Raw genomic sequence first — 1121983 nt, forward strand, 5'->3', positions numbered from 1 at the left:
GCCTAAGAGAGAGAGGAGAGAGGACAGGAAGGCCAACAATTTGCACTCCTGGGGACTACTGCAGGCTGCAGAATGTGACCCTAAAGCTGTCCATGTCCTAATCTCCCAGAATCTGAGAATATGTTACCATGTAAGGCAAAGGGAATCTACAAACCAGATCAAATTAAAAATCCTGAGATTATCTCACATTATGAGGGTGGGCTCAATATAATCACAAAGGTCCTTTTAAAAGGGAAGCTGAAGGCCCAGAAACAGAAAGGAAGATACTGGAGGATGCTCCAGTGCTGGCTGTGAAGAGAGAGAAAAGATGTCACGAGTCAAGGAAAACAGTCCCAGAAGCTAGAAGAAAAGCAAAAGAGCAGATTCTCCGCTAGAGCCTCCAGGAGGCGATCCGTCCCATTGACACTGAACTCTGGAGACTTCTGACCTCCAGAACCATAAAATAGTGAACATGTTTTGTTTTAGCTCAATGGCACCCAGATTGGTTTTCCTTCTAGTCCCTGGAGAAAGCAGCTCCAAGTGGTGCAGTCGAGATTCTAGGTGGGGAGGCACCAAGCCTGCCTTGCAGGGTAAGAGCATCTGCTTTCTCTCCCCAGCCCCAGCCCAGGCACCTTTCCCAATTCACTGTGGCCCTGGGCTCCTGGGAGCTCCAAGTGTTCACAGAAGCGACTTACTTGCATGTATTTTAGTGTCATGACTTTGAAAGATCACTCTCCCCTTTCCACAGGCCTAGTCTCAAGAGGACGCCTCACATCTCTTCTCATTTCTGTCTCTCCAGCACCCCCCACATAGTGGTATCCAAGCACAGAGAAGGGGAGCACTGTGTAGATGACTCATCAAGCAAGACTGTTTTGTCCTTTTGTCTATTGTTGAAACTCATTTCTGCCAACAGGACCCAAAATTAATGTGATGCCTGCATTTTAGCCATTTAAGTTAAATCTTCTCTGTGGAAAATCTCCTACCATTTCTGCCTGAAGAGGGTGACCTTCTCAGACATCCTGGAAAATTACACTCTGCTCACTGATTTGTACCAATTTTATTGTTGCATTGTTCAGTGTATTTTATTAATGTCTTATCTAAGTACACACAAAATAATGTCCCTTCATCAGCCAACAGACATGTCTGGAGGGACTTCTGCATGTCAGGTACACTGGGGACAACAGCAATAGGAAGAAGTCACGGTTGTGTTTCTCATGGGGTTGATAGAAAACAAGAACAAGGGTCTACGTCTCCTATCCTGTCCCCTCTCCTTCCCCAACATGAGCCCAGCACATAAAAAGACAATGATGTATTTGTGTTCATTAATTACTTCCTTCATCAAAATAGATAGTGGGTAGTCTAAACATAGACATCACATAGCTACCTGGAACCTTAGGGATTGCAAGTCATCTAGTCTAAATCTTTGGTTTTAAAAAGACATCTGAGGTACAGATAAATAAAGTTATAGAACAAATCCTACAACTGGGGACAGATGAAGGTACATCTCTGCTTTCTGGCTCCTAATCCAGTGTGTCTCCTAATTGGACTCACAGGTGACAGCAAAGTAAATTCTGGAGACAGCTCAGCTTGACTCAGTATGAACTTGCTACAAATGTTGAAGTTGACTCAGCTGTTCAACACATCTGACTCTACTGCCAAGGCCTTCCCGTATCACCCATGCCCACTGTCATTCTCTCAGCAGTACAGCCCATACGAATGCCCTCCAGGGTCACTGGAAAGCAACTTACTTCATTTTTTTTTAAATGAAGGAAATGTTAATATCACAAGATCTATATCTAAATGCCCCTGGGCAAGTTTCCTCTCTGACTTTATTCTCTCATTTTCAGCCTCCTTTTTTTTTCCTTTTCCTTTCTCCACGTCAGGTGGTGGGGATGACTTTGATCTGGGAGACATGCTTCTCCTTTCCTGACTCTGCCAGAGCTCCCACCTGCCACCACGAGACCATCCCACAGAAACTCATTAATTCTTTTAAGTCTAAAATCAGTCTCCATGCCCTGTCCACAGAAGATAGATGTAACTCAAAAGAAAAGTGTAAGTGTGCACACATTTCAATGGGTCAGTAAAAGCCTAGAACGCTGTGTCTTCACTGAACCTGGAGATCACAGTTTCTAGAACTTTCTATTTTAAGACAAACTCTGGAAACCAACCTTCCTATCAAACTGAAACATGCAGCAAATAAAAGTCTGTGTGTTATTCAAAACAGTAGCTACACATCTGAGCTGTGGCCCCATTCCTTTCAGTTGTTAAGAACTGTATTTCAAATGGAAAGGGGATGATTTCAGCCTAGGAAAGCTCTTCCGTTACAGGAAAACAGCAACTCGTTGGGAAATAGTCTCTTTACACCTTCCATTTTCATAAACATTATAGTTAATTCTGGGTAATAAAAACATGAAGTATAATCAATGGCAAACAAACATTTTGGCAGGAAACTGAAAATGGTTTATTGGAGAGAAATAAACAAAAGGGCATTATACATTTTACAGTCAAACTGGAGCCAATTTTTCTCTGCACCTTAATTTTTAACTCTTTCCCCACTGCCTGCAGCTGCTCCAGAGGACGTGTGAGGACATGAGGGAAGTGCAGCGAGAAGACAGCATGGGATGGACAAGAAACTTCTAGTTGTGAATTACTACTTCTTGAGGAAATTCAGCACATTTAAAATGCTGAATAGATGTGAAGAGTTCCGAGTTCTATAGAATAAAAGCAACTAAGTCACAGCATCTTTGAAAACAAACAAGAGAGGAGAAACGTGCCTCACACCCTTGCCCTTCGCCTCTCCCGAGAAGTAGCAATCTTGGCCCTGGGAGGGGGACCATAATTTTTATTTGAAAACCTCTCAGGGCAGTCCTTTTGTATTTCCCTTTCTTTCTCCGCAGATCACAGCAGCAATTTTCTTTTATCGTCAGCTATTTATAGTTTTCATTTCTGAAAACCTTGGCCAGAAAGAAACTGGGCAAAAAGCATTTCTTTCAACAGCCACATTATTTTGTAGCACTCTTCACCACTTCTAAATACAATCAAAAGAGGCCAAGAAAAAAAAAAAATAGCCCCAAACTTGTACAACTCTTTTTTTTTTTTTTTTTTTTTTTTTGCTTACCACTTGGTCTGTTCTACCTAAAGACATGAAAACCAAACAAATATCCTCTCCTGCCCCCAGCAAGGCTGAGGCGGGAGAAGCGCACTCACCTGCCATCTTCCCTATTCAGAAATGAAAACACAGCGATCAAGGCAGACGCCTGGTATAAGGGGGGCTGGCAGGGCTCTCGGTCTTGTTTCCTCTGTCTCAGACATTTCTCAGAAGCTTCAAAGTACACTGGAGAGAGGAGGTCAAGGCTTAAACTTGTCAGTCACCAACAGTCCCCTGGCATTTAGTCAGTCCTTTTGTACCCACAGTCCTGAGATTAAAATCCTGATTTGTAGTCAGACATATATGACCCTCCATTCTGGATCTACTTCTAGATAATTGGGTGACCTTGGGAAAAAAGCTTGACACCTCTCAGCCTCTGGTAGCCCACTCACAACACAGGGATAATTTAGCCCTTAGCCCAGAATTAGGGTTTAGTATCCCGTGACCACTTGAGGCCCGCAGTGCTTCGCCCCTGCTGCACTGCCTTTGTGAGCTCATACACGAGAAGGTGGCGCTTCACAGACTACTGCTAGTTGGGACCACAGGCCTGAGTTCTGGGCAATCTGACACAGGCAGGCCAAACTGGAATCACTCCCAGACTTAGCTACATACATTCTCTCTCGTCCAGATTTCCGCATGGCCAACCCTGAAATCAGGGACAGGTCTGGGCCTGTCGGCGTGGGTCCCGCTGAGGAGTGGAGCCCCCAACGAAAAGACACTGGATGTGGATGGAGCATGGAAGAAAAGCCTTTTGGGGCTAAATTACTGAAATTCTGAGATTAATCTGTTACTGCAGCCCAGCCTAACTAATGTCCCCCAGGGTTGGTTCATGTGATCCAGGAAACAGACCCCAAGATAAAAAAGGGCAAGAGATTTGCCAGAGGGAAACCAGTGGCAGATAACAAAGGGCAGCTGCAGGAGTGAGCAGCAGACCACCGTGATGCAGGTTAGTCTCACACCAGCTCAGGAGAAGGGCAGTGGGAGCCTCAGGCTGGTGTGAGGCTTGTGCTGAGGCTGGCGAAAGAACGTTCCCTGCAGCAGCTCCAGGAAGGTCCAGGCCAGTGGACAGAGAGGCCAAGCAGAGAGCCCCTGGGAGGGTCCTGTGTTGGGCAGAGATGGCCCACCGTATTCTCTAGCTCCCCCACCATTACCAGTTGCTGGCCGGGAACACCCACTGAAGGGCGTGGCTTCAGCTTCCACAGCACAGTGGATCCCAAAGGGACAGCAACTGGAGAAGGCCCCACCAGCGGTCCTTACCTGCCTCCGGGTCCCTCAGAGGGGCACAGGGAGCTTGTCTCTCCAAATACCATCTCATAGCTCCTCGCTGGCCTCTCTTTCCTGGGCATTAACCAAAGGTATCTCCCCCCTCCGCCAAGGAAGTGGCTTACCCATCACTGTATTTCCGTGTTTGGTTGGTAAATAGCAAGAACTTAAATGCTAAAGGACAGAGTGAGTCAGTGTGAGGAGGAAGAACAGAGGTAACTCCTCGGAAGTTAATAGTAAGAGCAACAAATCCTGAGCATAGTGGGCTACTTCATTCAGACTGAGGTCACCCCACCCCCTTACATACCTGAAGCCATCATTCGGGGCTGGGCCCAGTGAGAGAAGTCTGTATGCTCCAGAGTCCCTCAGGCTATGTAAAAATGAAACCACAGAGTCAGTCTCTTTGTTCTGAGTAGCTCTGGGCAGCCTCTGGGGACTTTATATTTGCGGCATGGGCTAGGGAAGATGTGATAAAGTCGGAGGGGCTAGATGAGGATGAAGGATAAATGGCAGAATGTAGATGAGAGTAAGAAGCCAACAAAATGCCCCAAGTTCTTAACACCCTAACAGGAGTGCAGTGCATAGGTTGAGGGGGGTGGGCGGCATAGACGCCTATAAGAATGGGGCTTTTTGAGAGATCTCAGCCTAAATCTCTAATCCTGGATAGTTGTGTGACCCCAGACAACTCGCTTAACCTCTCCGAAACTGAGACATATAGCCAGGGAAGTCAGGTCATGTCTAGTTTCTTTACGCTCTGTCCCTGGTGCCCAACACAGTTTTGGGAGTATGGCAAACAGGTTATATCACAGTGAAGGTCCCAGAACTGGAGTCAACCTGGATTTGAACCCTTGTCTGACATTGTGTGGCCTGAAGCCAGTTACTTTAACTTTTCCATCTGGCTTCCTCATCTGTAAAGTGATCACATAAACGGTTAATTCCTCTTAGGGTTGTTATGAAGATGCAATGAAATAATCCAGGTAAGCACAGAGACCAATGTCTGGCACATTGCAGGCATCCAATAAATATTAGCTATTAATATAATTGTTATTGACTTAATGAGTAAATCTTTCAGATCTTCAGTTTCCTTGCTTATAGGAGACTCAATATCCACCCTGCACATTTTTCCTAAGGATTATCGGAGATAATGTCAGTAAAAATATGGCACAAAGTTGGTCTCAAGAAGCGAACATTAGGGCCTCCCTGGTGGTGCAGTGGTGGAGCCCTGGGTTGCAAAGCTGCCCACAGACTCTGCAGCACCGGTTCAATCCCTGGCCACCGGGTGAGGGTCCCACATGGCGCACAGACCTCTCCTGCCGCCCGCTGCTCCCCTCAGCAGTGTATCGTCAGTCTGCCTGCTCTGCTCCCAGCTCTGGCTCTGGTGGATTCTCTCACCCTCCTGCGCTTCTGACTGTACCCAGTGCTTGTATAAATAAATAAATAAATAAATAAATAAATAAATAAATAAATAGATAGATAGATAGATAGATAGATAGATAAATAACTCTTTAATAAAAAAAAAAAGTGAACATTATTCCCAACCCCATTCCCCCACCCCCAATTTAACCTAGGCATCAGTCTGTTTCATATTCACCTTTCAAGGTTCTTGTACAAAGCTGCGATAGCCTTTCCAGGGCCCAGAATATCAGAGTTTCCTGATAGCTCAGCCCCTGGGAACACAGCTACCCTGAGCAAGGAGGCTCCAAGGTAGGCTCAGAGCCCAGTCTCCTTGCATCATCTGCCAGGCCCCCTGCGCTCCACCCCACCTTAAGAACTCCCACCTTTTCTTCTAGTCTCACCAAAAGGATGCTGGTGGTCATTAGTTCACTTTCCCAAAGGAAAAAATAATTCTCAGCAAACACTTCTTTCTCCTTGGCTCAGGCCACCCAATAGCTCTCTTTGGCTTCCGCCCTTCACAAATGGCTCATTCAAGCTGCCTCCTGCAAAGCATTCTCCACTGGGCCTGTGCTCACCACTGAGGCATTTTGCAGCCTCTACAAAGAACATCATGCAAGCTATTGTTGCACTCTACAAGCTTCTCCATCTCTAATCTCAGGACATTCTCCTGAAGTTCAGAAGTCCCCGAGTCAGTGATCACAGCAGTTAAGAGTACAGTCATCTGTTTTCCATTGCTGAGGCTGCAAACCCTGCCAATGCAAGGCTTCCACGGCAGACTAGTTTATGGTTAATGCTTCAGCGAATGCTAGAGAAAAAGAGCAAGGATTAGGCGAGAGCAATGTGGCTCAAATCGCTGGTACCAAGCAGGGCAGGGCATTAAGGCCATCAATCTCGCCTCTCAAGAAGGAAACCCCCCTCCCTCCTAAGGGAACCACATTATACAATGAAAACAGCAGGACACTCACTCTGAAAGGTACAAATGTATCCCACAGAAAAAGAGCCCAAACATGTGGAATTTGAGTTGGACACTGCTTAACCAGTCATGCAAATGGGACCTGCCTGTAGATGGGGCACAAGGAGAACCAGGCAATGGGTCTGAAAAACACAAAACTTCTCCATAGTTTTCACTGTTTACTGATTAGTTACTGGATAGATTTTTCCCAGATACATATCTTGAAAGAGGAATTTGGAAAATCAGGGATTTCTCTTCTCTAAGTCTAAATAGGAAATGAAAAATTAAACAAAGAAAACTGAAGGGCCTCCCCGGTGGCGCAGCGGTTGAGCGCTGGGTTGTGAAGCTGCCCGCTGCCTCTGCAGCGCCTGTTCGAGCCCCGGCTGCTCCCCGGCCACTGGAGGAGGGTCCCACATGGCGCGCAGACCTCTCCTGCCGCCCGCTGCTCCCCTCAGCAGTGTACTTCGGTCCTTCTGCCTGCTCTGCTCCCTGCTCTGGCTCTGGTGAATTCTCTCACCCTCCCGCGCTTCTGACTGTACCCAGTGCTTGCATAAATAAACAAATAAATAAAAATAAAATAAATCTTTTAAAAAAAAGTTTAAAAAAAAAAGAAAACTGAAAATGACCAGCAAACGAGACCTGGAAATGCACCTTTACAGATGTGGACAGGTGTGGGCTCTGGGGCATGGCATCCCTTCCACCACTAGAACACCCTTTAAAAATGCAGTCATCTCCTTGTTGTTTAGTCCAATGGGTGTTATCAGCCCTCATGTTACTTGTCTGCCCAGCAGCCTCAACGAGACTGCAATCTAAAATGGTACTTCTCTTATCTTTCTCCTCTGCCAAAATGATTTTGCCCTTTTCCATACTTTAAACACTATATGCCAAAGACAAGCAAAAATGACAACCCCAGTCCAGACTTTTCCCTCAGCCCAGATTTCTTTACCCCTCCACTGACTCTCTTAAAGGCACCTCATTCTCAACATGCCCGGTGCTAAATTCACTATCTTCATGTTGCTGCCTCCTGCCCATGTCCCTCTCATTGTTCCCTCCAGCCAACGCATGAGCCACAAAACTGCCCATGTTACTATATCTAAATATAGACAGGTAGGGTGTGTGTGTGTGTGTGTGATTTTGAGATTTTTAATAAGAAACATATTTAGTCTTTGTCTCTATTTCTATATCGAATCCCTAAAACCCTTGGTGTCTCAACCCTAAGTGCTTAGATGATGCTAATGGGGTGACTTTTGGAAAGCACTTAGGATAGGGGCTATTTGCCAGTGAAGTCAACCCTGTGTTTAGAGAATTCAATCACCAATGACCAATGATTTGAGCAATCAAGCCTGTATAAGGTTGTCTCCATAAAAATCAAAGGAGAAGATCAGAGAGCTCCTGGGTTGCTGATCATGTGAGGGTTCTGAGAGAGATGCTTGCTTGGAAAGGGCAAAGAAGCTCTGAGCCCTTTTCCCATATCCTTCCCTGCACATCTCTTCTGACTAATATTCTTTTATAATTAACCAGTAAATCTGGTAAGCAAAACATTTCTTTGAGTTCTGAGAGCCAGTCTAGCAAATTAATCAAACCCAAGGGAGGTTCTCCTAGCTTCCCTGTGGTGACCTTTCACTACTTGGGAGACAGAGGTTGAACTGGACTTTTACCCAAGAGAGGAAAAAGACAGCATGGTGTGACTCAAGATTCTCATTTTGCTTCAGGAACAAAGTAAACAACGAAAGCAGAAACTAAAGAGAACTTTTCCATTCTCCATTCCCCTTAGCCCAAGCACCTGATACCCACACATGGTTCACAACATCCCACCCAAGACCGCCCATGCTAGAGCCTCGCTGTGCTCCTGATGATTACTGACGGCAAAGCCAATCTACCCACAGAAGTCGACACTTGTCTTTGGGTGGTCTCACCGCTCCTTTCTCTCCATTGTGTGAAGCCATTGACCAATATAAGTATTGCTCATTCCCATAGCCCCCTCACTCCTCACAGCAAGGCACCCAGTATTTTTTCAGGCGGTCTGAGGGTCATGCAAGAGCTTCTACGTGCCTGAAATGACATGGAAGAAGCAGACGATGGAAATACAGATGCCACTGCTCACTCAACTCAAGAAGCTCACAGATGTTGTCAACCTCAACAATATTCTCCTACCTGAGCTCTATGTCACCCCTACACATTCATGTCCTTCTGCTTCTTTCCTTTATCTAGTGGGTGAGATATGATTCTTTAATAAATTTAGGCTCATATTTAATGAGGATTAATAAATTAAAACATAAAGAGGATTAATGCTTTGTGGAAAGGAGTACAGGTGAAGACACTGCTGGATTTGGGTGCCAGGTGTGAAAATTCCAGGACCGGTTCAAATAACAACTTGCTAGGCTAATTGGACAAGACCCTCAACAATTTTGAGTTTAATTAATTCCATCTCACGAGATGCAGGGAAGGATATGGGAAAAGGGCTCAGAGCTTCTGTGTCCCTTCCCCATAGCCCATGCTATAGTGTGAGAATCAATGGGAAAACATTAACAAAATTACATGGGAATAAAAGCAGAGCATAAATCCAAGGTTATACAGCTTTCATCATGCCCTACTTCATGCGCTGCTTTAATGTTTTCCATGTTGTACTGCTGCCACCTAGTGGGAGAGCTGCGTGAACTGGAGCCCTGTTCAAGTTGCACAGTCCAGTTTGCATTGGTTTAAATTTATATTCACCTGAACTGAAGTCAGAAAATGTGCAGGCTCACAAAAAAAAAAAAAATTAAACAGAATGATTGCACTTGTTATACTTGGCAAGTGGGATTCATCCCCAACCTTGAATAAATGGGGCAGAAATGAGCCCAAGGTCTAGATTAAAGAGAAAGCCCACCAGGTGGTCTTATTCATTTTTTATTAGTCTAAATGTGTTTTGCATGTAACAAACCATGCTCCTATTAACTTCCAGACATAAAATGAAAACATTTAGAGCAAGCTGTGGGTTGATTGTCAGAATTGGACAGAGTGAGGCATTTGGAAACTCAGGAGACAGAAAACAGGGTCTATTGGTCTAAGTTGTCAGCAGAACTGGCCGTGCAGTTAGTTGTGTATATGACCTGGACAAACAGCTTCCCAAGGAGTCTTAGACTCTACTTTCCCTCCCAAAGAGGCATGCATTTCTCCTCACAGACTTTATGAAGAGAAAGATGCTCTTATTCCTCTTTGGTCCCCTTCTCAAAACATGCTGGTTAGACGTTCCATGGGGCAATAAAAACTAATAACTGGCCAATTGCACTCTTCATTTTCATGGTAACTTTCCTATGGAGGTATTCCAAAGTTCTTACAAAAACAGGGGATGATGATTGAGTTATATTCAGGAAATGAGGCGATGGCTTTCTTTCAGACCTCTGAGCAGAAATCTGCCCATTTTAATAGGACCATCTGTCTGCAAAAAGTCAGTGGAGCTCCAAGTGCAAGGACAATGTGTGGAACACTCGACGGAAATCAATCTTGTGAAAACAGCCAAGGGGACAACCTAACTCAGACGTCTCTGCAAGAGCAAGGGAAGCCAACCCAACCCAATGAGAGAACCCCTCTATCACAATATAACTTGGGACTTTATGAGGAAGGCAAACTTCAGAGAATGACTGGATTTATTACCCTTTAAGCAAGAACTAGACGTATTTCAGTGTATATTAAACGAGGAATAAATTTCCAATATGAGAGAAAAGTCTTAGTGAAAAATGAAAACCATATTTAAAAAAGGACTAAGAATGGGAATATAAACTGTTAAATTGGAAGAATCAATTGGAACTCATGATTTTAAAGAAGAAATATATTCCCAGCCCTGTCAAAAGATTCAAAAGCAGCAGTTTCACCTATTCCCAGTACTCAGACATGATCCTCGTGTATACAACCAACTGGTCAGCAGTCCACATCCACCATCTTAGTCAGTCTGGGAGGATATTGTTTTCCACTTGTGCTGGCAAGATTATCACAAGCAAAGGATGAAAGTGGAGTATATAGTATGTTTACTGTGGGCCTAAAAAGGTAATCCTGGAAAAGAATCAAAATAAGGGTAGGAATAAGAATAGAAAAAAGAATTAGGAAAAAAAATGGAAATAAGACGAGAAATGGAAATAAAAATAAATAAAACTAAGAAACATGCAAAACCACACTTCAATTCATGCTATCTGCATCACAATGCTAAGTTTTATTGTTAGTGTAGCAATTTGTTAATCACTAAGATGTTTTCTGTGCGTTCTCTCTGTACCCTAGCACATTTGAGCATTTTTAACCCTTCTAGAGATCTGTGCTTTCAGTTAAATCATCAGTAGTTTTAAGAGAAAGTTTGCAGTCAATATCAAAGAATTTGGGGAAATTTATTAACTCCATAAATTTGTATTTACTGTAATCTAATAGTATGTGACTATTTAGAATAATATTTATTGTTTAAAAATCATTGATAAATTTATACTATCAATAATTTAGATATTAAACAAACAAGTGAAAAAAGGCTTTTATATGTTAAGAGTCACTTGGATTTCGAGAATCTTTCAGAGACAGTTATACAAATAGCCCCCAAACCTGGTGGGTACGACACCATGGGTCACCTCCTCCTTTCAGTGGGACCGTAACTTAGTCCATGTGTCTCAGTTTCTACTGACCCTTCTGAGAGTCCTTACCACCTGTAGGGAGATGTACCTTCTCATTTTCAGGCCCTTATAATTTTTAAGGTGTTCATAGTTTTGTATCTATGTTTCTACTGGGCTGAGGAAGTATTTCACATAACAAAAAATATTTGCTCCTGTGCCCTGCAGAGGCAATGGTGTAGCTTGGGACCATACCAAAGACACGAGTGTCCTTGTCTCTACTCCTCTCTGAATACTGGCTTTATTTTCTCCTCATGCAAACAGACTTCTTCAGGCTGTGTAGCAAATGTGGCTGCCTGGATCAATGGACTCACATTCTAACAGCTGCCTGACTCAAGGGTGAGAGTGTTTCTCTCTCCCAGTTTGAGTTGTAAGAGCCCATGAAAGGGCTTCCACTGGCTATGCTATGATCGTGTGCAGCACGTGGCTGGAGAGTGAAGGACTATTACCGCCTCTCTTTGGTTCGTGTGTCATTGTTCATGTGTCATCTAACAGTTGAGTTTTGTTTCCAAAAGAAATAGGAAAGGCTCAGGTAAAGTCAGTGGGGAAACTGTCATGATCTTGGAAATTGTCATGAAAGACCCAATTAGTCAGTCAGCCCCATGACACTGTTACAAATCCAATAATGATAGCATCTGCCAATGAAAATCAACACCCAACTGTTTAAATGCTCCATCACCTATTGTATACATAAGGATATGTTGATGGAAAGCTAGTAATAATTCAAATACTATCATATCTGAGTTTATTCTAATAAATCTACCTTTGAAATGTACTGATGTGACTCATCTAAATTGTTCTTTTGTGTGTGAATGAAATTTTTTTCTATTTCTGAGCTGCAATTTGTGTAAACAAAACATGTTCCCCAAGTGTTTGAAATACTATGAAGTTGGAACCAATTTTTTAAGTTTCTGACACTGTTATGGTCTAAAGATGAATTGTAACGAATTAGATTGAGTCCCCTGGCCATATCTGTTTTTCTCATCAAAATAAAACCTGAAATTACACTTAAATGTAATCACATAGAGACAAAAACTTGAGTTACATTACATCTTCTGGTTCATTTCGGATTGAGAGGGAGATAAACAATTAAGAGACTGCAAACATATCTGAATGCAAATTAAAATTCTGAGTCAGTGATAAGAAATCCCAGAATTACCAAAGCAGCAACTATGACGTCTTAGCTAACCACCTCGCCTTCATATACTTTTGCATAAAAGAGCTACAAATCTTGATGGAGCTAAAACAAAAACATTGTGCTTTTCACAGGAAAATGGTGTGACCAGTTCCTTCAGTCAACTGGGAGCAGTGACATGTGCGACCTGCCCCATGAACTGTTTTTCCAGTAGGAGCAATAGATTCTCACTGAGCTTTCTGTATTTTTCCCAAGCTCTGCTTTTGACCAAGAGCACATGTTTTTAAAAACATCATCTAGGACTCCTTGAATGGTTGTCATTCTAAGCCCAATTAAGATGAGAAAGACTAGTAACATTAGTTGTAAAGGTTAGCACTTACTTTCAGAAGTCCATGTCTTAGGCTAAATACTCAGTCTCACAAGGGCCCAAATGCCTGCCTGTCTGACTCCCGCAAACACACCCACCTGCCACTGGGAAGCCGCAGGCAAAGGGGCAATGAGAGATGAATTCCCATGAAAACTTACTGAGGACCACCATTTTGGTGCCTACAGCAGGCCCCATGCCAGGGATTTTTTTTTTTTTTTTTTTTTTTTTTTGGCGTCAAGACACAAAGACTCAGACATGTAAAAACCCCACAGCAGATGATCTAAGAAGTATATTCAATCTAGTTTTCTGAAAACCAGGTGGAGAGTCATAAAGTCAGATATCAGGCTGTGAACCTATTATCTTAGCCCTTTGCCTCTGACCCAGGTGCACATGATGGTGAATGCTCAGAGCGGTGGCAGTTATCAGGAAGAGCAGCAATAAAATGCCACCCCACTGCGACAGAAATCCTTGTGCTTGCAACCTCTGCCTTATATCTCCCCATTAATTCTCATTTCTCCCAAATATTTACTGAGTGTGGTATGTTGCCACCACTGCTCTAGTTGTTGGAACACAGCCATGAACAAAAGCAGATATGGTCTCTGTCACCATGACATCACACCCTGGTGGGGAACACTAGAAAATAAACATCGAAGCCACCAAACTAAACAGCTGCAGGTCATCTCTATGAAGTAAATAAAACGGAGCAAAAAAAATACGGAGGTGAGGGATGGACTACTTTAGACTGGATGGTGATGGAAAGTTTCCCTAGTGGGGTATTTTTAAACTGAACCCCAAATGATAAGAAAGAATCAGCCATGTAAAAAGCTGGAAGAAGAGTTCTGCAGGCAGAGAAGACAAAAGCAAACAGACTGAGATGTGGGAAGAGGGTGCCTGAAGCATATTGGGGGTGGGGAGAGTGGGTGGAGTAACTAGTGGGAAGCAGAGAGGTGGGAAGAAGAGAGATCATGTAGAGCTCCAGGGAGTCTACTCCAATACCACCGACATCCTTCCATTATGAAACATATAACAATATATTATAAAAGGTAATTTCCTCTCCTCTCTCTCTTGAGTAGATGGTGAGTTCCTTAAGTACACTATATCTTATTCATGGTAATAATTATAGCTCCCATTTATTGAGGTATACCAGGCACTGAGCTAGCTACTTTGCATATATTATCTCCGATCTTCACAACAACCCTGCAAGGTAAGTATTATTAGCATAATTTTAACAGATGAAAAAACCAGCTAAGTGATTTACCCAAGGCCAAACAGTTGGCACGTGGCAAAGCAGGGGTTTAAATCTATGTTTCACCTGGCTCTGAAACCCGGCCTCTTCTCACTATGCCACATTACGGTAAACTCCTCGTGCTCACCCACCGTTGTAGTCCCTGCTTCTAGCATCCCGCCTGGCGTTGAGTAGACTCGAAAGCTCGATACGTGTTGGTAGCACTGAACAGGAGTGAACTAAAGGTGAGCCCACACAAGAGGAGACTAAGCTCACCCAGTCACAGATTCAGAAGACTTACAGGATTACCTGACGGTGAAGGTTAGTGTTCTGTCTCAGGATGAATTCAAACCATGGTGGAAACTGGCAGAGAGGATAGTACTTAATAAAACTAAGTGAAAGCTATGGGGTTTCCTGACAGCTAATGTATGACACACTGACACAGCTGCATATCGTGTTCTGAAAAAATTAATGGGATTTTAAAGAGAGAGGCTGCTCAATGTGCTTGCAAAATGGAGACACAGAAGAATGCACCCCAATGATGAGGAGAAAGAGCAGTGAAAGAGGAGGATGGCACTGTTGTAATTGCCTGTAATTTCACCCCCCTCCTCCTGACTTTAATTAGGACACTTGCGAGACACACACATTTGTAAGAGTGACAGAGCTAATTGAAGAAAACCACATGTCTCATCAACAACCAAATCAGGAATAATAATCAAAGCAGCAGAAGCAAAATTGGAAGGCATGGAGCTGTCAAAAGGAGGAGGAACTCAAATACAATGAGGCATGTAATTTAGAAAAAGCGAGAGGGCTATACGGAAGTATGAAAATGGGACATGAAAGAAAACAGTTAACTTGACTCAAACTGAAACTTTCACTCCACTCCCACAATCTGGTCACAATTAAATCTGGTAGAAATTCATCTCATCCTTTCAGCCTGTTCTGGGGATGGCTGCAGTTTCCATTTCATCACCTAGAATGGCTCAGTTAAGTGAGAGACACCAACTCTCCCTAAGCTCTTCATCACTTCACATCGCTCTCCTGTCACCAGTCAGTTCTGTCCTAAGTGGAGATAGAATACGACAGGTCCTCACCCTTCATTTTCAATATTGCTTACAGAGAGGCTCACTAGAAAGTATTCCTCAGTCCTTTATTTGCGAAACTACAGTGGAAGATGAGCTAGCACTTTCAACTGGAGACAATTCTCTTTATTCGTCTTTGCTCTGACAGCTCTGTTTCATTCTCGAACAACAGAATCAGGGTGGGACCCGATCCCCATGACTAATCTAGTGTGTGAGTTTGGTTCCATGGTCCTAGCTGGCCAATGAGAACCTCAGCAACTCCCCAGGCCTGCTAGGATAAAGATGCTCAATCTTCCTCGTAATTCCAGTCTTGCAACTGTTTAAACAGGGGAGGGAAATTCGCCTGTCCCTTCATAGGGTCTTTGGCTCAGTCTAGGAAATCAACTGATAACAGAGTTAACAGGAGAAAAGGCACACAAATGAGATGTTAAAATGTTCTATGTGGTACAAGGACCTTTACAGAAAGGAGAGAAAATCAAAGAAATAGCAGGCTTGAAGGCTTTTTTAACATTTGAACAAAAAGGATAAATTTAAGAAGTGACAAGACAAAGAAAAGTAACTTTGAGCTTCTCGGGACAACAAATTGTAGGAACACAAATGTTTTGGGAAACTAATGGCAGATAAGGGCTAGACACTACAGCTTATTTGTGAAGACTCCTTCTCCAGCTGTAAGCTTGTTATCCCCTCCCTGGTGTGGGAAGTGGATGGGAGGCATCCAGGACACCTTCATGAAGGGAATTTATGATCTGATTTCAGGCACAGAGGGGGTCAGCAAAGAGTTCATCCTGTATCTGCTTTTCTGAATTGCCTCCAGCTCAAAATAATCCAATGTCAGAGTAGCATATTTGGGGGTGGCACATTTCGATCTCCTACACAACCTTGCCACCACATACAGATTTAAAATGAAGTAATTATATCTCAAGAAAAAAAGAAGGGAAAAAAAAGACATTCTTGTCACATTGTATAAATCCTGAATGAGCAATTCCTAAAGTCTGATCTACTCCTGAACTTTTCAGGTACATATCTCATAAATTTCCTTTTCTTAAATGAAGTGAATTTTTATTTTTGCTGTTTTCAGATAACAATTTTAACCATAATTTATGACATTAATAAGCAGAGTAATAGAAGAGAAAAATAATGGCAAGTATGCCTGAATGTCCTTCATAAGCCAGACACAAGGTCCTCTTAGTTATTTCAATATATCAGTATGTGCTGTATTCCCATTTCACAAATTTTGAGATTAAAGAGTTTGTGTAATTTTTCCTCTAAATGAAACTAGGACCCAGGGTTTTTCTTGGAAGCCCATGTTCTCAAAATCCACTGCAATGGAAATGAGTGAGTGGGAAATAAACTCAATTCTAAAACTTCTTGTATTCATCAATGAGTAGGTGGCAGAAAATAACTTACCTTTTGTCATCCCTTTTCTTGGGATGCCTCTAAAGATCCCTGATAAATTGTTTTTTTTTTCATCATAGCTCTTTCTTGACTCATAGATGATAGCACAAATTTGCAGATTTTTCCTAAAGCAGAAGCCCACAACACAAGATATTGCAGAAATTCAAACACTTGTCACTCATCAGGTTCTCAAACCCCTGAGGAAATAGGTACAAGCAGAAGTCTCAGTCGCATAGAGAGCACCACAGAATTTAGAGGCTCTTCAATAGGAGAGAATTGACCAGTGCAGCAAGTTACCTGAAACTAACAGTGCAGAGTCAAAGCAGAGTGCTTCTTTCTGGGTCAGGTACCACAACCAGTGCGACATTGGCAAGTTCTAATTCCATCTCTAGAGTCAGAAATTACCTGGTAATAATTAAACTTCCTTTACTGATACATGGTAAAGCCATGCTTACATCTACTTCCAAATCTACACCACTCTTTTCAATTCATTCCTCAATACACATACGCCTGCCCTTGTCAGGTCTAGTCTGCACCCTTCAAATGTGAGACCCTGAGGAGATAAGGACATGAGAGAACAGTGAGCATGGTTCTTACTCAAGTTATGAATAAAGCATCTGAGTTCATGTAGAATAAAAGAAAAACTAAATTCATGTAAGAAAATGGAGAAGTCATATACGTTCAAGAAAGTCTAAGGAAGTTTTAACAGGTACTGTACTGCTGGCATAGATGCCAAGAAGAGCTTAACTTCCATGAAAAGTGAGGCTCCAAGAAATACAAATAAGGAGACACACCAGATCCAACGGCACTCTTGATGTAGAAGATGCTGGGGAGGGCGGAGGGGAAACCATAGAAAACATAGGGATACACACGCGGTATTTCTGGGTTACACTGCATTGGCTTTACCGACTTACCGCCAACAGATTTCTTAAATACCATCAGCTCCCCCTGATGTGGCAGTTACAGCACCAGAAAGGAAATAGAAACACAAGTCTTTAATCAAATATAGAGGAAACTCTACACAAAAGAAAACTCCTTCTTTCTTTGAGCTAAAGGTTCACCAAGTTGGTAGTCAACCTATTTTAAAATATATATATATTCATTTTATTTATACAAGAACCGAGGTACAGGCCAGATGTGCAGGAAGGTGAGAGGATTCACCAGAGACAGAGTGGAGAACAGAACAGGCAGACTGATGAAACACACTGCTGAGGGGAGCAGCAGACGAGACAGGAGAGGTCTGCTCACCATGTGGGATTCTCCCCGGCCTGCCAGGATCAAACCTGCGCTGCAGAGGCTGCAGACAGCTTCATAGCGCTACGCTCAACCACCTGTGCCACCAGAGAGGCCCTCAACCTATTCTTAAAGTCAAAAGGATTCCCACAACATTCTAGTGAAAATTAAATCATGTTTTTTAAAAGAAAATGTCAGATTTGGATAAAGCTCCAATCATTTTATAAATATGAATAAAATATAAATTATAAATATGAATAAAATGAAGTATATAAACATATCTCAAAAAGATTTTGTAAGGTGAAGAAAAGGGAATATGCACTCAAGAGGCAGAGGTGAATATGAATCCAAAAAATATTTATTGCAGGAAATATAAATAAAACAGCACTTACTTTATGCTTGTAATAAGATAAAATATGCACACTGAAGCAAAAGGTAAAAGATTAATATCCTCACCAGAGATGAAAATAGAGTTGAATGAAAGGCAGGAAGTAATAAAAAAGAGGCAGATGTAATAAAATAGAATATTGACAAATGGAAATCATAGCAGATTTTGAAAATGTATTAGAAATAGGAAGTTGACACTACAGAAAATAAAATAGTAGAGAAATTTGCTTGCACAAATGCAAAGAGGAAAAATAAAAAGGACAAGAAGATGATACCTTTGGACAGAGAATATCAAAGATATAATGGGGGGAACTTCCCTAAGGCAAATGATTGGAATATGCAGTAACATTGATGAAAAGAGACCAGAGTCGAAATATAATCCAAGAAAATCTTAAATTTCAAACATAAAGAAGAATCCCAACAGCACTCAGCACACGAGTGAAATGGTGAGCACCAGGAAGCCACAGGCAAGCTGGCAACAATCCTTTTCACAAATAGAGGCAGACTGGTCACAAGTTAAAGTTTCAAGACCTCACACTTAGATGACAGACCCTTTCTAAATGAATCTTACCTTTCATAACTAGTTTTATGTTGCTCAGCTTGTATTCTTTTTCTGAAAGTTTCCCTCAAATGTGTAAGCTCCACACCCCATAAAACCTAGATCTACTCCTTGCTGGAAGACAACAGATCAACATACACGGGGTTTTGTAAACAGCCAATTATGACCCAAGAACTAAAATGTCAGAAGTTCTGATTCAAGTATGAAAAGAAAGAGAGGAAAGAAGGCAGGAAAGGAAGGCAGAATATTTTGAAATTTTCAGTGCCTCATAAAGAATATGACCCGTGACCAGTCTGGTATTTCAAAAGATTTACTATTGATCTAAGTGATTTTCCAAAGTAGATATTTCCAGATTGAATAAGTTATCATTTGAAAACCAGAGAGTGGGGTTACCAACTGTTGACATTAACATCATTAATGGATGCAATTATATCTCAAGAATTTCTATAAATAGTTATAAAATATAAGGCAAAGCTCATAAATATTAGAAAAGAACACATGATCAATATTCTAATTATAAAAAGGTAGATTTTCTCACAGTTGAAAGTCTGAAGTTTAGGTAATGCAAGAATTTTATGTAGTGTCCAAATAAGTTCCAGTCACTCTTCATTCCAAGCTCCAAAGCAACCATAGTTTCTCTCTCCTGAGAAAACAGTACTAACAGCAGGTGCTCATGAGAAAGGAATTCAGAGCCTGGAATTCTGACAGGTACAGGATAGCACAGTTACAGGACAATTTCCCTCTGAGCCCAAGGCAATATCTTGCAAAGCGGAAACCAAAGGCTTGAAGCAAACCTCATGCAAATCACTTACAGGCTCACCACCTTTCAAATACTGGTTAACCTCACCCACGCACAAGGACAGGGAGCGTGTAGGCAAAGGAAATTAATGACCCATCCAGGAGAATCCAGAAATCTGAAATTAGAAAAAAACAAAAAAGAAATTCCCAATTATCTGCCTGTAAGGGAAATGGTATTCCTGGTAGAGATAGCTACTTTAACAAAAATTCAAGTCAATAGTCAATGGTAGTACAGAAAAAATGTTTTGCAACTAGAAAACATGGCTTTCACATTTATAAAGTAAAAATATTGATCCAAGAAAGGATTCCCATTATGAGAATTAAATTAGTGACTTAGAAGATCAATTGAAAGAAATACCTCACAACTTAGAGGAACAATACCTAGAGATGAAAATAATGAAGTAAATGTTCTTTTTTTTTTTTAAAAGATTTATTTTTATTTATTTATACAAGCACTGGGTACAGTCAGAAGTGCGGGAGAGAACCCACCAGAGCCAGAGAGGGGAGCAGAGCAGGCAGAGAGACTGAAGTACACTGCTGAGGGGAGCAGCGGGTGGCAGGAGAGGTCTGCGCGCCATGTGGGACCCTCCTCCAGTGGCCAGGGAGCAGCTGGGGATCGAACTGGTGCTGCAGAGGCTGCAGGCAGCCTTGCAACCCAGCGCTCAACCGCTGCACCACCGGGGAGGCCATGAAGCAAATGTTCTTAAAAGATGCACACATAATGGGAGTTTCAGAAAGACGTAAGACGGTAGTTAGAGGATAGGAAAAAATACCATGAGTCGGCAGACTAAAAGGGTTGAGTTCCAAAGTGATGCAGAAGGAAAAGAAGGAAAAAGAAAGGGTGAGATGAAGGGCAGGAGAGAGGGGAAAAGGGAAATTTACAAAAGGAACACTGATGTCTACTTAATGTTGTCCCCAAATACAGTGAAATCCAAAGCTCCAGTACCCAGAATGTAACAGTATTTGGAAACAGGGTCTTTAAAAAAGGTAATTAAATAAAATGGCATCAGTAGGGTGAGCCCCCATTTAATGTAACTGGTGTCCTTATAAGAAGAGACGATTAGGACTATGGTATGAACAAAGAGAAAATCTTGTTAAACCAAGGAAGCAGACAGACATCCATCTACAGCCAAGGAACCTCCAAAAAAATCAACCCTGCTGAGACCTTGATATCAGACGTCTAGCCTCCAGGACGATGAGTGCATAAATGACTATTATGTAATTCACCCTGTATGTGGCACTTTGTTATGGCAGCCCTAACAAACAAATACAAAAACTAACATTAAATTTTTCCTCTGTAATTTCAGATGCAGGAAAGCAGGAGAATGCTATCTATTGGTTAATGAGGAAAAAAAGGATTGCAACAAAATAATCTTACACTCAGACAGAAAAAGGAAATATATTTACAGGTCTATAAAGAATTCTGAGTGCATATCTCCCGCAGTATGCAACTGATGAGACTACTTAGGAAAGAACTCTAATCAAATAAGTGAACGGAACAGATGGCAATATAAGGACAATGACAAGGAGAGAAAACAGCGGTAGGCAATAAACTTTGAATGGATAATGATAGAATCATTAGGAATGTGTAATATTAAGAATTCTTGAACTAGTTCACACAGCAAAGCTGACACGAACAATAATGTGGAACTATAAGTAATAAAGTATCTCAGCAAAACCTCCCAATGACTTGGGAAGGTGGATCATGACCACCGTTTGGGGCATACTGGTATGACTGGCAAAGCACTGCTCCAGGAACCATTTTTTATTAAATCATCACAGCAACCCTAACAGAGAAGGTGATATTACTGTCCCCTTCTTACAGATTAGGAAACTAAGGCAAAATTACAACACTAGTAAATCTCTCTAGATTCTGCTTTTAACTACTTCACTCTGCTGGAAAAAGAGAGAGAATTAAGGGATTCTAGTGAATATGTATGTAGGAGGGGTGTAGGAAGGTAAGTGAGCTAAAATGTTTAATCTAGTGTGCATATCTGATTATACACATACAATTTCATTGTACGAACTAAAACCATTTTAGATTAAAGGGTTCAATTACTAATTGAAAATAGAAATAAACCAGGACTTGCACAAGCAAATCAGGACATGTTCATGCTATATCCTTAGGTCTGCACTTAATGACTGGAGCAGTAGATAAGTTTGATTGAGGAGCATGGTTGATGTGTCAACACCTAATACTAGAGAAATATCCATTCAGTTATGTATGTTGGGCATTAGAAGATGGCAAATGGTACAAGGGGAAAATACTAAGAGACTACTAAACCAACATGAGTAAAAATGGAAATTATTAGTAACTTTATCAAACTCACAAATATAAAGAATAAGAGAATGGAGGACACTAAGTAAGATGGAAGGAATAAAATTATGGTTTTTAAGTCTTAAATGTAAACCAACTGAATGTCTTATTATGTTAAATAACAACATACAAAACTATGCTAGAAGTTTTTGAAAGAAAATATAATAAAGCAATAAAGAAAATTTTAAATAAAAGCATAGCATTGACAAGACACACAAATTGATAAGCTGAACTCTGCCAAAATTAAAAACTTCTGCCCATCAAAAGAGACTACTGAGAAATTACTAGGCAAGCCACAAACTAGAAAAAAATATTTAAAATACATGTACCTGACAAATAGTATCCAGATTATACAAGCAAGTCTTACAATTCAATATTAAAAGACATTTTAACAGTAGGCTAAAGAATATACCCTGCATGAAGGAAGATACGTAAGTTGTCAAGAAGCACGTGAAGTGCTCATCTTTATTAATTACCAGAAAAATCTAGATGAACCCCACAAGGAGATACTGGCACACACCTATTCGAGGAGCTAAAATCAAAGACTAACAAAATCAAATGTTAATAAGCATCAGAGCAACCAAACTGTCATACACAGGGAGGGCAGAGGGAGGAAGATGTAACCACTCTGGGACTCATTCTAGAAGTTCCCCATAAAGTTAAACATCACCTACCTAATGAAGCAGCATTTCCATTCTTGAATATTTGCCCAGGAAAGCAATTAAAACATATGTCTACAAAAAGAATTGGACATGAATGTTACAGCAGCTTTTTAACTAAACAAAAACTGGCAATATCAATGTTCATCAACAGAAGAACTGACACATTACAGTTTAGTGACAGAGAATATGACTCATAAAAGAAGAGCAATGAATTACTGATACATACAACATGGATGAACCTTTCTTCCGAGAGAAAGAAGACTGACATGTATTCTAATTACATTCTAGAGATAAGCTAACCTATAATTAAAGAAATCAGAGCCTTGGTATTGCTAGGGAAAGGAGTTAGAGATTGATGGAAAGAGGCACATGCTGGCTCTCTGAGATGTTCTTTAGTGTGTTAAGAATAAGAGCATTTGTTAAGCACATCAAACCATTTCTTCAGATCTGTGTATTATACTATTTATAAATGTTAAATTCCTATGAAATCACATCTATAAAGTAAAGTCACAAGCAAAGGATTATTTGGTAAAGTAGAAGTGACAGTGGTAAGATTAAAATAAACTTAATTTTAAAAGTACTGAACAAAAATAAAATGGTACAAGAGTAACTAAGTCTATGTTCTAGCAACAAGGCAGAGGGCAGAGGCTGCAGCAGCAAGAAGGACATAAAAATATGTGAGTTTCATCATCTTCCAAGAATTCAATAGTTCCATTATTACATTAATAGAACAAAAATGTTTGCACTATAGAGCTTAAAGGAAACTAATAGAATGAAACATTGCTTTCCTATTTATGAAGAAAGCAATCCAAGTCCAGAAAACAAAAGAAACATTAAGAAAGCAAAAAATGGGAAAATAATATGTTGGGTATATGAACTTCTGATGGTCATATCAAATGCATATGGAGTTTGTAATGGGGGAATCAGAAAAATGGAGAGTAGACAATAAAATAGACCAACTCTTGGCTTGTCAAATTAATACAAAACGAAAAAGAAAAAACACACAATAAGAAGTAAATGATTTCAGAAACAGAACGCTTTTTTTGAGCACCATTTCCTCAATCTTGTGTCAGACAACCAAAGCCCAGAGATGGAGAAGGGGAGACATGACGACTAGAGAGCCAGCTTGGAAGTCCTCTCCCTGTCATGCCACCGTGGCTTCCAGTCCAAAGGGGGATCCTCCACCCCTGGATACAGGCAATGAGAATGAGAAGAAAAAGATGGGGAAATTCCTGTGGTGGATTCTATAAGGAGGATCTCAGGTGCCCCTTTGCTGGCACAGCTGTTTGCTGACACCAAGGACCCTCTGGGGTGCACCGGGGTATCAAGCAAGTACAGGCACATTGCTCTTAGGCCATTTCATGCACTGATTAGTCAGACAAGTAGCAGAATAATTCCTGGGCACCAAGCATACCAGGAAGATGAAGACAAAAGAAGATGCCTGCCTAGCAGATCAAGGTGTTCCCAAGGCTTCTAATGTTGACCAGTGATCAAGGGTCAAACCTAACACTGGGTGTCTAGGCAGAGTCCTGTGTGGACATAAGGTCTTAAGGGCTACAAGTATGTACACATAAACCCACACACACAAACACAGGACACAACAACACATCAATCTTCCTAAACATGTACCTGTAGAGTGTGGGTTCCCCAGCCCCTTTGTTCTCGGGATGTTGTCTTGGGGACCAGAGTTGCTGCTGGTCAAGCTAAAGTGTAGAGTCAGGCAGGGGGCCTCTCACCAGGACAAAAGTCTTGGTACGAGCCTATCTGCTGAAAAAGCAGGCAGACATTCTAGCTAGATTAGCACAACCAGCTAGATCACCTTGACAGGAAGTTAAGTGTAAACAGGAACTAGAGATAGGATGTTTTGATCAGCATTAACAATGGAGCAACAGTCCCTATTCACAGTCCCCCCAGGCAACAGTCCCTATTCACACTCCCCCTAGCTTGTGCAAGACTAGTATGCATCCCCAATCCACATCCCCACCTGCACATTCCTCCATACATTCCTCCACAGACTTGCCCACCTTCCCTGAATCCGATACCCCATAAATGTGAGAATGGGGGACAAGGAGGGATGGGGAATGTGCTACATCTCCATAGGTGTGAGCCCATCTAGGTCTTTCTCTCTCACTACTTGGACTTTGAGTTGTTTTTCCTCCATCCTGCACCGCTCCCAATGCCCCACAAGGCAACAGTAGAGAATCCAGCTGAAGGAGGGTCTGAAAAACAATCATTATCATCATACTATAGAAGGATAAAGAAGTAATATCGCTGCATATCTGGTCTTGTGTTGCTCGAGTGTTTCTTCCAACTTCCTATCAATGCTTTCTACTTACAGAAATCTGTTGTGGACAATATTAATTGTTTAATTTAACTCTTTCTGGCAGGAGTTTACAGGTCTGAAACCAAAACACCTGACAACTTCTCTTGCTCCTCCTCTCCCCCACCAAAAACTGTTAAAGTGTGAAGGACAGGGGAGAAAAGAGAAGGGAAAAGGAGAGAAGAGAGGAGCTGCATTTCATCTGAAGACTCAGGTCTGCCTCGGGGACAGCGCGTATTATTATAGCAGCAGGAGTAACTGAGAAGTGGGGAGGCTTCAGGGAACGGAGACAAAGCCTAATAACCTTGTAATCAGATCATCTCAAAGTCAATTCTTAATTTTGCTTGAAGAATTATAAATTTCCACATAAGAAATATGCATAATTTAAAAATTGGAAGTCTGTACTTTTATTCCAATTGGCTTCTACTCATAAAATCATGAGTAGGTTATTGTAAGTCTCGGTACCAAATTAATACCAAAGTCAAAAGTTGAATAATTAATTAGTGTAATTAATACAAAATGAAATGTACATTTATGGTTGATCAAATCTATGAGAAGTCCAGCAAAGTGGTCATCCTTCATGCACAAATAGAACTTTGTTTTGTGCTAACAGCACATATTTTAGAAATGAAAAAGTAGCTTTACTGATGTCAAATAATCCTCCTCATCCACCACCTGTGGATCCAGTTCCTGGTCATAACTAGCAGGGCAGTCCGTCACTTGGTCTACTGTTCCAAACTCAGTTTAAAGGTTTCTATACCTACATATGTAGGGACTGGTTTGTCACAGGACTGATTTATTTCCTGCTCCACCACCTTGATCTGATGAAAAGAATTTTCTTTAATGGACCAAATTTCCTGGAAACACAAAACTATGAACAAATAAAAACACTCCAAGATAAGTGAAAGAAATAATACAGGCTGACTTAAATGCCCAAGATCCAGAATATAACTTGATTCTTAAAGTAAGTACGGGGTGAGATCATCTTGGCCACCAACCCGAGACTCCACCTCTCAGGGGATCAGAAAATCTGGCAGTATTGAGAGGTGATAACTGAGAAGCTTAATTTAGAAATTTAAACAGTTGAGAAAGGGGTAAAGACAATCACTTTTCTGGGTTAGCATGCAGAATGCAGAAAACTGGCCTAGAAAATAAAATTTTAGTTAATAAGGAAGTTTTGCTACAGGAGCTTTTGAAGATAATATTCATCAGAATTCCAACCAATGGAGAATAAAAGGAGACTGTAGAAAAAGAAGGAATTAAAATACTATCAACATCCTTTTTACAAATATACCTGAAAGGATTATAATTTCTGTTCTACAGAACAATACCAACACCCCACAAAGAGCCACCAAATAGAAATACATCCTTCTCTGACCACAGGTTCTCTGTAAATATTAGCCCTGGGTAGTTTTCTGGCTCTAAGGGAGCCTAAGGTATGAAGGGAGATAAAAAAGCAAAAGCAGCAACTCAGTAGTTGTATGCATTCACTTCAAGATGAAGAGTGATTGCTTTACAGACAAAAAAGTAAAGATGCCCATCCAATAAAAACTACAGGGAAAATCCAGACAAGATGAATGTGATTATTGAACTCAAGCTGTTATTTGGCAAAAACTCTCAAATGGAACTTATACACATAAGAACATGGAGAAGACACTCAAGGCATAGCTATTTCCTTCATTCAAATGGAAGTCCTACAATTCTAGGACTTGTAATTGATTCAATACCAACATGAAAGCTGGAAGACTCTTGTTAAGATTACCACCACCCACTTTTGTATGCATGACCTGGATTATTTATTATTTAGAGGGTTGGAAAATAAATATATATGCTTTGAAAATCCAGACTAGCAATTTACAAAGGGTACCATATCCGGCTTCCAGACTAGACATTCTGAATATTGGTTAGGTTAAAAAAAGAGAAGATCTCAATGTAATATTTCACGGTTGTCATAATCTCTTTCAATATCATAGCAGAAAGGAAGGAGGGGGGACGGAAGAGGAGGAGAGTGGGAGAGAGGAAAGGAGGGAAATACAAAAATGAGTTCCCTGCTACCATTATCACCCTTCACAGGGACACACATTCATTCTGGGACATACCCATATCCTATTCTTGCAGCTCAATACCTTGGGGATCCCTGGTATCTGCATTAAAATGCCCAGTGAATATTGAAACTGCATAATCTTACTAGAATGCAAATTCCAAGAAGGCAGGGAACATTTCTATATTTCCCCACTAAATTTCCAAACTTGACACATATCAGATGCTCAATAACTATTTGTTAATTGCATGAATAATCAGCTAAGGAAAGTGTGAATGCAAAATGTACCAAAGCTAAAAGTTTTCATGTTAACAGACAAGGAATTTCATCTGGGTAGCCAGGACTGAGCCATTAGCACTCAGAAAGTTCCTGTGATTTTGGCTAAAGTTGTCCTGAATATATCAAATAAACATTCACAAAATCCTGCTTCTGAGCAAGCAACAAGACAATCTTGTTCCTTGGGCATTGTCAGAGATGCTCTGGAATGCAGTCAACTACCAAACCAAAAGTAGCTTAACCAATAAAGGTACGTCATTTTCTCACATAGCAAGAAGTCTGCAGGTAGATAGATGGTCCAGGTTTGGGGAGACTGTTTAGGAACAATAATGAAGATCTAGATTATTTTCTATCCTTTCTCAAGACTACCCTCCACACACTGGTCCTTCAAATCTACATTTTTACCTCATCCTTTCATGACAGCTGCCATTGCCCCAATCATTAAAATCCTTGCATATCATTTTATGACAGAATAATAGAACCAGCTGAATCATTACCATCTCTTGTTTCACCAGGGAACAAAATTTTTATCAAATTGTTACAGGGCAGGGAGAGGGGCAGCCCAAACCCCACAAACCTGCCTATTCTAAATGGGTTCTGCCATCCGCCGCATTAACACAAATCATATGAGACTTTAATGGGAAAGAACTTTAATACAACTAGGAAACAATACAGGAAAGGCAAAGAATCTTGTTTCTAAATCAAGCATCCAAAGTTACCCGTCCCCTCATGGGTAAAAGTCCACTCAAGCAGGATTGGCCCAGAGCAAGGCCTCGAAGCCTGCCACAGGTCTGAAGCATCTTCCAGTGGGGACACACAGAAAAGGGTCAGAAACAACCAGACAAGCCCTGAAGGAAAAGAGCAAAATCAAAATCCAGATAAAAACCACCATTGTCACCTCCCCACGGGTCTCTCACCCACATCTGTGTCACCCAGTCCACGACCAAAAGACAAGCACAGTTTCTTCACGTGTCTCTAGGCCCCATGTGCCTCCTCCAGGTCTCCTTCTGGATCTCCATCCTGCTTCCTTCCTCAGTCTCCTCTTCAGCTTCTTCTCTCCCTGCTCAGCTCCACCCTCCATTTGGGTGGGGCAGGTAACCTCGAACCTCCCCCTTTCTTGGGGACCACCCTGTTACAAAATTACCACAGAAGATTCTCTCTTAGGCATCATCAGAACCTGTTCTCATACTTAAACCTCAAGAAATCACTAGCAAAGGAAACTGCATTATGCTACCTGCCTTAGACAAAGCATGATACATCCTCCAAGGTTGGGAAGTAGTCCCCACCTTTGGAAGACTGGGGAGGAGGAAAGGAGTTAAACTTTAAAAATAAAGAAGGTAGGGGGGCCTCCCCGGTGGTGCAGCAGTTGAGTGCTGGGTAGCGAAGCTGCCCGCAGCCTCTGCAGGGTCGGGTCGATCCCCGGCCGCCAGGCGAGGGTCCCACGTGGCACGCAGACCCCTCCTGCCGCCCGCTGCTCCCCTCAGCAGTGTACTTCGGTCCTTCTGCCTGCTCTGCTCCCTGCTCTGGCTCTGGCAAATTCTCTCACCCTCCCACGCTTCTGACTGTACCCAGTGCTTGTTTAAATAAATAAATAAATCTTTAAAAAAAAAAAGAAAGAATGTAGGAATCAAGGGTAGATGCACAACAAAGAGTGGCTGCTGGATCCTGCCTTACCTTTTAGAATCTCATGAGACCTGCTGCATATATACTTTGGCTCCTTTTCTCCCTGAAAGATTCCAATGTCTCTTATTTGTCCTTGAGATAGGCTCAGTCTAAGGCTCTCAATATCACCAGAGCCTAATCTACACACATTAGGGAAAGGGAGGAGAGTCTTCTTTGTTTTTTTTTATTTAATATATTTTATTTCATATAATTCTTACATCATTTTTCATTTTTGCACAATGTATGCACTTTCATTTTGGTTATATTCCCCAAACAATTCCACCCCACTTATGAGGGATTACAGTCTTATTTTCTAATGCACACACGCGCGCGCGTACCCCCACACACACACACACACACACAGGTTTACACCAACAGCTATCTTTATGGCTGAACTTAGAAAATTGCATTGCACTCTAACAGAGAAGGCTTCCCTTTTTACATACTTACTCATCTATTGTCAGGCCATGGGATGGCTTCAGTCTATCTACCCAGGGACTTCCCATCAATCAGCACCACTGAAAAGAATCACGATTTCATTCAAATAAATGCTAACTATCCCAAAGCTAACAAAGGGTAGAATTAAATCCAATTCTGACTTCCTCTCCTCTACTTTGCAAAGAGCTGTTTCCACTGGTGTCCACCACCCTGGAAGCTCTCATTTGCTCTGAACGTCATTAGACTGCAGCTATCGGCTAATGAGGCAGTGTTTGGAAGCAGTCTGAACTACTTCAGCACATCCAAGTTAAAATAAGGCAAATTAGTAGTGAAATCAAATTGGTTTAAACTGTGAAGTGTAAAAACTATTCCCTTGAAAAGTAGTATTGGTTCAAATTGCTGCACTGGGACATTGGGGATGATTTCAACTTGCAAGAGAAAAATGGTACTTTTAATGAATTTCATCCTTTCGAAGGTAGTACATCGTAACTATCCTGAAGTCCAAAGATTTTATTCACTGAAGAAAAAAAAAACACCCAGAGAAGAGTACATGGCTGCTCTTTCCACAAAGACCAAATTCATTGTCCAAACTGAGCCATTTTAAGGAGACAAAGGGGGCTATTAATGACTACATGGACACATTAGGTGTAAAACTTGGTGCATGGGCACCTTCACTGTCTAACAACTATAGGAAGGTGTAAAAGCTTGATGGGCGAAGCAGAAAGCTAGGAATCAACTTTTTCAGCACATTCTGAAGGGAGGAGAAGGGGTCCTCCCTGGTGGCGTAGGGGTAAAGACGCAACTATGAAGCAATCCGCAGCCACTGCAGCGTGAGTTTGATTCCCGGCCAGGGAGCAACCCACATGGTGCAGCAGACCTCTCCTGACTCGCCAGCTGCTCCCCTTAGCAGTGTATTTCAGTCAATCTGTCTGTTCTGTTCCCCACTCTCTCTCTGGTGAATCCTTTCATCCCCCACACCTCTGGCCTGTACCCCGGCTCTTGTATGCATAAATAAATAAATCTCTAAAGGGAGGAGAAGGAACTTAAGTACCTAATTACATGCTGCTGGAGTGAAGGAAAATTAAGCTTCTCCACTTTCCCCTCTCCCACCCAAGCACAAAATATCCAGCTTTTCTCTCAAGCAAATGCAGGATCAATATTACCAGAGTTACCAAAAAAAAAAAAAATCCTTCTTTAGATACAGGGATTTGAAGATTTGGAGTCTGAATCTGGTCCACAAGTGTGTTGTGTTGTGTTACTTCAGGGGTGTTTTGGTCTGGTTTTGTTTTTTTCTTTAATTTGAATGATTTGTCAATATAGAAAGAAAAACTGGAATCTTTCAGTTACACAGTTGCATTTGCAGCTTCTCTTGAACAATGACAACTGTCATGAAGATGGAGATTGTAAAGGGTGGGTATCTTGGAGGTACTCTCAGGAGAGACACTTCTGAGAGAGCAATGAAGGTAGAATTTCACAGCGGGAAAAGCTGATGTGAAATACATTTGCCTTTAAGACCTCAGGCAACCTTATGGGTTGCTCTGGAGAGGAGATGAGTCTTCAGAATAGTCTCACATTGAGTCACAAGGGCCAGGTCTTTGTATCCCCTCGTTGGTGCAACTTAGGTCAGGTACTTCCTGGTAGCTGGGGGGAATGCTCTGTGAGGAATACAGGTGTAAACCAGTAACAGCCACTATTTCCAGGAGATGGAAACATTGTCCCTGAGGATGAGGGTTTGAGAAGAGTGTTACAATATACAGGACCATCTTCCTAATATTAGGCTTGCCCTGTCCAGCTCACCAAGCCCCCCACCCACCCACTTCACTCATTTCCTGGGTCTCCAAAACCATGAGTGTTCACAGGCCCATCTCTAAATGGATCCACCACTGTTTCTCATTCTGTACATGTTTTCATGAACACCAGTCACTCCTGGTGAGTGTCTCCAAGTCCCCTCCTCTTTGCCTACTTCGTTATTCCTCATATTTATGTTTCCTCGCTCTTTGAGATCTCCATGTTCACTCTATAGCTCAACTTTCATTGTCATTTAGCCCCGTGAATCTTCATTTGTGTGTTGTGCTATTCCTCAGCTGCTCTTTCTCTGCTAATTGACCCTCTGGTCTCATACTCCAAGGATGCAATTAAGGGGGTCCAGGTTTTCGGGACTAAATCATCAGTTCCACCTCTCACCCTCTCCCCCTGGAAGGTGAAGAAAATAAGTATTTTCCAGGTAATTAAAAGCTACTTTCTCCATTATTCTAACTGTTTGTTCCAGGTCATAAGTCTGGAGTAGTGCCTACTCATCAGGCTGGCCTTGGACTTGATGCAGGGAGTGGGTATTGGTTAATAAGTAGGGCCTTTGAGTCATATGCACATTGACCTCCCAGTTGGGCCCAAACAGGTCACTGTTTCCATCCACTGGTGAGACATAATTCAATTATGTCTACAATTATGTTCTAACTGTGCCAGTTAGAAGTGTGTGGCATTTCACAAATGGCCAACAGGAATATCAAAAACTGTTCAACATCACTTGTAATCAGGGAAATGAAAATCAAAACTACCATGAGATACCATCTCACACCAGTGAGAATGGCACATATCAAAAAAACTAGCGACAACAAATGTTGGTGAGGTTGTGGAGAAAAAAGGAACTCTCCTGCACTGTTGGTGGGAGTGCAAACTGGTCCAACCACTATGGAGAGCTGTGTGGAGATTTCTGGACCTACTAAACATAGAGCTTCCATATGATCCAGCAATTCCACTCCTAGGTATTTACCCAAAGGACACAGAAACATCAGTTCCAAAGAGCACCTGCATCCCTATGTTTATAGCAGCACTGTTTACAATAGCTAAGCTTTGAAACAACCCAAATGCCCAAAAATAGATGACTGGATCAAGAAGATGTGGTACATATACACCATGGAATATTACTCAGCATTCAAAAAAGATAAACACATGCAATTTGCAGCAACATGGATGGCGCTAGAAGGGATCATGCTCAGCGAAATAAGCCAGAAAGAAAAAGAAGAATACCTGAGGGTCTCACTCATAGCAGAAATCTAGAAAACTTAAATAAGAGACCAGGAAAAAGAATAACTATAAGAAAGTAAAAATCAAAATCAACAAACAACTATGAACCAGAGACACTATGGGGGTTGGGGGGTGGGGAAAGGAGTGATTGGGGTCAAAATAAGGGGGTTGCAATTGTATGGGGAATATAAAAATAAAATTTAAATTTTAAAAATAAAGTGTGTGGCATTTCATTTCTCCTTAGCTCCCTAAAACTTGAGAGAACAAAGCAATCAGAAATCCCTGCTCTATCAGAGGCAATCTGAGACATTAGAAAAGTAATTGTTCTTCCTCTTCCCAGGGAAGGTGGTGAAGGTCACCTAACAAGTCACCTAGAGGTTTCACAGTGGTCACCGCCATGGCCATGATCCAGCCACGTCTCCCCTCCATAACGCACAGGCTGGTGTCAGGGTTGACATAGAACTTTTCAAAAACCCTCAATTTTCCTCATTAGGAAGAAAAGGGCCACTGATTTGTGTCCCTGCAAGGAAATTTTTCAGCTCTCCTGTTTGAAATTAGCTTTTTTAGAAGGAGTTGAAGAGAAAGCAAAATGTCCACTTTCTAGCTATACAGATATTTCAGGACTCCAGCTTTACACATCTCGCTACCTTGAACAATGTACTATAAACAAGAGACATCATCTGAACATGTGCTGTTAAAGCTTTTTATTTTATCAAATGATAAAAGTTGTTTAAAGTTGTGTATGTATGTGACAGAAAAAAATATCATAATAGGAAGCCTGTCCAACCAAAAACCTATTTTCTTTCCTTAAATTGTATTATCTGGGCCTCCCCTGGTGGTGTAGGTGGGTGAGCACAGCACTGTGAAGCTGTCCACAGCCTCTGCAGCGCGGGTTCGATCCCGGCCGGCCAGCGAGAATCCCACATGGCGCGCAGACCTCTCCTGTCTTGCCCGCTGCTCCCCTCAGCAGTGTATTTCAGTCAATCTGCCTGTTCTGTTCCCTGCTCTGTTTCTGGTGAATCCTCTCACCCTCCCGCACATCTGGCCTGTACCCCGGTTCTTGTATGTATGAATAAATAAATCTTAAAAAAAATAATAAATAAAAATAAATAGTATTATCTTTCATTAAAACACTGGTTTAGCACCTGTATGGGATTTAGGAGTACAGGTTCACCCCTCCTTGGATGTGTGTGACCACACTAACCACCAAAGCACCTATAATCCTCTATCACAGTCCTCTGGGCCCTCTGTCCCCCTTCTGTCTTCTCTAGCCTCAATTCTATAATCATATTTCTAGGATTATAGGATTTGTTTGATTTAGTTTTGTCTGTTCCTTTGTTTTATTTCTTTATATTCCACATATGAGTGAAATCACTTGGCATGGCTTTCTCCCTCAGACTTATTTCATTTAACACAATTCCCTCTAGCTCCACCCATGTTGTCACAAATGAAAAAGTTCATTTTTTTAATAGCTGAGTAGTATTCCACTGTGTTTATATATCACACCTCTTAAACCACTTATCTATTGTTGGGCACTTAGTTTGTTCCCATATCTTGGCTATTGCAAATAATGCTGCAATGAACATAGGAGTGCGTGTGTACCTTCAAAATAGTGGGGTTTACATCCTGTGGGTAGATACCTAGCAGATTTGTTTTTAATCTGAGAAACCTCCATACTGATTTTCGTAGGGACTGGACCAGTTTATATCCCTACCAACAGCAGGGTTCCTTTTTCTCTATACCCTTGCAACAAACTTATTCTCTTAGGGGCACCTCCAACTGCACTAATATTTAATGGGTAAGAGTCACTATTCTGATCTGTAATTCTTAAAATTCTGCAAGACTCAAGCAATTAAGTCTTCCTCTCTGGTCTGACCAAAGCAGCCCCATAATATACCAACTCAACTCATAAAATATTATATTAATTGGATTGTGTGTTTCCAGGATGGGAAGCTTAAAAACCAACTCCAAGCTAGATATCATGCAAAGCAGGAAAATCACAGGATGGGTCTTGTGGGTGGATCAACCATTTGGCTATTTAACATTGGATTAATTCCTCTCTGTTAGTTCACACTTCTCCTTGCCAAAATGGTTCCAGAACCTGGACCCATGCATTCACACCCATAAACACACACACACACGCATCCATGCTGTCATTCATCAGGAAAAGTCTTCACCTTGGCCTGTCTAACATTTTCTGGGCTTCCACCCAAGAAAAAAACTGAACTCCACTTCTAACAGCAGGACTTCTTCACACTTATGCAGAAGCTAAACATCATACAGTTTATGGTATGAGCTTTAAAAAAAAAAAATTATTGTGCTTTCCTAACTAAAGGGAAAGAAAGGTCAATATAAATATTGAGAGAGATAAAGCTACTTCTGGCAGCCAGGCAGAGTGAAAGATCAGCAAAATAACAGGCTCTTATTTGCTTAGTACCCACTATGTTCTAGATACTTAGTTTTGGTTTTCCCATTTCAAAAGAATTTCTCCTTTTCTTTTTGTTTTTTGGTATATGATGTTCTATACCTGATCACACATCAGCACTTTGCTTTTTCTAAGAGAGGCATGAATCTAAGAGTCCACTAAAACTAATGTCTCTGCCTCAATTTGCCTTATTGGGTCAGAAGAATGAATTCCAAACGCTATAAACAGAAAAAAAGAAGAGAACATTGTAGAATTTTTCAGGATAGGAAATTTGTACACACATTTCCAAGCAGAAAAAAAAAAGGAATTGTTGGTGTATTCTCTCTTGTGCCAATCATAAGATAATGCAGTCTTTTTCTAGCAGGATTTCTCATATCTGGTTCTGATTTAGCATAAATCAGACTTCTGGCAGGAAACTAGTCTATGGACAAGAAATGAGTCTGTGAGAAGACTGGATCACTATAATAATTAATCTCATTCAACTAGTATAAGGTTTATAAAGAAAGCTACAACTCAAAGCAATTATTTGTAATCTAAGGAGAGAAGCTAAGAGATTGAAATATGGAATGACTAATTTCTGTAATTTATCAAGCATAATACAGTATTAGATACTGCTTGAAGCATGTCAAAAATACTTACTTAATCTTAAAATTAATACTAATATCTTATTTCTCATCTGATAGGTGAGGAAATTGAGAACAGAAAGATGAATAAATTGCCCAGTGACTCACAGCTGCTAAGTGTGGCCTGAGCTCAGAACTAAGCACAAAGCCTCAGAATCCATACTCTCAATCACTGTGTGATCTAGTCTCTGTTCTGAGATAACGGTGCTATGTAGAACAGACCAATGAGTACACAAAATTCTAGACATATAGGTCTGCATATTTAATTGACAGTCTATGGACGGAAGTAGAGACCGGAAAACCAGGACAACTAGCTTAAGAAAGAAGCCTGGCAACCCTGGAAATAAAAAGCAAGTGTGAGACTCCCCCATGAAATTAACAACGCATTATTCAAAGACACAGGAAGCCTGAATGAGAACATGTTCACTGCTCTGGTTTCCAGGTTTCATGAACAAAGAAGACTTGAATAAAGCTTAGAAAGGGTGAAGAGATGGGTGACCTTACATTTACAGATAAGCAAGGAAGGTGAGAATCCCTCAGGCTAGAGAAACAGAGAGGGTAGGAATTAAAACTCAATGCTATGAATACATCGCCATGTAAGTGAAAATGCTCTATCCTCAAGAGTACTAGTTTAATTCATGACAAAACCCAAAACTATAAAGAAGATTTAATAAAAGAAGTCTAAAAAGAAGAGTTAGATTCATGAGCTAAAGATGAGTTACTAAAAGAAGCTGGTGCCTTGTAAACAGCCCCTCTACATCTCACTGCACTCTAGCCTTTGTAAGTCTAAGATGAAAATGTCTGTCATTCCATGAATTCATTATCTGCTTCATTTAGAATCTCCTTTGTGACCCCTTGGGTCCCATACTAGACTGTACGCATCCTGAAAATACAATTCATATCGCTAAATATCTGTGTTCTACTTAGCATGTTCAGGCATATGAATACATACATATATAATGTATATAGTGTATATGTATATATGTATCATATATGTGTAATGCTCAATCATTTAAAACAGGGAATGAAATCCCAACTCAGAGTTAAAACATATGATCTACATTTAGAAATATGAACTTCAGTTTTGACTTAACTACTAATTTTCAGGTGTTGGGAAAGTGGAAATTTCCACTGCCCCCTCCAGGTTCTTACTGGGTTCAATGAGAAATCAAGCAAACACCCAAGAGTTTAGTAGAAGAAAAAAATTTAATTATATATGTATGGGGAACTATCTAGATGTGAAGCAAAATGAGGATATATATCCTAAGCTAAGGAATGGGATAGGTCTGGGACTTCAAGGAGAAGGAGGGGACTCACAAGGAAAGGGTGACTCGTATGACAAATACCAGGTGCCCTGTAATTAGATGTTTTCTCTACATATAGGTTTCCACAATAGAAAGGTTATTTCTTGTTTAAAAAAAAAAAAAAAACTAAGCCTGGTTAATGCCCCAATTTTCATTCTTCTCAGTGGTTATAGGAGTGGTAAATTTCTCATGAGCCTGCAAGGGTTTGATTGGCCTCAACTTGAGATAATCTTCATACCAAGTGGCACATCTTGGGAAGGCCTGCTCTAAACATCTAGGAAAGACCTATATACTTCCCCTGAAATGCAGGTTTTCTTACTTCCTACCAAACTTAACTCTCTCTTAACCACGAGCATCAAATACTTGGTAGATTACCCATAGGGCCAGAGACAAGAAAGATTTGAAATTTTAAACGTTCTATCATAATATCAAATAGTATTTGAACAGGTCTGCCAAATTCTAAAATTCCAATTATTTCAGCTTCACCATGCAGCCTCTTTTAGAATCTCATTACCCTAGTCCTCCAATGAGTGTCTAAGCCAGGTCTTTTCTCACCAAACTGTCTGCCCCTCTTCCAACAAAGTGCCACGTACTGCTCTGCAAGGGAATAAGGTAGAAAAGAAGACAGGTTGAAACAATGAGACCATAATGCCACTTGTGCTGATAAGAGTCAGCACAACTGACTATACAAATGTGAGATTGTTATCCTTGGAAAGACCTGCTGCAAGATTGCAGCCATCTCTGCAAATATTATAGCTTATTCTAAACACCAGCTTTTATTCTAGGATCTGGATTCTAACATGTTAAGTAGAGTATCCCTACAGGATCAGTCCTCATTAAAAACCATGCACACCAGGTCTCTAATAAGCATGCCTGGTACACAACATTATACATGCTTTTCACAACTCATTGCTGGGAGAATTAAGAGCGTCCTCTGACTCCACTGGGGATGTTGCTTGGCCCCACTTGCCTTGTCCCTTTGCTTGTTTTGCTTTGTATTCGTCCACTGTGATAAATCCTAGCCATATACTAAGTCCTGGGTCCTAGTAGCAAATTATTAAAACAGGAGGTGTTTTTGGAAGAGACCCCCAACACACTACTCAATGCAGCTCTGCTAAAATGTTCTTGGGGAAGAAAAAGGGTTAAAGAATGAATTAAAGTTTGCAGACTCTCTGGAGATTCCTAGGTATGCTGCCCCCTTTCCAAGCCTTGTTGTGGAATTCTATTGCCCACACTATGCTATCTAATGTGTTTTAGGGGAAAAAAATATCCTATTATCCTCAAAAACATTATACATTTTCTTAGCTATAGCGTAAGGTTTTGCTGGCACTCTGAAATGGTCAGAAACCATGGGTATAGAGCCGCCTCCAGGATCCATCCTTAAACAGACAGGCAATGTGAATGCTCTCAAAACAGCTTCACCGTGTGTACAAACCATGGCATCCTTTGGGATGGAAAAGCTCTCCAAGAACAAAAGATGATTTGCCTGAGTTTTGTTCTCAAAATAGACATGCTTTTGATGAAAATACGGCCTTTCTTGCTGACAAAATATTTCAGAATTTCCTTTTACTCCACTCCTATGATAAAATAAGCAGCTATCTGGATTTGCTTTTCTAATGACATTTAAAGACATATGGGGCCATCACCAATATCTCAAATCATTGGATTGAGAGCAAGGCAAGGTAACAAGCATGCCTGCATCAAAGAATGCTAGAAAGAATAAAACTATCTTCACAAGGAAAGGGAAACTCTAGAAACTTTTTCCACGCAAGTATTAGATTGCAAGAAGCAAACAGATAAAAGAAAAGTCTATAATCTGAGTTCAATTTTCTTGATGAGTGCTAAGTTAGTTGTTTTGTGGAGGTTTTTTTAATCGTTTTTCTGCAAAGCAATAAGGTTTGCATGGATTTTATCCAAACCAAGCTAGAGAAGTAGTGCTTTCACATCTATTGCCAGATTAAATCCTTGCCTAATAAATGAGTTTTGTGAATCTTGACTGCAGCAATTTACTCCAGAGAATTTCCTGCTGTCAGTTTCTCTGGAGTGGGGAAATTGGGTGGGGGGAGAGGGAGCCGGGTAGGGGGCTGGGTTTATTACTCCCAATATGCTCTGTGCTGTTGTGCCTGCCTGTGCATATGCCTGGGACTCACGGCATATGGCCCAGGGGCTGCCAGTGGCCCGCTTAGCAGCTGTCTCTAGCATATTTTGACATAAAAGCCATTATATTTTTGGCTGGCTAATTGCTTTTTATTAAACAATTGTTGGAAGTTGGCTGATAACTTTTATGAATTTAAAATGAAAGCCTCGCTGAGAACTTCTGAAAGCAAATAGTGCTTGGTCCACCTGGGAAAATTTGAAAGGGCTGGCATTCCATCTGCCAAACAGAACCCATCACAGGCACAGCAACTGATAATGGGGGGGACAGTGTCCATTTCTTATAGTGCTAGCTTCTCCTGGAAGGTTGATGCAACTCTGGGAAAGGACAAACAAAACGGTACCCTCTTTAAGGTCTGAAGGGAAAGACAGATTCTTTTTTTAAATCTATCAACAGGGAAGTTCTCTCCATTAATCTAGTAAAGAAAGAAAACACTTGTATTACTAAATAAACATTAGATCACAATGTGATCTGCATCCACGCAATCCACTAGAAGATTGCAAAGACACAAAGAAATCTACCCTTTTCTAGAGCCAAGCAGGTATAGTCTATTACATACTTGTTTTCAAGACAAGTCCTAAGGAGTTCTCAAGCAATAGGGCTGGAGAATACCAACTTTCACACAGAGTGCATCCTAACTTTACCTAGTGATCGGGGTGACCATCTAAGTTACATAAGTGACTTCATCCAAAAGGAGGAGAGATCTTGATGACAAGAGATGACTTTACAAGTTGGAACAGGTACCCCCTAAAGTTAGGTCCCTGCCTACCCAGCGAAACCTGGAGGCAGGATGCCATCTGCCCTGATAGCTATGTCTCTAAGAAAGACACTGTGGGTCACACAAGAAAGACTTATTTAGTTTCTAAAAAAATACATTTCAAAGAGACAGACATAGTACTTACATTTAGTTATTTTAAGGTAAATGTTTTGACATGGATAGAAAGAAGGAAGGCTCTTCACCTACTTGGCAGGGAGAATTAAGTCTCTTATTTTTCAATCTTATTTGTCCTTACACATCATAGTCCAATGACATGGGTTAGGGTTTCTCTAGGCATCTATGCTCTGCTTCTTACCCTCAAACCAATGAAGGCAAAATTAAGTGCAAAGAATTATTTTGCTAGCTTTTATATGTAAGAACTTAAAGAAAAAGACCAAAAAAAGGGCAGGGAGGGATAAAAGAAGTGACGGGAAAAGTATAAAAATAAAATGGAAATTACGTAGTAGGTTTTGGATTTTTGCTAAGTTATTTAACAGTTATTAAATATATCTCTGTTGTAGAGAAGAGAATTGGGCTCTCAAAGAAAAAAATGGAGAAGTAAAGGTTCCAACTCTGTCAACTTCCTTTATCCCCAGGCTGCACAGACTCTGCCCTTGACTCCAGTCCGAGTTCCCATTATTGCTGGTTACAAGTTAAAGCAGGAGAGACCATCTAAAAGATTTCAGAGGGCCTCCCTGGTGGTGCAAGGGTTAAGACGCAGCCTATGAGGCAAATCCGCAGCCACTGCAGCACAAGTTTGATTCCTGGCCAGGGAGCTACACACATGGTGCAGCAGACCTCTCCTGTCGCGCCTGCTGCTCCCCTCAGCAGTGTACTTTGGTCAATCTGTCTGTTCTGTTCCCCACTCTGTCTCTGGTGAATCCTCTCACCCCACACACACCTCTGGCCTATACTCCAGCTCTTGCATAAATAAATAAATCTTAAATAAATAAAAGATTTTGGAGCTATTTGCCACCAATCCAAAAAAGTTCTTCAAACTACAGATTCTTTGGGTTCATCACTGCAGATATGCTGAACTTTCCATTTCCAGAAGACACAAACTTTATTTTCAACACACACACACACTGGGAACCCTCTACCTAAACCATTTTCACCCCTGTGCCCTCCCCATCCCCATCTCTTCCCCTAGTTAAGAACACTTCATCCTTCTGGTCTGAGCTTCAGTGCCATCCCCTCTGCAGTGCCACAGGTGAGGCCCTCCTCCTGCATGCTGCCAGGGCCCCCATGCATCCCTTCCTCAAACACCTCACACCTGCACTCATGACAAAGGCAGATCCAAGGGCAACCAGGAAGTAACACAAATGAATGAGCCTGGGAGGTGTGGTGTGCTGTGCATGAGGGAGGAGAGCTGAGAACAATGTTGCACAAAAATGCCCCAGTAAGGCATTCAACTTTTTTTTTTTTTTTTGAGAATGGTCATATATTTTTATGTAAAGAATTTAATAAGCAAGGCATCCCTGGTGGTGCAAGGGGCTAAGTAGCGCACTATGAAGCAATCCACAGCCTCTGCAACACGAGTTAGATCCCAGGCAGCTAGGGAGCAACCCACATGGTGCAGCAGACCTCTCCTGTCTGGCCAGCTGCTCACCTCAGCAGTGTATTTCAGTCAGTCTGTCTGTTCTGCTCCCCACTCTGTCTCTGGTAAGTATTCTCACCCCTCCATCTCTGGCCTGTACCCCAGTTCTTGTATGCATAAATAAATCTTTAAAAAAAGAATTTAATAAGCAGTATACAATCCAAAGTTTCATCAGTGTATAAAAATGGAAGATACACTGATGCTTAATTTAAAAAAGAATATAAACCTTTATCAATATGATCTTTAATACCAGGACTGGAAAAATGATTTTAGAGAATCCCACTTTCGGTAGGAGAGAGGGAAAAAAAGGGAAACCTCTTAGTCAACTGTCTTCTAAAACATGCACTGGTCAAAAAACTTTGTTGGTCAAATTCATCTAAGTGGTTGTAGAACTATGGTGGAGAAGGGAGAGGCAAAGGCCAAATCATGCAGCAGAGTCAAGGGACAGATTTTATTGTGGAGATCTGCAAACTGAGGCTCATCAGAAAGAAGTCTGTTGTCCCACTTTTTCAAATCATTTCTCAGAGAGCATGCCTGGGTGAGGGGGAAAGATTTCTGTTCCTGGAAGGGCAGTGCCCTCTTACTATTCTACCTTCTTACGAAGCTAGAAGAGCCTTGTCATTAGGAGAACACACAGATAGGAAGAAAATCCCAGGTGATAGGAAGTAGAGGTAGTTCCAGCTCTGAAAAGAACTGCCAGCCCCTGGACAATAGACTGTTGGAATATAGGGATCTCTATCCCATAAGAAGTTGTGGCTTGGCATGGTAACCACTCGCCCACCCCTCCAACCCCCTCCCCCCCCATGAAGGAGATGCCTTTTTACAAGCACCATGAACCCCTGGGATCATCTGTCCATCAATCTTCCTCATCTCTCTTCCACATTGGGCCACTGGTCACAATGCTGCTTGCTCTCTCCTCCTTACCAGATTGCATTACATAGTTATATTCCTGGAGCCTCACTCAGTGCCTGGTATATAGCAGGAGCTTAAAAATGAATGTGTGGAATAAGTGCACTATTCTTTGATACATAAACAAGTAAGCCAGGATTGCCATCTAGATGTCCTAGTCTCTCAAAGAATTGTCCACTGAAAATTATAATGCAGGAAGCAGCAATGAAAGCGCTCTCTATCAGCTGGCTGTTATGATTTCCTCCACCCTTGTCCTTTTAGTCAAGCCTCCTCTATTCTCCAGGGCTTCGCTCCACCTCATTAATGTTAATATCTTAGCTAACCTTTCCTCAGCTCTCCGCAGTGATGGGACTTCTATCCCACTGCCTAATCACTCTTCCTCTTCATCTTTCAAAACGTCCATCCTAAACTTTTTCCTCTTTTGCTTCAGGCCATTTCATGCCTCTTCTGAGACTTAATCATCTTTCTCTTTGCCTGGTTTAGCTCAAAGAAGTAGACTGAAAAATGCAGAAGGGCTTTAGAAAATAAAAGAAATCCTGTATCGGGCACATGCTTACAACCAGCAAAAGGTTCATGCATCACTATCTCCTCTTTCCACGGGGAGTGGAGGTTCTCCTGGTGGAGGATTTGATGTCAAGTCACGGCAGAGGGATGAATAGATCTGCGTGCCAACCAGATCCCAAAATAAAATTAGAACTAAGAGGCTGCAATTTCTTCTTGTACCTACACTGCTTGCAAAAGACGAGCATTTCCTATCAAGGTCACTCTCTCTTCAGATCAATAAGCGAAGGAGAGCTCAGATTTTAAGGGTCCTTTTGTATAGTTAAGACCACAAGGGAAGCCTAAGGGGGCGAGAGGGTTAAGACCTGGAGTTCAGAGACATTTAGATCACAGATGCTTGTAGATATGAAACAGGAGCCTTCAGCTTCCTCAGGCTGCACCTGTATAAGGGCTATTTGAGTCTCGAAAAAACTATCAAGCAAACCGTCAAAACAGGACCACGACCATTACCTCAACCAGGTGCCACCATTACCAAGCAGTTTGCAGCACCCAGAGGCACTTGACAATGAAGCTGAATAGGGAAAGCAATCAGATGTGACAATTTCAGTCAGAGAACAGCGTCAGATTGCTCACCCTCTGATTAACTGCTCACAAGATGAAGTTCTAACTTTATATTCCATTCCTCACTCTGAGTCATGATTGCCCTGTAAAATGTCCTTATCAAGCAAGAGGGGGGGGGAAATTAATAAGCTCAAAGGAATGACAGGGATTACTTCAGCAAAAGAAAGAAGGCAAGAAAATAATTTCTCAGATATAACCATTAAGTCTAGGAAGGAGCTGGAGAGCAGATAGTGACCTTCTTCATGACACTGGAAATGTGTGAGCCTCAAGAAGAGAAGACCAGGCCAGCAAGCAGCAATCAAGGGAGCAGAAGGACCGATAGAATCAGAAAACGAACAGTTACTCTCATTTTTGTCTAAAAAGTCCACTTCAATAATCTTGATAAACTGTAAATAGGAGGAAGCCGTGGGCATATGCTATGTCTCCTGTATTTATTCTTGTTTTTCTCTTTCCCAAAAGAACACAAAAGGTTGCACTCTGAGCTCACCTTCAAGAAATGCAACATGAAAAGGCAATTTCAGGATGGCGGGGCCTGGCTCCTGACATCTGATAGACAGCCTAAATGCATTGCAGCTTATCAGCCCCGGTCACTCTCGCATGCCTCATTTTTCTTTATTCCCCAATGCAGCCATCTTTTGCTCTTCCTCAACTCCCTGATTCCCACCTCACTCATGGAAGATTTAAAAAGAAAAACGTGTTTTTTATTAAAGTCATATACAAAGCATCCCTGTGTCCCTGGCCCCTCTGGCATGTGTACATATTGGTTTGCTTTGTTTAGGAAGAGAAATTGGTAGCATAATTTACACCCTATCTAGACGCCAAGATAAGCAAACTCTGTATCTTCCCGTGTGCTGCTTACACAGGAACTATGACTTGTTTTCATTCTTTGGGCCCTTTAAATGAAAACAGCTTCAAAATGTGTTTTAAGAATGTTATCTAGATCTACAGAAAAATATTCCAACATGAACAAAATTCGACAAGGTTGAGAAAAGAAATGAAAACAATGGGCAAGGTGCTCCAAAAGGAAAGTAAAATGGGGATCTAATGAGATTACCCAAATTACTCAGAACAGACAGCAAGCTGGGATGGTGCAAGATGGAAGATAAGGCTTCATGAATTAGCTCATTTAGATATATACATCAAATGTAAAAGGGAGAAAGGGAAACAAAACCCACCCCCACCAAACTAATAAACTGTGCCTAAAGATACATGCATTTCCGGGACCTCCCCTGGTGGCACAGTGTTTGAGTGCTGGGCTGCAAAGCTGCCTGCAGCCTCTGCAGCACCAGTTCGATCCCCGGCCACCGGCGAGGGTCCCACATGGCACGCAGACCTCTCCTGCCACGCCCGCTGCTCCCCTCAGCAGTGTATGTTGTCAGTCTGCCTGTTCTGTTCCCCACTCTGGCTCTGGTGAATTCTCTCACCCTCCCGTGCTTCTGACTGTACCCACTGCTTGTATAAATAAATAAAATTTAAAAAATAAATAAAAATTAAATAAAAATAAAAATAATTTTAAAAAAAGATATATGCATTTCTGACTCTCGGACTTGGGTTAACTGACATGACAGCAACAAAAAGCAATATTTTACTCAGTGTTAATTCAAATAGATATTGTATTATTGTTCACTCCTTTATTCCCAAGATAGTGAGAGGAAGCAGCAGCATATACCATAGGTGTTAAGAGGACACCACTAGAAATAAAGCACTAAGACACGGTCATTTACTGGATTTCTAAACTTGGACTTTGTAAACTGGCCTCTCCAAGCCTCAGTTTCCACATGTAAGATTAGATAATAAGAATTCCTACCTCCTAAAATGTGGCCAGAATGAAGTCATTTAATCCCGGCAGGCCCTCTGCAGAGCTCCTGGGACACAGACAGGCCCCCATGTACACCCCACCATGCAGAGAGGGCCAGCTGTCGTCAGTATTACTAGCACTTCTAAGTTCAAAAGTCTGGATGAGACCAGCACATCAAGGGCCAATTGCATAAACAAACCGTCATAAAGAGCAGGAACATGCACCTAGCGGTGTGGACATGCTAAAGGAGAAAAGTGTCTTTCAGACTTAAGACTTAAGTGTCCACATTCTGGGCAACACTCTTTTTCTACACAAAATTTGCTAAACAAAGAATTACTTCTCACAGATCCACCGTGTGTATAGAAACAGACTATTTCAGCAACATCATCAGGTAATGAGCCATTTGTTGCATAAATGAATTTTCTAAATGTGAAGAGGTGAAACTGTTGAGAGCCAGAAATAGAGAATCAGTTGGGGGGAGGGGGAGGACAGTTTTAATGAAAGCCATTTTTTAAAGGCAATAAATACTCACGTGGGTCCTAAAATGTAACCTTTCCTGAATGACATGTCACTGATAGCAATGTGAGCTATGGCTCCACGCTGGCTGCTATTTTCCCTAAATAGAAATGTCCTCACTGCACGGTGGCATGGAGTGTAAAGCACTCTCTGCCTGACTGATAGACTTTTTGGATTCTGTCAATGACATGTGGTTCTTCTGCCCCCATCCCCTGCCCCAAGCCTCCCAATCTCAGGTCTATCTGTTTAGGCAGTGTTTACTGAGCATCACGTATTGGGGCCTGTGCAGAGAAAACAAAGATTAAGAATAGCACCAAAACTGCCCTAAAGGAGACAAAGTCTGAGGATCTGCAAAGTTGGTTATGATCTTACTCTGTGATGTGCGTGCTTCTTTCTTATTTCTCTCCCTTCCTCGCACCTCCCACTCTCCCTTGCTTCTGCTGAAGGCAAGGAAACCAATTAGCCAAACTGGTTAAAATTATGTTTTTAATGGAGGCAAGCGCACTAAAAGTCAGGGGTTCTCCTTTTAGGAAAACACATCTGATTTATTTTTAATGACCTTGATGCATCAGTTCAGGTGTTCAGTAGCCATTTGTTTTTTGCACTGTTTTCTCTGCTATTCCAAATAGATAGTTGCCATTACCTCTGGATAAGGGAGGATTATAATAAATAAGTGTGTATTACAGTAAATAACAAGCCAATGCAGGTAACCAACACTCCAAATGATAGTGTATCATAAAGGCTGAATTTAAGTGTGGGTGGCACTTTCCTAGCAGCTTTACCAACAAAGACTATCCTTCAAATTCCTATCTTACAAACTGGTATCTAAATTTACAATAGTCATTTGTTACAGATATCTCTCTCTCTCTCTCTCTCTCTCTCTCTCTCTCTCTCTCTCTCTCTCTCTCGCTCTCTCTCACACACACACACATTTTTTAAACATTAGCACTTGAGGGAAGAAAAAAGTACTTCAAATAATAAGTACATCATACTAGCTCATTCATTCCTTAAGAGGCTGAAGATACAAATAGGTAAAAAAAATAACTTGAGGATTGAGAGCAAGATGTCAATGGATCTAATTTGTTGAATCTCTCCATAACAAACACAAAAATGAAAATAAACATGGACAATGCAGTTAGGAAGTTCAACAAACCAAAAAAAAAATAATCATAGATTTTCTTGAAAACATTTTTTCCTCATTTTAAAACTAACTTAAAAGGAAACTGGGGGGGCGGAGCAACATGGCGGCGAGGAGACGCTGCGAGTAAGATCTCCCATTAAAAAAAGTTAATAGGGAGGAAAAGCGGCAGGTCCCAGTGAGAACTGGGACACGGAAGATAAACAGACGACTCCAGCAAACTGCCCGAAGAAGAAAGTGGCCATAAAAGAGGACTAGAAGGGAGGAAAGCGCAGAACCCTGCTCCCCTCCCCCGCCCACAGAGGCGGCACTCTCCGACCTGCAGAGAGGAGGAAAACAACAAACCAAAACGGCCCGCAAGAACAAACGACGCAGCAAGCGGGACTGGGAGTGGAAAGGAACTATTGCAGCCACCACACCCCGTGAACGGGAGCTGTGGAGAACCCTGCAGGATTCGCCACGGCGATAGGCGAACGGCTCCCGGGCGCCATTAGAGAAGAACAAAGACCCCGGGAGACGCGTACACAGCCCGGGCTGCCGGTAAGCTGGCGCGGAAAAGCAGCGCGCTTGGCGCGCTTGAAAAGCAAACGTGGATCGCGGCTGCCCAGGTCCCCGTGCCTGCGACCTAGGATTGCGGGGAGACGCGCGGAGGCCCTCACTGAGTGAGCAGGAACCAGGCGCCCAGGCACGGGAGCGGGTGCAAAAGGCGCCATTCCCGCGCCACTGAACTGGGCTACAGCCCGCGTCCTGGAACTGAGGGCTTTGGAACTGAGACCCGGGGCACGAAATTCGGGGCATGGGTTCTCCACGACGGTGGGACACAATGCAGACACAGCACCCCAAAGCCGTTGAGGTGTACCCTACCATTCCCGCTCTGTTTCCTGTCCCACGGGGTGGGGGGAGGCAAAAAACAGCTCCCCCAAGGACAATAGGAGACATCTCTGGCGCCACCTAGCGACCAGAAAAAAAAAAGTCACTAACCCCCCATAGAACAGGAAATTTCTTAAGACTGCTTGAAAAGGACAGAAGGCTTCTGGAGGACCCAGTGGCAAGCTGGGAAGTTAGCCCATGCCAGGCCCCTTCCGACCAGCAGTCTGAGCCCACAGAGGGAGCAGGCACCCACGTCCGGGGCAGACCGGGTGCGCAGAAGAGTGTGCCTGAAACCGGAGGCGCAGGGACTGTATCCTGCTTCGCCATTTCAGAACAGGGACATTTCTTCAGTAAAGACTGCCTAAAACCAGCAGAAAGCTCCCCCAGAAGCCAGAGATGGCTCCTGGAGGAGCCAGAGGGGAGCGGAGAAGTTCACCCAAGATGCCAGCCAGTCCGAGCAACACAGTGTCCCAATGCATACGACAAATTAGAAAACAGACAGTAGGGAGTAGAAGAACCACAAGCAACCTAACAACTACTCAGGAAAGAAGCACACCACAAAAAGAAAACCACTCCCCAGATTGCAACGACAGCAACTTGGAAGAACTTCTGAGCCTTCCAGAAAGAGAATTTAAAATTGCCATGATTAAAAAAGTGATAGAAGTCATAAAGGAAAACAATGATCAGAAGAAGGAAATTGAGTCCCTAAAGAGGGAAAACAATGGTCAGAAGAATGAAATTGAGTCCCTAAAGAGGGAAGTAAAAGAAATGCAGGAGATCAAAGAATTAATGGAGGAACTAAGGAACTCTGGGAAAAGCAATGAAAGCAGAATAGATGAAATGGAAGAACGAATAAGTACTCTTGAAGACACAGAAATAAAAAGAACCAAAACAGAAAAGGAAAGAGAAGTACGAAGGAAAAAGAATGAAGAAAGACTTCGGGAACTATCTGACTCCATGAGGAAAGGAAATATAAGAGTTATAGGAATTCCAGAAGGAGAGGAGAGAGATGTAGGAACAGAGAAAATATTCCAGGAGATAATTGAAGAGAACTTCCCAAATGCGAAGAAGGAGCTGAAAATTGATATACAAGAAGCAAGAAGAACACCAAACTTCCACGACGAAAGGAAAAATACAGCAAGACACATAATAGTAAAACTCCCAAGAATCCAGGACAAGGAAAAAATAATGAAGCTGACAAGAGGGAAGAAACAGATAACATTCAAAGGAAAACCAATCAGGCTGACATCAGACTTCTCCGAAGAAACACTACGGGCAAGGAGAGAGTGGAGGGACATAGTCAACAGACTCCAAGAAAACAGATGCCAACCAAGAATACTCTATCCTGAAAAGCTCTCCTTCCTCTATGAAGGAAGAATAAGGATCTTCCCAGACAAACACAAACTCCGGAATTTCATTATGACTAAACCCCCACTCCAAAAAATACTACAAGGAATCCTAAAGCCAGAACCTCAGAGGGACGAATAACAACGAAAGAAGACCAAAAAAAAAAAAAAAAGTTATTAAAAGAATAAATAAATAAAATCAAAGGAAAGACAAACAATGGCAAATACAGATGCTGACATATCAATATTAACTCTAAATGTAAATGGACTAAACTCTTCAATAAAAAGACACAGAGTTGCAGCCTGGATTAAGAAACAAAACCCAACCTTTTGCTGTCTCCAGGAAACATATTTAGCTACAAAAGATAAAAATAGGCTCAAATTTAAAGGATGGAAAACAATCCTACAAGCAAATGGACCAAAAAAGAAAGCAGGATCAGCTATACTTATATCAGATAAAACAGACTTCAAACTCAAAAAAATAAAAAGAGACCCCAATGGTCACTACATTATGATCAAGGGGACAATACTTCAAGAAGAAATAACACTCATTAACATATACTCACCAAACGAAGGAGCACCAAAATATATCAGACAACTGTTGTCCTCTCTGAAAACAGACATCAGAGAAAACACATACGTAGTGGGAGACTTCAACACACCACTATCAACAATGGATAGATCAACAAGACAAAAAATAAGTAAAGAAACTAAAGCTCTAAATAAGGACCTAGAGCATTTGGGCTTAACAGACATCTATAGAACACTAAACCAAAAAAAAAAGGAGTACACATTTTTCTCAAGCGCACACGGATCATTCTCCAGGATCGATCACATACTGGGGCACAAGACAAACATCAACAGATACACCAAGATTGAAATCATACCAACCATCTTTTCTGACCACGAAGGCATCAAACTAGAAATAAACCATAAAAAGAAGGCAAGGAACTATCCTACCTCATGGAGATTAAAAACCACACTACTGGAAGACCACTGGACTAACGAGGAGATCAAAGAAGAAATTAAAAAATTCCTTGAATTGAATGACAAGGAGGACACCAATATCCTAAATGTATGGGATGCAGCAAAAGCAGTAATAAGAGGAAAATATATAGCAATAGAAGCTCACATCAAAAAACAAGAAAGAACTCAAAGAAACAACCTAATCTTGAAGCTCAAAAATCTAGAAAAAAAACAACAAAAAAACCCCAAAACCAGTAGAAGAAAAGAAATAATAAAAACCAAAGCAGAAATAAATGAAATTGATACTAAAAAAACAATCCAAAACATCAATGAAACCAAGAGCTGGTTCTTTGAAAAAATAAATAAAATAGACAAACCCCTAGCCAGGCTCACAAAGGAAAAAAGGGAGAAAGCACAAATAAACAGGATCATAAATGAAAGAGGAGAAATCACAACGGACACAGCAGAAATCAAAAGAATAATCAGTAACTACTATGAACAGTTATATGGAAACAAGTTCAACAATCTAGAGGAGATGGACAAATTCCTACAACTCTACAATCACCCAAAGCTAGATAAAGAAGAAATAGAACACCTAAACAGACCAATTACAAGCAGCGAAATTGAAATGGTAATCAAAAACCTCCCCAAAAACAAAAGCCCAGGACCTGATGGATTTACAAATGAATTCTACTAAACATTCAGAGACGAATTAGTGCCTATCCTTCACAAACTCTTCCAAAAAATTGAGAAGGAAGGGACAATACCAAACACGTTCTATGAAGCCAATATTACACTAATACCAAAACCGAATAAGGACAACACAAAAAAGGAAAACTACAGGCCAATCTCCCTAATGAACACTGATGCAAAAATCCTCAATAAAATTTTACCTATCAGAATCCAACAATGTATCCATAAGATAATTCACCACAACCAAGTAGGATTCATTCCAGGGACACAAGGATGGTTTAACATCCGAAAATCAATCAACGTTATCCAACACACCAACAAAAAGAAATGTAAAAACCATATGATAATATCAATAGATGCTGAGAAAGCTTTCGACAAAGTGCAACACCCATTCATGATAAAAGCCCTTGAAATTCTTGGGATACAAGGAACATACCTCAACATCATAAAGGCCATCTATGACAAGCCAACAGCCAGTATCATTCTCAATGGTGAAAAGCTGAAAGCAATTCCATTAAGATCTGGAACAAGACAAGGATGTCCACTCTCACCACTGCTTTTCAATATAATACTGGAAGTCCTAGCCAGAGCAATAAGACAAGAGAAAGACATACAAGGAATCCAAATAGGAAAAGAAGAAGTCAAACTATCACTATTTGCAGATGATATGATAATATACATAGAGAACTCCAAAATCTCCACAGAAAAACTAATTCAACTCATCAATCAATTCAGTAAAGTGGCAGGATACAAAATCAACACGCAAAAGTCAGTAGCCTTCCTATACACAAACAATAAATCTGAAGAAGAAGAAATCAAAAAAAAACATCCCTTTTATTATCGAAACAAAAAAAATCAAATATTTGGGAATAAATCTAACAAAAGATGTAAAGGACCTATACAAAGAAAACTATAAAACACTGTTAAAAGAAATAGAAGAAGACACAAAGAAATGGAAAGACATCCCCTGCTCATGGATTGGAAGAATAAACATTATTAAAATGGCCATTCTACCAAAAGCAATATACAGATTCAATGCTATTCCAATCAAAATTTCAATGTCATTCTTCAAAGAAATAGAACAATTATTGATGAAATTCATATGGAATCACCAAAAACCCCGAATAGCCAAAGCTCTACTGAAAAAAAAAGAAGGAAATGGAGGCATCACACTCCCAGACTTCAAACTATACTACAAAGCCATAATCATCAAAACTGCATGGTATTGGAACAAGAACAGACATACAGACCAATGGAATCGAATAGAAAATCCAGAAATAAACCCACAGATTTATGGTCAACTAATATTTGACAAAGGAGCAAAGAATATGCATTGGAGCAAAGAAAGTTTGTTCAATAAATGGTGCTGGGAAAACTGGGTCACTACATGCAAAAGAATGAAGCTTGACTACTACCTCACACCATACACAAAAATCAACTCAAAATATTAAAGAACTAGACATAAGACCTGAAACCATAAAATACATAGAAGGAAATATAGGCGAAACACTACGTGATTTGCACATCAAAGACATCTTTACAGACACATCACCCAAAGCAGTGATAGTGAAGGCGAAGATAAACAGCTGGGACTACATCAAATTAAAGAGCTTCTGCACAGCAAAAGAGACAATAACAAAAACAAAGAGAAACCCCACCAACTGGGAGAACATTTTTGCACCCAACACTAATGATAAAGGACTGATCACAAAAATCTGCAAAGAGCTGATGAGACTCAGCAACAACAAAGAAAATAATCCAGTCAAAAAATGGGCAGAAGAGCTAAAAAGAAACTTCTCTGAAGAGGAAATGCAAATGGCCAACAGGCATATGAAAAAATGTTCAACATCACTTGTCATCAGGGAAATGCAAATCAAAACTACCATGAGATACCATCTCACAACAGTGAGAATGGCACATATTAAAAAAACTAGCAACAACAAATGTTGGCGAGGGTGTGGAGAAAAAGGAACTCTTCTGCACTGTTGGTGGGAGTGCAAACTGGTCCAACCACTGTGGAGAGCTGTGTGGAGATTTCTGGACCTACTAAACATAGAGCTTCCATAGGATCCAGCAATTCCACTCCTAGGTATTTACCCAAAGGACACAGAAACATCAATTCCAAAGAACACCTGCACCCCAATGTTTATTGCAGCACTATTTACAATAGCTAAGCTTTGGAAACAGCCCAAATGCCCAAAAATAGATGACTGGATCAAGAAGATGTGGTACATATACACCATGGAATATTACTCAGCATTCAAAAAAGATAAACACATGCAATTTGCAGCAACACGGATGGCGCTGGAAGGGATCATGCTCAGCGAAATAAGCCAAAAAGAAAAAGAAAAATACCGGATGGTCTCACTCATAGCAGGAATCTAGAAAACTTAAATAAGGGACCAGGAAAATGAATATAAGAAAGTGAAAATCAAAATCAACAAAAAACTATGAACCAGAGACACTTTTTGCGGGGTGGGGGCAGGAGGGGAGGGATTGGGGTCAGAATGGGGCGTTTGCAATTGTATGGGGGAATATAAAAATAAAATTTATTATTTAATAAAAAAAAAAAGATACTGGGGAAAAAAATACACTTTGTTTTGTGGAGGCATAGATTATGCTGTAATAAAGTGTGAGAGAGTAACAGTTTTTCTAAATAAAATCATCCTTTGGCGAAGAAAAAAAAAAAAAGACATTGGGAAAGACAAATCCCATCACCACCAAAGGGAAGGTGGCTGGGACCTAAGGTGGAGTTAAGCAGCCAGGTTGGGTATAAAAACCAAATATGTGGGCCTTGGGCTGGCTCGCTGTCGCTTGCCTCCCAGCTTCAGGGCTCCTGGCTTGCAGCCAGCTCTCAGAGCGCCATTTGGGATTCCAGATCGGCGGATCGGGTAGGACTCATTTAAAACTTTGTCTCCCACTTTTCTCTCTGAGCTGTACATTTCCTCATTTCCCCTTCCCTTGTAAATAAACCTTTTATTAACCTTCAAAAAAAAATAAATAAAAGAAAACTGGGTATTTAAAAAAATTATGATAACAAACAATGGGATTTATAACACCAGTTATAACACCAGAACTCTATGACAGCAAAAGCATGAAGCCCAGAGGAGAGAAAATATACATAATTTGTGGTAAGATTCTGGACATAAATTGCACTCATATTCAAAAGTAGATTTTAATGAGTTGAAGATACGTGTTGAAATCCTAGGGCAGTCACTTAATGTCACAAGGGAGAGGAATACCTAATAAGCCAATAGTGTGAACAAAATGGAAGCACAAAAATATTCCAAAGTGTTTCCAGTCCAAAGACAGGAAAAGAGGTCAATGAAAACAAAGAACAGTGGGGAAGTAAGAAAATAAGTAGCAAATTTTAAATTTAATCCCAGTCATATCTACAAGTGGTCTAAGAAAAGCAAACTTCTACTATACTGAAAGACACAAGATATCCACTGTAAGTAAGTATAAGGACATAGTTTAAATATGAAAGGATGAAAAAATATATGACAATTACTAATAAAAAGAAACCAGCAATCTGTAATAACACAAAGTCCAGAAAAAGCAATATACCAAGGATAAAGAGGAACATTTCATTATGAAGAAAAGGAAACATAAAAATCCTAAATCCACACATTTTTGATGTGCCAATAAGAATTTTAAAAATATATGGAAGGAAAAAAAAAAAAATATATATATATATATGGAAGGGCCTCCCTGGTGTCGCAAGGGGTTAAGGTACAACCTATGAAGTTATCCGCAGCCACTGCAGCAAGAGTTCAATCCCCAGCTAAGGAGGTACCCACATGGCGCAGCAGACCTCTCCTGACTCACCTGCTGCTCCCCTCAGCAGTGTATTTCAGTTGATCCGCCTGTTCTGTTCCCCACTCTGTCTCTGGTGAATCCTCTCACCACCATCCCCCAACTCTGGCTTATACCCCAGTTCTGATACGTATAAATAAATCTTTAAAAAAAAAAAAAAAGATCTTTCAAAAAAATATATATGGGTCCTCGCCTGGTGGCGCAGGCGGTTGAGCGCAGCACTGTGAAGCTGTCCGCAGCCTCTGCAGCGCGGATTGGATCCCAGCCCGCCAGCGAGAATCCCACATGGCGCAGCAGACCTCTCCTGTCTCACCCACTGCTCTCCTCAGCAGTGTATTTCAGTCTGCCTGTTCTGCTCCCTGCTCTGTCTCTGGTGAATCCTCTCACCCTCCCACACATTTGGCCTGTACCCCGGTTCTTGTATGCATGAATAGATAAATCTTTAAAATATATACATATATGGAAAAAGAATCTGAATATACATTTCACCAAAGACATACAGCTATCTGATAAGCACATGAAAAGATGTTCCTCATCACTTAAAATATCAGGAAAATGCAAATCAAAAGCACAATAAGAGGGTAATGGGTCCCAGGGCCAAGATCTACATCCAGGCCAAGGAGGCCCTGGAAAAAGCCTATCAGTAGGGAAACCTGCTGCTGAGATGCTGCCGGTCACCCCCAGGGACAGCCTGGCCGCTGGCCCACACCCACAATTAAAAACCAAGGAGCACACCTCCCCCCTCAAAAATAAACTTCCAATGAGAATCAACTCACAGCCATTAAAGTGACTATTATTAAAAAGAGAAGAACAAGCGTTGATGAGGAGAGGGGTGACCCTGGTCGCGGCTGTTGGGGATGTGAACTTGTGCAGACACTACAGAAAATGGTTTGAAAATTCGCAAAAAATGAAGAGTAGAAATACCATGTGATTCAGCTATTCCACTCCCAGTCATTCATCTGAAGAATATCAAAACATGAATATGCGAACACATTTTTCATAGTCAGCCTTTTGTTCACCACAGTAGTATTTATAAAGTCTAGGTATGGAAACAACTTACATATCCATCAACAGATGAATGGATATAAAAGACAGGAGCTGAAATTTTGTCATTTGCTGTAACATGAACAGATTTGAAGGTATTATGTTAAATAAGTCAGATAGAAAAACAAATGACAAATGACTTATGATTTTGCTCAATTCAAAAGAAAAAAAAAAGACAAGCCAACAAACGAAACAAAACTCTCAGATAAAGAGAACAGCTGAGTGGTTACCAGAGGGAAGAGGGTTGAGGGATGAGCAAGATGGGTAGAGGGGTTGAACTATATGGTGATGGATGGAAACTATTTTTTAATAGTGATTATAATGTAGTGTATACAGTTGTGGAATTATAAGACTGTACACCTGAAACCTATGTCATAATCCAATATTACCAAAAAAAATTTATTGTAGATATGAAAAAAATCTTATTGAACTGAAGCAAGAAAGAAAAATAATCACGTTGAATGAATAGTTCTTTCTCTATGATTCATCAAACAAGGGGAAAAAATCAGTAGTTGATTTGAACACTACAAATCAACTCATCCTAACAGCCATTTACACGCAACCCAAAATACACATTCATCTCATCTGCACAAGGGACTATCACCATGAGAATCTCTATTAAGGGCCATAAACAAGTCTCAAATAAATGAAGGATTGAAGTCATACAGTGGAGGTTATCTACCCCCAAGAGAAGGAAACTGGAATTCAAAAACAAAAAGATATCTGGAAAATTCACAAATACTTGCAAATTAAGCAATACACTTCTAAATTACCCATAAGTGAAAGAATAAATTACAAGGAAAATTAGAAAATATTCAGAACTGGATGAAAATTAAAGACATACTTAATTTTGATACATAGCACTTCAGAATTTTAGGGCTATAACTAAAGAATTATTAGCAGAAAATTTATAGCATGAAATGCTTATATTAGAAAAAAAATGAATGCTCTAAAGCCAATGATCCAAATTTCAGCCATAGGAAACTAGAAGAACAAATTAAATCCAAAGTAATTTAAGCAAAGCAAAGGAAAGTAAATGAAGCAAAGCAAGGAAATAATAAAAAGTGCAAGTCAATAAAGTAGGAATGGACCAGTAAAAATAAAGAAAAATCAATATATTCAAAACTTGGGGCCTCCCCGGTGGCGCAGTGGTTGAGCGCTGGGTTGTGAAGCTACCTTCAGGCTCTACAGCGCCGGTTCAATCCCCGGTCGCCGGGTAAGGGTCCCACATGGCTTGCAGACCTCTACTGCCGCCCACTGCTCCCCTCAGCAGTGTACTTCATCATTCTGCCTGCTCTGCTCTCCGCTCTGACGCTGGTGAATTCTCTCACCCTCCCATGCTTCTGACTGTACCCAGTGCTTGTATAAATAAATAAATAAAAATAAATCTTTAAAAATATATATATATATTCAAAAGTTGCTGCTTTGAGAAGTTGAATAAAAAAATGATCAATGTAATTCAGAATGATTATCAAGGGGGACAAGAGGGAAGGAAAGAGAGAAGACACAAGGGAATTCCCTGGCCACAAGAAAAGCATCCTCAAAATGTATATCCAACAATATTTTAGGATGTCTAGGGATAAGTGACTGCTACATGCCATCCATTTTTTTTCTCTCTCCAGATAAAAATGTTTGTTGAAGACACCTTGTTCCCATTCCTTCGAAATATCCCAAGAAAGGATGACAATGGATCAATCATCTTTGCATTGGTGCTTTCAGATTGTTTTCTTTGTTTACTTTGGTGTTTGCTTTTCTTTATAATTTCCCCAACCAAAGTATCACATCTGGAACTAAAATAAAATCACAAAGTCCTGGACCTCAAGTCAATGCTATGATTAAAAGGGACTATTGGGGTGTCTATTTTGGGAAAAGGTAAGAACATTTCCATTTAGGAGGAAAATAGAGGGGAATTATGTCGTCTGTATTGTTCCCCCCAAATATTTACTACTAAATATCTCATTGCATTGGGAATATATTCCCACAGAAAGCTATATATACACTAATCTATTGCCTGGCTTGCAGAGCTTCCTAAGACAGGAGTGTAATTCCTGCCAGAACTCAGCCTATAATTGCTGATTCATTATTGAAAGTCACTGGCTACATCACTTCACAACTAAAGGTAATGTAGTTTTATGTGGCCTGAAGTTTATGCGATTCTGGGAATCATATTTAAGATGACAATATAAAATCATAAATATAAAGTTAGGAATGAATATCTGTTTAAAATTAAAAGGGAAGTTACAAATGTTAAAAAAAGATAATTTCATCAAATATCATAAAATAGAGAAAAGGCATATTATTTATATTAATTTACTGGTCTGACACACATCTATAGCAATTTTTCCTATATCACTCTTGGATTATCCCTTCTTATGACAACGATTTTGTTAGAAACAGAGAAGTTGCCTTTCAAACAAAGAAAAAACAATTAGCCTTTCCTTTAACCTTGTTGATCAAAATTTGTATTTTAATTACCAATAGTCTAGAAAAAGTTTCTTTCAAACTCACAATTCCTTATTAGTAACTTTTTCAGTGACTAGTTACAAATACTTCCAATTTATGACACCAATTTGTCATTGGATACTGAAAATATCAGTATTTGTATTTTCCTTCAAAAAGTTTTTCTTGGGCCTCCCCGGTGGCGCAGTGGTTGAGCGCTGGGTTGCGAAGCTGCCCGCGGCCTCTGCAGCGCCGGTTTGATCCCCGGCTGCTCCCCGGCCACCAGAGGAGGGTCCCACATGGCGCGCAGACCTCTCCTGCCGCCCGCTGCTCCCCGCAGCAGTGTACTTCTGTCCTTCTGCCTGCTCTGCTCCCCGCTCTGGCTCTGGTGAATTCTCTCACCCTCCCGCGCTTCTGACTGTACCCAGTGCATGTATAAACAAAACAAACAAACAAACAAATAAATAAATAAAACATGCCTCTATTAAAAAAAAAAAAAGGTTTTCTTATCTCTTAGAAAATATAAAAATAATGAGCAATGACCACCTCTAATATCTAACAGCGCCTTCTAAATATTATTTCTCACAGACAGGAGGGTTTTTCAAAAAACAGATTTTACATATAGGGTAGAATATGTACACAAAAACCTAAGAAAACTTCGTTGTACCAGAAAGCAAAATATACACACACACACACACACAAAATTATTGGGGTTTTACTAACAGGACTCAAAAGCCAATTTAATTTGAGCACAAAAGAATAAAAACAGTAATAGTTGAAATTGATATAATATGTTTAGAAAAATGATTTCATAATAATGCTAAAAAAAATACAACTGATAACACATCTGTCACCTTTGAGAAGGCTCGCGAAACAACTCAATCTGAAACTATCAAGAAAGATTATGTTGAACCCTCCCTTCCTGTATAACTTCTTCCAATGTAGCCAAAAAGATGTGAGAAGTGTTTGTGTGTGTGTGTGTGTGTGAAAATATTCTAATATATAAATGCAGAAGGAAAGTTAGGATTAGAAAGTCAAGATGGAAATTCTTACTAAAAATAGGTCTAGGAAAATCATAAAAGGTTATTATTAAGTGAAACCTTGATAGGAAACTTTCTATTAGATGAGCCAAGATGAAAACACACAAGCCTAATACTGCAAAAAGAGTCAAACCAAGAGCCGTCTCTTGATACCTCCAGAAGGTACCAAGCACCACCACTCTCCCCAACGTGACAGACAGGGGGTCTAGCACCACCCCCCACCCCAAGCAACAGAGGGTACCTAGCTCTATCTGCACTCTGACCAACACACTTACCTGAAACATATCAAAGCACTAGATCTAACCACCATTTTATAAGAAACAGAAGAATATGTTAAGCATCACCAAGGGATGCTACATCTAAAAAGTGGGAAACTGCACAGGACAAACACATGGTTTCTTCAAAAACTAATTGTGAAGATAAACAGTCAGACTACATGAAGTTCAAGAGACATAAATCAATCAAGCACCATGTATAGATTTTGTCTGGACTCTGATTCAAACAAATCATAAAAAAATTTTAGCTGAATGTGGGAATTCAAATACTGGATATCTGTTAATACTAAAAAATTAAATAAATTCACTAATATTAAGCCACTAAAATTACTTCTTACAAAACATTATTGATTGTAGTCTCCTCCTAGTATCAATGGCTGGTAATTCAAGTAGTTTACATGGTTTTGGAGAAATTTTCTTATCACTTATCACTCCGAGTACCAGTTTCCACATATAGGAAATTGGTAAAAGTTTACCTACCTCATAGAACCATTGTGAAGATTCAGGGAATATTTGTAACCTTAACACAGATTAGGTGCCCAATACTGTTTATCATTAATGATATCCTACCTAAAGCCATGGACATGGTGCAGCAGTCATTTTCACATTGCTGCCCCAATTAACATCTTTCCACAAAAGCCAGCAGTTATGGGAATTAGCTCTGACCTTCTAACCTCAGAAACTCAGCAGTGAAATTCCACCTAAAATCTGGAGTAAAACTAAACCTTGATGAATTTCATCTCTTTCTTGCCTTTATGCCAACCACTACCAACAGCCAGCGTGACTTCAGCTTTCAAACCATCTCAGGATTGACCAAGCAAACTCCTGCTGCTGTGAGGATGAGGGTTCCAGGGCTTTGGAGTTCAAACACAGGCCTTGTGACTTGCTGGGACACCCCTAGGCAAAAGCACAACACTCAAAGGTACAGAAAACCTCACTGAGGGAGAGGTGGTTCTTACCTTCACATGTTTCTTTTTTCACTCAGAAAAGCAGACAAAGACAAACAACCACTTTGCCCACCAAACAAACATGGCTGTCTACAAATCTCCCTGCTGCCCTGCACAACCAGCTCCAGAACATCTGGATGATGGGGCTAGGCTAGGAGAAAAGAGTGGGAAGGGAGAGCATGGAGAGGGGCTGGAGGGAATCTCGTTCTTTAAAGTGTTTTACTCCCTTGCTGAGAAAGAAAAGACTGAGCTGCCATCAAAGCTATGGATGCGGGACCCCTTGACACTTAGAATCTTCATTTAAAAAAACAAAGTATTTTGAAACAAACCTCACTGAACAAGCACTTGGAAGTAAGAAAGGGGAGGGCTGTTTGGGTGGTTTTCTTTGCAATCAGAGTCCTTTCTTTTCTGAGAGCTACAGACTCACTAACAATAACTGTCTATGGAATAAATTGAACGAATTGATGTCTTCTTTGTTTTTCTCTAACAAATCTTCCAACTGGCCGTGGTGTCTCTTCCTTTGCACTGCTGACCCTTAACACATGCACACGACCACCAATAGCATGATACTTTGATGCTAAACATGGAAGTCAGACTGGGGCAGAGATCTGAATTCCAGGGACCGTGGAGAGGTATGGGCTGGAGATGGAGAGCATGGGCAGAGGTCTTGACAACATAATAAAGTCTAGAAAACAGGCTCTCAAGTCAAAAACGCATGTTTTCACATCTTAGTTCTTCCAATGACTACCTCTGACAACAATAACAAACAAATCATTTCATCTCTATCACTTCTATTTCCTGACTCATCTGTAAAATGGAGGCACGGAGGAGGTAGTTTGTGGCAATGATTAAATAGACACAAAGACCTTAGAAATGTGCTCAATGAAAGGTAACTAATAATACACTGCAAACATTTAAACACACACCCAATAATCTTAGCAATAAAGCAAAGAAGTTGTAAGGATGGACAGAGGAATGGAAGGAAGGAGGGGAGATAGTGATGGACAGTAGAAGCCTCCAAGGAAGTTCTCCTTTTGAGTACTGTATGCTCTGGATCCTGGGAGGGGAAAAAAAATCAAAAAGGGGTATATTTCTTCCAGTATCATCTCTACTGTGACCTCTTGCCTCTATTTGCAGATTTATCTGACTGCTAATCTTACCTCTCTCCCTTCCACCAATTTGACACTCAACATTAATATAATGCCCTCAATTCCTCAAAATAGTAAAAACAGAAATTCCATGCAATCTAGTTATCCCACATCTGGGTTATCTACCTGAAAAACACAGAAACACTAATTCAAATAAATACACGGTCCCCAATGTTCACTGAACTATGTATAATTGCCAAGAGCTAAAAACGACCCAAATGACCATAAACTGACAAATGTATAAAGAAGATATAGGTTACACATGCATAATGGAATACTATCCGGCAATAAAAAAAGATGAAATTCCTGCCACTTGCAACAACATGGATAGTCCTGAAAGGAATTATGTTAAGTGAGATAAGCTAGCAAGACAATGTCAGACATTATATGATTTCACTATATGATCTGCATTGAGACAACAGAGCAAAAATAAAACTTTGGACTACAGGACCACCTGGTGTTTACCACAAGAGAAGGGGTAAAGGGGGTTGGTATATCAGGACAAAAGGGGACGAGAGAGAGAGAGAATTATGCATCTAATTGTAAACTTAATAAAGCATAGTTACACGTTGACCTCAACACCTGAAACACCCACCTGAAACACAATGTTAATATATAATGTCAATAAAATAATTTCCTCAACTGGGAGCCTAATTAAAGGCCAAATAATCAAATATTCCATGAATCCCCACTCTTACTCCACCACCCTTACCCACAACTATTGCTTCTCAACCACTACCCTCTACTTCCCAAGGAAGTTGTGAGGGAAATGACTGAAATCCTTTTTCCAGGCTCTTTATCACCATAAGAAAAATGATGCACTGACAAAGAAATATTCAATATTCTGGGGGTGGGGAGAAAGGGGAGAATTAAGTCTGTGCAGAGTTCAGTTATACGGGGGGGCCTTACAAGGAAGAAGTGCTCAAGCAACTCCAAAAATATCTGCCAGGTACTATGGCCTATTTCAACATTAGAGTTATTTAAATCCAGCATTTTTGTTACAGAAACAAAGCAAAGAGCCTACGTCAGTTTGTAAGAAATTTCCACCTCCAAAGTCATATTTATAAACCTGGAAAGAAGAAATTATATGTTCTAAGTGTTGAAAAAAACACCGAGTCCTTTCTAATTCCTCCTCCTTTGTCAATGACATTGTGGTTTTTTTCATTCTGGAGTCTCCTAGAATGACACAGGGGAAAATTTCCCAGGTTAGCTTTGACAATTGGTCCCTGTTTTTCTGTCAAATGCCTTTTCTTTAAATTTGCATGCCTTGGAATAAACGTTTTTGTTTAGATATATTTCTACCAAAAGCGAGAGGCTGGGAAGCTGTTTTATTCTTGAGCAGTTTTATTCTTCCCCGATTGCCCCTTATTATCCCTACTGAGAATTTCAGCGTTCTCTCTATTAAAACTCAATCTGCCACTTTCGAGGTTAATGATTAACTTTAATATGTCTGTGCCTTTAAATGTAATCTAGATTCTGGAATTAAATCAAATGTAATGAAAAGAGGAGAATTAAGACAACCGAGCTGAAGTCCCAGGACAACCAACAGCTAGTTGTCTGACCTTGGGAAAGCCTTCCACTTCTGCAACTTCATCTCTAAAACAAGGTGGTTGGAAGCGATGTCTCTAAATATTTTGTGACTCTAATTCTATGTGCACATGAACAAGGAACCCTCTGATTCAAAAGCTAACTGGTCACTGGTAGTAGCTTTCTCAGCTAGCCGACTCATTTCTAACTGTCCAGAACCTGCTATATTTCCTCTAACACACAAATGTCCTTTAAAAGAGAAATAGGGCAGGCCTCCCCGGTGGCGCAGTGGTTGAGCGCTGGGCTGCGAAGCTGCCCGCAGCCTCTGCAGCGCTGGTTCAATCCCCGGCCACTGGGCGAGGGTCCCACATGGCGCGCAGACCTCTCCTGCTGCGCCCGCTGCTCCCCTCAGCAGTGTATTTCGTCTCTCTGTTCTGCTCCCCGCTCTGGCTCTGGTGAATTCTCTCACCCTCCCACACTTCTGACTTTACCCAGTGCTTGTATAAATAAATAAATAAATCTTTTTAAAAAAAGAGAGAGAGAGAAATAGAGCAAAGAAAAGAAGCCCGCTTTTGCAGCCAGCAACCAGCACAGAGGAGCCAGTCACAAGGGAAAATGGGACAATAATGTGAAAAATGACTGAAACTGCTCTTGCTTCCCCTCTTCTCCATGAGCAAAATTGCAGTGAGAAAATAACAACAAAAGCAAGACGTTGCAGAGCTCAACACGCAGGGAGATCCTTCTGGAAGGAAGTGATCAAACAACCCATTGATCTATTTCCTGTAACCTTCTCTTTCTCTCTTTAAACATATTCTCTAGCCTCACTTGCTCCCTCCTCGCTGAGAAGCAATATTGACACTTCTCTTCTTTATCAAAGTTCAGGTGCAAGATTTGCCTGCAAAACAAAAAAGGAAATCAAACAGAAAATATGCTTCCATTTGGGGAAAAGAAATGATTAGGTGGGGGAGTTATCGCAAAATTACCATGGATGATACACTTCCTAAAAACTGACAGCTTGCAAATTTTCACATCTGAAAAAGAATTATTTTGAGTTCAGGAGGCAGCAAAAAGCTGGTGAAAAAACTGAGGCATACAAACTGAGCTTTGCTTTTTCTTTTGTTTTTGTTTTTGAGTCCCCTAGTGGGACTCAAAAACAAAACAGGAGCTGAACTTTCAGATTCAAGGGTTCTTCATGGAAGCAGAGGTGATACAAGAAGGCCGGATGGGACTCAGCTAAGGGCCTGAGTAGTGGTGAGCCTCTGAAAGTCAATCTTGTTTTTTATTCCAAATAAAAACCACAATTGTATTAAATGAGACAGGCTCAAAAATGTGGATTCATTTTCTACAGTCAGGGTTTGAATAATTGTACTGGGCTCAAAGCTAACTAGCAGTACACGTATAATTTAGAGACTCTTGCCCCTTAAAAAAGAAAAAGGACTGGTGTGAATGTCCACTGCTTAGATTGTGAAAATCCCACCCTACTTCCCCTGCCCCGCAGTGTAAGCTTCCTATAGGTGATTGCATGGGTGCTGAGGACCGTCCAGCCACCTGCTCACCCGGCTGTGCAGTCCTGCTACTACTAATGATCCCATGGACAGTCTCTCTGTGCTGTATCAGGCTGCTTCACTTTTGTGACACCTTGATTGCAACTCACCCCTTCCCTTATTTTATTGATAAGTAAATAAATAAATTAATAAATGAAATTTAAAACCCTCCCTTAAGGCAGGACACGCGTGGTGCCCACACTCATATCAGCATTTCTGTAGGCTGATGCTTCCTGGTCTCAAATTGAAAACCACAGTAACAGCCCTGAACTTGAACTACAGCCTGGAGCATAGCTACTGCAGCCAACCCCAGACGCACAAACAAAAAATAACATTGGCTTTTGTCAGCCACTGAGATTTGGGATTATTTTTGGTGCAACATTATTTCAGCAAAAGCTGACTTACACAAAATATTCTCTGGGAAAGGAAGTTTATATCACAACAGTACAAATAATTTCAAAGTTAATGTTAGGCATCTTTGGACTCAAAGGTTTTTGGTGGGGCCTTCCCGGTGGTGCAGCCGGTTGAGTGCATTGCTGTGAAGCTGTCCACAGCCTCCGCAGTGCCAGTTCAATTACCAGCTGGCCAGGGAGAATCCCACATGGTGAGGCAGACCTTTCCTGTCTCACCCACTGCTCCCCTCAGCAGTGCTTTCGGTCCGTCTGCCTACTCTGCTCCCTGCTCTGTCTCTGGTGAATCCTCTCACCCTCCCGTGACTCTGGCCTGTACCCCAGCTCTTGTATAAATAAAAAATAAAATCTTTAAGAAAGGCCTTTGGTTATCCCACCCACAGGGGGTTGTCAACAGCCCTTCCAAGGTTTCCCCAGCTGGACCATCACAAGATCCTCTCCTTCTAATTCCACCCTAGTCTCAAAATTTTGTCTCCCAAGATCCCTCTCCACACCCCCAACTCTACAATCCCCTCTTATGTTAGAGAGAACAAGACAATGTTCTCAAACCCTGCCCTCAAACTCAGCTCATGGCTACCTTATCCTGTTCATCCCCCAAAGAGTCCAACAGAACTGATGGGGGGCAGGGAGGACTTACTATACACCGAAAGATCCTTACAGAAGAGCAACAATGTCTGTGCAGTGATTTTTCTCACTCTTCTATACTTACATAAGGAGAAGGAAAGGAGGGTTGAGTCCTAACTAGAACTGGGAGGGCTCTCGTAGGATTCCAAGCATGAATCCGATTTATGCGCTCTCTGCTCTTGTGCCTCCCTTCCAGACTTTCTGGTCTCTCTCTTCTGCCAAGCCACTAACTTCTTTAGGATATGGGAAGACAACACACATTAGCAATTAACAAGGAAATTTCCCTCTTGTTTCCCCTTAAAGTTCAACTTCCATTAAGTAATGAGAATTTAGCCATCAATAATTAAGACTATCCCTGGGAAACTCTCCCATAGAAGCTAGCAGCAGCGCTTTCTGAATAATAAAACAGAAAAGGATTTTCCTAACTCAATGATTTTCTTTTTATATTTACACAGTCCCCACGGAGAAACAGGCAGTCATTTTACCAAGTTCCAGCAGCAATTCTGGTGCCCCAGGTAGCATGGCTATCACAAAATACTCCAATAGTTTGGCTCACTTTAGGCCAAATACTAAATAACACATCAATCTAGAAAAAAAAAAAACCACAATGTCTTTTGAAATTTAAGAGCCAACTGATTTTGATTCTAAAATTAGGAGGTTGCATTTGACCTTAATTTTCTCATCAGCGGGGAGGTTCTAGTTCAACTACAAATCAATGGCCAATTGTCCTCACCAAACGGGAAAGAGGAAATTAAGTCTTGACTTCTACATGCACAAAAACATTTCAGGAACATGGAAAAAAAGAAACAACTTCTAACTGGAAAAGGAAACATGAATCTATTTATTTGTTGGATCTCTAAACACTTTATTCCTAAGAATATTCTTCACATTTCAGCTCAAGCAACAACATAGAGCTGCAAAAAAAAAAAAGGGCAGCAGGTTCAAGTTAGGCACAAATGCATTAAGGTTGAAATTCCCAGAGTCCTTGTGCAAACAGCATAAAAAAGGCACTTGACTGTGGATGGGTTGGGACCTGTAGGAAGAGAAAGAACCCCAGAGAAGAGAAAACTCAGAATCTGTCAGGAGGCTGGCACGGTGACGGTGAATATAATGTCTTAATGAGCTGAAGCAGTGAATGACAATTACTCTCCAAGACCCAAAGCATGGGAGTATACAGGAGGCATCAGCTTAATCACAAACCAGGTCTGTGGCTCTAAACTACTCAACAGGCTTTTTGTTTCTCAGGAGACACAGGAACAAAAGGCACATAAAGAGATTCAGCTACTTCCCAGGCTTGACAATCTGGAAGATTAAAGAGTTCAGAGAAATACATCATTGTAGATTCTTTTCAGAGCTGTTAAAACTGAGGAGCAAGACAACAAGGGACAAGAGCTTCTCCTTTAGGGTATGGGAATTTGGAACCAGGGCTTAGGAGACTGTCATTCTGGGGGAGTTAGGCCTCTGGAGATTTGAATAAATGGAGGAGGTGACAACAAGGCAAGGAAAGTTCTAGAGCTGTAAACAGATGAAAAAAATTCCAACACAACTGCCAGGCGAAGCATCAAAACTCCTACAGAAAAGCCAATGAACTGGATCACATTTTACCCACTATTATGAATTTTAGGGTAAGGAAAATGTCAGGCTTTTCTGCCCTTCCGCCACCAGGATAGATGATGGATACTTGTCCTGAAGGAATGCCTGATGGCGGGCACCTGGAATAGGGTGTGGGCATAGGTAGATGGGATTCAGCTGAGCTAAGACTGTGCTTTTTTAAGGGCGGCATCACGGGGATGCCAGCGCCAGCAGCAGCAGCAGTAGAAGCCGAAGCAGAAACCGAAAGAGAAGCCGAGAAGCAGCAGAACGAACACTAGAGAGCCCAGATAGAGTGAAGACTTGCTGGGGGCTGGGAGGCCTGCCAACCTCCCAGCCCCCCAGCCAGCACCCCTGCCTGCCATATGCCTGGTGAACCCCAAATAAAAAACCTGCAAAACCACTGAGGACTCTGACTCCTCCTTTACCTGGTCTGCATGGGATCAGAAAACCTGCACTGTGTCCATTCCTGACTTTACATGAATCAATTGTTCAAGCCCCTCCCAAAATTCTTATGTTGAAATTCTAACCCCTAATGAGATGGTATTAAGAACTGGGATCTGTGCCTCCCTGGTGGTGCAAGTGGTTAAGCATCAGCACTGTGAAGCAATCCCCAGCCAGGGAGCTACCCACATGGCACAGCAGACCTCTCCTGTCTCGCCCGCTGTTCCCCTCAGGAGTGTATTTCAGTAGATCTTCCTGTTCTGCTCCCCATTTTGTCTTTGGTGAATTCTCTCACCCTCCCCCACATTTCTGGCCTGTACCCCAGTTCTCCCATGCATAAATAAATAAATCTTAAAAAAAAAAAAGAGGTGGGCTCTTGGGAAGTGATTAGGTCATGAAGGTGAAACTCTCATGAATAGAATTAGTGAGCACACTTATAAATGAGACCTCCACTCCCCTTCCACCTTGTGAGGACAGAGAGAAGATGCCCCATAGGAACTGGAAAGTGGATGCTCAGAGAAGGAATCTGCTGGGACTTTGATCTGGGACTTTCCAGCCCCCAGAATTGTGATACATTTGTTACATATAAGCCACCCAGTCTGTGTTATTTTTGTTATATCATTATAACAACATAACCAAGCAAAATGAGACACCCACTAATCTCCAGCCACTGCATATGAAGTCATTTTAGTTGTTTGGAATGGAAATGTCTCTGAAATCTTAAATTCTAACACTGCAACTCCCTTAGTGCTTCCACTTCCTGGGGTTGGAAGTAGAGATGGAAAATAAGGGGCAGACTGAAGTGATATTAAAGATGTTAAACTGACAGAATTTAGGGATAATTGGATATAAGTTACACAGAGATAAATCAAGAATAATTCCGACATAGGGGCCTGGGCAACAACAGTAGTGTCTTTCATAGAGGGAATTAAGAATGAGGGGAGCTCTCAGAAAGCAGAAGTCACCATGTTGTTTGGGGACATGCAGGCCAGAGGAGCCATCCACAGAGCAAGGTATGTGGTGTGAACAGAGGAATAAAGATCACAACCAGAAGTATGAAGCTAAGAGTCCTCAACTTATAAATTGTAACTGAATCCAACAACTATTTTATCCACTTGCATTCCTACCCCAATGACTTGCAGACGTCTTCCTAAATTCTGCTACTCAGCAAACCTTCTCCTCCCTCACAGTATGCATCCAGCCACCCAGAACCTATCTCTCCAGTCACTAAGAGTCACCACCTTAAGACCATCTCTTTCTCCATGTTCACCTCTGCTGCCTTCATTCAGTTCCCACCATCTGTCACCTGGATGGAATTATGGAATTATTTCCTATCTGTCTACACACATACACACACACACACCCCACCCCCCATCCCCCACCCCACATACACACACGCAGCAAGAGCGGCCTTTCTTAAACACAAATATGACCATGGTGGAAACTGTCAGAAATTCCCCATTACCTAAAAGATAAAGTCTCATCCTAGGATAAAACATGCAGGACTCAGGGCTCCCCGGTAGCACAAGGGGTTAAGCATCGCACTATGAAGCAATATGCAGCCTCTGTGGCATGGGTTCAATCCCCAGCCTGCCAGGGAGCAACCCACATGGTGCAGCAGACCTCTCCTGTCTCACCCGCTGCTCCCCTCAGAAATTTCTCTACGTCTGCCTGTTCTGCTCCCCACTCTGTCTCTGGTGAATCCTCTCACCCCAGCTCTTGTATGTATAAATAAATAAATCCTAAAAAAAAAAAAACCCTGTAGGACTCTCTAGAGTCTTATCCCTCTCTAAGCTCCAGCCCCATTTCTCATTGCCTGTAGCTTCAAAACCATGCGAACCTTCACAGAGATTGTGCCTGTCACAGGCCTGATTACATCTTACATAAATTTTCCTAATGAGGACATTGGGTTTTAGCCAAAATAGAATATATTAGATATCAGAAAAGGAGAAACTCTTAAGAACATGAAAATGTTAAGCCCAGTTTGCAAACTGCCACTTCTATTCGTATTGACAGAGCACTGAGGGAGACAATTTAGAAAGAATTTTTAAATGAGTGATTATACTCAAAACCAGTAAGAACGAACACAGTGGTCCTGGTAGTAAGATCCTACAGAAAAACACTCTTAGATCCCAACCCTTATTATCCATTTCTGGGGTCTAGCAATCAGTCCTCAGACATCTGCTTCCTATCATTCCTGTTTGTACAACTCTTTCTCCACTCAGCAAGAGTTCTATACAGTTGGTTCAAAGGTGCAGATATCTATAAAGAACCTTTCTCCAAAGATCAGGAGCCAGCGGTCAGTCTAAACCAACTTATCCTCTGAAAGACAATGGGAGGTAGAAAGCTAAGCACTTGAACTGGAGGTTATGAGAAAAGAATGCAAAGGTTAAGCCACCTGAATCAAAGACTTCAGTCTCCTATCAACCAGGGCAGCTTGTTTTGATGATGCTGCAGAGAAATACCAAACCCAGAGTTATTTTGTGCACTGTACTGAAACCTCTTGCTGCCCTGTACAGTAAAACCAATGCAGCAAATATTGATTGAGCCTCATACTGCCTGCTATGAAACAGGAGACTGTCTCAAAAATCTGAATCAGAAAAATAATGCAATATTATTATTTAATCATTAACATGTATAGAGCAATACATCAATAGCATGTACATGAAATAGCATTACAATATTTAATCCTCACAGCAATCCTGTTAGATTCTATCACCACACCATTTACAGACAGGGAAAATGAGGCTAGGTTTAAAAACTTGCCCAAAGTCACAACAATGGCAAGTGGAAGCACATAAAATCCCCTTCAAGCAATGAACTGAAAATTATAAAAAAATATAAAACTATTTCAGTTAACAATGGTCTTTAAATGAATAGATGAATGAAGGAAAATCCTAAACAAAAACTGCTAAAGCAAGAAAAGGAAAAGCTTGTAAGGAGAACAGGAAACTTTTAGACCATTATACTTAAGATGGCACAGGAGGGGCTCCCTGGTGGCACAAGCGGTTAAGACACAACCTATGAAGCTATCCACAGACACTGCACCATGAGTTCGATTCCCCAGCCAGTTTGATTCCATAGCACAGCAGACCTCTCCTGACTCACCCACTGCTCCCCTCAGCAGTGTATTTCAGTCAATCTGCCTGTTCTACTCCTCACTCTGCCTCTGGTGAATCCTCTCACCCCCCACACCTCTGGCCTATACCCCAGTTCTTGTATGCATAAATAAATAAATCTTAAAAAAAAAAAAAAGATGGCACAGGAAATACTAGACAACTCAACCCAAACCCAAAGTGGAGATTCTAAACAGAACTTCTCTTCCCCATATAGTACCAAGAGTGTGGTACTAAGAGTGAGAAACTAGGGTATAAATATCTCAGATGATTCCTTTGAGTGTTATGGAAAATTACTGCAAATTTAATTGAGAAATGCATTCATTCATTCACCAGATGTGTATCCCATTCCTGTAATACCAGGTCCTCAAATACCATGTAATTCAGTATCATTTCCTCAGTACCTTCATAAGAAAAAAAGTCAATTCCTGGCTGGGATCACATTTCTCCTCACCCCATCTGTGTGGGTGTTCACCGGGTTTTCCAAAGACGTGCACATGAGGTTCAGTGTCTAAATTATTCCAATCTGTGTAAGTGTGAGAGGCTGTGATGTGCCCTAGTTGGAAGGGGCCCTCTCCAGGGGTGGGTTCTGCTGTATGCCTCAAGCTGCTGAGATAGGTTCTGGCCACCCTCGTCACTGAAATAGAATTAAGTGGGTTGGAAAACGCATGCATACAGACATAAACCAAACAAACAACTGTTAATATCAGATTGTTTGGGGTCTTTATTTAGAGGTTTGCCAATGTTTTTGCAAACAGTAATATGCCATAAGAACTCTTATTTATTTCAACTAGCCTGTGGTCAAATTGGTTTCATTAGACATCCTTTGGCTTAAAGTTCCAGTTTTCAAGAACCTACGACTTACTGTGTATACCAGAACCTGTGCTAGGCACTAGGGAAACAAGGCAAAATACACACAGGTTGCTTACAAAGAGTTAAAAATTCTATATTCATGTAATTTTCCTACTTGTACGTACCTGTAGTCCTTTACATTCATGGGTAATTTTGAAACTTAGCAGTTAACCCAAAGAGTGGTATGAAAAACAATGGAGAGAAGAGTACTGAAGGGCAAAGGCCAAGCAGGGATCTCTGCCAGAAATCCCCAGAGCCCTCAAACAGGAGCTTGAGAAATGTTACCAGAGGCAGAAAACCAGAGAATATTCCTCGTGCTAAGGCCATGGACTGATTTCATCTTAGATATAATATATTGGTTTCCTCTACCATTGCTATTTTCTTCCTCAAATTAGAAAGCTCTCAGAAGCAGGGAAAACGAGATCACTCCCTCTAGCTGGAATAATTTCTGGAAAGCTTAGCTGTTCTCAGCATGTCAGTAAAAGTGGTTGCTGTATTTCTAATTAGCATCTCCGAATTTGCCTGTTGTAATTCCAAACACTCCCTGGCCTTAAAGACAAGACCTTGGTGAACAGACTACGAAGCCATCTTTCCTATTATATTCCTAATTATGCACCTACCAAAGGTTAAGATAAGTGTTTTGTTTTCTTATAAAATATTATATTGGCCTTTCATAATGAGGAAAGATTCGAGGCAAAAATTGGTGCCTACAACAAAAGCTGCTTGGTGTTGAGAGCTATTATTTTTTCTTAATTGTGGGTTTGTTTTGTGTGTGTAAGTATAACTGATTTTCTTTGCATATTTATACTCTCCCTGTGTGAGACTTTTCCAGAAGATAATGATTGGATAAGGTTAGAGGCCTTCAACTATTCCAGCTGTTAAGTATTTGCCAGAAGCAGCTCTTGTGTGCAACTGTTATTGTTATATTGCTTATTGTTTAAGTCCTATTCCTTTGAAAAATGTATCTCTCTCACCTTGAGAAAACAGAACCCCTTAAGTCAGAAGTGGGGACTGGTGTACAATTTCCTTTAGGAATCATACCCAAAGAAGTCAACTTAAACACTGTCTCTCCAAAACAAAGACAAGACCTCAATGGGATATCTAACTCTAAAATGAGATTTGAACCATATTTTTACAAACAAATACCAGCAAGCTTAGGAGACCATCCAAAACAGTCTCTGGGCAATTTCCTACTCACACATCCTCATACATCCCTGAAGGGCAGGGCAAGGCCTCTGACCACTGCTACATCTGCAGAGTGTGTCAGTGCTGGGCTCTCTGCCTGAGGATGCTCTGATGCCTTTTACTACAAGGGTTTCAGAGAGTAGGTGTCAAGTCGGTCTCTGGCACATTGGAAGCAAAGTTGCAGTCACATGGAAGATGAACAATAATTATCCAACACAGCGGTCAAACCATTTTTTTCTTAAAGGGCCAAACAGGAAATATTTCAGGCTAGCAATCCAGGAAGTCTTGGTTGCAACTACTTAACTATTGGAGCACTCAGCATTGTAGCCCAAAATATAAATGATTTTATGATGAATGACTTATACTGAATTTATATTGAATGAGTCATTTGATATATAAATGAATTAGTGTTGCCCAACTTGATGCACAGGACAGATTTTACCTACCAAAAGAACAGATTATCAGAAAATTCACTTTTCTAGATAAATGAACACTTGTTTCTTTCATTGCGTAAAAGTATTGTTTTATTTTTGCTTTTACTAGTTGAGATATTTCATAAATTCTACTTATATATTAGCCTACCTTTTTAAAAAGCATATTCAGATCTTAATTTTTCACTATATGGCTCAGGGTTATCATTAAAGCAATCTTCTGATCCCTCGCCCTTCTCCCCTGCAGTATGTCTCAGATTTATAATTGTCTGTTTTTGCTTTGTTGTGTTTTGTACTGTTACTATTATTATTTTTTTCTTTTACACTGGGGACTGAGGTGATGGTGCACGGGTGCATTGGTAAAGGGACTACACCTGCGGGTGTGGGGGAAGCAAATACTGTTTAAAAATGAACGATGTAAAAAAAATTTTTTTAAATAAAATAAAATTGAAAAAATATAAGCAATCCTTTTACAATGCTACAGTTCACCAATGTCTTTTGGCTGTACTGGGCTATTTACCCCAACTCCAGAAAAACCCAAACCTCTCGTTTTTACTCGTTGCATCCATTATTCTATCTCCTCCTTGTCTAGTAGGCTCTGCACTTATTTCTACATTCTGCCAATTTGGCTTTTGGCAGCATAAATCCAAAGAAAATTCAGGGCCCAACTCATGCTCCAATATTCTCCAGTTCTTCTTTCCAGAGAGTCCTGGGACTCAACCTGTTCTTACTCCTTATCCTGCTTTACCATGTTTCTGCATTATGACTCTTCCCTTACCATGATCTTAGGAGTTGGTCAAAGAATGGAACTCAGCTACTTCAGCAGCCCCCTCCTTCTTAAAATGTTCCAATACCCTGGGCACTTCAAGATTTTTACTGTAGTTTAAAGAGATATGGAGCAGTAAAACTAAGTCGACGATGTTATGAAGATCCATGAACACATAGAGAATTCTTATTATGATTCGTAATCCAATATGTTTTATTCCCTTGTTGAAATCCCATCTGCAAGTCCCCATTAGACTACTGGCTTTGATCTTACACGTGAAACTAGAGATTACCAATCCTGACCATTTCTTTAGTCCAACAATGAAGAATAAGTCAAATGTGCCATCCAAGAAGATCCTCACTTCATACTTCCCAGTTTTGCTTAGGTAGAAGTCGGTGCTTTGCATGATGTGGTGATGATAAAGATAATGGTTTTGATATTGATAGTAACTAACATTTATTAAACTAGCATTTGTTCCTTTGTATCAGACATGCTAAACACTTCTGTTGGCATATGTATGCATACTTACATTTAATGCTCACAATCTTATGAAATAGGAGCTACACCAAAATTTAAACCTAGAAAAAATAAGTCATTTGTTCATGGTCACACTCAAGAGTCAGCTCTCAACCACAGCTAATCTAGTTACATTATCTTTCAGTCAGAATTGAGGACTGTGCTGCAGTAATAAAAGCCACAAGATATCAACCATTCAAAACCAAAAGAAGCTTCTCACTCATACAAAGTGCATTATGAGCTAAAGTAATTTCCTTGGGGCATCTGTCCCTACATGACTGATCAGTAATCTAGCACCTCCATTTCTTTCTTTTTTTTTTTAAAGATTTTATTTATTTATACAAGCACTGGGTACAGTCAGAAGCGTGGGAGGGTGAGAGAATTCACCAGAGCCAGAGCGGGGAGCAGAGCAGGCAGAAGGACCAAAGTATACTGCTGAGGGGAGCAGCGGGCGGCAGGAGAGGTCTATGCGCCATGTGGGACCCTCCTCCGGTGGCTGGGAAGCAGCCGGGGATCAAACCGGCGCTGCAGAGGCTGCGGGCAGCTTCGCAACCCAGCGCTCAACCGCTGCGCCACCGGGGAGGCCCATAGCACCTCCATTTTAACACACTTCTCTAGTTATATGGCCATGCCTGAAGGCAAGAAGTAAAGGAAACCTATTTCTCCCACATTCATCGAAAGGGAACTGGAAATATTGGCAGGCATCACCAAAATCCACACAAAATCCACTGGCAGATTTTAAGCAGGATTATGACATAGTCAGATGCATCTTATTGGAATTATTGTAAAGGATGAATTAGAGGGATCCTTCTACTCAGAAAGACTGTCTTGGAGGCTCTTGATACAGGATAGAGGTGAAAAGATCCAAACAAGGCTATGACAGTAAGAATAGAAAAAGGAACTTGTATGGATTTTATTGCTTTCTTCTACAAAATGAAAATTCAAGAAATACAGGTTGTATCTGATTATCCAAAATTATCAGCCAATGTGCCACCAAATGAGTTTCAGAAGTCTTAATTCTTTGATTTGCAAACATATTTATTTCAACTGTTTGGGGGTAAAACTCTGCATTTTTTCAGAGTACACTGAAATGGTTTTGGATGCTGTCAAGCTGTCATTGGAATAGCTTGTGAACTGAGCTTTGAACAGAGAGGTACTCAGGTGGGAAAACACACTTTCTCCTTGCCACATTTCCTATTTTTAACATATTTTTCATATTCTTACTTCAACAAAAGAAGATGGTTAGAAGGTAAGTTATCACTAGTACATGGAAGTTCAGTAAAGCGAGTCCTTGAGAACCATAAATTCAAAAAGCAACCAATGATATCAACAAGTACATTTTGAAAATTAAACTAAGTAGAAGGCTGCAGCCTCCACACATCTAAGGCAGCATGCCATAACAGAGTGGAAATGAGTCTTGTTCTAACACCCAAGCAGATCATCAAAGAGCAGAAGTATCGATTAGCAACTCTGTCCAGGAGCAGCCTGCTCTCTACAGCAGAAATGAGTATTCTGGTCTCCTTGGTAGTACAGCCATCTCCTTAAATTAATAATCGTCATTGTGGTTTAGACATTGCCCTCGTGTGAGTTTGATTAGAGTGTATTGCTAAGAAATTTGCTAAGAGATTTCCTCTTGTGCTGAAAATCCTATTTTGAGCCTATGTAGGTATCTTAGTTTCGGTTCTCCCAAAAGCAAAACCTGAGGCAAGAACTTGGTGTAAGTAATTTATTGACGATCTAGTCCCAAGAAACTGAAATCAGAGATGGGGATAAGGGAGTGAAGAAGAGGTGGGACAAAGAAGGAGAAAATGTCTAAGGTACGTTGAGTTCACTGTTCTGTAGACTAGAAGAACCCTCTGGGCACTATGCAGCCCTCCTAAAATTACCTGCCTGAAGCATCAGAGCCAGAGCATTTATCTATTGACTCTTGGCCCCACCTGGACGGAAGCTTCCCCCAAGAGTGTCAAACACACACACTGTACTTGTGTGTGCTTAGTGGACATCTTGTGCCTCAGAGAAGTTGCAAGGACAGAAAGTGGAAACACATGGCTTCCACTTCAAATAAAAGACCGTTAGCATGAGGAAAGCCGAGCTCACACAGTGCTAGCTCCTCAGCCACTGCAGCTGAGAGCAAGGGTGATCTAACAGGGTGTGATCAGGGCACCAGGAGTACCTGCTGTGCTGGGCAAGAAGCAAACCCAAACCTCACCCAGCACAGGCCTGCCTTAGCAGCCACCCATTAACTTTTCTACCTCAATGCAATACTAACCACATCACTAAAGTATCTTTTGCTCCCCAATAACAACCTCAATGTGTAGTCATGAGGTCATCTTGCCTTGTTTCTCAAAGTACTGTATTTAATCTTGAATCCAAAAGTTCCTTTTCCATCATAAAAATTGGCACCAGACTTATAAAGTTGTCAAGCTGACACTATGCTACTTTTGTGTTACAGAGGCAAGTGTGCCAAAGAAGCTGAGCACCACCAAATTAGCCAAGCCTTGGATCTAATTAAATTTTTAAAAATCCTTTAAATCACTTTCTCTTTGGGTGGGGAAAAAAACTAACAAGTTGGGAGCATGAAAGTAAAAAGTAAAATAAGATCACCATGAAAGAATGTGCCAAAAAGCATTCAGGACCTGTGTGAGAGGTAGGATTTGGTCCCCTGCTAAGAGCGACTTAGCTACAGGGCATTGCTAAAGCCCGTGGTGACAGAGGGGTCTGGACAGCTGGGCTCTGCGCCCTCCACCAGTGCCTCCAGTGGACTATTATGTGTGCTTATTAACACGGACTTACAAATAAAGCAAATCAGAGATCAAATTCCACCTAAGCCACCTGTTCCTTACATGATCTTGGGCAAGTTATTCAACTTCTTAAACCTCAGAGTCCTTGGCAAAATACTGCAGAACTATTGTGGGAATAATATAGATAAAGCACTTTCAACAACACCTGATTGTAAGTGCTTAATAAATAGTAGATAGTTTTGATGTCAAAAATACTGAGTACCCTGGAAATGCCTAAAATGAAGTCAAGCACAGGGTTGGCCCTTCATAAATATTAATTCCTCTTTCAGTTGTGTTTCACAGGAACTAAGAATTTTACCAAAACTATTCAAAGTAAGGCTGGATTCATTATTCTGAAATAAATGTAGACAATTCACAGCTCAAGGAGTGTTTCAAATTTTCTCGAAAATTTATAGTAAATGTTATATGTGTTCATATTGAAGTGATGCTGATTGAGAGGTGAGATAGTGATTTAAGGTATTAATCAAAAAGCAACCACAAGCCCAAAATGAAAATTACAGGTGTTCCTGATGCTAGACCTCTGAAAGGTAATAGAAACGTAGGCGCTGAATGAAGACAGAGTCTTTGGACTCATAGCCCGGGATCTTTGCAACCTTCTCCAGACCTTGGTGAAAACCACCAGGGACTTTAGCAAAGAAGCTGGCCTCTTCTCCCTGGGAACTGATTTCAAGAGACTCTCTGGACCCAACTTGCCTTCCGCTGTGGCCAAAATTTTACCCCTTAATGGGAAAAATTAGAGGAAGGGGCTATGGAATTTTATTTTCAAGGTCTATCACAAGCTTGATAACTGCTTCATTTTCCCTAAAGAGGAATAACCAGCAATTACCATAGCCCATTCACGAGTTCGCAGATGGCTACTAATACCCTGAAATGATGTCCACTGGGATGTTCTATGACGCTGTGTGATATTCAGTATTTTGCCATGCTTAGGAGAAAAGTACCAAGGATAGAGGAAAGCTTGCTGTGTGAAATAGGAGTTGTATTATATGAAATTATAGGTCACGGCACACAGTCCAATCTGAGGCTTCCTTTCTGTGTCATGGCCACACCTTTTAAGCTTTGTTATATTTCCCTGCTGCTCTCTGCACCAGAGACCCTCAGACTGTTCACTATTCTTTGGCAATCCAACTACTAACCAACTTGATAGACCCTGACCTGCTGACTCTCTCCAGGTACAAGAGTTAACAAGTCCTTCTCATACTAGCAGTCATTTTAAGTGTTAGCCTCCAAACTCAGCAAATGCTAAAAAGGCACTTTACAAACATTTGGCATGGCTTGATTAGAGAATTCCATGGACATCTGACCTCTGCTCCCTTCTCTAGTGGCATTCTGGGAGTATGGATAAAGCACACTTGTGGACAACCACATCACGAAGACATAGAAAGCTAGCCAGGAGCCCTGCATTGACCAAAGCAAACCGTTTAGATTCTGCATGTTAGGCTGAATGTATTTATTTGTTTCTGTAAGACAAAGAGGTTAGGATTGCTACTTTAATTTTAGCCATTGCAAGACAGAATCAACCCTCATGGAATAGAAGTGAAACAGAGCACAGAACTTGGACGGCATTCCTTGGCAGACAACCAGCTCCTAAATCATAAATCTGAAGATCACACTCAACACTGTTATCCTCTCTATCCAACCAGTGCCCAAGTCCAGAGGACGGTATTTCTCAATGTCTTCCACATTTGCCTCTCCTCTGCTTCCCCACTAATGGCTCCTTACCTGAGGACTATTTCATCTTCCACCTGGACCGCTGCCATATGCTGCTACACCATTCTCTGACCAGTCAGTTCATTCTCAGTCTCACACTCACCAGTATTTCCCCCACATTGTCATCAGAGCAGCCTTTCTCAAATGCAAACTTTATCTTATTACTGCTCCTCTTAGAGGAGTTTGGTGACTTCAATCTCTACAGAAAAAAAAAAGACTACATTTAATCTGTCAAACGAATCTATGATCTCAGCTGTGACCATTTATCTGGCCCTTCCAGAAGACCACGCACAAGGACAACATGCAAGGCTAAACACATCTGTCCCAGGTGTCTCCTGTTCCAGCCTGAACTGGCCTCCCTCCCAAATCCCATCTCTTATCCACAGGGCAATCAGCTTATTCATCACTCACTACTAGGCAATAATCTTTAGGGCAAGAGCATTGTGTTATTTTTTTCTATCCCAGTACTTTACTTGGCACATGGTAACCACAAGGTAGTATGTGTTGAAAGAATTAATAAGTGAAAAATAATCAAACGTCTCATGGCACTAGAAAGACATGTTAGCTAAACTATCTTCACATTGCTATCACTTATTGTGTATTACTTATGGCTGCAACTGAATCATAAACAGAGACAGGTGGTTCTTTCACCTGGATTAGTCTATCCTGCAAGGTCGTCTTTAAAAAAAAAAAACAGCTCTGACTATGATATCTTGAAATTTTGAGTTCACTCCTCAAAACTCCTGCCAACTTCATGACCTGACATCCGGAACTTCCGCATGGACTACAACCTGCTCACATATATACTATCCTCTACCCTCCTATCAGCTGTCTACTGCAGAGCATCCCCCAAAATCAACACAACTTACTAATACAAATATTTTTAGCCAAGTTAGCTGGATCTTCTGCTAAGAATTCCTCCCCCATTAAATCTCAGCCATGTCCCTAGGTCTTCCCCAAAAGCATCTCTTTTTAAAACTTTCCCTGTCGAAAAGGATTCCTCCTCTTCTGAATGTCTAATTCATAGCATTTCTTCCTTTAACTTCTTGGCACATATCAAACTGGGTCTTCATTAGAGTTGCCAATGAGTACACTCCAGTTCAAACACAATACTGCAAAGTCCTTAAGGCCATAACTCAACCTTACCCAGTAGGGCCAACATCAGAATCCAACATATTCCTTGCATATAGCAGGCTCGCACTAAAAACCTGTTTATTCAATTATCTAGCCCACTAAGATTTTCAGTCATTTTGGATAACAACATTTCTTTTTGCGTGGCAAAATAAACTTATGATGGGCAGATTGATGTTGCTGATGTATTATTCTCTCAATTTGGGGGGGAAATCTAAAACACCTTTAAACATTGCATAATTCAGGGATTCTTGAAGGTCAGGGTTGAGCTCAGGAAGCCACATTATACGGAGAAGTCAGGTGGGCAGAACCACCAATCTCCAAACCATTTTTGAGCCAGTGGACTCCCAACTGTGAGATCTGTCCCCAGCCTTGAAGCCACAGGAAGGGAAGTTCACCACCAAAGTGGCTGGAACTTGACCAGCCCTAAAGACAAGATTCTAGTTCAAAGATTGAGAGACGGCTTCCACGAAGGAACAAAAAAATGGCCTTGAAATAGAAACAGGAAAGGGGTGGCAGTCCTCTTGGAATCTGCATTCCCCTATGCTCACCTGAAGAACAGTAGAGCAGGGCCTGTCCTGAGACAGCAGCAATAGGTAGAGCTGGGACGAAGCTTTTTTTCTAGTAGTTTCTGGAACCTGAAGAATCAGAAGCGGGGCCTGACATGATGGGCAGGCTCTGGGCCATACTCAGGAGTTCCAGGATGCCGGGAAGGTGTAAGCCACTGATTAAGGGAAGTTCCAGCCAAAGGTCCCAACTCCTGAAGGCAAGGCCAGATAGTTCTGCACAGCCAGGCCTGGGCTAGGACAGACCATCTGCACATCACACTGGGCTTGGTCTCATGGGCGCCAGAGTGGCCCACCCAGATGGGGTCACCTAACCCCAATGCGCTAAAGTCAAGCAGGTCCCCTTCTGGATACTGGTGACCCGAAAGCAAAGTTGTCCCACTGCTGGATGGGCTCAGGCAGTGCAGAGAATTTACCCGGCCTGTCCGGTGGGCATCTCGAAGTTGGGCAAGGAGTGTCTCGACAGTCACTGCAGTGCAGGGCTCCGACCCAGACAGACACAAATCTCAACCTTGCCACTTTCCAGCGGTCCCCAGAGTGGGACGCCAGGCATTTCCAGGGCCTTCCAGCCGCAGGAGTGAACCTGACAGGGCAGCCCGGCGTCTGCGCTCACAGGTGCGGGCGGGAGGCGGGGCCTGACGTCGTGGGCGGGGCCGCGCAGCACTTGCAGAGCGGGTAGCACGTGACTACGTGACCGCGCACCTGAGGGCGGCACCTCCCAGGGCCCACCCCCAGACCCCCCATCCCCCCGACCCCGGGCTGGGGGATACCAGCAAGCTGGTTGCTGCAGACCCATACCCCAAGGTCCTCCAGCTGAGCCCCGCTGCAGCCTGGCTCCTCGCCCAGCCTCATGCACCTGCGTAATATTACTTATGCACAGTGTCAGTGTGCTAAATGCTGTTTTACTTTAACCCATGGGCACCTTCCTATAGCCCTACCACATGCCAAAGGAGAATCTCCCCTCTTCCAGCATTAAAGCATAGTTCTATGGCAATAACTAAACCCTTTAATGGTATGCAATTAGTCAATGGAGGGACTAGAACTGCAGTCCAAATGCCCTAACTTTATATCTGACTTTTCCCCCATGTTTGGTACCTTGTGCAAAAGTCAGGAAGTGCCCAAAGGTGGGCTTCTCATTCACATCTGGTGAAAGTGTTAGGGAGTGCAGGGAGAGAGGCACCCCAGACCCTGTAAACCTGCCTGCTCTAAATAGGTTCTGCCATCCGCTGCAAGAACACAAACCATAGGAGACTTTAATGGGAAGGAACTTTAATACAGTTAGTAAACAACACAGGAAAGGCAAGGAATCTAGTTTGCAAATCAAGCACCCAAAGTTACCTGTTCCCTCCTGGGTAAAAGTCCACCCAAGCAGGATTGGCCCAGAACAAGGCCCCAAAGCCTGCCACAAGTCTAAAGCATCTTCCAGTGGGGACCCACAGAAAAGGATCAGAAACAACCAGACAAGTCTCGGAGGAAAAGAGCAAAATCAACATCAAGACAAAAACCGCCATTGTTATCCTCCTGATGGGTCTCTCAGCCACATTTGTTTCAACCAGTCCACGACCAAAAGGCAAGCGCAGTTTCTTCACGTGTCTCTCAGCCCATGTGCCTCCTCCAGGTCTCCTTCTGGCTCTCCATCCTGCTTCCTTCCTTCCTCCAGCTTCTCTCCATCTTCTTCGTCTTTTTTTATTTTTAAGATTTATTTATGCATACAAGAACTGGGGTACAGGCCAGAAGTGTAGATGATGAGAGGATTCACCAGAGACAGAGTGGGGAACAGAACAGGCAGATTGACTGAAATACACTGCTGAGGGGAGCAGCAGGCGAGTCAGGAGAGATCTGCTGCACCATGTGGGTTGCTCCCTGGCCAGCCGGGGGATCGAACTCGTGCTGCAGTGGCTGCAGATTGCTTCATAGGTTGCGTCTTAACTCCTTGCGCCACCAGGGAGTCCTGGTATTTAAATTGGGGCCACTGGTCAGTTAGGGACAATGATACTATGAGGACCTACTCTAAACCGAGTTGGTAAAACTGTTATTTTAAGTTGAAGGTCTTTGAGGTTCTACTGGTGCAGGTGGAAAGCTTTCTCAGAGCTTCCCTTATCTGACTAAAAACATCAACTTCTGGTAAATGAATCTGCCATAAATTCCCCTGGGGATGGGTCTTCTCCCGGAAAGAAGCTGGAGAGTAAACCTGCCACAAATCCTCTGTCCAGAGGAGTTTCACACCGTGAAGATGATGGAAAGACCATTCACACCTGCATGAACTTTTTCGCAAACTTTCTTATCTCCTGTTTGTTCCTTTAAAATCCATTTGTCTTTTTAGAGAAATCTGTTTGTCTTCCCATAGAACCCTTTCTCATTTCCTCCCTTTACTAAGCATATAAACCTCTAACTTGAATCATTTATAGAGACCTATTTCTTTTGTTAGCTCCTGAATGCATAAAAACAAATTCTTTTTCTCTTGTTAGTGTTGTCAGTTTAATTTGCATGCTCCCGATCACTAAACCAAAGAGTAGAGCAAAAGTTTCTCCTCGTTTCAATACCACAATGGGAATGTAGGAGCCAAGAAGTAACTAAGTGCTGCCAGTAGCATCAATTTCAGCTAAATTTCCAAGAGGAACGGGAATACATAATAATGGGTAAGCTCAAAAGTTCTGGAATCAAACTGCTAGTTCAAATCTTGGCTTGCTGCAGAAACTCAAGTCGTGTACACAACTTCTATGTGCCTCAGTTTCTCATAGGGTCACTGCCAGTTCAAACTCATCAATACAAAGCCCAGCACAGTACCTGGCATACAAAGAGCAAGAGGTTAAGCTACAGTTGACAGGCTAAGCCCACAGAGTTGGCAACAAAAGCCCAAACCTGTGGACAAAGACAGTCCACAAACCCCATATTTTGAATAAAGCTCCCCAATCTGGCACCAGGTACTTCCTTCAAAGTTAAGAAAGCCTAAACAGTCACCCACCACCAAAATCTCTGCCCCTTCTCAGTTCACAATAGACAGCCCTGGAGGGTCCTCATTGGGAGGGTGCAGAGCCAGCAGGGGTGCAGGTCAACTTTAGGCATGCAGGGTCTGCGCTAGACTGTTAACTTCCCATCTCCAAGAAAAGAATCCAGAGCTGCAAGGGAATCCCACAGAGAGACTGTGTGCCTAGCCATGGGACACTGGCATCTGACTCCCGGACAGAGCTTCCGGAGCTAGAGAGCACCTCTCTGCAATGGAGAGAGCTAGCAGCTGAACTTGGCCTACAATTCTCGATGGTAGATAATATTTTTGAACATGGAGACCAGTTCCTGCACTTTTCCAAGGGCTCTCACTGCTTAGCGGGTGGAAAAGAGCCAGTGTGCCATTGCTACACCCCCACCCCCACCCCAGCTTGTGCTGCAGGACCCTGCTTTTGAAAGTTCTAAAAAAAAGAAAATGGAAAGGAAAGGAAAGGAAGGGAAGAGGGGGGAAGGGAAGGGGAGGGGGAGGGGTAGGAGAGGGGAGGGGGAGGTGGGAGAGGGGAGGGGGAGGGGGAGGGGTGGGGAGGGGTGAGGAGGGGCGGAAAGGAAAACGAAAACAGTGTGAGGAGTTTAAACAGTCCACAGGCCAGAATGCTACTCTCATCCCCAGGGAAGCTTCTCTTCTGGAGAAAAATCTGCAATGTGATCAGGGAAGGTGTGTCATTTGGGTGGTGACACACTGGCCCAAACTCAGCCGTGCCGCGTGGGCAGGAGAGAGGGTCTCCACCCTGCCCTCAGAGAAAGAAAGGAGGAAGCACTGACAACTGCAGTGTTGACTTTGCTACTAGGAAATTCCCATGTTTCACAGGCAGGGCAGGTCTTCATTGTCCTCAGAGGAGCAAATCAGGCACCGGTTTAGCCTCCCGTGGGGCGGAGTATCAGGTGGAGGCTTGTACAGCTGAACACTGCTGCAGGCTGCCCTGGAGATCAGAGGGTCCTGCAATAGTGAGATTAAAAACTATTGGTTCAGAGAAATGCTACAGATCCACCAAAACGTCTGTAATGGTTTGGGATAATTGTCATGTGATTCAGAGTGGCACTCAGCTTGCAGCCAGCGGGCATTACTTGATGGCTCCAATCAGCCCCCAGTGGGGTGGGCTTGCACGGCTCCCCCCAGGATACACCCTCAGAAAGGACTCAGCTTCTAAAGGATCCTTTCAGCCGCTCCTCTGCCTGCCACCTCTCCAATACACATATTTTCAGAACTTATATTTAACTTCCAATAAAAATAATAAATACTTAATATAGAAAAGTGGGAAAATATTAAAATGTTGAAAAAAGACCCCCAAAAAGTCACCCCTAAGGCAGCCACCCAGCAAGAGACTGTTAATATTTTGGTATGTCTACTTCCAGACTTTTATGTGATGTTAGTTATGAATAAATGTGTATGTATAAAATTTAGTAGAATTAAAACAGAATTGGGAAAATTGAGTCCACATTGCATAAACTCTGGAATTAATTGTTAAGCTATAATCCTAATTCCAGCTCTTGCTGTCAGGGTTTCAGTGTAACAGGTGAATAATATAGTAGCTACAGAGAGAGTTGGTAGAAGAAATGAATGAATACAAGTAAAACTCTTACAGTAAGACATAGTGAGTGTGTGAAAGTCGTTAGTATTGTTGGTGATTATTATTATTATCATTATCATTAATACTATTTGTTGGCCATCATTTTCTGTACTATGCATAATTCCTTTCTGTGTCCAGAGGCAGGAATGAACACATCACCTGTGTCCCAATCGGTGCAACAGTGTCAAACCTTTCACACTGTCTGGTTTGATACCCTCCTCTGTGAACGCCCTGACCTTGTCCACCTCTTCCTTAGAGAGGTTGCTGAGACAGGCTGGTCAGGACCAGCTCAAATACCTGGAGGGGCAGGAAAAGGTTGTGGCGGTCCAGCCCAGCCAGCATCACAGCTGTCCTCAATTACCACAAACAGATGTTGGCAGCCCAACTCATTAGAAATGCAATCCAATCACCTTGGCGGTCGAATCCTTTTATTGCAACTGCTGGAGAGGAGGGCCCTGCTCTCCAGATTCCTGTGGTCAGGTCAGTGAAGGTGACTCTGAGTCCTAGGGGACCAAGTCCCCAAGCAAAGATTCCCTATGGCAATCCGCGCCCCCCACCCCACCCAGGGATTAGAGCAGCTGTTCTCAACCAGGGTATGTGTTACTCTCCACCATACACTTGGCAGTGATTCAGAGGTTGTCACAACTTGAAGGAGGGTTGGGGGCTGCTTCAGGGCATCTAGTGGGTTCAGTCCAGGGGTCTGCTAAATGTCTACATGGCACAGAACAGCCTCACAAATAGAGAATTATCTCACCCAAAACGTGACTAGTGTCAGGCTGAAAAACCCTTGATTAGAGACCCCAAACACATAAATAAAAACCTTTAAGCTAAAAAAAGGAAATGGCTGGCTGCAGTGAAATAGGCAGCTTGAGGGTCTGTAGCCGATCAGAGGTGACAGAGAATTGTGTCCATGACGTAAGGGCACTACATTTTCTGCACCTTTTCTCTAGGGTGTGTAGAGAGGGACAGGAGAGCAGAAGATACTAATTTTCCTAAATAAAGGCTGCCATTCATCTCCCAATTTCTTATCACAAAACAGTGAGCGATGAACTTTAGTATTGGAAAATCTAAGGCCCAACCTCAAGGAATAAAAGGCTTTGTCCCAGCGATGGTGAATTTTATGTATCAACTTGACTGGACCATGAGGTGCCCAGATATTTAAACATTACATTAGGGTGTACCCATGAAGCTACTTCAGCATCAAACTAACATTTGATTTGGCGCACTGAGGAAGCCAGATTCTCCCTCAACAGGATCGGTGGGCTTCATTCAATCCACTGAAGGTCTGAATAGGACAAAAAGGTGAAGGAAGAAAGAAGTCACTCTCTCTGACTGTCTTCCAGCTAAGACATTGGTCTTCTGCCTTGAGACTCAGACTGGAACTTAAAGCATCAGCACTCCTGGGTCTGCAGCTTGCTGACTGCAAATCTCGGTACTCAGGAGCTTCCATAGTCACATGAGTCAATTCCTTATAATAAATCTCTACATATACGTGTGTTTGTGTGTCTGTGTGTATGTGTATACACGCTAGCTTGACAGGAGTGTGCAGCCCAGCTCCACCAAGGATAATTGAGCAAGGAATTGCAGCGTCTCACTTACCAGGGTGGGAGACTTGGAATGAGAAAGCATGCTTAACCAAAGGACCGCTTGACCCATGGGGGAATGTAGCCAAGAGAGAGCAGGACCCTGGGCCCCTACCAACTTCTAAGGGTGCAAAAAAGTTATGATGATTGATTTGATAACAGATATAACATTCCTGGTTCCTCAACTGACATCTAAGGGGAACTCTACAAATGAGTATGCCATGCCCTACGAGAATAAAGAACTAAACAGAGGCCATGGATACAGCAGAAACTACCTATTTTGTAGCACCTACTATGTGCAAGACATTGGGATATACACTTTCATTTCTTAATTAGAGTGGGGGGGGGGTGTCTGAAAAGTAAATTGTGATCAGATTTGTGGAGGCCCTAGAGGCCGGGCCAGGAAGTCTTGTCACAGGGGAGTCCCTGCTGAGGTAGTACACAGGACACAGTCCTATAAACACTCATTATGAAGAGTGGGTCCATTAAAGATAGCAAGTATTTGAGAGGAAGGAGACCAAAAGAACTCAAGGGAGAGATTACCAAAGGCGGGAGGGAGGGAGGGAATGGTGAGGACTTCAGCTATGATACCCATGGTGACAACAGAAAGCAAATAATGGCCAGGAGAGAGATTTTGGAGAATGAGCAATTTGGGGGATTGAAAAGGACAAGGGAAAGGAAATAGTCAAGAACCACATTTTCCAGGGGAACGGGTACATGATAAGGCAGAAATAAGGAAATTACAAGAAAAGTTGGCTTTTTAAGGAGGAGATAAACTCAGTGAAACTAAAGCAAGGACTCCACTAGCTGGGAATTGAGAGCTTCTGAGTATTCAGGCTTCTTGGTGTTTCTTTGCTTCTGTCTCTCACAACTGTCAAAAATGGCCCCAATGGTGCCACCAAGGAGCTCCTACAGCCCAATGAGACCATCATTTTGGTCTTATAATATCCAGCAAGATGTAATTTTTCAGTCTGTCAATAGCCTCAGCTATTGTATTGCCATAAAAAGCACGACTTTGTTAGAGTCCTAAAATCTAAAGAATGATTTAGGATCATATTAATGAAACATAAATGTAATATCTGCTTGTCTCTACCCGATTCTTGTGCCCATACCTGGAAACTCTGGCTTGTCCAACAGCTCTAGTATCTTAGAAAATACACACCAAGCTTTAAACTCTGAGCTAAAAAATAGGTAAAGGTAATGCAACAGCGCCATCTAGTGAGTGACAGGTATCTCAAACGAGCCTGGATCCCTCTCAAATTTAACATTCAAACATTTTGCTCAAACAGATTCAGTGCACAGTGGGGTGGTATTAAATGAGGTTGTATTGTGTCATCATCAGCCCTCAAAAATCCTTCCATGTGATCCATCTACTATTGTCAAACTCTGGGGGAAACTCAATGACCTAGTAAATAGAATGAAGAAACAAGTAGAAATCCATGGTTTCCTCAGAGTCGAATGTTCAATAACAAGAACCTAACGCTAGTGATAAGAGCTGCAGTAGGTTCCCATCTCTTGGTGCTGAACTCACACCTTTCTGGGCCCCTAAATGAAGGAAGCAGCAGTGCACCCTCAGATGTTCCAGAGGCACACCCCAGTTCTGTGCTCCGTGCCTGGAGGAACTAGGGCAAGTGAAACCTCTTTGACCACCTGTTTCTTCATGTGAAAAATGTGACCTCGTACAATGATCCCATCTATTGTATTGTGGTATAGTGAGCCCTGAATGAGATACTTTAGGATAAGCGCACGACACAAGGATTTAGTATCATCAAATTAGTTTTGTCCTAATCTGTCCCTTCCCCTTAATCTGCTCATTTATCAAAAGAGAATGAGACACCTAAGTATCCATTTCTTTCAAAATCCAGCAAACTTTTACTCAATAAGTATTGAGGCCAAGCACCATTCTAAGCTCAGAGGTGTGAGAGACTCTTGGAAGACAGAAATACAGAATCACAGCATGGCAAGGGACTGTGGTCTGCTTTAGAGATAGTAGGGAAGGACAAATGCCCAAAAATAGATGACTGGACCAAGAAGATGGGGTACATGTACACAATGGAATACTAGTCAGCAATCAAAAAAGATAAACTCATGCCATTCACAGCAACGTGGATGGAGCTAGAAGGAATTATGCTCAGTGAAATAAGTCAAAGGAAAAAGAAAAATATCAGATGGTTTCACTTGTAAGAGGAATATAGGAGAACCAAATAAGACATCAGGGGAAAAAATAACAACACAAAACAAAATAAAAACAAACAGACAATTACAAACCAGAGACCACCTGCAGGAGAGAAGGCAGGAGAGGGGTCAGAGGGAGAGAGGGAGGAGCACAGGGAACTGAGGTGATGGTGCACAGGTGCATAGGGTAAGGAAATTCTATGGTGATGTAGAGGGGTCAGGAATGGGCCACTGAGCAGGTTTTCTGATCCAGCAGACCAAGTAAAGGAAGAATCAGAGTCCTTAGTGGCTTTTTGCAGGTCTTTGTATAGGGATTTACCCGGTACACAGCAGGCAGGTGTACTGGGGGGCCGGGAGGCTGGCAGGCCTCCCAGCCCCCAGCAAGCCTTCATTTTATCTGGGCTCTCCGGCCTTCTCTCAGTTTCTGTTTCTATTGCTTCTCTCTCAGCTTCTCTTTTGGCTTCTTTTGGCTTCTACTGGCATGCCCATGACACCACCCTTAAAAGCACAGTCTTAACCCAGGTGAATCCCATCTACCTATGCCCACACCTATTCCAGGTGCCCGCCAGCAGGCATGCATTCAGGACCACAAGGATCCATCATCTATCCTGATGGCGGGAGGGCAGAAAAGCCTGACATTTTCTTTACCCTACAGGTGACTACACCTGGGCGGGGGAGGCAAACATTGTTTAAAAATGAACAATAATATAAAATATATATAATTTTAAAAGGAGACACAGTAGGAAAGAAAAGCCTCTCAGAGGGATATTGAGTTGACAAGGGGAGGAGAAAGCCAGACTGAAGCTGAAATGAAGGACAGGAGCCTGTGCCCTCTGAGAAGACGAAAGGGAACAGTCACCTGAGTGTGATCTAGTCACCTAGGAAAGGACAGGGGGCTAGGCCTTTTATGAAGAAGAGGTATTCACCCCACAAGACTGGTTAGTTGCTGTAATGGCAGGAATGGACACTGAGCAGGTTTTCTGAGGTCCAGCAGACCGGGTAAAGGAGGAGTCAGAGTCCTCAGTGTTTTTTTGCAGGTCTTTTATTGGAATTTAGCAGGTAGTTGGCAGGCAGGAGTGCTGGGGGGCCAGGAGGCTGGCAGTCCTCCCAGCCCCCAGCAAATCTTCACTCTATCTGGGCCCTCTGGCGTTCTTTGCTTCTCTCTCGGCTTCTGCTACTTCTTTCTCAGCTTCTCTTTCAGCTTCTCCTCGGCTTCTCCTGACGTCCCTGAGATGCCGCCCTTAGAAAGCACAGCCTTAGCCCAGGTGAATCCCATCTACCTATGCCCATACCCTACTCTGGTGCCTGCCATCAGGCATGCATTCAGGACCGCAAGGATCCATCATCTCTCCTGATGGCGGGAGGGCAGAAAAGCCTGACATTTTTCCTTACCCTATAGTTGCCTGTACCCTGATCCAGCCCTCCACATCACTTCCCCAGCAACCTCCCCACCAGCATTCCAGGGACCGGGATTCCCCCCTCAGGATTGCCTCCTGGTTAACCACACTGCCGGATGGAAGAAATTAAAATGAGGTTGCCGCTCTGCTCCCTTCTCTCAAAATTTCCCTGCCTCCCTCTGGATGTTGAGGATCTCTCCTTAGATGGCCCGAAGATTTCTATAAGACAGTTACATTTTCGTTCATCTGGTGTATCTGGTTTAAGGTTTATTACCCATCCAAGAGGGATGGTCTCTGCTCTTGAGCTCAGCACTTCATATAGACAAATCTCAGCTGCTGGCTGAGATCTGCCTGCCATTGCTTTCCAAAGTTATACATTACACTCCCCAAATTTTAATTTTTAGATAAAAACATGTTTACAGCTCCATCATCTCACACTTTGAATGAAAATACAAAATTAAATGTTGTAGGGTGTAGAGTCAGGAATGGCCACAGTGCAGGTTCTCTGATCCCATGCAGACCAGGTAAAGGAGGAGTCAGAGTCCTCAGTAGTTTTGCAGGTTTTTTATTGGGGGTCACCAGGCATATGGCAGGCAGGGGTGCTGGTGGGGGGCTGGGAGGCTGGCAAGCCTGCCAGCCTCCCAGCCCCCAGCAAGTCTTCACTCTATCTGGGCTCTCTGGTGTTCGTTCTGCTGCTTTTCTGCTTCTCTTTCGGCTTCTGCTTCGGCTTCTACTGCTGCTCGGCTTCTTCTGGAGTCCCCGTGACGCCGCCCTTAAAAGCACAGTCTTAGCCCAGGTGTACCCACTCCAGGTGCCCGCCATCAGGCATGCATTCAGGATCACAGGGTTCCCTCATCTATCCTGATGGCAGGAGGGCAGAAAAGCCTGATATTTTTCCTTACCCTACATAGGGTAAATAATTGTCAGGCTTTTCTGCCCTCCCACCATTAGGATTGATGATGGATCCCTGCAGTCCTGAATGCACACCTGATGGCGGGCACCTGGAGTGGGGTGTGGGCCTACGTAGGTGGGTACACCTGGACTGAGAGACTGGGCTTATAAGGGCGGCATCACGGGGACGCCAGCAGACATGAACGAGACCAGAAGACAAGAAGCAGGAAGAGAACCAGCAGAGAAGCAGAGGCCACGAGAGAACACCAGAAGGCCCAGGAGTGAAGATTGGCTGGGGGCTGGGAGGCCTGCCAGCCTCCTGCCCGGCCCCTCCACCCTTGCCTGCCGTGTACCTGGTGAAATCCCAGTAAAAGCCTGAAAAAGGCACTGAGGGCTCCAGGACTCCTCCTTACCCGCCCACTCGGATCATAGAAATCCTGCTCTGGACCCTTCCTGGCACTACAAATTTGTTTCTTTGGGAGAGGATTCCAAACCTTCAACATCCTAGTAAGAATTGTGAGCTTCTTGTATCAGTGCATGTTAGAGTTCACACACATGTTTGGTACTGGCTGCCTGTAGGGTAAGGAAAAATATCAGGCTTTTCTGCCGTCCCACCATGAGGAAAGATGACGGAACCCTGTGGTCCTGAATACATGCCTGATGGCGGGCACCTGGAGTAGGGTGTGGGCATAGGTAGATGGGATTCACCTGGGCTAAGACTGGGCTCTTAAGGGCGGCATCATGGGAATGCCAGTAGAAACTGAGAGAGAAGTTGAAAGAGAAGCCAAGAGCAGAGAAGCAGAGAGAAGGCCGGAGAGCCCAGAAAGAGAAAAGACTTGCTGGGGGCTGGGAGGCCTGCCAGCACCCCTGCCTCCCGTGTACCTGGTAATCCCAATAAAAACCTGCAAAAAAACCACTGAGGACTCTGACTCCTCCTTTACCCGGTCTGCTGGATCAGAAAACCTGCTCAGTGAAAGCTTTCGACAAAGTGCAACACCCATTCATGATAAAAGCCCTTGAAATTCTTGGGATACAAGGAACATACCTCAACATCATAAAGGCCATCTATGACAAGCCAACAGCCAGTATCATTCTCAATGGTGAAAAGCTGAAAGCAATTCCATTAAGATCTGGAACAAGACAAGGATGTCCACTCTCACCACTGCTTTTCAATATAATACTGGAAGTCCTAGCCAGAGCAATAAGACAAGAGAAAGACATCCAAGGAATCCAAATAGGAAAAGAAGAAGTCAAACTATCACTATTTGCAGACGATATGATAATATACATAGAGAACCCCAAAATCTCCACAGAAAAACTAATTCAACTCATCAATCAATTCAGTAAAGTGGCAGGATACAAAATCAACACGCAAAAGTCAGTAGCCTTCCTATACACAAACAATAAATCTGAAGAAGAAGAAATCAAAAAAACCACCCCTTTTATTATCGAAACAAAAAAAATCAAATATTTGGGAATAAATCTAACAAAAGAGGTAAAGGACCTATACAAAGAAAACTATAAAACACTGTTAAAAGAAATAGAAGAAGACACAAAGAAATGGAAAGACATCCCCTGCTCATGGATTGGAAGAATAAACATTATTAAAATGGCCATCCTACCAAAAGCTATATACCGATTCAATGCTATTCCAATCAAAATCTCAATGGCATTCTTCAAAGAAATAGAACAATTATTGATGAAATTCATATGGAATCACCAAAAACCCCGAATAGCCAAAGCTCTACTGAAAAAAAAAGAAGGAAATGGAGGCATCACACTCCCAGACTTCAAACTATACTACAAAGCCATAATCATCAAAACTGCATGGTATTGGAACAAGAACAGACATACAGACCAATGGAATCGAATAGAAAATCCAGAAATAAACCCACAGATTTATGCTCAACTAATCTTTGACAAAGGAGCAAAGACTATGCATTGGAGCAAAGAAAGTTTGTTCAATAAATGGTGCTGGGAAAACTGGGTCGCTACATGCAAAAGAATGAAGCTTGACCACTACCTCACACCATACACAAAAATCAACTCAAAATGGATTAAAGAACTAGACATAAGATCTGAAACCATAAAATACATAGAAGGAAATATAGGCGAAACACTACGGGATTTGCACATCAAAGACATCTTTACAGACACATCACCCAAAGCAGTGATAGTGAAGGCAAAGATAAACAGCTGGGACTACATCAAATTAAAGAGCTTCTGCACAGCAAAAGAGACAATAACAAAAACAAAGAGAAACCCCACCAACTGGGAGAACATTTTTGCACCCAACACTAATGATAAAGGACTGATCACAAAAATCTGCAAAGAGCTGATGAGACTCAGCAACAACAAAGAAAATAATCCAGTCAAAAAATGGGCAGAAGAGCTAAAAAGAAACTTCTCTGAAGAGGAAATGCAAATGGCCAACAGACATATGAAAAAATGTTCAACATCACTTGTAATCAGGGAAATGCAAATCAAAACTACCATGAGATACCATCTCACACCAGTGAGAATGGCACATATTAAAAAAACTAGCAACAACAAATGTTGGCGAGGATGTGGAGAAAAAGGAACTCTTGTGCACTGTTGGTGGGAGTGCAAACTGGTCCAACAACTATGGAGAGCTGTGTGGAGATTTCTGGACCTACTAAACATAGAGCTTCCATATGATCCAGCAATTCCACTCCTAGGTATTTACCCAAAGGACACAGAAACATCAATTCCAAAGAGCACCTGCACTCCTATGTTTATAGCAGCACTGTTTACAATAGCTAAGCTTTGGAAACAACCCAAATGCCCAAAAATAGATGACTGGATCAAGAAGATGTGGTACATATATACCATGGAATATTACTCAGCATTCAAAAAAGATAAACACATGCCATTTGCAGCAACATGGATGGCACTGGAAGGGATCATGCTCAGCGAAATAAGCCAAAAAGAAAAAGAAAAATACCGGATGGTCTCACTCATAGCAGGAATCTAGAAAACTTAAATAAGGGACCAGGAAAATGAATATAAGAAAGTGAAAATCAAAATCAACAAAAAACTATGAACCAGAGATACTTTTTGGGGGGTGGGGGGCGGGAGGGGAAGGATTGAGGTCAGAATGGGGCGTTTGCAATTGTATGGGGGAATATAAAAATAAAATTTAATATTTAAAAAAAAAAAAATAAAGATCCAATGCAAGCAAAAAAAAAAAAAAGAAAACCTGCTCAGTGGTCCAGTCCTGCCATTACAGTGCCTTTCTGCAGTTTACGTGGGAAATCCTCATTGCAAAAAAAAATGAATTTCCGGTCTACCCAGTCACTACCCTTGCTGCAGACTTTACTAGGACCTTCATAAAAACTCATGAACTTAACTCATCAATCAGTTCAGCAAAGTGGCAGGATACAAAATCAACATGCAAAAGTCAGAAGCCTTCCTATACACTAACAATAAATCTGAAGAAGAAGAAATGAAAAAAACCATCCCCTTTATTATCGAAACAAAAAAAATCAAATACTTGGGAATAAATCTAACAAAAGAGGTAAAGGACCTTTACAAAGAAAACTATAAAACACTGTTAAAAGAAATAGAAGAAGATACAAAGAAATGGAAAGACATCCCCTGCTCATGGATTGGAAGAATAAACATTATTAAAATGGCCATCCTACCAAAAGCTATATACCGATTCAATGCTATTCCAATAAAAATTACAATGTTATTCTTCAAAGAAATAGAACAATTATTGATGAAATTCATATGGAATCACCAAAAACCCCAAATAGCCAAAGCTCTCCTGAAAAAAAAAGAAAGGAATGGAGGCATCACACTCCCAGATTTCAGGCTATACTACAAAGCCATAATCATCAAAACTGCATGGTATTGGAACAAGAACAGACATACAGACCAATGGAATCGAATAGAAAATCCAGAAATAAACCCACAGATTTATGCTCAACTAATCTTTGACAAAGGAGCAAAGACTATGCATTGGAGCAAAGAAAGTTTGTTCAATAAATGGTGCTGGGAAAACTGGGTCGCTACATGCAAAAGAATGAAGCTTGACCACTACCTCACACCATACACAAAAATCAACTCAAAATGGATTAAAGAACTAGACATAAGATCTGAAACCATAAAATACATAGAAGGAAATATAGGCGAAACACTACGGGATTTGCACATCAAAGACATCTTTACAGACACATCACCCAAAGCAGTGATAGTGAAGGCAAAGATAAACAGCTGGGACTACATCAAATTAAAGAGCTTCTGCACAGCAAAAGAGACAATAACAAAAACAAAGAGAAACCCCACCAACTGGGAGAACATTTTTGCACCCAACACTAATGATAAAGGACTGATCACAAAAATCTGCAAAGAGCTGATGAGACTCAACAACAACAAAGAAAATAATCCAGTCAAAAAATGGGCAGAAGAGCTAAAAAGAAACTTCTCTGAAGAGGAAATGCAAATGGCCAACAGACATATGAAAAAATGTTCAACATCACTTGTAATCAGGGAAATGCAAATCAAAACTACCATGAGATACCATCTCACACCAGTGAGAATGGCACATATTAAAAAAACTAGCAACAACAAGTGTTGGTGAGGGTGTGGAGAAAAAGGAACTCTTCTGCACTGTTGGTGGGAGTGCAAACTGGTCCAACCACTATGGAGAGCTGTGTGGAGATTTCTGGACCTACTAAACATAGAGCTTCCATATGATCCAGCAATTCCACTCCTAGGTATTTACCCAAAGGACACAGAAACATCAATTCCAAAGAGCACCTGCACCCCTATGTTTATAGCAGCACTATTTACAATAGCTAAGCTTTGGAAACAGCCCAAATGCCCAAAAATAGATGACTGGATCAAGAAGATGTGGTACATATATACCATGGAATATTACTCAGCATTCAAAAAAGATAAACACATGCCATTTGCAGCAACATGGATGGCACTGGAAGGGATCATGCTCAGCGAAATAAGCCAGAAAGAAAAAGAAAAATACCGGATGGTCTCACTCATAGCAGGAATCTAGAAAACTTAAATAAGGGACCAGGAAAATGAATAACTATAAGAAAGTGAAAATCAAAATCAACAAAAATCTATGAACCAGAGACACTTTTGGGGGGGTGGGTGGAGGGAGGGGAGGGATTGGGGTCAAAATGGGGGGGTTGAAATTGTATGGGGAATATAAAAATAAAATTTATTATTAAAAAAAAAGATTTATTTATTTATTTATACAAGCACTGGGTGCAGTCAGAAGCGCGGGAGGGTGAGAGAATTCACCAGAGACAGAGCAGGGAGCAGAGCAGGCAGACTGAAATACACTGCAGAGGGGAGCAGTGGGCGGCAGGAGAGGTCTGCGTGCCTATTTTTTATTTTTATACAAGAACTAGGGTACAGGCCAGATGCACGGGAAGGTGAGAGGATTCACCAGAGACAGAGCAGGGAACAGAACAGGCAGACTGACAAAATACACTGTTGAGGGGCACAGCGGATGAGACAGGAGAGGTCTGCCGTGCCATGTAGGTAGCTCTGCGGCTGGTCGGGATTGAACTCGCACTGCAGAGACTGCGGACAGCTTCACAGCACGTTACTCAACCGCCTGCGCCACCAGGGAGGCCCTTAAAGATTTTTTTATTTTTGTAGAAGAGCTGGGGTACAGGCCAGAGGTGCGGGAGGGTGAGAGAATTCACCAGAGACAGAGCGGGGAGCAGAGCAGGCAGAAGGATGGAAGACACTGCAGAGGGCTGCTGTGCCATGTGGGAATCTCCCTGGCCGGCTGGGAATTGAACCCGCGCTGCAAAAGCTGCAGACAGCTTCACAGTGTGGCGATCAACCCACTGCACCACCAGGCAGACCCCTCTGAATTTTTATGCCCCTGCCTCTCTAACACTCTAATACCTCAACTGATTTTAAGTTTTTCCTTATTTTATTTTGGACTAGATCAGCTTTCTGTGCAAGGTTCCGGGGAAGCTAGTGAACTCTCTGGCTGTGCACGCAGATATTTCATGGAGGTGTGGAGGAAGAGGAGGGCAAGATTGACTCTAATTAGGAAGACTACAGCCCCTCTTCCTTCCACAATGGACTTTTGATCAATCACAACCTCTCTGAGGCTCACTGTCTTCTCAAACAAAACTGAAAACATTTGCCCTGTCTTCCCCCTAGGCCTGATGGAGAGCTCTAATGAGATGATCAATGTAAACTCAACTTGTAACTAAGAAGTCCTAGGTCAGGTAAGATAACATCATCATTAGCATCAGGTCAAAACATGACCTTTGTGTCTTTTCATTGCTGTAAGGGCACCTGGCCCACCATGGGATGGGCTAATACACTCTGTGGATGCTTTTAGCTGGAAAGGTTCTCCCAGTTTCCCCAAATAATGCCTCTTCCTAAACCTCAGTGCTTGCATTTTCTGTAACACAAGACAGATGTTTCCATTCACATTCAATATAATTTAAAACTTAAAAAGGACAAATAAAGGGGAGAATTCTAAGCCTTGAAAATAAGTTAAAGGAAGCGTAAACCAAGCTTTTAAAACAAAGAGAAAAGCCTCCTCTCTTTGGAGTTTTATTTGGGGAAATATTTGAATTAAGCTAACTTTTATTGAACACCAACTAAATAGAAAATATACCAAACATCCTCAAACAAACTATCAACATAAGTGCCGTCACCCAATAACTCCAGCTCTGAGGGGGTCCACCCCATCAGATTGAAAAACCAGACCCTGAATCAAATCCTGAATTCAACAGCAACAGCAGGAACACAAAAATTAAATTACAAACTAATAAATGAAAGAATGTTGTGTGGGAACAGGAATAGTGTACGTACTTTGTAAAGCCAATAGAGAGGCTGAGATTTGCTATCTGATGCTCTAAATGCAAATCATTTTTTAATTATTTTCATTGCTAATAAATTCTCACCAGTTTAGATGGGGTCATCAACACATTAATATGAAATCGGATTTTGAAAGCGAGAACTAGACAGCAGTTACCATCAGGTGCCCGGATTTCTCCCAATTACTGCCCCCAATTATTCCCACACCTATTGCTGACATGTTTAATCTGCTTCTCCTGGTCTGACCGACAACTCGCATGGAGGAAGCTAATGCACTGCTCAGCAGAGACTGTAGGTGTAGGTCCAATTTAAATAATTGGAAGCCTATTTCATTTCTTTTCTCCCTCTTGCAAGCGCACTTGAAAGGAATGTGTGGGCTGAGCTTCATGTCTCTGCCTTGTCCAGGGGGATGACTTATTGGCTTTCTTTAAGTCCCCTTCCTTGCTGACCCATCTCTGTCTCCTAGGACAGTGAGGATAATTTAAAGCTATTGGATGATAATCAATAAGCAAGGGTCATCTCGATTGCCTGGCTTAAAGGTCTTTGATCTAGTAAATCATCAGTTACTGCTGCCTATATTAGCCTTCCCGTTAACTGCGTGACCTGGCCTGGTCCTCCTATTCTTTAAGTAGATGAAGACAGGAGCTGCATAGCAGTTTTCTGCTGATGAAGTGAGGCTGCAGTTCACTTGGGCTTGAGGCCTGTCTCCAGTTTCTCTACAAAGTGACTTCTCTCCTTTCCTCAAGAGGTTAGAAATCTTTTTCCATTTGGCAAAGGTCTGAGCATAATTTTCTTGCTTGACTTGGGGACATTCATATGTGTCCCCTTCATTGATTGCAGGCCGGTAAGTGCCAGACTCAGTGAGATTCTGGCGATTCAGCACGCTCATCAGCTTCCCAGCGTTGCTTCCAGTACAAAGATGCTTGTTACAAATGAAAATCCTCTGGTCAAAGATCCCGCTCTATCTCATATGTTAGAGATGAGTCCTGGGGATATTTCTTTCTAACCCCTGAATTGCACTTGAGCCAAAACAGTGATGGTGACAAGAAGGGTGCCTTATGTTCCAAGAACCTGCATTTTTAACAAGTTGTGCTGTTAATTCTTTTGCATATCAAAGTCTAGAAAGATATAAACAAGTAAACGACTAACTTGTATTATTAAGAAAGGAAAATAGATTGAATAAAGCTGCTAGGATTTGCTGCAGGAAAACAGGAAGAAAAGACCTGGACAGGACCTGAAGATTGGTGTAGGGTGAATGAAGACTGTGCAGGCTTTTTGCGCCATTGGCCTCTGTAGCTATCACCTACGGCTTTGAACGCAGGAGGCACTTGGGAGCTGGGGGTATGTATGCCTAATGGTGGACACCTGGAGTATGGTGTGGGCATGCATAAAAGGGCACACCTGTGGCTGGAGGCTGAGCATATAAGAGAGAGCACGGCAGAAGACCGTGTGGTAAAGAGCGGCGGAGAAATCAGGAGAGAATACCAGAGAAAGCCCAAAGGGTAAGATTCACCAGGGGCTGGGAGGCCTGCCAGCCTCCCGGCCCCCCTGCCAGCCCTGCTGCATCCTGCCTGCACTACATTTGGGAACTTGAAAATAATCCTAAGAACAGGAATCTGAGCTCTACACTGTTTCAAGGTATGGTGGAAATTGAAACTGACAAGGAGGTAGAGATCAACTATTCAAGGTAATTGAATGCACTCCTTCAGACAGTAAGAGCAGGGATCTGGTCCAATATTTAAGAATGAATTTAAATAATAACCACTTTCTCCAACAGTGGGAAGTCTGGCTCTCAGTATTAACAATGTGTTTCCTTACTTGTTCAACTCTGGTATTTAGTTACAAAATTATGAAATCATATTCTTGTGACAAAAAAAGATTTACTAACTAAAATCCAGCCTGTGTGTACAGCTCTTTTCACCTTCAGCTTTACAGCATGCAGACAAAGTGCTCTTTTCCAAAGTTACCTAAGTCGGTTCTTGTTTTCCCCACCCACTCAGTGTGGTTATGCTTTTCATTTGTAATGCGGTTTGGGTTTATTTCCTACCACTTGTATGCTCATTGTTTTCTGGTTGATTGTAAAGATGTATTTATTTTGAGAGGTATATATTATCCATAGTTTTATTTTTAATCAATTTGGAGAGACCTGTTGCAGCGACCGTGCATCAGGTATTTTTATGAGATCAGACTACAAATACATAATATGCCATTTAATGACCAATATCTTGCTATAAAACTTTATGCCAAGATTAAAGTAAGTGTGCTTTATTCCCCAAAAGGTGGTGCCACCTCCTTTCTCTTATGTTCTTCTGTTAATAGTTCACTGGCTTTATGGACCTACTGATTCTCTTGGCCTAAGTATTTCCATAGCCTCAAAACATACTGGAAATAATGAAGCAAATGTAGCTGTTTTTCAAGAAACATTAATGGAGTGTTACCTATTTGGGTTTTTTTAATTAGTTATTGCTTTTAATAATTCACCCTATAAAATGAAAATGATGGCATTATTTGTGTAAGTGCTGGTGCAAAGATGCACCAGCACTCTTGAGGACTCTAAACTTGTTTTGTACTGTGGAAGACAATTTGTTCCTCAGTATTGAGAAGAAATTTCCTGAAAGGGGGCCTCCCTGGTGGCACTAGGCTTAAAGACAGCGCTATCAAGCTATCGCCAGCCACTGAAATACCAATTCGATCCCCCGCCAGCCAGGGAGTGACCTACATGGTACAGCAGACCTCTCCTGTCTCACCCACTGTTCCCCTCAGCAGTGTATTTCGGAAGATCTGCCTGTTCTGCTCCCTACTTTCTGTGGTGAGTCTTCTCACCCCCCATACCTCTGGCCTACACCCAAGTTCTTGTATGCACAAATAAATAAATCTTAAAAGAAATTCCTGAAAAGTAATCACAGGTAGATCATTGTCCACACCTGACACATGCCCCTGTCCTGACAGTTCAAATATGTATTAGCAGAACCATATAGTCAATTAACAGTGCTGCTTATGGAGTCAAAAAAACTGTGCCCCTAGGTAAATTTCCCCATCTCTGAGCCACAATTTCCTCATTTTTATTTTTTTAGGATTTATTTATTTATGCATACAAGAACTGGGGTACAGGCTAGAGGTATGGGGGGTGAGAAGATTCACCAGAGACAAAGTGGGGAACAGAACAGGCAGACTGAAATACACTGCTAAGGAGAACAGCCGGTGAGACAGAAGAGGTATGCTGTGCCACGTGGATAGCTCCATAACAATCTAATCCTAACAATAAATTCCATAAGGTCAATATTAATAAAGTTTTCGGTAAAACAAAGACAAATAATTAGGATAAGTAATCAAGGCCAGGCAAGCACTAAAAGACAATGCTGGGTACAGATCCAGACCCCAGCATTAAAAGGGGATACTGGAGAGGGACTTAGCTCTTTTAGAGATAGATACTTGAGCTTCAGAAGTGTCCTGAATCATTGTCAAGAACCCCCAGAAATGCATGGGGCCAATGGCAGCATTAATGCTGGGCATATACAACCAGGCAAAGGAGGCTTGCAACACAGTCTGCTTCCCAGGTGAGAACATTTATGGATAGGTTCCCCTTAAGTAAACCGATTCCATATTCTGGACTTCCAGGTAAGGAATTATCCCAATATTCTGTGTCATTAATACCATAGGCACCTTAGACTAAGTTAACATTCCAATGGAAACTTGGAGTCCCTATTCCTCCTTATCACCTTAGATCAACCCTCTTCATTCATATGTTTTATGTGCCCAGGCCAACCCTATCTGATAGTTTTTACATTGATCAGTTCCCACTCCAGACTGATTCACTCAGGTTATCTGCAATGAGGACTAGGCGGGGATTATTTAAAGTCTCCATCACCTAGTGTTTCCAATTAACAAGCAACATTAAGAATCACTAGTCTAAGCCCCATTCTCAACCCATCATCACATTTCTCTCATGTTCTCTCATTTCTTTGTAGTGGTATAATAGTGATCCCCACCCCAATTCATGTTCACCGGAATCTCCTACTATAACCTTATTTTAGAAATAGTCTTTGGAGATGGAATTAGGCGAGAACTTCATGAGAAAATCATCTTGAATTTAGGATGTACCCCTAATCTAATGACCAAGAGAAGATCCAGGTAAACACATAGGGAAGAAAGTGATGTGAGGATGGAGGCAAAGATTAGTGAAATTCATCTACAAGACAACAGACACCAAGATTTCTAGGAGCTACCACTCACCAGGAAGAGACAAGGAAAGATTGTCCCCCAGAGCCTTCAGAGGGACCACCACCCTGTTGACACCTTGATTTCAAACCTGTAGGCGCCACAACAATGAGAGAATACATTTCTGTTGTAAGCTACTCAGTTTGTGGCAATTCATTGTGGCAGTGCTAGCAAATTATTACACCCTCCCATTAACTGACCTACCATCTGCCAAATTTGCTCCAATACCCTGAATGTCCATGGATGTCTTGGTGATAGGTGATAATATCCTTTCACTTGGAGACAACAAGAGATCTATAGGAAGGAAATAACTGCTCCTCTGAGACAGACATGAGAATCTAGAACCACCCAGGCCCTAAGGAATCAGTGGGAAGGAATCAGTCTTCTCTGATGCCTTATCAGTTCATTTCCCCTCCATCAGTGGCAGTGGAAGACATGACTTTTATCTTTAGTGCCAAAAGCACTAAGAGAATGAACTTCCATTAGGTTATTTAAGTCCTCCTGCTTTCTCTCCTCTTTGTGATGGTCTCTGCATAGGTCCCCTTCTTCAGAGCCGTTCTGCCTTTCTTTTCCTCCTGTTTCCCTCTTCTTGCTAGCCAGGTACAAAGGCAGTTCAACATCTGAGAAGCTAGTCTTCCTCCCAGGCAACATCTGCTTCCACTGAACAGTTCTGTAATTGTCAGCATCAGATCCATACATCAAGCAAAGTGGGTCCTGCTTCACCAGAAGTCAAAGATGAGTCATCAGCAGTGATGCAGGGACCCAAGCTACATTGGCCAACCCCTGGCTTGTCCAACCCTCAATACTGACTGAGCATCTTTTTGAAAGTCAGGGAATGATAAGTAAATTTAATGATAAACTTAGCTCCCAGTCACCCTACCCCAGGACCTGGCCATGCTCATTCATGATTAGTAGAATCCTTTCTGCATTGTGCTTAAAAAGTCATCTGTATTTCCCTCCTTAAAAACCCAGTTCAGGGCCTCCCTGGTGGTGCAGGGGGTTAACCACAGTGCTGTGAGGCTGTCCACAGCCTCTGCAGTGCAGGTTTGATCCCAGGCTAGTCAAGGAGCTACCCACATGGCGCCTCAGACCTCTCCTGCCTCGCCTGCTGCTCCCCTCAGCGGTGTTTTCGGTCTATCTGCCTGTTCTGCTCCCCGCTCTGTCTCTGGTGAATCTTCTCACCCTCCTGCACCTCTGGCCTGTGCCCCAGTTCTTGTATGCATAAATAAGTCTTTAAAAAAAAAAAGCCCAGTTCACTAACCAGAAAACTATTTTCCAAATATTTCTATAAATTTTCTATAAATTCTATGATATAGGGCTCTCAAGGGATAAACTTGTTTTTTTCTTTCGAAACTAAAATTACATGCTGAGTTATTTCTCTCTGGACAGTCCATCAAAATATAATTAGTGATCAGAGTACCCTAACGTTGGTTAGAGATGAGGTGGCATCTGGCCTTGGGTTGTATTTTAAATATCTCTGTTCATTCTTGGTAGGGTTGGTTAGGAGTAAAAGCAGGAATAAGGATGGAGATCCCAGAGGACAGGTGTAATTATAACAACTCTGCCTCTGCAATGCTTCTTACCATTAACAGGTTACAAAAACATTCCAGACCAAATGTCTCTACCTATGTGGCCCCTAAGCTTTTCTTTACACTCCAATCACCTTAAGAGCTTTTTAAAATACTAATACCTAGCTCATCCCCCATATGAATTCAGTGGGGATGTCTGGACACAGGAGTCAGGCATCCAGAGCTCTTACGTCTCTCCAGGTGATTTTAAGATGCAGTAAAGTTTGGGACACGGAAGGATACCAAAATGACCAAGCATTTAGATATAACCCTGGTTCTAAATCTACAAGATGGAAATAGATTGATCTCTCCTTCAATTTCAGAAATAGATTTTTAAAAACAAAGGGGCTTTGAGAGTCTTAGAGAAAGACATTATGCAAATAGAGGCTATTATTATTATAAGTTGGCAGGTGTCTGGGATATTATGTTTCATTCTCTTTAATCATCCAAATGAGGCCAAATGTCCCAAGAATGTGGAGTCAGCCCATCATTATACCTAATGGGTACAGAGGAGCCAAACACAGGTGTTGTGAGTAATCACCGAGTACTACCATGAGGACAAACTTCAACTGTGGGTTTTACTGGCGGCAACCACCATCCCAAAGCTCTAGGATCTGCCACTATTCTGGCTTAGCAATATGTATTGCAGAGCAAGTGGTCTTCTTTTTTTTTCCCAGACTGCTGGGTATAAAGAGGAATAGACCTTATCCTTTTCTCCCAGGCACATCTAGCTTCATCATGCAAATTGAGCATTTCATATTAATCTGCTCATCTGAGTCAAATTCAGCATAAAACATAGCCCACATTAATGGCAAAGTCTAGAACTGCTGATATACCACACAGTAACCTCCTGGGTCTTGTTTTTTCTTCAGCAGTAACCAGAGCAATAAAAGGTTGGAGGAGAGTATAAATATTTAAGGGCCAAAATAAATCTTTAAATGTTGAACAACTGGGTTATGTGATGGGTAAACTGGAGACTGGTCCCAAGTTGGCAGCTTATTGAATAATGATAGAAACTGCAAAAGCTTGGCCGTCCCTGCCCTATCAGGACAGCATTAGTGCACGTCAGCTTTGCAATAGCTTAACTGGCTAGAGCCAGCAGATGGTGTTTTTATGGCCCTCTATAAACAGTATTAAGTCATTTTAACTCTTTCTCCATAACTCAGATCTCCAATCCAGGCTGCAGTTGTCCACCTGTCTCATTCTCTGGATGTTCATGGAGAAGAGTACTAACATTTATTAAGCACCCATTATGCACCAGACACTCCTTATAGGGATTTATTAACCCCAATTTATGGAGAACAGCTATGAAGGGCAGAGCCAAAATTTAACTGATTGTTAGATTTCATGACTGTGGTTCCTCCCACTATTCCCCTTTCATTCAAAACCTCTATTTTCATTGATTAAATGCACAGGGAAGATAGCAGCTGAATGATGTTGCAATCCATGACTAAGCTTCCAAATCAGTACGGCTTCTTCCTATTTGAAATTATCACTACTTAGGGTGCACGGATATATTGACTACTCTGTTTCATAGGTGCAAGATGTGTTATCTCTTCAGAATAGAAACTTTATCTCTTGCTTCCTCAATCCAATTAACTTCACCATGCATTGATTAAAATCAATCATGACTCATTCAAAATACTATCTGTCAAATATTCATTAATTAATGAGGAAACTAATGAGACACATGTAGCCAATTTAATAAATGAATGTTACGATTGCTGGGATACTTATAAAATTGAAGTCTCACTGCATGATAACCCATAACCTTTGAGGTTACATATTTCCAACAGACCTATTATCTACATCTCCACCAGACAGAAATTGACAGGTTAATCTCTACCCCTATATGGTTGTAAAACAGACCAGTCTACAGAAAGTCAAGACCAGGCCTGGCCCTAAATATGCCGTGGTATCTTGCTTACTTCCAAGTTTTGGCTATTTTTTGAATAATATTTAAGCCACTGATATAGAGGAGGGGTGTGTGTGTGTGTGTGTGTGTAGTGACTACTGTCTGCAAAGCCCTACGGTAATGTTTCAGGGTACAAAATATGGAAACATTTATAAGTTAAATTGTATCTATAAGTAATCAGGTTATAATGTAGTTTAAATTATACATACTTGTGCTAAAATAAATCCAAGTGAGGGAAAGATTATTAGAAGCCGAGTTAATTAAGGAGGGAAGGCACCTTGGAAAAGAAAGTCCTCTTTGGTCAGCTTGATAGGAACTGTGGGATGTGGTTTAATGAAGATGAAATAGATTAGTGACCCAGATCAGCATGAGCGTAAAGAGAAGCACAGAGATGAGACTCTCCATTGATAATCTACCTTGGCAGCTCACTGCTTTTACCTGGGGAGCTTTTTTAAACTTCTTAAGCCCAAGTTGCACCCAGTCTAATTAAATCAGCATCTCCGAGGGTGGGAACTAAGCATCAGTGGTTTGTGAAGCACCCCCAGTTGATTTCAACGGCATCCATGTCTACTCAAGCTTGGCCCATAGACTGGCAACATGAACAACACCTGGGATTTTGCTAGATCTGTAGATTTTCAGCACCTCCTCCTCTATCAGAGTCTGCACATCAGCAAGATCCTTGGTTGATTCACATCAAACTTGAGGTGCTGCATCCAGTTCCCACCCCTGAAATAACTACCCAGGGTACACAATTAACAATCGACTCCTCAGTCTCCTCTGAAAGAGTTACTGATTTTGAGGAGATGTCAGTGGAAGGGTGGATTTCATAAGTACCACTATGTTATTCTTAACAAGGAACTCTAGAAAACACTGAAGGCCATTCCCCATTCTTGAAGCCAGTTGGTAGATTGCCTTGACTATTAGACTGAGGGAAGCTTGGTTTGTTCTCACTGGTTCTAAGCCCTCATTACAGTAGAATCCCCTGGAGATACTTTTCAAAAATACAACTAACCTTCACTCTACCTTCAAGAACATTTGATCTAGCTTGAGGCTTAGACATAAGTGTTTATCTTTGTATCTTTGTTTTAAGCATCCTCACCAATTCTAATATATAATTAAAGTTGAAAAATAACTGTTAGGAATCTACTTCTTCTAGAAGGAAGAACAAAGGTAATGAAGGTAGTATTTTTTTAATTTAATTCTTTTTTTATATTTATTTATGCATAAAAGAACAGGGGTCTTAGGTCAGAAGTGCAGGGGTGAGACGACTCACCAGAGACAGGGTGGGGAGCAGAACAAGTGGATCTTCTGAAATACACTGCTGAAGGGACCAGCATATAAGACAGGAGAGGTCTGCTGCACCATGTGGGTTAGCTCCCTGGCCTGGGATTGAAATCATGCTGCAGTGGCTGGTGATAGCTTGATGGCTCTCAGGCTTTAACCCTATACCACCAGGGAGGCCCTATGACCACCAGGAAGGACCTATTCAAAGCATTCAGGTTTTTTACTTTTTAGACAAAGAAGAATTTGCCAAAAAAAAAAGTTTGGCTTGTATATTAGTAAAGAAGTAACAAAGTTTGCTTATATAACCTAACTGTAAGCTGTGTCTCTTAGTGATAAGGATGCCTTCTGCCCTTCTGTTACAGGGAAGGTACTTTTTCACACAGGGAATTTATCTCCTGCTTTCAAGGGCAAAGGAAGGTTAGAGTGTTTTTTGCAGTCACTGTTCATTAAGTAACTTTAATTCAAAATTATCAGTATGCCAAACTGGTCCAACCACTGTGGAGAGCTGTGTGGAGATTTCTGGACCTACTAAACATAGAGCTTCCATATGATCCAGCAATTCCACTCCTAGGTATCTACCCAAAGGACACAGAAACATCAATTCCAAAGAACACCTGCACCCCTATGTTTATAGCAGCACTGTTTACAATAGCTAAGCTTTGGAAACAACCCAAATGCCCAAAAATAGATGACTGGATCAAGAAGATGTGGTACATATATACCATGGAATATTACTCAGCATTCAAAAAAGATAAGCACATGCAATTTGCAGCAACATGGAAGGCGCTGGAAGGGATCATGCTCAGCGAAATAAGCCAAAAAGAAAAAGAAAAATACCGGATGGTCTCACTCATAGCAGGAATCTAGAAAACTTAAATAAGGGACCAGGAAAAAGAATAACTATAAGAAAGTGAAAATCAAAATCAACAAAAAACTATGAACCAGAGACACTTTTAGGGGGGTGGGGGCGGGAGGGGAGGGATTGGGGTCAGAATGGGGGGGCTGCAATTGTATGGGGAATATAAAAATAAAATTTATTATTTAAAAAAAAAATTATCAGTATGCCAGGTGCTATTTGGGGGCAGCCTAACCTGAATCCCACCAGCCCCAATGCTTCATTTCTGCCCCCTAGATCCAGTAGGTCACAGTGCTGCCTTTGCCTATAAAATGCCTGACCCTGTCTATATAAATCAAATGTTCTTCTCATTCCTGAACTGGACAATAGCAAGATAAAGGGGGAAAAAGCTCTTTTCTGAGTATAATGCAAATCTGATCTCAAGCACTGTTACTGTAGTGCTTTGAGTAAGAAAGTACTTTGTAACTGATGCCTAGTTCAATAAGGTAGAGTATTATTCTTTCTACCTAATAAGGTGAGAACCAGAGGGACTGGTGTAATCTGAATGATTCTGCCAAGGTCACGGGCTAGACCCAAGTGACTTAGATGGAAACAGGGCTTTTGAGAGTCTTATATCAAGTTTGAAACTCCTAAATATGGGCACATTGATAACATATTGAATATTGTACCTGCCAGTTGAAGTTCTTTAGAATCAGAACAATGTAAGAAGAAAGAAGCGCCTACCTGTCATTTCACACGCTGATATAACCTTCAAACAGCCTTTCCCTCTCAGCCAGCTGTGCCTCTTGTTTAGTGTCATGGCAGTGTTGAGTGTCCTATCCCGTCAGTCCTGCTACATCAGGAATTTAATAGAAGCAATGTGGCCATGGTATGGGGTGGTTAATGTGACCAGTATTTCTCATGTCTCTGGATGCCCTCGCCGCCTCTCCTGGTACTATGGTCAACCCCAGCTGGCTCCCTCAATAAAGCCAAACATGTCAGTGGTATTTAGGTTAATACCAGTGGAAAGAAGTATTTAGATTAATACCTGAAATTTGGCACCTGTTTTCTCTACACAGCCCAAGCACTCAATAAGTCTCACCTATGAATCCTTTAACCTGTTACAAAAATGCAGTCAGCAGAAGCAAATGGTAGCCTTTTAAAAGCAACCAGCTTGAAGAGGAAATTGTATTTCCAAAACCTAGAGATTTAGTTCATGTGACACCAGTATTCAGAAATTGGGTGACAGGTATCAGAAGACTGCTTTTTGATAAGAGACAAATGGTGTGCATTCTCTGGAAGACAATGAAAGCTCTTTAATTTTGACCCAACTAGAGCTTCAGACTTTATTTGCAAATCATCACCATCTTTTACACCCTCCTCACCAGAAGTCATTCACTGTGTTAGACACTGAATAAAGAATCTGGGTCCCAATTTTGTGGGGTCTTACAATGTTAGGACTGCTACACTGACACCAATAGACTTAAAAATACACCAAGCAGGAAAACCTGCAACACCATAAACAATTACTAGAATACAAATCTCACATCAAAAGAAATGAGTAGTGGAGGATGAAGACAGAGTTACGAATTCCATTTTCTGACTAATTGGCACACAATACCAAATGCATGGAATGAATCCCATAGCTGATCATCTGGTTTTACCACATATTCAGAAGAGCAGCATCAAAACATCTGACTGACTGACTGGCCTGGGTTTCCTCCAAACATGTCACTTTGAATGTCAATTTTTCAAAAAGATGATGTTTCAGGAACTCTTCAAATACGAGAAAGAAGAAAGGAATAAGACTAATATCCACAAAGTCATAGTGTAAAGCAACACTTTCAGCTGTCTGAGAGAGAATGAATGGACCATAGGAATTTAGAAGAAGGTACAATGGTAGACTCGGGAATGACAGGACAATACGAGGTTTGCAAATCAAAGTTAAAATTTCAGATTATTCTGCTTACATCAGTGCAAATAATGAAGCCATATTTTTTCCAGTTCTACCCAAGGCTATTATTGTCCTTAGTGACCAAAGGAAAACAGAAGAATAAGAGATGGCATCTCCATGCACCTTGCTCAGCCACAGAGCCCTGACAAGGAGGATGTTTAGTAATAGTCAAAGGAAGAGGCTGGAGCAAATGGGGACAGGAGCATGGCACAAGCAAGACATGCTAAAACCAGGACAGAAGTAAGCCAGCCTCTCCTCTGCCACTGCAGCCTCCAGAGGTGCCCACACACACCCACATACCTGAAACTCCACATACTTTCAATGTCAGCAGTTCCATCCCAAACCAGAACAAGTGGAAAATGGTGACTCTGAAGAACATTTAAACTTTTTCTGGTTGTCCACATCCTCAGGCCCTTAACGTCTTATAATTAGGACACACAAGGCTCCCATCTATGGAAACTACCCTCTACTGTGGAAAATGAGGGGCCAGACCCTCCCTATTTCCTATCCCTACCTGACCCAAGATGGATAAATGACCTCAGCAAAGCTGGACACTGTATCCCAAACATAGACTATTGAGTGGGTATCCCAAAGATGTTGGGACAGCTTAAGTCATTCTTTATGGCCAAAGTAGCAGCAGAAAACCAAATAGATGTTTTTCTGACAGGACCATTACTTCAGTTCCTGCCTTTCAAAGCTCACCTCATTCTGCCATTTTCCAGTCCGTTCCTTGAGTGTCCTCTTAAAGCTGAGACACTAATACCCTTTCAATAAATGGTCTTGTTGCTTGCATTAGCCAGAGTTGGTTCATACTACTGATGATGAAGAATCCTGACACTTTTGCAGGTCTGGAGCCTCACATACACCCGTCTGAACCGTGCCTCACCCGTCAAGAAACACGCCTGGTGGCAGCTAGCCATGCTCTGACTCCAGGAACCTCCTCAGAATCACATCATGTAGGCAACATACTCCCCAAGTTCTTTCTCTTCATTTCTTTGCCTTCTACTCCTTTCCTGCTGTACTTAATGCTGGATAGATTTCTCTGAAATTTGACCACTTGCCCCCAATATTTCTGCAGCCTAGAATTCTTAAATTCTTAGTGGAAAGATCAGAGTACTCTAGGAGACACTAAAGAGTTTACAACTAAAAGAAATGCAAACCTTTCGATGCTTAAATTCAGTATATTCTCATGTGCTCAGAACTATTTTATTTAGTTAGGTTTTCAGGGAATCTAGCATGTATTTGTCAGGTTTATGGTGTTGATACTTCCTTCCCTCACTGAGGTGTTCAGAGTCTTAATTAGATAGCAAGTGTAAAGTGCTTTGACAGCATCAGATGAAAAGTGCGAGAGAAATCCCTAGGGAATTTTTTCATTCTTGGCTCAAAAGACACCAGAAAATTAGAGAGATTTGAACAATCGAGCTAAGGTTTATAAGTAAACTTTTTGACTTTTCTTAGGTGTCTTTGTGTTTTCCTAACTATAAATAAAAGTGCTGGTGTGCAAATGAGGGGCACCCAGGGACACCAATCAGTGCACACTCAAAGAAAGGTCCTGCCATCTACCACATTAAGACAAAGGTGGTATACTCTTAGTGTGATGGATCGCTAATGGAATTATCGTGCATAGAGAGGGAAGAGAAAAGAGGATATTTTTCCCCATAAGTCACCTGAAACTACCGATCCCTTATGGGCAAATACCCAGCCAACAGGGTTGGCATGAAGTGGGGCCACTGATGTCCAAAAGCTTGCCACAAGCCTAAGGCCCCTCCTGGGACAAAAAGAGCAAAATAAAAGCACAAAGTAAGAGAATGGCTGCCATTGTTTATGCCAAGGTCAGCCGTCCCATGTGTGCACACCCACATGTCTCTTCCAAATGTCTCTGTTCCACATGTCTCCTCCAAGTACTCCCGTCTGCAAGTCAAAGCTGAAGAAGCAGGAGCCCCCCGCCTTATGTGCTAGTTTCTCCTGTCTACAGCTCTGACTACATTTTCAAGTAGCTATTCCAAGGTGACCACATATAAGTGGGGTTGATGAACATGGTACTGCCCCAAAAGAAGAACCGTTTTGAAACTCCTGGCAGAGCATAAGTTTGCCATGATGGGTCTATGGGTTATAAATAATAAAATTATTGTCTATGGAATCTTTTTAGCAGAGAGAAAACTTGCCCACACTCATGTATTTAGTTAACACTTCCAAGAGGAAATGTGGGGTCCAAATTTTGGCAGGGTGATGAAAAGAAACACCCTCCTCTGGGTAGGGGGTCGCTTCCTTGAAACTGAGACATAATATTGGTTTGTTTCTTAAGAGTTTGGACTTTGGGCTAATTGAATTACTTCTCAGGAAGTCAAATCCTATGCATTGAGGCAGACAAATAATGGTAAATGGTGGTGTGCATGGATCAAAAGCCTTTTCATTTAGAATGGAAGTTTGTGGGTAGAAGGCAGTGCGCCCCACTGAGCCAAACTCCACTCACAGTGACTCACATGCTACCCCAGGGAGGGGATACATGTGGACCCTGGAGTCATGTGCAAGTAACAGATCAGCGGGTATATTTGGCTGAGGGTGAGACGGGATTTGAAGAGAAACCCAGAAGTGTGTCTGCCCAGAATCTGAGCCTATACAACAGCCATTCTGTCTCAAGGAAGCTTTTCAGAATGCAAAACCTACCCAATCTTTCTTTACCACCTAATCTGTATATAGTACTGAGCATGACCTTAAATTACAATATTTTGTTTTTCCATTTCTTATAGAAAAGTTGGCTTTTCTTTTTAATCTTTAATTCTATAGTTGAGAATTCTGAAAACTCGTCCAATGATGTTAGAGAAATATATGTGAAGAAATATATGTATATGGAAAAGGACATGTTGGTCTCCTTTAAATACTGCCATGTATTTTCTCAAGAAAAATAAATGTTCATTAGCTAATATGTAATAATGTGCCATTTCAAATCAGTAAAGGAAAGAGAGCCGGGGCAATTGGCTATCCTTTTGGATAAAATAAATCTGGATCCTTATAGGATTTTTTGTTTCAAAATGAACACCCATTGGGCCAATATATAAATATAGCTAATAATATATATTTGAAAAAAATAGTGACTTTTGTTTATAATCTTGAATCACAAAATCCTTTCTAGACATGTCATAAAATTTGTAACTATGAAGGAAAAGATTAGTACATTTAACTGCACAGAATGTTAAAATTCTTTATGACAAGTGTCAAAATATAAGTCAAAAGAGAAATGACAAACTTTGAAAAATGTGTAACCAGTGTGACAAGAGGTAATGTCAGGAATAAATTGAGATTTCTTACAAATGTTTTAGGGGGGAGAGAAGGAGAGAGAGAGAGAGAGAGAGAATGAAACAAGGAAATCAATAAACTGAACAAGCAGTTAACAAAATAGCCCCTAAATGTAGGAAAGATTGAAACTCATTCATAATTAAAGAAATACACATTTGAAAAATGAGTTAGTTTCTCCCCTTATCCTGACAAAGAGGAAAACACTCTCTATTTCTCAGTGTTAGAAAAACATAGAGAAATGGGCACTGACCTACACTATTGGTAAAAGTGTGAATCGGTACAATTTTTGAAAGGCAACCTGCTATATCTAATAAATGTACACCTCTAGGAATTTATTCTACAGATATACAAATATAAATAGATATTTGCTGCAACATTATTTGTAACAGTCACGATTCAGGCAACATCCTGTACCCTCATCAATAGGGAATTAGTTAAATAAGTTATAGAAAATCTATACTGTGGACTGTAGCCCTTATAAAGATTGGGGTAGATCTAGGTACTACTGTAAAAAGAGATTCAATATTTAACATAGTTGCAGAAATGTGGGTATAGTATGATCTCATTTGTGAAAATAAAAATGTGCTTGTGACTCTTCGGATATTTCTTGAGAGAGACGTGGGAAACTGTTCATGGTAACTTTTCTCTCCATAGTAGGAATTTCATTTTTAATTTTATAACCTTTCATGCCCATTTTTTACCATGGACTTGCTTTACTTTCACAATGAAAATCTAGCTTTTGAAAAAAAAAAATAGTGCACTTCATCTGCCGTTTAAAAAATAATTAAATCAAAAGTTTTCCTTAATAAATGTATACTGAGGCTAAACTACCAGACTTGGAAGATACAAAGCTGTCTAGACTACAAGACCTGCCGTTCAGGAGTTTACCTTATGTCTAGAGAGTTAAGGAGAATGCCAGGTACCCAAGTAAATAATTATGGCAGAAAAGAGCCCATCCTTCCAGATACCTGACATTCCACAAGCAGGACTCCTCACATAAGCCACAGACTTTTCTTGTGATCTCATTCACCCTCAGCATTAAAAATCCCACCAGGGAACAGTGTCTTCACAGCTCCCCCAGGAATTGACTTATAGCCATGCTTTGAAAGGTCTTTGTCAGTCCCTCAATGAAACATTAACCTTTGGAAGTTCATCTCTCAGATGGCCTGGGTCAAGTGACCCAGCCCTCAAATGGGAGCCCCCTCTCCACAGGAACTGCAGGTCTATTAGGCTTAGCTACACAGCAGTTACAGGAAAGAGGGAGAGCAAACTCCGGAGGCTTTCATGATAAGCACAAGGGTCTGGGCAACAGCTGTGGAACAAGTATTATTCTCCAAGTGTCACTGCCCCTTCTGCCAACCCCCTCTTTAATGCTAACACCTGGCTCGTCAAAAGAGCCTGTTTGATAGTTGCAAGGCAAGCTCAGAGACAGAGGGAGTCTCCCAGCTCCCACACTTCCTTATGGGAGACTCCAGTCTGCATTCTTACCCCGCACTGTCCTGCTGACAGAGGAAGATTGAGGTCAAGGAACAATCCAGCATATAAAGACTCACTTGGCCCTGCAGAGCTCCCGGCCCCAGGAGCTCCTTCCACCCACAGCTCCTGGTGAGGGCACACTTTGCTGTGAAGATGAGCAAATGGGACTAATGAGGTCGTGTGGTCTGAACCCGCTGGGAATATGGCCTTGCACAGCAATCCAAATCAAAAGATTTCACAAACTGGGGCAGAATTAAAGATGAGGACAGTTCTGCTAGGTTGGGCAGGGGGGAATGTCAATAGCTCTCAGCAGCAGCCCCAAGTGAGCACAGCTTTCATGGGCAACTTTGGACTCTTTTCCTTCATAGTATGTGTTACCGCAACAGGCCTCCAGCAGGGCCCCCTAATCATCACTGTGTGGAATGGTCCCTCCACAAACACCACCGGGAGACTGCACAGAAATGTCGTGAGGGCCACAGATCAAGCAGAAAGTGGGTGGCAGACAGGTTGTTGCTACTGTCCACTGGCAGCAAAAGCCCCTCAGGGTAGAGAACTAGAGAGAGGGCTTCAGAGGCCTGATCATCTGTACCAACATGGCCAGACCTTGGACACAGCTGCCTGGGAAGACACTGCTGGCCTCACAAGCTACCAGGGTGAACTAGACGTCAGGGACTGCACTCCACGAATGCAATGCCATCTTGGCACATATGTGTCCCTGGCTCCCATGTGACCGGCCCATCCCGTCTTCCCTCTATGAAAGTGTTGCAGAAATAAATTCTAGCCTCTCACCCAGGCAGGGGAAGAACAAGCAGTACTTCAGGAATGGTGAGGTCAGGAGAAGCTTTATTACTCATGCCTGAGGTCCCAGACCTGGGTAGTCCCATAAGGTCTGAGCACCAGTCTAGGGACAAAGGGTTTCTTTTATAAGTAACCATCTTACATTGATAACATCAGTCAGTGAGCACAAAAGTTTGTGACAAAAGACAGGTATCCAAGGATGCCCTGGGAGATCCATCAGCCTGGTGGCTCTCTGACCTTGTTAAAATGTAACAAAGGCCTTAGGTAATGTCATTTAGATAGGCTTTAGAGAAGCAAAACTTGTTGTTGACATTTACTTTGCATTATTTAATGCACCAGACCTATGACTCTTTTAGCAGGAAACAGGAAAGATTTCATTTTCCCCTTTCAAAAGAGGGGCAAACCTCTGGGTTATTATCACTCCAGAGCCCAGAAGCAGCAAAATGCTGCAGAATCTCTGCAAAATAGTGCTCAAATTTTACATTTTTAACTTTAGAGGATGTTCAGCAGACAACAAAAGAGAAAAGAGACTTATTTCACATTTGCCCTCCTAAAGAGGTTGAATCCATTTCGGAATTATTACTTTATTTTTACACAGAAATACCAAGCAAGAGACAAAGGGGGGCATTGGAGCCGCTGGACGCTGGAATACCTGGTGGCAAGAGCCTCTCTGGAAGTTGCTCCACTGCTCCGTGCCTCGGTTTCCTCATTTCAGGCACCAGAAAGCAGAGTCGATTCTAGAGCTGTCTGTGACTGTCTCTCAAACCTGCCCAAGTATTTCGTTTTCTACGACACAGGGACTGACCCTCCTTACTGCTCTCCCTGCTTCCTATCCTGCTCCGGCCCCTTCATTACTCTTCCTTATCGTGGCTCCCTACTTCCCAGGTAGCATGTCAAACCTTACCTTTCCAAGATGTATGACACTTCCACTTACCGCATATAAACTCAGTCTGGGCTCCTCCCTCAGAAATCTTCTACTCTGGGTCCCCCCCAGGGCCATTTGCAGATCCCCTCCATATCCGGTCCTGTAAGAAGGTGGTCCCCAGGAAAGGGGGAGGTTCCAGGTTTCCTGACCCACCCAAGGGAGGGTGGAGCTGAGCAGAGAGAGAAGAAGCTTCGGAGGAGACTGAGGAAGGAAGGAAGCAGGATGGAGCCAGAAGGAGACCTGGAGGAGGCACATGGAGCAGAGAGACACGTGAAGAAACTGCACTTGCCTTTTGGTCCTGGATGGGTGACACAGATGTGGGTGAGACCCGTGGGGCGGTGACAATGGCGGTGTTTGTCTTGATTTTGATTTTGCTTTTTTCCCTCCAGACTTGTCTGGTGGTTTCTGATCCTTTTCTGTGGGTCCCCACTGGAAGATGCTTTAGACTTGTGGCAGGCTTTGGGGCCTTGTTCTGGGCCAATCCTGCTTGGGTGGACTTTTACCCACAAGGGGACGGGTAACTTTGGGTGCTTGATTTAGAAACTATACTTTTGTCTTTTCTGTATTGTTCACTAATTGTATTAAAGTTCCTTCCCACTAAAGTCTCATTTATGTTGATGCAGTGGATGGCAGAACCTATTTAGAACAGGCAGGTTTGGGGGGGTCTGGAGTGCCCCTCTCCCTGCCCTGTAACAGATTTGGCGTCCAACATGATTTAGGACAAAGCCATCTGTGGTTAGTCAGCCCCATGGGGAAACTGGGCTTCCCTATGGCACTGGCTACCATAAGCGCAAATGTGATTTTTGTTTTCTCCAGTGTGTTTGTTTCATATGTAGATTTGCTGTTGAAAAACTGGCTTGGGATTTGTGAAGATTCTGTGTGTCTATGTGTAGTTTGTTTGTAGTCACTTGCTAAGAGATTTGATTTTGTGGAAATTGTTCTGTGCAGCAGTTATACTCAAAAGATTAGGTAGTATGTTGGACCATGTGGCCAGATCAAAGACGGTGTCTGAGGCCACTTGGCAGGCTCTTGTAAAATTCAGAGTTTCTTGTTGCTAGGACTTTGGACCTTTTTTTTTTTTTCCTTTTTGTGATCTCTGCTGTCTCATTAGCATTTCTAAAGGCAATAATGATTCTTCAGTGATATGTTGCTTTGACTTCTACTACTTCCTGACCTCTGCCTGAGGGGTTTTGCAAGCCAACTGTGGAGCAGTGGTGTTTAAATTAGCAAATGTATTCAGTCTTAAGCAGTAACTGGCAGGTTTGGGGGTGGGTCTGAGGTGTCCCCTCCCTGCCACTCTGGGTCCTCTGGCTCACAGGAGCAGTGGCTCTTTGCTTTTGCCATTCTCAGCCAATATGACTATTACAGGGCAACCCCAATATAAAACGAGTTGCCTGACTGTGGGTCCTCACCCACGTGCTTAAAAAGGACTAATACTCTATTGCAGATACACACAAAAGGTTAATAAAAGGTTTATTTACAAGGGAAGGGGAAATGAGGAAATGCACAACTCAGGGAGAAAAGAGGGAAATAAAGTTTTAAATGCGTCCTACCCTTTCTGCTGCCCTGGAATCCCAATGGCACTCTGAGAGCTGGCCGCGAGCCACAAGCTGTGAAGCCAAGAGGAGAGAGACCCCAAGGCCCACGTGTCTGGTTTTTATACCAAACCTGGCTGCTTAACTCCACCCTCAGGTCCCAGCAACCATCCCTTTGGTGGTGATGGGATTTGTCTTTTCCCAATGTCTTAATGGCTTTGGTCTGGAGTCGGGGTAGAGTCCACAAAGCCTATATGGAATTAGCTCAGGACATCCTTTCCCCCTAACATGACTACAAATGTTACCTTAATTTCCCACAACATGTTAAGCGGGCTGTAATATTTAACATGATTTTATTCTAGGCTTGGAGATAATAGGAAAAAAAATAGATGAAGGGAAATACTTGAAAGTCCTAGATTTGGTTGTTTTAATATTGGGGCCTGGCCCATTCTCAAAAATGCCCCATGAGAACCACTTCTCTGCTCAGGCAGGGTGTCTTGTGCCCACCTATAGCATGTTCCCAGCATTCTAGGCGGGCCAATGTCCACACCCATAGACCCTAATCTAGGGACCCTAGTCTAAGGCCCCCAATACCTGCTCTTCCCCAGGACAAATATCCGGACCCTGGTCTCCAACTGGAATATGGCACCAGACCTAAGTCTGAGCAATGTACAAAATTAAAGGTACACTCCAGGGGGAACTATCCGCATCTCAGAACTGCTCCCTGATAATTGCCTTGCTCCAGTGCAAGGTGCAGATAAACTCCTGCTGTCCTTCATGCTCAGCTCCAGTCACACCTGTGCCAGAACAAGTAACACTGTTAGCCTTAGCCCATTCTAAATGAACACACGTTAAAAGAAGCATTTCTCTAAAAGAAATAGTCTTCAAGGAGTTGACAGCATAAACATTCACAGTTTTGTTCCTGAGAGTCACAGCCTCTCAAACACATTTTCTGGTGATGGTGTGCATTATATTTACCTAATAAAATTATATATTTGGGTTCTTTCCAAAGCAAAGAAATGGGCTACATCAAAAGCATGCTCCCCTTTATTTCGTGCATGAGAGAAAATTGCTTAGAGCTTTGAAACAGGTTTATCAGCTTCTGTCACTCCCCTCTAGGTTTTACAACTCTTAAAGGCAGGTGTTAACCAAGATTCAGACTCACTGTTTTCAATACCTCTCGTTTTGACACCTTTTCTGTTAAAAGGAATCAGGAGCTCAGGAGTGGGAACTGAAACCTGACACTATTGAGCTGAATCTATTTTCTTCCCCAGAACTTGCTCCATAGATTATTGTCTTTTCCCTCTGCGATTGATAACTAACTTCCTGGCAAACCCACACCTGTCCTCTTCGGCTGGGACTGACTGCTTTACCCTACTTTGGATTTCAAATCCATGTGATGCATAGCTTTTGAAATTTCCAGATATATTTTTTTAAAGATTTGTTTTTATATAAGAACTGGGGTACAGGCCAGAGGTGCAGGAGGGTGATAGGATTCACCAGAGACAAGGTGGGGAACAGAATAGGCAGACTGACTGAAATACATTGCTGAAGGGAGCAGCAGGCAAGACAGGAGAGGTCTGCTGAGCCATGTGGGACCCTTGCAGGCCAGCAGGAATCCAACCGGGGCTCCACCGCCTGCACCACCAGGGAGGCCCTGAAACTTGAAAATATTGAAAAATTTCCAAAACTCTCCCTGACCATATAAAAAAAAATGTTCTGTAGAAATGTACCATCTCTTTCCAAGTGAAGTACTTGTTTTGACACAGATTACATAGAAGGAGGAGGGAGACCCTAAAAAACAAGTGAGCAACTTTTTAAAAAGCTTTCAGAATCAAATATAAAATTCATTAAGAAAAGTAATGGAAATTTTATGGCTGGTGCACAGATAAATTCATTGCTGCCTCTTAATTCATCAAGCACACATACAGGAGCTTATATCAAATTCATTGGAACTAACAGCCTCTCAGAAACTTTAACCAGCAGCAGATTCAGGGTAAACTAGTTGAAACAAAACAAACAACTCTTCTTCCTCCTACTCTTGATGCCAATTGAATTAAAGGCTGCGCTTACTAAGTTCTAAAAATATTGATCAACTTCGTTCCTCCATGCTGCCAAGCCACAGCCTGCCACCCATGTACAAACAGAAGCAGAACTTGACACAAATGAGGTTTCTTTGAATATTAGGAATCCGAACTCCACTTGCCCACAGCTGTAAAGACACAATGGAAGAATTCTTAAAAAGAAATCTGATCTAACCCTGGTGATAGACGTTGTTCTGATCTAGGCCCATGGGTTAGGGAAGGAGAGTTAAATTCTAAAGATCCACTTCCCATTACTTTCTAGGATTACTTAGAAAGAACACTCTTAACCTCTTTCTTCAAGCGAGTGCACTAGTTCAAACATATTAGCTGGCAGATCAAACAGGAGAACCAAAGTACTCTGTAAATCATCACAATTTTTTGTTTAGAAAAGAACATGGAGTCATCACTGCCCTAGCTACCTCAATCTAAAACAAATTCTTGTCAGACAGCTGTATTATTTTGTTAGTAATTACTAATTATTCATAATTAACAGATTAATAGTATTTTATGAATGACAAGTTACATTGATTGAAGGTTTAGTCATTCATGACACTGGGCTAAATAGTGCACATGCATTATCTCATTTAACCATCACAACAACCCTCTGAGATCCGAGCAGCATCATTCTCATGCTGAAGGTAAGGAATCTGATAGAGAAGTTAATTATCTGTTTCAACCTGTATTTCAATTGTAAAGCTTAACCATTAAGAGGCAGTCTGATAGGTAAAAGTGTTATAGGACAGGGAAAGGGGCAGCCCAAACCCCGCAAACCTGCCTATTCTAAATGGGTTCTGCCATCCGCCGCATCAACACAAAACATAGGAGACTTTAATGGGAAGGAACTTTAATAAAACTAGGAAACAATACAGGTAAGGCAAAGAGTCTAGTTTCTAAATGAAGCACCCAAAGTTACCCGTCCCCTCGTGGGTAAAAGTCCATCCATATGGGATCGGCCCAGAACAAGGCCCCAAAGCCTGCTACAAGTCTAAAGCATCTTCCAGTGGGGACCCACAGCAAAGGGTCACAAACAACCGGACAAGCCCGGAAGGAAAAGAGCAAAATCAACATCCAGATAAAAGCTGCCATTGTCACCTCCCCACAGGTCTCACCCACATCTGTGTCACCCAGTCCACGACCAAAAAACAAGCTCAGTTTCTTCACATGTCTCTAGGCTCCATGCGCCTCCTCCAGGTCTCCTGGCTCCATCCTGCTTCCTTCCTCAGTCTCTTCTGCAGCTTCTCCTCTTCCTGCTCAGCTCCACCCTCCCTTGGGTGGGGGCAGGGAACCTCCCCCTTTCCTGGGGACCACCCTGTTACAATAGGAGAATGCCAAAGTCTAGATTTTTGTGAGCCAACAAAGAAGTGGGGTTTTTTATACTGTATCATTTTTATTGAGGTAACATGGCTTTACAACACTGTATGTGATTCAAAGGTACAGGTTCACACCTTTTCAAATGTTACTGCTCAGAGATGCTTGATTTTAACAACCACGGAGAGAAGGTTGGTTTGGTCAGGAAGTGTTCAGACTGGATTTTGATCCTCCTTTGGGGACACCAAAGCTGACCTGTGAGACTTTCACCCTCGTACAGAAGGTGCTCTGGACTTCACCCACATGGAACAGACTTTCACATGGCTCTAGAAAGTACTCATATGGAATTATATATCTAAGAAAGTAAGATAATCTGGAAACTAAAACTCCATAGTTATAGTTATTAGAAGTGCTAGGTTAGAACTTACTCTGGGAGGTGCAAGTCTTCTGAGAGAAACAGCTCCCTGATTTGGGGTGCCTATTCATTTTGTCCCTCCCCACTTAGGAAGGTCTCCGACAACTTCCAGAAGACATCTGTGAAGTAGCAACAGTCTGGGCCATTATCATCCATGAACAGAGTAACCTGAGGAAGCTGGACCTTCCTGGTGGTGCAGGGGTTAAAGTCTCAGCACTATCAAGCCATCTCCAGTCACTGCAACCAGAATTTGATCCCCAGCCAGGGAGCTAACCTACATGGCTCAGCAGAATTCTCCTGTCTCACCCTGGTGAATCCTCTTACCCGCTCCCCACACACACACCTCTGGCCTACACCCCAGTTCTATACCCCAGTTCTTGTATGCATAAATAAAAATCTTTTTTAAAAAAGACAGGAAACTTTCTCAAAGAGGGATAAAAATGAACAAATCCTGAACGAGAAGTTATTTCTACTTGCAATGTTATCAATGCATCAATACTATAAACATTTGCTGATTATCTGCTAGGTTCAAGACAAGATCTAGAGACCCAAAGATGAGTAATTGCGATTTTTTTTCCCCCTTTAAAGCAAGAAAGTAATGATTCAAATAAATTATAGCCATTTTAAATAAGGGCTTTGGTGCTGCGACACAAAGGTAAATGCTTTGATTAGTCTACTTCTTCAGAGATATAAATTATTTAATGAGATCTCTGGAGAATTGATAACTTCAGACTTGCAGCGTTTTGTGTATTTGTTGTTTTAATTGTTTTTCTGGATGACTGCTTAATTAGTCACTTGTAGGGAGCAGCCAGAAAGCACACCCATGCTGAGCTTTTTAAGTGGTGGTTTTGGCAGCACCTCTATTTCAGGAAGAGACTCATTTTTGTAAGAGTAAGAAAATCTAATTAACAGTGGCTTAAACATATCAGGTATTTGTCTTGCATAACAAGACGATTGAAAGTACTTCCAGGGCTGCCAAAGAAACCCAAAATTGCCATCAGATATCAATTTTCCATCTTTTTCTATGTCATCCTCAGCACGTGGGCCTCATCCTCATGCCAACTACCACCTGGTTGCCCGATGACCTGCCATATTACTGGGCATTGAGTTTTTTTTTTTTATTCTTGCATACAAGAACTGGGGTGTAGGACAGAGGTGTGGGGGGGGTGGTGGTGAGAGGATTCACCAGAGACAGAGTGGGGAGCAGAATAGGGGGATTGTAAAGGCAGGACAGGGCACAAGGCAGGTTTTCTGATCCCATGCAGATCGGGTAAAGGAGGAGTCAGAGTCCTCAGTAGTTTTGCAGGTTTTTTATTTGGGGTTCACCAGGCATATGGCAGGCAGGGGTGCTGGCTGGGGGGCTGGGAGGCTGGCAGGCCTCCCAGCCCCCAGCAAGTCCTCACTCTATCTGGGCTCTCTAGCGTTCGTTCTGCTGCTTCTCGGCTTCGGCTGAGGCTGCTGCTGCTGCTGGTGCTGGTGCTGCTGGCGTCCCCCCGTGACGCCGCCCTTAAAAGCACAGTCTTAACTCAGCTGAATCCCATCTACCTATGCCCACACCCTATTCCAGGTGCCCGCCATCAGGCATGCATTCAGGACAAGGATCCATCATCTATCCTGATGGCGGAAGGGCAGAAAAGCCTGATATTTTCTTTACCCTACAGTCCACCCCCTCAGGGTTTTCTGCCATATAGTCTATACATATATACAATTTTTTAAGCAAACAAACAATGCAGCCATGGCCCACAAAAGCAAATACATCAAATATAACAAAATACAACAAAACACAAATAAGTCCAGGCAGGGCACCAACCTAGTGCAAAAGACAATTATTGGTACCAGCAGATGAGCCACCAAATCTGCTGCTGAAGGCACTGCTCATACGAGGGAGGGGAATCACTCACGGCATCTACTATATCACACCAGGAGCCGTCAGGCTTCCTGGCCTTCTCTGGCTGTAGTCTCGGTACAAGGCACACACAGCATCCACCCCCAGGATGCACTAGCTCTGGGATTGGCAATTTTATTCTGTTGGGGGTAATCGCCAACCCTCAGGGTTTCTGTCTGCAGTCGCTCCAACACTCGGCCTTCATGGCCACCCATGCGACTCACAGACCCCTGCTCTCAAGCCAACCCACTGCACAAGCACATGGGTTGGGGATCCAAACTTTGCATTTGGCTTGGGCTCCACCCCAAGCCACATTCCCCACCCGTCCCCCAAGGACGGGCTCCTCAGCTCCTCACCCTCACTCAAGAATGAGCAGGGCATCACCCATAGGTGATTTTACGAGACTCACAGGGCTTCAGCATACCCAGGCTGCTTAACAGCCGCTTTAGGGCTTCTCAACTTAGCATCAGTACCAGCTTTTGCCACCTTAGTTGGCTTTTTTCCTCCACCTGGCTGCTGGGCATACACAGGCTGCTTTTGGCCATCTAGGCCCACTGGCCACCCCCAGATTCTCAAAAAATAAACATAACCTGCTAAGGTCCTCCGCCTTCTGGCGGGATTGTCAGTCCAAAATCATCAGTTCATCAGTCTATCAGTCCATTGGCCTCTCCCTGCTTCAGCAATGGCCTGCTGCCTCAGGGGTCATTGGCTGGTCCTTTCCGGTGTCGTTGGCTGGTCCTATCCGGTGTCGTTGGCTGGTCCTATCCGGTGTCGTTGGCTGGTCCTATCCGGTGTCGTTGGCTGGTCCTTTCCGGTGTCGTTGGCTGGTCCTTTCGGGCGTCTCCTTCACGCCAGGTCTCATCCTGTAGCTCGTGGACGTATCCATCTTCTATACCGCCATGGTGCCTCCAGCGTCGTCACAGGCAAAGTCTGTTCTCCTTAGTCCCTCCAGGTCTTCGGAGGGCTCCAATACCCGTCTGCATGGATCCTGCCGACTACGCCAATTGTAAAGGCAGGACAGGGCACAAGGCAGGTTTTCTGATCCCATGCAGATCGGGTAAAGGAGGAGTCAGAGTCCTCAGTAGTTTTGCAGGTTTTTTATTTGGGGTTCACCAGGCATATGGCAGGCAGGGGTGCTGGCTGGGGGGCTGGGAGGCTGGCAGGCCTCCCAGCCCCCAGCAAGTCCTCACTCTATCTGGGCTCTCTAGCGTTCGTTCTGCTGCTTCTCGGCTTCGGCTGAGGCTGCTGCTGCTGCTGGTGCTGGTGCTGCTGGCGTCCCCCCGTGACGCCGCCCTTAAAAGCACAGTCTTAACTCAGCTGAATCCCATCTACCTATGCCCACACCCTATTCCAGGTGCCCGCCATCAGGCATGCATTCAGGACAAGGATCCATCATCTATCCTGATGGCGGAAGGGCAGAAAAGCCTGATATTTTCTTTACCCTACAGGGATCCACTGAAATATACTGCTGAGGGGAGCAGCGGGTGAGACGAAAGATCTGCTGTGCTGTGTGGGTCAGCTCCGTGGCCGGGGATGCAACTCAGGCCTTAGGGGTGATAGCACTGAGACTTAACCCCTGGGCCACCAAGGAGGCCCCCAATCATCAGGTCTGAGTTCCAGAAAGGGCTATGGAAGATGGGGAAGAGGAGATACTAGCAGATTTCCATTTCTACATCATTGGCAATGCCATCACACCACCACTGCTGACTCCAAGGAAGACTAGAAAATCAATGTCTGGTTTTTGTTGTTTAAACAGTCTTTCTCAGATGACAGAAAAGAGAAAGTGATTAGAAATGAAAGGTTATGTTAGCATGTGGCCCCCAAACTTGTATGCTCTAAGAAGTTCCTGCCATCCACTGCATAAAGGCAGAGGAAATAGACTTTTAGTGTAATGGATCTTAAATAGGATTAGTGTGTGTAGAAAAACATGAAAGAATAATAGCTTCCTGATGAAACACCCAAAATTACCCATCCCCTTGTGGGCAAATGCCCAGCCAAAAGGTATGGTCCAAAGCAGGACCCATGAGGCCTGAAAGTTATCACAATCTAAGCTGTCTTCTAGTGGGGAATTATAGGAAAGGGGTTCTGAAGCAGGTTCCAGAAAACTAGAACAATAGGAGACACCACATCAAGATAATTACGCTTTCAGCCTCTCCACATGTGTTCTTCCATGTGTCCTTCCCAGCAATACCAGGATGTAAGTTGGGACCCAGAAGCAAGAGCACTCCCCAAGCCCACCTGCCTTCCTTGTCACATAGCTTCACCTGTCTGCTTAGCTTCACTCACAGTTCCCAGTAGCCAAGGCAGCTCCATGTAAGTGGGAAGGGGGCACTTGGTATCTCCCCTAACAATTACTCAATCAAGAATATCTGCCTCTCCTCTCAACTAGAGAAACTTAGCCCATTCTTTGTCACATTTTTCTTTTTTAAGGAAGCAATGCAAAAAAGGAAGTTGCAAGTAGCATACTGTTAATCTGTATATTTTTTCCATGATCTAATAAACTTTCTGTTAAAAATTTATTTATTTATGCATACAAGAACTGGGGTACAGGTCAGAGGTGTGGGAGGTGAGAGGATCCACCAGAGACAGAGCAGGGAACAGAATAGGCAGATAGACCAAAGTACACTGCTGAGGGGAGCAGCAGGCAAGCCAGGAGAGTCTGCTGTGCCATGTAGGTAGCTCCCTGGCTGGGGATCAAACTCGCGCTACCGAGGCTGCAGACAACTTCACAGTGCCGTGCTCAATCCCTTGCGCCAACAGGGAGGCCCCACAAACTTTTTTTTAATGCAGTAGCTACAGGTAGAACTTCGCTCGGAAATACCAACCTGTGAGAGACTAGGCTAAATGGTGCTCCTGCCCTCCCTTTGCTCACCAAAAACCTCCATGGTAAGCCCTGATATAAACAATGATGATGGTGGTTCTGAGGTCTTCCCTTATCAGTGTTGTTAGGAAAAAATTCACCAAGAGTCTTTTCCACAAAAACCAGAAGAAAGGAATCTAAAATCAAAGGACAGTGGAAGTTCCTGAAAGAAGAAAGAAATGCACACGTTATAAAGGAATATCATTTAATGTTTACAAAGTTAGAAAGTATGGCCCTAAAATATTTGGGAAGATTATGACATAACTGTTGTTTTTTTTAAAGATTTATTTATTTATGCATGCAAGAACTGGGGTACAGGCCAGAAGTGTGGGGGGGTGAGAGGATTCACCAGAGACAGAGTGGGGAACAGAACAGGCAGATTGACTGAAATACACTGCTGAGGGGAGCAGCAGGCGAGACAGGAGAGGTCTGCTGTGCCACGTGGATAGCTCTTTGGCCGGGGATGGAACTTGTGCTGCAGAGGCTGCGGATAGCTTCACAGTGCTGAGACTTAACCCCTTGAGCCACCAGGGAGGCCCGACATAACCGTTGTTTTAAAGAAAGTCACATTTTGTTTTATGCTGTTCCCAATGAGTGTCTTTATTGTATTCATCTTGAACTGTGTGGCCTCGTCCAATACCCATGAACCACATGTGGCCACTGAGGTCTTGATATGTCTCTGGTCCCAGCTCATGTATGTTATAAGGGTAAAATACATGTTAAATTCAAAGACTTAGTAAGCAACAAAAATGTAAGATAGCTCATTAATAATTTTTTAAATTGAATATATATTGGAAAGATAACATTTTGAATGTAGGGAGTTAAATAAGACATATTACAATTATTCTCATGTTCCTTTTTAAGTTTTTTATGTGACTACTAGAAATTTTTAAATTATGTGGTTTATATAATAAACCACAATTAGCCACCTTCTATAATAAACCTTCTATAATAAACCTTCTATAATATTTCTATTATAGAAGGATGACATTGTATGAAAATTTTTCTGTGACAGATGTTGTTGATGCCCCACCCCAGATCTCCTTGGCTTAGTTCTGAGTTTACCAGCAGCCTCCAAGGACAATTAGCAAGCCTGTCAACAGTTCCAATTCCCTCCTGGAGGAGAAGTCTCTCTTCTACTCTGCCTGAGATCCTTCTCTGCTACCAGAGGACCTTGGTCAGGGCAGCTTAGAAATACCCAAGATGCAATGCTCCCAGGAGCAAGCCTCACCCCATCAAAGAAAGGGAACACATGCCCTCCAAAGGACCATCTTGAAGTATGTTCTACAACATCTCTTATTAGGGTCTCCAGCAGGACTGAGGCCAGCTGCTCATTATCACAGATTTTACTGACTCTTCTTCCTTTCTTACCTTACCTACCCTCACTCAGCTTTCCTTGATCACCTTCCAGGTAAATTTCCTGTCCCAGGGTGTCTCAGAGCTGCTTCAGGGGGCCCAAACAGAGAGCACACCTCAAACATTTCAGTCCTTCTTTTCAGGACCCACACCAGGTGTCCTTTGACTTTATAACTCACGTTCAGTTTTTCTTCCTGGGCTATTATCAGACAAATGTCTTTAATTACTATTGCTTTCCATCAATTCCTTTACAATTCTATTGTCAATGGCTTTAAGAAACAACAAAAAAGGTTCCGTTCTAATTAAACAAAGAGTGGATCATTTGAAAGAGTTTGTGGATTCTTTTCCACTCCAAGTAATTTGCTTACATTTAAACTGTGCTTATGTGGTGTTGTTTTAATTATCAAGTCATCAAGGACATCGATGTGGCCCTTTGAAACATTTTCCTCCACTTTGGTTCAGTGACAGTTTCTCTTATCCGACAGAAGACTCCACAGGACTGTTCAATACATTTCTCATCTTTGAGTAAAAGGCACATGCAGCAGAGGCAGCAAAGTTGGGGTGGGAGGAGACATCCACTATTCCCTGGACTCTATAAACAAGGATCAGACAGTAAGTGCAGCTACAGGGTTCTCTGGATGCCCTGTGTAGGAAAAGTAAATATCAGGCTTTTCTGCCCTCCCACCGTTAGGACTGATGATGGAACCCTGCGGTCCTGAATGCACACCTGATGGCGGGCACCTGGAGTGGGGTGTGGGCATATGTAGGTGGGTTCACCTGAGCTGAGATACTGGGCTCATAAGGATGGCATCACAGGGGTGCCAGCAGAGCGAGATAGCAGAATAAAAGAGCAAAAGAGAGACAGGACCAGAACAAGCCAAAGGCCATGAGAGAACGTTGGAAAGCCCAGAAAGAGTGAGGACTCGCCGGGGGCTAGGAGGCCTGCCAGCATCCTGGCACCCTGGCGCCCCTACCTGCCGTATACCTGGTAAATCCCAATAAAAGCCTGCAAAAGCCACCAAGGGCTCCAGGACTCCTCCTTACCCCATCTGCTCAATCATAGAAAACCTGCCCTGCGCCATCCTGCCATTATACCTGACATGCAGCACAGCCCTTAATGTCTGATCCTAAGCCTGCCTTGACAATGTGTGTGGCTAAAATAAATAAATAAATACATTTTAAAAGTCTTTAGAGTTAAAGGATAGGTCTCCCTAACATGTACAGAATAGGTTGTCCCAAGACATGTCTGGCATGGGGATTATTTTGAGCTAAGTCAATCAAGGCCCTGCAAGGTCAAGAACAGACATCCCCTCAACTACCTAGAAGAAATCAAAATTGAGGGTATTATCTAGATTAAGGATATCTCCAAGAATGAACTTTCTTTCCGAGAAATCTGTCTGCATGGCTGAGCCTCTGGTCCTGTCCTCATGCGAGTCTTTCTCTCTCCTTGAAGCCCCAGGCTCAAGTCCACACCTTAGCTCAGAATAAAAGCCCTCACCTTGATCCCATTTACTTTAGCATTGACATCCTGGTAGAATCTTCATGTGTAATTAAAATTCTTCTTTTCTCCTGCTAACCCGTCTGATGTTAACTTGATTGCTCAATCAGCCCTAGAAGGACCCAAGAGATAAATTTCATCTCTTGTCCTATAAACTCCAACAGATCCAGGTTAAAATCCTGTCTTCCAGTGACTGATATTGGTCAAGCAGATGGATAGGAGCCACCAATACAAGACTGTTTAAAATTCAGACTTTGGTGACAAAGAGTCTTACCTGTGAAATAAATAAATTCTGTCTCTACCACTTACTACCATTCAAATCACTCATTTTTTCTGAGCCTCAATTTCCCTACGTGTAGACTGAGCCTGGGGATTAGCAGAGTGAGCAAAAGGGACATGTTTAGATGCTTACATTGTTTTCAGATAAAATGTGTGTGTGTAGACTATATATTGGCTTTAAAAAAATCTACATTTTTAATATACTTTTCTTTATTCTTCAGTCTTTTGTGTGCTAGCAGCCTTCATAGATCCTGGACCTCTCTTACCCCAGACCACAATGAAAATAAAAATTCCTACATGTCCAGCAGTTCTTTTCATCAATTCCAGGAGCATTAGAAAACATAAGACTTCTTTTAAGCCAACCATCTTTTCTTCTGTTAATTTCTTTTTTAAAAAAGATTTATTTTATTTATTTATGCGTACAAGAACTGGGGTGTAGGCCAGAGGTGTCGGGGGTGAGAGGATTCACCAGAGACAGATTGGGGAGCAGAACAGGTGGACTGACTGAAATACACTTGCTGTGGGGAGCAGCGGGCAAGACAGGAGAGGTTTGCTGTTCGATCCTTGGCCAGGGATTGAACTCGTGCTCCAGTGGCAGCAAATAGCTTCATGGTGCTGAGACTTAACCTCTTGACACCACCAGGGAGGCTCTCCTCTGTTAATTTCATCTGAGAAGCTCCACATTCAATTCTCCCTTGGCCTTTCCCTTTGCAAATATCTCTGTGGAAGGTCCTGACATTCCCTTCCAAAGGATCAGACCCCAGACTCTCTAGCCTTGTTGGATAATGTATCTAGCAAAGTCGCCAACTTAGAGAACTCAGTTATTGCTAGGTTTTCACCTCTTCTACCTTATATGTTTCTTCTGGTCTGCAATCTCACAAAGCCAGGACTTTATTCAGTGTTTAATTCGAAATAATAATTGAGGGGCCTCCCCTGGTGGCACAGTGGTTGAGCACTGGGCTGCGAAGCTGCCCACAGCCTCTGCAGCGCCGGTTCAATCCCCGGCCGCCAGCGAGGGTCCCACATGGTTCGCAGACCTTTCCTGCCGCCCGCTGCTCCCCTCAGCAGTGTACTTCGGTCCTTCTGCCTGCTCTGCTCCCCGCTCTGGCTCTGGTGAATTCTCTCACCCTCCCGTGCTTCTGACTGTACCCAGTGCCTGTATAAATAAATAAATAAATCTTTAAAAGGAAAAAAAAATAATAATTGAGTTCCTATGAAGTACAGAGCACTTGATAAATTCTAAAATAAGGAAGGAGGAGAGCTACAATCAAGTTTAAAACGTAGCCTGTCCTTACAGGAATTTACCATCTAGTTGAATCTAGTGCAATGAAATGTATTAGGGCCTCAGTGAAAAATGTGTTAAATGAATAAAAGAACTGGGATACAGGCCAGAGGCATGGGAGGGTGAGAGGATTCACCAGAGACAGAGCGGGGAGAAGAAAAGGCAGATGGACCGAAAACACTGCTGAGGGGAGCAGTGGGCGTGATAGGAAAGGTCTGCCACACCACATGGGTATCTCCCTGGCCGGCCGGGAATTGCATCTGTGCTGGAGAGGCTGTGGACAGCTTCATGGCACTGCGCTCAACCCATTGAACCCCCAGGGAGGCCCTAAAAGATTATTGTCAGAGTTTTGATGAGGTTTAAGATGCTATTGTCAGGGGCACCTAGGAGTGCTCAAGTTCCCCCTTAGTCAGCCTCCCAAGGGGACAATGACAAATAGGAAATGAAGAGCTGTGTTAGTGTTAATTACCTGAAATTATGTTTTAAACTCATGTGAAGGGTAGGTTGATAACCTAGTGGGTACATATGTTCTACTTGAAACTACCTTGGCTATCTTCCTAAATCCAAACTCACATTTGGGGACTGTACCAGCCTCAGGGTACAAGCCTTGTAAATGCTCACTGAGCCCTCCAGGAGAGGAGGAAGAGAGAGTGAGGAGAGCTGGCTGCCTGTTCTAGTACTTATGTTCCTGATTTCACCAGCAGAGGCCATACTATATGTGAGAACTTTTTTTTTTTCATTTTTTTTATTTTATATATTTTTTACATCATTTTTCATTTTAGCACAATGTATGCATTTTCATCTTGGTTATAGTCCCCAAACAATTCCCACCCCCCTTGTTTTGATCCCACTCCCTCCTCCCCCCCTGTAGTGTGTCTCTGGTTTATAGTTGCTTGTTGATTTTGATTTTTACTTTATTATAATTAGTCTTTATCCTGGTCCCTTATTTAGGTTTTCTGAATTCCTGCTATGAGAGAGACCATCTGGTATTTTTCTTTTTCTTTCTGGCTTATTTAGCTTATAGCAGCACTGTTTACAATAGCTAAGCTATGGAAACAACCCAAATGCCCAAAAATAGATGACTGGATCAAGAAGATGTGGTACATATACACAATGGAATATTACTCAGCAATCAAAAAATATATATGTGAGAACTTCCAACACAGTTGTACTAACCACTAGTAAAGATGGCCTATTAATGCTGGTAAGTTTACTTTTCCACTGCCTACACTGATATGAAGCAGTGTCTTATTAATTGATAAAAATGGCATACAGAAAAAGCTATAAAGTTCAAGGAAGTGTGAATTCACTTTGGGCCAGAATAATGAAAGCTGTAACAGGGTATTATATGACAGAGTTGTTCTTGCCTTAAACATAGAAAAATCCTTCCTCATCAAGTGAGACCAGAGACAAATGTTCTTCCTTTCCTTCCCCTGAACCTCCTAGGTATTCTCACAAGAGAGCTTGTTGTGTATTGCTTCTCAGCCCCTACAATCCTAAGAGAAGCTTGCTCGATGAACAACTCAATTCTGCAGTCAATTACCAGCAAGTTCATGAGCCAATCCTCTTTAAAAAATACATAGGAGAGAAGATCTACTTGTTTAATGCTATTCCTTCCACAACTTCTTTCTGGGTATTTTCCATAATTGAATTGTCTACAAACAAAACGAGGATTACTGCATCTAATAGTATATGGCATTTCGTAGACACTTTTGAATGAAACGTAACAAAGCACTTTGAACAAATGTTCATTAACTATGTGGGTCTGTCAGAGGGCAGCACACTCAGCATTTATTAAAGGAAAGGATTCGTACAATTTAGACATGTCCAAGTGTTAAGAAACTCTTGCTTACAAAGTGTTTGAAAAGTGTCATCTTTTGACAAAAATTTTTTTTAATTTTTCTCTTTCTATTTCACGTATATAATGTATGCATATAAAAAACGTTATATTTTACATTAGCTAGAGGAAATATTTTTAAAATCCTGAGACACCAACCTTTTTTTCTCTCCCATTCTATCACCTCTGCACTTTCTGCTCCTTAACCGAGGTCTGTGGACCTGACATGCTTTATTCTTTCATGGACTGGAAACAAAGATAATTGTAATCTAAGCTGTGGACCTATTTTTTTCCAGTCGTTCTGTTTTTCTTTTTATACCTAAGTCACACCATCAAGAGTCCTTCGACTTGAAAATTTGGCCAGAGTGGCAACAGTAAAGTCATGAAATCAAAAAAGAAAAATTATCTGTATTTAGCATGTATTTGCATCTGTTGCTATTTTCTGCTGTCCTATTATATTGTCCCTTGATTCCAAAAGAAATATGGTATACATAAGAAATGGAGAGAAGGGGCATTGAGTCATCAGAAAATTCTGTTGCTCCAGATGGCTCCAGATGGTTCCAACATTCAATTCCCACCTATGGAATTTGGAAAATTACCCAGAGCATATTTATTGTTCTGTATTTTTTTATATTCAAAAGGACCTTGAAGAGTTTTGGTCTTTGGATATCTAAAGCATTATATTTTTATGGTCCTCAAGGCTGACCTACCAATAGTAGGAAACCTTTTGCCAGGAATATATTGAATAAGATTTTACTATAGGAAAGCATCTTAAGCTAGCAATTGACAAATATGGGGACTCGAGACTTCTAAATGTTTGCCCCAATATTTGATTTATCAGCTGGTACAGTGTAACTCCACAGTAGACACTTAAAGTGGGCAGCTTGAGCAGCTACCCACATGATTTAAGAAAAATAATCTGGTGTGTATGGAAGTGGGGGAGGGGGCCAAGCTGTTTAACCTCAATAATTTAGACAGATCATTTATAGAGAGCAGTCTGCTAGGGGATAACTCAACCCCCTTATTTAGTTACTGCCATGATATGCCAAATAGACAGAAAAAATCAAAAGGCCATGAGATGCTAGATTCTAAGAGTCAGAGACAAATGAACTAAGGCACCTATTCTCCACAAAACTAGAATCTAATGGACAATCTGAAGAGGCAGGAACGGAGGGAGGGCGGGAAGAAGTAGAGAGAGTAATGAAAAAGGGAGTAGCAGGGAGAAGAGATAGGTTCTGTCTAGGGTTTCAGAAAATGACAGATGATATTTAAGCAGGCTCTAGAAAGCTGTGTCAGCTTTCATGCAAGGTGATAAGTACATCTCAGTTATGAGAACACTTGGGCAAGATATTTGCATTTTCTGTCCTATAAAATAGAGTTTGCAGTCTGAATCCACTTTTGGAGTAATAAGATGAAAGACTGCTTCTTGAAAACAAAGGAAATGCATTTTATCAATTGCCTTTTTAAAATAATCTTGATCAGTTGTTCTCAAAATGTGATTTCTGTACTAGCAATATGAACATCATATTGAGAGCTCATCAAATATGAGAATTTGTTAGAAATTCAGATTCTTACCCCACCCCTGCACTGGCTCAGAAACTCTGGGGCTCAGGCAGTTTTAAGATACTCTACAGGGGGTGTTCATGCTATAGGGGTGCAGGATACACAGAGCAAGAAGCTTCAAATCATCTTGTGATCCGCATCTTGCCAGGGGAAATAATTAAAACTTTCCTAAATGTCTAAACACATACAGCATCAAGGCCAGTCTTGAAAGAAAATTTTTTCAGTGAATAAATGAAAGAGATAAATGAAAATAACAAAGATTTTTTTCATGAAGCTAATTTTTATTATTTATTGGATAATTTTAAAGGGCCTTATTAAAATTTTATTGTTACATCTTTATTCTTTTTATGAAACAATAGTAAATGGATTTTTTTTTCATGTAAACTCAATTGGAAAAATAGATTACAATCCTGTGTTGGCCCTCAAAAAGAATTTTTAAGGTGTTCGTCCAAAAATTCAGACATCTGTAAACCACTAAAAATTAACAGGATATGCAGATACTCGTGAGAAAACAGCCACTGTTATGTATTTTTTTGAGTCAATAGTGTTTTACTAAGAGTTTTGTGCATCTGCGCTCCAAAAATGTCCAAATTAAGTCTGAGGCCCAAAAGTATATAAATATAATAAATGTCCACCATCTCTAATGTTTTTTATTCTAGGATCACCATTTTCATTATGAACTGTCATTTGGAAGATTTCTTGTTTGTGATGATATATATGTGATGATATATATATATGTATGTATTTGTTTGGTAGCTTTTTAAGATCCCCAAGCACCTTACTTGGAGAATAGAAAGGGTGAGTAGAGACAGTATCATAAATAAACTATTATTATTTTTAATGTACATTCGTCATCCTCATGCACTAATGCACAATATTATTTATTAGTTTAATCACTGTTGTGAGAATTGTTATTACTATTTTATAGTGTAAAACTGAAAATGGAAAATGAAAACAGGAAAGAGAAAAATACATTCTATCTTGGGGACATGTAAGATTTACTATACCTAATCTCTACATAGACAAACTATATTTATTTCTATTACAATACCTTATTCATCAATGTATTAAATTGCCTCATACCCCAGTAACCAGTGGAGCATTAGTGACCACTGAAACACAAACCTCATTTCTTCCCATCATGTCCCACATCCTTCCCTTCATTACCATCTTACTATAACCATCCAAGACCCAGGTTTCAAAAGTTCAAGCCTCAGATTACCACAGGGCAGAGCAGACCATTTCTGCAGGCCTGGCTGGTTCCAGAGTATCTGGAGATTAAAAATTGCTGAGTGCATCCACTCATATCCCCAGCCACGATCTTGATCTGGTGAGATGCGCCAGCTGGGTTGTGAATTCAACCTTCTCTGGAAATCAACAGTTCTTATAATTAAAACCAGAGTCTGATCTTTAGCTTGTCCTATTCCCCTCATTGCAAGAGAAAAGAATACTTATATCTACCAAGGAGAATGTCTAGCTTTCACTAGTCAGTGACCCTGAATTGGCCATTGATCATCCTCAGTCATTCAGTGGTGCATCAATGGCCCCTGCTAGAGATTTACAGTTAGGAGAACTTAAAATTAACACATCCCCTACATCATCCCTGTGCTGGAGCTATTGACTCTGTGTATTTCCTCTCCCTGACTTCTCAACTCCACTCACCATTGGTGAAAGTTCTAGTGATTGTGTAACACATATCAAGGCTAGCCTTACCCCACCTGGCACCAGCAATGGCATTTTCATTGCCAGCAGCTTTCTCAGAATCAGCTTCTTAGAACCGCTTCTGTCTCACCTGGCTAGGTCAGTTTCCCTAGGAAACAGGTGCTGAGACAATAGATTTCCAAGCAGAAAGGACACTGGGTAGTGTTCTCCCAAAGCATGCAAGCAAGGGAGAGTGTCCCTAAACTGGGACAGAGAGCTTGGCCCATCGCATGAACACTCCAACCAACGCTGGGGTGGCTTTTAAGAGTTGTCCCACCATGAAGCAGGAGGATCAGTCCTTTGTAGCCCAACATCAACCAGTCATTGAGCAGGGGCACAACACCAGGCAGCTCCCTTCCCAGGGAGGACTCGCCTATGAGCTCTCAGCAGGCAGCCTTCCTGTGGCTGGGAGGACAGGTGCTAGTTTCTAAAGGGGGTATCTGGGGATGGAGAACCAGGATGATGCAAACGATGATACAAATTAATTCTGGCCTGTGCTTCCCAGCCTGGCATCTGTTGATGTATCCAGCCTCACCTGCCACAGCACCTCTACGCAGGCTTCTTCAGCCAAATGGTCTCCCAGGTGTGCCCTACACAATTCACACACCTTATAGCTGCTCAGCCTTGGGTCACAGTGTGCTGCCTGCCAGGGGTACCTTGCTCCCCCCGCCTTTCTCAATGTTTCTCATCTGACCCAGGCCCCAATTTCCAGGAAGTCTCATCAGTGAATTCCACCCAACATTGTGCTCCTCCTGTGATCCTGCACTGATCACATGACAGAGAATACCCTCAGGGGTCACTACTTTATATGCATTTTCCCTGACTTCAACCAGACCTCAGGTCCTTGCTAGGATGCAAATGTGAACAGTCAGTAAGTAGGTCTCTGAGCCTCAGTTTCCCCACTTGGATTAAACCTAGAACATATTTGCTTATGTGAATGAATATCTGAGCACCTACTATGTGACAGCCCTCACAACTGTTCCTTTTTCAAGACCTAAGAGGTACAGAGTTACATCACTTATGGAGTCCTTAGCTTAGCATATAAAAACCAGAGGCAGCCAGGACAAATGCTACAGCTTCACCGGATGGAAAAGGAAGAAGGTGGGAATCGGTCTGGAGATAAGAAAAATGTGACCCCCCACCTCCATACATGCCTTCCTGCCCTGTGACTCACTTGCCTTTAACAGTAATACCATATGTCTGTGGTTACTAGTTTCTACCCAATTCTCCTGAATCCCCAAGAATGCTCTTCTCCCTCTCTCCAAATACAAAAAGAAGTTTTGGCAAAAGAGCAAAAATAGCCACCCCCAAAAAAAAATCTAAATCAGTAGGGAGGAAAAAGTAATTTTGAGAGTTTGCCTTTAAACCTGTGTCAATTCCTTTAAGAGTTTAGGACCTCGAAGCAATGACCAGTCTTTATTCCTAATTGACTTTAAACATCCAGCAGCTTCACAGGTGTCTGTCTCCTCGGCTTAAAGATTCTGCCCTGAAAATGAACTTCTGCAGGGCTGGGATAAATAAACTTCCCTCTTCTATGAGATCATGTCTCCTTTTCATGAAGTATCTTTGTTCCATGCTCCTGGAATTTCTAAATGTGTGCTTTCTCGATTTTGTAAATGGGAAGACCATAGAGAAAGAAAAAGAGGGAAGGGCTGAAGATAAAAATGTGGCCAACCATGTATGTCTCCTGCTGCTGTCAGCAGCTTGGCCAGGGGCTCATCTCCAAAGAAAGCACAAACTTCCTAGACACAAGCCTTAATCCCTATATAAGGGGGTCATGGGGGGCCAGCCAGATCTGTCTGACTTTAGGCTAAAACCTGGTCTAAGAAGGTGGACCTCACTGCTTGGAACCCTGCACTATTCATCACCGAGCCTCTGATTTGCAGGGTTTTGAAATTAACTGCTTTAAGTCAAACCTCCCAAGCAAACACACAGACTCACCTTTGTTGCTGATGCCTCAAGCTTCCCTGATCTTGCCTGGCCTGTAGCCCCTCACTTCTGTGTCCAGGGGCACCCCAGACACCAACTCTGGCTCTATTCCCCAATATAATGCTCTCTGGAGCCCATGGACACATCCTAGTGAATGATGATGCTTCTGAAACTGGAAAATGTGCTGAAAGATAGCAACACTTCACCACGAGGACACACAGGCTCCTGGAATTATAGTATCCTCATGTATGAGCCACGGGCTATGCCAGGGGGGTTTCAGGACCTACTCTTTCCCCCCAGTTTGTTTCTGAACTTCTTCACTCTCCATAAACCAACCCTCCATTCAAACTCCCCTGTCACAGCATCCCTACTGACAAGTGATATGTGCCCAAGCAAGCCTTCATCTCTCTGGGTCTCAGTGTCTTTACCTATAAGGTGAGGATACTGGACAGATCAGCTCTGAGTCCACAAAACAGCAATGGGCCTCAAACACGTTGTAGGGTAAGTGATGAGCAGGCTTTTCTGCCCTCCCGCCATTGGGATTAATGATGGATCCCAGTGGTCCTGAATGCATGCCTATGGCAGGCACCTGGAGTGGGGTATGGGCATATGTAAGTGGGTACCCTGGACTGAGAGGCTGGCCTTTAAGGGCATCATCATGGGGAACCAGAGGAATAGAATGGAAGAGCAACAGAATGAGAGAATCGGAGAGCCCGGAAAGAGTGAAGATTCAACGGAGGTTAGAGAACCTGCCAGCCTCACGGCCCCCCCAGCACCCCTGCCTGCTGGTGTACCTGGCAAAATCCCAATAAAAGCCTGAAAAAACACTGAGGGCACTAGGACCCCCCTTTATCCACCTGCATAGGATCATAGAGATCCTGCTCTGTGCCTGCCTGCTGCTACACACATGCTCTTCTCTTCCATCCTAGTGGGCTGTCATCTAGAGCATTCCACTCTCTCTTAGAATAGTTTGATTTGTGCTGAATTTTTAGGGCCACCAGTGAACTCCATGTGGGGGTTGCTAATTGGTCAAGTTCGAAATAAAGAGAGGTCTTAAGAGGAAGGCACACCCTTTCAGGTAATAGTTAATCATTGGTCATTCCAGAGAAGAGGAAGGCATTTGCCTGCTCACCAACATCTCCAGTAGAAATGATCTTCATTGAACCATTCACTGCTCTTTATACATATACTATCCAACTAAGTTGACACTGGAGTCTCTTTCCTAGAGAAGACTGCAGGTAGAAGAGTACTTCATACTTCTTAGATTTTTCTCATGGCTTTGTGTTGAAACACCACTGTCTTGGAGACCCACACAGGGTCAGACCAGTGTGGTTAGGACTTAGCCATACTCGTTTTTAGCTTGACCTATTATTGTTTGGGCATCATCTTTTCCTATTCACATAGCAAAATCTGCTCTTGTTTCTGGTATAAAACTTCCATTGTTTCACAAGTTTTCATCAACATATTTCCCTCAGTGCAAATGCTTAATAAGTAGAAAAAAATTCCATTACAAGGTCAATGAAAAAATTAACACCTATGTGATTTCCCAGACTTTACTAGGTGTTATGCTTCAAGGGGAAAATTGAGTCATGGCATAATTGAGTATATGCAATGATGAATAGGTCTGACTGTTCTCTTGAAAGTTCTGTGATTCTCCAAGTGCCTCAAAAGAGACTTACAGTGGCCAGACACTGTCACTTTTCTCCTCGACCACCCAAGAGTGGCTGTGTGCCATGCAAATCCCATCATCCTAAAGCTTATTATGACAGACATTGCAGCCCATTCTGACTGGCCAGTCCTTCTATCAACCTGTCCTTGAATTTCTTAGGCAGCCCATAAATGAGAACTGCGTGATTGCTATTCAGTTGGCATAAAGTTGAGATATTCTCCACTTACCTTCATTTTTTTCTCTCTACAACTTTTTTGAAAATTAAAAAGAAATACAGAAAAGTACAAAGAAAAAAATCTAATAGTCATCCATTTTCCACCTAGCCGAAACTAACCATTCTTATTCTGTTCTGTCATGTGGATTTCCACTATTTTTTTTTTAATTATTGAGGTAACATTGCCTTACAACCCTCTATATGACTCAGGACACCTTGTCAGATGTACATCACCCACACCACACCCACCACCAGAGCACCTGTATCTCTTTATCATAGACCATCAGGCCCTCTTCCTGCTTTATTCCCTACCTTCCCCTCAAGTAACCACATTTATGAAGTCATTTTTCTAGACTGTGTTTTGATTCAGTTTTGTCATCTCCTTGTTTTGTTTTTCTATATTCCACATGAGTAAAATCATCTCAGATTTGTCCTTTGCCCTCTGGCTTATATCACCCTTAGTGTAATCCCCCTCCAGTTCCATCCATGTTGTCACAAATGACAAGAGTTTATCTTTTTTTGTAGTTGAATAGAGTCCATTGTGTATATATACCACATCTTCTTAATTCACTCCTCTGTTCTTGGGCACTTAGGTTTAGTCCCCATAACTTGGTTATTGTAAATAGTGCTGCAATTAACATTCTTCTCTTTGTTTTTAATTACTCAGCTTGCTAAAAATGGTATAGGCCTATGATAAAAATGTAGAAAATCACAAAGCCAAGTTGAAAAAAAGAAGTAATTATCTCACAGCCTGTAATAGCTGTTCATATTAAGTTCTAATGATGACACATCTTTCTATGCAGAAAGAAGAAAAAATAAACAGAGAAAGAGGTGGGGAAAATCATTTATTAAAATGAGATTATTTTTATATATGCATTTGCCATTAAAAAGACTTCATTTCAAATTTACTTTTATGAAATAAAAGAAACTACAGTGAAATAGAAGAACAGCAAGTAAGTGCTTCCTTGCTTTTTAAAAAGATATTTTTAAAGATGCCTCTGAAGTTAAGAAATGAGTTTATTAAAACATCAGAAGATCAGTCTTCAAAGCTACTATTGAACATTTGAAAGCTGCTATTGAACATTTCCTCTTCATTCTCTGCTACCTGCTATAAAAGAGTAAGATTTTCATATCTGCTCCATTCCCTCTTTTTTCTCTCCCTACTTTTCAGATGGTTGTTATCTTATTTTTACATCATGCATGTTAATAGCATTCATATTTTGCTCTTCACCCTTAATTTTAGAGTTGTTTAATATTAATTCTACATTTATAGGAATTTAGCATTCACCACCAGTACTTACTGGGACTTTTACATCCTGTTATTCTATATTTTTTTTTTTTTTTTTTTTGTATCCAAAACTTGTTTATTAGGATGGTTTCTCATTCATCTTGATTCAGGGTGCTTTTAGTGCTGCTTCCGTCTGAAGGAGCATCCTTCTGTAAGCCTTGCTTTTCCTCCTGTAGGCTGACAGAGGACAGTGGAGCAGCCAACACACCATACTACCGTTTGTGCATGGCTAAAGACGGTGGTGATTTTATAGCATCCTGGGCATTTCACATCCATGAAATAGGAATTGGGGCTCTGCACCAGGCGCTTCTTCTTGTGTTTCCTCTTCTCCTCTTCTGGAGAGGGATGAAGGAGATCCTTTGCGAGAGGCATGTTCTCGTGGGGAGGTCGTCACCGCCGGAAAGGGCCTGTTATTCTATATTTTGATTCATACCTCAAGTGTCTGACTTTTACTTGTAACAAACAACTTGTAATTGTTTTCCAGAAATTTCTTACTTTTGGAACTTTACAAAGTTCTTAAGTTCTTTCATGCCTCAAACTCCCTTTATGCCTGAATATCTTTGTAGATTTAAAAAAGGCCAAGGTTAAATGTTTCCCTATAGGGATTCTAGAGCTCTGGTGCCATTGCCTTCTGCTGCCTTTTTTTTTTTTTAATAAAGATTTATTTATTTATGCATACAAGAACTGGGGTGTAGACCAGAGGTGCTGGGGGGGACGGTGAGAGGATCCACCAGAGACAGAGTGGGAAACAGAACAGGCAGATCTACTAAAAAACACTGTTGAGGGAAGTAGCAGGGAGACAGGAGAGATATGCTGTGCCTTGTGGATTGCTCCTTGGCCAGCCGAGAATCGAACTCTTGCTGCAGTGGTTGAGGATAGCTTGATAGCTTTCTTTAACCCCTGGGCCACCAGGGAGGCTCTGCTTTCTGCTTTTAATTATTGTTCTGGAGAGTCCGAGAGCACCGTGGGTTTTTCTTTTCTTGTAGAAGACTTGCATTTTCTCTCTTGATTTCTAAGGAATTATTTGAAGCTCAGCATTCTAACTAAAACATATCTTAATGCTGAGCTTGCTGCTTCTGATCTTCCTAGAACATAGTATTGCCTTTGGATTTACAGAATTAGTTTTATCTTTCCTTCAGAAAACAGTTTTTCATGATTTCCTTCAATAATTCTTTTGAGACACCCCATACTTTCATGTTGAAATTTTCTGCATTTTTACAGCAATTAGCTTCAATTCAACTGCTTTAATTTTTGTGTTTTAATTACTTTTACCAAGATAGTTTCAAGACTTTCTTCTATGTAAAAAATTCAAATTTTAACCATGTCTAAATTTTGTTCTTGGTTAGCAACAAAAGTTCTTTGCTAAAATCATTACCATTTTTTAGGTGACATCATTTCTATAGTGATATCATTTCTTTCTTGAATTTAATTCCATAGCACTTCCATAACTCTGATTTCACTCTAGATTTCTATTATTTTTGGGTTCTTGACTAATCATATTTGTTCTCTTATAAAGTGAAATTGTTCTTTGACATAAAGCTGTTGCAAGGAATTTGTTCAAGTTATGTTTTCTTCTAAAATCTAGTTCTTGCCTGCTCACTTTGATTTGCAGTAGATTTATTGTTTCTCTTGCTGTCGTGTGAGCATTGCTGCCATGTGCTTTGCTGCCATGTGCTTTTGATACTTTGCTATTGTTAAACAGCACTGAGTCCATCTGGTCTGGTTCAGCAGGCTGAGTTCTTGGTTCTCTTCCCTCATATCTAAAACCAGTTTAAAATCCTGTCCAAGTTGAGGATTTTTGCGTCAGTGTTCATTAGAGAGACTGGCCTGTCGTTTTCTCTTTTTGTGTTGTCCTTGTTTGGTTTTGGTATTAGTGTAATGCTGGCTTCAAAAAACATATTTGGTAGTTTTCCTTCCTAATCTTTTGAAAGACTTTATGTAAGCTGGGGACTAGTTCGTTTCTGAATGTTTGGTAGAATTCATTTGTGAATTGTTTTTGCAATGATATAAAAGATACAAATTAAAAATATATGTTTAAAAAGACAAAATCCTGTCCAAGTTACCAATGGGAGAACTCACCTGAGATGCTGGATAAGGCAGATTTGGCTGGAAAGCCTTTTCTTGCTCACTCCTCTGCTACTTTGACATCTGCTTTCTGCAAAGGGTCAGCCTTACCTATTGCAAATAGTGATGGGGGTGTCCCATTACCATTGCTCAGTGACCTTGAACTTCCACTGGTTTATCCAATCCCATGCCCAACCATTAAGCTCCCTTGTCTCACCTCTTTCTTTCAGTATCCATTCTACTATCCCTCAGACAAACAATAAATAAATAAATATATATATTTTTATTATATATATATATATATATATATGGTCATTTTGTGTAATTTTCTTCCTTTCAAATTGGGACAATTGAGAATTTTCAGAATTTTATTTTCTCATCAGTCTGGCATTTGGAAAGTGCCGCTGAGGCTGGGTTCTACTCTGTTCCAGTATCTTCTGTGTTTTTCCATAGAAGCAAATTTTTAAAACTTATTATACATTAAGTTTCTCCTTCCATTGCTGTTTATGAATTTTTAGGGGTTTTTTGCAATGTTTCCTTATTTCATCAGATTTTGGGGAGAAGGGTGCAGTCTGATTCTGCCAAGTGAATCTCCATTTTCTCTAGATGATGTTAAATTGTACTACATGTTCCCACACGTGATGGGAAGATAAGGTGCCACATGAGGTGGCAAGAAACTTCAGCACAGTAGTCCTTCCCACACAGGAGTGCACATGAGGGAAGTAAGGGATAGCCCCCACTCACATGGTAACCACTGGCTGAGCAGCTGCTCTGTGGTGTGCCCCATGCCAGACGCTGCAACATAGGCATGAGGAGAACCAGGCGGCCTCTGCATCCTCTCAGAATGTACAGCTTTGTGAGGCAGACAAACATGAATCCAGAAAGCGCACAGATAACACTGCATTTAACTGCCCTCAGCTTTGTGGGAAAACTTTTGCTACACGTAAAAGAATGAAACAAGACTACCACCACACACCAAACACAAAGATCAACTCAAAATGGATAAAAGACCTGCATGTAAGATCTGAAACCATAAAATACATAGAAGGAAACAGGCAAAACACTCCATGTTGTACGCCTCAGAAACATCTTTGAGGACTCATTCCCAAAAACAAAGAAAATAAAGGAAAAGATAAACAACTGGTATTATATCAAACTAAAAAGCTTCTGTAAAGCAAAAGAGACAGTAAGCAAGATGAAGAAACACCCCAAAGATTGGAGAGAAAATATTTGCACTCCACACGATGGATAAGGGACTAATATCAAAGATCTAAAAAGAGCTTACACAACTCAACAAAAGCAAAATAAAGAATCCAGTCAAAAAGTGGGCAGGAAAGCTAAAAAGACATTTCTCCAAAGAGGAAATGTAGTTGGCCAACATGCACATGAAAAAATGCTCAACTCTTATAATCGGGGAAATGCAAATCAAAAACCACAATGAGATAACACCTCACACCAATAAGAATGACTAACATTAAAAAACTAACAACAACAAATGCTGGTGAGGATGTGGAGAAAAGGGAATACTTTTACATTGCTGGTGAAAGTGCAAATTGGTCCAACCACTATGGAAAGCTGTGTGGAGGACACTCAAATTGTTATAGGACAGGGAGAGGGGCAGCCCAAACCCCACAAACCTGCCTATTCTAAATGGGTTCTACCATCCTCCGCATCAACACAAAACATATGAGACTTTAAGGGAACCTGGAACCTCCCCCCTTTCCTGGGGACCACCCTGTTACAAAATTACTAAAAAATGGATCTACCATATTATCCAGCAATTTCACTCCTAGGAGTCTTTCCAAAGGACAAAAAACATTAATTCACTCCTATGTTCATTGCAGCACTATTTACAATAGGTAAGATATGGAAACAACTCCAATGCCCAAAAATAGATGACTGCATCAAGAAGATGTGGTACATATACACAATGGAATACTATTCAGTAATCAGAAAAGATAAACTTTGCCATTTGCAGCAACATGGATAGAGCTGGAAAGGATTATGCTCAGTGAGATAAATCAGAAGGAAAAAGAAAAATATCGCAGTTTCACTTATAGGAGGAACATAGGAAACCATAGAAGGAATCAGAAAAAAGAAAAAAGCAAACCTAACAGTCAATCTATAAATCAGAGACATTTAGCAGGGGTCAGGGAGGAAGAGGGATCAAAACAGGAGGGAAGAGCACATGAGTCTATGGTGACGGTTCACAGGTGCCTTGGTGGTGGCAACTTTATGGGAACAACACCAGAGGAAAAATCAAACATTGCACAAAAATGAACAATGATGTCATAATATATAAGTAAAAATTAAAAAAAAATAAATGATCTCAGCTTTGTAAGATGAAAAGCATACTGTGGACTGGATGGTGGAAACAGTAGCACAAATATGTGGATGTCCTTGAAGCTCCTAACTCTGTGCTTAAACATAGTAAAGAAGTAGGACAAGAAAATACACTAGGCCCTGTGGTAAATGAATGCTACCTCAGTTAAAAAAAAAAATAGTTAAAAGGGCAAATTTTATGTTAGGTGCATTTTACCACAATTTTTAAAAATGAGCGCAAGTCATATGAGAGGGAGATGACTAAGTGCTGGGAAAGTGTAGATGAGGATAGGTCAGAAGACCCTTCCCTGAGGAAGAAATGATTGAGCTGACATCCAAAGGAACTATAGGAGGGAAGTTATTATAGGGATAACCTTGAAACCACTGCAATTTATAAAAAAGATAAATCATTCATAAATGTTGGTACTTTATTATTGGTATGGCAGGATAATATATTTGAAATATTAGCTGATATTTCCCCCGTTTTACTTTCACCTTCCCACCCTTCTCCTTACACCTCCCCTCACCCTACCCCAGGGCTCCAGGCAGCTAAGTTTGCTGGTGCTTGTTTTGTAGGGATAGGGGAGCGGAGAGACACAGCAAGGAGAAAAACCAAACAAACTTTATGATTCATTCTGGATGTTGGTGTTACCAAAAGACTAGAAATTTAGGTGAAACAAAGAGATGTTCAGGTTTCTGGAGAAAAAATATGAACGAAAGAACCAGCCTCCCACCCACTCCGATGTAAAAGAATTTCCCAATCTTGGGATAGAAAGCCTCTGGGCAAACAATGAGATCAAAGGAGTAAGGAATGCTGAGGAAGAGGCAGTTTGGGGTCAAGTGCAGAAAGGCATTCAACCCACAGGCAGGTGTGGGATGAAGCAGCTGAGGGCAGGAGAGCCTTCCTGTTCTTGGGGAAGAGCCTTGGAATGAGGCAGCGATATGCAGATAGGAAGTGCTGCCTGGTGTTTGGGGGCAGCTAGAAGGTCCAGGGCAGTCTCATAGAGTGTGACAGAGCAATCACTGTCCCCTAAAGGCCCAGGAGGTAGTTGAGCCTGCTGATGAATCTGAAATTGTTGGGAGAGTGATGGTGTCTCCTTGGCAACCTGAGTGAACTGATAACCAAGGACCAGATGAGTAATGGGCTTCTCAGCAGATATCTATGGCCTAGATGACATCAAGGGCTCAAAGGCATTCCCCTGCAGGATTCCAGCATCTCCACCTCACCCTCTGTCCCTGCTGCAGCACCCATCTCAGATTAGACACATGAATCAACTAAGATGAAGTTTCTGCCATCTTCACAAAGGGAGGGATCAAATAAAATAAAAATTGGAATGACTCATAGGAAGATAAAGTAACTAGTTTTTTTTTTTTCAAAGATTTATTTATACATATGAGAACTGGGGTACAGGACAGAGGTGCGGGGGTGGGGGTGGGGTGAGAGGATTCACCCAAAGACAGAGTGGGAAACAGAACAAGCCAACTGACTGAACTACACTGCTGAGGGAAGCAGCTCAGTGGGCAAGGCAGGAGAGGTCTGCTGCACCATGTGGGTTGCTCCCTGGCTGGCCAGGGATTGAACTCGTGCTGCAGAGGTTGCTGCAGAGGTTGCAGATAGCTTCACAGTGCTGTGCTTAACCCCTTGTGCTGTTATAGGACAGGGAGAGGGGCAGCCCAAACCCCGCAAACCTGCCTATTCTAAATGGGTTCTACCATCCACCGCATCAACACAAAACATATGAGACTTTAATGGGAAGGAACTTTAATACAATTAGGAAACAATACAGGAAAGGCAAATAATCTAGTTTCTAAATCAAGCACCCAAAGCTACCCATCCCCTTGTGGGTAAAAGTCCATCCATATGGGATTGGCCCAGAACAAGGCCCCAAAGCCTGCCACAAGTCCAAAGCATCTCCCAGTGGGGACCCACAGAAAAGGGTCAGAAACAATCAGACAAGCCCGGAAGGAAAAGAGCAAAATCAACATCAAGATAAAAGCTGCCATGGTCCCCTCCCCACGGGTCTCACCCACATCTGTGTTACCCAGTCCACGACCAAAAGACAAGTGCAGTTTCTTCACATGTCTCTAGGCTCCACGCGCCTCCTCCAGGTCTCCTGGCTCCATCCTGCTTCCTTCCTTCCTCAGTCTCTTCTGCAGCTTCTCTTCCTGCTCAGCTCCACCCTTCCTTGGGTGGGGCAGGGAACCTGGAACCTCCCCCTTTCCTGGGGACCACCCTGTTACAGTGCCACCAGGAAGGCCCTAAAATAACTAATTTTTGCTCCCTGATTTCCAGAGTGAGGTTTGTAATAATAGCAAATTCTCCTTACATACTCTTTCTACAGGTCATATCACTGGGGGGTTGCGGGGAGCTATGAAGGATTAGATTTTTCCCTGCTGGGACATCACATTGGCAAGTCCAGCCCATCTACTATGGCTGAACCACTCTAGAATGGGGCCACAACAGTGCCAGGCCCTGCCCTATTTTTTCAGCAAAGCTGCTTCTTTTCTGTTACTTCCCATTTAGGAACTTGATAAATCTAATATATGGCTTAATGACAGTGATGATTTCTTCATGTGTCTATTTTTTAACCTCCTGCCGAATGCTCAGCTCCTAGAATAGTGCCTGCTACCTAGCAGATTCTCAACAAATATTTGTGGAATGAAAGATTGTATCTTTGTTCCTCTATCTAGTTGAATGTCTTCTACAGTGCAAAGAATTTACACCAACTTCAAATGGCTGCCGGGAGACCTAAGTTGAACAGATTGGCCAACTCGCCATGCGATTCTGGATGTACCCAAAGACAGCTTGATGCTTTTAGATAACTTAGTCTAATTTTTAAAACTCAAAAATGCACACCCAGCTGAGTCCTAATTGCAAAAATATTTTCAACATCTGGAATGTAGAATACTTAATGGATTGTTCCTATCCATACCCTGTTGAAGAGAAGCCTGGAGGTTAGAACCTGCCACAGTTAAAATATTATACTAAGCTGTTTAGGCCTTTCAATGTTGCGTTAAACTCACAGTTCCAGGGTAACGCTGTGCTGAATGCTGAGAGCCATCTGTGTCAGGAGAAGGGCAGGCTCTGCACAGCGTGGTTATACTTCCCTCTCGTGGTGAAAAGCCACCCACAGCCTCTGACACATTCCAGAGAAAAACCTCCAATCCTACCACTAATGATAAATGTGCAGGGACCACATTCTGTGACAGCAGTTTGACAGATTTTCTTTCTGTTACTCTTCACAGCAACCTTACTTCCAAGGATGTAACTCATATCTCCCATCGTAATGTTAGGGGGAAAAGGATGTCCCTTGCTCTATAGCAGTAACAGATGGGGAAACTCAGTCTCAGAGAAGTGAGCCTGCACAGATTCACTCTAAAGGTAGTAAGTAAAAGAACTGGTGCAAAGCCAGGTAGCTGTGTCTGATTGCAAAGTCCATACACTCTCCCCTCTGCTGTATAGATTATTATTAACAATAGTGACTTGTTCATATCTGTGTCACCAGTGTCCTGCACACAGTAGATACTCACTAAGTGTGGATTCCCCAGCACCCCCTTGTACTCAGATGTAGTCTTGATGCCCAGAGTTGCTGCTGGTCAAGCTAAAATGTAGAGTCAGGCAGGGGGCCTCTCACCAGTACAAAAGTCTTGGTATGAGGATATCTGCCGAAAACAGCAGGCAGAGACATTCTGGTCAGATTAGCATAAGCAGCTAGACCACCTTGACAGGAAATTAAGTGTAAACAGGGACTAGAGATTGGATGTTTTGATCAGCCACAACAATGGAGACCCCCAGGCACAGCCCCTATTCACTTCCCCCCTAGCTTGTGCCAGACAATTATGCATCCCCAATCCACATTCCCATCATGCACATTCTTCCATGCATTCCTCCAAGTACTTGCCTACCTTCCCTGAATCTGATACCAAATAAATGTGATACTGGCTGGGGGTAGGGGGATAGGGAATGGCACCACGTCTCCAAAGATGTGAGGCCCTTTTGGTCTCTCTCTCTCTCTCTCTCTCTCTCTCTCTCTCTCTCTCTCTCTCCTTGGTCTTTGAGTTATTGCTTCTCCATCCCACACCACTCCCAAAGCTGTCACTCCTCAAGGTGACAACTAAGTATTTGTTGAATGAATGAATGACAAGAGTAGCAGTTGTAGCTTTTCAACAGCAGCTTATTTATATATGCTGTATTGACATATATACAGTAATGCAGCATTTACACATGGGGATACTTTACCTCCTTCAGAGGATGTATGATTAGGTGATGTCATCCTGGTGCAAATGTCAGAGTGTGATTATGTTATAGGACAGGGAGAGGGGCAGCCCAAGCCCCGCAAACCTGCCTATTCTACATGGGTTCTGCCATCCGCCGCATCAACACAAAACATATGACACTTTAATGGGAAGGAACTTTAATAAAAACTAGGAAACAATACAGGTAAGGCAAAGAGTCTAGTTTCTAAATGAAGCACCCAAAGTTACCCGTCCCCTCGTGGGTAAAACTCCATCCATATGGGGTCGGCCCAGAGCAAGGCCCCAAAGCCTGCCACAAGTCTAAAGCATCTTCCAGTGGGGACCCACAGAAAAGGGTCACAAACAACCGGACAAGCCCGGAAGGAAAAGAGCAAAATCAACATCAAGATAAAAGCTGCCATTGTCACCTCCCCACGGGTCTCACCCACATCTGTGTCACCCAGTCCACGACCAAAAGACAAGCGCAGTTTCTTTACATGTCTCTAGGCTCCATGCGCCTCTTCCAGGTCTCCTGGCTCCATCCTGCTCCTTCCTTCCTCAGTCTCTTCTGCAGCTTCTCCTCTTCCTGCTCAGCTCCACCCTCCCTTGGGTGGGGGAGGGAACCTCCCCCTTTCCTGGGGACCACCCTGTAGCAATTACTCAAACATGTAGTTACACACCTAGGCTGTGTGCTAACCTATCGGGAACACTAGCACATATGTGGTCCACCTTGACCAAAACTCCTCAAGCAATAATCATTGCATCTCATGAGATAAACGCTTGCCATGCATACCTACCATCTGATTATGCCTAGTCTCATGAAGGTAAGCCTGATTCTGATACATGTTTTAGCCTGTTATTTAAACAACCTTTAAGCACCTTCTTTTTATGAAGCTGCACGCACTCATCATCAACATGATTCATGACGACCTACTATGTGTTGAACACAGTTCACACTCCCACGAGGCTTGCGCAGTTTGATATGTGCCTGAAGCCTCAGAGTCAGTTTGCTGCTTTTCCCTCCACTTCTTTAAAAGCAAGACCTGGCGCACATTCCTGCATCTATTTGCTGTATGGTGTTTGAGAGTGTGGTTGATTTTAGCATCCTAGATTACCTCAGTTACTTAGTAGCATGTGGGTAATAGCTTAAAAAACAGGAAGAAAGGGCAGAAGTGGGAGCATTGTGTTGTGTGTTTTAATTGCACTCATTAAAAACAGCCCTGGAAAATTATGTTTGTAAATCTGAACCTCAGGTCGTTTTTGTAACTGTCAAGGGACCCTCCTTCCTAAGTCATGAGCCTGTGGCATGACTCAGGATTAAAGCATGAAGACCCCAAAGTCATCACTATTTCCCAGCTGGATGAGCCACTCCACATTCAAACATGAGCAAGGAGAGGGAAAGTTAAGGGAAGAGCAGTTTGGGTATCTACCCAAAAGATATTCTATTAATTCACAAATGAAAATATTTGAGTATATGTTATTGAATCAAGGTTCGCATGGTGAGCAATGCAAGTCATTAAATTTCTATTTGTAAATCAACAAGGAAACTGAATAATCCCTAAGATCCTTTTCATCTCCAAAACACCCTGATTAAAATGAGAGGAAAATTGCCTTTCTGTTTTATTATCAAGATCAAAGAACGAAGGTTAAACATACCCCACTGTGTTCTGAAATCTCTATCTTCTCCTTGTTACTGCAAATGTATTCACTCAATCAGCAAATATCTGCTGGATAATACATGGGTTCCAACTTAAACTAGCTTTGGGCTTGGGTTTGAAATGGAAGGAAAACTTGCTTCACAGCCTCCTGTCAGCCCCAGACTTTTGATGATGTCCCTGTCTTTCTCTGGCTGAGGGCGTCACAGTGTTATAGGGCAGCCCCGATATTGAACGGGTTGCCTGGCTGTGGGTCCTCACCCACACACTTAAAAGGACTTATTAATACTCCACTACAGGCACACACAAAAGGTTAATAAAAGGTTTATTTACAAGGGAAAAGGAAATAAAGAAAATGTACAACTTAGGGAGAAAATAGGGAAATAAAGTCTTTAATGCACCCTACCCGATCCGCCGACCTGGAAACCAAAAGGCACTCTCAGAGCTGGCCGGATGCTGTGAGCTGGCGGAGAGCCAAAATGGGGAAACCCCTCCAAAGCCCACGTGTCTGGCTTTATACCAACCTGGCTGCTTAACCCCACCCTCAGGTCCCAGCCACCTTCCCTCTGGTGGTGATGGGATTTGGAGTTCCCAGTGTCTTTGGCTTTGGCATGGGGTGGGGGTGGAGTCCACAAAGCCTGTATGGAATTAGCTTTAGGACATCCTTTTCCCCCTAACAACAGTAAATAAGCTGCCCTCCAGGGACTAAAGGCTCCCAAAGTGTGGCAGACTGAGAAGGAAGAGTAAGCTTAGATGGTGAGTTAAGCCCTAACGGGGACATTGCTGCCTGAGAAGAGACCTTGAGAATGGAACCAGCAGGGCCGTCTCCTGCAGCCTCAGCTGATCAATTCCAGGATGCACTGACCTTCCCCTTTCAAAGATGAGGACTCTAAAGTCAAACCCTCCCTTTCCGCATTGTCACCACAGATAGCAAATGATACTGAACGCTGGCCTCAGTTTCGCTCAGCCTATAAAAGGAAACAGAGTTTGAGGGAAAGGAAAGTGGTTTAATTTGTCGACAAATGAGGAGGGCAGCAGACCTGCATCTGAAAGACAACCGTCCTGCTCTTCGGCAGAGGGCAGGGGTGTTTATACAAAGAAGTAAAACGAAAGGGAGATGGAAGGAGTCCAGGCAAGGTCTTTTGATGCAAGCATATGGAGATTGCGGGTGGATGCCAGCTTGCTTTGTTAACACTGATGTTTAACTTCCTTAGATGTTTGACTTCCTTATTATCCTCTTAGGGATGTCCTTCCTTTTCCTTAGAATGCAAGAAGACAAACCTGTCAAACAAGGGGCTAATTGCAAGAAATACTGGAAAAACAAACTTGTTAATGCTTATCTGGGAGACTGGTCATAAAGAAGGCAAACTTGTCAAATAAGGGGGAAATTGCAAGAGATGGAGGAAGACAAACTTGTTAATTCTTATCTGAGAAACCAGTCATTTGTAACTGTATCACAAAGACCAAGAGAGCCTGTGGTGGTGGGAAGCAGGAACACACCAAACAAACTGATCAGCCTAGGAAGGTCCGAAGTCATCCCCATGGGTGTCAGGGGAACTGGAGATTCACTTTTCCCCGCCAATGGGGACAAGTGGGTAGGGGGAGTTGAGGGCACCCTTAGGAGTTACTGTTGTCCAGCATGTCACACATACAGATCTTTACTTACCATGCAGGTACAGCCTGATAAACCTGTGGTGAATTGAAGACATTTAACACACCTAATCTACTGAACATTATAGCGTAGTCTGCTATCCTGAACATTCTCAGAACACTTCCATTAGCCTACTGTGGGGTCAGCCTCCCCAAAAGTATCAGCTAGGTTTTTCTCAATAGGTCCTCCCTGTACCTTGGTGTGGGAACTAGAGCCTTGGAAGATCTGTTACCTTTATTTTAATAATACAAATTGCTGGGGGCCTCCCTGGTGGCACAGGGGTTAAAGTCTCAGCTCTATCAAGCTGTTGCTAGCCACTGCAGCATGAGTTTGATCCACAGCCAGGGAGGTGACCCACATGGCACAGCAGACCTCTCCTGGATCACCTGCTTCTCCCCTCAGTAGTGTATTTCAGTCAGTTTGTTCTGTTCTCCACCTGTCTCTGGTGAATCCTCTCCCCACCCCACCACCCCCCCGCTGCCCACCTCTGGCCTATACCCCAGTTCTTGTATGTATAAATTAAAAAACCTTGAAAAAATAATAATAATACAGATTGCTTTTGTAGTGATAACAGTGAGGACCCTGCTGCTTAGGAGAAATCTTCTGTTCTTCTGTCCTAAATCTTTCACCCCTGTCTAATCAAAGAAGAAATTGCTGTTCTCCTTTTATGACCTAGAAGAATGTAGTTTTGGGGGGACTCATCCAGGTGTAGGTTTATCAGTGTCCCTTCTATCTAGGAATCTCACCTTAATGCTCAGAGTTAGGATGAGGTCACCCCCTCCTTGTCTATCTTGTGAAGCTGCCCCCTCTCTGTCCTTGACACCCCCAGCCCCAAAACACAGGATGAATATTCCTGCTTCATTGTTCTTTAGAATTTACAACCATGAAAGTTCTCCATATGTGTGTTATTATGTTGATGGTTTTTCCTTCCCTCACAGTTGGACAAAAATCATCAAAAAAAAAAGGCTATTTTGTCATCAAGTGTTGACCATCTCATGTGATGCATTGAACACTGCTGACAGCGGAAGACAGAAGCACTGCTAACTCTCGCAGTGGCTGGGTGACAGGGGATGGGGCTTGCTGCCTTTGCCCAGCGCCATGAGAGCGAGGTGCCGCTCACAGCCAGGCTGGGAAAAGACAGCATTCAAAACTGAAGTTCAAAAAAGCGTAAGTGAGGGACTGTCTGCACCACGTAGAATATAGAGATTCCATATCTTGGTGTCTCCAGAGCTCACGCTGGAATCTCAGACGCTGTGGTTAGATGCTGGCTGCGTGCTACAGCGTCAGCAGAGTGTGAGTCCCAGAAGGGGTGCCCCTTTTCTAAAACAAGGGGATGAGATTAGATGATAAAGGACCAATCTTACTATACACTTTCCTTTTAAAAAGTGCATATAAACTGCCCTTCTAGTTCTCCCCTGGGTGTTCAAAATCAAATGCTTGAGAAGCTGCAGATGTGCAAACACGTTTCCACCTTCCTGCCAAATGGCCCATAAAATTGCGCAAGATGCATGAAGTTTACTTAGCTATCACCTACATCTTCAAGGATCACTCTGTCCCTATGGTTGGATTTATTAGTTCTACTATTAATATTCTTTGTAAAAATGGAATGAAAGATAAACTAGATAGAGGCAGGACTGATTGGGATCCCCGTGTGGACAAAAGAACCCACTTGACAGCCTGAGCCCCCTTAACACGCCTGCCTCATGAGAGACATTTTGGGTTTCAGGCCTAGATATCTTTTTTTAAAAAAGATTTATTTATCTATATAAGAACCGGGGTACAGGCCAGATGTGCGGGAGGGTGAGAGGATTCACCAGAGACAGAGTGAGGAACAGAACAGGCAGACCAACTAAGTACACTGCTGAGGGGAGCAGCGGGCGAGACAGGAGAGGTCTGCCTCGCCTCGTGGGATTCTCGCCTGCTGGCAGGGATTGAACCAGCGCTGCAGAGGCTGCAGACAGCTTCACAGCATGGCGCTCACCACCTGCGCCATGAGGGAGGCCCTGGAGACATCTTCTTTTAAAGTAAACCCTACTAAGCGTCCATGCCAAGCTCCACATAGCCTGGAATTCTAACCCCTGTTTCTTAAGATTCAAACACATAAAATGCTCTCCTGCAGGCAGCTGGGCTTCAGGCCTAACTGGTAAATCTTTGTTTACATTCTTTCTAGCGAAGGCTATTTACTCGACTCCCAAGCTGTGAGTTTGCTCTGCTAGCAGAAGCACTAAGGTGTGTTACCCCAATTTCATTAGAGGTAATGGCGCTCTTATTTTTTTGCCTTGTACCATATGCCAGTCAGGCCTCCTCACATCTCCCAAGACTTCCTCCCTCTAATTACCTTCCACAGACAGGACTGGCTGGTTCACCTCCACCTGTTTCCTCTGGGCCAGCCACGTTGTCCCTTCCCAGCTTAGTCTCTAACTCACTCAGCGCATTACTCTGGCTTTGTTGACTTAGCTCCAATATTAAGTTTCCACTCTGAACATTCATTCTGCGCTATCCCCATTTATTTCAGATTCTTATCCTTCTCTCAATTCAAGCCCACAGCAACCTCACATAACTCCCAAAATCTCCTGCTGCCAACTGATTGGGTTCTTTAACCCATTCAACACGAAGTCCAGGAACCACACTTCAGTCAAAGTTTAAACGTCAGAAGAATTTTCTTTCTTGGCCAAGAAATGGGGAAGAGAGCGCACACTGTAAAGCTCTCTGCCTCCTGCCCCAAGGGACTTACATGGTATAATGCTAAGGAGTGGGGAGACTAAGTGTCTGCATCAGCAGGATTTCAGAGAAATCGAGAGAGCTTTCCAGCGGAACTATATTCACCCCCAGTTTTTCTTCAAAGTTTGGTCTTGACTGGATCTGTCATGGTTCTAGTGGCTGTGCTTTTTACTTTGGTGATGAGGCTGTGGCCTAACCTTTGTCTTACTTCCACCTCCACATTGGTGTGAACCAATCTCACCTGGTTTCCTTGGTTTAGTTTACAAAAAGATAAGCAGTAACTAAGCAGGGATAAGCAGAGCAAGGGGTTGGTGAAACTTTAAAAAAAGAGTGAAAATTAGGGTCTCCATTGAACCAGAGATTCTAGCATGCCTACTTGTCGATGTCAGAGGTAAATGCTGATTTAGAAAGAGACAAAAAGTTAATTTTTCCTCTTAAAGCGCTTAAATGGAGCAGATTCTACAATGGTCTCAATATTCCCCCAAATTCACGTGTTCAAATCCTAACCCATAACTTGATGGTATTAGATGTGGGTGGTTACATCACAAGAGCAGGGTCCCCATGATGGGATGAACACCCTTATCCAAGAGGCCCAAGGAGGCTCCCTGTCCCGTTCTGCCACATGAGGACACAAGGAGTCTGCAACCTACAAAGCAGACGATTCTCACCAGAATACAAGTGCTGGCAGCCTGATCTTGAACTTGCAGCCTCCAGACATGTGAGCAGTAAATATCTGATGTTTATAAGCCACCCAACCCTATTGTATTTTGTTGTAGCAAAACAGAGGAAGGCAGATTCATGCCCCCCAAAAAGCATCACTTCCCAGCAGTGCCAGCCAGCCGTTGCTCTTTAGTCTCTTCCTATTCCAATTCACAACTCTGAAGAGTCTCACAAAGTTCATGTTTACAGAAGGTGCACTAATGGTGAAAAGGCTTTTTGCCTTGTTAAGCTGCTCACACTGCTCTTAAATGCATAGCAGGCATTAAGCTTGATACTGATTCTTCACATTGACAACCTGGTGGATGTTGAATACTGGACTGCAGATTGTTTTACTTTTACAAAATCTTTAATATACTTTAATTAAATTTTCAGAAAAAAATAAAAAGGTTTCAACTCATTTTTTAAATGTTATATTCATAATTGTAATTTATAGCTCCCCTTTAATTTTAATATATGCGTTTGAATATTTCAAAAGAAAAATAACTTGGAAATACATATTAAGATTTCATATAATTTTAAAATTTACTTTCACTTATATTTGGGATGTATATCTTAATTATATAACTTGAATTCCATTGTTTGTTACTTTAGATCATTAAGATGACAATAGAGGGCCTTCCCGGTGGTGCAGCTGATTGGGCACAGGGCTGAGAAGCTGTCCGCAGCCTCTGCAGCGCGGGTTCAATTCCCAGCCGGCAAGGGAGATACCCACATGGCAATGCAGACCGCTCCTGTCTCGTCTGCTGCTCCCCTCAGTAGTGTTTTCGGTCTGTCTGCCTGTTTTGCTCCCCGCTCTGTCTCTGGTGCATTCTCTCACCCTCCGGTGCCCCTGGCCCGTACCCCAGTTCTTGTATAAAAAAATAAATCTTGGGCCTCCCTGGTGGTGCAGTGTTTGAGCGCTGGGCTTCAAAGCTGCCCGCAGCCTCTGCAGAGCCAATTCGATCCCTGGCCGTGGGTGAAGGTCCCACACGGCGCACAGACCTCTCCTGCCATGCCCGCTGCTCCCCTCAGCAGTGTACTTCGGTCCTTCTGCCTGTTCTGTTCTGCACTCTGGCTCTGGTGAATTCTCTCACCCTCCTGACTTCTGACTGTACCCAGTGCAACTTCTGACTGTACCCAGTGCTTATATAAATAAATAAATAAATAAATAAATAAATAAATCTTTAAAAATATATCTTTAAAAAAATCACAATAAAAATAAAACATATGAAAGTGGGTCTCTAAAAGAAAATTAGTCCTTCTAAGAAGCACATGACTTAAATATTTTAAACTAGAAACAAAGAAAAAGGGCAAATTCCTGTCAAGGATGATACATATGCAATCCCTGACCAAGATATTATATATTCTCTATTTAATGAAGATTTAATTGCTATTTAAAAATGAAAATTAGCCAATTATTCTTATCAATTTACAATCTGGACAAGTCAGATAAATTCCTGCAACCTCATCTTCTTTGCCAAATGAAAATACAATTATATATCACAAAACATAATTTGCTCACTGAAAAAGCATGAATGCAATTACTAAAGCTCAAAAAAAATGAGTAAAAAGCAACCAATGGTATTCAAAAAAAATGAGTAAATGCCAATTGAGACCCTGTTATGTTCTTAAAAGGATGACATCATGTATCTAAAATTTGCCAAGCATAACAATGCCTCTTTTTGTATCACTAAAAGCACAGTATTTATAGGCAATAATGAAAAATGACTAGGTCTAGTACAAATGACTTCAAATTTTGATGTTAAAATGTACACAAACATAACCCAAATAAACAATGAAACAAATGGTCACTCTCAACATTAGAAAATTCAAAATGGGCCTCCCTGGTGGAGCAACAGCACAGCACCGTGAAGCTTTCCGCAGCCTCTACAGCATGAGTTCAATCCCTGGCCGGCCAGGGAGCTAATCACAGGATGCAGCAGACATCTCCTGTCTTGCCCGCTGCTCCCCTCAGAAGTGTATTTCGGTAGATCTGCCCCACTCTATCTCCGGTGAATCCTCTCAACCCCTGCACCTCTGGCCTGCACCCCCATTCTTGTATGCATAAATAAATCAATCTTTAAAAAAAAAAAGAAATTTCAAATGAAGTCACAAATTTCTTGAATAACAAGATGACAAAAGAAAACACCATAAAATTTACCAAGTTATTATTGTGCCATGCGACTAGATTAACCGGGGTCAAAATTTATATTAAAAAAACATTCACAGCTCACTGCTCACCTGTGTCTATGCAGGTGTCTCTCTTTCCTTTTTCTCTTTGACTTAATATACTTGCACATATTGTAAATGAACATAAAATTAAATTATGTTCATTGCATGCATTGTTGGACTATCAGGATAGTAAAACAAATCAAAAATCATTGGTACTTCACTGGCTTTTCATCAATGGTTAAAAGATGTGAAATATTTCCATTTTTGGCATTGACTAAAGAGATTGATGAGAATGATTAATTATGTGCCTCATCTCATTAATATGGTTGGTCAACAAAAAGGTGGTTAAACCAGAATTTTAACCAAAAATTCAGCATCATGTTTTTGTGCTCAAGGTTGGACTTTATTGTTGGAAAAAATAGGCTCAATTTCATCAGTGGTGATGCTATTCTTTGAAACAACTTGGAGATGAAAAACAGTATTTTCTGGATGTGCCAAGAAAGGTGAACAATTGTGAATGAAACATGAAATTTAACCCTTCATCACAATTAGACACACAATGAAATTCAAACTACAAAAATTGGATACCATTTAGACAAGAGCTGAGAAGCACAAGGAAAGTTCAGCAAAATGATATTGCCCAAATTAAGAGTAACCAGTCATCAAAAAGGAAATTAATTTTGAATTTGAGCTATGTATACTTGAGATGATTCATTGATTACTATTTTTTTTAAAGATTTATTTATTTATTTATACAGGCACTGGGTACAGACAGAAGCGCGGGAGAGTGAGAGAATTCACCAGAGCCAGAGGGGAGAGCAGAGCAGGCAGAAGGACCGAAGTACACTGCTGAGGGGAGCAGCGGGTGGCCAGAGAGGTCTGCGCACCATGTGGGACCCTCGCCCAACGGCCAGGGATAGAACCGGCACTGCAGAGGCTGCTGGCAGCTTCGCAACCCATGGCTCAACTGCTGAGCCACAGGGGAGGCCCTCAGTGATTACTATTAATATTTAAGTAACAACAAAATGAAAACGTTCTGAGTTTGATTTTTCACTTTAAAAGCTGTAAACTGCATATATTTTTTATTCTAGGAAATTTTTTCTGAATTGTAAGAATATGCAGCAAACATAATGTTCTCATAAAATAAAAAGAAATTAGAAAAAGGAAATAAAGTTTTGATTACTGTGAAAGAAAATTGGTGTATAAATATTTCCAAAACAAATATTAGGAAAGCCATATTATGGCAAATCATAGATCAAGATGTATTCTTAATTGAAAGAGAATGATTATCCAACTGCTGTTTCTAAGTTCTTTTTATAATATCTCAGCATTGAAAAATTTGAAAGACTATCCATGAATGACTAGATATTGCTTCAAGAAACAATTTAAGCTCATTTTAAAAAGAGCAATTTTATGATGAATTAAAATGTGTAATAAATTCTAATAAAAATAATTTGTCACATGGAACCCTATTATTATGTCAGAACATATTACATAATATTTGTTATATAATATTTGGTTTCCTGTTTTGAGAATTTTATTGGCCATTCAAACTATTGTAGCTTCAGTAAAGTATTTCCCAAATTGAAATTTAAAATCATCTAAGAATTCCAATGACTCAAGAAAACATAACTTGACACCACTGTCAATGGAACAGAAATTTTGTGAAATATCTTGCTTCAACAACACAATTAGAAATACTGCTGAAATTAAGGCAAGAAAAATAAAAATTTGGGAATAAATGTGTAATTTGTAAATTAAATACCTACTGATTGACCCAAGCATGACCATCAACAGAGCACCCAGGCATATGTAATAGTAGTTAAATTTAGTTGTCTTTAATATTAGCCAAATTGTAGTTACAGGAGACTGTAGCTTCGCACTTTTTTTTTTTATAAAAATGCATTTGCTTTGGCAGAAGGATGGAACATAATTCGAAGTTTGTTTGCTTCAGTCATAACTTTTTGTTTGTTAGAAACATGGCAGAGCCTCCCTGGTGGTGCAAGGGGTTAAGACACAACCTATGAAGCTATCAGCAGCCTCTGCAGCAAGAGTTTGATCCCCAGCCAAGGAACAACAGACCTGTCTTGCCTACTGCTCCCTTCAGCAGTGTATTTCAGACTATCTGCCTGTTCTCTTCCCTGTTGTCTCTGGTGAATCCTCTCACCCTCCAGCACCTCTGGTCTACATCCCAGTTCTTGTATGCAAAATAAATAAATCTTTAAAAAAAAAGAAAAAATGGCCTCCCTGGTGGCGCAGGCAACAGCGCCACACTGTGAAGATTTCCGCAGCCTCTGCAGCGTAGGTTCGATCCCAGCCAGCCAGCGAGAATCCCACATGGTGGGGCAGACCTCTCCTGTCTCGCCTGCTGCTCCCCTCAGCAGTGTATTTCATCAGTCTGCCTGTTCTGTTCCCCACTCTGTCTCTGGTGAATCCTCTCACCTTCCCGTGCATCTGGTCTGTACCCCAGCACTTGTATAAATAAAAAATGAATCTTTAAAAAGAAAAGAAAGAGAAAAAAGAAACATGACATATTGGTTTCCATTGTCCTCAGGCCCTGAGACCTGAAATACTAGGGAGGGGCCCTTGCAAGGCAATATTCTCAGATGCATGAAAACAAGTACAAAAAATTTTGGGAGATTTAATTGGCTTCATTAAATGACTCATGAGTTGATCTCATCCAATTTAGCAAATGCAAAGGGCCTACAGAGTGACACAAAATAGGTTTTGGGGTTTTTTTTTTTAATATTTTATTTTATTTTATATATTTTTTACATCATTTTTCTTTTTTGCACAATGTATGCATTTTCATCTTGGTTATAGTCCCCACACAATTCCCACCCCCTTATTTTGACTCTAATCCCTCTTCCCCTCCCACCCCGCCAAGTAGGTTTTTATGTGCATGTCACTAAGAACCATAAAACCTGGGAACCTCAAGCCTATTTCCCTGGGAGTGATTCTGACCCACCCAGGGAAGGAGGGGAGTCCTTCCACCCTCGGCCGCCACCAGGGGGCGCATGAGGCCAGCAAGCAGCCTGCAGAGCCTGCTGCAGTTTGAGGAGGCTCCTGGGAGGGCGCTGGCTGCCTCACAGTGAACAGACACTTAGTTTAGTCTTCTAGGGGTAAAGTTTTCTTCACAGCTGTACCAGGGGACATTTCACATACACGAAAAGTTAAAATTACATATGGCATTCCTGGTTCCTGACCTCTGCTGCAGCTCAGCAATAGCCCTGACCTCCCCCTGCAGACCTGTCTCCCACAGTTGTTCTGTGACCCAGAAGATTCTATGACTTCAGCCAATTACTTTTATGGCTGCCCACCCTCCCAGTTCCAGCAAAACCAGCTCCACTTTCTCTCTTTGGATACATAAGAGTATTCAGGGGACCCCCTGTGGCCGCTCCTGTGATTAGACAAGCCATGGCTGCATTTCCACAGCTTCCCTGTGCCTGGGGAAAGGAGGACAATCCATGGGGTCAACATCTGTTGAAGGCTGAATGTTGATGGCCCCCTTGAAATCCATGTGCTGAAACCCTTGGGAGGCAGATAGGATGAGATGAGGTCATGAGGGTGGAGTTCTCCCTCATAGGAACCCTGGCCTCAGGCTCTCAGCCGCCAGGACTGTGAGAAATAAGTTTCTGTTGAAGCCACCCAGCTTAGAGCTATTTTGTTAGAACAGCTCAAACAGATTAAGACAATGTCTCAAAAGGCCCAGGCAGAAGGTGAGGCACAAAATTTCTTTATTCACAAACCCTGCAGTTTAAGGAGGAAAGTTCCCTCCTGTCCTGGATATGCTTCATGTCTGCTCCCAGAACACACACACACACACACACACACACACACACACACACTTCCCAGGACACACACACACACACTTGCCAGGACACACACACACACATCAGGACACCCCCCCCAATACACACACAGCAGGACACACATACACACACACACCAGGACACACACACACTTACCAGGACACACACACACACCAGGACAAGTCACTTCCTCCCTTCTTCCCCTCCTCCTTGTAGTTCATCAACTGCTCTGTAGATCAGGGATCCTTTTACCTATTTCTCTCCTTGCTGTTCCTGGGATAGGAAAACACATTCTTTTCTCTTTGTGCCACATCGAAATTCATCACCGCCCCACTTTAGAGTGATACAGATCAGGAACCCAGCATCTTTGTGGCACACTGTCAATGGTACCACAGCGGTGCTCTTTCCTTTGGCCACAAAGACTGGGGAGGAGGACGGCTACTCCTGGCAGCTGGGCTGCAGCACATCAATCAATGCTGTAAAAGACTATCCCCACCACGCTGACTTTGAAGAAAAAAAGATAGAAAAAGAAAATGGCTTTATGCTAATGAGGCATGGTAAGAGCTTAGAGTCGCCATACTTTATTTTTTATTTATATATATTTTACATCACTGTTCGTTTTTAAACAATTTTTGCTTCCCCCCCTCAGGTGTAGTCCCCACAGAGTTCTTTCCCCAAGGCACCCGTGCACCATCACCTCAGTCCCCTGGGCTCCTCCCTCCCTCCCTCTGATCCCTCTCCCTCCTCCTCCCTGCAGGATATCTCTGATTTATGATTGTCTGTTTTTGTTTTGTTGTGTTTTGTACTGTTATTATTTTTTTTACACTGATGTTTTATTTGGTTCCCCTATATTCCTGCTGTAAGTCTGATATTTTTCTTCTTTCTTCTGGCTTATTTCACTGACCATAATGCCTCCCAGCGCCATCCATGTTGCTGCAAATTGCATGTGTTTATCTTTTTTGAATACTGAGTAATATTCCATGGTGTGTATGTACCACATCTTCTTGATCCAGTCATCTATTTTTGGGCATTTGGGTTGTTTCCAAAGCTTAGCTATTATAAACAGTGCTGCTATAAACATAGGGGTGCAGGTGGTCTTTTGAATCAATGTTTTTGTGTCCCTTGGGTAATAGCTGAAGGCACAGTTTCTTAAATATTTCAAGTATGGCAACTCCACAGCAATTCCACTCCTAGGAGTCACCATACTTGAAACATTTAAGACTCTGTGCCTTCAGCTATAGATCTGAGGCTTGTGACAGGGGAGGGGAAAGGAGAGAGGCCAAAGTAGGGGAGGGAAACGCACAAGGCACTATGGTAACGGTTCATGGGTGATGTGTGGGTGGGAGATTTATGGGCACTACACCTGAGGGGAGAAATCAAGTATTGTACAAAAATGAACAACAATGTAAGAAGAGAAAATTTTTAAAAAGAAACTGTGTCTCATTTTATACTCAGATACTGGTTTGTCTAAAGTGGCAGGGTAGAATTGTTGTGAGTTGAGGGCTGTCATGGAGCTGACTTTTTGGACGCAAGGACAAAGAGGTTCAAATATAGGCCCGCAAGGGAAGGTGATATTCACAAGATATAGAGGCTCTCTCTTCAGCGGGCTGCGGGCTTGTATGTAGCTGGGTCCGAAGGGGCAAGACCTATGCTACTCAGTGCTGCTCTACAACCCATGGAAAATAAGGAGGTGACTGGTGTAAAGCAATGACTAGACTCCAGCCCGGTACAGCAGTCACGGAGGTTCACTATGCAAAACTCCCTTCAAAAGAACTTGCCAGAAGAGGCTCCCCTAGACCACCTTGAATTCATATGGAAATTGCTCCCATGAGCACATGGGTGACATGACTCAGCCACTCTGTTCAACCAGGAACCCATCAGCCTCTGCTCCAGACACCCCTCAGCTGAGACTTTTTCTAGGCCCTCTGCAGTCCTACCTAATCCCTCCTCACTGCTCTCCCCTCACAGCTGTCAGACCTGTATCATAGTCTGAGAGTTCCCCCATGGCCCCAGTAAATCTCTGGTATATCGAATTCCATCTACATCTGCTTCTCAAAGACACTAATTGCCACACTCAGTGATTATAATTCTCAATTCAAAATAAGCAATAAACCAAATAAAATCCATCAAAGCCCTATTTATAACTTGAGTGAGTTGTGGGGAGAAATGAAAACAGCTTAATTCCCCAACCTCAAGATAGTATCTAAAAGTAGAACAATTCATTAGTAAACCATAGAGTCATTAAAATTATTTATGCATTTATCTGTATAAACAAAGTCACAGGTGGTAAGCCATACTCACAAATTTCTCTGGCTCCTCCCCTTCCAATTTTATCTCCTGATGAACTGTGAGGTCCCTCCCAAGCTCCTTCCTGGCATGAAGGTGACAGAGAAGTCCGGATGGGCATTTAAGTCCTTCTATCCTCCCTGACTTGGGTCCTAACATCCTGGTGTTCTGGTTTTACCCTGCTGTGTGAATCAGCACTCAATCAGAGAGGCAGATATCAAAGATGGATGCATATACAGATGCATATATCTATATATTTGTATATATTACATATATTTGTTACGGATATTTGATCTTACAGAATTGTGGGAGTTGATGAAATGCTGTCTCTGCATCTGGTATTAGAACTTGGAGTCCATAAGGCAGACAGGCAGCAAGAGAAGATGTAAAGCAGGAGGGAAGGACTTGCTGGAAGCCACCAGAATGAGCTGAAGTTATGAGGACTGACTAAACCCATGTTAGTCCTTGTAACCTCTGACCTTGACCATTGTTAATGGGCTGTTTTTCTTCAAATTCACATCCTGAAGTCCTAACCCCCATGTGATAGTTAATTTTAGGGATCCACTTGATTGGGCCATGGGGTGCCCAGTGTAAACAATATTTCTGGGTGTGTCTGTGAGAGTGTTTCTGCATGAGATTAGTACTTTAATTCATGCATTGAACCCAGGCTTCACCCCTGAATGAAATTTGGATACTAAGAGATAAGGTAAAAAAATGTTCACCACCTTGTTACAAACATGAGTACTAGGCGGGAAGGCTACTGTGTTCGTTGTCCCAAGTTCACACAGCGGCTTGGGCCAGCTGTGTGGCAGCTGGGGCGGAGCTGAATGACCAGATGCAGCTGTATCACAAGAAGGCAGGTGGGCTCAGGTAGGGCCTTGTTTCTCCAGCCTTGACTTGGAGGCTGACAATGGCCACCATTATCTTGATGTGACATCTCCTTTTGTGCCAGCTCTTTGGGACCTCCATTTCCCTTTTCACGCTATCCCCCGCCCCCCAGAGGTGTCTTAGACTTGTCACAAGCTTTTGAGCCTCAGCAGCCCTGTTTCAGACTGACCCTGTTTGACTAGGCATCTGCCCACAAGGGAATGGGCAATTTGAGGTGTTTTATTGGAAAACTATTATTTGGAATATCCTTTCTTCTCACTGTATATATGCACACTAATCTATTAAACATCCTTCATAAAAGAGTCTGTTTCCTGGACCTCTCTGGTGAAGCAAGGGGTTGTAAGTCTCAGCACTATCAAGCTATCAGCAGGCACTGCAACACAAGTTTGATCCCTGGCCAGGGAGCTGACCCACATGGCACAGCAGACCTCTCCTGTCTCCCCAGCCGCTCCCCTCAGCAGTGTACTTCAATAGATCTGCCTGTTCTGTTCCCCACTCTATCACCCCCCACACCTCTGGCCTACACCCCAGTTCTTGTAGGTATAAATAAATTTTTTAAAAAATTTAAATAAAGAGTCTGCTCCCTTTTTCTTTACGTGATGGGTGAGTGGATAGTAGGGCCCTATTTTAGAGGCTGCACCCTTTAAGTTTGGGTGTGCTTTGGTAGTACACTAACATGAATACACTTATAGATGCATACTGAAAAAATGGAAGCACATAACTTAAAATTTTATTAGGCCTTTGTTCTGAATATTACAATTTGATTTGCTTTCCTTTTTTGTTTGCATTTTCTACTCTTTTTTTCCCCACTGAAAGACATTTTTAATAAAGAAAAAATGTCTTCAAGGAGGATAAATAAGATGTAAAACTGGGCCTCCTGGTGGCGCAGCGGTTGAGCTCTGGGCTGCAAACTTGCCTGCAGCCTCGGCAGTGCCAGTTCGATCCCCGGCCAGCCGGAGAGGGTCCCACATGGTGCGCAGACCTCTCCTGCTGTGCCTGATGCTCCCCTCAGCAGTGTCCTCCATCTGTCTGGCTGTTCTCCCTGCTCTGGCTCTGGTGAATTCTCTCACCCTCCCGTGCTTTTGACTATACCCAGTGCTTGTATAAATAAATAAATCTTTAAAAAAAAAAAAAAAAGACATAAAACTCCTTACAAAATAATGCCAAATGAATTTAAAAATCAAACTTACTTGTAGATGTTATATGACTCTATTTTTAAAGTTAAAAAAAAAATAAACAACCCAAAGGCATAGGGAGCTGCAATAACAACAAAAAGCCAGGAAGAAATATGCAATATGATGTTTCATTCAGGAAATCAAACAAGAGGCTCTCCCCTGTTGATGCTTTTCCTAATTTTTCAAGATGAACACAAGGTACAAGCCATGAGCAAGCCCATGGCCTAGAGCATGGCAAAGACCTTGGAATCAGATGGATGTCACTCCCATGATTAGGTTACTTTCTAAGGCGAAGTGAAGAGATTTTTACAAAGATAAGGTCTCTGACTTTGAGTTCTCCCAAAAGGAGATTATCCTATGAGGACCTGACCCTCTCAAGCAAACCCTTTCTTTTCTTTTTCTTTTTCTTTGTAAGATTTATTTATTTATGCATACAAGAGCTGGGGTGTAGGCCAGAGACATTGGCAGGGGCTTAGGCGGTGGTGAGAGGATTCACCAGAGACAGAGTGGGGAACAGAACAGGCAGATCAACTGACATATACTGCTGAGGGGAGCAGTAGGGGAGACAGGAGAGGTCTGCTGAGCCATGTGGGTAGCTCCCTGACTAGGGATCGAACTCATGCTGCTGCAGTGGCTGTGAATAGCTTCATAGTGCTGAGACTTAACCCCTTGCGCCATGAGGGAGGCCCTCAGACAAGCCCTTCCAAAGGAGGTTTACAGTCCAAAGATTTGAAGCAGCAGATGCTCCTGCTGGCCTTAACGAAGCAATATGTCTGCTACCAGGAGTTTTATCATTGCAAGGACTTGAATTCTGCCAATGTCTACATGAGCATGGAAGAGAACGTGGGTCTCTGGGATACCTCTATTACAGCCTATGAGACCCTGAGCAGGGGACCCAGTTAAGGCAGCCAGGACTCCTGACCCCTCAAAACTATGAGGTGATAAATATAGTTTCTAGCTCTTAAATATTAGCAAACTAGGAAATTAATAACACCTACTAGGTTTCCACTATGGGAAAAGAATTTTGATAAGATAAGTAAACTTTAGACTGGAAACTAACACATCTGAGTCACCACCATTAACCAGCTAAATAATATTAAACAAGTCACTCCTTAAGTCGGGAGGTTTTTTAATTATTTAATATGAGAAATAAATGCTTAAAATTCTATGATTCTAAACGTTGCCACAATAAACTCCCAGTTACTGTGTTTTTCCTCCCCTTGCTTATAATGGAGCCTTATGTTGCCAAAGATAAGTAGCCCATTAGTTAGGTTGTCAAAATCTTTTCATAATAAAGAGGTTCTGTTTATAGCAGTGTTTATTGTGCAAGACACGGCACTTGCCTTTCGACAACCCAATTATAATTTTGGAGTAAAATATGTAGCAAAGTGCTTAAGATCAAACACACAAATAGCACAAGATCAAACTAAAATAGCACAAAGGGATATTTTGTGAAAAGGGAGAAAGTCCAACAAAAGAAGGATTAAAATGGATGTTTGCTTCTTTAAATTTAGAATTGGGTCTCAAAGAGGGAGATTCTCAAAACATAAGGCCAAGCAGTGAAGTTAGAGGAAAGATACAGGAAAGCATCCACAGCAGGAGGGATGTGATGTGGACCTTGTATCCACCCACAGATTCACACATTTAAAGCCCTAAACCCTGGTGTATTTGGAGAAAGAGTCATTGGGAGGTGAAGAGGTTTAGATGAGGTCAGGAAAATGAGGGCTTTTTTGAGAAGAGATACCAGAACCAGGGAGCTCACTTGCTCTCTTCTCCTGCCACATGAGGACACGGCAAGAAGCAGCCATCTGCCAGGGAATACCAACCACAGCCAGGCCGTGCTGGCAGCCTGATCTCAGACCTCCAGTCTTCAGAACCGTGGAAATACATTTCTGTTGTTTAAGCAGCCCAGTCTGCAGTATTTTCTTAGGCAGCCTGAGGGGACTGATACATGTGCACTAGGAAGAAAAAAATATGATTGGAGTTGTAGAGAGGAGGGGGGTTAGATGCTGGGTGCCAGGGCCTCCATAGTGGCTGAGGGGTTAAGTCTCAGCACTACCACAGCAACGGCCTCTCCACAGTAGCCTGAATTTGATCCTTGGCCAGGGAACTGGCCTACATAGTGCAGCAGATCTCCCCTGTCTCACCCACTGCTCCCCTCAGCAGTGTATTTCAGTGGATCTGCCTGTTCTGCGCCCCACTCTGTCTCTGGTGAATCCTCTCACCCCACCATACCTCTGGCCTACACCCCATTTCTTCTATGCAAAAATAACTAAATACTTTTTAAAAATAAATAAAAAAAAAATCAACAAGGACGACCTAAGAAGTTCTCCCTGTGACATGTGCCCCTCTACTCTAATTATCTTACACACATGGAATGGAAATCAAACTGCCCCACCCCACCTGGCCGTTTATGCATTTATGCTGGGTAAAGTTTGCCATAATGAAAAAGTCCTAATTTTTGGATTTCTGCTGTCAGCAGGCTTTCCCATTTTATTGTTTTTCTTTTTCATGACAGGTCTGAGAGGTAAGCCAAGGTTAATGATCCTGCTTTTGTGGATTAAGAAATTGAGCCTCAATATGTTACACAACTTGCCAAAGTTTCCATGGCTGAGCTGGCAGGTGGCATACTTGCCAATGGGACCGAGGACTATTCTCTAACATGACTTCCTTCCTTCCTTTCTTATTTGGTAACATGTGAAACTACTCATTTAAGAAGTATATTTTAAATATATTTTTCAAATAAGGTCTAAATTAGTTTTTTATTGATATTATAGAATTACCTCAAAGTGTAGTGCTTTAAAACGACATTCTTACAGTACTGGATGTCAGAAGTCCAAAAATAGGCCTTATAAGGCTAAAATCAAGATTTTAGCAGAGCTGTACTCCTTCTAGAAGCTCTAGGGAATGCATTCCTTATCTTTTCCATCTCTGAGAGGCTGCCTGTATTGCTTGGCTCCTGATTCCTTTCAGCAATGACATCACTCCAACCTCTGCTCCACCATCACCTCTTCTCTTTCTTGACTTTGGCTCCTGCATCACTCTTAGGGACACCATGATGACATTTGGGACCCATATGGATAATCAAAAAAAAAATTTCCCCATCTCTGGTTCCCAACTTAATCACATCAGCAAATTCCCTTTGGCCAAGTCAGGTAACATATCCATAGGTTTGGAAGTTAGGACATGAATACCTTATGAGGGGAAGACATTATCTGGCCTGCAAGGTATCATTTACATACAAAAGAATCAGATATCTGGCCTCCCTGGTGGCACAAGGGGTTAAGATGCAACCTATGAAGATGTTCGCAGCCTCTGCCCACATCGAGTTCAATCCCCGGCCAGAGAGCTACCCACATGGCGGCGCAGACCTCTCCTTTTTTGCCCACTGCTCCCCTCAGCAGTGTGCTTCTGTCAATCTGCCTATTCTGTTCCCCACTCTGTCTCTGGTGAATCCTCTCACCTACCACACCTCTGGCTTGTACCCCAGATCTTGTATGCATAAATAAATAAATCTTTAAAATAAAAATCAGATATCCCAAGGGCACAGTTGAGAGTTTTGTCACATGAGTATACTCATGTGGCCCACATGCTCATCAGACTACAGAAGATGTCCATTACCCAAAAGTTCCCTTTTGGCCCTTTCCAGTCAATTTTCCCTCTGCCCAATCTAACCCCAAGCAACTGCTGTTCTGAAATTTACTTCTTAGACTCCACCTGAATGGAATCATAATGGACATTATCTTTTTGCCTGGTTTCTTTCATTTAGCATAATATTTTTAAGGTTCATCTGTGAGGTGCACAGTTACTACTCTTTTTACTCCTTTTTACTACTGAGTAAGATTCCATTACATGAACAAACAACAGTTGTTTATTTGTCCACCAGAAGTTGGACATTTTAAGTTGTTTCAATTTTTTTGTTACTATCAACATAGCTGCTATGTACATTTTTGCATAGGACATTTTGTGGACAGGATACTTTGTGGGAGAGTTCATCTCTCCTAAGTGAATACTTAATAATAAAAATGTTTGGTTATGGGGTAAAAAATATGTTTAAATGTATCAGAGATACTGTGAAACAATTGTACTCAGTTTTTGGATACTTCTGCAGTCCAATCTGTTGTATATGAGAGTTCAAATTGTTCCACATCCTCATCAACATATGATAATGTCAGACTTTTCCATTTTAGCCATTCTACTGGGATTAAGTGATATTTCCTTGTGATTTTAATGCATATTTTCTTGATAACTATTGATACTGAACACCTTTTCATGTGCTTGCTTTATTCTTGTGTATTTTCTTTGTGAGGGTCTATTAAAATCTGTCTCATTTTTGGCATGTTTATTATTGAGGTTTTTATATGTTATACAATATATATTATATTTATATTATTCACATTTAATTTATATTTATTTTATATTTATGTATATATTATATAGTTTTGATTTTAATAATATATTCATTATATTTTTACTGTTAAGTTCTTCACACAGTTTTGACACAAGTTCTCTAAAAAATCTATATACTGCAAATATTTTCTCTGTGGCTCATTCTTTCATTTCCTCAGAGCATTTATTGTATAGAAAGAGATATAAATGAATATAGAAATGGTTATAGATGTGCATTGTAAGTGTGATTATGCACACACACATATATCCACAGATGCATATATATATGTATATATATATATATATATATATGCATACACACATTTCCCAGCTCTATCTGCTAACAGATTTTAGAAGCATTAGCACCCCAGTAAAAATAAGTACTTCTAGAACTAAATACCATTCTCCACTGAAAGGAAGCAGAGCTCCTTGGAAAAATGGATGGCCAGGGAAAGTAAAAAAAAAAAAAAAAAAAATGTAATAGTACAAAAGTGTAAAGATGTACTGAAAAAATGATGGTGGGACACATCGAAAAGATACAGGAATCAGGACAAATCTGGGATAATCTGAACATCAAAATAATAATAATAATAATAAGGATTATAACCTCTTGAATAAAGACTATATAAGTCTACCCCAGTGTAAATCAATCCATTAAATTAATAAATACATAAGAAGAGAAGAGTGCCTACACTAAAAAGCTAATAATAAATGTAGAAGGAATGATAGAATTAGAAAACCACCATTTGGCAACTATCATAGTTGTTAAAAACTGATTCAGACAAGAATCATTAACATACATGATAAAACGAGTGGGTGAATGTTTGAGGACTAGTGAGGTATTTACATAATCTCAAACTATCCTCCACAAGATGCATATTAATAGCAAAGGTAAACACAGTGGGAACACTTCCTTAACATTGTGATCAAAAATATTGCCAGGATTTAGACTAACCAACAGGAGCTCCTGTCAGGAGCTAAATGCACAGAGAAGAATTCAACATAACATCTTTAAATGTATATAACCTGAATCTAACATGAATCACAACTGAAATTAGTACATATTCTATGAAATAACTGGCTTATACAATGTTAACTAAATTACTGAAAAGCGCCAATGTCAAGAGATCCAGGAAAACACACACACACACTCCAGGAACCAGGAACTGCCCCAGGTTATTGGGCTGTAAAAAACTACATATGCTTCATGATCTTGGATTTTCTATTGTTAGAAAGAACATCTTTGTGGCAAATGGGTGCAATCTGACCGAAGATTAAATGATAACATTAAGTTTATGACTTTGATTGTAATTCTGTGGTTATGCTTAAGAATTTCTTGTTTTAGGAAACGCATGCTAACATAATTAGGGATAAAGGGACATCATGTCTGTGATTTTTTTCAATTTTTTAAATCACATACACGTGTACCTATGTGTACATAATTTTTCATGTACCAATGAAATATGTATTTATTTATATATGTGTGTAACACATTTATTCTTTGTCAATACATTCCTTTAAAATGTGCTTACATAAAGTCAACGTGGCATAAACGGGAGCCCATGGAAGATCAGGAAGTTGTTAAAATTTCTATTTTTTATGATAAATGTGCTATGCTTATTTCTACGTGATTGCATTTACACAAAATATTATCTGAATTTTTAAGGTCCTTGTTTGAAGATCCTTCTCTTGATAATGGCTGTTTTGCACTAGTATATGAAATTCCTCTAAATCAAACTTTGGAGTACAACAATTTTAGTTGGTGCTCCAAGCTGTTTATCTCTATCTTATACAGTTCACTTGATCAATTTCTTCTTGAAATTTAGTTTTAATCTAGGCTTTCTCCAAACTGGCATTTAACAAATCCATGAAAAAAACTGGGTCAAAATATGTCTGTCCATTTAACTGGGGTATAAAGTATAAAGGTGTCCTGACTTTTCCTTTATCTGATATGAATCAATACTGCTCAGAAAGAATATATACTGCCAAAGAAACATCACTTCAAGATGAAACTTGGTAGGGTCTCCCTGGTGGCGCAAGGGGTTAAGACACAACCTATAAAGCTCTCCGCAGCCTCTGCAGCATGAGGAGTTCATCCCCCAGCCGGCCACAGAGCACCCACATAGTGCAGCAGACCTCTCCTGACTCGCCCGCTGCTCCCCTCAGCAGTGTACTTCGGTCAATCTGCCTGTTCTGTTCCCCACTGTCTCTGGTGAATCCTCTCACCCCTCAACACACATCTCTGGCCTGTATCCCAGATCTTGTATAAATAAATAAATAACTCTTTAAAGAAAAAAGATGAAACTTGGTAAATAGAGAATACACACACACACACACACACACACACACACCCTATCACCTCCCCACTCATTCTATGAGCTCCAAAGTTTAGATACATCAAATACACTAAGTCTCCATCTGAGATGTATAATCTAACCTTTATGAGACTCATTATCATCATGGAAAGTGACATGAACACTAAAATTTATTTATTGGAATTATTATGTACCTACCATTATATAAGTGAAATTATAAGGGATACAATTGAAAGGAAGTCACAAAATGACTATAGGTGGTCAGTTAGGAACAGGGTGCCCCAAGTCCCTAAGTCCAGTTATTAGCCTAATTGAGAAACATTTGGTTGGAACAAAAAGGGCACCCCCCCCCCATACCCCAAAGCACTAGGTCCATTTATCAGTCTGATTGGAGAACAATTGCAGACCAGGAGTGTGCCCCTCTCTGACCCAGTAAAGAATGGAATGCTCAGAACACCAACACAATAACACAATGCTAAAGCAACAGATCAAGCTAGTTTCGGGAAGGTAGGCCAGGTAACGCGGGCAAACTCAATAAGCCTCTGTAGCCTTGGAGATCCCTGGAGGCCCAGCCAATCAGCAAGAGACACAATGCAGAGCTACCCAACAACCAAGTCCCCACTCTTTGTACACTGCACCTATATAAGCATCCACTTTTCACCACCTTAATGACCACCCACTTGGGACCCCTCTCCACTTGAAGAGCTTGCCCATCCTTCCTCTTGTCTATCAATTGGCTACCCATTCAGAACTCCTCTCAATTCAGAGAGCTTTCCTATCCTTCTTCCTAACAATAAATCTCTTGCTTTTCTGTTACTTTGGTCTGGACATTGAATTCTTTCCTCACTGAAGAGAACTGAGAAAGAGCCCACCTGGGGTCCTCAGGCTCCAGATCTGCTCCCAAAACCCCAATTCACAGTGAGGTATAAAGTCACTCTCCCCTTTCTCACAGAACTCAGAACGTACATGAGTTGATGCCATGTACATTTTTTTAAAGATTTATTTATTGGGTCTCCCTGGTGGCGCAGGCGGTTGAGCTTTGCACTGTGAAGCTGTCCGCAGCCTCTCAGCGTGGGTTCAATCCCTGCCAGTGGGCGAGAATCCCACATGGTGAAACAGACCTCTCCTGTCTCGCTCGCTGCTCCCCAATAAATAAATAAATAAATAAATAAGATTTATTTATTTATATAAGAACTGAGTACAGGCCAGATGCGTGGGAGGGTGAAAGGATTCACCAGAGACAGAGCAGGGAACAAAACAGGCAGACCGACCGAAATACACTGCTGAGGGGAGCAGTGGGCAAGACAGAAGAGGTCTGCCGTGCCATGTGGGTATCTCCCTGGCTGGCCGGGATCCATCCTGTGCTTCAGAAGCTGCGGACAGCTTCACAGAGCTGCGCTCAACCACCTGCACCGCCAGGGAGGCCCTGATGCCAGGTTTTATCTTACCTATGGTGCAAGGATCTATGTTCTTATTTAATCATGAAAAAGAATCAGAAGAATAAAGGTTTTAATATACCACAAAGAAGGTATATTCTTCCCTAAGCCCTGAGGGAGAAATATCAGGCTTCTTGCCGCTCCCTAATCCTGCCCTGGCAGACACATTGACGCAGGGCTGGCAGCTTGTGCACATGCCAACTCAAATACATATGGAAGAAAAGCACAGAAAAGATATACTTGACTAAAGTTAGTGACAATCCCTCCATTCTCAGAGTTATTATCTTACCATCCTTAGGAGAAAAGAAAAGTAAATCTAGGTTTTCAATACATTCTGGAGGTTCTCAGTATTTACTGATTGCTTGATGAATTTCAATACAATAAGTTCACATCAATGTCATCTGTATAAAAAAGTACTTATTATCTACTTTCTTTGGGTCCTATGCTGTGTTGTGATGCAGAGCAAACACATTTTCTGCAACTTGGAAACTATGACAATGATCTAGAACACTGATAAGGACTAAATGGACAGAGTACAAACAGCTGAATAAATATTAAAGCAGTGTGTGAATTAATTAATAATAGTAGTATCTCGTACAGGTGGAGTGAGTACATAATTTAATAGGGCAGTTGGCAGGAAACCCTGAGGAATGTATGCTCAAGCAGGATAAGGCCACAGAGAATTCACAAACTTTTCACTTATTAATCCTCAAGCAATGTAGCAAGTAGATAAAATAAACCTGACTTTTCTATACCATATTCTAGACCTGCTTTGGATTGGCATTTCCTAAGAAAGTCAAGGTCCTGTGAGCATTCTCACATAAAGTACTCATTGCTGGCTAAAGATAATAATTTTAGCATCTCTAAACCCTTTTCAAATTAAGGCGAAAAATTAATTTTATTAGTTTCAATAAAAAACTAAATTTTCAGTTTGCTTTGCCCCAAGCAAGTAATCAAGAAGAAATAATAATGTTTGTAGATCATTCTGTAATAAAGACAACGTTCCCCTGATGATCTGTTTTGAATTTCCAAACAGATTTGGTGAAGACAGTATTGTTAATATACCCATTTTACAGATGATGTACAGAGGAGTGAAGTAAATTTCCTATATAATAGATTTGTAAATACTTCTTAATATTTCTCTGTAAGATACTTTAATATTAAACCTATAGTAGATAGCAAGTTTGTTGAAAATGTAGGTATGTAGAATCTATGAAGCAATAAATAATTATCTATTGCTGATAAGTGGCAAGCCTAATGTATATACTGACACATTCTATCATTGTCTCTGACCTCAGCAAGTTTACAATCTATTTAGAAGGCAAGACTATGAATGTTTTATAGATACCTAATATCATGCAGACTAATAAGGATTGATCTGATCAGAAAAGATGAAATGCAAGTAAAATGGGGAAAGATGGGCCTCCCCGGTGGCGCAGCGGTTGAGCGCTGGGTTGCGAAGCTGCCCGCAGCCTCTGCAGCGCCGGTTCGATCCCCAGTTGCTCCCTGGCCACCGGAGGAGGATCCCACATGGCGCGCAGACCTCTCCTGCCGCCCGCTGCTCCCCTCAGCAGTGTTCTTCGGTCCTTCTGCCTGCTCTGCTCCCCACTCTGGCTCGGTGAATTCTCTCACCCTCCCGTGCTTCTGACTGTACCCAGTGCTTGTATAAATAAATAAATAAATATTTAAAAAAAAAATGAGGAAAGATGACAGCACTAGGATGTTGGTCTGCCAATCCTAAGCAGCTTTTTTGGCCACCATTTTTGTTACTTACAGTTCTGCATTCCTTCACAAGGTCAGAACTGCCTGGTCACTCAATTATAGGAGCCTAACCCTAAAAGATGCCTTTCAGATCAATCAAGAGCGGAAAGCTTGATCACCCTGGAAAGGGTATGCATCAAGAGGTATGACCGGGAACAAAGGGGAAGGGGAGGCAGTTGACTGATGTATAACAGGAGACCCCAGAAACTGATCAGTGGAATGCCTTGTTGATAAGATTGAAATCATGGCTGGGGATCTAAGGCTTGATTTCAATCACAACACTGAGTCATCAGCAGATGAGAAGTGCCTGGGGGGCAGACTCATGACCCCTGAAACTACAGATGACATGCACATTTTCTAGTTTCACCCCTCCCTTTTATCTTTGTCCTCCTTTACCACATAACTGAGGCTGTATGATTATTCTAAGAATAAAAAGGCCAGGATCTTGCTCTTTCAGCAACACCATGCATTGCACAGCTTGCTCCACAATCCCCATTTGTCAGCGCAGTGTTGTCAATGCAACACTGGGGCTAAAAGGAAGCCGTGGCAGTGAAAAGAGAGCACAGGGACCCAGGAGAAGGCAAGATTGTGCTAATGTGGAGAACAGGAAAGCAATGAAAAAGAAGTGGGAATTTGTCCATGTAGCACCTGGCACAGGACATTAAATATAAACATCACTATGTAAAGAAAAGGATGGAAAAAAGAGCCTTCGCTAAGCAGTGAACTTTCTTCAAGTTTATCAATTAGACAATCACTGCTCCTTCTGTGGGAGGCTGAAGTTTCTTCTCCAGCACTTCCCCAAGTAAGTAGAACTGCCAGGACAAGTTTCTATATTGTCAGATGTCTAATATTTTTTGATTCAATGAAAAAGACAGTCACTGAAGATTTTTGAGTAAGTATGGGGAAGCAATGGTTAAGAAAAATTAATCTTGTCCTGATATTTTGCCTAAAGTTAGAGGGAAAAGAGGGTGAGGTTGGTGGATGTGGCTAATTCTCAGGTGCATCTGCCAGGTAAGAGAAAACGAAGGTCAGTAGGGAAGTTTCCAGTGAGAAAGAGAACACCGGTCACATAAAAGAGTAAATATGGTTCAAATTATTAGGCTCTTATGCTCAACATGGACAGAAGAACTTACTAAAAACAGAACATACCAGATTTTGCCCTATGATTTAAAATCAGAGGAACTCCAAGGAAACATTGTGCATGACAGAAATAGAGATGAGTACCAAGGAGGCAGTATTAATAGTTGACAAAATATACCTTTTGTGTGTGTGTGAACATGAGTTTTCCTTTATCTCCTCCAGTGTGAATGGGGAACAGTAGGTTTTTAAATCCTCTTTCTGAAAGTGAAGACTCTCTATGAAAGAAGAAGGAAAACAAATGTGCAGATGGATCAAGATATACAGCCAATGCAGACTTTTCCAAAATCCTGAATTTAGGCTGTCTCAGTCCCAGATCTAAGACTTGACTGTGGGTGGGAAAGCAAACAACACACTTTGATGAAAAGGCAGGATAACAGCCACTGCTCTGTTATCCAGACGGAGCCGGCTTCCCTGGTACTTAATGCACAAGACTAGCCCATTTCTGCAAGGCAATGACTGTCACCTTTACCTCCAAACACACAAACTTGGACTCCTGAACCTAGTTAACAAAGACAACAATGGAACTTACAAAAATAGAAGGATGAGGACAAGGGTTTGAAAGAGTTTCTGCAAAGGCTGTTGGCACATTTTCCAGCAGATAATTATCTGGTGGCCCTGGAGAAAAAGAATCCTGGCATTGAAATGATCTGCATTGGGTGGAGTTTATTGTCTTCTGTATTGTCGGGAAAGGAGCACAGGTAGTGAGTTGCATCCTGGTTTCATTATGCAAGGTACTGTTTTATCAAAGTTAAAAAAAAAATCTCAAATCGGTCTAGCTGTTGTCGATTTCTCAGTGTTCAAATCACTATATCCAATTCAAATTGCCTAAATAAGACTACGAGGACTAGGAGCTGACACATGACAAGCTCTTAACCTTATGTGTTTCTTAATATTTATTTTAGCTCAAAAACAAAACAAAAAAAAAAACCTTGTGGCTACGTGGCCTCGAGCCCAGGTGTTCACTGACTGAGTTATTTTAACTTCACCAACCAGCAGCTCTTGTAAATCTCGCCTCCCAAGAGGACACGCCCAGCGAGGGCCCGTGGAGTGCATTATGGGAATTGTAGTCCTGGGGTGACTTTGTAGTCTCCGTGTCCCTCACGCTCTGATTCCGGAATGGTTGAACTTCGGAGCTACCAATTAGCTGGGGCCATGTCGGTGAGGCCGTGGTCCAACCGGAAAAGCCAGTGTGTGAATCTCGCGTAATGATTGGCCAATAGTTGACCTCGGGGGCGGAGCAACAAGGTGGGCGGGAAGACGACGGCGATTGGGCGAGGGGCGCACGGCGGCGGCTGGGGATTGGCTGCGTGCTGGGGCAGGGAGGCCTGGGAAGGGGCGGAGGCCGGAGACCAGAGCAGGAAGAGCTGTGGCGAGGCGGCGTCGGCGGCTGAGTCGGTGGCGGCACCGGCTAAAGCGGCAGCTTAGGGGGTGGCGGCGGCGGGGAGAGCAGGATGCTGGACCGGGTCGGGCTGCTGCTGCTGCTCTGTGTGGTGCTGCTGGGCTCGCCCTTGGCGTCCTCGGGTCAGTATCCACCCCTTGGGCTGGAGGCCCGGAACCACCGCCCCCCACGGCCCCTGTCGCTGGGCAGGGCCGGGGGCGGGGGGGGCGCGATCGGGGACCCCGCGGAGTGCGGCCCCCCCAGGCACTGGCCTGTCGCTCGCTGGCAGTCTTGGGGCTGCGGCCGGCCTGCTCCGGAGGGGCGCTTGGGAAGGAGAGAGGGAGGAAAAGGAGGAGCGGTCACCCCGCGACACCTCTCCCCGCTTAGCAAACTTTCCAGGACTCCCCTCGAATAAGGAGCTGACCCCTTGGGAACGTGACCCCAGAGCTGGAGTGGACCCACCGTGACACAGGAGCCCTCTCGGAGCTTCCTCGACTCGCAGCTTGCGTGCTGCCTGGGTCTGAACCCTGCAGTGGGAATTTGTAAGTTAAGATCTTGACAGCCCTGGACCGTCCCTGGCCCGTCACGACCTGGATGTTGACAGGGGTTTGAGGGGTTCGCGTGGCCCCTGAGCTAAACCCTGGCCTCTGCTGGTTTAAAAAAATGAAGATTTGTGATGTGATGGCACCCACTTCTTACCTTCCTTTTAAGAAATACTTGAGAAAGTCACGTTTACCTTTGTCACTTTTTTTTTTTTTAAGATTTGTTTATACGCACAAGAACTGGGGTACAGGCCAGAGTTTTGGGGGGTGAGGAGACTCACCAGAAACAGAGTGGGGAACAAAACAGGTAGATCGACCGAAATACACTGCTGAGGGGAGCAGCGGGCTAGTCAGGAGAGGTCTGCTGCTCCATGTGGGTCACCTCCCTGGCCTGGGATCGAACTTGTGCTGCAGTGGCTGCGGTGAGCCTCATAGGTTGTGTCTTAATCCCTTGTGCCACGTTTGTTGACGATTTGATAATTTTTGCGAAGACCTTCTTGCCTATAAATTTAAACCGAATAGCACCTACTTTGAACTTTGTATTTAGATGAAGGAAACCCTGTGCCTCTGAATTGATTTTCTGATTAGTGGCTCTATGCACTGGTTCTGAAAATTGTTTTTCTTTATGTCTGAAAGCTTCTATTTTGAGAGTGTTTCTAAGTGTTGGTAAAAAAAAAAAAAACAATTGGTCCAATAAAGGTTTTGGATTTTAATCAATTTCAGTTACAAGACAGCTGTCTGTGGCTTTAAATTTTTTTGGAACAAGGCAGAGTATAAATGTCAACTCTCTTTTCCAGCAGAAAATTTCCCAGATGGTTATTTAAATCCCCAAATTATCTGTCCTAGTTGTAAGTCAATGCCATAACGTCATACTGCTTCTAAATTAGGAGATCTGAACCTAAAATTCTTTCCATAATGTGGTTTGAGATATCTTTTCAAAAGCAACAAGCATATGTGTCTTACTTTGATGCCAACATTATGCTTTTAGGTCTGCAGTTCCCCCCACCCCCACCCCTTTTAGTGAATGGTTTGTTCTCATGATCAGACTTTAAATGGCCAGACTTTAAATTTCTATGTAATTCTTGAAGAACTCTTTGCAGTTATTTGATCAAAAGAGGTGAGTACCTGGTGGACCTTTGCATCAGGACCTGCCTCAGAATTCCTCTTGAAGATTTGATTAAAATGCAGTTTTAAGTCCTGAACAGGTTGGGGTATCTCTAGTTTGAGAGGCTCCACAAGTGAGTCTTAACACTAACGTTTGAGATTTATTAAGAACATGGAACCTATCCCTCTGAATTCAGTTTTCAAAATTTAAAGAAAATTAAAGTTCGCAAACATTTTTAGCATCTTCCTTTGACTAGATTTTAGGTATTTTGATTTCCACGTCAGTGGAGATGATACTTGGAGATCAGAAGTTGAGATTTAATCAGAAGTTGAGATTCTGAGGATGTTGTAATAGAAGACTATCACTGCTAAAGTGATAAATCTTAGGGTCATATGGATGTAAACAAAGGATTAGGTTCAAGAAATAACTGCTCTGATACCCATCATAGTTAAACTATGTCCAAACATTTTCTCTGGTGGAGGCGAAAACCTTACTTAGCTAGAACTAAAACTATATAGATATATGTGCTAACAGGTAGTGAAAGTAGTACTGTGCTCACATGAAGTTCAGATATAACTTGACATTTATGTGATATAAAATTTTATAAACTAAGTACGTGAATTTTCAGTTGGCTCTTTTCTTCATTAAATTGCTTCATTAATGTGCTGTCAGACTCATTTTTAAAGCTTAGACTTAAAGATTTGCTCTTATTACAAATATTTTATTATAACTTTGTGTTAGTGGAAGCTTGAATATTAGCAGTTACCGGGTTGAGTTTCATTGGCAAAGAGACTACAATAAGCCAATAAAGAGAATTTTGACCTGGTAGTAGTTATAATCTAGTATCTGGTTGTAGAGACATGTAAAATATACTTTTATTAGAAATGTGGTTTTTTTCTGTGACTAAAGAAAGATTTTTAAAGGATTTCTCCTTTTTCTCAACATAACTAAGTGCAAAAAAAGACTAACTTTTTCACTTAGAAATACTTGTTTTCTTATTTTGGTGTAAGAATAGGCAGATGATTTACTTTTTTCCCTTTGTGCCAAACAATGTTGCAGAGTCTTTTAAATTAGGTCCACTGCTAGGTATTTCAGGTAATAATTATATTAATACCATATATTCAAAAAGTACATTTCAGACTGTAGGGGATGTTTGATTTCATTGTTCTTTTGTTCCCAAAACGGTATTGTGAGTCAACAGCAGATGGTATTATCCTCTTTTGACAAATTGAGAAAATGGAGGGTGAGCAAGCTTGTGATAATGGACGTTGTGTATAAAATTAGTATGTCATGAAGCCAGGCTTGGGATCTGGTTCTCCACGCTCAGGCTTGGAGCAGTTAGAATCAAGAGTATCATAGGATCTGCACACGTTCAATGGCAAAGCAGAAGACAGAATGTCTGGCCTTTCTTCACCAAACTTTTTAGACTTTTTCTTGGAACATAGATCAGTCTGTTTAATTTGTATAAGAATTGGGAAAATGAGAGTAATGATGACTTTTCCCAGAAAAGATGGTTCTTTTCAGTTTTTTTAGCGGATACTGTAAAAATAAAAATTGGTCTTTTCAAAGGAAGGTGCTTGATTACTGAAGTAATAGAAGCCATTATGTTTCAGAAGTGATATTCTTGAGAAGTCTGTAACTCTTCATGAAATCCCTTTGTGTTTTTTTCTTGTTTGATAGCTGTGTTCTGATAAAATCATTAGTCTTTGCTTTTTACTAGTCATTGCTTTTTACTTATGCATCATTTTAACGTCTTTAGTCCTTACCTGACTACTTCTTTAAAAGTATTATACGAATGGATATATCAGTTTGGAAAAGAAAATAGCTGTGCTTTAAAGACTAACATACACAGCAGGCTTTCCCAGTTTAGTAAATGAGAAAGAATTCTCTTATCAGTAACCTTGTACAGGTGCCTAGTTTGTGAAGATAGGATAGAGAAAGCAAGCATGATGCAATTCACATGAAATAACTCTGATGTCACAAGTTCTCCTGTCTCTTGGAGTTTAGAAACACTTTTTGCTACTCTGATGCCTAACAGCTTGTGGTAATCTCAAAGCTGCATATTTTAAAATTTATTTATAGTTGTCTGTTATTTACCATATCAGCTAATCTTAAATTTCAACATTTGTATACATATACAGTACACATTCACTCATTTATTATCAGCTCTTGATATATAACCTAGGTAAGATTTGTGATTAAATATATTTACACATACAATTTTTATATAAAATAGAGATGAATATTTTCCATTATCCAAAGATTTGCTGAGAATGGTATTTCAACCATATATTAGAAGTTGGGTTTTGGGTGGTACTTGTGAAGAGGTTAGTAGGAAGAGTTGTAAATTGACATCACTACCTAAATGTTTAGTTCGGGCACTGGTATACACTCTACCTTCCTTATGCCCACTCAGGAGACATAACCCCTATTTGGAAGATCATCTGAAAGTAGTAAATGTGAATAACACTTCAATTCAAATTTTATTTGAATTGACAGCACTTTCATATATGGCAAACCTCACTTAGCAGACTGGTTGTTTCAAATATTCCAAAGGAATTAATACTGTAAACTAGAGTTCTGTGCATGATGATTTGGTCATACTTCTTAAGGTTAGCTGGATACTTTGATAATATAAGTTGTTATACTTTGAGAACTGCAAGTTATGAATAATGTTAAGAATATAACCATATGAAGTAAACACGATTGGCAACTATTACACTAAATTTTCTAGTAAAAAGCCACACGGCTTTATAGCATTTTGTCTACTGGTTAATTTCTCACATAGCTAATGGGACATGGAATAATTAAGCTCACTCTTGAATAAAATAAGGTAACTTTAAGAGTAAGAAGGAAACAGAGATTATTGAACAGTTTTTCTTTAAAACTGGCCAGATCACAAAGCTCAAACATGTTTGGTCAGTGGGTTGTTGAATGTGTTAATAGTAAAAGCAGGAAAAAGAATACCTAATAGCCGGAAGAGAATAGCTAGAAAACAAAAAGAATAACATAAGGAAAATTAAATAGGACAGAATCAAAGAAGCTGAAAGGAATTGGCAGAAAGGTATAAGTAGTTGGTGAAATCATGGTTTATTGAATTACAAAGCTGTTGATTTCTTAATAAATACATTTCACGTGAATGATTATGTGCTAGTACAATGCTGCCTTTTACCTGTATCTGGTTATCTCTTCAGTAAAGTAGAACACAGAGCCTACATAACTTCATCTGGCAACTTTGTCAAATAATAATCCTTCGCTTCCATCTTTAGTAGTCTTAATGAACAATGAAATGCTAACCAGTACTAAAATAAACTAGTATAATTCCAGATTCTGAGCAGAGAGAAAGAATAGGTTGGATCCTGAACCAGAGAAGCAGAGATGTAATTTTATAAATTTAGTAACTCTTCCTCAGTTGTGGACTAAATATATACAGAGGAATTGGATGCTGTAGGGCAGGACAGGCCACGGAGCAGGTTTTCTATGATCCCATGCAGACCGGGTAAAGGAGGAGAGAGTCCTAGAGACCTCGGTGGATTTTCAGGCTTTTATTGGGATTTACCCGGTACATGGCAGGTAGGGATGCTGGGGGGCAAGTCCACTTTTTCTGGTCTCTCCTGCGTTCTCTCTGTTTCTCTGCTTTTGGCTTCTCGGCTTCTGCTGGCGTCACCGTGATGCCGCCCTTATAAACTCAGTCTCTCAGCCCAGGTGTACCCACTTCAGGTGCCCGCCATCAGGCATGCATTCAGGACCACAGGTTCCCTCATCTATCCTAATGGCGGGAGGGCAGAAAAGCCTGATACTTTTACCTTACCCTACAGATGCTCTCTGAAGAAGTATCATTTTTACTGTTGGTGGTGATGGGTCTTCTTCCTACTTGTGTAACACGTGAGGCTAATGTATTTCCTGGAGAAAGAGAAAAACTATCCTCAAACCCCTTTTCTTCCTTGACTTAACCTTTTCTGAACAGTGGCTAAATACAACCAATTTTTTTTTTTTAGGTAATTCTAGTTTTTTTAATCCAGTGTCTGATTATTATTTGTTGTACTTACCGAATGCTTTATTTAATAATAACTGATTTCCCAACAAAAAAGATAACTAAAATTGTCTCAAAATTCCTTTATAGATGAAGAAAGCAGCCAGGATGAATCCTTAGATTCCAAGGTGTGTACTGAAATTTGCATTGACCAGTATTTAATGCCCAGTTTAAAAGCATGAGTTATGTATCTTGGAAAGCATATGAAATTTACATCCTTTGAGCAACAGAATTGGATTTTAAAAAGATAGCTACTATCAATATTAGTTCTAGTTCTTCTGGGGAAAAAAAATCACTATCTACGGGGAGAGAGAATAGTAAGTATTTTCATCATAATTGTTATTTATTAGATTTGATTTCAACTTGAATGTGCTGTCTGAACTATGTGTGTATTTGTATATGTGTAAGAACCTCAGGAGGTGACATTTGTACTGCCTGATGAGAGATTGACTTCATTTTTAGTTTTGAAAACATAACCCCTGCTCTTTGTTTCCACTTATATCAGTTTCTAAAACAAAACAAAGATATGTGGAGTTCATCCACTTAAACTAGTTGATAGATTGAATAAGGCTGATTATTGGTATCCAAGGAGACCAAGCTGTGTTGATCCCCTGATCCCTAGATTAGAGGAAATATAGATAAGAAACAGGAAGTTAGAGACAGGGCTGTCATAAGAGAAATAGAAGAGGTTGGGAGCATGTAGACCCTAACCCAGACTTTGGGCATGAAGGGAGATTTCCTAGAGGAAATTACATTTCAGGTGAAATTCAAAGAAACAGTCAGGATTGGGCAGGTAATGGAGGCATGTGATGAATGTGTTCCAATGTCTGTGGAGTTGAGCAAGTATGGTACAGCTAAAAGAGATATTCTAGATTAGTAAAAGAAATGATGAAATTATGTTGGAGGGAGTCTTGGTACTATTGAATATGAAATGCTTTTTATTCTCAGACCGCTTTGCCATCTGATGAATCGGTAAAGGATCACAGCACAGCAGGCAGAGTAGTTGCTGGTCAGATATTCCTTGATTCAGAAGAATCAGAATTGGAATCACCTATTCAAGAAGAAGAGGACAGCCTCAGGAATCAAGAAGAGCAGAGTGTCCCAGAAGAAATTAGCTTTCTAGAATCTCCAAACCCTGAAAATAAGGACTATGAAGAACCAACGAAAGTACGGAAATCAGGTAGTCTAAACGTTTTCTTTGCTTTTGCTTGTTTTAGGATGCAAATGACTGAAATTTTAAAACAAACATAGAAAAATGTTCAAATTGTCCAGTTTTATTAATTATTGACCATGTATAGAGTTTAGTTCAAAGGATTTTCTAGATTTTAATGTACCAGGGTTACTCGTTTAACAAATTTGACCCAAATTATGTAAGTGGAATTCAAAAGCAAAATAGAATTTGGATTATATTAATATCTTAACATTCTTAACATTATATTAATATCTTATAGATACTGAACTTCAGTATCTAATAATCTGTCAGAGTATTACACAGAATAGAAACTCATGGGAGGAATTGTCTAACATGCTTCTTTGGTTCTTTTTAGAATTGTATTAGGATTTTCACTACAATAGCCTTTTTAGTCCTCCTAGGTAATTTGATTCAGCTATTTATCCCTCTCCAATTGAAACTTAGCTAACCTTTAATCCTCTGCTAACTTAACCTTCTTACCAACCTGTACTTTTAAATTTAAAATTTGATCTCATACCTGTGCTTTAAAAAATTAATTATTCATGTGTCACCACGTACTGGCCTTTATTATTACAAAGGAATAATGTTAAAAATTGTGTTATTAAACCACTCTTGGGAATTGATCAGGTTGGAACTTTTAAAAATATAATTTTTATTATAAATACTTTGTCCTCATAATAGAAAATCCTATTTTTAAATTTCTTTAATCTTAGCTAGAAATAACAGCTGTTTATATAATGAAGATACAATTAGGCTTTTTTCTAGATGTATGAATATTTTTAAGAAGATTGAATTAAATCAAAATGTACATACTATTTTATAGCCTGCATTTTGCACAGAACAGTTTATCATGAACATTTTTCCATATAATTAATGGCTTTAAGCAATTTTGTATGTGAATGTGACATAGAAATGGTTTGTTTAGTGTTTTGTTCTAGAAGATCAGAGATTTCATTGTGCACATCTGTGAAAATTTCCTTAGAATTCTTAAAAATAAATGTAAAATTTTAAGACTTTTTAAAATAAATGTAAAATTTTAAGACATTTGATACATACTTCTAAATTGTTTTTCAGAAAAATTCCCTTTACTTCTTTTGAAACTACTCCTTTTATGTATATCAGCCAATTATATATACCACTTTCAAATTTTGCCCAAATAATGTGATTTACTCCTGTTTGTTTTCGATTAGGGAGATTTCCAAAACCACACAAAAGAACATTACTTCGGCCCCAACCTACCATCACCAGCTTCAAAACGATCAGCCTTCTTGTTTTAGCTTTATCATCACACACACATTTACTCCTTATTTTCCTTTTCCAGAATATTTCAAATCAAATTCCACATTGCTTTGCCTATGTGTATGCTATCTCTAAAAGTAAGAATTTATTGCCGCAAAACCAGGTTATACAGTTTTCCTAATTCTTTCAAATCTCTTTTTTAGATTGGGTTGTTTGAATTTGTATCTAAACTAAGATCTTATGTTTCTCTTCATCTGTAACATTTCCCCTCCTTAGTTTTTACGTGTCATTTATTTGTTAATGAAATAATGTCCTTTTTGCTATACAATTTCCCACATTCTGTATCTGCTAGTCATATCCTTGTAATGTTGTTTAAATTGTTTTGCTCTCTGCTGTACATTCTATAAACTGGAAGTTAGTACTAGAGGGGGTAGATTTAGTTCTGTTTGAGAATATTTTATATATTACATTACATTGGAAGGCATATTTTGCCTGATTGTTCTACTCTCGTGATTGATCAGTGAGGCTGGGTGGTGACAGCCTGACCCAGCCCTTTGAAAGATCCTCATTGGCCTTTTGTTTAGAAATTGTGGCAACCATTTTGTTTGTTGTCTGGATCCATTATTTCATTAGGCATTAATTACAAAGTGGTGACTTTGTAATTTATCAATGCCCTTGCATTTGTTATCTGGATTCTTTTATAAAGAGCTTTTCTGCATCAACTATTTGATTACTGAAGTATCATCCATACAGGGAGAGGATGATAAATGCTAGATTCTTTCCTTGAAATATTTTCAAGTGATGATGTGGTGCCCTAGCAACCTCCAGAGAAGACTGATGAGTATGTTTTGTTTGCTTGTTTCTTTGCTTTGCTTTTTGCTTTTGAGCATCATTACAAATCCATGGGTTTTCATATATTTATGCTTCACTCTTTTGTAATTACTCTTTTTTCATTACTCACATTATCCCATTTTGGCCATTAAGTTTATTCCTTTGTTCTTTTAACTAACCATAGCTGACTTTTAAACCTTTTTAGGTTTATATAATATATATACCTATATAGGTATATAATATATATTGCTTTATATATATATGAGATATAGGTATATGTTAGATAGATATATAAATATATATAACTTTTTTTCTTTTAAGGCAGGATAGTATGTCCCAAACTCATGTTAGCATTTCCTGAAATGAATCTCAGCTATTTCTCCAAGAAACCTAGATTCCTTTTAGTGGGAAATTTTATATAGATACCATAGTCTAGGCACCAGGGATATGCATTGCAACTGTGTTGTCATTACTAATAGGTCTTTTTGATGAATAAGGTTAGGAAATGTTTCATTCAAACTGATATTTCTAGTTCAAGTTAAATATTAAATGAGATAACACAAAGGTGAGATAACACAGAGGTGAGATAACACAAAGAATAGGATTGGCAAGTTGAACTCCCAAGAATCAGAGATCTTACCCAGTGTCAAGCTTGACTAATATATTCAAGACACAATTAGCACAAGACACAGTCTGTGGAGAAGTCCTTGACTGTCAAAGCTGCTCCCAGATCCTTTCTTGCCTCCTAGCATGTGCTCTGACCCAGAATTTAACATACGAGGCCACTAAGTGATGTATATGGATTGTCACTTCCACTAAAAGGAGCCATTTTAAATATGAAATGTCTTCAGTTTATTCTGTGATAGCTACATACCTTGTATGATACAGAAAGTCACGCCTCATAAATATGCCGCACACTACGGTTAGCAGTCTAGACATACCAAGTCTGTCCTGATACAGGATTCCATAAGTAGGTGCTCTCTGGGTAGTAAAGCCTTTAGATGCCAGACAGGTTCTTGTTGTTATGTTTCTCTTATCACTTTTCTATTTCCTGGGCAGCAAAAAGGGCCCGTGTTGCAGTTCTGTTGCTCGCCCTTTTCACCCACCAAAATCTTTATTTCTTTTCCTTTTATATTTGTGTCTCCTTTCCCCAAGTCTGAAAAACTTGATACCTAATGATATTGTTTATATTGCTTTATTCTATTGGGTTGTCAGCAAAGTCATGACTCATCTTTCCATAAATACATCATGACTTTTCTGACAACCCAATGTATGTATATATAATATATGCATATATTATGCATTAGTTGCAAAATAACATTACCAACCTTAACTACTAACAATGGGATGGCTGAATCCAGTTTAAGATTTCTTTTTTGTTTTTTTAATTAATTTATTTATTTATGCATACAAGAGCTAGGGTACAGGCCAGAGATGTGGGAAATGAAAGGATTTCACCAGAGACAGAGCAGGGATCAGAACAGGCAGACTGATGAAATATACTGCTGAGGGGAGCAGCAGGCAGCAGGAGAGGTCTGCGCGCCATGTGGTTTCTCCCTGGCCAGCCGGGGATCGAACTCATGCTGCAGAGGCTGTGGATTGCTTCATAGTGTGGTGCTTAACCCCCTGCGCCACCAGGGACCCCAGTTTAAGATTTCTTTATGGTTCTTTTGTTCTTAATATAGATTTTACTAGGGATTTATAATAATATGGTGTTTTAAAATCACATGTATAATTCTCTATGGCTACTCCAACAAATTTTATAAAAATTTGAATTCATTTGCTTGGGTTTATTTTCTTTTTTAAAAAAAGATTTTTATTTATACAAGAGCCGGGGTACAGGCCAGTTCTGTGGCAGGGTGAGAGGATTCACCAGAGAGAGAGCGGGGAACAGAACAGGCAGACTGACGAAATACACTGCTGAGGGGAGCAGCGGGCGAGACAGGAGAGGTCTGTTCGCCATGTGGGTTGCTCCAAGGCTGGTGGGGATCGAACCGATGCTGCAGAGGCTGCGGACAGCTTCACAGCACTGCACTCAACTGCCTGCGCCACCAGGGAGGCCCCAGTTTATTTTCATTTTTTAATAATTACTTCGTTTTTTCCTTTTCATTTATACTTTTTAATATTAATACTTGAAAAGGCTTACATGCTTATATAAAATGTAGCATAAATTACATATAAATTACTTTGCATATGTGGTTCCAACTACATTGTAACCATTACTTCTATATTTTATCAACTTCTCATTCATATCAGCAGCACCATGTTGATCTTCCTAAAACCCACACTTAGTCTTATAACTCCCCTATTTATAATCCTTCATTATCTCCCTGTTTGTCTGCAAGATGAAGTTCACAGCCCTTTAATATGATGCACATATGATGTCCCATATGCCTGCTGGTTTCTATAACTTCATCTTCCCCAGTTCCCCACCAAAGCATCCTTTTTTTTGGCATCTCTTAACCCATAATGGTTCTTCAAATACATCATGCAGTTTATGCCTCTGGATCTTTGCACAAACTCTCCCCACTCGGAGTATCATCCTTACCTCCTTTGCCCAAAACCATCTATCAAATATAAATACTCACTCATCCTTAAAGATAAGTTTCTCTTTTCTGAGCAGTTTCTAAACTACCCAAGAATAGTTGAAGAGTCTTAGAACTAAGACCTTCCTCTCTGGGCTTCCTGCTTACCCTTGACCCCCTATGGTCAGTTTCCTAACAGCAGCCAGACTGATCCTCCTTCCTGTTTAGAAGACTCCAATGGCTTCCTGTCACAGTAAAATCAAAACAACCTTCATAATCAAGATCCTCGTGTCTCTGATTTTATCTTTTGCCACTCTCGTTTACATGATTCCAGCCACTCTCACCTTCTTGGCTGTCTCTTGAGCATTTCACCCTTATTGTGTCAGGGATCCCCAAGACCACCACCCCAGGCTTGATGATCCCCTAGGGAGACTGACAGGGCTCAGCATATAATTTTACTTACAGCTGTGATTTGTTGCAGCAAAAGAATATGAAGTAAAATCAATGAAGGAAAAGGTATATGCTTATGAAGTCTGGTAGAAACCAGGTACAAAGCTTGCAAGGGTCCTGTCCCCAGGGAATCAGTCTCTCCCGCATGTGCGTACTCCCTCCCTCTCCCCGTCCCCCCACACATACACTTACACACTCTCGCTTCTGCTCCCTCATGCTCTCTCACTCAGACATTTCACACACACGCTTAATATGCTTAATTCCCCCAGCAACAAGTCGCAACAACACACATGAAATGTTGTCTACTAGGGAAACTCATTAGAGAACTAATCCCTGGAGTTCTTAATGGAGTCTAGTGGTATAGCCATAGGCACTCTGTGCTTAGCACATGCCAAAATTGCAGACTCTTAGAAAGAAAGCAGGTGTTCAGCATAAACCATGTTGTTTTTACAGTTGGGTTGAGCCACTCTGAATGGTTAAGGTGTATCCTCCCAAAATCTCAGTTCGCAGGTATGGGCTGACTTTGTAAGCAGGTCTTCTCAAGGATAGAAGTTCAGGCCTATTGTATTAATTCTCCTTGTACAGTCTGTACCTGGTCATTCAGTTATCTTTACAACAGAGTTATTATTAATAAAACCCAGACAGAGGGAGACCAACCTCCAGTATTGATTTCAGTTATGCTCTTCACAGGTTCTGGGCTTAGTCAGTTAACAAATCCTATTAATCTTAAAGGTCTTAGAAAGCCAGGCTTCCTCCTTAAGTTTCCGTATTAATCTTTTTTTTATCTGACCTGACGTATTCATGCAGGCTCGGCACAGCTCTCGCCAGTAAGTTGAAGCTGATTTGAAAGCCTTCCAGTGCTGAGGCAGTGCAGTGATAGTAAGGGCACACCTGGCAACCTAGAAACAGTTTTCAGTCATTGAGGTGCCCCAAGCAAGACACCCGCTGGTCAGATGGTGTGATGTGGCTTCTCATCATGAGAGTCTGGTTATAGTCTTTGGTTTCAGAGGGATTTGCAGTCAATTCCAGTGGTTTTGTTGTCTGTTACCTCGCAAGTGTGGACAACATCTGGAAGTTTCTAACATAGAAAGTGCAGGGACTTGACTACTTCTGCTTCCTCAGTTAGTCCTATCAGGTATGATTATGGGCTCAGCCGTCTGAATTCAAAGCACTCTCGACAACTTGCCAAAGTTTGTCAAGAGTTCTTCAGGAAGAGAGAGAAGCTTCTAGAAATAGCGTTGACAAAGTAAAGATCATTAATGCCCTCTCTCCTTCATTGCACTTCCAATCCTCTATCTAGACCTTTTGTCTGGGAGGGTTGTGTGCAAGAGGGGTAAAACGTCTTCACAAAATAACATTTTTACACAACCAAACCAGAAAGGTATCATGTTCAGGAATTAGGAGAAAATCCTGAATTTTCAAAAATTGTAATTGGTTTGCATTACCTCACACCCATTTCACCCTGATTTGTATACAGTGAGCAACTTAGAAAAGTTACCCCCTTTCTGAAGATGGCTGCACTGAATAGTTACATTGTCCTGAGGTGTGTGCAGCAGAGGAAAGGTGAAGGACGCAGTCAGGTGACCCGCTGTCGTTACTAAACAGGAGAGACAGATACACGGAGTTAGCAGCAGTGAGAGACCTCCAGAAAGGCTGGAGGTGAGCCCACCTGACCATTAGAGTGAGAAGGTCATAGTCCCTTTGATGCCTGCTCTCCCGAGTTGGAGCTTCAAGCAATCATCACAGATTAAGAATGCAGTTGGCTCTATCAGAAATATGTCGCCCTTTAACAGCTTGATTTGTGATGGTCCCATCAAAAAACAAGCCCTTTCCTGTGGACATTTACCCAACACAGTGCAGCAAGGCATCCATTACTTCTTTGTAGTTGAGCGTGTCCCATGTACCGAGCTTGCAGAGTCTGAATTCTGTTTATCTCACCTGTGGCTGCTTTTGGTGGCGTGCAGCTGATGCTGCAAGCCTGTACTAGACAGCCTAGAATCAAGTCCAGGCAGCCTAGAATCAAGTTCTGTGGATTCAGAATTTTTAAAAACCAGAGACTTCCTCAGCAGCAAAGGTGAGATCGGACAGGACCAAAGTCCAGCTATCCTGAGCCCTTTTTGTCTTGTCAGTCAAGTTCACATCACAACCCCCTCGCAAACACACAGCACATATCAGGCTGAAAATCTCCATCTGTGGATCACCTCTCTTACTGTCTCCTTATTTCCAGAGACTCCAATAAGGAAAAATCCATATCTTTCATAGCAAAAAATTATCAGTTACAGAGACTTGTTCAGTTTCCAGTACTAGAATTTAAATTTCAACTCACTAACTGGCTACATAGAGCAAGGAAGCTATGTCCCATTAACATTTCTTTTTTACTGCAGTTCCCCTGATCAGCGTGATTCCTTTGACATGATGGGATAAGAAATCTCACATATTGTATCAGTATTTACCATCTATCCAGATGAAATAGCCACCTAATACAAAGCCACTTTAAAATTTTTTCATTTTTTTCTTTCTCATTGCAAATTCCCTCAGACTCCTAGTGGTCAGTTCAGTGGCACTGTTAACATCACACCTGCCGGGTAAGGTGCAGGCTGGAATGCTGGGGAAGAGAGGAGCATGGGCGAGGAAAAAAAATGCTGGAGTCTTTCTTCCCTCCTTTTTTACCTCCAGCTTATCTAAAATTTTGCTCCATTCTTGGAACCTGGTTTAACCTCTCCTTCTACTCTGACTCAGGGAAGAGAGCAGTGAAAACTTTTTAATATTTTGGAGCTACTCATCTTGGAAATTCAGGGCTCTTTCTTCTCTCATGTAGAGAGAAAATAAAAACCAAAGGCTAGCGTGGCCAAAAGCAGCTGGTGAATCCATCAAGCCCACTCTCCTGGTTTTGGAGCTAGGATCTTCAAATTCCGCAAGTAACTTTTGACTTCTCACAATAAAAAGCAGCTCAGTGGCTGCCACATACCATGTGTAATTCCATACCCATCTGGTTACCAAAGGTTCATAATACCCTTTTCCCAAACAATGCTCTCACCATAATTTAGTGCGTCAGGGTTGTTCTGTTGAATTCCATTAGTGAATTCTAATGCCAGCTGATGGCTAAGACCATTCCCAGGTTTGATGGCTTGCTAGGAGGATGACAGTAATCAGCATATATTATATCAGCATATAATTGAACTCACAGCTATGATTTATTACAGCAAAAAGATACAAAGCAAAATTGGCAGGGGCAAAGTCCAAAGGAAACAAGGTACAAGTTTTCACGGGCCCAGGGGAATCAGGCAGGACCACTTAATTCCCCAGCAACAAATTGGTATGACACATGTGCAATATTACCTACAGGGGAGCTCAGTTGAGACCTAGTGTCTGGAATTTTTCTGGGATAGTAGTCATGTAATCACTCTGCTTAGCATGGGTATATCAAAATTATATACTCCTAGAAGGAAAGGAGATGTTCCATATAAACCACATTTTTTGTACAAATAGTTACAGCACAGTGAGTCACTTTTATTGGTTAAGGGAGATACTTTTATTGGTATGCACCCTCCCCAAATCCAAGTTTCCACATGCCAGCCAAAGGCCCACCTTTTAGAAGCAAACAGTCGTGCCTGTTGCATTAACTGTTTCCTGTTTATTATTTGTTGAAAATGAATAATTAAATAGCCACCAGGAAGAAAATGATTTCATAGTAGTATTTCCTATTATAGACTACTCAGTCATTTTATTTATTTACTTATTTTTAGATTTATTTTTTATATAAACAACAGCTGGGGTACAGGCCAGAGGTGTGGGAGGTTGAAAGGATTCACCAGAGACAGAGTGGGGAGCAGAACAGTCAGATTGACCAAAGTACACTGCTGAGGGGAGCAGTGGGTGAGATAGGAGAGGTCTGCTTCTTCATGTGGGTTGCTCCCTGGTTGGCCAGGAATCGAGCCCTCGCTGCAGAGGCTGTGGACAGCTTCACAGCATTGCTCTCAATATGCTGCGCCACCGGGGAGGCCCTACTCAGTCGTTTTAAAAGGAGCATGTTTTGCTGCAAATAACAGAAAATCCATCAAACAGTGCCAGAAGTAAATGTTCACATAACCTGATCTCCATGATTAGGCAATTCAGGGTTTGAACCATCAAGGGTGCTGACTTCTCTTCTGTTCAGCCTCTTTAGTAAATTGACTTTATCCTCATGTTTTGTTCCATGTGGTCAAACCTGTTAGTGATTGCAACCCAGGTCCTAGGTCTTCAGGAAACAGTGGTGCCTGCACCAGAAGAGCAGGAGTCTCCCCAGAAGTCACTAGTAGAATTACTAAAACTATCATTTGGTCACCCCTAGCTCTAGAGAAAGGGAAGAGGATAAGAATGAATAGTAAGCCAATTGCCACCTAGAAGAATGTCAATGCTAAGTGAAAATATCACATTGGGCCTCCCCGGTGGCGCAGCGGTTGAGCGCTGGGTTGCGAAGCTGCCCGCAGCCTCTGCGGCGCCAGTTCGATCCCCGGTTGCTCCCCAGCCACCAGAGGAGGGTCCCACATGGCCCGCAGACCTCTCCTGCCGCCCGCTGCTCCCCTCAGCAGTGTACTTCGGTCCTTCTGCCTGCTCTGCTCCCCGCTCTGGCTCTGGTGAATTCTCTCACCCTCCCGCGCTTCTGACTGTACCCAGTGCATGTATAAACAAAACAAACAAACAAACAAATAAATAAATAAAACATGCCTCTATTAAAAAAAAAAAAAGAAAATATCACATTGTAAATCATTCACTTAGTACAATCTGTATTTGTTAGAATTCTCTAGAGAAACAGAACCAAAGGCTGTGTGGCAGGAGAATTCCTCTTGCTCTTGGGAGGAGAGGGGGTGTCAATCTTTGTTCTACTAAGATCTTCAGATGATTAGATGAGGCCCACCTATATTATGGAGAGTAATCTCCTTTACTCAAAATCCGTTCATTTAAATATTAGTCTCATTAGTCTCTGGTTTTCTTGAGGTGATAACTTTTCAGGCAGTTAACTTTTTTGGTCTTGTTTTGGTTTTCTTATTAAAAATGATGGGGAAGTGTGAGTGTTTGTCTTCCCAGGGTATCTCATTCAGCCTAAAGCAATTTCTAGTCCCTTTTACATTTTTCTGTCTTCCATTCTTTTCATCACTGTTCAAACATGTTATAATATCTTACATTTTAAGAACTAAAGCCTCCCCGCCTCAAATCAGTCTCCAGCAACCAACCATGTCTCTCTTCCTTTATTCTTGGGAAGAGTTGGCTGTATTCATTCACTTTTCACTTCTTATCAATTCTCTAATCCAGCTCCATAGAGGCCCCACCTCCTCTAACTCTAAATACTCTGCTCCATTCACATTCTAATTGCTGGATACCTGCTCAGTTCTTGGTCCTCATCTTTCTAACCCCTCACCAGTACTGTTTCCATTTTACATAAATGTTTTCTTCACTTGGCTGCTGGTTCCTTAGAATCTGCCTGATACTGAAACAGAAGCTTGCACCAGAACTCAACCTTTGCTCCTGTGCTCTGTCTACATTACTGTCTCGTGACCTTTGATTCCAGCCATGTTGATGCCTGGACTTTCCCTATTATGAATTCACCAGAGTTGATAAAGCCAGTTTCCTATTAATAGACCTTTGATTTTTTTGGTTCCAAGTTTTTAATATTATAATCTGTGTAGATACTCTCTCGTATATATCATTTCTGTAAGTATCCTACAAGTGAAAAAAATGGGATCTAATGATAGGATCTTTCGAATTCTAGTAGATATTACTTAAATGACCTCCTTTAAGACGTTTTACTAATATATCTTCTTCCCATCGATCCCTATTTACTAGTACTCTGGCCAGCACTGAATGATTTCAGACTTGGGCTTGTTCCTGTTGTTTTGTTTATCTTTTCTAGTTTTCTTGAATGATTTAAATGAACTTTGCAAGAGCAATTTTCTACTAGATTAAATATAAAGCAGGCGATTCATTATTTTACACTCTTATATACCATAAGTTAAATATCTTACTCTCAAGGTGTAAATAGATTATAATCCTGTGTTGTTATTGTGTAGTCAAAATAGTATTCCTTATCCAGGAAATGGGAGTTTTTACATATAGTTGCACAGTTGATTTATTTCCCCTTTCATTTAAATGTCAGGTTTGATTCCTGGTTATCATTAACTTATATTGCATAATCAAATCAGCTTTATTATGCCAGAGCCATGATTACCATTGCTTTAAAACTGGTGATTGGTTTTGTGACTGACTTTTTTCAAATGATATCTTTGAAATTCTTGTAGAATTTCTCCATGGGAAAAAGATTAACTGAAGTTAACACTATTGTGAGGAATTTTTACTTGAGATAATTGCCTTTAAACTAGAAAGTCCCAGTCAGTAACTTTTGGAAGACTTTAAAACAAGTTTAAAAGGCAGTAGCAGTTTCCATATTGTGATTTTGCTTGGGAAAAATAATTGATAGAGGTTTTTCTAGTTACTTAATAATAACTGGAAAACTGATCAAAATTCAGTTTTCACTAGCTTAATGAAAACGGGTTCTTTCTGCTTAAGTTAGTGCTCAATCAGGTTTTTGTTTTCAAAAACCTTGTGATTCATTCTAATTTTTCTTCTGCATGGTTCCAGCTCATGAAAGAGAATTCATTCATAAATTTGAACCACTTACAAAGTTTGTTTCAGCAAATTAAAATTCTTAATGATAAGCTTTGTTTTATAAATAAAAATCTCTATGATAGGAAATACTGATTCTTTTAAACCATTGTATATTATTTAATTTGAAATTCAAGTTTACACACGGCAGATAATGTATTATTAATTTACAGATAATTTATCTCTAAAGCCAGTTTGTATGTAGTAGCAATGATAGGAGTGCCTCTTTCAAATCCTTGTCAAAATGACCCCTCTGAGGTTGTTGCTAAAAGTTGCTTTGCTGGTACAGTGCATTAAAGGTCATTTTTTAAAAACATGGACAGATATTTGCCTCTGTTCAGTATTGACCAAGGTAATGAATGATGTTTACCTAGTAGTAAACCTACTGAAAATATTTTTAGGAAAATGTTCTTAGGAAATAGGATATCTTAGGGTGTATTCTTTTTTGCACTGGAAAGGAGCATATACTTATTAGCCTTTCAGAGCAGGCGTGCCATTAATAGTAATAGCATTTCCCATCTCTTGAATTCTTTATTTCCTTACATAGCAATTATATGTGTTATTTCGGTTCAATTTGTGAATAATTCTAAGCAACAGGAACTGGTGGATTTGAATCAGATGTTCTGATTCCAGAACCTGTTAAGCTCTAAAGCAACCAGTGCACATGAACATGTATTCACACTGAAACCATGAATGGTTCTAGGTTCAGCCCTGGGCCTGTGGGCCTCTAATGTACTTCTTACTCATTCTTGCTTGTACTTCTTGGCTTCAAGTATATCAGTAAACTGGAGAAATTTCTCTTTGGCTATAACTAAAGAGATGTTTTGTTTTTAATAGCTACTTTGTAGCAGGATCAAAGCTTAATTTGTCTCTCTCCTGATCTGTTTCATCCCTACCCAGAAATCTACTCCTCTTTCTTAGTAAGGGCAGCCATCTACTCATTTACAGAAGCCTAATACCTTGGAAACTTTCTTGACTCTTCTCTCATCTGCACATCTAGTCAGTCAGTAAGTAGTATCATACCTACTTTCTTAGCAGCACTTGAGTACATCTACTTCTTGCACACCATTGTTCCCTCCAGGCCATCGCTACCTCTTAAATAGACTACCATCACAACTTTTAAACTAGTCACCTGACATCCTGACTGCTTCCTTCCATTCCATTGTCCATTCTCACTAAAATGTAAGTTTAGCTTCGGCTTAAAACTCTTAAGTGAGTTTCCATTATTCTCAGGATAAAGTCCAAACTCTAATGACATGTGGCAAGACCTCCCTAGTCTGGATTCTTTGTGCTTCTTTATCCTCTTTTCCACTTTATCATTAGTGCTGCATGTTCTGCTTTGCTGAACTCCTTTTTAATTTTCTTTATTGTGCCATATTCTTTTATTTGATTCTTTACACAAATACTTCTCCCCACCCCACCCTGCAACCTTTCATCCACTCCTCTTTCTGCATATGCTCAAGGTTTAGTTTGAATCTCAGTTTCTTACAGGGGATACTTTCCATAGCATGGATCATACTTTTGTTTAACTCTTAACACATAAGGCAGTGATTTCTGTATATCAAAGACCACCATTCCATCTCACTTCCAGTATCTGGCATAATTTTAGCCCTGAAGAGATACTTGAAACGAAGAAAAATTAAAGATAAGTTCTCTACCCTTAACAAGCTCAAAGTCTAGTGGGAGCTAGAGGATGGTGAAGAAAAGACCTTAGTATGTTTGATAAGTAAGCTGTTGTGCTGTAGGATCGCAGAGGAGCAAGTGAGTGATTAACTTTTCCTGGGGGAAAAGTGCTATATAACTTTTCCCTGTATTTTATTAAGGAAATTGACTTTCATCAATTAAATAGGAAAAAGTAGTGCTGAGCAATGAAACTGATTCAGATGCATTTGCCTCATTTTTTACTCACTAGCCAGGCAGGAGTTTTACAGTAGACTTAACATTATAAAGTTATTATATCTCAAGACTCTTAGAAATTCTTACCTAGTTACAGATGGTGGCCAGTCTTGCCATGTTGATTCATCCTCAAATCAGCCTTCAAAAAATCATTCCTAGCCCTTTTATATTCCCCATTGAAAATTATTTAATCTTCATCTTCACAGTTTAATAGTTGATATTGATAGTGTTATATCCATAAATACTAACTACAGCTGCTCGTGTTTAGATTTTTTTTTTTAATCTTTCAAGCTTTGACCGCCATTGAAGGCACAGCACATGGGGAGCCTTGCCACTTCCCTTTTCTCTTCCTGGATAAGGAATATGATGAATGTACATCCGATGGGCGAGAAGATGGCAGACTGTGGTGTGCTACAACCTATGACTACAAGGCAGATGAAAAGTGGGGCTTTTGCGAAAGTAAGTATAGGTCAGTGGGGGCCTGTCGTCATTGCTTTCTGTCTGGGGCATAATTTTTAAAACCTTTTTCTGGCCATTCTTTTCCCACCGAGGTCAGAAATGGTGAATGTTGAAAACTGGTTATGGTTTTAATGAATGCACTTATTAAGAGCAGGAAGCATGGCATTTACTTACTTAATTTCAGGCTGTGACTCAGGCAGCTTACACATTCATGCCTCATTTAGAGATGGTTTTCCATTGGTATGCACAGATTGTTCTGTAAACCCTCAGGCAGGCTGCTAAATTAATTAAAACATTGGCAATCAAAGAAACAGAACAGTATAGTGAAAATTAATAGTGGCTAGAAGAAAAATGGTACTTTATTAAAACACTGAGTGAAATATGCTATGGTAATGTAACATTTGGCCAATATAATATACTTAGCAGCTCCAAATGTTAATGTTAGTATAATGGGGCAGACCTCAAGAGGCAATTTATGTTTTCAGGAAAAACTTTCTAGCTATAAAAGAACAACAGAAAATCTTGACTATACCTCCTCCTTGAGCATACCAAATACTTTTTTTAGAATGTCTTTGATAGAATATTAGGGTATTCCTAGGAAATAACAACAAATATAGTCCATTTTGAATGTACTCCACTTTAGTAATCAGACTTTGTTTTTATATTACAAAAAGACTCACTTCTGTGAGTCCTAACAAAACATTCAAAAACCTTTTGAGTTCTAGATTTCTGATAAAATGCTATATTATAGTACCAAAATACTGCTTGAGAAACCTATAGTAATTGTATGATCTCTAATATAATGTCAATGCATAGAGGGAAAAAAGTAGAGAATTTGAATATTAAATCTCTATTTAATAATTTTTTTTTTTTTTACTAATTTGTGTATAGTTAATCAAATATTGCCTCCTTACAGAAATCTATAGCATTTCAAATGCAGCTCTCGTGTTCTTTGGCTACAACACTGTTTTTTCTGACTGTTACTTTATAATGTCCTTCTGATTTTAATTGACCTTAGCATATAGTCAAAAGCTCCCTCAGAAATTTTGCTAGAATTATATAAAAAGTTTTAGAATTACTAGCTCAAAAGTACCCTTGATATTGCTTCTTCTAAAAGAAAATTATTTTAATGTCTTTTTTTTTTTTTTTAAGTGTTAGCTTTTGTCAGATAAAAACTACAATTAAATCATGGGTCTTTAGGATCAGATTTGGAAATAGTGAAAGATCATTAATTATGTTTAGATGACTAACGAAAAGAAAGTATACATACTGATGTTTGATAAATAATTGGTGTGGAATTAAAACACACTTAAATGTATCTGATATTTTGGTTTTAGCTGAAGAAGAGGCTGCAAAAAGACGGCAAATGCAGGAAGCAGAAATGATGTTCCAGACTGGCATGAAAATCCTCAATGGAAGCAATAAGAAAAGCCAAAAAAGAGAGTAGGTGGCACTGCCAGGACCATTCTTCCCCCAAGAGAGGTCATTTCTGAGATAAATAGCGAAAGACTTTTTCCAAATGTGCTGTGAAATCTAGGATTTCTTAAGTTACAAGAAAACTTAATATGAAGTGATGTAGACATTTTGTGGGCTTTGATCAGATTTGAGCCTATAGGGATAAAAAAGCTACAAGTACTGATCACAAGAATGGACAATGAACAAAATGGAAATAATTGACGAAATTATGATAGTTTCTAAGAACTTAGAATACATGTTTCATTCAGAATTCAAAATGACATTTAAAAAAAGAATTTTTACTTGTCATGCTTTTGCTCTGTAATTTTCTTGTAAAGATTAAAATTGCAGAATCTGCACTTGGAAAGAATGTAAAACAAATTACTGTCTTCTAACATTTTATGCCCTTTAATCTTAGCTGATTTTTATTAATATGTGCAAAGGTTTAAAAAGAAATCTTTAATAATTATTCGAATTACTTGCTAGACATTATGTTACTAAATTCTCTCATTGCAAATCTAGTTAACTCTTTTAATAGACATTTTAGAGTTAGTATTAGCGCAATTAGACAATTCTAAGATATTCAGACAACAAAGAGAACTGGTATCTTATGTAAAACCAAAGTAGCTAGAATGTTTCCTATGAATAAAAGTAACATTACTTAATAGAAATAATATATCAGGGATTCTATAGAATAAGAAAATTATTTATGCCGCATTTTTAGTAATCTTGAAAAAAATACTTAATGGCATTTCCAAAATATTGCTCATTTGTTTTTTAATTATTTATATTTGAAGAGCATATCGGTATCTTCAGAAGGCAGCAGGCATGAACCATACTAAGGCCCTCGAGAGAGTGTCCTATGCTCTTTTGTTTGGTGACTACCTGACACAGAATATCCAGGCAGCTAAAGAGATGTTTGAGAAACTGACAGAGGAAGGCTCTCCCAAGGGACAAACTGTAAGTGTACTCTCAATGGAGAGTCTCATACGTACCACTTGTTTATTTCTACAGCCATCCATTCTCCATGCCCTGACTTCTTTTGACAGTAAGATTCGAAGGCAAAATAATCATTAAATGCTAATTTTGTGGTGGATCATTTTACCAATCTTCTTGGACATCTTTTTCCTTAGTCTGAGAATTTTTATCTTCTCATATTACTTTGCATTATTAAGTGATATTACCTAAGATATTTTTGCAGCTGCACCTTGCCACAATTATATTTATTGTTTTCCAGATTAGATCTGTAGAGAATGAAATATGAAAATAATTATTCACCATTGCATTTTTTCCCCCAAAATTTCAGTGCTCCAGCTCTTGTTAATCTTAGCCCAATATGTCCATTATAGGAAGCTAGACACAAACTAAAAAAAAAAAGAGAAAGTAAAAAACAAAAAAAAAAACAAGAAAGTAAACATCGTATGTGTGCCTGCATACCCTTTCTCTCTGTGTATATACGCATACGGATTTTTTATTAAAATGAAATATCACTGCTTGCTCTTTCTAGTCACAATCCACAATCCACAGCTTGCTCTTTCTAGTCAACAACCTTCACCTTTCCATTACAGTAAATATTTATGTCATATAATACTCACACCATATTCATAAAGTATTGAACCAGAACATTTTCGTTATACTTGCTTATGCTTGTTATACATGTTTTGTCTAAACCTGTAGCCAGTCTAGAATTAGACCTTATATAGTTGTATTTCCAGCCTAGCCTCTATCCCTTCCCCCTTTTTTTTTTCTGTGTTAAAAATAGGGCCAGTTTTTCTGCAGATTGTTCTACCTCAGCTTGCTCTTTGCTTCTTCAAAATGTCTTTTAGTTTGTTCCCTCATTGTAAAATGTATATCATCAGAATTCAGGTAAGATATTTTTGACTCATCTGCATTCCATAATGCATGGCACCACTCGATATATTTCTGCTTGATTCCCCAGTAGTCATGCTTAACAGCTAAGTTTGGGGTGCCACCATGTTTATTTAAAATGCCTCCAGTAATTCAGCTTATTGAAGGTGTGGGCCTTGCCTAAATAGTAAATAAATTTCTAACCACTGAGGAAGTCTGTTTTCATATTAATTATTTTTATTTATTTTTTTTTTTAAAGATTTATTTATTTATGCTTACAAGAGTTGGGGTACAGGCCAGAGATGCGGGGGTGAGAGGATTCATCAGAGACAGAGTGGGGAACAGAACAGGCAGTCTGACCAAAGCACACTACTGAGGGGAGCAGTGGGCAAGATAGGAGAGGTCTGCTGCGCCATGTGGGTTGTTCCCTGGCCAGCCAGAGATGGAGTTTGTGCTGCAGAGGCTGGGGACCACCTCACAGTGCAGTGGCCAACCCCATGCGCCATCAGGGAGGCCCAGTTTTCATATTATTTAAACAATTGCAACAGTTGTGACCTTTGTTTTCTATAGGACTGAATACTTAACTAGCCTACATCTCATAGGTGATCTAAGCTTTAGTTAATAGGAAAGGTTATATCTTAATTGCCCCCACTTTGTTTTCAAAGTTTGTTTTCCTTTTCATAAATGAATTTATATAAAACTAACGTGAGTCACCTTTCTCCCTTGATCCTTTCAACTTGACCCCTTGCTGCCTCTTTTTATTCCAGGAGTAATCTTTTATCCATTTTCATTGTGCATTCCCTTTTGTATAGATAGATAGTACGTTGGTGTTATATAGATAATAATTTAGACGTCATTTTGCTCTCATGTAGCCACTCATCAAGGTAAATCATGTTTTAGTGTGCTCAGCTTTGTTTCTCTAGTTAATACTTGAATAAATTGTCTTTAATGTTCAAGCTAAACTTTATGACATGTTTAAAGTTGTATGTCATTGTGTAATTTGTAAAACAATGCATTTCTGAGGCTCTCTGCACATTTATGCATATTTTGAACAATTCAGATCTTTTAGAATTTAAAGATACCTGCATCTTTTCATAACTCATTAAACTGTCTAGCTTGGATAAACTTCCATCAAAGAAACAACTCTTAACTTTTATCATTTTATTTCAGGCTCTTGGCTTTCTCTATGCCTCTGGACTTGGAGTTAATTCAAGTCAGGCAAAGGTAATACTTCACTACAACTTACAGACTACAATTTGAATTGGGTAAATATGTGTCTATGTTTATTTGAGCATCTTTTGTTCTTTCACAGGCCCTTGTATATTATACTTTTGGAGCCCTTGGAGGCAACCTAATAGCCCACATGGTTTTGGTAAGTAAGACTTAAGTGGAAGACTAACAGCATTGAGTAGCAGAAGCATTTTTGTTACATAAGTAGCCACAACTTTTTTAGCCTTCATGTGTGAAATTTACTTAGATTTGTTATGACCAAATATTCTGATAGATGTCCTTCAAAGCCATGTTAATGGATACAATAATTGAATCTATATATGAGTGAAAATTATTAGAGTCCACAACTTTCCTGCACAATAATTAGTTTGATTGATGCCCTTAAAATAAAGATCCAGTAAATGGCTCTTTGTAACTTCTGTAAGTTGGAATCGTTTCTCAGAATCACTTTTTAGATTGGATTATCAAAGATTTTATGATTAAATTGATGAAGGGCTAACTATACACAAACCTTCTCTGAAGCTCATTCCACAGTATCTCTTATCTGATAGCATTGATCACTTTAAAGGGTTAGTGGCAGATATAGAACCTTTCCATTAAATTCTTGTCTGGTAAGATGTTTAACCTGCTTTCTCCTTTATAAACTGACTTTAGGTAAGTCACATGACCTCTGAACCACTTTACTATGTTTTAGTGAATATAAAAGATAAATGAGTGGAAATCAGAATAAAAACAAAGAAACCAGTCCTAAATCTGGAAAGGATGGGATATGAGACTTAACAAAGGAAAATGTAATGGGTCTTAGGTTATTTTACCAACATGTATTCAAAAGATTTTTATTGAGTACTTGTCCCTAGAAAAACAAGATGAGTAAGTTCATTACTGACACTGATTAATGACACTCAGTACGGAGACCACTAAAACCCAGTATAAGAATTCAAGGGGCCACCTAGAAGGACTTCAGCATCCTGTGATTGGAAGGAGGGGAATTTAAGCATATAGTTCTGAGGAAAAAAGGAAATAAAAGGAGCAGAAGGGAGTGCAGACAGCCAGAGCAGTATATGCACAGAGACAGCAGTAAGTGGGAATGTGGTGTTGTCAGGAAACTGTGACTCGAGAGTAAGTGCCAGTAGTTATCACAAGGCAGGTGGACACAAATCATGTCCACAGCCAGCACTGGTGCCAAGGTGTTTGGTTAGTTTCCTGTCACAGGGCCGAGCTGCCGAAGGAGTTTAGAGCAAAGGTGTTGGCTGACTTTCTGAAAAACAACTTGCTAATTTCAATGTTCTTTTTTCATTTGTCTGTTTAATCTACATAACATTTATTCCCCAAACAGTGATTGAAAAGTTCCTTTTCAATAAATTTTCAAAAAATATCAAACTTACTTTTTTCTGTGGAAAAAATATGTGAATTTTTTTTAAAATAAATTTTATTTTTATATTCCCCATACAATATGTGAAATTTTTTTTGACAGGAATTTCTCATTATTTACCATTCTTCGTAAATGGTGGCTACACACTAAAAACATTAGCTATTATACTCCATATTATACAGTAATGCCCTGAAGATTGTTAGTTTATAAAGTTACTTAAATCTGTGCTAATCACTGCAGAGAGCTCTGCTATCTGTTTTATTATGCTTTTTATAATTACCTGTCTCCTCATTTCTGAAGTCATAAATTGCTGGTATTACTATATCTAATTCTAGTAGTCGCTTGTCTTCCCTATTTTACTAAATTGTTACTACTTATTTGCCTATGGAAGATTAATCTGTTTTTGTTAAAATTCTTTCCAAAATAAGATTAAAGTCTATTCTATAGATGAGTCTGTTTTTTTCTTATAGGTAAAATATGCACACTTCATATACAAAGTTTGTGGCATCTGTTTTGATTCTTCTAGGAACCTTATTATTTCTTAGTTCTTAGCTAGTGTCTGATTATTGAAGTTGCTGACTAAATTTTTTCTGAACCTAAAATTCAGGACAAATGAGGTGGATGGTGTACTTGAACCAAAAGACAGCAAAATTACATGCTGAATATAGTTAGCTTTGTTTGCTCCAATGAGAATGTCACTAAGCATGTGAAACTGCCGTCTTTACAGCTGAAGTTGTTTTACAGGGTTACCGATACTGGGCCGGCATCGGAGTCCTCCAGAGCTGTGAATCTGCTCTGACTCATTATCGTCTTGTTGCCAATCATGGTATCTATTTTTTGACTTTCACTTTACCCCCCCCAAAAAATATATATATACATATATTTAATATATATATTATATATATAAAATAAAGTTTAAATATATTTGTTTTATTGTACTACTTGAAACATTATGAATGGCTTTTTTCAGTGGCATCATCTTTACACTAGTTGATTAAGAAGTACTTTTAAAAACTTTTTGCTTTGGTTTCCACTTAATTTTTTTTTTTAAAGATTTATTCATTATGCATACAAGAGCTGGGGTACAGGCCAGAGGTGTGGGGTGGTGAGAGGATTCACCAGAGACAGAGTGAGGAACAGAAAAGGCAGATTGACCAAAGTACACTGCTGAGGGGAGCAGTGGGCGAGTCAGGAAAGGTCTGCTGCGCCACTTGGGTTGCTCCCTGGCCAGCAGGGAATCGAACTCGTGCTGCAGTGGCTGTGGACAGCTTCATAGGTTACATCTTAACCCTTGCGCCACCAGGGAGGCCCTCCACTTAAATATTATGAATAAAAACTGAATTTAGTTTAGATCTATAGACTGCCATAGAAACAGTTTCTTTTAACAATGTCTACCAACAAACATTTGGCAGCTGCAATCATACTTCTTTCTGTGGGACAATCTTTTGACTTCCTTCCATGTTATTACTCTGTCCTGTTCCAGTTGCTAGTGATATCTCACTGACAGGAGGCTCAGTAGTACAGAGAATACGGCTGCCTGATGAGGTGGAGAATCCAGGAATGAACAGTGGAATGCTGGAAGAAGACTTGATTCAGTATTACCAGTTCCTAGCTGAGAAAGGTGATGTACAAGCACAGGTACGTGTTTAAACATTTCATGGGCTGTCTTACTGCTAAAGTGCGTGTTGTTTATACTACTGTCTTGGAGGCAAGCACTTACATTTTTAAGTAACATTTTCATTGCTCTGAACAAATACTAGCTACATAGTAGAATCACCTGAGAAACATTAAGAAAAATGCTAACAAAGAGTCTCACACTCTCAAGATAACTGGCATTTGGATTTATCTGGGCTATGGCCCAGTTCCTCAAAATTGGTAACTATTGTGCACCACAGTTGAAAACCACTACTACCTTCTCAGAACAGTCTTAGGATAGCAGAGGACAGCCCTGCTGAAAGGTGGCCAGGCTACTTCCCCAGCCAGGGGTGCCATGCCACTACTTTGCCTTGAACTCAAAACAGTCAGTCTTGGAAATGTTTGTTATTTCATATGCTCCTCAGAGTTATTTTCTTTCATGTTTCCTTAGCTAACCTTAGACCGTAATTTCCCACAGGGTTAGGGACAGAACTAGGCTTATTTAATGTAAACTTTGTGATGCCCATCAAATTACCATAATTTGTTGTTTCATGGGATATTTTTATATTAAAATATAAAGAACTTCAGCATCAGTCTTTCTTTTTCTACCATTTTTGCTGATTTAAAAGTATATAGAAATGATCAATAGATACTTTTTAATTTTGAGATTAACAGAAGGGAGACTTAAATTAAAATATAAAGAAAAAATATGTTTTAATTCTATGTATTTTTGAACCTTACAAGATTCAAATATATATGTAGTCTATAGAATTTAGATTTACCTTTCCATTGCACTTTATTTCTTACTGTATCTCCAGGCTTCCCAGGATTATCTTCCTTCTTCCTAAAGGATAACCAGCTTAATAAACATAGTTGGATAAATTGGAAAAAAGAAAAGAATACTGCTTCCTTTAAAATAGGGTATTGGTGACAAATTCAGTTTTAGTTTGTCTGCGAACACCCTTATTTCATAGCCCTTTCGGAAGAATATCTTATAATTAAAAGCAGACATTTAAAATTTTGTAAACATGTAGGTTAGGTAAAGTAAGATCAATACCTTCTGGAGTTAAGACTAAATCTTTAAGTTTCTGAGCTATGAACAGAAACCTTTTGTGACCAAATGGTTTCTTGTTAAACTAATTTAATTATATGATAGGTAGTATCATTGACTTTTATCTCACTTTGTTAATTTTCAGGTTGGTCTGGGACAACTGCATCTGCACGGAGGGCGTGGAGTCGAACAAAATCACCAGGTACCATTGCTCTTCCAAGGATTTTATGCTTCATGTCGTAGCAAGAAACGAGTGTCCAGAGGTATTTCTTGCTAAGTCAATGGCAGTCATCACAATTGGGTCTTCACAAATGCACCTTCACGATCTAGTTAACTCCTGAGGAAAACTGAGAAAAAAATGTGATTTTTTTTACCTTATAGTGTTCGGAAAGGTTTTATTCTAAAACCTAATTTTCAGCACTGCAAAAATAAATATGCAGTGTGTTAGCTTTCTAGAGGTATGTCATAAAAGTATGTCTTAAAAACTCCTCTTAGAAAGTATTTCATAGAACTGAGAAAATTTGATGTTGAGTATGAGAAATTAGGAATAAACAAGTATAGCATTCAAATCTGTATCCATTCACAACTTCGGTCTGCTGTGTCTTAAATAACTCTTATCTCATCCCTTCCTGTCAGTACACTTATCACTTAAGTGAATCATTTACTGCTTGCATTTCTTATCTCTGTAAATAGCACATCTCATCATGTGTTCCCTTGTTTAGAACTTTTAGGTGATCTGTGATTTCTAGTAGCTAAACACCAAAACCGTTAACATGGCCTCCAAGGACTTGTACCAGTCTTTGTTTATACACTCTAAGAAGAAGTCATGTAGCAAAGCTATAATTTTGCAAAATCAGTCTTTCTTGAGGCCCTATCCATTGTCAAGTAGTTAATTATGTAAAGTTGTTTTCTACTACTTCAAAAGATCCAGAGGAGCACAGACTATTATTGCGTTGTTTGCCACTTTATTCCTAGCCCACAGTAAATTCTCTTTAAGTGTCTATCAGACTAATAAAACTGGTTTTCTACTTCTCCAGATAAATATTCTAAGTAAGGTTATTCACATGCCGTATCCCATCTTTAAGAATTAGATCATAAAAAAATATGATTATCACTAAAACTATACCAAATCTCTATGCATTATTATTACTACTACTACTGACTACTATTTATTCAGATAGCATTTGACAACTTTCATTGTCTCCAAGTCCTTAAATGTATGTCATTAGAACAGCGATGCTTCGGATGAACTGGTTAATAAAAATGTCAAGCAAGAGAACACAATTCTAGATAAGCGTTGCTCCATATCTTCTACACCCTTTTGGAATATTGGTGGTGTATGCTGCCTACTTGTGAAGCGGCAACACAAAGATCATTGATTTTACCAGCTGCATGGGGAAAGAAAGGAGTTCCTAGTATGCAACTGAATTAATTCAACAAACATTTGGGTGCTACTGTATCATTCATTGGTAGCTCTTCAGGGTAGAATGTCAGATAAACAACTTTGGACTTTGTTCTTAAAGTTTCAAGTTTAATAGAAGCATTAGACTTTTTAAAAATGATCACACCAATAAATATATGGCAGGTTGTGATTGTTGTGACCAAGGAGCATTAAAGGGGAGGTGGAGTTGTCAGGTACAACTTCTCTGTAAAGTGAATAACATGTAAGTTCAACCTGCAGGTTAAGATTCTGGTTTTTAAAGAATAGCATGTGCAAAGGCCTTGAGGGCAGGAGGAACAAAGCTGGTCCACCCACAGGCAGAGAGCAAGATGTTGAGGTCACACTGCAGCACTTCAGAGGGCTTATAAGCACCAGCATGTTGAGATTTACCAACAGTTGCTTCGGTTAAGCCAAAAAATAAAAGGAGGGATATCAGGACGGGGAGTATTCCAGAAGGCGGATGAGAGATAACATAGCCTAAACTAGAGTTGTGGTAATGGAGTACAGTAGATGGATTCAAGATATGTTTCATAGTGCTTACGTACTTAGGACTTAGTGATCCATTGTATATGAGAGTGAACAGAGGCTTGAGCAACTAATAGATGGTATTGCCATTTATTTAACTGAGATACTGCAATTTAACAAGATTTTTTTTAATGTTTCTGAAATAATTTTGGATGAAAGGCATATTCTACTAAAAACTTACTATTTGAATATGTTCTTTTTTTCATAGCGAGCATTTGACTACTTCAACTTAGCAGCTAATGCTGGCAATTCACATGCTATGGCCTTCTTGGGAAAGGTATTGTACCTCCTGTGCTTGTAGTATGTAATTTACATAGTAAGCATATATTGTATTCAGGATCTACAATTCACCAAAAATAAACTGGAGAAAAAATTTCCAGTGCAAGGAACTTTAAGGTAAGTGCTATGATGAACCATTTTCTTCAGTAACTTAAAAATAACATCCATGCATCAGAGTGTTAATCCTCCACTGAAATTATCTGTCACTGCCTGAGGGCCTACTTTTTGTGGATCATGCATAATAATGAGGAATTTATTCTTTATGTTACCTGGCTTTTGCTAAGTCTCTCATAATTGCCTGTTTGCTTCCATGCTGAATAGAGGCAATTAGACTTTGCTGGAATTTGTCTGTCAACCTTTTAATTATCTTAAATATAACTATCACTCACCTCTTAGTACCATTCTTTTCTCAAGTAAGGAATGATTTCATGTTATAGTACAATCTGAGAACTTCATTTTGCATTATTTTGAAACCGAATAAAATATAAACCATATAAAGTATACTTCCATCTGTCATCAGATTCTAAGGTTAGGAGGCTCCAATAGAATATATCAAATGTTTTGGGCCTCCCCTGTGGCGCAGCGGTTGAGCGCTGGGTTGTGAAGCTGCCCGCAGCCTCTGCAGCACGGTTTGATCCCCGGCTGCTCCCCGGCCACTGGAGGAGGGTCCCACATGGCGCGCAGACCTATCCTGCTGCCCGCTACTCCCCTCAGCAGTGTGCTTCGGTCCTTCTGCCTGCTCTGCTCCCCGCTCTGACTTTGGTGAATTCTCTCACCCTCCCGCGCTTCTGACTGTACCCAGTGCTTGTATAAATAAATAAATAAACAAACAAATAAATAAAGCTTAAAAAAAAGAATATATCAAATGTTTTTTACATGGGAAAAAATATAATCTATATTTGCCACATGATCACAACTAGTTAATTGGGGCCTGAGAACTTTACATTTAGACATTCCAACTATTACATGATAAAAATTAGTGTTCTCAGGCCTCCCTGGTGGTGCAGGTGGTTGAGTGCAGCCTCTGCAGCGCTGGTTTGATCCCGGCTGGCTGGCGAGAATCCCACATGGCAAAGCAGACCTCTCCTGTCTTGCTTGCTGCTCCCCTCAGCAGTGTATTTCTTCAGTCTGCCTGTTCTGTTCCCCGCTTTGTCTCTGGTGAATCCTCTCACCCTCCTGCCTATCTGGCCTGTACCCCAGTTCTTGTATAAAAAAATAAATAAATCTTTAAAAATAAAATTGGTGTTCTCCATCTGTTTTCCTTAAGCATTTAAGAATTGCATTCCAGCCCTTTAGATTCTTGCTCTAAGTTACCGCTATATCCCTATCTCAAAAAGCTATTTTCTTAATTTGTCATTTCCTTAATATGTATCTAGATTAAACAACAAACAAGCAAAAAAACTATTTGTCATTCTCTTCCTTTCTCAGGCCTCTTTATCATATTCCATACCTTCTAGTTAGTCAGTACTTCACAACTTTATCGTCCTGAACCTAAGACCTATCCTTTTCCCCCTGGTGGAGGAGAAAGGAAAGTCGACATTGCTCACAGCTCTTCTTTTCTTCATTTAATCACTGTGCCCACCATTTGGCCTTCCTGGGATAGAGGGAGAAAAAAGATTCACCTTGGGATTAAAGATTTTTCTCCCAAGAAATTCATCTATGAACTGATTTTATAGACTCATGTTTATAGATACATATATGTGTGTGTATGGTCATAAGTTTGATGACATAGAATATATTGACATATAAGGTTATTTATTTCTAAGGCTTGCTTTTAATTCTAAAAAGATGATATGGGGAATTTTAAACTGTGTTGAAAGATTTCAGGAGTTACAGCAAAAACCACAATAAGAAAAATGTAATTGGAGAGAAGTTACAACTCTTAATGAAATTGGGGCCTGTTTTCCAGATGTATTCAGAGGGAAGTGACATTGTACCTCAGAGTAATGAGACAGCTCTTCACTACTTTAAGAAAGCCGCTGACATGGTAAGGCTGCATGACCTCAGTATATTAGGGACCATTTGAGTGTATGGTATACTCAAGTGTCCCATATTGCTATTATTTTTAAATAAGTTTACTGAAGGAATAATCATAACCAATTCATGCTGAAATTATTGAAAACACTAAATATGATTCATGCAAATGGATTGACTAGAAAGTCTTTCCAATTAAAACCAAATTTGTTTTAGGGATCAGATCATTGAGTTTTTAGCCTCTGTTCAAGTTCATCGAGGTTTCCTGATCAGGGAAATACTGATTTTAGTGATAGAATTGGGAATTATATAATTTACTCTATTTGTATTGCAACTTGAGGTTACATAATTTACTACTTTTGATAATCATACTACATAAGTTAGGCTTTTGTGGCCCAGAGAAAACTACCTATATTGTATCCAGTGTGTACACTTATCTCTTCGCCAGCCAACTTGATATTGCTGTAGTTCCAAGTATCAGTTGCCAAAGGCGCACACTTGACACTTTTTTTCAAAGTGCCTTCTATCTCTTATTTTAGGTGAATTCTAGATTTTTTCCCTTCTTGTTCTCAAATGACTCATAATCATTAGTCTGTCTGACTTCAGTAATTTTACACATATCTTTTCTACCTAATCCCAGTGTTGCTTTTATTATGTGGCTGTTGACTCTACCCCACAGCATCTCCCTTCTTTCTTGGGATAGGAGGTTACCAATGAGAAATTACCAAAAACAAAAATCACCTGCTTTTAATTTTAAAAATATGAAATTAATCATTTATAACATTCATGCAACAAATGGTCATAAGGTTAATCACCAACATTTAATTCAAAATGAATTTAGTGTTTATTCTTTTTCAGAAAATCATTGAAAGCCCCCAAAATGTCTAAAAGTTAGTATTATATTTTGTCTGATGAGAAGGAAAATATTTTGTTATGAATTGAGAAGTACTAAGACATGTTTTGAAAATGCTTGTAAATTATTTCTTAAGCAGTCATTTATCCGTGCCTATTTTTAACGAATCCTTTCATTCTTTTGTCTCTGGTTTGCAGGGCAACCCAGTTGGTCAGAGTGGACTTGGAATGGCCTATCTCTATGGGAGAGGAGTTCAAGTGGTAGGTTTTCAGTCAAATATTCTGACTTTAGCAAGTAGTCAGCTCGTGAGGTAGAGAGTGTTCTGTAACTAACTCCCAATTATTATCACAGGTGAGGCTGTTTCCTTATAACCAAAACTCAGCCTTTTCCTGTTGTTTCAGGAACCATACCAGCTTCCTTCTTAGAATGGCTCTGTCTCTGGCACCTTCTCCTGAAGATCTGAAGCTGCTTCTCATTATTCCATGAATACTCTCTACCCTACATACCTTTCCAAATGTTTTCCGTGCTACATCTTCATGTCAGCCTAAGAAATGCTTAAGTCCTCTCATTTACAAGGAGGAAAGCTTGATGGTCTACCCTGGGCCCTTCTAGCTATCACCTCTCTTCTCTTCAGTCCTTCACTGCAAAGCCGAGTTTCTTCAAAGAATGATTAGCTGTTTTCACTCTTTAGCTCTTAGCAGTCAGACTTCTACCTGGTAATTGGTCTATATGGGTTACCAGCGACCTCTTATATGTCAGTTCCAGTTGACATTTTTTGCTTCTACTTCCCTTGACCTCTCTTCCTGGGGTGCTGTGACTACAAGTGCTCTTCGTTTTCCTGAACCATTGCTTCTTACTCTCCTCTGCTGCATCTTCATGGGTTTTCATTGGTATCCTCTTCTCTTTATTTAATTTCTCCAAGCACTGTGGTTCTTTTAATTTGAGCCTGAAACTGAGAGCTAGGTTTAGGATTCTAATCTGTAAGTATTCCCTTGCTTCCGTCTAGTCATTTTTGGATACTAAAATCTAGTAGTGATCTTGATTTTAATTTTCTCATGCATAGTTATGATATATGAAATCTAATGATCATTTCATGTTTTATAAACATTATCTCTCCAGGGAAGAGACAAATAAGGAGAGAAGTGTTTTCCTTATTTGATATCAGGAAAAAAATGAGGCTTAATGGAGGATTAATTGGTTAGTAGAGAAGATACAACTGCTTCTGAATTCCTGGCCTGGTGTTCTACTAGTGTGATTTATGCTTTTTGAGAGTGAAAAATTCTCTTTGCTTTTCTTCATGGTATTAAATATCTACCCCTTTATTACTTAAAGTATATTATTAAAAAAAAGAGAAGGCTGCCCTTTTAATGATTCTTTGAGAATATTTTTTGTGTGCTTTGTTAATTTTTCCTGATGAATGACTCCCCTGGCTTCTGCGTATATCAACTATTTGAGTTTTCTCATCATGTGATCGCCTCTTCTACAGAATTACGATCTGGCACTGAAATATTTCCAGAAAGCTGCTGAACAAGGCTGGGTGGATGGGCAGCTACAGCTTGGCTCTATGTACTATAGTAAGTAACACTGGCGTCGGTGAATATACCATGATCTACATTTACCTGTTTTCTGCCAGCTAGTTCTTTGCCACTGTTATAGGGAAGTAGGAGTGTTATGTAACCGTCCCATGCCAGGCAGGTTCGCTGTTGATTTGGGTGAATGAAAAAAGAATCTCGAAGCCTTAGGTATATCTGACATGCCTTTAATGCTGAAGTAGGGCACTGAATACACAGACAGACCAGCAAGCAGGGAGCCAGGCAGACAGCAACTGTGCCTCCTAGTCCCCATGATCTCCGACTTCTTGGCCTGGGTGTCTGTACTTATAGGTGCCCTGTGTTCCTGCTTCTAAACGCTTTCTTACAATAACGCAGTGTCTCATGTAGATAATGAAACCTGGGAGGAAAACAAAGCCATAGGTGGTGGCTGCAGAGTGGAAGACAAGAAAGAGCCTGAGTTGCTCCATGTTCCCTGCAGGGAGCTACTGAATTCTGGCTCATTTAATGATTTGTGTATCTTGTTTTTTAATTATAAATTATATTAGTCTATATTAATTTATGAATCTGTATTAATTAAGTTCACATTTTTGCTGAGTAAGAATTCTAAATTTCATTTAGTGTTCCTCCTCCTATATAAGGCTTCTTTGAGGCTTCAATTAAATCTTATTTAAGACTATTACTGACCTTTTATGTAATTTTCCTTACAGATGGCATTGGAGTCAAAAGAGATTATAAACAGGCCTTGAAATATTTTAACTTAGCTTCTCAGGGAGGCCATATCTTGGCTTTCTACAACCTAGCACAGATGCATGCCAGTGGCACAGGTGTGATGCGCTCATGTCACACTGCTGTGGAGGTAAGGCTTTCCTGCCAACTTGCGTACAGAAAATTGATTTCCCCAGTAGGAAAGTCTACCCTTTTAATTCTAGTTTTCTTTGCACGATTTCTTCTAGTGTAGAAACAGACTCAGCCTGCTAGCCTTGCTATACTGAGGAAAGACTGAGGATCTGTGTGTTAGTGTCATGCTTATTTCCTTTGTTTTTGCTTTCTATAATCAGTATTTGTAAGAGCAGATACTATAATCTCTGTAGCACCTAAAGCAGTATCTGAGACATAGTTTGAAAAAAAGTGTGTGTTGCAATGGGGAATGATAATACTTCCTAATTGGAACATTTCCTCTTTTGCTCTGTCATAACTGATACTTTGCAGTGGCATGATAAATGCCTACCAGATTTCTAAATCTCTCTATGCTTCACTTATAAAATGGAGCTCTTAATAGGACTTAACCTCATAGGGTGGTTCCTTATGGTATAATTAAGTGAATAAATGTCCATAATATCCAATAATCAGAGGAGTCATGTCTGGTCATAGTAAATGGTATATAATTACTGTTACTTTTATAAACCTGTATTAAAGACTAAGTGAATGCTTCAAATAAATATTCCAAACTTTTACCTGCATTTAGTAAAACTGCCATAGATTCAGAAAGTTTAATCACTTGTAGTCAAAGTGCAAAAATTATTTTCTAGCATATCTTTCTTAATTTTTAACTGAGTTTCTTTTCTGTTCTCACAGTTGTTTAAGAATGTATGTGAACGAGGCCGTTGGTCAGAGAGGCTTATGACTGCCTATAACAGCTATAAAGATGGCGACTACAATGCCGCCGTCATCCAGTACCTCCTGCTGGCCGAGCAAGGCTATGAAGTGGCACAGAGCAATGCAGCCTTCATTCTCGATCAGAGTGAGCTTCCTTTCAGTCCAGCCTTTGGTTTAGAACACAGGTGTTCACAATAAGTAAACCAATAAAAAGAAAAACCACAAAGAAATTTCTTTGGCTATAAGCAGAACTTAATAGAGCATTAACCTAAATTATTTAACCTCAGATCTCTCTAAGCCAGAGATCCAAAGTTAATTGCATAATTAGACAGTAGAAACAGATTTTATGTTCTTTTTAAGATTAACTGCTTTTAATATTTTTTTTTCAAAATACAGCAGATACAGTAACACATCAGAGATATGTAAATTCCTAGAAATGACTTAGTAAAGTGGTTTCATTATCAGGTCTTCAGATACAGCATGGTTCAGGAAGTAATGTCCTGAAAGTAGTGGTTCCTTTGAACTCAGCACTTCATTTACATACTTCATTTCATAATTGGTATATCCCAATTCTTGTTAAATTATGCCCCACATTTACATTCTACTTTGTAAAAGAAAGCCTAAAAAATGAGTGTCTTTCTTTAAATCATTTTGTCTTTTGTCTGTAGGAGAAGCAACCATTGTAGGTGAGAACGAAACTTACCCCAGAGCTCTGCTACACTGGAACAGGGCTGCCTCTCAAGGTGATTCACTCGTTAATTCTGGGTCTCAACCAGAGACTTTCCTTTACTGCTTTTCTAAAAATCTTTTACCGACTGAATCATGTCACTCATCACCTTAAAATTAAGCAGAAATTTTAATTGTTACTCTACTCATTTGCCTAATGATTGGTATTTACTCTTCAAATGAGCATTACAGACCCAAGCTTTCTAAATTAAATTGCAAAATCTTAGTATCGGGCATTTTTATCATGCTGTAGTTTGCTCTGGTTTTCAATTTGAGACCAGTGATTTGAATTGAGTAGAGTGTATACTAGAATATCAGCCTAAAGCCTGAGACTCTCACCTTTTCCTGCTCTTTTTCACTTGAGTTTTTCCCTCTACATGCTCCTGCCTAATTGTAGAACACTTCTCCAAGCCTGTGTCAGTGGTCAAGCTGAACTATCCTAAAATGTAAATGTAAAGATAGACTAGAGCATTTGAAGAGTATATTAGTGGAATAGGTGGTACCCCCCACCTTGTTTTACCTCTTCCTGACTGTTCAAAGCCTTCAGAAGAGCTCTGCTTCCATTTTAAATTTTTGCTGAATTTGTAGTTTAGCTGAAGAATTTGTATAAAGTTTGTGTATTTTGGTATAATGCTTTGTTTTATGTAAATAATGTTAATAGAAAATAGCAGTTTGGTCTGTTTTAAACACACTGTTTATCGGCAGTTCTGCATTTAATTTTTGTTAAAGGCTATACTGTGGCTAGAATTAAGCTTGGAGACTACCACTTCTATGGATTTGGCACTGACGTAGATTATGAGACGGCGTTCATTCATTATCGTCTGGCATCTGAGCAGCAGCACAGTGCACAAGCCATGTTTAATCTGGGGTATATGCATGAGAAAGGACTAGGCATTAAACAGGTAAGTGTGATTTTAACTGTTCGAGTAATATAATTGTGATTTGAGCAAATATTTGCATTTTTCTCGAAAATGGGCTTTCTTTGTAATGTGCTCAGATTTTAGGTAGTAAGTTATGAGACAGTTTTATATTATTTCAAGACTGCCCTTGCACCTCTCTCATCTGCCAGTACACACACTTACTGATATCTACACTGTTATATCTAAGATATCGAAACAAAGATTTGTAAAAGTGGAAAGGCGTTTGCTACGCTGTTGATAGCTCCTCATTTGAGGAACTGTTCACTTTCTGCCAAATTCTGTTCCTAAATTATTTTGAAATTAAGATGTTTGCTATGATGAGCTTGTTTCTTATGCTGTGTCTTCCTAATGAAGTCTAACATTCTTTAGCACCATAGTCTTAAGTCTGCTATGTGTCCTGAAAGAAAAACTGTATCCTCTTTTTTTAAAAAGATTGATTTATTGGGGGTCTCCCTTGTGGCACAGGGGTTAAAGACAATGCTATCAAGCTACTGCCAGCTATAGCATGAGTTTAATCCCTGGCTGGCCAGAGAGCAGCCCACATGGTGCAGCAGACCTCTCCTGTCTCGCCTGCTGCTCCCCTCAGCAGTGTATTTCAGTAGATCCGCCTGTTCTATTCCCCACTCTGTCTCTGGTGAATCCTCTCACCCCCCGCACCTCTGGCCTGCACCCCAGTTCTATGCATAAATCAGTTGATCTTATACTTCCCTCCCCTCTTGGGAACCTGAGCTAAATCTTAAAATTTTGTAGTTAAATTTTTCAAAGTTAAGCAGTTAGATAAATTTTACCCAATTAAGGCTTGGGTTTTTTCTTTAAGTAAGAGGAAATTTTAAATGAAAACTTCAAAGGCAAAGTAAAATTTTCTATTATATAAAGTAAATAGTACTTATTTTTCCCTACTTTAACAAGAAATTAATTTTGGTTTATTACCTGCATTATAGGATATTCACCTGGCAAAGCGTTTTTATGACATGGCTGCCGAAGCCAGCCCAGATGCACAAGTACCAGTCTTCCTAGCGCTCTGCAAATTAGGCGTCGTGTATTTCTTACAATACATACGGGAAACAAATGTAAGTGGGCGATGCTTTTTTAAATTAAAATGCAAACAATGTAACCTTCTCAATCTGGAGGTTTGTATTTAAAAAATTGGGGGAAGAGGAGAGGGGTGTCCTCAAAGTGTCAGTCTTTACCCTTCCTCTACCAGGTGAAGGGTGAGGGGTGGGAGTGGCCACAAAGCAGTTACAGTGTTCAGATAGTTTTTGACAGTGGTCCTGACTGCTAAAGCATTTTTCATTGATGCAGATGTTTTCTGGTTTAGGGAAAACTGAGACTAAAGCTTGGAGATGTGAAACAGTCGTCGACTAAATTCAGCGATCCTTTAATCAGATGACTGCCTAGCAACAACTCAGGCCAATTCCTGAAAAAGAGAAGAAGGGGTGGGTGGAGAGGGAGAACCCCTGCCCAGTGTCTAGGACTTCATTTTCTTCTGACAGTGAGACATAAGTAAAATACCACCAGTATTTTGTTTTTGAAAAAGATCTTTAAATAAGCTCATGGTGGACCGTAAATAGGAGAAGAGTTACCCATTCTCTTCAACATGACCCACTGAGTTGCCAGAAGGTGCTTTCAGGTTCTCTAGTTTTGCATTTTGTTTATAGTATCTGGTTACTTATAATAGATTAAATGGCACAGCATTTGATTAAAAAGCTAACAGTGTGGCAGCCTATTCTTCCATTCTCAGGATTATTTCAGGTCTTGTCTCACGGGTTTTATCACTGATAAACTGTTGAGTGCTGTTGAGTTATGGCCATACAAGGTACCATACCAAGTGTATTGTATTTGCTATTTTTTTAGTACAGAAATATAAAGAAGATAATAAAATACCCCATAATCCTACCCCTAGATATTCCAACTTAAAAAAATAAACCACACAGAATCTCCCATTATAGGTCCCTGCCAGAGAACATGGTTTCTTACAATTTTTTTTTTTCATAAAAATTTAGCACCTATACTTACAAGTATATATGATGGAAACCATTTAAATGTGTTTTTATTGTAACATAAAGGACTGTGCCCCATGTTTACTCGCTTTGTGGGTGAGTAGAATTCAGAAAACACTAGGAATAATTCAAGTAGCACTTAAAACAATGAAAATATCAATACAGAAAAACCTAACTTTTAAGCTAAACTTCAACTGTTAAATATCTTGGTTTTCAGTTCATTCCTAATGAAAAAGGCATTATTCATTCAGCTATTAAGCATGTGAACTCCTGCCATCTTCAAATAGATGAGAGAAACAGTAACAGAGCCCAGCTGTCACTAATACAGTTCGCAGAGTGCACCCTCGTGTTTCGTCGCTGCAGAGAGCTGGTGGGTGTGCCGAGACACACTCCCTCCGTTCCTCCATTGTACCCGCTGTTCCTTTCAGTTATTTTCTGTGAAAAATGGTTGAAAATTAACGTGTTAGATTACTGACAGAAAAGAACTCTGCTAGATACTTTATATAGTCAGTTGTTAAAATAACTCAGTTCCTAAGACACGTTGTTTCAGCTGCAAACTTTTAAAACCATTTTAAAAACACATTGCAGAATGTTTCTAAATCCAATGATTTCAGTAAGTTCTGTATATTTCTCTAACTGGCCATGTGATTTTTTAGTTCCTTCTATAGTATTTTAGTCATCATAATGATTTTCATATTCTTCTCACTAAGATTCGAGATTTGTTCACCCAACTTGATATGGACCAGCTTTTGGGACCTGAATGGGACCTTTACCTCATGACCATCATCGCGTTGCTGCTGGGAACAGTCATAGCTTACAGGCAGAGGCAGCACCAAGACATGCCTGTACCCAGGCCTCCAGGCCCACGGCCAGCGCCACCACAGCAGGAAGGGCCGCCAGAGCAGCAGCCACCACAGTAACAGCCACCGTGTCCAGCCTTGATCAGTGACAGCCCAGGAAATTGTTTGCTGAAAACATTTGCATTTGATTTAGGACTTTGGATCAGTGGCCACCTCCTGGAAGAGGCACAAGGAAGCGTTGAATTCCTAAAGCTGCTTAGAATCTGATGCCTTTATTTTCAGGGATACGTAACTCTTACCTAAACTGAGTTGAATGTTTGTTTCCGTGCTGAATGGAATAACAACTCTCAATGACTTTCCTTTTTTTATTTTTTTGGTCTGGAAACATGTGAGACACTCAAAGTAATGTCTGCTGTATCCAGCTGTCTTTCTTGGGTTCTTCAGTCATGCTCTCAACCCTTGCTCATTCTCAGTGTGTGTACATTCTTCTGTCAGCATTTTAAGGTCTTTTGCATCAACACTAAAAACTGATCAGTGTGAAAAGGAAAATGCAGTTAGTTCTAAGTTTAAGCTTAACATGTTTGAAAGTCTGAAAACAGAGCTTGCCTTTTGAGTTAAAAAAAGAGAGTCTTCAAAGTGTTTCAGAACTGCAATAACTAAGAAGCTTTTACCAGTCCACGTGCAGATATACACATTCAGCATACTTGTTGTTTTAACAGGGAAGGTTGGGAGTTTTCTTATCATTGGTGATTGTCACACTTTATACCAAACTTCTCTCCTTCAAAGACTGAAAGGCCTTGTCAAAGGGTTTTATGTGAACTTCACTACTTTGGTATGGAATCTCTATAAGTCTGAACTGACTCCTTGAGCTAACATGTGAATTTGCCCCACCTACTCACTGTAATGTGCTTGTTTGTTTTGAGTATTCAGAACCTTGATCCAGAAGCCAGAGGATGGACTGCATAGAAGATACTAGAAAACAGCACTAAAGAACTCTGGATGGGATACCACGATCATAGTCCTACTTTCCCAAAGTTGAAGTATTTATTCCAGGGATTTATTTTCCTTTGCATTTCTTCTTGCAAAAGAACAGATCACCCTCCTGAATTTCTATATTTATGAAATACCATGGCCATTATCCAGCATACAGTAATTACCATTATAATATTAAAACACAGAGAATAAAAGATGTATTAAACTTAGTGGTTGAGGAAAGCCGAAGCCTGTTTATGCTGTTCTGTATTTTCAGGTAGATTTTTGTATCTGCAGTTTTCTATTACAGTAGAAAGGTAACTGCCTGTTTAGTTATTATATCCATCATACACTTTCAGCATTGGGAAAATCAGGGCTATTGTACTTCAGACTTGTTTGGAAAACAACAACAAAGACACCTGAGGATTTCATATACCATACAAATGAAAACTTAAACAGAATTTGTAGTTCTTTTTATCTGCAGGAGGTAGTTTTCCCCTGCCTATATTGGTATCTGAGCAGACTTTTTATGCCTGCCGACCTCAGTCTGTTTCTAGTAACCTTTATACCTTCCCCCCCCCCCCATAGTCACTCATCTGCCAGAAAACTTGAAAAGTTTATTACCTGTAGAGTTGTAAGACTTTGGTTTTTGAAGTTAGGACTGTGCTTTAGGACTAGATTTAGTTTATAATTTAACATGAAGGCTTTAAATGTGAAGTTGTAGACTTTGTTTAGTGTTCACAGTATTATGAGAAACGGGGTAAGCAAACTTTCCTCCCAGATAGTTGCTTCCAAATTGAAAGAGGTGGTCACGAAAAGAACCACACAGATAAAAGCACCTGAAAGGTAGGACATTTTTCTCCCCAAAATGCGATGTCACTTTAGGCAGCTCTTGTAAATATTAAGATCTGTTTGATCTCTTCCCCTTAGAGACTCAGTGAAGTTGGTACAGTTTGTGGGTGTCTTCATCACTGCCTCTTCTCCCAACCCTTCAAAACAAATACAGTCCACAGTAGCAGCCGCACTTCATTTCAAAGGAACCATTTTAATTTATTTAAAAGTTTGAAAACCCCCTAAGATGACTAAACTTCCATTTCCTCCTTCTATCATTCCTCAGTTTCTCCTTTAGCAGCATTTTTACCTCTATCTTAACTTCTTCCTCAAAAAAAAAATTCTTAAAACTGTGCACTACCTTAAAGATAGTCGTGTTCTTCATGCAATAACGACCTTCCTGTTTGCCACTTGTCATAAACTTTTCATTATTAACAGTCCATATGCCCTTTTCTTTTTTTCCCACCCCCTCTTTTAACCTGGGTCACTTGCTTCTGGAAATCTGAATGGTATATTTAAAATAATTTAGTTCCTATGGTTTTGTGAAAAGACCATCTCAAAATATCCTGCTCCTTTTTTTTCTTTTCGTTCCTAGGACAAGATACCTAAGCAAATAGGAATTTGGTTTGGTGTTTCTCCTAAAATAATGTTCAATACTTAACCTAATCAAATGGCATCCATTTGAATAAAATGACAGTAACTAAAGCTAGTTAATGTCAGTGACATTAAACTAACTCCAGGATTCAGGAGTTTTAATGTTAGAATTTAGAGTTAAATAGAAAGTGGCTTCGTTTCGCCATGGTAGCCTGTCTCTCCTGATCCCTGTTACAGTCCGTCTTCCAGCCTCGATGGTGATGACAGTAGTGCTCCGCTTAGCTTATACTCACTTGTGCACTTGATTTGTTAATTAATCAACTCTTTGAGCCTTGAGACTCTCCATTTTGCTTCTATTTTGTGTTATGAAGATAGCAGTGCTGCGTGGGGCATTTTGTGTGAGTGGGTGTGTGTTTGAAGTTCTTGTTTCTAGTTTCTATTTTCTGAGTAAGGCTTCTCTCATTTTTGGTTATTCTTCAGTGGCACAGAAGAAATACAAGCCTTTTTTTTCAAAATTCATTACTTGGCACTTAAATGAGATTAACTTGTGAATCAGTAATCTTAATACTCTTGAGGACTGGTTACCCTTCTGCTTATAAGGTTAATTTGTAAGAGTTTCACTGCTAAGCTATTTTATTTCTGTACCGTTGGGAAGTTTTAGAAACTTCTACCTGTGATCTGGCAGTGATCTGATGCTTTATTTAATTAAGGGGCTGCTGTTGCCCCCAGGAAACTTAAGTATTTTGTATAGGATTTTTTTTTTGTTATTTTGATATTTTTCCCTTCTTTCTTTGCTTCACATGTTCTTAAAACCAGTGTTCTGGAAGTATGCATGCAAGCCTATAAATGAAGACCACAACTCTTCATGTGTGTAGCATGTGTATCATTGTCTAGCTACAGCTGCAAAAAACTTCCTTTACAGAGGTTTGGACTGAACATTTCACATGCACATTTCAAAACAAAATGCTTAGCATCTGCCACAGCCCATTTACCTGTCACAAAGAGCAACGTGGGCTCAACGTGACGGTTGGTATTTGTTTTGAGATTATAATACATGTTACACAATGTTATGACTAGAAGTACTTAAGAAATAAAGCAAAAGAATTTTATACTTTCATGAAAATATTTTTCATCAGTCATTATTCTCAAATATAACTGAAAATATAAAATTTCTGAATGCCACACTGGTGCATGATCTGATTTTTACATGTGCAGTAGTTCTGGCAAAGAAACTAAACTTCTGCTTGGTATTTGAAGAAAACTTAAAGGAATCCCAAGTAAAAATGATATGTATTTTAAAGTGACAATTTGCACAAGTGAAAATCTGATTCCCTGGGCCCGAGAAGGACACCTTTTTTATGTGCAAAAAATCATCTCACATGCACCATTTTTTCCCATTTGGAATGACAGGCTGACACTATTCCCTTTGACAAAATATCTCTATTGGTACGATCAAGTATAACCACTATCAATATTTGTGAGAAGTTTTAAAAGACCATAAGCTGGCATTTGAAGGAACACCATTCCATGACAGACTTTTTTGTACATTTATTTTGTATTTAATTAAATACAATATGAAGGCTGGTGAAGTGTAATATAATTGTGTAAACAAATCCTGTTAATAGAGAGATGTACAGATTCGTTTTGTACTGTATCTTGAAACTTGTGAAATAAAGCTCCCACCTCTGGTTAACCTGTATGCTATAATGTGCGTGACCCAGCACCTTCCAGTAAGACTTTTTGAAACCTGAATGATTCCTTTTAAAGAACCATTTTGAAATTCCAAAAGCTACTGGAAAACATTCATTTGGGGCAATTTGAATCCTTATTTGATTTACTTTTAAGTTAACACACTTTCTATACATTGAATTCTGTCCTGGAGAGGATGTGAATTGCTAAGAAATGTTACCATCTCTTAAATCTCTGACATTTTGACCTGATCAGCCTTTGATGTATAGAAAACATACTTTATTCTGATTATAAAATTTTTCTAGTTTGTTTATGCTTTGTCCTGTCCCAGAAAATCTTTAAAAGGACTTACAGAACCGTAAGCAAATGTGTTCAGTATAAAATGTATGTAGACTAAGAAGATCTAAGTAAAGGGGAAAGGAAGAAGAAAACAATATTAACCAGCAGTGAGCTTTGTACATAAAAATGCATGTTAAGAAGTGACCTACAAATTTGGCCCTCGCTTCTCAGCAACCAACTCAAAAAGGAAATTGAGCTTAAATGTCCCAGCTTAGAAGCATCCAATCCTCAGGCAGAAAGTCTGGATGATTCAGATGGGGCAAGTGAGAAATTGGATTTCAGTTTTTATTGCTGGGAGCACCATCAGCCACCCCAGATGACCTTGACTGACCTTGGCTAAACGAAAAGTTGTGGGAATGTCAGGCATTCAGAGCTGTCACTTCAGCAGGTGATCATTCAACTTGAGTTGGGTGTGATGCCTGTTTATCATTTCGCCACTTCCTGACAGGTAATTAAATGAGTCCTCAGTCTTCATGGGCAATAATCTCTCTCATTTAACTTTCTTATGACCCCAGTTTTGATCAAATAGACTAAACTTGAAATTTGCTGGTACTGTGTTACATGAAAATATACATGTAAAAAATCAGAAACTTCCTTAGAAACTATGGGGGGAAGAGAGGGTGAAAAAGGAAGTCTTTACTTTTTGGATACTTTCCAAATAGTTGATAGCCTAATAAAAATTAAAGCAACTTTGCAATCTACCAGTTCACTAGGAGGTACTGCTGTTTTATGGGTCATATATTTCTTCCCATGTCATGTCTGCCACTATAGAAAACCATCAGATTAAAACAACTTAATGATTGGACCCTGAAAATCCTACCAACCTTGTCATTTATTGTTAGTATTATTGATGCATTTTGGCCAAAACGCTGCTTTTCCTACTGGCTACATATTTTTGGTCTAGATTAATTTCATTTTAAAGAAATTAAATATGACCTAGTGTTAATACTGAATTAAATCCCACTTCTAAAACTCCCACGTGATTTTTTGTCATGTAAGTCGAGTAGAATGTGGTCAGTTAATTGGCTTCAGAACATTCATATAAATATTTTTGCTGCTCAATCCATTTTCCTTTCACCATCTTATTGGATGAGAAGTATAGAGAAGAATTTCTCTTAAGTCTTATATCAGAAATGAGATTCAAGTATCCTAAACCAGGATTCTAACTTTGAAAATAAAGATAGTAAGTTCGTGATTTAAATATGAAAACAGAAACCTCCATTCTTGGAAACATTTATTTCAAGATGTGAAAGCACAGCTGTGGGTTTCAGAGTTTGCACATCTGGGTTTCTCCACTCTTCCCCCATAGTCTTGCCTATAATTTTTTTCATAGGAAAAGTTGGATTAATTGAATCTTTTCACTCAAAAATATGTTGAAACAAACTAGTCCTGGTTGTGCGAGGGCACCAGGGGAGGCAGGCATCCATATCCCTTATGCAGAGTAAAAATTTCACTTGAATCCTTCCAACCTACACATTATCTTCTGCATACTATCTGGACAGTGTTCTCTGGCTGGCAGCATCTTACAACATAGCGCTAAAATTGACTGCCAGGACAGGGAAGTGAGAACAGCATGCCATTTTCCTATCGTCCTGATTGATTGATTGATTGATTGATTGATTGATTGATTTAATTTATACAAGCACTGAGTACAGTCAGAAGCACAGGAGGGTGAGAGAATTCACCAGAGCCAGAGCGGGGAACAGAACAGGCAGACTGACGAAGAAATACACTGCTGAGGGGAGCAGCAGTTACGGCAGGAGAGGTCTGCGCGCTGTGTGGGATCCTCGCCGGCGGCTGGGGATCAAACCGGTGCTGCAGAGGCCGCGGGCAGCTTTGCAGCCCAGCGCTCAACCACTGTGCCACCAGGTGAGGCCCTGTCCTGATTTTTGACTCTATAAAAGGAGTGTGAGCAAACGTGATTATTTCAAAGGCAAGAAAACAAAGAATTGAAGTCTTCAGTTGTTTAACTGGTATCTATATTTCATCACTCCTTTGAGGCTAAAAGTAATTCAAGCTGCGTGACTAACCTAATTGATATTTTGTATACTCAGGTTTGCTAAACCAAAGAAGGGATAATTAGGTCTCACCAAATGCAGTAAAGTAAGTTAGGAACAGGACTTTTACGCCTTAAGAGCAGTGAAAGAGAAGAAAGGCCTTGTGTATGGAATAAAACCTAATCTCAACTACAGAAAACTAAATTACATCCCAATAGAACTATTACCATTAATGAAAGGTGCTTTTTCAGCATGACCATTTCAGCGCCAGGGTCATGACAAGAAATAGAGCATCACATGATAGGTTTCCACACACATCCGATGTGTCCCACGGTTGGTCTTGCACAACCAGTGGAAACTCTCCTGAGTTTGCCTAACCCCTTCATAAAAGAGATTAGTGCAGGCCTCCCTGGTGGCACAAGGGGTTAAGACTCAGCACCATGAAGCAATCCTCAGCCTCTGCAGCATGAGTTCGATCCCTGGTCAGGGAGCTACCCACGTGACGCAGCAGACCTCTCCTGTCTCGCCCGCTGCTCCCCTCAGCAGTGTATTTCAGTCAATGGGCCTGTTCTGCCCCCCACTCTGTCTCTGGTGAATCCTCAGCGTCCCTGCCCCCACACCTCTGGCCTGTAACCCAGTTCTTATATGCATAAATAAATAAACCTTAAAAAAAAGAGAGAGATTAGTGAGCAATCCTAACCATACTTAATGGCCCTGAAGTGCAAAGGGAAAAAGCAGTAGGAAAGGATCCATAATAAAGAGGAAAGAACTCTGGATTGGGTTCTAGTTCCCTCCTGGTGGGCAGATAGCTTTGGGCAAGCCACTCACCTCTTATCAAGACTGGCAGCATTGCAGTAAGAGCCTGTCCAGAACTTTGGAGGACTTAATGCCAAAAGCAGTTGAACTGACTTATTTTTCCATTGACACCCAATTCTACTCCATGGTAGAAATAACACAACCCACTGTCGTAAAACACCTGGCTCCAAATAATTTACAGCCAAAGTTGCCCTTGATATTAAAGATCCATCTTAGTGTTTGTAACATGGTGTTTTACTGTGGCATTCACTCAGCCTTTATGAACTACCTACTATGTACCAGACATTGAAATGTCATTTCCACTACATCCTTCCAGTAAGACTGTTAGGGGGAAAAGGATGTCCCAAAGCTAATTTCATACAGGCTTTGTGGACTCCACCCCCACCCCAGGTCAAAGCCAAAGACACTGGGAACTCCAAATCCCATCCCCACCAAAGGGAAGGTGGCTGGGACCTGAGGGTGGGGTTAAGCAGCCAGGTGGATATAAAAGGCAGACACGTGGGCTTTGGGGATCCCCATTTTTGGCTCTCGGCCAGCTCACAGCGTCAGGCCAGCTCTGAGAGTGACTTTGGGTTTCCAGGTCGTCGGATCGGGTAGGACGCATTAAAGACTTTATTTCCCTATTTTCTCCCTGAGTTGTACATTTTCCTTATTTTCTTTTCTCTTGTAAATAAACCTTTTATTAACCCTTTTGTGTGTGTCTGTAGTAGAGTATTCATAAGTCCCTTTAAAGCACGCGGGTGAGGACCCACAGCCAGGAACCCGTTTAATATCAGGGTTGCTCTATAACAGCTTGGCGCCCAACGTGCTTTGCAAGTTTCACCCGTGGTTGACCAGCCCAAAGTAATTTTTCTTGCGTTGGTCACCATAAAAGCGCATTAGGTCTGCAAGACTCGCAGTGAAACTCTTTGTTTCACGTCTTGGGTTGCTCTATAACAAGACCAGCCCAGATTCAAGGGGCAGAGGAACTGATCCCCGCTGCCCAGTGGTGATAGGGAGGGAAGGCATCAAAGGTGACCACCTTGGAGACAGACACAGTGAACACCCACATAGCAGGCCCCCCTCCCCTCCACACCACCCCCAAGCCCCATGCCCTGTGCTGTCCAGCGAACCCCCACTCCAAGAGTTCCCTTCTTTCCTGGCACAGGGAATGAACATAACAAGCATCCAGGTGGTACCGAGTGGAGCGTTGCCATCAGAGGTTGTCCTGGTTTCCTTTCAGGTTCATTTCCTTCATGGCATGGGCATTCTTTGTAGTTCCTAACAGTTATGGAAATCGTTAGAATTTGACTTGTTTGTAGTAACTTCTGTGCTCAATTTTTCTGCTATTAACTATGGGAAACAAGGTGACAATAAATCAGACATCAGCCTCGTCAAGGACTTCCCCAAAAAGTTATCTCCAGGAGCAGTTCACTGATTTCTAAACTGCCCCTGATTTCAATTTTTAAGAACTTCTCGCTTAACTACCCGCCCAGTCTGCCTACAAGTTTGGAACTAGACCTCCCATTCCTGGCTTTCCTAAAACAGCTGATCTAGGGGAAAGATGATCCGAGTGAGGGGGAGTGTGTGCATTTGTAGTGCAAATCACACCTGACCTTTGATTCTTCAACTGCCTCCCTCTGGCTGCCCTTTGGCCAGGCTCACTGCCCTCCTGCAGTCTCTGCTCAGCCTACCCCACATTAGAGCAGGCCCCCTAATGCACCCCTCTTTACTTTTCCTTTACACTTCCTCTCTCTGCTTATTCACATTTGCTTAATCTTGGTCTCCCTGTGGACAAATCCCAAGAGAAAGGCACCATTTCTGTGGACAAATCAGTTAATGGTGGGGTTTGTGGATGGACTTAGAAACATTAAAAGGATGGTTAAGATCCAGAGTCGCTTCTTGAGAAAAACTGCCCCTGCAGATGTACTGAAAGGGTTTGTTATTATGTGGTTCACTCAATTTAGTATTTTTGCGGTCTCCGGGCCTTGTCCTCCCTGCCTTGGCACTGGGAGAAGCGTCTGCTGGAAAACAGCCCTTAGGGGAAGGAGAGGGAAGTGAGTGCACCCGGTATTGGCTTTCAAGACCTGCAGGGGGCCCAGGAGTACCCCAAGAGTGGCGGCTCTGCTCCAGAAATGGGCTGGCAAGCGCTACAGCAGGAGCCGACCCACTGAAGCAACAAAAGCCCTTTGCAAGCTGAAGAGCAGAAAAAACTACGCAAGCAGCCCCTGAAAGGAAACCAGGACAACCTTTGGTGGCAACGCTCCATTCGGTACCGCCTGGATGTTTGTTATGTTCATTCCCTGTGCCAGGAAAGAAGGGAACTCTTGGAGGGGGGTTCGCTGGACAGCACAGGCCATGGAGCTTGGTGGGGGGGTGCGGAGGGAGGGACATCTGCTATATGGGTGTTCACTGTGTATGCAGATCTCTGGCAAGTGGGCCTTTCCACACATGTCTTTCTTCATCCAGTCAATTGATATTGTCGTGACATGATGAAGCCAACAAGGAATCTATTGATAGTTAGGAGATTAGCTTAGTTTTGTCGAAAGTCTCACCTTGTAATGTTATTCTCCAAGACTGACAACTCAGGAGTTTTACTACTCATCATTTCTGAAAGCACCTCATCTGGGATTTCTGTGAGTGGGGAGATACCTCCTCCCTTCCCACCAAGTCCCTCCCAGATGTCAGATGTCGGAAGTCGCCCCTTGGAATTGTTTGTGTAAGGGAGGGGGGTGTGCAGAGAGAAGAACATAATGGAGGCAGCCTCCTCTTACTCCGCCTGGCACCTCTTCTCTCAATGATGAACAGTAAATTGCCCTGAGTTATAACATAGACACTACAGGTTCTTCTTCTTGTTTAATTTCTATCATATATAAGTATATTACATAATTTTTCATTTTTGCACAATGTATGTATTTTCATCTTGATTATATTCCCCATACAATTCCCACCCCCCTTATTTTGACCCTAATCCCTCCTCCCCCACCCCCCCTGTTGTGTGTCTCTGGTTTATAGTTGCTTGTTGATTTTTATTTTTACTTTTATTATAATTAGTCTTTTTCCTAGTCCCTTATTTAGGTTTTCTAAATTCCTGCTATGAGTGACCATCTTGTATTTTTCTTTTTCTTTCTGGCTTATTTCGCTGAGCATGAAATGCAAATGGCCAACAGAACACAGAAACATTAATTCAAAAGGGCACCTGCACCCCTATGTTTATAGCAGCACTATTTACAATAGCTAAGCTTTGGAAACAACACAAATGCCCAAAAAAATGACTGGATCAAGAAGATGTGGTCCATATACACCATGGAATATTACTCAGCAATCAAAAAAGATAAACTCATGCAATTTGCAGCAACATGGATGGAGCTGGAAGGGATAATTCCTATCTTATGTCTCACAAAGCCAAGAGTTTTAAGTCTATGAATCGCCTTTGAAAATCCAGACGTCTTAGTAACCAAAAGTTCCACTAGAGGGCGTCGAAGGGCCACATGTGAGGGAAGGCAGGGGAGGAAAATTTGTAGGATAGAGGAATTCTGAGGGGGGTCCACTCACGACTTCCCGCAATAAAATCATTGTAACTGCAGGGAGCATCAAATAACTTGAATAAGTATAGTGCATCAGCAGTGTTCGTTGTGAAATACACACAAAGCTTTCTCGTTTGTGTCACTGAAGAGTGATTACTTCCACCGTGGGCGAGGGATGTCTCCTGCCTCCCCAAACGTTTGTCATTGTAGTGGGTTCAGTGGTTGGTTCCCCAAAAAGATACTTTCATGTCTTGACCTCTGGAACCTGTGAATGCAGCCTTGGTGGGTAGCAGTAAAGGATCTCCAGCTGAGATAGTCTATATTATCAGGGTGGCCCCTACATCCAGGGGCAGATGTCTTTCTAAGAAACGTGGAGGGAGATTTGACATCCACAAGAGAGGAGACACAGAGGCTTGTGTGAAAACAGAGGCAGAGACAGAAGCAGAGGCCACTAGTGACTGGAGTGCAGCCACCTGCAGTCGGTGAGCACCTGGAGTCGGGAGCCTCTAGGGGATGCACATCCCCCAGCACACCTTCCTGGAGGACTTCTTGGCCTCAGAAGTTGAGAGGATAAATGTGTTGTTTTAAGCCACCATGTTTGTGGCAATTTGCATTCTCAATGCGGGTGATGTGCCCTCCAGGGAGTAGAAAACTGGTTCTTTGGGAGTGAAGTGGGTGGAAAAGCCTTAGATAACATGGTTTGTTGTTGTTTCAAGGACACAGAACATAATAGGGATAAAGCATGTGTGTGGTGTGGGGAGCTGGGAGAGAAAGGATGATGGGGGGAATCTTTAAAAGGCTCCTTGGGGTTGAGAACCACCACCCTATATACAGGCACGCAGACACCAGCACGAATTTGAATTTTTAAGATGGCATGAGCAAACAGGTAAACAATAGCTGGGACCCATCTTTTTTTCCTCAGAAAAAAAGACATTTTAGGGCCTCCCAGGTGGCGTAGCGGTTGAGCGCTGGGTTGCGAAGCTGCCCCCAGCCTCTGCAGCGCCGGTTCGATCCCCGGCTGCTCCCCGGCCACCAGAGGAGGGTCCCACATGGCGAGCAGACCTCTCCTGCCACCCGCTGCTCCCCTCAGCAGTGTACTTCGGTCCTTCTGCCTGCTCTGCTCCCCGCTCTGGCTCTGGTGAATTCTCTCACCCTCCCGCGCTTCTGACTGTACCCAGTGCATGTATAAACAAAACAAACAAACAAACAAACTAAATAAATAAAAAACATGCCTCAAAAAAAAAAAAAAAAAGACATTTTAGACTCCTCCCTCTTTTTTGGCCTCATACAAATAACATGTATGTTGGGCACGTGATATGCAAATGAAAAGTCAGGCTTATTCTCCTTAAGAGACACACAGTCTAGAGGAGGGTAGACCAGACTATACTTTCAACCCATTCAGTTGGGGGGGGGGGCACATGATGGACCACACCCCTCCTGGCTGGTGAAGGGAGGTGGAAATCCAGGCAGACTTCCTGAAAGAAAGGGGGGAATTGTTAGGGGGAAAAGGATGTCCTAAAGCTAATTCCGTACAGGCTTTGTGGACTCCACCCCCACCCCAGGCCAAAGCCAAAGACACTGGGAACTCCAAATCCCATCACCACCAGAGGGAAGGTGGCTGGGACCTGAGGGTGGGGTTAAGCAGCCAGGTTGGGATAAAGCCAGACACGTGGGCTTTGGATGGGTCCCCCATTTTGGCTCTCCGCCAGCTCGCAGTGTCCGGCCAGCTCTGAGAGTAACTTTGGGTTTCCAGGCCGGCGGATCGGGTAGGAAGCATTAAAGACTTTATTTCCCTATTTTCTCCCTGAGTTGGACATTTCCTTAATTCCCTTTCCCTTGTAAATAAACCTTTTATTAACCTTTTGTGTGTGCCTGTAGTGGAGTATTAATAAGTCCCTTGTAAGCGCGCGGGTGAGGACCCACAGCCAGGAATCCATTCAATATCGGGGCTGCCCTATAACACATAGAGGAATGGGGAGGCAGGGCCTGGAGGCAGAGGGGATAGGCCCCACCTGAGAACAGTCGCATCCTCTATGCTGTCTCAGCTCCTCCATCCTCGTCATTCCTACTGTTACCACCTTGGTTAAATTCTCGCAGTCCCACACCCATGTCTCCATGTCGCCTCTGCTGCCTCCCCTTCTGATTTTCCTGTGTACCAGACTAATCTGCTTCAACAGTTTATAACAAACACACTCTCTCCACTCAAGAACCCTCCCTATGGCCTCCCCGGTGGCGCAGCGGTTGAGCGTTGGGTTGCAAAGCTGCCCGCAGCCTCTGTAGCACCGGTTCGATCCCCGGCTGCTCCCCGGCCACCAGAGGAGGGTCCCGCATGGTGCATAGACCTCTCCTGCCACCCGCTGCTCCCCTCAGCAGTGTACTTCGGTCCTTCTGCCTGCTCTGCTCCCCACTCAGGCTCTGGTGAATTCTCTCACCCTCCCGCGCTTCTGACTGTACCCAGTGCTTGTATAAATAAATTAAATTAAATAAATAAATAAGTCTTAAAAAAAAAAAAGAACCCTCCCTAGCTCACCATATAGTACGCCCCCCCCCCCCCCCCCCAAGCCTGCTGCACAGGATGCAAGCAACTGGCCCTTCCCTCTCTACCCAGCTCCCATCTCCAGTTCTGCCTTGTCCCAGACACTGTCACTCTGCAGGTAAAAAAATATCATCATGCAGACAGTAACAAAAAGGCAATTACTTTGACTCCAGCTCCACCCTCTTTGTGGGAACTCTGGACGCATCTCAAATTCCTTCCAGTTTTTACTGAGCAAATAGGCATGTTACCTGACAAGCATGGACCAGATATGACTCCAGGGTTTTTGAGACAAGATTGCAAATCAATTGCCAAGGATAAAGATGAACTAAAATCTATTACCCCAATTAAAAAAGGAATGTGCTTATATAGGTTTTAGAGACCAGGGTTAAGAATAAAGGAGTAAATTTTATAGGCTGAAAAGCAGGTAAGGGCAAAGAAATGTGGACTTGGCTGAAGTTCTTTGGCTTATTACTGGGAAGCTCATACACGAAGTTTGAAGATGATTTTTTTTTTCTCCAGATAATTGGAGGTTTGAATTTCTGTTGGTGAACCCTCAGCTCTGGACACACCCCCTTCTCTGTGTATGTGTCTCCTAACTTCAACTGGCCTAGGAGCTCAGCTCATAGTTGGTGAATAAGCCTCCAGGCTCTGCTCTGTCTGTAAAAGCAAGCCTCAGAGGAAAGGGGAGGTAAGTTACTTGCTGTCCTGTGCCCTTAGGGTCAGCGAGTAAGCATTTAGGCATTTGGCTTCAGTAACATAGTTATTAGAGTCCTCCAGCAGGCTCAGACTTGGTCTTAGAATCTCCTGCAAACTAGAGTCATCTCCTGTCTTCTCCAGTGGGTGATAGCTCTTGTGTGTGATGTGGGCCCCTGTGTGTTTGGGGGAACCCAGAGGGGACATGTCCCTTGGCACCATGATGCCCTCCAGTCATTGGCTCCAAAGCAGCATCCCTGAGCAATCCCACTGGAGAAATATTTATGAAGTAGCTTTTTCACTTTTATTCACTTTTATTGCCCCAGGAAGCAGGGAAGTTCTAGAGTGAGGTCCAGAACCCACGCTGTGCTTACATTTGTCCCCTCATTGTCCTAGGAACCTGTAATATTTTGAGTGCTAACCTGCAGTGAATATTTTTCCCATGAAAATCCTGAGGCAAGCCTGGGTGCTGAACAAGCACAGCTAAGGCTCTCAAGCTAGGGTCCCCATCCCTAACCAGATCTCCCTCGACTTACAGTTGGGTTACCTCCCCCAAACCCATCAAAAGTTGAAAATATCGTAAGTCAAAAATGCATTTAATACACCTACCCTACTAAGCATCATAGTTTAGGCTGATCCATCTTAAATGTGTCAGAACACCCACGTTAGCCTTTAGCTGAGCAAAATCATCTAACACAAAACTTGCTTGATAATAAAGTGCTGAATATTTTGTGTAATTTATCGAAATACTGTACAAATGTGAAAACACATTAGCTTCAGAGAACCGAGTGTTGACCCATTACATGGCTGAACAGGGGGCTGTGGCTCCCTACCACTTTCTAGCCTCACAACAAATACTAGAAGTGTAGTTTCTACTAAATGCATATTGCTTTTGCACCATAGCAGTTGAAAACTTTTAAGTGAAACTGTCGTAATTTGGGGGGACCTGTATCTGGCCCCACAGGCACACCAAAAGTGTCCCCTGGCCTTCCAATCCAGTCCACGTCACTTAGCCACCCTCCAAGCCAATTGCTCTGATCATCTGGCCTCGTTCATACTTTTGCTCCTCTCATCCTGTTCTTTGTCTCATTTTCCAAAGCACTGGAGTAGCAGACGGCAGAGCCTGGCATCTGGTGGACATGGTCCTGTGTGCAGTGACAGAGGAAGCAGACACTGGCTATGGGTGTCTCCACAGGCCGTTTCCCAGACCTCCTTGTCTTCCACCGTCCTATCCTGTGCCTTCCACATTCAGGAGAAGCTCATGCAAACACACCGTGAAGTGTTCTGGGAATACCCCCACACCCGGGCTAGTGGGCCAGATAGCAAAGCCAGCTGCAGAGACTTGAAGTCTATGGAGCAGGTGTGCAAAATCTGCTGCCTGTGGGTAAACCAGCCTTTCAACCCCACGAATGACCGAGGAACCAGATAGAGATGTAACAGCCTGTGCATCGGGAAGTGATTAAACCTGCGGATTTGCCTTCTTCGGTGCATTGAAATCATCAACATAGCTTTAGGTCAAAATAATTTGGACTAGAAGCCTGCCCATTTTGACATCAAAGACTCACTGCTGTGTGTATATACACACACACACATATATGTATATGTACATAATAGTGATTAGTGGAATAACTCTCTCAGAGTAAGATCTATGGGACTGCTGCCTGGATTCAAATCTTGATGATCAAATAAACTCCTTATCTAATCATCACTGAGATTTTTATTTCAGTCAACACTGAGAAGAGGCCCAACTGGGGAGCCACAGTGTACACAGGGAGTACAGAGTACACAGGGAGTGTGTCTTCAGGTGACAGGGAATGGCCCTGTGGGGTCCAGTTTTCCCAGGAGGAACCGCCAACTGCTGAAGTCTGCATTTCTCCCCTAAGCAAGGCTAATCCCCACATCCTAGAAGTCCTCATTCTTTTCCTGAGAATTGTTGATGTTATTTGCTTGCTTTCCCTATCAGATTCTTGGTCCTTATTGATTTCGATGAGCTTTTATGCTTGAAGGAAATTAACCTGTTGATGTGTGAACTGTTGTGTTGTCCCAGTTTGATTTTTTTTTTTTTTTAAGATTTATTTACAGGCCAGAGGTGTGGGGGTGAGAGGATTCACCAGAGACAGAGTGGGGAACACAGCAGGGGGATCGACCAAAATACACTGCTGAGGGGCACAGCACCGACAAGACAGGAGAGGTCTTCTGTGCCATGAGGGTCAGCTCCCTGGCGATGGAACTGAGTGGTTGCGGATTGCTTCATAGTGCTGCGTCTTAACCCTTTGTGCTACCGGAGGCCCCTGATGTTTATTTTTTAACTGTGATGCGTGGTTTGGGTCACTCCTATTTTTTTGTTATGTAGTTAAATATATCAATCTTTTTCTTGGATGGTTTCTGGGACTTGAGTGACAATGAGAAGATTTGTTTCCTTTTAAAAATATGTTTCAGCACCTGCTGCTCCCCTCAGCAGTGTATTTCGTCAGTCTGTCTGTTCTGCTCCCTGCTCTGGCTCTGGTGAATCCTCTCACCCTCCCGCACTTCTGACTGTACCCAGTGCTTGTATAAATAAATAAATAAATCTTAAAAAAAAAAAAAAAAAGAAACTAAATCTCTAAAATAAATAAATAAATAAAAATAAAAAATAAAAATAAAAATATGTTCCCAACAAACCTAGGAAGGATATCTGAGAAAAAAAGGAAACTGACCAGGACTGGACAGAGCCTTCGGGGCCCTGGAGACACACATAATTGAGACCATACTTCAACCTGTGAATCTTTGGAGAGTTGTTTAAAGTCAGTTCCAGATCTCGGTGGCCTGCGGAGGAGGGTGACAGTGGGCAGCAGCAATAGCTTTCCCCACTGTCAGAGCATCTTCCCCAAATGCCTTCTCCCAAATGCACCTGAAGCAGCCCTTCTGGAGACGCGGTGGACCCCGCTGGCAGGTGTTCTTGGAAAGGCCGTGTCCTCCACTGGGCTGTATTTCAAGGGTGGTTTTAGCACATTGGTCGCGCCCTGTGGTATCCACCCGGCTGGCCAGGCCTGCCCGTGGCCCAGCTCCTGGTCACACAGAGACCGGTTTCTCCTGTCAGATGCAGGAAGCAGTTGGCCTTGGGCAGGGCTGCTTCAGTTTGGGAAGAAAACAAGCGTGATGGGCAGTGAGCGGAAGCGCCGGGTGTGGCCAGGGAAGTGGCTTCCTCATCTCCGAGGCTCCGGAAAGGCTTCCGAAGGGACCCGTGCCAGCCTGACCCCAGGTTGTTTTGTGGGAACTCCAGCCCTCACAGAGGGGAGGACCCGCGTTGTTTTTTTCCAACATGAGTAGTAGTTTTTTTTTGACATGGTAGTGAGGCCATAGCTGTTAGTGGTCAACAATAGTGACATTGTGTGTTGGCATTGCTGTTATTTCTCCTTGAATTCATCAATATTCAAGTTTTTACAAATTGCTTACAAATACGATGTTCAAAAATAAGTCGGTGCTGCCATTAGCTTTAGTGGAGAGACCCAGGGCTCCCTCTGGTCCTGGCTGTGAGTGAGAGCATGTCTGAGATCTTTGGGTGGAGGATGGACTTTGGGACTTCCTTGGGGGTGTTGAGGTAATTGGGGTTGTGGGGGGTTAGGAATCTTAGGCTGGTAAACAGGGGTGACATTGGGAGTAGATAGGGGCTACAGAGTTAGAGGGGCAGCTGACCTCTGTGAGTCTCTTTTGGGTGTAGGAGACTCAGCCCCCCAAGTCAGTCCTCTGCAGCCATGGTTAATGACTAAAGAGCCTGCAGAAGGGGGGCTGGTGCCAATATTTCAACTTCTATAAACCCCAGTTTGAAGCTGTTTCACTCTCTTCATGGAGTGCCTCTCTTTGTCCCAACCTACCACTTTCTGGTGCCCCAACACTTAGAGATTAATTGCAGTATGACATTTTTAAAAGATAATTTCTATCAAATTAGTTATTGGTTGTCATTCTGCCTTTTAGTTATACACTTAGAAATGAATTCCATTCCTTTGATGCTTATGAGAACTTGCTCGAATTTCCAAACTGAAGCAGAATCAAATTAAAATGCAATACATTATATTTGAGATTCTTCTGGAAATAGTGAAATAGAAATTCATCACTAGGCTGTCTGGTGGGTCGCAGAATCACACAAAGGAGATAATTTCACTGTCAAGTGAATTGAAATTGTTAGCCCAGCTGCTGAAAATGAAGCAGTGACACCCCCTACACACACACACACACACACACACACACACACACCCTACAAAGATCCAAATCTCCAAGATCACCCTTAGCCAAAGAAGGGCAGAGCCTTGATTGACACCCTCTCTGAGGCTGTGTGGGTAGGGGGAGAAAAAGAAAAATACTCTCAGAAGGCCAAATCAATAGGTAGCCTTATAAACACCAGATTTGTTTTGTGCTCTTAAATCTTTTTTCCTTCAGAAATCAAAAATACTGTTCAAGTACCAGAATGTCCAGAGCCTTAAATTCAATGATCAGATCTCTTCCCTTGAGGAGTTGACAACCTAGCTGGAGAACAGACACACTAACACACCAGCTAGTAACTAAGAAACTGAGATATAACCAAGCACGATTATATATGCTTAGAAAAAGATCTGAAACAGAAACTGCCACTGGAAAATGCTTGTGACTCTGACAGTCCAAAGAGAAAGAATCTACTGCAGTGATTCTTAGATTTTCCCATTGTGAGGTATATACATTTTTTTTTTTTTTTTAACTTCAAGGACCTGCATGTAACAGGTGATATTTTTTTGTATATTCGGTTAGTGAACTAGGAAAGCCCAATGCATTTACCAGGGGTTTGCAATAACTCCCTCTGCCTCCAGGGGACGGCAGTGCACATGTTTTTAACCACCAGGCTACAGGAAGTCACACCATTTAGGTACATTGAGGAATTGTCTTTTAATAATTCATTTCATTTGTTGGCTGCTTTCCCCAAAGCACTAATGTATGGATAGATTTTAAATAACAGTTTTGGAGAGGTAAAAAGAAAACGTAAACTCTGGATCTGAAAGCATGATTCCAGTTCTGCCTCTGCTGGTTGTGTGAGCACCACAAATTGCCAGCCTCAAGTTGAAGCAAAGCGCATCATCATAGCCATGCCCTGGCCCCTCGTAGAGTTGTTCTGAAGGAAAAATGTCTTTAGCCTACAATATAAGCTGAGTCCCCTGCAAAAATCTCATCTTTCCCCACCTCCCTGGAGCTTTTTGGGGAATAGTTCACAATGAAAGATGCTAAATGCCCCTTAACTTACATTAGGTTGTAGCTGCTCCATAGTCTTTTTCCCTTGCCCCCTATAAATATCGCCCACGTAAAAATAAAATCTCTACATGGTGCTGTCCAATACTGTAGCCACCTGCCCACACATAACTAATGAGCGCTTCAGTCCCCCCTCCACCCAGTTGAGGGTGTGCTGTCAAATCCACACTTGTGTTCAAAGATTTAACTTACAAATGTTAAGATGTAAAATACAGCATTGATAATTTTTATTTCATGATATGTTAAGGTCATATTTTGACATAGCAGGTTAAATAAAACATATTATTAAAATTAATGTGGCTACTGAGCATTTAAAATGTGGCTGTGACTCAGGTTGCATATCCATCGTACAAGAATGGTCTTGACTGGGCGGGTTTGCAGCTCCTGTCCTGCTGTGAGTTTCCATGATTCAAATATGAACACTAAGGGAAAATAAGTTTCAGGTAAGCCTGGACTTAGCCGCCCAACTCCTTGGAAACCATCCACGGGATTGCACCCCTGAGTAGCCGGCCACGGTGCATGTGTTGGTGAGTCGGTTCACAGCACAAAGGGCGAAACTGGAAACAACCTAAATGTTTGACCACTGGGACCCGGACGGGCTGATATCACTAAGACATCTTTATGTTGGCCATGTGTATCCAATAAAAAGGCAAGTCATTATTCACAAGAACCACGTGGGATGAACACACCTAAAACTACTACGATGCTACATGTCAATTAGGCCTCAGTTTAAAAAGATTTAAAAATGAAAAAAAGAACACCTGAGACACTTAATAAAAATACAATTGCAACATCTCAGGCCTCTCTCTGAGTAATTCTGATTCAGAGGTCTGGGGTGAGACCTGATGATCTGCTTAAAAAATACCCTCAAGAAATTTTGAGTTCCAGACAAGCTTGAGACACCCTGAAATCACTTGTAAGTACATGAATTACCTGGAAAAGATATTCAAAAGATAGTGTTCAGAATAATACCATATGATGATTTTGGTGTATGAGCAATGTTACATATGTGTGTGTATAAACACACATAGTTATGCACAGAAAAAGGTGAGGCTGTTTGCTGCCCATGGTTGCCTCTGGGAAGTATAAGGGGAAAGAGACAGACTTTTCATTTTTACCTACATACTTCGATGTTTGTTTACACATCATTTAAAGGGGCGAGGAGGAGGAGAATCCCAGTGATTCATCAGTTCCCAAGTGTTAGGGAGGAGGAGCAGGGGAGGGGAGGAAGGGAGGAGGGTGACTGTCAGCTGTGCTCACCCTGGAGACCAGGCAGCTGGGGGGAGGGGGAAGGAGCCCATCGTGGAAGCTCCCCAAGTGTGGCCAGGTGCTTCCTAGGAGCCCCAGCCTGGCCATCAGCTCCTTCTGCACTAGACTCCTCCTTCTGCTGCCCCTATGTGTAGGGGAGCCCCAAACCCTCTTGACTAAGTGGCTTGGGAAGAGGACTTTCCAGATAGCTTGGCCAGGACCACAGCCAGGCGGTGAGGTCACCCAGCACAGCTGCAAACTATTTCAAGGAAACAGGTGGTGTCTCTGGCCTCTCGCTAGGCTGGGAGTTTGCTGAGAGAGGCCTCTTCCAGGGTGACCTCAAAGCCCAGCCATAGACACAGCCTCAGTGGTTGATACAGGGTACCCTGAGTCCTTAGGGGCCTACAGATAGTACCTCCCTCAACAACAGTGCTCTCAGCCCTGGTGGTCTGTTTCTTCACTTAGGAGCTTTCAAGTCCTGCTCATGGACAGCTTCCCAGGCCTACAAAATCAATATCTCCCCATGCGGTTGAGGCATTAGCATTTTGAAAGCTCTCAAGAGATTCCACTAGCCAACCAATTTGGAGATCTCTTGTCCCTCGTCACCAAAGTCCTAGGGTCAGCAGCAGTCCCTAGAAGCTTATTAGAAATGCAGAATCTCAGGCCCTACACCAAACTAGTAAACAGAATCAGAATCTGCTTATTTTACAATTTATTTTTATTTTTTTTATGCATACAAGAACTGGGGTACAGGCCAGAGGTGCGGGAAGTGAAAGGATTCAACAGAGACAGATTGTGGAGCAGAATAGGCAGACTGACTGGAATACACTGCTGTGGGGAGCAGCGGGTGAGACAGTAGAGGTCTGCTGTGTCATGTGGGTAGCTCCCCGGCTGGGGATCAAACTCACGCCAGGGAGGCTGGTGATAGCTTAATCGTGCTGAGTTTAAACCCTGTCCCACCAGGGAGGCCCAGAATCTGCATTTTTATAAGATCCCAGGAGATCTGTGTACACTAGAGGGTTTGGAAACACTGCTGTAGGCATGGGCAGCATGATGGATGCACAGCTTTGGGGGTTGCAAGAGGGGTGGAATGCTAACAAAGCCCCTGACTCCTGCATGCTCCCAAGAGAGCCCTTAACCTCTCTGGATCTCAGAATGAAGACTTCTGGGTCTCATTTTCTCTTGGATCATTGAAAAGGATAATGCCTGGTGCCAGCACTCTGCAAATCTGAGCTCCTGTTTTGTTAGGATTGTTATTGTTTTGAGCTCCGAAATGCAACCTGCTCAGTTGGCCAGCCTGGGATGAGCATGTGCTGGCTGTGCTTCCCCTCAGCTCACCCCCTATCCCACCAGCATCCAGTGTCTTTTTTCTCCAGGGGCTCAGCCACAGGGACCAGAAAATCCGTGGCTCAATCCAGATGCTCTCTGATCCCAGAGTTGTTTTTCCTGTTGAAATCATGTGATTGCTCATTGCTAGGGAAAGCAAAACAATAAAAGGGAGTAGGTTCTGGTAATTGCCATGGAAGCTGCAAATGTGGAGCATTTCTGGGCCAGCTGGAGAGGAGAAGGGTTTGGGGAGGGGAGTTGCCAAATTCCCATTTGCCTGGGCTTCTTGGTTGAATATTAAGCCCAGATGGAGAGTCTGAGAAGCGGTGTGCAGACTGCTGGGAAGACTGGGCGCCATTAGGCAATCTGTGCCTTCATGGATGGGGGGCTTCCTCCAACAGTGGGGCAGTGTTTTAGAAGCTCTCTTCATTCACCTAACAAATATTCATGGAAGATTCTTAAGTGCCAGGTATTGCAATATTATTTCATTGTCAGAATTACACTCAAGGCTGGTATGACTCATTTTATAGGTGAGAAAATAGGTTCTAAAATGATGGGTTCCAAGCTCAAACAGTCTGACTGAGAGAATTAGGGTCTCCGTGGAGGCTGTCCAGTCCACAGGTCTCTGGGTCACTCCATCACACTGTCCCTCCCCACCCAGGAGGCTGCAGCTCTGGGGCTGAGCTCTTTATAGTTCAAGACTGGACTGATTGTTTGTGCTCTTGTGTAGTTTTCCTCCTGGCCTTGAGAGGCACCGTCTCCTGGAGTCCTCTGCCAATCCCCTTGCCTCCAAGGGAACAAATGTTCTTCCAGCAGAAACTACATATTTGTTTGCAGACCCTAAGAGTTTAAAATCCTGCCTCTAATACTCACCTTTCCATCAAAGTAAGATGCATTGAGGGCGTGCAGATGAGTCAGAGGATGGAGTAAGCAGATGGGTGGAAAGCAGAGGAGTGCTGTCTGAGAGAGGGGGACAGAGGAGCAGGGGTCCCGACCCTGGGGTGTGAGTGGAGACACAGTGGTCTTTGGATCAAATTGGATTTTCAGGCAAAGGGACTGGCACAGGTAAAGTCACAAAGACATGGAGTGTATTTGTGTTTTGTTTTTTCCTTTCACTAAAATTTAGGCCCCTTGAAATGGAAACTTTTGGGACTTTTAAGAACAAATTTATTTTGAAATTTAAGTGATTTCAAAATAATATTAATACTGCTAGTAATTCCTAATACTATGTGCCGGGCACTGCCTAAACAGTGAATGTGCATTAAACTTTTCTCTACTTGCAAGAAACCATTTTAGAGATGAAGAAACAGAGGCACTGGCCGAGGGTCTCACCACTATTTCTTTTTAAAGATTTTATTTATTTTTGCATGGAAGAATTGGGGTGTAGGCCAGAGGCGCGGGGGGTGAGAGGGTTCACCAGAGACAGAGTAGGGAGCAGAATAGGCGGATCTACTGAAATACACTGCTGAGGGGAGCAGCGAGCGAGACAGGAGAGGTCTGCTGTGCCATGTGGGTCACCTTCCTGGCCAGGGATCAAACTCAGGCCTGTGATGTTAGCCCTGAGACTTAACCCCTAGGCACCAGGATCTGGGGGGGTCTTACCACTAGTAAGGGACTGACCAGGATTCAAACCCAAGTCACCTGGCTCCCCAATCTGTGCTCATACACATCTGCTGGATTGTCTGCAAGGGCCAAACACTCAAAAACTTACTGCCACCTGGCAATCTGACTTGGAAAATGTTTTCTCATAACTGATTGCTGGTGCAGAGCAGGGCCAAGACCCAGATTCCTGGGACTCTGCTACAAACATTTGTGCAGTAAAATAATACTAAGAGTTAACATTTATCCCCACCTACTACACTCCAGGCACAAAGCTGAGCTCTTCATTGACCCTTTTCCTTCAAGTTCACTCACTAAACCCTCTGACGTGGCTTGGTTACTATTCCCACTTTATAAATATGAAAGGGCACCCAGAAGCTGGCCGAGGATCACATAGAGGGGAGGTGCCCTGAGCGTGTGGATCCCAGGCCTCCTGAAATCAGAGTCTTCCCTCTGAACACACTTCCACAGAGCCCCTCTGTCTTATTGGGTCCTTTAATTTCCCTTTCTTAATTGTTCTTAATTTTCAAGTGGAACTTATGAAAATAATGTGTGTGAATAGTTATGTAGTTTACACAGGATTCTGCTCCCCCTCATTTGAATCTCTGAGGAAAAACCCCATCAAGGTAGACATCTTCCATCCTGTATTCTGGACTCTGAAGTTTCTAACACTGTGTTCCTAGAATATGATCTTTTTTTGGCGTTGCCCACATCCCTGCTTGCCACACGCTGCCACTGTGGGGAGGGCGGCATGTGGGAGAAGAGCTGTCTCGTTGACACAGGGAATGTCCTCCCTGTCTACACAGCTTAATACTGACCAGAGCCTGAGGTCACCACACTGATCAGAGGTGGAGGATGTCAGCAGAAGGCATCAAAGAGGGGCACCCTTTTCAGCTAGGGAGAGTTGGGGAAGGCCTCACAGAGTAGAGATCTGTTGGGACTTCAAGGATGATCAGAAACATGTTAGGACACTTGTTTTCAAGTGACAGAAACCCAAAGGATGCTGGAGTCTCATTCACAAAATAAAAGGAAAAGCTGAATGACTTGAAAGAAGGACAAGATACAGCTGGTCAGCAGACAAACAGAGTGGGGCATCTCCGCTTTGACTGTCTTTGTTTCTTTCTGGTTCTTAAAACAGAGAAACAGTAGCTCCAATTTTCTGCCCCAGTAGGAAGTTCCTACAAACTCTGACCGGGTCACTTTGGTTCAGTTGTCCATGTATCAGCCAATCAGCTGTGATCAGGGGCGTGGAGTTGAGTGAGAACTTGCTGCTTCCTGCCAGAAGCACATGACTGAGGCAGTGGAGGAAGATTTTCCAGAAAAGAGAGCCAGGTGTTTCCAGAAAGAACGCGTTTTAAAATGAAAATGCATACATTGTGCAAAGATGAAAAATGATATAAGAATTTTATAAAATAAAATAAAAATAAGAATGCATTCTAGTTGCGGGCCAGGGGGTGTGAATGAGTGTGTGTGAATATGAGAGAGTGTGTTTGTGGCACTGGGCAGATAAGGAAAATGGAAGATGATAAGTTGGGGGTGAGGTAGTTGGGGAACAGCCTATGAGGTAGAGGGGAAAACAGTGTCAAAGTCACAAAGACATGAGTGTACACGAGCCATTCTGGGAATTATAGCTCAGTAATCTTGGGATATAAATTTATAAAGGAGGCTGCTCCCCTCAGCAGTGTATTTCATCAGTCTGCCTGTTCTGTTCCCTGCTCTGTCTCTGGTGAATCCTCTCACCCTCCCACACATCTGGCCTGTACCCTGGTTCTTGTATAAATAAATAAATAAATCTTAAAAAAGAAAAAAGAAACTTAAAAAAAAATTAGGTAACAGAGTTTTTTCATCATATTGTTTTTGTGGCTAAAGATCTATTTATGACAAGTGATACTGGCTTGTGATTGAGGGTAGTGATATAAAAATTCATTTCCAGTGAAGTTGAACAAAATGAGAGCTTAATTGTTTAAAGAAAGAAGTACATGGTAGGGCAGATGCTATAGGTATGTGGTAGAAAGGAAATGATGGAACAGAGTGACTGAAATTTAGGGTATATTGGAATAGAAGGAATTAAGATTAAACACAAGACAAATAAGGATGGCATTGAAGTAGTGCAGGTGAGAGATTTTAAATTCCTTGAAATCAGAGAGCATCATATTTTATATATTATATTTACATTTATGTTGTATCCATTTTGTTTTGCTCTTAGGAATAGCCTTGAGGGTGGCGAGACTGACTGTCCAGTTAGTACCCTCAATAACAATGCACCCCATTGTCAGCGATGTTCAACTGGCTCTTGATGTTAATGCATTCTTTTAGCAATTGTTCTCCCAGATGTCTCCTGACATGCCATTTCAGATCTAATTTTGGAAGGTGGACAGTATAAATGAATTAAAATTTTTAAATGGTTTTAAAACTCTTACTCATCCTTCAAGTTCCTTTAGCTCAAATATCCCCTTTGGGAAGGGGTCCCTGATTTCTCCATGCACAGTCAGTTGTTCCTTGCTTTGCGCTTTCAGTGACTTTTCTATAAATCTAAGACAAACTCTGTAGAACAATTCCTTTGGGTGCCACCTCACAAACCTCTCAGCTACCCATTGACTCATGCCTTTTGTCTACAGTACATAGGACTGCTCTGGTACAAAACAGGCAGTTCAATAAACAGTTGTGCAATAAATGAATCTTACTGTGGGGACACCACATTCCAGAGGAACCCTTAGAAAGTCATTATGTTTTATCGATTTCAAATGCAGTAAAGTTCTAGAAGGGAAAGAACAACCTGACCTAGAGGATGCATTGAAGGAGTTAAGGACTTTACAAGGTTTAAGTTGGAAGTAGGAAATACAAATAAAATTTCTTCCATGATGCTTCAGCATCTGAATAGCAAGATTTCCCACTTGGAAGAATATGTGTGTGTATGAGTGGGGGATGCTGGAGAGAAGGAGAAAAGGAACCAGGTAAGTCCTTGTCAGGGATTTCTCTTGTCCCTTCTTCCTCTTCATTTTGTCAAGACCAACCCTTTGGAATTTGGCTGACATTGTCTACGGTCCTTCCTCTTTCCAGAATTCCACATAGTACTTGGTCCATAAATATGTGTGGAATGAAAGTACCTTGGCATAAATATGAAACACTAATATTGACTGAAGTTCATTAAGAGTTCATAGACAGGACAAGGGTAGGAACAGTGAGATCTTACCGAAGGACTGCTAGTGAAACGGGGTTGAGCTGAGCTGTGGACTTAAAGTCTCTCCCATGGCAGTACCCTCTAGCATTCCTCAAAACCGCATGTTAAGATGGTTATAGCCTCTAAAGCAGGAGAAGCTACACTACAGGTATAGCTAAACAATGTCGCTATTTAAATACAATTTAAGGCCTCCCTGGTGGCACAAGGGATTAAGAGGCAGTCTATGATGCTATCCGCAGCCTCTGCAACATGAGTTCAATGCCTGGCCAGGGAACAACCCCCATGGTGCAGCAGACCTCTCCTGACTCGCCCGCTGCTCCCCTCAGCAGTGTATTTCAGTCTGTGTGTCTGTTCTGCTCCCCATTCTCTCTCTGGTGAATCCTCTCACCCCCGACACCTCTGGCCTGTACTCCAGTTCTTATATGCATAAATAAATAAATCTTTAAAAAAATAAATAAATACAATTTAAAATTCAGTCCTTCAGTTGCACCAACCACACTCCAAGTGTCCAGTAGCCATGTCTGCCTAATGGCTTCCATATTGAAGAGCTCAGATAAGAAATATTTCCATTATCACAGAATGTTCAACTGGACCAAGCAGATGTAAGGAGTATCTCCCCTCTTGGTTGCTGAAGGGACATGTATAGAGGAGTGTTTTAACTTTTTTATAGACTTTCTTGTTCCTCCATACTTTTAACACATTTAACCATGGCACTTTAGGATTTAACTAATATTTCCTTCATTAATGGTTTCTATACTCTCAGAACACAGACTCTATATGTGTGCGTATTTACCATTCATTAGGTGTTAGCATATTCAGAGTTGTGCAACGCACTATCTAATTCCAGAATACTTTCTTCACATCTAAAGGAAACTCCATATCCACTGCACAGTCATTCCTCATTTCTCCTTCCTTCACCCCTTGGCAACCACTGATCTGCTCCCTGTCTTTGTAGCTTTGGCCATTCTAGATAGTTCAACTAAATGGAATCATACAGTATGTGGCCAATATGTGTCCTTTGTGTCTGCTTTCTTTCAGTTAGCATAATGTTTCCAAGGTTCATCCATATTGTAGTATGTATCAATATCTGCCTTTTTTATGCCTGAATATTCCACTGAATGGCCATGATTATCAGTTGTTGGACTTTCGAGCAGTTTGCATTTTTCAGTCATTATGAATAATGCAACTGTGAACATACATGTGCCAGTTTTTGTATGTGCACATGCTTTCAATTCTCTTGAGATTAGACCTAAGAGTGGGATTGCTGGGTCATATGGTACTCTGTGTTTAGCTCTGCAGAACTGCCAAACCACTGTGTATTTCAGCTACATTATTTTATTTTGTATACATTTAAGAGATTTTCCTTCTCTTTACCCACCAGTTGTGACATACAGAAACTATTTACTGTTGGAAGTCATTGACTTGGATGGGTGACCCACATCAAATGTCAGGATACCATGTTGACCAGGACAATGGTATGTCCCCTGTCTCCTTAATGCCATCCCACTAGCCTGTCTGGGGGCTTTATTGAGTATCTACAATGTTCTACTTACTAAGGCAGGCAATGGGGATAATTATTTGGAGGGATGGGCATGTAAAGTAGTCACTAGAATGTTGTTGCTTAATGCTGTAATGAGGATATAACGGGGGCAAATAGCTCACTACCTTTTTGCAGAGTGTTCATGAAGGTCTCATGGAGAAAGGGATATTCTCTTTGAATCTTGAAGGCAAAGAAGAATTCCAAGAGAGAAAAGAAAATCAATGGGGGTGGCAGAACTAAGCAAAGCCTTTTGCTAGATGAGGCAGGGGGTAGATAGATACACAAACAGTTCCTGCCTGCAAGAAAATTCCAGGCTGGATATTGTGGTTCCAGATTCTTCTTTCACTTCTCATCCTGCTGGAGGACTGAGTTTAGTGGGATGTGACCAGGATTTATCAATTTAGCAAATCATGTTGGGTCAGCTGAGTTCTCTGGCTGAAATAGCTTTCTTTGGAGACATAGCATGAAGTTCCAAAGGGAACTTCTGATTTGGCAAAAGCCACCGTTATGAAAAATGAGCAACTGGAATGATGGGCTGATGCCTCCATGTGCTTCTGATGTGTGAGCAAATCATCCCCTCTGTCTTGTGCTCTGGGATTCTTCAGGGGTCAGTCTCTACCCTTGGCCAGCACATCTTTTCGATCCAAAATAAATAGTGTGTCCATTGTCGATGTAAACTGGAGAAAACGGAACTAATTTCCTCCTAGAATCATTGACTCCTCAAAGTATTGATACATGACTTTAAACTCAATCTAGGGTGAAAATCAAGGCTCTCAGAGTGGGTCAAACTGGTTTTCTCTAGGGTTTTTACCCTAGAGTTCCCTTTACTATTTCTCTACCAAGCCAAATATCCTCCTCCAGGGTCCTGTCAACATAGAAGAATAGGATTAGGGAGAAGTTCCTACAGAAAAACCGTTCCATATTTGCTTTTAAGATATTAGTGCAACCATTGCAATGATCCTAAATTATAAATTGTGCTACTTAGTTATCTCTAGGTACTTGAAAGGGGAGCAGTTCCTTTTATGAGTGATAGAACAAAGTTCTGATGGGTCCCTGATTTATAGTGATTGTTTTAATTCTTTAAAAAGATTCAGTGCAGGGCCTCCCTGGTGGCACAAGAGTTAAGACGCAAACTATGGAGCAATCCGCAGCCACTGCAGCACAAGTTCCATCCCAGCCAGCCAGGGAACCACCCACATGGCTCAGCAGACCTCTCCTGTCTCACCTGCTGCTCCCCTCAGCAGTGTATTTCAGTCAGTCTGCCTGTTCTGTTCCCCATTCTGAGTCAGGTGAATCCTCTTCCACCCCACCCCCACCTCTGGCCTGTACCCCAGCTCTTGTATGCATAGATAAATAAATCTTAAAAAAAAAAAACACTATTAAAAAAAAGATTCAGTGCAGGTAGAGGGAAAAGTTGAGAGGGCTAAAGGACCATGGGAGGAGAAAAGAAAGATGGGAACAATTTTAATTCCCCACACTGTCTCCATTCTACCTTGTGCTTCTCTACTGCAAAGGGAAGTCACTGCCGTGCGTTTCCCAAATGAAAATTTTTCAAATGTCAAAATTGAGATCACTGTCCCACAAGTTCCATGGGACTTACGAGAGCTGTTTGCTGTATTTCTGAATTTATAGCTGCAAAGCACTTGGGAAAATGCCAACAAATAATATGGAAATGGCACAATGATGATGGTACCTCATCTCTCTTGCTAGGTATTAAGTTCCTTCTAAATTAAGATCGCGCCGTCTTTCTTACACTTAATAATTTAAATCTCCTTCCCTTTGGGAGTTCCGGCCCGCAGAGAAATTGTGCGTAAAGTTGAACCACAATTTGGCGCCTACTGTTTACAAGTCACTGCCCTACGCCAAACGCTCCTTTTTATAGCAAGTTTCAAAATGAACATGAAGTCAAAACCCCTGTAAAAGCGAGACCACAGAAGCAACGATCCCCGCCGAAGCCGGGGCACCCGACAGACTCTAAGGCGATCCCCAATTGCCGCACCCCTACTTTTCGCAGCCACTCTTTGGGCTCCCCGGGTGTTTGGACCGCGGGGCCCGCTCAGCGCAGAGGCGTAGGATCCGGGCGACAGCCTCTGGATCCGCACCCCGGGGTGCAGCGGGGGCGCAAAGCTGCGGCACTGGGGGTGCCCCGGGCGGTCCCGCCTGCTCCGCCCCCCGCGCCCCCGCCCCGCTCCCGGCTGTCCAATCAGAGCGCCGCTCCGGCGGGCGCCGCGGCCAATCAGGAGCGGCGGGAGCGCGGCGGGGCGCCGGCGGGCGCCGGGCGAGCCCGCAGTCGGGAGCTGGCGGCGGCGCGGGGCCCCAGGGCGCGCGGCGGGCGGGATCCCCGGGCCAGCCGGGCCAGCCGAGCCGCCTTCGCCGCGGCGACCTTCCGGCCGGCGTTTGGACCCAGCAGGCGGCGTCGCAGGTAGCCGTACCCCGCGCGCGAGCGCGATCGGGGCCCGCGAGAGGGCTCCGCAGGTGGAGAGGGCGGGGGGCGGGCTCGCCGCGAGGTCCCAGCGCCCCGGGGCTGCCCGGAGCCCGGGGCGCCCCCCTCCCGCGCCGGCCTCGGCCGCGGCTCCGGGGCGCCGGGCATCTCCCCCGCCCCGGGCGCCCAGGAGTGGGAGGGGTGATGTGAGTTCGCCGAAGGCGGGCGGGGGTGGATGGGTGACACCTGCACCCCGCACCCACACGTGGACACTGTTTTGCCCAACGCGCGCCCTCCCTGAGATGCGGGTTCCCGGGGCGTCTTCATTGGCCGGAGTAGGGCGGCCTCAACAGGTGTCCCTGGAGACGGTTTCTCCCCCCACCTCCACCCCCCGGCGTCTGAAATCTCAGCCTTGGCGCTCAGTCCCCCCTTTGGGGTGTCGTGAGACAGGACCCCAGCCTGGCCTCTCAGGCGCGCTGCCCGCTGGACAGCGCCCAGCGGCGCCCGGACCCCGCGGACTCGGGCTTTGGATGGAGTTTCCTCTGTGCGTTGCCAAGCAATTTGCCTGGATGAAGAGTTGGAGAGAAAGAGGAGCGTGTATGTGTGTGTGTGTGTGTGTGTGTGTGTGTGTGCGCGCGCGCATGCATGTATGTTTCTTGGTGCAACCTCTGCTGAAAGGAGCAGCCTGCATATATGTGTGTGTGTGTGTGTGTGCGCGCGCATGCATGTGTGTTCTTGGTGCAACCTCTGCTGAAAGGAGCAGCCTGGGTGTGTGTGTGTGTGTGTGTGTGTGTGTGTGCAATCCCTCCTGAAAGGACAGCCTGAGGGCGGTGAGTGAATCATTAACTGTGGTCTTACAGCTACTGGCCTCTGCTTGTCTCTCCTATTAGGCAGGTCCTTGCTGCTCTCGGGCCTCGCTCTCCCCATCTGTCAAGTGGCGATAGTGACCGCTCCTGCCCCTTAGCCTTGGTTTGAGGACTCAGTGAGCCAGTGCCCCACAGGACGCAGCACTAAGCACTCCGCAAACGCCGGCTCTATTGTGTATTATACCCCGTGGATGGTCTTTTAAAGAATAAATCAGACGTGTGCAAACAGGTCCAGCGCCATTTGGAGCTCTGAACAGCTTTCTACATTTGGAGGGAAAATGCTCTTATTAACGTTAGGGAGGGTTTCTTTTTTAGGTATTACATCCTTTGAGCTTAAAAACAAACAAAAAGTGCTCCATTAGAATAGTGAGAGAGATCAGTGGGTTCCTGCTAGTAGCTGAGAAAATCTTTATGACCCTTGAAAAAATTGATATGAATGTTGTGTGAAAAGAATACCATGACACTTTGTTGAATGCTTGTCTTTCATTAGTGTGGCTGATGGGGGGAGGGGTGGTATTTAAAGATTCTTTTGCTTTGTAGTATTGCCATAAAAAACAGGTTTTTTTTTTTTTAAAAAAAGAAAAGGCAGACAAAGAAAAAGAAACACAAACAAAACCCCTAATCATCCAGCAACGTGCTAGTGGCTCATAGAACCGTGAATTTGGAGTTGTCACTTCAGGTGTTTGTTCCCTGTCTGATCTGGGTGTTCTGGTTTGGTTCTTTGCCACCGGATCACTTTTCTTTCCTGGTTTAATCTGAGGAGTCAGATAATCATTTGAGCGCATTCACTTTTGTGTTAAAGCCTAAAAGTCAGTGTGGAGCCTGCTTGCTTGGAGTTCTGAACCCTCTGCCACTGGTCTTCTACCCCGTGACAGATGCAGGAACCTTCCCAGAGGTTCTCTAGGGCGATGTCAGTGCAATCTTGCCTGTCTTATTGCACCACACTTACCCCATAGACTGTGACCTGAGCACAAAAAGACCCCAGTTCTCCTAGCGTTTCCAGTGCTTTTGCCAGGGAGCCTTCCAATAAAACGTATCCACTTAGAGAAATTGATTATCTTTTCAAGGGGTAAGCAGCCCACTTGCAGATGCAAATCTTCAAATCCCTTTCAGTTGCTGATAAGGAGACTTGACTCCCCTCCAGAATGGGAGATCTGGAAGCTTGCTGCTGGAAGAGGAGACAGCATGGGGTGGGGGCAGGGCAAAGATTGCTGGTTTCCCCAGCCAGACCCGCACCTGGTGAGAGCTCTGGCTCTATGACTAATGACTGGGAAATTCGGACAAGTTGCTTCACTTTTCTGTGCCAAAGTCTCCCTATTCTGAAAAATGAAGCCTCGTTGTTTTTCTCTTTAAGAGTTGTTCTGAGGATGGGACTATGAATGGAGAGCCCCTCGCGCAGTTCCAGCGACATAGTGACTGGTCTGTAGATTCCAGATACTCTCCAAAGTTGAGAGTGATCAGCTGTACCTGGCAAAGGAAAAAGAACTGATCGAGGGAATAACACTTGATTTGAGTTTAGAATGATGAGCAAGTCTCTTATGCTTATAGGGGTGAGATTGCACTGTAATTATCAGCTTAGACTAAATCACAAGTAACCCCCAAGTCTCAATAGCTAACATTCACCACCAAGGTTTCATTCTCTGGGCTGCTACGGTCCAGTGTAGGTCTCTTTTGGTTTTGCTCCGTATCCGCCTTCATTCTTGGACCCACTGAAGCTTACAACCAGCCTCTTTCTGTGACAGTACTGATCTCATTTACTGGGGAAGGAAAACAGGAAAACAGAATAAAACCTACGGCATTTAACATCTCCTTAGAAGTAGCAGACATAACCTGAACACTCTTGCTGTTAGCCAAGAGAAGTTGCACGGCCAAGTCTGATGTCACCAGTGTAGAGAAGTTTAAGCTTCCTGAAGACAGTGAGCTATGATCCAGGGGGAAGCAAAGTGCAGGCAGAACCAGCCTGGGGAGTTCACCAGAGGCAGACAGTGAAGGGCCCTAGGTCTGGTGATAGGGGTTTAGAACTTTATCCTGTGGATGTGGAACTGCCACGGGGAAGATTTTAAGCTGGAGTTTGACATGATCAGATTTTCAGGCTGAGCACATACTTCTAGTGGCGACATGACAGAAGATTGAGATCAGTGAGTCTAAGACAAGAGGATGAGGGCCTGAATATATAGCAACCTCAAATCTCTTATTTTTATACATGGTCCTTGACTTACTGTGGCTTGACTTAATGATTTTTCAACTTTACAGAGGTGCAAAAGTAATACACAGCCATTAGAACCCATACTTTGAATTTTGATATATTCCTCTGCTAGTGAAATGTGAACACTATTCTCTAGTGATTCTGGGCATTGGCTGCCCTCAGTCAACCTGCTGTCACAAGGGTAAACAACCGACAGTTGGCAGATTCTTTTCCCTATTTAGTAGAGTATACAATAAATTACATCAGTGTTCAACAGTTATTAAATAGCCTTTGTTTAGATGATTTTGCCCATCTGGAGGCTAATGTATATGTTCTGAGCACATTCAAGCTAGGTGGCTAGCCTAAGCTCTGATGTTCAGTAGGTTGTGGGTTTTTTTGAAATATTTATTTATGTATAGAACTGGGGTATAAGGCAGAGGTGCAGGGGGTAAGAGGATTCACCAGAGAGAGTGGGGAGCAGAACACGCAGATCCACTGAAATACACTGCTGAGGGGAGCAGAGGGCAAGACAGGAGAGGTCTGCTGCGCCAAGTGGGTCAGCTCCCTGGCTGGCTGGGGGATCAAACTGGTGCTGCAGTGGCTGGAGATAGCTTGTTAGCACTGTCTCTTTAATCCCTGTGCCACCAGGGAGGCCCCCCAGTAGGTTGTGTTATTAAATACATGTTCCACTTATGATATTTTCAGCTTCGGGTGGATATATCAGGATGTAAGCCTATCATGAGTTGAGGAAGAGTTGACTTGTGATTACACTACTGGGAAATGATTCATGTGGCACTTAGTGACTTGTCTTTTTTACAAGTCTTCTCCTAAAATACATATGCTCTCATCTTAAAGTCATTATTTTATAATATCATCTAAAGCAACAGCTCTCAGACCTTTAGTGTGCTTCAGAATCATCTGGAGGGCTTCAGAAAACACACATTTCTCTCCCCACCTGCATTAGTGGGGGCTGGGCGGGCCTGGGAACCAGCATTTGGGAAGTGCTCAGGTAATGGTGATGTTGCTGATTCAAAGATCACACTTTGAAAACCCCAAACTAGGGCCTCCCCGGTGGCACAGCGGTTGAGCGCTGGGTTGCGAAACTGCCCGCAGCCTCTGCAGCGCCGGTTCGATCCCCGGCTGCTCCCCGGCCACCGGAGGAGGGTCCCACATGGCGTGCAGACCTCTCCTGCCGCCCGCTGCTCCCCTCAGCAGTGTACTTCGGTCCTTCTGCCTGCTCTGCTCCCCGCTCTGGCTCTGGTGAATTCTCTCACCCTCCCGCGCTTCTGACTGTACCCAGTGCTTGTATAAATAAATAAATAAAAATAAAATAAATCTTAAAAAAAAAAAAGCAGTCAGAAAATTGGAAAATAATTAAAAAAAAAAAAGAAAACCCCAAACTAAAGGAAGCAGCTAAAACATGGTTAGAGAAAGATCTGGATAAAGGATCTTATGGGAGGAGGAAAAATTCTGGAGTGTCCCAGCATTCTCCATGTGACAGTTCTGCTGAAGAGTAATTCTGGCTATGAGCAGTGGGTTTTGTAAGAGTGACTGAGTGTCTGGGTTTATATTAAATTGCAAATGCAATTCTCATTGTAAGGAAATGAAAAAGCTGGGATTCAGAGAAGCAAGAAGCACACAAGTGCCGCTTTATCCCTTCCCTTTGTAATTCTGCCCAGACTCCCCATCCTGTCATTGAGCACACACCCTTTTGTCTGGCTCCAGATCTCTCATTCAAGCCTGTCAATGTATTCCAATCTTGACCCATCACACTCTGGTCACCCACTTTTAATTTCTTGTGGAACTGGGTTTGCCCTCTGGGTGGACACTTGGCTGAATTTTAATACCGTCAGACCAAGAAATTGCTTGCTTTACTTTGAGATCACCTTCATGAATAAACATCTGTACCCAATGATCATATTAATTGTGATCAAATTCATCCTCTCTGCCCCCCCCAATAAATAACCCCCTGAGAATCCAAGATTGTCCATGGTTTGGCTTGTCCTAATGGGTGGAGCAAGTCCAACAGTTCCCTTAACTGTGACTCACCACCACTCCTGTAATAAGAGAAGGTTCCAAGAATGGACGTTTAGAAGAAAATATGTTGGCATGTACAACATGACAAAGAAGTAAAACATAATGAGGGTTTGTTTTCTTTTCACTTATTTTTCTCAGTCCTGGATATGTGAAAAGTTTGAAACCCTCCCAGGGTCAGTGACACGCCTGCTTAAGACACTGTATGATGCAGGAAATACAGGCAACATTTTGATTGATGGCTAGCAGGTTACAGCATTTGTTTTAAGGTGGAGTGAATATAAAATGGTCCATTGGCAGTGTAGACAAAATATACTAGAGATACAAAGTATACAAGTTTTGTATAAAATAGGAAGTGCTATGTGTATGTGGGCCCAAGCTATAAAATGAAGTGTTATTAAAAACGACCCATTTTGTCATTAAGATTTGACAAACAAATTATACCTAAAAGGTGTGCTTTTTGAGACAGGACAATTCCCTAGGATTCTATGTTCCCCTCCCCAGCGGTGCATAGGAAAGCTTAGAACCCCATAATCTCTGTCCAGGATGCCCCAGGCCAACTCCATTGGTTAGTTCTGTCTATTTCTCTCTCCGGGTGACCTTGGGAAGCCAGCTGTTTGCCCTCCTACAGCCAGCTTGGCTTACTACCACTTTTCTTGGTTAACTCTACAATGAACTACCATAATTCCTTCAATCTCAGGTCTCCAGAAAATGCGATGCAAAGTTTCAAAAGATGGCACAAATAAAACCATAGACATGAGTGAGAACTATGGAGGGAATGTAAAGTGTTGAAAGTATTCACTGGAAACTGTTACTCCCTTTTAGATAGTGTTTACCCAGCAGTTTGATTTTTTTTTTTAAAGATTTATTTATTTATCTATCTATCTATTTATTTATTTATTTATGCAAGCACTGGGTACAGTCAGAAGCACGGGAGGGTGAGAGAATTCACCAGGGCCAGAGCAGGGAGCAGAACAGGCAGAAGGACCGAAGTACACTGCTGAGGGGAGCAGTGGGCGGCAGGAGAGGTCTGCGCACCATGTGGGACCCTCCTCCGGTGGCCGGTGGCCGGGGAGCAGCTGGGGATCGAAGCGGTGCTGCAGAGGCTGCGGGCACTTCCCAACCCAGTGCTCAACTGCTGTGCCACCGGGGAGGCCCAGTTTGATATTTTGTAAATGTATGTATCCATTCATTCGATAAAGAGTATCCTCTATGTTTGTACTGAAGAAATGCTATCATTTTTTTCTCTAGCAATTTCATAACATATGTTTCTAATGTCTTTCTGAAATGTGATCATTAAGAAAAAAGCTGTCCAAAACTCTGCAGACAGATAATAGAAAAACAGGATTAAAAACCCAAAGTCCCTTGAATTTTTTGATCATGGTGTAGTAGAACCTGCCACAACAATAGACCCCATACTAACTGGACCAGTGCTCTGAGGTGTCCTCACTCACAAGCAAGAAGTGGTCAGTGTTCTTTATGGTACTCATACCAATAAGGGTGAAGGCACTTTGCAGATTGCTAATGGCTCAGTAAAATCTTTGGAAAGTGACTTCATGCACATAGCATTGAGCATCTTTTGTGTGCAAGGCTCCAAGGAAGATGTTAAGAGGAATTCAGAAGAATACAATGCTTGGTCTTCCAATACAACCTTTCAGTGAGAAAGAGAGGGGAGGGCAGTGTTATTTATGTAAAATTATAGTTAAGTAGCAGCAAGGCCAACTATAGGCAGATAGTCAAAGGGACTGTGAATTCAGAAATAAATAATCCTTCTAAGGTTGTGCCGGGCTGTGAAGCTCCTGGAAGGACAGTTGCTCTGGATGGAAGGACGAAGTAAGAGTTTGGGGAAGCATCAGGTTTAGGGAGTGGACCTAAGTGAGCTGTGGCTCTGAGGGCCAGCGCTGGCTTGTTCAGGCCTGTGACTGACTTGGTACCTTGAATGAAGGCGAGGAGAGGGAAGACTGAGCTTGATTGCATCTTAAAATCTTCCTTTCTTGACTGCCATCTGACCATCTAATCCAATATTCCAACAATATTGCATCATCTCCTAACAAATGAAGCCATTGGGTGATTCGTAGCAAAATGAGTAACACTGGACTCTAATTCGACCTTCTTAATGTGCTTGTTTTATTAATAGGCAAGCACTTTGCAGCTAAGGATATCAAACCTCTTTATAAATAAAATCAAATTTAATCCTATCATAAACTGGGTCACATTGGCAGGCGGTTGGTCTCTCTCCACTTGCAAAATGACCCTGGGGAAGGTCACGTGACTGATTTACAGTCATGCAGGAATCGCCTGGTGCTCATCTGTTCTATGATCCCACTGGCAGTTGGTGGTGCTGCTTAAGTTGCTTCCATGGGGATGGTGGCACTAGGAGCTCGGCGCCCCTGATGTCTGGTTACGATTTTCTTCATCTTCTGTTTTATCCCGTGGAGGCCTTCAACTGTAATCCCCAATGGTCCTCGTTAATTTTAATTTGGGGTTGCCCTTCTCATCCAGGTTTAACCTTGGCTCATTGAAGGAAGTGCATGCTAGGGTTGAGGGTCTGTGCAAACACACCATCTGAGTGAAACAGCCTTCTCAGCACTTTGCACGCCAACTAGTACAACAAGGCATCAGTGCCTTTCAATCTGCCTGAACTTTGAAAAGGAGACAACAGCTCCTTAATACTTTATGGAATCACTCCACTGGCTGCCTTCTGAAGGTAGCAAATTGCTTTAAAAAAAAAAAAGAAATATGTTCAAACAAAAACATTTTATTTCTCTTTTTGTTTTAGAAACTGAATTTGTCTTTGCTCGCTTGTGTTTTAAAAGAGAAAAGTTATAATGTCAAGGTTAAGTGGATAAGTTGGACAGATGCATAGATGATGAGCTTATTCAGTTACCCATTGTTTAAATGGTGTCCATTGTGTGAGCCCAGCAATAAAACAAAAATACAGTTTTGCTTGTGTGTTTTCCTGTCCTGGCCAAAGTATTTTTTTTTTTCTGTAGCAATCTTTGTTCTGAAATTTCCCTCCACTTTATTTTTATTTTATTTTTAAAAAGATTTATTTATTTGTGCACACAAGAGCTGGGGCACAGGCCAGAGGTGTGGAGGGTGAGAGGATTCACCAGAGACAGAGTGGGGAACAGAACAGGCAGACTGACTGAAATACACTGCTGAGGGGAGCAGCAGGTAAGTCAGGAGAGGTCTGCTGCGCCATGTGGGTTGCTCCACGGCAGGCTGGGGATCGAATTTGTGCTGCAGAGGCCTTGGACTGCCTCATGGTGTGGTGCTCAACCCCTTGTACCACCAGGGAGGCCCATTTCCTTCCACTTTAGTCTCAACATTTGAAGGGTGTGAAAAACGTTTGTTCTGAAATTATCAAAATCACTATGAATAGCTGTCATTTGTTGAGTTTTTCTATGCCCTGGTCCTCTAAACTACCAGCAGTTGACACCACATGACCTCATGTAATTGGAGTGCTATCTCTTTATACAGAGGAGGCAAGCAAGCTGAGCTGAAGCAATTTATCAAAGTCTGGTATAGTTTGACTGAGAACCGCCTCCTTCAATCTCTTTGCTCTAAAAGCTGTGCCTTATAGTATCTGGAAACAAAAGGAAAAGTGCAGAGAAGTTCCAGGGTCTCTGTGCACCATCCAGCTCCAGCCCCAGCCTCCAGGAGGGGGGCACTGCCCCTTGCTTGCTCTCTCACTTCACACCATCAGTGGGGCTGGCAAACACACTCCTCTTCTTGTCCCTGTCTCTTCCTCCTCACCATCAGCCTAATTGGCACAGTGGGTGGTACCCCCTGCAGTAGCTCCTCCAGCTGTGCCATCCTTCACCCTCCTGGGGCTTCAGCATTCTGGGGCTCTACTGGGGGTTGGATGGCAGCTCTTGAGCCCTGAGCTGGCCTTGGGGAGGCAGTTCTGAGGAGTCAGTTATTTGCTGTCATGTGTTAGACTCAGCTGGGTTATGGGACTTGTCACGGCATAGTGCACACGGGATCAGGGACTCTGATCCCCTGTCATTTGGTTGCCTATTTTGGTGGCGGACAGAGAATATGTCCTGGCAGTTGGCCAAGGTGGGCCCTGGCCTTAAGAAAGCCAAAGAAGAGTGTAGTTTCATTTACCACTTAGAGGGGGTAAATACGTCTCATGGACAGAACACAGACTCGAGCCAGGCTGCCTGGATTTGAATTGTGTGGTCTTGGGCAGGTGATGCAGTCTCTCTGTGCCTCCACTTTTGTACTCTAAAGGGGGTAGTCATGTTAGCTCCCTCATAGGATTCTTAGGAGGATTGCATGAGACATGAGTTCAGTGGGTGTTAAAACACCTTGAGATCCTGTCTGGGAGATCAGAAGGGTTACACAGTGGTTATCAAGTAGTGTATCATATACAGAGGTTGAGGAATATCATTTGTGCAGGTGGCAGTGCTGAGAGACTTAGCTAGCAAAGGTGCTTGTCATGAAGTACAGACAAAAGAAATCTTATCGTGTGCATAAATGGAGCTTGCCTCCCAAATCATGAGAGATGCATTTGTTAACTGCTTTTTTGTACAATGAACATGAGTGTAACATTGTAAAGAGAGAGATGTTAAAGATAACTTGGTGTTTTTAACCAGGAAAGATGGAGGGAGTTGTCTTCATCTGGGTGGGAATCCCTTTAGGGGAGGGAGGGTAGTTCAGTGTTGCATTTGCTAAGCTGGAGAGGCCTGCTAAACAATGAGTCCATCAGTGGACTCAGAAGAGAGGTGAGGGCTAGAAGGAGGGTTTCCTAGTTACTGACATCATAAAGGAAAGAAAAGTAGATCGGGACCAAAAAGGGACTTAGAGCTAAACCAGGGAACATTCCATCTCCTGTGGAAAAGTCAAGCCAAGTCTAGTTTTCTAGTTTATTCTTTTCTTTGTTTGGCTAGTGTAAAAGGAAGGGTAGACCTGTTTGGTGCTGCCTTCCCTTTGGCTCATTTGTCATTTGAGCTCTATAAGGCTTGGACTTGAGAAGCAGCAACGACTAGGTTCTTCTTAGCTTGTGCCCTTGGGGAAGCTACTTATTCTCTGAGACTCAGTTTCCTTATCTTGAGGTGGGAACTGGTGGTAAAAATGCCCATCCTAATTTTAAGGGCTCACTGAATGCAGTTATATTAATGCTCCAAAGTTGTTAATCACTTTATCACTGTTAAATTCTCACTGTTCATGCCAAAATGTTAGAAGTGAGAAGCCGTGACAGCTCATACATTTTTTAAAGCCCTTTGAATTTTCCCTTAACTGAAAACCACATCTCCATTTAACCCCTCAACTACTTTCCCCTGCCCCCATTTCCTTTTATTAAAAATACAAGAGGTCAAAAGAGAGGGTGCAGTAAACTCTACACACGTCACCCACTTATGCTTCCCCTGTCACTGAAACACTGCATCCAAAGACGAAGTCTGGTCTGTGTGTGGCAATTGGCGCATGAATCACAGATGCAGACACTTTCGGAGACCTAAAGACTAAACCATAGGAAACACGGATGTCTCAGGCAGCGACAGTGCTGCGGTATTTTCTACACTGACCTTATATGTGTTCTTTACCACTGAGACAGGTGAAGGAAGGAAGGTGTGAGAAGGTTCTCTGTTCAAATAGACTAGCTGATCCTCAATTACTATTTAAAAGCTAGTTTTCTACATGGTTGAAAAATGCATCTAAGACACTTGATGTTAGCAGCAGATAATATGATTCTGAATCTTATTTTAAAAGTCTCATTCTCCCATCCAAGTACTAACCAGGCCCGACCCTGCTTAGCTTCCGAGATCAGACGAGATTGGGAGCATTCAGGGTGGTATGGCCGTAGACTACAAAGTCTCGTTCTCAAAGCTCAATAAGAAACCAGAAATGCAGAGAACCAAATTCTGAAGAGTTGCCTCTCCATTCTCAGTTAGTGTGTCTGCTGTGTGTGCATTTGTGGTTTTTGTGCTTTGAATTTGTGGCTTTTCTGTTTTGCAAGAGTAACTGTCAATGACTTCTACCAAAAGAAATACTACTGTTAGTGGTGGCAGGACCAAATCTATGTAACAGTGTGGTTGGTTTTTAAACCCCTACTAGAATTTTTGAGAAGACTCCAGATGGAGGTGGGTGGTGTGAAGACTGAAAGAAAACATTAGAAATACCAAAGCAGAAAAATTAATAGGAAAGAACTTCCAGTAATTACATTTTTCTTTCTGGCCTTTCAGGTGGAGAAAGTAAAGAGAATAAGCACAGGTTGTGGGAATTTTCCATTAAGTTGGAAAAAACAATACGATAAATAATCCATAGCCATGAGGGACTCACAAGGTCAAAGCATCCTCCTGTCCCATTTGTCTGTAGTGACAGCCCTGCCCCCCTAAAAGGAATGCCTTACCCTTAAACAATAGATGTGTCCCTGGGAAACTAAGGGAGCATTTACAGGAAAGTGATTTTTATAAATGAAATCATTTCAGGAGTATACCATCGGTTAGACTTTTCTATATTTTGAAAGTATTATTAGTGAGAGTGTTCTTTATAATGAAAATGTATCTATATATTAGAAAAAATAAATTTAAAAGAAGGAAGTACACTGAGAGTTTGGAGATGAGTGGATTGTCACCACTTAAAAGTGCTGAGTTGCATGCATCTTATAACCTGAGGATTATTTTGCCCCAGTGGTGACACTTGTGAACATATCTGCTCTCTGAATTGGCAAGCTATTAAAGGGCTCAGGTGCCAGTGGTGCAGGTCACCTATCAAAGCCCAAGGTCCTGCTCTTCCTAGGTAGAGCCAGCCCTCAGCACTCCCCCACTGTGCTGTGCCCACCCAGTGTGTCCCCAGGCCTCGCTGCTGTCCCTGGCAGTTGGAGACACCCACGGGCCCCTGCTTTCAGTCAGCAGCTGCAGACTCAGGCTGTTGCTTGTTTGTGAGGGGCCTGCTTCTCGAGGATAGCTTGTCACTATCAGTCCAGGCCCCCGGCAGCTGCTGCCCAGAGGACCCACTTCATCGGCCTAAGTGTCAGTGCTTGGCTGGGTTGTTTTAGTTTTATGCCTCTGTGTGTTTTGTTGGGGGAAGAGGGAGGGGAGGGATTCGTAGAAAAGGGAAGGCGATATCCTCTGCATTACTGAAAACGGAAGTAAGGAATTATCAGTTCAGGGTCAGTAGAAACCACAGGGCCTGGCTTCCTTTTGCTGTGCTCCTCTGGAATGATTTTGTTTTGTTTTGAAAGCCCTGAAAATGATGTGAGCTGGATCAGTTGTCCTTGGGTGGAGAGGGAATCTGGGGAGCCTTCTGGGATTTGTGGATAGATGTTGGGTCTGGCATCTGTGAAGCCCCTAAAATGTATATAATGTTGCACTGTATTTTCCCAGAAATGAGGGTCTCTGGCTTAAATTATATCTCAGAGAGATCCAGAGATCCATACTGTTTTTTAAAAAGGATTAAAAACCAGTTCTACAGGAGACCGGGAAGTTTGAGTTGTGTATCTTGGCTTTGGCCCTAACGGGAGAGCTCTTCCTGATGGATAAAATGTGTATGATGTGCAAGTATTGAAATAAGTGTGTAAAACACCTTAGGTTCAGACCTCCCTGGTGGTGCAAGGGGTTAAGTCTCAGCACTATGAATCCATCAGCAGCCACTGCAGCATGAGTTTGATCCCCAGCCAGGGAGCTGACCCACATGGTGCAGCAGACCTCTCCTGTCTCACCCAGTGACACCCTCAGCAGTGTATTTCACTCAGTCTACCTGTTCTGCTCCCCACCCTGTCACTGGTGAATCCTCTCACCCCCTGCACCTCTGGCCTATGCCCCAGGTCTTGTATGCATAAATAAAAAGTTCTTCAAAAAGAAAAACAAAACCTAAGTTCATGCAGAGAAGCAAATGCTGCAGAATGGTGAGGAAGGTTTCATTTCTTTGAGTGCTAGAAAGCTGAAAGCCCAGAAACCTCTACTGTCTGTGTCTGTCTGTCTCTCTCTTTCTTTCTCTCATTCTGTCACTCTGTCTCTTACACATCCTTGAGCCTATGAAAAGATCCTTTACCTGCCTGTTACCTGAAGACTTCAGTACTTGGAATGAGCACAAAGAACTCTGATCTTCTGGCTCTCAGAGAACCAGTTGCCTTTCCCTGCAATGGAAGGTTGAATTTGCCCCAGACCTCCACATTGATGACAAGACATTTATAATGAACTCAAAAGTGGCTCTTTGTCCTGTGCCCAACCTGTAAATGTTCATTCCAGGGTCCCACCATGGGTTCTTGTTTCTTCTCATATGTTCTTTCTGGTGACCTAATCCAAAACCCTGGCTTCAGTGACCTTTCAACTGAATTATCAACACTCTCTTTTCTTCTGAACTCTTGACCTTTCTATTTAACATCTCCTGTGTTTGTCCCACAGGCCCATCAAACTCACTGGATCCAAGGCAGAACTCATCACATCCCTGCCACCTCTCAAATATTCTTCATCTTGAAGTCATTGTCTTAGAGTCTGGCACAAATAATATACCTGGTTTTCCAAAGATCTTTTTCTGATCCTTTGCAATCTACATGAGCCTTAAGAGACTTTATCCCTATGTCTTCATGATCTTACATTTAAATAGCCCATGGAAAATATACCTTCTCTTTACCCCTCATATCTTAATGAGGACTATAATTACTCACTGGTCTTCCCACCTTCCAGACTGTCTTCTTCAGTGCTTCCAGAATTATCTTTCTACAATATAATTGAATCAGGTTATTTCCTCACTTACCATTATCTAATTGAACTCCATAGTTTTCTGACAAAGCCCGACCTTGGCATGTCCTCCAGGCCCCATCTAACTCAACTCCTAATTACTCTGGTCTCCTGCTCTACTCTTCTGGCTCATTCTTCAGTCAAGCTGAGCTACCACAATATGCTTTCATTCACCTCCTAGATTTTGTATGGATATATTACATTTTACTACAGCTGTTTGGAGTCAGGGCCTTTTAAAAAGTGATTATAATTTGAGGGTATAAGTCATGTATAAAACAGACCTCCACACTTTAGCTCTGATCTCTTTAGCCTTGCTTTTTGCCCAGTTTCTAACATTAACCCTAATCTCAGGCCATTCCTGAACTTGAACCTCATTTCTTAACCTTGTCTTCCCCTCATATTATGCCTTACTGCTATTTCCAGTGCTCTATGACCCCATCTCTGATGCATTCTCAGAGGTTGCGGTCAGTGAGGAGTGATGTTCAGGAATGGGATTAGTTAGAAGAGAGGTCTGGGGATGGATGTAAGAGTCAGGGATCTCTGTTGTGCACATACTTTTTGTAACAACAGTAGTTTTGCATGTTGACACAGCCATTTAAACATGACTAAGTCAAACAGCACCCTCTAATTAACCATGTTGTATTGTCCTGCTTTGTTCTTAGAGCATGCTGTACTGCGGTTTACAGTGTCCTTTTCCACTACCCTCAACTAATTTCTATTTATTCTTCCAGCCCTTTCTAGATATCACCTTCCTTAATTATTCTCCACTACCCCCCAAGATAGCTGGGTGCCACCCTTCCATAAGCTCCTGGTGCTACTGGGTTCTTGTGGGTTTGACCTGCCAGCCTGTATTCTGTTGTTTATTGCCTTTCTTCCTCCCCAAGGTAGGATCTGTATGTTGGTTCTCTCTTTATCCCCAGAATTTCACTAGAAACACCTAGCAATAGATGTTCAATAGATGTTTAGTAAGTAAATGAAGACCTGAATACATGAACAGGTGATATCCTGCGACAGAATTCTAGCAAACCGCAGAAGCTTAATGAACACAAATAAGAGAGTCCAGAAAGACCTATTATATCATCTCATCTGTTTTCTGCCTATGAGGGATTGCACACCTCCATTGACTCAAGGCATGACCTTCCTGTGTTGGCCCTCTCTTAGGCACCACCTTGGGTTCTCTTAACCCCACCTGTTTCTGGGTTGCCATGGTGACCTGCTTTGCCAGGCTCTACCATCCTGTCACCTAATACCACTACTGGGATTTCTCAGTTGCCTCATCTGGAAAATAGGCATTAGCAATAGCACCTTAGGTCATAGCACCTTAGGATCTGTTGTAAAAGACTGGATGAAATAATGTGTCTAAGGTCCTCAGCTTAGAACTTTCAAAATAAGTTCTGGAAGATACTTGCTATAGCTATCATTCTATTTTTAAAGTACAGTTTGAGAATGAGAGCGTGCTATTTCTTATGGGAGTAATACTGTGTTTTAACATTATATACATTTCAGGTGTGCATCATTGAAAATTGACAAGTGTGTGTATGTATATACTACCTGAAGTTCTCCACTAAAAATTCAGTTCTATCCTTCATCATACAGGTGTCTCCTTTGTCCTGGTTTACCCATTCTCCCATTCCCTCCAGTAACATCTAATTGCTCTTTCAGCCCGGTGATATTTATTTAAAAAAATGATTACAATTGGAGGGTATTTATTTTTGGTTTATTTAGTTCATCTGTTTGTCTAATTGTTTTCTCTGTATTCCACATGAGTTGAAATCATATGGTGTTTGTCTTTCTCTGACTTACTTCACTTAGCATAATACCCTCTAGGCCCATCTATGTTATTGTAAATGGCTGGATTTCATCTTTTCTATAGTTGAATAGTATTCCATTGTGTGTATATACCTTATCTTTTTTTATTTATTTGTCAGTCACTGGGCACTTGGGTTGTTTGAGTATTTGGTCTTTGTAAATACTGCTGCAGTGGGCATAGGGGTGCTGTTCAAAATCATATTTTTGTATCTTTTGATTAAGTACCTAGAAGTAGCATAACTGGAGTATATGGAATTTCTATTTTTAATTTTTTGAGGGATTTCTATAAAGCTTTCTATGATGGCAGCATCAATTTACTTTCCCACCAAGAATGTATAAGGGTTCCCTTCTCTCTATATCCTCTCCTGCACTTACTTCTTCCTCTTTGGATAACAGCCATAAGAATGATAGAGTTGACAGAAAACAAATTGAAAATGAGATTTTTTAGTCTTAGATATTTTATTGGATTTTTAATAGGTGTGGTCTTGATATATCTCTGGCCCAATTTTACTCTTGCTAAACATGTGGGAAGTCATGATAAAATTCTCCATGAAAGAAGCATTTACCTGCTAGGGTTTGTTTTTGTTTATTTTTTCTTTTTTTTGAGTATGTGTGAAAAACACATAGGGTTTGAGACTAGTTAAATCTACTTCCCATCTTCCAGATATTTTTAGGTTCTGAAAAGAAATTTTTATCAACCTCATCATAAATTTGTGAAAACAAAAGCAGAAAGGTCTTGCAATTTAACTATGGTTATTTAGGGAATTTGGCACAGAGGAGATTCCAGGAAATAGCCAATTGCTCCTCACAGAGGTGAGTTTCAGTTCGTGCCAGGTGAATGGAAAAGTATAATCAGGATTAACATGAGGTGTGCTGGTCATTTTCTGGTTCTTTTACAAAGTTGCATTAGCATTCATAAAACTTTAAACTGAATCATGGTTTATAACTAATTCCTTGTAGTCAGCTTTCCAGTATAGCTGCTTTACTCTGGTTCGCAAATGCTAGTTGCTTTCCTTCTTCGTACCTACCCACGAGCTTTGGGTATACTGTGAGAAAGGACATGGACATCCCTCAAGAACCTAGCACTCCAGTTAACTCTTCTGAGGGTCAGCAGCGATCATCCAGGACCTCCATAATGTCTGCACAGCTTTTACACTAGAGGAACCTTCTTTCTTGAAAATTCTCTTTCACCTTCATGACCCATTCTTGAAGCCTCTGATTTTTCTCTGTTCTTATGATTTTCTCTACCCTTTTTCTTTCCCATACTCCCTGCCCCTCTGCACCCCCTGTATGTAGGCATGCTGCAAGAGATAACCATCTTCTTCTGTCTACTTTACCTATTAGGATTTGATACCCTCTATTGGAAACTTATTTATTCCCTAGGCTTCACATATCTTTTTCTGCAGGACTCTAAAATCTAACTTTTGTCCCTGATTTTTCTCTTAGCCCTAAAACTGCATTTCTACATCCACCTTCTTGTTTCACAATCCTTGAATCTCAATAGATCCCAAATTAAAACTCATTTTCCACCCCCACTCCCAATTAATTCCATGCACCTAATTTCCTTAGATATTTAAGGGACCTCATCTGCCCTCAGCTCAGCTACCTTCTCCCAGTCAGCCAGGCTGAATTTCTGTTTACAATTATTGATTCTTTCATTTTGTCAAAGGATGGGTAAGCCCAAGGATGCCTATGTATATCTACAGGTGTTTACTATCCTTTTTCCCAGTGGAGGTTTTTTCCAGAACATTGGACATTTTCCTGCTTTTTCTAAGGAGTGGGTGGGGGTTGGGGGTGAGCCCTGTGCTGTGGCAGGGCTGTGGATTGATGGTTCAGTTCAGGAACAGCATTCAGATGAGGGGACACTCTTCAGTTGCGTTGGAGATGGTGCCTCCCAGGAGTGTGCATCTCGGTACAGTGGGGTAGGGTGGGGCTGAGGGCTTTGGGGAAGCCAGGCTGCTGAACACTGGTGGCAGGGAAAGAGTTGAGGGGAGCTGGCAATCAACCCAGGAAGAGAATTTCATTTCTGTGCAAGAAGAAAGTATGGGGAGATAGTTTTTCTCTTTGTCATCTACCTGAGGGAATAATGCTCTGTTTTTCTAGACAAATCTGCACTGAGCTAACTTTGTGGTAAAGCTACCCACTAAGTTTAAGATCTATGGCCTAGAGTGCTATTTTCTTCTAATCCTATTATTCTTGGTCTGGGGAGTATTGACAGGGTCTTCTAAGATGAAGATTCCATGTTCCTGCAGCTGTACTGATAACTTGAAAAATCTCACAGTCACTTGTCATGACTGGACTCCTTTAGATATGGTTTCCATATGACCCAGAGAGATTGCTACCCTTGCTACCCCTGTTTCTAGAGGATTTGGACACCCAGCAGGGGACATCATGACTGGTCCCTAAGCAGCCGAGTCCAAAGTTCAGGACTCATGGGGCAGCTGTCCAGGCAGGTACTGCCCTCGGTGGCGCAGACTGTGCCATGTACACACCACGGAAGCTGCCCACATAGCTGGCTATGCACAGGAGCCCCGAGGTTGTCCAATGCGGTGTCCCTGCCTCTGACACCTCCTCTCACAAGACATTTGGAGGCCAACTGTTACCTCATGTCCACTTGGTCAGGCCGTTTCGTATCTCAGGCTGAAGCTCACACCACCTCTATTTCCTTTTTTTTCCTCCTAATTTCGAAGATCTCCCACTTTCTTCCACTTTCACTTCCCGAATGCTGTGACCACAGGCATGAAATCAGCAAGTTCTTGCCTTGTCTCTTCACCAGCTAACTCCTCCGAATTCTTCATTAGTAAATAATAATGCTAATAGATAACAATAAAGGAACACTTACTATTCACATGCTAAAAATCTTACATGCCACATCCAATGTCCAATCCAAGGAAAATGTCCAATCTTCACAGAAATCTCTGAAACCATTAGATGAAGTTTAGGATTAGAGTGTTTTAGAGACATTCTTGTGATTGCAGGTAACAGTGAGAGACTCAGTCTGCCTGACTGCCAGCTGGTGCTCTGAATCAGTATCTATTCATCTTCCTAAGATCCAGGTTAGATATAGCCTCTTCCAGGAAGCCTCCTGGGCTTCCTCACCTTCCTCTCTGTGACCTTTGGCCATCCTCCAAAGTAATCTGTGATGTTCTAGTTTAGGGTGTCTTAGAGATGGTAAAGAGAGATCTAAGTTCCTTTTTTCTGGGGTTTCCCATATATTAGAGACTGAAAGTCCCGAGACAAGGCTAGGAAATATGATGACCTTTTTAATACATTTGCATTTAACCAAATTAAAACCTTTAATGTTTACTTGTATAGTTATACACATAGAAGCCTGCAATGTAATGTGATTTGCTACACACAAGGTGACTGTAGGAGTCAGTTTAATATTCATAGAATGCTGCGCTGAGTTGTTTGGTAATGGGATATGAATTTAAAGTTGTAGGAGCACATCTCTCAATCTTTTGATGTATTTCTATGACTCTAAGTTGTGCTTTCATTTTCAATAATATTTGAAGTCCTGCATGAGTATGACACCATTGGCTAATAGGCCTTTCTGGATTCTGTGTTATTTATTTCTCCATCCCTAACATATAAAACAGAGTCAGGGCTTGGCACATTGTAGTGCTTGATCCTCGTTGGCTGGCTGAATGAAGGAGTCAGTGAATTGCTGAGCACAGCCTCTGAAGTCTGGATGATTTGGAGCTGGAATGCTAGCAGCACTACCATTTACTAGCTCACTGTCCATGAGTATTTTCATTAAACTCTCTGGCTTCAGTTTGTGTCATCTATGACATGGTGACATTACAAACAGTACTGACCTCAGAAGGTAATGTGCATCACAAAGAAGGTGCTGTGCCCCAGTTATGGGATGACCAAAGTGAGCCCACGCATAAATAGTGCCTGGGGCCAGGTGGGGGAGGCAGGCAGCAGGCCTGGGAGCATCCTTGTTAATAAAAGGAAAGCCACTCCAGCTGTTTCTCCGCTGCCTTTGCCTCCCCCACCAGCCACGGAGAATGACTGGTACCCTTGGGAAGTCTCCTCAGCACCTGACTTGGCTCTCAGATCCTTATCCCTTTCCACATTCTGCTACTTGATTGACAATAATTAAGACCTCTTTGAATAATTCTCTGCAGGCCACAGAGCACTCTCAAACACACTGTCTCATTTAATAATTATTCAGAACTGTAAAGTTGCCTGTGCTTTCAGGAAATTCCTGCTCTTGTTATAACATGCATGGTATCTGCTCCTCCATGCTCACAGTTATCACCAAGAATATTTGCGCCTGTGTTAACTGTGATCATTAGCAGCATTTTCATTTTGGTGTGAAATCTGGAATTCACAGACTCTCATGGGGAAAAGCTGCCTTCCAAACTCTTTTCCTATTTCTGAAGGGCAGAGCTTGGCAGCCTCCGGGACTTGGGCTTCTTCCTCTTTTCTGTCCTTTTGGCTGTCTGGCTCCAAGGACTTGACTGGCACTTCACAGCGCTGCCTCCATGTGGCCAAGGCATCTGAGAGCACGGCCTGTTCCCTTGCTGTGATGTCTCCCTGAACCTCCTGAGCCATTTCGTGTGATGATCACCTCCTAATTTGTCTCTCTGGCCTTCACTTTTAGACTCACCTCTCCAAGTAGCTTATTGAAATCTCTCTTGGAGGTCTACGCATACCAAATTTGTTGTGTTTAAAAATAAATATTTAATCTGAAAATTCTGACTCTTCCCTCAACCCCAGACAATGGCAGTATCATCCACCCAATCCACAACCAGAGTCTCTTTCCAGCCTTAGCTGCCTTAAATGTGACCTACATCAGTATGTCCTTAGTGCCTGTGTCCAAGATATATCTCGATACAAAGGCCTCCCTGGTAGCGCAGGGGTTTAGGACGCATTACTATGAAGCTATCTGCAGCCACTGCAGGACCAGTTCGATCCCTGGCCAGGGAGGTGACCCACATGGTGCAGCAGACCTCTCCTGCCTCACCCACTGCTCCCCTTGGCAGTGTATTTCAGTACATCTGCCTGTACTGCTCCCCGGTCTGTCTCTGGTGAATCCTCTCACCCCCCACATCTCTGGTCGGTACCCAAGCTCTTGTATGCATAAATAAATAAATATTAAAAAAAAGACACATCTTGATACAAATCTCCTTTCCCTCATTACACCATCATGATCCTGCCCGTTATCCTCTTTTTTCCCTAACCAGAAATAAACAACTTTAATTTTTAATGTCTAATAATTTAAATTACAGCAGAATAAGTTGTTAGTTTTATCATTTTTAAATTTCCCTGTTTGGACAAAAAGGTTTAAAAGTCACAAAACAGGTATATTTTCCCCTTTGATTATGAAGATTGCCTTGCATCATTTTAGTTCGAATGGTCATTTTTTGAGAGAGAAGTTTTTAGTTGTGTTAAAATATATACATTATATTCATATATAAAATTTACTGTCATAGCCATTTTAAGTGTAATGTTCAGGGACATTAGGACATTCATATTATAGTGCAACCATTACCACCATTCATCTTTAGAACTTTTTTCATCTTTCAAAATGCAGATTCTGACCCATTTTCCCTTCCCCCAGCCCCTGCCAACCACCATTCATTCTGCTTTCCTTCTCAATGAATTTGACTGCTCTGTGTACCTCGTATAAGTGAAATCATTTAGTATATATAGTATATATATATATATAGTATATATAGTAGGCTACATAGCATGTATACTATGTAGTATATAGGCTTGCCTGGAGTGTCACCTATTTTAAGGTCAATTGATTAATAACCACAATTGCACAGCAAAGTTCCTTTTGTCATACAATGTAACGTGATCAATGTAATGGAAGTAACACCAGGGTTTGGAGGTCGTCATACACTTCTGCTTATATAGTTTAACCATATCAGTAGGAATGGCAATTGCCTACATGCATCAGAAAACTGATAAGTTTTTTTTTAAACAAACTTTCCTCCATTTAACAATAAATATGGGTATGAATGATTATTGATACTGGATCAGTGGCTCCATGACATCAGGGCCAATAGCTCTTATGATTCTCTTAAACGTTCCTTCTTGTGTAGTATGATTATCATATTAATATTCCATTGCATGTCAATACGGTTATCATAGCTCCGTCTATCTTGACCATACCCAAGACAGGAACAAAGAGAAAGTGGAAGGATGAGGGCTACATGAGGAAAATCTATCACTTCATTGGAAATCTATCACTTCATTTGTTTGTAAAACAAAACAAAGACAAAAAACATTTCTCAGAACTTTATTCCCCACAATAACTTCAGTAACACTTCTTTGGCCAGGACTTGCTCAAGTGAGCACTCCTAGGTACAAAGGAGACCAGGAAAACTGGGCCTCCAGTTTGGGGTAGTAATTACTGTGATTGTCTCAACCAATGATGACCCATCCTCTGGTGCTGGATGATGGGAGGATATGGATATTGGAGATACAGCTAAGATATTGTTGTGCCTGTTTTCTGGAAGGCAGAATGGTGTAGTGTTAAGTGGAATTTAAAGTCAGGAGACTTGTGATTCTGCCCCAACTCTGTCATGTTTTTTTTTTTAAAGATATATTTATTTATGCATTTAAGAACTGGGGTACAGGCCAGAGGTGTGGAAGATGAGAGGACTCACCAGAGACAGAGTAGGGAGCAGAACAGGCAGATTGACTGAAATACACTGTTGAGAGGAGCACCGTGTGGGACAGGAGAGGTCTGCTGTGCCTTGTGGGTCACTTCCCTGGCTGGGGATTAAACTCGTGCTGCAGTAGCTGCAGATTGCTTCATAGTGCTGCATCTTAACCCTTTGTGCCACCAGGGAGGCCCCAACTCTGTCATGTTTATCTGTGTGTTCTTAGACTAGTCAAGCAACTTCTCTGAACCAGTTCCCTTCTCCAGCATGTGAGAGATAATATCTGCCCTGCTTATCTCAGTTATTGTAAAAATGAAATAGTCCATGAAGTTCTTTGCATTCTGGAAATATGTACTAACTATAATTTTTGGTATTTGGTATAAAAATCAGAGTGCATGTCTTTGATTCTAAAAAATATATGTATACATATATATTTATTTTAACATAATTTATAATCTCTGAAATTAGATGAATTTTATAATCTGTGGCATTTAAACTTCAGTGAAATATAATATTTTATTAAGCTTTATTTCCTCATGGATTCTGAGGGTTATACCCAAGAAATTTGGCCACAAATGGGACCCATAAAACCCCTGTTGACTCCAAGGAATCTGGCCATCTCACGATGGAACACCCAAAGTATATACAGAAACATGGCTCTGAAGTAGTGATGACAAGAAATTACCTACCAACTCCCTACTTTCTTTTTTTTTTTTTAAGATTTATTTATTTACTTATTTATACAAGCAGTGGGTACAGTCAGAAGCACGGGAGAGTGAGAGAATTCACCAGAGCCAGAGCAGGGAGCAGAGCAGGCAGAAGGACTGAAGTACACTGCTGAGGGGAGCAGCGGGCCGCAGGAGAGGTCTGCGCACCATGTGGGACCCTCCTCGGTGGCCAGGGAGCAGCCACTGGGGAGGCCCCCGCCCTACTTTCTTACAGGCAGAATACTAGTATTGCTATTCCAGATTTGAACCTGAAGTGAGCTGAGCTGAGTGTGAAGATGGAGTAAACCAGTACCTCCTAAGAGCTCACAGTACTGGGAAGTGTTCTGCAAACTTTAAAACTTGACCACCTATCAGGGTCATTGACTAAATGTGATGCCCTGTTTAGGTATGTGCTCTTCAGGGTCTCTGCCTCAGGAACACACCCAGGATCAGAGGCAGCCTGTTTTTCAAGCCATGTGACTTAGATCCATGACTTCAAATAGAGTTGTTGGATGGCACAGCCATTGGGATTGTTAATTTTTGAAGTAAAGTCACGCAATAGAATACGTGTAATTCTAACCTTGGGATATGCATATATTATGTATACATATATTCATTTGTATTTATTTTTAAATAAACACATACAAATACTGTGACTAGAGGGGGCAAAGACAGACATCTAGGAAAAAGGGATTATGATGTATAAGATTGAGAGAGAAATAGGAGGAGTTAGTTTTTGGAGGATCATGGTTAGATACTGACTATGTGAAATATGACACATGTTCCTTTTATTTTTTATGTATTTAATATATTTATAGTTTTTATATATTTTATAATTTATATCTTTTACATCATTGTGTATTCCCCATAACATTCTCACCACCAGCTCACCCTTGAACCATCACCATAGCCCCTTGTGCTGACACATGTTCCTTTCAGAGTACTTTCTTTTTTTTTTAAAGATTTATTTATCTATGCATACAAGAACTGGGGAGTAAGCCAGAGATGCAGGGGGCGAGAGAATTTACCAGAGACAGAGTGGGAAGCAGAACAGGCAGATCTGCTGAAATATACTGCTGAGGGGAGCAGCGGGCAAGGCAGGAGAGGTCTGCTGTGCCATGAGGGTTGCTCCCTGGCCAGCCAGGGATCGAACTCATGCTGCAGTGGCTGGCAATAGCTTGATAGCACTGTCTTTAACCCCTGCGCCACCAGGGAGGCCCTCATAGTACTTTCTTACATATATTTGACTTGAGGCTCAGGTGTTATTCTATTCAGCAGTTCCTAATGGAAGAATCCTGATTGATCTCTTTTTATTTTTAAAGAATGAAATATTTAAATGAAAGAAGGAAAAAAATGGTAAAAAGATAGGAAGAGCAAACAATCAGGACCACTCACCTTTTCTCTTTTAAAGCATCAAGGCACTTGTTAATTAAAATGTGTGTGTATTTTCTCCTGTGAACTCTATATGTGTTTGTTAACTAGCATTTTATTTCCTCATAAAGGAAAGCATTTGAGAGAAGAAGGAAAAGAAGCAGTGTTCCAAGTCCTTAATCTGATTTTAAGTCTTTTTTATAGGGTAGCCAAGCCTTCCAGGCTTCTGTTTATTCTGAGAACTTAGGAAGCAAGTAGCACAGTTACTCTAACTTTCAATTATACTTTTTGTGATTTCTATATCCCTCTGACACAGAGTCTTGGAGTATGAAACCAGGCTTGGCTATTACGCACAATTCTGAGCACATACTTGAAGGCTCAGTAAGTTGGTTGAATGTCTTGCTTTGGAAAATAGTTCCAAAAAAATGCGTAAACTTTGAGCATTTCCCATTTTTCCTTTCCACCTTCAGATGATTGTCCTTGATCAGAAAAAAGCTGAGGTTTCACTTTGGGGTTTGGAATGAGTACTGGGATCTCACTTAAGATATTTCTTCATAGACCCTTGATGACTGGATAGCATCTGTTAGTAGACTTAAAGCCAAAAAGTAGATGCAGAAATTTCCAAAGTAGGTGTCTATCTAGGTCTACAAAAGCTCATTTTTAAATATTTAAAGAAATATTTGAGGGGAGGACATTTAATTCTGTCTAAAATTGGCAACAAACTAGTCCTTCTACAGTAAACAGAAATAGTTACTGTAAACAGTAAGCTAGAAATAATTTTCAGTTATTGTTCAACAGAAAGCACAATATTCTGATTCTGAGAGAAGGAAATCTCATGAGGTGAGCCCAGCGATTGTGATGGCTTTGCTCCAAGGGAGAGTCTCCCAACTCCAAGAGGGTTAGCTTGGAATCTAAGCCAAGCACAGCAGTCCTGCTGAGCTGAGGAAACAGAGATCAGAGTTCAGGGCAATTGAAGCAGCTAGAACCTGCAGAGCACTTGAGAGGAGAGAGTTGTTTGGTAAAGGGGGAAGTAGAAGTGACTGCGTGTATCCAGGGAATCCTTGACTGGAGTAGAGTGTACATTTACAGACTGAAACCAGAAGAAATTTACCAAAAGTGGCAGCTCTAGGGTTGAGAATGGGACAGAGATACCAGCCACACTGGAAAGACCTCCTTAGCACCCTATTAACTTCCCAAGCATCCAGAAAAGATACAACAAATCTGTCTAAGTGCTAAGGATCATGTTGCTAATGCATTTTGTAATGAAGAGTTATATAGTAATTATTTCAGGCCCCTTGAGCCATACAATTTCTGTGGCAACTACTCAACTCTGCTATTGTAGAGCAAAACCAACCATAGATTATATATAAATGAACAGCTGTGGTTTTGTTATAATGTAACTTTATTTCCAAAAAGGAGGGTAGTGGGCCAGGCTTGGGTTATGACTGAAGTTTTCCAACCCGGTGCTAGAGTGAGGCCTATTTTATTTAAACTCACTCAAACAAAACCTAGGGCCCAGTGCTAGTGCCAGTACTGAGATTGAGTTTGGAAGTTGACCCCAGCACGAGTTAAAGGGACGTAGGAATATTCATGACTTTTCATAAATCCATCCAGCAAAGTGGAAGGCTATACCTCCACGCAATCAAGGCTAACAGGCATTCTGACTTATGGCAAAAGTCACCTCTCATCAGAGGAAGACCAAATCTAGTCCACCTTCAATGAATCATGAGGTATGCAAATAGAAAAATGTTGCACATAAGCAAAGCAAGCAAACAAACAAAAAAACAAAAAACAAGTCAATAGAAATGGATAAGAAAATGTTTCAGATGTTGGATTTGGCAAATAAAGCAGCTATTATAAAACTGTTAAAAGAATTAAAGGAAAATATTGTTGTAATGAATGAATATACAGGGTCTCGCTGCCAAGAAATACAAACTATTAAAAAAGAAAAAGAAAATTATAGAATGGAAAAATTGAATAACTGAGTTAATAGGAAAATGAGGATGACAGAAGAATGAACTGCTGAATCTGAAGATATACCAATAAGAGATAAAGAGACAGAGAAACATATTTGAAGAAATAGCTCCTGAATTTTCCAAATTTAGTGGAAAAGGACAGATTCAAGATATTACCTGAATTTCAAGTCAGATAAGTTCTAAGGAAACACATCTAGATTTGCCATAGTCAATTATGAAAACCAAAGCTAACAGAAAATCTTGAAAGCAGTTAGAGGGAAAATGATAGGCTATAATAGGGATATAAGATTACAACCAGTTCCTCATCATAGACAATAGAGACTGAAAGACAAAATACTGAAGGAAAAAAGAAGTTAACCTCAAATTCTGTATTGGGTGAAAATTACCCTACAAAATAAGAATTTGATTTTAAAAATGGCTATTTTGAGCAGTGCTATCCAACAGAAATATAGTGCTAGCCACATATGTGTTATTGTAAATTTTCTAGTTGCTTCATTAGAAAAAAGATATGGGTGAAATTAATTTTAACAATATATTTATTTAACTCAGTATACCCAAAATATTATTTAAGATGTAATCAATATAAAATTGTTAAATTGATGTTTTACACATTTTGTACTTGAAATTGTTATTTATATTTAAATAACAACTCAATTTGGATAAGCCAAATTTCAGTAGTTATATTATGTCTAATGAGTCCTTTTTGGAATTGAATAGCGGAGTTTTAGATTAAGAAGAAAGGAGATTGAACACGTTGTCTTATTTCTAGATTGTCTCTTAAACCATCTTATACATAATATTTAAATTAACTTTCCTAAAATCATTTATCTGCTCAAAAGACCTATGAGGCTATCTACTTTGTAGGTACTACATAGCTGTCTTTCCCAGCCCCTCCTTTCCCAGTGCACTCAACTCCACTCCCATCCTCCTCAGATAAACATGTTAGGGAGAAATGATGTTCTGACCTAATCCCATACAGGCTTTATGGACCCCACCCCCACTCCAGACTAAAGCCATCAAGACATTGGGAAAGACAAATCCCATCACCACCAAAGGGAGGGTGGCTGGGACCTGAGGATGGAGTTGGGCAGCCAGGTTGGATATAAAAACCAAACACGTGGGCCTTGAGGGGGCTCACTGTCGCTCGCCTCCTGGCTTCACGGCTCCTGGCTTGCAGCCAGCTCTCAGAGTGCCATTTGGGATTCCTGATTGGCGAATCGGGTAGGACTCATTTAAAACTTTGTCTCCCACTTTTCTCCCTGAGCTGTACATTTCCTCATTTCCCCTTCCCTTGTAAATAAACCTTTATTAACCTTTCACGTGTGCCTGCAGTAGAGCATTGATAAGTCCTTTTAAGCGCGTGGATGAGGGCCCACAGTCAGGCACCCCGTTTTGTATCGGGGTTGCTCTACAACAAACAGACCATAACTCACTGTCAACTAGACATGCCATTCCTGCTTCCCCTTCCTAGAAAACCTTTGCTCCTCTGCCCTTTTGCTCAGAGTCCTCCCTCCCAATTTAAGGCACAGATCCTGATCACTTACTGCTCAAGTCCTCAGTGGTCTCTTAATGCCCTTACTATCTACTGCCATTGAAGTAACAGTTGATGTCCCTGTCACCCCTGCACCAACTGTACGTTGCCAGACACCACTGATACTATCTTCTCCTACCTGTACACTCACACCCTAGGTAGCCCAGTATAGAGAACCCAGCACTAGTTCCTGATGATGCTGGCCTCTGACGGTGGGACACACTGAGGTCCTATTCTGACCGATAGCTTCCATCACCAGTTCCTGCTCAGTACAGGAAAGTTAATCTTCCTGATGTATATTTCTTCAGTCATTGGCTGCTCATCAACTTCCAGCACCTTCCCATTTACCACCTAACTCTTCTCATTGGTTCATCAACTCTCTGTGGACACCTCAGTTTTCATCAGATCGACCTTTCCACTACCTTAAAAGCAAGTTCTTTCCTTTTTCATTATCCAAATTTTAGTTTATTTAAAGAGGTGCAAATTTAAAGATGTCTCTGACACAATCTGAGAACAGAATCTGTTTAGAATTTTATATTTCCCTCTCAATGTTTTATAGTCATCAACATCTAATTTTTAAAGTGGCTCTCCTTTGTGAAATCATCTTTATAAAACATTCAATTCCTCCTTGTTCTCATAGAAACAATAATTTTCTTTCTTTTCATCCTTATATTTGAATATTTATATGAAGTTAAATAAAAAATCATTGTTATAACAGCAAGCACGACAGGTTTGCATAAATGTGACTAACCTTGGTTGCAGAACTCACAATCTCAGGGTGACCGCGAGTGTGGCCTGGAGCTCGGTCATCAAGAGTGGAGCCTGTTAGTGAGTGTAGCTGGTCAGCTCTGTGGGCCTCAGATAGGAGAACTACTCCTCTGGCCCAAACTTACCTAGAAGCAAGTTCTTAATCAAAAACAGTGATTCTTAATCTTCACTGAAGCTGATGATGCTCTGTCCCACGGCTGTCTTTACCCTCCTCGCGAGTGGTCCAGAACAAGGATGTCCTTCAGTCCAAGAAACCTGCCTGATGCCTGATGATTGCCCCCCTTGAAGGGCTCTCTGATGCTAAACTGGCACAGCATTTTTGCTGTGTTCTGCAGCAGGCAGTTATTCCCAATTTTTCTGTGTGTTCTACTGTTTCTTTAACTCCCCAGCTAGGTTGCAAACTGCTTGAGAGTTGCCATCTCAAAGGGTGTCTGATATCTCTCTAGATGCCTTGGGCTCATGAATGTGGATTAGAGGATTGACCCCAAACAAATTTTTATATGACTCCTATCCTATCTGCCAAAAGTCCTCTCCAATTTATGTGTGTAAGGGATGCTGAGGAAGATTTTTTCTGAAATGGCAACCCAGAGGTTAATGAATTTTCAAGTGTCACTTGGTCAACCCTCTGTTGAAATTCTCATTGTGAGGATTCTAAACCTCACTTTATGATTCACATTCTAAAAATGGGTGAGGTTTTTATGGAGTCATGCATTCCTATACGAACTTAGCCTCCAAATGATTGGGCTCCTCTGTGGGTTTTGGCTGTCAACACAGCCCTCCTCAAGCCCTGGTGTCTCATGGCTTGCTGCATACGTCTGTTTAATGGCAAGTACCTAGAATCCACTTCACAGGGTCACCGTGGGGGCGTCCCTGTAATGAATTTGTTCCGCAAGACTTTTTGGAACTACTCACCCATCAGCCACCAGCCATGTCTGGACTGAGGCTGGATAAGCTAAGGAAAGGGAGATAAGTTTTGGGGGCTTTTCTTTCGAGTGTAGTTTGAGTAGTGCTCTTGGTTTCTCAGCCAGAATGCACCTATATCTGTAAAGGAATCTTACTTATTTTTCTAAAGATTTATTTATTTATGTGTAGAAGAACTGGGGTGCAGGCCAGAAGTGTGGGGTGAGAGGGTTCACCAGAGACAGAGCGGGGAGAAGAACAGGCGGATCTACTGATATACACTGCTGAGGGGAGCAGCAGGCGAGATAGGAGAGGTCTGCTGTGCCGTGTGGGTAGCTCCCTGCCTGGGGATGGAACTCTTGCAACGGTGGCTGGTGATAGTGTGATAGTGCTGAGACTTAACCCCTAGGCCACCAGGGAGGCCCTGTAAAGGAAACTTATTAGACCAGACAAGACCCTGGTAACAGCAAGAGTGTTGAATAAGTCACTTAACTTCCCTCAGGCAAGATTTCTTCATCTGAAATTATATTATGTGTCTTGTGCAACTAAAATGACTGTTGAGTCAAATGAAATATGGTATGAAAATATTTCTGAAAATTATAAATTCCTTGCAAACATTATTTCTAGTATCATATTACAAAATTATTTTTTTAATTACCCCCAAAGCAAAACTTATTAAATATTACTAGCTTCCCCCAGTAAGTATTCTTCCTTTCTGCAATCCCCTGTAGTGAAACTTCCTCAACATTTTTTATTGTGTGCCAATTAGAAGGCTATGAGTGAAATTGTTCACTAAAATGAATATTGTAAGTATTCTGTTAAAAAGAACTTATATTGTTCAATACAAATAGTAGTTCTTTTTTGGAAACACATTAATTTTGCATTAATTCAGATTTTATGAATTCATTATAAGATCAACAGTCAGGTTCAAGTTGTAGAAGGACATTAATAGTACAAAGTAATGAGTCTACCGAGTACTACATACATAACCATAGTTGTAGTGTGAGTCAAGGCTAGACTTTCACATAGTCAAGTTCACCTAGATTGAAAATGTTTCTTTAACTCACATTTTTCTCTAAATCAAATAGTCCCCACTCTTGCTCCAAATGAACAAAGTGATTCCATTTCTATTCTTGATTGGTAAACCGTGCTTGGAGATACCATCTGGAGATTGTTGGGTTTCTGCCAAAGATTTAAATCAGGCTTGCAGAAAGCTACCTGCCTGCGGCAAGAAACTGCACCAATTGAATAGGAAAGAACATGCTTGTGTTTTGCCATCTGGTAAAAGAGTGAAAACCCTTTGAAAAGTTTTTTTTTTAAGGTTTATTTATTTATGCCTACAAGAACTGGGGTACAGGCCAGAGGTGTGTGTGGGAGTGAGAGAATTCACCAGAGACAGAGTGGGGAACAGAACAGGCGGATTGACTGACATACACTGATGAAATATTCACTGAGCAGCGGGAGAGTCAGGAGAGGTCTGCTGCGCCACATGAGTCACCTCCCTGGCCGGGGATTGAACTTGTGCTACAGTGGCTGTGGATAGCTTCATAGTGCTGCGTCTTAACCCCTGGCACCACCAGGGAGGCCCCTGAAAGTTTTAGTATTTGTTTTACTGGGAAAATTTGGGAATCCAATTGCTGAAATTTGTGTGATTATATGCAGGTCTAATATAAAGACACGCTTATACAGATATTCCCCTGGCCATGAAAGTAGAATGTTCCTATTTGATATGATTTGATATGTTATTTTTTGTGTCTAGAAATGCTAAAAATTTTCCCCATACATATCAACGGTAATAGCATTCTCAGCAACCCCTCCTGCCATGTGAAGCCATACCGAATTAACAGGCATGCTCTACGTTCAGATAGTGGGGAAAACCTGCACTAAGATCTTAATGCTGAAGGCAGATAGTTCTATATTAGGAATGGGGAGCTAAGACAGGACGAAAGAAGTAAGGCAATTTGGAAACCATCCAGACCTCCTTGTGGGCTGTGGAGAAAGTCTGTGTATATTGAGTATAATGTGATGATTATCTTTTTTAATTTTAATTATTTTTTTTAAACAGATTTCTTCTTGGCAAACTAACTGAAGGCAAGAAAAGCTAATCTTCTTGTTAGCCCTCTGCAAGACCCCCTAACAGAACCAGGCCCAAGTTCACCGTGCTACCATACCCCACCACTCCAGACACTACTCTGGGGTCTTCCTGAGGTTAGCAGTGTGAAGATGACCAGCACCTTCCTAGCATGACGACTGTGGACCGTGTGATTGCCACCCACCAGTCAGAGTGGGTCTCTTTCAATGAAGAGCCACTTTTTTCTGGCCCTTCTGAGGGTAAGATGTGTTTTCCTTTCCTTAGTGAAAAGATTGGCAAAGAACCTTGCCTGCCTCTACCTCATCATTCATTGGGTGGGATCTTAGTATGAAAAAAAAAAAAAAAAAAAAAAAGAGACAGTGTATCACTTTCCTGAGGTGCAGATTCTTTGACACAGAAACCTGGAGGAAGCATCTTAGATGCCTTAGGCCCCCAAGCAAGAGCCTGGGAACACCAAGTTTCTTCCAAGACAGGTAAACTCCATATTTACGCAATACTATATACTCCAACCTTTGATTGTTACTCCCACAGAAATTTGGATTTTCTTAGATTTTATTTTATTATTATTATTTTTTTAATAGAGGCATGTTTTTCTTTCTTTCTTTCTTTCTTTGTTTTGTTTATACATGCACTGGGTACAGTCAGAAGCACGGGAGGGTGAGAGAATTCACCAGAGCCAGAGTGGGGAGCAGAGCAGGCAGAAGGACTGAAGTACACTGCTGAGGGGAGCAGCGGGCGGCAGGAGAGGTCTGCGCGCCATGTGGGACCCTCCTCCGGTGGCCGGGAAGCAGCCGGGGATCGAACTGGCACCACAGAGGCCGCGGGCAGCTTCGCAACCCAGCGCTCAACCTCTGCGCCACCGGGGAGGCCCAGGATTTTCTTAGATTTTAAAGCCTGATTGTTAAGAATTGCAGATGTCATAGCCAGGTTGCTTGGGCTTCACATGTGCAATAGGGACAATCACAGTACCTACCTCACCGTAGTTGTGAGGATATAATGAACGAATATGTCAAGTGCCTAGGACAGTGTCTGGCACAGTGAAGATGGCCAAACTGACTTCCAGGGAACTAGTGGGCAGGACATCGGTCAAGGGAAAATAGGAGTTAATTACAGAGCCTTGTCAGTGGGTTCTGTTCAGCTGCAGCTGCCACTGCCAACCAAAATCAACCTACTTCATATCAACACCTGGGAAGTATGAGTTCACTGGTGTGCTGTCCATTATGCCGGCCATGTGGCCGAGAGGCCTTGAAATGTGGCGAGTCTGGTTGAGATGTGCTGTGAGAGCAAAATACCCACCCCTGAATTTCAACCTACTAAGAGTTAAATATTCCATGAACAATTTTTATGTTAATCACCTGTTGGAATTATAAATTGTCAACTAAACTAGGTTGAAATAGCTATTATTGAACACAGTTTCAACTTTTACATTTTTAATGTGGCTACTAGAAAACTTTAAATTACATAGGTGGCTCACCTTTGATTCTTTCAGATAGTGCTTGTCTAAAAGCTTTGATTACATGTAGATGGATCAGTTTATTTGAATTCTGGTGAGAGAAAGGAGTTTTGTATTAGTGCCTCAAATTATTTTTTAAGTTTTCATACAGTGAATTTGGCCATTTATGATGTGCCGTTGATGAATTTTCACACAGGTCTAGAATTTTCGCACAGGTCTAGAAGTGGGGGCTGTTGTTAATGCTCATTCTCTTATTCCAGGGCATTTAAATGGAATGTGTAGCCTCCATCCCAATTGAATATAATTCATTGTAAAGAAGAATTTTGAAGGCTGTTAAATATCCAAGGACAAATAGTGTTACCCAGAGTTAGAGAGGAGCCCCTATGCCACATTAATGCAGCGTTTGCAAGTGTGGTCTGCAGATGTGTGTCGTTTGGACTGCACAGTTAAATGTTTGAATTTGAATGCCTTCAGTTCAGACAGAAGTTCTCTTGTTTAGCTATAGTCCCCAACAGTCCTTATTGCCTTTTGTCTGTGCTAGTCAACTTAGTTATAGTTCTTGCTTGGCCTCCAAGCATTTTTGTTTGTGACCTCGAACAGCTGGAGTAGATGCTGAGGTAAGAATAATGAACACACACACACACACACACACACACACTCAGAATTAGTGAACACAACACCTTGTCTGGATACTATTGATGGACACACTGAGGTTTGTATATATTAAGGTTTGGTTTGTATATATTATGGGTTAAGGTTTGTATATATTATTTAGCATAGCGCACATGTGGGCATGCTCTTTCTTCACCCTCACCGTAGTAATAATGATTCCTGTGGTCAGTCCTAGTCCAGCTTGGCTTTTTGCCTCCATGAGACAATTATGAAGAATGGCTTTTCTCACATGATGTGATGATGGTGTCTGGTGTCTGTTTCAGGGGGCACTGAAGAGCATCTTCCAGGACTGTCGTCTTCCTCAGACCAGTCTGAGAGCTCCTGCGGGGACAGCCACCTGGCAGATGGAGGTGCTCAGGACCGCTCCCCCTCGGAACAGGATGATGCCTCTGAAAAGATGGGCCTCATCTCTGAAGCAGCCTCCCCTCCTGGGAGCCCTGAGCAGTCCGCACCTGATCTGGCCTCGGCCATCAGCAACTGGGTTCAGTTTGAAGATGACACGCCCTGGAGCAGCACATCACCACCTCCTAAAGAAACAGGTAGGACAGGTGGGAGGCTAGAAGGGTTCTGGGTCTGTGCTCAGCAAGGATGCTTGTTCACTACAGGTCTGCTTTACCTGCTCCAGAAGAACAGAGAGAGAGAGAGAGAGAGAGAGAGAGAGAGCGCAAGCAGGCAAAGATCTCGTGGCATAATTCAGTAACTAGTTTTTGTGAATGTAAAGAAATGAAAGGATTTATGAGTTCTATGCTATATCCAGCCTTTTACCTATGTACCCTGGCTGTTGGAAGTATGCATATTTATTTATGTTTCAGGGATTGGAATTGTATTTACTCAGTACCTACGCTGTAAGCTCTTTACAGGTAGAAATGAATGTCTCTCAAAGTGTGGACCACCCACCTTCTCTAACAGGGTCACAAGTTAAGTGGACATTCTTGCATTCTAGACCTCTTGAATTTAAATCTTCAGAAGTGGGGGCTGTTGTTAATGACCATTCTCTTATTCCATGGCATTTAAATGGCCAGAAGCTGCTCTGGGATGTTTGGTGAAGCCAGAGGAGTGAGGACCTTTATTGAACATCTAACACTGGCAAGAGAGCAGACTGATGAAGCATTCATACATGTGGGCAGGGGATCAGCACAGAATAATAATTTAATAAGCTGTATTTACTGAATACTCTTTGGGTCTGGTGTTCAGTGCTTTTTAAAATATTTTATATTGAAGTAACAGTGGCTTATAACATTGGGTAGATTTCAGGTGTACAGACTTATGCATCAACATCTGTACATGCTGCATGATGTTCCCCAGCAGAAGTCTAGTTTCCATCCTTCAACATCCAGTTGATCCCCTCACCAGATTTAGCCCCAGCTCCTTCCTCCTTCTCTCTGGTAAACAGAATTGTTGATAGATGGGCCAGTTTGCTCCAGTGCTTCACCACTACTTTTTTGCAAAGCTAACTGTGGGATTATTCATAATCATGTTTCTCCCATCTGACTGGGGATCTCGGATTGTTACTGATTATGGTTCTGACATATTATTGAAACATGTTGGGCCTCCCTGGTGGCGCAAGGGGTCAAGCACAGCACTATAAAGCTATCTGCAGCCTCTGCAGCACGAGTTCGATTCCTAACCCACATGGCGCAGCAGACTATTCCTGTCTTACCCTCTGCTTCCTTCAGCAGTGTATTTCAGTACATCTGCCTCTTTTGCACCCCACTCTGTCTCTGGTGAATCCTCTCACCCCTGCTCCCACCTCTGGCCTGTACCCCAGTTCTTGTATGCATAAATGAATAAAGCTTTAAAAAAAACAACAACATATTACATAAGACAGCAGTTCAACAAATGTGGACTGTGGATTCTAGGTTTTTCCAAAACCCTCTCAAGGGGTCTTTGGGGTCAAAATTATTTTCCTAATCCTAGAATGGTATTTTCCTTTTTCTTTACATTGGCATTGACATTGATGGTACAAAAGTAATGGTGAGTAGAACTTCTGGCCACTACGTATTCATACTCAAAAGGTCAACTTCACTTACTACTTTCAGTGAAGTAAGAAAGATGATAAATTTTATTAAATCTTGATTCTCACGTACAACTTTTAATATTCTCTGTGACTAACTGGCGATATGAATAAATTTTTTTTAAAAAATTGAATTTAAATTTTTTTATTAAAAATCATTTTTTTAAATGATTCATTTTTTATTTATACATATAAGAGCTGGGATACAGGCCAGTGGTGTGGGGGGTGAGAGGATTCACCAGAGATAGAACAGGGATCACAACAGGCAGATTGACCAAAGTACAGCTGAGGAGAGCAGCTGGCGAGACAGGAGAGGTCTGCTGCACTGTGTGGGTTGCTCCTGGCTGGCCAGGGATCGAACTTGCACTGCAGAGTCTGCGGACAGCTTCACATGCTGCATCTTAATCCTTTGCACCACCAGGGAGACCCTGATTAAAAATCATTTTAAGATGATTTTTTAAAAATCAAAATAATACTAAAAAAATCCTTGATGAACAAAATAACAGTATTAAAAATGAAAGATCCAACTGACAGTTGTGTGACTGCGAAATGCCACATCTGCCTTACCCTAATCCAGGCCCAGTTTCCAATAATTTTATTTATTGATAAAATTTTATTTATGGATAATTTTCAGTATTGCATTTTATTTTATTTTTTTTTTTTTATAGAGGCATGTTTTTTATTTATTTATTTATTTGTTTGTTTGTTTTTGTTTATACATGCACTGGGTACAGTCAGAAGTGCTGGAGGGTGAGAGAATTCACCAGAGCCAGAGCGGGGAGCAGAGCAGGCAGAAGGACCGAAGTACACTGCTGAGGGGAGCAGCGGGCGGCAGGAGAGGTCTGCGCGCCATGTGGGACCCTCCTCCGGTGGCCGGGGAGCAGCTGGGGATCGAACCGGCGCCTCCGAGGCCGCGGGCAGCTTCACAACCCAGCGCTCAACCGCTGCGCCACCGGGGAGGCCCCAGTATTGCATTTTAAATGTTATTTGATTACTGAACTTTTTGGTGCTTTCTTCAACTGTTTACCCGAGATGCGTACTTCACTTTTCTCACCCTAGTCCTAACCCTCGTTATACTAGAGATAGGGGATTTATTGATATTACTAGAGAACAAATCAAGAAATGACAGCGTTCAAATGCATGAAAGCATCATGTTGATGCAAGAATTGTTTAAATACTAATGATTTCATCTGATTTCATGACTGAAAATTTAACCTTGTGGAGTTGAGCAGACTCTAGGCCTGGGGTAAAGTCAAGAAGCAGGAATAAGCTATGTGTAGGGCCAGCCCCAGTTCTGCAGTGCTTTTTTTTTTTTTTTTTTTTTTTCCAGTCAATTGCTTTTATTTATTTATTTATTTTTTTTTTAAGAAAATAAGTTAATTTAATTACAAAACTTTTTTTTAATGTCATTAAAATATATATATATATATATTTTTTTATAAATTTTATTGTTATATTCCCCATACAATTGCAGCCCCCCCATTCTGACCCCAATCCCTCCCCTCCCGCCCCTGCCCCCCTAAAAGTGTCTCTGGTTCATAGTTTTTTGTTGATTTTGATTTTCACTTTCTTATAGTTATTCATTTTCCTGGTCCCTTATTTAAGTTTTCTAGATTCCTGCTATGAGTGAGACCATCCGGTATTTTTCTTTTTCTTTTTGGCTTATTTCGCTGAGCATGATCCCTTCCAGCGCCATCCATGTTGCTGCAAATTGCATGTGTTTATCTTTTTTGAATGCTGAGTAATATTCCATGGTGTGTATGTACCACATCTTCTTGATCCAGTCATCTATTTTTGGGCATTTGGGTTGTTTCCAAAGCTTAGCTATTGTAAACAGTGCTGCTATAAACATAGGGGTGCAGGTGTTCTTTGGAATTGATGTTTCTGTGTCCTTTGGGTAAATACCTAGGAGTGGAATTGCTGGATCATATGGAAGCTCTATGTTTAGTAGGTCCAGAAATCTCCACACAGCTTTCCACAGTGGTTGGACCAGTTTGCACTCCCACCAACAGTGCAACAGTTCTGCAGTGCTTCTAACCTAGGGATCCAAGAACCACAGGGGGCAGAGTGACAGTGCAGTGGCAAAACGGGTAGTAATTCCTAGGGTCCAATCCCAAGTCTGTATCAAAGTCCCTACTAACCCATCAGCAAACCTAAATAGAAGTCTGCAGGGTGTATTCCATCTGCCCAGACTCACTTTGCCCACATAGGCAACTCCGTGGATTTCAGTAGGGAGCTAGCACTAATGCCAGGTGATAAGCAGGAAAAAGTAGGCTTCAATCCACTTGACATGGGTCATGCAGACAGCCCCCAAGTTAGGTTTTAATTTGAATAAGAAGGTTTAGATTCATGAACTTTGTCAATAATATCACATGCATAACAGCAGGCATGACAATATAACAAGGTGTCTGTAGCAAGAGTCCTCACAGAAAGACAGTTTGGCTTCTTGCAGTAACAGGTGCCTCCCTCTCTTTCAATAATACTAACTTTTCATAGTGCCATAGGCTGAGGAAAGGCCTGCAAAGAAAGCAGGACCTAGACCCTGGGAGCTGTAAATGTATGTGGAGAAAGTGTCCTCAGGTTGTGATTAAATTAAAGATTTTGAGGGAACCTCCCTGGTGGTGCAAGAGGTTAAGTCTCAGCTCTATGAAGCTATCTGCAGCCACTGCAGCCCGGCATAAGTTTAATCCCCAGCATGCCAGGGAGCTGACCCACATGGCACAGCAGACCTCTCTTGTCTTGCCTGCTGCTCCCCTCAGCAGTGTATTTCAGTCAGTCTGCCTGTTCTGTTCCCCACTCTGTGTCTGGTGAATCCTCTCACCACCCACACCTCTGGCCTGTACCCCAGCTCTTGTATGTATAAATGAATAAATCTTAAAGAAAAATTAAAGATTTTGCGTAGTGGAATAGTCTTAAGTACGTTCACATATGATAGGAAGATAGAGGGAGATGTTGCCCACAGAGAGAAGCAACCTGAAGCCTGAACAGAAAGGCATTTGCACATCCTGGCCTTGAAGATGGAGTGAGGAGGCCATGGAGTGGCAGCAGCCATTGAAAGCTGGAAGAAATGAGAAGCAGATTCCCACCTCGAGGAACTACTGCTGACATCTCCTTTTGGCCGAGTCATTCTGGTTTCAGATTTTTGGCTCCCAGAATGGTGAAAGAATAAATTTCTGTTGTTTTAGACCACCACATTTTGATAAATTGTTCAGCCACCATGGTTAGTTACTATAACAAGTATCCAAAATTTTAAAATGGAGCCATCTGCATAAAGCTGAGCAAGTCAGTCTGGGCTAAGGGAGTAGCACAGGCCATTGATTAAGCACATGTTGTATGCAGGCACTTCACCTCCAAAGTGTACAGTCTTTTGTAAGCTTTATAAAGGTTACACCACCATGCCTGCAGGATGTGAAGCTCAGCCAGGAAAAAAGTTTCCATGGAAACTGATATTTAACTTCAGCCTTCCCATCACTTATCATCAGAACAAACTAATTCTTTCCTATAATGTACTTGCAAACTCTTAGTTTCTTCCCATTTTACTCCCCATGTCCCTTTTGACTCTATTAAATGCTCAGCACTTTCTGATCACATATCTTTGTGTCAGGAGAAAGGGAAAAATGTGTATCTTGGACTATTCCATGTGCCTCTCTATAAATATTCTTTCATGAGAAAATTATGATCTTGGCCTAAGAGAAATAGTGAAAGGACAAGAAAGGGGGAATTAAGGCCTCCCTGGTGGCACAAGGGGTTAAGCACAGCACTATGAAGCTATCTGCAGCCTCCACAGCACGAGTTCAATCCCCGGCCAGCCAGGGAGCCACCCACATGGTGCAGCAGACCTTGCCTGACTCGCCCGCTGCTCCCCTCAGCAGTGTATTTCAATCAGTCTGCCAGTTCTGTTCCCCACTCTGTCTTGGTGAATCCTCTCACCGCAACCCCCACCACCACCTCTGGCCTATACCCCAGTTCTTGTATGCATAAATAAATAAATCTTAAAAAAAAAAAAAAGAAAGGGGCATTAAGTGGGACTATTTAGAACAAGTCCCATTTGAATTTCTGGGAGCACAAACTGGGGCCTTAGTTAGCCAGCTGTTCCATACTTAACATCCTGGCTTGCGAAGCTGGAAAGAAAGGATAGAGCCTGCATGGATGCACACATGGAGAGTCTAGGTGGAGAAATGCTGGGGTGCTCCTTTTCCTTCCCCAACCTCCATTCCTCCCCTCTTCACAGATATTCTGACAGAAGAGGAGCAAAAAACAAAAGAATTTCTCTTTCAAGCTATGCCACCTAAGAAAAAAGCCATGGGAGCATTGGATTTCAGCCTGGAATGGGAATGCCCTATTGCCTTAATTAAAATGCAAGGAGGCTGTAGGCACAGTGGAGTTAGGACAAAGAGGCTGTCGTTCACCATAAATCTCTTATTTTGGTGGCATTTCAATGCTAGAAGCTGCACTAAGGGACTTAGTGGAGCCAGAAGAGTCGTCCCCACCCTGGTGACCTGGCTATTTATTTTTTTTGATTATGCACACCAAGGGTGATGAATAACCAGGAGCAACAGATAGTGGGGAAAACAACTCCAGAAATGCTTAATCCATGCAGGGAACAACTTTCTTTTGAATGTCAAGTAGGACAGGATTTGAAGTAAGTGTCATGATGATTGGAGATGCATGATCTTGCTCAGAAAAAATGTGAATAGTAACAGTTGAATGACAAAGCCTTTTTATAACCACATATGTAGGAAAGAGAACTGGCATCCATTCTGTGGGCCTGTGGATACTAATGAAGGTGCCTAAATCAACCCACCCAAGATTCTCAGAACTGGCCTTCTCAATATGCAGAGTATTTTGAACTAGGAGCAATGAAATCCTTTGAGGCTGAAGAGAAGCTTTTGTCCTTGCTTCTAAGTCCTTTGCCCTTACCTCATTGAAGAAGAGACAATGGTGTCCTAAACTTCTGCCTTTTTTCTAATAGAAGAAATCACTGCTTCCTGCTCTATGACCTCGAAGAATGTACGTGGGGGTAGGGGTCTCATCCTGTTATAGCTTTATCATTGAACATTTCCTCTCTAAGAATCTTACCTTTATTCTCAGATAAAGGGTGAAGTTACCCCTTCTTGCCTAACATGTAGAGTGTTCCATTTCTTTGATGCTCAGATCTTTAAACACAAGAATAAGTATCTCAGGTCTACTCCACTAGTCTTTAGAATTTATCACAGTGTAAAATCTCCTTATATGCCACTAACCTTTGACCTTTTCTCCTATTAATCTGTCTGATGTTAATCTGTTCATCTCTCCAACCTTAGAAGATCCCGAATAGCATGGAGAAACGCCCCCCTAGGCACCCACTCTAGGAAAGAGAGGGCATATAAAACCATGCCCCTTGAATCATCTCTAAAATTTGTTTTCCCCATTGAGACTCCTGAAAGTTAGTGGAAGCCAAATGTGGAGTCCATATCTCTGACTTGACAAGACTACTTTGACTCAAGTCGTGTTGACAAATATTCTCTGTAGAAAGATTTTTAGTAGAATTTTAATTATCCAACACTTAAGCATAAGACTTAAGTTAGGGCCTCCCCTGGTGGCGCAGTGGTTGAGCACTGGGCTGCGAAGCTGCCTGCAGCCTCTGCAGTGCCGGTTCAATCCCCGGCCGCCAGTGAGGGTCCCACATGGCGTGACAGATCTCTCCTGCCATGCCCGCTGCTCCCCTCAGCAGCGTATTTCATCAGTCTGCCTATTCTGTTCCCCGCTCTGACTCTGGTGAATTCTCTCACCCTCCTGCGCTTCTGACTGTACACAGTGCTTGTATAAATAAATAAATAAATCTTTTAAAAAAAAAAAGACTTAAGTTAGCCACAAGAATACAGTTTCCATCTCCAGTCTGAAGATGCTGTAGGGGCGGAGAGGAGATTTCTCCCTACCCCTCTGTGTTCTTCTCAGGCTGGTGGAGCAATCAAATGAACATCAGACAGATTAGTACAAGAAAATAACACGTTTAGTTATATATGTATGGAGCCTCTACATGGATGTAAATTCTAAAGTAAATGGGGCAAAACAAGAATATTCCTCAGAGCTAAGGAATGGGTAAGCCTGGGGCTTCAGGAATGGAGGAGGAGGATTCAGGAGATGACAAGAGGGTGACTCATGACAAAGACCAGATGTTCTATAATTACAGGCTTGTCCTGCCATGTGGATAGGTTTCTCCAATAGGTTATTTCTAGTAAAAATCCTGATTGTGGTTAATACTCCCAGTTTTTATCCTTCTAGGTAGTCAAGGGAGTGGTAAAAATTTCTTTTGAATCTGCAGGTCTCAATTTACATTTTTTCCAAATAATCTACATGCCAAAGTGACCCAACTTGAGAAGGTTTATTCTGGACATCTTGGAGGCCTGTCCTTCAATACTGTACAATTGATCTAGGTTACACTGTAAAATAAAATGTTAAGAAATTTAACTGAAAACTTGTTTTCTGAATCCTGAACTAAATGTATAAATATTCTGCTATATCATGAGCAGAACCAAAATCTTTACCAAAATTTTGTTCAAATCATAATTGAATTTTTGTATCATTTTCTAAAGAAACACTTTTTTTAAAATGAGCCCAAACCTAGGTGGAGTTTCTTCACACTAGGTCCTTCAGCAATAATGTTTCTGAGTATCCCTAATTACAGAAAGGTGTCCTAGCTTGGCATTTTCCCTCCTCTGCCTTTAAAATTCTACCATGCACCAGAAAGAATGTAGCACTAAACTTGCCTGTCCCCTAAAATCTTTTTCTTAAAAATCTTCTCACAGCAAAGGCTGATTTCATGTAAGTGCATTTTACGTGTGTGTGTGTTCATAAAGCATGTTAACAAATGCATGCAGATAAATTGAAAAGCAAAGTTCATTCCCAAAATTAAAAAATTTAGGCACTGATACCAGCATGAAATATTATCAGCACTAATATCCTGTTCACTCATGCACTGACCTTCCTCCATGGACCTGGGAATTTTGTGGCAAGGTCAAAGCTGAATTGGACCCATTATGCAGATACTGCAGGATATGCATAATTGCAAGCATAAAAAAAACTTTCATTTCCGGATCATTTGTCCCAAAGCCCAGGCAAGACTGGAGTATTCACTTGTGCTTCAAATGTCTTCCCTAAAAGCTTGGGTTAAGGACTACCCATTGTGTCTGGGGAAGCTAATTATCAGGAACCAGAGAAAGAGCCACTTGTTTAGGGGAGGACCAGAGATGATGTCAGCCACTTAAGTGGAAGGCAGTGATGGCAGCTGAGAGAGTTGATACTGGAGAAGATTAGCCCAGCGGTTAGTTTCTATTATGTTTTTCATTCTGGCTGCTAGGGATGAGTGGTGATGGGGGTGCAGTAAGGCCCCAACACTTTGGTGAATATATAGACAAGATCCGTTGCATTTGGCATGCATATGTATTTCCCTCCTCAACAGAGGAGGTTTTATCTTCTTTTAATACCTTGACTTGTTCTTTCCTGCTTTTTAAATGTAATTAATGTCCTTTCTGGAATTCATCTCAGATAGTGATATCCTCAGGAATGAATTATAATTGAGTTGTTCTTTGTCAGAGCCTGAGGCGCTCTCTGCCCCTCACCACTAGGCTCTCCTCTATTCCAATCCACCTCTCCCGCTGTTTCCAACAAGGTCATTTATGTGTCTCTGTTCTGCAGTTCCCCGGATTTCTTCCTTCACATTTTTTGCTCTGCTCAAGTGTCACCTCCCAACCACCAGCATTTTCCTGCTTTAAATGTCTTTGAAATCTCTCTCTCTCTTCTGAAATTTAGTTACACACTTTGTGTGTTATCACCTCTTCCTCACCAGTGGAAAGGGACTTTGTCTAGAACATTAATTTCAATTCATGCATGGAATATGGAGCGCGGAACTTAGTAAGTGCTCACTTAGTCATTGTTCCAGTTAGTGAATGAAAAGATGAAAGATGTATATGAAACCCACTGCAGAATGGCTAAGTGACTTCCCCTTTATGGGGACAAAGAGCTGTTAGCTGGAACAACAAAGTTCACAGTGAAGTGAAATTTGTTTAACAAACTAGACATCCTCCTCTTCATTATGCTCATTTCTTATCTACTGACTTTGTTGTAGAGCAACCCTGATACAAAACGGGGTGCCTGACTGTAGGTCCTCACCTGCGTGCTTAAAAGGACTTATCAATGCTCTACTGCAGGCACACGTGAAAGGTTAATAAAAGGTTTATTTACAAGGGAAGGGGAAATGAGGAAATGTACAGCTCAGGGAGAAAAGTGGGAGACAAAGTTTTAAATGAGTCCTACCCGATCCGCCAATCTGGAATCCCAAATGGTACTCTTGTTAGGGGGAAAGGATGTCCTGAGATAATCTCATACAGGCTTTGTGGACTCCACCCCCACTGCAGACTAAAGCCATCAGGACATTGGGAAAGACAAATCCCATCACCACCAAGGGGAGGGTGGCTGGGACCTGAGGGTGGAGTTGGGCAGCCAGGTTGGATATAAAAACCAAACACGTGGGCCTTGCTCTCTCTCTGCCTCGCGATCGCTCGCCTCCTGGCTTCACCGCTCCTGGCTGGCGGCCAACTCTGAGAGCGCCATTTTGGGATTCCTGAGCGGCGGATCGGGTAGGACTCATTTAAAACTTTGTCTCCCACTTTTCTCCCAGAGCTGTACATTTCCTCATTTCCCTTTCCGTTGTAAATAAACCTTTTATTAACCTTTCACGTGTGCCTGCAGTAGAGCATTGATAAGTCCTTTTAAGCGCGCGGGTGAGGACCCACAGTCAGGCACCCCGTTTTGTATCGGGGTTGCTCTACAACACTCTGAGAGCTGGCCGCAAGCCAGGAGCCATGAAGCCAGGAGGCTAGCGACAGTGAGCCCCCCCAAGGCCCACGTGTTTGGTTTTTATACCCAACCTGGCTGCCCAACTCCACCCTCAGGTCCCAGCCACCTTCCCTTTGGTGGTGACGGGATTTGTCTTTCCCAGTGTCTTGATGGCTTTGGTCTGGAGTGGGGGTGGAGTCCACAAAGCCTGTATGGGATTAGCGCAGGACATCCTTTACCCCTAACAACTTATTATCAGCTTTTGACTTCCCATTATAAGACACACAAAGCATACACACATACATATATGGGTATACATGTATCACTTACATACACACAACACAATATATACACAATATAACGTGATTACGTACACACAATATATACACTTATATATGCACATATGTCTAATACATACACACATACATATATACTTTTTCTACGGGCTATCTTAAAAAATACACTTAAAACTATTCATTATATTTTTGTTGTTCTTGAAATTACCATTATGACATAGTGAGTTGGTGGGGAGGCCTCTGGAAAAATTTTTTTTCTAGTTATCTGAAGGGGATTTTAAAATATTTGATGAAAACTCCAAATTCACTTCCTGAGAATGTTCTCACTCACTCAGGGGGTCTTGTAACCAATCCCAACCTCAGTATGGGATTCAAAACACAAACTGCTTATGCCTCCCTGGTGGTGCAGGGGTTAAAGACAGTGCTATCAAGCTATCACCAGCCGCTGCAGCACCAGTTTGATCCCCAGCTACCCACATGGCGCAGCAGACCTCTCCTGTCTCGCCCCCCTGCTCCCCTCAGTGGTATAGTTCAGTAAATCTGCCTGTTCTGCTCCCCACTCTGTCTCTGGTGAATCCTCTCACCCCCCGCACCTCAGGCCTGTACCCCAGTTCTTATATTGCATAAGTAAATAAATCTTTAAAAAAATTAAAATAAAAAAAACCACTAACTGCTTAACACCTGCATTAATGAACTCATTCATGCAAAATATATTTGGGTTCTGGTGTAATTCTGACAGTTGTGATACCAAACTCCAGCCTCAGTTTCCCTTAGCCAATAAAAGGAAACAGTTTCAGAAGAAAAAAAGTAGTTTAATTTGTCAGCAAACCAAGGAGGACAGTAGACTTGTGTCTGAAAGACCACTGTCCTGCTCTTAGGCAGCGTGCAGGGGTATTTATACAAGGGAGTAAAACTAAAGGGAGATGGGCAAGGGTCTGCAAAGGGGAGGTGGGACTGGTTGGCATGTACTTTTGATGCAGGCATCTGGAGATTTTGGGTGGGTGCAGGCTTGCTTTGTTAACACCTGATGTTTAACTTCCTTATTATCCTCTTAGGGATGTCCTTTTCCTTAGAATGCAAGAAGACAAACTTGTTAAATGCAACAGAGAGGAAAGCTTATCTGGTGGGGCAGGAAGAGGGACCTATCCTCTCTCACTGCATCAGTTGAACATAGTCCCTGTTCTCCCCAAACTGAGATTCCCTAACACTTGGGCAGTCTCTTACCAGTGAAGCCCTCTGGGGTGAGCAAGAGTTCCTCTGAGTCGGTTCTGGAAAGCCACTGGCATTACTCTAAAATGAAGAATGAAATTAATTCTGGTTTTTATTCTTATGTGGGCATAGTTACCACGTTAGAAAAATCAGCCCTAGGAAGCAGAAGTTAAAATGTTTGTAAACTTGACATCCAAGTCTTTTTTTTTAAAGATTTACTTATTTATTTATACAAGAACCGGGGTACAGGCCAGATGCGGGAGGGTGAGAGAATTCACCAGAGACAGAGCGGAGAACAGAACAGGCAGACTGACGAAATACACTGCTGAGGGGAGCAGTGGGCACAACAGAAGAGGTCTGCCGCAACATGTGGGACCCTCACTGGCCGGTGGAGATCGAACCGGCACTGCAGAGGCTGCGGACAGCTTCACAGCGCTGTGCTCAACCGCCTGCGCCACCAGGGAAGGCCCGCTATTTATAATCTTAATCAGGGGCCTCCCTGGTGGCACAGGGGTTAATGACAGCACTATCAAGATATCAGCAGCCACTGCAGCATGAGTTTGATTCCAGGCCAGCCAGGGAGCAACCCACATGGTGCAATAGACTTCTACCTTGCCTGCTGCTCCCCTCAGCATTGTGTTTCAATTGGATCTGCCTGTTCTGTTTCTCACTGTCACTGGTGAATCCTCTCACCCCCTACACCTCTGGCTTACACCCCAGTTCTTGTATGCATAAATAAAAAAAATCTTTAAAAAATAAAATAAAATAAAATCTTAATCAACCCAGGGCCCCAAAAGATAATAAAATTTGTTATATCAATTGTTTTAGCTGACAACCTGTAAGTTCATTCAGACAACGGAACTTTCAGCCTCCTCCCCCACCATGCACGAGTCAGGGGTAAAGGCGAGATGTTCTTAGGCCATAGAGCACACATGATGAAGGACTAGACACAGTGTAAGTGTGTTAGATAATGGGGTACATGGGAAGGTGAGAAAAATGAGGCAACAAAAGGGAAGAGGGTAAGATGATGTGAAATTTTGCTAAAGGTCAGAGAGTCACTCTGGTAAATTTTGAGTAAGGAGAGAGCCTTGCAGAAATAGTGGAAGGAACCTTCTGTTACATGGCAAGGAGAGGGGCCCTCAGAACCCACAGACCTGCCCATTCTAAACAGGTTCTGCCATCCGCTGCATCAAGACAAAACATACTCTGGTGCATAAGACCTTCAGTGGAAAGGAACTTTAATACAATTAGTGTGCAATACTGAAAAGGGGAAGAATAAAGTTTCTTTTTTTAATTTATTTTTTATTTTTACAAGCATTGGGTACAGTCAGGAGGGGGAGAGAATTCACCAGAGCCAGAGCGGGGAGCAGAGCAGGCAGAAGGACCGAAGTACACTGCTGAGGGGAGCAGAGGGCGGCAGGAGAGGTCTATTGCGCCATGTGGGACCCTTGCTGGCAGCCGGGGATCGAACTGGTGCTGCAGAGGCTGCGGGCAGCTTCGCAGCCCAGTTCTCAACCAGGGGAAGCCCAAGAATAACATTTCCAAATCAGGCACCTGAAGTTACCCATCCTCTTGTGGGTAGATGCCCAGCCAAACAGGATTGGCCCAAAACAGGGCCACTGAAGCCAAAAGCTGCCACAAGTCTAAAGCACCTTCCGTCAGGGACCCATAGAAAAGAGTCAGAAACAGCCAGAGAAGTCTGGGAGGAAAAGAGGAAAATCAAATCCAAGATAAATTTTGCCATTGTTAACCTCCCCAGGGACTCTCACCCACATCTGTTTCAACCAGTCCAGTACCTAGAAGAAAGAGCAGCTGCTTCACATGTCTCTCTGCTCTATGTGCCTTCTCCAGGGCTCCTGGCTCTCCATTCTTCTTCCCACCTCCTGTCTCCTCTCCAGCCTCTCCAGCATCTCCTCCTCCCTGCCCAGCTCCACCCTCCCTTGGGTGGGCAGGAAACCTGGAAGCTCCCCTTTCCCTGGGGACCACCCTGCTACACTTTCAGGTGGAAGAAACTGCAAATGATGAGTACTTGGGATGGAGTGAATTAGGAAGAAGAGGAGATGAAGATATCCTTGTGACACAAGTGTTTGGAGATTTAAGGGGGAGACTTAAGTTGGTTCCCGCTTGCTGTTGCTGTCACCTAGAGTTCAGCCATTCTGGTGCTATTTTCTCAGTGTGTTCTTTTCCTTGAAATGTAAAAACAAGGTTGTTAAGCCTACAGGGTAAATAAAAGAAATGGGAGAGTTTGTCTGGTGGGGCAGATGATGTCAAAGGCAGGCCAGAGACAGGCAGGGGCCCCAGCCTCTGCAAAGCTCTTTGGCTTCTCTGCAAAGCTTTTCGGCTTCTCGATGCATCTGAGGACATCCAGTCCAAGTGAGCAAGTGTCCAGTCCCGAGTGTCCCAAGCAAAGTCCCAGCAAGTGCAGGAGTGCAGCTGGGGAGCAGGTCCAGGAGTGCAGGGGTGCCAGAATCCAGTCCAACGCAATTCAGCCTGAGCAAGTCTGAGAATGCCGGCGCGGAGTGTTGGCGCCCCAGCGTGTCTCAGAGTGTGAGTGTGAGCTTCAGAGAGTTCAGCTTGAGTGGGAGTGTGAGTGAGCCTGAGAGTACGGAGGCCAGCTGTCATGCGAGAGTCCAGAGCTGGCTGGCTTCCCTCCCACCTTGTAAACTCCTTTTCAGACCCCCCCACACCCCACCCCACCCACCACACACACACACACACACACACACACACACACACACACACAAGTCTGATCAGCCCAACTTCAATCCTATGGTCGATTGGCCCATGGCAGCAATCTGCTCATAGCTTGCACTTGATCCATTCCACAATGCAGGCACCAAATCCACTGCCTGCAGCTGGAGGGAGCCACAGCGCTGGAGCTGGCCCTGTGGTACTGGTGAGCTGCATGCCCTGGGGTGGGCGTGGTAGGGGAACCACTGCTGTCCACCATCACTGCTGGCCTCTGCCCACAGCCTGAGCCCCAGTGGGGCCACCAGCGGTGGGCAGTAAAATGCCTACCACTGGCTGTTGCTTGTACTGCCTGCAAGCAGTGCTCTGGGCCAAGTGCCAGAGACCTGAGGGGGGTTCTCCAGTTTCAGTAGCATGGAGACAGAGAGAGTAATTGGAACCCAGATTTATTTTGAAAAGAAGACATGATGGACCAAATATGAAAAGAATCGATGACTCAAAGGTTTCACTCTGAGCACCTGAAAAGATGCAAAGCCAGTGTGGAAGGTATAACAGGAACTTAGTTTCAGATGTATAAAGCCAGAGATATAAGTGGAGATTTGAAGTAGATTTAGACATAATGATATATACGTCAGGAAATAATATCTATCACCTACCCCTTTCAATACTTTTTGTACTAATCACTTTTCCAAGTCCTATGTCAGGATTAACCTAATCCCTTTATGAGTTGGGTACTATTATCAGCCTCATTTTACAAATGAAAACACAGAGCAGGTGGATTAGGTCACTTGGTTGCCCCTGGCTGCAGGCCTGGATCAGGAATTTGAACCTGGCAGTCTGGATCCAGAATCCTTGCACATAGCTTCATAGGAGGCAGATTTCTTTTTTTCCTTATTCTCTAGTCCTTGCTGAATGATTGTGGTTCTGAAGCATCTTGATGACAGTAGCTTGTGACTGGCCCAGCTTTCAAAGGCCTGGCCCCCGGGAGAAGAGAGAGCTTCAAGCTCCATATTTCCACTTAATTCAAGTGATCTTGTGGCCTGAGGACATTTAATTCAGAACCTAAATAAAATGATTCATTCAAGACTTCTAAGCTGATAAATAAATGAAGTGCATTAGACCTAATGAGAACACTTTGTGGGATGCAGGGATTTTGCCTCTCCCAGAAATATTATTCTTAGTTTCTCCTTCAAGGGAAGCATTGAAGTTTTATCCAAAAATGTTAAGAGCCAATGTGAAAATAGAAATAATCTAAATGGCTTGCTTTCTGAGTAAAGGGAGTCTTTTGATATGTGCTTTTAATAAATTGTTTTATCTATTGAATAAATACAAAGGAACATATTTAAAATGTACATTGTTATAAAGAACAATAGTACAATCCATGACCCAGTTGAATAAATAGAATCTTATCATCAGCTGGAGACCCCCATGTTTTCCTGCAGGTCATGTCCTTCTTCCAGATGTCCCCTTTCTGTCCTCTTCCATCACCCACCTTCAGGGTTTTACGACATTACTTAACAGTTTCACTCCCACACATGCTTTGAGAATGATAAAAATTAATTTAACCTGTTTTTGAACTTTATACAAATAGAATAATACTGTAGGTATATTTTGCGATCTGCACTTTTAACACATTATTCATGGGATTTTTTTCCATGTCATTACCTGTAGCAACAGCTCCTTAGTTTGTGTTACAATATAGTGATATACTATGATTTATTTATCCATTCTATTACTGATGTATATTTGGGTTGGTTCTATTTTTGGCAATTGAGAGCATGCTCTCAGAGCATTTTTTTTTTTTTGGTATGATTTAAAACATACATCCTGGTGAACATGTGCAAGTGGCTCCCTTATATAAAAATGTCAGAGGGAGGATTGCTGTGCAGTTGTGTGTGTTTATCTTCAACTTTATCAGATAACAACAAGCCATTTTCAAAAGTGGCTCCAGTTTCTCCCCCATCAGGCATATGTAAAAGATGTTGCAGGCCCATTAACTTGTTTACACTTGGGATTGTCATATTCTCCTATTTTAGTCATGGGGAGGCTGGGAGAAAGGCAAGGAAGAAGAGTAATGACAGTGTTAGGGGGAAAGGATGTCCTAAAGCTAATTCCACACAGGCTTTGTGGACTCCACCCCCACCCCAGGCCAAAGCCAAAGACACTGGGAACTCCAAATCCCATCACCACCAAAGGGAAGGTGGCTGGGACCTGAGGGTGGGGTTAAGCAGCCAGGTTGCTATAAAGCCAGACACGTGGGCTTTGGAGGGGTCCCCCATTTGGCTCTCCACCAGCTCACAGCCTTCGGCCAGCTCTGAGAGTGCCATTGGGTTTCCAGGTCGGCGGATCGGGTAGGACGCATTAAAGACTTTATTTCCCCATTTTCTCCCTGAGTTGTACATTTTCTTTATTTCCTTTTCCCTTGTAAATAAACCTTTTATTAACCTTTTGTGTGTGCCTGTAGTGGAGTATTAATAAGTCCCTTTTAAACGCGCAGGTGAGGACCCACAGCCAGGCAGCCCGTTCAGTATCGGGGCTGCCCTATAACAGCAGGTGTGATTTTAATTTACATTTCTTGGATTGCAAATGAGGTTGAGCATCTATTATTATTTTTTTTTTTTGCCATTTGAATATTTTTTCTTTCAGAAAATGCCTGTTCAAGTTTTTTCTTGTGGTCTCTTCCTTGTTGATTTCTAGGAGTTCCTTGTGGATGCAAGGCGGATGGCAGAACCTATTTAGAGCAGGCAGGTTTGGGGGTTCTGGGGTGCCCCTCTCCCTGCCCTGTGACAGCCATAGCAGTGATAGTGCTGAGACTTAACCCCTAGGCCAGCAGGGAGGCCCTCTTTTTTTTTTAAACATTAAAAAAATATTTATTCATGTAGAAGAACTGGGGTGCAGGTCAGAGGTGTGGGGGGGGTAAGAGTGATGGAGTTTTGTGGAGTGCGGGGTCCTTGGGTTCACTCTGAGAAAGGTTTCACCAGAGCTCCCATTTCAGCAGCACACAAGTTCCCCAGGCAAGTTTGTCCATGAGACAGAGACGTTAGTCATATTTAAAGAACAGATTTATTAGGGAAAGGGAAAGGGACAGGTTTGCTAAGAAAGGCCTGCATGGTCACAGGTGGGCGTCCTTGAGGAGAGCTGCCTCTGCTGAGGGAGGTCAGTGAAGAGAAGTCCTGGCATGGTACAGATCACAGGCAGGCAGGAGGCTGCTGCCCTGCAGAGAGAGAGAGTTAGTAAAAAGCACCTGCATAGTCACAGGTGGGCAGTGGGAGTGCTGCCCCGAGCCTGTGCAGAGACTGCCTTGATATACTCCCCTTCTGTTTGGGAGGGGTCACTCCGAGTGGCCTGTTTGTTGCTTATTTGGGATAACTAGGCAAAATCAGGAAGGGATTCCAGGGTGGGCCCAATCTCCATATCTTTACCCTCAGGTCTGTGCTCCACTTCCTATAGCATCTGATCCTGCTTGGGTCTCAGGCCTTGTGATAAGGCGCTGATGCCTAAGGGTCACGACCTCTACAGCTGGGTTAATGGTCCTGTTATTCCCCTCGACCCCCACCTCCTTGTTTGAGTCAGATTTTAATCTTGTGAGGCCTCCTTTCCAGTTTTTCTATTCTTGTCCTCCATCAAGAGGATTCACCAGAGACAGAGTGGGGAGCAGAACAGGCAGATGTGCTGAAATAAACTGCTGAGGGGAGCAGTGGGCGAGACAGGAGAGGTCTGCTGCTGAGTCACCTCCCTGGCCAGGGATCGAACTGAGGCTTAACCCCTAGGCCATCAGGGAGGCCCCCTAGACCCTGGTTTTCATGTTTTCATCTTTTTGCTTCTCTATACTGTCCAGTTTTATATTTGTAGTTAACTCCTTTTCCAGAAATTCACGTAGTTCTCTTTCAATTCTCTATGCTTCTTTCTCATTTTCATTTCTTTTCTTCTTTAAATGTCCTTAAGCCTGGTGGAACAAAGAATAAAAAAGGAGAGGCCACAGATCAGGAACCTGTCTCACTCAAGGAAGTAGTGGGGAGAAGGGATTAACGTAGCCAGCAAGCCCAGCTACAGAAAATAAGATCCTTAGGCACCAACAAGCAGGTATCAGAGTGCTGTAGGGAGTGTCAGGAGCACAGACCTGAAGGTGAAGAAATGAAGATTAAGGAACAAACTATCCACCCACAAAGATGAGCCCCTCCCTACCGAAAGAAGATGATAAAACCTAATGCTGCCCCCACAACGGGGCAGCTGTGTTTCTGCCAACCTGTGACTATGCAGGTTCTTCCTTTCACCTACTCTCTCCCTCTGCAGGGCAGCAGCCTTCCTGCCTGCCTGTGACCTGTACTTACCGGGGCTTCTCCTCACTGACCTCCCTCAGCAGAGGCAGCTCTCTTAGAGGCCCCCTGCCTGCAACCATGCAGGCCTTTCTCAGCAAACCTGTCCCATTTGGGGCAGTTGTCTATGCAAGTGTCCTTTATTCTTCTGTCCCTTTTCTAATAAACCTGCTCTTTAAATATAACTAACGTCTCTGTCTCGTGGAGAAACGTGCCTGGGAAACTCTCCGCATGCCGCTGAAAGGGGAGCTCTGGTGACACCTTTCCCCGGGGGGAACCCAAGGACCCCACACTCCAAACCCACTGGCTCCAAAAACAACATCAAGTCTATTATACACACTTATATTTTTTGCTTAATTCTACTGCTGAATTCTTTGCAGGTCTGTTTCTATCTTCTTTCCCCACTGTAAGGGCAGGAATGGACACGGTGCAGGTTTTCTGATCCCATGCAGACCGGGTAAAGGAGGAGTCAGAGTCCTCAGTAGTTTTGCAGGTTTTTTAATGGGGTTCACCAGGTATATGGCAGGGGTGCTGGGGGGCCAGGAGGTTGGCAGGCCTCCCAGCCCCCAGCAAATCTTCACTCTATCTGAGCTCTCTGGAGTTCGTTCTGCTGCTTCTCGGCTTCTCTTTCGGCTTCTCTTTCGGCTTCGGCTTCGGCTTCGGCTGCTGCTGCTGCTGCTGCTGCTGCTGCTGCTGCTGCTGCTGCTGGCGTCCCCGAGATGCCGCCCTTAAAAGCACAGTCTTAGCTCAGCTGAATCCCATCTACCTATGCCCACACCCTACTCCAGGTGCCCACCATCAGGCATGCATTCAGGACAAGGATCCATCATCTATCCTGATGGCGGGAGGGCAGAAAAGCCTGATTTTTCTTTACCCTACAGTCCACCCCCTCAGGGTTTTCTGCCATACAGTCTATACATATATATATACAATTTTCTAAGCAAACAAACAATGCAGCCATGGCCCACAAAAACAAATACATCAAATATAACAAAATACAATATAACAAAATACAACAGAACACAAATAAGTCCAGGCAATTATTGGTACCAGCAGATGAGCCACCAAATCTGCTGCCAAAGGCACTGCTCATACAAGGGAGGGGAATCACTCACGGCATCTACTATAACACACCAGGAGCCGTCAGGCTTCCTGGCCTTCTCTGGCTGTAGTCTCGGCTACAAGCCACACACAGCATCCACCCCCAGGATGCACTAGCTCTGGGATTGGCAATTTTATTCTGTTGGGGGTAATCGCCAACCCTCAGGGTTTCTGTCTGCAGTCGCTCCAACACTCGGCTTTCATGGCCACCCATGCGACTCGCAGACCCCTGCATTCAGGCCAACCCACTGCACAAGCACATGGGTTGGGGATCCAAACTCTACATTTGGCTTGGGCTCCACCCCAAGCCCCGTTCCCCAACTGTCCCCCAAGGACAGGTTCCTCAGCTCCTCACCCTCACTCAAGAATGAGCAGGGCATCACCCACAGGTGATTTTATGAAACTCACAGGGCTTCAGCATACCCAGGCTGCTTAACAGCCGCTTAGGGCTTCTCAACTTAGCATCAGTACTAGCTGTTGCCTTCTTAGTTGGCTTTTCTCCTCCACCTGGCTGCTGGGCATACACAGGCTGCTTTTGGCCATCAAGGCCCACTGGCCACCCCCAGATTCTCAAAAAAAAAAAAAAAAAAAAAAAAAACATAACCTGCCAAGGTCCTCCGCCTTCTGGCGGGATTGTCAGTCCATCAGTCCATCAGTTCAAGTCCATTGGCCTCTCCCCGCTTCAGCAACGGCCTGCTGCCTCAGGGGTCATTGGATGGTCCTTTCCGGTGTCGTTGGCTGGTCCTTTCAGGTGTCGTTGGCTGGTCCTTTCAGGTGTCGTTGGCTGGTCCTTTCCGGTGTCGTTGGCTGGTCCTCTCGGACGTCTCCTTCACGCCAGGTCTCATCCTGTAGCTCGTGGACGTTGTCCACCTTCTGTGCCACCATGGCGCCTCCAGCGTCATCACAGGCAAACAGTCTGTTCTCCTTAGTCCCTCCAGGTCTTCGGAGGGCTCCATACCCGTCTGCATGGATCCTGCCGACTTCGCCAATTGTAAGGGCAGGAATGGACACAGTGCAGGTTTTCTGATCCCATGCAGACCGGGTAAAGGAGTCAGAGTCCTCAGTAGTTTTGCAGGTTTTTTAATGGGGTTCACCAGGCATATGGCAGGCAGGGGTGCTGGGGGGCCGGGAGGTTGGCAGGCCTTCCAGCCCCCAGCAAATCTTCACTCTATCTGAGCTCTCTGGAGTTCGTTCTGCTGCTTCTCGGCTTCTCTTTCAGCTTCGGCTTCTTCTGCTGCTGCTGCTGCTGCTGCTGCTGCTGCTGCTGCTGCTGACCTCCCAAGATGCCGCCCTTAAAAGCACAGTCTTAGCTCAACTGAATCCCATCTACCTATGCCCACACCCTACTCCAGGTGCCCGCCATCAGGCATGCATTCAGGACAAGGATCCATCATCTATCCTGATGGCGGGAGGGCAGAAAAGCCTGATATTTTCTTTACCCTACACCCACTCTGCACACCTTGCTGGCTCTTATTCATGGTGATTTGATTTCTTAAATATTTTGTATTTTTATTTGATATTTATTACCATGTGCATATCAGCTAAAGAACATTCTCTCTGGTATGGCTGATTTAAGGTATTCTCCTATAGAAAGGATTAGTATGTGCTTTTGCCAGGTGCTTGAGGTGACCACCAACCTGAAAATACTTTGGCCAAGTTTTCAGACTAGAGGTTTTTTAGACCACACAAGTAGATTTAGTTGCAAGCCCCCATGCGGGACAGCTTGAGATTGTAAGTTCTCAGGAGGTGTTTTTTCTCTACCTTGTATCCAGTGTTAAAGCACAGGGTCTTCTTTGCTACCCTCAGCTGGGTGGAAAGGGGAATTCTTAATTTGCCCTTACAGAGACTTTTGGGATATCTGACTTTGAGCCTTAAATCTGTTAGATTTCCCTTCCTGGGCTAACTCTAGGTATTTTGCCCTTTGCTTTCTTCACAAGAGACTTATAAAGCCAAAACTCAGGGGTCTCCTTAATTTGTTCACAATACTCAGGGTGTAAAAATCAGTTTTTTTTCCTTCTGTGTATCATTTTTTGGTTCCAGCTTTTATTACATCGCTCATAATTCTTTACTTTCTTGCTTGCCCTATAATGTAATTTAAATAATGTTATTATAATTTACTTAATATCTTAATTTTATTTCCACAGTAGTTCAGAGTTTTGTCTACTATACTTCAGGAAATAGTGCCCTAGGTTTAGCTTTTCCATGTTTAGCTTTTCTTTTTTTTTTTTTTTGTTGTTGTTATTTATTTTTCCATGTTTGTATGGGGCTTTTATAGTTACAAGTTTAAACAAGCTATATTTAACATAACTTGCTATGGAATGGTTTGTGGTATTTCTGTTGCTATAACCAATGCATATTTATTATGCATCAGGCACTGTTCTAGCAATGGGGGTGCAGGAGAGAACAAAATGGATCAAAATTCCCTCCAAGAAACTTGGAGCTTGAATTCTAGAGGGGAAGACATTGTGTATGTAGTGCATTAGTCAGTGATCATGCTAAAAAGAAATAAAGCAAAAACAGGGCCTCATGTGTTTGGAGCAAATCAGGAATTCCTCCTTGAGATAGTGACATTTTTATAGAAAGGGGGGGTGTGAGCTGTGAGCATTCCAGAGAAATGTCCTAAATGTCTTCTAAATGCCTAAGAAAACATCGAATGAAAGTCCTCTGTAGTTTTGTATTGATACTATGTCCCAAACTTTACTATTAATCTTTCTTCCCTCTTAAAACTCAATTTGTTAGGGGGAAATGATGTACTGCGCTAATCCCATACAGGCTTTGTGGACCCCACCCCCACTCCAGACTAAAGCCATCAGGACATTGGGAAAGACAAATCCCATCACCACCAAAGGGAGGGTGGCTGGGACCTGAGGGTGGAGTTGGGCAGCCAGGTTGGATATAAAAACCAAACACGTGGGCCTTGGGGGGCTCGCTATCGCTCGCCTCCTGGCTTCACGGCTCCTGGCTTGCGGCCAGCTCTCAGGGTGCCATTTTGGGATTCCTGATCGGCAGATCGGGTAGGACGCATTTAAAACTTTGTCTTCCACTTTTCTCCCTGAGCTGTACATTTCCTCATTTCCTCTTCCCTTGTAAATAAACCTTTTATTGACCTTTCGCGTGTGCCTCTGGTAGAGCATTGATAAGTCCTTTTAAGCGCGCAGGTGAGGACCCACAGTCAGGCACCCCATTTTGTATCGGGGTTGCTCTACAACAAATTTTCTCTTACTATTTCCCAACCAAGCTCTACAGTTTTAATTTTCTAGCCATACGAACTGACTTTCTATCTACTTAATCTCTCTGAGTCTATTTCCCCCTGTGTAAAATCCTGGTCAGGATTGAAGGGTGAAATGAGATAACATTTGTAAAGATGTCTTAATATGGCATGTTAATTTAATGTTAACTAACAAATGTTAATTTATTTCTTCTCCTTCCTTCCCTGTCCAAACTCTTTCAGCACTTGTTTTCAGTACTAGCATTAAATTTGCAATCAGATTCTTATGCAATACCATGGAGAAACCATGTGGTAGGCAATTAACTACAGACAAATTGGAGACATTAGTAAACTTGATTTAAAAAAAAAAAGAATTTTCCAAAGTGGTTTTGAAAGGCTGAATTTATTGCTCAAAGATGAAGCGATAAAGCCAAGCCCATGAATTTCTTCATTTCCTCCTTAAAAGATATTTTCCCTTGTATTACATGTCAACCAGTAAGTCTCTATTTCTGTGTGTCCGCAGAATAGCCAATTGCAATCAAAACTCAAGTAAGCAGAGGTATATCCCACTGATATGCAAATACATACGTAGCTTCATATCTTTGCTTGTCCCTTCATCCATTCTAGCTCCAATTTTGCAGTGTAAATTGGTGAATTTTCTTAAGATTGTTAGCCTGCCACTAAAAATGAAGGACATGTGAGGATCAAGATGAAACTGTAAGTCGTGTGTAGTTTGGGTTGAATGAAACTGAACTCTACATTTAGAATTAAAAGTAGACCCTTAAAATCATTTATATTATCCAGTGTGATCTTCTTTGATTTGAGGGTCATCAGACCTGCACTGTAGTACTGGTTTTAATGTGGACTAACCATGGTTCTCAGTCAATTAGCTTCCCCACCTGAATCCTAAGTGTTCCTTCCTATACTTCCTGGCCTTGTATGACTGTTGACATTTCGTAAGGAACTGAGCAACATCAAAGTAAGACAGACACTAAAGATAAACAGAGTACAACTATTTATAGTGTATACTTTTGGTTTTTGTCCTGTCCACAGTCCTACCATTGACCGTGCCCTGCTGGACATGTCCTTCCTTCGACTCTGTGGGGAGATGCCCTCTGACCTCCGAGAGCAGCTGGACCACACATTCTGAAGACACCAGCAGTCCTAGCCTGGGCCCCTCCTACACAGACCTGCAGCTCATCAGTGCCGAGGAGCAGATGAGTGGCAGGGCTTCTGGTGCCGACTCGACTGGTAAGAGGGAATATCATGCTAGAGGGCTTTGCAATCACTTTTGGTGACCCATAGCCATCTTTCAAATGTCTACAGCCAGATTTGTCTGCAGAATGACTTCAGGCTTAGCCATTCAGTCAAAAAGCTAGAATCCAAAGTGATTCAAATATTGCATTGGGATGAAACATGGGCATAGGTTGTGGCTGATTGGTTGGCAGTTTATTAATTTTGGGAAACTGTTTGACAGTCTGTCTTAATGTGTTATTTTCTGACTGTTTCCTGTCAACTTATTTCCTCCTTGGATAACTGAACTATATGTAATATGCACAAGTCTGATTCTTTTATTGTACCACCCACACATCCTCCCTCTTCAGCAAGCGGGAGGTAGAGACAAAGTAAATATTACATGAAGCAGAATAAGAATCAGGTCTCAGCCACTGTGTCCAGGCTACAAATCATTTTGCAGTTTTATCTTTTTTCTGCCCTGCCTGAATTGAGTTATCCAGCAATCCATAACACCCCAGGGTCTCTCTGATTAATCTCCAGTAGGTGTACACTAGAATGGAATACTGGCTGCCTCTGCAGGTGGAATATGGGCTTGTCAGCAAGCACTGTGTACCGGGTTTGCTTTAGGACGGCATTGGAAAGGTGTGTGTCCTTGGTATTTTTGGTTATTTGGTCCAAGAGATTGTTTTCCTTTGAAGGTGCTAGAGTTACGGATAGTTTCTCTGTGGAAGAAATTATCCAGTGTGTCCAACAGTATCTGTTTTTTCTCTTTAAAATGTTGTTCAGGAATTTTTCTCTGGATCACTTTTCCAATGCAAGTAACATTTGCCCTCACACTATCTGCCGCTAGAAGGTTTTCTATAAGAGAGATCTCCCTTGCAGACTAAAGGCTTGGTATTTGACAATATTGCAGTGAATCCTGGTTTCTCACAGTCTTTCTTCACCTGCCACAGTTCTTCATAGCATTTCATTTTCACAGTCACCTCCTGAATTATGGTTGAATTCCGTGGCTAGTGATCCTGGTCAGTGGCTGCCATATGCCCCCCACAAACCTGTCCCCACTGTGGGAACATTTCATGGATTGGAAGATGCTGAGACAGTTAGAAGAGAGGCTGTGCTCGCTGTTTCCTTTGTTTCTCCTTGCCTCAATCTCCTTTCCAAGCTTTCCTGTAGAGGATGCAAATTGGTGACGAGAATAGATTCTGGAATCAGGCTGCTCAGGTTCAAATCCTTGTTCTGCCATAACAGCTATGTGACCTTGGGCAAGATCTTTAGTGTCTTTATTTTTTTTTTAAGATTTATTTATTTATGCATACAAGAACTGGGGTACAGGTCAGAGGTATGTGTGTGGGGGGGGTGAGAGGATTCACCAGAGACAGAGTGGGGAACAGACCAGGCAGATTGACCAAAGTACACTGCTGAGGGGAACAGCGGGCGAGTCAGGAGAGGTCTGTCTGCTATGCCATGTGGGTAGCTCCCTGGATGGCCGGGGATCAAACTCGTGTTGTAGAGGCTGCGGACATCTTCATAGATTGCGCCTTAACCCCTTGTGCTACCAGGGAGGCCCAATCCTTAGTGTCTTTACACTTCAGTTTCATCATCTGAAATGTGGGGATAATAATGACAGTACTTACCTTAGCATGCTGTTCTCAGCTTCAAGCGAAACCATTGATGTGGAACAACTTACTTATTTTCTTACACAGAGTAAGTGTCATTTTGTCCCTCCTATTCCGGGGTTCTTACTGCTTTAGAGAGATGGAAAATGGGCTCCTCCTACAGAAAAAGTCAGAACCTGTAGGCTCAGCAGCATTCTCAGTGGCCTCTCTACTTTGTTATTAGGTGAAAACTGCTCTTTACTTATGAAGGTTCAAATGATGAAAATCAGAATCCTGGCTGGAATTAATAAAGTGTCTATAAAGCTGATAATTAGCTTTAGTCATTCTCTTTTTAAAAGTCATGTTAGGGTTACTCTTCACATTGAGAAAACCTCTTCCCCTTTTGTTTTGATCATGGTCTCCACAGGAAACAGGTGGTACCTGAAAAGGGCCTATCTGAAGAGAGTTTAATGAAAGAGTGCTGGCATCATGGAAGAGGGGCTGCCCCACAGGCTGCACCATGTCAGGCAAGAAGGGGAATAAATACCTGGATCTTGTGCTTGTTCTGTCCATGGGCAGATCCCAGTCAGAAGCCAGAGAGCACAGGTCCTGGGAAGGCAGTCCACAGGGGTCACCCAACAGACCACAGAGCAGGTGGACATGGGTGGAGAATAGATGTGGGGTGACAGGTAATGTAATGCCAATGGACAATAACCACCACATCAGGAGTTAGTTCATGCCAGGAGTTACATGAGATGAAATGCAGAACCAGGATGCTGAGTGATGCTCTCAGTTCTTCCCTTCAGCAGGTGGCAGTTTCCATAGCCACACGGGGGTTAGAGCTGTGCTCTGCTGGTAACTTCCTTTTTTGCAGTAGTTATAATCATAAGCAGCATGTACTGAGCGTGCCCTGTGTACCTTTCAGTCCCAGCAGGTATCATTCTCCCCTTTTCCTCATTGACCCTGAGTCTGTGGAAGGTTAAGAAACTTGTCTAAGAGGACACAGCTAATAAATGGACGAACCCATGTGATTGGGTTTCAAAGTTCCCAAGCATTTTCCAGTAGTTCTGAGATCGGCCACTTGCCTAAGTCATCATCGTTATTAGTTTGCGGTCACCTTCCAGACATTCTGTGCAGAGAGTTATAGGCGATTCCTGATATACATATGTACGCGCACACACACACACATACACACATACATACATGACTTTGGAGGTTATTTTTAACACAAATAGGATCAAAAGAACTTTAAGTAACAGGTGGTGCCTGAAGAAACCTCTTGCTTCTTTAGCAAGTATGAGAGTGTTGAGATAACTGCTGTGTGCCCACAGTATGTATTATTTAAACAAGTCTCTGAACTGCATTTTAAAAAGAAATCTCCCAATTCTTTAGTGATCAGGCCAGGACCCAGGCTGCCCAGGTGCTAGGTTGCTTCCATCTGCTCATGATGGAGTGTGTTCCTCTGCCTCTCACCTCCACACTCCTCCATGCCCACAGGGGGCCACTGGTGCCTCTAGGGCCCTGCAAAGGTGAGGCCCTGAGTTGAGAGGCTCAGGGAGTTGTTCTCAGGCAGCGTGGAAAGTGGATGAAGCCCCAAGAGGCTCTTCCTGAACATCCTGACCTATGAGAGCAGATGGATTCCTGGCTTTGAAGAGCCATTAACTCACCATAGATCCCAGGATGGAAGGAGTAGGAAAAATAAGGTTTAGGGGAATAACCAAGTATTGTAAGCCTCTGGCTCCTGTCTGTCTACCCCATCAGCAGGGATTTATAAATGCTTTCAGTTAAGCTATTGAGAGCTTCAAAGAAATCTGTACACGCTGGAAAGCCCTCCAGACTCACTGTCCTCCGCCGGCACCAGGCCTGTAACTGTGGCCAGCTCTGGGAGAGCTCTGCTTCGAGTCTGGATGGTTCATTCCGGGTGAACTGAGTCGCTGGGAGGCTGTGGAGCAGGCTCTCATCTGTCTCTGCCTCCTCGGCACTCACCTCCGCGGAGCTTGCTTCCTCCTCTGTGGATTGGGACCAGCGTCCCTCCCGAGGCAGGCAGCAGAGTGTTTGTGGAGGTGCTTCCTCCAGAGCAGAGGCACTAGGAATTTCTAAAAAGCCCCTATCTTAATAGCTCCATGCTGCATTTCCCTTTGAAAAAAAAAGATAATTACTTCTTACTTTATTGCCCCTTGAGGACTATAAACTACACGTGTGTGGGTTGAGACCTCGGGAGGGTTTTGCAGTTCTCAGCTCTCAGCAACAAGCCATAGGTATATGCAGAGCTAAGTTTTGGGTCATTAGTTTCTGTGCTGAGGATTTGGGGATCCTTGTGAGAAACTGTGTTGGGAGACTTTTGTCATGTGCCTTCCCCACCATGGCATTAGCTTTGTGAAAATAGAAGGTAAGGAGCAGCTTCAGAATTCTTCCTCCACAGGAGCTCCCTCAGTCAGCACAGCCCACCCGGCCCTCCCTGGCAGCTATGTGTGAGCAGGCGACAGGGGCAGATGCCCTGTGATTCATCTCCTGTGTGGAGCGGGATGACGGTGGCCCAGGCCCAGCCTGTTTATCTTGGCCCTGTGGCTGTGCACACACTCCTCCCTGTCATCTGTGGCAGGAGTTCTGCAGGGATTTGGCAGCCCCACCGGGCAGTCCTGATTCCCACATAACTGCGGTGGGGAAGACTCTGTGATCAGCCTACACTTTCTTCTCATTTTCTCACCAAGGGGATAATCAGGAGGAAGGCAAACAAATCCTTTACCTTGGGTAAATCACAGGGTGTGGGGGAGAGCAATGTTGATGTTTGCTCTGGGCCTTAGCTCTCCAGTGCAAATGGCAGGAGACTAGGAACTGAATCCCTGTGAGGGATTCCTAGCAACACCCACTTCCTCTCTCAGCCCCCTCTTTTCCAGGTACCTTCCCATGGCAGGTACATCTTGCCATGCTCACCAGTCAGACGTGCCCTGAACTGCCACAAGTCTGACATGGGTTTGTATTGTAAACAGTAAGAGCGTAGAGGGGATAAAAATAAGTTTTCTGCCTTGGCAGTCCACGTCAATCATGGAGGAGGAAACAAGTGTTTGCAGTAGCCTAGGCTGCTAAGTGGTAACCTTTCATTTTGTTTTTCTTTTCTTTTCTTTTCTTTTTTAAAAAAGATTGATTTATTTATGCATACAAGAACAGGGGTACAGGCCATAGGTGTGCAGGGTGAGAGGATTCACCAGAGACAGAGTGGGGAACAGAACAGGCAGATTCACTGAAATACACTGCTGAGGGGAGCAGCAGGCGAGTCAGGAGAAGTCTGCTGTGCCATGTGAGTAGCTCCCTGGCCGGGATCGAACTTGTGCTTCAGTGGCTGTGGATAGCTTCATAGGCTGTGTCTTAACCCCTTGAGTGGTGTTAGAATACTCAGGCATATATGCAAGCTAAAGATGTCCAGACTGAACAAAGCTCATTACAGGTGTTTAGTCATTGCTGCATGGATTCTGGAGTTGAGTCCTTGGGCAAGTTAGGGTTTAAGTAGGCAGTGTTGGGGACAGCACTGGCAGAGACTTTGAGAGCTGAAGAGCCTTCTGAGATAAGGAGAGAGAAATCCAGCATGACTAATGAGGATAGTAAATTTTAAGAGACCTTAGACAGGGGCAGTGAAAGAAAGATTGAGATAAGAGCTGTAAATCTAGACACAGCTGTCCAGAGACATACAGCCACTGAGAAAGAACCAGTCACAAAGAGGATGAAGAGATTTTAGAATAGAAGAAAAAAAGGTTTAAATATCTCCTAGACAGGGGTCTATACGGCATCTTTGGTCCCTTTTTGGCCTCCCTGCCTTGGAGTCTTTGCTTTTGTTCTTTTTCCTCTAAATATACTTTTTTTTACTACCTAAATAAAGATTTGTTTCCCTCCACTTACTTATCTGAGGGTTTGTCTACAAATTCCCTTTTGCAGCTTTGTGGGAAGAGAACTGTGGTGATTCAAGGGTTACTGGTCTGAAGGCAGCTGCAGCAGCTGTGATCACAGTAACAGCCATAACAGTGCACACAGGCTTCAGAATGAAAGGTGTGAGATTACAGGTGGTGAGAGGCATTTGCATCCCTGACATCTGCAACCCATTTGCGTTTAAGAGTCCAGCATTTCTCCCAAGTGTGACTCAAGCAGCAACTCAAGAAAAACCGGGATTCTGGGGATGATGTGTTAAGTCATGCTGTGCTCACTGTTGGAGATTCATAGCCTGTATTAGCTTAGTATAGACTTTGAAAAGTCCTGAAATTATATTTGTATGTGTATACGTTATTATAGTATACCCACTTTTATACATATGTAAGCAAATTTAACCTTCACTTTGCCCATGTTGTCCTACTATCTAATAGGTCAGATCTTTTTTTTTTTTAAGATTTTTTTATTTATGCATACAAGAACTGGGGGAGAGGCCAGAAGTGTGGGGGCTGGGGGTGAAAGGAATCACCAGAGACAGAGTGGGGAACAGAACAGGCAGATTGAAATACACTGCTGAGGAGAGCAGTGGGCCAGTTAGAAGAGGTCTGCTGCACCATTTGGGTAGCTCCCTGGCTGGGGATCAAACTTGTGCTGCAGTGGCTGCGGATAGCTTCGTAGATTGTGTCTTAACCCCTTGCGCCACCAGGGAGGCCCAACAGCTCAGATCTTAATGTACAGAAACCCAAACTTCCATAAACTGGCACAAGTGACTTGGAAGAACATACCATTGCTGAAGTATTGGGAAACCAGGGAAACCAGAAAGAAGTATACTGACAACCTTGCCCAGATGTACGGAGATTTACAAAGCCCCTTCTTGGTCTCATGCTCTGCTACCACCTTGGCCTTTTTCTTTTTCTTTTTTTTTTTTTTATGTTTAGATTCAGCAGACCCAAGACTACATTTTACCAAACTTTCTTTGTATTTAAACCCTCTTGGTGGGGCCTCCCCGGTGGCGCAGCAGTTGAGCGCTGGGTTGCGCAGCTGCCCGCAGCCTCTGCAGCGCCGGTTCGATCCCCGGCTGCTCCCCGGCCACTGGAGGAGGGTCCCACATGGCGCGCAGACCTCTCCTGCCGCCCGCTGCTCCCCTCAGCAGTGTACTTCGGTCCTTCTGCCTGCTCTGTTCCTCACTCTGACTCTGGTGAATTCTCTCACCCTCCCACACTTCTGACTGTACCCAGTGCTTGTATAAATAAATAAATAAATCTTTAAAAAAAAAAAAAAATAAAAAAATAAACCCTCTTGGGCTTTAAAAAAAAATGTAGACCAGATGTTCTTGATTCATTTGCATTTAACTTTTAACTGATCACAATGGAATTCTGCCAAAGCAGTAGGATAGCCCAAGGGGTTCACTTTTTTTCTCTCTCTCTGAAGTGTGTGTCTGTGATGGGTAGAAAGCTGTAGACTTGAGATCTCAATTTCTGTGACAAGAAGTTTTTAGATGCTCAGAAAGTTTGCTTTGTTGGTGATGGTAGCTTGAGAGCCTCACCTGGGCTTGTGTATCTCTTTACAAGATCTAACAGGTTTCTCTGTTGTCGGTTTTGTCTTAATCCTGCTGCAGCTGGTGGAGCCCAAGATCAGGCTTAGGGGCCCAGATTCTCGGTAAACAGTGATTATCGTGGTACAGGTTGGATTTACAGGGGATTCTTGTGGGTCTAGAGACACAGTTGTATTTTTTTTTTTTATCTTTTGTTTCACTTGAAAAGATTTTGCTTGCAAGAAAAATGTTAACATATTTTGAAAACTCTTTCCCCTAATTAAAAAATTCAGCAATAACCGTATTCACCTTGAACAGCAGTGTCTTCCTCAAAATCAAGAATAGTAGAACACTTTTTTAAAAAAAAAAAAGATTTATTTATTTATTTATGCAAGCACTGGGTATAGTCAGAAGCGCGGGAGGGTGAGAGAACTCACTAGAGCCAGAGCGGGGAGCAGAGCAGGCAGAAGGACTGAGGTACACTGCTGAGGGGAGCAGCGGGTGGCAGGAGAGGTCTGCGCGCCATGCGGGACCCTCCTCCGGTGGCCGGGGAGCAGCCGGGGATGGAATTGGCACTGCAGAGGCTGCGGGCAGCTTCACAACCCAGCGCTCAACCTAGAACACATTTTTAAATCAAATCACTGTTTTTTTTCTTTCATTTCATGGTACACATTTTGGCCTTTTTTCTATTACCTCAGGATTTTTCTTTTTCTTTTTTCCATTAAGTTCTGTATTTTTGGTTTTATTCTCTATTTTAAAAAAAGAAACTCTAATGATTGCTTTCTTTGAAAGTTTGTTTAGAGAGGTTCTAAAGTTTCTCAGAAAGACAAATGTTATTGAATGAAACTGGTACTTTACTAGTCATTGCAAATATGGAAAAGAGTAAGTTATATCATAATCTGCTTATGAAAAAAAAATCTGCAAATAGATTTTTGCCATTAAAAGGATTTTTACATATAACTTAAATGGTTTCTATATATCTCATTTAATCTTCACAGTCTTAAAAGTAGGTATTATTACAGTTGTAAAGGTCAGGAATGGACCAGTGCAGGTTTTCTGATCCAGCAGACCAGGTAAAGGAGGAATCAGAGTCCTCAGTGGTTTTGCAGGCTTTTATTGGGATTACCAGGTACACGGCAGACAGTGGTGCTGGAGGGCCGGGAGGCTGGCAGTCCTCCCAGCCTCCAGCAAATCCTCACTCTATCTGGGCTCACTGGCGTTCTCTGCTTCTGCTTCTTTGCTTCTCTCTTGGCTTCTCTTCGGCTTCTGCTGGCGTCCCTGTGACGCCACCCTTAAAAGCACAGTCTTAGCGCAGGTGTACCCACTTCAGGTGCCCGCCATCTGGCATGCATTCAGGATCACAGGGTTCCCTCATCTATCCTGATAGCGGGAGGACAGAAAAGCCTGACATTTTTTCTTACTCTACACAGTGCAAGGAGAGGGGTACCCCAGAATCCCCAAACCTGCCTGCTTTAAATAGGTTATGCCATCCACCACATCAAGACAAAACACACTCTAATGTGTAAGACCTTTAAATGGAAAGGAACTTTAATACAGTTAGTGTGCAACAAAGAAAAGAGAAGATTAAAGTCTCCAAATCAAACACCCAAAGTTACCCATCCCCTCGTGGGTAAATGTCCAGCCAGACAGGGTTGGCCCAAGTAGGGCCACTGAGGCCAAAAGCCTGCCACAAGTCTACAGCCCCTTTGGGTAGGGACCCTTAAGAAAGAGGCAGAAGGGGCCCATAAGAAAGGCAGCATGTCTGGAAGGAAAAGAGCAAAATCCAAATCAAAGCTGCCATTGTTAACATTCCCACGGGTCTCTCGCCCACATCTGTTTTCACCAGTCTAAGACCAAAAAGCAAGTGCAGCTGCTTCACATGTCTCTCTGCTCCATGGGCCTCCTCCAGGTCAGCTTCTGGCTCTCCATCCTGCTTCCTTCTATCCTCAGACTCCTCTCTCCTGCTTCTCCCTGCTCAGCTCCACCCTTCCTTTGATGGGGCAGGGCACCTGGTGCCTCCCCTTTTCCTTGGGACCACCGTGCTACAGTGTCACTGTCCCATTTTATGGATGCAGAAGTAATGGCTAGAGGAGGTGAGGTGATTTGGTCAAAGCCATACAACTAGAAAGCATGGTGTTGGGATTTAACCCAGGTCTTTATCCTTGGCTCACCTACCACGTACATACTGCGACTGGCTGGTATTTGTGAATGCAGTGAGCTGTGGGAAGTGGTTAGAGCTATCTTTTGTAGACCCTAATTGCTTCTCTGTGTTCCCTGGGATGTAAGTGTTATGGGGCAAAAGGAGTGGCACCCTGGGGTCCCCAAATCTGCCTGCTCAAAATGGGTTCTTCCATCCGCTGCATAAAACAAACATACTCTTAGTGTGGAAAAGAAACATACTCTTCTCAGTGGAAAAGAATGTTAGTACAGTTGGTGTGCAATAAAGAGAAAGGAAAGAAAATTGTTTCCACATGAAACACCCCAAATTACCCATCCCCTTATCAGTAAAAGCCCAGCTAAACAGGGTTGGACCAAAGCAGGGCCAATGAGGCCCAAAATCCTGCTGCAAGTCTAAGGCACCTTCTGGCAGGGACCCATAGGAAAGGCACAGTAGGAGCCAGGCAGGTCTGCAAGGAAAAGAGCAAAATCAAAACCCAGTCAAGATAAAGGCTGCCATTGTCAGCCTCCCCACGGGTCTCTCAGCCACGTCTCTGTCTCTTTCAAGTGTCTCCTTCCATGTCCCTCAAGTCCCTGGTACAAGTCCAAGGCTGGAAGCAAGCAGCTTCTTTTTTCTTTTTTTCTTTTTTTTACAATAGCTGGGGTATAGGCCAGAGGTGTGGGAGGGTGAGAGGATTCACCAGAGACAGAGTGGGGAGCAGAACAGGTAGACGGACCAAAAGCACTGCTGACGGGAGCAGCGGGAGCAACAGGAGAGGTCTGCTGCACCATGTGGGAATCTCCCTGGCCGGCCGGGAATTAAACCCGCGCTTCAGAGGCTGTGGGCAGCTTCACAGTGCTGCATTCAACTTGTTGCACCACTGGGGAGGCCCACCAGCTTCTTCACATGTCTCTGCTCCACATACCTCCTCCAAATATTCTTGATCTTCTTCCCTTCTCCTTATCTTCTCAGCTTCTCTTCTCCACTCAACTCCACCCTTCCTTGGGTGGGGCAGGGGACCTGGAGCCTCCCCTTTCTGTGGATATCACAGTTACAGATGTGCAGGCCTCCCTGATGAGATTTTCATATCAGAGCCCAGTGTCTTGTTCAGGAGTCCCCACTAAGAAGCAGGAACCACATCAAATTCATTTTATGCTGTCACCATGCTGCCTGGCACATTGAAGTTGCATAGTGGAACTTAGTGAAATAAATTCACTATTCTGATTTGGGACTGGAAAACCATCATTTCTAAACCTATTGTCCAACTCCCAATGCTTAAGAATGTTTACTAATTAAAATGTAGCTTCACGGTGGGGAAGAATGAAAAGAGAACACTTAGGTGCAGTGAGTATGGAAATGAGACTCTTTGCCCATGTTTTTATTTTTTTATTTTATTTTTTTTTAAAGATTTATTTATACAAGCACTGGGTACAGTCAGAAGCGCGGGAGGGTGAGAGAATTCACCAGGGCCATAGCAGGGAGCAGAGCAGGCAGAAGGACCGAAGTACACTGCTGAGGGGAGCAGCGGGTGGCAGGAGAGGTCTGAGCACCATGTGGGACCCTCACCTGGCAGCCGGGCATCGAACTGGCGCTGCAGAGGCTGCGGGCAGCTTTGCAACCCAGCACTCAACCACTGCGCCACCGGGGAGGCCCTGCCCATGTTTTTAAATGACAGGCAATTTTATAGCCATCTCCATTCATTTTGCTTTTGTTGTTCTTATTTGGGTTTTTTTTATAATCTTGTAATTTTTTTAAAGGTTTATTTATTTATGCATACAAGAGCTGGGGTACAGTCCAGGGATGCAGGGAGTGAGAGGATTCACCAGAGACAGAGTGAGGAACAGAACAGGCAGATTGACCGAAGTACACTGCTGAGGGGAGCAGCAGGCGAGTCAGGAGAAGTCTGCCTCGCCATGTGGGTTGCTCCCTGGCGGGCAGGGGATCGAACTTGTGCTGCAGAGGCAGCAGATTGCTTCATAGTGTGGTGCTTAACCCCTTGCGCCACCAGGGAGGCCCCTAATCTTGTAAATTTTTTTAAAAAAATAGATGTATGTGGGTGCAATGATGGGTCAGAGCATTCTATTAAATTTACATATCTCCACTTATTCTTTGACCAAAGCAGCTGTATTTTCCATCCCTATTTATTCACCTCTGAGAATACAAAGATGGTGATTTGGGGAAAGCTTTTCTGTGGTATTGAAGTAGATTCTTGTGGTTGCTGAACTACAGGTGTGGAGCAAAATCTGAGAAAATGTGGCAGTGCTTAAGATGCTGTGTCCCAAACAAATAATCTAAATATTTTGGAATCACTTAATAAAAAAAATGTGTGGCTCACAGGGCCTCCCTGATGGTGCAAGGGGTTAAGCACAGCACCATGAAGCAATCCATAGCCTCTGTAGCATGAGTTCGATCCCTGATCGCCTAGCCAGTCAGGGAGCTACACACAGGGTGTAGCAGACCTCTGCTGTCTTGCCCGCTGCTTCCCTCAGCAGTGCATTTCAGTAGATCTGCCTGTTCTGCTCCCCACTCTTGTCTGGTGAATCCTCTCACCCCCCTCTGGCCTATACCCCAGTTCTTGTATGCATAAATAAATTTAAAAATATATAAAAATGAAAAAAATCTGTGACCTCCAACCAGAGATTTTACAGGGCCCTCTTAGGATTGCTAATGGACTAATCCTCAAGGAGGTGAAAACTGCAATGCCTTTTATTGATTGCATTCTGTGATGTTCTTTTTAGTGGTGTTATCCTCCTTTTACAAATGAGGATTCCAATGCCCACCGCCACACATTGGCTAAGTGACACAATTAGGATGGACACCCAGGCTTGTCAGCACTGTGCAGGTCTGTCTCTGCTGTGTGAGCTCTGGCAGGACCAAGCTCTGCATTCAGTCCCATAGATCAGAATTTAGTTCCAAACAGGTGATCAAAACTAGATACTTGAACCACTCAGAGTCTACACGGTCCATTAGCATGGATAATTTCCATCTGTCTTATCTCTAGTACTTGGGGAGGTTAGTGAAATACCCATTTTCCTCAGTTACAGATGTAGACAATAAACCACAGTAGTACCCACAATACCTTCCACTTAAATCATCAACAGAAATTACAGATGTTTCCATAGTATATTAGAGTTGAGACAGATCTCATTGATTGCGTGGATACTTGGAAATCATGATAGTTACTGACTTTATTAATAGTTAATAAAGAAATATAGCTGTTACTATATCAAAAATTCATGAAATTTGTTTTTAATATTTGATAAGTATTTTAATATAAGTAGTTTCTTTTTACGTCCTATATATTGTTCATGTATTTAACATATTGTCCTTAGACTTTGTTACACTGACAAAGGATCTGTGGCACAAAAGCCTTGAAGAATATCTGTGTGGTGACCTCCTGGTCCTTGTACAATGAAGCACAGTTGACTCATTTAAATTCAACAAATAAGAATCTATGATGTGCCAAGCCCTGGGAGGACCTGCCTGCATAATGATGAGCCACAGCCCCTAAGCAACTTATAATCTAGTGAGGGCTCTGGGTGTATTTGAGAGGAAGGAAACGCAATTAGAGTGTAGTGAGAGCAGTGTCTTCATAGGGCAGATGGAAAGAGTTATGGGAAAACAGCAAAAGCCAGCTGCCTGGAAACCTGTGTTTTAGCAAGTTTCTCCAGAAAATTGCTTTGAGATCTTAGAACCGCTCAGTAGCATTAAAGAACATTTACAAAAGCCCAAAAGTCGGGCCTCCCTGGTGGCGCAGGGGTTAAGGCTCATCAGTCACTGCAGCATTAATTCCATGCCTAGCCAGGGAACTGACCCACATGGCACAGCAGACCTCTCCTGTCTCACCCGCTGCTCCCCTCAGCAGTGTATTTCAGTAGCTCCTCCTGTTCTGTTCCCCACTCTGTCTCCGGTGAGTCCTCTTACCCTATACACCTTTGGCCTATGCCCCAGTTCTTGTATACATACATAAAGAAATCTTTAAAAAAATATTAAAATATTTCCATTTAGAAATAAAGTTCAATATATTCCTGGAGCTATTTTAAAATATCTTTTGATCAATCTGTTTGGGGGCTGGCCTCTTTGGGGGATAGAGCCTGAACTGTTGGCTTTGGGGTGGGGTTGGAGACTAGTACTTCAAATATTACAGTCTTTTCTAGATTTAAAAAAGCTATGTAATTGTGTTTAAATTTATTCCTTGTGAGAACTAAGTATAAATATTGTAAAACCCTAGTCTTCTGAGTTTGGCAAAGGGGCAAACACCAGCTCTATTCCTCCCCTACTCTGTGATATTTGGCAGATTATTTATTCTCATTGACCTTTAGTTTCCTCAGTTGTAGAATGGAAACAATAGCAATAATACTGAGCCGGCAGGTTTGTTCTGAGAGTTAAATGACACCAGGAACATGAAGTTTCTGGAATATAATAAGGAGTAACCATTATGATGATTACACTATAATGCAGTTTTTAGAATTTCTCATATTTTAGAGCTAGGAATTAGTCTGGGAAGAAAAAAAATTTTAAGTTGCAGAAAAACAGCAGAATTGAACCAAAATGATGTTCTATTTTGTGTCCTTAGCTTCTTTTTGTAAACACCATGACAGAAAAGAATTTTCTTTCTTCCCCATTTTCTGAAGGGTAGGCCACTCAGCGAGCTTTGTGTTGATGGCATTTTTCTGTGGAACTGGAATGAGGAAGGAAAGCTTTCCTGACAAGAGGTGGGAGGAAGGTGAATTGGAGGGAGCTTGGTGGGGTGAGGGAGCAATTGCTGGGTTTACTTTTATGTGTTCTCCCCGCCCCCTCCTCCTCAGGACTGGTTTGTTTGTACAAATTGGTTGCCTCAAGCAACACATTATTAGTTGGAGCTGGAATGTATCTCGGGAGACTTACTGCTTTCCCTCTGCCAAGTAATTGTCCTTTTCCCGCAGAGGATGCTGGGACTGTGGGGCCATTTCCACATCTCCATAGTTCAATCTAGTTCCCCCTCCTCTCACCGAATGTCTGTTTGCAAGGCACTGTGTCTCTTCACTGCATTTAGATGGCAACCGTTCAGAGCTGTTCATCTTTATTTTCAAGTCCTGGATTTCTCCCTCTCTCCTTAAGCCCTCAGCACTGATATCTAAGGAAAGATGATGTGACTGGTCAAGACTTTCACTGTCCCTCCCTGTGATGTAGGCAGCACTCACGAGAGGCTTTACTGTGTGACTTGCTTTTGGACCAGTGAGATGCAGGTGGCAGTGACGCTTCCAGCTTAGAGTTCTGTTTGCTTCCATGGCCTTTCCCTCTTCCCCCTGTCAATGTCACCCTTGCTGCCCCAATTGCTGCCCTCAGGTCAATGCAACTTTTCTTTTCTTCTTTTTAAGATCTATTTTTTATTTATACAAGAGCCAGGGTACAGGTCAGATGCGCTGTAGGAGGGTGAGAGGATTCACCAGAGACAGAGCGGGGAACAGAACAGGCAGACTGATGAAATACACTGCTGAGGGGAGCAGCAGGCGAGACAGGAGAGGTCTGCTGCACCATGTGGGTTTCTCCCTGGCCGGGATCGAACCTGCACTGCAGAGGCTGTGGACAGCTTCACAATGTGGCACTCAACCACCTGCACCACCAGGGAGGCCCCCTTGTTTCCTCTTGTGTTGACATTCTCAAATTACAAATTATCTCCCTAATAGATGCAGGATTTTTCATATAAGAATATGACTCACAATATATGTCAGTCCTCAGAACAAAAAGCAAGCAAACAAAAAACTCTTAAGAGGGGGGGTGAATGGATCTTCCACGCCCAGCATCTTCCTTCCCTGTTTTGTCCATCTCTTCGGACTATCCCTTCACATCACATGAGATGGGAATGAGTGTGTCTTGGGATCAGGATTAGGAGTAGTACTAGGACTTTTTTTTCTCCTTATATTTTTCTTTTCTTTCTTCTAGATCTTTCTCTACTCCTTTTTCCTTTCCTTCCCATTACCACAGAGAGCTGGTTCTCAGTATCTTGGAGAGCATTCATCTTACAAAGAATGGATCGCCATTTTTAGTGCTGACTCTTATATTATTCTTAGCAGCAAATCTTTGTTCACCAGAGCAGCCTGGCCCCTGTGATGGCACAGCAGGCTGCTGCAGGCTGTTTCCTCCCCACTTATCTTGTCCCTTCCCTGTCTTCCTTCTGCTCTGTTTCTGCCTAAGGCTTGCTGTGGTACTAGCCTCACTTGTGGAAGTAACAATAGTCAGAATTCTTCAGATCCTTCCATCCTTCCAGGTGCCCAGAAAGGGCATTTTGAAATAGATGTCAAAGAACTGGAAATAGAAGGAGAGGAAACTATGAAGAACTTGCTTGAAGCCTAGACTCCTCCTTGTTGGCCCTAAGACTAACAAAGGGCGGTTATGTCAGTGCTTTAGAGATTCTATGAACCAAGTCAAGAGTCTCATCTTGATTATTCCTAGGCTGAAAGATGAACTTAGTACATTATCCAATTCCTTTGTTTAGAAAGTGCCATAGTGTGTGGTGGAATTGAAATTGAGTCTTAATATTTAAATAAATGAAGAGAAGGGAAAATATAGAGGAGAGAGACAAACTGAGCAGTCTTTCAACAAATCTAATATTTCATTTCTACTTTATAGATGCTGCTTAGACTTGGCACTTCTAGCAGAGAGGAAGTGGGTATTGTTTAGTGTTCTGGAGGGGGCATAGTGACTCGCAGAGGCTGGTTTATTGGAAGCTTACCTGACTCTTAAGTCAGCATCATCTCCAGCCTCATTGTCTGCCTGAACCTTGACATCCATCCTGACTGAGGCTTACCTAACAGTAGTACAAACTGCAGGTGCTAGGTAGCATCCTTCTCACTGACAAGCTTCTTGGCTTTAGAACAGAAACAGACAGAGACATAATTTACCATCTGCTTCCAAGAAGAAGAAAGGGAGGCAGTTTTAGAAAAGGTATACAAACCGAAATCTGTTCTTTTGACAGAAATTTGAATATCATTTGTGATGATAAATGGATCCTCTGCTCTTTGAATGGCACACCGACTGCCAGATAAAGATGAAAAATGTAACTTTAGTAATTGTCCAAATCTAGAAAATAAAATTGTGTTGATATTAAGCACCTCAGTAGAAGGAATATGAAGAAATGAGCATCCCCAGGGCTTTAGGGGGAAGCTGCCAGTGTCCTGGTAAGGGGGAACTCTCCCAACAGTGGCTGCCTGAACACCTCCCACTTGCAAGGATGCACTCTCCCTAGAGGGACTGCTCATCCCATGTTCACACACTGTTACAATGAACTCGGCATCACTTTGCTATTGACCCACTAGTCCTTTGGCAGCTGACTGCCTGGTTTGAAGACTGGCTTCCCTGCTTATTAACAGTTTGACATTATACAACACACTTAACTTTTCTGTTTCAGTTTTTTCATCTACAAAATTAGAATAATCATAGTAATGATTTCATAGGGTCATTGTGAAGATGAAGGGAAAATACATTGAATGTTCTTAGAAAACTTTGGCTTTGTGTGTGTGTGTTTGTGTCCTTATTAGATGTCAACTCTTCCACTAAAATAATTATTATTATAGTTATTATTACCATCATCCACCATGTTTTGGGTTCATAAAGAACAAATCTTTTTTTAAAGGTTTATTTATTTATGCATACAAGAGCTAGGGATAGGCCAGAGGTGTGTAGCAGTGTGTGTGAGAGGATTCACCAGAGACAGAGTGGGGAGCAGAACAGGTAGATCTGCTGAAGTACACCGCTGAAGGGAATAATGGGCAAGATAGGAGAGGTCTGCTGCGCCATGTGGCTAGCTTCCTGGCTGGGAATCGAACTCATGCTGCAGAGGCTGCAGATAGCCTCATAGTGCTGAGACTTAACTCCTTGCACCACCAGGGAGGCCCCAGAAAGAACAAATGTAATCTTTTTACCATATGACAACTTCTTCCCCATTTGAAAGCAGCTAGATATTCTCAGGTCATAAAAAAAAAAAGTCTTCTTAGTGGTACAAAAATGACAAAAGAAGTTCAAGGCACTGTGGTAGGTTTAGTACATTTAAGTCTGTTTGGAGAACTCATCAGTGACATAGTGTAAATATCTTAATAATGATGACTTATTCCCTCGAATTTCTATCCCCAAAAGAGATTTCAAAGAGTGTAAGTAAAATAAATGTCACAAGAAAATGGTTGGTTTCTCTTGACTAGATTCAAAGACGGTGCTTGTTTATGAGATATATAAAATATCTAGTTTTTTTTTAAATTAATTTATTTGTTTATACAAGCACTGGGTATAGTCAGAAGCGCGGGAGGGCGAGAGAATTCACCAGAGCCAGAGCAGGGAGCAGAGCAGGCACAAGGACTGAAGTACACTGCTGAGGGGAGCAGTGGGCAGCAGGAGAGGTCTATGCGCCATGCGGGACCCTCCTCCGGTGGCCGGGGAGCAGCCGGGGATCGAACTGGCACTGCAGAGGCTGCGGGCAGCTTCGCAACCCAGCGCTCAACCGCTGCGCCACCGGGGAGGCCCAAAATATCTAGTTTTGAGGGTCACTTATGTGCTAGAACCACAGTGGTTTTTTAGAGATTTATTTATGCATACAAGAACTGGGGTACAGGACAGAGGTGTGAGGGGGGGTGCGAGTATTCACAAGAGACAGAGTAGGGAACAGAACAGGCAGATCTACTGAAATACACTGCTGAGGGGAGCATCAGGTGAGACAGGAGAAGTCTTCTGTGCCATGTGAGTCACCTCACTGGCCAGGGATTGAACTTGTGCTGTAGTGGCTGCAGATAGCTTCATAGTGCTACGTCTTAACCCCTTGCACAACCAGGGAAGCCCATGAACCTCAGAATGTTAATGTGACTTTTTTCAGAATTATCCGAAAGCATGCAACCAATAGATATCCTCTCTTGCTCACAGATGGTGTCAGCAAATACACCTATGATTTCAAGAACAGCAAAAATCTGGCCAAAGAAGGCCCTGCCTTGCGGCAGCCCAGTGAAAGCTGAGGCCTCCACTAGCCTCCCACCCCCAGTGAAAACACCAAGGACATTCCTTAGCAGCTTGGTTTCAACCAACCCAGGGGCTGGAGGAGATCTGGTCTCCTACTCTAAGGGGGCTGTAACCCCAGATACAAGTTTATGAGCCATTTTATGGCTGACTTTGAGTTCAAAGGAGGATCTGTTGCGTGGTTTGAGAATAAAAATCAGTCTCTCTCAGACAGCCATGGGGTTTGTTCCCTGGGACGACAATAGCCCAGATCTTCATTAAGCTGTTGGGGAATGAAGGAAGGTCGGGGTTCCCTTGCCCCTGTGCCTCCCACTCCCACAGTGGCTGGCAGCAGTGGGCTAGAATGTATGACTCCTGGGAACTTTGGTTTGGTTTCTACGCCTCTGACCTCGATTCTGCTGGTGAAGAGAGGAGGGGGGATGCAACTTTCAGCCCCAGTTGGACAACATCAGCAGGGTTCTTGGTTTCCCCCGCCCGTGGCTGGAGAGAGGCTAATTTGGTGGACTCACTCAAGGGTCACCTGTCAAAGTTCATCGCTTTGACTGATGGTGGGTGTGGTAGAAAAATGGCTAGGAACTAGCAATTTTGCTTGATACTGGTTTTATTGGTATTCCTCCAACCCAACAGTGGTGAGCTGTGGTCAGGCAGGAATTCTGTGCTGAAGGCCCCAGGACTGGATCTGCCCCTTCTAGACAGTTTCTAAATACAAACAGTGTGAGTACTAGCTGGTAGAGCCTCTGAATGGAATAAACAAAGAACAATTATAAATAACTCATCATATTGTCTGGCACATCATACAACTTCTACCTGCATTTCCAAAGATGGATGGGGCCCAATCCTTGCTGCTTCCAGCACTAGTCAAAGCATCTGTGACAGTCACAAAGGAACAATAAAATTCTAGAAGTTAAAGAAAAAGTCTATTTTTTTTTTGTTTTTGGTTTTTTTTTTGCTTCTACCTAAGAAAGGTTTAGTGGCTCTAGCCTTCAGGTGTTCACTTGCCAGGACACACGTGTGCACACGCACAGACGCATATTTTCCCAGGTGCTGGTGCCTCACGGCTGGAACCCTTAGTCCCACTTGCATATTTTGCCTGACGGTCTTGGTGGTGCCATTTCAGAGTGAACCAATAGGAAGCGACTAAGCAGACCCCAAAGGTGAGCAGGAATCTGAGTCATAGTCTCTTCTGCTTCCTCCTTTGTCCTGACATAATCACAAGGCAGCTTGTTATGGCTCGTTTTCCAGAAAGGTAAGAAAAGTGGATTGCGAAGTCCCATCTGGAGAGCTAGCTAACCCTGGGGCATGGTGGGCTTTGAGTAGGTGCTCACAGCTAGTGTGACAAGGTGATGTATGCCCTGGGGGAGGGAATCTGGGAAAATAAAACTAGCACACCTGAAATAATTAGCCACCAATTAAGTGCTAATTCATGTGCTACTGACCTAGTGTTGGAGTGCGAGGTGGGTGAGGGTAAATGGGGGAGGAGGGGCCAGACACCGCCTCCCTGAGCACCTAGTGCTCCGTTTTGCTGATGATTGAGCAATGTTGTAAAAAAATGCACTTACATTATGAATAAATGCATGGAATATATCTTTTAAAAGATTAGATCAGGGTTTTAATTTTAAGCATTTCACCATAAAAGTTTTATAATAAAGAATATTTTAAGAGGGAAATAAAAAGCAATCCCATATTCCCAACACAATTTATCAAAGACTATATAGCTCATTCTTCATCTCTCCAGTGTTCAGTCCCGTGCCTGGCACACAAAGGGGGCTTAGGAGCATTTGTACGTGGTCAGCAGCACCATTTACTATTGTATATATCCAGACTGTGATGTCTAAGGGGTGCTAAATCAGCGCCTCTTGCCTGCCAGCACCTCTACTGTATCCTAACTCCCCTTTCTCTCTGAGCAAGGCTGGGGTGGAGGTTGGGCAGCTGGGGGAGAGCTGGGAAGCATCTCCACTAGACAGTTGGGCCTCCCTCTGAGAGAATAAGGATTGACAGGTTGGTGCTGGTGGAGGGTGCTCCCCCACTCTGCCTGGATGATGTGAATGTTTCCCCTTTGCCTCTTGCCAACCTCCACAAAGAGCACCCTCATTCCCAAGGTATCAGTGCCAACAAGTTTTGTGGCTTCGGCTTACCTGCTTTTCAAGTAAAGCTGACTTACCTGTTGGTACTTGCACAGCTTTGAAGAGTCAATCACAGGCTCAGTTGATGGAAGGGAATTAACATTGATACAGTGTCTCCTGGGATTCCCAGCCGCTCTCCTCTCTTTCCCACTAGCCAATTTATAGGTAGGCTTTAAGACACAGGTGGCTGAGCTGTGCACATCCTTGGTCTGGAATCCCTGGGTGTGTGAGTTTCCTAGGGCACTGTACCAAGATACCATAAAGTGGGTGGCCTAAAAGAAAAGAAATGTATTCTCATAGTTCTGGAGGCTACAAATCCCAAATCAGCGTGTCAGTCAGGCCATGTTCCCTTGACTGTGAGGAAGATTCCTTCCTCACCTTCTCTAATGATTACTGGCCATCCTTGGCTAATTCTTGGCTCCTGGCAGCAGGACTCTAACCTCTGCCTCCACTTCACAATTCTATAACAAATAAATTGGTCTTCTTCCCTGTGTATCTGTGTCTCTATGCACTTTTATTTATTTATGCATACAAGAGGGGGTGTCGGCCAGAGGTGCAGGGGGTAGAGCTGAGAGGGTTCACCAGAGAGACAGAGTGGGGAGCAGAACAGGCAGATGTACTGAAATACACTGCTGAGGAAGCAGCAGGTGAGACAAGAGAGGTCTGCTGTGCCACGTGATTAACTCCCTGGCTAGGGATCGAACTCGTGCTGCAGTGGCAAACCGATAGTTTGCCCCACCAGGGAGGCCCACTATGCACTTTCTTATAATGACACCCATGGTTGGATTTAGAGCCCCCCCAAGCCGATATGACTTCATCTTAACTGGATTACAGTTGCAAAGACTATTTCCAAATAAGGTCACACTCACAGGTTGAACCAACCTTTTGAAGGGATGAAACTCAAACCACAACACTGGAAAGCCTTCAACACACCCCAGGCAAACTCACAGTTAATAACAGTACAAATAAGTCTCTCTTTTAGTGAAAATTGATACCTTCTCTAATGATGTAGTTAAGTTCATCTTACTTCCCTCTCTTGCCTAGCCCTGTGATTACCAGTAGTACTTATTTTCAAAATAGCTGATGGGACTAATTCACCTGGAAGCAAATAATGCCCTTTTCCATTCCTGCATATAATTAGGTGTAAATTCATGAGTAGAGACTGTTTTGTTTGTTTCTGTATCCCCAGGAACTTGAAATAAAGTCATCGCAGGCTTGGGACAAAGTTAAGCCAATCCACCCTTTACTCACCCAACATATATCAGCAGCTGCTGTTTTCCAGGCATTGTACTGGGTGCCGGGGACACAACTGAGAAACTAGTAGTAACTGTCAGCTGTTGAGAGTCTCCTATTTTTTGGATATCAGAACAGGCTCTTTGGATACTTTATCATGAATCCTCACAAAGCCACAGGCTATTTATTATTATTATAAATATTTTATTATTATCACCATTTCAGAAATGACATGACTGTAGGATAAGAATGTTAAAAATTTGACCAAAGTTCATGGAGTTCACAAGGGTCAGATTCAAGTTTGAATCTCAACAATGTACTGTGTGGACAGATCTTCTCTACCCTTTTATTGAAGGTTTCTGATTAATGTTTCTAGTTGTTTTCCCCCAAAGTCTGCCTTTTTAAATTTAACCAAGTCATCTTTTTAGCATAATAGATTTAATGAAATATATAGATAAAAGTAACAGATTATTTAATGTAACACCTCACAGCCAAAAACAGAAGTGAGAAACACATGCTCTCATTTTAGACAAATGTAAACTCTTAATAACAGTAGCCTACCAGTTAAGAAGTAATGGGAGAAAAATCATGATTTCCTAATCCCTATGAAGTAATACTCAGGTCCTGATTCTAGGTGGTTGCTAAGCATCCAAATCAGAGATAATCGTATATAAGTTGAGCTCTGATTAAGGTACACAGGACCACTTAGCAACTAACTATTCTCTCTAAAAATCGAATCTGAACTTGATCAAACCTCTAAATTTAACTATGAATTCACAGAAAAAAAACAGGAATAGATAAATGTGTTAAATCAAACTATCCTCAAGGAGTGAATTGTGTGACAATCTACATAACAAAAGAACCTGGTGTTTTAGCAATAAATTAAGGGAAAATAACATGTGAAAAGCACCTTTAGATGGAAAAAATAGCATTTATCAACCAATTGTAGGATTGATTTGAACTACCAAAAAATCACCCAAAATGTTTAATATTTATCAAATATTAAACAATGTTTAAGTAATTATAGTTCATTTCTGAATGTGATAGCATTTTGGTTATATTTACAAACAGAATCCCTAGCCTCTAGGAATACTTGCAGAATTAATAAAATTAATTCTTATTAATTTATTAATAGAATTAATAAAATGATACTAGTAATTTTCTCCAGAATAATCCAGAGTGGGTTAGGGATATGCATGCAACAAGATTTGAATGAATTGATAATTGTTGAAGCTGGTACTATATATATATATATATATATATATATATATATATATATATATATGGAGTCTTGTGACACTACTTTTCTCTCATTTGATAATTTTCATAACAAAATGTTTAAACTAGTTGCAGAAATATATTAAAAGGAAATAGTTTAGAAGGTCTGATACAGCAAGATGAATGGAGGAAAAGGTCTGTGACCACATGAAAATAATCTGGTCCATTTTCTACTGTTGATAGGATTGTGCTTTCCTGCCAGTTATTCTGATGGACCTACTTTGGGAACAGCAGGGCCATGGCTGGGGACCACGAGCAGCCAAAGCAACTTGGTTCCTGTTAACTAGTTACCAAGCTTTACTGCTCACTTAAATGAACATACGTAGCAGTGATGGTCACTATCTGACATTTGTGCAGTCCTTTGCCATTTACAAAATGTTCTACAGACTTCTTTCAGTTAATGTGCACTCACAGCCTTGTTAGGTAAATGAAATTATCCTCACTTGAGAGACCAGGAAGCTGTAACTCTGAACTGTGACTTGAGCAGAGCAAAAGTGAAGCTTCCTTGCCTGTCTTCGATTGCTGCTGTTCCTGCATGTCTCCTGCTGCAGAGCAGCGAAGCCAGCATTTCTGTGTGCATATGTCAGCTTGGGGCTGTGCCAGGTGTAGACATCTTTCTGGATGGATGGTCTTTGATGAATTTAACTGAGAATCAGGCACAAAGCATTAGACATGAAGATTATGCTAAACAGAGGACAAGAAAGGGTCAAATACCCCCAAAATGAATAAATTTCTGTCATGTTCTCAGCCTGTGCTCAAAGTTACAGTCTAATATTGGGGTAGATGTCAAAGCTGGAGGAGGGATTAGTTAAGTTCCCCATTTTTTTTATCTTTTAGAGTAAACTGCAAAGTATTTTTTAAAACTGTAACTGCATTTAAAAAATGCAAGTCCTCTAGCAAGTCTTTCAGTCTGTCTCTGTTACTTTACTGTCAAGACTTTCCTTGCCTGGGAAGTTGGGTGGAGAGAGAGAGATCGTTATAGGACAGGGAGAGGGGCAGCCCAAGCCCCGCAAACCTGCCTATTCTACAGGGGTTCTGCCATCCGCCGCATCAACACAAAACATATGAGACTTTAATGGGAAGGAACTTTAATAAAACTAGGAAACAATACAGGTAAGGCAAAGAGTCTAGTTTCTAAATGAAGCACCCAAAGTTACCCGTCCCCTCGTGGGTAAAACTCCATCCATATGGGATCGGCCCAGAACAAGGCCCCAAAGCCTGCCACAAGTCTAAAGCATCTTCCAGTGGGGACCCACAGAAAAGAAACAACCAGACAAGCCCAGAAGGAAAAGAGCAAAATCAACATCAAGATAAAAGCTGCCATTGTCACCTCCCCACGGGTCTCACCCACATCTGTGTCACCCAGTCCACGACCAAAAGACAAGCGCAGTTTCTTCACATTGTCTCTAGGCTCCACGCGCCTCCTCCAGGTCTCGGCTCCATCCTGCTTCCTTCCTTCCTCAGTCTCTTCTGCAGCTTCTCCTCTTCCTGCTCAGCTCCACCCTCCCTTGGGTGGGGCAGGGAACCTGGAACTTCCTCCTTTCTTGGGGACCACCCTGTTACAAGATGAGCAAAAGTGAAGAGAAAGAAAGAAATAATGATTGATTGGCAGGAGGATCAGGTCAAAGCCTAGACACCCCAAATCAAGCAACGGCCTTGGGTGATTTCTCAAACTACGGAGATGCTCCCACAACAAGGTTGGGGTAAATAGCCCAGTAGACTGATTTCAAAGGCTCTCTGGCATTTACAGAAAAATATATTAAGAGAATAAGAACGTATTGATTTACATTTCTCTAGACAGTGTTCTGAGAGAAATGAGTCAAATCATTCCTCAAATGACCTTTGCAATTCTAGGGAAAGCTATTTCTAATTAAATATTTGGTGCTTGTTCTAACCATATTAACATCACATAAGATTCATGACACACTCTGTTCTGCATCCCTACACACTATGGGGATGCACATTTGAATTTTGTGTCATGGCTGAGACACTAGGACAGGTATGTGCCCTCAGGGAGGACCCACATATTGTCTGAAAATCATTTCATTCATTAGTAAAAAGGTTGTAGGAGCCAATTTTGAAATCTCTGCATCATGGAAATGATTGAGATTTATTGTGGCTCTGTTTTTTCAAGATCTTACTGATCATGTCGGGAATTTATAAGAAGCCAAGGTGAGGTATTGGAGCAGAACCCACAAGACAAGAGCCTGTTAACAATGAACCTGCTCTGTAAATGGTGACTGCACTTCATCAGATCCTTCTCACAGTGGCCTGGGGTGCAACTTTGGTCTTTGGTTCCTCCCCATCCTGTACATCAGTGTCAGGTATGGAGCCTTCCATAGCTATAGCCAGAAAAGGAAGGAGACGGCTGCCCTGATATTCCATCGTGAAGCATCCTGTGAGCCACATAGGGGGACCCTTTTAGGAAGTGGTCAATCTTTATTATAGATCTGCTTTTGCTTTTCTTGACTCTTCCTTGCCAGTAGCAATTCGATATGCTGATATGGAATGTCTCCACTGTATCATTAAGTTTTTTAAAAAGTGCCAACTAACACGTCATGGATACACTCAATCCTGGCTATGTGACAGTGGTATCCACTTATCTCTGGGTTTGCTTTCTGTAGTTTGTTACCCATTTCACCCAGGATTTGAAAATATTAAGTTCAACTATGAGAGAGAGACCACATTCACAGAACCTTTATAAGAGAATAATGACATAATGGTTCCATTTTATTATTGTGGTTGCTATTTTCTTACTGTGCCTAATTCATAAATTGATCATAGGTCTGTATGTATAGGAAAGAGCATGTATAAGGTTTGGTGCTATCTGAGGTTTCAGGCATTCACTGGGTGGGTTGGCCTTGAGGATAAGGGAGAGACTGCTGTATTTTTAAATGGGTATCTGTATATGCTTTATACACATAACAGTTTCTGAGGCAGAGACACAAGATTTCTAACAGTGTTACCTTTGGGGAATGAGACTAGTTATTATTTTTAAAAAGGTAGATTTTTACTTTTTACTTTATACTCCTACATACTATTTAATATTTTTTGTCATAGTTTTTTTTTTTTTTTTTCCAAAAAAGGTGTTTTTATTGTATTCAGGCTACTATAACAAAATGGCACAGACTGGGTGTCTTAGAAACAACAGAATTTATTTTTCATGGTGCTGGAGGCTGGAAGTCTGAGGTCAGGGCGCCAGCGTGGGCAGGTGAGGCTCCTCTTCTGGGGTGCAAACTGTTTGTATCCTCACGTATTGAGTGCAGAGGCTGCCAGCTCTGCAGAATCTCCTCTTTGAGAGCACTAATTCCATTTTTGGGAGCTTTGCCCTCATGACCTAATCACCTCCCAAAGGCCCCACCCCAACGCCATTGTACTGGGGGAGAACACAAGTATTGAGATGCAGGAGAGGAGTACAAAAGTACAATAGCCCAAAAGATCCTTTCCTCCCAAGGAGGGTGTCTGGGGAAACTGGGGAATGGAAACAGCACTCTCTGTCCTGAGCTTGGGAGCTAAGATATATATTTGCATATTAGAGTTGTGAGAATTTACAGTCGAGAACCCGTTCTAGTACATTTTCTACATTTTTTGTACCTATTGGCATCCTGCAGAATTAGACACCATGCCATATCAGTGTTTGAAATAGTATAAAGATTTATGAACATGTGACCTAGTTTTAGTCCAGTGGCAAGTGGAAGAGAAGTGAACAGGGGGAGACATGCCTGGTGACTTGGTGAGACTATAACACAGAGTCTCAGATTTGGGCAAACTGTGTCCAAATGCTGGGTGCACCGTCTGCACACTGGCTGATTCCTGAGGCCACCTGAAGGGTAAATGTGCAAAAAATCAGGCTTTTATACCCTCCCACCGTCTATGACCTGCACCTGTGGCCTTGCACGCACACCTATAATTATGGACACATGGACCCAGAGAGCACGGAGTGTGCACATATGTAAATAGGGACACCCATGATGAGGGGCGAGGGGATGTAAGGATGGTGCCACTCTGAGTCGGCACAACTACAGAGAGGAGACCGCCAGAAAGATACTGAGAGGGAAAGCTGGTCTGTCCCCTGATTCAGCAATAAAGGCCTAATAAAAATCCACCAAAGTCTCCAAAATTATCTTTTCACCTGATGATGAACCTACCCAGCCTGGAATGGTTGCAAAACACCACCCAACCTCTGAGCTCCAGTGGACTGAGATGTGAAGGGGAAAGAATGATACCTCCCTTGTCTGGGTAGTTACAGGATTTAATAAGTGCCTGGTCCCGTCAGTGCTGCTCTGTGTTAATTCCTTTCTGCTCACGCTCAGCTGCATTGCTCCAGCTTCCCCTACGGTACTGCTCTGCCTTTGTTCATGAACACCCACGCTTAAAAAACAGACAGGTGACTGAGGGATCCCTCCATGTGTGAAAGCCTTCATTTCAGTATTTATGGAAGGCAGCTATCAAGTAACGAGGTCTTGCATTTTCAGTGTGAAACCATTTACAAAACCGTGATTTCTAGATAACCAACTTCAGGAATGTACCTCTAGTAGAATGCAAAGTTCAGACCTGGGAAACTCTTGAGAATCCTGTTTCTCTAAAACTTAGAGCCTAAATGATAGAGAAATTCATTGTGTAAGTCACAATCAGATTTGCCTGCTCCAGACCATTGCATGCCCCTGAACCAGGGCAGCCCCTTGGCCTCATTTCCTGTGACAGCGTTAATGCTCTAGCACAGTGGAAACACATTTCAGGGTTAAACTTTAAAGTATGTGTTCTAAAGCACTGCTTTAGAACAAAGTAACCTTTGCATTAAGCTCTGGGAATCTAATTACCCGAGTGTTATTTGCCTTCCCAAAGTACTCATGCCTTTGCAGATCCAGTTTAAAGTTCAGGAAGTACTAACAAAAGGAATCAGAAGCAAGATCTCTCATACAGCCTCGGAAGAATCTCCCTGCCTGCGCCTGGCCTCTCCCTCCTCCTGGGTGTGCCCAGCCTGGGAAGACCAGTGAGTAACCTGCTCATTTTTTTTTTTTTTTATCTTGGCCCTTCCCACCCAGACAAGAGGACGGAGTGGCAGACAGGCAGGCAGATGGCTGAGAGTCCCGGTCAAGCATGCAAAGAGCTTACCTGCACCCACACCCAAGTCTTGGACCCCTCACCGCCCTCACCCCACCCCAGGAGGATTCTGAGCCCCGGTGAGGGTCTGCAGGGGTCCTGCGCTCCCTGTGGTAAGGGCTGCCAGCAGTGGGGCCACTTCATTCATTTTAATTACTCTGGTGTGGGCTTTTCTTTCCCGCTGTTTCGATGGGATTTAGTCGAGATGCCATTTATTTTGTTTAGATAGGAGGGTTTCTGGTAGAATTGAAGGTGTTTTGTTTGGTTAGTTGGTTAGTTCTGAGACAAAGAAATGCCTTTTCCCAGCAGGGTTTATTAGAACTTGTAACCTGATAGCCTGCCCTTGGACCAAACTTAACATACTAATTACCTCTGGTTAGTACTACTTACCCCTTCAGCCCTAGGGGGGGAGTAGAGGGGGGGCAGGGGGTGGTAGTGGGGGCAGGGGGCAGTGGGGGGCACATAGCTTACCAAATAGGATTTGAGGAAGGGAAAGTGCTAAGGATTGTGGGCATTTTAATATCTGGGCATCTCTGACTAATTGAAAAGTAGCTTAATTGCTACCTTAGCTTTAAAAGAGATCAAGAGGACAGTTTTGTCCAAAACAAAACAAGCAAATAAAAACCCTGTTTAAAAGATTGCAATATTGAATGATAAATGCCAGAAGAGGCTTTGAGTAAAAGAGTTAAAGAGAAGCTGGCCTAATTAAACATGAACATGGAGATTTTGAATGAAATCTGTGGTGCTCTGGGTGGGGGAAAAAGTAATATTCAATGTGGGATTCATGTGGTATTTGAGGGAGAAAACTGAGATCTTTGTATGGTGTGTTGAGAACCCTTTGAGGGGAGGCTCGGAAGGCAATGGAGGAGGCTGGAAAGCAGGTTTTCTTGCGTAGGGCTGGTGCCAAGAACTTCTCCCTCAATGGCTGTGGGTGAGAGAGTAATTCAGAGCAGTCAAGCGCTGCATTGTTAACAGGCTTTTGAGTTTCAAATATTTATTCTAAACACAAGCTGTTGATTGCACTGGCATGTGAAGGAATAAAACTGCCTCTGGCTCCTGACCATGCCCAAACTTTAATACCTGAGGAGGAGTCCCACCCCAAATTCTAGGAAAGATAAGACTATGCATAGCATCAATTTTATACTACACTACTATAGTACATTTCAGAGAGCCCTGTTTCCATAACAGCCTCGAGCCGTGACACTGTGATGACCTTATAGTGCCAAGATGATGAACTAAGGGTTTTCTAGCAGAATGGCCTCGACTGGCAGCACTTCTGTGACACACATGCAAGGTGTGCCCAGGTGTCTCTGCAGGATGCAGCGCAGGTGATTTTCCTGGCACTGCTTTGAGGCAACTTAATGCTTCCCTGAAAAGAGCAGCCTGCACTGAGCATATCTAGCTTTATACAGCAGCAGTAAACAATAGCCCTAAAATTCAGTCTACCAACATGACACATCTGAACTTCCTGGCATGTAAGAAGGGCATAAAGTCTGCATGCGTGTGTGTTGAAGTGGAGAAGACCACAGAGTGCAAATCCTCTAGGATTGTATACCTCTCTTCAAAGCCCCAGGAAAGTACAGGATGTCATGCAGAAAGGAACTAATTCTTCATCATTGTCATTAACCATGTGCCTGTGGTGATAATGCCAGTAGCTTGCTTGCTTATAGCTTTGGCTATAAGCCTGGCTAATTAATCAAAAATGTAGATTGACAGCAGCCCCATCAGCCAGCTCATTAGACATCCAAGAAGGTCACTTATTTTGTTAGCAGGTGAGCAGGAGGAGATTGGGATGATTTTAACTAGAAATGTGAGGTTTAGGTTTGTGACTCTTCAGGGATGAATCCAAAACCAGTGGATGCCACTGTGAGCTGCTCCTGGAGTTGACAGCACCTTCCTGGCCCTCAAAGGCCTTTGTCCTTTGGCTGTGACACATCACAGTATAAAAGCATTACCATCCCTCCCAAACCTACTTCTCTTCCAGACATTGACTCAGCAGTAGAATACAGTTTGGCAGGGCATGGGCAGCACTTCCCATTGTTGGCCTGTTCTATAGGTTTTCACACTTCCTAAGGTTTCTTCTTACGGTAAGTGGAAGACAATATCTTCTTGAATTTGGCTTTTCTGAGTCATCTTTATAGTAAATCTTATGCTTGTTTCATTATATATATTTTAAAGATTTATTTATTTATGAATACAAGAACTGAGGTACAGGCCAGAGTTGTGAGGGGTGAGAGGATCCACCAGAGACAGAGTGAGGAACAGAACAGGCAGACTGACTGAAACACACTGCTGAGGGGAGCAGCGGGCGAGACGGGAGAGGTCTGCTGCGCCATGTGGGTAGCTCCTTGGCTGGGGGATAGAACTCGTGCTGCGGAGGCTGCAGATAGCTTCATAGGTTGTGGCTTAACCCCTTGCACCACCAGGGAGGCCCTCATTTTATATATATATATATATATATATATATATATATATATTTTATCTGTTCTTGTTGTGTAGTCTTTTAGGCAGTGCAGCGAGCCTATCAAGCAGATTGAAAACTGGCCAGACAATGGGAACCGTACCACGTGCTGATCACATCTTTGTACTGGAGCAGCGGGTACTTTGTACCTCGCTTCTGTATTCCCTCCAAGGAACCTTTAGGCATTGCCTAGTTCTGGCCAGCCCCTTCTTTGCCAGCCTGTGTTTTCTGGTTTCTGGAATTCCTTTCTCTACCACCCACTGTTGTCCCAGACCTCACAAGTAGGTGTTTAAAGAATTTGAGTGGAGCTCACTGAAAGGTCATGTTGATTTCACACAAAAACAGACAGCAGCACCTTCGTTGTAGAAATACTACAACTGCTGCTACCTGCCAGCTCGACTGCAACATCATAGAACCTGGATCAGGGAAAACAGTTGTGGATTGAGCTACTGTCTTTTCAGTACATTTCCTAAATGGCCACAGTTGTGGCAAGGGTGAGTGAAGTAGAGAAATGCCATAAAGGAGGCGTAGCCAGAGGCTGGTGGCTAAGATGTAATTAGCATCAGCCTGAAATATTCATCGAGGTCTAGCTTCCTGGCCCTCGGGGTATTTGCTGGTTTTCTGTGTTATCCTTTATCCTGTGATATTTCTGAATTGCTTATTGGTGCTCCTCATATTTATGTTGTGGGGTCCTTTGGAGCATGTAGTCCTGATGATCATGGGTCACGTTGCCTCTGTAGGCCTGGAAGGGACTCACAGAGTTGCCCTCACAAAGCCTTATGTCATACACATCATCTTTAAAAGCTCCAAGGATACTATAAAATAGTGCTGATAGTTAAGTAGATTGCTTTTGCTTTAGATCAAGCTGAGATCTTAAAGATTAAATAGGATGTGTTCATGTGTATCAGTAGGAGTAGAAATGAGGAATATCAGAAAAAGCTTCCACCTGAGGATTTCATTTTTGAGATTAGCATGAACACTTTGGTCTTCATGTAGAAATCACAATTGATCAGAGGTGGCAATCTCCCCACCTCCCCCATTATTTTTAATAATAGATTGCAAAAATGACCTCTTATCCCCACCTCCCCTGCTTCTCTTGTGATGTGACTTTGACTTTGTAGCTCCTCTTATGGAGAGGTGGAGTCTGTTTCCCCAGCCCCTGAATCTGGAATTCATAACTTACCCTGGCCAATGGGATTGTAACAGGGTGGTCCCCAGGAAAGGGGGAGGTTCCAGGTTCCCTGCCCCACCCAAATAGAGGGTGGAGCTGAGCAGGAAGAGAAGAAGCTATAGAGGAGAATGAGGAAGGAAGCAGAAGGGAGCCAGGAGACCTGGAGGAGGCACATGGGGCCTCGAGACATGTGAAGAAACTGCACTTGCCTTTTGGTCGTGGACTGGGTGACACAGATGTGGGTGAGACCCATGGGGAGGTGACAATGGCAGCTTTTATCCTGATTTTGATTTTGCTCTTTTCCTTCCGGGCTTGTCTGGTTGTTTCTGACCCTTTTCTGTGGGTCCCCACTGGAAGATGCTTTAGACTTGTGGCAGGGTTTGGGGCCTTGCTCTGGGCCAATCCCATTTGGGTGGAGTTTTACCCACGAGGGGACGGGTAACTTTGAGTGCTTGATTTAGAAACTAGATTCTTTGCCTTTCCTGTATTGTTTCCTAGTTGTATTAAAGTTCCTTCCCATTAAAGTCTCATGTTTTGTGTTGATGTGGTGGATGACAGAACTCATTTAGAATAGGCAGGTTTGCAGGGTTTGGGCTGCCCCTCTCCCTGCCCTGTAACAGGATGAACAGAAGCTAAAGTGTGTTTGTGTACTGCTCCCCAGCCTAGGTTCTGAGAGCCCTCTCTCACCTCTGCTGGCTTCTTTGGAATCCAGCCTTGTCACCACGTGGTCCCTCCTGAGCTCATTTGCTGTGACCCAGAGACCCTTGTCACCCCAGTGGACAGCAGTCCTATATCAAACATGTGAGACAATGGTAGACCTGCAAGTAATGGAGACACATGAGTGGACCCAGCAGAGAGGAGACAATCCAGACCCATGGGTTCATGAGCAATAATCAATACATATTGCTTTAAGCTGCTGAGGTTTGGAATAATTTGTTAGGCAGACAATAACTAACTGACATGTGTGATTTTCTGGAGATAGTTCTTCTGTGTTCACTTTGAGGCTATTCATGTCATCACAAATGTTTAGTGAAACTCAGAAGATATTCAACTATGAGATGGAGGAGTTCTAGTAGGTGGGGAAGGGCCCCAATTCTTTTGATCATCAACATTACTTTGAGACTTTTGTTAACAACACAGATGCCTAGGCCTGTGCCAGGGTTCAGCCAAATATATATAGATAGAAATCTAGAAAGCTTTGGTGATTGACTAGGTTTAAAAACTTATAACCCTATGGTTATGTCAGTTCCTTCTATCACTAAATGATATAGTGATTCCACTTTAGGTGTACTTTGGTAAATAACACTTGGCTGGTTCAGAGTTCATTGACTTAGTCTACTTCCATAAACTTTATAATCATCTTTGGGCAAAAGTACATTGACCCTGATCCTGGATGGGAGAAAGTTAACAGGAACAAATTAATGGCTGGAATTATGTTTTGTTTTTCATTCATCCCTGGGAATTTAGAATATGGTATGGAATCTATGAATAAATGCTGGCAATGTAAAGGACTCTGTGTTGGGAAACTTACTTGAAAAAGGTAAAAGGTGGTGTTTTAACTCTTAGACTGTAGGTGAATTTGACTATGGGGATTGTCTCAGTTGCTGCAATAATGCTGCCTTACAAGGAACCACAAAATGTCAGTGTCTTACAGCAGGTTGGTGTGGGGACAATCAGTTAACCTAGACTGGGCAGATTTAGGATTGGCTTTACATGTCCTTCATCCTCACCCTGGGACAAACTGTTAGCTTGCATGCATTCTTCCATGGTGATGGCAGAGACACAGCACAAGCCGCACTGAGCAAGCTTCTGATTGTGTCATTAATCTGTTAACATTTTGTTGATCAAGGTAAGTCACATGACCAAACCCAGTATCAAAGGGCAGGAAAATAAATATTTTCAGGGAGAAATTGTCAGTCATGTGGCAAGGAACATGGATACTGAGAGAGGTGAGGAATGAGGGTCCTACTAGTGATTTTTTCATAGTGGGTGAGGAGCATGTGAGGGAGTTATAAATTGTCCTGCTTTGGAAAGCTGCTGAAGCCATAGCTGGATACCAGAGCAACCAAGAGGGAGAATAGTGTCCATTTTCTTGAACTAACCTGAACCTTGTAATGTGGAAGTAGCCTCAGTCTTTGCTATGTGATCTGTCTAATGGGATTTTGAAATGAAAAGAATTCTTGCAAGTACCTCAAATGTCATAGTTACAATTAAAACTGGGGACTAGGTTTAATTGTTCAATACCCACTTCTAGGAAGGCCATTATATTGGGGGGCGGAGTCATTACTTTCAATCACACAATGTCCTTTTTGTTATCATTAGTTTTCAGGCAAAAACAAACAAACAAAAAAACACAAAAAAATATTTCATCTACACCGAACATTTGGGTCCTTCTTGCAAACCTAGTCCAGTGTTGCAATGGTGAAAAGAGACAGGTGAAGATCACTCCCTGATGAAACTTCTTTCCCTGATTAGTTTTGTGAAAGGCTTGTGCTTCTGCCTCTAGTGGAGATAAGAAACCAGAGTTTGAAAGTACAGTTGAGGTTCTCCAATATTCTCCAGGGCAGAAAAACCGTGTTTTATGGTGTTACTGAGAATAATAATGGAATACTTTATTTCAGGTCACTGATTTGTAGGCATTGCTCATTCTGTGCCTCTGGAGCTCCATGGTGTATCAGATATACCTCTGATGAAACTGAGAGTACAAAGGATTATATGACTTCCCTGAGACCACATCTAGTAGCCAACCAAGATTAGCAACCTGCCCTCTTGGTTTTTAGCTTTTCCTTGAAAATCTGATTGATGCTGCCTTGTTTCCCAAAAAGCTTGTGAGGATATCATTACCTATATACTTCATCCTGCTAAGAAACTCCAACCTCCCCCTATTAATTCTCCAAGGGAAACAAGTCTAGCAGGAAGGTGTTCGATCATACGAGATTGCACCACAATGTAAGGCAAAGTAAGCTGGATAATAGGTCATTTCTAAATCCGATTTCCTAAGGTTCCATCTGTCTTGAAACAGATGTAAGTTGGAGTGGGGACTGTTGAAAAGTCACTCCCCAGGTCCTTATGACTGTGCTGCTTTTGTATATTTTCTGAGACTTCACCTGCCATTTCTGTTGCCTGGTGACTATTCAGCAATTGCTTCCAGCGCTTCTCCGACAAACAATGCTGTTTCTATTTTATGTGAAAAACTGACTTGATTAAACACCTCGTTTAAATCAGTGCTTTGCAGGAGGCATGATCTGATTGGTATTTTTGTCATACTAACACATGGAAACAGATAATTGTGTGATTAATGTATATATATATATATATATATAATCTGATTATCACAGATATGTTGTTTCCCTTCTGGTGATGTCTTTACTGAAAACTGATGCTACATCATATCGATGGTACATAAAATATCTGAGCAATGATTTAATATCATCCTTTTGCTCAACACCAAGAGCTATGTCTGCATGTTTACCGCAGAAAACCTATGAGCTGGCATAACAGAATGTGAACAAATAGTTTTGGGTGAATGAATAAATAGGTGAATGTTAGGATGACAACATTCAGCTCCTAAGGAAATTTTTGATATCTTACCTGGTGTTTCTGCTTCTGAGGAAGGGCACTGATGGGTTAATATTTTCTCCCGGAGCCGCAGGGATTTGGATGTGGATCTCAGCTGGGAGCTGCTGGAATCACATTCTTTCTGCTACTATAGCAACAGGTTGAGAATTCTGCGGGCATTGTCGCCTGCCTGTGTTGGAAATGTCCACACTCAAACGACTTCATTGTCTGGGAACAACTTTTTTTTTTCCTATGATGTTTCCACGAAGCATCTTCTTTCAGAGACAAAGAGACTCACACAAAGCAGGAGCTAAGAATCATCAAAGTGGCAGAGTGAGATCTTATTTAGGTTGGAGGGACATTTCCAGTCTTTCGTCCCCTAAGAGGTGTGAGGTGGGGAAGGAATGGAGGTTTGATCTGTAATCAATAGCACCACTTTCTCCCTTCTTAACAGGCCTCTCTTCTCAGAGACATCCCCTGGCAATATTGGAAAATGTTCTCTTACCATCATTGCTTAACAAATAGAGAGTTAAACTCTTGCATTATTACCCAGATTCCCTTCTAAGTCTGCAGATACTAGAATGAATGAGAATGTAGAATCCCCTTTTCACTTACCTGCCTTTCTGATCAACTCTACCTGCATTGTTTACTGGGACATGCTAAGGTGGATGAGAAGTAGAGGGTTATTTTTTCACTTAATGTCACAGTATTAGAAAGAGAAGAGAGGAAAAGGTGGCACCCCAGAGATTAGCTGCTCAGGCAGCACTAACTTCCAGGGGTTTCCCAGGCCCTTAACACTGTCAACCTGTGACTGAGGTCTGTGCCTTGCGTCACGCCAGATGGGGTGATGATAGAACGTAGGGCTGCTTGTAGCTCTTACCCAGCTAATGGATGAAATCTATAGACCCGTAAAGCGCACTTTGGATTTATTATCACATCGCCACAGTATTGTTATGACTTCTATATCTTGTTTCCATTTTGCACATAGACAAAAGGGAAATTGGCCTGCTTCACTCTTTGTTCTGTAGCAAGCCTTTCTCCAGAGCAGTACTGAGTTCTTGTACTAAATGTCCAATTTTAAAAAACTTTTATCGCCAACCCATTACCTACCATTTGAATATGGGATAATCCCTTGACCTTTATGTCTCAGGATCCCATGATCACCATCCTGTGTCTGCTGGGACTACTGCAACTGCTCTTCCAGTGGTGAGAGTCCAAAGAGCTCTGGACTGGGAGCCAGGAGCCTGATTTGAGGTATCTAGTCCTAGTGAAAGGGTCGTGGGCAGCTCATATGGGAATTTTCATCCCACACTGTGTAAAATGAAAGACTTGGATGACATTTCTAGGATTTCGCTCACATCTTTTGCACACAGTAGAGGTGACATGCCAGTTGTTTTAAAAATAGAAAGGGCATTGCTTTGTTGACCGGCTTGTAATTTGCAAGGCACTAGGAGACTCTGAGGTGTTGCCATTTGCCTCGACCTCCTCAGGCTTCAAGTCTCTCTCTTGGGGTTTTTTAAAATCAAATTTCCTTCTTGCCCATGAGCTGAGGGCTCTGTGAGCACGCACCCAATCTGTTTTGTTCACCATTGATTCTGGGTGTAAGTGCCTCTTGATAGATATTCCTAGAATGACAGGGGGCACTATATTAGGTCTCATGGAGAGTGCAAAGATGATGGAATCATAGTCTCCACCCTCAAGGATCTTTATAATTATTGCCCTGTTCCTCTTCCACACCCCACACCCAAAATATGCTTCGGGGACTTAAAACAGAAGAACCCTGGGTTCTTTTGATCTGATCACTAGATAGGTTTAAATTTTCCATGATTGGACTGACTGGTCTTTTGTGACAGAGTCCATAAAATAAAGCAAGGCCCTGGAAGAATTATGGAAGATAGAATCAACAGTGGAAGTAGCAGAACAAAAAAGGAAAGAGAGAGAGAGAGAGAGGAAAAGAGAACAGAGGAAGAGGGAGGGAAGGGAGGCAGAGAGGCAAGGAGAGTGAACACCTGAGACTGTCTTTTTAATTAATTTGCCAATAAGTAAAGGTCCTTTTTTCTTTTTCCCTTTTTTGACTGCCGGACTTTACAGTCGAGGATGTTATTCTTAAACAGAATTCTTACATCAAGTGTTGAATAATGGCACAAGGAGTTTGCTATCAGAATTTACACAAAAGGTTCAGCAGACTGGACTCCAGAAATCTTTTTTGCTTTCAAAAACCAGAAAGGTCCCATTTTCCAAAAGGATTGACAGGTTCCTCTAGACCAGTCCAGTTATGGCAATGGCATCACGAGCCCAAGAGCTAGCCACTGAACGTTGAACATTAAGGGGCAATTTGACTTTAAACAGCAAGTTCTAGTCTAGATGCTAGGAGGGCCGAGCAAGAATTCCTTAGGCTGGGAGTATGATAGATGCACATCAGCCAGGTATAGGAGGTATGGCTCAAGCACACAGGTAGTTCAGATGGGTAAAGTTTCTCTTCTGGTCCCTCTCCCTGGAGATTTCATCTCTGATGACAAAGGACAGCCTTTTTCTGTGTAACTGTTGCTGCTTTCCTTTCTTTTTTTTTTAATTTTTTAATTTTTTTTTTATTTTTTTTTTTATAGAGGCATGTTATTTATTTATTTGTTTGTTTGTTTGTTTTGTTTATACATGCACTGGGTACAGTCAGAAGCGCGGGAGGGTGAGAGAATTCACCAGAGCCAGAGCGGGGTGCAGAACAGGCAGAAGGACCGAAGTACACTGCTGAGGGGAGCAGCGGGCGGCAGGAGAGGTCTGCGCGCCATGTGGGACCCTCCTCCGGTGGCCGGGGAGCAGCCGGGGATCGAACCGGCACCGCAGAGGCCGCGGGCAGCTTCGCAACCCAGCGCTCAACTGCTGCGCCACCGGGGAGGCCCTGCTTTCCTTTCTTACCAGCACCCACAAACACAGAGGGTGTCTGTCACCAGCCTTTAATGCCTGGACCAGTCAAGGAGCTTAAGTCCCAGCCTGCCTGTCCATATCCCTCCCAAAGCCATTTCAGGAAGAGAAGAATGACTACAACAATTACATAATCTCTTAGGGGAAGAAAAGAATTTTAGCTAAGAATTCAAGGTGTGCCTGTGGGCTATGCCCTTAGACTGCATAAATGCTGTGTGTGCACATACACACACTCACACATACACACTAACATACACGTACATCTATTCTGTGTATTCACTTACTTACATGGAGACAGTGTGCTGTGCCATATTGGCCAAAGACCAAGAAATAACTGTGTCTGGTTGACAAGTAGCCAAGCCAAAAGGCTCTCACTGAGCAATATTAATCGGCCACTTCTTCATTTACCAACGTACACACAACAGTGATAATAAGTGGGAATTGGATGCTATTTTAGTCCTCTGACTGGTTCCAGAAAGTTCAGCTTTAGGCAACCTCTTGGTTTCTTAGGGATTTGCCTCTTTCCTGACCTGTCAGGAATAAATTATATTTCAACAAAATTCTTTACGTAGAAAATCCTTTTGTTTTTTTTCTTTCCAGTGGCAAAGCCTCTTTTAAATCTCAAGTCTGCTACTTCCTAACTACATTTTTGGGCATGTTATTAAATGTCTTTGTGCCTTCCGTTTATAAGGTATTAAAAAATTTCTCTCATAGGAGTCTTGTAAGAAACAATTAAGATAAAAGAAGAAAAACAAGTTTTTTACAAAGTTCCTGGCACATAATTGAATTTAAAAAATTTTAATTTTACTGTTTTTAATAAAATGAAAACATAGTTCAACCATTTCTTTTCTCCATTGCCCATCTTCAATTAGAAGCAGCCCTTGTCATTTGGTATTTCTTAAATTCTATTCTGATGGGGGAAGAGGAGAGCAGAGTTAGGTAGGCTAGAATAGGGTGAAGAAGACTTGTGCCCTGCGTAGTCCATCGCTCTTCCCAGCACAACATACTGGTTCCTTACCTGTTGATATCTGGATGTAAAACCAGGTACAATACAGAGAGGAATACAGAGTCAGCTCCATTTTCCCAGAAGTGGCAATCAAAGTTCCAGGCTCACTTTCCTATATGCACATGCCACTTAGCTCAAATGCCAGCCAAACCTATCATTTATCTATGTATATCTTATAATTTTAAATAAAACCCAAAATTCTTAAGGATGATTATCCTTGAGAAGATATTTTCATAAATATCCAAGTCTTATCCCTCTGCAGGTCTGACCCTTTCTTGGGGTTGCAGAGCTGGAAGATGAGGTTCTACTACAAAATATTCTTGCAATCAATCCCTGGCACCATGTAAGGAGCGCAGAAGCCTGAGTCTGTTTTGATCACGCCTGTATCTAAAGGCAGAGTTGGTGGGGAAGTTGACCTTCAGGAGGGAAAAAACAGGAACTCCTCATTCTGTCATCACTGCTTCTCTTGCACACTGGACAGATGTGTATTTCCAATGGAGAGTCAGGGAAAATGTGTCAAAGACAGGAAGCGGCTGGGTCAAGGTGTCACTATCCTGTTTGAGAATCCTGCACCAGATGACCGCCTTTACACTCCCAAACAATGACACTCAAATAGTTTTATTCCATGGTCACTTGGGAAAAGCAATAAACCATGAGAACACATATGGAGGACCCTGAATTAGGGCTGGAATATCTTTTCTTCCAGCACTTGGAGAATTCATTTAAGTGTTGGGTCTTAATTTCCATATCTGTATTAGATGGTCCTGAATTTATCCTATCTGTAAACTCCTATGGTTTATATTTATTCTTCTAACTTTGGGGTGTGTGTGTGTGTGTGTGTGTGTGTGTGTGTGTGTGTGTGTGTGAAGGCTTTCACCAGAATGAATTAAGAATATGGCATTGCTATTAAAGCCTGTCCAGATCCCCACTTATATGTGGTTTGGGGTTGCTATGCGTCTCATGAAGCCAAGTGAAGACAAAGCTGTCTTCTCTAAAAAGCCTCCTACATGTTGGTTTTGGTATCTTCATTTTTCCCTGAAGCTAAAGCCCCTCTCTTGACATGGTCTCCTTCCCTTTCCATGGGTTGCTAAGGGTGGATTCAGAACTATAGCCTGAGTGAGTGCCCAGGCCTTGTCCAACACCAGGAGGGACACTTGTGAACAATAGCCCCACCTTTAGTCCATGGGCTCTGTGGTTGTGTTTTGCTGGGACAGGGTCCTTTTAAAAGTAACTTCTGGGTGTGAGCTGGATTGCGTGAATCCAAAGACAGTGTAAGTCTTGACATTCACTAATGACAGTGCCCGTGCCCAGAACTCGTAAACTTCTGTATGGGAAGGTCTTTCATATCCAATTTATGTTCAGCCAACAGAAGCCATTCTCCTTCTTTACTCATAACAACAAAAGCAAGTATAATAGATGCAATATGTCATATACCAGCCACAGCTGTCAGACTGTTAGTCCCTTCTCAAGCATGAAGGAACTGAGGCTCAAATGGACCATCTTGTGTTTGAAATGAGACATTAGCCAGTCCAGTTAGAACCTAGATTTCTCTAAATCAAAGTTCGTGCTTTTATGTATACTGTATAATACCTTGTTTTAAAAGGCATTATCCCCTTTTAAAAGAAGAAAATAAATTTATAGAAAATTTACTCATCAGCTTTGATTTCAAGTGAGTTTTGACTGTTGTGAGAAATTACCTGAGGGAATGAAGACCAGGAGGAGAACAATGCAGGGGTCTGAAAAAAACGTGTCTTATGAAAGACCTAGACCAGAAATGCCTAATATAAAGGTATCATTGCAAGAATACAAATATGACTCACCAGCTTACACTTACCTACAGGTATAACTTTTTTTTTTAAATCTCTTTTGTTAATGTTGGCCTGTGTTTATATTTGTGAAACATGAAGTGTCTGCAAGAGTGATCGTTGAGATGATTCCCCAAACACCTTCCAGTTATAATAGTGTTGTTGTTGTTTTTTTTTAAGATTTATTTATTTATGCGTACAAGAACTGGAGTGCAGACCAGAGGTGAGGGGTGGGGGTGAGAGAATTCACGAGAGACAGAGTGGGGACCAGAACAGGCGCATCTACTGAAATACACTGCTGAGGGGAGCAGTGGGTGAGACTGGAGAGGTCTGCTGCATCATGTGGGTCAGCTCCCTGGCCGGGAATCAAATCATGCTGCAGTGGCTGAGCATAGCTTAATAGTGCTGTTTCTTCAACCTCTACACCACCAAGGAAGGCCCCTTAGTAGTCAGTGTTTTTGTGGATTGTCACCCCTCCCCGCCCTGTTGACTATTTAAGATTAATTTGATTTTTAGAAGTACTCCTTATTTAAACAATATTCTGCCCAAAGTAGTATTTACTCTTCCACTTTAATTATCTGTGCTCATTATTTTTGCCACGAGCTAAAATAGATAATAATTATCATGCTTAAGCATAACTACAGAGCTCTCTTTGCTTGATAAGGGGTTAATGCCATATGGTACCTTTCTATTTTCTGCTTCAATGGAAAATGTCCAGTTTTTGCTAAGTTTTCCTATCTTTATTTCCCTAGGAGCCAGTGAATTAAATGTGCCATTGTTTTTCCCCTAATGTGTTGGGCGTCAAGGCAGAACCATCTCTGGGATGTCAAGAAGCGCATAGTTCTAAAAAATTATACTCAAGTCACGAAAGGATGAGGACTGGGTTTCAAGAAAGTGAAATTTCTGGTTTGAACAGTGTGACTGTTCAAGCTGCACTTCTGTGCTTAGTGCTGTTTATAAAAATAGAGAGAAATGTCAATATGGGAAGAGCAAGTGAAGGGATCCTTAGGATTCTTTGACTGTCGATGACAGAAATAGACTCCGGCTAATTAGAAATAAAAAACATTTATTGAAAGGATATCGTGGGGCATGGGGGGGAGTGTATGCACAGAATTAAAGGGAAAATTGAGCAATTAAGTTGAAAGGTTAGAAAGGGCAGGAGTTAGAACAGCTTTGGGGCCGCTGGCAAGGACTCGAAGATGGTTTCTTCTAGTGCTCCTACCTTCATAGATGAATGACCACCATTTTCAGTTTCATTTTCCTAAAGAGTCAAATTTCAGAGGAAAACTTTGTGGGAGCTTAGTTTGGCTTCTTTTGGGTGGACTCTCTCTCCTCGCCCGGCCCTTTGGGTCCTGTGAACCTCTTACTTGTGTTTCATGCCAGGAGGCTTCCTGGGATCCGTGCTCCTGGTGGCTCTGCTTTGGGCCTTGGCTGCTAGGCGTTAGCCCTGCCTGTTTGCCCAAGAGGGGGTGATTGATTTTGGAGCTTGCTCAGGAGTCCTTTCTCTCCCCCACTGTACTCCCTTTGAAATCTCCAGTTAAAAATATTTGTGCACACTAGGGTTTTATTATTTTGCTTTTATACACATGGGTAGGCATGAACTCTTAGAAAAGCAACTTGGGTTTTCCTGTGAACACTTTGGGTTCTCTGGCTGCCCCTTAGTTTTGCATTATATCAGCACTAGCAATAATTATTCAAATCTGGAAGTTAGCAACTGTCCATCAATACCAGAATGGGTAAATCATGTTACATGAAATTGTGTATTGAATAAAATACAAAAATATAAATTAGCACACTGCTTGCAACAAACGATTGAGTGTCAGGAATATAAAGAGGAAATACTGTATGATTTTATTTATATAAAATTGAAAAACAGGGGCCTTCCTGGTGGTGCAAGGGGTTAAGTCTCAGCACTCTGAAGCTAGCCACAGCCACTGCAGCACGAGTTTGATCCCTGGCCAGGGAGCTAACCCCACATGGCACAACAGACCTCTCCTGTCTTGCCTGATGCTCCCCTCAGCAGTAGATCTGCCTGCTCTGTTCCCCACTCTGTCTCTGTTCCCCACTCTGTCTCTGGTTAATCCTCTCACCCTCCCTCACCTCTGGCCTACACCCCAGCTCTTGCATGCATACATAGATAAATCTTTAAAAAAATATAAAATTGAAAAACTAGGAGTCAGGGCAGAAGACATCCTGGCAGGTGGACAGTGACTGGGATGGGCACGTGCTTTTCTGGGAGGGGTCTCCCATGTTCTGTCTCATGATGTTTGTGTGAGTTTCCCAGGTGCCTTCACTTTGGAAAGATTTTCTTGAGCTTTAAATGAGGGGTTTTTGTTTTTCTCTATGAGCATTTTCTATTTTAATTAAAAAGTTTATAAAAAGAGAGCAAACTAATGAGATAATGGCTATAAAAGCAATCCATGCAGAGCCTGTAGTAACAGTGCCTGGGTTGGGATCCTGACTACTCCTCCCCATGACCTTGAGGAAGTGACTCAGTCTCCATGCCTCACTTTGTCATTTGTAAAAGGGAGATAATGGCAGCACCAATGTCATTGAAGGCAGGGTTCAATGAGGTACCCCAAGTAGAGTGCTTAAAACAGTGTCAGATATACAGGAAGCATAAAGTAAGTGCAGATACGCATGTTATGGGGTAATCACTCCCTACTAAATGTGCCAGGGAAATGCAAAGATGTGTAAAATCCTGACCTCAAGGAGTTTATAGTCATAATTAGAAAGATAAGATGTATTGATCCACATAGTTGTATTGAAAGTATCGAGTAATTCCAAGAGCAAAACTTTGGGATCCAATACAAGGAGAGATTTCTGTAGGTCAATATCTGGTGAAAGTTCATAGAGTTGTAAGAAGTCAGAATAATGCTGACTCCTGGTGGGGGAGTGATAGGTAAGGAGTGTGAGGGGCTTGTTTTTTTATCTGGGTGCTGGCTATACACATGCCCAGCTTGTGAAAATTTAGGGTGCTATATATAACTTAGGAGCAGTTTTCTGCGGGTGTGTTATATTTCAAGTGGATGGAAAGGACACTGGTTTTGAAATCTGGCTACTTCATCTCTGTGAATTTCATTTTCTTCACCTATAAACTATAAGTAACCCTCCTTAGGATGAATGAAGCAGGAGGTGTATGTGTGTTAAATGCTAGTCCAGGTTGGGACAGTAAAATATTTCATGCTTCGGATCAACTTACTGGGATAGAAGCTGACAAGCTGGGCAGATCTTTGTTAAGATTTGGACCCTCAGACCTCCCTGGTAGCGCAAAGGGTTAAGATGCACGAGTTCAATCCCCAGCCTACCAGGAAGGTGACCCTCATAGCACAGCAGACCTCTCCTGATTCACCCTCTGCTCCCCTCAGCAGTGTATTTCAGTCAGTCTGCCTGTTCTGTTCCCTGCTCTGTCTCTGGTGAATACTCTCACCAACCACACCTCTGGCCTGTACCCCAGTTCTTGTATGCATAAATAAAATAAATCTTTTAAAAAAATTTGGACCCTCTCTAGGGTTCATTGCTTGATTGAGGTCCTTATTGGTGTGAATGGAACATGTCAGGTGTGTTGCTAGGGTGGCGCGGTGCCTCAACCATGGGGACAAAGGGCACTTCTACTTATCTGGACCACGGCGGCGTCATCACCTCCATTGGTTTGCTTTTCCTGTGCATAGTCACAGCCACAGGGTGGGGTCCAGACGACGTACACTCAGAAATATCTATAATATTTTTATGTTAGCTCTGATGGAGCAGGTAGTAATGACTGAAATAAAAAGTAAAATGAAACATAGGCCCTGCTTACTTGTTAAACACAGATATAAGCCTAGTAAATCAATAAAACAAATACCATTTTATTTCTGGAAAAAAAAAAATAGACCTTGCCTTCAAATGCCTTGTTAGCTTAGGAATACGATATCCAGTTCTCTTTCACTCTCCTGATATCTTCCACTTACCTAATAAATATTCTTTTATATCCTTACTCTATCTCTCTCTGTGTTTCTCTGTCTCTCTCTGTCTCTCTCTCCCTCTCTCTCCCTCTCCCCATGCCCCTCCCTCTCCCCTCTCCCTCCCCACCCCCACATCCCTCCAGGCTAAAAGCCACTTAACGTGGCCTTTATTCAATAAAAGAAGTCTCTTGGCATAGATCTTCTCCCTGGCTTCCCAAACATATACATGGCAGTGCCTTACATTAATTATGATAGCAGAAATAATCATTTACTAGGTGTTTATTAAATGCAAAGCACTATGCCAGGCACTGCCAACATCTGTACCTCTCATATCATCCTGCAGGGCATCATTATCCCATTTTATAGGTAAGGGACCTGAGAGTTGAAGAGCTTAAACAATTTGTCCAGCATCAGCCACAGCCTGTCTGTGGCTCAGTGCAAGCCTGCTATGTCTCCACGTGGAGAGTGTGTCCCTGCAGTGCATGTTTGTGTGTGTGTGTGTGTGTGTGTGTGCTTTGATGATTAAATATGTGAACACCACCTACATCAGTTTGTGGGTCATCTGGTCAACTATGCACGATGAACCCTGTGGTTAGGAGAGGATGGCACCACAGTCACTCGGTGTGATTGATTATTCTGGTTTGACTGGAAATGGCAATAGAAAGCCAGTCAGCCTTGCAAATAACTCCCAAGCAGTAGTAGCTTTCTGGGCCTTTAGAAGCGACACAGAGTCTATTCCATTATCTATATTAAAATCTTGGATGTAGGCAATACATGAAGAGCCTCTGTTTATTGAGAAAGTTCTGCCATTTGGTTCTATCCTACAAGGCTGCCTCTCACAGATGAATACTTATTGCTAGCTTCTGTTCTAGAAAGTCATAGACCTATGGTAGAGCAGCGGATGCAGATTAAGTTGAGCAGCTCTGGGAGATAGGTATAGAGGAGGCAGCTGATAGAACGCCTGCTTCTGAATGATTTTGTACAAGGCGACACTGCAAATGGCTCCTAATCCCACTGGCCTGAATATTTTGGGGTCCTGGCCTCTACCCTTCTAAAAGACACTCACACTAAGAGAGCCACTTCTATTTAATCCACAGTGTTGTGTTTCAAAATGGGGCTTAGGCAGGTTCAAATGGGAGGGAGGTCAAAAGCCAGCCAATTATTCTCAATTTAGGATCTAGTCTTAAACCAGACCAAATGTTAATCATGTTCTTATATAGAGAGGTGCTTCTGAGCCTTACTGGAAATGGACACAAATTTCCAAATTGTCCTATATGTTGACAACGTGACTAACGCCATTTATTGTTCAAAAACTAATCTACATGTAAATTGAGTTTTTTCTGCATGTATCTAGATCTTTACAGGTATTATTTCTTATTCCCACACCAATGATAACTACATTTCATAAACATGAACACTCAGTGGGCATCCCCACCTGGTGTATTTAGTTCCAACTCTTGGAACTTTTCCACTTGTCCTCTGTTTGGCTTCAACCAACTCAGAATTATCAGTCCTTTTCTTTCTTGACTTCACATAGCATGTTGTGTATACCTGTAAGTGAATTCTGTGTTGTAATTGCTTTTACTGCTTTGTAACTGGTCGTTTATTTCCCTCTTTCTTCTGCTAGACTCTGACTTCTTAAAGGCCATGGCGGTGTCTTAGTAATTTTTTAATGTTAAGCCTGTCACAGTACCTGGCACGGGTGTGTAGTAGAAGGCAAATCTCATGTCTACCTTTGCAAACATAATATTCTCAGCATATGGCATGCTGTCTGGCAGCAAACAGTATATGCTTAGCAAATGATAAATGAGTTAATGAATGAATAAATATAACCCTTGATATTCTTTTTCTGCTCTGAATGTTTTTCATTATTAAAATTGAGGGTTGATAGCATCTACGTTGTGGGGTTGGTAGTGTGGAATTAAGTGAATGAATCAAACCAGGATGAGTGATGGTGTGATAGTGACTTGAGATTCAGATCTTGGTTTAAGATTCATCATATTGCTGTAGTATAAAGAAATTAATATAGGCTTATTGTTATAGTGGTAATCTGTTACTGAATATGATACAATTTGCATATCTATTCTCCTATTAATGGTTATGCGGGGTGTTTCCAGTTTTTTACTATATATAAGTAAAGTTTTGAATGTTCTTGAAGAATCTATCGTGAACGCATTTTTCATTTCTTTAGCACACAAACATAGGAATAAAATTTCCAGATCATTAAAGTAGATAAGTGCTTAAATTTATTAGAGACTGCCCAAATTAATTCCAAGTGATTTTACCATTTTATATTTTCACCAACAATATATAAGAGCTTTTATTGTTCCACATCCTATTAACACTTGATATTATCATACTTTTTAATTTTAGCCATTCCAGTGGAGATGTAGAATTTCACTGTAGCTTAATTTATGCATCCCTGGATACTAATAATGTTGAGCCCCTTTTTGTGTGCTATATATATATAAGACTATTTATAAAACTTCTTGTATGAAGAACCTACATTTTACTGGGTTATTTATAATTTTATTATTGACATGTGGGAACTTTATATATTCTGGATATAAACTTTTATTTATTTTTTAAAAGATTTATTTATTTATTTATGCATACGAGAGCTGGGGTGCAGGCCAGGGGGGCAGGGAGGAGGGTGAAAGTATTCACCAGAGACTGAGTGGAAAGCAGAACAGGTAGATCTACTGAAATACACTGCTAAGGGGAGCAGCAGACGAGACAGGAGAGGTCTGCTGTGCCATGTGGGTCACCTCCATGTCTGGGGATCAAACTTGTGCTGCAGTGGCTGCAGATAGCTTCATAGTGCTGAGACTAAACCCCTTGCACCACCAGGGAGGTCCCTATAATTGATTTTTAAATAAGATTTTTTATACTGGGAGCTTGCTGCATTCATTTATTAGTTCTGTGGTTTTGTTGATATTTTTGGGTTTGCTGAGTATGTACCTATCAATAAAGACAGTTTTACCTCTTTTGCTTTTTATTTCTTTTCTTTACCTCATCACAGGGCCTAAGGACTCCAGTATATTATTGAATAGAAGTGGTGTGATCAGGAGAAAGCATTCAATGTTCACCATTATGATGGTAGCAGATTTTATTTTTTACATAATAGAGGGTTTTTTTTTTAAATATGCACACCTAAGAAAGTTCTTTTTCAACCTAAGAAAGTTCTCCTCCATCCTTACTATGCTGCATGTTTTTGTCATCAGTGAATGTCAAACTTTACAAGATACTTTTTCTTCATTTATTGGGATGCTCTCACAGTATATTCGATATACAATGTATTCAATTTACTTTATTCCCTGCATGTAGGGATAACTTCTGTACTATTCCTGGGAGGTGCAAGGATGTTGCCTAAGAGGACAGATCCTAATACCAGGCACAGACCCCCACCTGATAATCCCAGTATTAATCAGACCCCCACCTGATTATCCCAGTATAGAAAATCTTATTTAAAAATCAATTATAAGGGCTTCCCTGGTGGCACAAGGTGTTAAATCAAGTGTTAATTTATGAACACTTTTTGCCAACTGTTTCATATTTTGGTGGAACTTTGGACGCTGTTTGTTATATCATTCACTTGTTTGTATTTTCTAAATTTTCTCCAGTCAACATATTCTCCTGCCCTCTAGTGATTCCATTCAAATACTTGTGTTTGAAATTTCTCTTCAGTTTTAGGTAATTAATTAGATTAATTAATAGACTACAGGCCCATTCCTGTTACCTCTTTCTGTCATTATATCATAGTCACTTTGAGTGGATGTTTCTCAAATCTCTGAAAGTAATATGCTCACAGGTCATTTAATGGTGAGCTATTACTCTCTGCATCCTTCATCTATCATTTATTTGCAGAAGATGCCTGTTTTGTCCTCGGTCCCAACCTGAGGTTCCCAGAGGAAGCTCCCAGGACAGTTCATTTTAGCAGACTTTCACGCAGCTTCTCTTGTCTGGGATCTTGCTGGTCAGAGTGGGAAAATAAACACAACAGGGCCTGTCTGTGTGCCATGACAGAGGTGTAGAGACGGGAATATCAGCCCTGCGGGGGAGTTTAATGACTCCCAATAGATCAAGCCTGAGTCCAGCGTGACTTTTCTCACAAGTAATTCTTTCCAAACTTGGCTTTTAAGTTCTGGCATTTTTGTCCATCTGAAACAGCTGAGGGTTAGAGACCTAGAGCTGGAGACACGTTCTTCAGCCCTTACAGAGTATACTGCCTTAGATGTGGAATAGGGGCCGGACCAGAGAGCGGCTGTTATTTCCAGCTGTTGTGCTTTGTTTTTGTGAAACAGGAAATCATTATCCGGAGAGCCAGAATCCTTGAGAGTTCATTTCCCCAGCCACTAGAGCAAGGGCCTTTATCACTGCTCCCACAGAGCACCCCAAGGAGCCATTCTAAGGCATTGTCTTGTCAAAATAGTTCCTTTTTTCCCCCTAATCACTGGCTGCTGATACAGGCTGTTTTCTGTTCTGTCTCAGTACTTAATATGCCCAGCAGTGAATAGCAACTATTTCATTGCCCTACGTTGATTATTAAAATTAAAACTTTTGTACTAATCAAAAAAAAAAAAGAAACTTTCAAAATGAAAGAAAAAGCACACTCTTCTTTTGTCAGTAATAATGAAAAGAATTTAAATTGTATAGCAATATATACTTTACTGGTACCATTCATGGGCATGCACTTGTCTCATTTGGTCATACAGACCCTATTGAGGTGTTTAGACCGGATTATTATTATTCTTTTTAAAAGCGAGGAATCCAAGACTCGAAAATTGAGATTAGATAGTTTTACATGAATTTCATGGGAAACCTGCACTGCTGTGTTTTTTGCAGCACAATTCACAATAGCTAAGATGTGGAAACAACCTAAATGCCCAAAAACAGATGACTAGATCGAGATGTAAATAGACACAATGGAATCCTAGTCAGCAATCAAAAAAGATAAACGCATGCCATTTGCAGCAACATGAATGGAGCTGGAAGAGATTAGGTTCAGTGAAATAAGTCAGAAGGAAAAAGAAAAATATCTGATAGTTTCACTTATAGGAGGAATATAGGGGAACTGAACAAAGAGTCAGAGAAAAATAAAAGACAAAACTAGCGGGCAAATTGTAGTTCTGAGACATAGAGCAAGGGAGGGAAGAGCACAAGGGATTATGGGGATGGTTCACAGGGGAAGTGGTGATGGGAGATTTATGGGGACTACCCCTGAGGAGAGAAATCACATATTGTACAAAAATGAATGATGTAAGAAAATAAAATATAAATAGGGGGAAAATAAAAAGATCAGATAGTTTTAAAGAGGTTGAGATGCTGTCCCAAAGCCACAGCACCCCCAAATAGCCAGCCCAGGGGTGTGGCTCATCCTTCTAGATTCAAATCCTAGCTCTACCACTTAGCAGCTCCACGACTGTGGCTTGCTCACCTAACCTCAGCGCCTCCATATGCCCATTGTTAACACAGGAATACTAGTAGAACTGCCTCGGGTAGGAATCTCCTGGGTCATGGAGAATGTTTCCGTATGGCTCTGGGCACACTCTGGCCAATAATACGTGAATGGAAAGCATTGGTTGTGCTGCTGCTGTCTTAGAGAGGAGGCAGTGGTGGTGGGTAATTGCCCTTTTTCCTTTTAGGCACCTCTCCTGCCCTGAAATCTGAATTCTATTCCCAAAGTTACTTGAGTACTTCAGACACACTCCAGAATCACCAAACTTCTGTGAGGTTAGAGAATCCTGTTCCAAATTCATACTTTGAAGTAAAACACCATAAAAATCTCTTTCCCCAATTCAATTTTGTCCTGATTCTGAAGACAGTTTGTACTTATCTCCTCTACATGCTCTGTACCTGTCTTAATCTTTTGTGTTTGTTGTTTGTTTGTTTGTCTGTTTTTTGACATTTTAAGAGAACAGGTTTATTAGGAAAAGGAGAAAGAAAAGGAGAGGCACCTGCATAGTCACAGGAGGGCAAGCGAGCTACTGTACCTCTCTTAGTATTACCCAGAAATCTTAAGGTCTTAGAGAGCATAGTTACATTCTTCCTCTCGAAATACATTTGGGATTATTTATTCTTTCTTTTTTTTTCTTAAAGATTTATTTATTTTTATACAAGAGCTGGGGTACAGGCCAAAGGCATGAGGGGGTGAGAGGATTCATCAGAGACAGAGCAGGGAGCAGAACAGACAGGCAGACCAAAACACACTGCTGAGGGGAGCAGCGGGTGCAGCAGGAGAGATCTGCCGAGCCATGTGGGACTCTCCCTGGCTGGCCAGGAATCAAATTTGCACTGCAGAGGCTGCGGGCAGCTTCACAGTGCTGTGCTTAACCCACTGCGCCAACAGGGAGGCCCTATTTATTCTTTCTTGCTGACAACCTTTATCAGATTCATCATAAGTGTCCTCGTGAAAATAACGATTTCCTTATATTCTCTGGTGCATGCTTTTGTAAAGTCTTTGGGGAAGCAAATCTGTGCTTTGTGTTGTACAACATGCCCTAAAATATAGCTGCTTCGAGAAGGGTAGGCACCCCACCTTTAGGTCCTTTGAGTGACTGCTCATATACAGAGAGAGGAGACAAGGCACCCAAGTGCCGGCTGGCTGTGCATCTAGCAGCAGAAAAGATTCAGTATGAGCCCTGGGCCATGCCCTCAGTGTAGGACACGGGGTTACTATTTTTAAAGAGTGGAAGGCAGTATATTTGTCAACATTCATAGTGAGTCATAGTCGGGCAAGGAGCTTTAGATTTCAAAACAAAAGTCCTGACCCATTACTTCATCTCTGTCTACTCAAGTCTCTGACTTTAAATGTCAGCAGGAATCAAGTTAACTTCAGGAAGAAAATCATTAGCATTGACCATCCTGTACCCAGGCTCATGCCAACAACCTCTGGGGCTTATGTCTTCCACATTCTGTTTTGAATATTGTCTCATGAAAGTTCTCATCTAAGAATGATAAGCAAAAAATATAGGCACTAAAATGATAGATGTAGAATAACCCCTACTTTGTGCGTGTAGGAGTGTTTATGAATGTTCAGGGGGAGCTTGAAGGACACATGAAAGTGTGACATCGATCATTTCAGGTGACAGCAAGATTCAGGTGCTTTTCATTGTATGTTTTTCTGCATCTTCCAAATGCTCTAAAATAGAACTTCTTAAAATTATCACAATTGGGCCCCCCCGGTGGCGCAGGCGGTTGAGCGCAGCGCTGTGAAGCTGTCCGCAGCCTCTGCAGTGTGGGTTTGATCTCGGCCGGCTGGGGAGATATCCACTTGGTACGGCAGACCTTTCCTGTCTCGCCCACTGTTCCCCTCAGCAGTGTATTTCAGTCAGTCTGCCTGTTCTGCTCCCCACTCTGTCTCTGGTGAATCCTCTCACCCTCCCACGCATCTGGCCTGTACCCCTGTTCTTGTATGTATAAATAAATAAATCTTTAAAAAACATTATCACAATTAATCTTGGTATTTAAGAAATAGACTGTTAACTTATTTTAGAAGTTGGTGATGGGATCATCCATGAGACTGATGTGCTTTAAAATAAATTCCCCTGTGAGTGCGTTAGCTACAACGAGACTTCAATCCTGAGTCACCCTTGGCTGAGGTCAAGAAGACTCAACCCTGGTCCTGGGGGAGCTGGGAACAATTCAGTTAAGTTCACCTTGTTTAATATATGAGAGTTCTTGTCCTTCCACTTTCTCCCATTCTTTGATTACTTGATTGTGTTTCCTTTCTTGGAAACATTGAAGATCTCTGGGAGACTTTTAAAAAGCCTGTGGCCTCTTTTATCTGACATGTAACCAAACTTCTCAACATGCAGGTTTTGGTTTAGTATATTTGTAAGTAGGTGTTTATTCCAAGACTGCTTTCTGCATTTTTATGGTCTGTCTCTAAAATGCAATGACTATCTACGTAGGGCCCACACAAACATCACGAGAAACAATAGGACCAATGGAGAATCTAAAATCACTCCATGTCTGAACAGTGACGGTAGGCGCCACCACACAGCAGCTGAGCACTTTCAAATGTTCGCAAGCATGTTTACACAAGTAATTTCATATTTGCTTTCAAATGAGAACCAGGATTATGATTGACCCATGTCACAGTGGGGAAATGACTTGCCTGAGACTACAGCAAGTTTTGTGGCAGAGCCAGGATTGGAAATAAATCCTCTGTTCTGTGGCTTCATCAAAACTCCTACATTGCCAAATGTCTCTTTCTGAGAGCTTCCCCAGGGCTACCTGGCTCTAAGGAATACCCATGAAAATAACATCAAATACTTATATAATGTTTGCTCTGTGTGTGTACATTAACTCAGTCCAAACCACAAATTAAGAGGTAAATACTATTATTACCATCATTTTACAGTGGAGAGTGCTTTCAAGTAACTAGCCCCGGGTCACAGAACTTGGAGGTGGAGTAGCCAGGATAGGAATCTCCTGGAGCCCCAGGCCTGCTCATGACCCCTTGACAATGGTTGTCGGGGCCTGTCTGCTTCCCACCTATTTATGCCTGGGGTGACCCAGGCCACAGATGGCAGTTTTGATGAGTCTTGAATTCCTTCTCTCTAAATGTACAGTTTGAAGCATGTGCCTTATATTATTTAAGCAGTAAGAATACTGTTCAATTTCCTTGTGAACAGTGCAAGGGAGAGTTGAGAGAGCAACAGTAAAGCTGAAATGTTTTTGCACAATAACCACACACAGGTTTATACAGTTCTAGGAATTCAGATCTGCCCAATGTTTTCATCTGTCTCCTGCCTGACTGTCAAGGAGTTTGGATTGAAAAAACAGAAGTGGATTTTACTAACTTTAAGCAATTTATTTAAGGAGTTTATTCTAAGGATATAGTGGTTTATGGAATGAAAAGAAAAGTGGAAGACTCAGACTTTGGAAAATTGTTATATCAGCTTTTACTGTGTTATAGACCACCCTGAATTTGGTGTGCCTCCTCTTCTACCCCCACCCCAAAATCAACCACTTGTTTAGCTCAAGATTATGCAAATCAGGGATCCAGGCAAGCTTGCACAGTTCCCAGTCTGTGCAGGGCTGAGACGATCTCCTTAGGTGCTTACTCCTGATCCTAGTTGCCTAGTCTATTGGGGTGCCTTGCCCCCATTTCACATGGTCACCCAGTACCCTACAGGCTCACTCCCAGGATGGTGTCAGGGTTTCAAGTACCATAGAAGAGGCTGAGCCCCAGTGCACACGCCCTTTTCAAGTTTCAGCTTGCCGTGTATCTGTTCTTGATTAAAACCAGTCACAGGCTCTAGCTCAGAGTCAGTGTGGAGTGGGACTGCCAAAGACAGGGAGAAAGGGAGTATCTGGGGCCATTTTTGTGATCTCCCACAAGTGGTTAGGAACCTTGGCAGCTTTAAAGTTCTATTCACCAAGAACAAATATACAGGCTCTTCCTCCTTGTCAGTAACTCAGCTCCCATGTTCTCCTGCCCTCTAGTGATTCCATTCAAATATCCAAAGAGAATCTGACTCCTTGCTTTGTGACCAAAGTGGATCATCTGGCAATAGCTTTTCACTCTGTCTGCAGGTTTCCTACCTCATGAGGTCCACTGAAAAATTTGAGAGGGTCAGGAGTAGTAATGGATCTCTTCCTGTTAGAATAAATCTATTGTTATGCTAGGAATTAGTCTTTGTCCTAGTTTTCTAAGATACTATCTGAACTTGTGATGTTTACAGTTTATAAATTGCATCTACCATCATCTGTCAGAATGTCTCCTTTGATCTTGGTAGCTAAGAGGGAGCTGGACAAGTACTGAAATGAAATCAAATTATAGACTCCAAATTCAATTGAAAAGAAGCAATCCACTGCACATGTGAGCCATTTGGTTTTTTTTTTCCTTATCCTTGTCATTGCTGGGAATAAGCTCTGGCTAATAGAGGTGATTGGAAATTATTTGTCAGGATCATTTTGGCTTGCAGGAATTGCCCATAACTTTACTAGGGATGATCTTAGGGTGGCTGAGTGTGCCCCTTGCCTCCAAACGACTTTCTGAATTTCTCCTCAAAGCTGTATTATAGCACAGCATTGTTAACAATTGGAAGAGAGTCAGGCTTGATACCAACTCACGCAGATGCCCCTTCTTCTCCTTGACCTCAATACACGTGTGCACAAGCATAGGTGATCATGTGCAAGGGCCCCCAGCTGTTTCCTTGCCCTTGTCATCAGTCCCTGACTGAATTTATAGAGTCAGCTTTGGAAAAGTAGCAGCTTCCATCACTAAAATTCAAAATGAATGAACTTTGAATCTGACCAGAGTATGACTACTATATAACTGTCCCAGGACTGTTAAAGGCTAGAAAGCATGCTGTGTGTGCTTGAAGTAGGACATGTCCAGCCAGGTGAAACACCTGAGTTCCACTCCCAGAATAAGTAGCCATGATTCATGTGGTACAATGGACATCAGAATTGTAAGTATCATTTATAAAGAGAATGTTGAGTCTCAGCCCTATAGGAGCATGTACTGATTAGAAGGACATTAGTACTAGTTAAAGTAGACCCATATAGTGAAGGGAGAAGAGAGGAGCCTTTGCTGAGACAGACACCTCCAGGTTAATTTCATGTGGTCACATTGACGTCCTTTCCAAGGCACAACTCTGCTTCTGTTACTCATCAACATAACCAGGATAATAATCACCAAGCACCTAACCTTGGGTGTGTCTTAATCCTTCATAAACCTGGTTCTTTTTTCTGTCTCTAACTGTTGTGGTTAAGAGATGTTAACCATACTAAGCTGTGTCTTTACCTTCCTTGGATATTTCAGCACCAAGGGCTCATCTTACAAAGCCAGAAACCTGATTTAACCTTCTTACCCAAAAATGATGAGGCTCTTTGAAAATGAGACATCTGACCAAATTTAACAGTAGAATTCAGTACCTCCTAGCCCTGCTTTAGGGTACAATGATTCACCTAGACCTTCACTAAAGTCCAGGAACTTGACTTTCCTCCTACAGCTTTAGAAGTCCAAGGGTTCCTTGACGTTTGCAAGCATCCTGGGCTGTTGCTGAGTGTATCTTCAAGTGGTGTCCAGGTAAACAGTGATTGAAGATATGGAGGCACCTGAGTGGGATATCCTCTGTGGTAAAGGGGCAGTCAAGCCTTGGTCAGGGTAAGGGCATGGGCACTGCAGGTCTGCCACTGTCTGTGGGAACTTGCCCAGTGCCCCTCTGAGCCATCCTTTTCCTGGTCTCTAGCCTTGGAACTTCCAGGGCATAAAACCATGTTCAAATCAGAGTGAAGATGGAGACCTCCTTTTTCCCTTGTCTCTGCTATACATTCTGGTTTGCAGTAACTTCTGACTCCCTCTCTTTTAAGCACCTGAACAAAACAAAAAGAATATTTCCACTTCTTGACTCACCATAGAAGAGTCTAACAGTTCACCAAGCAGAACTTCATGGCCCATCCAGAAGGGTTCAGGTCCTAGAAAGTCCTCTGTGTTCACTCCTCTTTGGTGGGCTTAGAAATAGTTGAGGGTAGAGCCTCCCTGGTGGCGCAGGAGGTTGAGCGCCACACTGTGAAGCTGTCCACAGCCTCTGCAGTGCGGGTTTGATCCCAGCCAGCCGGGAAGAATCCCACATGACACAGCAGACCTCTCCTGTCTCACTTGCTGCTCCCCTTAGCAGTGTATTTCGTCAGTCTGCCAGTTCTGTTCCCTGCTCTATCTCTGGTGAATCCTCTCACTTTCCTGTGCATGTGGCCTGTACCCTGGTTCTTGTATAAAAATAAATAAATCTTTAAAAAAAAAAAGAAATAGTTGAGGGTAAATGGAAAATATGGTGATTTTGCTATGGCAGGAAAAGATAAGTAAAACTCGGATTCTCAGAAGTTCTCATCATGAGTTAGCCCTCTTTGAGATACCTTGATATATTAAAATGTTAACAGGTTACCTTCTAAAATGAATGCTGACTTTTCTATTAACCATACATTTTGGAATTTAGTCCTGTCCCTACCTAAGACCTCAGATGGTGAACTGGAGTTGGCCCATCAGACAACAGCAGGGTGTTGGGGGGGGGTGTCTCTACCCAAATAGTTGGAGATTGGCGCCTTCTTCTAAGAAAAAGAAAAGCTGACATCAGATATGCGTATTGCCAGGGAAACAGCAAGACAGTTGAGTGGGAGTTTAGTTGTTAGAGGAGAAAACCAAAAGCAGGAATCCAAAGGTTCAGAGGTCAAAGTTTAGAACCAGCGAGAAAAGACTGATTAGGACACATAAGAAATTGGGGGTGTTCCTGGGTCATCCATCAAACTTAAAGTCCTCTATATTAAGCTTACTTTTTTGACAGAGAGAGAGAGATAGAAAGAGAGGGAGACAGACAGACAGACAGACAGACAGGCACACGCACACACACACACACACAGAGAGAGAGAGAGAGAGAGAGAGAGAGAGATGAAATGTGTTGGTTCAGCCCATCTTGATGAGCAGGTATGGAGCTGGCAGGACTAATCATTAGAAGTTGCTCAGCACTGCTTCCTAGCTCCTGTAGCAAATAAAAAAAAAAAAAAAAACTGTAGTGTTGAATTTTCTTGATAAGAATTTTATCAAGTAGTGGTAGTTTGATGAACTGACTTCTTTGCTTTGGGGATATCTCTGACCAGGTATCTTTACCATCATCCAAACATCTTCTCCTCTAGATAATGCTAAGAATGGATGGCTAGACTCAGAGCCTCTGGCTCTCCCTTTTATCATAGTGTATTGTGAGCACTCAGCAGGTCTCAGTTCTTTCACCCTAGTTAGAAGCTCCCTTAATAAGGTCCAGATAACTAACTGCTTTCTCTCACTCATCAAGAAGGAAATCTGAATTCATGCCCCAAGTCTTCCCTGTATAAAGTGATGTTAATCTTTGTTTAGTTAACTTCTTTTACTCCACTGAACAATGCTCTTAAAAGTTGTGTCAGGATAATTCTTCCTAATCGCAAAGATAATTGGAAAAATTAACCAGACTTTAGTTTAATGAACAAGCATAAGGAAATACCACTGTTAAAGAGAATGAAAAGCAGGACCTCACTTCTAATCTCCCCATGGGCAATTTACTCAAACTTGTCTCCTCTGCCAAATGAAGGGGTCAACTCTTATTATTTCTAAAATACTTTTCAAGTCCCCTAATTCTGTGTTCCTTTTTTCACTTGACACATTACACCACAAATATTCAAGTAACTATTGTGCATCTGAGGCCGGCTACATGCAGCTTTAAGTATATGCTCTTATAGTGACTAATATTTTATGTCGAGAAAACTGCAATAATCCAAGAATATTTGTTCTTGCCACTGCTAATAAATTCCAATAAACAGCTCTCACTGACTTTTTTGCACATGTCATTGTGGTAACAAATTAGGTTAACAACTGGGGAAAATACGAGAGTATCTGGTCTCTCTCACATCATAGAAACTGTTGTTTATTTTCCCGTAGTTCTTTTTCTTGTGCTGCTGATTTGTTTTTGTTGATTGATTAGAACTCACTTCATTTAATTTTATCTTTTGAGAAGTTAAAATTGATTGTGGTCTAACACTGAGAGAACACATCCTTTCTTTTTAGTTTGCATTGGTAAAGACAGTAGTAGGAAGCAGCACTGAGGTTCTGGAAATTCTCCCTGTGATGTAGAATGAGCACCAAATCTTTGTACTTGGCTTTTCTTTGGCAGCCTCCCAAGTCATAATAAAAGTAATTTGGAGTAAGTGGAGTGATTCTAATTTAAATAATGCTAGAGGGCCTCCCTGGTGGCTCAAGGGGTTAAGATGCAACCTATGACACAATCTGCAGCCACTGCAGCACAAGTTCGACCCCCAGCCAGGGAGCTACCCACATGGTGCAGCAGACCTCTCCTATCTCACCCACTGCTCCCCTCAGCAGTGTATTTCAGTCAGTCTACCTGTTATGTTCCCTGCTCTGTCTCTGGTGAGTCCTCTCATCACCCGCACCTCTGGTCTGTACCCCAGTTCTTGCATGCATGAATAAATAAATCTTAAAAAAAATAAAAATAAAAAATAAAATAATGCTAGATTTTGTTTTTTTTTTTGGTTTGGATTTTGTTTTAATAAGTCAGTAAAATGGAATTAAAGATGGTTGTTAACTTTGTCCAAAGATAATTGGTTTATGCCTGTTTCTTACTGCAAAGATTTGCAGGCCTTTCCTCCTCGTTGTTTCCACTATTGGCGGCTTAGTGCCCATCCTGAGCATCTCAGAAAAGATCTAGCAGCTGTCTTATCCGCATGGAGCACAGCTAAGCAGTTGTTTTCTTCCTGTAAGTTAATTAGTAGGAAGAGTAAACCTGTGTTTGCACCTTAAAATATTCCCCACCGCCCCGGGACTTTCTTTTTTTTTCTTTTTTTCATTATTGTTTTTTTTTTAATTTTTTACATCATTGTTCATTTTTAAACAATATTTGCTCCCCCCCCCCACTTAGGTGTAGTCCCCATAGAGTTTCCTTCCCCAAGGCACCCGTGCACCATCACCTCAGTCCCATGTGCTCCTCCCTCCCTCCCTCTGATCCCTCTCCCTCCTCCTCCCCTGCAGCATGTCTCTGGGTTATAATTTTCTGTTTTTGCTTTGTTGTGTTTTGTACTGTTTTTTTTTTTTTTTTTTACAGTGTTGTCTTAGTTGGCTTCCCTATATTCCTGTGATAAGTGAAACCATCCAATATTTTTCTTTTTCCTTCTGACTTATTTCACTGGCATAATTCCTTCTAGCTCCATCCACGTTGCTGCGATTGGCATGAGTTTATCTTTTTTGATTCCTGAATAATATTCCTTTGTGTATATATACCACATCTTCTTGAGCCAGTCATCTATTTTTGGGCATTTGGGTTGTTTCCAGGTTTTACCTATTATAAATAGTGCTGCAATAAACATAGGGGTACAGGTTGCACCTTAAAATATTTTAAATCAATTTTAAGATATCTGTTTTCACATAAAACTTTATGAAATATTATTTTCCAACTTTTTTTAATACATATCTACTTTACAACATGAAAATGCATAATTCTGGTAGTGGCGGTAACAGTAGCTGCCATCGCTGCATGTTTTATTATTTGCCAGGCACAATGACATTAACATCTCTATTACATTTTCCCAACAACCCTGTCATGTTGGATTTAATATTTTTTCTTATTTCATAGATGGGAAAACTGAGACACAGAGAAATTAAACTACTTGCCTGATGTCACCCAGCTAATAAGCTGCGGATATAGGTAGTCTGGCTCAAATTATAGGCTGTGGTTATTATTCACTCAACACATACATCATGACCAGCATCCTTGTGAATAAAAATGCAAGACTAGCATGACAATGTGTGACTCCATTAAGACATAAAAAATTGGTATAGCCAATTTCCCATTACTAGACAGTTAGATTGTTTCCATTTTTTCTCATACAAATTTGCTATGATAAATACACCACTATATACTTCGTAGCATGTCTGTCTGTTTTTTCCTTAGAATAAATTCCCCTGTAAATGAGATTCTTAGATCACTTTTTTGAAGACTTTATACCAGTTTTCAAAGTGTGCTTCAGAAAGATTTTTTTAATCTTTCATCAGAGTGCAAGTTTCATCTTGTCACAAATAATGATTATTCTTTCTAAATCTTTGCCTCTCTGACACTGGGAGAATCATATATATTGTTTTATAATGTTAAACTTTTTTCTAAATAGTCATTAGACATTCATATTTCTTCATTAATCTTATCCTATTTTTTGTATGTGAAAGTGTATCCATTTTTATTAAGGATACAATGCCATTATGTATTAAGGATATTAAGCTTTTGCCATATATATGCAAATATTTTTTCCAGAAATTTTACAGATAGCTTTTTTTTATATGTGAAAGTCTCAAATACATGGCTTAATGCTCATAAAAACAACTGCAGATGTCTTTCAGTAAATAATAAATGAAGCAAAATTAAGAGCTCACCCATAGGGATATCCAAGTTAATAAGTGACAATCTTTTAAAAATGGTATTGGGCTGTCCTTGGGTTCACCTTAAGAAATGCTTTATTTGCATGTCAACTCTGGACCACTTCTGCTTGTCATCTGTAAAATTGTCTCAGTAAAGTATTATTTCTTTATAAATGTAGTAAACAGATAATTGTTCCAAAATTTAACCTGTACACTACAATTTGCCAGAACATGGATTTTAAAAAAGATTGTAATCATAGACAATGAACCTGCTGCAGGAGAGAGAATTTTGTAACTAAGTGTTTTAATACTTTAAAAAAAAAAGATTTATTTATTTATGCATACAAGAGCTGGGGTACAGACCAGAGATATGGGCATGGGTGAGAGGTGAGAGGGTGAGAGGATTCACCAGAGACAGAGTGGGGAACAGAACAGGCAGACTGACTGAAAAACACTGCTGAGAGGGGCAGTGGATGAGACAGGAGAGGTCTGCTGCACCATGTGGGTTGCTCCTGGCTGGCTGGAGATCGAACTGGTGCTGCAGAGGCTGCGGATTGCTTCACAGTGTGGTGCTTAACCCCTCGGGCCACCAGGGAGGCCCTTTAATACTTTTTAATAGCTGCCACAGAGATTGTAGAATTTCTAAAAATTCATTTAATTAAAAATTGTTCCTCTAGATTTAAAGACACTTCCTTCAAATTATAAGCCTAATGCTTTAAAACTGTCTAGTTTTGAACTGTCTAGATTTTAAATAACTTGGTTTTAAAAGGAATTTATTGTAAGAAAACTGTTTAGTAGAGACAAAGGCCTATTTTTCCCCCTTTTTGGGGGAGAATATGAGAAATGCTATTTTAGGGCATGGTTTCCAGTAGAAGGGAATCCTTTGGCAGGGAAGTATAAATAGTTTTGGCAGAAAGCTGCCCTCCAAAGGAAAAGGACTTCAGCCTATTTGAAACTGGGGAGTGGTAATAAGCCCAAGGCAATAAGGCTTCCCCTAACTATAGGAGTGGGCCGATGCAGGAATTCCTGGGTGAAACACCTAACAAAAGCCCCATAGAGCCCCTTCTTGGAAATTGGTGAGATTTAAGATGCACCCCTTTTCCAGTTCTCTAGGCAGGATCAGTTGCTATGCACTAATTATATATTACTGGGGGCCCTCATGTTCCCTATGACCTTCTTTACAATAGTAGCAGCAGTAACAGTTGTAGCAACAGCAGATAAAATATAAACCTCATAAACCTAGATTGTTCTTGACCCTTTTGCCTTCATTTTCCAGAAAATAAATTTCTTATACATATATAGAAATCGATTAATGATTAACTTGAAGGAGAGTCTCTTTAAAAATCTTTATCTTTAAAATGCTTTGAAATCCTTTAGAGGTTCTGTACATACAGAAATACATTTTTGCTCATTCTGTTCCTAGGGTGAATGTGGTTATGTATGTATATGTATGTATCCGTGCTCCTGTGTGAACCTGTATTTTCCAGCTGATATCTCCAGTAGAGGAAATTGTTATTTCAATACATATTCTTGGAAAGGTGGGTAACAAGCCAGACATCCCACCCACGTGCCATTACCTTAGTAATTACGTGTGGCATTGTTGATTTGAAGCGGCTGGACGTTCATGAAGGTTTGGCGGGGTTGCCAGAAAACAACAATTTGACTCAATTATTTAAGTACTTATTTTCCTCTGATTCCAAATTACTGGCAGTAGAAAGAGTGGGTGGAATGATGGTAGAGAACCCCCCTACTCCCTCACCCCACCATATATATTCTTCCAGAAACAGGGAGAAGAGAACAAAGTTTTCAAGTAACGTTTCTTTTCCCAATCATACAATCAACAGACCTTTACTGAATATTTACTATATGCCAGACAGATTTGCCATTTCTTCATCAGAATGCACTCCATCTTACTAGAGACTTTATTTCACCCCCCCCCCACCACCACCACACTTCCCACGAACCCCTTAGGACACACAGGGTCCACGTGTTACCAAAAAGTTTTGTATCTTTTCCTCATCAAGGCTCAAGTCTCCTTCCTTAAAGGCCCTGCAAGGGTGAAATTTATTTGTCATAACCTTTTTCTTCTTCGTTAAATGAAGAAACCACAAGATGGAAAATTATTTTAGAGGAAATTATATAATGAACATTTTCTCATGTTACTAAATACTAATGACTCTGTGTCTCAGTTTAGCATTCATCCAAAACTTTTTTCACAATTTTGATTTATTTCCTTTGGGTAGAATTACTAAGTCGCTTATGAATATTTGTAAGTCTCTTAATATAAGTTGCCAAACCACTTTGCAAAGAGTTTATAACAATTTGCAGACCCAGTGTCTATTTATTGTTCACAGATTCTTTACCCTCATTTGATAATAAAAACTTTAAGAATCTTCACTGATTTTTTTAGTTTCATCTTACTTTTCTTATTGCTAAAGATACTGAACATTTTTTACATGCTTATTAGATATTTTTAATTATCTTTTCTGAGTTGTCTATATATGTCCTTTGCTTGTATTCCTACCAGGATTTTTATATTTTTTTGACTTGTGTGAACTTAATTCACACTAAGGATGTTAACATTTTGTCTTAAATATTTATTGAACATTTGGGCTAAAATCCCTGTTATTTGTGGTCATATTATCAGAGTTTTATATTATTTTATCTAGGAGGTGATTTCAATGTGTAAATACTAAGAATATATACTTTAGAGCAGAGTAAATATTTATTTTGGAAACTTCTATAAAATAAAGGGAGAATGTGTAAGAGTTAAATAAGTTGATCTTACCAGTACTTCAAAATTGAGAGACCCGTTTGTATTCCTACTGCCTTTAATGTATAGCCCCTATGGTGAGCTCCGTGCTGATACTAAATGCTTGATAAGTAATGAGCTACTTTGGAATGCACTGGATTCTAGATAAAATTCTAGTCATCCCTCATTCCCTTACTTCACTTTCCCATAAGTCTAGAGACCCTGAAGAGCTGCCCCTCATGTGTTCTCCTTTTCTTTTTAGACAATTCTTCTTCACTCCAGGAAGATGAAGAGGTAGAGATGGAGGCCATCCACTGGCAAGCCAGCAGTCCCACCTTGAATGGACACCCTGCCACTCCAGTGACCTCTGCGCGTTTCCCCAGCTGGGTCACTTTTGATGACAATGAAATCAGCTGCCCTTTGCCACCAGCCACCTCTCCTCTGAAGCCAAGTACACCGCCTGTTGGATCTGTGATCCAAGATGTAGCTTATAACTCAGTGGGGTCATTTAAGAAGAGGGAACGTCCCAAAAGCACTTTGATGAACTTCTCCAAAGTTCAGAAGCTGGACATTTCCTCCTTAAATCACCCACCTTCCATAACCAAGCCTCCACCTTGGAGGGCAACCAATCCTTTCTTGAATGAGACTCTACAGGATGTACAACCCTCGCCGATCAACCCTTTCAGTGATTTCTTTGAGGAGCAGGAGAGACGGTCCCAAAACAGTTCCATTTCGAGCACCGCAGGCAAGAACCAAAGAGATTCCCTCATTGTCGTCTACCAGGATGCCATCAGTTTTGATGATTCAAGCAAAAGCCAGTCACACTCTGATGCTGTTGAGAAGCTCAAACAACTCCAAATTGATGATCCTGACCATTTAGGTAACACAGCACTACCTGATGATGACGCAGTCGCCTGGATTGAACTAGATGACCACGTGCCTGGCTCAGCACCGTCCCAGCCCAGGGATGGGTGGCCAATGATGCTGAGGATCCCTGAAAAGAAAAATATCATGTCCTCCAGGCACTGGGGACCCATCTACATCAAACTGACAGACACTGGTTACCTGCAGCTGTATTATGAACAGGGCCTAGAAAAACCTTTTCGTGAGTTCAAGCTGGAGATCTGCCATGAGATTTCAGAACCCAGGCTCCAAAACTATGATGAGAATGGCAGGATCCACAGCCTGCGGATAGACCGTGTCACCTATAAGGAGAAGAAGAAATACCAGCCCAAACCTGCAGTGGCCCACATGGCGGAGAGGGAACAGGTGATTAAGCTGGGCACTACCAACTATGATGATTTCTTGAGCTTCATCCGTGCAGTTCAGAACCGCCTCATGAATCTACCAGTGTTGTCAATGGACTTGACCACAGTTGGCTTGAATTACATTGAAGAGGAGCTCACAGTGGATGTCAAAGATGAATTCTCAGGCATCGTGAGCAAAGGAGAAAACCAAATTCTCCAGCACCATGTCTTGACACGGATACACATCCTGAGTTTCCTCTCTGGGCTTGCAGAGTGCCGCTTGGGTCTCAATGACGTCCTGGTCAAGGGCAACGAAATCGTCTCCCGGCAAGACATCATGCCTACCACCACCAGCAAGTGGATCAAGCTCCATGAGTGCCGTTTCCATGGCTGCGTGGATGAGGACGTATTCAACACCTCGAGGGTTATTCTTTTCAACCCTTTGGACGCGTGCCGGTTTGAGCTCATGCGGTTCAGGACAGTGTTTGCAGAGAAGACCTTGCCTTTCACACTCAGGACGGCGGCGAGCATCAACGGGGCGGAGGTGGAAGTGCAGAGCTGGCTTCGGATGTCTTCCGGCTTCTCCTCTAACCGTGACCCTCTTACTCAGGTGCCCTGTGAGAATGTGATGGTCCGTTACCCTGTGCCCAGTGAGTGGGTGAAAAACTTCCGCAGGGAAAGCATGCTGGGGGAGAAGTCTCTGAAAGCCAAAGTGAACCGTGGGGCAAGTTTTGGCTCAACTAGTGTGTCAGGCTCTGAGCCTGTCATGAGAGTAACTCTGGGAACTGCCAAATATGAACATGCCTTTAACTCCATTGTGTGGAGGATAAACCGACTGCCTGACAAAAACTCAGGTAGGTGGAGGTCTCCCACAGTTGCGAAAGCAAGAAGGGGACCAAAGTGCCACACTCTCTTTCCCTGTGAAGCGCTGGGTTTTGTTGTGTGACAGGAATAGTGCTGGAGGGTGAGGAAGGGGGCCAGAAAAGTCAAACTATCTGAGCAAAGTAAGGGGTATGGGTGGCCCAGTTTGTGCCATCTTTTCGCTCCCTTATAGTCATACTTCTTCCATAAAACTAAACATTACTCTTCTCAGCTAAGCCGCTAAGCAGATTAAGAATTTATAGTCTTGGCTGATTGGTTAAGGTATAATCTGTGGCACTGGAAGCTCTCTATTTCCAGATCCTAGAAGGTTCAGGAGAGATAGCTTCTTAATGGTGGTCTGGCTGTAGGTAAAAGGGTCCGTTTATGGCCAAGCCAATGTACAATACAGGTGAGGAGTTAGATTTATGGTTCCAGCCACTCTGTGTGAGGCCTGTCAGCCATTACATATCGGGCCCAGAGCTGGGATTTGGGGAGTGAGAAGAGTCATGGGCTCTGATCACATTGGAAATCCAGCCAGGGCATGAAGGTCCAAAGGGACTGAGATTCTACCAGACAAAAAAATCAAGGAAGGAATGTTGAACTCAAACAAAGAAAGAATGCTTACCAGCCCTGGCTGGCCAGCTCTCAGCTCACCAGCTCTCAGCTCACTTTTGTGCTTGAGTGAGGCTGGAAGGCACCAGCTTTCCTCACGTCCAGTGAGACTTAGAGAAACGACAGGACCAGGGAGTCATCGGGTCGACCCTACTAGCCTTATTTCTTAGAGTGGGTCTGGATCACCCCAATGGCATGTAGCAAACCCATGATCCTTAAACTACTTCTCTTATTTCTAATAAATTTTGCCCATCTATTAACAAAAGTGGGTATCCTAGCTGAGCAAAAAGAATAAGATTTGGGAAAATTCTGGGTTGAAAAGTCTTTCTCTTAAGCAGCTATTCTTTTTTCCCTTTCTGTTATGGAATCCTATTAGTGTATTCGGCCTTCATCCCCTGTTTGAGTGTGGAGCGGCTGTGTTCGCGCACCCTAAGTGCAATATGATGTGATGGCAAGAGAAATGCCATCTGCTCCACTCCCCCGTGCTCCACTCCCCGGATGCCAGGCAGCAGGACACACCAGGACACTGTGTCAGACACTGGGTGTAGCGGTGCTCACCAAGGAGACAATTGAACCTCTTGTTTGAGGCTGGACTTGCCACCCCTTTTTACTAACCCACAGAATTTTAAAAACAAAGTCTTCCTCTTTGTTCTTGCTTGTACATTTCCCCTAACATCAGCTCTCTGTTCTCCTGGGGGTAGCTCTGTGATCCCCACCTCAGCCACAGGGTCCATGAGAGCTTTCCTCTGACCCAGAAGCCCTTGGGAAGAGAAGGGAAGTGGTAGGGACAAAATTACTGTTTAACTGGCTGGAGTGTTGACATAGGAAAAGATAAGCCCTCTGGTTTATGTTTATTAGAAGCGTTAACTTTGATTTAGTAAGTGCGTATTTAGATACTTTCATCTGGGATTTTCAAGCTGGAAGGGGGCTTGGGAATAATTTACCACTTCATTCTACAAATGAGGAATTAAGGACCAGAAAGTGACATAACTCGTCTGAAGTCACGAAGCCACATCCAGGATTCTTTTCTCAGTGCCCACAGCTGCCTCTTAGTAGGTAACACTAGATAGACACAAAGTTGAAATAATTTCCACTATGAGAACAGAGATTTGTAATTTTCTCAGTATGTACACAAATAGCGCATGTTTCATACTTCTTTAGCTCAAATATTTAAAAGAAATATAGGAGGTGGTGGTTGTTATAAGCATCGAAGACTGACTGACTACTTTAAACAAAAATGAAAATTAAAAAGGAGGAAAGTAAGAAATTGTCAGGAGGCTATAGGTAGCAGAGAGATCTCAAGGAAAGTTGGAATAGGCAGGCTTCGGAAAGAATAGATCTTGGGGGCTTCCCTGGTGGCGCAGGGGTTAATGTCAGCACTGTCAAGCTATCAGCAGCCACTGCAGTACAAGTTTGATCCCTGGCCAAGGAGCTGACCCACATGGTGCAGCAGACCTTACCTGTCTCACCCGCTGCTCCTCTCAGCAGTGTATTTCAGTAGATCCTTCTGTTCTGCTCCCCACTCTGTCTCTGTTGAATCCTCTCACTTCCTATACCTCTGGCCTACACCCCAGTTCTCGTATGCATAAATTAAAAAAATTAAATCTTAAAAAAATGAATAGATCTTGACATCAGGAACTGTGGCTGTTTCCTTAGGCTGCAACTATTGGGACAACATATCACCAGTCGTTTTCTGTTCTCGTGCCTTTTGGCCCCAAAGTGGAGGGTAGAACAATGTATGTTGACCATCTTGACCTCATAGATGATATGCAATGCTGGGGAAGGAATATCCCAAGGGAAAGAAAAAAACAGATTGAAGAAAGGGGGAATAGGTGTAGGACAGAGGGGGATTAGCAGGTCGCGAGCAAACACTTTCCTTAATGCTTCTCCAGGGGTAGTGTTCAGTAGGCTCAAGGCAAAGTAAATGCAAATTATATGCCATGCATTTGTTTCCAGATTACTGGACCCTAGTTTATGAAAGATGTTTGAAATACAGGACAGAATAAAGATATTTGGGAATGTTTCACACTTAAACTCCTTCCTTCCCCCATCACTGCTTTTGCTGTCATATATTTTTAGTGGTAAAACTCCAAAAAGGGGGCTTATTACTCACACTGGTCAATAGGATATTTCCATATCAGTTCAGAAAATTGATCACACCCTTTCCAGAACCTTGAGATGTACAGGATCTGATTTCCAGTCAGCAGATTCTACCACTGCTGGAATTCATTGCTCAGCCCCTGTCCTCCCCATCTGGTGCTCCATATGGAAACTGTAGAATTGACAGTGGTAATTAACCCTTTTCTGTGCTCTTCTGCCTTAGTCTTCAGACAGCTCTGGGAAGGTGCCTTTTACAGGTTACTTTTCATAATCCTCACACTTCCGTTTTTATTTTTATGTTTATTTTTTTTTAATTTATACAAGAACCGGGGTACTGGCCAGATGAGAGGGAGGGTGAGAGGATTCACGAGAGACAGAGCAGGGAACAGAACAGGCAGACTGACGAAATACACTGCTGAGGGGAGCAGCAGGAGAGACGGAGAGGTCTGCTTGCCATGTGGGTAGCTCTGAGGCTGGCGGGGATCAAAGCAGCATTGCAGAGGCTGCGGACAGCTTCACAGCGCTGCGCTGAAACGCCTGCACCACCAGGGAGGTCCACTTCCATTTTTAATGAAGGAAGCCTGAACCTCTGTGTGGCTACTCTCACCTTGCAGTGGCCCCGGCACCCCTATCCAGGGGCTGGTCAGACTACATGGGACCTGGTACTAGCAGGTCAGTACTCAGGGCTTTGCTGGCACCCCAATAGAGTAACTCCCACAGGCTTGTCCCAGATCCAGCCACCAAGAGACACCAACAAGCTGCGCCAGGATTCCGACATGGCCCCCACCCAAACAACCTATGCTATTAGCTGCCCTGTCTGTTCTCCAAGCGCCCTCCCACCCTAATCCCTAGAGCTTTTCTTAACCCTAGAAGGCACCAGAACAAGTGCTGCTATTTTCCCAAATCACCTGCCAGAAAATAAAACATTCTGTTCTGTAGAGTTAGCTTTCTTTGCTAGAATTCCAATTTTTATTAGATGAGGTAAAGAAAATGACGAGGTAATTGCAAAATGATTTGCCTTTTATGGAAAATAGAAATGTGAATGTTAATTTTTAATTTTCTCAGTTTGATCAAGAAAAATAACAGTGCATGGGCTGATTATTTCATTACCATGAAAAAAACTATACTAACTTTCAAAATTATGCTTCCTTACCTGTCCAGCATCCCTGTATATCATTAGTATATGCTCAGAATCAAGTAAATGTTGTTTTCATGGTTTGTTGTGAATACACTTTGATGGGGTAAGAATACATTATTGGTGGGGCCCTTTTTGCTGGAAGTAATTCTTTTTCAATTTTCCAACAATGTTTAAATAAGGGTAATTAGATAAAACTATTGTTCAAGTTGCTGTTGAATTAAATTGAGACTCCTCTATGTACTTAGTAGTCATCTAAATGATAGCAGTATATCAGGATTTGAGGTTATAATTTGAAGTCAGTCAGATCTAAATTTTATTCCCAGTTCTACAATTTTTTTTTTTCCTTTTTTTTCTTTCTTTTATAGAGGCATGTTTTATTTATCTATTCGTTTGTTTGTTCGTTTGTTTCGTTTATACATGCACTGGGCACAGTCAGAAGCGCGGGAGGGCGAGAGAACTCACCAGAGCCAGAGCGGGGAGCAGAACAGGCAGAAGGACCGAAGTACACTGCTGAGGGGAGCAGCGGGCGGCAGGAGAGGTCTGCGCGCCATGTGGGACCCTCCTCCGGTGGCCGGGGAGCAGCCGGGGATGGAACCAGCGCTGCAGAGGCTGCGGGCAGCTTCGCAACCCAGCGCTCAACCGCTGCGCCACCGGGGAGGCCCCCCCAGTTCTACAATTTAATGGTTGTATGATTATAGGCGATTTACATAAACCTCTCAGAGAAATTTCATTTTCTTCATCTATAAAAGTTATTAATACCTAACTACTAAGAATGAAATTGGATGATGCTTTTTAGTGTTTGGCACAGTCTCCGGTCTATAATAAATATTTATTAAATGATAGCTATATACAGGCCTAGCTCCTTCTTTTGTGCTTAGTAGATACTGTTCTTTTTACAAATTAAATGTTGGTGGTAGGGCCTCCCCGGTGGTGCAGCGGTTGAGCGCTGGCTTGAGAAGCTGCCCGCGGCCTCTGCGGTGCTGGTTCGACCCCCAGCTGCTCCCCGGCCACCGGAGGAGGGTCCCACATGGCGCGCAGACCTCTCCTGCCGCCCGCTGCTCCCCTCAGCAGTGTACTTCGGTCCTTCTGCCTGCTCTGCTCCCCGCTCTGGCTCTGGTGAATTCTCTCACCCTCCCGTGCTTCTGACTGTACCCAGTGCATGTATAAACAAACAAACAAACAAATAAATAAATAAATAAAAACATGCCTCTTAAAAAAATATAAAATAAATGTTGGTGGTAACCCTGATTCAGACAAGTCTATAGTGCCATTTTTCAACAGTATGTACTCACTTTGTTTTTAATTTTTTTTAAATAATGTATAGTGTAAATATAATCTGGAACCAAACCTAACAGCATCTTCAAGGTGTTCCTGTAATTATATCCATGGTACAAAATTGTTGAAAAATATCAAATGGATTTTTTAAAAAGTGTAATTTTACAATTATTTGCATCTTATTTAAATGCCTGCCCCAAAATCAGTGCAAATTTTTAATTTTAATTTCCCAAAAGATTACTCTTTAGAAATAACCTTTGAAATATGTTGCATTTGTGAAACAGAGCAAAACACATACTTCATTCCAATGTTTTCCTTAGAGAGTGGGTGTGTATGTTCTCATTCTCTGAGATTAAATAGTCCTGCCCAGACCAATAAAGAAAAATGGAATAGTTTATTTGGGAAAACTCAGATAACTGAGGGCTGATCTTGTTACATAATGAAGTCAAAGCCATTTCACACTGTTTATCCACAGCTGGTTGCTGCACTGAGGTTCTTTGAATTCACTTCCTCTCAGCCCTGTCACCCTACAAACCCAGTCTCGAGGTTTGGGGACTATGAGGTTATGGCTCAGACAAAGAGGTTAAGAGGTTAAGAGATAGGCTGCTGGGTTTAATCCTTATCTCTGCCACTTTCTAGCTGTGACTTTGGTCCATTCACTTTACTTCCAAAGCCTTTGTTTCCTCATCTATGGAATATAATAATTGGGACCTCAAGGGAATGGAATGAAGATACAGTGAGAGAATCTGCTTAGAGCATCTAGCACAGCACCTGCAGGGTGCACAGCAAACTCTCCCCACCGCGTCTGGAGAATGACAAAGTAGCCCTCAGTGGCCGCGGACACAGAACTAACCTCTACCCCTTTTCGCTCAGATATCTAATAACAATTCCTAAATGCAAACTAAACCTTAACTTTGCCAGACAAGTACAGTTGAACTTGCCGTAGATTTACAGAATCAAGGGACAATCTACCCTTTCCTACTGTTCCCCACCCCCAGCACAACTTTACAGAAGTGGCCTGGAGAGAACACAGGACTGAATGCTGGCTCTCTGCTACTCACCAGGAGAACTGGGGTCAAACCCAGCTGTCCGGAGTGGCTGTCTGTGTTCTCTCAGGTACTATAGGCTTCCCTGACACCTGTGTGCTGTCTATAGAGCATTGTCATTTACAAATGCCATTCCCTCACATGAACAAAAAATGCCAGAAAGCATTTTTTAAAGACTTATTTTTATTTATTTATGCATACAAGAGCTGGGGTGTAGGCCATAGGTGCAGGGGTGAGAGGATTCACCAGAAATAGACTGGGGAGCAAGACAGTTGGATCTACTGAAATACACTGCTGAGGGGAGAAGCAGGCGAGACAGTAGAGGTCTGCTATGCCATGTGGGTCATTTCCCTTGCCGAGGATCAAACTCGTGCCACAGTGGCTGGTGATAGTTTGATAGAGCTCTTTAACCCCTGCACCACCAGGCCAGCCCCACATTTTTTTTAAACTATGAAATGCTATTAAGAAAATTCAGTTTGCCTTTTGAAGGAAATCATGCTCTTTCTCCAGGTGGCTGTCACTGGTATTTTAGGAGATGTTAGTGCTGTTCCCTTTGGCTCCCTCTTGCCACTCTACAACCCGTACACTGACCTGAGCAGGTAGAATAACCTATTTCTCAGGCGATGGGTTTGGCTGCTGGGGTTCCAGGCTGCTGTCATCAGCTAATGTCCTATCACAGAGTCTGGGACTCATGCAGTGTGATTTCTGCTGAGGCAAGTCCTCTGCTCAGCACTGGCCCCTCTGGCAGACTGCCAGTCCTCCCTTACTCTTCAGTCGCTCCTCTGTATTCTCTTTCTATGTCCTCCCCAAAGAACCTGCTCCCTAGATTCTTTTGTCTCTCTTTCATAGCTTCTGGCCACCCACACTGTTTCTTCTGCCACCTTGAACTTGGCTCTGACCGGGAAGTGCCTTCCAGATTTGCCAGTCATGTGAATGTTGAGTTCAGCATGCCCACAACTTCTGCCTCCAAAGCTGCTGTGAGATCCATCTCTGTGGAAGACAAGACTGACGTCAGGAAATGGGTTAATTATTCAGCACACTACAGCTACAAGGTACCTCAGGGGGCAGCTGGCTAATGCTTCCAAGTCTATTTGTTGGCACCTGTTCCCTCTCCCTTCTCATTCAAAGTGTCCTAGAAGAGCTTCTCCATACAGAGCTGTGGATGAGTCTACTCTGACCTTTAATGAATAATCTTTAGTGAGCAAGACAAAGTGGCAGGGGAAAAAGAGGCTGATAAAAGAGAATAATTTTTCAGTCATCATGAAAAACCACAAAAAAGAACAATGGGTAAAGGGATATTATTCATCATTCATAATGTAATTTGTGTTGTGAGTAGTGAACTTGGAATCCCAAGGAGTGTGGTCTCCAGTGACAAAGCCCTATTGCAGGGCTCTTGATCCAAGGGACGTGGGAGGATGTTTTTCTGAATAGCTGAAGTTCAAGTCAGTACCTGCCGTGGCCACTCCAGTGCTAACTTGAAGCATTTATGTCATTGATAAGAGTCGATGGCATGGATCTGGGTGAAGTTAGGACATAATCTCAAAAAATAGGCCAGCTTTTATAGTTGCAATGGGATCAGGGCTGAGAAAGAAGGAAACCAAGCTAGGTGTCCTGACATAAACAGTGATTATGTTCTGAAGGGCTAGAAATTCAACAGGAGGAAAGTAATGCCAAAGATGGAAAAGGGAGGTGATCAAAGAAGATTTTACAAGTGGTTCAATAATTTTTCATTCATGATAATATTCTTAGAGTTATGTGATGATTTATCCCTCCTCTAAACGCTTCCTCAGTTGTGTGAGCTAAAACATTCAACTAACAAGAACAAATACTCCATCTTGTGGCCTAAAAAAAAAAACCAGTTTCTTTCCCCAACCTGATGAACCTTGTCATCTATTCTGTCAAAGTGGTATTGAGAGGAACTGCCTTGTTATGAAATTCCTGAGCTCAGAGGATTCCCTGCCTGACTTATCAAAGGCATCAGTTGAAGTTTGTCATTTTCAAGCCAAGATTAATTTATTAACCCTTTAATAGCAGCTACACTATTTTTGCAGTAGATAAAGGGAGAACTATAAATAAATACTCCAATACTTATTAGTTTGGAGACTATTAAAAAAGAAAAGTAATGGAGAGGTATAAAGTTACCAAGGAATTCATTTGGTAAACCTTTGTGATTACCTGTGCTACACCTCCACTGCTGGTTTGCAGGAGTAAATGAGGACTTGCCCTGTCCTAAGCTTAGGGTGCATTGGAGCTGGGCAGGTGTCCAAGATACGGTGGGAATATTCACAAGGGAAGCACCTAACTCTACTAATGAGTCAAGAATAGCTTCACAGAAGAAGTGACCTTTGAGCAACTCTCCACAGCATGGAATGAGAATTTTCCAGGTGGACAATGAGGGAAAGGAAATTCCAAATCAAACCAAGGACATTTGCAAAGACAGAAAGTCATGATACACACAGGGCTAGTAGCTCCAGTGTGGCTAAAGCCCCAAACATTAGCAATATTACAAGGACTCTCAAAAGGCTAGTGTTCTCAGTTGATTTATTTTCTTAGTGGGATGTTTTTTCTTCTTTTTGATATTTCTCTCCAACTTCTATTCTCGGCAGGTGGAAATTGAGCAAAAAAAGAGTTTGAAGCCAGACTTTGAAAGAGAAGAAGTGGAAAATCCCAAGGAGTGTGGGGTCCAGTGATGAAGCTCTACTGCAGGGGCCTTGATCCAACAGTCACAAGAGGATATCTTCCTGAATAGCTGAAATTCAAGTCAGTCGCTGCCATGGCTACTCAGTGATGGGGACAGTGTATTGCCCTTCCTGTTGGCAGTCACCTGCACTTTAACAGGAAACTCAGAGGTGGTTGCTTGGAGAAGCTCTCCTCACGCCTGAAGCACCTGGCTCACCTGACTTTGGGGGCTTAGTTAACTCTAAGCCTCCTTGTCTGGCTCTGCTTATCCTCGGCACTTGGCGTGGTTTGATGTGACTTTAGAGTCAGGAAAAGAACCTCCCACATCAGTGTTGGCACAATTACCTTCTGATGTTCATCTGTCACTTACATGAGTTTCTGGAAAATAATTAGCTAAGACTCCCTCCCTGTAGTCCCTCTAGAAAAATTTCAGAAAATTACAAAACAAATTTCCTCTTTGAGTCTACCAGGCCTTTCATAGGTGACTCCATTCTTTCAATGTTAACACTATGCAGCAGATGTTTCTGAGACTTTCCACCCTGATTCTAGATTTCTGAGAGTGAAACACTTTTTCTATATAAGGTTTCAGTTCCAGGGTTCACCACCCTGCGCCACAGTCAACAAAGGGACAAGACACAGTAGGTTCCTTTTCCTTCTGTGATTAGCTCCACATTCTGCAAGAAGGGAAAGCAAAATTGAGCTTATTTTTCTTCATTCTTGGGAAAAGGGACATTAATTACCAAATTGTGTTCAAGTCAGAAGATCATTTCAATCTCAGTGAATTCCCAAATTCACAATGAAAAAATACAGGCCATTTCTGATTCCTGAAACAAACAGATCAATGTGTCCTGCCAGTACCTCGGGCATTTGTCAAGGGCATTCGGGATTTCTTTTTATACCTCATGGACAAGAGACAGTTGCATGTCTCTTTAACTCAAACTTTATAGAAAATATAAGCTGAAAAGATCATTTTAAAAAGTGTTCCTAAACTGAGCTTGAAAGAGATTTCCCCCCCCAATTCAGAGTTTGGTAATAAAAATGTCATAACACATCTAAAAGACAGAAGACCCTGGGATAGATATTGAGAAAAGCCATATTTTTCTAATGTTGTGAACATTAAATCCTCATTCCAGGAGCCCAGGAGTCTTCTTCCCCTTCATCTGTCCTGTTCACATTCTGTACCTCAGTTTCTGGTTCGTATCTTAGTGTTTTCTTACCATCCAAGGAACTACATTGTCCATCCCAAAGGAGACACCTGCCTAGTAATGTAAAGACAGCTTCTTTTTGCCTTCCGGTTTCTCTTATGAAGAAAGCACCTTATTGGATTTGTAGATGACACATAAATAGACAATATATCTAGTGTTGACTGACAGATTCAGGATTAATTTAATCAGTGAACATCCACTGAATTCTAACTCCATACAGACACTAGGATATAGGAAACGTTATATTTTTTTTAAATACCTGAACATAAGACTGAAACTAAAAGGATGAAATTAAATAGGCATTAATGAGGACCCTCCTATTTGGGTTTTTCAAATGCAACACTCTTTTTAAGTACCAAGTGGTATGCTTGTATGTACATTTGCAAATGTGTGTTTACATGTGTGTGCTGATGGGAAGGGGGTTGCAAAGTCCAGGTTTCATCGCCATTCATACAGAAATGTTTTCTTAGGGAAATGTGAGTTCAGTTTTGAATCAGGATTCAAAATTGGCTATTCACAGAGTTAATGCTTTCAAGCTGTGTTACCAGAAGTCCAGGGAGCCCTGAATGCTGCATTCATCAGTCCACATCTGTGTGGAGGGGTGGGTTCAATACCATATTTTAAGAGAGATATTAAAAAACTGATTAAGTCCAGAGGCAGGTAACTAGGGTTTGAAGGATCTGATTATATAAGGAACAGGGAAGTAGTTCCCCTGAAGAATAGAAGGTATAGCTGAAAGGAGAGTTCAGAGAAGGAGGGAAAGATGTAATAATTGCCTTTAAATTTCTGTTGGGTTCTAAAAAGGAAAAGGAATTAGACTTCTTCCACATAGCTTCAAAGGGCCAAAATAGGAATAAAGAAGAACTTTATGGATGATAGATGTTTGCTTCAATATAAGAAATAGTTTTAGAATAAAAATTGTTCTAAAGAAGAGTGGACTCTTCATAAAACTTCATGCTCCTGCAGATGCCCAAAGGTTAAAATAACTATTTATCCCAGAGGCTATAAAAGGAACTCTTACGTTGGATTTGGGCTGATGACTACCAAGATCATTTCTATATATCAGGTTAATCTCAGTAGTGATAGGACTCTCAAACTTGTTGTCTTTTTGACAAGTGACTTTTCATGCTCTTTGAAATAGAATGTGGCCCCCAGAGGACTGTGTCAAGTGAGGACTCCAAGATGTATTCCTTCCCTGTTGCTCTCAAGTCACATGAGAGGTCCTCATAGAAACATCAAGATGGGGTGAAGAGTTGGCAAGGTGAAGGTCATCCCAAGGTTAGCACTCTCTCAGGATCTCTGCCTTCCCTGCTTAGCATCACATGTGTATTGCTTATTGGACCTTTTCCCCATTGGTTAATTCTCATAGCCTTTGTGCTTTTTTTTTATCAAGAGCTCAGAAAATCCTTTCTATGCTGTCTACATTCACTAAGCACATTATTAATCTCAAAAAACCTGTCACCTTGTTTTCTTCAAATTTGCTTTTTCTTCTTAGGAAACTGGTTAATGTTAGCATTTAGGGGCTCGAGGGATAAAATACTATATATATATTATAGACCTACATTTTCTGCTAATAACCTACATAGGAAATACAGTTGGACAAATTACCTTTTTAATGTTTAATATTTAAACATTATATTATCAATAATGTTCAAATATTAAAAGTGAATTAGTTTTACCACCACATGGTATTACTCTTAGAATACAATCAGATGTCACATGGTATCAAGAGCTGTGCTTTCTTTTGATTCGAGTGGCTTGCTGTGTGACTTTATAGCAAAAGAGGGTAGGAAACGTCTGCCAAGCCAGAGAATATGCAGTATTGGGAGGGATGGGAGGCCATTGAGACCTTTTGCCATCCTTGCAAATATAGTACTAGTGATTTCACATCAAAATTTTGTGTTTCACTTACATTAAACATTATCTGGGCAGGTGTTTGTTTATTTGTTTTCCTATTTGGTCTTCCACACCTGTCTTACTTTCTGCATTATTGGCAGGACTTCACATTTTGAGAATTTTTTCATTTTAAAGTATTTCTTATTTGAAATAAGAGTTATTCCTATACAAATATAGTGGGTAAAGGCAGTTTATTTCTCCTAGAACTTCACATTTCCAAGAAATATTTCTCTGAAGGCAAGGAATATATCTTGTTTTTTATTTTTATTACATAGCCCAAAACTCAGAATACACAGGTTTCAGTCACCTTAAACCCTTGTTTATAGGGCAAACATTAATAAAATAAAGGGAAATAATTTGGTGTATATCAAATTTTCACTAAAAGAATACTGACCTTAATACCTTAGGACTACTTAAACCCTAAGTTGTCATCAAGTATTAAAGCCAGCAAGGCAGCAAGCTAGAGTACTTTTACTTTCTGGAGGACTTAAAATAATTTTTCTTGCCTTTTATTCCTGTTTCCACTGTCAGTTAATGACTAATTGTCATCACGTAAGCATTTAAAATGCAGCTGAATTTGAGCTACAATGTACCTTAGTCATATTGAAAAACATATTTGTGCCCAAAGAGAGAGTAGCACAGATACTGTCCACAGTAGATTATTGATTCAGTTTTGATCCTGCAAGTCAAACAGATCTGCAAGCTGGAGGCTTACCTATTGGAATGATGAGCAGGAGAAGAAAGTGTGTGATAGAAGGCACAGCCATGCTAATTGAGCGAGGTCTTTGTGTCCCCCACCTTAGCCACTGACCATTGTCACTGTTACTTATTTTGTCACCATGGTCAGAGTAAGGCCAAACCTCATGATGTAAGATCAAAGTTTCTGATCTGATTTGTGTCTCATAATAAGTTTTGCAATGGGAAAGCAGACGATGATCTGAAATGTTTCCTAAGAGCCTTGAGAATATGAAATTGATTGGCGTAGGAAACGCCACTATCTAAGCTACTTATAGAAATTCTCTGTCGGTAACTTTAACATTTCTGTGAATGATAATGGTAAGTTAATTCTAGCATATCCAGAGCTTAGGTCATGTCTAGAATGCCATTTAACAGGATATTCAGACAAAACTGACCTCAAAAATTAAATTTACCAAAAATATCATCTAGTAAATGAGTTATCTCTAACACCACACTACCAAACCCATCCAAACCATGACGGCTCTTTGTATAAAATTAGTCATGGCATTCTTGCCAAGTTCTAAAGAATTTTTCTAAATATTTCCAATGTCTCAAGTGCCAATTCCCTACAAATCACTATTTCTTAATTTTACTCTTTGTAAATGAAACCCGCTTTGGATATTGTGATGCATATTTGTGTATTTAAAGAACTAGAAGTGAATGACATATATAAGGCAGACATAAATGTAAAACAGAATGTGTGTGTTGGTAATATTTTGCCATGCATTAACTAAAGCAGGAGGGTGGAATCTTTGCTATTTTCCAGTGTGCCTTAGCAAATCAGATTAAGTGTCTGGTCCTAAGTTTTTGTTTTAAGAATTGAAAAGATAAATGTAACTCTGGACTTGAAATTATAGACCTATGAAGGTGGAAACTATCCATAGTAATGTGTTTGGTAGTGCTTGAGAGAAGCAAATAATAATTATATGTAATACAAAAAATAGATTCAAAAACAATTTCAATATGAAAACAAAATATAAAGAGATGACAAATACAGTATTGACCACCAAACCTCAAACTACTTGAATTAGAGAACATCCCTTAAAGTTAAAAGTAAGGAGCTCTAGGAAAATAAAAGATTACATAGCAGGCATAATCAATACAATTCATAGGATTCAGCAAGTATTTATCAAGAATCTGGTCAAAGTGCTGTGCTAGCAGCCAGCTTCCCTAAAGGGAACAAAGGTTAAACACAAGGACACTGAGTAGTCATGGAGGGAAGGCCATGAAAACTGGGATTTTTATGCATCCTTGAAAGGGACACAGTCATAGGGACAATCTCCACGTTTATTAAGTGACTGGCTGTTCCCTACTGGCCTTCAGTGACTCCACTGAACAAGTGAGGAAAATGGACTAGCTTCCTTCTGGGCCTTTCCAACTCCACTTTTATTGGTTATTTCCCAAAATATTCTTTGGTACCACTATCACTGATTCTTCATGTCAATGGGACTCTTCACATAGGCTTACAAACCAAGATAATATAAATTTTCAAGATTAGGAAAAGCTGGTCCCTCTTTTCTGGTATCATCTCTACCCTTTATCATCTTCCAGACAACAGTAACACAGAAAAACTCAGCAATCCTCTTTTTTGTAGTTGCTTTCAAGCATAGATTAAAATGGAAGCTAAAAAGAACAGTAAAGTTTAGTATAACCAGTGCTCAGGAATGTTCTCCAGCATCGCACAGCTAAACAGTGGCTGTGAGTCCCCAAAAGGAATGTTAGGATTTGAATGCTACTTGAAGCAGAAGTAGGTCTAACCCTCCCTGGTACTGAGGCCATATTAGGATGATCACTGATTTATAGATGTGTCCTTTCATACAAAGGACTGCAGAAATTGAGTGGGTGAGGGGGAAACACTCAGTAAACATGCTGGAACTGTTTGTCAGTTATGGCAAAATGAGATGCAAGAAAGGGCTGGACTTCCCTATCCTCACTGTGTCTTAGCAGCATGAAATGAATTAAAAAAAAAAAATTAAACATGTACAAACTACAAAATAGCATCTCCTTTGTGGTATACGTTAGTGTAATTTTAGTTTCTTTTCTGGTTGTAGTTAGAGTTGGTCAAATGAAATGGATCAGTTCCAACCAGACAGAGCAAAGAATTCCAGAACCTCTTCCTGTTCAGTCCCATGCTCTGCTTCGGATCAAACCCTCCAAACTGGTTGTGAACATTTTTAAAGTCACACTGTGACTGGAGCCTTAAGCACCTTTGTCTGGACTCGTGCTTCAGGATCAGCGACCCCATATGCTATCCAAAGGGACCCGTTGTGGGAAAACAGATAGGCAGTTAAATCCTATTAGTAACCTGTTGGACCAAATGGTTTGAGGGTTTGGAAGAAAGGCAGTGGGAGAATGGAAGAATATTGAATGGTGACCCTAAGTCAACATTTAATTAATTTTTGTGTCCTCCTGCCAAAAGAATCTGGAGAAAACTTTGCTATATTCAAGAAATTAAACAGAAACTGTTGTAGTCAGGGAATGATGAAGAACAACCACTCCTCACCCTCCACTTTTAAAATGTCTATAGAGAATTTTAATTCTTAGGGATAGATGGACGCCAGATCCAAGGAATGATTCAGCTGATCCAAGGCTTGTATTTTCTGTCATCATCCACCCTCATTTGATGTCACTTTTTTTACTATTGTGATTAATTTTATGTAAAACCAGTCTGTGTTAAAAAAAAAAAAATACGTGCCTATGTAATAAAGTCTACACACTGGCTAACTATAGAAGAACTGAGGTTTTGTTTTTATTGTTCTGCTGATTACCATTTGTAAAACCATTTTGTGAGCTACGAATATGAGCAATTAATAAAAATGTTTAAGCAAAGTTCATCACTATGCAAAACTTAATGCAGTCAGGCATAAGGAAAAATAGTATTATTAAAAAGGCCCATGAGGGGCCTCCTTGGTGGCGCAGTGGTTGAGCGCTGGGTTGTGAAGCTGCCCTCAGCCTCTGCAGTGCCGTTTTGATCCCCGGCCACCGGCAAGGGTCCCACATGGCGCGCAGACTTCTCCTGCCGCCCGCTGCTCCCCTCAGCTGTGTATTTCGTTGGTCTGCCTGTTCTGCTCTCTGCTCTGGCTCTGGTGAATTCTCTCACCCTCCCATACTTCTGACTGTACCCAGTGCTTGTATAATTAAATAAATCTTTAAAAAAAAAAAAAAGGCCCATCACCCAATTAACACAGTTTTCATAAACTGAAAAGCTAATAAGTGACCCACTATCCTAGTTAGGTGTATCACCTACATAATTTAGTTAATTCAAGATATATGTGTTGCATTCCTATTTTGTGCCCAATTCTATGAGAAAACAAATGATACAATCCTTAAGGTTGTCTTGACAGTAGTAACATATGTTAGTGAGAAATATAAAAGAACACGTAATAAAGAAACATACCTGGGCCTCCTTGGTTGTGCAAGGTGTTAAGACACAACCTATGAAGTGCCTGGGTTAGGTATTTTGGAGTAGGGGAAAGATTATAGAAAGAAAATAATTTAAGGTTTTGGGAAGTAAACAATGCAAGACAGAAACAAATTTGTGTTTTGCTCAGACAACTTATTGCAAAATACAGATATTTACAAGGGTAGAATGCAGACCAGTTCAGTAACCCTTGTCATTGAGAAATTCTGTCCTGAACAGAGCGTGTAGAATTTTGCAACCTCGTCAGTATAAGATTAACTAATGTTAGTAACTGATATCAGGTGGATAAAAAAAGTGTTAATAGCCAAATAAAAGCACACAATTTTCTTAAGCTAGGGATTTGGAAGGAAACTCTTCTCCTTCCCACTATTCTTCCACACCTACTGCCCAGAGTCTTTTTCAGTAAGTTTTTTTTTTTTTTTTTTTAATTTATTTATTTATTTATACAAGCACTGGACACAGTCAGAAGCGCGGGAGGGTGAGAGAATTCACCAGAGACAGAGAACAGGCAGACCAATGAAGTACACTGCTGAGGGGAGCATCGGGCGGCAGGAGAGGTCTGCACTATGTGGGACCCTCGCCAGGTGGCTGGGGATCGAACCGGCGCAGCAGAGGCTATGGGCAGCTTCGCAACCCAGCGCTCAACCACTGCGCCATTGGGGAGGCCCTTTTTGAGTAAGTTTTAAAAGCTAATTGTCTAGGTTCCACATTGTTACACGATTTTAACTTTCTAAGGCCCCTCCTTTACCTTTAATATCTATGCACAGTAACTACGCGTGTAACTGAATCCAAGCATGTGCCCTGATGTTCCTCTGCATTTGAGGGAAGAGAAATTGAGGGTGAGAGGAAGTGAAGATGAGAATTTAAATGTCCTTAGTCTCATTTGTCAGCTCTGATTCCAAATTTCCCCCAGCTTCTTGATCATCTCCAACCATTTCCTCTTTTAATCGCCATGCTGGGCAGTTTTCTGTATTCCCAACATAATATCAGTTAACATTTATGTAGTGCTTATGCTCTGATGCAACCTCTTGTACTAAGTATTTCAGATGTATTATCTCGTTAATGAAGGCAGCCCCCTCTCTCCGTTCTGCAAGGCATGAAATAATCAAGGCTGTAGGTACAGCAGTCAATGGTGAGGATTTACAAAACAGGAAAGAGCTTAAAACTGAGTATCAGACTGTTCCTAAAGACCATTGCTCACACCCCAAGGAAGGAATCTTTATGGATTACCTTTCTTTTGCAGCTAATGGAGCCAACTCTTCAAATTTTCAAACTGCTCTTTCTGACTGCTAAGAGAAAACTGAAAATTCTAAAATCTTAGGATTAAATTCTAAAGTCAATCCTCTTGAAAACCACTTAAATTCCCCATTTCATAAAGTGTAAGATATGTCTTTTTTAATGAAAGTCACTCTATTACCCTCAGTTTTTTCAGTTTCTTCACAGAGGATGCTAACCAAGTCATTGTCACGAAAATTCTCAACCACTTCAACAAAGTGTACCAGTTCATGGTCAATATGGGGAAGTTATTAAATGAGTCACACAATTATCCCTTGAGTTAATTGTTGTGAATGCAGATTTTCAGGCTTGACAGCATTCTTTACTTACCTCATGGACCAACCACGCAGAGTGGCAGACAAAAAAAGTTGAATAGAAGTATAATGGGATTCCACTATACTTTATTATGTGACACAATTTTAATTCCACTCCATGGCATCCTGCCATGGGCCCACTGAAGTATCTTTCTAAACCAAAGAGAATTCCACTTTAAATCTCCACGAATGACTTACATAAACCCTACCTTTTTTCTCTTGACATCTCAAACATTGCAGGGAAATTTTTTTTTTAATATTCATTTATTTATTTTGTAGAACTGGAGAGTGGGCCAGAGGTGCAGGGAGTGAGAGGACTCACCAGAGACAGAGTGGGGAACAGAAAAGTTGGATCTACTAAAATATATTGCTAAGGGGAGCAGTGGGCGAGAAAGAAGAGGTCTGCTACGCCATATGTGGTTAGCTTCCTGACCCTGGATCGAACTCAGGCCATAGGAATGATAGCACTGAAATTTAACTCCTAGGCCACCAGGGAGGCCCATCTTTCAAAAATTTATCTGTTGGGCCTCCCTGATGGCCTAGGGGTTAACTCTCAGTTAGATCCCCACTCTGCCTCTGGTGAATTCTCTCACCCCCTGAACCTCTGGTCTACTCCCCAGTTCGTTTACCAAAAAAATAAATCATTGAAAAAACAAAAATTTTGAAAGGAGCTATAGTCAAAATATGTGTACTTTCTTCCCTCAACACTGCTAATCTAGACCAAGACAAGAACTAAATAAAATCTATTCACTTGTTGAGAGTGAATTTCAGGGTCCATAATATTTTTTCCCTTCTGTTCTTCTCATCCCTTCTCTTCTTTCTCATTAATGGCCATAAGTCCACAAATCCTACACTAATCTGGTAGCAGTGGCAGAGAAAGGGACAAATCTGAGGCTAAAGTGATTGGTCTCTTTTTAAACGAACCCTTATTTCACATCTCATCTGCTGGTTCTCTATTTTCTATTTGTTGAGTTTATCCTCATTAGGAAGCAAAAATTAACCAGGAGAAATAACTTTCTTGTTATGTAGCAAAAGCACACCAAAAAAATATGAATGAGCAAGTATAACTCAAAATGCAATTGACTATGAATGAAATTCACTCTTGTGTTTTAGTATAACTTTCTTGTTATCTTAAAATCAATTCTCCCTTTCACATCTGAGCCACTGCAGTCTGGAAAGTCTCAGTTGCTTTTCTTTCTTTTTGCAAGGCAGGTTGTTGCTCTCAAGAATGCTGCAAGAATGTTAATTCTCCTGATTCACTGGGCAATACGTGTTTATCCCCCTTTGCTCTGTTACAACACTTTTAATAAGGAATGGAACTGCAGGAAAAAAACAAAAAAGCTCAGTACAATAGCAAGGATACAAGTACTTGGTGACTAGACTGATTCGTGGGAAAAGGAGGAAGAATTAGCGATTTAGAAATGCTGAACCTGAATAAAAAGGATCTTTAATAGTCTACCCCTCTTAATCTCTCCCTCAACCCCAAGGGCTATTGCTGTCTGTCTCAGCTCCCACTCAGCACCCTCCCAAGATTGTCCCTGGGCTGGGGCAAGGGGAGAGAAAGAAGGGTGGAGGAGAGGGTTAGCAGCAAAAGGACCAGCTGGGTTCTTGGTTATTTATAGAATGAGGGATATTTTGTATCATTTAATTAATTAAAAAATGGAAAAGTAAAAACAAATGCTGTACCTGGTCATAGCTATTCAATGTCTTCAAGTAGCCTATCTAAACCCATTGTTTTAAAATAAAAAGTTGCTATTAATTTTGCTACCAAAATACCAAATGAGTTGCCCACCAATTTATTCTCCTGAGATTTTTAATTTTGAATTCTTTCAATTCAAAATAGCCAAAATATCAGTCCACTGCTCAGTTTGGGAAAAGCTAACAATAAAGTCTATGTGATTTCTCCAACATAATATAAGACAGAAATGGCATAACCAAGGAAAAAGAGCAAAACATCATGACACCTACCCACAGAGGTCACTCATAAAAGGTCATTAATAAAAGGTCATTATTAATAAGAGGGCATTAATAAAAGAATGAATGGCCCTGATTTCTACTCGAGATCTATGACCTTTTTTCACAAAAATGCCAGCTTTTGTGAAGAGTCCTTCCCTTTCACCTTCTTTACCTCCTTCTCCTTTTCATCATAATTTGTTGACCCTCTTGTACCTAGTCTCTTCTCTTAATACATTTCATGTCTCTAACTAGACATAAAACACAAAATACATATTCTCCACTTCAAAACTTTTTCAAATGAATTTCATTTAACCCATACATTCCCTTGTTAGCCCAACACGCTTCCCTCTACATTATCCATCAGTGGCCAGCACTCTGCAATGTGCTGGCTTTATATGTGCTACTTCATTTAATCCTCACAGCAACTATTAAATAGATAACATTACTGTAACCGGAAGACCGGAATTCGGGCCACCTGTCACCGCCAAATGTCAACAGAGACAGGATTTGAATCTTTAAAGTGAGCTTTAATCAGACAGCCGGCAATCTGGAAGACGGGGGTTAACACCCTAAAGAAACCACCTTAACATTTCATTTCCAGCTGCCTTTTTTATAGTGAGTTGAATAAAGACAGTTCAGCAGCAAGCAGGCCTTCACTGCTGCCAGGAGATTGCGATGTGTAGCCCACAGAGCTCCTTATCACCCTCCTGGACACCTGGCGTCAAGCCCATCCCACTGTGCTGAGGCTGGTCTTCAGATAGCCTTGGCTCCCACACTCCCCCAGACGTGTCCTTGGGCTGGAAAATCAACTCAGAGCAGGCAGGCCATAAACAATACGTGTGTGCAGATGTCCTGCTATACCAGCCCGATCTCCACCCCCTCCCTAGCCCCTGTCATTACTGTCCTTATTTTACAGGTTAAAAAAAAATCTAAGGCACAAAGAAATCTATTAACTTGTTCAAGATTCATAAAGCTGATGGGGGATGGAACTTGTCTGACTCAGGTGTACACTCTAATCTGGGTACTGCTCTGCCATCTACAGGAGATCCTGAGTGGGTCAACTCAGCTCCAGGTGATAGCAATGAACAGCAAAGTCCTCTGTCTAATCAATATAGTAGTCACATTTGAAGCGCCCACTCTAGGAGGTTTAAAGGATCAAGGTAAGTGAAACATGGGCCAGTTCCTCCAGTGATACCCTGTTCAGAAGACGGTTTTGATAGCAAATGCACACTTGCCCAGGCCCCAGGGCAACACACTTGACATTTTTGAATGTCAAGTTTGAATTACAAAAGGGTACCCTGCTTTCTGGGCTGACAAAGCCTCACATCAGAGCACAGAGAATAGTGCAAGGAGATCAAGCAAGCACTGGAACCTACCTCTACCTTCTCAGAAACGTTCTTTTGTGTAGAGAGTGGATTCTTCAGTTTCACAGTTGGTACCCACACTATGAGCTTATGGAGGTCTATTCTTCAGATGTAGATAAGATTAACATAACATCTGAAGCTTAGAATTTACAAAAAACACAAATCTATTTGTAAGGAAATACTGGAGTAGGAGTTGAATGTTTAATATTTCATTTCAGTAACAATATGGATAAAAGGCAGGAATGGAAGTTAGTCTGTAGGAAACACTGTATAAAGTTATTCCAGTGGTAAAGAGTGGATGGATGAATAAATGGAAAACTAAGGAAGCAAGGAAGACCTATGAAGGACCTATGGAGGAAAAAGCGCATCCTTAATATTGAAACTTTAGGAAAAGGTGATATGCGGATTGTAAACCAGCACATGCAGAAATGTTCTGCAGTGCAGTTGCAACAAGAAATATTTTATAAGCACTTATAAAGTCTCATCAAAATAATATTTTCCCTATCCTCTGATATTATCATCATCCACATCAGCTATAACAAACATTTAAAGAATTCTTAAGATTAGCAAAATACTTGGTTTTAGTCACCAGTTATCTCAAAACTATATTGTCATTCTTGCCTTAAAAAGAATTAAATAAAAGATGATAATGTATAATGCAAGGTACAAAAGACAAGCACCAAATAAATGGTTTTGAAAAGATTTTAGAAAACCTGGGATGAAGTTAAATGGATTATTACAATCAGGGGAAAGATTTAGAGAAGAGTTGTGTTTTGAGCTTGCTCTTGAAATAATAGGGTAACACTTCAAAAGACAATGTGGGGCAGACAAGAAGCACTGGAATAAACCAAGTATGGGGAACACCATCATGTAAGTAAAGTAGGAAGACTAATGTGTAACTGATGGTAAGAGTGGAAATAAGAAAAATGGCAAGCTGTATTTTCTCAAAACAAATGCAATGAACAGAAACTTTACCAGTCCTGCATATTCTTCCAGAACTTTCCAACCACCATCAAATGCTGGAGTTGATTTCCCTACTTCTTTGTTCTGGGTGGCTTATGTCTGCTCCAACTTATAGAGAACAGTGGAATGGGGCTCTATGGCTGCTAAGGCTAACTCACGAAAGGACACAGCGTCTGTGAGGTTTTCTTTCAGAACACTCACCTGTGGAGTTCAGCTATCACGTCTGGAGGGAGTCCAGGCCATGTGGAGAGACACATGCAGGTGTTAAAGATGACAGCCCAGCTGTAAGGAACTCAGATGACTGCCAGAATCAACCACCACATACATGCACAGAGATCTAGATGATCCCAGCTGTCAGACTGAGTCTTCTAGCAGAGAAGTCACAGAACATGTGATCCACATAGTCCATGAGCATAATAAATGCTTGTTTCAGACAAATACATTTTGGAATAATTTGCTTCATAGGTGTAGTAACTGGGACACTATTAGTGAGTGACTCCGGGTGCCCCATACTGTGCTGGTACCTTACATTTAATATCAGTTATCTATTCTGTGTAATAAACCACCTCAAGCCCCAGTAAATTATAACAATAGAAGTTTATTGTTATAGCTCACACATCTTTATTATTATAGGCATTGGCTGACCTAGCCCAGTCTCACTCATTGTCTAGATGTTGACTAGAAGCCCTGGTGGGCTTGCTGGGGCAATTTAATTAGGACAGATGTGCTCTACATGTCTATGATTCCTTCTCTTGGGACCAACAGACTGGCTTGGATATGTCATTTTCGTGGAGAGGCAGCAGCAAAGGAACAAGAATGGAAATAGATAAGACTTCTTGAAGCCTAACACTAGAAATGGTGACTTCTATTGGCCAAATCAAGTCAGATGGCCAGACCCAGTTGGAAGAGGTGGGAAAATAGGCTCCACCTATTTATTGCACTGCAAAGGCAAAGGCAAAAGGTGTGTTCATAGGGAGGGGTGAAGAATAGGAACTATTAATTCATCTATTACATATTTCATCTTTATAATTATCCACTAAGTACCATTATTATCCCCATTTAATTCATTTCATTGACAAATAAACCAAAGTCCAGAGACATTAAATAATGTTAGTTAACAGAAATTCTGGTGAGACTACAGCTCTTTCTGGTAGCTCATCACCCCAAACCATCTAAGAGATGGCATTTCAGAAGACGTCTTTGTTTTATTCTTTTAGCTGCCAGATCCCCAAATGGGTGTGGGAATTCTGGCTCCCCAAATATATTTTTTTAATTATTTATTAATTATGCATACAAGAACTGGGTATAGTCCAGAGGTGCAGGGTAGGCTGAGAGGTGGTGGTGGTGGGAGGATTCACCAGAGATAGAGTGGGGAACATGACAGGCAGATCTACTGAAATACACTGCTAAGGGGAGCAGCGGGTAAAACAGGAGATATCTGCTGCTCCATATGTGGGCTAACTCCCTGGCTGGGGATTGAACTCAGCCCACAGCAGTCATAGTGTTATAGGACAGGGAGAGGGGTAGCCCAAGCCCCACAAACCTGCCTATTCTAAATGGGTTCTGCCATTCGCCGCATCAACACAAAACATAGGAGACTTTAATGGGAAGGAACTTTAATAAAACTAGGAAACAATACAGGTAAGGCAAAGAGTCTAGTTTCTAAATGAAGCACCTAAAGTTACCCGTCCCCTCGTGGGTAAAAGTCCATCCATATGGGATTGGCCCAGAACAAGGCCCCAAAGCCTGCCACAAGTCTAAAGCATCTTCCAGTGGGGACCCACAGAAATGGGTCACAAACAACCAGACAAGCCCGGAAGGAAAAGAGCAAAATCAACATCAAGATAAAAGCTGCCATTGTCACCTCCCCACAGGTCTCACCCACATCTGTGTCACCCAGTCCACGACCAAAAAATTGTGCCACCATAGATATGGTGGAATAAAATTAAAAGGGGGGATTGTAACAGGGTGGTCTCCAGGAAAGGGGGAGGTTCCCTGCCCCACCCAAGGAAGGGTGGAGCTGAGCAGGAAGAGGAGAAGCTGCAAGAAGAGACTGAGGAAGGAAGCAGGATGGGGCAAGGAGACCTGGAGGAGGCACATGGAGCCTAGAGACATGTGAAGAAACTGCGCTTGTCTTTTGGGTTGTGGACTGGGTGACACAGATGTGGGTGAGACCCGTGGGGAGGTGACAATGGCAGTTTTTATCTGGATGTTGATTTTGCTCTTTTCCTTCCGGGCTTGTCCGGTTGTTTGTGACCCTTTTCTGTGGGTCCCCACTGGAAGATGTTTTAGACTTGTGGCAGGCTTTGGGGCCTTGCTCTGGGCCGACCCCATATGGATGGAGTTTTACCCACGAGGGGATGGGTAACTTTGGGTGCTTCATTTAGAAACTAGACTCTTTGCCTTACCTGTATTGTTTCCTAGTTTTATTAAAGTTCCTTTCCATTAAAGTCTTATATGTTTTGTGCTGATGCGGCGGATGGCAGAACCCATTTAGAATAGGCAGGTTTGCGGGGTTTGGGCTGCCCCTCTCCCTGTCCTATAACAATAGCATGTTAGCACTGAGACAACCTTACATCACCAGGGAGGCCCCCACTCTTCCTTACTTAAACTAATTCCTCATCTTCTTTTAATTGACCCTCAGGATCACAATCTCAACACGCCTCATGTGCTACTAGAAGTCCAAAACCTTTTTACCCTTCTACCCCAATTCACTAATGAATATGATCTCAACTCCCTAAAGCTTTTCTGTGTCCTCTGAAGCTCATGCCCTGCCATCAGTCTTTATCTGTGACATCCTCTCTGAATATTCCCTTAACTTCTGGAAATGTGCAACCCCGGTTCCCTGACTGAAACCTTTAACGCCCTAAGGCACTGCTTCCGCTTCTCTTCAGTCCTCTCAAAAGGATGTGTGTTTTTATTATACTATGTCTCTGGGCTTGAAGATGAGCTATAAGACCAGTATCTTCCTTGCTTCCAATACTTTCATAAATCCTTCTGCTTTCTCTTCAAAACTTAGATGCTTTGAAGTTCATGAGATCAGAGACTACAACCTCAAATATTGCTAGCCTGATGACCGCCAACTCTCTACTAATTCTTTGAAGATTTTGGCACCTAGCTGTCTATCTTCCTCTCCAAATCCTGCTGTTTTGGAAACTGAAATTGGCCCAATTAGTCTAGTTTCAGTACTAATTCTCTAAGGTATAATTTGTAGATTCACTAGCAGATTTGATTTACCTGCCATGATATATTTTATCAGAAAGCTGTCTTTACGGAATTCTCTGTCACATCAGAAGTCTATCAAGTTGATGGCATGTGAGTAAGAAGATAAAGTTGACAGATAAATCAAAGAGCATCTGGTCATTAGAATATTTTTATTAAAACGTCTGAGCGAGCACCTTCATTTTTACCATTTTGACCTGCCCCAAATCACAGCTGTTCAACTTGTAATTCAAGATAAGGCATATATAGTTGAGATATAAGAATCAGAGGAGGAAACACATGTAATTAAAAATGTTTAATATTAATTAAATTTGTAACACTATAACATTACTTTTTTTTTTTAAAGATTTATTTATTTATTTGTTTGTTTATTTATTTATTTAAGCATTGGGTACAGTCAGAAGTGTGGGAGGGTGAGAGAATTCACCAGAGCCAGAGCAGGGAGCAGAACAGGCAGACAGACAAAGTACACTGCTGAGGGGAGCAGCGGGCGGCAGGAGAGATCTGCACGCCATGTGGGACCCTCGCCCAGCGGCCGGGGATCGAACCGGTGCTGCAGAGGCTGTGGGCAGCTTCGCAACCCAGCGCTCAACCGCTGCGCCACTGGGGAGGCCCTAACATTACTTCTTAAGAATACTGACCATCTTCTTATTTCTTTGTAACATTTTTTTTGGTTGTTGTGGTAACATTGGTTTACAACATTTTATATAATTAAGGGGTACAGGCTCATACCTCAATAGATGTGTTATCATACCATACCCACCTCCAAAACCCCCATAATCCTCCACCATAGTTTACTGGGCAGTCTTCTCCCTTTCTACCTTCCACTCTGCCCCTCTTAACCATACACTGATAAGATTAGTGGGTTGAATTGTAGCCTACCAAAACAATAGTTTGAAATCCTAGTTAATCCCTAGTAAGTCAGAAAGTGATCTTATTTGGAAATAGGGCCTTTTTCAGAGGAAATCAAGTTAAAATGAGGTCATTAAGGTACATCTTCAATCAAGTAAATAGGATGCTTACGTAAAAGGGAAATGTTTATAGACAGACATGCACAGAGGGGAATCAATCTAAAGACAGAGAGAGAGTATCATGTAAAGATGGAGGCAGAAATTGGAATGATACAAGTACAAGCCAAATGATTGCTGGCTGCCACCAGAAGCTGGAGAGAGGCAAGGAAGGATTCTACCCAGAGTGTCTGACATTGTCCTAGAATTGGCATTACTGAGTCGATGGGCAGCGTATGTAACTTTGCTGTATATAACTGGGCACATCTGTGACTAAGCAACTTGATAAATTCCAACGGAAACATCAGTGTTAGTTTAAGGAGTCCTATCTCATGACAGCACATAATTATTATACTTCTATGTAATAACTATATTGTATATGTACCACTTGGAGTATCAAATTTGGTCAAATTTCTTGTGGATAAATTAATCCTCAACCATTGATAGCATTATTAAAATTTAATGTAGTATTGTACAAAGTGAGTTAAAAAGACCTTTCCCCTGATTTGGTGTTGTCAATGTAGCTGTTACATATTTATCATTAATAATAAAAACATTCATCAAATACTTAATCATAGTACTTTCTAGTACCTTTGATCTTCCCAACAGTCATAGGTGGTGGCTATATTATATCTTAACAACACAGAGAAATTTAGTTAGTGATGAAGATCTCACGTAAAGTAATGGTAGAGTTTTAAGCCTGATTCCACAACAAATGCTCCAAACACAGTGTTATTTTTGCTGAGTCAGCACTAACTGTTTCTATATTTTGGTGTACAGAAAATTACTGTAAGACATGGACCAGCAATTTCAACCTATAACTTAGAAGAGAGGAAGAGAAATTTAAAAAAAAATAAAAAAATTGCACATGTGTAGAAGTACTTTGTGTTGTCCACAATTTCTTCTTACATATTGCATTAAATATTATTGCACACGGAAATCAATTTTTTTTTTGCGTGAAGATCTAAAAAGTAGGTGAAACATTGAAATAGTGTGATTTTTTGTGTATTCATTAGTGCTTTCAGTGTCTTAAATCAATGTTGTGATTTTTCACTAGGGTATACTTGAGATAGAACAGCTTTCCTCTTTACTTTTGTGTCCTCCAGAGTGCCCAATACTACAGGTAACTGGGTAAATATTAATCCAGCCCTCAAGCAATGTTGCAATTTAGGGTTTGTAAAGAGAGAGGCAGGCGAACTCAGAACCTCCAGGGAGTTTCCAAGTTTTAAGGAGGCCAGGCTGAATTTCCTGCCTTTTCAACCTAGTAACACTATTTCAGTATTAGGTAAGACGCAATCAAAACAAACATTTTATTAATCCCTTTAGGAATAATTCTGTGGAGGGTAAATTTCACTGATTCTTTCCTAGGTCCCGTCTGCAGTGATTTCAAACCTAGTTGATGACAAAACACTCGATCAATTAGTTAAGAATACAGTAAGGAGGAAAATAGGGTATAAGGCCAAAGAGTGCATGTACAAATAGTTGGGCGTGTATATAAGGAGATAACAAGAAATCTTCTTAAGGCAATAAGCAATGAAACTTAACAGGAATATCTTTTAATTTAACTTTTTCCAGCTCATGATCAAGGAACATTAAATGAGTTACAAATGTTAAAGGAATCATAATTTCATATACCAAGAACACTGTGATTCCCCGGGAATGTTGTTTTCTCTAAAATGTCCCCACACACTAGGCTAAGAGCTGAGAAACAAGCGTGTGCTGTGAGGAAATAGCGGATCAGATGGTGTTAAAACTCGAGGTTATTAGGCAGAATTTGACTGGCACTTGGGAACATGGACATCTTCAACCCGCAAAAATTATCCACAGCTTCCCAGTTTGTGTGTTCACAGCCTCGGCTCTCTTCCTCCAGGTCCAGGCGGGTCGCATCTTTCCGCCCTCTGGTATCAAGTCTGATGTCCTTTAAATCTGACTGCAGCCGCACACAACTTGGACATTCTGCTTTGCTTTGCCTTTTGGGAATAAACTCCCTCACTCATGCAAACTCCCTCACTCATGCAAACCGGGTCTCTGGACATTCCTAGGGATAAGAAAATGAGATGCATTCTCTGTTGGGCGTGAAAGATTGACATAAAGTGAAGTTCAGAAATTGCACCTCGGAACATGGACATCTTCACCCCGCTTGCTCGCCCAGGGAGCGGTCAACGAGGTGGAGGGTGTAGGGTGGGTGTAGGGTGGGTGTAGAGTGGGTGTTTGAGATGTCGTTACTTGCTGAGCGAGTGCAGCCACGTTATTTCAAAACCAGAAAATGCTACCGCACCGTCACAATGCAGTGTGGCTGTGTGTGTGTGTTTCCATCAAAAAACTCATTTCCAGTACTTGGGTTGCCAGGGAAGTTTAGTTCAAAGACTTCAACAGCTGCACTGGCGGAGGAAACACCTCAGTGGGTTTCAGGCTGTTATTAATTTTGCAATGTGTTAACAATGGACCCAAGTTAGCGTTCATCTCCTTCAAGAAGGCGCCCAGGACGCCGCAGGGCTTGCTAGGCCCACCCTCCGCGAGTGGCGCGAAAGCCCCGGGGCTCCCCGCCTGTCCTCAGCTCCCGCTCCGAGATGACTCCGCATTTAAAAATCGGGTCTGAGTCCCAGCGCGCGAGGGGCCGGAAGCTCGGTCACGTGACCACCCGTCAGCGGCCATTCCTAACGAGGCAGCTGCCGCCGTCCCTTCCACCTTTCCTAGCTCCTCCAGCGCGGGACCGCGGAAACCCTGACAGGAATGCAACCCCAGCGAACTCGGGGCTCCAGGGCCACCAGAACGCACGCCTTTCCCAGCCAGGCTTCGCCAGCTCCCCGTTCCAAAGGACGGACGGGAGACTTCCGCCTGGCTGCCAATTACGTGATCGCGCGAGACTTGGGCCGGCGGCGGTCCCACTTCTCCCTTCCCACCCCTCGGCTCCGCCCGCCCGGCTCTCTCGACGGCGCGTGACGACGCGGCCAGCGGTGGCCTCCGCACGCGGCTCTCGCGGTGTCTCGCGCTCAGCCCCGCCCACTGCTGCCCCGCCCTTTCCGCCCCTCCCTCCCCCTCCGCCCTGTCTCTCGGCGGCAGCGGCGGCGGCGGCGGCTCGCGCAGCTCGTTGGCTCACTATATAAAGGGGAGAAGCGGGCGGACCGGACGGCTGGAGCTGCAGCCGGTGGCGGCAGCGGCGGCGCGGGGAGCGGCGTCCGGTGGTGGTTTCCCTCCTTGGCGCGGGGTGGGGAGCGGGCAACGCCCCCCGGACCCCCGAAGGGTCGTGGCTTTTTTTTTGAAGGGCGATTCTCGAGGTGTCGCGCCGCGGGAGGACGGCCCCCGCCTCCTCGCCGCCTCGCCGCGCCGCGCCCCGCCGCCCGCCGGCCCCTCACGCTCCGATTTTGTTTCCCCGTTTTCCCCCCGTTTCGCGGGGGCTGGGGCACCCCCCGGGCGTTTTGGCTTTTCTTTTTCTTTTTTTTTGGTTTGGACCCTGTTTTCTCGGGGTGGCCCCCCTCTTGTTTGTGTTGTGTGTGGAAATGGCGAACTCGGCAAACACAAACACCGTGGTAAGGACGTGGCTCGTGGCCGGCGGGGGCTTCGTTCCGGCGGCAGCAACGGCCGGCCCGGGCGGGGGCGGGGACGGCGGCGCCTCCCGGCCTCGACTCTCCTCAGCCGCCCGCGCGGCCGCCGACGCCGCCGCTTCCCGCCTCGGGCGGACAGGCCGGGGCGGCGGGCGCGGGGGGGCGCCGAGGGCTCGCGGCCGCGACGGGCGGGGCGGGGGCGCCGGCGGGGCTTGGGGCCGCCGCGGGGCGGTCCGGGCCGCGGAGGCGGTTGGGCCGGGGCGCCCGGGCCGGGCGGGCGGGGACCGCCGCGTCCCCCCGAAACGGGCCCGGCCGCGCCGGCTCAGGAAGGGCTCCCCGAGCCGCCGCGACCCAGAAACCGCGTCTGGGGAATTGGGGCGCACCCCCAGTTCCCTCGGGGGTGCGCGTGGCGTAGCGGCAGGCTCGGGCCCCTCGGGCTGACTCGGGGCGCTCTGGCGGTTGTGCTTAGGGAACCTTCACTGGGGCCATTTTATGTGTTAAAAAAAAAAAAAAAAAAAACCAGGACGAAGGTTGAAAAGCACTTCTCGGCTCCTTCCGAATCGGTAAAATGGCGAAGGGGAAGCAAACCCCCATCGTGTCCTCGACGAGCAAAAGCACCAGGACCTGCCCCCCCAAGGCCGTCGGTGGCCGCAGCGCCCCCGCTTTCGTCTTTGCCGTTTGCCTCCTTTGCCCCCCGTTTGCCCCTTTTTGGTCACTGGCGCTCACGTAGGTTTGCAAAAAGCAGTCACATAAATAACCGTTTCCGTCTCCACCGCAGTGTGCTCACGAGTCCACCCCACGCTCTGGTTTTGATCGTGACAATAAAACACGCTTTCGCCCGGCCCCGGCCCGGCTCGGCCCGGCCCGGCCCGCGGAGCCATCATGGCTGCGGCCGCCCAGCCTGCCTTTGCGCCCCGCGCCGTGTGGGCCTCCTCCCTTTGGCTGCCCTGTTTATATAGAGCCATTGCCGCTCTCTAATATAGACTCTGCCAGGATGGGAAGGTGCTTTTCAGGCCTACGTCACCGCCTCTCCATTTAAACACCAGATCCGGCTTTAAATAGTGAGCGCGGCCGCGCGGGCGGGGAGGTGCTGCTCCCGAGGCGAGAGGCCGGCGCGAGCCCGTGGGGCTCCGGGTCCTGCCCGCGCCCGGGGCGCGCCCCGAGGGGGCTGCCTGCGGGGTCCCGAGTTTTTGTTTTGATGCGGCGGCTGGGATTTGCCATCTTTGTTCGGGGGGTGGGCTGGGCTGGGGTGGGGTGGGGTGGGGTAGGGGAACAGTCGCTGCCCCTTCCTGTGTTGAAAGAGCTCGAGCTCTAGCACTTGGGTCTGAGGCTTTTTGTGCTAGAAGGTGCTGCTTGCCGTGTTGTCGGGGATTTAAACGCGGCTGTCTTCGTCGGTGGCTGCAGAGGGCTTGGCTTCGATAGTGTTTTCGTTCGGTATTCGGGGAATGTTGGAGCTACAGCTCCTGGTGTTTCTTTTATGTTTTTCTCTGATATGTTGGCAATAATGAAGCTTTTCAAAGAAATAGACGAGTGCTTAACGCTTCAGCACAGGGCCTGATGTCCATAGTAGTTACGGGTAAGGAGAATTGTGAGTAAGGAGAGTCAGGCGGTTTAGTGCAAACTGGACTAAAAAAATTAAAATTCTAAGCCGGTTTTTTTTTTTTTAAATTGCATTGTATGTTACTATGAGATCCAGTATAGAAATTAATGCAGCAGTTTTTCAGTATTACACCACGAGCCTTGAAAGGAACCTTCTATCATTTGATAATGCTACTGCTAATGGTCCTCTAATTTTATACCTGTTTTTAAGTCTGCAGTGTCTGCTTTTTGAAAAGCAGGACAGACTTAAATTATTTTGTATACAGTGATTTGGAAATTGATACGTCAAAGTGTCCATGTATCCACATATTTTTAAAGCCAGTATTTGGAGAACTTTAAGAACAGTTCTGCTGAATTCTTTGCATATATAGTTCATAAAGAATAATTTTCTTCAACTGCACTACTTGTGAATCCATTAAATGGCCGAGCTGTTGGTTAAACACAAAAGAAAAATGTTAAAATGTGCAGGCTGGAATCATTAAATGTGGAGGCCCAGGAGAAAGCACAGTTGTACCTATAGATGTTCTTGGATGTCCGAGAAGATTTTTAGGGGTGACTGACTGGCTGAAGCACCAAAACAACAGCTAGTTGCTATAAAAAAACCAATTTATGTTTTCAGTATACTACCAGTTTAATATTAGGCTGCCTTTTTGCATTGTTGTAAGGAGTCATTATTGGCTAAAAAATTTTCTAAGTGCATTATGGCAAGTCAGTAGTTAAATCACTCTAAATAAGATGATACCTAGTCAGAATTCGAAGGTTAAAATAAGGAGACACTGTAAAGACACACATTTTTGCACATGAATAATGTTCAGAAAGGCAGTTTGCCAAAATGAAAGCAAGTTAGTGGAACCCCCGATCTGAATTATTTTTCTGGTAGTAATGAAAAGGAACGGTTTTAAATAGAGGTAAGTTGTACAGGAACATTCATTTCTGTTTTTGAGGGGCCAAGAACACATTTTCTTAAAGAGCATTCCCCTGTGATAACAATGTTGCTGCCGATAGAGATGTTCCTGAGACTTTTTGTGTGAGGTTTGCTAATGAGAGTAAGCCCCTGATTTTATTGGATAACCAGTAACTTTTACCTTAAGCAAATTATAAAACACAATAATAACAAAGTATTAAAAGAAAAAAGCTGTTAACTTTAACACTCATGATGGCTAGGATTTATAACCCGTGCAATTCTAATTTTATCACCCTGACATTAAACCTCTTTTCTCTGACATGTTAAAAAATAGGGTATGGGCTGAGCAAATTGTTCTGTCTCCTGCCTTTTTTTTTTTTAAGATCTATTTATTTATGCATACAAGAGCTGGGGTGCAGGCCAGAGGTGTGGGGGGTGAGAGTATTCATCAGAGGCAGAGCTGGTTATGGAACAGACAGATTGACCGAGATACACTGCTAAGGGGAGCAGTGGGCGAGTCAGGAGAGGTCTGCTGCGCTGTGTGGGTTGCTTCCTGGCGGGAGGGGGATCTAACTTGTGCTGCAGAGGCTGCAGACAGCTTTCATAGGTTGCATCTTAACCTCTTGCGCCACCAGGGAGGCCCACTTTTTGGTTTTTTTAAAAATACTTCATACCTTTTAAAGTGCTTTCACATTTTTTCTTACATTATCTTTCTGGAAGTCGCCCCCCCTTGGCCAAAAATAATAGTAACCCAAAAAAATACTCTTCAGAAAAAAAATCTTGGCTGTTCACCATTATTTTCCATAGCATCATCAAGTTGCAGTTTACTACCAAGCAAATGACTGCCAGACACAAAGTTCTGTGGAGTCTTAAGATACTCAAACGAAGCAAGGAATGATAGGAACCAGATATAGCAACCCATAAAGCTATTATTGGATCACAGGTGTTTTACTACAATGACATAGGAAATCATAACTGGAAATTGTATGAGCCTTATCTGCAAAAGGATCTTTGTGTATGAATTGCATTACATAGTCTTAAAACTTAATAAAATAGGCAGTCATCAAATAATCCAGTTTAAGTCAAATGATATTTATTAGGCTGTCCCTGTCTCTAAAAATGTGTCTTCTAACATAAGTTTTAGATGGTTGGAAAATGATTATTGTGTTTTGAATTTGAGGAAATATGTTATACTGTTAATGTGTGGAAAGCGTTCTTTTTCAACAGTTTTTCCTTTTTCCTTTAAAGCCAAAATTATATAGATCTGTGATTGAAGATGTTATTAATGATGTGAGAGACATCTTTCTGGATGATGGAGTCGATGAACAAGTTCTGATGGAACTGAAAACTGTGAGTTTTCCTTTTTAAAAAAGTTTAATATTCATACCTTCCTTTAAAAAAAAAAATACTCTTCAGCCAGAGACGGATCCTTAATTTTTCCATAGGATAAATGTTTGATTTTGTTGGAGGAGGCAGTATAATAAGTGAAAGTTGCTAGGTTTAAATTCCTGCTCTACCACATATTCTTTCTCTTACCTTAGGCAAACTATATTTTTGTTTCCTTATATGTGGGATGAGAATTGGTTGTACTTACAGGGTTGTTTTGAGGATTAAATGTAATAACCATATAAAATGCTTAGCATAGTGCCTGGCAATGGCATTAGCTATTATTAATGGACAGTTAAAGTCTACATTTTATAGTCTAATTACTTGACAAACTGGTAAGGTGTTTTTTTTTTTTTTCCCTTTTCCTCTTTTTATGGTCTTAATGCACCGAGACTTTGTAGGGTGTTGTGGAGATTGAATAAGTTATCAATAAAAGAAGTTTACATTCTTGAATGATTCTTTTTGTGGGCCAGATGTTAGGTTTGTAATATATTATGGGAACTGGTGGTCTCTTTCTGATATGTCCTTGGATTTAAGCAGAAACGTTTATGTATTTAGTTTAGCTTTTGTGTTCTGGTGTTGTAATGACTCATGAAATGATTCTTGGAGTATGGTCCATGAACTTCTGGGGTTTCTCGAGATTCCTTCAGGGGGGTCAGTGAAATTGGCTAAATACCCACATCTGATTTAAGAATCAGATGTGTTACATGAAAAAGTTTACCAGCCAATTCAGCTCACAGCTCAAGTATACAAGTTATTTTCCTTGAGATAGTTGTTCCATATGTAGCAGAAGTGCTTATGTATCTTGCCATTTTGATGCAATGCATTGTTAGGGTCAAGATGGGATTAGTGTTGATACTAAGAAATGCAGTTATTTGATATTCTATAATGAAATGTGTTACTACTCAAATCACTGAACTCATTTTTTTGCAAATGAATATATAATGTTGCAGAATTCCTTCAAAATGAAAGATAGATTTAAATCTTAGTATAAAAAGTTGATTGGTGTATGATTTTGTATTCAATATTGCAGCTCACTTTTAAGAAACCTTAAAATAGTTTTTCCTTTCTCAGCTACTTAGCTATGTTAATGTGTAACAGATATATTGTTATTTTTAAACAATTTGGTAAACATTTTAAAAATCTTAGTTGTAATTTCATAAAACTCTTTAAGGTCCTTGATAATTTTTGAAAGTGATAAAAAGGATCTTGAGGTCAAAAAATGTTATAACTACTAGCTTAGCAATTGGGTAATTGTGCTTCTTTAGAGCTAGCTACAAAAATAGCACATGAGTGAAACCCTATGCCATTTCTCCATCTAACTTCACAAGGCCTATTCCCTCTAGATCCATCCATGTTGTTGCAAAAGGCAGGATTTTATCTTTTTTATACCTGGATTGTATTCCATTGTGTGTATATATACCACATCTTTTAGACATCCTTGATGGTCACACTTAGATGGTTACAAGCTCTTGGCTATTGCAAATAATGCTGCAGTAGACCTAGGGTACACATGTATTAGTGTTTTGGTATTTTTTGGGTAAATAACCCAAAGTGGATAGCTGGATGGCATGGAATTTCAGTTTTTGGCATCTCATTATTTTAAATGAAGCAAATCTCACCTTTATTGTGGTTGATGAAACATCCTAGAACATAGAGGCATCTGTAGGCAACTTCTGTAGTTCTCAGTAATAATCTTCCCATGTGAAGAAGGAAAAAAATATGTATATGTATATAAATGTTAAGAGATGAGGAAATGTATATTTACCTTGACAGAAATCTGATAGTGAAGAGTGGGTATCTAAAAATACAAGGGAAAGAATGCCAACTCTGCGATGAGTTAGAAGAACAGCAATGTAAACTGCTCAAACAGCATAAAATATCTAAGGGATATGAAAAGAAGGAGAGATGCTTATTTTGATTCCTTGGTGTTACTTGGAGTGAATATTTTATAATTAATGTTTTGTTCTTATAATGGTTGCCCTTGTTGTTCTGTGACCTTATTTAGAAGGCACATTTTTAGAAAATCAGTTCCAAAGACTTAACAATTATAGTAGGTCAACCTCATGATCATCCCAGGTTATTTACTCTAGCTTTTCACTAAGCCGGGGAATTGATTTTTCCCACTGTACTCAGTGGAATAAAGGTGTTCTTGCCAAAGAGAATGCGCTGCCTTTGAGATCAAATAGCTCCACCTGTGAGGAGAGAGCCAGTGCATGTGTACATACATGTACATGTTTTATAGGTCATGCACTGTTTTTTTGTTAATGGTTAGTTTTTAATGATAAAAATTGTGACTTACCAGCTTTGAATCTCCTGTTTTGACCATATTCCCTGGCATGTGTGATTTAATTGAATTGGTTAATAACAAATGTGGCACCAGAATCTTACTGACCAAAACAGTTTGGGGTGTGTGTGTGTGTGTAGATATGTATGTATTTTGGTATGTGTGTGTATATATATATATACCTATGCACACAGACGCTTTTTTTTAAATGAGACAGACTCTTCTAATTTGAGTTGTTACTATATTTAAAAATAAAATTGTTCCTTTTTCTGCTTGTGGTGTCTCAGATTTGTTTCCTAAGAAACTAAGAAGTTAAATTCTTCCAGAATGTAAAAAAGACCATCTTATTCTCGATCTCGCACCCCAGCTCCTGCAACACAAATGCCTAGCACACTAGGGTTTGTGGGGTACAATCCATACAATCATCTGGACCGCAGCTACAGGCTGGTATGGAACCTGGGCACTAGTAGCCGGCCATAACATTTGCTGGTATTATAATACCCAAACGCCCAAAGTCACCAAATAAGTTATTAATACCCTACATGAGGTGCATCAGAAAGGTCTAGACCAAGTAAAGGCTTTCAACCCTAACAAAGTTGTGGGAGATGAGCAATATTATTGGTGGTGTGTGGCAAGATCTTACTGATGAAGAAAAGCAACAATATTTAAACAAATAGAAAGCAGAGAAGAAAAGTACAATGTATCTATGAAGGGCTGTCCTTTTTTCCCCACATACCTTGCATACATAAATGCAAAAAGACATGTAGAAACTGCTTTAGCAGAAGAGTCAACAGAGATAGTCTCAAATGCAGAAAGAAGTTCTTTCCCTGAGCACTCAGCCTGCTGAAGATCCAGATGATTATGATGAAGACTCTTCAGTGAAGCATATAGGCACTGCCCATCCCAGAGAAACCATTTTCTCAGATGTGGTGCCAGATGTCCCGGTCAGTTGATGAAAGGGCCAGTCCTGAAGGGTTCACTAGCAGAAACTGGAAGCTGAACATAAAATAGAAGAACTCCAGGAAAAGAAGGAAATTCCTGGAAAGCACAAATACATTTAACAATGAACTGAAAAGGTGTGGTTTGAAAGTAGAAGGGGATGTGAAGAAAATTGCAGCTGAAATTGCACAGGCAGAATAGCTTGCAAAAGGCAGGAGGAAAGGGAGAGAGAGGCAGCAGCGCACACTGAGCACAGTCAGGGCAACATGGATCCTGAGGAAGAGCACGGAGCTAATTAAGATTGAAGAAAAGAAAGAAGATGAGAACGTGCCACTGGGGACAGAGGAAGATACATCTTGAAGAAACGATGGGAAGCCAACAAAATGGTGAAGAAGGCACCTCTTCCCGAGGACAAGGAGAGCAAGCAGGAGGCGTGGGCAGCATGGCAGTGGCAGAGACCAGTGATAGTAATACAGGCTCAGAGAGTAACAGTGCAGCAGTGGGGGAGCCACCAACAGATCCCACACCCGAAGATGGGAAAGAAAAAAATTGTTACCTTGTTTTATGTGTTCTAGCAATAGATAACTTTTTAAAATGAAACTCTTTTTTGAGCTTAAAAATATGGTTAAACTAAAATGAATTTGTTATTTTAATTCTTGCCACTGAATTTCTCAGGATCTTAGAATTTCCAGAATGTGCCCTAGTTTAACAGCCAACACTATCCAGTAGAGCATTAGGTAGTGATGGAAGTGTGCTGTATTTGTGTTCTCCAATGTGGGAGCCACTCGCCATGTGTGGCTGTTAAGCACTTGGAATGTAGTTAGTGGAATTGAAAAATTGAGTTTTAACTTAATTACTATTAATTTTCAATTTAGATCATGTGATTAGTGGCTACCATATCAGGCACCACAGACTTAGACATTGTTCATACAAAATTTTGTTTTTTTATGATTTATAAAGAACTTTTTATTAGCTCTAGCCTTCTCTTCCCCCTTTCTAGGCCTTTTCACAAACTTTTCTCAAAAATCTCCATGTGGCTTGGATGCAGTGAAGGGTACAATGATGAATTAGATTATGAATTAAGAAGAGTAGTGAGAGTACAGGAAAGTTGAAACTTAACTAAATAGTAAGTGATAAAAAAATTCAACCCAGTTCTTGAAACACTAGGAACCTACTTGAATGTATGAGCTATGAGAGAGAGAAAAGATAAACAAAATATAACTTGGGTTTTCTGTAACTGTGTTTGAATATAAATTGTGTTTGGGGTTGGTGGGTGACTAGACTGGAAAGATAGTCTAGAAATCCTTTTTAAAGTGAGTAATAAAATTAATGTGATTTCTAGATTGTCAGAACAACCCGGTTCAAACAACAAGTGCTGTGGAACATGTGAAAGATGACCGCTATTCTAAATAAAACAAAAAAAGCAAAAGCATCCCCTCAGTTGGAGATAATCTGAAGTTCATTTGTCTGCCTCTTGATTGGATTTCCCAGCCTTGGCACTGTTCACACTTTGGACACGTTAATTCTTTAGAGAGGGCTGTTGTGTTCACAGTAGGATGTTAGCAACATAACTGACAGAGGCCAGTTATGCCAGTGACATCCCTTTGTTTTTACAGTCAACATGTCTCCAAACATTGCCAGATAGCCTTGCTGGAGGAAAACTACCCCCAATTGGGAACTGCTATTCTAAATATACTCTAGTTATATATAAACACTTGGGCCTTATTTTCTACTTTTTTTTTTTTTTTTTTTGCCATTATAGACTGCTCTGTTTCCTCAAAGCTTATTCCCACTGAGTCTGTTTTTTGATCTATGAAATGTGATTATATCTATTGAATCCTGGCAGTATGGTGGGCAAAAAATTCTCTAGCATTCGCCTAGCTGCACCAAACATCCAGTTCCTGGATAAAACATACACTTCTGGGTTACCTAGAAATGATGTTGGGGAATAGATCTTTCTGTATGGGCAAATTACTGCGTTGGGGAAAAGAGTACTATAAACATGAGGGAAGAGTTCTGTTTTCTAAGCAAAATAACAATTCAGTATTCTTGGTTTCTATATTAGTATGATTATTGTTGCCACAACAGTATTTGAACAGTTGATACTTAAATAATAGAGCATTTTAACAATTAAGAAAGTGGAAACAAAACATTCCACTAATTTGAACTTTAGTTATCAGAGGAGAAAACAAAGTTTGTATAGATACTTATTTTCAAAACAGTAGAATTAAATTTTATTTATATGCATAACTTTTCTTTCCCTTTGCCCACTTCTGAACAATGCCCTCTGGGGTCCCCCCCCCCCCATCCTGTAGAAGTCCTTAGGGAAGATGAGTAATAGAAATGGCTGTACAGAAAAGGATTGTTAATCCTTGAAGGAGGGGAATTTTAAGGAGTGTGGAAGGTTGAGAATACGTCTGGAAGCATCAGGCATTGCTATTTCTTTCTCCATATGTCGATTGGACATATGGAAAGTCAGACTTTTTTACTCAAGAATTGCCTGTTATGTGTCTTACTGCTTTAATCAAGAAAAGATGAATTTATGTTGTATGTTATTTTTTTAAATGAAGGGTAACTGGGAGCTCTTTATTATTATTTTTTTAGTTGTTTTTCTTTTTGTGTAGAAGGATTGGGGTGTAGTCCAGAGGAGCAGGGGGTGAGAGGATTCATCAGAGATAGAGAGCAGAACAGGCAGATTTACTGAAATACGCTGCTAAGGGAAGCAGTAGGCAAGACTGGAGAGGTCTGCTATGGCAAATGTGGGTTAGCTCCCTGGCCAGGGATTGAACTCAGACTGTAGAGGTGATAGGGTTGAGACTTAACCCCTAGCCCACCAGGGAGGCCCTGTATATGTTATGGAAAGTTAGTAAAACTAGATTTGGTATTTAAAGGGATAATCTTTGATTACTAAAAAATTGTGAAACTTTGATTAACTAAAGAAGTACTATGAAAATTTGTTGAAGATACAGAAAGAAACAAAATTCTTAAATACTTAAAGGTAGCAAAAATGAGGTTTGATTCTTGAAAAAAATTGGTTTTCATTATTGTATACACTTAAGTATTAGAGTATTAGTATTAGTTAAGTATTAGAGATTGCTTGATGTGGTTGTATTAGTTTTGAAAACAGAAAAACTTTATAACAGACTAATGAACAGAATGTTTTGTCCGTATGTTTAGAGTGTCTTCTCTGACTTAGAAACCTTAAATGTTCTTTACCTTAGTTATGGGAGAATAAACTAATGCAGTCGAGGGCAGTAGATGGATTTCATTCAGAAGAGCAGCAGCTTTTATTGCAAGTTCAGCAACAGCATCAACCCCAGCAGCAGCAGCATCATCACCACCACCACCATCAGCAAGCTCAGCCACAGCAGACAGTACCTCAGCAAGCACAGACCCAGCAAGTCCTTATTCCTGCATCACAGCAAGGTGAGCTGGATTTGTTTTCTTCTTATAACTTTGAAAAGAAATTTGTCATTTTGAAAAGAAAAAAAAAAAATGCTCTAGATTTCTCTTTTCTATTGACTAAGAGTGGGTATATGTTTGTGCATATAAATTTGTGTAAATGTGGATCCTATTTGATATATTATGATAGACAAGTAATGTACTAATTGAAAGCTTAAGTTGTATTCAGTTAAGTGTATTAATACTTTATTTTGAACAGCTACATAGTAGTGGATTTCCTAAAATCAGACTGATTTTATTTATTTTATATAGTAAAATAATATAGTAAAAATTTATTTTATATAGTAAAATTGTTATCTACGTTAGGAAGAAAACACGAAAGTTCTTTCAGTGACATTTGAGTTTAGTTTTTATAAATCTATCAGACACTCAAGTATTTTTGAATTAAACTTTGGAAATCTGAAATTTCAAGTCCATAGTAATTTTTCTAAGTCTGATTTAGATTTCTTTTGAGTCAAGTATATAATGTATCTTAATTTATATTGCTAAGCTTAAAGGTGAGGAAAAGAAGTGTTTATAGACTTTGCCCATAGTGCTTTGTTCTGTGCAAGTCATTTTATAGCTGTTACATGATAGCCTTTCAAAGGATTTTTTTATAAGGTAGCTTTTGGCAGTATTTTGTAGCTGAAGTAAGTCTGGGTCCTGAGAATACTAAGAAGCCTGATCTGTTACACGTAGTATTTTGTCATAAATGTCTTGGGTGTTCGAGTTTTTGTAGCTCTTATTATTGGAGAGCACAGCAAAGATAAATGAAAAGTTTACTTTAGGGTAACTGTCCATTTGCCTCATTTCCTTGAAGATAAATTTAAAATTGATAGTGATATACAGTAGAAATATCCATTTGAGTAATATTACAGTTTATGTCAAATAAGACTTTAATAATTGATTTTTAATCTATATCTTGCATCATTAATTTTATTATCCTTTTAACCTGTTTTGATGACCGTTCTTCCTACTGCCTTCAGGTCTGGCACTAGGATTTTAGGTCATCATAAATTAACATTTGATTTTCTTCACTCAGAGATTATTAAGATAATGGCTTTATCTGTTTATTCTCTGAAATTTGCGGAATCAAACACTTTTACACTTAAGTAACTCATTTCTAACTTGTATTTTTTTATATAGTTTTTTTTTTTAAAGTATTTATTTACTTATGCATACGAGAGCTGGGGCACAGGCCAGAGATGCGGGGCGGGGGGGTGTGTGTTGTGTGTGTGTGTGTGTGTGTGTGTGTGTGTGAGAGAGAGAGAGAGAGAGAGAGAGAGAGAGAGAGAGAGAGGATCCACCAAGACAGAGTGGGGAACAGAATAGGCAGATTGACTACACTGATGAGGGGAGCAGCAGGAGAGACAGGAGAGGTCTGCCTCGCCATGTGGGTTTCTCCCTGGCCGGCCAGGGTTCGAACTCATGCTGCAAAGGCTGCGGATTGCTTCATAGTGTGGTGCTTAACCCCTTGCACCACCAGGGAGGCCCCTCTGACTTGTATTTTTTAAAAAAGATAAGGAAAATAACTTATTCTGGCTACTGTCAAATTGGAAGTAAGGACATTTCAAGATTTGAAGATTTGAACTCACTCTTAATGGGTTAATAACTAGTATTAGTATTGTTATATTGTTATATAGTATTGTTATATCAATAAAACAGTGCTTAGTTAGCAAGGCAAGATTACATTGTGTTTGAGACTTTCCAGTTTAAGAGTGCATAGAAAATACGTTTGTTTGGGTGTTTGGTATTTTACTGCTTTCCACAATTCCTTTTTTTTCCCTTAGGTATTGTTAATTAAATCCTTTTTTAACTGACATTTTCCGGTATAAAGTAGGTAGGTCACAGCTGTTATTTACCATAGAAATTTAAAACATTGAGATACCAAATGGTCGAGTGTATTCAAATACAGAAAATGTGGAAAGCAAAATAAAAGTTTTTAGCATTGTATATAGTATCTTATGATTATGAAATTCTTGTGGTTCCTTATTTGCATGTATGCTTGTGTTTATGTTATAGCTGCAGCACCACAAGTTATTGTTCCTGATTCTAAGCTGATACAACATATGAATGCATCAAACATGGTATGTACAATTTATTATAATATATAAATTTCTACTTTGTTATATTTTTAGTTAGTTTGAATTTATTATACACTAGACTTGGTATTTGTGAGGGCTATCCACTGAAGTTGAAAAGTGTTTAGATTTTCATATTTCAGTTAGGGCACGTAATATTTGCAACAAAGGTAGTAAGAATAGAATTGTTCTTTTAGATCCTTAGAGAATCTTTATCTATATTCATAAAAGTTTTTATTTTTACTAGAACATTAAAAGTCTGATTTGCATAGTTGCTCCATCGCTTTCTCATAAATAGCCTTTCTTTATTGTGTTTAAAATATATAGACTGCTAGTGGAGTCTCAGCTCTGTATTTCATTCTTAAATTCAGTCAAATATTTTACTTAAAGGTAAAAATCATTTTTAAAGAGCTTTTAGCCTAGTATTAGCAATGAGTTTTTTTTTTTTTAAACTTTGGAGTCAATGTTATTTAATAAAAGAACATGGTATGGGCGGTCATGACAGTAGGATGCTAGAGCCTGATTGGTAAAGTCAGTTGTTTTAGCAATTTTTGTGAGCCAGTTGCTAAAATCATTTGCGAATAAATAGTGAGGTTTACATACTATGTATGATGCAGAAGTATAGATATTTTGTCAGATATTTGTTGCCACACCACAGCTACCCTTAGTCAGATTCATATTTTTTTTGAACCAAAAATTACTATTTAAAAAATTCATTTCTATTCTGGTGAGTGATGAGCAGTGAACCTAAAAGCTCATTTCTCATTTATAACCAGATAGGAAACAGTACTCAGCTGCTAGACGAGTGACTTCCTTTTTTCTATACCAGCTTTACAGATTTATAATTTGACAGAATTACAAATTTCTGTATGGTAGGAGAAATTGCAATTTTTAATTTCATATATATATATAATATATATATATATATCTCAAGAATTTATTTGTATTGCCAGTTTAAGTTATTGGAATTGGTTACTTTACATGAATGTCACAAAATTCATGCTGCCATAGCTCAAGAATTTTATTACTAAAAACGTTCCACTTCAAGTCTACTCCAAATTTCTTTTTTAACTTCTACCCTTAAAAATGTCATTCTCACTCTAGAATCTATATTGCAGTGGTGCTATTGAGACTGTTTCCTAGGGAATAACTCATTTTAATTTTTTTGCAGTACCTTTTTGTTCTTATATCATTATTAGTATTCTTGACTTTTCATAATTATTATTTAATTATTTAATAATTAGTATTCTTGACTTTTAATAATTATAATGGATTTCTGACAATAAAAATATAAAAAAAGCAGACTAGAATTTTTCCTCATTCATAGAAAAGTAAAGAATAACTCATGGAAGCAGTGAAGAATAATAAATCTTCACTATACTAAAATACTTGTTCTCTTCTTCAGATTCACAAAGTTTAGCCAGAGAATCCTTACCCACAAGAATATGCATATAGCGTCTTGACTTCTGGTGAAATATAGTCACTGATAAGGGAAACTGCACAAAAAAATGGGGGTCATTTCCTGTCTTTTTCATACCCATTTTCTACTTTTATATAAACCCACATAATTATATAAACTCACATATTGCATAGTTTTGGAATACAGAACTGATAAGTGATGGAACTTGTATTTAAACCCAAATCTGTCTGATTCTAGGATACTTGCTTTTAACCATACCATCATCCCTCTTAGTATTTAGTTCAGGAAAAGGTCCCATCATGAAGGCAATTTTGTGTGTTCCAGTCCAACACTATTTGCACTAAGAGCATGATGTCATATTCATAGCACAACCCGATGATGAAATGACAGCAGGAAAGTATATTTGTAAATAGACCTTCTTTTAAAACATGAAGGCATGTCTGGGCATGTACACAGACATTCTGTACCCAGAGATAGAATAACAAAATGTTTATTACTATTGTAATTAATACTGTTGATAGTCATTCTTACTAGGATTTATCAGTTTTGTATGTAGAGGTTTACACTTGGCAAATGTTTCCTTCATACATTGTGTCATATATACAGTATGTGTCCTTTATACAGTATGTCATATGAGTTTACACAACACTTCTATGACGTGGAAGATGCTTACTATTTTCATTGTATATGTGGTTAAGCCCATGCTTCTTTAAAACAAAATTTGATAGAATCACTTGAAATAGTCTCATCTGTTTTGAAGAATTTTAAGTATTGTGGGAGAAATTTTTGAATTAAAATTGTGTTTAAAGAGACTGAGGCAAAGCTGCTTCATTGACCTTCTTCTTACTGACTTCTTAGGGTTCCTTGATTCTGAGAGCGTGTATATTTTAACAGATCATTGCTTGGAAACAAGTTAATAAAATGTATTAGCATTATGTTGTACTTCAGCATCTTAATGTTTTTAGTATTTGCTCCTTGTGTTTTACATATCCTGAAACATAATCAGAATATGCTCTTTACCATTGAAAGATTTCTGCTTTCATTATTTTAATTTGTTGAAACGAACACTGAAAAACTGACTTTATAAGAATATGAGCTAGCAATAAAATATTAGGTAGAGGCTATTTCAGGGAGCTTATGAAACATGATCTATATCAAATCAGTTTTGTAGGTTTCTCTTTATGAAGTGATTGCTCAAATATGTTACTCAAGTTTGGGCTGTTTCATAAAATGTGAGTAGAAGTTTTCAGTCAATAATTACTGAAAGGTGGTCTGCTTAGTGCTTGTTACTCAGTATTTATTGATAACATCTCAGGTGTGCAGAGGTTTGTATCAATAGATGGTTATTGTGTCATGTATGCTCTGTAGGAACTTTGTCAGTATGCCAAGAGGGGATCTAATTTTGTAAATATGAATTAATAGGCACTTAAAATTACTAAGTGGTATTTCTCAGTAGTAAGTGGTTGTTAATATGTTCCTTAAATTTATATTACCTTTCATATGACTATATGGACAAGATTTATATGCAGCTATTTCATTTCAAATACACAAGCGTAGATCCTGCATTTCATAAAAGATAACCCTGTGGTCTATGTAACCGGTTTCAGGGTACATAGTGGGTACTTCACGCTTAAGATATGGAAATTACTTAGACTTGTCAAACAAGCAAACATATTGGTAACAGCAAACATATTTTCTTGGAAAACTAGAAGCTAGACTAACTAGACAGTGCTATTATACAAATAGTAGTATCATTAATCTACTTAAGTATAATTTTCTAAATTTTGTTGACTTCTCCAACATTAGTATTTCCAAAGCACAGATATATTTATTTCTCTGGGCTTATTCATATAGGGGTGTTGTAAAAAAAAAAATGTTAGATTTGAGTATGTAATGAAGATTGAAGGCAGAGAAGGAAAACATACTGGAACATAGCTATGGTGAAATACATGGATATAGGGCCTCCCCTGTGGCGCAGCAGTTGAGCGCTGGGTTGCGAAGCTGCCCGCAGCCTCTGCAGTGCCAGTTCGATCCCCGGCTGCTCCCCGGCCACCGGAGGAGGGTCCCACATGGCGCGCAGACCTCTCCTGCCGCCCGCTGCTCCCCTCAGCAGTGTACTTCGGTCCTTCTGCCTGCTCTGCTCCCCGCTCTGGCTCTGGTGAATTCTCTCACCCTCCCGCGCTTCTGACTGTACCCAGTGCTTGTATAAATAAAAAAAATAAAAATAAATCTTTAAAAAAAAAAAAAAAAAAGAAATACATGGATATATTATAAGCACAGATTAAAAAAACTTAAGAGTGTGATATAATTCTTTTAGAGGAAAGGGCAGAAGAAAAGTCTCTGAAAGCAGCAAATCAAGAATTTATCCTGTACTTAAAGATTAAGTCAGGGTATAATTACATGTATATTTTTACAGTTTAAGTGTCAGAAATTAAAGCTTATGACTTTTCTAAGATTTTAAGTTATTTTTTCTTTTTAAAAAATATTGCTTATGTTCCATCTAGAATATAATGCCAATATTGTCATCTTATGGCAGCTTAGAAAAATTGTCTGTTATTCTCCAAGTGCAGTCTTTCTACAGAAGGTTTTCTGTAGACACCTGTTGGTTCTAGTATAAATTAGAAGGTTAAAACTTGCTAAAGTGAAAGATACACTTAAGTGAAAGATACACTTACGACTCAAGTACATATTATTGACAATAAGGAATTGGGAATAAGAAACAGAAGAGAAAATAATGGAGTAGGCTTTTCATATATATATGCTACACATATATTGTGTAGCATTATTAGTGAGGATGATTTCTTTAGGCTATTTTGGGGGTGGTGGTGGGGAGGAGCCCAATTATATAATTCTACTTAATTGCTTGAAATAATTATTTACGGCATGTAGACTAAGTGATCTTTATTGGACCATTTTAGAAAATGGGATTTAGTCTTATTTGGGGAGACTTGGTCTTCTTAGAATATTAATTTCTATATTCAGTGATAAACTTCAATCAATATGCCAGATGATATCAATATGATATTAAAATATGCCAGAGATAAACTGCAGTACTACTTTGTACATACATGCTTTTGATTTTTTTTTCTGTTTCTTCAGAGTGCTGCTGCTACGGCTGCTACCTTGGCACTCCCTGCAGGTGTGACTCCTGTTCAACAGATACTAACAAATTCAGGTAATTAGGTATAACAGAACCATTATTTATATAATTCAGAAAAGTGTATACCATCTAACCTTTGTTTTGTCTTCATTGAAAGACTTAATATTTCTTAATAATTTCTTAATAAAATCTTAGTATTTCTTTTGCTGTTTGGTCTAGGTTATTAAACTAAGATATCTGAGGACTGAAGCACATTAATCTATAATCATAGCTGAAGGTGCAGTATAGATGAGAATTGCTCAGGAACTTTTAATTGTGAATGAGAATCCTTTTACTTGAATGAGGAATGATTACATAGCAATTGATTCACTTGAACTAATTTGTGATACCAGATTAAATCCTATGATATTATAAGAGCATTTATTGCATTATATTTTATGTAGTATCTCTGCTTTGATGAAATTTACTTGTATTTTTTAGCATATTAATGTTTGAAGAATTTATTTACAACAATATTAAGTATTTTATCAAATATACAATTTTTTTTTTTTAATATTAAATTTTATTTTTATATTCCCCCATACAATTGCAAACGCCCCATTCTGACCCCAATCCTTCCCCTCCCGCCCCCCACCCCCCAAAAAGTGTCTCTGGTTCATAGTTTTTTGTTGATTTTGATTTTCACTTTCTTATATTCATTTTCCTGGTCCCTTATTTAAGTTTTCTAGATTCCTGCTATGAGTGAGACCATCCGGTATTTTTCTTTTTCTTTTTGGCTTATTTCGCTGAGCATGATCCCTTCCAGTGCCATCCATGTTGCTGCAAATTGCATGTGTTTATCTTTTTTGAATGCTGAGTAATATTCCATGGTATATATGTACCACATCTTCTTGATCCAGTCATCTATTTTTGGGCATTTGGGTTGTTTCCAAAGCTTAGCTATTGTAAACAGTGCTGCTATAAACATAGGAGTGCAGGTGCTCTTTGGAATTGATGTTTCTGTGTCCTTTGGGTAAATACCTAGGAGTGGAATTGCTGGATCATATGGAAGCTCTATGTTTAGTAGGTCCAGAAATCTCCACACAGCTCTCCATAGTGGTTGGACCAGTTTGCACTCCCACCAACAGTGCACAAGAGTTCCTTTTTCTTTATCATCCTTATAAAGTTGTTTCCCAACAAAGTTTTGAAAACATATAGACTTGATTAAAAGTTTAAGTTATCTGTTAGCAGTCATTAGCAAGAGTAAGATCAGATAATTCAGGGGCTGCTCATGTTTAAAGTTTTAAGAAATCAAAGCATTAATATTCTGACCAAAGCTCCAAAGTACTTATCTTGAAAACTGCTTAAAAATAAAAATTTGAAGGACCAGTTATTACTGCATGTAACACTAACTGAATTGACTGGCATATACACACGGAACTGAATCCCTCTGCTATTTTAGATGACCCAGAATCTGGAATTAATTAAAAAGTAAACAATTTTTCATTAATTTCTAAATTTGTTGAGGGGCAAGCTCCAGGAACTTAACCTTGCTACTACCTATTTTAATAAAGTACAGTACTTTGCTTTAAAAATGTTTACTTTTTAATTAATTCCAGATTCTGGGTCATCTAAAATAGCAGAGGGATTCAGTTCCGTGTGTATATGCCAGTCAATTCAGTTAGTGTTACATGCAGTAATAATTGGTCCTTCAAATTTTTATTTTTAAGCAGTTTTCAAGATAAGTACTTTGGAGCTTTGGTCAGAATATTAATGCTTTGATTTCTTAAAACTTTAAACATGAGCAGCCCCTGAATTATCTGATCTTACTCTTGCTAATGACTGCTAACAGATAACTTAAACTTTTAATCAAGTCTATATGTTTTCAAAACTTTGTTGGGAAACAACTTTATAAGGATGATAAATGAGGAAATAGAACATTCTAAGTAATGTATTTGAACATGGAGGGAGAGAAGGTAAGTATTACAGTTCACTGTGTATGTATGATGGCCTTTAAGAAAATTGTTATCCTTTTTACTTGATAATATCTAGGGCCTTTGTGTGGTTTGACATTCACTGTGAATTTGAAATTGTTACTGCTAAAATTGTAACTTGGAAATACATACTTTTTGCTTTAGGTCAGCTTCTTCAAGTGGTTAGAGCAGCCAATGGTGCCCAGTACATCTTTCAGCCGCAGCAGTCAGTGGTTCTACAACAACAGGTTATACCACAAATGCAGCCTGGTGGAGTACAAGCTCCTGTTATACAACAGGTGAGAGAATCTTAAGTGGATGATGACCTTGGGGTTCTTTTTTTCCTCTATGTGAATTCTCTGGGTTGTTCCTTCCCTTTCTTGTGGTTTTAGCTATACAAATTATACTCTTTGTCACAACTGCATGTCTTTCTAAACTGCTCTTATATCCTCACTTATTTGCATTCAATATGTTAAACCTGTAATTTGTACTTCTACTTTATCATCCCTCTCAATGTGTTTTTCCATTAGTGTAACCACTCCCCCTCCAGCTTCCTAAGCTAGATATTTGGCATTTATTCAGTGACTGTATCAGGGTCTTTGCAAGTTGCTGGAGATTTGGGAGTAAAAAAGACGGGCATGAATTTCAGTTTTATGATACTCCTATAGTTTCTTAACTCCAAGTATCTAAGGTATCTTGAAATTCCACCAAATCCTAATAGTTGCTTTTTTTTTTTTTTTTTTTTTTTTAAAGAGGCATGTTTTATTTATTTATTTGTTTGTTTGTTTGTTTATACAAGCACTGGGTACAGTCAGAAGCACGGGAGGGTGAGAGAATTCACCAGAGCCAGAGCAGGGAGCAGAGCAGGCAGAAGGACCGAAGTACACTGCTGAGGGGAGCAGTGGGCGGCAGGAGAGGTCTACGCGCCATGTGGGACCCTCCTCCGGTGGCCGGGGATTGAACCGGCGCTGCAGACGCTGCGGGCAGCTTCGCAACCAGCGCTCAACCGCTGCGCCACCAGGGAGGCCCTAATAGTTGCTTTTTAAAGATTATTTTTAATTTGTTTGTAGTCCCTTAATACATTTGCAGTGAATTTTCTTTTCACACTCTGTCATTTCTAGTTCATACTCATAATTTCTCACTTAAAATCCTGTTTTATCCTCTTAATCTATTTTCCTGCTTTTAGTCTTGTACCTTCTTAACTTGACTGCAACTGCAACTCTATTTTTAGTGATTCTTGTGAAAATATTAAAATCTAGTGACTTCCCGTTGCCTATTGGAAAAAAGTCTATAAAGACCTCAGCATGTTGCATAAGCTCTTTTTTTTTGAAGTGGGGGTGGGTCTTGGTTTTTTGATTTCTCCAGGTTTATTTCTTGCCATGCTTACAGTTGTTATATACTTCAGCTGCTGTTTAGATCAAAGTAAACGAATATTTGCACCTGCTTGTGTGTGTGTGTGTGTGTGTCAGGTGTCAAATTGTACTTTGAGTTCAAAGGTGAAAGATATGTGATTATTTTCTTGAGGGACTTAGGTATTTTAAAAAAGAGACACTTTAACACATAATACCACGTATGCTAGTATGATGAAAGAAGTAAGATCAAAGGAGCATCAACCCAGGCTACTTATAGCTTTGCAAATTTCATTCACTTATGGGTTTCTTTTGATGATACTCTATTTAAATTGCAGGCTTGGTTTTTCCTTCTAACAACTCCCTCCACTCTCCCTGAACAAACTAACCAAGCAGAAAAACCTGACCAATATCCCAAAGCACAAACAGAAATTTAGTTATTAACTACCAAGAAGCCTTCCTTGTTCCCCAAGCTAAATTTAGTACTCTTTCCTGTGTTCTCATAACACCATGTTGTGTTTTTCTTTTGAATTTTTATTGCATTGTCTGTTGCATCATTAATCTGTAACTTCTTAATAGAAACACTGACATGATTTTTGCATTCATTGAATTTATTGCCATTCAGTGCTTAGGCATTCTCTGCTTTTTAGATTTATTAATAATTATAATTATAGTTAAGTACTCAACACCATTGATAGATTTTTGGAAATTGACTTTAAATGAGACAACAAATAATGAAACCGGTTTTACCGTAAACTTCCTATTTTGTATTCTGGTCACCATACTTACAAATGAAGACCCCAGATATTTCTAATATTAAGCAATAATTTTTATTCATTTTTCTTTTTTTTTTTAAAGATTTATTTATGCATACACGAGCTGGGGTGCAGGCCAGAGATTCAGGGGGTGAGAGAATTCACCAGAAACAGAGTGGGGAACAAAACAGGCAGATGTACTGAAATTCACTGCTGAGGGGAGCAGCAGGCGAGGCAGACAGGTCTGCTGTGCCATTTGTGGGTCAGCTCCAAGGCCGGGATGGAACTGATGCTGCAGTGGATAGTCTCACAGTGCTGCGTCTTAACCCCTTGAGCCACCAGGGAGGTCCTTTATTCATTTTTCAACCTGCTTCCAATTTAAAGTCTGGGATGGCTAGAAACTATCCTGGCAATGACTGAGAGCACAAGGTGGGAACCAGCCCTAATCAGGAAGTCATTCCATCAGGGTACACTCGCATACCCACGCTCAACTCATCTGTGACAATTTAGACATGTCAGTGCCTGTCTTTGGCATGCTGAAGGAAATCAGACTTCCTAGAGATAACCCACACAGACAGGGAGAGTATATAAACTCCACAGACAGTAGCTCCCATCTGGAATCGATTCTCTTCCTTGTTGATGTTAAAATGAATGATGTGACCCACTGTATAAATATGTTCCCTATAATATTACAATTAATATTCATATATTTTCTTATGAATTGTGTTTTACTTTAAAATCATAGAATACAAAAGCTGGAAGAAACTTTAGAGAAATCATCTAATATGATGGTGGTTTTCAGCCATGGTTGCATGATTAAACTCCTGTGGAAAGCTATAAGTAAAATGAGTGGATTACATCTCACATCAGTTAAATGAGACTATTAAGAGTGGGGCTGGGCTTCCCCGGTGGCGCAGCGGTTGAGTGCTGGGTTGTGAAGCTGCCCGCAGCCTCTGCAGCACCAGTTCAATCCCCGGCTGCCGGGTGAGGGTCCCACATGGCGTGCAGGCCTCTCCTGCTGTCCTCTGCTCCCCTCAGCAGTGTCAGTCTGCCTGTTCCGCTCTCCGCTCTGGCTCTGGTGAATTCTCTCACCCTCCCGCACTTCTGATTATACCCAGTGCTTGTATAAATAAATAAATAAATCTATCTTTTTAAAAAATTAAAAAAAAAAAAAGAGTGGGGCTTAGGTATCAGGATTTTAAAACTATCACTTTTTTTTTTAAGATTTATTTATGCATGCGAGAGCATGCGAGAGCTAGGCCAGAGGTACAGGGGTGGCGGGGGGTGGAGGGGGTGTGGAGAGGAATCATCAGAGACGGAGTGGGAGTAGAACAGTCAGATTGACTGAAATACACTGCTAGGGGGAGCAGTGGGCGAGACAGGAGAGGTCTGCTGCACCTTGTGGGTCACCTCCCTGGCTGGCATGGAACTGTTGCTGCAGTGGCTGCAGATAGCCTCATAGTGCTGATGCTTAACCACTTGCACCACCAAGGAGGCCCTACCACACAGTTTTAATTTGCAGCCAAGGTTGCATTGGTCCTAGTCTCAGAGTGAAGTTACTAAAGCCAAGAGAGGCTAATGACTTGCCTCTGGTGCATCATAATTTCAAATTTTAGTGACTGCAAGCTTTGCAGATTACTAAATCTCCCCATACTCGAGTATATAAATCAATAACTTTTGATGTGGAATCTGGCATATATACAGAAGTGTTTTCCATAAATGAAGCAGTTACCTTCAGAAGATTTTTTTTTCCCCCTTTAGAAATTAGAATGGTAAAATGGAAATTTTTTGAATCAGGACAGTAGTTAAACTGGTTGGTTTGTGTACCAATCTTGTTTTTCTTTGGTATTTTAGTAGCTCTAGCTATATATGAAATGCAGCCATTTTCAGTGATTCTTCAGCATTTGGGACTATTTCTGTATACTAAGTGATGAAATTGAGCTACTTGATCCTCTAACTAGTGCCTAATATATGACTTTTTTTTAATTGCCTTAGGTGTTGGCCCCTCTTCCTGGAGGAATTTCACCACAGACAGGTGTCATCATCCAGCCTCAGCAAATCTTATTTACAGGAAATAAGACTCAAGTTATACCTACAACAGTGGCGGCTCCTACACCAGCACAAGCACAGATAACTGCAACTGGCCAACAACAGCCACAGGCTCAGCCTGCTCAACAACAAACTCCGTTGGTGTTACAAGTTGATGGAACTGGGGACACATCTTCTGAGGAAGATGAAGATGAAGAAGAAGACTATGATGATGATGAAGAGGAAGACAAAGAGAAAGATGGAGCTGAAGATGGGCAGGTAGAAGAAGTAAGTTTCTAGTTAAAAGACTTGAAATGAGAAGCTGCTCATTTTCTCCTTTGTTTGGTACCTGAATGACAAATTAACATCTCATTTTTTTAAGGCTGTTATGGTGCTGTACACCATATGATATAATACAGTTTTCAGATTGTTCTGGTTGTACTAATTCATAAAACACTGTTTTATATACTTGGTAATAAATGAATGTATACCAAATTAAGTTGTATTTATAAGGATGCTGAAGACTGTACAAATGATTGGTACTTTTACTTAAGATTTCATGATATTTGTAGATTAGAGAGATGCAGTTAATCTTTTGCTTTAGTAGTTAAAAAGGTGGCATGGCAACATTTGGAAAGAGAGGAATCTAGAGAAAAAAGCTAAGCAAGACATTTATTTAAAATTTTTTGGTCCGTATTACACATCAGTACGTTAGATAACCTTATCTATGCTTGTTGTCTGCGTGCACTTTAACCATCCTTTCTTACTCATCTTTAAATATTTCTACAAGCATATAATATGTTTTCCTTATTGTTCCAAGGAAGTTACTTGGATATTCAAGATATTTGTTATACCACAGTTTTCATTGTTAATTGTTGCCTTCAGCCTAAGATATAATCTTGTATGTCTTAGTACAAAATTGTTTAAAATTATCTAAATTTTTTTAAAAATACTGTTTTATTAAATATTAAATAGATAAAAATGAATAAAAAAGTTTAAGATATAAGCACTGTGGTGCCCACATGCAGTTTTTTTTAAAAATTCCATTTCTTAAAGTCCTTTAAGTACCTTTTCCCAATCTCCTTCCCCTTTCTTCTGCCATCAGAGTAACCGATATTCATGGATTTTGTGTTTAACGTTAACTTGTCTTTGTATCTTACTTTATGTACTTCTATTCCTAAATAGCATATTGTTTAGTTTGACGGGCCTGTTTATAACAGGAATGGGTTAGGTATTCATGTGCAAATTGTTTTTTTTCTCAAGATGGTATTTCTGAGGTTTATCCAAATTGTTTTATGAACCTAGAACTCTTTTCATTGTTTTATATACCATAATTTATCCATTTTTCTAATAAGATGGGCATTAGAATTGTTCCCACTTATTTATTTTCTATAATTATAAGATACTCTAGTATATGTTGTGGGTACACATATGCAAAAGGTATAATTGGGCAGATGTCTGCACATCTTTACCAGTACTTGATTCTGTCAGGCTTCCTTTTGTCAGTCTTGTGGCTAGAACACGGTGTCTCATTTTGGTTTGAATTTGCATTTCTCTGTTTACTAAAGAGATTTGCCTTTTTGATTCTTGTATATTTTCTCTGTAGACAAACAAATAATATACGAAAAATGACAGCTCTTCTTGCCCTGCTGGCTAGTCCTTCCAGGAGAATATTAATAACTGCTAATATTAATATTAGCAGTCACCCATATCTTGTAATCTTAAAAGGAGACCTTTGTATGGCTCACCATACTGTTTACTGTAGACTTTATAAATGCCCTTATCAAATTAAAAACGTTTCTTCTAGTCATATTAAAATTAAGAATTTTTTTTAAAGTCGTAAGTGAATGTTGACTTTCATTGAACACTTTTTTTTGCAACTATTTGATACACTATTTCTTATCCTTATTTATGTGAATTGCATTAATTGGTTTTCTCTTTGTAAACTGACTTTGTATTCCTGGAATAGTACAACTTCATCATTATTTATTACCCGTCTTAATGAATTACAGAGTTCACTTTGTTCAGGACTTTTGCAGGTTATATTTATGAATGATACTATCTGTGATTTTCTCTTCTCATACTCTTGTTATCATGTTTTCAAGTTTTATGGCAACCTTATAAAATGATTGTGGCAAGTATTCCCTGTCTTTTAAAAAAATGTTTTAAAAATATCTGAGTTTATTTAGCAAGTTATGTTTTTCTAGGACTTTGTTTTATCTAAATTTTCTAATTGCTTAGCTTAAAGTTGTTATCTTTTTTCTGTAAACTTTTGTTATTAATGTAACATTGATTTACAACATTGTACATGATTCAGAAATACAGGATCCCATCTCTTCATGTATGTGCCACCACACCACGTCCAATAAGGCACCCATAGTCTTCCAGTGCCAGAATCATGTGTAGTTATTTCTTTCCTTTATAATATTCTTATTCCTGTATTATTTGTGCTATCTTGATCTTTTTTTTTTGCTCAGTCTTGCCCAGAGGTGTGTTGATTTCACTGCTGTTCCAAAAGAATCAGCTTTTGTTTATTTTTCTTTCAAGAATATTTTCCCCTAATTTATTAATCTCTGTTCCAATTTACCTTATTTGTAGAGAATGTGATCTGTATGATCACATGTCTTTTGAAATTGTTTAAAACTGCTTTATATGATTAATTTTTCCATATGCTTCCAGTGTTCTTTCTGCTGTTTGGTACTTTTTTCTCTATTTGTCTATTAGATTTAGATTGTAAGTAGTTTCTTTGGATATTTGGCGTGTAATGTTCATATTTCCTGAAATAATGATGGAGTTCTCACTTTTCTATCATTTTTGCTTTTTGGGGTTTGAGTCTAAAAATAACCTAAAAATTGTATTTTCCAAGTGTATTGAATCATTATGATTACATAGTGTCCTGTTTTGTCTCCAATAATATGGGTCATTTGTGTGTGTTTTGCCATAAAGTCTATTTTGTGTAGTGCTGATAGTCATCCTAGTTTTATTTTGGTTAGAATTTGCTTCCCATCCTTTCACTTTCAAACTTTTTTGATCCTTAATTAAACTTTAGATATATCTTTGTCATTTGTAATACAGCTATATGTGCTATCATGTTATGATTTTTGCATTTCATGACTACTGAGTAGGGAAAGAATAGTCTTTTCAACAAATGGTGACTGGAATACTGAATATCCACATGTAAAAGAGTGAATTTGAAGTCCTACCCAATACCATATACTAAATTTTACTCAAAATGGATCAAAATCCTAAACATAACACCTAAAACATAACACTTAAGAAAAAGCAGGGCAGAAGCTTCAGGATGTTAGATTTGGCAGTGGTTTCTTATATATGACAATAAAAGCAACAAGCTATCATAGGAAAAATGATTTAGGATTAAACATTTTGGTGCATCAAAAGGCACTGTCAAAAAAGTAAAGATAACCTACAAAATAGGAGAAAATATAAACATCATATACTTGGATTACTATCCAGAATATATGTAGAACTCTTGGCAGCAAAACAACCTAACTCAAAAGAGGACAAAGGACTTTAGTAGACATACCTCTAAATACAAATAGACAACAGGCATTTAAAAAGATGCTCATTTAAAAAGATGATCATTAGTCATTAGTGAAAAGCAAATCAAAACTATAATGAGGTATGACTATAATCAGAAAAGGAAGAAAAATTATAAATAGTGAGAATCAGGAGAAATTGCGACTCCTAATGCATCGCTGGTGGGGACATAAAATGTGGAAATTGATTTGGTAGTTCAAGAAGTTAATCATAGAATTACTATGTGACCCAGCATTTTCCACCCTATAAGAGAACTAAAAATTGGTATTCAAACAAAAGCTTTTATAAGAGTGTTCATAGCAGCACTGTTCACAAACCTTGTAAGGTATAACAAGCCCAGTGTTCACCAACTGATAGACGGATGAAATGTGCTGTGTTCATACAGTAGAGTATTATTTAGCTATGAAAAGTAAGAAAGTAGTGCTATACTGTAGATGAACCTTAAATATTAAGTTGAAGTAGCCAGACCACATATGTGTATATTGTGGATGTGTATTATTCCAAAAATAGAATAGACAAATATGTAGAGATTGCAGATTAGTAATTTCCATGGACTGGGGAAAGGTGTATTTGGGAGTGACTGCTTAGTGGTAAAGGTGATGAAATTGTTCTGGAAGTAATGATGATGGTTTCACACGTTATAAATGTACTAAAGGTTGATCTGAATTTTACACTTTAAATGGTGAATTTTATTGTGAATTTCATGTCAGCTTTTTTTTTTTTAAATTTTATATTGGTGGTGTCTATTTTACATTAAAAATAAATATTTGTAGAGTGTGTGTGTTCGAGTAGGTATAGGCCAAGACTTATTAGATCTCTATAATTCACCTTTCTGCTTTTATTTTGGCCTCTTTTTCCAATTAGAAATCTGAGTTTTCTTTTTTATCCTCTGACATGACTGAGGTCAAGTTTAACAAAGTTGGTGATTTTATGCTATATAGATCTTGACTATTGTCTTTGGTACTGAAGTCCAGATCCCTCCCCCTACCATCCCCTTTTAATTGGATTGTCTTTCTTAATTGTACTGTTGAATATCCATCATCACCATCAGAGTGGTAGAATATTTAAAGTCTTAGTCCTTAATGTAAAGAGCCAGATTGCTGACCTATTTTATAGCTTTGTGTTCTCTCTTCTAGTTTCACTATTGCTTATTCTTTGATACTGTTTCTACTACATAAGTGCCTTTATCTTGTTAAACCTTCATAGTTTTTTAGAACTATTTCTAGGCATTTTAAATAGTTATAGGAGAGAATTATCTACTGTGCTGCTGTTCTGAAAGAATGAAGGAAATAAAGCAAAAAACCTTTTTATACTTAGTTGTATGCCTTAGCTATTGTAATAGTCATTTAATTTCTTAATTTCTGTAACATTGATCTTAACACAGCCGGTTAACAATGTGTTTGTGTTATGTGTATGCAACCAACTGGCACTTGGTTCTTAACATCAAGGTCACTGTTTTTATTGAATATTAAGAACTTTTTCCTGGTAATTAGTACATGAATTATAAACAAGTGAGCTCTCCTTTTTTGTTTGTAGGAGCCCCTCAATAGTGAAGATGATGTGAGTGATGAGGAAGGACAGGAACTGTTTGATACAGAAAATGTTGTTGTATGCCAATATGATAAGGTAAGGATTTTGTCACCAGATTACTGACATATTTTTCTGTTGTGATTCTCTAAATCTTTGTTTCCACCTTTTCAAATGCTTGGGCAGCTCATGACGCTGCATATTCAGTATCACCAATGTGAACAAAAACATTCTAATAGGTTATTTTAATAGAGTGAAAACTTAGTTTGTGTAACTTTACATTTGAAAAATAAGTTATGAATGAAATGAGAAATTTATGGTTTTTTTTTTTTTCCCCAGTTTAGACTGTCTCTTAATTTGTCTAACAAATTAAACAAAGCCTCTTTGGTTTTGTCCTTTAATATCAATAGTAACCTAGTGGGATAAGCCTGTTTCCTTTATTACTGTAACTTTTTTTTTTTTTTTTTTTAACTAACGATCTCCCCTAAGGCAGTAAATTAGGACTGGTAATTAATAATTTTGTTTTTACTGAAAATAGTTTAGAGAATTACTTAGCTTGCTGTATTTTGGTAACATTAAAGGATTTTTAAACTAGGTTCTGTGAAAATTAGCTGTTGACTTCTTGTTTTCTTAATTCTTAAAAGGGTGCTACTTTTTAAGTATTTCTGTTACAGTTACTAACGAAATTTTTATTTACTGAAACGTTTAATTCAGAACAAAAATTGTTTTCTGACTCCAATCATTTGGTTCATAATAAATGTACTTATTAGGTTGCATGTATGTTTAATTTCAGCAGGAGTTTTTACCAAATGCTGAAAATTCTAACAGAAGCAATTTGGTTTTATTTATAACTGCTACTCGTTAAGTGAATTTTTGTTAAGTGCCTAAATAGGCCAGACATGGAAGCTATAGTAATGATCATGCAGAATTTTATGTCCTGAATGAATTAGCATTACGGATGGCAAAATTCTTTAATTTGTGTTGCTTTCATAGAAATGAATTTATAAATAGCCGTGCTTACTGCAAACCAGGTGTGTTAGGAGCCTGTCAACACTATGGGTTTTATCGCTTCCTAATGAAAAAGTAAAGTTAAGCAGTGAGAAGTTAGAAAGTCAGTGAGGTCATTATTCATACTTATTAGAGCATCCACTTTTGTACATTATGACTTACTAGTTCCTTATACCAGACACACTCATAATAAGTGTAATTCCCTGTTACATTGATGTAGAGGAAGAGTAATTGAGGTTTAAACAGGAGAAACCAACCCTTAATTTTCAGGCAGTTAAAGGGAACCTCATTGAGAACACAATTTCATGATAACAAGATGTCAGATTTCTTAACTTGACTGAAGAATGTGCTTTTAACTGTTTTATTATTAAGAAAGAATGGTTGGGGTCTCCCTGGTAGCCTAGGGGTTGAGTCTCAGTGCTATTACCACTATGGCCTGAATTCGCTGAGCTAACCCACATGTGATGCAGGGAACCACTCAGTCTTGTGCGCTGCTCCCCTTAGCATTGTATTTCAGTATATCTGCCTGTTCTGCTCCCCACTCTGTTTGGTGAATCCTTTCACCACCACCACCTCTGGCCTATACCCCTGTTCTTCTCTGCAAAACAAACAAACAAACAAATAAATAAGTATTTTTTTAAAAAAAGATTGATTTATTCATTTAGTTTATTTATACAAGCACTGGGTACAGTCAGAAGCGGGGAAGGGGAGAGAATTCACCAGAGACAGAGCGGGGAGCAGAGCAGGCAGACTGACGAAGTACACTGCTGAGGGGAGCAGCAGGCGGCAGGAGAGGTCTGCGCGCCATGTGGGACCCTCCCCCCGTGGCTGGGGAGCAGCTGGGGATCGAACCGGCACTGCAGAGGCTGCGGGCTGCTTCGCAACCTAGCGCTCAACCGCTGTGCCACCGGGGAGGCCCAATAAATAAATCTTAAAATAAGAAATGGTTGTATTCTACTTAGGTACAGACTGTGTACATAGTATATTAAATGTTAAAGTTGTCTTGTTTTGCTCCCCAGAAACATTTTGTTAACTAAGAAATTGAAGATAGCTTTAAGTAGTGTGTTGAAATGATGATTTTATAGTTTTCAGAGATCTGATTTTTAGAATCAAGTGAGTTCTGGAGATTTGAGGTATGTATTTGATATTAGCTAACAATAGAGAATAGTAGCATTCCATGACTGGTTAAAATGAGATTGGATATGGTTTGAAGTTCAGTAGTCTATTTTTTTTTTTAAGATTTATTTTTATTTAATTTTATTTTTTATTTTTTTTTGTGGGACCCTCACCGGCGGCCGGGGAACGAACCGGCGCTGCAGAGGCTGCGGGCAGCCTCGTAGCCCATCACTCAACCACTGCGCCACCAGGGGAGGTCCAAGATTTATTTTTATTTTATGGATACAAGAACTGGGGCGTAAGCCAGAGGTGCGGGGGTAAGAGGATTCACCAGAGACAGTGGGGAGCAGAATAGGCAGATCTACTGAAATACACTGGTAAGGGGAGCACCGCAAGAGACGGGAGAGGTGTGCAGTGCTGTGAGTGGGCTAGCTTCCTGGCCAGGGATTGAACTCAGGCTGCAGTGGTGATACTGTGATAATGCCGAGACTTAACTCCTCGGCTACCAGGGAGGCCCTGGTAATCTGTTTTTGAAGCCTAAATTTAGAATTCCAACCATAGTGGATTTTAGAAGTGATCATAAAAAGAATAATGAGATTTATGTTGCTAACCAAGTGAGAATCTCAGTTATATGTAAGGTAGAGGGCATGGGTGATTTGATGGAGGGAAAAAATGTGTATGTGTTAGGTGACATTCTGCCATATCTACCTGTTGCTAAAATGACAATTACTTTGGCGGGTGGAAAAATGATGAGCCTGGGAGTGGGTCTATACAGGCTTGAGTGTAGGGTAACAGCAGTCTTTTTCCTAGCATCCAGGATTCTCCTTCATGAAGGTGTTAAGGCCAGTAAATGACCTGTTTTCCAAGTTGTATTTTGTGATTTTGCTCAATAAAATTTTTTTACCATTTATTACCCAATAAGACTTGAGTGCTGAGTATATGGACTATTAATTGATCCGCGAATTTTTTCCTACACTTGATTCTTGCAAGTTGTGGAATTCTCTTTAACTGGCTACACTTGATTCTTGCAAGTTGTGGAATTCTCTTGTTTATATAATCCCATTGTTTTTCAGGTTGTTAGCCTCATTTCACACATTTTTGAGATACCTGAAATGCTAAAACACTAAATAAATTAATATGATATGTTAGAAACTACAATTGGTATTAGAGAGTGGGAAAAAGGACAGGTTAATTTTAGAGGGGATAGTCATATAATGTCTTTTGAAAGGAAAAGGATGACTATTTGAACAAAGACTTGAAGATAGTTAGCCTTGTTATTATCTAGGGGCATAGCCTGCCTTTAGTGTGCAAGGAGAAAGGCAAATGTGGCTGGACTGGGTTGGTGGTGGTAGGGACATACAGTAGTAAGTTAGAGGTAAGTTGGGGCAGATGGTGTGGGACTTAGTGAGGGCATGCATTCTTATTCTGAGTGAATTGAAAACTTAATAAAAGGTTTCAGATAGACAAATGTGAAAACTACCTTTTAATTTTAAAAGGATTGCTTTATTGAGCAGTGTGTGTGGAGGCAGTGAAGGTTGGAACAGGGGCCTAATGGAGGATTTTATAGTAATCCCAGTGAGAAGTAATGATGATTCAGGACAGCGTGATAATATTAAAAGACAGAGCGGGGAACAGAACAGGCAGGCTGACTGAAATACACTGCTGAGGGGAGCAGTGGGTGAGAGAGAAGAGGTCTGCTGCACCACAAAGTTCACTTCCCTGGCCAGGGATTGAACTTGGGTGCTGCAGTGGCTGTGGACAGCTTCATAGGTTGTATCTTAACCTCTTGTGCCACCAGGGAGGCCCCGAAAGGCGTTACTGAGAAAAAGCAAGGCCGTGATCTAGACGCATCGGGGAGAAAAGGAATATTTTAGTTTTAAATGTTTTCAAGTATAAATTTGCCTGGGAAAACAAGGATGTGTGTGTGTATATATGCAAACCTGTAGAGGCATTTTGCAGGTATTAATATTTTTATGAGCAGAAGTACTAAGAGCTATAAAATACTACTAATTCCAGATAGATTTATTTTTAAAAACCCCACCTCGTGAGTAAGTAGAAGTTTTTTTTTTTTTAAATTCAATTTAGCTTAAGAATCCTCCTTCAACCATAACGGTATGAAACTAGAAATCAGTTATAAAAAGATAACTGAAAAATTCACAGATACGGGGAGAGGAAACAACATGCCACTGAGCAACCAATGGGTCAAATAAGAAATCAAAAGAGGGCCTCCCCGGTGGCGCAGCGGTTGAGCGGTGGGTTGCTAAGCTGCCCGCAGCCTCTACAGAGAAAAAAATAACTTGAGACAAATGGAACTATAACATACCAAAACCAAATAAGGATGCCACAAGAAAATAAAAACACAGGACAATATTCCTGATGAGCATAGACACTAAAATCCTCAACAGAATATTCACAAACTGAAATCAACAATACATACAAGATTATACAGCATGATTAAGTGGGATTTTTTCCAAGGATACAAGGACAGTTCAGTATCTATAAATCAGTGAATGTGATGTATTAACAAAATTAAGGGTAAAAGTCACATGATCTCAAAAGATGCAGAACAAGCACTTGACAAAATTCAGCATCCACTTATATTAGAAACTGAGAAAAAGTGGATAGAGAGGTGATGTACCTCAGCATTATAAGCAAGCCCACAGCTACCATCACATTCAACAGTGAAATGCTTTTAGCTTTTCTTTTTTTAAAAAAAAAAGATTTATTCATTTATGCATACAAGAACTGGGGCACAGGCCAGAGGTATGGGGAGGGGTGAGAGGATTCACCAGAGACAAGAGTGGGGAACAGAACAGACTAACTGAAATACACTGCTGAGGGGAGCAGCAGGCGAGAGAGGAAAGGTCTGCTGCGCTATGTGGGTCACCTCCCTGGCCGGGGATTGAACTCTTGCTGCAGTGGCTGTGGATAACTTCATAGGTTGTGTCTTAACATCTTGAGCCACCAGGAAGGCCCGCTTTTAGCTTTTCATGCAAAACAAGGAAGAAGACAAGGGTGCCCTTTCTTGGCAGTTTTATTCAATATAGTGTTGTTATAAGTTCTGGCTAGTACAATCAGACATGAAAAAGAAAAGGCATCCAAAATGGAAAGGAAGAAGTAGAACTGTCACTGTTTACCGATGACATATATATATTGTAAACCTTAAAGACTCCACCAGGAAACAGAACTGCAGGACACAGTATGCAAAAAAAAGCCTGTTGTATATGGAACCACAAAAGACCCCAAATAATGAAGATACAACTGCCTTATGATCTAGCTATTTCATTTATGGGTATTTACCCAAAGAAAATGAAAACATTTAACGAGAAAAAATACTTTTGCACCCTCATGTTCACTATGACATTATAGTGGCCAAGATAAGGAAGCAGCCTTTGTCCATCATTGGAAGAATGGATAAAGAAAATGTGATCTGTGTATCTATGTGTACATGTACATACCATAGAATATTATTTAGCATAAAAAGAAGGAAATTTTGCACTTATGTCAACATGGATGGACCTCAACGGCACTGTACAAAATGAGCAAGCTATGTAGAGAAAGATGACTAGTGTATGATTTTGTTTACAAGTAGAATCTAAAAAATGAACCCAATTATTAGATACAGGTGATGGTTACCAGAAGTTGTGGGGGCTGAGGGAGTAGGGAAAATGGATGAGGATGGTCAGAAGGTACAAACTTATAGTTATAAAATCAGTAAGCCTTAAGAATATAATGTACAGCGTGGTGAGTGTAGTTAACATGTTATATATTTGAAAATTGCTGAGAGTAGATCAAAGTTCTCATAACAAAAATTTTAACTATGTATGGTAATGGATATTAGCTGGATTTAGGTGGTTATTCATTTCACAATATGTACAAATATCAGATCATTGTTATATACCTGAAACTAATACAATGTCATATGTATTAATTATATTTCAGTTTAAAAATTTGTAATTTAATACTGAATAAGAAATTTTTTAGTGTGTGAGTGGGTTTTTTGTCGATTACTGTCTTTCACTCATATCTCATAATGTTTTTATTTATTTAGATACACAGAAGTAAAAACAAATGGAAATTTCATCTCAAAGATGGCATTATGAATCTCAATGGAAGAGATTATATATTTTCCAAAGCCATTGGCGATGCAGAATGGTGAAGAGATGCTTCTTTTCTTTTATAAGTGAAACAAAAGAAACTTAAAAAATTTTAAAGTGGACAGTTTGAAACTTGGGACATACACCAACCAAAACTTAATTTCTGCATGTCAGAAAAGTGCAGTAGAAGCAAAGCTACTGGAACAAAGAAACCGTGACAACATAGACACTACTCCTAACTGGCAAGCCATGGAACTGTAGCACCTGGGGTTGTTGAGGGTGGGAGGTTGGGGTTTTGTGTAGGTAAACCATAATTGTCGATTTTAAATACAGGTACCTGCCACCGCTAATTAGCATGTAAAGCTTTGTCTATATTCCTTCCTCCAACTTGGGTTCAATCAGAAGATACTTGTTGGAATGAACGGAAGAAACTTCCCTTTTGATAGATGGAATTGAAACTGCTTATTGTATGTGGTTATATTTGCTAAAACTTACATGTAAGCTTTTTACAAAGGGGTAAGAATTATGGTGTTGAACTTTAATTCACTTGTATAAGGAAACAGTTTCAAACTCTCATAATAGGTCTTAAATATTTTTACTTACTATTCTCTCTCAGTAATATATACCTCTTCCTTCCCTGCTTTATGAAACATCTGTTTAAGAATTAAAGGAAGTAATCAAGTGATCATAGTTTGGAGAAAGAATTTACCCCATGACTGGATATTTATTTTAATTAGGTTGTCATACTTATTAAATGTAATTTAAATACTTGGGTCCCATGTAAGTTGATCAGAATTAAAAAGACAACATCAGTTTCCTTGCAGAAAAATTTTGTTTTAGTCCCACTCCTTAAAATACTAACACACAGACACAAACACATTCAACAGAAATAGGTTTTGCTTCACAAATGTACCCTCCTGCTAAAATTGTATACTTTTGAATGGATTTCTCTGTTGGGCTGAAGTGTATGCTTATATACATGCTTAGTCATTTTAAGCTAAACAAGCATCAGAGAACATTCTGTGCATTGATTGAAGCAAGAGCAGGTGTTGAGGACCTAAATTTTTATTAAACAATTTAGTAATTATAAAAGTTTCTTGTGTTTACTAGTAAAAACTTTCAAAACCTTTCATTGAACAAATTTTAAAAAATGCAACTTTGTAATTTAAGGGGGAAATTTGGGGAGTAAAGGGAGTGGGCCACTAATACATATTTACCTCTCATTTGCTGGCTCTTCTAGGCCATAAACATGGGCTCCAGTTTGCACGTTGGGAAGAAAGCATAGAAATTTGACTTGTATTTTAAAAATAGAAATTTAATATGTATATTAAGAATGCATAGCTCTGTATTCTCTAAAAGGCTCTAAAGAGCAATCTGGCACTGCTGTGTTCAGTGTGACCTAGTTGCCTGGGAGAACGGTAAGAACACTTGTCTTTACCTGTGTGTTCTTACAACTAATTCTTTTTATAGTTTATCTTGACAATTCACATGTGTTTAAGTTACTTGTATATTGATTTATTCTACTCTTCCATTTTTGTCTTTTATTTACCTTTTGTGTTTCCAGAAGTAACATAGAAACACTTTAAAGTCATTGCAAAGGAAAACTGTGATCTATTATTATATATTATTTTTAACACAGATCTTTAAACTTCGCAAAAAAGACTAATGAAATTTTTTTCTTTTCCCTTGACTATTTCCCACCTCACTTAGCAGTTGGTCCCTTTAACTTATGTTCTGAACTTTGGTGTAAATGGTGGTTTCTAGCAAGCTTAGTAAAGTTTTATTTAGATGTTATAGTTGGTGATACGGTTTTTATTTTTACTACATTTAGTTTTTAGGGGGAAGATTTATTTGTTTACTCCACTACTCTCAGAGCAGAGTTACTTGTTTTTGTTAACGAGACTGTGAGAAGAGAAGGGAGAGAGTGAAATCACAGAAGTCCTGTTGTTTAGTTGTCCTACAGTATAGTTGCTAGTAAGTTTATATTTACCCAATGAAGAAGTCAATGACCTAAACTACCTATAAAAGTTTAGTAGTGCTGCAGTGTTGATTGAAACCCTTTGGCTGTCTAGTAGTCTTTATGCTACTGAACCTTGGCTTACTATATGATATTCGGCTCATGTTTTGGGCCCTCTATATAGACAAACATTTGCATTCATAGTAGAGTTGTATACTGGCCACTATTTTTCAAACATGAACAACCACTGCTTTCAGAGTGACTCGTTAGGGTTATTATGAAGCAGGAAATAATCCTTTGTAATTGCATCTGTGTATTGCATATTAATTAAGGCATACTTGGCAAATGCTTTTCTTTTACCTGTGAAATTTCTGAAAGCCGGTCCAAACAATACTGCATACCAAATTGTGCTCTTATATATTACTGCATCGTGTTCCTTTTTAATCAAATAGCATGTTTTAGTTTATTTTTTTTTTTTTGTAGTGGCTTGCTTTATGCCACTTACCTTTTATTGTACTTGAAGTCCTAATCATGTTTTTAACATTGTATTTAACAAATCATTTCATTAGGTTTCATAAAAATGTCATTCCTTTGAAAAGGCAGGGATTCCCACTTTCAGAATCTTAGAATGAAAATAGCATGTTTATTCACAGAGGGGAAATAGTTCAGACTTGGTGTTTAATGAAATAAGTAAAGATTTCACAGGAGGATTTGTTTAGATTTGCGCAGATGTTGATGGCACCTTTTACTAAAAAAAAAAAATTAACATTAATCAACAATGCTAAGTAGGACTAGGTAAAGTGTGGAAATGTGTGCCTTTCAGTATTTGTACTCTTGGTGGTCATTTGGATAATCAGACCCTTTGGATGCCTGAGAGCACATTTAATTTCTGTGGAGTGCCACTTTTGGCTAAAGTGATTCTTTCATGTGCACTTAGTTTCTGGAGTAAAGTCTGTTATATGAGGGGGATCTTTATATTGGACTTTTATATTTTTTTAAGTGTTCACATTTCTTTCTGTTAATTAAATGCCATCATAATAACCACATTTATATTGTTGCCTCTTAAAATCAAAGCCACCTTGATGTTATTCTTCTAGGAATACATCAAGATTTGAGCAGTGTGTATAGTGATTAAAATGTATTCTTGAAGAGCATATTCTAATAGATTCAGGTTTTAGAAAGCAAGAACACAAAAATATAATACCTTTTGTATAAAGATTTTGTTTTGCTATAGTGAAAAACAAGGACTTGGTTTTCTATTTTTTTCTGGCTTTTATGGAAGAATGAAAAGGGTTATCTCCAGTAACTTTTAATTATCTTATAGCAATAATGTCACCATTCTTTTCAGAAGGTAAAATATGCCTTGTATAGGAAAATAGACATAATTTCCTTTTGGGAGGTCCCTTTATAACCTAGCATTTTCTTCCACTTGAGAAAATTTCCTATATTTTCAGATTACTTCATCTTGAACTCAGAAATCTTTTGTGCAATGTAATATTTTATTGATCCATCTTTGTACATTTTCATTTTATTTCATATATGTCTCTCAACTACCTGTCTGAATCAGCTATTTCAGATTTTGAATTCATTGGTTAAAAAAGTTTTATGTATTTCCTCATGGGTTTATGTTAGACTGTTTTGCATTTTAATCTATTATGCTACGGAAATTATTCTGAAGTTTATATTCCCTTTTTAAACCTGCCTTAGTCTTATCTTTTGTCATTTTCTATGGCTTAAGGAAGAGTACACCGAACCTAGTAGTTTACTTTGAGGAACAAAAGAAACCTTTTCTTCTCTTTTAAGGGAAGAACTACTTTGTTAGTAACTACTATTTCAGTCAAGGTTTCTTTAGTTGGTCCAATCTACAGCTACAATTTGGGGGGAGGGGCTAATCCTTTTTGCTGTTCTGAGCTACTATTGTCAACTGCTGTTGTACATACTGTTATGTGTAAGGGCGTAAATATATTTATTATGTTTGTAAAATTCATTCTGTACAATTGCAGATCAAAGTTGCTCTTCTGTGATATATGGGATATTATGTTTTAAAGACCATCTTGGAATACGATTAGAGAACTTAGTATTTTGATGTACTAAGACCTATTTTAAGTTTAATATTTTACCTTTGCAAAAACTTTAATTAAAGATGTTATTTAAAAAAAGTAATGTTGATTGGTTTACTTATTGGTGTGTATAACATTTGTTACATAGAAAACTAAAAGCTATAGTTTAGAAAGGAACATACTTCACATTGTTAATAAGTTCCATTTATTTAAATAAAACATATTCTGTATACCTTTAAAATAGTAGGGTAGAGTGTCAGTGTGAGATTTTAAGTTATGTTACAAATTCTTAATAGCTTTTAAAAAGACTAGTTGTATTTACCAGGTACATGGAAATTTCATTTGGGCGAAATTCACAACAAAGTATAACTGAAAATTGATATAATTAGTACACTGAATGAATACTACATCAAAAAATAGGTTAAGATAGGGGCCTCCCGGGTGGCGCAGCGGGTTGAGCGCAGCGCTGTGAAGCTGTCTGCAACCTCTGCGGCGCTGGTTCGATTCCCGGCAGGCCAGGGAGATTCCCATGTGGCATGGCAGACCTCTCCTGTCTCGCTTGCTGCCTCCCTCAGCAGTGTGTTTTGGTTGTTCTGCCTGCTCTGTCTCTGGTGAATTCTTTCACCCTCCCATCCCTCTGGCCTGCACCCCAGTGCTTCCATAAATAAATCTTTAAAAAAAAAAATAGGTTAAGATAAAATTACTTGAGAGCAGTCTTTTAAAATTTTTCTTTAATTTCTTTTTCACTCTGTACTTTGTTAATTTAGATAGCATTAAGTAACTAGCATTTTAACTTTATAATTCAAAAGGATCATTAAGCAATTTGCCTTTTTGTAATTTTTAATGCTATTATAGACTGTCCAGGAAACATGCAAATTTTAATCATTAAAATAATCATCATAGATATTTATTGCCAACAAATCTTATTTTTGCAGTTTAATTCAAGCTCCTACGGTGATCTTTAATCTCTGACCTCAATTCCTCTATTTATAAAAATGACATTAGTGAAGTAATGCATGTGAAATTCTTAGAATGATGCTTGGTATACAGTATGCACTAAAGTCAGAGAGTAATTCATTTCATAATTACTTGCATAATTGTGAGAAGAGTGGGACGGGGGAGGGTGGGGAGGGGAGTGGTGCAATTACTATTTTCCAATTCAACCAGTGTTATCAGACAGAACAAGCGATCTTTGACAGTTCTTACTAACACAAGGAGTTGAAGTTCTCATAATATGCTAGAAAGCACTTTTTTTTAAAGATTTATTTTTTGTTTATTTACGTACGCATACAAGAATTGGGGTGTAGGCCAGAGGTGTGGGGGCTGAGCAGATTCACCAGGTAGAGTGGGGAGCAGAACAGGCAGATCTATTAAAATACACTGCTGTGGGGAGCAGTGGGCGAGACAGGAGAGGTCTGCTGTGTCATGTGGGTCACCTCTCTGGCCAAGGCAGTGGCTGGCTAGCTTATAGCTTGATAGCACCGAGACTTAACCCTGTGCCAAGAGGGAGACCCCAGAAAGCACTTTTATTTAATGTTTTTTCATACCACTGTATACTAACATGGATCTGCCTTAAAGGCACAGAACCAACTTTCAGGTCTACATGTCGTCCAGCCATGATCTTGTATTTCCTGGTCTGTGAGTCAGTAGTAGAGCAATTAGTTGTTACCATGAAGCTGGCTGAGAGAATGACATCCAAAGGAGGGACACGGGAGATATATCAGACACACTTAGAGACTGGTGAGGAGAGGTGCTTTCCTTGTGCTCCAGCTGTGCAGCCTTCAAAGGGAGAGAGTGCTGTCCAGGTGAGGATTTGTGTGGCATCAGCCGACCATGAATATGTTGAGAGGTCCCTCGTTCCCTGGTAGGAGTAGAGGGGAGAAATATTTTCCAGCAGCTGTAGGGAGGAAACTGTGCCTCATGTTTCAGCTCAAAAATAACTTTTTTCCTCTTCTTTTTCATTCTCCTTGTTTCATTGGCTGACAATGACCCTTCAGTTCTTGACCTCATCCACTGACCTGACAGACCAGCTGAGTAAGTGTCTGTAGTTAGCTCACCTGGTGACGTAGGTATTTTCATTAGCGCTCACTTTTTTATTCACTAAAAGGTCACCTACATCTGGCAAGGAACAGAGAAGCTTTGGTTTTTAGGTCATGTTAACCTTCCCCACGTTTGGAAAAAAAAGTTCATCCTTGCCACGCTTTGACTCAGAGATTGAGTCTACCAGATCCATTTTAGGTTACTATTGAGGAGTTCATCTGTCCACTAACTGGATTTACCTAGCACACAGGAGAAAACTTAAATGTGGTCAAGTGCAACATAGAACTAGTCAAGGGGCCCTAATATCCCATTGTGAAGGCATGTGTATTTGACTCATGGGAGACTCTTTCATATCTTAACTTTCTGTCAATCCCCTAATAACATTAAGCCCAGATTCAAGTTGACCAAGGAATGAGATCTTTCACAAAGAAGGGATAGATACTTGAACCAAAAAACCTTCCACTTCTGCTTTTTCTAGTCTTCTGTATTGCCAACCTTTGGAAGCAGGGGCTGGATTTTGATCAAATTATTACTATGCAGTATGGTTGGTGTGTTATGCCGTGGATAAGAGTGATTAGTTAAGCTACTGGGTGGTTCAGATGCAGAAATTGGAGTAGAAGCTTCAAGAAAGTTTGTAAACTGACCAAACTTCCATGAAATCTTGGGTGTCATCGAGATAGATCCTAAAGCTCAGCACAACATTGGAAGTTGAAAATGTATCACAGAATTTGATATGCAATTATGGCTTTCAGAGTAGGATAAGCAACGTAGGGAAAAGACAGCCAATAGAATTGGACAATTCCCAAGTAAAAAGGCCTCAAAAACAGAGTGACTTGCAGAGAGTGGAAAGGTGCCTAGTAAATTATGGAGACAGGCTTCTCATGGGCCCCAAGCTGAGTTAAGCAGGTAAGACTAATTCGTGAGTGATGTTACTTGCTCTTTATTTCTATAATTCCATGGATTTTTAATAAAACCTTATTTAAATATCCCTGCTCTTGGCTGGCTGCTACTGCGACACCCTGGTAATGTCCATTTAGAACAAGGGTGTTTTTTTCTCATTCATAAAGGCATAATAATGATGGGCTGTTGCCTTGACTGTGCATCAGAAAATCAAAGGAGAAATCATGTGTCCGTAATTGGGTCACATGTTAAAGCAGGACCAAGCCCTTCTTGAGGTCAGCGATAATTCATGAGAAAAGTCCAAGAGGAAGAAACTCTTGTATAGATGGAGTTGGAGCTCTAAGGTGGAGCTTCACAACTAGTACGTCTCCAGTGTGTTGCAAGAAGGCGTCACTCTTGAACTGTTTAAACTTTGGGGAAGCTGGCTACATTTGGGGCTGCCAGAGCAGCTTTATTAGTTCTCTCTGGCCAAGAACAACTTCTTCTGTACCTGGTTGCATGCCAAATGATTTTTCTCATGTGTCATGATGTGAACAAGGTTGGGGAACACAAAGCTGTCGCTGGTCAGAGGACCTGGTTGAAATCAAGAGGAAAATCTCTTATCTTCCTTATACTTGGTTATCTGGTTTCCAGAACCACCAGAGATCAACTTAGAAAGTGAGGATGTTGAGAAGTAACTGCCAAAGCTCCTTGAACTAAAACTGATTTCCAAGCCAGAAATACAGTGAATGAGTGGGCACAGGTTGCGCCAAATGATGAGCTCTACAACGTGGGAGAAAATATGAGTTGTTCAGCTCAGACTTAAGGAGTTGTAACAGTCTTGATTTAAAACTGATAAACCTTGCTTCCTCTTCCCACTGTTAGTAGTATGTGTCTACGATAATCTGACATCAGATTTTGTCTCCTGGAATTGTCTCCCAGGCCAGCTTCCTCCTTTCCATTTTTCTTAATCATATCACCCCTTTTCTTGAGACACGTGGGAAGCCGCACATAGTCGTACAGTGCACAGCCCGCACAACTCTATGCTAAGAACCTTGATAATCTCCACTGTCTACTGAATAGAGGCCAATCGTACAGTCTGGCACACACTATTCTCTCCACGATCTGGCTTTTATCTACTTGTGTTGGTGAAGTCTGGCAAGAAACAGGTGGCTTAACTCAGAGTTAATCTGAGGAGATTTTAATAGACTTTTTACACAGTGGTGGGTAGGTGTAAGGAAACCAATCAGTGATGATCAAATACTTGAGTCAGCCACAGCAATGCTATTATCATCCATGAGGCTGGATGGTCAGGGAAAAGAGGGGCGGTAGCAGGCCCTGGACAGGATATCACAGATAGGAGTTGTAATCATGGAGCTATCTACTACCGCTAAAGCAACCAAGAGTCAGGAAGGGATCGCAGATAGATACCCCAACTGTCTCTCCTCCTTTGCTCCTATGTCAAGTCAATGCCCTCCTTGCCAAATCAACTGGAATCCAGAGGGCAGTTGAGTATGGATGGAACAGTCTGTAGGAGTCAGTCTCTGCAGAGTAGAAAAGCCTGAAGAATGCTTCTGAGAATAACCAGCAATTTCCTTTCCCTGCTTTCTGTCCTCTAGGCTTTAGGCATGCTTGTTCCTTTCCTTAATGATGCCATGGTAGCCATACTTCCATGACTGGAGGGAGAATGAGTTTGGTGCATCATCAAACAGTGAAAGAAGCAGAAGAAAAGAATTTCTTCCAGTTATTGCTCTCACTAGCGGCTCAACTGCACCAATTAAAATGAAATCAAGTAGCAACTTGGATGTCTGGGAAGACCTATGAATGCCAGAGGTGAATGGCCACTTTTTCCCATCTCCAGAGTTGGCCTACAGAGAGTGACAACAGGTATGCTGTGAGATACCTCCATCTTTCCTTCGGACAGTGCTCCATCGGTCAGGGTATCTCACATCTCCAACAGTTGCTGAAGTTATTACTACTTACCCTAATCCCTTTTCTGTCAGAATGCTTAAGGAAAACTTTGAAAAATTAGAGAAACATCTGAGAGCAAATAGAATGAAATCAAATTGTTCTATTTGTTATTCATAACAGCTTCTAAGAGTCACATATTCTCACAGATCCACAAATTGTTTGCCAATATCTAACATGACAATATCTTAATTTATCCATCATCATTTCAGAAGCCTTTATCACATGATGTCTGGGGAAAAGAGATGTAATACAATAGAATTTAAACCTGGATTTGCAACAGGGATCACAGTAGTCTTATTTTTCTCAAACTTTACCTCATCTGTTTAAGATGGCCCTTGCAGAGAAACTTGCAAAGCCTCCTAGAGAAATGAGGCTCTTTTGGACTTTTTTTTTGCAGTTCCCTTTGGGGTTAACCCTTAAATTACAGCACCTGTAGTGAAAGACACTGGGTCATAGGAATAAGTCATTAATATGATTTTTTTCAAAACACTTCGTAAGGAGCAGATCTGTGGTGCTGTTGTTGTTATTTTATCATAAAATTCTTTTTTTTTTTTTTTATAGATTTGTGTATTTATTTATACATGCACTGGGTACAGTCAGAAGCGCGGGAGGGTGAGAGAATTCACCAGAGCCAGAGCGGGGAGCAGAGCAGGCAGAAGGACCGAAGTACACTGCTGAGGGGAGCAGCGGGCGGCAGGAGAGGTCTGTGCGCCATGTGGGACCCTCCTCCAGTGGCCAGGGAGCAGCTGGGGATCGAACCGGCGCCGCAGAGGCTGCGGGCAGCTTCGCAACCCAGCGCTCAACCACTGCGCCACCAGGGGAGGCCCAATACTGTTGTTTTTTTTATGACTGTTGAGGCTCAGAGCTGAGATGTTATTAAACTTTGTATTGTATGCTGTCAAATAGGAGTTTCCCATCTCTTTCTTAATCTCTCTTCATCTAAAATACTTTAATAAATGAGACAGAATGTTCCCAAACATTCCCAAGTTCTCAGAAAGAACTCCAATATTATTCTAAATGAGAACTGAGTTGTTTATGCAATCTTGATTTCTCTACTTTGTTTAAAGTTTTACATTTCCCTTACCAAATTTGGGACCGATAACAAAATGATTCATTTGTCTCTGCTACTTGTAGTAATGCATTAATGGGAAATAAAAATTCTAATTTAATATGATTAGGCTGTCCAATAGAATAAATTATAAAGGAGTTTACTTTCTTGTGTTTCGTTTACTAAATTTGCTACAAAGTAAGCACTTTAATACTCACTGGCTTAGATTTATCACATCCTAAAAAACCTAAATTTCATAATGGCTACATTATTGTTCAAATCACCCTTAATGTGATATCTCCCTCTTCTTATAATTCTAAAGACATAATAACTCAACTAGCTGGTAAAATTAACCATTCTGCACCTTAAAAAAAAATGCCATGTTTAATTATTATCACACAGCATATAACTTTTCACTACCATGTTTTTAAAAGTATGCATGTGATAAAAAAATTCATCAGCAGAGAAAAGTACCTTGGAAACGTTTTTATTTATAATAGTTTGCTTGGGCTTCTATAACAAAATGTTACAGACGAGGTGGGCTTAACACAAATTACTATTTTCACAGTTCTGGAGGCTGGAAGTCCAAGACTGAAGTCCAAAATTCAGTTTCCTGTGAGAGCTCTCTTCCCAGCTAGCTAAGGGCCCCTTGTTTTTTTTTTTTTTTTTTTTTTTTTTGGTGGTTAAAAACTCCTTTATTTTTATTATTTTTATTTTTTATGACTTTTTAAAAATATACTTTATTTTATATAATTCTTACATAATTTTTCATTTTTGCACAATGTATGCATTTTCATTTTGGTTATATTCCCCATATAATTGCACCCCCCCACCTTGTTTTGACCCTAGTTCTTCCTCTCCCTGTCCCTCCCCCCCCCATAGTGTGTTTCTGTTTTATAGTCGCTTGTTGATTTTGATTTTTACTTTGTATTAATTAGTCTTTTTCCTGGTCCCTTATTTAGATTTTCTAAATTCCTGCTATGAGTGAGACCATCCATTTTTCTTTTTCTTTCTGACTTATTTCGCTGAGCATAATCCCTTCTAGCTCCATCCATGTTGCTGCAAACTGCATGTGTTTATCTTTTTGATTGCTGAGTAATATTCCACTGTTGACTGTGTTATCGTATTACCTTTACTCTGTGCATGCAGGGAGAGGGGGAGGGAGATCTCTGATGCCTCTTCCTTTTTTTATAAGGAACTATTAGTCCTGTGGGATTACTAGCCCACCCTTACAGCCTCATTTAACCCAAAAGATTCTATCTTCATATGTCATCACATTGGGAATTAGGATTTCAATATATGAATTTGGGGAGAAAATACTACTCAATACCTAGTCCCAATCTCCAGAGAAGCCGTTTTTAGCTATTTTCTGATTTTAGTTCTTCTGGTGGTTATTTTGTAATTCTGTTATATATTTATGTACCTGTTTTTGAGCTGTAGATATTTAGACATATCTTTTGGCTACACATAATGATTAGAAATTAATTGACTTAACATTATCTCTTAGCTCTCAGATAGTCAAAAACTGCCAGATAAAGTGAACTCTGGCCAAGATTTATACATTTATTATTTTCATGAGCACATAATTAAACTCCTATTGTCAATGCTAGTTTTTTACCCATCATTGCCATAGCCAATGAAGAAAAATTCATTTCCCCATGAGTATTTTTTTCACATAAAGAGCATTTGTAATCAAAATAAAATGTTTTACTTAAGTTATTGATAACAAATAATTTTTTTTACTAGCATGCATTTATTAGGACCTGTACAATTGTTTTTTACTTGTTAGTTTTAACACATGATTTTGGCCCTAAGAGAAGTTTACAAATTACAAAAAGTAATACTCTAAAACTCAGCACAGTTGTTTCATAAGAAGAAAATTTATTTCCTGTTATGAATGTAAATTTTAGTAACACATCTGTCAAAGTTATTTTTCTAGGACTGTTTCAAAAGCATTATTTCCACTGGTTAATGTAAAACACATTATTAAGCAGGGTGTGACATTTCAAATGTCACAGGTGAGAAAAACATGCAAAGAGATAACAAATTGTAAGTAAATTGGTGGGTAAGCCATGATTTTAGGTGTGCGTAATCTTTCTGTGAAGACATCTGAGTCTCAGTGATAATCAGGAATAGATAAGGCCATGGAGAGAGAGGTGCCAAGGGTGTTCAGGAACCCATCTCTGGGGGCTAAAAGTTCCCCTAAATCCAATCCACAGCTTTAAGACAGCAAAAAATTTTAATTCATGGTGTGGTTCATAAGTACTGAGAAGCAAATTCCATCTTGGCTTGGAATTAAATTAGAACCTGTCTTGAAAGATAACCCTCATCTATACAAAGTACATGTATAGATAAAGTGTGTGATTGTTTTAAGTAAGGGAGCACTTCCCAGGAATGGAGATTTCATGCCCAGTGATCATCAACATCAGAAAGAGCTCATAGCTGCAGAGTGAAGCGGCCTCTTTTGATTGCTTTAGTATTGTATTGTAGCTTGGAAATGACTAAGAAAAGAAACCAATCCCTGAAGACAAGTTGTGTTTTGAAATGAATATGCATAGTGTATAGTAACTCTAAATAACCAACATCTGTGAAACCATGTTTTATTCTATTTTATGACTGTGAATCCACATTTGGTTTCATAATTATAGCTCTATAGATCTAGTGATTAGATGAGTGATTCAGATCCAGCCCAATATGGTCACACAATAGAATTTTTGGTTGTAACATCATAACCAAAAATGAAACAAAGAAAACAATTTCTGGGTTGCATGTTTAAATTCTTGGGAGATGGCAGACCTAAAAGACAGGAGAAGTAGATTTTGCTTCCTTAGAGCTTTTTTTTTCTTTGTTATGAAAACATACATTTTGAGGGAAATGTATATACATGGGATTTTAAAACTGAAGGAGGCCATCAAATTCCTTCATTTCTACAGACTTCTGAGGCCCAACATTTTGCTCAAGTTTCAAGAGTTAGTTGCCGTCCAGCCTGTTTCATTAAGCAGCAGATAATTTAGTATGCTCGGCTCATAATTTCTACTTGTTGCTACTTAAAAATATTTCTAGAGTTCAGGTCTGTTATGCTATGAGACTAGCCAAGAACATCAAGTCTTCATTTGCTGGGTCACAGAAGCTGAAATCTTGCCAGTTTTTCCAGGCAACACGTAACAGTTGGGTCATATCAGGTAGCTCCTTGTGAAGAGAAGATTAATAATTTCAGAGGCATAAAAACAACTCAAAGCTAAGCATTTCCCCTCCTCATGTTTCATAATAGCAATTGATTGCTATTATGGACATCCAAATCTCAGTGATAATCAGGAAAGGGTATGACTCTCTTGGATGACTGGATTACATCCTGTTTCCATTTTAGCATCAAGGAAATCAAACTCTTTTTGGTTATATCAGGGAACATGAAGTTAGATTGAGCCAACATAGACAATTTTTTCTGGTGGTCATCAACCAAGTTAATAGCATTTGGCATTGCTTAATCTTCAGTATGAAATGCTCTGTAAAGTGAGAAGCTCAGGCATTCACTTGATTCAGGTGGTATCTGTTGAGCATCTTACATTATGTCATTTCTGCATTTGACATTAAGCAAGTCTTTGAGAAAGTATAGAGTATTTTAATTTTACTTGGGATTCAGACTCTTCCTTCTTGGAGATGGTGATCAGGCTAGTAACAGTGCCTCTTCAGAGACAAACTCTTGTCACATGAAACATCACCTGTACAAGAAGTTAGGTCACCTGTGCGTCATATGTGTCATGTGGTTGGACCGCATATTCAAGAATCCAGCCTTCTATAAGCCCCTCAATCATTGCCATTAGTGTAGAGTCAACCTACAAAACTGTTTGATTATACTCTTTCGAGATTTGACCCTGTTTATTTTGTGTGAGATGAGAATTTTCAAGCAGTTCGTAGTCATCCTGCATGTTAGGGACACTTTGCCTCATGTCCCGGTTAACCTTTTGGACTGGAATACCAGTGGTGTTCTTTGGAGAAACTCTCTGGCCCCGGTATGCCTGAGCCTGGTGTTTACAAATGCCAAACTTACTGAGCAGGATGAATACATCCCTCTGGAAGGCCTTGGTGAAAATAGCATAGAGGAATGGATTGGCACAGGAGTTAAGTGGATAGAAGAGAACCAGCAAGATTTTGGAGTTGGTAACGGTGATGAGAGGCTTGTTCATCAGGGCCGACAGAGCGTAGAATGAGATTGGGGCCATGCACATGAAGTCAGTAAAGATTAACACAGCCATCCTTTTGGCAATTTTGGTGTCTTTGTCCCCTGGATTGTATTGGGGATTTCTGACTGTGATATAGATCTTCACATAACAGGCACAGACGATGATAAAGGCGACTATGTTGAGCAATAGAACAAGGACAATATATGCCAGGGCGAGAGGGGTCTCAGTGTCCATGGGCAGGCATATGCTGACCTTGGCATAGCTACTTATTCCTACCAAAGGGAGCAAGGCCAGAAGGAAGCAGCAAATCCAGCCCCCAACCATGATGGCGTACGCATGCCTGAGGCGGATCTTCCGGTCCAGGCGCATGGCAAAGGTGATGGCATACCAGCGCTCCAGGGTGATGACTGTCAGCGTGTATACTGACAACTCACTGGCAAACACTGTAAAGAAACCGGCTGTGTTGCACCCAGGACCTGTCTGCCAGTCGATGGCATGGTTGTAGTATTCAGAATGAGTGTAGAGGTCGACGGAGGCGATAAGGAGTAGATACATCCCCATGCAGAAATCTGCAAAAGCCAAGTTGCACATGAGGAAGCGTGGGACCGTCATTTTGTAGTGGCTAGTGAGGAGGATGATCAGGACAAAGACGTTGCCCAGGAGCGCCAGCAGACTGACAAACCAGACTACAATCCTCAGGAACTTGTAGCCCATTATGTCTTCGCAGGGATTGAATTCATCCGACTTGGGGGTACACACCATGTCTTCGTTTCCCCCGCAGACAGTATAATCATAATGGCTGTCAAAGGCCTGTAGGGTCTCTTCCTGGGGTTTTTGAGCTCCTGGCCAAAACCAATGATCTCATCCTCTTGTTCTTCAAAGAAGACGTAATAATGAGAGTTGCTGTGGATATCCTGGAACTTGGAGTTTTCCTTGTTCCCAGCGCTGCCATCTCCTGGGTCCTCTTCATAGTCCTGGTAGAAGGGGCCATTCAAAGCATTCACAGATTTTCTCTGGCGCAGGCTCTGAATACTGCTCTCATTACACATTAAGGACTCAAGGATACTGCAAGGCAACAGACACAAGTCATCACCTACTGAAAAATGCGACTGGTTCCCCTAACAGCAAAATATGCAGTGTTTGCTATCATCTACATGAGCCTAGAAGATTTGATATGATCTGGTTAGGCCTGCCTGTCTCTCCTACATCATTTCCTATGACGTCCCCCCTCTCACCTGCCACTCCCCCTGTGTCGAGTGACCTTGGCTCTTATTTGTCATTTACACTGAATTCAAGAATGGCAGTGATATATAAAAACAAAAGCATGGACGTTGAAGCCCGCCTTCCTAGGGTAAGGCCTGGCTCTACTATTGACTAGTTGTCACACCTTGGGCAAGTCAGAGAACCTTGGTTTATCCATTTTTAGAATGGGATAATGCGAGGATCTATTTCATATAGAATTGTTGAACAATTAGACAAATTTATCTTTTTAAAGCTCTAAAACAGCAACTGAATATTGTTAGGGCCGTGTATGTGTTGGTTATTATTATTATTATTATTATTCCTGTTCAGGGCTTTAGAACTCCATGTTCCTTTTCTTTGCCCAGAAAACTCATGGCTGCTTTTACTCATCATTAATTTTTATTCATTCATTCATTCATTTATTTATTTATTTGTTTATTTTATTTATTTATGCACACAAGAGCTGGGGTACAGGCCAGAGATGTGGGGGCTGAGAGGATTCACCAGAGACAGAGTGGAGAACAGAGCAGGCAGACTGACGAAATACACTGCTGAGTGGAGCAGCAGGCAAGTCAGGAGAGGTCTGCTGTGTCATGTAGGTTGCTCCCTGGCTGGGGAGTGAACTCATGCTGCAGAGGCTGTGGATTGCTTCATAGTGCGGTGCTTAATCCTTTGCGCCACCAGGGAGGCCCTCATTATTAATTTTAAACTCAAATTTCCTTTCTAAGGAGACTTCCTTGATCTTGAATAAATTGCCCCATGCTTGTGTTTAATTTCTCCATCTGGCACTATCTGATATCTTTTTATTTGTTTGCCTGGTTAGTTTTACCTTCACCTATCAGAACAGTACAGTACAAGAGGGCTCTTGTCTGTCTTATTAATTGTTGTGGAGACACATAGTGGATTCTCAACAAATACTTATTGAACAAATGCATAAATGGAAGCGACCATGCGGTCAATGTCATAGAAATAAAAGTCAGTTTTTCACTAGCCCACCAGACTCACATTGAAAGGGATTCTTTAACTTGCTTCAACTGCTGCACAGAGTTTGCTTCATCTGTTGGGCTCTGGCTAAAGCACCCAGTGGAATTCTATTTTTATTATTATTTTTTTATTTTATATATTTTTTACATCATTTTTCATTTTTGCACAACGTATGCATTTTCATCTTGGTTATAGTCCCCACACAATCCCACCATCCTTGTTTTGATCCTACTCCCATCTCCCCCCACCCCCACCTCCCTGGTGGTGTGTCTCTGGTTTATAGTTGCTTGTTGATTTTGATTTTAACTTTATTATATTCCAGTCTGTTTAGGGGTTAATGAAAAATCTGGAACTGCCCCTAAGGTGCACTTTATCCTACCACCTTCCCCAGTCCTTTCTTATTCTGGGGCACGGGCATCAGTATAGAGCCCACCAGTGCCACTCCCAGGCCCACTCCTAATTTTCTGCAGGTGTTATGCCTGCATTGGCCTTCTTTGCACAGCTGTTTTACTTTCCTGTTTATTTCTGCCCCCAAAACTAGATCTCAGTCTATTTCTGACTTCAAGTGTAAACGCAGAAAATCAGCCAGTAGGCATTCTATAATCAAGGCAGGGAGAAAGACGTAAATGAAGGTAGTGTTAGAACAGAGGATTGCCTGAGATATGAAGGGGAAAATAATGCAGGTAAAAGTGTAAGTGGAAACAAGATTAAGAGTAAGCATGGAGAGGAAAAGCAGAACATCTCTCCTCTGCAGCATACCTAGCCTGATAATAAGACAACACAGATCACACATAGCTATTATTATTGAGAACAATGATATTCTAGATAATAGTGAAAGGTCTTTTCTATTCAGTATCTCATTTAATCTAAAAACCTACATGATGATGGCATTATGAGCTCCACTGAAAAGGCTCGAGGAGATTAAGGACTTAGGCTAAATTACCACAGCTAGGATGTGGCTGAGCTGGGCACAGACCCGGCTGACTCCAAAACCCACATACACAACCAGTGAGTTGTGGCATCTGCAGGGTTCAAATGACCAGGTAATCCAATTGCTTGTACTGTGTGTCTGAATTTGTCCTCATAGTTGTGATGTCTAATATGTTTTGCAGTATCTAATATGTGTTGCATCTAAAGGTAAGAAATCATATTGTATGGTTTCTGCAAAGTTCTATATAACCTGTTTATTCCATCTATATGTTCTGGTCACTCTATCTACTTACCTCCCAAGCCAATTCACTCCTCTATGCTATTTTCACCAAGGACTCCCAAAGGGATGTATTTGTCCTGCTCAGCAAGTCTCCCCAACCTCACCTCCTATTACCCCTCCCGCACTGCAATCCAGTTAGCTTTATTTCTCATCTGCAACCAGGTAGAGTCTGCAGTCATTGTCTCATAGATCTCGTGTTTCTTTGGAATGTTTACAATTCTTCACCTTTTTTAAAACTACAAAGCTGCTTTCCCAGTCCCAGAAATTAAATCAACTTCTACCGTCACTTATTCCAGACACCTGCCACTTACCCTCTGATTTTCTTCTGGTTCTTAAAAGCACAGCAGTGGCTTGGATAAGAAAGGTCAGCCCGTGTGAGGTGAAGGAAACTTAAGGAAAGTGGAAGTTTCTTTAGAGTCCAAGTATTTCTTGCTATCAATTCCTTCAGGTGCTCGAGGCCCTTGGAGGGCAGGGCGGTGACGCTGGTGTAAGAGATGTCCCTGGGAGGGAGAGAACAGAGTAAGACAGAGAGGGTGTGAGCAACCAGGGTTCTTGAGTCCTTGGCCAAAAATTCACACAGGCCTGAAATTAATGGGGAGATGACACACTCCTTCCTGCTCTTGAGTATATACCCTGTGGTCTAAGGAGGGATATTAAGCTTCTAGGTTGATCTGTTACAAGTGACTCCCACTTTTATTGCCTGGAACTCAGGTATCCATCAATACAATAATTGTTCAGCAGACATTTTATTTTATCGATTGCAATACATGCACGCTCTTGGAGTCAGAGATGGATGTCCATTTTACTATGGAAAATGATACCACAGAACTGTGAAGGGGTGTCCAGAGGCATGAGAAATACATTTGAGGAGGTTCAAAGGGCTTCAATTGCTTTCAGTCTCTATGGGGAGTAGGGTTTGCTCACTGATATGGATCAACACCCCAATCATGAAAAATCTCCTGATAATGTGGAACTTGGGGGTCATAACCCATTACATGGTAAGTTCATGCCCCTGAGCCACATCCCCTCTGTCTTTGGAGGCAGTGCATGTATTTCTGCAAAGAAAATCACAGTAACTTTATATTAACAATCTGAAGTGAACAATTCAAGTGACTTCTGAAAATGAGAGAGGCAGGGAGGCTGAAGAAAACGTAAATGGTTGCTAAAATGGAATTAAAATTTGGCTTTTAGGGTGACGTGTCCTGTTCTCTTTTCAATCCCAGGTTACCTGTCATTCCTCATCATTTTTACTTCTATTAAATACTAACTCTCCTAAGACCCTGAACACTGAATCTTAACATCTCTCTTATGAGAATATTCATGAACTATTCCTTATGTTTTTGCATATTTTATAATTTTAAATATTGTTTTACAGTTGCATTTAAAATATTTCATATAATCAGTGGTGTCTGACTGGCAGTGAATTACAATATTGATGACTTCTTCCTCCATGTCTTTGTAATTGGATTAGCTGGAATTTACATCCCAGGGATTCAGGGCTGCTAGGTACTCACTACTCATTTTCTATAAACACAAAGCTGGAGTATTAACCCCATTCTCACCACAGAACTGTGATTCCTTGAAAAAGTTTTCACATTTGCTATTTGTTTAGTATTAACTTTTGAAATTCTGTAATTTAGCATTTCCCACACTGGTCTGGTGGTAAGAGTTACCATTGGTGTTTGTTATTATATGATCCCCAGGTGATTTTTAACATTAAGCAATTACTCTCGGGAAACTGGCATAAATGAACAACTTTGTAGTTTGTGAGAGAATTGGGGTATTTTAGATCCAGTCTTAGAAATAAATTAATGTGCTTTATTCTCCTTCCTCATCTGTCCTTTTGAGGTACCTCTTTTTCTATCAGCCATGATGTATTCAAGATGTGGCCATCCTTCTGCCTCCAACCTTCTGGAAGCAATGTATATGTCTCTATCCACTGATGCGTTTATGTCAGTGAAGCAAGAGAACTTCTCTTGGCTCATTTTTCCTCCTTTGCTGTCTGCTGGATACACTGTGTGTGCATCTGAAAGAGTTTATCCTTCCAAGAGGTGTTTGCGTTTTAATACTTATTGCTTGAGAAAACACATTTGTAACGATCACAGTGACTGCATGACAGACACCCCAAAACAAGTGACAGCAAACAATCTTTTATTATGAACACCAGTTTTTGTGGGTCAGGATTTTGAACAGGTCATGGTGGGAAAGGCTCACGTCTGCTCTGCGTTGTCTGGGCTCAGCTGGGGAGAGTTGCGGGCAGGGCTATTCAGTGGCTGGGATTAGCTGCAGGTTCCTCACTTGCACATTTGGATCAGGGCTGGGAGGACTCAAAACTAAACTCGATTGGGACTGTCGATGTAATCCCTCCATGTGGCTTGGGCTTTTCACATCCTGGTGGCTTCTCACATCCCAAGAGCATCCTGATCGGAGGCAGCTGGAACATTCCAAGAGCCAGGACTGGTAGGTCTCAGGGCAAGGAACATGGAACCCACATCTCAAAGGGAGGAGTGGCAATGAATTTGGAGCCTTATTTAAAAACTGCTTTAATGATCTAAGTGGGGGGAGATCATTGAGGCAGATAACTGGTGAAGACTGGTAATTCATCACTCTGCACAGTGGGGTTTCTGGTCCCTGGACTAGCATCAGAATCACCTACATTACAGACACATCCCAGATCAGTTGAAATATAATCTCTGATGGTGGGGCCCAGGAATCTGCATTATTTCAAAGGGCAGAGCCATACTTATAATTTAGGTCTAGAGTGTTTAGGTTCAAATGTTCTAGGAGTTTTTGCACCCCCCTGATCACTAAGTCTCTGAACACAAGTCCAGGTGCAGCAACCCTGCAGGGACTCATTAGAAATCTGGGAGGGAGAAATTGGTTTTTTGGTTTGTTTGAGTCTCTACAACGAGCATTTCTCGGGTGGCTTCTAGTTGGGTCCCAGAGAGGCCAAGTTGGAAGGATGCTTGAAAAGGCATGGAGAAAGCAGGTGTATAATATATATAAACCTTATGACAAAACATCTGTAACGTAATGGGTACCTGGCATGTAGTAAGTGCTCAATAAACATGAATTACCTTCTTATCTGAGCTCAAGTCCAGCTTAGATTTTTTTTTAAGATTTATTTATTTATGCATACAAGAACTGGGGTGTAAGCCAGAGGTTCAGGGGGTGAGAGGATTCACCAGACAGAGTGGTGAGCAGAACCAGCAGATCTACTGAAATGCACTGCTGAGGGGAGCAGCCAGCAGGTGAGATAGAAGAGGTCTGCTGCACCATGTGTGTCACTTCCCTGGCCAGGGATCGAACTCATGCTGCAGTGACAGCGGATAGCTTCATAGAGCTGAGTTTTAACCCCTTGCACCACCAGGGAGGACCCCAGCTTAGATTTTGACCTGTATGTCCAATTGCTTGTTTGGAATCTACACCTGGATGTCTCACAGGCATCTTCAATTTAAAAGGTGCATCCCAAACTTAGTTTTTAACCTCCCACCCCTTCTTCAATCTACCCCTCCTCTATTTAATCTAGCAAGAAAACCTGTGGATTTGAACTGTAAAGAATCTTAAATCCATGTATTTGCATCTCTAGTTAAGCTCTCTAGTTTAAGCTGTGTTATCTCTTGTTGTGATCACTTTCCTGTCACCTTACTCTCTTCCAATTCATTTTCTACAGGGCAGTCATGGTCATCATATTGTAACAGGGTGGTCCCCAGGAAAGGGGGAGGTTCCCTGCCCCACCCAAGGGAGGGTGGAACTGAGCAGGAAGAGGAGAAGCTGCAGAAGAGACTGAGGAAGGAAGGAAGCAGGATGGAGCCAGGAGACCTGGAGGAGGCGCGTGGAGCCTAGAGACACGTGAAGAAACTGCGCTTGTCTTTTGGTCATGGACTGGGTGACACAGATGTGGGTGAGACCCATGGGGAGGTGACAATGGCAGCTTTTATCTTGATGTTGATTTTGCTCTTTTCTTTCTGGGCTTGTCTGGTAGTTTCTGACCCTTTTCTGTGGGTCCCCACTGGAAGATGCTTTAGACTTGTGGCAGGCTTTGGGGCCTTGTGGCCCCAAATGGGTGGACTTTTACCCACCCATTTGGATGGACTTTTACCCGTGAGGGGATGGGTAACTTTGGATGCTTCATGTAGAAACTAGATTCTTTGCCTTTCCTGTATTGTTTCCTAGTTTTATTAAAGTTCCTTCCCATTAAAGTCTCATATGTTTTGTGTTGATGGGGCGGATGGCAGAACCCATTTAGAATAGGCAGGTTTGCGGGGTCTGGGCTGCCCCTCTCCCTGTCCTATAACAATAGGGGCTCAGTAAGGTCGCTCTTCTGTCTTAAATTTTGCAGTAACATCCCAATGTACCATTAATAATATCTAATTTACTTATTATCCCCTTCAACTTCCTGCCTATCTGGCCCTTGCCTACCTTTCTAACCTCATCTCCGGGGCTGAAGCCACTTATTTCCAAATTACCATCCATCTGGAGCCATCTCACACCCCACAGCAGGAGCCACTTGATGTAGTTCTACAGCTCCATTAAGCCAGGTGCTCCTGAAGTGCTTCTGTGGGGCTGCCCTCTCCTGATGCAGCCTGTCCCCTGCACGCTAGTTGGGAAAATACAGAGACAAGCAGGGAGAACAAATACCCTCTCCAGCTCCACCCCTGCCCCCAAATTTAACCTCTCTCAGAAATCTGCAATTTTAATCACATGGGCTGGGTGTTATCAGAATGGAAGGTAAGAGCTCCTTTCTGTTTTCCAATGGATGCAACACTGCCTCTCCATTTCCTCTCCAAAAGGAATGATTCTACTCACGAACTCAACTTGTATTTCTTTATTTTCTGCTCTTTGTCCACTGTCTTCTAGATCTGTGTCTTCCTGGAGTCTTTGCCCTTGTCCTACATTTAGGCCACAGATATTTACACCAAAATGCAATTGAGGGCCTCCCTGGTGGCACAAGGAGTTAAGATGCAACCTATGAAGATAACTGCAGACACTGCAGCACAAGTTCGATCCCCGGCCAGGGAGCAACCCACATGGCACAGCCGACCTCTCCTGGCTTGCCCGCTGCTCCCCTCAGTAGATTTCAGTTATTCCTCCTGTTCTGTTCCCCACTCTGTCTCTGGTGAATCCTCTCACCCACTGCACCTCTGGCCTGTACCGCAGTTCTTATATGCATAATTCTTTAAAAAAAATGCAATTGCGGTAGCTCAGTTGTTTGTATGCCTACAGTCTCACGATCCTCATTACTTCCACTTCACTTTAGGTCTGAGTTACCTTTCACCTGAGTTTTACAAAAACGTCCTGGTCTTCCAGGAAACGCCTACCAACCCCACCTCCAGATTTAGGACAGATGTTCCTAAAACTTGGGTCTCGTTATACTGTTTTCCACTGAACCCGGGCTTCCTGCAATGTCTGCACAATGAAGTTCAAGTTTCTTAGCAGAGAATCCAATGGGAGTCTCTTCCTGAATCCCTTGTGGTCTTTCGTGATTCTTTCCTTCCTTTCACTGAAACACATTTTCAAGTAATTTCTTAAAAAGGCCACAGAAAGGAGATATTTTCTGAGTTCTTGCATGTCTGAAAATGACTTTGTCCCCCGCCTACTATTACATTCAGGTGACACATGATCTGGCTATAAGAATTTAGGGTGGGGGTCTCCCCTGTGGTGCAGCGGGTTGAGTGCCGCACTGTGAAGCTGTCCGCAGCCTCTGCAGTGCGGGTTCGATTCCCGGCTGGCCAGGAAGAAACCCACATGGCATGGCAGACCTCTCCTGCCTTGCCTGCTGCTCCCCTCAGCAGTGTCTTTGGTCTGTCTGCCTGTTCTGTTCCCTGCTCTGTCTCCGGTGAATTCTGTCACTCTCCTGCGCCTCTGACCTATACCCCCATTCTTGTATAAATAAATAAATCTTTAAAAAAAGACTTTAGGTTGAAAATCACTTTTCTTCAGTGTCTTATAGGCTTTATTCCATGGTATTCTAGTACCCAGGCAGTGTTACTTCTGGGAGGCATGATGTTATTCAGTTTCTGGCTCTTTGACAGTGACCTATTTTGAACTCGCTGGCTACTCTTATGACATTATCTCTCTCTTTACTTTTCTTCCAGCTGTACTGGAAGAAAAGACATATAAGATACATAAATGCAGGCAAGATGTATATATCAGGAAATGGCTCTGTGGCCCTGTCCCTGTCCCTGGTATGAGATGTTGTGCAGGACCTGTGTGCTTCAGTTCTAGGACAATGCTGTTTTTGTTTCCAGAATAACTTACTTCTTTCATTTTCTATGTTTCCTCTCTGGAGAAAAAGGAACTTTCTTGATCCATCTGACATATCTCCATCTTTCTCCTATTATGTTTCCTTAGGCTTCTGCTAGAAATCCTTAACTGTATATTTCATCTCTTCTATTGAAGTTTAAAAAATTAATAAAAATGTATTGTTAAATTTAGTGAGATAGATGATGAATATCAGCTTTATATATTTGTGGTGTACAATGTGATATCTTGATATATGTATACATTGTGAAATGATTACGAAAAGCAAGCTAAGTTACATGTCATTAATTCACATAGTTATCACTTTAATGTGGTGGAAATACCTAAGATCTACTCTCAGCGAATTTCAAGTATACAAGTAGGGTGAACTGCAGTCTCACCAAATTACCCAGTGGATCCTGAGAACTTTCTCAACCTGGGTAATTGAGGCTTTATGCCTTTAACCTTCCTGTTTCCTCCTGTCCTCAGCCTCTGACCAGCATGATCCTATCTCTGTAACTACGAGTTCAACTCTGACAATTTCCCATGGAAGTGAGGTCATGCAGCATTTGCCTTTCCATGCCTGACTTTGAATTTTTTAATTTTATATTGATGAGAGTTGGGTCTCTGTTCTATTCAATACTGTATTTTGCCACCTAAACTGGTGCTTAAAAACCAGAAGTCTCTGAATACATATTTGTCAAATGCATAAATATATTTTAAGGAGCATTTTTGAGTTTTCTCTTCCCCTCTTAATTGCAAATCTGAGGGAACACACATAGTGTTTAGGAGCATGGGTTTTGAATTCAGACTATCTGGGTTTGGATCTTGGTTTCTGCACTTACTGCTAGTCACTTAACCTTTTTGTGCCTCAGTTATTCTCAGGTTTTTGAACAGCAGCTTACAGTGTGTTCTCAACGAATATTAACTATTATTGTTGTCATTTTTGTGGTTATAGGGATTAATGTCTCAGTTTTATCTCAGTTCATTAGTTACTGCTTTGTTAGCAGTTCTTTTCTGTTCTCTGCAATCACTGGTTCCTCCAGGCTGACCTATCCCCCCTCCTGGCCCCTGTGCCTCATTTGATTATCTTGGTTTTTGACTTTTCATGTTAAAAGCATACTTTGGCTATTAATTCTCAGCTCCTCATTTATGCTTAGAGCCAGACACTGAAAATCTGATTGGGAGCTGGGCTAGCGCCCATTACCTAGGGTAGTAGTATAGGGAGTTGGTCATTATATTGTTGGAACCTAAAGTGTCAGAATATGGAGGTCTCTTGTTTTCTTTCAACTTCTTCAGAAAAGAGACCTCATAGCTCAAGTTTAGAAGGGAGGTGCTTGACTCACGATGTTTCGCATGAATGGGGCAAAGGGTTAACATTTCCAGATATAGACTTTCAGTTATTCTATTTTTAGGATGACGTCTCACTCTCGCCTCAGGCCACACTCATCACCTCTAAATCCCACACACCTTAGAGGTTCTGCAGGGAAAGGCAACTGCCTCCAACTCTGTGCTGCAGTGGGCACGAGAGGTTTAGCCTTCCTTCTTTGCCACCCCCCAGGATTCTGTCGCTCTCCAGACTATCAATGTATCCTTGCTTGTTCTCTTTGTCCTTGTGGATTTATGTAGATTAAAATTTCTTTTCCTGTATTTTTAAGGAGACTTAGGAATAGGAAGAGGAAATAAAAGGAAGACAGAAGAAATAAAAGACAGGAAATAAAGCTTAGGTTCAATGCATCACTTTTAACTTTTGTAATAACTACTCCCTGTGGCATATGAGCTGGGCAAGTGCTTAGGACAAATCCTTTTTTGAGCACTGAGGTACACGAGAGAGTGTCCCAACTGTGCACTTGAAAAAAAAAAGCCTCATTCAGCAGAAACCCCCAAGTACACAAAGTAAGGGTAATTCTAAGTGATTTGAAGCTCTTTCTCTATTCACCTAAATTTTTACTTGACCATTTGGATTTCCTTATAGTATATCTTCTTTTATAAAGTAAAACCTTCAATATATGGTGAAATTTAAAAAATATTCAAGTGCAGAAAAACTATCAGTAGCTAAGGGATGAAGACTCCTGTATGAGTCCATGTGGCTAGCAGACATAAGGATGGTGGCCGCAAACTGGACAACCTCTCTCTATCACACTGACTCTGGTACTTTCTACAAAGAGCTCATCAAGCAATGGGCACTAAACTTCATGAGAATTGATCTCAAGCAAGCATTTACTCACCAAACAGAATGCAGCTGAGCAGTACGTGCAGACAGTTTGAAGCCTGGTTGCCAAGGTCATGGGGGTCATTTTGAGTTAAATGTCTAATGAAGGTAAAGACCTGAATTTGAAGGGAGTGAATTCTCCAGAATTATATAAATGGCAAGAATATCATGAATTTTAATGAAGCCCAGGGAAAAAAGAGCCAACTGATACTCTCTGTCATAGGAAGAACAAATTGCTTCTAAAAAGAACAATGGAGTCTTGTATTGGCAAACATTGGGACAATCTCTTTTTTGTGTGAGATATTTTGTCACTGATTATTATTTAAGATTAACCTTTGGTGAATTCAATTGCAAATTAAATAAGCACTCATTGACCTGCTAATGTTTCAACAGCAATTACAAATCCTTTTTATGGTTGCTTGTAATGAATGTGGGTTTCTCTAAAGGTCAATATGTGGAAGCTGATTTATTAAAAATACTAGTCACATCTGTAAATTGGTAAAGGAAATGCATCTAAGAAAAGAAAGAAGATTCACTATTTAAAAGGAATTTCATTAATTTATTAATACTGAGTTAAAAGTAGCTTAAGGACTTAGAAGCTCTAAGTTCAAGAAAATGAGTTTAATTAATTTGTTTAATTTAGAAACATGATATGCATTTATCCAATACAAATTTATTCAGGGCCTTTTATGTCTCAAGTCCTAGATGCAAGTCTGTAGTAGTAACCTTAACTGGCAGAAATTCCTGGTTTTCTCATGCTTACAGTCTAGTGGGGAGAAAAAGACAACTGAAAAAATAAATAAAACATACAGTGTGTTGATGTCATGATAGTAAGTACCATGGGGAAAAGGAATTTGGAGAAGAGGAAAGGAAGAACCTTAACTAACTCTGGAGTTACAGTTAGATATGGGGGAAGGTGTCAGGCAAGGCCTAATTGAAGAGACAGTGGGGGAAAGACTTGAAGGAGGTAAGGGAGCGAGTGGCATGGCCATTGATATCTGGGGTATTCCAGGCATAAAGGAGTCAATATAGAGACTCTGTGGTCAGAGCACATCTGGTAAGTTTAAGGAAGCAGGGAGGCCAATGTTGCTGAGATGGGACAGGGGTAGGGAATGTAGGAGGTAATGGGGAGCCAGAATATATGTGCCTTGTAGGTCATCAAAGGACTTTGTCTCTATCAAAGTGAGATCAAACACCTTTACAGGAATAGTATAATCTCCATTATTTTATTTTTTAAGATTTATTTATTTATTTATACAAGCACTGGGTACAGTCAGAGGCGCGGGAGGGTGAGAGGATTCACCAGAGACACAATGGGGAACAGAACAGGCAGAAGGACCCTAAAAACACTGCTGAGGGGAGCAGCGGGCGGCAGGAGAGGTCTTCGCGCCATGTGGGACCCTTGCCCAGTGGCCGGGGATCGAACCTGTGCTGCAGAGGCTGCAGGCAGCTTCGCAACCCAGCGCTCAACCGGGGGAGGCCCACCATTATTTTAAAAGTATTGATCTGGTTTCTGCTTTGGAAGTAAATCAAAGGGAGCCAAGGGTGGCTACAAAAGGAGATCAATAATAGTTAGGGTGGAGTCACAGAGAGGTAACTGTGGAGGTCATGAGAATGGTGGTGTTTGTATTTAAAGGTAATGGGACATCATGAAGCATATGATATGGGGTATTAAGAGGAAAAGGGAAGTCAAGAATAACTTCATAGTTTCTGGTCTACAACTAGTAGAATGGGGTTGCCATTTCCTGAGATGGGGAAAGCTTCAGGTGAAGTGTATTTAGAGAGACTCAGTGGTTCAGTTTTGGACAGGTTCAGTTTGAGATAGCTTTTAGATATCTAGGTGGCAATGTCAGATAGGCAGTGTGCTGTAAGTCTGGAATTTGAAGAGTTTTCTGAATTGGAAATTTCCATTTTAAGTGTCATAGGCATTATGCAGAGCCTGGTGAGTAAATGAGATCACCAAGGACATGTGTGAAGATAGAGACAATGAGAAGAACTAATAGGGGCCCCTGGCAATCTGACAGTAAGAAGTTAGGGACCATCCTTGAAAATACAGGAGATGGGTAGCATGAGAAATTCTCTTTTGATTGGTTTTATTTTCAATGAAATGAAAGTCAAGGTGATCAATTGGGCTTGAGAATGAGAGAGAGAAAGACCAGAGAATTGAGGAGAGGGGAGGAGACAGACATATTCATCCAACAGAGTGGAAGAATGAATAGAGGATGGGCAATGCTGAGGGCCCCACTGGAATGAATGCTGTAAAGTGAAACCATTTGCCACACTCAATTGCAAATCTAGGCTCATAGTAGGTAGGGAAATGGGTCTAGGGAAGGTAGGGATTTTCTAGGCAAATGATAAAAAAGAAGATAGCTAATTGTGTATACATATCAGTGTTTATAATTATAGATCATGGACTTTAACCTGCATAATGAAAGAGTGATAGCATGAAGGAGGAGAAAGACTGAAATTTTAGAAATGGGCCCTAGTAGGGCCAAAAAATTAGAGTAATTAATGTACTAAAAGGAAAGATAAGGAAAGAACAAGATACGGAGATTGAGATTATTGAGGGTTCGTAGTAATGACAGGTAATGTAGCAATGACCTGATAATAACATATCTAGGGTATGACCTTGAAAGTGAAATCTGGAGGGCAAATTTATTGGAGAAATGGAGGTCATAGGCCAAGGTAAAAGAAAGATGATCCATACGGATATTTACATCACTAAAAAGTTATAAGAGGAGTAGTGTTATCAATAAATCAGTGGCTGAAATCTTTGAGAAATGGGACAAAATGACTTTGGAGTTCACAGATGATAATATAAAAGATTTTGGGGTGGTAAAGTATGATGGTATGGGTATGAAAGTCCAAGTTGATAAGGGGTTTAAGGGAGGACAGAGGGTAAGGGATCAGAAACAACAATGGGGAGGAAGAGAGACACATTTCTCAACTGCATTCTGCATAAATGTCTATGCTTCCACATCAGTCAATAGTATGTTTTAAAATTATGTATTCTCTTTAAGGACCTCTCAAAACTCTAGGGACTCATAAGTAAATGTCTAATTTCCTCACATGAGGATTGAATTACAGCGCGAATTTGCAAATTGTTCATATGTAGTATTTAGCTTCTATGTTTGTTCATTTTTGAGAACCCATAAGGAAGGAGGTATTCTCATTTTAATTTTAATGCCAGGAAAAACAATTGAGGAACAGAAAAGTAAAAAAATAACCTTGCCCTATTTATTTCTTTGACTAAAATTATTCATCATTCATCAAATATTTATTGAGTGTCTACTATGCACAAGACATTGTATAAAACAGTGGGGAAAATACACAAAATATCTACTCTCATTGCATTTATATAATAATGGTGGGAGACAGAGAGTAAAGAAATAAATGTCTAAAATATCTAGTGTGTCAGACAGACATAAGCATCATGGAGAAATTTAAAGGAGGGACGTGGGGTTGAGAGTGGTGGACAGCTTGCAAATTTATATAAGGAATTTAATGAGAAGAACATTTCAGCAAAAATTGAAGCATGTGAAGGAGCACATCCCATGTATATCTAAGAGCCTTCTCAGTAGAGAAAGGAGCTAGTGCACTGCACAGCCCCTGCACAGCCCCTGCAGTGGGAGCCAGTTCAGGGTGACTGGAGCAGAACAATGATGAGGAAGAAAGGACCAAATGGGATCAGAGGACAGTGTCCTGGGTGGGGATCAACGGCGCGTCTCTGAAGGCTATTTGTGAGAACGTTCGCTTTTTTTTGAGAGGGGGTAAGACGATAAAGAACCAGTTTTAGGGGCCTCCCTGTTGGTGCAAGGGCTTAAGTCTCAGCACTATGAAGCTATCAGCAGCCTCTGTAGCACAAGTTTGAACCCTGGTCAGGGTGCTAACCCACATGATGCAGTAGACCTCTCCTGTCTTGCCCGCTGCTCCTCTCAGCACTGTGTTTCAGTCAGTCTGCCTGTTCTGTTCCCCACTCTGTTCCCCCCACACCTCTGGCCTGCACCCCAGCTCTTGTATGCATAAATAAAATAAATCTTAACAAAAAAACTTGTATAAAAAAAAAAAAGAACCAAACAGTTTTAGGCAAACGTTTTAAAAAACCTGATAAAAAAAAGCTGGAAAACTGCAACAGGTGCTAGAACAGTCCTATGTGAAAGGGGATGGATGACCTGGCCTCCAAGAAAAGATGTGTTTCTCAATTAGGGAAGGGTTTCCATCCTGGCACTAGCATTTATGGCCAGTACTCCCTGGCCCTGCCTTCAGTGACTTAACTGGGACCTCTATCTACACCCAGTTTTCTCATTTGTTCAAAAAAGATGGGCCACTGAATAAATAAGAAGACTCAAGGTGATAGGCTACCTGTGAAGAACCTAGCATGTACATAGTTGGAGCTCAAATAAGGTTGCTATTCTTTTTTTTTTTAAAGATTTATTTTTTATTTATACAAAAACCGGGGTATAGGCCAGATGTGCGGGAGGGTGAGAGGATTCACCAGAGACAGAGCTGGGAACAGAACAGGCAGACTGACTGAAATATACTGCTTAGGGGAGCAGCAGGCAAGACAGGAGAGGTCTGCTGAGCCATGTGGGTTGCTCCAAGGCCGGAGGGGATCTAACTGGCACTGCAGAGGCTGCGGACAGCTTCACAGCGCTGTGCTCAACCACCTGAGCCACCAGGGAGGCCCAAGGCTGCTATTCTTAATGAGAAAATACTTGTCAAAAAATTCAGATGGTCATAAAACTAATATTTTTTTGAAGTCTCAGTACAAATGAAATTGCTTTGTAACTCTCTCAAACACCTTGAGTTTGTAAGATTACATGTCTTTTAAGCCTATAGTTTCCATGTCCTATGGACTCGCATGGCATTTGTTGTTTTCAACATAATGGCTCCTGCATAAAAAACTGCTCATCTCCTGTGATACAGTCATGTCAATGCGCCGGCACCATGATGAGAGCAAATGATGCAATTTTATCATCAATAGTCAGATGCGGGCCTCCCCGGTGGCGCAGCGGTTGAGCGCTGGGTTGCGAAGCTGCCCGCAGCCTCTGCAGCGCCGGTTCGATTCCCGGCTGCTCCCCGGCACCAGAGGAGGGTCCCACATGGTGCGCAGACCTCTCCTGCCGCCCGCTGCTCCCCTCAGCCGTGTACTTCGGTCCTTCTGCCTGCTCTGCTCCCTGCTCTGGCTCTGGTGAATTCTCTCACCCTCCCGCGCTTCTGACTGTACCCAGTGCATGTATAAACGAAACAAACGAACAAATAAATAAATAAATAAAAACATGCCTCTATAAAAAAAAAAAAAAAGTTTTGAAAAAAAAAAAATAGTCAGATGCTAAAATATGGACATATCTTTCTCCTCAATGTTGAATCCCCCCACCTCCTCCCTCACCCCCTATGCACACACCAAATGGCCATCACTCTAGTGACTGGAGGACAGTTTCCATGATACCTAATTTGTTCTAGGGTGTTTATTTCTTTTGGACTCCAAATCAGAACAAAATTAATAAAATGGATCTCAGGAACTGGTACAGATAGTGTGTCAGAATACAAACCATGAACTACCTTATTTCTTTCCATCTGTTCAAAGAGTGAACATCACAGAAGAGTCGAATAATTTAGTACCACTCATGTTTACTTGGGGAGAATTGAGTGCCTAATTGTATACACCACAATCTGCTTCTCGTGTTTCTATTTGTGGGTTATTTATTGACCTACTCTAATCCCAGGTTGATTTACTCCTCTTATCAGTTAGCCTATTGCCAGCTTCTTTAATTAATTGTAAAATCATGAATGAAATTTGCTACAAAAAAGAGTAGCAGTAGATGTATTTGTTTCATCTGGTTGACTCTGGGTAGTCTCCTTTCTCTTCATCACACAAATAACTGAGACTTCATATGGATGAAATCACCATACATTATGAGGAGCAGTGTTGGAGAAGTCAGAATCTTTTGGGATTGAAAGAAAAAAAATTATATGCAAATGTTTAGTACAGTCTAGTAAGCACTCACTAAATGACAAATTTATTTATACTTAAAATTGCAAAGAAAAAATTATTCTATAATGGGCCTCCCTGGTGGCATAGGGGTTAAAGTCTCAGGCAGACCTTTCCTGTATCACCCACTGTTCCCCTCAGCAGTGTATTTCAGCTTGTTCTGCTCCCCACTTTGTCTCAGGTGAATCCTCTCATCCCTCACACTTCTGGCCTACACCCCAGCTCTTGCATGCATAAATAAATAAAACAAATCTTTAAAGAATTATGCTATTGCTTGCTTTTTGTTTTTAAGATTCATGACTGGCTAAAGTGGTACTTAGTTAATAAATCATTTCAGAATTGGTTTAGAAAATTGTGCAATTATTTTCCTAGGATTGACTCAGCACATATACCTTTATGATATGATATGTCAGTTTTTTTTTTTAAGATTTATCTTTTTATACAAGAACTGGGGGACAGGCCAGAGGCGCAGGAGGATGAGAGAATTCACCAGACAGAGTGGGGAGCAGAACAGGCAGACGACCAAAAACTGCTGAGGGGTGCAGAGGATGTGACAGGAGACGTCTGCCATGCTTATGATTTGTCAGTTTTGATCATGGTAAAATGCTCTTATAAACAATCAACTTTAGCAAAACTAGCTATTACAAGAAACAGTCAATGAATTTGTGAATGACTGTTTCTTAGAGATGAAAGTCATCCTACTCTATTTTTCAGCTTGGCCTAGATATACAAGCATTTACTCAGACTGAATCCCCTGTTGATCACTTGAGACCATTTTCTAGGACAGTGCCTCTCAGTGCTTTGGAGAACTACTTTTCTTAAAGTAAAAAGCTTTTGAACATGATAGGAGTTGTGTTTTTAGCCAACTGAGGAAGTACAAATTTGAGGGTGTTTGCCATAACTCCATTTTCTCTCTCTCCCACCAAGAGTTAGTCCATTCCTTGGGGAATGCTCTGCAAATGATTTTGCAATCATTGTAAAGAGTAACCCTATCATTATAGATTGTTGTGACCGAACATGTTCATCTTTTTTCTTCCTATCAGTGGCCATGGTTATAAGATATGCTGTCGATCAATAAATTCGTATTAGTTTGGGGATGTGTGGGGGAACCAACTATCCTGGGTTGTTGACACAATTTTTTTGGCCCAAGGATTCCAAGGGGAGGTAACCTATCATCTTGTTCTCAGCAAGAAGCCAGCAGGCACACACTTCTAGAAAGGTGATAATTTACTTTCTCCTCATCTTCTTCTGTGACCTTCCTCACAGCTCTTCTTAGACACCACAAAATGGCCCCCCCTTTGCAGTGCCTCTAGAAACATGGGTGTGTGACTAGGAGGTATATCTCGCTTGGGTTGCTTCCCCGACGACCTGGACCCCTTGGTCTGGGTCTGGGGAACTGCAAGAGGCCTGTCTTTGCCACTCATTTCACAGTCTGTGAGAAGAGCAGCTTAGTGACAAGCTTCCTCTGGCTTGCCACCCTAGGAGCATCCCTTCCTCCCCAAGGGAGCTGCTCCCAAGACTCCACTAGCCAAACACAGAAAGAAAGACCAGGAGCTTCAGGCTGATTAGGGCCTTGGGCTTGATTTCCCTCCTCTGTGAGGGAGGGTGGGCTAGTGTCTGCCACATAGCCAGAGGTGCAGACAAGCAGCCCAGGCACAGTGGCTGGAACAGAGACATCAAAGACTAGTATAGTCAGGGCTGAGGGCAGGCAGAGGCAAAGGGAAGAGGGCATGGGGGTGAGCTGAAGAGGGCCACCATGTGCAATGGGCTACGCAAACACTGCTATTTCTACACAACTCTTTAGTGGGACTCTTAACTGCAGAGTCAGGTCTCATTCCCAATAATATTATTTCAGTACAACACACTTTTCAAACACTATCTTTTGTCCATATTATGTTCTGCATTTTTTCCTTTGAGCACATTTGTTTAGTTCTTTCTCTCACAACTCTGTCTCTGTTACAGTTCTCCATCCCCTGAAGTCCATCTTAAATACCACCTCCTTCTGCTGGTCACCATAACCTGAAATGGTTATGATTTCACCATAACCTGAAATGGATCTTGATTCTCTAAATGCTTCTTTTTATATTAAAACTTATGGTATAGTTACTTAATGACTTTTCTCCTGAATTTAGCTGGAACCCATTTAAAAGCAGAGGCTTTAACATTCATGGGGTTAGTTGGTGTTCAGTAAAATGCCTGCAGAATGAGTAAATGAATACCCTATTGCTTTGTTAGTCATTTTTCCTTAGAAAGAGAAGAGGAAAAGAAAGGGTAACCTAGGAATGTAGAGGGTTTGCAGTGAGGATTAAAACTGATTTCATTTTGATCAAAAATTTTACCCAATACCACAATTCAATGAAAAAATGACAAAACAACTCAATAAAAAAATGGGTAGGCTATTTGAACAAACACTTGATTGAATAAATGATAGAAGGGCCTCCCTGGTGGCGCAAGTTAAGCACAGCTCTGTGAAGCTGTCCACAGCCTCTGCAGCTCGAGTTTGATCCCCGGCCAGGGAGCTGCCCAAATGGCACAGCAGACCTCTCCTGTCTTTCCTGCTGTTCCCCTCAGTGTGTATTTCAGTCAGTCTGCCTGTTCTATTCCCCACTCTGTCTCTGGTGAATCCTCTCATCCTCTACACCTCTGGCCTGTACCCCAGTTCTTGTATGCATAAATTAATAAATCTTTAAAAAAATGATGGAAATGGTTAATAAAAACATGAAAAAATGCTCAATATCATTAATAATGAGGGAAACACATAAAAATCCTGCAATGTGACTAGAATGAAAAAAAAACAGTGTCCTGCCCTGCTCACTGTGGAGCTCTACACTTCACTGGGGGGAACAGAAAATGGGACAACTATTTCAGGACACAGTTTGATGGTTTTCCTGCAAAATTAAACCTACAATGATGCTGTGACTCAGCAATGTTACTCCTTGACTGTCACACAAGAGAAATAAAAAGATGTGGCTGTCTGAAGGAGGCTGTCTGAGGGAACTTTCTAGATGATGAAAATATTCTAAGCCTGGGCTGGGGTAGGGTAACACACTTTTGCCAAAACTCATCAAATTGAACACTTAGAAACTGTGCCTACAATTGTATGTAAATTATACCTTAAAAAATAATCTTGAGGGCCTCCCCGGTGGCGCAGCGGTTGAGCGCTGGGTTGCGAAGCTGCCCGCAGCCTCTGCAGCGCCAGTTCGATCCCCGGCTGCTCCCCGGCCACCGGAGGAGGGTCCCACATGGTGCGTAGACCTCTCCTGCCTCCCGCTGCTCCCCTCAGCAGTGTACTTCGGTCCTTCTGCCTGCTCTGCTCCCTGCTCTGGCTCTGGTGGGATTCTCTCACCCTCCCGCGCTTCTGACTGTACCCAGTGCTTGCATAAATAAAATAAATAAATCTTAAAAAAAAAATAATCTTGACAGGATTACCTAGAAAGGCTTATATTCCCCATAGCTGTGAACTTCTGACATGCTGAGCAGAATCCCATTACAACTTGTCAGTCATCTAATAGTATGATCTTTTGACAATCATTAAGAGTCCAAAGGAAAACATGAAAGACATATTTTTCTCTAAACAAGGATGGACATGACCCTTGGATTTTCAAATGACTAATTGGATCAGGTCATAGAAAAAAAATTTTTTTTGAAGTTTATTTTTGTTGTTACGTGTAATGCAAACATAAGGATATTACAGAGATTTCTTCTTAGGAGCTTCTTATAATAGTAAGTGGGACGATCATAATTTCATAATTTTCAATAGTAAGTTACATTTTTATTAAAGTGGGTTACATAATTTATACCTCAGAGAGCTCTGGTTATTATGGAAGGCATTGCATTTCAGTATGTTTTTTCCTTTGGTATTAGAAACACCAAGTGCTTCTCTTTCAAAATAATGTTAACGGAATACAAGATAACCAACAATTTTAGAAATATAAAAATGGAAAATGAGATTGTGTATCTTGATTAAAAATCAATAAGTAAAAATATTATTGAACTTCCACAGGAAATTAAAAAAGCTTCTAAAGAAAAGTTACTAGAGATTGGAAAATAGGGAATAGATTTTAATTTAGAGGGTGCACCTGCTTGAAATTAGATTCTTTTTTTGAGAGATGACCTTACTAAAAGGTGATAAAATGTGTAAGTTTGACTGTTTTTATTGACTGTACAGACAACAATGTTCTTCCACAAACACCCATATGAATTCTCCTTTGGGAGATTAATAACATTTTTGCTTATTTAGTTTGTCTTGGCTATCACATTTTTAATTTCAAAGAGATTTTTCTCCCACCCCCCGATTTGTTTAGTTGACATATAACACTGTGTGAATTTAAGGCGTACAGTGTGATGCTTCGATATATGCATATTGTGAAATGATAACAGCAACAAAGCTAGTTAATATATCCATCGCCTCAGATAGTTACCATTTCTTCTTTTCTTTTTTGTGGTGGGGTCACTTAAGATCTACTCTTGGTGACCTTAAAGTACATGATACAGTATTATTAACTATAGTCACCTTACTGCGACTATAGTTTGATCCCCCAAACTTACTCATTTTATTAACTGGAAGTTTGTATTCTTCAACCAATATCGCTCCTTTTCCCTCACCCCTTACACTTTTCCTAGAAACCACCCATCTACTCTTTGAGTTTCACTCTTTTAGATTTCAAGTAGAAGTGAGATCATGCAGTATTTGTTGTTTCCTGTCTGACATTCCATTTAGCATAATGTCCTTAAGGCTCATTCCTGTTGTTGCAAACATGGCTGAATTTCTCATGGCTGAATAATATTCATATATATTATATAACACACATGCATATATATGTATTTATTACATATATTATACAATATATCTAATGTTTTATATATTTCTGTAATTGTCCATTCACTGTTGAACACTTAGGTTGTTTGCATGTCTTAGCTACTGTGAATAATACTGCAATGACATGGGGGTGCAGCTATTGATTCAAGACAGTATTTTCAGGGCCTCTCCTGGTGGTGCAGCGGCTGAGCACTGGGCTGCAAAGCTGCCCGCAGCCTCTGCAGTGCTGGTTCAATACTCGGCCCCTGGTGAGGGTCCCACATGGTGTGACAGATCTCTCCTGCCGCCTGCTGCTCCCCTCAGCAGTGTATTTCATCGGTCTGCCTGTTCTGTTCCCCGCTCTGTCTCTGGTGAATTCTCTCACCCTCCCGCGCTTCTGACTGTACCCAGTGCTTGTATAAATAAATAAATAAATCTTAAAAAAAAAAAAGGACAGTATTTTAATGTCCTTTGGATCTATACTTGGAGTGGAATTAATTGGATCATATGGTATATGTATTTTTGAATTTTTGAGGAACCTCCAGCCTGTCTTCCCTAGGCCTGTATGCTGTGGTATAGTGAATATGCAACTTACCTTCCCACCAACAGTTCTCGGGCCTCCTTTTTCTCCCATCCTCACAGCACTGATCTTTTGCACTTTTGATAATAGCCTTTCTGTCAGGTCAGAAGAGGCAGCTCATTGTGGCTTTGATTTGCATTTCCCTGATGATCAATGATGCTGAGCACTTTTTCATGTACCTGTTGTCCATGTGTGATATATTTGGAAAAACGTCTATTTGGGTTTTTTGCCCATTATTTGCAATTGAGTCATTTGAGTTCCTTATGTATTTTGGATATCAATACCTTAACATTTCTATCATTTGCAAATATTTTCCCCTCTTTGGTAGATTGCCTTTTCATCTTATTGCTGATTTCCTTTGTTATAATTCTACTTGCTTATTTTTGCTTTTGTTACTTGTGCTTTTGGTGTCATATTAAGAACATCATTGCCAGGACCAGGGTCAGAAAACCTTTTCCTGATATTGTATTGTAGGAATTAGAGTTATTTCTTGTTTTCTGAATATTCTTATATAAGATGTTATTTAAGGATATAAAAATCTTTCTGAGGCTATTTGTTATAATTTTTATAAAGCTTTCTTGTTCCTTGCATTGTCTCTATTCCTTGCAAGTTCTCTGGCTGCCCTAGTTTATGTTTTTCATGTCAACAGCTTTCCTCAAGGTCTGAGGATCCTTGGATGCTTGTTCACAGTTGTGAGGGAGGCTTGTGGGAGAAGTTGTTTGTGTGGTGCCTTTGGGAGACTATCAATGAAGATTCTTGTTGATCCTGTCAGCTTTCCCAAAACTCTAATCTCTGGCTAGCAGGGTACACATTTTGACAGTGTTCTGCAAGTTGAATAATAAGGGAGTTTTGGTCTTAAATTTTAGAATATAAACTCTCACAACAATCAGAACAGTGCCCACTTCTGCCCACAACTGTGCTATTATCTTTGAGCCTTGGTGATGATGTTTTTAAAAAGATTTATTTATGGGCCTCCCTGGTGGCGCAGGCGGTTGAGCGCAGTGCTGAGAAGCGTCGGCAGCCTCTGCAGTGCCAGTTCTATCCCTGCCGGCCTCGGACCAACCCATATGGCAAGCAGACCTCTCCTGTCTCTCCTGCTGCTCCCCTCAGCAGTGTATTTCGTCAGTCTGCCTGTTCTGTTCCCCACTCTGTCTCTGGTGACTCCTCTCACCCTCCCGTGCATCTGGCCTGTACCCCTGTTCTTGTATAAATAAATTAAATCTTCAAAAAAAAAAAAAGATTTATTTTTGCATAGAAGAACTGTGGTGTAGGCCAGAGGTGTGGAGGGTGAGAGGATTCACCAGAGACAGAGTGGGGAGCAGAATGGGCAGATGTACTGAAATACACTGCTGAGGGGAGCAGCAGGGGAGACAAGAGAGGTCTGTTGCACCATGTGGGTCAGCTCCCTGGCCAGGGATCGGACTTAGGCAGAGGTAATAGCACTGAACCTTAACCCTAGGCCACCAGGGAAGGCCCCTGGTGATGATATTTTAACATTAAAAAAACTCTGATCTTCTGGTGTGTGTAAGAAGTAATTGTTAGCCTTTGCAGAGTGGGAAAGATGACCTGGGGGAACAGATGAAGTTTTTAAAGACATTCAACTTCTTGGTCACTGATACTCACACTGCAGTACACTAAAATTTAACTAATAACCTTGCTTAGGTGACTTCGATTAGCCTGCAAGTACTTAGCATGCAGCTCTTTCTTGGTCTTCTAAGGCACTTGTCACTTATTCTCTCTGTCACTGAGGATTTATGCATTTTAATCTGTGCTTGAGAACCAGTGCTTTTTTTCCCTCCTAAGTTACTGCCATTTTAATGTTGTTTAAGGAATGATCAGGGAAAATCACTTTGGTGGGGAAGGTTATCAGAAGTCTCCATTCTATACATTCTTTAAAATTTCCCAAAAATTCAGCATCTCCCTTTACCACTGACTTTCCAAAAAGTCTCAAATAGGTGTCTAGCTTGATCTCTGCTGTATATTTCATATCCGTAGATAGCACTGCCTGCTTGTTGAAACAGGTAACTCAAACTGCTCATCCCCACATAGTCCCTCCTCCCAGACTTCCTCATCTCAGGAAATGGTGCCTCTATTAGTCTAGCTGCTCAGGCTAAAACCTTTGCAGTTGGCCTTGACTCTTCTTTTGTCTACTTCCCTAAATACATCTTGTTTGCATATCAGATTGGCTTTATCTTAAAAATGTAGTCAGAGTCTGACCATTTCTTATCACCCCACTGTTTCTACCTGGCTTAAGCTGCTATTATCTCATGCCTATGTGATTTTGAGATACTCCTAAGTGGTCCTCCTGCTTCCATACTTGACCCTCTACAGTGTGTTCACAACACAACATACAGAGAGATCCTGTAAAAACAAGTGTGATCACAGCACTTCTAAGCCCCAAAGGATCCAATAGCTTCCCCTCTGAGAGAAAAATCAAAGACCGTATAGTGACTTCTAAGGCCATCAAAAATTATTATTTCCCACGCCATTATCTTTTTGACTGTAACTTTTATTTTGTCCCCCTTTTAGCTTACCTTGTTTGAGCTATAATAGCATCCTGCTGTTCCTCAGCCATTCTAAGTATATTCTCATATGGAGGTCTTTGCACTTTTCTAGAATGTTCTTTCTTTAGATAGTCACAGGACTTGTTCCTTTATTATTTTTAGATCTTTTCCCTATTGACACCTCCTTTTAAAAAAATTTTTATTTATACAAGAACTGGGGTACAGGCCAGAGAGCGGGAGGGTAAGAGGACTCATGAGAAACAGAGTGGGGAGCAGAACAGGCAGATGGACCGAAAACACTGCTGAGGGGAGCAGCGGGCGAGACAGGAGAGGTCTGCTGCACCATGTGGGCATCTTCCTGGCCAGCCAGAAATCGAACCCATGCTGCAGAAGCTGCAGACAGCTTCACAGTGCTGTGCTCAACCCGCTGCGCCACTGGGGAGGCCCCCAATTGACAACTTCTTGATGAGGATTTCCCTGACCACCCTTCAGTGACCTTCCTCTATTGAAAATTCCTACTGAAGCATCCCAAGCTTAGCAAATATTCTTCAATATTTCTTCTTGATTTGAATGGATTGTTTCATGCTTCTCACAGGGTACTGTACTCCTCTTTGGCAAGGACTTGACTAGATACTTAATGATAAGATTCTAAATTAAGGTAAAACCAAGGATATGGAGAGACGGAACTGATAAAGAGGTGCGAGGAAGGTAGAATGGACAGAACTTGATCACTGATTGGATGTGGAGGTATAAATCAGAGGAAATGCATGAATAGTTATTATTTCCATGCTGTTTTAAGAAATGTTGACATCTCATTCTCCCTAATGACTATGCGTTCTTGCAGATGATCAAGCGATCAGTGATTCTCTGCCTTCTTTGTGCCAGCCACTGTGGAATGTATATACAGTCTCCGCAAAGACTAGAGTACCTTCCTTCTATTTGTAAATCTCATGTCTCAGAATATTGCAAAAGACAGCTGCTCAGAAATGTCTTTTTCTTTATGAATGTCCACACTAAGGTGACTGCCTGATTAGTGTTGGTCTTCTGAGTCTCAAAGCACAGGACTTTCTTCCAAGAGGTAGACTGTACAGGGCCTCCCCTGGTGGCACAGCAGTTGAGCGCTGGACTGGGAAGCTGCCTGCAGCCTCTGCAGTGCTGGTTCGATCCCTGGCCGCTGATGAGGGTCCCACATGGCGCGGCAGACCTCTCCTGTCTCACCCACTGCTCCCCGCAGCAGTGTATTTTGTCAGTCTGCCTGTTCTGTTTCCCGCTCTGGCTCTGGTGAATTCTCTCACCCTCCCGTACTTCTGACTGTACCCAGTGCTTGTATAAATGAATAAAATAAATCTTTAAAAAAAATTGTAAAAAAAAAAGAAAAAGATGTAGCCTGTACAGCTGGGCAAAGAGTACTAGCAGAAGCCTTTAGCCAGGACAGTAACATGCCCAGCAATGACCACTAGCTGCTCCTTTTAATGCCCCCCTTTCCAATTAAAAAAAAACAAACAAACCAACAACACGTTCTTTGATGTGTTACTTACAGCAAGGTGGGTCCATTGTAAACTCCTCCGAAAGCACTTTTGTCAATATCTGTCAGGTGTTTATTCTTGTTCAGGTAACTAAGGAAAGAGAGAGAGAGAGAGAGAGAGAGAGAGAGAGAGAGAGAGAGAGAGAATGGATGAGGTTGAGAAAATTAATACAAAATGAATGGTGACCCTATTAACTGTTTTTTTTTAAAGAATTATTCCTTTATTGCAAGATTTTTATTTTATTTATTTTTGTGTAGAAAAACTGAGGTCTGCTGCACCATGTGGGTTAGCTCCCTGGCTGAGGATCGAACTCGGGGCCACAGTGGTGATCGTGCTGAGTCTTAAACCCTAGGCCACCAGGGAGATCCTCTATTAGTCGGATTTTAAGAATTTGGAAAACATCTTACCTTCTTTTGCCTTAAGCATTCAAAACATGCTGGGTTTCAATTGTGCAAGGTTTATACACATTAATCACTGTGGAAATCTTTGAATGTGAGTATGCTTGTGATACACCTGGCACATCTAGATTTCGAGAAAGATGCCTATTCCCTATTTACTTGGACAGTAGTAATTGTATTTTTCAATACTCTTCAACACCAACAGATTTAAATTTTGCTTCTTACTAAATGCCTCATTTACCTTTGAAAACTGGGCTTAAGTCAGGAATGAAATGAATGTGGTGAAGGTGATGAGTGGTGAGAGGGATTGTCAGAGGTTCAAAATGTTTTCTTTGGGGTCCACGTATAGGATGCCCATTTAATTTTGAATTTCAGATGATTAATAATATTTTAGTGTAAGCATACTCCACACAAGTTTTGGAAATATTCTTATATTAACAAGTGATTTGTGGCTCATCTGAAATTAAAATTTAATTGGGTGACCTGCATTTTCATTTACGTTTGTGGGGGCAGGTCATGCAGATAACATTACTGCAGGTCACTTTCCTGATAGGGTTTTGATGGGCACACTGACCTCTCCATTTTGAAAACACATTGGGCACTTGAGGGTAAAATACTTTTGAAGCAATTTAAGTCACAAAGTGATTCTCGAACATAAAATTACCTCTAAATGGATAAAAGCTTTCAAGGATTTTGAAACTGGCTCCCTCTGTCCCCCACCCCAGATTTTTAAGAGAACAAGATTATCTAAAAAGAAGCAGTGTACATGTATATTCTTGATGTAAATGGTCTCCATTTATGTATGTTTACATAGCCTAGTCAAACTGAAGAATTAGTGAGTGACCACGTATTAATGCGCTATGGATACAGCGGGGAACTTAGGAGGTCTGCTTAGATAAGGGTAATGCCCCTATTCTATTTATGCTGTTTGTGCTTCATGATGGAAAATTCTTCAGGATAATTGTTAACCATAGTGTGACTTGAAGACTTTGGGTCAGAGGATTCCTGTTCTAGAGTCCTCACATAGAAGTATTCCCTGGGCTAATTGGCTGAACCTCTCTTTCTCTAGACTAAAGAGAAAAGAGGTCAGGTGGCTTCATTTGTGGCTAGCTGAGGAGGAGGGACAGCCTCTTTGCAGCTGAACAAAGGCAGGAACAAACCGAGCTTTTACTAGATTCCTGCCCTCAGCTGCTCCTGGTCCAGAGCTCAGCTCTTCTCCAGTCCTCTGCAGAGGATAGAACTTACTTAGAAAAAGAGAAAGCAACCTGAGATCAAGAGATGGGTCTTCAGTGGAGCAGCTGGGGAAAGAAGAGAGTTACCAACCACCAATGAAGACTTCCTTTTCTGGGCAGGGTGAGGGATTAACCAAATGACAAGGAAGTAGCTGGACTTCACAAAGTGAGGCTGCATAAATTGGTGCAGTCTTTGTGATTTTTTTCCATTTCTTCCTCAAGCTGAGGTGGGGTGAACTGCCGGATCTAAAGTAGTCACCCTCATTGCACCCTTTAGTTCTCTCTTGGTGTTGCCCCTCTGTAATTATCTCTCTTTTTTTTTTTTTTTGAGATTTATTTGTTTATGCATCCAAGAGCTGGGGTGCAGGCCAGAGATGTGGGGGGTGAAAAGATTCACCAGAGAAAGAGTGGGGAGTGGAACAGGCAGATCTACTGAAATACACTGCTGAGGGAACCAGCAGGTGAGACAGGAGAGGTCTGCTGCGCCATGTGGGTCACCTCCTTGGCAGGGGATGGAACTCATGCTGCAGTGGCTGTGGATAACTTCATAATGCTGCGTCTTAACCCCTTGCGCCACCAGGGAAGCCCCTCTATAATTATCTTATTCACCTGTTCATCTTTGGTGCCCCCAACCAGAATATAAGCTGTCTGTCTTATTCATTTGCTGAATGAATATGTAAATGAGTGAGTTAAAAAATCAATGTGCCTTTCCTCTCCAACAGTGAGGTGTGTTACACTAAGCTCTTAAGGTAGTACATGTGACAGCTCTAAGAAAAAAAAAAATATGGAGAATGAACGAAGACTCAGCATTTGGCCAATTGTCTTTCTGGCCAGTTATCATTTGGCAGTGACAAGGCAGCAGGCTTACAAATGCCACAAGCGCACACAGCCCAGATGTGGGCCCAGGTAGTGGCTGAGCACCGAGCTTCCAGGCCATCGTTGAATCTGAAATGGAGAGCACCAATAATCTTGTATTTCTACAAAGACCCAACTGAGAAGCTAAAGCAGCCAATATGAGTATTCTGGATGAATGACTACCTCCTAAGGCTCTCACTCACAGGCTTCATTTTATCATTGTTTGACTCTCCTTCAACCCACAATTCCCTTGGTCCAGTGATGGAGTTGGCAAGCGCCACCTTGGAGGAAACATCTGGAGAGAAAATTTTAATCAGCATGATTTTGTAAAAGGACAAGGATACGTGCCACACTGGCTTGTGTCTCTTGTATTCTTTGGCCCATGCAGCTTGCAGATCATGCTCTTCCCAGGCTGGTGAATGTCAAGCAAGGTCTGGTGAGCTCATCTCAGTTCTTCCTCTCCACTGCCAACTGCTGCAATGATCTGCTTGCTCTAATCATTAGAAATTATTGTAAAACTAAATAATTGCTCGTCCAACTCTGCAGTGTTTTCATCTGATATTCAATACTTCCCCAAGGATAAAAAGGCTGGTTCAGACACATTGCAGTTTACCCGAAATGCTGCAGAAGATTTCAAACTGGGAAAGGCAGCCAGAGTCCAGAGGGGAGAAGGAGTTTGGAGAGAGGGAGCAGCCAACGTGAACAGAGATGAACTGAGTCTTGAGGGGGGCTGCCTTCTCTGAAACCAACATGGCTGTTTGGGCCCTTTATGTATTAGAGGTAATTAAGTGCTTAAAAATGAAATGTCATCCTGTTTTTAGCAGTTTGGTTGCTTTATTTAGCTTTATTTAGCTGCCATCTGATAAAGAGGAGCAGTTGGGAAATACATCTGTTAAAACTTCAATATTCAACAAGAAATGCTACCCTCTATCCCGTCTATCACATAATGTTTACTGGGAATGTCAGTCTAGTTAAACTGACTGCTTGATTGTGACTCATCCTGATTACTCTAGAATCCATGTTCTGTAAACTGACTTGAGTAAATCAATGTCAAACCTTGGGGGGCTCTATGGGTAACACATCCCAGAAATTATTATGTTATAGGTGTGTGTATGTTTAATAATTTGCACTATTTCAAGGACAAGATGAATATAAATGAATTTAAAAGAGTGTAGAAAGTTTTGTTTTTAGAGGTAAAAGGAAAGACATTTTGAAAGTCAGGAGTTTGAAATATAAATGCTGGGAAGGGCTTAAGAGAAAATAATTCTTATTTCATTTTAAAAAATGATATATCTGTGTGTGTTCAGTTTTTTTCACTGTTTAGAGGATTTATACATTTTTGAGAAAGTCTTGGAATAATGAAGTTCTTCTTGAAAACATATGTCATATTTTTCATGTGGTAGCAGAGGAGTTAATAAACCCTGCCTTGATTCCAATAGTGTGTATCTTACTGTTAAGGAAGAAAAATGTATTCAGAAAAATGAAGAGGATCAGGAATGAGTTGAGGAAGAAATTTCAGCTGACAAATTCAGCATTAGACAAACTCAGTATTAAAGGCGGCTCACTCTTCTCCCTATTTACCTCACTCTTGGCACATGCTGGATGAATAAATCCCCCCTAGAAAAAGGTATCCCCTATAATATGTTTACATGAGGAAGTGATCTGAAAGCTTGTTCTCTGGGGGAGTTTAAGGGTACATTTCAGCTCCTAGATGGAATTTCAGCCTGTGCCTCATAATCCCTTTAGAGGAAAGTTGCACTGGCACCTGTTTATGCTGTGGGACTTTCATGGGAACACTTGTGCAGGGGAACCTGGTTCCCCCTCCTTGGCCCCCACAGCAGTGGTTATTTTCAAAATTAAAGGGAATCCCTGCCCAGCCCTCATTGCTGGCGGAAATCAGGACACCTGTTTCTAAACAGTAACAGGTGAGCAAATTCTCAAGGTTTCCATAGGCAGAGGTAACAGCCAGTGTGGCAGCATATCCTACAAGCTGTTCAAATGCTTGCCCCATGAGAAATAATAGCCTGCTTAATCTCATAATCTGCTCTAAGGTCAGCTTTTCTCAAAGCTCCAGCTGTGGCGCTTTGCTTTTAATGAGTCGATGTGACGCTAATTAGCACATGAGTGATGTTGACTCTTCGGTGATTAGCGTCCAGTGTGTTCTTAGCACATCAAAATGGAATTTTCTCCCCTGCCTAAATGTTTCCTGTCAGATAGTACCTAGTTCCTGGACAATACAATCCAGACACTTAGACACTGAGAACAGCAACAGATCCACACACCAAATTGTGTAGAAAGAGATGACAAAGAGGTTCCAAAGAATGAACACGACTTGTGAACGACAGCAGTTCAACGTCTGTTGAGCAAGGGATGCTTGCATTATTACTAATTTCACAGCTGAGTGATGACAATGTGCTTGGGTCCATCTGAAATCATAGGACTTTGTGCTTTGACACATCTGCCATCATTTTCATGAACTTTTAACTAATTACCCAACTGATGCTGAAGCATCAGTGCTGTTTCTCAGAATGGAATTGATCCAATGTGGCTGTAATACTATACTTGAGTTACAATTTAAAAAATGAGTCTAAATGAGGTCAAATCTGCTCTTTTCAGTAAATTAGTGTGAGGTAGATGACTGGGGAATAATGGATGTTTTGGATAGCACGTTCTTTAAATTATAACATAAAGACATTTGAACATATTTCTGGAGAATTTATGAAATTGCTAACATGCTATGTGCTACCCTTGAACAAAAATAGGATAATTATGGGATATTTATAAATTTACATTAGTTTAAAATCACAATTCACATTGAAACAGAGTCAACAGCCCCATTAAAATCACAAAGTGAATACTGTTTCATCATTACTATGAAAACTTGACCTGTTTTCTCCATTTATAACTCAAACCTGTCTTCCTGTAGTTCCAGGTCTCCTTACAAGATGATCACCTTGATTTTACCTTGGGTTTACATGAAGTGCTTAAATCTAGGGGAAAACAATAAATCTACATCAGCTAGGAATCAGAAACTTAGGGCAGAGGATGAATAGATGGAACTTTGTTTTAAAGCAGAAGCAGAGTTTCAAGTTTGGTTTCCAAATACTGATTGGAAAAAAAAAATCCTTGTTTTCTATTATGATTGGATTGGAACTTTCAAAACCCAAAATATTTTTACCCAGATCCTTATCTTTATTCCGTGCTTGGCTTTCAATCTTTATCAGGAATTAGAAGACCATATATTTCATCTCGCAATGCTCATCCTCATTGAATACCTTCATTTAGACCAGAGGTTCACAAACAGTGACCATTTGGTCAAATCTTGCCTGCCACCTGCGTTTTTGTAAATTAAGTTTTATTGAAACACAGTCAAGCTCACTTGTTTATATATTGTCTGTGGCTGCTTTCACACTTTGAGGGTGAAGTTGAGTAGCTGCAACTGAAATCATAGATTCATAGAGTCCAGAATATTTGCTGTCTGGCTCTTCCCCCCCAAATTTTCTGATCGGTAAACTAAACTTTTAAAAACAAAAACCAAATGATTCTCAGTTAGGAAATATTATTTGTTAAAGTCTTCCAAATAACTTTAATATTTTATATTAATTGTCAAGAAAGTATGGCAAAGATGGTGCACCAATTTCTTTCCTATATTTCAAGAGAGTTACAGTGACTAGAATGGACTGTAATTCAGGAAAACAGTGAATAAAACCCATTGTCTCCAACATAATGACTGTCATTAGCCAAACTTCTCACAGAGACCAGGGTATTGTCTGAGGAGAAAGTTGGCAGAGAGGTACAGAGAGTCTTCCTCACTAGAATGTCTTCATAGGTCTAATTTCAGAAGACCATAAAGTGATCTAAAAATCATATTAGCTCTTAGATTCACCACCAGCCACCTCTAGGTACATTTACCTGATTCCCAACAAGATGGTATATCTGAATATATATTCTTGATTATCATTCCCCAAAAAGTGTTCTCTGGAACAGCACTCCAAAGAGATGCCCCTGGAGCCAAGAGCTCCCTGGGAAACCTTACATACTATTTCCCTCTCTTGGATACTAGTAATTCAGATTGTTATTTTGAAAGACCAGAGAAGTGCACCTGAACATAGTTTATAAGGTCATTAATAACTTTAAAAATAATATCCATTAATTTACCATGGAGAGAGGGTTCAAGGAACATAATTTAGGAAATGCTTGCCTCCCCTTCTCCAGCTCCCCCATTCCCTCTCTAACTACAAAAACTGGGGGAAAGCTGGAACAGAAATTATTGTTCCCTTGTTATTTTTTTTTTCATCTTTTCAATAGAAAATTAACTCCTTTAGTACTCTGCAGCTGATTTTACAGCCAAAGCCATAAAATAATAGGCTTCTAGTGAGAAAGGCTTACAGTGAGATCCACTTAGTACAGACAACTCTCCTGATTACAGAATACTCATTTTGGAACTCTTAAAGACTGTGGAATATTCGAAACATTACCAAGAAGCCAGTGATAACAGGCCTGAGATGTTTTGATGCAAATAGTTAGCATACATGTCCTAACCTCAACCCCAGTTAACTGAATGTAATAACATGCCAGGGGTTTCATCAGGTGCAGCCCAGTCATACTTCATTTGGAAGCCCACCGAGTTGGTGAGCTTGCTGCATTGGAAAAGCCAAGTTCTTACTGGTTAATGATGCTGTTGCTTGTTGTCTTTGTCTGTCTTCACTACCTATGTCAGGGCATACTGTTATAGATAGAAACTGGGGAAACTTCTGCTGGTTGAGCCTTGAGTTTTGAATTGCCTTCTTTCTATCACTTGAGTCTACTCTTCCTGGTTGGAAGCTTCTGTATTTCATGCCTTTAATTGGCTGAGCAATGAAAGTAAGCATTCAATAAATGTTAAAAAATATATGAAGGATTGGGTGAGATTTGTATGATAAAATTAAGATGGAAGTAGCATTTTAATACTGTAAATAAAGTTCATGAATAAGTACACATATCTATTAAATCTTTTTTAGACATCTCCTATAATTATGTGCTTTGAAAAAAATTACTAAAATCAAGTTGAATGAAGCCACAATCATACTTCTCCATTTGATAAAGACTTCTGGGAACTCCAAAAGCCTGGCAAAGAATGAGAACCCACTTTAAATAACTGAGAAAACCATGCTTAAGTATCATGACTTTGAAACTTACTAGCATCTATCTTTTAAAAATAGAATCATACTAACCCACCATCTAACCCCCAAACAAGAATAATACCACTTAATCTGTGTGTGTGTGTGTGTGTGTGTGTGTGTGTGAACGAACCAGCACCAGCACCTGGGAGCTTGTTAGCTCGCTTCAGATCTACCGAATCAGAATCTGCTTATTTTTTTTTTTCACCATTGAGGTAACACTGGCTTACAATACTGTATATGATTTAGGGGAATAGGTTTCCACCTATAGGTTCCCAACTCTTTAGCCCACACCCACCGCCAAAGCCCCTATAGTCCCCCACCATAATCTATCAAGCCCTCTCCCTACTCTGTCCCCTTTGACAATTTCCCCCCTCTCGTAGTTTCAATTCTGCAGTCATTTTTCAGGATTTGTGTTGATTTAGTTTTGTCTGTTCCTTGGTTTTATTTCTTTGTCGTCCACTTATGAGTGAAATCATCCACTATTCATCTTTTTAAAGCAAGATCCCCAGATGGTTTATATGTTCAATAACGTTCGAGAAGCACTGTAAAACACAACAGATCTAGAACTATAGGTGTTCAAATTTTGCAATGACTATGTCTGGAATTAAAAATAGCTATATAGAAAATGTTCAAAGAAAAAAGATGGAATCACAAAAATGAGAAAGCCAGCAGTAATCAGAAATGGGCAGGTAAATTTTAGAAAAAACAAATAGAATTGCTGGAGTTGAAAAAATATATTTAAAAAGTATTCAGTGAGGTGTCATAAAACAAATAAGATACAAAAATTGTTGTCGCTTCAGCTGACTCTCATTCATGGTGAGTTTTTTTTTTCCTCTCCAATGTATGATTTTTGACTGTGAGTTCATATTTGATTTATCCTAATCTCAAAAAAAAAAAAAAAAATCTGGGAGCCTGCAATGGGATTTTTTCCTCTGTGAAGCTTTGTTTTTCATTCCTCAGGAGTCAGGAGGTAGGACCCTGGTGCTCCACTCTTGATTTGTAGAGTTCTCTGGCTGCATCCAGGTGGCACAGGATTCCCTTGCTTCCCCTGCCTTCTCATGCATCTCAGCCTAATCTTCTGGCACACTGAAGTTGGCAGCTGCCAGAAGGGAACGCCACCCTCTGTGAGCACTTAATACTTGGATTTCAGCTCCTGGCTTCCTAGATTACTTTGTTCCCCTCTTTTAGAGCTATAACATAAAATGCATTTTTTAAAAATGTATGATCTAGTTGTTTTGTAGAGGGAGGGCTCTCAAAACTAGCTGGCCACCACATTGTGGGAGGCAACTCTACTAAAGCTATTGTTCATTTATTAGATATTAGGTTACAAACATCAATATGATAGAACCAGTCCACAAACCCTTGGAAATGAAGAATGCCATGGCATAGGTGCTGGGGACACGAACTAGGAAAGTCTGACAAGTTACAATAATCATCGTTCTGCCCACACCCAGTTCTAGCTATTATTTTGCAGGAAGGCAAAGGTGGCTATGGCTTTTCAGCTATTTTTGAGTGGATCAAGTATAAACTGATACCTCTCCTGAAAACCAAAGAAAAAACCAAATTGGAAATCTTATTTTTCTGAATAGCTTTGGACTTAATGACAGACCCCCCCTTTGCTTCATGTACACAGTAAATAAAAATTCACACACACACACGCTGTATGATAACTCAAGGGGCCACCATGGTTTTCCATTTTCTCAGGATAAGAACTTTGGGATTTGGAGTTGGCATCACTGTAAGTGTCCACCACAATGGGCATTTGCCATGTTCCTTAAACATCAATCCCTAGTTTTGGACATTTTGGGGTTGGGGGATGTTCTATAGTGGAATTCTGTCCCATTGTATGGTGGGTCCTTCTTGGGAGTGGGAATATGGGAGAGGAGAAGAAGTTTCCTGGACTTCCCTCGACTTACACAGCATCCAGCTTTGTCCCGTTGAAAGCGTGTCCTTGGACTGAAGTAAAGCCATTGTTGTAGAGTTTCCTATAATCAACAGAGAGAGGAGAAGTCAGTGACCTAGGAGAGGTGGTGCTGGCAAGTTCTGAAGGTTGGGCTTCAATATCAGAAATGTGGATGGCAGGTCTCCAGTCCCACAGGAAAACTTTATAAAATGTCTTGTTTGGGACATTTGATATTTTCCGGTTTAAATCCCCAGGCTCCAGACTTAGCTTCTAATGACTTGAAGCTGTTTTGCTGAAGTAGATTCACTTCAAGGAACAGATTTTCCACTATTAAATACTTAAAAATGAGGCCTCCCTGGTGGCGCAAGGGGCTAAGGCACAACTGATGAAGCTATCCACAGCCACTGTAGCACAAATTCGATCCTCAGCCAGGGAGCTGACCCACATGGTGCAGCAGACATCTCCTGATTTCATCTGCTGCTCCCCTCAGCAGTGTATTTCAGTCACTCCACCTGTTCTGTTCCCCACTCTGTCTCTGGTGAATCATCTCTCCCTGTAACACCTCTGGCCTGTACCCTGGTTCTTGTGTGCATAAATAAATAAATCTTTAAAAAAAACCTTTAAAATGTTCCATCTACTCAAAAATAGAGATTTTCGTAATAGTTAACACAATGTCAGCAAAGGAGGAATAACTGCAGTTTCTTATAAAATGAGCACATTTGTTGGAGTGACAGGTTTTATATTTTCCAATTAAAACATCATTTCACATTTGTATTTTAGCCACAGTTTTGCCCTCAGGTTTTGTCAGAGATTAAATGCTTCAAGGTGTGGGCTGAATTAAAGTGATCCTCATGGATGAATCTGAAAAAGTAGATGGATGGTGCCTTTTTGTGGAAATTTTAAAGTTGTATCTTTTTTTTTTTTTTTTTTTTTTTTTATAGAGGCATGCTCTTTTTTCCACCAGTCCTTCACCATAATCTCATACATCGATTCGCAGCGGCTGCGGCAAAGTTGTATCTTAGCAACTAATTAATTCATACAATGATTCTCAGAAGTATTATCACTACCGAATGTACTGAGACATGGAGGTGACCTGCCAAAACCACATTACTGCAGAACTGTTGGGAACAGGACTCCTCACCAGAAACGTAAATCTTCCCACCCACCAAACGCACACACCCTTCCTGAGGGAGAAGAAGCCCCAGCCTGGGGAGTTCTGGGCCACATGGAGATGCCTGGGCTTGGCTGGGGCTACTGGTATGAGATAAGAGAAGGCAGCCGTGACCACACTGAGGCACAGCCAGTGGCAGTTGTAGGGAACTTTCTTTTTTTTTTTTTTAAAAAGATTTATTTTTATTTATTTATACAAGCACTGGGTACAGTCAGAAGTGCGGGAGGGTGAGAGAATTCACCAAAGCCAGAGCGGGGAGCAGAGCAGGCAGAAGGACCGAAGCACACTGCTGAGGGGAGCAGCGGGTGGCAGGAGAGGTCTGCACTCCATGTGGGACCCTCCTCTGGTGGCCGGGGAGCAGCTGGGGATCGAACCGGCGCTGCAGAGGCTGCGGGCAGCTTCGCAACCCAGCGCTCAACCGCTGCGCCACCGGGGAGGCCCGGGAACTTTCAAAAGTACTGTATTCCACTACCTGTGACCCCTGTTATAGGAATAGCACAGTAAGAAGCACACAAGAAACTCCAAATTTAGAGTTAGACTTGGCTCCGGGACCTCATAGCAGGTGCTCCTGAGAATTTCTCAGTCTCCATTATCCCCAGTTTTCTTATCTGTAAAAATGTGATAAGACCTTCATGATAAGGTTGTTGGGAAGCTCAAATCACTCTGTGTTTCCCACAGTGAAGGACACTTTTATGAAATGACCATATTAAAAGGAGTACCCTGAAAAACTGGATTTATCTTGTGTAGTTCTGAAGAACAGAGAAGTAAACGTTATTTCTTTGTCCTTATTTTGTTTTAAGTACTAACACAAGGGTTTAGTTCCAGCTATGAAGGTGGGCTGTGTGTGGGCTCAGTGCCCAGGGGAGCCAGGCACAGAACTGAGAAAGCTCTCATGGATAAGTTTTATCTCAACTAGAGTTCTTTTATGAAGATCTGAGAATTTTACATTGAGTATTTCTATTTTCCCAAACTTTTGGGAAAATCCTTGACATTACAAATGTTTTTTGTTGCAGTCCCACTTCAGAGCTTAAATAAAACTCTTAAGGGTCAAGTAGGCCTTGAAAAATGAAAGTAGTGAAGAAAGAAAAAAAAATGGAGTGCAAACTCTTATGGAAACTCAATCCTCCCAGGAATATAGGTACAAATTGCTGTTGGACACATATTATTTCAAGTTGATAGTTTTTGGGCCTGAGCTTCAAGAAGAAAGGACTTTTTGCAGGAACACAGAACCAGCCATTTGAAAAGCTCATGGTGATCCCAGGCCATCCCCGCTGGCAGACTTGAGGAAATAGGAGGTTCTCTTATTCAAGCGTCTACCAGATACCTCTTGAACCCCTGCCAGGACTGAGTGGGCTGCTGGGAAATGAGGTCCTCAGAAAAAAATGCCAAGAGTTGAAAGTAACATTCTGTAAAGAAAAAAATCAGGAGTTTCTGCACCATGAGTACTAAATAGCACAGTGGCAACCTTTACCAATGAGGAAAATGAACTAGGTTTGGGGCTGAACAGGCTAAGACCAGGTCTTTGTTTTGTCAAGTGAAATGGTGGCCGAGCAGGAATCTTGTCTTTTCAAGAGAGCTCTTGAAACCAGGCTCCCCTGGCATAAGCTGGGTGCAGGATCAGCGTTTCCTGGCACCGAGCAGCGGGGTGTACAGGCTTTTCTGGGGCCTGGCTCAGCCTCAGTCCACCGCCTGCAGTTGCTCCCCTCCCATGGTCCCAGCACGTGCAGGCAGGGAAAGCAGCAGCTGCTGGTGGGTGTTTTACTGCCCACTGCACCCTGTGTGAGGGACCCCAGGGGGCTCCCTGGCAGACCCAGGCAGCGCTGAAGTTGTGGCAATGGCAGAAGTTTCCTGCGTGCCACCTTAGCAGGCTTCCAGTGGACAGTCTCTCCCCTGTGCAGCTGGATCTGAGCACCAGGGCCCCAGGGACTCCAGTGGAATCTTCCTCTTGAGCCGCAGCACCTTGTTTCCCCACCTGCTGTCCCCAGTACGAGTGGCCCTGCTGGGGCTCTGGTGTCCAGGCCCAAAATGGAAGCTTGGAACAGTTTCACTAGGGAATCATTTAATCAGGGTTGCAGGCTGAGGACTGCCAGAGAAACGGAGCTGGGGTGAAAATCAAGGCAAAAACCCCACCAGACATGTTTTTAGGCAGTGGTACTGAAAATGCAGAGGAGGCATCCTTTGGATGTAATCCCAATGCTGTTTTGTAACTAATTCAGCGAGAGGGGAATTCTCTACCAGTTGGGATAACTTATCTAGCAGATCTTCTCTGCTAGAACTTTTTGTGAATCTTCCTGATAAAGCCTCTATTTTGAACATCTGAAGAACAGAATCCATTCACACTCTGGGAGGAGGATAATGTATAGTTTGTGATGACAGAGTTGAAGTGTGAATACAGAGTTTGAACAATCTTTAATGGCCCCTTTATCTAACTCAGTGACCTCAGTAATGTCATTTCAATTTACTTTAAATTCTGTTTCTGTACCATGGGATACTGAAATACAGAATATTGTATCATGAGGCCTGTAGGCCATACCTGGTCCACTGCCTGTTTTTGTAAATGAAATTTTGTTGGGATATAGCCATGCTCTTTTGTTTATGCATTGTGCATGAACAATGGCTGATTTTGCCTCACATCGGCAGATTTGTACAGTTGCCATAAAGGCCTTGAGGTTGGTAAAACCTAACCGGCCCCATACCCACTGAGTGTGCTGACCACTTCTATAAGGGAATACTCTTGTTCCCTAAAGCATCTTGTCACCTGTAGAACACCATTCCATAAGGAAACAAGGCAACACTATTATCTACATGCAACCCTTTATAGATTATAACATAGACTCCAAGGTAGTATGGTTCTCATATGGCCTGAAAATATGACAATGGTCAAAATAAAAATTCAGTTGTTGGGAGGAGTGGCCTTGGCAATACTCACAGTGTCAAGGTTTCATTGCACAGTCCCTGGAAAGCATTTGCAGGGATTGAAGTCATATAAGGGTTGTCTGTAATTTCACTGCAAGAGAGAGACAAAAACACTTGGTGAAAAAAATGCTATCCCCACAAAGCTGGGTTCTTATTGCACAGACACACTTAAATAAGTAACTGGACACAATTCACTTTAATTGTATTTCTTTTTATGTTTCTTTGACCCTTCTGAGACTGTAGGAACATAGAGGTTCAATAAGGTATCTGAGATAGACACGCAATACAAGCTCCAAATGTGCAGTAGTCACAGAAGTTTTGGGCGTGGGTCAAGGCCCCTGACTTAAGCCGCATCTTCAAGGTGAGCAGGTGTATCTCAGAGACTTCTGAATCTGCAATAAACATTTTGTCCATAGTCCTTAGGTTTTCTAAGGGTATGGAGCCTTTAAGGAGGGTTGGGAGAATAGGCTCTATTTCATTCCATGAATATTACTAAAATGTCTTCCATTCACAAAACTCTGCCAGGCAGGAGCTCCTGTGGATCATTTCTAAGCCAGTCTAGTTCCCACACAATGCCATATTTTGAACTGAGCTTTCTGTAGCAAAGAATGTGGTCACTATTTTTCTTACCCCAAACTCAAGAGTTTGGATCCTGTCACTCTACACTCTTTCTGACTCTAGTGCAAACTCAACTTGTAACCCCATATTATGCATATGGTCCTTCACCTCTCTCCATCAGGTAAGATAACTCACCATGCCTTTGGGTTTGGAGAGAGCATGCGGATACAAATGAGAGTTACAGGAAGCAGCGCACTAGTGACTGCCTCTTGGGCTACTGCTTAGACAAAATCATTTAGGTTTTTTATTCTTTCATTTCTTCATTTGTAACATGGAAAAATGGTAACTTATGTGCTTTTTTTTAAAAAAGATTTATTTTATTTTATGCATACAAGAGCTGGGGTACAGGCCAGAGGTGCAGGGTAGGGGGAGGTGAGAGGATTTCCCAGAGACAGAGTGGGGAACAGAACAGGCAGATCTACCGAAATACACTGCTGAGGGGAGCAGCGGGAGAGAAAGGAGAGGTCTGCTGCGCCATGTGGGTTGCTCCCTGGCCAGGGATCGAACTTGAGCTGCAGTGTCTGTGGTTAGCTTCATAGATTGCATCTTAATCTCTTGCGCCACCAGGGAGGCCCCTGTGCTTTATAAGATGATTGAGAGGAGCAAATGTGATAATGCATGGGAAAGCATTTGAGTGTGTGAGTCCCTTATCACTGTAGATGCTGCTCCCCTGCAGAATGTTAAGAGCCCTGTAGTGAATTCTCGGGCAAAGCATGTGAATCTTTTGGCAAAGTAAAGCATCACTCCCTAACACATGTTTCATATGTGTTCTGAATTGTCTTAAAATAATGTAAAAAGAATCACACTACAGAATACACTTCAGTAGAGAGAGAATTAATAGAGAGGTGAACCCTCAATCTAGAGATTTGGGGAACAGTCTGTTTATTGTTAATTAGCCAGATGAACTTGGATAAATAATTTAACCTCTTCATGCTCCAGGGTCCTCATTTATCTTACAGAATAATGGTCCTTGCATTCCCCACTTTATAGAGTTGTTTTGAAAAACAGATGAGATAATGAATGTGAAAGTACTCTGAAGAACATGCAAGCACAGAAGATATAAGGGCTCTTTATTATCATTACAAAGCAGGGGAGAGATTTATGAAAAGCTGAGGTGGTCTGGTCAGGAGTGGGGAGAAAGGAGGAATTCAAGGAATGTTTTGTTTTGGAATGGTTGGGTTCTTTGCATGTCTTTCTGAAAAAAAAAAAAAAAAAAAAAAATCAAAGCACACAGAAAAGGAAGGCACAGAGAGTTACTCTCCTGCAGGTAATCACCGCCTATTACAGAGGTGCTCTAGCCACTTAGCTCCTCTGATTGCAGTCATGGTGGGCAGAGTGGGAGGAAGGCTGCAAAAAGGGCTTTGTGCTTTGCTAGAGCAAGAGCTAAGGATCAAGTGACTCTGGAAAATGATGTTCCTCTCTCCAATCTCTGCCTTTTTCTGTGACAACTTCAAGTACCAGTTGTCTCAAACTCATTTTCCTCTCCAACCATTTTCCTCTCCAGCCTTCTTTTGCCCTTCAACCCACAAGTTCCAAATAAATCTCCCCACACCTCATGATTGTTTTATTTTTTTAATTCCCTTCCTAAGAATTGCTGATTGGATTCCCCCTACGCCTGAAAAACGGATCCATTTCATTAAAAATACTAGTGAGACCAGTCATTTGTGTGGGGTTGGATTGGGGTGCAGTGGGGGTTCTTGACAAGTAACAAAAACAACTGAGTGACTATTTTCACCTTCCCTAGATATTATGGCGTTGGGTAACCAGAGACTATTGCTGCTCAAATCCCCGGAGAGGGGAAACTTTTTGATTGGATGGCCTTTATTTTCCGCTAATTACTTAAGATGACAATTATTTTATTATTTGGAAACAGCTAAATTAAAGACATTAAATTTCAATTCTGAGCAGGCATATGTAACAGTTGCAGAAATTGAGAAATTTCCTTTGGGGGAAAAATAAAGTATTATCCTTATCATTGAATTTTCCTTCTATTTAATCATTCCCATCAGCAAATAAACTTCTTTCATTAAAAAAACAAACAACAGACCTTTTCTCTTGATCCAATATCTTTCAACTATGAAGATGATTTATTTTTTATTAATTTATTAATTAATTTATATATATTTTACATAATTGTTCATTTTTTTTGGTACAATGTTTGCTTTCTCCTCTCAGATGTAGTCCCTGTGAAATTCCCACCACCAATTCACTGTGCACCATCACCATAGTCCCTTGTGCTCCTTCCTCCCCTGTTTTGCTCCCTCTCTCTGCCCTTCCCCTGCAGAAAGTCTCTAATTTATAGTTGCCTGTTACTTTTGTTTTTAATTTATTATTGTTATTATTTATTTTCCTGATCCCTTATTTGATTCCCCTACATTCCTCCTATAAGTGAAACCATCTAATATTTTTCTTTTTCCTTCTGGCTTTTTCACTGAGCATAATCCCTTCCAGCTCCATCCACGTTGCTGCAAAATGGCATGAGTTTACCTTTTTGATTGCTGAATTTGATCCCATTTTGTTCCTTTTTAATAGTGAAACCTCTCAAAAGCATTTGTTATGGTCACACTTTCTAATGTTCATCCTCTGATTCTCTCTTGAGCCTACTTCTACCAGACTTCTCTATCTCCAGTCCTCCACTGGAACAGTTCTGTTAGAATCATTAATGTGCCATATTACTAAACTCAGTTCTTTCATGACTCCATCCATTAGTGCATTTGGCAGAGCTAATCACTATTTTCTCCTTGAGATAATTGCTTCACTTGACTTTAACTGACCCCCATGATTACCACTGGTTCTTGTCATTGACAAATAAAATATTGCAAACATTGCATGGTGTATACTTACAGTATAAAGAATACATCAGTGGAATAAACTTTAGTTAGATCAGGGAATACTCTAAGTCCAGTGTTGAAAATGCCACTAAAGCACACAAAAAAGAAGAAAAAGAACAAAAATTAGGTACAAAATCAATGCAGAGAATGTAGAATAAAGTAATGCTGAAAACACGGGTTCTGAAGTCAGACAAGTCAAACCTTAATTCCTTCACTTAATAGCTGAGTGGCCATGGTCAAATTCTAACCCTTGGGTGAGGTGATATTCCCTCAAGCAAAAGAATCTAGTCCAGTCCACCACTGTCAACACACTTTTCCTACTTAGAGGTCTGGGGATTGTTTAAACCACATGGGGTTCAGGTTTCTTTCTCTGTGTGTGATATTGTTGTTTTAATTGGAGGACATTATATGTGTGTTGGAGAAATGGAGAATGGGTAAGAAAGACAATATATAATCATCCAACTCTAAGTCAGGCTTCCTCTTTAAAACTCTATATTGTATTCTTTTTTTTTTTTTTTTTTTTTTGCAGTTTTAACTTTTTTTTTTTTTTTAATTTTATTGTTATATTCCCCATACAATTGCATCCCCCCATTCTGACCCCAATCCCTCCCCTCCCGCCCCCGCCCCCCAAAAAGGTCTCTGGTTCATAGTTTTTTGTTGATTTTGATTTTCACTTTCTTATAGTTATTCATTTTCCTGGTCCCTTATTTAAGTTTTCTAGATTCCTGCTATGAGTGAGACCATCCGGTATTTTTCTTTTTCTTTTTGGCTTATTTCGCTGAGCATGATCCCTTCCAGCGCCATCCATGTTGCTGCAAATTGCATGTGTTTATCTTTTTTGAATGCTGAGTAATATTCCATGGTATATATGTACCACATCTTCTTGATCCAGTCATCTATTTTTGGGCATTTGGGTTGTTTCCAAAGCTTAGCTATTGTAAACAGTGCTGCTATAAACATAGGGGTGCAGGTGTTCTTGGAATTGATGTTTCTGTGTCCTTTGGGTAAATACCTAGGAGTGGAATTGCTGGATCATATGGAAGCTCTATGTTTAGTAGGTCCAGAAATCTCCACACAGCTTTCCACATTGGTTGGACCAGTTTGCACTCCCACCAACAGTGCAGAAGAGTCCTTTTTCTCCACACCCTCGCCAGCATTTGTTGTTGCTAGTTTTTTAATATGTGCCATTCTCACTGGTGTAAGATGGTATCTCATGGTAGTTTTGATTTGCATTTCCCTGATGGCAAGTGATGTTGAACATTTTTTCATATGCCTGTTGGCCATTTGCATTTCCTCTTCAGAGAAGTTTCTTTTTAGCTCTTCTGCCCATTTTTTGACTGGGTTATTTTCTTTGTTGTTGTTGAGTCTCATCAGCTCTTTGCAGATTTTTGTGATCAGTCCTTTATCATTAGTGTTGGGTGCAAAAATGTTCTCCCAGTTGGTGGGGTTTCTCTTTGTTTTTGTTATTGTCTCTTTTGCTGTGCAGAAGCTCTTTAATTTGATGTAGTCCCAGCTGTTTATCTTTGCCTTCACTATCACTGCTTTGGGTGATGTGTCTGTAAAGATGTCTTTGATGTGCAAATCACGTAGTGTTTCGCCTATATTTCCTTCTATATATTTTATGGTTTCAGGTCTTATGTCTAGTTCTTTAATCCATTTTGAGTTGATTTTTGTGTATGGTGTGAGGTAGTGGTCAAGCTTCATTCTTTTGCATGTAGCGACCCAGTTTTCCCAGCACCATTTACTGAACAAACTTTCTTTGCTCCAATGCATAGTCTTTGCTCCTTTGTCAAAAATTAGTTGACCATAAATCTGTGGGTTTACTTCTGGATTTTCTATTCGATTCCATTGGTCTGTATGTCTGTTCTTGTTCCAATACCATGCAGTTTTGATGATTATGGCTTTGTAGTATAGTTTGAAGTCTGGGAGTGTAATGCCTCCATTCCCTTCTTTTTTTTTCAGGAGAGCTTTGGCTATTCGGGGTTTTTTGTGATTCCATATGAATTTCATAATAATTGTTCTATTTCTTTGAGAATGACATTGAAATTTTGATTGGAATAGCATTGAATCTGTATATTGCTTTTGGAAGGATGGCCATTTTAATAATGTTTATTCTTCCAATCCACGAGCAGGGGATGTCTCTCCATTTCTTTGTGTCTTCTTCTATTTCTTTTAAACAGTGTTTTATAGTTTTCTTTGTATAGGTCCTTTACCTCTTTTGTTAGATTTATTCCCAAATATTTGATTTTTTTTGTTTCAATAACAAAAGGGATGGTTTTTTTTTTTCTTTCTTCTTCAGATTTATTGTTTGTGTATAGGAATGCTACTGACTTTTGCATGTTTGATTTTGTATCCTGCCACTTTACTGAACTGATTGATGAGTTGAAATTAGCTTTTCTGTGGAGTTTTTGTGGTTTCTCTATGTATAATATCATATCGTCTGCAAATAGTGATAGTTGACTTCTTCTTTTCCTATTTGGATTCCTTGGATGTCTTTCTCTTGTCTTATTGCCCTGGCTAGGACTTCCAGTATTATATTGAAAAGCAGTGGTGAGAGTGGACATCCTTGTCTTGTTCCAGATCTTAATGGAATTGCTTTCAGCTTTTCACCATTGAGAATGATACTGGCTGTTGGCTTGCATAGATGGCCTTTATGATGTTGAGGTATGTTCCTTGTATCCCAAGAATTTCAAGGGCTTTTATCATGAATGGGTGTTGCACTTTGTCGAAAGCTTTCTCAGCATCTATTGTATTATCATATGTTTTTATATTTCTTTTTGTTGATTGTGTTGGATAACGTTGATTGATTTTCGGATGTTAACCATCCTTGTGCCCTGGAATGAATCCTACTTGGTCATGGTGAATTATCTTATGGATACATTGTTGGATTCTGATGGCTAAAATTTTATTGAGGATTTTTGCATCAGCGTTCATTAGGGAGATTGGCCTGTAATTTTCCTTTTTTGTGTTGTCCTTGTTCGGTTTTGGTATTAGTGTAATGTTGGCTTCATAGAACGTGTTTGGTATTGTTCCTTCCTTCTCAATTTTTTGGAAGAGTTTGTGAAGGATAGCACTAATTCGTCTCTGAATGTTTGGTAGAATTCATTTGTAAATCCATCAGGTCCTGGGCTTTTGTTTTTTGGGGAGGGTTTTTGATTACCATTTCAATTTCGCTAATTGTAATTGGTCTGTTTAGGTGTTCTTTTCTTCTTTATCTAGCTTTGGGTGATTGTAGAGTTGTAGGAATTTGTCCATCTCCTCTAGATTGTTAAGCTTGTTTCCATATAACTGTTCATAGTAGTTACTGATTTTCTTTTGATTTTGCTCTGTGTCCGTTGTGATTTCTCCTCTTTCATTGATGATCCTGTTTATTTGTGCTTTCTCCCTTTTTTCCTTTGTGAGCCTGGCTAGGGGTTTGTCTATTTTATTGATTTTTTTCAAAGAACCAGCTTTTGGTTTCATTGATCTTTTGGATTGTTTTTTTAGTTTCAATTTCATTTATTTCTGCTTTGGTTTTATTATTTCTTTTCTTCTACTGGTTTTGGGGTTTTTTTGTTGTTCTTTTCTAGATCTTGAGCTTCGAGATTAGGTTGTTTTCTTTGAGTTCTTTCTTGTTTCTTGATGTGAGCTTCTATTGCTATATATTTTCCTCTTATTACTGCTTTTGCTGCATCCCATACATTTAGGATATTGGTGTCCTCCTTGTCGTTCAATTCAAAAAATTTTTTAATTTCTTCTTTGATCTCCTCATTAGTCCAGTGGTCTTCCAGTAGTGTGGTTTTTAATCTCCATGAGGTAGGAAAGTTCCTTGCCTTCTTTTTTTTTATGGTTTATTTAGTTTGATGCCTTCATGGTCAGAAAAGATGGTTGATATGATTTCAATCTTGGTGTATCTGTTGATGTTTGTCTTGTGCCCCAGTATGTGATCGATCCTGGAGAATGATCCGTGTGCGCTTGAGAAAAATGTGTACTCCGTTTTTTTGGGGTTTAGTGTTCTATAGATGTCTGTAAGCCCAATTGGTCTAGGTTCTTATTTAGAGTTTGGTTTCTTTACTTATTTTTTGTCTTGTTGATCTATCCATTGTTGATAGTGGTGTTGTTGAAGTCTCCCACTACGTATGTGTTTTCTCTGATGTCTGTTTTCAGAGAGGACAACAGTTGTCTGATATATTTTGGTGCTCCTTCGTTTGGTGAGTATATGTTAATGAGTGTTATTTCTTCTTGAAGTATTGTCCCCTTGATCATAATGTAGTGACCATTGGGGTCTCTTTTTATCTTTTTGAGTTTGAAGTCTGTTTTATCTGATATAAGTATAGCTGTTCCTGCTTTCTTTTTTGGTCCATTTGCTTGTAGGATTGTTTTCCATCCTTTAACTTTGAGCCTATTTTTATCTTTTGTAGCTAAATGTGTTCCTGGAGACAGCAAAAGTTGGGTTTTGTTTCTTAATCCAGGCTGCAACTCTGTGTCTTTTTTATTGAAGAGTTTAGTCCATTTACATTTAGAGTTAATATTGATATGTTAACATCTGTATTTGCCATTGTGTTTGTCTTTCCTTTGATTTTATTTATTTATTCTTTTAATAACTTTTTTTTTTTTTGGCCTTCTTTCATTGTTATTCGTCCCTCTGAGGTTCTGGCTTTAGGACTCCTTGTAGTATTTTTGGAGTGGGGGGTTTAGTTGCAATGAAATTCGGAGTTTCTGTTTGTCTGGGAAGGTCCATATTCTTTCTTCAAAGAGGAAGAGAGAGCTTTGCGGGATAGAGTATCTTGGTTGGCATCTGTTTTTGGAGTCTGTTGACTATGTCCCTCCACTCTCTCCTTGCCCGTAGTGTTTCTTCGGAGAAGTCTGATGTCAGCCTGATTGGCTTTCCTTTGAATGTTATCTGTTTCTTCCCTCTTGCCAGCTTCATTATTTTTCCTTGTCCTGGATTCTAGGGAGCTTTACTATTATGTGTCTTGCTGTATTTTTCTTTCGTCGTGGAAGTTTGGTGTTCTTCTTGCTTCTTGTATATCAATTTTCAGCTCCTTCTTCACATTTGGGAAGTTCTTTCAATTATCTCTTTGAATATTTTCTCTGTTCCTACTTCTCTCTCCTCTCCTTCTGGTATTCCTATAACTCTTATATTTCCTTTCCTCATGGAGTCAGATAGTTCCCGAAGTCTTTCTTCATTCTTTTCTTCGTACTTCTCTTTCCTTTTCTGTTTTGGTTCTTTTTATTCTGTGTCTTCAAGAGCACTTATTCGTTCTTCCATTTCATCAATTCTGCTTTCATTGCTTTTCCCAGAATTCTTTAGTTCTTCCACTAATTCTTTGATCTCCTGCATTTCTTTTACTTTCCTCTTGGGGACTCAATTTCATTCTTCTGATCGTTGATTATTTTCCCTTATCATTGTTTTCCTTTATGACTTCTGTCAGTTTTTTAATCACGGCAATTTTAAATTCTCTTTCTGGAAGGATCAGAAGTTCTTCCAGTTACTGTCGTTGCCATCTGGGGGCTGGTTTTCTTTTTGTGGTGTGCTTTTCTCTGGAGAGTTGCTAGGTTGCGTGTGGTTCTTCTCCTCCTTACTGTCTGTTTTCTAATTTGCCGTATGCGTTGGGACACTGTGTTGTTGGGACTGGCCGGCATCTTGGGTGGGGCTTCTCTGCTCCCTCTGGTTCCTCCAGGAGTCATCTGTCAGTTTCAAGCAGTCTTTATTGGAGAAAGGTCCCTGTCCTAAAATGCCGATGTGGGGACACACTCCCCTGTGCACCTGGTCTGCCCCAGCGGTGGGTTCCTGTTCCCCCTCTGGGCTTGGACGGCAGGCCAGAGGGGGTCTGGCGTGGGCGAACTTCCCCTGCTCACCTCTGGCTCCTGAGGAAGCCTTGTGCAGGTAGTCTTTACTGAAGAAATGTCCCTGTTCTAAAATGGTGATGTGGGACACACTCCCTGCGCGTCCAGTCTCAGGCACACTCTTCTGCGCGCCTGGTCTGCCCCGGCTGTGGGTGCTCGCTCTCCCTGTGGGCTCAGACTACTTGTTCGGAAGGGGCCTGGCGTGGGCTAACTCCCCAGCTGGCCACTTGCTCCTTCAGGAGCCTGTGCTGGCTTCAAGTCGCTAGGTGGCGCCAGAGATCTCTCCTAGAGCCCTTGGGGAGCTGATTTTCCACCCCGTGGGTCAGGGAGCAGAGCGGGGATGGTAGGGTACACCTCAAGCTTTGGGGTGCTGTGTCTGCCTTGTGCCCCACCGTCGTGGGGAACCCACGCCCCTAATTTCGTGCCCCGGGTCTCAGTTCCAAAGCCCTCAGTTCCAGGACGCGGGCTGTAGCCCAGTTCAGTGGCGCGGGAATGGCGCCTTTTGCACCGCTCCCGTGCCTGGACGCCTGGTTTCCTGCTCACTCAGGGAGGGACCTTCACCTCAGTGAGGACCTCTGCGCATCTCCCCGCAAGCCTAGGTCGCAGGCGCGGGGACCTGGGCAGCCGCGATCCCGGTCCGCGTTTTCTTTTCAAGCGCGCCAAGCGCGCCGCTTTTCCGCGCCAGCTTACCGGCAGCCCGGGCTGTGTGCGCGTCTCCCGGGGTCTTTGTTCTTCTCTAATGGCGCCCGGAGCCGTTCGCTCACCGCCGCGGCGGATCCTGCAGGGTTCGCCTCAGCTCCCGTTCACGGGGTGTGGTGGCTGCAATAGTTCCTTTCCGCTCACAGTCCCGCTTGCTGCGTCGTTGTTCTTTGTGGTTGTTTTGGTTTGTGTTTTCCTCCTCTCTGCGGGTCGGAGAGTGCCGCCTCTGTGGGCGGGGGAGGGGAGCAGGGTTCTGCGCTTCCCTCCCTTCTGGTCCTCTTTTATGGCCACTTTCTTCTTCGGGTAGTTCGCTGGAGTCACCCGTTTATCTTCCGTGTCCCAGTTCTCACTGGGACCTGCCGCTTTTCCTCCCTATTAACTTTTTTTAATGGGAGATCTTACTCGCAGCGTCTCCTCGCCGCCATGTTGCTCCGCCCCCCTGCCTATATTGTATTCATCATTTCACCAAGAATGGTTTTCCTGGGGCAGTGTTGTAGGAGTTCATGTCAGCAATACCATTTAAAAGATATGTCCAGACCAGGATGGTAATCAGTGAAGGACAACATCTTCACTTTCTGAAGTTTGTGTCATCAGGGCGAGATGTTGAGATTAAAAGACATGCATAAAGTAGCATGAATGCAAAAACTCCCAGGCTCCTGGTGCCTCTCAGATTTAATTGGTTTAACATTTGGTGCACTTCCTACAATGTAGGTGGTGAAAGCAGAGATTTTTTTTTTTTTTTGAGCATTTTGGCATGGCATTAGACCTACTCATAAAACTGTCAAGAATGTCTTCCAGTAGAGAAAACTCCAGTTCCATTGATGTATCATCTAGGGCAAATTCAGGCTTGACTCCTTTAGAGGAGAAGACACAAGATTTGAAGAGGAAGCCAGGAGTCAGAAAGAGCAAATGAAAAGTTCCAGATTACAAAGGAGAGAGGTGAGATTCTTCAAAGGTACATTTGAAGAACAGTAAACAAACTAGTTCAAATGTAATAAGTGTTCATGTGAAAGAGTGGGTTGGGGGGTTTTTGGAAAGGTCCAAGGGTTAAGTGGGGGCCATATAGGAAAGGGCTGGAAATTCTATTATTAGGGACAAGGACCTCTATGTTCTTTAAAACCACAAACAAGTTCATCTCATTTTTGATGTCAAGCAACATTTACCTCTCATTTGTCACCTTCAGTATTCTCCTGTAGGAGAGGAACTTTTCAATTTCATATGCAATAAATCCCCCAAGTTGATTGTAAGCTTCTTGAAGATAAGGACAATGTTTTAAAATCCCATGTGTTCTACACAGGGTCTTGCACATAGTAGGAGATCATTATTTCAGAGTCACTGATTTATTGAAACTCAAAAGTCCATAAGGGAGTGACTGATCGCTTGTCCCATAAGTTTTCACTGATCTCCAGATAGCCCTTCAGTCACAGATTCAATCAATATCCTTCTCCACTCCTGGCATCTCCCATCCCCCATACTTCAATATAAAAATAAATAAATATTGTGATTCCATATCTTTATAATATTATTCCATTCACCATTATTTATTTTCTATCCCTTCCTTCTCTTCCAGGATAACTTCTAGTCATCATTACAGATTTATTCCATAACACATATATGAAATATCTACTTTTACTTAAAAACCTTTTAAATAAAATATATATGAACTAAATAAAATATAAATGAATAAATATATATGAACTAATATATTAATACTGCTTATTTCAGGGTGTTGGAATGAAAATGCATTTTTTTGTTTTTCTTAATAATGAAGGCTCTTGTTCTCTAATTTTTGAAAATGTATCTAAGTAGAATAGAAGGGAATAAAGGTAGGGTTCTTTTAGCTGGTGCTTAGAAGATCTGAGTCCATACACACATATCCACCAAACACAGGTATAACGAGCACTTTCTCTGTGCTGAGCAACAAAGATGCAGAGAACAAAGCTGGTCCCTGCTCTCATAAAGGTAATCAGTTAGTTCATTGGGTGTCACCAAAGCAAAGGACTGTCCCTTCCATGTTTGTCCCTTTAGCCTCCAAGAGATTGGATTTTATTCTTCATGGCCTTTTTTTCCTTTGTAACAATTACTCTGATTGTTGCAATACCTATTTCAATCAAATTGACCAGTGGACACTCAATGTTTTGTAGTTTGTTTACTCCATTTAAAGACTAGACAGACATGATGGCATTTCCTCACTCATGTCTTTTGGAGCAGGTCTCTGGTAGAGCACTATGTGCTGACCCTTGAATGGGGTTTTCAAATGTACCTCATTTCACCTGATACCTTGCTGCAGGTAGGGGTGGGTGTGAGGGAGTCAATCACAGGATATGACTTGTCCCACTGCCATACTCTCTAGAACAATCCTGGCAGGTAGCATTATAATTCTTTTTTACATAAGAAGGTTAGGACGGGAGAATGGTTAATACTCACAGGAACTTCAGAAGGGGGAGCTCTTTCAGGGCACCAGGTTCTATGTAAGTTAAGCTTCTAGTATTCCGAATCTCTCTGTGAAAATTACAATGAACACATTCACCACAATACATCCATTTCTTTTCTTATCAAAGGTAAGACAACATAAATCGGATCTCATAAATGTTCATGAGAATTTGTGGCTGAACTTTTTCCAAATCATAGTTTTAAAACCTTTTCTTATTCCTTTTAGATTTAAAAGAAAACCCCCTCCAGTGGTTTGCTGAGGACAGATCTTTATTATGAGCAACAGCAAACATCCTGGCTGTAGACTGGGAAGCTGAGTGGATAAATGATGGATAATAAGCATAATAAGATTCCTCTGCCCATTGCATTTTCAGATGTAGTGGATGTAGTGAATCTTAAGAGTTCACTTGGGTTTATTTTCCAAGGTCAGTAATTTAAGACTCTAGCATGTATTTTTTTTAATATACATTCTTATCAAAATATGCAATTAACATTAATGAAATTAGAAAGTGGCTCTGTTAAAAATAGACTCTCTTGGTAAACTTAAGTGTATTAAACATATATAGATTGGTTTAAAGTTTATTTTAAATTTTATTTTTAAGTAATATCAATTATAACATAATACAAGTCTCAACAATACAGTTGTTGAGAATCAACACGTGTACATACTGTTATGAGATCACCACTAAAAGTCTAAATCTGTCCTTCCACACTAGTATGCCCTTTTCCTTCTCTTCTAGTAACCATTAATTGATCTCATAGTCCATAAGTATTTTTGTTTTATTTAGTTAATCTGTTTGTTTTCTCTATCAACCACATATGAATGAAATCACAATGTTTTTCTTTTTCTGTCTGGTTTATTTCACTAAGCATAATTTCCTCTAGGTCCATCCATGTTGTTGAGAATGGCAGGATTTCATTTTCTAAAAATAGCTGAATAGTATTCTGTTGTCTATATACATCACCTCTTCTTTATGCACCCATCCATTGATGGGCACTTAGGTTATTTCCAGTTCTTGCCTATTGTAAATAGTGCTGCGGTAAAAGTGGGGGTGTATACAGCTCTTCAAATTTATGGTTTTATACTTCTTGGGTAAATATCAAGAAGTGGGTAACTGGATGATATGGAATTTGTTTTTAATTTTTGAGGACTGTCCACATTGCTTTCCTTAATGGCTATATCAATTTACATTCCCCCAAACACAGTGGATTCCCTTCTTTCTACCTCCTTGCCCACACTTGTTTCTCTTCTTTTGGATGCCAGCCATTCTCACAGGTGTGAGGTGGTATCTTTTTTTTTTTTTAAGATTTGTTTATTTATTTATACATGCACTGGGTACAGTCAGAAGCACAGGAGGGTGAGAGAATTCACCAGCGCCAGAGCAGGGAGCAGAGCAGGCAGAAGGACCGAAGTACACTGCTGAGGGAAGCAGCGGGCGGCAGGAGAGGTCTGTGTGCCATGTGGGACCCTCCTCCGGTGGCCTGGGAACAGCTGGGGATCGAACCGGCGCTGCAGAGGCTGTGGGCAGCTTCGCAACCCAGCGCTCAACCACTGCGCCATTGGGGAGGCCCAATGAGGTGATATCTTATTGGTATTTTAGTTTGCATTTCATGATGATAAGAGTATGAACATCTTTTCATGAACCTATTTGCCATCCGCATGTCTTTCATGAACCTATTTGCCATCCCAATAGAAGTATCTGTTCAGATTCTCTGGGAATTTTTTAAAACAATTTGTTCATATTATTTATTGTTCTTTTTTTTAAAAGGCTAATTTTATTTATTTATTTATGCATACAAGAACTGGGGTGTAGGCCAGAGGTGTGGAGGGTGAGAGGATTCACCAGAGACAGAGTAGGGAGCAAAACAGGCAGATTGACTGAAATACACTGCTGAGGGGAGTAGAGGGCTAGTCAGGAAAGGTCTGCTGTGCCACGTGGGTCAGCTCCCTGGCCAGGGATTGAACTCAGACTACAGTGGCTGCTGAGACTTTAACCCCTGCTCCACCAGGGAGGCCTCATTGTTCTGTTTTCTTAATTTTTTGAATATTTTGGATTTTAACCCCTTTTCAGATGTATTATATGCAAATATCTTCTCCCATTCAGTAGAATGTTCTTGTTTTTATTTCTTTCTCTGAAGAAGCTTTTAATTTGACATAAGCCCATTGGTTTATTTTTGCTTTTGTTTCCCTTGCCATTGGAGTTGAGTACCCAAACACATCTCCAAGGCTGATGTCAAGTATAGTGTATGGTCCATTTTTTCTTTCATGTATTTTAGAGTTTCTAGTCTTTAATCCATTTTGAGGTAGTTTTTGTGTATGATGTCTAATAGTGGTTTTGTTTCATTATTTTGCATATAATGGTCCAGGTTTCTCAAGACTATATAAAAAGGCTCTCCTTTATCCATTGCATGCTCTTGGTTCCTTCGTCATAAATTAGTTAACTATATGTGTTTTCATTTCTTAGCTCTCAATTCTATTCTATTATTTTTATGTCTGTTTTTATTCCCATACCAAGCTGTTTTAATTACTATCACTTTGTAGCATAGTGTGAAGTCTAAAAGGGTGATACCGCCACATTTTTTCCCCAACAGAAGCATTTTTTGTTATGCAGTGTCTTCTGATGTTCGAAAAACGTTTCATTGTTTCAGTGGGGTTCTCACTCTTAGTGGTGAATGATAAACTTGCCAGAGCTTTCCATGTGGGAAGCAGGGTTCCAACTACTGCCAGAAGTAATCAAATATTAGCTAGGAGAGTTTATAAATTGAATATGATTTGTAGTCTGAAAAATTGCTATGTAAGAGACTATCATTTAAAAACTTTAAAAAAATTGTATTAACGTTTTGGTTATTGAAGTAATGTTGGTTTATAATATTACATAGGTTTCAGGTGCACACCATTATGAATCAACATCTGTATACACTACATTATGTTTGCCACCAAAAGTCTAGTTTCCAGCCTTCTCCACATAATTGACCCCTTTTACCTGACTTACTCTCCCTTCCCTTCTGCTGTTTTATTATTAATCTGTTTTTGTTTGGTTTGGTCATTAATTTTGTTTCCTTAACTTCTGCATTAGTGAAATCATACAGTGTTTGTTTTTCTCCATCTGACTTATTTCACTTAGCGTAATACCATATAGGTCTATCCATGTTGTTTTCACAGAGTTAGAAAAGACACACTGGCTGCAGTGGAAGTTTCTACCACTTCCAGCTGTGTGACTGAGCTTTGTGTGTGTGTGTGTGTGTGTGTGTGTGTGTGTGTGTGTAAAAGGAGAGTATGAACTGACTTTAGAGAGCTGTCAATGACTTAGTAGGCTAATAAATCTAAAACCTTAAGAACTATGCCTTGCAGATAGTAGGGGAAAGATGAATGTTAGCTTTTATTAAGGAGGATGGAGATTGTAAAGAGGCCACTGGATTTTCAATCAGGTTGGCAATGTATGTTGAGAGCAGTTTCAGTGCAGAGGTGGGTGGAAGTGTGGCTGTAGGTGAATGAGATAGACCATATAGGTCTATCCATGTTGTTTTCACAGCTGAGTAGTATTCCATTGTGTTTAAGTTCCACATCATCTTTATGCAATCACTTGCCACTGGCACTTACATTGTTTCCAAGTCATAGGAGGTTATCATCGAACAAGCAGTCCTGAGTCGTGACCCAAGAGAATGTCACAATGATATGTAGTGCTGCCCAACTGAATTAGCTTTAGAGGTCAAGAAGGAAAGGGTAATGAAACACTGATATTGGCTGCAGCTGATTAAGAGACTGTAATATACATTGGGTGTGAGAGAAGGGAGAGGTAGGAGGGGTTGTATGGAGAGGAGAGAGACACAAAAGAAGAGGTGGGTTTTTTTTTGGGGGGGTATGCAGGGATGTAAGAGGAATACAAGTGAAACATGGACAAGGAATGCCTCAAGAGAACACCAGGGAAAGGAAATCACTTTTTGAGGTAAGAGGACAGATCAATACTTAAAACGAATTGTTTAAAAATGACTGTTGAGAGAGGTAAATACTGTATGATATCATCTATATTTTGGAATCTAAAGTAGCCAAATTCGGAGAAATAGAAAGTAGAGTGGTGGTCATGAGGGATTAGGAGTTGGGAAATGAGGAAAAATTGAATTAATCAAAGGATACAAAATGCTAGTAAAAAATTAAGCAATTCAGGAGAGTTAAACTAAAGCATAGTGATTATATCTAATACTATACTATATATTTGAAAGTTACTGAGAGTATAGATCTTGTTCTCACTGCAAAAAAAAGAAATGGTAATTTTGTGATGGGATGAAAATATTTGCTAATACTATTACTATGGTAATTATTTTGCACTACGTAAGCTGTATCAAATGAACACATGGTACAGCTACACTTACAAAATGTTTTATGTCAGTTATATTTTGAAAAATCTGAAAAAAATAACTAAAGCAAAGAGACCGGGTGTGGGCTGGTAGTGGTTCAGCCTAATGCGGACAGTAATTGTCAGAAATGAAAGCAGTTGATACAACCTTTTCAGAGAGAGCAAGGAGGGGTAGAGATAAGTGCCAGAGAGTCTCTGATGAGAAGAATGGAAATCTGAATGAGTTTCAAGCATGCCTGGGAGTATGATTTGAATCACACAATTTTGAGTAAAGCAGTTATGGTCCACTTGTGCAGGGGGTTAGCTATGATGTGAGGAATATGCTGGGAGGAAGCTGGGTATGCTGAGAAAGAAACCTGTTTGTAATTGCAGCACAAGAGTAAGGAAAAGAGATGTCCTCCAGAGAGACTAAGAGCTGAGATGGCAGGACCAAAGGTTAATATTCAGTGTTTAATGCATTTTTATTAAGGAATTTTAAAAAGAAGATTATAAAAAATGCTAGGCGTTAATTCAAGGAGACTTTATACATGCTCAGATTCTTGAAGCAGACTGAAAAAAATTATCAGCAGATTTTCCACTAGAAATAGAACATTATGAGAGCTTCCATATGATCCAGCAATTCCACTCCTAGGTATTTACCCAAAGGACACAGAAACATCCATTCCAAAGAACACCTGCACCCCTATGTTTATAGCAGCCCTGTTTACAATAGCTAAGCTATGGAAACAACCCAAATGCCCCAAAATAGATGACTGGATCAAGAAGATGTGGTACATATATACCATGGAATATTACTCAGCATTCAAAAAAGATAAACACATGCAATTTGCAGCAACATGGATGGCACTGGAAGGGATCATGCTCAGCGAAATAAGCCAAAAAGAAAAAGAAAAATACCGGATGGTCTCACTTATAGCAGGAATCTAGAAAACTTAAATAAGGGACCAGGAAAATGAATATAAGAAAGTGAAAATCAAAATCAACAAAAAACTATGAACCAGAGACACTTTTTGGGGGGTGGGGGGCGGGAGGGGAAGGATTGGGGTCAGAATGGGGCGTTTGCAATTGTATGGGGGAATATAAAAATAAAATTTAATATTTAAAAAAAAAATAAAAAAAAAAAAAAAAAAAAAGAAATAGAACATTATGAAAGAAAATTTTCAAATTGCTTAGAAGATGCATTCAGCAACTCTCATGTTTTAATGATTGGGGCTAAGACTGATGTGCCTAATACTTCCAGTTAATCCAGTTGATTAATTTAGTGAATGAGCAGAATTATCTTATCACATTTTACCATAAATAATGTATTTTATCTACCCAGTTGTAAAATTTTTATTTACTTGTAATAAAAAAAACACATACAAGTAAAAACATCATTCTGAGGGCAATATAATTTTGAACTAGGTCTGCTTTTAACTAAAGAGGTATTATGGTTTTGCTTTCATTTTGGAAGCAGGTGTCTTTTGTTTCAAAAGATTTATTTATTTATGCATACAAGAACTGGGATATAGGCCAGAGGTGTGGGGGGTGAGAGGATTCACCAGAGACAGAGAGGGGAGCAGAACAGACAGCTTGACTGAAATACACTGCAGAGGGGAGCAGCGGGCGAGTCAGGAGAAGTCTGCTTTGCCATGTGGGTAGCTCCCTGGCTGGGCATCAAACTTGTGCTGCAATGGCTGCAGATAGCTTCATAGGTTGCATCTTAACCCCTTGAGCCACCAGGGAGACCCTGGTTTCAAATGCTGACTCCAAAATTCCTTGAGTTAACCTGGGCAAGAGCATGGTGAGGGGTGCATTATCATCTTCATTTTACAGAGTGTAAACGTAGATTTGCAAAATTAAATGGGACAGTATATGTGAAGCACTGTTAGCAGCATACTTGCCCAAAAAAGGCATTCAGTAATTGGTAGCTATTAATAATCTGCTATTAATAATCCATATTAATAGCAACAATGATAAGCAATTAGCTTCTTTATAGAGGAAATTAAATAAAAGATGGAATTCTGCAGTATTTCATCATTTTACAGGTATAAAACTTTATTACATGTATGTTTATGGGTCCCAACAGAATCCCAGCTTAATTTTAAAACCCAGGAAAATGGATTTGCACCTCTCAATAACTTACAAAGAAACCTACCATTCTTAGAGCTTTCTCTCAATGTCTTTTACTCATTGTTAACTGATACATCATTGCTACCTCTTCTAGCTCTCTACTGTTGCAATAAGTTACCCCAAACAAAAACTGAGATTGTTATGCTGAATGTTTTTACAGAGGTTCAGGGGCTCCACTTATGCAGTGTCTACATGAAATACACTCTTAATGTAAAGACATAGTTACTGAATCCCATTTTGTGTGTATTATCCATTGTATTGGACTTTTAAGTGCTAAATGTCTCAAATTCACCCTTATATCTTTTTTCCCCCACTTTTTAGAACATTTTTTTTATTGAGGTAACAATGATTTACCCATTTTTAAAAAATTCTAAAATAATAGTAACTGCTTAAGAGAATTGTTGCAAGGATTAAGAGTAAATGTTGTTGCATTGAGCATTTAACATATTGGTTGGGATATGGTATGGGTTCAGCTAGGGATGCTAAGCATACGCATGCATGTGTATATACACACATCTATAAATGTTCAATCAATCATATTTTTCATCAGTTCAAATTCTGAATGTAATTTTAAAAATGTACAGAATATATCTAATTGTTCCTTTGGGGAATTGTTTTAATTTCATGATTTCTTAGTTGCTTGGTGTGGATAAATCTCATATAAAACACACAATCTTGTGGAAACATTTATTGTCATCAAACATTTGTATTGTTATCACAAATTTTAAGAAGTTGTATAAAATAAAAATAAATAGTTCAATGATAGATTCAAATGAAGGATCAAATTTAGATGTGGGTTAGGGTTAAAGGTATGTGAAGTAATATTAGATTGAAAATAAAAACAAGTTGAATGAACTGGGCATAGAGAGAAACTTTCTAGACAGCATTAAAGCATGTGAAGGCCCTGAAATAAGCAATATCTTGTTCTATTCAAAACCCTAAGGAATATAGGTGTGCAGGAATGGAGCAAGATGAGGAAGCAGAGGTGGTCAGCCATCTGCTGAAAAGCTGGGATAGGAAGTTTATGTTGAATACTTACGATTTTTTCTCAAGAAACATCACTCTGTGGTGGTGCAGAGAACAAATTAGAGTAGGCCAATGAGCACATGAATTATCGTAGTCCAAGCAAAAGATGATGGTGGCCTGGACAAGGATGGTGGCAGTGGAGAGGAAGAGGATCCTTTTCATATATGTGAGGGTAGTGGAATCAACAGGACATGGTGAGGGTTAGAAGTGGGTGATGAGAAAGGAAGGTATCATGGGTGATACCCCTCGCATAGCTGGGATTTGTTGAGGTCCCATTTACTGACTCAGCAAATACCAGAGGAGTGATAGATTTTAGGAGGAGATCTAGATTTCAGTTTTGGCTATTGAAGTAGGGAGATACATGTGAGACATCTGAGAGGAGGTGTCCAGTGGATCCACACATAAATGTCCCAACACTAAGAGAGAGGCCTTGGCTAGATATATACATTTAAGAGTTATTGAGTAAATCACCTGGGGAGAATGTAGAATGAAGAGAAGAGGATATAGGACTTGTCCTAGAGAACTCCAGTGCTTAGAAATGGAGGAGAAGTTAGCAAAGGAGAACAGGATGACTGACAGCATGTATCACAGAGGTTGAGGGATGCGTGTTCAGATAAGAAGGCCATGACCCTGTGGATGGCTCTAAGGTGCAATGGCCACCATTTTAGCACGGTGTTATCAAATAAATGGGTACCTTTTGTCATTGGAATGTCAGCCCAAGGTCGCTAGGAGAAACAATTTTAGTGTTTATGTTCTACCACCCTGCTTCATATCACAGAATGAAATCTAAATGAAAATTGTGAGGCTAAATATAGTGCTTTGGCAGGAGGAGGTTGAAAAGGCATTGGGGGATGATTAGAAGTGGGGGTGATGAACTGTGAGTTCCTTTGTAATTCTGAGTCTATTTACCAAATCACATGGCCAAAAAAAGGGGGGGGCGGGCAGAGGGAGTGCAGCAGAGGAAGGAAACACATTTATGAAACAGAATAACATTATGTCCCTTAACTGCTGATGTTTTTGCTAAATGCTGGCAATATGCATTGACATTTAAAATCAGAATTCCTTAGTTTAGTATCTATCCTTGCAGCAAATCCAACATGGGAAAGCATCATTTACAAAATAAACCAGAGGGTTTTCACTCTGTGTTCAGAAATTGCAAGAAAGTTTGGTTGATAATACTGTGTGATCTATAGATTAAACAAATCATTCTATATTAACATTCAGTTTCTTGCCTTATAGCCACAAAATGATGCTCAATTATTGGAGGGAAGGAGGGTAATTTTCCAGCTGTTTCTTTTTAAATGAGATGCTTTGTTTATTGTTGTTGCTTAACAGGTGATTACAAAATAAATGCATTAAATATTTAAGTGGTATGCGCCCTAAAATATTCACTTGTGCTGATAAAAACTACAGATATTAAAGTCAGGAAAACTTGAAGACTATTCAAAGGTCAGGAAAATTTAAGACACACTATTCTTTTATTTTCTAAGATATTAAACTCTTAATATACGCCTAAAGGAAATATTCTTAAATCCACTTATTTTATTGAGGTAACACTGGTTTACATCACTTTATGTTTCAGCAGCAGAGGTCCACACCTCTTCAAATGTATGTTACCATACTGTGACACCACCAAAGCACCAATAATTTTCCACTGCAGTCCACTGGACCCCCTCTTTCCTTTGTTCCGGTGCCTCCCTCTGAGAGCCAAGGGTTTGTCTTGGTTTGGTGTTGTCTGTTTCTTTACTTTGGTTCATTGTATTCCACGAAGAACTCATTTTGTCATTTTAGTTGTGACTTATAAAAATCCATTTTTTTTACACCTACCTTCTTTTTGCTTTGTTTTTAATGCTTTCCTTTGTTCTAGGATGTTCACAGTTTTGTTCAGAGGGAAAATTGATGTTTGTGAGAGAACTGTTTGTAACTAGAATTGCTATGAGAGAAAGATCGTAACAGAAACAAAAGAGCTGCTTTTGAGAGCTATAGAGTCTAGGTAGAGAGAGCTTCATTAGCGTAGTTGCTTTTATTTTTTTTGGTGAGGGGGCAGAGAAGCAAAGTGGTGTGATAAGTGAACATTATACTTAGAGTCAAGAGGTTTGGTTTTACATTTTAGCTATTGTGCTTACTGCTCTGGATCCTCAGTTTTCTTGGGTACTCTACTTTCTTTGATTTTAATTCACTGCTCCTTTACAAATTTCTTGTAAAGATTATAAGTGATGCAGTTTTAAAGAGCTTCTGCACAGCAAAAGAGACAATAATCAAAACAAAGAGAAACCCCAACGACTGGGAGAAAATTTTTGCACCCAACACTAACAACAAAGGACTGATCACAAAAATCTACAAAGAGCTAATGAGACTCAACAAAAACTAAGAAAATAATCCAGTCAAAAAATGGGCAGAAGAGCTAAAAAGAAACTTCTCCAAAGAGGAAATACAAATGGCCACTAGACATATGAAAAAATGTTAAATGTCACTTGCAATCAGGGAAATGCAAACCAAAACTACCATGAGATACCATCTCACACCAGTGAGAATGGCACATATTAAAAAAACTAGCAACAACAAATGTTGGCAAGGATGTGGAGAGAAAGGAACTCTCCTGCACTGCTGGTGGGAGTGCAAACTGGTCCAACCACTATGGAGAGCTGTGTGGAGATTCCTCAACCTACTAAAGATAGAGCTTCCATATGATCCAGCAATTCCACTCCTAGGTATTTACCCAAAGGACACAGAAACATCAATTCCAAAGAGCACCTGCACCCCTATGTTTATAGCAGCACTATTTACAATAGCTAAGCTTTGGAAACAACCCAAATGCCTAAAAATAGATGACTGGATCAAGAAGATGTGGTACATATATACCATGGAATATTACTCAGCATTCAAAAAAGATAAACACATGCCATTTGCAGCAACATGGATGGCGCTGGAAGGGATGATGCTCAGCAAAAGCAGCCAGAAAGAAAAAGAAAAATACCGGATGGTCTCACTCATAGCAGGAATCTAGAAAACTTAAATAAGGGACCAGGAAAAAGAATAACTATAAGAAAGAAAAAAAATCAAAATCAACAAACAACTATGAACCAGAGTTACACTTTGGGGGGGGTGGGGAAAGGAGGGATTGGGATCAAAATCAGGAGGTTGCAATTGTATGGGGAATATAAAAATAAATTAAAAAAAGATTATAATGGGCCTCCCTGGTGGCGCAGCGGTTGAGCTCTGGGCTGCGAAGCTGCCCGCAGCCTCTGCAGCGCCGGTTCGATCCCCGGCCGCCAGAGGAGGGTCCCACATGGCGCGCAGACCTCTCCTGCCGCCCGCTGCTCCCCTCAGCAGTGTACTTCGTGCATCTGCCTGTTCTGCTCCCCGCTCTGGCTCTGGTGAATTCTCTCACCCTCCCGCGCTTCTGACTATACCCAGTGCTTGTATAAATAAATAAATAAATCATTAAAAAAAAACAAGAGAGGTCTGTTGCACCAAGTGGGTTAGCTCCTTGGCTGGGGATCCAACTCAAACCTCAGTGGTGATATCACTTAGACTTAACCCATAGGCCACCAGGGAGGACCCTGAGCAAGACTTCAATTGCTTCTCATAGGTGTTGATTTGTTATATCATTAGCTAAAATTCTTTTTTTCCCCAAAGATTTATTTATTTATTTATTTAACCGAAGTACACTGCTGAGGGGAGCAGCGGGCGCAGGAGAGGTCTGCGCGCCATGTGGGACCCTCACCCAATGGCCGGGGAGCAGCCGGGGATCGAACCGGAGCTGCAGAGGCTGCGGGCAGCTTCGCAACCCAGCGCTCAACCGCTTTGCCATTGGGGAGGCCCAATTAGCTAAAATTTTTTTCTAATGCCTGCTGTGATTTCTTCTGTGCTCTAGAATTATTTAGAAATGCATGGCTAATTATTCAGAAATGATTTTAATTTTTTTGTGAGTTACTGAGATTTGCTTTCATAAACCTGTATATAGTCAATTTAAATAACTATTCCATGTGTCTTTAAAGAATATGTGCTCTGTGCTTGTTTAACACAATATTTTATGTAAGTCACTAAGGTTATATAAATCAATAAAGTCAGTAAGATTTTAAATTATGTCATTTATATCTTCTAACCTTATTAATTTCATAAGAATTTTATTATTTGCTTTTTCAGTATTCTTTTCTACCAGACAGAGTTATATTAAAACAAACACCTGCTTTGGTTGTGAACTGTCTTACAGCTGAGCATGGAGTGTTGAGAGACTCTAGATATTCAATTATAGGAATTTAGAGAAGGCAAATTATTGATATAAATGAAAAAAAAAGTGGTTGTGAATAAAAGGATGGACAAGTCCAAAAGAAAAGATGCTGAAAAAATAAATTCACATTAAAGGAACTTGGGAATATTTTATGACCTTGAAAGAGCAAAAGATTAAATATTGGAAGCTGATACAGACCTAGAAAGAAGTAGGACAATTTGCCAAGACATTGAAATGATGCTCTCCTGTAAGTTATGCAACAAAGAGAAAGAGGCATGGTACTGTTCAAACTACTCTTGCTGCTTTTCACAAAAACATGAAATATTTTAATTCTAAATATTTCTAATGTTTAAAATTACAGTGTGCTAAATAAATACTAGTTGTACTACTTTTGTTATTTATAACCAACAATAATATTTTGACAAGTTTTTAGAAGTCCCCAAATGACCATACTCTATTTTGTTAAGATCACTGTATAGAATTTCAGCATGCAAAGAGTTTTCATTCTTCACTATCATGCAAAATAAGGATTGCCTGTATTTCAGTCCTCGTAAGACATTTTTTGTTTTGTCTTGTTCAGTCAAGGTTCATTTATATTGACTTTTTCTGTTGCTTTTCATTTTTTCCTGTACCACTATGCTACCATTTAAGATTATTTTGGAAAACAGTCTTAAATTACTGAAAACAATTGCTTTCCCTTTGCATTAAAAACTCCATTTTGTAGTCCCTTTAATAATAGTCAAATTATAATGAAGTCTCTCAATTTTTGTTGTTTTGATATATTTACATTTTCAAAGAACCTTTTTGCTAGGTTGGCAGTTATTTACCGTTGTTATTTTTCCTGTTTTACTCTTGCATAAAGCTTTTAATTGTTTTATGGATTCCATGATTGTTAAAAAGTCAGCTGTCAGTCTTATTGTTATTTCTTTGAAAATACTGTGAACTTTTCCTCCTCTTGGTGCTGTTTATGATATTCAATTTGTCTTTGGTATTTAGTACTTTGAGGATGATGTACCTTGATGTGGTTTTCTTTATATTTATCCTTTAAGGGCTAGTGGTACTTCTTACATTGTGATTTGATGTTTCCTAGGAGTTTTGAAGAATTCTCTTCAAATATTACTTCTCTCCATTCTTTCTTTTGTGATCCAATTAATTATAGGTATGCTAGCCGTTTCACTGTGCCATCTTCTTATTTTCTTTTTCTTTCCATGCTTCAGGCTGGTTATATTCTTTTGACTTTTCTAGGTAACTGATTAATTTCTGAGCTATATTTAAAATTTTTTTTTTAAAGATTATTTATTTATTTATACAAGCACTGGGTACAGTCAGAAGCGTGGGAGGGTGAGAGAATTCACCAGAGCCAGGGTGGGGAGCAGAGCAGGCAGAAGGACTGAAGTACACTGCTGAGGGGAGCAGCGGGCGGCAGGAGAGGTCTGCGCGCCATGTGGGACCCTCCTCCGGTGGCCGGGGAGCAGCTGGGGATCGAACCGGCGCCGCAGAGGCTGCGGGCAGCTTTGCAACCCAGCGCTCAACCGCTGCGCCACTGGGGAGGCCCCTGAGCTATATTTAATTTGTTGTTAAACTCATGCTAAGATTTTACTTCAGTCATTGAGATTTTAAGTTTTAGTTTTCATTTGATTCTATAAAATTTTCCAGGTTAATCTAAAATGTTCTATCTTGCCTCTCAAAACTTGAATATATTTATTACCATTACTTTAAAGTCTGTTTCTGGGTCTCCTGTGGGTCATTTTCTGTTGTTTGTTTTCTTCTCATAATTTTCTCCATATGCTCTTTGTCATGCTTTGTTATTGTCTTAATTGATTCTGAGGTAGGCTTTAGTCTTTGTGAAGATTGATCTATTTCTCAGTATCCCATACTCTCAGAAGGAAGCTCCTTAGGGGCCCTAGCTAAAATCCTGGGGAGTTTAGTAGAAACCAAGCTCCTTAGTAAACTTTAGTAACTCCAATTTTTGTTTTGTTTTGTTAGCTATAAAACTGTCTAAATCTCTGTTCAGTCTCATCAACTTATTCATTATGAGTTTGGGTTTTTTGTTTGATTTAGATTATGTATGTATTTGTTTATTTTATATTATACATATACATATAAACTCTATATAGAATATATCTATATATAATTATATATAAAATTATATATGCATATATGTGTGTGTATATTTAATTTTCCACATTTGCTTTACCCATCAGTGGACACCAGTTGTTTTGCTGTTGTGGTTATTGTAAATAGTGCTGCAATAAACACATTTATCTTTTAACTGTACTTCTGGGGATTTTTTTGATAAATACTCAGAAGTGGGTATCTGGATCATATGGGATTTCTAGTTTTAATTTTAAAGACCTTTCTATATACTGTTTTCTATAATGACTACACCAATTTACATTTCTACCAACAGTGCAGGAAGGTAGCCTCCCCACCACTTGTTTCTTTCTGAAAATAGCCATTCTAACAATTGTGAGGTGATATCTCAATGTAGTTTTGATTTGCATTTCTCAGAGGATAGTGATGTTGAGCAAACTTTTCACATACCTGTTGGCCATCTTAATGTCTTCTTTGGAAAAATGTCTATTCAGATATTTTTCCCATTTTTAAAATTGTATTTTTTTCTATTAAAGTGTGAGCTTTATATATACAAGATATTAGCCCTTTATCAGAATGATTCGCAAATGTCTTCTCTTATTGAATAGGTTGTCTTTTGATTTTGTTAGGTTTCCTTTGCTGTTCAGAAGATTTTTTATTTTGATGTCACACTAGTTTATTTTAAAGGCTTTTGTTGCCTTAATTTTTATTATTTCACTAAGAAAATAGAATTAACATTTTTAAATACATGCTTCTTCAAAGAGCATGTGATTATGCATGCAAAGCTTTTTATAACTTATACTAGAGAAATTAAAGAAGAAGAATGTTTATGAAATGTATTGACTAATTTTAATATGCTGGGCACTGTTTTAAATGCTCACTATCAAAATTTGCAATTACTATGGAAAGTGGAAACTCTTTTTACTCTTACTTAACAAATAAGGAAACTAAGGCTAAGAAAGATTACATAATTTTTCCAAGGTTAGATAGCTCATAGGCTCAATTCATCCCTGACCAACTTCAAGCAAGTTCTAAACATCACTCCTGTTCTGATCACATGAAGCTGCATTTCCCTTCCAAACTGAGAGAAATAATGTTAGCTTTGAAGAGTCTTTCACTGGTCCTGGACTCAAGTAGTTTATCAGCAATTAAGCAGTTTACTTATTGATTGACCCCCAATAAAATCTGCTAGCACAACAGTAGTATAATACAATGACAAATCAAGAAGAGGAGTTCTTATTTTTCTTTAACTTTCAGCCATGGAATTGAGAATTCGTGTGAATTAATATAAACTAGGAATAAGACTGTCACAAACAACAAATTTGACTCATGATTTTGAAATCAGCTGTTTTCACCATCCCGTGCCCAATTATCAAGCAAGAGTGGCTGTGATTGGGTCTATGCTCACTTTTCACTGTACTTACATGTGAGTTACTTTACTCAAGTTGTAGAAGGAATGTGACTCCAACCGCTGCAGAGTTGCATCTATTGACAAGTAGCTGAATGTCACAAAAATATAAGAAAGAGAAGAACGTTAGCCGGGTTGTGAACTCCACACTGACCATTCATTTTGACGTAACTTCTTTGACAGTGGCTTCCTAGATCATGCAACAAATCATGCTCTTGGTTTCTCTCTAATCATGTTAAAATTAGTTAATACTTTTTGTCAGATCTCATGATACCTGGAAGTTTCCCAGTACATTACATTCTATTCATCCCTCAACTTTTATTTAGCTGCTACTTCCTTCAGAGGCTTTCCCCAAATTTCCTATCTAGATCAAATTCCTATAAGATATCTTCAGCACCATGCAGTTTCCCTTCCACTAATTATCACAGTGTAGTTTTGTGAATGTTTGGATGATATTTGGTTTATGTTGTTTAGTTAGTCTAACTTCTCCAAAATGGTTAATTCTGTCTGTTTTTGGTGACCATTGAATCTTGAATGGTTTTCGTAGTGCTTGACATTTAGTAGGCTCTCAGTAAAGGTGTATTGGGCAAATGAATGAATGAGTGAGCAAATAGGTGACTTAAAATAGCAAAAAATGAAAGACATTCATTGAATGAATAAGAGGCACTTTTAACGGAGTACCTAAGAGCATGGGGTTAGAAATGTGTATTCAAAGAAGATGAAGAGAAATCCACAACTTTGTAGTGGAATATCCATAGGGTGATGACTACATCTTCCATTAATACTTCCTTTATTGATTTTAATGAGGGTGAAAATTTAAGGTTCATCTTGAACTTTGTAAGCAAAAGATAAATCTACTAAAAGCTTTAAGTACTAAAAAAGAGAAACTTCTAAATGTAATTTGTTAAGGATACATAAGAATGATGTTTCAAATTCCATTTTGTGTGTGACTAATGCAGCCAAGTTCAATGACTGGTTTTTATTGAAAGACATTTCTATGACATTTGGGGAAATTGATGATTAACAGATGGTATTTATCTGTGGCCATAACAGAGCTTCTTAACCTTGGCCAAGCAATTGAACTACCTCGGCGGCTTTTGAAATATACAAATGTTTGAGACCCAGTTCAGGGTAATTAAATCAGATTATGAGGAATGGAGCAAACATTTTTATTTCTAAAATGCTTCCCAGATGATTATAATTTGCAGGCAGAATTGAGAAGCACTGACCTATAGTTTGAATGGAATCTACCAGTAAAGTATTTTCATTATTACAACGTTTTCAAGAGAAGCACTGACTGTTCCATTTGAGTTTTTAATGGTTATTGTGAGTATTTTAGTGGACCTTTACTTTCCATTTTGAATGTGCTATTCTCTAAACAGTTATCCTTTAATTTATTAGGCCTTTAAGCCATTCCACTGTGGATAGCATTATATAAATTATTTTGATTCAAATACCATAACTTTAACATAGAAAACATAATAGAAGATATTGAACTAGTTTATCGTGTAGAGATTACAGGGATTTATAAAGAATGAAGCCAAACCATCTGAAGAACAAGATCAGTTTTGAAGATTGCAAATTTCTCTTTTCCTCTTAAAATCTTGCTAGATTTTCTCTTGAATTTCTTAGGTTAGAAGTATGAAGCTGTTTCAAGGTTTTAGTGGGATAGTCATTAAAGCCATGTTAATGTAACTGAATTTCCAGGTTTTCCAATCAAATGATAATTCTTTAGTGTGTTCTTATAGTTGGATATGAAGACAGCATGTAGGTACCATTTTTTTCAGTGGGATGAGAGGAATGATTTCCCACTTGCTTATCCCATTGTTACAACTGAAAAATCAGACTTCACCTCCTCCCCAAATTTCTTCTTATCATGTAAGTCATATATAATCACTACCGTGAAGATATCATTTATCATCCGAAATAGGGTATTGCTGTAAATTAAAATAGGGTTATATTAATGGTTCTGCCAGGACAATAGGTGGGAATTTATACTGGCTCCAGACAAACTAACATAGGGGTCCCTTGTTGGTCTCTCCCTTTCCCCGAGACATCCCATCTCCTTATATTATTCACGTACATATGTATGCTTTCATTCAACAAATAACTCTTGCATGTCAGTAAATGGATATTGGCAAAACAGACCTATTCCCTTGTTTCATGGAGCTCTCAGTTGTGAGAGATTACAGAGTGTTAAAATGAGGTTAACATATGGGGTTATACACACTCAGTTGGGATTCAGGGAATACTTAATGTAGAGTAGAGAATGCAGAACGGTCTCCATGGAGGAAAACTTAGCAGCACCATCTGCCTAGATGTTCTCTATAGCTCAGTCAACCCTCCTTCTTTTATTACACATTACTTTTATTTTATTGCTTCTCAAATTTCTGCCAGCACCATATTCAATGTTAATAATTTTCAAAGAATCTTTAGAAAAAATTAAAATCTTGAGATGAGAATTCTTTGAGTTCTACACCAATAAACCTATTAATTTACCTGTACCATACCCATTTCTTACCACTACTTTCTTGTTACAGTGTATAAGGTGATCATCTCTCTTTAGGTCAACACCAGAGAGATCTCTATTTGAATTCCATCTCTATTTGAATTCCATCTCTCTTCTGGGACTTCATGCTTTCAACTTGGTCATTTTTTACACTTTTTAGCCTCTTACTGATGACTTGCCCTGGTCCTGTTTATGACTCTTCAGTTTCACTCTCTGTCCAAACCTCTCCGCTCTGTGTCCCCACATACTCAACGCTTCCAGTTCTTCTTACTCTACTTCGCTTGTTTCTTTTTATTATATCTATTTTCCCCTTCTAAATGTATATGTATATGTATATGCATATGTATATATATTTATATTTATATAGGACTCTCTATCATATATTATCTGTAGTCAGTCCGGTCCATTGTCTGGTTCCTTCCACTCAAATGTAAGTCTGTGCTGCACAGATCATTGTCCAAATGGGCACTGGTATATTCCTGTCTCTGAGAATAATGATTACCATATAATAAGAGCTTAATAAATATTTCTCAAATTAATGAATGAAAAAATTGGTCTAATGTCTACTGGATATGTCTTTTTGATGCCTCAAAGGCACCTTAAATGCCATATGCCCTAAATGAAATCCCTAACTTCTCCCAACCCAAAGCAAATCCGCAGAAAACTCCTCTACCTTGGCAAATATGTTCATCAACCTCCCAGGTGTCCTAATCAGAAGCTTGTAGGAAATTCTTTTCCATATTTTTCTACCTCCAAGTCAATCAACTTTCAAACTTGTTAGTCCTCCTTATTTATTTCTGAAATCTACTCAACCACATTTCTTTATTCTTCCAGCACAATCAAGGAATGTTTCTAAAACATCAATCTGATCATGTCACTTCCATCTTTTTTTTTTTTTTTTTTTTGCCATATAATTCAGATTACACATTAGGCACTCTTTCCTCCAGGAAGGCTTCCCTGATCATACCCCCTAGGCAATATGCCTTTCCTAGAATTCCCACAGTATCATGTGTCTGACCCCATCATGGCACTTATCACTCTCTTAGGAAGGAAACTGGAGGCTCCATGAATATGTTTTGCAAAGTGCCGGCAAAACATAGGTTCAATATGTATTTGTTGAAATAATGACCATGCTATAGGAACATCCAAGTGGAGACACAAAATAGGCAATTTTAAAAGGGAGATAAGAAAAGGAAATGTTAAATAGAATTTGAGACCTTTAGTTGATAGGTCCTTAAATGGTGGTGCTATAAAAGAAGGAAGAGGTTAGAAGGAAGGTTGGTTGTGCTAAGTTTGAAGTGTTAGTGGGACATCAAGGTGATGGTACTTGTGAAGACATTTGTAATGCAGTGCTGAATTGTCAAAACAAGTCAAGACTAGAGTTATACATTTAGGAATTAGCTGTATTAGGTAAGAGTGAAGCCAAAAGAATGGAGTGTTTATTCAAGGACAGTAGGGTAAGAAGAACTAGAACAAAATAAACAAAGAAAAAAACCAATATTTAAGAAATTGAATTAAAAATTGAAATGCAATGAAATAAAACAAATCAAATGGGACGTCAAGAAAGGAGACAGAGGAACAGTCAGGGTAAGACACCACCACCAACAAAAAAGGATGAGAGAGCAATATTAAACCAAAGGAGGCAAGAATTTGAAAAAGGATGTGCTGGTCAAGAACATCAAGCACTTCAGAGATGTGGAGTTAAAGTGGCTTCTCAGCCTCTGCACTGTTGGTAATGGGACTGCAGGACTCCTTGTAGTGGGAGGATATTTAGTAACATCCTTTGCCTCCACATGGGTGTTAGATGCCAGTAGCATCTAGTTGTGATAACCAAAAATATCAAATGCATTTGAAATGAAACAATAGATACTCAATAAGTGGTGATGAATATGTGCAGAAAAAATGTGTGCAGGTGACTCCTGGTTGTGTTTTTATTATACATGAATTATCCACCTAGCTATCAGAATCAATTAAATGAAAAGTAACCTAATTTATTTCACATACAGATACAGTCTTTGTCAGCTCAACATGGAAGTACTTATTCTCCTCACTCTGGACTATACAACTACTTATTTTTCTATAGTTTAGGATATTTTTTTTGAGAGGTCTGAAATTCATTGGCTACATTTACGACAAAATGTAAACATTTGAACTAGTCATGAAAAGTATATCAAGAATAGGATAGGAAAGATTCATTAGAAATAGATATAAATATCTATTTATGGGAGTGATCGCTGGCTAAAATTTTGCCTCATCCCAAGATATTGAAATATGCAAAGATATTACATATTCCAAGACCAAATGAACTGAGATATAACTTTCAAAAATCATTGAGGAATTTGGAAGTAGAGATGTAGCAAATTATCTTGTGCACAAAATTTTGATCTATATTCAAAATGTAGGTTACAAACCCATGCAAATGTAGATAGAAATGTAGATGTCATTGACTTAAGCAAGTATATTTTATATATATAACAATTATTTTTCCTGATAGAAAACATTTACAAAATAACATTTCACAGTAGCAAATTTCTCTTTAAATTAAAAAAAATGACTTACATCCTGGAAATATTAGGCAGATTTGAAAATGCACAACTGGGAATGGTTTTCAGATGAGTCTCTATAAACTTCCTATGAAAATAACAAATACACCATTAGAATTTAATCATTGAACTTTTATAGTAACTCACTTTAATTATAAAGAACACATTAGAAGCATAACAGGCCTTATAATATTTATTTCAAATACATAACATAATTTTTTTTCCTAACAAAACAAGAATTGAAAGTGAGCTAAAATGCAGAAAATCAATCTTTAAACTTCATCTTTGAATTAACAACACACTAATATGTCTTGCTCTTGTTATCTGAAGGGTGACGTACTATATTCATAAGTTTGTTTGGACTACTGAAGTCATATTATGCACTTGTCAATAAAAATGTCTTGAAATGACATCAGAATGTATACGAAGAGGAAATAAATGCATCTGATGTGACTCAAAGACTAAAACTAGTTGTATGATTTCAATCTTTTCATCCATACAAAGTAAGGTCTCTGCAACCTTTATCTTGATCTTATCTACTTGCTGAAATTTGAAAAGTGCTAATTTTCAGGATTGTGACATTTTTGTTGGATATTTAAAGATTATGGCTTTTCTTACAGTTTTCTTAGGGAACAGAAATAACCAACTCCAGCCCACTCTAGCCATCCTATCCTAAGGGGAGAGAAAAAAGCAGAGAAACACTTGTGGGGTTCACAGTCAGAGGCACAGGCTCACTGAAGACTGAGACCTTATCATAGGACCAGGGAACATTTCCCCTCCCTGGACATCTTATCACCACAGTACTAGCGACCTATTTATAGCAGTTTTAACCTGTTAACTGAGTCCATCTGTCAGGTACTATATCTGTAACTTGCTTAGCTGAAGCATTAGCAGGGTCAAATTAATTTATAAAAGAATGCATTAACTTGAAAGGAGGAAGGGAGAAGGTGAATGACAGAAGAGTAGGTTGTCAGCATTAACCAAGAAGCCCAATGATGCCTTAATATCATTTCAGAAATTCAGATCCCATAAATTCCCTATTCTCATAGGTCTCTCATTCTCTTAATTGGATTGATTAAAATTCTGTTGGTCCAGATCCAAGAGTCTGAAGTTAAATAACAAGACATTCTGTTATGGGGCAACCCCGATATAAAACGGGTTGCCTGGCTGTGGGTCCTCACCCGCGTGCTTAAAAGGGACTTATTAATACTTCACTATAGACACACACAAAAAGGTTAATAAAAGGTTTATTTACAAGGGAAAGGGAATTAAGGAAATGTACAATTCAGGGAGAAAATAGGGAAATAAAGTCTTTAATGCGTCCTACCCGATCCGCCGACCTGGAAACCCAAAGGCACTCTCAGAGCTGGCAGATGCTGCGAGCTGGCGGAGAGCCAAAATGGGGGACCCCTCCAAAGCCCACATTTCTGGCTTATAGCAACCTGGCTGCTTAACCCCACCCTCAGGTCCCAGCCACCTTCCCTTTGGTGGGGATGGGATTTGGAGTTCCCAGTGTCTTTTGGCTTTGGCCTGGGGTGGGGGTGGAGTCCACAAAGCCTGTACAGAATTAGCTTTAGGACTTCCTTTTCCCCCTAACAATTCTACTAAAATATCTGTAAAATTGGGCCATGCCAAAGGAGAACAAAGGGTAAGATACACACCTGTTGGGGGTGGCACCCAAAGAGGCTGAGTTTTTCAAGCCCAAGAGTCTTATTTGCTACAGCAGGAACTTCGCTGACTCTCAGGCAAGTAAGTGAAAAGAGGCAAATTTGTTTAGAGAAATAGATTTAAGGACAAGTTTATTAAGGAGAAAAGAAACAAAAAAAGTGAGACTCCCGGGCTGGTGGAACCAGGCCAGGAAGCTGAAGTAGAGCTGTGCCTCAGGCAATAAAGGCCTTCTTTCCCTAATTATTCTAAAGCTTTGTCAGTCTCTTTGTGATTGGTTTCTTCGGGTCACTCTGTCTCTATTACCTATGAGAACAGGTAATTTATGGGATCTGAATTTCTGAAATGATATTAAGGCATAATTGGGCTTCCTGGTAACTCACTTTGTCTTGGTCTCTGTGCCCAGAATTACATGTTGCTTCACAGTGCTTAGAGTCCTTGCCCAGCAATGTCCTTATCTCCTAGTTCAGGGGTATTTGATTAATCCCCTTTGGAATTTGTTACCCTTATCTCTGGAGACTTCCTTATTCCTCCAAGGCTTTTTCCTATTGTGATCCTAGAAGCTATCCACTTGTCCCATGGCTCAAAAAGTTAATGTGGACCTAATTTGTCACTTTCATTAGCTAAAATTCTTTGGGTTTATTCTGTACTCAAAAGTAAATAACATTTAATTGATATGAAAATTAGAGTAAGATTACAATGGTTTCTAAGAAGTTTGACTTAGAACAGAAATAGCATCTCAAGGCAATTGAATAGACATTGGGTTAAACTAATTGACTTTGGGTTCAAATAACACCAACATTCCTTCTCTGTGGATGAATTTCTGAAATGTAATGTTTCTTGAATTCTGCCTTTCTCGTTCATATATATAAACACACACCCATAACACTTGAAATTAGAACAAAGACCTCCTCCTACTCCTGAGTTGTTGCAGTTGATGGGGTTCAGGACACACAGGCTCAAAACATGGTGTCTTGGCATGTTGAATTTTTATATAAGGAATATGAGGAATGACAGGTGCAGGAAGAACTTGACCCTAGTACTCCCATGAGTGAGCTGTAGACCTGTCATGTGAGATGTGCCCTTTGTGTATCTGGGGGAAAAGAGCATCCTTGTTTCCAAAGGCAGAGGGGAGAGGAGCAATTTTAAGCACACATTGCTGTTTCCCCCAGTTTATCATCCTTCTTTGTCCTATCCCATTTTTTTTCTCACTCTTAACATCACTTTTATTTAATATGCACTACATGCACATGATGCAGGTTGGGAAAACGTTTACGTATCCATGAATTAAAGACAAAACAGAATGGTACTATTGCCAAATGTGCAGAGTCAATTAGGATGTTGTTGCTCAAAGTTCTTTATACTTAATGGTTTCCATGAAAATAAGTGCAGAAGTAGAAATTTGCAGAGTATTTTCTTCATTTGGTTTCCTGTGCTTTCTTTGCATTCTGTTTTTCTTTTGCCTTTTCTACTAGCGGTATTAACTGCTGGTTTTCTGCTAAAGTCTTTAACAATTCCATAATGAAAGGGAGATAATTATGCTTCCTTCTTATATTTTCAATCTTATATCTTTTTAATTTCTGTACTTCTTCTTCAATAAGCATCTGATTTTTGGCAACCTCTTGACTGAATGGCTCTTAACATATTATTACCCTGATCTGTATCCATGGGTTCCTCCTCTGCAAGTTGTCTTTGTAACTCTGCTATCTTCTGCTCATATATCATTTTTCTGTTGGACACAATAGCCATTAACTTAAATCGAATTTCACCTTCACTGTACTTTTGTTTTTTGTTTTTGTTTTTTTTTTAAAAGATTTATTTTTATTTATTTATACAAGCACTGGGTACAGTCAGAAGCATGGGAGGGTAAGGGAATTCACCAGAGCCAGAGCGGGGAGCAGAGCAGGCAGAAGGACCGAAGTACACTGCTGAGGGGAGCAGCGGGCGGCAGGAGAGGTCTGCGAGCCATGTGGGACCCTCCTCTGGTGGCCGGGGAGCAGCTGGGGATCGAACCAGTGCTCCAGAGGCTGCGGGCAGATTCGCAACCCAGCGCTCAACCGCTGTGCCACCGGGGAGGCCCTTCACTGTACTTTTGTATCCTTTTTTCTATGACTGGCCTCACCGTGCTGATCCAGTCATCTTGATTGCATGCACCTAAATCAATCGGTTCTTCTCTTAACCCATCTAATTCATAGTCTTCCGTTAACAGAAACATAACTGACAAAGTGAAAAGCATCTTCCTCTTTAGCTGTTGTCTTTGCATCAAATTCAAACATTTGTTGTCTGGCAAAACTGTTGTGCACTTGTCGAATCACATCTGAATTGCTCAGTGCCAAACCTTTCATAGCTGCGTCGACACTTTGTGAAAATTCTTTAAATTCTGATAACATCTCTCTTAAATGGACATCTTGATGGGTGCAGTTCAACAACACACTTGCTATGGCTTGAGTAGCACAAGCATTATTAATTACCTGCTTGGCAAAAAATATTTTGTCAAGTCTGGAGTCCTGAACCACAGAACCTGATGGTTCTTCTCCTGACTGCCACTTGAAAAGAAAAATTAGCCCATGAACTGGCTTTAACTTTTCAAAATTCTCAGGCTCTAAACTCCATTTCTTCTGCTTGGGCTCCTTGGCAGCCTGCAGCGCGACAGAGCGCGAGGGGACTCTCTAGCCACCCCAGGGATGTCAAAACCCGTCTTAGGCCATGCAGCACCCGTAGCGGATTGTCCTATCACATTTTCTACCACTCTCTAGTATTCATCAAATTTAGCATAAAAACCTCTGTTTTAATCACTTCTTTGGGTATTCATTTCCTTGTAAAGACTCCTATATCATGTAAAGCTCACATTGAATATGAGTTCACATTTGTATGCTTTTCTCTCTTTTTTAAAGTATAGTTTCATTTATTTAAAGATTTATTTATTTATTTATACAAGCACTGGGGTACAGTCGAAAGCGAGGGAAGGTGAGAGAATTCACCAGAACCAGAGCGGGGAACAGAACAGGCAGACTGATGAAATACACTGCTGAGGGGAGCAGTGGGTGGCAGGAGAGGTCTGCGCCCCATGTGGGACCCTTGCCGGTGGCCGGGGATCGAACCGGTGCTGCAGAGGCTGCGGGCAGCTTCCAAGCCCACCACTCAACCGCTGCACCACCAGGGAAGACCCTGCTTTTCTCTTATTAATCTGCCTTTGGTTACAGAGTCCCAACTAAGAACCTAGAAGGGTAAAAAAATTCTTTTCCCTCTCTCTATAGTAGAATGTGTTTTAAAAGACAAAAATATTTGAAATGTGGAATCTTTTGCTTCCACAAACAAGATAATCTTTCAATTCCACAAACAAGATACCCTTCCTAGGCAGATTTCTCACCATAGAAACCTCACCAATACACATAGATCAATGAAGACTGTGTATCTCAGAATAGTTTCTTAGACTACAAAATGCACAGTATTCTCAACAAAGTCAGGAGGGGAATGGCAGCAATTCTAGCCAAAGATGGAAATGAAATATCTATGTGTTGACTGAACTTAGTGATGTTTAGAATGTAGCCTGAGACTTCAGGAGCTGATTTCAATAATGTTAATGAATGAATGATTAGAGTGACAGTTGATCATATAAACTGCCTGATCAATTTATGATTTTGTGCATCTTGCCTGGATATATGCATCACGATGTGTATACAACCTGGAAAAATAAACCCATTAGTGAGTTAATATTTTTAACTTTTGGTTTACATTGTCTTGGTTGCTGTCTAAATTTATCACATACTAGCTTAAACTTTGTTTCACTTTCTTCCCTAGTTTTAAAAAGTTATTAGCCCAATTAACATTATAAAAATATGTAAGAAAATTTTTCCTCCAAGTATTCTTTTTCTCTCCAAGAATAAAAAAACATTGTCTAGGACATGGCATCTAGCTCATTAGATAACAAGGATGACTTAATTCTATTTTCTTCATTTTACTATAAATTGAAGATTACAATAAATTATTGTAATATGTGGACGTCTTGCTACCCCTAGCTGACCTCAGATGCAAGAGACTTAACCCTTAGGCAAGTTTGGCTATGCAGTAGCTATAGCTAACTATTGGAGTTTTTATTGTCAATCTGTTTCTCTTTTTGCTCACCTCACTTACCAGTAAGCAGTTAGGGGAAGCCATTGTCTACATTTTCAAAGATAAAACATTTACTTAAAATATCTTATGATGTGATTGTTGCTTTAAAAGTACAATAATCACTGGTGCTGTCAGGCCAGCAATGGGCTATCTTCCACTTCTTTTTCATTGGAAGTTTTTGTTGTTTTCACTGATACGAAAGTATTACAAAACAAATTAAAACATAAACTATAAAACAAAGTCATACGTAAAAACAAATCTAAATGCCACAATCCCATTATGAAATGACCAGTACTAACAATTTGGTGTGTATCCTAAAGACTTGTTACATGAGTATGTGATTATACTTTTACATGTAAAAGACACATTTTAAGTGAATATTTTAAAACATTGAAGCTATTATTAGATATAAATGTAATTCTTATATACACAATGTATTGCCATTTCTCCCCCTAACAATATACCAAAAAAGGGAGGACTACAAAAATTAAAAAGAAAAAGAAAATAAAAACAGTTGGGAAAGAAAACAAGCAACTGTGATTGTTTGGTCAAAATATTTGCTTTCAGAATATATTTTGACTATTTGTAGTAAAGGAAAATACATATATATTAAGTGTATATTCTTTTAACTAGAATAATTTATTGTTTGATACATGCATGGGTCAGTCAGAAGTGAGAGAATTCACCATACACTGCTGAAGCAGTCTATGTATCCTCTAAGAAGATGCAGGCATTCGCATCAAGTAAAAAGTGTATATTCTTTTAACAAAAATGTTGAAAATCTTCAACGTGTTATCCTATTTTAAGAGATTCTATTTATCTCCCTTAGATGGTTCAAAATAAGAAGGCAATGATTATTCTTTTTTTAAGATTTATTTATTTATGCATGTAAGAGCTGGGGTGTAGGCCAGAGGTGCAGGGAGTGAGAGGATTCACCAGAAATAGAGCAGGGAGCAGAACAGACGGATATACTGAAATACACTGTTAAGAGGAGCAGTAGGTGAGACAGGAGAGGTCTGCTGTACCATGTGGGGCACCTCCCAGGCTGGGGATCAAACTCATGCTGCAGTAGCTGTTGACTATTTCATGGTGCTGATGCTTAGCCCCTTGCACCACCAGGGAGCCCCTCTGATTATTCTTTTAAGGATATAATTTAGAAACTCACAAAACTTACCTCACACAAATAGTGTAGGTATTTACTATTAATGACTAATACATCACATATAACTTGTTGGGAAAACAAAAGTTCACAGTTGTTTTTATATCCTAAGTGGGGTATTTAAAATTAATAATTAAAAAAGTTGGCTTTAGGACATGGAAATTATGAGAGAATTAATATTTAAGATGATGATACAATTTACTCTTCTATGACTTAAGAATGATTGGTGAGGATATGACTTAAGAGTCAAATGTTTCCTTTGGGCCCTGCTGAAGCAAGATTTATATTTCTTACATGTCTGCATTTGGAAGACGTAACACAGAAATAGAAATGCATGTGAAATACCACTGATTGACTTGTAGATTTTATAGACTACAATCTAATTTTAAGTGCTATTTTGTGCTTGCAGAGGCAATGAGGGAGGGAAGTCTGGCTAATACTAGTAAAGAGAGCATACAGTTTTCTATGTTCCAACAAGAACAGTTTGTGTAATTAAAATTTTCATAGTACTCTTGCTTGATAGTAGCTCATTTCACTGAAATTTTATCACCTTGTAAATCTAGCCAACATTCAACATCTTGTTTCTTACGTTTCTGGAATCATAAATACATAGTTTGTATATAAGTGTGCACAAGTGTTTATGGATTTAAATCAGTGCTGCATATTTTCCATGTCAGCCCCCACTTAGAAAGAATGTATATAGTATGAGTGGATGAGCATGACTGAATTTTACAGAATTGAGAAGGCTGGTTGATTGCCTGTGCTGTGGCTAAGTGTCTGTGGTCCGGGATCACTTGCCTTCCCATTTATGTGTCTAATTTTTGGTCTCGTGGCAACCAGACTAAAATTCTTTATGATTATACACCAAGCATGTTTATTTAAAGTTATCATCTGCATTTCTGAAGCCTCCTTTTATGTTACATCCTGTGTCAATTAGTCAACTGATATTTCACTGAGATGTATCAAGTGTGTGACAGTGAACTAATCTACAATGAGACCATATGAAGCACTGGTAGTAGAAAAAGAGGCAATTGGTGCAAATAATCCAGGTAGCTATACATGTGAAATTGTAGATTATAAACTGGACAATAAATTAAAAAAATATATTTACTTTTATTTTTTTATGCATACAAGAACTGGGGTGTAGGCCAGAGGTATGGAGGTGAGTGGATTCACCAGAGACAGAGTGGGGAGCAGAACAGGCAGTTCTACTGAAATACACTGCTGAGGGGAGCACCTTGAGAGAAAGGAGAGTTCTGCTGCGCCATGTGGGTCAGCTCCCTGGCTGGGGATCGAACTCAGGCCATAGAGATGATAGCTCTGAGATTTGACCCTTAGGCCACCAGGGAGGCCCCTTGATAATATAATTAATGTAACATAATTTGTTCACTCTCTTTAATTTGCTGATGACAATTTCTCATTGGTGAGTTTATTTTATTGTGCAAATGTTTATATTCTGCAGTGATAATATAGCCATCACAGGAATGAAAACAATCAGGATTGGAGATCTGAAGGATTGTGCAGTTCAGGGTCTCCCTGGTGGTGCAGGGGTTAAAGTTTCAGTGCTGTTAAGCTATCACCAGCCACTGTGGCATGAGTTGGATCCACTAATCCACATGGCTTAGCAGAACTCTCCTGTCTCAACCACTGCTCTCCTCAGCAGTGTATTTCAGTAGATCCTCCTGTTCTGCTCCCCACTGGTGAATCCTCTCACCCCCCAGAACCTCTGGCATATACCCCAATTCTTGTATGCACAAATAAATAAAAATAAATCTTTTTTTTAAAAAAAGGAATGTACAGTCCAACATTTGGGATTCTACATAGAATGTATTTTTATTTTTATTTTTTGCCATCCACCAAGACACCCATGCCCATATCCCATCTGCCTGTATTTTTAAACATGAAAGAATTTAGAATTTTAAATCCGTAATCAGTTTTCTTGTTTGGCAACAGAATGGGATTTAGTCAGTGTTGCTGCTGAATTATTCACAAATTATAATAATAAAATAATAGATAATTTCTCTACTGCAAAATGTGAAACTGCAGCTGCAAAGTGCAACCCCTGTCCACACACATCCCCCACCCAGATTCCAAGGGCACCTGTGAGTCATCACTGAAGGGCAGAGTTATCATTTGGGCTTTAATTTTTGTGATCTGAGCCTTAGAAACCTAAACAATGATGACTAGACAGGTTTGACTTATGGAAATTGTCCAGGTTAGACCATCTGTAAGAGTTTTCTATTCATAACACTTTGTGTAGGTCTCTGTTTTTTTTTTTATATTATGTTAATGTGTGATATGTATTTTCATTTATTTATTTTTTGTATAGAAGAACTGGGGTATATGACAGAGGTGCAGGGTTGAGAGGATTCACCATAGACAGAGTGAAGAGCAGAACAGGTGGATCTAATGAAATACACTGCTGAGGGGAGCAGCAGGTGAGAGAGAAGTCTGCTGCACCATATGGGTAGCTACCTGACCGGGATAGAACTTGTGCTGCAGTGGCTGGCGATAGCTTGATAGCGCTGACTTTAACCCTTGTGCCACCTGCCACCAGGAGGGGGGGCCCTCTTAATTAGTATTTTTAATTGTTAAAGGACTTTGAGAAATGCATGGTTAAGTAAAAAAGTATATTTTCATACACAAGTGTGAAGTTTAATTTTTATATCAACTTGACTGAGCCATGGAGTGTCCAGATATTGGTTATAAATTATTCTGGGCATATCTGTGAGGATGTTAATCTGAATGAGATTAACATTTGAATCCACAGACTAAGTAAAGTAGATTGCTTCCCCCTCTAAAGTAGATGGATCTCATGAAATCCCTTGAAGACTTGAATAGAATAAGTGTGAATATGAAAGTGTTCTTTCTTTCTGTGATTATCTTTAAGTTAGGACATCATTCTTCTGCCTTTGGACTCGAACTTGAACTTGCACTACTTACTGTCTTGATTTTCAGGTTTAGGGCTCAAACTGCAACTGTATTTCCTTGTTGTCTCCAGCATTCTGACTGTAGATCTTAGATTTCTCAGCCTCCATTATTATATGAGCCAAATGCTTACAGTAAAATCAATATCTGTGTGTCTCTTTGTGTGTCTTTGTCTCTCTCTCTATATATGAATGTATACATATGCATATATATATATATATATATAATTGGGGTGCTTGGTATAGTGAGTGGTATGAAGGTGTTTGCTATTATTTTCAAATTAGATCCTTGTTTTACACACACACACACACACACACACCCCTACATAACAGTCACTATACCAAGGACTATGATTTATTATTACATACTCAGAACAACCCTGTGAGTTAGGTAACACTATCATCCTATTTTACAGATGATGATCTGAGATAGAGGTTAAATAACTTGCTGAAATCCACATAGTTGCTAAGGAGGAGTGATGGTTTTAATCACAGGGAAAAATACATCATATTCTTTGTTGTACTCTATTGCTATTCTTCAAAGAGTTACTATGATGATTTAATCAATTGTCATTAGAAGTACTTAGAACAATTTTCTCATATGGTGAATAGTAGATAAATGTTTTTGTTAAAGACACAAAAACATACAAATAAGTTTGAAAACCTGTTATTGATTATGAGAAATACAACTGTCTCATGGACTAGAATATTTATGATGGCATGTCTGGTTGTGTGTGTGTGTGTGTGTGTGTGTGTGTGTGTGTGTGTATTAGAGGGGTAGGCAGACTATTGTAGGGAACCAAAACAGATTCAGAAAATGGCTTGAAGAGCAATCAATCAAAACAAGGAGATGAATGCAATTTTAATATTCTCTGGCTAAGAGAGCTTAGCATTACCATTTGTTAACATTTCTCCTTTGTGGGGTTTGAACATTTGGTATTCACTGACCTGAGTTTCCTTTGTCCTGGACATTAGCTGGGTGGGAATTTCTGGAACTGCCATCTGTGACTCTATTTCTCTTCTTCCTTCATGACTAGTCAATCCCCTGCCTGATGGGTACTTTCTTTGACCATATTGCAGGGTTTCCTTTAAGAGATATTGTATATCTCTGTAACGATCCATTATATAGTACTTTATAATTTTTACTCTTATTTGTTTGTAAACCCCTAGAGAGCATTACAGTGCAACCTCAATGCTTTAGGGAATTATGGATCTATTCTTGAGCTATTATTTAATTAATGTAGCATTCTTACATGGTATGTGATAAAAGAAAAAAAAAAAGAAAAATGTAGACAGTTTCCTTTAATATTCTTTTTTTTTTTTTTATAAATAAATCTTTATATTTTTTTTTAAATCTTTTTTTTTTTAATAGAGGCATGTTTTTATTTATTTATTTATTTGTTGGTTTGTTTTGTTTATACATGCACTGGGTACAGTCAGAAGCATGGGAGGGTGAGAGAATTCACCAGAGCCAGAGCGGGGAGCAGAGCAGGCAGAAGGACCGAAGAACACTGCTGAGGGGAGCAGCGGGCGGCAGGAGAGGTCTGCGCGCCATGTGGGATCCTCCTCCGGTGGCCGGGGAGCAGCCGGGGATCGAACCGGCGCCGCAGAGGCCGCAGGCAGCTTCGCAACCCAGCGCTCAACCGCTGCGCCACCGGGGAGGCCCGTTTCCTTTAATATTCTTCTCCAATCCTAATATAATCCCTTGGACTTTGAAGAATACTAATTAAATATATATATTTAGTTTGAACTTGGTTATTTTATGGATGAATAATTTGAAGAAAGTTTGGGTGACTTAGCTCATATGACAAATCAAAAGCAATCATGTTTTCTGCAAACTTTCTATTATAAAGTACATGTAGGTGTGATACTCTGAAACCACATAACCTAGACACATTCCTTCTTTTGTCATAAAGTTGTGTCCCAGAAGTCAACATGTGTTTAATACTATACAGATGGTAAGTCTCTACCAGGATTCCAGGCCTCATTCCTCATGGGAGATGCAGGTAAATGAGTTAGTGAAAATTTCTGCCTTCTTGAAGTTGAGAGCACTGGGGGAATGAGCCATAAAAAAAGTCCACCTAAATCTCTATGTTATTGTCATTTATTATGTTAGAGCCATGAAGGGAGAGACAAAAGGATTAATACTAAAATAACTCATCCCATATCATAATGAAAATAGAACTTATCTTCAATAAACTTCAGGCCAAAAATTCCAAATTTTTAAAGACATTTTTTAAATAAAACCTGAAAATGAATCCTCCAGGTAAAAAATGAACTTAACCAGAAATGATACATCTTTTTTTCTTGAAATTAACTATTTTTTCTAAGGTCTTTTAGCCAAGATACAAGGGGAAAAAAAGAACTTAGTCTGTTCTGTTTAGACATCAAAGAATGGGCAATTGAAAGTTCCCTGTGAAAGTGATTTTTTTTCTCCTCAAGGGCTCTTGAGGGTTCACGCTGGAATGCGAGTGATCTTGCTTTTTCAGAGTTTGCAACAGCCACATTCAGCTGCCCTTCGCCGCAGTAATCCCACACTCCAGTCATTGCAGGTACTAAGTTTCTAGAATCTATCAGAACAATTCCTTAAGCATCAGAAGAGGCTTGATGCAGGACTCTCCTGAACCCAGAACATCTACCTCAACTGTAGTCCAAAGTGCAGTGTTAAGTAATCACACAATATGAAATTATTTGAAGGCAGTTCCAGTGAATTATTTTTACAGTGCTGAGACTTGGAAATTCCAGACAATGTTGGACAGTCTCAACAAACTATGTAGCAGACAACTGGCAGGGATGCTGAGCTCCTGGTATATTTTTTTTTTTAAAGAAAGGCCAAGTTATTATTTCACCCTCTTTTCTTCAGAAAAAAAGTCAAGTGTTTTGATCAATTCATAGGCCACCAGGTAGTTCAGCTTTGAGCAGTTTCCCCAAATGGCCCACACTCATTTCTGCCAGTTAGTACAGAAAACTATTTCCATGAAGAAACAGAAAGGGATATTTGCTTTGGGTTTTCCCTTCTCAACACAAATTAATACCAAACAAATCAAGTCACATATATTTTGATTAAATTTCTCTCATCATAATCATAAACAATAGTTATTATTCATAGGTTCTATTATTCATAGAACCATGTCCTAGGTTCTATGCTAGTCTAAAATACTGTTACAAGTATTTTCTCTAATCCTTACAGTGATATGCCACTGTACCACAGTGATTTTTATCTTATACATTAGGAAACTGAAAATTAGAGAGGACAAGGAGTTTTGTTCAAGAACATCACACAAGGACTACATGACTGCACACACACACACACACACACACACACACACACACACACACACGGAGCTTTGATGCTGTGGAACAGGTCTCTCTTCCTGCCCCATCAGATAAGCCTTTCTAAGGAAATGGAAGGACATCCCTAAGAGGATAATAAGGAACTTACACATCTAAGGAAGTTAAAAATCAGGTGTTCATACAGCAAATCTCCGTATGCCAGCATCAAAAGGACATGCCAACCCTTCCAATCTTCCCTTTGCTGACCCTCGCCCATCTCCCTTTAGTTTTACTCCGTTGTATAAATACCCCTGCACACCGCCAAAGAGCAGGACGGTGGTCTTTCAGACATGAGTCTGCTGCCCTCCTCAGTCAACAAATTAAACTACTTTCCTTCTCCTCAAACTCTCTTTCCTTTCATTGCCTGAGGGAAACTGAGGCCAGCATTCGGTATCAGCTTAACCATAGTGTCATACTGCTTCCCTGAGTATACTTAATAATTCCATGCCACTCATGCCTCTTATAGGTCAGAAAGCTATGAATAGACTGCAGAGGATGTAAACCCAGAACTGGAACAATCCAAATCACAAGTCTTTTTATCCTCCCTCTTTGCATGCTCCCATCTTATTATTTTTCTTCCTTCAATCTTCTACCAGGTAGGCTGCCCTCCAGGGTTTGAAATGTAATCAAGAAGCCCAAGACTTCTTAAGCCAAAGTAAATCTGTTCTTTGATAGTAATAATTTCTTGTTGCTCTTTAACCGGTATCCCAAGATCCATCTGGAGAACAGAATTCAAATTCCCATCTAGACTGTTCAATCAGCATTTCTTGTTTGAGTGTTAGAGTTAAGGGAACTTGAATGTCAGTGCTGATAGAATATCTAGGTTTATCCATTACTGTATGATTTTCCTAAAGGACATTAATTTCCAATGTGCATAGTCCTTTCCACAGTCCTTGTCCACCTGCCAATGAGCATCATGATTCTGAATTCTACTGCAAGCAAAACACAAGTTAGCTGTTTGTATATAGGCCTTTGTTAGAGATGAAAACGAAAGCACCAGGTTTTCAGAAATAGTATAAATTGACAATAATTCTGTATAATTACTTGTCACCTCATGGGGTGTCAGCATTGGGAGTGGTGTGGGATGAGGAAGATCACTCAAAGTCCATGTGGAACAATGAGAAGCCTAGAGGGGCTGTAATGGAAGTGATATGCAGCCCCATCCATATCTTGTATTTATTATATTTATTGTAATCAGCTCCAAAGGTGGGGCAAGTAAGTAGAGTGTACATGGCTGGGGGAAGCAGTTAATGGGATATGAGCTAGGGTGGAGTGACCAGGGGCCATTGCCTGGGGGGCTCCATTGTTCCTGCCAGTCTAAGCATGTTATCTCTATTCTTTTTTTTTTTTTAAATATTTATTTATTTATTTATACAAGCACTGGGTACAGTCAGAAGCACGGGAGGGTGAGAGAATTCACCAGAGCCAGAGCGGGGAGCAGAGCAGGCAGAAGGACCAAAGTACACTGCTGAGGGGAGCAGCGGGTGGCAGGAGAGGCCTGCACGCCATGTGGGACCCTCACCCAGTGGCTGGGGAGCAGCCGGGGACGAACCAGCACTGCAGAGGCTGCGGGCAGCTTCGCAACCCAGCGCTCAACCGCCGTGCCACTGGGGAGGCCCATGTTATCTCTATTCTAACCCTACACCTGACAGAGAAACCCTGGGCAATATCATATCAAGACAATATCCCCGAGAATAAGGAGGGCTGGGGATCCTACAATTACTTTTTATCTTACTGAACTAATAAAAAAATAATATGCAGCAAATCTATTTTTAACTTAGATTATACATTGAAAACTTCTCTATGCTGTGCTAGAAATTAAGGAGACCAAGTACGGTGATGCTCGGTCTGAAAGCTCATGTTCTCATCCTTGGAACCTCTAAAGAAATAGACTTTTATTTATTTATTTATTTATTTATTTATTTATTTATTTATTTATTTATTTATTGTGAGACCCTCGGCCGGCGGCTGGGGAACGAAACCGGCGCTGCAGAGGCTGGCGGGCGCAGCCCAGCGCTCAACTGCTGTGCCACCAGGGGAGGCCCAATAGACTTGTATTAACAACATTAATCAAGAAGAAAGTAATAATAATAAGCCTGTCTCTGTCTCTTCTACATACCTGAGTTGATCTTGTGTTATTCCATGACAAAAGTTTTAGAGATTTCCTTTTGAGACAGGGCAAGCTAGGGTTATTAGGCAGTTTTAGGGATAGTGCAGGAGGGGACCTCTGAAGAATTTAGGGAGGCTTCAGAGATAAGGACAACCAAGGGAAAGTAACTCATTCCACTAGGAAAAACAAACATCCCAAGACCAAGGACAACATTGTTAATGCTGGTCCTGGTTTCCTTCAGGTGGTAAAGGGAGGCGGAGATTGGAGAAATGGAGAGTGGTTTAATTTATGGTCACATTAGAAGGGCAGCTGTTTAACTTCAATGCAGGGATGCCCATCCAGAAGACTGGGCCATAAATTTAAAGATGCAACAAATGGGGAAAGAGAAAGCTGTTAGATAAGGAATGTAAAGATCCCCACTCAGTCGCAAATTAAGTGAGACAGCCGAGAACTAACCAATCACAAAGAGACTGGGGCAGCTTTAGAATAATGAGGGGAAAAAAGGTATATATTCCCTGAAACACGACTCCACTTTGGCTTCCTTGCCCCTCCCAGGCCTGGTTTCCTGGCCTGGGAGTCCCACTTTATTTCTGCTCTTTTTCTCCTCAATAAACTTTTTCTTCTAAACAAACCTGCCTCTTCTCGCTTGCTTGCCTGAGCGTCTGCGAAGTTCCTGCTGCGGCTTCGTGAGACACCAACCCGTGGGGGTCTAGTGGCTGGGGCTCAGCGCTGCCCTGCTGCCTGGGATCCGTTCCTGGCTGGGAGACTAGGCCTGACAATTCCGGTATCACTTTTATTTTGTCAGAGATCTTATGGCACTATTCCAAAAGGTTAGGTCAAACTATACAAAACCACTGATATTCACCCATTTTTGACCATAAAAATAATCCTATATATTTCAGCCTAGTAAAGAAACTATGAAGGGGTGTATATGTGGGCACATCTGTAAAATAAAGAGAGCTAAAGAGGGCTGTTTCTACCCTAGATTTTCAGAAGAGTTACATAACTAAAATTATAGTCATGGATACTCAGGTAGATTATTATACTAACTTTCTCTGAAACATAATATCTGAATTCGTTGAGTTCTTTAATTTCAGTAATGTCTGAATTCTTGAGTTCTTTCAGCTAGAATAAGTGGACAGGAAGAAAACAACTCTGTTAGGCTGATAATTCCATATCAAAGAATAGATGTATTTTTGCTTCATGAATGGCTTTCAAAATAAACACTGCCCTCAATATTAAGGCTCTCACTGCTAATGTTGCATATTTTAAGCAGGACTGTAGCTTTGATTTAACATTTTGGATTACAAATGATGTAAGTTTTCTGTGTTTCAATATAACTCATTGAGTTCAGCTGAGCTTAACTCTATCTCAGTATGTTCTAAACTCATGAGATCACCTCCACTACCCACCCAACCCACACCTGCCTTTTCTCCAGTTTTCCTCATATCAGTAAATATCCCCATGAATTGGTCAAGTCAGAAACTTGGAAGACATCTTTGACGGAACTGATAATGCCTTTGAATACATAAAGTAAAATGCAGAGACTTAGAAAGGAAATCAAATATACTGATATACAATTACCAAAATATTAAAACAAATTTGTAACTTGTATGTGGGTTCCTTTATGTGTTAAAAATATCTTTTTTTTTTTTTTTTGTTAAAAATATCTTAAAAGTGTTGTGGCAAATCATTTTTCTGGAAATCTGAAAAAATAATACAGAATATAAAAATATCTATGATTCCTGTTGATGACAAAGTTGCAAATATCTGCAGCAAGACAGTCATAATTGAAGGAAGTGCTAATTTTAGTTAGATATATGCAAAAATAAAGATAAAACATTTTTCCCATTCAAGTTTATGGGCCTCAACTATGGAACCCTAAAAAATTACTTAAAGAGATCAACTGTCGTAAAGGGGCGGGGCATGTGAGCTGGGTCCTGTGGGTGCAGTGTGGAAGGGGATTAGAAAAGGAATCCCTCAAGTAAGAGAAGGGTTGAAAGGTTTTGGTCCCTAGACCAGAAGCATCACTCCACTCTCTGTTAGTGCCTTAGGGAGGTGGCAAGACCTGAAAAAGTTTGTTGGAATATCTAGAAATTTCCATCCTAAGCACTGGGACTCTAGTTTCAGCCAAATGCCTACATGTCCCTTTGCCAGGCTTGAAAAACAGCGTTTTCATACCTACACTAGAGATTTAAGGGCCTCCTGGAGAATATTGCCTGGGTAACTTCTGGACGCTCATATGTTCTCAGGTTGAAATGGTGGGGAAAGGGAGCCACAGAGCAACAGGAAAGAGGCTCAGGGCCCCCTTTAAATTATTTTTAAAATGAAGAAATTTTTTGCACACTTAAATTGTTTTGATTTTTTAAAAAAAAAATCTCATACTGAATATACACATTTAGCTATTTTTCTTAATGTCCAAACCCATGTTTGGAAAACCACAGTGGCATTAATTCATGCTACTGGATCACTGGCTGATTTCATTATGAAACTAAAATTCTCAGTTCTTCCAAATGGAAATTAGGCATGTGAAGTGGAAATAGGCAGGTTAGGTGATAATGTTTTGGGGCATCAAGACAGTAAATTGCTTATTAATTTAAAGAAAATGTATTCACTAGCCCTTATAAAGCAAGCTCTGTGTTAAGTTGAGGCAAGAAATAAATGACTCTGAAAAGTGCATGGTTAATGGAATGACAAATCAGTAATTTCGTGTAGGATGTCAGTACTGTTTTAGAGAATTCTGAAATATGAAATTTGGGCACTCAGAAACTTCCCAGAGGAATCAAATCTTGAAGTAAGATATAAATGATAAGTAGAAATCTGTCCTTGGGGAAAGACAAGCCTAAAAACTAATCCTTGAAAGCTGACTATAGAACTGAAGGATCTGGAAGGGAGAGAGGTGGGGAAGGAAAGTGAATCTGGAGGGAAGGGAGAACAAGGCACTCTGGTGGTGGGCTGTGGGGGATTTGGTGGTGGGTGCACTGTGGTGGTGATACCTGGGGCTGGGTGGGGTGCAGGAGATCCTGTACTTTCAAAATACCAACAATGGAAGGAAGGGAGGGAGGGACAGAATCTGTCCTTGGAGTAGAACATTCCATGCAGAGGCAACAACAGTGCCAAGTATGGAGGAAGGGAAAGCATGGTCCATTTGGACCCATGCAGCCAGCTCAGAATGTGCAGGCCACAGGTTTCATGAAGTGGTCCTGGCAGATCTGTCCCATTTCATGCTGTTACCTACTTGTTTAGCAGTTCACGAGTCCTTTCCTCTTTCACTGCTACACCCAAGCCTCCAAAGATTCTATCTTCCAAATTTTCCCAATAACTCTGAAGGTAACTGCAGAGGGGATCTTGACCTGAGGACCATGGAAGCCTGTGTAACAACCATTTTTTTTTTCATGTGATATTTGTAAGTTTCTTCCAAACTTACACTTTACTACTTCCTTTTGACTTACTCTTTGGTGCAGAGGTTCAAACATGAATGGACCTCAGAAATGCCTGTTTTTGTTTAAAATGCATATTCTCAGAGCCTATCCCCAATGTTCTGATTCCACTGATTTGGAGTTTTATCTGGGACCATGTATATTTAACAGGTTCACAGGTTATCTGGATGTAAGTTGTCCCGGGGCCATACTTGGAAAAGTAATCCTCTGTAGTGCCAGCAGGGCTGACTGTAGCTTAAATTGTAAAGGGGAGGGGAAGTTTTCACTTTGTCCACATCCTTACCTCCTTATGTACTCTGGGGTCCTCGAACTGCCTAGGGTTAATCAGAGCTCTACTGGGGTCCCTCGAGCTGTTACCCTGATGTCCAGTTCTTTTCCTCCACCATCCAAAGTTACTATCCCATAATCACAGAATTTTAGCAGAATATCAGGACTGGTTGAAACAGGCAATGTGGGTAAAAGCGAGGCATTCCTTAAGTTCAAGTCCCTTTTTTGCCTTACCTCTATAGCCCCCAAGTGCCTCTGACATTCCATTTTCAAAGAGAATACTCTGATGATTTCCTTTTTCTCTTGCTTAGCTCATCTGTTGTTTTATTAAAATCGAAGGAGGTAACATTGACACACTGGGATTCTAACACACATTTAATACTATGTTTAGATGAAACAAACCAAAATTTTTGCTGGTCCTGAAACTGTGCATGGGAAATTTAATATAAATGGTTTAATTGGTAATAATAACTTTGCCCTCCCCTTTTGTTCCCATTTGGCACAAAATAGAATTCTCTATCATCTTCTCATTAAACTACTCAACTTCTTTGCCAACCTCAGATTTTCAGCTGTTTTTTAAAGAAATGTTCTAGGGCCTCGCTGTTGGCCTCGGGGTTGAGTCTCAGTGCTGTCACCACTGTGGCCTGGGTTTGATCCTGGCCAGGGAGCTGGCCCACATGTGGTTTAGCAGACCTCTCCTGTCTCTCCCACTGCTCCCTTTAGTGAGGTATTTCAGTGGGTCAGCCTGTTCTGCTCCCCACTCTGTCTCTGCTGAATCCTCTTGGCCCCTGCACCTCTGACCTACACCCCAGTTCTTCTATGCTAAAAAAAAAAAAAAAAAAAAAAAAGTAGCTTTCTAGATGTACAGAACTTCGTGGCAGGAAAACTCAATGCTTATTTAAAGTTCCTCACACAAAGAGATTTATGTTGTTTGCAAAATCCAATTTCAATGCTTCAAAAAAAATCACATGCTTAGGTTTTGAGTTTAAATTAAAACACTGACTATGATCATAATACTCAGAATGGGACCATTTCTGTATTCATGCTACATTAACATATTCTAAGGATTCTATCCCCAAAAATCAAATCACTGGTCTTTGGAACTGAAATGAAAATTAGAATCAGGTGAAGATTTATTTTTAAGAAACATTTGATCCTAAACAAAGTCAAACTTCAAGTATAAGTTCTGTTCTTTCTAACACTCTAGTTTCCCCCTGTCATTACAATTGACCAAAACTATCTTTGTGAAGAACCAGGTCTTTGGAAAGTGTTTAGGAAATAACATTTTGAGATTGTGTTCCACTAACTCACCGTGACTAACAGCAGCAGTAACTATGTCCAGGTTTCTAAGTCATTTTATGCCTCCTACTTGGTGTGGGAATTCTAGAACTCAGTCTGTCAGCCTCAGCTTGATTGCCAACCAAGTTTCTATCCAATGAATTTGGGGCAATCAGAGCATATTAAAGAGTCTAGTCAGATTAACTACAAAGTGCCATTGTTCAATCAAACCTCTAGGGCTACAGACAAGTTTGGGAGCAGGAGATATGCTATGATTAGATGAAGAGGAGGAGGCAGTGGAGAAGGAATCTATTAAGACTATTTTTCAAGCACTCTACCTTACTTTTTTCTCTATATTATCTCATTTTTTTCTCCTTTATATCCCCTAGACAAATAGTCCCCACCATCCTGGACTCTGACACCCAAGAAAAGATATTTGTTATTTGGCATCATACAAATGGCTAGAATACCTCTGAAGTCATGGATTGATCATGATACCAAGCCATTATCTCTGGACTGACCTTGAAGCTCAGCTCATCTGGTTTCCTCCCAGGGAGGTAAATATTTCCAAAAAGGCAGACCCCATTGGGCACTGGAAGAGGATCACCTCTGAAACTGTTTTCACCCCTCTTCAATGATATCAGCAAGTGCCACACCACTCCTCACAAGAGGACTGGGGGACCTTGATATAGAACAGATCTCCAGTTGGCTTTTGGACTGAAATAACTGAATCAACAAGATATTTTAGAAATGTTTATTTATTGCATTTCTCAAATGAAAATGAATTTTATAGACTCATCTCTCATGGGTATATCCGTTTTACTTCTAAATTAAGGATTAGAACACATTTCCCCACAAATCATTCTATGAGTGGAAATATATGCACAGATACCATGGCCCATAAGGTTAAAATAGGAAAATCCTTTCATCAAGAACTAGGATTATAACCCAAATCAAGTCAAGTAAATACAGATGGTGCCAGACCATCTCTCAGACTCTAAAAGGGCAGAGTAAATATGACTGCTTGGGCCACATGTGTGGTCTGGTATGAAGAGTAAGTGTTGGAAGAGGGAACATGAACTCCCTGGCTCTGAGGTCCAGGCTAGTCACTCACCCTCCCAAGAAGCCAGGCCCAGTCTCATGTGAACACATGACACATATTAAAGCCCTTGATAGAGAGTATAATGGACAACTAAGAGTAGCTATAAATTTTTGTTAGCTACAAAAGTCCTAAAAACGTATGCTTATCTTTGTAGTATCATGTTTATCACAATGACACTTATCTAATAAATTCTCCATAAACATATATTCATCAGAAAAAAAATCTAATTATATGTATTTCTTGAGAATGAATTCTGCTATAATCACTCCAAAATTTGGCAATATCTGGTAAAATTGAAGTCAACTATATCTCACAACCTAACAAATACTCATTTCTAGGTATATGACCCTAAAGAAACTGGCAGAAGGTGACAGATACAAAAAAATACAAGGATATTCACTGCAGCATTCTTCACAATTGCCAACTTTTGGAAACAAATGTAAAGCCCATCAATGGGGAAACAGACGAGCAAATTCTGACTTTGTTACATGATGAAATACTATGTAGTCATTAAAATAGACTGATGGCCTCCTTGGTGGCACAGGGGTTAAAGTCTCAGCACTATCAAGCTATTGCCAGACACTGCAGCATGAGTTCGATCCCTGGCCAGGGAGTTAACCCACGTGGCACAGAGACCTCTCTTGTCTTGCCTGCTGCTCCCCTCAGCAGTATATTTCAGTAGGTCTGCCTGTTCTGCTCTCCACTCTGTCTCTGGTGAGTCCTCTCACGCCCCCCACTTCTTGTATGCATAAATAAAAATAAATCTTTAAAAAAATAAAATAGACTGAACTATAAGTGTCAACATTAATTCCTCTTGAACTCATCTATAAAGAAGGTAGTGGGCCTCCCTGGTGGCGCAAGGGGTTAAGCACCGCACTATGAAGCATTCTGCAGCCTCTGCAGCACGAGTTCGATCCCCGGCCAGGGAGAAACCCACATGGGGCAGCAGACCTCTCCTGTCTCACCTGCTGCTCCCCTCAGCAGTGTAGTCAATCTGCCTGTTCTGTTCCCCGCTCTTTCTCTGGTGGATCCTCCTCTACCCCCCGCATCTCTGGCCTGTGCCCCAGCTCTTGTATGCATAAATAAATAAATCTTTAAAAAAAAAGGGAAATCCTCTTAAAAACAATTAATTAGTGCTCTGATTATTTAAAGAGAAAAACGTCCACTATTTCTACAATAATTGGAGCTTTTCAGAGTCTCTTAATGTGGGTAATTTTAAAGTTGATGTAGGAAATAGGAGTTGATATGAAACAATTAGCAATTCATCACATTCATCTACAATATTCAAGACCTTAATTTCCGTTCAACACTCATTTTTTTTGCCTTATTTTACATATTCATGTTGGTAGAATTTCAATGGAAGTGTGAAACACAGGAATAAAAATGGCAAACTACATAGTTTCTTTTCAAGGTAAAATTTCTAGTAAACTTCACCTTTACAGAAAATGGTACTCGCTGTTCCTTTTGTCAGACGCAACTAACCAGTAATCAACACTGAGTACCAATTACTGAAAACAGTGAATTGCATGTAATTCTCCATTATTGGTATAAAGAAGAGACCTCCCCAAAGCTTCCAAAATTAAGTCTGAATAGAGAAATTACGTGATTTGTCCAAGTCTGATCAATATTATTGAAGCCTGCTTGCCAGGAGGTACATCAAAACATCACACAACTTACACAATGTTTTTTGTACTACCTCAATTTGGGTGAGAGCCACAGACATTAAAGTTACAAGTTTGAATCAATGATAATTTTTTTTTTTTGTGGGACCCTCGCTGGCGGCCGGGGAATGACCAGCGCTGCAGAGGCTGCGGGCAGCCTCGCAGCCCAGCGCTCAACTGCTGCGCCACCAGGGGAGGCCCAGTGATAATGTTTTCTTAACCCTGTTCTGTGAACAAAGTCATCAGTTTTAATCAGAACATTATTTTTCAGTGATCACAAAGAAAAACTAGAGATGATTTAGATATAGATTAATCCAGCCCTGCTAATTTACACAGATAAATACTTTACAGATAAATAATAACACTAATAACTCTCTAACTCCCCACTGCTTAATCATGGGCTGCACATAGTGACTTTTTCCAGAGCACAGTACTGAGGAGGAAAAGAAAATTTTACAATAGAGAAATCTGAAAATAACTTGACCTCAACCCAGGTGACTGAAGTTAACATCAACAGTGATAAGTCATGTTAATAGTATATACACTTGTGGGGCCTCCCTGGTAGCTCAAGGGTAGCACTATGAGGCACTATGAGGCAGTCAGCAGCCACTGCAGCATTAGTTCGATCCCTGGCCAGGGAGCTGACCCACATGGTGCAGCAGACCTCTCCTGTCTCTCCTGCTGCTCCCCTCAGCAGTGTATTTCAGTAGATCTGCCTGTTCTGCTCCCCACTCTGTCTCTGGTGAATCCTCTCACCCACTGCCTGCCCCCCCTACCCCACCACATCTCTGGCCTGCACCCCAACTCTCATATGCATAAATAAATCAATCTTTAAAAAAATAATACATACACTTGATGCGGTTTGCTGACGATGACATTTTACCTCTAATCTTCCTCCCAAACACCCACAACGCCAAGCTAATCATAAGAAAAAACATGAGACAAGTCCCAATTGATGGACATTATATAAAACACCTGATGAGGGCCATCAAAAACAAGGAAACGTTGAGAATGTCAGAGATCAGAGGTGCTTAGCGAGAGACAATGACTGCCACTGTCTCTTAGCTGCGCTAACAAAATACCATGGACTTGGGGGGATTTACCCACAGACATTTATTCCTGGAAAATCCAAGATCAGGGAGCTGGGTAGATTTGGTTCCTGGTGAGGATTCTTTCCCTGCTTTATGACAGCAGCTTCTGGCTCACAGTGTCCTCAAGGTAGGGAGAGCAAGCTCTCTTTTCTCTCTTTTTAGAACAATAATCCCCACATGGCGGTCCCACCTTTGTGAAAACTTTTAAACCTAATTGCCTTGTTCATTTCTCCATTCTAAATACCCTCACATTGGGGATTAGGGTCTCAATAAAATAACTTGTGCAGGGGAGACACAATTCAGTCCACAACCACAACAATGTAATAGGGGTGCTCTGGATGAAGTCCTGGGTCAAAAAGAAGGCATTAGGGAAAAATTAAAGACACATGAATAAAGTATAGACTTCAGTTGATAGTACTGTTATGAACTGTGACAAATGTACCATACTAATATAAAATGTTAATAATGGGGTGTTGTTAACTGTGTAGAGTTTCCCCCAAACTTACATGTTGAAGTCTTAACCCCCAGGACCTGAGCATATGACTGTATTAGGAATTAGTGTCTCCAAAGAGGTAATCCAGTTAAAATGTGGTCACTAGTGTGGGCCCTCACCCAATATGACTGGTGTCCTTCTAAGTAGAGGAGATTAGGGTACAGAGAGACCCCAGGGGCATACACAGTGAGACGGGGGGCTTTTGCAAGCTCAGGAGAAGAGCGTCTGAGGAAGCCAAGCCTGCCTGCCCTTTGAACCTGCAGCCTTCCAGGACTGTGACAAAATAACTACCGGTGTTTAAGCCATTCAGTCTGTTGTCCTTTGCTAAGGCAGCTCTCGCACACTGAAACTTAGCGAAAACCAGGTGCGGGGAATGTAAGAACTACCTGCAGTATCTTCATAATTTTTCTGCCAAATCAAAAATTGATCTATAGAAATTTTATTCTTGAGAAGTGAAGTGCAAAGAGGTTAAGCAAAGGCAATAAGTACGTGGGTCTGAAGTGCCCCTGTGAAGTTGGGTGATATGTCATACAGGGTGTAGACAGGCTACTTACTCTCTTTAAGCCTTTGTTCATTTGTAAAATGAAGATGGTAGCATCTGCCCTACTTATTTCCCAGGGTTATTATGACATCAGTGGAACTAACAGATGCAAAAGCAATTTAATCAGAGGACTTGTTATTAAATGTTTTGCCCAAACCCCATAGCTATTTTAGGCAGAGTTCAAATTATTTAGAACTCTTCGGTGCTATTAATCCAGTCCTTCTATCAATCCTACCAGACCCGGTGCTCAAAAACATGGGCACATAAATCAGATTACCATTAGCGGCACAATATAATCTACTTTCCTAATCAGGGCAAATCATCTCAAAACTGCAAACGCTTGTCTTTAATAGTTTGCAGGGCGATGTGACATGTAGACCAACACACCTTGAAATATTGATTGTGGGTCAATAATATTTCTGTATAAGAAAGAAAACACTTTTTTAAAAAAATTAGAAAAATCCTTTACAGCTGGTCTCTAAAGTATAGTGTCGAAAGCAATACCTTGGGGCACAGATAAATTACTAGAAATTTTACTTACCATTTTAAAAATTCATGCTCTAAATTTCCCATTTACATGGTATATGAATACATGTGCAGGTGTCTATGAAACAACCATGCACACACAAACCTTTTATTTTGAGTGCTGATGCTTGGAGACCACTTCATTAGAATGCAGTGGAAACTGGACATGGGATGGGCAGGCATAAACTAAATCTTAGTCTTGTTATCACCCCACCCCTGCTTTTTAAAAAGATTTATTTTGATTTATGCATACAAGAACTGGGGTGCAAGCCAGAAATGTAAGGACAGCGAGAGGATTCACCAGAGATGGAGTGGGGAGCAGAACAGGCCGATCTACTGAAATGCCCTGCTGAGGGTAGCAGCGGGTGAGACAGGGGAGGTTTGCTGCACGCCATGTGGGTCAGCTCCCTGGCCGGGGATTGAACTCATGCTGCAGTGGCTAGTGATAGCTTGATAGTGCTGAGACTTTAACCCCTGCACCGCTAGGGAGACCCCTGAATCCTATCATTTTCAAAAAATGAAATACAATAAAGTAGAACACACAAATATGTAAATGTTTCCTGGGGCACAATGTAAGATTAATGTTTGTTACCATCGGTATGGTCAAAAAGTCGCCAGTCACTGGTCTACATGACAGTGGATGGAAACCCTGACTCAAACTTTAGGGATATGCCATTGGTCACAGTGAACATGAATTGGTGGGATTTAATGATTGAATTGAATATGGGAGGTAAAGAAAGGTGATGATTTGCAAATTCTGGCTTATACTAGTAGGTGATACAATATTGTTAAAACTGAGAATAATAATAATGAAGAAAAATGCTGTGGGATTCTTTTAGGGTTGGGAGTAGGGTTGAGATGAGTTTGAGACACCCACAGTGCATCCAATGGAGATGTCTGGGTATTTGGAAATGGAGTCTGAAGTACAAAAAAGAATTCAGGGTTAATGATGAAGTCTGAGTCTTTATTACCCAACTGATAGTTGAGTGAGATTTTCTTTTTTTGAATGGGGAATGGGGGAGAATTAAACCTTAGTCCTAGAAGGAGGCTCGCATAACAAAGTCTATTTCATTTACATTTGGGTACTTAAAACACTCTTAGGACACTATAAAGGAATGATTTAGTTTAACCTATGAATAAAAGATAACATTTAAAAATGTCCTTTAAATGTGATTCATCAGTGATAGGATTAGCGGTAAATAGAACAAAAATAAATCTATCACTGTGGGTATATTTTATGATGAGACTCTAAAATTTTTATAAAATGCAATAATTCACTGTAGAACATTAAAAGAACGATGAAGTATGCAGCCAGTTTTATAAGGCGGCAAGATGAATAATTGTCTAGTTGTCTATATTACTTTACTGAGATCGCACCAGAAGTGACTTAGAAGGTTAACTCTATAATGAGCTGCACAATTATTTATTTTAATATTGTTCAAAAGAAAATATTTTTCGCATAAACCATAGTATGGTATTTCTCAGTTTTACATATGAATATTTGCATTTTTTTCTCCCCAGACTAATTTTCCTTTCAGAAAACTTCATGTCCTTTATATACTTTTGAGTTAACAGGGGTTTTCAGCACTGTATAGATTTAGGGGTATAAGTTCACATCTCTTCAGAGGTATGTCAACACCCCACACCCACCACCAGGCACCCACAGTCCCCCACCATAGCCTGCTGGACCGTTTCCTACTTTGCTTTCTACCTACCCTCCCCCTTTGGTATTCTCAATAAAACTGTGTTTCCTTACAGAAAATTCTGAGACAAACTCCACCACATCTAGTTGTCCACTATACTAATATACTAAGAACAGGTTTTTCCTTTTTTCCCCAAAGTAATAGGTATTATTATTATTATTATTTTTAATCTTATTTAGATGAGATTGGCGCATGCAAGATAGTATGGCCATAGATAATAGTTTAAAATTCTATTTAACTGTGTTAAGAAAACTTGCACCCTTTTAATAGGTTTATAAGTGTACAATATATTAAACATATAACACATTCTTGCCAGCCACAAGTACAATGTTGAGCAGCAGGTCTCTAGAGCTTATTTACCTTGCTTGGCTGAATCATCATGCCCATGATTATGGACTTCCATCTCCCACCTCTGCAGCCCCTGGCAACCGCCACTGACTCCTGCATTCTGTGGAGTGACTGAGATATCTCACCCAAGTGGAATCAGACTGACATGACCTTCTGTCCTGTAAGGTCCAATCTGTTCTTGCTTCTCTATGTTTCACTTGACCTAGAAGGAGCATCCACCAGTGATTTTCTTTTCCCTTCCATGTGTGAGATAGAGAACAGGGAGAAAGATTCAGGGACAAAGGATCCTACTACAGATATTCTTTATAGTTCCCACTTCCTTTTTGCAACTGGCAATATTCATGCACTCATTCATTTTACTATCCACAGAGGGGAGAGGGATTTTTCAAAAACTGGTAAAACCATGAAGAGTACTTAAGGGACAAGTGAAGCAAAACTGAAAGACTTAATTGTTGCTGGAGGGGAGGTAGAGGAAGGCAGGAAAGAGAGAGAGAGAAACATAAATATGAAGAGACTATGAATGAGACTGATGTGGAACAAATGAAAACCCAAAGAGCCAATGGAGAGTAGGAAGTGCACCTGAACAGTATGCTTTTTTTCCAGAAGGTACAGCCTCTATCACCATCCCTTGCCTTCCTATCAGTCACCACCAGGGTCAGGTCAAAAGGACCCCCTTTCTTTGCTCAGCCCACTAGGGCAGGGATTCCTGAGTCCCTAGTGGGAAGGCAAGGGGAAGCATGAAAACATTCCTGGTGTTCCCAGTGGTGGTTTGGCCATATTGATACAGAAAAACATTGTTCATTTTGGTGTGGGATGCTAGATTTTTTCTGGTGGTGCTTTCAGTGCACGCTAAGCAAAAAAATCTGATACTGTATTCTGGTTTGCAGCTGATTTCTGGCATGATATTACAATGTTAGGTAACTTAGGGGTTAAAAAGTTTTTGGTAAACTAGAGAAAAAAACTTAAAACACATGTAAAATACATTCCAAACAACTGAATTCTGGAACACAACCCTACAAGTTAGGGACTGTCTGTTTTTATATCCCCTTTGCCAAAGTTACTAAAATTAGTAACTTCATAGAAAACAAAAATAATATAGTCTTATGACTCAAGAGCAGGGCAGCATCTGCTAACCCAGTGCTTAATTTTAGAGTCAATATTATTTTATTGGGCATTTTCTAAAACCAGAGAGAATGAGTTAGCAAGTCATCCCATCTGGCAATATTAATAGAGAAATTCTGCTTTTATCTTTACAATTAAAATATCCCCATGCAGTTTAATTATCAATGTGAAAGGGGCCGCAGGTGGTATATTGATCCAACCTTCTGATGTTTCAAGACCGGAACAGCAAATAGGTTAGGTAAGAGGCACAGACATTGTGTTCCTGCCCTGTATCCACAATCCTTACCATCCCAAATGGTAGCAATTTGGAGGATCATGTTGTATCTAGAATGGAGGGGGAAACTGCAGAATTTAGCCTCAAAAACACTTAGTAGTGGTTAGGAAGAAAGTTACTAAATGGAAGTGAGCTTCTTTCTGTTCTGGTCTAGCAGAACATATCAAAAATGAGTGGTGGTAGATTTTCACAGCTTAGAAAAAGGTAACAGAATTCTTCAAAAAGGAGACAGTTAGTTCGCTTTACTAGATGTATTCAAAGGATGGATATCATAAATCAGGTGCAGGAGATTCTTACATCGGGTAGAAGATTAAAGATGATCCAAGTCCCTTTTCCAATGCTAAAGTTCTGTGAGTCCATGGAAATCATAATAATTACTCTCTTTCTTCTCCCAAGCAATATGATATCCTCAACATTGGATGCCAATGAGAAAATTTGAGTGGATGCAAAGACCCTTGTTGGTCATACAATTATACAATCAAGTTTTAAATGTTCTTGAGGGAGCCAGCCAACCTGGACTGCCCATTTCCTTAGTTATAGAGATAGACTTTTGGAAACTAAAATCAGTAGTAGGCAAAAATCAGTCCAAGTCATGTGGCTTTCCAACAGGGTATGATTACAAAAGAGGCCAAAATTATTACAGCCCAGGAGGGGGAAAGTCAGCAGAATTTGTTATCCTTATAAAACATTCTTTGATCCTTCCTTCTACATTATGACATGCACTGTTTCTTGGGTTATCTAGTGGTCAGTGAAGTCATACTCACGTTTCCTTTACATTGGCTTTAGAGAGACTAGGAGCCAATATTGGCCATTCTCATTTCTTTTTAGAATAGTTACTATTAAAGAAATTCAGGTTTTTTCATAGTTGGGAATGAATCACTTGGCATTCTCTGATATGTGGCCATAGCTCCAGCTTGAACTTTGTAAGTAATAACTTCAAGATATTGTGTGGTGTTTACATAAGCAACGTTTATTTATTTATTTTTTAAATTGAACCTATTTGTGTTTTTTTTTTTTTGGGGGGGGAGGTTGATGTTGGCTTTATTTATTTATTTTTTAAATTTAAATATTTTATTTTATATAATTTCTTACATCTTTTTTCATCTTTGCACAATGTATGCATTTTCATTTTGGTTATATTCCCTGTAAAATTGCACCCCCCCCTTATTTTGACTCTAGTCCTTCCTTTCCCCACCTCTCCCTTCCCCTCCCCTCAGTAGTGTGTCTCTGGTTTATAGTTGCTTGTTGATTTTGATTTTTACTTTGTATTGATTAGTCTTTTTCCTGGTCTCTTATTTAGGTTTTCTAAATTCCTGCTGTGAGTGAGACCATCCGGTATTTTTCTTTTTCTTTCTGACTTATTTCACTGAGCATGATCCTTTCTAGCTCCATCCATGTTGCTGCAAACTGCATGTGTTTATCTTTTTTATTGCTGAGTAATATTCCATTGTGTATATGTACCACATCCTCTTGATCCAGTCATCTATTTTTGGGCATTTGCCTTGTTTCCATAGCATAAGCAAAGTTTTAATGAAGTCTTTTTTTGTCCTTTATAACACTTACTAAACTTGTAATTATTTGATCCATGTTCTCCATCCATCTGGACAACTTGGCTATCATGTCATTATTCCATTTCATTACTTAGTAGAGTGTTAGCTCTCAAAAAATATTGAACCAAATGACTACATATAGCAGGGAAATGCTCCCTCCAAAGTACTTCCTGTCTTTCACATCACAGCACACATATGCACACACACAGAGGTTTACTTGTTCTGAAAATTATTTTAAAGAATAGAAACAACCTACCTTTCATTTCAAAACTGCAGAAAGAAACAAATACTTTTTTATCCCCTTGTGTTGAGACAGCACAAAGATTCTATTTCTTCCTCTTAAACTACTACATTAATCTTCATTATTAAGTATCTCAAATAGGCACTGGGAGAATTTGTAGTGGAGTAAGGACAACATGTCTGATTTTCAAGCTTTCATTTTAAGGTATATCAAACCATGGGTGGCTTCCCAAGTAGGTAATACCACCTCCCAGGACAGTAGACACAGCAGCCTCCCCAGTAAATATAATATGAAGGTCTCCTCCCTCTTAAGTACTTTGAATGCCTTCAGGCAACATTCCTTTCTGAGGGCAGGACAAGGGCCATGGGAGAGGGTGTTGGGGGTCGGGGAGCAGAGGAGATGGGAAATGAATAGCATCAAACATTAACCTGCTCTGTGTAGTCTTAGTAAAATCACTTGGTTTCTATGTTTATTTTTTCCACAAAACAAATTTTATAAATGTCACACATGTATTATTTCATTTGATCTTTCCTAGGCATTATTTTGTATTATTGGAATTAATATTTTGCATATGCAGAAACTGGGTTTAAATGACAGCTTTAGGGTAAAAGTGCTGGCTAGAGGCAAAGCTGGGTCTCTATTGTGAGGTGATGAAGGGGCATGGTATAGCAATCACGGTGAGACACAGGGCAAGCTAGGAATTAGGCAGTTTTAGGGACAGTGCAGGAGGGGACCTCTGAAGAATTTAGGGAGGCTTCAGAGATAAGGACAACCAAGAGAATGTAACCTATTCCACTAGGAAAAACAAACATCTCAGGACCAAGGACAACATTGTTAACGCTGGTCCTGGTTTCCTTCAGGTGGTAAAGGGAGGCAGAGATTGGAGAAATGGAGAGTGGTTTAATTTATGGACAACTTAGAAGGGGAGCTGTTTAACCTCAATGCAGGGATGCTCATCCAGAGGACTGGGCCATAAAGATAAAGATGTAACAAATGGGGAAAGAGAAAGCTGTTAGATAAGGAATGTGTTAATCCCAGGCATTACAGGCCAGAGTGAGGGGCACTCCAGGAACTGCAAAACTTCCTGCTTTAAGTAGGTTCTGCCACTGTCGCATCAAGGCAAAACATACTCTAGTGCATAAGACCTTCAATAGAAAATAACTTTAATGCAATTAGTGTGCAGAAACAAGAGAAGAGAAAGAATATAGTTAAAATAGTTTCCTCATGAAATACCCAAAATTACCCACACCCTTGTAGGTAAATGTCCAGCCAAATAGGGTTGGCCCCCGCAGGGCCGCTGAGGCCCAAAAGCCTGCCGCAAGTCTAAGGTACCTTCTAGCAGGGACCCATAGGAAAGGCGCAGTAGGAGCCAGGCAGGTCTGGAAGGAAAGGAGCAAAATCAAACACCAGGTCAAGATAAAGGCTGCCATTGTCAGCCTCTCCACAGGTCTCTCAGCCACGTCTCTGTCTCTTTCTAGTGTCTCCTTCCATGCGCCCCAAGTCCCCGGCACAAGTTCAAGGCCGAGAAGCAAGCACAGCTCCTTCACATGTCTCTGCTCCATGTGCTTCCTCCAAGTCTTCCTGATCTCCCTTCCTTCTCTGTCTCTCTAGCTTTCCCCTGTCCAGTTCCACCCTTCATTAGGGTGGGGCAGGGAACCTGGAACCTCCCCTTTCATTGGGGATTACCCGTTTATTGTCTGTGTGACCTTAGAAAAAGTCTGCATTTTCTGAGTTTTAGTTTCCTTAAAGATGTTTTAAATGGGCCTAATGAGGAAGAGAAAGCTAGGGGGTGACAGCATTAATATTAGTTTTTTTTTAATTTTTAAACAATTTTTGCTTCCCCCCACCCCCTCAGATTGAGTCCCCATAGAATTTCCTTCCCCAAGGCACCCATGCACCATCACCTCAGTCCTCTGTGCTCCTCCCTCCCTCCCTCTGATCCCTCTACCTTCTCCTCTTCTGCAGGATGTCTCTGATTTATAATTGTCTGTTTTTGCTTTGTTGTGTTTTGTACTGTTATTATTTTTTAACCTCAGCTGTTTCTGGGCTAAGAATAATAAAGGTTAAAGTGAGCTTGTACAGTCATCCAGGCTAGGGCAGCTGTGAGGTGGTGGCACTCTGATGAAAGCAGTGCTTCCCAATGCAGGCGAAGAACACGGGAATTTGGAGTCAGCAAGGCTTTGTTGAAGACTCAGGGCTGCCTGAGACCTTGTCTGGGCTCCTGAATCTCACTGACTGCAGTTTCCTCATCTGTGAAATAGGAACAACGACCGCTTCATAACACTGTCATTAGGATTAAATGAAATTAAATGCAGAAAACAGAAGTTACTAAATGGATGGTATTAGAAGCCCAAGAACAACAATGACAACAATGTCTCTTCTTTACAATTGAACACACTGATAATTCAGTGCCTTACTGATTTGGCCTCAGAGGCACCCAAACAGCAGAGAAGTGAGTAAACCAGCGTTAAAAGTCTTGTATTTTCTCTGATATACAGTTTTGGTGAGTGGAAGCTAGATGAGAAGAAACTATTCTTTTTCTTTCTCCATCCCAATACCCCTACCTGCCTCAACCCACAGGGTCTATCTTAAAGATTTAAGAATACAGACACCATTGAATGCCCAAGGAGGAACTTGTACAAAATATTTTCCCTCTTCTTTCTCTATAGGGAATTCCAAGAAATCTTAGGCAAGAGATTAGACTCCTGGTGGTAACACTGTTGAAAGCCCAGGTTTCCTTGATTATTAGAACAAAGTCTCTTCACCCCGGGGACCAGATCTGAATGTGTGGCGTTTTCTGGGTTCTCTTAGGTAACTGAGAGGGGACCTTTTCGTCCCTCAGTGCTCCCTCTGCTGGTTGTCTGAAAGCTTAACACCACAGAGCAACATGATTCAGAAACTTGGGCAATAAACAAATCAGTCACTGGCTAGGTCACAGAAGTAAGTTTCCAAGAATAAAGAAGAATTATGGGGATTTGTGGCATCATATTGCATAATAATTTCACATTAAAAAAGTTTAAATCTCCCAGGAAAGGAAGAAGATTTGGTGGAGCAAAGATCATCTATTTAGCAAAGATCATCTGTTGGGTTTATGTTGGGACTTTAGGATTGCGTTGAAAATTTGACAGAATTATTAGTTCAGTTCTTGCGGATGCAGTTATTTGAAATTCTCATCTTAACAGAGCACTGCAGTTGCAATTTTATAAAATTTATTATATTTATAAAGGAACACACATGTTTATGAGACATAAGGTAGAAAACTTAGATCAAAATTAAGCAGGGTCAACAGGAAACTATTAACATTTATTTCTTCCAAAAAATAGATACAGACATTCCAGATAATCAGCTAACTTTCTTTAAAACAACAACATCTAGTTACTTTTATTTGCCTGGGTAAAAGGAAATAGAAAAAATTAATATTGATTTGTAGATAATTCAGACCAAGAAGGGTCCAAATATCCAGGTATTTGGACAGAAGGATGGAAGGCTTTATGATTTCCTGCTGGCATTCTAGAAAGTAGGGTGGATATGATGCCCAATTGGATGTGGAGAGGATACACATTAATATTTCTTTTTCTTTATCTCATACCCTTTGCATTTGCGTTATTTTTGTGCTTTATAAATATACATACAAAGTACTGACTAGTATATAGTATATATGGAATTTATAAATGTGTCTTTTAGGAGTACATGTTCAAAATACAATATTTGGTGGGTTGGGGGCTTCTCTGTTGGCACAGGGGTTAAAGTCTCAGACCTATCAAGCTACCTCCTGCCATTGGGCCTGAGTTTGATCCCCAGCCAGGGAGCTAACCTCCATGGCACAGCAGACCTCTCCTGTCTCTCCCACTGCTCCCCTGAGCAGTGTATTTCAATAAATCTGCCTGTTCTGCTCCCCACTCTGTCTCTAGTGAATCCTCTCACCCCCCACACCTCTGGTCTACACCCCAGTTCTTGTATGCATAAATAAATACGTATTTTAAAAAATGCAATATTTACTGATAGGAGGGTGCAATGAATTAAAATCTCATGAGCACCACCCTAGGCTACTGGTCCAGTTAAATTTGACTGGGCAAAGTAGGCACATTCTCATAGTTGAATAGGATTGCTTCCCTTTGCATCAATCTGTGAAAAATATGTAGGAAATTTCGATTGCATACTCAGAGCTTTCTAAGCATGGAGAGACACACAAAAATGCCTGTGACTCCCAAAACATAGTCTCTTCATCTTTTACAGGAGATGCATTCCATTGACAAATCTCTGTGACCTGTAGACAATTCCACCTTATATTGACTCTAAACCTGATATCAAAGAAATCTAGAAATATAATTTTCAGGCCTACACCCCAGTTCTTGTATGTACAAATAAATAAAATTAAATCTTAAAAAAAACTTTTCTAGAGGTATGTGTAAAGTGCAATGAACATCAAAGAAGGAAACAACTTAAATAATCACTAACACTTTTATATTGACTTAGAATTTATGATTGGCTTGTAGATCTTATTTTTTAATTTTCAGAACAGTTCTGATGGATCTCAGGATGGGTTCAATTTACAGAAGATTCAACAAAGTCTTCCCTCTATGACCACCTGTAACTCCCAGATAAAACATGATAGAATTACAGAAAAAATAATGACATAAATAAGAGACCCAGCAAATAAGAAGTATCCCATCCCCCACCCCCCCATTTTTAAGAAAACCAGGACTACGTGATACTACTTTTTCTGGTCCAACATTCACCAGAAATTCCACACAATGCCTTCATATATTTATGCCTGAATTGCTTTAGCACCTGAAGATCTAATCCCTCCAAGCATGTTAGTGTGAATTCAGTTAAAGTAACTTCTTCACCAATATGTCAGTTGATTTGGCCTGTAATACCACTTGCAGTGTTTGAAATCTATGAATAGATTTCAGATTACTATTTGTCTTCATTGTTAATTTTTTTAGATAAAGATTTATTTATGTATTTATTTATACAAGCACTGGGTACAGTCAGAAGCGCAGGAAGGTGAGAGAATTCACCAGAGCCAGAGCAGGGAACAGAATAGGCAGACTTACGAAATACACTGCTGAGGGGAACAGCAGGCGCAGCAGGAGAGGTCTGCCGCGCCATGTGGGAACCTTGCCGATGGTGGGGATCGAACCAGGGCTGCAGAGGCTGCACCAGGGAGGCCCTATCTTCATTGTTATCTGCTAGCTTTTCAGTTTCCTCAGGCAGCAGGCTAATCCTTCAGCTACTCTTCCTTAATTCTGAACACTGCTTTGAAACAGACCTCTTATGTTGAATTTTATCTTCATTTTCCAGACTTTTCCCTCCTCTCCTTCTCCCACATTTGACTATAAAATTTGAAAAGAGTAGTTAAGGTTCATAATAAAATGAACCAAAATCCTTGGACCTGTCACCATTAATTGCTTTCAAATTTTGGCCTGTCTTGATGAAATTTGTTTCTTTATTTCCTCTTTGAAAACAAATCTCCATTATTGGACATCTGGGCTGGAATTTCTGAGAAGAAAAATATTCAGACGCTCTTGAAGTGTGTCCAAGTTCTCAAGTCTTTTTTTGTAAGTAGGTAATACCACTTGTTTGAAAAAAAAGAATTCTTTCCCCAGTTATATAGTCTCTGTCATGTGCTCTGCTAAGCAACTTCCATTAAAAGTATGAGTTGTTAGACATGAGGACAGAGTTAAAAGGAGTGACTCTTTTGTACTATATAGAATAATTTAATGGGAAGAGGAGTTTATGAGTTTTTAAATTAAGCATCATAGAGCACCATATGAGAAAAGAGTGATTTTTTGAAGCCATGTGTACAGTTGTGACTTATTCTTAAGATAGAGAAAAAAAAATCAAAACTTGCTCAAACTGTCTTTTAATCTTATTCTTGAACATCAACATTTACTTACACAAAACTTTAAAAATTATTCTGTTTCAGAGCTTTTACTTATATCTACTGCCAGTTTTGTATTTCTAGCATCAACCTACTTCAAAAGCTATCACAGAGATAATCATAACAGTCTATAGGTTGGAGATATTTTATTTTATTTATTTATTTTTTAAATAATAAATTTTATTTTTATATTCCCCATACAATTGCAACCCCCCCCATTCTGACCCCAATCCCTCCCCTCCCACCCCCACCCCCAAAAAATGTCTCTGGTTCATAGTTTTTTGTTGATTTTGATTTTCACTTTCTTATAGTTATTCATTTTCCTGGTCCCTTATTTAAGTTTTCTAGATTCCTGCTATGAGTGAGACCATCCGGTATTTTTCTTTTTCTTTTTGGCTTATTTTGCTGAGCATGATCCCTTCCAGCACCATCCATGTTGCTGCAAATTGCATGTGTTTATCTTTTTTGAATGCTGAGTAATATTCCATGGTGTATATGTACCACATCTTCTTGATCCAGTCATCTATTTTTGGGCATTTGAGCTTAGCTATTTGAGCTCATCTATTTTTGGGCATTTCCAAAGCTTAGCTATTGTAAATAGAGCTGCTATAAACATAGGGGTGCAGGTGTTCTTTGGAATTGATGTTTCTGTGTCCTTTGGGTAAATACCTAGGAGTGGAATTGCTGGATCATGTGGAAGCTCTATGTTTAGTAGGTCCAGAAATCGGTTGGAGATATTTTATTGGACACATCTATGTGTATCCTCTTCTATTCTGGACTCAAGTGAGAGGATAAGCAAACAGTGGCAGTAAAGCATATGACAATGAAAAGAAGATGCTAGAAGCTGAGGGGTGACTGCTTCCAGCAAAAAGGCTAGTGTTGACAATTGTAACCTAATCAAAGTAGGTATTAGTCTGCCAGCCACCGGGATGGGACAAGAGAGAGCTTCCAGAACTGAGCAACTGGTGAAAGAATCCCAGGTGAATTACCTGTCAGTAAAAACAGTGGGATGCAAGGATTAAATTTTTTTAATTTTTAAATTAAAAAAGTGGGATACATCATAAGACTTGCCATAGAATTAAAACATACTTAACATGACAGGAAACCAGCATTGAAATACAGATATATTATAGTATTTAAGAGGCCAACAGGAGGTGAGAGAACAGCCAGGAGTCATAAATGCAGGCATGAGATGCCCAGGAGCTACTGCAGTGGCCTCATGTGGGACTAGCATTACTCTGGAAATGGCATTTGGGACACACCGGGACTACCCTATCTGGCTTTTAAGAGAACTTACCAATGTAGGGATAATGAATGGAGTAATATCTGATGTAAAAATAGATAGAATGCTATCTTGAGAGAGCAGCAAAATAAAAGGAGGTACCAATGTTTTGCTTTCCTCTGTTTGTAAGGATAGAGGAAGCTTGAACACATTTATATGTAGAGCAGAAATAGCTTGAGAAAAAAGGAAATGTCAGTGGTACAAGGATACCGGGGAACATGAAAAGGTTAATAATGCACTGAAAATTTTCAAGTACTTCTGGACATAGTTGTGTTTGATAATTTCATTCTAATCCCTACAATGAGCTTGGCTTTGTGCAAGGTGCCAGGGAATCATTAATTGAGGATATTCTTTACCATTTTTAGATTTTGTGGGCTAGTCTAGAAAATGCAATTAAGGTGGCATGATAGCATGAAGAAACAGAGCTGCAATAAGTCTATGTAATCCAGATTTTAGAAAAGTCAAGGAAATCTTCCTAGAGAAACTGATACCTTGTATATATTGCAGAGTTGATAATGAAGGTTCTAGATCTGTTTTTCTGAACTCATTGCCTTCAATACCCTGCACAGCCCCTGAGAAACTACCTGTCTGTAGAATGAATAATCTTGGAACTGAAGGATGGATTTCCTGGATATCTACACAATCCAAAGCCTTCCCTCTATGGCCACCTGTAACTCCCAGATAAACAACGATAGTTCTTTTGAATGAACTCCCTACAGAGAAGAAAAGTTTGCCTTAGGCATCAAGACAGAAGTGCAAGAGAGTGATCAACCTTGTGAGGTCTGTAGGAATAGGAAGGTGATTGTGTGGGATAAATTTGCCAAATTGGTAATCCGTGAGCTTTTTTTTTAAAGGTTTATTTATTTATACAAGAACCGGGGTACAGTCCAGATGCGCGGGAGGGTGGGAGGATTCACCAGAGACAGAGTGGGGAACAGAATAGACAGACTGATGAAATACACTGCTGAGAGGAGCAGAGGGTGAGGCAGGAGAGGTCTGCTTCATCATGTGGGATTCTCGCTGGCTGGCCAGGATCAAACCCGTGCTGCAGAGGCTGTAGACAGCTTCACAGTGCGGTGCTCAACCACCTGCGCCACCAGGGAAGCCGGTGTGAGCTTGTTTTTAATGCTGACATTGGGTCCAAAGAATAGACCTTGACCCATGTGAAGGAATTATGATACTACTATAAGTTAAGAATGTCAAAAGCTGCACACTTAGTAAAAATGTGAATCAGAAAAGACCTGCCTTCTGATCAAATCTTGGATGTCTCTTATATAGTTTCCTTATTTAAAATAAATTATTTTAGATAATCTGGAATCATTTACCTACCCATGGGTTTGGGTGTCTGGGCTGGCATTTGAACCATTGCCTATCAAAATACCTTCTCAAGTTGAGTCAGTAACATAAAGTATGGCCCTGTGTGGTGAAATCCCTGATATGGCTGATATACACAAGTGCAGAATTCCTGATAAGGCATGCTCTTCAGGTTGCACAAGATTCACTGTGATATAGTGCTACTAAAGGTGAGTTTATAATCTTAAATTTTAAAACAAGAAGGTAACAGGCCACCATGAAAATTAGCAAATTGAGCCCTCAATGAATTTCAGAGAATAGAATAATTTAATAGTGACTATAAAGTAAGCTTATTGAAAGTAACTTAAGAAGTAGAAAATAACCAAAATCACAAAAAAGAATAGAACAGGGCCTCCACGGTGGCGCAGTGGGTAGAGTGCTGCGCTGTTAAGCTGTCCACAACCTCTGCAGTGCAGGTTCGATTCCCAGCCAGACAGGGAGAAACCCACATGGTATAGCAAACCTCTCCTGCCTTGCCCACTGCTCTCCTCAGCAGTGTCTTTGGTCTGTCTGCCTGTTCTGATCCCTGCTCTGTCTCTGGTAAATTTTCTCACCCTCCCATGCGCCTCTGACCTGTACCTCAGTTTCTTGTATAAATAAATAAATCTTAAAAAAATAAAACTTGCATTATTAAAAAAAAGAATAGAACAATGAAAATGAACAATTGTATTATAGCAGAAATGAAAAATATATGCAGTAATACTGATGTGATTAAAAAGAAGTAGTCAGCTGAAAAATAGTGAACTGGGAGATAAATCTATGGAAATTAGAGAAATTATCACAGATATCATATTGGAAAACAAAGTAGAAGCTAAGAGGTGAGAATGAAAGATGGATGATCCAACAGACAGTTGGTCTCCAATTTATGACAATTTGACTTGGGATTTTTTGACTTTATGATGGTATATGAAAGCTACACATATTCATTAGAAGTTACACAAACCATCTCTTGTGATGCTGGGCAGCAGCAGTCAGTCCCAGCTCCCAGTCAGTATTTTTGACTTATGATATTTATAACTTACAATGGGTTTATCAAGGCACAAATGCAAAGGGATATATTCACTCTTATGTTCATTGCAGTTACAAAGCCATTGTATAGAAACAACACCCAAAAACAGGTGAGTGGAGAAAGATGTGGTGTATGTACACGATGGAATACAAATCAGCTATTTCAAAAAAAAAAAAAGATGAAATCTTGCCATTAATGACAACATGGATGGAACTGGAGGGCATGATGGTAAGCAGAAAAGTCAGAGAAAAACAAATCCCAAACAATTTCACTCATACGAAGAATAGAAAGAAATGAAGCACAGGAATAGCAAAAACAAACCAGACTACAGAACTGAGGCTGCCAGAAGGGTGAAGTAGTGAGAGAAAAGGGGGTAGGGAGCTCAAAGGGCTGTGATGAGGATTGGTACTTTGCTCATGGGTGCGATGTGGTAGCAAACATCAGAAGAGTGTGAACCTGTACATGCATAGTGCTGTAAACCAGCATGACCTCAATAAAAAAAAGACAAGAACACACTTGCTGTTAACAAGCCCAGAGCACAGTGGCGCTCCCAGCGGCTCCATATCTGAACACCTGCCTTCCTTGTGCATGAGCAACACAACACTGTTGATCAGAGACTCTCTGAGACTCCATGCCATCAAGGAGTGTGCCAAAGAGGAAGACATGAAAATGGTCATAACTTACAGAAGCCACCAAAGTTTCAGTCAGAGGAAAAGATCTAAAAATGTCCATGGCGTTTTGCAATGGACAAAGGTTGTGAGTGACTTTGGCAAGAGCTTTTTCAGTTGAGTAATGAGGACAGAAGCGAAGCTCAAGAGTAGGCAGGAAGTAAAACCAGCAAGGCAACAACTTAAGAAAACCGTGACTCCATGCAATTTGCAGCAACATGGATGGCGCTGGAAGGGATCATGCTCAGTGAAATAAGCCAGAAAGAAAAAGAAAAATACCAGATGGTCTCACTCATAGCAGGAATCTAGAAAACCTAAATAAGGGACCAGGAAAAAGAATAACTATAAGAAAGAAAATATCAAAATCAACAAACAACTATGAACCAGAGACACTCTATAGGGGGTAGGGGGCGGGGAGGGGAGGGCTTGGGGTCAAAATAAGGGGGTTATAATTGTATGGGGAATATAAAAATAAAATTAAAAAAAAAAAGAAAACTGTGACTCTTTGGCTGGGAAGGGAAGGAGGCTGGTAGAGAAGCAGAAGTGGTAGATGGAGGAAGATATTAGAACGAAAGAGACTTGCATGGAAAAAGTCTGGGAGAAGGAAAGAGGAAAAAGTCAGGGAGTGAGGAGATGGGGAGCCTGGGTCAGGGAGGGGGACTCTTGCATTGATTTGTAAGTGGGGAAGGAAAAGATGGATGTAGATACTTTGAAATTGAGTATTTTTTGTGCTTTGTTTATTTTTATGGTCTAACTCCCTCAAAGTTCCTTTATGATAAATCTGTGTTCCCCAAAATATTTGATAAGTTATCCCCTGGTATTTTCACTGAATAGAAAAAAAAAAAACAAACCTGTTGCTGAATAATGAAAAGCAATTGAAGAATTACTGCCTAGGTCTTTCCAACAGTTCTCCAAAGTAGGACAGTCACCCCATGGCTTTTGCTAAACAGATGTAAAAGGCAAGATCCAGAAAGACTAAGTGCCGTGCTGACATGATTTATTGAAGGTTTCTAAGTTATGATCTCTGTTTCTATTTACCTCTCTTAATAATAGTTCTTTCACAAACTCATACAATATTTCCTTATTATGTTGGGACCTTCTAGCCTCTACTCTCCTTCAGGACTTTGGCTATTACAGTTTCACCCAAGATATTCTCCCTTCCTATGTTTCTCTCTTCGAAAGGAAAACACTGGATACAATATAAAAAGAAAGCACAATCTCTCCAAGCCACTTAATTACTTATTTACTCCCTTGTTTGTTTGTCATGGGATCCAGACTTTCAGGAAAGTGCCAGGTTTCTTATGATTAAAAGGAATTCTTTGTAAGTACATTAGCACTTGTATTGTTACACAGAATGGAATCAGACAGAACCTTAACAGAGTCTTCCATGCTTCACAGAGCACATTTCAGAGACTTTAGTTTTATTGTTTTAGATTCTAGGGATTGTGGATGGTTGTATAATGGCCACTTGGTTATGCCACATAAGATGACCAGCCAAGCATTAAATAGGGGCATCTGGAGAGTTTGGAAATATGAACAGGCTTTTCAAGCCAATCTCTGACAGAGAGCAGATAAATCCTTCTTACAGATTTATGGGTTCTATTGGGACAGAGTCCTCCCAGTCACCATTTCCATCACTTTACCCTACTAACAGTAACACCCCCGGGGATGACAATGTCTGGAAGAAGATAAGAAATCTTGTAAATCTTTAAAAAGTCCCTTTTGCACAGAAAACAAGTGTCTGCTTTTCTTAATAAAGCTACATAACCACAAGCCAAACAGCTGCCAGATGGCCCCTGGAGTGTGGCTTGTCCTCTCTACATCCATGCAACACCCATGTGGAGGATTAAATCAGGTCAGACCTCACAGGCTCTCAGACCCATCACTGCATATCAACAGCTAACCTGTGATTGAGGCTTTATTCTGGGATTTCACATCTACAACTAGCCTTCCCACATGTGATCCTCATAACCAGGCCATGACATGGGGAGAGCAGAGCTTACTAGTTTGCTCATTCTAGATGTTGAGCAAACAGAGTCTCCCACACAGTCAGTTGGTAGGGACTAGAATTTGACCACACATCTTCTGCCTCCAAGTCCAGACTGAGTTGGGGAGATGTAGCTGAGAATAAACTCTGCTAAACATAAGGGGAAGAAGAATCCACTTCTCCCATTTAAACTTATTTTTTTCTTAGAAATTTTCTTTATTGCATGCTGGTTAAGTGTTTTAACAGAGATACAAAACAAGAGACATCAATCAATGTTGCCATAAGAAGCATATTGCAAAAGGGCTATTGTTGACTTGGTTTGCATATTCCCTCTGAGAATAAGTGTAGACATTTGGAGGGTTCAGATTATCCTACCTAAGATACAAGGTGGTTAGATATAAAGTGGACCTGCTCACTACATGGGTGTCTTAGAAATGCACAGAAAGACATCTTTTCCTGTTGGGCCACTTGCCTGATTGACCACACTCCTTATCCTGGCAATGTAGAGGAAACAAGAAAATATGCTGTATGATTCCATTTATATAAAATGTCCAGAAATGATAGATTCACTGGGACAGAAAGCAGATCACTGGTTACCAGATGCTATGGGGAGAGCAGGAAAGCAAAGTGATGATTTAATCAAGACAGCATCTCCTTTAAAAATGATGAGCATAGATCAGAAGTAGATTTTGATGTGGCAGTACACCACTTGGAAAGTACTAAATACCATACATCTATATGGTACACGGTGTAGCCACCTCCTTTCAATGTCTTTGCAAAGACTGCAGCTTGAAGGGAGCTCTGTGGCAGATTGGATTTGCATCCCCCCCTCTCAGAGAAGAGATGAGGGCACCTTACTCTTATAATATTGGAGGTCCCATGTTTGAGTCTGGGAACCAGACATAATGGAAAGTGTGGGTAGATCTGACTAGTGCAGAGGGTGAACTACATTGGAGACCTCTCATACATCACACGAGAGCCTCTAGCCTCACTGTCTCTGATTCTGGTCATGCAACAGTCAACTTCTCTGTGAGTTCTGACCAGCTGCACCCAACAGGGCAGCATCCCAGCCCTGCGCCAGACTCTCAGCTTCCACTCTTGGGCTTTTCTGTTAATATCTGGAACTTGTTCATCACCCATGCAAGAGAAACCTAGGAGGTTGTAGAGTTAACATCCTGGCCCATGGGGATAAAACTGATGGATCAAAGTTTTCCTGTCTCCCCTCCCCGAGCAAGGTCTTGGATGCATGGCATCTGAATTTCAGATAGTTCCCTGGGATCAGCAACCCTTTGCTTCTAACAGCAGCAAACTCTCCCTTCCTCCTGCTTCACTTCACCATCCCTCCAGTCTGCAATTTGGAATCACAAACCACATGCAGGGTCAGATAAAGCCAAGCTTAATGTGAATTCTCAAACTTTATCAAGGAATTCTCAAAGGTCTATGATTTCTAGCGAACCCAGGTTAAGACATCTGTGACTCTTCTCTTTCACTCAAACTCTACACAATCTGTTAGAAAATCCTGTGGCTCTGCCTCCTAAATGAATCCAGGATTCAACCACTTCTTACCACCTTCCCTGTTACTTAATGGCTGGTACAATTCATTGTCACCGCTGCGTGATTAGTAAACTCAGTGAGCAGGGTGACCTTAACAAAAGGTATTAAGTTCATGCAATTTGGGGGGGAGAGGACAATTTTTTTTAATACCTTCTTTAAAAAAAAGAATTTTTGCATAGAAGAACTGGGGTGTAGACCAGAGGAATTGTGAGAGAATTCACCAGAGACAGAGTGGAGAGCAGAGCAGGCTGATCTACTGAGATACACTGCTGAAGGGAGCAGCAGGTGAGACTGGAGAGGTCTGCTGCGCCATGTGGGTTAACTCCCTGGCCAGGGATCAAATAAAATAAATGTATCTACAGTTTACCCCTTATCAACACAGTTTGAACTGCTCAGGTCCATTCACATGCAGGTTTGTTTGGGTTCCAAGCGCACAGATTCACCAACAGCAGACATTCCTTGGTGCAATCATGAATGTGGACCACACGGAGACAGAGGAACATATATGGGACTTGAGCATTGGTGGATTTAGGTACAGAGTAGGGGTCCTGACAGCAATGTCCTGAAGATATAAAGGACAACTGTGGTTAAGTCTTGAAGGAGTCAAGACTAATATGCAGATTTTTAACTGTTCTGGGGTCAGTGCCCCTAACCCCAAAGTTGTTCAAGTGATATCTGTATCTATTCCTATATACCTATATATCTATATCTTCTCTCCATTATACTTATCTGACTTGTACTAACTTGACATTTTGTGTTATTTATTTGTTTATCTATCTATCTATCTATCTATCTATCTATCTATCTATCTATCTATCTATCTATCTATTTATGTCATCTGCTTCTGCTAGAATAGAAGATCAAGGAGGTGTAATGCCTAGACTAGTATTAGCATGTAGTAGGTTACCAACAAATATTTATTGACAACAGAAAGGAGAAAGGAAGTAAAGAAGAAAAACCAACTACAATTAAATGCCACCTATCCAAAGGTAGATTTCAGGTGACTTCAAGCCTTTAGGCCATGACTATGAACTCAGGAATGATGGGAAAGAGTTGGAGAAGGAAATAAGCTGTGAAAAAGCGCATCAACAGCTCACGTGACAGCCCACATTTATGGGCCCCATTAGATCTTATTTATTCTCACATTCAGCAACTTTTCCCAAAGTTAGCCTTCCAGTTTCCCAGCTCACACATTACAATTCCTGGCAATGAAAAGAGACAATTTCCATCTCCTCTACTGAGTTGAGTAATTATGCAAATACTTGGGTGTGGGTAAAATTAAGCTAATGCATATATGATATTATGTATATACAGAAATCATATTTCTGAACAAAAGATTGTTCACAGATTGTCTTTCCAGGTGCAAAAGGTGTGGGGAGTTCAGTTAAGATAATGATGAAAAATTTGAATTTCTAGAATACTCTGAGGGTAAAATATTTTCAATTTTTCTGTGGCAGAACAATCCAGAGCATATTTACATGTCAGAACACATAAAAAAGCTTCATTTACATGACGTTTTAAAAATCACAAATGTCTGCTTTATAATTCAAAGGAAAGGATTTGTTTTGAAATTTTCTGGAACATCCTAAATGTTTTTAAGGATTTGTACAAAAATGAAGCAAAGTAAGGAGAGCGCGACATCTAAATTAAATACTTTAAAATCTAATTAGTAGCGTTGAACAAACAAAATCATTTTGTCCATAATTAAAATTCCTTCAACTATTTTCAGTTGTAGTAATGAAGGCAGAAGACTAATTTAGCATACTGACAAATGTCAGTGAAAGAGGAATAGGGCCAACATAAATTATTTACTGTCAGATATGAGGCATTAAACAATTATAAAATCTGTTTTTAATCCATTGACTTGAAAACTAGTCACATTTAGTGAAAGTCTGTGTGAAGGCCTATTCAAGTGACAGGCTTAGTGTGAGGCAAAAGAAAAGGATCATCAAAATTCAGGAAACAAAACATGACATTCAAAGGTCAGGTGGTTTTCTTTTTCTTTCCAACTTATTTCGCTGAGCATGATCCCTTCCAGCTCCATCCATGTTGCTGCAAATGGCATGTGTTTATCTTTTTTGAATGCTGAGTAATATTCCATGGTGTATATGGACCACATCTTCTTGATCCAGTCATCTATTTTTGGGCATTTGGGTTGCTTCCATAGCTTAGCTATTGTAAACAGTGCAGCTATACACATAGGGGTGCAGGTGCCCTCTGGAATTACTGTTTCTGCGTCATTTGGGTAAATACCTAGGAGTGGAATTGCTGGATCCTATGGAAGCTCTATGTTTAGTAGGTCAAGAAATCTCCACACAGCTCTCCATAGTGGTTGGACCAGTTTGCACTCCCACCAGCACTGTAGGAGAGTTCCTTTTTCTCCACACCCTCGCCAACATTTATTGTTGCTAGTTTTTTTAATATGTGCCATTCTCACTGGTGTGAGATGGTATCTCATGGTAGTTTTGATTTGCATTTCCCTGATGACAAGTGATGTTGAACATTTTTTCATATGCCTGTTGGCCATTTGCATTTCTTCTTCAGAGAAGTTTCTTTTCAGCTCTTCTGCCCACTTTTTGACTGGATTATTTTGTTTTTTTTGAGTCTCATCAGCTCTTTGTAGATTTTTGTGATCAGTCCTTTATCGTTAGTGTTATGTGCAAAAATGTTCTCCCAGTCGGTGGGGTTTCTCTTTGTTTAGATTATTGTCTCTTTAGCTGTGCAGAAGCTCTTTAATTTGATGTAGTCCCAGCTGTTTATCTTTGCCTTCACTATCACTGCTTTGGGTGATGTGTCTGTAAAGATGTCTTTGATGTGCATATCATGTAGTGTTTCGCCTGTATTTCCTTCTATGTATTTTATGGTTTCAGGTCTTATGTCTAGTTCTTTAATCCATTTTGAGTTGGTTTTTGTGCATGGTGTGAGGTAGTGGTCAAGCTTCATTCCAGAAGAGAATTTCTTAATGTGGAGGAAGGTCAAGGATACCATTGAAAATCTGAGGAAATTTATGGACTGAGCAATGCACTGATGTACATAATTTTTCACATAATCCTAGATCCCCAGCAGGATAATCACAGACCCCTAAGCAAACCCATGAACCTCTGTTTAATAAATCTTAATCTTGAATGATGACATACCTTATACAACCACGAAAAAGTAAAATAAATCAAATTAGATCAATCTAAGTTAATTTCTCAGCTCTGGAGAATAAAAAAGCCTATTTTCATTAATTGTCTGATAAATTCAGATAAAATTCACTCACTTAACAACACGTTCTAAGTGTCATGAATTGATTTTCTGTCTACTACTCTGTCAGACTGAGACCCCAAGAAAACCAGGGTTTGACACACAGATGAAATGACTAGATTTTCTAGATCCAGGTGACCGAGAACAGGACTGAATGGGCTTGGTCTCTGCAGAATTGGTCTGGTTGTTGAGCCTGGAACCCTCTGCTCACACAGTCCTGCCTTCCAAACTATTTCATGCCTCTCCCTCCAGGGCCTGGCGGGACGTCCTGTGCATCAAAGCACTACCTTGGCTCAAGTTACCAGGATATTCCAGTACAGCCTTGTATTATCCTGAAGCATAAAAAAATTCTCCAGGAAAGTATACACGAAGGCCCTTGAAAAACAGTAACGTGATTGAAAAGAATTAAAAATTTTTAATCATTTTTTGAGAGTTAAAGAAAATTTAACCTGCTGCTCTGAGAAGTCTTCTGAGTATCCTAGACATCCTGGGACCTCTTCTACTTGCCTCCTTCTTAGGTGTGCTAGTCTGGATGGTCGGTTTCTCTTCCTTCCCCACCAGATAAGCACTCTTATTTCTCTTCCTTCCCAGCCAGATATCTCTTGCATTTTCCCTCCTTGTTTAACAAGTTTGTCTACTTGCATTCTAAGGAAAAGGAAGGGCATTCCTAAGAAAGTAGTATGGGCATTCTCCCTGGTGGTGTGGGGGTTAAAGTCTCAGTGCTATCAAGCTATCACCAGCCACTGAGACATGAGTTCGATCCCCAGCAGGGAGCAGACCCACATGGCGCAGCAGACCTCTCCTGTCTCACCCGCTGCTCCTCTCAGCAGTGTATTTCAGTAAATCTGCTCGTTCTGCTCCCCACTCTGTCTCTGGTGAATCCTCTCACCTCCCGTGCCCCCCCCCACCTCTGGCCTGTACTCTAGTTCTTGTATGCATAAATAAATTGATCTTTAAAAAAAGCAGGTGTGTTCAGTTTTAAATAGTGATTTGGAAAAGTGTACTGAGAAGGTCACATCTGAATGGAAATTTGAAGGCAGCAAGGGAAAAATAACCTGAGACACGGAGAAAGAACCTAATGTGGAGTATGACACATATGAGGCTGAGACAGGGCAAGCTAGGGTTATTAGGCAGTTTTAGGGATAGTGCAGGAGGGGACCTCTGAAAAATTTAGGGAGGCTTCAGAGATAAGGACAAGCAAGGGAAAGTAACCCATTCCATTAGGAAAAACAAACATGCCAGGACCAAGGACAACATTGTTAATGCTGGTCCTGGTTCCCTTCAGGTGGTAAAGGGAGGCGGAGATTGGAGAAATGGAGAGTGGTTTAATTTATGGTCACATTAGAAGGGCAGCTGTTTAACTTCAATGCAGGGATGCCCATCCAGAAGACTGGGCCACAAATTTAAAGATGCAACAAATGGGGAAAGAGAAAGCTGTTAGATAAGGAATATGAAGATCCCCACTCAGTAGCAAATTAAGTGAGACAGCCGAGAACTAACCAATCACAAAGAGACTGGGGCAGCTTTAGAATAATGAGGGGAAAAAAGGTATATATTCCCTGAGACACGACTCCACTTTGGCTTCCTTGCCCCTCCCTGGCCTGGGAGTCCCACTTTATTTTTGTTCTTTTTCTCCTCAATAAACTTTTTCTTCTAAACAAACCTGCCTTTGCTCGCTTGCTTGCCTGAGCGTCTGCGAAGTTCCTGCTGCGGCTTTGTGAGACACCAACCCGTGGGGGGTCTAGCGGCTGGGGCTCAGCACTGCCCTGCAGCCTGGAATCCGTTCCTGGCTGGGAGACTAGGCCTGACAATTCCGGTATCAAGGCTAATGGGATGTGCCCGGTAACAGTGTATTAAGAGGATGTGGGTGTATATACACAGTGGATACTACTCCATTATAAAAAGAGGTGAAAATCTGGGCCTCCCTGGTGGCCCAGGGAGTGGGTGCTATAGACACAGTGCTATAAAGCTATTTCCAGCTACTGTGGCAAGAGATCAATCCCCAGCAAGGGAGCTACCCACACAGCGCAGCAGACCTCTCTTGTCTCACCCACTGCTCCCCTCAGCAGTGTATTTCAGTGAATCCACCTGTTCTGCTCCCCACTGTCTCTGATGAATCCTCTCACTCATTCCCCCCACCCCTGCACCCCTGGCCTACACCCCAGTTCTTGTATGCATAAATAAATAAATCTTAAAAAAAGAAAAAGGGAAAATCTCACCATTTGTGACACATGCATGGAACTGGAGGGGATTATGCAAAGCAAAATAAGTCAGAAGGAGAAAAAGACAATACTGAGTGATCTCTCCTATTTGTGAAATATAGAGAAACAAAACAAAAAAAACAAGAAAAATTAAAATAAAACAAACCCTAGAAATTTGACTGTATAATTGAGGCTACCAGAGGGGGAGGGTAGGTTTGTGGAGCAAAATGTGGAGGGTCCCAACAGCCTGTAGGTGCCACAGTGGTGCATATGGTAACACACATCTGAAGGGTGTGATCCCACACTTCTAAATCATATGTGATATTGTAAGCCAATGTCATCTCAATTAAAAATATATAATGAAAAAACTGCCCAGGTTTATCGGCTTCTTTGGGTCTTCACTTCCCTATGAAACTTCCCATGTCATGTAAGAGTTTATTAAATAAATTTGTATACTTTCCTCTTGTTAATCTGTTTTTGTTGTTGTTATTGTTGACTGTTTCTCCCAGTCAATAACTTAAGGTAGGGGGAAAGTTACTTTTTCATCTGAGCATTCTCAAAAGCACACCTAGAAAATGGTAGAATGAGGCATTCAGCCACAATCTTGTAACAGGGTGGTCCCCAGGAAAGGGGGAGGTTCCCTGCCCCACCCAAGGGAGGGTGGAGTTGAGCAGGAAGAGGAGAAGCTGCAGAAGAGACTGAGGAAGGAAGCAGGATGGAGCCAGCAGACCTGGAGGAGGCGCATGGAGCCTAGAGACACGTGAAGAAACTGCGCTTGTCTTTTGGTCGTGGACTGGGTGACACAGATGTGGGTGAGACCCGTGGGGAGGTGACAATGGCAGCTTTTATCTTGATGTTGATTTTGCTCTTTTCCTTCCGGGCTTGTCCGGTTGTTTGTGACCCTTTTCTGTGGGTCCCCACTGGAAGATGCCTTAGACTTGTGGCAGGTCTTGGGGCCTTGCTCTGGGCCAATCCCATTTGGATGGGCTTTTACCCACGAGGGGACGGGTAACTTTTGGGTGCTTCATTTAGAAACTAGACTCTGCCTTACCTGTATTGTTTCCTAGTTTTATTAAAGTTCCTTTTCATTAAAGTCTCCTATGTTTTGTGTTGATGCGGCGGATGGCAGAACCCATTTAGAATAGGCAGGTTTGCGGGGGTTTGGGCTGCCCCTCTCCCTGTCCTATAACAATCTCACCCTGGAGGGAATTCTAGAACCACTTCACTCTCCCACCCCTATAGAGAATATGGGGGTGGCTAAGAGCTTCGGAATCCAGGTACTTACAAACTTTAACTTAATGGATTTTAAAGAATTTTCTGGGGTTTTTGAGGTTTCATCAACCCTCGAAGTGCTTTAATCTTACAATCATTTAAACTATTTTATTAAAATATTTATTAAGATATTACGACATGGGTAAAACTTCTTTAAAGCAATTGTTGTAATTAAACAGTTCTACAAAATCAAATAAAAAAGATACATGGAAAAATATATATGGAAAATATATGGAAAAGTCAAAAAAGAACTAGGCTTTATATTTATTGCTTGAATGAATCAAATAATGGATTTTAAAACTAGTTACTGCCCAATAAGTCATCTTTGGACCAGCAGTTACCCCCATGGATTTCAGATTGACCTTGACTAGCACTGTCTTATGAAAAAAGCAGTAACATATTTTGTTACTCAGCAGTATTTTTGTCCCAAGTGAATGAATCAAACCCCTTTACTGCTTATGATGGAGGTTAAGAGTAGAAGAGTTGGAAAGGGGATAGATACCACAAGACCAGAAACCTGGCTCTGGCAAGGCCAAGAGCTGGAGGTGGGGCTAGAATTGATTGACATAGTCATTAAACCAGCTATAGAAATGAAATATCCTTAGGCACCAACCTCTAGAGCAAGTATCAGATGCTATAGAGTATCACGAGGCACAGACCAGAGGAAAGAAGATATGGAGATTGAGGGCCATTAGAGACTCTGAATCCTTTTCAAATTCCAAACATTCAAAATTAACCAAAGTTAGCAACTCTACAAAGGAATGGGCTCCTCCCGAAGAGAAGAAAACTGTGTCAGTGCAATTTCTGCACTGGCAAGGGGCAGCAGCCCTTCTGCCCACCTGTGCCTATGCAGGTGCTCCTTGCTGCAACTTCCTCCCATTGTGGGCAGCAGCCCCCCTGCCCCCCTGTGACCTGCGACCATGTCGGTGCTTTTCTTCACTGACCTCCCTTTGCAAAGCAGCAGAGGCAGCTCCTCCCAAGGCTGCCTGCCTGCGACCATGCAGGGCTCTCTTTTTGCAAACCTGTCCCTTTCTGGGGCAGCTCTTTCTGCCTGCTTGTGTTGGTGCAAGTGTCCTTTACTCTCCTTTCCCTTTATAATAAACCTGCCCTTTTTTGGATCTAACTAACGCCTCTGTCTATGGAGAAACTCATCTGGGAAACTCGCTGGTGCTGCTGAATGGGGAGCTCTGGTGGAACTTTTTCCACAGTTAACCCCACTTTTCGAACCCAACCATAAATGACTTTTTTAGTTTAGAATTCTTCAAAGCTCTTCAAATAAGCAGTTTCCTCTCCTGAAACTCTGCTTCCCCATGTTCCACCCTCTGCACCTCCTTACACCCAAATTCCAAGTAGCTTAGGTTGTAGTTCAAAATCTCCCCTGAGCCCAGTTTAAGTCTTCCCCAGCCTTATCAGCCAACATATTTATAGGTAAGTTTATATAATTATTTGATTAATATTCAGTTTCTACACTAGTCTGTAAGATCCCTGAGGTCAGGGAAGTGTTAGTGTTATTCTCCATCAAACCTAGAGCTTTGCCAGTGTATCGAATAGAGCCAGATGTGCTTAGTGCACATCTGCAGTCTGAAGGATGGTGAATAATGTTGAGGGCATCGACCCCTCTTTGGAGGGAAATCTATACATTGTGTGTGATCTTAGAATGATCCAGTTCTGCATCTCCCACAACAGACATCAAAAATGGGGGAGGGAAGCACCTTCCTCTCCCTCCCCTGCAGCTAGAGCTTAGCCGGTGACCTATGCCAGACATCCAGATGTGAACATATAGCGCATTGTGCTCGGGCTGGAGTCAAAGGCAGGACAGTTGGGAAATTATTGATGGCAGCACACAGCCCAGCAGCTGCAGAACTGGCCTCCAACACCACAGATGTGCAGTGGCCACGGGTATGGCCACAGATTGTCCATGGAGCTTTTCTCCAACCACGTGGTGGGTCATGGCTTCCACTGCCTGCTGTGGTTTCTGGGTCCTTTCAAAGCCTGCTCTACAGGTGATGCTTCTGTGAATTACATATTATTCTTTCAAAAATATTTATATCCTTCTTAAGCTACAACAGAGTGGGTTTTCTGTTCCCATCAAACACCTCGACTGATACACATGGAATGAAAGAATACATCGTGGGGTCTGGAAGCAAGAAGCGAGGCCACCTTCTGGGACACGGAGTCTGGCTGTGTTTGGGCGGTGAGTGGGTGCTGACGCACAGGCGTCTCTTCTGACGGGGAGCCAAATATCATTCAGTTATGACCACCAACCGTGACTAAAACAACTGTGAAATGTGGACTAAGCCCACATTCCTCTAAGTGTGGAACTGGCAGGACTCAGAATGCATGAGATTATTTCAGGTGGGTTACCCTTCGGGCATCAAATAACACTGTGCCACACTGGGAGGAAGTGATTCCTTTCCCATTGTCTTTCAATTCCCTGAAACCTGCAAGGATGCTGAGTTGGGGAGACATCTCCTTGTGCTTCTCTCACACTTAATTATCTTCCCTTTTATCAAAGAAAAGGCAGCCATGGGCTCAGGACATTCCCAGGCTGGAATATGCCTTTGTGTTCACTATATTTAGTTTTATGATATCTCCTGTTTTGTAACACATTGTGCTATTTTTCTATTTATAGTCATGATATAAACTTTCTTAATGGATTTTTTCTGTTTAAAGGCATCAGCTTAGGACTCCTTGGTGGCATAAAGGGTTAAGTCTCAGCATCATGAAGCTATCTGCACGATTTCGATTCCCTGCCAGGGAGCTACCCACATGGCACAGCAGACCTCTCCTGTCTCACCCGCTGCTCCCCTCAGCAGTGTATTTCAGTAGATCTCCCTTTTCTGCTCCCCACTCTGTCTCTGTGAATCCTCTGACCTCCCACCCCCCGGCCTGCACCTCTGGCCTACACCCCAGCTCTTGAATGAATAAATAATTCTTTCAAAAAATAAAGGAGTCAACTTAAAGATACTGAATAAATAACAGCGCAGGTGGAACACATAAGGCAAAAATTCTGCAGATGTCTGTCTATGGTTTAGAAAACACAGGGAGAGCCCGTCAGTTGGTCACATGCAAAGTGCAAATGGTTGAGATGGGAAGAAAAACCCTGAAAACAACAGCTGCAAGATCTCCTTCAGAAACATTTCTCAAGGAGTAAGAATGTTCAAGAAACTCCCCATTACTTTACTGTGGCCCTAGATCCCAGAAAGTGGAAGTTGGAGGGGTGGGAGGTGCTGGTTATCACCTTCATGAAACTGATGCCTTCAAGAAACTATCAAAATGACAAGGCAAGGGATGGACTCATTTCCTTGAGAATAAAAAAAACCCACACATGTAGGAAAAAAAAAAAACATTAAACTCCATCCACCGTCCTCACTCAGAAAAGGGAGGTCCACCAGGGTGTTCTGGTGCACAGAAGGGCCAAATGGCAGCTTTCTGGATGAGAATGATGGGTCAGTCTTGCCATCTTTGGTTTGGAGATAATATGATATACATTTATATGCCCAAATTTAAATACTTAGTTGTATTCTGCTTAATTCCCTTAGATCAGTCATTCTCAGTTGGCAGGAGCAATGTTTTACACACTATCCATACATCAAAGATTGCAGGATATTTTATTGGCAGGTATGGGTTGTAGCCCCCCCGCTCACCTGCACCCAGGAGAGCCACTGTTATGTGAGAGTGAATCATGCCCCCCCCCAAGAGTGTAGGTAGAGAAAAAGATACAGAGTTAATATTTCAGTGAGAGCCACAACAGTAGAACTCTTCTCTGTCGGCCCCCACCATGCGGCAGGTGTATGGGGAGTGCAGAAAGAGGTGATCTGTTTCCCCTTTCAGCAACATTATTATGAACAGAAGATAAGGCTTGGGAAAAGCTGCTCCCAGCACTATAATCTGTAAAATGAATAGGCAGTGGCTTACACAAGATCTAGTTTCGGAAAGTAGTTACCACCAAGAACAGGTTTTTAGTGACAAAGATCTGGTTTGTTTCACAGAGAATTTCTTCCCTAACAGATATTGGTCTTTGTTTTTTCTCTTCCTCCCAGCCCCTCTTTCTTCCTTCTGTTCTTCTTTCTATCCTATTAGTCTCTTTTCCACCCAATCTTCTATTCTTTGAGTTCTTGCTTACACCTCAGATCAGATGTATACTGGCTGGCTAACAGTTTGGATCTGCTCTTTCAGATCAAAAGCACCCAAAGCTTCTGTGTCTTATTGGACATCACCAGTTTTCAAACGTCTTTCTCGAAAGCCTTATGACCCTCCAGGGAGAAGTGAACAGGTAACTGTGAGCAGTGATTTCAGGGTACAGTTCTGTGCTATCTCATATCCTGGCACTGCCTGGTCCAAGCTGTGTGACATTGAATAAATTTTGTGCCTTGGTTTCCTCATCTATCAAATGAAAGCCATAAGATCCTTTTATACACTTGTATTTTGAGAGAATTCAGTGGGTTGAGCACATGTATGGTGCTCCTGTCCTGAGGAGGACAGGAATCAGCACAATAAGCTGCTAGTTTACACATTTGATCTTTTTTTAAATATTTTTTTAAGATTTTTTTTTTTTTAAATTTATACAAGAGCTGGGATACAGGCTAGAGGCACTGGAGGGTGAGAAGATTCACCAGGGACAGAGCGGGGAGCAGAACAGGCAGACGGACCTAAAGCACTGCTGAGGGGAGCAGCGGGTGAGACAAGAGAGGTCTGCCGCGCCATGTGGGAATCTCCCTGGTGGGTCGGGAATCGAACCTATGCTGCAGAGGCTGCAGACAGCTTCACAACGCTATGCTTAACCCACTGCGCCACCAGGAGGCCCCACATTTGACTTCTTCCATAAGATTTCCTTCAACAAGAGAACACTCCTGCCCCCAAAGTTTTGAAGATTGCTTGGCTCCTGTGACCGAGGCTTGTGGTCATTATATAAATTTGCACGCTACTTTACCCATACTTTTTTTTTTTTAATAGAGGCATGTTTTATTTATTTAGTTAGTTAGTTTGTTTTGTTTTTATACATGCATTGGGTACAGTCAGAAGCACGGGAGGGTGAGAGAATTCACCAGAGCCAGAGCGGGGAGCAGAGCAGGCAGAAGGACCGAAGTACACTGCTGAGGGGAGCAGCGGGCGGCAGGAGAGGTCTGTGCGCCATGTGGGACCCTCCTCCGGTGGCCGGGAAGCAGCCAGGGATCGAACACTCCTCCGGTGGCCGGGGAGCAGCCGGGAATCGAACCGGCACCGCAGAGGCCGCGGGCAGCTTCCCAACCCAGCGCTCAACTGCTGCGCCACCGGGGAGGCCCTACCCATACTTTTTAATAATGTTTTCTTCCCTCTCTCAGAATAACCTCCCCCTTCAGAACTGAATCCCTCCTTCGTTTTCAAGGTCAGAGTCTCCTTGTCACTGTCCTGCAATTTCAGTGGGTTCCCTCAGACTCATGGACACCACAGACACCACAAAACACCTGGCTGAACCCTGTCTTTCATCCCGAAGGCAACTGGGGTGCTCTCAAGTACATGATCTCACCTAACGGTGCAGTGAGGGGGAGGGGTAAGGAGACCACAGGTTTCCTTTGATTGTTCCCCAGCATTACCCTTTCTCCCCAACATTGGCGGAGTCACAAACAGGACGACTCCAAGTTGCCTGCCACCATCAGAGTCACATTTCTCTCCATGACACTGGATTCTGCCATCTTTAAAGACGTCCCTGAAGAAGTGATGCCTCTGGTGGCATTTTCTCTGACCACACAGTGAGCAGTCTGAGACTTGCATATTTATTTGTTCATTCATTTCTTTAACAAGATTTTTTTTTTTTTAAGCCCCACAGTAGTTCTAGACCCTGTGCTGGGCGCAAGGACTCTGGAATAAATGACAGAGTCTCTGTGTAAGGAGTTCGTGTCCTGCACCCAGCGAAAATCAGCAAGTTACAGAGAAGTGTGCTGGGGTAAGGGCTAGGGCAGGGTTCACATCCAGTGATGGGGGAGTTCATCCAGGCTAGGGGCCGTGAAGGAATTGACCCTTATTCTGAATCTTAGGCCCTGGCAGATGAAGAAAGGGTGAAAGTATTGTGGGTGGAGGGCAGAGTCTGTGGCAGAGAAACAGAGAACTTTGGAGAAAGTGCCAGAAGTTCTGTTCAGGAGGAGTGGAAATATTTCACGAGGCTCCCTAAGGGTTGAGAGAAACTCTGGGTTACTCTGGAAGGATTTTGTAGGATGTACCAAAGAGGCTACAGCAAGTCTAAGTAGGGGCTTACTTAAGAGGATGAGTGTGCTTTATTCTGTGGAGACAGCATGAAGAAAGAAGCTCTAGCTGGACTTTTTTTTGCACTAATTAATCCAGGTGAGCTAGGACAGGGAGTTATCTGAGAGCGCGGACATGCTCGCCTCTGCTTCCACCCACATGGGCTGGCCCTCTGAGCTCAATTCTTGAGAAAATCTTGAAGTACAAATTTACCATCGACTTTCATCGATCTGTGTTCTCTTTAGGAACCTGCTTGTCCTCACCTTAACTGTGTTTACCCAGCCTAGGTTTCCTGTTATTTCTTCCAGTTCTATATTTCCGCACTCCAGAGAACCTTTTTTTCCCTTGACTTTACCTACAATTATTCTTTCAATGGTCTTTGATGTCAATGTTTGCTAAGCGACAGACAGATATAAAACTTACATAACATTAAGTTTCTAATTTGGTAACATTTAACACGCAGACAAAATACATTTTATGACATTTCATCTCTTTGTAACTCTACCAAGCCCATCCCAAAGGCATTATGTTGGTGGATAGTTCACATCTGAGAAAGCGACTTGGGATACTTCATACAAAGTTACCATTACACTTTGTAGGAAGAATACATATATATATCATCTATATACACACATACATATATCTAAATGTACATATTTATCAAGCTTCTGATTAAATTTTTGCTAATTATCTGACAAATCAACAGACCTTCTAAGATAATTTCCCATCTCCAAAGATGAATTGGAGAAATACATTTTTGTGTGATTTTTCATTACCTAAAATAAGATCCAAAAGGTCAATGCCTGAGTTACCTTTAGTCTTATTAATATCTAAGTGAAACTAAAATTATTCAGCCAGGGCTAGGAGGAGGCAAACCGCAGAAATAGCAACTTTACCAAAGAAGAACTCACTTTCATCTTGTACCAAGGTTTTGTTACCTTTTCCTGTGTTATGAAAAACTCGGGTGTCAGAGTTCCAAGTCTGGACAATTGAGTTTTTATCAAACACACACACACACACACACACACACACACACACACACACACACACACATTGAGTTTTACACACACACACAACAAACACACACAACCTTTTGCCTATTTCCAAAGCTCTTTTTGCACATGTCCTGCCACATTTCTGCAAGCCCCATTGAGTTTTTACCAAACACACACACACACACACCTTTTGCCTATTTCCAAGCTCTTTTTGCCCACGTCCCACCACATTTCTGCAAGCCCCATTGAGTTTTTAACACACACACACACTGAGTTTTACACACACACTGAGTTTTACACACACACTGAGTTTTACACATACACACACACAACAAACACACACAACCTTTTGCCTATTTCCAAGCTCTTTTTGCACATGTCCTGCCACATTTCTGCAAGCCCCATTGAGTTTTTACCAAACACACACACACACACACACACACACACACACACACACACTTTTGCCTTTTTCCAAGCTCTTTTTGCCCACGTCCCACCACATTTCTGCAAGCCCCTGGCTTCTACGCCCCCCTCTCCCTCCCGGGTACTCACAGGGTCTGCGTGCTGGGGGGCAGGCTGGGGATGCGCTGGATGTCTTTGCAGGTGACTCTGAAGTCGCCCTCCTGGTGGCACTCGCAGGGCGGAGAGGGGCACCCCGGCCCCCCCAGGCTTCCATGCAGGACAAGAAGCAGCGCCAGCTGCAGCAGGGGCGTCGACCTCATTTTCCACAGGTCCCCGAGTCTAATTCCTCATTCTCCACCACGTCTCATTCCCAGCCCTTAGCGCCTCGGGCTCGCGAAGCTGGGGAGCAGGAGGGTTGGGTGGGGGGAGGCTCCGCGAGGCTGTGACTTCAGCACCAAAGAGGAGGCTGGAGAGGGAAGGAAGAGCTCTGAAGGGCTCCGTTTCCCTGGGCAACTCTCCACCCAAACAAGCCTACTTGCTTCACATTCTTTACCCAGAACCACGCGGCCGGATTCTTCTGTTCCCTCCTGTCCAACACCGGTCCAGGTGGTCCCCCTGCTTTCCAGGCTGCCCTGTGCGCCGCCCTTGAGATCTCCCCAAAGTCTAGTGAGTCGCCCCCTCCCTGCCTTGCCCCTCAACCCAATGGGCCACCTTTTCCCGCGGGTCGCCGCCGGCCAGCGCCGCCTGCCGGGGTGCACCGCACGCACCCCCACCCAGACAAAGTTCCCGCGGGATGCGCTGTGTCGGGCGACACCCCGATATCCCCCAGAACTTCAGTTCTCCTGGCCCAGGAGGCCTCTGCTGAGTGTTGAAGGGGGTCACACGTCGCTGACCAGCCCCAGGTGCGGACGCAGCCGGAGCCCGACACGCCTGGCAGATTCTCGCTGCTCCCCAATTTCAGCGCAAACCCCGACCCGCACGCGGGAGCCGAACGCCCCTCAGGGAGCCACCTGGTGGCGAAGGACGGACACTGCAGCGGGCGGACGCGGCCAGGCGCGGGGAACTGGGCTGTGGGGCCCTCTGCTGGGCAGAGCTGGGAATCGCAGGAGGCGTTCTGGTGCCCGGAATGGCTCGCCTTTCGGTTCTGCCACGGGGCTGGAAGCTGGCCTGTCCGTTCTGGTTTGTGTCCTGTAAAGACACCAGTGATTGTATTAGGGCCCACCTTCCTCTACTGTGACCTCAGTTTAATTGGAATATTTGCAAAGACCATATTTCCAAATAAGGTCATATTCCTAGATACCAGGCTGTGAAATGTCAAGGTATCTTTTGTGGGGTGACAGACACAAACATTTAACCACAGGGATGTTTGTGTTTGATAATTCTAATATCTTTTTCACTTCTGGGTCAGCTTAGGTTGGTTGATTTTCTTTTTCTTAAAAATGGTCTGCCTTTTTCTTCTGTGCACATTTGATCAACTTGGTTTGGATGAAAGATATTATAAAGTTCACCCTTTTGGGCATTGAATTATTTACTTTCATTTTTTAAAAATAAAATCTGCACTTTATTTTTATTTTTTAAATGGATTTTCTTTTTGTACAATTTTTATTTATTTATATTTGCTTAGAAAAGCAAGGGTGTAAGCCACAGGTACAGGGGGTGAGAGGATTCACCAGAAAAAGCAGGGAGCAGAGCAGGTGGATTTACTGAAATACACTGCTAAGGGGAGCAGCTGGTGAGACAGGCTAGGTCTGCTCCGTTAGCTCTCTGGCCAGGCATTGAACTCAGGCTACAGTGGTGATAGCGTGGCTTAATCCCTAGGCCACCAGCGAGACCCCCATGTAAATATTCTTGAGACCTTATCAGATGTGGTTATATTACCTGGCAACAGATTGATTATTTTAGATCTTGCTTTCAATATTAGGTGGGCTTAGAGTAGCATTTAATTCAGTGCTAATTATTCCCCACTTTTGAGACAAGACTCTTCTGAGTATTCTTTCTAATGCTCCATGAATTATGAAGTGTTTCAGTCTGGTTGGTGGGAGTAGTCACTATTCTGCTCTGTGTGAACTATAGGATATTTTCCCCTCCAATCTTGTCACATACATCTTTAGCTTCCATGTCTTCACATGCAAGTGATGATTCCTACACTGTCCATGGAAACCTTTCATAGTTTTCTCTCTATAACTCTCCTCTCTCTCAGTAGTTTGTCCTGTAAAATGCAGCTGCCTTTGTCTTTCCAGACTCTCAGCTCTGTCTTCTTGATTAGGAGCATCGCTGGGGTCTGAATTGGCTTCCCTGTCCTTGCATCATGGGTTAGGAACTCCCTGTAGGGTACGGAAAAATGTCAGGCTTTTCTGCCCTTCCGCCATCAGGATAGATGATGGATCCTTGTGGTCCTGAATGCATGCCTGATGGCGGGCACCGGAGTAGGGTGTGGGCATAGGTAGATGGGATTCGCCTGGGCTAAGACTGGGCTTTAAGGGTGGCGTCATGGGGACGCCAGCAGAAGCCAAGAAGTCAAGAATGAACGGAATCTGAAAGAAGAAGAGAAGCAGAGAGAACGCTGGAGAGCCCAGATAGAGTGTAGATTTCCTGGGGGCTGGGAGGCCTGACAGCCTCCCAGTCCCCCAGCACCCCTGCCTGCTGTGTACCAGGTAAATCCCAATAAAAGACCTGTAAAAACCACCGAGGATTCTGACTCCTCCTTTACCAGGTCTGCATGGGATCAGAAAACCTGCACTGTGTGGTTACTGCCTTACACTCCCTCAAAACAATACTTTGTAGCAATCATAAGGCTTACTTACTTGTTTCCTGTCTCACAGATATCATTGTTCTTCCTTGTCTGATGTCTACACTCTTGAAAATCATTGTTTCATTTATCTTGTTGGGGTTTTCTGTTTGATGCTGGTGTGAGGTTTAATTTGGGTCTCTTCTGCTGGGAACAGCAGTGGTATGCTGAAATCTGTAGAATTTTCGTCATGATTCAGACAGCATGAAATTGGCTTTATGGCCTTTATAATGTAGGTAAATTCTACCGGTTTCAATTTAGTAAATTGGAACAAGTCTTTAGGATGACCATGTTCTAATAGCCAGCTGAACAAATTGCTATGATAATCAATAAGGCAATTTTCTTCTCTAAGCCTAACTTTTAAACTGTGGCAAATATACAAGAAGAGAAGATGAACCAGTTTGAGTAAAGGAGAAAGTGTCTGTACTTAGATCATTAAACACATGCAAAAGATGCTTTTAGGGACCTCGCTGGTGGCCTAGGGGTTATGTTTCAGCACTATCACTGCTATGGCCTGAGTTTGATCCCTGACCAGGTTGATAACCCACTTATGGTGCAGCAGACCTCTCCTGTCTCTCCAGCTGCTCCCCTCAGCAGTGTATTTAAGTAGATCCACCTGCTCTTCTCCCTACTATGTCTCAGGTGAATCCTCTCACCTCCTTCCCTTCTTACTCCCCTCCCCTTCTCTGGCCTACACCCCAGTTCTTCTATGCAAAAATAAATAAATAAATCTTTAAAAACAAAGAAGCAAAAGAAAATTCTCTCCAACATGGGAGTTTTGATGTTCAGTGATATATTGCTCTTGGGAGTTTTGATGTTCAGTGATATATTGCTCTTGCTTTTCCATATTCATTACATCCAATAGGTTTCTCTCCATTATGAAATTGCTCAAGCAAAGTGAGATTTGATTTGTGACTGACAATATTCCCACACACCTTACAGGCAAGGGGGAGTTTCATGCTATTTCTTTGCTGACTGAGGTGTGACATCTGAATGGATGCTCTTCCATAGTCACAAGACTTATCTCCAGGATGAATTTTTTGATGAATGAAGATTTACTTTTGGCTGAAGGTATTTTCACATTTCTTACATTTGTAGGGCTTCTCTGTATATGACTTTTCAAATGTAGAAAAAAGTCTAAGATTCAAAAGAAAAAATTTTTTTTAAATATGTTGTACTTATCTTTTTTTTACTTTTTTTTCTTTTTTAAATAATAAATTTTATTTTTATATTCCCCATACAATTGCAACCCCTCCATTCTGACCCCAATCCCTCCCCTCCCGCCCCCCACCCCCAAAAAGTGTCTCTGGTTCATAGTTTTTTGTTGATTTTGATTTTCACTTTCTTATAGTTATTCATTTTCCTGGTCCCTTATTTAAGTTTTCTAGATTCCTGCTATGAGTGAGACCATCCGGTATTTTTCTTTTTCTTTCTGGCTTATTTAGCTGAGCATGATCCCTTCCAGTGCCATCCATGTTGCTCCAAATTGCATGTGTTTATCTTCAAAAGAAAATTTTATCATACTAGGCTCAGTCAAAATTTTCTCTGTAAGTATAAATTTTCTAATACTTAATGAAGTTTTGTTACATTTACTGGTTTCTCTCCAGTATGAATTTCTTTTTCTGCTTAATGAGATTTGCATCTGGCTACAGGCTTTCCCATAGTCCTTAAAAACACAGGGCTTCTTTCCTATCTGACTTCTGCATTTAATATGTGACTTCTGCATTTAGGGTTAATTTTTTTTTTTTTACTGAAGATATTTCCACGCTGATTTATGCTTAAAGAGGATTATTACTGTGAAGAGTAATCTTGAGCCAAGATTTCCAAACTAATTAAATTCTTGATTCCTTCCTTCCTACACAACTTCCCTTATGATGAAGAAAGTTTAAACCATGTTTCAAACCCTTTCTAAGTTGAAAAAGGTGTTACCTTAAATTATATAACATCTGAGATCAGAGGAAGTGTTTTTCCAATTTTTTTAAAATATTCACTGCTTTTCCCTTCAATTTATTCTTTAGTGAAGATGGATGCAACTTGCCTCCTAAGTTTTGTGGCCTCTCTACCTAATTGCTCATCATCGTATTGGGATCTGGACAGATTTTGATTCCAGTTCTTTCACCACCGTTCAGAGTTTTCTTCTTGCTTCAACAGGAGATTCCACACAGCTTAGTTTACAATCTTCTACTTTCCTGCCACTTGGACCCAAGGGCCTTACTGACCCACAGAAAAAGGCCAAAATGTCTCTGGAGTTTATTTTTGAATACAACTTTGAGCAAACAGCTTGATGACAGCTGCAAGTACATAGGTAGATCTACAGAAAAATTATTTTACGTTCAAATTGGAATGGTCACGTTATTCCCCTCAACCCCCACCTCCTTGTGTAAGTCAGGTTTTGGTCTTGTGAGGCCTCCTTTCCAGTTTTTCTATTCTTGTCTTCCATCACCTTACATCTATATTGGCCAGAGAAAATATTTGAAATGATCCTAATATTTCAAATTTGTATGCCAATTATTCATGGTGTGTGTGTGTGTGTGTGTGTGTGAGAGAGAGAGAGAGAGAGAGAGAGAGAAGAAACTGTTAAGGAGAGGCAATTATTTATTGTATAATGATTAAAAAATGTTAGATCCCTGCGTTTAGACTATAATGGAAAGGAACAACCAGGAAATGGATAATTACAGTTCAGAATGATTAGAATCAGGGAATGTGTATTAAGTTATTTCGCTCTTTTGAGGCAGTCAAGAAAGCTCTCACAGGTAAAGTAAAATTTTGTCTCGAGGAGGAAAGGATTAGTGAGAGCAGAAGGAAATGAGACTCTAGGGGATTACTTTGATTTCCATTCTTCAGTTTTTCAAAGTTCATTTCTTCGTTGAAGTTTTTATTAACTTTTCACGACTAAGTCGACTCCTCTGGGCAGAATATGTCTGTTTCATATTCTACAATAGTGAAGAGATGATACCCCAGATTGACAGGAGCAGCAGTCACGAAATGACGGTCTCACTACGAGCTATGCGGTCTTAGGCGTATCATTTGATTAAATAATCTTCTCCATTTCTTTTTAGTCCTAAAAATTGGTCAGCCTTGGGGACAAGATACTGGGCTATGGTATCTAAAAAATTCAGGCTTTCCTGTTCCCCAACAAGTAACAGAAACTACTGTTGCAACTGCTCTAAATATAGTTCAGTTTACGTCGGGGCCAAGGCACCTTTGCATCGGTAATTCATGATCTGGAGTTTGCCGTCAGGTGAAGCTCCAGGCCCTTTAATAAACACATAGACGACCCAGACGAGAGGGTGCGGCCTTGGGACTCAGGTGCCAACTAATCCGGCATCTTCCGGGAAAGTCCCCCGCGCCGACCGTTTGGCATCCTGGGACTTGCAGTTTCTCTGAGGCTCTCTTCCCCTTAGCTATTCCTTGCTTTTGTGGACGAGTTGGACTACAACTCCCAGAAGTCCCAGCGGCGGCAGCAGGGTCCTGTACCCTCGCTGCGGCTGGGCGGCTAGTTCAAGTTGCCATAGCTGCGAGTCTGGGGAGAGCAGAGTCGGTTGCGCCGCAGCGTCTGGTCAGTTGCACCTTCTGGGTCACCGGTGGCCGCGGGAGCCGGGTGGGGCCTCGGCGATGATCCGGCATTAAGGGCCTGACGTCCTCTTCTATCTCAGGTACCCACGCCCAATGTACCCCTTGCCCTGTCTTTTGCACTTCCCTGTCTCATCGAAGACGTTTTCGGTCCGACTTCCCCTCGTCCCTCGGGTGGAGACGCCAGAAGCTGCGCGGGCGTGCGGGGTGGGGCGCTGGAAGGGTGCCGTGAGCCATGGTGGGGGTGAGGACTGGCCAGGTCCCCGGACGCCCCCTCCCTCGACTAGGGTGTCCACTGTCAGGTCTTGGCGCAGCCTTTGAAGGGTCTGTGCAGTAAGTTGTCTTCCTTGTGGGAGCTGAATGAACTGCCTCCAGCAACCGTGAATTTTGATGCCATCGAGGGGATTGACCTCATCTTGGCCTCTACCAGCCTGGCCTGGAGTGTAACTCGGCGCCTTGTGCCTAGTCTGTAGTTCCAGAAGGTTTTGCTACCCTCAGCAACACGGTTCAGTGGCCTTTGCCAACATGGGAGTGGCCCCAGTGGAAGCTAGTGGGAGGCCCTTATTTGAGTATTTTGTAGGAATACCTGACTTTGAATTCCAGCTGCATCTTTTATGGTTTGATGGAGCCAGGCCTTTAAAACCACTTCCCAAAGGAGTCTTTAAAACCACGGCACAGGTTGTCTTGAGTATCATGTAAAGTAACCTAGGGTCTGACACATTGGAAGGGCTCACGATTTCCTTATTTTTGTTAATTATGCAGAATAGTTCTGTGTAATAAAAATATGGTGTGAGCCACACATGCACGTTTGTATTTTTTAGGACCCACAGCAAACAAGTAAAAGACTGGTAGAAAAAATTTTAGTCTTTTATTTAGCACAATATATCCAAATTGTTTTCATTTCGATGTGTAATGTATATGAAACTTATTGAGATATTTTCCATCCTTAAAAAAAATTCCTTTAAGGGTACAAGTCTATGATATCTGGCATGTGTTTTTTGCTTACCCGCTCGTGTCTCTTTGAACTGGCCAAATTTCACGAGTAGTGTGGCCACATGTGGCTAGAGACTACTCTCCAGAAAAGACAGGAGATGAAAATCTAGGCAGTTTCACATTGGCACAGAGACATTTAGCTTTGTCTGACTTCTGCAGTGCAGGCCACTGCGCTGATAGAAGAGTGAAGTATGCATGGCATCTGCGCCCTCTTGGCCTGTCCTGTCTGCCATGGGTGCCATGACTTGGCCACTTTGAACTTTCTCTCAACAGTTTATTTTGATTATCTTTTTGAGACTACCTTTTTTGTCGAAGTGGCTTATGGATATAGTCCAAGATTTACTTTTCATGTGGTCACTGCCAGTTTTCTGGGTAACTTTCTGTGGATTCTTATACACGGCTTTGAAAGCAGTCACAAAGAATGGAAAATATTTCTAGCTGCAGCTGTTTCTAACATCCAGACATTTTGCTCTTTTTATTTTACCCATTTATTACAATGCTAAATATCGGAAGAACTGAGCAGCATTTAAAATATTTCCTTAGGAGTGCTGCCTACCTACCTACCTATCTATCTATCTATCTATCTATCTATCTATCTATCTATCTATCTATCTATCTTTCTGTTGTCTATATTCTTTCTCTATCTAGAAATACTGTTCATGTTAATTTTATTAACATGTTTATGTCAATTGGCTAATTTGATTTCCTACCTTAATTTACCTACTGATATGTTCCTGACCAAACTTGGGTTACAGTTCACACTGTGACATTATGTTGCCAGCCCCAGGGGTGATTAGATGTGGGTGGAAATCACCATTGAGGAGTATGCTAGTTGCGTACTTGGAGATGAAACATCCCGGTGAATTCCCTGCCTCACCAGAGGAACATGTTTCTGTTTTCTGACATACCACACACGGCAAAGTAAGGGTGAGCATATTTTCATATTTTATTAAAACAAATTTAAGGCTGTAGGTGCATTTTTACCCCCTTGTTTCATTTATCTGTAGGTGGTTTGGGAAAAGTGTAGGGGCAACCAAAGATCATCTACTTGACTAGGCCTTTTGCCCTGAACCTCATGAAGAAATGATAGGAGGCAGACATATGTGCCTAAGAAGAGCACTGAGCTCAGAGGAGAACAACACGGAGTTTTGGGGGTGTGCTTTGTAAGTATGCTTTCTCCCTGAATTTCTGAGATAACAGATTATGTCAGTAAATTTAACTTGAGGGGCAAGGAACCCCTTTGTAACATATAGTATAAAAATAAAATTAGGATGGTTGTGCATGCAATGTTACAAAAATTCAGATGGACAAAATAGATTCATTGTTATAAAACTTCAGGGGACAGTTACCTTAGCCAAAGCAACCTTTTGTTAAGACACCTTAACAAAAGTAACAATGATGCAACTGTTTCTATTTGACCAGTGTTGGAGAACCTGTTTTGTTCCAGGCACTGTATTAGGCACCTTCTAATTGTTATTTATGTATAATACTTTTATTATGCTTATCTTCATTATACAAATGAGGCATTTGAGCTGCAGATAATTTATTTGATTTGCTTGGCATTTTGGAGCAAAAGCAGCCATCTTCCTCAGATCTCCTGACTTGAAGTCCCAATTTTGCTTGGTCCAGTGAGGTGCCTTTGCTATCTGTGGTTGCCCTCTAATACCATTTGATTTACATGTAGCATTTTTAGACTTAGAGTACAGCAAAGTATTTGTTCTTATTTATCTCTTTAAATATTCAAAAGATTCAATTATCTTTCTTAATTTTTTCAAGGTAAAATGGCCTTTATTATTGAGATAAGATATAGTTATAATTTATGATTTATGTTGTACTTATTCAACATAACTTGTTGATAATCAAGTATGTGTTAAAAACCCAAGTTTTGCAATGTAGATTTACAATTATGAACACTTTTGAGCATTTTGATGAAGTGCACTTCAATGTATAGGGGTGATCCATTGAACTGTCCCTTCCAGTTACACCGTGTCTGAGATGTATGCTGTACAAAATTCTTAGAATTAAAAAACTGTGGAGCTGGAAATTCTCAACTGCAGTCTTGATACTCTTGGGAATAATGTTAAAATAATCTAGAGTAAATTCATGTTATCCATATGAAAGTGTCACTGAGTTGATCCCAGTTGGAAATGTTTTCAATATATTCATTCTCTGTTTTTCTTACAAGAATGTGTTATGTGCCAACACTTAAAGTTCTACCTTGTCTTTCTTTTTTTTTTTTTAAGGATTTATTTATTTATTTATACAAGCACCGGGTACAGTCAGAAGCACGGGAGGGTGAGAGAATTCACCAGAGCCAGAGCGGGGAACAGAACAGGCAGACTGATGAAACACAGTGCTGAGGGGAGCAGCAGGCGTGGCAGGAGAGGTCTGCATGCCATGTGGGATCCTTGCAGGCAGCTGAGGATAGAACCGGCACTGCAGAAGCTGTGGGCAGCCTCGCAGCCCAGCGCTCAACCGCTGCGCCACCAGGGGAGGCCCTCCATTGTCTTTCTTAACTGATATATTTATTTTCAATATCCTCTGTCAGTGGATCTATGTTCATTTTTTTTTACTGCCGTAATTAATTTTGCAATGAAAATTTTATGCATACATCTGCACATAGATGTGGACAGATGAGTTTTATTTTCCTAGCATAATATTCATCAAAGTAGAATCTCTGGGTCAAAAACTTATGTGTATTACTTATTTTTACTTGTACTTTTGCTGCCTATAAGCAGCAATTGGCACATTGAAGCAGTACTAGGAATGGATGCTGATAATAAAGTGTCTGGATGGCAATTTGTAGTTTAGAGCTTTGTAAAACATAATAGTTGAGGTATGCAGGTAGCTGCAAATGACAATAATTAATGAAAATGATTTGCAGTAGCTCAAACAAACCTGCTAGGTTTGATTCAGTTACAAGTTTTTAACGCATGTGTTCAAATGGCTTTGAAATGTTTATCTTTTAATAGGCATATTTTCAGGTATTCATACTGAAAATATTTTGCAGTTCAATCTGTATTGGTTAAGATTTAAGATAATGAATCTAGACCATTTACCAATTCAGCAAATATCTCTGGATTAATCAGACAGAATAATAGGGAAAATCTAATTGTAAATCCTTTTAAACACGTTCCAGGTTCATGCGAGGTAGTATGTTAAATGTTGAAATATAACCATGAAGAGAGTCCCTGATGAGATTTAGAGTTTTAAGTGGAAATCGACAAGTAAATACTAATCTATGGGCTGTGATGAGGTGGAATCCAGTGTGGGAGTTTAGGTGGAGACAGTGAAGATAGACTTTGTAGGGGAAGTTTCTTCTGAACTGAGACTTGAAGGAAAAATAAGGGTTAGCCAAGGGCAAAGGAGTAAAAAGAATGTTCCAAGCAGTGAATCCATCCTAGGTTTGATGGTGAGATTAACATGACATGATAGAGGAACTGAAAAATAAATCCTGTGATACAAATAATTGCATTTCATGGACATCTTTAATAAATATCTTGTTTTAACTTAGAGCTACAAGAGTGTGGGGGTTGGAGAGTAGAGAAGATCATTTCTGGCTGAAGATGGAAGACTTCTTTAAGAGTATATTATTTGAGGGCCTCCCTGGTGCTGCAGGGGGCTAAGCACAGCACTATAAAGCTATCCTCAGCCTCTGCAGCTCGAGTTCGATCCCTGGCCTGCCAGGGAGCAACCCACATGGCACAGCAGACCTCTCCTGTCTCACCTGCTGCTTCCCTCGGTGGTGTATTTCAGTCAATCTGCCTATTCTGTCCCCCACTCTGTTTCTGAATCTTTTCACCCCCCACACCTCTGGCCTGTACCCCAGTTCTTGTATGCATAAATAAATAAATCTTAAAAAAAAATGTATTATTTGAGCTCTGCCTGGAAAGATAAGTGGAATTTCCATAGGTGACAGAAGGCATTCTAGACAGAAATCATGAAGTAAATGAGGAATGTCATAGGGAAATAGCTAGTGTAACAGCTGGATATGGGCTTTATGTTTTCTGTGGTTCTTTAGAGAAAGGTGGCTAGCTGTGAGATCTGAATTCTTGATTCAAGAACATAGGTTGGGGTGGATAGGAAAAGACTCAGTGTTTAAAGAAACTATTTTGGTGCCTAAGAAAGAGTTAAGACAAGTCTTGGTTATGAGTGGTACCAGTGGCAATGAGAAGAGTTAGGAAAATGGGCCCTAGAGAAGGTTGAAGACTCAGCCCTGCCACTTAGCTACTACATAATCTTGAGTACCTGTTTTAGCACCTTCAGGCTTCTTATGCATATACTTTGATGAGAATGGTACTTGGTAGGGTTATTGTCATGTTTCAATAATCTGTGATGCTAAAATAATTTAGCATTATTATTTCAACTTTCATTTATTGAAAAATTTCAAAATTTTTTGAAATTAGGATTCTTTATCAGGGTCCACATCTGGGTACCACAATATAGTTTTTAAGCATAATTGGTTTTAAATGATATTGTATTTCATTATACAGTATAACACAGTATACTTACATTATAACTGTATTTCATTATAATTGGATTCCTTTCTAATTCTATATTCAAAAAATTTAGAAAGTACTGTCTTAGAGACACAGGATATGAGTTCTAGTTCAGTTACTGCAACTTTTCAATAAAGCAAAAATGGAGAAGATTTTACTCAAAGCTTCTGTTTCCCTTTAAGCAGTCAAGTGAAGGGTTGCAATTATACCAGCTTCGTAGGATTGAAATGGAGATCAGAAGAGAAATGCTGATAAAAATGCTTTGTTGTGTTATCAAGCAATTGCAATTTGAGGTATAAATACCAATGAGAGATAGTTCCCTTGAAATTTTTGGTGTTATTTTGTTCCAGAGGAAAGTGAAGAAAAGCTTCTGTTTCTATTTAAAAGTAGGAGGAAGAAAACAAGTATGCTTTATAATATACTTAAGAAATGACTTGTTTCTTATGAAAACCTGAAGTTATTATGGGGAACAGTAAATAGCCCCAACTGCTATTTGTGATTGCTAAGAATTTTTTTCTCAAAAATGACTAGCATATTAATTTGTTATAGCGATTCCCTCATGCTTATTTTGTGCCTCCTAACTTAGATTTGTCTTTTTTTCCCCTACCCACCATTAGAGACATTCTGAAACCAACCCTGTTTTCTTTTTTGTTTGTTTTTCTGTTTTTAAATAATTTTTAATTTTTTTTACATCATTGTTCATTTTTAAACAATATTTGCTTTCCTCTACCCCTTCAGGTGTCCCCATAGACTTTCCTTCCCCAGTGCACCCGTGCACCATCACCTCAGTCCCCTGTGCTCCTCCCTCCCTCCCTCTGATCCCTCTCCTGCCTCCTCCCCTGCAGGATGTCTCTGATTTATAATTGTCTGTTTTTGCTTTGTTGTGTTTTGTGCTGTTATTATTTTTTTACACTGATGTCTTACTTGGTTCCCCTGTATTCCTGCTATAAGTGAAACCATCTGATATTTTTCTTTTTCCTTCTCACTTATTTCACTGAGCATAATTTCTTCTAGCTCCATCCACGTTGCTGTGAATGGCGTGAGTTTATCTTTTTTGATTGTTGAATAATATTCCATTGTGTATATATGCCACATCTTCTTGATCCAGTCATCTATTTTTGGGCGTTTGGGTTGTTTCCAGGTTTTGCCTATTGTAAACAGTGCTGCAATAAACATAGGTGTACAGGTATTCTTTCGAATTGGTGTTTTTGTGTCCTTTGGGTAGATCTCTTCAAGTGGAATTGCCGGGTTGTATGTTAGCTCCATTTTTAGTAGACAGAGGAACTTCCAGACAGCTTTCCATAGTGGTTGGACCAGTTTGCACTCTCACCAACAATGTAGGAGAGTTCCTTTTCTCCAAAGAGGAAATGCAAATGGCCAACAGGCATGTGAAATAATGTTCAACATCCCTTATAATCATGGAAATCAAAACCACACTGAGATACCACCTTACACCAGTAAGAATGGCACATATCAAAAAAACTAGCAACGAGGATGTTGGCGAGGATGTGGTGAAACCAGCCTGTTTTCTCAAGAAAAGTAGGCTTGGGAGGAAACCTGAGCCAAATCAAATGATTTGATTTAGTAAACGATATGTATCTGTTAGCCTTTGCTGTATAACAAATAAAACCTTGAGGTTTACAGCAATACTTGTTAATTGCTTGAGTGATGATGGCTCAGCTAAGCTGATAACTGTATTGGCTATCTAGGCCAAGCTAACGGGTCATCTGGTCTAAGTTGGGAACCACTGGGGTAACCAGGCTATCTTTCAACAGGATATCCTGGACCTTTCTCATATTGATGTGATACTGGCTGGAGAGAAAGTTCCATTTCAAGCCTTTGATTGTGCCCTGCTACCTCTAGCCCTACTGGCCAAAGCAGGCCATATAGCAGAACCAGAGTCAGGGGCAGGGCAGGAAACTTCTCTATGTGAAGGGTATATAGAGAGAGGTGAAAAATTGGAGCCAGATTATGCTCTGTGCTATATACTTTTGTTCTGAATATTGTTTCTGATAAAAATAATAGTGGGAAAATAGTAGTTTGCTTAAAATCAAGTCCTTTAGTTCAGTAGTGGTACCTTGTTCTGATTTTATAGTCTATGGATATGACTGATATTCAAACTGTTACCCAATTTCTTTTTTTTTTTAATGTATTTATTTTGCATAGAAGAATTGGGGTGTGGGCCAGAGTGCAGGAGAGGGAGGATGTGGGTGAGAGGATTCACCAGAGACACAGTGGGGACCAGAACAGGCAGATCTACTGAAATACACTGCTGAGGGGAGCAGCTGGAGAGACCTGAGAGGTCTGCCGCACTATGTGGGTCAGCTCCCTGGCCTGGGATTGAACTCAGGCCATAGTGGTGATAGTGCTGAGACTTAACCCCTAGGCCACCAGGGAGGCCTCCTAATTTCTTTTCCATTAACTGGACAGTGAGGTTGATAAACTGCGTTTTTCTTGGTTCTTATTCAAAATAGCGTTGCAACTGCTAAGTGGGAACAATCAGATGACACTGTCTCTTGCAGGCCCAGTGGTGATTAGGACAAACAGGAAGGGGTTGGTGGCAGCCGCTAGTTATATTCATGTTGCTGTGGGAAAATTCATCCCCAGCATTGCCAGGTCGTTGGATTTTTAAGAGAGGTTGGAAATTGGAATTTTTATGTGAGTTCTCTGTTTTCAAATTAATGTTTTAAAATAACAGTGAACATTATCTTTAAATGCATTGTGGTTGGCTGGATTTGGTCTGTAGTCCTCTGGTTTTCATTCCCTGATTTAAACAAAATGGTGCCAGAAACTTGGGGATTCTACTTCTGTCTTTGTTCTAGCTGCTTACTTGTCCAGTCTGGGATAGTTTGGACAATTAGTAGGGATTGTCCTCAGAGGACTTCATTCTTGTCTGCTATTTTCTATTTTGGTAATTTGGTAGTGTGTATTTATCTTTCATCTGCCAGCAAATGCAAGAAGGCAGATCAAGGGCTTAACTGTAAGTAATAATTCCATCTCAGAGGTTTGTTAGCATCCATTTTTTTATTAGCATTCTTTTTTCTCCCCTTGAGTTTTTGTTTGCTGTTTTTCAAATCTTAGCATGTTTTACTTTTTATTTTTTTTTTGAGATTCTTTTTAAAAAAGATTTATTTTTATTTATTTATACATACAAGTACTGGGGTATAGGCCAGAGGTGTAGGGGGTGAGAGGGTTCACCAGAGACAGAGTAGGGAGCAGAACAGGCAGACTGACTGAAATATACTACTGAGGGGAGCAGTGGGTGAGACAGGAGAGTTCTGCTGTGCCATGTGGATTAGCTCCCTCGCTGGGGATCAAACTCATGGGATAGTGGCTTTTGATAGTGCTGAGTTTAACCCCTGCACCATCAGGAGAGCACTGCTTTACTTTTTATTTAATTTTATAAACTGCCTCGTTAATCTTGGAAGGATAGTAGGGTGTATGAGTTTAAATATCCGTCTCATTCTGCTTATAGGACAGGGCAGGGGGTGGTTATTAAGAAACTTTATTTTCTCTTAAAAAAAGACTGCTATGGGGCCTCCCCGGTGGCGCAGCGGTTGAGCGCTGGGTTGCGAAGCTGCCCGCGGCCTCTGCGGGCCGGTTCGATCCCCGGCTGCTCCCCGGCACCGGAGGAGGGTCCCACATGGCGCGCAGACCTCTCCTGCCGCCCACTGCTCCCCTCAGCAGTGTACTTCGGTCCTTCTGCCTGTTCTGCTCTCCACTCTGGCTCTGGTGAATTCTCTCACTCTCCCGTGCTTCTGACTGTATCCAGTGCTTGTATGCATATATGTATAAATCAATCAATAAATAAATAAATCTTTAAAAAAAAAAAAAAAAAAAAAAGACTGCTATGATTTTTTAATGACTGGCTCATATGCAATCATGATGAGCCCTAGGGCAAGTTAGGGATAATTTGGCAGCTTCAGGGGCAGTGCAGGCAGGGACTTCAGAAGAGTTAAGGAAGGCTCCAGAGATAAGGGCAACACATTCGGAAGGGGACTAATCAAACACCCCCAGGACTAGGGGCAACAGAACATTCCTGGACAAGGATGATAAAGAAAAGTGTGCTAAAGATAAGGGCTGGAACACAGAGACTTAGTTCTGGACACAGAGACATTAAGTCAGTGAGTGAGACCACTCAGAACTAACCAATCACAAAGAGACTGATGGAACTTTAGAATGATTAGGGAAAGAAGGTATATATTCCCTAAGGCATGACTCTACTTTTGCTTCCTCACCCCTCCTTGGCCTAGTTGCACCTGCCTGGGAGTCTCACTTAATTTCTGTTCCTTTTCTCCTCAGTAAAGTTTTTCTTTCTCTAAACAAATTTGCCTCTTCTTGCTTGCTTACCTGAACATCAGCGAAGTTCCTGCTGAGGCTTCGTGAGTCACCAACCCGTGGTGGTCTAGTGGCTGGACTCAGCGCTGCCAGTGCAGCCTGGGATCTGTTCCTGGCTGGAAGACTAGGCCTGAAAACCTGAAATTACGGTATCAATAAGAACAACCGTTTATTTTTTTCTCCATTTATGAGAAAGCAGCCATTTTGTATAGCTGTATAGCCTGTTCCAGAACATGTACCTGCTCTCTGCTTGCAGGAACTGGGCCATGTGTCTACCTTTTTACTCCAAAGTGCTGGACCAGGATGAACTCTTGACTCAGGGGAGCAAAATACAACCAGAGGGCTGAGCCTGCCTGATATTACCCATGGAATGGAGGGAGGCATGTGTATGTGAAGGAGAGTATGTGAACACCTAGGGACATTTAGTAATATCTGGAGACATTTTAAAATTCATGTCCTGATGGAAGGATGTAAGAACTGCTTTATTTGGACCCGCTTAAGTTCCTCTGAGACAGATGGTTTTTATCTGGATCCTATTTCCTTGTCTCATCCATCTGTCAAACTTCCACTCATCCTTCAAGAGGAGTGGAATGATCCTGACCCAAGTCTCCTGGCATTTTGTCTTATTTACTTAGCTCACCACATATAGTATTTTGAAAATACTTCTCTTTCCTCAAAGACTGTGACTAACTTACTTTCATTTCTATTGTAGTAGCAGTTTGGTAAACGATAACTTAATCTATTGTAAGTATCTCTTTGATTCTGTTTCCCATGTTTTACATGATCTACTGACTTAACAGAGAACTGGCGGATGGACTGGACAGTTGATTTTGCTCTAATATGAATTTACCAAATGGTTTGAGGAGATTAACATACAGGAGAGTGTTGATGTAAAGAAGGCAGGTACAACTGATAATTGTTTGCACGCGGTAACCTCAACTGGCTTATTCACTTTTTCAGTGAAGGTTGAGGTAAAGCCTTTAAGTCCTGCAGCTGTTGAAACAGTGAGACATGCATTCTAAAATTTGAACTTGGTTAAATATTAAATTTAAAAAAAAAACTTCCCACCTGCTCTGACCCCCTTAAATATCGAGTTCATTACTTTGAACATATTCTGTAAGGATGGTTGCCTTGGTCAGGACGGCAGAGGCACTTGGAGGCCACAGAAGCAATCACCTACTTAACATGCACTAGTCAGCCTTTGTGAAATATCGTCCCTGATGCTGGGAGCTTATCTTTTATGGAACAGCTTGCAAATCCTAATTGTTTTAAACTGACTCTGAGGAAAAGAGACTTGAGAATCAATAAATTACCGCTCTCATACATACCGATGTGCATCATAATGTAGGAGATCTGATGGCTGTTAGGTCAAATCACAAAAAAGGCAGACTTGAGTTTGTGAAGACTCAGTGCCTGCCCAGTTGTCAGAGGGCAGTATGTGGTTTTATTTTGGCCTCAGTGTTCAGGTTTGCATATAGGCATTTGTTTTTGATAGATAGATCCTCAGTAGGAACGGATTGACGAGAGTTCATTACTTGGTCTGGTGGCTGTATGTCTTCTTTATAAGGTTCATTAAGGCAGAAGCAACAATATTTATGCCTTTAAATACTGATGTGTTGGAAACAGCTAAACCAACTATTCTAAGAATTTTACCATCTGGTTTCAGACCCACAGCTTTTTCTAAGACTCTAGAGACTTTCAGCCAAGGTCACTCATTTTAGTCCTTTCCAGAATCTTGGGGGAAAAGCTGAACATCCCAAAAAGAGACCGCGTAAATATTGCTTTCTCTGTACCAGTAGGTGGTAGTAAGCTTCAGACAATATTTACTGCTTTTTCTGCAGTTGAAGGGAATGTTTTTCTCACATTTAACTACAATAATGTAGTGTTCTAGTATTTATCATTGGGTTACAATGTGTGTTTTATAAAAAGACTATGAGGTTCATATACCTGTGATAAAAATATAAAGATATGACCTGGAGATACATAAAATTGTGCCTGTGGTTATCCCTGGGCAGATGGGATAGGAATAGGAGCAGGGTAGAGTGGGAGGGTATTAGTTTTTTTATAGCTTATAAATATTTTATTAAAATATACAAACATATCTCATAATGGAGAATAATAAGAATATTAACAATATAATTCTATAAAGTAAGAATAATAAGAATGATTGTAATAGAAAAAAGAATAATATTAATTCCAGATAGATGCACCTTTATTATATTAGTGTCTGAACTTTTTAAAACTTTTTCAAACTATTGAAAATAGCGATAAAACTTTCAGTTATTATTATTTGTAGTCAAGTTGAAACTTGAATTTTCTGCTCGTTAGAAGAGTCTCATATACCATGTGTTATCTGTTGAAGACAGCTGATAGGAAAACTTGTATATTCTTGGAAAAATTAATCTGTCACCAAAGATGGTTATTTTGTTCCTCTTCTTACTGAATATCATTATAATAAGCACATTGGTTTTATTCTGTCTCATGGTTTCTTTAATATACTTTCCAGAGTTATGCTGCTAAAGTGAAAATTAGTATACTTTTTACCTATAGAATTTTGATGTGAAAGAGATAGCTCCCAGGCATAATTGATGTTTTCCATGGTACATGAGATGGAAGGAATAAGGACATAAAAATTCCTTTACTCTGAGGCCAGTGGTTTGATTTATTTTTGAGTAAATGTAGCATAGGTATATCATTTAGATTTTTTCATTTTGCCTAGTAAAGACTTCATATTACTATTTGATTTCCCCTGTTTCCTTCATGTCTTCGTGCTTAAATGAAATGAGAGGAGATTGAGGAGGCTGTAGACACGTACGTGTGAGCCATGATATTGCTGCTGCCTTTAGCGATTTTTCTGATTATTGATATTGTTCATGCTTAGTGTTTAAGGGACAGAGGAGCTGAATGGAATAAAGATACTATTGAAGACAGAAGTGCCTTACTGATCCCATGTCTGCATCTTGAGTTTTATGATCACTTATGAAGTGAATTTATGATCACTGTATGAAGTTTATATGTTACTTATCTCTTATCCTCAGCATCTATAAAATTAGGGGTTAAAGATGGATACTTTAATAAATTGTTATGAGAATTTAATTGGATTGTATTTTTAAGCATCCATAAAGTATTTTACATATGAGCAGGCTATCAGAAAATGTTGGTTCAAGAATTCCTGCTTTCAATAGTGGAAAATACTAGAAAGTACTTTTTACTTAGAGTAAAAAATTGTTGGTCATGTGGCGTAGATTTATGAGACACACAGAGAAGTAATATCCTAAGTTTAAAAGGTGAACTTTACCTAGGATTTTTTGATCTTTATTTTTGAGACTGAAGCAGCTGTGATCAGGAAAAGCAAAGTCAAACAACTGCTTCAGCTTTAATGTCCTGTTCATGTTTCCTGATAGAAGCAGGGAGGGGAGTTACATGGTGGTCACCTTTGTATTTATAGATAGGGGAAGTGAGGCAAAAACCAAAAAGATGGGTGTGGAATGATTTTGAAAGGCTTGTCTAGAGGAAAGGCATGAGTCTTTGACAGGGTACCCTTCACTCCTTAGCTCAGTTAGTATAAAGAAATTTGATGGTCCATGAATTTTTCTTTTTGATGCTACAAGAATAGACTATATTTCACTTTGGAAAGCTTAAACTCACAACAAAGGACCTTGCTTATCTCTTTTATTTAGTTTTACTTTACCTGCCATTTAAAAAACATGACTGTTTTCATTAAATGCTCTGGGATCTGTATATACAGATCTAGCAAACTCCTTCCACTTCCCTTTAGATGTATGGTCATGTGCTTCCCAGATGCATTCAGAGTAATGCCCCAAAAGTCTAGAATATTCTAGGTCATTAAAGAAAGATTTCATCATACCATGTATTTAATAAATTGGAAAAAATGTCCGTATAGATGTTAGGAAGATTAGACCAGTGTTAAAGATTAAGTTAATCCTTATATAAACCGAAAATGAAGTTATAGAATATCTGGCCTATTTTGGTGAATATGTTGATGATGTCACATTCCTGCATGTTATTTTAGAATTTGTACCTCTGTGATGGCATTTTTCTAATTCTGTACATTAAGGTGCATGAGTATGTTCACTATACATGAGTGGAATTCTTTTATTTAGTTATTCTGTGTGTTGGATTGGACTTTGTTTAAAGATGCAAGTGTTTGGGGCTTCCCTGGTGGCTCAGGGGCTAAAGACACAGCGTTATCAAGCTGTTGCCAGCTGCTGTGGCATGAGTTTGATCCCCGGCCAGGGAGCTGACCCGCATGGCTCAGCACACCTCTCCTGTCACGCCCACTGCTCCCCTCAGCATCAGTCTATCCACCTGTTCTGTCCCTACTTTGTCTCTGATGGACCCCCTCACTCCCTATACTTCTGGCTTACCCCCCAGTTCTTGTATGCATAAATAAATAAATCTTTAAAAAAAAATTCTCATCTACCTTACAGTGTCTTTGGGAGGATTGGGTGAGAATCTGTGTGTGGAAGTGCTTTCAATTAAGAGCATTGCACAAAATTAAGGGATTATTATTTTCTGGAGTTGTGAACGTGACTCATATCTGAGGATTTCTTAAAGCAAAAAAAAAAAAAAAAAAAAAAAACCAAAAAACGGAGAATTACATGGGGAAATGAGTTGTGTTTTTAAACTATGTGCATAGAAATTACAATATGCCAAAGGGCTGATGTAATAAAGACTTAAAAAGATAGAGAAGTAAATAGTTGAATGGGACTGTTACTTCCGTATACTTTACCATTTCATTAACCTGACTGGGCTATGTTTTTAGGACTTGTGTACATCAATGGCAGAATCCTCCAGTGATTCAGACAACTTCCGCTCTCGTGACCGACTGAATCGATGGACTGCCAGGTCAATATACAGGAACTCTCAAAATCGTCCTACGGTAGATGTCACCGAGAAGGTCAACGCTATAACGAGTACTTTACAGGTAAGTTGTAATGTTTGTGTTTAATGATTTTGTATAGTTAAAGTTGAGAAATAATTTTGATCAGTTCCATTAGTTTGTTTTTTTATTTTTTTTATTTTTTTATTTTTTTTTTTAAAATTTTTTTTTTTTATATAGAGGCATGCTTTATTTATTTATTTGTTTGTTTGTTTTGTTTATACATGCACTGGGTACAGTCAGAAGTGCGGGAGGGTGAGAGAATTCACCAGAGCCAGAGCGGGGAGCAGAGCAGGCAGAAGGACCGAAGTACACTGCTGAGGGGAGCAGCGGGCGGCAGGAGAGGTCTGCGCGCCATGTGGGACCCTCCTGTGGTGGCCGGGGAGCAGCCGGGGATCGAACCGGCGCTGCAGAGGCCGCGGGCAGCTTCGCAACCCAGCGCTCAACCGCTGCGCCACCGGGGAGGCCCATTAGTTTGTTTTTTTTTTTAATTGCTGCTGTAACAAATTGCCACAAAACTAATGCCTTAAAATAATGGAAATTAATTTTCTTGCAGTTTTGTAGGTGAGAATCTGACACTGGTCTCATTCCTCTAAAATTAGAATGTCAGTAAGGCTGCATTCTTTTCTGGGGCCCATAGGGGGATATCTGTTATTTTTCTTTTCCATCTTCTAGAGACTACCCACATTTCTTATCTTGTGGTCTCCTTCCTTCATCTTCAAAGCCTTCAAGTGTGGCTTGAGTTCTTTTCACATCCATCACTAACTTTTCTGTTTTTGTTTTCTGATGAAAGGAGCTAGGTGATTATTTACACTGGGTCCATCTAGCAAACCAGAATAATTTACCCATTTCAAGGTCTTTAATCTAATTCTTAAAATCGCTTTTACCATGTGAGGTAACATTTGCTTAGGTTCTGGGGATTAGGGCTAGGACATCTGAGGTGAATCTGGCATATTCATGTGGGAAGTATTTTTTGTTGTGATTAGAACTAAACTTGTTTCTAGCTAAAGGTTAAGATACTTTTTTTTCTTTTAATAAGTTCTGAGGTGAAATAATAGAAGTAACATTGATCTTAATTATTGTCTGCTCTTGTACACAATCTATTAGAGTTGTTCTTTTGGCATTCCTTTTTTATAAAGGGTGTCAACTAGGTGAGGTGTACAAATTGATAATTTATAGTTTTATTGTTGGCTTATTATGGAATCTTGGGTAAGGATTTAAATTATGTGCTTTAGATTTCAGTAAAATGCAGATGAATTTGAGTTTCTCTCTCAGAGGTGTTAAGATTTATTTGACTTTTATGAAGTACATGGATATCCAACTTAAAACTATGATATAAATTGTGCCAAATGGTTGACTTTTGTTTGACATACTGCTAAGATTAATTATTGTTTAGAACAATTAATAAAATCCATTTTCTTTTTTAAGGATACCAGTCGGAACCTGCGTCAAGTAGACCAGATGCTTGGACAGTATCGAGACTATAGTAACGGACAGGCGGGTGCTATAGAACAAGTGAGGATGTTTACCTTTATTTACATTTTCTCTTACCTACCTTTTTGAAAATGCAGTTGTTGAGGAGGGATGCGTGATAAAAGAGATAAACCACTGTGAACAGCTTTAGCTTTTAGACTACTTTACCAATTAGTGGTTTAGGTCAGCATGTCAGATGAATTGCTAATTAGCTTATCTACAACAGACTGTGCCCTATTGAATTTGAAAGCTTTAAGACAGAGTGAAGAATTCAGGATAAAATGAAACTCACTAAATTTGGGCTACAGATACCTGTTATGGGGAGTTAAGAATTTTAAGGATGGTTTGTTTTAAAGTAATACATGCTCATTAAATAAATAATAAAACGCTTATCTCATTAGCCTTCTCAGTCTCATTCCAAAGAAGGAAAAATTTTGAGATTTTCTTACACATCTTTCCAAACATTTTCTGTGGATATGGATATATAAAATTACATTTGGTTACTTCAAAAACTGGTATCATAAAATGTTATGCAAGTATTTTTCATTGAATAAGGTATGTTATATCATCTTCTATTTGACATAGTAGCTCTGCCACATTTTTTTGAACAGTTAATGTTCCATTTTAACTGTTGTAACTGTTGATACATGTGGTATAGCAGTGATTTACTATTGTGCACATATTTTTTGTGCATCATGTATTATTCTTGGAAGTAGAATTGCTGGCCTAATGAATATGTGCACTTAGAATTTTGCTAGATATTTCAAAATCGCCTTTTTAAAGATTTATCATTCTTCTTACATGGGGATGTAAGAAGAAAAAAAAATACCTCAGGATTCTGGAATAAAATGAATATTTTTAAGTTTTGCTAATTCTGTCTAGTCCCTTCTTCTGGAATTTGCTAACTCATCTTAAACTCTTGGAATGCCAATTAAATTTACTCCTTCATGTTTCCAATTATGAGTAAGTGCTTTAATAAGATCAGTATTATATTGTACCAGAATGGTTGTTTTATAAGTAACTGCTGTATTGAATTATCACCTAACTTCCAAGTTGTAATTGATGATTTATTATTTTCTTATTGGAAAGCAAAAATAGAGTCATCACTATTTGGTTTTAATTCAAAGCTGATTGCTTGGGCACAGGGAAACATCTTCTCTCATAAAGTTTTCTACAACTTTCATTTAGTAATGGACTTTTGTACCTATAACATTTTTATTACTTAGGTTATATTTGATAGATGGAACCACAGATTTTGTACATTTGGGTAATTCATGCTATGTTCTATATTTTAACTACTTTAATAAAGTGAGTTTATTCTTTGCTTTTTAATTTATCAATGAGAAATTAGAAACCTTATTAACTAGTACCAGAGAACAAACCTACTTTGTCATGTTGAATATAGTATGGTTATGGTGAAGATGGTTATGGTAGCAAATTCCTTTGAATTGAACAACTGGGAAATTAAATTATGTATTAGAGGTATAGCTAACCAGATAAACACTTCACACACAAAACCTATTCTACTATGATATTAAGCCTTGGTGGTGTGCCTAGAGTTTGGTAATAATGAACTCTGGGGGAGTGGTTTTATTCATATGAAGTAAATAAACTCAACCATTCTTTTATGTCCTTCTGAGTTGTAAGTAGACCTCATATAAAAACCTATATGAGGTTTGTAAAACCCCTCATATAAAAAATAAGACACAGGAGGGCAGGTATTTCTTTTTGCTTCAGGCTGTTCCATAGTCTAGTCTAGAGTTTCCTCCTTTATTTCCCCAAAATCTTTTTGTGTTGAAACAGTTGGCTCTAAGATTTTTTTCTCTTTTGTATACCAGAGGAGTTACATCATTCATTGTCTTATATTACACTGATTTGATAGGACAGTGAGTTTCACTTGTCACCTGTAAGTTATCTTGGGGAGTAGCTGCCATAATCTCTGGGAAGATACACAATACAGAAAGAATTTTTTTCTTACAATAAGTGATTCTGATGGGCTTCTCAGTGAAAACTGTCTTTTTAGCGTTTAAATATTTACTGGCTTGGGGCCTCCCTGGTGGCGCAAGGGGTTAAGTCTCAGCATTATCAAGCAATCCACAGCTAATACAGTGTGAATTCAATCCCCGGCCAGGGAGCTGACCCACATGGCACAGCAGACTTCTGTCTCGCCCACTGCTCCCCTCAGCAGTGTATTTCAGTAGATCTGCCTGTTCTGCTCCCCACTCTGTCTCTGGTGAATCCTCTCACCACCACCCCCACCTCTGGCCTATACCCCAGCTCTTGTATGCATAAATAAGTAAAATAAATGTTTAAAAAACATATTTACTGTTATGGAATATATCATACTTTTATGACTACTCTTCTTTGAAAAGTATATACTTTCTCTGTTGTTTCCTTGAATCTTTATAACCTCTAACCCTACATTTAATTATTTGTTAATGTGAAGTCTTTTCTGTGAGGGGTTGTGCAATGTTATAGAAAGTGATGGGATTTCGGGGTTTTGTAGGGGAAGCAGCACTTATCTTCTCATAGTCTCTGGGAATTTCTCTGAGAGTTTAGCAGTCCCAGGCACTTTTTTACATTGTTCATTTATGGATAATTCTCACAGTGATCCTATTGGGCATATGCTTTCATCTTCATTTACAGGTTTAAAAAAGTGGGGCACGGCATGGTCGCTAACTTACCTATGGTCTCACAGCTACTCAGAGCCATGGATAGGACGTTATTCCAGAACTGAGCATCACGATTCATTTATTTCGTTGAGTCACGGTTGCTCGCGTTTTCACTGTGCCATGAATTTATATTACTGAAAATTGGGACTTTGGATTCAAAGTTTGAAGGGTTGTATAATTTACACCGTTAAAGTAGGTTTTGGAGATTATCTTTCCTGACTGAAAACAGAAGCTCACTGTCACACAGATATTAGCATGACAGATGGTATAATGTCCACAATGAGAGTTAGGTGGAACAAACACAGAGACAGACGTGGGGAGAAGTCTGGTGCTGAGTTAGGACTGGCATTGATGGATTGTTAAAGTTGGCAGTGCTAGCTGCTACTTAGAACATGTGGTGGATCCTGCAAGTTGCCTACACCAGCATGAACTTGCCTCATTTTCCTATGTGACAACCATTAAAATATTTTTTACTGGCTTTTCTTGCATCCATTCCAGCAGTGAACCACATTTAGTCTGGTAGTATCACTTAGGGTCTTTGGGCTCCAAGAACTTTATGACCTTAAGAAAGTGTCATGCTGGATTATGTCTTACACTGTGAATTTTTGTGGGTAGTCTGAGTCTATCTGGGTCAAAGAGGACCCGTGGGGAACATTTTATTTTAAAGCTTACTGAGAAGATTGGGAACATACACTCCTGTGTTAAATAGTGCAATTGATTAACTTAGTGTTGAGAATATTTCTAGAACTCTGTGTTCCTATTATGTGTTCCTATTAATGTCTTTGTGTTACTGTTATAAAAATGCAATGCCCTCACAAAAGAATATTCAACACATAAAAATTTATACCTTAATGCTTTGGAAATTTGGACTGTCACCGATGACGCTCAAGTAGTTAATATTGGATGTTAAGGACAAATATACTTCTCTTGATTCAAATCAGCATATTCATTAAGTTCATTTTTAAGATAAAGATTGATTAAAATACAGTAATATCAAATTAGAGCTTAGAGGCTTGCATTAATAGGTAATTTTTATTTTCTAATTAAGTACTCTGAGTAAAATTTCCCTTTGGGAATAATAGGGTGGTACCATCTGGCACATGAATTTTGGAAGACTTTGAATGTTAACTAAGAAAGTCTAGGTTTTTTTCTTTAATTCAATGGGTTTCAGTTGTCAGAAATATTTAGTGACACCCCAGAAGGGTAATACCAGTAGTTTAGAGCCAGGCATAGGCCACTTACAATATTCCAGTCTGAAGGTATCTGCCCCTTTCTCTCTGGCTGAACTTTGCTGATTGTCCTGAAGTTGAGAATTGCTCACAATCTTTTAATAAATTCAATGCTAAGTAGTAAGAGTTTATGGATAAGAAATTCCAACCATGCATAGGAATTTTCTTTTTGTAAATATTTTTCAAATTTTAGGAATTAAGTTTATAGAGTTGTATGTCTGAAATTTTATTACTTAATCTCCCATGAAACTGCTGGGCAGGACAGTATTTTTTTTTAAAGATTTATTTATTTATTTATACAAGAACTGGGGTACAGGCCATAGGTGCGGGAGGGTGAGAGGATTCAGCAGAGACAGAATGGGGAGCAGAACAGGCAGACGGACTGAAACACTACTGAACAGAGCAGCAGGTGAGACAGCAGCAGTCTGCCGCGCCATGTGGGTAAACCCTGGCCAGCTGGGGATTGAACCCACGCTGCAGAGGCTGCGGACAGCTTCACAGCGCTGCACTCAACCTGCTGCGCCACCAGGGAGGTGCAGGAGAGTATTTTTTAATAAAAATTTGCTTTGAAACTTGTGGAAAAATGTATTTTTGGGAGTTAGAATTGAAATTAAAATCTAATTTTTCCCTTAGACACCATCTTGGTGACTTTGGACAAGCTTAGTTTTTATCATCTGAAAAATCATATTATCACCCCTAACTATAACTGCCATTCATTGAAGTAGTCACACAGTTTTAGACACTGATAAACATTTATGTTCTTGTTATTTCTTTAACCCATCCAGTAATCTCTACCTTAAAGCATTTAAGTCAATATAATGTTTGGTATAGTATAAGCACTTAGTACGTGTTAGTTTTTTCTTGAATTCATTGGGCCTACTTTTAGTTTAATGTGTGACTATAAATATGTTGCAGCATTCATAGTGATGGGTACATCTCTTTTGACTCCAAAGTATGCTGAATCAGGTAACATATATATTACTCCCCTGCCTTATTTTCATGAGTATTACATGAGAAGTAGCTATGTTCACTGAAAATATAGTAATGTACTATTAAGAGCATGATGTTTTCCATTAGTGCTTGTTCAAAATATGTGAAACTATTTTAAAGATTGTTTTTTAAAGTTGTGATTAGAATACATGTGATAAAAGGACTTTGAATTATGGAATTTCATTTAAATAGTTCCATAAATAAAAATGATTTATCATTGGAAAAGTAATTTCTGAATTTCAATAATCTTACTGTCTTATATTTCCATAAATCAGCTTTTGGAGCGATGTTAGGCATAGCAGTCAGAGCAAATAATCTTTTGGCAAGTGAAATACAAAATAGCAGCAACCATTAAAAAAATATATTTCACAACATATGTTGGAACCAGAAAGGTATGCAAATCATAAATTTGCACTTTTTAATTTTATGAAAATTTTTTCCCTCCTCCTCCTCTTCCTCCTCCTCTCAGTTTTAATAGTAGAAGATAAATAAACTGTGAGGAACCAAAATAGTGCTGATAAAATTAACTGTACAACCACTCTATTTTGTGGTGTGTTGCCAGATAAATCTTGGCATTTTGTAGAGAAACAGGCAGTGGAAAAAAGCCATATATAAAGCATTTAACAAATTACGTATGGATGACATTATTATCCTGTATAAAATTTTTATTTATTTTTATTCCATTGTTTTATTTACATATGCCAATAATATTGCCTGCAGTATGATACTAATACAATGGGTTTTCCCATCCTATATTAAATAATCCTTGTATATTTGTTTCTTTTTAACTGTTATTTTTTATTTATCTATCATTGGCTATAGCACTATGTGATTGAGAGGTATAGGTTTACACCGTTTCTAATGTGTATTAATAAATTACTTCCACCACCAAAGTACTTATAATCTTTCACCACAGTCCATTGGGCCCCCTCCCACCTTGGCTCTCATTCCTCACTTTCCCCTCCTGGATAGCCTCAATTCTGTAGTCATATTTCTAGGGTTTTGTTTTGGCTTCATTTGATCTGTTTCTTTGTTTTATTTCTTCATATTCCACATGAGTGACATCATCTGGTATTAGTCTTTCTGCTTCTGATTTATTTCACTTAGCATAATCCCCTCTAGTTCCATCCATATTGTCACAAATGTCAAGATTTCATCATTTTAATAACTGAGTAGTATTCTGTTGTGTATATACCATATCTTCTTAATCTACTGGTGGGCACTTAGGTGGTTTTTATAACTTGGCTATTGTAAATAGTGCCACAGTGATCATAGTCGCGCATATGTTCCTTTGAATTCATGTTTCTGTATTCTTCAGATAGATACCTAGAAGGGGAATTGTTGGATGGTATAATAGATGCATTTTTTTAAATTTTGAGAAAGCTCCATGCTGTTTTCCACAGGGACCATACTAGTTTACATTCCCACCTTTTCCTCCACATCCTCACCAGTACTTGTTTCTGGCCCTTTTGGTATGGACCATTGTTTGCTGTGGCAGGTGGTATTTAAAGTTTTATTGTTACCAGCTGTGAGGTGCCATCTCTTTTTGTGGTTTAGATTTGCATTTCCCTGATGCTAAGTGATAACATTTTTTCATGTGCTTATTAGCCATCTCTGTCTTATTTGGAGAAGTAGCTAAATTTTCTGCCCATTTTTTGAAATGACAATTATTTTCTTTTTTGTTGAATTGTTGAATTCTTTGTATATTGCAGATATTAGCTCGTTGTTACTTGTATAATGTGCAGATATTTTCTCCTACTCAATGGAGTGTCTTTTCTTTTAATGATATTTTCCTTTGCAATGCAGAAGCTTTTTAGTTTGATGAGGTCCCTGTTGTTGGTTTTTGTTTGCATAACATTTTTAAAATGATCTCTTCTGCTCTCAATTTGCCCTGAATTTTTCTGAGCGAACCCCTGACATTTGTAAATCAAAGTACTTCATTTTTTTTTTTTTTTGAATGGCAACATTATGCCTACATCTAAACTTACAACACAAACTGTCTCCATGGTTGCCAGTGCTGTGTCCATTGTGAATGTTTGCTGAAAACCTGACTCTTTAGTGTTAGGTGAAAACAAAATTAAATGGTTAGACAAAGTATTTTCACTCGTTTCTGCTCAACTGTGCAAGTAGATAAATGCAGTATAGATATGCATGACCAGACTGACTTGAATTTTTTTTTTTTTTTTTTTTTATAGAGGCATGTTTCATTTATTTATTTATTTATTTAGTTAGTTTGTTTGTTTTTTGTTTATACATGCACTGGGTACAGTCAGAAGCGCAGGAGGGTGAGAGAATTCACCAGAGCCAGAGTGGGGAGCAGAGCAGGCAGAAGGACTGAAGTACACTGCTGAGGGGAGCAGCGGGCGGCAGGAGAGGTCTGCGCACCATGTGGGATCCTCCTCCGGTGGCCGGGGAGCAGCCGGGGATCGAACCGGCGCCGCAGAGGCCGCGGGCAGCTTCGCAACCCAGCGCTCAACCGCTGCTCCACCAGGGAGGCCCCTGACTTGAATTTTTGCATATTATGTTAGGTGATATATTACTGTCTTAGTATGAAAATAAGTCACAATTTGGAGTAAAAAAGTATCTAAAAAAACTAAATGGGATTTTTAAGTGTTTTCTAAATGCAAACCTATTTTAAATCACACATTTAGATTTTACTGAAGTTGTTGCTTCTTTTTTCAATAGTTGTATTTTTTTTTGTTTGTACAGAAGCTAATTATTGGATCAATATTTGGTAGGCATTATATTTATATATTAGTATTCACTCTTCCTTGTCTATTTCTCTTATGGTCTCTTAGTGCAAGTAGTGGTAGATATCTTTCAAGAATTTCTTAGTGGCTATTATTATTATTAAATAAGGGGCCTCCCTAGTGGAGCTGGGATTAAAGCCTCAGCACTATCAAACTATCATTAGCCACTGAAGCATAAGTTTGATCCCTGGCCAGGGAGCTGACCCACATGGCACCTCAGACCTCTCCTGTTTTGCCTCAACAGTGTATTTCAGTGGATCTGCCTATTCTGCTCCCAACTCTGTCTATGGTGAATCCTCCTATCACCACCCCCACCCCACACACCCACCTGAGGCCTATACCCCAGTTCTTCTATGCATAAATAAATAAAAATCCTTAAAAAAAAGAAAGTGACTGAAAGAAAAGTATGTTTTATTTATTTTTATCACAGTGAGCTTAGTCAAGGATGGAATTAAAGAAATTTTGAGACTATGAATATTACATGTTTTAATTTTTTCATGTAAGTAGATTTAAGCATAATCTTTCTCCTTTTTTCTTTATATATTTTATGGTTTCAGGATAAAAGGGAATAAATAAGTAAATGGAACAAGAAAAGCGAAAATATACTTGTCATCTCTCAATTCAGTTCTGTTTAATAAACATTTGCTAAGGCTTAAAAAAAGGGCAACAGAACAATTCATCAGTAGATAAAGGAATTTAAGATTGGGTTTTCTTCCAATTGTGTATAAGTACTCACTAGGCCTAGTCATTGCTGTAAGCAATGTAAAGATAAATCATTTTATTAAAGAAAAGGAATGTGAATATGTGAGATACACTGTTTTTTGGTGAAGCAGTTGCTGATACTGTGTGTCGACTAAGAAAGTTTATGCATGTGAGTCTGTCATTTTCTCATCTTGTCTTATTAAAGCCAAATTTCGTTGAATGATTTACTTCTTAGACATTCCTGATACTGTTTATGGAGTTACTACCTAGTTTTCTAGCTGCTTACACCTTCTAGGTCAAGAAGCTTACTATTCTGAATTTTGGAAAGTCAATATTTTCTACTTAAGAAAAAGCAAAACCTGAGTTTCAGGTGAGCTAGTTAGCATAGTCTCCCACTGAGAATGGCTATGAAACCTCTATTGAATGCTTGGGGCAGGGATTGAGGACTCAGGAAAGTAAATGCACCTGTCCTTGTGGAGTTTCGAGGTGTGTGAATTTTTATTATGCTTGTTTGGTAAAAAAAAAGAAACAAAAAACCAGTTCTCAATATAATTCAAATTTCAGTAAACACAGTATCTTAGCTATGAGTGATTGTGTAAAGTACATGTTTTACTGCTTGCTTTTCAGTTCACACATTGCTATGTAAATTACAAATCTGTTTTTTTTATTTAAATTTTATTTTTATATTCCCGATACAATTGCAACCCCCTTATTTTTACCCCAAGCCCTCCTTTCCCCGCCCCCCACCCCCCATAGAGTGTCTCTTGTTCATAGTTAGGTGTTGATTTTGATATTTTCTTTCTTATAGTTATTCTTTTTCCTGGTCCCTTATTTAAGTTTTCTAGATTCCTGCTATAAGTGAGACCATCTGGTATTTTTCTTTTTCTTTCTGGCTTATTTTGCTAAGCATGATCCCTTCCAGTGCCATCCATGTTGCTGCAAATTGCATGTGTTTATCTTTTTGAATGCTGAGTAATATTCCATGGTGTATATGTACCACATCTTCTTGATCCAGTCATCTATTTTTGGGCATTTGGGTTGTTTCCAAAGCTTAGCTATTGTAAACAGTGCTGCTATAAACATAGGGGTGCAGGTGCTCTTTGGAATTGATGTTTCTGTGTCCTTTGGGTAAATACCTAGGAGTGGAATTGCTGGCTCATATGGAAGCTCTATGTTTAGTAGGTCCAGAAATCTCCACACAGCTCTCCATAGTGGTTGGACCAGTTTGCACTCCCACCAACAGTGCAGGAGAGTTCCTTTTTTCCCACATCCTCGCCAACATTTGTTGTTGCTAGTTTTTTTAATATGTGCCATTCTCACTGGTGTGAGATGGTATCTCATGGTAGTTTTGATTTGCATTTCCCTGATTACAAGTGATGTTGAACATTTTTTCATGTGCCTGTTGGCCGACAAATCTGTTTTTGAATTCTGTTGACAACTGAATTTCATTTCACAGACAATGAAAACGTGCATAGTTGTGTTCCCTCTCCTTTCCAATGATAAACTTGTGTGCTAACTTATAAAAATTAACAATTTTAAAAAGGAACTGTTCAGTGAAGATGCCAGTTGCAACAATGAAATGAAAAGTGATCACACTGAAAGTGAAATTTGAATCATTTTATGGAGATATAGATGAGTATACAGGGAATTATAGAAGAAACAGCTCATAATGGGAATATTGACACTGCTGCCTTTCAGCTTGTTCTGTGATACTGGTTTTATAGTATTTCAAAGAAGGGGAAATAAATGAAGGAAATGGACTCAACAGCTGTTACACTGAGAGGATGTATTGTTGGACTCTTGTGTGGGGCATTCATTGAGCTTTTATAAAATCGCATCTATTTTATCTATCTAGTATCTATGTTAGTTTGAGCTTTATTAGTGTTGTTTTTTTTTAAAAATATTCAAATTTCGTTTGCTTCTGTACCTATTTCAGTGTTCTAGCCCTAAAGAATTTAGAAACAATTTTTATAATTTTATATTTTATCTCTTTGTGTTTTAGGAATTAGCAACTTGATTTCATATATCATGATTACATTTTGTGTGGTGGTAGTTGTGTTATTTCTCCTTTCAGTGTAGATTGTAAATCTGTTACATTTTTAGCTTTGTATCTTAATTAGAAGTCTATTTCACTCATTGATAAGTCATTTTTTGGTCTTTATAGATCATGTTGTTCATGTGTTCAAATGACTTATGATAGCTCTTTTTAGAATTTTACAGAGAGGTTGTCAAATATTTGTCTCAGTTTTTATATTACTTCTGAAATGATTAATTTCCCAACATCTGTTATTCCTTCTAGATTTTGGGGGTAACGTGTCATTTCTCTTGCTCTGCAAATTTTTTGTATGTTCCATAGTGACTTTTTTTTTGTTTCTCTAAGCAGGAATTGTGTGTGTGTGTGTGTGTGTGTGTGTGTGTGTGTGTGTGAGAGAGAGAGAGAGAGAGAGAGAGAGAGAGAGAGAGAGAGATGAACAAAAATTCATTTTGTTCATCAGTTTTTAGTTACACATGTAAAGAGAAGGCTGGCATATTCTGCTTCTGTCATTGGTAGGAAAGATTATTTACTCTCCTACTCAGAAAAGAAGAAAGGCAGTGAAAAAAATAAAATCATATTAATCTATGACAGAACTATGAAGACAGTAAGAGATTTTATATTCAAAATCTGGCAAAATTGAAAGTCCAGAAGGATGGGTCCTGCATTTGGGCCTTTTTCCATCAGTAGAGACTCAGACTCATGGGGCTAGGGGACCAAAACAAGAGTTCAGGAACGCTTCCAATTGAGTTCAGCTTTCAGTTGAGACCCACAGGGTTACAGCCTAGAGAAATGGTGAATTGAAAATAAGAGAATTGATAAACTGAAAATAGACCAGCCCTCATGGGGACAGAAGCCCAGATTTTGAATCTTCTCATTTCACTAATTGGGTTGAGGTGATTTGGGATTTCTAGTGACCTTAGCAGCTCTTTCTGCTGGAAGCAAAGCCAGATCCCTCCTGAAGGAAGAACTTTAAATGATTTCTATAACTTTTCATATATAATACCTTGTTTTACATGATAAAAAAATACTCAGAGGTGACTGGAACCAAGGGAAAAACAGACAGTAGATCTGTACATGGGATTACAAAATACGTATGCTTCACTTGTTCAAAAATGTGAGAGATTGAAAATTTTGATAAAGAATTGAAAGTTATAAAAATTAACTAAATGAAAATAACAGAAACTGAAAAATATAACTTAAAAATTTGGAAAAAATCTCCATGGATTAAACAGAAACTTACATGTAGTTAAGAGAGAATTAATGAATTGATAGATCAGCAATAGATATCCAGATAGAATGGAGGAGTGAAAGGATGAATGGTAGAGAAAAGAACAGAGACAGCATAAGGGATTTGGTAAAAAGATTTAACTTAAATGCAACTGGGTTTCTAGAAGGAGAGGGGGAAAAGAATGGAGTAGAAACAGTATTCAAACATTGGTGGCTAAGCATTCACGATACATGAAATGGTTAAACTACAGATTCCATGATTTCTATGGGTCAAACTTAGTTCACTACAAATAAACTCATAGTTACATCATAGTAAAATCATTGATAATCAGTGTTGAAGAGAGAATCTTAAAAATAGCCAGTTAGTAAAAGCAGATTACCTTCCAAAAAGAAGCAGTAATAAATAACAGCTAACTTTGCATCCAAAAGGGTCATGGCCTCAGATTCAGTTTAAAAGATGTGAATAATAAACACAGGAAAAGTAATAGAGTTGGTTCTGTCACTAACTTTGTGTGTTCTTAAAGTCATTTTGCTTTTCTAGCACTTTTCTCATATTAGTTGGGATTTGAATTTATTAATCTTAACGTTGTTTAATTTTATTCTGAGTTTTTTTCATAGATTACTGATATACCAGCTCATGTTCATTATGTAAGATCTCTGGTTTACTCATATTATATATAGTCTTATTTATATATAAATTACTCTCGAGGTAGACCTTGGTTCTCCTGGGCCTCATCTATGTTTCCTTGATATGTTGCTTTCCCTGTTGGCAGATAGCCAGGCAGCATTTACATAGAATACATAGAACATTGTAGGGGAGATGGGGACAGAGGATATGGAAATGTTAGCCTTTATTTCAAAAATGGTATCAACAGTGGAGGTAGACGGCTGAAATTCTAACTCTACTTCTTTTAAGTTAGAATGTTAACCTTGGTTCTTCAGAAGAACTAAATTCAAGCAGTGAGAATGAAAAAGGATTTATTTGATCATTTGTGGCTTATCTCTTGCTTTCCCTTCAGCCTAGGCTACCTTCTTTCTCCACTAATCCCAAGGAAACCAGCTTGGTCTCTGCATAAGAGATATTTTGCCTTTAAATTCAAACTGAATTTAGGAAATCCTGTCTTGATCAGTTATTCTGTTTTGATAGTCTCTTTAAAGGGCTTATTGATCATTTGTTCTATGGATCCATGAGTGATTTTTATTAATTTTATTTTTATTTATCCTTGGATAAGATATCAAGGCCTGAAGTTTTTCAGCTATTCGGATTGTATAGATTTCATTCAACTTTACTTTTTGTTTCCTTAGGTTTTAATTGAATCCCTTTTTTAGGAGTGTGTACAATGCTGGACTTCATTTTCAGTATTTAGCATGTTTTTATATATAACTCTTTAGATCTAAAAATATGTCTTCTTACATCTCCTGCTATCTCACTCCCTAAAAATCTGAAGGAAACAGCTGGACAACTGTAATCCCTCATACTAAGAATCTAATATCTGGGCTCAGTGATTTTCTGGGATTTGATGTCTTTGAATGAATGAAAGAGAAGTTCTGTTCTGGGTAGAGCCCATTGTTTCAGTAACAGCAGTCACTATAACAGTTCAGTGTCCTGTGTTTCTGAAGGAATGCATAGAAAGTGGGAAGCTTTCTTCTTTCATGTGTACTTGTCTTCTTGTGTTTCTAAGCATGGATAGCATGTCAATTAGACATTTCAGTCTTGTTCGGTAAGCCCTTAGTACACATTTTGTCCACATTTTGGTAATAGAAAGATGGAATAGGTAGTGACAGATGCTATTTAAAACCAGATGTTCTTAAAATATTTATGCTCACTATTTTTATATATCCTAATATAACTTAGTTCAAAATTTTCTCTGATGTAAATTCTCTTTGGGAACCCAGATATTTTAGAAATAGCTTTAAGCATCACTAAGTCTATTTGCATTTGGAAGTTGTAAATGAGAGTAAATTTCCCTTCGTTATATTCTTTAATTTAGTTAAAGGAAAACTTGGAACAATCAATAGGCCAACTGCGGAGTCAACGTTTATTGAGAAACTCAGGAGGGAGAAGTATTTCTGTTACAAGTCTGAGTACAAGTGACCTCGATGGTGGCACTGTGACAGGTAAACTCCTCCTTAAGGTAAAAGATTCCTGATAGGTAAAATACTCTTTAAGTATATATTGAGTACATTTAATTTTTGGAGAAATACAGCCCTTGTATAAAAATCTTTAAATAAGGTCTTGGAAGATGCAGTTGTCAAGGACTTTATAGTGAATATTTTGAAATACGTTCAATGAGACTTTGTTACTCTTTCTGTTGCTTTTGTTTTTCTCGAGACTCTATCAACCCTACGTAGGTTGACCTGAAAGAACCTGGATTTAATTATTTTGCCACCAATCAAAACAAACACAAAAAAAGGACTTACTATATGATGTACTTTTTGTATTCAGAGTCTTGTTCTAGCATCACCGCTTTTCATAAGTCTGATTGCCCATATCCTGTGATATTTGTTAAGAACAGGTGTATCTTGATGTGCAGCTCAATGTTCATGGCTAGATTAAAAGTGAAGCCACTTAGTTTGCCTGGAATTAATCTTACTTATACTTTCTTACACCATTCATGTTCATGTTTGAACAGAAAAGACAGAATAGTAAAGAAAGGAGTCTGCAGTGAAGAGAGGTGATTTAGATGGAGTGAACATTAGTGGCACCCATTGTTACTGTTGTCTTTGATCTTAACAGTGGTTAAAAATTGGACATAATCAGGTATTCTCCTTTCTGTAGTCAAAACAAAAAGTTCTGTTTTGTTAGTATTAAATTATATTTTTAATCATAACTTATTTTTTTTATGAGAACATATTCCTTTTATGAAAAGTATAGCAAATTAGAATTTTTGATGTAGTTTATTTCCAGGTTGTTTCTGTTTTCCTTTTAGCTGCATTAAAAGCCAATTCTTTGGAATTTTATGGTGAAAGAAGATATTGGGAAGTAGCCTGGGTTAAGGGTGTATTTGTATATTCTTGTCTTCTTCATATGTACTGAGTAAAGTTTTAGAGTGCCTCTTCTCATGCAGTGTTTTCATCCTCTCCCTTTTCTTTCAATTACAAAGAAAGCCACCGTTTTCCACCTACCTCACCTCTCAAGGACTATGGGGATCAACAGGGTTTTAAACGAATTAGGTCCAGAAGTGGTGTCCGATTTGTTCGGGAGACTGATGACGCTGTCCAGGTACTTTGTGCCTTTCTGTATCTGGTATTCCTTAATTGCTATATAAATGGCCAGCACTTGACTTTCTGGCTAAATGTTAACTGAGAATTTGATCATCAGTGACTTTATACTGATCTTTTTTTGTTTTAAACCAAATAAACTTTTTTTCAATGTGCTAATCATTATCATATATTTCTTTTGAATTTTGTGTTGGGAGATTATATCTTTAGAATATTTAAAAGAGATTTTAGTGGGCATATCTAACTTTCTGATTTTGGTGGCTCAGTCTTCTGTAAACTCTGCTAACTCAGCCACTTTCCATTTTGCTAATTTCTGTTTTATATAAACAAGTGAGTCCCACATGGATAACTGGTTTTCCATCAGTGTTTTTCTGATCGTTGAATCATTGATGGAGCTACTTCCTGTTAAGAAAGAAATCTCATATACTTTACTTTTCATTAAAGATTTTTGAAGTATTAATTTATGGACATATTTCTTTTCATGCTTCTGTAAATTTCTCCCAAGAGCTGAAGATAATTTTGTTGTTGTTGCCTTGGAAAAGAACTAAAGGATGTTGCTGACTTTGACATCTTTATTTTGGTAATTTTAATATTGAGGGTTCAAAGTTTGTTAGGATGCCCATCTGTAACTTTCTTTTTTAAACAATGTAAGATAAAGAGATAATAGAACTAAGTGCATTAGAAACCATTTTGTAGAGTTTTTTCCTTGATTGTGTTATTTTTTTGGTAAGTGAAACTTGCTAGCATGGGTTATATAATTAAACTTAGAACAGAGAACATTATCCTAATTTTTAGTCCTCTGCCCTGGGGATAGTGCTTGTGCTTAGTAACAGTGATAAGAAAAAACTGGCTTTTCATGGAACCTGTAATCTGGGTGGGAAGCTAGAAATGAATCAGATAAGTACATTAATATACTCATAATTATGAACTGAGATGCATGCTGTAATAGAAAGAAGCATAGGACTATGGGAGTATGTCACAGTCTGGAAAGGCTTCTCACAGAAAGACTAATTGAACTGAGGTCCAAAAAGTTGAGCGACAATCGTTCGAGGTAAAACAAATCCCTTTGCAGGAAGGGAGATAGCACCTGTGAGCAATTTGAAAAAGGGCATATAGCTACAAAAATATAAAGGGCTGAGACCATGTAGTCTTGTGTGGGAATGATAGTTACTTTGGAAAGATAGTTACATGTAGAAAATGTAGTCAGTATTGGAAAACCAGTTGGGAGTATAGTGCTGTGTTCAGGGCATGAGATGATAGTCACTTGGATTAGGATAAATGGAGTTGGAGAGAAAGGGCATAGATTTCAAAATGATTTGGTAGATAAAATGAAAATAAAGTCTTGGAGATCAGATGACGATTTGGGGAGGGTAGGAATATGTAAACAGATGTCACGAATGAATCCTAAAATTCTGATTGCCAAAACTGGCAAAGCATAATGACAAAAACCTAAGTGAATGATGTGTTGTTCATCACCTGCACTTCCTCCACTCCTTTCTTTTTAATTGTTCTTCCTTATTTTGAGTCCATTCTCTTAGGATGTTCTTTAGCTTCACATGAATGTGAAGCTTCACATGAATGTGTACTTTCTTAATGCCCTTGTGCAGTATTTGTGGTTTTGTTTACTTATCTATTTCTTGTGTTAAATTGTGAGCCACTTATTTCCCAGCCTAGTGGCTGGTACTGATTTAGTTATTCATGAAACTTGATTGTTCACTATCCTGACTTTTGTATTATTCATTTTCTTGCTCTTTAAAAAAAATCCATTTTTAATACTTCTTGTTTAATACTACCGACTTCAAGGCTTTATAGCAATAGAATAATATTGCATGTCTTATGACATGCACTTTTCATTTGATGTTATATTTTTGATATTTAGCCTTAGTAATATGTAAGTAGCTTTAATTGTTTCATTGTCAATCCTGTGTGATACTCCAATGGAGGAATGTGCTGTAGTTTATCTCCATTCTATTCTTGATAGATATTTGGTTTGTTTTTTTTGTTCTCATTATGAATTGTTATGTATTCTGTTTTCATTATGCTGCTCCAAATGTGGTTCCTGGTGTATGTGGGCAAGAGTTTTTCTGGGTAGGCAAACCTGGTGTGTGGTCTATTTGAATACAGCTCTATTGTAATACAGCCATGCTCATTTGTTTATGGCTGCTTTTGTGCTGTAATGCACTGAGTAATTTCAACAGAGTCTGTGTAGCCTGCAAGGTTGAAATACTTGCTCTTGGTCCCTTTACAGAGGAAAGTTTGCTAACCTTTTTCGAGGGTATCTCTAAGGTTTGGAATTACTGTACTGTAGAGAATATGATTAAAAATTGCTTTTCTTTGAAAAAATATTTTCTTTTAGAATAGACACTCTGTCTTAATAACATTGTTAAACTTGGACATTATTGCAAAGAGTAAGTTCTTATTCTTACCCTTAGTGAATGTTGATGGAAGAATTCAATAGAACCCTAAATGGATAACTGTTTTGTCTTTGCTAGCTTCATGCTTTTCATCAGTCCCTCCGAGACCTCAGCAGTGAACAAGTTCGCCTAGGAGATGATTTCAACCGGGAACTTGCCAGAAGAAGCCGGTAAAAGCAGAATATGATTTTTACTGGAAACATGAATTGTTAGAAGATAAAATAGGTTCTGTACTTGACATGTTTACGTGAAATTTAAAAACAGTGTTGTACTTTTTTACCAGTATTTTAAAATTTAGTAATGGAATAGTTCAAAACTCTGAATTTAGAATATATATCATGATTAAATGTTAAACAAATTAATTTTGTATTTCTTAAAAACTCTTACTATAGAATGCTGACTTTGTGGAAGATACATTGTGAAACCGTAGTAAAGAGGTGGATTTGCAAATACATTTGAGTGGGGGGATGGAGCTAGAAAAAGAAATTGACCTTGGACTTGAAGAATTTAAAAAAAAGCATAATGTAGAATTTGTCAATGGATGGGTCATTGTATAATCTGATATTTTAGGGTTCACTTGAAAGCCAGCAATATATATTTGCTAAGTCTTAGCAATTTTGTCAGATCTGAGTGGTTCCCCAAGAAGTATCACTTGATTTAAAATTTCTTCAGTGTCTTTTCATTTTCATTGTAAGTGATGGCATTTTGGCTTTAATTTAGAGGTCATGTTTTTTCAACAAAAACTTTTTATTCCTTATCAAGATTCACAATCTATCAATATGTACAGTTATATTAGGGAACAATGAAACTGAATTGAAATTCCTTTACCAAGTTAACTTGCTAGTACCAGTTCTAGCGAACTAAAATATTCCAACACAGTTTTTGTATTGCTACAGAAAAATGAGTCAAAACCAACAATGTTAAACCTATGAATATCAGGTATAATTTGCATTATTTGTTTGCTTTCATATAATGAATGCAGGAAATTCAGCAATAAGAACCAAAAGACCATACTATTATTTCTACAACAATGAGTATTATTGAACATGTATTTCTTGCTCGGTAGATTTAGATTTAACACTGGAAACAACTGTGATGAAGTAGTTATTTTCCTATTTTTTGGATGTGAAAGTGGGGAATGTGTGGAATCAGATTCAAATCTGGGCAGTAAGACCCCAGAGTGGTCCTTCCCACTTATTGACTCAGCATTTCAAGGTCACTTTCATGTAGTTGATGTGACTAAAGCATTCAATTTCTTGAATTTTGAGTTATGTTGTTGAACTCTGTTAATTTTTTGAAGGTGATATGGGTTAGTTAATTTAAAACCTAGGTATTTATTTTTAACAAGTTGATAAATCAGCATAATGGAATAACTGTTCTTGGTGTGATTTTATTTTGTAAGTTCTACACGTGATGAAAGGGTATGTATTAAGAACTAGGAACTAGGCTTTTCAGGAAATACATGTTCTATAAGAAGAGACAGGATATATTGCAAGAATGATTTTGTTGATAAGTTTACATGGTCACTTGGCTGTCCGGTGGTCAGCTGAAATCTGATCCATGGGCCGATACCATCTGGCATAGTTTGTGTCACCTCAAGGGATATGTGAGGCAGTGAAGCTTGATTTAATTCAAGCTTCATTTAATTGACTCATTTAATTTAATGAGTCAAATTTCTTATGAAACCTAGTGGCATCACTGTTGGATAAGAAGATTTTAAGATACAATTCTGTTTGACCCTGTACCACAAATTATTAATTTATGTGTATGAAAACACTTAACTCTGTGAATTGTTTTTATTTTTTACTTAAAAAATTTAATTTTATTTTTTTTGCTTAGAACTGGGATGTAGGCCAGATGTCCAGGAGGTGGGATGGGGTGGGGTGAGAGGAGTCATCAGAGACAGACTGGGGAGCAGAAGAGGCAGATCTACTGAAATACTGCTAAGGGGAGCAGTGGGCGAGACAGGAGAGGTCTGCTGCACCATATGGATTAGCTCCCTGGCTGGGATCAAACTCGAACTCAGGCCATAGGAGTGATAGTGCTGAAATTTAAACCCTAGGCTACCAGGGAGACCCTTAATTGTGAATTTTTAATTACGTTAGTATGTGAAAGATGATGCCTTGACTAGGGTTGTGGCAGTGGAGAGATGGGTAGGAAACTATTTAAAAAAAAAAAAATGGAGCCTGAAGAGACAGCATTGGCAATGTAGATATCTCTCTGGATTAGATAAAGGGGAAAAATCAAGAATGGCTTCCAGATTTCTGAACTGAAAAACTTGCTAGATGGTGATTTCATTTCCTGAAATGTGGAAGCCTGTTGGGGTTGGGGTTGGTGAGATCTATAAATAAAGAGTTTGGCTGGAATATGTTAGGTTTGAGATACCCATGAGACATCCAAGTGGTAATGTAGAATTTACAACTAGATATTTATTCTGGAGCTCAAAGAAAAAGTCTCTGTTAGAGATGTGGACTTAAGAGGGGTCAGCATGTAGAAATGATATTTGGAACCATCAAAATGTATGATACCTCTTGGCAAACTGTTTGGAGAGCATCAAGGACAGGGCTGAGTGCCAGAGAGTGCCATTATTTAGAAGTCTTTATGTAAAGAGGAGTTGGCCTGTGAAGGAACAGCTAGAGATGTGGGAAATACAGGAGCACATGGAAACTCAAAAACCAAGGAAAAGTAACATTTAGGTTTTTTTCTAAAGATTTATTTATTTTTATACAAGAACTGGGGTACAGGCCAGAGGCATGGGAGGGTGGGAGGATTGACCAGAGACAGAGCAGGGAGCAGAACAGGCAGACAGACTGAAATATACTGCCGAGGGGAGCAGCAGGCTAGAATCTCCCTGGCCGCTTTGCAGAGGCTCTGGACAACTTCACAGCGCTGCGCTCAACCTGCCGCGCCAATGGGGAGGCCCATTTAAAAACTTAGAAAATTGGCCTTTTTCAGTAACTTCTTCCTGGGGAAATTACCTATGGGCCTATAAAGTTAAAAAAAAAAATGGTAAGAAAGAGTGAGATATAGGTTATAAGAAATAGTGAAAACTAAGCCAGAATTTCAGTGAAATTAATATAGTAGGCACATGAAGTATTCACTCAAATTAGAATAGGAGATAAGTGTCCTGTGAGAAGAATGTGGCTAACAAGAGTAGGGTAGATTCTTAATAGATGGTTCAGGAAGAAGTGGGAGAAAAAAATAATGTGCTAAATAAGACCCACAGAAGGTCAAAAGATGAAAATTTCTGGCATAAACAAAAGCAACAGAAAGTTAATGATCCAAATCTGAAGTTGACTAAAATTAGTGAGCAAGATGGAATATAAACAAAAATCTCCAATTCTCTATAATAATTCCTGAAAGGTATAAATAGATGTTATGCAGGAAACCAGTAGAAGAACTAAAGATAGAAATTTATCTGAAATTGGAGTGGAGTGTAAACAGAGTATTTCAAAACAGGAGCTAATCAAAAAATGTCTAGAGTTGAGAATGATGGTGGTAACCAGCAAAAGATTTAAGAAAGAATGGAAATATTTGGTCATGGTAGCCAGTGGGAGTAGAACCAGAGGTAAGGAAATGAGAGAAAGATCTTTGTTTTTCTTTATATGTCTTTCTGTACTATTTGACTATTTATCCAGGATGTTACTAATTTAGCAGGGAAGACAGGCAATAGGAGAGGACAGTTTTAGCAAGAACAGAGTTTGAACAAAGCTGAATTGCTTGAGAGGATGTGATCAAGAGTTTTGTTCCCCCACTTTTTCTTAATTAAAAATGAGAGATGTTGCAGCCTATTTGTTTATGAAGGTGATGTTCCAGTATAGCAGCAGTTCTCAAAGTAGGATCCCAAACCTGCAGTATGGGTATCATCTAAGAATTTGTAGAAGTGCACATTCTTGTGCCTCATACCAGATCTACTGATTCAGAAATTTGGTGGGGGACAGGGTCCAACAGTCTGTTTTTCAACAAGTCTTCTAGATGTTACATGTGTTTGCTAATGTTTGAGAACCACAGAGAGTATTTTGTAATAATGTTGTAATGCTAACTGTATATGTTTTCTCAAATATCCAACCTAAAATATTTTTCTTTGTTTGTTTAGATCGGATGCTGAAACAAAAAAAGCTTTGGAGGACTTGACTGAAAAACTTAGTGAAGCCCAAAAGCAAGAAGGGGTAAGAATGCTGCAAAAAGTTTTATTTCATATACAGATGATAGAGGGGTGGTCATGACAGTGAAATTAACTTTTTATTAATTCAAAGAGATGTTAACTTTTTGTCTGGTGCATGGCACTTTGTATAAAAATGTGTTCTCACACCTCTTATACAATGTTCATGAATTTTTGTATTTAAACTTGAAATATTCATAGTGGTAATAGAGAATTAGTTTTTATTTTGAATATGGAAAGATTTTAAATCTTACTGTTCTTATGGTTTTTATTTTATTTATGTTATATATGTTAAATGATATTTGAAATATCCAAATTTTGCTAGTGTTACTGAGGCATGCTCCCCATTAAATATTTTTAGATCATCTTACAAGTGTGTCACCACTATTGCTACAAAGACTTGTCTGGTATCTTTTTTGATTGTCATGGTGTTTATTAAAATACTCCTAATTCTTGAGCCTTATTATCTCAAACTCAGAGTATTGACAATCAGTATTCAGTGATTTCTTTTTATCAAATTACTATCCTTGTGGACTTAAGGTAACCTGTATGTGTGATGTCCATTTCTTTGAATCATCAAATTTTTTTGAAGAAAAAAAATCAACACAAATTGTCACTAATAGGCTTCCCCTGGTGGTGCAGCGGTTGAGTGCTGGGTTGCGAAGCTGCCTGCAGACTCTGCAGCGCTGGTTGGACCCCAGCCGCCCACATGGATCCCACATGGGGTGTGGACCTCTCCTGCTGTGCCGGCTGCTCCCCTCAGCAGAGTATTTTGTCAGTCTGCCTGTTCTGCTCCCCGCTCTGGCTCCGGTGAACTCTCTCACCCTCCCACGCTTCTGACTGTACCCAGTGCTTGTATAAATAAATAAAAATAAATCTTTAAAAAAAAGAAATTGTCACTATTAGTTGCAAATTTATTAGCTTCAGGAACAATATGTATTTATTTATTTTCCACAATACCTTTTGTTTTTTCATGATAAGGAATGGTAGCACAATTTTTACCCTTAACATGTTTTATTCAAATTGAAAGTTTCTTAGTAAAGATAGATTTTCCTCCATTGTGTTTATAGTTCTTCCATAGATACATGTTTTTGTATCTCTTCCATGTTTTTGGGGAGGTTTTTGATTACCATTTCAATTTCGCTGCTTGTGATTGGTCTGTTTAGGTGTTCTATTTCTTCTTTATCTGGCTTTAGGTGATTGTAGAGTTGTAGGAATTTGTCTATCTCCTCTAGATTGTTGAACTTGTTTCCATATAACTGTTCATAGCAGTTACTGATTATTCTTTTGATTTCTGCTGTGTCCGTTGTGATTTCTCCTCTTTCATTGATGATCCTGTTTATTTGTGCTTTCTCCCTTTTTTCCTTTGTGAGCCTGGTTAGGGGTTTGTCTATTTTATTTATTTTTTCAAAGAACCAGCTCTTGGTTTCATTGATCTTTTGGATTGTTTTTTTTAGTTTCGATTTCATTTATTTCTGCTTTGGTTTTTATTATTTCTTTTCTTCTACTGGTTTTGGGTTTTTTTTGTTGTTCTTTTTCTAGATCTTTGAGCTGCAAGATTAGGTTGTTTCTTTGAGTTCTTTCTTGTTTCTTGATGTGAGCTTCTATTGCTATATATTTTCCTCTTATTACTGCTTTTGCTGCATCCCATACATTTAGGAAATTGGTGTCCTCCTTGTCATTCAATTCAAAGAATTTTTTAATTTCTTCTTTGATCTCCTCATTAGTCCAGTGGTCTTCCAGTAGTGTTGGTTTCAATCTCCATGAGGTAGGAAAGTACCTTGCCTTCTTTTTATGGTTTATTTCTAGTTTGATGCCTTCATGGTCAGAAAAGATGGTTGGTATGATTTCAATCTTGGTGTATCTGTTGATGTTTGTCTTGTGTCCCAGTATGTGATCATCCTGGAGAATGATCCATGTGTGCTTGAGTAAAATGTGTACTCAGATTTTTTTGGATTTAGTGTTCTATAGATGTCTGTTAAGCCCAAGCTCTCTAGATCCTTATTTAGAGCTTTAGTGTCTTTACTTATTTTTTGTCTCGTTGATCTATCCATTGTTGATAGTGGTGTGTTGAAGTCTCCTACTACGTATGTGTTTTCTCTGATGTCTGTTTTCAGAGATGACAATAGTTGTCAGATATATTTTGGTGTGCCTTCGTTTGGTGAATATATGTTAATGAGTGTTATTTCTTCTTGAAGTATTGTCCCCTTGATCATAATGTAGTGACCGTTGGGGTCTCTTTTTATCTTTTTAAGTTTGAAATCTGTTTTATCTGATATAAGTATAGCTGTTCCTGCCTTCCTTTTTGGTCCATTTGCTTGTAGGATTGTTTTCCATCCTTTAACTTTGAGTCTATTTTTATCTTTTGTGGCTAAATATGTTTCCTAGAGACAGCAACAGGTTGAGTTTTGTTTCTTAATCCAGCCTGCGACTCTGTGTCTTTTTATTGAAGAGTTTAGTTCATTTACATTTAGAGTTAATATTGATATGTTAGCATCTGTATTTGCCATTGTGTTTGTCTTTCCTTTGATTTTATTTATTTATTCTTTTAATAACTTTTTTTTTTGGCCTTCTTTCGTTGTTATTCGTTCCTCTGAGGTTCTGGCTTTAGGACTCCTTGTAGTATTTTTTGGAGTGGGGGTTTAGTCATAATGAAATTCCAGAGTTTCTGTTTGTCTGGGAAGGTCCTTATTCTTTCTTCATAGAGGAAGGAGAGCTTTGCGGGATAGAGTATTCTTGGTTGGCATCTGTTTTCTTGGAGTCTGTTGACTATGTCCCTCCACTCTCTCCTTGCCCGTAGTGTTTCTTTGGAGAAGTCTGATGTCAGTCTGATTGGTTTTCCTTTGAATGTTACCTGTTTCTTCCCTCTTGTCAGCTTCATTGTTTTTTCCTTGTCTTGTAACTCAAATATCCTTAGTGTTCTGCTGAGATTCTTATAGCTCTAAGTAAGCCATGGGCATACCCAGCTATGACTTAAGTCATACTGGTTTTTGACATTGTTTTGTAGCTGGGATGGTTTGAGTTTGGATTTTGAAAATACTAATTTGAATAGGGTACATTATAGTTAAATGTTAACTCTCATCATATAGGAGAGCCCATAATGAACAGAGTTATCATTTGATTTTTATTTCCTTCACATTGCAGATAAAACTAGCAAGTTCTAACTACATAGTCTAGAGTGTTAATGTGGGACTAAAGTGTAACCACTGAGCTATTCAATAACAGATCAAAGAAAGCCTGACATCTTTCATATCATTGCCATGCATCAAGAATATTTCACATTAGATAAAGCTGTGATTACACAGCTGGAATGTCACACCTCACTAGTGCTTAACTCATTGATGTAATTGGTGTATGTAATTCCCCTCCCTAATTTACACAACGATGCAATTCATGAGGACACATCCTTTTATATTTAAACCTGGAAAATGGTACACATCTAATTATGTCTTATGTGGAATTGTTCACCTGCTGGTTACTCATGTCAAGTTGTGATATTACAGTTTGGTTCATGCTTTGTGTGATATACTTTCAACAAAATGTCTCATAGCTGTACAGAGGGCATCTCAAACCTTATGTGGATGTATGTAGTCCTGATTAAGAAACAGTCAGCTAATGCAAAACTTAAAAATAATATTGTTGAATTTTAGAAGGTCTTCTGAAGGCCACATGATGTTTGTTTCCAATTTGTACAAGGCTTAATATAGACTCTGTGACTCATTTATTCCAATTGAAGTCAACATTTACATTTTATAACTGTTTGACATATTGTGTTGTATTTGTGAATTCATGATAGCATGCTGTCAGAGAAGATGCAGTTTTGTTATTTGAGTGTTAAATTTCTCAGAGGCTGCAGCTGTTTCCAGATTTAAGTTTAAAATAAAATTACCAAAGTGATGCACGTTCACTGTAGAAAACTTTTAAATACTGTACAGATATATAAAGATGAGCAACTGTCCTTATCTCCCACTAATTTCATTTTCTGCTGGTAACTGCTATTCACCACATTTATTGTACATTATTCTGAGGCTACAATTGTTTATCATAAATTTTATTGGTAACTAAAATATATTTCGAAAGGTTATAGAACACTTTTTTTTTTCTTTGAGAGGCAGAAAGTATTAGTTCCTCTCACATTTGCCAAGATCTGATTTGTTATCCTTTGTGAACCATAGACTTTTGATTCTTTCAAACTGTCCATTGGAAGAGAATAATTATTATTTATAGCATGATGTAATGGAAAATATTTTCCATTAACCAGTGTGGTAATAAGCAATCAGTGTTGCATGGGCTTCATACCACCAGGGAAAATCAGTTGTCAAGATTTATCCGATGGCATGTGATATGAGGGCATGTCAAGTTTGATTATTCATGGTGGAAAAAATTTATTTTAATTTCTATAGGAGGGTTACTATTTAAATTACAGAATATAAACATGGATCCATCTCTTTCTGGGTGAGTTATTAATCAAACTAAGAGTTCTTCAACACTACATTTAGGATAACATGGCTGTTGCACAGGTTAAAACATCAATATATTTTAACAAATATTTATTGCAATGGAATTTAAACAAGATGATGTTCTTAAAGATCTGAAAAATCAACATATTGAAATGATGGAATATAATCCCATAAATAGAATGCTTTTGTTTCACCTTCTTTCACTAAATGCTGATTTTAAAAGCTATTTTAATATATACCTTTGTTATTATTGTTATAACTAATATGGGTATGTAGGACTTTTTGACATTTCAGTAACTTTAAAGGACTAACATGGGACTTTGATGAAAATGAATTTCTTAATGTTAGCTGGCATTGTCTTTTCCTTAGTTCTCAGAATTAGAAAATATAAGTGAGGAAACAATCACATTCTTCAAAATAAGTATTATTATTGGGAATTATTTTATCATTCAAAAGTTATAAATATATGCTGTATCATTAAGTACAGAGTCCATGCCCTTGTATTTAGAAATATTTTTACTTGCTTTTCCTTTGGTCTCTCCAATCTCAGAAAATGTCATCCTAGTTCCACCAGTGGTTACCTAGGATTCACTTAGATCTTTTTCTTCATATCACACTTTCAATCTATTTCTAATCTATTTCCAAAATCCTGCTCAATTCCATTTACTTCAGACTAATGCTTCTGTTCAAGCCACATCACTTCTTTTTGAGTTCACTGCGTTGAACTCCATTGAAGTTGGTCTGTGTCTCCTACACTTACCCTGTCTGTGCTCGTCACAGTAGCCAAGTGATTTTCATAAGTTATCATTACAGTGAATTATTCCCTTTTTTAAAACCCTATTTGGGCTGCTTCTGTTCCAGTTTCTTTGTCATGACCTGCACTGCTTATATTGCCCAGCTTTCTCTAGATATTTTGAATGTTTCATACTCATTCTTTTTTTAAAGATTTATTTATTTATGCATACAAAAGCTGGGGTTCAGGCCAGAGATGCGGAGGGTGAGGATTCACCAGAGACAGAGTGGGGAACAGAACAGGCAGATGGACTGAAATACACTGCTGAGGGGAGCAGTGGGCGAGGCAGGAGAGGTCTGCTGTGCCATATGGATTGCTCCCTGGCTGGCCGGGGATTGAACTCGTGGTGCAGAGTCTGTGGATTGCTTCATAGTGCGGTGCTTAACCCCTTTCACCACCAGGGAGGCCCCAGGCTTCTCTTTTTTGCCCCCAGATTTTTGCATGGCTGGCTCCCTCTTGTCGTGTAGGTTTCCAGTGAAATGTCAGCATGTCAAGGGAGGCCTTTCTTCCCTGTGCTTCCCATTTGTTGTATAGTTGATAGCGGGTAGCAAAATTAATTCACACTTAATATATTTTGGAGATTTAACATCATTCTATATCAGCTTCATAATGAATTTTTAAAAATTATTTTAATATTGAAAGCATTCCATTGAGTATATATTCCATAATTTGTGTAACCAGACTCACGTGATGGACATTTAGGTTGTTGCAGTCCTTTACTTTAATACACTGCAGTTAATGATCTTGTCCATGTGTTGTTTTTCACATAGGAAAGTAAATTGGTAGAATAAATTTATAGAATGATATTTACAGGATTAAACGGTCTGTTTGCATTTGTAATTTGTTGCATACTGTTTGGTTTTATATATAGTATTTATTTTATTTTTTTATTTATTTTATTTTTTTTTATAATAAATTTTATTTTTATATTCCCCATACAATTGCAACCCCCCCATTCTGACCCCAATCCCTCCCTCCCGCCCCTCACCCCCAAAAAGTGTCTCTGGTTCATAGTTTTTTGTTGATTTTGATTTTCACTTTCTTACAGTTATTCATTTTCCTGGTCCCTTATTTAAGTTTTCTAGATTCCTGCTATAAGTGAGACCATCCGGTATTTTTCTTTTTCTTTTTGGCTTATTTCGCTGAGCATGATCCCTTCCAGTGCCATCCATGTTGCTGCAAATTGCATGTGTTTATCTTTTTTGAATGCTGAGTAATATTCCATGGTATATATGTACCACATCTTCTTGATCCAGTCATCTATTTTTGGGCATTTGGGTTTTCCAAAGCTTAGCTATTGTAAACAGTGCTGCTATAAACATAGGGGTGCAGGTGTTCTTTGAAATTGATGTTTCTGTGTCCTTTGGGTAAATACCTAGGAGTGGAATTGCTGGCTCATATGGAAGCTCTATGTTTAGTAGGTCCAGAAATCTCCACACAGTTCTCCATAGTGGTTGGACCAGTTTGCACTCCCACCAGCAGTGCAGAAGAGTTCCTTTTTCTCCACACCCTCGCCAAAATTGTTGTTGCTAGTTTTTTTAATATGTGCCATTCTCACTGGTGTAAGATGGTATCTCATGGTAGTTTTGATTTGCATTTCCCTGATTACAAGTGATGTTGAACATTTTTTCATATGCCTGTTGTCCATTTGCATTTCCTCTTCAGAGAAGTTTCTTTTTAGCTCTTCTGCCCATTTTTTGACGGGATTATTTTCTTTGTTGTTGAGTCTCATCAGCTCTTTGCAGATTTTTGTGATCAGTCCTTTATCATTAGTGTTGTGTGCAAAATGTTCTCCCAGTTGGTGGTTTCTCTTTGTTTTGTTATTGTCTCTTTTGCTGTAAGAAGCTCTTTAATTTGATGTCCCAGCTGTTTATCTTTGCCTTCACTATCACTGCTTTGGGTGATGTGTCTGTAAAGATGTCTTTGATGTGCCAATCACGTAGTGTTTCGCCTATATTTCCTTCTATATATTTTATGGTTTCAGGTCTTATGTCTAGTTCTTTAATCCATTTTGAGTTGATTTTTGTGTATGGTGTGAGGTAGTGTCAAGCTTCATTCTTTTGCATGTAGCGACCCAGTTTTCCCAGCACCATTTATTGAACAAACTTTCTTTGCTCCAATGCATAGTCTTTGCTCCTTTGTCAAAGATTAGTTGACCATAAATCTGTGGGTTTATTTCTGGATTTTCTATTCAATTCCATTGGTCTGTATGTCTGTTCTTGTTCCAATACCATGCAGTTTTGATGATTATGGCTTTGTAGAGATTTGAAGTCTGGGAGTGTGATGCCTCCATTCCCTTTTTTTTTTTCAGGAGAGCTTTGGCTATTCGGGGTTTTTGTGATTCCATATGAATTTCATCAATAATTGTTCTATTTCTTTGAAGAATGACATTGAAATTTTGATTGGAATAGCATTGAATCTGTAGATTGCTTTTGGTAGGATGGCCATTTTAATAATGTTATTCTTCCAATCCATGACAGGGGATGTCTTTCCATTTCTTTGTGTCTTCTTCTATTTCTTTTACAAGTGTTTTATAGTTTCTTTGTATAGGTCCTTTACCTCTTTTGTTAGATTATTCCCAAATATTTTGATTTTTTTTGTTCATAATAAAAGGGGGATGGTTTTTTTTGATTCTTTTCCTTCTTCAGATTTATTGTTTGTGTATAGGAAGCTACTGACTTTTGCATGTTGATTTGTATCCTGCCACTTTACTGAACTGATTGATGAGTTGAATTAGTTTTCTGTGGAGTTTTTGGGGTTCTCTATGTATATTATCATATCATCTGCAAATAGTGATAGTTGGACTTCTTCTTTCCTATTTGATTCCTTGGATGTCTCTCTTGTCTTATTGCTCTGGCTAGGACTTCCAGTATTATATTGAAAAGCAGTGGTGAGAGTGGACATCCTTGTCTTGTTCCAGATCTAATGGAATGCTTTCAGCTTTTCACCATTGAGAATGATACTGGCTGTTGGCTTGTCATAGATGGCCTTTATGATGTTTGAGGTATGTTCCTTGTATCCCAAGAATTTCAAGGGCTTTTATCATGAATGGGTGTTGCACTTTGTCGAAAGCTTTCTCAGCACTATTGATATTATCATATGGTTTTATAATTTCTTTTGTGATGTTTGGATAATGTTGATTGATTTTCGGATGTTGAACCATCCTTGTTCCCCTGGAATGAATCCTACTTGTCATGGTGAATTATCTTATGGATACATTGTTGGATTCTGATAGCTAAAATTTTATTGAGGATTTTTGCATCAGTGTTCATTAGGGAGATTGGCCTGTAGTTTTCGTTTTTTGTGTTGTCCTTGTTCGGCTTTGGTATTAGTGTAATGTTGGCTTCATAGAACGTGTTTGGTATTGTCCCTTCCTTTTCAATTTTTTGAAAGAGTTTGTGAAGGATAGGCACTAATTCGTCTCTGAATGTTTGGTAGAATTCATTTGTAAATCCATCAGGTCCTGGGCTTTTGTTTTTGGGGAGGTTTTGATTACCATTTCAATCGCTAATTGTAATTGGTCTGTTTAGGTGTTCTATTTCTTCTTTATCTAGCTTTGGGTGATTGTAGAGTTGTAGGAATTTGTCCATCTCCTCTAGATTGTTGAACTTGTTTCCATATAACTGTTCATAGCAGTTACTGATTATTCTTTTGATTCTGCTGTGCCCATTGTGATTTCTCCTCTTTCATTGTGATCCTGTTTATTTGTGCTTTCTCCTCTTTTTTCCTTGTGAGCCTGGTTAGGGTTTGTCTATTTTATTGATTTTTTCAAAGAACCAGCTCTTGGTTTCATTGATCTTTTGGATTGTTTTTTTAGTTTCGATTTCATTTATTTTTGCTTTGGTTTTTATTATTTCTTTTCTTCTACTGGTTTTGGGGTTTTTTTTGTTGTTCTTTTTCTAGATCTTTGAGCTTTGAAATTAGGTTGTTTCTTTGAGTTCTTTCTTGTTTCTTGATGTGAGCTTCTATTGCTATATATTTCCTCTTATTACTGCTTTTGCTGCATCCCATACATTTAGGATATTAGTGTCCTCCTTGTCATTCAATTCAAAGAATTTTTTAATTTCTTCTTTGATCTCCTCATTAGTCCAGTGGTCTGCCAGTAGTGTGGTTTTTAATCTCCATGAGGTAGGAAAGTTCCTTGCCTTCTTTTTATGGTTTATTTCTAGTTTGATGCCTTCCTGGTCAGAAAAGATGGTTGATATGATTTCAATCTTGGTGTATCTGTTGATGTTTGTCTTGTGCCCCAGTATGTGATCGATCCTGGAGAATGATCCGTGTGCACTTGAGAAATGTGTACTCCATTTTTTTTGGGGTTTAGTGTTCTATAGATGTCTGTTAAGCCCAAAAGCTCTAGGTCCTTATTTAGAGCTTTAGTTTGTTTACTTATTTTTTGTCTTGTTGATCTATCCATTTTTGATAGTGGTGTGTTGAAGTCTCCCACTATGTATATGTTTCTCTGATGTCTGTTTTCAGAGAGGACAACAGTTGTCTGATATATTTTGGTGCTCCTTCGTTTGGTGAGTATATGTTAATGAGTGTTATTTCTTCTTGAAGTATTGTCCCCTTGATCATAATGTAGTGACCATTGGGGTCTCTTTTTATTTTTTTGAGTTTGAAGTCTGTTTTATCTGATATAAGTATAGCTGTTCCTGCTTTCTTTTTTGGTCCATTTGCTTGTAGGATTGTTTTCCATCCTTTAACTTTGAGCCTGTTTTTATCTTTTTTAGCTAAATGTGTTTCCTGGAGACAGCAAAAGGTTGGGTTTTGTTTCTTAATCTAGGCTGCAACTCTGTGTCTTTTTATTGAAGAGTTTAGTCCATTTACATTTAGAGTTAATATTGATATGTTAGCATCTGTATTTGCCATTATGTTTGTCTTTCCTTTGATTTTATTTATTTATTCTTTTAATAACTTTTTTTTTGGCCTTCTTTCGTTGTTATTCGTCCCTCTGAGGTTCTGGCTTTAGGATTCCTTGCAGTATTTTTTGGAGTGGGGTTTTAGTCGTAATGAAATTCCAGAGTTTCTGTTTGTCTGGGAAGGTCCTTATTCTTTCTTCATAGAGGAAGGAGAGCTTTGCGGGATAGAGTATTCTTGGTTGGCATCTGTTTTCTTGGAGTCTGTTGACTATGTCCCTCCACTCTCTCCTTGCCCGTAGTGTTTCTTCAGAGAAGTCTGATGTCAGCCTGATTGGTTTTCCTTTGAATGTTATCTGTTTCTTCCCTCTGGTCAGCTTCATTATTTTTTCCTTGTCCTGGATTCTTGGGAGCTTTACTATTATGTGTCTTGCTGTGTTTTTCCTTTCGTCGTGGAAGTTTGGTGTTCTTCTTGCTTCTTGTATATCAATTTTCAGCTCCTTCTTCGCATTTGGGAAGTTCTCTTCAATTATCTCCTGGAATATTTTCTCTGTTCCTACATCTCTCTCCTCTCCTTCTGGAATTCCTATAACTCTTATATTTCCTTTCCTCATGGAGTCAGATAGTTCCGAAGTCTTTCTTCTTTCTTTTCCTTCGTACTTCTCTTTCCTTTTCTGTTTGGTTCTTTTTATTTCTGTGTCTTCAAGAGTACTTATTCGTTCTTCCATTTCATCTATTCTGCTTTCATTGCTTTTCCCAGTTTCTTTAGTTCCTCCATTAATTCTTGATCTTCTGTGTTTCTTTTGCTTCCCTCTTTAGGGACTCAATTTCCTTCTTCTGATCATTGTTTTTCCTTATGAGTTCTGTCTTTTTTTTTAATCACGGCAATTTAAATTCTCTTCTGGAAGGCTCAGAAGTTCTTCCAAGTTACTGTCGTTGCAATCTGGGGGTGGTTTTTCTTTTGTGGTTGCTTCTTTCCTGAGGAGTTGTTAGGTTGCGTGTGGTTCTTCTACTCCTACTGTCCTGTTTTCTAATTTGTTGTATGCATTGGGACACTGTGTTGCTCGGACTGGCCGGCATCTTGGGTGAACTTCTCCGCTCCCCTCTGGCTCCTCCAGGAGCCATCTCTGGCTTCTGAGGGAGCTTTCTGCTGGTTTCAGGAAGTCTTTACTGAAGAAATGTCCCTGTTCTAAAATGGCAACGCGGGACTCAGTCCCTGAGCATCCGGTCTCAGGCACACTCTTCTGCGCGCCCGATCTGCCCCGGCCGTGGGTGCCTGTTACTTCTGTGGGCTCAGACTGCTGGTCGGAAGAGGCCTGGCGTGGGCTAACTTCCCAGCTGGCCACTGTCTCCTCCGGGAGCCTTCTGCCCTTTTCAAGCAGTCTGAGAAATTTCCCTGTTCTATGGGTGTTAGTGACTTTTTTTTCTGGTCTCTAGGTGGTGCCAGAGATCTCTTCTATTGTCCTTGGGGGCTGTTTTTCGCCCCCCCCCCCCCGTGGGACAGGGAACAGAGCTGGAATGGTAGGGTAAACCTCAACGGCTTTGGGGTGCTGTGTCTGCCTTGTGCCCCACCGTCGTGGAGAACCCACGCCCCGAACTTGGTGCCCCGGGTCTCAGTTCCAAAGCCCTCAGGTCCAGGACGCGGGCTGTAGCCCAGTTCAGGGGCGCGGGAATGGCGCCTTTTGCACCCGCTCCCGTGCCTGGGCGCCTGGTTCCTGCTTACTCAGTGAGGGACTTTCACCCCCGTGAGGGCCTCCGCGCGTCTCCCTGCAAGCCTAGGTCGCAGGCGCGGGGACATGGGCAGCCGCGATCCCGATCCGCGTTTTCTTTTCAAGTGCGCCAAGTGCGCCACTTTTCCGCGCAAGCTTACCGGCAGCCCGGGCTGTGTGCGGGTCTTCCGGGGTCTTTGTTCTTCTCTAATAGCGCCCGGAGCCATTCGCTCACCACCGCGGCAAATCCTGCAGGGTTCTCCACAGCTCCCGTTCACGGGGTGTGGTGGCTGCAATAGTTCCTTTCCACTCCCAGTCCCGCTTGCTGCGTAGTTTGTTCTTGTTGGTCGTTTTAGTTTGTTGTTTTCCTCCTCTCTGCTGGTCGGAGAGTGCCGACTCTGGGCGGGGGAGGGGAGCAGCGTTCTGCGCTTTCCTCCCTTCTGGTCCTCTTTTATGGCCACTTTCTTCTTCGGGCAGTTTGCTGGAGTCGTCTGTTTATCTTCCATGTCCCAGTTCTCACTGGGACCTGCCGCTTTTCTTCCCTATTAACTTTTTTTAATGGGAGATCTTACTCGCAGCGTCTCCTCGCCGCCATGTTGCTCCGCCCCTCTCTCTATATGGTATTTTAAGTGTCCTCTCTAATGTGTTCCTTTGAGAAATAGCAGAGGATTATCTTACCCATTTCCAAAAAGAGTGAAAAAGTAGTTTACATTTAAATTATAATGTGTTAAAGTTACGATAATTCTAACTAGTCTCTAAAACTGAGTTGTCCCCTCTGGTATTAGATCCCTATATCCCACCCCCAGCAGCTTTATCTTGGCACATTGAAGTACAGATAACATTTCTCACTTTTCCTGTGCAGGTAAATTGTGACTATGTGACTTAACATGAGTAAAAGTCATACGTGCAGTTGATGCATTTTCTTCCTTGACAACAAAGCCACCTATCTGGGACTTTCTGTCTACATGAGTTGAAATAGGGATGTAGCTCTAATGAGGATAGCAACCTAGGAGATGGTGGAACCATAGATGGAAGGGACCCGGATTCTGAATGTCTTTAGGCAGAAGAATGACCTGCCAACCTGTCCTGCTTTCTTTTGGTCTACAATTTGAGTGAGAAATAAACTTATATTGTTTAAGCCTCTGTATATTTGATCTTTCTGAAAAAGACTAGACTGTACCCTAACTAATACAGAAATGTAACAGAAATGAGAAAGAATAGGCAAAGAGAAAAGTAAGATTACCCAAATGTATATTTTAGGTCCTTGGTTGTTAGCTTAGTTGACTTGTGTGGCTCATTTTCTTTCTTTCTTTTTTTTTAAAAACACTATTCACTTTTTTTTTTTTAAGATTTATTTATTTATTTATATAAGCACTGGGTACAGTCAGAAGCGTGGGAGGGTAAGAGAATTTACCAGAGCCAGAACGGGGAACAGAACAGGCAGAATGACGAAATACACTGCTGAAGGGAGCAGTGGGCGCAGCAGGAGAGGTCTGCATGCCATGTGGGATCCTCGCTGGCGGCTGGGGATTGAACCTGTGCTGCAGAGGCTGTGGGCAGCTTTGCAGCCCAGCGCTCAACCGCTGCGCCACCAGGGGAAGCCCGTGACTCATTTTCTTAGCGGTAGAAGAAGGAAAATATTTCAAGCGTATTGATCTGTGTAGATAATTTCATCTTGTAAAGGTACTTGATGGTCTCATAGGGGAATTACAATTTTACCACTGTTAGGATTTATAAAATACTTTCTGTGTGTATTAATTTTCAATCATGTTAATTGTATGTGTTTTACTTTTCTGAATACTGTGTAGCTGTTATGTTTTCTCACTTTACTGCTTTTCATTTTCTTCAGACTAAAACAGAGCAAGGATATTATGGTTTTCCTGTGTTGTCATGGTTGTATGAAGCAATTGTTGTATTTCTTTAGCATTTTGCAGTTCACTGATATGCTTCTATCAGTATAATTAGTTTCAACAGTAAGTGACCAAAATCCCCAATAACAATGGCTTAAAAAAGACAAATGTTATTTTTCTTTTGTGAAAAAGTCCTAAGGTAGGAGTTTAAGGTTCCGTGAGGTACTTTGTCTACTAACCTATAGTATATTAGTGATTCTGACTCTTTTTGTCATGCTTTTCTTGTTTTTCTGCTGCTATGGCGTTAAGTTCAGAGTCTGAAATTAGCATCTATAAATGAGGCAGCGGATGGAGGAAGAGATAATTATGAGAGCAGAAGGTGTCTGTGTTCTGTCTCTTGTAGATAGTTTTTTGAAGTTGCCACTTGAACTGATGCTTCCTCTCATTTACCATGACTTACATCATGTGGCCAGCTAGCAGCTAAGCAGGCCAGAAAATGTATTTCTTATGTTGGCAGCAATAATTCCTAGTTAAAAATTACTTTAGTATGGAAGAAATGGGGATAGGAGAGCAGATAAATGAATTGTATTTTGAATGTACAAAACTGATCTTCTGTAGGAGTATTTGTCATGGCATATAATAATAATAATAATAATAAAAATTGTTGTCCTAGTATCTGTCAGTAAGGAATTACTTTAATCAGTTATGAAGAAGGAAGTTGTAGATTTACTTGTAGTATGTAGAAAGTTGCCCATTTTTTGTGAATTACAAAATATTCAAAATTTATAAAAAACAATATATAACTTCCAGCTTTTGTTTTAAACAAGTAATTAATTGGATATGTTTGACTAGTTATATACATATGTATAGAAACATTTCTGAAAGTATTCAAAATGTTTCTTGATGGATGGCATTAGAATATTTTTATTTTTCACTTTTCATCAATTTAAATATGATTTTTAAAATTTTTAATTGGGGCAATACACATGTAATAAAAGACATTTTTAAGTGTTCAGTAGTGTTACATACATTCACAATGTTGTATAACTAAATCTAGAACTCTCATTATTTTGCAAAACTGATGTGTACCCATTAAACAACTTCCCATTACTTCCTCCCTTCCTCTTAGCTCCTGACAGCCACTGGTTTACTTTCTGTCTCCGAGAATTTTACTACTCTAGGTACCTCTTATAGGTGGAATAATACATTTTATTTTTTTCTTTTGGTGACTGGCTTTACTTAGCATGTGGTTATGGTCTTCTAGGATCATCCATATTGCCTAGAATACCTGTGTAAGAATTTTATTTCTTTTTAAGACTGAATGATATGCTAGTGTACGTATAGATCACTTTTTATTTGGTCATTCATCCATCAATGGACACTTGGGTTGCTTCCATCTTCTGGCTGCTGTGACTAATATGCTATGAACATAGGTGTAAACATATCTTTATTAGATCTGCCTTTACTTAAATAGTAAAGAGTCCTCTATATACCATGTCTTCTGGCACCAGGTACACATATCATCAAATAGATTACATTTTATTTAGGTGACTATAGAATGAAGAGTGTTTGAATTTGCACAAGTTTTAGCAAAGAAAATCTTGCATCAGAGAAAAAAAATCTTTCATGTTTATTTTAGAGAGTCCAATTAAATATTTTTTTCTGTTTGACTTTAGTTTTTGATCTTTTCCAGCTGGTGTATTTTTAGGAGATCACAGAAGAAAAGATTGACATGCTAATGAGAAGCCCTTTTAATTATTTGCTGCACATAAACATCAAATCCTTCATAGGCAGGTCATGCTTGCAGATAATTAAAATGAAAAAGAGCTAAATAGAACAGTTTATCATTATAGAAAAATATGTTGGCAAAATTGGCATTTTCCTTCTAAATCACCAGAGGGCACTATTTTCTAGTTTATTTTAACTGATCTATTGAGTTATTATATAACACTTTGAAAAATTTGAGTCCTTTATTGGCATCCAGGTTTGGCTTATTTGGAGACCAATGATTTTTTTTCTTTTGTAATTTTCACTCATTTTGTTAATCTGTTTTATAATAGTGTCATTAAAATGGGCTCTATAAATAAGCCAATCTTAAATGCTTTAGGCGGTAGTATGTCTGCCATAAAATGTCTCTTCAGTTAAGTCTTTTTCTTTTTTTTTTTTTTGACTAAGAGCTCCATAATGTCACTATTTCTGTTTTTTCATGTTAAGGTTTCAGATCGGGTGGAGCGGCGGCTCCAGGAAATAGAAAGAGAGATGCGCACAGAACGAGAGCTGGTAGAAAGACGTCAGGATCAGCTGGGACTTATTTCTTTGCAGCTACAGGAGGTTTGTGAAATACACCCTCTCAGAATATAAATCTTCATCTTGGATAGTTATTTAGCCATTGTTAAATGATTATAGTTCTTAGTCTAATTCAGACCATATGAGAATGTGGTTCATTGTGTGAAGACACCCTTACCTGGTTTAAACCCAAACTGCTTACTAACTGTGTGACCTTGACAAGTTCATTAACCTCTCCAGGTCCATCATCAGATTGCTGGCTGTAAGGATAAATGAGTTAATGCCAGTAAGCAATTAACAGAGTGCCACACATGTGCATAGAAAATGTACTCTATTTAATTTTCCTTGGTATGAATAGACCAGGGGTTAGCAAACTAGGGCCTGTGGGCTCATTCTGGTCTTTGTCTATTTCAATAAATAAAATTTTATTGGATCACAGCCACTTCCATTCATTTATAATTTGTCTGTAGGTACTTTTGTGATGCAGGGGCAGTTTTGAGTAGTGGTGAAAGAGACCAAATGACCCACTAAATTTCAAAGCTACAGTATTGACTACCTGGCATTTTATAGAAAAAGCTTTCTGACCCTTGGGACTAGATAACATCATGCCAGTTTACAATGGAGGTGACTCACCCTTTAGATGCCTTTTTTATTTGGAAATTTTAAGCTTATGAAGAACTTGAGAAATTAGAACACATTTCTGTATACTCTTTACGTGATAATTATTCCCCAAATACTTATTTACACTTTGCCAGACTTTCATTTTATATATGTAAAGTGTTTTGAGCTAGTTGCAGACATGATGTAAATACTTTTACACCTAAATAATATGATGTGTACACTCTCTTTCATAATCACAGAAATAAACAGTGAGTCAAAACTATGATTTAATCTATAGGTTTTATTCCAGTTTTGTCATTAACATTCTTTTCTGGTCCAAGATATAGTACAGAATCCCATATGGCATTTGACCATCATGTCTCTTTAGTCTCCTTTAACCTGGAACAGTTTTCAGTCTGTTTTTGTGACCTTGACAGTTTTGCAGAATGATGGTCAGTTATTTTGTAGATTGTCATTCGGGGTTTGGTGATGTTTCCTCATGACTAGCTTCGAGTAATGGACTTTTGGCAGGAAACCTAGAGAACTGGTGTGTTCTTTCAGGATCAGAAGATACCTAGTGCCAATTTATCCATAACTGGTGAAATCTGAAATTTGGTTAAGGCGTTGCTTGTATGGCTTCTCCATTCTAAAATTACTATCATGCCTTATTAATTATTTATTTTATGGGAAGTCATTGAAATTTGTAAATACCCTATTTTCATACTTTCACCCACTAATTTTAGCAATATTTATGTCTTTTGTAAAACAATTGTTACTGTAAGTGATGCTAAATGATGATTTATTTTTTTAAAAAAGAATGCCATTATTCTACACTTATTAGTTGGATTCTTACTGTAAGAAAGGGCTCTGTCTTTTTCTTCATTCATTTATATTGGTGTAGGTTGTGAATTTTTATTATAGTGGTTTTGTTTTATTACTATTACTATAGAAAGTTAATTTGTTGAAATTACATTTAAATGTTTCTTAGATCTGCATGTAAAATATAAAATATTAGAAATGAAAAAAAGGATTTTTTCAAAATTATTTTCTCTAAAAGTGGTGTATTATAGTTGCATTTATATGTGCTTTCATTAACCCTTGTAAATAGACAGATTAAAACATTTTTAAAAAATTTATTAGGAAACACTGCCAATTGAAAATTAGGACAAAAATTGCAATACTAAAGCTATAAAATAAGCTCATAGAAAACCTGCTTTTGTTTTCTAAAATTCCATTTTCTTCATTTTGTAAAAGGAAGCGTTGTACCCTTATAAATTGGTAATTTCTTCAAAGAGGATACTTTGGTAAATAATTAGGTATAGCATGTAGCCTTATTTTTTTAACTTTGATTTGATTTTTATACGTTTTCCTCAAAGTGAATTACATCTGGTGAGCATAAGAATAGTACTAAAGAGACAATTCTTCTTTTTTTTTTTTTGCAAGAGAAAATTAGAGAAATTTTCCATACTTATTTTCTTCTCTCTGCAGAATGCACAAAATTATAAAGAATGAGGCAGAGGAAGATTGCTTCCTATCTTATTCTTGAGAAAGGAGAGCCTGACTATTTGCGTTGGAATTGTCACTTTGACTGAATGCTTGGGCTGCGATTTGGAATTCCATCTCTGATAATACAATAGAGTATCACGATTGATAAAAAATGCTTAACTTCATATTTTGTCACTTTAATATTAGTGGTGACCTATATGCTTTTAAAAGGTGGTTTTGGATTAAACAGTGCAGTGGAAACTGGATAGGATTAATTTAGGCTGACTCGTTTTCCCACTCCTTGTTAAGTGGCTTACTTAAACTGTTCTGGAAAGGTCATGTTTAAAGAGAGAATACACATTGCTTTCTTTTCGATATTAAAAATACTTAGGGAAATACACTGTATGATAGTAAGAATTGATACATATTTTGTTTCTGTCTGTGGTGAGACATTGAATCTATAGGTGAGTAAGTGGGCCTAGACTTTAACCACAATGCTCTTCTATATCTCTAAAATGTGTAATTCAATGTTAGTGAGAATTATGACATTTAAAAATTGTTAAGAGATTATTAGGAGTTTTCATGAAAAATTCTAGGATGTCAGAGGTTTCTAGGTGTGATGTTGTGTCCCTAGGAGGCAGCCTGTGGTTTTGGCCCAAGCTTCCTTATTTAGTGATCTAATAATGTCCTTAGATCATTGGAGCTTTATTTCTTCCCATAATTAAAAATACAGTATTAAGCTTTGGAAACTGGTAAATCTTTTTTGTATAGAGATTTTAAGAAATTGTTTCTGTTTTCTCCTTTTTTGTTTGTATTTTGCTTTTGTTTTTTTCTCCTGGTTTAAGCAAAAGGGCTATCCACTTCCTTTTTTGAGTCTCGACTGCTCTGGTGTTACTATGTCATATGAATGTCAGGTTTTCTAACTTGGTAAGGACCTTCACTGGTCTTCAGATTTCATGTATCGTATTTTAAACAACATTGTTTTGGTATTTTGGTAGAGCTCCCTTTAAGAAGGTGAATGTTTTCTATCAGTTGTGCAATAAATTTTATTTTATGTACCTTCTAAATTTGGAATGGTTGTCCTTGTATTCTAAACGTTTACTAATTGAATTTAAGTGTTGTCAAGTCTTTAACTACCAGTCTTTACTTTTTGAATCACTGTGCAAATGATGAAGTATTTGTTTAATGTTAGGATACATCGGTCATTTTACAAACTCCCTTTTAATAAGGCTCCTTTGATTAATTAATTTTAGTGGAGTGGATCGGGATGGTGGGTGCTCAATGCCTAAAAGGGGTATTTACACTATCTGCTAAGTCAAATCACATAAAATCATAGATGAAATTTCTAACTTGACTGTTGTCTTTGAGAATTCTTTGCTGCTTTTCTTACTAGCCGTTTCTTGTATACTGAATGTTATTTCTTCATCTTCAGTTGAATCACTTAAAATGAAAACCATCATAAAATGCTAGGTGTGTATTTATTTGTGTGTGCTTTTTAGAGTATTTCATAGTATATTAGAATGTGCTTCATAGAGAAGTCTATGGAGCTGATGAGACATGGAATCTTAATAGATGATGGTGAAGATTAGGTGAAGACTTAAGTGTAAGATGGGTTTTTAGTAAGTGGTCATATGGATAAATAGATTATGTGAGCCTATTCAATAGAATAAGGCTATCTACAGAAAAATTAAAGTAATTGATTTTTTAAAAATTTTTTTTCATCATTTGACATCTGAACTAATTATGAAAAAGTAGCTATTTATTCCTCCCCAGAAATGTAATTCTGGCTCCAGAGATGCTGACTAATATGGATATTTCACCTAAGAAAAGCCTTAGGTACTGTTTATTAATGTATTTAGTTTGGACTCATTATGGGAGAAACTTCCAAGGAAGCCAAGAATGTTTTGCTAATAATGTCTTCTTAATAGCATTAGCATCTCCCTTGAGACTTCTGTGCCAACTCAGAGGGAACCTAGTCAGGCATATGTTCTGAGGTGTCCTCATTAGCCCTTTCTTTTGTACTCCTTTTGAGACTTCCCTACTTGGTTTGGAGACATAGAGGCCTGTTTGAATCTAGTAGATTTTGGTAAGATCACTCACCTTTCCAAAGCTGAATTGCAAAACTTTGCTGGGCCATTCACTTTACCTCTTCTTGTCCCCATAGTTGGTGTCCTATTTTTGGTAGGTATCCTCCATATTTTGACTTAATTTCATAGTAGAAACTTCTTTTGTCCACTTGTGTACAAAAGAACCTTCACGTGGACCATCCCAACAGCCTCCCTGGACTTTGAGAAAGACAGAATTTACAAGTAAATGAGAGATTAAGAATACAAGTTCTAGGTTAAGCAAGAGGAAAACTCAGGGGATGCATCTTGTTTTCCTAATCCTTGGGACATGAGCTCTAGAGTTCAATCCTTTGTCAGGCCCAGCTGACCAGGTTGTATGTAGTAGGCAGAGAGTACTACAGCTGGGAGTCCTGATACTACCACAGGGCTGAAAACACCTGCAAGCAGCACATTTAGCCACACGTGTACTGCTGTGTGGGGAAATGTGTGTAGCAGGGCAAATTAGAAAACTGCTGATCCCATGTCCATTCTTTTTTTTTTAATTTTTATTGTCTCTAGTGGTTTATTTATTTATTTAATAAATTTTATTTTTATATTCCCCATACAATTGCAACCCCCTTATTTTGACCCCAATCCCTCCCCTCCCGGCCCCTCACCCCCCATAGAGTGTCTCTTGTTCATAGTTGTTTGTTGATTTTGATTTTCACTTTCTTATAGTTATTCATCCATGTCCATTCTTCACGGGGTAAAGCTGTAGGAGAAATCTGTGCCTTATTTTGAGCCACATTTTAAAATTCTTTTTATTAAACCCTAAACCTATTGACTTTTTTAAGCTTACAGTTTCTGATGATGTTTCTATGTACACACATGCACATACACACACACACATACTCATTAATTTTTTTGGCCCCAGATTATTACTACTAATTACCATTTCTTGATATATCTTTTAGCATTTTAGCTGTTTGAGCATTTTGCATTTCCAGCATTTAACAATATCATTTAATTTGTCAAATGGTTTGGTGACCTTATTAATACATTGTCTTGATACATTGGCTAACTAGTTTTATTTTTCACTTTGTTCTTTTAACATTGTATTACTTAGTATAAACAGTACTTATATGTAATTTTTAAAAAAGATTTATTTATTTATGCATACAAGAACTGGGCTACAGGCCAGAGGTGCGGGGGGTATGAGGGGATTCACCGGAGACAGAGTGGGGAGCAGAACAGGAAGAATGACTGAAATGCACTGCTGAGGGGAGTAGTGGGCGAGTCAGGTGCACCATGAGGGTCCCTCCCTGGCTGGGGATCGAACTCATGCTGTATTGGCTGTGGATAGCTTCATAGGTTTCGTCTTAACCCCGTGAGCCATCAGGGAGGCCCTTATATGTAATTTAAATAAGTATTTAATTGAATGTGATAATACCATAAATGCTCACACAAGCCTCTTTTTTAAAATGTAGCCTTTTCTTCCCTTCTGTTCTCTCATCAACCCCTATTCCCTAAAGAACAGAATGTATGTGAACAGCCTGGGGTATATCCCTTTATATTTTCTTTGTGTTCTTAATTATCCTGAACAAACATATAAATAAACTATATACCCCTTTGCATATAGAATCACATATATACATCTTTGCATCTTGCTTTTTCTCCTTACCAATACTTCCTGTTTCCTCTAACTAGCAGATAAGTTTCCAACTTAATCTTTTATTTCTCCCTTTACATCTTTTACTATAATAGGTATCATAAGATTATTTTTCAAAAAGATTCTACCATCTCATGTTTCTGTCAGCAAGATTGGTGATGGTGCCCTTTTCCTCACATTTGAATTAGTAGTAGTAGTTACAATTTTTTTAAAAAAAAGATTTATTTATTTATTTTATACAAGAACTGGGGTACAGGCCAGATGCGCAGGAGGGTGAGAGGATTCACCAGGGACAGCGGGGAGCAGAACAGGCAGACTGAGGAAGGACACTGCTGAGGGGAGCAGCGGGTAAGACAGGAGAGGTCTGCAGCGCCATGTGGGACCCTCGCCAGCCGGCTGGCATCGAACTGGCACTGCAGAGGCTGGAGGCAGCTTCATAGTGCAGCGCTCGAGCGCGTGCGCCACCAGGGAAGGCCCAGTAGTTACAATTTTTAAAAGTTTTTGTCAGGCTGATGGGTATCGAATATTAAGTCATATTTATGTTTATTTGCTATTTCTCCATATTGAAATTGAGCAACTTGTTGGCAAATTTCTTTTTCTTTTTTTTAAAAATTTATTTATTTATTATTTATACAAGCACTGGGTACAGTCAGAAGCGCGGGAGGGTGAGAGAATTCACCAGAGCCAGAGCGGGGAGCAGAGCAGGCGGAAGGACAGAAGTACACTGCTGAGGGGAGCAGCGGGCGGCAGGAGAGGTCTGCGAGCCATGTGGGACCCTCCTCTGGTGTCCGGGGAGCAGTCAGGGATCGAACCGGAGCTGCAGAGGCTGCGGGCAGCTTCGCAACCCAGCGCTCAACCGCTGCACCATCAGGGAGGCCCCTTGTTGGCAGTTTTCATTTGTGCCTGTGTAGGTAACCTGTTTATAAGTTTTGTTCATTTCAAAATACTGGATTATCTGTGTTTTCTCCCAAGAATATTACCTTTTAATGGTAGACAGGAGGAAGCTTAAGGTTTTTTTTTTAATGTAACTAATGACTTACCTCAGCATCATTTTTAAGCAATTTGTCCTTTCCCCTCTTATTTAAATATCACTTCTGTTATGTAGCTAGTTTCCTGTGATATCTGGGTTCTATGTGCTTTGATATTGATTTGCCTGGCCCTGAACTGAAACTATCTCATCTCCATTTTTATAGCTTTCATTATATTTTTGTAAATTACAATGGAAATCTCTTGTCATGTTCCATGAAAAATCCTGCTGGCATTTTGATTATAATTATACTAAATAGAAAGATTAATTTGAAAAGAAGATATTTTCTAATGTTCTTCAATGTTTTTTAATATCCTGTTTAAAGGTCTTCTACATCTTATGTTAGACTTATTCCTAGGAACCTTGTGGTTTGTCTTTCTACCGTGAATGGGATATTTTCTCTAATTGCTCTGTTGGTTATTTGAAGTATATAGGAGTTCATTTGCTATTTTAATGTGTCTCTTATGTCCAAGAATTTTGCTAATGATCTTACTAATTCACAGAATTTGTTAGTAGCTTTATTGACATATAATGTGGGGATAATTACATCATTTGAAATTAAAGATATTTAAGTCTTAAAAATAATTCTTCGTTGTTTATTGCAAGTATAATGTTGAATAGAAGCAAGGCTAATAAGAATCCTTGGTGTACACACACACACACACACGTACGTCTCAGAATGTTTCTGAAGTGTTAACCTTGTTGTATGGTGTTTGTTCTTGATTTTGAGTGCTATTCTTTGTCAGTTTAAGAACATTACAGTATGAGTGCCCAAGGACAGATGAGTGGATTAGGAAGATGTGGTATATGGTATACCACATGATATATCACTCATAAAAATTTTTTGCCATCTTTGATAGATAATATGAGGTGGGGTAGAGGCAGGGCGGGGCTTATGCCAAGTGAAATAAGTCAGAAAGAGAAAGATAAAGCTGGATGATTTCACTCATATGTGTAGAATGTAAATGAAAGAAGAACAAAGGAACAGAGAAAACTGAATCAGAACACACCCTAGAATTCCAATGATTGATTCCAATGATTGGGTTATATTTATAGGATTTTTATATTTATGGTTATGATTGAAGTCACTTTCAAAATTTTTTGCACTGCTTTTTTTTTAATTTTGGAAGCAAGGTTACATTAATCTCATAAAATGAATTAGAAAGGTTACTTCTTTTTCTATTCCTTGGCCCTGTTTAAGAGGGAGTGTCTATTTTTTGAATGTTTGTTAAAACTCATCCACAAAACCATTTGTATTTGTTCTGCTTTTTGTTAACTGAGATTTTCAGTTTCTGCAATTTTATTTTGGTTTTTATAGCATTTTAATTTTTTAGGTCAGTTTGGTAATTAATTCATGCTTTTATAAGTTATCCATTTTGTCTGTATTATGAAATTAATTTTTGAAAAGCAATCATATTCCTTCTTAATCGTTTCTCCTTTAATATTATTTAGTTATTTCTTTCCCCTCTTTCGTCATTAGTTTTGCTAGCCATATAATTAATTTATTGGTTTTGTTTATTACTTCATCAACATCTCTTTTTACTTTTACTTCCCCCCCTTTTCATTTTTAGTATTACTGATTCATTTTTTTAGATTGGATAAATAAATGTAATTAATTGATTTTTCTGGTTTTTATATTTATTTATTTTTTTGGTTTTATATTTAATACTAGAAATTTATGAAATTACTATGTATTTTGATATGCTATTTATTTATGGTAGTTTTTTTCTAACTCTCCGATAACTTCTATTTTCTCTTATTTAGTATTATCTTTTGGAATTTTCTAGTATGTATGTTAATTTTTAAATTTTTTATTATTTTTAATTTAATTAAAGTTCCATTTTGACCTAATAACCATGATCAATTTTTTAGAAGTATTCTGATTAAAAAAAATTATTTTCTGTTTCATAGATAAAGAGTTTTATATGGTTCTGTGAGCTACTCACATACATACATACTCATATATATTTGGTAGGTCAAGTTGTAAATTTTGTTGTTCTCTATTCTTATTAAATATGTCAATGTAAAGTCTCACATTAGAATAAATATTATCAGTTTCATCCTGCCTGTATAATTATTGATATATTTGGAGATTTTTTTATCATTTTATTTGTGTATTTTTAACTTCTCTTTCTTTTTTCTCCATCCTTACCCCCACATTCTTTCTTGATTCCTCTTGGACTAAAATGAGTTGTATGTGTATTTTTATACTATCTGCTTGCTCTGAAGCTGTAGACTATATATTTTCATTCTTTAGCTAGTTACTCTAAAATTTTAAACTTTGTATCTTTAGCTACAAATTAATCTTAGAAATCTGTATTGTATTTACAGTGATTTCCTTTCATTATCTTCTTGGAACATTTTTCTTTTGACATTTAGCATAACTTATACCTTCTCATCATTCACATTTAATAATTGCCACATCTCATAGAGAAATGTCCTCCCTTTTCTAAAATAGCCCTTTTGTACCCCATTGCTTCTTGTCTTAACATAGCACTTAAAAACAATTATTAATTGTTATTTGTTGATGTGTGTTATTATTTGTCTTCCCCACTATAAAATGTAAACTACATTAAGAGGGAATAGTGTTTATTACACAACAGTCGTTCCATAAGTAGTTGCTGAAGAATTCTTCTTTAGCATGAGAATGATCACGTAACTGTTTCTAACATTCTTGGTAGCAAAAAAGATATTTTTCTTGCAAAAGCTTGAATACAGTTGTGATATTTTGCTCTTGCATAGGGGAGTCTGACGTTTAACAAATTTTAACTTAAGATTAACATGCAGTTTAAATGATTTAACAAGAATTCCAAAACATTTTTGAAGAATTGAAATAATCACAATTACATTTTAAATATTTCAATTTTACAAAAAGAACCGTATGATAGTTATTATTTTAAGCATTATATTGAAAGCTTAAGAAAGTTGAGTTTTTGATATATTAGTGTCTAACAAGGTCAGAAAAATAGTAGAATATAACTATACAGATACATACATTTTAAAACTGTGATGATTATTTGAAATATTAATTGGGTTTCAGAAGAATGCCAGTTCAGCTGTGTGTATGTGAATAAACTGATTCTTCATGGAGTTGTTCACATTTTGTATCAGCAACAAATGCTGATTGACTTTGGGGATATTGCAGATAATGAACCATTGAAAAGAATTTTTAAGAACCTTTACAAATATTTTCTTTCCTTTGTAACTTTTGGAATGTTTGTAAAGGAAAGATCTTCCAATTTAGATTTCTCACGTAGTTTCTATTAAATGTTTCAATTTTAGATGAAAAGTATTAGGATACTTAACAGGGAATTACTACATGCTTTTGTCCACTAGTCGTCAGTATTGAACTATCTATTGTGACCTAATTGTGAATATTGGACCATTAATTATGACCCAGTTATCAGTATTGAACTATCAATAGTGGTGCGAGCAGGCGTCGTTTATAAGTTGCTAAATTTTTTTTTTTTTTTAAAGATTTATTTATTTATTTGTTTATACAAACACTGGATACAGTCAGAAGCGCGGGAGGGTGAGAGAATTCACCAGAGCCAGAGCGGGGAGCAGAGCAGGCAGAAGGACCGAAGTACACTGCTGAGGGGAGCAGCGGGCCGCAGGAGAGGTCTGCGCGCCATGTGGGACCCTCCTCCGGTGGCGGGGGAGCAGCCGGGGATCGAACCGGCGCTGCAGAGGCTGCGGGCAGCTTCGCAACCCAGCGCTCAACCGCTGCGCCACCGGGGAGGCCCTATAAGTTGCTAAATTTTGTTGAAAATGATGCTTTATAATGTATTCCTCAATTTGGTACAAACATTGTAATTAAAAAATCCATTTAACTATTGCTACTTGAAAATTTAAATTTGAACATGCTGCTCTTTATTGTTGAAAAATAAAAGGTGACACCTTGATTATTACATATTAAGACATACATTTGCTATATTTAACCTTGAAATTGTAGTTTCTACTTTTTGTGAGAATTTCTTTGGTAATTCCTCTGCAGGTTTGTGATTCTTTCCTCCCTTCCCTCTGAGGGAGAATTAGTAAAAATATTAAAGACTGACATTTGATATGAGAGTTTATTTCACTGGAATCATATATACTCAAACCCCTTTTTTACATTTCGTATTTCTAAGCTGTAGAAGTTTCCCAAAGATCCTTTCTCTACATTTTTATCTTACATAGATCCCAACCTTTTTCTTCTTATTTTCTACTCCTTAATAATCACTGCCTTTGTACCCTGTTGTTCACCCACCCCAGTTACCGTTTTCTATAGGTATTCTGATTCTGTTTGTTCTTCCTTTGGCAAAACTTGCTTGTTTGTTTTGCTTTTCTTGATAGAAAAGTTTTTTGTAGCTCCATTATGACTAATTGCATTTCTAGTTAATTTACATTATATTCTGTACCATCAGGCTTTTAAAGAAAGATTTATTTTTATTTATACATATAAGAACTGAGGTATAAGGCAGAGGTGCGGGGGTAAGAGGATTCACCAGAGACAAAGTGGGGAGCAGAACAGGCTATAGCTACTGAAATACACACTGCTGAGGGGAGCACTGGGAGAGAAGGGAGAGGTATGCTGTGCCCTATGGGTTAGCTTCCTGGTAGGGGATCGAACTCATGTTGCAGTGGCTGGTGATAGCTTGATAGTGCTGAGACTTTAACCCCTGTGCCACCAGGGAGGCCCCCTTTTTCATTTTTTACTACTGAAACAGTTATTAAGTATTTATGGCTCAAGAAATGCTAAACTGCTTAGGTTTTTCTAATATATCTTTGTCTATATTATGGTCAATTCCGAGCAGTATTTATGCTGTTACCTTTTATATAGTCATTTTATGGACCTTATTTGGCATTGAGAAAACGTTGTGTAATTTCATGGTTTTTTGAGATCCTGAAGCATTGCTAGCCTGTATCCATCTTGGATGGGAATGAGTTGGACCGATATGACTCAAAGTCACAAAACCTGGGCAAACTTGGATCCCTGGGGCTTTATTCCCCTTCTGACCTATAAACTTGTATAAAATGTGCTAAATCTTATCTTTTTGTGTGTTTCTTGCTAGTAACCTTCTAAGTAACTTATAAAACTTTTCTTTAAGATAGGTATTCATTTTGATTACAAAATAATTTCAAATTTCAAAAACTTTTTATTTACTTTATGTTCTTTCCTTTTCCATTTCTCCCATACTTCCTATCCAGCCTATCATTAAATTCTATCAGCTTTATATAAAAAACATTTTCTGAATTGGTAGCGATTCATCTCCTCTGCCTTTACTACTGTCATCTATTATTTTGTTGTTAAGTATCTCCTGCCTGGACCAGTGCAATAGCTTACTTCTTACCTCATTACAGTCTTCTCCACACAGAATCAAATAATGCCACATCTTTCTTCAAAACCTTTCAATGGTTTGTCAATTAAAAATGAAATCTAGGGGCCTCCCTGGTGGCACAGGGGGTTAAGATGCAGCCTATGAAGCTATCCGCAGCCACTGCAGCACAAGTTCGATCCCTGGCCAGGGAGCTGCCAACATCGCGTGGTCTCTCCTGACTTGTCCGCAGCTCCCCTCAGCAGTGTATTTCAGTGAATCCACCTGCTCTGCTCCCCACTTTGTCTCTGGTGAATTCTCTCACCCCCCCCCACCTCTGGCCTGTACCCCAGCTCTTGTACGCATAAATAAATAAATCTTTAAAAAAAATGAAATCTAAAGTTCTCAGCTTATTCAGCCCCTGTAATCTGGTCCTTGCATGCCCTTTCAACCCTAATTATCTGTCTCTTTTCCTTTTGCCTACTCTGGGCCAACCTCACTGGCCTTCTTGCTTTTCCATGCACATGCCAGCCCTCCTGCTTCTGGACATTTGCCCTTCCCATTCCTGTGGCGAGGAGTTTTCATCTCTGAAAACAGTTACTGTTTATGTCTTCACATCATTTAATGTTCTTCTTCATGGAAGAAGGCCTTATTAACTATTCTACATAAAATACCTCTTCTTCACTCCTGAGCCCCATATATTCTTTTTAATAATGCTTCTGCCATCTGTCCCCTGCCCAGAATGCAGGCTTTCTGAAGCTAGGCACATAGTCTGTTTTGTTCATTGCTGGCCTCCTTGAGCAGTACATGGCATAGAAAAGCCTGGTACATGTTGAATGAATGAATGAATTTTGCATACTAAATAGTCAAAACTATGCACAGTAAAAAAATTTGGCAATGCCATTATGTACCAATTACTGTGTTGGGGACTAGGGATTTAAAGATACTTAACATGTTGGGCCTGCCATTTAGGGACTGTGATTTCAGTTGAGAAAATGAGATGTTAGCTACTGCGGTAATTCAATAAGGATGTTGTTTTAGCCGTGAATAGGCTCCAGAGTAACCAGTCGTCTACCAGAGGACAGTGTTACCTCTTCTTGGCCCTTTGGGAAAATTTAGGAGTAAGAAGTGACATTTTTGCTGAGACTTGACATTTTTAATGCATTTTAAGAAATTCTTTCGTGAATGTGATTCCACCATTGTTTATTGCTACATGATTAGTACTTCACAAATTTATGACTAAAATGCTTAGTTAAATTCTGACTCACTATAGTTTTGATTGACAATATTCCTTTTGTCTTATCATTTTATGCCATGCTAATTATTTTTTTTTTCTCCTTTAGGTTTGATACTTGTGGATTACTTATTTTTTGTTCTAGCAAGGATAAACACTGTTTGCTGTATGGTTGTGAAAAAACATTAATATCAACAAGCTGGTAGAAAGGAAATAGATGGGAAAGAATGTTGGCTATTACGAGATTTTTTTCTTTCAAAATTGTTTGAACCACTATTTGGCACAGCTTGAAATGTAGCGGTCTAAGATATACCATGTTCTCTAGTCCCCTCCTTAGTCCTTTTCTTGATCTTCCTTGCTCCACCTCCTTCTCCCTCCCCCTCCCTCCTTATTTTTCTTACAACAGTCTATTAAACTTTGATCATTTCAGGTGATATTGAAGATTTAGGTTCTCTCTGTGGAAATTTTTTTTTTTTTTTTACAAAAGCTTATTATAGAAGAGAAGTTGGAAGAGATATTGGAAGTTATCTTGTTCAACCTTGTATTCACTTGATAGGGAATTTCCAACTTTGAGATGGTTTATAGATATTGTAGAGACAATTTCCATAAACCATATTATCTTTCTTGTATTGGGAAATGTTGAAAGTAATAGCTGGCTTGATTGAAGAATATTACATTTTGATAACACATTTCAGGGGCCTCCTGTTTGATATGATAAATGTTGAAAGTTTAGAAATGTAGTCTGCATCACAGAAGTAACATGCAACAGTTAGCATGCTAGATACAGTATTTGTATTTCTTTGAAGGGTGCAGTTTTATGAGATGTGTAGATGTAAGTTGTCCTGAAATTCTTACAATCTCTTTTCTATATCATTAACACTTAAGTCTTGTTTTCTTAGACATTTTTACTCTATTAAGAGATCTTACTTTAGGCTATTGATAGCAAATGCTTGTAATATGCTTTTACCTCATCATTACAATCATCTTTCTTTAAAATTCTTTCATGTTTTTTAGGTTGTCTTCTTGCTTATCAATTTGCATGTAGCTTTCTTGGTCATATCCTTTTTGAAGTTAGTTTTTGTATAATTTTTCATCCCTCTTTTTTTCCTTGCTTATGCTTGATATCTAGATTCTTGAAGAATCATTACATTTTCTATAATGGCCTGATGACATGTGATTCCTTCCTTTATTTCACCTTTTCTTTAAGTATATGTGTTGATGTTCTTGTGAAGCACCTTAGATTGTCTGGTTATAGTCGAGGTTTACATTAGAAATAAATGCTCTTATCTCTGCACGAGTTGCATTTAAATCTGACACATTTTATGTTCATACCCAGTGTAACTGGATCTCAAAGAATTGTTTAATCACACTTATTTTGCTATGTGTACTTACTTGTTCTTGCCAATATTGTCGGTATAGATTGTACCAAATAATGCTAGCATGAATCTGCGAGTCTTTGGTGTAGCATCATATGCAAATAGATGTTTAATGCTGTTAATGCTATGATGATGATGAAAAATATCTGTGCTCTGTTGACTGAACAGCTGCCTGACAATAGGCTGAGATTTTCTGAGTGCAGGACTTGTTGAATTTCCACTTTGTTTTTTTTGAAGAGAGTAATGTTTCTATTTACACTTTCAGTGAATTTATCCTAGACCATCTGTTTATAAAGTCCTTTTCCATCATTATCAATTAATATTTATTGGGCAACTACTGAGTGCATAGTAATATTATATAAACAGAGATCACTCTGCTACAGCTAGACTTATTCATTGACTTGGGACTGTTTTATTTTGATTAGAAAATATTTAAAAAACCCAAAATCCAAAGGCATAAAATAACATCCTTTAACTCTGAACAATAGAAGATGTTGTATATTTACAGGGAATTCTGCTGAAAGACACATGAAACTTGGGAAAATCAAAATTAAATTTCCATAATTATCTATAATCTTATGTTTGTCAACAGTTCTAACTCAGTGGCCCTTCATTTAGAAAGTCAAATGAAGTATCATATTGCTGTGGGATTTCTAATAAAACTATGAGTCTTTTTTTTTTTTTTTTAGAGGAAACTGCTCAGATAAAAACAGACCCTTTGTGAAATGCATTTGCTTTTTGATTTTGAAGGAAATCCTGGAAAGTGTACTTATTGGGCTCACATTTAACATACTTGCAAGATTTTTATTAAGTAAAAAGTTGCATAAAAATATAATCCACTCCAGTAAAAGCAGTGGCATTTTAGGGAATAATATTCATTACCATTGTTGCTTTTGAATTAAAGAATTCAAAAGACTTGGTGTCTTCTCAGCCTACCAACTTTGTAGGCAATAATTAAGGTTTTTTTTTTTTTCTTTTTGTAGATTGGCAAATTTAATATTTGAAGAAGGAAATCCTGACACTCGCTAATGAGGGTTTTACTCTTTAGTTATTTTTATAACCATGGTAGTAGTTTTTTGCTGACTCATCCATAGTCTCTGGCCTAGTTAGTCTTCCATGTGAAGGCTATGGCCATGGAACAGAGCAAAAGGAACTGACTCTCTCTGTGATTGAACCCATGACCTTGGTTGACTTCATTGGCACAGGGTGCTCTGTTCAGTCACAGACTCCATGAATATGGGCATAGTGTAATCAATAAGTTTGCTTATTCATTAGGGAAAATAGGTCAGTAATAAGTTCTTGTCTAACTTGCCACAATAATTCCTATATGAGCCCTATGGATTTTTGAGATAATAATCATAGGAAAGGGGGAAAAAGAAAACATCTAGGCCATTCTCAAAAAGAAGCTTTGACTTTTGTGTTTTAAAACCTTAGGCATATTTAAAGAACACTATTAAGGATTAGAATTACCACTAAAAATAGTACTAATAATGTGCTGAACTTACTTAATTACATGGTACTTGATATTATTTTACCCTTTGAAGACAGAAATGGTTGCTCTCACTATGTACTCACCTCTTCCATCAGGAAAATACATATAGTTCAACTGGCAACAAATTTTTAGCATTTCTGCCTCATTTTAATATACTAAAAATTTGTATGGTGTTATAATGCTAATGATCAATATTAGATTCTCTATGGACTTCTCTCATGAAATTCTATTTTCATTTATTAAAGTTTTTTTCTCCCCCCCCACTCCAATTATAGATGGTGGCGTAGGATTTCTGTTCCTCTGTTATGGTTAAAAAATAAATTTCTTTGAACAATTTAAGTAAAATCCATCTAGCTATTTTTGAATTAGATAGAGATTGGTTCAGGGATTTAGTATATGATTGTATTGTTTTCTGCCTTGAAAAGAAACTTAATTTGTTTTGTTTTGTTTTGGTTTTTGTTGGCTCAGATAATTCCCAACTGGATGAACTTAAAGGCTAAAATTTTCCATGACTTTAGCTAGTTCTCATGTGGGAGGAATCTGACTTGATTTAGGAAAAAACAAAATTTAGAAATTCATAGAACTTGACAGAAATAAATTCTATGTTAATTTAAATGAGTAGTACCTCGTCCTGAGTAACAAGATCCTGCTGCATTATACGTATGTATTTCTTTTCAAAATTATGTATATTCTGTTGCTGTTTGGTGATTTTAAGAGCAGTGATTTAGGTTTCCAAAAGAAAAGTTTGAAAACAGACACCACATTTTCATCTCAAAAAAAATTGCAGTAAAATAAGGTTCCCATTCTTATGTTTCATACTAAGTAATATTTTTTGATGTGAAATATACTATCTTTAAGACCATTTTTTAATATACATAAACGTAGACAATTTATAACTTTGATTTATACCTCCTGTGGTCTAATTTGGATCACAATATAATATATTATGAAACTCAAAATACTTGTTTGCTGACATTTATTTTGTGTTTACACGAAGAATTCTAAGAATTTATTTATAACATAAATGATCTATGCAACATGAAAAAACTTAGGGACACCTTAAAAACATATTGCTGGGCGAAAGAAACTAATCTGAAAATATTATATACTATCTGATTCAGCTGTATGACATTCTGGAAAAGGCAAAATTATGGAGCCAATGAAAAGACCAGTAATTACTAGGAATTGGGGCAGGGGAGAATGGAGAAATAAGTAGAACAGAGAAGATTTTTAGAGTAGTAAAAATACTCTGTATGATATTACAATGATGGATACCTGTCCAAACCCATAGATTGTGCAACATCAAGAGTGAAATCCTTATGTAAACTATGGATTGTGGGTTATTAGGAGATGTCAATTTAGGTTCATCAGTTGTAGCAAATGTACCATTCTTCTAGGGGATGTGAATAAGGTGGGAAGTTATGCACGTGTGTGGGCAAGGTATAGAAGGGAACTCTACCTGTCTTTCAGTTTTTCTGTGAACTTAAAATTGCTTTTAAAAAATACCTTAAAAATTATAGACTGATCAACTGTTTCTAATTCTCAGTGACTTGACTTCTCATTTCTTTATTGTTACTAGAATATGATTTGACTTGAAACTGTATCTTTAAGTATACTGTTACTGATTTATTGTTTGATATGAGCACAGACTTGCTGTTCTGTGGTCTTGTGGCTGTACAAGTGAATCATCAGCATGTCCTTGCACTGGTGATCATTCATGAATGATTAAGATGAGACAGGATACCTTATGTTCATATTATTTCCCTGGAAATTTCAGTGGCCTGTGTGGGAGTTAACACGTGGCCTTATTTCATTCCAATTCCATCATTCCTACCTTAACTTGCTGGTCTATTTAAAGTAGACAAAGGGCCTTTAATTTTCTATTTGTTCTACATATTTGAGTGTGTTATTTTTTAGAGACTCTTAATCTTAATAATCATGACTATTGTGAAAGTTGTGGGAGTTTTATGGTCAGATGATATGTCTGTAAACATTTTCCTTTTCCTTTCCCCTGCTCTCTAAAAGGTAAAAAAGGTACAGGTTTCTTTCTCTGTTTTTCTCCTCTCTCTCTCTGGATTATATATAACTAAGAATTCAGAGTGATCTACCTCTAAAGAGCTGCAGTAGTACAGAACTCAATATGTTAGTCTTTTTAATGGAAATAGGCACACTTAAGGAAAAGAAGAAAAATTGTTGTTATTAAGGATTTAAATGTGCCCCAGGGACCCTCTATTAAGGCTCCGTGTTGTTGCTGTGATCTTAAAAGTGTAAAAGACAATCTGAGTCCTGGAGCAGGGCACATGATAACTTTATAGCTAAACTGCTTTTAAGAAAAAAAACAAGCTTTAAAGGGCAAAATAACATGGTAATAGAAATTCATTGGCTTGTGATTTTCTTTCTCTTTTTATAGCTGCTTTTACTGGGTCAGTTTTAATATAATTCTGAGTTGTCTGATCTAAGTCAAATGGAAAGGAAATCCAGTGCAGCCTGATACACTTAAAAAAGTCAGTATATGAGTTAATGTTTATTATTAAGGTTTAAAAAATAACTTGTAATTTTGATTCAGTTAACTTTTAAAATGTTTCTTCTTGAGTATTATGTTTGTTTTCAGAGGTTTAAAGTGTATTTTAAGAGTTAGACTTTCTTTGTCTTTTGTTTTTAACAAGCTAATGTGGAAAATAGGTTCAGTATTATAGACTGGAATATTGCAAGTGTGTTTACTTGTTTACTGACCCATGGTATATAGGAAGCAGAAATAATGTTCAAGCTTAATGATAATTCTAGATGATACAGTGGAAATTTTTAATTGGGTTGCTCCTCAAAACTTCATTTTGCTGTTATTGAGAACAACAGAATTTCAGTTCTTATTGATTAAAATTTGTGAAACTTACATATGAATAAGTGAAAGAATGAGGGTATCAAATGATAGCACATTAAGAGATAATAGGAAAGTATATAATTTTGGAAAAGTGATATAAATCACTGGTCAGATGTAGATGCAATGTGAGGAAAAAAGAAATTTTATTGCAAATTCTTAGGTTTCCAAAAGATTTGGAGTTTTTTTTTTTTTTTTCATTCAATGAGCTTGAATATGTGGGAATTTGGGCCCTTTAAAAAAATCCAGGGTGGACGCACAAAAACCAACTCAAAATGGATTAAAGATCTAGACATAAGACCTGAAACCATAAAATATATAGAAAGAAATATAGGTGAAACACTACATGACATGCACCTCAAAAACATCTTTACAGACACATCATCCAAAGCAGTGATAGTGAAGGCAAAGATAAACAGCTGGGACATCAAAATTACGTCAAATTAAAGAGCTCTGTACAGCAAAAGAGACAATAACCAAAACAAAGAGAAACCCCACTGACTGGGAGACAATTTTTGCACACAACACTAATGATAAAGGACTGATCACAAAAATCTACAAAGGGCTATTGAGACTCAACAAAAACAAAGTAAATAATCCAGTCAAAAAATGGGCAGAAGAGCTAAAAAGAAACTTCTCCAAAGAGGAAATGCCAATAGGCATATGAAAAAATGTTCAACATCCTTTGTAATCAGGGAAATGCAAATCAAAACTACCATGAGATACCATCTTACACCAGTGAGAATGGCACATATTAAAAAAAACTAGCAACAACAAATGTTGGCGAGGATGTGGAGAAAAAGGAGCTCTCCTGCACTGCTGGTGGGAGTGCAAACTGGTCCAGCCACTATGGAGAGCTGTGTGGAGATTCCTCAACCTACTAAAGATAGAGCATCCATGTGATCCAGCAATTCCACTCCTAGGTATTTACCCAAAGGACACAGAAACATTAATTCAAAAGGGCACCTGTGCCCCTATGTTTATAGCAGCACTGCTTACAATAGCTAAGCTATGGAAGCAACCCAAATGCCCAAAAATAGATGACTGGATCAAGAAGATGTGGCACATATACACCATGCACCATGCTGATTACTCAGCAATCAAAAAAGATAAACTCATGCAATTTGCAGCAACATGGTTGGAGCTGGAAGGGATCATGCTCAGCAAAATAAGCCAGAAAGAAAAAGAAAAATACCGGATGGTTTCACTCATAGCAGGAATTTAAAAAACCTAAATAAGGGACCAGGAAAAAGACTAATTATAATAAAGAAAAAATCAAAATTAACAAGCAACTATAAACAAGAGACACACTGCAGGGGTGGGGGGAGGAGAAGAGGGAGGATTAGGGTCAAAATAAGGGGGGGGTGGGAATTGTATGGGGAATATAACCAAAATGAAAATACATGCATTGTTAAAAATGAAAAATGATGTAGGAATTATATAAAATAAAATAAAAAAATCCATGGTGGTACAACTGATAAGGGGCTGATCACAAAAATATACAAAGAACTCACAGGACTCAACAAAAACGAAGTAAACATTCCAGGCAAGAAATGGGCAGAAGAACTTAAAAGACATTTCTCCAAAAAGGAAATGCAAATGGCCAACAGGCATATGAAAAAATGTTCAACATCACTTGTAATCAGGGAAATGCAAATCAAAACTATCATGAGATACCATCCCACACCTGTGTGAATGGCACAAATTAAAAAAACTAGCAACAACAAATGTTGGCGAGGATGTGGAGAAAAGGAACTCTCCTACATTGCTGGTGGGAGTGCAAACTGGTCCAACCACTATGGAGAACTGTGTGGGGTTTCCTCAATCTATTAAAAATGGAGCTACCATATGACTGAGCAATTCCACTCCTAGGGTCTACCCAAAGGACACAAAAACATTGATTCAAAAGAACACCTGTACTCCTATGTTTATTGTAGCACTATTTACAAAAGGTAAAACCTGGAAACAACTCAAATGCCCAGAACTAGATGACTGGTTCAAGAAGATGTGATATATATACACAATGGAATATTATTCAGCAATCAAAAAAGATAAACTCACACCATTCACAGCAACATGGATGGAGCTAGAAGGAATTATGCTCAGTGAAAAAAGCCAGAAGGGAAAAAAAAATATTGGATGGTTTCACTTATAGCAGGAATATAGGGGAACCAAGTAAGACTCAGTGTAAAAAAATAATAGCCTTATAAAACACAACAAAGCAAAAACAGACAATTATAAATTAGAGACATCCTGCAGGGGAAGAGGAGGGAGAGGGATGAGAGGGAGGGAGGGAGGAGCACAGGGGACTGAGGTGATGGTGCATGGGTGCCTTGTGGAAGGAAAGTCCATGGGGACTTAATCTGAGGGGCTGGGGGGAAACAAATATTGTTTAAAAAAGAACAACAATGTAAAAAAAATTTAAGAAAAGTTAAAAAAGTTAAAAAAAATTAAAAAAGGTTAAAAGCAAAAATAAACCCATGGTAGCTTTCAGAAGAATTATCTTTTTTTATAGGATATAACTCCATATACAGAAAACAACATATTGATTGAAGTTCAGCTGATTTTTTTACTCTTAACACCACGGAAAATGTCTAATATTTATATTACTTACAGGAAATAAAGATTAAATATTTCTTAGTGTGACATTGAAAATATTTCCCATATTGCCCTTTAAGGGGAAGATCCTGGTAGCCTAGAGATTCTTTCTTTGTGGGGTAGGGAATGTGTGCGGGTGTTTGTTTTTCATAACTGGGGGATGGGGGGTGGATGGGGAGGAGATTTAGAAGCCTATCTGGTGGCTGCAAAGAAAGCAAATAATGAGCTAGAAAAGATGTAGGAGAATAGGGAAGATGAACCCCCAGTTTTGAAGTAGCCTGGGAGAACTAGGAGAGCAAACATATTTGGTGGAGATTTGATGAATGTTCACTATGCACCTATAGAATCTTATGTAAATTATGGATTATTTAAAAACATTTTTGATGTAAGCAGGTTATTATGGAGTGAATGCAGAGAGGTTCAGCACTCTACTTGTGAGCACTGGCCTCTGAGTTAATTTACTTGAAATCTGGGTCACACTGGACTGTAAGGTTTGATGAGGGAAAATTTTTATAACTAAAAAAGCACTGATTGTATTACGGTTTGTCTAGCTTTGACCTAAATTCGTGGGTGAAACTTTAAGGATCATTGCATAGTCCCAAAGCAGTTCCCCAAATATTTGTTAATTACTTTAGTGGTTTTTAACATATTTTCTAACCTTCTTTCATATTCTGCCACTGGGAGGTAAATCTTAATTCTTTTCTCTTTGAATATGGGCTGGGCTTCGTGACTCTCTTCTAAAAAGTACAGTATGGAAAGTACAGTATGGCAGGGGAGATTGGCAGATAACATCTTACCTTCATGAAGTAATAAGGATTAACATCAGACATGAGTTATGTTGATGTCATGTTCTTTAGGTGAAGGGTTTATAGGAACTCTCATTAGCTATACTTACAACTATTTTTTTTAAGATTTATTTATGCATACAAGAGCTGGGGTACAGGCCAGAGGTGTGGGGGGGTGAGTGGATTCACCAGAGACAGACTAGGGAACAGAACAGGCAGACTGACTGAAATACACTGCTGAGGGGAGCAGCAGGCAAGACAGGAGAGGTCTGCTGCACCATGTGGTTAGCTTCCTGGCTGGCCAGGGATTGAACTCATGCTGCAGAGGCTGAGGATAGCTTCACAGTGCTGTGCTTAACCCCTTGTGCTGTCAGGGAGGTCCTATACTTTCAACTATTTTATAAACTTAGCTATTTCAAAAAATATTTAAAATAAACTTATTCAGGAGATTTTTTTTCCAAAGAAAGGCTAAAATGATTAATTATGAGAATATTATTAGCTCTTTGAATTACACCCAAATATAAATATTTATTTTCCAGCATCACTATACCATGATAATTGTTTTTCCAGAAGGACAGCCAACTTGGTGTTTGAGAACTTATGAAGATTAAGAAAGGTGGGAGGAATCTAGAGAAACATATGTATATGATGAACACAGTTGGCCAATTGCAAAGTGAAATTGTTATTCAGAATATAAAGAGATATTTATTCATTTATTCAATAACATGTATTTACTCCCTGTGCCAACTATTGTGTTAGAAATAAAATGTGTTTATGACAGATGAGTTCCCTGGCTTTCTGAAGCTTACACTGTAATGACACCCAAGCTTTTGTATTATTACTCTTTGGAAATATATGCCTCTGAAAGTGCAAGGATTGTTTTGAATGTCTATCTAAGTAAAAATAGGCATTAAATGAATTAAACACTTGTATTCATTTAATCAAAACAAAGTATGCATTTGGGAATGGTAATATATATTTCCTGTTTTTTTTTTGATGTAAAATATTATAGAATTTGTAAAATGTAATTTTGTAAATCATGTTAGAGGAACAGAAGTATATTAATTCCAGTTAGCAAATGGAAAAATGTTTTCACTGGAAAATTTTTGAGTTTAAATTCTTAAGTAAGTAAAACCCTTGGAGTTGCAAGATGAGGGTAAGTCAAACTTTAGAAAATTAGCAGATAATTTCTCCTGTTTCTCTTACCTTTCTAAGAAGAGGTGGAAGGAATCTGGAACATTAAGAGATGAGCAAAGTGATATAGGAAACTTAGTTTGGTAAAACTTATCAACTGCTCAAGGAAGTCTTCCTTATAATCTCCCCTCTCTGGAAAAGTCCAGGCAGATTTTTAGTTCAGTGAGCAAATATTGAAAAGAGAACAAATTAAGTTTAATTCATAAAAAATTGTGGCTGCATCAAGCTATAAAATAGCTTCAAGTTTTATAAAGTGAATAGATTAAAAATGTAGCAACAACTTTATATCTTTTTTCTTTATATATTCTCTTATGTACACACACACACACACACACACACACACACACTCACTGTAGGGAAAGACTGAGGAAGGGTGAAAAGAATAAAGTTACCAGCATTAGTTTTTTAGTTTCTAAGATAACTTTGTTTAGGAAAATTTTATAAATACATCTGGTATCGAGACTAAATAGATTATGCAAATTCTACTTTCCCTGAAAAATAAATCAGACATCTCAAAATCATTTCATAACTACCTGAAAATCATTATATTTTTAATACTTTATCACTGTGACCAAGTCAGTAATAGTAGTTGCCTTTTATCTTATAGTGTGTTGCAAGTGTCAAATAATTTAGTCTTCATATAGACTCTGAAGGTTGATAATAATATGTCAACAGGCAGAGGTAGTATCACTGGTTAAGAGGCAGATAGCCTGAGTCTTTCTTCTTTCTGCCATTACAAGTGACCTTGGGCAAGTTATTCAACTCTGGTGTCCCATATTTTTCCCCTTGAACAAAGTGGGCTTAATACTAACTCATAATTATCACAAAGTTTAAATTTATATATTCAGTATATTTAAAGTATTTAACATATGTAGGAGGAAGAATGCCTAGATATAATAAACACTACAAAATGTTGTTAAACTCAAAAGCTGTTTTTCATTTGAATATATCTCTGCTTTTTTATGCAATTGCTATTTTACTGGTAAGAGTAAGAGCCATGGCAGAGGGAACTGTAATCTTATAGACAGGAGGCCAAGTGTATTTTATAGCATAGTGCCTGGCACTACTAAATGCATTTAGGAGATGCTTGTTGGGTGTGTAAATTAATGAAATTGTATATGACTGATTGTACTTGCATCAAAACAATTTTTAGCATGTTTTGCCTTTTGTCTAATAATCAGTTTTCATTTGAGCAACATAGATCTTTTTTGGAAAAGACTTCTGGCAATTTGGCTTTTTCCAATTTGTTTAGCTTCTGCACATCTTGCTAAGTTAAATGCTAAAATTGTCAAAAATTTTTCAAACAAATGGAATGCCTGTTAAGATGTTTTGAAAGACTGGTCCAAGTATAATTTTTTTTTTTTTTACTTAAGTTTAATTTTGTTTTAACATAGAAACAAACCAAAACAAATACTTCTGTGGTTAACTTTTGAAATTGTGTTTTCTAACAGTTCTTTTTTCCATTTTATTAAAGAGAATAAAATATAGATACAAATGCAAAATATAGTTTGTGAAATATGGTTTGAAGATCCAGTTATATGTTGTGATAAAAATGTCATTTATGTAAGAGGGATGTGGGCCCAGTATGTTTCTACCTTGATGAGAATACTTTTTTTAGAATTTGAAAACCCAGTGAGCTAGTATTAGATATTATGTTTAAATAGTTGGATAGAACTTTTCAATTCTGTTATTTCAATAGGCAATAAGTGTTGTTTCCAAGAAAACTGTTAGCTGTCTAGGCTCTCAAAAAGTGTAACAAAATTCCCAAAGATGAGGAAAAATAAAACTAAGTAGAAATTAATTGTGAAGATTAGAAAATGGTTTATATTCGATATCCACTGATGTTTCTAAGGACTTCAATGAATGAGCAATGTTATAGTTCATTTGTAGATGTCATACAGTCACCAACATCTCAACCTTTTTTTTTTTTTCATAAATCTTAGAAATGTCTTTTAGTTCTAAATATATATATATATTTGGAATAATAAATATTTTCCCACCTCTTTCATTCTAGGCACTGAAGAAACAAGAAGCTAAAGCAGATGAGAATGAGGGAGTAATGAAAAATAAGCTAAGACAAACTGAAACTGAGAAGAATCAAGTAAGAAAATTATCTTTCAAAGATTAATGTTGTTTGGGGCCAGTGATATTGGTTGAGTTCTTTGAAAAGTTTCCTAAGATCATTTGTTAGGACACAGTGAAGCCTTTGTGTTTTCAGGTGGAGACACTTGGTTCAATGGCTCTGCCATTGTCTGCTTCTTGCTCTTGGGAGCGTTGGAAGAGCTGCCTTGTCATCAGGCCACACTCCTTTTCTAGAGGCGAAATAAACTTTACTGTTCCTTGCTGGAGAACCTTTAAACAGCTTGACTTTGCTGCAGGGTTAGAAAAGCCATGTTGTTTAATGGCTGAATATTTGGATACATGCCTTTTTATTATAAAAGATAGGCATAGTTAGCAGCCTGGTTATGAAAAGTCCCTTATCTCAATAAATATTAAGGACTTTTGATATCTATTTGCATCTATGAACTTGTGGAGTTTATTACTTTAGAGTCAGGAAGGAATTCAGAGACCAAACAATTCTTAGCTCTCACAGGAATAGATTTAAGCAAGAACCCGAGGTAATGAATGGTAATAAAGGGAAAATTTACTGTGATGAATTTTTTGTTTTTGTTTCTTTTTCTATTTCCCATTACTTCCTTTATGCCAAGTTATGTGATGCTTTCGTGCCACTTTTATGGTAAGCAAGGTTTCATAGGTAAGCAAGGTTTCCATTTGCCCTTTGGGAGCTGAAACTGCTCATCAGACCCAGGGAACAAAATGGGCCTTGGTAGATTATGAAACCATATTGATGGAAGTGTGATTTCTTTGCTCTCTATTTCTACATAGAAACAAGGCAAGAGGTCAGATATTTTGTGTGGCTTCTGTGATTCTATATGTACGTGCCTTTTTTTAATATGACATTAATTTGTGATCTGCACCATGCAGTTTTACAAGATTGACTGCATTAAGAAATTTATTTTGAAATGGTTATAGATTCATATGATACTGCAAAGCAAAATGTAGCAAGCTCATCCCATGTGCTCTGTACTCGATTTCCTTCCATGGTAACATTTTGCATAATTCCACCTAATATCAAAACCAGGAAATTGACACTATTACAATCCAGAGTTTATAAAGATTTCACCAGTTTTGTGTACACTTGTGTGTTGTGTGTCTGTATGTGTCGCCTTGTGGGGCAACAGTGTTGGGAGGTGTGCGGGATGAAGAGAAGAATCCACCTAAAAAAGTGCAGCCCCAATCAATGGGTGTCTCATATTTATTAAGAACCAGGCTCACAAATGATAGGCATGTGCATGCATGAGGGTACATTATTGGGGGGTGCGTTATCATCTCGTAGAAGCTAGGGGCTGTTTCTTGGGGGGCTCCATAGTTTCTACTAATCAAAGCATACTATCTCTAATCCCTATTTTTACCTAACTTTCTGCTAATCTTTACAAGTAAGGTATTCTAGCTGATCTTGTTAATCTGGCCATAATATCTGCCTGCTGTTTTCAGCTGATACTGGTTTCCCAGTGTGTTCCTCATACCAGGACTTTTGCCCTGGTGAGAGGTCCCCTGCCTGAATCTACATTTTAGCTTCACCACCAGGTACTCTGGGCACTGAGACAATAGCCCTAACAACACAGAGGGCTGGAGATTCCACATGTATGTATGTATAGTTACAATTTTATCTCATTCTAGAATTATGATATAAACTGTTCCAACTATCACCATAATGTTCCCTTCTCTACTCCTTGATAGTCATACCTACTAAATGTACATTTTGTAGAGGACTAATATATAGTCTCTTTATTTTATTTTTTTTAAAGATTTATTCATTTATACATACAAGAATTGGGTCACAGGCCAGAGTTGTGGGGGGCGAGAGGACTCACTAGAGACAGAGTGGGGAACAGAACAGGCAGATCAATTGAAAATACACTGCTGAGGGGAGCAGTGGGTAAGTCAGGAGAGGTCTGCTGTGCCATGTGGGTAGCTCCCTGGCCAGGGATTGAACTCATGCTCTAGTGGCTGCGGCAAGCTTCATAGCCTGCATGTCAATGCCTTGCACCACCAGGGAAGCCCTACAGTTTCTTTAAATGAAGTGATAATTTAGGATAACTACTACAAATCTAAGCTTTTAACAACATCTTGATTTAAATTTGTGATTTCACAATCTTACTCTTAACAAAATATAAACATGTTTAGGATATATAATTCTAGATTTTAACAAACTTCCATCCTGGTATACTTTTAAACTTGAAATAATTTAGGCATACTCAGACTTCGTAGGGTATTTAGTCACATAACTGGTACATTTTCTGTGGATTTTAACAGCATTATCATTAAATAAATTCTTAATGTTTTCTTCTGAGCTCAGATATTTAAAAATTTAGTAATATCATTGATACTAGAAATAGGGGGCCTACCCAGTGGCACAACAGGTTGAGCGCTGTGCTGTGAAGCTGTCTGCAGCCTCTGCAGCGCTGGTTCGATTCCCGACCTGCCAGGGAGATAACCACATGGTGCGGTAGACCTCTCCTGACTCGCCCGCTGCTCCCCTCATCAGTGTCTTCAGTCCATTTGCCTGTTCTGTTCCCCGCTCTGTCTCTGGTGAATTCTCTCACCTTCCCATGCCTCTGATCTGTATCCCAGTTCTTGTATAAATAAAAATAAATCTTAAAAAAAAAAGAAATAGGGACATAAGAATATTACAATATATGAAATCAACTGAGTGAAGTATACTTTGTGTCATAAAGTCTTTGACATTTTTATTGTAATTCAATTCATATCATATTGTATGTACTAATTTAAAGAAAAAATACCTTAGACTTTAGAGTAAAATAATTCAGAACTGGAAGAAATTTAAGATCATCTAATATACAATCCTTATTTTAGGGACAATAGAATAGAGGTCTAAGATGAAGAGATTTAAACAGGGTCACAGTTGAGTTGGAAGTGACTAGAAGTCAGTCCTCTTGAGGTCTGGTTCACTTCATGTTATACAATTAACATTTTAATGGAAATACTAATAGCTGTTTATGGCAGGTATTTGTTTTTTTAACTAAGTTTTCTGAAGCTTTCCACTTTTCTTCAGTTAAATTGTGCCCATAATAATTTACTTATCTTCTGCTCCATTAGACATTTTGCTTTGTCCTTTGTTGAAACTCTAGCTTGCACAAGAATTGGAACATTCTCGAAGGTTATTGAATCAGTCAGAAGGCAGCAGAGAAACACTTTTGCATCAGGTAAGTTTATGTGAGCTATGATAATTTACTTTTAAATTAATTAGGGTTGAATCCCCTACTCTATAAATGTCTTGTGGAAGGAAAATTCCTAGGTCTAGAAAATTTTTCTTAAGGAATGTATATTAGCATACATAAGCAGAATGGAAATCCATTCAGGAAGATTCAGAGAATGTTAGTACATAAAACAGCAGCCCAAATTCCTGCTGTGACAGTATCTTGCATTGCTGCTGTTAACATAAGCAGTGTAAAAGTGAGACTGGATATGTAAAATAAAGTTTTCCTAGTAACTTAATTTTATTTAAGGAAGCATGGGACAGCAAAGGAGGAAAAATACATAAAACACCTTTGCATATTCAAGTTACTTTGAATGCATCACAATCTTATATTCATGTTTTCAGGATGCTCATTGTCCCCTTTTAATTATCATTAAGGCTTAATTTTATTTTTTTTAAAGATTTATTTATTTATGCATACAAGAGCTGGGGTTCAGGCTAGAGATGCAGGGGGTGAGAGGATTCACCACAGACAGTATGGGGAACAGAACAGGCAGAATGACTGAAATACGGTGCTGAGGGGAGTAGCGGGCAAGACAGGAGAGGTCTGCTGCGCCATGTGGGTTGCTCCCTGGCTGGCCGGGGATCGGACTCGTGCTGCAGAGGCTGCGGATTGCTTCATAGTGCCGCGCTTAACTCCTTGTGCCACCAGGGAAGCCCAAGGCTTAATTTTAAAGGATGGTATTTTGTAGTTCAGTAGCTCATACTGACACTTGCGTGCTTTTGATACTTAAAGTTGAATAATTGGAAATGGTCCTCTTATGTACATTGGATAAAGGCCTATGATTTTCTCAACTCCCTCTACCTTTGTTTTATGTTAACTGCAACTGTATTTTCCTCTTTTTTTGAAATGTGGGTTACATAACTTACTACATAATAATTTGCTAGGTAGGCAAAGATGACAGGTATCAAGATATTCAGAAGGAGTATTACATTTTCACAATTAGTGTTGAAAATACATCACAGCATCTGTTTTACAAAACCTTTAAAATTGCTCATTGCCTTTGTTCTGCAGCCAGTGGTTACATGAAAATAGTGTTGGCAGAATTCAGACTTTCTTTTCTCGAAGTTTATATTTGTACTCAGTTCCATTCTGATTTTTGTTTTTGGAACTCTGATCTGTAATCTCTGATTTTAGTTTTTGAAACAAGAGATTTCTGTGTTGAGGTTATGTTTGTGTTTTTTAACTGTGTTTTTGCCAGTGTTAACTGGTTTAACAATTGTTGAACACATACCTACTATGTGCTAGGCAATTTGACAGTCTCTAGAAATATAAAGATGAATGAAACAGTCCCTGACCTCAAGTAGTTTATAATTCTTTCAACATCATGTATTGCTTATTTATTTTGAGCTGTAGCTTGATGTGAAAATATCCTAATTCATGCTCATTTTCCTGAATTTACCAATCAGTAGAACATGATCATATAGAAGAAAATATGTAAAAAATATAGACATATAGTTTTTAAGTTAGAAGTGATTTGAGTTAACATTCATGGAATGAACTGAGATTTTTAAAAATCTCAAATTCTTTGTCAAAAAAGACAGAGGGAAGAGGAAAAGACTCATCTTTGTGGGAGGAATAGGATGCATAAAGAAATGGAGCCGGGGTCTGTTCCACTGTGCTCAGCATATCAGGGAGATTAACTTGTCTTCAACTTGTATTTATAGTAGCCCATTAGAAGTAACTTTTCTTTCCCAGTAAAATACTTTGTAATTGTTTTTCCCCTGCTTTCAAAACTAATTAATGTTTTATTTTTGATTTTCTGATTTTAGATAGAAGAACTCCGTACACAACTTATGAAAGCAGGAGATCGTAAAGGTTTACAACAACAGCAAGGATCTCAGATTTCCAAACAACAGTCGAGCCATCAGGATGAACAGGGAGATGATTGGAGGCTTAGGAGAGGTATAATTCTGATTTTTAAGTGTGTGGGTTTTTAAAAAAAAATCTTCATGAACTATTTCTCATTTTTAGAATTGCTTTTCTTATGATATATTCTTGTCATCTTATGTATTTCTTCATGTACTACAAGGTTTTCCAATAGGTTGATCATAATTTAGTATCCAACTTTTAAATATAGTCTTTATTTTTTAGTTTTATGTTTATAGTAATATTGAGCACAAGGTACAGGCATTTCCCATATGCCCCCTGCTTGATAGAGTAGTATATTTGTTGCAAGCAATGAGCTTATATTTTACTTTAGGGTCACTCTTGATATAGTGTATTCTGTGATATTGGACTTATATAGTGTCATGTATCCTCTGTTACAGTAGCATAGCCTAGTTTCACTGCTCTAAAAGTCCTTTATACTATACCTATGTATCCTTCACATCCAGCCCTGGCAGCCACTGATCTTTTTATGGTCTTGATAGTTTTGCCTTTTCTAGAACCTTTTATAATTGAGATCTTATGTGTATCCTTTTCATACCAACTTTTTTCATGTAGAAATATCCTTTAAGTTTTCTTCATGACTTTTCATGGGTATAGTAGCTTTTTTTTTTTTTTTTAAAGCAAAGTCTGGATGTATCACAGTTTATTTGTCCATTCACCTACTGAAGACTATCTTGGTTGCTTCCAAGTTTTGGCAATTATGAATAATACTGCTGTTATCTAAACAACTGTGTAGACTTCTGTGTAGACATAAGTTTTTACCTTCTTTGGGTAAACACCAAAGAGCATGAATGCTGGATCTTATGTTTAGTTTAATAAGAATCTTCCAAACTGTCTCCATAATGGATATATCATTTTGCATTCCATTAGCAGAGAATAAGAGTTCCTATCCTTGTCCTTGTTTTTGGTTAGTGTTCTGAATTTTGGCCTTTCTAGTAGATGTATAATAGCATCTCCTTATCAGTTTTAATTTATATTTCCCTGATAAGATATGATGTGGAACATTTTTTCATAGGTGTATTTGTATACAAATATTTGTATACATATCTTCTTTGGTGAGATGTTAAGGTTTTTGGCCCATTTTATAGTGGGATTGTTTGTTTTCATATTGTTGACTTTTGAGAGTTCTTGTGTATTTTGAATAATAGTTCTTTATCAGATAATGTCTTTGCAAATAATTTCTCACAGTCTGTGCTTTGTCTTTCCATTTTCTTGGCAACGTCTTTGGCAGAGTCAAAGTTTTTAATTTAAAGAAGGCCACTTTATTAGTTCTTTCATGAATTGTGTCATATCTAAAATGTCATCACAAAACCTAGGTCACCCAGCTTTTCTTCTGTTTGATCATCTAAGAGCTTTATAGTTTTGCATTAGATCTGTGATCCATTTTGAATTAACTTTTGTGAAGGATGTAGATTAATATTTTTTTTTGTGTGTGGGTATCCAGTTGTTTGAGTGCTCTTTGTAGAAAAGACTTACCCCATTATATTACATCATCTTCTTTGTCAAAGATAACTTGACTGTTTTTATGTGGTCAACTTCTGTGCTCTCTATTCCACTACCTATTTGTCTATTTTTCACCAATATCACTTTTAAGTACTATAGCTTTATAATAAATCTTGTAGTTGGAGAGTGGCAGTCCTCAATATTGATCTTTCTCAAGATTGCTTGGCTATTCTGGATCTATCCATATAACTTAGATTCTGTTTATCCATACCCACAAAATAACTTACTGGGATTTTGATTTGTATTGCACTGAATCTGTAGATTAAGTTAGGAAGAACTTACATTTTGACAATATTGAGTCTTCCTATTGGTGAACATGGAATGTATCTCCATTTATTTGTTCATCTTTGATTTATTTTATTCAGGTTTTGTAGTTTTTCTCATATAGATTTTGTTAGATTTATACTCATGTATATCATTTTTGTGGATACTAACCAAAACAGCATTGTGTTTTTAATTTTAAATTTTACTTGTTTGTTGGTAATACTAACATCCAATTTTATGTTTTCTCTGCTTGAAGTTTAAACCTATTTTGGTTGTCAGACCTACTTTGGAGATTTTTCTTAGAAAGAGCCAGCAAAGCCAGTAGTGGAATTCTTTCCAGCTTTCTATTTCTATGCCAAAATACCTGTGTGTGCATTACATACCATCCTTGTATTTAAATTGGAAAATACCTATTTTTCACTTTTCCTTACCCCAGTTTTTTAATATGTGCAACCAATTAAAATTAAGATCCTATATTTATTTTGGTTAACTGAAGATTGGTGACAAAAATTGATCATATTGTAGGAAGTGTTCATGAAGCAAATCACTCTTATGTGGATTAGGAACACTTTCCATTTGATAAATGAGAAATGTTAGAATACATTCTCAGTGGAGGTATTGATTTAGGTTGTGGAATGTAATGACTATGGGTGTATTTTTTTTAAAGTTCAAATTTAACAGAAATGGTGATAATGAAGTTTTACAATAGTTTCTATTAGAGTAGTCCAGATTATTCAGCTTGTAAATTGTTTTGGTAATGAGACTACCTACTGAAATGCCTGAATTATTGGAGAAACTCCTGTTAGCATGTGATTTACTATCAATTCAGAGAAGGTAAATATTTCCTCACATTCCCTAATATAACTCAATATGTTGCCTATACTAGAATTTCCATATTGCCAGAAAATCTTCACTGTATGGAAGAGTCTGACATATGTACTCTAATATATTTGCATGCCGCTAAGTTCACATAAATTTCCTATCATGTTATAATTTATCTTTGACATTAGTGCAATCACATCTTAAAATTTATTTTTAAAAAATCTTAAGGTGTTAGATTGTTCATTAAAAGTACATAAAGGTGCACATAAGAACTTTCATTTTGTTTAGAAAAACATTTGTTATGTTTTATTGCCTCACAAAATCTAGTTGTTTTTGGTATAAGTCTGTGAGGACTAGCAGAATCTTATTTTTCTAAGTACTTACACTAAAAAAAGACCCTGAATGTTCTCAAATCAATGTGATAATGAACTTCACTTTCTTTGAGCCAGTAGTGGAATTCTTTCCAGCTTTATAAAATACTTGTGTTATTTAAAAAATATTACATAAGAAAACACTCATCATACTGTGCTGCAGCTTATTCCTTCATTGACTTTGCTTCATTCACTAATGTTGCTTCAATCAAATTATAAGGAGTCTTTCCATTACCTATCTTACTTGACCTCTCTTTATTCCTTCTTTCTTCTTGGAATGAAGAATTGCACTGACTTCAGTGCTTCTAAACTTTCCTCATTCTTCTGTTTTAATTCTTTTCATTGGACACTTTTCTCTTTGTTCACAGTTGTCTTTCAAATGCTAGTCACGTCTAGAATTCTGACCTTGGCGATTCTCACTTAATATTTCTCCTGGTGGTGTTTTTTAGTCACGTGCTTTAGCTGTCATCTATATGTGATGATCCCTAAACCTAGCTCTACTCTTTTAGCCTCAGTCTGCAGATGGATTTGCTCATTGGCTACTTCCATGTGTTGTTTCACAGCATGTTCAGTCAATAGCTTTATATCTGAATCCATTCTTTTCACAATGATACTTTCATTTATTTGATCTCAATTTTTGGCATCATCATTTAATAAAATGTCCATGCCTAAAATACAAACTAGTCTCTATATCCCTATACTTATATGCATCTAGGTGCACATATAGATTTTTAGAAAATATCTCTTGAATTTGCCTTGCCCTCTTTCTTCTTTTCACAACCCCAGTTTATGCATGCTTCATCTCATCTGTATTATCCTCTGGTCTTATTCTAGTCACTCTGTAATCTATCTTCCATACTGCTACTAAAGGGACTCTTCTAAGACAAATTGTTGATGTTACTCTCTTGATTAAAACTTCTCGCTATAAACTATTGAGTTTTTATTACACATAAGGCATTATGCTATTCTTTGTAAATTATCTCCTTTAGTTCTTAAAAATATTCAGTGAGAAGGGGGCTATTATTTCTATTTTAATGACTACAAAACACAAAGAGTAAAGAACAAAGAGATTGAGTATCTAGCCTGAGATCACTTAGGTGGTAAGTAGCAGATCCAAATTTTTTTCTTCCTAAATCAGAGTTTCCTTTTTTGTTTGTTTTTTAAGATTTACTTTTACTTATTTATGAATACAAAAACTGGGGTGTAGACCAGAGGTGTAGGGTGGCGGGGGGTGAGAGGAATCACCAGAGACAGAGTGGGGAGCAGAACAGGCAGATCTACTGAAATACACTCCTGGAGGAGCAGCAGGTGAGGTAGGAGAAGGTCTGCTGTGCCATGTGGGCTAGCTCCCTTCTGGGGATCAAACTCATGCCCCAGTGGCTGCTGATAGCTTGATAGCACTGAGACTGTAACCCCTGCTCCACCAGCGAGGCTCAGCTTGAGTTCTTAACTGTTATACCATAGACCTGTCACTGTAGCAAGGGTTCTTCAAGGTGGAGAGCTGAGACAATTCTTTGGTTGTGGAGAATTGTTGTAACATTATTTATATTTTATACTTTTTGTATTTTAATTTTGGTAAATGTTTTATTATTTATGTGCGTGTATTTATATGAATATCCCCATACTCATATTTCATATGTATCTATGGTATATGAAATATACCAAAATACTATATCCACACCAGGTATATTTCATAAAGGTCATATATATGCCCTTACATACACATTCATATGTATTAATATCTCCACGTTTTATATGATATAGTCATACTAATGTTGTTTTATATATGTTTATACTCTAAAGTTATATGTTACACGTATCATGAACCATGTAATGCATAATTTCAGGTTGGAGACCTTGGGATAGACAAAGTATGGCATATTGGCCAAATTCAGGCTGTCTCCTATTTTTGTAAATAAACTTATTTATAGAACAGCTACTCCATACATGTTTACACATTCTAGTTTGCTTGTGCAGTGCAAAGGCCGAGATGAATAGTTGAGATAGCGATCCTATAGCTAAAATATTTACTATCTGTCCCTTCATTGAAAATGTTTGCTAACTCCTGGCCTATGTGATAATTTCTAAATTATGTACTCCTTGCTGACTCTCATTCCTCTGCTGTGTGCTAGCTTTATAGAACTAATATGTGTATAATTATCTGAATATTAAATTTACCTTTGTACCCTTGTACTTTATACTGTTTCTTCTTCCCTGAAATATCACTCCTAACTGTATCTTGCTTTGCTTGGTGAACTCTTGTATCCATTCTTTGATTCTTAGTTTCCAATTTTTCCTTCCTCAGTTTCTATTTTTTATTTTTTATTTTTATTTTTTTATTTTTCCAAATTTTTTTTTTTTTAATAGAGGCATGTTTTATTTATTTATTTATTTGTTTGTTTGTTTGTTTATACATGCACTGGGTACAGTCAGAAGCGTGGGAGGGTGAGAGAATCCACCAGAGCCAGAGCGGGGAGCAGAGCAGGCAGAAGGGCCGAAGTACACTGCTGAGGGGAGCAGCGGGCGGCAGGAGAGGTCTGCGCGCCATGTGGGACCCTCCTCTGGTGGCTGGGGAGCAGCCGGGGATCGAACCGGCGCCACAGAAGCCGCGGGCAGCTTCGCAACCCAGCGCTCAACCGCTGCGCCACCGGGGAGGCCCCTTCCTCAGTTTCTTACCAAGACACTTTTGTACTATTTCTGTATAAGAACCATTATATAGTATAGTCTCTGTCAGTGTTTTTATGCACTATTAAAATGCCTATGTTTCTTTCATCCAGGATGTACAATTTTAAACACTTTAACTTTTCTAAGTTTGGGATATGTCTTACAAATGGTCTATAAATTTGATTTGTCAGTATTTTCTTTTTTCCTTTTCTGGAAAGGAAAATACTAGACAAACAGCAGTTTTAAATTGATAGTATATGTTTAAATTTTTGACATCTTAGACTCACAAAAGTAATTTATTTATATGACTTGTATTGTTTCTTGGCATGCAAGCTCACTGGAAAAGGGCTTTTGTGTTATTTTGAATAAGATGGCATTACAGGGCCTTGTGTATCACAGGCCAATAATTTTTTTTCCTCTTTAAATCTTTTTAAATTTTTATTTTATAGTTTAGTTGGGAGAGTGCTAGACCAAAGTATCTTTTAATGAAGTATCCTTGTTAATTTTGGACAGTATAGGATTTCTTCCCACAGTTGTGGTCACCATATCTCCCACCACCAAATTCCTCATAGTCCATTACTACCGTCTTTTGTGTTCTTTGCTCCATTTTCACACTTCCCAGTCTTACCTCCCCTCCACCCCTGAATGCCTCAGATACGGTTAGATTTCAAGTTTTATCTTTGTCTGACCCTTTGTCTGGTTTTTCTGTATTCTACCTATAAGGGAAACCATCTGGTATTTATCTTTCCCCTTCAGACTTATTTCATTTAGCTTTATCCCTTCCAGCTCCATCCATTTTGCCGCAAATGACATGGCTGTCTTTTTGGATAGCTCAGTAGTATTCCATTATGCATGTATACCACAGCTTCCTGATCCATTCAGCTGTTTTGGAGCATTTGGGTTGTTTTCCATATCCTGGTTATTGTAAGTAGTACTGCAGTAAACATAGTAGTATAGGTTTCCTTTAGAATTAGTTTTTTGATGTATTTGGGTAGGTTCCTAGGAATAGTAGTGCTTGGTCATATCCAATTTTATTGTTTTCAGGAACCTTCACACAACTTTTCATAGTGGCTGGACCAGTCTTCTTTCCCACCAACCATGTGAGAGGGCCTCTTTTCTCCATGCCCTCACCAGCATTTGTTGTTCCTGTTTTTTTTTTTTTTTTAAAGATTTATTTATTTATTTATACAAGCACTGGGTACAGTCAGAAGCACGGGAGGGTGAGAGAATTCACCAGAGCCAGAGCGGGAGCAGAGCAGGCAGAAGGACCGAAGTACACTGCTGAGGGGAGCAGCGGGCGGCAGGAGAGGTCTGCGCGCCATGTGGGACCCTCCTCCGGTGGCCGGGGAGCAGCTGGGGGTCGAACCAGCACCGCAACCCAGTGCTCAACCGCTGCACCACCGGGGAGGCCCTGTTGTTCCTGTTTTTATTTATTTATTTTTTTAATATGTGTCATTCTTGTAGGTGTGAGGTGGTGCCTCACACCTATAGTTTTGATTTGCATTCTCCTGATTATAAGTGAGGGTGAACATTTTTTCATTTGCCTGTTGGCCATTTGTATCTCTTATTTGGGGAAATGCCTATTTAGCTTTTCTGCCATTTTTTGATTGGGTTGTTTATTTTGTTTTTGTTGAGTTGTATGAGCTCTTTGTAGATAATTGATATCAGACCTTTGTCAGATGTATGGTATATGATAATATTTTCTCTCATTCAGTAGGGTATCTCTTTATTTTGGTTACTGTCATCTTTAGCATACAGAAACAGCCTTTTAGTTTGATGTAGTTCCACTTATATTCCCCTATCTTTCTCTTGCTGTTGGAGATGATTTCAAAGACATTTCTGAAGTTTATGTCATGGAGTGTTGATTCTGGAACCACAAAAACCCCCAAATAACCAAAACTCTCCTTACTAAAAAGGGGGGAAATGGGAATACTGTACTTCTGACTCAAACTATAATATAAAGACATAATAATTAAAACAGCATGATATGGAACAAAATCAGGCACATGTAGCAGTGGAATAGAATTGAGAGCCCAGAAATAAAAGCACACATATGTGGTCAACTTATCTATGATGACCAAAGAGCAAAGAATATACTTTGGAACAAGGAAAGTCTCTTCAATAAATGGTGTTGGGAAGATTGGACTGCCCCATGCAAAAGAATGAAACTAGTGTACTACCTCACACTATACATGAAAATCAACTCAAAGTGGATACAAGAGCTGGATATAAGAACAAGACTTTCCTGTTGAATTAAAGACTGAGTCTAATTATATTCATCAGTGATATAATTTCGGTGATTGTCTCTGGAATGGGAAAGCCAGTGGGGGTACACCATGAGAGATTTAAACATCATTGTCTATGTATGTTGTAAGAAAAACATTTTGTTGTTGTGTGAACTTCAACAATTTCAGTTGGAATACCTTAGTTGAAATTTTTTTCAGTATTTTTGTTTCAAAGTTTGGAGGGAATGTAGGAATATAAAGTTAAAAAACATGTGTAGGATTTTCCTAAATGGTTCTAGAAATCAGAAACATTTTATGTTTTCATATCAAAATGGCATAGTTTTGGACGGCATTTAGAAAACTGTGTGAGACTTGAAACAATAGACTGATAAATTCAGAATTTTTTTTTTTGTGTCTTTGTTGGTGTTAATAAGTTAGTTATGTTAGCTAGAATATTAAAACACCAAGGCTTTGTACCATTTGAAAGCCCATGACCTGTGAATAAAAAGCAACAATCAAGCTTTACATTTTCTCTTTTAAGGGATTGAGCAGGACAAAGAGGATCTGGAGAGGCAGATGTCAGATTTGAGAGTGCAGCTGAACTTCAATGCGATGGCATCTGAGTTAGAGGAAGTGAAGCGGTGCATGGAGCGAAAAGACAAGGAGAAAGCACATTTGGCAGCACAAATAGAGGTGACTTTGCTGTTTTTAAGCCATATTCAAAGAACTTCAGCTTTGTTTCATAAAATTGCTTAATGAAATTGTAATATAAAGATTGTGGTATTTTATGAGCTCAGTTTGGCTGTATATAATGTGAAGTTATCTCTATATATAGAAATTTTATGGATTCATTTCTCTTTCATTTGTACCTCAAAGCCAGGAACCTATTAAGCTTGAGAATATTCTTGTAATAGCAGTTGACCCCTTCTTAGAGACAGAAAGGATTTTTCTTCTTTGAAGGAACAGTGAGTTACTTATTTTGGGGGTAAAACTGTGGAAGACATAGTAAAATGATATTACTGATATTTCTTCTTTGGAACCATAAGGTTTTAAAATCTTGAGCTGTTCTGCATGAGGTAGAGTATGATGCCTCCAGCACATTAATTTACAATTGTATAGTAATCATGAATGACGTGGTAATCATGAATGAAGTGTAACTAGGCAGCTGCCCTTTCCTGCTTACCTTTTATCTAGCACAGATGGGGTAATTATCAGAAAATATTAAAAATCAAAGGAAAGAACTTCATAAAAAGGAAATGGTTTGATTCCAATTATAATTATGCAAATTAGATCAAGCAGGAATAACACATTTGGAAATAGATATGTATCAGCCCTCCTCTGTATCTGTTTTTATTAGTGAAGTTGTGTTTTAATTGTGATAAGTTGTCACATTTGAAGAGTTTGCTAAATTATAATGAAAGGTAGAAAATTGGCATTTAAAGTAGCTAAAATTGTATAATCCAAAGGAAATATTTAATTTTATTCCAGTCTGATCTTCTCTTTTATCTTGTCAGCATGTCAATAGAAAATCTATTTTAGATATAGTTTAGGTTTCAGATTGTAAGGATGATGAAATATTGACTGACTCGTTACAGAGCCCTCTACTTATAAATACTTACGTTTAACCAATACTTATCAGAGCTATGGTAATTATAGGATTTTTAGTTTTATATACGTTATTTTAGCCCTTGATCCTGTTGACAGAAGTACTGAAGTATGATTATTTTACCAGTTAATTATTTATTAAAATATTTGCTAATTTATATTAAATGTAGAACAATTCCTTTGCTAGGCTGTTAACCACCACGTTTTGGTCTGTTCTCCTTTCCTCCAAAACCCCTTCCCTTCTTTCCTTCCTTCCTATTATTTCTTTCCATTTACCACTTGTGGATTAAAAAAAAAATCTCAAACATGTAGGTTTTTTTTTATTATAAATTTTATTTTTATATTCCCCATACAATTGCAACCCCCTTATTTTGACCCCAATTCCTCCCCTCCCCCCAGCCCCCATAGAGTGTCTCTGGTTCATAGTTGTTTGTTGATTTTGATTTTTACTTTCTTATAGTTATTCTTTTTCCTGGTCCCTTATTTAGGTTTTCTAGATTCCTGCTATGAGTGAGACCATCCGGTATTTTTCTTTTTCTTTCTGGCTTATTTCGCTGAGCATGATCCCTTCCAGCGCCATCCATGTTGCTGCAAATTGCATGTGTTTATCTTTTTTGAATGCTGAGTAATATTCCATGGTGTATATGTACCACATCTTCTTGATCCAGTCATCTATTTTTGGGCATTTGGGTTGTTTCTAAAGCTGAGCTATTGTAAACAGTGCTGCTATAAACATAGGGGTGCAGGTGCTCTTTGGAATTGATGTTTCTGTGTCCTTTGGGTAAATACCTAGGAGTGGAATTGCTGGATCATATGGAAGCTCTATGTTTAGTAGGTCCAGAAATCTCCACACAGCTCTCCATAGTGGTTGGACCAGTTTGCACTCCCACCAACAGTGCAGGAGAGTTCCTTTTTCTCCACAACCTCACCAACATTTGTTGTCGCTAGTTTTTTTAATATGTGCCATTCTCACTGGTGTGAGATGGTATCTCATGGTAGTTTTGATTTGCATTTCCCTGATTACAAGTGATGTTGAACATTTTTTCATATGCCTGTTGGCCATTTGCATTTCCTCTTCAGAGAAGTTTCTTTTTAGCTTTTCTGTTCATTTTTTGACTGGATTATTTTCTTTGTTTTTGTTGAGTCTCATCAGCTGTTTATAGATTTTTGTGATCAGTCCTTTATCATTAGTGTTGTGTGCAAAAATGTTCTCCCAGTCGGTGGGGTTTCTCTTTATTTTTGTTATTGTCTCTTTTGCTGTGCAGAAGCTCTTTAATTTGATGTAGTCCCAGCTGTTGATCTTTGTCTTCACTATCACTGCTTTGGGTGATGTGTCTGTAAAGATGTCTTTGATGTGCATATCATGTAGTTTCAAACATGTAGGTTTTTAAAAAATGACTAATTAATGACCTAATAATGCTCTCATTCAAAGAACCTGGCTTTCCTGTCCATACCAAATAGTCTTGTATTTTCACAAGTGAAAAATTGGAATTCTTTTCAGTTAGTTTGTATTGGTTGTGTAGGTTTGAATTTAAAAGACAGTTGGAAACAAGAGTGAACATTCACTCATATATCAAATACTTAATGACTGTGTATTACATGCTAGGTACTGTTCTAGTGCCGGGCGACATAGCAATGGACAAATATCTATCATATTTCCTATGCAGGTGACATCCTGAAACTGATGCAGAAAGTTATTTGAATTTTGTCTCAATTCTAGGGTCAGATTTCATCCCTGGAAGAAATCACCATTAACCACTTGTATTTTAATCTGATTTTCTTATTTTTAACAATAAAATAATTAATTTTATTATTTCAATATCTATCAATTGTTTTAGGTTTAGTTACATTTCTGATTATGGCTTGTTTATTTTCATACCTTATATAAGCCCTTTGAATATATCTTTTTTCTGAAGTTATTCTCAGATTGACTTATAGTATAGACTGTGACAAATACAGGTCAAGGATCATCCAATTGTAACTCTAATAATTGGAAATTTTATTGAAATTTAATTAAAAAGCACTTAGCCTCTGGGTTGTTTTTTTGCTTTTAAGAAAAATTAGGAAGTATAGCTTGTTGACTTATGTATTCTCTAAAAAATGGAGATTAATCTATTAGTTACTTGTTAGATAGCAAGTGTAATAATAAAAATGCACAAAAGGAGGCTGGTTATTTGTCAGGTACAAGAGTATTTATATAATAACATTTATTATGGCTTTTTGTGCATTGTCTTCCTTTAACCTCAACTTTCTAACAACTCTCCAACAGAACATCATATACAGTCTTGTCAAATAAGTCATTTTTTTCTGAAACTTCTTTATTAATTTCCATCTTTTTTTGTGCTTGTTCCAGTTGTTCACTGTTTCTATAATATCTTCTTTTTGTAGAAATTCTAAACCTTTTCTTCTGTTAAACTTCTTGGATTGTATCACTTATAAGTGACAATCCTTTCTTCAGAATTACCCCTTTGTCCACAAATACAAAAGCTTCTCTCTCTCTCTCTTTCTTTTTTGTACTGAGGTAACATTGGTTCGCATCACTGTTTATGGTTTTGGGGGATAGGCTCATAGTCCTCAGGTGAATGCTACCTCTTATTGTACTTTTATCATACTGTCTTAAAGTAATATATATATTTGTCCTTAAAGTATATGTAAAATTCCTTAAAATTTCAAAGTCCATGACAATACAGAGAAAAGGTAATTACAGAAGAAAGCTAACTGTCACCAAGACAAATCTACCTTGATGATGACAGTATGTTTCAAGGTGTTGGCCTCACATCTGAAAACTTGAATTTTCTGTGTTCTGGAATTAATGTGGCCCAGGAGATGGTCCTTTTAGTAATGAAACTCATAAAAAACTGTATATGAAAGAGTGCTGGTTCATTGACTTACCCAGTTGTAGTCCTATATATTTAAACGTTTTTCTCCTATGCAGGGCATGAATCTCCAAGTTTCTGTACCTAGGTTCTAGAAAACTGAATTAGTAACAAAAAATTACCTGGTAAACTTAATCAGAAAATAATATTTAAAGAATTGTTTGTTAATGGCTATGGTGAGGCTTCTCTACTGATTTTTCTTTCTGGACATCTTTGTCTTCCTGACACTCTTCTGATTTGCTTCTACTGATCATCAGACTTCAGTTTACATTTTCTTTTTTTCTTTGAAGATTTATTTTTATTTATTTATACATACAAGAGCTGGAGTGTAAGCCATAGTGTGGGGGACGGGGTAAGAGGATTCACCAGAGACAGAATGGGGAGTAGAGCAGGCAGATCTACTGAAATACACTGCTGAGGCGAGCAATGGGTGAAACAGGAGAGGTCTGCTGCCCCATGTGGGTCAGCTCCCTGGCTGGGGATGGAACTTATGCTTCAGGGGCTGCTGACAGCTTGATAGTGCTGAGACATAACCCCTTGTGTCACCAGGGAGGCCCTATTTTCTTTTGTTATGTTGCTGTGCACAGATTTGTTCTGGGCCATTTACCAATATATATTCAGGTTACAATGCAAACTTGTGATGTTCTGGGAATCACTTGGGAGTTAAAGTCTTGCCCCCTTGCATGTCAGAAATGAGTTTGAGTTCAAACTTTGTATCACTTGGTGCCCTCTTGGTGTACAACTCTGTTGTAGCCTTCACCTGTATGTTAAATATGTAATACTTGTTGATTGAAATAGTATATTGTAGAACACTTTTATTTTTTTTAAAGCTATTATCTATTGTCCAACCATTCCTTAAAAGCACATTAATTACTCAAAGAGCTGTCGATAGTCTAGAGATCTTTTGCTCTCTCTCACTAATTGCATTAATTTTGTTGATTCAGAATATGTATTTTAAGCAGTTGCTTTACACTGGGGTAAAACAGTGAAAATATCTTGTAAAAAAGCAAATGAAAACTACATTTAAGTTTGTATAATTTACCTTGCAAATTGTATTAAGACCTTAAATCTGTATATGCATAGAAAATACGAAGTGCATTTTTCTCTTCTTTTAAACTTGAGTTGAACCTCATTAACCTTGATAGGCTATTTGTATTCATAAGATTTCCAAGCATCCTTGATCAATGATTCTCCCTGATTTAATCTTAGCCTCCATTTTCCATCAACGTACTCTTCTTGGAAAAAACATTTGACTTTTAAATTCAATGAAGAACTTCAAAGAAAGAAAAAACTAGGTGCAGCACATAATTTAGATTAAATGTTGAAAGTGATAATTGAGTGACAACTGACATGATTTGATTATTCATTAGCAGAAATTTGGGACGGTAGTGCCATATTTACTTTCAAAAAGAAAGAGGGTAGTAGAAAGCAGATATAATAATAATATTTTAAGGATGATTACTATAATAGAAACAGAAGGTTGTTCCTGTTACCATCCTTTGAACATAGACTTTTGTGATTCTTATTTTCTTACATAAAGCTGGCCACTTTGCTATGCAGTAATGTCCCCCTTCAAAACTACTTTTAAACTTTTAGGGACTTACTGTTCTAGATTTCTTAATTACCATGTCTGTAATTTCCTATTTTACTTCATTTTTTAATCTTAATAATTCCTTCCTTATCCAAGTGCATGTTGTAAAATACGGTATTTTCTGACACTAGGTAATTTTTTATATACTCAGATGAGCTTACAAAGAAAATGGATATTGGTAGTAAGAACTTACAGTCAGAGGCCAAATTTGTTGAACGTCTTGGAGATGAGGACAGCCTTTGTTGTTATCCAAATTGACACTGGGGCAGATTACTAAGTCCTTAAATGCTCTACACTCTGAGTTCTTCATTGAGTTGACTTTTGGCAGTGACACTCTACTGCTGGAACTCTAGTACTGAATAAACCTTTTTACTTTTGGAAGATTAGCTCTCAGATCTGTTTTTTTTTTTTTTTTTTTTTTTTTTTAAGGATTTATTTTTATTTATTCATACAAGAACTGGGGTGTAGGCCAGAGGTGTGGTGGGTGAGAGGATTCACCAGAGACAGAGTGGGGGGCAGAATTTACTGAAATACACTGCTGAGGGGCGCAGCGGGTGAAATAGGAGAGGTTTGCTGTGCCATGTGGGTCAGCTCCCTGACTGGGGATTGAACTCAAGCCACACTGTCTGCCTATAGCTTGATAATGCTGATTTTAACCCTGTGCCACCAGGGAGACCCCTCAGGTCTTTTTTATATATGCAAAAATAGGAATTTTAGGAGTTGTTAAGAAAAGCATTTTTCTATTTTCTGTAACTCTGAGTTGTATGAGTATTTACATAAAGTCAAAAAATAGAAATGGGCTGAATATAATTTTGTCTTTAAAGATCATTTATATGGTTTATAGTTCAATATTTGAATGCAGTGAATAGAGAAATAATTTAGGACTAAAAAAATCCATGATCAAGTTTCTTTATTTTCTTAAGTCACGATAGTTTCTACCTCACGTGTTTTAAATATAAATTAAATATGTAGGCCTTTTCTATTCTTTGTGTGTGCATATGTGAGTTGTATATGCAGTATGAAGTAGGAAAAGAGGGAGAAACTTATTTTTTCACAACATAATGAAGTAAAGATAATTTTTGTTAGCTATAGATAGATTTACTATTCAACTATGAAGATAAAATATAGCTTTGGGAATAATTATTGAAGGGCCTGCTATGGAAATATGGATGATCTGAAACCAGTGAGGTAATGTTCTTGCAGTAGCTAAAGTAATTGATAGTTACTCATTTCTTGACTATCACAAATATTGTTAAAAGGTGGTAGTAGACTTTATAATAAGCAAAATTTTCCTCTAATTTTTATAGTTATCTTTTATTTAGAGTGATTTTAATTTGATAGCATATCATCTTAAGTGGAAAATTGAATTGTTTTTAGATGTTTATTTTTAGGCAATTTTCCAAATGGAGAAATGAAATTGTGTTCAGAAATGAGATTGTACTCTGTACGTAGTCTTAAACAACAGAAATGTCAACAGTTTCGTTATACTCTTGAAAGTGTTCAAATCGTATAAATTATCTTTGTAAAAATATCAAATTATTCGTATGTGCTGAGAAAACTTTTTTCCTTTTAAATAATATATAGCTAACATAAACAATGATCAGTGTTAGCAATTTTGTACAAATATATTAAATGTTTTTAATTTCCGGTACTTCAGTTGGGTGAAGTATGTATATCATACAATATTTTATTTTGGGTGAATTTATGATGATCACATGTTAGATTATAGTTTGCTCTTCCTTAGAGAATATTAACAAATTAGGCAACTTTTGGCAACTGATTAAAGAACACGTTCAGCCTTTGTTAATGGTTGCATAATAAACTTTCTTAGAAAAACTAGAAAATCTGGGTAGGAGATTAATTTTTAAAAATCTGTTTGAACTTATCAGAGAGTTATCTGGACATCAGGACAGGAGGGGTCAATGCTCTGTTGAGGAGGGGAGAGGAGAATGATGGCTCTATGGTTGACAATACTTTTCTGCTGAAATATTTTCTCAGTTTCAAACCGAGCAGGAATTTACCAGAGCTTAGACTAAGGAAAAGGAAGAGCCTTGGTAATCATTCCACCCTTTCAGCTGGGATACCCTAGAGTCTGGGTGAACTGAAAATGCACTAGTAGTCACAAACACACTAACATAGCCTTAAATCTGTTTTCACTTTCTGTACCTTGCCTAACTGCCTACCTAGACAAAGGTAAATCTTTTGGGGAGGAAGGCATTATCATCTAGGCCCTCATATTTTTTTCTATAATTTGTTGTACAATGTCTAGCATTTAATAAAAATTTAGTAGGCACATCAGGATATAACACTAGCAAAAAGGAAGAAATAAAACAAAAATAGAAACAGATATCTAGACTACACAGGTAGTGGAGTTAACAGAAGTCAACTTTAAAATAATGGTTGTTTATATGTTGGAAATTAGATATTTAATTCTGGCAGAGGTCTGAAAATCATAGAGAGGCTCACTAGGAGTCCGAGACTCAAAAAATTTATAATAACTGAAATTAAGAGATAGATAGATAGGTATGTAGGGCTTAGCAGATAATTAGACACTTTTTTCTTATTACTCTAAAGAGTTTTGTGAGGTTTCCATCTGTGTATGTGCTTGGATTATATGGTTAAATAATGGTTGGTTTCTGGATTTTTTTCCCCTATATTTTTTCATTTGCCACAAGAAAAATGATTTATTCAGTCTTTAACTCAATAAATTTTGATTAAGGACCTATTAGGTGTTGGGTCTGCTGTTAGGATCTGGGGGTAGACAATTGAAATTAACATATATGGTCTGCAGTAAAACCATAATCATTGAATTCACACAACACTGAAGTTCAGTTTGCTAGAGATGTCAGACCCCTCGACAAGGATGGACAGAATCATTCTGACACTTAAAATGGAGAACAGAGATAATGGGGGGGCTCTCAACCTTAAGAAGTGGACTTGACCTCTTCGCCATCCCTTTTATACTAAAATGGTTCTTGTCTTCCAAGGACAGTAGGATGTAAAAGCAAAGAGTCATCAAAAGACAAAACAGCTGAAATGTCTTTCAGATAGAAGTTGGTATTTGCCGACTGAAAGCTGAAACAGTGATTTCATAGTTTTGCAGGTTTAATGATTCATGATTGTATCACCTCTTCAGAAATACTTGTCCTTTTTAGGCCACAGAAAACTGATACACACTCAGGTGGGGGTTTATTGTAAAGCAGTAAAGAAACTATCTGGCCAGTTGGCTGGCCGGGCTTCATGGAGGGAAAACAAAGTCACACGTGTGTCCCACTGGCTCTGTCTTTATCAAGACTCTTTATAGTAAAGACAAACTCAAGCCACCTCTTGATGGCTGTCTGGGCTTCAGCATAAGTTCAGTGATCCTCTCATTTCTGAGGGGGCTGATGGGGGCACAGGGCTCCCTTGCTCTTAGTGTGACTTACTGTTGGGTATCAATCACTTTCTGGCCAAAGTACTTCCTTTACTATTTCTTATAAGGCTGGTGTACTTGCAACACATTTTCTGTTTTTATTTATCTGAGAATGTCTTCATTTCGCCTCATTATAAAAAGATAATTTTGCTGGATGTAAGAAATGAGTTGGCTTTCAGCGTTTTGAAATGTCATTTCACTGATGTCTATTCTCCATTTCTTTTCATGAGAAGTAGCTGTTAATTTTACTGGGTTCCCTCATCCATGATGAGTCACTATTGATGTTCTCAGGGTTTTCTCATTGCCTTCATCTTTAATCACATTGTATTAAGTCTGAATACTGATTCATTAACCTCTGCTGGGATTTTTTGTTTGCTTTCTTAATAGTTTAGTCATTTGGCGGGTCAAGTTCAGTATATCCTGTTTTCCTTGCAGTGTTCAGCCTCTGATGTCAGTTCTCAGAGGGAGCAACTATGAGTGTGTGCACAGTCTCCATCATCACCACAGCTGACTGTGGCTTTAACTGGACTCTATTTGATGGTCTAGTTCCCTAATCTCCCTGTTAAGTTTCTGGCTAGTCTAACTCTGTGGATGACCTGTCTAACTTTTAGCCTGTCTCTGACTACTAACTAATTTCTTTCTGTTCTCTCACCTTTCCTGCCCTCCCCTCCCTTTCTCTGCACCCCCTTCCCTCCCTCCATCCTTCCCCTCCCCCTCTCCCTCCATCCCTCATAATTTACAAGATATAAATTATTCCACAATCTGATTCAATTAAACTGGGGCCTCTTTGCAGAGGCAGAGTGTTGAAGGCTTTGAAGCTTCTCTGATCCCAAGCTGGTTCTTCTTAGTTGTGTATTTCATTAGTTGTGCCTATTAGACTTCTAACTGACTATTGTTTTACTTGTGGATACTAATATAGAAATCCAGTCCTCTTTTTTTATTTTTATTTAAATGTTTTATTTTATATAATTCTTACATCTTTTTTCATCTTTGCACAATGTATGCATTTTATTTTGGTTATATTCCCCATACAATTGCACCTCCCCCTTTATTTTGACTCTAGTCCTTCCTTTCCCCGCTCCTCTCCCCTCCCCCAATGTGTCTCTGGTTTATAGTTGCTTGTTGATTTTGATTTTTACTTTGTATTGATTAGTCTTTTTCCTGGTCTTTTATTTAGGTTTTCTAAATTCCTGCTATGAGTGAGACCATCCGGTATTATTCTTTTTCTTTCCAACTTATTTCGCTGAGCATGATCCCTTCTAGCTCCATCCATGTTGCTGCAAACTGCATGTGTTTATCTTTTTTTGATTGCTGAGTAATATTCCATGGTGTATATGGACCACATCTTCTTGATCCAGTCATCTATTTTTGGACGTTTGGGTTGCTTCCATAGCTTAGCTATTGTAAATAGTGCTGCTATAAACATAGGGGTGCAGGTGCCCCTTGACCACTACCTCACACCATGCACAAAACCAATTCAAAATGGATTAAAGAACTAGACATAAGACCTGAAACCATAAAATACATAGAAGAAAATATAGGCGAAACACTACATGACATACACCTCAAAGACATCTTTACAGACACATCACCCAAAGCAGTGATAGTGAAGGCAAAGATCAACAGCTGGGACTACATCAAATTAAAGAGCTTCTGCATAGCAAAAGAGACAATAACCAAAACAAAGAGAAACCCCACCAACTGGGAGAACATTTTTGCACACAACACTAATGATAAAGGACTGATCACAAAAATCTACAAACAGCTGATGAGACTCAACAAAAACAAAGAAAATAATCCAGTCAAAAAATGGACAGAAGAACTAAAAAGAAACTTCTCTGAAATGCAAATGGCCAACAGGCATATGAAAAAATGTTCAACATCACTTGTAATCAGGGAAATGCAAATCAAAACTACCATGGAATACCATCTCACACCAGTGAGAATGGCACATATTAAAAAAACTAGCAACAACAAATGTTGGTGAGGTTGTGGAGCAAAAGGAACTCTCCTGCACTGTTGGTGGGAGTGCAAACTGGTCCAACCACTATGGAGAGCTGTGTGGAGATTTCTGGACCTACTAAACATAGAGCTTCCATATGATCCAGCAATTCCACTCCTAGAAATCCAGTCCTCTTAATAGCTCACCCCCAAGACCTCTATTGTTTCTGACCTCATTCTTAGATATGAATTTTCTTATATTCTATTACAAATATAGTCAGTTCCCCTTAGGCAGAGATGTTGAGCTTTTTGTTTATATAACCTCCCTCTTTTTGTCAATAGAACCTTTGATCACTGCACCAGAGCTGGGTTCAGAGACTATAGCCTGCTTCCCTCTGGAGTGATACCATACTTCTGCAAGTGTGCTGTTGGGTGGGGTGGTTGTCTCTGAGATTTTCAAGTGTCCCCTTCTGTTGTGGAATCTTCACTTTATGAGTGAACTGGGGCAGGGGCCTTATAGGCCTACCATGTGTCCTGTTCTACAAGTGAGCTCTGGTTGGTAGAGGAGCCAGTGTCCTTTGTGTTAGCTTTTGCAACACTAATCTTGGGGTTTGTCCCTCTCTGAGTGAATCTAAGGCCCTAGAGTAGAAATGAGCATAGAGCAAGTCCTGTCTTTCTTGACTCTACTTACCCTGCATGTTTCTTCAGTTGCGCTTTAGCTGGGGAGGTGGATAAAGATCATGGCTCAGATGCCATGGATTCTCATTATGCTTACCAAAATTTAGTAGATTTTCTTAAGTAAATGTTTCTCCATTTTCTCTTTGCCTTTAGGACAATTTCCAGATGCCTTAAATGGTTTTTATGTTTTAAAATAATTTTCACCAGTTAACTGATTATTTTTCTGGGAATAGAGACTGCTGAGTTGCTTATACTGCCATTCTGGAAGTGCTGCTCCCTGGGAGAAATAATGTATATCATGAAAAGAAAATAACATCTCTGTTTCAGAGAGACAAAAAAAGATGGAAAATACAGAAAAGTTCATAAAAGATATACAGGACACTTAATTATGTGGAAGATCTTATACACACATGTAACTGGAGTCCTAAAAGCAGAAGAGAGAGTGGGGCAGATACAACATTTGGAGAGAACATAAATCAATTCACATAATTAAGAAGCTCTAAGAACCCCAAGCAGGGCAAATACAATGAAAATCACAACTAGACATGTCATAGTAAAAGTAGTGAAATCAAAGAGAGGAGAAATACCTCAGATGCAACTAGAGGGGTAAGAAGACACATTGGCTTGAAAGATCAAAATAGAAACCAGAAGAATAGAAATAGAAAGACATCTTAAAAGCATTGAAAAAAAATAATTATGAGAGAAAATATTTTTCAAAAGTGAAGGCCAAGTAAAGCTTTTTCTAGAGAACAAAAACTGATTACTTCACTTTCAGCAGAACTGCCCTAAGGAAAATGTTGAAGGTAATTTTTTGAAGGAGAATGAAAGAACAGAGATGTTGTAGGGGATGATGACCAATATATGGACTAAAAATTTGGGAAAAATCTGAATAAATATTGACTTAAAAACAGTAACAATAACATCTTATTTTTAAGTTACTTATAAAATTAAAATTGCATCAATAATACTGCTTAATTTGGGAAGTTCTATAATGAGTTAGAGTGTTTAAAATGTCCTTAGTTTAAAAATGAAGGAAGTTGTAAAATTACCAACCTATTTTACATGTTAATAAGTTAGGGGTGCACATAACAATCTGTAGGGTGATCACTGCAACAGGAATAATGGATATCTAACTAATACAAGGGGACGAAATGAAACCATTGAAAAATAAAACATTACATTGTTCCAGCACAACAGATTGTCCTAAGTATTATTTTTACTGAGAACCAAATAGTTTTTTTCCCTACACTCTTAAGTAGTTTTTAACATTGGAAAAGAGAGAATATCCATAATCATGATTTGGAACAAGATAGGGACTCAGCCTATTGAAACAAAGCAGAAGAAAAATTATGAAGAATATCATACCATTATAGTGATGTGATTGGTCTAGGTTATCACTAGACCAGTGGGATGTTTTATTTCTGCCCTGTCCTATATAAGTTAGCTGTATGTACCTATTGAGCACTTGAAATCAGATTAGGGTGTCTGAATTTTTAACTTTAGTTTTAAATTTTAATTTAGACATAGGTAGAAATTAACTGGTGGCAGTGTGATTGGATGGGGTGCAATTGGATGGGGGGGCATGTCTTGATTTCTCATTAGTACAGAAAGCACACTGATTTCACTTTGGATATACCATGTTTGTATGGGGTGAGTGAGATATTCCTGAAATTTATTGAGGGCCTGATTCAAGAATCATCCCTGAAAGACATCTCTTTCTATGTCTACGGAAGTGAAAAAGGGATTATTATTGTGATAAAATGTGCAGCACAAAATTTATCATCTTAACCATTTTTAAGTGTGCATTTCAGTGATATTAAATACTTTCACATTGTTGTGTACTATCACAACATCCTATCTCCACTTAAACTCTGTACATATTAAACAATACCCCAATCTCCATTATACTGGCAATCACCAGTATGTTTTATATCCTTATGATTTTCACTACTGTAAGTACCTCATAATAAATAGAATCATATTTTTATTATCCTTTTGTGATTGGCTTACTTCACTTGGCACAATGTCAGTGTTCATCCATGTTGTATCATGTATCAGGATTACCGGCCGTTTTAAGACGGACTAATATCCAGTGTATGTTTATGTCATATTTTGTACATCCATTCATCCATTGATGAACATTTGGATTGTTTCCATGTTTTAACTATTGTGAATAATGCTTCTATGAATATGGGTGTGCAAATATCTCCTTAAGACCCTGCTTCCATTTCTTTTGGATATACACCCAAAAGTAGAACTGTTAAATCTTGTGGTAACTCAGTATTTAACTTTTTAAGGAACCCCCATAGTATTTTTCACAGTGGTGATTATTTACATTCTCACCACCAGTGTACAAGGACAACAATTTCTCTACATTCTTGCTAACACTTGTTTTTTTCTGTTTTATAGTAATCATCCTAATGGTGTTAGGTGGTTTCTTAAGGGATCATTATTTTGTGCTGCTGAAGCAAACACACAATATTTACTTTTAAAGGGAAAGAAGGGGCCTCCCTGGTGGTGCAGAGGTTGAGCGGCACATTGTGCGCAGACCTCTCCTGCCGCCTGCTGCTCCCCTCAGCAGTGTATGGTCAGTCTGCCTGTTCTGCTCCCCGCTCTGGCTCTGGTGAATTCTCTCACCCTCCCGCGCTTCTGACTGTACCCAGTGCTTGTATAAATAAATAAAATAAATCTTAAAAAAAAAATAAAAGGGAAAGAAGGGCTCTCTTATGTAGCCTTCCTCAATTTCTCTTTTCTTTTGTCTAAAATAGAAAAAATGAGTTCTCCTGAGCACCTAAGTACATCATGTAAGATTACATATGTATCCTGTAAGATGATATGGCTAATCTGTTTCAAATAAGCACTAATGCTCTATAATGATATGAATCACTGATATTAAGAAGTAAGCCATATTTAGCTTCTCTGCCTCACTTTATATCATATAATTAGGAACAACATAATATTTCTTTAATTGAACTAAGCAGTTCATCTAACGAAGTCCTCCTAGCTGCCACATTGATTTTGATGTATGTCTTTCATTGATACCCACTTATATCTAATGCATTTCATAGCAAATGTACAAATAAGTTATTCCACCTCAATCAAAAACAGCCTCACTTTCAAACTGTTTTTAAAGCAGAATGGTTTTATACTATTTATATTCAAATTTTCTTCTCCCAAAGTGCCTACTTTACTTAAACATCAAAGTTGCAGAGTTAAAATTATCAGTCTAATAGAGTGTGAGGAAAATTAAGAAACGCAAATGTACTTTAAGATATGTGTGCCAGGGTCAGAATTTCCCTTGTGTGTCACTGGGGCCTAGATGTTAATTATATGCTCCCTTGTGTTTGAAGTTAAACACTCGGAAGAAATGTGTATTTAAAACATCCTTTGTCGTGAACATCACAGCTAATGAAACAGAAGTTAATATTTTATTTCTTCACAAAGAGATGAATGTATTTAATTAATTGAACATTATTTTGTGTACTTTTCTTAAGCTTAGTATCATGTTTCATTAAAAAGTACAAGGAAACTCTACTTGTATGAAGCAGATACGTTCTCTTAGGATTTGTGGAGAAATTATTTTTAATCATTGAGAAAGACTGGAGGAACCTGTTTTTTGAGAACAATGTCCTTTGTGTGTCTCTGTTCCATTTGGCAAAGAGAAAGTGATAACAGTACCTGTGGTCAAAATTAGTGATAGAAATGATGAAAAGTTATATTTGTATAGGAAGATTATTTGTGACATGACAGTATTTTATGTAGCTGATCCCTAACTCTTACGAGTTTGAATCTGTTTTTTAAGATTATTAATACGTGTTTTGATTGAATTAAAAGTGACTCACAAATTTTAAGTACATGTATAACTTTTAACCAATCATGTCTTTTTAAAAAAAGTTAAAAATAGTGTGGTCCCAATGAGTGATGGCCCAATTTAGGTGCATGTTGTTATATTTTTGAGCCTACCAGATTTGTTTTGATTGATTTGAAATCTTTTATTCAAAGAGACTTGCCTTAGTTCTCCTGACTGCAAAATTGATTAGTTGTTCTCTCAGTATCAGTTCATAAAACATCTAAATTATACAAGAATGAATGAGTTCATCAAGACATGCAAGAATATGTCAAGCTAATTTCCCAGTAGAGGTGAGTGGCCACAACTTAATTGAGAATCTGAGAATTTTAGGTGAAACCCCATTAAAACTGTTTGTTCTTTTGTGTACTCAGTAAAGGTAAAATTTTGTAATGTCAGTTAGAGTTTAGTGTGGAAAACAAAATCACTCTTGGTATTTTATACAGTAGTTGTTTATAATATTGACAGACATGGCCCTGCCTGGCTTCTAAGAAAGGGTAGTGCAAAGTGGGAATTTGACTACAGAGCAAAATAAATTATCTCTCTGTGACCATGCTGACCAGCAGCAATAAACAAAACAAATATATGGTTCCCACCTCGCATTCATATTCTAAATCTCTCCATATTGTATCTAATTTGTCCTGAAAATCTGACTCAAAGGAGTGATGAGCATTTGCTTTTGTAACCCTCATGGAATTACAGGGTAGGTCAGAAGGAAATAGGAGTCACGACTGACTGCTACTGAGTCCCACACAACAGCAACAATAATCAAGTTTTCTTTCAGCTGAGAAATAGTGTAAATTTTGAACCTAGCCTTGGGTACATAGTTTGCATTCAGTGAATGCTTATTGAACTTACGTTAGTCATGATAACCCATTTACAAATACTTATCCATGCATTAGTAATGTTCTAGTCCATCTGTAGTTTCTTTGCAGGGATTTTTTTTTTTTTTTTTTAGTTTTCTGCCCATTTTTGTTAAATAAAACTAAGTCATTCTATAAATACAATTGACTGGTCACATGGAAACTAAAATGTTCTAACACAACTACGCAACTGTAGTATTCCATCGAGTATATATTCCACAGTTTATCCATTCATCTGTTGACGGGCATGACTTGGCAATCATGGACAGTGTTGCTATGTGTATATGTGTAGAGGAATCTTTTTTATTAGGTCTTTCATATTATTTAAATAACTAGTAGAGGTATTGCCAGATTGTACGGAATTTCCATTTTTATTTTCTTAGTAAATCTCCATGCTGTTTTCCATAGGTGCTGCGCCAACTTGCATTCCTACCAACAGTGGATGAGAGTTCCTTTTTTTACCACAACCTCACCAACATTTGTTGATTCCATTCTTTTTTATATGGACTGTTCTCACAGGGGTGAGGTGACATCTAATTGTGATTTTAATTTACGTTTCCTTTACATTAAGTGATATTGAACATTTCTTTCATGTCTGTAGGTCATCTGAATGTCTTTAGAAAAGCATCTGTTTAGATCCTCTGCCCTTGTTTTGATTGTGGTTTTTTTTTTTAAATCTTGGATTGTCCAATTACTTTGCAAATTTTGGAGATTAGTCTCTTGTCAGGTATGTGATGTATAAATATTTTTTCCCATTCTGTAGGTTGTCTTTTTGTTTTTGATGGTTTCTTTTGAGGAACAAAAGCCTTTTAGCTTGATGTAGCCCTACTTGTTTATGTTTGCTTTTGTTTCCCTTGCTTTTTGGGTTGTGTTCCCAAATACATCTTGTGGTAGATGTCCTGTAGTGTATCTCCTGCGTTTTTTTTCAAGTACTTTATGGTTTTGTTCTTATATCCAGACCTTTAATCCATTTTGAATTAATTTTTATGTGTGGAGTTACATAAGGATCTTGTTTCATTTTTTTGCATGTGGCTGTCCATGTTTCCTAGCACTGCTCATTGAAGAAGTTATCTTTTCTCCATTGTGTGGTCGTAGCTCCTTTGTCAAAGATGAGCTTGTCCATATTTGTGTGCATTTATCTCTGGTCTTTTTATTCCATTCCATTGGTTTGAGTTTCTGTTTTTATTCCAATATCATTCTATTTTGATAACTGTTGCTGTGTAATTACTTTGAAGTCAGGAAGTGTGAAGCCTCCAGTTTTCTTCTTTTCTGTCAGGATTGCTTTAGCTATTTGGGGCCTTTTGTGGTTCTATATAAATTTTATAATCTATTTCCTTGAAAAAGGTCATTGCTATTTTGATAGGTATTGAGTCTGCGAATTGCTTAAGGTAATATGGCCATTTTAATTCTTTTAATTCTTGAGTACAGGATAGCTTTCCATTTCTTTGTATTTTTTATTTCCTTTAACAGAGTTTCATAGTTTTCAATTTGTTGTCTTCGCCTCCTTCATTAAGTTTTTTACCAGGTATTTCTTTTGTGTGTGTATGATTGTAAATGAGATTGTATTACTTCCTTTTCTTCTAAAGACATTGTTTGCATATAGAAATGCAACTGATTTTTGCGTATTGATTTTGTATCCTGCTACTTTACTACATTCATTTATTCTATTAGTTTTTTTTGGTAAAATCTTTTGATTTCTCTTAGTATATTACAGGTCATCTACACATAGTGGCAGTTTCACTTCTTTTCCAATTTGAATTTCTTTTATGTCTTTTTCTTGCCTAGTTGCTTTACCTATGCTTTCCACTACTACATTGAATAATAGTGATGACAGTACACATCCCTATATCATTTCTGATCTTAGTGGGAATGCTGTCAGCTTTTGATCATTGGGTGTGTTGTTCGCTGTGGTTTTGTCATATATGGTTTTTATAATGTAAAAGTTCCATTTCTGTTTGTTGGATGTTCTTTTGTTTTACCACAAATGGATGTTGAATCTGGATGATCTCTTTTTTTGGTGTCTATTGAGATGATCATATAATTTCTATATTCCTTTTTCTTGCTCTAGTGAATGACATTGATTGATTCGCGTATGTCGAACCAGCCTTGCATGGTTGGAATGAAGCCTATTTGATCATAGACAATTCTCATGATATGTTGTTATATTTGGTTTGCTAGGGTTTTGTTTAAGATTTTTGCATCTATGTTCATTGGAGATAGTGGTCTATAATTTTTTGTTTGTACTGTTCTAGTTTGTTATATGCTTAAAGTAAGAAAATAAATGAGAATGTTTTTGGTGCAAAAAAGTATAAATTAAATTTTAGATTTTTTTCCCCCTGTACTTGAGTCAGTCTTCTTCCTCACTGCCTGGATATTTCCTTCTCATGTTGGATATAAGTTCCTATTTTTCTGATTCAACCAGTGTTTTCACCTTGTTCCTATGTAAGGAAGTCATTTTGGGGCTGGGATTAATCTCATCTTTGTTCACAGGATCACTTGATTACTTGATTGCTATTTATTAGCTTTAATGTCACTGTTTTTGTCTTTCTAAGGAACTGAATTTTGTAAACCTATGCTTTATACATCATGTTTGTTTCAGGGTATCATTTTGGTATATTGAAAAAGTTGCTACTTTTTACTGTACTTTATTTTTTGCAAAATACTGTAAACATCCTTTGAATGTGGTTTGTGTGTATATATATATATATATATATATATATATATATATATATTTTTTTTTTTTTTTTTTTTTTTTTTGTGGAACCCTTGCCGGTGGCCGGTGATCGAACTGGTGCTGCAGAGGCTGCAGGCAGCCTCGCAACCCAGCGCTCAACCACTGCGCCACCAGGGGAGGCCCTGTATTTATAATTTTTTCTGAGAAATATTGTAATTGTGAATTGTTTCCAACCAAAGATTATTAACCAAAACACTTACGCTTAAGATGACCTTTTCAGTAAAGGTAAGATATAAAAACTCTTGCTTTCTATATTAATTAAAATTTAAAAATTTTTCTTTATGTCTGTAAAATGAATACAAATAGCCACATAATTGTATGTGTTTATTCTACCACATTAAGAAGTGTGTGTGTGAATGTTTCTAGTGTATCATACATTTGATACATTTAAAACTGTGAGGCTAGCTAGTATAAACATTACAGTAAAAATTTATACTTAGTATTCTTTTTTGTCCTGGGATTTGGAAGGGCCTCTCTCAAAGCTGTTTGGGAAAATGGTGCAAATTGAACAAGTGACATTTTCTCTTTACTAATTTTCCAATAGTCCGTAGAATCTTTACAAATGATTATATTTCCATTTGGATTGCTCCTCAGTTGGTATCATTCTTCTTTGTTTTTTGGTTGCTGTAGCCTTGTATTATAACATTAGGTAAGGTGTTCATCTTTGAAAATCAATGTGTGTATACCACATTGAATGCTTAGTGGAATAATTTTTTGAACACTGTAGAATCAAATTATTTTGAATTCTTACAAGAGGCTTTATTTGTAAATGTTTGGGAGAGGTTTCCTGATTTCCAGCTTCTTGTGTTAATCTTTTCTCCCTTCCTCATTCTCTTCTCAATTTCCTCTCCCCTGCCAGCACAATGGATAAGGAAAGTTTGATCATGAAAGAAGGCTGTAATGGGCTAGCAGAGGGCAGAAGTGCCAGGCTTGCTTGCCTTTAGTGGTTTAGGGAGTTTTGAGTGCTAGGATTGGCTGACACGGGCATTCATTTTCTCTGTCTTTGTTTCTGGCTCTCTCTTCCATATCCTTTGCTTTCTTTCTCTGTCTCTTACTCTCCATTATTTTTAATAGCATCTGTTGTTTTACCTTTTCAATTCTTTAGTCATCACCTAATGTTGTTAATTCAGGACTGGTTTTGGACAAAGAATCATTGTTAGAGAACATTATATAATCAGATGATGACTCTGTCAAATGAAATTTAAGTGTACATTAGGCAGCATAAATTGGGAGAGAGACAAATTTTGAAACAGGAGAACGAATTGCTTTTATATATCATATTTATTAAAAATAATTGTTACGTGTATCCACGTCTAGGCTGTATGGTTCTCAAAACAGTAAAAGGTGGAGCCTTGCTGTCTCATTCATTTTCTTATCTTGCAGCCTGGCTGTTGCTGAATGCAGTAAATACTTATTGGACTGAATGGAAACACACATGTATTTTCTTCACAAAGATTGACAAGTGGGTTTTCTTTTCTTTTTTAGTCTCTCAGATCCCACAATTGAATCGGTTCTTATCTGTGATAAGCCAGTTCTGTTGAATTTGAAAGCTGAAATTGAATTCACATAACGGAAGAATTGATTTTAAAAGTCCATTCCCCCTTTAAAAGGATGATCTTTAATTATTTTTAATGTTGCTGTGATCTTTTAACATCCTGGTGTTAGCATATTGTCCTTTATATTAATATTTCCCAAATGTGCTTATGATCATGTTACTCCATTGCAGAAAATCCTTTGAAAACTTAGACTGTATTTCAGCATCTCTCCATACTGAATTGTGACCTTACTTTCTAATCCTTTTTTTTTTAAGCTCTGTTTAACTAGTACTCTTCAAGAATAGCTCCTGATGGCCTGCTCTGTGGCTCTTGTCCATACTGTCATTGGTCATGAATGTTCATCTCCTCTCCAGCTTTTCTCTTCAAACCTTTAGTCCGCCTGTTATTTTGTCTCTTTCTTTATGGGATCATGCTGATCAGAGTGGTTTCTTTTGAAGTTATTTACTTAAGGCCTGTTTCTACTAGCTAACATTGATATTGCTTCCCTCCTGCTTGATCATATTTGCTCTAATCAGTATTTCTCATCTAGTACATTCCTCCGTACATTCCTCTTTGGTCTTGAACAAAGAAGGGAATAATATTCACTGGTTTTGTTTTAAGCCAGACTTACCCTCTGATTTTTATCTCTTTGTTTCAAAACAGTTTCAGAAAAATCTATGCATCAGAAACTGTATAATTGCCATTCAGGATTTCCTTCTGTCTCATAGGGACATGGGCATTTGTTTAATTAGTAAGAGGTTGTTTGTCTGGCATCCAAGTCAGTAAAGTGGAATCAATATTAGTTTGAATATTACAAACTTGATACTAGTCTTTTCTCTGCTAAGAATTACCTGCATTTTTGTGGATCACTTTTTCTTACTGTGCCTCAATTACCTCATCTCTAAAATGTTGGGATTTGATTACATCTTTAATTCTAATGTTGTTTCTAGTTAGCAGTAAAAACTTATCTTTGTTGATTTCCTAAAATGTGCCAGTTACTCTTTGGGTGCTTCATTTAAGTGTTTTTGAGTAGTTCATTAATTTTTCTAGAGGTAGTAGTTATTGAGTTCATTTTATAAATTTAGTTCTTTGGTTCACAGATGGCAAGCAATTCTCCTTAGTTCACAGAGTGACAGAGTTTGGATTTGAGCTCAACTTTGTGACTTGTGCTTTTTGAATGTTTCCCTAGGGATACTACTTTTGAGTCATTAAAGTCTGTCTATTTTCTCATTGTCCTTATAAGAATTCACATGAAGTACATAACACTGTAGATGAAAATGTTTATTTAAAATATATATTATTCAGAGCACCTGGTTAATTTGGGAGCAGATTTTCATTTTTAAATGTTCACCAAGGTGCCCAATCTTTTGTGTGTGTTGTCTGACATAAGAGTAGTGGAGAAATTGTACAATACTGTATTTTAGTTACATCAGTGAATAAAAAATTACTGTTGTCACCTACACAGTAGCCTTAACACCTTATGGAAAATGTTTTAAATGCAGGCTTAGTGATTCTTCTTCATGACTATGAGAAATAGGAAGAAGGTGGGTGGATTTTTGTATGCTAGACATAACTGATTTTTTTATTCTGTAAATTTACTGCATTATTCTCCTACCTTGTCCACTTTTGTAATTTCAAGATGATAAATATTCTTTTGTAATCAACAGATGTAAAATTGTGATCTTTGATGTGTGATCAGAGTTAAAAATTATAGTGGAACCTCTCCACCCTATTTTTTAAAAAATAGAATGTATTTTTCATTTTCTTCTTTTCATTTTAATGCCTTATTCATGTGAGTAATCTGCCTGTAGTTTTCTTAGAGTTTGAATACTGCCTACTCAGTAATTAGAGAGGGAGCCAGTGCCAGCCAAAACCAATCAATTTAAAAGGAGAGAGTTCCTTTCTACACTTCTAAATGTATTATTTTATAGATACTGCATATATATTAAATAAGAACTTGTTTAGGCCCTTATCTTCTTTTCCTTTCTGTCTATACCTTAGCCATTTTACTACTGAGAAGAAAAGAGTGAACATAGTAGTCTTGCTTACAAAGTAGGCTCTTATCTGCAATCTGGAAACTTGAATGATAATTCATGGTGATGATAGCTCTTTTTGCATAGACTGTTTCTATAAACAATGTTTTCCTTGCGGGAGTCTGGAATTTTGATACATACCAGGGCAGGTAGTGTCTAAGTGACTATCCCCTAACTAAAACCTTGGGCACTGAGTCTCTAATGAGTTTCCCTGGTAGATGACACTTCACATGTATTGTCAGAATTCACTGCTGGAGGAACAGAGCATGTCCTGTGTAGCTCCACTGGGAGAGGACTCTTGTTCACTTGTACCTGGTTTCCACTGGATTTCACTTCATGTCCTTCCCCGCATGCTGATTTGCCTTGTATTTCACTTCATGTCCTTCCCCCCATGCTGATTTGCCTTTATTAGATTCTAATAAAGCTTACCGTGAATATTACTATATGCTGTGTTCTTGAACTCTTCTAGTTATCACTGAGCCACCAACATAGAACAACTATCTACTGAACAATTGGTGGGCATAGAGAAGAAAAGGTATTCCTAACAATAGTTCAACCCCTCCTGCCCCCATGAGAAAATGCCCAGCCAAACATTATTTGCCCAAAGTGGGGCTTCTGAGGACTGAAAACATGCCACAAAAAAAATGCCTTCTGAAGGAGAGAAAAAGAAATGGAATTTAAATATGCACAATTTTAGAATTAGTTATAGGTTTTCTAAATCTTTTAATCCTGTACTATAAACATGTTATCTGCAAATATATCACTCTGGGCATATTGATTATTTTAAGCTAAAGATGCTTGAAAAACAGATTTAAGAAGGTCTCTCTGACCACTTGTTTCTATCTAAAAATAGGTCAGAATATTTCCCATAAGAAAGGTGCCCTCCCTGTAATAGGAAGAGAAGAATATAGTTATCGTTGGAGGTTGGGAGTTGATGTCAAAATGGAGCTGTACAAACAAACCTAAAATAACCCTTTTTTCCATTAGTTTTACGTATATATTTTGTAGTCACTTTCCCTCAATTTCCTACTCTTAGAAACTTATTTCATCCCCTTTTCTTTGTTACTTCTCCAAAAATTCTTTGCTAAAAAGGTATATAAAGTCTTGGTCCTAACCATTTCCATGGATCTTCATTTTTCTACAAAGATTCTTTTGTACATGTAAAAATATTGAATAAAAATTTTATGGCTATCTCTTGTTAATTTATCTTATGTTTGTTTAATTCTCAGTCCTAGCCATAGAACCTACAAGGATGGAGGAAAAGTTTTTCCTTTTCTTCATTTGGAAGAATTCCTGACTTTAAAAAGGAGGTTTCTATGTTTTTGACTTGCTCTTTTCTTTGACAGTGCTTATATAGGGAGAAACAAATAGTGGGCCTAATTAAATGATGACATTTAACTACCCTGTTTAGTGGCTTTAGATAATTTCACACAATTTAAATATAAAAAAATTATCAGGTAGGAAATGCTTCTAGGAATGTGTGATAGTAATAACAGAATTGGATATCATCACAATGAAATAAATAAGAAAATTGCTCTTCATTTAGCATTTCATAAAGTACATGCGGAAGATACTAACATTTACTCTACATGCCCAAAGAGCACCTAGGACCTCTGAATTGTTAAGGGGTACATGCTCTAAAAGTGGTCTGATGATCTGCTCCTCAAAGACAAAGGAAGCAGACTCTTAGTGTGAAAGACTTTTAATAGAATTGGTGGGCATAGAGACGAAAAGGTATTCCTTACAATAGTTCAACCCCTCCTGCCCCCATGAGAAGATGCCCAGCCAAACATTATTTGCCCAAAGTGGGGCCTCTGAGGACTGAAAACATGCCACAAATTTAAGGTTCCTTTTGGCAAGGAACACGAAAGGGGGTAGACAGACTGGGACAGAAAGAGAGTTGTAAAAATATAAATCATGATAATGGCTCCCATGTGTCTGTTCTAAATATCTCTTCTAAGAGTCTCTACATGGCTATTCTGCATGTATCTTCTCCAAGTCTCCTTCCCAGCAGTACCAGGGGATAAGTTTGGCCCAGAAGCAAGAGAACAGGCTCATCTGCCTTCTATGTTAGATAGCCTGCTCAACTGCTCCTATTTCTCAGTAGATTCCCTATTCAGGAAGTCTGGTTCATGGCATGCTGGGATTTGTTGTCCAAGGAGGCTGCATGTAAGTGGGGGCAAGAGTATGGTGCCCATTTAATGCTATTCCTCTTTTTGTGGTGGGATTTCTGTAACATACATGACTATCTTGTATGAAGTTCCCATGGATTAATGGTATGTCTGTATAATTGTATGTTCTCTCTTTGTATGTGTGTTTGTCTGTATAAGTGTGTGATTCTGTGTGTTAGTGTGATAGAAATTGTGCTGAGGGTTTTGTAGTGTAGTCCTTTGATGGGGGAGAGATGTTTATTTCAATTAGATTATTTTGAATGATTATTTGAAGAAAGTGGATTAAAGAAAATGTCAAAATGGTGACTGAACAGAATCTGCTGAGGAATGATTCCAGGAAGGAATTAATTCTATGATGATTTTACCTGAAGTATTGTAGAGACTGATGGTAGCAAAGCAGTAGGAATAGTTTCCAGGGCAGTGTTCTACCTATTTATATTCACATTCATGCTTGGGTCTATTTCAGATTTGAGACTATCCATCTGAAACTTTGTTAGTTTTTACACTTATCTCTTGTTCATTTCTTCTTTCTCTGCAGAGGTTATTTAAGTTTTTTTTTTTTTTGCACGATTTACATACATTATTCCACCCTTTGTCTGTCCTCCTCAGCAAAAAGAAACTTTATCACCGTTTTAGTAGGCCTTTTTGTTAGACTTTGTGCATTATATCCATTCATTTTTTGAGATACCTATGAGATTACCAAATATAGAAACTGACTATGCAATTAGATATTTAAGTGTCTGGGATTTAGGGGATCTTCTGCCTTCTCAAATTAAGAATTGCTTATAGTTCAGTCTACCTGCATCTTTTATACTAGTGATATTTTGTAGTGGGTATGTGCTTATTACTGGAACCCTGCACAGCTTTCTGTATTTTAAAACTAAATGGAGAAGAGACCCAGGAAAGGCTATGTAAGATTATGAAAGAAAGGGAGAAAGAGGGAGAACTAGTTAGGAGTGGTATTATGAAGGCCAGGGAAATAGACTGAAGAAGGAGAGTAGGTAATTGATACTGTTATATGTTACAAGGAAATTAGGCAAGGAAACATATTTAAAAGTCATTGTATTTGGCTATGGGTGAGCTTTGGGGATCTTGTTTAGAGCTATTTTAATTGCATGATATGGATGCAATCCAATTAAGTGAAGTGAAAAGTGAATTAGCAATAATAATATGGGACATCACCACAAAAACTGAAAGGTAACTTACTGAGTAGGAGAAGATATTTGTTCATCATACATCTGAATACATAATGAATTTATGCAACTTAGCCATTAAAAAAAATGAGCAGAAATATCCAAATAAACACTTCTCCAAAGATGTCATCCAGGTGACCTGCAGGCACATGAAGAAAATGATCACGTCACTTATTATTACAGAAATGCAAAGCAAAACTACAGTGAAATATCACCTTACACCTGTGTGAATCATCTATATCAAAAAAAATCCAGAAACAGCAAGTGTTGGCAAAAGTATGGAGAAAAGGAACTCATGTATCCCTTTGGTGGGAATGTAAAGTGATGAAGCCTTGCTAGAAAGCAGGATGGAGATTCATTAAAAATTATGAAAGAAGTACTTACTATATGGTCCAGCAATTCCACTTCTAGGTATTATTTAACTGAAGAATATGAAAATATCAGTTCAAAAAGATAGATATGCTCTTATATTCACTGCAGCTCTCTTCACAATTGTCAAGACATGTAAACAGCCAACTACCTATCAATGGATGATTTAGTAAATAGGATGTGATATATATACACCAATGTTACTCAGCTATTAAAATAGATGAATTCTTGCTTTTTGTGACAACATGGATTGAACTTAAGTTGATCATGCTAAGCAAAATAAGTTAGAAAGAGAAAAACAATTAGTGGGTGGAATATTCATGTAGAATAAAAATAAACAAGCATGGGTCTCCCCTGGTGGCACAGCTGTTGAGCGCTGGGCTGAGAGGCTGCCCACAGCCTCTGCAGCACAGGTTCGTTCCCTGGCCGCCAGTGAGGGTCCCACAAAAAAAAAAAAAAAAAAAAAAAGAACAAGCAAGAATGACTCTTAGAGTCTGACAACAGAATAGTGATTACCAGAGCTTGTAGGATAGCTGGGCTAAGATGGCAGATTAGAGAAAATATGTACTTATCTCCTTTATAATCCGAATCAATCTATACCTAAGTATGGACCAAACAACACAGAAGCAGATCTGAAACCTGAATGAAAACTTACACAGCAAAGGGTTAAAGGTAGCACCTCTGTTCTTGCTATGGAAAAAACTGCATTTGGAGGCAACAGAGTGAAATCAAGAAGATTGTGTTCTTCCTAAAGCAAAATACAGATTCAGTATAATCCCTATTAAGATGCCAGTGACACTCTTTGCAGAAATAGAACAGAAGAGTGTATGGAACTAGAAAACACCTCAAATAGTCAAATTAGTCTTGAGGAAAAAAAGAAGAACAAAAGTGAAAGTATTATGCCCCCATTCTTCAAACTATGGTGTAAAACCATAGTAATCAAATAGTGTGACATTGGAATAAAAACAGTCACAGAGACTAATGGAATAGAGTTAAGACCCATGAAGAAATCCACATGTATATGGACAACTAATTTATGACAAAGGTAACAAGAGCATACAATTGAGACAGGAAAGTCTTGTCAATAAATGGTATTGAGAATACCATACAGCTACATGAAATAATGAATCTAACCTACCTTATACCATATACAAAAATTAACTCAAAATGGATTAAAGCCTTATATTTAAGACCTGGAATTCATTAGAAGAAAATATAGGCAATAAGCTCTTTGACATCTGCCTTAATGATATCTTTTTTGTTTGTTTGTTTAAGATTTATTTATTTATTTATACAAGCACTGGGTACAGTCAGAAGCGCGGGAGGGTAAGAGGATTCACCAGAGCCAGAGCGGGTAACAGAACAGGCAGACTGACGAAATACACTGCTGAAGGGAGCAGCGGGTGCGGCAGGAGAGGTCTGTTGCGCCATATGGGACCCTCGCCAGCTGCCAGGGATCGAACCGGCGCTGCAGAGGCTGTGGGCAGCTTCACAGCTCAGTGCTCAACTGCTGCGCCACTAGGGGAGGGCCTGCATTAGTGGTATTTTTATAGATTAATACCCAACAGCATGAGAAATAAAAAAAAAAAATGAACAAATGGGGCTGCATCATACTAAAAAGCTTCTGCATAGAAAACACTATCAAAATGAAAATGTAGCTTACTGAATGCTGAAGATATTTTCAAATCACATGTCAGACAAGGGATAAATATTCATAATATATAAATATCTCATATGACTCGACAACAAAAAATACATCCTGTTTAAAAAATGGGCAAAGAATCTAAACAGACATTTCTCCAAAAAAGACATAGAGATATTGGATCAACAGGCCAACAAGAAAAGGTGTTCTACATTGCTTATCATTAGGAAGATGCAAGTCAAAATCACAGTGACTTTTACCTCACAAATGACTATTATCAAAAAGTTAAGAAATAAGTATGGGAAAAGAAGTGGAGAAAAACAAACCCTTGTGCACTGTTGGTAGAAATGTAAATTGGTACAGCCACTATGAAGAACAGTATGAATATTTCTCCCACAAAATTAAAATTTACAACTACCATATGATCCAGCAATTCCACTTCAGACTATTTACCAGAAGAATACAAAAACACTAATTCAAAAAGACAGTTGCACTCCTGCACTTACTGCAGCACAATTCACAATAGCCACAATATGGAAACAACCCAAGGGACATTTATGATGATGGATTAATGGATGAAGAAGATGTGGTATATGTAATGGAACACTACTGAGCCATAAAAGTAAGATGAACTCTTGCCTTTTTGACAGCATGCGTGGGTCTTTAGCATATTATGCTAAGTGAAATGAGTTTGAAGGGGAAAGACAAATATCATATGACTTTGCTCACATGTGGAATATAAAGGGGAAAAAAGCAAGGACACAAACAAAACTAAAACAGAAAAAGACCAGTAGACTCAAAACAGAATGGTGGTTACCAAAGGGAATGGAGGGGAAGGAAGGGATAGAGGAGACTGGTTGTTGATGACTGGTTGTTGATGACTGGTTGTTTATGACTGGTGATGACTGGACATTTGGTGTTGAACATGGTGGTAGTGCGATATAAAGAAATTACATATCTTAAATAATTACAGTGTTGTAAGCTAATGTTACTTGAATAAAGAGGAAAATAAAACAAAGGAAAGCAGAACAAAACCCAAATAATATTTACTGGAAGAGAAGGGAAAAAAAATGACTGGGAGAAAAAGGTAGAGGAGGTCAGTTTGATAGTTTGGAATGACAACAGAACTTTCGTGATGGGTGAGCTGTAGTGCATGTATTTATAGAGGTATAAAGTTGTACTACTGAAACTTATATAGTTTTGTAAACTTACATAAATTAATAAAGAAAAATTACATGAAAATGAAAAGATTATGGTGTTTCAAGTTTGTTCTTTCCAGAAGTTTGGTTCACCAGGGAGTACAGGCCATGCTAATTAAAAGATGATGTTGAAATGATAAAGGTTTTGTTTTTGTTTTTGTTTTTTTATTTTATTTAACCATTATTGTGATTTTTAAGAAATGGTGGAATTAGAGAGGGATACTCCAGTAGGTATAGAAATCTTTCAGACATAGAAGAGGGGTCATGAATGATACAGTGGGTGTAGATGTGGGAGGAAATAGCAAATGTAGGCTATTTTGTCTTAGGAAGAAGTATGCATTTTCCTCTGAGGCTGCAGAGGAGGAGACTAACCATTGATGACTTTCAAAATGGTAAAAAGATAGAAATTTGGGGGAATCTCTGGACTAATAGCCTGAATTTTAGTTATTTAATGAGGAGCTATATTGTATAGTAAGAGTGAATGCAAAGATGGTTGGGTCAGAGGACATTTTGGAGTGACAGTGGGTAGAGAAAAGCACAAGATTTCTGGATACTGAGGAGCTCGCTCTCAGTCTGCATTTTCATCAACAATATTCCTGTTTGATTTTCTTTTGAGCACTCAGTAACCTGATGTGGGAGATAGGAAATTGTTCAGTTTTCCCAAAGTTGGGAAAGTTTTATTTTCCAAAGTTGGTGGTTTTGTTGTTCAGTTTCATTGGATGAACACTTTAAAAAAGGAATTTGATATGTGAGCAAGAGATTGGCTCAAGTGAAAATGAAGGAAATTAGATTAAAGAGTCTGGATTTAAAGCCAATAGCAAAAATTATCAAGTAATCAATTTGACAATGAAGAGCAGATGTATCAGAAGAAAAAGTGTAAGAGGACTGGGCAGATTGGTAGATAAAGCAGGTGTGGCAGGGTGAGGGCAATGATCGGAGGGTGGGAGCTGAGAGGGTGGGTGAAATTGAAATGGGTTTTAGGACCCACCTCTTGCTGCTAAAGTGGTAGTTCTGAAAACACCCTGAGAGTTTAATGGGAGTCAGTGACTGAAGAGGCATGAAGTTAGGTTCATCTGAGACTCTGGAAACTTTGCAAAGAGTTAAAAACATGGTATCTGGAGTCAGACTGTCTGGGTCTGAATTCATTCCCTTACTTATTTGGTATGAGATCTCAGGCAACTTACCAGGCACTGATTACCTAGGTCTAAAATAGAGATAATAATAGTGCCTTACTTTAGTTTTGTGGTGGAATTGAATGAGGTAATTCATATAAATCATTTGTACAATCTCTTGAGCAATTCAAGTACTCAATAAATTTCAGTGGTAGTAATTTTATTATTCATGTCATCATCATTACTGCTTTTTAAATTATTGTTACTAGCTCCTTTTCATTTAGATCTCACTTTGTATATCCTAGCAGAGACCCTCCCTTGGCACCAGAATCTAGACCCCTTTGGGTGCTTGTACATCACTTTATAGCACCCATCATTATCCACCGTAAATTTATCTGCTAGTGTGAATGTATTTCCAGTGTTAACTTCTTTGGTGTTGAGGTCAGATCTTATTCCTATTAATATAAATAAGTGCTGGACACATAAGAGGTGTAACCACTTTCTTGGGGTATTTGTTGTGGCAAAAAAAAAAAAAAATTATCTCTCTTTTGATGTGGAAATCATTTGTTAATAAAGTTAATTTCTAGCACAATGGTAAAACTTTTAGATAAGGGCAAAAGGGTAAGCTACGATCATTAATTTTCTGATCTCATTTTAAAATTTTCCACACAAACAAGTGCACAGTTCTCAATTTACTATATTTTTGGTGGATGGATAAAGGAATGACTCATCTCTTCCAGACTGCATTGAATTTAGCAAACCCTGCAAATGCAAACCTGTTGCTCAGAAAATGAGCTTGTTTTTGAGGCATTATTACTACCTTTTTTTTTGTGCCATAATGTCAACCATGATTTTAATCATGAGAGAAATATTTAGTTTTATTTGAGCCACAGTTCAGGGCTAGTGGAATCTGGAACTGAATATTCTGCTGCTTGTGCCAGAGGAAGTTGGTAAATATTTCCAGTTTCCATTTGTAGGAGCCTTTGGATGTAGATGGTATTTATTGTTTGTTCAGCTATCAGCATCATCTTAGCCTTCTGAATCCAATCTTATTTGGACACATGACCTTTTCATGTTCCCTTTGTTACCCCAGGTATTTGGAAACAAAGGCTCAATGGGGAGCTTCATGGGACACGTTGTGAGCACTTACTTCTGAATTTGCCACTCCCTCCAAGGCTACACATGTTTATCTTAATAATGATAGCATGCCTTAATTTGTATAAAATTTCCTGTTAACTTGAACTGAGATATTTGCCCATTCTACTAAAATTAAAAATATGTATGAATCATTATGACAGTATAATTTCAAAATGCATTGTTGCCTGACTGAGTTTTACGAAAGTTAATTTTTAAGATTTCATGTGTCTTTCTTGATCACATAGGTATTTAAAAAATCACTTCTATGGTGGGGTCTCCCATGGTGGCGCAGCGGTTGAGCGCTGGGCTGCGAGGCTGCCCGCAGCCTCTGCTGCGCTGGTTCGTTCCCCAGCCGCCGGCGAGGGTCCCACACATACACACACACACACACACACACACACACACACAAAAAAAAAAAAAAATCAGTTCTATGGTTATTCATGTAAGCTTGAGATAGGTGCCTCAACTTTTAGCATGATTGATATGACTGGAATACCTATAAACATTTTATTAAGAGCCTTTTAAGTGAACTTTTAAATAGTACTATCTATGCTGATGTTTCCATTGTTAGTGAACTTTTTTTGGTTGCAGATATTTTATAAGAAATTCTATGTGCTGTCAGAAAGTAAAGTGTTACATATGATTACTATTAATAGTTCTCTGACAATGATACATTTTAAAACATTGATGTTTCTACAATTAGACAAGGCACTATGTTATTGCTAAACTAATGCATGTGGCTTTTCATCAATAGTGCCTTCTATTTTAGTGATACTTAATTGCAAAATACCTACTTTCCCTCTTTGGATATGGAGTAAAAAAGAAAATATTTCTATAAAAATTATTTCTAATGAATATAATTATTAAACATGTGGAGAGGGACTTATATTTTCTACATTGATTGCTAATGAAATTTAATACAGATTATTCCCATTTCAGTGACAGTAGATTTTTGCTTGATATTTTATTTGTTTTGATAATAATATGTTCCTAATATTCCACATGCTTTATTTCTAGTATTTAACAGGTGAATTGGAGAGCAGGGAAAAACAGCAACTAAAGATGTTGGATCAACTTAAGGAGATCCAGAATCACTTTCAGACATGTGAGGCCAAGCAAAAGCGTGCTGACCTCCAGATCTCAGAACTGACTCTCCATGCCGAGGATGCAACCAAGCAGGCAGAGCAGTACCTCCTGGAGTTCCAGCAGTCAGAGTCCCTGAGACAGGAGGCTGAGAAGAGGAGAGAAGAGCTGAAACTGAAGGCTCAAGAGTCCATTAGGCAATGGAAGCTTAAGTATAAGAAGTTAGAACGAGAATTGGACAAACAATCTGAAACCCTTGATCAACTGACAGACAAGAATAACCAGGTAAAAAAGTCATATTCTTAAGGAATGATTTTTGACATGACCAGCCATTTGTTCATCTATTCTTTGTATAATCACTTCAGTGCCATGCTATGCATATAGTCTATCAAGATGTCCTTGACAGAAGAGTCTATGTCTTGGCCATTTCAAGGTAGAAAGTAATTTAGCTTTTCGTTATTTTATAGCTTTTTTTTTAACCGGTGAACATTCTATGGCTTTTTAGAGTTGGCCTTTGAAATAGACACCCCTTGCCCTGAATTTAGCTTTTCACTAAATTGAAATTATTCAGTTGAAGTTATTCTTTAATATTCAAGTGGAAGAAAATCACTAAATCTTCCCCAGCATTTTATGACTTTTCCCCAATGCATGTATTTTAAAATCTTATTTATTTTTTATTTGGATATGTCAATTTAAGTGTTGGTTAGAAAGGAGCATTTAAAACTGCAGTACCACTGCTAGACTACTTTTCTGGCAGCAGCTACAATGGGCTCAATTCAATGAGTAACATTGATATTCTCACTGACGAGGTAGTGTTACCGAATCCCAAGTCTCTTGAAGACTCTGCTTTTGTGACCTTTTGATAGCACCAAAACACATTTCACTGATCTGTGTATGCATTTCACATCGTCCTCTCTTTTGTATAATCAGTTACTTTAAATGGATTTTATGCGCTTATGCTGATTCTCAACTATATCTTTGGGTTGAATTATAAGATAATAAACAGAAAAGTCATGATTGATTTTTATCCATGTTTAGTTTTGGTTTATCATTTTTGCTTTGTTATTTGTTACTTGTTACGAATTCTGGACATTCCAGAAGACCAATAATCATTTGTATTAGTTGATTTTCTTTCAAAGGAAAGCAAAATGTAGTGTAACTATATTTATAAAATCAATTGTCAACACCAAAGACTGACAGATGCTTATTTCAGATAAGATGTCATGGAAAAGATCTTTTACCTTTTGCATATGAATTTCTCAGCCATTTAGAAATGATGGAAGGTATTGCTTTGCACACACTGTGGAGTGCTCTTGAATGGAACCCAACTTACATAGACTGAGTAACTGGTTGCCCTGAGGTGAAGCAGGTCTAGAGCTTTTAGACTTGACTGTGAACCGTTTTGATCTCAGGAAATTCTTCTATCTTAATTATTCTGTTGTCAGCTTATTCTGGCAACTGGTTAAAAGAAACTGACTATAAGGGAGGTGGCTAGAGAAAGGAGTGGTTAAGCGGATTGATTGATTGAGAGTCACTTGGAGATTTTATTTAACAAGAGGAAATTTAGAAGGGTCCATGTCATCAGACAGTATCCTAATCCATAGTGCTAAGAGTTTTCTAGACTGAGCTTTTCAGAATATTAAAAATTGTTAAACAATCATTTCCCAGCATACTCCTGATATAATTATTTTTATCACTTAGCATTGCTAATGATAAGCAAAGAAGTAGTTTTAAAGTGATTGCCACAGTTAGGGTAGTATCACAATTATCACAGCAGGCATTGTAATTTCCACTTTAAAAGCCTTAAAAATTAATGCAGCATGTTGCAGTTAGAGCAATGGTTAACCAAGGAAGAAAGGGTAACAGATATTTCATGGCAAATTCAACTGTCCAGTAAGTCTGTGATGTGGAAATATGTGGCAAATAATTTTAGGGGAAAAGTTTATATTTTTTTACATCTTAATAATATCTTTAAGGGGTTTTTGATTCTTAATAAAATCATACCTTAAGGCATTAGTAATTTAGACCACTCCATTTTGTTTTTAAGGATTGATTATTTTCAAAAAGTGACTCCAGGGTATATTTGGAAGCATATATTAAAATAAAATTGATACTAATTTAAAGATATAACACATTATGATTTAAAGAATACATTGTTTAATAGGTAACCTTGTTGAAGTGATTTATATGCTCAAATGATGCCATCTTTGTGTATGCAAATTAGTTCTATGTCTACTTTCATTCTTTTTCTAGTGTAATTTCTGCTTTAAGATTTGCCACTTAGCATATACTTAAGGGCTAAATGCTTTTATTTTCTTAAAAATTCTACTTTTCTCCTTTGCTTTTATACACTTTTGGAATCTTGGTAAGATTTTTAGATATATAATATGATTATAGAACTACTTTATTACTGTAGGATATGGAATATCAAGCAAATAACATTGCAAAAAATAGCAAGGATCTGATTTTCAATACAGTGGCTTGGGTATTTACATCAGTAAATGATGATGTGCTTTAGAGATATGTGGATGAACACATATTGGAGTATGCAAAGCTCTATAGGTACCAATAATCTAGTCACAAATTTTTTTTGGCCTTTTTCTCTTAAAGTATCATTTTAAGTCATTGATTTTTGTATTTGCCCTGAAAATGATAAGGAGATCAAATTTGAATTCTGATCATAGTGTGTACTTTTTCAATGTTTCAAATTATATATGTTTTGACTTGGATAATGGGAATGCTTCCTAGTTTTTTATTTTTTATTTTTTTGCTATATTTGCAGAATAATTGATTTCCCTGTAATTAAGCCTTTTGCTTCAGATTATTTAACTTTAAGAACCTTAAATTGCCATCTTTTCCTTCCGTGTAATACCTTCATGTTTAGGGAGAAAATTGCCATACATAATATATACTGTCTTTTAAAGTTTGATTTTTATTTTTAAGATTGAAAAGTAGAAAGGATCAGTGCTAAAGTGTGTACGTTCTTAATGTGTATGCAGTCCTCTCATATGCAATTTGAGGAAGACTAGAGTACCTCTGTATTAATATAATCTATCAATCTGCATATTCCCTCACATGCAAAAAGATAACTGTTCTTTTTAAAATTTCCTTGCCTACCTTTTAGTTAATTCAGAGAAGCACGTCTATTTTTTGATCAGGTCTTTGAGGAGTTAGCTGTTGTTTCTATAAACACCATGGTTTGGAAAAGTCTCTTTCTTCTGGCTTCACACAGCCATTTCATTCCTTCTTTCTGTAATTTTTCCTTACTTCTCTCATTGTCCCTTGCTGCTACTTGTTTTTTCCATTATGCCTCCATATTTCTCAGCCATTTAGCACCTCACTTCCCACAACCTGTTTCATTACATGTAATTCTTGCAATTATCCTTGGTGACTTCAGAGTTCAAGTCAGCAGCCCATTGAACTCTGTATATTTATACTCCATTAATTTCCTGTTTTACAGGGACCTTCAAATCACTCAGAACTAATTTGTGGGGCTAAAATTTATCATCATCTGTAATTGCTGTATGTTAAAATATTCAGTTCCAAAATCTCCGCTTCTGCTCTTACACATCTTTCATTCCCTTTTCTTTCTTTTTAACCATTCCTACCTGATCTTTTGTATCCTCCTGCATTCCTCTGGTTGACCAGTTATTTCCTGAAAGCAGTTTTTTCCTGTCAGACTGGACTCATGAACCGCTACTCTAATGACATGCTCATCAGCATCTTCAATTTTTTCCTCCCATTTCATGCATTTTACCACTCTTCATTAGGAATCAACCCAATTCTTCACTTTTTCCATTCCTGCTCCTGCATAGTACCAACAAAACCTACAGGGAAATATTATTTGACTCTTAGAGTGGTTTTGGATATTCCAAAACCCACTCCAATCCATTTCCAATGGATTCCAACCCAAAAATTAGTGTAAGTCACATACTAGTCATATAATCCTTTCCTAATCATTGATGAATGAACTGTGAAATTTGTTGGGGAGCTTCTGGTAAACATTTACTCACTCCCTAAAATGATACACAAGAAGAGAGATTTTTCTCCTTCTCTGGATATTGCTCTATTTTGTAATAATGCCTAGAATGACTGAAACTATCTTGCTATGGACCTGAGAATGAAATTTCATACAGAGGGAGGGTATTACTGTGAGAATTACAGAGAAGTGGATCTAGAGCTTGACATGCTACATACAGAGCAGTTTTACCTGGAACCATAATTAATTGCCTTGTTGTTTAAGTGAATTCGAATTAGAATTTTTCTCTTACTCTCAGCAGAAGAAATTCAAGTTGATGTGAAGCTTTAATTCTAGGGTTAGGGAGTATAAATAAAATAACCTAAAATGTAGAATTGCTAAGTGGAGAAAAAAGATGGGGGAAGGGAGTATTATATTTTTCTAAGGGGAAAGTTAGCAAAATTATGCTTTGGAAATGGTTAAACTGTCAGAAATCCTACTTTGGGGCACTGAAGCTGTTCCTCAGAGTATTGTATAAAGTGGCCAGTGGGAAAACTTTAGGCATACGTACTTTCTGTAGTCTTCAGAGAAAGACAAATGTAGGTTGAAGCTGGTCTGTTTAAAGCAGAAAGTAATAGTTTTGGGGTTGGGAAAGCTGAAATCTATAACCAGTAATCCAAGTGGACTGAGTCTGAGAATTTGGAGTCTTTTAGGATTGGAAAAGCCAAATTATTTGTCCATGCTGAAGTTGGTCCAAGCAAGAGGAGTTGGAAATTTAGGAGAAATAGAAATGAAGTTAAAAAATAAGCCTGATTTCTCAGACCCCTTTCAAGTACTTATGTATTTCTCATCAGTGGGAACCAAAGTCTGTTGTTTGAGTTCCCTAAAGACAAAGGCTATTCAACATAGTTCCTATGAGAATGTCCAGGATATTGAGGTGGTGCACATCAAGTCTGACATTTTCAGACTCAGAGACAATGTCTAGACAAAGTCTTGGGCTACAAGCGATTATCCAAAAACAAAGACACAGAACTTACTTTGTTTTTAGCATCTATATTGCCAAAGAAATTCCAAATTTGATGACATAGTCACTGATTGTGCATCTTAAGGCTGTCGCCTTTGGTATGATTTGATATAATGCTTGGAACACTGAGGAGGAGGCCAAAACCTGGAGAATTATAGAGTAGCAGATTCTGAAACTTGAAGGACTCTTGAACTGTCCTATCATGTTCCTGTTATTAGAGGTAAAAAAAATCCTCGCTACTTAAACCAATTTCAGGAATATATTATTTTGCAAAGATATTTTTACCTGATAGAGCTTCACATAAAAACATGATTTTTTAATTTTAGGGCTGCCTGAATAATCTCTTAACTCATGACCAAAGGATTATGTTATCTGTTGCAAATGAGAACTACCTCTCATTCTCATTCTGTGCTCCTCACACTTTCCCTTTATAGTCAAGACTTGAATAATTTCCCACAGATGTCTTCACCCATATGATGAGTTATTACTCCTTGATTATGTTTTGTATTTTCTCACAGTTGACCATAAGATAAGGAGGTTATCTAGGATGCATCTAATTGAATGAAAAGAGACCTTAAAAGTAGAGAAATTTTTCTGACTTTTGGGAAAAGGGGAAGTCAGATTCAAAATAGTAGAAGGATTCAATGTGCTATTGTTGGCTTCAGAGACAGAGGAGTCCATGAGCCAAGGAATGCGTGTGGCCTTCAGAAGCTCACAGCTGGCTCAATTTGCTGGCTGAAAGCTAGCAAGAAATAGGGATCATATTCCTAATCATGTAGAACTAAATTTTGCCAGTGACATGAATGAACTTAGAAGTGGATTCTCACCCAACATTTTCAGATAAGAGTCCAGCCAGCTGACACTTTGATTTTAACTTTAGGAGACCTAAGCAAAACATCTTGCCTGGACTTAAGATCTATGGAAACAGTGAAATTATATGTGGATATTGTTTTAAACCACTAGGTTGGTTGGAATTTATTGCACTGTAATAGAAAAAACATCATATCTACCCTTAGGCTTATCTATATTTCATTCATTTTCCCTGCCTTTCCAAAGTGAACTCTATGTTCTAGAGACTCCCTCTACAGAGATGTGGCTTTATTCCCTCTTTTTAGAGTTTTGATCTTGCTTAGATATCTCCCTGAGATCTTGTTTTCTCCTCAAAATTAAATCCCACTCCTATATTTGGTTTCCGATTTCCCACTAATCTTCATCATAATACTATAAGTAACATTATTATTGTTTCTGAAAGATAAATACTTTTTCTTAAAGTTGTAAAACTACTCATGACTGGGTGGATAATCAAATTTAGTTCTCTCTTGTCAGAGCTCACCTGCTCAATCACGTACTTTTATTATTTCTCTGTGAAGTTAGTTTCATATGTTTCTCCCTGTTAAGATAGAGAGTAGAGAGGGATTTGAGGAAACCTTTTTTTTTTTTTGAGTGATTGACGCATAATATTTTATCATGAATTCTTTCATATGGAATGAAATGTAGGGTGTAAAAATGTCTTGCAACTGTTTGCATTTTAATTCACTTCTAATTCTGAAATGAGAATCTTAATTTTTTTTTTTTTTTTTTCTGAGTCAGGCTATGGTGGGCATCATTATATAGGTACCCAGAATGAATCCCCTTGGCGCTAGTTCTGGGCCAGAAAGCAATCTTGGCTTCCTTAGAGTCTTACATTTTTCAATTATATTGATGAGTGGTGAGGGTTAGTTATATTTGTTTCTGTCCCTCCTTGTAAACCCTAACCTCCTAAAGAGACTGGCAGAGGGTGGCAGATGTCTGGCCCCTTGAATTTTTTTCTTGAGTCTGTCCCTAACCTCTCTTAATCTTAAATTAATATCCTCTCTACCTTTGTGGAATTTCCAGACTTCCCTTAGATACTGGTGTGTTTCTTGTCACTACTCATGCTATTTTATTAGTAATGATTGACTGAACCATAACCTTTCTTAGATTGCATCAGCATGCTTTCCTATATTATCTTTCATACCTGTTTTGAGATTTCTCCTTTCTAAGAGTGTGTCATTGAAATGAAAATAACTGTTATTTTACATAACACTATATTATGTCAACCTCTTGTAAATTAGAGGAATCCTTCTCTTCCCCTTCTGCTCATCTTATTTTACATTTAAAAAATAATAATTTATGATCAAAGATTGATATGTTTTGGTAATAAAAATCTGAAACATATATTGCAATTATCCTCCTTTAGGATAATTATAGTCTTCTTTCTTTTTCTAGACTAAAAATATTTTTCATTAAAAAATGGAAATAATAGTGTTATTTGATGACTTTTGCTTTGCTTTGTGGATTAAACTTTGTTTTCTGGTAGTCTCTATGGTAAATTTCACAGTAACTTTTTTTGTTTTGTTTTGTTTTATGTTATCAACCTGGTAGATTCTAAAAGAAAAGGATGAAATGAAAAGCCAGCTTTACGCAGCGTTACAGCAGATAGAGAACCTGCGAAAGGAATTGAATGATATCTTAACTAAACGTGCCCTTCAAGAGGAGGAACTTCTCTCTAAAGAGAAGAAACTAAGTGATGTGAAAGCTCATCAAGCTGACCTTGAACTAGAAGTCAAGGATTCTGTGGACACCATCCATAGGCTAGAAATTGAGTTGAAAAAGCAGAGTAAGATTCAAACTCAGTTGAAGGCTGAGAAAACTCACCTGGAGGAGGAAATTGCAGAGTTAAAGAAGAGCCAGGCCAAAGACAAAGCTCAACTGCTTGAGATGCAAGAGTCTGTCAAGGACTTGAGTGCCATTCGAGCAGATCTCGCTAGTAAATTGGCTGAGGAACAGAGAGCCAGGAAAGAGGTGCTTAAGAACCTTTCTGACCTCAAGGCACAGGCAAACTCCAAAGATGAAGAAACAGCTACAGTCATCGCACAGTTAAAGCTAGAACGAGATGTTCACCAGAGGGAGCTGAAAGATCTCACATCGTCATTGCACAATGTGAAAACTAAACATGAACAGAATATCCACGAACTGATGAAGCACTTCAAGAAAGAAAAGAGTGAGGCTGAGGATCATATTAAGACACTGAAGGTACCTGCGCTGAATTATCCTGATGATACTGAAGGAATTTTTCTGGTGGCTCATGAAGTTAATAAAGTGTAAACTTTAGAGCTCGTTCTGTATTCCCAAGCACTGAAGGGAAGATAAAACTAACAATAAAGAGGCTTATTCATGTCTGTTCGGCCAGGTTGAAATGAGTTATAGCAGCCACCTGGGAGTGCCTGTTGGAGAGCATTGAAACCCTTTAAAAAGAACACTTAGCTATTTTGGGAGTTCAGGAAAGGCAGAGGTGGCAGTAAGTTGTGGACCTGACATGTGCCCTCATCCAACATTTATGACCTCCTAAAATATAAAAGGCAAAGACTTGTCAAGGCCATAGAAGCTATAACCACAGTCCTTATTAATTTGGTAACTAAAGTGTGTCAGCTTATAAGCTGTGTAAACCCAAGGCTGTTGAATTTACCCCTCTTTTCCAAATCAGAGTTGCCTGGGTAAATATATAATCGAGATCTTGAATTTGGGGAGAAGTTGCTAAGGGAAATGATAATTGGCATTATCACCATGCAGGGGAGTTATTTCATAATAACTTGTCCTCCACTTGTCCTCAATTTGTGGAGAAGGTCTATGAGGAGGTGTGCGAAGGTAGATCAAAAAACAATGGATAATGTTCAACAGGTGACAGTGTGGTAAATCCAACCCTCCTTCCTTTATTTTTTCTCCATAGCACTTACAATCGTACATTATATAGGTTACATATTTATTTCAAAATCTTCCTTTATTAAATGAAAATTCTATGAGGACATGGATTGGGTCTGTTCTGTATATAGCTATATCCCCTGTTCCTAGTCCAGATCCTAGAACATTGTAAAATATCTGTTAAATAGGTGAATAAATGGCTAAATCTTCAAAGGTTAATTATATTTTTTTCAGAATTCTTTGAAATGTAACTACTATAAAAATGCTTATGATGAAAGATGAAATTATATTGAAATAGCTGACATATGTAGAATGCTTTCATTTATTTTATGAATTCTCTCTAAGTCCTATATAGCCTATTGGCAGTAGTGGATTTGGGGTCATTAATTGGGGTGAAGAGCAGAATGGAGCCTGAAAGAATCAGAAAGAGACCTTTACTGTATCTATTGAACCTAAGATACTATCAGTTGTAAGATGCATCATTGTTGTGTGCTACTAAGAAAAAAAAAATGCTGCCTATGAAAACACAACAGGCTATTAGCTGTAAGACAACATCCCAAGAAAGAGGTAGTAAAATATTAAAAAATAGACATAATAATATTGATGAAATATAACATAGTAGTGTTTCTGAGTTGATGAGGAAATAAAACAAAGGTAGAAAAAATATGGAGAAGAGTTGCTATTAAGTAAAATATATATCATATGTTAATTGATTAGCTGTGACAACAATAATATTAGGAAGCATGTTTTCAACACTGACATTGTGCTAGTCATTACTATGAGAATTTTACTTTATGCTAATCTTCTAGTACTCATATCCCTCTATATGATGTGGCATTATTTTCTCTCTGATAAGGAAACGGAGACACAGGAAATTAGGTAATTTAGGCAAGTCTTCCAACTAGAGAGTAATAGAGACAGGGTTTGAACCCAGGTCACTGAGTGCCTATATTCTTAACTACTTTGCTGTACTGGGAAAGGTACAGGATCAAGGATTATTCGATAATGACTTGGGTGACTAGGTGGATAGTGGGGCTGTTTGTCAAGATAGATAAATAAAGACAGCAGATTTGGAGAGGACAATATTTAATCCAGGTTTTGGCATGTTGAGTTAGGTGGAAGTCAACTTAAGCCTAACTGTGACAATATAGAACATAATTGGTTAGGAGTTGAAGAAGTTAAATTTACATCGGGAGCCAGTAAGCCATATGTGATAGTTGAAGTTGCTGTGTTCAAATGAGTCGTACAGGGAAAAAGAAAAGAGTGAAATGCTAGAATACCAGTGTTTAAGGGAATAAATTGTGAAAACAGATATAGAAAATAAAAATAAAGAACCATATGAAAGACAGAAAGTGACATAGAAAGGAAAGTTGTGTTGGGAATCCAGGTAGGATCTTTCCAAAAAGATATAGTCAAGAGTGTCCTATATGGCAGATAGACTAAAAGAACTGAAGAGGCATTCATTCCACTTGTCCTCAATTTGTGGAGAAGGTCTATGAGGAGATGTGCAAAGGTAGATCAAAAAACAATGGATAACGTTCAACAGGTGACAGAGCACCTCTCCTGAGCAGGGGAGGGGGGGCGGGTAGCGTGATCCGCGATTGTTGATGGCAGTCTCTTTCTTCTCTTTGAAGTAGAGTAGAGCAGTCTTTCAGCAAGTAATTTATGAGTGATGAGGTTGTAAGTGGCTGTGAAGACTCATGTAAACTGCAGGAGACTAGTTCGGGAGCATGTAAGATACTGCTTTGTCGTTAACAATGAAGAAGAGTTATCATGGACAAAGGAATGAGAGTGAAAGGATCAGAATCTGTGGCCATAGATTGCTTTTTTGGTCAGGAATTCTTATATTGCAGGTTAAATTTTCAGAGTTGTTTTTTTTTTTTGGTGGGACCCTTGCCGGCGGCTGGGGAACGAACTGGCGCTGCAGAGGCTGCAGGCAGCCTCGCAGGCCAGCGCTCAACTGCTGCGCCACTAGGGGAGGCCCTAAATTTTCAGAGTTAAGTTTCAAGGATTGGTTATGTTGTTGTGGTTGCTGTTGTGGAATATGGACGTAGGTGGTTGGAACAGAATAGATCACATAAGTTAGATGTCAGCTTGCTGGATCACTCTTTGGATATTTATGATGCTACTGTGAAGGCATCATGCTAAAGACTTCAACGAGATGATGACTAGGCAGTCATCTCAGCTATATCAGCAAGGAAGGGAGAGCAGATGAAAAATAGTATGAATGTCAAGAAAGGCAGAGTTTATGCATGAGCACCAGTATGTAATGATTTGTTTTGTTAAGTTTGAGAAATGATTCTTTTTTAAGAGCTTAGTTTTCTCGAGAGTAGTGTTGAAACTACAACCTCATTTCCTTCTCACGCTATTGCTGACCTATTTCAGGCTCTCAGCACAGTTATTTAGGTTATGTGATAACATGCATGTCAGCAGGAGTTAGTAATCATTTAATCAGTTGGTGTTGATTTAAGATCATCTCTATAAGAACAGCATCCTCACATTCTGATATGCTTTTTTGAGTTGCAGATAAAGTCAGGAGGCACAGCCCGCTTGACTGACATTGTACTTGCTAGTGGATGCATTAGCATACGAACAATATATCAGGTGTCATAGGAAAATAAAACAGTATGTAGGACGCTAGTTTGGATTACAAAGGAAGGCTCTAAGTAGCCTCCCTCCTTCCTCTTAGTTCCTCTATTTTTAATTTTATAGATTTTTTACATCATTGTTCATTTTTGCACAGTGTATGCATTTTCGTCATGGTTATAGTCCCCGTACAATTTCCACCCCCCCTTGTTTTCATCCTACTCCCTCCTTCTCCCCACCTCCGTATTGTGTCTCTGGTTTATAGTTGCTTGTTGATTTTGATTTTTACTTTATGACAATTAGTCTTTTTCCTGGTCCCTTATTTAGGTTTTCTGAATTCCTGCTATGAGTGAGACCATCTGGTATTTTAACCTCCAACTTCTTCCTTTCAAGCTTCAGATATCACCTGATTTTCTTTCCCAAAACACAGATCTGAGGTGGTCACTTTCTGCTCAAAAAACCTGCATTATTTACTGTCTCGGGAGCAAAAACCTCAGCTCTAGTTCAGTCCTCCTTGATGTGATCCCACTTGTCCACATTGGGAGCCTTTTAAGTTCCCCAGTATTGCTCATACAGTCATAGGGCCAATTCCCATATATACATTTCACTGCTTGTTCGCCATCTGGATTGTCCTTTCCCCTAGTCTGTGGGAGGAAAATGCTTTAAGACCTAATTAATTTTTCACTTCACATGTGAACTCACTGGACTTGAGCTATATTTCAGCTGAGGTTGGGATAAATCTCTCGACCAAAGTGTTTCCATAATTCTCAGTTGGTGCAGCACATTTAGGCTGCCTTACAGTACAGTTTTTGTGTCCATGAGTCTCCAGAGAGACAGGTGTCAGGTCTTAACCACATTTATATTCTGTTACAGTGTTTCATGTAATGTTCCAGACATACGGATGAAATTAAATGGATGTTGGGTTAAAAATGTTAAAAAATGTAGAAATCAGAGGATTTGCTTCTCATTTGCTTTGTCCTGTATCTGGATTCGATTTGTATAATGTGGGAAAATTGGTTTCATTCTTTCTTTAAGAAGTGTTTTGTATTCACTTATAGAAAGATAGCAATGGAGGTTAAAGACATGATCTGTAGGGAAAGAATGTATAATTTAAAAGTGTTCTGTAGATCTTCTGAAATCTTCAGATTTTTTTTTTTTTTAAATTTGGAAGCTCACAATCTAGAAGGGGTATTATAATTACTCTATTGAGATCAAATGAGGTTAAAAGGAGAACCAGAGATTGGGAAAGACTAGCATTTTACCTTTAAGTTGAATAATTTACCTATGAAGACAACTCCAATCTCATGCTATTTCATTAATATAATCCTATAACTTTTACTTACATTAATTAAGAGGAATTGCTAATAATGGTCATCGCGAAAGATCTAGCATACTGAATTATGTGCAGTATGACTTTGGACAAGTATTTATAAATATATTTCTTTGTATGTTGGCTTTACACTAACTACTTTATCTGAGTACACTAATTTACTACTTTTTCTGAGTCTAGTGCACAATGTTACCTTGTGCAAATTAGTTACATTTTTCCCCATTTAAAATTACCCTTCTTATGTTAGGTTTTAAATGTAACATACTTTAATGGGATACTCTAGCTGCTATTAATATTTGAAAGATTTTATGTTATCTCATTTATAATTTCAACAAAATCATTTCATGGACCCTCTTATTGAAACCAAAATACCCAGAGTTGGAATTCTAAACTTTTGCCACTTGACCACTTAATCTTGGGCAAATTATTTAACCTTTCTGTACCTCATCAACAAAATGGCAATAACAATGCCTCTCTCTGTCACAAGGTTTCTGTGAGGTTGATGTCATTTTTTCAACTCCAAAATGAAATGAAAATGTAGCGATAAAACAATGAGAAGTGAGTTCTAGTGAAACTCAGGCATTGATGTGCCGGTAAATGTGTTAAGGTAGACTGGGTGTCAGAGAAGAAACCCTGATTTGTAGCATTTGCTAATTTCAGAGGTATAAATTCCCCATTTGTCTGATTTCAAGCTATCAAAAATGACATGACTAGAGAGAGCGAGAGTTTAGAAGAGGGGAACACAACTGGTTCTCTAGAATGTCTATGAGCCAGCTCCACCACATCACAGACTTTTAGGGGGAGACCTTTCTATATACCTTTGCTTTTTATAGGGTATAAAGAAAAGTAAAATTAGTCCACTGAAACTTAAAATCATAGCTGAATAATTTTCCTGTTGAAAGACTATTTTGTAAAGTTCCTTTTGTGTTGTAACTATGGGATTGTTCATAAAAAATCAATACCTTTAATTCAAAGTAGCATTAAGTCTTAGGTGAGTTTTGTAGGGTAAATAAAATATAGATGTTTGTCTAAAACTCACAAAACTTCTTCCTTTTAGGAAATTGCTTCCAGTGATTGTGTTCCTTTATACCCAATTAAGCACATACAATAAATTTATAGGACAAAAAGAAACAAGCATATTTTAGGCATTGAAACATGTATTTTAAACTGATGATGTGTAGTTCCTTACAGACTATTGTTAGTTGGTCATACCTACCATGTACCCAGCTGGCTTTCAAAATGATCTATGTACTTTTTGACAGGCATTGTGGCAGAGCTGTTAAAAAAGCATAGACATTAGAGATAATTCCTGGGTTCAAATCCTGGCTATGATTTATTATATACCCTTAGATGAATTTTTGGTGTCTCTGTGCTTCAGTACTGAAAAGGAAAAAATAATAGTACTTCCCTGGCTAACTTGTGAAGATAAAATGAATAAAAATTTATTTCATTCAGAAAGGTCTTAGAATAATGCCTGACCTATAGTAAGTATTTGTGCTGTTGTCATTTTTAAATCTTTAATTTCACATACTTGGCAAATTGTTATTGAATCCCATACACAGAATAGATTATTCAATTTTTTGAAGCTGATTCTGCTTATATTCCAAAGAAAGGTCAAAAAAAAAAACAGGTTCTTATTTGCATTACTAATGCTGAAATAATTCCTGGTAAACTCCTTTTCATATTGAGTTATTTGTGGTTTCATGGATGCTACAATTCATAATCTTTTTGTCCTGAGAAGAGTATTAGCAATAACTGTATTGTACAAAATGTATACACTCTTTTACAAAAACCAGGAGGTGCTTTGAACAGGAATGTTTTAAACTCTTTGTAGAGGAGAAAACCGATCTGTCAGGATTATCTTATAGTTAATCATTCCCCTTTGGAATGCTTCTCTAATATCTGCTCCCCCCTTAGCAGAGTTGGCGTCTCTGCTTTAGGTTACCAGTATACTCACTCTATACCTTTCTTTAGCTCTTCTCATTCAATTTTGTAGAAATTGGCTCTTGCATCTCTTTATTTCTTTTCTGTTGTCTTCAACACCTTTTACAGTACCTGTCATTTAGTAAATGGCTAGTTAATGATGAGGAGGGATTGAATCAATGAAAAGAGCATTCCCTTTGTGTATTTAATTATAAATGCCTACAGTTAACCAAAATTTTGAATTATTTGCCCAGTGAGAACTGTTTAATCTGATTGGCATACAATTTGGCTGTGGCCAGTGGACTTTTTCTTTTGTCCTTCTCTTTTCTCAGGCAGAAAACTTGGAAGATAAGAATATGGCTAAAGCTCATCTTTGTCAGCTAGAGAAGTTGAAATCACAGTGTGACAGGCTGACAGAGGAATTATCCCAGAATGAAAATGAGAACAAAAAATTGAAGCTAAAATACCAGAGTTTGAAGGACCAACTGGAAGAAAAGGTAAAAGAGGAATGAATTTTAATTTAAAGGATATTGAAGTATTTCTTCTATTACATAGCATATATAGTCATAAATGCTAATTCTAGTCTTATTAAAGTTTTATTGATGCCAAAAAAACCTGATAGTAGTACATTAGAATGCTGTGATTTTTATTCTTTTAGTAAGTTGATTACCTGCTAATACTTTCAGTTGAAAATTTCTTCTGGATCTTAAAATAGAAGTTTTGAGGCAAGGTAACAACAAAAAAAAATGAATTATTGTTTTGTTGAGGACCTACTATTATATGTCTGGTATTTATGCCAGCTGACTTACATATTTCAAGTCATTTAATTACCCCAACTCTTTGGGTTAGTTTTTATTAATCCCTTTTAACCTATGAGGAAACTGGGGCTAAAAATAAAATTCAAAAAGAAACACAATACTTTAGTTATTACTATGTGCTGGATAATTTTAATGCTCATAGTATTTTATGAAAATTGATACTATTATGTACATTTTAGCTGTTGCAGAGACTGAATTATGAAAAGGTTGGTAACACTGTAACATTCCTACCAGGCCCCCTGCTTTCCTATTAGTAGATGTGTAAATTTATTTTGCATTCTGCTATATATCAGTTATTGGGTAGAATACTAAGAACTTTTAGTCCCTGTTTTTGGGAATCTTTTGTGGCAAGAAGTAACTAAGGATACAGGACAGAATATTTGAATTTGCTTTCTGTTTATTTCTAACAACCACCTAAAGGAATTTGCAATGGAGTGTGGTGGAAGTCAGGTGTACAAAGGACCCGTGAAGAGTGGATAATAAAATAAGGCAGTATAGATATGGTCAAATGAATCCTATATTTGAATAGGGTTGCTAAAATCTATGCTGAAGGAGCAGTCATTGGGTGAGGTGCCATAATGAACTTCAGTGAAAAAAACTTCAATTTTTTTTGTCTGTAAAATTCACTATAATTTACTTATTTTTAACTTTCTAGTAATTGTTAAAACCAAATACATAAAATATTAGTTTAGACGTTATGATTAAATGGGTTTAAATTGCTAAAATTAGGTGTACAATCTTTTTTTTTTTTTTAAGATTTATTTATTTATTTATACAAGCACTGGGTACAGTCAGAAACGTGGGAGGGTGAGAGAATTCACCAGAGCCAGAGCTGGGAGCAGACCTGGTAGACTGATGAAGTACACTGCTGAGGGGAGCAGTGGGCATGGCAGGAGAGGTCTGCTCGCCATGTGGGACCCTTGCTGGCGGCCAGGGATCAAACTGGTGCTGCAGAGACTGCGGGCAGCTTCACATCCCAGCACTCAACCATTGCGCCACTGGGGAGGCCCTAGGTGTACAATCTTGACAACCGTTGCAATTTAGTTCTTATGTCCTGCCTTGTTTTGTCTACTGTTCACACATATTTCATGTTATCTGTTGCCAGGTTGTAGTTGCTGTGGAGATAATGTTAAATATTTCAACTTTTCCTTAATTAAAATTTTAGCTAGAAGACTGTGTTAACATGTTTTATAGTTTATTTAATTGGATTTAAGAAACTGCTGAAATTTTTGATCTGTTGAAAATATAAAGTTTACCTTGCTCTGCTTAAAATAAATGTTTCTGCATGGATTCTATTTGTGATGTTCCAAATATATCTGTGTTATCACACATTCATAAAAATGAAACATTTACCTTAGAGCAGAATTTAAGAGTTAAATGTGGTATTCCATTGCTATCTATTGAGCCCATCTAACAGGCCTTGTGATGAGTGCTAAGGATAGATTTCAGGTAAGACACTTGTCTAAAACTAAATGCTCATAGTAGGATCATTAAAAACAAAATCCTTCATAGGTTTTAAAACTATATGGTTGCATCTTGACAATGTTGTTAATGCAGAGAAAAGATAGTCTCTGTACTCTAAATTGGTGATAGTCTTAAAGATACATAGATAATATGTATATGTACAGCTTATGGGCTTGTTTTTCTCTTTTTTTTTTTTTTGCTTATGTACTTGTTATATACTCTTGATTTATTTATGTTGACCTTAATGCTCTTAACTGTGATTCAAAATAATTTTGGCTTGCGCCATCTACAGATAAGACCTTTCTCTTCTGAGTGGTAGTATTGCATTAATGAACCTAGACAGAACTTTTAAGTGTATGTAATTTTTCAACTGTGTAGCTTTAGGCCACTTTCTTGAAATTCAGTCTTAGCTTTACCATCAAAACAGTTTAATAATGTAAGAATATGTAAAGTGCTTGGCAGAGTATCTGATATCTAATAAACTATCAGCTAGTAGCTACTAACTGACTGTTATTGGTTATGTTTCCAAAAATATGCTGATCACTGGAGCAATTAACCAGTCAGGAAGATTTGATTGATTGCCAGTGATCCCTTTCATAGAATGGATTAGTTGAGGGCTGGAAAACTGGAAATAGGATTACTGCAGAACTATGTTGATTGGAAGTTTAGAGCCTGACTGTTTTGAATCATTTGCGATATAGTGTCTACAAGGGAGGGACTCCTGAATAGAGCTGGCAGTTTTCTCAGTAACTGATGTTGAAGTACAACTGAAGGCACATATGTTAATCAAACCAAGCAAGTGGGCAGCTTTATAATTGTTTGTTATTTATCCAAATCTTGATTGTTTTTCCATCTGTAAGACCAGTCACAGAATCTGACACATAAAACATAATTTATAAACAAATTCTGGATAAAATATGTATTTACACATCTATGCATGCACCATGAAGAAGTATAGATATACATACATACATTTTCTTTCCCTCCCCTACACCCTTCCTGTGTTGACCAGACCAGCAGAAATAAAAGCAAGAATACAAGACAAAAATACATTTTCAGTCCTGTGACTCAAAGTCATTATGACTTGTAGCCCAAGAGTTACTATTTAAGTATTGCAGTGAACTTGAGAAATGGGTCTTTATGGTTTTAAGGGGTTTCTAATTCAACTTTGCTGTAGTAAAAAGGGAAGCCTTTCTTGTTTGCCTAATCAAGTGGTATTCTGTCTGGCTTGTCCATCCCCAGCATAAATATACTATGTATATGTTACTAATACACATCCCCCTCCACCTTTTTGAAAAAGATGTCTTGCTATATTTTAACTGCATACTTGGATTTAAGTCTGCATTTCTTGTGATGTTATTACTTGGGAAGCTAAGAAATGTTAAAACTGCATCAAAATTCATATAAACATTACCATTAGCAGCCTTAATCTGTATAGACGATTGCTGGTTGTATGTAAATACAGAATCACTAACTTTAGCTTATTTCTTCATGTATTCAGTGGTGATATGTGGTAATAAAAATGATTTTTCTCAATTTCTTTTTTTAACACCAAATGTTATTTTTTCAATTTTGCATAACAAAAAGAACAAGTATACAGCCCACAGAATTTTTATATGTGCATTTAAGATTTTATTATGAGCTTTTTTTAAAACCAGGGAAAAAGCTTTCATGAAATGTTACAAAAATAATTTTCTGCTATCATACAATTAAAATTTTGTTATTCCTTTTTGTTTAAAATATTAAAGTAAAATATTTAGTTTGTTATTCGAAAGGCTGTTTTTCTAAGAGCATCTTATTGATGTCAATCTTTTTATTCTTCTGGCATTTACCTGGCAGCTCATAATGCTGTTTATTCTATCAGAATTTTTTTTATTGGTTTCACTGAAATCTGTGATTCAACAGAAGAGTTAGTTTATAATTAAATAATTTACTCAGGAAGTCAGCATCAAGATTTACATAGTGAAAGTTTTAAATGTCTGTGCTATTCAGTATCGGATCTAACTTTTAAAGTGTTTCAGTAAAGTAAGCATGAACTTATTAGTGATCCTGGCCATATATATAGAGCTTTCCAAGTAATCATATGTATTAAAAGATAAATCAGTTTATCTTTATCCCCCATGTGGGATGATGCTCTGTGCACAGCTTTGTGTTCTGAATTTGCACGTCATTGAACGTTCTCCAAAATCATGTTTATTTTCCATCCAATATTCATCTGGTTAATGCAGCATTCTTTTGTTGTTTGGATCATTTGTGTCTTTTCTCCTTAAGAAATTATAGATTGAATAATTTTTATTGTGTATAATCCAGTACTTTCCACATTTGGAGCATTCATTTGTTATGGTTACTGCTTTAATTTTAAGCAGAATTATGAGACTATGCTTCTTGCTACTGGATACCCAAAACTGGAGGAAGCCATGCATATATGTTCCCTCATTTTACTTTTCTCCCTTGATGTACTTCTAGTCACAGCTATATGCGGAACTTCCTTTGTTCTGGGAGATGTTGTCATGAGGGTACCCATGCCTAGTTACTGCTAGCCATGGCAATGATGGAGGATTGTTCAGTAGTTTCTGTTTTTCTACCACACAAAAGTCTATGTGGAGCTTTTGTTTTTAACAAGCATTGTCTCAGGATTTACAGGGTACCATTGGTCTCATGTGACTAAGGTGGTATCCCCCCAAATATTTGACATCAGTTTAGTTCTAACATGTAAAAGGATCTTAAACAATATCAACTAGCGATGCCTTGTTTTATAGATGAGGTGATTCTGGTCCAAAGAATTAATTCACTAGCTCAAGTGCTCCCAGCTCTCTTTTGGTATAAATGGAAATAGGCCTTAGGGTTACCAAACCTTTTTTCCTGTTGTGTCAGAATCTGACCAGAATATAGATTATGTAGGTGATCTAGGATCATGTAATAGTTGATTTCTTCCATAATTAAGTTAATTGTCTTTAGGGGATCATATTTCGATTACTAGTTTTTCAGGAAGTGAGACTAATTACAATGAAACAATTAGGAAATACTCTTAAGACTGTAAATTTTGAGACATCTAAAGCTATAGGAGTTCATAAGAACTCCTATGGAAATGCATTTGTGTTTCTTAGAAATGTATTTGTGTTCCTTACCATGAAATGCTTGATTTTACATCATTTGTGGAGTGACACCTAGCAACCTATTTAAGCTGTGGTGATATTGGATAAAAATGCTTAGGAAATAGTTTCTTATACAAAATGTGGATCTTTAAAAAGATGGGCATGATAATTCACATTTGCAAGTGTAATTATGAGGTCCATTTTTACAGATGATGGAAACTGAGGTTGAGAGTAAAATGTAGTGACTTGCCCAGCATTGCAGAGCTTGTGGTAGAAACAGGATATGAACACAAATTCCTTGTATTTTTCCCCTTTATTTATTGCCAGTAACATGACTCACAGTTATGTCTTTTCATTGAACTCTTAGTGTCGGGTTTAAATTTAGGGTTATTATATTCAACAGATTACCATATATTCTATTTTTTTATTCTGACACCAATTTTGGAATAGGAATCATCAGTAATTTTGTCAGAAAGAAAAACTAATTAAAATGAGATATTTCCACATGAAAGATATCAATGACAGGAAATAATGAATCAGTATTGTTTATTTTGTGTTTCAATACTAATTTAGCCATGTGTTTGGGATTGCTGTTTTTCATGAGGTGGAAAAACATACATGATTGTCAAATGTCTGTTCTATAAAGCACTGAATTCAAGTTTGTAAAGATCAAAGCTCAACTTTTTTTTTTTATTTTACTAAAACTCTTTGATAGTAACAGGCAGAATTTTTGATTTCAATTTTTTTTTTTCTGAACAAGATGAAATAAATAGAAGCAAATGAGCAGTTGACTTCTAGCATTTTCTTTAATATTTACACAGTCGGCCATTTTTAGGCAGCCCACACCTTTTCTTTGGTTTGTCACCTAGTTTAAATTGTGCGAGTAGAATAAAACTGTAGCCACCATGCATTAATTGAAGGCAAATTTAAACTAGATACTCTCAATAGCACCACCTAGGATATTATGAATAATTTCCTTTTAGATTTTTGTCTACTTAAAAACCAATGAAACTAATAATAAAATGGTCAAATTAAAGGTAAATTATGACTTTTTTTCATTTATCATTTATAAAGTGCTTTCAATTGAAGTACTTGTTCAATTCAAACCAGAGTAATCCTTGAATTTTATAGAGAATCGACCGAAACAACAAAATGCTTATCATATATGAAACATGCCAGATGTTAAGAAACAAATTTAGAATGCAAAGGTGAAGTGACTGACTCTATAGTGGTGCTGGAGGTTGTTACACATATATCTGTGGCAGCAGGACTGGCCTAAGTAAAGGTGTTTTTAGGAGTACATTTGGTCTCTATTATCTAAAATGGAATGCAGGTTAGTAGAAGCTATTTTCAAATTCTGTTCCATTGGCAATGACTTCTCTGCCCACCATTTAAAAGCAAAGAAGTTCATTTTAAATGAGTGAGTAAAGTTAAAATTTGCCTCTTTAAGGCCCCTGATTTGAACTTGATTGAGAGACTTGTTATTTAACTTTAACTCACTGAGTGGTTGATAACTGGAAGGACTTGGAGAGCAAAGTAGTCAAGTTGGGCAATTTCCTTTAAAATTCTGTACCATTAATTTGATTTCATTTACATTTGAAATTTCAAGTGATACCCATAGTGTCAGAATTAGGTTAAATAATGTTACATGCAGTTAGTTGCCTGTGGTATGGAATGCTAAGGGGAACAGACCACAGGAAGCGTTCTGTATTACATTTTTGTTTCAGTGCTTTGCTTAAGCAGTCCTCGCTTATTTTGGTAGATCCTAAAAGGGAACATAAAATGTGTCCAGGTTTATTTTCTTTGAGTTGTTCTTTCATCACTATTTAAAAAGTACTTATTGACTCAACCCATTTAGTCACTTAATCTTGAACAAGCAGTATTCTGTATATTTTAGGAAAAAATAACTAGGAGATATTTATTGTGTTCATGAGTTACATTATTTAGAGATTAGTTTTTAAATCTTTTCATATTCTTTCATAAGAGTAAATTCTTATATAAGAATCCTTTAAGGAAAAAGAAAGGAGAGGTGAAAATCCTGATGGTTTTGAAAGGCGCTGTAAGCTTACAAATCTTTCTCTGGACATGAATGATACATTTTTTTTTTTCTTTTGAAAATTAAACAGTGTTCCTTCCAAATGCATAATTTGAAACTCTAGTTGTTTGTTTCCTTGTCCATATTCTGTTTTAGAAATAGAAATGCATCAAAATGGTTGATTTTAAATAACTAATGTTATTTCTGTTTCTAGGCATTTGATGTTGGAGAAATATGTAATAATTACACAATGGCCCCAAAACTTAATGAATGCATAAAATACCCATTAGATGTACTTTTATTTTCAACTTCGAATATTAATTTCTAGGAATGTATCCAATACATATCCTAACACCTTTTGATTATGCTGCCAATGATCTTTGTATTGCTCAATATTCTCCTAGAGAAAGATGCTAAAAAGCCTGAGGGAAGAATAATTTCCTTAAGTAGGGTTAAAAGTTTAAATGTGAATTTCCATTTTTTTGATTTTTATGGATAACTTTTCTAAGCCTGCCTAAATTCAAGTTGTGTATTGGAAAGTCACACCCAAGTTTTAACATGCATATTATATACCCAGTGTTCTAATTATGCCATTACTTTTTTCTATTAGTTTGACTGTTTTACTAATGCTCTTAGTTCTTACTCTTAGCATACTATTTTCTATAACTTCTGCCCCTCCTTTGAAGGAAATAGGGTAAAGCATTGACTATAGAGTAGAAAGAAGACTGTATCTAACATGCAAAATAGCATTTTTAATTTGGGAAACCAATCTTCCAGTAGGAATTAAAATGTCCCTTAAATACCAAATATGTGTAAAGAACCACCTTACTCACTCACACATGGACCAATATGTAATTCATGAGCAGATCTTGGTTCTATCTTCAAAATACATTCTGCATCTGATTTCTTCCTGCCACTGGCCGTACTCTCTTTCATGACATCAGCTTGCCTTCAGGGTTACATTCACCTGCTGCTGCCAAGATAATTGCCCTCAATGAGTTTCCCATTAATTTATTGTAAAAATAAATTAAAAACAATAAATTATTTTAAAAATAAATGAACTGAAACATAACAAGTTAGAGTTCCTGTTATTTTTCAGTGTTGTGTAGTTGGGATCTATTATGCTTAGCACATAGAGGGTACACTAAAAAGTGCTTGTAAATGAATGGAACAGGAAAGAATTGTTATGTTCCAGGAGGATTTATTGATTGACTGCTATGTGAGACAGTGCTAGGTGCTAGGGATATTTAAATGAAGAAGAGTAAGTCTTTTGCTCTGGAGGAACTCAGTCTGGTGAGGAGACTGAGGTTGCCATGGGGACACAGAGAAGGGACACCCCGTATTCCTAAGATCTCAGGTTATCTGTTGGTAGAATATACATGTGGTGGAACATGTTCAAAGTGCACAACATCCTCTGGTCATATCAGATCCATTTTTAAAGAAGTAAGTTTGAAAACTGTAGCTATAATGTGACCAGCAGTAGTAGTATTATTTGCTTATTGACTGCTTTGCGAGTATAGTGTGGTCATTTTCCACATTAGACTTCCGAATTCCTATAATACCCTTAATCCATACCCTTTTTCAGTTGTGCTGCAGTTTCTACCCTGGTTGGCATTTCCTATTATATCTTAACTTTTTGCAGCTGAGTCAATTCTGTTGTCATAAGTAATGTGCTTCTTCTTTGGAGAGTTAGATAAATGGCTTCCAGACAGATCCAATTTTTGTTCTGGGTAGTTTCATAATTCGCCTTGTACAATGCTAGAGTCCTGGATTTAAGGCTTAGTGATAACAGTTCTGTTGAGTTACATCACTTTATAGGTGGTATGCGCAGGTCTATAGTTTCAACATGCTTCCAATAACTTTGCTTCCAATAACTTTGAATAGCCTTGTGTTACTTTTAATTTCAACCTTTAATATTGATTAATCTCTCTCTACTCTGACTCTATTTCTCCCCAAGCCCTGCTGATGTTCTAGAGATGGCCTTGGAGCTAAATTATTGTCATGCTTGCTTATTCAAGTTAGATTTCAGTAAAGGAAAAACCCGAACTGTAAAAATTATCAATTGATTGATTTATGTGATTGTGCTTATTTACCTAATGTTTCTAAGAAGCTATGTGAAGAACTGTTTTCATGTCATGTAATGATCACATTGGAAGTAAAGTGACATTTCTAGAACTCTTAAGACATTGTAGTATTCTCAAGCTTTTACCAAGGAGATGATATATTGGACTTGCTCTAGTTTTATTGAAGTTGTTCTGTTTCCATTAAAATTGTGTCTTTTTGGGGAAAGTGAATGTTCTGATTAGTAAAGAGTGTGCTAAGCCACATATATTGAATATAATTAGAGGAACATTTCTTATCCTTTGAATCAAACTTGATCAAGCCAGTTAACTGAGCAGGTGTATGATGAGATTATATACTGTTTTCCCCAAATGTTAACAATATATACCTTTCTTCTCCTAAAATGAAAGGATCTTAAAACCTTTGCCATTTTGACTATGGAACCATTCATTACTCAATGTGTGATTAGTATGCTTTTTAAATATAATCTGTCAATGGCACATTTCCAGTGTAGATGGATAACCTCTAAAGATTTAGGATTTTGTGTATATTCAATGGTTAGTGGAGCGAGGGGCTGAGTCCTTTTGGAATTTGCTAGTAAGTTATGTATTTTCATTTGTAATGATAAGGCTCATTCATAAATTTATTTTGAATTTTTTTTTGCTATGTCAAAATGACATTATTCCCTGCATTACCTGCTGATAACTTTCATTTTTCCACATTGGCATTCTCAACTTTATAGCAGTCTTTCTAGCATTTTAAAAATACTAGTGAGGGAATGAGAGGTTATGGGTTGTAGACTTTTTGAAGTTATTTTGTCTGTCTGAACTTTGATTTCTTCATTTGTGACATGAAGGGTTGGGTTTTTTCTTAAGGTTCTTTGTCAAACTCACTCATGGTCTACAGTATCTCTTTTCTTGGATCACAGAGACTGCTACAGTTAAATTCATCTATATTCTCCCCCTACTTCCTCTCTGCCCTCTCAAAGAAATTCCTTATGTTCCCAAAACCTAGGCATCTAAAATATTGAAATTGATTAACTATGTGTTTGATTATTCCTAACCTTGGATTATTTCTTACCATGGTTCTCGAGAAATATGGTATTTTTAAAATTAATTTTGTTGTAGAATTATTGTTCCCTCTGAATTTCTTAGAAGGTATGAAAATAGCCATAGTAGTGCCTAAGTATGATCATATGCTTTATTAATCTACATGCCCCCTAATCAGATAGACTATTTAGATTGATGTCAGCCAGTTTCCTACCCTTTACTCAGAGTTAGCTAAGTTTATTTCATTGGTAGACCTTTTTCTGAAACACAATAATAGGAGAAAGAATTATTGGCTGCCACAATTAGTATTCTCTCTTTTTTAAAGATTTATTTTTTATATTTATGCATACGAGAACTAGGGTGTAGGCCAGAGGTGCGGAGGTGAACCGATTCACCAGATACAATGGGGAGCAAAACAGGAGCATCTACTGAAATACACTGCTGAGGGGAGCAGCGGGAAGACAGGAGAGTTCTGTTGTGCCATGTGAGTGAGCTCCCTGGCCAGGGGTTGAACTCATGAGGCAGTGCCTGGTGATAGTTTGATAGTGATAGTGCTGAGACTTTAACCCCTACGCCACCAAAGAGGCCCCACAATTAGTATTTAAATAGTTAATCTCCAGCCAGGAGAATGAGACAAAGCAAAGTTGATGGAAGTTTCTGAAGAGATGTGTTGACAATCCAAGCAGGAGCCTTGTTTATTTCATTCACACTCTTTCTTGTACCTCCCAAAATGTCTTGCCCTAGTAGGATTCCCATAACAATTTGTTGAATGAGTGAAAGCGTCAAGTTATAATTGCTTAAGTACACAAGGGGAGAATTTACCGAGTTCTTAGATTTAGAATCTGGTTGCTCGTGAAGAGAATAATAGTTTTATGCAGTGTCTGAAACCTTGTCTAAGTGAAAGAACCTGTATTTTTACCACAAATGTTACAAGATTCAAGAAGGGTGGCGGATTCATTTGTTTACATTAATTCTTGAATATAGTGTTAAGCCTAAGGGGGAGATTTTTGTTTAGTCAAGTACTTTGGTCCTTGAAATACGAGATGGCCATGTGTAGGGTGGATGAACATGTGCTGAGGGGACCAGTTATTGGGCCTGCTTATCTCTGATCAGCCTTGTGAACTTAGAGTTCTGTAAATTTTACTTCACAGATTGGATTGAACATGCTGTCTCACAGAGTATAGTGAAGTTTCTGTCTTTGTTAAAGAGATTGAGTTTGTAGAACCTTTTCTGATGCTACTAACATTCCTAAGAATATCAAGATAGGGCCTCCATGGTGGCGCAGAAGGTTCAGCGCAGTGCTGTGAAGCTGTCCGCAGCCTCTGCAGCGTGGGTTCAATCCCCGCCAGTCGGCAAGGGTCCCAAATGGTGCGGCAGACCTCTCCTGTCTCGCCCACTGCTCCCCTCAAAAGTGTATTTTGTCAGTCTGCCTGTTCTGCTCCCTGCTCTGTCTCTGGTGAATCTTCTCACTCTCCTGCGCATCTGTCTTGTACCCTGGTTCTTGTATAAATAAATAAATCTTTTAAAAAAAAAGAATATCAAAATATGGAAATAGTTTTGTCTTATTAATAAGAGTCAAGTAACTAACAATACAGACAAGTGATGGTGAATGAAAGAAAGATGACTATGAGGAGATGAGGAAAGAAAGAACAATTAGAATATTACTGTGAATTACCTGAATTTAGAATATAAATCATCCTCTCTACACATTAGTAACATCTGACAGAGTATTTTCTTTATTAACATCAGACTGTCAAGAACTGCATCAGGGCCTCCCCGGTGGAGCAGCGGTTGAGCTCTGGGCTGCGAAGCTGCCCGCAGCCTCTGCAGTGCCAGTTTGATCCTCGGCTGCCAGCGAGGGTCCCACATGGTGTGCAGACCTCTCCTGCCACCCGCTGCTCCCCTCAGCAGTGTATTTCGTCAGTCTGCATGTTCTGTTCCCTGCTCTGGCTCTGGTGAATCCTCCCACCCTCCCATACTTCTGACTACCCAGTGCTTGTATAAAAAAAAAAAAAAATCTTTAAAAACAAAACAAAACACTGCATCAGTCTGGAGGCTTAGTAATACATCGGAGAGAATCTTTTAGCACACCGTAGGCTCTGAATATGTAGATTGGCATGATAATTGATGAAATGATCTTTACAATCAGTTTAAAGATGACTGTAAACTTGTTTTGTGGGCTCCTGAAATTAGTAGTTTATTGAAGAAAACAGGTTCAGAAACAAATAATTATATTACAACTTGATACCTATAAAATCTTTTTGGATACAAATGACATGTATGATGGACATCAGGAAAGGAAGGAGACTGGGTCTTGAAGGATACACTTGGAAGGAAAAAGGTAGTGTACGTGGTGGATACGTACCAGCTCTAGGAAGGTAAGTATCCTCAACTAGGAACCTAACAGTAAAGTTCCTTTCTAATAAGTAAACTATTAAATTATCAAATATTGTTCAGAGCAAGGACATTAATTTTTCAGAAAGATATCTAGATAAGGAGAAAGATTTGGTAATGTCGTCAGTATATCTAATGAGATGTATCAGCTGGTGGAGAGTGTGTAGAAACTGAATTTGGGGGAAAGGAAAATTAGAGAGATATACTGACTGTGTCTGTCTCTATCCAATCATTGCCCAAGAAAATAAAATTTTCTTGTTATTATGGTTTGTAAATCCCGGATGTATACATGGACAAGCCCTGCTGTCATGAGCATGATACCATTTCAACATTGTTTTATAAAACAAACTCCCCTTGCTCCGATTTCCTGTTCATTAAGCAACATTCTGATTATAATTTGCCTCTTTTTAAACTGATCTTCAGGGATAGAGTGTTCTGGTTAAGCTGACACGAGCTTTCTGATCTTAATGGCAGTTATGGTTCTCATCGTAAACTAAGGTAGTTAACTGCATGGCTTCTAGCTTCTATATTAGTCTTTTATGAACTTAATGTTACCCTACTGCTAAAGGATTACTCCACTCAAAGTGCCAAAAAGAAAAGAGAATCCACTTCCTACGTTTACAAAGTTATGATGCAGACTGGCATAGTGAGCTAAGGTGAACTTGTGGAGAGAAATGCTTTCTCCTGGATCCTCCTCCATTTTAAAACACAACAATTTAAGCAGAGTTGTATATATCAGATATGGTTAGGGGGGCATGTATAGATATGTTTGAGAAACTGCAAATAGTTAAAATATGAGAAGTAGAAAAGAGGAAGATGAGAGTGTTGAGAAGGGCGGAAAATTGGTTGTGAAAGAACTGTCTTTTGAGCAAAGTGTGTTTCATTTGTTCTTTTTTTGTTTGTTTTTAAAGATTTGTTAGTCATACAAGAACTGGGGTACAGGCCATAGGTGTGAGGGAGGTGAGGGGATTCACCAGAGACAGAGTGGGGAACACTACCGGCAGATTGACTGAAGTACACTGCTGAGGGGAGCAGTAGTTGAGACAGGAGAGGTGTGCTGCACCATGTGGGTAGCTCCCTGGCTGGGGATGGAACTCATGTTGCAGTGGCTGTGGATAGCTTCATAGTGCTGCGTCTTAACTCCTTGACCACTAGGGAGGCCCCTGTTTCATTTATTCTTAAGAGTAAGTGTCATTGAAAGGAAATTATATGTGATTCTCTTGCTAAAATACCATCCTTTTATGATTGGTTTTTTGCTGAGATTTCTTTATTATTTTAAATTCAAGCAAGGTATGTTAACCTGCTTGTGTTGTATTTACTACATAGGTAAAGATTTTTTGTCCACCATTTATATTTAAAATTCTAGCGATTCCTTCATTTTCCTCCAAACCTTGTGCAATACATTTTGAATTTTTCTAGTAGTGTTATTATGTAATCGTAATGATTGAAAATTGTTTGGCCTAGAGGGATTTTTTTCAAAATCTTGTGATCTCTTAAAGGGTTGCTTTAAAACCCCTTTTCATCAAGTATGTTTGCTTACTTGAAAAAGTACTGCCATTTTGCATTTTATCAAATTTTTCTGGTCAAAGCATTCATATACTATGCATTTGAAAAGTTATACTTAAAAAAAAATATGTTTAGATAAAGATGGTAAGACTAATTTTTTTCCAGAAATGAAGGAACTAACACTATGTTGACAACTTGCGCTTTCTAGTATTTTACTAATATTTATTGAAATCATAAAATAGTTGGTGGCTTAGCTTTTATGTATTAATGGCATTATTATTAACATGGGAAAGGGTTTTCTTCAACTTCTTTTTTTTCGGAAGGCCAGGGCTTACAGATTTCTATAATTCCCATGTGTCTGCTCACCAGATCCCTCAATGCCCTACTTATGAATTCTCTATTCTCTATAACTTGATCCCAGTTAATGAGTAGACCAAATACCTTAGTATAGAAGACTTCCTTTTTTTTAAATATATATATATATACACTTCTTTGAGTTGGCAATACAGATGTTACAGGTGTTCTTGCCTCCACTTTGTAACTAACTTATATTTTCACTTCTTATCATTGTCTTAGGAAAAACATATAAGCAATGAAGAAGAGCACTTAAGGAGGATGGAAGAGGCCAGATTGCAGCTCAAGGATCAACTTCTTTGCCTGGAGACAGAGCAGGAATCCATTCTTGGTGTGATAGGAAAGGAAATTGATGCAGCTTGTAAAACCTTCTCTAGGGACTCAATGGAGAAATTTAAAGTAATTATGAATTCTCATTGTGTCTTTCAGTTAGTTTCCTAATATATAATTATGATAAGATTTTAATGCATATTATGTGGTAGTCACACTTTTATTCTAGAAAGTTTTATGAAACAAAATAACATCTTGCATTTTTTAGGATGAACCACATATTTTGTTGCATAGACACTGAGAGAAAACTTGCTATTATTCCACTAAATTGCTTTTGTCACACTGTAAAAGAAAATAGTTCACCAGAACAGCAGTCGTTCTCACTAAAAATAAAATTTGGTAGTCAAGAGACTTGAATTTTTCATTTTCAAGGGCCATTTTAGTTTGTTGTTCGTGTATATATTGACTAACATCTACTGAGTATTACTTATAGAACAGGATTGTGGTAAGAAAGGTATATACCTGGCTTGTTTATTGAGCCTACCATTATTGACTTTACAGATAATGCTTTTTTAACAAGTTGAAGGTTTGTGACAACCCTGCATTGAACAAGTATCGGCACTCATTTTGCCATCAGTATGTGCTCACTTTGTGTCTCTGTGTAACATTTTGATAATTCTTGCAATATTTCAAAATTTTTTTCATTATCATTTCTTTTATTGTGATCTGTGACTGGTGATAAGTGATTGATGATAGGTGATTGGTGATCTTTGGTGTTACTATTGTATTGTTTTGACTGTGCCCATGTAAGATGGCAAACTTAATTTATACATGTGTGGTTCTGACTAATCCACTCACTAGTCACTCCCATTTCTGTCCCTTTCTCTCAACCTTACTCTTCTCTGAGACACAATTTTGAAATTACATCTATTAACAACCTTGCAGTGGCCTAGGTTCTAGTACTGCTATAGTACAGAGAACATTGCCTTGCTTTGATATGGTGTAACCAGGACACATTAGAGTTTGGCCATCATTTACCCTAGTATTTCATTTGATCAAATGACAGCACTCAAATTATTGTAGTATGCTCAAGTGCCTTCGTTTTTTTTTAATTTCAGGTTCTTTTGGTCATTCATCTGCTTCCTTCTAGAAAAAGACTTTCTCATACTACCTTCCTCTCTTTCTTACATTCCATTCTCATCTTTTGCTTTTGTTTTCGTTTTCTTTATTGGGGTTTTAATGAAAGTAAAGCTGTAATTCATCTCTTGCACTTGAAGATGTCTTAGTATTTGACTTTGATGGAAATATTTCACCTTCTAGAATTTGGTAGAGCTCATTGAATTTCTATAACATGTTATTTAACAAAATGTTTGGATGTCAATCTGAGAAAGATGTGAGGCAAATATGAGTATTATTTGGTTTGAAAAGAAAAAAGTTCTTTCATGCCTATGATAGGCAAGGAGTTATAAGGCTGGTATATTGTTTTTTCCTGTCTAATGCTGCTTTTTCAATTTTAAACTTGTTTACTTATATTAAGGAATGTATGGCCTCGAAAATCCTAATTTCCTCTAAAAGAAGCATATATTAACAATGCAGTACTTATTTTACATCCATGTATTTGTGTCAGGCTGACTTTTTTTTCAATCAAGTAGAAAGGAAATGAATACATTTGGATCATACTGAGACGTATATAAACCTTGATATGAGCAATTGTAGGTTAAAACAGGGTATGCAGATAACAGGCTGCTTAAATATTTTATTTCTTTATGAGGCACAATTGGTCTTCCCAACATATTCTGAAAAGCCCCCTATTCTTAGTGTGTTTAGGAATAGAGTGATTATGCTAATGGATCTTTACACCTCTTCCTCTAGAGAAAGATTAATTTAAGTGATGAGTGGAAAGTAAATCTAAGAGAATGAAAATTCTACTAGGTTATTTTTTTCAAGTACTTTTTTTTTTCTTTTTGGTTGTCCTTTAATTAACAACTTCTGTTGTCTTGCTCCTATAAATTTGTAAAAAAAAAAAAAAAGGAAAAAGAAAAAATTCCAAGTGTCAGAACGTTTGCTCTAAGAAAACGTTAAGAAAGAAAACACTAAGGTGTTTATTGAAATAAAATTCTTTTCTTTATAGTTCAGACATCTGTGGGAGGGTGATGGTTTATGTAAAATGTTTGCAAAAAGAATAAGTTTGATTATTCTTTGTCCTTTGTTGATTTTTGAAATATTGCTGATTAAATTTTCTACTGTTATATTGTAGAGAGTGACTGTGTTAAAGAATGGAATGAATAATAGATATGTAACAAATGAGTCTGAGAAGACTCCTTGCAAATATTGATATTATTTCTAATTACATTTTTCTTTTTCCAGCCACCATATTTGTTAGTTACTCTACTTTAGTAGTTACATACAGTGTTTGGAAATCTAAGAACAACATACAATAGTGCACTGAGATTGTAAAACACTAAGGGATATGAATTAAAGATAATCATATTTATATGCCAGTCTCTGAAAACTCAGAAGCTTTTCCCATAACACATGATCTGAGTTTTCATTCAGCTTTTGAGCATAAAGTGGATGGACAGGATCAAGACAAATGTATGTCCAGATCGCATCTCTCCAAATTGCTTATGTAATGATGCTGGAAGTTATGTAATCTATTTTCTTTAAAAATTCATGTCATATGTGTATTGGCTTATGATCATAAAGTAAAATGTTATAGAAGGTGTACATTATATATGAAATATCTTGCACTAAATGTGCACACTTAACAAATGCATGAGTCACATAGTCAGCGTTAGCTATCATTGCTACATAGTACCTTTTATGTAACACATTCATATTTCTATATATGTTCTCATTTTTTAATGACAAATGCCTCTTGTAATGCTCTTGTCATAAATAGGCTTTGGATTATGATGATATATAGAGATACCATCAGTGCTAATAATGGCGTTCTATGTGTCAGACACTGTGCTAACACTCACTTATTTATACCTTGTTCTTCCAAGGTAGTTTGCTCACTTTATAGGTGATAGTCCATAACTTAGAGACATTGTTACACTATTTGTAAGTGGACAAGATTGTTTTCTTAAACAGTGAACTACATCTAAATTTGTAAGACAAATAACAAAATATGATGATTGCTGTACTCATTACTTTAAATTATTTTATTTTATTTATTTATTTTTTAAAAGATTTATTTATTTATTTATACAACCACTGGGTATAGGCAGAAGCGTGGGAGGGTGAGAGAATTCACCAGAGCCAGAGCGGGGAGCAGAGCAGGCAGAAGGACCGAAGTACACTGCTGAGGGGAGCAGCAGGCGGCAGGAGAAGTCTGTGCGCCATGTGGGACCCTCCTCCGGTGGCCGGGGAGCAGCCGGGGATTGAACCAGCGCCGCTGAGGCTGCGGGCAGCTTCGCAGCCCAGCGCTCAACCGCTGCGCCACCGGGGAGGCCCCACTTTAAATTATTTTAAACTTCAATCTTGAGCACTGTATCTTAGAGTACTAACAATTTAATTGAGGCTGTGATATAGATGAATGATAAAGAATAATAAAAGATAATCATAAATACTCAACACAGTAGACAGATAGAAGAGGTGAAAACACTGAAATAGAGTGACTAGGGAAACTCATTAAAAAAGCAGGGTGGGCATGAAAGTTAAGTGAGATATAGATTGGACAGTGGATGAGAGAAAGGTTGGCCATACAAATATAACACTCTGCCTCCGGCATCTGGTCAACACTAATTATGTAGTTATCATATGTCTAAATGTATTTCCTAGTGATATACCTTCAGGGAGCGATGTGCATGCCCATCCAGAAGTATGGAAGTATTTGAGAACAGGAAAAGATATCTCCTTCAGAGGGGTAGGTTTTTTTTTTAGTGTATAGGATTTTTTTTATGTTTATTTATGCATACAAGAACTGGGGTGCAGGCCAGAGGTGCAGCGGGTGAGAGGATTCATCAGAGACAGAGTAGAGAGCAGAACATGTGGATCTACTGAAATACACTGCTGAGGGCAGCAGCTGGCGAGATTGGAGAGGTCTGCTGCACCAGCTCCCTGGCCTGGGATTGAACTCAGGCACAGTGGCTTGCAATAACTTGATAGTGCTGAGACTTTAACCCTTGTGCCACCAGGGAGACCGAAGAATAGGGTAATTTTAAACAGCAAATTTCTTAAATGAAATCCTGCAAAAATATCAGAGTTAGAATAAGATTCAAAGAAAAGAGGAATTGAGAAAAATTTTTGTTTACAATTATAAAATTACTGACTACATTTTAGTACAGCTTTACTTCAATAACAAGGCAGAACCAGATGGCAAGGGATTTTGTAAATGAGTTGGTGTGAAGCAAATCAGAGAAGCTAGTAGAGACAACCTATTTATTGTAGGATTTTGTTGCCATCATGAAATGTAAAGCTACTTTATAATGTTTACATGAAGTCATGTTGATTAGTTTCTGCCAGTTCTACACAGCCATTAATGAAACAAAATGGTCTTCATTGTATAAAATTAAGGAAGAATAAATGAGAAAAAGGATTAAGTTTCCATATAATTACATCAAACCCACTGTGAAATACATTATGTGGAACAAGACTGAGGATAAGAAACAAACAAAAATGAAGTAAACTAGCTAAATTGAGACTGTTTGCCATGCAGAACTCCATGGAATCTGTCTCTGGAGATTCTAGCAATGATAACAAGTGAGAGTTTATTTTTCCATGTCTCTATTTGAACTAAAATTTTGCTGTCAATATACACATTCCTACACACACATATGTAGTCATATAATCACATGTACATAAACATGTAAATAAGTGGTGATTTGGAATGAGTACTTGATATGAAATTCTTTTAAACCTATAAGTTTAGAGGCTAAACTTTTGTATGTTATGGTGAAGATTTCAGTTATGTAAGTTCATTTTAGAGAAAAATGTTTTAATAGACTATTTCTTTTTTTTTGTAGGTTTTTTCATCAGGTCCTGATATTAATTATGACCCACATCGTTGGTTAGCAGAAAGCAAGGTAATTGACCTGAATCTTAAGGTTGCAATTTTTATGACTTTCAAGACGTCCTTTTTGGGTTAACCACATAGTTTTGTCACATAACTGAGCATATGGAGGTGTAATATTTCACTGCTGGGTAAGACATCATTGTCGTGTATTTAAGAAACCTATTGGCTCTTCAGTTTAACATTTAAAAATTAGCTTTCAAAAATACAGGCACAGCATGAGAGAATAAAGGAAGGTAAGTCTGTTGAAACATTAAAACTAGATTATCAGGCCAATTGTGCTTTTTTTTTCTTGTGATGCCATCATCTCTGGAAGTGTACAAAGGTCAGAACACCTATAAGTAACCTTCATTTTACACAAGTATACTTATTATATGTTGGTCCCTGAGGGTAAAGGCAAAGTCTTCCAAATATCTGTGTGGCTCAACCAGATCTTTTCACCTTTCCAGTAGTCTTGTTTCCACTTTTACAAAATTGGTGGAGTAAATTTGACATTTTGAAGATAACTTTCCTTCTTTATAGTTTTTTTTTCCTTTAGCATTATGATTAAATTTAATGAAAAGTAAGAAAGTAGAAATAGAATTGAACAATTGGCTAATTTTAGCAAAAAGGTTCTTGTACTCTCTGGGATAATTATCTTCATATATGACATCAATTTGAAAATTCAGTAATTAAAATATAGAGAAATTGTAACCATATAAGATGTACGTATATATGCATTGAAGTATCAACATTCAAGCACTGTGTTCCTTTTTAGGTTTTTAACTTTAAGATATTAATATAGAAAGTCCTCCATCCCATTTAAATTCTGTAAAGAAACCAACAATACTATAAACCTGACCAATTGTGGTCTAACTTTGAATTTTATTGCAAGTAAATACCTTTACATTTGTAAAGTGCTATTATTTAAAAAGTATGAGAAAAGTGAGGTTTGAGGGGCTTGTGACTTTTCTAGTGCCATGTAAAGAATGAGAAAATGGATTAAACACCACATCAGGCCCATAGTTAATGTCCTTACCATTCTATATATTTCCATCTAAAATCTTTGTTTATTCAGCCATGATTTATTGATTGTGTACCTTTTGGTGTCAAGACACTGGGCATGTAAGTGTTAGTAGGTCCTGGGAGTCTCGTAGGGAAAACAGAGATGTAAACAAATTTTAAAAGTTCTTAAAGTGTTTTATATTATTATAGAACTATATGAATATTGACAGTGGAATACAGATGAAAGAAGAACCAACTATGATGTTTGTCATGGGGTAGGAGAGTATGCAACTGACAGCATGTCATAGAAGACTTCTGTAAAAATGCAGCATTTAAATTTGGTCATATAAAATATATATGTAAATTCTTCATTTTGCTAATTATAGCTATATCAATGGCCAGAAAATCGAGACTTGAGTAAAAACAGATACCATACACTGTGACTGGGGACATGTGGGAATGTTGGAAAGACTAGGTTCACCTCTGAGGGCCTGTATGCATTTAAAAAGCCACTGAAAACATTTTTAATAAGAAACTAATGGTATTGTGGTTGAACATTGATATTTACCTCACCTTGTAAAATTTTCTCTCTACTTTAAATCCAGTGATCCTGTGCAGTCCTAATGGCTTTTGGCAGAACCAAATGCAAGTGTGTATTTATGCCACCTGCATAGGAAATTTAAAACATACATAGCAAATTATTTTGGTGTGCATTTATACAGCATTTCCCTCTTTTCTTTCTCCCTATTCCATGATTCCAACAAGAGGAGCTGTGTACTTGGAATTTTCTTTCAAGTTAAAATCTTCATCATTTCTGAACCGAAGGCTTTCACTACTGCTGTTCACTTAAATTATGAGAGCCAGAGATGACTCTTCATCATAGTTCTTTAATTTGGGAGCTAGTCACCAGTTTTCCCTTATCATTTAATGGGATTGAACTTCTGATCAGATGAGTTTTAATACTGCATGAGACAACTGTTCCTTTACAGTGTAAAAGGGTTGTGATAAGCAATGTCATGCTGACCCACTGACTGAGGAGGAATTGAATCTATTTACTAGAAAGATGGCTTAGGTTATTGATGGGCTACAATATTGTAATTCCCATGAGCCATGGCAGACAGCTCTATAAGTATTGAAGATAAGATCTGAAATCAGAGGACAAAAACTTTATGGAAAGTAGAATTGCTATTCAGCTAGTTCATACTGACATCTTGCAGTATTAGAAAGACCTCTGAGGGCTTTTGGTAATTGTTTTAATAAATCTGCCAAATGAATTTCTTCTGCCACTGTTAATCCTAGAAGAAATAGAGGATCAGTTTGGGGATTGTGTCACTTTTGCTTTGTTGGCAGTGGTGGCATAACGTAAACATGAAGTTCAACTAAGAGTTGAACCAAGCTTCCAGATAAAATAGCCAGTGAATGGTAAGACTAATACATTCAGGGGAGGAAAGGTTGACACGGTTGCTAAAGGAATGTAAGGGAAGGAGTTCCCATAGATTTGGGACTTGCTTTTTGCCATAAATCTGGGCAAGGCATGTGGGGACCAAATTTTATTTAGTTTAGAAAGAATTTACTAAGTGTTATGTCTTAGATGCTATATTATATGCTATGCACATAAAAATGAATTATAACATGATCCTTCCTCTTGAGGAACAACATGTTCCATTTCCTCTAGGAAAGCTATCACAAGGTAGAAAATTTAATATTACATGAAGGAGTTGTGATAAGGTGCAGAGGGCATAGAAGCTGATGCCTTAGATGAATCTTGAAGTTAGCTGGGTAAAGAGAAAAGTGCATGTATGCAGAATAAATCACTGTAGGAATGGCATGGAAGGGAAATACTATGACAAATGCCAAGAAATTCCAAGCGATTTGGCAATACTACTTCCTACAATGTGAGAGTATGAGAAAGAAAATGTCAGAGATTAGGCTGTGGACAGAGGTGGAGTTTAGAACCACGAGAAGAGCATTGCCAGTTATTTTAAAAGCTTGGGTTCAGTTCTGCATTTAATAGAGAGCTCAAGAGGAGTTCTGTACAGGGGAGTGATATGCTCATATTTTTACATTAGAAGCATCGTCTGATAGAGTGGATTAGAAGTGGGCAGACCAAGGAAAAGTAGGGAAACCACTTAAGGAGTCTTTGGTGTGGTAGGGTGAAAGTCCAAATTAAGGAAATAGCAAAGATTCAGAGAAGAACAGACTGGAGTAATACTTTAGTAATGCATGCAAGTGATATTTAATATTATGTCAGAGGGCTATGAAGATGTCCAGGATTTTCAAGCCCCGAGAAGATTGGTATCTGAATAGATGAGCATGTAGATGCCTAAATGGCAAGCTAGCAGAAATATTAAAAGTGTTTCTACTGTAGGGATTGATGGTCAGATAATTTTATTCGGACAGGAAGGCACAAAGAAAAGCCAGGACAAATGTACAGATCAGCATTTAGGGTCAAATCATGAAAAGAAATAAGAAAGCAAAGGTATTCTCAGCACATGTAAACATGGGAGTCTAGTACTAATTTTTTTTCTCTAAGATGCAAACAAAAAGTAAATTTGCACTTTTTTTTTTGGACATAGATATCTATACTTTTCCTCCTTGGCCTTTATTCTACTGTTTCGAAATTGCCGTTTTACTCTTCTCCTCTTTCTCTTGTGTACAAACTTTATAAGGGAAGGTCTATGTCCATCTTGTTCTCATGCATCCTTAGCGCTATCTTTACCTCAGTGCTTAGCTAGATACTCAATATATTTTTTAAACAGGCCTGTTATATTAGACCTGCTCCATGTTCCCTCTCAGGGTACTTCCTCAACTTATCATTGAAGAATAAATATCAAATAGATTAGATTTTAGGAAGCATGTGAATTACCAAATTTTGGTTTCATCTGAACAGAACTATAATAAGATTATATAAGGGAGAAATATTCTTCCAGTTTTATTTGGGGACTTTTCCTATATTACCATATTTGGGATCATCCTAAACAATCATACTTTTCATAGTTTAAAGTGTTCCACGCATTGCCTAGTATCTGCTTTCCTCAACTGTTTTTGGAATGTTCCGACTGACACAGCTTTAGAGAACATGCAGTTTGACCTGCTCATTTTGTAGACAAGAGAGATACAGAGCTTTGAATTTTACCTAAGGACATATAGCTAATTAATTACTGAGGATGATTTAGAACCTGGATTTCTGACTCTGTGCCACTGATTCTTTCCATTGTTTCTGTAATCTGCACTTGAATGTAAACCTTATATTAATGTTGCTGTAGATTTTTAAAAAACAGTGTGTGTGAAGTATTAGAGCCAGTGCATTTAATTCTTGTTGAAGGATTTGAATAATCATTTAGTATTTTGTTCTTTAATATAGACATCAGTATATATTACAAATACTCACCTATCTTGAGTCATTTATTGGACATACACTTTAGATTGTGTACCTGGAACACAGTCAGCTTAATTATAGGAAAGTGTTTTCTTTCTTTAACTGTATATCCTTATTATGGAGATATTTTTGCTCTCTTCCTGATTATTTTCATAACTGAGTAAAGAAGTTGAGAAAGTCTCATCACTGAAAGAATTATAATTACATTTTGAGGTTGACTTAGATTTGAATTTTGTAGTTTTGGTTTAATTCTTGTTTTTGTGGCCTAGCTTATTCTTAAAAATTGTCATCTTCTTTCTTTATTTTGGTTTTAATGTGAACCAAATGAATTTCTTTTAGAATTTTGGCAAAGGAAGCAGAGTAGTTAAAAGTAAGAAAAAGTGTGGGTCCTAATGTCACTAATGCTGTAATTTTTTTTTTTAAATGACAACTCTTTTATTTATTTTTTTAAGATTTATTTATTTATTTATACAAGCACTGGGTACAGTCAGAAGCGCGGGAGGGTGAGAGAATTCACCAGAGCCAGAGCGGGAGCAGAGCAGGCAGAAGGACCGAAGTACACTGTTGAGGGGAGCAGCGGGCGGCAGGAGAGGTCTGCGCGCCATGTGGGAGCCTCACCTGGCGGCTGGGGATCGAACTGGTGCTGCAGAGACTGCTGTCAGCTTTGCAACCCAGCGCTCAGCCGCTGCGCCACCGGGGAGTCCCTAATGCTATAATTTTTTATTAAATTTTTTTCTCTAGGTTTTTAGCTATGAGTTACTCCTTAGTGACTTCTGTGTAATTTTATACTCAATTTCAGTAGACGCTTCAGATTAAAAAGATAATTTTGATTGTTTTACTAGATTCTTATAAATATTCCCACCTAATTGCAGGCTGTCAACTTAGAAGGTTAAAATACTGCCTTGTTTAGACATTTCTTCTCTATTTTTGTTTGTTCAGCAATACTTGTTGACGTAGTTGAGTAAGCGTGCTTATTATGTAATCTGTAAGATGTTCTTGTGACTGGTTAATAGACTGATGTTTGCACTGTGATTAATATCCTTGTCAGCTAATTATTATTTGGAATTTGTTGAAGTTATTCCTCCACTGTGTTCCAGGCTGTTTCTTCAGGACACTTAATGAAGATGCTGAGTGTTTCTGTAACAAACGCTGATTCTCATAATTGATTATCGGTTGATTAAATTTCCATAAATTAATATTTTGTTTTGTAGGATTAATAATATATTCTGCATACACATTCAATTGCTAATAAGCATCTAATGATAACCTATTTTCAATTTTGTATGGCAGTAGAATAAAGGTTTAATAGTTTAAACTAAAGCCATAGATCATGTTTTATTAGTCTGCTTAGTCTGTTCTTACAAAATAGCAGCACTCGGTGACTTAAATCAGTTATTTATTTTCTCACATTTCATTAGGCTATGAGTGCAAGATCAAGAAGCCAGGGTTGGTGTCTGGTGAGTCTTCTTTCTGCCTTGTAGAAGACCACCTTTCATGTCGGGGTAGAGGATGGAGCATGATTAAATAATTTTGAAAATATACTCTAGCTTCTAGGTGTTTCAGTTTTGAAATGTGGTTATGAAGTATATCTATTTCCTTTTTGCTTAACTTCCTCAAATCATTGGACACAGTGGTTAGTATCTAGATCCTTGAAGATCCTTGAAGCTTGGTGAAATAGTTTCAAAATATAGAATTGGTTGAATAGAATCAGAACCTGTAGCTTTCCAAGATGCTATTCAGAGCTGTTGCTTATGACCATGCCTAAATGGCAGAGCTAGTGGCTGGAATATGTGCATCCTTTCAGCCCTTCTTCTTTGTATTTTTATACTGCAAATTGATACTGTTCAGGTTCTGAATGTGTTAATTTTGAATCTTCATTAAGCTTTCTTAATATAGTAATATTAAAAATTAAGAGTTTTTTTCTTTTTCATTTTTGTTACTGAATGCAAGGTACTACTTTATTATAAGAACATAAAGCCATCCCCTTTTCCTTTTAAATGCATCTGTCAGTCCTCACTCTGTGCAGAGTACTGTACTATTAGCTATATTGTGTGTATGTGCTCAGGTGTGTGTGTGTATGAACATGAACACACACCCACTCCCAAAGAGTTTTAATGGAAGAGTATATACTTTCCTGTTGACAGAGTGTGCTGTTAAACATATCCATGTTGTACTACTTTTTTACTTTGGGGTCTTGCATCCCAGACTAGACATTTTCCTACTGCCTTTCCAATGACTTCTCAACTTTATTTTATTCCCCTTCTGTCCATCTCTTCTAAAGTTACTTTGTTCTTTCTCTAGATACTCTCTGTTGGCTACTTTATCTGTTTCTATGTCTTTAACTTCTTCTATTCTGTTGATTCTTTCTGGATCTCTTGTCCATATCTATTGAGCTTTAGACCTACATATTCAAGGAGTCATCTAGCTATAGAAAGTGTTCATTTTGTCTGGCAAAGAGTTGATCATCTTTTCTGATTTCCTCTTCTAGAAGCTTTTTTCTCTTTTTGTATTTGCATGAATGTTTCAAAGTGGATATTGGGAAATGAAGCAGGCTTAATTATATTTCTGCAGTCATCATTAGATGTCCTTAGCCCAATTTAAGTTGGGGACTTCCTGTATTTATCCAGTGACTTTTAAACAAGACAGAGGCCTAGGAATTATGTAGCAGGTACTAAGGCTGTGTCTCATCTCTGCAGGGAGTTTTAAATTTAGCCTTATTTTCTTGTTCCATCTTAAATTCCTTCCTTCATTTTCTTTGGTTAAATAACAGTAGAACTGAGAGTTCATCACATTCTTCACAATTTACCTCTTTAGAATGTACCATTGCTAGTTTTTAGTATGTTCACCCATCACCACAATGAATTTAAAAATATTTTTGTTGCTCTACAAAGAAAATCTGAATCCTTTAGCATTACCTCCAAAGCTGCTCAACCCACCCACCCCCAACACCCCAGTCAACAAATAATCTGCTTTCTATCTCTATAGGTTTGCCTGTTCTGTATATTTCAAATAAATGGAATCCTATAATATGCGGTCCAATATGATTGACTTCTTTCAGTTAGTCAAGGTTTCAAGATTCATCCATTACAACATTATCATTACTTTGCGTCTGGCTAAATAATAGTCCATTTTATGGATGTATAACATATTTTATTTGTTCATTTATCAACTGCTGTACACTTGGTTTATTTCCATTCCTTGGCTATCATGAATAATGCTTTTATGAATATTTGTGTACAAGTTTTGGCATTAACATATGTCTTCTCTTGGATATATACCTAGGAGTTTAATTGCAGGGTTATGCAATTATGGCCAGATTGTTTTCCAGAGTGACTGCACCACTGTACATTCCTGCCAGCAGAATATGAGAATTCCAAGTTATCCACATATACACCAAGAGTTGTTATTATCTGTCCTTTTGATTATAGCTTTCCCGCTGGGCGTGAAATGGAATCTCATTGTGGTTTTGATTTGCACTTCCCTGATGACTAATGATGTCAAGTATCTTTTCATATGGTTATTGGCTATTTGTATATCTCCTTTGGAGAATTGTCTATTTAGATCTTTTGCCCAATTCATTGTTTGTATTTTTATTACTGAATTCTTATGATTCAAGACACAAATACCTTGTAAAATATGTGAGTTGCAAATATTTTCTCCCAATCAATGGGTTGGCTTTTCACTTTGTTGATTATGAAGCAGAAGGTTGAATTTATTGACTTTTTTTCTTTGGTTGCTTGTGCTTTTGGTGTCATATCTAAGAAATCGTTGTTAACTCAAGGTCACAGAGACTTATGCTGGTGTTTTGTTCTCAGAGTCTTACAGTCTTAGTCCTTACATTTAGGTATTCGATTCATTTTGAATTAATTTTTCTATATGACATGAACTATGGGTCCAAGTTGACTTTTTTGTATGCGGCTATTCAGTTGTCTAGGAGCTTTAGTTGAAAAGTTAATTCTTTTTCCATTAATTTTTTGGTATCCTTGTTAGAAAATCTATTGATAATGTAGTACAGGTTTATTTCTGGATTCTTAACTCTATTCATTGATCTGTGTGTCTATCTATATACCAATACCACCATATCTTGATTATTATAGCTCTATAGTAAGCTTTAAAATGGTTAAGTGTGAGTCCTTCAACTTTTTTCCTCCCCAATATTTTCTGACGATTCTGGGTCCCTTTAATGTCCATATGGAAATTTAGACTCACCTTTTCAATTTTTCCAATAAAGTAATTTGGGGTTTTGTTATGGAATGTTGAATCTGTAAATCAGTTTTTTTTTTTTCTGGGGGGAGGGATATTTCCATCTTAATGATATTAATTCTTATTAGCATGTACATGGGCTGCCCTAAATAGGACTTCTTTATTTTTTTAATAGTGATTTTGTAGTTTTCAGAGTATAAGTTGTACATTTCTTTTTGAAAGTATTACTAGTTATTTTACTCTTTGATGCTATTACAAATATTATTTTTTAAATTTTATTTTCTGAATCGATTGTTACAAGTCTATAAAAATACAATTGATTTGTGTATATTGATCTTTTCTTCTGCAGCCTTGTTGAACATTTTTGTTAAATAGTTTTTATGGTGGAATCATTAGTAAATTTTCAAATGGACCATGTCATCTGCAAATACATTTAAATGTGTTTACTTCTTTTCCATCTGCATATATTTGATTTCATTTTCTTGCATAATTGGTCTGTCTTGACCTGTTATTACAATGTTAATTTTAACGTTATTTAATCTGCTAGAGCAGATATCCTTTACTTGTTTCTCATCTTAGGTGGAACACATTGAATCTTTCACTATTAAGTATGGTTATAGCTGTAGGTTTTCCTTAGGGTTTATTTTCAGGTTGAGAAAGTTCCCTTTTATTGTAGTTTACTGAGTGTCTTTATCTTGAATGGGTGTTGAATTTCATCCTATGCTTTTTCTATACTTTTGATATTTTTACAAACCCTGACATAAAAGAATGGGTCCTTTGTCCTCTAGGGAAAGAATTCACCAGAGAGCTTTAGGCATAGTTGAAGTAGGCAAAACTTTATTAGAGAGACTCATACATGAGGGAGACAGTGCTGTAGAGGGGAATATAGCCTGTCTCCTCGAAGGGAGTTAGGAGGGAGGAGGAGAGCAGTGTCATAGCTTGTTCTGGATTGGGCTATGCCTGGGCATGGGTTGACAGGTTACATTCCAACCTTGCACACATGTTCTTGGCCTTCTCCCTTCAGGAAATTGTGACATAATCATTAGTTAGTATCTAATGCTTTTTGTCTATCATGGTGCCTCATGGTCATTGTGGTGGGCCAAATTGGACAAGACTTGACAGTCCATGATTTAGTCCACCTGTTCAAACAGGCCTTGGGGCAACTCATCCTACTGGTTTACTTTTTTTTTTTTTTTTTGTTAACCTAGATTGTTTTAATATGATCATGTGGCTTTTAACCCTAATTCTTATTAATATGGTATATTATATTATTTTATTTTCAGATCTTTAACTTTATATTCCTGGGGTAATTCCCACTTGATCTTGATATAAAACATCTCTATATGTTGTTGGATTCTACTTGCTAACATTTTATTGAGGATTTAAAAAAATCTGTATTCATAAGTCATATTTATATCCACAGTCTTACAAGCAATCTTGGGAAATGACAGTTGGGGCTCCAATACTCAAATTTGTGAGTATTCTCAGCCTACAGTGTCTAGGTATAGTGCCACTCATGCCTCAGGGGAATGGTAGAGGAGGGAATTCCCAGTATCTTGTCTGCACTTGCCAAGAATTTAGTCTAAGCAAATCAGAGATGTGGAGATGAGAAGTTCTAGTGGCCTGCCCTTCTATTGATATACCTACTAATAAGATATGTGGATTTTCCATACCAAGTAATTCTTAAATTCTCTTCAACTATAAATCCTATAATTTAATTCAACTCTGACACTGAATTCTTAGAGTTAGTGCAGACCCTATAGGTTAAGGACTCATTCTCACAAGGTTTATGCCCACGTCAGATGCCAGTCACAACTAGTCTCCAGACTACTTGTACTTCCATGTGATTTGACTAAAAATCAAGGGTTCCCTTAGGACACCCCCCCCAATTTTGATAATTTGATAAATAGTTCACAGAAGTCAGGGCAATACTATACCTCTAGTAGTATATTAATAAAGGATATAAGTGAACAACCAGATGAACAGGTCCATAAGGTGAACAGGTCCAGAGCACAAGAGCTTTTGTCTCTGTGGAATTGGGGTGTGAGACCGTCTGGCGCATGGATGTGTTCACCAGCCTGGAAACTCATCAGTATTTTGTATAAGAGTTTTTATCGAGCTCAGTCTCTAGCATTCTTTTCCCCTATTGCTAGGGACCAATGGGTAGGGTTGAAAGTCCAACACTTAAATCTCCAACCCCATCCTGAGCCTATCTGAGAGGCACATCCTAAGCCAATTCATTATCATTTCTTATACTCTGATGGATATAAAGGACTTACTATGAATAAAGAACTTTAAACACTCTGGAAGTGCCAAAGGCTTTAGGAGCTGTGAACCAGGACACAGACCCAATATATTTCTTTTTATGCCACAGTCCAACTTAAGAGTGTGAACTGGGTAAAGTAGGAGTCCTCTCTTCTTGGCAATATCCATCTGTGTAGACTGAGGAGTGGAGCTTTTGTCAAAATGATGATGTTGAAGTACACATTTAATGGAGTTTCTTGAATAAATGTTTCTTCATTTGTTGCATGACCTTAGGATAATTTCTAAAGTTAAAATTTTTGTGAATAGTAATTTTCAGCATTTATGCTGAAGAGCTTTGAAGAGTAGTTTCACAGATCTCACATGTTGTCATCCTTGAAGTGGAAATTCTGTGAAGTCCCACCTTTGTTTCTGATGAGAGTGTATGTTAGCACATGACCAAGGAGTATCTTGGAACCCTCAAATTTGTGAGCTCCAAGGGGGTCTGGCCATCCATGCACACAAAGACAAAGCAGACTCTTAGAGTGAAAGAACTTTCATAGAATTAGTTTGCATAGAAGAAAGAAAAGAAGAAGAAAGACTATTCCAAAGAAAAGACCCAAAGTTACTCATCTCCTCATGTGTAAATGCCCAGCCAAACAGGGTTGACCCAAGGTGAGGTCGCTGATGCCCAAAAGCTTGCCACAAGTCTAAACAGCCTTCTGGTGGGGAATCATTGGAAGGTTGCGAAAGGGGTCAGGCAAATCTGAGATGAAAGAAGCAAATTCAAAGTATAAATCAATATAATGGCCACCATTGTCAGTTTCTTCTCCATGTGTCTCCTTCCTAACAGTTCCAGGGTGCACGTTCAACCGCAGGAACTAGATAGAGCTCATTCCTTTTTCCCTTCCCAGTGCCCACCCCTTCCCTGTTACGTGGTTTCACCTGGCTGCTTAGCACCACCCTTCATTGAGTAGGTCAGGGGACGTAACACCTTCCCTTTTTATGGAGACATCTCTGTAACATCTTATTAATACATTTAAGCTAGATTTTCCCTTCCAAAGTGTGATTTTCTTTCAGTCAACACATTCATTTATATATTGATTCCTTATAATATTATGTATTTTCCCCATAATTTGGCAAGTGATGGTGTTTGTTCTATCACCTAGGTTCCTTTACAGGCAATTCTTATGACCAAAGAGACTATGTCTCTTTTTCATGCTTGCAAACTAATGTATTTGGGGAGCACCCAGTCTAGGGGCCTTATCTTATCCCCAGTTCATCGTAGGCTCAACTACTGTATTTTAGCCTCTTTTAATAAGCTGTTGCATGTTGTTTTATTAGGTTTGGGATCTGTTAACTTCCATGAAGCTGGAAGGTCTCACTTAATGACTCAAGCCAAATGCTTATTATCACAATATGAATTTATTGGGAGGTAGGGAATTCACATTATAATTTCATAACCACACAAATTCAATTGGCAGCAAATATAAAAAAGGAAAGGTAACCATCCTCTTATCAAGAATTGGGAGAGTGGTAACACAAAGTAGGCAGTATGTGATCCAGAGAATTCCTGGCATTTGTTAATCTGCAGGGAGGGGAGCACTACTTAGAACAGGAGTCCCATAGGGCACTCACCAAACCTGGCTAAGGCTTCAGGACTATGGCCGTGTTGTACATAAGCATCTCAAAATACCTTAAATTTTGTGCCTGATTTAGTCCTTTTTTTTTTTTTTTAAAGATTTATTTATTTATGCATACAAGAACTGGGATACAGGCCAGAGGTGCGAGGAGGGGGTGAGAGGATTCAACAGAGAAAGAGTCAGGAGCAGAACAAGCAGATTGACTGAAATACACTGCTGAGGGGAGCAGCAGGTGAGACAGGAGAGGTCTGCTACGCCATGTGGGTCACCTCTCTGGCTGGGGCTCGAACTCATGCTGCAGTGGCTCCTGGCTGGGGATCAAACTCATGCTGCAGTGACTGTGGACAACTCCATAGGTTGCGTTTCAATCCCTTGCGCCACTAGGGAGGCCCTAAATTTATACCTTTTCTCAGAGGAATATGATTAGGTCCATGTGTCAATTTTAATTTAGTCAGGATCTCTCAGCATACACAGGTTTTTATCCTTGCCTTTCATAAGTCTGTTCACCAATATCTTTATAAACATGTGGTAGTGTTTTTAACTGATAATTTAAGTCATACTAACTTAATTGTCCCCAACTTTAGATTGGTCAGGGTGATTATAATATCAATACATGTAATACTAGTTCTGAGAACTATCTAGATTGCTGGTGGTCTCAAATTTTCTTGCTTACACATAAGTGCTATTCAAGATAATATCCCTTACCTTAATCTAATTTGCTCTTTTGGTCTATTGATTCTCTCATTTTACTTCTTATAAAGGTAAAGATTGCTTAATTATTTAAAATCAAGTAGAATGTGGAGGGTAGGCTCAACTGGGAAGGTCCTGAGACATGACTGAAATCTTATTCTGTGAAAAGTAGAAGACAGATTTATTTTGTCAGCTCTGCTTTAAATATCTAAATATAAAGATGGTGGCATTCTGAGGATCTCTGAGAAAGAGTTGCTTCAGTGAAATTTCAGTCTCTGTATGGTGGGCAAATGCTGACTTTGGCTCTATCTTACCGAGAATTTCTTCCTACCTGATTAGATAGCCCCTTGGGGATATGCATTTTAGGAGCCCAAACTAGGAATTGCATTTTTTTTTTCTCTGAAATAAACCTTTCTTTTAAAACAGGTTGTTTTTGGCCCTGCGGCTGCCCTGCAGCGCCGGTTCGATCCCCGGCTGCTCCCCGGCCACCAGAGGAGGGTCCCACATGGCGCGCAGACCTCTCCTGCCGCCCGCTGCTCCCCTCAGCAGTGTACTTCGGTCCTTCTGCCTGCTCTGCACCCTGCTCTGGCTCTGGTGTATTCTCTCACCCTCCCGCGCTTCTGACTGTACCCAGTGCATGTATAAACAAAAAAACAAACAAAACAAAAAATAAAAAAAAAAAAAAAACAAAACAGGTTGTTTTTGATTTTCAGATGCTTGTACAAACTAAACTGCCTTACACATCAAATTAGGAGATGAATTGTGTTTATGACTAGAAGTGTAGCAATAGGCTAAACATCTCTGTGGTGTTGCCTTTCTCAAGCTGTTAGATTACCCAAATATTTTATGAAAATCCAAGAAAATCATGGCTTTATTTCTATATTTTGATATCAACCATTATACAAATTAAAATGTTGTGGGTATTTTCAATGTTGTTTTAATTTTTCACTGTCTGTATTTGGTAAGATAGAATGGTCTTTTTCCAGATTTTTAAAAAATTAGATGTAAATGTCTTTTTTTTTTTTTAAGACTAAACTTCAATGGCTCTGTGAGGAACTGAAAGAGAGAGAAAACAGAGAGAAAAGTCTACGGCATCAGCTGATGCTATACAGGCAGCAACTCAGGAATATGACCGAACACAAGGAATCTGAGCTCCAGTGTCTCTTTGAACAGATAGAAAGACAGGAGCAGCTTCTGGAAGAAATACATCGGGAGAAGAGAGGTGTGGTAGTTGCTCTTATTTTTTTCTTCTTTTCTTTTCCTGGAATCCTATTTCTCAAGCCTCCATTCCAGATTATTTCCATATCCATCCCCTTTCTTTGTCTCTTTTTCCTTATCTTTCTTCATATCTGGGTGCAGAAGAGAAACCTATTCCAAACCTGGCACTTTTTCCTTGTTACTGTATCTCTCTTTCACTTGTATCTTCTGCACATTAAGTATTTTTTTGGTAAGACATGTTGGTTCACCTCTTATAAAATGCAATAGTTTTATTTCAGTAAAATATCAATTCATTTATTCATAGTTCAGATACTTGTTTTGTGCATATTTTATTCTAGGCACTAGTCTAGGCACTGAGGATACATCAAAGAGTAAAGCAGAAAAAAGAATCTTGCTCTTGTTTGATTGCCATTATATTGACTGAGATGAAAGAAAAAATATTTAATAAATAGGTAGGGAGAACTATGGGGACTACAATGATGTAAGAAAACAATTTAATTAACAAAAATGGAAAGCAATGAGAGTAAAAAATAAGTAGGTGAATTATGTATAAGGTTATAAGCACAATGGTGGAAGCAGTAGAATAAAGGCAGGAGGGTTTGAGGGAGCCGAGGACAGGGTTTAATGATGTTTAATATGTAGACAATACTTCAACATTAGAAAAGAGACTTGGCAAGTGTCTTTTCTGTTTAGTTGTACTATTATTGCATCAGGATGTGATGAAGAAAAGCAGCAATTATGTGGAGGGATCTTATGTGGGTCTTGGTTTGTGTTGACCTTTTCTTTATTGGTACTTTAAGAACCACCAAGAGGCTTAATACGTTATCCCATTAAGAAAAACTAAACATTGATATATTTGATAATCGTATTTAAAGTAAATTTTTTGTTTTTTTCATTTTAGTGATGAGGATTATTCCTTCCACCAGAAATGGTTTAATATTGTGCTGCAGTTGTTCTAGTTTATTTTGACGCCAATGCCCATTTCCTCTAGAGTTAGGGTTTTTTTTTTTTTTTTAATAGAGGCATGTTTTATTTATTTGTTTGTTTGTTTGTTTGTTTACACATGCACTGGGTACAGTCAGAAGCGCGGGAGGGTGAGAGAATTCACCAGAGGCAGAGCGGGGAGCAGAGCAGGCAGAAGGACGGAAGTACACTGCTGAGGGGAGCAGCGGGCGGCAGGAGAGGTCTGCGCACCATGTGGGACCCACCTCTGGTGGCCAGGGAGCAGCTGGGGATCGAACCGGCGCCGCAGAGGCTGCAGGCAGCTTCGCAACCCAGCGCTCAACCGCTGTGCCACCGGGGAGGCCCTCCTCTAGAGTTAGTTTTAATAATATATGCCTTTTATGGTATTTGTCCATTTTACCTAAGTTGTCAAATTCATTGGCATAAAAGTTTTCATAATATTCTTTTCTAGTCTTCTAATCTCTAAAATCAATATTAATGCCTCTGTTATATTCATAATGGTAATTTATTTTTGCTTTTGTTTTTCTAAGTCTTGTTGAAGGTTTTGTTAATTTTATTAATGTTTACAAAGAACTAACTTTGTTTTTTTTTTCTGTTTGTCTCTTTGTACTTTAGTACTTTATTGATCTATTTTTATATTCTTTTTACTACCTATATATAGCTTTTGCTCATTTTCTGACTTCTTAAGTTGGAAGCATTATTTTAATGTCTTTTCTAAATATAGGCACATAGAATTATAAATTTCTATCTTAGCAATATTTGATTGTATTACATAACTATGATGTAGTTTCAGTATAATTTGTTTGAATTAGAAAATATTTCCTTTGTGTTTTCTTTTTCAATCCATGGATTTTTTTAAACCAGTATATCATTTAATATCCGATTATGTGTGTAGTTTTTGTAGATACTGTATTATCATTGATCTCTAATCTCTAGCAGGGTTTCTAATAAGACCCTGTGGTAATAGAATATACTCTACATTATTCTGATATTTTGAAATTATTGAGACAGGTTTTTTTTGTCTATTTTGGTGAATTTTTCTTGTGCACTTGAAAATGTTTTGCATTTATTGCAAAACTTGTTATAAACGTTACTTATATCGAGTTGGTTCACAATATTCTATGGGCCTAGTGATTTTTAGATCCCTTCTGATTTTTTTTTGTCAACTTTTTTTTTTTTAAAAGCTTTATTAGATAATTTATGCATAAAAGAAACGGGTGTAGGCTAGAGGTGCAGGGGTGGGCTAGGGTGATAGGATTCACCAGAGACAGAGTGGGGAGCAGAACAGGTGGATCTACTGAAACACACTGCTGAGGGCAGCAGCGGGCAAGACAGGAGAGGTCCGCTACCTGGCCCACAGCGGAACTCATGCTGCAGTAGCTGGGGATAGCTCGAAAATGCTGAGAGCTGAGACTTGACCCCTGCACCACCAGGGAGGCCCTTTTTTGGTCAACTTCTATCCACAGCTGATAGAGGATTGTTGCAATATCCAATTATCACTTCAGCTTTCTCTGTTTTGTTCATTATTTTTGCTTCACATAGTTTGAAACTCTACTTTTAGGTCCTATCTTAATATTGATTATGGAAATACATCTACTTAATAATCTCTGTAAACGCAAAAGAGGGATAAAAATAGAATGTTGGTGGTGGCAACAAATGCGAAAGATACTGTGGAGGATTTAATGCAATATTGAACAGCAGTGTAGTCTAGAAAGTGAGAGACAATTCACACAAAGTTCTAAAGTCTCACTGGTTTTGCCATTATGAGAAATAGGAATCATGATGTATGGCTGATGTGATAGGAAAGTAAGAGGGTTCCCATTTTTAACTTGTTCCTTAATATCATAAATGAAAAAAACCCCATGAAGACTGAAACTTTTGTGATAGCACAGATATGGTAATTTCTTCTTATTAGATGCTGTCTGGTTACTCAGAAATAATGAAGGCTTTGTACAATTAATGAACAAGCAAATGCAATTATTATTAGAGACAAAAGTATGTTTATTAGTAGGCAAGATACAATAGATGTGTTGTTATAAATGTGAGCAACATGTTCTTGATAAAGAGGGTAGTATTGATTACTTCTTTTGAAGTCCATGTGGTCCAGAGGTTTTTGCAGGATTTACCATTTAATTTAGATCTTGAAGGATCTCCCTGGTGGTGCAGCGGTTAGTCTCAGTGGGGTCAAGATATTGCCAGCCACTGAGGCATGGCATGAGTTTCATCTGTGGCCAGGGAGCTAACCCATATGGTGTAGCAGACCTCTCCTGTCTCACCTGCTGCTCCCCTCAGCAGTATATTTCAGTGAATCCACCTGTTCTGTTTCTCACTCTGTCTCTGGTGAATCCTGTCACACCTCATACCTCTGGCCTACACCCCAGTTCCTATATGCATAAATAAATACATAAATATTTAAAAAATTTAGAATTTGAAGAATGCAGCAATATTTCCATAAAGAAGAGAAAATGAAGAGAGTTTCTCTACAGGATTGGTTTGCATAGTGGTTTCTTCTCATCTTTTGTCTTCATTGGTACATATGGAAATGGTGATGGTTAAATTTAGATATTTCTAAAGTATCAGAGTTGACTGTTGTAGAAATTTATAGTTGATTCCCTTTACCATCTTAGAAAACTTATGATAAGTAGAATAACGTTAATATACAAGTGAAACATAAAAGAGAAACTTAATATTTGCTGTAATTCATCTCATTTTCTGGCACTAATGGTTTTAGTTTGATTTAACTCTAACTGATAGGTGCCAGGCTAATCAAGGCCCTTGTGCAAAGATTTTATCAGTGAGAGCTTCCAGATTTGTAGATCTGAGTAGTTTTACTGCCTGTGCTACCGTGGTCTGTTTGTACAGGAGAGTTCCAAGAGAGAAAGTCTATTTTGGAGTTAATGTCATAGACCTCTTAGAACTCTAGTAATTATTGACTAAGAAATTCTTCATGATTATGAATGGCAACAGGAATGATATTAAAGACATGTAAACTACAGTTAGGAGGATTTAGATACATTATTTTAACTTGTATAAGTAGTTATTTTAATAATTCATTAGTAAATCAACTACTGTCTGTCTTCTGAAGATTCTGATAACCCAGTGTTCCTGTTTGTGCCAGTATTCCTCTGTAAGAATACTTTGAATCTATGAGGTTTACTACAAAAAAAATGTGGAAATTGGAAAGATTCCTGTTTTCAAGGCTTTTCAGAAGGAAGGGCATCTGTATAGTATGGTTTAATTGAAGTCTTGCTACATGAAACACTTATGATTGTAAATAAATAGAGCAGACAGTTTTCTTACCTTATTTCCCCTGAAACTGAAATTATGAACTCTTATTTAAATAAGAATCCCATCTTGCTTTCCAGGTATTCTTGTGTCTGCGACTATTTAATATATATGATTTTTCTTCCTGGAGAAATTAGAAATTGACATGGCCTCTGAAATTCCTTTTCTATAAAGATGAAATTTGATCTTACCCAATTTCTATTTATACTCTTTTGTTCACCAATTCTGTATTATGATAATACTGTGTTATATATCACTTAGTGGAAAGTTAGATGTAAGATTGAAATGGGCCATTCTCAAGACCACTTTGTTGGAGGTTACTTTTCTGAATAAAAGAGAAAATATTAATAGGATGTGGAAGAAGGAAAGTAGTTTTCCAGCTACTTTAGAAACTAATATTCTTGCAGCAGAGTACTAATTTCTTAGGTTGGATGTTTTTAATTTTAGTTCTCACCTGTGTCTTAGCCAAGCAATAGGTACTGGTGAAATGATACATCATCACTCTACATTATCTCAGTTCAACACATTTTTATTTCAAGATTTTTTTATTTTTGCATAGAAGAACTGGTATGTAGGCCAGAGGTATGGAGGGTGGAAGGTGTAAGAGCATTCACCAGAGACAGAGTGGGGAGTATATCAGGTGGATCTATTGAAATACACTGCTAAGGGGAGTAGTGGGCAAGACGGGAGAGCTCTGCTGCACCATGTAGGTTAACTCCCTGGACTGGGATGGAATTCGGGCTGCCACGAGTTAATAAGTCTCAGTGATAGTACTGAGACTTTACCCCTGGGCCACCAAGGAGGTCCCTCAGTTCAACACTTTTGAGTAATGTTAGCTATGACTGTGGTTGTAGCAAACATTCAGAGAACTGTCCTGGCTCAGAAATTTCTTATCTTGCCTCTCTCCAACAGTTTTGGGCAAACACATAGGTAAAAAATATGTTTAGTTGAATGTGTACATTAGAATGGAGGTTCTGTGAAAATAAGTGTTTTTTTTTTTTTGTTGTTGTTGTTGTTGTTGAATATTGTGTCTCCAGTGCCTAGAAAGAATCTAGCACACAGGAGATATGTCAATTATTTATTGAATAAATGAATGAAAGAATATTAAAGGGGCATCATTTATCAGAGAGCCATAATACTTATGCTTAGTGAAAAAGAAAACCATAATGAACCATATAACCAAATAAATGCTCTATAACCACAAGAAAAAAACCAGCAAATATTCAGCAGAAGTTGATTAAGTAATTTAAATGTAGTGGTTTGCATTTTGTTTACTGCACTCTAGTATTAGGTAACAGTATTAAGAAACAATGTCTTAATATTTTAGTTATGTATTGCATTTTACAGTAGACATATTTCAACCATTTATATTTTTATTCATTTCACGACAGTATTCTCTAAGATTGTCCTGATTTATTTAGGGATACTATAACATTGTTAGAAGTAATTCTAGCCCCATTTTGTATGATTTGATTAGCTCTCTAGTATAACATGGAAAAATAAAAATACTTTGAATACCAAAAATGTAAGCCAAGACTATTAAAACTATATATGTCTAAAATAGTTTCAGTCCTTAATAGTAGAATGTATACAATTTTTAGAGTATTTTCTGTTTGTTACTGATCATAGCAGATTTAAGCTTGACTATTAATGTTGAGTGCCAGGATCCAGAATGGGAGAGGTTGAACAGGTGAAAGAAAGGTGAATTGGTATAGCAGGATCCCAGAAGATACGAGAGGCTGAACAAGAAAGTAAAGGTAGAGAAAGGAATCTTGGAAAGAATAAGGGCAAAGGAGTTGGGTATTTTTTTTTTTCCATTAACTTTTTAGCTCTTAGAATACATTACTATTTTTGGTCATTTCTCATCATAATATTTTGTATAGTGGTGTTCTTATTTTGACTGTTAACTCCTCAAATATATGACTAGGTTTAATCTTTGCCTTGCAAGTGTTCATTACCTGTATGGAGAAAAAGATAGGAGAAATGAGTGGTAGAGACTGGATTTGCTATGTAAAATTTTGGGAGACCTGCATTAGTAAAAGACTTATGAGTTCGAAGCCAGATTGTAGAACGTTTCTCATGACTATATTTTTACAAGCTACTTCCACAGGATTACACTTGTCATGTGTTAGATATGCAAAGCATAAGGCAACTTAGTGATAAGTCTTGGAAAATAAACACTCATTTTGGTCTTAAAAGTAGCCCTGAGGGAAAGTATTTTTACAATAACAGAGAGACATGAGACATGTGTCAGGTTTTTTTTTTTTTTTTTTTTTTTTTTTTTTTCTAAAATTGCCCTATTAGTCCAGGTATTGGGCTCTAGAAAACACTGCATTTGTGGAGAGTCTCATGTACCTCATTTATCTGTATCAGTGGAAATCTCAACTTTTTAAGGAATTTTTCTTTCATTTCACCATTTGTGTATTTTCTGAGAAACTCCTTTTGGCTGACTGTTTTTGTTTATTTTTTTACTTGCTCTACCTGTTAATCTCTGTGCCAAATCTGTTATGTGTGAATGACTGGATAGAGGATAATTTCTAAGAACTCATTTGTGTTGCAGAAATAAGGAACAGACTTGCCTCTGTAGGCATCTCTTCTAACAAGTAGGGTAGCCATAGGGTTGCATCATTTATGTTTTGTTTGTACATTATTATTATTTTTTTGGCTTAGTTTTCCATCCACACAGCCACTCACCTACATCATTTCAAGCAGTTTTTTTTGTTTTTCTCATTGAAAGAATATTTGACAGTCAAGCTTGACACTTATAGAAATGCTAATCATTGTTGCCTGTTCTAACAACAAGGCAAACCATTTCTTTTTTCTCTTACATCCTGGAGCATAATTAAACATTTTAAATTAGGGTATAATCTTTAAAACTAATATAATTTATTTATTTGGATTCTGCTTAACTTAAAAAAGTCTACTTAGTACTTTCTTTTACATTGTTACCAGTTTGTTCAGAAGTTCATTGATGTTGGATCATTAGAGATAATGGGGGAGGATTTTAATTGATAGATTGAGACATTTGAATTCATTAAACTATTTATGTAAAATGAAATTACATCTTCCTTCTTTTAGTTTTAGGGTTTTACAATAATTGCTTTCAAAAACCAGTTGAGAAACAGTAGTTTTTTGTTTTAATTCCAGTATTTAAGTCAAATCAGACTTTCATTTTGATTGTTTTGGTCTTAATCTCTGTGTGTGTGTATTTATGTTTCATTACAAATTTCTTATTTTATATTATGATTTGTAATCTATTACAGGTCAGCAAGGATTGAAATTAAGGCAATGGTTTAATGTTTTTAGGGCCATCATTAAATAAATCAGGATATGACTTGGAACTGCTGATCCACAAATCTGGGCAGATAGCGGCTTTGATTGAATATGTAATCAATATTCAGGTTGTTAGTGAGTAATTTAGCAATAAAAAGTTCTGGCTAATCATACTTTAGTTAGTTGTATCTCTGCCCACTTGCCACTCTGTGAAATGGGCTTAATACTTGTAACTACTTCTATTGGTTGAACTTAATTTTAGAGACAGATATTTTGTGTATCTACAGTACTATATATACTTGGTAATAGTCAAGTGTTGATTGACTGGAGAGGTCAGATATTTAAAGTTTACATTTTTCCTCTTTAAAATTGTGTGTGTGTGTGTGTGTGTGTGTGTGTGTATTCTGGAATATATTCTGTAAAATCCAGTGTGTTAGCTATATTATTTGAATCATTTTTCACATTTTATTATTTGTTTCTCTTAGAGATTACTATTTGATTTTCTGCTTTTTCATAGTACACAAAGCTGTTCTACTTGATTTTGAATTATGGAGAATCAGATTCAACCTCAGGGAGAATAATAACATTGCATGTACTGAAATAGATTTGATGTTTGTAGGTAATAAGTAGTTTTCCTTATATTCAAAGCATATCTTTGCTGTGTATGGGTCTTTTTAGTCTTCCATCTTTTCTATTTTGTTGCATACATAATTTTCAATTGTGGTTGGTGGAATAATGCTAATCTACCTCTTCCAAAGATGTTTTATTACATGGCAAAAGAGATTTGGTAGTTGTGATTTAATTAAGGACTTTGACATAGGGAGTTTCTCTCCTATATTATTTGTTTGCACCCACTTAAGTCTTAAGGGATCTTAAAAGTGAAAGAAAGAGGGAAACAGAAAAGAAAGACTAACTTCTTTTTTGAATGCTGAGTAATATTCCATGGTATATATGTACCACATCTTCTTGATCCAGTCATCTATTTTTGGGCATTTGGGTTGTTTCCAAAGCTTAGCTATTGTAAACAGTGCTGCTATAAACATAGGGGTGCAGGTGCTCTTTGGAATTGATGTTTCTGTGTCCTTTGGGTAAATACCTAGGAGTGGAATTGCTGGATCATATGGAAGCTCTATGTTTAGTAGGTCCAGAAATCTCCACACAGCTCTCCATAGTGGTTGGACCAGTTTGCACTCCCACCAACAGTGCAGAAGAGTTCCTTTTTCTCCACACCCTCGCCAACATTTGTTGTTGCTAGTTTTTTTAATATGTGCCATTCTCACTGGTGTGAGATGGTATCTCATGGTAGTTTTGATTTGCATTTCCCTGATTACAAGTGATGTTGAACATTTTTTCATATGTCTGTTGGCCATTTGCATTTCCTCTTCAGAGAAGTTTCTTTTTAGCTCTTCTGCCCATTTTTTGACTGGGTTATTTTCTTTGTTGTTGCTGAGTCTCATCAGCTCTTTGCAGATTTTTGTGATCAGTCCTTTATCATTAGTGTTGGGTGCAAAAATGTTCTCCCAGTTGGTGGGGTTTCTCTTTGTTTTTGTTATTGTCTCTTTTGCTGTGCAGAAGCTCTTTAATTTGATGTAGTCCCAGCTGTTTATATATACCATGGAATATTACTCAGCATTCAAAAAAGATAAACACATGCAATTTGCAGCAACATGGATGGCGCTGGAAGGGATCATGCTCAGCGAAATAAGCCAAAAAGAAAAAGAAAAATACCGGATGGTCTCACTCATAGCAGGAATCTAGAAAACTTACATAAGGGACCAGGAAAATGAATATAAGAAAGTGAAAATCAAAATCAACAAAAAACTATGAACCAGAGACACTTTTTGGGGGGTGGGGGGCGGGAGGGGAAGGATTGGGGTCAGAATGGGGCTTTTGCAATTGTATGGGGGAATATAAAAATAAAATTTATTATTTAAAAAAAAAAAAAAGACTAACTTCATTTGAGGACTCAACTCATAGTCGATACCTTGAATCCAGAGGAAGGGAGTTCCAAGCCAAATGTAGGCAGTGTCTGAGAAAGTGGAAAGGCAATCAAAGCAATTCTTCCTGGATTTTCCAGAATGGAATGAATTTTGACGATACCGTGATTTTGTTTTTAGCTCAGTGAGACCCATGGAACTTCTGCAGAATTTTAACATAGTAAATTTGCATTGTTTTTAGGCACTGAAATTTGTCATTGCTTGTTACATCATCCTTAGAAAACCAATACATCATTAAAATCACAAACATAGATATTTATAATCCTTTTTCTACCTCTAGATTTTCTATATATTAGATAATACTTTATCCTCTTTGGGCACATTTGCCCACCTTTGGACATTTCGCAGAAAGTTAGGACTATACATGTGATGTTACTTTCAGTCTACTAAAATTAACTTTGAAATGAACTATTCTTAACATGTGTGAAATGTGGTATCTTTAAAATGAATAGTTTCCTTACATATTTGATACTCTTCATTTAAATATAACACAATAAAATCAAAGTTCTCTGGATCATGAATGAACCTGAAATGTAGTTAATTCTTTTTGACGTAGGTTATTGTAAGGCCTTTGTTCACTTATATTCCTACTTTCAAATTTTATTCTTCTTGTGATTTGTATAGAGGTAATATATTTAGAAGGAAATTTAAAAATAAAACCACAAGAAAAACATTAGGAACAGAGATCAGAGAAACAGCATACCCAACCCCACGAAGCAGGTATGGTGGAGGGCTGATATTCCTGGAGGTGAATGTAGTGTGAGGACATGTACAGGTGTGATCCTGTGCCTTTGTATCTCATACAGTGTTGTAAACCAATGCTTCCTCAATAAAAACACAACAAAATAGACAACTCAGAACTTGAAGGAAGTGTTACTGTCTTACACTTTGTTGTCTCCTGCCACTGAGAACTTTACAAAGTTTTCCTTGGTCATTTTTCAAATATCTACTATTCTGTTTTTATTTAGGCTCCCTCTGTCTTTTTAAAATCTTTATTATTTCATGCCATCAAGTATTGCAGTAGTTTCTTATTTGCAAAATCTTCTTAACCACTATTCTTTGCCTTCTGTTCCATTGTTCTTCACTTCTGAGCCTACCAGTGCCTCCGAGTCACATGACTTTCCCAAGCAGGCACACTCTGGTGAATATGTTCAAGTTCACTGGAGCCCAGGTACCCACCATCATTCTCTGGTTTCCCATAAAGCATTTGGTAAGGGTTGTGTCATTTAGAAATAATCTTGAATATGTTAAAACTAACACAAAAATCATTTACAAGCTTTGGTTTTGAATTTTTTATAACAAATTACTTGCACCACACCCCTTAATTGACCTCCACCCCACAGCATTTCATTGGAGAAAACACACATGTACTCACACAACAACTGCTGTTCTAATCAGTTCTGCCAGATGAATCTTCATTAGATGCAGCTTTGAGCTGATGACTTCTCAGCTCCAAAGCCTTCAGTGACCTTCTCACTGCAGAATAAACTCTTAGAGGAGCCCTGCCAATTCCCCCTGCTCTTTTCCTCTGAAAACTTTATCCTTGTTATCACCTTCATTAGTGGGTAGTTTTCTTTGTAACACCCCATTACTGTTAAAACTTTTGGATATAATTGCTTGATATTTGCCATGTGTTGCCTTTTACTCTGGGTATCTGCATATATCTATATCATCTATATCTATATCTATATCTATATATATCTCCTTTGTTAACTTTTGATCACTGTGTTTTATACTTAAGAAGAAAATAAACATACCTATTAGATGTTTAGGTATGTGCAAGGTAAGTGGATGGATAGATAAATGGATACAGCCTCTTTAGACTGTTTATTATGGTATCTTCATCAGAAGCTTTGCACCCTTCCTCTGTCTACACTGGACACTGAAGTCTGTTCTACCAATCAAAAGGAAATAAGTACCAATATTGTTATATTCTTAATTCTACTCCTTCAAGGTACAGGACCAAATATGTAACATTAGACATCTCATTATTCCACCAAACTGTCCCGATGATGTCTTTTATTAATAGTTGTTTCCACTAAATCTTTTGAAATGGGGATACTTGGCGATAATCCTTTCTCTATTTATCTTCCAGAGTGAAGTCCCAGATTCCCTCTAATAGCATTTGGAAAGACTTTGATAATAAGTTCTCCTTTGTAAATTAAACAAATAGTTCATAACATCAACCTTGAGAGATTACAGATTTGCTTTATTTCCTATTGAGACTATTAACCTTGTATTTTAGTTTTAAAATTCATTTCTTAATCATGTCACACTTTGATAATATTCCTCACCTCAGTCTCCTATAAGTTATGATGAATCATTATCTCCAGCAGTTCACCCTCATTGTCTTTGAGATAGCCTTAGGGGAATGATAGAAGCTAATATTTCTTGAGGACTTGCTAATACTCAGGTTTTTATATGCATTATTTAATTTAAGCCTTAGAAATAACTCTGTGAACCAGGTGGTTTCACTTATTTGTGGAATATAGCGAAACAAAGCAAAGGATCAGATGATGTCAAACCAACGACAAGCCATAGAAATCTGACTAAAATTAAGGATACAAGATTGGGGTGGGGGGCACACTGGGGAGAAAGCAGCACAGTGGGCTGTGTGGACTGAGGGTGTCTTGGTGGGTGTGGTGTGGTGACATGCATCTGAGAAGGTATAAGCCTGTGCCTCTGAGTCACATCCAGTGTTATAAACGAAAGTTACTGCAATTAAAGAAAAAAAAAATGACCAACAACCAAATAAAATTGCCCAAACTTGGAATAATTAGGTAAATAAGCATCAATAAAGCCCAAAATTCACCTTTAAAATTTTTTTATGAGATTATGAATCCTATTTTACAGTCAAGGCAGCTGAGTCTGGGAGTCAGGTTGTTTCTCACAGATTTTATGGTGCATTATAGATGGGAGAGGACTTTGTTAATTGGAGGCTTGTGTTCCTGCTACCGTATCACCTATCAGAATGAACCAGTGCAGTTCAGTGAACTTCAATAGGCCTTGCAAACTAGAAGCAACCTGGCCTCCCTCCCTGGTGACCTATTCCCTCAAGTTGTAATATCAACTTTTTGATAATAATGTTTGTTATAAAGAAAATTGCTGTCAGAATCTCAGTCTTTTCAGCTCTCATAGTGACTTAACCCACTAGAAATGCTGATTTAGAAGAGAAACTCATTTTTCTGTTTAAGTGTTTACTCCTTAGTTGTTACAGCTGTTATATTTCCAGGATTTTCATTCATTTCACTTTAGTATGTGACAGCCTCTAATTTCTTGTGTAGCTCACAGGAACAAGTATAAGGCTAAACCTAGTAATACAGGTCCTTTGTCTCCCAAACCTTTTCTTATATGTGCCTCTCTTCTTCATGAAGACAGGAAAGTAATAACTGCTCCCTAATCATTCACCCAAGACCAGCGTTCCTTTTGCACTCTCAAAATTCAGAGTGATGGAAGGGCACTATAGTTTTTAGGTCAACCAATTAGTTTTCATATGCATTTACATAAATCCCATGAACAGCTATTTCCAAGAACTATTCTGTCTAATTTGCACTTTTATGGTTCATGAGAAATTTGGCTGGCTTCAAAGCTCTCAAAGTTCACTGGGGTCAGGGCAGGTAGATATACAACCCATGATCAGTGGTTTCTTCCCTTTTTTGTCTTTAACAAGGTCAGATCTCCCATTTTGAATTTCAGTTGAGTCTGGCCATGTTATGGCAGTTGCCCTCAGATTAACATCCCTGTACTTTTATTCTGACTGTAGAATGACTCAAAATACCTTAACAAAGAAACACTTACATCTTAAGAAAAGAGTTGTAAACTGCAACTGGAAGGATTTAGCTAAGATATGTGAGTACTTTGAAACACTGAGGTTACTAAAACTCAAATTTCTGTAACATTAGAAATGAATCCTTTCTTCAGAGATTTTCGGAAGGGGAGACTTCAGTACAATATGATTTGTCTCATCATGAATAATATAACATTCATTTTCATTTTTTTTCTTTGACTAAACTGTGAACTCTCATTTAAATAAGGGACTGATCTTGCTTTTCAGTACCTTTGTGGCTATCAGTATTTACTATAAATACTTCACAGAGATGTGTATCTAAGTATCACAATCTGTTATTCCTTCCATATTAATGAGGGTAAGGAAATCCAATGGATTTTCCAAAGTTAGTGTTTGTGTCTTTATTCATGGTGAGGTTAAATGTTTTTTAGGACAGTACAGGGAAGATAAAATGCCTGCTATGTGTTATACATCTTCTGAGATACTCTCAAAATGTACCAGTCCTCATAATATTTCACTAAAGATCGTTATGCTAATGATGTTCATTAAGAGAGGAGAGGAGAAACAGATGCAATTTCAATGAAATACCCCATTTCCAATCATAATTCTTCATGTAAATGTTATTCTAAAAATATAAACTGTTTGAAAAGGAAAATGTATGACTATTTAATATGTGGCCTTATTCCAGTTGGAAATCAAGTAAATACAACTCTGGCTAAGTAGGTTTATATTGTTCTGCAATATTGGTATCCGCATCTATATTATTAAACTCATTTTTGTTTTTGCTTAAATCTATAATTTTTTTCCCCTCTCCTTATCCAGGAGGCAGAGAAATAATCTAATCAGCTATTAAGCAAGACTGAAAAAAATCTTGATTTAAATACATTAAGGATAATAATTAATAAGAATTTGAATTACCTTACTGCCCTTTGGGTTTGAGTTCAATACTAATGCTTTTACACAGTTCTCATTGAAATATCTACCTGTACCTTTGTTTCTTCTTTCTTTGGATATTTGTGGAGTAAACATTAAAAAGGTGCTTTCTGGTAAAGGGTTACTTGCAGACTGTTTGTCCCTGGCTCTACATTGCTGCCCTTGATGTCTAGAATGAGCTGGAAGGATATCTGTACACCTGACGACTCTGCACACAGTTTTTTATTCATTGATTTTTTTTACTTTATGTAAATTGATAGCCAGTCCATCTGTTATAGGACAAGGAGAGGGTCAGCCCAAACCCCGCAAACCTGCCTATTCTAAATGGGTTCTGCCATCCGCCGCATCAACACAAAACATAGGAGACTTTAATGGGAAGGAACTTTAATTAAACTAGGAAACAACACAGGTAAGGCAAGAGTCTAGTTTCTAAATGAAGCACCCAAAGTTACCCATCCCCTCGTAAAAGTCCATCCATATGGATTGGCCCAGGACAAGCCCCAAAGCCTGCCACAAGTCTAAAGCATCTTCCAGTTCATCAACATCCAGATAAAAGCTGCCATTGTCACCTCCACGGTCTCACCCACATCTGTGTCACCCAGTCCACGACCAAAGACAAGCTCAGTTTCTTCACATGTCTCTAGGCTCCATGCGCCTCCTTCAGGTCTCCTGGCTCCATCCTGCTTCCTTCCTCAGTCTCTTCTTCTGCTTCTCCTCTTGCTGCTCAGCTCCACCCTCCCTTTGGTGGGACAGGAACCTCCCCCTTTCCTGGGGACCACCCTGTTGCACATCTATTACCCTACCACTTAATTTATTTATAATTCCCCACTCCTAATTTATGTTATAACCTTATTTTTGTGCAACTCTTGGTGTAAAGTCAGCATTAGAAAAAGCATAAACATGGTTTGGCTTCAGTGCATGGCTGGCTCTGTGTAAACCAGTCTGATCTCCTTCACGATGGTATTGAGTGGCCTTGCAATCCCCACACCTCCATAACCATGTCCAGGTGACTAAGCATCTTATTACCTTTCCACAGCTCTAGTTCTTTCTAAATTTCTAGTTTATTTTTTATTTGCAATTTTTATGCAGTCTTTCGTCAGTTGAGTTTTCCTGCCGGAGCACCTTGCAATGCCTTTATCTTTTTAAATTTCTGCTTCTCAAATATTTTATTCACCTTCCAGCATTTCAGTCCCAAAGTCCATTTTGTAAAATATTGGTATGTAGTCATTAAGCTATGCTTACTTTTTTTTTATACCCCTTTCCCTTGAAATATCCATTTATTCTTATTATTACCAAGGCAGAAGTATTAAATGAGATCCATGGCTGTATAATGCATATTTGGCTGTATGGCTTACTTTTTCTCCTTCAATTCAATTTGTGCTAATGGAAGTACTTGTATTGCTCAGGCAAGCCATAGGAAAGCCAAAAGTGATTCATTTCAGTGACTCGTGTGTTGTTCCATCGGGTTCTATATGTGAGAGAGACATACTCTTTACTTTTCAAAATTCAAATTCAGATGAGGATTTATACAAAATTTACACATAAAGCTGTGAGACATAGCAGTAGTGTATGTTTTTAAAAAGAGACAAGTTGTTGATAGAGTAGCTCTGGTTGGTTCTAGAGTTCTTTTTTTATGTAGATTTGGTACTGGCAAAGAAGCAGTCACAAAGCATCTATCTGTCCTCCAGGAGGATGAAGTGCTGTAAGTACCCTGAGGAAATATAACGTGTAGATTAAGGTAACGCTCAGAAGAGGAAGCTTTTCTTTGTGATTTTTGTTACTAGGAATTTTCCCAGATGTTATTAGCACCTGCTGCTCTGGCTAAATTAGATATATAGCTTTCCTGGTAATAGGAGATAGATGTCTGCTGCTTTCTAAACTGCAAGGGAATAAAGGAAACACCTGTGATTTGGAAGATTTGGAGTTAGGTGAGGGAATGAGGGGCTGTATGTTGTCTACAAAAAGAATCTTATATAGTGGTTCTTATTTATTTTTGTGCAGAGTATTTCATACATTTTCTCTTTTTATTCCAGGTGAAGGAAGAGAATGAGGAAATAGAACATTTTAGGAGGGAGTGTTCTTAGGGGGAGTATTGTTTTTCAGATCTTAGTTGTCTCACTATAATTTCTAAAGATCTGTAAAGCAAATGCAGATCTGTAAAGTACCAATGTCTGATTATTCTAACTGCAAGTTAGAAAATTGCAGTTAATACCATTGAGGAGTTCTAATTTTTTATGCTGCATATTTCCTCCATAAGGAGCTTTTTCTTTTAGATTCTAATTTTTGCAGTGAGCTACAGTATCATTTTGTCAATGCGGAAGTCTTGTACCAAATTCTAGACTATAATTCTTGGAATTAATAGAACTTTTCCTGCTGTGTATTTGATTTTCATCAATTTGTATAAGAGGGGACTTGTCTTCAGGAATATATAGTAGGAATAAAAGAGGAATAAATATGTTTGCACTAAAAGGTATTGGGAAAATGAGATTGGGATAGAGCAAACCTCAACTTAAGAATTGAGTTCCAGTGATTGCTGTAGAAAAGTAACTAAAAACGTAGACAGAATACCTTTGTGTTGTACTGCGTTCATGTGCAGGTAGAATTAATGACAACAGACACCTTGTTTTTGTTTCTTTATAGCAATGTAAAGTAGGTATTCAACAGGTAGTTATTGAGTAAAATCATGAGTGAATGAACCAAGGAGTATCAGAAAGTATTCAAAGCCTGGGGATCTATCTAGAAAGTGACTAAGCATCTCATATTTTTTGTAACAGCAAAGTAAAGTAAATTTATAAGCATTTTATTGAAATTTCAGATCTTATCACTCTTGATGAAATACAGAAATTTGTAGTAAGTCCTCACTGTTATCAGCCTCAAATGTGCAAAATAGTACTTGCTATCTTTTTAAAATTGTGTTTCTTACTTGTTAATATGAACATAAAATAACTTAAAAGCTTTTTATGTCATTACCAGACCTTTCTTTTTCCATGGTCCTGAATTTCATGTAAAAATTGGTCTTTTCTAGTTTTATTTGTTTTGGGAGTCTGTCATCAGTGATTAGAACTGATGATAAAGGCATATTAACTTATATAAAATTATTTCTAACTCTGTTTTTATAATTGTGTATGTTTTTATGAATTATGTTAATATATGAACTACTTGAGGACTAAGATCATTTTATTTAGTGACTTACATGTCTCTTATCACATTACACACAACAGATGTTGGGCTAATAAACAGATGTGTTGATGAATGGCTATTGAAATTTTCAAAGGTAAAAATGGACCTCAGGTTTCATAGGTCAAATGAACAAATGTGCTGGCAAGTAGCAGCCCTCCTGAGTTCTGAGTACGTGGTTCCTGGGACTTAGAGCTCATAAGAAGACACAACCAAGTGTTTCATGTCAACAACATATCACAGAACCAACTACAGCACCCAGCTTCCATAAAACTTGCTTGACTTATAATATATTCAGTTATTAAGTGGAGATAACTTTCTGTTTTTAACTGTTCTGTTTCTACAAACTCACTTCAACCCCTCTGGGTTCTATGTTATGATGGATGACTGTGTTCCATTCTGTTTAAGTTACTATTTGGTAAAACTTCCCAGAACACTGTAAGATTTTAGCAATAGCTTCCAGTTAGCTCTTCATCTGTTTTCAAGTGACCTGGCAATCCTACCCTTCTCTCTGAAGTGGGCTTTGTATGGTCTCCCATTGCCTCAGCCAATTAAGACCTTAAAATTAGGCTTTGAGGAACCCTGTTCATGCTTCCAGGAACATAATAGCACCACTTTTCATTGAAGGAGATGAGAAGTGTTTAAGTTTGGCCAGTGAACAAAGCAAGGATAAAAACAAGTGCTAAAATCACAATTAGCCCTGAATATTTTAATGCAAAAAGGGTATCAGTTTTTGGACAGTATTCCACCATTATGCTTGATTTCCCTCCATAATTTATGGTTCAGAGTTTTTCACTTCTTATAGAGATAAATATCTTATATATTAAGGCATTTTGAGAAAGGTGCTGCACCCTTATTTTTTGACACAGATAGTTTTGCTACCCTAGATTTAAGTTTAGATTGAATCATTTCTATTGCCTGCACCCCAAATAAGATCCTGGACTGTAAATTCTTCAAAGGATTTTTCTCTGATTTAGGTGGGAAAGATGAGCAGGCTTGACATTGTGCTATGACACTTTTATGGATTTTATGTATTCTTATAAATTATCATTATCATCTAAGAGTGAATGCCTTAACTTCTATTTGTGATAGTTTGACTTGTTTCTCCTTTAAAGATTCTGGCATTTTGTATTGAACAGTCACTGTCCTTTGCTTATCACATCATCCTTGTGACTAACAAGAATGAAGAGTGACCTCCATGTTGGCAAATGGTAGAAGGGTTCTCGCTCCCTCTTTATTTGTCAATTGAGAATCAGTTAAGAATATCAAGATTGGTATTCTTGTTTCAGTAATGAAAGTATTTGTAAATAGGAAACATTTTTAAAGCAGTACTTTACTTAAATCTTGTTTTATAATTTAAATGCTTCAAGTAACTCACTTTTTTCTTGGATTGAGAATGAAAAATATTATTGACACTCACATCTATTTAAGTGTATGTTATATTTATGTATTAGCCTCATGCTGATTTTACTCTTAGACTTGCGTTTCTGAATATTTAGCTCTGGAAGCAGCTCAGTGTTCAGGAACCAGCATGAGGAAGTAATGATTATATCTGTGTTCTGTTCTATCACGGTGATTCTGCCCACAGTGTGACATAATGGATGTTTCTCAGTAAAGGCATTATGAATATTTTGAAGTATACTCTTCTTTATGATACAGGATTCTCCCTCACATTGAAGGGCATTTGGTTATCCTGGTTTCCAAACACTGGAAACCATTGACCTTATCCATACTCTGAACAAGAATTCCTTCCCCAACCCCTTCATTCTTTCAGAGAATTATTAGATGTTTTTTCTCACGGCACCAAAAGCATTTTATTGTACTGACTTTTTTATATCCTTTATGTCTTATAAACCACATGAGAACATAAATCTTGTCTTAAATATATTGATGTTCCAGCACCTATCATGGTATGTTATACAAATGTATTCAATTGATTACATGTTTATTCATCAGGTAAAACACAATACTAATTTTATTAACATTTACATAATTATTTCAACTTAGCATTTCCCTCAGTTGTTAAACAATGTGGTGAAATCATCTAGCCACAGACATCATATCATGAACTTTATTTATCTACCAATTTATTTATTCCTATGTTTATATCCTGACTTGTTCTCTAACAGATCTTCAGAGTTGATTTAATTAAAACTGTACAATATCATAGAGTGGCACTGTCCAAAAGAAATGAGATACAGATGTGAGCTATGTATGTAATTCTCAATTATCTTTTAGTCACTTTAGGAAAGGTTAACAACACAAGTTAACATACTGATATATTTTATGTAGCCCATTATATCCTAAATACTATGTTTTTTAAAAAGATTTATTTTTTATTTATACAAGAGCTGGGGTATAGGCCAAAGGTATGGGAGGGTGAGAGGATTCACCGGAGACAGACTGGGGAGCAGAACAGGCAGACGGACCGAAAGCACTGCTGAGGGGAGCAGTGGGTGAGACAGGAGAGGTCTGCCACACCATGTCAGAATCTCCCTGGCCGGCGGGAATCAAACAGTGCTGCGGAGGCTGGGGACAGTCTCACAGCACTGCGCTCAACCCGCTGCACCACCAGGGAGGCCCCTAAATAGTATCTTTTCAACATGTAGTCAGTATGGGAAGCTAGTAAGATATTTTGCATTTCTTTTTTATATCAAGCTTTTGAAATCTGGCATGCGTTTTATATGTACATCACATCTCAGTTCTGTCTGTCTGTATTCCGTGTGCTTTGTTGTCATATGTGGCTCATGCTAAGGGATTGGACATCACTGCCTGGAAGACCTTCTGTGTTGACCTTTTTTTTTTTTTTAAATTCTTTTTTTTTTTTTTAATTTTATAGAGGCATGTTTATTTATTTGTTTATTTGTTTGTTTGTTTTGTTTACACATGCACTGGGTACAGCCAGAAGCACGGGAGGGTGAGAGAATTCACCAGAGCCAGAGCCGGGAGCAGAGCAGGCAGAAGGACCGGAGTACACTGCTGAGGGGAGCAGCGGGCGGCAGGAGAGGTCTGCGCGCCATGTGGGACCCTCCTCCGGTGGCCGGGGAGCAGCCGGGGATCGAACCGTCGCCGCAGAGGCCGTGGGCAGGTTCGCAACCCAGCGCTCAACCGCTGTGCCACCGGGGAGGCCCTGTGTTGACCTTTGTTTCATTTTGTCATATCTTTGATGAGAGATTCATCTGTAGTAGGATTGCTAGACCTCTTTAGAAGAATTAAGGTGTAATTTAGTTCTAAGTTCTTAGAACTAAGAATGTAAATGGAAACTCTTTTACTTTATTATTATTCTTCCTTGTGAAAAAATATTTTATATATATCTCAAAAATCATTTAAGGAATAGTAAAAAAAAAAGTGTCATCTACAATACAACAATAGAAGAAGGGAAGTTAAAGACTTACAGAAATTATTTGTATAGGTTACAGTCTTTGGACTTTACAATTTTCTGTGTCTGTTTAAAAACACATGGTAGAGAATAGCACAATTATTTATGTTTGGGGATAGTAAAGATAACTGCAAATAAGAAAGAAGGACATTTTAAGGGCATTTATTTACCTTCTTTACCTAGATTTTTCTGTTTTCTTTAGTTTGCAGTAATAAATGTGGATGTTTATTAAATATAGAGTTCTTTCTTTGGTGTACCCAGGCTATATTTATTGTCTTTGGTTTAGTGTAGAGCTTAGTAAATGTTTTGCTGAGGTCAAAGTTATTTTCCATTCAGACTATGAAGTCTAAATTGCTTAGGTAGTTTCAACTGCCTATGCCAAGTTGTTTGGTGCTAGCTTTTTATTTTTCAAAATTTCGCACCTTCTAATGAATTTGGGTTTTTATTAGCTATATGGAAAGTAAATGAAAAGAAACCTTATGTTTTCTGAGTACCTGCTACATGCCAATCCCTGTTAGACATGTTACATAATTTCTCAGATATTCTTTCATTCATGGAGAAATTTCTATTTCTGACTTCTTAATGAGGAACTTGAAACTCATGGAAATGACATGGGCAGTAAAGCAGAAGAGACTCCTTTGTAACATGTCCCTTGACTGGGAGTGCAGGATATGTCTGTATGTCTCCTTATTCACATTAAACTGTGGCCCATCCCTATTATTCACCCTGCAGCCTGCAATAATTATTTTGTAACATAAATTATATCATCTTACTACCCTGCCTCAATAGTACAAGGGTCTATGCATTTAGGGGTAAAAAATACATTTTTTTTTTTAATCACGATTTGCAACATCCCTCCCAGTTTGGTTTCTACCTGCTCTCCAAGTTCTTCCACTTCCCCTCCCAACTTGGCATTAAGGTCTAGCCACATTCTATACACTGGCTTTATTTTTGTCCCTATTACATGTATCATAGTTTTCACACCTGTTTTGCCTACACTTCTTGTCTTCTCTCTCTTCCTCTACTTCCCTAGGCACAAAGCTTTTGTCTTTTCTTGCTCTAAGTCTCAGCTGAAATGTTATTTTCTCAGAGACAGCTTGCTCCATCACCGAATCTGAGAAGGCCACTCCCTTATTTATAACATTGAAACTTGTTATGTACTTCAGAGCACATAAAGCTATTATTTTACCTGTGTGTTTCTCATGTATTTATTTCTGTACTGTCTGTTCTCTCACTGGGTATAAACTCCATGAGGCCAATAATCATATCTTTTGCCTTTACGGTAGTGGGGGCACAAATAACATTTATTGGGAATAAACATAGCCTTTTGTTTCTGGATTGCCATAATCTCATCCCAAATTGTTCTTCCTAACTTCATTTTTCTCAAGTTGTAAGAAATACTAATTGGATTGATTTCCCAATCCCTTGTCTTTACTCTAATGGGCTTTATTTACTGACCCACCTAAATGGCTATCTAAGCAGTCTTAACCTGCCTTTGTAGCTCACTTTCCTCACCACAGGGACTATTTCGAGAAATACCATCCAGTTAAGGCCATTCTGACTTTTTCTTGATTGAAAAGTTCCAACTCAAACTAGGAGAGAGAACCTCTTTTTAATGCTTTGGTCATGCTATTGAAAGACTTTAAACCTTACCTGTCAGTTATCATATCCCATTTCAAGAAAACTGTGAGAGCAGAGAAATAAGTCCACATTTAGAAATAAAACAAAACTGAACTATACTAAAGACATGGGCCATGGAGTAGGCTTGTTGGTGTCAAGCCCTTGTACCCATTTAACCTCATTTATGCTTGTATCCTCTATCAGTTGCTGCATCTCATTCCTTCCTTTTGGCTTAAACTATCAATAGTTACACTTACTATTCCCTTCAATTCAAGCAAATTCATAGGCTAATATTCCCAACCACTTCTCTGACTTTATAAAGTGAGGGACTCTAAGAATCCACTCTGGTTTTTTGTGTTAAATTAAAAAATACTTCTGAGTATCACTACAAGATTGCCTTAAATTAATTTTAATTAGTTTGGAAAAATTTCTGCTACTGTATATTTTTCTGTATATATACTGTATATATTTATACTGTATATATATATTTATGTATATATTTGTACATGTATATATATTATATATATATTTATATATATTTATATTTACTATCCCCAAACATAAATATATATATATTTATATATATAATATATATATTTATAAATATATATATTTATATATATATTTATACTGTATATATATATATACTGTATATATATATACTGTATATATATATACACTGTATATATTTCTGCTACTGTATATTTTCTGTCCCAAACTCCTTCAATTTCTGAAAATCTAGAGTGATAAAATACCTATGAATGACGTGCATATACATGTGTATGTATCTCTGTGATATAGAATGGTTATATACTTTTAAATGCTGTTTTATTGCTAAAATTGTCTTTTTATTTTGGTTCTATTGAAACTATTTGTTTAATTTTTTGAGTCAGCATTTTTCACCAGAATTTAGAAATAAACATGAAATTTAAGTTTTGTTGGAAAGGTAGACAGTATATAAACACCTACTAGTGTGACATCTTCCTATACTAGAATTATGAATTGGCATTGATAATTTGCATAGACTTTTGTTCATACTAGTAAAGTCATTGCTACTGAATTATGTAAGACTTAATGCTATCTCACTGTAGTTTGTCAAATATGTTCAACTATGGGAAGACAAGAGGCTCACCACTTTGGCTTCATTAAGTTATGTGAAACTGAGATTTAAGTGATGGATCTGAGAAGATGCATATAGAATGGAATAGTAAGTGACAGCAATGATCTACTTGACTCAGTATTCTATTTCTGACGGTGGCACCAATGTTTTGATAGAAATGCATGCCTTATAATTCACTTAAGTCATTTTCAAATAGACTCAAGTATACTCAAAACCTCATTTCCTTTAAAATTAACCTGTATGCCTTAAAAAACTTCCTGAATTGCTTTTTTATTTTCTAGAAAAACTTCATTTTTAAAAAATTGTTATGGAAGTACCATTTTTTTTTACATCCTTGCCAGTGTTTTTATACTATAGCACCCCCGCCTCCCTTCAGGTGTCGTTACCATAGCATTCCTATCACCTCAGCATCAGTAGTCAACTACCCATAGTCCATTGTGTCCCTGCTCCCCCCTCCAAGGTGCCCTACCACACAGGTAACCTTTTCATCTTCTGATGCGCAACTTATCAGACTAAACTATTCACGTTGAATCTGTCACAACTTCAGTATACTTCTTAAAACATCATTCCACGTTGCCACTTCCATCATATATGTATAGACCCATGAAGTGTTATACTTGCTATTCCCTTCAATTCAAGCAAATTAATAGATTAATATTAATTTAATATTATCTCTATAAGAAATGACTTCTAGATGTTTTAGGCTTCTATCTGAACCTCAGATAATGTCATTCCCTTCTTGCTTCAAGGCTGCTATTTCTGTTATTTTTATTTGTTCTTTAAAATATTTGATGTCTAATTCTGCAAGCCACTCTGAGTTGGACAAGGAGCATTCAGTCAGTGATGGCCGAATTCTTGTCCTTCGGAGCTGGTGATTTTTGTGAGCTATCATGACATATACCAGATTTGACCGTTGTTTCTTTCCCAATTAGGCTTTGCTTTGCTTAAAGTATTTTACTTTGCTCCTACCACTCAATAATGCAGTGACAAATAGCTCAATTTAAAAATGGGGAAAAGTCGGGCTAGACAGTTCTCCAAAGAAAATATAAAATGGCTAATGATCACATGAAAAGATGCTCAAGATTATTAATCACCTGGAAAATTAAAATCAAAACTACAATCTGATACTAGTTCATACCCATCAAGACAACTATAATCAAAAAGACAGGTAATTACTGTTGGAGATGTGGAGCTATTGGAGTCCTCATACACTGCTGCTGAGGGTATAAAATGGTGCAGCCCCTTTGGAAAGTAGACTGGCAGTGATGTATAGAGTTACCGTATGACTTAGCAATTCTGTCCCTAAGTATATACCAGGTAGAAATGAAAACTATGTCCACACAAAAACATGTACACAAATATTCATAGCCATCTAATGTTCATTGTAACTTAACAGTGGAAACAACCCAGATGCCCCACAACTGGTGATTAACTAAATGAAAGGAAATATAGCTATATAATAGTATATTATTTAGCAAGACGAAGAAATGCAGCACTAATAAACTTTACAATGTGGATGAACTTTAAAAACATGCTAAGTGAAGAAATCAGTCACAAATGATCACATATAATTCATTTAGATGAAAGGTCCCCAGTAGGCAAACCTGTAGAGGCACAATGTACTTTAGTGATTGCCTGGTGTTGGTGGAGAGGGCTGGATGAGTTGGCAGTGACAACTAAGGAGTATAGACTTTTGTTTTTTTCAGGGAGGGGTTAATGAAATGTTCTAAAATTGATTATGGTGATGATTATACAGCTCTGTGAACACACTTAGAACTGTTGAATTATACACTTAAATTGGGTGAATTGTGTGAGGTATGGCTTATCTCTGTTAAGCTATTACCATAGGAGTCCTTTATTCTGCATATTCAATTTCAGCATGGTGAAAATGGGAAAAGTTTAAGGTTTGCCTCCTACAGAGCTTGGATGACTTTCTAGGTTTGTTCTTGTATGGTATTAGTTGATTCTAAGTTGCACTGAGGTACTCTGCTAGATTATTCATGTCTTCTAGCCTTTGGTTGGACAAGTACACAAGCACTTACACATATGTACAGAAACACATCTTAATGCTCTGTTTACATAATGTCCATTCAGTAGTAGTTCCCTACTGTTCCTACTGTTTCCTACTACTGCCTTTCTCAGCTAAGAATAGTGGTGCTTATAATTCCATGAAAGAAATTGCCTTGAGTGTGTGCATGTGTGTTTGTGTGTGTGTGTGTATTACTCATGGAATGGGTGATGCATCTCAGGTCCACTAGTGAAAATTTAAAAATTTCAGTTGATCCCCACATCCTAAAGAAAACACGGACTTGCTCAAGAAGAAGTATATTGTACAATATACAAGAAGTATATTGTCTGAGATTTACATTTTGATATTTTGCTGGCCTCCGCTGTATTGAAAAAGAACACAGTATTCAGTATATTCTTACAAGTAGCTTTATTTTTCAGAATATTAAAATTGGATCCCATGTGCATAAATAATATTCATAGAATTGAATTTTCTAACTTTTCACTACTCAGCAGAGCGAGAGAGATAAACACAAGGTGCAGAAAAATAAAATTGGAAACTGCAACATTGAATGGCTAGGCTCCAGTTGCTTTTACATAGTTTCTAATAACCAAGATTTTCTATGCAACTGACTCTTGATTCTTTGTGCAAATAGGCTAGTTGTAGGATGATGAATGCAATCTACATAATATTAGAAACAAAATCACTATCATTATTTCCTACTTTCTCTTTTAGCCATTAATTGTAAGTAAAGCAACCAGGAATTAGTCTTTTGAAAAAGTATTTTGTGTTTTATATAATACATTAAATAAAAAGCTCTACTATGCACAAGAGTGGGGAGATTCAAAGAATAATAATATCTTGTCTGTCTCCTAGAGAAGATCTGCCCAGCAGTATAAATGTTTATTTGCTGCACTCTTGTGCACATTGCTATAGATATCAGTGAAGTGCTGTATGCACATGTAGTGAGGATGGGTCAGGGAAGTGAGAGAGATCTCATCTCATTTCAGTTGAGAAAAATAGGTGTTTGCCAGGCCAAGGAATAGGCAAAAGAAATAGCCTACAGAAAATCACAGAATTCTGAAATGACCATCCTTGCCAGGGAAAGAGGAAGAAATTCAGAGGTGAGGATAGAAAATGGTTTCCTTAGCTGTGAAGCAGGACAGAATTTAGATAATTGAGAAGTAGGAGTGGAGAGGCTGATAGAGGATGAACCTGGCAATGGTTTCATATTATGAAGTGTTTTATATCAGCTACCAGATGTTTTCCAGTAAGTGTGATAATTTCTTTTACTTATTTGTGGAACAATGCTAGGGGTAATGGGGAAGCTGCTTTTTACTTATAATGCTCACATAAAGTGCTTTCCTGAAGGCTGTTGTATCATTAGGGACTTGGAGCTGCAGTGTTGTTCAACTTGGTAAATATGCCTGTGTCTACCTTGATTGCTTTGAGAGAGAGAGAGAGAGAGAGAGAGAGAGAGAGATTAAGAGAGAAAGAGAGAGAGAGAGAATGCGTGTGTGTGTGTGTGTGTGCGTGTGTGTGTGTGTAGAGTAGTCTCATGTCACTTTTCAGACCATACTTTAATGGGACAAGTATTTTTTCTCTATTAGAAAGAAGAGGAATTGGTAACAAAGGACTGATTTAAAGTAGTTACAGGAAAGGTGTCTTAAGTGGATTCATTGGTTTTATATTGCTTCAGTCCAACATTTAACTCAGTCTACAGGAATAATGAAAGCCATTTCTTAAGATCAGAAAAACAAACAAAATTAGATAGTTTTCATGTAAGCCAAAGGAGCTGTTTCATTTTTAGCTGCCATGCTTTGTTTTTTGAAAAAAGATGGATGTTTATTATATTTGGTAGGCTATCAAGATTTACTTCAGTTCTCTGGAGTATGCAAGTTAATGATTTTAGCCTAAATTTTTTGTATTACTTTATAGAAAACAATTGGACAATTTGAATATCAGATGGTTTATTTCCAAAATCATATTATAGTCTTGAAATTGTTCTGTGTGAATGTTTTGTTGGAGTTTGCACATTGTCAGTTCTGGTTATTCTAAATCACTTTTGATCTTTTTTTTTTTTTTATTTTGTTCGGTGAAAATGTGCAATTAAAGCCAGTGGAATGTATATTCTATAAAATTCTTACCTAGATATGGGTCTTTTGTGCTGGTTGATGTGTAGATCAACCAATAGGGACTAGGTGGATGATCTTTATTAGGAGGACTTTAAATTTTAAGTCATCTTATAATTTTATACTCAATTTTCATATTTTATATAAAATGTTTTTATGTTTTATAAATGAAATAACTATTTTATATTCAGTTGTATATGTAATGAACATATGTAAGTAAAATATCTCTTCCTTTAATATTTATAATATTCCAAATTAACTTGTGAAAAATTAACAAATTAGGTTTATGATATGAATAAGGTTTTTTTTCAACAATATTTTAAATTTATCATTATATTGGTAGGTGGTACAGAGATACATGATGAACCCAGTAGACTCTGAGGTTGATGGGAATAGATATGTCTTGTTTCTTTTTTTGTGTTGAATCTGAATTTAACTTTTTTTCTATCCCTATACTCAGTGTGATATACTGATTTTACAGTATATTTGTGGGGTACCTTGTGGAAAAACAAGGTCAATAAGGTCTGCTTCCTACTGACAAATTGTTAAGTAAGGAAGATGCGAAGAACACAAAAACTATGCAGCCTGTCTTTAAAAATCCTTTCTTAATGGAGGTTATGTTTATATCAATTTAGGACATGGTTTCATCATTCTACAACTGTCAGCCTATCCTTAAGTAATAGCTGTCATTTACAAATTGCAGTAGGTATTGGATATGTTTCTGCCTCCTCTACCCCAGAGGTCTAGGACCAATTGTTGTGCTGGCTTTTTTATATAATACATGAAAATTCCTGTGTCAGCGATTTTCTTGTTCTTAGTTGCTCTCCCAGTTTTTAGATTTGCCATATTACTCTGTAATATGAAATAAGAAATATGACAATCTGCTTACAGTATTTGAAAATTTATTATAGAGGAATATGTGAAATACATATTAATCCCATTACAAGTATGCTGCAGCTCCAGATTATTCTTCTTAATGTGATTGTCTATGACTCGAGATGGACTCTGCATAGATCAGATGCCATCTCTAAATGAGGCAAATATTTCTTTTGCCATTTTATTTAGGAAGTATTGATGTTAGGAAACTAAACCATTTAGAAAAAAATCAAGCTGATAAAATAGATATGGACACTCCACACATTTATCATTAAAAATACCTCAGATGTTACCTACCTTAACAAGGAGGTGTTAATCATATGAAAACACTGTAAAATACATCTGAAAGACATAGACATATCCTGGAAGAAATAAAAGACATACTGATTTTTTGGATAGGAAGACTAAAATATCATAAAGATAGCATCATTTATTTCTAAATTAACTTATAAATTTAATGCAGTTTCATGTAATGCAATTTCATATACCATTTAATCCAATTTCATATACCATCTTACTTTTTTTTTTTTTTTTTAAACTGGAGCTTGGAAGCTAATTATAAAACTCATGTGGAAGAATGAAAAAGCAAAGTATCCAGTAAGATCCTGTAAAAGAATAGCCAGGGTAAAGGGTAGTTCTAAACCTCTATGATTAAAAAAAAAAGACTACAGAGAGCAGTATTACAGAGTAAAATTAAAAAGTTCAGTAATAGACCCAACTGTTTAAAGAAATATTGTCAATAATGCTGGAATTTATATCAGTGGAGATGGATAGACTTTTTAACAAATGTTCTGGGATAACAGCGTATCTATGTGGAAAAAGATAACGTCTGTCCCAGACAGATATATTTATATGGATATATTTAAATGGATCAGAAATTTTAATAAAAAATGAAGTTATAGAGGTCCTCCCCTGGTGGCGCAGCGGTTGAAGGCTGGGCTGCGAGGCTGCCCGCAGCCTCTGCAGCGCCGGTTTGTTCCCCAGCCTCCGGTGAGGGTCCCACCAAAAAAAAAAAAAAAAAAAACCCACAAAAATGAAGTTATGGAAATACTAGAAAAAGCATGGGCTCAGTCTGGTAGTAGGCAAAATTTAACCCAACTACTAGCTAAAATTCAGAAGCAATAAGGATAAAATTGATAAATTTGATTGCATTAAAGTTTTTTTTTTAATTGACTGGAAAAAAATCCTCATCCTAAACAAAAGACAAGTAAAAGAATAGGAAGCTTTTTGCAAGTCTTATCATAGACAGAAGGTGATATACCTAACCCAGGAACACTTTATTAAAACATCCATATGTGTGACCATTTCTGTGAGTCTGGGAACTGTGAGGAAATAGGCATTTGGGAATCAAAATGATAGCTCTGAAAGGTGACTTTGACTCCTCAATTCTACTTCTTGGAATCTATGTAAAATCAACAGTGCAACAATACAAAAAGTCCCAATAAAAAGGCTGCTTATTGTGACACTGTTTTTTATAATAAAATGGCTGGAAATTACCTAATGTCCATCAAGAGAGGACTGGTTGAAGAAAGAATGATATATCCTGAGTATTTAGAAATATGCAATAATGACTGGAATGAAAATATATTGACATGCAATGACAGGTTAATATGCAAGGTAAGCTGTAAAGTGGATAAAGCTATATATGTATTTATATATACATACACAGACACATATATAAAATCTCTCATTTCCTGCCTAAATGATAATCTATGTGTATTTATATTTGTCTCTATTTTGAAAAAGTGGAAAGATAAATCATAATATTAAAAAAATAATTTTACCCATAGTAGATGGAAGGACACAAAAATATCCCTTTGTGTAGGCTTGACTTTAAAAGCATGTAAATATTTTATCATATTGAAACAAAATAAATGTTAAACAAAAGGAGTTTTAAATAATTGAAATTTTTACTTGGTGAATGGCATAGTCATATGAAAGAAACTTTTCCAAATGCCTTTAAAATACAATATTTGGACAACTGAATATCCTATGTAGAATAAAAGAATTGTGAAAAATGTAAATTAATTTTCAGAATCATAATTTTGGTTATTAGTATTGCTAGTATTTTGAGACTTTTTTAAAAAAAGATTTATTTATGCATACAAGAGCTGGGATATAGGCCAGAGGTGTGGGGGTTGAGCGGATCCACCAGAGACAGAGTGGGGAACAGAACAGGCAGACTGACTGAAACACACTGCTGAGGGGAGCAGGAGGCGAGACAGTAGAGGTCTGCTTCACTAAGTGAGTTGCTCCTTGGCGGGCTAGGGATCAAACTTGTGCTGCAGAGGCTGGGGATTGCTTTGTAGTATGGTGCTTAACCCCTTGCACCACCAGGGAGGCCCAGTATTTTGAGACTCTTGTATGTACTTTGAGAGATAAACAAATGATTAATTATGGAGGTATTATTGAAAAGTGAGATTTATGGCATGACAGAAGGAATAAATAAAGATAGATTGCTAAGGTTAAGTGAAAATCCTGTAGTACTAAATCTGCATTGAGGTGTCAGTATTACATGAGGTATCATGTTGTGTTTTATCATTAAAAATAGTTTTTGTGCTCTCAAATGGAAGAGTTTAGAAAAAGAGACTAGTGTAGTAACAGAGGATCCATAGGATCCAAATTATGGTACTTAAATGCCACTTGCTATTAAAAGATAATCAGAAGTCCTTGAGGAATTGACTGATTCCAACTAGGGATAAAATTTTTCATGGCAAGCCAAGAATATCTTACATCTTCTGATATATCTTATGTCAGAGGCCAAAGGAACTTGCTAAACATTAGGCTTCTCCTTCTCAGTCAGCTCTAGCCCAGACCAGAAGGAAATACAGCAGACATGGTGATGAAAACAACACTCCAAAGTCTACGAAAATTAAACTGTCATTGGAACCCTAGTCTACATTGTACAAAAGGGACCAAAACCTTACAAAAGCTGTGTAAGACTATATGCTAAATTTAATTAGGGTGACTGCCTGCTTTAATTAAATATTTAAGTAGAACCCAGAGTCTTCCAATTTAATCAGCAAAATATCCAGAAAAGAATGAATGCACCAAGACTGCATCAACTGAAACCAACTCTGAAACCAATCATGTTGGAATACCAAAAAGGATTTTAAAGAATGTCATAAAATGCTTCAATAATTAATTACAAATTCTCTTAAATTAAAAAAAAAATCTCAGTTAGGAAATAGAGTCATAAAAAATCAAGTGGATGTTATGGAAATGAGAAGGATGATCAACAGAAAGGAAAGTATTGCTGGGTGGTTTCGGTGGCAGAGCAGAGATGACAGAGATAGAATCATGAGCTGCAGGAAGTAATTCACCCAATTTGAATAACAGAGAAAATAGATTGAATAAATAAATGAACAGAGTCTGAGAAACGTGGGCAACAATAGCAAAAGTTCCAACATTTGTATTATTGGAGATCTGTGGGTATGGAGAGGGCAGAGAGAGAATATTTGAAATAACAATGGCTGAAAACTTCACAAATGTGACAGACACAAACTTTAGAGATCCAGGAAGCTGAGCAAATCCCAAACTGAATAAATTCTTGAATATTGAAGATAAAAATTAAAAGCAGCCAGAGGGAAAAACTAAATTACAAATGAGGCTGCACCAGTTTGAAAGAGAAAATGTCAGTCATTGAGGCCTAGCTGTACACAGTTGATGTATTGTGTAGGATTTAACTCACACATGTGTGCATATGCAAACACACACAAGTAAATCTCAATATAATCTATGAATTGTATCAATATCAGTGTTTTTATTAAGACATTATAGTTAAATTTGCAAAATATTACCATTCGGGAAAATGAGTATGTAAGGGATCTCTTTGTTAATATCATTGTTGACTTTTGAAATAAGTTCATCTTATAATTTTGGGATCAGCTCATTATTTTGAAAACTGGTAAAGAATAAAAATCAAGTAATTATCCTATGTTTCTTATATGATCTGTCTCATAATAATTAGAGTTGGTGATAGGAAGTTTCCTTTGATAAAAGTATTTTAACAAAAGATGAATGATAAAAATAGAATATTTTGCTGCTCCAAATTTATAACTGATAAGCAAAAAAAGAAAGTAACACCCAGAAGATAAATCCCTTGTTTATGATACTAACAATTTGGCTTGTACCTGTTACTGTTGCCAAAGTGTTTATTACAAAACTTAGGGACTTAATCATTATAAACTTGGAGGACTTGGAAGTTGGGGCCCTCTCCACATCTGTATGATGAGATCTGACAGCCCATTTTGTCTACCTGCCTAGTATCTGAGCCAGGATGATATGAACCCTGGGATCTCCCCATGGCTACATTTTTCCACTGCATGGCAGCCTCTGGGCTCCTAGCACAGGTGTTCCCTGGCACCATGCAGCAGCTGTATTGACTTTTATTTTTTTTTTAAGATTTATTTATGCATACAAGAACTGGGGTAGAGGCCAGAGGTGTGGGGGTGGGGGTGAGAGGATTCACCAGAGACAGAGTGGGGAACAGAACAGGCAGATTGACAGAAATACACTGCTGAGAGGAGCAGCGGGTGAATCAGGAGAGGTCTGCTGTGCCATGTGGGTAGCTCCCTGGCGGGAGATTGAACTCGTGCTGCAGTGGCTGCAGATAGCCTCACTGGTTGTGTCTTAACCCCTTGCGCCACCAGGGAGGCCCTGTATTGCCTTTTCTTTTTTTTTTTTCTTTTTTTTTTAATAATTATTTTTTTGTTTGTTTTCTTTTTTTTTTTTTTTAAGATTTATTTATTTATTTTATACAAGCACCGGGTACAGTCAGAAGCGCGGGAGGGTGAGAGAATTCACCAGAGCCAGGACAGGGAGCAGAACAGGCAGAAGGACTGAAATACACTGCTGAGGGGAGCAGCGGGCGGCAGGAGAGGTCTGCGGGCCAAGTGGGACCCTCCTGTAGTGGCTGGGAGCAGCCGGGGATGGAACCGGCGCTGCTGAGGCTGCGGACAGCTTCGCAACCCAGCGCTCAACCGCTGCGCCACCGGGGAGGCCCTGTATTGCCTTTTCTAACCTTCCCTTGAGTATCACTTGGCATCACTTCCCAGCCTTCTTTGGGTTACAAGTTAGTCAAAAACTGTCCATATTCCAGGGTGTAGGGAATTTATCCCTCCTTCTCAATATCCTTCTAACTTCCCAACTCTCAAAAGTAAAAGTGTTGAGGAATTTCTTTATTATTTATTTGTTATGCAGTAGTGTTGCTCTTATATTTGCTTCAGAATAGTTGGATTGTGATAAGTGACTTTGGGTATATGGCAAAAAGATTGGCCATGTATTGATAAAAGTTGAAACGATAATGACTCTATCAGTTTATTATACTTATCTATCTGCTATTGAATATGTTTGAAAATTATCTTAATACAAAAGTTTAAAAAGGAAGGAAGAAATGAGATGAAAGGGAAGAGGATGGGGGGAAACGATAGACTCAAGCTAGGTGAAAATTTAGTATAATTTAGTGTTGTTGCTGTCTTATTCTATAGAAAATTACAGTCAACATACATTTTCAATTTTCAGCATAGAAATGGGGGCCTAATTTTAAGTTTTGTAGTTTATGAGGTATAGTCATGAAAATCTCCATAAGAATAAGTTCTTTGCATTTGTTGAAGTACATATATGATGGTGAAGTATATGTGCTTGCTCTAAAGCCTCAATTTGTATGTAACCCTGACACACAATAAATCTATGTGTAAGGGCCTCCCCGGTGGCGCAGCGGTTGAGCGCTGGGTTGCTAAGCTGCCTGCAGCCTCTGCAGCGCCGGTTCGATCCCCGGCTGCTCCCCGGCCACCGGAGGAGGGTCCCACATGGCGCACAGACCTCTCCTGCTGCCCGCTGCTCCCCTCAGCAGTGTACTTCGGTCCTTCTGCCTGCTCTGCTCCCCGCTCTGGCTCTGGTGAATTCTCTCACCCTCCCGCGCTTCTGACTGTAGCCAGTGCTTGTATAAATAAATAAATAAATCTTTAAAATAAATAAATAAATAAATAAATCTATGTGTAAAATATGAGAACACCATAGATCTATCAGTATGACATCTCATTTGTTTTACACCCATAAATTTTACTTTCAAATACCTAAATCCTAAATTTTATTTAAAGAGTGCTATTCTTTTTTCCTTTTATAAATTTAATTTGAGCATTTTTTTGACTAAAATGTCAATTTTGTGACTCAAGTGTCTGCTGTATGTTTTTCTATATTCTTTAAATGAATACTGGCTGCTTAGATCCAATTTAATCTTTGTAAGAGATTCTAATCTAAGACTAGATATTGAAATTATTTCCCAGAGATAATAGCATTCTAAGTTTAACTGTGTGATAGGGAACAAATGAAGATGTTATTTTTAGTGTGTTTTTCCCATTACATAAGCATCTGTCTTGATAATCTAAATAGTTTCTTAATACTAGTAGCTTAAAGTTGTATCAATAGCTATTTTGTGGGTTGAATTTGAGATTCCTTCACCCAATTTCCTTCAGTTTTCACTTTCTAAATTTTTTTTAAAAAATAAGGTAACATTGGTTTACAAACTATATGTGATTCAGAAATATGGGATCCCTCCTCTTCAGTGCTACTACACCATGCTCACCATGAAGACACCCAAAGTGGTAGCTGTTCTTTATGTAGGAACTGTTCTATACAGTGACTGTGTTGTTCACATGAATCTGCATGTGAAATGAAATAATAATATTGCATGGAGCTAAATACTTGTGCATGCAGGTAAAAACTGATGAAATCTGGATAGTCTGTGGATTGTGTCTATGACAACCTCCTGGTGGTGATGCTACATGGCAGTTATGCAAATGGTACCATCAGGAGAAACTGGCTAATGGGTATGAGCCATCTCTCTGTTTAATTTCTACAACTACATGTAAGTTTGTAATTATCTCACAGTAAAAAGCTGAAAAAATATACTGATTTTAATGTTTGAATTGAGAATTGCTGATATAAGAAAATCAGACATCAAACATAGTTAAAATAGTAAACACATTTTTCTAATTTCTTAGTTTTACTTTTTGAATTTTTAAAATTTTAAATTAAAATGAGACGTGAATACATTCTTAAAAACTGATATTGCTCAGCACGAATTTCTTCAAATGCACCATGGCAAACACAACATCTGCTGAGAGTCTTAAATAACTGGAACCGGAAATAACTGTTCCATGTCGATGCTGTAGAACTTATGTCCAAAACTTAATTTGGACTTAAAGACAATCAGAGTTTTGAATACTGGCAAGGTCCCTTTATACCTTCTATTACAAATGAAGAAATAAACCCAAGCAGTGAATTGATTTTTCTATAGCTCCACTGTTTTAACATAGCAGTAGCAGATTTTGTCTAACTTTTGTCTCTGGATTGTTTTCTCCTGCATCATCTGTCATTCAGTATATCTTCACTCTGTTATTTTTTAAGAATCTTTCCATGGAGTTCTGTAGGAACTCCAAAGTTACCACAAGAATGGTAAAAACAAAATAAGTAAGTTGTGGCATATTTTAGAAGATAATAATCGCCGTGGGCATTACTCAGAAAAGGAGGCTTGAAGGCTGAGAAGTGCCTGTGAAGGCAAAATGGAATTTTAAATAAAACCACCAGTGTAGGCTTTACTGAGAAACTACAGTTGGGCTGAGGAGTGAGAGAACAATTCATGTGCTTCTCTGGGAGAAGAGCTTCCAGGCAGAGGGAAGCATCAGTGCAAAGCCCTGGAGGCAGCAGGGTGACCAGCATATTTGAGAAACCAGAAGGAAAACAGAGTGGCTGGAGCGAACAAAGAGGGTGGTGTGGAGTTTGACATCAAGAGTCAAGGACGATGACAGAACATTTAGCCTGAACAGGTGAAGCAATGGAATCTCCTTGTCTGAGGTGGGAAGACAGCTGGTAGAGCAGGAGAGGAAATTAGTGGGCAGTGATGAAGTAAATGTCAGATCTAATTCGACATTTGAACCTGTCTGTCTTGGGTCACGAAAGCTAAGTCTCTCAGATCAGACAGCCTTCTGATATCCCAGGAGATGTCACCTGTATATCTTCCAGGTAGAAGAGTCGGCTTCCCTCCCTCTTCTGTCACTGAGTGAGTTCTCTTTGGTTGGTGTTTCCCTGAAGGCCTTTGTTTATGGCTGGAAGCTGTAGCTGGTATAACTTGTCATCTGCTGCCTTTCATCTGTCCTCTGGAGCAGTGGCCAACTTTATGGCACCTCCCTTCCTACTTAGGCCCCCTGTTCCTCTGAAACCAGGGTAAGTGTCCAATTTGATTCCACATCACTGCTCTGTTACCTCCCTCCATTATGATAGCCGCTCCATTATGATAGCCTCTCCATTATGAGAGCCTCTCCATTATGATAGTCTCAGCTGCTTCCCATGTAGAATACACAGGAACCAAAGGGTAATTAGCAGATTAAACCTTGGATTCTCCTTCTCCCTAGTGATGCTTTCCTGTCAAGGTGATGTGTCTTTGTGATCTGGGGCAGACTGAGAGGCAGTCACTTTTCAGAGCCCTGTCCTCAACTTTACCCTTGCTAATCTAACAATATTCTTCCACTCTAGGCCAAGGAGATAGGAATAAACAATTAGTTTGAGTCTGGTAGTAAGTACCTATCAGCAAATTAGCATGCTTGTCTGAGCTGCTGCGGGTAGTTCTAATACTTATTTGAGTAACCTAATCCCAGATCAAAGGGGATATATACCAAATGAAGTTACAAAGCCAATAGTTGTTGGACATCATTTAAAGAAAAGGCTTTAAATATTTTAGGATGCAGGAATGAATATATTCTACCAATCTGTTTATTAGATGTGATTGATAGGACAGTCAAAAACAAAACAAAACAATAAAAAACAATCACTTCACCAAAGACTTTAAACAATGGAAGAAAGACACCATCTTTGGGAAGCACTTTAATGATGGTGACAGGTTGTGGGAGGTGCTGCTATTTATTCAGATAGGAATGAGACAGTCTGGGGTGGGGCTAGGAAACATTTTGCTCATTGTGTTAGAAATGGTGAGATTATCTGGTACTTGTGGATTGGCTTGTGGCACAGAGGCTGGCTTATCCCTGAGGCAGTGTTTTGAATGTGAACTGCCCTGTCCTCTTTTTACTTTTGCATTATTTGGTCTATTTCAAATTCACAAGGAGAACTCTTGTATGATTTCCTTCCTTCTCATTCTCTTTCCAAGATGCCACATGTAAGATTTAGAGCTTTTTTAAATTGCATCTATAACTTTAAGAGTAATTTAGACATTCATTGCTTTTCAGATATTCAGTTTATTGCTACCCTCAGTGACACAGAATGAGGATGATAGTGTTTTTAGTTTAGCTCATTCTTTTGATAAAATTTGATTTTTATGAAAGTTAAAATGAAAAAAGTTTCTCTTAAATGTCACTAATGCTTTAAGTATAGATGGGTACGTGGTTTTTCATGATGGGTTTGGTTCATTTCTAGATTGTTTAGTATTAGAAGGAAACTTGGAAATCACTTTTATTATAGATTTCTGATGTCCTCCACAAAAAGATCACAGTAGGGAAATTAGACTTCATTCACTCAGTCTCTTGTTTTTTGAATAGCACTCAATAATGTGTCTTGTCATTTTCATAATTTATGGTTCATTAATCAAAGACTGATATTGTCTTTACCATGGAAGGACAAAGTAAGTTAACATATGAGTCTGCTCCTTAAATTTCTCTAAAATGAACTTAGGTCCTACCTTATAAGGTTATTGTGATGAGTATCAATTTTAATAAGTTAAATAAACTTTGCTACTACTTGGCATTTGGTAGGCATCTTACCCGTTTGTTAATGTACAGTGTGCTTCATATTACTTACTTATGTATGCTTCCTGATAATGTTTAAATATTTAGACCAATGTTTTTAAGTATGGACCTATTTAAGTCCTGCTATGAATAGCACAGAATGATCAAGATCAAAAGTTCATTTAAGAGGTGAATGTTTTATTACAGGAGATAGGTAACTGAAAATATTTTTAAAAATAGAAAAAAAATCAAAAAACATTTCCAAAGTTTAATAGAAGTTTTTAATGGAATTAAACACATCAACAAGTTAAATTTCCAAAGAAGGGGAATTATTAACATTGACTAAGGCCCAGATTTATCTGTCTGTCTATCATGTACTGTGTGTGGACACACACATTGATATTCAGTATCATAAAGATACTTTCAAAATCTGGAAGTGTGTCTGCTTTTCAACTTTTCCTCAGCATCTCTTTGTTTAATAACTTCTCTTGTAATCTTCCCTACACTTTTGTTTAATAAAATAAAACAAAGCACATTCAGAAACTCATCTAATGTATCTTCACATTTGAGGTAAGCAGATAGACCAGATGTTACAGTGTAACTGCCTCATATTTCTATTTAAAAATGTCAACCTATTTTGTATTCAGCATTTTCCAAGTTAGCCTGAGTTATTAAAAACAAAATGCAAGCACAAACATAAAAGAAAAAGGCTGTACCTTCTTATTTTAAGACTAAAATCAATTATATAAGGTTTGTCAGATGTGATTTTAATGGTAATAAGTATATATAGAGAAAAATAGACAACTTAGAAAATATTTCATTAAAAATCTCTAATCTCAAATATTTCAAAGGATATATTTGAAGAAATTCAATTGAATGACTCAGGTAAAGTTTGGGAGATACAATTATGGCAGAAAATAGAAATCCATGACCTATTCTTTTATACCTCTAACTTCTTTTTTATTGTGTGAGAACAATCATACTTCTAGTTCATCGATACGTTTTATAGTAAAGCTAAAACAAGAGGGAAACCTTGTATTTCTAAAAGGTCAAATTGATTTATGGAGTTCCTTATTTTCAATGTTTTGAAAACTCATTTCTGAAATTTCACTTACTGGCATTTGGTAATCTTATATGACCTGAATTCAAAGAAATTGCTACTATAATGGAGTAACGTCTTATGTTTAATCAAGGTAATGTACGCAGTCTGCTGACAGGGTTCCCCTTGAAAGCCAACCTTCCATCTTTGCTCTGGGTCATTATCTCCTACCTCAATTGTCCTCATTAACTTCTGTATTTTCATAGTCTTGTTCTATAAAGCTTCCTTTCCTTCAGTATTAATGTGCACACATCTGTCGTGTGCAAACCAACCACCAAAAGAAAACCACCCTCTCTGAATTGTATGCCCCATCTAAGGACAACTTTATTCTTACCCAAAGGCCTCTGAAGCACCATCTTGCTCATTGTCTTTTCCAACTCACTATTCATTTTTCAATCTACCAAAATAGGATTTCTCATCACATTGCTTTTGTGAAACCACTCTCACTAAGATCGGTGGTGGTATCCTCATTATAAAATCCTAAAGCCCCTTTTCTGTTGACTATTTCATCTCTCTGTAGCACTTACATTGAGGACTGGTCTCAGTGAATTTTCTCAACACTGCTCTTTTCACTAAACACATATTTAGACATTTTTCGGGCTCTTGTATTAGTTCTGTTTGTTCTGTGCATTATTTCACTTTTGGTATCACTTAAATATTCTCAACCTCTTCTCTTTTTAATAATTCTTGTACTCTCTGAGAGATTTAGTCCTCTCTTATAGTTTAAATATCCAAATGCTCCTGACTTCTAGCCACAGCCACTTTTTCAGGATTCAGATTTGATAGTATCTTACACATCCCTTACCTCTAAATCACAAATAATGATGTAACAAATGTTAACTCAAAAAGAATTCAAACAACTGAGTTATAGGTACAGTTAAACACATTAGTAAGTATGGATGGAGCTGCTTTTTGGTTATATGTGCGTGTGTGTGTGTGTGTGTGTGTGTGTGTGTGTATATTTAAAGATTTATTTTATTTATACAAGAACCGGGGTACAGGCCAGATGTGTGGGAGGGTGAGAGGATTCACCAGAGACAGAGCAGGGAACAGAACAGGCAGATTGACTGAAATACACTGCTGAGGGGAGCAGTGGGTGAGACAGGAGAGGTCTGCTCGCTATGTGGGTTGTTCCAAGGCCGGCGGATATCGAACTGGCACTGCAGAGCCTGCGGACAGCTTCACAACACTGTGCTCAACCACTTGCGCCACCAGGGAGGCCCCCTGATAATATTTTTGAATTTAGATTTTATAATTTAGTATTGGACATTTATTTTTTAATGAAGAAATGTGAGTGGATGTGGCATGGCTGGTACATCCGAAGAGATGTGAACCCATTCCCCTGGATCATACATGTACTATAAACCAATGTTACCTGAAAAAACAAAGAATGACTTGTAATTCTTGTTTTATAAAGCACCTTTAAATATTGGATGATTTTGTTTTTCAAACAGAATTAATGTAACTTATTTTTAATTATCAAAAATAAATTCTATATAATAAAAATTGAATTTCGATTGAGTTTTGAAAAGGTACTTTAAAGGTCACATTAAAAGATAGTCAATTTTTGTGAATAAACCTCAAACATCATTAGTGTTGCTTCTGGAATGGAAAATGGCTATTTATATACAACCTGTATTTTCTGAGAACTACAGCACCAATGGCATATAGATGTGTTTTCTTTTTTTTCTATCTGAAAACATTTGATTATGATGGTGAAGTAAAATATTAGCAGTGGAAAGGAAATTATTTATTATGGAGTATTTGAGAACAGGTTGAATCAGTCTCGTAACAAGGCCCTAGCTTATATCAAGAATATGAATATTTCATTGAATTGTTGCTCTGTAGACATGAGAAAACCTGGTATAAGCTGCTGATGCTTCTTTCAAACCTACCAATACCTCCAGTCCTTCTGAGACCTTTGCTACTCAAAATATAGTCCATGGACCAGCAGTATTTACATCATCTAAGAGCTTGTTAGAAATGTAGATTCTCATGTCCCTAGACCTCCTGACTTAGAATCTGCATTTTATATTTCATTTTATTGAGGTAATGCTGATGTATAAAACTATATATGACTTACCACATATGATTTTAAAACTATATATAACTCATCACATATGATGTATAGAACTATATAATTCACCACATATGATTTTAAGTATTTCTGGGTGTGGAATATTTTAAAATTATTATATCTCAGCAATATAAACCAGATATTAAGAACCTCATTTAGTTTTAGTTATCATGTCCTAATTTTTAACCTTGGAAGTGATGGTGAATTGTTTTAACATAAAGCACTAGTGGTTTCATTTAGTTGAACTCTAAAGTTTTTCAGTTATTTCATTGACCCTTTATTCATGAAGATTTAGTGAACAATTTACTCTTTTTCTTCTTTTCTTTGGATAATAGGTTTTAGTTGGAGTTTTATAAATCTATGACAATCTAGAATGTGACACAATCGTTTGTTTTCCTCCTTTCTCCCTACCAGCAGTCAGCCCAATAACTTCTTGATTCGTTGTTGAGGTCTTTGGGTAAGGTCACTTCAGCTATGGTTAAATCCTCCCTCAGAGAGTCTGACCCCCAATACTGGGGAGAAGATTGTGGCTTAACTGTGATTTGTGATTACCAGTGACATTCTCTTCTCTCCAGGTACCTGAATGACTGCTATTATTTCTTATTTCACAGAGAGTTGACTCCTCTGATTAATACCATCGTTGTAGTAAGTTTTTTTTTTTAAGATTTATTTATTTATTTATACAAGAACTGGGTACAGTCAGAAGTGCGGGAGGGGGAGAGAATTCTTCAGAGCCATAGCGGGGAACAGAACAGGCAGGCTAACGAAATACACTGCTGAGGGGAGCAATGGGCGCAGCAGGAGAGGTCTGCGTGCCAAGTGGGACCCTTGCCGGTGGCCGGGGATTGAACTGGCGCTGCAGAGGCTGCGGGCAGCTTCACAGCCCAGCGCTCATCTGCTGTGCCACCAGGGGAGGCCCTGTAGTAAGTTTTAAATTAAATTGTGCTTCAATTAAAGAAGAAAAAATGTAATGCATTGGGAAGCCCAAGAATATAAGATGACTTTGTATTTATATTTATTAGTCTATGGGTTTTAGAACAAAATTTAGGTGCTAAAAATGATTTTAAAATGAGAAGATACTACATGTATTTATAGGTCACACTATTCTAGCTAAAGATATAAAAGTTTGTGAGAGTATTTAATGTTCTACTGTTAGAGTAGGTTTTCATGATGATGGACAAATTAGAAGGATATTACAATTGTGTCATTTTATCCCAGCTGTTATTAAGAGTATGTATGTGTTCAAATTTTGTGACAATATTTAAATTTATATTCTTATCATTGGATATTTACATTTAATGAGTAAAATGCAAGAAAAACATTCTGACCCACTAATTAATTTCATTTAGCATATTTGATTTAATAACAATATATTTTAAGATATAATGAAATTATTTTGAGTTACAAAGTGAATTCTTGATAAAAATACTTCAGTGCAGTAAAAGGCTATGGGAAGGCCACACAATAGTAGTTAGTTAGTAATGAGTTAAATATGATATTGACAGTTGGGTGGCTGATAATAAATTCTTACTTTGAAGTATTTAACTCTTTTGGAATGGCCCATACATAAGAAAAGACTTTACCTGTCACCTAGATGTGTGTCATGATATCAGATTTTTTATAAACTTGTCTTTAAATATCTTGTATACAAGATGTAATGCTTTTATCTACACCGGGGCCAACCAATGAGAGAATTTAGTTTCCAAAAGATTGAAGTTACTTAGCATCAAACTCTCTTACTGAGTACCTGCGCTGAGAGTATATGATTCCCAAATTGTGTTTTCTATCAATCATAAACATAAAACAGTATAAAACAGTGAACCTAATATAGAATGTTTAGCCTTCTGCTTTAGAATTGTGGAACAATGTACTAAAAAGACCACTTTGCCATGCAATTGTAAGTGGAAGAGTTTAGTACAGAATGGATTTTTGATAGTTTCAAGATTGGTAAATTTTGTATTTAGTATCATAGCCTTAACTCTGTTACTTTGGTATGTTTCCTCCACCTTTTTTTCTTTTTCCCCAAATCATTTGTGGTTTTGAAAGGTAATTTAGGAAGTCATAAAAACTCATCTATAATGTTTTGAATCTAACACTTCATAAATTTTAATTGCTGGATACATAGCAATTCTTTCAATTTAAAATGTTTTTATATAATTTGCACTTTAGAAATGTATGTATTCTTAGTATCTAACACATTCAGTATACTTTGGAGCAATTTTATTATTTAGATACAGTTCTTTCTCCTGGAATTTGGGAATGATGCTTAAATATGTCACAGTCTTTGTGACCTAAAAACCTTGCCACTGTTATTGTCCGCTTTGTTTTGTGACCCTCTAAATCTCCTTGCTCATTTCACTGCAGTGATGCAGCTTAATCACCTCCTACTTAGACTGTGAGCAACTTGAGGGTAAGAAGTATTTTTTATCCATTTTGGTATTTCTATTATTTGCTGTATTGGGAGGTATCGTAAGTTTTGTGATTACTGTGTCAGAATAATTATGTTTGCTGAGATAAATTCTGCTTTATGATTTCTTCATCTTGAACCCTTGATATTTTTCTTGCACTCATCTAATGTCTGCATTCAGAAGGATTTGATTAATTCTGACCTGATGATAACTGTATAGATGAATTTACAACAAAGTAGTAGGTTTCATAGAGTTCTAACAAATTTACTAAAGTTATGTGATTTAGTTATCCCAAAGTATTATAACTCTTCTCATTTATTTACTACAGAAGTAGAGACAGAATGGTAATTTTTGTTATTGTTTCTAAACTACCTTTGGGAAAGGGCCTCAGTATTTTGATACATTTCTGTTTGCTGTCATTAGGGACCTCCTAATAGCTTTCTATGCATTGTTTTTATTTGTTCTAATAGTCAGAAAAAAACATGGAAGCTTATTAGTACAAAAACATTAGTTATCTAGTTTTGTGAGCTATTTACCAAAAAAAAAAAAAAAAACCCTTTATATTACGTCAGAGCAAAGAATGTTGATTATTTTTACTACATGGATATAGAATAGATTGCGAATAACTACATTTATGCATTCTTTGTACTTGTTGGTGAGATTGTTTTTATAATTAGGACAAAGTACCAGTGAACAGAGAATTAAGGTTAGTATGCATTCTTGTTAAGTCAAGTGAAACCAGTAAACATAGAATTGGAAGATAGTGGACCTCACAAAGAGAATTACTGATCATTTAGAAACATTTTTTTGTTGTTATAGGTGAAATTAACAGTTTATTTAATACTTGTTATAAGCAGCATAGGTTTTAGAGAGTCACACATTTTGGCAGAGGATAAATGTTTAACTATGAGTTTAAAGCAAGACACCGACAAGTCTATATTTTGTAAATTAGCTGGATAAGACCTAGACATTGATAATCATATAGAAATTTGGTCTATTAAAGTCAAGCCAGAATATGTAAAACAACTAACAGAAAAAGACAAAGGAGATAAATAAATGATTCATGCTTTTCACACAGAGATTAAAATATTTTTAATTCCTAGACTATTTTTATTACCTATGTCACCTGGAAATATCTATAGTGTATTCATATTTTTTAAAGACTAATAAGTCATCAGGTAATAGCAGGATTTCAGCAGTCAGATCAGATGTTATGTTCAAGCGGGAGTAGAATCTCATTTCTGGAAAAATTAAATTCTTTTCTGCTTCTAACTAGTTAACTTCAAGCATATTAGGGTATTTTATTCAAGGAATAGAAGTGAGGACATTTTGGATTAAGCAGTGTAAATGTGTTTTCATATTTCTTGATAGATGATCTTTTATGTGAAAGTAGCATTTGAGTTTATTTCCTCTCACAGCAGGATTATAGATTATCCCCAGTGATTGTATCCTAGAAAGAAAGTGATGGAAAGTCTGGGTCTACTGTATACATGCTGTTCCATTTCATTTTAATTGAAATGGGGCTGTTGGGTCACCTGCGGGAATCTGTGCTTAACTGATGGGCAGTTTTCATGAATTCAGCTGCTATGTAATTTTCCCTGGAGCATATATACATCTCTTAAAGAGTAACTGTCCATGTTGAAAATAGAGGGTAGGCAGCAATTGACAAACTGCCTTTTTTTAAACCAAGAAAATCTGAAAAATTTTTACTGTATAATTCTACTGTAAAACTCTAAGACATAGGAAAGATGTTTCCTAAAATGTTTTTGATCATCCAATATTTTTCTTGCTAAAGGTCTAAAACTATTTTTTGTTTGAATGCCAGTCTGATAACCTAATTACAGTCAAGGTTATATGTCTTTCCTATATTGCAAGGAATATAATAATGTTATGTTTTTCTTTTACTCTATACATGTATATATACACATACATATATGTATATCTCGATATTTATCTTTTCATTGGATTCAGCCATACTTCTGCAAGTTATGCATTCATCAAGACTAGATTGTTACCTGAGGAAGAAGCCTTTTTCATTTAAATAAACTATGTGTTCTAGTTTTTCTATAGCTAAGACAATTTTTTGGCAAAGATTTTTTTGACTTAAATAACATTACTTCATTTCATTCTTTGTTGCATATTTTCATTTAAACTTATATTCTTTGGATTAATACCACCTGATGTGGAGAATTATTTTCTAGCTTTTCATGTCTAGAGATAAGGAACAGATAATCAACAGACAAGAAGCAGGCAAATATGCTCCACAAACACAAATACTCCAAATATGAAGACATGTTAAACTTTTTAAAAAGGCATAAAATAAAATCATTATTATCACTTTGTTCAACCTTATACTAGTATGAGCTGCAAATAAAATAGAAAATAGAAATATGTGTTATTAGATAGAAAAAGAGGATATAAACTTGCCATGATTTTTAGATTATATGATTGTGAAAAGAAAAAGAACCAATAGATAAATTTTTAGCATTGACAGAAGATACAAATAAATGTTGATACAGTATTCAGTACGTAATATCCATCAACACTTCTATATATTAGCAAGGAACAATCAGAAAACATAGTATTAAAGATTCCATTTTCAAATGCTGCAAAATGGCAATATAATTTAGAATTTATAAAAAGAGTACGATATGTAAACATTATAAAAGTTTGCTGAAATACTTTACTAGATTAGTAAATGGTAAAATGTCTCTATGAATAGGAAATTTTTACCTCATAAGGATGTTTAGTCCTTTCCAGATTACTTATACATTTAATGCTATTAACGCTAATAAAAATTCCAAAGTCCTTTTTATGTAATTTGAAAAGCCGTTTTTAAAATCTTGAGGGGTGTATAAATGAAAAAATGAAGACTACATAAATTCTGATGCAAACAAGGATGGGGTATTATGATAATAGATGTGAAGATTTATTATGAAACTTTTATAATCAGGACTAGTTTGTTATTGGTTCAGGAGTAAAGTATATATTCCTGTTACTGGAATTGCTACTATATGCACACAAAGACATATGTTCTGTGTGTGTGTGTGTTTGTATACAAAGTGTGTATAAAACTTTGAAATATACTGTGTGTATAATCTCTCTATATAAAACTTTGCAATGTGACAGAGTTTACATAATACACTAGGGGGAAGTGGAAGACTATTCGGTAATTGTAGTCAGGAATAAATGGTTAATCCACTTGGGGGAAAAATGGATTCATTGACAGTTTTAACAATCTCAAAATTAAATACCTTGACTTATAAAGGTACTTTTAGAAAAAGACAGAGAAATAAAACACACAAATTACATATTAAGAGGTTGGTGTTAGTTCTGAAATTTAATCTGCTAATGATTAATTAATCAAGAATAAATGAACTTGTTCAAACTGGTAAGAAAAGTCAAAAACTCAAGTGGGTAAAAAAAAAAGAATGAACATTTAATTGAAGAAAGGCAAATATCTACTAAACATGAAAAAATGAGATAATTCCCATTTTTCACTCATTTAGCATAAATTTAAGTATAAGAACATTAAGTGTTGGGAGAGATCACCAATTTTTTAAATTATTGGTGTAGAGTAAGATTGTGTGTTCTCGAAAAAATTGTCTTGTCTTATAAAGTTGAATACTTGCATACCCTCTGTTCCTATAATATTCCTTCTAAGTATTTAACCAAGAGAACCTCTTGCATTTGTCTAACAGCTAGTATATTAAAAAATACTCATATGTAGAATATTAGAATTTCAGAATTGCAAAAATCAGGAAAGAAATCCATTGTCCATTGACATGCTTTGAATAGCAAGGCAGTATGCTTTCTACTTTTCTGTATTTGAAGTTTTCCCTAAGTTAGAATGAATAAATGAATGAATGAATAGAGACAGTAAAGTGAGGAAGCAGGGAAGAATAAAAAAGAGTGACAGTGATTATAATATAGCAAATTAGTTATAAATTATGATTTAATTAATGATAATTTGCAGTTGAGCCTTGTAACAGGTCTCTATTTTAAACATATGTAAATATGTGCTGCACAGAGTAGTATTTGTGTGGATTAATGAGCAGTTGTATTTGTTTATTACTTTCATGCAAGGTAATGGGGTGTTTGGGTCACTTCATAGGAGAAAATGTGAAGTAAGTTCTCTGGTGGTTAAGCCAATTGTGGCTGTTTTACTTTAGTGTCTTCCCTGTAAAGGAGACAGCTCAGTGGCAGCATATATGATAGAAATAAAATAAAACAAATAACATGAAATGTAGCCCTTTTGTTATCAAATTTATATACATGTTGATCTACATATATATGTACATACATCATACATTTTTGAAACTATTCATTTAAAGCTATTATTTTCTAAAAATTCATAAGGAAATGTTTTCATAAAGGGAAAAGTAATTAAACCCTGAAATATGTCATTTGACCTGACTTAACATGTTTTTGCATTGGGCATGAATATTTAGCTCTTTATCTGTCTCTATACCAAAAATATGTAAATTTTTGAAAGTGGAAAAAATAACATGTGTATTCAAGATACTTGTTCTAAACAATTCTTTTCCCTGGGGAAAAAAGGGCTTCTTTTCCATAATCCTAATTATGCAATTATTTTATTTACTGAATTGCTTCAAAATTTGCCAATGAAGAGCACCATCTATTTCCCATGATGGACCATTGGAGAATCCTTTATTATTTTTTGCAGTGAAGACAGTGTGTTATTGGAATGATTAAATAATTTGTAGGAGTTTATGGACGCTTATCTTTTCTAGAGCTCTGAGTAAAAAAAAAAAACAAAAAACAAAAACTAAAAACTCCAAAACCAAAAACACAGTAAAGAAAAGGCATTCATATCTCCTTAAGGAAAATCAAAGTAAGGACTGGATTATAAGTTGTAAGCAGTTTTACATTTCTGAGTATGATATTCCTTTGCTTTAATGTATTTTAAAAATGCTTATCATCAGCTTATCATTAATGAAACAGTAGTTTCAGTGACTTTCAGAATAGTAATTTTTTCATTTTTACTAAGACTATGGTGCTAAAATATATTTCAAAGGAAAATATATCCTGAATTTGAGAAGTACTATGTTATAGGTCATAATATACAAAAATGCTTGCCTCTCTTTTCTAAGAAAATTTTTAACCATTAAACTTTTTTAAGCTTGAATGTCTTAGAAATAAAAGATTAGAACCTTCAGCTTTATCTTGAGAACAAGTAGCTTTGAGAGGATAAAGACAGATGGAAATTAAATCGCCACTGATAGTTTTCACTTAATTTCACAAACTGCAGTAGAATGACTATACAGAAAATGATTCTATTGATTTTGCTTACTTTTCATGCGACTATATTTCTCCCAGATGTTATAGTGCTTTTAAATTAGGAAATAAACATTTTTAATTAAAATTAGAATTAGAAGAATGTTCTATGAAATAAAACCAATCAGTTGATTTGAGGGGGAGCAAATTGAATTCATGAGAAATGGGAAAATAAGCCATATCACAGATGTGTCTTTAAATAGGCACAAATACATGTCTATCATTGGCTATTGAAGATAAGGAGCCAAAAATTGTGTTCAAAGCATTGGGTCTTGGTTCAAAATTGTTATGGCCTCCCCAGCCTCCTCTTCCTACACATTGTAGCTGGATATTTTTTCCTGAAAAACAAACAAACAGAAAAACCAACCAAACTAAGTTATATTAGACTTGTTTACTTTATTGTCGGTTCCCTTTGTAGTTCCTTAAGAGACTAATTTCAACAAATATTTCATTATATTGACTATAGCATTTGCAATTCTGTGATACCATTTGTTTCAAAAACATTTTTCTATGCATTTTCAGTGAACTTTCTTCTGTTTCTTAACATGTTTCTCAAAATTTGTTTAATGTAATGTCAAGTTAGTATCAGATGAAAAATAACTTTTCTGTGTTTCTTGTGAAGATGATTTTAAACAGTATTTCTTCCTACTTTGAATTTATTTGTCATGAATTATATAGACTTATTTACTTTTCTCCTATTGATATTGCCAGAAAATTGTCCTCAAAATCTGTAATTTGTATTTGGGAGATAACTTAGCTTCAAGGTTAAATTATATTTGTCATTTCCTTGGTGTAAACTCTCTGTTTTTGCTTTTACTAAATGGGAATTGTGAAAGGTGTTTTTAAATTTTAAGGGCCTGTCAGTTTTTGATATGTGAGGATAATTTTGAAGATGTAATATTCTCCCCAACCTGTACCCTCTGCTCTTTCCCTAAAAAGCAAGAAGGAGAAAACAGATTACTATAAATAGACAATACAATAAGGAGATCAGTGATTTGTGAACAGCAAACCATAAAGCAACATCCCCTATAATCAATCAGTTCTTCTCCGTGGCTCATTAAAGTAAAGCATCCATTTTGCCCAGCTTGCAAAGATGGTGAATTTCAGTTAGAGCCATTTGTATATCCAAACTCTCCTTGGTGTGTTATCAGTCAGTTGCTAACTTAGTCCTGTTCATTCTCCAAAGCTTGTCTTTGACACAGAAAATGGATCTTATCTTTTAATTATTTATAAGGTGTAGAAAAGACCTATGGGTCCTATTTTAATTATAGAGGCATTGATTATATTGTGTCCTGGTTTGATATGACTCACACTTTGCGAATGACAGAATTCATCTATGAGTAGGTTTTTGGTTTTTTCTTTTTGGGGGGGGCAACATTGGTTTACAACACTATCTATGACTTAGGGGACCAGCTTCACACCTCTTCACATTTATGTCTCCACTCCACACCCACCACCACAGCACCCATAGTTCTCTACCATAGACTGGTAGGTCCCCTTCCAACTTTGTTCCCTCCTCACCCTCCTGCAACCACTGTTAACCTCAGTTGTGTACTCATGTTTCTAGGGTTTGTTTTGGTTTAGTTTTTTTCAGTTTCCTTTTTGGTGTTTCTCTTTACATATGAGTGAAATAATCTGGTAGTTGTCTTTATCCTGTCTTTTTTTTTTTAAGATTTATTTATTTATGCATACAAGAGCTGGGGTACAGGCCAGACGTGCGGGGGGTGAGAGGATTTACCAGAGACAGAGTGGGGACCAGAACAGGCAGACTGACTGAAATACAGTGCTGAGGGGAGCAGCAGGTGAGCCAGGAGAGGTCTGCTGTACCATGTGGGTAGCTCCCTTGCTAGGGATTGAACTCATCCTGCATGGCTGTGGATAGCCTCATAGGTTGTGTCTTAACCCCTCACGCCACTAGGGAGGCCCTTATCCTGTCTTATTTCACTTAGCAAAATCCCCTCCAGTTCCTTTCCTGCTATTGCTAAGATTATACCTTTTTTTCAGCTCAGTAGTATTTCATTGTGTATACCTACCAAATATTCTTAATTTGGGCTTAGTTTTGGTAACCTTCTGAGAATTATGCCTTGTGGTATTTTTATTGATTATGAGCCTTTTGTAAGTAACTGATGGGGAAGTCTGCCAAAGAATCAGTTGTTAAGAATTGCATGACACCGCCAATACCTTAACAATCCAAGGCCGCTTAACAATAGAGCAGTGGTTAGTAGTTCTCATTATTTTTATTTCAGAGTGAGTTTTTCAGTTTAATAGACTACCTTATATATATCAATATGCTTTTGTCTTCCTAGTGGAAATATTTAACATTCTAACTTTAAAGTGTGTTATATTTGAATCTTACCATCTGATAAAAATATTGAAAATTGTCTGTTACAAACTCTTATACTCTTTCTGGGCCTGTTTTGATCTGATCATTTACTTCCTAAAAAGCAACCAAATGCTTTTAGTCATTCTTCTGATGATTTACTAGTTTACATAAAGATTCTCAGATTTGGTAGAATTTAAAAGTAAGTAGGTAATAAACAGTTGAGTGTGATAGTTCATGATGGCTCAAGAAGACTTATGCAGAGTACAAATTATTGAATCTCAGTGATCAGTCTTTTTTTCATAATAATTGTTAGGCATATTATTATTTTAAATGGTGATAGATGTTTATGAAATGAACTGAAGTTGGAGGTGAATGTATGTACCAGTGGTGACAGATATGATTTCTTTAGATGTTATATATGTGGATTTAATACCACTGAATATTTGGAATTTTTAGTTGCAGCTCTCATTTGTAGCTTAGATACACTGACGCATTTTGTCCTGTGCTGCTTAAATTCTATAGTAAAGTATATCCTATTGGTAGAAATCTGAGTGCCAGAAACAAAGTGAGACAACTTGGAAGAGAATATATCAAAATAGACTTGTGACAGTAGACTTGTGACAAATTCATGTTTGCCTATTGTTAATCTTTCAGTTGTCATTTTGAGACCGTATTGTTTTTTCCCTTCTAAAGTGTTGCTCCTGGGGACACTTACAAATAATAATAATTTATTGTGATAGTTTATCTTCACTATATCTGAGGTACAATGAGAAGCCAATTTTCTCCTGGATTTGGATGCTTTTATATTGGAGCGAGATTTGCGTTATATAATGACTTTGGAACAAAGACTGTTGGTGCAAATGTAGACTGGTCCAACCCCAATGGAAAATAGTATAAAGATTTCTTAAGATATTAAAAATAGATCTACCATATGACCCAGCAGTTCCACTCCTAGGTATCTACCTGTAGGGTTTGATCCTATACTTTTCAATTGCATACAATGTTGTAAGCCTGTGTTACCTCAATAAAACAAAACAAAAATGATGAGTTGAATTCATTTGATCATCTCAGTCTTCATAAAATAAATCCTAAATGAGCCCCAACCTTTAAATTATCAGTAAATGTTATCTCATCAAAGATGTTGGTCAAGCCAGGCATTCAGTTCCTTAGGGAAAGAGAGGTTTGAAGTAAACTTATATGTACTACCTGTATTTATTTATATATAAGTAGTATGTGAACCTCTGAGTAAGTTTTTCTAGTGCTTTTTTCTAATAATACAAATTTTGCAAATAATTTAAAATGTGTTTGCAATAAATTTAACATCCTGGTCAAGACATCTTTAAAAAAATTCTGCAACTAAAATGACAATGTATTAGGATTAATGAGTTTTAGATTGACAGAAATGCTAACTAACACCATCTTAATTAATAAGGGGACTCTCTTTGTCCATGTGTTTTGTTTGCTAGACTGCCAGTACAAAGTACTGTAGACTGGGTGGCTTAAACAACAGAAACTAATTTTATTACAGTTCTGGAGGCTAGAAGTCCAAGATTAAGATGTTGACAGTATTGATTGTGTTCTGAGACATCTCTCCTTTGCTGGTGGAGACCATGTTCTCTCTTCGTCTTCACATGGTTTTCCCTCTGTGTGTGTCCTAATTTCCTTTTTTTTTTTTAAAAAAAGATTTATTTATTTATTTATACAAGCACTGGGTACAGTCAGAAGCGCGGGAGGGTGAGAGAATTCACCAGAGCCAGAGTGGGGAGCAGAGCAGGCAGAAGGACCGAAGTACACTGCTGAGGGGAGCAGCGGGCGGCAGGAGAGGTCTGCGCACCATGTGGGACCCTCCTCCAGTGGCCAGTGAGCAGCCAGGGATTGAACTGGTGCAACAGAGGCTGCGGGCAGCTTCGCAACCTAGTGCTCAACTGCTGTGCCACCGGGGAGGCCCCTAATTTCCTTTTAAGGACATCATTCCTGTTGGATTAGGACCTACCCTAATGACTTCATTGCACTTTAATTGCCTTATTAAAACATCTGTCTCCAAATCAGATCTTATGTTCTGAGGTACTGGAGGTTAGGACCTCATGTGAATTTCAGCCCACAATTTAGCCCATAAGAGAAGGTGAAGGTGTGGAACTTAGGCATATATTTTTTTAAAGATTATTTATTTATACAAGCACTGGGTATAGTCAGAAGCGCAGGAGGGTGAGAGAATTCACTAGAGCCAGAGCGGGGAGCAGAACAGGCAGACTGAAGAAGTGCACTGCTAAGGGAAGCAGCGGACATGGCAGGAGAGGTCTGTGCGCTATGTGGGACCCTCACCCAGCAGCCAGGAATCGAACTGGCGCTGCAGAGGCTGCAGGCAGCTTCGCAGCCCAGCACTCAACCGCTGCACCACCAGGGGAAGCTCTTATTTTTCCACTTTCTGTTGGTATTTGACTTACTTCCCCTTTGCTTTTACAGCAGTTTCGGCCATGAGAATTCTTGCTTGTATCCCCTTGTGTATATATGAGTTAATTTCTCCATGATTGATTTCTGTAAGTGAAATTTTTGGGTTAAAGCAAACTGATACACAATCTAACTCCTTTTCAAATTGTTCTCCAAAATGGTGGTTTGGTATATATAGTTCCATAATTCTCTTGGTTTATATTTTTGTATAATTCTTGCTTTTGCAGACTTTTTACTTTCAGGAAATCAGATGACTAGGTAATAGCATCTAGTTTCTATTGCTTTGCCTTGCATTTTGCTGATTACCAGTGAAATAGCATTTTTGTAAGTTTGGCCCATTTTTCTTTTTTCCTCTATAAATCTGTGAACTGACTGATCATATCTTTCACCCATTTTTAAAAGTCAGATCTTTTATGTTTATTTTACATATTGGAAAACACATGCACAATGTTAATTTTATTTTAGTTATATACACGACTCTTCTGTGAATTTTCTAGTAAGTTTAAAATTTCTGCCTTTCATATTTTGATCTCTTTCTCCTGGAATTTTGTGTGTATGTGTTGTGAAATAAACATTCGCCAAGTAATTTTTCATTCTGATCTTATAAACAGAGTTTTATTGATTAGCTGTACTAGGATATTTATTTATTTATTTATTTATTTATTTATTTTTTAATCTCCCTCCATTGCTTCCCTCTGTCCCAGAGATCAATGTGGGGAATATTTCTTCATATATGTTTAATCTTGACCCCATGCAGTATATGTGATTCTTCACTTTCCTCTGTTCTTTTTTTTTTTTTAAATATTTTATTTTATTATTTTTTTAAATAATAAATTTTATTTTTATATTCCCCATATGCCGCGGACTAACGCAGCGGTAGACTTGCAGGACTGTCTCAGGATTTGAGAAACTGTGAGGATGCTCAAGGAATCGGCGCATAAATGACAGACAGACACACTTCAAGAGTGAAGATCTGAATGTAATTTGCTCAAAATCATCATACACTTTTATACCATTTCCAACAATAGATGATTTCATACAATTTAATTCTTTCTCAGCATAAAATACTTTGTAAGGCATAAGACATCTACTTCATTATTCATGTGCATGTGATCGCTGTTCCATGACATGGCACAGTAAACAATCTCCAGGTACTGAATCTACACAATCATTTTTGCCTACACTGAACAGCATTCTTTAAACTAGCTTTTCTTGATTCGTATCCCAAAACCACAATGATCAGAAAGCATTAATATTTACCTACTGGCACCTCCTACTTTTAGTAATCACGAGCAATATATTCTCTACGTAAGCATTTTGATTTTTATGGTGTTGTCTCATGTGAGAAGTATTATGATTATTATAAAACTACCATTGCCACACACTATTTTCTTTATCATGCATTTCCTGAAACTGATTGTACACATATAAGGAAAAAGCAAAGTAAGTGAAAAAGTAGTATGATTATAGACAGGTTGCTAGGTTGCTACTTATTCTGAAACAATGGCTATCTGATTAATGGTAAAACTGCTTTGTAGGTAATTCCATCAGGCTTGTTTGCAGGTGACGTTCTTAGCAGCCTTGTTTCCATCAAAGGAGGGGTTAATTACTGCGGGCTTGTTGCCTAAATTAGGCTTATAGGCATGTGTGCCTTGTTTGATCTGAACGCCAAAGTTTATCATGATGAAGCCCCTCGGGGACTGTGCCTGTCTTAGGTCGTCAGGAGTCACAGACATGAGGCTGGCCAATGCCTTCTTTAGTCTGCCCCCGATCTTACCCGTCATTGACTGTCCAGTCCAGCGCACAGGGGAAGGGGGTCTTACTCACTCTGATGTGTCTGAGTGAAAGCCTCCCTCTTTCCAGTAAGTTCACTGGTGTTCAGCGGCAGAGGCTGCCGCACCCATACAATTGCAACCCCCTCATTCTGACCCCAATCCCTCCCCTCCCGCCACCCACCCCCCCAAAAGTGTCTCTGGTTCATAGTTTTTTGTTGATTTTGATTTTCACTTTCTTATAGTTATTCATTTTCCTGCTCCCTTATTTAAGTTTTCTAGATTCCTGCTATGAGTGAGACCATCTGGTATTTTTCTTTTTCTTTCTGGCTTATTTCGCTGAGCATGATCCCTTCCAGCGTCATCCATGTTGCTGCAAATTGCATGTGTTTATCTTTTTTGAATGCTGAGTAATATTCCATGGTATATATGTACCACATCTTCTTGATCCAGTCATCTATTTTTGGGCATTTGGGCTGTTTCCAAAGCTTAGCTATTGTACTAGGATATTTAAAGAAGTCATTTGAAGCCTGTTATTTCCTCCTCTTAATTCCTCTCTGGAGTAATCATTATGACTTAGGTACTTCTTAGCCCTTTGCATACTTTAATACTTTTGGTACACTTATATATATGTATGCAACAAATAATATGTAATGGAATATCGTTTGTAAAATTTAGGTGATCTGGGCCTCCCCAGTGGTGCAGCCGTTGAGCGCTGCCCTGCAGCCTCTACAGTGCTGGTTCCATCCCCGGCCACCGGGTGAGTGTCCCACATGGCGCGCAGACCTCTCCTGCCATGCCCGCTGCTTCCCTTAGCAGTGCACTTCGTCAGTCTGCCTGTTCTGCTCCCCGCTCTGGCTCTAGTGAATTCTCTCACCCTCCTGCGCTTCTGACTATACCCAGTGCTTGTATAAATAAATAATCTTTAAAAAAAAAATTTTAGTTGATCTTTGCTCTTCTGATTTGTAATGTCAATATTTTTGAGTCAACATCTTGTGTGTTCTCTTTTCTTTTTTTTTATCCCTTTGCCAGTAAGTCACTGTTCTACTATTCTGACTCAGTTATACAATACAATATGGGCTATAAGTACATTTTTTCTGCACTGAACACTTCTGATGTTTCTAAAATTTCACCCCTGACTGAGAATATTTGATATAGTTTGCCTTTTATTTGATATTTATGTATATGTAGTTGTATTTTCTGTAGTTTCATTTTATATCTCTCTATATAATGTACATTTTGTGAATTTGTTATTGTTATGCAGAAGGATTTAGATTCTTATACTCTCCTGAATTTCTTTATAAGTTATTTTTTCATGTGCTGCTGAATTTATTTGCTAGTATTTAATTGACGATTAACAAAAACGATCTGTCTATAATATTCCTTATCTACTTGGTGTTAGTATTTTTTAACATCTGAAAATAGATGGGAAGAAACATTATCACTCACTTATTTCCTTTAGTCATTATGCATGTACTGAGACTGTTTCTCTTCTAAGCCAATTATAAAAAGTTGGTTAAGGAATTCTGTTAATAGTTATGAATCTCAACTGCTTTTTAAACTAATATTTTTATTTGCTTTTTTTCATTTTATTTTCCCATCAGCTTCTATATTTTATTAGTATTTTCCCAAGAGAAAATTTTGTCTCTTATCCCTTTGCTTTGTTATCTTTAACAATAATTTCTGTCTTGTAAATCTTGTATTTATTTCCCTTCTTTTAGTCTCTTAATATTTAGTTAAAAGTCTCTTAACTAACAGAAACCTTTTAGTCTCTTCATTTTTCTAGGTTTTTAAAATTTTTTTTTCTATTGAAGTAACATTGGCTTACACTGTTGTTACTATTTTTCAAGCATCGGAGAGCCTCCCTTCAGCTGTGATTACAGTTGTCCGCACATCAGCACGTTGCCCATAGTCACCACTGTAATGCACTCTGCTTTCTTCCTCACCACCCCTCTCCTGCTCTGGTGAATATTAAAACTAATTTATTTCCAAAATTTTTATTTAATCCCTTTTTGTGTTACATTGGATTTGTTACTTGAATGTAGACATCTAGTGTTTTCATTGCTACTTATTTGTAAAATTTTTATAATTTCTATGATGAGTTATACAGGAATACAGCTTTTAAAAACTTTTTTTAAAAATTTGTGTTTTTGTGGCTTTCCAATGTCAATTTGAAGTTTAATTGTATTATTATCTGACAAGTGGCTTTTTTTTTTAATATTTGTACTTTGAAATTTGTTGAACCCTCCTTTTTATCATAGTACCTGACCTTTTGTAATTATATTATGTATATTTCATATACTATTCCTGTGTATAGGATTAGGGATTTTGTATCTAATAGATTCAGCATATTAATTTTGTGGTTAAGAATGTTTTCTATTTTTTCTTTGATCAGTCTTTTTTTTTATATAAAAGTATGCTCAAATGCCCTGATAAGATTGTGGATAAGAGTATTATTTGCTGTTGGTAGGACAGTTTTGTTTTAAATATTTTGAGTCTGTTGCTGAGTACATGAAAATCATTGTAGTTATGTCTTCTTTGAGGCTTGTATTTGTATTTAATGCTATTTCTCTCTGCATCTATGTGAACATTTAGTACAATTTTGTTTGATAGTGATAATACTACATAATACTACAGTTTTTTTTTTTTAAGTGGTTCATTGTTGTTTGCTGTATTTTTTCTCATCAATTTATTTTCACTCCTCTGTGTTACCTTTGGAAGGGTTTATTATAAGCAGTAGGCAGTTGTTATTTATAAATAACATGCCTTTAATAGATAAGCTTATGTCATTTTAATATATTGAGCTTAATAATTTATTTGTACATGTTCATGCCGTTTTTAAGATATTTATCGTTTACTTTTTTTACTTTTTTGGCCTGACTTGAACTGATAGAGTTTTTACATTTCCCTTTTTTCCCCTTGGTTATTTCAAATAGATTTTATTCTAGTTTTGGCTTTGAAAAATAATCACAAACAAAGGGCTTTCATGTTTTATTAAGATGGTAATTTCTTTTAAAACTTTTTGAGTCCTGTTTCTTTTTTTTTTTTTTTTAAGATTTATTTATTTATTTGTTTATTTATTTATACAAGCACTGGGTACAGTCAGAAGCACGGGAGGGTGAGAGAATTCACCAGAGCCAGAGGGGAGAGTAGAGCAGGCAGACTGACGAAATACACTGCTGAGGGGAGCAGCGGGTGGCAGGAGAGGTCTGTGTGCCATGTGGGACCCTTGCCCAGCAGCCAGGGATTGAACTAGCGCTGCAGAGGCTGCGGGCAGCTTCGCAGCCCAGCGCTCAACCGCTGCGCCACCGGGGAGGCCCTTGAGTCCTATTTCTATCTAAAAGTTGTATTTTGCTTTCTTTTTTTCTTTTCCCTTCAAGTTGAAATAGATACTTTTGTGAATCTTTTATTTTTTTTCCTTTATGGTGAGAGTGTGCGTATGTCTGGCATTGACTTTATTTTGCAAAATTTTATTTTCTGCTCATGTTCCATGTGAACTCTAGGTCAACTGCTGGTGTCCACTCATCTTGGGAATCAAACCAAAGTAGTCCCGTCTTGGACTTTTTATTGTCGTAGCAAAGAGGAATGGCCAAGGCAGATTCAAACTGTTTCTTATAGCTTCTGCACAGAAGACATACTTGTCAGTCATCCCCTCCCCCACCCCATTTCACTTGTCATTTCACCCCCATCCCCCACCCCCACCCCATTTCACTTGTCAAAGCAAGTCGTATGGCTTATGTCAATAGTTGGGGAAATATAATTCTTTTATAAGAAGGGACAGTATGCAAAATGACACAATACAAACTCAATTAAATTCTAAATTATAATTATTCTCTCACTTCCTTAAAATTTGGCACCATTATCTCTTAAAAGTTAATGTCAGAGAGAAATTTGCTGGCAGTTCTATTTTCTCATTTTGTTTGTTTTCTATATATTATCTCTTGTCCTTGTAACCCTTAAGATGGTCACTGTTTACCTTAATGTTCATTATTTCTCCTTGATAAGCTTATGTAGGGTTTTGTTTTTATTGATTCTCTCCCCCCCCCAATATTTCTTGTGGGCTTAATATATAAGAACTCACATCTTTTCTTTAGTACTTAAGATTCTCAACCATTGTGTCCTCTGCATTGTCTCTCTAGTATTCCTTTTGTCTTTGCCTTGTAACTCCTAATAACCAATTATTGGAACCTCTCAATCTGTCTTTTATGAGACTTAATTGCTCTTTCATGTTATTTTTAGCGCTCTTTGGCTCTGTGCTACATTCTAAATTTCCCAGCACTTTTCATTTTCTAACTTTCTAGCTCTCTAGCATTGTCCAGTCAAGAATTTGCCACTACTTTTTTATTTAAATGAATTTTTGTTCATTTGTTAATAGTTCTCTTTATGACTATATCCAAATATTCTTGTTTCATTTTTGCCACATTTTATTGAACAATTTCTTGTTCTTTTTATAAGGATTTCAGTGCTTTTTATTCTTTCTTTTGAAAGACAGTATAGTATATATAGTTATATTTACAAGCCCAGGAGGCAGCCTGCCTATGATTGAATTCTAGTTCTTCACATAATAGCTATGTTCCCTAGGCCATTTCCTTAATTTGTGCTGCAATGTCCATATCAATAGAATCAGGCTAATGTAAATATCTACCTTACATCTTGTTTTGAAATTTATGCATGGAATAGTGTTATTTCCCCTAAGATGTTTAGAGCAATGCCAAGCACATAAGTTCTCTGTCACTGTTAGCTGTCATTATTAACACCAGCACTGTCATTATCATTATCACCAGATCATCATTTTCATCATCAGTGTCATCCCCATGATCAGTATACTTCCTTCTGTGATTGGATAGAAACTGAGTGATACTGTTTCTGCTCAAAATATTCTGTATAATTAATTATACAGAATAAGTAAGCAATTTTATCACCTCAAGTAAGCAATTTTATCACCCCTCCCCATTTACACACTATTTTCATTTCATATTTTGTTGTTGGTTATACTGATTATCTAAAAATTTTTTTTTGCATTAATAAGTTAAGAGGTAAGATTAATGGAAAACTTGAATTATAAAGCTCAAGGCATTCCAGAAAAAAGTACTCATATTGTTTAGTATGTATAGTTATTTGGAGTGAGACTTCCCAGCAGAAACTTACTTGAAAGAAAACATAAGAATTATAAATTTCACAATGTCTTTTTAAAGAACTATGTTGACTTGCATTTGCAGTTTATTTATATGCATCTAGGAAACAGTGCATCGGAAGTTCTTGCAAATAATTTGGTTTCCCAATTTTACAAATATTCCACTTGAAAACAGTTTCCAGTGTTTTGTTGTTGTTACTACTGTTATTTTTTTAAGGTAATGTTGGCTTATAACACTGCATGTGCTACAGAGGCCTAGTGTCACTTCTCAGATGCATGTCCTCACCCCACACCCACCACCACAGCACCCACATTCCCCCACCAGCATCCATGGTGTCCCCTCCTCATTGTGTTCTCCCTTTTCCTCTTAGAATCTCAGTTCCACAGGCGGTTTTCTAGGGTTGGCTATTGGTTTGGTTTTATCTGACTCTGTTTTGTTTCTTAGTATTGTTATTGCATGAGACAGACTGAAGCCTAGACTTTATGATAAGCAGTAACATCCCCAGTTAAAGAGATCCCTGACCTTGGAATTCAGAATAACTGCCTGCTTTTTCTGGACTTGTTCAGGGCTCCCGGACCTTGGAAGTATATCATGACAAATATTAATGTAACATACCGGTAGACTCTAGTTTTAAAGAGACGAAAATCATGCCATAGCCCTATTGAAAATGGAGCAGAAAAGGAGGACCAACTGATGTTCTATGCCATAGCTTTGTTGGGTGGGGCTGCACTTTTTATTTGATATTCTTTATGGTCCTTATTTTCCCTTTTCATTGGGTGACCAGAATGAGGTCAGTGAACTCTCATTCAGTAAGTCAGCCTCAATTGAACCTTGCTTGGTGTTTAGCACTGTCCTGGTTTCTATGGGATTGCTGCCCTGTGTGTAAGAAAGACATCAGCAAGCCAGTGAATAAGAATATGGATTTTATTTTTTGCAAGCAAAGAAATAACTTAGCTAAAGTTGGATACAACTCCTTTTGTGGGCAACATGGGTAGTTTGGATCAAATACCTCTCTCTGTTTCACAGTGTATGTATAAGGAAAGAGTACTGTAGTCACAGAATAGCCAAATGACTGAAACTGCAGACTCAGTTTTACTACCTTCCAAATAGATTTTGGTTTCTGTTTCCCTATTCAGCATGGATGAAAGTAATGCTATATAGCTCATAAAATTGTCATGAAGAGTAACAGTACTTGACATATACCTAAAAATAGCATCCACCCAATAAATATTATTTATTTATTTTATTATATGTAATATAGCATATGCTAATTTTAATTTGACTGTGTATTTTAGTACAAATTTACTCAGTAGGAATAGTGAAATCTGATTTTTGAAACTCTGAAAAGTAAGTCAATTTACATTTGAGAAGCACATTACATTTTCACTTAAATATTAGCAATTGCCCCTTTAGTCATCTTTTGGGCACCATAGGAAAGAAATTCAAGTATTTTCTTCCTTCAAGCATAAAATATAGATGACTTCAAGCTTCCAATATAGTTTTCTTGTCAATATCAACCCAACTGTCAGTGTTTATTCTTGATCACCAGACTGTTTGAAGCAAAATGTACTAGAAAGAAATTCAAGCTGTCTTTCAGTATTTACCTGATGTGAGCAAACCAAGAGACCGGGGATTTTGTCTCTTGGAGCTTATTTCCTGAGATCATCTCTTGTTCTTGTAATTTCAATTAGCTAAATCAGAAAGCCTAACATTTTCACATAGGGAACCCACTAATTCAGTCAGTATGTTCCTGATAAGAGACGTGAGTAAAGAATATGCTGCATTGACAAAATGTTATAATTGCTGAGATATCAAACTCTCTAAGTTTAATTTTTATTCTCTCTTCAAACCTCAGAATTTCCTAGTCTTTGATTATTTGTTTTTTAGATTAAGTAGTCTTCTATGATAGATTCATTTGAATTTAATGTTTAGAGTTTTGTTTCTTTTTTTAATTTAGATTTTATTTTTATATTCCCCATACAATTACAACCCCTTATTTTGACCCCAACCCCTCCTTTCCCCGCCCCCACCTCCCATAGAGTGTCTCTGGTTCATAGTTGTTTGTTGATTTTGATATTTTCTTTCTTATGGTTATTCTTATTCCTGGTCCCTTATTTAGGTTTTCTAGATTCCTCCTATGAGTGAGACCATCCGGTATTTTTCTTTTTCTTTCTGGCTTATTTTGCTTAGCATGATCCCTTCCAGTGCCATCCATGTTGCTGCAAATTGCATGTGTTTATCTTTTTTGAATGCTGAGTAATTTTCCATGGTGTATATGTACCACATCTTCTTGATCCAGTCATCTATTTTTGGGCATTTAGGTTGTTTCCAAAGCTTAGCTATTGTAATAGTGCTGCTATAAACATAGGGGTGCAGGTGCTCTTTGGCATTGATGTTTCTGTGTCCTTTGGGTAAATACCTAGGAGTGGAATTGCTGGATCCTATGGAAGCTCTATGTTTAGTAGGTCCAGATATCTCCACACAGCTCTCCATAGTGGTTGGACCAGTTTGCACTCCCACCAACAGTGCAGGAGAGCTCCTTTTTCTCCACAACCTCGCCAACATTTGTTGTTGCTGGTTTTTTTTTAATATGTGCCATTCTCACTAGTGTAAGATGGTATCTCATGGTAGTTTTGATTTGCATTTCCCTGATTACAAGTGATGTTGAACATTTTTTCATATGCCTGTTGGCCATTTGCATTTCCTCTTCAGAGAAGTTTCTTTTTAGTTCTTCTGCCCATTTTTTGACTGGATTATTTTCTTTGTTTTTGTTGAGTCTCATCAGCTGTTCGTAGATTTTTGTGATCAGTCCTTTATCATTAGTGTTATGTGCAAAATGTTCTCCCAGTCGGTGGGGTTTCTCTTTGTTTTTGTTCCAATAAATATTATTGAAGCACTCTAGTCAACATGACAATGACCTGTTAATGCTTTTGAATTGCTGTTTAGCATGTGTCTATCTATACCTGTACATGCTAAATTTATGGTGGTTATGGACTCTTCACATTTATCACTGTAATCATAAGATCTGATAGGGAAGCTAATTTTATGTTCTGAATAATTGGCAAGTGTGTCTAATGTAGAAAATGACATGTAACTCATTCAAGATTGACAGGTATTCTGTGGGTGTAATTTACTGTATTTTAACATCAGAACTAAAATGATACAATAAACAATAGAATATTTTACCATATAAGTGAATATGTTAATTCAGGAACCCTAGCCTGTTATTTAAACCTCTTTGTATTTCAGGGCCAGATTCTGTTCTATGATGTATTTAAGAGTATATGTTTAAAGAAGGAAAGAGGAGAAAATAAACTGCAGAGATTTAAGATGTTAGAACTCGATCATTCAAGGTGTCTTTAGCGTGCATAAAAGACCTAGCCATCCATTTAATAAGCATTACCTCAAAAATGCAATCTCCAATAAACACAGCCTTTAGCATACATTGTCTGGCCCTGGGAACATAGCAGCTAAAAGGGTCTAGATTCTGGGAAAGTTTAGGAGTGTACTTCAGTAAAAGGCTTCTCAACCACCGGATAAGAGACATGAGTAGTCAGAATCCATCATCATAATTGAGAAATCATAAGTACTGCTGATTTTTCATGTAATTGCACATCTGACTTAGAAAATGGGTGTAGTACGATTAGAATAGTTTTACAGGAATTTTTTAAAAAGCAAATGCTGCTAATGAAACACATACGTGATTCAGTAGTTTCCAGTGCAAGAGATTGATGCTGGCCTGTTCTGTTAGTTAAAATAAAAATGCCGGGCCTCCCCAGTGGCGCAGAGGTTGAGCGCTAGGTTGCCAAGCTGCCCGGAACCTCTGCAGCGCCAATTCGATCCCTGACTGCTCCCCGGCCACCGGAGGAGGGTCCCACATGGCGCACAGACCTCTCCTGCTGCCCGCTGCTCCCCTCAGCAGTGCACTTCGGTCCTTCTGCCTATTCTGCTCCCCGCTCTGGCTCTGGTGAATTCTCTCACCCTCACGCGCTTCTGACTGTACTCAGTGCTTGTATAAATAAATAAAAATAAATCTTTAAAATAAAATATATAAAATAAAATACAAATGCCACTATCTCACTTCAGTAGTAAAATCATATTATTTAGATCACTAGTGTACTTCATTACACTTAGCATAATATTTTCAAATCTTTAAAGCAGTAGAACTCTCAGCTATACAAACCAGGAAATTGTAGACATCACTAAGGCTGTTACATGAAGGAGAGCCATAAATGATGACAGTGTCATTGTGATTCTCTATTGCCTACCAATGAATGCCTGACCTCCTTCATTTAGCAAATACTTATGGTGCAGTTCTATGTCAAACCCCATGCCCTCAGAAGTTGTCCAGCCAAATAGAGACGATAGAACCTTAAGCATGTAATAAGAATAAATTGTGATGCATGTTGAAATAAATTATTTTGATGCAGAGAGGATATTTTGAAATCTATGTTCATCTTAGCTCTTTTCCCACTGGGGAGCAAAATTGTTACCAAATCTTGCCACTTTTCTCTCTAGAATGTCTTCTCCAGCAAAACTAAACTATTACTTATTTGAATTATAGGACTTTTGTCTTAGTTAGCAAGTTTATTTTCAGTTAAAAGATCTGCCACTCCCTTAGAAGAAACAAAGTTCTTCAATGAATTTGTCCTATGAAATCATTTAAAACTTGTCATGAAGCTTTGTTCGCTGTCTTTCTAAAATAAAATGTCTCTGAAACCATTTCCTCAAGTCTTCACAGGCTGTGTTTACACTTCATGTGGGTCAGTTAACATGGAAACAAAAATTCTGCCAAGCAGTCTGGTTGCTCCCTGCCCTCCATCAGCGATCTCAGTGTGTAACTTTACCTTAAGTATTACTTTAGAAGCCAGATCCTCATCTAGGGTGTAGAAAATCTTTATAGCTACTATAATTTTACCTGTGGTGTTGCCATGTCAGAATAGTTCTTGATATACCACATGAGCTACATTCTGTCAGTTGCTTGTGCTTGTTTTAAATTCTTTTTTTTTTAAGATTTATTTTTATTTATTTATTTTTATTTATTTATTCTGACTGATACAGTCAGTCAGAAGCGCGGGAGGGTGAGAGAATTCACCAGAGCCAGAGCGGGGAGCAGAGCAGGCAGAAGGACCAAAGTACACTGCTGAGGGGAGCAGCAGGCGGCAGTAGAGGTCTGAGCACCATGTGGGACCCTCCTCTGGTGGCCAGGGAGCAGCCGGGGATCGAACCGGCGCTGCAGAGGCTGCGGGCAGCTTCGCAACCCAGCGCTCAACCGCTGCGCCACCGGGGAGGCCCTTGTTTTAAATTCTTGATCAAGTATACCTCTTCTGTCACAAGGGTTGCCACTTTTATTGTATCTATTACACATTTTTAGGGACAAGTCTGTTTCGTTCTTATTTGAAGATATTAAAGATGTCTTATATCCATAGAGATGTCTTAAAAATTGCATTACTAGTTGCTTTGAACCTTCAAACCTCAGCAATGATTATACTACTTTTGCAGGTTTGTCATTGGAATATAGTAATATTTAATTTAAAAATAAATAAAGGTGTAAGCTGCCTAGATCCAAGCAACACACTGTGAGTCTCTTAAAAAGAGGAAGCTGGCAACTCTTCCAGAAATCAGACCATGCCTCTGGGCCAAGAATTGGCTTTTATATATTCTTTATTCTTTGGGGACTGTGGATGAACAGCTGCCTTTCGAACTTAGCCAAGAGAAATTTGCTGACAAGCATAAATATGAATAGGGCAATAAAGCTTGCAAACAACAACAAAAGAATGTTGATGCAGAATCTTAGAAGACTCAAAACCAATTTCCTCTCTATCATTTTCTATATCCCTTGCCATAATTCTTCTATAGTTGCCATGCCCATAAGCAATGTCAGATCAGAAATGACAAATTACCTTTTTAAAACTTGTACTAGGTGAATTAAAAACCAATTAACTTTTAATTTTTTTCTCCATGTTCTTAGAGGATCTAAATTATCAATCTAAAGTACTCTGCTTTAGTGATAACTTTAAAAACTCAAAGTATACACAATTACAAGAGATAGGCTGTTCGGTGGGATTTTCAGTTTCAGCTTGATTTACTCAAGAGTCCTTGTCTTCAAAAAGGAGTTTTAAAGGTGCATTTCGTTGTCCTGCTTCACTCCACACATACCACCTGTCACTCTTCCTCGTTATAAAAGATTTCTTGTTCTTTTTCAAAACAAACCCTCTGCTGCCTTACTAGAAAGTTCCAAACTTCCTCTTTCCCCTCCCTGCCTTCCACAAAGTTTACATATTTGTTCTCAAGTATAAATGGGAATTACATGTAAAAATCACACATTAAGTGAAGCTACTTCTTCATGCTGTTTCCCTAAGAGAATCTTGATCTTTATTTAGTGGCCACCAACATAAAGTTAAAATAGATTTCTACCTTTTGAGACAATTGGAATGAGATGCTACCATTCAGGAAAAATGTTCAACATATTCTTACAAAATGTGTGGATTTCTCACTAGTCAAACCTGGGCATTCTATGAATAAATCTAATTTTTTCTGTTTACATCACATTAGGGTTAGGCCAGGGCAGCTCTGAACAGGGAAAGTCTCTATGAGTGAGCTTAGGTAAACTTAGGGCCCTTAAAAAGGATTGAGAACTTGGGTATGAGGAAGTGACCAGAGGAGGGGAATTTAGTAACACACTATAAAGATTAATTCTGGTCTATTTCTTGATCACCAAAAGTTAGATTTGATTTGGCAGGATGAGAGGGAGAAAATAGGAGACTCACAAAAGGTAAATAGAGTTATGAGTTAAAGCATATAGCCAGTGGCTAGACTAGCTGTGGAAATAGTAGACACATTATAAACAATCTTTCATGGTAGCCAGTGATTTTGCACATTATTGTGAAAGCTCTAATTGAAGGAATATTACATTATCAGATTTATATTTTGATAAGATCAATCTGATGGAACTGAAGATTTCAGATGGTGAGATAGATAAATAGATAAATGCATAGGGATAGAAATAGACATATAGATATGAAAATTGTAACATTTTATTTCTGAATTCTACAATATATTCTTTCTACCTCCCTCATCATCCTGCCTAATTTGGTACTCAGGGTCCAAATATAAAATGAAATAAGGCCTTAGATTAGAGGTAGAAATAATACAGATAGATTAAGGGATTGGATGTGAGTAAATGTAAATAAAGCATTAGCAGGAATTTCTAATTCATTTAAGAATGTGAGAGAAGATAAGGGACACTTGTTTAGTGTGACTATACCTTTTGTAGTGACATTTAGAGAAATACATTATTTTGATGTTAGTTTGATGATTATTTACACAGATTGTTTCTTAAGAGTAGTTAGAATCGTAGGTAAAAATAGGTGCAGCCTATAGCCTTTAGTTAAATTCCATGGAGGTTTGGATCATGTACATGGAGATTGAACTGTCAGAGTAAGACTAGGTCAAGGATAACACCTTGGAAAAGAAGTACCTGTAGAGGTAGGGAGAGGTACAAAAGAGTACCAAAAGAGACAGGAAAAGATTTATCTGAGGTGTGAGAACCAGTAGAGTGCAAAGTCCAAAGAAAGGGTTTTACGATGGGAAGAGAGAGAAGTTATATAAAATCCCTCCATCCTCAAGATGAAGATTGAGGAAAACAAAGGACATTGCACTTGGAATTAGATCACTTGATATTTGAGAGACCATTTCGTGCCAGAGCACAAGTGTTAAATGGGTGTTAAGGAAGTGGAGACAGGAATGATGGCTCTTCTTTCAGGAGGGTTTCTGATGAGAGGAAATTGCCAAAACTCTGTCGCTGGACTTCTCCCCAGGGACCTCATCTACATCCATGATATCAAATTCCATGATGACATTGAAATCATCCACTGCAGCCTCAAGTGTCTCTGTATGCAATCTCTTAATTTTCTTTGTGTTCCTCTCATCAAGTTCTTTTTTTTTCCTCTCAGCACTCCCCAGTGCCTTCCTATTATGAGATGTACAAGGTCTTAAGTGGTAAAGTCTGGGTTCAAGTCATCCAACCAGAGCCAACCTAACATTCAGATGATGGTTTCTCATAGTCTCCTGGGTAATCAATATGTGCTTCTACATGCGCCCGGTATTCCAGAAAATTGAAATTCATACTGTTTTCTGATAGTGTCTTGTGCTCCCCAGACCAACTAGTCAAGGATCTATCAAGTGCTCTTTTTTTCTTTTGTGAACTCTCATTCATTTATTTACTCATTCTTTCAGTCATTGAGTCAGCAAATATATTTATGCTTATTGTGGTCTAGGTAGGAGGAAGAGAATAAGTGTGTGGGTGGTATATAGGAAAATGCACAGATAAGTAAGACACTGTGATCAGCTTTGAGACCTGTGTTAATATTTGTGTTTTTGGGCCTCGCCGGTGGCGCAGCGGTTGAGCGCTGGGTTGCAAAGCTGCCCGCAGCCTCTGCAGCGCCGGTTTGATCCCTGGCCACCGGGTCCCTCATGGCGCGCAGACCTCTCCTGCCGCCCGCTGCTCCCCTCAGCAGTGTACTTCGGTCCTTCTGCCTGCTCTGCTTCCCGCTCTGGCTCTGGTGAATTCTCTCACCCTCCCGCGCTTCTGACTGTACCCAGTGCTTGTATAAATAAATCTTTAAAAAAAAAAAAAATTTGTGTTCTTGCTTTACCGCTACATCTGTGGCCTGGTATTATAGTAGGTTTTGAGAAGGCATCTTCAATATCAATGTTTAGCAAGGCACAAGATATAGTATACTCCCTGTAAATGTCAATTTATTTCTTTAATTTAAAAAATCCGTTGATTCTACCACCTAATTTTTATTCATGTATTTATACACACACGTATGATAGACAGATATTCATAGATGAAATATACAAATAAGTGTATAAGTATATTGGAAGATATTAGTATTCCCAATCATGGCATTGGGTGGGGTTTCTAAAACAATCATAAAATTCCATTACTCTATTTCATACATGAGTTCTGAGTCTGTTTCCTTTTTTTAAAAATTTATTTTATTTACACAAGAGCTGGGGTACAGGCTAGATGCACGGGTGGGTGAGAGGATTCACCAGAGACAGAGCAGGGAACAGAACAGGCAGACTGATGAAATACACTGCTGAGGGGAGCAGCGGGCGAGACAGGAGAGGTCTGCTCGCCATGTGGGTTGCTCTGAGGCTGGCGGGGATCAAACCGGCACTGCAGAGGCTGCGGACAGCTTCACAGCACTGTGCTCAACCGCCTGTGCCACCAAGGAGGCCCTGAGTCTGATTCCTTTAATAGGACTTACTTCAAGATTAGTTAGCTCTTACAGAAAGTTTTCCCTAATTTCCTTTATAAGTCCCTCCCCCTTCCTCCAAGCTCCCCCTGGAATTGATCTGTATCCTTTTTGATATGAATCACGTCCCATTCATGAAATTTTTCTTTTCCTAAAGTAGAACATTCTTTGAGGTGAAGCTTGTTTCCTTCTTAGCTAAATAAAGAAGTAACTGAGTGACTATTCTTTGTTAAGTAGACTGCATTGATGGCATTGTATTTACCTCTATCTGTTCCACTCTCAAGTTCACAGTGACAATTGCCCATCTCTCCATAATGATATGTACGTGTCCAAGCTGTTTGTGCAGTCCTTGACCTTTCCCTGGTTTACTTTCTCCTGTAAAATATTTACTTCACCTTTCTTTATGATTCACATAATATCTAATATAAAACTTTTTCTCTTTATGCACATTGCAGATCAAAATTCTCTTTGGCATTTTAATAAAAATCCCACCAAATTTTTCTCCCTAATAATGATGAGATAATTTTTTTCCCCTGTCTGAAGCCCATTAATTCATCTGGGTAACTAGTGCTGTGCTTCCTATATCTCCCTTTCTATTTAAATGTCCTAACCTTCAACTAACAGAAGAAATGCAAACTACAATATATCTTCCAATCCTTTAGCTTCCTATCTTGGACTTTAGAGTCACTATACACAATTCCATTTTTTTCCAGGCTATATTATTCATGGCCAAGTGAATCAGAAATAATACCAATCAGTGTATTTGAAAATCCCCATCAGGTCACATTGCTGATATTTGCTGCAGAAAAGTAATGTACTTTCTAATTTTCATGTGAGCCCTCTATGGCACATAGCAGGAAGTCGCTAGTCACAAATGCCCGTCTTTTCTTCCTGAAATCAAGAACTGAATTCCTTAAACCTCCTTCTGCCTATGAATGCTTTTTATTGTTCTGTAAAATAGTGTCTCTATTTCTTTGGACCATGGCCCTCCATAAAAAATTCATTCTTTGTCATTACCTAGTACACGAGTAGCAATAGAGACACATGCATGCATTGCACACATATTTGTGACGTGACACAAAAGTTTCATGCAATAATACTTTCCTTTATGCTAGGATGTGATTTTTTTTAATGTGCTATGCTATGTATTGTGTCATTACAAAATAAACTTAGGGAAAACATGTATTGATTCAATGATGCCTTCAGAATTGATTCACTTCTATTTTAGTAGTTTCCAAAAAGTAATATGCATCAATATTGATATTTTAATGCAGATATTTGAACCCTAATCCCAAAATATTCTAATTTTATAATTGCAAAGGCTTTAGAGTTCACTGTTTAACAATTCCTCCAAGCAAACCTAACACACTTAGCTAGAAAATGATCCTTTGGGAGCAACTTCCTTCCTGTGTTTGCAGAGTCTCTAGTTCCCCTGTATCTCTTTGCCCCATATATCTTTTCTCCATTCTTTTTACCGTGCTTGCATTTCTCCACTGCATTAGCGTCTTCATTTATTTTTAGTTTCAATTTTGAGTTATTTAATTATTTTATACTTTTTATTTATGGCATCCTTTATCAGAATCTAGAAAACAGAGATAGACTCTTTAGGTATTTTCCCCCTGCCTTTTACCTCTGTCAGAGAGATTAGTATCAAGTATCAAAGAACATTATGGGTGGCATCAGAAGGCAAATGTAGCACCTGCCACTTCTTTGTGTATCTGTCAGTTGCAGGGAAAGGAGTTGAGGGTGATAGGAGAAAAATTGAGGCATGCCTTTTAAACCACAGTTCTTTATGTGTGCCTATGGTGGTAGCCACACTGCACATACTAGTCTCCCATTTTCATTTCCCTACCCCTGTGCATTTTCAGGAAACAGCTGTAGCCTCATTGCCAGTCCCCTCTTTTCACAAGTTTATGTTAACTCTGGGACCTCCCTAGTGGTGCAAAGGGTTAAGACACAGCACGATAGCCACTGCACCAAGAGTTCAATCCCTGGTCAGGGAGCTGACCCACATGGCACAGCAGACCTCTCCTGTCTTGCCCGCTGCTCCCCTCAGCAGTGTATTTCAGTATATCTGCCTGTTCTGCTCCCCACTCTGTCTCTGGTGAGTCCTCTTAGCCCCTGCACCTCTGGCCTTTACTCTAGCTCTTGTATGCATAAATAAATAAATCTTAAAAAAAAAAGCTTAACTTTATAACTAAGTTTTCCTACTTTTCATTTATTCCTGATACTGTGCTTTGTGTATTTGACACTTTTCTTATATCAGCTAGCTTTGAATATGTGCCATTAATCCAGACATCCTTTCAAACCTTTTGATAGAAATTCTAGGCCATGATAGAAACCTCCTTGATTCTCTCAATGCATAATTTACTGTGAACCTTTATATTTTACTTCTTAATTGTTTCCATTAAAAAGTCATAAAGTCCCAGAGACAAGTGTTACCCTTTTTCCTTTAATCTATTAGTGTTTAATACAACTTCATATGTAAATCTGTATTTAATAAATATATTGCTGAACAAATCAACAGTGTAACTTCTACCACTCTAATGCCATTCATATTTTTTTAAAGTTTGCAAATATGTAGATGTTCTTCTCCAGACTTTCTTTATTAAGGAATTTTCATCACCATACTGTTATTTTCATATGTCCATCTTTTAATCTGTCTCTTCTAGGGAATTGTTGAAGTAGAATTTAGTTTAATACAGTGAGTCAAGAGTAGGAAAAATTATTAGTAATATTGTTTAATGCCTCTATATTATTTTTGGTAAATGGAAGGCACAGTTTAGGTTTTGATTCATAGCCATGTATTTATGGCAGTGTCTAATGTAAATTCCTCCAACAGTCCACCAAAATTTCTGTCAAGCCACTTATCAAGACAAAAAGCATCAGTAATTCTAAAAATAAAAACTAACATGTAACCAAAAGCTGAAATCCATAATAAGACCCTGTAAACATAAATCTATGAAACTGAATTGAGAAAAAGCTATCAAACTTCACTTCATTAATCATATACTCCCTGCCAAAAGACATGAAGACACTTTAACTTAGACCAGCATGGCTCAGAGACCCAATTTCTATAGTAATCATTGCACCAACCAATTCTCACTCCAAAAAGTTGCTGCTGAGTTTTTGAGGTAGCCATATTTCTGTGTTCACTGAGAGACACAGAAAATGTTTCCTCAAGACTCATGACAAACTTATTTTGACCTTTATACTCCACAAGAAGACTTAGAAAATTAATCTAGTTAAAGTTGTGAAAGAAGTAAGTTTTCCATATTCTCTGGTAGTTTAGTGGATCTGAGTACCAAGCAATAGCTACATTTGTAGAATGGCATTATGTAAATGGATTCCTGCAAAATATTGTGAATTGGACCTGAAGCAATGGTTCTTTACCATAAATATGATTTCTCAAACTTGGCACCATTGATATTTTTGATTGTATAATTTTTTGTTTTGTAGTGTTGTGCTGTGTATCATAGGCTGTTTAGCTGTGTCCTTTACTCACTAGATGCCAGTAGCATACCTCTCTCCAACACAATTATAAAAAACATCTTTAGATCTTGCCAAGAGTACCTTGGAGCACGAAGACCTCCGGTTGAGGAATATTGCAGCGGTAGCTTGCAAAAGGGAGATGACAGAGTCTTGATAGGTATTGCCTTATTTAAGGATTGATAAAGGAAAAGCAATTAATTTAGAACTATGTTTAAAATACCGTAGTTTACTGCAATTCAACTCCTAGATATTTACTCAAAGGACACAGAAACATTCAAAAGGGCACCTGCACTCCTATGTTTATAGCAGCACTATTTACAATAACTAAGCTATGGAAACAACCCAAATGCCCAAAAATAGATGACTGGATCAAGAAGATGTGGTCCATATATACAATGGAATATTACTCAGCAATCAAAAAAGATAAACTCATGCAATTTGTAGCAACGTGGATGGAGCTGGAAGGAATTATGATCAGCAAAATAAGCCAGAAAGAAAAAGAAAAAAACTGGATGGTCTCACTTATAGCAGGAATTTAGAAAACCTAAGTAAGGGACCAGAAAAAAAAGACTAATTATAATAAAGTGAAAATCAAAATCAACAAGTAACTATAAACCAGAGACACACTACAGGGGGTGGGGGACATTATAAGTGCCAAAATAAGGGGGATGGGAATTGTATGGGGACTATTACCAAGATGAAAATGCATACATTGTGCAAAAATGAAAAATGATGTAAAAATATATAAAATAAAATTTTAAAAAATAAATGCCATGCATGATCCTGAAATGGATCCAGTACTGTAGAAATCGAAATGCTATAAAGGATGTTATTGGGTCAACTGAGAAAAAAAAATAGAAGATAGATTAGAGCAATATATTTTATCAGTGTTAAATTTAGTGGTGTTAAAAACTGTATTGTACTTCAAAAGACTATGCTTATTCTTAGGAAATATACACTGAGGTGTTTAGAAATAAAGGGTCACGTGTATACAACCGTCATTAAAATTGTTCAGGAAAAATTAAAAAATATACTGTAGTTTAAGGGAAAGAAAATATTATCTGAAGACTTAGAGGAAAAGCATACCTTTGAAAACAGTGGATTTCAACGTCAATGGGGGAAAAAAAACTTAGACTCCTTGATGTATTCTAGGAATGCAAGGCTCTCAAATGAGGGAAGGAAGAGTGGTTAGTCATACTGAGAAAATGTGTATTAGAAATAGATTATGTGAAAATTTTGGCAATAATTTTTAAAGGCTAGTGATGCATAGTGTTGGTAAGCGGTAGTGATATAAGCATTCTTAATCATTTCACACAATCTTTCTAGAATGCAATTTAATGTGTGTGTGTGTGTGTGTGTGTGTGTGTGTGTGTATAAAATCTTATAAATGAAAATACTCTTTGGCCCTGAGTTCTACTTATAAAAAATTACCTTTAGGGAAAAAATGTGTGAAAGATGTATATGCGTGGGTGTTAATTTTAGTGTTTTGATAATAAACAAGTGAAATAAATATAATTGGTCAGAGCAGAGAGTGTTGAATAAATTTTGGAACATCTGAATAGTGCCTGGATACAGTACAAATGCAGAAATAGATTTTGATTACATTCGTGAATTATTTAATGGAATAAGATACATCCATTTTCAATGATGACATTGATGTGTGTGTGAATTTGTATTTTTGTCTATGTGCATAATGTGTGTTTTCCTGAGTGTATTATGTCATGAATATATGCACACACAAACATACATCATCTTATTCATTAAAGATAGTGTCTAATACGGATTCAGAAGAGGAACTATGTGTTTTGGCCAATGGAAGCAGCACCCGAACCCTTAATAATCACTGCTTTTCTAATGCCATGATGGGGAGTATCTCTGAAGTTCTTCCACCAAATTTTGCTCTTTAGGAAAAAAAAATAGATTGTTCACTTTATATTTTAGAACAGCTTTATGTTCACAACAAAAGGGAATGAAACCTACATTGTGTTGCCATGTATTCCTGGCCCCATATATGCCTCCCTCCTTATTAACATTCTCCCCAGAGTGATGCATGTGTTATAACTGGTGAACTTATACTGACACATCATTATTACCCCAAATTCATTGTTTACATTGGGGGTTCACGCTTTCTGTGGATAGGACAATTATACAATCAAAGTATTTCTGCTGTCCTAAAAATCACTCATTCTTGTCCTATTTGTCCCTCGCTTCTACCTCACCTTGAGCACCTCCTGAACTTTTTACTATCAACATAGTTTAACCTTTTCCAGAATGTCCTGTGGTTGGAATCCTACAATATATAACCTTTTCAGAATGACTTTGTTTCACCTCTTATTATGCATTTAAGGTTTCTACCTGTATTTTCATGGTTTGATAATCTTTTCATTATAGTGTTAAATAATCCATTGTTGGGATGTATCCATTCTCCTACTGAATGGGCTACCTGGTTATTTCCAAGCTGGGGCAGTTATGACATTGCTTACAGATTTTCTGTTGGAGATACGCTATCCATTCTTTTGGGTAAATACCAAAGAGCACAATTACTGGGTCACACTGGAAATATATGTTTAGTTTTGCAAGAAGCTGCCAAACTGTCTACCAAAGTGTCTGTAGAATTTTGTTTCCACCAGCAATGTATGAAAATTCTGGTTCCACTTGCTTGTCAGTGTTAAGTGTTGTCAGTGCTCTTTGCTGACCTTAATTCCTTTTTATCTTAAAGCTCAATTCAAATCTTGCATCCACTATACTATTGTCATACCCAATTCATGAAGTAGTAATACTTCCCCCAGTCTATACTCAAACTATTTTCATTTGTTTAACCACTCATTTTAATTTCCTGCTTGCTTCAAATTTCGCGTCTCATTTCTCCAATAAAATATTAATTATTTAATGATGTAGCCATTCTGTGTGCAACATTTCTTTAAAATATAGAGATTAACTAATATTTGTTGAATAAGTGAATTGGGATTATATTTTCTGATGAAAACTATTTTAAAAAGTAAAACCATTTAGAAAGGTACCCATAGTATATCTCAGCTGCTTCGTTTTTGTTAGGTTGGTACATTAATTTTATGTTTACATATGGTTCATGAACTCATAGCTTGTTAGAATGGAAAGTAAGCTATTTAACCTTTTAACTTATTGATGAGGAATGAGAGATGCATATAATAATCGAGCCTCTGTCACATGGATAGCACTATGATATTTTGATATGTCTCATTTATCAGCCTTTGTGGTCTTTCCTCAAAACTGTTTTAGTGCTTTCTCTCTCTCTCTCTCTCTCTTTTTTTTTTTTACTGAGTGAGCTAGGATTAATTTTGTGCCATGAAAATGGATTCTTTTCCTAGAAAATGCAAATTGGTAATATAAGAACATATTGAAAATGTTCCATTTCATTAAAGTAACACTGAGCTGTATGTGTTACTGTGCCCCCTTTTTATATCTTTATTATGTAAATAATTAATTCACATAAGGCAATGACTAAAGGCCAATTGTCATGACTCACATTCTTTCATTTTACAATGAGCTTAATTTTATAGAAAATAAGAGTGGTTAAATTATTACCTTAAAAGAAGGTTCTTATATTAATGCTGTATTGTTATCTCACTGAACTGAATATTAACAAAAGAAGCTAATATTATAATGGTCACTACTAATCACTCCTCTGATATTTAAGCTTTGATTTCTCATTACTTTGTATCAGTGATATTTCTGAGAAAGTCAACACTGTCTTTTGAAACAACAGAAATAAGTAGTGATAGAAAAATGCAGGCAAAACAAAGTAGATTATTTCTCTTGACTGTGAACACCCCTGTTTTACTAACTCTTGCCCTTACTTGCTTGTTTAGGTTCCACCCTCTCAGTAAAGGCCTCTGTCCTGTCATCGCGGGTTTTTTGAGGAGTCCTGAAGTGTTTCTCTCTGATCTGCATATATCCCTGTCTAATTCATAACACATGCTCTATTCATTTTCCACGGCTGCCATAAGAATGTACCACAAATCGGGTGTCTTAAAACAACAGAAATATATTCTCTGACAATTTTAAAGGCTAGGAGTCAGAAGTCAGGGTATGGGGCTGTACCTGGCTCCCCCTGAGGGCTCCGTACCTCTGTCTTCTGGTGGTGACTGGCAGTCTTCATCACCCTGATTCTGGCCTCTGTCTTCACATAGCCTTCTTCCCTATGTGTCTGTGTCTCTGTGTTCAATCTCCTCCTTTGTGTTATAATTACACCATTCGTTGGGTTTAGAACCCATGGAAAATCCAGGATGATTTCTCCTTGAGATTTTAAATTGATTTTAATACCAAATCAGGTTCCATTCTGAGTTTCCAAAGGACCATGATTTGGGGATGGTGGGGATCACTATCCAACCCACTTCACTTGATTTTAGCCCAGCTGCCCTATTTGCTGGGAGTGTTCATCTCTGGCACATGCTGCTTCCCCTACCAGGCTCAGTTGCCTCCACTGAAAAGCAGTTCCCTTTGGCTGTGTCATGCTGTGTATTCTGCATAACACCACCGCCACCACTATTCAGCCGCATTGCCCACATCAGGGCATCTGCACATTGGCGAAGTCCCCTATCTGTCCCTGATGATTATTGTGGTGCCTACATGCCCAGTTACACATAGTTGGATTGCCATCTCCCACTGGGTGCTGCACTCCCCAGGGGTACCACTGAAGATACGTGGGAAACTTCCAGAAACTAACACATTTCTTTTGGGTTTATACAGTTAAAGTAGGTCCTAGTTATATACCCCCTGTTGTACTAAGAATTCCTCATCTCCATTATTTCTAAAGTTTTATTGCTGGACAAAGCTTGACCTCCTCTTTTCTCAGAATGAGGTCTTTCCAGGAGACTCTTTCATTTTTTCATTCAAACTGGTTCCTGGAAGGCCTCTTTGCCTGTTGCTCAAATATCTCTGGGCTGATAATAATTCCAGCAGTCTGCAACTTAAGTTCAAGGTAGGGCCAGCCCCCTATTTCTTTTTATTTCCCCATCCCACGCAAGTAGTACTAAAGTGAGTTGACTTAAATTGTTAAATTGCTCTGACATAGCTATTTTAATTATTTACAGTAGTTTTCTTTCTTTGTTGAGATAAATACTATGGAGTAGAATGAAATATCATTTTTTGACCTGTTAGTAATCATTCACATGTTACCTAGAAAGTACTTTTCAGCAGCTATAAATCCTTTAAAATTTGGTTTGTAGAGAATGGTAATTTAACAGCTGTTTATTCTGTGCAACTGTAGACACCAGGTATTATCACAAACTCTAGGGAAAAGGTGGAAAGACAGGTTTACAATCAAAAGCCAGAGAAAAAAGATACAATGACAATGCAGTAGCAACTGTGCCTAAAGTTTTATCGAGCACCAATTTCCCTACTTCTTCCCCTTTAAAGAAGTAGGGAAATTGGTGCTCGATAAAACTAAAAAGATACGCAGTAGCCAGTGCATCCCATACTGGAATATAAAACATTGGTCTTAATACAACAAGGAGCTACAGTATGTTTTATATTTAGAGGAGAAGTAAAAATGTCCAGGTAGAAACATGGGCTGTCAATGGACAGTTGCAATAGGGGATGATGAAAATTTCATCTGAAATGAGAGTGGCTGTAGAGAAGGGGCACACGCTGGAGGTCTGGAGACAGCAGTTGGTTCAGTCTTTTACTATTTGATTTTCAATGTGGCAAGAAGGGGAAATGTCTCAAAATGATTCTTAGGTTTCAACCTTAGTTGTCTATGTGGTGATGTGCTTCAACTAAAAGACTACTTAGAAATTTGTTCTTATGGAGAGGCATTATATAATTTAATTCTTCTAATAATCCTTCAAAATAGCTAGAAATCAACTCTCAACAAAAGTAAATAGTTAATAGAAATAAGTTTAATCAAATAGTGATAAACCTAGGTATTTTCTCTAAATATGAAATTCTTGCTCTTAGGTTTTTTGGAAAATAGGTTGAGATAACAATGGGTAAGAAGTTAAGACTCACAGCTTGTGTTTGAGGTAGCACCTTAAAATAGCCAGGTCAAATCTTGTAGTAGGCCTCTGGAATTTAGAACTTAAATATGGAAAAGAATGGGTCTTTTGGGAGGGTCAGATGGGAGCTGTTTACATATGGGCACTTGTAAAAGCCACGTTCATATTTGTGATTGTGTAGTAGCAGAGTCTATAGTGAGAAAAGAAGAGAAGTTTAGATGGAACCCTTCTAAATATCAGCATCAAAGAGGGTGACTAAACACACAGAACCAGTGAAGAACCAGAATACCCAGAGAGTGAGGAATCAAAGAGATAAAAGGAGAGAATATTGTGGAAATGGTCCGTAGTTCCCTGTGCAAGATACACTTCAAGTCAGGTAAACAAAATGTCCATTACTCTCAACATTGGCAAAGAATTGGAAGTATTGGTAAAACATTGCAAGTGGTTTTAAGAAAATGTGAGGGCCCTTGGAGTAGTTAGAGGAATTAACAGATGCAGCAGTAAAACTACATGAATACTGCCCTCCATGTGTGAATATAATATTCTTCTTCACCCATTGCTATGGTCATGAAATTTGTTTTTTAGCATCATTGATTTTTAAAAAGTATATTAATACAAATGACATACTATTTGGTAATTCAACACGGAAGATAGGAGTTCCTCCTATCCAGCCTCCTACACATCTGTGTAAGACTTCCTTTGCCTGTGGTCTAGCCCTTTAAACTAATCACAGAGACATCATTCACATTTGAAGTAAAATTCTACTTTTGTAAATACCATTTCAAAGTAAAGTTGCAAGGATGTTTCGATATTCCAAAGGACATTGGTTAGAAACATTGCTTTGTTACTGAGGGTACTTTAAATTTCATGCAGGGAGTGCTTTCAGTGGTCTTGTTATATGGAAAAGCCATTTTCTGTAGGAATTTGATTATGTGTTATTTGCTTTTGTAGTCAGAGACTGAGTTGGCTGTTTGTTCTTTCGTCCTGACAGCATGTGATAATTACTGTCAGCTCTTCTTACCTATTCCAGTCTAAAAGTACAACCCTTCATCAAAACAAGCTATGGCTCCATATAAGGTTATAATTCTACTCAAAGAAGAAAGGGATTTTGCATTGTCTCAACTCTTTCTCCCCACTAGGTAAAGACTAGTCATTATTGAAAAATGGTAATCAGCTCTCTCTAAGACATATTATTTCCAGTAATGTGTTAATTTTAGGCAAATTGTATTAGAATAAAAAGATTTGGGTGGTCCACAGATTTTATAAGGGATCTGACATGTCAACAGTAAACATATTTAAGAAGGGCATAGACTACTTCATTGTCTTTCAATTATAAAGACAATGAATTTATTTCAGACACACATTACTGGGGAAAATTCCGGTTTTCTTAAAATTGTATTTTGTTCTCCCACATTCTTTATTTGATTTGTATGTAAATACCCTTCTCTCAGTGGAACATATTGGTGTTTTTGCTTCAGCAATTCTCTTTTGGTAACTTATCCCATATGTTTGTTAGCCTTTGCATAAAATTTTTTTCTCTGAACTCAGCTTGTGAACTATATACTGTATGTTTCTGCCAGAATTATGATTGTTTGGATTATTTTTGTACAGTTAGCTTCATAATTAGAAACATTTCAGTTACTTGAAGGTAATGAGTATAGATCTCATTTTAGAAATAAGGTAAAAGTATAATTTTAATACATATTTTATTCTTTGTTTCATTTTCTTTTCTGATTTACTTCACTGAAAAATGGTCAGTTTGTCATTTCTGGACATTGGACATGGAAGATAACCAACCATCTCTGCATTACATGGTTGGGGGGTACATTCCATAATTTTTTCTTCCTCCCTTACAAAACTTCCATATAATGGAATGAAAAGAAGAGAAAAGGACTGTTGGTTTGTCTTTTTTTTGTTTTTGTTTTTAACCTCTAAGTAATTTTTCAATGGTCTGTTGACTTTAGAAGAAATTGAGTAAAGGTGCGATTAGCGTTGAAATTTCTAGTCTTAGTGGAATTGAGAGATCGTATTTCAAATATTAGAAAATTCTATTTTAGTTCACATATGCACAGGTTATCTACTCTCACACATCTGCTAAGAAGGTTAATATAAGGCATTTCCTTTTATTCATTCATTCAATAAGTATCTATTGAGTTCCTGCCATGCTTATCATTACCCCTGCTCTCTTGGGTTCACTGTCTCCCTGTGGAAAGGAAAGAAACATCATAAATAAATATTAAATCAGGTGCTATAAAAAGTGTTACAGAGAAAAATACAGTACGGTAAGGAAGTAGAAGAATGGAGTGGTGTTAATTTTAGATTGGGTATTCAAGTAAAGCCTCTCTGATCAGGTGGCAGGGGGTAAACATCTGAGAGAAGAGAGGCGTGAAGCCCTGTAGGCATTTGGGAAGAAAACATTCCAGGCCCTTTGTGCCCGTAAATTGGGCTTTGTGCACCAAGAAAAATTAGACACTGAATTGCTTCTGTGGGATAATTAGAAAAATACAAGTCCCGGATTGCAAAATTCTACAGGATTTGTCATCTCTACACACAGATGTGTGAGATTTAATGGCCTAAAGTAGTCAGGGACTTCTTTATGGAAGAAGTAACCCTTGGGAAAAAACTGTCAGATGTGGCTATTTATTGCTGTTTATTTACGGAATATTTATTGACACATGAAGAGAAGGAAGAAGGGCATTTCAGAAAGGAAAGTAATGTGATCAGAAATTCAAAGGATGGTCAGTGGGGCATGGTGGTGTACATCTGAAGTGGTATGAACTATTCCTCTGTGTGATACACAGTGCTATAACTGATGTTACCCTAATAATAAAAAGAAAAGAAAAGAAGTCCAAAGGACAGTGTATTAGTTTCTGGGGGCTTCTGTAACATATTGCCACAAACTTGTTGCCTTTAAACATAAGTTTATTCTTTTATAGTTGTGGATGCCAGCTTGGAAATCAGTTTTACTGAATCAAATCAAGGTGTCAACAGAGTCTTATTCCCTCTGAAAGCTCTGAGAATCTGCTCCTTGATTGTGGCCACATGCCTCCAATCATTGCCTCTATTGCCATTTTGTCCAGTGTCTCCTGCCTTTCTTTTATTTTTTTTTTTTTTTTTTTTTTTTAAAGATTTATTTTTATTTTATTTATTTATACAAGCACTGGGTACAGTCAGAAGCGCGGGAGGGTGAGAGAATTCACCAGAGCGGGGAGCAGAGCAGGCAGAAGGACCGAAGTACACTGCTGAGGGGAGCAGCGGGCGGCAGGAGAGGTCTGTGCGCCATGTGGGACCCTCCTCCGGTGGCCGGGGAGCAGCCGGGGATCGAACCGGCGTCGCAGAGGCTGCGGGCAGCTTCGCAACCCAGCGCTCAACCGTTGCGCCACCGGGGAGGCCCTCCTGCCTTTCTTTTAAAAGGACACTGATGATGACATTTAGGTGATTATCCATGATGATTATCCACCTGGATAATCCAGGGTAATCTGCACATTTCAAGATCTTTAACTCAGTCACATCTGGATAATCCTAAATAATCTATTCATTTCAAAGTCCTTAATCTAAAATCACATTTGCAAAAATGTATTACCGTATAAGATAATAGGTTTAGGAAGAAATTAGATCTTGATAGCTTTAGTGGGGTGTGGTGGTGGGTGGGCACTATTTAGCCCACAAGAGAGAAGTTAAGCATGTTAGAAGAGAGATTGATCTTATAAAAATAAAGAATTCCTATCAGGAATATTTCCTTCATGCATTTAGCAAATAATTGTTAGTTGTTTTCATACATTTAGAAAATATATGCTAGACGCCTTCAGGAGATACTCTTAGGTCACAATGGTAGGCACAAAAATCAGCACATCTTTGGCATCACAGAATTTACAAATAAGGTAAATGAGGTAAAATAGGGACAAGAAATAGTCCATAAGGATGGGAAGTTATAAGATCATGCTTATCTTGTCCATATCCTTTAACCTCCACGAGATTGCTGTGATTTAGGCTTAAAGAAACTGAAGCCCAAAGGAGTTAAGTAAATTGTCTAAAGCCACCCAGTAACGTGGTGCAAAGGTGAGCTGTAATCTACTTCACCAATGTACGTCTCTATAAATGACCTTCAGCTGTGAACAGCTACTGAGGCACAGTGCACTTTTAGATCAAGGAATTACATGTTTGAGAGTTTAGGAGACTATATTTAGGTTTGGCATGCAGGGCGTATTGGAGGAAAGAAACAGCCAGTTCAGGGTAGTGGGAAGGGTTTGGTGGTACATACGTGCTTAGCTGTATTCATTCAACAGATAATTATTTGGCCTTCTATCTGCCAGGCTCTCAGTTGGCAGCATGTGACAGATGGCGAACAAAAGACATAGTTTTCCTAAGTGGAGTTTACCATCTAGCTAGGATATGGTATCGACATCCAAAGATTAAACAAATAGGTGTAACAAATGCAGGCTTGGTGGTAGCATAGTGCATGGCATCTCTAAGGAGAGGAGTAGAAGAGTAGCAGTAGGTGGTGTATTTATTGCCTCTTGATGCTACCCCAAGTTCAACATGGGCCAAAATCAAAGTATCCGCGGGGCTGCATTCCTTTTGGGAGCATGTTTCCTTGCTTTTTTAGTTTCCAAATTCCATGGTTCATGACCCTTTGAGTGAATCAAGTCTTCCTTGTACAATATTACATCATTCTGATGACTTCTTTCTTGCCTGACATCTCCCCTCACTCGTCTGCTTTTCAGAAACCTTCTGACTTCATTTGGGTTCATCTGGGTAATTTTTTTCAAGCTGATTAGCAGACTGAATTCTACCTGCACCTTTAATTTCACTTGACCATGTAACCCAATGCATTTCTAGGTTCCTGGAATGGAATATGGACATCTTTGAGGCTATTATTCTGTCCACCACAATTAGGCTAGACTGTGCAGAACATTTTAGTTTTATTCTATTGTCCATTACTGGGTTTTAAGCAAGCTGGTTATATATGGTCAGAAATTTGTTTTTAAAGGATAATTCTGAAATTTGGAAAAGAACTATGTTCAAAATGGAAGTGAAGTCATTATTTAAGAAGCTTTTTCAGTCCCAGAGAAAGTATAAACTGGGCTGTAGTAGTGGTGATACTAATGGTGAGATGCAAATGGATTTGAGAGAAAGTTTGAATTAGAGGGATCCAACAAGAATTTAGAGGTACATTTTTGGCATGCAGAACTGAAGACTATTATTACCTGGCAGGGAGAACACCAGAAGAATAGGTTCTAGGGACAAAATAATATATTGTGCTTTGGCAAATCCTAGAAGCAATAGTAGAAGGGAAATAAATGCACAAAGTAAAAGACTTTTCGGAGTAAGGATTGGCGAGAGTTGAAATCTGTATTATGTGAAATTGGTATCTTTATGCTTTAAAATATAATGTCTTCCTAGATATTACAGAGTGGGCATGGGAATGGGTGTTAGCCCAGAGGTAGAATTTTAAGTATTTGAGTATTTGTAAGCCATTGATTTTCTAAGATACCATGCAACCATCTAACAAGCAGTCATATAGTTCCCATTCTATGGAGTGACATCTTGAAGTAACAGCCACACAATATTTCAGAAAACGGGAAAACATATAAGTAACACAAGTAACATGAAGGTGTTCTTTCAATTATTCAAGAGGTTCTAGAATTAAATTCCTTTGTTACAGTTAATCTACATTACCTAAAATAATGCCTGACATATAATGAGTACTCAGGAAATAGATAGATTAACTTATTGGAAATCTATTAATATTAGTCATTGTCATTGTATATCATTGTATTCTTAGAATACAATGATCAGACTCTGTTCTTGCCTTCAAACTATTAAATGTTTATCTCAGGGACTTCATTTTTTACTTCCTACGTCCTTTTAAACAAGTTCAATTAATGTGTATAATAAAAGTATTATTCAAAGAAATAGATTTACTTGTTCCAGCACACGCAAGTAAGTTTTCTTGGAATCTTTTTAATTTTAAGAAAAAATTTATTAAGGCAGTATTGATGTACAATACTATATGATTCATAAATGTAGGATCTACCTCTTCAGATGTGTGTTACCATAGCCTATCAATCATAGAACACCTATAGTCCTCCACCATACTCCACTGAACTGCCCCTCCCACCTTTTCTTTCCATCCCTACACCTCTACTGGTAGCCTCCATTTTACAGTCAGATTTCTAGGATTTGATTTGGGTTTGGTTTTGGCTTACTCTTTATTTTGTTTCTCAATATTACACATATGAGTGAAACCATCTGGTATTTGTCTTTCTCTTTCTGGCTTATTTCATATAGCATCCATGTCACAATGGCAAAATTTCATCTTTCTTTTATGGCTGAGTATTTTATTGTGTATATATACCACATCTTCTTAATCTACTCATTTGTCCTTGAGTACTTAAGTTGTTTTCATAACTTGGCTTTTATAAATAGTATTGCTCTGAACATACATGCATGTATGTCTCCCTTCCAGTGAGTGTTTGCACTCTTAGGGTAGACACTTTTGGGTAGATAGGAGTGGTATAGTTGGGATAACATAGTAGACCTATTTTTAATATTTTGGGAAATTTTCATACTGTTATTCATAGGGGCTGTACCAGTCTACACTTTCACCACTAGTGTGCAGTTTTCCCTCTCCCTCCATATTCTTGCCAATACTTGTTGTTTCTGGTCTTTGTGATATGGGCCATTCTCACAGGTGTGAGATGTTATCTCATTGTGGTTTTAATTTGTATTTCCCTGATAAATGATGATGAGCATTTTTCATGTGCCTATTGGCCATCTGAATATCTTTGGAGAAATGCCTATTTAGTTTTTCTGCCCATTTTTTAATTGGATTTTTTGTTTTCTGTATTTTGAGTTGGATGAGTTCTTTATAGATCTTGGATATTAATCCCTTGTCAGATGTATGCTGTGCAAATATTTTCTGCTATTCAGTGGGGTGTCTTTTCATTTTAATGATAGTTTCTTTCCTTGTACAGAAGATTTTTAGTTTGCTCTTGCCCCATTTGTTTATATATTTTAAGATTTATTTATTTATGCATACAAGAACTGGGGTACAAGTCAGAGGTGTTGGGGGAGTGGTAAGACGATTCACAAGAGACAGAGCGGGGAACAGAACAGACAGACTGAGTGAAATACACTGCTGAGGGGAGCAGCGGGTGAGGCAGGAGAGGTCTGCTGCACCATGTGGGTAGCTCCCTGGCCAGCTAGGGATCGAACTTGCGCTGCAGAGGCTCTGGAGAGCTTCATAGTGCTGTGCTTAACCCCTTGCGCCACCCGGTAGGCCCACCATTTGTTTATTTGTGCAATTTACCAAGTCAGTAACAGAGGCATGTTTGGGTGCTGTGGATGAAGGGAGGGTCTCATTTTTTTTTCTAGTGGATTTTGAATTATGGGGAGGAAAGGCAGAATGCAAAGAGGCAGTAATGAGACCAAATATTTGTGTAATGTACTGTACATTAGATTTAATGTGTCATGTCAATTCTAGGTCCAAATCAAAATAAAATTAACAAGTGTTTCATCTATAATTTAGTATGTGCTTCAAGGAGAACACGGTAATCAATTTTCATTGACAGACTAAAGAAGTGATCAGATTTGTATGAAATAAAGCCAAGAACATTTCTTTAAGGCTATGGAAAGGTAGGCATTATAGGTAACTGAGGTGAGCAAATGAAATAAAGGGATTGATCAGGGGGACCAGCTTCTAGTAAAAGAGGAATTATTTAGAAAATACTAAGTTGTGATTTTGAAGAACTGGTGCTTAGGGGCAGTGTCATTTTGGCATACCAAGAATATTAAGGCACATACAGACTGCTAAACTAGACTGTTGGAGGCCACTGGTGATTCTTATCTAAAAGAAAAAAATGTTATTAAAATTATATGAGAGAGTTTATCATGTTGGCTGTGTTGGAGATGTACTGGAATTGAGAGAAAATATAGATAAACAAATTGTTTGAAGGCTTTTATTATAATCCAGACATCAGAAGATGGACCACGATGGCACCTGTGAAATGGGAATAAAGGATATAGGATAAGATAAAAAGGTAGAGCCAAAGAGAGAAATAAAAGATAACAGGGGTTATGAAGTTGGCTTCTTTGAAATAGATGTTAGGAAGAAATGATGGCCATTATAAAGAGAGAGTAACAATTTTAGGCTTATTTTCTAATCTGTCTAACCTGAGAAAAATAACTGTCAAGCTTAACCAATTGAGAAAATATAAAATATTGATATTTGTCACCATGAAATTTCTATATTGATGTTAGTCTCACTTTCAAATTCTTTTGTGTAGTCATAAATGTCCTTGGAGAATAATTTTATTGCTTTTAAAACTTCTACCCAAAAATCACTTTCAGGTATATCTGGCATCAAAATCCAAAATGTTTTCCTAGGAGGAAAATATTAAGATTTACTCATTGATGAGAATGTACTTCATGTAAAGCCAAAGTTGGTATTAAGGTATCATTGGTTTCCAGGAAGAAGTGTTATTTCTCATAGTTTATCTGAAGCACTTATGTTAATTGTAACTTGCCTAATCTTAACTTTTGCTTTGGTTGCCATTTTCTGGAGGACAAAATCTGAATGTAGTAATGCAGCTTCCAAGACCCATATTTCTAGCTTCATCTCCTAACCACTTTCATATATAAGTCTTTAGCCATGGGAATTTAGTGATATTTCAGATATTAAAGAAGACATATATGGCATAGGTACTTCTTATTCTTATGCATGTTCATGAAAGACTCCTTAACCCAAGAAGGTTCTATAAGTAGCCCTTGACTTTGAGAAATTCCCCATAGTCTAAGGTCTGATATTTAGATTTAGGGATTCAGATTTTTTTTTTCACACTAAGAAAATATAATCATCCATTTAAATACTTATTGAGGACTTAATTTGACAATGAGCTTGGCAAAGAAGCTACAGTGGTGAATGAAGCAGATCTGTTTCTCAACTTTATAACACCTCCCATGCAGCTGTAGAATGTTAGTAAACAGTGGAAGTCCTGCTTGCTCCAGGGGCAAGAAGAACAGAGTGCAAGAGGCAGAGGCTTGACTGATTGTTAACCATGGAAGGTTCACTGGAGAAATTGGAAGTTCAGTTTGGCGCTATCATTCATGAGAGGGAGAGAGAAAGTGTGAGAAAAGAGGCTGGAGAAACAAGCAGGGACAAGTAACAAAGTCAGAACATACAAGTCACACAGAGGGGTTACTTGACCATAAGCCCCTTGTGGCACCTAAGGAGGAGATTAATATGAGTAGAATTGTATCTTAATACTGATATAAGACTTTAAAATGAACTTTTTACTATGCAATGCATCACTATTAACAAAGTAGTCCTTTCCTGCCAATATGTGTTATCGCTCTGGAGAAAGTCATAAAGGAAATCAATCTTTTTTCTTTTCCTATTAGCAAACATTAAAAAAGATTGAAATATGTAATAACAAATGTGGTAAGGGCTAGAGCAATCAACCTTTCATTCATTCTTAGGGCATGCTTATAAACTGGTGTAAGAACATTTGAAAGTAATGCTACATTACTTTATAAAGTTGAATATATGCTTGCTATGTGACTCAACAGTCCACTCCTAGGTATTCATCCAAGAGAAACTCTCTCACACCTGATTCAGATTATCCACATAAATATTCAGCACTCATAATCACACACACACACACAAATTGAATATAAATGACATGTCCCCCTATAAAAAATAGAAAAAACTGGTATATTCATGTAACAGGATCCTAAAAAAGAGTTAAAATGAAATTCATTCTACATATTGACTCATCAGCATGGAAGTCTGCAAAGTATGAATTGAGTGAGTCAACTTCTGAATAACAAGTCAGAAAAGAACACATATTTATATAACTTTGAAAGACAGGAAGATGAAACCATATACTGTTTAGAGAGAGGTACACATACTGAAATCCATAAAGGACAATTCTTAATAGCAATAGTCATAGTATCTGTTCTGGCTATTCTACTGACTTTTTAGTGTTTGTTATTATATAATGCGCTTGCTGTTATCTTTCAGATGTATAACTTCTTTCATTATAGAAGAAATATTTTTTTTAAAGAAGCTTGTTGAGAAGTTAGAATACAGGAGAGCTAAATAACATTAACTATGAATACAGACTTTGATGTCAGACCAACTTGGGTTCAAATTTCTTTCTTTGAAAATTGCACAGTTGGTCTAGACACTTGGGATATATCACTGAACAAAATAGGCAAAGACTCTTACCCTTGGGAAGGTTATAGTCCAATAGTTAGAAATAAATTTTTGTGAATTTCCCTAACATTGTGAGCTCCCTGGAATGCTGGCTCTATGTTTTAGCCATCTTTGTATACCTAGCACCAGAATCTTGTACATTGTGGGTATGTTCATAGAATTGAATTCAACTGCATGAATAAATAAACACTCTACTTTGTACTTCCATTCAGCAAGGGAAATACAAATTGTTCCAGGTTGTTTCGATCACAGTTACAACCTCAAATCTAAGATCAGCCTTCTAGAGTTTATATATTTATTTATTTAAAAATTTATGTTTTTTGTACAATAGCTGGGGTATAGGCCAGAGGCATGGGAGAGTGAGAGGATTCACTAGAGACAGAGCGGGGAACAGAACAGGCAGATTGACTGAAGTACACTGCTGAGGGGAGCAGCGGGCGAGTCAGGAGAGGTCTGTTGCGCCATGTGGGTTGCTCCCTGACTGGGATCCAACCCATACTGCAGAGGCTGCGGACTGCTTCATCATGCTGTGCTTAACCCCTTGCGCCACCAGGGAGACCCCTAGAGCTTCATTTATTGATCTTAGCAATCATTCAATATAGAGAGACTGACAGCAGTTGTGTTATCTTGAGACTAGAGATGAGTAGATACTGTTATTAGTATATAAACATCTTTATAGTCATGCTTTTTTATTTTTATCTATTATCTGTATAAGTTGTTTACATTACTCATCTTAATTTTAGTAGTATGTGAACTGTATCTTTTATTTCTCTGAAAACTACTTTCTTTCTCTTCAGTGATCCTAACAGTTATTCCTATATATTACAAAATTGTTACTGAATCCTTTAATAGTTTTCAAAGTTCACTGGCAATACAGTTCTATATCATGGTGTGCGTGTGTATGTGTGTGTTCACGCACTTTCATATGTTACAGAAATAAAGGAAATCTGTATATTTCTGGAATGATGACTCTTTAGTGTTTGTCACATTCTCAGAGGAGGTTATAATTAACTTATTGCTGGACAGTAGGTTCTTTATATAATGGAGTTGTTATGAGAAACAGAAGAATCTTGATTTTTCACTTATATACATTTCCCATTATTCTTTTAAATGAAATAACTGGATCTAAAAGGTATGGATATTTTTATTCTCTTGGCACAAAGATGAAGTTACCCTGCAGAAAATTGACATTACAGATTTTCTTTTGCATGTGTCCATAAGTAAAAGTTAGAAGCTCAAGTTAAACTTCTTAGATTAAATTGTTTGACATTGTTAAATATTATGTCTTTTGTAATTTTAATGTTGCCTCCTTTTCACATTATATTAGGGTGTGCCTTGACAGTGACTTTCTGTGGTTACAAATTATTAGTGATTTCTTTGTTTTTTGCATTTAGATTGAGTAACATATTTTCATGATATCAATCAATCCTTACATAAAAACTCCCCAAGCTTTTGTCTGTGAACAATAATGTGAATTTAACAGAAATATTTGTTTATTGACTTAGGGAACTGGGATTTTTTCATTATATAATTCAGAAGGAATGTCTGTATTATCATAACAAATCAACTTCTATTGTAATTTGTAGCTTTCACTTATGACTCAATTTCCTACAAAAGTAGATTTCAGGGTGTTTCTTAGGAATTTATTATTCAGAAATGAAAAGATATTCCCTGCTTATCATTTGGAATAAGTAACATTGTCAAATGGTCATCTTACTAAAGCAATATACAGATTCATTGCAATCCCTATCAAAGTTTCAGGGACATTCTTAAAAGAAACAACATAAACAGAAGTTCATAATTAGCCAAAAAAGACAATGAATAGCCAAAGCAATCCTGGCCAAAAAAAAAAAAGGAAAAATGGCAGTGTCACACTCCAGGACTTTGAACTATACTACAAAGCTTTAATAATCAAGCAGTATGGTAGTGGCACAAACATCTACACACAGATTGATGGAGCAGAATGGAAAACCCATATATAAACACATACTTGGACAGTTAATCTATGACAAATGAGCCAAGAATATACACCAGAGGAAAAAAAAAAGCCTCTTCAATAAAAGGTTTTGAAAAAAAACTAGACAGCCACATGTAAAAGAAAGAAACTAGACCACTATCTCACACCATACACAAAAATTAACTCAAAATGGATAAAAGACTTCGATGTAAGACTTGAAACCATAAAATACATAGAAGAAAAGATAGGCAGAATACTCTATGATATAGACTTCACAACTGTCTTTGTGGATTAATCTCTAATAGCAAGGATAGTAAAAGAAAATGTAAACAAGTGGAACTGTATCAAACCAAAAAGCTTCTGTACAATGAAAGAAACTCACTAAAACAAAAAGATACCCTATTGAATGGAGGAAAATACTTGCACACCATACATCCAACAAAGAGCTAATATTCAGGATCTATAAAGAACTCATATCACTCAGCAAAAAGAAAACAAGCAACCCAATCAAACAATGGGCAGGAAAGCTAAATAGGCATTTCCGCAAAGAAGACATACAAATGACACATGAAAAAAATAAACTGTCCTTCATTACTTATCAGGGAAATGCAAATCGAAACCACAATGAGATGTGAGAGTTACCACATCAATAAACCAAAACAAGTGTTCTTAAGGATGTAGAGAAAAAGAAACCCTCTTGCACTGTTGGTGGGAATATAGACTGGTAGGGCCCCTATGGAAAACAGTATGGAGGTTTCTCAAAAGATTAGAAAGATTGCATAAACACTATGTAAATGGAAACATACTGCAGTGTGTTCATTGCAGCACTGTTTGCAATAGCCAGACTATGGAAACTACCTACATGCGCCAACATAGATGAATGGATCAGGAAGCTATGGTATAGTACGGTAAAACCATACTCCTAACAATCCTTGAAATCTGACTGCAGCACTGAGGCTGCCAGAGGGGGCTGAAGGAATATAAGGATGAAGAGGGAGCACAATATACCAGGGTGGTGGACTGTGCATGCTTGGGTTGTGGGTAAGGTGTAGTAACAACACCTGAAGGGGGAGACCTTACAACCTCTAAAATTCAATGTTGTAAATCAATGTTACCTCATAAAAAAATTAAATGCTGCCTGCCTCTAGCAGACATCCAAACTCATGTAAACAGGATCCCGTTAAACATTATTGTTACTAATGTTATAACTTCAATTTCTATAGTTTTCTAATTTTTTTCTTTACTCCAGTCTCATCACACATTTTTTCTGTTTTTATTCTAGTTACAAGTTCTTAATAACAAATGTATTCAAAGGTTTAAAAAGTTTCTTTTTCATATATTAAAGAATCTTTCATAATACTTACCATTAAATTGATACCCATAAATTACTATCCTATTGAATTCATCTCACATCACATGTGTAAACACTAAAACCTATTGAAAATTTAAATGCTAAATATATCACATTCCCATGCTACTTAATTTTAATAACAAGAGGGCCTCCCCTGGTGGCACATCTGTTGAGTGCTGGGCTGTGAAGCTGCCCGCAGCCTCTGCAGCGCCGGTTCGATCCCCGGCCACGGGCGAGGGTCCCACATGGCGCGCAGACCTCTCCTGCTGCCCGCTGCTCCCCTCAGCAGTGTATTTGGTCAGTCTGCCTATTCTGTTCCCCACTCTGGCTCTGGTGAATTCTCTTACCCTCCCGCACTTCTGACTGTACCCGGTGCTTGTACAAATAAATAATTAAATCTTTAAAAAAAAATTAGTAACAAGAATTCAGTATTCATAGCTTACAAAATAATCTGATTTCTCAAAATCACAGGTTGGTTCATTTACAACGAATTGCTTGAGTGTATAGAATTTAATTTTCATTTGTAACCTAATGCCATGTAAGAGAAATGTCCACTACAGTTATATTGGTATGTGAATATTTCAGAGTAATAGATGACTGAATCAGCTTTTAAATCACTGATGTAACCAGTGGGCTTATTTTGACCACTGCTGGAATGATATTAACTAAGGAAAAGAGAATTGTTTACTTAATAGTACATGTTAATATGTTTTGTTTTGTTTTTTCTTTTGAGGTTGGGTAATAATTATATGAAAATATCATCTAGATTGGGTTTCAAGGATAAAAGAAGAATTTAAATATCCCAAATTTTTGTGCGAACTTTATTTTAGTTTTTAGAAACTTACAAGTTTCTTGAATTCATCAGGGAGTTTCTTGATTGGGTCCATAGAGAGAAAAACCACATGATTAACACATTAAATCCACTCTTAAATAGACTTATCTACCTAAAACAAATTCAAAATGTTTTGTTACCAGGATACCTAATTCTCGTGTTGTTCCTAGAACTATAACATCTCAGGAATATGTGACTCAAAGTTACAGACACTGCGATTGAGCAAGTCACTGATGGAAAAGAAAAGAAAAACAAAAGCCCAAACCTCAAGCCAATTAAAATCAACAAGCAATTAAAACCACATAGAAAATTGCCAGCTCAAATCCTAGGCCTATATAGATATACCTCATCTTGATGTTCTTTAATAAAGCTTTTGCATGTGTGAAATTGTTTTACTAGACTCTTTATTAATGACCTATTTCTAGGATTTTGTTTCTTTCTTAGTAGCCAAAGATAGGATTCCCCTACCTTAAAAAACAAAGTTTCTTATTGGCAGTTAAAGGATTACCTTTGCCATTTGAATTGATGGTCCTCTCTCAGAGGAAACTTTTTGTCATTCCATCCATGACATATGAAAAATATAAACAAATATCCTCCCAAAAAAGGAAAGGAAATGCATTTGGTCAAATGTCTGCTGTGCTGGATAGTTAGTACACTGTGCAATTAGTTCTCAAAATACACCTGAATATTCTTATGTGTATTTTACAGACAAAGAAACCAGCCATTACTGGTTAGGGCATAACTTTCACACAGCTCCCTTTGCTAAGCCCAGGATTAGAATTCATACCTCACTGAGAAGTCAAAGCCTAATTCTTTCAAATGTTGCTGAAGAAGGAAATGTAAAATTCTCTTGAAAGAAGAAAAGTGAATTGTTGGAACCATTGTACTAGTTAAGAATCTTGGCTGAAGTGACAGTATACCTGGTTAAAACAAACAAACAAACAAACAACAAAATTGGCCTAAAACAAAATCAGAGGAGAGGGATGGTGTGGGGTGGTGTTCATTTACTGATTTAGGAACTAAGCATACCAATGTAATCTTCCTAAACATACCAATGTAATCTAACTATAGGATAAAAATTCATTTGTGGTGTTCAAAATCTTATTCCATTGACTCTTTAGCTTTAGTATATTTAAAGCTTCTCTTTATGTTAACTTCATTCTCAGCCAGGCTGTCTCTAAAAAGTGACAACATGGCTCCAGTAGCTGTAGGTTCATAGCCTGCCAAGCAAAAACTGACTTCCTAGTAGTGCCAGTAAAAGTGCTGGGGCTGATTGGCTTGACATTGACTTACTTGATCATGTTTACTCCCCTTAAGCCATTCCCAGTTGAGGGACTCTCATTGACCAATTTTCAGTCCCTTGGCCAGAGCTAAAACCAGACAAAGGCATTAGCTTTACAAGAATTTTATAGGATGAATGTGGAGAAGGATGGTTGCCCAAGCACACCTGGACACTCTCTTTGGGCAAAAGGGGAAAGTGAATACAAGACAGATAAAAATAATAAACATCCATTCTTGCTATATTTCACGCTAGGAACTGAACCTATTAAAGCAATGCCATTTCACATTTTGAAATTGGTTTAAATAAGTTAAGAGATAATATCTTTGCGTCTCCTATAATGTAACCAATTTTGTAAAGTGTTTTTTTAATTTGATACTTGATGCCATGTTTAAAGGCATTCAAGTAAGATAAACAAAGTACATATTATGTTGAAAATTCAAGATGATACCAGTAAACAGGAAAATATTATCAGCATTCACTCTTTGGGATAACAAATGCATTTATTATGTTTCTAAATAAAACCTCAAACATAAGTTTATAATTATCTGCTTATTCAAAGGGAAAGTTCCTTGTGGAGGTTAGTTTGAACTGTCAGAGCACCACACGAGTTTATAACAATATAAAGTTTTCCAAATTTTTTGCCCTTGCAATCTAAACTTTTTTGCTATTATGCTTGCTCTTGAGAACTAAAGTACTTTCAATAGAGTTGTGACGAGGAGATTTTGAACATGTTTAAACACATAAACAGCCTGAGTGAAGCAAATATGTTAGGTTTTTTTAAAAAGTCTTTAAGAGAAATCAAATGCAATCTGTGATATGGGGCTTTCATTTTATAGCCTTGGTGTGGTTATTGCTCTACTTCTATTATGTCTAATACCAAAACTTTGAGTAGCAGTCACTGTGACTTTATTAAAGGTTTTCTAAATGGACTTCAATTGACTTTCTAAGTATTTTCATTTCTTTCACTTTCTTTTTTCTAGAACTGCCCTTGAACTAATTTTTATGTTGCTCTTTAATATAATCTAAATAAATATGTAATGTGTTGCACTCATGCCAGCATATCCACAGATATCATTCATCTTATATAGTATTCATTCATGAACTGACCCATCAAATATTAATTGAATATCTAAATGTACAACCAGTAGCATTAGTCATGAGATGTGCACATAGGTAAATGATTCAGGTGAGTGATACTACCTTAAGCATTAATATTTGTTTTAATTGCATCTGAGAGCTTTCAATAATGTTCTTTCAGTTCCTTGTTTTCTCGTACATTCTTAAGCAGAATATCCTGAGCATTTATTTAATGACTTGAGAAAATTATTCTCAGCCTTGATACTTATCCTTTAACACAATAATTGTAATGAGCATCAACTGAGAGTACAGCACTACTTGCTTTTGTACTTACGCTCTAACATTTCTTACGTCTCTTTCCTTCTATATTTTTACATGTTGCTTCTTCTAACAATTAGGGTACCTTCTCACTGATTTCCCCAGAATCTCCATCTGCCCAATGGTGATTGTCATCTTTAAATATGCTTTGACCTAAAAAAAATCTGGTCAGGATTTTATGGAATGTAAGGTTCATTATGCTCTGAGATAAGCCTTAAGGATTTTACCTGTGAATAAAATGTATGACTTTTTCAACCACAGATTTAAGGGCATCTGTTTTGACTACTCATGTCACTTCACCTGTCTCTTGAATGCATGCACATATGTGTGATGGGGGAAAGGTAAATGGGATACCTTTGGAGCGAGAATATCGCTTTCTTTTCATGACTGCAGTCTAAAAGTTGAGAACATTAAGCATTTGTAAAAGACACATGGTATTCTGATAATTTCTAAAATTATGGTTTTTTGATGAGTATTTTCAGTATAAAAATTGGAGACAATAATTTGTATGAAAGTTCTCAGTAGTCATTCAACAAGTGTATCTATAGGTTTTGCTAGAAGGAGAAAGAAATTATCTGAATTTAGAAACTTACATCTGTCATGCGGTTGTGTTTGTATATTTCTGTAGTTGTGAAACACCTAAGCATAAAATGCAAAATCAATTTTTTTGTGTCCTGGTTTCCTAGAAGCCAGAAATTAAACTTGTTAAAAATTCAGGTGAAAAGGTACTAGGCCAATGAGTACTTACTAGTGAAAGCAGATATATTTTTCATTTCTTATTGTTACCACAACAAATTACCACAAACTTGCCAACTTAGTACAATGCAAATTTATTCTCTTATAGTTCTAGAGGTCAGAAATTCAAAGTTCAGTTTGCTGGGTTAAAATTAATTTTAAAATTAAATTTAATTTAAAATTTAAATTTAATTTTAAAATTAAAATTAAAACTAGCCTCCCTTCCAGTAGGGCTAGTCCCTTCTGGAAGCTCTAAGGAGAGAAACATTTTCCTTGCTTCTTTCAACTTTTAGTGGTTGTCTGAATTCCTTGGCTTGTGACTCCATCCTCCATCTTCAGAGTACTCTGTCTGTCTCTACTTCTGTCACCACATTGCCTTTCCTCTCCTGTAGTCATATCTCCCTCTGCCTTCTTTACAAAGACAGTTGTGGTTACATTAGGTTCTACCTAGGTAATTCAGGATAGTATCTTCCTCCCAAGATCCTTAAAATTTACATTATTTTTATCACATAAAGTAACATATTCAGACGTGCTTAGCAGTAGGACCTGGATTATCATTAGGGGCCATTTTCAGGCTACCACAAATCCTGTTTAGTATTTTACATCTTTTAAGAGTAATATAAAGCTATTTGACTTTGGCATGAATGATAGAATTAATCTGCTACCTCAAAAATCAGTTCTGAAGGGAAAAACAATTTAATGCTTATTAGAATATCAAACTTTCAGATATTTGCTTATTTTTAAAAAGGATCCTGCTTTAGGGTAGTGAAATTTTAAAGGACTGGTAATTGTACAGATGAAAACATCATTCCCAGTCTGTTAAATCATTGGTTTTGAAACCCATTCATCTCTTGAAGATCTGATGAAAACTCTCCTGAGGCTACAGAGAAATGTACATATGAATAAATAGTAATAGCTTCATAAATCAAGAATTCAAGAGAGACCTGAAGTTCAGATTTGATTCCAACCTATAGGTGTAAATGTTCTAGATGAATGATTCTGCCAAGATGTAGCCTTAAATTTAGATGTACCAACTCAAACCAATGTCCCTGTATTTTCAAGATATTAGTTCCTTTCATTTTGCAAGTACTAGTTTCTTGCAAAACTACTTAAAAAGAAAAATACATGTGTAATGGTTATGCATTTTAAATTAATGACTGAGCTTAACTACTTTGCTCATGCTTTCATTTGTTATCCACATTTCTTATTATGCTCTACAATTTAATCCTTTTTATTCCATGTGTAATTTTGAAGAATAAGATCAGAGGTTTTTGAAATCACTAATCTCTATCTCAGGGGTCAGAAAACTATGACCTACAGGCTAGTTCTGACTCTGCCTGATTTTGTGCAGCTTGTGAATAAGAGCAATTTTTGTATTGTAAAGGTCAAAACAAATCAGAGGTAATTTTTTTGTGGCACATGAAATTATATAAAATTCAGAATTTTACCATCCATTTATTTGTATATTTTCTAAAGCCTTTTTCCCACTACAGTGACTCAGTTGAGTATTTGAAAAATTGAGCATATGACCTGCAAACCTAAAAGATTTGTTAGCTAATCACTTATAGGAAAAGTTTCTTGATCTCTGTTCATCACTGGATTCACCAGATGTGTATGGAGTGCCTTCTGTCTGCTTGGAGTCCATGTGATACTCTGGCTTCCTACTCTTCTGCTTCATGTCATTGGCAAATCTATTTTGTTTTTGTTATATAAAATATAAATGTAAGTTATAGCATTTTCTATTTCTAACCAGAGTTGAAACAGACAATGCATTAAACTTTGAGTAAATGAGATTGACAGGGGACAGGACACCTTGGAGGTCCATTTCAATGAAAGCTAACTCTTTTGAAAATGCTATCCTTGTTTCAAGGCAAAACAAGCAAGTAAAATACAAAAAGCAAGAACAAAAAAACACTCCAAACTATTTAGCTATTTTTAGTTGCATAAATCATGCCATGAACGGCTCCCTAAAGTCTATCACCACAACTGTGCGCATATGTTTTTCTTTTACCTCATTGTACCTGTCTGCTTTAATTTTAAAAGTGAAGCCAGCAATTCATTTCTCTGACTTCTGTCCTTTTGCTGCTGCCTTACTTGAAATGAGCAACTGGAGTGGGGGGAAAGGTCAAAACATGCACATACCTGCCCACGAACATCTTGGAAACCAAAGGTCTAATTTTAGTCTTCTTTCTCTTGGGGATATTGTAACAGTCACTAACAGGAATTGTTGGGAATTTAATAAAAAAAAATACTGTAAGGTCTGAGTCATTAAAAAAAAAAGAAGCATGATTTTTATATGACATTGAGTGGAAAAAGAAACCCCCTACAAGTAGCAGAATAAAGTTATCGGTACAAAATGCTGAGGTTAGAGATCTTTTGAAGCCAAAGCAAAAAAATATATCACAGTACATTTGGAACTTGACATTTGAGAAATAAGAAAACTAATGAATTTCAAAGACTGAACTAGAAATGCAACCCATTTTTTGTCTTTTTGATTTTCTCATATGTATCTTTTAAATTGTTAGTATATTACTATAGTCCTTCAAATAGTTTTACCAGATAGTGCTTGAGCTCTAGAATTTGTTAAATCTCATCTAATATCATCTCATTCGTCTTCAGTTCTGACCATTGATGAGGCAAACCATCATTAGTATAAGAACACAACTTTTGGATAGACTTTTTCATTATAAATCCTTCCACAAAGAATTTTAGACAAACCAAATACAGATTTAAGGGAAAGGAGAATAATTATATTAAACATTTTTAACCTGGTTTTCATTGGACCCACTATGTAATTAATTTAACTCACTTCGAATTCTCATGGGAAATCTGTGCTAAGTTCTTTATTTGCCAGCCTTTCTTAGGTTGGCTTTGCTTTCTTAACTTACAAAAAATTATCATCAAATATTTAAAGCCTATAGTATACAAAAATCAAAATGATGGAAATTCATGTACCACAATCCCAATATGTTTTTATATATTCATTTTTAACTGTGGTAATATTTGGATTCCCTCATTAGGTATTACCACTGTAATGTACTCAGCACCAACTCCCCCACTGACCACCACCATTGTACTTCCTTCCCTCTTTGTTCATACGCCTCCTCTCTTCTCTCTCCTCTTTAGTGCTTCAGTTCTCTAGTCATCTGTCAAGGGTTGGTTTTTAAACTAGTCTTTATATGACTCTTGATATAGTTACTCTGTACTCCGCATTAATGACACCACCTGGTATTTTTCTTTCTTCTTCTGACTTATTTTGCTTAGCATTATCCCTTCCAACTCCTTCCATGTTTTTGCAAATGCCCTGAGTTTATCTTTTTTGATCACTGAGTAATATTCCATTGTGTATATATACCACATCTTGATCTCCTCATTAGTTTGGGGGCACTTAAGTTTCCATAATTTAGCTATAGTAAATAGCATTGTAATAAATATGGGAATGCAGGGCCTCCCTGGTGGCGCAGCGGTTGAGCGCTGGGTTGCGAAGCTGCCCGCGGCCTCTACGGCGCCGGTTCAATCCCCGGCTGCTCCCCGGCCACTGGAGGAGGGTCCCACATGGCGCAGACCTCTCCTGCCGCCCGCTGCTCCCCTCAGCAGTGTACTTCGGTCCTTCTGCCTGCTTTGCTCCCCGCTCTGGCTCTGGTGAATTCTCTCACCCTCCCGCGCTTCTGACTGTACCCAGTGCATGTATGAACAAAGCAAACAAACAAACAAATAAATAAATAAATAAAAATGCCTCTATTAAAAAAATAAATAAATATGGGAATGCAAATTGCCTTTTGCATATACTTGTTAGATGTATGGTATACAAATATTTTCTAGCATTTAGTAGGGGTTTTTTTGTTTGTTTGTTTGTTTGTTTTAGTTATGGTTTCTTTCGCTGTGCAGAAGCTTTTTAGTTTGATGTAGTTCCAGTTGTTCATGTTCTCTTTTGTTTTTCTTGCTGTTGGGGATGAATTCCTAAAGGCATCACTGAAGCTTGTGTCATGAAAGGTCTTGCCTATGTTTTCTTCAATGTATTTTATGGTTTGATTTCAGGTTTTACATCCAAGTCTTTGAACCATTTTGAATTGATTTTTGTGTATGGTATGAGATCGTGGTCTAGTTTCATTTTTTGCATGCAGAGGCCCAGTTTTCCTCATGCCATTTATTGAAGAGACTATGCTTGTTCCACAGTATGTGTTTGGCTCCTTTGTCATAGACTAATTGTCCATATATGTTGGGTTTATTTCTGGGCTCTCAACTCTGTTCCATTGTTCTGTGTGTCTGTTTTTCCACAACCCTGATTAAACCGATGATAATTTTTTCCTCATTCTTGCTGAAACACTGTTATTTTGTTAATACCTTCAACATATCTCTTTCTCTTCTTTCAGCCTTTAGTTGCGACCACTATCCTGAGCTGAGTATGTGTAAATGTTGTGTGTATAGTTATAGTTTACTATCTATGGATGAGTCCATAACTTGTTTGCATTTATTTGTATATTTTTACTCTCTGCATATTTGGAAGCATTCTATTTTTATAGTTTTATTACACCTGTGCAACTATAGCTACTTGATGTAAAGCTTAACAGTGATTCAGTGTCTCTGTCCTCAACCATTAACAAGACATTAGCATCCTTTTACTCTTTTCACTCACCTCATCCCCATTTTGCATGTTAGGACCAACTAAACGTTTTTCAGACTTAAGTTACTTCTTGTTGTAAATCTCATTGCTTATTTTGCTATACCAATATATTTACCATTTTCGTTGCTCATCATTTTCTCTGTAGTCTCTTACGCATTTCCTTGTTACTGAATTCATTTAGTGATTTTTTTCATTAAGTGGTAAATTCTTTGTCTTGCAAATATATTTTATTTTGTCTTCATTAATAACTGATTGTTTTCTGGGGACCTCCTTGGTGGCGCAAGGTGTTAAACACAGCACTGTGAAGCTGTCCACAGCCTCTGCACCATGATTTTGATGATCTCGGATGGCCAGGAAGCTACTCACATGATGCAGCAAAACTCTCCTGTCTCGCCTGCTGCTCCCCTCAGCAGTGTATTTCAGTCAGTCTGCCTGTTCTGTTGCCCACTCTATCTCTGGTGAATCCTCTCACCCTCTGCACCTCTGGCCTGAACCCCATTTCTTGTATGCGTAAATAAATAAGTCTTTAAAAAAATGATTGTTTTCCTAGTAGAGAATTCTAAGACAACAGTTATGTTCTCTCAACACTGTGAAGGTAATCTATTATCTTCCCATCTCTGTATTGCCACTGTTATCATCTCTCAACTCGTAGTTTCATTACAAATGAATTATCTTAACTTTTTTGTTCCTCAAAGATCATTTTTGCCCATGGTATTCTGTAATTTTTCTTTTATGTGTTTCCATGTGGGCTTATTTTTATTTAGTTCATTTGGTTCTCTGTGATTCTTTAAAACTGGAATTTCATTTCTAGAAGATTTTTTTTTTTAAAGATTTATTTATTTTTTATTTATACAAGCACTGGGTACAGTCAGACGTGCGGGAGGGTGAGAGAATTCACCAGAGCCAGAGCGGAGAGCAGAACAGGCAGACAGACGAAGTACACTGCTGAGGGGAGCAGCGGGCAGCAGGAGAAGTCTGTGCGCCATGTGGGACCCTTGTCTGATGGCCGGGGATCCAACCGGCGCTGCAGAGGCTGCGGGCAGTTTTGTAACCCAGAGCTTAACCGCTGCACCACCAGGGAGGCCCCATTTCTAGAAGATTTTTGACCACTATTTTTAAAATCACTTCTCTATTTTCTTTTCTGCTAGTTACTAAAACTCCTATTAGCCACACGTTGGAATTTCTCATCCTGTTCTTAATATAGCCACATTACTTATTTTTTAATCTTTTTATCCCATGTGCTGTATTCTACGTAGTTTCTTCAGCAACTCTTCCAGTTTACCAGTTTTTTTCCCTCTACCTCTGTCTAATCGAAAATCTCTACATTGGAATTTTGGTAGCAATGAGTATAATTTTTCATTTCAAGAAGGCTTTTTTTGTTTTGTTTTGTTTTCTATTCCTGTGTTTGTGGTAAGTAATTGAGAATTTATTTTATAGACTCTTTGAATTTTTTATCTTAAGTGTTGGGGGTTTCACTCTTCCTGTTTACTATCATGTAGTTATGAGTTCCCATGGGTACTTCACATACTCAAGCTTGTGAAAGTTTCTCCCCTTTCCCCACCCCTATCCCTTATGAAAGTTTCTTTACAGAGCAATCTTGTGTTTACTTCTCCCACATGCCTCAGAGGATTGCCCAGTCCAGCCCAATGTTTCTGCATTAATTCCTTAGATGCAGCACTGCACCCATCTGGACACAGGCACTCTGGTCGGAGAAAAGCTTTCTTATCATTTCTCTGTGTCAGGGAAGATCACTTTTAGGATCCTTTTTCACAGTGGCATATCCTTTAGAGCATACTTTTCTCCATTTTATCTGTGGACTAGCAGTGTCAGCATTCCTGGGGGCTTGTTAGTGTTGCAGATTACTAAACTTGCAGAATGAGAATGTTAAGGGGTGAATTGGGGATTCCGGGTTCTAATAATCCCTCCAGAGTGGTTCTTAAGGATGTGGAAGTTTGGGAAGTATGTCATGAGAGAAGATTTCCTTTCTCATTCTGAATGGGCCAAAGACCTTATTTCTTGTCACTTAATGGTTATTAAAATTCAAAACTCTGACTTTTAGTGTCTATTTTGTCATGTTTGCTAGACCTCTTCACAACCTTATCCTGAATTCAATATCCATGATAACAAACAAATTGTTCTCACTTCCCAGGTAGGAAACAAGGAGGGAGGGCATCAGTGGGCTCAGCTGTAGTGTTGTTAGTGCTTTGGTCATGGGTGTGATCTAGTGACATACACCTGAGGGTTGTGAACCAATATTACCTCAGTAAAAACAAATAAGAAAAAGTTGAAAAATATGGAAGTATTGAACACTTTTAGTTCTTACATGTTGCAGAATGGAATCAAGATAATTCTGCTCAAGAATGGTTGCTATGTCTTGTGATGGTATGTACACTATGTCTAAGTGCTTTATATACATTATTGAATTAAAGCCTTCGAAGTAGATGATTCCCATTTTACAAATGAGATAGCGGAAGTACAGACAGTGTAGATCTCTTGCCCAAACCACATGGCTGTTAATAAAATTGAGATTTATTGTACATTTATTTTCTTTGAGCTTTAAGCATCAGAATTTTATTTCTCATAGTTCTGGAGCCTGAAACCTTGAGATCAGGGTGCCAGCATTGTCAGTGAGTGCCCTCTTCCAGTCCCAGACTTTTCTTTATATCCTCATGTGATGGAAGGGGTAAGCACACTGTGGGATCTCTGTTAGAAGAACACAGATCCCATTCATAGGGCTCCCCTAAGTGCCTCCCAAGGCCTTATTTCTGAATACCATCACATGGGGCACTAGTTTTTTTTTTTTTGAGGTAACTTTGATTTATAACACATAAAATGTGTTTAGAAATAGAGGATCACCCCATCAGTTGTATATTACCATACCCACACCCACCACCAAGGCATCCATAGTCCTCTGTAGTCCATTGTGCCCCTTCCCTGCTTTCCTATCTCTCTTCTCCCTCCCCATCTTATAACCCCAATTCTTCTGTCAAATTTCTGGGGGTTGTTATTGGTTTGGTTTTGTCTGCTACTTTGTTTCTCTAATTCCACATATAAATGACGCCATCCAGTATTTTTCTTTTTCCTTCTGACTTGTCTCACTCAGCATAATGAGAAGTGAGATTTAAGCTCATGCAGTCCAACTATGGAGCTGATGCTTTAGGTGATATGTCACATTTCCTTTTAAGAAAAGAAAACAAGCACTGTGAACAAACATGTTTTCTGTGTCATGTTGAGTCTTTTCACCTATTTCCTATTTAATGCTTATAGTAATCATATTAGTAGTTATTACCAGTCACCCCACCCTTTTATGTTTTTAAAAGATGATGTTCACAAAGGTTAAGTATTTTGGCCCAGTGAATCAGAGAGTTGAATTTGAACCCATGTCTATTTGCTGTCACAGTGTCCTCTCTATGGCAACTGGGCTGGCTTTCTTGGTTTGAAATTTGTTCCTCTGTGGTTAGAATGTAGTTTATTGTTTGCAAAATTGCCAGTCCAACTATTAGGAATTTTTGCTTTAGGGAACTGATTACCACTGGGGCTCTGTGATTAACACAAAGAACCATTAGACTATGTTCTAGAAGTCTACAGTCATTGTCCTATAACTGACTAGGCAGTGGGGTGCTCATGTTCCGTTTTCTCTGGGCTTCAGCTTTCTTTTTTTTTCCCTTAATTCCATCATCTCTAAATGTCCTTGTAGCTCTGGCATTCTAATACAATGCCAGTGGTCATAATTATTTAGTTTTTAAAACTAGACAGTTAGGCCTTGATTATTCAATATGACTTTGCCACTCTTTCTTCCATGGGACTCCATGTAGTGCTTTATGATATATAATGAATGGATTTGAAACATTCACAACTGATTTTGAGGGAACTAAAATAAATTTGGACATTTTCATGACCTCCTGCTGTTTTCTTCTTAAGAATCCTGTTAGCATCTGTCTTCATGGCTAGAAGTATGAACACTTGATTTTTAAAAGTTATGTCATAGAAGGAAATAATTTGAATTTGAAGAATTTAACATAATAGGAAAATGCAGGTTCTAAGTACCTCCTGGATGAGATGTCAGGCTTTGCTAATTCCCTCTTGTAAAGGTGAGTTTCTCCCTTTGCCTGTCTCCTCCTCTGTAAAAAATGGGGAAAATAATAGCACCGTGTCTGGGACACAGTAGACACTCATACATTTTAGCTGTTATTATTGTCATTGTCTCTATGGTGATTCCTATTAATTGTTTACCCTTTGTATCACAGCTCAGGGACTGAACTACCAGAGAAGTAAAAAAATAATGCAAATTTTAAAGTTTTGTTACATAATTATGAGTCTGGTAGGGACACTGTTCCCCTTAGCAAGAATGAAATTGGACAGGTCACAAGAGACCATTCGCCCTTTCTAAGTGAACTGCATCTGTAGTTAGTCCTGTTGGTTGGCAGCTGCCACCATTGCCTATGTAACCTTTCTGTAGTTTGAGGTTCTGCCATGTTGCCTCCCAGACTACAGGCTTTTCTTCCATAAAGTGAGACAATCTGTCTCTTAATCTTATGTACCAGTCGGCTTGTCTGTTTCTGACACTTCTAAGCAGTGGACTCTTGGAGTTGTGTTTTCCCTGTCCTTATAGCATTTCTCCTGCCCACCTTGCTTACAGTCCCCACGCCCACTCTCTGCAGGGCAAATGGGTAGCTTTTGCATTTTCATCAATCCATTTGATGTGTTCAGTGCCAGGAAGCCAAGTTGCTTTACTGCTGGTAGATTGCATATCTCTGAGTTTTACTCTTAAGATCTATCACTGTTCCATGCAACTGACTAGCTCAGAGGATCATGTTTGGACAGAAGTAATTTTTATTGGGATCTGGGTTTTGATACCACTCTATACTTTTTTTTTTCCTTGCAAGTTTGTTATTTAACACCATATTTGTTGAATGGTTCATTTCATTTCAATTTGATGCTGTTGCTAGGTAACTATAAAGTTTCCCCATTATAAATAATATTTTATCTTTATATCTAAAATCTGAGTTTGGATTATATAACTGGTGAATTTCTTACAATTAATATACTTCAAACCCAATTTAAGCATTTGTCACTATCATATATTTATTGTGTTTATTGTATACTAATCACTGAGGATGCAAATTCAAATACGATGCTATTTGGGGGAGTAATAACACAGATTTATTCTTGTTGGTAATTAATTGAATCATACATTTGATAACATTTTTTATGTGCATTTTATGTATCTTAGCAAAAGAGTTGAAGATGTGGCCCGACCTCAAGGAGGCTCTATTTCAGTAGGAAAGCAGACATTAAATTAATGATTTTTAAGCAGTGATGAATGCTGGTATTAAGTGAGCAAATTTCTGTGGAAGCTTGGAGAAAAGTCAGGTTAATCTAGGGATTTGTGAGAAGTTTCTAGATCTAATGATGCAACATGTGAGTTTTAAAGGTTAAGTAAAGTTATCCAAGCAAAAAACTATTTAGAACCAAGGAATAGTGTTATGAAAACAAGATCTCATGAAACAGTTTACCTAATAGAGCAAGGTTCTGTATGGGCATTGAAATTAGGTTAGTTATATTCTGGAACCAGATCTACAGAGGTCCTGGGTATTAATCTGAATAATTTTAGGACAGAATCCTTTAAAAAGCAATAGTTTAGATTCCACCACCCTAATGGGAATTCTCAAAAGATACTGAGCAGTGATGGAAGGATAATAGGAACCCCTGAGAGGGCCTCCCTGGTGGTGCAAGGGATTAAGACACAACCTATGAAGCTATTAGCAGCCACTGCAGCACGAGTTTGATCCCCAGCCAGAGAGCTACCCACATGGCATAGCAGACCTCTCCTGACTCGCCCACTGCTCCTCTCAGCAGTGTATTTCAGTCAGTCTGCCTGTTCTGCTCTCCACTCTGACTCTGGTGAATCCTCTTACCCCTCCCCCTCACACCTCTGGCCTGTACCCCAGTTCTTGTATGCATAAATAAATAAATCTTAAAAACATAGGAACCCCTGATAGCCATAATATCACATAAACCAGGGAAAGGGTGATCCTCCAGTATAGGAATGCGATCTGTCAAATACTACAAAGAGCCCAAATATGACAGGAAAGGTGTCCATTGTCTTCTGTAAAATGGAGGCTATATAATAATGGTGATAATACAGTTCTATCAGGCAAAATAACTATCTTAATTCATAGTGACTTTTCATCAAAATATAATGAAGCCAATTAGAGTTTATATTTGGAAATATAAAATTTTATGTGTGTGTGAAGGAGAGAGAGATTGAGAGACGGGGGAGAATCTCTTGTAAAAGTCATTTAGATAACGATTTTGGAAAATACTTAAAAAATGACTTCTGTTGTTTTGAGACAGACTGCAGATACTGTATTTAGTTTGTGGTACACATGATTGTGAGATCACAGCCAACTTCCTAACAAGATACTTTTATTTCCAGTGTTTCTGGTTTCTCTGATCTTTCAGGATTTTAGAAATTACTTTCAAAATGTAACTAGATCTATTGGTGTGTTCCTGGATTTTGTTGAATTCAGTATTGCAACCAGTAACTCTACAGTGTTGTTATTTTAGTTTTCACTAATATTATTCAAGTGTCTAATTTCACCTGATGCATTTTTCCTCTTAGATTAGTTTTGATTACTAGTGTTTTGATATACCAGTTTGCTTTCAGTTTTTCCAAGACATAGTTTTAAGTAATTCATGGACTCTCAAAGAACATGATTATCCTTTGATAGTTCTGAAATTGAATTTCTGGCTAATTGTCAAATGAAAATTCATGATTTTTTTTGAAGTGAATAAAAATCAAGATGTTCTGATCTAGTAAGCTCTAATGTGGTAACCACAAAAAGGACACTATACCTAACAAGAGTACAGTGATCAAATAATATGATCATTCTACTTGTTCTTGCTATTCCTAATCTTAGAATTTAAAGTTATTTTTCATTCTTTCATTGTATATATGCACAGAACTCTCTTTACTTCTTGTACTCTTACACTCCTTCCACCAAGTCATTTTGAGACTTCTGAGATGATTTTAACAAAATTTCTCAGAGACAATGGGAGAACTGTGAAATTTTTGAAAAATATTAGACCAAAAATATACTAAGCATGATTTCATAATAATAAAAGATAGACCACCCTCTGTGAGTCGCATGGAATGTCAGCAAGGTCATATCCTTTATTATGCTAGCTGCTACTTTTATATCTCCTTTATTTAGAATATGTAATATTCTCCTTTATATAAAATATATAATATTTCTCTATCATGTAACTTTGAGAAATACTTGAAATCAAGATTTAATTTTATCAAGATGTTTTTGCTTAAAAAATCTAACATGCTATGACATTAGCGTTAAATTAAATGATATAGCTCACTGAGGTATATCTCACTAGATTTTACTGATGATTTACTTAGGCATAACTTATAATGTATAATTAATTCTTACACCAACTAAAATTTACTTTAGATAAAAATTAATCACTTTTTTTGTTAGTTGGTGCTAGTATCTACTTTTTTCCACTTCAATAATTCATGGCAATGCAAAGTTCTTAATATTTTCTCTTTAGACTTTTAATGTTTAATAAAGCTGAATAATTTAATAACAAATGTGAAAGCATCTTATCATGCTTCTTGGAATATAATAGCTTCTCAATAAATACTTTATGTTTACCATTGATTCCAAGGTTTAAAACTAAAATGACTCACAAGGTGATTTATTGAAAAATCCTACTCTCACTCCTTTCCCGTTGCCACACATTTACATGCTTCTATTTTCTAATGTATCCTGCCAGGAATAACTTATGTGCACATAAGCAAATAAAAATACATATTCTGTTTCTATTAATTTTAACCCAGGTGGTGGCATACTACATACTGTTTGAACTCTACTTTTTATTTAAACTTTTTTGGAGAGCTTTTTATATTGCAACTTACCATGAACTTTCTCATTCTTTATAGTAACTGTAGAAATTCAATTGTGTGACTATACTATAATTTATTTAACAAGTTTCTCTGATGATATGTATGAATTAAGATATTCTCAGCATTTCCTATAAAACTACAGTGAATAACAACATACATATCTCATTTGCACATGTAAAATTATGGCTATGAAGTCAATTCCTGAGAGTAGAATTAGTAAGTTAAAGGGTATTGATCATTTTGGTGTGTTTACATAATTTCCTTCCATAATGTTATACTGATTTACACTCCCAGAAGGAATAAATGAAATATGTTTTTCCCTATACATATGTGAGTTATGTTCATACTTTTTACTTGATTGTTAAATGAAAGATTTATTTTTTTAATTGTGGTAACATTGGTTTACAACACTGTATATGATTTAGAAGTATGGGATCGCACCCTTCAGGTATATTACCACACCACATCCACAATCAAGGCCCCGAAAGTCCCCCACTGTAGTCCATTGTACCTCCTCCTTTTCTTTCCCCTCTTCGTCCCTCTCTGGTAGCCTTAATTCTACTGTCAGATTTCTACGGTTTGTTACTGGTTTGGTTTTATCTGAATCTTTGTTTTGTTTCTTTATAATCCTCATATATTTGATACCATGAGATATTTGTCTTGCTCCTGATTTATTTCACTTAGCATAATCCCCTCTAGTTCCAGCCATATTGTTGCAAGCCAAGAGTTTATCTTTCTTTATAACTAGGTAGAACTTTAGCCCTATTTTATGAGTAAAAACTTGAGATTTAGGATTTATGAGAACACTCCAAGAATTACAGTTGTGAGTATTCAAAACATAACACCACATTTACTAATCTATATTTCCTACTGTGCAATACATTGTTAGAGTCTTAAACTCCTGATTTATCAGAACATAAAGCAATATTAGATTAGTGATGCTAGCAAATGACCATGCAAACAGACTGTATGAAGAGTAGAATTGCCAGATATATGTCCATACGCATACAGAGTTTAGTTTATAATACGGTTTCCTTTTAAATAAGTAGGGAAGGAACTGGTAATTCTATAAATGATTTTAAATCTATCAGCCATTTATCTTAAAAAAAGATAAAGTGTGATCCATATCCCATTAATTTTAGTTGGATCAATGGCATTGAGAAAACCAGATATATAACTTACTACCATTTGTTTAAAATTGAGAGAGGACTGTATGCATATGTACGGTCTGTATTGTATATAAGCATATGCACATGTAAGTGTACTGAACTAGAAATAAAATTTAGAAAATAGTAACAGAGGTTGACTTAGGGTACATAAAAAATGTACCCTAAGTACATTTGAATAATCGGGGATGAAGCTCACTTTTGAGAGAAAAACTTGGGGCAGTTTTAAATGCACAGAAAATTGATAGGAAAGTGTATATATTTCCCATATATCCCTTACCCCCACGGATGCCTAGCTTACCTCATGATCAGCCTCCACTGCAAATAGATCAGTGCATTTGCCTGATACCGTATTATGTGCTGCATCTCTGCATGTGTTTATATCTTCTTTAGTGAGGTGTCTATTAAGGTTTATGGCCCATTTATGAATTGTGTTGTTTGTTTACCCATTGTTGAGTTTTAATTGTTGTTTGTATATGTTGGATCGTAGTCTTGTATCAGATGTATCTTTTACAGATATTTCCTGTTAAGTTTTGGCTTGTCATCTAATTTTCTTGATCTTGTCTGTCACCGAGCAAAACTTTTTAATTCTAATGAAGTTCATCTTAATTTCTTCTTTCATGAATTGTGTTTGGGGGATTGTGTCTAAAAAGACATCACCATACCCACGGTTATTGAAAATTTTTCCTATCTTCTAGAAATTTTATAGTTTTATACTTTACTTGTAATTATGCAATCATTTTGAGCTAACTTTTGCAAAGTGTGTAAGTTCTGTGTCTGAATTAATTTTTTGGTAGGTGGATGGTCAGTGGCTCCATTGCTATTTGCAAAAGAGACTGTCTTTGCTCTACTGTATTATGTTTTTCTGACTTTTGTGAGTTAATTTAGTATTTTATATGATTCCATTTTTCCTCTTTGTTATATATCATTACACTTCTTTAAACTTTGTCATGTGTTTGTCATAGAGTTTGCAACATGCATTTACAACAGTACAGGTTCATTTTCAAGTAACACTGTACTACTTCATAAGTACTATAAATCCCTATGATTATGATAACAAAATCCTAATGTTCCTCCCCTTATCTTTTATATCATTATTGTCATTCATTTTACTTATTTTCACTCATTTAAAGACCACGCAGAATATATGAGCACAGATAAATATTTACATATGTGTTCATATACTTGCATAATATATCACTATAAGCATAAATAATTAGATGCATTTTTATATTCAAATTTTTATTGGCTTGGTCATTTAAGAATATGAAAAATGAAAACTGTTATTTTACCTTTACTTATTCCTTCAGTATTCTGGTCTTTATTTAGATCCATAGATCTTATTTTTCACTGTAAACTTTTTTTTTAACTTTTAGTTGTTTTTTTTTTCCCCTCACATACATGTATGATTATAAAAATCAATACTTGTGATCTCTTTGAGTCCAAAACATACAAGCTCAGGTGTTTCCTTCTTGTTGCATTCTTTCCAAAGGGACTGATTTCTCCAAAAGATGTAGTGCTATGCTATTTTTGCCTGCTGTTTACATTGAGGTTAGCTCCGTTGGTTAGAGTGTACTGGTAATGACACCAATGACATGGGTTTTATTTCCATGTGGTTCAGTTAACTTTGGTTTTCCACTGCCACAGACTGCGCCCATAATTATGTCTAAAATGTGTTTTTGGCCCAAGGGAGACCTGATGAAGCAAAGTGCCAATCCATCACCATGTGGGAAAATGGTCACCCAGCTCATGGGGGAGGGAGGCCCAGTTGAGAAGGAGCAATCATAATGCAATCTCTAAATTCACATCTTGAACAAAATTCATGTTACTTATACTATAAAAATTCATGATGTGTGATTTAATGTTTGGATTTTAAAAGGTTCAAAGTCAGTTACAGTCAAGGAGGTTCAGTTTATAGGCAAATCTTGAAATATTAACCAAGGTTACTTTTTGAAAAAGGAATGAGTCATGCCTAGCCCTTCCCAATTACATAATATTTATTTATCCAAATGCTTTACCAAGTTTAAAATATCTCAGCCTTATATTTGAAATTACGTATAACAAATATTTGATTATGTAGTTTATTGAAAATGAGTTCTCTAATGTAGAAATTTGTGATCTTGGTCTTTGCAGTATTGTAGTATGTCTCCAATACTCTTAAATCATCTTCAGAAATCTCCCAAATCTCAAAAATCAAACTTCTTTACTTTTTAACATTAATGTATGATACACATACTTTAGTCAATATTCATTAGTTGTTTACTGTACTCCAGGTACTGTATTGAGTAGGTTCAGAGAGACCCTTTGCAATCTCTGAAGAGCCCTCTTCATGTAATTGGGAAAGAGGAGCAGATAAATTTGGAAACCATTATTATTTTTAAATAGAGTGTGAAAGTGTATGTTAAAGCAGGATACAGGATAATGACTGTAAGGACGATTATTGATGGTCTCTAACGCCGAATGGGAAAGCTTTGCTGGATCTTGGATGACAAGTAAGAGTCAGTCAGTGTAGAAGGGATAGGTATTCTAAGCAGGAAAACAGACGTGGATTTAGAGGTAGAAAGACTCATGCTACATTTAAGAACCACAGAATGGTTAGTATGACTAGAATTTATAATATGGAAAGAGATAGTGAAAGATCAGTGGAAAATTAAGCTATTCAATCCATGAAGGGAATGTGGATTTTATTCTAAAATCAGTGGAAAGTGACTAAGGTATTTTAAGCAATGATAGGATGGTGTTGGAGGAAAATGAAGATGTGAAATGAGATATCATTTGTGTTGTATAAAATTCAATTTTACATTAATAGGAAGGCTAGAATTAGATTCATTTATTCAACAAGTATTTACTGTGCTTGGCACTGCCCTAGGTGCCTAAGATACTTAGGCACTAAGAAACTCAGTGACCAGGGCAAACAAATTCATTGTTTTCATGCTGTTTACTTTCTGGTGGAGAGAAAAGACAATAATCAAATATACAGGTAAAAAATTAGTGTGTCTAAAGGAACTACAAAGAAAATCAAAGCAGGTGCGTTGTAATGGATGTATGCATGCATTGTTTTAGATCCCTTTGGATCAAGGGAGCTCTTTTTGATATGGTGACTTTCTAGCAGAAACCTAAATGAAGAAGCAGAAACCCAAAAGAAGTGAAGGGTTCAATGGGATATGTATTCCCTGCAGAAGAATCAGTAACAGCAAAGACCAGGCGATGCTATTAATGATGTATTCCTAGAAGAAAGAAGGAAATATACCTGGAGGCAAGACTACAAGAAGTGAGAGAGGGCAAAGAGCAGAGGGAAGGGGAAAGGGAGAAAGATATAGCTATATATTCCTATATGGAGGTATATCTACATAGATCTGTAGATACATAGATATCCCAACAAATGATTGATAAGAGTATAGACAGTATTAATGATAGAGAAGAGTTTGTATACCATTTGAGAGCTCTTAGATCAGGGACATGCTCTCTGATGAGGTGACCTTTGAACTGGTCATTTATATACAATAATGTGGTGTTCAAGAGCCAGACTCTTATGCTCTCTACATAGATTTATTTATATATGAAAGTGCTGAGAAAAGAGGTCATGGTTTGAGAGTAGACCCCTTGAGGTCTGTTGTAAATGTGTAGATATGCCTAAGCCTTAAGGACAACACTGCAAGTACAGTATATTCTCTTTCCTAAACAAAAATAAAAGGTTCTACTTTAAGGAATCTAAACAATGAGCATTTTCCTTTCCCTATTTTATAAGCCTAAACTCCTTCTAGCTTGTCAGTTATGATTATATGTACTGTTCCCAGCTAATGCAAATAAGAGAAGCTGCTGATGGAAAGAGGAATTTTAAAGAGACTTCCAGAAGTCTTGTGGCAACATGAAATTCATTCGATCAGTATGCCAGTAGAATTCAGAAAGCCTGGCTTCTTTGAATACATCTACAAGTCACCACCACCATATAATTTGGGATCCACATCTTTTGCCTTTTCTGGACCTCTTTTTCAGGCAAAATACTGCAGATCCAGAAGCAAAAAAGTAGAGTGCCTCTGTCACTATTTAACTGGGAAAGGAAAAGTTAATTAAAATCTATGAAAATGTAACAATAATCTGCTAAGACAGGAGGTGCAATGTATCCAGTGTTAGTATGACAATTTGTTGATGGACTATGCAGTTATAAGCATTAAAAATTACTTGAAGCTTTTTTTTTATGTGTAGCAAGGGTAACCAATTAAAGGAAGCAATGACCTGTGAGATTATCCATAAAAACCGTTTGCCATCTGAACAGAACACCAAAGAAAACGCTCATGTAAATTTTTCTTTTTATGCTATAATCTTACATTTCAGACCATACAGGCTTACTTTTTATTTTGTATTAACACTTATGTGGGTATTGTTTGAGTCCCTTTTGTTTAAATGAGACTTTTTAATTCTCATTAATGCTGAGGCACTAAAACGTGGAATTTCAATCCTTTCTATTCAAAAACTGATTTTGGTTATATTTCACTGCCCTTTAGAAGGTCCGTCTGGTGCCTGGTCTGAGGAAAGGTGTCCTTTGAAGACATTATTGGTCTTTTTTTTTTTTTTTTCACTTGACACTGACAAGAAAATAGCCTTATCTGGCAAATGAATATATTTGTGTTATATAATCCAGTTGTATAAAAATCCATTTAGTGCTGGTTTCCTACTTTCAGATGAAACAGTTGATTTTAATTTGTTTATTGAAATTTCAAAAAGGACTCTGAATAAAAAGACATAAAAAAATATTGTAATTGTGAGAATCTGAAGAACAAAAAGGGATGATTTGTAATTATCTAAAGTTTATTTACCCTGGGCATAAAAGAAAACAGAAAGATATTAGAGGTTCATGAAAATGAATTTGTTACATGTCCTCATTATCCATAAACCATCCTAACAATAAGAATAATTACTTAAGCTAAGTGAAGAATCTGTTTGGATTTCTAAAACATTTGGGGGGATGATTGTCATTCATATTAATTCTGAATAATTGTTATTCACATGGATTGAGCCACCTAATTAAGAAACAGCACCTAACATTTAAAGACCTTGCAACAACCTACCAAAGTTCATTGCTTAAGATGTTAATACTAGAGGCATATTTGCAATAATCTAGTCCATCCCCATTATATTTTTGATATCACCATTATACTTTTGATATGACCAGAAATGATGAAGTGACCATTCTTACAAATCTAGTTTGCTATCTAATAGCAGGGAAGAACTGAAGTTAGGTTTCCTGATCTCTTTCTGGTGTTTTTCCACCATACCAACTGAACCTTACCTTAGAATGTACTTGATAGAAGTTTGGCCATGAACTTGGGCATGACTGATTTGGTCTATAGTATATTGACTTTTGCCATCATTGTCCTAATTATCAGATTTCAAATTTGATTAGATTCTTCTTTTTCCCCTGAGTAACTCCTTTTGGAAAAGGAAGTGCCAATCATTTCAGGAAGATAAGAAAGGAAAGAAACCGAGAATAATATTAATTATAAATAAGTAAATTGTAGTTTAACTTCAGAATAGTTATTTTGAAATGCTGGTAGTGTTTACCTATTTTGTATGATCTGGTGTGTCATCTGCTATTTGATCTTGAGGGCCATATATAAAGTCTGTGATATTTCTGTTATCAGCTTAGCATTGCCAGTTCTTGACTTCTCCAGCTTTCTGGAAATCAAGATATAGATGTAAAGACCGAGTAGGGCAAAATAGGAATATGCATCGTCTCTTTGTTCTCTTCTTTCCATTTGTTCTATGAACACTTATAAAAAATTTGGCTTTTGTTGTTTACTTAAACATTCATTTAATCATATATATGTGATATCATTAGCTAATTTGAATCCAGTAACATATCAAAATATAACATATCAAAATATAACATATTTTGATATGTTACTGGATTCAAATTAGCTAATGATATCACATATATATGATTAAACAAATCAAATAATCAATCAATCAATCAATTAATTAAATACTAATTAATTAATTAAATAATTAATTAAATAAATACTATAATAAAAGTAGAAACAAAGTACACATATATATCATATATATACACATATATATCATATATATCATATATATCACATATATAATTAAATAAATCAAATAATCAAATAAATAATTAAATAAATAAATACTAATTGATTAATCAAATAATTAATTAAATAAATACTATAATAAAAGTAGAAACAAAGTACTCTAGGAATGAAGAAGCAGAAGTAATATCTCCAGGAATAAGAGTGGTGTTAGGTTCAGGATGATTTGTGAAAATCAACATAGGATATTTGTTTTAAGCGGGGATTTGAAGTATGGTTAGATTTTTTTTTTCTAGTTAAGTCCAAGAAGGACTCTGCAATACTGTGAGGAGATATTGCAGTGGAGACAGGAGATAATAGTCTTAAAGTGAATTTGTAAATAGATCCTTTATAGGGCCTCCCCGGTGGCGCAGTGGTTGAGCGCTGGGTTGCGAAGCTGCCCGCAGCCTCTGCAGCGCCAGTTCAATCCCCGGCTGCTCCCCGGCCACTGGAGGAGGGTCCCGCATGGTGCGCAGACCTCTCCTGCCGCCTGCTGCTCCCCTCAGCAGTGTACTTCGGTCCTTCTGCCTGCTCTGCTCCCCGCTCTGGCTCTGGTGAATTGTCTCACCCTCCCACGCTTCTGACTGTATCCAGTGCTTGCATAAGTAAATAAATAAATCTTAAAAAAAAAAATAGATCCTTTATAAAATGTCATACTAAGGGGTTTGAACTTTATCTCAGCATGAGAAATGCTAGACACATTTCACTAATCTTTCTCCCACTATATCGATGGAAGGCTTCTGAACTGAGTTTAAGCACTCCTTTCTACTGAACTCAGTATAACCTAGAATACTTGACCATACTCACTCTAGAAAGCCATGGCCAATCAATCACTTGTGGTACAGAGATGGAATCCAGTACTATCAGCAGTTTTAAGCCACAATACATTGATCAAAGAGCGACATGAACATGTCTGTTTTAGATTCATAATTCAGGGCACTGTAGGGAATCAATGAATATGAGATTGGGGATAGGGAACACAGTCAAAATGTTACTGTTGTAATTCAAGTGAGATTCAGGGCATGTTTTTGAAATAGAATGTGTACAACTGGAAGATATCATTGCTTTTCTGAAAATTTTAGTGTACAACCCTCTACCCATACCATATCCATTTTGAATGTAATAAGAACTGATTGTATGTTCTTACTGAGTCCCTAAAATTCAAATCAACATGAAAAGGCTTAATTTCTAGTTAATAAGATGTAGGGCAGCATCAGCAATATTCAAAACCTGGGTCTTCAGAACAGAATACAATGTCTGAGATAATATTGATGTTCTTTATCCTATCAATGTGGAGTTTGGCCTAGTTATTTTCTCTCTTATAAAAGAAGGGCTCTTATGTTCAACACAAGTTATATTCATAATTAATATAACAGTAATTGCATTGATATCTTTGTTGTACAGGTATGATGAAATAATGATAGTTACTATTAGTTCTGAACATTATCTTATTTAATCATTATTGCAGACCTAGAATATTGCCATTTTGTCTCCATTTTAGAGTGGAGGAAAGAGCTGTGGATGGATAAGACTGTATTTCCATATGACTGACACCAAAGCACATCATTTGTATTCCTTAATATGTCCAAGGTTTTCTTTTTTCTTTATTTTATTTTAGTAATAGTAGAGGATCAAACCTTAAAGCAAATGCTTTGCTTTAAAAATATGGATCATTTGTTGTAGTCGTTTAGAAAAGAGAAGATGGCTATCTGGATTAGGGAAGCTGCAATGAGAATGTATAGGAAAGGGCAGATGTTGAGGTAATGACCTCAAAAAAAGTAATTGTTAATCTATTGCCTTTTAATATTTATCATCTTTCATTTTGTCTAAAATCCTTCTAGTTTTTTAATTTAACTCTTTATTTTTAGGATAATTTGCTATTCACATGAATACAAAAGAAGTAATAGCAACAGAACCCATGATACTTAAAGATCCCCTTATCCATTCCCCCCCTCATAAAAATATCTCGCAGGTCACAGTGGTGCAGTCAAAATACAAAACAATTCCACCAACACAAAGATCCCTCATGTTGCTTTATTTTATAGCCATATCCACTCCATCCTTAACCCCTAGCAATCATGTATCTGTTATTCATTTCTGTAATTGAGTTCTCTGTTTCATTGCGTGTGCTTGCATTGAACTACATAGTCCTTATTTGCTTTTACTATATAATACATTTAGAAATTGAGTTGACTTATTTCTCCCAGTGTTGTCTTCTTTTTAAAAATGGTTTTAGTGATCCTATTTCCTTTTTCTTTCAATATAGATTTTTGAATAATGTTAGAACAATAATTATGAAACATAAGGAAAAATGTCAGCTACAATTTTATTTTAAAAATCATGTTTAGATATAAAAATACTGCTAGATTTTCTTATAGAAATTGTATTGAGCTTGTGTATCAATTTTGAGAGAATTGTTGTTTTTACAATGTGGGTTTTCCAATCTGTGAACATGGGATGTCTCACCATTGTCTTATACTTTTCAGTATGTGAATCTTTTACAAGTTTTATTAAATTTACATTTAAGTATTTCAGTTATTTTTTGTTTTTTTCCACTAGCATAATTTTTAATTTGGTCTCCACATATTCATTCCTACTGTATTGAAGTGGCATTTTGTCTGTTTATTCTTGTATCCTATGACTTTTTTAATTTTACTTAGTGATTACAGGAATTGAGGGGAGAGTTGGTAGTTGTTTTTTTTTGTTGTTGTTGTTGTTTTTGTTTTCCCTCTATTAAGGCTACTATGTCATCTGCAAATAGGGAGACATTTATTTTTGTTGTTGTTGTTGCTAATCTATATACCCTTTATTTCCTTTCTTTGTATTACATTGGATATATCTTCTAATACCATTATGAATAAGAATTGTGAGAGAATTTTGTCTTATTTCTGATCTTAAAGAGGGGATCCTTCCATCTTTCACCATTAAGTATAATGTTAATCATAGTGTCTTTGTAGATGTTCTTTATTAAGTCGAGAAAGTTCCTTTCTATTTCTTTTTATTCTGATTTTTTCCCTTTTATCATGAATGTTTGATGAATTTTGTCTTTTTATGCATCAGTTGAAATGATCATCTGATTTTCCTTTAGCCAGTTAAGATAATGGATTACATTGATTGATTTTTTTTCAAATATGGAACTACCCAACCCTAGAATAAACCCAACTTGGCCCTGATATGTATTAATAATTCCTTTTATATATTGCTGAATACTCCTTGTTAATACTTTGCTAATGATTTTACATCTATCTTTAGGAGGGAACTATAGTTTTATTTCTCTTTTCTTAAGCTGTTTATTTTTGGTAGGTGGGTGAATATACCTGGATAGAATGAATTGAAAAGTATTCTTTTTTTAATAGAGATCGTGTTAAATTGGTGCTAATTCTACTTTAATAAACATTTCATGGAATTCACCAATGAAATCTTCTGGCCTGACCTTTTATTTCCTGGGAAGTTTTTTTTTTAATTTAAAAATATAGTTTCCTTAAGAGTTATAATACTATTCAATTTATGTTTTTCATATTGGTTAACTTATAATACCTCTGCTTTTTAAAGAAGTGATCTATTTTATGTAAGTTGTCAATTTTATATATGCAAATTTCTTAGTCTTGCCATAATATCTATACTATTTTTGTTACCTGTAGGAACTGTTATGATATCCCATTTCATTTGTAATGTTGGTGATTTCCTGCCCACCCACCACCCCATCTGTCTTTCTTTCATCAAATTTGCTGAAAGTTTGTTGGTTTTATTGAACTATATGAGGAATCAATCTTTGTTTCATTGATTTTTCTGTTTCAATTTCATTGGTTTTTGTTCTTATTAATTCCTTCCCTCTGCTACTTGGGATTTATTTTGCTCTCTTTTTAGGTTCTTGAGATGGGAACATAGAGTATTCATTCAAGACTTTTTCTTTTTTCAATATATTTTGTTCTATAGATTTTTCTCTCAGCTCTGCTTTCACTGTGTCCCATATTTTTATTATGTTTATTTTTGTATTCAGCTCATGAGTTTATTTTATCTCCCTTGAGATATTTTCTTTGGCCCATGGATTATTTAGAAGTATTTCATTTCTAAGTGCTTACATCTGTGCTTGTATATATACTTCTATACATTCTTGATAATATTTAATCTAGTTGTACTATCAGTTGTTGAGTGGTTTGGAATTCTCCAGCTCTAATTTTGAATTTTTCAATTTTTCCTTTCTTTTTTTTCTTCACATATTTTTCAGTTTTGATATTTAGTATATACATACATAGAACTGCTATGTTTTCCTAGTAGATTAGCCCCTTTTATTATTACATAGTGTCCCTTTCTGTTTCTGGTAATTTTCCTTGCTCTGAAATTTATTTTATATTATATTAATATGATCATTCCTCCTCTTTTAAAATTAATGTTTGTGGGCCTCCCCAGTGGCACAGCAGTTGAGCAGCCTCTGCAGCGCTGGTTCGATCCCCAGTCACCAGGTGAGGGTCCCACATGGCGCGCAGACCTCTCCTGCTGTGCCCGCTGCTCCCCTCAGCAGTGTACTTCGGTCCTTCTGCCTGTTCTGCTGCCCGCTCTGGCCCTGGTGAATTCTCTCAGCCTCCTGCGCTTCTGACTATACCCAGTGCTTGTATAAATAAATAAATAAATATTTTAAAAAAAATAAAATTAATGTCTGCAGTTACTTTCATCCTGCCTTTATCCTTGTATTTTAGGTGAGTTTCTTAAGACAGCATATGATGGAGTAATGTGCTGGATTATTGGCAGAATGATCATTAATACACTCTCCTGATTTCTTTGTTTTAAGATGTATCTAGATCACTTTCTTGTAATTATTGATATGTTAATGCTTGTCTGCCATTTTTTTGTATTTTTTTCCCTCTACTTTCTATTTTCCTGTGGGTTGAGCATATTTTAGAATTCCATTTTGATTTATCAGCTGTGTTTTTGAATAATTCTCTTTGTATAACTTTTTTAGTGGTTTCTCTGAGCATTTTATTATATGTACATAGCTATTATAGTCTACTGGTGTTGTCATTTTACCAGTCTGAAGTATAGAAAACATTCCCCCTCAATGTTCTTTTGCCCTTCCTGTTTATTTGCTTAGATATGTCCTCTGTATGCATTTAAAACAACATTGGGTAGCATTAATTTTTTTTTTTTTTTTGCTTCAAACGTCAAGCATAATTTTAAATGCTCAGTAGGAAGAGAGAAGGATTTATCCATATTTTTTATTCCTGCTGTCATTGTTTCTTCCTAGCCTTCTAAGATGATTTTATCATTTCTTCTCCTTCAGGAGAACTTTCTGTAGTCATTTTTTTAAGTGCAGGTTTGCTGACAACGAATGTAAATTTTCCTTTCTGAATCTGTCTGCTTCATCTTCATTCCTGAAGGAGGTTTTTACATACAGTGTTCTGAGTTGTCAGTTCTTTTCTTTCAGCACTTAAAAAATGTGTTAGGACCTTGAGATTTATAATGAGTAATTCACTATCATCCTAATTGTTTTCCCTCCATAGCTGAGACACTCTTTCTCTCTTGCTGCCTTCGAGATTTATTCTTCATGCTTGCTTATTAGAACTTTGTTTATGATGTATAGAATAGATCTAGAATAAACCCGGGAATTGAAAGGCCTAAAAGAAGCCTAGATCGGGTTTATAGTAGGTACATCAAGAAACCAGCACAAACTTTTGTATGTTCTATAAAAACAAAATTATTGAGTAAAAAGTCAGGATTTCTGTAGGCCCCAAATATATACCCACTTGTACTTTGTGAATCTAGAACCAGAGTACAGTTCAAGATCAACTGCTATCCAACCTAAGGAGCTGAAACAAAATTCATTCTTTAGGTTAATGCAACTAAGATATAGTATATGTGGGTAAAAGCCATGATTTTTATGCCTGAATTTCAGCATATGAAACTTATTCTTTTTTAATAAAGATTTATTTATTTATGCATACAAGAACTGGGGTACAGGCCAGAGGTGTGTGTGTGTGGGGGGTGAGAGGATTCACCAGAGACATAGTGGGGAACAGAAAAGGCAGACTGTCTGAAATACACTGCTGAGGGGAGCAGTGGGCAAGGCAGGAGAGGTCTGCTGCACCATGTGGGTTGCTCCCTGGCTGGCCAAGGATTGATCTCCTGCTGCAGAGGCTGCAGATAGCTTCACAGTGCTGTGCTTAACCCCTTGCATCACCTGGGAGGCCCCATATGAAACTTTCTTTTTAAAGTATTTATTTATTTATTTTATACAAGAACCAGGGTTCAGGCCAGATCCGTGGAAGGGTGAGAGGAATCACCAGATACAGAGTGGGGAACAGAACAGGCAGACTGACAAAATACACTGCTGAGGGGAGCAGTGGGCAAGACAGGAGAGGTCTGCCGCGCCATGTGGGACCCCTGCTGGCCGGCCAGGATAGGACCGGTGCCGCAGAGGCTGTGGACAGCTTCACAGCGAGGAGGCCCATATGAAACTTATTTTTGAAGTGATGTTTACAATAGATCATAAACCTTTTTTTTTTCTCATTTTGCTAATGGTCACATATAGTTTTTTTTTTTTAAGATTTATTTATACAAGAACTGGGGTACAGGCTAGAGGCTTGGGAGGGTGAGAGGATTCACCAGAGACAGAGCAGGGAGCAGAATAGGCAGATGGACTGAAAACACTGGTGAGGGGAGCAGCGGGCAAGAGAGGAGAGGTCTGCTGCTCCATGTGGGTGTCTCCCTGGCTGGCCAGGAATTGAACCAGCACTGCAGGGGCTGCGGACAGCTTCACAGCGCTGTGCTCAACCTGCGGCACCACAGGGGAGACCCACATGTAGTCCTTTTGACCAAGAAAGCTCTTGGACCAATTTAAGAGAGTGACTTATTTTCTAACGACTATGTTTTACTTTCTCTGTTGTTGCTAATATTGATAGAAATGCCAGAAAACTTATGAGTTGACTGCATCAGATCTTTTGTTCTAAATCGTGGTGTTTCTCAGTGCCAGAGCTAAGAATAAGGTGGAATGGGATAGATTGTTTTCTGTAGTAGAGTAGTTTTGTGAGGATGAGATTTTAAATCTCTAAAGTTGTCAAGATGGAAAATTTCACAAGAAATGAATTGACATCAAATAAATCATAAGAACCAGTATTAGGATGTTTTAATACATACCTAAGACAGACAGTGGATTATAAACCTTTCATTTATTGAACCATTTGGGCTCCATCTGTAGACCATTATGTTGTTTCAGCGTCTGAGACAAACCACAGAGGGTAGCCATACTTTTTGAATGTTGTTCATTTTAACCTGTGTGTTTTCTGTGGTAAGGTCTCATGAGAAAACTCTTAACTCATTGTGGTATATCCAGATAATGTACCGGTGGATGTCTAAGCAGATATAGCAGAGCTCTAGATAGTGTAAATACCAATGATGGAAGGAATCCAAAAGCAGTATACCAAATTAACACTCAGCAAGAGTACTGACTTACTAAATGAGATACAGAAGCCAGAAACTTATGTTTTTACTCTGAACTGCATTAGTTCACCATATCCTGCTGTCAATGCTGCTCTAACCAGAGCATTGTCATGAATGTCCCTGTGTCTGATTTCCCTATTTCTGTCGCTTTCTCTCCATTACCAGCTGAGCTGAGTTGCAACATGAGTGAGCTATTTTATAATGAAGGCTAAAGAAAAAAACTGTTTATTTCTGAACTTAATGTCCAACCTTTCTGTGAAAGGTAAAGTTGCTGGATGGGTTATGTTGCTCATACACACCTAGACATGATTCTCCTTGCAAAAGCAAATAAACATGAATTTGTCCTAATTCTTAAAAGATATAATTTGTTGTGACTTTTTCCTCAATCTAAGTAAATATTTACTTTTCTAAAAAAAAAAAAAAGCCAATAAACAAACAAGCTATCTGCTTCCTTGGCTACCAGGAACCAAAATCAAAATAAAAAAGTGTCAAACCTCCTTAAACAGCCAGACCACTAGTTGCAAAGACTGCAAAGAAAGTGGTACAAGATGGTCTTAGCCAAAAGCATGGTCATGATCTATGACTTTGAGTATGCCAGAGAAATGCAAAGTAAGGGGAAATAAATAAAACAACTAGATTCTTCAATTCTTATCCTTGATGTCCTGCTTTTTTATATGAAATTCCCTCCACCCTTATAGTGACTACATTTAATAATGACTTAGTATCAACTAATTTAAAGAGTTGGGGCTAGTCCAGGGAAAATACACAGGACTGCTGCCCTTTCACCAAAAAAAAAATCTTTCATTAACTAATGTTGATGGAAACAGATTTAGCCACAGCAATTTGCATGGCATTTGAATTGCTGTTTGTGTTGAACAGCAAACGAGAGAATAATAAAGCACCAACATGCCAGTGGTAAGCAAGGGAGCAGAGCAGCCTTTCAGCCTTTTCCATGTTGATCATTTGTTCTAAAGCTGGTAAGGACAAGCAACAAGAAGATTGCTCTTTATAATGAGTTGGGCTAATCATATTCAGTTGTCACAGCATTAGGTTACTTAAACTGCCCAGAGATCTCACCTATATTTTCTGGTCTTCAGTCTATATGTATTAAAGTAGGCACTTCTCAGCAATGTCACAGGTTAATAACTCTGCTCTTCATTCCAAATGCTTGTACTGAAACAATGCACCCAACAAATGAGTAATTGCACAGAGCAGTGGTGTAGGCGGAGAGGCAATTTTGAGGCTCTAAGTTAAGTAACAAAAGTAGAGAAGCAGCAGTTAGGAAGGATATGGATATAAAGACACTGAAAATATGGTTGTTAAAATCAGAGAACTGCAAAAGAAAGTCAGAGAAATATAGGCATGTATGCATTTAAAAAAAATAGCAGTTTGAAGAATAGACCAACTCAATATTGAGCAGTAAGAATATGATATGATAGATAGGTCAGGAAGGTGGTGGAGCAAAGCTCTCTCTGTGTCTCTAGTGCTAACTAGGTATCCTCAAGCAAACACTTTGCCTTTGTTGAGCTTCATGTCATCATCTCTTTATTAAAGAATGAAACATTTCACTATGGAATAGAAACTTCTTTCTAAGTTCTCCAAATTTCTAAATAGAGATAAGGTGATTCAATACATCCATATCCCTAGAAACTGCTGAAAACCACAGCAATCCAACTGAAGCTAGTTTAAGTAAAAGCCAAAAAGAGAGTGTTGGAAATCCAGGATGTAGGTGGACTTTAGGCAAAGATGGATCTTGTCCTCAGCCAACTCTCTTTCTCTCTGTGTGTTGCTCTCTTTTAGTCTTTGCCAACTGCATTGTTAGGCAGGTTCCTTTGACATAGTCAAAAATACAGCCTTGGAAGTACAGGTTAATGTAAGCTGGATCGTTCAGGAGAGAAATTCTCTCCAGTATCCATATTAGTCCCAGCAAAAGGATTCCTGGTGGCATGGCTTTAGCTTATATGTTCATGGAGGGGAGGTGGTCTGACTTGCCTCCCTGGGTCACAAGTTACTTTTATAGCAAGAGAGGTTAGTTAGGCCACTAGACTGAACATTTCATAGGAATCACATGGATAGGAGTAAGAAGTTCTCAAAGGGGAAGAATATAGTATATAGAGAAAACAAAACAAAACAAAACATGTTCATTTATACTCTCAATATAAACTGGGGCAGGGATCAGTGAGAGTGAACACAAGGACAGTTCTGTATTTTAAATGCCAGTTGTAGGCATTCCATTTTAGTTGTTTTTGTTCAACTACTCAAAGTCAAGTATTGCAATTGATGTCAGCTTTATAGGAAGAGCAGAATGACCTTTGTGTATTTGGAGAACACTGAGAACATAATTTTTTAATTGCAGTAATTTTACTGAGACGTTCTAAAAGTAAATTGAACTTCTGTATTTGATCAAATATGTAAATTAATTTGGCCATAGTAGAGCTCCATATCATCTATCCTGTAACTTTTACCTATTATATTTGCTGTTTGCGATAACAGCTTGAGTCTGGAAGAATAAGGTTAGTTTTCTTTAGTGGTTGATGCACTTCACTATAGCTTCACTGTAGCTTCACTGTGTCATGAAATAATGTAATTCATTCCAAAGACCCTGCTCTGGGAACCTTCCTCTATCCAAAATTGTGAGCAAAATGGCTGTGTTCATATATGGATACAGTGATGACCTTATATCTCACAGATATGGAACTGAATTGTGCTAAAGACACAATTTACCAAAACCAGTTGAAATAGGCAGCTGTTGTTTTGGCCTGTCTGTTATCTATCCCTCCCTCTTCTGTTAACAATACCCTGATTTTGCATTTGGAAATGATTCCTTTCTGTTCTTGGTCCAATTTCTTTGGGGATTATCAATGAAAGTGCTCTTTTCTTTCCTCCAGCCCAGCAGTAGGCAAGAGATCTAAGCTAGTCTCATTAGCACTTCTTGGTGGAGTAACACAAAGATTAGAGGTACCCAGGACATGATGCCGACTAGTTCATGCTATTTATAGCCCTGCCCACCTAGACCAATTACTCTCTCTGGACTGGAGGTCCTCTTTTTTCCATGTGTAATTCATTATCCTTATATCCTTTCTGATGAAAACAAAATGTTTATCGATCAGATAAGAACTGATTGCTATCTGTTAGCAAGTGCTGAGTACCAAACCATCCCCAAATTCCATTTATTAAGATCATGATTCTGGGAGTTGGAGCTGGCACTGAGCCCAGTTGAGCAATTTGTCTGGTCTCAGTTGGGTGCCCATCTGAGTCATCTGTAGTCATCTTTAGGTCAACTAGACAGCTGTGTTTCTGGGCATTTTCTGGCTACCAGTTGGGGCAAGCTGCAGGGTGTTGGAGGTGGGAAGAGCATTGGACCATGTGTCTCTTGTCATCTGGCAGGTTTGTCTAGGCTTGTTCATGTGTTAAAGTCAGAGTTCCAAGTGGAAAAGTGAAAATGTGTGAGACCTCTTAAACTCACAACACAGATTGGTACAGAGTTGTTTCTGCCATGTTCTATTTGCCAAGTCAAGTCAGGAGACCAGCCTAGATGCATGATGTGGAAAGTAAATGCATGTGATCACATGATGGTAATGCTGCAATGTCAGACTGCAAATGAGTAAGGATGCAAAAAGAGAAATGACTGAAGGCGCTTAAATAATCTATCATACTCCAAATTGGTTTCTGTAGGACATAGCTAAATAACCTGCCATGCCAACCAAAAATGCTTTAAAAATACATCCTAATACATTGATGTGTCCTCTAAGTTTGTTGATGTAACTCTCATTATGGGAGGTTTGGGAACCCTAAGTCAGCTCTTCAGTGGGATACACCGCAAAAATAACCTCTTTTCCTTAATCCCAGTACATTGTTTCTTGAAAGGATTGCTTGCAACTTCTGTGTAGCTCTATTAGCTACACAGTCTCTAAGGGTCATCACTATCAATCATCTATCAGGTCTCCTGAAGTTTCAGTGTGTTGCCTGCCCATTTATGACATATACCAATGCAACTTGGCTTCTGCTATATTGCTGCTTCCTGCTGTATCTAGTGTTGCACTTGCTGAAAACATTTGTATTTACTTTTCTGGTATATATATTGAATTTATGTAAGTTATATTTTCCTTTTATGCAGCACAGCCTCTTGGTAAGCTATATCAATCACAGAGTAAGGCAAATACTAATATTAATGTGCGCTGCTGTAGGTGTTTCTTGACAGTTTTCATCCAAGTTCTGACTCAGCCCAGCCCTCTTTAGGTTTGTGAGATCTAATAAGATCATAGCACAGGGTGGTATAGCTGCAGGCAGAAAACTCTGCTTGCCAAATATATTTTCCTTAATAGCAAGTTCATAAATTAATCTAGGGCACCGAGACACCATGGCTATTCACATGCATTTAAACAAAACTCACTTCAGTTGACTACCTTTCCTTCTAGCCACTGATTTCTCTGAGATGGTGCCAAAGTCTTGGTCAGATGTAGCTTCAGTGCTTCCCACCTTCTCAGTATGAAATGATAATTAATATGACTTTACAGTTAAGGTGGTGTTCTACTTCCATTAATAACACCCATTATTCCAGGGCGTTCTAATTCAGCTATAAAAATTGACTCTGGAGGTGGAACTTGGCTTGGGAGCTTCATTTAAGAGCAAATGGTTTGTTTCTAATTTTTCTTTCAAAAGAAAATTAAATTTGTGTTCCTTTTGAGTTATATAAGCCCTGAATGAAATTCATGAAATATTGGTATGATTTGGGATTTGTAATTGCATTGTTCTCATTCTGTGCTATCTCCAGCAAGTGGGGACCTCCCAGGCCTTTTATCTAGCTTAGGTTTGGCAGAGTCCAGACTTTTGTCATCTCATCATCTGGCATCACAGGGTAATTCTTACATCATCCATCGTTCTCTTTCCAGGCAACAGTTTAAACAAACTGCTGACTGAATTGGGTTTGATAAGAGGCAGCCCATTTTTACATTGTATTTTACTCTCTTATTGTAGATCTGCTGGAGGAGACCCACAGAAAAGATGAAGAAATGGAATCTCTGCAGGTAAAGGAAATTCTCCACTAGAGCAGGCATCCTTGGGATGAAAACATTTTTATTTTGTTCATCTTTATTATTGTTACATTCAGAGAAGTATGGCAGATGGAATAAAAAAGTATATATATATGTATATCAGAACTTTAAGGTCCAAACTGAAGTTTGCTTCCTTTTGCATAGTTGAGAACATTTACAATCTTCTAAAGCAAGAAGCCAACTCTTGAAAGGAACCTTTATTTCTTGTTACAGTTTTATGGGAACTACAGCATTATAAATGAAATCATCATCCCGAAATCATTTCTAAAAAAACAAGACTACTGAATGAGGATGAATTCATTTTCAAGTGAAATGTATTCTTGCTCCATGAATGTCATCTACCAGTGACCAACCTAGAATATTAACCCATATATGGAGCTTAAGGCTTACCTTGCATGCCTCTCAATTCACCATAAATTTATGCATATTTCTTAGACTGGAAAATTATGCACTAGAATTTTAATTGACATTTCTGTGCTATGAGCAATTGATGTTAGGTTGGCATCTGACAGAAGATCTCTGTTTCTTTTACATTGGGCTGACTTACAAATGTGTAACTCAAGTGTCTGTCTTTATTAGGGGAAACATAATCAGTTATACTCATACAGCAAGACCAGTTCACTTAAAGTCATGTTGGTGCTTAAGAATAGTAAACACTTTGGACAGTTATAGTTCTTCCTGGGTCTGGAACTACAGGGATGAACTGGAGAGTGATAAAATAAGCTGGCTTGCACTTAAGAAGTAAAGGTATCTAATTCTGGCAAAGGTAAAGGTATCTAATTCTGGCAAATAAAAGATATATCAAGCAAAACCCAAAGAGCAAGGAGAACCTTATCTAATTGGGGTTCTTTTATTTGATGATGTATCTTCTAAGAGAAAGCTATAGGACTGATCCGAAAATGAAGAAGGAGGGTATAGTTCTGTATGCCTAGTAAAACTGTCACATGTTTGTCCCAATTTCTGTTCAGATTAACTTCTTTTAGTATCTATATTCAAAAGTATAAAAGAAAAGACCCCTGATTGTTCTGGTCTGTGGGAGAAGAATCTCAAGTATATACTCTTGCCTGACTCTAAGAAATTAATATCAACAATGCCTGTTGTTACAAAAACACTAAACATATATATTGAAAGATATCTAAAGCTTTTTGAGGTATTTTAATTATGCATTGTGTCTGTCATTGGTCCTCAGAATACCATATATAAACATATCTATTGCATACAGAGTACAAATCAGGCCCTTTGACATGGCAGCACAAACTTTTTTGAGTTTATTTCACAATACAAGTGTTGGAACATATTAAATGTAATAGCCTGTGTTGCTTCTCAAATATTTATTAAGGACTGGCAGCATTCTCTACCCAAATGTCCATCAAATGCAATAGAATGCTCCAGTCAACTAGCTATGGACATTTATAGATGTAGAGTATCCAAGATGATGTCCAAAAGCAGAAGAGTTAAATGTTGGCACTTAGCAGTGGCAGTTGGTGCATAATACCAACATTCTATCGAAGGACAAAGACGGAACTGACACCTCTCAAAGTGCACAGGAGTGCAAGGACACCCCACAGAAAGCCTTTCATTTAAATTCTAGAGGAAAAATCCATCAAAAAGTGCCTACATTTCTGAGTTTCTGTATTCACTATAAATATCACAGGTGATAGTTTTGAGAAGACTATTAAAGCATATAGCCATACAATAGAATTTTGAGAAAAAAAGAAAAAAAATAGTTTCAAAACAAACTTCATTGCACTAAGAACTGGAGATTGACAACTTTGAATTTCAAATCCTGACTCTGTGTCTGATTCACTGGGTAACCTTCAGTAACTCAATTAACTTTGCTGTGCCTAATTTCTCATCTGTAATATAAAATCATAAAACTGTCTTCCAGAAGTGTTTAGTACGGGTTAGATTATCCCAGAAGGGAGAGCTAAATATTTAATTCCAATTTACAATGTTAGCAAATCCCCATGTATCCAAATTGGAATCGATTTTATTTACTCATTATCATCATATAATTATGTATAACAGACATTTTGCATTTAATGTTATCCTCTTTAAAGGTAGGGCCTGTTTATTTATCTCTAAGCCCTTCTCTGTAAATAAAAAGGTATTCTATATACTTATTGAATGAGCACCAATTTGTTGAGCACCAATTCTGTGCAAAGCACTGTGTACCAGGTGCTAGGGACACAAAACATGCTGCTTATACTGGATAGTCCTCTAGGACAGACTTAGTGGGAAAGACTGTTATATAAATATTTATAATAAAATGTTGAAAAATTATATTTGAGGGGATGTATAAATTATTGTGGGAACATATTACAAAAAAAAATCTGGTTTTGGTGGAGATAAGTCGATTGAGTAGAAGTAAACGGGGTTAAAGGTGGATTGGGTAAACTGGACTGGAGTGGCGATCTAATAGGCTTCACAATAATTAACTGATAACCAGGAGTTAGCAGTGGCAAGCTTGGAATGAAGATAAGAAAAGTTTAAGCAGTGTCCAGGACATGGGAAGGCCTGACGTGAAAGACACCATCAATTTCATGTTCAAGGATCTTTGAAAATTTTCAGAGAAGTTTAGTGATATAGAATATAGTGTCTAATAGAGGAGAGGTAAGTCCAGAAGGAGTTTATGAGGTAAACAGAGGTCTAAAGGACCTCATAAAGAAATTAGGATTTTACATTTGCTAAAAGGAGTTCAGAGTTTGAAATAAGAGGAAATATGATGAAATTTGCATTTTTAACTAGTAATTTGGATAGTCAAATATAATTGGATGCAGGCAAAATTGAAACCAGGGAGACCTACTAGGCATATACTCATGAGAATGTTCACAAGACATGCTGGTGACTCTGGTTGGGTGGCACCAGAGAAAATGAAAAGGACTGAATATGTTGTTAATATATTTTAGGATATAAAAAGCCATGAGCTTTTGAGACTAGTTGTGAGAAGCTAAAAAGAACGGAACTAAGAATGACTTGAGTTTCTTGATTGAGCAGCTTCATTAATGATTATATTAGCCAATGAGATAACAAATTGATCAGTTCAATTTTTGATATTTTGTGTTTGGGTGCATGGGAAACATCTAGATGCCATTGTGAAGAGAGAGTGTTCACATGAGTCTAGAACTCAGAAGGGGCTTGAACTGGACATGCAGAAGTTGGTGTCTTGAGACCTCATCACCATAGAGTATAGATGATACTAAAAGCCACAGCGGTGATGGGAACTCCCAAGGAAAGTACGTAGAATAAAGAGATAAATACATAATCCATAATTCCAGGAAATTCCAACACTTTAATAACAGGCTAAGGATGAATATCTTGCAAAGAAGCCTAAGAGAGAGAGAAAATAATTTTAGGAAAGCACAATGTCTTGAAGTTTAACAAAGAATATTTCAAGGTAAATATAATCAATAAAATTGAATTCATTTTAATTAAACCCTTAGATCCACTTAGATACGGGGTTTAGATTTTAAAATAAAAAAATCACCATACAATGAACTGCAATTTCCCATTTGTCTATGAAGCAACTCATGTCTTTCACTTTCCCAAATTTCTACTGAGCACAGTGCCTCACCATGGTAGGCACTCAGTACTTTCTGTTAACTAAATAAACAAATCACTGCCCTGCTACTGGGTCTTTTTTAAAATTTTTTTAAATTTTTTTAATGTAAGACCTATTACTGGTTCTAAGATCTTGAAAAAACAACCATTTAAAAAAATAAAAACACCATTTTCCTGTTCTGGGGTTCAATTTTGTTTAAGAATTTGGAGGAGGGGAATACTTCCAAGTTCTATCATTCCTGTTCTCTCTCTCTCTCTCTCTCTCTCTCTCTCTCTCTCTCTCTCTCCCCCCACCCCCTCTATTCTTCTGTAGTCTCCCTTTTTCTTTGAATGTATCATTGAAACAAAAGTTGATTACTGACTTTGGGCAGGAGTGCTAGGAATCAGTGGGAGAGGAAAAGGTTAAAATGGCCATGAAGGCAAGCAGCAGAGAGGAGAGTGCTTTCAGGCTTTGGAAGAATCACAAACAATGGAGACAAATATTTGACAGTGATTTTTACAATGCAGCTGGTAATTACCGAAATTCTTCACTGGAGCTTAACATTGTCTGACTTATTTTTGTGTGCGTGACATTCAATTGCAGTTACATTGTGTGCTGATCTTCTTTAAACCAAAGTATTGTCTTTGACTATAAATTTGTGGTATGGTATCAGAGTCCTATTTGCGTATGGGTTTGAAGCACATGTAAACTAGCAAATCTCTTCTTTAATCCACTTGAAATCAGCTGAAACATTTTAAATAGATACAAAAGATAATCCGTTTTTCCTCAATTTAGTTGGAAAGGATTCATTGAGTGTTACACCTTCTTCTGATGGCTGGTAGTAGTAGATGCTGTGGTTGTTTTTTGTTCTCATTTTTTAAATTACCATCCTGCCTCGTTCACTTTTCAACAATTTTTTACTTTACTCTCAGTTGCCTTGTGAAACCTGGAATGCAAAGTATGCCAAAAAAGTGTCATGTTTAATTTTGAAAAGCCTCAAAGTGCTACCTGGCAGCCAGTAAACAGAGTATCTGGAAAACTCATCTACCTCTCCTCTTATGCACACTTACCATCTTACTTTTCATTTGATGTTTAAGTGAGATGAAACTAGATGATTATGAACACGACGTTTCCTATTCATTTTTCTCTTTTACTAGATCATCCTTCAGCCATTTTGAGACAGTATCCACATCTATAAATTAGAGAGAATAATAATACTGACTGCATAAGACTACTGAGGATTTCCTATGATAAATGCATAAACCTTGGTGCCTGGCAGGTCTTTTATAAATATTAATTCCACACACTATTTATTTGCATTTACTGCATGCTGGGGATAAAGCATTAAAGGCCCATTTCCTCCTGGAACCCATCCCTTCTGTCTGCCCTTTTACCATCTCCCTCTCTTCTTATCCCCTCCCCCACTTCATGGGCAACCATGATTTTAAATTCAGATTTGTTCAGATTGTTTTGTCTTTGGATAACTACTAAACATAATGAAAAGGGAAAAAGGTCACAAGGTAATAATGATTATATGGCTGCGTATGAATACCAATCTCATTTTGAGGGGAAAAGGGGAAACATTTTAGTAAGGAAGCTGTAAATGTCACAAGTATTTCTGGATACTTTTTTTTTGTAAAGATTTATTTATTTACTTATACAAGCACTGGGTACAGTCAGAAGTGCAGGAGGGTGAGAGAATTCACCAGAGCCAGAGCAGGAAACAGAACAGGCAGAATGATGAAATACACAGCGGGTGTGGCAGGAGAGGTCTGTCGCACCATGTGGGACCCTCGCCTGAGGCCGGGGATCGAACCAGCGCTGCAGAGGCTGCGGGCAGCTTCTAAGCTCAGCGCTCAACTGCTGCGCCACCAGGGGAGGCTCTCTGGATACTTTTTTTAGTATCAATCATTTTATTAGAAAGGAGTTGATTTCTTTGTTTAATTTTAAAAATTGAGTTTCTGTTTTTTAAAGAACAGAATATACATTTTTCCCTGAGGCATTCCAAAAGCTCTGCCCGGAAGGATATTAAGCAGTATTACAGACATGCAGTCTTTCACATGTTTAATATATCTCCTAGATAGCTTTTAAAAATAGTCTGGAACCTTCCATTTGAAGGATTTGGTTTAATTTTTTGGCAGTGTTTTGGGAGTAGAGGGGCAGGTTTTTTTTTTTTGTCACCTCAAGAATATTGAGACAAAAGATATTGAAATGAATAGAAGAGAAGGCTAATCTCAGCTGTTACCTCATTTCAGCAAATTCTGGAGTAGCCTATGGCAGCACCATGTCTGAGGAGAAAAAAATACCCTCAGATTTCTTAGTTCTTTCATACCAAGTCTAACAAATATGAATATAGGCATATTCTAAGGTAGAGTTGGCGGACACATTGTTGGAGATAAGCTGGGCGAGAAAAACTACCTAAGACAAAATCTGACAAGGGCAAATAAGTTGTTCTAGCAGAGGCTAACAATATAGTACATTAACATCTCTGGAGTCCCAGGAGATACCAGTCCTCCTGGTAATCAACCACGTGATAAATTGGACTAGTGCAGACTAGCTGGATAGTTTCCATAGTCTTGCTGTCAATCATTTTTTGCCTGACTGTGGAGTGTAACCTGTACTTTCAAGCCACATGTGTTTTGGGGATTTAAGACTGTGAGTGGAAATGCAGGGATGGGGCAGCCAAAAGTCCTTGGGTTACTTTAGATGGGGAAGTAAGCGTGAGGCATGCCAGAAGAATTGAAGGATTGGTTAAAGCAATTCTTAAATTTCCCCAGAAATTCTGATTTGCTTGGGAGGTACATTTTTAGAAGACCCAATTTGAATAGGTAGATAAATTGGGATTAACTATTTAAGTTTTTATTAAGTAGAGGAATGCAGTTTTAATGGAATGTCTCTAATTCTAGAAACCGGAATGTGAGGCATATCTCCTTACTCTTCTCAAGGTGCATTCCTCAGAATGTAGGCGAATCACTATGCATCTCCATTTTTTTTTTCCTGATATACGATAAAGGAAAAAAAAATAACTGTTCTAAGCAATGATGTAAATGAGATGTGATCATGGTGGGTGGAGGGTTGGGCAACACTTTCCCACTTTTAGGGCTAGGTTAGTTGACAGCTCTAAAATCTATTTTCTCAAAAGGTGAAGAGACTTACCAAGCCTAACTTGGGTATGCGGTCTCAACAGAGATAAAACATTAGCAGCCTGTACTAGGGTCAAGAGGGGTCTCCGCCAATTAGATTTGCACACTTTAACTTCCTACATCAGGAGGGCTCAGGAGAGCAGGAAACCAGGCTCAGTAAAATAGATTCCACCTGAATCATTAAATTTTATCACCCTGCTTTACCTGAAATTTGCAACTTAATTTTAACTCCAAGTTTATCGTAGAATGAAACTGGAAAATAGAATACCTGGAGAGTGAAATATTCTTAAGTCTGAGTATACAGAAGTTGATTGACTAGGTCATTTTCTTTTGAGAATAAAAAATATGAAAACCTGACTGGCTTTGTTTATCCAAATTGCTGCAATGCACAAGTCTTAAGAATTCAGCAGTCTCCTTGAGTCAAGCTTCTTTCTCAAACAGAAAGAGACCTCTTGGACATACTCAGAAAAACACAAAGACGAGTAGTGTTTGAGCTCAAATGCTCAGACTTTACCTTGTGACAAAAAGCTTACTGAACCATTGGGTGGTGAAAATAAACCAAGTGTGTGTGTTTCAGAATTTGTAAATTGTTCCCACAAAGGGAGAAATTATTTTTTCTCTCCATATACCACCCCATTTGCAGTTAATTTCATAAAAGCAGCACTTCTAGAAAACATCCCCAGGTGCCTTTGTTAGAGTCAGAGCTCTTTGCTTCGTGGACCCTGGGGCTGGCAGAAGGAGCAGCTTATGTTTTCCTGTGAATAAATGAAGACCATCTAAACATATTACCATGATTTACAGTTGCAGTGCTTGAGTGATACTTCAAGACCAAGCTGTATCACATGCATGTGTGTGTGTGGTGTGTGTGTGGTGTTCTTCTCATGTCACATCCTTAGATAGGCCTCAGACTTCAGGTTGGTAACCTTGTATCTATCCAGGCTGCTTTGTCATAAATACCATAGTGGGTGACTTAAAACTAGGAACTTGGAAGCTGGGAAGTCTAAGGTCACTACAGATTTAGTGTCTTAGAGGGCCTGCTTCCTGGTTTGTAGCGGGCAGAAAATGATCGAGAGTTCTCTGGAGTCTCTTTTTCTAAGGGCACCATCCCTTAAGGGCCTCCACCCTTAGGACCTAAACACTCTCCAAGGCCCACCACCTAATGTTGTCACATTGGGGGTTAGGATTTTTGTTAGTAAATTTTCGAGGGCTATTGAGGCCATACACCAGGTTCTCCATTTTGTCTCCAATCTCCTGGTAACTATGACAGTTGTGAAAAGCAGTATTTTATGTAATGACTATAGTGTGGAACATATTTGGAAACAGATGCTCAGCAACAATACATTTCTGGTGAAATTGTTTCCATCAACTCATAAAACAAATCTCTGGAGTTCTCAGCATTAATGGGACATTATTGAAAAAAATTAGTTTTTAATTTCTAGAGCTGTCTGCCACTCACCATTTCTAACTCATTTTCCAGAATATATATATATATTATATATATAAACAAATATATATATGTGTGTGTGTATATATGTATATATATATATATATATATAAACACTAGAGGATTTCCTCAGTCAAGGATCTTGAAACTTACTAATATTGTACTTCAATAAAACTATAAAAAATACTTATTTAGCACTCATTAATTCCTGTCAAAGTTGTGCTAAACCGGCTTCAAAGGATGATGGCCTGTGCATCAAAGAAGGAAAAGGTCACCCTCTGACTTGTAATTGAATGATATTTAATAGCTACTAAGCAATACTTTTGTGTCATACACTGGACTGAAACTTCTCAATATGTGCCACTTATGCCTTACAACAATCCTGTGAGGTGGGTCTTATAATTCTCACTTTACAGATAAGGCAGCTAAGGCACATGGCTTGCTCAGCCAGTAAGTGGCAGAATTAGCACTTGCATTTGAGTCTGTCTGGCTTCTCACAACACTGGACTTCAGTGCCTCAGCAGCTCATGGAGAACTGACTTCCTGTACCTTTTTTGTTTCTTGGCCTGTCTTTTAATTTCTTTCTCTCTCTTTATTTTTTTTCCTATGATAATGATTCATTTGCAAGCATAGGAAACATTTAGTATGGTCAATACTAACTGACCTATTACCTCCTCAAAAAAAAAAAAAAAAAACTCTAAAAAAAAAAATGACTAGAAAGTGCCTTAACTAAGTCAACTACTGGGAACTGGATGCTCGTGAAGCTTCTTGCAGTCTTTCTATAACTTGAAAACTACTCCTAAGCGCTTGGGTTCCAAACTGCACATACATTGCAGCTGGCTATTGGCATGTTAGGAAGATTTTCTTTCCTGGTGTGAGATTATGAACAACTCAGTAATCTTGAACACTTCTAGGAAGGAGATGGGATCATTTTACTTTTTCCATTCTGCACCTTTTCTTTTTGCCTATTCATCATGTTTTAAATAAACAGGCTTAAGAAAGTTGTTATTAAAGCCCTCCTCAGGCTTCTTCAATTTCAGTTTTAAACCAGGTTCAAAATATTCTGGCAAAAATTAAAGGCAACATTGAAAACGTTTGCATAAATTTTAAATTGTGCAAAAAGTGATAAAACTGAAATGAGCTGAAAAAATGACTAATAAGCATCTTCTTTTATATCTTTGTCTTTTTATCATAATCAGTGATTATTTTGTTCTTAAAAAATTGACTCTGAAGAGCACTTCTCTTCCAGAGTACCTGCATTACACTTCCTACTCTAAATTTAATTTGTTAGTTAAACATTTACTTTTAAAAGTGTGGAGACTTATTTCTATGCTAATAAATAATATATAATGTCTGTTAACAATATTTCTGTATTTTCTCATAAAGTGAAACACAGGCAAATATTACTATGGAATAATCCAAGCCTCTACCACATTCTGTTTGTCATTGAAATCCCTAGTTCTCATATCACTGTTAGAAAAGAACTAAAAAAAAATTGTCACAAATGAAACCTGCGATCTGGGGGAAGAGGTCATTTATGAGCTCAGTGATGAATATAACTTCTGTAGCCAGATATAAAAGATTTGGGAGAAGAGAACAATAGAGATGCCATTTAATTGCACAGCATCACAGCTAATTAAATTGAGATCTCTGCTTTCTTTTCTCCTTTCTTCTTATATTTCCCCATTGGTATTGACTGTGTGTTTCAGCTGGCCTAATGTCAGAGTTGCAACTTACTTAAGAAAGGCATATGGCAAAACTATAACTTTTTATTATGTAGTGAAACAAATATAAAATGCATACAAATAATGGTTTTATTTGAACATTAAATTTTATTATGTTTTGTTACACTGTCACCTGACATCTGTTAAAAATAAGGTTCTGGGATGCTGTTCTGGCATGTGTAATTTTGAGAAAGAGACTCCAAAACTTTTCCAGTGTATTCCTTAACCTCTACCAGACACACAAAATATATTGTCCATTTGTTCATAAAGCTTCCTTCTTGATAACCATTACCCAATGTTCAGCAGTGTTTACTTCAATAAATAAGAATGAAAGGATAAATGGAGGAATTAATTAAGTAAATGCGTGGAAGGGAAGGCTATGTCCCAACAAAACTTTATGGAAACACATTTTTATTTCATGTAATTTCCACATCATGAAATATGATAGTTAATTTGATTTTTTTCCCCAGTCAAATGAAAATGTAAAAGCATTCTTATTTTTAGGCCATAGCCCTATAAAAACAGGCAGTGGAATGGATTTGACCAATTGTCCTACTTAGCTGTACCCTATCTTAGAATGAACTACTTTAGAGGTTAGAATGAACTACTTCAAAGGTTATTTACCTCAAGAATATTTGCCTTTTAAGCAATGAACTCTAATGGGTGGGAGTCAAAGAATATTGTTTTTTAATTCTTCCTCAAAGAATAAATTGGTACTGTTGACAGACTGTTAAATAATTTTCCAAGTGGAAGGAAAGTATAATACATCAGTAATTGGCCTCCATTATTTACAGGTAAGGTGGTTACTGTTAAAAGTAGCTTTCATTGCTGACTAAAATTGTCCACATAGTAACAAGCATTCATCTTATATTTTCCTTCATTTTTTGGACTTTGATATTTAGATCAGTTACTGCCAGGGATGATTTTGAAAGCAGAAAATTAAGGATATCTTGAAAAAAATTATCAATTGTTTTTAATCTTGAAGGGTAAAATGTTTTAAATTTTATTAAAGATGTTCCTAAAATTTGTGGCTGTACCTCAGGTAAGGAATTATTTTGGCAAACATCTTGAAAGTACAATGTGATATTTACTCTAAATTCAGAAATTTAAAAATTTTTAAAAATAATTAGCCTGTGAGTGTTATTTTTATAGTCATTACTATTTATAGCATTTTCAATGAAGACAAGAGAACATTCCAACTCTTTTTCTTTACTCACATCTCTCTTAAACAGCCACAACTACGGTTTAAAATTCCACCTGGGGAAGATGCTAGTCAGACTGCAATGAGAAATCAGAATGACGCTCAATTTGAAGAAAAAGCAGTTAAGTATTTTATAGGTAGGAATGTTTAGGATATTTGGAATTCAACAGGCAAAAGTCTTTTGCTTTATTTTAGGATACAGGGTAAATTCAGCCTTCAGGTATGCTTTGCAGAAGTACATCTAAATTGTTGGGGTTTTTTTTTGCCTGTTTCTTAGTTACTAAGCATAGTGAACCTTTGATTATCAGAGTATAGATAACCTAAGGTTAGTTATAAATTCTCTAATCACCTTTCCCTTCCTACTGTGCTTATATATTAGCATTCCTATATCCATTAGGAAATGGATATTAATAATAGTTTGATTTCAGTCAAACTGAATTGGGAAGCAAGAAAAACGGTGTTAGCCAAATATATTGTTTTGAAACCATCTTCTTAGATCTTGATGATTATTCTCAGTAGCCTCCCTTTAGTTTAGGGTGATGAGAGATAACTCTATACAGAAATTACAGATGGAATATGGAAATGTGGGGTGAGAGAGAGATTCTGGTATCATGTCCCTTGTGCTTTAATTCCTGAAAATAATTGAGTAAAAGACTATGTGTGTTAAATTAAGATGTGGATTGTTGGACTTGCTCAAAGGAATGTAATTTAATTCCCAAGGTGGACTGTTTGCTTATACTATTTGATGATTCAACTGTGTGACAACCATGATGGTCAACAGCCAAATGCTGTGATTCAAATGCAGGGAGAAAAGAGCTGGGAACAAAGGGTTCTATGGTTCTATGCTTCTCCTTGTGAACATTTCCACCTCAAAGCCCAGGAGATGTGTGCCCTGAGGGAAGCAAAGGTGATGTCAGCCTCGGGGAGTCTCATTAGACCAGCTATGTTTGGTGACAATCAGACACACACCCTGAAATAGAAGCATACCTCATTGTTTTCCACACATTCTGCATGACACCAGCCTCATCATAAATTATGCCATAATCACCCCTGCACTGTGATTTGCGTGGGAGTTCAGAGCAAATTCAGCTGATATATGACTAACCTCACCAACTGGAGAAACATACTTTATTTCTTACAATGTAAATCCTTGGGGGTGGGGGGAATCGGTGTGTCGGTTTCCTAGTTGTTGACTTTCTTCCCCAACCACTCAACTACTGTTCCTGCACCTCTCGTTAGGGACAGTCATTCCTAGAAATTGCATAAGTTGTCATTTGCATTGCTTCTAACCATCAGAGCCTTCATATTATCTGCAAATGATTTCAATTGTTCTCCAGTCCAGATGTTATTCACTGAACCCTTCAACCTGTTACCAGTAGATTCAGCATGGAGTTGAACAATGCCAGAGTTAATCTAGTTCTGTGTTTTTGCCTTTCATTTGGTTAGTAGCCTAATCCTGAAGGCACTCACCTATGCCCCAAATTACATCTGTGCCTTAGAAAATAGTCTTAAAGTAATTCCTTGTGTTAAAGAAGGAGAAAAGGAAACCTCATTGTTTCTGCATAGTGGTCTGAAATATACACAGTAGATCTGAAATTTGGGGGTATTTGTTTTATTCAGTTCACTGGAAGTGTCTATAGAGACTTTCAGTAAAACTCGCCTGACTTCAACTGCTGCCTCTCAGCCTCTCTAGTGTGAAACCTATTGAAACAAACCAACAGAACATCCTCCACCATACCCCACAAACTCATGCACACATCCAACCAAAGTGCACCATCTCGGTTTCTTCTGAACAGTGTTAAACTGATGCACAGTGGTCAGTAAAGGCATCATAACAAACCAGGCCGCAAACCAAAAGGACTACCTGATAATGTAGTAGAAGAAAGCTAAGGACAAACAGCTGACAGCCTCGGTTCTCCAGAGTAGTTCTGGTGGTGAATGGGAGGAGAAACCAAATGTGGGGCTCACACACTGACTCTATTCTTAAGTCCGGTGATAGTGTCGGCCTCTGAATCTCAGGAATTTGCCACACCCTGGATGATAAACAGTACATCCTCCTCATCAGGGTACTCCCTCTTGTCTAAGAAGTGATGCATCCTTTGTAACTGTCTTTGCTAGATAAGTCAAAATGTTGAGGTTTTTTATTGACAACTTTTTTTTAAAAGATTTATTTATTTATGAATACAAGAACTGGAGTATAGGCCAGAGGTGCAGGAGGTAAGAGGATTCACCAGAGACAGCGGGTAGCAGAACAGACGGAAAACCAAAGTACACTGCTAAGGGGAGACAGGAGAGATCTACTGTGCCATGTGGGTCAGCTGCCTGGCCGGGGATCGAACTCGTGCTGCAGTAGCTGCACATAGCTTCATAGTGCTGATGCTTAACCCCTTGCACCACCAGGGAGGCCTCTATTGACAACTTTTTTGTCAAAATGTTGATATCTTGCTGTAGTGTTTCTTTTCAATATTTCTAATTTGTGTTTTTGGACTTAGAAGTATGTTATTTGAAAAAAATTGCATAAGCAGCCAGTGAAATTAGTTAACAAAGATTGCCTCCAGGTGTCTAATGATGAATAAATCAAACACTGGATGACTGGGAAACCATGGCAAGCCACCAAGCCACTGACTCTAGAGTTTCCCTTGAATATAAACCAACTTTGAAAAAAATGTAAACTTACTTTGTCTGACTTTTAATAGTGTGCAATTTTATGTATAGATTATTGATTCATTTGGTATAGTCAAACCTATTTATGCTGAATTTTAAAGCTTTTCGTGTGTTTGTTTTCAACCTAGAGGTTGTTTGTGAATTTTCTTTGTTTTATTTATTTTTTTAAAGATTTATTTATTTATGCTTACAAGAGCTGGGGTACAGGCCAGAGATGTGGGGGGGGAGGGGTAAGAGGATTCACCAGAGACAGGGTGGGGAGCAAAACAGGCAGATTGACCAAAATACATTACTGAGGGGAGCAGTGGGTGAGCTGAGCCAGGAGAGGTCTGTCTTGCCATGTGGATTTCTCCCTGGCTGGCTGGGGATCGAACTCATGCTGCAGAGGCTGCAGATTGCTTCATAGTGCAGTGCTTAACCCCTTCCGCCACCAGGGAGGCCCTTCTTTGTTTTATTTTAAATCACTATGTGAAATGCTGATCTATTTCTTGGTCCTCGATAAAGGCCATTTACCTTTTACTTCATTTTAATATCTTGAAATTTGGAAAATAATTCATTAGAAATTATTTCTAATCTCTTAATTGTTAAAAGACTGACAGTAAATAGTTTACCATGTATAAATATATAGAGGATGAAAGTGCATATTTGCATTCTATTTTATATCCCTTATATAGGAAGTATCATATAAAATATGAATATTGATTAAATGGAGTTAACATTGACAGCAAACATCCCATACAGTATTCTCTTTGGGCCAAGCAAAGTGGATTTTCCTTCCATAAGATCTGCTTTGTGCTTTTAGAGCAGTGGAAAGTTTATGGCCCTGGTTTCCCAATTCCAAGGAAGTTTCCAGAATTTTTTTTTTGAAGATTTATTTATTTATTCAAGCACTGGGTACAGTCAGAAGCGCGGGAGGGTGAGAGAATTCACCAGAGCCAGAGTGGGGAGCAGAACAGGCAGACTGACGAAGTACACTGCTGAGGGAAGCAGCGGGCATGGCAGGAGAGGTCTGTGCGCCTTGTGGGACCCTCCCTGGTGGCGAGAGATTGAACCAGCACTTGCAGAGGCTCCCAGGCAGCTTCGCGGCCCAGCGCTCAACCACTGCGCCACCGGGGAGGCCCTTTCCAGAATTTTTCTATACTCTTAAAGTTCATTAGACTTAGAAGGAACGGAAACTTTCATTATATTTTCATGCCCAGATTGTGTTTTTTTTTCACATGCTAATAACTATATTTAGAGTATTTTTGGAAAATGCTGCATTATTGTGATAGTTACTAGACCTGCTCAATTATCCCTCCAGAAGCAGGAGAACTGATTTTCAGGTCTCTATGGAATTGGTGAATCAATGTGGCACATTCATTGGCTCAGCAGAATGAAATGAACGATGGATGATCAGGGATTCAGATACCAACTGCATTTAGCACTCATTTCCTAACTTAGCCTACAAATATTTGCCCATTTCAATGATGCTCAAGAATTTAGTTTGGTTCATTAATAAATTCCAATGTACACCCCATTGTGACCACAAACCAAAGAAACATATACAGCTCAAACCAAAGAAATATATATTAATCTCATCATAAAAAGCTGAAATACAGTAGACTAACTGTGGAGGACCTACTCAATGCTGTAGGTCTCTCCCAAAATATAACTGTCCCTACTTGATCTGTCGAATGCAAAATAAATTAGGCACGATGTCTAGCAGCATTCCAGTCACTTCAAACAGCTGGCACTCTCTATTGTGACTCAGTGACTATACAGTGACTTCATGCATGATCTTTAAGAATAAGAATTAAATAATTGTTGCCATTTAGGTGTTTATTAAACTTTCCCCTCCTTCGATAGAACTTAGGAGTAGTGGAAAAAGGTCTATCCAATCACAATAGCAACCAAACATTTTTTACTTCAAAATATTTTGATTTTTGTCTAACCTTTCATTCCCAATTATTTTCCTTGTTACTGGTGTTATTTATCTAGAAATATTTCAAACATGAGAAATAAGTAGATAGGGTTTTTTCAGTAGATATGTATATTTAAAGTAATACATTTGCAGCTCAGATATATTCTAAATTGTACACTTCAGGTTTAACCAACTTCATTAAGACACTTCTGAGAACAGCCATAAGCACAAATTTTAACTACTCGACTATTTCTTTGCCCATTTATCATTCTTTCAGATATGATTCAAGGTGGAATTTATCCTCTTCCCATTTTGTCCACTGCTCCTTAGACAAGATCTGCTATTTAATGGTCAGGTCCAGTGCTCTCATGATGTGAATCACCTGGCATTAGAAAAGTTCTCAGGAAGTCTTTTTACAGCTACTTTACATCATTATCCTCATATATTGTTATCATCTTGCATTAACCCAGTTTATTGAATCCTGCAACACTGTAGTACCATTTTTGAATACCCTCCAGTCAAAGGCGTGGTGCTACAATAGCCAGCTTGCTCGCCATTTTGACCTGAGACCAAAATGGATATGCTTTAGTGAAATAACTTATTTGTATAATATTCTTATATGTTATCTCAGGTCTTTATTTGGAGCACAGGGACTTGGAAGCCATGAGTGGGCTTCAGAGAGTCTGTATTTCCCTTATAAGTATATGCAGAATTAGGTGTGTGTGTGTTGTATAACTTACAAGAAGGCCAAGTTTCATCAGATTCTCAAAGTTCATGACTATAAAAATGAAAACCACTGATTTATTTAAACCACCTGAAATAGCATGTTTATAATGAGAATGTCTTCATTACTTTTGGAGACTGTTTCCCTCTGGACTCCTCCCACCTCTTAACCACCCCCCCCCCCTTCAAGGTCCCAACAATAAACTTCTCTTCAGAGTTCAAACTTTGATGTGAGTGTGTGTGTGTGTGTGTGTGTGTGTGTGTTAGGGCAGAGGGGAGGAGAGTGTTGAATCTACAGTTTGAGCTTAAAAATAAATCTGTGGAGATGAAAACTGGAGATTTAACAATAGCAACAAACACTACAACTGCAATTCTATTGAGAGTGGGAGAAGTTAAAGCAAATATAATTTATTTCATTATAATAATATATTCATTCTAAAACCTATACTGACTCTTTTCCCATAGGTTGTAGAGTACCCTAATATTAGTTTAAGTTACCTATTTTTTAATCCTAAGAACATGAGAGATAGTAATCTTAAATTATGGCAGCCCAGAAATACTTGGTATGGGGAAAATGTATGACTAAATAGTGGTTGTAAACATTTTGGGCCTTCCCAGATGGTTCATATAAATATGACACTGCCCAAAGGCCTCTGGGAGCCTCTGTATGTTTCTGTCTCTAATGAGGTTCTGTTCAGTCTGCAGAGGATGATAAAGCATTGCTGAATGGTTTTGCTGAAGAAGCACTGTGAATAAGATGCCTGATAACAACAGATCAAAGCCCTCCTGAGGCATTTATATGCATTTATTATGAGGCACTCAAATGTGACAGTACACAAGTCCCCAGCAAAATAGCAGTTATTTCATGAAAATTATGGGGGCGACGGTGAGGTTCTCTCAAGTATGTCAACAAAATGCAATTAAGCAGATTATATTGCTAGAAACAGTCTGCTTTGGGCTGATTTTGCATAATATATTCATTTAACTCATGCCTACATAGCTAAATGTTTAAAGGGTACAATAGTTCAAGTCAGTTTCCCAAACGGAGGTTGGGTTTTAGAACTCCTCAAAATCAAGGTTTCTGATTCTGGGTGAATTTGGGGACTGCAGGGAATGGCCCAGTTTTTACTGCTCCTGAATGTCCATGTGGGCCCCTGCTGGGCCTCAAGAGCCCTGAGCTGATTGGCTCTCTTCACCACTCCCCACCTTTCCCTCTTAGAACAAATGATTCATTTCATGAAACAAAAATTTCGATGATTGAAATTTCACTCATCTCCTCCAACTGCTTAAAATGAGAGAAAATAAAGAAAACTGACTTTGATCCTTAAAAAAAAAAAAAAAAGACATTCCTTTAAAAGAAAATTTAGGCTCTCCGCTCTCTGAAATTCAGCCTTTTTCATTTGGTAAAAACATGTGCAGCTGTTGGCTCAAGAAAGAGTTAAGAATATAACCATTTTCTTAATGATCTAACCTTTAAAGTAATATTACCAATGACTTTTAAAAAAATATTTCTGTGCAACCTTCTACTACACGGTGGGTCTTTCTAATTTTTCCTGCTTTGTTTTAATTACTTATGAATTTTAATTGATGAACTTATTCTTATGTCTGAGTTTTATCTTCCTATAAGGTCATCCTTTGTCCTGTATGCCTGAGAACTGATATATGTGTTAAGTTCCTTTTTTATATCACTGCTATTTTCTATTTGTGGTTCATATATTCAAATCTATATCTAATATTTATAGATACTCAAATAGATAATTTTACCAATGCAAAAGTGGTAAGATGTATTGAAAATAGTAGTTATGTCTGAATTTGAGGTATTTATTCTTAATTAAACCTGGTAGTTCTAACACTGATTGATAATGGAAAAAAAAAAGGTGTTAGTGATTCTTTTATAACTACTTTTCTACAATAGAAATCATCTTCAATAGTTTTCATTCTTTTGCATTTAATTATTACTAATAGAGGATAAATGGAAAAATTGAAAATTAAATAAATTTGAAATGTTTTTGAATAGATTTGTTTTTATAATTACATATTATGCTTTATTTGCAGGACCGAGTAAATGCATTGGAAACGGTAAGTTGGGGCATTTTCTTTCTCTTATCAGAATTACTGCTGTGTCCTGATGTGGATTTCAGATCACTCTTCAAGGAAGCATTTCCAGAAAGCATTTCTAAAACTACATCTAGATTCAAAGGGGAAAATAAGCTAACTATACCTAAAAGGTAGGTGTATACACAGACTTTAATATTTAAGGAACATAGAAAAAGCAATAATGTACATACTTAAGTGTTCACTCACTGCTGTCTACAGATTGCTGTCTTTAGTTAGGGTGGGGGCAGAAGAAATACCAACAGATCCATGAGGCTCCCCAATAAATGGGGCTGAGCGCGACACTTGACATACAAAGAAGGGCAGAAAACAGAGGCCCGGGTCTAGCTACAGATATAGGAACTAATGGAACTGTAGCCCCTCTGGAGCCCAGGAGTCCTGACAAGCCAGTGTCCTGGGGGAGCCCAGGCCAGGCTGGTCAGCAAGAACAGCACAGTGCAGACTCTGGCAAGTGGGGTCCGTGCCACTGTGCAAGTCCTCTCCTGAGGCCCTGAAGCTAGAGGAACAAAGTCACAGGAGTAGGTCATCCCCAGGATTCACCAGGAAGGAATGCTAGTCATTCTCCATTCTCCCTGGGCAGGTTTTCTGAAAGATGACAAGAACCTGGAACCCAGGGCTCCCTGGCTCCCTGGGGAGGTTGTTAGAACTCACCTACAGGGGCCAGGTGTCTCTGCCTGGGGCCTCTAGGAGTCCCCAGCTGGAGAAAGGGGCCAAAAGGGGTCTTGAGGCACTGAATCACTTCTTGCCAGAGCAGGGACCGATGTGACCATAGCAGACAAGTCAAGAGCCTTAATTTGGAATCTGTCCCAAGTCGGGAGGGAGGCGAGGCCTGAGGGACAGAGACTGCTTGTAGACACTTGGGGGAGGGGTGCTGAGGCTCAGTCCTGTCACAGAAAGGACTGGTTGATAAGAAACTGAGATTAAAATGCTATTTATGCTTTGAAGTTCAGATATTCAACATTAATAGTTTTAACTTGTTTTTGCCAATAACCAAATAATAGTAAGAGCTGATCAGCTTTTTTTCTCAAAAATCTTATTTACATGAATCTAGAATTAGGAAATGAATGTTTTAAAGTGCAGGAACATAAAGACTATCCTTTCAGTAGTTTTTGGAAAATGATTTTTAGATGGAAATAAACGGGGAGGCAATTTATTGTTTAGCAGTAAGGTAGTGGTTAGGTGAAGTGTGTCATTGCCACCCAACATGTAACAGTGGTTACGAAAAGGATACATTAAATGGAAGTAAATTCAAGGAGTAAAATTATGTGTATTTTCAATGATAATCTTTAATTCTCGGCATGTGAAAAAAGAATAGAAGAATAAGCAAAACTTGTAATAGTGACAAGTTAGACAAGAATTACGGGATGTGATTATTTCATTCCATTCTGTTTTTCAAGTTTTATAAAACATCGTTCTATTACTCTTATAATGAATGTTTTAATAATAAAAACCTTGTAAATTGAAAGAGGGGTAGAATAAGTTATGGTATTACCTTGTGATGAAATATTATTCAGCCTTAAAAAGTCATATTTTCAAAAAGCAAATATTGCCATGCCCTTCTATGAGGGCGAGGAGATATAAAATTATATGGGGAATAGGATACAAATATAAGTCTACATATTTTGTTTTTTAAAAAGGACTTTAGGAAAACACAAAATATTAAGAGTGGCTTGGAACAATTAGTCGTTTTTATTTTCTCATATTTTTAATAAACAGTAAAAAAGTAAGGAAACTTTAAACAAGATTCATAAAAATATTTTATGTGAGGAATGCACTGATGCTAATAGAGCATATTTTAGTCTTGTGTGAAGAAGTGGTTTTGATTGATAGTGTTCATATCCTAGTAGGTAAATAATCTATTCCTGAGATTTAACTGGATCATTTGGAAAGTACACTGCCCTCAGTTTCAGTGTGATGACATTGTAGATGAATAAAATGTTTAGTGTTCCTCCACATATATTTTACCTACCCGTAGGAAATCTCTGGCCAACAGAATTTGGCTTGTGAGTTAATGTTCTTTTTAAAGGTATGAATAAAAACAGAATTTTTGATTTTGAGGACTCGGACTCAGTGTACAAAATGCCACTTATACAGCATTTAGCATATCACTTGTTTCTTGATTCCTTCATCTGTAGAAATGATTATAAGTAAACTTAGTTTATCAAAAGTTGTGAGAATTAAGAAACATTTATGTGAAAATATTAGTACCAAACAAATGTTATATATTATCACTATCATTATGTAATTGCTTATTATTTCTTATTTAATAATTTTAATTTATACCAGTAAGCCTCTCAAAAACTGAAATTTATATAAACAGTAAAGCCTATAACTTTTGTTAGTATTTGTTAGGGCATTTTTTTTTTTTAATTTATATAATCTCTTTACTACCAAAGTACTATGAAGTAGAATCTTAAATGCCTTATTCTTGAGGTTCCTCTAGGAATAAAGGTAAAAATAAAAAGTCATCATGAGAAAAATAAAGTTGATTAAATGGACTAGGATTTTTACAGAGGCAGTTTTCTCAAGATGGTTTTAATTTGAAATAATTATAATAAGTAAAACCATAAAAATGGAAATGCTTAGTAATAATGTTAATGCTCAAATATTATGAAGTCCTTTGACTTCATATGGCATTATAAGGAGCAGATTAAATACACTTGGTAGACTATTCAACTAGTAAAGTATTTTATAGTTCATAAAATCAAGTGTGCTGAAAGTAATCTCAAGATCATTTATTATTCTCTCACAACTCACCACTTAAACCATAGAAAAGTGTTGGTGGTCTGCATTTGGTTTTGCATTGAATACAGGGTGCATATTGTGGTAATGCGAATCTGCAAATACTTGAAATTTAATTATTCCTCTAGGAGCCTTTACCGTAGATTGATTTTAAAGGTTTAATAGTTATAATACCTGAAAATAAGATGGTTATTTCATCCTAATGAGAAACTTGATTGACTAGTCACCAGTTGTCTATATCCTTAGGTCACAATCATATGTTCAATTTTTCTTCTTTCCCTCAACTTTTCCTTATCTTCCTTTAGATCAGGTAGGGCTTTGGGGTTAGAAATTATATTTTATTTGCAACTGTATCCCCAGGGCCTATCAAAATTCTTGATTTCTAGTGGACAATAAATAAACATTTAGAGAATGAAAGTATGAATGTAGAACTGAAGATATATGACCTTCACAGTAAGACTGTTCTTAAGAATATTGGTATACACAGTAGCAGTCAAGTAGTTGAAGGAAAAGGTTCCCTAGAAGTACATCAATTTATCCTTTGTTTCTCAGCCTGTTTAATTAGTATTATACCTTATTTGGTATTTCACTGACACTCTAATGATCTTCATTAAAGTTTAGTGAAAGTTTTCCTAGAAAGGAACCGTGTTTAGCCAAAACATATAGCAGCGTGATTCCTCACATAAAGCCAAGTGAGTCCCTGATAAAAATCTTGACTGAGAGCCCCAGTTCTTGGGCCATGGCTGGGACTCACCAGTGGATATTTATTGAGTATAATAGAAGCCTGTGTTGACACTGAAGGGGACACAAAAATAAATAAATTGTGATTATTTCCTTCAAGGAATTTTAAAAGGAGAATTTACATATAAATAATGATTTAAGATAAAAGACACTTTACAGCACATGAATGAAACCTTATTCATTTTATAGAAGCTATTATGAAGAAAAAATAATTGTAAAATAAATTGACATCATTGTGATTTAGGTTGACCAGGGGAAGTGTTGGGATTTGTAGTCTGAGGGCATGATGGTATGGTGGAGGTGAGCAGACCTGGAGAAAGAGCAGAGAAGACATTTCATATTGGGGTTGTAGTTAAAGTTCAAATGAAGTCTGGCAAAGGTTTGTTAAATGGATATATTTTTGTAAAGGTTAAATCATGAAATCATGGCCCTCATACAAATATAAAGTGAACTCATGAGAAATGAATTTATCAAACTCACTAATTAATAAAATGTTAATAAGATGAGCAAGATGTTACCACTGACTTAAAGATCATTCCAAGAACCACATATATATGGATGCTGAAGAGTACTGAAATTGATTTAAAATAGATGAAAAACTAACTCCTTCCATAGTGAAATAAGAAAATCAATTGGAATTGAATCTGCTTGTCCATGAGCTAAAATCATTCACATTGCTGTCAGTTATCTACAACTCACAGAGTGATTAACAGCTCCTGGGCAATGACAGGGGCAGAGATCCCATAGAGTCAGAGCTAGTTCTCATTGAAGACACTCAGTGAATTTTGGTTCCATTTCAAAGTCTTTCACACTTTTTTATTCTTTTAGGTTCAGAGACAATGACACTTTGAGGGAGCAATAGGAGGTGCTTTATTTTTGAGTTTTAAAATACAAACTATGGGGTTAAACTTGGTCTTTTATATCAGGGCTACACTGGATTTCTTCCTGAGTGCCAGTTGAAGTTGGTCCTTCCTGGTTCCTAAAACATTCTGTTGGGCAGGATTCTGGCTGCTCTTTTGGGAAGAGGGCTGAGATCACCACACATTCTCCCATGTGCATTGCAAGTTTGGGGGGCAAAAGGTGGGACCAAAGCAATTTAGCTGGTAGGGAGTCATTAATAAATTTAATCAGTTATTGGGCACAATGAATGTACTATACAGGAATATAAATATAATAGTTATGGCGGGATAGACTGAAAAGATAAAAGCTTACAAGTAGGAACAAGGAAAGGCACTCCAGCTTTAGGAATATGCTTGGAAAATTAGGGGACAGGGTACAAAAAGCAGGGCTAAGGTGAATGCCATGTTTAGAGAAGAGAACTACTGAATTTAATAAGTGGGATGTCAAGAGAAAAGAGACACAGAAAATACAATAAGTCATTTTAGAGATTTGAAGGGAATGTAAGGCCATTCAACTTGGAGATATGAATTCATTTTACATATCATCTCTCAAATGTGTCTATTTTCATTTCCATTATTACCGTCATTTGAATTCTCATATCTTTGTATTATAGGTAGGTGTGAACTCATTAACAGAGAAACCCAAAAATAATCATGGGTTAAGTACAGTAGAAATTAAGTTCTCTATTGTGTACACTCCAAATGTATGCTGTCTATGGCAAGTATGGTGTCAGACCCAGGCTTGTCTTGTGCTCCACCATCCTTAATATGTTGCAGAAGGAGTCTTTTCCATCTTCAGCCCTTATATTACATTGCAAGTAGTCAAAAGAAAGAAAGGGAGAGCATACCACTTCTCTTTAGTTTTGGAAACTGGAAGTTGCACGTATCATTTTTATTCATTTCCTGGGCCAGAATTTAGTGACATGGTCATCATTACTAGCTCAAAGATTCAAAATGGGAACCAAATAAACCATAGAGTTCCAGAATTTTCAAAGTCAACTTCTAAACAACTCACAGGTTTAACAATAAATTGTAGTAGAAATTATAAAATATGTAGAACTGAATATAAGAAAATATGTTAAAATGTGTGTGAGACACCAAGAGTAGTATTTATGGGGAAACATAAAGCTTTAAATGCTTATATTAGAAAAGAGATAAAAATTAATGAGCTTATTAACTAAAATAAGAAATTGAAAGTATAGCACCATAAACCTTTAAGAAGAGAAAAAAAGGAAAAGAGAAAAATGTAGAAATTAATAAAATAGAAAACAAATATACAATCGACAGGACCAATGAATTTGGTTGTTTAAAAAGAAAATTAAAAAAGACCAATGTCCAGCATAACTATGACGATATAAAAGGTGAAAATCAACAATATTATGAATGAAAAAAAAAGGCCATAACTTATGTTGGAAAATTTAAGCACATATGAAATATTGTGAATAATTTTGCAATTATACATTTGGAAATTAAGAGAAATAGCTAAATTCCTAGAAAGATAATTTGCCAGAACTCAGAAGAAATAACATGAATAATACCATAACTAAATGTAAAAATGTAAAAAAATAGTAAGTTTAACCAACAATTTTTAATCAATTAAAATTTTCCTCAGAAAGGGCCACCAAATCCAAATGATTTTATAAATAGGTGCTACCAAATATTCTAAGAACAGATCATTTCAGTTTACAAAGATCCTTCCAGAAACTACTAAAAGAGGAAACTTGCCCATTTCATTTTATCACTTTGTATAATTTTTGAACCAAACCCAGACATGGAAAGTATAAATAAGGGAAATTAAGATACTTCTTACTCATGAGCATAGATGCAAAAGTATTATAAACAAACACTAGCAAAATAAATCAAACAATGTATAAAAAAGATAATTCCTCATGAACAATTTAAGTTTATTCCAGGAATTCAGAGTTAATTTAATAGTAGAAAAATCAATCAATCAATATAATTTACCATAGTGACTTGTAAAGGTGAAATAAATTGTATAAGGACACATCAATAGGTGAATTGAAAGGATTTATTCTCTTAATATCACTGTTATAATAAATATTTTAGCCAACTAAGCATAGAATTTTCTTAATTTGATAAAAGTCCTGTGAAAACTATGACAAATGTGACCTTCCTGTTATGAAAGTTCTTTTTTTAAAACCAGAAACAAGCAAAAGATGCCCTATTCTACTACTTCTGACAACCTGAGCAGGAGTCTTAGCAGTAGACTAAGCAATAAAACTGGCATTACTTGCAAATAATGTCTAGATAAGAAGTCTAAGAATTCATAGTTTAATTATGAAAAATAGACTTGAGTACATTTGTTTGATAAGCCAGCTTAATATAGTCAATTTTGCTTCTAACTCTAGCAACAACCACTGAGAAATTGTTCACTAAAAGTATAGTATAGAAAAGTTTCAAAAACACAAAATACATCAGAAAAACTAATAAAAATTGCCAGTTCTTTATAGAGAAAAGTCTCTGGAATAGCTAAGACACTTCTGAAGAACAAGGTGGCAGGGGAGGGACAGGAGGGAAGTGTTTTGCTATCATGTGTAACGCCTTATTAAAGCTTTAGAAATGCAGATAATGAAGAGATGTAAGATAATGAATGCAGATAATGAAGAGATGTAAGAACAGGTGAATATAATCAAATAGAAATTCTAGAAGCAGAAACTTATGAAACTCAGTGCCTGCCACGCTAGCTACAGATGCAAGAGCACCTGAAAACCTAAAGGTGAATGGCAAAGTACAGTTAAGTATCTTTATGACCTCACCACACAGGAGGATTTCTGTGGGGGCCTAAGAAAGAGGGTACTGAAAACATAGATCATATGGGAAATGGTTGATGTGACCTCATTAAAATAAAGAACTTCTATAAATCAAAAGAGTAAAAAGAAAAGTCACATTTGGTATTTGTAGCAAAAGATGTAACTGACTAGCAATTTGTATCCAAATCAGTTTGGATCCAAATCTTATTGCCAGCAAAGCAATTAGAAAAAAAGACAAACTTCCATATTTCAAAAAGAAAAGAAAAAGAGTAGATAACCAAACATTTCATTGGAAGAAGAAACAGCATGTGAGAATATAGTCAGCTTCAGTAGTAACCAGGGAAATGTTCATTCAGACCACAGAGACTTGTCATTTTCTTTAAACTCTGCATATATTTTATACACTCTTTTTTATCTATGACATAGTTCACCAATAAACAAGGTAGAGGGAATTGAAACATGTTAGAACTTTTAAAAATTTTACTACAAAGTGATTAATGCTGTCCCTCACAGTATGTTCAAAGATAGCTGGGGAGTTAGAGTCTAGTCTTCACACTGGAGTAGTATCCCCCCAGGAATATGCAAAAATCTGCCTAGGCGTATTCAGGCACAAATAGTTTTAAGAGGATGGAGAGGCATCTTACCTTTCATAATGGACCTCCTCCACCCACTTCCCAAAAAGAAAGGTCTCTCTCATTTAGGCGCCTGTGATGACCAATTCCCCCAGGTTCCTCTGGGTGCCAAGCAGAGGCATAATTTAAGATGTTAGTGCCTTCATGTCTTCTTTTAATATAGTCCTAGGTGGAGCTTTTGCCCTTCTTAGTCGTATATGTATTTATTTATTAGAACAAAGAGTTGTATTAGATATATGGGGTGCTGGTCGTGGGTAATGCTGAAACTGACATTTTTTATTGTTGTTGAGGGGGAAAAAGACAGGTTTACTCAATTTCATCACTTCTTCCACTTCCCTGTTATAATCAGAGAATAAATAACTACAGAAAACAAAACTAAGGAGGTTTGGAAAGAAATAATCGAAAACAGTCCTGTGACATTTCATCCAGTCACAAACTCTGGCCTTGCTCCATGCCTCCCTTATCTGTTTATCTGTCTTGGAATTATAATTCAAAAGTGAGACATTTGTCTTGGGGGTGCATTGACGCATTCCATAGACTTGAACAATGAAGTCAAACTTTTTTTTTTCCTGCCAGAAAGTAAGTTTAATTTGATTGATTGATTTGATGATGACTAGCTTTGCTAATCTGTAGCTCTATGGTTTTGATGCAGATATACTTAATGCTAAGATAAAATGAAAGTATCAAAAATATACTGATAATATTTTATTAAATTAACAAGATTTTTATTTTTCTCAATCTTTTTTGCACATATTATGGTCAATGAAAGACCTCTAACTGAAAGAACAGTTGTAGTCCTTTCACAGCTATTGGTCAATAAAGCTTTTTAGTATACCTTCCCAAAACAGAAAGTAAATGATGTGAGTAACTACATTACAATGCTTTCCCAAGTCAAGTGGTTTGTAATTCTTTGCTTTCAGCAAAATTGAGCTGATAGATCGTTACGATTATTTTTTGATAACTGGTCACTATGTAATACGTGCCATAAAACTAAGAAGGCATTCAAGAAATTGAGTGACATTGTTGTAACAGAAGTGCTTTCATCCTCATGTACTTTCTTACATGAACTACATTTTTCAGTGATAAAATCTATAGAAACAAAAAAATAGCAATAGAAATGAAACCTTTATTCAAATGAAAATTAGCACTTACCTATGAGTGCATGTGCTAATTGAGTGCTAAAGAAAAGGAAGCTATAGTCAACCCATAAAGATAGATACTTTTGGAAGCTTTGGGGTTTTTTATATTTCACATTTAATAATTTTTCTCCAAATTGTTTATTACCTAATGTTAGTTTTAATAATAAAAACACAAAAATGTATAATGGAGCACTGTGGTCTCAGGGAGTTTTCAAAATCTGTTTTTTAAGTGTGTGCGTGTATTGTATGTATGTACATATATACATTTTTCCTATCGAAGAGGATGAAATATTATAAAATAAAATGACTTACAAGTATAGATATGTTTTATATTAGGATAAAGATCTGTGAAAGGAAAGGTAATTAAAGACAAAGAAAATGGAACAATATAAGATTTCTGTCTTTTGAAGAGAATCCTATTTATTTTCCAAGTGGACAAAATGTGGTAACAAATTGCTGGTGTATTTAAAGTTCACTGGATATGTTTATAAATAATATGAATTTTATTTGAAAATATCAATATCTACAATATTCCATAAATTTCATTCTTTGCAACTACCTAAACTCATGTTGAAAACATTCAGACAACTTAAAAATATGTGGGGGAGAGGGAGGAACAAGGGGAATACATAATTCAAAAAATTATTTAGGGAGTCTCTGATCAGTTTAGAAAATCACTGATATAGAACAAATGCATAATTGTGTAGTTGCAATTGTCAGTGATTACTCAGCTTCTCAAATCAAAATTACTTAAAACAACCTAATCTCTTATTTTCAGTATATACTTACAGAAATAATATATCTTACAAGAGAAATCCTAGCTAACTCTTTAGAGGAAAACATACAGTTAGGAAAATATAAAACACTGGAAAACTCTTAGAAAACTGCTAGAGGCTTAACACCTCTCTAAACTCATTCAGCTAACACTAGTAGTTACAGATTTGACCTGTGCACATGGTTGAACTTCAAGATCTTGGTGTTCAAGGGTGCAGGCATACACCAAATGTCTCTACAGAAATTGATGCTTCCGTGGTGTTATCCACTCTTCACCTACCTGTCAATAGTCTTGAGTCGACAGTTGTTCAAATAGCACCTCTGTTACAACAGTGTCACTCATTTTCCATCCCATCCTGCATCTAGAACTAGTTGTGCTTCATTCTACTGGGTGTGCAACCCATTCTACAGGTACATATGTTGTCGAAGAAGGTCCTTATTCTTAAGACATGGAATTCTGCTCTAAGACACTTAGGAGTATATGGACTCAGTAGAGTTAATGTACTTCTGAAGTGTCCTGGTTAAGCTCAGGAAATAAGTGACTTGAGTATGTAAATCTAGCCCAAATAACTGTTAATTATTTGCAATGCCTCTTCTAAGTATTTGTAAGAATCTTGAAACTCAGCAAAACTTGTCTTTATCTCTTTAGAAAACCAGAAGTTGTTGTTTCAAAACCAAAAATCAAACCAGCTTCATTTTTGGTTTTGCCAAGACTATGAGGCTCTCATTGAAGTTGCCTGAAAGGTTCCGTCAAATTGGCTTTACACCAAATAAAACGCAGTGTGCTCTGTACGGTTTTGACCCAGAATCAGGTGAATCTCAGCAGTTTTGGCCGAGCTACATTGTAAAATTTTGGATTTGTTCAAACTTGACACTTCCTGGGAACCCATTCAAACTGAAACCGGAAAAAGGTTTTGCACAAACCCTGTCCTAGCCCGTTCTGCCAAGTTTCCCACTGCTCTAATGTTAGTCTACCTTCTGTATATTCGCATCGAGGGCAAACGGAAATATCCTCATGAATCTCTCATGAGGGATCTTGGTTAAAACAATCTAGACATTCTCCTTTCGCCATCTTGTCCCAAAATACAGAGCCTGTATTCTTGTTGGTATTAAAATATGTATGTTTTCCAGTAATGGGGTCATTCTCAAGGGTTAAATGTCTAAAACATGACTATGCTTATGGTCAAATGAAGGAAGTGCTGCCTGAACAAGTGAACTGTTTGTGCAGAGTTGTAACCTTGTGGCAAAAGGTGATGACCGATTTAAAAAAAGACTTCCTTTAGCCTACAAAAATGAGCCTGTCAAATTTTTCATAAACCCAGAGGCATAGGAAAAGGGTCATTGAGATAGTGTATAAAAATGCAGCTTCCCCAACAGGTGAATTGAGTGTTGTTGAAGTGTTCAGTGTTTGGAGGTCAGACCAACAGCTTTTTATTTGCTACTGATAAGTAGTCAGACGGTCTTGTGTAACTGCCTTGCCTGATAATGTGTCTTACAGTCAAAGCTCTTCTTTGTATAGTGAAGATAAGATGACTGTGTGTTGCAAAATGCAATGGAGGTATCTTTCTGAAAAATATAATGCACATAAGACATGCTCTCTCTTCCCTTTAAAAGAGCATATCTGGGTAGTCTCAGAATAATGGTATATTAATTTTTTTAAAAGAACTTTATAGCTTAACTCTAAAACAAAACATTGGTTATATCTATGATATAGGTGGGAATAGTGTTTTTTAATACACATTTTTGAAGTAGCCTTTAAATAAAATGCTTATTTGCAGAATTTTCATTTTGCGTAGCTAATTTAAACCAATTGCTTGTAAGTTTCAGATGAAAATCATTATGTGCCTAGTTTAACATGATGGAAAGTGATATAGTAAAGGTAATATTGAATTAAGAATCAGACAACCTAGGTTCTGGTTACATCTCCACCACTGCCAAGTACATGACCCTGTATATGTTTAACCTCTCTGCATTTCAGTTTTCTGATTTTTTAAAAAATGTTTGGGCTGGACTTGGTGATATTTAAAAGATCCACTCTTTTAAATAGTAGACGCTAATCTAGGAAGTATTGAAAATCTGGTCTTCACAACATTTCCACCCTGCCGATAAGTACCTTAAATGATTTGCCCTCATTATAACATTTACCACTACCTACCAAATGTGTAGTCCCTACCATGTCTCAACAGCACCCTACAGTAGATTAGGTCCCTGCCGTCTTGGTGCTCCCATTTTAGATAATGTCTTAAAGATCTTTGTTAAAACCCATTACCCTAGTCGGGAAGCAGGAGGGCTTTTTGAATCGCCATGTGTGTCAACACTAGGGCTGGAATTCAAGTGTCCTGACTACAGACAGTGTTTTTTCCATTCCATATACACCCTTTGTGACTACTCGAAGTAATGAAGGCACAAGTAAGAACCCTGTACATCATTAAGCCCTTATGTGTCTGGTTTATCATAAAAAATGAAGAGGAAGTACATTGACAACCAGCTCCCAAGGTAATATAAGCAGGGCAGGAAGAAGATTCATATGTAGGACAATAGTGTTCTTAGATCATATTTAGAACTGTCAGAATATGACCTCAACTTACTGGTAAAAGGAGTTTCGCAAAACAACTTTGAGCTCATTTTCTTCCTTTTGAATGTTGGGAAGAGTTGGCGTGCCCCTAGGTTGCATTACTGGTTCTGTCTTGAGCTTGTTCAGTGACATGAAATGACTGAATTGATCTTTTTTTTTATTTTGTGCATCTGTATACCAGCTCTGATTCCACTTACTTACGTTTTTATAAAGTTTGTTGGGGCTTTTAATAAACTTTGATGTCAGATGAAAGACTGGGGCGAGTATAAATTGATACTATTAGCACTGTTAATATAAATATCCAAAGTGGTCTTATGTTAATTATTTGACATTAGTGAACAATTTCAACCTATCATTGCCCCCGGTTACATTATATTTGAACATCAAACAGTAAAAGGCCAAACCATCAAAATACTCCTTCCCTCGTTAGTCTCTTTATGCTCTCTATTCTTAATTTTTTGAATAGCTGGTGTCCCTTAAATGATTTTCTGGAGCTTCTTCAGTGTGTTTACAGGCATCTCACTCCACCTTTATCCACGGCAGACACCAATGGGGCACATCCTTGGCTTGTTTGTTTCGTCATCATCAGGCATTAATACAGATTCACTGACTTAAAATATTTAGATTCTGTGATTTATTCTTAGTACTTCCTATTTTACGTATCATTCCTAACTCAGAACTCATTTTGCTCTGTAATACCTCAAATCACCTAATTAGACATTAGTTTTTCACTGAAGAAAAGTGTGCTCTCAGATGTGTAGGAACTGAGTGAGAGGGGAAGGTGAAATCCAAATACTTAAAATTTCTTAGAAAATGATTAGTATTTGGTGGACTGGGAGCTAGGAGTTAGAATAACTAGTCATGAGCCCTAGCAAGCCAATTGACTTAACCCTCTCTATCTAATTCCTATTATCTATGAAATTGGCTTAATCGATGTCCTGCTTGTCACACATATTTCTTTGTTCTTTTTCATTTTTTGTTGAAAAGTTCAGATAACGGTGAGAAAGTTCTTTAATTTGTAAAAATATTCCTCCCATATATGGGCATTACCCTCACCAATGACAAGTGTGAGGACTGGAAATTTGGATTTGCTAATCAGGACATTTGTATTCTAATCCTAGCTTTGACACACAGGTTATGAGTCTTAGCACTCTATGTTATATTAATTGTATCCCTAAAATTCAGTTCAGTTACTTCAAAATTTAGGCCCTGATAAGTTAGGTTTATAGTTCTAATTTAATAATCCTAATATTATTTCAACATACTCCTACTCCCAGATTCAGTTGACCTGGTATAGGAGCCAGTATTTTCTAAGCACCCCAGATGATTCTAGTATGCAGTTATAGCTGAGAGTCCCTGATTTGAATCTTCTTCCTGGGGCTTTTAACAATATGCCTTTCCCCACAGTCTACCCCAGAGTCTGGTGTTGCTCTGCTTTCTATTAGATTTAGTTCTATTCATTTCCACTGATTTTGTTTCATGTATTTTATACAGAAATGACCATGTGTTTTGTCCTCAGCATTTCTTCTTTCTAATGTACCAGAACAGCAGTTATAAGATTCTATTTCAGATGTTATTGTTTTCAATTTTCCAGGAATCTAAGTTGTATAATTTTAGCATCTTACTAAAATTTAAGCTTATCAGGCATAATTTTGAGGATAAATTTGCTCAGCCATTAGTTCACCAAAAGACTAGTTCTCTGATTTTAACATTGTCAATTTATAAAAACAATATCTTTGGAAAATATATGAAGTTAATAAACAAATAAATAGCTTTGTTTCTCAGTATATTGGGCAAATTGGCTATTCAGTCAACTTGATTTTGGCACATTGACTAAGATTATGTAAATGATCTGTTTCCTCTGTCCTATATTTCTCATTTCTCTTCTCTCTGCTTTTGTGTTAATCCTCTCTATAACATCATCCTTTCCTCATTTCTCCATTTGACAACCAACTACTTCACATAAAGGATGGCAAGGAAGTGTAGGAAATGTATTTCATGAAGTCCTATCAGAGCTTTTTTTTTAAAAAGATTTATTTATTTATACAAGAGCTGGGGTACAGGCCAGAGGCATGGGTGAGTGAGAGGATTCACCAGAGACAGAGTGGGGAGCAGAACAGGCAGAAGGACCGAAAACACTGCTGAGGGAAGTAGCAGGCAAGACACGAGAGGTCTTCCACACCATGTGGGTACTCTCTGGCCAGCTGGGAATCAAAACTGCACTGTAGAGGCTGCGGACAGCTTCACAGCACTGCACTCAACCTGCTGTACCTCTTCAGAGGTATTACAGAGCTACAGAGCTATTACAGACCCACAGAAGTGGTTTGGGAAGTCTCACATGGGGGAGAAATCTAGCATTAAAAGGATGAAAAGGATTCTGAGAAGTTGATAAAAGGTAGAAAGCCTTCCAGCAGTGGTTTAATCCTCAGTGTACCATCAGGGTTCATTGGCCTACTCTTGGCTTTTTTTAATCTTCTGGTGATTGTTGACTTTAAAGTTTTATCTTTTTGAACATCTTCCAACAAACAAAGAGAAATTTTCCTTATTTTAAAATGTAAAAAAAAAAAAAAAAAGCTGATTCAAGGGCATCTCTGGTGGCCTAGGGCTTAAGTCTCAGAGCTATCATCGCAATGGACTGAGTTTGATCCCCAGCCAGGGAACTAACCCACATATGGTGCAGCAGATCTCTCCTGTCTCACCACTGCTCCCCTTAAAGGTATATTTCAGTGTGTCTGCCTGTTCTGCACCCCACTCCATCTCTGGTGAATCCTCTCATGTCCCCCACCTCCTCCCCTCCCTGCACCCCTGGCCTACACATAAATAAATAAATCTTTAAAAAAGAGCTGATTCTATTTTACAAATATGAGTCTATTGGACCCTGTTATAAATCTAAGATACATAATGGATCTTGATGATCTTATTGCCTTGACATACTTTCTTATTTCATCATCCTAAAATGTTTATTATTATTCATTAACTGTTCCCAACTATGCGAGAAAAGACAAATATTATGAAAATGGAGGAATAATGTAATCACATGGAAGGATCTTGCAATAAGTCAACTAAATCATCACTGGTACATAGTATTTCAGTTTTCTTATTTTGTTGTCCCAATTATATTAAGAACTGAAGAGTATGACAATTTTTTTTTAAGATTTATTTATTTATTTATACAAGCACTTACTAGGTACAGTCAGAAGCACAGGAGGGTGAGAGAATTCGCCAGAGCCAGAGCGGGGAACAAAGCAGGCAGACTGACGAAATACACTGCTGAGGGGAGCAGCGGGCGGCAGGAGAGGTCTGCGCCTTGTGGGACCCTTGCCTGAGGCCGGGGATCAAACCGGCGCTGCAGAGGCTGCGGGCAACTTCGCAGCCCAGCGCTCAACCGCTGCGCCACCAGGGGAGGCCCTGAAAAGTTTGACATCTTACACTGCTCACAAGCTGTCAGGTTAGACTGCCACACTCATGGGTGGGAAGACATGTGGAAAAGGACTTTAGTTCACATTTAATTCACAGCCAGGCCCCTATGTCATGTTTGCTTTGGATTCCTTTGCCACCCAGGTCCTATATGGACAATGTGAAGATGGGTCCAGGTGGATGTTGCATTCACAGTGACTTCATTACAAGTGAGGAACCCTGAATTTGGGAAAAAAAAAAAAAAAAAAAAGCTCATCTTATAAAGGGAACTACAAGAAATTTTACCTGATCTTTGCCCAAAAGGAAGATACTATCTGTTTTCCAAGTCTGTTTGGAGTATGAAGATTCTTGAAAAGAGGGCCTCCCTCGTGGCGCAGCAGTTGAGTTCTGGGTTGCAAAGCTGCCCGCAGTCTCTGCAGCGCCGATTCGATCCCCAGCCGCTGGGTGAGAGTCCCACATGGCGTGCAGACCTCTCCTGCCGCCCGCTGCTCCCCTCAGCAGTGTATTTCTTTGTCAGTCTGCCTGTTCTGCTCCCTGCTCTGGCTCTGGTGAATTCTCTCACCCTGCTGCGCTTCTGACTGTACCCAGTGCTTGTATAAATAAATAAATAAATCTTTAAATAAAAAAAAATGTATCAACTTTAAAGAAGAAATTTTTTAAACCCTAGAAATGCAGAATTGAGGTTTCTAATGGGGGCGGAGAGGTATAGTTGGGAACAAAGGTGTGAGGAGGCACACTGGTCTCTGACTATGGGTGCTCGGTTGGGTGGGAGGTGTAAACCTACTCCCCTAAATCATATGCAGTACTATAAACCAGTGCTACCTCAATAAAAGAAAAGGAGTAAGAAATTTCTACATTATTATTTTGTTGAACACAGAATCAGAACTTTTCATGTTCTTCCATAGTCACGAAGAGAAAGGAACCAATAGGGTAAGATATTTCACAGTTATATGCAGAGGAAGATTGAATATAAAGAGATAAGACAGTAGCACTCTAGATACTGATGACGATGTCAAATTTGATTGAATTAGCAATAAGTGAGATTAGAAGTCTGCTGATAATACCCTACAGGGTTTTTTTTTTAATCTCAGTAATCAGCCAATGAGCAATGTATTTCTTAGGTTAAAAACCAAACAGGTTACTGTCATTTAGTGATTTAACAGGAAGGACTTCATGTAGTATTTTACAAGAAACTGAACCAATCCATTTTGCTAAAGAATGTAGTAGAATGCTTTGATCTCTTATTTTGCTTGTGTACCTCATGTGTTTCACGAATAAACAAATTTTGAAAAACAGTTATATACAATAATGATTGGAACATTAAGATGATACAGAAATGAAAATTTCCATTGGATTGGCTTCTAATTGTTGCCAATAAGTCTAAAAAATGAAAAAAAGTACAGTATTGTAGTAAAGATAGCCATATCAAAGATAAAAGTTATTAAGAACTGTCACATTTTTAAGAAGTACTGTGTTTTAGAAATATAAGTGCAAGAATATCCATATATTTCTCTGTTGCCCACATAATTTATTTTCTCTTAGGAATCCAAAGGTATGTTTGAGCTAAATCTGGTCAACTTTATGAATGAAGTCTACTGTAGTGGTGGCACAGTCTGATTTGCACATAGTAGGAGCTCAGTAATTAATTACTTGTTGAATAAAAATAAAGACCAAATGTCCTATCCAGTTTATGTATATTAAATGCTGTGAAATCCACCTAATTCCCAGAATATTACATGCTTTCATGACATACTTTAAATGTGGTTTGATCTACTTTTGTTGTTTTTTTTTTTAGTGTGTCTAGTAAAAGCTGCAGAACTTGTTCATTTTAGTTGAGTGTGTTAAAATAAAGTGGGAGGAGGGTGTCTAAGTTCAAAATTTCAAATTGTTTTGGCAAGACCAACTCCTTTTCATGCTAACCACCATGCCACAAAGCTCCATTGTTGTCCAGTTGAATGAATGGCTTTCATTTGGGAAAAAAGGGGGAAAAAAAAACCTTTCTAGTAATTGAAATTTCAGGAAAACAATTGATTGTGGCAATTGTCAGGGGAATTTGCTCAACAAATAATATTGTCAGCTTTATTATGCCTGCTAGCTTTCATGGTTCAGCTTTCTCAGCCAATGGCATGAAAATTCAGAACCTGACTGACTCTACTTAAAATTACACACTTTTGTTCACATACACTTCACCTATCTTCTCTTGCCCTTTGTTCAACCATTCTGGACATTCCTTAACAGTGCATCTCCTATATCTGTATACACATAGAGTTTATCTTTACTGTTAGTGGTTTAACTGAGGTATCCTGCTAAAATGCATTCCTACAACTTCATATTGTTGGTACTTTGAACTAAGTATGGCCTGGCAGTTGGGATTCCTTAGGAGATAGTTCATTTGAATTTTTGATGATTTTAAAATATTCTAGATAGTCTGTGCTTCTGTCTGCCTTGGCAGAAGTTGAACAGGAGAATGCTTTGTACAAGAGCCAAAACAGTGTTTCTCAGTGTTCAAAAAAGGATTAATTATGAAAGCGAAGTTTCAGTGGAGGCAGAGTTGATCCCCTTTATTTTTGAATAAGGTCTCAAGCCACAATGATAAAAAATAAAATACCATGCTGGATTTCTATTTAGATCTGATCTGCCTGTCAACAGAAACTTATCCATATAAGGGGATTAACTGTTCACATGCTCTTTGGACATCCAAAGTGCTAAGTGTGCCGTAATGGAAAATGATTAATTTTTTTTGTCATCCTTTTTGAGAACACAGGACATCTCTTAGAAGGAAAACAACCCTTTATTTTGAGAACAGAAAAGATTAATTATGTTCACCTCACCAAGGTGCTTTTAAGTAAATTAGTTTGGACCCTACCAGAGCCAGAACAATTATCATTCCTTATCAGTGTTCCACATCAGGACTGTGCTAAATATGCAAGAGGTAAATGTGTCCCCTTGTGGCCTTGGGGCTGGGGCTTTTGAAGCATTCAGGGAAATTGTTATTATTTCCTAGCGTCTGCCCTTTGCTGGGTGTGCCTTCGTGACCCAGCGTGACTAAACCCTGCCGACCCATCCTCGGTCACGCGCTGCTCCGCATCAGGTTTCCTCCATCACCTTATTTGATCCACAAAAAGATCTTATTCTCGTTTTCCCTTCTTAAACCCTCTAGACAGTTTAACTCTATGGTCTCTCATTTTTCTTTCAGTTCTGCTTTTAATTATTATTTTTAAAATTTTGAGGCTGTTTAGCAATCTTCTTAGTCCCTCAGAAATGGTCAACTCTTTTTTTTTTTAATAATATTTATTTATTTATGCATACGAGAACTGGGGTATAGGCCAGAGGTGTGGGGGGTGAGAGGATTCACCAGAGACAGAGTGGGGAGCAGAACAGGCGAATTGACTGAAATACACTGCTGAGTGGAGCAGCGGGCGAGATAGAAGAGGTCTGCTGCACCATGTGAGTCAGCTCCTTGGCCAGGGATCAAACTCGCGCTGGGATGGCTGCTGATAGCTTCATAATGCTGCAACTTTTAACCCTTGCTCCACCAGGGAGGCCCCAGAAATGGTCAGCTCTTACAGACCAGTTAGTAGTTACCAGGAGGGGTTATGTGGATGTGTAAATTGGGTAAAAGTGTTCAATCGTATACCAGAAAGGCTAGAATTGGACTTTTAGCAGTGACCTGTATGTAGTATGCAGAGGTGATTTTTTAGTGATGTATACCTGAAACGTATATAATGTTACAAGGTAATATTACATCAATAAGCACCAAAACCAAAATACAAAAGCAAAAAAAGGATCGATTTTTTAATTCTACCTTTAAAAAATAATTTGTGCTCTATTTTTCTTTTCACAAATGTGTCTTTATTGGTCTTTGTATTAAGAAGACTATTTTCATAAAACTAAAATTTGTTCCAAGCACTCCACAATGGAAATAGGGAGAAAATATAATCCTACCTTTAAGGAATTTGAAGTAACAAGTAAACACAGGTAGTAAATGATTAGACACATGATAGGAGACCTGTGTGCACACACAATCAAGTGTGTATGTGCGAATGTGTGTAAAGCACTGATGTTGGGCACTAACCTGACTCTAGAGGAGAGATTCACAGAATAATACCTAGTATTGTCATTATCTAATAGCTGCTGTTTATTAGTGCTTATTCCTGCCCTTACCTGCTGTAAGTACTCTGCATATTTGATCTTTGCAATAATTCCACACAATGGATATTATTATCATCCCATTTTATAGATGAGAAACCTGGATCCCAGGAAACCTGGAGTGGTATCCAGGAACTTCCCTAGGGACACAGAGTCAGTTGGTGATCAAACAAGGATTTCCATTCAGGCAACCAACTCTGACTGCCATGTTAGAGGAGGTAGTCTCAAAGCCAAGTCTTGCAGCAGGAGAATCTGTGAACTAACTTAAGCAAAACATAGATAACATTCCACATAGATGTACCTTCCTGTGCAAAGCTTGATGGCTTTGAGGAAAGAAGCAAAGATATAGCATAACACTTTTGGTCATAGTAGCTAATTAGCAGGATTTAGATGAGGGAGTAATTATAAAAATCTTTTTGTTATGCTAAGCCGGTTATAAAGTGAAAAATATGAAAAGCAGATTCTTTGCCTGCTTTTAGAATATAAGTTCTAAAAATACAAAATGACAAATATTTGGAGTTGGTAATTTCATGGGGCAAACACCCAAGAAGACAAAAATGTCTTGTTTTTCTGATGCAATCACTAGCTTTGCTTTCTGCCATACAAGAGTGAACATTTTCCTACAAGTGTTGTTGAGTAAATATTAACCCTTTGAATCCCATGTAAAGTTTCCTCTTTATTTTACATTTTTATTTATAAAATCTTTCTTTTCATACCCCCGCCCCTCTTTTAGCCTTAAAATTCAGATCCCAACCTACTATGGTAAGTAATGAAAGCTATAGTGAACTTACTAGAACCAGAAGACTCCTAGAGATTTTTAGATTCTACTTTCCTATTTTTCTGATTTGGAAACTGAGGCACATGTTAAATGATTTTCTCAGATTTATATAACTAGTTTTGGCAAAGCAGAGAAATAACTTTGTATCTCCTGATTTCCACTATATCTGGCTGCCTGCCCATAAGCAGAAATCTACCACAAATGAAAACATTATCTAATTAATCTAAACAATCTAACAGCATTATTGAGGACATTTTGTGTATATTTGGACATTTTCAGAAGTTCATAGAATGCAGTGTCCTTGCAGTATATATTTTGAGTAAATCAAAAGTTTTTAATATGGCGTGCTTGGTCTTAGGGTACTCAATGCATTCTCTCAATAAATTTTCTCCTGGAGCTTCACATAAATGGCATCCCGTAGGTGGATTTCAGAGTTTCTGCTGCTCAGCCAGTCCCCATTCTGAGAGCAAGTCCCCATTCTGCATCTTTTTTCAGGAATCCTAAACTCCACAAGTTCTTATCTTACTTGGAGGTAAGGGGCTAGCAGCCTGACATTTTTCAAATGGTTCCTTTTGTGTGTACATGACAGCATATCACTCTTCTGCCCCATAACCTTAAAAAACCTTCTGTGTCATTCAAAATAAAGTACAAAATCTTTACTGTGGCCTAAAAGACCAAGATTGTGCCCCAGGCATCTTTAACTTGTAGTGCTCTCAGCTATCTTTAGAAAAGTACCCACTGTAAACTAAACATTCAGTAAGTCAGTAAATATTTGCAGATGGAATAAATGAATGAAAGTCATTCCTTCATTAAATAAAATTCATAAGATCATTCAAGAAGCAGTTATTGAATTCCTCCTCTGGCAGGCACTGCATAGGCTGCTGGGGATGAGCAAAGACAGACCTCCCCTACTCTCATGATGCTTAATGATGATTCAGTGTGGACACAAGTGAATCAATCACACAAACAAATGTAACATTAGTATTCTGATAAGTATTAAAAATGGAAGTCTCATGCTACAATAAAGAACTTTTGTGATGGACTCTGTGAAGCCAGGAAGTCTTTCCTAAGAAAGAAGTGAAAGATAATAAAAGCTACCTACTTTATTAAGATTTGTGCATTTCATTAGATACAAAATTTACAGTAAAATGTTCAAGTGAAGTTGCATTTTTAAAATAAGCATATATTTAAGTGCAGTTAATAACATACATGATGAAGTCTTTAGGGGAAATTATTCTAATAAATGCATTTATTTTCCAATGCATCCAAAAAATAAGTTGGATGAGTCAATAGCCTTAGGATGGATAGATGGATTAATAATAATGTGATAAAACAAATGCAGCAAAGTATTAATTTTGAACCTAGGTGATGGGCGCATAGGTAATCTCTGCAAATTTTTTTCAGATTTCCAGTTTGCTTGAAAATGCTCATAATATTGGGGGGAAAAGTATTAACCTGATAAGGAGAGTGGAGGGAGTCGTCTCCACCGAGGGCACAGTATGTACAAAAGTAGTTTATGTGCCATTACAGTTCTAATTCATATTTTAGATGATGTCTGTGGAAACAGTAAATGTGTTTTAAATATGGAGTATAGTTTTAATTATATTTGCCTGGTTTCTACTTAGTATTCTATTGACTCATTTTTATTAGCTGTAATTGGAGATAGTCACTGATCTCTTCTCTATGTGAGAGTAACCAGAGTTGACAGTCCCTCAGATAATTAGCATTTTTTAAAAAATATACCTTCTATTTACAAAGGACTTGACAATTTTCAACACCCTTTTACATTCACTCTCTTACTTGATAATGACAGCTAGGCTGTTGGTATAGGATAATAAAGGGCATCATTATTTATCCCCATTTTGCCAATAAAAGACTGAAACTTAGAAGGGAAGGGAAACATGATATTCCCTAAACCACAAAATACAAATAACTAACTACTGGGGCCTGCAATACCCACAGATCAAGTATGTGGATTTCCAGTTTAGCAAACTGTCCACTTCTCCACTATTCTTTATCACCTAGCTGGAAACATATAGCTGGAACCAGCAAATTCAGATACATAATTTCTTAGCAGATATTGCTAAACTTGATCTCTCGTTCCTTGACTATTTCTCCATTATTAACATACAATCATCATTTTTGGACAGATCTTCTTAAATACCTTTCCTTGATGCACGCATTTTATTTTCAACTTTAAAAAATAAAGTGACTTCACAGAAATTAGATCTCAAGTCACTCCTGCTCGAGTAGCTGCAAGAGCCTCTGCACTGTTCAGCATATGGAAGACACTAAGCTAGACCTCATTTGTCTTTCTATGTCAGTTTTAGGGAGTGGTGAGAAAAATCTTTGAAGAGGTTACCTCAAAAGGATGAGATATTTATTCTATCTGTCTTTCTTTCATCTCATTCTTGGTGTTATTGAAAAAAGTATCCCCCAGTTTAGTTAATAAGCTCATAGGTGACTATAATGTATAATTTTGTTATATCTAAAGAAAAAGCAATAATCTGGAATGGCAGATTCTGTAGGTTTCATATATTACTTCGCTTAGAAAAAGTTGTTCTGAACAAGAGTAGGAAAGTACCTAGACACTTTCTTTACTCAAACTTTCAATGAAGATAGCTACTTAGTCTCAATTTTTATAAATTTGTGCTTTCGAAAGGACATCATCTACCACTGTAGATTAGAATGGTGTTATAGGGAGACATATATGAATTTTTTTTTGTTCACAAAATGTATTCTCAGTTCTAGTTCAAATATAATCACTGATTTCAGAGTGTCCTGTTTGCTGGTGTTTTTATTTAACAAGCCTTACATACGCTCTTCCTCCAGGACACATGTAAACACTTCTAAGTGGGTGTCTGATTTTTAGACCTCTCCTAAAGTACACAATCTAGAAATAGAGGGCTCTCGTGATATTCCAAGAATTAACCCAACCTTGAGCACAGGGGCTAAGTGAAAGCTGTGCATCAACAAAATGACTCTGCCGGCCTATTCTCTGCTACTGTTTCGTTTGGTTCCAGCAAGTGTCTTATACAGTTTGGATGAAAAGAGAGTCCTATGAAGCTGATACAGCTGTGCTGGATCAAGTCACCACAAATGAAAAGGCAGACAGTCTATCCTTTTTATGATCTCACCCTTCCTCTCCTTGAAACTTGTTTACTCGGTTTCTTTTACCATCTTTCAGCCATTTGTCAAGAAAGTTTTGCAGTGAATCTCTTTCCAAATGAAATAGAATTGCATTTTTCAACCCAAATAAACTGCTTCATAACTTGTTTATTTAACATCTGTATAGTGCCAAAAATACACACACTTGTTTTTAAAATAAAAATATAGACAGTGTCTCCTTTAATTTATTTATCGTCTAAACCTCAAAACATATGATTTCAATAGCACTATAAAAATGGTAGTTGTTATATGTTAATAAGAAAATAAGCACATGTGTATTTTTACAAAGAAAAGTATATTTACTAAGCTATACCTATGATTAAATCTATTTCTTAAGCGTTTTGTACAGGAGACAGGAATCTAAGAACTGCAGTAAAGTCGCTTTTTGATTCCTAATTGCTGCTACTTATGCTGTCTTACCATATAATTCAATTTCCTTGCAGTCTGAAACAAAGGAACCACTTAGGAGAAATGTGCTGTGGACCAGTGTAAAACTGCTCAACTCCATAGCAATTGGTGTGTGTGTGTGTGTGTTGAAGACAGCCTAATTTTTGCCCTTTTCAACAGAAATCTCAACCTATCTATAAGTGCAAAAGCTACAGGGCCTAATAGAAAGGGTCTCTTAGTTTCACTGTTGTTTCTGCCACTTGGTCTTTCCCGTAGTCTAGAGAAAATAAATGAAGAAAGACTAGCTTTTGCCTCTCAGTTTTTAATAAAGAAGCCAAGATTCAGTGGGTTGATTAGAACATAGTAAGTCTGCCTTTATTCAACTGACATTTACTGAAGCAACTCTTATGGCTAAATTGTGTGCTCTGCTATGCTGCATGTTAGGAAAAAGAAAAGGGAGTGTTAGTATCATAAAACTTGATCTCTTAACTACTTCATCTCCACAGAAATGATGCCGTGTGTGTGTGTGTGTGTGTGTATGCGCGCGTGCATGTGTGCATGCGCACGCACGTGAGCACTTGGATGCATAGTCTTGAGCAGAGACTTCAGCACTGGCAGGATGAAATTCTTACTGGCTTTGCCAATCCTGTATCATGAAAAAACAAATAAGAATATAAAAATCTCTTCCAACTGTAAGCCCCAAAGTATAGCTATTGAGACACTTGATAGCTAAAGGTGGATTAGGATGTTATGTAATCAGTGTTACAACTTCTCATAGCTATGCATTTTCACCAGTGATTGTGAAAATATATACCTTCTTTATATAATAAGAATACTGTCATTTCTGTATTCAGAGTGCTTGGATATGCATCCCAATTTTGCCACCACATGGTGTGAGGAGGTTATTTACACTTCAGTCCTCATTTGCCTTGGCTATATAATAGGGGAAACAATGGTATTTATATGCTATAGTGGTGTGTTCAGAATTGTATTGCATTTGTCTCATTCTTTTCACTATACTGCTTAACAGAATTAGGAGTCATTGATCATTTGCTTTGCAACTTCTCCTAGTGGAAATCCAGTCCCTTTAAGCCTCTGAGTTAAATTGTTACAGACTGTGTATTGGTTCTTTATGAACTGGAAACTTAATTGTTAATTTTTCTTAGTTTTTCAATATTGATAGGAAATTTACTATCCAGTAACATTTTCAAAAGAAAAAACAGTCTATAATCCCTTTGCAGATGTCTGGTTTAGTTCTTCTGGAATATTGTTTTAAGAAAATTAAAAACAAGTTAAGCAGTTATCATTTGCTGGTCCAATTACTGTAAAATTTTAAAAAATATTTCCTTAATTCCAACAATGGGGACTTATTTGTGCCCTTTGAAGCATCAGACTATGTAAGGCAGAAATAATTAACGAACTTAAAAAATTAAGTTTCCTTCCCTCTACTCAAGGTATTTTGCCCTAGCAGCCGGCATGCTAGAGGTCTTCATGGCATCTCTAAAATTCGACCAGTTCCTTATTTTAGACTATTCATCTGCTAATGGATTTTGCCTGTCTATCACTGTTTGCTTTGGGGGGAAAGTGAAATTGAAATGACATGTAATGATACAAGACTAATCACAGAATCCTAGCCAATCTCATATTTTAAAAAAAGTTTGAATGTGTATATGCATACTTTTTTTTTTTTAAGATTTCTTTCTTTCTTTATTTATTCAAGCACTGGGTACAGTCAGAAGTGCGGGAGGGTAAGAGAATTCACCAGAGCCAGAGGGGAGAGCAGAGCAGGCAGACTGACGAAGTACACTGCTGAGGGGAGCAGTGGGCAGGAGAGGTCTGTGCGCCATGTGGGACCCTCGCCCTGTGGGCGGGGATCGAACAAGTGCTACAGAGGCTACAGGCAGCTTTACAACTCAGCACTCAACCGCTGCGCCACCAGGGAGGCCACTGTATATGCATACTTTTACATCTGTATATCAGCTGGTGGTTTTAAGCACACTTGCATGCATATAGACAGAGGTAAAAGATCAGAAAATGAATGCAATTCTTTACATATCACTTAACCAAGAAATTATGAGACCAGAGATGCCTGGACTCATTGTCTTCATTACTTCACATCTTATTATTGCAAATACTCTAGAAATCTCAGCACCAGTACTTGTAATTTACTTATATGCACTTAACTTTTTTCTTGCTGTAATTTGTACACCTTTTGCACTTGCATATATCTTGCCTCTGATAAATGGAAGGTTCCTGAAGTACAGGAAGCATGCCATCTATGTCTTGTGGATTTTTCTAGAAGACCTAGATGTATCTTTGATATTTATTGATTTATTTAAGCACAAGGATGAAGGAAAAGGCCTGTGTGCCAGAAAGTATCACTGATATTGAGCAAAAGACCCAAAATGGAATGGAATATAAAATAATACATGACTAAAATAAATGGTGAGGCAAGATGGGGTCAGGAAGGGGAGTAGAAAAGTCTTGTACCTATGAACAAAGCAACCAAGGAGTTTTTCATGGTTCACTCAGAAAAAAATGTAGCTATTTGAATATGCATCCAATAACATAATAAAATAGTCAAAATAAACTAGTATGTGAAAGCATGTAAGAAAAACACTTTTTCATGCAGTCAACCAGTTGACTGAAAATTTTAAGCAAAAATATTTTCATATATGCTATGTTCTAACTAGGGGAAGAGAACATTTGCTTATTTTAAAAAAGTTATTTTAATATACTTAACCTACCTTCAGAGGTTTGCTTATGAATGAGAAAAATTGTGGAATAAAAAGGAAAATAAAATTTTAAACTACGAGTGTCTGTTGGAATCATTGTTTACTAAGATTTTATTCAATGCATAAAATTTTGCTTTAGAATCACCATGGCATTTATTTGTATTTTATTGTTCAAGAGCCAATATAATCCTTGGAAAAAGTCTGTAATTTTACTATTTAAATGAATATAGCATATATAGTGGCTAAAACTACTTGTTCTCCGAGACCTACATGTTGGAGCCTATATTAAGAAACATGTCATTTTGATGAATCTTTCTTACACATGAAAAAATTAAATGAAGCCATTTAAAATGCAAGGCAGTTTAAGTGAGCACATGCGGCAAGAAGGCTAACAGTCATATAAATGTTAAGTAGAAGGAACAAAATACTAAATCCTTTCAGTGGAACCTGAAAAGGAAGATTTTATAAACTTGAAGAAACAACATGTAAGACTTCCAACCTCAAAATGGTCAAGTAAAGGCCCTTCTGCTCTCCTTTCAAAAATTAAACTAGGAAAATAATATGAATAGAATCACTGCTGTACCTGTCGACAACTTGAAGATGGCGGTAACTCCAAGTAGAACTCTGAGAGGAAAACAGCCCGATTACAGAGAAGGTGAAGCCCAAGCGCCTCTCAATGGAAAAGTGAGAAGCAGATAATAACCTTCCACCTGGCAGAATTCCAAAAGGGCCTGTTTGCTCTTGAATTAGAGGAGTGGAAATGGGTACATTAATGGTGTCTGCAAATGGGAATTAGAATCTCAACTCTCTGTCCCCATCTGGATCCCAACACAAACCCCCTAGAAACTATAAGTACGAATGAATTCTGGAGAAGCTCTGGATCAGAGATGAAGGCAGAGAACAGCAGTAGGGTGAGAAAAGAGATTTAAAATAGGAAGCTAAATGAAAGGTATACCGGATGAGAAAACACCACTTGCTAACCCTGTTCTGCTCCAGAAAAACTTAGCTCCCTGAGAAAAAGTCCTTATCTGCTCACAATTTGGAATCCCCAGGCACACACATACAGCACAAGCCAGTTGACTCCCTGATCAGCCTGCAATTATTTAATGCTCAGATATTATTTGCAGTGGTTAATACTGTGGTATGCAGTGATAACTAGCAAACCCTGAAATCTCATGTTTGGCATCTTGCTCACATGAAATCCAAGGGGTGGATGACTATCTGGAGCATGTGGCTTCCAAAGTCTTCATGGAGAGTAGGGATGGAAGAGAGAACATGCAGACTCTCAATTTTCTTAGCCAAGAAATGACGTATATCACTTGCACTCATAATCTGTTGTTCAGAACAATTCACATGGGAGCTGTAGGGGTGCAGGTAAAATATTGGGCAGCCACTAGCCTTTCTCTGCAATCTTATATACAGATTCTTGCCAGACACTTCACTTTCTTCCCATGCACCAGTAATGGGACTTGTTTATTTCATTGAATAATTATAATTCATTTCCAATTCAAAAGCTAATAGATATTGCCTGTCTAGTATGTGCTGGCACTGTGACAGAACTGAGAATACAGACATGACTATGATATCGTCTCTGGTTTCAGGTTATTTACCACTTCTTAGTTCATACCAACTTTGAAATAACTTTCATATCGCTCCCACTTAATGTTTATAATGGTAGATGCAAAGCAGGGCCTAGTTAATCAAAGACTGTATAAGTTATTGATTTATAATCCACATGATCTCATGTCCCTGTCACAAATACTTAATTTCAGATATTTCTCCCAAGTCTTTTCAGAGTTGGTCCTCTTTTCCTTTTTAACTAAAATAATTGTTGAGAACTCTTCCCTTTTTTTCTAATGGCAACATATAATGATCTCAAATATGCTCCAATGATAAGTTACTGCAAATTAATCTATTTTTCACTATTACCTTGTGGTTTATTTTTGATGTTCAATGAAGCAGTTTTGTAAATTAATATTAATATGAAATGCTCTAAGAAAGTTTCATAGCATAGCAGTTGAAAGCAATTATCCAGGAAGAGTTTTTATATCTGAGTCAGTCTTGCAGATACATCTCATCTATTTTTTGAAAGGAAATTATTCTGCTAATTAAAAAAGATATACTTATCTTAGAAATACTATTATATCTGTTCTTATTCGCTCACTCAGTCTACAGCTTGAACTGCTTATTTCAGTCATACAACTGATTTTTAGTAGTTGGATTCTGAGAGTTTTAATAATTTTTTATAACTTTGCTTTCCGTATGTTTTCTTCTCCAGAGCACCCGAGTAGCCTTAGACCATCTGGAGTCCGTTCCTGAGAAACTGAGCCTACTAGAAGATTTCAAAGACTTCAGAGTGAGAAAGAGTTGGCTTGTCTCCATTATTTTTATCTGAGTGAGAACACTTGACATCTTCCTGATGTGCAAAGGAAATTTAGGGAGGAAGGAAAAAAAAACGAACAACATTGGGGATTTTAAGCAGTCCGTTTTTGTCAGAGTTTATTGACATTTGTGAAGTCAGGATTGAAAATAATGGAACTTCTATATTATAGCACAATGTAGGAGGATAGAGATGTTTACCCTATTACTCCAAGTCCATTTGGTTCTCCAGAGCTTTAGCTATAATTAGAAAAAACTAGGAATTAACAGGTGTTGCGCTGATAATAGGTTGCGTTGATAATAGATAACTATTTTAATAAGCAATTTTAATTTATGAATTATCTCCTTTGTCTAAATTACAAATTTCCATGGTACTGTTTGTTTTGGAGATATAATAGTGTATAGGTTATCCTTATGCTGCGCTAAATGAATTCAAGTCCACATAGAGGTTTAGATTTTCCATCCCATGCCACTTAGTGATAGAATTCTAACCACAAAGCAATATTTTATCAAGTCAGTGTGTGGATTTACCTACTGTAAAATTTTTAAATTCCCCATAGGAGAAAGATGCAAAGCAAATAACCCTGCCACCCATACAGTTCTACCAGACAGATCCAGGCCAGGGAATATCTTCACACATCCCCGTGGGATGCATATGTAATGGGAAGTTTTAAGAAACTTACAACTTCTTGACCCCGTGTGGCTGAGAGTTAGTGTATAGTGAGAATTTCCCTTTGAAAACTCTTATTTCACATTGACTTTAAACTAGAACTAGATTAAATTTAGATTCTGTCTAACTAGAACATATTACCTGGCGATATAAAGAGTCATAAATACAGCCTCGCCATGCCATACTGATTTATTGAATGCACTGATACGATGCTGCTCTGAGGTCTGCACTCTTAAAATTAACTTTTCTAAGTGTGTGTCGATATTTCAGTAACTAAACATTTGTGTGGGATTCAGGGTTGAATTGATATATCCGGGAATTTAGGCTCTTATAAATAGAACAAAACCAAGTTTTTCTAGAATATTTTACTGATGTTTCACTGCTTTCTCATGATTTGATTCTACATTTGCAGTCTAAATTCCAACCAAAGAATTATGAAGCCAAGGTTCAGGAAGATGTGAATTCCACCCACTCTTATATGTCCCAGTGTGCTATCAGGCATTATATTACACTCATATCCTTTCTACCTTTTTCTCTCTAGCTAGCAGAAGTCATCTAAATGAATGAAGCATGGGCAAGAGGCTTTGGAAGCAGGTGGCATTTGTCACTAAGAAATAGATGCTTATCTTTTTCCATTATATAAAAAAAACAAAGTTTAACCTACAGTGACTTACTTTTTTCCTGAGTGGTTTACATTGAACAGAACACTCATAGGAACAATTTAAAAGTTGCGTTCTCTGCTGTTACCAAAAGGTTTATTATTGTTGTTGTTATTATTATTATTATTGTTATTATTTTTCACCTGATGAGCTAGTTCTTATCTACAAATCTAGTTGATATAGACACACACTCACATAGGAATATGTCTGTATAGTGAATTTTTAGGGAGAGTATTTTTTAAAGTTCAGAATTATGCTTTCCCATCTCAGTCATTAAAATTGAAACCTTTAGCTTTAAAGCAGAAAAGAGTTCATTAGCAAGTAGTAGACACTGCTCTGTGGAAGGCAGTAACTAAATATTTTATGTCACATTTTTTCAAATTCTTGGTGAGTCCATAGATGGACATTATTTTCCCCCATCTTACAGCTTAGGAAACAGAGGCATGGTGTAAATTATTTGCAATTGGGATCTAGTTCTTTGTATGAACAGCAAAGCACATCTGTTTTGCCCTACTGCCTCTAATTTAAAACCAATCCTATATGTACTCTAAAGTTGTTTTTATGAGTAGAAAGAGCTTATTTAATGATTTTAATGAAAATAGCCAGACATAGCCCTACATAAAAATACATAAGGACTTTATTAGATGGAAATTTATTTTTCAAACCCTCAAGACTTTTCAGAAAACCAGAACACTATAGAAAAGTGTCCAAAGACCTAAGTTGTGGTCAGAACTCATGTACCAGATAAAATCGCTTATGTCTCACAGGCTATTTCCTCCTTCATAAAATGAGGGCCTTGAACTTGAACAGTGTTATCACCATGGTGCTACTCACAGAGGCATCACTAGCATGTATGTGACAATGTATTGGGGCATAGATTTCTTGCTAATGCTGTATGTATTCTATGATTCTAAGTGTAAAAGTAAACCTCTCCTCCTTTACATAAGCTTGACTTTACTCTTGTTTGAGCATATATTAGTCGTTCTCATTTTTTTTAACATAGTTGGAAAAAAAGTGGCTCATCTCTGCAATTGCACACTTAAACATTACATATTTGGTGCTGTAGAAAGAGAGTAAGGCTGGGTCCCAAGTCCACCTCAGATTGAGGTCAGGTAAGTTGTCCTTATATTTAAAAATCTATGTGATACAACAATTAAAAGGTAGAGTGTTAAGAACTAGTAAAGAAAAAGGGCTTAGCTTTAAAAGTATTTTTTTTTTTTAATAAGGAGACTATTTTGATGCTAAGCATGACTGCAGGGGACAGTACACAGTGTTTAAAGGTGGCATGTGTCATTCTTGACCATCCTTGGACAACGCACTTAGTTATTTAAACCTTTTTTTCCTTCAACTGAAGAGTATAAGTTATTTCAGATAAGCATGAAGTCTTGTGAAAAGGATATAAATAACTATTGTGGGACCCTATTTTTTATTTGTATGGGGCATCCAAACTAACCATTTTCTTTTTTTATCATTGAAGACCTATGATTTCCCTAGCTCTCTTTTGAAATACCTATAATTATTATCTACATATTGACGATCTCTTATTCTGTTACCAGGGACCAGTGTTTCTTTCATGTACCAGCTTAGACCCTTGTTGTTTTTCCAGGACTCACACAGCTTCTCGGAGAGAATTGATGGGCGGTTCCCTAAACACAGAGTGCACAGAGAGCCTCTCCAGCAGCACCGAGATGGCACCAAGTACAGAATCAAAAGCCTCAAAGTAATGTCCTTTATTTACATTTTCAGTCTTTGAGCATTAATCAGTGTTAAGGACTACATCCTTCTCTGCAGCTCTGCAAGCTTTGTGTAAGAGTGCACATAAAGGAAAAGCTTCTCCTTGACATATGAAATAGGTTGTTTTCAATTTTGAGGGAGTTGAGGATAAAAATCCAAAGATTGTGCTTATAACTTTTAACTGGGCACTTTGGGTTGATGCCATTGTAGTTTAATATGTTGTTTGTCTATGGGAACTGATGCTGCTTACAAAATTTGAGCCAGGCAACCCCTGGTCTCTTAGTGGGGTCAAATGCTTATTGTGGATAGTTAACCCTCCTCTATGTACAAGTCTGGTTACTCTTAGCATTGAATTCCCCATTTGGTTCAGTAACATCACTTTGAGGAATATAGCCTTGTCTTTTATGCTCATTCTTTTCCTGAGGATGCAAACTTCATAACAATACTTAAGTATATGGTTCATTAACATGGAATCAACTCCAGAGACTAGGAAGACTTGAACATACTGGCAAAAAAACGTGCCATTCTCTGCTCTGCACAAAATCCACCTAGCATGTGGGTGATTTTAGGCTCATTTGACCCTGAAGGTCTAGAGCAAGCGGTGTAGACATTTGAATCTGATAATTCTTTGTTCAAGAGGCTTCCTTATGTTTTGAACCATGGTTAGCAGAATCTCTAGAGTGTACTCACTGGATGCCAGTAGCAGCCCCCATTCTGAGTTGGGATATTGAAAAACTTCTCAAGGTGTTGTAATCTTTCCCAAGAGGACAACACTACCTTCCACTGAGAACACTGACCTACAGAGGATTTCCACCCCTATTTAAATATATACTCCAAGTCATTTTAGGGGGAAAAAATAACAACAACTAAAGGTTCGTCTGGCTTTTTTATATTCTTAAAATCTTCAATATTTATGAATATTCATCATGCTAAATATAGTTACTTATTACAGACAAACATAATTATTTCTAAGAAGGTTCTTTCCTCCTCTGAATGTGATTGGATTGAATGCTTAGTAGATATAAAGACAGAGTTTATTTCCATGGGTCCTCCTTGGTCTGCTTAAAGTGAGCACCTACTTTAAGCACCCATCCCAAACTAATATTTATACTATGTAATTGACACCTTACTGCAACTTTTTGCCTTTTACCTGATTTTCACAGATTGGTATTACTGACTGTGGTAGTGGTCTTGTTTTCATAAAACAGATTTTATGTTCACTAAATTATCTTTCAACATTCCCATGAAGTCCTATATACTCAAGCATTTCTCTATCACTTAACGGAATGATGCTAACATTCAACTGAAGTGCAAGACTTAGGCAACAATAGCTAATAATAACCACTACTCATTTTTGAGCAAACCACATGAAATGAAACAAACCACATGAAATGTCACATTATATGCATTATCTCATTTGCTCCTCACAGAACTCTATCAGACTGGCAACCCCTCAGTGGTAACTTCCTATTACCACTGAAGAAAGCATAGTTAACAGCAATTCAAGGTTGAATCAGGATGAAAACTTGGATCTGACTAAAGTCAGTAATCAGTGTCCTCCACCATTAGACTATTAGAATTTAAAATTGCACTTCATATACCTTAATTTTTCTAAAAGTCACCAAATGTAGGATTACATTTTTTAATAAGTAAAAGTCTGTTTTCTACAAAAACACATAAGCACTATAGATGTCTCTTAGTTCAACAGAGTAAATGAAACATTTAAAACATTATTTCCCAATTTAATTAGATTTACTATCAGGTAAATCAGTGCTGTCTCATGGCACCAAGATTGCCATAAATCAGTGCAGTTTCCATAGTATCATCTGGCAAAGCCAAGAAGGTTTCACATGTTTAGCAAATTATCACATTGGAGTTATATTTAAAATTATATTTGTAGCCAAAGAGGAAATCGGGCCTGGTTTGTAAGTGAAGTCAACACTTAGTAAAATGAGAAATAAGTTTGGAAACTTGCAAGTAGATAGTGCAAGGTGCAGGAAAGGCCACAATTTATATTTTGTGATGACATTATTCTACATGCATACTGCTTAAACATTTTTAAATATTGATCTAGCTCACTGATCATTTGTGGACTATCATCGTATGTGTCAAATTTCTGGCCTGAAATAATGTACTCATCTAACACAAAACTCATGAAAATACCTCATGATTTTTAGTCATTGGAGGGGAAAAGAGGGGCTACATTTTACAAATTACAAATACCAATGATCATCTGCTTTACTTTTTCCCAAAATAAGTAATTTAAACACTGAGAAAAGAGGCAACTTCAAAAAAAGCATGAGCTTAACTGTATGTAAAAGAGTCAAGTCATTAATTTCTTGGCTTCATGGATAGATATTCAAAAGAGTTTCTTTGAATTAGTAATTGACATCCTGAAAAATAGGAGGGATTGTAACTTTCTGTCAAGAGAGAAGGTGCTCCACTTACTACATTTGTTTGATGAGATGTTATTTTATCAACTCCTAACTTCTCCCATGTTTTGCTAGGACAGAATTCAAAGAAAAGATACATTGCAGGATTGAGTTTCTGGTTCTACTGAAACCATTGGTTCCTGGAATTCAGTTAGTGTAAGATTCACTTTAATTCAACAAACATGTACGGAGCAGCTACCATATTGCAAAGCACTTCACTATCTATTGAGGTGGGGACATAGGACAGATGAGAGATAGAAGGTGTGGTCATCCATCAAGTAGGGAATAGTTACCTAGTGATCTTAATCCTAACAGATAATTTGTGTACAGCTGTCTTGGTACAGCAAAATACCAGCTATGGGCCAAATGTCACCTGCTGACTGCTTTGTAATGGACAATTTTTTTTTTTTTTTTTTGGTGGGACTCTCGCCGGCGGCCGGGGAACCAACTGGCACTGCAGAGGCTGCGGGCAGCCTCGCAGCCCAGCACTCAACCGCTGCACTACCAGGGGAGGCCCTGTAATGGACATTTTTATGGGAATACACCCAAATTGTCTACATATTATTCATGACTGCTTTCACACTCTGTTTTTTTGTTTGTTTTTTATTTTATATATTTTTTACATCATTTTTCATTTTTGCACAATGTGTGCATTTTCGTCATGGTTATAGAACCCATACAATTCCCACTCACCTTGTTTTCATCCTACTTCCTCCTCCCTCCACCCCCCACCCCCGTATTGTGTCTCTGGTTTATAGTTGCTTGTTAATTTTGATTTTCACTTTATTATAATTAGTATAAAATAGAGTTTAGTAGTTGCAAGTGAATCTGTATGGCCCACAAGGCCTATTATATTTACTGTCTGACACCCTATAAAAATTCTTGCCAATCCCTAGTCTAGTGAAAGAAGAAATTACCAATCTACTACTCTCTCTTCCTTTACATGCTATGTAAATTATTTCCTCTTTTTATTTGCCAATCAAATAATTACTGCCCAAACTCTTTGGAAAGTCATCATACTTACCTGGTCATTCAACAAATACTCATTGAGTGTGAAGAACTTACTAGATGATGGTAGATTTACTGGCCAACAGTGATCACCAGGGACATAGACCCCTGCTCTTTGGACGCTTCCATTCCAATTATAGAGTATTCCCATTTGTTGTTATCATTATTGTTTTTAAAATTCCACATTCAAAAAATATGTGTGGCATTTCTACTCAGTAAGGCAATGTGCTAGGGACTAAAGAAAAGGGCATATTAAGAAAGTCTTACTACCACCCTTAGGACTTCAGCACCTTTGCACTAACTATAGTGCAGGAGAAAAGGATACATGCTGGAAAGGAGGTACCAGTAAACTTCAGTGGAAATTCAGAGAGCAGACATATGTTCCAGAGTCCTTTGAGAAGAGTTTTGTAATAAGGTATTCAGAAGGGTTTTACCCACATCTGCTTGAAAGAGGATCGCTATTAGCATTACAGTTGTGGAACCCTGACTTGTGACAGACAAATCACCTTGGAATTGCCAAACCTGATGGCAGCTGGCTTCCTTCATGTTGTTGCTGATGTAAGAAAACAGTGAAGCAGCCAACAGGCTCACTCTGCAGGGAGTGTACCTAATGCAGGTTCTCTCTCAGCCCAGGCTCAAGCCCACCTCCTGTTGACTGCGATAGCAATCATCAGGATACAAATAATCAGATTTCTAGAAAGCTATTGAGATTTTCAGCAGAACCAACCTCCACAATGGCTGAGAGCGTAAGATAATAATTGTGCTAAGCTGAGCACATTCCTGACAAAGCGTGACCTAAAAGCTTGTATTTATAAGTCAATTCAAAGCTAAATCTGACACATTTTCTCCATCTCCAAGTAGACAACAGAAGTATCCCATCACCTCTCTTTCATTAGGCTTGAGTGGTTTTCTGTAGGACATACACGTTTCCTTGCTGTCCCAAATAGAACAGCTGTTTCAAATAGAACAGAATGTTCAAGAGTCAGCCAGTAATGCAGGGCTGCTAATCTGAATCCACAGAGGAGCATGGATTTATCCAAGAAATCCCCATTTGCTACCTGCCCTTTTTTGCTCTCATTAAATACGTGGTTTTAATTAGCATTGCATTTTTAAGTAAAATCGCAGAAGGCATGATTTGTTCCCATCTTTCCTCCTCCTGGAAGGAAAATCATTTTTAATTTCTTGTTGAAGAGTTCATAGGCAACTTCTTTTTTAAAGAAGCAGATGTTTTACAGGATGAGGTAGGTGAGGATGTGTTGATAAAGGCTTTCAGCACAGTTTATGAAGGCAGAGTTTGCCTTTATCATATTTATTCATAGTAAGCACCTGTATACCCAACGTATATGTTTTGCGCCTGGAAGCTTTATCTCCTTCCTTGAGTGGCTCCATGGTTTGTGCTTTGCTCGGAGCCATTACTGGCTATTAGCACTCTCTCTATTAGGTCAGCTGTTTCTTAGATTGTCTACAATAGTAGCTTTAAAAACATGCTATGTACAATTACTGGTGCGATTCAGGATTGTACTGGTATTTATTTATTTATATTTAAGATTTATTTATTTATTTATACAAGCACTGGGTACAGTCAGAAGGGTGGGAGGGTGAGAGAATTCACCAGAGCCAGAGCGGGGAAGAGAACAGGCAGACTGACGAAATACACTGCTGAGGGGAGCAGTGGGCAGCAGGAGAGGTCTGCGCCATGTGGGACCCTCACCGGCGGGCGGGGATCGAACCGGCACTGCAGAGGCTGCAGGCAGCTTCGCAGCCCAGCACTCAACCGTTGCGCCACCAGGGGAGCCCCCTGTACTGGTATTTATTTAATGATTATTAAGATATATCATGAATGTACTGTTCAGGTAATTTTACAAGCATGACTTGGGAACAGTAATGCATCCATGGGGGACTTTGAGGGACTTGAGGGAACTTCAACTCCATAAATACCCCAGTCATCTCATTTGTAACCACCACTTTCCAGGCTTTGATAAGAAAACCTATGCAGATTCCTTTGCAAACATAGCTCCATGCTTCCCCTAAGCCCAAATGATTGGCCATGCTTCAAGCCTCTCCTATATAGAGATTTAGGATATAAGGCAATCTTAATGTTAATACCATAAAAATAGTATGTATAACTCTAGGTGAATACTGAAACTTGGGAAATGCCATTCTACTGGATTGCATGACTTTTGAGGTCATACATTATCTCATCTCTGACTCCAGAATGTACAGTAAGCATACATTATGTAAAATTGTTGGTGAATATTTTTTAGCTTCGGTCTTTCTGAATTTCTAACAAAAATTTAATTGCTATTTTTTCAGTAATGCTTAAATGCCACATTTGAATTACAGGCTATCAAATCATGCTGAAATGTGAAGAATTTTTATTTTTTCAAAGTGACCCAGACTAACATGTTAGCCATAATATTAAACTCATCGATTTCACCTTGCTCTTTAAAAGTTAAAAAAAAAAAAAAGGAGGCCAAATATGAGTTGGGATTTTTCTATTATAATGAGTGAAAATAGCAGTGGATCAAAAGTCCGTATTTAGGAATCCAAACCTCGGTCCTTTTCAAGCCACATGCTTTCACCCTTCCAAATAACTTATGGGCATTAAGTAGGAAAGACTAAAGATATTCACCCATAAAGATAGCATTTTTAATCATCTCCAGTCCAAACTTCTAGATGTTAATAACATGAGGAATACTACTTAATTTTCTTACTAGGTTTCAATAAATACATAAAATTCATGTGAGTAATCACTATTTTCTTTAAAATGCTTCCTTTAAAAGAGTATTAACTGTTTCCAATAGGGCACCACCATTCATGCCTTCTACCTCTTTTCTTAAATGAGTGGCTCATTCTTTTGGGTGTCCTTGTTTATGGCAAATATTTTTCCATTGTAGGTAGATTTGGTTTCTAAAAATGAATTAAAATCATGAGACAAGTCTGAAGTAGGTAAAAAAAAACAAAAATCAACTGACTAAATTCTTTTTCATTAGCGAGTTGCTAGGAATATTGAATTTTATACAATAAAATACCAATTGCATAAAGATAAATGTATCAACCTGATTTAGCAGGCATTTTTATGAGTCTGCTCTTCTGTGGATGAGTGTTGCTTTTTGTTTGTAGCATTGTTGTGTAAATTTGGATTTCTGTGGCAAAGAAAGTTTGCATAGTGAGAAATATGGGTCATTCAGTGGTTCTCTTTAGATTATAATCATAAAATGTGAGTGACAAGGGGATTCAGAGATGCTCTCTTCTGCTGCTCTCACTTTTTTACGAGGACTCTGAGAATGTGAGAATGGCGGTCTCTTATTTCCATTTTTCCATGCCAGCAAACTTTCCTTTTTGAGCTTTGGTCTAGAAATGATCGTATAAACCATTATTGAGTTCCAATAATGCAGTTGACTCTGGATTCAATTGTAGAATTTGAGGATGAATAGATAGAGATACAACCTTACCCTCGTGGAGGTTAAAAGCTAAATAGCAGCCATGCAGATTGAGGTATGAGGGACAGACTTTGAGAAGCTGTCTGCACAGATTGAACTTGCAAATAGGAATAAAACTTACCAAGGAAGAGGTTGTTTTTTTAATCACTGATGGAGAGTTGGGAATTAAATGTGGAAAAGAGATGGAGGGACAGTGCATTGTTAAACTAGTGACAAATTCAAGAAAACATTTCTGCCACAGATTCCTTTTCTCCAGGGGAACAGTTGGATAAATTAAATTTTTTTAAAAATTAAATGTATCATTTGTCTTATGAACTTTGAACTTATATTATTCCTGAGAGAAAAATTCTTGGTGGGCATCATTAAATATTAATCATTAGAGATCAGTTTAGCAGTGATTTAGTCAGGTTGGAACAGCTTTTAAGAAACCAATTACAATGAGGGTTATGAAAGAGAAGTGGAAGAAACCCAGGGAAAATATTAGAATTTTTGCAGGGAATTCTGGCTAACTGGCTTGTTGAGACAGCAATAATAAAAAAAAAGGTTCTTGTGTGCTAAGGATATAATAATTTGTAAAAAGCAAAAACTAAGGTTACTAAAATTGCAGACTCTACCTTTTGAACTAATACTTCCTTTTTAATATTTACGTGTTTGATTAAAAGATAAGAATTAGAACAAAATATCCATCTTATAGTCAATTACCTTGTAAAATTTACTTACACAGAAATTCCACAAATATCATTATATAGTTGGAGGACTAGAAAGTATTTTTTTTGCATAGTAAGGCTGTTTATATCAACTGTTTAATATAGAGAAAAAACTGAAATCACTGAATTTCTAGCAATAAGAGATTAGTAATATAAACTGTGGTATAACCAAAATGATAGAGAAAATTCCTTTATGTAATCTTAAATGACAGAGGAGTGGTGATCTTAATATAAAAATGTAGTATAGGGGCCTCCCTGGTGGTGCAAGGGGTTAATTAAGCACAGCACTATGAAGCTATCCACAGCTAGTGCAGCACGAGTTCAATACCCATACAGGAATGTGACCCACATGGTACAGCAGACCTCTCCTGTCTCACCCGCTGTTCTCCTCAGCAGTGTACTTCAGTCAATCTGCCTGTTCTGTTCCCCACTTTGTCTCTGGTGGGTCCTCTCACCCCCACCCCACACCTCTGGCCTGTACCCTCATTCTTGTATGTATAAATAAATCTTTGAAAAAAAGGTGTAGTATAATTGTTTACTTATAATGTTCCAAACCTGAAACATACAAAGTTTCGGTGCAATATTCAATAAATATCATTTTAAATAAATACTAATTATGGTGGATTAAAATAAAACAGAAGAGGACTGGCTATCTTTCTAAATTATGTTTTGTCATCACTTTGACTTATTAAATTATGTGTGTCTTTTTGAAAACAAGAGGGTGTTTGCAAATGCATCCTTTGTACATGTAACCAGTGACTTGATGGGCCCAAAAAAGAGATGTTTTCAAAGAACTGGAAGAAATAACCCTTAAATTATGCTATTAGGTTTATTTTTAATTTGTTGCTTTTTTTCTTCATATTTTTATTTTCCAAATTTCCTAAGAATGAAATATGTCAGGGTCATATTTTAACTGTCATGTCAAGAATCTGGTTCCATAATTACAAATATAAATTTATAAAAATATGTCCTTTTTTGTGAACATCACAGTTTATGCTTTTATGCCTGTTGATTTTGTGTTAGAAATTTAAAACTATACCTCTTGGGAAGAATGAATAGGATTTCAATATCTCTGTGTGTTTGTTTCATCCTTCCTCTGGCAGGCACCGTTTTGAGTCATCACTATGCCATGTGCTTCATTGGGCCACACGTTCAACCGGGCCTCTCCTGGCCTCTCACTGTCTTTCTCAGCCCAGATGTCACAGGCAAAACATGAGTGTTTGCTCTTCCTCATTTTTCCTTCTGTTATTGGTGCATAATCATGAAGACATTTTTGGTGGGAAATCATTTCTTAATGCTTTTCTCATTCATCCATCATATAGAATCTATGGGGATTTCCAGCTCTGGCTGAGAACATAACTCTTCTCTCCATTGGTATATCTTCCAGCTCCACCCAAGCCTTTAGTATTTCACATCAGAGCTGTACTAGCTAGCTTTATCCCTGCCTCTAGTTGCCCCATGTCAACCTATCCTGAAGTAGTTCTTGTGATACAGTTGGGGCATAATGTATATCCTTTTCTTACCAGAGATCCTAAAATTTTTTATCAAGTTTTTAGATACTTTATTTACTTATGAAATCCCCATAGTTTGTGAAAACCAAAAATCATTTGGTTAAAAACCTCAGGCCTTCATCTTAAAAGCACCTAAACTCCTTTTTGGTGCATGAAATCTGATCATCTTGAACATCTGAGGGTTGTGGTCATGCTTTTAACTTCTTTTACATCCTTGTTAATATTTTAACAGTATAGAATTTCTCCCCTCAGATGGTCATCATAGTTCTCTATCCCATCACTAAAACACCTGTAATTCTCCACAATTGTGCCACACTATTCTGCACACTAACAAGAGATCAGAGTAATATTTGAAAAATAAAAATTAAAGCATGTCATTCCTTTCCTTAAAGCCTTTGGTTGTCTTCTGATTATGCCTAAGGAAAAAAAATCCCAAATCCAAATCCAGCCTCTGGATTTCATTGTAACCACTTCCCCATACTCAACGTGCCCAAGCCATGGGGCTTGCACCATGGGCACCATGGGCTCACTGGGCACCACCACAGGGGTCTGGAACATGGTTCCCTGCCACTGTCTCTTCCCCCACTTACCTCCCACTTTCCTAGCCTCCACCCTCAAGTTTTCAACTGGTTGATTCATTTGTTTCTACTTACCTTGCAGTCAAATATCACACCCACAGGGGCCTTTTCAGAACCTCAAATCTAAATTTAGTTCTTCCTATTCCTTTTCTTAAAGCCTGTATCATAGATTTTCATTGTGTTTTCTGTGTAGACAATTTATTTACTTAAAGCTTTTCTGCTAACTAGATGCCCTGCCCATATTCCTTAATGTTTTATTTGCTCTTTGACCAACACATAGTAGGGACCCAATAAATTACTGTTGAATGAATGAGTAAAAGAAAGAAAATAATGAAGTGTAGTAAATAGTTAAAAAACATTCAAGAGAAAAACATTGCAATTTTACTACTTATCACAGGAAAGTATATTGAAGCATCCTTTTAAAATCTTTTTAATTAGGAAAATTATTTGGTTATGATTCCATTTTTAGCTAAGATTTGGGGAAAAGGGCACATTCATACATTCCATGAAAAGAGGAATATTTTCTGTGTCACTTTTATTTATCTATTAAATATTTGTTGAATGACTAAGAGGATTAGTATAATTATTATGGAAAGCAGTCTAGCTAAATGTATTTAAAAATATCAGATTGTTTTTATTGACCCAGTATTTCCACCTAACAATTTGTCATAAGGAATAGTTCTAAATATGGAAAAGGTTATAAATTTAAAGATATTCCCCACAGTGTTATTTATAGAAGTAAAACATTGAAAACCACCTCAGCGCCCGTTAAAGCAATAGCTGAGCAAAGCATCAAATATCCACTAGAAAATATATGAGTAACACATAAACCAAAGGTTAGGATAATAGAATGACTTCAAAAACGTTAATAGTGTTAATGGAAATAAACAAAGAGTACAAAGTTTTATAACAATGTTTACAAATCTGATCCACAGGAAAAAAAGACTGGAACAAAATATGTCAGGCTGTTATGACTACAGGTGGTTTCCTTTTCTTCAGTTCCATATTTTCTTTAATGTGCACTTATTTTTTACAAAAGTTATAATTGTATTAAATCATGATGTGGCATTGCTGGGATGTTGGGGTTCCATTTTATTTTCAGTGCATTTAAAGGAATCCTGATCCTTGCATGTTGTAATCCTTTTACTGAAATCTGTACTTTTTTTCAGGGTGACAGAAGCTTTGCTGAAAGTTGCCATGTTCATGGGTTAGATCATTCAACCTCTTGGCAGGATCAGGGTAGCTTCCTGTCTAGTCCACGATTTTCACACTTAAACTGTAAGTAATGAAGTCTTGTACCAGTTTTTAAATTGGATTTTTTAAAAATGCAACTCATGGAAAAATTAAAGTGGACAGCCAGAACATGATAGTAATATTCATGTTGTGGGCTTGAAAAAATTCTCCTTATGAAACATACAATTAATGTTCCCAAGGTCATTTATAATATTACCCCATTTTACTGAAAAAATGATAGAATCCCTTCTTTTTAAAAGTTTACACTTCTCAGAAGAACTTAAAATGAATCACCCGCAGTAATTTTGGATGAGTGGGCAAATGCATTTAGATGGTATTAAAATAAAATTCAAATCATCAAAGAGCGATAAGTCTTTGCATAGAACTATGCAGAAATGCCTAAACCTGTGCAAAGAATAAGGATACTAATATTAATTCCAGCTGTATTTCATTCTGTGAATATAGTGTAAACGTTAAAATGCCAGCAACATTAGCAAGTTGTGAATCCGTTGACCCAGGATACCATCACCTTCCATCTCCCATCTCTTCCCTACTCTACTTGTATTACAAGCTTCAGCTCTATGTTACATCCATAAACAAGCCTTCATAACCTACCATTTTAAGTATGGTTTCTGTTATGAGAACCCACACATATTACCTTTTCCCTTTAAAACCCTTCTCAGAACAATTAAGTAGTTATTTGTTATTTGAGCAGCTTTTTATTTACTTCTTCTTCTCTCTCTCAAGAATGAACTCTGTGATGATAGGGATGATGTCTGTTTTGCTCACCACCGTTTTTCGGCTTCCTTCATAGTAATTGGTCCCTAATAAGTACTCAATTAATGTTGACTGAATGAGTATATGAGCTGTTTAATTTCACTTTTGTCCGAATATTATTTCATGGATTCACATTTAGGTAGCCATTTAGGTCTTCAGTTTAGCATAAGCATAGGGTCTTGTACATTAAATTTGACAACTCTGTCATTTTAAAAAGGTAGATTGCTATAGAAGAAAATAGCAAAATAAGCCACAAGGAAGTAGGTCAAATTCAAAAGTGATAACTCTCATTTTTGCTGATTTATATTCATGGATTCATTGAATAAATATTTATCAGTTTCTGATAAATGTTTTGGTTTTTATTATATCATGATTATTTTTATTCCAAAAGCAAAGCATTTTCTCTTTCCCATCCTAACTATTTTACCAACTGATTTTATATATCTGCATAAACCCTCTGCTTTTCTAATCTGGCAGTCGTCCTTCAGTATGGACCATATGTCAAGTTAGTTATTGTAACTCGGAATCTCATATACACATAGGCCAATTTTTAAATTTTTCATACTAAACAGTGGAAAACTTTCTTCAGTTCTGTCTGATATATGTAAACATAAAGGAAGAAAGTAGGGGCAAAGCACCACTAAACTTCATAGCATCCCATCCATTAAGATATTCAATAGCTTGGAGATAAACAGAGCCATTGTGTGAGCATGGAGCTCACAGTTCTGCTAATTAATTTTGCCATGACTTTTATGAGATATCATAGAAAGTCACCTAAAAGGAGATGGTCCAAAGACATTGGGTGGGATTGGGGGGTGGAATCAAGATGTTTGGAATTTTATTTCATATTTTGACAGGCATTGAAAGAAACTATCTGCCTTCCCACTCAGTAGCATTTCATGAACACCTGTGGTCATTTCTCTAAGATATATTTCTCACAGGAAGTCATAGGTTTCCATATAAATACAACGAGCAAAAGGAAATAAAGTTAACTGAGGCTAGGAAAATATATTGAGAACATAATCTGAATAGGAAAATACTTAGTATAGTCAGTATTTAAAAACTCAGTGCAAAATTTCACTTAAAATAAACATCTTTATTAATTTGTTGATAAATTTACTATTAATAATTACTGCTTCCTAGATATATAGTTTTTGACTAGTTTTGTTTTATGATCTTCCCCCCAACACCCATTTCTGTGTTTTCAAGGATATATTTTATAATTTTTTTTTTTTTTATTTATAGAGGCATGTTTTTATTTATTTATTTATTTGTTTGTTTATTTGTTTTGTTTATACGTGCACTGGGTACAGTCAGAAGCGCGGGAGGGTAAGAGAATTCACCAGAGCCAGAGCGGGGAGCAGAGCAGGCAGAAGGACCAAAGTACACTGCTGAGGGGAGCAGCGGGCGGCAGGAGAGGTCTGCACGCCATGTGGGACCCTCCTCCGGTGGCCGGGGAGCAGCCGGGGATCGAACCGGCGCTGCAGAGGTCGCCGGCAGCCTGGCAACCCAGCGCTCAACCGCTGCGCCACCGGGGAGGCCCCTATATTTTATAATTTTAATAAGTACCTTGTTGTTAATCATTTTAAGTGGTTGAATTAAACTTATTCTAGAAATATTCATTCTTTTCTGCTTCTGATGAACCTTGAATTTTCTATCTATTTTTCACAATGTGGTATTTTAGAAGTGGATTAGGGTTACCAAATACATCTCCATATTTGTAGCATAAAATTTATTTTACCTTAGCTGTAGAAATTGTCCTATAATTTTTCTTTATACTCTAACATTAAAAAGGAGAGCTATAAGAGCCAAAAAAGAAAAAAAATGGAATGTACAGCAAACTGATGATATAGAGAAAAGAAAATGTCTTTTAAAATATCAATAATACCCTTAGAGACGTAAGAAAAACTCTCATGTACATTGAAAATAAGAGCAAGATGCAATGAAAAGTAAATACAAGATAGAGGACAAAGAAATTTAAAACATGACAAGATACAAAGGTATCAAAGTTGAGAAAATCACAAAAAGTAGAGGAAAAAGAAGTGAAACAGTAGATATTTAGAAAATCAATTCAAGAGGGACAATACATAGTGAGACTCTTAGGAACAGAGGAGAAAAGTATGCAGAATTAAAAGCCCCACCCACCAATTATCTGCTGCAGAGCAGTAATCCTGAGATTTTTTTTCTTCACCCCCTCTCTGCTCTGATGGCCATGTTTCTCAGAATCCATGCCTTCCTCTTGCTCATTCCAGTCTTTTTGTAGGAGCACATCAAAGAATGGGAGGTAAATGGTTTCAGTTTTTGTTTATCTAAAAGCATATTTCTTACACTCACACTTGACTGAGATTTTGGCTAACTATAAAATTCTAGATTGTAAATGATTTTCCCTCTAAAGCTGTTGCAGAGTTGTGTTGCACAACCCAGTGTTGCTGTTAGGAAATCTGTTTTCTTGTTTTGACTCCCACTCCTTTGAAATGATCACTACCAGTAGCTCCCCATCCCTACCCTTGGCCCTGGGAACTTTTTCGGATCTTTGTAACCCCCGTGAGTTTTGTGATGATTTGCCTCCTTGCAGGTCTTGTTTTATTCACTTGTCTCACAATTTGCCAGGTAGGTCCTTTTAAACTTTAATTTTCTCATTTGGAAGGAAGAAAGGAAAGATTCCATCAGCAAAGTCTTTAGAAATTAAATGAAAACTGATAACTATTATCTGTTTCAGCTCAGCAATTGGAAAGAGAAAAAAAAAACTACTAATGGACATAAAGCAGATCTAGCCAAGCAATGAGAAATTATTAAGGATGGTCCTAGGAAAGAGCCAATTATAAATAAACAAATAAATAAACAAACAAACAAATAAATAAATAAAAACACAGCTCAGTTAATAACCCCAGAGGGAAAAAATGGGCAAGAAAAGAAGCATAATCATAGTATACCAGTTAGGTTGTGTGAGGCATGTTTGTGTAGTGATATTAACATAAACACTATTGACATAACTGGAAATTGAGATGTGACTATACTGGGAGGATGGCATGATGGGAAGTGGATGAGTGTGGCTAAATTTAAAGGTAACCATTTAGGAAATAGCATTATTAGCTTCTTTGTCTCACAAAAATTAAAGTATAGAAAATAGAGCTAAAAGAGTTTATTGTGGTTGACTCTGGGGAGGAGAATTGTGGGATTAGGAGGGATGCTGGCTTTCTTTGGTATTGTTTGATATGTGTATGTCAGCTTTGGCTGATAAGGATTCTTATAAAAATAATGTGTTTGCCTAAGAAAAGCCCAGTTTTTAATGTCTGACTAGCAAGTGTTGCATTTTCTTGTTAACTTCTGAATGAAGCATGAAAACTGGACTTTTCATCTTAGAGCAGTTTAGGTCTATATGAAGACTTGAGAAGTTGATAGCTGTAGGTCCTGAGTAGACATGAGTTTATGAGCCTGCAGAACAGGATCCTTCTTACTCACGTTCAAATTTGTACTGGATGAAACCCTTTTGTCTATGCTGTAGACGCTAGGACATTCATTCTGCTGACTTAGGTGCCCTGTCAAACTTTGACCAAGTGAAAGTGTAGAATCACTGACCATGGAAAAAACAAAGGAAATGGGAAAATACTGCATAATTTGTGGTCTCTGAAATGATCCAGCATTAATGAAAGTTTGTTTTAAGTAGTAATTTATGTCAGCTTTGTGTAGTTCAGGTCAATTCAAGAAAAGGTAGATTCCTTCTGCCAGGAAGAAGGGAAGAAATGTATAAATTGTAAGTTTATATTGCCATTGGAAATAGAAACACAGAAATCCATTATTTAGAGCCATGATTACTACAAATTTATCCTGGCTAGCTAGAAGTTATGGCTGTGATTCAGGACCCTCTTTTAGAAGACTTGGATTGCATTACCTTGAGCCTTTAGACAGTGGGGGCTTAGTAAAAGAGACTCATAATACCAGCTTTTGATACTCTCATTTTTGCTTTTATAAGTAGTGACTGACCGCTCGTCTCCATGTATAACTCCTTTTAGGCTAAAGGCATACAACTTGAGGACAGGGCCTTCACTCCTGGGGCTAAGACCAGTCCAAATTTGAATGAGGTCTGTGATATTCTGACAACTTCTCATCAGATTTCTTTGAGAAATCTTGTTGTTTGCAGAGTTTGTGTCTCTAAATTAAATTTTAAAAATAACTGCAAATTGCAAATTTTCTGAAACTCTAAAACTGTTTAAAACAATTTTTTTAAAGATAAATGATAGGTTATCCCAAAAAGAATGAACTGTGATTTTTCACAGGGATGAAGCGTTATCTAAGGATTATTATGAGAATTAGAAATTATTCTTACATATAATTTTAATTTGATATTCTCAGAAAGGCAAATCGATGAAAATTGCTTAAAAAGAACTTTATTGTATTTCCTTACCTCAGTTTAGATTGCTATAAAAAGAAAACTTAGTATTTTCAATGCTTGTTTTTAGGTGCCTTTAAGTAGGTGTTTAAGTCCCTCCGATGAAATATAGTTTATTCACAGCAAGAATAGCACACTCTTTTCACTTCAAAATTGTATGTCAGGGTCTACCCAGCTAACTAAATAGACTCTTTCATATGTAATTTAACCTCAAACTTATAGAATAGATGCCAAAGATTTATGGGACTGAAAACATTGGTCTGCTGCTAAGATAAGAACATTACTATCTCTTAAAAATCCCTAAGTTTATTTCTTGTTCAAGTCATGTTTCCTAGGAGGCTATGAGCGAGGCTTTCTGACTCTGGGAGTGTGGTAGTGAACAAAACACAAAAAGTCACCAGATTTCAGGAAGAGATAGGTAAGCAAGTAAGCAATTTAACACAATGCTTCCAGCCATGAAGATGAAATGATGCAAAGTTCCTGGAACAGGACTGCTGCTGTAGATTGGTCATCTGCTATGACTTTCTCAAGATGGACCTGAAACCTGGATGGCAAGAACCAATTGACTTAAAATTGGCTGGGAAGAGTTTTCTGACACTGGCAGTAAGAAGAAGCGAGAGAAGAAAGTGGCGTGGTCTGCCCCTCAGTGAGAGAGTTAATAGCGGGTGGAGGGTGAGGTCTCAAGGGAAACTTTTCAGCCACAGTCATATTTGTATTTTATTCTAAGTTCACTGATTGGTTATGGGTTGGGTTGGGTGGGGAATGAGGGCGTTAGACAGGAGAGTGACATGATTTATCTTTTAGAAAGATAAATTGTGTTGTGATGTGGAGAATGGGACAAGATGAAAACAGGAAGAGAGAAAATGATAGCCTTACCAGAGTGATGGTAATGTGAAGCTAAAGGGCTCTGGTGAATTGGGGAGGTAGAATCACTACAACTTTACTCTTAAATTGAATGAGGAGCAGGCGGAACTAAAGAAGAAGGAAACCAAGGTTAGAGAAACTGTGCAAAGGGGTACAAGATAGTTCCAATTTAGGATTGTTCAATTTACAGAAGTGATACACTTGGTTCTTGGATGATTTTGCCCAACTGCAGGCAGTGGCAGATGGGACTCTGGGCACTTGTAAGGTGCCATGAGCTCAGGGCTAAAGTTTGGCATATCAGGTGTGTTAAATGCATTCTATACTTACTACCCACTTACTATAGTTTTATTGGATTTTAACATTATTGTAAATTGAGGAACATCTGTGTATCATTTCCAAAATTGGAAAAGAGTAAGGGTTGGGCAGACATCAGAGATTAAAAATCAGGCAGAAAGATTTCTTGCAGATAGTTGGATATAGGTCCCTGGAGCTCGGAAGAGAGGTAAGAAGTAGTAGAAACAATAAACCTGGATTCCCGCTTCTTTTCTGTAACAAAGGAGGTGCTTCAGATTTTTCTCTCCACAGTTCTGTGTGCTTTGTATTCTTGTATCCTGGCCAAGCATACATCTTCCACTTTCAGATACTCTTCAAAAAAAAAAGAAAAGATAGGAAAGTTTTTATTAAAATAAACTGATTTGTTTATTCCTGCACTGAAGGTCTATCAGTCCATGTAAAGTTTACAGATAATGAGATAAAAAACAATGATTACTGCTGATTTTGTCATTCCAGGAATTATATTCATCTAGGTTTATTTTTCTTTTTTATATTGCCAGCATTTACTCAAAGAACCTTTGCTCCAGATTCATCGTTAAACAAGGAAGATGCCTCAAGTTTACCAATGGATGGAACAAGTCCACTGTACAAAAAGGAAGAATATGAAAGCAAAAAAAGCAAAATGTAATGAGTTGCTTTATATGAGTGTTTCACAAAGAGCAGCATATCTGTCACTGCCCAGTTTGGCCCACATTATCTAGCAGTCGTGTTTGTAGCTTCTGCTCTTTAGCATTGCCAAACAGAGATAGCGATACAGTTGGTCTTTGTGAATGATATAAATTAAACAAATCCAAATAATACCAATTCATGAGTGATATGCAACTCACTTATTCTCAATTTATGCCAGTGGAGTGGTATTCTTTACTTTGCATTTTCCGTTTTCAGGGGCGATCAGTCACGGTTTGGGATGTATAATTGAGGCCTTTCAAAAATGACTGTCTGAGAAGGGGGAGAAATGAGTTCCCCTTGAGGCAGAAGTTGTCAATACTTTAAAGTCAAGGAGCATTTATATACAATTGATCTTTAAAAAATGCTTTCTGTCTAATAAATTATCATGTGTTACAACATGTCATGGAGATATGCACCTATACCACTAGTCCACTTTATAAATGCTCAGGAGTGTTACCATCCATCGTTTCACAGTCTGTTACTAAAAGCAGTATCTTAGCTATTTCCAAACATCCATTTGTAATAACAGTAAAGAATTACAAACGATACCTGAATTGTAGAGCACTGTAAAGAGTTTGTAGCACAATTCACTAATTTATCTTTTTGTGGCCAAAGAGCCCACCATGTTAATTCTAGTCATATCATGGACTATCTTTGGTTTGCTCCGACCAAACCCATGTCCCTGAGATTTACTCTGCAAGAGTTCTCATATAATTGGATATTACCTATTTACTTTCAACACCTCAGCTTTTCTCAACATCAAAGCATTTTTAAGAATGTACCTTCTTTACATGCTGATCTACTGGTAAGGAAAGATTTCGCTGAAGTGCTCAATAACAGTCAACATCCAGAAATGGAATACCCCTGGGCCATGGTGGAGGGACCCTCCCCACTGCCCCCACTCCCCACCACACAGAGATAAGGACAATGAAGCCACACCTTCATGGTGTGATCACATTCTGTGTTTGTTAAAGTGGACTTACTTGTTCAATTTCTCACATTTCATAAAGATCCTCCTATTTCCACTCAAAGTATGTTTTCCTAACTTTCCATACTTGAATGTACAGAAGAAGAAATGGCACTCACTCTTCCCATGAATTCGAATGCAATGGTTACTTCAAAAGACACAAGTGCTTCATATCCAAAAAATTACACAATACAATATACATAAGTTCTGACAGCACAGGCATGCCTTTTACCATTTCTTCATTCTAAAAAAAAAAAACCTTTTGAGTCTCTGCTATAGGCCAGTCATTGTGCTGGATGGGAAAAAAAGGAACATAAAAACAGGTGTTCGTGTCCCAAAAGTTTTTTGACGTGAGGAATTACAAATAAAGGGGTGATGTGTTTGGGCTAGCTGAAGAAATTCTGAACTGGACAACATTAAACAAGTTTTGTTTTGCTTTGTTAACCTCAGGACTTAGAGCTGTTAATGTGCTAATAATGAGCATTATGAGGTTTTACTGGGAGTAGCCCCTTTTTGAAGGAGCAACTCATAATCCTGGTATTTCTCATAACCTGTAGGGCTCCATAGTAATATTTTCATTGACATTGTCACCCACACTATAACATTTCATCAGGAGAAAATAAGGGAGCGAATGAACAGGTTTTATTTAAATCCTATGGAAAAAATTAAATAGCTTTTCCCTTAATGTATTAGGAGAAACTACACGCAGCATATTCTGTTTAATAGAAACTGATCTAAGCCATTATTAGTGCATCTTTGGTCATTTAAAAAAAAGAAAGAATTATGACAGGCCAGTTAGGCCTGACAGTTAAAGGTAACTCAGATTACCTTGACTATATATTAACTGATGATTTTATAACAGAATGGAAAGGAATGTTACAAAGGACCTTTTCAAATCTGAAAAAAAGAATAAAGCCATTATATCATGGTATTGAAGGCCCGATACTTTAGGTGTCTGACTTTAAGTAGGAACACCCAAGGACTTCAAAGGCAAAGCCATTTTTTTTTTAACTATATTGTATTTTTTTTTTAATTAAGGTAACATTGGTTTACAACACTGTATAATTTAGGGGAATTAGCTCACACTTCTTTCGATCAGCATCACCACACCACCCACCACCCACCAGACTACTATTAATCCTCCGCCATGACCCTTGGGTCCCCTCCCCTCTGTTCCTCCTGTACCCTCCCCTTCTGGTAGCCTCCATTCTGAGTCATATTCCTATAGTTTGTTTGGGTTTAGTTTTGTTTGTTCCTTTGTTTTGTTTCTCTATATTCACATATGACTGAAATAATCTGGGATTTGTCTTTCTCCCTCAAAGTCAGCTTTTTATGAGCAACAATTTTGTCAAAGTTCCTTGGTCCTCTGTTTATATGGAACTAAATCCAAGGATCTGTCCCCTCTGAGGATTTTTCCTATCTCTTGCAGTCACCATAAACTTGAGTTGGAAATCACAAGGAATGCTAAGGAAACACTAATAGCTTGATTTTTACATTTCAAAGCCTCTGATTTTCCTTTACTCACCCCTTTGGCAGGAGAGTGTGATATCAACCCCATTTGAGTTGTGGCTGGTCAGCCATATTCCTTGTAGCACTGGGACATTGGAAGGGATAAACTTGTTCTTAATAATGAGCCTGGTCCAAAACTTAATTTGAAGATTGACCTTTTTGGTTTAATAATTTTGATTCTCCTGGCCATCTTTCTCCCTAAACACACTAAACTTCCACTGAAGTTACTGAAGGCCACAGAGGGGAGAAACACAGCTGGGAGAAATCTGGCTGGATATTCTGCCCATTGGCCAAGGTCATTATTATTTCCTTGACTAGTGTCTGGTTTGAAGGTTGGAAACCAGTTGGTTATATAACTTGCATCCAGTGTCCCAAAACCACCAACTTTTGTTGTTATTAGTTTACATGTTTGTACAAATGAAGAGATAGAGTCTTCATTAACTTACACAGTGCTGCTCTGAAGACATTTGAAAGATTCAAGAGTAGAAAGTGTCTATATATTTAGTTAAAAAAAGAGTCAAGCCTATTTTTTTTCTATCAACTATGGCAAATGCATTTTTCCATTTGAGGCTCCAGTCAGTGGTATATGTGCTGCTGAAGCAAACACTAGGCTCCAGTCAGTGGTATACAAAGTGTATTTAGAGTTACAAAAATGGTTATATTTTCTCTACTCTGTATTGATTAGATTGTTTCAATGAGATCAAAGTCATATATATGTTAGGTGGTATATTTCCTTAGCCTTTTTTAAGAATGGATAAGTATTTCAAATTGTTTCACTCAAGATCTGTGATATAAACTGAGCCACTCATCCCATGCTAGCCAAGAATGTGAATGATAACTGAGTAAGTTATCCTTTTCCAAGATTCTTATACCCCCTTCTTAAACTGTCACAGTATTTTCTCTCCATTTAGAACAAAACAAAACAGATTTTTTTTTCATGGCCTTCAAATGAGGAAGCTTTCCTCACGAAAGCATCTGGCTTTCTTGGACCAAAACTAAATCATGAACCTTAAGCTGGAAAGTAAATTTGGGAAAGTTTGTATATAAAGACATTTCATGCACCAAAGTATGATATAAAAATAGTTACATCTTTCAACGTGTACATTCTCAAATGTTTAGCAATAAAAACATATCAACTTATCCCTACTTGAAAAAAGAAATTTAAACCATGAAAGATTCCATTTAGCCTCATTTCCGTACAAAACATAACACATCTAATTTAAGGCTAGGAGAAATGCTTACATCTAGAAGCAGAACGTTAGATTCCAAGCCCTTAAACAAATTTCAGAGACCCATGCTTTTTATTAATAACACTATTAACCAGTCTGCTCTACTCTGTTGTAACCTACAAGTTCTAGCCTCCTGCCATCTCAGCTCCTTCTGCCCTATCCCTACAGCCCACCTAAACCCACTCCTAAGCAATGTCCCTCAGTCTTCTACAAGGTCAGTTCCAACTGTTGACCTCTGAAGTTAAGTGAGCATATATAACCCACAATGAATTGCGGAAGGTCTGGGGTATGTAGTACCTTCTCCCTCCCGCCCCCCAACATTCCATTAGAAAAGAATATAAACTACTGTCATGGGAAACCCTAGAAATACTTTGGTGTCACCCACACTATCTATCTTCCTTGCTTTGCAGAGCTTGCTTCAGGTAGTACAAAGCCTTGTGACTTTTGTGGATATGAAATTGCAGCCTTGCTCTCTGCAGGAATATACTGGATTTGAAAATCAGCACTATGTTAGTTTCCTTTCAGGAAGGTGATTGTCTCTATATAAACCGATGACCTCTACTTTTCAAAACGTAGAACCTCATGCCTTTGAGCATATAAACAGGAACGTGAAGGAAAAAATGCTACTCTATTAAAAATAACTCCATAAAATATTTATCACCTATAATTCTAACAATAATGTGCTATGTTTTAAGGACTTGAAATTGCACAAATCCCATTCCCTAGAATAAATGTTCCATTTTTCTCAAACTGGCAGATGCTGGACCTTCATGCCCAGATTCTCCATAGATCCCCACACTTTGACATCCTCTCATTTTTCATTCTTCAGTAAAAGCATTTTGACTGGCAATATTTAAATAAAAACAGACGTTATAATTTATCCTTAAGTACTGGAGCTCTGTTCATCTTAGCTGTATTCTTCACTGGAAATAAAAGATCAGAATACTGGCTTGAAGCAATATTTTTAAACAAAATTAGTGGATATTAAACTACCAACAGTTCAGATGTTATAATTTAAAAGTTAAAAAATATTCTGAGGGAAAAAAGGATAATATTATATGCTCATTAGTTAGTCACTAATTGACAGTCTCCTTTAAATTCTGATTTAATATTTTCTTAGAATTATCCTTGTTTTTTTAAACAAGGACAAGCCTGATTTTTATAGTATCGGGTTTTCCATCAAATTATAGTTTCCTTTTATTTTTCCTTTGACATTTTCAATTTAGAGTCAGGTGTATTTTAGAGTCACATGAAGCTACCAAGAATTCAAATGGCTTTAAAAAGCCCCAAACATTTGGCCAATAGTGTGAAAACTAATCCTTAAAGATAACTCCTTCCTCTTTGTTCTTGAAATACTATATTTCAATTGGAAATATGCCTCCTCTCCAAGTGCCTCACTCTCTCATTTCTTTCTCTGGGATCCACAGTCATTTCCTCAAGGATCCTGGGAAACAATTTGATGGCCTTTCTCTGGATCAGCCTGTGGAATGGAGCCACACTGGCTAGTCGTGTGCATATATTACAAGACATCAGTGTAGTGGCAACATCAAGGATGAGATTAGTATTCAAAACACTGCTCATTTTTCTCATTAGGTACACTAGTGTGTTAGCCAGGTGTGAAAGTCTTTTCTAAGTAAATAAGTTGGCTCTCTTCCTCATCGTGTGATATTGCACAGCTACTATTTTAATGTAGTATTTATTTTTTTAAAGATTTATTTATGCATTCAAGAACTGGGGTATAGGCCAGAGGTATGGGCGATGAGAGGATTCATCAGAGACAGAGCTGGAAGCAGAACAGGAAGACTGAGTGAAATACACTGCTGAGGGGAGCAGCAGGCGAGACAGGAGAGGTCTGCTGCACCATGTGGGTTGCTCCGTGGCCAGGCGGGGATCGAACTCGTGCTGCAGTGACTGCAGATAGTGACATAGGTTGTGTCTTAACCCCTTGCGCCACCAGGGAGGTCCATTAATGGAGTATTTATATGGGCTTCAAAATATCAGCAGAACCTATTTAACACTACCTTTACCTCAAAGCTAAAAGAATAATTTCCAAAATGTATGTCATGTTGCACATAGGATTTCAAATCTAAATTTCTACTATATCCCCTTTACAAGTTTTTTCTTTTCCTTTTCAATTCTTGAAGCCAGCTATTATCAGATCAGACTTTCTAGCTGCTATTCTGTGCTGTCCCTCGGGCAGTGGTAATGCTAGTTTAGATTTTGTTTGTCCATTGTTGCTGAGCACTTAGCTGGATAAGGGAATGAAGGATGGCAGGAGTTCTGTAAAATGATATGAACACAGAGGAAGCTGGGTTGCCTTCAACAACACACATTTTAAACTGTTTACATGAAAGAATCTGCTGCAAGAGCGCTCCATCCTTTATCTGATGCAAGATCCTGCAAAGTAGCATTGTGAGAAGCCCTGTTGAATTTGATGGGCACTGTCACATCGCAAGTCTGATGCAAGTCACACTGATCCTTAATGTGCTTCAAACTGCCTCCGCGAAGTTTGGATCTGGATGCAAAGTGGTCTCCTTGCATATATTTTTCAGTCTGTGTGCCTGGGCTTGTCATTTCAGATTTTCATTTTATTTACACTATCATTAAGCCCACCCTTGGAGTGGGCTTGATTTATGGTTCAGCATTTTGAAAATTTCCCATCATACTGACCTCAAGCTCTCAGTTACCAGAAGTCAAGCAGCCATGGCGGCAAAGCCATGTAACACAGTGGCTTGCGGAAGGTTGGGCAGTTAAAAGAAGTTTGGAGAAACCTAGGGATTTTTGCCTTTTTTTTTCCTGGGCTGAATAAAATGGATGCATCAGTTCTAATGAGGCACTTCCTGCCCAGAGTCACTGGCAGAGCAGCCTCCTCCCAACAGCTGCAGGCTTGAGAGGCCCTGTGCTGTTGGCCAAGGTTAATTCTGTGCTTTGACGAAGACCACAGCCAGTAAAGCCAGTGTGTACCGTAGAAAGAGTTTCCACTGGAGAACTCTTTTGTGAGGTTAGCGTGTCCCAAATTAACAGTAGTGGTCACTGCTCATTTTTGAATTTTAACTGCCTATAAACCGACTGATTAGATTCCATTGAGAGCAAGTCATGATTTTCACGAAGAAAGATACATGTCTGATATTCCTTCAAGCACTGCTTCTCAACGTTTGGTCCCCAAATGGGTAGCAGTGCCTGGGAGCATGGACTCTTTCACTGGTCATCCCCAGATCTAGCAACTCGGAGACTCTGCAGGTAGGACCAGCAATCTGGGGTGTAACAAGTCCTCCAGGTGATGCTCATAAATGTCCCTGTTCCAGAGCTGTGCCTGAAAGGTTCATGTGATTTTAGCCTCCTCTGAGTTTTAGTCTCTGTCCTGAAAGAAAAACAAAAGCAAAAGTTTCTTTGTTCCAGGAGATGTACACAGGCACCTTTTTAAACTTTGGTTTCCAATGTCATGTGTCCTCCCAGGTGTGCGAGCTCTGAATCCAGTCCCCAGGGTCACCAAGGTGAAGGACTTAAAGAGGCTGCCAAAGATGCTTGATTTACTGCTAGAGGTCATGACCTCAGCTGCTCTTAGCCAACTTCCACTAACCAGAGCTCTTCATCTGCTCATCAGGATCATCAAGGCAGCCATTTAAGCAGGACCTACAGGTGCATCTCTCCTCTGCTTTGAAGAACATAATTAGTTATTTAACTATCAAAAGCCTGTGGAAGTAGGGCTAATTTCTAATCCCCTTCTTCCTCCTCAGGAAAGTGGGAGCAATCTGGCTTGGGGCATTTGTTCTGCATTAGCATTTCACATGTAATTTCATTCTCTCCTGTCTGTACCCGTGGCTCAGTCATCCACTGTGTTTCAAAGTTATGGTTCCCACTCTGACATTGTCATCTTAAGAACAATTTCCATTCAATGACTACTAGATGTTTCATCCAGCATTTCCTCACTGTCTACCACTAAGATCAGGAGTTGTATCTTTCCATCTTTCTGTCCTTGAAAGACTACTAGTTAATGTTGTGCTATTTGATCTTATACTTTGTACTTCCCATTAAAATCTATCTAGAATTCTCCAGTTCTAAAATAACTGAATCTTTCCAAGAACATCTCTTGATTTCTGACAATCAGTTCAGACAGTTAAGTGTGTTTTTCTGAAGAGTACTTATTGAGCAACTACAATATGATAGACCTCATTCAGAGGCTTTGCTAAGGACCCCCATGTTCCCAGCCAATTGCAGCAATGAAAGCACAGAAATATATAGGTCTTGCATGAATAACAAAGTTAAGTAAATAAAAAAAATGTGTACCCCCCTCAAGCTGAGTTTAAAATGCCTTTAATTTCTTGATAGTTTGTAATGTATAGTAAGTAGTTACATTATTAATTTTTTAAACAGCCTACAAGAATATACAAATGTACATTTTAATGCCCTCTACTCTCTGCTTTGAAAAGTCTTCCTACTACTAAAGAGAGAATTTGCCAACAGTGTACTTAAAATATATAAGTTACTCAGTGCTAGTTGCAGTCTACCTAGGATGGTATTGTTTCATTAATTCAACTGTCTGCCCATTTTTTCACTCATCAGTCAATTAATATGAACCTCTCTGTGTCAAATTTTATTTAATTGGCTAAAAATATCTTCTGTATCTATTTCCAATCTTAACCTTGTAATTTGAAAGAATTCAGGTATACTTTCATATGATGTGTTGAAAAAGTTGATTAGTTGGACGCATGTTTAAATATACAAACACTTCGTAATGTCTAGTCACCAATCGCAATAGCTATACACAGTAGTAATGCACAATTTGAAACTGACACAACTATATTTGTATACTCAACATTTGCAAATGCTAAACTTCCATACCCAACAGTATTTTGCTGTTTAATGCTCATCTCAGGAAAAGGTATGAAACTGAACTTTTCAAAAAAAGGTAAACAGTCATCTATATTTAGATACTATCAAATAATACAGGAAGACAGCCAAGACCCTTACAATGTCTTTGATCATTTTTAAATTAAACACTAAAGATGAAAGATCAATTTGGATATAGCCATAGAACCCAAAAATGATCCTTCTTGTTTTAAAATTTTTGCTTTTGGGCAATCGTTAACTTCCAAAAACAAAGATCATGTGTGTGTGTGTGTTTGTGTGAAAATGATCATTTGTTGGGCATTATATGAAAATTAGATTCAAGTTCTAAGAACCATTACTGAAGATGAGCTGAGCTTCTCATAGACATATGTCATATGAGAACAATTCACTTCTGGAGCCACTGAGATCCAGATGTCCAACTGAATGACTTCCATCCTCTGTCTGCAGTAACCTCGAGATCACTGCTTTTGAGCTGTGACCATGTGTTCTGCATTTCTGATACTGACGCCCATGATTGAGGTCAGATGTTCTCTACTCTTAATTTTGCCCATTGGGACTGTTTATATTTCTTAGTGGGATGCACAGTTGTAGACCCTGTTACCACAGAGCTGCTATAGAAAAACTTTCCCATGCAATGCTCATTCAAGTAGATGTTCAAGGCTAAATTTTCATTACCCTTAAATAATTAGTGTTTATTGCTCTTAGAGTGATTCCAAGTGAACTGGACACTAATAGGTATCTAAAGGACAGCAAGTTAAATCTTCCTGGCTCTGTTATGTGTTGAAATCATGGATGTGAAAGGAATCTTCTTTTGCCCTTCCACATGTCAGACAACCCACTGGAAGGCTACCAACTTGTCTAACGTGATAACTGATGATGAGCTAAGTGGAAAGATTCATGTTTATTTTGATACTGATCTCAACTCCAAAACTTTATGAAAATGTTTGATCAATTTTATAAAAGCAACACTGGCTTTTACCAACTGACTAATGGCTTAAGTTTTGCTGGTAGCATCATGGAAGCTGATTCCTAAGTTACCCGATAGCTGAACATCAAGAGCCATTTGATAATATTTGGAATCCAGGTAGGATTTGGCACAAACCAAAGTAAATCGCCACACTCTAATAGTCACGGTACATTTTGTAAGAGCCAAAGGCCTAGCATATAAAAAAAAATTGTGATTAATAGCAAACAAGATTTAGTTTTTTTTTATTGTTGCTTTGCTACTATCTTAGCTATATCTTAACTCTTAATCAGTACTGTATCCAGAATCATAGCCTATGAAAGGTACATAGAAAATTGAATTATGAAAGCAACTAAGGATACCTAGAAAGCATCTTGATTCAATGCACTATGTTTAGATGTTATAACTACTATATTTTCAAATTGCAGATTGCTTCAATGTACAATAAGCTCTTTGATAAAAGGTCCTGCTTTGCCTCGCACAATGGCTGGCATATTTTAAGTGTTCAAAATGTATTTTCTATGTGAACTAATCACACTTATACTCTCAACCATCTTTCCCTACTAGAGTAAGAAAAAGTGTTTACCATCTGACTTTGAGAGCCAAATTTGCAGTTGCCTGTTTATATTCATGAAAATTCAAATGCCAGTGTTCTTGAAATTTCTGGATAAAGGCTTAAATATGTCTTCAATGTCATGAATGGCATGTAAACCACAGCAGTATGGTAACAACCCTAAGTCACCAGTATTAATGACTAATTTACTAATGAAATGTAACTCATTTTCCCACAATCAGTAAAGTATTTCTGGTATCATGACATGCATTGTTTCCCTTTGTTTGTATAAGTAGACAGTTCAAGCCTGAGGGTGTGTTGGCCATCATATTTGTGGATTTTTTTAGAGATTCCCATCATCACCACATAGTTCACCCAGGACTTTTCCACTGGGTAGTTAACATTGAACAAAAATCTTGAGTTTATAACATTGGTCCCTTAAATCCTAAGGTGACTGTGCAGTATGGTATTTTAGGGAAAGTGGAGAGAATGAACGGAAAGAATTTCTTTAGGGAAAAAAATTCATTTGATGAATTAGCATCAACTGTTCCATGATGGTTGACTTTTCAATATCTTCAGGAAGTTGTGCTTTATCCTCACACAATATGGCAGATATATTTTTGCTGGGCCTTATAGGCTTGCCAATATCCAGCTAACGTGTGACTGATTGTGATTTTTGTTCCTATTCATTCTGCTAACATTACTTTATTTCAGACATTTGGCTTGAGAAACTCAGATCATATGCCAATTTCTTGTCAGTAATATATTTACTGACTTGGGCTGAGTGCTATAAACACCACTTAGAATTTTGTTCTTCCATCCTTCTTCGTCTTTATCTTTACTACTTCCTCTCTTCCCTCATTGCTATTGCAGTATTTTGAAGTTTAAGTTCAGAAGTTTGGGTTTCCCAGCATCTGACATTTTTACCTTTTCTGTAATATTTGCAACACTGCATACAGTGTTGCTGAATTAGTATATAATGTGCATTTCATCTGTCTTTTGCAACTCAAATTAACAAAGCTTCCTAAGCTCTATCATATAGCTAGATACTCCAATATAGCTAGAAGGAGCTTTTCTTCTTAGATTTGGGTTTTTTCATGGATAATATAATCAGCCCGATATTTGTCAGTCTGAGAAAAGAGTGCTATTGTTGATAAAATTCTGGTGCATGCACAGTGAAAGAAATTGGAAAGCTTTGAACTTCACATTACTGATGATACTATAACTAAGAATCTGTGTCCTATCCTTCATAGTTCCGTGCAACACAAGCATTTGGAATACTTAAGAGTCATCTCCTTCTGCCTCCATAGGAGGGCATCAGTATAGCTGATATAATCTCAGTGACTTTTGTCCTGAGGTCATCCAATGTCCTGATAGAAGGAGGAACCATCAATGCTGTAAAATATGTGAGTGAGGTAGAGTTCCTGCTATTTGAGCTGTTTGGTATTCAGTAAACATTTGATTAATGAATGCAATCTAACAACAAAGTTTAAAATCCTGTTAAATTCTCTGCATGAGAAAGGGCAGCACTTTTCAATTAAGAGGTTGTTCTCTCACACGGACAATATTTAATTTTTGTTCATTTCTCACAGGACACACTACAGAATGTTGGTCAGATTTTCAAAATAGCAACTTCTACATATAAATGCTATCTTCTTTACATTAGATAGTATTTTTATTATTATATCTTCCCAGAGAATTTTAAGAACCACCCTAGTATTCTTTTTAGATTTAGAGGCAAAAATAGGAACCGAGGTATTTACAATGAGCTAGAATTTATATGCAGCTAAATGGGTGAATGTGGAACTGTGGTGTCACAGTTGACTCTACTGCACACTGTCTGAAGAGTCCAGGGAATTCTGGCTGCTTCTGTTGCCAAATGCCTGTATGACACTGGACCTGCCATTTTGCCTCTCATGGATTTCAGTTACTAACTGAGGAGATAGGACTAAACAGTCTTCTGAGTCACTTTCCAGTTCTGGTAGTCCACAGTCTACTATTGAAATGCACCGTGGCATTCTTCACAGGATTAATAGTGGACAGTAACTACTCTGAATACCTCAAAGCTAATTCTATGCAATCCCAGACCATCTTTAAATAAGCCTTGTTTGTTAATGATTTATTTAATTATGGTAGTCTTATAAAATTATTTTACTTACATAACCCACCTTCCCCTCTTTCCATGTTAGTTTGCTTTAAAATGGCATAGCACTAGAATCCTGTTCCATCTTTAACTTACTCTGTGATCTGGAATAACTTTCTTAACATTTATGAGCTCATGTAAATCATCTGCACAATAGAACTTACTGTGTCTACTTCAAAAGAACTGTTAGGACACTTTTTATGTAGTAACACATGAGGAGGTCAAGCCAAGCTCGGAATGTGGCACCTGTGGTTCTCCATGAATCTTAATTTTCTTGCCCATAAAACTCTCCACTGCACTCTGAGATTCTTATTTCCATTTACTAAAAAGCAACAGATCACCCAGACTCTGGAATAATCAGTGACAAGGTAAATTAAACTCTAGAATTGCCCTATTTATTTTGTTAGTATTAATTCACCAAATATTGAGGACTTTAATACATATATATGTGATATTACATATATAACAAGTATGTATATGTGTCTTATACACACTATATTGCTAGAAACATGTCTTCAGGCCTTTATATGTGACTGGGAAAGAGATCATCCTTTATATCTAAAACATAATATGTGCAAAAAAATAATGAAACATACTGTGTACTGCATGCCAACGCTATTCTGAAGTAATTGCCTATTTTTACTCATTTAATCCTCACAGCAATCCTATGAAGTTGGTATTATTTATCATTTCATTGTAGAATGATTCTCAAATGAGGAAATTGAAGTAGAAAGGTTGAGTAACCTAGGAAAGATTAAATACCACTAAGTATGGAGCCCTCAAGTGAATACAGAGAGCAGCTTCTGAGTTCATGTGCTTTGTCACTCACCACATTCGCAAATGGCCACTTAAAAATCACTTTAAAGAATCAGTTGCGCTAAGATGTTTCTTTTCTTTTACCAGATCTTTTCAACAGCATTTCTAGGAAGGGAAGGAGAGACAACTACTGTCAATCCCACTACCCTTACTAATCTTACCGAGGCTTGATGGCACATTAGATTTTGATACACCCTTCCTGCAGCTTAAGCCTGGGGGTGCAGGTGTGGGCAAGAGTGGCCAGGTGGGCAGTTAGAGTCTAGGGATTGAACAGATTCCATTTCCTGTCTGCACACGAGCCATTCCAAGTAATTTTTTTTTAACTGAAATATTTTCTGCCCTAATAAATACACGGTATGTTCTGCCTAAAGAAGCACCTCTAGTAGTAAAAGTGGCTTTTGGTTCAGCAGGAAAAAAACCAAACCACAGTGGGTGTCAGAAGAAACTGAGCGGGGGAAGCATGAGAAAGGGCAATGGGAATGGGGAGCTTTTCTTCTGACTGTCCTATTAAAATGTGTGAGTGGAAGTTGGGAGTGGATTTCATGAGTAAATATGGAATTTTGCCACCAAATTCTTTCCTCCAGAGCTAATATTCTCATGGGATATTAATATGAATACAAAGGAAAAGGCCCTGGGTGAAGAAAACTGTTTTCCCTGCAGGGGCAGAGTTGTTTCAGGACGATGGTGAAGTTTAAGAGCTTCAGAGAGTGTCAGTAGAATATTAACCATTTTGTCATTAACAAACAGGAAAATAGGTTACAACCTAGAGAGTTCTTCTGGGAAAGTGGAAAAAGGGAATCATGTTAGCAACCTAGTCTAGAACCTTTTTTCCTGCTTAAGACCCTGTAAGCTTTACATGGCATATGGGCTTTTCCTCATCATTTTTCTGGATTAATTAAGGTCACTAGAATAGAAATCTGTGGTATCTGTGAATGCATCAGGATTTAGCTACATAGATAACACACTGGGTTGGTTCATATACATTTTATAAATCTCATCATTATGAATGAATCCTTTTATGATTTCCCTGAATCATTCTTTTGAAGCCTTCTAAAAGAGCCAGAAAAAAAAAAAATGAAAGCTTTTCTCAAGCAGGTTGACTTCATGGATAACTAAATGTCCAGTTTCAAAAACTGTTACTTATAAAAGGCCAAAAAAAAAAAAAAAGTTAGTATGAGCTATTTAACTGAAAACATAATTTTCCAAGATGGGAAAGGCAATAAATTACAAAATACTAGTGGAATATATAATTTTTAATAAGAACAGCTGTTATTTCACTAAGGTGTACAGTATTTTAAGTCTTGTTTTTCTGTATTGAAAGTGTTAATAAGTTCACTTGTCTTATTTAATTTTTCCATTCTCTGTGTGTTGTGATTTTTAATTGCGTAGTGTGGTTTTTGTTCACTGTTTTTAAATGATGGGAACACCACAATGTGCCTTTGGCCTACTTGTGCTAAAAAATAAAAAATAATGAACATTAAAATGTGAAATTATGCTGACCAACAGTATGTTCTTGACTGGATTCTTCAAGTTTGCATGATCACTTATTGGGGGATAATTAGCTAAACTTCAATTTCAGTTACACTGGATACAAATAAACAATATTCATAATGTAAACAGGCCCCAACATGCAGGCTTTCCTTTGAGAAATGTTAAGCTGGGCACATATAATCAATTTAAAAATGAACTGGCATTTATACCAAGACTTCCACATTTTGGAAAATAATATCAAAAGCAGGTACCTCCTGGTATATTTTAGGATAAACCAGTAACTCTCTGATAATAAAGTAAATCTCTCAATGCTTTAAATATTTGGAACTTGAGGAATTGTAGTTAATTGCTTTTTGGAGTTAAATTATAATGAATGAGAAATGCATTGTGGCCTCACTGCTTTCAGCTGGAAATCTTTCTGAAATGAATAGATTTTCTTAACTAGCAAGAAAATGAATTTTGTCAATCTATTTTTTATGATTGAGACCTAACATATCTCAGGGACATAATTCTCAATGCCAATCATCATTGTACAATATAATAAATAGAAGATGAAGGAAATGATTGGACTCAGAATACTGGATATTCAGCCCCCACAGCATATGCTGTTCTAGACCAGCCCAGTGCAAACTGCTGGAGGGCGTACAGAAATATGAGTTCTTATTGTGGTTTACAATGTTTAGCAGTATCTTTGGCCTCCTTTTTGGAGGAGCAGAAAAAAACAGATGCACTTCCTGTGTTACAGGAGTATGGAAAATGGAACCAAGGAAGGTTATGGAAAATGTCATAGAGGGGGCGTGTTACAAGTAGGATATCTTGAAGTCAGGTTAAAGATCTTCAAGTCAGGTTAAAGGGTCCTTTAACCCTGTTGAAGGTTAAAGTGTCACCACTTTTACCAACAGGTGGTGACTGGTAACATTCATGAGAAAAATTTCAGTAAACTACAAGTGGCTGAATCCTGAAGATATTTTAAAGACAAATCCCATACCACAAAATTTCATCCTCGGTGACATTTTGCCATTTGTGATAATGTGGATGGAACTGGAAGGGATTTTGCTAAGTGAAATAAGAGAGAAAGAAAAAGATAAATACTGATGTGTGGAATATAAAGAAAGATGAAAAAGGAACAGACAAAACTAAACCTAAACAAACCCTAGAAATATGACTGGAGAATCGAGCCTACCAGAGCTGGAGGGTGTAGAGTGGGGAACAAACAGGGGAGAAGGTCCAGTGAACAATGGTGCAGGATTACTGGTGCTTTGGTCTTGTGTGTGGTGTATTAACATATATTTGAAAATATGTGAACCTGTACCCCTAAATCATATACAGTAAGCTAATATTACCTCAATAAAGATGACACAATTTTAAAAAAATAGACAACTTCCACTTCTGACTCAGACCTAGACATAGCTGTAATGTCTAGGTCTCTACGCAAACCATTTTCTCTTGCTGGGTCTTATAAGAAAAAGAAATTCAGATAAATTTGCAAACATTTATTTTAGGGAACCTGTGGTTTCTGAAGCCCTTATGCATCCTTGTTCATGCACTCTTAGAATTGTAATTCAATGAATTTTAGAATAGTGACTCTAGAGAGAAATAAATATTGCCCTCTTAAAAGAGCATTTTGATGTAACTCAAAGAGATGCAAGTTATAATCCTCTATATCCTGTAAACATTTTGACTTTTCCAACATTAGCCTATTTGACATTGAATGGGTGCAGTTTCTGTAGATACATTGCTTCGTGACTTTTTATGACCCATGAAGAAAATATCTCAGGATCTCTGTCCACCAAAGGTGGTTGGATTTTCTCAGTTCAGTGTTTTTTAACTTTGGCACTATTTGGCTTTTTTAACTGGATAATTCTTTGTTGTGGGAGACTGTCTTGTGTATTTTATATTTAGCATTCCTGCCCTCTGCCCTGTAGATGCCATCCCTTGCCATGTTGTAACAACCAAAAATGTTTCCAGACATTGCCAAATATATCCTGGGGAGCAAAATTACCCATGGTTGAGAAATACTATTCTAGCTCCATTATTTGTTTAGTTAATAATAGCTAGTATTTATGGAGATCTAAGTGCCATTCACTGTACTAAGCACTGTACTTACAAAATCTTACCAGGTAAGTGCCATTATTATTCCTATTTTACAGATAAGGAAATTGAAACACAGAAGTGTTGAGCAAATGTGCTAAGATTACATAACTTTAAAGAGCAGAGTCAGGATTTGAATCAGAAGTTAAGATTTAGAATCTGTGCTCTCAGCCATGATGGTACAGCTGATGTCCAGTGTTTATTTAACAATATGTTGTTAAAGACTTGGAAAGCATCTTTCTTTGCAGTGATTTAAAGATCATAAACAAACCCTGACAATGAAGGAAAGGCAGGAAGATCGATGTTTTGGCAACAACCATTTATTGAGGTCATACTATGGGTGGGGTGCTTCTCTTGAGATTTCCATATGTTATTTCGTTTAATCCTCATAGTAGCCCTATATAATAAATAGATACTGCTCATTTTTTCTGATGGGAGAATGTGGCTCCAAAAAAACTAAGTAATTTTACCCAACATAAGAGCTGGTTTAATAAGTGGCAGAAAAAGAATTTGACCCAGTGCATTTTAACTTCTAAACCCATGTTCTTCTGTTTTACTTTATACCTTCTTCCAGTTTCAAAAAGATGGTGAGAGGGGCATTTTTAGATTCTCCACATATATCTGTTTGTTCAAATATCTTTCCCTGCACAAAATTCAAATTGCTTGGAGTTAATGCTTGGGGATTTTGAGCTCTTATACTCTCCCAAAGCCTTCTTAGGGAGTCTAGTAAAATGCACAGGTGTCTAGGTTGGGCAGCCATAGGCCCAGTTTAAGATCCTAGCTATGCCACTTTGCTGCTCTCTAAGCCTAGGGAGTCACATCCAACTGGTTTCTTTAGCTTTCTTTTCTGTGAACAAGGAGTTAACACTCACTTTGCAGGGTAAAGATTAGAAATAATACATGAAGGTTCTATTTTTAGTTGGTACAATGTTGCTCATTAAAATCCTAAGTCATGCATTTTGCCACTTTTGTCTTTTACTGCCTTCCTTTCAAAGTATTGGCAGTGTTTCTACCATAATTTCCCTTACCTCCATCAAGGATCTCTGGAAGCCTGCCATTTAGAAATTCATTAAGATTTGGTCTTAATGAATTAAACTTTCGTCTTGATTAAAATTTGTCTTGGGGGTAGATAGAATATTTGAAATCTTAGCTGAACATTTTCCTGAAGACTATTTTGTGCACCTGGTGAAGATAAGGAGGCAATGACTTCACAAGATATTTTCATACAGAACATGCAAAAATGGTTATTGTCAAAGATAGCATGTCCTGGCCTGTAGCATCAATAAACAATAATGAATATATAGCTTATTTTCAAATAAAAAAATAATTATATCGCAGCCTAAATTGTGAATTAGATAGGTGGGATTTAAGCTAGAACTTATATTTTTAATTGTAGATATATCAACGCCTGTGTGCTCACATGTAATTGTGTGGGAGAAATATTGAGGAATGTAATTCTATAGGACAATGATGTAAACATTGAAACTCAAATATGTGAGCAGGTATCAATAAAGTTCTTGGAATTTCCAAAATGAGCCCCCCCCCAAAACAATTCCATGTTCCAATGGATTGGTACCTTGCACAGTGACCAATTTAAGGGAGATATCATTTAAAAAGCTGATGGAGAAGAAAGTGTTCATATCTAGTTACCTTCATGAGAATGTGGATCACAGTCTGAAGAGATTCCAAAGGTAATGTGATAATATGGCATGTCTACTCAAGGGCAACCAGTGGAAATGTTCTGAATCAAAAATAACTCAATGTTTGAGAATTCTGAGAGGACATTCAGTACATCTCCATCCAGAGAAACTGGGAAGGAGAGATGCATTAGTTCAGGATTTCAAGAGACTAATCTTAGTATGTTATAAATTTACTGTTGAAAATGTTAACTCTCATTACTAATTGAATTTCACAGAAATAAAAACGTCAGGGAAAGCTGATATTTGTTTATTGGGCAGAAATCAGTTAAATTCAATTAAACATGATTTAAAAAAGATGTTTTTGCAGTCTCTTTATAGACCAATGCTATAAAATTCAATTACATTTAGGTAATAATGCTATCACATTCTGATTATCAGAAAAAGTCACAGTGAAATTCAAAAGTGGTATATTGGATATTGCCATTTCAGCAAATATCTTTATTATAGCAAAGTCTATGCATAGCTGAATGATTCCTAAGCTTCTCTTTTACTTTCACTCAATAATGGATGTAAGAAAATTTCACCCCAAGTACAGAGCTTGGAAACTCCCTTATCCTATTAAGGCAGTGATTAGCCTGAACATTCATTTGTGCTGTCAAGAAATGAAGATGAAATGCAAATAAAATTATCCTAGTTTTTACGACTCTGGTAGTAACAAACTAGAAATAAAAGGTTTTTTTTTTTCCAGAAAAACAACCTATAGCTTCAACTCTATCAGAAAAAAACTTTATGAAGAAAAAAATGTAAAGAAGAAAAAAATCAGGTTAAGGGAAAATATTATTAATCTGGGCAGGAAAATAGCAAAGATAATAATGGATTCATACATTTTTTGAGGTGATTGATTTGGAAGATGAGGTAGGGTTCAAATATAGAACCTGAGTTTTCTTTCTGACGGTCTCATGCCAGGCACACAGCATCCTTCTAAAATAGGAGTGCATCATAGTTTATAAAGTTTGCGTGGGGGTGAAGAGCCTTGATAACCTCTCTTACCATTCTAGAAGAGCCAAGACAAGCCATGTAAGGAAGATTCTCCAGGAAAAGGAGCTGCAAGAAGTTAATTTCCATTGACCATCACTTTGGGTCACTGACAATACACACATGCATACCAAGGACACGTGCAGATGATTTGGGGAAGCTGGAGACATTAACCCTGAGTGCTGTTGAGTTGGGGAACACTTCAGAGGCCAGAGGCAGTAAGAGAACCAGAAGCCAAAGTGAAAAAGAAGTTTGAACATAAAAGGACGCATGGCCGACTCAGGGTTTGGGATTCTCTTTCATTCCACTGCCTGTCTAGCTGGCTTCTGCTGTTGCTGCAGGTATGTACAACCCTGAGAGGACAAGAGGGCCTGCTGAGTCTGGGGTCAACTTTTCTGTGTTTATTTGCTTACATTTTGTGCCTTTGCAGCTACTCTCTAAACAGATTAAATTCTAATTATGAAGACCAGCATTTCAGTGTATTCTATTTGTTTACTGTGCACCTGCTACAGGAGTCTACTGTTAACATATGAACTCCCAAATACTTTTTTTTTAAGATTTATTTTGTTTATTCATGCATACAAGAACTAGGGTACATCCCAGAGGTGCAGGGGTGGGGGTAAGAGGATTCACCAGAGACAGAATGGGGAGCAGAACAGGCAGACAGACTGAAATACACTGCTGAGGAGAGCAGCAGGCGAGAAAGGAGAGGTTTCCTGTGCCAGGGATCAAACTCATGCCTCAGTGGCTGGCGATAGCTTGATAGTGCTGAGACTAATTCCTGCACCACCAGGGAGGCCCCCCAAATACATATTCTTTAGTGGAATATGTGATAATCATTGGCTTCCTCTCCTTCTCTCTATATGGGGAGAAGCTGGGATGACACTCTGGTGTCATCTGTGAGGCAGGCCTGGCACCCTTCACGGACTATTTGGCAAGGTCACTGTGATGCTACATGAGCCAGACTTTTGGAGGTCTCCTTTGGAAGAAAGGCTCAGCAGTGTTCTGAGGTGCCAAACTTTGAATACATTGCTGTAAATCTCTCTAAGAAATATATTCATGTGAGAATGAGAAAATAGTTACACTAATGGAGGAGATATTCCAAATTCTGAAAGAATTGTCTCAGTTCCTTTTCATCACTCTTGGAGTGATGCTTTGGGTTAAGTGATGAGTCAATCACAGCAGAACCAAGTATGGAGATGGTATTCAAGGTCAGCTCTTTCTCTATGTTTTCATGCCATTTGTGTCAAGATTTCTAGCCTATTTTACATGTTATCATTTTTTAAATGCTGAAAAATAATAAAAATAAAATGCTGGAGGGTGGGCAGAAATCTCAAATTTCATTCTTTGCTACTTCCAATATTAATCTAGTGATTATTTTGCAAGTCTCAGTTTTAAATGACCATCAATGCTAATATGTCAAATAAAAATACAACCTAAGTTATTTATTGTTTGTGTTGAGGATGCGGACATGAAATGCAATGCTTTACTTTGGGTGGTTTTAAAATAAAGATCAAGGAAACTGACAGATGGTTTCAAAATACAATGGTATTGCCTGAACTGGTGAATCAAGGGGGCTTGTATTACCTTCCACCTACTGTAAAATTAATTCCTAGCTTATTTACATGTATATTAGATGGAGATAACTCACTGAAAATTATTTTAGAAGGGAAGATTTTTGGAACTATCAGATGATTGAGACTCGGTAAAGGAAAGATTATTCTTATGATTGTCAACTTGTTCCTTAATCTCATGGCTAAAGAGAATCATTAATTAAAAAGCACTAAAGAATGTTACAATAATAGTCCTGATGACTTTGGGGAACAAGCCTAATGGGTTTCCTGTGTTCCACTATGGGAATGTGACAGCCCTGGATGTCACAGCCTGAAAATCCTCCCAGACCTGGTCTATTAACTTGATCACCCAAGAAGGGGAATCCCAGGAATTCGATGGAGAAGTCACAGAATTAGATTTAGGCTATTGTCAAGATTGTGCCTTTTATTTGGAGGGAGGGAGTTTACAGGTGTTCAATTAGTTATTAGTAACCTATGGATAGTATCTTTTCTACAGTAATTCCCCTTCTCGGCTCTCAAGTCATCAATAATGAACAGGAGGACTCTGCTGAAAAATACTTCTTAAATGTAACCTACATGAACCTGGACATAGTTTTGTTTTGGAATTTCTCATTGCATCTTTGCATTGGTGTTTATTTATAACTGCTCCAAATCATTTTAGAAGCATCCAAGTCATAAATCCTAAATAGCAAATGTTTTTAATTGAGTTAATGTGTATGTGTATCTTCATATGTTTGTGTGTTATGTAGATATGTTTATGTGTGTAGGAACAAACATATTGATAGGCATTTTTATATTACTAATCATCTTAGCTTTTCTTACATAACACACACATACTGTTGCATATTTGCATGCACCTTTTTATTTTCTGAGCCAATGTCTGATAGATTATCTTATTCTGAACTTCATAATCACTCAGCACAGAGATTAAGTGACCTGCCCAAATTCATACTTGGTAAATGGGAAAGCCATGACTTGTAATGCCATTTCCTTATTCCTAGTGAAGAGTTCTTTCCACTACAACAGCTGTCACTGGGTAGTAGGAAGGTGAGGGGAAGAAACTGGTTTAGGTTTGCCTGAGAATTATTGATGGTGATTGAAAAGTCAGCCTGCAGTTACTTTCTAAGTCAGCTGATCCAAGGCAGTCAGCCCTGTGTGTGATTGATTGGCTATGTGTGATAACTTTGACAAGTTCTGCCTATATTATTCTATATTCCACCATCACCCTGTGCTCTAATTCTTTTGTTACCTATTTTTTTTTACCTTATTTTTGATAACAAAGCCTTTCACAACTATTCATTACACTAACAATAAAAATACTGATGCAAGATGCCCCATTGTTGAAGGTGTGCATAACTAGACTCTTACTCCAATTGCCAAAATTAGCAAAACTTTATAATGAGAAAATAACAGTGTTATAAAATTCAACTTCCCACAGTTACTGTTAGCAAAAAATAAATAAATAAAATAAAATAAATGGAAATTGGTGGTTATGGTTACAAAATTGACACTTTTATTTCAAGGTTAAAACTTGGTGAACCACCTCACTTCTTTTTTTAGATAGTCTCTTTTGAGATCTCCATTTCTTTCTCCTACTTATGGTTAAAGCTAATTACAGTGATAAGGCAAATTGAAAGGTCTTTGTATTATTCAACCAACCAGCACTCATTGGCAAGGTTAGTAAAACAAAAGGAAAACTGCTACTTCCCTACAAACAACAACATGGCCATAATCAAAACTAACCAAATTGACAATTAAGCATTCTCTATTCAAACTCAAAATATCATTACCAAATGAGGAGCCATGGAAAAGCCCTTGGTAATAACCTTGGTGTGATCATGAGTATTCAGAAAGTTCAGCCTCAAACATCAGACTTACATATTTAAAAATCTATCCTTTAAGGTCTTAAAAGCAATTTTCACAATTTTTTTCTTGAAAAATAAGGTAAAAGCATGCATTTCATGGGGGTAGAAGTTGAGATGTTTTAACAAAAAACAAACAAAAAACACCACGACGCACAGATGGAGTGGCTTACATAGATAGAAATGTATTTCTCATATTACAGTCCTGCCAGTCCAGGTGGCAAAGTGGATTGACTCCTCTAGGTCATTAAAGGACGCAAGTTCCTTCCGTTCTACTGCATCGCCATTCTTAACGTGCTGGTCAGCATTGCTGAAGCTGGGGCGCTACTACTCTTGTGCTACAGTCCATAGAAGAAGGGATAGGAGACGGTCCAGGGTAAGTGTCTTTAAGGAAATGGCATAGACATGACAGATGTCAATTGCACTCGTCTCCATTGTCTGGAATTTTAGCACATGTACTTATCTTTAAGGGACACTGGATTGTGCAGCCTGTAGGTGGGAGGCCATGTTCTTATGGAATGGGGTGAAAGAAGAAGTTTGGAGGGTGGAAGGGTAAGTTCAATTATTAAAAGAAAGTGAAAAAGAAGGGGTACTGTGGAACATCTAGCAGTATCTGCCACAGCCATGATATACAAAGTAAAATGCATTTATTCAAGCAGGAATAGTACCCACAATGACTCATCCATCAAATGCACTCAAACATTTAAAAACTGAGTTAATGCTGGAAATGCTTGTTTATTTACAAGTGGTTCTCAAGTTTTCTCCATTTATGTATCACTTCTTTGAGGTAAAAATTGTACAGGTCATTTAAACTCTACACAAAGATTTAACTGTGTTCCTGGTATAGTTTTTAACGAAAACATATAAAAGTGACTTCTGGGTGTTTTTTAACATGAGTAGATTAGAGAGGTATGCCATTTCTTCTGACATTGTTGAAGAATGAGTTTTTCTAAAAGTTAACCTTCCCAATAATGGAAGCTTACTCTTTTAAATTATAATGTAAAGCTGACTTAATATCCTCATTTGTGTGTATATGTATGAGTGTATATGTAATAGTTACTAACTGACTTACATAGTTTTCTGCCTCCTTAAACACAATGTACTGAACACAGTTGAAGTCATTTATACTTTCATTCAATGTACATATATTTGGCACCAATTATTGTGCCAGTGATTACATGAAGCTCTGCATAGGGTTTTAGATTTAATCTTCCCAACAGCCAGAGAGATAAGACAAACTTTCTGTTTGACATATAAGGAAACTGAATGTCAAGGAGGTTAGGTAACATACTCAAGGTCATGTAACCAAGCTTAGTTTTAACCCCCCAACTCTGCTTTTCAGTCTACAACTGTCAGTTTCTTTCATTGAACAAATATTTATTAGGCAACTTCAACAGTCAGGCAGTGAGTGAAATGTTCTTATATTTGATTTAATCTCATGAAGCAGATATTGTTTCTCTACTTTATAGGGGATGCTGCTGTGATTCAGAAAGGTAAAATATCTTACCCAAATTGCAGGGCAATGAGTAAAACACACAGGATTTATGTCTAGAGTGGTGTTTTTCCTACTCAGAACCTGCCTTGCCTTCTGTTTTATGAAGTCACTGCTCACATTTTGCTCCCACCTTAGAGACAGCGCAGACACAATTTACCTTCCTTTCCCCTGCATTTCCGTCTTCTGACTTGACATAGCCTGTCAGCTCTATTGCAAAAACACCTCTCTAGTCCACCTTCCAGTCTTGCTGGGGCTTTGTCATTTGGGGCCTGGAACTGTTTCCTAACTGATCTTTCTGTAATCATTTCAAGTTATTCTTCTGTGTCTTAACATGCTGGCAGCATTTGGAGCAGGGAGGGACAAAGGAAAGATTCAAAGTCCAAGTAGAGAGAGGCCTAGAGGGCCTTATGCCTAAATGATGCAGCCACGACCCACGGGTAGTCTCATTTTAATTTAGAGCCAGGTTCAGAGAAGGTGGGCAATTATATGGAGTTGTGTACATGCTACATGCATGGGGTGCATTATAGGGGATCCATCGTCATATGGTGAAGATAGGGGTGGAATGACAAGGAGCTACTGCTTGGGGGGCTCCATAGTACCCACTATTCAAAGCAAACTATCTCTATTTCCTATTCTTACCTAACTTATTGCTGATCTTTACAAGTAAGTATTCTAGCTGATCTTGCTAATCTGGCAATAATGTCTGCCTGCTGTTTTCAGCAAATACTGGTTTCCCAGTATGTGCCTCATACCAGGACTTTTGCCCTAGGGAGAGACCCCCTGCCTGCTTCTACGTTTGGCTTGACCAGCAGGAACTCTGGGCACAAAAACAATATCCCTGAGAACAAGGAGGGCTGGGGAATCCAAATCCTTTCTTACTCCAAGCTCTATGAGTGGTACCCCCCAAATAAACCGAAGCTTCCAATCACATTTTTTCCCATGTTTAAAACATCCCATTTGTTCTTTGATATTCATAAAATTATATCTTAGTTCATTGCTTTGGCTATGAAACTCTTCTGAATTCAGCTGAAGTCTCATCTCTCATCACTCAGCTCCCACCCACTCCAAACTCTATCCATGCTTAATTTGTTGTTACTTTCCAAATCCATCTGCTTTTTCATGCCTTTGTACTTTTGTACATAATGTTCTGGTGACCTAGAGTAGCTTTTCTCATTTTATTCTGCCCTAAAACGTCTACCCTTTGAAGATTCAATTATAAAATTAGAAAGTCACGTCCTCAAGGGAAGGTGGTCACCTTCTTTGCTCCCACAGTGCTCTCTTGTATCTTTTGTGCTATCACAACTGTGTATTTACATGTCTGTATCATCCGAAGAATGTTCTCCTTGACAGCAAGAACCACCTGGCCTTGCATAATGCCTGGCACATACCAGCCGTTCAGCAAATGTTTGACTGGGAACCACGGACTAAAGACAGCTACTAAGCAGCACGAGGCAGTTGTGATGTGGTGGTTACTTAACAACAAAACAATCAACTGTTTTTTGAACTCTTATTCTGGCTGTTTCTTGGCACTCTACGGGGATCTAGAATGAATAAAATCATCTTTGCCCTTAACTCTTTGCCCTAGCTTAAAATTTAATTAAGCATCGAAGACAGATACTTTAGAAATTAGAGTATTTGAGTCCCTTCTCAATTACTAGTTCTCCTTAGGCTGTCAAGTCCTTGAAGATGGATTTTTTCTCTTTGCATCCCTAGTTCCTTTCATTGTTCACATAGTAGGTTTTTAAAATCTGTGTTGAAAGATGAGTGCATAACAAGTTTTCAAAAATATAGAGAAATTATGTTTTAAGTACAAAGTAGGCATCATTGCCTTTATAGGTACTGTTGAAGATGAGTTGAAGATACAGGCACTGAAAGATTTGGGTCCCTCTGAGATGTTAGAAGGGCTTAAGAAAATTGAGAAGCTTTAGAATTTATGTCAAGGATATAGAAACAAATATGAGAAAATGTGTTGTATTAAAAGTATTAAATTGAATTGCATTAATTAAAATTAATTAATTGAAATTGTAGTATATTAATCTTTTAGTGCCATCTAGATGTTGCCTAATAAACCATGCCAAATCTCAGTGTCTTATATCAGTAAACACTTATTTTCATACTTCTAAGTCTGCCTCTTTAGAATGATTTAGTCATGTAGCTTTGTTTTTGCTGCGGGTCTCCTGAGTTTGGGTTTATTCCAGGTTGTGGTTGGGTTCAGATCTGCTCCATGTTTCCAACTTTGTGGTGTCTTGGGGAGGGATTAATGTAATTTGGGTGTGAGAGAGACATGAATAATTGTGACCCAAAAGATGGGCTTTCATTATGGATCCATTCACCATTCATAATTATTCATACCCTCCCTTTGTTACAATTATACCTTTATAACCCTTGCCACATGAGTTATACCTTTATACTCTTTGCTAGAGTGGACGAGTATATCTCCTAGTTTCATTGGTATTGGCATTGACCACGTGGTTTGATTCCATCAATGGAATCTTGGCAGAAGTCACCAGTATGCCATTTTTAGGCTGGAACCTCAAGAGACATCATGTATTTTTCTGTTCACCCTCTTGGACTCCTGCTCTTTGTCATAAGACAAACATACCCCAATAGACTGCTGGTCCAAGGAGGATAGGAGATAATGTGATATAAACTTGTTTCTGGCCCAAAGCTTGGGGCCCAACTATAATTGAAGCATCTATGTCCTTGCTAACCCTCAAACCAGTGAAGAAGAAAAAATACCCTATTGTTTTAAGACCCTAGGTTTGGAGAAGTAGCTGACCAATAAGGTGTGGAAGTGAACAAAGACAAGAAGTTATGTTAAAGAAGAGGCTAAGGATTTATTGAATGGTGGTATGAATGAGATGGAATGATGAGATAAAGAGACTAATAAAGAGACAGCAAGTAAGAAAGGGTCAAAACTGAGTAGTCAAGGTTGAATGCTGGTGCCATTGGGTAAGAGGAAAGTCAAGACAGACTAGCACAGAAACTATGGAATATTTGTGATGAATAAGATTTTGAGATTATTTGGAAGATTGCAGTCTCTGAGGGAGAATTTACCCACCTACTTTCTCTAACCCAGCCTCTCATCAGCCTTTTTTTTTCAACCATCACAAATTTTTTTTAAAGATTTATTTATTTATGCATACAATAACTGAGGGTTAGGCCAGAGGTGTGGGGGGTGAGAGGATTCACCAGAGACAGAGTGGGGAACAGAACAGGCAGATTGACTGAAGTACACTGCTGAGGGGAGCAGTGGGTGAGTCAGGAGAGGTCTACTGTGCCATGTGGGTTGCTCCCTGGCTGGCCAGGGATCAAATTCATGTTGCAGTGGCTGTGGACAGCTTCATAGGTTGAATCTTAACCCCTTGTGCCACCAGGGAGGCCCCCTAATTTTTGTTATTTTTTTAAATTGAAATAATGTGGCATTATAACCTTATATATATTCCAGATATAGATCATTATCAATCATTGTTCACCACTTAGGTCCAGTTCTACTCTTCATCATGCATTTTATCCATTTTACCTAATTTACCCAACCCCCACTTCTCACCAACTCTTTAATTCCAGAACTCTTGACATAGATCAACAAATCAACTGTCCCGGCAGTCATCCAAACAGGGACTAAGAATGGCAGCCTCCTTTTTCCACAGACATCTTCCATTCTTCAAGAATAGTCTCTTCTTACTTTGATGTGTGGTCAGAGGAGGTAGTAGGGTGTCTAGGGTTCCCTCAGGCCAATAAGTCAGCATCAGCATTATTTTTTTAAAGGTTTTATTTTATTTTATTTTTTGTTCTACCAAAAAATAAGATTTATTTTTATTGTTATTTTTTATTTATATATATTTAATTCACTGTTCATTTATTTATTTATTTTTAATTTTTTATACTCAATATATTTTTTAATTTTATTTTAAAAATTATTTTATTTTATATAATTCTTACATCATTTTTCATTTTTGCACAATGTATGCAGTTTCATTTTGGTTATATTCCCCATACAATTCCCACCCCTCTTATTTGACCCTAATCCCTCTTCTCCTCCCCCACCCCCCTCCGTGGGATGTCTCTGGTCTATAGTTGCTTGTCGATTTTTGTTTTAAGTTTATTGCAATTAGTCTTTTTCCTGGTCCCTTATTTAGGTTTTCTAAATTCCTGCTATGAGTGAGATCACTTGTAATCAGGGAAATGCAAATCAAAACTACCATGAGATACCATCTTACACCAGTAAGAATGGCACATATTCAAAAAACTAGCAACAACAAATGTTGGCGAGGGTGTGGAGAAAAAGGAACTCTCCTGCACTGCTGGTGGGAGTACAAAATGGTCCAGCCACTATGGAGAGCTGTGTGGAGATTTCCTAACCTACTAAAGATGGAGCTTCCATATGATCCAGGAATTCCACTGCTAGGTATTTACCCAAAGGACACAGAAACATCAATTCAAAAGGGCACCTGCACCCCTATGTTTATAGCAGCACAATTTATGATAGCTAAGCTATGGAAACAACCCAAATGCCCAAAAATAGATAACTGGATCAAGAAGATGTGGTACATATACACCATGGAATATTACTCAGCAATCAAAAAGATAAACACATGCTATTTGCAGCAACATGGATGGAGCTGGAAGGGATCATGCTCAGTGAAATAAGCCAGAAAGAAAAATAAAGATTTTATTTATGCAAGAGCCGGGGTACAGGCCAGATGCACAGGAGGGTGAAAGGAATCACCAGAGACAGAGTAGGGAACAGAACAGGCAGATCTACTGAAATACACTGCTGAGGGGCATAGTAGGCGAGACAGGAGAGGTCTGCTCACCATGTGGGTTGATCCGAGGCTGGTGGGGATCAAACCGGCACTGCAGAGGCTGCGGACAGCTTCACAGCACTGTGCTCAACCGCCTTTGCCACCGGGGAGGCCCCAGCATCAGCATTCTTGATTGTAGTGTGATCTACCAAAAGAGAGGTAAAGTCTGATTGTTGACTTTTGTCTGCCTAGAGCTGATAGTTGAAGCTTTGAGGATTCTCAGAAGGAGTGAATATAGGGAGAAGCATTGAATTGTCAGACAACCACATCTGACAAATAGAAGGATGTGGCAGAGGCAGAGAAAGGGCTGAGAAAGAGTTTTATAATGAAGAGGCACTTCCAATACTCTTGTTTTGTGTATCGGAAAGCAGAAGAAAAAGAAGGCTGAAAGATTTGCTTTAGGTCACACAGCTGACTTGTGGCAGAGATTTTAACTAGAATTCCCAACCACCTGGCTGCTGGTGTGACTGGTGAATTTCCAGAGAAGTAGGAGGAGCTCTGCATTGCCCTCTAGGAGGAAATCAGATAACTGTGCTTGTAAAATGAATTAAATCAGTGTTACCCAGGACCCCTGACCATCACTTTGCCCAGAGGGTGTGTCTAAAAAGACAGCTGAAGTAGCCTGGTTTTGGAAGAGCTGTTTACTAAGAAACCTGTGCTATTTCAGGTTGGATGTTGCTGCCACCACAAGTCTGATTACCAGGTAGGTGAAGTTGGGATCCTTGGAGATTCACTGATTTAAAGAATTATAGCAATGGCTGATGAAAGAGTTCTCCCATACAGTAAAAATGACTTCCAAGGGTAGTTTTCACTCAGAGACTATTTAAAACCATGGATTATAGCTCCCTTACATTCTACTGTATGTTTAACATAGAAAGCCTACAGATGAAACTGCCATAAATCATTTTGATGCAAAAAATTATTCTGAATTTCCTTTCTTCAAATAGCTGAACTGGACAATGATTCTTTGATAACATACCATTAGAGAAACTGCGAGGAAAGGGAACTGTCTGGTGACGACACCTGTCCAATCCCCTCAATTTCTGTATCAGAAAGTAGAAGCAAAAGAAGGTTGGAAAATTTGTTTAAGGTCATGCAGCTGTCTTAACTAGAATGCCAATTCCCTGTCTGCTGGTGTTACTGGTGAATTTTCAGAGATGTATTTTTCAGGTATTATGATTCATGGGTGTATCCTACTAGCCTATCTAAACCCTTATGAAAGGCAAATTGTCAACATCTATCACATTTTAAATGCATGCATTTCCTTTGACCCAGCAAGCACATTTCTAGGGATTTATCTCCAAATTAACTTTGCTTAACTACCAAGTGATTCTGTTTGAGCAGCTACCAACTGTTTGAACAACAGAAGATTGAGGATGACCTAAATGTCAATCAGTTGGGCAAATATTCAATTATGGCGCATCCATAAAGTGGAATGTTATGCACCTGTAAAAACAAAAATAACAGTTCTTTATGTAATGATGTAGAAACTATATCTTGCTAGGAAAAAATCAAGGTACCTAGGGGTACGTAGAGTATGCATCCTTTTGTGCAAGAAATGAGGAAAAATATGTTAGTATTTATATACACAGGAAGCAAGTAAATGTAGTTACCTGCAGATGGAAGAAGGCAGGACAGGTGAGTTACATGTGGGGATAAACCTTTATTGCCCATCTTGAGATATATTTTGTGACCCGTGTGAATGTGTAAACTATTTAAAACATTAGAAAACAAAGTGATCACTTTAGGCACCTTTGTTTTTTTCACTAGAGATGGAGTTCTGTGTTTAATTACTAGATAATTACTCATTTGTTTGCTGATTACTCATTGAAATTGTTGATGTATTGGAGAAAGTGCTAGACTTAATTGTCAGGTGTTTCGAATCTGGGCCCATCAATTACTAATAATATGATCACAGGGAACTCTCTTTCCATCTTCAGAATTTAGTTCTTGTGAGTAAAATGAGTTAAGCCGTAGGATTTCTGTTCTAGTTCTGAACCACTCTTTCCTTTAGCAGATGATTAGGTATTGCAGCATTTGAAATTTCCCTTCAGGAAACCTGATTAGGAATACTAGTCCTGTTGCATTTGGCATCAGGATGCTTTGGTTGTAAGTTACTGTAACTGGCCTTGGTTAGCTTAGGTACAGAGTAGCTGACAAAGACAAAAAAATTGCTGGAGGACCAAAGAAGGAGGCTGTGTATATTTCTCCCAAGTTACCTCTCCTGGATTTCTCTCAACTTGCTTATGTGATTGTGTGTCTCTGATCCAGATCTGAATTGCCAGAAGAAAAAAAAACACCTTATTGTTTCAACAAGGGCTTTCAACCTTGTAGTTGGTTGGAATAAATGTTCCATGTCATGCTCACATACAAGTCCAAATCATCAAAATAGTTTGTGTAGAAACAATGAACACTAAGGTAGCATGTATAATTGCTGTTAAGAAGAAATTTCATCTCAAGCCACTGTGTCTCTGCTGTATCTACAGTTGAGGGAAAAATATTTCATAGGTTGGAGGACAGTTCTTATAGGTAAAAGCATAACATTGACAGACATTCAAAATTATGACTTGATATTGATCATCTCATGAATGTTTCAATATTTCTTAAATTCATCACATCACTTTTCAAAGGACTTACCATGTAACTCAGAGTTTTTATATAGAAGTTGTCCGTCATTAAAGCATTTGACTTTTTACTGGGCTTGTCTGATTTTCTGCTTGGTGTTCATTCCTGCAATGGCTACTGTTCCAGTTCTTACTGGAGGGCCCTATAGAATTGCTATAGGAATCGGAAGCAGTCTCTCTGACCAACCAATACTATTCCTTCTCTCTCTCTCTCCATCTCTCTCCCTCTCTCTCTCTCTCTTTTTCCTTCTTATAGTTTGAATGTTAATTCTACTGTTTCTCCTCAGTATGCCCAAGGTATATGCAGCATGTCCCCACATGATTGGAATTGTGTGTTTTTACGTCCTGTCTGCATGTTAGACATTGCTACAGTCACTTGGGATTTCTGTTGCATTTTATGCAATTGTGCCTGTTGTCATTCTGTTATTTTTCTGAAGGATCCTCTTGAGACCCAGAGGTCTTTATCTCCTTCTGCTTATGGTTTCTTGATTTGATGTTGTTTGGTCTTTGTTATTTTCAACTATCCCAGAATCTCTCTTCCTGTCTCTCCCACATCCTTCCTCTTCTCTCCTCCCCGTTCAGTTCATCACTATCTCTTCTTCCTTCTTTCTTTATTTCCTTCGGAATCTTTTTTATTCATTCCCCAATTCATTCTCTCAGTAGGAATTTGGGGAACTACAGGTTTCCAGACCCTGGGAAGTCAGAAAGGAGTGTATTTTTCCCTTTCATAAAGTGATAAAAGAAGTGAGCCAGCTTTGTGGTGGTGTGAAGGACACTCTGAAAACTCAGAACAGTGTGTGATAGCCACTAAATATAATACTGAAAAAAATACTTGATGTTACTATTATTTTAATCAATATAACACCGAGCATCGAGTGTTTTACATTGTAAAAAGAGATTAGAATTTTCAAGACTGCACAACCATTGTCCGTACTTTGTTTCCTTCAAACTCAGCCCCTTGGCCTGTGGATAATCAGAGTCTCTATTCCAGGTGCAGATGGCTTTATTATTCTCTTCTCTTCTTGTGTCTGCTGGATAAACATCGTTTTTCTAATGTTTGTTTTTGAAGACTATTATTAATATATTTTTTACTTGTTCTGTTTCCTTGAAAATTAAAATCACACTGCTGTCCTTGACTTAATGGTAAATTGATGTAACAAAAAGTCACAGATCATGAGCTCTGGTTGGGGTCCATCTATTCAAAAATATGATTATACATTTCTATAAACCAACTGTGCTTTTTCTCTACTTCTTGAAGTCCATGAGGATTTTGCCTTTTCTCTTCTGTCTTTTCAACCACCGGATGGAAATTTTTCAAGTGTTTTAAAACTTTTGAGTTTACCTCTTCACTGATAACCTCCTTCTTCATAGATATTTTTAATACATATTATAAAAGTTCTGGCATCTTTTACCTCACACTCAAACATGTTTTAATTGTTTCCTCTCTTAGCTGTTACTTTTCCCTTCACTGTTGTGTAACTGTCTGATTGTTAAGCTTTGGGAGACAATTTCAGCTACATGCCATGTGAGCAGAAACAATAGATCTTTACATTTCATATGGCTTCTTATTTCCTTGTATATCCTGTTCATTTTCTTGATTCATTAATTTTTCATATGTTTATTCCAAAGAGCATGTCATCCTAATGATATTTAAAGAGGGAGTTTTTAAAGGTTGTGCCCCAACTATGTTCAGACTTCTCTAAATATTGCACAATTTCCTAGAGACAGAGCTAGTATCTTTTCCCAATCTTTCATATGCTTTCTCTAGAAAGAAGGCCAAGCATATGCAATTCCAAACATTTGATGTTTGACCAGCTGCTGTTAATATACATCTATGGGGTCTTCCAGCTTAGGTCTCAGATCCTTTTAACTTCCTGTACTGGTAGGACTCACCTCCCCTAGGGGCCTAGAGACCATCACTTCCTCTTCATATTCCAATTTATTATTGCAATAAAACATCATTTATTTTTCTTCTCTCAGAGTTAGAACCCTAGCCTTGAGCATTCATTGTCATTTGTTTTGTATTACCTTTCTATTTGTACTTTTTCAAATTTAGTGACTATTATTTCAAATTTAATGACTTTTAAAACTTTGGAATATTTTTTTCTGTCTCCTTCTGTTCTTCTTTCTGCCTTGTTCTACTTGACCGAATTGTTTACTCTTGAACTCATCACTGCCAAACAGTATGAAGTTATTAGTGCACTAGGACACTAGAGAGATAATTCCCTGTAGTTTAGGGAGAAATAAGTATCCAATGCTTAGCCTACCATACAGTATACAGAATATTTAGATAAAAGTAAAACAAAACCAACAACAGCAAAAAGCCAACTCTTCTTTGAGCATTTCAGAAAAAATATTCTGAATTGACCCCTGTAGGCATTTCTGTTTCTAATTAGTGTCCCACCTATAATAATCAAGTTTTCAAATTTGCTTATGAAGAGAAAGAATATTTGAATGTCTCTTATATGACAGGTAATACTCTGGGAAGTTTACAGTCTGTGTTAGAATTCATAACCATCTTATGAAATAGGTATTTCTAAATCTAATTTGCAGACCAAATCACTGGACCTGGTGAAATGGATGAAGGTTGCCCAGCAATTTTTGCCGTTCTTCAAAGTTCTTATATATTGTTCTATGATTTTAAGGATACATCAATGTGTATACAGATGTGTGTACATAAATATATATATATATATATATATATTTGTGTCATCATTGGATCTGAAAATTGAGCTCTTTTAAATGATTCTGAATTGATAGCTTGCCTACGTCTTTGTAGCTGTATCTCCAGTTTAGTTTCCAAGGGCTCGAAGGCAATATGAAAAGCAATAATTCTCAAATTGAACAAATAAAGATCAGAAGTGATATATCACATAGCAGCAGACTCCAGAGGCATATCTCTTCTATTTGACAACTCACATCTAATAAAGACAATACCTAATTATTTTTAAAATGCTTTGGTTGGAGGAGGGTGTTTGTTGTCTTGTGGATGCTGAGTGCTCATCTTTTCTGAAAGGGATATTATGAAAAACAAAGTAAAAAAAAAGTAGATATTCTTTGACCTGGAGGCAAATTATTTATTCTCCTCAGATTGGGTTTTGTCTTTGTGTTTTTAACCTCTGCCTTAGTGTGTATTCTGCACAGATATTGACCAAACCATAGCTGGTGAGATGTGAAATTAGCTAATTTAAAGATTCACTTCTGATTCCCAAGATCTGCTCCAGGGCATTCAGTCATGTGCTTTAGGGCATAAAATAATCTCATGCTGAGGCATAGGAGGAAAAAAAATCTCTACAGTAACAATAAATATTGCATGGTGGTTAGAAAATAATGTTCTTGAACATTTTCCAAATAACCACTTTTCAGTTACAAGGCAAGAAACTGAACTATGTGAGTTGTTATCTTACCATACAATGGGAATTCTCTAAGTTACTCAATATGTTATAAAGTGTTATCGGTTCAAATGTGAAATTCACTTTGCTTTTTTGAAACTAGCTTTTTGGATCAATGTGTCGAGCTAAAAAATAAATATCGAGCCCCCCTAGAAGAGTTTTGGTACATCCAGATTTTAATTTGTCCATGGTAATGAGGGAAAAAAGGAGATGGTTAGTCCTTGGAATGTCCAGTTGTAAAGAATGGAGTACTGGTGTAGAAAACAAGATAATTCTACCGGGGCTTTGATTGATCTGTCATTTGCATAATCAGGAGTAAGGGAGAGTCTTAGAGTATGTTCTTCCAAATAACTTTTATCTGTGTACCAGAAAACAATGAAACTGACTCAACACTTCCTGAGAATGTCTTTTCTACCCTCTGGCAGAGCTTCTAATAAGTGAAATGATCAGAAAACAGTGGAGGAAAGTAAGCAGAAAGAGAAACAAGGAATTTGGGTTAATTTCCAAACTGAATAATCAGCTTCCTACTCAAAAAGAGAATTGGCAAGGCTGTATGGAAGGTTCCATGATTCCTTCATCCCCATTGTGGCAGCAGTATGTGAGCTGGCAAGAGCGACCTGCAAATACTATGGATAAACCTAATCATTTCTCAAAGGCTCCTATTTAACTCACTATAATTTAAGATTACACAGCCCTACTTGCTCTGCATACATCCTCCACTGTGTTGAGTCTACAACTTTGCTTGAGAACCTAACAATCATTGCTCTGAATGGTGTGTTAACATGGAGTGCTTTGTAGTTGGTAACGCACTTGGGAATTTGCAAGCTTGGCCCCAAGGGGGTGGGGGTGGGGTAGAGGGAAATTTGTCTTCCTCCCTGAATCTTGGAAAAACTTGGCGAGTGGCCCATATCCCCTGATTTCCTGCTCCAACCTTCTTTTAATGAATAATAATAATTTAAAAAATCATGCTGATTTGTGTTACTCTAGGTTGATGGAGAGCAAAGACTGGAAGGGACTCAGGATCTTGTGTTCCAAACAGCCTATACACGGGTATCTCCTGCTTTTCAAAAGTTTTATGTTACACCACTTTGCTTTTATGAAAGACTTACATTAGTACCTATATTCACTAACTGAAAGGAACCTGAAGATTTTTGCTTTTAGGGCAAAAGATTAAAGCTAAAATAGCATTCAGCATTTGTTTTGTAGCAGACTGTTATAGAGACAGTGTGTAGCCTGAACAGCGAGAGCCACCAACGAGCTCCTTCCCTGGAAACCACTTTATACAGAGTATATTTATCGTAACATTCCTGCTTTTACTATCTTAAGAGTTATTTTTGATTTTATGTATCATTTGGTATGCTTTATTAAGGTTTTTTTTGTGGTGGGGGAAGGAACACTCAAAAATTTTTCTATATAAATTAGTGCAATTGCTTCTTTGCTTTACTGTCATTTCTATAAAAGGTATCATAGAAATACTCTACTCTTTGATAGTGGGGGACAAAATCTATACAGCAAGTCCTCATGTAATGTTGACATATAATAAAAATAAGTCCTATAATAACATATTTTTCAATGTTGACAAGGATTATTTTTACCTCATCAACATTATAATGAAATGACATTGAACAAAATGATGTTTGTCAAGGATCTATTGTACTGTCCAACAGAGCAGATATTATCCAAATCCTTAGAAAACCTGCAGCACTGTTATTAATATGCTGGTTTTGCATATGAGAAAATGGAACTCAGAGAATTTAAATGACTAACTCAGCTTCACAGAGTAAGTGTTCGAACCAGGGTTTGGACACAATCAATCTCAGGCTGGAGACCAGGATCTTTCCAGATACTATGTCATATCCCAGATTGATAAAAGAGGGGGAAAGGTTAGCACCAAGCAGTAGAATGGAACTCTGTCTTCAAGTAAAATGGTGTGTGGCATGTAGAAGCATAGACATTTCTGGAAAAATAAGAAAATGAATTAATTAGAAATTGGGTTCTGGATTTGTTTTCTCCTTTATACTTGCTAAAATTTTAAATAATGTACACTCATTGCTTTTACAACTATCAAAAGAAGGAAAAAAAGGCTTATTCTTTTCCCCATAGATGCAGAAATGCTTTCAGAAATTAAAAGAGTGCCTATAAAAATGTGTCAGATGAAAAATGTTCTTCAAAGGTCAAATTATCACCATTAGCACTGAGTCAGTTATTGTTGGTATAGCAGATTCAGTTCTTAAAATGGTCAATGTTACACAGTGACCTTGTAATTCTCTTTCCTTTGGTCTCTCCAGCTGTGATTGGACATAATACTTGTCACCCATCCAGGAGAATGAGATGTTCTAATGAGTACAGAAATGTAAAGTACTCTTAGAGACTTGGATAAAAGGTCCTGGGAGTAGAGAATAGTGTTATAAGTTGCAAGCCAATACACATAAAACAATTATTGAATCCTAGCCCACACAGCTTTAAACACTTCACAGAGGTGGGAGAAGGGAAGGAAATTATTGCAATGTGCTTCCACAGACCTTGATATGTCACAATTGCATAACAAGAATGAAAGTCTGTAAAAGTAGTTTTTGTCTCTAAACCAAGAAGGAGCTAAGTCTAATCTTTGAAACTTAAGAATAAGGTAAGAGAAATATACAAAGATTCTTGAAATTTAGAAAGTGGAATTTTCATTATTAATGTATTTTTCCATCATTGTTTACTTTTGTACAATGTTTGATTTCTCCTTTCAGGTGTTGTCCCCATAAATTTACCACCACCAAGACATCCATGACTCGTGTGCACTTCCCTCCTGTTTTGTTCCCTCCTATAAGTGAAACCATCTGATATTTTTCTTTTTCCTTCTGACTTATTTCACTGAGCATAATCCCTTCCAGCTCCATCTATATTGCTGCGAATGGCATAAGTGTATCTTTTTTAATTGCTGAGTAATATTCTGTTGTGTTTATATACCATGTCTTCTTGATCCAGTCATCTGGTTTGACTCATTTAAGTTGTTTCCATATTTAGCTATTGTAAATGCTGCTGCAATGAACATAGTAGTGCAAGTATGCTTTTGAATTAATGTTTTTGTGTCCTTTGGGTAGATTCCTAGTTATGGGTCATATGGTAGATCCATTTTTAGTAATTTGGGTGTTCTCCACCCAGCTTTCCATAGTGCTTGGACCAGTTTGCATTCCCACCAGCAATGTAAAAATGTTCCTTTTTCTCCACATCCTCACCAGCATTTGTTGCTGTGAGGTTTTTGTTTTTTTTTTTTTATTTTATGTGGGCCATTCTTATTGGTGTGAGGTGATATCTCATTGTGGTTTTGATTTGCATTTCCCTGATTATAAGTGATGTTGAGCATTTTTTCATTTGTATGTTGGCCAGCTGCATTTCCTCTTTGGAGAAGTGTCTTTTTAACTCTCCTGCCCACTTTTTGAATGGATTCTTTATTTTATTTTTGTGAGTTGTGTAAGCTCTTTGTAGATCTTTGATATCAGTCTCTTATCAGTTTTACGGAGTGCAAATGTTTTCTCTCAATTTGTGGTCTGTCTCTTCATCTTGGTTATTGTCTCTTTTGCTGTGCATTTTAGTTTGAGGTATTCCCAACTCTTTATTGCTTCCTTCATTTTCTTTGCTTTGAAGGATGAGTCTTGAAAGATGTTTCTGAGATGTATGTCATGGAGTATTTTGCCTATGTTTTTTTCTATATAGCATATGCTTTCAGGTCTTACATTTAAGTCTTTTATCCATTTTGAGTGGATATTTGTGTATGGTGTGAGGTAGCAGTTTAGTTTCATTCTTTTGCATCTGGTGGTCCAATTTTCCCAGCACCATTTATTGAAAAGACCATTCTTGTTCCAGTGCATATTCTTTTCTCCTTTGTCATAGATTAGTTTTCCATATGTGTGTGGCTTTATGTCCAGGTTTTCAGTTCAATTCCATTGGTCTGTGTGTCTGCTTTTGTTCCAGGACCATGCTGTTTTAATTATTATGGCTTTGTAATATAGTTTGATGTCTGGGCGTGTAATACCTCCATTCTTTCTTTTTCTAGTCAAGAATGCTTTGGCTATTTAAGGTTTTTTTGTAGTTCCATATGAATTTCATCAATATTTGTTTTTATTCTTTGAAGAATGCCACTGAGATTTTTATTGGAATTGCATTGAATCTGTAAATGGCTTTTGGTAAAATGGTCATTTTGATAATGTTAATTCTGCCAATGTATGAGTAGGGAATGTATTTCCATTTCTTTGTATCTTCTTCCATTTCCTTTATCATTACTTTGTAGTTTTCTTTGTATAAGTCTTTCACCTACTTTATGAGGTTTATTCCCAACATATTTTTTTTTTTTTGGAACAATTGTGAATGGGATGGTTTTCTTGATTTCTTCTTCAGATACTTTTTTTTTTGCATTTACCAAAGCTACTGATCTTTGTGTGTTGATTTTGTAACCTGATTCTTTACTAAATTTCTTTATTGCTTTAATTAGTTTTTCTGTGGCATTTTTAGGGTTCTCTCTCTTTATATATTATCATATTATCTTTGAACAGTAATAGTTTTACTTCTTCTTTCCCTATTTGGATTCCTTGTATGTCTTTCGCTTGCTTAATTGCTCTAGCTGGGACTTTGAGTATTATATTGAAAAGTGGTGGTGAGAGTGGATGTCCTTGTCTTATTCCAGATCTGAAAGGGAAGTAGAAAGCAGAATTTTGAAGGGAAAATCATTTCTCCCAGTGATTTCTAATTTCAGAGTTGTGTTGTCATGGAAAACAATGGGACTAGAAGTTTAGCTTAACAAATTATGCAGATAATTTAGGGTAAAAAATTTCAAATATTACACCATATCATCAGTTGTATGAAAGAGTTTTCCAAGTGGACATCAAACTATATTACAAAGTAATAATAATTAAAACAGCATGGTCCTGGAACAAAAACAGACACACAGACCAATGGAACTGCATTGAAAACCTGGACATAAAGCCACACACATATGGAAAACTAATCTATGACAAAGGAGGAAAGAATATTCACTGGAACAAGGACATTCTCTTCAACACTTCTCAATAGAACTTTCTGTGATGATGGAAATATTTTCTCTGAACAGATTAAAACAGAAGCCAGTGACCATGTGTGGCTAGTTGAGTATTGGAAATGTGACTAGTGTAACTGATGTCACTGGGATAAGAATCTTTCCCCATTATTTCATGACTCTAGAAGTTCATCAGTCAAGAGATTCTCTCACAGTTAGAAACACAAAGACCCCATTAGCAATTATTGTCTTATTACATCTACTTCTCTAATGATAATGGGAAACGGTAGACTAATATAGGACTTTTCAGGAACAGTGATTCCTGTGACTCCCTCCATACCCATTAGTTTCCATGTACACATTCATTCATTAAAAAAATATTGAGCATCTACCATGGACTAGATAGTGTTCTCTTTAAGATAAATTTTTTACCATCAATGTTTTCTCTCTTGCTTTCCCCTCTCCATCCCATATGCATGTGGGGAGGCAGCTTGACATAGACGAAAGAGCTCTGGAATTAAACCAACCTAAAATTGCATTGTTTCCTAGAACAGGGGTTAGCAACTTCTTTTTAAAAGTCCAAATGATAAAATATATTAGACTCAGTGAGGAATATGATTTCTTTCACAAATATATGTGTATCTGTAGTGTCACAGAAGCCATAGAACAGTATATAACTACATGAACTTGGCTGTGTTTCAATAAAACTTTATTTATGGGGGCATCCTTGTTGGCACAGGGTGTTAAGACGCAACCTATGAAGCTATCCACAGCTACTACAATATGAGTTCGATCCCCAGCCAGGGAGCTACCCACATGGCTCAGCAGACCTCTGCTGACTCACCCGTTGCTTCTCTGAGCAGTTTATTTCAGTCAATCCGCCTGTTCTGTTCCCCACTCTTTCTCTTGTGAATCCTCTCATTCCCCACACCTCTGGCCTATACCCCAGTTCTTGTATAAATAAATAAATAAATCTTTAAAAAAACTTTATTTATGGGCACTAGAATTTGAATTTCATATATTTTATCCATATCACAAAATATTTCTCTTTTGATTTTTTTTTCATTCAAAAAATGAAAAAATATTTCTTTTTTTTTTTTATAGAGGCATGATTTATTTATTTATTTATTTATTTGTTCATTTGTTTTGTTTATACATGCACTGGGTACAGTCAGAAGCGCGGGAGGGTGAGAGAATTCACCAGAGCCAGAGCGGGGAGCAGAACAGGCAGAAGGACCGAAGTACACTGCTGAGGGGAGCAGCGGGTGGCAGGAGAGGTCTGCGCACCATGTGGAACCCTCCTCCGGTGGCCGGGGAGCAGCCGGGAATCGAACCGGCGCCGCAGAGGCTGCGGGCAGCTTCGCAACCCAGCGCTCTACCGCTGCGCCACCGGGGAGGCCCGAAAAAATATTTCTTGATTGATGGGCCATACAGAAATAGGTGGCAGAATACATTTGGCCCATGGGCTATCACAGGTTGCTAGACATAAACAGAACATAATAACTTAGAAAAATGTATGATTTAAAATAATCAAACTCTTTTTTAATATTATAGTAATCCATAAACTGTCATGTCAGTGTGTTTCTAACATGAATATTTGTATATAGGATGATTTTCTTTATTTGGGGATTTTAAGATTCTTTTTTAAGTTTTACTCATTAAAATTAGGATAAATATCATTATTTAGAGAGACTTTTATTGTGGATTATTATGCAAGTTGTTCAGTGTGACTACTTTGAGATATTTACTGTTACCAGCTTACTTTCCAAAAAAAATTATATAAACTGTATTTCAGTATAGTATTGAATTTTTATTCAAATTTCCTGAAGTTCAGCTCTTTTGTAGGATGTTCTATAGTTTCATTTCCTAAAGTTTTAATCCTATATTTTACAATGGCCTTCAAACCTACTTTTAAAGACAAGTAGAATGATTATCTCCTAGCTAGAATTTTCCCAAAGTAAAAATTGGGTAAATATTTGTTGATTAAAAAGTCCCTACTAGAATTATACTTTTTGTTGCCAAACAATAGACATGAGTTTCTTGAAAACACATTAAAGTTTAATCTGATTGGCACACATAGGCTTGGATATGCCATAAATTACAACTGAGTTTTTTCTTAAGAACTTAAAGAGCCCAGACAAGAATTGGTCCTGAATGGTTTGGACAATCGTCTGAAATAAAAGCCTGGAACATATTAAGATTTGAGCCGTATTTATTAAATAACTACTACAACTTTGGGTTTCCAATTTTAGTCCACAAACCAATTTTCATCATTTCAACTAGTCCACAATCAAAAAAGATAAACTCTTGCCATTTGTGGCAATTTGGGTGGGGCTGGAGGGCTTATGCTAAATGAAAAAAGTCAGGAAAAAAAAAGATAAATACTGGATGGTATCTCTTGCTTATTATGTGCTATAATGGTGTCCCTATAGATTTTCTTGTTTTGGACATTTTTTTATAAATGAAGTCACACAACGTACAATCTTTGTGACTGGCTACTGTCATGTAGTCTAATGTTTTTGAGGGTCATCCATGTTGTAGCATATAACATGGATGTTAGTAGATCATTCTTCTTTTTAAAAGATTTATTTATGCATGTAAGAGTTAGAGTATAGGCCAGAAGTGTGGGGGGTGGGAGGATTCACCAGAGACAGAATGGGGAACAGAAAAGGCAGATTGACCGAAGCACACTGCTGAAGGGAGCAGCAGGCAAGTCAGGAGAGGTCTTCTGTGCCATGTGGGTATCTCCGTGGATGGGGATCGAACTCGTGCTGCAGAAGCTGTGGGTAGCTTCATAGGCTGTGTCTTAGCCCTTTGTGCCACCAGGGAGGCCCTGAGATCATTCTTTTTATTGCTGTATTGAATTCCACTGTGCGAATACACCATATTTTGTTTGTTCATTCATCAGTTGATGAGCATTCTGTTTGTTTTCACTTATGAATTATTCTGAGTAATTCTACTGTGGATATTTGTGTACAGGTTTTTGTGTGTATAGGTTTTCATGTCTTGTTTACTGTCACTTTTTAGTACATTTTAAAGTTGGAAAGTATGATTTTGAAACTTTTCAAGATTGATTTGACTGTTGTGTACCTGTGAATTTTTTTTAAATGAATTTTGTTCTTAGCCTGTCAGCTGGGATTTGTCAAAATCAGTTTGGATTTTGATAGGATTTGCAGAATATCTGTAGATACCTTTTTGGGTAAATCTTAATATTAAATCTTCTGCTCCATGAACATGGGATATCCTTTTGTATACTTAGATCTTTAGTTTTTTTCAGCAATGTTTTACAGTTTACAATGCACAAGTTTTCTACTTCTTTGGTTGATTCCTACATGTTTCAGAATGTACTCAGTGTTACAACTGAACAGCCAGTAAGGTAATTCATTTCTTCTTTGTGGAGAAAAGAGTTCAGTAGATAGAGGAAATACAGAAAAAAACCTGGAAGTGATATTTCAATACAATTCTCTCCTAGGACCAAAAGTCCTTTTTGGCAATACCATCAAAGGAAAACAAGGATTAGCTCTGTTAGAGAGAACTTAATGATTGATTGGATGTGACAGTTAATGTCTTACTTTTCTTAGTTAATGTCTGAATTTTCATTGTACAAGTCTTTCACTCCCTTTGTTAGGTTTATTCCTAGGTATTTAATTATTTTTCTGAATTGATTGTAAATGGGATTATTTTCTTGATTTCTTTCTCTCCAGTTCATTATTTGCATATGCAACAGATTTTTGTATACTAATTTTGTAACCTGTCATTTCACTGTACTCATTTATGGTTTCTAATAATTTTTTTTTAGTTTTTTTTTAAATAATAAATTTTATTTTTATATTCCCCATACAATTGCAACCCCCCATTCTGACCCCAATCCCTCCCCTCCTGCTCCCCGCCCCCCCCCGAAAGTATCTCTGTTTCATAGTTTTTTGTTGATTTTGATTTTCACTTTCTTATAGTTATTCATTTTCCTGGTCCCTTATTTAAGTTTTCTAGATTCCTGCTATGAGTGAGACCATCCGGTATTTTTCTTTTTCTTTTTGGCTTATTTCGCTGAGCGAGATGTGGTACATATATACCATGGAATATTACTCAGCATTCAAAAAAGATAAACACATGCAATTTGCAGCAACATGGATGGCGCGGGAGGGGATCATGCTCAGCGAAATAAGGTTTCTAATAATTTTTAATGGCATCTTTAGGGTTTTCTATGTATATTATGTAATCTGCAAGGAGTGATAGTTTTACTTTTTTCCTTCTCAGTTTGGATTCCTTTTGCTTAATTTCAATATTTCCAATATTATGTTGAACAGTGATGGTGAAAGTAGATATCTAGTCATGTACTTCATCTGAGAGAGAAAGTTTTCAGTTTTTCAGCACCAAGCATGATGTCAGCTGTGGGTTTGTCAAATATTGCCTTTTATTATTTTTTTTAAGATTTATTTATTCATTTATACAAGCACTGGGTACAGTCAGAAGTGGGGGAGGATGAGAGAAGTCACCAGAGCCAGAACGGGGAGCAGAACAGGCAGACTGATGAAATACACTGCTGAGGGGAGCAGCAGGTGCAGTAGGAGAGGTCTGCGTGCCATGTGGGACCCTCGCCAGCCGCAGGGGATCGAATCGGCACTGCAGTGGTTGCGGGCAGCTTTGCAGCCCAGCGCTCAACCACTGTGCCACCGGGGAGGCCCCACCTTTTATGATGTTGACGTATGTTCCTGTTTACCCCTTTAGTGAGAGTTTTTATCAAATAGGTGCTGAATCTTATCAAATACTTTCAAGTACTTTCTCTGCATCTATTGATATGATCTAATCTTTCCTTTTGTTGATGTGGTGAATTGTATTGATTGATGTGTATGGTGAACCATCTTTACAGTACCCTGGAATAAGTCCCACTTGGACATGAAGTATGATCTTTTCAATGCATCATTGGATTCAGTTTTTTAAGATTTTGTTGAGGATTTTTGCATCTATGTTCATTATGGATATTGGTCTAGAGTTTTCTTCATCTGTGATGTCCTTGTCTGCTTTTGGTATCAGAGTAATATTGGCTTCATATAATGTGTTTGGACAATGTGTGCATTTTCATTTTGATTATATTCCCCATACGGTTCCACCCCCCCTTATTTTGACCCTAATCTCTCCTCTCCTCCTCCCTCCCCCGTAGCATGTTTCTGGTTTAATGATGTAAGAATTATATAAAATAAAATATAATAATATATAAAAAATAAAATAAAACAACAAACAAAATAATGTAAGAGATGAGAATCATGAGAGGCATTTTGCATTAAGATGTCCAAATGTGTTTCAAATCTATAATAATCAAAATAAAAAAATAAATGTGTTTGGAAACATTCCCTTTCTTCAGTTTTCTGGAAAGTCTGAGGACAGACATTAGTTCATCTTTGAAGTTTTGATAGAACTCACTAGTGAAACCATCTGGTCCTTGGCTTTACTATTTTTGGGAGTCTTGATTACTGTTTCAATTTTCTTGCTTATAATTGGTCTGTTCAATTTTTTTCTATTTCTTCCTTATTCAGTCTAGGAATGTTGCATGCTACTAAAAGTTTGTTCATTTAATCTATGCTATCCAATTTATTGGCATAAAGATGTTCATAGTAGTCTCTTATGCTCCTCTTTGTTGCTGAGATGTCTCTTGTAACTTTGCATTTGTTCCTGATTCTATTTATTAGAGGTTTTGCCTTTCCTTTCTAGAACATTTCTAGAGGCTTATCTATTATATTTTTCAAAGAAATAGTTTTTGGTTTCATTGATCTTTTGTATTTGTCATTTTGATTTCTATTTCATTTATGTTCTCTCTTAATTCCATTATTTCTTTCCTTCTAGTGGCTTTTTCACTATGATCATTTATATGTGATCTATCTTGTTTCTTCATAAAGGCCTATATTGCTATATACTTTCCTCTTAGTACTGCTATAAAAAACGATGAAATCTTATAATTTATGGCAATATGGATGGGCCTGGAGGGAATTCTATTAAGCTAAATAAGTCAGAAGGAGAAATATAAATAACAGATGATTTCACTCATGTGTGGAATATAAACAAAGGAGCAGACAAAACTAAACCAAAATCCTAGAAATCTGACTATAGAATTGAGGTTTCCAGAAGAGGAGGGTGGGATGTGGGGAGCAAATTGTAGAGGGGGCGTAATGGACTGTGGCAGAGGATGGAGGATTATTTGTTCCTTGGTGGTGGGTGTGGGGTGTTAACATATATCTGAAGATGTATGAATCTAGACCACTGAATCATATACAGTGTTAAAAACCTGTGTTACCTCAATAAAAAGTAATACGATTAAAAAAAAAGTAATTCCCTAGATTCTTGTGTGAATGATGAATATAGTAGTGCTATTGCATGAAAGCACTGGAAGAACCTCTTTTGAGAGAATAGATTGAGATTCATTTTGGACAAGTTAGAGTTAAGGTGCCTCAGAAATCTTTGAGCAAGGATGAAGGTGTAGTTAATTATTTAGGAATGTATCATATATAAAGCTAGCAGCAGTGTTAATTGGGCTTCGTTAACATATTAATAGTAAATAAAGACATGCGGAGCAATTGAATCATCTTGGGAGAGTTTAAAGTGAGAAGAGAGCCTAGAACTAAGATGTGAGGAACTCTATCACTTATTGGAGAAGTAGAGCAGGAGGTTAAAAAGAGGCAGAAATGTCTGTAAGAGGAAGAAATCAGAAGATATTAGTGCCCTGAAATCAGCATAGAGAGAGTTTCAAGCAAGAAGGAATGTGTTGAATAACATAGAGAAGTCAGGTTAAAAGAGCTAGAACATTTATATTTGATGGCATCAAGATTTTTGTAACCTTGGCAGGAGAGTTGGGGTAGAAAAGAGGACAAAATTATGAGGAGCTAATGAATTAGAGAAAGGGACAAAAATTAAAATAGTAATTGTGAATTAAAAAATAGAGAAATATACAGACACATCACCCAAAGCAGTGTTAGTGAAGGCAAAGATAAATAGCTGGGACTACATCCAATTAAAGAACTTCTGCACATCAGAAGAGACAATAACCAAAACAAAGAGAAACCCCACAAACTGGGAGAAAATTTTTGCACCCAACACTAATGATAAAGGACTGATCACAAAAATCTACAAAGAACTGATGAGACTCAACAAAAACAAAGAAAATAATCCAGTCAAAAAATGGGCAGAAGAGCTAAAAAGAAACTTCTCTGAAGAAGAAATGCAAATGGACAACAGGCATATGAAAAAATGTTCAACATCACTTGCAATCAGGGAAATGCAAATCAAAGCTACCATGAGATACCATCTCACACCAGTGTGAATGGCACATATTCAAAAAACTAGCAACAACAAATGTTGACAAGGTTGTGGAGAAAAATGAACTCTCCTGCACTGCTGGTGGGAGTGCAAACTGGTCCAACCACTATGGAGAGCTGTGTGGAGATTTCTTGAGCTACTAAACATAGAGCTTCCATATGATCCAGCAATTCCTCTCCTAGGTATTTACCCAAATGACACAGAAACAGTAATTCCAAAGAACACCTGCACCCCTATGTTTATAGAAGCACTATTTACAATAGCTAAGCTATGGAAGCAATCCAAATGCCCAAAAACAGATGACTGGATCAAGAAGATGTGGTACATATACACCATGGAATATTACTCAGCAATCAAAAATATAAAGCCAGAAAGAAAAATAAAGATTTTATTTATGCAAGAGCCGGGGTACAGGCCAGATGCACAGGAGGGTGAGAGGATTCACCAGAGACAGAGTGGGGAGCAGAACAGGCAGATTTACTGAAATGCACTGCTGAGGGGAGCAGCAAGCTAGACTGGAGAGGTCTCCCGTACCATATGTGGGTTAGCTCCTTGGCTGGGGATTAAACTCAGGCCGATATCATGGCCTTCACATTGGTGGTGCTGAAAGTTAACCCCTAGGTCACCAGGAAGACCCTAGGATTGTCTTTTAAAGACAGAACTATTAGAAAACACAGTAAACCTAAAGCAAAGAGGTGGTACGTCCAGACTAAGGACTCTCCCAACTCATTCTTGTTTCCAAGAAGAGGCTAAAATTAGTACAATTATTTTCCATGTAGATACTTGAGAATGACTTTATGGTTATGAATAAAAATAGTCAAATTCTCATTTTTATTTTTTTCACCAGGCTAGACAATGTTTCCAGTTCTGTTCTGCTATAAAGAGCCAAGGACGGTTTAGTAGAACAGGATTCCTGCCTTGGTTTCCTCCTCCAGTTGCCTGGTGCTAACAGTCCAGAGTATTTTCTTACAGTCATATGATTGGTAACTATAATTCAGCCTCAGACTACAGACAGGAATTTGTGCCATCCAATTAGAAAGGTCATTGCACTAATCCAGAGCTGGAATGAGGGTAGTGAGACACACAACTGGCAAGGCTAATTTTGTCATGTGGCATGCAAAGGCATGTGAAAGTGGTGGTCTCTGCCTTATCTAAGTTAAAAGCCTATAATCTTTGATTGCTATCAGATGCGTGGGAAAGGAAGTATATTCAATCTCCCCTAGCCGTAAAGAATTCCAGAATGCCAAGGCAACCTTCCTATATTAACCTCCTCCTCATCTCCTCCTGGTGAGATTTTGTGTGTGTGTACCTTGGCAACCTCACAGCTACCCAGAGAAGCATGTTGTAGTGGAGACATTTTATCGCGTTGCGTGCTGAGAAACGTAAAAGAAATGGGAGTTGGCTGAACTGAACAGAATAAAGCAGGAATTGTTGATCAAGGAGTCAAATTGCTAACTTGCAGATAATACCCATGTGGGAACATATTTGTCACTGGATTAAAATATTAGGTGTATTTCTTTCTTTGTGTTTTAAAGAAAATTAGTTGTCTTAAAATCTTGTAAGGAAACACATAGTCTAAATCAAAGGTTTTGGTAGAAAGTCACAAAGAATTTTAATTAATATTAATCTCACATGCTTCTTAAATTTCCAGTATTTAGAAGTGAAACAAGTTCTTTTTCGATAATGATGTTTGGAACCATATTGCTTCTGAGTAACTGACTCAGGGTAATAATGGTTGAAGGCACTATGGCTGGTATTGGCAATAATAATGATAATGATAATCATTATTATAGTTACCATTTATTACTTACATTGTTCCAGACATTCTGCTAAGCATTTTTTATACCGTGCATCATTTAAGTCATATAACAACCTTATGGCTGTTACTGTTATTGTATAATATTTACTCCACAGATATCTACTTAACCAGCAAGGAAACTAAACACTATTAAGTGGCAGGATTCGCATTCACACAGTGGTATATCTGTTAATATGTCCATTTTCAGCTGTGTCTTGCCATTTCTCCTGTGTTCTCGCTGTTTCTATGACACAGTTTTCTCTGTATAAATAAGAATAATTAATAGCATCAATCTCCTAGAGATTTAAGGAATGATTGAGACAAATACATGTAAAATTCTGATAGCAATGCCAAGAACATAGAAAATACTATAACAATAACAGCCCATCTAACTGCAGTAAACGTGGCTGCAGCGGAGTACAGGATATGTCTATTAGTTTTACTATTTGTGGTGTCTCTCCTGATAATAAATCAATTTGCCTTTATACTGCTTCCTTGCAACAAGGCAGACCTAGCCACAAACTTTCTGGAGATCAAAAGCTTACATTGACTAGCTGGTGCGTAGGGCTACAGTTCATAGAAATAAAGTCTAAAGGGCCCAGAGGGTAACCACATTTATTTACAGTTTTGCAACAAGAGACTGTATTTGGCTAAATAATCAGTGAATGGGAAAGATGGTGTTTAACAACAGGCTCTTTGAGAAGACTGGCTCATTAAAACCACAGCTCTAAAGTGGAACAACAAAATGAGGACCAATACAAGAAAATTGTGAATGTCCAATAGTAGAAGGATTTCTAGGATGTGTGTCACCCCATGGTCTGTGCTTTTCCCTATTTCTTCAGGGAGTTGCCATTTCAAATCTTACTTGGGAATATTACTCAACAATACAAAGGAAGGGCTTCTTAATGCATGCATAACATGGTGACTACAGTTAATAGTACTGTGCTGTATATTTGAAAGTTGCTAAGAAAGTAGATCTTCTTATAGCAAGAAGAGAAAAGGTAACTATATGTGGTGATGGGTATTTACTAGATTTATTGTACTGGTTGTTTTTCAATATGTGGTCTTTCACATGAACTGGTTCAGCTTATTATTTTTCAACTTTATGATGGTGCAAAAGAAATAGGCATTAGGTGGCAACTGTACTTTGGATTCTATATTTGTTTTCTTGGAATAGAGATGTGGTGCACCCTTGTAATGCAGGGCTGTAACTGCGAACCTGTCCTCAAACAGTCATGTGATTACAGGGGGAAATAACCCATATTTTACAGTGTACTCTGTGGCCAGCATTTTTTATTTAAATGCCCTGTCAATTGGAAATATATCATGATGTAACCCCATCATTTGTGAGGGAAAAATCTATATAGACAAATGTTGCATCACCTAAAACTAATATGTCAGTTATATTAGTTATAATATATCTCATTAGAAAAATATTATATATCATTTAAAAATTATATCTCATTTAAAATATTTTTTAAAGGCATTATTGACACCTGCTATGATGTAGATGAGTTTAAAATAAGTATGTCTAGTGAACACAGAGGGAGGACACTCTATGTTATTCCATTAACATAAACCCTAGACAAATGAAAACAAATCTGTAGTGACACAGAGTAGTTCAATGGTGGCCTGGAAATGGGGTGGGGAGAGGTGAGAACTACAAAAAAGCATAAAAAAATACAAAACTGTTTGCCAAAGGACTGTACCATTTTGCATTCCCACCAGTAATGTGTGAGAGTTCCGGTTATTCCACATTCTCACCGACACTTGGTCCTGTGTTAGCAGCAGCTGGACCCAGCTTTTAATTAATCCAAAATTGGTAGAAACATCTCATAATTCCCTAACTTCTCCCACTCCAAAGTACAACCAATAGAAGTGGTCCCACAAAACAGACCATCAAATATTGCACACTAGGGTTAATTTGGTCATTTCATGAAGTTGCCCAAGTGTTGAGTGACTTACTGATGGGTTATTAGTGATCTACGATATGCACTGACACAAGGTTTATCAAAGCACTGCTTGTGATTGATTGTGGTGAGATGCTGATGGAAGCAGGTCATAAGAGACAAAATGGCTCTTACTGGCTAAGAAGAGCTGCCTCTTCAACAGTCTGAGGTTCAGAGCCCCAGTCCCTTCTTACCAGCTTTTAGAGTTTAAAATTTCTAATTTCTTCCCTTTGCTCCCCCAGCTCTTAGGTAGTAGAAGTAGTTGCTGCCTATAAGATAACTCCTCTCTCTCTCTCCACTCACCCCAATCATTTTCTCTCTCTCATGCTTTTTCTGTTACATGGATGACAACATTAGATAATTAATAATTCACTTATGTGATTTATTTTTGTTAAAGAAACTAAGGTACTTTATTTTTGGCAGACCCTGGGTGATAACGGTAATGGAATAGAAGTGGTCCCACAAAACAGACCATCAAATATTGCACACTAGGGTTAATTTGGTCATTTCATGAAGTTGCCCAGTGTTGAGTGACTTACTGATGGGTTATTAGTGATCTACGATATGCACTGACACAAGGTTTATCAAAGCACTGCTTGTGATTGATTGTGGTGAGATGCTGATGGAAGCAGGTCATAAGAGACAAAATGGCTGTACCCTTCAGCACTGTGGTGATAAAGGTACATGGACTGTGGTATGGGATGTATTCTCTGAGTGTACTGGGACACTTACAAAGAGAAAATGGGCACAATTATGAATGGATTTTAAGTGTGTTAGATCAAGGAGGATGGAACAGAATTCTGAAAAGGGTCAATTGATATATTTATGAGTGTTTCTTGACTTACTGTGCTAATTGGAAGTGATTCTAGGAGTTTATTTGATTGATTGACACTTGACTAGCACAGTCAAATCTATAGTGAAAGAAAGCAGACCTGTAGTTTTTAAGGCCTAAATTTTGTGAGGGAGGATTAAGTACAAAAGGAGAAAGAGACCCTCTTGATGTGATGGAAATGTCTTGTATCATGATTGTGTGGTATTTATACAACTGTGAACTCATCAAATTGCTCCCTTAAGATTGGTGAATATGATTGTATGTAAATTATACCTCAATAAGTTGGTTTAAAAAATCTGTAAAAGAAAACGAAAGTGACTTTTGTGAAATTGAGAGTAATTTGCACTTTTGCTAGGAATGTAGCCTAATGCCTCTGCCTCTGGTTATTTTCTGAGGAGACAAAGTGAGTAGACAAAATGAAATAGAACAAAAACTCTCCAAATTTCCCTTAGCTAAGAGGAATATAGCCATGAAATGTAATTTCTTGTGTTCATTTACTTCAGGAGCAAGAATATCTTATGCAGGGTGTGTGTGTGTGTGTGTGTGTGTGTGCATGTGTGTATAACATCTTTCAACCTCTTTATTATAACCCTTATTAAAAATATTCATTCTTCTCACTTGATATTTCATAGTTAGTGTCAAGATGAGTATTTTTATTTATTAGTGACTGTGCTGACATTCACTGTGGTCATTGAGGAAAGAAAAAAGTGCTGTGTATTCTATTGGGTCAATATGCACATCAGAAAAGACAAAAATATTCCTTGTTTCATTTATTGTAGGATTGTGAAGTTTAGAGAAGTTTTTAATGTATAACATGATCTTTGAGGTGAGTGCTTATTTATTTTAAATGATAACTGGCATTTGTTAAATTCATTAGTATTTCATCCACTTTATCTTAATCTCAACATTATTAAGAAAGTAGATATCACAACCCTTCTGGATGATAAACTGAGGCCCAGAAAGTTGAAGTGCCTTGCTCAAGCTCGCAAAGCCACTAAGTGGTAGATATAAAAAGGACCGGTGTCTGGATTTGCCCCTACCCATGCTCCCCAAACAAGGAAGTGAGGGGTGATGCCCAGTGACAGTAAAATCTGTGAGCTTCAGAACACAGACCTGCTCCTCAGGCTGAGAAAACTCTAGTGGAAGTTCTGAGGCTTAGCCCCGAGACATCTGGAGATGCCAGTGTCCAAGCCGGGCAGGGCACATCAGGCTCTCTGAGGATACACCCAGGATTGCTCCATGAATATGTGGCTGAGTGCTCACCCATACACTAACAGCCTGCTGGGGCTGCTCGAATCCAGACCCCTACACTGGCAGTTTAAGCAAAAGACATTGAACTTGTCACAGTCCTGGGGGCTGGAGGTCTAAGATAAGGGTGCTAGCTTGGTGGCAATCTGGTGAGGGCCCTGTCTTGTAGACAGCTGCCATTTCTCATCCTCATTGGGAGAGAGAGAGAGAGAAGGGGCAGGGGAGGGGAGAGATGAGAGGATGAGCGGAGGGCAGGACCCTGGTCTTTCTCTTGTTCTTACAAGGACACTGATCCCATCACAAATCCCCTCTCATGAACTCATCTAAACTGATTCAGCTCCCAAAGACCAGCTTCCAAATAACATCACATTGGGGGTTAGGGTTTGAACATATGAATGGGGGGACACAAATGGTCACACCACACACAAACACACAGACACACACACACACAGAATCAAAGTGTACCCAAGTTTTCCAGCCATTACTCTCAAGCTGTAGCATGCACCAAAGCACCCCAAGGCCTTGCTTATCCACATGTTGATGTAGATTTTCTAAGTCTCAAGGTGTAAGTGGGCTCCAAATTTTGCATTTCCACTAGTTTCTGGATGATGCTGGGACCTCATTTTGAGAATTTTTTTACAAGTTGGAGTCTTCTGTTGTGTACAATGTAGTAGAAATTACTTATATGAATTTTAATCAACTCTTGATTTCAAGAATTAAGCCCATGCAAATTCTTGAACTTGGTCACATATTTTTGAGTATCAAGGAAAGGCTAGCCCTCCCCTAGCCTCTGGGAATAAGGCTGACAGCAATCCTGTTTTACATGGGGGCTTCTTTGCTTTTGGAACCCTAGCTTGTGGGAGCCATTCCTTTACTCTGCTCTAACTTGTAAGTTCTTGTTCATTTGGTATCTTCCCACCTATAGTGGGAGTTCCTCGAGGGATTACATGGTCATCCATCCATTCATTCATTAGTTTACCAGACAATATGCTTGGAAATGAAACCTAGAGAAAAATCTATAAATCCTTGTCCTCATGAAAGTCCCAGTGTAGCAGTGAAAACAACAAAGAGCCAAATGTAAGGTAAAGCAACAAATAAACATAAAAAGGCTATAGGTGCAATCACTGCCATGTCTTTACCATCTAGCTAGAAGTATCCTTTCCTCAGCTACGGCCAGTGCCAAACCTACTTATACTTGCTTATATCTGCTACCATTGGACAGTGACCCCTCACTAATAGGAACCAGGTGCGCTGGAGATTGCTGAGTGTTAATCACCTACCCACCTACTCTGTAGGTGGAAATATCAGCCAGCAAAGCAAATGGGAAGAGCAATAAAATCAGGATCCCATGGGTAGCTAATAGGACCAGTGCACTGGGAGGCTGTGTGCTCTTGGACATAAATCCGGAAGGTTCCAGTGGTGAATATTCCTCAAGAACACATGAAGCTGTTCAGTGTTACTCTCAGACTCTAGGGATTTTAACTGGGAGAGTGGCTAGGTCAGATTTCCATTTTAAATTCATCACTTTGGGTGTGGGGGCAGGAGGGGGCCCTAAAGGAGGGATTAAAGGAAGATGGCAGTGGAGATTTGTTTGGAGGCAATAGGATGGAGTTATCTGTCCTCTGGTACTGGAACTGGATTTCCTGTGCTCAAATCTCTATTCTTCCCCTTCTAAACTACAATACTTTGGATAAAGTATGTAATTTCTTTTTTTTTAAAAGATTTATTTATTTATTTGTACAAGCACTGGGTACAGTCAGAAGTGTGGGAGGGTGAGAGAATCCACCAGAGCCAGAAGGGAGAGCAGAGCAGGCAGACTGACGAAATACACTGCTGAGGGGAGCAGCGGGCAGCAGGAGAGGTCTGTCGCTCCATGTGGGACCCTCGTCAGTGGCTGGGGATCAAACCAGTGCTGCAGAGGCTGCAGGCAGCTTTGCAACCCAGTGCTCAACCGCTGCGCCACCGGGGAGGCCCAAAGTATGTAATTTCTTAAGCCAGAAAGAAAAGGAAAAAATATTGGATGGTTTCACTTATAGGAGGAATGTAGAGGGTCCAAATAAGGAATGGGGGGAGTTATTATAATAGAGTGAAAATCAAAATCAACAAGCAAATATAAACCAGCGACATTCTGCAGAGGGAGAATGGAGTAAGATCAAAATGGGTGGAACGAGCAGAAGCGACCACGGTGACAGTTCACAGGTGAATGAGTGGTAGGAATTTCACAGGGACTATAACTGCATGAGAAAATATACATTGAACAAAAATGAAGAATGATGTAAAAATATATAAAATAATAATTCAAAAGTATATGATTTCTCTGTTCCCCCTATGTTCCTAATTTGTACAATGGGGATAAAAGTAGAACTTACTCTTTAAGATTGTGTCCGGATGATTAAATGAATCTTGCTCAGCACTTAGAACAGTGCCTGGCTTTTGAAAAGTGCTTGCTAAGTGTTGACTATTACTATTATTTTACTACTACTAGCACTACTATCAAGAGTTGTATGAGGAGGGAGCGGAGAAATGCCTGGAAGCTGAGGGAGTAGCAGAGGGCGTGGAGAGGTGGGTTGTATATGATATTTAAGTTGTAAGTCCTGGTAAAGATTTTAATTTAGAAGAGGGAGAGAAGATAGTCAGACACCTGACTAGATAAGCAATGATGCCATTCCCTGAGACGGAGATCATAGAAAAAGATGCTGATTTTAATTTTGTATATACTGAGTTTGAGACACGTTTTCTACATCCCAGGGGATGGAGTTATCTGGGAGATTCCCATAAGTGGAAAGAGAGGTCATCAGGAAGATAATTTGATAACTTGAGATAACTTGATAACTTGAGATAACTTGATAACTTGAGATCAATAGCCTATAGTCAAGGGCCTATTTGCAACTCAGGTACCTATCAGGCACCCACATTTTTTAAATTAATAGTTGAGGAAATAATTGGACAAAATGAGAGCCAAAAGAAGAAAAAGGGTTTTACATCTAAGAGGAGAATGGCCTCAGGAGGCAACAGCTAAATGTGAGAAAATGCAGCCTTAGGAAGAGGACCTGTCACACAAGACATCTCAGGTGAAACCAACAATGACCACAGTGTCTGTAAAACTACAAAAGTACATTCACATCGTCAAGGCAATGTCTGCATTTCCAGACCACGGGAGGAATTGAGAGTATAAAAGGAGGACTTTTTACCTTTAAAGTCACAGATGACATTCCTGTGCAAGGTGAAGGAAACATCACACTTGAAACCCATGTTCCTTTGATAAATTTCCTTTGAATGCTGGGGCTCAGGCTAAAGTGGGTCCACAGTGTGTAATGTCAGTTCTGTACAAGAGCTGATTTAGTTTGGATGTTTTTTAAAAAAAGCATGCAGTTGCCATGGAAAGCTATAGAAATCTAGAAGTTAAATGAGAAAACTTAGAGAAAAAGAAAAGGGGTGAGGATAATTGTTCCGAGACAAAGTTGCCATTCCCCTCCCAAAATTGGGTAAAATAAAAACTGTATTAGAGTTTTAAATTGTATTTTACAGTTAAGTGTGCAAAACATATAATATTACTTTATTTCCTTGAAATGAGATTGAATTGTTCCCTAGGTTCACCAGAGCAGAGATAGTGGTACACTCACAAATATCATGTAAGGAGTCCAGTTTTCTCTTTTTCAAGATATTTTGGCTATTAGGAATTCCCACATGAATTTTACAATCAACTTGTCCATATCTGAAAAGAATTCCACTGGAATTTTGATAAGGGTTTCATGGAATGTATAGACCACTTTGGGGAATATTGCCCTTCTAAAAATATTAAATATTCTGATCCACGAACATCGGTACATTTCCTTGATGCTGGCTTTTTTTGCTTTTAACTATGTTCTATAGTTTTCAGAGTGTAAGTTTTACACTTCCTTTGTTAAAGTTATTCCTAAGTATTTTTTTAAATGTAATTATTTTGTGAGTTTTATTTTTGAAATTCAAAAATTTGGTCAGTGCTATTGCATAGCAATACAATTAATATTTGTATTTTGATATATCTTGCAATCTTGCTGCATTCATTGATTAGTGCTAATAGGGTTTTTTAGTGCTAGAAGATTTGTACAAGATTACATCATTGACAATTAGAGATAGCTTTACTTTTCCTTTCCAGTTTTTTCATTTAATTTTTATTTAATTTTATTTAATATTCTTCCCAAATTTCCCAAGTGCCTCCAGTACAATGTTGCATAGATTTAGCAAGGACTGTCACCCTTGTCCAGTTTGATTTTCACCATTGGATATGTTAGTTGTGGATTTTATGTAAATGACATTTTATGTATGTATATGTGTGTGTAAAATGTGTATACATATAAATGTGTATATATGTAAATACATACATAAATTTTTAATTGAGATATGATTGATATATAACATATTAGTTTCAGGTAGACAATATAATTTAATATTTGCATATATTGGAAAAGATCACCACAATAAGTTCAGTTCACATTCATAACCCCACATAATTTCATTTTTTTTTCTTGTGATAAGAATTTTCAAGATTTGCTCTTAGCGACTTTCCAATATATAATATAGTCTATTATTTATTGTCACTATGGTACATATCACGTCCCCGGGACTTATTTATAACTGGGAGTTTATTCCTGTTGACTACTTTTACCCATTTTTAACAAAAGTTGCTAATTTTTAGCCTGATTTTCCATCCAATATACCACAAACATTCCTCCATGTCATTAGTCTTATTTATAGCACTAGAATAGTTACATGCCATTCTATTGTATGTGGACAACTTACAAAATTAATTTTCTTATAATTTAGGTTAGTTATTATAAAAATTATCCTGTAGACCCTATATGGCTATATCTATGATTGTTTATTTAGCCCCAAATCTGAAAAGTTACATATCTCGGCCAAAGGCTTACACTCTGTAACAGTTTTCTACTTCAATTTACTGTTTATTCTATTTATGTTTTCTCTCCAACTGAATTCTCAGTTTCTTGCTGTAGAGTCTGACTTGTATTTCTGGGTATTCCCCACCTTTCAACAACAGAGCCATTCATGCAAAGGTATGTAGGGAAAATATTTGAACGACTGGATATCGCTTTGCAACAAATTATTTTTAAACTTCCTTTTTAAATCTAACCTATTTCAATTGTTTTTTATATACTTCTATGAAATAAAATACTACACACACACCTTTTGATAACACTAGCTTTTTGTATCTTCTCTTTACCCAGCTTTATAAGTTTTCCTTTCTGGTGTCAAATTATCAAAGATATTTCTAGTTTTTTCCTTTCTATTCCAAGTAGAAAAGGGAGTATCAGGAACCTGGCCCTTAAGAATGCATTGTCTAAACAGTACAGGGTTTGGTGAGTAAATATAGTTAGTAAAAAGTTTAGTTTCTTTTAAATTTATGGTTGGATTAAATGACTATTTTCAGTTTGTGTAAATAATCATCATCAATAATAACAGTAAAACCTTGCAACTAAATATACTTGTATTGACTATGAAATTAGGTGTGTTTAGTAGGTAGTCTACAGAGGTAGGAGATTATGAGGAACAAACTATACTAAAGAATGGACAGGGAAGAAGCCTCTGAAAGAATGTGAAAGGAACCAAACAAAATTCTTGAAAATCTGTATCTGGGCATTTGAACAGGAAAAGATAGTGGCCATTAATTATAAGTAGTCTGAGATTTCATGCTATTGGAGTTTACTATATGTTAAATTCCTGTTTGGGGATGACAGTGCTAAAAAACAAATCACACTTTATTTTCAAAAGAGACTGAAATAGTCCTCATACCAAGCTCTGTTTTTTTCTTAAATCTATTTTTCAAGAAACACTGTAAAAGTCTCTTTTCAATATGACATTGCAAAGCAAGGGATTTCATGTGTGTGTGTAACTTCTCCCTTAGCATACATTAAGGAGAACAGTGTTTTTATGAAATTTTACTTACAAGTTAGTTAAGTCCGTGACTTTTAAAGTTGAGAAATTCTAGAACTTCTTATTAAGACATCTATATCTGCATCCTTAGCTACTTATTATTATTATTATTTTTAAAAGATTTATTTATTTATTTATACAAGCACTGGGTACAGTCAGAGGTGCAGGAGGGTAAGAGAACCCACCAGAGCCAGAGCGGGGAGCAGAACAGGCGGACTGACGAAGTACACTGCTGAGGGGAGCAGTGGGCGGCAGGAGAGGTCTGCGCGCCATGTGGGACCCTTGCCAGTGGCCGGGGATCAAACCTGTGCTGCAGAGGCTGTGGGCAGCTTTGCAGCCCAGCACTCAACTGCTGTGCCACCGGGGAGGCCCTTTAGCTACTTATTATTAATGTAAATTTGCAAAAGATGAGTTCTTTGCCAATATTTATTTGAGATGGAAAATGATAGTACTGGGTTGGACTTAGGGTTCACCAAGTTCTGTGCTTGGAAACTTTAACAGTTGGAAATCTTAACAGTTGTTAAGATAAAAGTATACAGCTAACACAAGATCATGGAGATACAGTATAAAGATTAGACTGATATATGTGAACTGCTTAAGATCAAGACCAATCAAAAATATTGAGCACCAGTATAATATATAGAGTTGTTTTAGAGGTGCTGTAGAGGTGAGGTGGTGTCTAGAGAAGACAAGTAACACAAGAATGTATCGTGCTGTGTAGAAGACAGTATGAAGTGGTCAGGTATGAGCTAATATGCTCCATATTTTCCCCATGAAATCATGAAGCAGGAAGAACATTCATTATCATGTAGAAGACAGAAAGGAAGATTATATAGGAGATAAAAACTGAGTATAAATACTGTGGGGGGAATATATTAAAAAAGGAAAACTGTGGATCAACATGAGGAGCCTGACACTCAAAAAGAGTTCATCATCCTCTTCCAGGGGCATAATGCTGTCTTAGAATTCTTGAATAATTCACCTATAACACTTAAGGTTGTTGGCCCAAAAGGGTTAATAGGTACTAAGAAGATACTACCAAAGTCATCAACTGCTGGTGGGTACCTTCCATTGTGACCTCAGTTTCTGGTTCCAAGAGCATTTCTCTTTATTTCCACAACTACTACTCAAGTAAGATCATTCCCTACTTATGTTCAGGGCACTGTACTAGTCCCTATTTGGCATCCCTTACAAGGCCTGTTCTTCTTTTGCCAAACCAGTCTTTATACTGATAATCTTTTCAAAACCTCACTTTCTGAAAGTCATATGCTTGAGCTTGGGGTTCATGCTTCAAGCTCATATTTTCTGAAGTCATTTCTCAAGTTCATGTATAAACTGTTAGGAACCTTATTTCACACAGTTCTTTTCTTAAATCTTTCACCTTTGCCCTGACATAAGTCAAATTTTTATTTTTGCTTTTGTGTTTTATTGAATGATTTCCTCAGCCCAGCTTCCCTGGGTTTAGATTCTACTCATTCTTCAAGGCCCAGTCTAAGTCCTATTTTTAACTTGAAACCTTAGGCTACATACTTGAATTTATGAATATTTCTCAATTTTCTTTTCTCTTTGCCAAGGAACAAGACTATTAACTAGGAGGCTGGGAAAGAAATTACCCCATTTGAAAATCTGTTCAATCCATTTGTTTCATGTATTTCTTTTCTTATTTTCTAACCATATACAGTAAATATTTTGAGAGTGGAAGCCACTCTGAGAATTCTCCAGAACTTCAGCCAGTCTGAACATTGAACAGTTAACACACTGCCTGAGACTGTTGGCTGAGGAAGCCATGGTGAATAAGATAAAATGTTAAAAGAATACTAAATATAAGGAAATGAGCAAGAGTTGAATGGCACTAATTAGAGATCATTTCCAAAGAAACAGCCCAAAAAAAGAGCAAATATAGATCTAACTTTACAAGAGTTTTTGTTTCTTCTTACTTCACAGACTGAGAATGACAGAGATAGAAAAACTATGTCCAAATATATATTTCACTGAGTTTGGTGTAAACATCCTAGAGAAAAATGGAACCTGGAATATTTGCCGGACCTTCCAATTATGGAATGTTATCCTGGAGGGTGCTTTATTTTCTTTTATACCTCAGAATCCCTATGACTATTAATAGTGGAGATTATTCAAGGGCTAAGAATGTGTGGCCCTTTTAACCAGGGATGAGTTTCCATAAATAACATAATTTGCTAATTATCATCGCTAACATCTCCAGTCCACTCCTGCTATCCATAGAGCGCCATTACAAAGCATTACATTTTTTTTTATTAAAGATGCTAAATTGATTTAATATTCTTTTAAATTTCCCAGTAGGTTTGGAAGAGATTATGGAACTGTCTGCATTTGCACAGAAGTGGTCATAACAAGAGTCTCTGCTTAGCAAAGCCTCAGTTTAAGCTTTCCTTTCCCTTTCAAAAGTGACCTAAATGGAGTCATTGCTTTTACTGATTAGTTATAATTATTTTTTAAATATAACATTATGATAAATTTTAAGTGTGCGTCATAATAAATCAACATCTGTATATATTACATTATGTTTATTCAAACTGGTCGCAAGGAACACAATATTTCTCAATATTCTTTTAGGGTATATTAAACATGAATGCTTACTCAAGTAAACAGTTGATGTAGACTAGTTAATCAGGGCTTATTCAGTAATCTGAGTTCATGAAACAGTTGACCTGGTTCATTCTTAGCTTGTTTTTATATACTGTATGTCCTTTAATAGTCTGGTTAAGCTTATGAACCATTTCTGTGCCAGTTATAAAGCTATTATTTCTTAGCAGCAAACCCACTCTTATGAACTTCACTTTATGATACTGAGGCTAAGATTTTGCAAACCACATTATCAGTATTGCTACCTGCCTCTCTGCTCTGCCCTGTTGATGGGGGAGAAGGTCAGGGTGGTCATAGAGGGAGATGGCAAGGTAGGGAGAGGAAGAAAGGACTTTTCTCACTCCTGTTGGTTTGCTATGTGCTTCCTATTGGCTTTGTATAGGCCTCCTCCTTGTTTCATGTTGCTTCTTATTACTGTGCACTGCTATTTTACCTCAGCATCAGCAGTATCCCCAGAATATCAGCTGAATTAATTTTCAGCTCTCCCAATACTTACACAGTTGGGGTTGGCTCAATCCCAGAGACTTCAGTCCCAACTAACATCCATGCTCAGAAGTTTAAGTTTAGTACCACTGGGCCTTCCAACCTCTTCCCTTTGTTCTTCCAAGCCAAGGAGTGTGGCTTCTCCCTGTAGTTGATGCCTCCAAGAGACACTGATGCAGTGGTAGGCAAGTTTGTGTACATATTAATTATGACTATTTTTGCTCTATAAGAGAAGCGCCCAGTGCAAATATTTATAATAAACAAAAAGTTTGTTGAACCCTGCCTTTTCTATTCTTGCCCTTTTAAAAAACAAGTTTACACTGAAAAGTATTTTATTCTTTCTGTTCAAATAATAATGTAGTTTCTAACTCCTGCTTGGATCCTGACTGATACAAAATTTGATTCCAGGAAACAGACACTCTAAAATGGGATTTAGGGATTGGTTTTGTCATGTTCTTGGGCTTTAATCCATGGTGTGCAGAAGTATCTTGCTTACTTGAATTATCAACTATGGTTTATTGTGATGACTGTCTAATAAAGCAAATGCATTAACAAAAGTTAAATGCATGATTTTCCAGCTTCTCTCATGTACATATACTGGGTATGACCTGCAAAGAAGTGCACCCCTATCAGTCCGGTGAAATCTGTGAACCCCTTTCTCAGACTATTTATTGTTTCTGGATACATAAAATATAACATTTGGAATCTAAAAGGAATAACTTGTTTTTAAATACAGTGATACAAATTTTAAAAATAAATTATTTTTTAAAGAACAAGATCTAGCAATAGGTCTTATAAATGCCATCATTTTGTACATTTTTGAGATATCTGCATCAGTTGTAATGTAACATTAGATGTCTTTTATTTCTATTTCTGACAGCATCATAAGTAATGATAACACAACTGTCACTTTTGTCCATATTTATTATTGAATAAAATGGTAAATTTCATCTAGAGGTTAGTGAAAATAAAGTTGATTTTTTTTCTTTTTCACATTTACTATCTGAATTACATTCATGTACCTCAAATTAAGAATCATTATTTTAGTAGTATAGGTATCTTTGAAGATTATTTTTAATGAAATTTTGTTTGTTATCTTTATTAGGAATTTTGTAATTGAGATTAACAGTGTTTACAACATTGCATATAATTTAGAGGTATAGGTTCACACTAGTTAGATGAAGGTCAAAGCTGTAGGGTTCATTTAGTCACCTTTTAACTATTTCTACTTACAAATCATCCTTATTAATTTTCTTTTCTTACCTTAGGAATCTCTTCCTCTAGAACACAGTATGAGGTACAAGTTCTATGTATATCTTTACAGTCTCCAGGACCTTTGCTATCAAAGCACTAATGCCATTATACTATAAAAGTACTTTAACTATTCCATGCTCTTCCCATCAAAGAACAATCACACTGTACTGCCCGTGTAACTTTATGTATTTTTCCCACTAGACAGTAAGTTCTCTGATATTAGAGACCATGACTGACTTGTTCTTGTTATATGTCTAACACAGAAATTCCACCTAGAAGGTGCTCAGTCTTTAGTTGAGAATAAACAAGTGAATGAATGGAAAATTCCAAGGTGGGAATATTTTTTTCTCTTATTTATGGACAAAGGCTTTAGGTAGGTATTTAATATAAATGTTGCCATGAATCGAACTCGGAGAGAGAATGTGAGTGAATGTATCAGTGGAAATCTGTCCAACAATGGAGTAGTAACTCAGTGCTCAGAGCCTATAGAAAATGGTATGGTAGACAAATTACCTACTGGGGTGGCCACTGATGGTTGCATAGCCAGCAAACATTTCTTTTTTCCCTCTTGCAAATAGACTTACGGTTTGTTTGACAACATCAGTGGGATATGCATACCAGGGGTGATTGGATACCCCTTAGCTGTGGGGATGGGAGACGAGTCTTGATTAAACTAGTCTAGTTGTAGCAATTCCCCCTTGACAGTGTTTGGTTTAGATATGGGCATATGATGCATTTATGGGCAAAGAAATTTGTGATGGCAAGTCAACGGAGGGTTGTCTAGCAAAGAATGAAAGGAGGTTTGTAGGAGGCAAGATTCCTGTTCTCTGTTTTTGGATGTGGTTAGATGAGGAAGTAAAGCCTAGAGCTCATGCCACCAAAGTATGGTGATAATGAGTCAAGCAGCTGGCACATTGAGAATGCAGAGTGGAAAATTGGAGAGAAATTGGGTCATCGTTGATGTCATGTAGATGCTGTATTAATCAACTGTAGTACTTGTTATTCAAGTGTCTTTATTGTTTATGCCACTTTTTTGATTGACATTTTTGTTGCTTGAGCCCCAAAGTGTCATAACTGCATCATCTATAAAGTGAAGGTCAGTTTTACTGATTCCCATGCACAGATGTGACAGAGATTCTATTCTGCCTGTGGTCTTGCTACTAGAAAGTAACCGAAGTCTGCTAGAGTATGAAGGTTTTCTTTTATACTCCAAAGCTTAATCAGACTAATTTAGAGAGGTAGTAGGGTTCTGACCATTTCTGAAGCTCTTCACATGAGAACAGTTGCGTGATAAGCATTCACAGGTGAACTAACCCCAAACACGCTCGTTGAGCCCACATAACTACGGCAAGGAGTTCGCTGAGCATGTTATGTGTTACATGTTATGAAACTAACTTTGACATTTGGATGTCTACCACTTGGTGAGTGGTTAGTTATGAAATGCTATTGGTTCAACAGATTATACTGTTGGAAGAAAGCCTGGACTTCTGGGATCTTTTTAGTGGCTGGTTTATTTGTATTTCCAAGGCCATTTTTTCCAATAAGCCAACACAATCAAATTACATGCAGCTTTGAAGACACTCTACCTTAGAGTTTGACATTTTAATTAGGACTTTAAAGAGATAATAATCACTGCCCACAACTTCCCTAATGTTACCTAGAAATGGGTCAGTTAATTAGGATCCCAGAAAAACCACTGCATACATTTCTTTTTAATTGTTTTTCCAAACTTCCATCACCACATCTCTTGGCTTCAACTCAGACCAAATCAAACAAACAGCAGGAAAGGGTTCAATCTCTCTGGCCTTCTGAAAAATCTAAGGGTGTATATAAGGAAGTCTGCCTGTGTCCATCATCTGAGATGTATGTCTCACCCTGCATGAGATGTTTTTCTTTCAAGATTGCTTTTGAGAGAAAAGTCTTGCCAGTTCATTTCATTAGATCATTCTCTATGAAAGTCATTAAGGCCTTGTTCACCTGATCCCTTTGATTCTTCTTCCTATGTTTCATTTTTCTTTATCTCTTGTAGGATAATGCTATTAGTGGGTGGTCCCATTAAAGAATTTTTTAATGCTTTCTGACTGCACTAATTCCTTCTAAATGGATTTAACAAGGTGGAAATAAAAATGAGTCCCTCTATTTTTAAGAAGCAAAGAGTCCCAGGGTGTGATAGCAATTCAAGAAATGAATTCTGTGCTGTTGGTCGGATTATGTGTAACAGGATGCTCACCACCTCACCAAACCTTGCCCCTCCCTATCTCTTGGGTCAATATAAAAGAATGGAAATGTGGTAAATGTCTGAGTTGTTTGTCTAACACATGATGTGTTTTGACACATTCAGGAGGGAGAGGTGGTTGCAACTTCCCAGAAGGGGTTTAGGGAGTGTAACAATATGCCGCCCTTGTCATTCTGCCAAATACCTTTAGCCTCACTTTTGAACCTAATTACACGTGCCTCAGTCTCCTGTTGGATGATCATAAGTCTCAGGTCCTGAGATCTAGAAGCTATAAATTTTCTTTAGTTCAATAGTTGGGTTATGGGGCCTCCCCGGTGGCGCAGTGGTTGAGTGCTGGGTTGCGAACCTGCCTGCAGCCTCTGCAGCACCGGTTTGATCCCCAGCCACCAGAGAAGGGTCCCACATGGTGCGCAGACCTCTCCTGCCGCCCACTACTCCCCTCAGCAGTGTACTTCTGTCCTTCTGCCTGCTCTGCTCCCCGCTCTGGCTCTGATGAATTCTCTCACCCTCCCGCGCTTCTGACTATATCCAGTGCTTGCTTGTATAAATAAATAAATAAATAAATAAATAAATAAATAAATAAATAAATAAATAGTTGGGTTATGGGTTAATTTGAAAGTTATTCTCGATTTGCAACTCCAAAGATGACTTTGGAGTTGAATGTATTCCCTGCTCTTGTTCATTATTAGAGGTAGGTAACCCTGAATCAAATGAAATTCAAGCTTGAAGACACTTGGCTTGCACGAGCCCTTTCTGGGAGCTCTTGTAGTGTATTCACATGATCATGTGTTTTTATAAAATGTGAGAAAACAAAATTATCCACAACAATCAACTATTATCCCTGTGTACTTTCATAACCAATTTTGTTTTCATAATTTTGTAATTTTTTGAGAGGAACCCCCACATTTCATAGCCTTTACACCAAATACACCTGAATCTATTTCTGGTCATTATATAAGTGCTATTTTTTTTAAGATTATAGGTCCCACATTAGAAAATAGTGATGTGTCTGGATACTCACAAGGTAACTTTCTATACAAGGGAATGTCCTCAAAGTAGACAAGTCTTACTTGGAATATTCTTATTTTCCATGTCACCATTTTCTTTGAGATTTAACCAAATTTGAGATATTTCTTGAATTATTCTTCAAACTAGAGAAATGGGTGAAGGGGAACAAGAGGCAAAAAGAAAATGATTACTATTACTTTCCTCCATATTTTGCAAACTTGCTTGTATCTCTAAAGAGAAAAGCTGTTATGATCACTCTGAGAAATATCCCACTACATAGATAAATCAATTTTATTGCTATTATAAATATTTCCCCTCACAATTTTGACTAATCTAATACAATTCATGGTGTATTACTGAAAATGATGATGGCTCAGAACAGTGCCCCAAGGTGACAGTGGATGAGCACAGTGGGGAAACACTGGCCCCAACATTTATTAATGAGGTGACTGCCCTAACTTCACTTCCTCTATCCAGAAGCAAAGATAATGCTTATTTTACAAAGATGTTTTGGGGAAGTATGTTAAGGACTTCCCCTGCTGTCTGGATTCTCCCTGCTATCTGGATTCTCTGGGTACAGTGTCTGAACCCCAAAGAAGGATCCTTAATGGACAAATTCAGATGATTTTCTGCTATTGGGGGATGTTGGGGGAGACCCTGTGTGGTGAGCAGAAGGGCCTTGACCCAAGTCCCTAAGGCATGTGTTTTCACAAGGCCCTTCTGCTCACCACGCAGGGTCTCCCCCAACAGGGGACATAGTCAGAAAGTAGCGTGATTTGTCTAGTGTGCCTTAAATTTGGTGTAATTGAAATTTTTATACCTATGAACAGCTCTATATTTCGTGAACAGCAAGATAACAATGAAAAGACAATATTCTGGCATGCTTAAGAATACTGACAAGTTAAGTCATAGTCTCATTTTATATGGTTTCATAGCATTTGGATTAGAATCTAAATAATGGACTTTGAGGCCTACTAGAATTAATAAATATCTTATCAAAATGTAATTTGATTTTATTTACCTAATTGATTCAGCCTTATACTGGATTTTCGTACAAATCTAAGTAATGATTTGTATAATAACTTGCAATATATTCCTTCGATTTTATTTGAATCTCACTGCAGTTATCTTCACAATAAGGGCTTTGAATTATTTATTTCAACCTTAGGAGAAAGTCAAAAATATATTTGCAGTATTCTCTTAATTCGTTTGAATAAACTATTTGTTATTGTTTTGAAATAAATATATAGGTTGTCTCTTCACTTTTTCACCTAATAGAGCCAAAGTTGACAAAATGTTCTCCTGAACTGAAGATACTTCTGGTTTCAGGGATGCTGGACCAAGCTGAACACACCTACATTGACACTTAAGCAAAATGGAGGTTGTGCTACATGTATCTCTTTTAAATTTAAATGTGTCATGATCTGTTTTGAATTTAAATATGTATCAAATTCTAGACTATGGGCAGCTTAAAGGCAGTATGTAGCAGAATGCCAGAACATAGTAGATGCTCAATAAATACTTGTCATATGAGTTGATAAATGAATTGATTTCACTGAATTTAATGGAGTAGCTTGGAGTTGGTAGGAAAGTCCTTGAAATGTCCTAAAGAATTTGAATCTTTGAGCCACTTACAAGATAACCAGAGACTTTTTAGGGCTTAGAAAGGAATTTAGTGACTAGATACTGTCATTTTTTAGTGTCATTTTACCTTTATTCAATAACACATAAATTAGTGATAGAACCAAGAGATGGTTTGAAGGCAAAATGAGTTGCACACAAAAACATTCCTGTACATTGTATATCCGAATACATTAGGAAATAATAATTAATTGATGGAATGATGTTAAGAAAATGATTTCTATCTCAATAACAGAAACTGTTTTAACTTGACTTATTTGTGTTTATTTATAGTTAGCAATTTCTTTCAGAGTAAATCCCAAGAATTGTCCAGATAATTTTGGTATCAGGAAAACCACCTGCATTTTTATAGTCAGAAAAAATGTAATTATCATTGAGAGGTTTGAAAATATTTTCAAAAATTTTTATTGCAAGAGATTTGCCATATATACTATACATTGTGTAAGTGCAAATTTAGAGGGAGGTAAAGAATGGAAAGTTTTCATATAACTGACAAAATCTCAAGTGTGATAATCTGTCAACCAGCCTTCAGCTGATCATAGTAAAAAGGGGTAACAAACAAAAGAATGTGTTGTCTATGCAATTGAGAAAAACCCCAGTCTCCACTATAAGAATCTGGGTTCCTACATTGTGCGTATGTGTGTGTGTGTGTGTGTTAGAGAGAGAGAGAGAGAGAGAGAGACATAGTTTTGATTCATTGGCTACCTGTGTTCTTTGCTTGACATCTGGCTTCCCTAACCTCATGCAAACTTACCAGCTCAAGATGTCTAAGAAACAGATTACAATTAAGCTGGCTATGTGTCAGCTCAAAAAACTGGTCAGCTTTTAAAGTCCCAGAGGAAATTTAATTTCAGTCAAAATTTTGAATTACTTTGAGTAAACCTCTAGGCTGTTGCTTCTTCATCAGTAATAGTCATGAAGTCTGTAATATCTGAGCTAGTTCCCTTTCCATTTTAACTTTGAAAACCACTGGCAAATGAACTAGTCTAGAGCTTGGATTGATGATGAGTAGAATTGGTGTGACATCCCAGACTAAAACTGCATTGTCTTAAAATAAGAGATTAATGACTTAGTCTATTCTTGGTGGTGAGTAAAAGACACTTGGGAAAGTTACAAAATCCAGGCACATCGAAAGCATTTTAAGTCTTGCCAGCTTGAAACTAGTACTAAAAGAGTTAGAGCTACAGGTGGAAAATATTAAATTACTATTTTTGTACTTTTCTTTCTAATGCCCTCAAAAGTTTTGGCAGAGACATAACTATAGGCTGCACTCTTAATGTAAAAAAAAAAAAAAAAAAAGATGAATTTAGGAAAGAAAATTGAATTCAGAATCTGTACTCATGAGTTGAGCTTGGCTGAGCAAATGTTAGTTTTTCAGTGAAATAACTTCTGTACATTGGAATTTAATTGATTTGATGGCTCTGACGCTATTATCTTTGGGTGTCCTTTCTAAAGAATCTTTTGAAATGTCTATTTGCAGTAGAGAGATAAGAGGTTCACAATAATCTGGAAAAAAAGGCATATCAAAAAGAGAAATTTCATTAGGAGATTCCCAATCTTTTCAGAATGTAATCTTGCACCATCTTCCATCACAGGAGAAAACTGAATAAATAAAGTGTTTCTTAAGCATGGCTGGTATACCCAACTTTGAATGTTAGAACTTTTTGCCAAAACATCCATTTACTTTCCCAGACTGGGAAAACTGAAGTAGCAAATGGACGTCATTTTTACAATCACAGAAGTGTCTTTTTGGTGTATGCTAAATGAAAAGAGTTTAAAAAAAAAAAAGAAACTTCCATTCACATAAAACTCTCTCTTGTTAATACCCCAGAGTTAAGAGCCCACTTGTAACATTCGGTGAGGTAAGGAGGGTGAAGTATCTCTGACATTTAGCTTTAGGTTGGACAAACCACATGAACTCTATACTTTTATTACAACATTTTTTTCCTTTCCTGGATATGCAAGGAAAATCCTTTCACCAATCCTTTTAGCCAGTGACCTCTGCTAGGCATGGCCCTAGGTATATGCAATACTCCACGGTGTATTCTGTCTCTTATCTGCATGCTGTTCACTTGTGCCTGCCTAGCCTTCTATGATTGGGGGAGATTGTATTTTTCCAACCTCAAAGAATGTATTTTATTAATGCCTTTTCAAATTTTTCTCACTCAGTGAACGATTCAGAAGAAAAATGCTCAGATTCAGGTGGAGGGAGTCATACCAAATGCTTGCCAGACCACAAAAACTTCAGCTGCCTAGGCTTAAGGCTGCTTTCAGTCACTTAAAAATTGGGGATGAAAACACTGTTTGTAGTGAACTTGTAGAAATTCTGCAAATGGCACAGGACACAGATTCGGTCTGTCGCCCATTCATTTGAAGAACCATTTAACAATCACTCCACTTTAATGACTTTCATCTATTTCATCATCGTTGTTTAGATTCTTAAATCCTCTAATAATTTACAGACACTAGGATTAGAGTTTGTTTCCCTGGAGACATTAAAGTTCTGCCCTGCTGATCCTATTGGGGGAAGATGGTTTGCTTTGTCTTGCTTTTCTCCTCCTTCACACCCTATGTGAGCACGCCTCAGAACCACAGGAGGTTTGTTAAACCGTGGCTTGCTGAGCTCCCTTAAAAGTGCTTCTGATTGAGAAGGGCTAGGGTGGGGTTTGAGAATTTGTGTTTTCAAGCAATTCCCAGGTGGGGCTCAGGCTGCTGGTTACCATAATTCAAGAACCATTGTTCTCATCAACCACCCATTCCATTCCTAGAATATTCCACATTTCTTTTGTTCACAAATAATCTACTTCTATTCTTTTTCCTTTTTAGAGACCAAAAATTTCCACTCTTTTTTTTTTGTGTGTGTGTGTATAGGATGCTACATGTGTTAAACATGCTTATACCACTGAACACAGTCCCTTTCCAAATAGCCTTGTACATTATTCCCTGGGCATTGCAGTGAAATGACAACTTACCTAGGGATACTTCTGACTCATGCAAACTCCAAGGACAAGGATGAATCCAGGGATGTAGTAGAATGCTGGGCAAGGTGCAGGCTTATTCTGTGCTGTGATTGAGTTCTTTGCCTCCCTGCTATCATTTACTTACCAAACCCACTTCCAGACATTGGTAAAGGTGTTCCCTGAATCCTTGGAAAACAGAAAGGTTCAGGTTTTCTTTCAGGGATGCATTTATTATTTACACATCAGTTATGCCTAGGTTGTTTGGGACCTTTCAAAGTAGATCATCCTAGTTGGTCATCACCGATAGGTAAGGGATATAAATAAAACTCCTGCTCAGTGCAATATAAATGCCAAGGAAGGAGTTTATCTTGTTAAATCCCACCAAGGGCAAGTGACACAGCAGCTGCAGACCTGTCCATAGTGGCCTAGGGGGTACATACAGGCGCTTTGAGGATCCTGGCTCTCTCCCCACCGTGGGAAAACCTTGCATGTGATCAGAGCTACAACTATAATGGGACTTGACAAAGCAATTGAGAGAGGCAGCTGCTTTTGCAATGTTCGGGACTCATTCAATGGATTTTCTTCCCCGTCTTCAGCGGCATTGGGCAGCTTGTTTGGTGACCAGCTACGTCGTTTGGCAGCAGGCTCAAGTGCTCGCAATTGCATAAAGCAAGGAGCACGACGAACAGCGATGTTCCAGTTTAAAAGGACAGCGCTGCTAACAAAGGTAGGCTTTTATTTGGGGTAGGATCTTTTCAACTGCACAAAATCTCGTGCCTGGCCACATGTCATTCACCACGGCCATGCTCCTGGCATCGGGCATATGCCTCCTGTCTCTTATTCTTGAATCCTGAACAGGGTGGCATGGGGAGGGACTCAAGGTCAGTGTCTTATCCTGAGTTTCCCATTTCTTAAACTCACTCTGTGTTCCCTTTGCCTCTCTGTTTTTTCCTGACCACTTTCAGCCCCTATTCCCTCCTCTTCAGGGATCTAAGTGTTACTAAGATGATTATTTCTGACAAGTGGTTCTGTTTCCTGAATGTAACATTCATGTTTTTTTTTTTTTAATGGGGTAAGAATGAATGAATACTCATAGTTTTGCAGCTTTCACATACACTAGGGAGCAAGATCAGCTCTGCCTTCCATACCAAAGGAAAAATAGCTGTCTACAAAATGTGGTGAAACTTCCCCTTCATTGCACTTGCCACTGTTAATTGTATACATTAGAATGGCTGTTTGGTCAATATCTGTATTCCTCATTAACACAAGAAGACAATGGCTGTTTTGCTCACTTTTGGGTCTCTAATGCCTATCAAAGTGTCTGGTACATGGCACATACACAATAGTAATTGTCACAGGGAAGAAAAGAATGAACATCAAGTGTACTGGTTGAGTCATGGGAAGTCCTTAGCTGGTATTGACGACATTGTGAAATGCTGTTCAGCTTTAGAAAGGACTGTGCAGAAAGACCTAAGTTTTATTAAAAAGCGTTTGTTGTCTTAGTTTATTTGGAGTCATTCCCTTGATGGTATATGTTGGGTGGAAATAAACAAACAATGTGTCACCCAATAAGGAGCAATCTTAACTATGATGAGTTCTACAAGCCTTCTGTTCTAGCAACTTGTGTCTGGAATGAATACAGAGATTGCAGGAGCTTTTTACTAAGTTCCTCCAAACGTTGAAAATATGATCTGCTTTCATTCACCAGTGTTGTCAAGACTAAGCCACTGAGTGGCTTAAATAACAGAAATATATTGTCTTACAGTGTGAGAGCTTAGAAGTCCCAGATCAAGGTGCAGGGACTGGTCCCTTCGGAGGGCAAGGAGGGAGAGCTCTCTTGCCTGCTCTGTGTAGCTTCTGGGGGTTCCTGGCAATCTTTGACATTCCTTGGCTTGTAGAAGCATCACCCTGATCTCTGTCTTCATGTTCACATGGTGTTCTTCCTGAATATTTGCGTCTTCTTATAAGGACACCAGTCAGATTGGATGGGGGCCCAGACTACTCCAGTTTGACCTCAGCTAAACTAATTACATCCACAACAACCTTATTTCCCAATAAGTTTACTTTCTGAGGTACCAAGGGGTTAGGATTTCAACATATGAATTTTGGATAGACACAATTCAGCCATAACCATAAGCAAGAATGAAGCTATTGAATGGAAACCCATGTGCCCTACACCTGGAAGCACCTCCCAGCCTCCCTGCCACCTCCTCTCAGTGGCAGGGTTGGTTCTGACCTTTTGCCAGTGCTGGGCTCAGGATAATCCTGGCTTGGCAATTTACTCTGATTTAACTAGTTGAACCTGTTTCAGAGAGCCAGCCAGCAGGTGGGTCTGCCAGCTGGCCTTGCTCCTTGTGCTACCTCCAGTGGCAGTTGGGGACACTGCCTGAGACAGTATGAGGAGACTTCTTATGTCCACAGAAGCAAAAACTCCTCTCCTCCTCATGGCACTGGTGAAGCAGTGCCCTCTGCTCCACTGCTGTGAGAAGAACAAGAGATACTTCAGGGCAGTATCTGCTCATGGCTACTCAGAATCCTGCCATGGTTGCTGAACACCATTGATCTGTTCTGACAGATTTCCTATGCAAAAAAAGCCAAAAAACAAAAAACCAAGGGTGATGCAATACACTGGAGCCATCCGACACAAATATTTTACTTCACCATAGTAAAGGGGGAAGGTGATGTTTGACTTCTGGCTAAATGTCCATGAGAAAGACCAATATTTGGTCTTGTCTCTGGCTTGTTATCAAGAGAACATGTTACATCACTTGCTTGTTGCTTCCAGGTGCTTAAAAAAGTAACTGGAAGGTACAGGACTTCCCAAATCGTAAAATTCAGAGAGAGTCAGTTGTCTCTGCTGAGGTAGCCTGTTTTGTAGTGTGTATTCACCCTTAATGTAGCCATTGCTGTTGTTTTGGGACCAACCATGGTATGGGTAGGAGTGAAAGAGAGGGAGAGAGAGAGAGAAAGAATATGAGCACAGCAAAGATACAACCAGGGGCCAACACTGGTCATATGGGATTGGTTCCACAAGAGTTAGTGGCAGGAAGAAGTAGGACCTGAAGTGCTGAAGGAAGTGAGGAATTAAGATCAGGAGTAAAACCAGAGGGGAAGTGAAAAATACAAGGGTTGAGAATAGGTGACAAGCCTGACCAAAGACCGGAAACATGGCCCTGCTTCTGATCCCTCCCACTACGTGATCCCAAACAAGCCACCCCAGCCCAGTATTTCTTATTTTTCTTGCCTGGAGGGTGAGGATAATGGGATAACTCTTTTCTAAGAAAGTCTGATAATAAAACTGTCATTTCTCTATGTCATTAGTTAGCTGGATATGACTCCTTAATCTTCATGTTTTATATATTTAGTTTAACCATCCATTTGATCGCCTCTTGTCCTTTATTTATACACCACATTTTAAATTTTATTTTCATGATTTTAGGGTTCCAGTGCCACCAGCTATACCCAAAACTATTTCATAAAAAACAAGTGGCCAAATTATAAAAAAGAAGTACTGTGTTTCTGAAGCCTAAAAGTGATAAATACCAATGGCATAAAAGAAAGGTCAACTTCATCCTCTCTGAAAAATAACAATAACCAAAAAAATTCTGTGTGTTCTAAAGGGAGGCCCTTATGGTAGATACAGGATTTTGCCTTCATATCTTCACACATAATTCTGAGGAGAACTGGACATAAATAAATGAACATATGGAGAGAGGAATTCCCTGTGGACTTGAAGCTACACATTGTGATTCAAATCACTCAGAGGACTTTTGTAGGTATAAGAAGCACCTACCCAGGAAGTGTGCAGTTGATCCAAGGTCAGGAACAACTGAGAAAACATATCTCCATTCAGAAGACCCTCATGAAAGCTCTTCCAGGCAGCATCCACTCACACTCATGTTGACACTCCTTTCGATGCTGTTTTCATTTTGTTGGGATGGCAGAAGACCACACTGAATACTAGTCAAGAGGGCAGTCTTGACCAGTATCCGGTGCTGGCATCCAGTGCTGGTTTAAGATATTATGTCCACTTCTGACAACTGTTATTTGATTTTCCAAAGTCTTGATTTCCTTACCCAGCCCCTGGTGATAGATATTAGTATTTATTTCAATTTGTGTGTGTGTGTGTGTGTGTGAAGATTAAATTAGATCTTAAGTATACAGTTCTCAGTGGCACATAGTATGTGATCAGTTATGAAGTCATGATTACTAATTATGAAGTGACGATTATTATTATCCTTGTCTCCCTCTTGGAGAAACTGACACCATTGCAATAGTGGATTAGAACCTAATGACTTCCCCATCCATGGAGAACACTTCTCTTCTTCATTGGTGACTAATCTCAGGGTTCCTTATACACAGAAGCTAACATCACCCTATAGATCCAGATATGAAGAGCGAGAAAACACCCCTGAGGTAATACCTGGGTGTGGTGGCACTGCTTTCTCAGGAGCACCCAGTCCATTACAAGTCTGAACAATGTGATCCTAGCTCTGGGCAGAAAACACTAAGCAAGGAAATGTTTGTTTTGTAAGAAGACAATTCAGACTTGTTCTTCTGGGCTTTCCATAACCCCAAACTTCTCACCTGCAGCAACAGCAAGAATGATTGCACATGGCATCCAGATATTGTGAGAAAATAAAGATGGAAAAAAAGGAAAGGTAGTTTGTCACCTTAAGGTGAGTAGATAGACACCTGGTAGCAAAACAACACAAGAAAGACATGAAAAATTTTGATATTTTTTTGAATGAAGGAATATAAGCTCATATCACCTGATATGTGGAAATATGACAATTACTTTAAAGATCTACCCCACTAGAGTCAATGCCTGAGCCCTCCTTGAGCATCTCCAGAGTACAATGCCTAGTACATAACTTATGCTAATGGAACAATTGGGTGTTTCATTGTATTATGATTCTTGAAGAGGAATGTCTGCCTTCAATATTTGAGCCTGGAACCATTGACTTCATTGCCCTGAACCTCTATTGCCTCCTCCGTCGATGGGAATTCTAGGAGAACCTATCTCATGAGATTGTTGAGAGAATTAGATGAGTTGCTACAGGTAACAAACACTTTCAGATTAGTGCCCAGCACATAGTAGGACTTCATCTGATGTTAAGCATTATGGGGATTCTTTTGCTTAGTTGGTGGTTCTAGAATCTTTGCTCCATTATGGTTTCTCTCAAGCATAACTCTTCCTGGCTCTCTCTGTTCTCAAGAACTGTTTTAGAGTAGGATCCAATCAAAACCAAGAGAGTTGGTTTTATTTTCTAGCCCTCCCCCCCACCCAAGCTCACATTGATCATACGCTTCCCAGGAGCAAGAGGTGATGGACAAGGCATTTTCAAGGGCAACTGAGGAACAAGCCACAGACGTGGCCTGAGTAGTGGTAGTCAGTAGTTTCAGTGTGGTAGAGAAAGAACAGGCCACACTCTGAAGATGGCGACCCAAGGTAGGGATGAGACTGTGAGCACTGAATGGAAGCCTGGCAACGTGGCAGAGATGAGAATGGTTCTGAACCTGGAGAGGCAGCTCTGCCAGGTGCTGCTTCCCTTTCATAAGCATGAAATCCACTTAGGTAACACTTGGTACATACCCTCTGAATCTACAGCTTGTTCTTTACAAGGTGGCTTTTTGGCAAAATGTATTCACTGGTCACACCCAACCTATTCTATATTTATTCTGAGTGCACAGGGCTAATGAGATAATCATACCCCGAGGCTTAACTGGTTGAAATCTGTAAATCTCCTAAAAGTGTAATTACCTCTTCATAATCCTTCTTTCCAATATTGCGTAAATCTCATTAGTACATATTTTTTTATTATTCATGTTATGGAAAAAATTGCTTTTTGCTATTGAAAGAACAGCTGGCAGGGGAAGACCTAGATCTCCTGTTTGAGCTAATAACTTTATCTCTGTGGTCAAATAAATGAATGAGCCTCCCAACCATAAGAGGTTCACTTAGTAGTGGGGTCTGTGCAGTCATTTGATTTTAGGCTGAGGACCCTCGGTGAGGGTTGGCACTGGTGTGAGGCTGGAGCACGGTGGGGTGAAGACTTGGCCAATATTGACTCTTATCTAAGAATGGTTCCTAGAAAGACATGGACCCATGCACCATCATAGGAATAGGAGCCCCACAGAGATTAAATTTAACTGTTCCAACTCTATGGACCTGGTCAAGGCCTTGATACATCTTTCTGGACTGGACACCAACCAAATAAATTTATTTGATTGTGCATTAACGTGGGTGATTGGTGATCAGGAATTTTTACTTACAGTATGATTTTGCTAGGCAGAGATGACATGAACTTTCACAATATCCTAGTTTGCTTAATAAGTTGTTTGATTCAGGACACATTGTACTAACTTCTTTACTTTTGAAGCGACTCTGTAAATTCCCTTGAAGTTTTCAAGTATCTTTTATTTGTTTGCTGCCTGATCAATAAAATTGCTTGAAAGTGCCCCTAACTTTGAGGGGGAGGATAGGGAAATATCTACCTATTGTGTGTGTTTGAGACTACACACTCATTCATTCCTGCATGCCTTCCCTTTAAGGTAGTATAGTCAAAAGAACACTATTAGAAAAGCAGAAAATGAGGACTTTTCTTTTGTCACTGCCATTGTCAGTATACTAACGTGGGTGAGACCTTACCTTCTCTTGTCTGCAGACTCTGTGACTTCTATGTTATATGTAAGCTATTTGTGGAAAGCAGCAAGCCATAGCCTCCACCTTGAGAGGACAGAGCTGGGGCCTGTTTTGCTAAGCAGTCAAGGGGATTGGGAAGCAAGGTGGTGGGTTGGAGCACTTGCTAATGGGTTAAAGGAGGAGGGAAGCTGGGTATAGAAAAGGGTTTATTCTTTGTTCTCTGAATGTCCTCACTGCCCCTCCATAAGGAGTAGGACTAAAACAGGAGAAGCTGGCTTTGTTTCTCCTTCTAACTCATCTTAGCTCCTCAAGGAGGATGCAAAACCTCTATAATTTATTTAATGATTTTCTCTTAAAGGGCATCACTCTATGCCTTTTTATGGTAACAAACCAAATACATTTAAACTGAGTCCAAGTTTGCATTTTATATTTGTGTCATGTATTCATGTGTTAGACATGTAGGTAAAAATTAGTTTTCTAGGCTTCCAAACTCTCTCTGTTTCCCAAAACTTAGAGTCCTGTAGGCTAGATAATTATCTGGATAATAACTTAAAATTTCACTTGTCTCCTTGGGCATATAATATGCTTTCTTTAGATCCAGCTTATATTCAATAATACATTAGTAGCATATAACAAGTTTTAGTGATATAAAACAGTATTTCCCTCTAAAAATTTATCTTCAAGTATCTTAATGAAATTTAGACTTTCCAACTTAATGCACCATAGCTGCTAAATGGAGTGTGCTGATCTCCATCAGATGCAACAGAAGCCAACTTTATTTTCCATCCCATTCTTTTTAAGCCCATTGTCTCTTTACCCTCTTGGGTAAAAGACCTTTTACATTGCTGCAGGACAGCTGTTTTCTATGTGCTGGAGACCACATGTAGTATTCGAGAAACAGTGATGTGTCCCTGTCTCTGCCATCAGTGGAAGCACCATTTGCTCTCAAAGCAGCCTGGAGTCACACACTATAGGAACTTCAGCCAGCTCCTCGCCTGGAGTCTTTTTCCAGTGTGGGTCTTGCATTAGATCCTGTAACCCCAGAGATACCAAAGTGTCCTCTTGAAATGCCTTTCACGAAGTAAGAAGAAAGTCCCCTCCCCCTAATCTTGCCATGGCAGGGGAGAAGCACATGGAGTGGGAAACATGCAGAATTCCACAAGTCCCTCCAAAGAAATGGCCTCTCTCCTACCTCTTTAGCCACAGTCTTTTCATTTCTCAGAGGAGGAGTGTTGAGCTAAAATAGCAAGACTGGTTTTTGGCCCTCTTTTCTGCAAGTGGTCTACATGTGGCCTGACATTCAGATTTATGCATGTATATAATATCTAATAATGTGTTATTACTACATAAGCTTGTAGGCTCCTTAAAGCTGGAGGCATGGTTATGTATTTATGTATTCCTTATAATACCTAGCTCAGTGGTCCATACAGTAGGTGCTCAATATATGCATGATGATGAACGAATGAGTGAGTAAGACTCATCACTGTTTGCCTGCCTCATGAAGAAGAATGATCAGTTTCTGTTAAACTGTGCACACTTTCAAGTTACCCTCCTACATTCTGCTTCTCCTGTAAGTACTGTTATTAAACTTCTAAATACTTAACAGAAGGCTGGTTTTTGGCAGTGACTGAACTCTTTTTGTCTTCTGTCCCGTGAATATCCTAAGCACTTTGTCACTTTGATCTAGGGGGCATTTCATTCTCAGAAATGCAAAGGAGTTGGCCACTGCACAAAATGTTTCCTATTTCCTATTGCCGTAAAATCCACTGCTCTTGAGCCTTTGCCCGCCCCCTTTCATGACAATGTGTAAGCCACTAAATTGCACTTACTGGTTGTGGCCATGCCATCAAAAAATCGTGAATGCCATGTAGATTTGAGGCTTGCTCCACTAAAGAGTCCACAATGGCTTTACTGTAACTGGGTTAACTAGAACTTGGCAAACAGCTATCCAAGGAGGGTGATACCAAGCTCCCTCCCCCCTTGCAGGATGCTGGCCTGATCTTCTTGTATTTGTGCAACTGGCCCATCCAGAGACTCACTAACACAGGGAGGAGGGTCCTGGTCAGGGCGAATCTCTGAGTCAGGTCGTACTTTGGGGACTCTTTTCACACAGCCTCTCTTCCTGCAATGCGAAGTAGGTTAGAGGATAGCTTGTTTTCTTTTGCTATTTGAAATACAGCATTTAGGGTCATGCTCTGAATAATTGGTGCTTGTTAGAAATGACTGTCGTCCTCTTGAAGCTGTAACAAAGAGCTACATTTAAATTAAATTCAGCCAAGCAAGAGCCTCGCCACAAAAATCAATGGGGCCAGGCATTTTTCAAAGACTTATTTTGATTTTTGTATCTGTAATATCCTAGGGCATAAATCAGCAAAGATATCCTAGAATCTAAAGAGAGCTGGGCCATAGTTCATGCTGCTTTAAAAGTATTTGGTATTATTTGGGATGGGAATGAAAGGTAAGATAAAATATTAGATGCAATCAACTTTAATATCACTTATTTTTATGTTTGGCAATCTTTATTCTTCCTCAATTTCCTACTATAATATTTCAAATATGGATTTTTGCTTCATTTATTTATTAAATCTGTGGGACCTCAAGAGACCCAAGTCAGGTCAAATATAGTTTTAAAAAGTTATTTTTTAGAAATGTATTCCAACACATACATTGCTGTGGTCTGATGACTTGTGGCATGGGTTGCAAGTAGCAATATGGAGGCCTAGTGTGCTGGAGAAAGGACTTGTAATGTTAATACATAGAAACATAATATTCAATTTATTGTCTAGAGCAGCGGTAGGTTCACAGCAAAATTAAGAGGAAGGTACAGAAAATTCCCAGGGATCCTTAACCCCACATGTACATAACCTCTCTCATAATAAACATCCCCCATCAGAGAAACACATCCACTTTGAAAATATTGTCTCCTCAACATGGTCCAAATTAAACCCTACCTCAGCACTCGAAGAATCCACTCTTTCCTTGAATCATCCACACAGAGACATTTTCTAGTTCTTGGAGACCAAAAACTCTTCATTCCTTTTTCATATTAGACATATATCAGACATATAAGTATCAGGGGTTGCTAGACTTTGTCTTTTAAAGTCAAAAAAGTAAGTCCCATCAGTTATTTTAATAATTTGCCTTGTGGTTGCTCTGTTCCAATTAGGCTTAATCTTGTCTAATAAACCTAATGAGCAGGTGAATTATTAATACACCCTGAAAAATTAAACTCTTCATATACATTCACCTTGTCTGTATGGCAGGCTATATTGTTGTTTTGTCATCGTAGAAACATGTTCTTCTTTGCTGTAGTTTCTGTTCAAGGCAAAGAGAATGTCCTTACTGTTAGTTACTGTGGTTGGTCTGAGCACTCAGTCTATCTGGTTTTTGCCTCACCTAGAACAGAGCATCTGTTTTAGGCTTGCTGCTTTTGCTGCAGAATTCTTTCTGTGTGGCTTTTTGCCTGGGTGTCACATAACCCCAATATTCCTTTCACTAAGACTACAAAGGAAATGCATCTTATTTTCTCTGGGTTTCTCTCTCTTTCTCTTTCCCTTTTTTCTCTTTTGCCTTTTCTTTTTTAATTTTTTAATAATTTTTTAAAAAACTTTTACATCATTGTTCATTTTTTTAAAAGATTTATGTATTTATTTACACAAGCACTGGGTACAGTCAGAAGCGTGGGAGGGTGAGAGAATTCACTAGAGCCAGAGCGGGGAACAGAACAGGCAGAATGACTGACGAAATGCACCGCTGAGGGGAGCAGCGGGCCGCAGGAGAGGTCTGTGCGCCATGTGGAACCCTCTTCGGGGGCTGGGGATTGAACCGGAGCTGCAGAGGCTGCGGGCAGCTTTGCAGCCCAGTGCTCAACCACTGTGGCACCAGGGGAGGCCCACATCATTGTTCATTTTTAAACAATATTTTCTATCCCCCACCCCTCACGTGTAGTCCCCATAGAGTTTCCTTCCCCAATGCACCCGTGCACCATCACCTCAGTCCCCTGTGCTCCCCCCTCCCTCCCTCTGATCCCTCTCCCTCCTCCTCCCCTGCAGGATGTCTCTGGTTTATAATTGTCTGTTTTTTTGCTTTGTTGTGTTTTATACTGTTATTTTTTTTAACACTGATGTCTTATTTGGTTCCCCTATATTGGGCCCCCTCGAGCCCTCACCAGTTCATGTCTCTTCCAGCGAGTTGGTCTAAAACAAGTGCAATGTCACAAGCAATTTATACATGGTTTATATTCTTCAGGCTTTGAGGCATGACAAAAAGAGATGATGAATATTATTATTATTTCCTCCCAGTTCAAACATTAAATTCTTCCTGAATCTCCTCTCTCTGCCAAGGACAATTTCTTTCTACCAATATCAACTCCACTCTCTGGCTCCCTCCTGTTTTTGCTAAACGATCAACTATTAATACTTTCCAGGCTTTAATATTGTTAAAGTCAGCAAGATTGACTTCCTGAAGTTCATCTCCCCAAAGGATTGCCATCCTGAACTCTTCCATGGTATTCTGGTTGGTTCAGTGGGTCTCAAGTGCTACTTGGGCACCATGGCATAGACATGACCTGACAAATCTGTTTCAGTTAGCCTTCTAGATGCCACTTACTCTCTGTGGCTTGGCAACATTGCTTATCTGTATATGGCGAAGGGACACTTGCTGTTGCTTCAGCAAAACTGTAAGTGGGGAAAGGAGAAGACACTAGGAGGAAAATTGAAAGACAAATGCTTTTATATTTTAACAAACATTTGGATTCTAGAGAAGTTTCCCCATCTACCATGTTTCAGAACATACAGACATTGTTCCCTTTTACTAAAAAAACAGGAATAAGATGAGGCTGGTTAGCCCCTTCCAGAGTCATGACCTGTCCCCATGCCCCACAATTTTAATGTTCTATCCAGAGTGACTCTAATGTGTCCAGGGAGGTATGATCTGTGGACACAGGCACTTGCCACTGGCTGCCAAAATGCTTCAACCCTGACCTCAAAGAACCCTGTCTTTGATGCATCCACTGCCGCTGAATTATGACTCAGATTTTTAGTCCTAATATTCTGAATTTAGAAATAACTTCTCTTTGAATATCACAAGATTTATGGAATTAAGTGCTATATTTTTGCATCTTAAAATGTTCACATTTAATCCAATGAAATAGTTAAAATACAGTCATTATTTCTATGTCACAATAATGGAAAGTTCTAACAACTATTTACTTAGATAATGCTAAATTCACAGGGCAGAATGCTATTAACTTTGGAAAAGAATCAGTGACTGAGCTTATCTAGGGAATTCTTGCATTTTGAATGGCAATCCCATCTGGTTTTCTGCCTGTGCCTCTACGTGTGAGTTGTATTTAAAAAAAAAAAAAAAATTAAGCTCAAGAGACAGCCTGACAGCCAGGGGGGTTAGGCCCCAGGAAAATGGACTAAGCTCCATAGTCCTAACCTCTTGACCTGCCCACCCAGGTTGTTGGATGGAGGGGTGGGAAGTTGGTACTTTAGAACTATTCTAAACAGATGGGGAAGGTGTCCAGCTAAGCAGGCAAATAAGCTATTTGTAGAACTTGACAATTCAACTGCCAGTCAAGTGCCCAAGTGGTCCAGCAAGGCAGGATCTTGACAGCAGCGCCAACTGCATGATGGGGACTTAGTCAGCATGACGCCAGCCTTGAATAGGTTAGAAAAACTAGGGAAAGATCCATATTTAAAAGTATTAACTAGAGTGGGACTAGGTCGCATGGAGTCAAAGTAGTTTTCAGGGAACAAAAGAGAAATCCAAGAACTAAATATAAAGCATAAGGTCAAATAACTGCAATACTAAATTAGTATTGAATTATGTGATCACTGAAATAAAATCGCTACATTTCCCTAAAGATAGTTTGGTCCTCTTCTCTGGACTTAAAACTTTCCTGTGGCTTCCCATTGCAAACTCTTATACCTTGGATGATGCCCTGCATGACCTGGCTCTGATAATGCTCAGCCCTGTAAATTTACTGTTATGCTGGCTTTTCCCTTCTGTCTTGAACTTACTGAGCTTCTATGCAGATTGTTCTGTTCTCTCTAAATCTTGACTGTCTTTCTTTCACATTCAAGAGTTAGCTAAAATACCTTTTAATTTTTTCTTCTATTATTATTCACTGCTGTATCTATACAACAAAACAGTGCCTAAAACTTCATCAGTACCCTGTAAATATTTGCTGATTGACTGAATGTGGTTCAAACTCTTTAGAAAAGGATAGTAGGCTAAAAGTAATGCATGGAGAGAGAGAAATATGGGAAGCTGTTAGGAACATAGATGTTTAAACAATCCTTGAAATTCTCTATAATTCATAATTCTCAATCATAAAATGGAAGGATTATCACTGATGAATTTTGCAAGATTACACTGAGGAATCACTCATTCAAAAATAAGTACTTTGTAAATTCAAAATTATTGATTATAGATTATGATACCTGATATTCCAAACATGGGGCTAGAGGGGGTAATATGAATGTTTAGAGGATCTCCTAGAAGATATGTTATTAGCTAAATGCTAAAAATAAAAAGAAATATAGGATAAGTTTAAGTTGTGCTGGTTTAATATCAATTTCGTTCTTGGATGGCAGTGATATACATACATACGTATATGTGAAAATGTCTCAACTCACTTTTGTGGATTTTATAACTCTTATCATTACCTTGCTTAGAAGAAATGTCTAAAGTTTGAGTCAGTGGAGACACTAACTTATTGGTCTAGAGGCCATTACTAGCCCAAAGTAAAAAAAGAGGGATAAAATCCAATTTTTAAGGTTCTTTGAGTTGACAATTATAATTATCCTTGCTTTCCTCAAAACATTTACAAAATCAGTACTGGAGGTTTCTAACTCAAATGGTTCCAGTACATTAGATCTTACAAATGAGTGATCTCTACTGCTACATTTCATCTTTTGTACATTACTCCCATTTGTATTAATTTTCAATTAAAGACTTGAAATCAAAACTTGCTAAAATGCACATTTCAATAATAAAAAAACTAATAAAAATTCACAACAGCCGTAGCCATTTCCCATCTTGTTTTCCCCCATCTCACAATTCCATCGATTTAATTGGTAATTATGAGCTACTTCATTTACTATATTGTGAATAATGCTGGAATTTTACTAGGGCTGTATAGCCCAACACTCTGTGGTTTATTGACAGAAGCTTGGCAACAACAGAATTCCACCTGAGAACATCTAGTTCCTCTTACCTGTGCTATTGTTCTTTGTGTCTGTCAAAAAGTAGGCTGAATCACTCATACACCTGAGCCTTTGTGGTTCTAACTTCTCAGAACTGTGGTCTGATTCAGTGCTTCCCAAAGCCAGGCTGGGGATCCTGACTGGTCCATGCCTGAGGGAAAAATATAAAGACAAGGCAATGAGTTTTTTTCATAAAGGCTATTTTTCCCAAATTAAAGAAATTCCCTTTATATAAAGATGGTATTGCTCCTATGATTGGGGGGAGATCATTCTTTTATAATCATCTATGGTAGTTTTAAATTTTTTTTTCTTGGCAACCTAAGCTATAGGAAATCCTGAGCATCAGTTTCTTCCATTAAAATTTCTTGAAATGTATTCAATAAAAGGGAATTATAGTTACTCTGGTTTGTCTTAAAATCATATAAATCTTTTGTCTTTTACTAAAGATTTCTGTGGAGAATGGCACGATCAACCCATGTGTCAGTTCTGCAAATAGCAATTATTGTCAATCCTATTTTGTCTGAATTTATCACTACTCAGCCTCTCCATTTTTTTTATTTTAGCAAATCCATTATATATTTTCAGTCATGAATGTCAGCATTTAACTTTAGAAAATAGGAATTATTTCCTTAAATTCATTTTGGAATTTGAGCAGTAATAGAATCCCAAGTAGTTACCACTCCCAGGTATGTATCCTAAGAAAGGGAAGCATAAGTCTACCCAAAAAATTGTACAAGAATGTTCATAGCTGGGCCTCCCCAGTGGCGCAGCGGTTGAGTGCTGGGTTGCGAAGCTGCCCGCAGTCTCTGCAGTGCCGGTTCGATCCCCGGCCGCCGGAGAGGGTCCCACATAGCGCACAGACCTCTCCTGCTGTGCCTGCTGCTCCCCTCAGCAGTGTACTTCGTCAGTCTGCCTGCTCTGCTCTCCCCTCTGGCTCTGGTTAATTCTCTCACCCTCCCACGCTTCTGACTGTACCCAGTGCTTGTATAAATAAATAAATAAATCTTTTTTTTAAAAAAAGAATGTTCATAGCAGTACTATGAGTAAAAAACTAGAAATTGAAAAAAATTCCCATCAACTGATGAACACATTTGGTATATCCATATAATGGGATATTACAAAGCCAAAAAGGAGAATGAATTATTGATTTATTCTACAACATAGATGAATATTGAAAATATGTAAAGTGAAAGATATACAAAAAAGAACACTTGTATGATTTCATTTACATGAAATGTCCAGAATAAGCAAATCCATAATATAGACAGTAGATGACTAGTTGCCAAGGATTACGGGGAGAGGGGAATGGGAGTATTTTTGTTTGTTTGTTTTGTTTTTGTGGAACCCTCGCCGGTGGCCGGGGATCGAACCGGCGCTGCAGAGGCTGCGGGCAGCCTCACAACCCAGTGCTCAACCGCTGCGCCACAAGAGGAGGCCCTGGGAGTGTTTTTTTAATGAGCATGGAACTTCTTTTGGGTGTGATAAAGATGCTCCAGAATTAGGGGTGATATTTGTACATTTGTGAATTTATTTAAAAATCGCTGAATTGTGGGCCTCCCCGGTGGCGCAGCGGTTGAGCGCTGGGTTGCGAAGCTGCCCGCAGCCTCTGCAGCGCCGGTTCGATCCCCGGCTGCTCCCCGGCCACCGGAGGAGGGTCCCACATGGCGCGCAGACCTCTCCTGCCTCCCGCTGCTCCCCTCAGCAGTGTACTTCGGTCCTTCTGCCTGCTCTGCTCCCCGCTCTGGGTCTGGTGAATTCTCTCACCCTCCCGCGCTTCTGACTGTACCCAGTGCTTGTATAAACAAAACAAACAAACAAACAAATAAATAAATAAAACATGCCTCTATTAAAAAAAATTGTTAAAAATTAAAAAAAAATTGCTGAATTGTGCATATTGACAGTGTCAGTTTTATGGTGTGTGAGTTGTGTCTCAAATATGCAGATGTGAGCATATGTCCAAGACTGCAAATGACTGCTATCTTCATTTTCTTTTCTTCCTTTATCTACCTTTTTACTTCCTAATCCTAAAGACATACTCTGTAGTCATAAATTAAAGTCATAGAAGAACAAAATGTTGAATTACAAGAATTATTTATTTCTAATGTTTTGAATAACTTTTTAAGCCTAGAATAATTTTAGATTTATAGAAAAAAATCACAAAAATAGTATAGAGAAATTCTATATGTCCTTTACCTAGTTTCCCCCAATGTCAGCATCTTATAAAACCTTGGAACCAAGACCAAAAATCTAAGAAAATGATATTGGGGCATTACTTAAATAAACCCCAGATTTTATTCAGATTTTACAGCTTTCCACTAATGTCCTTCTCCTGTACAATGATCCAATCTAGGACACCACTTTGAATTCATCACAACTCCTTAGTCTGTTCTGGTCTGTGACTGTCTCATCCTTTCCTTGTTGTTATGAACTCGACAGTTTTGAAACAAATTATTCAGGCATTTTGCAAAATGTTTCTCAGTTTATGTGATTCTTCTGATATTTCTCTCATACTTAAATTGCATTATGGGTTTGGAGGGGGTGAATAGCAATATGCCTTTCTTACCACATCCTATGAGGGCTTCCATGTGTCAACATGACTTATCACTGGGGATAGTAACCTTGATCATTTGCTTAAAGTGTTAGCCAGTTTTTTCCTCTAAGTTCATTTTCCTTCTGTCCACACTCCTGTCCTTGAAAGTAAGTCATAAATCCAGATCACTTATAAAGCAGAGCGTGGGGATATAATGCTTTGCTTTTGTAGTCTTAGTCTGTTCAGGCTGCTGTGACAGAATACCACAGAGTGGGTGGTTTAAAAACAACAGACAGGGGCCTCTCTGGTGGCGCAGGGGTTAAGTCTCAGTGCTATCAACCTATCACCAGCCACCTTGGCACAAGTTCAATCCCTGGCCTGGGAGCTGACCCACATGGCTCAGCAGACCTCTCCCGTCTTACCCACTGCTCCCCTCAGCAGTGTATATCAGTAGATCTGCCTGTTCTGCTCCCCACTTTATTTCTGATGAATCCCCTCACTACCCCCAACCTCTGGTCTATACCCCAGTTCTTGTATGCATAAATAAATAATAATAAATCTTAAAAAATAAATAAAAAACAACATTTATTTCACATAGTTCTGGAGGCTGAGAAGTCCAAGGTCAAGGTGCAGACATCAAGGTGGCAGGTGAGAACTTGCTTCCTGGCTTGTAGATTGCTAATTCCTTGCATTCTCATAAGGCAGAAAGCAGAGCAGTCTCTCCAGAATCACTTTCCTTTTCTTTTAAAAGATTTATTTCATTTATTTATGCATACAAGAACTGGGTTGCAGGTCAGAGATGCAGGGGGATTCAGCAGAGACAGAGTGGGGGACAGAACAGGTGGATCTATTGAAATACACTGCTGAGGGGAGCAGTGGGCGAGACAGGAGAGGTCTGCTGTGTCATATATAGATTAGCTCCCTGCCTGGGCATCAAACTCAGGTCACAGTGGTGATAGTGCTGAGCTTCACCCCTATACCACAAGGGAGGCCCTCCAGAGTCACTTTCTAGGGGCACTATCCCAGTCATGAGGACTCTACCTGGGTGAGATTATCATTTCTCTGAGTCCCTCCCTCCCAGAGTATCACACTGGGGGTTGAGACTTCAACATGAGTTTTTTGAGGGGATCTAAACATTTTGTCCATAACAACAGGTAGGCTGGGGAAGTCTCTACATATGTTATTTGTAATTTTTCTGTATGAAAGATTTGTCTCTTCTCCTCCATGTATTTGTTGGACCATTTATTCATATCAACATGGGGTCATATATGTTTATTTTATGCTTTGTGTTATCCAATTCTATGTTATTTATTCTGTTGCTCGAATTGTCCTAGCTTTGGCCCCTGAAACTCCTTGAGGTTGGTTCCTTTGATATGCTCTATCTTTTTTTGAAATATATATAAATTTTTTAAATTAGGAATTCCTTACTTTCTGGTACTGCAAGATGCTCCAGGCTCATCTTGTACAGAGCTTTGTATAAACCCTGCCCCAGAGCAGGGAATCAAGATCTAGGTGCTGGGAGTAAAAACAGGGCTGCTTGTATAAAGAGAATATAAGAGTCTAAGGGAATGGAAGAGATCAGCTGTCAAGTTCAAGAATGAGGAGTAAAAGACGGAAGCGAGTGGAATAGATGATAGCTCAGGATTGAATGCGTAATCCAAGCTATAGGGAAAACATGGCACCCACTGGGTTATCCATTTGATACACTGTATACAAATGTGCATATGGAGACTTAACAGGACAGTTTACATTGATGATGAGACTCCAAGTTAAATATATAACAAGCCACCTTTGAAATTGAATATGTGATTCTGCTAGGAAAAAATCATATCTGACGTTTCAGCCACCACCTTCATTTGGATTCTCAAAACTGAGTGCTGGTAGATATTGCTATTTTTGCACTGAGTTTTCTCTTTTTAGGAAATAAACTCAAATAGTCACTTAAAATATAAATGAATGTTATAATGATAATGATAACTAGAAAGTGCAATTGTTTGGGATTCTGAAGCTCCTTGCTTGTGTTTTATTCTTACGACTTTTTATTTTGTCCCAGGCAGAGCAAGACTAGATACCAGGCATGCGAATGGCTGTGTTGGGGAGATTGGAAGGAGAGAGCAGAGCTAAAGTCATGCTACAGCAGGCAAGGAAAGCATTGCCATTCTGTTCTCTCTAAACCTGCAGTGCAGAGGCTGGCTCTGTGGGAGATTGTAAAGGGAAATCTGCTTAATAGGAGAGCAACGAGGTGGACAATCTTTGCTATACTTATATTAACATATGTGCACCTCGCAAAATGCATTTTGAAAATGCTGGCAGACACATTTTTTTTTTCAGAATGAAAACTGGAGAGTGCAGTTTTTTAGCAGCTGAAGATTTTGAATTGTACTATAGATTAGCTAGAAGTTTCAAAAAGCCCTTCCTGAGTCAGCTAAATAGTGAAATGAAGTTTCCCAAAGTTGGTTTAGCCCTGGTGGGTAACATAATAACTCAGGAAGAGTTGATTCAATCCATTTAGGGGCTAGAATAAATGTTTTGATTCTTCCTTCTTATTTACCCAGACTACCTGAGGGGCCTGCTATAATTAAAAATACATTGTTATACTTGTAAAGTCCCTTATCTCAGAAAACTCTGATCCTGGAGGAAAAAGTTCTCACAATTTGGTTTAAACAAAAGTAAATGGGACATTTCAGCTGCTCTATAAAAACAAATTGCCATGCCTACGAGGCAGCATCACTGAGTCACACTGGGCAAAGGATGGGATGTTATTTGCTTTATGACCATCTGCTTGTTGTGTGTGCTGTGGGCTCGTCATGCCCCCTCCTCAGCCAAAAGATCATATTGAAATCTTAGCTTCTATTACCTCATAATGTATCTAGGTATTTGGTTATTTGGTGTTAGGATTCTTCTTTCCTCTTTCTTTCCCTCCCTTGCTTCCTTCCTTCCTTCTGTGAACAAAAAGCTAATATAAAAAAAGTTTTCTATTTATTTGTAATTTTTAAACTATTTTGTAATTTTTAAAATTCAGGTAACATTGTTTATAGTACTTATACTATAAATAACATAATTTATAGTATTTATATCCGAGATATAGGATCACATCCCTTCAGATATAACTTACCATACCACACCCACCTCTGAGGTACCCATAGTCCTTTGCCCTTGACCACTATGCCCCTTCCTTCCTTTTTTCTCCTCCCCATCTTCTTACTCCCTCTAGGTGCCTCAATTCTAGTTATATTTCTAGGGTTTATTTTGTCAGTTCCTTTTCCTTCCCCTCTACATTCCAAATATGAATGAAATCATCCAGTATTTGTCTTTTTCCTTCTGGCTTATTTCACTTAGCACATTCTCCTCAGTTCCATTCATGTTGCCACAAATGATGAGTTCATCTTTTTCATAGCCGAGTAATATTCCATTGTGTACGTATACCACATTTTCCTAATACACTAATCTGTCTCTAGGCTTTTAGGTTGTTTCCATATCTTGGCTATTGTAAATAGTGCTGCAGTGAACCTAGGAGTGCATATATCTCTCCAAATTAGTGTTTCTGCATTCTTCAGGTATTATCTAAGAGTGGAATTGCTAGATCATGTGGTTGGTTGATTTTTCATATTTTGAGAAACATCTGTACTGTTTTCCGTAGGGTTGGACTAATCGGCCTTTCCATAAATAGTACATATTTTTCTCACACCTTCACAAACATTTGTTGCTTCTGTGTGTGTGTGTGTGCATGTGCACACACACACACAAATACACCGTGAATCATTCTGCTGAACGAGGTGCTGTCTCACTGTGCTTTTCATTTGCATTTTATCAGTGAACCCAATCAAAAAGTGGGCAGAAATGCTAAATAGACACTTCTCCAAAGAACACATGCAGATGGCCAACAGGCACATGAAAAAATGTTCCACATCATTTGTCCTCAAATAGGATCTTTAAAGGGTAATTAAGTTAAAATGAGGTCTTTAGGTTGGACCTTAATCCTGTAGGACTGGTATCCCTATAAGAAGAAATTTAGATGTAGACTAACAAAGAGGACAATAAGATGAGGCAGAGAGAGAGAAGATGTCACGTCATTGTTTATTGCAGGCCGGGTTCAGAAATATTCCAAATCTCTTGAAGAAAGGACCACCCCCACCCACCCCCCCAAGATGACAATCCTCTTAACAATCCATGCGTTACTTTGGTCTCTCATTAGATGGTGCTAGAGCCTACTTCTGTGCTGAGGCAATATGGTGCCAGGATCTGACTTTGGTGGGTTCGCCATAACCTATTTTACTTTAACATTTCTTTCATATTGTGGTTCATGTTCCTCTACTTATAAATAAGGAGGGAGTCTGTAGTAAAGCCCCAAAGTGAAGGAGTCACCATATTGTCATGGCAGGAAATGCACATCATGGTCATATCTTATCCAGTGAGCGTAGGTCATTTTTTATTGATGGAGAGGTCTTTTATACACTAATTCATGACTGAATGCATGGAGTACAAGGGACTTAAGATTGTTCTATATTTAGTTCTCTAGTGATTGATTCACTCTGGGGGGAGGCATATAACTGCTCTCTGCCCTAGTTTTTCCATTTATAAAATGGAAATAAAATATGGGACACTTACTTCAAAGGGCACTCAGAAGATGAATGAGGTAGTGTCTTTTAAAATACTTTGTGGTTGTTGGAGAAATAGAGTTATATACTCTTTGCAAATAGTGCAAGAATGATGAGGCCTACAACTTGACTTTGACCCATCAATGTTTATTTGAATCTTTTACCCACTTGGCCACAGATTATCCGCAAGCACTTTTACTGCTGTTTTCCTCACTAAGATAAAAGGGCATCCACATGATGGAAATGACCATTTGGGGAATAGATTAATAGGTGCCTTTCAGTTTCTCAATGGAGGGATTTGTTTTGCTCTCCAGAGTCATTTTATCTCTATTTTTTCTTCAAACTCAAATTGCTAAGGGTAACATTTGGGATAAGGTTTCTGGATAGTCTCTTTATTCATAGTTGGTGGGAAAAGTTTCCACTCTACTTTGTTTCAACCTATTTTCCGGATGTATTTAGTAAGGCACTTTGGAAGATATATTGGGAGTTAAAGACAAAGAATATTTTAGATGAATCTGATTTTTTGGATTTGAAATATACTATAGACTGAATTGTGTCTACTCAAAATTCCTTTATTGAAGTCTTCCTCCCAATGTGAATGTGGATAGGGCCTATAGGATAGGGTGTTGGGGGGATTTAAGGTTAAATAATGTAATTAGGTGGGGCCCTGCTAAAATAGGATTAGTATCTTTATGAAAAGAGTAACCCAGAGAGCTTGTGCTCCTGTGCCTTCTCCACCTCTCCTATCATCTGAGCACACAGTGTAAGATGGAGGCCTCTTATAAGCCAGGAAGAAATCCTTCACCACAAATTGACCATCCTGTCTTTCTTCTCCAAAATGGTGAGAATAGATGTTTACTGTTTAAGCCAGCCAGTCTATGGTATTTTGTTATGGACACCCAGCTCCCTAAGACAAAATACTCACCTTAAAACTCTAAGAAAGGGTTTGGCACACTTTTGCTGTAAAGGGCTTTGAGGTTTTATTTTAGGTTTTGTTGATCATACAGTCTCTGGTGCAACTAATCTGCTCTTCTATTATTGTGCAAAGGCAGACATTAGAAGTGTGGAAAAAAGTGAAGGAGGTTGTGCTCCAATCAAACTTTATTTACAAAACCAAATTGAGTTATCTTTGTTCACAGAATATAGCTGGCTGACCCCTACTTTAAGAAACACACAGAAAAGATCATCTATATTTAGGTATATTTCTCAGAAATAGATTTTCATTATTATTAAACACAAAACAAAAATGTGTTAATTATTTTTCCCCTCTTCCCTCATGCTGCCAAACACTTAGCTAGCTTTCTCCTTTTCCTACTCAGGGGCTATAATTATTTGAAAATGTTGCCTCATTGGCCTCCCTGGCTTCCCTAGGACTGCCAAAGTTTTCTACTTGATTGTTTATCTACAACCACAACCACCATTTACAGGACACTTATGTCCCAGGCACTAAGCCAACTATTTTCCAAATATAATCTCATTTAATTGTTAGAATATTCCTATAAGATGGATATTATTATATCTACTTTGCAAATGAGGACACCCAGGTACAGAGTAGTTAAGCAAATAGGCACGTAATTTAATCATCAGCAACCAAGCAGCACAACTTGGTTTGGAACCCAAGTAAACGGGAGTCCAGAACTGGTAGTTTCTATTCCCACACTCTGTAATGCATGCACTTTCCAAGTGCTCTTTTCTTATAGCCTCATAATACAAACATTTATAATCTGCATATAACTCCCACCCCTTCAAAAATACCTATGAACACTGGAGATAGAATTTATTGTGCTGTCTTAATGAAGAGAATCTGGGTACTATATTTTTGTGAATTTTGCAATCTTGTACCATTTTGTACACACTCTGCTCTCCAGTGAGTTGAATTTTGGCTCATCAACTCTATGTTAGTATGTTTTTGTCCATCTCTTTTATTAGGATCATCATTGGGTAGAAAACAAGGATGATTTAGCTTTTCTTACCAATATGGGAACATACTACCATCTTTGAAAACAGAAAGACCGTGGGCTTCAGTGCCAAGCAGAATTTGTTTAGCCTTTTATTTGTTTCACATGTTATATAACTTCTTGAGACTTTATCTTCATCTTTAAATGTGCTAGTAATATATCCCTACTGGGGTGATTGACGTTAGAACTAATGTTTGTCGACAACTAACCTCATGTCTGGGGCTTAATGGGCACTTAATCAATGCTAAACTACTGATGGCATTGATCATATGACATGTATTTTCAAAAAGGATATAAACTGATCAACCGAAAAAAAGGTGGTTATTGTATTCAAGAGATGTGAATTGGAACCACATGTACGTATTTTTGAGAGTAAACATTGCACATTTAAGAAAAGTGCAGTTTTCTCATTTGGGATAAAAATGACATTCTGGAAGTCCTTGATATGACAGTGAGCTTTTTCAGAACAGTTTGCTGTGAGAGGGAAGAAGTGAGACACATGGCTTAGATTTATCTTTGAAATACACAATTTAACTTTCAAATGAAGGGGAAAAGTGCTTGGGGCAAAATGTGTTTCTTTTTTTTTTTTTTAAGTACTGAATGCTATGAACTTCCAAAATGTGTTTCTGGTTTTTTTTTTTTTTTTTTAAATACTGAATGCGATGAATTTCTCCCACTCTTTCTAGGATGCACTTGGTATATACTTGGGCTACCAGATCAGGGCAAGATTGCATAAATTAACTGAGTTCTTGTTAAGTTGTATTTATTATTTAAGTCATCATGTTAGGTCAGCAACTCTGAGTATAGAAGTTGCTGACCTCCAGGAAGTCAATTAAGACAAGATAACGATACAACCCAGATTTTCTGGGCTAAGCTGTCCAGAATTTATGAACTAACAGAGATTAAGTGTGATCAACTCTCTTTGTGGATTATCTGTGGAATATGAGGGGGTTTCCTCTCCCCCATCCCAGTTTTGATGACTTTATCTGTTCTTAGTTGGTGTTTTCTCATAGAATACTGCAAAATTTTGATACTTACTTCAACTACACATGATTCAGTAGGCAAAGATAGGAGGAAAAATTCTTAGACTGCATTACTAAGATAAATATATCTGATTTAAGGTTTACCAGATTTGGGACCTCTGATGCCAGCAGAATAAATAGGTATTTTTCAGCGAGGTCTCAGGTAGTGGTGACTGTGGAACAGGGTTATGAGCTGACCACTGTGCAAAGAATAGGAATGATGAAGTGAGAAAGTCAATGAGGCTATTTCATCCCTGAGATAGGGTTGCCTAATTTAGCAAAAACCAGCCAACCAAACAGCTAAACAGCCAACTAATCATAACAACAAAAACTTCAAGAGGTCCAGTTAAATTTGAATATCAGATATACATTAATAACTTTTTGGCATAAGTATGTTCCAAGTATTCCATGGATCTATTTCCACATAATGCAAACATTATTTTTGGAGATTAAATTTTATCCTGCATTTTATCCACCACTCCTAACTTGGGGTGGTAACTTGGGGTAGGGGTACAAAGGCAAACACCAAGACAGAATCATGGTTTTAAGATGGGCAAACTGAGGGATGAGAAGAAATAGACAGAGGTGGGGGGAAGGAGATTGACAGTTGGAGAAAGCTGCAAAGGAAGCTGTAATAGGAACCAGGAATTTTCACTTCCTGGATTGTTTCCTCTTCAGATCTTACGGACACTGCTGAATTCATGATCTGATTATAAGAAGCCCACCCCAGCAGATCCTTGGATTAAACAGCCTGTGCTTTGTGGGAAAACCTGTGTGTGATCTGGTAATGCAGAGATGGAGCTTTGACTTTGCCACTCATTTGGAGCATAACTAGCAATAAACTAATTACTTTGGCCCCTGGGGTCCTTGTATCTACAATGAAGAGCTTTGGAAGAGATGCACTCATTCTTAAACTTATTACTGGCTGAGTATTTAAAATTTATCAGAATCTCTCTCCATCTGGAGGCTTCCAACTTTCCTTCTACTTCTTCCTTACTAGTCCCCAAGCCTCTTTTGGTCTATTGCGTTACCTAAATAAATAACCACATATATGTCTTTAACTTCGTATCTTCTCTTCCTTCCACTAGTGACGTTTATCTTTCCTACTTCTCAGAGCCAGACATCTTGGAAGGATAATCTCCACTGGTTGTATGTCTTTGTCTCTCCACTTGTCAATCCACTGTGGTCTGGTTAGGATTACCAGCAACCTCTTAACTACTACATTAGGTGGATGCTTTTAAGTATTTTTCATCTGTGACTTTTCTGTTGCATTTGGCAATGCTGCCACACCCTTCCTCATCTGTGTAAGCGATATGCTCCTTTCCTTTGACTTCTGAGACCCCCTAGCAGCTTTCATAGACTCTGCTTCCTCTCCATGTTCTCCTCTTAGGAGGGTTTTCTCTTACAAATTGTCCTTTCACTGGCTTACACATTGCCTTGGCTGCAATGAACACTCATGTTCATGAACTACACACCTCCAGCCAGATTTCTGAGCCCCATTCTGGTATTTCCAATGACAGTATATCAACATTTCGTATCCCACTGGCATGGCACATTTAATGTGGCCTAAACACCTGTTACTCCTATACCAGCAGAGAATAAAAACAAGGCCATTTTCTCCCTGTCAACCAAGAAAATGGTAAAGGAAGAAGATTTAACCCCTTTTAAATCTCTTCTTCCTTTGATAAGTGTTTTCTGAATGTTGACATATAGGAAGGCTTTTGTAATTAGAATGCTTGATTTTTGAAAGGTAAATAAGTTGGTTATGACTGAAGTTGTCCCGTATATATTTTGTGTGACCGTTTTTCTTTTAAAGAGATATTCCCTGAGTCTCACACTTTAATGATTGCTCCAGACATATAATCCGTTGGTATTATTCTTTATATGGTTTTGGTTTACAGAATTTTGGACTTCTCTCTTTTGTCTTGTACAAAGTCAGTGCTGTAGTTACTGCTATGTTTGACATAGTTTAGGCTCATGGGGCAGTTTCCCAAGAGACATCAGGTGACAGTACATTCTACTTCATGCACCTTCTGCTAACAAGCAAAGGACATTTATCAGAGATCTCAGCTAATGCCACATACCTTTGAACAATTGTGTGCATTGTGGGGGCACATCAATTTACTGAAGGTTATGCTTTTCAAGGGCAATTCTGAACACATTTTGTAAAAAAAAAAAAAAAACCCCACATTTTCCAAGTGATTTACATTATAATTTCAGGATGTGTGCCCTCATTAGAAATATTGGCTCTAAAGCAAATTAAAATCATACTTTAATGTGAAAAACTTTGCAATAACATGTTTATTATGAAAGAAGGGTCTCTGTAAACTAATCCAGAAAATACCAAAAGTAAATGAAATACCTTGTGGTATCTTTTTTAGTTTCATGATAAAAAGTTATACCTGAAATAAATAACAAAATAATATTCATCTTCATGTCCACAGTTTTGTGTTATTTTGATTTGAGAAAGGAAGAGGTTCGGGAATGAATATTATTGAAAGGGATTGTTTTAGTCTGCTCAAGCCACTCTAATCACATATCATAGACTGGGTGGCTTAAGCAAAAGATATCTGTTTCTCACAGTTTTAGAAGCTGAAAATCTGAAATCAAGATACCAGCATGGTAGACTTCTGGTGAGCACCATCTTCCTAGCTTGTAGAGAGCCGACCCTAGCTTCAACCTCACCAGGCAGAAAGAGCAACAGCATAGCTCTCATGTTCTCTTATAAAGACTGTGATGCCATCCTGAGGACCTTATCCTCATGCCTCATCTAAACATAATTGCTTCCCCAAAACCCTACTTCCTAATATTATACCATTAAAGGTTAGGACTTCAACTTAAGAATTTGGGAAGAGTGGGACACAATTCAGTCTGTACGAGGGATAATCTACCTGCCAGGAAACTAACCCTATATACTCTAAGTTGGTAGCAAGTTTTTTGTTTTGTTTTGTTTTGTTTTGTTTTGTTTTGTTTTGAGATAGAGTTACAAAGTTAAATAATTTTTAGAAATAATATTTAAACTGGGAGTCCATTCTTAATACACATTGTTCTGTATGTCTCAAGAAAACTGTGGCATTGAATGAGCTGATGCCAGAGAAGTTTTCATTGTGTTCTTTAGACTATTGTGCACGTGAAAGAAAAAGTGCATCACCCTTGACAAAAGTTACCTTTCCTGGCATTTTGAGTTGACCTTGTGTCATTTCTCTGTATGTCCTTTCCTGGACACAGGATAAAGTTGAGGGAAAGTCAGGTAAAGAATTCAGCAGACTGAAATGAATCTGATCCTACTTTTCATTCTTTTAAAATCTTGCTGGTGTTACTATTTGCTGTGGGGTTTGAGCATTCCATTTGGGATTAGAATTATGGTAGTTAAGAAATGAAATCTTTTTTTTTTCTTTTAAAGATTTATTTATTTATTTATACAAGCACTGGGTACAGTCAGAAGCGCGGGAGGATGAGAGAATTCACCAGAGCCAGAGTGGGGAGCAGAGCAGGCAGAAGGACCGAGGTACACTGCTGAGGGGAGCAGCGGGCGGCAGGAGAGGTCTGCGCGTCATGTGGGACCCTCTTCTGGTGGCCGGGGAGCAGCCGGGGATCGAACAGGCGCTGCAGAGGCTGCGGGCAGCTTCGCAACCCAGCGCTCAACTGTTGCGCCACCAGGGAGGCCCAAGAAATGAAAACATTTTTTAGGGGGGGATTATTTTGATTTTTTTAGTGAAAGTTTTTACAAAGAGCAAATATGTATGTTAATATACATAGTAACATTATTCTTCATAACCCCAAACTGAAATAATCCAAATAACAATCAGTTGGTGAGTGGATAAATATAAAAATGAATACTATTTAGCAATAAAAAGGAGTGTACTACTAATACATGTTGTAACACAACTGAACCTCAAAAACATTTTGTTTATTGAAAGTATCCTAATGAAAAAGGACATGCATATTCCTAATATAATGTATATAAAGCATTGAGAAAAGAAAAATGTACAGAGACACAAAGCAGACCAATAGTTGTTGAAGCCTGAGATGGAAATAAGGATTAACTATAACTGCATGGCACAGGGGACTTTGGGAGGTGATGGATATATTCTAAACAACATTGGGTGATGAGCACACAACTATCAATGTTCTAAAAAGCATTGAATTATATAGTTGCAAAGGGTGAATTAAATTATACCACAAGAAAACTACTGGGTAAAAAATTAAACTAATAAAGCTTTCTGTTTTCCTGAATAAAAAACTGTTTAAAACCTACATACTAGGGAATTATCTATTCCAGTCCAACCTAGATTTCTCATCTTTCAGATCATGCTCTTAATACTGCCATCTTTTCACTAATCCTTTAGTGAAAATGCTTCCATTCAGAAGCATTACTGGCCAACTAGACATGTATTTTCCTTGGAAAGTTGGGGAATGGGGGTAAAAAGGGCCACTCCAACCGCAGAATTATCTGTGTGAATTTCAAGCACAAGCTGCTTAGCAGAATGACAGGAATTATAAACACATTAATTGTGTGGTGCTGGGTGAGGACCTGTGTCTTTTCTGGCACTGTCAGGCAGAATCAAGTGAAGTGTAGCCTTTGCAAATCACTCTTAGAGATGTGCTTGATTCCTACCATGAGCCACAGGGGTACAGTTCTTGACATACCGAAATTCTTGAATAATGTCCATCAGCACTTTGTTATCGATGCACTGAACATTGAACATGTTCTCACTCGAGAAATATACTGCTCGTCTCTAAATCAGAATCTTTGGAGAAAATGCAGAGCACTGTTGAAAAGCAGATAATAAACAGTAATGGAGCAAGAATAGGGCTGTGTTAGTGCTGTTAGTCACAGTAAATTCATCTGATACTTTCTCCTTAATCTATAACTCCCACCATTACCCCTTTGTGCAGACAGCAAATGATGTTTATAAACTTGTCTGGATATCCAATCTTTCACAAGCTTCCCCACATACTAATTTAGTCCATAGAATCAAATGCCTGAGTTTAGTTCACAAAGAGAACATAAAATCAAAATGCAATTTTTACTGTTTGTTTTGCAGTTACGTAGAAAATGGGGAATAATGTCTAATTTTCTACAACTGACATGAAAACTCTGCTAACTGGATCATCATGAATGGTAAGTACGGAAGCACAGAGTTATTCTTTGGTTTGAGTCCTGATGCAGACAGAGGAATACTTTCATGCAGGAGATTCCATTAAACATGGCTAAGAGGGAATGCAACTCTGCTCTCTTAGAAAGCTGGGCATCTTGCATAATTCATTTGTGCATGTCATAGAGAGGATGTGATTGGACTCTGGCACACTTAATCTATAAAAGACCACGTCATTCTACAATGTCAACCTTTAGACAAACAGAAGCACAACATTAGGAGGTATAAGATAAAAGGTAAAAATGAAGACCCCAAACTTAAGGAAATTGAATTTGGTTTTAGAGATAAAATGTGCTCATTTTTTGAAGATAAATTTTCAAAATATGATGGGTACCAAAATAAAAGAGTCGATGATTTCAGAGAGAATAGAATATTAATTGGAAAAGTTAAGGCAATCCAGGAGGTGTTACTACCAGTATAGCTTAAAATGGGTGAAACTTGGCCAGATAGAGTAGAAAATGGGGGATACATTCTAGTAGGTATTGAATATGGAAGTGAAAATAGATTGTCTTCAATGCTAGAACAACAAGTTTAGATTTTATTCTATGGATAGTGGTGAACCAATAATTTTTTTGAAGAGGGATATGACATTATTTTAAAGTTAATGTGCCAATGTATGCAGAATGGATTGAAAGAGAAAGACTGAATGCTGGAAGAGAGGTCAATTAGGAAATAATAGGAAATAATGATATGAAATAAAAATGGGTAAGTTTGTAGTGGAAAATAAATAATTTTTTCCCCTTCCTAATATTCAAATTAATTCTGTGGCTACACATCTGGATGAATAAAAGAGTGAGTAGCATCAACAAAAATATTAATCAAGAAAAAGAGCTCGTGGAATGTAAAGTGATGAGTTTTAGGCAATGAGGTTGACTCACTATTGAGCAGATGTCTAAGGGGATCTTGAGCAGGCCGTGCTGGGAGCACCTGTGATGCTCTGTGGTCTTTTGTGTTCCCAGTACCTGTGGCAGCAACCTGTATACAGTAGTTGCCCTGCACACATTAGGTGAATGACATGAACTAAACAAGTAGATGAAAGATTTGGATAGACATCAAAAACATAGATTTGGATGTTCTTTTCACAGAGATAATCCTTCAAATTGTGAGAAATGTTAAATTTCTTGAATGAATGAAACAAAAAGGTAAAAAATGACCAAGGGAAGTTTTGTAATGAAGAATATAAAACGAGGATCCTACAAAAGAAATTGGGTGTAAATCAGAAAGATAGTAGCTTAGATGTGTAAATTTTCTACAATTTTTAAATGGCAGTTAAAAAGATATATTTCTGTGGTAGTTTGGAGGGAAAAAATCACCTTTCATCCTAGATATTAACATTTAAAAATATTTGGTTATGTGAAAATTGAGTGTGCTTGCTCATTATAAATCTTTCTGTGATGGGTTAGATTTGGAAAATGAAGAACACAATAGCGTGTTTAAATTTCAAATCTGGTATCCAGTTATTTCTCTTTTACAGTAATTCACTGTTGGCCAAAGTGAAGAAAATGTGTGTAACACATATGTATTAAAGGACTTCACATAGTGACAAGCGAAGTCTGTTCCTCTGAGGTGATACCTTACTCCACTTGTGATTACATAAAAATTAAGTTTGAAGAGGAAATGAAGCATAATTTAAAAAATCTCTAGTAGTAGCTAGCTGTTTATAGTCTAGTCCTACAAATATTTCTTGTGAGTTTCCAAAAGGCATTTATAGTCACAGCATCAAGAAAATACCACCTATAATTTTCTTAGGAGTAGATGGGTCTCAATTTTTTTTCTCTTTAAAATCTTTTCTAAAAAGAAGGGAACCCTTATATACTGGTGGTAGACTGTAAATCTGTGCAGCCATTATGGAAAGCCATGTAGAGATCTCTCAAAAAATTAAAAATAGAAATCCCTTACAATCCAATTATACTGTTTCTGGGGTTTTACCTCTAAACTACACAAGCACTAATTCCAAGAGATCTAGGTACCTCCATGTTCATAGCAGTTATTGCATCATTTACAATAACTAAGGATTGGAAACAACCTAAGTGCTGAGCAACTGATGGATAAAGATGGGGTATATGAACACAGTGGAACACTGCTCAGCTATTAAAAAAAAGATGAAATCCTGCTATTTGCAGTAACTTAGATGGACCTAGAGGATATTATGCTTAGTAAAATAAGTCGGATGGAGAAAGACAAACACTGGATGATTCCACTCGTATGTGGCATATAGAGAAAACAAACAGATGAGCTAAATAAAACAAAAATAAACTTTTGAACTATACGGCCAATTAGTGGTTACCAAAATGAAAGGGGAAAGGGTAGGTGAGTCAATTGGGACAAAGGAGACAATTGTACAGTGAAGGAGAGGAATGGACTTTTAAAGTTGAATTTAATGTAATATACACATTAAATTTTTTAATATACACATTAAGCTGATTTTTTAATATACACACTGGAAGCTTATATAATGTTATAATGCAATGTTACCACTTTATAAATATCGTGTTTAAGATATTGTCCTTGAAATCTTTGCCAAGTTGAGATAATAATTAAATTTTAAGTATTAATATGCTGTAGCCATGTCTGAATTTTGGTTGTAAATACTTATAATTTATTATAGTGAGAAATGAAGTTGGAAGTTTTTTCTAAATTTTCATTTTCAATATACTCAGTCCTTAAAGTGTATCTGCCAGGCAGCCAAGATCCACTGACAGTTACAATTCTTTCAAGTCTGACACAGTTGGTCTTTCTCTGCTGTTCCAAAAATAGGCCACTTGGTCTTTCAACTTGTAAATTTTGCCAAATATAGTTCCTTTTGAGAATCAAAGCACCTCAACAAGGGACTTAAGCCTTTTTTGATCCACATACTCATCTTCACAAAGCAATGGATAAAAACCTGGTGTTTCACAACTATCATTCTCATAATTGCTTAAATGAATATTGAGGTGAGTTTCTCGCTAAGAGAAACTGCCAGCATTTGGAAACATCACTCTTTGGGACAAATGGCAAAAGACATATAAAATGATGGTTTTTCTTACTTTCTGAAGTTTCTTGCTAGCAATCCAGATAGCCAAGCCCAAATTTCTAAAACTGTAAAAGCAAATACTGCAACTCTCCCCTCTCTAATTTGCTCCAGAGTTTAGAAAAACTTTGACAGAAACATGCAGAAAATTAACCTTTGTGGTGGTTAACTAAGCTTTGAAAAAGAAACATTTTTATTCCTCAAATTACTTAACAATACCTTAGAATAAGTAATCATTGAAAAGACTGGTTGAGCCACCAGAAGGAATAAAAGGTCAAGCTTGAACTGCTGTATTCTCTGCTGAGCTATCAGTTTGAAGGTGGTTTATAGGAATTAAAGGAGCACACTTCCTTAATAAAAAAATTGGGAAAATTCCTAATACAAGGTTTAATGAGCATTACCAAAAAACTAAGGTTTTTACTTTTGCAATTAAAGAAGCTATTTCACAAAATTTTGAGTTGGTGACTCTTGATTATAGGTTTTAGTCACTGCCAACTTCATGTGTGGGGCACAGGATAGTGTTTTTTTAAGCATCTGTATGGGTTTTATTTTTAATTTAATTTATATATAAAAAATTTAATTTTAATTTAATTTAATTTTTACTGTCATCCAAGAAAATTATTTGGTTCCTCTAGTCTGTATTTTAATAATTAGACTATACTGAGAAATCTAGATGTTGGTAATGTTTGCGACCCTTCTAAGTTTTATCATGTTTTTGAGTTTTATTTTTGCCAACATTGACAGATACCCTACTCTTTCTCCCACAACAAAGTATCCCATCCCCCATCCTTCAAGAAAGTTAAAAAAAAAACTTTTAACTGATCAGTGGCTGGCACTACCTTACAGAGCTCTGGAATCTAAGTTGTCTGAGGTAAGAAATGTTCTCATTCATTACTCAATCCCCTCATCTAGAAGAGACAATAAGTCAATACTCAGTAAATACAGATTGAATGAATGTCTTAAATATTTGTTTATTGTTTTCAGTGACACTGATGGTGGACAATATATGGTAGGGTTGGCTATTTGAGATATGCATGAGCTCCAAGAAGACAAGAATTTACATAATTTTCTATGTATGGTAACCCATTTAAAATGTTCCTCCAGCCAGATCCAAATGGTCTTATTTTTTAAATTAATTTATTTTATTTATATATATTTTACATCATTCTTTATTTTTGTACAATGCATGCTTTCTCCTCTCAGGTGAGGTTCCCATAAAATTCCCACCACTAATTCACCCGTGGACCATCACCATAGTCCCTTGTGCTCTTCCCTTCCCTGTTTTGATCCCTCTCCTATCCCCTCCCCTGCAGCAGAATGTCTCTGATTTATAGTTGCCTGTTGATTTATTTATTTATTATAATTATTTTTTCCTGGTCCTTTATTTGGTTTCCCTATAGTCCTCCTATAGGGAAACTATCTGATATTTTTCTTATTTTTTAATCTGTCTTCTGGTTTGCAAAGTCAGGATGAACTGTAGCCCATAGGAAAGGAAATGGAAGATGCACCATAAATATCTCACATGAGAGTTATAGCTCTCCTTTTGATAGTGGATTACAGTAGATACATATTTTGTTCTATTTTTAAAACATAGAACATTTATTATATTTTGATGAGTAGCAAACTTATTGACAGAATCCATCACACCCATCTAAACTACATGGAACACAAATTGAGAAATAATTATTATATGTTGCATTAAATATGACTGTGCTCTTATGCTCTTTCTTGCACACAACCCAAATCTAAGAGTATTTGTTTTTATATTAACTTTATGTGTTTCATATTATGATATATAATATATATTTCATATTAAGAAATTTTCTTAATTTTCCAAGTTTGCAATTCTAGTATTAATTTTTTGAAAACTACATTTCTTGACTTTTTGACTGGATTCTCATGTGACCACCTAAGGGGACATTTTGTTCTCTCTCCTTTTCCCCAGAACACTGTTAAATGCAAGCAAAGGGAGAGGAGAGTTGAGACTCAGGTAAAATGGAGACCAGATGCATCAATATGAAGGCATCTTAAGGATATACCTAATGTATAAAATCTATTTCATTAACAAATTTCAGAATGCAACTTATAGAGTGATATCATAATTTACTTTTAAAAGACTCAAAAGAACACTACTTAAAAATGACATACACATATAGCAAAGCTATATAGACCCATACGTATGTAGTATTTAAAAAATACTGCAGGATTTGGGATAGTGATTACTTGCAAGAGGAAGGGCAGGCAGAGGTGTTAGAAATGAAGCTAAGAAGAGTTACAAAGAAAACTTCAAGTGCATTTGGAATATTTTACTTCTTTTTCTAAAATGTACAAATAATATAAGACAAAATACATATTCATTCAGGTGGTAGATAACTTGTTATTTGACTATTTAGGATTGAAATTTTATGAAAATTTAAGTGAAGACTTTTTCAAATTGAGGAGTAACAATGATATGGCAGTTAGAAAGTGCTAAGGAAGAGAGTAGGTTTTAAGATTCTTAAGAGATGGGTGATAAAGCACAGGCCTTTTGAAAATTTGGCATATCAGGACTTAGGTTTAGAAAAGGGGGTAGACTGAGCTATATGCCACATCTACTTTTTTTAACAGAATGGAAAAACACATTTATTAGGAAGCATTTTACAAAGTTTTAAAACGCACAGATTCTGGGTACTTGAAAATATACTCAACATCAGTAATTATCATCTATGTATCTTGTGCCACCATTGACCTGGAAATCTGTATCTTGTTCATCTTTATATTTCAGTTGCAGGCACAGGGTCTCATAGTCAATCAGTGTTTGTAGAAAAGAACAAAGAAAGGCTGGGGAATATGGAAGGAAAGAAAGAAGTTGGAGGTGATAAAAGAGTGGAAGAAAAGAAGGAGGAAAATAGTGGTAGTGAAGAAGAATTAAGGAGAGAATAAATTAGAGAACTATTAAAGAGAAATGACACTGACAGTTTTTGTGTAACCAAAAAGAAATTACATATTCCTGTTGAGAATAGAAAGGCTTAAACCATTGAGATTTATCTTCTTTTTGAAACACTTGAATCATATTTTCTTAAAACTGGAGCTTAACAACTGTAGATCAGAGAGACACTATTGAGGGGGTTGGGGGGGAGGGCAAGAAGAGGAAGGATTAGGGCCAAAATAAGGGGGCTGGAAATTGTATGGGGAATATAACCAAAATGAGAATGCGTACATTGTGACAAATGAAAAATGATGTAAGAATTATATAAAATGAAATAAAACAAATCTGGAGCTTAATAAGATATCCCTAAAACTTAAATTCAATTATGATATAAGGGGAAAATGTCAATTTGGGAAATGTAATTGCCAGATCCACTGAGTACCAAGTAAAAGGTAATTTGGCAGCGCTGTGTTCAAGGAAAGCAGATGTACAGGCAATTGTGTGGAGCTTTAGATAAATCACAGAGTTGCAAAATGCTTGTTGATTAATAAATTGATAGAATTGAACTGGGTTATACATCTTTAGTAATCATTGTAGTTGCATTAATATGAAGAATATGAAGTTGTATACACTAAACAACATATACGAATAGTGCTACACCAACAATAGCTGGTGTTGCCTTGAATTATAAATCACTGTGTGTGGATAATAGTAACAGTATATTAAATTCCCACTGGAACTAACCTCAGGACCAGCAATTAGGGTCAACCTTGACTTGACTCTTTGGATTTATCCAGTTAATACTACCACAGATATCATGGGAATAAGAGCAGGGCAAATGTTGACTCTAGGTCATTTGTAATCATGTTATTGTACAAAATAAATCATCACATAATTCTCAGATAATTTTTCATCCAAATAAATAACACCACATCATTCTGTAATAATTTCTGCCTGCTGCAAAACAAATCCGAGGGGTTTATGACATTATAGAGTATTTCACTGTCAAACAATTGTGATTGATAGGTAATCAAATTATTCAGGATTTTCTATTTTCCTGCATTGCACTTCATGGACTGTAGTTCTAAAAGCACCAAATAAACAGAGTTATAGTATATTAGAAAATATTGCATGATTAATTTGCACAAAAATCAGTGTGTGCATCTAGAATCTTTGTGTTCAACTTCAACCAACTTTTATTATGTTTTTGTCAGGTACTCATTTCAAAAGTATCATGTGATACAGTTTGGAGACACATGAAATAATATAAAGTGGGCCACTATGGCCTTCCTAGCAATTCCAACCCACTAAATTTTTTTATAGTGGTGAGCTAAGAATAATTTTTCATTTTAAAATGGTTGACGGGGATTTGAATAAGAATAATACTTTATGATATAAGAAAATTATCAAATTCACATTTTTGTCCATAAATAAAGTTTTATTGGAACAAAGCCACCCTCACTCATTTGCATATTATTTATGGATGCTTTCACACACAACCAGCACTGAGTATTTCTGACAAAGACCATATGGCCCACAAATCCTAAAATATTTACTTTATGGTCCTTTACAGAAAAAGTTTGCTGACCCCTGGTCTAAGCATGTTATTTTGTAATTATGTAGTACTTTTCCTCCCTGAGATTGGCATAAACAACTCTTTGGGTCACTTGGTCTTGGGGTTTGGCTGGTCATCAACCATCACATCAATAACCCTCCCAAGGCCACAAGACAGAGAATAGACAATTATATAACAGTCATCTATGGAGGGAATAATGGCAATAATGTAGAATTTACTGAGCACACTAAGAGGAGCTACTGAAAGCATGCTTCCATTAGAGGTCTTTCAGCTCTCGCTGGAAAAGAAATCTTATTTAACCAACTTGTTGATCATGCCTGACAAATAATATTGGTAGTCATAGACAAAGAAAATAGAGTAGGTATTTCCTTGGAAGCCAGAACAGAAGTTGCTAGATGAATATCTACTTTCTTCTTAGCCTTTATTTGGATGCCAACTTGTATAGCTGAACTTTGTCCTGTGTATTCAATTCTTGTTTTTTACTGTTTAATAGCTCAATTAAAAAAAGAGAGAGAATTTTTACATGAAACTAGCCATAGAGGTCTGTGCACAGAGTTTGCTCATTTTTTTTTTTTTTTTTCTGTGCTTGCTGTTTTAATTGCCTGGACACTTTGGCTCTCTCGCTAATGCTTTTTACTACACCAAATTCTACACCAAGTTGGTCTTTGTGTTTTTGTTTCAATGCACTGATGTTGGTCTGTGTCGGTGGGCATTGAACAAAATGTCCCCGCATACTCTACAGGAGCCACAGAACCATTAAGGACACAGGAAAAAAATCTCCTTGGGGTTTGACCATCTCAGGGAAGTTTCTCTGGTTTGCTGAGGGAACGTTCAGAAATGATGTTTTCCTAATAAAACTTATTTTCAATTACTAAATTTTATTGGAAATGTCTAACATTTCTATTGGCTTACCCATCTCTTTCAAACAGATGTTATTTTGTGTTTTCATAATTGTTGGATTCAGAAATACCTACATGAGGTAAAGACATTTTTTTTTTTTTTAATGTCATGGCTGTGGAGCTCTTGCTTCCTTTGATGGCACTGAAGGCTGTTTAAGCAGCCAGGCGACTAGCAAGAGTCAAAAAGGCTGAAAAAGCAGAAATAAAATGGCAATTTCTCTCCTGCTTATGGAGAAATTTGAAAGCGGTTTGATGCTACCTTGCTCATCTCTGACACACATTAGTCCAATTTTCAAACGGAATTTTATAATCCTCCAAAAAAGAGGATTTTTTCCTTTGTGGTTTTCTTCTGTTCTCTTTGCTTTCCTTTCCTCCTTCCTTCCTTTCATTCCCTTCTTTTCTTCCCTTCTTTCTTTTTGTACTTACTATTTTTCTCGCATGTGCAAACAGGAGGACAGTAAATATGTATCAGCATGGTCCAGGTTCGACCAAGTAGAAATATTTAATGAAAACCTCATCGATATTAATTCCCTTCTTTTTTTAATAATAAATTTTATTTTTATATTCCCCATACAATTGTAACCCCCCATTCTGACCCCAATCCCTCCCCTCCCGCCCCCGCCCCCCTAAAAGTGTCTCTGGTTCATAGTTTTTTGTTGATTTTGATTTTCACTTTCTTATAGTTATTCATTTTCCTGGTCCCTTATTTAGGTTTTCTAGATTCCTGCTATGAGTGAGACCATCCGGTATTTTTCTTTTTCTTTTTGGCTTATTTCGCTGAGCATGATCCCTTCCAGCGCCATCCATGTTGCTGCAAATGGCATGTGTTTATCTTTTTTGAATGCTGAGTAATATTCCATGGTATATATGTACCACATCTTCTTGATCCAGTCATCTATTTTTGGGCATTTGGGCTGTTTCCAAAGCTTAGCTATTGTAAATAGTGCTGCTATAAACATAGGGGTGCAGGTGCTCTTTGGAATTGATGTTTCTGTATCCTTTGGGTAAATACCTAGGAGTGGAATTGCTGGCTCATAATTCCCTTCTTTATGTGGTAAGTTGTCTCTTTCCTTTGATAGTTCTTTACCAACCAGTTTTTACCTGGCTTCTTTTTCAATTCCGTTCGCAGTTACCTTTCTTTCTGGTTTCTCTATTCCTCTTCTCACCGCCAGGTAACATTCATTTTCCATGGCAAGATAGTGGCTTAAAATAATACCCTTGTTTATTTCACAATTTGCGAGGTCTGAGGTGGGTTTCCTTGGGATCTCTGCTTAGGGTTTCTAAGAGTGGGTAGTTTTGCGAAGTCTCTGGAGAAGAATCTGCTTCTCATATTAATCAAGTTGTTGCTAGAATTTAGTGACTTGCAGCTGGAGGACTGAGGCCCTGCTTTCTTCTCTCTCACATCTTAGTCACTTTTAAGAGCTTGTAGCCATGAGCCCTTCCATCTTAGCATGGAAATTCTCCCTCATGAAAATTCCTTTCACAATTTAAATCTCTCTCACTCTCTTTTTAGCTACCAGTTAGAGAGAAAACCTAGCTACTAAAAGGCTAGGTCAGGCCCACCTGAATAATCTCCTTATTTTGAATAGGTGCCATCTGAGTTCTAATATATAATTGCTAAGTAGTTCAGTAAAAAAACATTTTAGAAATTAAAGACATTTGATTTGGGAATTATATTTATTTATATACTGAATACTCATTAAATAGTATGGTACTAGTAATACAAAGAAAAGTGTGTTAATGACTTGAAGTAAGTGGCTCAGATTCACCTTTAAATCACAACTCAGACCCGGTGCCAGGTTCATAGCTAGTACTCAGTAATGGGTTGTGAACGAAGGAATGAAATAGAGGAAAACTGATTAATATAAAGTATCATAGTATCAATTCATAGAATAAAGATCACATGAATGAACATTGAAAAATGATTTTAATTCAAAAGCAAATGTATGGGCCCTTCTTAAGGAAATCTTTAGTTTGTCAAGTGACTCACTTAGCAATATTTATTATATATGCATAAACTGTCAGATGTAGTAATGAGCAGTGGAGGTAGGGTGGTGAGTGAGACAACCCAGACCCAGCCTCCTGGAGCTTATTGTTGGTGAAGATTTGAAGCAAGTACACACTGGAAGGTATTTATAACTAGAAATACTCTTAAGTGCTATAGGAAACAGGTTCTTACACTCTTGTACTCTGTCTTAGTTTACTCTGTGCAATAACAAAATACAATGGGCAAGGTGACTTTAACAGCAGAAATCTATTTTCTTATAGTTCTAGAAGCTAGTAGTCCAAGATAGGAAGCTAGTAGTCCAAGATAGTTGATCGAATTCTGGTCATTTTTTTTGGTGCGTGTTCACTTGGCTTTCCTTGGTGTGTGTGGGAGTATAGAGAGGGAGGTGGAAGGAGAGAGACAGGGAGAGACAGAAAGAGACACAGCTCTGTGTCTTCTTAAAAGGGCACCCGTCTTTTAAGATTGGGGTCCCCTCATGGCATCATTAAACTTTTCCAATCACCTCATTGCCTTATTTGCAAATGCTACCTTAACACTGGTGATGAAAGCTTAAACATATCAATTTGGGGGGCACAAAAATTCAGTCCATAATTTTCTAATTCAAATCATTCCCTTACAGAACAACTGGAGTGATCCTTTTTATAACATGAGGCAGATCATATCATCCTCTTCTCAAAGGCTGCCTAGGGCTTCCCATTCCAGTCAGTGCAAAAGCTAAAACCTACTATGATGCCCAAGGTCCTACTCCATCTGACCACAGCAGTATTTCTCCAGTTCCAGCTTTAAAACTATCTCCCACCTCAGTCCATTGCAGCCACTGAAGCCACTGTTAGTTTCTCAAACATTCCAGATAGCTCTTGCCTCAGGGCCTTTGCGCCTGATGCTTCCTCCATCTGGAATCCTCTTTCTATGGATAGTCTCACAGCTTGTACGTCTCCGCTGACTTTTTCTCACAAGTCATCACCTCATTAAGACTTTCCCTCTACAACAATAAAATTAAGTACTTATATGACACTCATTTACTGATTTATTTTACTTATTGTTTCTCTGACTAAAATGTTGACTTCATGAAGGCACATTGTCTTTGTCTGATATGTTCACTATCATATGCATGGTGCTTAAAAACAGTTTTTGGTACATACTGAACACAGTAAATAAATTTGTTAAATGAATGAAAAAATAAGCAGGGTGTTGGAATAGGGAAGGGTGGTGAGATCTGCCTAGGCTAGTAAAGAAAGGCCTGTATCAGGAGGAGCAATGAAGTTCAAGTCTAAATATTAGGTGCTGTTCATGGGAAAAGTCAGAGGGAGGGCAGTTATCTGGCAGAGGTGGGTGTGAGGGGGTTGGAGGGAGGGACTAGCTCTGGAAAGAGTGAGGAGTATGTGCTTTGGGTTGGGAAGGGTTTTGCATGGTCCCATATGTTGAAGGACGTGAGTGCTACTGGGACATGTGAGAGAAGGGCAAAAGGACTGAAGATGAGGTAACAGATAGGTCAGGGCCAGCTTATAAACCACCAGGTAGACTATGCTAGGGGATTTGCATTTATTAACTTGCCCAGTAGGAGTCCACTGGCAGGCTTTAAGTAGGACAAGAATATGATCTGTTATTGTAAAACTAATTCTGGTCTCTATGAAGAGAAAAAAAATAGGGCTGGGAAAGAATGGCAGTAGAGAGGATAATGCAATTATCCAGGTAACAGACTAATATCTTTCTTGTACTCTATTTACCCAGCGCCTGTTTACTAGCTGATTTCTGCTGGAGGCATAACTTTGAGAGACAAGTCTTCAGACATTTCTCTTGATCAGACATCACTTGTTGGGAGTAGTATGAGGATAGTGGATGCTTAATGCCAAACATAGAACTCTACAATATTTATATTTTACTGGTAATGCTGTTTCCACTGTTTTTGATAACCTTAATGGGATCTAAGGGTGAGCATTATTTTTGAATTGCCACTCTCCAATCATGACATGGGTTCTGTCTGCGTTGCATGTTTTTCTGGAATACTGATTGATGTGACTAGAAAACCAATAAGATGCTCATTTTCTTCATCTGCCAAGTGGCCCTTATTTTTAAGGGCCATGGTCTCTTCTGGGTTAGAGACAGCCGAGAAGATGAATGAGTTATCAGGGACAGCTCTAAGATGAAAGGCGATAGGCAAGACTAAAAGTATTCTAAGGACTATTTAAGATCTTTTCATCTGAGACTCTCAAAGGAGTTACCCCTTCTCCATGACTGCTCCTGACTTTTTCCAGCTGAGGAGAGTAGCTTGCAACCTGGGGATGAGATTCTGGGGTAACCAACTTGAGTTCCCCAAAGCTCTTGGCCTGTTTTCCAAATTTTAATGAGTGTGTAATCCAATCTGTCTTTGCTAGGACAGAACTAACATTTTATTTGGATGCAATACAGTATACAATTGAAATAGTTTTAAAAACTTCAGTGAGAGACAGGAGTTACTGAATCTTGCTATTATAAAGAAAGTGGAAAAATGGATGTTTCTGCCGAATCTTAAACAACTAGGTATCATCAATCCAAGGACAATGAATCGAAGTGAGGAGCTATGTTAACCAGCTCATGCACAGATACAAAATCTGTGTAAGCAAAAATCCTGAGGGCAGGATCTTGGTGTGTCGTGACATTGACAAGACCTCCAGACACACAGGTGCAAGGCCTGGGTCCAGAACACAAGCTGAAAGGAAGCTCCTGTGTGTTCCATGTTGGTGACTGTCTTCAGTAACTGCTGCCCTTTCTTTCAGTGACTGCCAAGCTCAAGTTTATCTTAATAAAAGATTATCGTGTAGGAGGAATTGCTAGAGATTTGAAAGTTGACTTAGGAGATTGTAGGGAGTTCTAGTGCTGGCTCACAGTTGCTCGGCTGCACCATTGGCAGAAAATTTGGGAGAGACCCTCAGCTGTATCACAGTAGAAGCAGGGATTATAGCTGAGATCTTGTGACAAGCCATGTTTCCTTTGGGAATTACCTGCTTAAGAATAGGGTCAATCTTTGCCCCACGTCCTCAGTTTGGTATGTTGACTTAGCATAAGTGTGATTTAAGTAGAATTTGCCTATAGGACTCTGTGCCTCTGGCAGCAGATCTTACATTCTGTGTGCGGAGACTCCTGACCTATAGCCATATATCCCGCATGTGATGAAAAAATTATTTAACTACAATGTAGTATACAAATATGATGATGGTGTCCATCACAGGCAGGTGGAGAGTATGTCTTGTAGAGCACATGTCACAGCAAGTGGTAAAGAACTCTGACTCCACCCTTTTGGGTTCAAACACATACGGCAGCTTTTGTTACATCGTGCCCATTACCAAGTTATTTGATTTATGTGACTATGTTTCCCCATCTATAAAATGAATTTGGTGGTGATTTCTACTTACCTAGTACGCACATAATGAATCGATTCATATAAAGCTCTTATAAATTCACTGAGTACACTGTAAGCCCTCAACAAATGTTATATTTTATGATTGAGTTGGGGGTATAACAACAGAGTGGTCAGAGGCCCAATATAATGTCAGCAGAAAAGGAAGAGTATGTGTTTATGGAACACCAGCTGACTTGACTCTGTAAGAATTTAGGGGAGGGCCTCCCAGGTGGCACAAGGGGTAAAGCACAGCACTATGAAACTACCCTCAGCCACTGCAGCACGAGTTCGATTCCCAGCCAGTGAGCAACCCACATGGCCTAGAAAACCTCTCCTGACTCGCCTGCTGCTCCCCGCAGCAGTGTATTTCTGTCAATCCGTCTGTTCTGCTCCCTGTTCTGTCTCTGGTGAATCATCTCACCCCCTGCACCTCTGGCCTGTACCGCAGTTCTTGTATGCAGAAATAAATAAATATATGTTTTTAAAAAAAGAATTTAGGGGAATGCACTCTTAGTTTTACTTAAATAGCTTCGGGGTGGTGGTTGGAGAATGGCTAGCACATGGTCTGAGATTGTGAAACATTATTCTTCTACATTATTGTGACTTTACTACTATTTTGAGACTTTTATTTTTCTTTAAGTGTCCCATCAAATGTAATATTTTTGAAAATATGTAAAGAACAAAGCAAGATTGGAGTTGTTTCATGCCTTTTTTTTAGGCACTCGCCATGTTGACCCTTTAAGTATCTGCATCTGACCAAATAATAATGATCAATAAGAATGTTAATTCTTAATTAGTTAATGGGTTGACTGATTGAATTAACAAGCTTCATGAATATATAATAATAATTATAGTGTTAACTCTGTACCAAGCACTGAGAAAAGCTCTTAAGAGTTCATCTTACTTAATCCTCAAAAGAATATTTGGAGAAAGAAACTATCAGGCCTGTTTTATAGATTAGACTTGATGAACTATAACTCCCTACCCCAAGTCACAGAGCTTATAATCGGCAGAATTTTAACTCAAGCCCAGGACTCTCAAATCAAACCATGAGGTCTTACTGCATTTCCTGTCATCAGATACTGGGCCAGATGCTGGTGAAGTGAAAATAAAGTGACAAAGACCCTGATTTCAAGGTGATCAGTTAGCTTAGAGACTAGTTATATATACAAGGAGTGGGGGTGCAGTGGGATAATATTAATGTAATGTCTAGAGTTTTGCTACAAATCTTTCCTTCCTCCATGACCAAATGCATCCTTCTTTTCCCTGGTCAGAATCTGTCTGTGTCCTGTTCCCCTTGGTCAGGGTGCCAATCTCAGTTGCAGAATTTCTAAATAACTGGGTATGTGGTTTCCATGTGTTAGAGTCCTACATCCCAGGTAATTTTACAGAGTTCCTCAGCATCTTATATGAAAAGACTGATTTCAGGCATCTCAGGTACATGGGCAGAGCTGTGAGGTCTATGGCGGGGGGCGGAGATAGTCTTGGGGTATTTGCATCAAACCATATGCGTTGTCATCTCTATATAAAGCCCCTTTACTTGGGCAGAGGAGGAGTCTTCCCACCTCCTTCTCCTAGCCTTGCCCTAAGCAAAGCTTTCTTACCTCTGCTTCTTCACCATCTGAGTTCACCTTTCAAGTAAGGAAAGACAAAAAGTCTCCATATTTCATGGGGTTGGACAATTTATTTGTGGACTCAAATCTGGCCAAGTGACCAGGAAATCTTTTTGGAGAAAAAAAAAAGTACTTGGTATTTCCTGCTTCTTTGCAGATAATGAATTCAGAAGGGATGACCTCCCCCCACCAAGCTTAAAAAAAAATGTTTACCTACCCTTCTGTTTTCCAATCCAAACTGGTATGATAACATTCAGGAGGTCAACATTTGAAAATGGGGTTTGAAAAAGAAAACCACCCACACTCAAAAAACTATTTTCCTTCCTAGTAAATGTAATTTTAAATTTCAAAGGCAGGATTTAGGTCAGTGGTTTGGGTCATTTTTTATTTTACCCAAACTGGGCCACTCTCCCCTTATTGTGCAGTCCAGAGGAATCAGTAAGATGTCAGGTAATAAAAATCCAGCAAGGGAAAAAGAAGTTGGACTACATTCTGCCCAAAGTTGCATGCCCTTAAGTTCTGCTGACTTCAGCAGGATCTGTACATAAGTAACGAAGGGCAGAACCTGGTCCACTGATTTTATTATCATTGAAGAGGAGATTTTTCTGACTGCAAAATGGAAAAAAATATAATTTATGATTCAGACCCAGGCTGACAGGCTGAATAAGAGATGGAAACTTACCTCTTGTGGCTTTAAATACCAAAATATGCGAGGGGAGACCGGGAGCACCCACACAGGTCCAGGACGCAGTCAGGTCCAAAATGACCTTTCAGCTCCAGGAGCAGCCAAGCTATGTGCATGATGCTCTCAGACGGGGTCTGTAAGTGAAGTTTATTATGACACAGAAGCGAGATGAAGTGTGGCAGGCTGGCTGGACAAGTAACCTTTTCAATCTGTCAGTCTCCCTTATCCTCATAAATCATTTCAGTGCAAGGCAGGAGCCAAGAAGACTACTCTTCACCTCGTATATAAAGCGTTAGCCTGCTGGTGCTGACACTTAACCTGGGTTAATCATCTTTGATGAATTATGAAAATAGGGTTGAGGTGTGAAAATGATGCTCCTTTGAAAACATTCTGCTATGTTTCTTCTTTATTACCCCCAACCCGCTGTACTCATATTTGAACTTGTCCAATTCTGACTGCTTGCATCTGCTTGACCTTTTTATTTTACCTGAATGTGTTACTTTCCTAGACTAAAAGCTCCAGTGCTGTGATCCTTGAACTGACTGGAAACGTATCAGAGATGATTAGAGTGATTCCAATCAGCTGATCTATGTACTTTTTGGTTTGCCATGTTATTAACATATAGACTCTCTAGCAAGTTCAATTTTAATGAGTATGTTTCTCTTCATTGTGCCAGTTTTCTCTTTATGTAACTCTTTTTTAGGAGCTCATATGTTTACTCAACAAACATAACCCAGTTCTTGATACATAGTAGCCATTTAATTAATGTTTGCTGAATAAATGAATGGCTTCATATTCATAGAAAATGTTGTATTTGAATTGGATTTTGAAGGTTAGGTGGAATTAAATAACTGAACAGAGAGGGGGTAGTAAGCTTAGAAGGTAGGAAAGTAAAGTAGAAGACCTGTATGTATTATGGCCCTAATACCTGGTACTAGGTAGGCAATCAAAAGTATTTATTGAATGAATGAATAATGGTATTAGACACTGACGCGTAAGCTACAGGCTCCTGTTTATTTTTTTTTTTTTAAAGATTTATTTATTTGTACAAGAACTGGGGTACAATCAGAGGCTCAGGAGGGTGAGAGAATTCATCAGAGACAGACTGGGGAACAGAACAGGCAGGTTGACTGAAATACACTGCTGAGGGGAGCAGCGGGCGAGGCAAGAGAGGTCTGCTGCACCATGTGGGTTTCTCCCTGGCCAGCTGGGAATGGAACCCGTGCTGTAGAGGCTGCAGACAGCTTCACAGCGCAGAGCTCAACATGCTGCACACCACCAGGGAGGCCCAAGCTATAGGCTCCTTAAGGCACTTAGAGTCTTATAAAGAAACTCTATGTAAGTAATTAATGATAAATCATTTATTCATTCAACAACTACCTCCTGGTGCCTATTAGTATAAGTCAGGATTTTACAGAGAAAGAAAATCAGGATATATATTTCATTTTCTCTCTCTCTCTGTAGATAGATAGAATAGATACAGACATATAGAAACAACTAAAAGTTTCTATCCACATTTCCCTATGATATAGTATTTATCTATATCCTATCTCCAGATAGAAATAGAAAAATATAGGTAGATAAAATGATAGGTAGATGATAGCCACCTAGCTAGAGAGACAGACAGATGGATAAATAGACAAATAGATTAGAGAGATTTATTTTAAGGAATTGACTCACAAGAATGTGGGGCCTGGCAAGTGTGAAATCAGCAGGGAAACCAGCTGACTGGAGATCCAGGGAAGGTGATGCTGTGGTATGTGCAAGAGCACTCCAGAGAGGCCAAATTCCCTCTTCCTTGGAGGGATGTCAGTTTTTCTCTGAAGATCTTCAACTGCTTGAAAAAAGCCCACTCACATAATGGAGGGTCATCTACTTTATTCCAATTTACTGATTTAAATGTTAATTTCATCTAAAAAAAATATCTTGACAGTGACATCAAAACTGGTGTCTGACCAAATATCTGGTTACAGTGACCAAGCCAAGTTGACAAATAAAATTAGCCATCACCCCTACTAAGTTGTGCGTCTTGTTCTGGGGACTAAGTAAATAGCAGTAAACAAGATGCATGAAAATCCCTGTGACTGTGGTGTTCACTGCAAAAATATATAAAATTTATATTACAAAATATGGTAAATATTAAGGAGAAAAATAAGATAACAAAGAGAGGCAGGGATCTACAATTTTAAAGCATGGTCAGAGCCCTCCCGGAGATGTTAACAAAAGGAAATTTGCCAAATATAATTTTTTCTGCTTGTGAGGACTCACAGACTGGCTGGCCCTTCGGTCCAAGTGGCTTGGGCCTGGCTCATTTGAACAGTGGGTGAGCAGCAGGTACAGGAATTGATAAACAAATCTCAACCCCAGTGAAATATTTTTTTAAAAAGATTTTTATTTATTTATTTTATACAAGAACTGGGGTACAGATCAGAGGCGCGGGAGGGTGAGAGAATTCTGGCCGGCGGGGAATCGAACCAGCGCTGTAGAGGCTGTGGACAGCTTCGCAGCATGGCGCTCAACCCCTGCACCACTGGGGAGGCCCCCAGTGAGATCTGCCAGACATGTGCCTTGAGTTGCTACTTTGACGCCCATGGCTGGTATTTGACAGGAGCAGCCTATTGAAGGAAGCAGTGACTCCTGTCATTATCTTATAGGGACAGTAACCTCAATTAAGGAAACAAGATCACACCCTCAGCTCACTTAGAGCTGTGATAAAAAACGTGGGGACAAACTTGAAAACACAAGAACCAAATTCACTGCTATGACTATCTTCAGCTAATTTTGAAAAATTAACACAAAAGTCATGGAAAAATCTATCATTATAAGAAAAATTATAACAAATCTGAATCACAAGCCCAGACTACTCGACCTAGGAATATCAGAAAATAGGACAGTAAAAAATATATATAATGAAGAGGAAAATTTCTGTAGATATTGAGTCTTTACCTTGCAATTATTAACCAATTCTAACTCAGGAAAAATTAAAAAGAACAGTACCTAGACTTAACCTAAGACATGATTTTGAAAAAATAAAAGGGAGGGAGTTTAAGTTCTTACAAACTTTTAGGCAGAAGAAAGATATATATATATATATAGATAGATAGATAGATAGATAGATAGATAGATAGATAGATAGATATTGCTTCTCTTTCACAACATTAAAAGACAGGAGACAATCTTTAGATTTTGAGGTAAAAATATGAATTAAAAATTTTATATTCAGTCAACCTATTTTTCACATGGATAGTCAAAAAAGAAATTCTTGGAAATGCAGGGCTAAAAGCATTTTAAAGGCAAATTCTTTTAAATCTTACAAAGAAAAGATAAATCTGTGCTCTCGAACAAAGCCAAGAATTAAATGGTCATCTTCCCAATTTATTAATCTAGACTAACCTAAAAAAAAGAAATATTCTTAGAAGATGTAAAAATATTAATTTGTAAAATGTAGCATCTCATTTTGATATTGAAAACAAAAGCCTTGGTAATCTAGGATAGGAGGAAAGTTGCTTAACATTAAAATTATTAATCTAAAATGAATAGATTTGATAGTTAATGGTAAAATATGATATTTAATAGTAAAATACTAGAATAATGTTATTAAAAATCACAAATATAAGAAGGTAAGTAATTAGTAATAATGATAATTATTATTACTGGTTTAAAGGTTGTAACAAATGCATTATGACAAATCAATGGATTATAAATATTAGAAAGAAGATATAATTATCATAATTAGCAGATGATACAGAAAGCTAACGAGAATCAACTCAAGCTATCAGACCTCAAGAGAATGAAATAGGTATCATTATAAAACCTAAATATATAAGAACTTGTAACTATTTTACATGCTTATGTTTAAAAATATGAAAATATAATAGAAACAATTTCTCAATCAATAGTCACAAAATTTGAAAATATCTGAGAATAGGGTTATCATGAAATGTATAAAATCTACATAAGAAAAACTTGTAAATTTTACTGTGACCTAAAAGATGACTAATGAGCAGCTATTCTGTTTTTGAAGGAGTCAATTATATAGGTAATTATTTATAATATTTGCTTGAAATTAACAAGATCCAACGTTTTATGCACAGTATGACTTCAAGTATTCATTACTTAGGAAAAATGCTAGAGAAAACCTACCAAATGTTCACAGTTATTTCTATATAATAGAATGCCAGTTCAGTTATTGTTTGTGAGTCTTTTTCTTGCCATGAATAAAAATTTCAAAAATTCAGAATAAATTATTTTTCTAATGGTAATAATAACTTTCTTAGCTGTCTGAATATGAAAAATGTAGCAGTTAAGTCAGCCAAAGTGCAGCCTGCAGTCATTCCAGCAAATTTCACCTGGAGTGTTTGCTTTAAAAATCTGACTCGTGTCGCACCCATTGAATCAGACTATCTTGATGACAACCCAGGAACTTGTATTTTAAACAAGCACTCCAGGAGGTTCTTGTGCACACTGAATTTTGAGAACAACCAGGTCAAAGGACTTCTTCAACTTGCGCTCGAAGAAGGCATTTTGCAGTGTGGAGACTAGAAGAAAATTGTAGGAACTCTGAAATTCTACTCTCCTGGTCACAAACAGATTCAGACACAAAGCTAGAAGTCACCAGACGATGAAGTGGGTCTCGGTGGTTACTGAGTTACTTCTTTTCAAACTGTGGAGCAAAAGTCCTGGCCAGATGCACAGGACTCTCTCCAGATGAGCTGGAGAGAAGTTCTTATTACCCTATCAGCTTTCATTGTTCTCTAAGAACTTTGTAAATTCGAGCTTCAGAGATGGAAGTGCCACAGGTCCTGTTCGCTGCTGAATTCCCAACACCTAGTGCATTCCTGGAGCGTTATAGATTCACAATCAATCTTTGTTTAAGAAATGAGTAAATAAGTTGATCTGCCAGGTATATGTGAAACCCCAGGGCTCTAAGGAATTTTTCTGGGTCATGTATCTCTCCTCCCATTACATCATTTTTCTTCATAACCTGATGGTGAACCCAAGACTTTTGAGAAATCACAAATTTGTGAACTCTTGGAAATTCTGAGGATATGATGTCTGAGACACGTGGGAAATTTTTGAAGTTTGAGACCTGCAGAAATAATGTTTAACCTGGGCACTCTATTGTTACTCAATTTGACACAAAATATTTACATTTGCAGTGCATTTCCTTTGATAGGTATAAATGCTAAAAGTATCTGCCATAAATGCGGAATGCTATTCCTTGTGAAATTGATTGAGTTTTTGATTAACTTGAAAATATTCTGTATCAGTTTCCTATTGCTGCTGTAAAACATTACCACAAATTCGGTGACTTAAAACATACTAGTTATGGTTCCATAGCTAGGAAGTATGATTTCTCATTGGGCTTAAAGCAAGGTGTTGGCATGACTGCCTTCCTTACTGCGGACTCTAGGTGGACAATGTGTTTTCCTGCCTCTTTCAGCTTCTAGGGAGTGTCTATGCTCCTTAACTTGTGTCCCCTACCTCCATCTTCAAAGGCAATAACATTCCATCTCTCGGGTACTCACATCTTTCTCTCTGACTCTAAACTCAGTAGGGAAATTTTAAATATCTATGTGATTAAATTGAACCCACCAGGAAAACTTTGAATAATTTGGCCATCTGGTGGTCCTTAACCACATCTGCAGAACCCCTTTGCCATATAAAGTAACACATTCACAGAGTCCAGGAATGGAGATATGGACATATTTGGGGGAGGGGAGATATTGTTCCACATTCTGTAGATTCCATAGGATGTCTGTTTTAAGGATGTTTTGGGATATGGATGAAATGCTTCTTTTCCCATAACAGGGTGCCTTTGTCCTGCAACTATGATAAATATTCACACTGCAAATGTCAGAAGTTGCAGAGAATTTATTCCTTAGCGCAGAAAAGGATGGAAATCACTATTTATAAACATGACGATTCATTTAGCCTAAGAATGTTGAACTGATGGGCCTTCCTGGTGGCGCAAGGGGTTAAGACGCAATCTATGAAGCTATCTGCAGCCTCTGCAGCACGAGTTTGATCCCCAGCCAGGCAGCAACCCACATGGCAAAGCAGACCTCTCCTGACTCGCCCGCTGCTTCTCTCAGCACTGTACTTTGGTCAATCTGCCTGTTCTGTTCTGTTTCCCGCTCTGTCTCTGGTGAATCCTCTCACCCCCTCCCCCACACACATACCTCTGGCCAGTGCCCCAGCTCTTGTATGCATAAAATAAAATAAATCTTTAAAAAAAAAAGAATGTTGACCTGAGATCCTCTTCTTGCCATGATGATCTGAGAGATAAATAACTGTTTTAGTGTAAGCCAGTGTGTTCCTCACTGCAGTTACAGAATCTGCCACCTCATTTACTACTAGGGGTATGACATTTCAGTTGCTGTTACTTGAAATTTATGGGCATTTGGACGTTGGGGAATTGGCATCTTGAGATTTTGGCATTAGACAGACATTAGCTATCATTGGCGATAAATCACCTCTGACTGTGTAATTTTAAAAAGGTGGCAAGAAAAGATTCTGACTGCAAAGTTACTGATATATATTAATGATGATCCTAAGATAAACCAAATACCCAAGATTACTAGAATTTAATTAAGACACAGGAAGGGGTTCATTTGGTGTATTTATATACTCTGGATGTCTGTTATTTGCAGAGGAACATTAATAATCTGAGAAGAGTGTGACCTATATTTGTCTGAGTATGTAAATAATAAAGTCCTTTTGCCAAAAGTTAAAACTGTTTATAGCCCGTGGAGAATTTCATAGTAACTATTTTTAGCCTGTCATTTCTCTGTATCTTATGTAAACATCACTCGAAGAGGATTATCTGCAAGCAGGAATTAGTTAGCATTAAAAATAAGATGTACTCATCAAGCTTTCAACAGAGATAGCATTTTCTAAATTGACATGCTGTCAGAGGCCTTCTTGACTGCAAAGATATCATAATGAGAAAAAGGGGGTACATGTCTAAGTGATCCAACATTCTTGTTTTCTACACAAATCTCTCTTGACAAGTGGAATGAATTCCCGTGCTCCTTCCAAGGATGTCTGTGTGTTGCTCGTCTCTTTGTGCCAATGAGCAGCCAATTTAGCTCTGAATCACTGAGAATGCTCTTTTATATTCCTGAATATTTAGGCAGTGAAACCAGCTATGGGTGCGGTTACTTGTCCATGATGCTAACCTGTGTACATGCCGGGCTTAGGGTCTGGGATATAGGTCTGCTGCCTACCAATGCCCTGAGGTTTCCTGTATCTCTGCTTCCCAAGTCTAGGGGTGAAAGACCATGTAGCCTAGTGGGTAAAAATGAGACTCCAGGTCAAAAGACCTGCTTTTGAATTCTGATTGACACTTTATAAGTGCATGGTATTGGCAAAGTCATGACAAAAGTCATGTGGCCTCATTTATAATAATGGTTTCTTCATTGATAAAAATGGGCATCAAAAGGGGCACATCTCAGCACTGTTGAGAGAGTCAAATCATTTGACATACGTGAGCAATCCTTGATGCCAACTGAAGAATGAGTGTTAACAAGTGCCATTCTTTCTTGAGGTCACTTTACAGATGAAACTTTTTTTTAAAGATTTGTTTATTTATGCATACAAGAGCTGGGATGCAGGCCAGAGATGTGGCGGATGAGAGGATTCACCAGAAACAGAGTGGAGAGCGCAACAGGCAGAACTGAAATACACTGCTGAGGGGAGCAGCGGGTGAGACAGGAGAGGTCTGCCATGCCAAGTGGGTCAGCTACCTGGCCAGGCATTGAATTTGTGCTACAGTGGCTGAGGATAGCTTCATAGTGCTGTACCTTAATCCCTTGTGCTGTGTCTATGAAACATTTTTACAAAGACTGTTCAAATCACTTTTTCCTTCATTGAGTTAGTTCTTTCTAGAATTATTTTAGGAGAGCTGGATATTTGAGAGAAGGTATAGGAAATAGCTGAAATGTTGAAAACACCTCACTCTTAGGATACAAACAGGTAAAATTTTTTTGGAAGGTGAAGCCATGCTATATCGCTACAATATTTAATCAGTGGGCTATGGAATCATAGAAATGGGCCTCTTCCCCACTACTTTTATTTACACAAGTGAAATAGTACTGGGGTTAGGGTAAAACACGAGGCTTATTTTATAAAAAATCAGTGCAATAAAATGCATGATGACCATAATGTCAAAATTTTAAATAAAGATAACATTACATTAATGATTTCCCTTTTGCCTCAACTTCCTGTATGATTTAACATGGCACTGAGTAATACACTAATACCATCCATATAAAAATCCAAATTATCCAGAACCATATATAATCACCATGGCTCACATTAATGGATGACTATGTGCTAGGAACTCTGCTAAATGCTTTAAGTGAAATAACCCCATTTAGTGTAAATACTCTCATTTGCTAAACTAAAACTGAATTGTGCAAAGCTAGGGATTGGTGCAGCTGAGATTCAAATCCAAGTCGTCCACCATAAACTTGTGGTCCTGGTCTCTAAATTAGTCCACCAGTGTCCCTCCAAGTGTGATTCAGGGACTGCTCTTAACCTAATTACGTGTAGGTGTCTCCTAAAGATGCAGACTTCTAGAAAATCCCAGATGTGCTGAATCCATCAGTCACGTTGAAACTTGGAAGTGTGCATTTCACGAGCTCCTTCTTCTCTTCACTTTAGCTCACTTTTCTCCCCACAGTTTTCCTTGAACTTCATCACAGTTGAGAGTTTGTATATCCTCTCAATCTTTATCTCTGTATGAGAGATTTTCTATTTGTAAGGTCTTACAAAGAGGGGGAAAAGTTTATAAGCAAATGCTTCATGGTTATCTTTGATTCAAAGAGAAATCGGTATTAACACCATGCCTTGGCGGACTTTGATGTCATTTGTAACCATCCTTATAGAAAAACAGATTTTTGATCAGTCACCTGTTTTGCTTTTTTCTCTTTCTAAACCATCTTTTCTGTTTGCTTTCTATAAGAAACTATCAAAAAATTTAACTTTTCCAAATCTTTCTTCCTTTGATTTTACTTTTTTGGGGTATATTAATTATTTTATTATTCTATTTTATCTCCACTATTCACTTGTTAGCTATATTTTTAAGTAGTTTTTCCTAGGACTTATAACATACACCTTTAAGTTGTCACAGCCTTCCTTTAAATAATATCACAACAATGCAAAGTACTAAGAATCTCACTTTCATATGTTTGGACTTCTGCATAATTTAGTTTACATTTTACTTCTACATATTTTATGAAGTAAATACTATATTTATTATTATTATTATTTAATAATTATAATAAATGCTGCACCTCCCCCTGCAGTGACCTTTAGGGCTAACCGTCCCTAGGTCCGGCTGGGCAACCAGCGCGCAGGGGGAGAACAGCATAACACCCTGAAGCATAGGAAGTACAGTGGAAGTTCCCTGAAAAGACAGAAGCTCATCAAAAGATAATGACCACCAGGAACCACTACAAGAATGCTAAAAATCTTATCCCATCTTTTTAGAACTACAAACTTTAATCCCTTATTGTCTTTCTAAACTTCCTTATTTCTTCTATAAAAGTCATTGCTTGTTATGTAGATCACCTCCCTGATGGTGATAGACTGAGCCCATGAGCAAGCTGATTTCATTGATATTCATTGTCCCTGTGCTTTTGGAAAACATATATATACTGGTCACAAACTCAAAGAAAATTACACTCAGATTTTCACTCTTGAAGTGTGTCCGTTTGTCATTTCTTTCACCGATGCCCTGACCACCCTGCACGCTTCTCTCAACCCTGAGGTGGCCTCATCGTCTACTGCTGTGCTGGTCTGCGGCAATAAACAATGAACTATCTTTCAAAGAGATTTAGCAAATGTAAAAATCTTTTATATTTACTGCCTTATTACTACTTCTAATGCTCTTCATGTTTGTATAGATTCAGATTTTCATGTGGTATGATTTTACCTTTGCCAAAAGACCTTCTATTGATGTATTTTTGAAGATTTTGTTTGTTTTAAAACAATATCTAGTTCACCTTACTTTTTAACATACATGTTTGTGTGTGTGTGTATGTGTGTGGGTGTGTGTATTGGATGTAGAATTCATGATAGAAAATATTTTGTCTCAGCACTTTAAGGATATAGCTTCATTGTCTTTTTGCTTGAATAGCACAGAGACACCATTTTAGACCTTGCTCAACCGCAGGCCATGTAACTTGTAAATATACAGGCTGCCGCTTTACTGTATGCTTATTTCCTAAGACAAGCACTATCTGGTAAATTCATTGAAAACTCCTATAAAAGCCCCAGTGTCTTAAAGAAGTTCAGTAACTAGAGGATTGTGGAGCCACCAGCTTCCCACCAGCTTCTCTAGCATTTCTAAGCTCTTGAAAATGACTAATTCTTCTTTTCTTACCAACATGGCCTTCTAGTCTCATAATTTATCTCGATTGACGTGGCTTTCCTATCAAGAGGATAATTCTTGTAAGGTCAATTCTGTTTTTCTTATAATCTGGGGTTACTTCAGTTCTTCAAGATTTAGTAGGTTTAGATTTTTTTTTTTAATTTGTTCATTTCTTTTGTGTCTCTGTCATTTCCCTTCATGATTACATCTGAATGGAATTTCTTGACTTTAATCATTATAAGTCACTAGTGTGCTTCACAACTTGCTCTCCAAACGATGAGGAGCAGATGGTGCTCCCCGAGGTGGAGGGGCATGGAGATGACCTCTCTCTCCTGTGCTGAGAAGTCCTGTTAGGAATGTACCATGTTTAAATGTAAGTTCCTTTGTTTGTTTATCTGCAATTGCATGACTGAGCTTAGCTAAGTGAAACCTGATGAAAGCAGAGGGAGATTCTCATCACCATCCACTTTTTTTGTGTGTGTTCTTGGCCTTCTGAGTATATTTTCCCAAGTTTCTGGCATTTCACTTGAAAATGTATTTGGAACAATTTTTCTGTTGCCTATTTAAAAACAAGTGTGTTATAAGTCTTTTGGGTTTTGCAAAGAAATCTTTACAAAAAGGTTAAATTCATGATATAAGAACAAACGTCTGGTGTTGTTACAACTATTTTCCTTTTGGAATGTGGAAATGATGGCTTTTTAAACCATCAAAGCCACAATTTTGAGTGAAAAGTGCACTTCAGAAGCATCAGTGAACACTGAAAGGACTTGTATTGGAACTTGGTACATCATTAACCAGTTAGCCTTGATTCATAAGGACATTCTCATTTGATTGTTTTAAATCCCTGTGACCCATTCTGAAGTGAAGGAATTCATTCTCTACACACTAATGAACACTAGTGAGTATTTCTACAGAGCAAGTTTGAGTAAATAGATGCTGAAATAAAAGACCTTATAACATCATATTTTAATCTGATATGAAAACTTGCTATGATGAATGTGTATTTATTTCCCTACTAGGCTGTACATTGATTCAGAATAATGATGAGACAGAATTTTAGTTTGCCAGTATGCCCAGCTTTCTTCGTGTGTATAGCAACAACTCTCAACCTTATTTTGGAGTTAGACTACCTGTGGAACTTTCTACAAACACAGGTATCTGAGCCCTACCCAAGACCTACTAAAAACAAATTTGTGGAGGTGAGGCCTGAGGATTTGATTTATCTAAAAACTCCATAAATGATACTGACATACCTCTGAGATTGAGAATTGAAATGAACTAAATATATATATATATATATATATATATATATATATATTTCAATATTTATTTTAGGAAGCTTCACCTTTCTATCCATGTCTTGTAGAATTAATGGAGTAATTCAATTACTAATTAATTTAAAAGATTCTGGCATATGCTGGTAGGTTTTTCAAATAGAGGTTTTTGAAAATTCTGGTTTGAGAATGACTTGTTATGCAGTGGGAACATCTTCTCTCCCCCCCATTCCTCTTTTTTTTTTTTTTCAGTTTTCTATTCTAAAATAACAGCAACCAGTATGAGCTTTCTCTCTTGAAGCTTGGTCCTGTCAAACACCATAATGGGGCCCATTTAGTCAGTATCTTATTTAATTTTTACATTTGTCCTAAAAAGTAAATATAATCATATCTGCTATAGTGATGAGATAATTGGAAATAAGACACATGACTAAGGTCAGAATTTAAGTACATGTCCATCTGAATTCAAAATTTGTTCATTTTTATACCGTGCACCATCTCTTCTCCTTTCTTTTCACATCCACTTCCTTTTCTTCTCAGTTCCCTTTCATGTTTTTCTTGTTTTCTTGATCTTCCCCTGCCATAACATGTTCGTGTGGAAATGAGAGAGAAGGTGCCTGTTTCTGTAATATGCATGGTAACAATGATTGCTCCAGTCTTCCTGTAAATATTTCCACTTGGAGAAGTTCTCACAGTCACTGATTTGACAAACCTTGGTTTGGTGTCCTTTGACTAATGGAAATATTTATGTTTTTTTTGACTGCTCCATTTTAAAGAATGTCCTGGGATTTGCTCAAGAGAATATAAAAACCTGCTGTCCTTGTTTCCATTTCCAGACCCAGACATGACCCCAGTACATTAAAGCATCTGCTTTCAATTTCACATCATTTCTATCTTAAAGGCCATCTTTCCCAACTAGAGTTTAAAGTATCTCAACAAACAGCAAAAGTGAGATGATGGTAATGAGGGCATTGCCCTTGGTTGCAAAGTGACAAATACCCCTGGTTGCAGAAAAATCCCCCTGGATGTTGAAGACTTGTGGAACCTGGGCTTTGGTGTTGTCATGCTGTCCCATCTGCACTTACTCTGGGTCCAAGTGTATTAGCTGCTCATCCACCAGTGCTTCTCAAGTATGCGTAAGGAGATGCAACTTTGCATGTCTTTTCCCCCTAGAATTCTGTTATTGTTCTCTCCAGGTAGGGCAAAAATTGATTTAAGTTATAGAGAAAAACTTTGATCCTTTCTATCTATGGGACTGATTTGGGCAAATACTTGAGAAATCAGATTCCACATGCATTTGGCTGGAAATTGTAGAGAAAATTTGTTCTAGATTTAGGGAACACAGAGAGGTACACTTTCTCTTGATCATCTCAGGACTCAAGAAATGGACTGAATTGGCAAGGATTGAACACTTCTGCCTAGTAAATTACATTGCACATAATAGATGCTCAATAAATATTTGCTGAATGTGTGACCAAAGAAGACCAGAAGGAGATGTTAGGGTTGATAACTGGACGCCACAGTGCAGTGAAGTGGACTCAGGAATGTCTATTTTTGCCCTTGAGACAATAACCTTGGATAAGTGACATTACATCCCTGAAGTTCTATAAAATGAAGATATGGGGCCTCCCTGGTGGTGCAGCGGTTGAGCGCTGGGTTGCGAAGCTGCCCGCAGCCTCTGCAGCGCCGGTTCGATCCCCGGTCGCTCCCCGGCTACCGGGTGAAGGTCCCACATGGCGCACAGACCTCTCCTGCCGCCAGCTGCTCCCCTCAGCAGTGTACTTTGGTCCTTCTGCCTGCTCTGCTCCCTGCTCTGGCTCTGGTGAATTCTCTCACCCTCCCATGCTTCTGACTGTACCCAGTGCTTGAATAAATAAATTAATAAATCTTTAAAAAAATAAAAAAAATGAAGATTATGACATCTACTTCACAGATTGTTGTGAGGATTAAGTGAGGTACTATATGTGAACATACTTTGTAAATTACAGGGTATGAAAAATCAATGAAAGATATTGGAGAAACTGGACATCACAGATATGTTGTGTATTACAAAAGAGACATTAGTAGTGGTAATTTCCATAGATAAATATATTTAGATTATGAAGCATTTGCAGCTATTGAAGATGAAAGTTCTGGTAGATAATTGCTTCTGGGCAAGATTCATGCCTTATTAATACCTGTAGCTCCAGTTCCAGCAAGGTCTGCCTGGAGTAGATGTTCAGTACATGTTTGAGTGGACAGAGGAATGGATCAACAGAGGTGTGTGTGGATACATAGCTCTGGAGTCTTTTTAAAGTACGCAAATGGAAAAGCAGATTTGATATTCTTTTCAGCATAGCCCAATGCAGTTTTTACAGAAAACCAAAATCATTTTTTTTACAAACATTTTGGTAAAACATGCAGTGTTTTGTCTTATTTTCAAAAGAGATAGATGATAGTCTGAAAATGTTGCTGGAGAAGAAGGCTTTTGTGTTTGGTAGGAAGCCACATTTTCTGAATTAGTATTGGAATCAGCTGCTGAGAGCAAGCCAACTGTTAAATGATTATTACAGCAGATAGGGAAGGGGTATGAATACTGTGCCATCACCTGTTTGCTCACACACTGTAGAGTGGACACTCCAGTGCCTACTGGTAGTGGAAACACATATCCTTACTAGGCATTGGGGTGGGAAAGAGGAAGTGATCGTTACTGGTGTGGCAGCCTCATGCAGAACCAGGGGTAATTGTGAATGAGACATTTACTATGATTCCAAGACTTATTTGGACATATCTGAATTTCAAATGCACCAATTTGGCATATCTCCCAATGTGCATGTTCATGCTCATAGACTTAAGCCTTTGTAACCTCACATTTGGCCCTCAACATTTTGCACAGAGAATTGTGTATGTTTCTAGATAGGCATCCATATTATTGGTGAACTCAACCAAGTAGCTCTTTGGGTGCAAGAACTTGTTTTGATTGTTTGGAATATGCCAGAAGGAAGCAAATCACAGAAATTTGACCTTTAAAGACTAATATGTATAGACATGAAGCTTTATATTAAAAAAATCTGGTTTCTGTTACTGCTCCTATGAGGGAACATCCTTGAGTACACAAATGCATCACATTTAAGCATACACAAGAGATACAGAAGGAACAGATATGGACAAAGAACCACTGATGCCAAGTCTACTTATGTCCACGGGCAACACACATCAATGAAGGATGCTTTCTGGTAGCTGGAAAACCAATCTTGAGTCACAAAATCATAATTATAATGTCTCATGTGTAAAGGAGACAGAGACCTGGGATTATGGGCAGTGGAGGATGACTACAGACACATTGATATTAATTGCAGCCCACATCACTGAGTCTGGGCTTAACAGGTGTAAACACATTCCCTCCCCTTTTTCAAGACCTTAAAGAATCTTTAGGGTGATGGAGCAAATAAGTGATCCTGTGGTTTCATTAGGTGAAGTGCATGTGTAGAAAAATCTCTCACTATCTATTTGTCAGCAAATATTTATTGACCAGATGCTATGTGCCAAATGTAATTGTATGTGTTTGGGTTATAGTTATGAACACAACATTCCTACTGATATGAAACTTTGATACTGGTGTAGAAGGTCAATGTTGACAGACCAACCAGATAAAAATACAATTCCATTAAAATGGCCAACAGGAACATGAGAAAATGCTCACACTCATTATTAGAGAAATGCAAATAAAGATCACAACAGATGGCTGGATCATCTCACATTTGTGAGAATGTAATGAAAAAACCAGAGACAACAGCACTGGTGAGGATGTGGAGAAAAGGGAACCCTCCTACACTGTTGGTGGGAATGCAAATTGGTCCACCCCTTGTGCAAAACAGTATGGAAGTGTCTCAAAACATTAAACATGGATCTGCCATTTGACCCAGTAATTCCACTCCTAGGCATCAATCCAAAATATTCAAAAACACTAATCGAAAGGAAACTCGTACTCCCATCTTTATTACAGCACTATTTACTGTAGCTAAACTATGAAAACAACCTAAACACCGCAGAACAATGGCTGGATCAAGAAGATGCAGTGTGTATACACAATGGAATACTACTCAGCAATCAAAAAAGATAAACCCATGCCACTTGCAGCAACATGGATGGAGCGTCAAAAGATAATGCTAAATGAAACAAATCAGAAGGAGAAAGATAAATAATGGACAGTGTCACTAATATGTGGAATATAAAGTTACTGTATAGTCAGATAAAGACTAGCTCAAAAAGTAACCCTTGATTGCTGAATATAGAACACTAAAGAGGGAGGTAGTGGGGAAGGAGAAAGAATAGGAGGGAGGGAAGCATAATGGTCTGTGGTAGAGGAACATGGGTGAGTTGGTGATGAATGCATTATGGTGAGAATACCTGATGGCAGTACCTCAATGTTACCTCAGTTAAAAATATAAAAATAAATTAATTAAAAAGTATATATCTGTGTATATATATATATATATATATAGTAATACAGTAAGATAGGAATAAATATGATAAAGAGTTAGAAAACAAGCAAAAAGATGGCGGTGAACTATCATAAATTAGGGTGACCATTTCAAGGTCATGGTCAAAGAAGGCTTCTCGGAGAAGCTACATTGGAGAAGAGAGAAGAATGGAGAAGAGAGCTGAATGAAATGAGAGGTGGTATTGGTTCAGAACACATAAAATGGGATCAACTTAAGTTAGAGTGAAGTCGGTGTACCTTAAATGGAAGGATGACAGGGAAGAGAAAGAGATATAGGCACACTGTGTAGCTTATGGTTAAGATTTAGATATGAGCAGATGATCAGTATCATTTTTAGAGATCATTCTAGGTGTGATGAGAAAATATCAAAGAGTTTTTAAGCAGACCAATATGAACTGATTTATTTGGTCATTTGTTTTCAGTACTATATAATATAGAAGAGTGTAGCTTCACGCCTTGATAAATGTATGTACCACACTGCATTCACTATCAAAGTTCTAGAATATTTCACCACTATCAAATTGACCCCCTTTTCCCATTCTTTTTACCCCTCCCATCCCTTTGTCCTTTGGTAACTTAGGAGAGCCACAGTGTGGAAGCAAGGAGATAAAATTATGCTTCTCTGATGATTTCTAGCCTACAAAGAACATGAGTTCCTTAAAAATGGAGAATAAAGTATATACATGTTATAATGACCAGTGCTTTGCCTTATTCTAGTGCTTCATAGGAATCTGGTAGATCTTGATCATATTCTGGAAAGGTGGTGAAGGGGAATTGCTAATTTAGACTGTGAAAGAAATACCTTAATTTCATGACTTAGATTGTTTCTCATTGATAGGTCTGTTCCAGCTATTAATGGGAGGGTTTTCCTTCAGTTTTCTAGGGTCTCCTAAGTAGTTCTCTAGGGTTGTGGGAAAATAATTTTAACAACATCCATCTAGTACTTTCAGGTATATAGTGGGGGGAGGGGTGTCTGTGAAAATATTGCATGAAATGGGAATGAGAAGTTTAAGTGATACAGAATTTTGTTCTAAGGTTGCAGATCAAGACTAGATGGGGGCCTCCCCGGTGGCGCAGCGGTTGAGCGCTGGGTTGCGAAGCTGCCCGCAGCCTCTGCAGAGCCGGTTCAATCCCCGGCTGCTCCCCGGCCACCGGGGAGGGTCCCACATGGCGCGCAGACCTCTCCTGCCGCCCGCTGCTCCCCTCAGCAGTGTAATTCGGTCCCTCTACCTGCTCTGCTCCCCGGTCTGGCTCTGGTGAATTCTCTCACCCTCCTGTGCTTCTGACTGTATCCAGTGCTTGTATGTATAAATAAATAAATCTTTAAAAAAAAAAAAAAAAAAGACTAGATGGGAAGCCAGTCAATTTGTAATCTTTATTTGCAAGGCACTTTGCAGATTTAAACCAAAGAAGCATTAAATATTTCCTATGCCCTTGTCAGTTTAAAATGCATTTGATAGGATCAGTGAGTGTTAAATAGAAATATGGCTGTCTCCTCTGATTGGCCCCTCTGGAGACTTGTCTTGACCTGTGTCCATAAAATCACCCTTTTCAAGCTAAATAAAAGAAACAAATCTGTGCAAGCCTCCTCATAATTTTGATTTGCAGGTGTCAGGCAAGTCTGAGAGCTCCTGCCCTGATTATAAACACTGTTTCCAGAGGAGGAGAATGTTCTTAACTTTTACAGTCACGATGCAGTCATGCTTTGAGATCATCTGAAATGTGCTGTAGGAGCACAAAGCATTATTACTATCATTATGGCAATCATAATGACTGTGATTATAATGCAGGTAGGGGGAGCCAAGGAGGATTGGCAGTAAAGGATGAGTAAGCTCCCCTCCCCCACCACCACCTCCACGTATCTGAGTAGGAACTGTAGTATCAAACACTCTGTGTGTGTGTGTTTGTGTATGTGTTGGATACAGGGAGGCAGGTGTGGGTATACTGAGATATCATTTTTGGGAGATTTGTTCTTAAATTCATTTTAGTGAATCTGTGTTCAGAAAATATGATTCTGTTCCATTCTATTTATACCTAGAGCACAGCTTGGCTTTGTTTCAGGAGTAATGTGTTGGTGTGAAATATGATTTTCCTATATATCACTTGGGACGTGATGGTGTGCTCAGAAGCTCAGATGAAGAGGAAAGTTATGATAGAAAGTATTTATTTCAGAGACTATTCTAAATGCTCTGGGGAATAAGGACATGACAGAAGGTCTGCAGTTTGATGTCTTAGTCATTTTCTACGTTTTCTCCACTTTCTTCTTTGATCTCTTCTTTTAGGGATTCTGTGATTCTGAAGAACTAATATTTCCTCATTCAGCAAGAATTTATGGAGAATCTATTAGATGCCATGCCTTGTATTAATTTGTAAGTTGAATGGGACAAACATGGCTTGTTCCCTGCCTTAGAGGTTTTATGGGTTATTTTGAGTATCAGATGAGAATATGAATGAGCTTGATTTGTTAAAATAGGTTTTCCCATTGTCTGAAAGTCATGATCAAATTTGTACCCTGGTTGGCTCCCTCTGCAAATGTTATGTCAGGTAGATTTAAGTGGGGGTGGTCAAGAAGCAGGAAGAACTTGATCAAAACCATTCTAGAGGTACAGGTGAGAAATAACTGTCTATTAAGTCATTTGGATGATTTTTCATCTCTGAAACCTAAATATTTGACATGATATATGATGAGATGAAGTGAAAGGAAAGATGGGTGTGCAGGACTTGGGTCATTTGTGTGGTTGAAATATTCACTTCTCTAGTGTGTTCTGGCTGTGAGTGAAGAGCACAATGATTACTTTGCAGGGATAGGGGATGCCTGGATCTTTTTTTCTGGGTTTGAGATGCTTTACAGTTGAGGAATTAACTTATTCAGAAATGTTTTATGAAAAGTTACTATAAAGATGTACAAGTACATGTAATGTTTTGGACATGGTCCTAAAAGTTGCCTAAGACATTGTGCACAATGATAATTACCAAAATTATTCTTTTCTACCAGAGGGGATTGCCAAGGGAAGGTTTCAGGAACCTTCTTTTGTGATTTGAACACTGTTCTAGAAGAGAGAGAGAGACAGAAGCTGGCCACTTCTCTCTTGTCTGAGCTAGATACCAATAGGTTTTAGAAGATAACTGGTCATTCATTTCAGGCATAGGGTTCAAAGATAATAAACTCAAAAGGCTGTACATGATGTACTATACAAATTTTTCCTTATCCTGAAAAGCTATTAAGCCCATACCTTTTAAGACGACACCACGAAGGAACTCATTGTTTTGAATATATCATTTTGAAAGCTTGATTTTGCCTTTGTGTCACTGGGAAGACTGTAATCACTCTGAATTAATGATGTAGCATATATTTACAGGGGAAATGTTTTATCCGCTTAGAGGTCAAACAGCTTTGGGGGACTTCTGGAATTCTGCTTGGATGTCAATATTGCCTGTTATTTACAAAAGAGGCTTAATTGAAGTTGACCTGACATCATACCTGACATAAGTTACATTGTATGGGGAACAGGTGTTCTCTATTCCCTTTCTGAAGGTTGAAAAGAGGAATGGCTAGGGCCTCCCAGGTGGCGCAAGGTTAAGACACAACCTATGAGGTTAACTGCAGCCTCTGCAGCACAAGTTTGATCCCTGGCCAGGGAGCTACCCACATGGTGCAGCAGACCTCTCCCGACTTGCTTGCTGCTCCCCTCAGCAGTGTATTTCAGTAGATCTGCCTGTTCTGCTCCCCATTCTGTCTCTGGTGAATCCTCTCATGCCTGGCACCTCTGGCCTATCCCCCAGCTCTTGTATGCATAAAAATAAAATAAATCTTTAAAAAGAAAAGAGCAATGGCTAGACATTGAAGCAGGAAAAATTGAGCCAGCACACCTTTCTTTATATGTGTTATATCACAAATGATATAACAAACAGCAGAAGACTGATAGCAAATGATGAGGAAAAATTCTACTGGTCATTAAAAGAAGCATGAAAGAGTTTATTTCAGTTGCCAATTTGCCAAACTCTTCTTAGGAATTCCTAAGAGTTTTGATAACCTACAAGTCTGCTACCATTCAGGGCTTCTTTCAAGTCAAGTAGAACTAAGGGACAAAATAACCGTTCTAAGTTCTTATTAACCTAATGTTGTATTTTACCTTTGTGGCATTTCCAAAACTGTGGACCATAGAATTTAAAGATGATAGTTATTGCCTTTAAGAGAAGGCTTTCTAGACCTTCCTGGTGGTGCAAGGGGTTAAGTCTCAGCACTATCAAGCTATTGGAAGCCACTGCAGCATGAGTTCGATTCCCAGCTAGGAGCTAACTGACATGGTGCACCAGACCTCTCCTGTCTCTCCCAGTGCTCCCCTCAGCAGTGTGTGTTTCAGTAGGTATGCCTATTCAGCTACCCACTTTGTCTCTGGTGAATCCTCTCGCCCCCCCCCACACCTCTGGCCTCCACCTCAGCTCTTGTATGCATATATAAAATAAGTCTTTTTTTTTTTTTTTTTTTTCAAAAAAAGAGAAGGATTTCTAACTTCATTGTCAGAAAGATTTTATCAGTTGCATGGAAATACATCCGAGGATATACCTCCCTTCTATAGCCTCATAGATGGTTTTCTTTTTACATATTCATAAAAAGCAGAAAATGGTCCTCCAATAAGATGCCTAAGTGCCCTTTGATTGATATTGATGAAGACTTTCTTATGATAGGCATCATGGTTACATATGTATGATCTCATTACATCATATTTTATTAATGAGGAAACAGATATAAGGAACCAGATATAAGGAACAGATTCTTTTTTTTTTTTTTTTCAGAGACACAGCTAAAATGTGATTGAATTAAGACTTGAAGGTTCTGACTTTGAGATTCAAGATTCTTTCTGGTGCATCTTCTGCTGTCACTGACACACTGCTGATAACTCCCTGCTACTCTCCTGCAGGTAGGCTGAGCCCCAGGCAGGCGGCATCTTCATCACACCTGCCACCACCTCAGCCCTCTCCATCTGCAGGAAATGTTTTGCCCTTCTCAATGAGAGTTCCCACTTCTGTCTTTAATTTCACAAATGTTATCTCCACCCAGACCCAGTGTTCAGTCCAGAACTTCAGGATCCTCTTACACTTTCAAAAATGTTGATTTCTGGAGTCTTAGCGCACACCCTGCTATAATGTTGAGAGGCATGCTATAGAGAATCTATTTGTTCTAAATTCCAAATATATCTCGACTCAGTCCACTAACCTCTGTTAACATATTTTTCCATCCTTGCTCAAGCCCCTGACTCGAGAGAGACAAGAGTCTGGAATACTCTCAGAGTATTTCATACTTTGCCACTCAGGGTATGATTCATGGATCAGTATCATCTGCATCTGTGGGATCTTAGTAAAAATACCATTCCCCAGATGTCTGTGTGCACTTTGAGGCTAGAGAATCACTGCTCTAACAGTCTTCTCCACAATCTCTTGCCTCTTCTACTACAGTCTCTTCTTTGCACCCAGTGTGAGCTTTTAAAAAAATATATAGATGCAAACCATTCTTCCACTTTACATCTTTTAATGGTTTCCCATAGCACTGGTAATAAAGTATTACAATAACTTGCAAAATCCTCTAAGACCTGGTTCTTTTCTATTGTTAGACCCATTGTTTACCTCTCGGGACCTAAAACACACAAGGCTTGATTCTACCCAAAATATTTGCCCTCATTATTCTCTCTTCCTTCCCTTTCCTTCCTTTCACCTGGTCTTAGTTTTCTTAATCTTTAGTCTCGGTTTAAATGTCACCTGTTGGAGAGAGTGTGCTGGCCATTCTAGTGGATCCCTCCAGTTTCTCTTTCTAATAGCCATTGCTACTTTCTTTAGAATATATATCTCAATTTGTCATATTATCTATTAGTTTAATTATATAATTATATAAGGGGAAGACCCATGACTGTTCACTAGTGCTTAATACCATGAATGACACAAAGAAGACACTTTAGAAATATCTGTTGAACTAATGAATATACTGCTGTGCTTCCTGCTTCTTGAATTTTTCAAGAGTGTGTAAGTCAAGAAAAATTGTCAGTGGTTGTAATTCTTGCAATTGGGATTCTGGGAGACTTTTATACTGATATTCAGCACTATCTGTAAAGTGATTTTCATTTCTAAGATGTTTGCAAATGTGAGCTAGTTCTCATTTATCTACTGCAGCCCACAAATATTGCCCTTATAGCAAAGGTCCAGTAATCTCTTTCCTGGGAAGTAGAAAAGGTTGTCTATAAGTGTAATTGCTTTGGTTCAGAGTTAATGAGGGAACATATTTGACAAGTATTCATTTCTTTTTAAATGAGAGAATGCAATAAAAGATGCAGGAGTGATGAGTTCAGGGCTGATGTCTTGAAATATCAGGCTGCAACTGACGGATAACCCAGGGTCAGAAAGAGAAAACTCCCTGGTGAGGTATCATTGCACAATTGCATAAAGCAGATGTGTAATAGAAGCCTGTGCTTTTTCCTGAAACATCTGGCATTACTCATCCTGAGAAGCAGGTGCCTAGGTTGGACAGACCACATGTCCACTCCAGGATGACATATTTCTGTTATTCTGGGTTACATTTGATTTTATTTGGCTCCTTTCAACTCAAGCACATAACAATCTAAATGATAATGCAGAGAGAGATTGCCTAAGAAAGAGGGTAAATAAGGTAGCTCCTTCTTCTGGCATGATGAGGTTTTGGATCCCAGAAAAATGAGTAGGCCAACCTGTGACTGACTGTCCATGATGGTCCAGGTGTTATGTTTTTACACTATGACAGGTTGGGTCATGACTTCCAAGGAAGGGCTTTGTCTCAGAAAGGAGAGTTTGCCTACTGGTTCGCCAAAGTCCTTGTTAGGTCTTAGCCAACCATGGATCATCATAAAATTTTGCTGAATTATACCTTTCTCCTGACATAAGCTATCATGTCTTAAAGGATGAGGTTTATGAAAGGGCTAGAACAAAGTTTCCAAATGTATAAAACTTCAGCCAGGGTACATCTTGTAAAAACTCAGAGAACATGTTGAAGTCACCTATCCTGTTATGTCTTTTCCCCTTGCTTTGCTCTAGCATGGCATTAAATCATTGATTATTAGATTTCTAGCAAGAAAACCATCTGGTTATTCAGCTTCTTGTGAACTATTTGGATCATGTCTCTCTAAATCCCATGCAAATTTAACTGGAACTTGATAATATTTAAGATTCTAATAGCAGCAGTGTTCTTCAAAGAGGCATGTGCTGATCTAGAATTATCCCAGGAAGTGATGCTTTCTATAACATTCTAGGTCATTTAGATTTACTAAATCTCTGCCATGACATTGCAAAGTCTACTTTCAACAATGTGCAGATGAAACTTAAGACTTCTGAAGTATGAGAATCACTAGCTTTGGTTAAAATTGTGTGTTCTTTTAAATTATCTTCTAATAGACTTTAAACAGAATCAGGGGTTAAATAGTCAATTTTAAAAATAAGGATTTCATGGATCAGCAATAACCTTACGACACATTTGTGGCTTGTTGTCCATGGTGCTAAAGAAAATTACCCCATAGTTAACCCTGAGAAGTGTACAGTCTGCTCAATAGAGGTTCTTTATTAGACAAAGACTTACTTTTAGGGATGGTTTACATGGCAAGGAATGCATGTGTGTGTGTGTGCACACATGTGTGTAAAAGAAAGGGAAGTTGTATATGTGATAGTCATAATTGTCGCTTTTTCAAAAAATCTGTAATGTGCATTAATATGCATGTAAAGCTATAATACATGCAAAGATGCAAAAACTGCCACTTAAAAACAATTTAGGGTGCTCTTCATCCTCATAGTTAGAAGTCATGTTGTAGAAATATTTATTAAACTGTAATATACAAACAAAACACACAAGCTGAGCATTTCATGTCTCCAGTCTTGAGATCAAGAAACAAAACCTCATGGATCCTTCACAAGTGCCTTTTGTTCCTAATTCCAGTCACTAAACCTTTCCAAAAATAATCATTTTTCTCAATGACTAAAAGTCATTTTATTTCTAGCAAATAGCTAATCACTTTATTTTTCTGTATTTGTTACTCTTTCTGCAGATACTAAAATTGTTAGTATCTTGATGATCAATATTAATTCCACCTGAACTTTCCTGACTAAACACTGACTTTTTTCCTATTTTATTTTATTTTTTCCTTCACCATCCCTTGTGTTCCTTTGTCCCTTTCCTTCTTCTCCCTTAAGCTCAGAGCCTTTGGGATGTTTGTTGATGTCTGCTAGGTTGGATGCCTACTAGGTTCTTTCTGGGTTACATTTGAATTTTCTTTGTGTTGTTGAATCATCTGCTATGTGAATGTCCAAGATTTGTTTTTAATCATTCTGACCTACTTTGCTGCAAGTATTTGATTCAGTTTTCCCTCCATTTTGATAAATGACTGCATTTCATCCTACTTTTTTGGCTATATAGTATTCCATGTTGTGTAAGCGCCATATCTTATTAATCCATGTGTCCATAGAAATAGTGTTAGTGAGTAATCCAACGTCATTCTTTTATGTGTAGCTTTCCAATTTTCCCAACACCATTTATTAAAGAAACTGTCTTTCCACCATTTTATGGTCATGGATATTTTGCTGCAGACTAGGTGCCTCTATATGTGCCAATTTATTTCTGGACTTTTCATGATGTTCATTGGTCCAATTATCTTAAGCTGATAACATGTTGATTTTAATACTGTTGCTTTATAGTAAAGTTTGAAGTTTGGTAATATAATACTTACATTTCTCTTTTCTTAAAGTTGCTTTAACGATTTGAGGCCTTTTGTGGTTCCATATAAATTTCAATACTTTTTGTTCAGTTTCTTTGAAAAATATTGTTGGGATTTTGATGGCAATTGTGTTAAATTTGTATAACATTTTAGAAGACATTTATTTTCATATTTATTCCCCCATTCATAAACATGGGATATCCACTCATTTCCTTATGTCCCTTTAATAACATCTTGTAGTTCGCACTGGAGAGGTCTTTTATATCCATATTTAGTTGATTACAAGGTGCTTAATTCTTTTTTAAAGCAATTATAAAAAAATATAAAAAAAATAAAAAAATAAAATAAAGCAATTATATTGGAGTTTATATATGCTGACTTTTAGAAAACCCTTTCCTTTTGCTAGTTTATAATTCTAAAATTTTTCATTCATTGACTGAAATTCTCTAAATTCTATTTGAGACATTTCTGTTTTCTACATTTTTTTGCTTCTATATCTGGAATGCACAAATTAAAATTTCAGGGAGATATTAGGTATGTAGTAAGTATTAATTATGGAGTGTTCAGAGCAACTGTTCAAACTACATTGATTTAAAACAAGTGGTTGACAATTTTTTCTATTTTATCTAATAGAAATTAGTCAACAAACAAATCACTTGATTGCACTTAATGGATTTGATGCAATAGTTTATTAGGCCTACTAATAATCCAGTAAGAATTGACATACAGGGCTAAAAATAAATATTAAGCTATTAGGGACTTCATATGGTTTTCTGTTTTAGTTTTAAATCAGCCTGTTATAAATCTCAGCAAAGGGCAAGCCTATTGTCTGCAGAATTAAAAAAAATAAAAAAAGCATGGCAACATAAAAAGAATATTATATTTGTATCTGCAATCTAATTGCTTGACTAAAAACAGTCATATTACCTCACTGAGTCATTTTACAAATCTATAAGATCAGAATAAAATTATTTTCCTTACAAAGTTGTAGTGAAAAATAAATGATTAATATATCTAACCACCTAAGAAAATGCCTGAACATAGAAATTGTTCAGTTAATGTGGGCTCCTCTATCCCGCCCCCCCTTTTAGGTGGGACAGCATTTTCAAAGGATCTTAAGGGGTGCTTGTTCTAGAAGAAAACAAGACGGCACTGTACTATAATCTTTCCCATACATTTTTATTAATTCATTCATTATTCAAAAAATGCATGCTAATTACATAAAAATTTTGAAAATAGCAATGTGCAAAAAGAACTCCCTCTTGGAGGCACCTCGGTAAACACTGTCTTTCATAGTGTTTATATATATTCCATTACCACTGTGTTTGCTTATATGCAGAATGCCATGCACAAAGTAGGTGTATTCACATTTGAGAAGATGATATGAAAGGGGTTGAAATCCTTTATGAATATTAACTATTGGCTTATATTGGAATCCAGCAGATCCTCAAGAAGATACTTGTCCTGTTAACATGTCAAATATCTCTAGGAATAGAAACACATCTCTTTTTATAACAGGGTAGATCTAAGGACAGATATTAATAAACTAAATGATTTTAAAAATCTTTTTTTTTTTTTGAATTTCATTGCATTTTAAGTTCAAACTGGATCATTCTCCTCATTTAAAAGAAATGTATTACTGGGCCTCCCCTGGTGGCACAGCAATGGAGAGCTTGGCTGTGAAGCTGCCAGCAGCCTCTGCAGCACTAGTTTGATCCCCGGCCACCGGGCGAGGATCCCACATGGCATGCAGACCCCTCCTGCCACCCACTGTTCCCCTCAGCAGTGTATTTCATCAGTCTGCCTGTTCTGTTCCCTGCTCTGGCTCTGGTTAATTCTCTCACCCTCCTGCGCTTCTGACTGTACCCAGTGCTTGTATAAATAAATAAATAAATCTTTAAAAAAAAAAAAAAGAAATGCACGACTGGGAAAACTGAATTAAGAATGCAAGGAGTTGTGTTATAGTCCCCATTCATTCATGCATTTTGCTGCTTTAGTATATAGGTAAATATTGCAACTCTATCACCTTGTAAAAACAGGGAATACAATACATGTTGCTTTCTTTATTATGTGGTGACTGTGGATATCAGTTGTGATCATGTATGATGATGTTTTCCATTTAATAAAGTCCTATAAGCTTTTTGTATTTCTGTGGCAGTAATAGGAATATTAGTTTGCATAATATTAATATAAATATTTCTGTTGGGCTATCTGCAGAAGCAATGAACAAAATTGACTTTATTCTCTGATTATCTTGTTTTATTTCACAAGGCATTTCATATATAGGCTATTAATCATCGTGGATAAGTGTATAGAGGCTGGGAGCTATACTGAGAAGCGCAAAATTTTCCTATAGCCTAGAACTTTGGTGAATTATTGTCACCACTTTACTAAGAATCAGTGTAGAAATTCAGAAAACAGAATTAGAAAAGAAAAGGGATCTTACACAGGTAGAGTGGTTCATTCTTGTCATCACTTTACCTTGGCTTTTATAGAATTTGATGAAAACAACTTATCCAAAGCATTAAACCAGCTACTTACCATTTGGTAAAAATAACAACTCCTAAGTGTTATCATCATGAATTCCTTAGACATGTGCTAAGATTTCTGAATTTCTGTGCAGAAAGAGCATATGTTTAAATTCAGAACAAAATGATTTTGAATCATTACTTCACTTTATCAGTGATGTAACTTTGGGAATAAATTACTACCCTTGATAAATCTCAACTTCATGACTTTAAATAAATGATAGGTATGCCACAAGTGTGTTTGGCACATTTTGGACATTCTGTAAGAGTTTCCCTCCTTTTTCTTCTCCTAACAACACTATATTTTCTTATTTTAACATATGTGAATGTTTGCTAATTTAGAATATCATGAAAAATCTATTATGCTTATTTTACCTAAGCATACTGTAAAAATCCATGTTTTTATCGACATGGATTAGATCCTGTGAATTATATTTTCTTGTGAAAAAGGATTTTCTTGTGTAATGCATAAACCCATGCTATGCTATAAATTGGATTAATGACTTATTTTTCAAGCTAAAGCCATAGAGGATAGGAGAAATTATTGAATGATATTTTAGTGATCTTTGATTGTAAAAGTCTTTATTCATATGACAGCAGCTCAGAGTTCCCATATTTTATATGGGAATACAAGACAGTGGTCCTGTATTGTGGTATTGTGATTAACTCTAATTTGAATGAATGAGTTTTCTTAACCAGATGAGTGCTTATGCTTATTTTTTCTTAAAATATGTTGTTTAATTTTTGTTGTTTGTTTTTTAAATGGTGATCCTTCTAAACATTTCTTTTTACTTTGTTTTCTTTGTCAAACTATTAGGGGGTATACACCTAACACTTGATGCCTTAGATTATCATTCGGAACATTTATTACTGTACTACAAAGCAGCACATGAGATTAGGAAGGACTGTTTATCCTAAACTATGCTAGTTAGGAAGATTAATACATATTTTGAATTCTTAGGGAGGGGTTAATGCTAGCAACCAGAGAGAATCACATCAATTAAAATTACCTATAAAAATCCCCTAAAAAGATCCCACTGTGGAGATCAGTCTCTCAACGATTCTGCAACAGCTAGTTTTTCTTTGGCATTGGGAAGGATTCCTGTTTATCTGATCTAACCTAAGACAAGGAAGTTAGTTCACTATGTTGGTGCCAGGTTCTGTTGTGTTTATACTTAATGTGAATGTGTGGATCATATTTTTACACCTATTTAATATAATCTACCTATTTTATACTTATTTTTAGGTGTGTAAATGGAGGTTTTGAAATATCATATCCTTATCAACTAATAAATTGGAGATAATATATGGGCAAGTCTGTGATTAAGATTTAGATCAATCCTATGCTCTATCAAATTTCTTAATATTTCTACACATTTGTTTATAAGCAGAATAAGAGTGAAAAGATTCTGAGTGAGAATCCTATAAGGTTCTCACTGGATACATTATGGAAGTTTGGTGTATGAACTTTGGAGGGTATGTGAGCTGGCTCTGCAGGGGCAAAGCTACTGCTTCTCACCAGTGTTCTGCTAGGGGAGAAATTACTCTGCATATCTGAAGAGACGATAACTAAAGTATGAGGTGTTGTGTTTTTTGATCATGTATGCAGCTTGTTACACTGTCTTCTATAAAACACATTGTGATTGAGCAATGAATTAAAATAATTTCATCTTCTCCTGGGTATTTCATATTTCACACTCTACACTATCATTTTCCTCATGAATCTTTCATTGTGCCTCATAGTTGGGTAATAGAGTTGAGCATATCAGGGATGGAAGCTTTCCTGGGAGGGATGTCTATAATCAACTGATGAACTGAATGCAATTGGCTATGCATGATGTAACTCCTATCATATACACCCCATGGAAAGCCCTGAGTAAGGGAAAACAAATTCACCACAGCGTGTTTACCATTTATTCATGATTGCACAATTCTTGGCTTCAGTACTCTGAAATCAGAAGCAGTAATGAGACTAGCAAGAGTTGAAGTGAGACTCAGAGAAACAGGGAATTTATATAGATATATATGTATGTGTACTATCTATATTATAAATTTTATATTTGTATGTCATGTGTATATTTTATTTTATTATATATATATAAACACCCACATATATACCCACTTTTGTAATTATTATGATCAAATTACTTAAAGATCCTCTGTTCTAAGAAGAGATTAGCTAAAGGATCATTTTCCAAACCTTACCTGAAACAATGAACTCAAGTTCTTGCCCAGATGTCTTAGATTTTCATGACAACTCACATTTTCCCTGTTTTCTTTTCACTGCTCTCAGTGAGAATTCCTTTCCTTTCTCTCAGGATGAACCTCTTTGGTTTCTTTCCATTATTTCTGGTCCCTTCCCCTCTCCTCTCCCTTCTCTACCCCATCCTCCTCATCACATAGCTATTCCACAGGAGGAACCAGCTTAAACACATTTGTTAAATGATGATTACCTATCTCATAGAGTTGATTTTATTCTTTTTTTTAAGAACTTATTGCTACAAAACTTCCTCAGTTTTTTATGTATGAGTTGCCATAATTTTATTCCATTCTTTTCAAATATTTTACTTTCAAATTACACCCTAATTTGTTTGTTTTGTACATTTAAGTGGATGGCAGTTTGATATTCAGCCTTCTTTTTTTAAAAAACAAAAGATTTATTTTATTTTTATGCATACAAGAGCTGGGGTACAGGCCAAAGATGCGGGGTGGGGGGGAGTGGGAGGAGAGAATTCACAGAGACAGAGTAGGGAGCAAAACAGGCAGACTGACTAAAATACACTGCTGAGGGGAGCAGCGGGTGAGCCAGGAGAGGTCTGCTGCACCATGTTGGTAGCTCTGTGGCTGGGGATTGAACTCGTGCTGCAGAGGCTGCGGTTAGCTTCATAGATTGTGTCTTAACTCCTTGAGCCACCAGGGAGGCCCTGTTCAGCCTTCTTCCCACTCATCACCTTCCTCTTATTACAGAGAATTCTGCTGGTTTTATCCATGTTTTAGAGACTGGGTAACTGCACTCTTAAGCTGGGTATCTCTGGATTCTTTCATAACTTATCCAAGTCTTAATTTCTTAGCTAAAAATGCAGATGACATTAATGGTACCTATAGGAGTTGATAGGAGGATTAAATAAGATGATGCATATAAAGTTCTTGGCATCATATTGTGTGCTTTAAAGAAATATTAACTGTTAGGTTGTCATCATTCTCACGTCTCAAAAGTTCTTTTGTATTTGAAACATGACCTATGCTTTGTAAGTTCATGCTTATGTGGTAGAATATATAACATATATTATATTGTCTTGATTTCAGTCTCCCCACCCATTTTGATTGTTCCTTACTTACATTTTTCTCTTCCGGGTAACACAATTTTTATCCTTTCTTTATCACTGTTTGAAGAAACTGTTTTTATTCAGGGTTCAGAATTTTAGAAGCTCTTAGCTCTGAAAAAATTGCAGTGTCTTGCTTTCAATACTCACCCATATGCAAACTAAAATAAAATTATATTCTTAATAAATTATACAAAGGCCCACAGTAACTACCTCTAGTTTACAGGTGAAAAATATGAGCTTTAAATGATGAGATTTAGGTAGATTTCTTTATTTTATGATTGTAAATTTCTGAATTGATTCAATGTTCCTGAACTTTTGTAAGTCACTTGTCATTTCTTTGAAATACAGTTGCACACATATACCTGCATATGACTGTAAACATCCTTACACAATGCATATAAGTATATGTATCACATGCATTGCTATATAATGTGTCTGTGCTGATGGTATTGTTCAGAGTTCATAAAGCCTGTTGGCAGATGATGAAGGCAGCTCTTGACTTTGCCATTTGCTAGCAGGTTTTGTACAGGATTTTCAGTATCGGTATATCTCCTTTCCTGGTCTGCAAAATTGGGTCATAACAATATTTGCTTCTCAGGTTGCTATGAAGATTAGGGAAGATTATGCAGGTGACACATTTGGGAAGTTATTATGCACTACATAAGTGCAGTGAATTAAATTTAAATATAGCATACTTTCTTTGTCTTATTAAAATATTTAGATGTGAGATCAAGGTTAGTCCTGAACAATTGCTACCTACCTATCCACTGCTATTCAGCAAGTTTCCTGGCTACTTAGTGGCCACCAGATCTCTTTCCCACCAAAGTGTGAGCACCAAGATGAAAGTTTTATTCCACAACAAGAGGGAAGACAAGGGGCACATGTGAAATGTAATATCCACTTCATAAACTTAGCTTTAAATGTGATTTTTTGTATTCACTACACCATCAAGTGTACAGGGAAAGATAAATGAAACTGATAATTGTTATTGACACATGTCTTTGGAAACAATTCAAATTCCATTTGAATTTTTGGTCATGGTGAGACTGAGATTGAAGAGTTGGAGTAATTCAGAGAGTGAGAGTCAGACTGAGGTGAGGACAGCCTGAATTAACAAGAAACAGGTACAGCATTTACAGTGAATGGCAGCAGTCCATGTTACTTCATGGGCAGTAATTGTAGATATCCAAGCATATTAAAAAAAATGCTATTCATTGCCTTCTATGGAGGGTGAGTGATATACATTAGAAACCCTTAATTTTTCTGAGCACCTGGGATATCATTAGGGGATAGTCCCTGAAGCAGAACTGACATTTTTAGCTTTCTAAAGGGGAGAACTTGAGAAAATACAAAAGGGCCAACAGGGTTGGGTTGCATGGTTAAAGAGAAGAGGAAATCCTGACATTGATATGGAAAAGAAGAGCAGAATGGAAATCTTTAAAGGCTTTAGGGGGATATTTAGATCTCATCCTTCATCTTGGCCACAAAATCTTCAGTAAAATCTATATTATTCACTAATGCTTTTGTGTGGATAGATTCTTTAGATGAATTGGTCACACCTGGCTTTCCTTGTCCCTTTTACTCTAACATCCATTTTTTTCAGAGGCTTCTATTATTCAGACTAGGCTTCTCACTCTTACTTTTTTAAAATCCAGATTTGTACTTACCAGATTTGGGCTCTGATCCTGCTCCCTTCAATTCTACCTTAAGTTGCCCTAGAACATGCATTCAGCTTTGGTGTCAGGGTTTAGATACAGAGTTTGTAAGGGAGCAAAAGAATTCATCCCACAACCCTCTGGGTTCTTTTTGGTCTGGACAAGTAATTCACACTGCACCAGATGGGTGAACAAAGGAAGAACCATCAACTTAATCTACTTGGTTGTAAATTCTATAAAATAATGGACCAGGAATATTTATCCTGTATTTTGGACCGAAACTATCAAGGGCAGAGAGGGAGAGACTTCACATAACAGACAAGGAGAATTGATGTCATATTCACTCTCAGAAGAAAGACAAGATTCTTAGATAGAAAGAACATGTTTACTGAGAAACCTAGAACTAGATGAGACCCCAATACTATGGCCCCCTAAATCATAAAAAGGGTGAACAGTAATTGTCATTTACTCTAACAAAGTAAATGGAGATTACTCCAATAAAGTAAAGGGCAGAAATTTAGGACCTGAAGGCCTCTTCTTCAGTGAGGGATGGGAAAATCTCTTAGACAAAAACCAGAAGCTTCTAACCTTCATGCCCTCACTGCTCTAAGTCCTGAACAATTTTTATTCTACAGGTAATAGTAATAGACCTACTAAGGCTCACAGGGCATTGATTGATCTTGATCAACTTCACCATAGTAATGTGTCAAGAGGCCTACTCTAGGTCAATAGCATAGTATAATGGTCTAATGAAAAAAGATCTTTATAATTTTAAGTTAGATCCACTTGAGCACAAAACAAGGTTTTTTCATTGTTTATAGTCTGACCTCAATCAACATATATAATTTCTCTAAAACAGGTGTTTTCATCTATAAGTCCTTGTCCTCAGGGACTTGTGAAATATACACAAAAACAGAAGAATGGTGAGAGAGCACCAGGTGAAAGAGTTCAGTAAAAATTCTTGCTGCCTGCTAAAGCTCAAGATCATTTTCCCTTGGTTTTAGTAAATAATACTCCTCTTAGCTAAACATTTCGTAGAACCAAATAGTTCTACAATATACTTACAACATCCGTTTTGATAAGTATTTACGCTCTTTCATAAGAAGGTACTTTTTATAGTAGTGAAATCTTTAGGTCTTCTAGTTTGGATTTTAATTGGGAACCATCTGATAAATTCACCAAAGATTCAGATATTCATAAGAATATTTAGTATTGATTACCTACACATGAAACTGAAATTTTAAAAATTATCGCCATTAAACTGGCAATAGGATAAACAGCTTGCCAGTCTTTTTAGGTACAACCTTTCAGATAGTGGCAAATGAAACATTTTGAAAACCAATTATATACATCCTAAAATAGCACAAGAGATATTCTATCTTTGCAAATATATTGTTATCTTAAAGTTTTTATTATTCAATTAACATATCAACTTAAGGTATAGTTCAGAGTCCAGAATGCTAACCATTACACAATGGAACCCAATTTCTTAAGATGTAATTCAAATACTGAGGGAAGGCTACTGACCATTTATTAGACAAAGCCCTTGAAATTACTTATCTTCCCAGTCTCAAATTTCTAGTGCATCTGGAACTAGGAAATGCCAACTAATTTGAAAAGGAAATAATCACAATTTCTTTGCCAATATATTCTGTCTTAATAGAACTAAGGACTATGGCTAACACTTGTCATTTAACTGTTGCTGCTGGGCAAAAATTTACCATCTTTAAATGTTGCTTACATAACAAACATGGTGTGCTTGAGAAATATGATGGATAATAATGGCTATTTTCTAGAAATGTCCTCATTGAAGTAATAGTTGTTCCAATATTTTAAGTAAGAAGGTTAAAAGGGAAGTCCCTTTCAAGTTTTTCAATTCATGATACTTGTTTAGATGTGGGAATATCTTTAAAGTTTATGTTCCTATTAAAAAGGGATAATCAAAGACTAAACATAAGTAGAGATCCCCTGAGCAACCAATATATAATCATTTACTAAATAAAAGAGAAATTAGAAGGCTTATACAATAAAGCATTTTTTCCAACTAGAATTTTAAAATTACTTTAACAGGGACCAGATGATAATTAATAGAATCCATTACTAAGAGTGTATGGCCTGATCTACTACTTTAACAAGCATATTTATTCATCTTCAAAGCCAAGGGAAAATGCTTTTGAAACTGGGTCAAAGGCAGAAGAAGTTTTTCTTAGACTATTATGTGATCTAATACTAGTTGACTTCCATTTGTAGAGTAACAGACCCCACCGAAGATATGACATGGCTTGTTTACACTGGAAAAAAAAGCTATATAAGATGTGATTTTATTCTGCAGGTTTAAGAATTTATTGTATATTCTAGAGATTTTTAAAAGCCTTTAATGACAATAGATTTTCTGATTTTTGCTAGTCTTACTCAAGAAGTTTTTTGACATATTAAACTTAGAATTATCACAAACACTAAGTGCAATTTTTGCTATAACATCTTTTGAAATTAGTTTTGTAATTTTGGTGTGTCATGTATAAACATTTATATTTTATGATTTGTATTTGAATAACAGTGGCCAATATCTATCTACTCTGAGACATATTCTTAAAACCCAACTAGAATTTTGTTAATATTTAAGGAAGAAATTCCTAAGAGCAAGAATTTCAAATTTGAATGACTTTCCAATAGTCAGTGTGGCATTTATTTTCTTGTCTATAGGAAAAAAAGCAATCCTTAAGAGCTACCTCTGGGGATAATGGCTAGAGACTCAGGACTTCCCTAAATGAATCAATTAGGCATCTCTGGACCCACCAACTATAGTGTATGTGTGTGTGTGTGTGTGTGTGTGTGTGTGTGTATGATATATATATATATGATATATATAAATATCATATGCTTCTATAAGTATTATATACATTTATATGTGTATTATCTACCTTTGTATATATATATATACACATACACACAAACACACTGGGGTTGGGAACGTTCAGGATGGACTAATTATAAATTTGTTTTAATGTATTTCACATCTGACATGTCATGATTAAGAACAGCTTCTAGTAAAATAGATCAGTGGAATTCACAACTTAGGCGATAGGCAAATTGCCTCCAGATTGGCAAATCTGGGGAGTCAAATGTCTGAAATGTGCTTCTGCGACTATTTAGTGCATAATGATTTTGTGTGTGTGTGTGTTTATACCTCAGAGTTAAACTGCTAAGCCATAGGGAATGCATATATTCAACTTTAGTAGATACTGTCGAGCAGTTTTCCAAAGTGGTTGTACCAGTTTGCATATGCCAGCAGAGCATTCGAATTCTGGTTGCTCTGCATCTTCTGTAACCTCACTATTACAGTTTTTTTGTTTGTTTGTTTTTTGTTTTTTGTTTTTGTCTTTTCATTTTAGCCATGCTGGTGTGTAGCGATATCAATTCATATTATTTTTGAAGTGACTTTTCAGTTGCCTCTATCACTCACATAGATGTCTCTGCTTTTCATTTTATTGATGCTCACATTAAAAAAAAATACTCCCTTTATTCTTTTACTTTACATCTAAGTTCTTACTTTATATCATTTATTCATAAATAAAACAATGGATTTTTGATCTGGCTTCTACTTGTGCTTTCCTGGCAAACACTTCAAAAAGCAACTGGTAGCATTAAGATTTCAGTGCCCTGATATGAATAAATTAACAGTTGTCTCTGCAGAGTTAAAAATCTAGCTTAATGCTTTTCAAATGTTTTGACAAATGTTTTACTGATGAAAGTATTTGAACAGCCTGTTTTTATGGAGAAAGAAAATCAAAATAATTTGATATCTTCAATGGGTAAAATTGCTAATATTAACTGGTAAAAGTTAATTATCCAGTAGTATCAGAATATGTGGAAATATTGGACACTGTCAACTAGAAGCTAGATAGGAATGACATTAAATTTTACTAATTCAAATTAATTGAGGAAACAGTCATACATGTATTAAATTTGACTTTTATAAAAAATGTAGTTTTGAATTTTCCTACTATACAATTGGTAACTAAAGTGTTTGGTTTGTCAGAGTCATTTAGGAATTTGCTAATTTCTGAAGCAGTGAATGGATTAGAAGAATTCATAATATATTAATTGTTTAAAGAAATGATAAATAAGGTATTCAATAAAATTTATTTTTTTCTAGTTGGGTTAAACACAAACTTTTCAATACTATATAAATTAGACAATTTCTAATGTATCATTTCTCCTTTCTTTTAGCTTTTCTCTGATATATCATAAAATCAAAATGAGTAGATAATGAATTAACTAATAACATGTTTTTGTAACACTTTGATCTTTAGGAAATCACAGGATCAAAATCACATATATCCAAACAAAACAATTATTTGCATATCAAATTATTTATATAGGTTGATAACATGTATATATGGTTCTACAAGTCAATTCACCATCATCATGCTCACTATTACTGTCAAACAGTATTATTCTATTAGTAAAGTATTTCTAGATACTGAGCCATGTTACAAAATCCATTCTCATATCTGTCAGCTTTGTGTATTTCCTCAACTGTCATTCAAGGGGTAAACATTTTAAAGATGGAAGCTGTTTTTCCTGTTCACTCTAAAATTCAACCCCAGGGATATACTATCCCAAGATGGCTGAATCTCTCTGATTTTGAAACAAGAGCTATGAGTCTTTGTATTTAGCTTTCCTGGAGGGGCATGTGATAATGCTCTTTATATAAATCATTAGATGAATTCATCCTTGTACTAAGATTATTGGGGGGTCGCCGAGGTAGATAATACACATATAAATGTATATAATACTTATAGAAGCATATGATATTTATATAATATCATGATTCATATATAATACATAATAGTTGAAACTTATAATCTAGAGTTTTCAAATAAGCAAGTAGCATTCCAGCACTACCTGCCATTCCATTCACAATAAAACCAACAGGGTGTTTTTCCATTGCAGCTTTCATGTTGTAGTAGTCATTCTTCACTGTGATCTGTTTCTAAGGACTCCATATCTATCCGTATTACGATTCTGGGGAAATCCTTTCTTTTTTATTTCATTCCCTGTTAATTTATGACTTCTCTGTCACTCATTTATTTTATATTAGGTTTAGATAATGCTATTTCTTTTCCTGGCAGAAATTTTGTTCAGGAATATAATCTTCATTGTTCCAGGGAATTTTATCTAATCTGTTCACTGCCAGATGCTCAGAGTCTAGAATAACCCCAGACACATGGTGGCTCTCAGTAAAGTTTGTTGAATGAATGAATGAATGAATGAATGATGGCAATTTAAATTTCAGGTGAAGGCAGAAATTAAAAAGAAATTTTGAATTGAATAGTAATTTGACTTCAGCTCTCTTGATATCATTGGTAAAGAAATACATTCATTGTATCTAAATCTTGCTGGTGATTATGGAAGGTGGATTCATGAACGCCTCTCATCTTTTGGTATAAGAAGTTACAGACTGCTCAGCCTAAAAGCCTGACTTTCTCACTTTACTGTCATAGTCTTTTTTTTTAATTCTTTTTTTTAAGGTTTATTTATTTATTTATACAAGCACTGGGTACAGTCAGAAGTGCGGGAGGGTGAGAGAATTCACCAGAGCCAGAGCTGGGAGCAGGACAGGCAGACTGACGAAATACACAGCTGAGGGGAGCAGAGGGTGGCAGGAGAGGTCTGCGCCTTGTGGGACCCCTGCCCGGTGGCCCGGGATGGAACCAGTGCTTCAGAGGCTGCGGGGAGCTTCACAACCCAGCGCTCAACCGCTGTGCCACCGGGGAGGCCCTACTGTCATAGTCTTTAAAAGAGCAGACTATTTCTGCTTCCTTGCTAATCCTCGTTATATCCTCCTCCCATAGATGTCTGGCTTCTTTCCTACCATATTCCTGGCATTTTTACCACTAATGTCACCAAAGATTTCCCAATTATAAGATTAAAGAGCATCTTCTTAGTTTCTCTCTCACTTGACTCTTCCAGAAGATTGCTTCTTTTACCATTTGTCCTTGGCTTCCTTTTCTCCTTTTTTTCCTGGTTCTCAGAAATTACTATTTATTTATTGGCTCTTTTTCTGACTGCTTTCCTGCAGACAGAATTGGTCTTTCTTTCTTTCTTTTTTAGACTGACGAAATTCTTGTTTATTCCATAATTCTTGTTTAAATTCTTGTTTATTTCATAATCACCAGCAATCACTACCTTTCTTTTTACTATATACCTTTTCTTCCATTACACCATTCATCCCTTGACTGAAATTCTTTATACACTATGAGAGACGGTGCTGCTGTAATCTATGTGAGCAGCCTTAACCTCACCCATGAGACTAACACCTTCATGCCCAAAAGCATTTTAAGTTTCCCTGTCAATTTCTTAAATTGAACATATTCAAATTCATCCAATTCAAAATTTAAACCAATGCCAATTCTTAAAATTTTACCTTCTCCTGTGTGCCCTACTAGCATTTATCATCTCAGATACTCAAGCAAGAAAAGTCATGTTTATTCTTGACTTCTTTCTCCTCCACATCTAGCCAGACACTAAATCTTATAAATTGTAAGATCAAATTGATTTTCATTATGTTATGTTCCATAAAGTCACTTTGCACAATGAATTAGCAAGTACTCTACCATTGCCCCTAAGAGAAATGCAAAGTTAGGTTCCTCTGAGCCTCTGGTCATAATTTTGTCAACTGATGAATGCATAACCATGTTTCATGTGTTTTTGTTTAAAGACACCTTAATTAAGATATACTGTTGATTCATTAACATTGAGCTCATGGTCAACAAACACTACTATAACTCATGCCTGCATCCAGTTATATAACACATGTATTTCTCCACAAGGCATAGCACAGCCTTCCCGCACTTACAAACACTAGATAGCACTGTGCTTGGAGACAATTTTCATCAGTGAAACTACCAACAAAAAGAACAAACATTTGGAAAACATGGCACCAAAGAAATCCCCAAAAGTTCCCTTGTTTTCAGTATGAAAACTGAAAGAAAACAGCAGAGAGTTACCTCCTGTCACCTCAGTTGGAAAATACACATTGGGCAACTCAAATTCTTAACCCCTCTGCGCACATCTATAAATGACTATGAAATTGATGTGTATATTGATTTTGTTTACAAAAATTTTAGTGAATTAGGCATATTTGCAAATATATACCTTGC

The 1121983-nt window shown here is 38.8% G+C and overlaps 6 protein-coding genes, 2 long non-coding RNA genes, 2 other non-coding genes and 2 pseudogenes across 16 annotated transcripts; 7 read left to right on the plus strand and 5 right to left on the minus strand.

The window, feature by feature from the left end:
* Positions 1 to 140922: 140922 nt before the first annotated feature.
* On the minus strand, positions 140923 to 141276 carry LOC119238317 (40S ribosomal protein S27-like). The gene has a single exon (XM_037501990.1). The coding sequence runs from the start codon at positions 141230 to 141232 to the stop codon at positions 140978 to 140980; it is 255 nt and encodes an 84-aa protein (XP_037357887.1). The 5' UTR covers positions 141233 to 141276; the 3' UTR covers positions 140923 to 140977.
* Positions 141277 to 178926: 37650 nt separating this feature from the next.
* Positions 178927 to 223911, plus strand: SEL1L (SEL1L adaptor subunit of ERAD E3 ubiquitin ligase). The gene is made up of 21 exons (XM_037503752.2): positions 178927 to 179103; positions 184731 to 184768; positions 185589 to 185820; positions 199704 to 199871; positions 201209 to 201314; positions 202124 to 202286; positions 204345 to 204398; positions 204487 to 204546; positions 206521 to 206602; positions 207260 to 207414; positions 208608 to 208664; positions 210637 to 210705; positions 212617 to 212694; positions 213732 to 213794; positions 215021 to 215108; positions 215795 to 215943; positions 216663 to 216828; positions 217352 to 217426; positions 218139 to 218311; positions 219271 to 219399; positions 221040 to 223911. The coding sequence occupies exons 1-21, from the start codon at positions 179034 to 179036 to the stop codon at positions 221247 to 221249; spliced, it is 2385 nt and encodes a 794-aa protein (XP_037359649.1). The 5' UTR covers positions 178927 to 179033; the 3' UTR covers positions 221250 to 223911.
* Positions 223912 to 251611: 27700 nt separating this feature from the next.
* On the plus strand, positions 251612 to 389536 carry STON2 (stonin 2). Its single transcript, XM_037503754.2, has 7 exons — positions 251612 to 251671; positions 283200 to 283465; positions 285615 to 285890; positions 310054 to 310251; positions 373937 to 375775; positions 382803 to 383005; positions 384560 to 389536. The coding sequence occupies exons 2-7, from the start codon at positions 283378 to 283380 to the stop codon at positions 384641 to 384643; spliced, it is 2688 nt and encodes an 895-aa protein (XP_037359651.1). The 5' UTR covers positions 251612 to 251671; positions 283200 to 283377; the 3' UTR covers positions 384644 to 389536.
* Positions 253018 to 280859, minus strand: LOC119239308 (uncharacterized). Its single transcript, XR_005123804.2, has 4 exons — positions 280360 to 280859; positions 270098 to 270173; positions 265374 to 265425; positions 253018 to 254004 (listed from the first exon to the last, which is right to left on the minus strand). It is a non-coding gene; the product is annotated as an uncharacterized LOC119239308 (long non-coding RNA).
* LOC119239309 (uncharacterized) lies at positions 334069 to 345485 on the minus strand. The gene is made up of 3 exons (XR_005123805.2): positions 345381 to 345485; positions 342477 to 342607; positions 334069 to 334610 (listed from the first exon to the last, which is right to left on the minus strand). It is a non-coding gene; the product is annotated as an uncharacterized LOC119239309 (long non-coding RNA).
* A 14833-nt stretch (positions 389537 to 404369) lies between the features above and the next one.
* Positions 404370 to 444184, plus strand: GTF2A1 (general transcription factor IIA subunit 1). Of its 2 annotated transcripts, none has more exons than XM_037503758.2 (9): positions 404370 to 404394; positions 409290 to 409391; positions 415875 to 416079; positions 418117 to 418181; positions 422695 to 422770; positions 424813 to 424946; positions 428747 to 429067; positions 433874 to 433963; positions 440040 to 444184. In XM_037503758.2, exons 2-9 carry the CDS (start codon positions 409377 to 409379, stop codon positions 440145 to 440147), a joined length of 1014 nt encoding a protein of 337 aa, XP_037359655.1. In that variant the 5' UTR covers positions 404370 to 404394; positions 409290 to 409376; the 3' UTR covers positions 440148 to 444184. The 2 variants fall into 2 exon arrangements, with proteins under 2 accessions (XP_037359655.1, XP_037359653.1); XM_037503756.2 differs by lacking the exon at positions 404370 to 404394 and adding an exon at positions 405076 to 405523.
* LOC119239310 (SWI/SNF-related matrix-associated actin-dependent regulator of chromatin subfamily E member 1-like) lies at positions 412042 to 415705 on the plus strand (annotated as a pseudogene).
* Positions 417053 to 417196, plus strand: LOC119239662 (small nucleolar RNA SNORA79). The gene has a single exon (XR_005123939.1). It is a non-coding gene; the product is annotated as a small nucleolar RNA SNORA79 (small nucleolar RNA).
* Positions 444185 to 451788: 7604 nt separating the features above from the next.
* LOC119238124 (thyrotropin receptor-like) lies at positions 451789 to 587564 on the minus strand. Its single transcript, XM_054691878.1, is given in 11 exon segments — positions 451789 to 455048; positions 455051 to 455286; positions 457969 to 458157; positions 481525 to 481602; positions 491076 to 491144; positions 495163 to 495240; positions 498612 to 498686; positions 507554 to 507628; positions 522805 to 522879; positions 527857 to 527928; positions 587012 to 587564. Coding segments are annotated over 11 exon segments (2292 nt in total). The 5' UTR covers positions 587182 to 587564; the 3' UTR covers positions 451789 to 453873.
* On the minus strand, positions 530854 to 533663 carry LOC119239313 (ubiquitin carboxyl-terminal hydrolase isozyme L5-like; annotated as a pseudogene).
* Positions 587565 to 593130: 5566 nt separating the features above from the next.
* CEP128 (centrosomal protein 128) lies at positions 593131 to 966515 on the plus strand. Of its 6 annotated transcripts, XM_054691882.1 has the most exons (27): positions 593131 to 593305; positions 595223 to 595378; positions 607839 to 608000; positions 609384 to 609470; positions 623025 to 623151; positions 624138 to 624256; positions 626748 to 626839; positions 630766 to 630838; positions 646714 to 646830; positions 672477 to 672563; positions 675676 to 675750; positions 677577 to 677709; positions 686085 to 686236; positions 718499 to 718849; positions 725950 to 726600; positions 733438 to 733602; positions 748104 to 748280; positions 753122 to 753181; positions 767338 to 767530; positions 897089 to 897138; positions 908250 to 908339; positions 915561 to 915584; positions 937642 to 937734; positions 944806 to 944883; positions 947842 to 947955; positions 958818 to 958926; positions 965746 to 966515. In XM_054691882.1, exons 3-27 carry the CDS (start codon positions 607854 to 607856, stop codon positions 965871 to 965873), a joined length of 3492 nt encoding a protein of 1163 aa, XP_054547857.1. In that variant the 5' UTR covers positions 593131 to 593305; positions 595223 to 595378; positions 607839 to 607853; the 3' UTR covers positions 965874 to 966515. The 6 variants fall into 6 exon arrangements, with proteins under 6 accessions (XP_054547857.1, XP_054547858.1, XP_054547860.1 ...); XM_054691883.1 differs by lacking the exon at positions 595223 to 595378; XM_054691885.1 differs by lacking the exon at positions 937642 to 937734 and having other exon boundaries at positions 593132 to 593305.
* An 84983-nt stretch (positions 966516 to 1051498) lies between these two features.
* LOC119239702 (U5 spliceosomal RNA) lies at positions 1051499 to 1051629 on the plus strand. Its single transcript, XR_005123968.1, has one exon. It is a non-coding gene; the product is annotated as a U5 spliceosomal RNA (small nuclear RNA).
* Positions 1051630 to 1121983: the final 70354 nt, after the last annotated feature.

This window comes from Talpa occidentalis, unplaced genomic scaffold, assembly GCF_014898055.3.
Source record: "Talpa occidentalis isolate TD23 unplaced genomic scaffold, MPIMG_talOcc4v2.1 talOcc4.11, whole genome shotgun sequence".
NCBI lineage: Eukaryota > Metazoa > Chordata > Mammalia > Eulipotyphla > Talpidae > Talpa > Talpa occidentalis.

Excerpts from the sequence above, each read along its gene's own strand:
- SEL1L (XM_037503752.2), top strand. The coding sequence starts at position 179,034 with ATGCTGGACCGGGTCGGGCTGCTGCTGCTGCTCTGTGTGGTGCTGCTG. Across the intron at positions 204,547-206,520 it reads TAATAGCCCACATGGTTTTG|GGTTACCGATACTGGGCCGG; the intron begins GTAAGTAAGACT and ends GTTGTTTTACAG. Across the intron at positions 210,706-212,616 it reads CTATGGCCTTCTTGGGAAAG|ATGTATTCAGAGGGAAGTGA; the intron begins GTATTGTACCTC and ends CCTGTTTTCCAG.
- LOC119238317 (XM_037501990.1), bottom strand. The coding sequence starts at position 141,232 with ATGCCTCTCGCAAAGGATCTCCTTCATCCCTCTCCAGAAGAGGAGAAG.
- STON2 (XM_037503754.2), top strand. The coding sequence starts at position 283,378 with ATGACGACTGTGGACCGTGTGATTGCCACCCACCAGTCAGAGTGGGTC. Across the intron at positions 310,252-373,936 it reads TTCTGGTGCCGACTCGACTG|ACAATTCTTCTTCACTCCAG; the intron begins GTAAGAGGGAAT and ends TTTTCTTTTTAG. Across the intron at positions 375,776-382,802 it reads ACTGCCTGACAAAAACTCAG|CTTCTGGCCACCCACACTGT; the intron begins GTAGGTGGAGGT and ends TCTCTTTCATAG.
- CEP128 (XM_054691882.1), top strand. The coding sequence starts at position 607,854 with ATGGCAGAATCCTCCAGTGATTCAGACAACTTCCGCTCTCGTGACCGA. Across the intron at positions 733,603-748,103 it reads AGGACCAACTGGAAGAAAAG|GAAAAACATATAAGCAATGA; the intron begins GTAAAAGAGGAA and ends TCATTGTCTTAG. Across the intron at positions 937,735-944,805 it reads TCGTCTCCACCGAGGGCACA|AGCACCCGAGTAGCCTTAGA; the intron begins GTATGTACAAAA and ends TTTCTTCTCCAG.
- GTF2A1 (XM_037503756.2), top strand. The coding sequence starts at position 405,494 with ATGGCGAACTCGGCAAACACAAACACCGTG. Across the intron at positions 405,524-409,289 it reads CGGCAAACACAAACACCGTG|CCAAAATTATATAGATCTGT; the intron begins GTAAGGACGTGG and ends TTTCCTTTAAAG. Across the intron at positions 424,947-428,746 it reads AAGCTCCTGTTATACAACAG|GTGTTGGCCCCTCTTCCTGG; the intron begins GTGAGAGAATCT and ends TAATTGCCTTAG.